The following is a 1,153,433-nucleotide window of genomic DNA, read 5'->3' as shown; positions in this document are numbered from 1 at the left end:
AAATCATGATGCAGCCCACAGCCTGGTACCCCGCTGTATGATTCCTTTCCTTCCGTAGGGGTAACTGCGCTGACCCCTAGAATGCCTAGAAAGACAAAGGGGAATGGTGCCCCCCATCCTAAGTCCCCCTGTGGAGATGGCCACAAAGAGTTGCCCCCATGAGCAGTTGTGCTGGCAGCGTGAAGTGTGCTACCCAGGGCCGCCCAGAGGGGGGGGCAAGAGGGGCAATTTGCCCCAGGCCCCGCGTCCCGCAGGGGCCCCCACGAATGTTTTCTGAGGCCCCTGCGGTTCCGGTTGAGCTCCCGCAGGCATGACTGCGGAGGGGGCGCTCGTCCCGGGGCTCGGCTGGACCTCCCGCAGGCATGACTGCGGCAGGTCAACCGGAGCCGTGGGACCACGGCACCCGCTGCAGTCACTCGTCCCGGGCTCCGGTCGACCTGCCGCAGACATGCCTGCGGGGGCTCAACCGGAGCCAAATGCCGCCCCCCAGGTCTTCGGCGCGCTCGGGTCTAGAGCCGCTCCTGAGCGGGGGCCCCCCGCCGCCGAAGACCCCGGGCCCCCGGAATTCTCTGGGCGGCCCTGGTGCTACCTGTAACTTCAAGGAATGAAAACATAGTTTGGGACCGGCCTGGAACTTTTCCTCCCTAAAGGAAAGTGCAGTTTGTTGCCTGATTGTACTAGTGCACTGGGACAACCCTATGACTAATTATGATAAAATACCTTTAAATAGCGACAAGTCAGTGACTGGCTCTGCCCATTCAGCCTCACTCCTTCATTTATTATTACTCATCAGTCTTTTTACTTGGTGTTTGTACAGAGCCTAGCACATTGGGATCCTGGTCCGGGACTGGAGCTCCTCAGCACTAAATAATCATCAATTGGCTCAGCTGTCATTTCCCATTGCTCCGCTTTGTAATAGCTGTAAATTCTGTTTGGAAGTTTCCTTCACCGAAGTTAGAGGTTCCTACAGCCCTTCCTCATGTTGTGTAATTCCTGTAGTCCCAGCATAGGGGCATATATACCACTTTAGTCCCGCTTAAGATATCAAAAATAGGATTTAAGTGGTGTGTTGGCCCAGTGCTGAATTTCTCTCAGGAATAGTCCCAATTACTTCTTTTGAATAAAGACTAACAGCATCAATTAGGGTCCCAGGATTCAGTCTCTTGGGGCTATTTCTCACTCCCAATAGAGTAATTGTTTTGACTAGTCATCATCTCCAGTCCTTGGACCTGACCAATCCATCTAACCTGCATTTTCAGCAGTGCCTGTATTAATGAATGCAATCATTTGTGGTTTAAACTGTGAGTGATTTGTAGAAATATTATAATTTGCTGGAGCCTGTGGCTGTTTCCTTTTTTCCACCATCCTCTTTAGATAATTGGCTAATGGAATATTTTCAAGAATAAATGCCTTATAACCAATGTGGGTAGAGCAGCCACAAAGCAGTGGATTAGTGGATTGAAATTTTGTAATGCCTGCAGGCAAATAGAGCAGGGGTGTGCATGCTGCCCAGTATGCCTTGTTGATGGTTCTACAAGTTATGTCCTTTTCACTCTCTACTTTAAGCAGACTACCATAGTAAATATATAGAAAAAGACACAAAAACCTTCATATTTTCCTTATTCCTTTGACTTGTTATTTGATATCATTTTGGTGTATTTTCTATTTAGGGTTGGGATTGTAAGGTGGGGAACAGAGTCACAAGTCCATCTAATTTAGGCTTTATCAATTTTTACCTTTATTAACTGTGATAGGGTCAGGCCAGATGGCTACAGGAGAGTGTTCCTATTGAGAACTGGGATGTGCTAAAAAGCCCTTCCCCCAGCCTAGGGAGGAGCTACTAAACCCAGAACCCAACTGAGTTTGGGGAACAACAGAGGCAATAACAGGAACAGGCGTGGGGGTCAAAGGGCCAAAACTAGGGAATCAGAAGGGGACACCAAGCAGAGAGCCCCGGACAGCGCCCACTGCTCCTCGAAAGCGTCGAGAGAGCCGGCGGACGCTGCCCAGAGGCACTCTGTCCAGATACATGAATGGATAAAAGAACGAAAAACAGACCCACAGTCGCAGGCCCCCACCTCCCGCCAACCTCCCCTCCCTGGTGTTATGAATGGCCACCTTGGCCATGGCTAGGAGGAGGTTGACAAGGTGGTCCCGTGACTTAGTGGGGTCTCGAATTGGGTGTGCATAAATAAACAAGTGCGGGGAGAAGTGCAGCCAGAACCTCAATAAGACTTTCTGGAGGAGCCGGAAAAGGGGCTGCAGCCTGGCGCACTGAAGATACATGTGCGCCAGGGTCTCCCTCACACCACAAAAGGGACAGGCTTCAGGGACAGAGGTAAACCATGCCAAGTACACGCCCGTGCTCACGGCTCTGTGGAGGAGCCGCCGGCTGATATCCCCAGCAGGCCACGGAACTAAGATGGAATATAAACTGGCCCACTGGGGTTCCCCACCCTCCACTGCTGGTAAAAGGTCCTGCTACTTGGTATCAGGGTGGGACACGAGGGTGGGGTAATGATGCATGTGCAGCACGAGCGGTTAGAGATGGTCCTTTGGCGTGGTTTGGAAATGAATCGGCTGCATATCACACAGCCGGCTCAAGGTTCAAGGAGGGGGAGGCTGGGAAGGCTCACGGGGAAGGGGGCCGATGGAAAGATCCAGAGGGCCTGGAGTGAGAGGCGGGCGGGGCGCACTCTCTCACAGGACCCACTCAAGGAAAAACAAAGCCGCGGGACGCAGGGCTGCCTCCACCTCCTGGAGTGCGCGCCGGGGGGTCGTAAGGATGGAGAGCCCCATGCACTGACCAAGCGCCTGGGGATCCACCCAACCTCCCAGGTTGTAGTCCAGGAGGTCTCCGATCTTGGTGACTCCTGCCAGGACCAATCTCTGGCACACCAAGGGGGACTCCGCCACCTGCACATGAAGATGGAGATTGTGTAGCAGGGGCTCCGTGAGGAGATCTACCCCCTTGGTGGCCACAAAGGACCTGGTCACTGAAACCAGCCTCCAGGTCCAGAAGAGGTCCTGGTAGAAGACTGGCAGCTCAGAGAGGTCTTGCGGAAGACCTCTCGGATGGAGAAAAAAGAGCTGCCGGTCATATTGGAGTCCTCGCAGACGGTGGAGGAAGGCATGCGCCAATATGCTCCATGCTGAGCCACCTGCACTATAAAGGAGTCTCTGCAGGGCCTGGAGGCGGAAGACATGGACCTGTGTGTGCATGCACATCAGGCCCTGTCTGCCCTCCTCCAAGGGGAGGTGGAGAACCCCTGCAGAGACCCAGTGCAGTCCCGGCCAAAAAAACTCCAGAACCGGCCTCTGGAGATTGGCCAGGAACACCGGGGGCAGGCACAGGGTGTTGAGTCAGTGCCAGAGCATGGGCAGGACCAGTTGGTTAAGCACCAGCGCTCTCCCCTGGAGGGAGAAGCAGTCCTGTCCAGTCTCGCAACCGCCCAGTCACCCTGCCCTCTAAACCATGCCAGTTCTCCGGTGGAGACAGATGTGTGGCAGAGAAGTAAATACCAAGATAGTCTCCACCGGATGGCCTGAAGTGCAGATGGGAGGGATCCATGCTCCACTGGATGGCCTGAAGCGCAGATGGGAGGGATCTCAACCACCACCCGGCCCTGACCACCATGTCAGAGTTCTTGACCCAGTTGACCCGGGCAGAGGAGGCCACTGAATAAACAGCTTGACAAGCCTCCACCCTCACCAGGTCGTCCGGGCCCTGGACCATGAGGAGCACGTCGTCGGCGTACGCTGTCAGGACCAGCTGCACCTCCGGCTCACGCAGCATCAATCCCATCAACCTCTTGCAAAGGAGACGAAGGAAGGGCTCAATGGCCAGAGTGTACAACTGACCCGACAGCAGGCAGTCTTGATGCATCCCTCGCCCGAAGCTGACAGGTGCGGTCAGGGTCCAATTGAGCCTGACCAAACGCTCTGTGGAGGTGTACAGCACCTGGAGAAACCCCACAAACCAGGGCCTGAAGCCAAATGCCTGCAGAGTGCCCAGGAGATACCTGTGGTCCATCTGGTCAAACACCTTCTCCTGATCCAGGGACAGGAGGGCGAACGACAGACCATCCCTACACCCAAGCTCCAAGAGATCCCGGACCAGATAAAGATTATCGAAGATGGTATGGCCCGGGACGGTGTAGGTCTGGTCCAGATGGACCATGTCTGCCAGCATGGACGGCAGCCACAGCGAGATGGCCTTCGCCACGACCTTATAGTTTGTGCTGAGGAGCGAGACTGGACGCCAATTCCAGAGATCGCGGAGATCCCCCTTCTTCAGCAGCAAGGTGAGCACTGCTCGCCTGCATGACAGAAGGAGGCCGAGGATATCCCAGATAAAATGCGGTAGAACTCCACAGTCAGCCTATCCATGCCCGGAGATTTATTGGTGGGCATGTGACGGAGGGCTTCCGAGAACTCAGCCAGAGTGAGAGGCAGCTCCAGCCAGTCCCGGTCGCCTGTGCTGACCATTGGGAGTCCATCCCAAAGCACTCTAGAGGCATCGGCATCAGTTGGATCTGGGGAGAAAAGGCCAGTGTAGAAGGCCTTGGCCCTCTCGTGCATCTCCACTGGATCTGTGAGGGGGGGGCGCACCATCCTCCACAAAAAGGCAGAGGAGGTACTTTTCTGCTCCACTCTTCTTCTCCAGGGCGTAGAAGAAGCGGGAGCTGCAATCCGTCTCCTGCAGGAGATGGATGGTTGATTGAACAAACGTGCCCCAGGCCCGAAGATCATCAAGGGCCTGGAGCTCCTCCTGGTATGCTCCACAGAGGGGTGGATCCTTGGGGCTGACAGCCAGACGCCTCTCCAGCTCTAAGACCTCCTGCTCCAACTGCTCTATCACCACAGCCCTCTGCCGGCTGGCACCCTGGGTGTGGCTACAGCAGAAGAGCTGGGCACGCACCTTCTCCACATCCCACCACCGCTGCGCTGAGGGAAAGGCACACCTCTGTTCCCACCAGGCCAGCCAGAACTCCTGGAAGGACGCCACAAAGCCCTCATCCTCCAGCAGACTGTTATTGAAATGCCAATAGGATGGCCCCAGCCTTTCCGAAGAAAGAGAGGCTGTCACGGCCACCAAGTGGTGGTCTGAGAATGGGGCCAGCTGAACGCTGGAGGAGTGGGCCTGTGAAAGATGACAGCGAGAAAAATAAATGTGATCCAACTGTTGTTCCTCCACCTGGACAAAAGTGAAAGTAGAGTCATCATCCGGGTGGTGGTCACGCCAGACGTCCACCAGGGAGTGATGAACAACGATCTCCCTGAGGACGTCTGTGGTGGCCAGGCTCAGTTCAGTCCCTGTGTGGTCCCACTTCTCGAGGGTGCAGTTGAACTCTCCACCCAGGACCAGGCACTCATGAGGATCTAAAGAGCCGAGGAAGGTGGACGCATAGATGTTGACAAGATGAAGTCTCAGCCCTTCCACCTGAGCCCAGAGGTGCAGCAGGTGACCTGGCATGACCTCAGTAATCCCCAGCACCTCAGGCTTTAGGTGTAGGGAGAACAGGGTCACCACCCTGGCCTGACGGGCCGAAAGGCAGCTAAAATAGACCCTGTCCCACAACTCCAACCGCCAGCTCACTTCGGCGGCTGGGTCCATGTGGGTCTCCTGCAGGAAAATAACCGAGTACCTCCTCTCCTGAAGGAAGGAGTGCATCTGGCACCTGCGGACACACAGCCTACAACCCCGGGTGTTTAAAGTGGCAAAGATGGATGGCAACATAAGGAGGGCTGGGGTTGATCCTTGTGGACAGGGGAGCTAGCAATTCCCATTGGACCCCGCAGCAAACCGTGACTAACCCCACAAGCCATCAGGGCATCATGGAAGCTGCGGGTCTGCTGGTAAGCCGCAGCATCCCACTTCCCAGTCTCTTTGCCCTCCCCCAAAATGGCCCTCATGGTCTGGAGAACAAGATGGAAATTGCCCCAGTGCTGAAGAGCGAGATGCACTCTGTTCGTGGAGCCATGAGTGTCCTCCAAGAAACAGCTAATCTCATTCCACCGCGCAGCAGGGACCGGGGTCACAGACCCCGGGATGTCCCCTGATTGGACCCCCTGCCCGCCCCGTGGCCTATCGAGATGGGCAGCAGGGATCAGATCCTCATTGTGGCACCCGTTCCTCCAGCGCCGCGCTGCCCGACTCAGGACTCAGCCCTAGGGACAGTGGCGGAGGGAGAACTGCAGCCCCAAATGGGCCAGGAGAGCAGAAAACAAAAATTGCTTCCCAGGGGCCCTCATAAAAAGAAAATGAGGCAACCCTGGGGCGGCAGCAACCGGAGGAGGGAAGGAATAAAGGTTAGGGACAGGAACAGAGACTGGAACGGGGTCAGAGACCAGGACAGGACACAAATCTAGGACAGGAACAGGGTCAGGGCAGGGAAGAAGGACAAAATCAGGGGCCCAAGCAGCAGAGCCACTGGGACACGGTGCCTCTTGACCCAACATGGTGGGCGAAGGGACAGCAAGGGATTGAGGCACCCCACAGTGCCAGGCTTAGGTGCCCCACTGAATGAGGCTCCCATGATTACAGCACTGGGGGTGGGGAGCAAGGGCTGTGGCCTCAACTCATAGGGTAGAGCACCTGTAGGCTCAGAGCCCGGCTGCTCGGCGTCAGCCATTGCCTCACTGAGCACGGTGGTATTGGCCAGATAATCAATCGCGGCCGAGGAGGTGCAGTGGCCAAAACAGGGGCATCCACCCAAGGCGGTGAGAGAGGGGGAGGGAGGGAGATAGCAATTGCCCTTACTGAAGCCCTCTAACAGGGGGCATCCACCCACTCGGTGTTTGGAGTCAAACCTAGGGCCTCGAGCTCATCAAAAATAGAGGTAAAATCCCCACCTGCCTCAACGAGGTCCCCCTTAACAGCAGCCGGGGCAGTAGCCACTTTGGCACCTACAGGGGACACAGATGGCAAAGTGGCAGGAGGGACACCTTCCGTAACCCCCTCAGGGAGGGACTCCATAGGAGAGACGGTACTACCCATGTCCATGACTGCAGTGACCTCGGCTGACTCCAAACAATGAACATGAGTAGGGGAGTCAACAGAAAGCCCAGCACCAGCGGCCCCCTTCATAGTTTTACAGGGGGTCCCTTCCCCATTGCCAACAAGGGGGGGATGCTCCCCACTCTCAGTGCCTCCCTTGCACGAGCTCTCAGCTCCCCGAAGAGTGGGGCTGGCCAGCCAGGTCAGAGCCAGGGAGCGAGGGAGTTGATGGGAGGGTAAGGGAAGAGGAGGGCAGGACAGCAGGGAAAGGGACAAACTCCCCCTGAGGCAAGTCCTGCTCAAGTCCCTCCACCGGTCCCATCATCCTCTCCTCCGTGGGCCCTGGTCTATCACCCACCACAGCAGCAGGGCCCACATGCTCAGCTGGACACATTGAGGGGGGGCCGCCCCTGAGACCCAAGTGGAGTTGACAGCAGTCACAGATAGAGGAGGGGCAACCCCAGGGTTGGGGCGATCAGAGCTGCCGGCGATGGCAGAGCCGACGTCCTTCTGGGTATCGGAGGTCCTGGATGCCCCTCCGAGCCGGGCTAAGGGGCAGTCCCTCCGGACGTGTCCCGCCGCCCGGCAGAGGAAGCACTGGGCCTCCCCCAAAGAATAGTAAACCCAGTACTGGGCCCCTCAATGGGGCACCAGAAAGGACCCCTCCAGAGCCACACCATCACGCGCCGGCGGCGGCACTTGAAACTGCATCTGCTGGCTGAACGGCAAAACGTGGCGGAGGACGGGGTCCTTACAGCCCAATGGAAGGGGACTGAGGACGGACAGGGGCTTCCCCAGGGTGGAAAGGAATGGCAAAAGGGCAGCATTGGGGAGGAAGGGAGGAACAGAGGAGACCACCACCCTTATGCCCAGGTCCCCCAAAGGCTCAAGGGGGATGTGAACCCTCCCTACCACCAAGCCCCTCTCCACCACCTCCTGGGCAGTGGCCTCCAATGCCAAGAAGAACACCACCTTCCCAAACATCTTAGAGGCCACCACCATGGCCGTGGGCCACACCACCCACGCCAACGCCCACACATAGGTTTCTCCGTGGGGCGAAGCCAACACCAGGAGGCAATGCACCCCGTGCTCCCTGGTTAGGGTGGGAAAGAGGCCCCGGCTGCCAGGAATGGTATTCCGGGAGGCGGCTGGAGCAGACAGCGAGGCAGCGAGCAGAGGGGAGGCAGCCACCGGGGTGTACGTTCTGGGGACCGAGGAAGTGGCATCCCCAGGGCTGGTGGAGGGAACAACGGGTAAGGGAGAAGGGGAGGCTGCCGCCGTTGACAGGGCTGCAGCAGGAGTGAGATCCATTGCCATGGGAGGTTTCACCCTCCGGGCAGGGCCCTTGCCCTTTTTCATCCCCCGGCCCTTCCCACCGGCCGAGGGAGCGGTCTTAGAAGTGGAGGCGGCAGAGGTCGCGGCAGCAGCAACAGAGTCTCGGGAGTCCCTATCCATGCCCACCACTGCCAGTGCCTCAGTAACAGCACTGACAGGTAACCCGGCAGCGGCAGTCGAGGCTGCCATTGCAAGGGAGCGAGTGGGAGGGGTGGGGGAGGGAAACTGAAAGGGACCTGCAGGGGCGGCCAGGGAAGTCCCACCCCCCAAACCACCCACCACAGGAAAGGAAGGAGTGGGACGGCCACTAGGGTGGGGAAAGGGAAACAGAGGGAAAGAAAGAGCGAGGGGGAGGGAACAGAGGGGGGAAAACGGCTACCCCACCCCACCCTCTAGGCTGAAAGCAGGGTGGAGGGGCACCCACAGAAAAGGACAGAGAGAGACAAGGGACACAACTTCCAGCACAAGATGAAGAAAACCGGCTCCCCTGGCTGCACTCAGGGCAGCCCGGGGGGGGAGGGGCAAGTGGGGCAATTTGCCCCGGGCCCCAGGTCCTGGGCCCCACAGGGGCCTCCACGAGAGTTTTTTGGGGTCCCTGGAGCGGGGTCCTTCACTCACTCTGGGGGTCCCGGAAAACTCTCGCGCAGCCCGGGCCCCCAGAGCTCTGGGTCTTTGGCGGCGGGGAGTCCTTCCGCCGCCGAATTACCACCAAAGTGGGACCTGCCGCTGAAGTGCTGGGTCTTCAGTGGTAATTCGGCGGTGAGAGGCCCCCGCCGCAGGTCTTCGGGGCACTTTGGTGGCGGGTCCCAGACAGAATTATTATCACCTATGGTGTCCAAACACCCATTTATGTCAGACAATAAACAGATAAGACTGAATAGTTAGGGGTCCCAAACTGCTGCATACTGGGGAACCAGGAAGTTCACCTGTACATCATGATGGTCATTGCCACCTCTGATGTGGTCCTTCAATCCCACTCCTTCAGTTTCTAGTCCAGTGTTTCTCTGATTGGGCCTTGTTCACTTGAGTTTTTTTATACATTTCCTCAGTACACATTTCTTAACCTTTCTCCAATCAGCTTTAAACACATTCAGCATTTTCTCATGTAACCCATACACCACACATATGGAAACTTCCATGTTTTTTGCTGTTTAGACACTTTCCATGCCGTTCTGTTCTATGACATGGAACCTGCTCCTGGGCTTTCCCAGTAAAAAGGAGACTTTTGTTGTTGTTGTTGTTGTTACAAGATTGTACCTTTTACCTAAAATCTTCCAGCATAACATGTTAGCTTGTCTTCTCAGCAATGACATCATTTTAAGCTGATCAGCAGGTCTACATAAGAGAAGAATTGACAAAACCACACTTAGGTCAGCAAGGCCTTGGTCTCAGTATTACCTCCTCTAAACTCATTTGCTATCCATAATTATAAATTATTAAAATGTAACTAACAAAGCTCTTAACTTTACCATTTAGCAATTCTTCATTTATATATTTCAATAATATAGGTAAGTATATGTGGATCATCCTTCCCCTTAATCTACTTGAAGGGCTCGGAAGTGCCACAGCCTCAGAACGTCAATACTTCCTTTATCTCCTTTAAACATAGCTTTTCAATGACTTTTTCACTCAAAGTGCACCCTTATGTTTGTGAATCATTACAAGAAAGTCTTCATTACTAACTTTGCATTTTGCAAATGTTGCATTTTGAGGGGTGGCTATTTCAGGGCCTTAATAATCAATTGTTCCCCAACATTAGATTGTAAACTCGTTGGGGCAGCTCTTATCATTATATGTGTATGATGTGTAGCTCCAAGCACTACCACAATAAATAATAAATACATACATACATACGTACGTACAGAGTAATTTTCTTACACTGCCCTCATTTCTGATACTGTGTCTTATACTTTAACTAATCACTTAAGGATCAGTTCATCCAGTTGTAGTCCTATCTAACTTCATTGATTTCAATGAAGTTGGAGCAGTTTCAAACTGGGACAGGGCAGGGGTAAATCAAGCCCTGAATATTTTCATTCTCCCTATTTTTTTGTGAAGCAACCCAGCTATAACTTAATTATTTAAATGACATATTTTGGAAAAAGTGCATTTGCTTTTTGTCCCTAACAGAATGAAAGCCTTTTTTATTACTATAAATCATTTTCTCTCTTCTGTTACTCTACATGGAATGTGGCTTCTGAATATAATGTAGTAGCTTGGAGAATCAATTGAGAAGTGTGTTCTTTTGGTTTTACTAAATAAGTGGGACTTTAATATAAAATAATTTTAATTGTTGACATTTTTTAATTTAAAAAACCCCAAACTGCTGCATTGTCTATTGTTTAATTGTTTTTTAAGTTGAACAGAAATATAATCATTAAATGTAATGACATCCCTGGGGTATGTCCACAATACAAAATTCCCCACACAGTGTAACTCAGTTTGTTGCAATTAGTTTTTTTTCCCCAAGAGAATTCCACAGCTAGAACTGCTTGCAAGCTGAGAGCACGTCTCATTAGCTTGTCTGTGCATGCAAGCTAGTACACACAATACATGGCTCTACCAAGTACTGCTAGTTCTTCTGTTGATCACCACACATTCCTAATGATATCCTTTGCACTTTTTATCTGATGATTGCAAAGCACTTTACAACCAGTAATTCTCATGGTATCCTGCCAAGGTGTTTGTGTTATTGGTGTCTCTTTTCCTCTTTACCTAATAATAATAATAATAGGTAGAAACCACACAGGAGTGGTAGCATCCCAAATAAATAACATCTTCTTCACCATTTCCTTATTCAGGGTCAGTGGCCGTCACAGTCTTCTTCCAAAACTCATGACTGTATGACTGGTTGTCATGCAAATTGGTCTCTCTACAGTCTGCTGGTATCGAGTTCATGTGCCAAGTCTTTGGCCTCCCCCTTGGTCATCTTCCATCCACAATTGTTGCAAGAGCCTTCTTACCAATATAACTCTTGGGTCTCTGCTGGAGATGTCCATACCAACACGGCCTAGCCTCCCACAACTTGCCTTCAATTGGGGTAACCTACATTAGACCCCCCATAACCTCATTTTGTTTCCTATCACTAGCTAATTAGTCAATAACTATTTACTAAATATACACAAGCATGCTAGGCCAAACTGCATACAGACTGCTGCTTGGACTGGTTTCAGGCATCTTCTATTACTCAGAAAACAGTGAGAATCCTAGAGGGTTAACAAATATTGAAAGGGGTACTATTCTATTCCTCCACAGTACAGTTAATATCCATATTTAGTCAGATGAGACAAAGAGATGAAGGGATCCAATTCTGCTCCCATTGAAGTCAATGGCAAAACTTCCATTGACTTCAAAGGTGCAAGATCAGCTACCAAAGTGGGCAGTGACTTCAGTGGAGATACATGCTGTAAATCCAGCTGCATTGCTAATCAGGCACAAGATACAAAGGCAGAGTCAACCACTTGCTTACTTGGTCACGCTCACATCTGTCTCCATTAAGTGTCTAGACTCTCAAAGCCAGTCACTGCACAGCTGCTGCTCTAGACATAATAGAAAGAATTTAACCTGTGAGTTTAAGTCAGCATTTAAATTTGGTTGTGGTCCAATGATTCCAGTCAGATGAACACAAATAGGTTTGACAATGGCTAATGAACACTCAGGCATGAACACTACAGCCTCCTGCCCTGCGTGCAATGAATAGCAACTAGCTCAAGCCATGTCAGACTTTGCTGAAAATTATTCTCTTGCAATCAGCTAGAACCAGTATAAGTTGTGTGTGAAGGAAAGGGTCTTTTGGTCTGGCTACTGGGGACATCAGGGCCTGATATTGAAAGAGACCTCTACTCATACTGCCAATTTGTGGGTGCGAATAGAGGTAGTTGTGATTCTGTTCAGGTAGTTAGATGTATGTGACATCAGTGACACCAGCAATTATTTGTGCCTGCAAAAATATGCCTGTATATAAATGCTCTTTCAAAATCACAGGCACAAAATGGGAGGACACTTTTCAAAAAACAGCCCCAAAAAACTATATCCTTGCACAGTTTATAGAACAGGAATGTTGATGGCAGCTTGACCATGTGCCAGCTTCATTCCAGAATATTTTTCTCTATGTAATTTGGGGACCTATTTTACTGCTGTTTTTCCTCTTCAGTTTTATTCCATTATTTTCTGGTGATTGTCAGAGAATGAGAATGATATAAAGATAATTTTCTGCAACTTTCTTGTCAAGCTTGTTTTCCATAGTGGAGAGTAGGGGAAAAGGTAGCAGAAGTATTGTCATTGGGCACTCATTTTGGTGGACTATTGTATCAGAGCATGGCAACTGCCATAATGGATCACCCCACTGGTCCATCAGCTCAGGAATCCGGCCTCTGGCAATGGCTAATGCTTTAGAAGAAGGCAACATCCCTACCCTTTTATAATACACCTACAGAACTGTATACTTTAGAGGTGGAGATTCCCTTCCTGACCCCCTGTATTTATAGGTTTGTTTGCTCTTCTCATGATCTTAGCTTGCATAGTTACAAATGTTACAACTGGTCATAAAATTCTTCAGCCCTTTATAAAATCCAGCTACGCCATTTTAACTCTGTTAATAGTGGAAGATGGCTGAGGTCAAAAGCCTCATTGATATTTCCGATGAGCCTGAAACATTAAATGTTTTTATTATTCTGAAACCATCCACCCTCAGACAAGATATTCGCATATCCTTGAACCAGTTTGTCCGAAATGACTTTGGCTATTCCATTTCAGAAGTTGCACAGTTTGTTCCTGGAGCTACATCTGCTGTTTAGTATTTTGTAACTCTCTCTGCATGGGAAAGAAATTCTTGCTCAGACTGGATCTGTTTTGATTTGTGCATTTGTCTGACTAGGGCTTGAAGTCAACTTCAAGTTCATTTTTTGGCACCTGTCACAATCTCAGGATTATAAAATCCTTCACTCTGCCAATGAGTTAGGTGACAAAACCAGACAGACATCAGGTATCCCAAATGGTACCTGACTGTAGACCAAAAAAAAAAAAAAAAAAAAAAGTGAACAAAATACTAGTGGGTTTATTTTAGCTAGGATGACGTGAGGAAATACATCACATAATTAAATATTATATGTTTGGCAGTTAGCATCTCACATGGCACATAATGCCTCCTAAGTCTGGGGACCATTATGATAAAGGTACTTTTAATGATCTATAACTGGCTTGTCACTCAGTATGCACCGTGTGCATCCGTAAGGCCATACAGTGGGATCAGGATTTGGCCCTCACCGCACATGTGATATCATGGTTTAGGGGTTAGAGCACAGGACTGAGAATGCGCAGCCCTGAGTCTCTTCCTAGCTCTGCCACTGACTTGATGTGTAACTTTGGACAAGACATTTAGCCTTTCTGGGCCAAATTCAGATCTGTTACACCAGTGTAAATCCAGACTAACTTCACTGACATCAGCCAAATCCATCACTAGTTTAACTCCACAGAGTTGTAAGCTACACAAGAGATGAATTTGGACAATATGCTTCAAAAATAGGTCCAACATGGAAATTACTCCTTACTCTACATCAGCACTGAATTTCACTCTGCCTACATATGATGGGGTGGACAGGTCATTTGACACACCTGGGAGAGGGTCCCACAGCAGGCCTATGAGACCCCACTCAAGTAGTACCTTGGGAAGAGACCACACTAGAGTTTCATTTGGTTTTGGTGAAACTCCAGCTGGGGTTTCATAGTCCCAACTGGGAGTGCCCTGTGAGTCGAGCCAAGCAGGTACTGCTGAGCCTAGTTGGGCTCAGATTCTTAGGCCTTGTCTACACTATAAAATTTTGCAGTGTAGCTATGTCAGTCAGGGATGTGAAGACCCCCCGCCTCCACTGAGCAACATAGCTATGCTGCAAAACCCCCAGTGAAGCCACAGCTCTGTCAAGAGAACAATGCTAACATAGTTAGTGTTGTTCAGGGAGGTTGTGTTACTATGCCAGCCCAAAAACTCCTTACAGCTATACTGGACAGGGGCTGGCCTACTCTAATAAGGGGGAGAGAAGCCAGGATAATGAGCTCTGGAGACAGAGCCTCCAAATCAAACAACACTGATAAAATGGTTGTTAGTTGTCATGAAGGGAATATGGCCCAAGAAGACTGTTTGATTATTTTGCAATCTTTTGGTTGAACAAAAACCCTGTAAACCAGAAACCTCAGAGAAGGTCCTTGGTTTGCTTAACCTGAACTCTGTGGACCCTCTTTCCACCTGCTCATACCCCAGCCCTGGCACTGACTAACAAAAGAGTCACCAAGCCGCCGAGCCAATGGACTCTATTCTTATGCATTTTATTGCATGAAACCTGGACAAGGGACTCGAGCCTTTGGAGATAGTGCATTTGGGACGAGCTGAACCACTGTGTTTGTGGCAATCATCTTTCCCTTATTTTTTAAAAGGATAAAGAATGCATTTCAAAGGGAGGGAAAGTTGACAATAAAGATTAATGCAGAATGAAGTGTCAGTCCAATATCGGCTTTATAGAAAAACAAATGTCCTTGATAATATAGGGCCCAGGACTGTAGTCCTTAGTAAGGGATGCCTTCTGCTGACTTCCCTCAGAGTTCTGATGGAGTTCAGACTGCAGGATTGGAGCCAAACAAAGAGAGGAAGGACTTCTTTTGATGCTTATACATCTTCCGTTAGCAAAAGAAAAGTGTTACAAAGAGTGCCACTGCAAGCATTAGAGGGGTGAATAATCCAGGACAAAGTAAAAGGTTGAGAAATTTCTTTTAAAAATCTGACACACGTGCCTGAGTTTGAGCATGAAATTTTTTTTAAAAGAATAGGTGGGAGACAGGCTTTGTTCCTTCTATTAGAAAAGCAGAGGTGTCACCTTGCTGCTCTTTTTCTTCTGACTCACAGAAGATTGGCTACTGAAGCTAGTCCTGATTTTATAAGTAACTAATGGGTTAGAAAGCTGAATCTTGATGCATGTAAATACACCCCCTCTGATGTTAGCCTTCTAGAAAATAATGCAACCTTAGAAGTTGTTGCATTAATTAAAGCCCAACCTGGAGGGAAGGTGCTGGGTTTACCATTGGGATCTTATAATGTTTCTTTGGGGGAGATATCCCCAGCATAAACTAAACATTTTATCTATACTCTTGGGGCCTGGTTCTCCACAGTATTAATCGTGTTTTCTGCACATGTAACTCCATTGGGTTGCACTGTCATAGAACCAGAGTAACATAGTCGTAAATCCACCCCATGAAGCTTAATTCTCTCCTAAAGAGAATGAGTCAGATCCTCAGCTAGCATAAACTGGCATTGCTCCACAGAAATCAATGGAGCTACCCCGGTTTACATTAGCTGAGTTAGCACGAGGCTAACACAACAATACTTTCAAAGTCTTTAGACAAATGACCTTATTACAGAAAAATTTATCTTGTCAGTGCTGATATACCAATAATTGAAATGAGACATGTCATTGTAACGAACAAATCAATGTACCTGGACCAAGTGGAGGTCATCTTTGCACAGTGTGGACAGATACTGTAAGGAAAGTAGTCCACCTCTTGGACTCTAGTCAGAGGCCAGCATTATTTAATTGGTTCTTTGAATACTGCCAAGGCATTAGACTGGATAGAATGGCAAGGATTGGTTCATCCCATCAAGGTTATACTTTCATTACAAGTTTGTTTAATCTCCCCCCCCGCCCCGATATGTACAACTATTTCTACAGCAATAAAGTAATCTGTGATCTCAAATACTTTCTCATGTAAAAGAAGCACAGTTAGAAAAATACCATTTTAGCCATCTCACACTTAGTCCCGCAACAGCCACAAAAGCAGAGTGCTCTAGCTGTGTCCTAACGAACACTAATACTTAGCCCTGTTACAATGCTATGTAAAATCTGCCACTTCCTCATGGCCAGAGTTCCCTTTTCAGCAGCCCCTTCTGGTCTTCTTTTTGAGGGCTCATTTCAGACTCCCCACAGCCTTTTTTATCAGTCCAACCACCCTCCACTTGGGGGTGCTTTAATTCCTGCAAGCAGGGCTGGCCCTAGGCCATATGGTGCCTCAGGAGAGGAGCATCTTTGGCACCCCCCCCCCATTTGTTAAACTTTTGAAAACCTTATTTTTTATTGCATTTGTAGCCCATTTCACGAATTTGATGCACCATTTGCACGCATGCTTTATCCCTGTCACACAAGATGAGAAATTTGCATGCTAGGGTTTGTAAATCTGTATTTATTCATGCCATAGATAAGCAAATAAAAATTAGTTTCTTCTAAGCTTATAAAAACTTGTTAATTTTAAGAATAACTGAAATGTGTTAACATCAAGAAATTGAACTGTGCACCAACATTGGGTGGACCAGTGTTAAACAGTGTTACAGTAGGTGACAGCCTTAGAGTGTTAACCCTCATCATTTAGTTCAAAAGGTCACTTTTCTCACCTTTGCCCTCTCGAACTGAAGCGAAGTCTCAGAGAGATCCAAAGGTCCAGAACATTCTTAGAGGCTAGTGAAAACGAATCCACATATGGAATACCTGAAACATTTTACTTCAAACATTCTACTTTCCCTTTTGTTGCTAACACCAAAAACAGCATCCTGAGCCCGGTACTCCCCAAGTCTGGCACCCAGGCAGTCGCCTGCCCCTAAATCCATCCCTGTCTGCAAGCAGTTCCAAAGAGTCCCACCAATAAAGTCCATCACTGTAATCCAAAAGTTCATCTTCTCTCTGGCTCTTCTGCCATCCACACAGAGCTCTTCCCCTGGCATAGCCTGCTCTTCACAGGATTGCTTCTCATATCTGTCTCTCCCTGGGGTTTAGCCTTCTGGTTCTAGCTTCTTTCTCTTGCCAGTGACTCCTCCATTCTGCAGGAGAAGGAAGTCTATATATTGTCATCTGCCAGAGAGCTCCTCCTGATTGGCTGGAAGAGAGGGGAGCCCTACCTCATCCAACTCTACAGGACTCCTGATCCCTAGCATTTAAAGGAATAGTTTCCTGGGGTTTTATCCACATCCAATTCCTAATGCCCTAGACAGCTTTCTCTTTTGCTACCAGGCCATTTTATGGGCCTTTGTTGATTCCATCTCTCTAAGAGGGGGTCTTCTGTCCCCCTCTACTCTTAAAGGGCCAGTATACCCTAATACAACACCTTTCATCCATAGCTCAATAACCATTTTACTAAGGAGAAGTAGTAGTAGTAGTAGTATTCCCGTTTTACAGCAAAGAAATGGAATTATTTGCCCCAGGTCATATGCAGATCAGGGACAGAGTTAGGAATAGAACCTACATCTCCAGACTTAAGTTAAGTTAAGACCAGAGCAGATTGTGAAGAACTTCAAAAAGATTTCACAAAACTAAGTGACTGGGCAACAAAATGGCAAATGAAATTTAATGTGGATAAATGTAAAGTAATGCACATTGGAAAAAATAACCCCAACTATACATACAATATGATGGGGGCTAATTTAGCTACGAGTCAGGAAAAAGATCTTGGAGTCATCGTCAATAGTTCTCTGAAGATGTCCACGCAGTGTGCAGAGGCGGTCAAAAAAGCAAACAGGATGTTAGGAATCATTAAAAAGGGGATAGAGAATAAGACTGAGAATATATTATTGCCCTTATATAAATCCATGGTACGCCCACATCTCGAATACTGTGTACAGATGTGGTCTCCTCACCTCAAAAAAGATATTCTAGCACTAGAAAAGGTTCAGAAAAGGGCAACTAAAATGATTAGGGGTTTGGAGAGGGTCCCATATGAGGAAAGATTAAAGAGGCTAGGACTCTTCAGCTTGGAAAAGAGGAGACTAAGGGGGGATATGATAGAGGTATATAAAATCATGAGTGATGTTGAGAAAGTGGATAAGGAAAAGTTATTTACTTATTCCCATAATACAAGAACTAGGGGTCACCAAATGAAATTAATAGGCAGCAGGTTTAAAACAAATAAAAGGAAGTTCTTCTTCACGCAGCACACAGTCAACTTGTGGAATTCCTTACCTGAGGAGGTTGTGAAGGCTAGGACTATAACAGGGTTTAAAAGAGAACTGGATAAATTCATGGTGGTTAAGTCCATAAATGGCTATTAGCCAGGATGGGTAAAGAATGGTGTCCCTAGCCTCTGTTTGTCAGAGGATGGAGATGGATGGCAGGAGAGAGATCACATGATCATTGCCTGTTAGGTTCACTCCCTCTGGGGCACCTGGCATTGGCCACTGTCGGTAGACAGATACTGGGCTAGATGGACCTTTGGTCTGACCCGGTACGGCTGTTCTTATGTTCTTATGACTTCTGGTCCAGTGCCTTATCAATTGGACTATGCAAATGAAACAGATAAATAGGCCATTATACTTATTTTATAATCTTAGGTATGAAGCCCTGACAGAGTTAACTTGGATCTCCCTACAGGTTCATAAATCCATGGAAGGCAAACTGAATCGGGAAGAAGCAACCAATTTTTCCCTACTTGGGGATTGTTTAAATGTAACCATTTAAAGAGCCAACCCTTTTCAGAGATTCATAGGGTAAAATCTAGGCCTCATTGAAGTCAATGGCAAATTTAACTTCAATGGGACCTGGATTTCACCTGTAGACTTTAAGTATAGATGGGACTATTGTCTGGCATTAACATAATACAGGCCAGAGAATTTCATTTTTAATGCTGCCATTTAGGAGATATATTAACATGACTGTCATATGGTGGTGTTTGTTCAATAAATCCTGTGCCAGTTTTATACATCCTGCAAATTCAAATTGTCATGGAGTTCATGTGCCTGTTTTTGTGCCTTTACACCTCCTTGGTATCTGTCCAAACTTTGTTCCTCTTGGCTGATAGTAATTGCAGGAAAATCAGATTCCATCTGTTTCCTCCAAAAGAAGCAATCGAATAATGTAAGCAGGGGAAAATGCACCCGATACATGCTATTTACATGCTTTCTTGGAACCTGATCCCATTAAAGTCAATGGCAAAGCGCCCATTGATGTGACAGGACCAAGTCCTTAGTAATTTGCTAAGGAATCTCGGGCTTGAGTGAGTTATGCAAAGGAAACATAGTCACACTTTATCTTAAGGTTATATTTATAAATAACTTATATAGAGCGAATACTAAATGGCTATCCGATTGCTATAAATTGTTATAGAATCCAAAGGGTCAATAGGTTGCTTACCACTATCATGACACCTTTGACTGATGTGCTTATAATACATGCTTCTCTTGTTTGTAACATCTATTAATCATTTATTAACACTTTATAAACTATAAATGTAACCTTAAGATAAAGTCTTAACTAGGAAACCAAGTAGCTTTTGCGACTCTAGGTGCCCTTGTATTCTTACCCTGTACTCTACTGCAGTGGTTCTCAAACGTTTGTATTGGTGACCCCTTTCACATAACAAGACTCTGAGTGTGACACCCCCCCCCCCATAAAGTAAGAACACATTTTTTAATATTTAACACTATTATAAATGCTGGAGGCAAAGCGGGGTTCAGGGTGGAGGCTGATAGCTCGTGACCTCCCACGTAATAACCTCACGACTCTCTGGGGGGTCATGACTCCCAGTTTGAGAACCCCTGCTCTACTGCAATTATATTTGTACAAAATATGCCTTGTGAGGTACCATATGAAAGCTAATAACATGGTGGTTATTAATATAATTGTAAAATGCATGTATTAACCTAATATCTGAAGTTATGAATTCCCTCTCTTTCTAGAACTTGTTTAAGACCAGATAGCCTAGCCTAGGTAATAAACAGGAAGGAATGTGGGTTGACCTCAGTTTACATATTAACAGTAAACAAAGTCATTAAGCGAAACTGATAGGGGTTATCCTGTTCCTGAACTTGAGAGACAGAGAATTAACATGGCTCCTGCACCCCAGAGAGACACAGGAGACTGAATCCCCAGGAGGCTTCCTAACTTGTAAAACAAAGGCACTCTCAATAAAGTAGTACAGCTTCTTAGTGAGAAATCTGCATGGCCAATTTGAAAACCCAAGACACTGTTGCCCTCTATCAAGGATGATCTTTCAACTGGTGGATGGCATGTCCTCTTCAGTGGTTAGCAAAAAATATTTAGAGTGAGCAATGAGCTAGATAAGAGCTTTTATGATTAGTATGTAGCACACTTTAAGGTTAAATGTAGGGCTGCTGATTAATTGCAGTTAACCTTCACAATTGCACACAAAAATTAATTGTGATTAATCACAGTTTTAATCACATTGTTTAATAAATTTCAATTGGTATTCTATAGTTTAATATTTTGGATGTTTTTCTACATTTTCATATATATTGTATTCTGTGTAATTGAAATCAAAGTGTATATTTTTTATTACAAATATTCACTGTAAAAATGATAAAGAAATAGTATTTTTCAATTCATTTCATACAAGTACTGTAGTGCAATCTTTGTTGTGAAAGTGCAACTTACAAATGTAGGTTTTTTGTTGTTACATAACTGCACTCAAAAACAAAACAATGTAAAACTTTAGAGCCTACAAGTCCACTCAGTCCTACTTCTTGTTCAGCCAACATGTTTGTTTACATTTACAGGAGATAATGCTGCCCTCTTCTTATTTACACTGTCACCAGAAAGTGAGAATAGGAATTTGCATGGCACTTTTGTAGCTCGCATTGCCAAGGTATTTACATGCCAGATATGCTAAACATTCATATGCCCTTTCATGCTTTGGCCACAATTCCAGAGGGCATGCTTCCATGCTGATCATGCTCATTTAAAAAAAATGTGTTAATTAAATTTGTGACTGAACTCATTGGGGGAGAATTGCATGTCCCCTGCTCTGTTGTACCCGCATTCTGGCATATATTTTATGTTATAGCAGTATTGGATGATGACCCAGCACATGTTAATTTTAAGAACACTTTCAACTGCAGATTTCACAAAACACAAAGAAGGTACCAATGTGAGATTTCTAAAGATAGCTACAGCACTCGACCCAAGGTTTAAGAAGCTGAAGTGCCTTCCAAAATCTGAGAGGGACAAGGCGTAGAGCATGCTTTCAGAAGTCTTAAAAGAGCAATACTCTGATGTGGAAACTACAGAACCTGAACCACCAAAAAAAAGAAAATTAACCTTCTGCTAGTGGCATCTGACTCAGATAATGAAAATCAACATGTGTCAGTCTGCATTGCTTTGGATTGTTATCAAGCAGAACCCATCATCAGCATGAACGCATGTCCCCTGGAATGGTGGTTGAAGCATGAAGGGACATATGAATCTTTAGTGCATCTGGCACGTAAATATCTTGCAACACTGGCTACAACAGTACCATGACAACACCTGTTTTCACTTTCAGGTGACATTGTACATATTGCAAAGAAGTGGGCAGCATTATCTCCTGCAAATATAAACAAACTTGTTTGAGTGATTGGCTGAACAAGAAGTAGGACTGAGTGGACTTGCAGGCTCTAAAATTTTACATTGTTTTATTTTTGAATGCAGTTTTTTGGTATATAATTCTATATTTTGTAAGTTCAACTTTCATGATAAAGAGATTGCACTACAGTACTTGTATGAGGTGAATTGAAAAATACTATTTCTTTTGTTTTTACAGTGCAAATACTTCTAATAAAAATAAATATAAAGTGAGCACTGTACACTTTATATTCTGTTTTGTAATTGAAATCAATATATTTGAAAATGTAGAAAACACCCAAAAATATTTAAATAAATGGTATTCTATTATCGTTTAACTGTGTGATTAATCGCGATTCATTTTTTTAATTACTTGACAGCCCTAGTTAAATGTTTTGTCTAACTTGGTTTTTTCTGTGTGTGAAATCTTTAAGATCAGTTGTGACCGAGTCTATTCAGGAATGGGACTGAGAAAGCCAAAGATGTCTGAGAATGGAGAATTTCCATTTATCCACTGGGAAATTAAAATTGAGATTATTGGTGAAGTACTGTGAAAAGCCTTTAGTGTGATGCTCCCCTCACTCATACCAAGGTAAAGCAAGAGCAGCTCCTTTTTGAAGTCACTGGGGTGGCACTGCTGTAAGTGAAACTGGAATTTAGCTAATCATATTTTGCTTACCTAAACTTTCCCCTGCAGTTACTATAATCTTCTTCACTTTCTGTCCTAAACTCTTGGTTGGTGGTGTTGTATGCTATTTAACAGCTGTTGCATCCATCATAAAGGGGTCTGCATTTCAGAGACAGAGGAAGTGATTCTGGTTTATAGCTTGTAAAACATTTGGCAATCCTTTAGGATGAAAGGACCTATAGGGTCTGAGGCTAACTCCTATAACTTTAATGGAATTATGTTCATTTACACTAGCTGAAGACTCAGCCCTCTAGAATCTTCATTATAAATCAACAACGGCCATGTTTGTGGCTTCCCAATACGTAGGTCGAAGTTACTTTCTAAAGACTCTTCTTTCTTAGCATATGCAATACGTTCACCATGTGCACATTTGCTGCGAATACTGCTTGCTTTACTTGTTTGAGTAATCCATGATTGGACTACTCAGGTGAGGAATTCAGCCAAGACTTGTCCCTTAATGGAGAATGCAGATGCTTCCTGAGGTTCAATAAGATGACATCCTTAAGCTTGTTTACTGTGAAGTAGAACTGGCTGATATTTTTTCAGCGAATAGTAAATTTGCTGAAAGATACATTTTTCAGGGCAACAAAACTATTCACAAACTCTCTTTGGGTTTGGCAAATAGTTTTGGCTGGGGGAAAAAGAAAAACTTCTGGAAGAAAATTCAGAAATATCGAAATGTTTGTTTCGACATTTCATTTTGAAACTGGCATTTCAAATTGACATTCAAAACATTTTGCGCCACCCGACCAAAATATTTTTAGTTTTTTTCATTTTGGTGAGAAACTGGAAATATTCAGTTTTGTTTAAAATCATTTTTTTTGTCTGGCCACTGAACCAAACAATCGGGTATTTTTCCAGCTCTAGTTTGAAGAATTATAAAGCTAATTTCTGGACATTGGTTTCAGTCATGGCCACAATCTGTATGTTTCAGCAGCCTATCACTTTAAACCATTGTGTCTCGCACTCCCTCCTCCCCCCAAGCAACAATGAAGTGGTGCAGGAGAAACATGATGGGCCCATAATCTAGAGGTCAGTGAATCAAAACCATCATTTGCTCTCTGTGGCATCCTTTTTTCCACACCAGACTAGATGATCATAAAGGTTCCTTCTAGTTTTAAAATCTACGAGACCCATATAGTTATGAGATGCTTGAGACAAAATGTAAATACATTTTCAGGGCTAGGTCCTCTGTGTTTCCATGAAAGAGTCACGTTTCATTCCTCTTGGAATCCACACTTGGATTCCTCAGGCCATTAGGAGCTTTAAATGCTATGGACATAGATGTTCAGCACCTAGGAATACCTGATACTATTCTGGAGTGGCTCCTATGGCTGATATAGTTGCAGCTTTGCTAGGTCCATCTGCTCCCATTTGGGGTTTTAACAGTGTGTGTGCGCATGCGCGCGCGTGTGTGTGTGGTAAGATGGATGGGAATAAAGCAATCAATTCTCATCTAGGCTGTTCATCGCTACCACAGACAGAACCATTATATTCAGTAAAGTTGTGTGCGAGATAAATGTATTTCGTAAAACGAATGGTGGTCATATAACAATGCTGCTTTATTGGTCATGGTCAGTGCGCTTCGAAGGGAGATGTGGTCCCGGCCCCAAGTCTTTTAATTTAGAATGCTACACCAGGAATGAATTTGGCCCAAGGACTCTAAACTAGGCAAATGATACAGCTCAGACCCATTGATACACCAGATGACAGACCAGTCACAGTGAGATGTGCTGATTTTCTCAGGGACTCTCCACCATAATGTCTTGCACTCTTTCACAAAGACAAAAATCCATGAAAATCCATGACATTATCCTCTCAGATTGTTTTTCAAATGTACTTCTTTCAAAAACAGGCTCTTCCAGTGTTCAAGGAACATATACAAGTAGTATAAAAGCTACAATAGCAGTATGAACCAATGTTTTCCAAAAAGAAATGAGAATAAAATAAACTCTCTAAATCCCACCATATCCCCTCTCTTCCCCCCCAAATTCCTCTAACATCTCCACACAGCTACCAATCCCTCCCTACTCAGAAAAATAAGCCACTGACAGATGAGACTTGAAGGGCAATGGATTTATGCTCTCATGAAGTAAGGTGGGAAGGAAATTCCATAAACAAGACCCCTTCACACACACACAACGTCATGATCAAATCAGAGTTATGTTAATCTCAGCACCTCAGATAAACTCAACTCACATATCACCACCTGGAGGAAAGAGGTGATTTCTAAGGATCCAATCCATTTCAGGCTTTATTGGTATAAATTACCTGGAAATGAACTGAAAGATATCTAACATGATGGTCAATTAAAAAGCATACTCATCCTTGTCCATTAAATAGCTGGATTGACATGTATGTTTCAGTGATGTGTGAGGATAGCTGGGTTAGTGGCCTTTTTGAGGAAAAAAAAATCTAGTTTATCCTCCAGCAAATCTATTCCCTCCATGTGGTGCCTTCATTCACATGTACGTATACTCTGCATGCATGCTTGTGTGCACACATGGGCATGTGCACATTATGGATGAATGCTGCCCTGTGTGCACAAAATTTGTTAGTTTAATAAGAAAAGCAATGGTGCCCCCCCGTGGCCTTGTGTTATATTAGTGTAATAATCAAGGTAATCACTGAAATTTTGAAAATATTAAGCTAATCTTTTTTTGTGTGAGGAGGGGGGAAAGGAGGGCCATAAGACAGTGAGATGTGAATGATTTGTACATAGCATGTCCACAGCCTTTGTGAATTGACATGACAGACTGCAAAGATTTCAGGTTCTGTTTTACTCCAGAGTGGCTTGGGATACTTCCATGACAGGTCCTGCTAGTGAAGGCAGGGGGCTGGACTCGATGACCTTTCAAGGTCCCTTCCAGTTCTAGGAGATTGGTATATCTCCAATTATTACCTTTATTACCTAGGATGTAGACAGTACTGGCTTCTCCAGAGGCATTTCTTGCTTCTCATTTATCAACACCATTTCACACAAGAACAGCAGTTCTTGTACTAAAAATTCCCAGGGCATTTCTGATGACAGGTATCTGTTGTGCCCTGGAGCCAAGGATGCCTTATAGTTTTTAATTGCTATGGCCTGGTCTACACTAAGGGTGGGGGTCGAACTAGGGTACACAAGTTCGCGTAGCTGAACTCGAAGTACCCTAGTTCGACTTACTTACCCGTCCAGACGCGGCGGGGTCGAACTCCGCGGCTCCAAGGTCGACTCCGCCACCGCTGTTCGCGGTGGTGGAGTTACGGAGTCGACCGGAGCGCGCGGGGAGTTCGAACTATCGCGTCTTGATTAGACGCGATAGTTCGAACTCGGAGAAGTCGAACTCACCGCGTCGACCCACGCGGTGAGTATGGACCTGCCCTATAAGTGAACCTTAAGAATGAGAGAGGACTATTACTGAAGGAATGATCAAGGCAAAACGGATGCTTCATGCAGTTTAAATGAAAAGGGAGGGAAAACTGGCAAGCTGTGGCGATGATAACTAGTGAAACAATTCATGAAACTCTGCAGTAACCCTAGTGGAGTGACTTAGGATTTATACCAGTGTATTGGAGAGCAGAACCTAGCCCTATGATTGAATGGAAGAATATAGTCAACCACAACATAGCGGACCAGGAACAGCTTGACCAAATTAGACATGAATCACACACTCTTTGTACAGACTGAATATGATGGGGGAATCTGTGGAACCACTAGGACAATACCAACCCTACCTCTTCTTTTCTAGTGGGCCCTTTTTGGCCAGACTCAGATATCCCATTGGGGGAAAAGTGTCTTTTTTTTTTTTAATTTTAAAATATGTTTTATGAGATTTGTTTGCTTTTAAATAGAGTAATGATGATACGTTATGGGGTAAGGCTCTGATTCTCCTTTAATTTACGCCATTGTAAGCCTACTAACTTCAGTGCAGTTTCTCCTGATTTACACTGACGTAAATGAGAGGAGAATCCCAAGAACTTCATCTGGAATTATTGCACTTGAGCTAAATGTGAATCAATAATCATGTACATCTCAGCAAATATAAGTGCAGTGCAATGTACAAAGGAAGTCTCACTGAATGAAAAGTGTCCCTTTCTCTCTCTAGGAAGGGGAGATGGTTGCTGCTGAGAAGCTGTTCACACACACACACACACACACACACACACACACACACACAGCCACCCACAGCCACCCACCGCCACCCACCCCTGTTGGGGATGTCTGAAGAAGTTAAGCTTTCCTGTGCTAACATAAGGTGGTGATGGTACACCATGATGTTTTAAAATCCTTTTCTTATGTTATGGTTTGTTCCTACTGTTAGGATTTGTTGGGTTATAAGAAGGCTGTCTGGTCACTCTATTCACAGACTCCCAAAGCAAAGAACTGCTAATGCTGAACCCAGTCAGAATATGCTGGGTAAGCAAGGTTGATACAGTGTCCTATAGCCAAGGCCCAGTCTAAGAGTAGGAAAATTGCATGATTCCACCCTCGGAGAAGTAAAAGCATAAGGCCTGACACCTGAGAAGGAGCACTCAGAGAGAACTGTTACTGTGACATCCTTGAAAAGGCCTTCTAGACAGGATACACAGTAGTAATATCCTTGAGGGGACACAACTGAGAATTTTTTTGTCTCTGGTGTTATTAGCTTGAGAAAAGCTATGCCAGTTGTTAGGACACTAGACTGGGACTTCAGAGACCTAGCTTCAATTCCCTGCTCCACCACTGATGTCCACATGACCTTGGGAAAGTCACTAAGGGTACGTCTATGCTGCAATAAAAGACTTGCGTCATGGCCTGGTTCAGCTGATTTGGGCTCACAGGGCTCAGGCTGCGGGGCTGAAAATTGAGGTGTAGCTGTTTGGGCTTGGATTGGAGCCCAGGCTGTGAAACTCAGCAGGGAGGGAGGGTCTCGGAGTCTGGGCTCCATTCTGAACCAAACGTCTGCACTGCAATTTGTAGACCCACAGCCTGAGCCCTGAGAGCCTGAGTCAATTGACCCAGGCTATGCGACTCAGAGCGGTGAGTTTTTTTAAATTGTTTTGTGGACGTACTCTCTGTCTCCCTTTGCCTCAGCTCTGTCTGTAAAATGGGGCATCGTCCCTACCTCACAGGTGTGTTGGGAGCATAAATGATTGTGAGGTGCTCAGACACTGTGGTGTGTGGGGCCAGACAAGTACTGTACCTTAGATAGAGACACTAGAACATAAGAACAGCCATACAAAGGTCCATCAAGCCCAGTACCCTGTCCTCTGACAGTGGCCAATGCGAGGTGCCCCAAAGGGAATGAACAGACAGGTTATCATCAAGTGATCCATTGCCTGTCACCCAATCCCAGCTTCTGGCAAACAGAGGCTAGGGACACCATTCTTGCCCATCCTGGCTAATAGCCATTGATGGACCTATCCTCCATGAATCTATCTAGTTACCTTTTGAACCCCGTTATAGTATTGACCTTCACAACACCCTCCGGCACGGAGTTCCAGAGATTGACAGTGTGTTGCATGAAAATATACTTTCTTGTGTTTTAAACCTGATACCTATTAATGTCATTTGGTGGCCCCTTGTTCTTGTATGATTTTATAGACCTCTATCATATGATTTTATAGACCTCTATCATATCCCCACGTAGTTGCTTCTTTTCCAAGCTGTAAAGTCCCAGTCTTATTAATCTCTACTCATACGGAAGCCGTTCTATACCCCTAATCATTTTTGTTGCCCTTTTCTGAACCTTTTCCAAGTCCAATATATCTTTTTTGAGATGGGGTGACCACATCTGTATCCAGTATTCAAGTTGTGGGCATACCATGGATTTATATAGAGGCAATATGATATTTTCTGTCTTATTATCTATCCCTTTCTTGACGATTCCTAACATTCTGTTCCCTTTTTTGGCTGCCACTGCACATTGAGTGGATGATTTCAAAGAACTATCCACAATGACTCCAAGGTCTCTTTCTTGAGTGTTAACAGGTAATTCAGACTCCATCATTTTGTATGTGTAGTTGAGATTGTTTTCCAATGTGCATTACTTTGCATTTATCAACATTGAATTTCATCTGCCATTTTGTTACCCAGTCACCCAGTTTTGTGAGATCCTTTTGTAGATCTTCACAGTCTGCCTGGGACTTAACTATCTTGAGTAGTTTTGTATCACCTGCAAATTTTGCCACCTCACTGTTTACCCCTTTTTCCAGATCGTTTATGAATATGTTGAATAGGACTGGGCCCAGTACAGATCCCTGGGGGACACCGCTATTTACCTCTCTCCATTCTGAAAACTAACCATTTATTTCTACCCTTTGTTTCCTATCTTTTAACCAGTTACCAATCCATGAGAGAACCTTCCCTCTTATCCAATGACTGCTTATTTTGCTTAAGAGCCTTTGGTGAGGAACCTTGTCAAAGACTTTCTGAAAATCTAAATACACTATATCCACTGGATCTCCTTTGGCCGCATGCTTATTGACACCCCCGCCCCCAAAGAATTCTAGTAGATTAGTGGGGCATGATTTCCCTTTACAAAAACCATGTTGACTATTTCCCAACAAATTATGTTCGTCTATGTGTCTGACAATCTTGTTCTTTATGATAGTTTCAGCCAATTTTCCCGGTACTGAAGTGAGGTTTATTGGGTCTGTAGTTGCCAGGATTACCTCTGGTGCCTTTTTAAAAATTGGCATCACATTAGCTATCCTCCAGTCATTTGGTACAGAAACTGATTTAAATGATAGGTTACAGAAGACAGTTAGTAGTCCTGCAATTTCACAGTTGAGTTTCTTCAGAACTCTTGAGTGAATACCATCAGGTCCTGGAGACTTATTACTGTTTAGTTTTTGTTCCAAAACCTCCTCTAATGACACCTCAGTTTGAGATAGTTCCTCAGATCTATCACCCAAAAAGAATGGCTCAGGTTTGGGAATCTCCCTCACATCCTCAACAGTGAAGACCGATGCAAAGAATTCATTTAGTTTCTCTACAATAGCCTTATTGTCTTTGAGTGCTCCTTTAGCATCTCAATCGTTCAGTAGCCCCACTGGTTGTTTAGCAGGCTTTCTGCTTCTGAGGTATTTAAAAAAAAAATTGCTATTACTTTTGAGTCTTTGGCTAGCTGTTCTTCAAATTCTTTTTTGGTCTTTCTAATGATATTTTTACACTTCATTTGCCAGAGTTTATACTCTTTTCTATTTTCCTCATTAGGATTTATCTTCCACTTTTAAAGGATGCCTTTTTGCCTCTCACTGCTTCTTTTACTTTGTTGTTTAACCACAGTGACTCTTTTTTGGTTCTCTTACTATGTTTTTTAAATTGAGGTATACATTTAAATTGAGCCTCTATTATGGTGTCTTTAAAAAGTTTCCACGCAGCTTGAAGGGATTTTACTTTTGGCACTGTACCTTTTCATTTCTGTTTAACTAACCTCCTCATTTTTGTGTAGTTCCCCTTTCTGAAATTAAATGCTACGGTGTTGGGTCACTGTGGAGTTTTCCCCGCCACAGGGATGTTAAATTTAATTATAGTTTGGTCACTATTACCAAGCGGTCCAGCTATATTCATCTCTTGGACCTGATCCTGTGCTCCACTTAGGACTAAATCAAGAATTGCCTCTCCTCTTGTGGGTTCCAGAGTAGCTGCTCCAAGAAGCCATAATTTAAGGAGTCAAGAAACTTTATCTCAGCATCCCTTCCTGAGGTGACATGTACCCAGTCAATATGGGGATAGTTGAAATCCCCCATTATTATAGACTGAGTTTTTTTATTTTAATAGCCTCTCTAATCTCCCTGTGCATTTCAGAGTCATTAACACTATCCTGGTCAGGTGGTCTGTAATATAGCCCTACTGCTATATTTGTATTTTTCAAGCATGGAATTACTATCCATAAAGATTCTATAGTACAATTTAGTTCATTTAAGATTTTTACTTCATTTGATTTTACACTTTCTTTCACATATAGTGTCACTCCCGCACCAGCACGATCTGTTCTGTCCTTCCGATATATTTTGTACCCTGGTATTACTGTATCCCATTGATTCTCCTAATTCCACCAGGTTTCTGTGATGCCTATTATATCAATATCTTCATTTAATACTAGGCACTCTAGTCCACCCATCTTATTATTTAGACTTCTAGCATTGCTATATAAGCATTTTTAAAAGCTTGTCATTTTTTGGCTGTCCCCTATTGCATGACGTAAATGAATGGGACTTTTTTTCATTTGACTGTTTTTCATCATATCCTCCCTGTATTTTATCATTTCCATCCTCTCCTCCTTATTAAGACATAGGGAATCTCCATTTATAGATCCTCCCCTAAGGGATGTCTGAACCTCATGCTCATCCGCACCTGTCAGCTTTCCCTCAGCCCTTAGTTTAAAAACTGTTCTATGGCCTTTTTAATTTTAAGTGCCAGCAATCTGGTTCTGTTTTGGTTTAGTTGGAGCCCATCCTTCCTGTATAGGCTCCCCCTTTCCCAAAAGCTTCCCCAGTTCATAATAAAATCTAAACCCCTACTCCCTACACCATCGTCTCATCCACGCATTGAGACCCTGCAGTTCTGCCTGTCTAAGGGTACGTCCATACTACCCGCCTGGATCGGCGGGTAGCAATCGACTTCTCGGAGTTCGATATATCGCGTCTCATCTAGATGTGATATATTGAACTCCGAACGTGCTCCCGTTGACTCCGGAACTCCACCACCGCGAATGGCGGTGGCGGAGTTGACGGGGGAGCCGCGGACGTCGATCCCGCGCCGTGAGGATGGGTAAGTAGTTCGAACTAAGGTAGTTCGACTTCAGCTACGCTATTCGCGTAGCTGAAGTTGCGTACCTTAGTTCGACCCCACCCCCTAGTGTAGACCAGGCCTAACTGGTCCTGCGCGAGAATTTCAGAGAATGCTACCATGGAGGTCCTGGACTTCAATCTCTTACCTAGCAGCCTAAATTTGGCCTCCAGGACCTCTCTCCTATCCTTCCCCATGTCATTGGTACCTACATGTACCAGGACCACTGGCTCCTCCCCAGCACTACACATAAGCCTATCTAGATGTCTCGGGAGATCCGCAACTTTCGCACCACGCAGGCAAGTCACCATGCGGTTCTCCCAGTCATTGCAAACCCAGCTATCTGGGTACAATGGGTTTACTTGTTTATAACATCTGTGCTTTCGGGAAGAGTGGGGTTTTCAAAATCTCAGTCTTGGGAGCAGAGTGAGGCCAGTGAAGTCAATGGGAGTGCTACCAATAACTACACTGTGAGCAGAGTTAGAGCAGTGAGCGCTTTTGAAAATCCTACCCTAAACGGTTAGCGTGCCTCTGAATGTGTGCAATCTGGCTCAGCTGGCTTGAGCTGTTCTGAACGTAAGCTATTAACCCCAAGTCTTCCAATTCCAATGCTTCACAGCACAGTGGTCAGTGGGGCATGTTCTATCCCTTGTTAAGGCCCCTTCATGCTGCTCTGAAGACAAGAGTCTCTGGAGAAACCATCCACTAGAGGGATGGCGTGAAGGTCAACTGGGAGGCTGGTTTGGGGCAGGAGGGAGAGTGGCTGAAATGCACCCTATGTCAGCAGCTGTAGTGAAGCTGCTAGAAATAAGAGCAGCCTCTGAGACTGCTCTAAATTGTGCTGGAGGCTGTGTCCTGAAGTAGCTCAGGATCTGTGAGGCACAAAGGGAGCTTAAAGTCACCTTCTCTCCTCTTCCCTACATCTTGCTCTGTGTGGTACCTCCTGATATTTGCTCCACAGAACCTGGCCCAGTATTTTCTGATTCCAGCCTTTATACCCCAGTGCTGAGTCCACACACTGAGCCTTCAGACGTGTTGGCTCCTTCCTTTCCCTTACTCCCACTCCCTTGATCCCTTCTTCCCTGGCTGTCTTATGCACGTCTCCATTTTAATCACTAGGTGTCAGCAGTGCTCAAACCAATAATACAAATACATAAATATGTGCCTGTCTGTCAGCTGTCCTCCTCAGCAGAGACAATGCAATTGAAGTCCAAAAGAAACTTCTGGCAAACAAAATAGTAGAGGATGCAGATCAAGTACTATAATGCGATAGAGAGAGGTGGTGTTTGGGAGTTTTTCCTCAGCGAGTTAGAGTAACCCTGCTAACGCTGACTGTGTACTGTGCAAAGCTGAAATTTCTGGAGGGAATTTTATGTCTGGCCATTCTAAATATCAACTATGGAAAAGCTTTTTTGAGTTTTGAGGGATGGATGACACTCTGGGAAAAAAAAAGACCTGAGTCCTCTCTACACTACAGACTCCACTTCTGGAGCTCTAATGATATTGGAGCAAGGATCCTAATTTTCCTAGTACTGTACAAGTCCTCAGTGTAGTGTGGAGGAATGAGCTCTGGCCATACCTTGGGATGTGACCTTGGGCATCTCACTTTGTCTCTGTTTCAGTTTGCCCGTCTGTAAAATGAGGATAATAGTACTTGTCCACCCACTTCCCATGGTTGTAGAGTAGGTTACTTATTTCATGCTTGTACTGTGCTTGGAACAAATGAAGCCCAACAGAAATGGGATGTATGAGACAGGCACATTTGTTCAGCATCTCTGCTCCTAGTCTCTTTGGTTTGAACCATAATAATTATAACTATCTGAAAAATATGCTTGCTTATGAGGACAGCTAATAAGAATGGCTGGGGAGACAATGACACTTCTTATAAACAGGCTGTGAAACATGTGTCACTCCCATGGTGATTGCCTGTTTGGATCAAGACAAAGGAATTGTACCAGGTTTGATGTTTTGCAGAGTGTGCATATGTAACAAAATTGACTTACACTGCTGCTGTGTTCCACCCAGAGGCAGCTGCATTTGACAGGTTGAACAACATGATTCTGGTAAGCACAGTATCTAGTTTAAGTCCTATGGGGTGCTTCAGAATGTATACAATATTGGGAATAAGGATCGATTGGGAGGCCTAAAATCTGGGTTCAGTTCCTGCCACAGACTTTCTGTGTGACCTTGGTCACTTTAGTTTCTCTGGCCCAGATCCTCAGAAGTATTTAGGCACCTAACTTACATTCATTTCAATGGACAGTAAGAGCCTAAATAGCTTTGAGGATTCGGGATACTGTGCCTCCATTCTCAATCTGTAAAATGCAGATAGTAGCACATCCTTGTGTCAGGGAGGTGTTGTGAGCATAAATATACCAAAGATATTGAGAATGATATTTGGATTGTATGTGAATAGGGGAAATATAAGTGTGACGTTCCCCTCTGGTGTTGTCTGGACCAATGATCTGCAGGGCCTCTCCAATCCTTGACTCTGGGACCCAGCCTTACCCTGCTCTGCTGTGAAAACCCCCTACTCCTGGGATGTTCACGCACAGCCTCTGGCATGTAAGTTGCTCCCAGCTACTTACTGTAAGCGAATGACACTAGCCAATATCTCTGGTCCCAGAAACTACCCTAGGAACCTCTGTCTTGCAGTGTCCAGTAATACTGGCTGGACGCTGCAAGCTTATATAAGTTCGTCAGTTTAACAAAGAAATTGATATGTACCAGGCTTGTTATCGCAAAGGGAGTCTCTGACACACTTCAAACCAAACGCACAGCTTCAGGTAGAATAAACGAATGTATTAACTATAAAGGTAGATTTTAAGTGATTATACGTCAAAGCATGTCAGATTTGGTCAAATGAAATAAAAGCAAAACGCATTCTAAGCTGATCTGAACACTTTATAAGAACATAAGAACGGCCGTACTGGGTCAGACCAAAGGTCCATCTAGCCCAGTATCTGTCTACCGACAGTGGCCAATGCCAGGTGCCCCAGAGGGAGTGAACCTTACAGGCAATGATCAAGTGATCTCTATCCTGCCATCCATCTCCATCCTCTGACCAGGGGCGGCTCTAGACCCCAGCCAAAGCAGGCGCGCGGGCGGCTTCCCGCCGGGCGGGGGGCATTGCTGAGCTCTCCGCCCATGCCCTGCGGCAGGTCCAGCGGAGCCCGAACGAAGACTGCCGGCAGCATGCATGACGGCGGGTCGGGTCCCCCGCCGCGGCTCCCGCGCAGCTCTCCGGCGGCATGACGGCGGTCCGTCTGCTGGCGGGCTCGGCCCGGCTCGGGGCGGAAGCTCAACGGGCCGCGGGAAGGAGGGACCCGCCGCGGGACAAGGCGGCGGCGCGCGCGCGCGCGCTGCTGCTTGGGGCAGCCTACTTTCTAGAGCCGCCCCTGCCTCTGACAAACAGAGGCTAGGGACACCATTCCTTACCCATCCTGGCTAATAGCCATTTATGGACTTAACCACCATGAATTTATCCAGTTCTCTTTTAAATGCTGTTATAGTCCTAGCCTTCACAACCTCCTCAGATAAGGAGTTCCACAAGTTGACTGTGCGCTGCGTGAAGAACTTCCTTTTATTTGTTTTAAACCTGCTGCCTATTAATTTCATTTGGTGACCCCTAGTTCTTGTATTAAATAATAATTGGAGATATACCTATCGCCTAGAATTAGAAGGGACCTTGAAAGGTCATTGAGTCCAGCCCCCTGCCTTCACTAGCAGGACCAACTACTGATTTTTGCCCCAGAACCCCTAAGTGGCCCCCTCAAAGATTGAGCTCACAACCCTGTGTTTAATAGGCCAATGCTCAAGCCACTGAGCTATCCCTCCCACCATAGGCTTACAAACTTAGATGTTTCTCACCACAGGCTGGCTGGTTACTTTTCAGTCAGGCTCTCCCCTTTGATCAGAGCTTCAGTCGCGTGGTGGTGTCTATAGATGTAGGTGGAAGCAAGGGCGGCTCTAGGCATTTCGCCGCTCCAAGCACAGTGGCATGCCGTGGGGGATGCTCTGCCGGTCGCCGGTCCCACGACTCTGGTGGACCTCCCACAGGCGTGCCGCCGAAGGCAACCTGCCTGCCGCCCTCCTGGCGCCCGGCAGAGCGCCCTCCGCAGCATGCCGCCCCAAGCATGCGCTTGGCGTGCTGGGGCCTGGAGCCGCCCCTGGGTGGAAGAGAGAGAGCATGGCAAAATGTCTCTCCCTTTTATCATGTCCTTTCTTCCCTCTTGGCTTTCCCCCCCCACTTCAGAGTCAGGTGAACATTACCTTGTTACAGTCCCAAACTGACCAAAGGAAGGTGATGATTCTCTCGAGGGGCTAACAGATTCTTTTGTTGCTGCCAAAGCCAGTGTCCATTGTTCCTGTAAGGCTGGGCTGGGTTTATCCCATCTATGCTCTGACAAGGTGTGAACTGCCTCTCTTGCTTTAAGCCATGAGGATACATTTTCAGCCACATAACTATATACATGAAATTGTAACCTATAACCTTACTGTAACAATTACTATAACATCACTATAACAACAGTGCTCAGTGCATTATGAGCCTTCCGAAGACACCCAACATGACAAACTTTCATTGGATACCACACAACCATTTTATAAAGATGAACATGGGGGTGTAGGGTGTTCCCATGAGGTACAGAGCGTCACAATAACGACTCGGAGAGAATATTACTATTTATTGTTAGGTTTCCAACGCTTGCTATTTAGAAGAGAAGGAGAATGTTAGAAAGAGAGCGAGAGACTGGGGGTATGTCTACACTGCAATAAAAAACCTGTGGCTGGCCCAAGTCAACTGACACAGGCTTGTGGGGATTAGGCTGAAGAGCTATCAAATTGCAATGCAGATGTTAGGGCTGGAGTGTAGGATCCAAGAACCTGGGCTCCAGCCCGAGCATGAATGTCTACTATGGGGCAAAGATGCAGCTTATATGGATGGAAGGGGATTTTCTGTTAGTGTAGGAACTCCGCCTCCATGGAGGACAGTAGCTAGGTTGACAGAAGCACCTAACTGTGTCTACTCCAGGGGTTAGGTTGGCATAGCTACCGCATGCAGCGGTGTCGATTTTTCACATCCCGGAGTGACGCAGCTATGTCGACCTAAATTTTAAGTGTAGACCAGGACTCGGACAGCCCTGGCTGGGGGCAGGGATGGTGGGAAAGGTAAAAAGGGCACTTGCCTTCTACACTTCTGACTAATGCAGTGTTGATGGATTTCAGCAAGAACCATATCCAGCTTCCTTCTGAGAGACTTACTAAACACTGGCTTTTCAAGGTGCTTGGGAGCAGGAAATGGGTGATCCCAGAAGGCCCTTCTAAAATAACAGGAAACCCTTACCCAATCAAACAGCCTTTTCTTTTCTTTCTTTTTTTTTTTTTTTTAAAAAGCATACACTAGTGGCAAAAGGCCAAATCCTGCTGTCAGTGACACTAGATCTGTAATTAAGAGACAGGGGGCCAAAATCTCCTCTTGGTTGCATGATTGCAGCTCTCATTGATTTCAATGGGGCTTTCACACATATGACTGAGAGCTGAGTTTGGCCTGCTGTCTGATTTTTGAGAACATTTCCACCAGGGCCGGTGCAAGGAAGTTTTGCACCCTAGGCGCCCCATCCCTGCAGCAGCTTCCTGCCCCCGAGGCGCCCCCACCCCGCGGCAGCTCCCCACCCCAGCTCACCTCTGCTCCGTGTCCTCCCCGAGCACGCCGCCCCCGCTCTAATTCTCCTCCCAGGCTTGCGGCACCAAACAACTGATTGGCACCGCAAGCCTGGGAGGTGGAAGAATTAGAGCAGGGGCAGCATGCTCGGGGAGGACGCAGAGCAGAGGTGAGGAGCCCTGTGGCAGCTCCCCCCCCGTGCCCTGAGGCACCCCCCTGGCCCGGGAAGCCGTGCGGTACCTCCCCACCCCAGCTCACCTCTGCTCTGTGTCCTCCCCAAGCACGCCACCCCTGCTCTAATTCTCCTCCCAGGCTTGCGGCGCCAAACAGCTGATTGGCGCCGCAAGCATGGGAGGCAGGAGAAGCGGAGCAGCGACCGCGCGGTGGAACCCCTGGGCTGCCGGCAGCACACTGACCCAGGGGAACCCCTGGGCTGCCAGCGGGGAATCAGACTCCCTCTCCCTCCCAGCGCAGCGGCTGCTGAAATGCTTTAAAAAAATTTTGGGGCGCCGCTTTTTGGTGCCCCCAAATCTTGGCGCCCTAGGCAACCGCCTAGTTGGCCTAAATGGTAGCACCGGCCCTGATTTCCACCCATCAGAATCCATTCTCTTTTTTTCTTTGTTTAATTTATTGTAATAGAGTAGAGCCTTAGGTGCATTGCTTAATGCTCTTTTCATATGTCACGGTTATGGTGTCAGTAAACTAATCACTGACACTTTTCACCTTGATTTATTTCTTTAAAACATTTTGGTGCCAAATTGCACTGCAGATGAATCATGTAATTTTCACTTGGCGGCAGGGTTGGGTGGAGAAAGATACAGAGCAGTGTGATGTATCATAAAAAGCAATGTATGTTAGTTTACAAGCATAGCTAAAGTATGTCAGAATTAATACACTCTTGTTAGAAAGCTGTTAGATGCCTATGAAACATAGAATCCTAGAAATGTAGGGCTGGTCATCTGGTCCAGTCCCCTGCACTGAGGCAGGACTCACAAAACCTAGGCTATCCTTGACAGGTTCTTAAAAACCACCAATGATGGGGATTCCACAACTTCCCTTAGAAGCCTATTCCAGATCTTAAAAGTTTTTCCTAATATCTAACCTAAATCTATCTTGCTACAGATTAAGCCCATTGCGTCTTGTCCTCTCTTCAGTGGGCAAATAGAACAATTTATCACAATCCTCTTTGTAACCACCCTTAACATATATTTGAAAACTGTTGTCATGTTCCTCCCTACCCCACCCCCTCAGTCTTCTTTTTTCAAGACTAAACATGTCCGGTCGTGTTAACCTTCCCTCAAAGGTCAGGTTTTCTATATCTTTTTATCACTTTTGTTGCTCTCCTCTGGACTCTCTCTAATTTGTCCACACCCTTATTAAAATGTGGCAGCCAGATCTGGACACTGTACACCAGCTGAGGCTTCACCTGTGCCTGGTAGAGCAGAACAATTATCTCCCATGCCTTGCATACAACTCTCCTGTTAATACTCCCCAGAATGATGTTAGATTTTTTTTTCAGCTGCATCACATTGTTAACTCATATTCAATTTATGATCCACTATAACCCCCAGGTCCTTTTCAGCTGTAACACCACCTAGCTAGTTATTCCCCATTTTGTAGTTGTGCATTTGATTTTTCCTTCCTAAGTGTAGTACTTTGCACTTATCTCTACTGGATCTCATCTTGTTGATTTCAGACCAATTCTTCAATTCATCAAGGCCTTTTTGAATTCTAATCCTGTCCTCCAAAGTACGTGCAACTGCTCCCAGTTTGGTGTCACCTGCAAATTTTATAAACATACTCTCCGCTCTATTATCCAAGTTATTAATGAAAATATTGCATAGTACTGGACCCAGGGCAGACCCCTGTGGGCCCCACAAGATACATCCTTCCAGTTTGACAGTGAACCGTTCATAAGTACTATTCAACCAGTTGGGCACTCACCTTATAATTTCATTTAGACCAGATTTCCCTAGTTTGCCTATGCGAATGTCACGTGCGACTGTGTCAAAAGCCGTACTAAAATCTAAATATATCATGTCTACAGCTTCCCTCCTACACTAGGCCAGAGTTCTCAAATTGCCTCAAATTTTATCAGGCTCTACTGACTTGAATATATCTAACTTATCTAAATATTCTTTAACTTGTTCTTTCCCTGTTTGGCTTGTGTTCCTTCCCCGGTGGTGTTAATGGTAAGTGGTCAGCATTAACCTTTTTACTGAAGACTGGTCCTATTTTCCAAAAGACTCAATTGACCTTATTGTGGTCTCTCACCTCAAATAGAAATTAAACACAGAAAGAATGCAGAATAATTTCTAACTCTTTGGTATCTTAATGGATATTATAGGAGGAAAGGCCAGATGTGCTGAGGGCTAAAGCAAGTAGGACTATGTGAAAGGAAGGAGTCAGATGAAAGAAAAAGGGGGGAGATGAATTGAGAATGAACTAAGTAAGAGGAAGGTAGGATTGTGTGATAGGAATGGAAGGATGTAATAGAAAATAAAGGGAGGAAGGACTTCTGATGCAGGGATAGAGAAAGAAAAAATTGTGGTGTGAGTAGGGCATGATCAGGGTGGACTTCTGAAGGGAAGGACTGGGCCATGGAGATGGAAAGATTCTGAACCATGTGATGGGGTGGGGATGGAAATAGGTAGGACCTATGAAGTGGGGGATGGAAAAGGAATGCAGTATGTGATAGGGATGGAAGAATATAATACTGTGTGCCAGAGATATAGGTAAAAAGGATATCCACAGGAGGGAGGAAGAGTAATGCTCTGAGATGGGATATGTGTGATGTGGGTTTGAAGTGCAAAAGGACTGTGATATAGAGATGGAGAATCATACGCTGGTGAGAGAAGAACTTTGTGGTAGGGAGACAGAGGAAAACTGTGCTATGGGGTGGGTTTCATTCAGTGTTGACTCAAGAAGAGTGGACTTGTAAAGGGAGAATGAGGGAAATAAAAGAGCAAGGATAGAGGTGTAGCCTGCACAAAGGGAAGGAGGAAGGCAAGACCTCCTGATGGGGGTTGGAAGGAAGTAGTACTTGTAATCATGGGAAGAAGGGCTGTGCTTTGGATGGGGCAATGTGGCAGGGATAGAGAGGGAAGACCTGAGAGGAAGGATGAATGGGGGAGAGACTGCTGTGGAAATGAGGGACTGTAAGGCAGGCTCTGTAGGAAGCATGGAAGTAGGGACGGCATATGGGGATAGAGAACAAGATCTCGGAGTTCACAACAAAATGTACTGGATATTTCTTAAATATTCATTCTTTTAAAAATGTATAAATGACAGGGCCAGTCAGAAATACAATGTCCACTTCAGGCTGAATGCCTCTTGTGCCAGCTTTCCACCGAGAGGCCATTTTTGCAGTTGAGCTAAAAGCCCTGAAAAGGAGATTTCAAATGCTGACAGACCCTTTAAGTTCAGCCTTGCTAGTGTAGGGTGACCAGATGTTCTGATTTTATAGGAACAGTCCTGATTTTTGTTTTTTTTCTTATATAGGCTCCTCTTACCCTCCCACCCCCTGTCCCAGTTTTTCACATTTGCTATCTGGTCAACCTATGCTAGTGGCACTTCTATAATTAGCTCCAAAGTGAATGTTTTTGACATTGCTAATGAGTCCACTGGTCCAGATACTGAGGGTGACTCAGCCAGGCTTCACAGTTGTCACATTCTGTGCTTTTAACCTCACCTTTTCCCTACAGTAGAGCACTATGGGAGTGGGGCTCTGTTTTGGGTTTGAGGATTTATTGGATTGACGTTTGCTGGGTCCTGTTTAAAACAGTTACATGGCAGACACAGCAGAGGGCACCTTGGTTTCAGTCAAGGAGGTGAGCAAGGGAGCAGCCTTTATTGCACCTCGTAAATAAAGGATGTCTTTCCATCTCCTCTGACTGACTGTGCTTCTTTCTCTGACTTTCAATGTTTAGCCAACAGGTCATTGCTTGTGTGTGTGTGTGTGAGTGAGATACACCTCCTACTCCCCTTGTGGTTTGTGAAGCCCATATTGCCTTGCCACATGATCCCCTGCTCCTATCTTTAACTCTCCCTTCACATCCTTGGGACACTTGTCATTCTTCCAGCCAACAGAAGGGTTGGAGGAGGATTCTATACTTAGCCAGTCAATATTATCTAAACTAGCTACATATTCATAGCTCATCACTGTTGTACTTCTTCCTAACAGGCCAAAAAGCCCACTGTTGGGCATTCTTTTTCTTCAAAGACTGGGTGTGTTGTGGCAAACTGCCAGGGAAGTGCAAGATTGGGTTCTCTTGTATGGCAGTGGAATCAAACTGAGTCTTTTGTGTGGCACTGGAAAACACTACCAATATACTGGTCCTGTCTATAAATATTCATTAACCTATTGTTAAAGGTATCACACGTCATTTTATTGCATCACCAATTTTCCTGACCCAAGGAGAATTTGTTCTCATATGAGCATTCTCAGAGATACCATAATAGTGCCTACACTTGGAGGAGCTATGTGAGCAAAGAAATCAATATTTGCTAGAGCAGGTTGAAAATTTTCCATTGACTTTTTTTGAAAGGAAATTGGGTTTTTCCAAAACTTTTGCTGAAACATGAAAAAATAACTCCCCCCACACAACAATTTTCATTTCAATACCATACTCTGTTCATTGCTGTTCGTTTAAGAGGGCAGTATTTCCACCTTCATACTTTGGTATCCTAGTGTCTATGTAGATAGGTCTTCTCACACAGAGTTAGCTAGTGCTCTTACTTGGGTGATGCCTCTAGACCCCTCCTGTCCACACACAAAAACCTCTCATCCAAGTTTGGCAGTGCTTTAAATCTGGACTAGTTGGCCTTGCTGGCGCTACAGGCTAAAACCCAAGTGGGGTTTTCACTTGGGCTGGTAACCCACCTACTTTGCAGTGAGGATGCAGGCTAAACCACTCATGTGCTGATAGTCATCCAATGCCTTCCAACAATTCCCCCCAGGCACCCAGAAAGACAATTTCTCCCACAATTTATTGGGAAAAAATCCTAGAGCAGTTCAGCTTGCTGCAGTGCTAAGAACGCTGGGGTGTGCCCCAAGTGGTCATCATGGCTCATACAAGGCAGCACTGCACCAGTGAGGACGCAGTAACTCTGGGGTAGCTTTGCAGTGTGGCTGCTCACACTTGGGCTAAGCTAACTCAGGTGTTCAGATCTAGGTGCCGATCATCTGGGCTAATTTTGCAGTGAAGATACATCTTGTGCCCCCTCTAGGAGGGGGCTATCCATCAGTAGTATCTCTGGGCACAAAATCCTTCTTTATTATGCATCCCAGCAGATAAAGTGAAAGACAGAGGGATTTTGAACAGTGCTTCTCCTCACTCCCTCATCACTTGACAGTGTGTTCAGCTGCATTAAAGAGTCAGAGGTTTTAAGGCCAGCATGGACCATTATGATAATCTAAGCTGACTTCCCGTATAGCCCGGGCCATAGAACTTCACCCAGTTACCCCTGTAATGAGTCCAATCGTGTACATGCTCAGACAGAGCTCCCATGTGGGCCACAGATGTATGAAACACTGTCAGAGCCCTAGCTGGCAGCATGCAGTATCTGTTTAAAAGTACCATGTGCAAGACATCTTGGTTTACTTTTCCTAGTAACAGTGCAAAATCATTTTAATTAAAGTATATGATCAAATTAATTCATTCACTCTTTTGCATTTAATTAAGGCCTAATATAAAACATCCTCAAATGAACAAAGCTGCTGTGGAGTTGGCATTGTCACACCCTCTCCCCCGCCCCACATGGGGAAACTGAGCTCAATTCACTCTCTGGCAAACCCCTCTGGCTAACTGAAGGAGCATTATAAATGAACTAAGAGACAAGACGTGTCAGGTGGAAAGGTGGGAAAGTTTTGGATTGGAACCTAATGGATAACACCCCCCAAAAATAATTCCTTCCACCACCACCAATAATAATAATTAATAATGAGCGCGTAGAGGATTGCAATAAAGTGACTAAATGTGTAAGTGCCTGTGGTGGAGTAGGGACTGTCTATGTGGGGGATGGGAGAGCCAGGGAGGATTTTAGGTGAGACACAGGTATTCAGACTGTAACATGAGCTAGGCAGGGGGGAGGGGAGGTCGACACCCCTGCCCGGGAGCTGGACAAAGGAAAGGAGCTGAGTGGAGAGGGTGGAGTCAGTCTTCGGTTTGGGAGCTGGGTGGTGGGTTTTCAGGGGATCCTAGGCTGGGATCCAAGCACCCTGAACCCCCCAGAAAGGCCAGATTGAGGGGTCCTGGTTCTGGCCACGAGCTCTGCTGTATCCTATGTTTCTGTTGTCCAATATACCTTCTGTTTTACTGGCTGGCTGAGAGTCACTGTGAGTCCCAGGAAGAGGGGTGCAGGGCCGGACTCCCCCCACACTCCGTGACAGTGCCCCACGCTCTCTGCTGGTTGGAATCAGAACAGTCCAGCTGTGTGTCATTGACCACCATACTGGTTACAGAGTGTCCTTAAGTTCTACAGCTAGGAAGAGACCTGTGCTTTTGGAGCTGGAGATGGCCATGGTGTACATCATAGCAATAACCATGAAGTCTTAGCTGGCCGCAGATTAGCTATGGTGTGTGAATAGTTCATGGCATGATTATGGGAAGGAAGAGCATGGGGAAAGTGGTTACCATCTTTCAAAAGTAGAGCGAGACGATAGGTAGAGCACAAATGCAAGCTTTTGAGTGTGTTTGACCAAGAGGTTAGTTTCTTCAAGAAGCTAAATTGTTGCTGGGTTCATTTATCACATAGGGTGTAACCACTCACTGCCTGGGAGCATTTTTGTTTTTACAGCTTCCAAAAACAGTAGCTGCAAGCAATGGTTACTGCTGTTATGTGAGAAACAAACAAATATTTACAGGATGAAAAATGGGTTTTGGAGGTTTGTGTTTTTATTCTAAGCTTGACAGTTGTTGCTGATCACCCTGCAAACAATGTAATGCAAATATCTGAAAACCACTGAATTGAACTAGCAACAAACCAAACCTAAAAAATCAAAAACCCTATGAAAGAACTACTAAAATTTCACTGCTGTTTTACAGAGCAGCTACATGAAATGTTTTTAATACAATGGGTGAGAGGATTTAAGTTGCATGGGCTTGCTTGGTGATGGAAGAGGGAAGCCTTCAGGTTAGCAGAGTCTGAAAATCATTACTAGAGCTGGGTAAATAATTCACAACAAATAACTTGATGGATGCATTTAGCCCCTTTTTCTGTTTGCAAATGATCTGTGATCAGATACTGATGTTCTTAAATGTTTTGTTTAGAATCATTCTCTCAGGAATGTCTGTGAATAATCCTTGTTTTAAAAGTGTCGTGAACAGCTTTTTAGGAATAATCAATATCCAAAATGTGAGCTGTTTTGACTGGACAAATAACTGAATAGTTTATCTTCCATAATTGGGCGAGTGTAACTCTTAGGCCTCTGTTCGGAATACTCACAATTACCAGTTGTATATTTGCCTTCTGAGAATACTCTGTGAAATTAATACTAGCTTCTTTGGCAAACATTCCTAAAAGAGTACATTTAACTTGTTTACTAGAACATTCATGGAAAGTGAACCCCACAAAGGTGGAAAACACATTTGAAACAAATTTGTTTCAAAAGTGTTTCCAGAAAAGCATTTAGTGTATCATTTTTATGGATAAACTGATAATTTCAGTCATCATGGCTATCATTCTGGAACTTATAGTAAGAAGTAAGTTTCCTATGGGGTGTAATAGAATTCTCATCTGATGTTTTAATTTTTGTTCAATCAATTACATTTTATTGCATATATTTGTTATAGTTAATGTTCTCAGTTCCTGTAAAAGCTAAAGGTCGAAAGCTCTGCCTAAGTCATGTCTATTGTAGGCCTAAATATACACTCAGCACAAATTTGGTTAGATCCTTTTAATCCTGACCTGCAACACCTCTCTAGCCAAGTCCTAGGTATCTCTGCTAAACACAGCTTATCAGCTGTGCCCAGTTGTGTGGTGTGGTTTCTTGTTTAAACTTTTCCAAAAGTGAATTTAGTGCCTGTAAATGGTGCCAGGTAAACCGTAGTAGAGAGTGAAGTGCACTGTTTCCCCACAGAACTGGTAGGGCATGAGAAATGACAGACCAATCTTGCCTCTGGTATACCTCAGCCCAGCTCTGAAGAGTTCTAGGGGAGTGATATGAAGCAGTGACTGGGAGGCGAGAAGCTTCATATCCTATCCCTTTATCACACTAAGCCATTTCTTCTCCAGCAACTGTGGGGTGATTTTGTGACGTGGATCTGTCTAGTTGGGACTAAATGGCACGGCAGATTAACTAGAAATACTGAATATTGGAGATTGCTTACAAAATCAAATTTTTGACAAAAATATCCATTGAAATTTTGATGTGGGAAAGAAGAAATATTTTGCAAAAATCCCATTTTTACTGTTTATAGAGCTGTTTGAAGTTTTTGTGGAATTCAAAATTTTTACTAACATTTTTAACTGAAATCTCAAATGTTGACAAAAATTGGGGAAAATTTGTTTAGCAACAATTTTGTGAATTTCCTACTCCCCTTATTTTTAAACCAGCTCTTGTCAAAGCCCTTGCATATATACATATCTATCTATCTATCTATCTATCTATAGTGGGGCGGTCACCCTGCTCCAGTTAGGTAGGGGTTAAAAGCAGCCAAGGGAGGCTGATTGGGTAGTCAGCCACAGGTGTGGTTGCACCCAGTTAGGGCACAGCTGAGGAGCAGAGAGGACCAGGGTGCCTGGGAGAGTAAGCAGGGTACCTGAGGCAGAGAAGGGCTGGGGAAAGGTAGGCAGAGATGGGGAGCTCTGGTCAGGTGAGTACCTAGCTTGAGACCTTGCTAAAGGCCAGGGGAGGTACTAGGGTGGCAGCTGGGGCTAGAAAGGCAGCAGATCCAAACTCCCTTACCAGTGATGAGTGGCCACTTCAAACTGCAGTTTGCCCCTGAGGGAAGGGGCTAGAAGAGGACTGGCAGTGGGGTCACTGAGGTGAGGTGGGCTTAGGGGATTGGGGTTCCTCAGGGAGGGGAGACCCAGAGTGTGGGAGTACTGTTGTGAGGCAGCACCCCAAGGTAAGGGGCACTGGAGAGACGTGGAGCCAGAAGTATAGTGGTGACCAGAAAGCAGTTACTGGTAGGAAGACAGCAGCCAGCAGGAGGTGCTCTGAGGCTGGATGAGCTAATTCTCGGACTGACCAGTAGGCAGTGCTGTGATGGTGAGTGTTTGCTGTGCTACACGTGGTGGAGAATGTGGTGTGAGAGACTCAAACCATTGGGATATAGAGTCTGGTCCTATTAGTATCCAGGAAGTGGGCGGGCGAAGCCCGCCCACTGCTAAAGGACCTCCCCCCAGCCTAAGGAGAGGATCCACAGGTCCGGGACACTAAGTAGTGGGACAACTAAAAAAAAAAACAGGACCGGAGGAGGTTACAGGAGTCTGAGTCTGTATTATAGTGGAGAAGGGTGCAAGGCCCTCCCCACCACTGCTAGGAAGACCTCCCCAGCCTAGGAGAGAGGATCCACAGGTCTGGACAACTAAAAGAAAAAGAGTCTGGTCCTATTAGTATCCAGGAAGTGGGCGGGCGAAGCCCGCCCACTGCTAAAGGACCTCCCCCCAGCCTAAGGAGAGGATCCACAGGTCCGGGACACTAACTAAGTACGTGGGACAACTAATGAAAAAAACAGGACCGGGAGTGAGGTTACAGGAGTCTGGTAGAGGGCAAATATACTGGTCACTGGATGAGTAGTTTTCTGTTCCCTGAATGACCAGAGCAGGAGCTGCACTAGAGTAATCAGGAACCTGCTAGAACCAATTAAGGCAGACAGGCTGATTAGAACACCTGCAGCCAATCAAGGCAGGCTAATCAGGGCACCTGGGTTTAAAAAGGAGCTCACTCCAGTCAGGTGAGGGGGAGCCAGAAGAGAAGAAGTGCGTGTGAGGAGTTGGGAGCAAGAGGTGCAAGGAGCTGAGAGGGAGAGGGAGAGGGGGTGCTGCTGGAGGACTAAGGAGTACAAGCGTTATCAGACACCAGGAGGAAGATCCTGTGGTGAGGATAAAGAAGGTGTTTGGAGGAGGCCATGGGGAAGTAGCCCAGGGAGTTGTAGCTGTCAGGAAGCTGTTACAAGAGGCACTCTAGACAGCTGCAATCCACAGGGCCCTGGGCTGGAACCCGGAGTAGAGGGTGGGCCCGGGTTCCCCCCAAACCTCCCAATTCCTGATCAGACACAGGAGGAGTTGACCCAGACTGTGGGAAAGATCACTGAGGTGAGCAAATCTGCCAATAAGCGCAGGACCCACCAGAGTAAAGGAGAAACTTTGTTACAGTGGGCATCTGCGGTCCACCCCTCACACAAAGGGAACTGTGGGGACTGGGTAAGTTGTGCCACTACTGAGGGGATAATGGATCCTGCCTATGCAGAGTTTTTCTTAGTGGAAGGTGCTTATGCCACCCCCACTTGGGCCCCGGCGTCAGCGCCCCGGCGGAAGGGGGCAGATGACCCACAAGGGAGACGGGAGTCCCTGCAGCAAGGAATCTGGGAAACTCAAGAGGGACTATGGGAAGGGCAGTGGGCCCTCCAAGGGCAGCTGGCAAGGGAGCAGTGGGCCCTAGTAAAACTCCTGAGAAGGGTGTTTAAGAAGAGATGCCGAGAGTTGTGGGGAAAGCCCAGTGCCAGGACCAGCAGGCCAGTGGTGGAGTACAGGGCTTGTTATGCCTGCAAGAGGCATGGACATTTAAGGAGGGATTGTCCCTACTGGGATGGGGGCAAGGAGCCTCACCCAGAGCAAAGGAAGGGACAAGCCCCCGGGAAGGTCCACTGTGTGAGGAAACCCAGGGGACAACGGACATGTCGGGCCTGTGGGCGACAAGGACACCTGCAGTGGGAATGCCCAGGCGCAAGGCGAAGGCCCAAGGTAGCAAAGAGGCGGGGAGCCTGCTTTGGCTGCCATGAGTAGGGCCATATTAAGAGGCACTACCCCTCGAGGGGTGAGGGAAGAGGGGCCTAAGGACCCAGGGGGGTTGAAGGCCGGCAGGGTCAATGCTGCAGTGATGGTGGTAGATCTGCCCGAGAGCAACCAATGGGAGGTGCCAGGAAAAGGGACTGGGACAGAGTGGGCCAGCGAGAGGCCGGAACCCAGGCTGTTATGGAGAAGGTCGCAGTCGGGACCCAGACCCTGAAGGTAGAGGGTCCGGGGAATGCTGGCGTATGTGCGTGGCTGGAGGCAGCGGAGCAGGCCCACGGCAAGGCAGAAGCGAATGCCAGGGACATGGCCAGGGAATGGGAGGCTGCTGTAGATGAGCAAGAACGTCTGTGTAAGCAGCTGGCCGAAGCAGAGAAGAGGCGAGCATGCCCAGAGGGGCATCTCCAGGCCACATTGGGCAGATGCACCCCCCATCCAGGTGTGGGATTTTGTAGAGGGGGGTGTAGAGGGAAGGGGCTAGATGAGGGGCTAGAAAGGCAGCAGGTCCAAACCCCCTTGCCAGTGATGAGTGGCCACTTCAGGCTGCAGTTTGCCCCTGAGTGAAGGGGCTAGATGAGAACAGTAGTTGGTCACTGAGGCGAGGTGGACTTAGGGGACTGGTGTTCCCCTGGGAGGGAAGACCCAGAGTGTGGGGGTACTGCTGTGGGGCAGCACCCCAAGGTGAAAAAAATTTCCCTGGAACCTAACCCCCCCTATTTACATTAATTTGTATGGGGAAATCGGATTAGCTTAACTTCGTTTCGCTTAAAGTCGCATTTTTCAGGAACATAACTACAACATTAAGTGAGGACTTACTGTACTGGTAGGAAGACACCAGCGAGCAGGAGGCACTCTGAGGCTGGATGAGCTAATTCCTGGACTGACAAGCAGGAGGTGCCGTGGCGGTGAGTCCCCCACCGTTTTATACTATCTATCGATATAGAAGTACTTTCAAAATACTAGACTTTTTTCTGTGGTCACCTCACAGCAGTGTGGGCTGCCATTTTATTTTGCTATTCCCAGAACTGCTAACTCCCTAGGGCAGTATTTGCTGAAAAGGATTTTCAGCATCAGCTTCTTGACTACAATTCGCAAGGATGCCCCTGTGGTTCTCAAACTGTGGGTCAGGATCCCAAAGTGGGTTGCGACCCATTTTAATGGGGTTATCAGGGCTGGTGTTAGACTTGTTGGGCCCTGGGACCGAAGCCAAAGCCTGAGGGCTTCTGCCCTGGGTGGCAGAGCTCAGGTTACAGGCCCCCTGCCTGGGGCTGAAGCCCTTGGGCTTTGGCCTCTCTCCACCCCCAGCCTGCTAGAGGTGGGGCTCAGGCTTTGGCTTTAGCTCCCGCACCCGGGGTGGTGAGGCTTGGGCGGGTTCAGGCTTTGGCCCCCTCTCCTGGGGTTGTGAAGTAATTTTTGTTGTCAGAAGGGGGTCACGGTGCAGTGAAGTCTGAGAACTCCTGCCCTAGAACAGCCAGTCAATATGGCAACACCACCTGACTTGAAGAAGGTTCAGGGTTCAGATAAAACAGGGACCTTGCAAATTCATTGAGACAGTACAATATTAAGGTCTCTGGGAATGGAGTGGCAGAGTGAACAATTACACTATGACAACAGCCTTGACTACCGCTGTTATGGCTCTCCCTATCAGGAAGCAGGATGCAATTTCTGCCAATCAACTCTAGTAGTTAATCCGTGAGGTCCAGGGAGATGGGCAGAGACAGAGGAGGACTTCTTCTCCCACCCATTGTCTCTTTCTTCTTTTTATCAATTTTCTTCTTTCCCCTGACCTTCCTGTCTTTTTCTCCTCTGACTCTTTAATTCTATCTTCTGTCTCCTTACTGTAATGAAAGAAGAAGGGTTAAAGGGGCAGCAGTCCAGCATGCAGAAGGCAAACTATTGAACTGAGAATTGGCTTATGAAACTCCTTCCCATGTACGTTGTGTCAGAGAGATAGTGACATTAGAGCTGGTCAGAATATTACAATGAAAACTTCTTTCTTTCTTTTTTTTTTCAGTGGGAATTTTCAACTTTTCATTGAAAAACCAAAAACGGAACATTTGTGTGTGTGTTGGCAATCGGGTGGCTCCAGGCCCCAGCACGCCAAGCACGTGCTTGGGGCGGCATGCCACGGGGGACGCTCTGCCGGTCACCGGGAGGACAGCAGGCGGCTCCGGTGGACCTCCCGCAGGCGTGCCTGCGGAGGGTCCGCTGGTCCCACGGCTTCGGTGGACGTGCCTGCGGGAGGTCCACTGAAGCTGCAGGACCGGCGACCAGCAGAGCGCCCCCCCGTGTCATGCCACCGTGCTTGGGTCAGCAAAATGTCTAGAGCCACTCCTGTTGGCAATGGAAAATTGTTGGCCAACAATGCAACCCCTCACCCCCCCCCCCGCAACAAAAAGCCCAGCCAAAACCAGATAATGTTTAATTTTATCTGGAATTTTTCAATTTTCCAATGAAATTGCTTTCTACACACACAAACTAATGGTTTCCAGAAAAAATTGTTTGTTTGACCCAATTTTCCACTTGGGGAAAAAAAATTCAGTGGAAAATTTCCCGCACACTTTAACTGCAATGCCACATTTTTTTTCAGAAAACAGATTGCAAAACTGAACAAGAAATCCAGGAATGGGCTGATTGGATGCTTCATCCACAACTGTTAGTATTCTTTCTCATTGTTTTCTTTCACATTTTTGGGCTTCATTTGGTGGAAGGTGTTTAATATGCTAGCATAGACTAAACTAGATTATACTATATTTATGCTGTGTAGAAACACAAAATTGTAGCTAGCCAGAATAAATCATGTGGTCACTTCATTTTACAATGAACTAATAACTGATGATTGAAGTTCATGTATACAGCTACTGTATAATCTGGCCTCTCCAGGGAAAAAAACCTTTAATAGGAATTGTTCACAGCCAATTAGTCTGAATGACCATCTGTCATTGTTGCCTCTGTATGATGTGTCTGTAGAGGATAATGGATGGTCTGGACTGATTTATATGAAAAAATACCATTAAAGGGTGCTAGTGACATCACAGACCACAAGAATGGCGCTCAAGTAGTTTGTAATGTCACCAGAATGCTCCCTTTCTCTCCTGGAGAGGAAATTAATTCCATATCATTTACTTAGAGCCCTTTTTGGTTTTTGTTAGGTAAAAAAATTATTCAGGGCCATTTTTAAGTTTCAAAGCATTTAAAGTAAATAGAACATTTCAGTGCAACAGGGATATTTGGCGGTGGGGGGGAGGCTAGGAATATTTGAAACAGGTGCTGATGGAGGGGGCCCCCTGGGCAATGGAGTACAAGGATGGGTGGAATTTATAGAATATCAGGGTTGAAAGGGACCTCAGGAGGTCACCTAGTCCAACCCCCTGCTCAAAGCAGGACCAATCCCCAGACAGATTTTTGCCCCAAATGCTTCTCCTGAAGGATTGAACTCACCACCCTGGGTTTAGCAGGCTATCCCTCCCCCAATAAGTCTCTAGTGCTTCCGTAGTCAACAGGAGTCAAACCTGTGCAGTGTGACTCCAATAGATTCCTAGTCCATCACCTGAACCACTCAGCCACAACTACTTGATGTATGTAATGTGGGGCAGTTTATTTATAAAAAATGTAACTTTTAAAACTTGCACTGTGAACATTTTGCTTGTCTGTCTGTCTTTGTCTGTTTTGCCTAATTAGATTGCAAGATTTTCTGGGTAGACAACATCTTTTAAACTGTGTGCCTACAGCATCTAGCTGTCCCTGAGTAGGGCCCCCGGGCACTACCACAGTATAAATAAATGGAACAGCAACAAATTCCTCAAGAAGCTTAAAAACACTTAGGGCCTCGTTTCCCCAGATCTCTGTCATATGGGACTTCATTGAAATCAGTGGAGTTAGTGTGTGAATCAGGTCCTTTAGTTTTAGGTCAGCACTGTTTCAGTAACAAAATAAATTGTCATTCCAAAAAATGTATTCCAAGTCAGCCATGCATTTCACTAGCTTTAATTCACACTCTGTACTGTGACTAGCTGGTCCTTAAAAACTAAGGCCTTGGCTACACTGGTGCTTTACGGCACTGCAACTTTCTCGTTCAGGGGTGTGAAAAAACACCCCCCTGAGTGCAGCAAGTTACAGCGCTGTAAAGCGCCAGTGTAAACAGTGCCCCAGTGCTGTGCTCCCAGGGCTGTAAGCTAATCTCCACGGGGAGGTGGAGTACCTGCAGCGCTGGGAGAGCTCTCTCCCAGTGCTAGCGCCGCGACCACACTTGCACTTCAAAGCGCTGCTGCGGGAGTGCTCCCGCGGCAGCGCTGTACAGCTGCAAGTGTAGCCATACCCTTAGAGCAAAGTCGTCTGGCCGTTCAAGCTGATAAGACTGGAGAAGCACGAAGTACTTCTCTGTTCCCTCTCCATCTGTCTTAAGCATCACTTCCATGTTGCAATAATTCCTTTACCCCGATGGGATTATGAAGAATGTTTGAATGGTGGCATTTAAAGACTACAGAACATTACCCAGTATTTTAAAGCATTCAGTCACCTCTGTTTCCAATGAGGAAAATTATACCAGTCTCCTTTTGAGCAATATATATGTCTGGATCCTTTTTCATTAGTGAAAGGCATCTGGTCACAATGGGTCACTCCACTAAGGAAATCAGCCATTTTGCAAGATCTGTTTATAACATGGTAGTGCCCAACACAATTAAAACATATTTCATATGTGCAATGTAGACAAGATCCAACTATGTTTTGGGGAACATGTTGTCCAGATCTTCTCCAGCCTTCTAATTTGCAGTTTTGTGGCATGATCTGGGAAGATAATTAAACATATTTTGGCCTCATCAACAATGCAAGAAAAAGCTCTGTCTTAAGCACCTCTGATCCTACTTGTGCTGTAAATGAGTTCTGCAACATAGATCAAACTGACACTATGAAAATCTAACACTGCATCACAGTATGGGATTGCATTGTTGTTGAGTATGATGCCATTTTGGGAATGCAGGTTGACTAGCTGGAGAAGACAGCCAGATTTATGACTGTGAAAGGACCCATGTGGTTTGTGTATGCATGTATATGAGAAGAACTGAGAGAGAGAGAAATGGATCACCAAATGGTATATAGAAGTCTAGGGTCCAGAAATTCTCTTCCTATCCCCCTAGCTACTATGAGTTCAACAAAGCAGATGGATATGAAGTGCCTTGCACTGAAAGAGCTCTGTTTCTCCATTCATATTGTGACCTCACACATATTGACAGTTGCATCTAGTGTTGTAGAATGAATTTTGCTACCCTCCCCAACAAGATGAAGATCTAAGCTGATGTCTGAAAGAGGAAGAGTAAGGAGTTCACTCAGGAGAAAAAATGCCTTGGTCCCAACTGGGAGAGCCCTAAAGTAGACATTCTCTGTCTAGGCTGGTGTGAGAGAGCTATTGGTACATGGTGTGAGTGAAGGGTTGAGTAAGGGAGGGAAGATACTCCTTTTATGTGTGCCCCATCCCCCACCAAAATAGAAGCAGGATAAATTTCTGATTAAATCTGTGAGTCTGGAGTTTTGTGAGAGACAGGGACAGGAGCAGGACAAAGGTGTAACACTTAAGCTTTCCGCTGTGGAAACATATTTAAGTCCTAGCTTAGCTAAGAAGCTGAAATGATCTTGGTGAGTCTCCTGTATGTGTCTGTGGAATACATGTCCCCCTCTTAAAACCACAGCTTACTCTGGAAGGACTGGCAATCTTTATCAAATTAAAACAGTGGTGCTCTGAGTCAGCACTGGGGTTCATTGGCTCATCTGTGTGGAGGAAACGTAGACAGTGCCAATGTTATCATTAGAGCTGGTTGAATAAACCACAGTGAATAATGACTCTGATGCATTCCCCATCTTTTTCTGTTGACAAGTTATCTTTGTGATTTTTCTCAAATGTATTTGCTACCTAACATTTTTCTGAGTAGTTGTGTTGTAAGTATTTGACATTTGAGCTACTTTGCTCAGAAACATAAATCTTATCTTTCTTTGCTTAGAATCAGATTTTTCCATGCTAACATTCATGATTATAAATCTCAAATGTGCTTTCCTTGAACACTCTACACTCTACAATATTCATTTGAAATTGGCTGTCCTGTTTGCTGGCATATTCATGAAACGTGAACACAGCAGGGATGTGAGCTCACTAAACTCAAATTCATTAAAACTTCCAATTAATATTGTAAAAACACTCCATGAATATCCATCTACAATTTATCTCTATCAGCCTGTAATTTGTCTGAGCACTGAGTTAACTTGCCACAGAAACCTCATCCACATGCTGTGTACTTAAGCTTCTTTGTGTGGTGTGAAGAGGTACCATTCTTCTATGAGCTCATTGCTATCAGCACCTTTACTAATAATATTTGCACTTTAATAGCCCTTGTCAATCTGAGGTCTCAAGGAATTCATTATTATTTCCATTATTACTGTTGTTTGTTTGTATTACTGTAATGCCTATAGGCCCCAGCTGAGATTAGGGCTCCATTATATAAATACACAGTAAGAGACAGTTCTTGCCCTGAAGGATTTCCAGTCTAAATAGAAAAGGCAAGGAGTGGGAGAAAGAAATGATTAATTGTGACCCTAATCCTGCAAACTGGATGCACACACACTCCAGTCCCCAAAGAGTTGGAGCTTGGATGGATTTAAGGCCAGGGTTTGGGGTTCAGTTTTGAGGCTGAATCTGCAGTAATGTTGGTGTTGGGTAACACGAAAGTCTCACAAGCTGTTCTCATGAGATTTTTTTGGTCTCAAAATGGCAAATATTCATCTTGAATGGAGGGGGTCTCATGGCATTAGCAGTTCTCCAGAGATATTAGACCTACCTCATCTAGAATAACAAAAATCAGGGGGGGACACTGATGATAAATCTCTTGTCAATGCCGAAAAAATACACAAGGTGTTCCTTTGGCTCTTCAGGGCCACTCCTTCTATCTGGGATGCCAGGAGTAGAGAGGAGTCTAGTGAGACCCTGAGACTTTGAACAACTTTACCAGTAGGCTCTCCATCAGCTGTGGGAGTTATAGGCCAGGGCACAACCATGGCAGAGGGGCATTGCTGGCATATATCACATTGGTAGATGTGCAGGTGAATGAGCCCTCTGCCATGTACATTGGCCAAACCGGACAGTCTCTACACAAAAGAATAAATGGACACAAATCACACATCAAGAATTGTAACATTCAAAAACCTGAATAAAGACTGGGAGTGGCTGGGTCACTACAAAAAATGATTTCCCCTCTGTTGATACTCACCCCTTCTTGTCAACTGTTGGGAATGGGCCAAATCCACCCTGATTGAATCGGCCTCGTTAGCACTGACCCCCACTTGGTAAGGCAACTCCCATCTTTTCATGTGCTGTATATTTATACCTGTCTACTGCATTTTCCTTTCCATGCATCTGATGAAGTGGGTTATAGCCCACGAAAGCCTATGGCCAAATAAATGTGTTAGTCTCTAAGGTGCCCTAAGGCCTCCTCATTGTTTTTGCTGATACAGATTAACATGGCTACCCCTCTGAAACCCCCTATTGGGAAAGCCTGGGATAGAGAGCTTGAGAAGGGGCCAGAGGATACTGGGTGGGGGGTGGGGTGAAATGCAGTCCCTGGGGGATGGGGAGGAACACAGCTTGTAGATGCATGCAGACACACGTGAGTCCTAGTGTGATGTAAATGTAGGACATGGTGCTACTAGGGGGAGCTTTCGGGAAAGCACCGAGCTTATCAGTAGAGAGCCAGTTCCTTGCCCTCCCCAAGGCCTCCAACATTTGTATAGTAAAGTGATTAGGACAGAGTTAATGGGTTACCCAGAGGATTATGAGCCGGAGCCATATTCCACCCCCAGCCCCCTTTACTTCCTTTTTAGTTAGTGGGAGCTTTTCATTACACTGTTGTCATGCAGTTAAATAAAGGAGCATGTTCCCAGCCTGCTGCCCTGTCCATAAACATATTTTTGTTACCCTTTACAGTGGTCCCTTTATAAAAATTTGAGCAAAGAAAAACAACCTCCCTAGTCCCCGTCAGTTTCTTGGGGTGGTAGCAACTCTGGTGAGGCCCCCTGGTTTGTACAGTAGACTCGGGATTCTGCGGCAGCTGCAGGTAAATTGGAAAACAGACTTTTTAAAGGAATTAAACACGAAAATACACAATAAAATTTGTCCTCTGACTGTGATTCTCATTTGCACCAAGGCCCCTGTACACCACTCTGGTCACATAAAAAATGTACCTTAGGCCTGAGCTACACTGTGGGGCAGTTTGAACTAAGATACTTTGACTTCAGCTACGCTATTTGCATAGCTGAAGTCGAAGTATCTTAGTTCGACTTACCTGGCCATCTTCACAGCAGTGAGTCGACCGCCGTAGCTCCCCCGTCGACTCCGCTTACTCCTCCTGCCGATCCCCGATACATCGAACGCTATCCGCTGACGTACCCTTAGAGTAGATATACATTATACTTATAGCCACTTTCAGGCCCCTTTGCACAGCTAAATGTGTATAAAGCAGCCATAGTATAAGTAAAAACCAAGCTCCCAGTGTTATGTATTTTGATACTAAATTGAACTTATTTTACATTGCCCTACCCCTTTTTCATTTTGAATGTGCTGCAGCCTATTTAAATCCTGGAGTGTGGGGTGAAGCCCCTTAGAATGTCAAAAAGTGACACTATAATTTGTCTCCAAGACTTACAGGCATTGAAAGGCTGCAGGTGGACTGACAGTGCTAGGCCAACAAGCCACTGCAGTTTGACTTTACACAGCTGCATTGTAGAAGCTGGGGGAAGCTGGATGTTTTGGCAGCTGGGGGCATAGGAGAGGGTTAGGCACTTTGGAATAAGCATATTAGATGAATGTTTCTGATTTCACTCTCTTGGCTTTGGTGGTGTCACCATAGTCATGGATAGGGGGCTAGCTGTACCCCGTCCCCTTTCTGGTCTCTGAATGCTCCTCTTCAAGTATCAGGACTCAGCTGTTATTTCTCCCGGGGTGGAATCCCAGAATGCTCCAACTCTTAGACCAAGGACTGGGCTGCAGTACCCAGCAGGTCTAACTGGCTTTGGAACCTGCAGTTCTTTCCATCGCGAGTCTGAGACCAATGTTGAACAGAGCACCCAGACAGCCTTCCTAAACCAAAGTATTGTTTACTCTTAACCATAGGGATAAAGCATAACATAGGAGAAGAGGGATTTTTATACAACAGCAAAAAGCCTATGTATACATCTCTTACCTAGAGGCTTAACATCGCCTTCTAGTCACCTAATAATTTCTGCATAATTTCTTCAGATTTCCCAGTTGAATAGTTTCCCCATAACTAAAACCCCTCCGGAGAGATGGAGTCCTTTTAACTGCGATTGAGCTTCTGTTTCCTAGCCTTGGCCCAGTGTGGCAAAACAAGTTTTGTAACTTGGAAGGAGCCAGGAGGTAGAATATTCACAGCTCATAACTTGGACATTGTCTCATAACAACCTTGAAGTGTTTATTGGAGGGGGATGGGGTCTAATCTGGAGCCATTGTGCCCTTACTACTTGCTTTTTTTCTTACAACCTGCTATTAAGCTGAGCCGTCCCACTAACCTGGTCAACACAGAGGACTCGTAAATCATTACTGAGCAGCTCCCTGTCTGTCCCCACCATTGCACCAGCATAGGCTGGACCTGAAATTCTAATGTTAAAGACAACAGCGCACCCCAGCTCTTTTGTTTTGACAAAATCCTTTCAGGCCTTCTTGATACCTCCGAAGAAGCAAGGAAGGGGAAGGCCCAATGGTTTTCTCCTCTGTTTGCAATTTACCTTTAACTGCAAATCTAATGAGTACTACAATTCAGGACTTCAATGAGAAATAAAATTAACTTTAAAAAAACTCTTTCTTTCTGGGCCTAGATAAAGACAGAAGAAGGGTTGGGCTGGATTGGGTGGTGAGCCTAAGGACCATTTCCTTTATCTTTCCTGACCATCGAGCAAAGATCTTTTCCAAAAGCCAGGCGGCCTTCTTTTACTGTATTTCTGATGTTCTGCCCATCATAATTCGTATTTCTGAACACCGGACAGAACTGTTTCCTGTCTCCAATGGAAAAAGACGGGGGGTGGGAGGGAAGGGTCTTTTAAATTGAAGCAAAATTTCCTTTTAAGGCTTACTACAGGAAAACAAAAGCTATTTCCATTATGGCCACAGTTCAGGCGTCCCTTTAAAAATGATTACATAGGGGAAGTGCTAATGAGCCATGCGCAGGGGTTACATTCTCTTTTCCATTCATGTGTCAGTTTTGTTAGCTTGCAATCGGGGGCAAATCAGTGATCCATGACTGAGCACATCAGAAAGGTATGATGTAATGTCCCCTGCACTAAATCTGCCCTTCACATGGGCTGCAAAGCCCAATAGCATCGAGTTAATCATTGACATGAAAGAGTAGGTTTCAGCATCGACATTGGGAGGGGGTGGGGAGAAGAGAAACTTATATCCAATAAACTGAAGTGGTGGAAACTTTTTCTTTGTGTTGTGTAGCCACTCATTCCTGATGTGACACTTGGGGTCGTTGGGAAAGGCACTGAGGAATTCTATGCCAGTTTCATATTTGAAGGGGATGTTTTATGGCTCCTCCCCACCACTATTCTAATCTCTATTACATATCTACAGACAAAACAGCTACTTGGCATTGTGTTGCGGATGTCTGTAACTTTTGCCAGGATGCTGAAAAGAGGCCAAGAACTTGGGTGGAGCCAGGAGCCAGAAGGTCATCTGGGGTTACTGCTATTTGTTAGAGACAAATAATGTCATGAATATACTAAGCCTCTTTCCGTGCACTGATTTTTTTTCAATGCACTTAATAGTCATGTTTTTTTCAGTGGGCTGATGCTGTGTATATATATATATATATATATATATATATGCAAAACAAAGCACTCCACTCATTTGCACCTAGCATGAAACTCTTAGGTCAATTGTGCTGAAGAAAAAAAAGTAAAGTCTTCATTGCAAAGGTTTGATTTCTGAGAACAAGAATTTGGTTCTTGGTAGTTTATTTTCTTTTAGGCACTGCATGAAACTCCCAGTAGATTTCATTATTGTTCCCTTAGGGGAGAAGTTACAAAATATGAAAGTGAACTGATGTAAATAGAACCACTGAAGAATTCCTTCTGGAACAACAAACTTATAGCTGGATCCTATGACTTTTGCACGCAGGTAGTTTTTACTCATATGAGTAAAGGTGATGGAATCAATGGGACTGTTCTGATGAGTGATGAGTGGTTGCATGACTCGAGTAAAGGTTACAGGACTGGGTGGCTAAGATGCAGAAGCTACCCAATGCCACTATATCTTTTTAAAAATATTTCATTTGGGGGTTGTAACAGTATTGAATGGGCAGGATAACATAGGATAGATTTAGTCACATTTTTAGACATCTAAAAGCTCAGGTTAATATTACAGATTCAATAATGTTAAAAAACCCAAATAAAATATATTTTACATATAATCAATTTATTTTCTGAGCAATCTAGATCATACCCCCTCCTCTCCCATGTAAAAATGTTTCATCAAATTAAATGGAGGCATCTAATGATTTGGTATCACAGGAAATCCACTGCATTCTTTTCTTACAGTGGCGGTAAAGAAGTGGCAAGGAGTGTAGCCTGCTGAACATGTGGAGCCCAAGGATCTATGGGACAATCTCTCCTGCACCAGCAGCATGGCTCAGTCGTGTCAGGTTGCCACTAGTTCCCCCACTGTGGTTGTAGGCAGGGGCCCCCTCCAGTAGTATTCAGAGGCTTGTCTACTCTAGCAAACTTTGCAGCCGCAGTCTGGAGCAGCAATAGTGGAAGTTGTGCTGTTAGTGGCTGCCTGGTGGTAGGGGAAGCCAACCTGGTAGCAGCCTTTCCTGGCTATTTGACCCTCAGCCCAACATTTTTGTGATTCATATGGTTTTTGCTCTGTTGTGTGAAGTGTCCTGAAAAGACTAGAGGAAAATTATGTGTAATAAAAGCAATCAAGTTGGAAAGATTTGTGGAAAAGTAAAAGGGATAATCCTGATTTGCGGCAGGCAAGTTAAAAATCTCCTGCAGTGCATCACATCAGCCCTCCTACATAACAGCACAATGTTGCCACTTCATTGTTTAGCATGGCTGAAAGAAAAGAGACAGGACAAATTGTACAACCACAAGTATTCAAACAATGCTCTTAATCTAAGTGAAGAAATGTGCTCTGTTGGCTTGGTAAAAGATTTATAGCTCTTTAAAGTATAACATTGCCCTATCCCAGCAAAAGATGTGCTCCTGGAGGAAAGAGCTTGACACAACTAGCATGTGGCTTAATTAGGGTTGCCAACTTTCTAATAGCAGAAAAGCGAACACTCTTGCCCCGCCCATTCTCCAAGGCCCCGCTCTTGCTCTCTCCATCCTCCCTCCCTCACTTGCTCTCCCCCACCCTCACTCTTTTCACTGGGTTGGGACAGGGGGTTGGGCTGCAGGAGGGGTGAGGGCTCTGGCTGGAAGTGATGGCTCTGGGGTGGGGCCAGGGATGAGGGGAGGAGGTTCCAGGCTGGGGCTGAGGGGTTAGGAGTGCGGGAGGGAGCTCAGGGCTGAGGCAGGGGGTTGGGGTGAGGGATGAGGTGAAGGCTCCAGCTGGGGGTGCAGGCTCTGGGGCTCCGGGTTGGAGCTGAGGGGTTTGGAGTGGGGGAGGGGGCTCAGGGCTGGGGCAGGGGATTGGGGTGCAGGAGGGGTGAGGGCTTCAGCTGCGAGTGACAGCTCTGGGGTGGGGCCAGGGATGAGGTTCCAGGAGGAGGTTCCAGGCTGGAGCCGAGGGGTTCAGAGTGCAGGAGGGGGCTCTGGGCTGGGGCAGGGGGTTGGGGTGTGGGCTCTGGGATGGAGTTTGAGTGCAGGAGGGGGCTCCAGGCTGGGACAGGAGTTTGGGGGGCAGGGTGTGGGCTCCAGGAGGGAGTTTGGGTATGGGAGAGGGCCCAGGGGGTTGGGGTGCAGCAGGGGGGACAGGTGCAGCAGGGGGAGGGGTGCAGGCTCCAGGTGATGCTTACCTCTGGTGGCTCCCCAGAAGCAGTGACATGTCCCTCTGACTTAGGCAGAGGCACATTGAGGCAGCATTGCGCTCCCCCCCACCACACGCAGACGCCACCCCCGCAGCTCCCATTGGCTGCAGTTCCTGGCCAATGGGAGCTGTGGAGCCAGTGCTCAGGGTGGGGGCAGTGCACAGATCCCCCATGGCTGCCCCTATGCCTAGGAGTTGAACATGCCAGTAGCTTCCTGGGAGCCACGCAGAGCCAGGTAGGGAGCCCGCCTGTGCGGCCAACCAGCCTTTTAACTGCCCGGTCAGCGCTGCTGACCGGAGCCGCTATGATCCCTTTTCGACCGGGTGTTCCGGTCAAAAACCAGACACCTGGCAACCCTAGGCTTAATGTAGCTGTGTTGTAGTATTTATTAATATAGACTCATAGACTCTAAGGTCAGAAGGGACCATTATGATCATCTAGTCTGACCTCCTGCACAATGCAGGCCACAGAATCCTACCCATCCACTTCTATAACAAACCCCTAACCTATGTCTGAGTTATTGAAGTCTTCAGATTGTGGTTTGAAGACCTCAAGCTACAGAGAATCCACTGCACTTGGTTTAGATAAACATCTGCTCAGAAGCAAGAGAATACCAAAGCATTTGTTTGTTTGTGAACTCTTTACATGGTGATTGTCATGGTATCTTTATATATATATATATATATAAAGGCCATTGTGATTATTTGAGAGGACAGGGGAAGCACACAGAACTGGATTTTTGCAGATTATAGATACAGGTGTATCTATACAAACAGGTGTATATATACAAAAATTAAAAAGACATTTAGCTGAATAGTGCCCTTAGTTGTGACGCTGTAGCTAACATAAGGGAAACCAGTTTCCTACATTCTTTAATCCTCAAAGTGCTACAAACACAGCCCAGATCCTCAAAGGTATTTAGGTACCTAACTTCCAATGATTTCAATAGGAGTTAGGCAATGAAATATCTTTGAGGATCTAGGCCTATTCTTTCTTAGTGCTCCTTAGTAGGGCACCAGCGCCAAGGACAATCATTTTTCACTCCCTTACCCACTTCTACCCCTTCTTTCCCCCTTCCTCAAAAACAAAAAGACCCTTCCATCTATCCTAGCCCCCTGCCAAAAGATTGTCTGTGATGCTGGGTTCCAATAGTGCCAGTGTCAAAAATGGCCACTTTTCAACAAGTTGGATAAATTCATAAATACTTTGATTTGATCATTTGGGATTTAGATGGCGCCTCTCATCCAGATGAATCCCGAAGTGCCTTTTGGTGTGTTTACACTGCAAAAAAGGACCACTGGTAGCAAGTCTTGGAGACCAGGTCCAACTGACTCAGGGAGAATGACCTGTGGGTCAAAAACTAGCAGTGTAGACACTGGGGCTCAGGCCGGATCCTGGGGTCTGAAACCCACCTTTTCAGAGTCAGTTGACCTGGGCTCTGAGACTCATTGCTGCAGGTCATTTTTTGCAGTGAAGACATCTCCTTACAAACATGACTTGATTTAATAACATGTTTAAACCTCTAAAAATTACCAAAAAAATTATTCTGTATAAAATAATGTAGTGATTTTAGGGTCTGGTATTTCTGGATTTTCCAGGATTAGAAGCAAGTACTATGTATCCCAGCAGGAAGTTGGAAGTTTCCTTTTTCCAGTGATATAGGTCACTCCTTTCTAACCCTGAAGTTACCTCAATCTGCCATTGATCCAGGACTACATACTATCTTTGACTTCTGGCCAAAGTAATTTTAGGGGAGAAATTTCAGATTTGTGCAGTGTGGGGAGATGAAGAAGGATATATTTACTTAGCAGGCGTATATGTGTGTGTGTCTTCTTTTTTTTTCACATTGGCAGCTGTTTGAAACTGCTCAGAGGAGATGTTTTAATGGGCAGAGTGCAGGTGACTGCCATCAAAGGTAATACACTTGGCTCTGCTATTTATCCACACTACTTTGTGAGAGAAAGAATGGTTTGGGCCAAGATTTTCAAAAGCAGAAGCCTAAAGTTAGGCTCCTAAACCATGTTTAGGTAACTGCCTGATTTTCAAAAGTGCTGTCTGCCCAGTAGCTCCCACTGACCTATAGGCAATATAGTAATAATTAATAAGCATGTGTGTGCATATAATATAAAATCTGAATCACTTCATTTGGTATTGAAGTGCAGCCACTTCTGGGGTAAAACATGACAGATGCTTAATATGTCACTACAGCTCTCTGCAGCAGTTTAGGGCAGGAAGTGAAAAATGTCATAGACAAATGAAACCACAGGAAAGATTTAATCAGGTGAGATTAAGGTGACCAGACAGCAAATGTGAAAAATCGGGATGGGGGTGGGGGGTAATAGGAGCCTATATAAGAAAAAGCCCCCAAAATTGGGACTGTCCCTATAAAATCGGGACATCTGGTCACCCTAGGTGAGATATAACTACCAGTGTTGGAATCTGTGCAGGACCCAGGGGCTAGCGCTCCAGCCTTTGTAAATTTGAATTAATTTTAATTTAACACCTGATGGTAGTGTTTCATGCCAGGGGTAACTGGAGGATTGCTGACACCATTAGAAAGGCAGCAGTTCCTCAGCAAAAACATATCTGCGAAGAGGAAAGAAAAATGGGCTTCTGATTCACTTTTGATTCACTATTTGCACCCCCAGGTAGGGTGACCAGATAGCAAGTGTGAAAAATCGGGATGGGGTGAGGGGTAATAGGTGCCTATGTAAGAATAAGCTCCAAATATCGGGACTATCCCTATAAAATTGGGACATCTGGTCACCCAAGCCGTAGGCGGCTATTCTTTTGGGAGGGGGGTGGGGGGGAGCGGCAGGGCTGAGTCCCCAGCCTACGTGCAGGCCACTGCCTGCTGCATGTGTGTGTCAGTTCCCACTCTCCAGTGCATACTGTGTGGGAGCTTGCTGGCTCTATCCCAGCCCAGTGACGAGTGGAGGCAGGGGAGGGCTTGGAGAGCTAGCCTGCCCTACACTCTCCCTGCAGCAGCAGCACCTGTCCTGTGAGGCTGGGCCTGGCTTCCCTCTCTGGCCCATGAACTCTTGCTGTTTGGAGGAGCCTCTCACGGAGTCATGTGATGCACATGCCCATGCACAGGTGGGGCCCTTACTCTATGAGTCCAGCCTGATCCTGCTGGACATGGGCCGTTACTGGCCAAGCTGGGCTTACACGCAGTGGTGGGGTGGCAAGACAGAGACAGATTGAGGGCAGAGGGACTAAACCCCCTTCTAGCAATAGCCACTCGGCACCTATGTTTGTGATGTTTCAGTGGGAAAATATGGAAAGACCCACTGGAGAGACAAAGTCCATTTTTCTGTATTCTAGATTAGCTGAGTTTAAATGACCCCAAATGCCGTGCCGATATTTTGTTCGTGTCAGTGATGCATTGTGAAAGCAGAACGGTATTGGGGGGAAAGTGGATGGAATCCAAATCAGAGTCATGAAGAAACAAAAAAAAAGTGCCTGAAAAGAGGACAACTCAGTCTCGTTTGCTGTAAAAAAACACAAGAAATGAACCAGTTTTTATTTAAGATATTGCAAATATCCACAGTTGACAACCAAACACTTCACACATCAACACTCTTACATTGAAATCCATTGAACCTACAGTTTTACAACATTCCAAGCAAAGCAAAATTAATACCTGAAAGAAAGTACCTTGTATAACTTAAACCCTCTGAATTTCAGAATGAACTTTGCTGACCCATTAGATTTGCCATTTAAATGGAGAAAATCCACTTTTCTCACAGCAGTTCACAAGCTTTGGAATAAATAAGTCCCTCCACCCACCCATTAATAAAGATCCAAAAGCTAATGGTAGAGTATAGGTGTCTACTGTAACTCATCCATAGGTTCTCCAGAAAAACAATACTGACCTCCTGAAGGGTCCCTATGATATTTGCAGAGAAGTTGTAGAAGAAAGCTCTATTTGTTCTATCCTGAAAATAACGGAAAGCATCTAGTGTCACTTTTCCTGGCTATCTTGCTGATGTGGCCCCATTTCCTCAATTGCTGCCAAAGGACTTGAATGAAATGATCTATACCTGAGAGAGGGAGCTCAGAGGGATTAGCTGTCTATTTATTAACAGGTGGAGGTTAAAACAATTAAATATCATGGATTCCTGATGCAGTTCCCCCTCTGCTGTGTAATCAGAAGTACATTTAAGATAGCTTGAAACAGTGCTGCTACCACCTCTTTAATGCCCAATTTATGTCAGGTCCAGAACACAGCACCTTGCGTCTCCTTATGAAAAAGTGCTACTTGGGGATTTGATTGTTGGTCTGTGTCATACACCCAGGCAGCCAATCAAAGTCAATGGTCAGCAAATATGCCTCAAACAGCTTCATTACTGTATTATATTTAGTTCACTCAGAACACTGTATACTTAAATGGAACTAAACATATACTAAAGCTACAGTATACTGCTTAACTTCAAGTGGGTCTGCCTCCTTTCCCATACATTTAAAGATTGGGAATGTTTTGGGCCCATTTAATTATTTTATTTTTTGCTGCTAGCTATTATTATTAGGTATTACTACTGAAATGTCTCTGTAAAGAAAATTCTAAATTGTGTTTGACAGGAAAGTGCAATTTACAAGATAAAAGGGGAAAAAAAGATGTTGACTCCATGTTTCCTTGTTAAAATACCTCTCCATCAGAATGTTAACAATTGAATAAAAGAAGATTTCAAATGGTTTGTTCTCTATTCCATACATGACAAACCTCAGCAACCAATCAGAGGCCTGTTGTCATTCTCAGCAGCAGGGCTAATAGCTGTAGGGCTGCTATTGCAGTACCCATATGAATTTGTGTACAGAGAGAGGAGGCAGCTTATGTATGCAGTTGATTAGATGCTTGTCATCAACTTCTGGTCTGTAGTAACACAAGGCACTAGTGCAAAATACCTCTGGCCAGGTCCTCAGCTGGTATAAACTCCATCACAGTTCAGTGATCTACAAGAATTCACACTAGCTGAGCATCTGGTCCTATATTACTTAGTATCAGGACATCCTAACTGCACCCACCATGGAGTGGAGCAGTAAGAAAATAAAACTTTTTCTTTCTGTACACTGTACCCTCATTTACAATATTGTGTAATTAAGAAACTTTAAAAATATATATAGACATCAAGACACAAGATATCCCTGCATCTTGCCAGCCGATTTTTTTTATTAACTGTAACATTCTGAGCTAATATTCACAATCATAACTGGCAGAGATGTTAGAAATTTGGATGGGCTAAATTCTAACCTGCAGCCTCACACCTTGACAAGCTCAATCCCTGACAAGTTATCATAATTTTCCTCTAAAAGAGGTATCCCTTTTCCCCTGTAAGAAAACAAGGCAACATCATGGTAACCTTGCGCATGACAGATGTATAGGCTTTTTTTGTGCAGCTCCTGTCATACTGATCAGAAAATAAGGCTGCTTAGCACATCACTATAAAACAAGAAGGTACACAGTGTCGTTGGTCTGATTTTAAAAACACACAAACACACAGAAAACATAAGGTTGTGCAATTTTTTTTTCAAATCAGAAAATCACACACTTAAAAAAATAGATTTGTCTTAATCATCACCAAAAGTAAGAAAACGTACTATTTCCCAGCATGCCATCTCTATTGTAACAGGATTGCTGAGCACACAAACACACACACTGAGTTAACTCACAATATTTTCCATTTGGAGTCTCATCCTGATTCCAATGCGCAAAACTCCCATTGATTTCAGTAGGAGCAGGATTGGGCCCTTTGTTTCCGTGGTTCCCAAGTCAAAGACTAAAAAGATAATAATTTCTCCTGACTCTCTCACTTGCCTGGAGTTGAAAATATAGACCCTGCAACCAGGGGTGCTGGAACAATTTGTATAGTGGGGGTGCTGAGAGCCACTGAATCAAACTGTAAACCCTGTATATTGTAGAAACCACTTCAAGCCAGGGGGTGCAGCAGCGCCCCCTGTACTCCTAGTTTCAGCACTTATGCCTGCAACATGCTGAGAGCCCGTAGCTCAGCACATAAAGGAACAGGCTTGATTCACTGCCTTTTCTCATTAAAATTGGGTATATTTTGGTAGCTTTAATGAACTGTTGTTTACATCTAAACATCACTGCTCCTATGGAAAAATAATTATCCTGTCTTGGTGTTGCATGTAATATCTGTGTGAACATGTATAAACTGGATCCCATGTGTATAGCATACACAAATATGTATATACCCAGACAAAATCTAGTGTACAAGACTTCGTATATTTAGATTTTACGCAAAAAAGCAGTTCTCAATCATTGTGTAATTTCTAAAATGCCCAAATCACAGCGGTCTTTCCAAACTCGTTTGTGAAACACAGAAGCTTACTCAAGTCCATATGAACAAGAATAATGTAGCATGTATATTTTGTAGGTTTCTCTTTACATTTTACACATTGGGTGCCAAAAGCCATAACACCGAATTATCCAAATTGGTGGGTGGAGTGGAGAAGGGAAATAGAAAGGAAGCGTGTGTGGTACAAAAATGCCTAGAAATAATAATCCATGCAATGCCAAGAGGGATGGATGAGCTAGTGCTATTAAACCTTTTCTCTTCTTGTACAAAAATCCTAAATAGTAATAGAAACACCATGATGGGGGCTTAAAAAATAAAAATAAAAAAAAAATGGGCTAAATTCAAAAAAGGATTTAGGTGCTTAACTGCCACTTTAGGTACCTAAATCCCAGAATCAGGCAACAATAGGATTCACAAATACCATCCCAGTCCCAGCTGCCACCAAATCCTGTAGGTGCCTAAACTCACTCCGCACCTACATTTTAGCAGTAAATATTCCCTAGACACCTATGGCTCTTCCTCTGAGCATGCACACTGCAGCCCCACGCCAGACATCCAGATACTTAACCCCAGAGTGATGCATGAACCAAGGAAAGACAGGAGTTCCTCTGCCTAACTTTCCTGCAGGGCATAATCTGGTAAGCATCTTCAGAGCTTGCCTAACGGACTGGGCCCTTATACACGAGCATACACAAAATGGCTGGAGGTGAGCAAAGAGGAGGCCCTCCCTCCAATGTTTTAGCCCTGTGGTTAGGATGCTTATACCTGGGATGTGGGAACCCCCAGTTCTAGTCCCACCTTCACTTATGGGGGGGAAGAGTTTTGAACTGGGACCTACCACCTCTGAGTGCCCAAACCACTGGGCTCAATGTTATGTGGGTGGTTTTCCCCTGACCCCCCAACATCTTGGTAAAGCAGTGTAGATCACCCCAAGAGAGGGATTGCACCTGAGAATCACAAGCCAAATGAGGTACCTCCCTGCAGCCCAGACATCAACACCCATCTCACTGACAGGGGTGGGGCTTAGCACCCCCTCCCCTCTAATTTTGGCATCTCCCAATGGCTAGCATGGGCAAGGAGCTGCCTAGCCTGCTGGCTTTTGTGAATCCAATTCTGAGGCACCTATCTCCCTCCATTCACTGTACAGGGAGCCTAGGCACTGAACTTAGGCTTTGTGAATCTAGCCCAATGTCTCCATAGTAACCTGCATTACAAAACACTGTGCCAACAGGGCAAATATTGCTCTCATTTTCACACACGCATTGGCCTTAGTGGAGTTGCACAGGTGAAAATGAAGGCTATATTTGCCCCAGCAGATATAGGGAATGATTTTAACATAAGATCCCTGATTTCATGGGTGCAAATTTGCAGACATACATTTACAACAGTCACATGTTAACACTGTGATTTTTGAACACAGTCAAGCAGACAGACACATAGGACCAAATTCTCTGCCGATGTAAATGGGCAAAACTCCGCTGAAGTAACTACAGCTGTATCCATTTACAGCAGCAGAGAATTTGCCACATAAATACCATCATTTATGTCCACAAATAGTTGTGGGTACAAAAGTGTCATCACAATTTTGCACCTTAAAAATCGTAGGCTGGGTTGGGAACTTTTTAAAAAAAATCAGATCTGTAGAGTTTAGCTGGTGAAGCTTATTGATTGGATAAGCCATCACCCTTAGAAATAGGGAACAAGCTGTACATTAAAGATGTAAAATATACAAAATCGGAAACATCATATGGTCTTGATCATATTTGGACTTGTTCAAACATAGCAGTACATTTGTACAGCTGTTTAACCTTATGTTCACTGCTTTCTCATATGCAGTATTCTTTTAAACGCACGTGGTTAAGTTGCTGCTATTAGCCAATTCCCGTAACATTTCCAAATTTGCTTACCAACACCTTTAAGGCCAGTGACCCTTAGCAAAGGGGCTTCCAGTTTAACCTCATTCCAATGTGAGTTTTGTTGTGTTTATAAGACTTTCCATCAGTTCTTTCATGAATATATCAATCCATGTGATGCCCTCAAGCATTTGTAGCCTGCACACACAATTTCTGAATGTCAAATAAACTTGGCAGCTCTTTATAACATCTCTAGTGCAGATCAATCCTGTGTTTCATTTCAGAAAGCCAAATTCTTTGCAGCAGCTTGAGTGTTAGTTTTGACTTGCTTCTTAGCTGAGTAGTAATCTGTAGAATAGCAAACAAACAGAATTAGAAACTGCTGAAGTGGTGAATGATGTTTTAAAGAAATGTCAGGTAGGCTTCTCTAAGGCCCACGAGGGAACAAAACTAATACCTTTAGTATGTTCCATATAAAGCTGTGTAATACCAAACAAACAAAGGAAATGTGCTGGCTTTTATTCAGCATAGATCAAACGACTTTGGACTCTCTTATATAAGCTGAGCAATGTGACATTTTACTCTCTGACTTTTAGATCCAGTACAGTAGTGTTTTCTGGTCAGAAATAGTTGTTTTTCAGTGCTCTTTTGCCACCTTAAAAAAGATCTGCAGTTTAGAATAACATCAGAAGAATTATAATTATGCTGAACTTTACTAATAACATTCTACTTATTACATCAAATAAGAACTCTAGGAAGACTGCATATAACCTTGCAATAACACCGAATTATTATTCATTCTGTACTCAGAGAGTAAGGGCTGTAATTATGGGGAAAATACTCTGTATTCTTCATCCATAGCAAAGTGATTTAATTCCTGCTTCAAGTGCAAAACTCAACCTAACAACAGAACCATGACCTGCTTTCCATAATTTGTGGAAACACTAAGCAGTGATTTTTTTTCTAACACAGAAACAAAGACATTTTTCAGGTAGTTAACAGGACAAATTTAGCTGAAATTAAATTGAAAGTTTACTCACATTTACAGGTAGGGATCCGCATCCTCAGCTGGTGTAAACTGGCTCCATTGGCTTTAATAGAGCTATTCCAATTTACACCAGCTGAGGATCTGGCCCTCATGATGTTTTAACTTCACTTTCTCACATAACCAAAATGGCAATGTATGCAGCAAATATTCATGGAGTCCTAGCAGCTTACGATTGTATTCATTTCTACAGAGAATGCTACTGGCAGAGGACACTCCCTGGAATTCTATAGGTTTTCACAGCCAAGTTCTGCAAAGACAATCCTGCATCCAATTCCATTAAGTTCTGTTGGTTGATATATGATGAGGATAATATGTATAGTGGTGACCCAAATTAATACCACATATTGTTGGGAGTCTGAGCAGCTAATTTATGAGGGAAAAAAGGCCTGCAAATGTCACATGAAGTTCTTGGTGGGGAGTAAAGGGAGAGGAGTAACAATAATAAGTGGGATATCTGAGCTCTCATAAAGTATAATCCTCACAACTGTTAATTCTTCTAGTCATGAGACTTTATATATATACTGTCCTCCAGTTTGTACTAGGGAGGAGAGATATATTGTAGATTATACTTGGTGGGTCAAATTCATAAGTGACTTCATTGGCGTTATCCTCACTTTCATCAATGGTGGATTTTAGCAAGGGTAAAAATTTCAAAGGCATCTAAGTAATTTAGGAGCCCAAGTTCCATTTTCAAAAGGGACTTGTGCATGTAGGAGCCAAAGTCTTGATGGAAGTCAGTGGGACTAAGGCTTCTTAGGACCAGATCCTCAAATGAATTTAAGTGCCCAACTTACATTGATTTCAGTGGAAGTTAGGGACCTAATGCCTTTGAAGATCTGGGCTCTAAGTGCCTAAGGGTATGTCTATACTAGAAATGCTACAGTGGCACAGTTGCACTGCTGTAGTGAAGGGGTTCTTCCATTGCTGTAATAAATTCACCTCCTTGGGAGGCGGTAGCTAGGTCGATGGAAGAACTCTTCATTAACCTTGTGGTGATGACACCGGGGCTTAGGTCGGCTTAAATTCATCTTTCGGGGGATTAATTTTCACACCCCTGAGTGATGTAGCTAGCTCAACCTAACTTTGTAGTGTAGACCAGTCACTTTTGAAAATTTTACCCAGTATCTTGAAACCAGTAATCCAGTAGATGGACCTAACCTCACTCCATGTGTAGACACAGCTGAGTCAGCAGAAAAGTTCTTCCATCAACCTAGCTACTGCCACTCAAGGGAGGTGGCTTAAACCTTTCCATCCCTGTAGAAAGCATCTACACTATGGCATTCCTGTGGCATAACTGCAGTGCTGCTGTAGCACCCGTAGTGTAGGCATGACCAAAGTCAAGTCCACAGTGCTCTGAAAACAAAAGGATGAGAGCTGGCATGTGAAAGTGGGAGGCTGATGCTGCATGGAAAATGTCTTTCCTTCCCTTGGCTCCTTCTCTAGCTCTGGCCGCTGATGCATCTTGAAATCCGGCTTACAAAAAAGACAGCTCACTTCAGTTCCTGGAAAAGGCCAGAATAAAGCCTAGCTGTATTGTAAATCTGCAGCTGTGAAGCCCTCTCATGGAATCAGAACAGAGGCTGGATCTGATGGTATGCATGTGTCAAAGGAGCTGGGAATATGGCAAAACTGCATTTTTACTGGTTAATTAACTCTCCCTGCCCAAGGAGTCAGATACAGTGAGAAAGCTTCAGCTCCTCCCATTCTGGTGGGTCCGGTGTCCACAGAACCCATGTTGGTTTTGAAGACTTTGATATTTATTTAACCAGACCACTGCTGTCTTTTATAGCATAAATTAAATGCACCATTGCAGGACCTTAATGCAAAGCATTACTGAGTTCTGCTTGACTAAATGAGATAGCAGATACCTGTGTTCAAAACCCGTCTAAAGTTTAGTACATGCTCTCTGGGATTACAGAGGTTGGGAGTGTGGCACAGAGAGTGGTTTTGGCCCCTGGGGGTAGGCATCACTCTAGATGACTAATCCAGCTGTCATACTGATTAGTTGCGTCTTGTTCCAGAGGGAGCAGAGTACAGATCTTCAGATCTTGATGGGAGATTTTGATGTACTGTGGAGGCGGTGATATGGAGGATAAATGGGTGTTTATGAGAGAAAGAGAGAGAGAGAGAGAAATGGAACAAGCTCAAAGCCCCACCAAAATAGGCAGAATATACTGATAGATCAGTTTCATTGCATCCAGAATTCTTGGGGGACCAATTTCTAAACAACAAGTTTTCCCTTGTAAAAACAAATATGGGAAAGTGTTAAGCTGTGCAACTTGCTGTTTTGGTTTCCACATCCCCTGTTGAAATGTTTGTTTACCAGGGCAAACAGAATGGAAGAAAATATCCCTTGGAAATATTTGCATAATTTGCTCTTACACTGCTAGACAGAGATTTGCAACTGAATGGTGATACCCTCCAACACACTGAAGCCTGAATCATGCCCGTGTACTCCTACAGTTATATTATACTGTTAATTAGTTAATGCCTGCAAAGTGTTTTGGAGGTGAAAAGTGCATTAAGTATCTCTGTCCTGTGCTCTAGTGTAGGATTGTCCTCTCATCACTAAGATATAGTCCATTCTTGAACCTCTCTAATGATGGTGACTCATAGATTCCAAGGCCAGAAGGGACCACTGTAATCATCTAATCTGACTATTGAACTTCCCCCAAATAATCCATAGAGCATATTTTTTTTAGAAAAAACGTCCAACCTTGATTTAAAAATTGCAAATGATGGAGACTACACCACAGCCCTTGGTAAGTAGTTCCAATGGTTAATTAATCTCACTGTCAAAAAATGTACACCTTATTTCCAATCCGAATTTGCGTAGCTTCAACATCCAGCTATTGTATCATGTTAGATTTGTCTGTGCTAGATTGAAGATCCCATTATCAGAATTTGTTCCCCAAGTAGGTACTTTTAGACTGTAATCAAGTCATCCCTTAACCTTCTCTTTGTTAAGCTAAATAGGTTTTGTTCCTCGAGTCTATCACTACAAGGCATGTTTTCTAATACTTTAATCAACCTTGTGGCTGTTCTCTGAACCCTCTTCAATTTATCAACATCCTTTTTGAATTGTGGACACAACTGGATGCAGTATTCCAGCAACGGTCACACCAGTGCCAAATAGAGAGGTAAAATAAGCTCTGTATTGCTACTCGAGATTCCTCTGTTTATGGATCCAAGCATCACATTAGCCCTGCTGTCATGTTCAGCTAAATATTTACCATGACCCTAAATCTTTTTCAGAGTCGCTGTTTCCCAGGATACAGTTCCCCACCCTGTAAATATGGCCTATATTCTTTGTTCCTAGACATACACATTTACATTTGGCTGTATTAAAACACATATTGTTTGCTTGCACCCCGCTTATGCCATAGCCTCTCCTGGCAAATTAGTCTGTTGTCTGATCTGCATCACTATTCAAAAGAAGTTTCCTAATGTCTTAGTTTAATTATCCTTTTTGACAATTTCAGGCTGGTACTTCTCATTAGGCTCCCCCTCTCCATATAGGCTAGAAAGAATCCTGTTGTTCAGGAGTCCAGGACAACCAAAATCCCTGTGTGGATAAATGAAATATAATCAGGATAAGATATTCAAAATTGCTCAGCACTCACAATTAGGGCAGATTTTTAAAAGAGCTCAGCTGCCATTTATCTATAAACATAAGTGGCGAGATTTTCAGCATGCTGCGTAGCATGCTGGGTGCTGAGCACTTTTTAACAACCTGGCGATAAGTGTCACACTAGAAGTGGCTGGGTGCTGAGTACTTTTGAAAATTTTGCCCTGGTGTCGGTGCCAAAGGCTATGACTACACTGCGGCTGGGAGGTGCGATTCTCAGCGCAGGCAGAGAGATTTGCACTAGATCTGCTCAAGCTAACATGCTGAAAATAGTAGTGTTGACGTTGTGGCATGGCTGGTGGCTTGGGTTAGCTGCCCAAGCTCAGACACAGAGAGTTGAGTGGTCTTGCACTTGGGTGGATAACCCAAGCCACTGCCATGCAAAAACGTCCTCATTGCTATTTAGGAGTCTAGCTTGATCCCAGTGTAGAAATATACCCTAAATGTGATCTGAGCTCCTTTGAAAATCTGTGTCTAGTTACGGGTGCTGAGCACTTCAAAAGCTGGCCCTTTCTGCCTTCCTGCCTGGTTTAAGACTGGCCCGCTCTTACAATTCCTGGATGCATTCACTCAGTATCCTATCCAAACTGAAGTTAGCATGAAAACTGGCAACCTTCTCTGGTTCCTGTTCCTCCTCCCCTGGTTCTGCTTGGCCCACTGTGTCTCAGACAACACTTTGGGAAGAGCACACATGGCTAACTATGCAGCTCTGTGAAAAGAATTGGGGAAAGTCATACTGTCTTGCTGGACAATCCAACTTGAGATCTAGGCTGCCCTTGGACAAGTCATATTAACTATTCTTCATCGCCCCCCTCCCTCTAGTTGCCTAGTCTCTCCCACCTATACTAAGGCCACGTCTGCTGTGCCATTCTAGCACCACAGTGTAGATGCTTCCTTCACAGATAGAAGAGGGGTTTTCCATCAGTGTAGTTAATCCACCTTTCTGAGAGATGGTAGTTCGGTTGATGGAACAATTGATCTGACCATGTTTACTCCGGGGCTTAGCTCGACCTAATTATGGCGTTCAGGATGCAAACGTTTACACAGCCCTGAGCACTGTAGCTAGGTCAATCTAATTTTTTAATGTAGACCAGGCCTAAGTTTGACAGAGCAACCATACCCTTATTTGGCTTGATTTTCAGACTTCTGAGCATTCACAAATCCCACAGATGCCCGTGGGAGCTGCAGGTGCACAGCCCTTTTGAAAATCAGCCTAATTGTCTCATATGTAAACTGCACATGATAAGATCCCTTAATCTGTCTGCACCAGGAATGCCATGTGATTTATTTGAAGTGTTTTTTGTATAAGACAAGGCTAGTTACAGGCCTATCAGGATTAAATTCCTGTGAAGCTCTCAGAGCTAGTTCTGACCCACTGAACAGCATAGAGTACAAATCTCACACACCTGTCAAGGATGTCTGTCTTCGTTTCTTCCCTGCTTGGCTCTTCTTGCCTGACATTTTCTTGGCAACTTTGGGGTTCTCAGTCAGTGTCACTGTGGCAAAGTGGTGAGTCTTGACCTCCTTGACTATACCCTGGTTCAAGGGCTTCAAAGGCTTGCGAGCCTCACTCACCACACAACTGTGGTAAAAGGCCGGGACATCGTGGCTCTGTAGTTCTTCCCACTGCAGGAGCCCCTCAGCTGGCATGTCTCGTAAGAAGTCAAAGTTCCACTTCTGCTGGGCTCCCTCCATGCTGCTGCGCAGCATGTGCTGGAAGTCCTGCTGCAGCTGCTCATGGTCCACAGGGCCGAAGAGGTTCCTTCGTACACGGTTTGCCTTCAATGGTCTCCACTCCATTTGCTCTCCAACCCGCCGCTCACCAACGAGCGTACAGAGCAACGATTCCCTGCCAGAGATAGAAAAATCATCAGACACATCAGGCATCATATGCTGTATGGGGGATGTAGCAAGTGTTAGGGTGTTTCTGATCCTCTTACAGGAAATGTTGGGAAACTGTTTGGGGAAACTTCTGCCAATCTCCAGTCTTCATGGAAAACTCTCATTGACTTCAGTGGACTATGTTGACTGGAGCCTCAGCCAATGTTGTATTTGCTGTGGAAGGGGAGGAGGGTTTCTCCCTCTCTTTTTTGTGGGGGGCTTCATGTAGAACTAGTGAGGGGGTTGGCTTGTTCATCATGGAGACTGAGGCTTTGTCTTCACTGCTAAAAAAGCTGCATTTTTTACTTGAGGGTAACTAACAACTGTGAGCTATCCTGAGGTAAAGACGGTGAAAACCAGGCGCTTTAGTTTTAAACTCACCAAGGTCGGCCCTATACACCTCCCTGGGGTTGACCTCACCAGTTTACTGCATGGTAAAACTAAAGTATCTTGTCTTCACTGTGTTTCTACCTCAGTATAGTTCAAGTGTGTTACTTACTCTGAGGTAAAAGCACAGCTTTACTAGCAGTAAACACTATGTCCCTGAGGAACAATGGAAAGTTGACCCCAAGCTTCTGGGGGCAGGGACTGTCTTTTTGTTCTGTGTTTGTACACCTAACACCATGGGATCCTGGCCCATGACTGGGGCTGCTAGGTAATAGTAATAATAATACATAACAACAGAGTGGACAACAATACAGAGGGAGAACAGAAGACACGCTGGAGAGGATGGGATAAAAACATCCCAATATAAGTAGAGGGGATAAAAAAAAGAAAGCTTAGGATGGGGAGAAGTGACAAAGCCAGTGATTTCATTTTAACGGGGATACTGTTCTGATTCACTCTTTGCGTTAGCCAAACTGTTAGCTGAAAGAAACTCAAAAATATAACCCTTTTCCTGAAATTTTTTGTTCTCCCTTCTAGAATAAAGTGGGGAGAGGGAAAGGCTGTTTTCCATCTACAGATAAAAATAAAAGCAAAACACCGTCTTTGTCTCTCTAAGGGCAAATCCTATCTCAGTGTTGGTGAGTGCGGAGGGCTCGCCACACAGCAGTTCCTACTGTGCAGGAGACGAGGGATATGATTTGTGGAAGCTGCTCAGGGGCATGCATCCCCTGCATTATGGTCATCTACTCTGACCTCTTGCATTACACAGGGCATAGAACCTCACCCAGTAATTCCTGTATCAAATCCATAACTTCTGGTTAAGCCTAGAGCGTACCTTTTAGAAAGATATCCAATTTTTTTCTCTACATGGATCATTGTTCTGCCATGGAGATGGAGGCAGAGGCAGCACAGAGGCTAATGCGGCCTTAGGGATGCCTTAGCGTCCAGCCACGGAGTGGATCTGGCTGCTGCCGCTCTGAAATCTGGAGGATATACAGAGTAGGACACAGAGAGGGTAAGTGATTTGTCCAAAGCTGGGCACACAATCAGTGCAGAGCCAGAGGACAAAATAGTTCCAGACTCCCACCTCCTCAGTCCACTACTAGCCCCTGGTGCCTCTGTATGTGAAAATATCTAGTATAGAAACAAAATATTATTGTCTCTAAAAATTATGGTTTTCATTTATTTTTTCTTTTGTGAGCTATCACTGAGCCCTCAGAAGCAGCTGCAAATACAGCAACAAAAATAAACCTCTGGGTGGTGTCCAAAATCTCAAAAGGCAATTTCACTTTCCCTAGCAGTGCTGGTTGTCACTATAGCTAATAATCATCACACTGCTGCTCTGTCCCTTTTCTGTCTGGTGCCAAACTTCCAGCCGTTTAAACTAAGTTTACTCAAAGGTGATCTATCAACATTAGGAAAAGACAGGTAGTGAGTGCACTGCAGGAAATAATCTTTTGCATTAGAAACTTTTCTCATCTGAACTGTAAATTGGCTTTGTGCTATATTTCGCAAAGACAAAATATGGCATTTCTCAAACATTTTTGACCTTTGGTAATAGCATTTTTGAATCTCTTAAATAACATTAATTAGAGAAGACTCTGTCTCGCCCATGTCTATGATTATAGGAACAAAGGAGTAGCTCTACCACATGGGAGTAGCGGTCTAGTCAGCCCAATATCCTATCTCTGAGCTGTAATTTCAGGTCGGGTAGATGTACGTGTGCTAGCTTTGATGGAGCTAGCATGCTAAAAATAACAGTGTAGCCATGGTGGTATGGGCGACAAGAGGGTCTAAGTGCCTGAATGCATACTTAGGATCTCGGACAAGATTGTAATTGGAGCGGCTGCAGTGTAGACAGACCCTGGGAGTGCCACAGCACGAGCCTTGGGAGCCTGCGCCTGCAGACCCAGGCTCTGAGACTTGCTGCTGTGGGCTGTGTAGTCTTACCCAGAGCAGCCGACACCAGCTGCTTCAGAAGAAGTGGGTAATTCTAGAACAACCTTTCCCTAGGGAAAGTTTCTTCCTACTGCCTTCATTCATACCTTGAATCAAGAGGGGTCATACCTTTGCCAAACTTGTGGCATTTTTGATTGCTGTAGATGTTTTCATTGTTCATATAAATATCTAGAGTGGAATCCTGGCCCTATTGAAGTCAATGGGAACTTTATCATTGATTTGAATAGAACTAGGATTTCACCCCTAATGTTTCTCTAGAAATCTGCTAAGCCTTGGATGTGAGAGGTGCGTTGTGGCAATGAGTTCCACATGTTAATTCTGCATGTAAAACTCTGTGTGTTACAAACCTGCAAAAACAAAATAAATCTGAGATACCTTTTACATACAACATATTTAGCACCTTGATCTTTGTGGTCAGTACGCTTCAGTCTCTCGTGACCACTGATTTTTGTGAGTTGCAGTAACAACCGGTGGACCTGTCCTCTCATCACTGGAAGTTTTTCAATCAAGTGTGGATGTTTGTCTAAAAGTTATGTTCAAGTTCAGCCAGGAATTAATGCGGGGAAGTCCAATTGCCGTGTTATACTGAATGTTGGACTAGATAAACACAGTGGTCCCTTCTGATCTTAAAAATCTATGAATCTACCCTCATTCACGCATTGTCTTTACTCACACAAGTAGCTCCGTTGATGTCAGCCTGAATAAGTAAGTGTTGAAGAACAAGGCTCTGCATTAGTGGTGGCCATTTGTAACTTCCCTCTGGTTATATATCAACTAGAATGGGTCAACATTTAATTCATATTTCCATTAACATTCTTCTTTTTGCCTCGAAATTTTGATGGAACATTTTGTCAAAATTTTGAATTTCAAAATAGTTCAACCAGCTCTTATCAATAGTCAAAACACTGAAATAAATTTTTGGGGGAAAAAAGTTTGGATGGAATATTAAATTCTCATCGTTACAGAGAACTGTTCCCTCAGTATAATAATGGTGTGTGTGTGTTTCATTTAAAATTCTAGTTGGAAAGTCCAATTTTTTCAGATACGCAACATGCCTATTAGGTAATGTGGTCTACTGCACAGAACACTGAATTGGACCTCAAGAGTCTTGGGTTCTAGTTCTGACTTTGCTGTGTCTCAGTTTCCCCATCTGTAAAATGGGATAAATATACTAACCTCTTTTGAAAAAGCCTTTGAGAACGGATGATGAAAAGTGCTCTATAAAAGCTACGTAAATCATTATTATTACAGTGGGTGGCTGCCTCTTTTTACCTTTTCCGGAGGAATACAAAGGCATAACCACCTTCACTAATTTCAAATTACTCTGACCTCTTCTCCTTTCTCCCTAGTTTTTGCCTAGTGCCTGCCATGCCTCCTCAGCAAAGGCACGTGCACCACAGTCCGTCCTTGAATGGCTCACCCCTTGCACAGATTCAGGACAGCAGGGAGAGGGCTGGGTGTGAGTTATTTTCCATATCCTCAGACACTAGGTAAGGGAACGGCTGACTTCTCCAAGAACAGCTGAACGGATCTCCCACAGCCGCCAGTGCTGGGGAATGAACGAGTCATGTATTCTGGGCAAGCGTTTCCAGTTGCAATCGCTCTGCTGTTCACATGGTTCCCATCAACAGAGGCATCAGGTTCCCCCAGCACCCCTTGAGCTGCGGCCCCCGGGGACCCTTTACTTTTGTGTCAAAGGAATGAGACACTGTCCCTGTTCCTTGCCTACACTTTCTCAGGGAGGAGCACTTGATACGACCCTGTGTGGCTGCAGAATGTAAGGGAAATCTATGGGAAATCTTAGGCAGACTTTACGGGAAATGTAACCTACATCCTTGCTACTAGTCAGCCCCCTTAGAAGGAAGAGAATCATAGGGATGGATCTGGATTTTTGTAGCACCCTCTTCCAGCTCACCTGCCCACCCAGGGGAAAGTCCATAGCTAGAGGGAACCAAATGTAATATCCTGTTGGACTTTTGACTCCTTGCACACAGACAAGTACAAATACGCACCTGATTGCACACAAATATATTCTATATTTGCTCTGGGAAGTAAAAAAGGCAATTAACTTTCCTGCCTTTGTTAAGCTAACAAGCCATATCTTTCTCTCCTACCTACAGACTTTACATGGGGCGATTAAGGAGAAGACAAATGATAAGGACAAATATAAATGATAAGGAGTCTGGTCAGCAACTTTGCAAAGACTCCCGCCCCCCCCACGAGTTAGCACTGGGGAATAGGAGCGCCTTGGGTGTACTGGTATTTCGCCAGACCCTTCGATACACCTGCGATTCGGAGTGAAAAATAAAACCAATTCCCCACCAAATGCTACCGGGGAAGATACAATGCGACTGTAACTAGTTACAGTCGCTACCACTGCTACGATTACTGTCGGTGCTACATTTCTACATTTTGTGAAGTAATTGTAAAAGAAAAACAACAACAACACAGCAGAAAAAAAACCCAGCCCCGCCCGCCCCAAAACAAATAAAACACTTACTAAATTATAACCACAATCGGAACAATAAACCCCGAGGTTGCTTCTCCCCCACTAAAAAGCAAACCAACCGTGTTTGCTTCGCTGCATGCTCGCTGGGAATGCCCCGAACACCTGAATGAAAGCTCTGACGCGGGATTCTCAAACAGTCTGGGATCCGTGTCGAAACGCGCCACTTTTGCCCGGGAGGCTGCAGGGGTGTGGGGGGATATTCCCAGGACATCAAGCCTAGAACATCATCGGGCGCGCCCGATTTGTAAACAAATCGCAAATGTACTTTGATTCTTTCCGTTAGACTTCAGTTACCCCCCGCAAACATCAATCAGCCTGGGCACATTAAGAGGTAACGCATATTTACACGGGAAAGACACTCCTAGTAGCAAAGGAGGGCGGGAGGGAACGGGACCGGTGGCAGGAGGGAATAATAATAATCAATTAATTAGGGGGACAGATCCTGATCTCAGTTACTCCAGGGTCATTCCACGAGGGAATTCCACTCTAGTCCGTGGCGATCCTCTGGAGTGACACCTCACACGAGCGATCAGCACGTGGTTCCGCATTAAGTCTAGCTGCAAAGCAATCCGTCCAATCTCGTTCTGGGCAGCGCGGTTACACACTTATTCACCCCACTTTACTGCTCCCACAGCGGGGCGGAAGGGTCGGACCCGGGAGAGGACTGCCTGCTGACGAGGGGTTAGTTTGGGGTTTTGATTCAGGTGTGTTTGTGTTTCCTTAAGGGGCAAAAACTGAAAAGAGGGTAGGATTTTCCCCTGGGAAGATTCAAATTTTCCACGTGAGGCCAGATTTGAGCGTCCATTTCCCTCCGCCTCCTCCTCCATCCAGGCCCTATGGTTGCCTTAGACTTCACTCCAGCGACATCTCCAGCCCCAGGCAGTGTAACAGACCGCCCATCCCTTCATAGTCCCCGCCACCAGCACACACACGCACGCCGGAAAGGCTTTAAACAGCGTAAGATAGAGCGGAGAGAAAATCAGGTCAATCATGAACAGGAACCAGATGCTCCAAGTGTCATTCAACAAGTGACACTAGGGTCTGTATGTGCGTCTCCCAAGTTTAGTTAAGCAGGGTCCTTTCCCCAGTCCTGGGAATTGGAATTTGGACTCAGGCTGAGACTGAAATAATCAGAGGATGCAGTCAGTGCTGTATGGGGAATAATTATTATTAGCAGCAGAAATTATTAATCTGCTCAACAAGGGAACCCTGGGGCTATACGCACGGTAACAGCAGTTCTCTGGTTATTAACTTCTATAAACCTTTTGCGTTAGTCAATTTCAAAGAGACGATCACTCACATGTAGGGGCTCTCGCTGCTTGTCACGTTTGTCTCTCCCACAAGGGATTGCTCGCTTTCCCCGCACGGATCTGGGGCGCAGCTGCCCCGATGTGGAGAATGATGGCACTTGTCACTTCCAGACTTCTCAGAAGAGTCTTGCTGACATCCAGACGTTTGGTTCCCCCTCCCTCACCACCTATCAAAGGCTCCCCAGCAACAGGGAATGACTGAGAGGAGATTTATCCTGCTGCTGTGTGCCGATGGCTGCAGAATGGACAGATTCCGTCGTGTACTGCTGCTCGCTTCTTCATAGTGTTTCTCCCCTCCACCTCCCCCCGCCCTCCCTGCCTCATGTGCAGTTTGTAAAGCTGTTGCTCTTCGGCTGATTAACTTTCACATTCCGGGCTGCTTTCCAGTCGCTCGCTGCACTGGCACGTGGCTCTGCAACGTGACTGCTTCCCCCAAGAGCTGGTGGTTGCCAAATAGGCCAAACCTAAGCCAAACACTTGCAGTCAGCGAGGACACTGCTGCGGAGGGAAAAGAGGAGGAGGAAGCGGAACATCAGTCCAGGAGGTGGAGAAAAAAATAATCCCAGAGAGTGACTCAGGATGGGACAGTTTTTCGCTGGGTTGTTTTTGATGCCAACTACCTTTTGCGAAACACCATCAAGTTGAAATCGAGTCAATTACAATTAAATAAATTGTTTCAGCCACCAATCCTGCCGCTCACCCTCTTTGCTTAGGTAGAAGAAGGGGGAGGGGGGGGCATCACAATCACATTTTCCTTGTTTTTTTTAAATGTTTTTTTTTCTCACTGATTGCTTATGAAAGATTCATACAAACAACAGAGTCTGCAGAGGAGCAAGGGAAAGTGACAGTATTCAAAGAGCTTTGAAATTCACAAACTGAAAAAAGATGCATTCTTTTTTCTCTCTAAATTTTCAAGTATAATAACCTTAGGAATTATTTGTCACAACAGGAGGTAAAGAATTTCAGATAAAAATGTGATTTTTTTAAAAAAAAGTTGTAATCATTTTCAAAGGGATAATCCCAGTTTTTTTCCACTGAGATTTTACCATATTTTCATGTTTCCCCACTTAAAAAAAATCTGTCTACCCCAATTCATTTAAATACATATAGCTCTAGTTAATAGTAACAACACCATTGGATTGTCCAAAGTGTGCCAGGTGCTTTACTGACAAATATGAACATAACATCCATACCCCAAAGAGCTATTTTGCCCTCTAAATGTCCATTTTGGCATCTGTGTTTATTGATGGCATTTTTGGTGCCTATGCTTTGGTGTCTATGTTGATGACACTTATCGAGGAGAGATTGGAAAACCTGCATTTATTTTTTTTAAAAAGGGAGAAAAATCTGAGTTTGAGAAAACTGATAAATAATGAATAGATCTTTTATAATCACAATGAAATGTAACTATATATTTATATATAATCATAATCAGCAATATAGTACCCTGTGTTTTAATAACAGCACTTAGATAGAACTATTTCTCTTCAAAGTGCTTTACAAATATTAACCTCCCAATGTCCCTGAGAAGTAGGTAGGTAGGTAAATATTATCCTCATTTTACAGATCAGGCTATTTATCGGGGTCAAAGTGTTAAGTGGCTTGCCTCACATCAACAAGGAACTTGGTGTTCACCGAAGAATTACAGCCCTGGAGTTCCTGGCACTCACTGGTCAGACAAAAATCTGCTACTTTTTGTTTTCTGCTTCTCATGAATCTTTAGCTTGGTGTTCAAGAGTTGGGAAAGTGGGAAGAATCTCAGAGCACCAGAAGCTTCCTTTTGTTTATTCTCAGGCAAGGCAGGCTAAAGGGACATAGGTGGTCCTGTGCAAGTATCCTGCTTATTAGTGGATAAAAGAGGTTTTGAATGGCGAGAGAGAGAGAGAACGAAATGATATGGGACACAAAGGCCACTCCAGTAAACTTGCTGCCGTAGATTTGGTGTAATCATAATTGGCCTTGTTCTTGCCAAAGCTCTAAAAGTTTCTGCCATACTTTTATTTTCTACCCCCTAAGGATTCACACACCGGAATGCATATCAAAACAATAGTTTAAATGTCCCATTTCAAACCCATCTTTAAACTCTTCTCAGGAAAGCCGGATACAATATTTTGCATTGAAAAGTAAACCTGGAGCGACTCAGGGTTGGATTGTTCCCTCTTGCAGTAAAACCCACGGGAAGGACTGGAGGCAGAGGAAAAGTCAGTGATATTCTCCTACTTTGTTCTTTATTGTAGAACAGGCTGCTGGATTGTCCCACCATCTTCATAGAAGCCAGGCTGGAGCATTTTTCTGGGAATCTTCAAAAGGTTGCAGGTGGTATGACATGTCTCTCCTGCCCCCCTCAGACTCTGATTCTTATTGCCACCTGGATCCTAGCTCTGTGGAGCATCCCATGAAGTCCTAGGAAGGGGTAGAGATGATGACATGGAGGAAGGTGGCTGACTGCAAAGGAGGGTTCAGACTAGATCTGGGACCCCACCACATACAGATCTTTGGTGTATGATGTGGCCTTCAGTTTTTACCCAATTTCACTTTCAGGTTCTCATGTACCACCACAATGTTGCAATGTCTGAGGTGCAAACACTGCAAAGGAGTGGATGCTTTATGTTTTAATTGCAATTGAGCAAATCATGGAAACATGATTTTAGGTTTTGAGAAAGCTTGTGGAATTTTGTTTGTTTGGGGTTTTGTTTTGTTTTGTTTCTTCTATGTTTTTTTTAAAGAAAAACCTAGAAGTTGGACTAAATTTGACCTGAAATTGTCCTCTTGACAAATCACAAACTATAAAGTCATATATTTAATTAGCAGAGTTTGTTTGTATTGTCATCTAGGTACAGTAATTATCCATTGAAATAACAATGTCCTTTATGTGAGATCTTTGTTTGCTTTGCAAGAATTTGAACTGTTTGGAAACTTGGAATGCCTGTTCTAACTTATTGGATTTTTATGGAAGCTCAAATTAGCAATTTAGTTTCCCACATAATTGCATGTCATCATGTGCCTTGTCTTAGACGCACAGTGAGTGCCAAACATTATGAGTCATATTGTATCTATTTCAAATCATCATCTTATGCTTAACAAAATTACAAAGGTAATTCACATTTAAATATCAAGGAATTCTCAAAGTTCCACTTTGGTTTCACAACTTCCTTATTCCCCAGTGAAGCATTGTCTAGGTTAAGTCTGCCATCTATTCTGAATTTTTTGGGACTGTCATAATTCTGAGGGGTCTATCCCTCATCCTGCAATACTAAGGCCCTATCTACAGACAGATGGTGTACTGTATAACTATGTTAGTTAGGGGTGTGATTTTTTTTTACCTATAACATATCAAAGAAAGCGGAAATTGATAGTAATGAATATAAATCAGAAGTTAGGAACTATAGAAAATTGATAAAGGAAGCAAAGGGACACAAGGAGAAATCTATGGCCAGCAGAGTTAAGGACAATAAGAAGACATTCTTTAAGTACATTAGAAACAAAAAGAATCCTGGCAATTGTATTGGTTCATTACTGGATGGAAATGGTAGATTTATCCATAGAAAGGCAGAAGTGTTCTATACTTGGGGAAAAAACAGATAATGTAGTCATATCATATGGTAACACTCTTTCCATTCCACTAATATCTCTGGAGGATGTTAAACAGCAGCTACTAAAATTAGATCTTTTAAAATCAGCAGGTCCAAGTATCTTACACACAAGAATTTTGGAAGAAAGGTAATGTTGTGCCAGTATTTAAAAAGGGTAAATAAGACGACCTGGGAAATTATAGGCATGTCAGTCTGTCATCAATCTCAGGCAAGATAATGGAGCAGATGATATGGGACTTGATTAATAAAGACTTAAAAGAGGGTAATATAATTAATACCAAGCAACGTGAGTTTATGGAAAATAGATTCTGTCAGACTAACCTGATATCTTTTTTTTATGATATTATAAATTTGACTGATAAAGGTAATAGTGTTGATGTAATATACTTAGACTTCTGTAAGGCCTTTGACTTGGTACCACATGATATTTTGAGTAAAAAAACTAAAAAGATATAAAATGAACATGCCACATATTAAATGGATTAAAAGCTATCTACATGATAGATCTCAACATGTGATTGTAAAGGGGGAATCATCATGGAATGGTTGTGTTTCTAGTGGGGTCCTGCAGGCATCAATCCTTGGCCTTATGTAAAACAATATCAGTCACATGGTGCTATGTTCTTTGGTCATTAAATAAATAGGAGATATACCAATCTCCTAGAACTGGAAGGGACCTTGAAAGGTCATTGAGTCCAGCCTCTGCCTTCACTAGTAGGACCAAGTACTGATTTTTGCCCCAGATCCCTAAGTGGCCTTATTTGAGGATTGAACTCACACTGCTGGGTTTAAGCAGACCAATACTCAAACCATTGAGCGATTCCTCTCCCTGTTCAGGCCAGCACTTAAAGGTGACATATTCATTTCAGGACATATCTGGTATGGATGTCTGCAGCCTCAAGTCTAGTAGAACATTGCCAGAATATTTTTTTCACCTGTGTTTATACAGAGTAAGTTTTAATCTCGGCTTCATATTTTGCCATGCACCTAAACGAAACTGCAGTTATTGTTCTGGACTTCTCTCTGTTTTGTATTTCACAGGCAAGCTTGGAAAGGAATAGCTTGTGCTGTTGCAAAATTTTGTTTTTCACAGAAGTGAATCCTTAGGGCAGCTTCACTAGTTCTTCTTTCTGAGAAGCAAGACTTCGGCCTGGTCTACACTACGTGTTTAAACCGGTTTTAGGAGCATTAAACCGATTTAACGCCACACCCGTCCACACTAAGAGGCCCTTTATACCGGTATAAAGGGCTCTTTAAACCGGTTTCTGTACTCCTCCCTAACGAGAGGAGTAGCGCTAATATCGGTATTACCATATCGGATTAGGGTTAGTGTGGCCGCAGATCGACGGTATTGGCCTCCGGGCGGTATCCCACAGTGCACCACTGACCGCTCTGGACAGCAATCTGAACTCGGATGCAGTGGCCAGGTAGACAGGAAAAGCCCTGCGAACTTTTGAATATTTCCTGTTTGCCCAGCGTGGAGCTCCGATCAGCACGTGTGGCGATGCAGTTAAAAATCAAAATAAAGAAAGAGCTCCCGCATGGACCATGTGGACGTGATCACTGTAAGGGCAGGCAAATCTGTTCTATCAGCGCTCCGTTACAGAAGACGAATTAAAAAACATTTTTAAAAAATCTCCAGACAGACGCCATAGCAGGAACTCAGTGCACTGCTGCGTGACAAGCGTAACGGAAAGCCAAGGAATCAAATGGACGCTCATGGACTGGAGGACTCAAGCTATCCCACAGTTCCTGCAGTCTCTCTGAAAAGCATTTGCATTCTTGGCTGAGCTCCAAATGCTTCTAGGGTCAAACACAGTGTCCGCGGTGGGTCAGGGCATAGCTCGGCAATTTACACCCCCCCCACCCACCTCCAGAAGTGAAAGGGAAAACAATCCTCTCTTGACTCTTTTACATGTCACCCTATCTTTACTGAATGCTGCAGATAGACGCGATGCTGCAGCACTCAACACCAACATCCTTGCTTCCCCCAGCCATGAGTGGCTGATGGTGCAAAACGACTGGTACCCGTTCTCATCATCAGCCTATTGGCACATGGGGCAGTGCAAAAGGGCTGGTAACCATGCTGACTAGCATCCGTCAGGTTGATCAAGGGCACCTGGCCCTAATTTTTCCTGGTAGATGGTGCAGTATGGCTGATAATTGTCATCATAGCAACAGAGGGCTGAGCTCTGTCAGCCCACACCCTTCATGTGTAAAAAAAAGATTCAATTGCCCCTGGACTAGCAGAGGGATGCTGGGCTCCTCTCCTCCACACTCCTTACTGTCCTGTCTGGACTATCATAGCAGCTGGAGGCTGCCTTCCACTCATTTCTCACTAACAAGTCACTGTGTCTTATTCCTGCATTCTGTATTACTTCATCACACAAGTTGGGGGACAATGCTACGGTAGCCCAGGAAGGCTGGGGGAAGAATGGAATCAACAGGTGGGGTTGTTGCAGGAGCATCCCCTGTGAATAGAATACAGCTCATAATTTCTGCAGGATCTGACACAGAGCAGCTGTGCTCTCTGATACAGTGGTTCTCTAGTACACTTGCCCATATTCTAGGCAGGACTGATTCTATTTTTAGATACCAAAAAGGAGGGATTGACTCAGGGAGTCATTCCCAATTTTGGCTTTTGCACCCCTGGCTAAGAACAGCCAGGGACACTTATGACAGCAGCAAATGGTGCAAAACGACTGGTAGCCATGATCATCTTTTTACCAATTTATGGATTGGTAGATGGTGCAGTATGGCTGGTAACCATCTCTGCTGTCATGCAAAAGCAAAAGCATGCTGCTGTGTAGCGCTGCTGAATCGCCTCTGTCAGCGGCATCTAGTACACATACGGTGACAGTCACAAAAGGCAAAACAGGCTCCATGATTGCCATGCTATGGCATCTGCCAGGGCAATCCAGGGAAAAAAGGCGCAAAATGCTTGTCTGCCGTTGCTTTCCCAGAGGAAGGAGTGACTGATGACATTTACCCAGAACCACCCGCGACAATGATTTTTGCCCCATCAGGCACTGGGATCTCAACCCGGAAATTCCAAGGGGCGGGGGAGGCTGCGGGAACTATGGGATAGCTACGGAATAGCTACCCACAGTGCAACGCTCCAGAAGTCGATGCTAGCCTCGGACCGTGGACGCACACCACTGACTTAATGTGTTTAGTGTGGCCGCGCGCACTCGATTTTATACAATCTGTTTTACAAAACCGGTTTATGCAAATTCGGAATAGTCCCGTAGTGTAGACATACCCTTCTTCTAGGGGAGAACAACTCAGTGCTCAACCTTATCCCTGTTGATCACAGCAGTAATTGGGGGTGAGGCCTCCTAGGTGCCAGGTCAAAGGATCAAAATCTTTTACTTTTGCATACAAAAATGCATACCACTGCAACCATGCAGAATGGTGGCATGTTGCCAGTGTGGCCAGAATGCAGTGTAGTATGGGTATTCTCTGCTTCTCAGGGCCTGTGGTGGTGAGTGGAATGGGACCCAGAATGTATGTAAATTAGAAAACCCTAGAGGTTAGGCAGACCTCTGCATATGGAGAGCACAAGGGTGTTTGAAGACTTGTTTACATGGGGAAAACTGACCTTCATAGCTATTGTGGAATAACTATTCTGCTACAGCTATTCCAGAATAGCCCCCTATGTGGACTCTCTATTCTGGAACAATTACTCTGTTTTGGAAGCCAAATAATTATTCCAGAATAAAATCACTTTTATTATGGACTAGAGTATAGAGTCCACCTGGGGGAGTTATTTCAGAATAGCTAAATTATACCAGAATAGGTAGAGCAGAATAGTTATCCAGAATAGCTATGATGGTCAATTTTCCCCATGTAGACAAGATCCTAAAGTCACTTTTCCCTCCTCTTTTCTGTCCTACTCCAAGCACAAGGATGGTATATTTAACTAGAATCCAGCCCCTTTCATGAACAAGGGCCTAACTAGTGCTTGCTAGAGAGAAGCTAGAACTCTACCATCTCAGAAGGAGGCACTGGGAAACCCAGTCAACAGCTAAAAGTGACCATATGTCCCAGTTTCACTAGGCCAGTCCCAATTTTTTATTTAACCAATCAGAACATTTGGACTTTTTTTTTAATAACTTCACAATGTTGGTTTAAGATGATTTGCTACACCACCTCGTATTTAATCTATGTTTTCTAGGGACACACTGCCCAGTGTCCAAGAGCTGTGAACGGCATTTGGAGCAAAGAGAAAAGTCAAATGAGCATAGTTGTTACCCAAACTGCCCATTGGCTCAAACTGAATGTTAGTGACACTTGTTCAGTGTTTCATAATAAACTCCTTCAGAATGGGGGAAAGCGGAAAGCTGCCGATCTCACTATTGAGAAGCTAGTTAGCAGTAGGGACAGCAGGACATCATTTTGAAAAGAAGGGTACTTTGTGTTTTCTATGATTATTTCATGTTGCTAAAATTGTCACCAGAAAAGTATTCTGCTTTTTTACTTTTTAAAATATGGCCACCTATGCTGGACCCAATATCTTCCCATTTACACCTCTACCTCGATATAACGCTGTCCTTGGGAGCCAAACATTTTTACCGCATTATAGGTGAAACCGTGTTATATCAAAGTTGGTTTGAACCACCGGAGTGCGCAGCCCCCCCCCCCACCGGAGCACTGCTTTGCCACATTATATCCGAATTCGTGTTATATCGGGTCACGTTATATCGGAGTAGAGGTGTATTTTATTAGCCACCTTTTTTAGGTAGCCCTGGCACATCCCAAAGCTTCACCCAAAGTGAGGTGAAGCTGTTAGACTGTAATTGCTGCTCTTTAAGGCCAACGTGCACCCCCCCGGAGCAGTTAGTTATAGGAGCACTAAAGAGTGTATTAAAACACTAGCCATAATGTTTTTTGGCAGCCTTTCAACGGCTTTTATTTTCCAGCTAAACAATACTTAAGATCCTGTATGCTGCAAGTCAGCCCAGAGTTAATTGTTTAAACCTGTTTTAAACCCCTTTAGGATAGGGGGATACAGTGCAAGCACTGCCAACCCCCTGCGGGTTGATGACTCAGCGAGAGAAAGATGTAGTGGGTGAAAAGTCACATATAAAAACAAGGCTTGAGACTTAGCCATTGTATTGTCCTTCTCTTTGGGCTCTGGGATCCTCCTGGGTTTGCTGTAACAGAGCCAAGACTGTGCTATGGTCTGCCACTGGTGAGCTGTCCTGATCTGCAGAAAACCACTGCAAATAATTTTATTCTGTAAGTGCTCTGATACTTCCCGAGTGTGGAATGGGCCTGAGATGGACCATTGGACCTGACCGCCCCACTTTGGGGAACTTATTCATTATTATTATTTAGCTCTTATATGGTATTTTATTTATTAATTGTGTCTAAGATCCCCACTGGGCACTGTACGAACACTTATTAAACAGATAGTTCCTGCACCAAAGGTCAACATAGGAGCTGGACCCAAACTTGGCAGTTAAGGTCAAGCTCTGAATGTGACCCTTTGACAGACAGTTCTATGAAGTTTGTCTTTGTGCTATCCAACTAAGATCCAACATGTTGTTAATATAGTAGACCCGATATCTCTTGGCTATATTGTTTCTAATCAAAAAGCAGTTTTCTGTGGGCATGGGGAGCAAATACACATTCACAATGTAATATCAGTATGAGAGAAACCCCACAATTAACAGTTTGACAAATGCCTGTGTCCATGATGTGAAAGGATATTGATGTTGGGGTAGGAGGGAATACTTTAGAGAAAAAAAATGGCCTAACATTTTATGCAGGTCAGAGATAACGAGAGGCACGAGTCATCCAAAAGTCTAATCAAATGGGTTTCCACCATGTTAATCTAAATGAGGACATATTACCAATGTAGTCAACCTACCAGAGCAGGTTATAAGAAAGGAGGAACTCTGATGACAGACACAAACCACTGGAACATGTGACACCTTTCTGAGAAACTGCCCCTTTGAACAGCGGCTCAGACAATAGTGTTTTCCTGCTAAGTCACTGGCGATATTTTGCTATTCTGTAACTTAAACTTAGGAGCTGGTGTGATGGGGTGTTCACAGTCCCACACAAGGCTTGAAGGGGTAAATGAGGCCAACTAACCTTAACCTTAACAGCTGTTTGGTGCCACAAGCCTGGGAGGGAGAGAAGCAGAGTGGGGCGGCGTGCTCAGGGGAGGAGGTGGAGCAGAGGTGAGCTGGGGCAGGGAGAAGTTCCCCTGTGTGCCGCACCCCCCTTACTTGCTGCGGGCGGCCCTCCCCGCACCCCCCCCCCATCCCAGGTCCCTCTTCCTAAATGCCGACGACTGGGGCGGCCGAAGATCCGGCCGCCGCGGTCGCTGCTGAAGGACCCGAAATGCCGCCCCTCAAATGCTAGTGCCCTAGGCGACCGCTTAGGTCGCCTAATGGGTTGCACCGGCCCTGAGTCCAGGGAAGGAGCAGTAAAGGCTGGGAGAGTAAAAGCCCAGAGCTGCTGGGTTGAGGGTCCCTGGACTGGAACATGGTGTAGAGGGCGGACCTGGGTTCCCCTACCAGCCACAGACTATGCAGTGGAACGCCTAGGACAGTTTGCCTCAGAGGACTTTTGATACCTTGGAGGCTGGGTAACCGCAGGAAGGGGCATCAAACTAGGTGGCAGAGCTAATTCCTCAGATGAGCCACAAGAAGGCGCCACTGAGTGGTGAGTAGAGCAGACGCCATGATACCTGCTAATAAACAGTCTGTCTAGTACACAGCTAGATGTATGTATTCTTACTATAGATTATTTGCCTAGAGGGTCCTAGAAGTCCAGTGGTGCCAGGCACTGTACAGATAGAGTCCCCACCCTGAAGAGTTCACATTCTAGATGGGCAAGGCAGATGAAAGGTGGGAGAAAGGAACTAGTATTGCCTCACTTTCTCAGATAGGGAACTGAGAGGCACAGAGGTTCAACGATGTGGCCGATTTCACCCATGGTGTTGATGGCAGAGCTGGGCAATGAGCCCAGCTCTCCTGAGTCCCAGTTCAGTGCCTGAACTACAAGGAGCATTGCCAGCAGATCGAAGGAAGTGATTATTCGCCACTGGTAAGGCCACATCTGGAGTATTGTGACCAGTTTTGGACCCCCCCCCCCACTACAGAAAGGATGTGGACAAATTGGAGAGAGTCCAGTGGAGGGCAACGAAAATGATCAGGGGGCTGGGGCATGTGACTTAAGAGGAGAGGCTGAGGGAACTGGGCTTGTTTAGTGTGCAGAAAAGTGAGGGGGGATTTGGTAGCATCCTTCAACTACTTAAAAGGGGGTTCCAAAGAGGATGGAGCTAGGCTGTTCTCAGTGGTGGCAGATTACAGAACAAGGAGCAATGGTCTCAAGTTGCAGTGGGGGAGGTCTAGTTTGGATATTAGGAAACACTATTTCACTAGGAGGGTGGTGAAGCATTGGAATGGGTTACCTAGGGAGGTGGTGGAATCTCCGTCCTTAGAGGTTTTAAGGCCCAGCTTGACAAAGTCCTGGCTGGGATGATTTAGTGAGTGTTGGTCCTGCTTTGAGCACGGGGTTGGACTAGATGACCTCCTGAGGTCTCTTCCAACCCTAATGTCCTTTGATTCTATAACTCTTTCCAGTTCTCTTTTATTTTCTGATTTTTTTTCTTTCCACTTGTGTAATAATTTGCCAATCAAATCTGCTCCTGTTTAAGGCGATTTGGCTGCTGTCGCAGATGTTATAATTGGGACTGTCATTGACTGTTACCTAAGAGACAAAACTTAATTAGTTGATGGTAGTAAACACTTTTGAACATGGAAATTGCTAAACAGGGGGTTGTTAATTATAATTATTGAACTAAAATATGACCTTAGAAGTGGCAAAGTCAGGGTGACTCATAACTCAGGCATGGGGGAGGTTGTGATCTCCCTCCCTAAGGGATTTGCCCTAGTCATTTAAGATGGGTTACAGCTTGAGTGTTCCCTTCAACTCAGCCGCTGTCCAGACACACAACCCCATCACTCTTGTTATTGTGGCAAGTGCACAAGTTAGGAAGTCTGGGAGCATGAGGCAGGCCTCAACTGGGCTTCCCTCAGAGTTGCTTATTCAACCTGTCTCTAGGGTGAATGCAGGCTAGCACTGTGGCACAACGGTCTAGGGCTGAGTCTTTCAATGCCTTCCCACAATCCTCTGGGACCTCTCTGCCCCATGTCTTTTTCTTGCCATCTATCTATTCCCTGTGTACTGACCAGCAGTCACTACCACTACGAATAGGCCTGCTCAGTGATTTGTTTCCCCAGCTGTCCATGGCTCCCAGTAGCAGCAACTGTGCTCATCTCTGGTTCAGAGCTCCAATGTTCAAGAATGCACACAGCCAAGTCATTGTCTCAGCCTGCTGCCGGCCATCCAGAGGCCAGTACAGGAGGATTCACCTACCATTAGAAACAGCAGCCACTATCTCCACTTCTCCAGCTTTGCATCCAGTTCACACACTCTACTCGAGAAGAGTCAAATGGTGGCCACTGCCAAAATACCCACCACAGCCTTTTGTGCCCCGCTTTGTCTTCCTCTCCCCAAAATGAGTTGCACTAATGCCAACATCAGGTACGAGTCATTGTTCTGAGTAGGCTCCATGCCTCACTGCCAGTTGGAATGAAGGCTGCAGGCAGAAATCAGGAGCGTGGCTACCTGGAACAGGTTTAATTGTGTGAGTTGCCTGCTTTGCACCATTTCCACCCACAAGCCCCAAAAGGGACAAACAAGTTCTCCTGCAGTACCCAGTGAGAGCTATCATATAGTGGTACAGCTGACCCTGTGCACCATGGGATGTGCCCCCAGAAGTCTTGGCTCCACCCATGACTGAGTAGGCCACTGTGTGGATGTAGGTCATTACAGAAAACCCCTCCCACCACTTGACTCTTCCCCTGAAGGAGAGTGACCACCCTACAGAGTAAGTTATCCCAGGGTAACAATTTGAAGTTGAAACATTTTAGTGCATTCTATAGTGTGGGAACAGCCTAACAGTGACAGAGATGCTAGCAAGGACTATTTGGGGTACAAGGAGAATTAAACAATTTAAAAAGTAGTAGGAAGAGTTACAGGCCCCAAATGGAACAACATATTCACACACCGCTGGATTCTGGTAACATTTAAAACATAGTCTAGAACATATTTGAACTTTTTGGATTGGGCCTCTCTTGCATTTTAATTGATCCATAGTTTAAGGTGGTAGTTCATTTTTAAAATATATTTTCAGTGTTTGTATGGGGTCTCCTGAGGTGCTTGGCAAAAGATGGGGGTCACCTAATGAGCAAACTTAGTTTTATTTTGCATGGTGCAGCTCTCAGGAAGTCCTTATTTTTACTTTGATTTTTTTTCATGGCGAAGGCCCAGATTTTTGTGAGAGATTGCCAGAATAGTAAGGACAAAGGTCTTCATCACCTTCAGATAATTGAAACAACTCTATGGTAAGCATCAGACCTCATAAACCCAAGTCTGAAGATAATAAATGTGGGTTTGCTTAAGTGTTCAGTGTTGGCCTAATTTTGCTCCCATTTAAGTCAGCTATAAAACTCCCATTGACTTCAATAGGAGCAGAACAGGGCAACTCTTCTGGACATGTTGCTCACACTCAGGTCCTGCCAGGCCTTTTTGCAGTTGACAAGCAGCATCTGCAGTCACACTTGCAAAACTAAACTTACAAGGCATGTAAGCCCTCATGCTTCAAGGCAGAACCTGATCACCAGCAGGTGACAGCAAGAAACTTTCCCTCTTGTGTAATGCACAATTAGGTGCATTATGGGTGTTTTATGCCTTCCTTTCCGCAGCATCTGGCATTGGTCACTGTCGGAGACAGGATACTGGATTAGATGAAATATTGGTCTGTTCCAGTGTTGCAATTCCTATGTTCCTGTCTCCCTGGTGGGCTAACATCCTGTGATATCCTTCCAGCTGGTAATATGCCCAGGACAAAGTTTTAGCACCATCAGCCTCCCGAGCTGCCTGCGGCCTCAATGCAGTATTACCAAAATAAAGCTTTTTGAATGCAACAAGTGTTTGGGAATGTGCTGTGTCTCTCTGTGAGGGTGCCAGAGTGTACGAGAAATGGGGAGGGGATTTTTCAGAACTTTGCAAGCATGGATCCCACCCCCATGCTTCTCAGGGAAACACAAATGAACACTGAAACCGTGCAGAACATGTTTACATTAACCATCCAAATTTAAATTAACTTCAGAAAAACTCTAGGGATTCATTTCCCTTGGTACAAATGCAGCTGTTGTTATCCCTTAACCCACCCCCCAGTACACTTCGTGCAAGAAAAAGCTAGAGGCAGAAGCCAACCACAATGGGAATCAGAGTAAAACTTGTCCCTGGGGTTGTTTGATTTCATTTTTAATTAGATGGCTTCAATTTCTCAGGTTAGTTTCAGAGACTGCCCCTGTTCTCTCCACTCACACCAGACACACAAAGAGTTTCAGGCCATTCATTCATGGCGCAGGTTCCCTACAGTCTGCAGCAAGAATGTTTACTCCTAGTTCCGGTTAGCTGCCAGTCAGAACATTAGCCAATTGCTGGCTATGTCCTTATAGGGACGTAATGTGTTTTGCGAGCTAAAATGAGCATATACATTCAGTCAGGCAAGTCAGCAAACTCCCTATCTTATTTACACCTGACAGAATTTGCAAATGTTCTGGTAGGACAAATTAAGTCTTGGGGCTCTGGTCCTTACCCCAAAGAGCTGTGGGTTGTTGGGAAGGGGGAAAGCAGAGTTTCTTGAATATTTAGCATTTGTTAAGCACAAGCACTTTAGTGTGGTGGGTGTGTTAATAAGAAAAATGATGATGGCCGTTTTATTAGTGCATATATGCCCTGGAAATAGCTTATAGCTTCGTTCACTGACTTCTTTGAGATTCTCTCCTGCGTAAAGTAAAATATGTATCATTTGGCAATGAGATGAGTATGTGTGGGGCTGTGATAACAGTCTAAAAATATTTCAAGGGTGTAAGCACTGAGATGAAGGGGGATTGTTTAGTGAAGCACAAGGGTGAATAACAAAGAGATACAGGAGGAGATTTAGAAAAAGAAAATGTAGCCTATCAGGAAAAATGTCACACTGGTAGATCTATTAGGCTGGTCCCCTAGGGGAAATAGTGAGAGTGAGATATTTAAAAATAGATGGGGGCAAAGAACTAGAAAATGTGCAATCAGAAACAATCCTGCACTGGTCATGGTTCAGCTGTATTCTTTTCTTCCCTTTCTAATTCTCTTCCCCCAATCTATTTCTCTCTTCTAATCCCTGATATTTGTAGGAATTGCCATACTTGATCAGACATGCGGTCTATCTAGCTCAGTATCTCTCTCCCCCTTTGCCCTGTCTGTCTTCTTGTTCTCTGTGCTCCCTCTAGCCCTTTCTGTCCCTGCTACTTGTTGCTCCATGGTTATTCCCTTTCTACACTGTCCCGTTCCCTTGGTTCACTCTTCCCCTCCAATTCTTTTGACCTTTACCAGTTTCCTGTTGTGTAGCATTGCTGTGTTCCTGTGTGATGGCACCATTAACAGTAGTACTTTGCTTTAGGATGTATGGTGATAAATGCTCTTTGAAAAAGAGGGTAAGTGTTGTTATCCCTATTTTGACATGTGGGGAAACTGAGGCACAGAGCAGCAAAGGGATTTGCCTAAAATCACACAAGCAGGTCAATGGCAGAGCAGGGGGATGGAATTACGCAGTTCACCTGAGTCCCAGGCCAACGCCTCCTCCACTGGACTAAGCTGCTTGTACTACCGTGACCCATCTGAGTTGCACCTCAGTCCTGAAGCACGTGGGAAGAGTGAGGAGTGTGTTATGCTGAGAGAACTCCTCATGTATTGGACAGAGCAAGGGAAGAGTGTTATGTTTCAGGCCATTAAAAGGCAGTAGTTAGGGACTTGGGGAAATGACAGGTGGGGGGAACCTGTAGATCTTTCCTCATTCCTCCCAGACCCCCCCCCTAATAAATGCATATGCTGTTGTTACCATTTCTTTTAACAAATAAACAAGGCAGCGGTAGCCTTATTTACCAAGTAAGGAAATCTGTATAAAACATTCCCCAGATTTGAAGTAATCGTGTTTTTCAAGAGACTATATTTAAAAAAAAAATTGGCACATAGTGTCTTCTCCTAAGTCCAGGAAGGCACACACATTTATTTCCCAGTAGCAGCACACTGCGTACTGACTGTAACTAGGTGAGAATACTAAACAGACCCAGTTTCCCTACTGGCTTCTAAAAAACAGGGATTAATTCCTCTGCAGAGAAAAGACAGATGGCGTGGGCATTGCTAAAAACCTGGCTTCCCTGTATCAGAGAACTATGCAAATCCAAAGGCTCAGAGCATGGACAATTGTTAATGAATTATTAGTATTATTGAGATGTTGTCATTCTTTGCTAGTAGTAAAGAGGGCTGGCAGAAATCTTATCCATACAGTATTTCTACAAAGGTAGCAACCTATCCTCCTTCTGATGAATAATGCACTCCTTCTCCTGCCGGCTGTAGGAGTCAGGACATTGTTGGTGGTGGTGGGGATACGGACAAATGAGCTGAGAGTGGTGGATGGTGATTGAGAGCTAGCCTATTGCACAGGGGTAATTCATAAAGAGAGTTACACAGTCTCTGCAAGGTAAGAATAGACCGTGTTGTCTACAGAAAAATCAAAAGCTTCCATTCGGGGTTTGGAATTCAAACCATTGCAAAGAATCATCTAACAACAATGAAGAATAGCAATGGTTCTCATTTTATTTCACTAACAGTACATCTGGATGGCACCTTGCAGGGCACAGGATGCCAATGAGCTTTATAGATAGATGGGGCCTGATTCTGCACTGCTTTGCACCTTGTAGTGTCATTCACCCCCATACAAAGTGAGTGGAAAGACCTTGCTGATTTTTCTCTGATGAAGAGCGATTGACATGTTCCACCCCAGCTACCAAATGAGAATACTCTGAAGTACAACCAGTACTAAGTCCCAATCCTCCATTCTCTCAGAAGAATTGCTCAGGATACGACAGAAGGGAAGGGGCAAAGGTGGCTTTAAGCCACGTTTGTGTCACCTGATCCAGCGGCCATTCGATTCGAGGCCTGTCTCCTTGCCCAAATTAGAGCAGCTGGAGATTGCTGTAACTTGTGCAATCAATGGCAGCCAAGGATCAGAGGAGTACAGGGATGCCCCGACCATGACCCTTTTCCCCAGCCATGACCTCAGCCAGCCACAGGAAGGATGGTAGATAGGACCTATCATGGTGGCTCTGTACCCGATATGTTTTTCCCTACCCTCCTAAGCTGGGAGAATGGAATCTTGCCCATAGAGTTTCACAGGCATTTTGTAGTGGTGTGAGCAAGTTACTCACAAGGTACAGGGCAATGGAGAATCAGGCCCAGCACACAGAGTGAAACGTGTCTTTGATGATTCAGAAGGAATAGCAAAAATTGGCTGTCCAGTGGAGTTGGATCTTTAATTAAAAGGATGAATGAAAGGCTTTAAAGTGGATGGGATGCTTTAAAGCGATTGGTGTGTACCTATAATCAGTTGCCCCTTATTGCAGGTTTCATGTATATTATAGGCTGGGTTGGTAGCACCACCTATTATTAAAGTTGCCTGACACTTCCTATTATAAAACCATGTTTTCGGTTGCTTGTAACTTTGCCTATCTACCACCACTGAAACTGAATTTTTCTGTGCCATGTGTCTGTCTTAGGCTGAATTACTCTGGAAAATTTCAGCTGAAATGATTGTCATTTCCAAGAATGAAGCTAGGAAAAATACATAGCATGTGTCCATCTTAAAAAAGTCCTGCTGACATTTTTCTTTAAGAAGCTCTAATGCCCTCGTGCTTTGGATCAAGGACTTGAAATTTGGTAGGGAGGTGGCATTCTTTCAGGGAGGTGCCATCTGCCATCATTATGAAAAGTTATAAGCCTTTGGAAAATTGCAGTTCACACATGCTCAGTAGAGACTTGCTGTTGCCTATTGGCAAAAATCATCAAAGGTTCCAACCACACTGGGCATGCTCCAGCCCACGACAGGCAGAACTTTCCTGTGATTGTAGCCCTGGGCTTCTTCAGGCCATGCTACGTCCAGGCCCCTGAACTGAGTGTGGGGAGCCTGTCTCTCCTGTGCGCTCAATAAGCTCCCTGCTGGGCTCAGCCAGTCTGGAGGAGAAGGAAGCTGTCTGATTCAACTGCAAAGGGGACAAGAGCTGGACCCATTGTTGACAGGGGAGAGTAGATTGGGATAAGGAGCCTGGGAATGAGAGGGGAGCAGAAACTGAGACTGGAGGCAAGGTCAGCCTTAAGTACATTTGTGACAGAGTGCTGAGAGATGGAACCTGAGCCAGCACTCTGGTCACTATTAGCACCAGTTAGGTTCCTCTGGAGAAGGCCTAATTGGTCAAGGGTGGGCTTGATTACTAGGCCAGACTGGGTTAGGAAATGAATGAGCTCATTAGCCCATCAACAGGTGAGTGGTTTAAAAAGAGCATGGGAAGGAAGTGCTTGTGGTGAGTGTGTGTGCACAAGACTGATCATACGTGCATGTGAGAAGGCTAGGAGAGCTGACAAGGGGAGTTCTCTAACACAGACATATCGCCACACAACACCCCCCTCCTACACACACACACAGAGGAGGAGGTGCTGGAAAGCTGGAAAACAGGGCAAAGGTATGGATGTATTGATATGTATTGGTGGAGGGACTGAGGCACTGTAAATGAAGTACATACTGGTGTTTATAAGCAAGAAGGTCTCAGAGTGGTCTGCGTTTGTGGAACATTTGTCCCAAAAGAAATGACCCCTACTCTCTGTATATCATCTCTGTTTTCTGAGGTCTTCATTTGAGAAGTCTTACACAGCGGTTGTTCTGTAGGGTGAGTTTAGGGGCCTGTTTACATTAGGGATTTTTGCACTGGAGCAATGGAAATTTGCAATTTGCAATCCAGCAACATTATTGCAACTCCCTCCCCAACCCAGTGTAGATGTGCTGCACTAGTGCAAGCCCCGCTTAACACCAGTGCCACACGACTGTGGTGGAGGTCTGCTGCAGTGTAGCTAGATTAGTGTGGATACTGGGGCAGCCATGTATTTGTATCCACGGTAATGTAGAGAAGGCCTAGGGCTTTGTAGGACCAATGGAAAAGCAATTTCCAAAGCCTAGGGCCTTCCTGAGAGCATTCTGCTTCCAGCCCTTTGCAAATCTTCTTAGCGTAAATGCAATGTGCCTCAAGTGGCACGTGACCAAAATTCATCACCAAATCTGATCTCCTGGTTGGATCATTAGCATCCCCTGCCTGGGCTGGGTACTGATGAGGAGTGCGACATGGATGCTGGTCCCTGCCCCCCCTGCCAATCAAATCTATGGACTGTTATCAAAAGAACTCCAGCTGATTCCAGCTGTCACTATGTATGTTAAAAAACAACAACAGGGAACATGTGCAAACACATGTTTGCAATTGCGATGCAATGCAATTGCGATGATTGTACCTATCAATGGATGTTTGCAAAGGCTTGCTTTACTCATGTGCCCAATTGTTTAAACTGTAGCCTTTCCAGTCAATGGGACGTACTGGGAGGGAGACTGACCGAGCAGTGATAGTGTCAGATAAATTATCTAAGAGGCTTTCCCTGACATTTACTAACTAAATACTCTTTATTATCATAAGCGTGAACCAAATATTCCTTTGATCGTTTTGGAAATTGTATTGTGATTTCTTCCTTTAATTGTTTTTTTTTACAAGCTTAGGTGTGTGTTAGTCCTGAGATAATATTTTGTAATGTAAAGCAAACGCTGAAGGTTATCTGCAGCTCCCAGGATTCATGCAGATTAAACGGGGAAAGGAAGAAGCAAGATAAATTTTTTTCACAAGTTCAGCTTCTAATGCTGGAGGCTTCTTTCCAGTCAAAACAAGGCTCTGTCAGGGTTACTTATCTCAGGGATCTTAAACACAGTATGTTTCAATAGCCTGTGGGCAAGAGACCTCATCCACTCAGTGCTGTGCTTAACTCAGGGCTGGATCTGCTGCCATTCTTGGAGACTGTTGCTCCATTCCTATCCTTTACAGCATCAAAACATTGGCACCTGGGCCACTTGCTCCCTCCCTGCCTCTGTGTAGGCACTTTCAGTACTGTTATGCCTCACTTTTGTACAATGTGACCACTTCATCACATGGCGTTGTTTTCTTAATTCTTCCCGTTGGTGCCCTGGAAACATTTCTTTAGTCACCTAGGGAAACCCTCTGTAGTCACATTCTCATGGGGAATTTTCTGGGACAGATTTTCAGAAGTGGGCTCTGATTTCACACTTTGAGTTTTGCAGTGATGAGCAACTGGGCCTGGAAGCCCTGATGTTCCAAAGGTTTCATTTGGGCTTCTGATTTTGTGTCTGCACATAATTTCATAAGAATGGCCATACTGGGTCAGATCAAAGGTCCCTCTAGGCCAGTATCCTGTCGTCCAACAATGGCCAGTGCCAGGTGCTCCAAAGGGAATGAACAGAACAGGTAATCATCAAGTGATCCATCCCGTCACTCATTCTCAGCTTATTCCAAGCAGACTGAGTATGTAACACTTCAAAATGCAGATTCCATCCTTTGAAAATACAGGATTATTTATGATTTCAGTCAGTATAAACATACAGCACACACATTCCATGTGTTACAGGTAAGGCTTACTTTGTTGTAACACTTTTATTTGGTTCCAACATGAAAAAATCCTTTACTACCTAGGGACCAAGACATTTGGTGTCACCAGTTGGATTTTTAGATCATAAACTTATTGTGTAATGACTGAGATATGCCTATACTTCAAATTAACAATTTAAATATGACAGGATCTCTTATGCAATTAATCCTGGTAGTATATATATATTGTTGGACCTAAATTCAGTGGCACTAAATATTGTAGTAACTGGTACTCTGGATGCACAACCTCAGAGGGACTATCCAAATTGATTTGTGGGTTCCTACACTAGAAACTTGAGGTCCCAAGCAGATCATATGTGAATATCCTCCATTCTTTTCTCAGTGATTGTTAGTGTTTGCCTGTCCCCATACTGGTATTGATTCCTTTGTCCCAGCTTCATGTGACATCTCAGCACTTCCATCAGAATCAGCAGCAGTGTGGGAATCATTTGTAATAGTGAGACAATAAGCCACAGCTTCTGGGTTTAGTAAGCTGGTTATTATAAGTTGGTTGCTCTTCAGATGTTGTTCCCCAGTGTTAACAGGCACAGTTTTTATTCTGACCTTGAAGATTAAGGAACTGAATCTGTATGTCACCATCTGAATTGTCAGAACAATTCTGTTCCTGGAAAAACTGGGTATGATGCTGACAGACCAAGTTCCAGATCTGGCCAAGGCCTAAGCATCAGCTGGGAACTGATAAACTCACAGCTGGAAGCCAGGTCAATTGACCTGTGTATTAGTAGAAATCAAAATGATTGTTAAATATGTAAGAATGTATAGTAGGATCTCAATTATGAACACCAGAGTTACAAACTGACCAGTCAACCACAAACCTCATTTGGAACCAGAAGTACACAATCGGGCAGCCGCAGAGACAAAAACAAAACAAAAAAACAAGTACAGTACAGTACTGTGTTAAACATAAATTACTAAAAAAAAAGTTTTAATTTTTTTTAACAAGGTAAGGAAACTTTCTGTGCTTGTTTCATTTAAATTAAGGTGGCTAAAAGTAGCGTTTTTCTTCTGCATAGTAAAGTTTCAAAGCTGTATTAAGTCAATGTTCAGTTGTAAATGTTTGAAAGAACAACCATAACATTTTGTTCAGAGTTACGAACAACTCCATTACCAAGGTGTTCGTAATTCTGAGGTTCTACTGTATTTGGTGTTTAAACTTCATGAAAATGAATGGGACGCTGCATGTATTGTTTTCACTTATCTGTGTCTTGTTAGAACGTAATAGGAAACCTTTACATTGTATAACTCCCCTGTAACTAAATAACACATCAAACAAGAACATAAGAACATAAGAACGGCTGTACTGGGTCAGACCAAAGGTTGCCCATGCCCTGATAAATTTGGGACAAGTACCCAATCTCCTGGGGAGAGAGCGGCACTGTGAGCTGTGTAACCCTTCTTTCTGGGGAGCTGACTTTCTGGAGTTTTCATTGACTAAATTAAAAGCTTCTCTCACCCATGCTTTCCACTTCTGCACATAATTACTATAGTCCTCTGCTAATTCCTGGATTCCCTGTTAAACCAAATATGAGGTCAATTGGCAAGCAAAGGGCTCTCCCATTTGAAAAGTAAAACAGAGAAAATGCTGTTTCATTACATTATAAGTATACATACAAGAGCTTGTTTAAGAACTCTTTCCAGTTAGATTTCTGATCTTCAGGGAGAGTTCTCAACATTCCTAGGCCTGGTCTACACTAGGACTTTAATTCGAATTTATCAGCGTTAATTCGAACTAACCGCTCAACCGTCCACACCAGGAAGCCATTTAATTCGAACTAGAGGGCTCTTTAGTTCGCCACCCGGCAGGTGGAGTAACGCTAAATTCGCACTTGCTAGCTCGAATTAGGCTTGGTGTGGATGCTAATCGAACTTAGCAGCTCCGGGAGCTATCCCACAGTGCACCACTCTGTTGACGCTCTGGACAGCAGTCCGAGCTTGGATTCTCTGGCCAGCCACACAGGAAATGACCCGCGAAAATTTGAATTCATTTTCCTGTCTGGGCGGTTTGAATCTGACGTTCTGGTTGCACATCGGGGCGAGCTCCGCAGCACCTGCAACGATGCAGAGCTCTCCAGCAGAGGAGTCCGGGCAATCCCAGAATAGAAAGAGGTCCCCAGCATGGAGTGACCGGGAAGTCCAGGATCTGATCGCTGTGTGGGGCGAGGAGTCTGTGCTCTCGGAGCTGCGCTCCAACAAGCGACCTTCGAGAAGGTCTCTAAAGCCATGAAAGACAAAGGATACAGCCGGGATGCGATGCAGTGCCGCGTGAAAGTGAAGGACCTAAGACAAGGGTATCAAAAAGTCAGAGCGGCAAGCGGACGCCCCAGACATGCCGCTTCTACGAGGCACTGCATGCCATTCTAGGTGGGTCTGCCACCAGTGCCCCACCAGTGACGGTGGACTCCGAGGACGGAATAGTGTACCGGGACAGTTCCTCCCTGTTCGCCGATGGGGAAGATGAGGAAGGGTCTTTAGAGGCGGCGCAGGCGACATCGAACCCACTCCGCTTTCCCTGACAGCCAGGATCTCTTCATCACCCTCACAGAGATCCCCTACCAACCGTCCCGCCCGTTAACCAGGACTCGGAATCAGGGAAGGATCAGGCGGTAAGTGCTACAAACAGGGAAACATTTATTTTTTAAGAAACAGGGATTTATATAAAAATAGAAATACTATATAAACATTTTTAAATATGAAACTAAACAAACAGCAGGTCTACACAAACAGCAATGGAGCAATAGTCCTCTGGGGATATTTCAAAAAGCTCTCAGAGAGCAGCTGGAAAAGCCTCAGCAAGAGGTTTCTTGGGAGAGGTGCTTTATTGGGTGCTCCGTTGAAGCACACTCTTCCGCGCCATGCCATCCTCAGGTAGAGGGGACCATCGCCTCTACGAGCATGGCAGCGTAGGGTCCTGGTCTGTGCAGGGCTTCTATTAACATCCGCTCTCTCTGTGTGCGCCTGACACGCCTCAGGGTGATGTCGTTGTGGAAGTGCTGCATCTAATTAGTGGAATTAGTGTACTGTTACTATTGTGCATGGTAGACTTTTACTTTGCATAAGAAATACCCTCGCATAACAGAGTTTTACTTTGCATAAGAATGACCTCGCTTAACAGAGTTTTACTATGCATAAGAATGACACTCGCTTAACAGCCACGTGTTGCAGGCCTCAGAGGAAAAGAATACAGGGTTCTTTCGCGGTCACTGGCGGGAGATGCCGCATAACGCTCATCTTTTCTGCTTTGCACATTGCCTCCAGCAGGAGAGCACAGCTAAGCACTATCTGATAAGCAGTCTGTACTGTAAGGCTTACCAGGACTTTGTGCAAGAGGGATGCAGCTGTCTCTCCTCGCATGCGCTATCCAGTGCAATCGCGCCGCCAATGAGAGCGTATTCCGAAATCTCGGACTAGTTCCGAGATCTCCTGAGACTTGGTTCCCTGTTTGGTCTTCTTAACTGAAAATGACTAGACTGTGTTTACTGTTGGCAAACATGTATTTGTTCAAGGAAATCACCTACTTTTTCGCATCACACAGCTTCAGCTCCTTCACGGACTGCCCCGCCATCCCCTGCAGAGGCTGGCTCAGATTAAAAGAAAAGACAAGGGACGACATGTTCCAGGAACTGATGGCCAGCTCCAGAGCGGAGGCGGCAGAGCAGAGACAGTCGAGGAGAGCCTGTGTCAGCAGCATCGCACACACCTGGAGCGGGAGGATAGGTGGCGGCAGGAAGACCAGCAGGCGACTCAACGCTGCTTGGTCTAATGAGGAGCAAACGGACACGCTCCGGCGCCTTGTAGATCTTCTGCAAGACCACAGGCAGGAGGAGAGAGCCCCCTGCAGTGCATCTGCAACCGCCCTCCAACGCCAAGAAGTCCTGTCCCCTCACCCAAAGTGACAAGAAGGAGGCGGTAGGGGCCGTGAGAACTGTCACTGCACCGCAGCAGAGCGCTAATGTACAAGACACCTCTCGCTGTAAATTTGTAGAAGTTCTTCCCTTACAGGATCACCCAGTCCCAAATCCAAGTTTCAACCCCCACTGTGTATAACATTATTAAAAGCGGTTTGCTGTTACTCTCTGTTTCCGTCACGTTTCGTGTCAGAAGACTTTGTGGGGATTTTTAATTACAGTGCATAGCCCACATTACCAGGGTACAGACTTGGGGGCAGGGTCAACTGCAGGGCACACACAGACTGCAGTCACTAGGCACCAGGGACAGTCTGTGTGGTGTATGCTGCCCGGTCTTTCCTTGATGTGTAGGGTCCTGGTGCCTGACATCCCGAATGTAAAGGCAGGCTTCCCTTCACATGCATTTGGACCGTAGTCACGATCCTCCCGGTGCCCCGAGCCCCAAAGAGACCTCATCCAGGGGCAGATACTCACCCTTCCCCACTCCCCTCACCCCCAACGCCCAAACCCACAGCCGTCATGGTAACCCCTATCCAAGGACGGCACCCTCGCCTTCCTGCAAACCCACCCATCAGTGCACACCTTAACCAGCACAGAATGCTTCCATGTTTCAACGAAGAAACAGAAATGCAAAGTCAACGAAAGATTTATTATTAATTACTAAAACATGTCCTTAGTTTTAAAACGTCCTTGGGAAGTGGGGAAAACTTGGTTTATGATCAGGCTCTCTTAAAATCAAGTGGACAGTCACAGGTTACCCTGCTCTGCGAGAAACTCGCTTTCAAAGCCTCCCTGATGCATATCGCTTCCCGCTGGGATATTCTCTCAGCACGGGTGTCTGGCTGATCATAAACAGCAGCCAGGCGATTTGCCTCAACCTCCCAAGCGGCCAAAAGGTCTCGCCCTTGCTCTCACAGAGATTGTGGAGCACACAGCAAGCAGCAATAACTACGGGGATATTCTTTTCGCTGATGTCCGAGCGAGTCAGTAAGGTCCGCCATCTCCCTTGAGACGTCAGCACACTCCACCACCATTCTGCACTTGCTCAGCCGGTAGTTGAAGAGTTCCTTTTCAGTGTCCAAGGCGCCTGTATAGGGCTTCATGAGCCAGGGCATTAGCGGGTAGGCCGGGTCCCCGAGGATCACTGTAGGCATCTGCACATCCCCAACCGTTATTTTGTGGTCCGGGAAGAAAGTGCCTGCCTGGGCGTCTAAACAGACCAGAGTTCCTGAACACACGCGGCCATGAACCTTGCCCGCCCACCCGACGTTGATGTTGGTAAAACGTCCCCTATGGTCCACCACAGCTTGCAGCACCATTGAAAAGTAGCCCTTTCGGTTAATGTACTCGCTGGCCTGGTGGGCTGGTGCCAGGATAGGGATGTGAGTCCCATCTATAGCCCCACCGCAGTTTGGGAATCCCATCGCGAAGCCATCTATGATGACCTGGACATTTCCGACAGTCACTACCTTTGAGAGCAGTTGCTCAACGATTGCGTGGGCTACTTGAATGACAGCAATCCCACGGTAGATTTGCCCACGCCAAAGTGGTTCGCTACTGACCGGTAGCTGTCTGGCGTGGCAAGTTTCCAGAGGGCTATGGCCACTCGCTTCTGCACAGTCAGGGCTGCTCACATCCTTGTGTCCTGGCGCTTCAGGGCAGGGGACAGCAAGTCACACAGTTCAAGGAAAGTGTCCTTCGCATCCTGAAGTTTCGCAGCCACTCTGTGTCATCCCAGACCTGCAGCACTATGCGGTCCCACCAGTCTGTGCTTGTTTCCCGGGCCCAGAATCGCCGTTCCACACCATGAACTTGACCCATTGCCACCATGATCTCCACTGCCCGGCGTACCCTGCTTTGTGAGAGGTCTGCGCCACTCTCCTCACCGTGCTGCCGGAGCCTCCTCGCCCGGTTTCTCAGCATCTGACTGTGGAAGAGGTGGGCGATAACGTCGCGAGGAGTTGACAACGCCATAAGTGCAGCGATGATCGCAGCGGGCTCCATGCTCGCAGTGCTGTGGCGTCCGCTGTAACCGACCAGAGAAGGGCGCGAACAGATTTCCCGGCGCTTTCAAGGAAGAGAGGGAGGCGGGATTGACGGTTCAATGACGACACATTTTTCCCCAGCATGCATTGGGGAAATCCCAATGGGCAGCGGGAGTGCGGGAACTGTGGGATAGCTTCCCACAGTGCACCGCTTCCAAAGTCGCTGGCCCGTGAATGTGGACTCAGAAGTTCGAATTTGTGTATTTAGTATGGATACACAAATTCGACTTATTAAGGTCGAATCCACAAATTCGACTTAAGTAGATTCGAAATAGTCCTGTAGTGTAGACAAGCCCCTAGTAGTGTTCTATTACATTGTTCAACTTGGGTTTGTTCTTGACCTTGCAATAGAGTGGCCAGACAGCTGCCGAATCCACGGGACCGGGGACCTCCGAAGGCAGCCTGCTTGCCGTGCTTGGGGCAGCAAAATACCTAGAGCCGCCCCTGCTGCTCTATCCAGTCCCTTAGGTCCAGCAACGGAGACATGCCCTGATCTTCCATCCTAGCAACATCCTTGCTGTCTTAAGTGCTGATTAACATACCTAATTAGAGCTAACTGGTCTTTTCTTTAACTCTGCTTTGACTCTTTCCTGAAACGTTTAAGTAATCACAAATAATAAGGAGAGCGTCACTCTGTAGCTGGTAAAACTGCCCTTCTAGCTGGATGTGTAGATTTTCCAGCCTACCATCAGCCATCTTTGTTTGCTGCGCTCAGCGTAGCAACACTCTCAGTTGCAGCAGCCAGCTGTATTGCTTTGTAAGGCCTGCTCTTTGGCAGGTTTGTTTTCCACCTTCAGAGCTCAGCAGCTAACACCCCCTCTTGGCTGGCTTATCAAATGTAGCACACTTCAAAACGTGGATTCTGTCCTTCAAAAACACAGGACTCTTTATTATCTCAGTTAGTGTAAATGTACTGCACACACCCACAGTACAGAGCAGAAACTGAGGGATTTGTGCAAAACAGAGCTCCAGACAAATTGTCCACCCCCATACCACAGCAACCCCAGACAAGAGAAGCTTAGAATGTGTAAAAGTCACCACCTCTGAGGAACAGAGTGGGGAGTTGTCCAAAAAGTTCAACCACTGTGCACTCCCTTTTGTGTATGACTTACTTGGATTTAGCTCTTCAGTGGGAGCTGTAGTTGCTCAAGACCTCCCAGAGAAGGGTAACAAAGCTGATCAAGGGTATGGAACAGATTCCATACCAGGAGAGTCTAAAAAGATTAGGGCTGTTCAGCTTAGAAAAGAGATGACTAAGGAGGGGAGGCTATGATAGAGATCTATAAAATCATAAATGGTGTGGGAAAAGTGCATAGGGAAGTGTTATTTACTCTTTCATGCAATACAATAAACAGAGGTCACCCAAGGAAATTAACAGACAGCGAGTTTAACACAAACAAAAGGAAGTACTTTTTCATGTAACACACAACTAACCTGTGGAACTCATTGCCAGGGGATGGTGTGATGACCAGACGTATAATTGGTTTAAAAAAAAGAAGTGGAAACGTTCACAGAGGCTAAGTCCATCAATGGCTATTAGCCAAGATGGTCAAGGATGCAAATCCATGCTTGGAGAGACCCTAAACCTCTGACTACCAGAAGAGCTCTGTGTAAACTCAAAAGCTTGTCTCTCTCACCAACAGAAGTTGGTCCAATGAAAGACATTATCTCACCCACCCTGGCTCTCTAATATCCTGGTACCAACACAGCTACAACACTGCATAGAATCTGGGAGTGGAAGACAGGGGTGGATCACTGCATAATTGCCCCATTGTGTAAACTACTCCTGAAGCTCTCACATGGGCCACTGTTGGAGACGGGATATTGGGCCAGATGGACCAGGGTCTGACCTAAGGTGGCAGCTCTTACGTTCTTATGTATGTTCTGTGATAGATCCAGGCCAGTTGGGTACAACAAAGTAGTCGAAGGTAGATATACTGGCCACTGGATTAGCAGTTTTCTGTTCCCTGACTGACCAGAGCAGGGGCTGCTCCAGGCTAATGAGAACACCTGACTCCAATTAATCTGCAAAGAGTCAGGTGAGACCATTAAGCTAATGTGAATACCTGACTCTAATTAAGGCCCTGCTGATACTATAAAAAGGGCTCACTCCAGTCAGGCAGAGGAGATCCAGGGAGCCAGAGGAGAGGAAGTGTGGCTGAAGGACTGGTTAATGAAGACACCCTCAAATCATCGGTAAGGGAGCCCTAAGGTAAGGGTGAAGAAGGGAGAAGCAGGAGAGCTGTGGGGAAGTGGCCCAGGGAAATGTAGCAACTCTGGCAGTGAAAGGTTGGCTGCCAACAGCTGCTACCATTAGGGTCCCTGGGCTGGAACCCAGAGTAGGGGGTGGGCCCAGATTCCCCCCAACCCACCACTACAGGAACATCTCCTGGGAGGGGAAGTCAGGCCCCTGTCAGGACAGGAGGCTGAACTGTTCTGAAATAAGCCCCAGGGACAACAGAGACTGTGGGAGTTCTCTCTCTAATCTCCTTGCTGGCTTATGATGGAAAGGGCTCAGTAGACTGTAACCCTGGCCCTAGAGAGAGAAGGGCTACGTGGAGGGTCACAGTGAGCCACTGAGGCTAGCATAAACCGCCTAGAAGGATGGGACCCACAGAGACAAGGTCGGAGCTCTGCCACAGTTCTAGAGGTCCCGCAGACCTCTCACAAAGCAGGGTACGCCGGGCAGTGGAGATCATGGTGGCAATGGGTCAAGTTCATGGTGTGACCTCTGAAAACTCAGGTCACTCATTTAGGTACCTAAAGGTGGATTTATTTTCCTAATTTCTGGCACCTAAGTTTGAAAAATGGCCTTATACCTTATTCCTCATATGAATCAGATACTAGTGCTTAGACATCTAGATCTATACATACAAATTTTTTTCTGCCTTTGTATTTAATCATAATGTGGGCACTGAATTGGAGGTCCGCTTGAGGCACTTGGCCCAGTTGCTCTTATCTTTCTCTCGGTAATCAACCAATCTTTCCCTTGAGACTTGAAAAACTGAGGTCTAGTCTGCTTTGTATGTATACTTGTGACCTTAAGAGCATCCCAAATTCAGAAGGCAAGGGGCTTACTGGTAGCAAGTAGTGAGTGTCCTCTGGCCGGATCTGTTCAGTGTATCCCAATTCACTGATGTCATAATCTGTATCTAAAAGATGTCATGTAAGGTATCATCAGAAAACCAATAACATACTGACCATTAATATTCCTGTGGGTGTATATATAGTAAATTCCTGATGGACTGTACAAATGTGAAAGAAATATGGGACTACAATATATTTGAACCAGAGACGTCTGGGGAATAGATAAACAGGTTTTTTCCCAGACAAAGGAAAAGCCGATGCCTCCAGCCAGCTGTAATCACAGACAATTGGCAATCAGAGTTAAGATGCCATTCATTGGCATATTGGAGGCTGCAGGGACAGATGAAAAATTTGCATTGTAGAAAGCGCCAGCAGGGAAGAAACCAGCATGGAATCTTCTCCACCAGACTCCATGGTGCCTCTGCTCACAGCCGGGGCAATAAACTTTAAGAAAGGTACATTTCAAAGTTCACTGGACTATAAAAGAGGAGTAAAGAACCTCAAATTCTTTCACCTAAGAAGACTTGTAGCACTTTGTACTTTGTGGGAAATCCTGACCAAGGGGGTGGGCAGCCATCTTGCTGAAAGGAGGTGGGGTAAGAATATTGCCTTGAACCAAGACTACACTTTTGTTAAGTCTTAGTCACTAGCAAGCATTATTCCCTTTTATTTGCTTGCAAACATTTATCCCTTACACATGAACTCATGTAAAACCTCTGTTTGTTTATAAACTTCTTTTACTTCTATTCTATATCAATCCACTGCTGTGTTTGACTTGAAGTGATTATTAACTCCAGTTAAAGCAACAAGCTGCTTGATTTTGTCTCTTTAAAGGAGCAACAGACATTAGCATGCCTCTGAATGTTCCAGCAGAGGGCTGGACATTTCAGGGCAGATGGTTTTGGGGAAATTTGGGACTGGGGTGTTTCTTGGAGTCACATGGCTAATAGTAACTGTGATGTTGCACCCCGTAATACTTCATAGAAATATGCTTATGAGTGTAAATATGACACAACTAGAATATGTTTTATGCTAGATATGCCATGTAACATATCTTTGCAAAGGTTATGTCCTTCTGCATGTATTCATCCTATTTGTATGCATGTGTCATTTTTGTATTCAAAATTATGAATATTGGCTGTGTACTTGTTTGACTTTAAGTAGCCTCAGTGAAGCATTTGGTCAGCTTCTTGAGAAGACTACTCTCAGTAAGTGCCCAGTCAAGGAACACTTAAGATGATAATAGATCCTGATAGACACCAATCCACATCTGAGCTTTCCTGGGAACATCCTGTAGAAAACAGTCATGCATGGACATGTGACTTGCCCATGTGACTCCAAAACTCCATTTTGTAGCTGGTTTTACACAGGGGAATAGGGGGGTTTCCACCCACAAGAGAGAAACCCCTGGATACCCCTCCATGTGGTCTTCATCTGGGTCAAGAGAGAGTCTCTCCATCTCCAAAAGATACCTGAAAGAAACTGGAACAAAGGACAGTAACCACAGGGGTGTGAGTGATTGCTGGACCCACACTAGAAGGAAGCTAATCTGTGGAAGAAGCTTACTGGAACATCTCTGAGGGTGAGATTTCATCTGTAATCACTTTCTCACTGTATTAGGCTTAGACTTGGTGTGTTTTATTTTATTTTGCTTGGTAATTCACTTTGTTCTGTCTGTTAACACCAATAACACACTGACCATTAATATTCCTGTGGGTGTATATATAATAAATACCTGATGGACTGTACAAATGTCTGTTATTACTTGGAATGACTTAAATCCTACTTTTTGTATTTAATAAAATCACTTTTTACTTATTATTTAACCCAGAGCATGTATTAATACCTGGGGGGGCGGTGGGAGGGAGGGGGCAAACAGCTGTGCACATCTCTCTATCAGTGTTATAGAGGGTGAACAATTTATGAGTTAGCCTATATAAGCTTTATACAGGGTAAAACAGATTTTTTGGTAAAACCCATTGGGAGTTGGGTACCTGGGTGCTGGAGACAGGAGCACTTCTTAAGCTGCTTTCAGTTAAGACTGCAGCTTTTAGGGGACGTGGTTCAGTCCTGGGTCTGTGTCTGAAGTCCCAAGCTGCCAGGGAAAACAGGCTTAAAGGTAGTCTCAGCACATCAGGTGGCAAGTCCCAAGGGGGTTTCTGTGATCCATCCAACCCGTCACAATAACCAAGGCTGATGAAGACTGTGGTGTAACAAGCAGGGTGCTGGAGTCAAAATTGCTGAACCAGGGATGCTTGCACACAAATTCTCAGTGCTTGCTTGTCTGGATGTTCAGCAGCATACAGAACTACAGCAGCAGAGCATTTTAAGGCACTCAGGGTTACAGGACAAGTGGTGATGAAACCTCTCACTGGTCTGAACTGCACCCCAGAACGTGACAACTTTAAAGAGTCACTGATACTTTTCATGAGTCTAAAAGCTTGGGCTGGGGTCCCTGGCCAAATATTCCTTTCCTTCTAATGTTGTGCAGTATTCAGTGCTGCTCTCACCCCCAAAGCTGGTTGCATTCCAGTGGTGCTTGACCATGGGCCGAGATTTAACTAAGGGCATTAGGCACCCAATGTTAATTACATGCGAGTGGAATTTGGCTGCCTTGTGCACTTATGCATCTTTGAAAATCTCAGCCACAGTGCAGTTTGAGATCTTTATGGATCTGATCTATTAGCATGTTGTTGTTTGTACTGTGACCCCCTTTCCTGCACATTTGTCAAGTTACATCTGGGCCTCTCCGTCAGGATCTTATGTGGCAGTTGTGACTCTACTCAAAGGAGGGGTCCATTTCCCACAGCATTTCCAAGGAGGTCCATGAGATTCAACACAATGGTTTACAGGGGCAGCACTCTGGGGTTAGGAAGTAAGAGCAGGTTCACAATCCCCTTCTTTTGGCAACTGCCGCTGACCCCCTCCTACCCACTTGGGAGTCACAACTCACAGGTTGAGATCTGTGCCCCAAGCAGGATTTTTATTTTTAATTCTATTTTGCTTTTTCAGCTGCAGCAGAGTGTCTTGTTCCCCTGTCATTAATTATAAATTGCAGTTCAGCCCCTTTTATAATCCCCATGCCTGACTGGCTGGGATCCCATAGGACTTCTTGCTGGCATCAGAAATACCACGCTCAGGGCTGCCAAGGTTCCTGAACAGACAGCAAGTGGCGGGAGATTCATCTTTCCTGGGCGGGGCACCTTGAAAACATCTAGCTCAAGAAGGTGTGGGGTGGCGGGGGAGAGAGAAGACTGTTTATCACTTCTAGGGATGGGGCATGGTGTGCAAGGGTAGGGGAGAAAGAGAGACCCTGGTACTCCTTTCTGTACCCCACTACAGCATGTTAGGCAGTAGCTCCAAGGACCACTCGCCAGGGAACTCCCTATTAAACACTGGTGATGGGGCAGGGATCTGTGCAGTTTGCGCGGGAAATGAATGACAGATGGTCATGTCTCAGCAAGGAAACCTGGCAGGCTGGTATGGTATAAGGACACAGTGCAAGGATGAGTCCCAGCCCTCAGCATTTTCTGTCTACAGGGCTGCACTGCAAATAGAAAGCACCATGCCTACGGCATGGCGCTTGAGAGGCGAGGAATTTGTTTTTGTTACTGTGAGGTGCATTCTGGAGGCTGGACCCCCCATTCTAAGGCAATACGTCCTGCACAATGAGAAGAGATCTGTAGCTAGGGTATTTTTATATAAGATGGACAACAGTTTCAAATGTGGATGCCATCAGTTAGGCTTCTAAGTCCATATTTAAGCACCTAAGCAAAAAAACCTGCTGATTTTTAAAAAGGCAGACAGACCCAGTGAGATGTACTGGTAGAGAGCAAGGCGGAGGAGAAGGCATGAATAGAGGAACTGGGGAGGGGTATGTTCGGATTGGCAAGCAATCAGTAGGGATGTGTGTGAGCCCAGATTGGGAACAGAGGGGATGTTACAGGTCAGGAATGCTGTACCTGGGGAGTTACAGCACCCTGCAAGCAGGCTCAAGCTTACAAAAGTATGGGTAAGGTCAAGTCAGGTCTGAAGGGCATTGGCAGAGTGGTGGTGCAGGGAACTAGCCTGTAACTCCCATCTGCATTATGCCTGTCTCAAGTCGGGGCTGGCGGTGCTTTGCTTTTATGAGCAATACATTCATTCAGAAGTTAGCTAAGAAAAGTGCTCCAGTGTGGTGTTATGCGGGAGGAGCGAGGCAACAGAGATGAGCAGTGATTTCAGACAAAAAAAAAAGAAGGAAGAAAATAGGGTTAGATCTACACTGCAGCTAGGTGTGATTCCCAGCTCAGGCAGGCAGATTTGCACTATTACAGCTCGAGTGAGAGCTCCAAATAAAGCAGTGTAGACATTGAGGCATGGGCAGTGGCTTGCGCTACCACGAGAGACCAAGCATCCCAGATCCAAGCGTGAGCAGCTAGACTGAGCTGCTGCCTGTGCCACAATGTTCACATTGCTATTTTTAGCTCGCTATCTTGATGTGAGCTAGTGTGAATCTGTCCACCTGCCCTGGGAATCACACCTGCCCATTACAGAGTAGACATACCCCAAAAGGCTTGATTTTTAAAGATGGATCCGCACAACTGCACATACAGATTTGTGCACACCCAGCATCTGCACATAAATACCCAGTGGACACAAATTAAATAACTGGGGACACAGCTAGTCAGTTAGGAACCTAACTGATTTTTTGCATGCACAAACAGCTGACTTGCACGCATACATCAGATATTTCCATACAGACCAGTATACACATTATTTATTGCATTTCATTCACTTTGAAAATCTGACCTGTCTGTCTCTCGGACATTTAATATTCCTTCTATGTCTCTACAAAAAGTACATTGGTAAATGTGCAGTGCAGACATTGTGGGGAATAAAGCTGGACAAAAAAGGCTGAGAATGTAAATAATTTTAGTTGCTTTAAAAAAGACAACCCAAATATTTTCCAGTTTTTCAATATAAAACAACTTGCCCTAATGAAAAAATATAAAGATAATCTCCATTAAAGATATATTATCCTAAACTAAACATTGTGTATTAACTGTGGTAAAATGTTTGTGCTGTGAGGATATGAAAAAAGATAACATTTCAAAATTCAAAAAGAAAATTGTAAATTAGAAAATAGTAAATTTGCTGGAAAATGCATTTTTGGGTCACCAAAACTATTTGCCGAATTTGGATCAAATCTGGCAAATAGTTTTATCCAAAACACAATGGATTTTTTTTAAAGTTGAAATGGTTCATTTCAGCCTTTTATTTTGAAATGGTGTTTTGTTTTGAAGATTACTTTTACTGTTTTTTTAAAAACTAAAAGAGAGGGGAACACACCAGAAAATCAGTGATGTAGTGGTAAAAAAGGAAGTAGGTAAACTAAACTCCATATTCCCCAAGTGAGAAGTGGGTAAACTCAGTTTACCTGTATTTAACCTGGACTACACGACTGCCAAAAATGACCCAAAATGAAACATAACAAAACTTGTTTTGTGTCAAACAAAACAGTTCATTCAAACCAAAATTTTTGTTTGTTTTGTTTTAGTTTTGGTGAGGCCTGGATATTGAGGAAGAATGAGAGGCAGGAATCCAAGATGGCTCCCAGGTTGTGAGCCTAGGTGACAGGGAAGAAGGTAGTGCTGTCAGGTGTAATGGAGAACAATCTGCGAGCTCTCAGTATAGAGAGGAACAGTTAAAACCATGGGTGCATAAACTCACCCAGGGCTAAGGTGTGGAGGAAAGAGGGGAGAGGGCCCAAGGGTGGAGCAATGGTATGTTGCATGTGGAAGCCTACACTGCTACTGCCCATCCTGTACTTGGGTCTGTGAATAAACAGAGACTGTCTCACTGCCCAGCAGTCAATTGTCCCCTTCTGTTTACCTTGTTTTGACCCTATGGCCTGCACCCCTGTTCCTGTTTATTCACTTTTTGTCCCCCTCTATCAGCTGATAACTGGGTTCTGGGACTCCTTCCTCCCTCCACTGGGCCTTCTATGTTTTTGGTGGACTCCACACACCCATCCCTGGCACCAAATAAGCTAACACCTTGTAGCTGGAGTGGAGGCCAATGCTGTCTCCTTACAGAACCTTTAGTGGGTGCTGTCTCCTTACAGAAATTAGCTCCTTTTTACTGGGCTAAATTCACTTCAAGATGGGAGGGGGAAATGGTCTAGAAAAGCCCTTTCATTAAAAATCTATCCCAATTTGAAACTGAATTTGCAGGCAAACTGTTTGTTTTGGTTTTTAAGCAGAAACAGCTGTGGGGGAGGAAGAAAAAAAACAAGCACCAAAAAATGAGAAGCTGCATAATCTGCTTCTCTTTCAGGCAACTGCTTGGAGATCTTTCCCCGGGGGCTGGGTTCCTGCTTCCCGTACGTCTCTATTGGCCTTTTTTCCCGGGCTTTTTATTTTTCAAAATGGAAATGTAGGTCAGTAAAATAATGTAGGTCACACCATGTTAGAAAATGTAGGTCAGACAAACCATACCAAAAAAAGAGAGACATTTTCTGACTGCTTCCAGCAGGAAAAAACCATGCTGGGAATTGGGCTTTTGATTGGGATATCCTGTCCCAATCCAGCCATCCCTACTGGGACCTCCAAAAGTTTGCTGCCAAGAATAAGAAAATCGGAGAATGGGAAGGGGGAAGGGAAGGCAGGAGAAATGACCAGCTCATATGACCCTCCATTAGAGCCTTATAAAACGAGCTGGTACAAGCTCATTTTTTTCATACGTTTTAATCCCTCCGCCTCCTATGATTCTGAGCCAGGAGTTTTCTGGTGAATCTGAGTCACACGGATTGCAGCTGGAAAGAAAGGATTGATAGCAGCTCAGCAGGCACAACCCGCCGTGTCTGGGTAGCTGGGAAGGGAGCAGCCAAGCCACCAGTTTTCAACAACAAATCATTTGTCTTCGGAGGAATGGGGAGAGACGTGCCAAAACTGTCAAAGTGGGAACACGATGCTTCTCCTTATATCAGCCTTACTGCTTCTGCCTTTGGGAGCTACTAGGTGAGGGAATGCCCCTGTGTGTGTTTGAGAGCATGGGGGTCTCTTACGACACTTGGTTTTCCCTCTTGGTTTGGATGCCCAGCTCGGTTTGCTCTGCTATGAGGAAGTTGCGGGGGAGGGAGCTTTACATGTAAAACAAAATACGTTCTTCTCTTTTAAGGGTTTTATTTTGAAGGGTGGTGTAGGGAAGTGAGGAGCAGAGCTTGCTGACCACAAAACCAGACACACTCTTCTCTCCATCCTGAGGACACTCAATATGTCATAGTGACAGGAGTAGAGCTGTGCTTACTTGGATTCCTTCCCCCCTGCATTGCCAGCTCCAACATCTGAGAAGGGGAAGCCGGACAGACACTTTGGCTTGGCCTCGGTGCCTTTCTTAACAATATGGGCTAGGTTCCATTTGGCCTGGAGAATATTAAAGTCATTTGGTATTAAAAAACACTCACCCCTTTCCGGTTCAGTTTTATGTCTATCCATTGATACCTTATTGACCCTATTTGTAGCACATCCTTAGCACACTTCCGGGCAACTGCATCTATATTCCCCCTCGAAGGCCCGCACTCTAGGCTCCTGGCTCTTCAGCCATCACCTCTCTTGGGTGGAGGCCTGTGTCTTTCTCGCTCCCCTGATCAGGGCTTTTCCAGGCTGCATTATTCCCTGCCTATACTGTGAGATTCTCGGCCAGCCAGACTGTCTAAACAGACCAATGTCTGTGCTTTGCTTACTCTTCAAAGGCTGTAATTGCCAGCAGTCACAAGTTACCACATAGCTCCTTCTAAGCAAGCACATTTATTCTTAAAGTGGAAGCACTACAGAGAAAACATATTCAAAAACAACAAAAGTTCCTATATGCATGTTAAAAGCTTACCAGAGGGCATCCATCCATCTGTCCTATGGACCTCAGTAGGCAAAAGGCCTTCCAACTCTTCCCAGGAAGAACTGAGGTTCCCCTTGAACACAAGGTCCTGCTCCATTGCTAGCTCAGAAGGAAGGCTCTGAGTCAGTCTATTTATCCAAAGATACTTTCTTCATCTGTTGGACTATGGAGAAGGCAGTTTGAACCAGTATATGAGAGTCTCTCCCGGTGGGGGTAGCTCTCTGAAGGTGTTACAACCTGAGTGAATTTGCCTAATCACCCCCACCCCCACACACTGTTGTTATTTCCTGGAGGGTTGTGGTCCGTCTCCCCCATGGAATTACATGCAGTTCCTGGCCCACAATGATACATAAATTTAAGAGTCAGAGATCCCAAAAATATTACTGGAAATTGCCATATCTGTTGCAATCCTGATTAAGGACAACAAGTAATGGTGTCTCCATCTCTCTGTTAGAGCAAACAAAACCATCCCTTGAATATGGAGTCCTGCTTCTTCTGTTTCCCAGTCCTTGAGCCTATTCTTCCATTAGGTGATTCCAGATGGGTGCAAGGCAGGGGATACATAAAGCCTATTCACCTCAACGGGAATTACCTGTATATCTCCACCACATGGGTGGTGGGAAGAACATCTCCTCATGTGTGAATCAGAGTACTTTTCCTCTGAGTCCTCATTGTGTGTCTGATAAGCAAACTAATGTGCACATCTTGATTCCTTCTGCACCAATATTACTCATTAAACTGCTTAAGGGACCTGATCATTGTTGCCTTGCACTGTGCTGGAAAATGGCAATTACAGTAACACAGAGAACTTCCTAAAGCCCTGTCTCTCAAGTGAGTGTTAATCGCAGCTCATGTGTCAGCAATGGAGACGGTGTTTTTGTTATTCTGCAGTGTTTATTTTATTTTCACCTACGTAAAGGGGAACATGCCCAATTTAGACAGACTCAGAGGCCCTGGAAGTCTGCAGCTTCACTTGGGGTTGTAGTTTGTTCATTTGTTGTCTACCCTGAGGGAATTTTAATCCACAGGAGAGTGAGAGTGTGACAGTGACTGGAGCCAGACATGACTCATGCAGGGTACAATGTGCATGCTTTCCACCATCCCTCAGTTTGGCTAATGCACCCCAGACCTGCCCTGCAGCAACTCCCCACCTGGCTCTACTTAGGAGCCTTAGTTCCATTTTCAAAAGTGACTCAAGCATTAATACCTTTAAAGATTTGGATCAAAGTGTCTAATTAACTCTTGGAAATGGAACTTAGGCACCTAAGTCACAGGCTTTTGAAAATTTTACCCTTAGTCTTTGTTATGGGTTTGTGGAAAAGGAGTCATAGCTCAAGATAAAATGGGCCTGATTCGCCTTTTTGTTTTTCTTGGTGTGAGTCAGGAGTAAGTGACCAGAAGATGATGGAATTACACAAGTGCAAAACTGAGGTAACAGTGTTAAGAATCAAGCCTGGTGCATTTGCTTAACATATCCTCAAGGGAAAAAAAATAACATAAATATAATGGAAGGAATATACACAGACCCAGAGAACTTCTGGGAACTAGCAGCATTGCTGAAAAGGAAAAAAAGGAAGAAGTATTATCTGAACCTATTAAAAAAAAAAAAAGTACTATGAATTAAGCCACAACCTCCAAGCTCATTTTCACTAGCCCTCTTCATTAAGATTCACCTGCCAGAAGTAGTAACCCCTAATGTTGAGTATTAAATTATATTACTGCATAGAGTTTTGAATATTCTGCTCATCCAACAGCCAATCAGCTCTCAGGCCTGGATCCTGAAAACATTCACACGTGCTTAACTATGTGAGTAGTCCCAGTGCTTGACTTTACATGTGTGAGTAGTCCCATTAAAGTTAATGTGTATTAAGTTAACGACATATGTTTAAATGTTGGCAAGACTGGAGCCTATATACTTATTATAAGTGACGGGATTCTGCAGAGAAATCATATTCAGATCAGCATGGTAACATTTTACACCCATTTTGCATTCACTGTATGTAAATATAAATGCAGTGCATGTCAGTGGAGCATCAGGGTTCTATGACCAGATTCTCCTCACACACCATTTTCCCGCCATAGACTTCAGTGTCCCTTCTGATTTATGCTAGTGTAAGTGAGAGGAGAATCTGTTCCCTAGTCTATAAACTGGACTGGAAATAACTAATGAAAACAGGCTTTCTCATACTCCCTAGTTCAGGTCAGCTTGGAAATATCACAAGTACAGCCTTTCTTATAGTATTTTGCCATTTCTAAATCAAATTTCCAGCTCATCAGTTGGTGTACGTTGGTGTAACCTCATTGATGGGAGTTTGAAGCAAAACTATGATAATTTCCATCAATTGATGAGCTGGGCCAGCAATTTTTAAAATGTGAACTATTTCACATTTCCAAAAAGATTCAGGTTTGGTTTGAGTTTTGAGCAAAGCTTTGGGTCAACCCTTATTTTATACAGCTGGCTGACCTGTCGCTAATTCTTGCTCAGAAATCAGTGTTGGAAAAAAGCCTCAGTGCCATGGATTAAACCAAGAGACCACACCTGGAAACAATCAGCTTTAAATACCTTGTTGCCTAAACCCTAAGAACCAGATTTTTAAAGCTCTTTAGGCATCTAAAGATGTAGATAGGTGCCCAGTGGGAGCTTCTAGGACCCAGGTCCTCAATGGTATTTAGGTGCCTAAACCCCCTGGGGGCTTAAATATTTTTGTGAATCTGAGCCTCAGTGGGATTTCAGTGGGAGTTAGGTACCTAGATGCTTCTGAAAGTCCCAGTAGGCACCTATCTGCATCTTTAGATGCCCATGCAGCTTTAAAAATCTGGCCTTAAATCCCTTACAAAGGACACAGTATAAGATGCAAGTTACATTGACCTTGAAAAGCAGAGAATTCTACTTCTTTGGAGAAGTCCATGAGAGGGAAAAAAAAGTCAGTAAAGAAAATTCACGCCTTCAGAGAGTGGGCTGCAGCTTTCAGATCCCAGGGAGCCACAGGGTCAGCAGGGAAATCAGAGTATAATGACTGGCTAGCCCACAATGGATTTGACTCTTTGCCCTGCTCCCTGGGTGCCCACCCCTTGGCAGCGTGACATAGGAGTCATGTGATCATTGCCTTCCCTGTCATGCTTGCACTCTCCCCTCCCTTCTGAGTGGTAGGAGATTCATACTGCCGCTGCTTGAAAATCCCCACTGAGTTTGGAGGGGAGCATGCTGCTTAGTGTGACTGCCCCTTGCCTCCATCCCCTTTCAGGTCCAACATGGATCCCAAAGCTGCAAAGATCCGGCAATGCCGTGCTCATGTGAAAGGAGTTCTGTGAACTTCTGGGGAGAAGGGTACCCTGGCATAGAGCGTGCACTCCCTGCTTCTTCCTCTTTGCTCCCCTGCTCACTGCACAACGGAAGCTGGTTCATGGGTGGATAATACGAGCACTGTATCAGATGTGCTAGAGCAGTGGCTGCCAGGCTTGGACAAATGTTCCAACAATTAAAATAAAAAGCCCCAACAATAGGCCATATTCTAGCATTGCTCCATGCACAGCTCAGCCACTGACCTCACTGGGATTCTGATGCATACAGCAAGCATACAATATTGCTCCAAATGCTTTTGTAGGTCTAAATGGCAATTTAAAATTAATCCCAGTGGATTCTCTTAGCATAGGAGACAAACGGAGAATTCCACTTCAAGATTCTCTTTTGCAAGGTTTCTTGTGGTCCAAGCCACCAATGAAACAAGAAATAAAACACCTACTAAATATCTCCCACACTCACCTTCCAATCACTCAAGACAAGCCTTTTAAAGAATGACTTCTTAGACAGCAACAGACACAAGAACATAGAGTGAGGCGTAGCTGTGTCGATCCCAGGATATGAGAGAGACAAAGCGGGTGGGGTAATATCTTTTCTTGGACCAATTTCTGTTGATGAGAAGAGACAAGCTCTGTGTATGCTCAAAAGCTTGTCTCTTTCTCATCAACAGAAGTTGGTCCAATAAAAGATATTACCTCACCCACTTTGTCATAAGAACATAAAGTCAAACTCAGTTGTTACCAGCTCTTAGGCCTGGTCTACACTGGGGGGGGTTCGATCTAAGGTACGCAACTTCAGTTACGCGAATAGCGTAGCTGAAGTCGAAGTACCTTAGTTCGAATTACTTACCCATCCTCACGGCACGGGATCGACGTCCGCGGCTCCCCCGTCGACTCCGCCACCGCCGTTCGCGGTGGTGGAGTTCCGGAGTCGACGGGAGCGCGTTCGGAGTTCAATATATCGCGTCTAGATGAGATGCGATATATCGAACTCCGAGAAATCGATTGCTACCCGCCGATATGGCGGGTAGTGAAGACATACCCTCAGCCAAGACTGTTTTTTTCTCCCCTAATTAATGAGCAAAGATGTCCAGAAAAAGGAACACAGATGACTGCAATATAATGTTCTATAATGCAGATGAGAATGACCTGTGGGGATTTGCATAACTTCAGCTTGTATTTATACCTGGGGAGGTGGGCTAAAGCATCTTTTCATGTTATTGCAATGAGATCAGGCAGGCAAGCTGTACATTAACTGTGTTAAACAAGTTTGACACTTTCCCCTTATAAAGTGACACCATGGAAACCATCTATGTCTTGTATTAAAAAAGCCAGTGTGAATATAAGTTTAAAATGTACATTTATCTTCTTCCTGGTGGCAAGTGGAATAACAGGTTGGGAGCGTGGGCTGACAGGGTGATGTCCAAATCCTATTCAAACCAACTCTGTCTGATGGAGACAAGTATAGACCGTTGCATAAGACCCATGAGTGCCCTTCAAGAGATAATATGTTAGCTCCATTTTCACTGTGAGTGAGAGGTCAATGCTGTTGATGATGATAAACCGATGAAGGGATGTCCTCAATAAAGACAGTGCACAGGGAAGCTGGGGTTAAACTCTATGGTTTGAGGGTGGCAAGAGCGGGTCTGTGGGCCAGTTCCTCTGCTGCTGTGTAGTTGCATAGGTCCATTGACTTCAAAGGAGCTGCACTGATTTACACAGCTAAGGATCTGACCCTAAGTGTTGTGAGTAAATTAAAGCTATTGGCAGTTTGGTTTGGGATTTGGGTTGAGCTTTGTTTATTGGTTACAAGGTACCTAATATTTTCCAAATTGTTACCCACCTATTTTTTTACAGTCACCGTACACAGCTGGGTGCATACTGAATATTTAATTGTTTACAAGGCACGACTCAAGAAAACATCACAGGGAACAATTCTACACTGGCCTCTGGGGATGTACTGGATGACTAAGCCTCTCTTTAGCCATAATTTCTAAGGGACCAGTCCTTACTTTAGGTAAAATTCCCATGGAAGCCAATGTGAGTTTCACCCAGATAAGCCCTGCAGGGCTGGGACGTTTGATTCTATGTAAATATACATATCAAAGAGCTTCCTGAATAAGCAGTAGGAGCAGGAGGTGTTCAATGGGTGCAGGGCAATTTTTTCTTTGAGGAAGATAGTATCTAAGTGCTCTAATTATAGCTACAGTTCAGAATCCAAGGGAAATCCCCACCATTACTCTTCAGTAGTTGCTGCTGCAGATTCTCAGGGTCTGACCTGTGACCTGTGCGTTAATTTATATTTTCTACAAACCGGTCAAACTTCAAACTTGTCTGGTAGTAAAAAATAAAGTTCCCCCTCTACCCACCCCCATTCTCTTCTCTGTCTCATGAATTGAGAAAATCTTTGGAGTAGAAATTACAGCTCAGACTGAAGCTAGTTATTTCAGTGAAGACAACAAAGGTCTTAGGGAACCTAAGCATCACAGGAGTAGCAGTGGTTTCTTTCATTTATTTAAAATATAGAAGGGATAAAGTCTTGAGGATTCCCCTCTCACACCCCAGCTTCCTTGGGTGTATAGACTTGCATAAGACAAATATAGCAGGCAGCTGCCATCCACTTTCCCCAATCTACTCCCCTCCCTCATTCCTGGCCTTACACTCTGCTCACTTCAAAGAACCTACATGGGGTCACACCAAGGATAATGGCCAAGATTTTCACAAGTGACTAATCATTTTGGGTGCTCAACCTAAGGTACCTTGAAGGGGCCTGATTTTCAGAGACTGTTGAAAATCAGACCCCTTTAAGTGTCTTAAGTCAGACAATCAAAAAGTTGAGGAAACCAAAAACATTAAAGGCTAGATCCACAAAGGGGTTTAGGCCTAACTGCCACTTTAGGCAACTAAAGTCCAAAATTTAGATCCTCAAAACCTCTGTTCAGCTGCCACCTAATCTTGTAGGCGCTGAACTACTTGGTGCCTAGCTCACACTTAAGCCCTGGTGGGATTCTCAAAGTAGCCTTCTCCCACAGGCCTCACTTTCAGGAATAGGCCAGTAGGTGAGCTCTGAGCAAGCCTAACCTTCCAAAAGACAGTAGTTCTGCCCCCGCCCCTTGTAGTCTATAGCCCAGTGGTTAGGACACTCACCCAGGAGATGGGAAACCCTGTTTCGATTCTGTGCTCTCCTCTCTCAGGCCTTGTCTACACTACAGGACTATTTCGAATCTACTTAAGTCGAATTTGTGGATTCGACCTTAATAAGTCGAATTTGTGTATCCATACTAAATACACAAATTCGAACTTCTGAGTCCACATTCATGGGGCCAGCTTCGACTTTGGAAGCAGTGCACTGTGGGAAGCTATCCCACAGTTCCCGCACTCCCCGCTGCCCATTGGAATTCTGGGATTTCCCCCCAATGCATGCTGGGGGGAAAAATGTGCCGACGGTGGTTTTGGGTTAGTGTCGTCATTGAACCGTCAATCACGCCCTCCCTCTCTTCCTTGAAAGCGCCGGCGGGAAATCTGTTCGTGCCCTTGTCTGGTCGGTTACAGCGCGGACGCCACAGCACTGCGAGCATGGAGCCCGCTGCGATCATCGCTGCACTTATGGCCGTTGTCAACTCCTCGCATCTTATCGTCCACCTCTTCCATAGTCAGCTGCTGAGAAACCGGGCGAGGAGGCTCCGGCAGCGTGGTGAGGAGAGTGGCACAGACCTCTCAGAAAGCAGGGTACGCCGTGCAGTGGAGATCATGGTGGCAATGGGTCACGTTCATGCTGTGGAACGGCGATTCTGGGCCCGGGAAACAAGCACAGACTGGTGGGACCGCATAGTGCTGCAGGTCTGGGATGACACAGAGTGGCTGCGAAACTTCAGGATGCGTAAGGGCACTTTCCTTGAACTGTGTGACTTGCTGTCCCCTGCCCTGAAGCGCCAGGACACACGGATGCGAGCAGCCCTGAGTGTGCAGAAGCGAGTGGCCATAGCCCTCTGGAAACTTGCCACGCCAGACAGCTACCGGTCAGTAGCGAACCACTTTGGCGTGGGCAAATCTACCGTGGGGATTGCTGTCATTCAAGTAGCCCACGCAATCGTTGAGCAACTGCTCTCAAAGGTAGTGACTCTCGGAAATGTCCAGGTCATCATAGATGGCTTCGCGATGGGATTCCCAAACTGCGGTGGGGCTATAGATGGGACTCACATCCCTATCCTGGCACCAGCCCACCAGGCCAGCGAGTACATTAACCGAAAGGGCTACTTTTCAATGGTGCTGCAAGCTGTGGTGGACCATAGGGGACGTTTTACCAACATCAACGTCGGGTGGGCGGGCAAGGTTCATGACACGCGTGTGTTCAGGAACTCTGGTCTGTTTAGACGCCTCCAGGCAGGTACTTTCTTCCCGGACCACAAAATAACGGTTGGGGATGTGCAGATGCCTACAGTGATCCTCGGGGACCCGGCCTACCCGCTAATGCCCTGGCTCATGAAGCCCTATACAGGCGCCTTGGACAGTGAAAAGGAACTCTTCAACTACCGGCTGAGCAAGTGCAGAATGGTGGTGGAGTGTGCTTTCGGACGTCTCAAGGGGAGATGGCGGACCTTACTGACTCGCTCGGACATCAGCGAAAAGAATATCCCTGTAGTTATTGCTGCTTGCTGTGTGCTCCACAATCTCTGTGAGAGCAAGGGCGAGACCTTTTTGGCCGCTTGGGAGGTTGAGGCAAATCGCCTGGCTGCTGTTTACGATCAGCCAGACACCCGTGCTGAGAGAATATCCCAGCGGGAAGCGATATGCATCAGGGAGGCTTTGAAAGCGAGTTTCCTCACAGAGCAGGGTAACCTGTGACTGTCCACTTGATTTTAAGAGAGCCTGATCACAAACCAAGTTTCCCCCACTTCCAAAGGACGTTTTAAAACTAAGGACATGTTTCAGTAATTAATAATAAATCTTTCGTTGACTTTGTATTTCTGTTTCTTGGTTGAAACATGGAAGCATTCTGTGCTGGGTAAGGTGTGCACTGATGGGTGGGTTTGCAGGAAGGGGCGAGGGGTGCCGTCTTTGGATAGGGGTTAACATGACGGCTGTGGGTTTGGGCGTTGGACGGGGTGCGGGGGGTGGGGGAAGGGTGAGTATCTGCCCCTGGATGAGGTCTCTTTTTGGGGCTCAGGGCACCGGGGAGGATCGTGGCTACGGTCCAAGTGCATGTGAAGGGAAGCCTGCCTTTACATTCGGGGATGGCAGGCACCAGAACCCTGGACAAGCATACACATCAAGGAAAGACCCGGGGCAGCATACACCACACAGACTGTCCCTGGTGCCTAGTGACTGCAGTCTGTGTGTGCCCTGCAGTTGACCCTGCACCCAAGTCTGTACCATGGCACTGTGGGCTATGCACTGAAATTACAATTCAACCCCCCCACACACACCCACAGAAAGTCTTCTGACACCAGAAACGTGACGGAAACAGTGAGTAACACCAAACCGCTTTTAATAATGTAGTACACAGTGGGGGGTTTAAACTTGGAGTTGGGACTGGTTGATGCTGTAAGGAAAGAGCTTGTACAAATTTACAGCGCCAGAGTTGTCTCGAACATTATCGGTCTGCTGCGGTGCAGGGACAGTTCTCACGGCCCCTACCGCCCCTCCTTCTTGTAACTTTGGGTGAGGGGGGGACAGGACTTCTTGGCGTTGGAGCGGTTGCAGATGCACTGCAGGGGGCTCTCTCCTCCTGCCTGCGGTCTTGCAGAACATCTACAAGGCGCCGGAGCGTGTCCGTTTGCTCCCTCATTAGACCAAGCAGCGTTTGAGTCGCCTGCTGGTCTTCCTGCCGCCACCTATCCTCCCGTTCCAGGTGTGTGCGATGCTGCTGACACAGGGTCTCCCTCCACTGTCTCTGCTCTGCCGCCTCCGCTCTGGAGCAGGCCATCAGTTCCTGGAACATGTCGTCCCTAGTCTTTTTCTTTCGGCGTCTAATCTGAGCCAGCCTCTGCGAGGGGGATGCCAGGGCAGTCCGGGAAGGAGCCGAAGCTGTGTGATGCGAAAAAGTAGGTGATTTCCTTGAACACATACATGTTTGCCAACAGTAAACACAGTCTAGTCAGTTTCAGTTAACAAGACCAAAGAGGGAACCAAGTCTCAGGAGATCTCAGAAGTAGTCCGAGATTTCGGAATACGCTCTCATTGGCAGCGCCATTGCACTGGATAGCGCACAAGCGAGGAGAGACAGCTGCATCCCTCTTGCACAAAGTCCTGGTAAGCCTTGCAGTACATACTGCTTATCAGTTACTGGTTAGCTGTGCTCTCCTGCTAAAGGCAATGTGCAAAGCAGAAAAGATGACCCTTTTGCAGCCCCTACCGCCAGTGCATGGGAAAGATCACTGTATGCTTTTCCTCTGTGGCATCCAACACGTGGCTGTTAAGCGAGGGTCATTCTTATGCAAAGTAAAAGTCTACCATTCACAATAGTAACAGTACACTAATTCCCCTAATTAGATGCAGCACTTCCAGAACGACATTACCCTGAGGCGTGTCAGGCGGACTCAGAGAGAGCGGATGCTAACAGAAGCCCTGCACAGACCAGGACCATATGCTGCCATGCTCGTAGAGGCGATGCTTCCCCTTTACCTTCGGATGGCCTGGCGCGGAAGAGTGTGCTTCCACGGAGCACCCAATAAAGCACCTCTCCCAAGAAACCTCCTGCTGAGGCTTTTCCAGCTGCTCTCTGAGAGCTTCTTTGAACTGTCCCCAGAGGATTATTGCTCGATCCCTATATGTGTAGACCTACTGTTTGTATAGTTTGATATTTAAAAATTTTTATATAGTATTTCTATTTTTTATATATATACCTGTTTCTTAAAAAATAAATGTTTCCCTGTTTGTAGCACTTACCGCCTGATCCTTCCCCTGATTCCGAGTCCGGGTTAACGGGCGGGGAGGGTTGGTAGGGGATCTCTGTGAGGGTGATGAAGAGATCCTGGCTGTCAGGGAAAGCGGGAGTGGGTTCGATGTCGCCTGCGCCGTCCTCAAAAGACCCTTCCTCATCTTCCCCATCGGCGAACATGGAGGAGGAACTGTCCCGGTACACTATTCCGTCCTCGGAGTCCACCGTCACTGGTGGGGCAGTGGTGGCAGACCCACCTAGAATGGCATGCAGTGCCTCGTAGAAGCGGCATGTCTGGGGCTGGGCTCGGGCGTCCGCTTGCCGCTCTGACTTTTTGATACCCTTGTCTTAGGTCCTTCACTTTCACGCGGCACTGCATCGCATCCCGGCTGTATCCTTTCTCTTTCATGGCTTTAGAGACCTTCTCGAAGGTCTTCGCGTTCCGCTTGCTAGAGCGCAGCTCCGAGAGCACAGACTCCTCGCCCCACACAGCGATCAGATCCATGACTTCCCTGTCAGTCCATGCTGGGGACCTCTTTCTATTCTGGGATTGCCCGGACTCCTCTGCTGGAGAGCTCTGCATCGTTGCAGGTGCTGCGGAGCTCGCCCCGATGTGCAACCAGAACGTCAGATTCAAACCGCCCAGACAGGAAAATGAATTCAAATTTTCGCGGGTCATTTCCTGTGTGGCTGGCCAGAGAATCCAAGCTCGGACTGCTGTCCAGAGCGTCAACAGAGTGGTGCACTGTGGGATAGCTCCCGGAGCTACTAAGTTCGATTAGCATCCACACCAAGCCTAATTCGAGCTAGCAAGTGCGAATTTAGCGTTACTCCACCTGCCGGGGTGGAGTACCAAATTCGAACTAAAGAGCCCTCTAGTTTGAATTAAATGGCTTCCTGGTGTGGACGGTTGAGCGGTTAGTTCGAATTAACGCTGATAAATTCGAATTAAAGTCCTAGTGTAGACCAGGCCTCAGTGCTCCAACCACTAGACTTGTGAGATGGCAACCCCCTCACCTCGGAGAAAGGGCTGACCAGGGCTAGGTGCCTTAGTCCCTTGAAGGAAAGGGCTCACCTGCGAATCTTGAGTGGAGATAGGCACCTACCTCCCCCTGAGGGGTGGAGCTTAAACCCTGCCCCTCTCCTCACAATGTCCTACTGGCTAGTTTAGGTGGCTCCCTATTCAGCGTACTGGCTTCTGTGACTCTCATTCATAACTGCTTAACTTCCCCCTCCCACGATGTGTAGGCATCTAACTCTGGGCTGTGAGTTCCATTGAGAAGCAAGGCACCAAAAGTTAGGCATTGCAATGCTCAGCTTATGTTCCCTATGTGTACCTAGCCTAAATTACTTCTGAAACTCTAAGTCCTCCTCCCTGTCCCTTCAACCCCTGTACATCTCGCAACGTGTGAGTTAGAATATAAGCTCTTTGGGACAGGGACATTGCCTTCACAGATGGCCTGTGAAATGTAGAGTGATCTACAAATAATTAATCAAAGCAGATTCTGCTGCTATCCCATAATCACATGGGACAGAACCTTAATTAACCAGATTCTTTCCTGCTGCTTAGCACTAGTGTAACTGAGATAAACCATGACATTCATTTAAAAAGCCATGTTAGCCGTATACCGAGATGATATTGCTCAGACAAGCCACATTCAAAATGTATTAGCCATTTAAATGACCTGGTTAAACAAAACATAATTAGCGATATCTTGGTGGTCTTGTATGGTTCATAAACCTGTACAGGGAAGCTCTGAATCAGTTCTCTCCCCAAAAGCAAATTTCCCATGTGCGGGATTTACAAAACTTACCAAAAGACCAGGTTATGGCCGTAGGCTGAATTAACTTCTGAGTGGATTCCTTGGGTGTTGGGGCAGGTGATGGTGCACGGCTCTCTAGTCTTGCCCTTTCACACACATAGATCCCTGTTCCCATGGAAGTTCCTCTATAAAATCAGAAGGAAAGGAGTACAGTGCTGTAAAGATTACCAGTCTCTCTTGCTATGTGGACAAGGCAAGTCTATGTGTACAGTCTGCCCTCCACGCACAGCCCCCCAGTGCACAATCTCTTACTGCAGTCCTGGAGTTTTCTTTTTCTACCAATTGTGGGCTTCAAGTCTCTGACATGACTTTCAGTAGGCAATATTATCTGTACTTCCAAAGCACCCATCCCTGTAATATCTGGGTGCCAGATGGCCATGCCAGACAAGGCATATGTCTGCATGTACATATTCAGGAGTTACCTTGCTTATGTTTGAATCTTTTATTATTCATCAGCAGCTCATTTCAGGCTGATTGCTATTCACCTCCTTAGACAGAGTAATCCAAGAGTTCAGCCTGACATTGTCTACAGTCTGCCAAACAAGGTTAGCCTGCAAACAGAACTGCACTTTTCACCCTCAGTGATCAATAACTATTCACTGCTCCCATGGGACAGGTTACCACATCAGGGTTTTGGACCGTCAATTACATCTGTATCTACACTAGATTTAAAGATTGCAGGAACGTGTGTAATATACAAACACTTGGCCAGATCCAATATTCAATACGTATGTGGGTAACGGTATTATTGTGTCAGGGAGAGTTTACATTGGAAATTTAGAGAAGCTCCAGGTGGTTTGAAATCAAACAAATAAAAGTCCATTTACTCAGTGAGCTAACTAAAACATTTTGCAATTCAAATACTTGCTGATGATCAGTTCTTTTGGATGAGCAGCCGTCTATCACAGGCCATGTGGCATAATTAAATAAGAATACTCTGTGTGCAGTCCAAATTCCCTGGGATTCTTCCCTTGAAGTATGGCTGGTAGGCAAGCTGGCCTTCATGGCAAAGAACCCACCTAGAAAGTAGTCACAGCTCCCAAGCAGCCAGTAAAATCTGGACGTGAGAAGCATGTTATGTCTTTGTTGGGACGGGGCGAGAAATGAGTTGATACAGATACAAGATACTGTATCCTAGACTAATTCGTTTATAAACATACCTGCTCCTGAATGATAAAAGCAAAGTGTAGCTTGTAACACACAGATGTATGGGGAGCACACCTGAATTCCAGAGAGGCAGCTCTTTGTTCAGGCTGTTTCTCTGCTTCTCTCTTAAACATACTGTTCCAACTGTCCTCTGGTTATGAAACCTAAAGATACAGCTCCACTACTGCCCGGCCTTGGCTGCTCTCCAATAGAAAAAGAAATGCACCTGAGTATAGTGATCAATGACCCTCCCTCTTAATACAACCACTCAAGCCTTGGTTGTTAATGGCCCTTCAAGTCGAAAGGCCTGTATTGTCCTCACCAATTAAATGAATTCATTACTGAATTGGATATGTTTGCAGCATCTGTCAACTGGTTCTGCAGAGAGAAGGGACAGCTCCAAAATAACTAATTTCAATTGATTTATTATATTCAGACCTTTTAGCAATGTGCTAAGGAGCCTTATACAAACAAACCAGGCTAATACTATGCATCTTCTAAATGCTTCCTCTGTGCAGCCTGTAGGTGGCTCCCAAACTGAGTTGTCAGCAAGGGCAGCCTAGTACACAAACTTGCTGTTTTCAGTGCAATTGCAAAACTGTGCATAACTGTACTCGGGGGTTGTATGGCATCACACAGGGAGATAGATGCACCATTGCCTCACAAGTGAAGGCACCGTAACCTTCACCATTCTGATCTTGGCCTAGTATGTATGGGTTAGTAAACAATGAATGACTGAATTCCAATATCGTGCTGTGGGATGACATCCCAACCCAAACATCCTCTCCTAGGGCAGGCTCTGACTAGGAGTTGCCCCATGTGGAAACAAGACCTCCACTACTACCAAGAAGTCCTGGAGTAAAGAACTTATCAGACACACCTCCAATCTTGTGCCCCTGACAACTCGAGCTAGGCTGTAGTCCAGGGATATCATTGTACTACCACCACTAAAGGGAATAACAGAAGAAGCATTTAGCCCCAAGCCTGCAAATTCTGAGACAAGTGTTCTCTGTTAAGGAGGGTTATGTTTACACTGATGCATACATCTGCCAGCATACAAACCATTATGCTACACTTTGTCCCAATAACCACTTATATGGTTCGGGTTAGAAACCTAAAACCTGAATCAAATACATACCATAACAACAGAGCCAGAAGGTGGTGCTGAATTAATCTGTTCATACAAATTAAGGCCATGTCTACACAGCAGACTTGCCATGATTACAGCCATCACTGTCCGGCTCCTGATATAGTTGTACCAACACAAATGTAAGCTCTGCCAGTACAAAGAATATCTTTGTCTATCTACAGGAGGATTTTGCTCCAGTACAGCTATACCAGTGTATGAAAACAGTGGATGAAAACAGGACAAATCTGCAGTGTAAGGATGGTCCAGAGATAAGGACACTAGATTAGGTGAGACCTAGCTTCAAGTCCCTACTCTGCAACATATTTCCTGTGTGACCTTAGGTAAATCACTTAGCTTCTCTCTGTCTCAGTTTCCCACCAGTAAAACAGAAAGAACAGCATTTTCCTACTTCACAGGGATAGTGTGAGGATAAATAAAGCACTTTACAAACATTACTTAATGTATCCTCCCAACATCCCTGTGAGCTAGGTATTAGTCCCATTTTACAGATGGGGCAACTGAGGTACAGATCATGACTTTGCAAGAAAGTCTGGTAGACCCCAGAATGGAACCCAGGTGTTTTGACTCCACGATCTTAACCACAAGACCATTCTTCTTCAGAAGTTTAAAAATCTTTGGTTAACTTTTTGTTTGCTTGCTTTTTTTTGTGGGGGTAGGAGGGTAGGGTCAGAGGTTTTGCTATGTAACCTTGCACCTTCTAATCACAAAACCCTCTCATCTGAGAGTGGCAGTGCTTTCAATTCAGGCTAGCTGGCCTCTTCTGGGGTATGGGCTAACCCCCAAGTGCTGCTTTCACTTGGGCTGGTAACCCATTCCCTTTCCAATGTGGATGTAGGCTAAATCGCTTAAGTGGTGACAGTCCTCCAGTGCCTTCCCACAATCCCTCCTATGGGCCCACAAGGACAAAGTAGTTCTCCCACAATGCACTGCGATAGATTAATAGACCAGCTCAGCTTACTGCAGCATTAAGAACCATGGGCTGTACCCCCAGAAGTCCTAGTGACACACACGTGTGTGTGTGTAGCACTAGTGAGACACAGTAAGTCAGGTAGGGCTTTGTAGTGTGACTGCCCAGCTCCGGGCTAGGCTATGAGTATTCAGACCTAGGAGCTTGTTGCCCAGGCTAACTTGGCAGTGAAGACATACCCTTACTTCAAATCCAGCCCAGCCTGGTAGTGAGCAAAAGTTTCGCCCTCTGACAGTTAGTTGGTGGCCTGCATAAAATAAGTTTATTTGCCTCAGTCTGGTCTGCACTGGACTGGTGTCAATACCACAAAAAATTATCACAATAATAGTCTCCCTTGCAGGCCGGCTCAGACTAATTGGGCATGGGGGCTGAACTATAATTTCATCCCAGACCAGGATTTTCACATAATGTAGAGAGGGGTAGTGTGCTCTTCTACTGCCTATCCTGAACCCTCTCCGTGCCTACAGACAGAATTTCAAGTTCTAGGATCACCAGGCTGGCATCTCTCTCCAGTGCTACGTTCACATAAAATCTTGCTAGAAGGAGAAGAAAACCCCCCCCCCCCAACTCTTTTTTTACATTTTCTCACATATCTGCCGCACTTTCTCCTTTTTGACCAGCCCTGGAAACAAAAACAAAATCATGAGAATTTCACTGGCAATATTTGCAGCCAACACTAGGGGGTCCCAGAGTGCTTGTTCTTGTGACATTTGAACACCCAGGAAAAGGAACAGCCCAATTTTTCCAAGCTACTCTAAACAGAAACCTTTGAGGTTCCCCTTTTGGTACTGAAAATGTCATCATGACAAAATAGCTCAAACCTGTCACTAACAGGCCTGGAGCACACTTCCAAGCCTCCCCCAGCTATCTGTAAGGTGGAGGGAATCCCTTCCCCCTTGCTCTCTCAGGAGTTGGGAGGTTAGAATTCTCTCAGCTCCATGCCTCGTGTCACTGGTCAGGCATGACTATTTAATACACAGTGTCTGACGAAGGCAGGATGGGGGCAATCACAGGGGAATACAGGAAAAAATAGAGTGTGTTTGTGAATGAGGAATGTTCTCAAAGGTTTCAGAATTCTCCAAAAATAGACACACATTCCTGAGGAAAATGTGCAGTGCATGTAGGAGTGGCGTGATACTTCTGCTACTGTTTAGGGGAAGTTGGGGAGGGAGGTGGAAAATGTACTGGAAAATATCTTCATTCAGTTCTCTCGCTCGCTCGCTCTCTTGGCTTAAACATGAGAACAATTATTGACTTTCATCCCACAGTCCAAGCACATAGCTGCCAACATCTGTGTTCAAAGAACCCTTTGCACTTCACCATTAACTGAGGGCTTCACCTTCGCAATACTTAATGCAAAAGCTCATCTGTCCCATTATTGATTATCTGGGGATTGAACAATACAGAATGTTTAGGACCCTGTAGCTTTTCTCTCTGGCTTTTGGTGTTGTTTCTTTGTTGAGTTTTTCATTTGGAGTTGTCGTGTCATGTACTGTGTCCCCAGTACTGTTTTTATAAACACACACACACACACACACACTGATCAAATGCTGTGTATTTATCCCACTCTGTATAATCTGAAGGGGGAGGGGAGATTCTAACCTGTCCCAACCCGTTAGGATGAGCAAATGTGTCTTATTCTCATATTCTTCATAGTCTCTTACTTCCTATCCCCCAAAGTTCAGAGTGACACCTAGTGTCGGTGGCCTTGAGTAACAACAGAAAAACACACATTGTTCTAGCTGTTAAAGCCAAGTATTGCCAGACAAGGTTATTTTTGCAGCAATGTGCAGTTCCATTTGTTCGGAGGTGGTTAGAATAACCCCTCTAGGGTTTTTTCCCTTCTCTTCTCTCACACTCCATGGGCAGCTGCTTTAAATAATAAAACACTGGTATGTTATGACCTAGAAATTTGTTACCAGGACTGGACATATCCCCCGGGTGGAGAAATTTATCAACGCAGCTTTATAAAGGGAGACTTTATTCTGTAGTTCATAATGGCACATTATTACACATAAAAGATCTACATTCCTTAGCTCCTTAGGGACCCAATCCCACTCCCACTGAAGTCAATGAAAGTCTTTCCATTGATTTGAAGGGGAGCTGGATCAGTGCTTAATTGCATATGATTTTCCTCTCCCTTTAGTCACATTCTGAGTAGTATATTTACCTGAATTTTACCAGGAGCAAAGTCTGTCTGCATTGTTTGTTAGAGTTACAGCTAAGTAACTATGTGTTCAGCTCTCTATTCATATTTCCTTGTTGTTTTGCTGCATTATTTCTGATCCCTGTTTAAACAGAGCTTTTAAATAAAAGCAAAGCCAAGCTGAAGACAGTAGCCAAGTACTTTTTGGAGTTTTAAAAATCCTGCTTTTAACTAATTGCTCCTAACACCTTGCTGGGTGGCAACAAACCGGATGTTCTTCAACAAATAGGTCTCGCCGCCTCCTTTGTGAAGTGAATGTCTTCCCTATGGATGCAAAAACATCTTTGTGCTGAGACAAAGTTCAGGATCTCTCAAACCTGTGTACTGCCTGTATTGCTGTATAGATCAGAAACCTGGGCCCCCTTACAGGTAGACCTGGAGTGGCTAGTGCCAAATCCTGAGTATAAAGTGGTATGACAAATGTCATACTCTTGCAAAAGGTCTGGCCTTCCTTCAGTCACTCACTATATTCAAAAGCGGTCTTGGATGCTCTATGGCCATGTCACCAGGATGGACAAAACCACTCCAGCACCCTGTGCTCTCAAACTCTCCATCGACGTGTGAAAGGGTGTGTGCCTTCAGCCTACCTCACACCGCCTGCAATGCTGCCCCAAAGATTTGTGGATTCACAGGATTGAGCCAGATCTAGGAACTTCACTACATGGTGTCTGGTGTGATTCCATCAACTGTGGTCATTCCGGCTGGTGCAATGGTCCATAGTAGGCTATGCATGTTTGATGATGATGTTTGGTTACCTGGCTGCCCAAAACTGCTCCCTTCTCAGCGCTGAGGGTCACAGATTATGTCCAGCCCAATTGCTATTTATAGTTCACTCTGTGTCCTTAAGATAGGACCAGGTTCCCAGGCTGATTGATGTTTAATCATCCAGAAAATATGAGGGGAAGAGACATCTCCCTGCTGAAAGCACCATTCCACTGACTCAGCAAGAGGGTGAAGATCCCACCCTACTCATCACGCAAACAGGGAGGACATGGAGTCTCCCAGTTACATGGATGGTTATGGGTGGAATCATCCCCATTTCTTCTCTACCTATTGTGGGCAGGAGAGACATACACCCCTCTCCTGGCCTAGGTAGCTCTTTTCTGATGGTTACTTTCTGAGTCTCCTCCCAGGACCTACATATATCTAGTCAAAATCTGAGCCTACCAGCTCTGCTGGACCCTTTACCATGTTATGCCAGTTTGACTGAAGAACATCCTGAACATCGCCTTCTTCCCGAGTCATGGCTGTTTACCAGCAACAAGGAAATAAGAATTCTGCTAATTATGAGCCCCCTCCCCCCACAAGCTGGATGGAGAGCGAACAGGTCCAAGAGAGCGTTATGGAATGTGGAGGGATAATTTCCATTGGCTTTTCTCCCCACGAGTTGCTGCACAGATTCCTGATACACAGAGTTGGCAATAAACAAAGGTTGGTGACATCTGAAAGTTGGGGGGTCAACCCAGCTCCTGGGGATAGGAGCAAATGCAGCAGTGGGGAGAGGTGGGCATAAGCCACAGTCTGCAGGCATGGGTGAGCTACCTCCTGGAGTGCTGGTAAGGATGGCACATACTGTACCACACATTCTGTTTGGCTATGCATCCCAGTGAGCCCTAACTGCACAGTATTCTGGGGAGAGGGGGTTGATGTCACTTTGGCTCTCTTCTTGCCAACGTGTTTTGGGACATTCAGGTAGAGTTTCCACTCCATTCCTCTCCTCTGCACTGCACAACGAGGGAGGGGCAATGATATGGCTGTACATAATCTTTGCTTTTTAAAAAAACTCTCCTTGTGTGAAACGCCCTCACAACCTCTTCTCAATGCCTCTATTCATTTTCCTGCGCTTCCTGGTCCACTTCTACTGCAGCTCCAGCCTTTCTGAGAGGAGTCACGCAAAGTGAATGGTAACATATTCCATATTTTTCTGTCTCCTTCATATAGCCCCTGGCTTCTTATTCATTGCTCTTCCCTTTGCTGCCCATTGAGCAGATATCTTCACAACGCTGTCTGTAATGATGCCTAGACCTTTGTCCTGAGAACTTCTGATCCAACCTTACAAAACTCAATTGAGCGCCCACTGCTGCATATGATTAGCCTGTTTTCTGCCCCACTGATTAGTTCTTTGCATATTTTTGGGTAGAATTTCAAATGCCTATAACCCAATTTCTTGCACTAGTATTGTTAGGTATCGCCAAGTTCTCATACCATACCCCGCACCATGGCATCTGTGCACCTTCCAGAGATACATTAAGCACATGGCTAGTATCTGTCACAGCTTCTGGGCAGCACCTCACCATTCTCTCTAATCTTGACTAACCTAAATATTTTTGGACCAGATTCCACCACCCTTACTCACACTGAGTAGCACCTTACTCTTAGCATGTCCTGTTAATTTCTCAGTGTAAGGAGCTACTTGATTTGAGTCAGGAGAGCAGAATATGACCCTTTGTGAACAGGCAAATTTCACAACCTCACAACTTGTCCCCTCATCCAGTTGGACAATCTATTGAACAGCTGTGATCCTAGTATTATATCTAGACAAATTCTGAGTTAACACATTGTTGTTGCTTTCCTCTGAAGGACAGGTCACTGCTGGAGATGTGGTATTAGATGGACCGATTGTGTGTTCCCATGGAAGTTACATTGACACTGTCTCTGAAGTTTTTAGAACAGAGGGTGGAATACTAGTCCTATTAAAGTAAATGGGAGTTTGCCCACTGACTTCAGTGTGGCCAGGAATTCACTCTGAGTTTCAGATTTAGCCTTAATTTTCCAAGCCTAATAGTTTCCCCCGCAGAGTCACTTAAAGGAGCAGGGGAGGGAGGGTGTTTTAATTTATTACAGATATGGGTTATGTTAGTTTTGATCAGATTCACTTTGAAATTCTACAGGCAAAACATCTTATAATATCTGGGCTTTCTTCCATTAATCAAGCTTCACATTCACCTAAAAATGACCTGTACCAAGTCATTCAAATTTATGTGCACTACAAAATGAACTAGGCATTTGCCCTATACATAAATATGGTATGCCCCAATGACACAAATTACAAACAAATCTTAAATAGCTTTTTTGGCACTCCTGGCATTTAGAGTCGGTTTCAAATTGTTAGATTTGTCCCCTGTCTAAGTGCACTTACTATTTCTTGAAATAAGCCTAGATGTATAATTAAGACTTAAAAAAAAAAGTGGTCAATGGTAATAATCTAGCATGCTTAATTAGCCCTGAAAATGTTGGTACATATTTTGCAAGTGTGCATGTGTGAGACACACAGAGAGAAACCTGCAGCATTAAAATCCAGTGCATGCGTTATACACTTGGCCAAGGAGGCAACATTAAGTGCAATTTGCACCTTAGTATAATCTTTTAATAAGAATAGATTACCTAAATATGTACTCATGCAGAGATGTCGGGCACAGTTAAGTCATTAGGGCAAGGGTTAAAATGACTTCAAAGTGCTGGCATTTGTTTCTTAGCGGATGGGTCAGGCAGGAACAGAAAACTCCATAAACCTCCAATTGACTTTAAAATTAAAAACATATGCTGAAGCCAGAAGCAAGTTGGTTGGCTTTGTTCTCACCAGTAGGTGTCACTACAGTCAACACTGATATGTCACAGGGGGCTTTTGAGAGACAAGGACATTACATTAAAGAAACAAAAGTAAATCCAACTTTCACAAACCTGATGTGCCTAGCTAGACTGATATATTGCCTTTGCCAGCCCTCATTATTCAGTTTATGATGGGTACAGTATAAACTCTTGTGTCACTTGAGCAGAATCATATTAGACAGTGAACTGAAGAGTTCAGTGCATATGTTGAAGATGAAAACGCGACAGGCAAATATGTTGGTTCATTTAGCTGCATTTTAAGCTCGCTTTCTCATTGAACCAGATCCCGTTCTCAGTTATAGCTGTGTAAATACAACATATACAAACTTCATTAATTTCAGTGGAGTTAGTTCAGATCTACACCAGTTTGTCTGATTGCCATCTGGCTCATTTTATACTGTATTTGAAAAAAAGAAATAGACGACACAAAAAACATTTTCTAGAGCGTTGCTTCTTTAAGGGGTAAATTCATGACATCTTTCATCCTGGAAGGTTTTTCCAGTGTTAACGCTATTGTTATCATCATAGCCATTATCATCATGGTATTTTCCAAGTGGTCACCTTTCTGGGTATGTCTATATTGCAATCAGAGGTGTGATTGTAGCTCGTGCAGCTTTCATTTAGCTAGTGCGGCTAAAAATAGCAGTGAAGCCATGGTAGCCCAGGCTACAGTGCGAGCTGTAGAAACCTGCTGGCACCCTGGTACATTCTTGCATTCTTAGTCCTGGGGGTCCGTGCTGCTGCAATGTCACTGTTAGTTTTACCTACACTAGCCAGAGTAAAGCTAGCCTGGGTAAGCCTATGTGAGCTGCCTACACTCACACTGCTGACTGCAGTGTAGACATATCCTTACTCTGTACTGCCATTCATTATCCAGCTGGAAAGCATGGTAATTGCTGGGCTTTGTAGTGATCCACTTGATCTTTGTTTCTCCTGTTCGCTTCTTGAATCTCTCTTTAGTTTCAGCTCAGGATTCTAAGCAGAATTCTAAAAGTAGGGATAGGAAAGGCCTGCTCTGTCAGTTAATCCATCCCAAGGGAGGATTGTTCTTTACCATATATTTTCTATGGCCAAGATTTTCAAAAATCAATGGGTGCTGCTGGGTGCTCAGAATGTTTGAAAATCAGACAGGTGCTCAGCGATGGATTTAGGAGCCTAACTTGAGGCAGGCATTTTTGAAGATCTTGACCAAATAGGTTTTTTCCAGTCTGGTTTTAAATGACCCAGAATGATGGGGCTTATATCATTTCCCTCTGGAAGCTATTCAAGACTCTCATTGACTTTAAAGGACTTTGGATCAGGCCTTCAGTGATAACTCCTATGAGTTCTCATGGAAAGGCCTTATGAACTCCATGCCTTTTGCAGAGAAGGCTGTGTTATTTTGTAATAATAATACCTAGCAGTTACCAGCTTTCCATCAGTAGATCTCAAAAGTGCTTGACAAAGATGGTCAGAATCATTATCCCTATTTTACAGGCTGAGAAACTGAGGGAAAGTGACTTGCCCAAGGACACCCAGCTGGCCGGTAGCAGAGCCAGGACTAGAAACCAGGTCTCCTGAGGCCCAGTCCAGGGCTTGGTCTGCTAGGCCACACTGCTTTGGCAATGAAAATTAAATCAAAGGAGCCTTACTACCTATCTAGTCTTTGCATTCAGGCTGGTTCTGGGCACACAATGGCTGCATTTATTTAGTCTGGATGACACAGTAGATCTAAAGAATTATCTTAACTTTCTCCAAGCCATCATGGTTTCTTGTCAGTTTGCTCAGTGGCCAGAGAGCTTAATCTGACAGCACCACATTTTTATATAGCTCTAGTACAGGGCTGCACATGCGGTGAACCAGATGACACGTTTTATTGCTGTTATCACAAACACGTAACAGGTGGCGGAGAAACTCATGAAAATAAGGTGTATTATTCGAGTTTTCCACCATGGCCTAATTTGCATACAAGATGTTCCAGGAAACATGTTCCTCGGTTCAGTGGAATCTCCCACTTTCTGAATGGTGATAACAATGCAAATTGCATCCAGCAGATGGTGTGATCTCATCTCTGGGCACAATAAACGGAGGGAAATAAAAAGCTACCTAACAAACAAGTCCTATTATTTCCCTTTAGGTAGTATTTGGTGATGAACTTTGGATCAAGTGGCTATGTATGGAGTTCTCCCCTGTGCATTGCTGTGATCTCTTCCCACCCCTTCCACTGCAGAGCTGCTGACCAGCCGGCCCTCTCCCACAGTTCTCTGTCTATGGCCACAGGACTCCCTCCACCCCCTTATTGCACTCCCGGAAGTGAATCAAGTCAGGGCCCAGCCAGAGCTTCTGGGACCGAGCTGGACTTGCCAGCAGCAGGACCAGCCAGGCACTGCAATGTGTCGGACTGTTGGGGAAGAGAGGTGTCCAGGCTCCTAGGGCAGGACAAAGTTGCCCCATCCTGGGAATGTTGCACTTGCAGGCTGGCCCTGGCTTTGCCCGGGGCCCCCTGAAGAAAGAGATACAGGCAATGAAGAATGCCACAGATTCCATCTTTTCTAGGCTGCTGTTGCCACTGCTCATGCTGCTGCTCCAGGTCATTGGTGCCAGTATCAACTGGGTTTGGGGTGCTGAATTTACTGCCCAGGCCACAAGGTGCCGTGACTGTACAGTGCTCTAACTGCCCTGTGTGGACCCTGCTGGCTCACTCTGTAGGCGTGGGCTGTGAATTCAGTGCCAAAAACCCCCTCAAAATTGCCACCCCTTGCCTCATGTCAGATCTTCACTGTGCTGTCTGTGCATGGACCATCGAGGCAGTGGCAAAGCATGCCTGGGGTATACGATAGATTCGCTGTGTTTGCCATTTGTATTTAGTGACACACACTATACAGGTGTATAGATATCTGCGTGTGCTTTGACATACTTCAGCCAGGAAGATGGGGAGAAGAGAATTCAGCACTCCCCCTAACCTCAAGAAAATGTACAAAGAAGGCCAGGAGGAGGGGGAACAGGCTACAGCATGACTCCGGGTGGTAGGAAAAGTAGGCTTGTACTCAGTGATGAGAAAAGACACGACAGTTGGCAAGTGAGCCATGCCAATGTCCTGACCTACAGGCAGAGTTAAATGCTGAGACTTATATTAAGAGGTGACCTTAATGGCGTTGAAAGTGACATACTGTGGTGTGGGCCAAATTTCGCCCTGACTTCTGCTTTGTGCAACCCCATTTGCTGCAAGACACCATTAGACCCTAAGTCTGCGTGAGCTGGAGTAACTTACACGTAGAGATTCATGCTGGCAAAGGTGCAGAGCCTAGCACAAGGATGTACTAGTGTTTGTTATCTGTAATGTGGTGGCTCCTGGGAGCCGCACTGTTGGACCAGGACCCCCTTGTCCTAGGTGCTGTGGAAACACAGAACAAAAAGATGGTCCCTGCTCCCAGTCATGGAGCGATGGTTAGAACAACTAGGGAAGAGTCAGGGCACAGGGCTATGCAGCCATGCTCCATCCTATACTCGACACCCCCACTTGCCTTCAGCATGCTCTGGAGATGTCCACTGCCAGGTGGGCGCTTGCAGGGTCATAGGGGTGTATAACTAGTTCTCAAAAGTCCCTCACTTCCAGTGACGTCACCCATTTTAGTCCCACAACGACCGACGTTGCTTACAGATTTGGTGCCCTTCTCTGTTATTGCTGACAATTATTAAATTATTGAGGGTCCTTCCAGTTCATGTGTTATGTTCCTGAAATCTCATGCTTCAGGGCTTCCTGTAGGTGGAGTTTGTTGGTCTCCTTCCTCTGAAGCATCAGGGATGCCACATCTGGAGATGGGACACTGGACAGGGTAGCCTGGTGCTCAGGGTGGTACACAGAATTCACTCTTAGGTGCCCGAATGGCTGGCTTTTGCTCACATGCTCATGGTCTAACGAGTCATCTATGGGCTCAGAAAAGAATTTTCCCCCAGGTCAGATTGACAGTGACCCTGTTTTTTTTTTCACTTTCCACATGGGGTGTGGGATCATTTGGGTATATCTCACTTGACACTGCAGAGGCCTCAGACACCCCCCCCCATTCTCTGCCCGTGGCATGCAATACCTTAATCTCCTGTGGGGCTGTAATGCTTTCGTCTAATTTTGGTTATTGGGTTTAGAGTGTGGGTGGCTCGGAGGTGTTGGTGGCCTGTGATACACAGATCAGACTAGATGATCTGAGGGGTCCTTTCTGGCCTCAAACTCTGTGTGACTCTGTACTGGACATGCAGAATCATGAAACTGAAGTTACAGAAAGTTATTTATGCTGCCAGAAGGAGTCCCACAACATTTTGAGTCACCTGCCTGAATGATTTGTCCGTGTCCCTCATTTGGGCCTTGGCAGATTAGGAGGTACACATCAGAAGATAAGAACGGCCGTACTGGGTCAGACCAAAGGTCCATCTAGCCCAGTATCCTGTCTTCCAACAGTGGCCAAGGCCAGGTGCCCAGAGGGAATGAACAGAACAGGTATTCATCAAGTGATCCATCCCGTCACCCATTCACAGCTTCTGGCAAACAGAGGCTAGGGTCACCATCCCTGCCCATCCTGGCTAATAGCCATTGATGGACCTAACCTCCAGAAACTTATCCAGTTCTTTTTTTTTTAACCCTGTTATAGTACTGGCCTTCACAACATCCTCTGGCAAGGAGTTCCAAAGGTTGACTGTGCCTTCTGTGCCATGGGCAGGGAATAAGGGTAAGGGGGGTTGGCTTTCTGTGCCAGGAGACAAGCAACAGGAAGGTATAAAAGGGAGTATAATAAAGAAGTGAGGGCAATTTTATCTAATGTTCTGTCAATTGCTTTCCCCTGCATCTTGGCAAGGGCTTAGACTAGATGACCCTTATGGTCCCTTCTAACCCTATGCTTCTATGATGAGTGTAACAACCACTATTCACAGCACCTCTGCATCTCTCGCTAAAGGTTCACATGAAAATGACCTCAGTATCCCTGTCTTCCCCACCGACCCCCAACAACATGCACTGCCTGCTCATCAGCAATGCCCAGTTTCAGCAGGATACTCACACACCTGCCTAACTTTAAGCACGTGAATGTCCTATTGAAGCCAGTGGAACAGCGACAACAAAACGTTCCCGCTCGTGAAGTGTGGCGATTTTCTCAGACCCCAGACAGTCAGAAGGTGAATTGGACAAGGTGTAGTTATGTATCTGAAGTTTGTCTGGGACACCAGGCCTGATATAGCTGCTCTTCCGAAAAACACCATGGTATCTTTAGGGCCCAGCAAGATACTCAGTGCCCTCTCCTTCCATTGCCATTTAAGGGCCCCTACAACTCGTCAGTAAACAGTAGGGATGGATGCTAAGCACCTGTCGAAGTCAAGGCCCAAGTCGCTAGAAGTTTAAGTCAGTAGGAATTGAGGGGGCGCAGAACCTGGCAAGACTGAGCCCTCAATAGCTACAAGTGGTCAGGGCCTCTATTTTACCTCTCGTCCAAAAGGAGGCATCTCCAACAGCAGAGTGCCTGCTGACACCATACTGGGGCACTACTTCAACATGGAGGGAGGAATGCTCCTGTCTGAAGCAGACCCCAACACCACATTACCTGGAACACTCTTTTTTTCTTTAAGATCTCCCAAACAAGGCTCCAATTCAAGAAAGCACTTCAGTCCATTCCTATTCAGGATAGCACTTAAACACATACATTGGACTCAAACGCTGGTTTCAACTTATTGACTTCAGTGGGAAGTTGAGCATGAGTGTAAGTGCAATCCAGAATAAGGATGCTTTACCGAATCAGGGCCTAAATACTGACCATGATCCAAGATTGTAGTGCTGCAATTTCACTTCAAGTCACAGGGAGAAATGTACTTGCCTTCCTTCCTGTTCCAATGGAGAAATTAAACTGCAATTTTTTTTTAAAGTGATCAAATATATGTCAATATATAAACCTCTGAGCTCATTCCAACACACTATCCCCTGGTGCTCAATCATTTCATAATAGCCTTGACACCCATTGGGGTGGTGAGAGACTTCTGGAGCAGGAAGTAAGAAGATAAATTAAAATCCAGGGTCAAGTTCAGAATAGGTGTAAATGGGTGTGACTCCTAAGTCAACAGAGCTATGCCTGATTACATCAGATCTGAATTTGTCCCCCTCCCTCTCACTCGCAGCTTGCAGAACAACAGGTGCACCAGTCAGCTACGGCTGAGAACATGGGTGCGGTGTTCTGACCTGTCATTCCTCCCCTTACCACTTCATTTTATCAAAACAAAAATAAGCCTCAAGGAATTTAAACCTGCTGTTTTTGTTCTGTTAATAAATACCAATTGCAGACTTGTTTTTCTTGATCACATTTTGGGGAGGGGAAGAAAATATTAGGAGTGTGAAGGTGCGAGGTCTGACTAGTTTACATTTATGAAGACCAAGGGGTCTGGAGTTGATACAAAGGGTTAAGCTTACCTCTTCTGAAAAGCACCCACCTCCGTGCAGAAAGGGAACGTGACAATGAGAGAACATGAGCTTTAAAAAAACAGCTGTAAAGAAAGCTTTGTGCAAGAGCATTGCATGTGCAGAATTATGCGCACATGTGGACTAAATTACCAAGAGTGGGCATTGAAACAAAACATTTAAACACATTTAAAAGCTAGGGACTAAAAAAAGGAAGAGGCGAGAGGTTGCTAAAGAAAAAAAGGATGAGAGATGAAAGCGGGAGTGGGCAGGACACAGTAACAAAGTGGATGAAAGTGGACGGGCTGAATGGCATTGGCGGCTGTCTCCTGTTCCTGCTCATTCTTGTTTATCAAGCACCTTTGGAGTTCCTGCTTACAGGCCATGTCCTGCCTTTGAATGAATGCACAGGGCTCTCTCATGCACATCCAAGGACAAAGGAGAGCAAGAGCATGTTGAGAGGAGGTAGGGACCATGGAAGAAGGAAAGCACTTCCCCCAGGAGATCAGTAAAGCCCCTCTGCCCCAGCATTGTGGCTTGGAGGGCACAAGGGGAAGGAAACAGGAGCTATGGAGCAGCTGCTGTCGTTAATGTATTCCCCTCAAGACCTATCACATATCTAGATGGGACCAAAGGGTGCATTAGCTCCCATTCTGTGTCTTTATCCTCCTTTGGGAGGGCGTTACTATTTGGGCACAAGCCAATGGCTTCATGGCTCTTAAGGGCATGTCTACACTGCAACTGGAAGCAAGCCTCCAGCCTGAGTAGACAGACTCGGCTAGCAGGCATGGATGGAACATGAATGCTCCCTCCCGGTTAGCTCCCCGGCCCCACCCCTTCCTCCTGAGGCCCTATCCCTATCCCACCCCTTCCGCCCCCCGCTCACCTGCCAGAGCCCTGAGCCCCACCCCCCAAGGCCAGAGGCGCCCCAGCCAAATCACCCTGACCCCTGGCCGCCTTCTGGCCTTGAGCGCTGGCCCGAGTGCCAGCTCAACAGACACCGGCCAGCCCCTGAGTGCCAGCTCAACCCCCAGGGCTCTGGCCCGTCCCCAAGTGCTGGCCCGATCCCTGGGCCACCAGCCGGCTGGCCCGACCCCTGGAGAAGGCTGGACAGCATAGAGAAGCACCCCCTCCAAGAGGTTAGTACTTCTCCTCATAGGTGCCCAAGAATGATGCAGTTTGGATGGCTATTTCTGTGCTTGCCATTTACCTATCAGGGTGCATTCACAGGGAATTCATGGGCTATTTATTCCCCTCCTGTGGGTTTCACCATGGGAAGGTGTACTGTGGCCCACAATAAATATAAAGCTGAGTATTTACAATTCACACTCTGATACAAGGAAGCAGGAAAATGTTTCTGGCACTGTCTGCACTGGCCAAGGAAACTGCAGTATGACAAGATTCTTCCTAGAAAGGTTACAACCACTAAGGCCCTGTCTATACTGAGATTTGGAACTGTGTATCAGCACATCTGCTGCTAACTCAAGCCTGACCTATGCTCCAAAAATGGTGGTTCCCCACAGTTCACCTGCAAGCATAGGCAAGGAATTGCCATGTTCAGCACTGTTCCTGTAACCACAGCTGAAACCTGTTCTGGCCTCGCTGCCCCCATGCTTCTGCTCAGGTTTTTATCATGGTCACAGAAAAAGCTCTGAACCTTCTCCTTGTCTACACTTGCAGCTAAAGCCCTGTTCAGGGGATCTTGTTGCTGACACCTGTTGCCAGCAGTGGATAATTTTTTTAGTGCAGAGAAGCCCACAATACCTGGAGCTTGGCCAGCATAGACAGGGCTTTAAATTAGACTAGTTCTATTCAGATGTATTTAGCATGGCCCTGAAGTAAAAGTCAGTATATTGCCCTGATCACTGGAATCACAGAAATGTTTGGGCTGGAAGAAAAACTCAAGAGGTATCAAGTCCAGTTCCCACACTGAGACAGGACCACGTAAACCTAGACCATCCCTGACACGTGTTTATCCAAAACCTTCCAATGATGGGATTCTACAATCTCCCCTGCTATCCTGTTCCTGTATTTAACTATCCTTATAATTAGAAAGATTTTCCTAATATCTAACCTAGATCTTTCTTGCTGCAGATTAAGCCGATTACTTCTTGTCCTACCTTCAGTGGACATGGAGAACAACCGTCTTTATTACAGCCCCTCAACAGATTTGAAGACTTATCAGGTCCCCCGTCTGTCTTCTTTTCTCAAGACTAAACATTTCCATTTTTTAAAAAAAAACTTTTCTCAAAGGTCAGGTTTTCTAAACCTTACATCATTTTTCTTGCTCTCCTCTGTTTGTCCACATCTTTACTAAAGTGTTTCACCCAAATACTCACACCCTACTCCAGCTCCCGCCTCATCAGTGCCATGTAGAGAAGAACAATTTCGTCTTGTGTCTTAAATACCACACTCCTGTTAATACACTCCAGAAGTATATTAGTCTTTTTCGCAACTGCATCATATTTTTGGCTCATGTTCAATTTCTGATCCACTATAACTCCCAGATCCTCTTCTGCAGTTATACAGCCTAGCCAGTTATTCCCCATTTTGTAGTTGTGCATTTGATTTTTCCTTCCTAATTGTAGAATTTTTCACTTGTTTTTATTGAATTTCTTCTTGTTGAGTACAGACCAATTCTCCAATCTGTCAAGGTCCTTTTGAATTCTAACCCTGATCTCCAAAGTGCTTGAAATCCCTCCCAGCTTAGTGTCGTCTGAAAATTTTATAAGCATACTCTCCACTCCATTATCCAAGTCATTAATGAAAATATTGATGAGCCCTGGACAGACATCTGCAGACGCTACTAGTTATGTCCTCCCAGTTTGACAGCAAACCATTGAGTTTGGTCTTTTAATCAGTTGTGCACCTACCTCATAGTAGTTTTATCTGGATCACATTTCCCTAGTTTGTTTATGAGACTGTCAAGTGGGACTGTTTCAAAAGCCTTACTAAAAATCAAAGTATATCATGTCTACAGCTTCCTCCCATCAAATAAGCCAGTGACCCTGTCAAAGAAGAAAATTAGGTTGGTTTGTCATGATTTGTTCTTGACAAATCCCTGTTGGCTATTACTTGTAACCCTATGATCCTCTAGGTCAGGGGCGGGCAAACTTTTTGGCCTGAGGGCCACATCGGGTTTCCGAAATTGTATGGAGGGCCGGTTACGGGAGGCCTGGCCCCTGCCCCCTATCTGACCCCCCCGCTTCTCATCTCCTGACAGCCCCCACGGGACTCCTACCCCATCCATGCCCCCCTGCTCCCTGTCCACCCCCAGACCTCCCGCCCCTGACTGTCCCCCACTGCCCCATCCAACCGCCCTGCCTCCATTCAACCCCTGTTCCCCGCTCTCTGACGACCCCGACCTCTATCTACACCCCCACCCCTTGACCACCACCCTGAACTCCCCTGCCCTCTATCCAACCCCCCCGCTCCCTGCCCCCTTACCTTGCTGCCTGGAGCATTGGTGGCTGGCGACAGTACAGCCGCACTGCCCAGAGCACCAGGACAGGCATCCGTGCTGCCCGGCTGGAGCCAGCCACGCCACCACACAGCACAGAGCACCGAGTCAGGCCACGGCTCTGCAGCTGCGCTGCCTGGCAAGAGCTCACAGCCTTGCCACCTAAAGCACTGTGCCGGCGGCGCAGTGAGCTGAGGCTGTGAGGGGAAGGAGAACAGCAGGGGAGGGGCCAGGGTCTAGCCTCCCAGGCCAGGAGCTCAGGGGCCGGGCAGGATGGTCCCACAGGCCAGATGTGGCCTGTGGGCTGTAGTTTGCCCACCTCTGCTCTAGGTACTTACAAATTGATTGCTTAATAATTTGCTCCAGTGTCTTTCCAGTATCCACATTAGGCCGACTGGTTTATAATTCCATGGGTCCTCTTTGTTCCTTTTGTTAAAGACAGGCACTAGGTTTGCCCATCTCTAGTCCTCTGGGATCTCACCTGTCCTCCATGAATTCTCAAAGATTGTCAACAGTTCTGTGATTGCTTCAGCTAGTTCCTTGAGTACCACATGGTGAATTTCATTAGGGCCTACTAAAGGGGGAGGGATAGCTCAGTGGTTTGACCATTGGCCCACTCAACCCAGTGTTATGAGTTCAATCCTCAAGGGGGCCATTTAGGGATCTGGGGCAAAAGTTTGTCTGGGGATTGGTCCTGCTTTGAGCAAGGGGTTGGACTAGATGACCTCCTGAGGTCCCTTCCAACACTGATAAGTCTATGACTTGAGTACATCTAAATATTATTTAATCTGTACCAGAGGCCTGTGTGTTTTGGACTACTGCTGTAGTAACCTGCCCTAGCCCCATATATTTAACCTGTAATAGACCAAGCAGGCATCAGGGGTTCTCATTTTCATGGCATAGGCTGCATCTTAATAGAGAGATTTCCCAGGGGCACCTCCCCACCCATTCACAATTGCAAGACATCCCTGTGGCAGCTACAATGATTGCTGACATGCAAAAGGGACATGAGGAAAGTATTTTATTTTTAACCTCTTTTCTTGTGCTTCAGCAGCTGGGAACAAAGAGGAGCCAGCGCCATGTGACCAGCCAGCTCTCCACAGACTAACTGAGAACCTGCAAGGTTTATCACTCATTATAGATGCAAACCTACCTCTGTCTCAGACATACCTGGTGTTATCCTGCTATTGATTGTTGCAAGCCAAACATCTTGACAAGAACCAACTGAGTCTATGCAGCATTCTTTCCCAAAGAATGAGGGAGACGGACAGGAAAAGACTATGCAGGAAAAAGCAGCAGCTGCTGGAACCAGAAACAAAGGAGGCACGTCAGCAAGAACAAACCCCTGTCCGTCTATAGCCCCTTTGTATTAAAAATCCCTAAGCCCTAAACATGAAGTAGAAAAACATGTACCTAGGTACTTGGCTTTAGCAGTTCTTTTCTGCTTTTCTTCTGCAGTGCCTCTCTTGCCCCAACCCTTTTTCGTCCAGTCCCCTACCCACTTTCATTCCTGTCTCCATGGAACCATCTAGTCTACACTGTGACAGGGTCTGCTTACCCTGCACTAGCCCAGATAGGGTTAAGCCCATATTATTGACAGCGGAAGTCCCGCCTCCCCGGCAGGACTGGGCATGCTCCAAATGCTCTAGCAGTATGAAGGGAGGAAGCCCAGCTCATTCTGGGTTGGAGGCTACAGGGGAAGGACTGGTCTGGGAAGTGGCTGTGGAGGGTGAGCCATAGCCACTGTCTGTGCTGGGAACCAGAGCCTCCCTGGGCCTGTTTGAATCCCGGTGACTAGGGTAGTCACAGGAGGTGACCAGCTCAGCTGACCACAGAGAACCCAATGTCTCATGGGAGACCCTAACACAGAGACTGGTAGGAAGTGACCCAGGGAGGGTGATGGAGTGGTACCTCCCTCCTGGGAAGCCTCAGCATGTTTTGGTAGGACCCTGCTGTTGAGTCAGTGGCAAGTTGCTACACCACTGTGAGGGCCCTGGTTTGGGGCCTGGTGGAGTCAGGATGCTACACCCCTTGGAGGGGGCTCCACCCCCATGGAGTCTGGCTGCTAGGCCATGCTGCCTTGACCCTAGGGGAGTAAACTGTCACGTACACCATAGTACAAACATGCCCTTAGCCCCATTGTTAAACACTGGTGAAGCCCAACACCAGTTGCCTGCTTGGCCTGAAGCATGATGATACCTTTTTGGTAAACAGTTTTCAGATGGCAATGGTCTCAAGATTGGGTTTCTAACATGAGATTTACACATTTTTGCCTGGGTCATCACTGAGCAGGCAAAGCAATTTAAACGCAGGTGAGATTGAACCAATTTTTAAAAACCGGTGCAACTGACACTTAAATTTACATGTTGAATAGGTCTTTGTTGTAGCTTATCCCTTCTTTCTCCCATTCATTCTCCTATTTTCCCCTTGGTTTCTGTTCTTTTCCTCTTTCACTCATTCCTGTTCTCTTTATCCCTTTATTTTTCTTTCATTCCTTCTTGGTGCTTTTTCAATATTCTTCCTCTGTGCCTAATTACCATTTCCTGTTCTGCACCAAATTCAGCTGAATACATGGGTCAAATTCTGGTGTAAATAGGTGTCACTTCATTGGAGTTAATGGAGTTGTGCCCACTTGTACTAGAGCCAAATTTGACTCTTGGGGCTGGAGATTAAGGCCTTGTCTGTCTACAAAAATTGCACCAGTATAATGTTCCTTATATCAGGGGGAAATGCCATGTCTCAACACACATGTTGTCTCTCATTGATGGCTCTTTGGATTTGAATTCATAGAGGTTACTTTAGTTCACAAGCAATACAACTTTTCTCAGATGGTGTTAAATCAGTTTAGTGGAAGTGCGAATGCATCCCACATCTGAGTTAAGTGTACAAGTTGTCCTTCCACTATTGTCCCACTCTGCACCAGTCACTACAAAACTTAGTCCTTCAGTTACTCCAGAAAGACCCACTGCCTCCGGGATGCCACCATCTCTCTCAGGCTCTGTTTTCACTGCAGAGGTAACTCCGGTTATCTACACCAGGGATGGGCAAACTACTGTCCATGGGCCAGATCCAGCCTGCGGGATTGCCACCCCCGTAGTGCCACAGGCCCCAGGCCGCTCCTAGAAGCAGCCTGCACCACATCCCTGCAGCCCCTGGGGAAGAGGGGGCAGAGGGCTCCATGCGCTGCCCTCGCCTGTGGGTACCTCCCCCTGCAGCTCCCATTGACCAGGAACAGGGAACCGTGGCCAATGGGAGCTTTGGGGGAGATACCTACAGGCGAGGGCAGGGCGTGGAGCCCTCTGCCCCCCAACCTCCAGGGGCCGCAGGGATGTGGTGCTGGCCTACCAGGAGCGGCGTGGGGCCAAGGCAGGCAGGGAGCCTGTCCTGGCCCCGGTATGCGCTGCTGCCACCCCGGAGCCACTCCAAGTGGCACTGAGATGGAGCCTGCACCCTGAACAGCTCCTGCACCCCAACCCCCTGCTGCACCCCTGCCCTGAGCCCTCTGCTGCACCCTGCACCCCAACCCCCTTCCTTGAGCCCCCTTGTACACCCTGCACCCCTCCTCTGCCCCATCCCCTTGCCCTGAGCCCCTTCCTACACACTGTACCCCCTCCTGCACCCCAACACAATGCTCCAGCCCTACATTCATGGCCCTGCATACAATTTCCCCACCCAGATGTGGCCCTCAGGCCAAAAGTTTGCCCACCCTGATCTACAGGGGCGGCTCTAGACGTTTCGCCGCCCCAAGCAGGGCGGCGTGCCGCGGGAGGCACTCTGCCGGTCGCTGGTCCCGCGGCTCCGGTGGACCTCCCGCAGGCGTGCCTGCGGAGGGTGCGCTGGTCCCCACCGAAGCCGCGCGGGACTAGTGGACCCTCCGCAGGCACGCCTGCGGGAGGTCCACCGGATCCGCCTGCCGCCTTCCCAGCGACCGGCAGAGCGCCCCCCGCGGCATGCCGCCCCATGCACGTGCTTGGCGTGCTGGGGTCTGGAGCCGCCCCTGCTGATCTACACTCAAGTCATCTCTTATGTTACCCTAGCATGAGTGAGAGTGGCCACACAGCACAAATAACACTTGAGCTGCAGAGGTGGGATTAGTAGCACACAGTGGCTGTGTCAGTAGCTGAGAAGTTCGGGAAACTCTAGTTGTCTATCCCCGGATGAGCCAGTCAGCTCAAGTTAAAAGCACCGCCACACCAGAGTTAGGGTTTTGTGTGTGGACAGGACTTGAATTAGGAACAATGCTTTGGTTATAACTCTAGTTAACTCTGCAGTGAAGCCAAGCAACAGGAGTTCCTTTTCAATCTCCGCAAGCAACAGGTGTGCAGTATTCCTCTGAGCCTTCTCCAAGCCGACAGAGGAGTTTGGAAGTTGCCCTGGCAACAGATGAATACTGGGATAGAGCAGGAGGGATCACTGGAGTTTGTCCCTTCCACTCACAATTCCTCTGGCCTCCAGGAAGTATCCCACACTCTGCCATGAAAGTTGCCCAACATGTTGTGAGCCTGGTGGAAGTACAAAGCGCCCTGGGATACCACATTGCAATATACTACACTGATTCCACACTATGCTGTGCAGGTATGTGGCTTCAAATGCAATGTGGCGTGTGCCAATGCCAAGCACAATGTGAACACATGCAGTTGGTGCGTTTAGTTACCTCAGTTTAACTATACCAGTATCACTTATTGTCATGCAATTTGTGTGTATGGACAAGGGGGTAACAGTTTCAAAAGTGCCTAAGTGACTTAGGAACCCAAGTCTTGTTTTCAGTAGCAATGTAGGCCCTTATGAGCCTAGAGTATACTATCTTTCAGTGTGACTGAGGCACATAAGTCTCTGGAAAATGGGAATTAATCTGGTATGTTACTTAGGCCCAACGCCACAAAGTTATTTAGCACTTGACTCCCATCGATCTGGGCCTAAGGCACTTTTGAAAATTTTACCGGAGGCCAAGGCCTTAGACTTGGAAAAGCTGTTCAGTTCTTGCTCCTTTCCATGATCCCACCAGTAAGGATCATCTTCTTGTTCTGGAGCTGTACAGCGCCTAGCACAATGGAGCCCTGGTCACAGCCAAGGGCCCAAGTGCTATGATATTATAAATAATCAATAAGGCTACGATTTAGTCACAGGTACTGTATTTTAGGTAAAAGTCATGGACAGGTTACGGACAATAAATAAAAATTCATGGCCCATGACCTGTCCATGACTTTAACCAAAAATACCCGACTGAATCTGAACTTCCGGGCCCTGCTGCTCCAGGGGGCCCCTGCTCTGGGGGGGCCCATGCTCCAGTGAAGTGATGAGGATTGACTGCCTTCCCCACCCATCCTCCCGCCAGCAGCTGCTCACAGGGACCGCTCTCTGAATGGCCTCTGGGCGCACCTGGGGCCGCTGCTCCTGCCACCGCTGCTTGGGCGGTCTTGGGATCAGCCACATTGGTGGTTGTTCGGGAGGCCCCGGATATCTGGCCCCAGGGACTTCCCGAGAAACTGGCCCTGGGTTGCTCCAGCAGTGGCCAGTGCGGCTGGCTGTGGGGCCCTGGAGTCAGCCACACAAGCCACTGTGGAAGTCACAAAGTCACGGAATCCATGACTTCCGCAACCTCCGTGAAAGAATCAAACCCTTAATAAATAACAATATTACTGGCACCTGAGAGGAGGACAGGGGTCAGAAAAGTTTTACTCCAGCATGTGGGCTATATTTTAACAAGGCTCCAGGCCAAGTTTGTTCTGTGGGCTGTAAATTGGCCAACCCTGCTGTAAATGATTGACATCAGAATGGCTGAATCATGATGTGAGGTGATAGGGAACCGAATAAACATAAGCAAAGCAGCCAACTATAGCCACAATAGTTACATTCAGTGTATCAGCCCCAGCAACAACTGTCCCACCTCTGCCCTACCTGCAGCAAATCCTGTCTATTTAAGAAAACAAAGCCTTTACAGCCAGGAACTGACTCACGAGCTATAAAATCCACTTGTTTTGGTTATGAAACAACAATTGTCATAACCATCAAATTAAATGAGCCCATACATACAAATATACTTAACATATCAAAACCAAAATCAGTTTATTATAGCACAGTTATTACAGTCAAGAGCACCTGCAGCAGCTATGATGATTATTCAAAAGTCTCCTTTGCAAAATGCTTGGGGCAACTGCACTGACAGAAGTGGTGTTCATTATGGACGGTGCTTTGCATGAAAATTATATTAGAATCGGTATTACATTCCAGGGTACAATCCAGACCAGTGAGGGGCTGTGTCCCTACCTGCCTGCAACCTGGGGTGCCTCACAATGCTTTCCTGCTGTAGTTCCCAACCTGGGCTGTTCACAAACAGCCTATCAGCATGCAGGCCACACCCACAGTGTCTGTGAATAATCCCCGCCCTGATCCAACTCAGACCCAACAGCCTGTCAGCAAACACCAGCCACATGCTGGCTTCCAGCAGCCGTGGTTATATGCAGGGTGACCCAACATGCTCCCAGTCCTGGATTTCCCCCCATACATGTGTGTGCTGCACTGTCCAGCCCTCTCCTGGACAGTGCAGATATACTGGGTCCATCGCTCCTCTAAGGGGATCAATATACAATAGTTCGCTAGCCTAACTGGAGTTACTCACATGGTTCATAACACTGGATTAGTTTTGATTAAAGAATAAAACAAGTTTATTTAACTACAAAGAGAAAGGTTTTAGGTGAGTTCAAGAATCAGGCATTAGAGTCAGAAACAAGTATCATAATGATACTACACTTTCTAGTACTAGACTTAACAAACTAGACTTGGTTCAAGGTGAAGTCCCTTACCACATTTCCAGTAACATTGCTGACCAAACTCTTAGGCCAGGGTCTGCTCCCAAAATCCAACAGCTGTTTCTTTTGGTTTCTTAGAGAGAGATGGACAGGGAGCGACAACTTGGGGTGTTTTGCCCCTCACTTTTATAGTTCAGTTACCCTTTGAGATGCATATTCCCAACAGTTACCCCTAGTTAAAGTTCATTCAAACAGTAAAGAAGGCAGCATGGTGCCTGGTGGTGAAAGAGGATGCACATGGCTTCTTCTCACCTCTGTTTGTCAGATTCTCCTTGTCTCCCCTCTTGTGTCTGAGAACCCTGTTTTCAATTTACATGGAAACTGAGGTAAACACACATTCCTTTGTTTAGGACCTACTTGAGGACCTGCCTAACGGGGGCTATGTGCCACCGATATCATTCAGGGGAATTCATAGCTTTATATATGATGTTGCTACATACATTTTACCATAACATTACTGAGCAGCAAGTTATTAGTTTTCACATGATACCTCACAAGGCATATTTTGTACAAAGATTATTACAATGATGTATAAGGTGTGACTACAGTCACAATATGATTCAGACATGGTGCCACCATAAAACAGTTTTTAACATGGTGGGTGGCCAGTGTGAAAAGACTCTCAGTGTCCCAGGCTCTGTTCATAGAAGAGGCCTCAGGAGGTCATCTAGTCCAACCACCTACTCAAAGTAGGACCAATCCCCAGACATTTTTACCCCAGTTCCCTAAATAGCCCTCTCAAGGATTGAACTCACAACCCTAGGTTTAGTAGGCCAATGCTCAAACCACTAGAGCTATCCCTCCCCATTCAAGGACTATAGTCTTTAGCATAAATCTAAAAGTGGTTCAGCACCATCTACAGCATCTGACCAAACAGGTTCAAAGCCAGATTATTAGATCAGGGCCCCCATTGTGCTAGGCACAATACTAGCAGAGACTAAGAGACAGCCCTGCCCTTGAGAGTTTACAATCTCAATAGAGAAGAGTGACAAACTCTGGGAGAGGAAACAGAGCCAGAGAGGTGGAGTGATTAAAAATAGGTGTGAAACGAATCTGTGGTGTGGAAGCCAAATCCCCCCAAAACAGCTGTTTCCAAGGGCACAGTGGAAACATCTGCGACTGGCAGCTCAGTGCAGGATTGGTGCCCAAGCGCTTGTCTACCCATGGAGTTTTTCAGGAACAGCAGTTAAGGTTGTGTCTATGCTACAGACTTCTGCTGCCATGGCTGTGTCAGGATGTGAAGAAGTGTGATCCCTGACCACGGAACTGTGCCAGCAGAAGCCCCTAGCATAGCTGCAGTTATGCCAGCAAAACTGTGCTTTTCCAGTATAGCTTGTTTCATTCAGGGATGGTGGAATAAGCTACACCAGTAAAAGCACAGCTTTGCCAGTATAAACTGCAGTCACACTAGGAGCATGTGACATGAGTGCTTCTGGGTTCACAGCCAACTACTGTTAGGCTCCCAGTTGAGTGCCTAGCACACAAGGTCTTTATTTAGTTGTCACCCCGCTTCAGGCAGGGCACCACCTGCAGCAGTCTTACCCAGCAGCAACAAGCAAGGCATTGGCAGCAAATCACAACAGTAGTGCCACATCAGGCCTACCTTCCCCCAGGGAGGCTGTGACAGGCAGCAGCCTCTCAAGCAGTTCCTGGCTCCAGGCAAACTTCTCTTACACAATGCAAGTGAAAGTCTATTCTGCCTCCCACCAACTGAATGAGTTGGGTTTGCTCCTTTTGACCCCTCCCTCCAAGGTGGACACCTATGGCAGGTGTAGCGGGGAGGGGCAAACAAAGCCCACAGCAGCTCATTAACCCTTTCCTGGCCAGCATGGGGTTTGTATATCCCACCACAGAGTGTTTCACCGGAATAGTGTATGGTGGTAAAACACTCCTAGCGCAGGAATTCCTGAATAACTCCAAGTGTAGACAAGCCCTAAGCCTGCCTTTCTCCCTGTCCATACCGACAGTTGCAATCAGTGAAGGTGCAGTAGCTGGAACTCCATTGTTACAAGAGAGAGGGGGTAGCCTGCAGCATGTTCCCAATTAGGGGTGTCCGTCTCCCCCTCCCTGTTTGGAACTCACTGCTCCCCTTGCTCCAAAACAAGCCCAAGTTTACTGACCTTTGGGAGAGCACTTTTCCAGGTCTGTCTCTTCTCCCTGGCTTTTAGGGAGCAGGGGAAGATTTGTCAAGCTGGCTGGCTTGTGTGAGCACTGGCTTGTGGATCTTAAACTTCGTTTATATGTTTGCTGCTACTTGTTTTTTGTAATTATCTGGGAGTAATTAAAAGTATCTGCTGATTTAATTGAATTATTGTGTATTTTCAAAGGATTGTCAAGGGCACCCCAGGCCAATAGTTTCAAAAGCGATTGGTGATTTGTGTGCCTCAGTTCTGGGGTGCTCTACTTGGGACACTTTTAATGGCATTGATTTTGTGAGGTGTCTTAATTGTGGTACTCAAAATCACTAGTCACTTTTTTAAAATGTAGCACTAGACTCTAGAGCCTTGGGACATGAGCTCTTTCTTAGCAGTTTGCTATAAATGTATATAAATAATGCAGAGGTTATGGCCTATAACGTGCTTACCAGAAATTGTCAACACAAACTTTGTGTGTGTGTTTGTGACAGAAAGAATGCATAAGAGGATGCATGTGTTTTGGGGGGTGGAGGAAGGGAAAGAATTTTTACTTCAAGTGAGGGTTTTGTTGTTGTTTGTTTTAAAAATAAAGTACAAAATGTTACTGCTGGAACAGTGTTGCTCTGCGCTCTGGCCCCTTTCCAAGACAAGATTTAAGTACTTACTGAGGAAAAGAAAACAATTGTATTTGACTTTCTACAGTATACGCTGTATCATTTGTTATAAACTATACAGGAAAAGAATCAAATGACTTAATAACTAAATACCAGCTCTGTAAAGCTGCGCAGAAATAACTAGGCTCCAGGGCCTAAGCTACTGCTCTCCATTATAAAAGTATAGGTACAAAAGAAATACAGTTTATTTGAAATATTTTCAAGTTCTGTCAGTAATTAAATTGGGTCTTAACATCATCTCTTTTCCCCAGCAACACAGAGTGAGAGAAGAAAGCTGTTGAAGATATTGTAGCTATCCTTACCGAAGGAAAAAATTTACACATACTCTGGTGGTGGAAAAATATAAATAAATAAATAAATAAAATGAAAAATCCAAGCAAAAAACCAAAACCAATTAGTGTAAAACTAAACTGATATAGGGCACTGTGTGTGCTCACAAGGAGGTTGTACCGATCAAACTAAATTGGTTTCTAGATGGATTAAATTAAAATTTTCACATGTAGAGAAGGGGTAAAACAAATTTAAACTACGTAAAACCCAGATCCTCAAAGGTATTTAGGTGCCTAATCTCTACTGAAATCCCATTGGGAGTTACATGGCTATATTTTTGCAGAGCTGGGCCTAAGTGATTTAGGAGCCTCTGTTCAATCAAGACACTACTTAGGCACCTTAGAGCCTAAATCCCATTGACTTTTAAAAATAGAATTTAGGCTCCATAGTCAGTTAGGCTCTCTTTAAAATTTTACCCAAGGCTTTGTGCATAGCACATATTCAATCTGTCATGTTAGGACTCAGTTCTGCAAACACAAATGGATGTAGCACATTTATTACAATCTATGCCCTATAGTAAACACCATGTCCAGAGTAAATGTTTGCAAGTTTGGGCCTTACAATGTCTTTCTTTAAAAAAAAAAAAAAAAAGATACTCTAGCTCAAAATTATGGGCCCAATGCCAGGATTATTGGGTGAAATTCTCTGGTCTGCACTATGCAGGAGGTCAGACTAAATTATCAGAATGGTTCCTCTGGTTTTAAAATATATGAATCTATCACAAACTTTAATGGAACCATTCACAGTAGTAAATACTACATCCATAAGTCAGTCTCTTCAGAATTAGGCCTTTCATTTACTTACATTGGCAAATCAGTCAATACAGAACCCTGGAATAATTAATCTGAGGAAAATGTGCAAGATTTATAAAGAACAGATATAATTCAGACTGCCCATCAAACAAATGCTTAGGGAGGCATATGTATATATATGCTCACAAACCCCAAACAGAGGGTCCCAGAGTTGGATTCCAAATGTGGTCCCACATGACGCAGTATTAATAGCCTTCATCTACCTTGTCTCTCCAATATCCTGGGACCAACAAACCTACAACAGCACAGCGAGTACTAGGGTGACCAGATGTCCCGATTTTATAGGGACAGTCCCGATTTTTGTGTCTTTTTCTTATATAGGCTCCTATTACCCCCCACCCCCTGTCCCGATTTTTCACACTTGCTGTCTGGTCACCGTAGCAAGCACAGATAATGTCATTCAGGGAAGCGGTGTAGCTATGACAACAACAAAAACTCAGTCAGAATACACTGCGTCTATAGTTAAATCAGCATAGCACTAGTAGTGTAGGCAAGGCCTTAGTAAAACTCAAGTGATCTATCTCTGCTATGTTTTTGCAGTAGCACAGGTAGCAGACCTCAGTGAAATTTTTTCAAATTAAATTTTTTTTCACCAAAAATATGCATATTCAGATCAACTGAAACATTTTGTAACAAATTCACCAAATTATTTCAGACATGAAAAAAAGTTCTGAAAAAGCAGAAATGTCTCATTTTTGACATTTTTTTAAATGAAACATTTTGATTTTTTTTATTCAAAACGACTTTAGAATTTTAGAAAGATACTTCCACTTTATTTTCCAAAAGATTATTAAAAAAAACACAAACAAAAAAAAATGTTTCATTTTGGGTTGAACAAAAAGTTTTGTTTGACCAAACAAACGCTTTGACTTCTTTTTTTGGTTTGCTGAAAAATTTAAAAAGAAATATTTTGGATCAATCCCAAATGTTTTTTTAGGCTTGGCCACCAAACCAAAAATAAGTTATTTGCACAGCTGTAATAGCTAACATCCATTAGTTATCCCTCAGTGAAAAATATGCCTTTTTATCAATGAAGACATAACCTTAGGCTCATTCCCTACCACTGTGTTGATTTTAGGACCACATTTTCAAAGCTATTTTCAAAGCACCTAACTCTTGATGGGAATCTAAATAACTTTGAGGATATGGACCTAAGGGTATATCTACACTTAAAATGCTACAAAGGGGCAGCTGCAGTGCTGCATCTGCATCAATGTAGCACTTCAGTGTAGGCACAACCTACACTGACAGGCGGCTTTTCCTCTTGGTGTAGGTAATCTTAGGTAATCCATGTCCCCAAGAGGCGGTAGCTAGGAGGACAGAAGAATTCTTCTGTAAGCGTAACACTGCTGACACTGGGGGTTAGGTCGATATAGCTGTATCTCTCAGAGGTATGGCTTTTTCACACACCCCGAGAGAAGTAGCTATGCCGATGTATGTTCCCAGTGCAGACCAGCCGTTAGGCCCAACAAGCCTATCTTGGCTTGTGGCAAGGCTGACAAGCATCTTTTTGAGCTAGTTTTTGCTTCATTGGGGATAAAGAAGTAAACTAAAACTGAGGAGGAGGGTACCCTGGGGAAATTTGTAGAGTGAAGGCTGCTGCTTAGCTACTCCTAAAGCCCACGGGGGGGGGGTGAATTTGGAAGCCTCCCCCCCCCCCCCCAACAGCCTAAGGCTCAGAGGAGATGCCACGACCTGAACAATAGGCCTCCATAGGCCTCCTAAGGCCTATGACGGAGAGTTTGGGGACAGGTTAACCTAAGGTTTGCAGGAGGTGCATTCTGGAGAAAGGCCCAAGGACAAGCCTCATTATGGATTGCAGGTTGAACTTGTCATAGGGCTGAACAGCTTACATGGGCTCAGGGGAAGGGGAATCATGGTGCATGGGGGAGGGACTCCGGAGGAAGTAGCCATGCAATACAACAGCAGCTTTTCTGTTCCCATGACTCTCGCCCTTCCGTGCAGTCCAGAGAACAGCAGGCCAGGAGGGAAGGGAGATTCATCCCCCAACTTTCCTGCCAGCCACATTTCCCCCGTTGCTATATACCTTAGGAAGGGACCCTCAATCCTGCAGACCTCATGGCTTGATTTTCAAAACTGCTGAGCACCTACAGCTCTCACTGATTTCAACGGGACTTGCGTGTGTTCAGTATCTTTGAAAATCAGGCCTAAAGAATTAAGACATTCTTAGTTTTCATGGTAACTGATAAATGAACTCTTTGCTATGGACAGATAACCCTGTTGCCAACCTTTGTGATTTTAACATGAGTCTTGTGAAATTTGGTATTTTTGTGAAAGCCCCAGCTCCTGAACTCACTTGATCACAGGAGACTCTCCGCTTACATTAATAAAAAGTAAGTTTCTGTCCCTCCTGGTTACAGAGAGAAGATGGAAAACATGACCCCCTAAAGGCTCAAAACAGTTCAGAAGATAAATCAAAACACTCCAATTTTTTATTTAAAAAACAACAAACAAACAAAAAAATCCCTCCTGATTTTTAAGCCAATCTCATGATGGGGGAGGGGGCTGACTCATGATTTTTGAATACTGGAGTTGGCAATATTGAGCTAAAGTAGTCCGAGTTTCTCAGGGCATCACATAGGGGAAGAGTTAAGGTGGTTTGGCTACTTAACTGAATTTCCATGCTTTCAGAGGTTTGGGTTTCTTTTGAGTTTAATCTTCACTCTGGATTTCCAGGGTTTCCAACAGTTTGTTTATCAATTTCTTTTTGTTTTGTGTCTACCTTTCAAGAACATCCATACACATCAACTACCGATATAGGCTAGCAACCCTAACTTTGGCTGAAAATTACATTTAAAATTATTTTCAGACCAATGATCAATACGGTGACAAATTCTTTTAATTGAGGTTTTCAGATAAACAGCCTTGAACAGAAGCTTCGGGTTACATGGATACAGCTAGGACAGAGGAAGTAGTAACACTAAAAACAGTCAAAAAGCTGTACACATACATACATACACACAGAATTTTCCACCCCCACTGAGAGCCCTCAGGTAAAATTTTGGGATGTTAATAAGCAGGGCTTTTTTAAATCATCAGAAAGAGAATACAAATCCAGTTGTTTTTCCTTTGCAGATTCCCTTTAATAGAGACACCTTCTTATTAAAAACAAGCAAACAAAAAAGACATTTTCTGCCCAACCCAGAGCTCCCAGAAGCATTATACTTGATTCCAATGGGAAGCAGATGGTTATGCAGAAATTCCTCTTCCCTTCTTTTAAAAATACCTTTCATACGGGTCATAGGGATTTGCTTCTTTTAGATTTTGTCTAAATTCCCAGAAACGTGCAGTGAAATGGGAAAATTTACCATGTGGGGATATCATGTTGTTATATGTTAGTGCACTAATGATGTTGTATCATGAAGCTGTGTAATTTCATAGCATGGTTTAGTATTAACACAGGCAAGATATAAGAAGTTTGAGGCACTGCTCTACATTAATTATTATTTATTATTACACTAGTACCCAGGGTCCCATTGTGCTGGGTACTGCACAAACACAGTTCCCCAAACAGCTAAATAGTCAAGTCAGACAAATATGGGAGGGGACTCAGGCAAGAAGAGTTGAAAGTACCTGCTCAAGGTGACACAGCAAAGCCAGGAATACAATGCAGTCTAGTCCAGTGTCCTATTCATTGCATTTAGCACAGAGATGACACAGTAATTTTTGATGTCTGAGGTGGGCTGTAATTTGAAATCAAAGTTCTTTAGAAAGTAAAATCATCCCCTAAAAAGAGTTTAGGAAGCAGCCAAACCAATTCACCTATTTATATAAGGAAAATGTTTCTAGCCCTCTTGATCCTCAAGCAATTATTACAGCTAAAGAAAAAAACTTTGGGGCAGGTCCTCAGTGGGTGTAAGGTATTGGAACTAAGACAATTACACCAGCTGAACTGTCCCTGTCTTTTTGTGGGGGTTAGTAATTTGTGTGCCTTTTGGATAGATTCAGTAATAACTATCACATATATGGAGTGCTGCTTTTATGAAAAAGCCTAATACATAAAGATGTAGCATTTACTGAAAGAAAACAAAACACAAAACTGACGTAAAAAACTCCCCACCAAACCCTTCCAGCAATGTCCAGTTACTGATTTAGAGGTTAGTGTTGTGTTCTGGAAAGAATCCAGGCACCATATGATTTCATGCATTAAAAACTTTAAACATTTCAGAGAAACATAACATATGACATAGGGTGTTTTTATTTAATGAATGGCTTTAAAAAATGGAGCCAGTGTCCCTTTCACAGATGTACATCTCGGGCCAAAAGCATTGCTTTAGAATGTGTCATCACTTGGGAACCTAAAGAATTGTGCTTGAGAAAACATTGCTAGAAAATAATATCTCCTTCCCAGAACAGTTCACTTCAGGCTTTGTAGAAAAACAGAACAACTCATTTCCACTGGATATAATTTATCTATTGAGAAACTTACTTAAAGGCACCAGGTTCCTGGGCACATAGTTAGAAAACTGTTTACTCTCATAGTAATAATAATAATGAATCATTATTATTAGCACTTAGCTCTTATATAGCACTTTACATCCTCAAACCATTTTGCAAACATGAAGTAGTTAGTCCTCACAATACCCCTGTGAGATAGTAAAATATTATTAGCTCCTTCAGGGGATGTGTGTGGAGATGCACTATCCAAGCTGGAATTTCTGGAAGCACATTGCACTTGACTTAGTGCTTGTTTTCACTGCTAAAAAACCCTTTGTTTTTTTACCTCAGAGTAACTAATGTGCATGAGCTATTCTGAGGCACAAAGTGAAGACCAGGCACTTTAGTTTTACCAAGAAGTAAACTCACCAAGGTAAACGTCTTATATCCCTGGATGGGATTGACTTTGGTGAGTTTACCTGACAGTAAAATGAAAGTGTCTGGTCTTCACTGTGTTTTTGCTTCAGGATAGCTCATGTGCATTAGGTTTTTCACAGAAAAATGCCTGTTCATCAAAACAGACTCTTCATGGGAGACAGTTGGTTTTGTCAAATTTCTTGACTAAAACAAAAATTTGGAAAAAAAAAGTTTTAAAATTGTTGAGACATGCCACTTTGACTTTTTTTAAATGAAAAATTTGGTTTTCTGGTTGAAAACACCTTTTTCCTCCAAAATTTAAGCTAATTATAGTACATTTTTAAATGGTCATTCCTGAAACAAAACCTTTCAAAATTATCAAAATGAAATGTGTCAACTGACTTGAACCAAAAAATTTTGGTTCAGGACAGTTTTCAAGATGTTGACTTTTCATCCCAACATAGGATGGGAAAAAAATTCAAAACTTTGAAAATGTTTGTGGGATGGGAAAACCATTTCCTGCCCAGCTCTAACTAGGACTTTAATGTGTTAGTTAAAAGTGTTAGAAATACACCATTTTAATGAAGATCTGAGTCGTGCCTTTTTTTCCCCACCACTGAGATGGAAGAGGTTTCTTGCATCCTTTAGCTGACCTTGCACACCCATGAAGGGCTAGTCCCAGACTACCCCTAACGGACACATATAAGGGCTCCTTTAATAAATCTACATATGGCAGGTCAATTCAACTCACCATTCAGCACATGTGCACTCTCTATGGCCCCAATCCTGCACACAATTAAGTATATGAGTAGCTTTATGCATGTGAATAGTACCATTGAACTCAGGGGAACTACTCAGGTGCATTATTAGGGCCTGTGTCTGGAATTATACTTACCCCTTAACCACAAATTCCTTCAGAAATGCAGCATTTTGCATGCAAATGGCTTTTTAATGGAGTTTGAATTATAATAAGCTCTCACAGCCTTGGATAAGTCAAAAAGAAGCTTAGTCAAACCATTGAAATAGATCACCTCCTCTTACCATTTTCTTCATCCTGACTGCAATAGTGTCCGGTAGAGTGGCTGATTGATTATCCCAGCCTGACCCACACTTCCTAGATTAACTTTAAAAAACAAAACAAAACAAAAACAACAACCCCACAACCCCAAGATATTAAGCAGCTAGCTTAAGTATGCTTTGTCATTTTTGCAAGTGCCGTCTTAAATGTTAGGGGGATGGGGCAAAATGAAGATGGGAAGCTTGCATAACCAGTTCCCAAAGTAAGAATACAATTGTGGAGCTCGGCTAATGTGGCAGCCCAAGTAAGAGCTGAGAAGCAAGTACAGGATGGGGGGATACATGAAAATCATAGCACTGCTCTGATCAGCCCTCTAGCTAGATCAACTGTTCTGATTCCTTTCCTTTCTGTTTCTCTTCTCTACGTTTTTTCTTCGTTTAATCCCCTCTTCCAGCCTTTGACTCGTTTCTTCTACAACTGACACACACCCCACCCACCCACAGCTCAGTGGTGATCATTTCCAGCACGATGCATAACTGAACGTCGAACGGGATTAAAAAGTACATCATGTCTCCTTCAAACTATTTATCTGAAAACCTCGCTCTGTTTTGCCTGTCGTGCCCTCTTTCTGCGGGAGGATGGCGCTCTGATATTTGAAGATCTTTTCTTCGGGGCTCTATAGTAGTTTTTCACGCTTTGCTGCTACTATAGCAGACGCCTGCCTCTCTCACTATTTGCTGCAGCAATCAGGGGGTGCCTGACTGTAAACAAAACACTTTAGATCATAGCAAGGTCGCTCCAGACACAGCCTTTCTACGTACAGCCTAAACTATTTAAGGTGGAATGGTTGTGGTTTATTTCTTCTAAGGGGGAAAGAAATAAGAAAACTCTCCTGTTGTCAGTTAGCTAATTAGCCTGACTCCAGCAGCAAACACTGATCATAAAATGCTAAGCAGGATGTAAGCTAAGGAGTGAGTTGCTCCTTGAGGAAAGACCATGATAACTACAGATCATTTGCAGATTTTCTCCAAAGAATTGCTGAATGCTCCAAATCATGTTTAGCCCATACCTCTTGGAATGTCTTCTCATGTGAAAACGATTGCATTGCTGAGGCTAGTCTTGAGTCTGCCCTGCTTTTGCACATAGCACAGTCCTTTATACCAGTACAAAGCAGGTGTAAAATACTTCCAATCAGGCCTGATCTACACTGGGGGGGAATACGCAACTTCAGCTACAAAACTAGCGAGCTGAAGCAGGGATCGACAGCCCTGGCTCCCGTGTCAACTCCACTTCTGCCTCTCACCCTGATGGAGTTCCAGGGAGTGCATTTGGGGATCGATGTATCATGTCTAGACGAGACATGATACATTGATCCCCGATAGATTGATCACTACCCATCAATCTGGCGGGTAGTGTAGACATACTCTTAGAAGGGTGTCATTTTATCCCTACTTTGCACCAATATAAATGACTGCAGCATTACAGCCTCCAATGTTGCAAGTGCAACACAGTCTTTTAGGATGGTTTACTCTAGGGCAGAGGTGGGCAAACTATTGCCCACAGGCCACTCCTGCCCCAGGAGGCAAGACCCCAGCCCCTCCCCTGCTGTTTCCCCCTCCCCCACAGCCTCAGCTTGCCCCACCACAATGCTCTGGGCGGCGGGGCTGCAGAGACGTGGCCTCATCCGGTGCTCTGTGCTGCGTGGTGGCATGGCTGGCTCCAGCTGGGTGGTGCGGCTGCCTGTCCTGGTGCTCTAGGCGGCGCGGCTGTAGCGCCGTCAGCCACCGGTGCTCCAGGCAGCGTGGTAAGGGAGGAGGGAGTGGGGGAGTTGGATAGAGGGCAGGGGAGTTCTGGGTGGTGGTCGGGGTGGGGTGTGGATAGGGGTCATGGCGGTCAGAGGGAAGGGAACAGGGCGGTTGAATGGGGGTAGGGGTCCCCAGGGGGCAGTCAGGAATGAGAGGATAGGGTGGCGGGGGGCAGTTAGGGGACAGGGAATGGGGGGAGGAGGGGTTGGATGGGACAGGAGTCCCACGGGGCTGTCAGGGGGCGAGAAGAAAGAGGGGTAGGATGGGGGTGGGGGCCAGGCCACACCTGACTGTCTGGGGAGGCACAGCCTGCCCTAACTGGCCCTCCATACAATTTCGGAAACCCGATGCGGCCCTCAGGCCAAAAAGTTTGCCGGCCCCTGCTCTAGGGTCACTCTTAAATGCCCAAGCTCACACTTGCTTTTTGGCAGTCCATTGGGTCTGTGGCTCATTTAGGCCTTCTCTGTACTAGAAAAGTGAACCAAGTTTAGCTAAATAAACAGTTAATCTGATGCAAGCCCCTGATGTAGTCAAACTAGTGCTCTTTTCCAGCACAGACCAGGTGCTAGATCTGATGCTGAGTTCCTAGCTGGACATACAACTGATAACCATTCATGTATAACTTATCCAGGCAAGCTCCTGAAGTTATGAGAATGTCAACTTTATTTATTTTAATTTTAATTTTAAAAGTAAGTTTTTAGATTTGTGGTAGCAGAAAGAAGTTGGAAAATGAAAACTAAGGGCTAAAACAAAAACAAAACCAAAACCGAAGGCAAATAAAAAGGTAGACAATTTTATTATTTCAATGAAATCTCATGATTTTTAAGATAATCTCATGGTGTAGGTTTTTTGTCTTTTAGTTTTTGGCCTGATTTATGATTTGTTGAATGATTGGGGCTGGCAATATTAAGGCCCATCAGACGTAATGGTCCAAGCACAGGATAGAAAACTCAGGCCATGTCTACATTACAAAATTATGTCCATTTAACTGATGTCAGCATACAGCCACCATAGTATTAAATCACTTGTGTGTGTGCATGCACACTTGGCTCCTTGTGTTGGCAGTGCATGTCCTCACCAGGAGTACTTGTAGCGACAGTGTTGGCATTGTGAGACAGCTCCTGAAGGCCAGTAACAGTCGATGTAGGTGCTGCATTGACCTAATTACATCAACTGACTCTATCCACTTGGAGAGGTGGTGTTATTTAGGCCATGTCTACACTAGCACTTATGTTGACAAAACTTTTCTTGCTCAAGGAGTGAAAAAAAATCCCTGAGTGACATAAGTTTTGCCAGAATAAGCACTTGTATGTACAGCACTATGTTGGTGGGAGATGCTTTCCCGCCAACATAGCTATTGCTGCTCATTGAGCTGGTTTTATTATGGCAATGGGAGAGCTCTTTCCTGTCGCCATAACATGGCTACACAAGCAATCTTACAGCAGCACAGCTCTATTGGTACAGCTGTGCCACTGTAATCTTGTAAGTGTAGACATGGCCTAAATCAGTGTAGAGAGGTACTTATGCTGGCGGGAGCCAAATTTAAGGCCTGATCTACACTAGGGGGCGGGGTCGATCTAAGATACGCAACTTCAGCTACGGGAATAGCGTAGCTGAAGTCAAAGTATCTTATTTAAACTTAACTCCCATCCTCACAGCGCGGGATCGACGGCCGTGGCACCCCCTGTCGACTCCGCTACCACCACTCGCCCTGGTGGAGTTCCGGAGTCAACAGGAGCATGTTCAGGGATTGATATATTGCGTCTAGATGAGACACAATATATCGATCCCCGATAAACCGATCGCTACTTGCTGATCCTGCGGGTAGTGTGGGCATACCCTAAGAGAAGACACTTCCACAGTTAGGTCAATGCAAGGCAGCTTACGTCAACCTGTGTAGTGCAGACCAAGCCTAAAATTAAAAACTCCCTGCTCTGAAACTGTCTTCTAAGGCCTTGGGTAAGTCACATGAAATGGGAATGATCATTGTGATGGAATGGGGCAAAAGGAGAAAACAGGGTTTTCCAGATTTATTTTTCCTCTTCCTTTCCCCAGCCTTACTCCTGGTATTGTGAAATGACTATTATTTTTATTACATCATTGCCTTAAGGAATGTTCATAGTGAAAGCTTAAGCAGACCATTAAAAACCTTGGGCCCAGACCTGTGTGTAAAACAAACCCAGTTACTTCAAGGTCAGTTGAATCCTCTCCCTCCTGCAGTTAAACTCTGTTGTATGGGCTGTCTGCTTAAATTAGTTTGTCCAAAGCAGCAAATCTGGTGGTGCACACAGAAATAAAAAACGAATTAAAGTGAAATTATATCGTGTTGTGCAGGATAGAGGGAACACAGAGTGACCATCAGCCTGAAAGACTGGGATCTTTCTGTTCCCATTACAAAGCTAAAGGTGTAAATCCTTCAGCAAGGGCTGGTGGTAGCGTCCCCAAGGGCGCTCTTAATCTCGGAGGATCAGATGTGGTCTGGAGTCCTAGCAGAACCCTCTACCCCGTCAATGGGACCTCCCTTTCGCATGAAGGAGAAGGCACGGGCTATGATCCGGGCCAGGCAGGGAACAGAAAGTGTTAAAGATACGCAGTACCAGTCCTTATCTGCTGTAGCTGACTGAGGAGGTGGGTGTGATTCCGGGAGCATCTAACCCATTACCCCAAGCACATTACAGAGACTAGGCTAACTTAACTCACGGCGATCCTAACCTCCACGAAGGATGCGGGAGCCCCTGCTTCTTTCTCTCTTCTTTGGAGGCGGTATCCCTGCTGGCTCCCTCCTTACACCTCCCTCCTTATCTGGCGGGCAAGGGGTGCTGTTGTCTCGAGGGGTCCCCTCTCCCGGCCCCGCGTGTGTTCAAATCCAAGAGCCCCTTCCAGCCCCAGCGCCTTGCCGTGAACTCCTGACCTTCCCGTCTCCAGGGCGAAACACTTGGCGCGGGTGGATGCGAAGCGCTTGTTGCAAGAATGGAGTCAAAATGTAACCAGCCTCCCCACCATTGCTGGCTCCCGGCCCCGCTGCGGAGCCGCTCAGCCTCCGCCAGCCCAGCTCGCTGCAGCTCAGACGGGCGCTTTGCAGGGCCGCTTCCAGCAACAGAAACATGGCAACACGGCTTTTCTCCTCCACCCCCGCCCCCCTTCCTTTTTTTAAATGATTACGATGAAAGCGTCTTGAGGCCGGGAGGTGGCAAAGGAGGCCGGGCCACCTTTAGAGCTGGCTGTTTGGGAGAGGTGAGGCGCACAGATGGGGCGGCGCCCGGCGCATTAACCAATGGATCGCCTCCGCTGTTTAAATAGACTTGTAATGTCAATCATTTTCTTCTTCGTCAGCCTCCCTTCAATCGCCATATTGGGCAACCGAGAAAAGGGCTCGTCTTTTCTTGTTTTTTCCGTCGTCTTTTTTTTTTTTTTTTTTTTTTTACTACACGGCAGCTTTGACATCGGCGAGGTTTGCGAGCGCAGTTTGGATCGGGGGAGCCGCGGGCTTCGCAGCAGCCTGGAACCGGGCTTGCAAAAGGGGGCTTGGCTTTTCCCCATCCTCCGCTCTCCCCAGTGTCCACTTGGTCTGCCCCAGGCTTTCTGGTGAATATCAGGGGTTCTCTCCCCCCGCCCTGTGTCTTATGCAAGTGTTTGTTGTTGTCTCTTCTCGTGGAGCCGAGATCGAGTGTAAAAAAAAGAAAAGAAAAGAAGAGGCAAGGAAGAAAATATTTGCACGTAGCGAAAGAGAAAAACAGCCACCGCCGCCAGAAGAAAGAGGGTGGGGGGAAATGTCAAACGTGCGTATTTCGAATGGGAGCCCGACCCTGGAGCGGATGGAAGCCCGGCAGTCGGAGTATCCCAAGCCTTCTGCTTGCAGGAACCTCTTTGGGCCCGTGAATCACGAAGAGTTAAACAGGGACTTAAAGAAGCACCGCAAGGAGATGGAAGAGGCATGTCAAAGGAAGTGGAATTTTGATTTCCAGAATCACAAGCCCCTGGCCGGCAGGTTAGAGTGGCAAGCCGTGGAGCAAGGGAGCTCGCCCGACTTCTACTTCAGACCCCCGAGGCCCCCCAAAGTCGCTTGCAAATCTGCCACCCATGAGAGTTTGGATGTAAATGGAAACTGCCCAACGGTGATTGTAGTCGGTTCTCAGGGAATCTCAGAGGACACTCACTCTGTAGAGCAAAAAACTGATGTATCTGAAAATCAAACGGACTTAGCAGACCAGTGCACTGGGCAAAGAAAACGACCAACGACGGATGGTAACGTACTCTTATAAAACAAAAGCTTTTTGCTTTCTGTACTGTATCCTTGTCTGTGGTAGTTAGCGCTGTACACCTCACGCTCATGTCCTGTATAAACTGTTCTACTGGTTTACTGGCAGGCAGCGTTTTCACATATACCCCTCTTAGTTTAAAAACCCAGGACTGTCTGTACTCCTGGGAATCTTAAGTTAAATTGGCTTCTGGAGCCCATGGATCATTTGCAACCAAATGCCCTTACAAACTAACACCACCTTCCGCTCCCCGCAACTGTAGTAATCGGTATGTGAACTCTGCATCCTTTTGACTTTTTTAAATAGTACAAGTTTCATAACACATATGAAGCAAAGTGTAGAAGGATATTTTGGACAAAACAAGAAACTTGTATCTTTATTTAACCAAAAAAACCCGCTCCTCCCCATCTCTTTCATTTCCTTCGATAGTTGACCCTGAGGGTCATAAATATTCAGGGTCCTCCAGTCCCCCGTTATCCCATGCAGCGCAAACATCTGGCAGCAAATATATTTAATATCAAGTTTTCACTTTTCTTTTTGTTTCTTTCAATGTCCCCTCCCCCCAGATTCTTCTCCTCAACCTAAAAGAGCCAACACAACAGAAGAAGAGGTTTCAGAAGAATCCCCGAGTGCCAGTTCAGTGGAGCAAACACCCAAGAAATCCAGCCCAAGAAGACGTCAAACGTAAACTGTTTAGGTGGGTTCCCATTACAATGGTGGGTTGTTGTTTTTTTTAATCCAGTGTAACTGAGTAAAGCATTGAAGGACGAGGGAAAGGTCCACTCTGAGGCCATTCCAGTATCTATGATATTGGTTTCTCTGATAAACTTTGTAGACTTGGTCTTTTTTTAATATGCCTGAAAAACAGAATTTCAAAAGGGCTTTAAAATAGAAGTCTACAGATTAAATACATCTTGTTAACATGCTTTAGGAAGACTATGCTAAACTTTGGGGGCTAGGGGAGAGGGAGTGTAAATGAGGGAGTTTTTACTGTGCCATTAATAGACAATACCTTCGTTCTGGTTTAAGATTTTGGTCGCTCAAGTAAGGAGGATCCTCTTACCAATTGTATTGGTACCATGCTGGTAGAAGGAATGAGTTTCAGATACATTCTTTCTAAACCGTTTTAAACTTTCAGATGAGTATTAATGGCTTTTCCCATTGTCTTTGCACATACCAGCAAACTTTAATCGTGAGACATATAAGTAAACAAGGACTGTAAATCAAGAAGCTGAGCATTTTACTTATATCAGAACTATTCTTTTTGTTATATTTATTTTTGTACGATCACACAAATCGGAATTTACAGTCAGCACTCTGCCTTAACGAGAGGTTGGTTTTTTTTTTTTAAATGTAAGCGCTGGGGGGTCCTACATTTACAGATGGTTTCAAAGTAGTGGGGATTAAAGGAAAGTGTTTCCAAACATGATTTGCGATTGTGCAGAACAGATTAAAGCTGTAAAGCAGAAGTTAAAACAAATTAGCTCTGCTGGGGTAAACAATCCATGAACACGTCAGCATGCATGTGTATGCAAATTGTACTACTACTGTCTGTTTATTTGGGTGTTTGAAGGGGAAACTAATGGTGTTGGCAGACAAAAAATAAAAGGAGTGGAGTAGAGGAGGGTTCCCTGGGCTGTTTATTTTTATTATTGCAACCCAAAATACGTTTGAGTTTAGAAAGATAGAAGATCAGTTGCAAACGAATCTTGCATTAATCTTAAATATGTGACTCTGGGTCAGCCATGAGACTTGTTGCAAAACAGCTTAATAACACAGCATTTATACTACTTTACAAAAGTGAAATATGGGAAGCTCTGGAAACATGTTCACTTGGTCTCAACTCTGTGTAAGCCTGCTGGATTTAAAAAAGCTGTGTGTGGATCAGCAGCCCTCCATAAGGGTGGAGGTGAGTTTCCCTTGTTTTTAAAGGAATATGACCCTCTTCTGCCCATATACTATTGATTACTGGTCAAAAGTTTTGTTGGCACCACACCCAATTTAAAATCGCTCCATCCCCAACAATTAGGGCAAAGAATGCCAATGATCAATTTAGTGACTTGTGTCTCATGATCTCTAGTAGAGCAAAGCAATCGCATTTCTTTTGGCACTTCTAATACCTTCCCTTTTTATTTTCATTACAGAGTTAAGAATATGCATTTCCTTGTTCATCGGATGCCTTGGTGGTTGATGAAGGGAGGAAGATGTAAAGTTTTTTATATATATATATATATATATATATATATATATATATATATATATATATATATATAAATAAATTAAAATACATATCGTTGATTCTCCATGGGATGGAGATCCTGTACAAGCACTGAAAAAAACAAAAAAATAAACAATAACACTAAAATTTTAGGCACTCTTAAAAGACCTGCCTCTAAAAGCATTGGATGTAGCATTGTGCAATTAGGTTTTTCCTTATTTGCTTCATTGTACTACCTGTGTATATAGTTTTTACCTTATGTAGCACATAAACCTTTTTTGGGGGGGAGAGAGTGGGGATGGAAAAGGGTGACCAATTGAAACTTGCTTTCACAATCTAGCAAGCAGGGAAATTTATGAAGAGAAGCAGTGTAGAGGTTTTCTTTTAAAAAAAAAATTTAAAGATGTATTGTCTCTTTAAGTGGGGTCTACAATGTCTTTTTTTTTTTTTTAAATATACCATAATGCTAACACTGGCTACAGCAGACTGTTACAGACTGCTTGTGAATTTCTACTTATTACATTAAGCTTATGAGGTGGGAGCTCTGTTTCCGTTATGTAGCAGCAAAAGGATTTTTATGTCCTGCAACTTCTTAAATCTCTTAGGATAAACCTAAATAATTTTAGAGTAGTTCCATTGATTCTAACTATTACCCATAACATTGGCTGGATATTTTAAAATGAATCTGGAGAGTTCATATTCCAAAACAGAATATTGTTGATTACTGATGTTCATGAGTGAGTGAAAAGGGACACTACATCTTTAAACAGTATTTCTACACTGCCTGTGTATCTGTATGTAAAAATAAAAACATAAAAGTTTGAAGTGTACCTGTGTACATAACTCTGTAAAGACACTGAGAAATTATACTAACTTATTTATGTTAAAAGATTTTTTTAATCTAGAAGATATTTTTTCCCCATAAAGCCAAAGTGGCATGTTTTGTGCATTTGTAAATGCTCTATTTGGTAGACTTTTAGGGTTTTTTTTGTCTGTTTCTGTTTTTTTTTTCTTTCTTTTTCTGTTAATTAATATGGCTGTGCTGAAAGGATTGCAGACTGAGCCAAGTTTAATATTTTTTTTGTAATGCGTGAGAAAAAATTGCCAATTGATATTGTTTCACATCAAGCAATCAATAAAGAAAACTGCCATATATATGAAATGAGTTCTCTGCTGTGTGTTTCAATTTCATTCTTTACCTGGCCCAAGAGGAAGTAGATTACTTCAAGTAGTACAGCAGGTTTCCCTCTGTTTGCCTAAAGTACAGGGAAAAGTAAGGAATAAAGGTACAGCATTATAAATATATACATTCCTCAGGCCATGTGTCATAACTTACTGTTACTTCTACCAGTAATAGGCATTATCTCAGGTTAACTGGGAGCAAAGGCCCTCAACCTCTTGATTCAACGGGGGAATCTTGAGTCACACTTTTGTTTAAAAACTATACTTTTGAAATCTTAATCCAAATAACATTGGGTCATTACATACTCAAATACTGGACCATATCTTGCCATCAGATGGCACAAGATTTGGCCAACTGTACATCAGACCAAGCTGCTCTTATGGCCCAAATCCTTAAAGGTATTTAGGCTCCTAACTTGCACTGAAATCAATAAAGATTAGGAGCCTAAATACCTTTGAGGATCTGGGCCTTAAATCCCTCAACAATCTATGACTGGAATCTGTCAGCTCTACTCTCCTACCCCCATTTTAAAGAATTTTCAAGTTCTGATACAACTGTGTCTGAAAACACTCTTATATTAACAGCATCTTACCAAACATGTCCATTTCCTTTGTCCACACAAAATAAGTGAATCAACAGAATCAAAGGATTCTGCACATATAAAAAAACCCTAATAATTACATTGACTGTAGTAAGTACACAATTGGGTTTGCTTTTAGTATGTTTGTGCTTCTAAATTATCTCCATGTTTGTAGAGCAAACACATCAGTTTTTGTTCCATACAGAGTTAACAGGAAATATTCTATGATCTATGGCTAGGGCCCTGATCTTGCACACACTTGTAAAAGTACTCAACATCACTCACCTGAGTAGTCTCACTGAAACCATTGGGCCTACTTTCCTGCTTACAGTTAAGCACGTGAATAATGGTGGGGGTTGTTTGTGGTATCAGGGTCTCCGAGTAGTAATGCCACCTCTGTCCAAAGCACCCTCACTATGTCACACTACTAAGGCTACTCTCTCTAATATAGAATCATGTGCAGTATAGGGCAAGTTAGGACCTAAACAGAAGTGGTTTCATATAGGGATAATGTTTGCCATCTGATTTTAAGCTGCATCATTACAAACTCCTATGAAGAGCCAGTTTCCTGTGGAAAGGAGCACAAACCTATGTCAACAGGTAAAATGCAGGTAAGGCTGCTATCTCCTATTAACCTTTTTGACACAAAACCAAAGAGGTTGCATTACCACAGGAAAAGAGCATTAAACACAAGACAACTTGCATGCAGATCATCTACTGTAAAGAGGAAGGTAAACTGAGGCTTTTAGAAGTAGATCTAAGACCATTTAAAAATAAAGGTAATTAGAAATATGTCATCAGTTGTTCTTTCACAATTGCTCTTTCAAACTTTACATTGCCAGGGATGGAGTCAGCACTAGTTAGCAAAACCTCACATCTCTTCAGGGGGTTGTTTTTTTCTGAGCTTTCCCAGATATCTTGAGCAGGTCTGTGCCTCAGTTTCCCCTTACCTTCCTCTCAGCGCTGGGGGAGAGGCACTATGTAAGCATTGCCAGCTCCTTACAGGGAAATCCCTATAGCAGTGTAAAGTTTTATTGTTCACACTATATTTGCCAAGGCTGCATGCCTGGGCCTGTTCAAGTTGATCAGCTATTGACAGTGTTAGCACAACCATTTTTTCCAACATCTAGCTGAGCATACATCCATGCCCCCTGAAAATCGTATATGCGCGACAAAAAAGCCTTAAATCTCAGCGAGTGAAATTTCTAGCGGGGCAGAAGCACCTACTTAAAGAGTCTAATTCACTTGCTGAAATCCCCTATTAAGCAATGTCCTGTTATTTATTTTCACCATGCCTGGGTTTTCCCTCTCTTGCTGCCTTAGCTTGGCTTAAAATACACTCCAGGCGCACAGGGTGTGCACTATCCCTGTAATTAAAGGCAGGCGAGGAAAACCAAACCGTTTCTCCCCAAGGACAGCAACTCGGAACGCTGAACGACCAGCCTGAAAGAAACCCCGACTTCTGAATCAGGGCACGCACTCCCCGGCTACGTATGTACTTGATCAAGGCAGATGCCACCCGAGGACTGCGACTGTCTCAGGTCTGGGGAAAGGGAGTGGCCACTGTTTGTTTCCACCGTGCTTTTCCTCGTCTGACGGCTAGGGATCGGTTTCAAATCCCGCTCCCCGCAAGCCTTTGGATGGCAGCCAGCCGCCTGATGGCCTAACCTGCTTTCGCCTCCAAAATTTTAGGGGTTCAAAAGGTCTCCGCACGCCGAGTTGATAAGAAAAGCCCTAAGGTGAAGAGCACCAACAGGGAGTTTGCTATGAACAAAAGTGGTCATGGATGGGAAATAAACAGGCAGCGGCTCCTCCCTGTCTCAGCCTAACCCAGGGGATAGCGCGAGCGAAACCTCGGCCCGCCTAAAAAAAAAAGCTTGAAACGAGTGGGAAGGGAGGGAAGCAGAGGTGGGTCAGGCTCACGTGGGGATCTGTTTGGGGGTACATAGCGTAGGATCCGTAGCCCGGATACCCCGACCCAGTAGAGTAATTGCCCGGTCCTAAGCAAGGAGAGGGGCGAGGATGGCATCTTCCCATGGGTGCAGAGCGGGGTGCACCGGGATGCAGGATTACTTTGCGAGATGGGCGTGCAGGATTTAAAAAAATATGTTTTATATCGCACCGCAAAAAGGCAAGCGGTGTTTAGAGCTTTGCGTTGCAGGAGGGGCCCTTTACACCGAATACTTATCGAGCGATCATTTTCACCTGGGACCAGTCACCACACCCTAGCTTCAAAAATCAAATTAAAAAAATAGCTCGAAAATTGTGGAGTCCTAGAGTCTCCCAGACCTCTCTAAAAACAAACCCACCGTCTTCCAAAAACAACTCAGCACCGATCTGCAATGCTTCGGGCCGTTCCGTGGGTTAGCAGCACCCTCTCTCCTTGATCACGTTCCCCCCAAAGGGGGTGTGGGTAGGGGGAACGACTAAAACACACTCAAAAGTGATCTCACAATTCATCTTCCCCTCTCAGTAACCTTCCTCCCTTTGGAAAAACAGAAAAAAAACAACCCTTCCCTCCATGCACCGGCAGGGAAATGCAAATCGCAAACACACAGAAAACACGAAGGCAGGATTGCATCATTGTAATATGTCCCCCCTCACCCCCCTCCTGCCCCCCAGCTCGAAAAGTGTTGTTGCAACAATCATGGCGTTGTTTCAAGTTACCCCCCTCACTCCTCCACTCCCCCCCGCCTCTAAAATCAGCGGGTTGATCTGGGGAGGCGACTCAAGGGAGGCACCTTTGTAAAGTTGTGTGTGTGTGTTTTTCTTTTGAAATCCAGATCGCGCTGTAGTTGCGTTAGGAGGGAACGCTTGGCGGCGGGGGGAGGGAGAGGTGGGTTATTCTCTCTCTTTCTTTTTCCCCCTGCTGGCTGTGCTTGTTGTTGTAAACTGGATTGGCGTCGGCTGAGCCCAATGAGCCTGTGCTGGGGGAAACAGCCCATCGGCGCTGCGGCCATTGGGGAGATTTAAGGTGGACTCGTGGGAGCCGGGCTGCGGCCGCCAGCGGCTCCACAGCCCGCCCCAGAGGCAGTGGCTCTGCACCGGCTAGAGCGGGGCTCATTTACATACCCTCCCTGATTGGCCTGTCGCGGCAGTTCGAATTCTGGCTGCTGCTTTCTTATTAGTTCGGCGGTGTTTTCCCCTCTAGCTGGCTGGAGGCAACCTTGCCTCGCTGTCTTCCCCGGGATGCCATGATGACCAGCAGCTCCCTGCGCTAAATAACCCTTGTGGGGGTAGTGGGAGGGAGCAGCCATGCTCTGTGTGTGTGTGTGTGAGAGAGAGATCGATATATATATATATATATATATTAAAAAGCCTCTGGCTTGGTTTGAATCTCAAACTCCGGAGATCACTCCCCATTCAGCCTGATGCAATATCATCCTCCCCTTCCCCCACTCCCGTTTCCACTGCTGCGGCAGAGTGAGGACGAGGGGGTGCTAAACAAACAGCCAAGAATTCGGCGAATGCGGTGTTGCACAATGTGTCAGGGAAGCAGTTTAGCAACCTCCGGCAAAATCAATATACATAGGACAGGAGGGAGTCTTATGGTGATAACGTTTCACCAGCAGGGTCCTTCTGAGGATGGCTGGGAGCCTCCTTTCCCCCCCCCCCTCCTGCTTTTGGGGAGGGGGGATAAGCAGGACTCCTACACTGATCAATTAAATGAAGGGATAGTTTTAAAAAAATGAAGAAGTGAGATTTTACAATGTCACATTGGAACGCAAAGCAAAACCCATAACTAGGAGGCAAAGATTTGTCTCCCTCTGTTTTTGTTTAAATGGGAGTCTCCAGAGAAGGGAGAGGGGGTGGAAGGAAGAAGCAGTCTAGCAGTTTTCTCTGTAGCAAAGTTTCTTTGTGTGTGTACTTTTCTGCCCTCAGGATTTCTTTTTTTAATCTTGACAAAACCTGTTTTAGAGAGAAGCAGCATGGTCTAGTGGTTTAAGCACAGGACTAAAAGGCAGGAGATCTGGGTTCTTCAATTTCACATTTACTGTTTAACCTTGGACAAGTCACTTCAACCCTCTGTGCCTCAGTGTTTGGAAAATGGCTAAAATACCCTCCCTCGGAAATGCACTGTGAAGTTTACATTGTTTGTAAAGTGCTTTCAGATCCTTGAATAGAGACAGCAAAGTCTTACATACTGAAGAATCACACACGATGGATACCACATGAACCAGTCAAGCAAATCCACAAAGGTTCACTTTGTAGATCCCTATTTGCATCTTTACTAATTTTAAATTCCCCCCTTTATTTCCTTTACTTTATTTCAGGAGGTTGTTTTCCCCTCTCTGTATGAGAAGTATACCCACTTCTGTAATGCATTCTAACTCTGCTCTAGCTCTCGCAGCAGTGTTTTGCCATGTCTTATCCCAGAGTTTGGGATAAAGGTTCTGCAGGGGGCAAGAAGATTTTATTATCAGTTTCCTCACCCCAGCCAGAAAAGTAGGCACATGATGGGTTTCTTAACCAGAATTAACTTGAGGGTGACCAGGTGTCCAGTTTTTGAGTGGAACACCTGGTCAAAGAGGGATCCTGGCAGCTCCAATTAGCATCGCCAACTGGGCTATTAAAAGTCTGGTTGGTGGTGCTGCGGGACTAAGGCAGGCTAATCCCTCCCTGTCCTGGCTCCATGCTGCACCCCTGAAAGTGGCCAGCAGGTTCAGCTCCTAGGTGGCGGGAATGGGGTTCTGCCTGCTGCCCCCACCCATGCACCTAGATGGTGGTGGTGGGGGGCAGTGCCTGTGAGCGAGAGCAATGCATGGAGCCTCCTGGTCCCCCTGCCTAGGACATGGACTTGGTGGCTGTTTCTGGGGTGCAGGATGATGCCAGGACAGGCAGGGAGGCACCTGAGGTAAGCCTGTGCCCCAGCCTGGAGCCCCCTCCTGCACCCCAAACCCCTATTCCCTAGCCCCACCCCAGAGCCCTCACCCCTCCTGAACCCATAATCCCCTGCCTCAACCTGCAGCCCCCTCCCATACTCCAGCCTGGAGCCCCCTTCTGCACCCCAAACCCCTCATCCAGAGCCCACACTCCCAGCTGGAGCCCTCACCCCCTCTCGCACCCCAACCACCTGCGCCAGGTCAGTGAAAGTGAGCAAGGGTGGAGGAGAGCAAGCCACTGAGAGAGGGGGAATGTAGTGAGCTGGGGGTGGGACCTCGGTGAAGGGGCGGGGCTAGGGTATTTGATTTTTGTACAAACGTTGACAACCCTAATTGACTTGTGCATCAATCTGACAATTTCACTAGATCATATTTGCACAAATATGATTGGGGAAAAAAAAGTACTAATAGCCACTTAAAAATGTGTGTTATCAGCACACACGCTGGCAGCCATTTAATCATGGACTTTTTTCCACCACATTTCTCCCACTGCCAAATCCGCCTCCTTGATTTTCTTCCCACTTCCCAGCTTGCATCCTGCCTCCCATCATTCATTTCAAAATTTTCCTTATTTTTTGCCTAACTGACTTAAGTCTGAAAAAACAGCAAAGAGGCCTGTGGCACCTTATAGACTAATAGATGTATTGGAGCATGAGCTTTCGTAGGTGAATACCCACTTCGTCAGATGCATGGTACCACTCACCCACGAAAGCTCATGCTCCAATACGTCTATTAGTCTATAAGGTTCCACAGGACTCTTTGCTGCTTTTACAGATCCAGACTAACACGGCTACCCCTCTGACACTTGACTTAAGTCTCTTCACATAACCCCAAATTATTTTAAAATCTAAACAGAAATAAATTAAAGTGGGATAAAAGTGAAAAAATGTTGCTACCTTATTCTGCTCTGGTGGGAAGGAGGGAATATACTCTCCACTAAAATTACTAAGCTAATTTCTATAAATACCTCTCAATAAGTAAGTACACATTCTTCAGATTGCTGTTTCAGTAGGATTTCCTCTGCCTCTATCTGAAAGAAAAAATAAAGTTGGGTTACCAATATAAAAGTTACTAAAGGAAACACTAAAAGTTACTAAAGTTACACAAACAAATAAATTACAGGTGAAAAATACATCTGTTTATATACTATGAAGTGCTATCCCACCTAATCATGCCTCATTACCGTCTAACTGTTCCTTGGCTACAGCTGCACATAAGTAGAGAGATGTCTGGATATCTCTGCCTCTCACAATGAGACCTAGCAGTCTCATCCTTAAAATTCTGGCTTCCTGGGGAAACAAAAGGAAGAGGGAAAATTAATTGTCCAGCAAAGATGACAGAAAAGTTGCAAACAAGTGAAAAGTAACCTGATGATATCTAGCAAGAGGTTTCCTAAATCACATTGCTCCAGATCTGACATTTAGGCACTAACTCCCATTGATTTCAGTGGGAGTCAGGTGCCTAATGTCTTTGAGGATCTGGATCATAGAGTCTTCCAGGGTAGATAAGAAGCCTTTTATTTATTACAGTAGTGCCTAAAGGCTCCAAACAGTGACTGTACATACATAAAGAGTTTACAGTCTAAGTCAGGGGTCGGCAACCTTTCAGAAGTGGTGTGCCAAGTCTTCATTTATTCACTTTAATTTAAGGTTTCGTGTGCTGGTAATACATTTTAATGTTTTTTAGGTCTCTCTCTATAAGTCTATATATTATATAACTAAACTAGTGTTGTATTTCAAAATGTTTAAGAAGCTTCATTTAAAATTAAATTAAAACGTTGATCTTATGCCGCCGGCCTGCTCAGCCCACTGCTGGTCTGGGGTTCTGTTCACCTAGGCCGGCAGTGGGCTGAGCGGGGCCTGCGGCCGGGACCCCGGCTGGCAAGGGTCCGGCAGCCAGAACCCCAGACCGGCAGCGGGCTGTGCAGGGCCGGCAACCGGGACCCCAGACTAGCAGTGGGCTGTGCAGGGCTGGTGGTCGGGACCCCAGACCAACAATGGGCTAAGTGGCTCAGCCCACTGCCGCTCAGGGGTTCCATCCACCGGCTCCTGCCAGCCGGGATCCCAGCTGCCGGACCCGCTCAGCCTGCTGCCAGTCTGGGGTCCCGGCCCTGCCCACATTCAATGGGTACCTACTTTCTCCCTGGTTCTGGCCCATTCTCTTCTTCTCTCTGCACTGAGCTGAGGGTGGGAGTGCACTGAGCACAGGGCTGGGGGTGAAGGGTCTGGCCAGGAACTAGAATGAGGGAGGGGGCTCAGGGTTGGGGCAGGAGGTTTGGGTGTGGGGGCACTTACCTGGGCAGCTCCCATTTGATGCGAGGGGTGCAGGTGGGAATGTGGGTGGTGGTGGTGCAGGAGCTCCCGTTTGGTGCTCAGGGTGAGGGTGGGGATGTGGGGGGTACAAGAGTCAGGATGTGGGGGGTGCATAGGGTGTGGGGGGGCTGAGTATGTGTGGGGGTGCCAGAGTCAGGGCTGGGGTCGTGGTGGGGGTGTGAAGGAGTCAAGCAGAGGGCTGGGTGTATATGAGGGGGTTACAGGGCTCAGGGCAGGGACCTGGGGGTGTGTGGGGCACAGGGCTCAGGGCTCCGGCCTGGGGGGTCTGCAGGGCTCAGGACAGAGGGCTGTGTGTGTGTGCGGGGGGGTCAGGGCAGTGGGCTGAAGGGGATATACCCCTATTCCTCCCCACCCCTTCCCCACGGCCCTGCCCCCGCTTCTTCTCTGCCTCCACTGGGAGCAGTGAGCACGCTGACTCTGTTCCTTCCCGAGCCCCTCCGTTGCAAGGGCCATCAGCTAATCGGCTGGCAGGGAGGGAGGGATGGAGAGGCAAAGGAGGGGCAGGAACCCAGCACACTAGGCGAAGAGGCAGGGGAGCTGGCAGGACCAAGCTTCTGCCCATAGGCGTGTGCAGCACATTTCATTAGGGTGTGCACCCAGGGAGCCCTGCCCTAGCCCCGCCCCTGCCATGCCCTAACCCTGCCCCCACCCTGCCCCCATCCACTCCCTCCTACTTCCCGCCCCCTGACTGCCCCCCTCAGAATCCCCAACCCCGCTGCTCCTTGTCCCCTGACTACCCCCTCCTGGGACCCCTGCCCCTAACTGCCCCGCAGGACCCCACCCCCTATCTAAGCCTCCCTGCTTCTTGTCCCCTGACTGCCCCGATCCTTATCCACACCCCTGCTCCCACACAGACCCCCGGGACGCCCATGCCTATCCAACTGCTCTCCACCTCCTGAGAGGACCCCCAGAACTCCCGACCCATCCAACCCCCTGCTCCCTGACTGCCCTGACCCCTATCCACTCCCTGCCCCCTGACAGACCCCAGGACTCCCATGCCCCATCCAACCCCCCCTGCTCCCTGACTGCCCCCTCCAGAGACTCCTGCCCCAACCACCCCGCGCGGGATCCCACCCCCTATCCAACCCACCCTGCTCCCTGTCCCCTGACTGCCCCCACCCCTTATCCAACCCCCCCAGACCCGGACCCCTTATCAGGAGGCTCCTAGCAGCATGTTCTGCTCTGCGCAGAGCCAGACACGCTGCCCCGTGGGAGCGGGCAGCTCCTCCCCTCAGAGTGCTGCGTGCGCAGTGGCATGGCTCTGAATGAGCAGGGAGCATGTCTGCCTCCCCGTGGAGCCAAACACTGCCCCACGGGAGCGGGCAGCCCCGGCCCTCAGAGCACTGCGCACGCAGCAGCCTGGCTCCAGAGGGGGGAAGGCTGGGGAGGGGCCGGTGGCTTGCTGTGCTCGGCCTGGCGCTCCGGCCCGGGAGCGCGGATCCCGCGGCTTGCCGCACTGGGAGAGTGGGGCCATTTGCCCACCCCTGCATTAGGGTGGGCCTGGGCACACCCCATGCACACGCCTATGCTTCTGCCCCCTGCCCCCACGGGGGAGGGGGAGCAGAGGATGGAGAAGAGCGGGCGGGGCTGGGCAGGATTTTTAATGGCACGCTGCTGCCTGCCGGGACTCAGCTCGCGTGCTGTCTTTGGCATGCGTGCCATAGGTTGCTGACCCCTGGTCTAAGTGTATGAAGAGAGGCAACATGTGGCTATAACAGACTGTGGGGAGCATAGGGTGACAATGAGACAAAAAACCTGGACAAAATATCTGTCAGGGTTTCTTCACCATATATCATGAAGCAAAATAACAGGCCACAAAGCCAGGCTCTTGGGCCCAGATCCTCAGTGGTATTTAGGGACCCAATTCCCATTTAAATTAATGGGAGTTAGGTACCTAAATACCTTCGAGGATCTTGGCCTATTCTCCTCCATAGGACACCTTTAACTCTTTTAGTCCTGGTCTGTACACAAGGGTTGCATTAATATAAATTTCCTTTTGGCAGGAGTAGGTTTTCACACACATTTTTCTCCAACTGATGCATCCTAAGTTAAATCAACAGCTGTAACTCCCTTTTTTAGGGGTGCAGCTGTTGACTAGTGGAGTTAAATTGCTACCACATCAGTGTGGACGACTACTTACACTGATGTAAGTACATCGGTCCAAGAAGGCATCTCACTGCTATCCCATGCTGCACCAGACCCTGGAGAATTGACCTATCTGGTAACCTTTCTGAACTCAACTGCCCAGGACTCAGGCTGACCAGAAGTTCCTCTTGGCTTTAAAAGGTCTGGCTAAATCACCCAGGCTACATAAGCTTTTGCTTCTTACCAAAGGGATATACTGCCTTGCACATCTGCTTGGACCTAAAAAGGAGGTCATGGACTCCACTGGATTCTGGGATGAGGAAACTCATGTTGGAATATGAAAGTCTACAGCACCTCTCAGAGCAGACGGTCTTTGGGTCTGATCCAATGCCCACTGAAGTCAATGGAAAAATTCCTATTGGATCAAGCATTGCCTGTTGACATTGGATCAGGTTCAGCGACCGGCTTCAGTCTACAACAGGGTTCCATGGTGAGTGTGTTGTCACCTGGAGCATGAGTTGCAGATCTATAATGATTGTGTAATCTCAGATATGGAGATTACAAATTATGTGTTACATTGATCATGTCCTGAATGTCCCTCCCCTCCTAGTTACCTGAGGCATTTAGCACCTAACTATTGGATTTTTAAAAAAAACATATTTACCGATTACCTTTAATGTACATTTAATGTTGATAGGAAATCCTGATTGACTCTCCTTATTATTTGAAGTCCTCCGTCCATGGGACAGATGCAGCACGGGCAGTGCCAGCACAGACTTCCATATGCTGCCCTCCCAATATGCTGGCAGTAGTAGATTAGTAGACGAGGAGAGTTACCTTCATACCCTTCCAACCTTGGCCTCTTTTCTGAGACTGCCAACAAGGGTTCCAGCTGCTTTGAGTTTTCATATTTTTTTGTGATGTAGACCCCATTAAAAGATGGATCAAGACCAACAATTCATTTCACATAGACCAACAGAATAGCCATTAAGTTGTAAAGGCTTTCAGGCACTGCTGATTATCCAGATTTAAACCAGTGACTTATACAAGAAAGGCTCCATATCACATTACCAATCCCCTGAACTACCCTTGCATGAACTAAAGAGCTCTTCAAGCAAATGGATCATATCCCTGCTGGGAGCAGTTTCAGCAATACCCCTTATTCTCCTTTTTCCTTGGTGGCAGACATATGCATTGTTTTGGGGTCTGTGTTGGCCTTTCCTGCGGGATGAAAAGTCTGGGGTTAGTGTTGTAACATTATTATCCAGTAGTTTGCACTTTGTGGACTAAAGTGCTGAACAGTTCACAGCTGAGCCGATAGGCTCACTCACTTATTTATTTTATTCTGTTTTGGGAGTGCTTTCAAAAGGGAAAACTTTTTTTATTATCATTTTTTATTAGTGGATTAGTAGAAGAGAGACCTCTACTGGCTAAACTAGTGGAGCTGCTATAATTTTATTCTCCTGCACACTTCTGCCTTGTGACTCTGGCTTTAGACACGGTCTTTCTTTCCATTCAGCTATTTTCTGAATTCACTGCTGGTCCATACAAGTCTCCTGAGGAAATGTAAGAAGCTACATCTGACATTTTGTTTGAATGTTAAGGGAATATCTAGCCCTATGGCATCTGCTAGCTACCAAATTAGTAACAATGCCTAGTGTAGTGGGAATACTTAGCTTTTTTAAAATGGCGTTTTTTCTAGGAGATGAGTTGAGGGGGACTTGAGCACTGAAGCATGGGAGAGAATTGGAGGCTTATCAGTGATGGGAGGATAAGGCAGCAATTGTTTTCAGCTGCCTTTTATTCTCTTCTGTTCTTTTCCCCACTGTCCAGTTGTGTTACCCCTATCATTCTACGCTCGGGAAGGTTTAACCAACTAGCCTTCTTGGTTTGGTGAAGTTTAGTTCCCTCTCTCTGCTATTACAGAAGAATTATATGGCAGACAGTTTCCATCTCTCTCAGCAATCACCGTGGTAGGTGACCAACTGTTTATATTTTGATGTTAGAAAAATGCTAAATATAAAGTGTGTTAGTAAAAATGTCCCTATTTGCACATATGTAAAGGAAAAATAGCTTTGGTGTTTATAAAAGGGTGGAATTGGGTGACTCACAGGATTGTTACTGGCATGTGGTGCCTTTAATCCCTAGGTTGCCAGTCCAGGTTGAAAGCTGTTGCCATCTGTGTTGTTCTTTGCACTAAAACAAATAGAGCTTGTGTTTAGCAATTTATTTTTATTCCAACATTACATAACACAGCAATCAAACCCTGTTGTAAGCTGCAGCTTGCAGGTCACTCTCTGACCCTGCAGTCCAGGGCTCCACCTTCCAATGTACACCGTGTGACTCCTCTGACCTTTGCAGCCTCACTCACCCTATGTCCTTGCACGACAGCTGCACCTACACCATCTGACAGCTGTTTAGTGGCCTGTGAGAAATGAGTTGGTGGCCTCTGTCAGCTCTGAAGACTTGACTGGACTAGCATCAGACGATCCTGCTGCCACTTGGAATCTGAAATCTCTGAATATAACATTTGCAAATAGTTTGGCCAAAACAGACATGAAACAGGCATCTCCTGATCTAGATTGCTTTTACTTCCTCTTTTTTTGCAGGAGGACTACCCTGCATGGGTCTAAATAGATGGAAAAGCCCTGGATTCTGACTTCCTCCATTCCCACCCTTGGTGCAAAAGTGGCCTTGAGCACCACACTTGGGCCTTTCCGTCCAGCTGCTGGCACACCCCTATATAATGGTGGTGGCTGTGTGTGTCTGTCTGTCTGTCTCCTAAAACTATTCTGGCAGCTCTCTAATGGTTAGAGAACCTCTTTACATCATAGGTTTCCCTCAGCGGCTATTCCTGCCTTGCTTTTTTTGCTGCCAGAGTGACATATAGGAGCATTAGGGCAACAGAGACTCAGACCCAAGATCTCTAGGGGAAAAAATTAAAAATATTTGCTAATGATTTTATTTTTGATGGAACTGCTAGTTGAAGGTTGGATCTACATTTTCTGCCCCATGACTTTTTTTTTTTTAGCCTTTATCTAAGATAGTGCTTCATTAGTTTTGCCAAATTAACTGCAGAAGGCATGCAGAGTAGATCTTACAGCTACCTATGGCATGACCTGGCATACAGGCCTACTACCAAAATTGGCATTGGTCCTATCACAATGGGTTATCATGGCTGTGGAGCTGCTGCTGAGAGGCTGCCAGTTCCAAGTTTCACTTGGACAAAAAACAAGCTTCTGGAGTTCCCAAAACAATGGTCTCTACCTTAGGGCTCATTCTAGGACTGACATTTTTCAACTGCTATACAAATGAGCTTCCCTGCACTAATGCCAGATGTTTTATCTAGGCAGATGACATCTGTCTGGCAGTGCAGGACCAGGATTTCAGTCACCTAGAAGGAGTCATGAATGAAGATATGAGAGAGGTGACCCACCAGTGTAAAAGATGGAGACTTTAACCAAGTGCAAAAGAGTAACTTTCCAGCTATTTCCATCTAAACCACACAAAGGCCAACAGATACATCTTCCTGAGTGGCTGCAGGGTGGACCATGACCCAAAGCCTGTGTGTTCAGGTGTGACACTGGACCGCACAATGAGATTCAAGGAACACCTTGTCAAGACCTCTCTGAAAATAAAGACTAGAAACAACCTGATCTGTAGACTAGCTAGTTCAACCTGGGGAGCCAGTGCTTAATTTGTGCCAGAGCTTGCTGGGCCTGAGCCCTGGCACCTTTAGGCTTGGCAGTTCATAGTCCCGGCATCTCTGGGCTTGCTGCATGAATTATGAATCTAAAAAAATTGCTTGAGCCCCGGCACCTCTTTACAAATTAAGCAGTGTGGGGAGCCTACGTGCAGACACTAAGAAGCTCTGGGTTTGCCATTTGCTATTCTGTAGCACAAGATTGCTCTTTGATGTGGCTCAGCTCCTCTCACACAGGACTAATGGACAGTCAGCTGAATGAAACTATGTGCACAACAACTGGTACCATGAGACCAACCAACTAGGCCTGGCTGCTGGTCCTGTCCAGCGTTACCCCTTCTGACATCAGGTGACAAGTTGCCTTGCAGAATCTGTTACTTAAGATGCAAGACATGTCACATCTACCCCTGTTTAAAAGATATGCCCAATCCACTGATCTACCACCGTTTGGATAGTTCCTTTAAAGAACCTTGATGTTACCTCCAGATGGTGTACTAGGTGGCAAGAACAAGCTTCACACGTAGCCAATGACTATCTCACGACAGATCTAACAGTCCAGCCCCCTTAGTTTTACCTTCCAGGTCATCTGTGGGCAAAGCTCACTTGCTTCAAATGTAGAATGATCAGATGTAGTGCAACAGTGGGGCCTTTGTGACTCACCCTTTTGCCACTGTGGTCAATTAGAAGAGGTAGATGAAAGACTTGCAGATTGCATCCATCAGCAAGGGCTGCCTGGTTCCCTCGTGGACTTGCACAATGCCCTTCCCTCAGCTATTGAACGGTTAAGACATTTAGACGAACACCCTTGACTGCAATGTCTATGTAAATGCAATCACAATAAAAAACCTGGCTAAAATATATTTTAGCCAACACTAAAAAAAAAGGGTCACTGTTAACAGATCGATTGGAGCCAGGACTAATACTGGAATGGATGACACTGACAGGAAAGCTCGAGTTAGCATTTTGCATCATGCTAAGATTTAGATTTATAAAACAGGCATTGCACTGGGATGATTGGATGTTCACATTTCAACATGACCCTATGCTGCCTGATCCTTTCTGTTGCCTTGTCTCTGCCTGTACCTTCCCAAAGCCTATTAGCTATGCTGCCTTCCCAATGATGTGCACTACTTACTGATCAGCTGAGATGAGAGAACAGAGACAGGATTCTCAAGCCTGCAGTAGCAGCTGCTCTAGGCTTCTGTAGGAGAAAGAACCTGACAGCCCTAGCAAGGTGTGGATTCTTGAGCTTGTCAGTGCCCAGGCTCGGTTGTGAGGAAGTTCTTTGGTTCTGTCATTATCTTGGGTATCATCAGCACAACTGTTTACTAAACCCCAAACAATTACACCTATGCAAACCCACTGATGACACTGAGTTTACACAGCTGTCACCGAGGACATAATTGAGAGACAAAAGGTTGCACAGTTGTTACTGGAGGTATAATTTGGCCTGCAGAGTCTCTCTATTACTGGTGATGAGTAGGAAAGAACCCAGCTTGTGTTTCAGACCTCAGTGTGTGTTTGCCGGTCTGGAATTAGGAAAATTGAGCCAAATAAATTCAAGGTCTTGGCTCTTGTCTTCAAGGCACTCAGTGGCTTGGGCCTAGCATATCTAAAAGATTGCCTAAAGCGTGATGAAGACCGTGGTTAACAGCCCTGCTCATAAGGCCTAGGGGACATAGGTGCTGGAACTAAGAGTACAGGGGGTGCGGCAGCACCCCCAGCTTGAAATGGTTTCCATCACTTACAGGGTTTACAGTTTGGGTCAATGGTTCTCAGCACCCTCACTATTCAAATTGTTCCAGCACCCCTGCCAGTGGAATATTCTACAATAAGGCTAAATCTCCTCTGTGCGGTAGATAGAGCTTTCTTGGGGGCTGGTCTGAGAATGTGGAATGAACTCCCACAGGAGTTTCCATAAGTCTCAGCACCTTCTGCTCCAAGTGCAAGGTCCACATCTTTGACCTTGCTTTCTCTAATATAAACACATACAGTGTGTAAAGTAAAAGAAAACCCAAAACAAAACTCTCCCAAAACAAAAAAACAAAACAAAAAAACCAACTTTGCACACAGTTCTCCCCTGGGGAGAGGATGAGAGAGAACAAACCACATGTGGCAGATATTAGTCACATCTCTTAATGCGCTACTGGAAGACACTCAGATGCTACAGTGATGAAGGCAGTATAAGAACCTTTATAGAATAAAAATAAGTACACATTTTTCCAGTGAATGAGGCATATTTGATATGGAAATCCTTGAGAGGCAATAAACACGGAGTACAAAAATGTCATTCTCTTTATAGAGTCATTTTTCAGAGTATAACTATATTTTCCCAGTAGCTTACGATTCAGGTGACCATATCTTCATAATTGAAAAACAGGACTCTGTAGCAGGGTGAACCCCTGCTCCAGCCCTGAGGGGTTTAAAAGCGGCCTGGCAGGGCTTGAGAGCTGTGGCTCTAAAAGCTGGGCTGATTGGGGAAGTGGCTGCAGCTGGGCCACACCCCAATCAGGCCACAGCTGGCCCCTATAAAAGGCTGGAGGCCAGACACCCAGACAGTCTCTCTCTGCCTTCAGAGAGAGAAGGGCCTAGCTGCAGGGAGCTACACCGGGTACCTGAGTGAAGCAGGGCTGGGGAAAGGCTGAGGAGCTGGGGAGCTCCAGCCTGGAAAGCCCCAGGCTGTGGCCTAGCAGAGGGCTAACAGGTACTGGGGGTTGCAGAGGGCAGCCCAGGGGTAGGCCAAGGCAGCAGGTCCAAGCCTCTTTGCCTGTGATGAGTAGGCTGATACTGCAGTCTGCCCCAGAGTGTGGGGCTAGACAATGACTGACAGTAGACAATACTGAGGCAAGGTGGGGATAGAAGGTGGGGGTTCCCTGGGGAGGGGAGACCCTAAGAGAAAGGGGTTACTGCTAGGGGCAGCACCCCATGTAAAAGGGCACCGGGTCCAGGGAGGGACATGGGGGCCTGAAGACAGGTGGATCACCGGCCTGCAGAGGGCGCTCCAGCGCTGGACAGAGCTAATTCCCGGAGTCACCAGCAGGAGGCGCCGTGGGGGTGAGTCCAACCCGTTACACGTGGTGGAGAATGCGGGCATAGCGGTCCGCCCCTGATACAAGGGGCCAGGGCAAGGACTATGGGACTATTGCCTGGACTTTGAGACTTGAGAGATAAAACGGTGGAGAAAATGACAAAGATGGACTATTATTGGAGAGCCTGTGTGGCCCGGCTCGCCGAGCAATAGGCACAGCTGCTGCGGGGGCGGGCACATGGACCTCAACGGGGGCCAGGCACCTTGGGCTGGAGGCCAGTGCCAGGGCCTAAAGACTGTTTCGCCTGTGGGCGACGGGGACACTGGAGAAGGGTGTGCCCCTACTGGGTTGGGGCAGAGAGGCCTCACCCAGACAAGGCTCCCCCGTGAAGGTAACAGGGGGGCTCCCAGCTTGTTGGGTCTGTGGAGTCGGGACACCTGAAAAAGGAGTGCCCTCATGGAGCTCCCAAGGCCCAGGCCAGCCCAGAAGAAAGGGCTAGGGCCCAAACAACCTAGACTGGGGCCGTGGCAGGGGGAAGGCACCGAGCGTGCTTCCACTGCCACACCAAGGGCCACATAAAGAGGCATTTCCCCCTGTAACACAGAGCACATTTTTTTTGGTGTAGCAATACACCTTGAACAAACCCATTGTTTTGTTTGATTAAATGGAAAACTGGGATATTTCAGATTTCTCAAAAGAAGTCCTTGGGACACTGGCCAAGGCTGCCCAGGTTCAACAGAGATGTATACTCTCTTTGCTTATGATTGATTCTTTGAAGAGTTCTGTGACGTTGTATAGGAAGACATTATGTAAAATATAAACTGCATTTGTTCCCTTTGGCTCCAGTAAGGCCTGACCCGACTCACAGTTAAGTCAATGGTACCTGAGTCAGTCTCATAGACTCCACGTGAGTTTAAGGATCTGCATTAGCACACTTATTTGCAGGATTGGGCTCTAAGTCAGTGATGAAATAAAGCGAGCCTTTTTAATTCACCACATGGCAGGGTAAGAAGGTACAAAGGAGAGGATGGGGCCAAATGGGTTGACAGCACTTGTTTAAATGCAAATATTTTTTTGACAGTGAATCAAAGCAGCCAAGGGAAGCTATGAAAACCACAGGAAATGTAAATAGATATTTTGGGTTTTTTTTTAAGTCTGATAAATGTAAAGTTTTGTGAAATGTGACAAACCTCCTTTTGCCCATGTAAAGAACACAAAGGATGGTGGAGTTTTTTTCCAAATTGTCAGAAAGTATCACTGTCAAGAATTCTGGCTGAAGATAAATCATCTGTTTTATTGTTGCATATGACCTTTAAGCAATAGATTTATGGTAAGCCAGGGTGGCAACCTTAAAAGACCAGAAGAAATTAAGGACACCAGGATTACGTATGAAAGTCTGAACATAATTTTCCGCTTATTTAAGCCAGTCACAAAGAATTACAAGATTTCTTGGGCCAGACTCTGGGCAAAGAAGGTGATTTTCACTTTTTAACTTGCAATGACCAGAGGTTTAGGTTTGTCCATAATTCTTATTCAACATGAGAGATGCTCCCTACTGACAGGTGGCCACCAGTTTTCTCTCTGGGAACACAGCAGAGATAGGCTATACTCCAGCTTTAATATACACTTACGTGGCTAAGAAATGATGTACAGGCTTTTTTAAAGAAGGGGCGTGCCTGCTTTGAAAAGATCTCCAAAGCTAGCTCCCCAAATTTCAAACCTCTGAGAATGGAGCCAAGGCCCTTCCAAAGTCAACAAGTCTGGCTGGAAGACTGATGGGCTTCTACAGGAGTCAAAAGGTGCATGCTGTAGCCTGGCTTGCCATGAGCCACTGATTCACCATGTGACCTTTGCTGCAATTTGTTGCCACTTTGAAAAGCAGCTGTCGCATTTGAACTGAACTTCCCTGTGTAAATGAATATTGACAGGTAGGACAGGATTTTGGCTGTAAATGGGCAGCACAGAATTCTCCTGGAGAAGGGAGCTTTCTGCTGGCATGAAGCTGGCAGATTCAGTTCCTGTGCCAGCTTCTCCTCAGAAAATGAAGGGGGAAGGTGGGGTAGGGAAGAGGAACAGCAGAACTAAACTAGACTGATCTCCTACTGGTGTAGGCTCTCTTAGGAATCCTATGCCTGTGCATGGCTGCTTTAACTTACACAATGCCATGATCAAGGCGATGTATCTGCCTAACTCTTTGTGGAACTCTCTTGTGGTGATTGGAGTTCAGATGCAGAAGAGAATCTAACCCATGATGCCTATCTCCATATAGAGTGGGATGGTGGATTATAAAGGTTTTATCAATAGAGTTTTAGAATGGGCATATTAGCTATGAGTGCATCCTCCCAGACAAGTGGTGAGGAATACTCTGAAAACACACTGAGTTGTGTGTGTAACTTTACTTGTGTGAAGTAGGCCTGGAGCCACAAAGGGACCAAGACGTTGTGAGACTGTGTTTCAATACCTACCTTTCTAAGTGCTAGAAAATCACAGGAAAACACTGGGATCCACAAATCCTGAGTTAGGTGCCTAGTCTCCCTATAACATGAATGGGGAGAGGAAGGGATCAGGGAGTGTGATTCACAAAGCCAGCATGGTGGTCAGTGAGCTGCCTAGGTTAGCCAACGGAAGATGGCAAGGAGAGGAGTGTGGCTAAGCACCACCCCACTCACAAAGTGGCATTTAAGTTCCGGCTGCAGGGAGGTGCCTATCTCTGCTCACAATCCATGAACCAGAGGGATGATTGGTGCTGTTTGTATGTGGAGCCTGCTCTGGTGGGCATGCTCGGAGGCTGCCTAGATCTACACAAAACAGCTGAGGGGAAGACCTCCTTCAGAACTTGAGCATGATGATTCTCAAACTTTTTGTATTGGCGACCCCCTTCACACAGGAAGCCTCTGAGTGCAACCCCCCGCCCTTAAATTAAAAACCACTTTTTTATATTTAACACTATTTTAAATGTTAAATTTAAAACCCTATTGTTTAACATGAATTTGCCTTTTCTCCCCACTTTTAAAGTAAGATTGAAACATTTTAATCAAATTATTATTAGAAGCAGAAAAATTATTTTAAAAAAATTTACTTTTTAATGCAATTTTTTGTGTCAATATCACTTTTTGCAGCAGACTTAGTGCGCCACTACCTTAGGCCTGGTCTACACTATGGGGCGGGGGGTCGAACTAAGGTACGCGACTTCAGCTACGCGAATAGCGTAGCTGAAGTCGAACTACCTTAGTTCGAATTTCCTACCTGTCCAGACGCCGCGGGATCGAACTCCGCGGCTCCCCCGTCGACTCCGCCACCGCCGTTCGCGGTGGTGGAGTTCCGGAGTCGACGGGAGCACGTTCGGAGTTCAAACTATCGCGTCTAGATTAGACGTGATAGTTCGAACTCCGAGAAGTCGAACTCTCCGCGTCGACCCGGCGGGTAAGTATGGACCTACCCTTACTTCTGTGCTGCTGCTGGCGGTGGTGCTGCTTTCAGAGCTGGGCAGCTGGAGAATGCCATCTGCTGGCCGGGCGCCCAGTTCTGAAGGCAGCGCTACCATCATCATCATCAGCAGCAGCCACCCTGAATTGTAGAGTAAGAAGCAATGCCATGCCATGCCACCCTTCTGTGTAATGTTTGCCCTTTATGCTAGGAGGGGTGGTTACAGGGTCTTAAGGCAAATTTTGAGGTGGCTATAGCCCCTGCAGGCACCCCCATAGTGCCACCCCTACCTGTGTGTCTGATTGTTAAATTATAAATTACTTTTTTATTTGCCGATCTCAGTGTTCTGATTGGTCTGCGGTTTAATGCAGCTCTTCAACTGCTGAACAATCAAACCCTCAAATGTTTCAGTTCCACCTTTTTAGTCTCAAGACAACAAACCTGCATGCACGATACTACAATCCTGAGTCTAATTTCCTTAAAGTGGTGATAAAACAAAAATATATTTTGTTTAGGAGTAACAATCACTGCATTATACGTTTACAATACTTTTTGAAGTAAATACACTACATTGTGACGGAAAGCTGTGTATAATTTTCTAAAACACTAGATTTAAACTATATATTTTATGGCTGTTGCCCTCTGTTTTATGCATGTACTTGCAACCTCCATGTTATTACCCCCAGGGGGGGTCACAACCCCCAGTTTGAAAACCCCTTCTTTAGCCCAACCATCAGGGTGCTCACCTGGGATGTGGGAGACCTCTTGTTCCAGTTGCCTCTCTGCCTGATGAGGAGAAGGGATTTGAACAGAAGCTTATCACCTCTCTGCTGTATACGCTAACCACTGGGCTATGGGATATTCTCATATAGGGCTCCCTCAATCTAACCTGTTGAAGTTGTTCCACTTCAATTAAATAATTGAATAACTAAATATTGATTGGGCCAGAAAAAGAGTAAGAATGTCTCTGTAGCCCAGCATTTAGAGCACTCACCTGAGAGATAGCAGCTCCCTAGTCATCTCTGCTCCTGATCAAGCAGAAGGGGGATTTGAACTAGGGGCTTCCTACATTTCAGGAGTGTATCCAAACCACTGGGCTAAGAGTTACAAGGGATAGGCTCTACCTTGCTTTTTTCTGGTAGATCTCAGCAGCCGCTGAGCATGCTTACAGGCCTTGCACATGACTTAGGCAGCCAAATGCCTATCTTCCCCCATTTGTGAATCACTCTGCGGCTTAGGCTGGAGATAGGTGTTTGAGTGCCTAGAGGGAGGCCGCAGTGCACGTGCTCAGAGACTGCAACGTAGGCACCTAGGGAACTTTTGCAGCAAAAGCTGAGGTGCTGAGGGAGTTTAGGCACTTACAGGGTAGGGTGGCAGCCAAGCGGGAGTTTTGTGGATCACAGTGGTGCCACTAGAAAGGATGAACCACATACTTTGCCAGAGGGTTTCATAGCTTTTCTGACAGCAGAGGAATTTTGAGACTCAGGACTCCTGGTCCAATTCTAGGTTCTGGAGGGGAATGTGCTCTAGTGTTTATAAACCATGCTACCCTGTCCTCTTCCCTTCCCCACTTTGCACCTTTCTCCCCCTAAACAGGCTTTCAGCCCCCTCCTCTCTCTTCCTGTCCACCCACCACCAGCTCCTGTTCCCCAACTGTTTCTCACCTTCTGGCTCATGAAACCCCATTCCCTTCTTCCCTTCTGTATCCTTGTCAGACAGTTTCCTCCTTCTCCTCCATGCTGCAGTGGGACTGTTTCACGCACAGGAGAGACAGTCTCCCCGCTCTCCGTTCCTGCGCCTGGCACTACAGTCCTGCAGTAGCCAGAGGGAACAAGAGTAGAGAAAGTCCCTGCAGTCCTGTGATGGGATGGCACATCCATAGGCTGTATATAGAATATCTATCTTTCTGTTAATCTGTATATAGAACCTGTGAGGAGATGGAACATGCCAGCTGTGACGAGTCTTTTTCAGAGGCTCATAAGTGGGCTATATTTGTGCGAATTTTCACAAGGACAGCAACAGGCACATCTCTATAGCAGGGAGATCCCTTCCTCATCCAAATTCAAGTCCCTGCTCCAAAACATGAAGGCACTAGAAATAGTTTTTCAATGAAATGGTTGTAGCAATTTTTAAAATATGGGCAAAATAACATATTTTCTCCTAATCTTGTTCTTGGAAATAGCTGAACCATTTTAGATGAAACTTAAAAAAATCAACTGGAGGCAGACATTTCAGTGTAGAAACACTTCAGCTCAAACAGTTTAAGTTTGGTAAAGTTATAAGCAACTGAAAACCAAGTTTGATGGTGGGAGGTGTCAGCAGCCTTAAGTACAGGCTTTGCTACCAGCTCTACCTATAATTTCAGCGAATAGGTATGAGTGTGGGTATCTGAAACTGCTACTTGTTTTCTTTACCTTCATGCTTACTATATTTTCTTTCAGTGGCTTGCTGACTGAGAGAAAATGTACCTCTTGGGCAGGGCCTTGGCCACTGTATCACTCTTTCACTTGCAGCCTTTTTGCAGGAAATATTATACAACATAATTAGACCTGGTGCAAACGGGTTCAATTCTGCCGAAGTCAATTGTATTTCAATTACTTACACCCATGATCTGAATTTGGGCCTACAAATCTGGGAGGTGCCTGACCCTCTCAGAGAGAAGGAGGAGGGCTCATGGAGGAGCTGCAGAGACAGCTAGGCTTGGGGAATAATTAGAATCCATTTCATATAGGCAAGCAGCCCACTGTGGTTGGGTTTTGTATAGATTCCCCAGGTGAGAAAGTGTATATTAATGAAGTCAGAACCAGTATCAGGCATGGAGAGGGAGTCTCATTCATTAACTAGCATTGGAACAGTCAAAGCATAGGTACATTCTAAACTGGAGTGATTCGACAAGAACAGCCAAAAGTTGTCCCTCTAACAGGGACAGTTTGCATAAGGGCCTCACCTGGGTGACTTAAATTGAGTTGGTCAAAATTTTTCCATCCAAATTATTTTTGACAGAAAATTAGGTTTCTAAGTTAAATTATTTGAAAACTTGTCTGCTGGCTGTAGAAAATTTTAATATTTTAACTGAAAAACAGAATGCCCGAGATCCCTCATGACAACACCAAGAAGGGAGAAAGTGGTGCATGTGGGAGATGTACTCTGGCCACCAAGTCTGGACCACAGATAAAAATGGGAACAAAATATTTTGGTTTACAATATTTCACCAAAAATATCTAAAATTTTCTGTAGAAAATTTAGACAAATATGAAAAAAATGCTTTGTCTTGAAATTTTCCACAGGTACCTCAACTCCCATTTTCCAACTATCTCTAGGCATGAAAATGAGCTGATTGCAGCCCCATGCATCACAGAGTAGAACCAGAGGTCCCAGCATGCAATTCTCTATACTGAGGCAAGCAGCATGTTAGCACGGTATGATGGAATTTTTATTTTCCTTTGTACGTTAGGTCTTGTAGCCACTGAGGTCTCATTGCTGCTGAATACTTTCTACTAGCTTTGTCTCCACACAATACCAATTTTTTTATGAGCTTGGAGGGACAATTTTCAAGTGGTCTGTACATATTACAGTAGGTACATCTTCCCTCTTCTCTATCATTTGTTGCAGGACATCTCCCTGGAGGAGTTGGGGCACATTTTCTTATCTATAATTTTTGCAAGTTAAAGTTTAAAAAATAAGCATCCTGGCATGGGGATGTGGCATACTTTGCCCTAAATCTCAGCAGGCCCACTGTAGTCCTGCTATTAAAAAACAGGCCTATGCCAAGGCCTGTCGTAAGGAGCTGCAACTGCTCACAGCCTCAAATGTTACTGTATGTTCTCATCTCACTGAGCAGAGGTGGAAAGGTGTAGTTGTGCAACCCAGTTGCAAACAGCTACAGCTTGGTAATCCATCTCTGACGCAGGCTATGACTTGTCTCCTTATATTTACTGATCTGATACCTGTCTGTTTCAGGTGCTGCTAATGAAACAATTTATTTCAGGTGGCTTTGGGTTTTGAAATGAATGCTTTTAACAGGTTTTTACAGCTGCAGCCTTTTCCTGAATTTTATTCTTTTGCCTTCCCTGAAAGGTCTTTAATTTCTCCACAGGAATTCCTCCCTATCAATCTTGGAGGGAGGCCACACCCCGTTGCTGTCCCGCTCCTAGAAAGGCAATCTGAAAAGGGGAAAGATTAGCTGTCTCTGTAGTCTGTAGTATCTCAGTAGCTCACAACATTGCTGTGAGCCAGGGTAGCATCTCTATTTCACAGATAGGAAAATGAAGCACAAAGATTAGGGGTATATCTTCACTGCACAGTAACTTAGGTAATTGGCCTCCAGGTTAGCCTAGCCTGCGTGCAGGCATCCCCATGGCACAGCCATACCCGGAATATTGTGTCCTCACTCTTTCTGCACTCATCCATGTGGCAGAGGTCATGGCCCATGGGTTGTGGTGCTGAGATGCTGTAGGATTCTTTCCCAGTCAATTTGTATCAATTGCGGGAGAACGTGCCTGTGCTTTGGAGCGAATTGTAGGAAAGGCATTGGAGGACTATCAGCACTTGAGTGATTTTTGCCTGTGTCATCTCTGGAGGGCGGGTTCCAGCCCAAATTCAAAAAGAGCCCAGATTCTAACCTGTACCCCCAGTCATGTAAAATAACTCAGGCTTAAAGCATCTTCAAATTAAGGTCAGAGGTTTTTGTGTGTGAATGGTACAGGGGTTGGGCTAAAACCTGCTCAGGAGCCTGGGTTAACTGTGCAGTGGAGACATGACTTGTCCAAGCAAGATCTCAAAGGAATTCTGTGGCAGAGCAGAGAATTTAATTTGGGTATCCAGAGTCCCAGGCTACGGCCCTAACCACCATCCTTTTTTGACAATCATCCTTTACTGTAAATATGAATGATCCTTTACTCTTTTTCTGTAAATAGGAATGATCACTCTGGAATAGACGAATAATCCATGTAGTCTGGTATCACGTGTCTGACAGTGGCCTATGTCAGTTGCGCCAGACAAAGCCTCATCATATACTTTCTTGTGTAATATTGTTGTATCATGGGGAAAATTACTTCCTGACCCCATATGGTAATCTGCCATTATCTCTTCATAGGGTGTGTCTGTGAAGGAGGTAGACTAAATTTTCTTATCTATATAATTTTTGTAAATTAAAGTTTAAAAGATTAATTTCCTGGAGTAGAGTAGGGGCATATGAGAAATGACAGGCTTTGCCATTTTATTTGAACAAGTGTAAATGCAAATACTATTCTCATACATACAAATGTTGACTACTTTTTGGAGACTGTTATTTACCTTAATAGTATCCAGCAGCAGTGAGTTCTGGAGGTTAATTTTTGTTAAAGTATTTCTTTGGACCTGTTTTAAATTTGTTGCATTGTAAGTTTCATTGAATGCCCTCTTGCTTATGATGGGAGAGGGTAAATAAAAGCACTCAACCAATCTGTATTTTGTATAAATTCTGTTGTTGTGTCTCCTCTTGCTCTTTCCTTTTCCATTAATTAACTCTGGTCTTTTATAACTCTTTGTAAGAAAACTGTTCTCTGCTTCTATTATTTCGCATAACTTTCTTTTTCCCCTCCAGACCTTTTTTATTTCAGTTATGTCTCATCTGAGATAAGATGATCCAGATGGAATATTGTAATCCAGAGAAGGAGATATTGTACCATCCTTTAATGAACGACATACTATGCTTTTTTTCCCATACGATTATCTATCCCCTCCTCATTACTGTCTAACATCTTACTCTGTTTCTTCCCATTGATTATAATTACATTTTTAAAAAAGCCCTATATTAAAACAACATTATTAAGGTTGCAAAGTCAAGCACTCAAAAGTTAGAAAATGCCAGAATTATAGTTGCCTGTGCCACCTTAATTTGGCAACCTTGTGTGCATGGATTACAATCTGGTCTTTAATTACATGATTACATACTATTTTTTCCACAGGATCACCACCTCATTCAGTGCACAGGCTGCTGGTGCTCACTTAAGGAGCAGCTATTCAATATATTATTTTCTCCTCATTGTTCATTGTGTGGCCTTAGGCCTTATTTTCTGCACACTATTCAAACCCTGCTCTGAAGACAGAATTATTAATTTTCTCATGGGCTTTTCTATGGTGCTCATCACTGAAGGTATCTGAGTGCTTCATAAACACTAATCAATTTGTCTTCACAACACCCCTGTGAAAGGAGGAGGTGGTATTATCCCTATTTTACAGATGGGCAACTGAAGCACAGAGAGATGAAGGTCAAGCGTGTTCTCTAATTTTGGGTGCCCAATTTGAGATGCCTAGGGCACCTACCTGCCTCCCCCCATCTCACATTCCTCACCCCTATGAATTTGAGTCATGATGCTTCCTCCTCCTCTTCCTCCAAACTGACTAGTCACAGTAAGGGAAGCACTGAGAGCACAGGAGAGACTGTCTTCCTGCTCGCAGTTCCTGTGCCTGGTGTCACAGCAGTCCACATCACCCTGAAGGAGCAGTTGCTGGGAAAGTCCTACTCAGGCTCTGCCACTCTGGGATGAAGCAGACTCAGTTGCTTTGTGGAGATGGCACATATATTGTCCAATTGTCCCATAGGAGCTGTGTGGAGATGTAGCATGCTCAGCACACCTGGAATCTTCAGAGAGTTTAGGGGCCAAACTCTACAAGTCTCTACTGAGCATGTGCAAACTGAGATTTTTTTCAGAAGCCTATAACTTAGCAAGATTTGGGTAGATTTTTATGGGCATGACAAAGAGACAAGATCCTAATAATTGGATGACATCCCTGCCAAATTTCAAATCCTTGCTCCATGTAGGAGTGCGTGGCTATTCCTCCCTATCAATCGTGGAGGGAGGCCACACCCCGTTGCTGTCCCACTCCTAGAAAGGCAATCTGAAAAGGGGAAAGATTAGCTGTCTCTGTAGTCTGGGCCGTCTGAATTGGACTGAACAGTGATCAGTCGCTGGGGCTCAAGCCCTCAGGCAGGGTGGAGCCCCAGACAATCTAGGGTTCTGGCCCTCAGGCAGGGCAGCCTAGGAGCCTAGGCCCTCAGGCAGGGTGGGGCACCAAAGAGTCTAGGGGCTCTGGCCCTCATCCAGGGCAGAGCAACAAATGGTCGGGTATCCTGGCTCTGGCAGACAGCTGACAAGCGCAAGCCTCTTGGCCTACAGCAGGAAGGCTGTCACCCCAGGGGTGAGGTTGGCAGTGAGGGGTAGGGGGACCTTGTCATAAACAGTTAGTTAAGGGTTAAGGTCTCTTTTACCTGTACTGGGTTAACAAGCAGTACCTGATGACCACCTGACCAGAGGACCAATCAGGGACAAGATAATTTCAAATCTCTGTGGAGGGAAGTTTTTTTTTTGTGTTCTTTGTTTTTTAGAGAGTCTCTCTTGGGAGTTAAGGGAGTCCAGACATCTTAATCAAGTCCTCCCAGGTTTCTGCAATACTTTTCATCTATTCAGTCTAGTGAGTATTAGAAAGGCGAACTAGTATTTTTTTTCTTTTATTTCTGCATTGGCAGTTGTGTGTTTTGCTGAAGTAATCTCTTTATTTCTATTGCTTTATTTTGCTTTTACTGAGAAAGAAAGGGGGAGGGGGAGTTCTCTCCAGGTTTATAGGTTAGACTCTGTGTATTGTTCCATCCTGGTATGACAGAGATAGTGTACTTTCTTTTTTTGTTCTTTTTAATAAATTCTTTTCTTTGGACATGGTTAATTCCTTCTCTTGTGGAGATTCAAGGGAAGGGGAGGGGGGAAGAGTGAGTTCCTCCTGAGGTTGATTCACAGAGTTGAATCGGTGTGTATCTCTCCAGAGTGGCTAGGAGAGAGGGAGGGGGGAAGTGGGCTGCTTCCCTGTGTGTAGAGATTCAGGGAGATTGAATCTGTGTTTCCCAGGGAAAGTTTGGGGAAACAGGCAGTGTGTCAGACACTTAGAAAACTGACTGGTGGCAGCGTATCAGATCTAAACTAGGATTTTAGTTTAGAGGAGTCCATGCAGGTCCCCATCTTGGAACCCAACAGCTCCAAGTGGGGGAGAAGACCTATGACAGACCTGGACCCACTCTACTTCACCAGGTCCCAGCCCAGGGCCCTAACAGTGGCAGATGGTTCTACCACTGGGTCAGCGGGGAATCCAGCCGCAACATGCTGACCTAGATTCAGGTAGCAATACCGCTGGACAATAGTCAGCTGTCTCTGGGCTACTTCCTTCCCTTCCCTCAGGATGTACCTGGATCTCGGGGTCATCTTTTGTCTCCTCAGGGTTCACTGCCAGTGGCAGTCCCAGGAGCTCCTCAGTGCCTGAGGTATTTGGTGAGTCCTCAGCACAGCAGGGGTCCTCTTTGGATTCCTGCTCCAGCAGTGGGTGGGGAGCGTCTGTCTCCCTTGGTGGCTCCAGCCCAACTGCACTGCAGGACCTGCCTTTTGTACTTCTTGTCCAACCCCTCCACTTCCGGCGTGGTGGGCATGGCCTTCCTGGCTCTGCCCAGCACAGGATGGGTGGTGGTTCCTCCCTGCCAGTCTCAGAGGGAGGCCATGCCCACTCACTACACTCCAAAGCATGGAACTGCTAGAGCATTACAATGAAACAACTGTATAAAAAAAAATGTTACCATGGGAAAAAACAAATGCATTTTTTTGGAAATGGTAAGAACCATTTCTGTTTAAATTAAATTTTGTTTTTCTCATTTCAGCCAGTTCTGGGTGCTACATTTCAAGAAGGATGTCTACAAATTGGAGAATGTCCAGAGAAGAGCAACAAAAATGATTAAATGTCTAGAAAATATGACCTGTGAAAAAAGACTGAAAAAATGGGTTTGTTTAGTCTGGAGAAGAGAAGACTGAGGGAGGAGATGATAATTTTCAACTACTTAAAAGGTTGTTACAAGGAGGGAGAAAAATTGTTCTTAACCTTTGAGGCTAGGACAAGAAGCAATGGCCTTAAATTGCAGCAATGGCGGTTTAGGTTGGACATTAGGAAAAACTTCCTAATTGTCAGGGTAGTTAAGCACAGGAATAAGTTTCCTAGGGAGATGGTGGAATCTCCATCATGGGAGATTTTTAAGAGCAGGTTAGACAAACACCTGTCAGGGATGGTCTAGATAACTTAGTCCTTCCTTGAGTGCAGGGGACTAGACTAGAAGACCTCTCGAGTTTCCTTCTATGAGTATGTAACTCCTTTTTTTTTTTTAGACATATATTATAAGAATAAAAGGCCCATTTAATCTGAAAACATATTAGCAAGTTTTCCTGCTTTCACAAGTCTGACCCAGGTATCATGGAAACTAAATGAAAGCCATTAGTATATGATTGCTGTTCAGTGGCCTATAGGAAGTAGTTTCATATCAGTTCTAGGGCATAAATATCACAAAACCCACCACTACACCCATGTCAACAGTCTCTCAGCAGAAAGACTGAGTGATCATATAAAATGTACTATGCTAATTATGATGGAGTAATTTTTGCAATGAGATACAAATTCTTTGTCTACACTAGAGGTTTGCATTGGTGCAGCTATATGAATAGCTGATTAATTGCTGAAATCCAGGCAAATTCCTAATAGAGACAAGGCCTTTCATGGTTTTCCTTTTAGCATGCTAAGATTTCCTAATCATTGTCTCAAACAAGCTTTGGGAAGCCTGCTGAGAAAAAGGATGATATTTGAACCTCTGCAGGCACCACGGGCTTAACTTTAGCAGGAACATAATGTGACAAATGATGCCCCTCAAATGAGACCCTTCTCAGTTGTTTCACTCAGGTTAACAATGGGGGAAAGCTGAGAAAGGGGAAGAAATGACAGACTGAATCTTAAAGTAAACTAAAGCATTTCATTGGATAGATTGTTACAGCTAACGATCCATTGTTGATTGTTTGTTGAAAAGCCTTGTTAACCGTGTTTGCTTTGAATAGTACAAGCCATTGGGTCAGTCACTGGGGAGTGTGAGTCATGTTCCTCCTGACTATGAAAATCATGGTTTCATGGACTTTGTATTGTGCTCACTGCTGAGTCACACTACATAGGGTTTCTGGCCCTTGTCTATGACTTTGGAAGGAAGTAGCATGACAAGGGAAGTAAGCAGGTTCCTTTCTCTGTTGGCTTTTTTCCTCTTTAAAAGCTACTTCTGAAGTGGAGTTTGCTTCTGAAGTGTCCATCCGCTGTTCTAAAGGTAAGATTTGTTTCAATCCAGAGAATCCGACATACTGGAATTCTATGGTAGAACTGTAGAAAAACGATTCTATATTTGTGTGTCCTGCTTACGTATAAGTATCTTGCCTAGGTTTACACTGTGTAATGGAAGGCATTTTTAGTATTGGGTGACGTAGATAGCTAAAAGCATTAACACAGTGGCTTTCATCTCTATGTCATCAGTTCAGATCTGACCTTGGCTGGTAGTGACCAAAGCTGAGCAAAAAATGTGTTTAAATATGATCATGCATTAAGCTCTGTACTATTTACTCTTTGACCTTATTTCTGCTACTGGGAAGGAATAACTGATTAAAATGAAAGGAATAGAATAAAAAAGGCTGTGGTATTGCAATAAAATGGAATGCTTCAGTATTTTAAAATAATATTTTATTAGATTAATAGAATTAATACTTATATTAAAGATACAGCTGATGTTTTGGCACACAAGCATCTTCCTCAGAGCCAAGAAATTCTATTGCTTTAAGGAGGAAAAACCTCATTTATACAGAAGGTTTCCAGGGCATGAATAGGAAATGAGCTACCATAAAGCCATTATTGCCAACTGATATCAGTCACTAATCGCATGCAAATAATCTCTCTCAACACAGCAATGACAAAATAAGAAACAAATTAGAAGATATGGAGTTTTTATCAGACCACAAAGAGCCTGTGAATAAAAGTACATCATCCGTTTCATCAAGGTTGATCAGATAATCCGTGCGAAGGGGAAAATACTACTTGGGGAGTTATAACTGAGGGACAAAATTAACCAAAGGGGAAGAGGCGCTAAACAGTGAAAAAAGAGTGTTGCTCACATATCTATGCAGTGTTTCTTTTTATGCACCAGTGCCAGCAAATGGAAAGGGTTCCCAAGTCACAGAAGATAGCAGACAACAACATGGCTAAATTAAACAATGACTTTGAAGGAAGAGTTGATGCTCTTCTTGGGGAAGAGGGAGGAATTCTCTTTAAGAAATACAAACTGCACAGTCTTCACCTTCACTAGTTAAATGTACCCTTGGCAGGGCTATTGCCATCTTGTTCCTTTTATATTAACAAATATATTAATCTTTTCCTCAACTCAAATTACCATCTTCGTTGGATCCAGCTGGAGACAAATTCTCTGCTAATGGAACTTCATTCTCTTCAGCACTGCTATGTCTGCTATGTCAGCAGAGGGTTTGGCCTATTGTTTTAAATAAAAAATTCTAGATAGCCTCTCATTTGTTCATCTTCTCTATGAACCTGAAAGTATGTTCAGTAATCATACATTATAGTACATTATCAGAATTATTTTAATTTAGAAAATATCTAGCAACATGCGAGACAGTATCAGATATGTGTTCAGTAATTCATCTGCTAATTGCAGATTTATGGTCAGTAATTCATCATTTCAAAGGCCTAGGGACGCTTTCAGATATGATAGTCCTCAAGGACATTAGAGCATGTAATTTACATAATCAGGATCATATATACATCTCGCACAAATGGAGATTTCTCTACCAATTAAGGGTGATTAAAGTAAGTAGCTTTAATCATATTGTTCCAATCATCATTACACGATTGACAGGGAAAATTCCTAGTAGTTGGATTATGGAAAATAGTTAGGTTTTTATATCAACAATAAAATGAGAATGTAGCAGAAGCTCATAAATTCTTATTTCTCTTACAAGAAGTTTCTAGTAATTACTTAAAAGTACTTGGCTATACTTTTAGTTTAATGTTAATAAACTGAATAACTGTAATAATCTTTTAGAAAAATGGGACTATATAGTTTCCATAACTGGGGTTCCTAAGCACTATATTAATAAACAATTATTATTATTAATAATTAATAAAAGGTATTACAGCATTCTTAATTTAGTCTTAATTCATAAATTCACTCTAAATCCAGCACACTTTTCTCTAATAACCATTTTCTCATAACCCCTGCGTATAAACCCTTCACCACCTACCTCCTCCATCTTTGCTATGTATTCTGTCTGATTAGAACATGCTTCAGGATTGAGGCTAGAATGATTATCTGTATGAAGTGAGTGACATCAGTTGGTGCAGTAGCTTGTTTCCTGCTCACACCCTGAAGTTTTTGTGTGAATGAGAGATTTCCTTCTCAAGGTAATGGATGTTTTTGGCTGTGAGGAAGATTATTTTGTATAGTATTTTTTCTATTGATCTAAAGATAATATTTACCATGGGCCAGATTGTGCAACCGAATACTTACTCACATGGATAGTCCCATTGAAGTTAATGGGAACACTTGAGCAAATGTAAGTAATGAGTAACCTAGCCCTGTGTGTTTTAAAGCAATATTTGACATACTCTGCTTGTACAGGAGTTCCACTGCCTTCTCTTTTATACTCTGGTGATTTAGGCTAAGCAGCAATTGGTTGTTTGGAGATGTTTGTCTGTCACCCATATTTATGCTATATTTTCCTACACATTTTTTTTATTGTGCATTAGATTATATTTCACTTTTAGGAGTAACTGAGACAGCAATACTTTTATTACTCTTTAACTGGTATGCATCTCTCTACATATATAGACCACAATAAATAATGTATTATTATGACAGTCTGTATCCCCATGCTCACTCTTCTTACAAAACTATAATGGATTTTATATAAAGTATGCCTTGTGAAGTATCATTTGAAAACTCATAATTTGCTGATCATTATTGTCACAGTAAAATATGTGTGGCAACATTGTATGCAAAGTTATAAGATTTTATTGTATAACATTAATGAGACACTCCAAGTTTAGAAAAGCAGGCACAAATGAGACATTTACATCTTGGCACAGAAGTAGCTGGAAGTTCCCATCTCTCTAAACTTTTTGTTTCCTGAACCCCAGCTGGAGATGATTCTCAAAGAAGAGGAAAAGGATAAAAATGAGGAACAGAGTCCCCAAATGATCTCTCCCTTCATCTCTACTTATGGTATCAACAACACCTGAAGGACAAGGAAATTAACACTGAACCGGGGGAGAGATCCTGGGTGAAAGGTATCCAGCCAGTAAGACTGCCAGATCGTGTGATGAGAAAGACCTTTTGCTTTGAATTCACTTAGTTTGTTAAGTTAGGTATTAGTTTGTGTTTTACCTTTTATTTCTTTATTTCTTATATCCAATTCTGATTTTTATGCCTCATTACTTGTAATCACTTCAAAGCTATCTTTCTGTAGTTAATAAACTTTGTTTTATTGTTTTATCTAAACCATTGTGTTTGGATTGAAGTGTTTAGGAAACTTCATTTTTATAACAAGATTTGTGCATATCATTTCTATTAATGAGATAATGGAGGTTATATGAGCTTGTGTTGTCCAGGAGAGGGCTGGGCAGTACAAGACACACCTTTTTTGGGAAAAGTCTGGGACTGGGAGTCCACTGGTGTTACCCTGCAATGTAATTCATGAGTGGCTGGCTATAGTATTCATACAATATAGCTGGGAGTGATTTACATGCTGGAGGCTGTGTGTAAACAGACCGGGAGTGGTTGCTTTCACAGCTATGCAGTGTAAGAGGCACCCCAGGTTGGTGAACTGAGGGAACACAGCTGTCCATCAGTCCAGATTGTACCTTGGGGAATGTCACAATTCTATTTATAATTATTTATATTATATTACATAAGATAAGTTAAAATAACATTAAGGTAGCAAAATCAAACAACCTTAATTCTGGAATTCCATAACTTTTGAGTGCCTGACATTGCAAACTTAATGTTATTTTAATGTTTTTTAAGGATAATTTCCTAATTAAAATAAACGAACAACAAAGTAAGAGGTATCAGAGGTAGGCTGTTGTTATCCTCTGGGTGGATGACAGGTTACTAGAAGGAGATGAGGTATGCACACTTTGTCAGTGGGTTTCATAGCTAATTGCCCACCACACATGAATGTTCAGACTGAGGATTGCTGGGCTCAGTTCCAGGTTCCAGAGGAGAGTACGCTCAAATGCTTATAGATCATTCTGCCTTTGCTTTGCTCCCATCTCTCCTGCTATTCCGACCAACACCCTGGCTCCAATGTCCCCCTGCTCTCCAGCTCCTACAACCTCCCCTCTTCCTGTCCTTTGCCGTTTCTCATCCTGCTGCATTCAAATCAGGTGGCTTCCTCCTTGTCTGCCTCACTGCCTGCTCAGTGCAACCAGAATCTTCAGAGAATTTAGCTCCCATTGTCTAGAAAGGCTCTACTGAGCATGTGCAAACTGAGATTTTTCAGAAGCCAAATTTGAGAAAATTTTCACATAGACGTCAAAAAGCACATCCCGGATATGAGTCCTGTCAGCAAAATTTTAAGTCCTTGCTCCAAAGCATGGAGGTGCTAGAGTTTCTCAACAAAACAATTGTAAGAATTTTTTAATATGGGAAAAGCATATTTTTCCCTTATCTCCTTCTGAGAAATAGCTGAACTGCTTTTGCTTAAACTTAAAAAAAAAACAAAAACCAAAACACACGAAGAAGAAAAGAAAAAGTCTCGCAGATACCGGCATGGAAAACTTCAGCCCAAATGGTTAAAATTTGGCAAAGTTATAAGCACAGGAAACATGGTCTTGTAATTTTAAGTTTCTGGTGACCTTAACTATAGGTGTTACTACCAGCTCCACCTATTTTACATGTGTATGCGTGCAAGGTGTATAATTTACAATCAATATATGTATTTAAAAAGTGTGTATATAAATTGCATGTTACATACTTATACTTACGTATAAACCTAATATGCAACTCTCCACATCTGTACTGTGCAAAATCAAGCTCTTTGTCTGACCTCGGATCAATGATATAAATCCTATTGGATAGTTTAGACATGTGCTTCCTTAATATTCTATTCTTCCTTTTCCTTATAGTATCTTCCAATATTTTTTGTAAATTGCTGCCACTGGAGAAAATCAATACAGTCTAGCACATTTGTCTCTGTTTTTAATTTTGTTTAGCTACAGAAGGTAAAATGAAAAGCCTTGGAAGGACTTTCTACAACACAACTGAGGAAGCAGCTGTTGACCATGAAAACAGTCCATACATTTTAGTTTCCTGAGCTGGGAAATAGCTCCAGTTGCCACTGGTATATTTCTTTGTACTTTACTCCTCACCTGGGACATGACTTGTACTGACAGCCCATGGCGCACAAGGAGAGGGGTGGGGGTGGGAGTGGGAGGTAGAATCATATGGCTGTGACTCCCTGACATCTAATTTACAAAACCTAAGACATTAGTAGTGTGCCTGTTGTCCAGTAGCTGCTGCAAACCCTATGCAAATAAATTCACACTGCATCATCATGTCCCTGAAATAAAAAGAGCTAGGAACCACCCAGAGACCCAAAATGCTGTGGGTTACTTGATCTGTAAAGCATATGAAGCCAGTGGCTATGACACGGGGATGGGAAGAGTTTTGCCATTTATAAAAGAAGAGCTAAACCAGTGATTCATAATCTTCACAGGCGCATAAATTGGCTCAGACTGCTTTTTAAAAATGTACACATTCAATCTCCAAATCAATGGACCTGTATTCAGCAAATGCCCCAAAGATAACCTAACCCACAGCCAGTGCATGAATTGAACAAGCACTTTCATCGAGGGACCAAGACAGCGAGATTCTGCAGGAGCTTCTGCATTCAGAAGACAGTCATTCTGAGAAATCAGCGTTGCAAACATTTCCTCCTCTTTGCACAAGCAGAAACATAACAACACAGGAAGAGTTACTCAGGTTTCCTAATTTATGTTCACTGGCTTCCTCATCTGGGCATTGGAGCTGGCAGGCTCCCACTCTGCCCTCTGTCCTTTAGCTCAGTGCCCTGAGTGGGCAGTGGCTTTATGTACATAATGCAGTGTTAAACCAAATCACTGTTCATCAATGTACAGAATATTGAAGGATGTGGCTTTTTGTCAGCTGATGGCTAGAGGAATGTGCACCTTCGAATGCTGTTGCCCATAAGTAATAGAAGATCAGACATCTCTCTCTCTCAGCTACTTGTATGGCTTCCATTACTGTAGTATCTGAGCACCTCACTAGTATTGATGTATTTATCCTCACAATCCCCCTGTGAGGTAGGGCAGAATGCTGGTTTTACAGATGGGGAAGTGAGGTGTGGAGAAATTGAGTGACTTGCCCAAGATCACATAGGACATATGTAGTAGAGCAGGGATTTTCAGCCCAGTCTTCTGAACCCCAGGCTGGTGCCTTAATGACTAGTCCAGCCTATCTCATGCCCTAGGAGTGACTTCCCTCTCCAATGCTCCTGTTTGTGCGTGACAGAACAGCAGACCTAACCACCCACACTGATTCCCCTGGTCACAGATAAATGATTGCTGTAATCTAGTTTAACGCACCCAACAGTATGGTATCTGTGCAACAAGACGAAGAATTCAACCCTTGCTGAATCATGGCCATTGACCACTAGGATGGTTACCCCTCACCATACCATGTGCACCCAGGCTATTACTTTATTAAAGCCAACCTTTTTTTTCTTAAAGGGCTTGAAGGTCCCTTTGTGTATTTGAATTATGAGAAACAAGGGGACAGGAGGAGGAGAGCAGCATAGTAAAAACCCATTGGATGAAAAACCTCTGAAACATCTGAGCAGACAGTAGAGCAGTATAGCTGTCCATTCCGAGCCACCCTGTTTAAACCAGTATGGGTAAGGATTCAGGTGCATTGGCACAGGGGTTTCCAACACCAGAAGGGCAGAGGGTGCAGTTCAGGACTGAGGTGAAGTGACAGGGCTTATTGAGACAAGCTAGAACAGAACTGTTGGTGCTATTCCTGGCTCAAGCCAGCACACTCATTCCCTCACTTTCCGGATAATTAAATGTATTATCAGCACTGGGGTAATGCCTAGGTGCCCTGGCCCTATTGAGCTAGACACTGTGCATACATATATTGCAAAAGACAAGCCTGCAGTTAGTGTACATCTGCATAGCGTTGCTGATTTAGGATATGCCTCCATTGCAAACAGGAGGTGTGACTGCAGGACGTGCAGACATACCCGAGCTAGCTATGATCTAGCAAGCTCAAATAGCACTAGCAGTTAAATGGCAGCAACATGGGTGGCAGTACAGGCTGTACCAACCCACCTGGGGCCAGCCTGAGCTGTTGGGGTATCACTGCTGTTGTTAATTGAGCTAGTTAGCTCAAAGCTAGCTCAGGTATGTCTACACATGCTGCAGTCACATCTCCGATCACAGTGTAGACATAACCGTAAGTGGAGCTATAGCCATTTACACCAGCTCATGACCTGGCCATAGGTGCTGGAACTAGGGGTGCAGCACCCTGTGACTTGAAGTGGTTTCCATCATATACAGAGTTCACAGTTTGGTTCAATGGCTCTCAGCACCCCCACTATACAAATTGTTCCAGCACCCCTGGCCCTGGCCCATTAAAGCATCTTTTCTCTCTCTAGTGTACACTGGCAATATCTTTTTAATGACGACTCACATGAGCTACAAGGAGATACATTATAAAGTCTGTAAACACCTGTTAGTACCACAGTCAACATGATACATTATTTCAGCTTCCTATTCACCGCTTTCTTATCACTGAAATAATTCTCCCAAAAGTGAAGTTTCACTATGAATGTACATTTACCGAGACGGAGCTTGTACATTTTGTTCTAGTGTTACCTAGCATGCAGGCAGCTCAGCACACTTCAAAGCCATCCTTTCCCCTGGTAAATAACCTAGGGTAATTTAGCTGCTTTGCTCAGAAGACCTCCCAGCAGCAATGGGGTTGAAGGGGTAGGAAATGAGTAGCTGTATGGGTCAGTAACGGGCCCAAAGGAAGCTCACTCTGGGATCCTGTGCCTGAGGCGTGGGTATTCAGAGTGAGGTGGCGTGCGGTGTCGGGGGAGGCATGGCTATTTGGGAAGTAACACCTTAGCAGGACCAGGAGAGTGTCTGGAGAGGGGAGAGTGTTTGGAGAACAAATTAGTGGCATGAATTCTAACTTTACAATCTACCTTGAATGGCGAGGGGGGGGGGGGAGAAGGTGGATGGTCTGGGAGGGATGCAGAGCTGCACTGGGCAGGGAACATGGTGATTCAGAGTCACACTTCTTCCTTTGCTCGCCCCTAACTCTGAGGGTGTGTCGATGGAAGGGGAACAAGCTACTTCACCCGTTTGCAAGAGATGTTTACTCCGCCCGCCCCTCTCTCCATGGACACAGCCAGCTACTCTGGTGAGTGGGGAGCTGTGGAGCTCTGGCTCCTCCCACTCCTTGATCCTTTGCCCCCTAGTTCACAGGGCAGGAGTAGCTATTTTCCCTTCCAGACTCATTCTCTGAACTGTCCTGAGTCAGTGGAGCAGTGAAGAGGCTTTACCTGTCTGTGTGGCCATGTGAGGGGGGTAGTGACATTCCAGCCCTGCGAGCCCGTTGCTGGAGCATGGGTCACAAGAGGGAAGGTTGTTCAGGAAAGTGGCTGGTCAAGAAAAGCCCTGTGCTTTAGGAATCTCTCCCCGATCATGGAGAGAAGAGGAGGGCGGGTTTGTTCCCAGTGTAGTTGGCTAGCTCCTATCACTAATGCAGCCAGAAGGGGCTGCTAGCATATGGGACCCTTCTTGTGGGCTGATGTCATGGCAGGATGTTTTCACTGCAATGCAAGTACTTGCAGACTGTTTGCGTCAGATTCAGGTTCACCCAGCTTTGTGGCTAGAACTGAAACCAGGACATCTTTACTTTTGCTCCTGGCTACGAACGCTCTTGCTCTCTCCCAAGCACACACCCTTAATCCTGAGGCATGGTTAGGTATTACCACCTGAATAATCAGATTTAAGAGAATTCTTGTATATTTCTAGCGTTATGTGTACTACTGTTATGACAGGCATGCACAAGGTGCTGTTCCCTGCGGCATCTGAGTCCACTTTATGAGGTTTAAATTTCTTAACAAATAACAGATCTCAAAAAAGGCACCAACACAACACTCTGTGACCCTCCTTGCCGCTCCTGCTCACGATCCTGAGGCACTTTTCATGCATGGCATTTAAGTGTGATCTAAATCTGAAAACATAGGACCTAATCAACATACCTGATGCGGTCAGACCCCACAGTATCATATTTTGAAGCGTGGTAGAGACACTGTGCTATGCCCTGAAAAAATTAATGTGCCTTTAAAAATATTCAGCCTTCAGGGAAATATGTTCTCCTATCTCCAGAAATGCCAGTGGTCACACTACCGCCAAATAGTTGTAGCTCCATGTTTGTTGTATCTGGAGGACAATGGCATCTGGGATCAATCCTTGGTTACACTGGAGCAGGGCAGAGATGAGAGTAAAGGTGACAACTTTCTGTCTCCTGAAGTCCTGGGGCAGGCCAGGAACTGAGCCAACCCCCAGCGCAAGTGAAAGCGGCAGAGCTCAGAGCAACATTTGGGCGACAAGATGGGGGGAGGCCGCACTCTTAATCTGATGCATTTATTTGCTTTTAAGGATTTGGATGGGTAGGTAGGTTTTACCCTGGATTAAATTTAAATGGCTTTGAAAGAGGCTTCTGCTTGTTGGGATTAATTGATACTAGAGAGAAAATGAAAATAGGAACTTTTTAAAAAAAATACAAGCACCAAATTCTAACTTCCTGGACATTGTCATATATATCAGTCCAAATGGTGTTGAAAATAACGACAGCTGCTTCTGGGAAATGTGACATGCAGTTTTGAACAGGAAATTTACTGCCTTGTTTGACTGGAGTTTCTTTTTTATTACCTGCTTGCAGAGTTAGGGCATAAACATTGAAGTCATCCTAATGTTACCTCTATGTGAATTTGTGGGGTCTTAGTTCAGATAATGGACAATATGGCCTCCAGGTGGTGCTGAGCAGCCCCATAACTCAAAAGCCTGAGCGATGAGCTGATTAAATATTACGGGGTTTAAAATAATTTGAAAAAAAATCTATTTCCTTTGCTCTTCCTGACTACCAGCTGTAGATCCCACCCCAACCTCATTTTGAAATATGATTAAGTATGTTTAGAATTATAATACTCCCCTGTGTCTCCCCCTCCACCCACCTATTTTGCAGATGCTGGTTCCAACCCCCATCTCTCTCCTCTTTTCCCAGTGCTTCCCAATGACAGCCCTCCTTGGAATCAATTTGAAATCCAGAACAGGATGAAACCAGTTTTCAGGGATAGCTCTGATTCCAGATTCTACAGGGATCAACCGTCTCTCTGTTTGACAGCTCCTTGAACCAATCCAGTGGAAAAAAAGCAATGCATGAAGTGTGGCGATCTACTAATAGTATAATAATGTCTTGGATTTTTATAGTGCCTTTCACCCTGAAGTTTCTCAATTTTCTTTACACATGCTCATGTAAGCTGAATCACTTTATCTGCCATTTAAATGCAGCTCTCTCTGGGGTAAAATATAGCAGTGATTTAACATTGCACTGCTACACTACAGACCAGTGTGGCAAAGATGAATAATGTTTGTATTCAGCTGAACCTGCAAGGGGGAATTTAGGTTGGCAGAATGTAATTACCCATATTGGAATCTGGCCAGAATGCCAGAGGCTAACACCTGTACTCTTGCGAAATATGCCATGGGATAATAATAAGCAGAAAATGAAGGGAGAGCCCATGTTCTTCATAATAAAGCAATGAGCTACGCATTGTGCGAGATCTGCAGTATTAGGCTGAATATTCCAACCCCCCTAATTTTGAATGGGGGTGGGTCATGCTTCATATGTGATAATAATACAAACTAATTTTCTAGCCCACCAGAAAGAGGCAGTGAACAATTCTATTTTGTCAGAGTTGAGGAGTGGGTGTGGAAGTCGTTAATTTAGAATGAAATAACTTTGGTTGCCTGGGTTTTGGTTTCAGATATAATCAGAGACAGGCCAAAACTGGTACCGTAGTTCTGTACCAGTTTAAATGTCATGGGGGCCGGGGGGTTAGGAAGTGACTCTGTGGTTCTGAATTCACCCCTAAGGTTTTGGTTCCAGGGCAAAGCCAAATCTATAAAGGGCCCAGTTTTGATTTTGGATTGGAGGTAGCTGAGAGCTCATGAGATGTTGTTGCAAAGTGGTGGAAATCTTGTGAGAACAGCTGACCTCATGACTATTCTGGGGTGAAATCACATGAGAACAGCTTGTGGGATTTCACTGTTGTTTTATCTAACCCCTAGCTCTAAACCATAGCCTAGCTCAGAATACTGTATTCTTGGCCCATATATGCGTTTAATGTTAATTTAAAAACCCTTTATGGCATAGACTATAAACTGCTTTAGGCAAATGCCTTCGCTTTGATCTGTGTTTGTATAGTGCCTAACACAATTGGGACCTGGTCCACTTATCGCCATATAAATAATAAATCATCATAAATTAACTCATTTGAAGTTCAGGCCCAGTTGGGTATTTTTTTGATTTGGGGATCAGCTGTGCCTTGCAGTCTTCCCTCCTGAAGCTGGAGCATGAAGCCGTGTTAAAGAATTTCTCCATGAGTAAAACCAGTAAGAAAAAAATCCCATTCTTGTGGGTCTAAAAGCAAAACAGTGTTTTGAGTTGACCTCAGATGTGTTGTGAGAATGAATGGCTGACAGTTTTTACAGACCAGGAAGTGTTACATTGTAAGGAGGATATGGGGATGATATGAAAAACAGCAACATTTCTTGGCAAAGGCAACACATTTTTCATGCCACGCAAATTCATGAAAATTCAGGGGGTTATCCAGAGAGAATTCTATAGTCATTTTCACTGCAAGGAACTGTGTTTGTCCAAACAAACAAATATATCAGTCTTCACTCACAAATACCCTCAAAGGAAATATTGGTAGTTTCTCCCAGCACTAGAGACACTGTCTAAGTCTGCCAGAGGGAACTGTAGAATGTGGATCATTGGAGATATGCAAACTGGTCTGAATAAAATAAGAAATCCCCGATCATTGGAGATATGCAAACTGGTCTGAATAAAATAAGAAATCCCTATGAACCTTCACCCCAAATATCAAACAAAGGACTACATTTAGCCCTACCCTATACCCCTCTGCCAAAGAGGAGCAAAGAAACTACCTATGGGCAGCTGGGGAGTCTCTTGGCATGGAGACATATTGGGCCCTAGGCAGCTCTTACAAGCTGGTGTAAATTACAGTAGCCCTAAAGACTGGTCTAATTTTCACTGAGGGCCAAACCAACTCCTGCGGGAGGGGGGTCCAGTGCAAAAATGGCTTAAAATCACCCTTTGCTCTTAACCCAGAACTCTGGGGTGCACCCAAATATCTGGGCAAAACTGTTCCACAAGTTTTGTTCATTCTGTCCTGCCATTATTTTCCATTTCTGAGTTCCTCTGACCTCCCAGGATGGGGTTGGAACTAAAGGCAGACGTGATTAAAAGACGTCAAGACACTTTTCCCCTATGGGACTTGGGCAGCAGCCTTCCCACATTTTGCAAACACATCCTTGCTGTCCCAGCCTGGAGATATTCATTTTACAGAATCCTCTACTTATGGGCGTTACTTAGCTTTCATACTTTTTGAGCAATCCTATATCCTTACATGGCATCTCTTTTATGTTGAAACACCCAACATGTGACACAAACTATTACTGTTTAATGATATACAAACTGACCATCCACCACAGAAATGCAGCCACCTCTGGAGGAAAAGGGGAAGGGAAACAGGTGCCATTTCGTACTCATTGACCTAGAAAGCTCTCAGCAGTGGCAGCTGGGACTGTCAAAATTTCTAGGAAGTAGCTTTCAGTTTCCTGGATTGCCTGTTCTTGGCTACTTATGGTACATCTCAGAAATGCACCTCACTCTCTGTTATATGTAAATCTGTAGTAATACATCCTAGATTCCTGTAAGGCAATATCCCCCATTCGATTAATAGAAACCTCGGGTTCCTCTTTTTTGCTTCCTCTATTGACCACAACTCACGTCATGAGTAAAGTCCCGTCTGCGATGGCTGCTTTCAGCTTGGGTGCATATGGTGTGCAGCATGTGTATGCAGCAAACCACTTCATAGATTTTTTTTTTCCAGTGGAAACTATTAAAAGCTGAAAGTTTTTTCTAATAAAATTCACACAGCTGCTGCTGCTGCTGCTGCAAATGAAATTGCAGCACCACAATAGGGTTCTCCAGAGTGGGACAGCCTATGCTCAGTGTGCTGAATCAGTCAAAGAATTTCCAAGACAAGAAGCTACAGCAAATAACTTTAGCATGTGCCTCTGACTGTTTGCCTGTAAACAAACTGGCATTTAAGGTTGTTCTCTGGTATTAAAATGCCTTAATTTCCCCTTCTATTTCCTCAGCTTCACCCCAGCCCTCTAGCGATGCAGGGAGCATAGAGACTGAAGCCAGCTTACCTTGACCCCTCTCTGCCCCAGACAGCTGCCCTTCTGCAGATTGGATTCAGATGCCACTGTTTCCCTTAAGGTGGGAAAATACAGGTCATAGGAGGCTTAGGTTTGGCCTATTAAGGTTTGGCCATTTTTTCCTGGGGACCATAGACTGTCAGGTGCGTGTATAGCAATATGATAATGCTGTGTCACAATGACAATACTGAGACCTTGGTGTGATTCTGTTGCTGTGGAGCCTGATAATGCAAAACAGGAGCCCCTCCCCCCTTTACGTTGTTTAAAATGTAACTATTAAAAACATAAACTAATAACTCTTCCTGCAAAGTGGCCTACAGGCCGTGGGATGGGTCCATCCAAATAGGGAATGTTCCAGGACTCTTGGGAGGAGTGGTTGGCCACGCTAATGTGAATATACCTTATACTGTAAAGGGCCCAATTGTGTGACCCCCCCCACTGGCTGAACATTCTCTGACTCCTAGGGCTGCAAACCATCCTGAAATATAATTGTTGAAGACAGGACCATGCCCATTTCCAAAGCAGGCCGACACTGCTGGAGTTTCCTTTCACCTCAATATAGGCCAGAGTTTATTTGTGGCTCCTTGGAGGGAAAGTCTTTTAGCATCAGCATCAGCACAACCTTCCCCACTCTACTACACCAATGTGCGTAAGCCAATATATGTGAAAGGCCCCCTCACGGCTCAAAACTCTAGGTCCTGACAGTTCTTGGTTCCTCTGTTGAGCATGTCAATTTATGCCAAGTATAGTAGCAGCTTTGTTTATACCACCACTTGTCCTGCTTTCAAAGGGCCGAGGCAGAGTCCTCCATGGAGGAGTCAATGAGAAGATGCTGGTTGTAGGATTAACATATATTAGCAAGTCAAGGTAAACCCTAGGCTTTGCATACTCTTTACCTCAACCTGCTAACATGTGTGAAAGCTACAAGCTGCCTTGTGTTCACTAGCGTTTTTACCTGGTGTTGGCTAACTCAAATTAAGACCACACCCTTTTTCCTAGTGAAGATGCAGCCTTTGAATAGACTAAAACCATCAGGCCACTGAGTCATGCAAAACCATTTCAAACCTCAGCCCTTTTTGTTCCTACTTTAATAGTAGTGCATGTGGGTTGTGTGTGTCATGTTGTTTAATTTATTGTATTTTTAGGGGAGTTTTCATTCCCACCCCTGGGATTTGTGGTACTTAAGGATGGTTGTTTTGTAATGCATGGCTTTGTACTATTGTGTAGAGGCCCTCAGCTGGGGTGCCAATCAGCTAAAACAATTATTATGTTAAAATGTATTTTTAACTTTTATGCATGACACCTCTTTTTAGAGCACAGAATGACTAATGGCACATACTGTTGTCATTATGATGGGGGCAGGCAGTATTTAAAGCATGTTTCTCAGCCTAGATATTCCTCTTAAACAATAGTAATAATCTGGAAAAAATTAAAAACAAATAAATCCCCTCGGTGATGCATCATGAATATTTAAAAGCTGATCCCTGCCAGTGTCACTCTGATGGTTAGAAACGACTCCCTCAATGAGACCCTATTACAAGAGCTAAGGCTACTGCTTCTGAATCCCTGACATAGCATGGCTTGGGGAAGCCGGTGAGGCACACCTTATAGTCCTTATCCACAGAAGGATTCAGGCCCCAGCCCTGTAAATGACTGCATGCTGCACAAAGGCCCACCGACGCCACACTTGTTGGATTGAGGTCTTATTCGGTATCTGGCCTTTAAGTTGTTTTGTTTGTTTGGGGGAAGGGGACCTTAGTGAAAGAAAGTTGTCACTGACTTCAAAGGGGTTACTTGCCAGCAGGGGCGGCTCTAGAGATCACGCTGCCCCAAGCAGCGCAGAGCGCTGCGCCGCCCTTCCCCGGTCCCGCGGCGGGTCCCCTGTTCCCGCGGCTCCGGTTGAGCTCCTGCCGACGTGCCTGCGGCAGGTCCACCGGAGCCCAGGACGAGCGGACCTGCCGCAGTCATGCCTGCGGGAGCTCAACCGGAACCGCGGGAAGAGGGGACCCGCCGCAGTCTTGCCTCGTCCCGGGCTCCGGTGGACCTGCGCAGCCGCAGGCATGCCGGCGGGAGCTCAACCGGAGCCAAATGCCGCCCCCCCGGGAAACGGCCGCCCCAAGCGCCTGCTTGGCGCGCTGGGGTCTAGAGCCGCCCCTGCTTGCCAGAGTGAGGACTACTTGTGCACATAAGGATTACAAGAACGGGTCCTAGTTGTGAAATGCATTGCATGTACCAAAGCTGGCCCAGACTTGTCTTGCCGTCATGTTCCAGGCCTGGCACAAAAATTCACATTTAACTTGGGCGCAGTTATTTATTTGCCAGTTTCATCACAAGGGAAAAGGACGGCACAAGGGTTTTCCCACCATGAATTTATTTGTGTGTGTGGGGGGGGGGAGGTGTGTGTGTGTCAGATGATCCCAACAATGTGAGACAGAACCAGCAGGCAAGAAAGTTAGAATGAGGTGAAGGTGGGGGGCAGAAGTGGTGTGTATGTGTGGGAGTTGGGGGGGGGGGGAGTCTAGCTCTGAGGGAAGGGAATGCTTGGGGCAAAAATGGCAGCATGGGGTGGCTGCCAAACTTTAGGTTCTCCGCATATAATAAAAGGCTACAGGTTCCTAGAGTCACTGGCAGGGCCGCCCAGAGCTGGGGGAGGGCAAGTGGGGCAATTTGCCCCAGGCCCAGGGCTGCCCAGAGAGGAGGGCAAGTGGGGCAATTTGCCCCAGGCCCCGGGCCTCGCAGGGGTCCCCACGAGAGTTTTTCAGGGCCCCTGGAGCAGGGTCCTTCACTCGCTCCGGGGCCCCAGAAAACTCTCGTGGGGCCCGGGCCCCAGGAGCTTCTTCCACTCCAGGTCTTCAGCGGCGGGGGGTCCTTCCGCCCCAGGATTACTGCCAAAGTGGGACCCCAAAGTGACGGGTCTTTGGCAGTAATTTGGCGGCGGGGGGCCCCTGCCGCGGGTCTTCAGGGCACTTCGGTGGCAGGTCCCGGAGCGGAAGGACCCCTCGCCGCTGAATTACTGCCGAAGAGGGGGCCCTCTGCCGCCGAAGATCCCAGGCCCCCTGAATCCTCTGGGCGGCCCTGGTCACTGGCCACAACGTTGCAGCCTGCAATGTGTTTAGTCTTTGATTTATGAAATGTGCCTTATTACACAGGTCTTCAAGATATATATTCACAGGCTAAGGGCTTTGCCATGAGCCCTGAGTGACGGGCAGTGTCTTGTTGTCCTGCACCAAAAGCAGCCCAGGAAGCAGCTTGTGACTCAGAGGCTACATCTACACTTGGAGTGAGGGGTGTGATTCCCAGGTCGTGTAAGTCACATCATTAGGTTATATTAAAAAAATTCTCATCAGGCTAAGCAAGCAAATCTGGATTTACTATCCAGCGCACTTCCATTCACAGGAATGGGCATACTGAACCAGACACAGGGTCCATCTAGTCCAGTGTCCTGTTTACAGTAGGGACCAGCACAAGGTGCCTCAGAGGAAGGTGCATATTATGACTCTGTGTACAGTCTTGCCCCTCTAATGTGTTATTTGAAGGGCTCACATTACCATGTTTCTCTGCTTGGAGAATACCTTAATCTATCTGATATTCCCATGCTGGGCTTTTACTCAGATAAAACTCTGGGTGACTTTAACCAAGTTTTGCCTGAGCAAGTACGGCTTTTTTCCAAGGCCTTGTTGGAAGTTCTATTGTTTCCAGTGGCAATGTATCAAGAAGGTTCACATCCTATCGAAATGCAATTAGCAACCAGCAATTTCCCAGGAGCTGGAAGACTGCAGCAAAAGTAATACCTGAGGAAGAGAGACAGGCGGTAATGTGTCTATATTTTACAATTTTGACAGGACCAAAGCAGAGCTGGCTCCCACACAATCTATCTCAGGATTTACTCAAGACCCAAGCCACATCAGACCAGGACACTTTGCAGGGAGTTTCAGTGCCCTATAGATTTCCATCCCAACTGGATCTATTCAATAAACCTGCTTGTTATTTATTTCCTGTGACTGAGTCACGGTGTCAGCATCTGTAAACTGGATGACAAATGCTCAGTGTATGGTTGGGGGGGTGGGGCACACAGTGGGGCCAGCTGGGTGACTAAAGGCTGCTCTGATCTCTGGTGCCTGCTAGTATGGTCCCTCAGTCAGGAATAAGCCAGAGGCAGGGGTGACTCAACCAATCCCCCCTTTTCCTGGCCAGAGCCCCTGCAGTGGAAGCTGGGACACAGAGTGGGGCATTATTTGTAAATGTCCCAAATGTAGACAGCGTCGGCTGACACAGACACTGACACTGCATTAACAGGTGTGTTGTGAGCAAGACACGAGAAGTCATTCTTCTGCTCTACTCTGCGCTGTTTAGGCCTCAACTGGAGTATGGTGTCCAGTTCTGGGCACTCCATCTCAAGAAAGATGTGGAGAAATTGGAGAGGGTCCAGAGAAGAGCAACAAGAAGGATTAAAGGTCTTGAGAACATGACCTATGAAGGAAGGCTGAAAGAATTGGGTTTGTTTAGTTTGGAAAAGAGAAGACTGAGAGGGGATATGACAGCAGTTTTCAGGTAGCTAAAAGGGTGTCATAAAGAGGTGGAAGAAAACTTGTTCATCTTAGCCTCTAAGGATAGAACAAGAAGCAATGGGCTTAAACTGCAGCAAGAGAGGTTTAGGTTGGACATTAGGAAAAAGTTCCTAACTGTCAGGGTGGTTAAAGAGTGGAATAAATTGCCTAGGGGGTTGTGGAATCTCCATCTCTGGAGATATTTAAGAGTAGGTTAGATAAATGTCTGTCAGGGATGGTCTAGACAGAATTTGGTCCTGCCATGAGGGCAGGGGACTGGACTCAATGACCTCTCGAGGTCCCTTCCAGCCCTAGAATCTATGAATCTATGAAAACGATAACTCCACCAGAGAGGTCCTTTGGGGCCATCTGCCTGTCCCAAGTCAGGATAAAGGAGGAGGGTTGGGCATGGGGCTAGCAACTCCACCCCGTAAAAATCAGCTTGCTACAGAAACGCCAACAATAGAGTTAACAGAGACTTTTAGCCTGGAAAAAGAAGGGTCTTCAACTCGAAGACGCATGACGCTGGGTGGTGAAAGTCGCGAGGAAGCCACTAAGCCGATCACCCTTCTTACAACCAGGAGGATTACCATCGGCACATGGAACGTGAGGACCATGTACGAGTCAGGAAAGACGGCGCAGGTTGCAGCAGAGATGAGGAGCAACAACCTGACCCTACTAGGCATTAGCGAGACAAGATGGACGCAAGCTGGACAGAGACGACTGTTGACAGGAGAGCTGTTGCTGTATTCAGGACATGAAGAGAGCAACGCACCCCCCACACAGGGAGTAGGCTTCATGATGTCCAAACAGGCACAGAGAGCAAGCAGCCAACCAACATCACCAGACAGGCACTGCGGTGGAACCCCCAAGGCAAGCGGAAAAGAGGCCGCCCAAGAAATACCTGGCGACGCGACCTTCAGGTTGATAGCAAAAAAATGGGCTATACCTGGAACCAGCTAGAGCGAATGGCCCAGGATAGAAGACTCTGGAGATCTGTGGTTGGCGGCCCATACCCCAGTTGGGGTGACGGGCATGAATGAATGATGAAAACGATGGAGAGCTAGCATAAAAGAGAAGCAAGCCCTGGGTACCTCATATGAGGCAGGGAGAGAGTGGCTACTTGTGCAAATGAGAAAGTGAAAGAGACTGGAGGCACCATACCCAGTCATGGAGAAAACATCCACTTATGCTAACAGGGATTTTTCCTTGCATGTCAGGGGTTTCCCCTCCCCCTCTGAAAAGCAGCAGCAGCTGGGAAGGGTGAGATGCTCCATTTCTTGGTCTCAAGTAAGACGCGCACTAAAGGCTCATCAAGTGAGACAGTGATAATATAATGATGGGTACGGAGGCTCAGAGGGAAGCAAAGTTTTTAGGGCTGTCAAGAAATTAAAAAAATTAATTGTGATTAATCGTGTGATTAATCACACTATTAAAAACAACAATCGAATACCATGTATTTAAATATTTTAGATGTTTCCTACATTGTCAAATATATTGATTTCAGTTACAACACAGGATATAGTGTACAGTGCTCACTTTATATTTATTTTTATTACAAATATTTGTAGTGTAAAAACAAAATAGTATTTTTCAATTCACCTAAAACAAGTAGTGTAGTGCAATCTCTTTATCATGAAAGATGAACTTACAAAAGTCTCATATAAATGCCTGTTCTCACTTTATGGTGACATTGTAACTAAGAAGTGGGCCAACATTATCTCCTGTAAATGTAAACAAACTTGTTTATCTTAACGATTGGCTGAACAAGAAGTAGGACTGAGTGGACTTGTAGGCTCTAAAGTTTTACAATGTTTTGTTTTTGAGCGCAGTTATGTAACAAAAAAATCTATATTTGTAAGTTGCACTTTCATGATAAAGAGATTGCACTACAGTACTTGTATAAGAGGTGAATTGAAAAATACTATTTATTTTGTCTATCATTTTTATAGTGTAAATATTTGTAATAAAAATAATAATATAAAGTGAGAACTGTACACTTTGTATTCTGTGTTATAACTGAAATCAATATATTTGAAAATGTAGAAAAACATCCAAAATATTTAATAAATTTCAATTGGTATTCTATTGCTTAACAGTCAGATTAAAACTGCAAATAATCACAATTAATTTTTTAAATTGCGATTACTTTTTTTGAGTTAATCATGTGAGTTAACTGTGATTAATCGACAGCCCTAGAAGTTTTTAAAAAAACAACCAGGAAAGGGCACAGAGAAAAACCGAGAGTTTCCTCCACACTCTCACTTTAGCTTTGAATGAGCACATTCATTTCACATAATGTGCCTTACAATATTGCAGAAAAAATATGCCCATCTGTGTTTTGTTCACAACACACACACAGAAAACTTAGATAAAAACATAAATACTATTGCTGGAGGGTTGCAATGTAACACTACTTTATTTCGTAGAATTCACAATGATAACACACAAGAACTCAAACACAGAGAGAAACAAAGCAGGCTGCTCCCTAAAACAGAGGGGTACAACTGACTGCACCTCACTTGAGGCTGGCTGACTGCAGATTGACTGCTGCTGGCATAGGTGATGACTTTCCCTCTGCCTGGTGGATGCTTGACCTCCCCATCCCACCCCTGGCCCCACCCATGCCCCACCTCTTCCCACCCCTGCACCGCCCTCACCCCATGCCCATTCCACCTTTTCCCCAAAGTCCCTGCCCCACCCCACCTTTTCCCACCTCATCCCCACCCCCTTCCCACCCCCATCCCCATCCCCAGTCCACCCCATTCCCCCAAGTCCCCTCCCCTGCCTCGCCTTTTCTCCGCCTCCTTCCCCAAGCATGACACATCCCCGCTCCTCCCCCTTCCCCCTGAAAAGACTTAAGTGCTGCCAAACAGCTGTTAGGTGGAGGAAGGGTGGGAAGCGCTGGGAGGGAGTGGGGAGGAGCAGGGATGCAGCGCACTTGGGGGAGGAGAAGGAGGTGAGGAGGGGGGAGATTGGGTGCCGGTGGGGTCGGAGGACCCACAAATTTTTCCCTGTGGGTGCTCCAGCACCGGAGCACCCATGGAGTTGACAACTATGGTTGCTGGGCCCCAAGCACCTGCATGCAGACCAGAACAAACCTTTGAGCATTTAAAGTGACAGCTTACAATTTCAATACATTTTCAATACACCACATTCTGTAAACTGTCAGAGCTGACAACCCAGCCCACTAATCACAGTTGCCAACTTTCACGTGGTAAATAAGCACCCCGACTTTCACAATAAGCCAAAAATCAAGCTAATCCCATTGCAAAAGAAGGCCAAAACAAACCAATCCCTAAAAACCCCAACACTCTATGTGAGTAGATCCCCCTTGGTGTGCAGTCTGGGACTGTGGTGGGCCCACTGTGCATCCCTTTGCCCCTGCATGCCCCTTTCCCCCTGCTTGCCCCCCCCCCCCTTGCCCCTGCTTGCTGGGGGCCAATCAAAAAAAAAAGAAGCAACAAGCTACAGGCCAAACAAGCAATAAGCAACAAGCCAAAAACTAGCCAACAAGCAACTCACAAGCCAATTAAGCCAAAACCAAGCCCAATTTCTGCATTTTTTTCATGGGTTTGGCATGTCTGCCACTAATCCTCAAGACATGCTCTGATTTCTCCATCCATCTGCTGAGCACTCAGCAGCACCCCAATACAACTTCCACCTGCCAGTATTTCTGCTACCCCAAGGAGTATCTTGACCCACTTTCCAACTGCTCGTCATTCCTGCTACCCCTCCTGCCAGCAGCTGAATCTGCCCAGCTATCCTCTGCTCTGCTGTAAAATCCTCCCATGATACCTTCACTGTTCCTCCACTATAATTATTTGTAGTACAGTAGGACCCAATTGCTGCAATCTGAACCTGGGGCCTGACTGTGTTGGGTGCTTTACAGACCCTGAGTGAGAAACCTCTTCTGCCCCAAAGAGCTCCCAGTCTCCCACTCCTGCACAAATGATTCCAGCTGCCAGCTGCCAAGGCCTCTCTCCAATGACAGCATCCCATCCCATTCCCCATCAGTTAGCGCTCTGAGGATTTGAACAGGAAAAGGGGGGGCCCATTGTGAAATCTGTTTCAGACCATCAGCTGTAAGTGCTATTACTGCTCCAGCTGCTAGCCTTCCCTGCCCCAAGCCTTCATCTTTTATTCCTTCTTCCTGGCATGAGTTTAGGTGGGCATATACAGTACCGTATTCCATGACTTACGAGGTTTAATTTCCTGTGGGCAACATTTCTCATGGCTTACAGGCAGGTGCTTTTTCCCCCTTCTCCTTTCATCAGGCGTTTCTTTAACACACCACTTCTGGAACGCTTCCTTGTATTTAACTACTTCTGGAAATATAGTGATCATGGGCCCCATTCTGATCTCATAGCAGTTTTATACTGATACATCTTCCTCATCTACAGTGGAGTTAATTGTGATTTACCCCGAGTGACTGAGAACAGAATCAGACGCAGATCTGCTGTGTTTTCCATGCACAGTTCTTACTGTGCAGAACAATTTCTCCTTGTCTACACTTGCAGTTAAACCATATTCAACACCAACGCATTGTAGAGACGGTGTTTAAGGTGCAATAAACAGAAAACATAGCTACATACATCACAATAGTGTGTTTAACAACCTATCTGCTTTGGGAGGGTATAGACAGACCAGTGCAGGGGCAACAAACTGGTCAGTGAATCCTCCCAAACTGCTAGCCTTGCTTCACTATGCAATTAACTATAATATGTGCCTCTCTTTCTCTCTCTCTCTCTCTCACACACACACACTCATCCACCCACCCACCCACCTATCTCTCTGGTACAGTTGCACTCCCCTAGTACCCTGAGGGAAGGCTTGGGGAGAGAGAGAACCAAGACTGTATTTTGGACTCATAGTTTCTGTGCCTGGATAGAGGCCTAAGTGCGAGAGATTTGACACAAATCAGAAGAGAAAGTTACATGTAAAAAATATTGATTTTGCTTTTTCACAATCTCTGTTTTCACTTCCATGCTTCATTTCTTCCATGTTTTTGTTATATCCTTGGGGGCAGCCGGTTTAGGAAGAAATCACTTGAGGCCAGACAGCAGACAGCTAACAAAACTACCATTTTATTTACAGACACAGAGCTCACCCAACCGGCCGAAACTGGCTGGGCTATCCCCTAATAATCTAACTCAGTTGCCATAGGAACAAAAACCATGACAACCAAATACACAACATATTACTCCCCTCCAATAAGAACATCCCCTAAATAAAACACACACTAGACTAGAGAAGGAGGGTGGACTGCCTCCATTCCGGCTAAACCCTGGGGATTATTTTGCCCCATAACCGTGGGTTCGCCCTAGCTAAAGATCCAGCCGACAAGGAGGCCTTCTGTCTCTAGGTGGATTACAGCGAACTTCTGGTGTTGTTGCACCCGAAAGTACCATGGGCTCAGGGTCCGCAGCACGAACAGGTGAGGAGGTGGTATCAGCTCATGCTGGGCAAAGGGGTATCTCAGCTGCCAGCAGTAATGGAGGAGAACAGTCAGGAACAGGTGATTCGTGATTCGGTGTCTCACCAGAAGAGGTGAAGTTGGACCACTCAACTGCAGATGTGTCCTGAGGACTGGCATGACCTGGCAACAGCTGATCTACATGTCGCCGCCAGGTAAGATTCTCTACAGTCCGGACTGTGTAGGAAACAGGTCCTGTTTGAGTCATGATTGTGGCAGGGAGCCATTTAGCTCTGGAAGTATAATTCTGAGCCAAAACTGGCTGTCCCGGGCTAAAGGTTCGGTCTTTTGCTCTGGGTGCCCGTCTGATGACTTGATATTGCTGCTGATGTTGCACAATTTGTCGGGGTTCAGAAGATTTCAGCAGATCAAAGCAAGTGCGCAGCTGTCATCATTAGAAAGGCCGGGGATGCCTTGGTTGTAGCATGAGGTGTGTTTCTGTAGGAAAGTAAGAAGGTATCCAGATGCTTTTGAATGGAGTGTTGTCCCCTTGCTGATTTCAAAGCATTTTTCATTGTCTGCACAAATCTTTCAGTTAATCCGTTGGTGGATGGATGATATGGTGCTGACGTGATGTGGTGTATCCCATTTGCCTTCATAAAATTTTGAGACTCCTGAGAGACGAACTGCGGTCCGTTGTCGCTCACAAGTTGTTCTGGCAGACCAAAACGACTAAAGAGTCCTAGTAGTTTTTGGATAGTACTCTCTGCAGTAGTGGACTGCATTATTGAGACTTCTGGCCATTTAGAATGGGCATCTACTGCCACCAAGAACATGCTTCCTTCAAGGGGGCCAGCGAAGTCAACGTGAATACTTTGCCACGGGTTTTCAGGCCAGTCCCATGGGTGTAGGGGTGCCCACTGGGGTGCATTCCTCACACCCTGACATGACATACAAGTTTTTGCCTTCTCTTCAATAGCACTGTCCAATCCAGGCCACCAAAAATAGCTTCGTGCAATTTCCTTCATGCGCACTATTCCACAGTGACCGGAATGTAGCTGTTCTAACATCTGTGATCTCAGTGGTGGTGGAATAATGACACGTCTCCCCCACAACAAACAACCAGATTGGACCGCTAACTCCGTCCTCCTGGACATGTAGGTAACAAGGTTGGGTGAGACCGGAGAGGTTTGTCGAGATTTTCCATGCATCACCAGGTCCATAACTTGGGACAATACTGGGTCAACGCGAGTTGCCTTCTTTATCTGAGTAGCAGTGATGGGTGTGTTCTCTACCTGTTCAAAGTAGAAGATTTCCTTTTGGGCACTATCTTGATGTTTGACTGGCAAAGGCAACCTTGAGAGGCCATCTGCACTACCGTGCAGAGTGGATTTCCGATATTTGATTTCATATGTGTGTGCTGAAAGTAACAATGCCCAACATTGCATACGACTAGCAGCTAATGGGGGAATGCCTGTGTAGGGTCCAAAAATTGATGTCAGAGGTCGATGGTCTGTGAGAAGAGTAAACTTTCGCCCAAACAGGTACTGATGAAACTTCCGAATTCCAAAAACAATTCCTAATGCCTCAGGTTCGATTTGGGCGTAGTTAGTTTCTGCTTTGCTTAGAGTGCGTGAAGCAAAAGCAATAGGTCTCTCTTCTCCTGAAGGCATAATGTGTGACACGACTGCTCCCACTCCATAAGGGGAGGCATCGCAGGCCAATTGTAGGGGTAAGGATGGATCAAAGTACGTTAGAACTTCAGAATTTAGCAATGCATCCTTAGCTTTGTTAAATGCAACATCACAGGCTTCAGTCCACTTCCAGGCCTTGTTCTGCCCAAGGAGCTCATGAAGTGGTTTTAGCAGTGTGGCTAACTGTGAAATGAACTTTCCATAATAGTTCAGTAGTCCTAGAAATGAGCGCAGCTGGCTTACATTTCGAGGTGGGGGAGCCTCCACAATAGCTTTAACTTTTGCAGGGGCCTTATGAAGACCTGCAGAATCAATGATGTGTCCCAAATATTCAACAGAGGGCTTGAAGAATTCACACTTGTCTTTGCGAACTCGTAGGCCATACTCTTCCAGTCTTTGTAGGGTAGCCTCTAAATTCTTTAAGTGATCCTCTTCATTTCTTCCAGTGACCAGGATATCATCCAGATAGCACTGAACTCCTGACAAGCCACACAAGATCTGGTCCATAGCCCTCTGGAACAGGGCGGGAGCAGACGTTATTCCGAAGGGTAGGCGACAGTATCGATAAAGCCCCTTATGAGTCACAATAGTCAACAGCTCTTGGGACTTTTCATCGACGTGCATCTGTAAATATGCTTGACTCAGATCAATCTTACTGAACTTTTGTCCCCCAGCCAGGCCTGCGAAGAGGTCATTGATGTGGGGAAGTGGGTATTGCTCTGCACACAACACTGGGTTGACAGTGACTTTAAAATCACCGCAGATCCGGAGAGAGCCATCTTTCTTCACTATTGGAACGATAGGAGTGGCCCATGAGCTATGGGTAACTGGTATTAGGACTCCATTGGTGACCAGGCGCTCCAGGTCGGCTTCAACTTTCGGCCTGATGGCATATGGCACAGTTCGGGCTTTCAGATATTTTGGTGGACTGTCAGGTTTAATGTTCAATGTCACAGTGATTCCCTTCATACTTCCCAAATCATCTCCAAAAACAGCAGCATGTTTCCTTAGTATAGGGGTTACACTGGTTTCTTCTTTAGTCATCCGGTGCACTTCTGCCCAGTTCAGTTGAATCTTCCCAAGCCAAGACCTACTCATTAAGGCTGGGTAGTTACCTCTCACCACAAACAGTGGCAATTTAGCAGCCTGTCCATTGAGCTCCACCTTAACATCAATAGTGCCCAACATGGGCACAGCTTCTCCCGTATACGTCTTCAGAACAGTTTTTGTTGCCTTAAGCGGAAGATGCTGTAGCTTTTCTTTATACACAGTCTCGGAGACCAGCGAGACGGCTGCACCGGTGTCCAGTTCCATGCGTATAGGTTTGCCATCCAACAACGGGGTTACCCAGTATTCATGTGAGCCCACTGCCAAAGACAAAACATGCAGTGGCACTTCCTCTTGCGATGAGGTGTCACTTTGATCATTCTGGGTCTGCTCTAGGGTATGCAGGGTTCCTCTTTTTGTCGGCCAGACCACAGGCCTCTTTTTCTTTTGTTTACAGGCACACTCAATGTGTCCCCTTTTGCCACAGTGTCGACACACCAGGTCCTTACACCAGCATTCTGATGCCTGGTGACCCGGCTTACCACAGCGGTAACATTCTTGACTCTGCACAGTTTTGTGGGTTGGTTCTTGTGACACTTTTTGCACCCTAGGGGATGCACCGATGTATTGCGCCTCCCTTGTAGCCAGTTCCGTGGAGACAGCAATATCAACAGCCTTCTGTAATGTAAGCTGAGCCTCTGTCAGTAGGTGCTTTCGTATAGCTTCACTGTACAGGCCACACACTAACCTGTCACGCAGGGCATCATTTAACATCTCCTTAAATTCACAGTGTTCTGCTAGCTTTTTTAAAATTGCTACAAATTGTACAACTGTTTCATCTTCCTTTTGGTCTCTTTTGTGGAACCTATATCTTTCAGCAATTACCAGTGGTTTTGGGGAAAAATGGGACCCCAGGATTTCCACAATGTCACTGTAAGATTTAGTCTCAGGCTTAACAGGGTGTAGTAAGCTGCGTAGCAGGGAGTAGGTTTTAGCCCCTACAACACTTAAGAATATTGGCACCTTTTTCGCTTCTGTAATGTCATTTGCAATAACAAAAAGCTCAAAACGCTCAGTATACACATGCCACTGCTCTATATTCTCATCAAAAGGTTCCAGTGGCCTGGTCAGAGTAGCCATGATTTTTAGTTTCACTTTCACAGTCAGTGCAAACAAGCAGGTTTTTTGTTTGTTTGTTCTTTACCTTGACTTCTACTTCCTTCTGTTACTGGAGCAGCACTGGAACCCCATCCATCGTCGCCACTTGTTATATCCTTGGGGGCAGCTGGTTTAGGAAGAAATCACTTGAGGCCAGACAGCAGACAGCTAACAAAACTACCATTTTATTTACAGACACAGAGCTCACCTAACCGGCCGAAACTGGCTGGGCTATCCCCTAATAATCTAACTCAGTTGCCATAGGAACAAAAACCATGACAACCAAATATACAACAGTTTTCGTTTCTTTTAATTGGTTTTGACAGCAGATTCCCCAAAGAGGCTAAGCCTTGAGATTCCAGAGGGGTCAGTAGCAAGAAGCTGTGTGTAATGTAATGAGTCATGGGGCTACTTTTACCAAAGGGGCAATGAATGAGCAGATGTAGTTCAGGGATTGAAATCGTCCTCCTCACCCAACAGAATTCTTCCATCCTGGAGCCCAGCAGATCCTCCATTTCCATTGTACTCCCACCCACAAGCTCCCCAGGACCTTTCTGTAGAGACTGTTCTCTAGGCTAAGGAAGAGGCAACCAAGTGGCTCAGTGCAGCATTCTGCAAGTTCACAAGAGTTAGCAGATCTCATTGTCTAGCAGCTGGAGGTTATACTGAAAAGAAGGGGTGTTTTTTAGTTATCCTTTGTTTATTTACCATCCAGGATCCCCTCTTATGCTTCCCTTTACTTCCCTCAAAGGCCACGTGATGCAGTGACCCTCCTAGTGGGCCAAGACAGTTCAGATGTGGCTCTGTACTGGACTCCATCCGCACTGCTCCAGTGGGCTGGAGGCTATCATTTGACTAGGGGCTATAGAGTATCACATGAAAACAGCATCTCGTCACAAGACTGATGTTGCAGCAGTGATATCTCCATGCAGAGAGGAAAGGCCCCTAAAGTCCACAGCTAGCTGCAGAAAGGAAGGAACTGTGTTGGTTGGGTTCCTGCAGGCCTCTTGTTGAAGGAGACACTTTCATGGCCCCATGGATACTGCTTTCTAGATGGTTCCTGAAGCTCCCAGAACACAAATACCATAGGGATGAATATGCAGCGCAATACTCTGGAAGAAGAACTAAACAACAGACATATCTGGGAATATGTAGAGGCCATTGTGATCTTTGTTTTTCACCCAGCCTTGCCTTCACTGAGCTCTATTCTGCCCTTCTTAATCTGCTGTGTTGCCTGGGGCCTCTCAGAACCTCCACACCAACTGCTTTGCAGGCCCTCTGCTCTGCCTCTCATTCTGCACTCTTCCTATGCTGCCTCCTCCACTCACAGTCTGACTGCTGCTTTTCGGTACCCTCAGCCAAGCCCTCTTTGAATTACAATTTGCCAGGTGGCTGCACATTTCTGGGTCAGTTTTGTGAGATGTGCAGGCATGCTGTGAACGTAAAGAGGATTTGGCTAAAATACACGGAATGCCAAAAGCACTGGATTCAGGAACCCAGTAAGGGAAAAGCATACCCAACTCCAGTGCTGACAAATATGTGCACGGATCCTTTAATTTGTGACTTGTGAGTTTCACAAAATGGAACACAGCAGTTTTGCACCTTGCTGGGTGCTTGCTGGCAGAGACATCTTTGCTGAAGGGTGACCTGCGCTGGGACACTAGTTGCATGAGAATTGAACGGCAGTGTCTGCAAACCTGTTTACACTCAGCCATCAGCTTCACTTTAGTATTTAGTAGCTCCACAAAGGCTAGGAGTTTAAAAAATGGAAGCCTAAAGTTGAACTCCTAAATCCATATGCAGGGATCTAAATAACTGGCCTGGTTTTCAAAAATGCTGAGCTCCCATTGGCTTCACCTTATTTGCATGCAGAACCAACTGAAACCTGTGGGCTGGAGTCATTGACTTCAAAGGAGATACACTGGCTAGCACCAGCTGAGGATCAGACCCTTCTCTCTTCAGACACCCATTCTCTGTTCACCCCCTGCTGCATTTTCATCTGGCCTATTTGTGAGCCTGGCCAACGGGGTGCCAGGAGCTTGAAATTGGCCACTGCCTGTGGCAGTGGACCATACCCAGCCTAGGGCTTACATTTTTGTGTGTCACTGTGTAGATTCCATGCACATTTGCACTAAAGAGCACTGAACAAGGAGCCTGGAGACTGAAATACTATCTCTGACTTAGATGTGGTCACTTCTCATGAAGGGTTGGGGCGCACTGACCGAGCATTATAAGTCTGCCTTGCTCCTGCCGGGGTTATACCTATTCCGTGGCAAACAGAGAATTTCTGGTGCTGTGCTTTGAATGACTTTCACCAGCTCAAAACTCAAGCAAAAAAGCAAATAATCGAGGACGTGGTTGCTTCAACACAGATTGTTTTTAAAACTGGATTCAACTGGCTTTAATATAAAATGAAATGAAATGCCTACGTATCACTTCACGAATAACCCTGTTGTCAGCAGAACGGAGCTGAGAGTAGCAAAGCAGCGTCCATGTGTGGCGTAACAAGCTGCCTACAGGCTATAAAGGTAACAGCTTGCACAGCTTAGCTTATATAAATTGAACTGCAAATGCCAGCCATCTAAGAGAGTCTAATAGGTTTGAAGTGTCTCAGAACAAAGCTACTTTTATGATTTATACACTTGCCAGACAACCATCAAATCCTTTGCTGAAACTGGAGCTTCACTGGTAGCGCCATAGGGGCTGGCCAGCTAGCAAAGAATTCTTGGCATCGGAACAGCTGTCCCAGAGTGGTACAGAAGGCCTTGCCAATGTGAGGTGGAGCTATCAATAGAATGTCTATCAGTGCAGGGAACAAATGGGACCCTGGTTTTAGCTTCCTCCATCTAACTAACCCCAGTGTATGTGATACACTGATAACACCCCAATGGACAACTGTAATAATATTTATGTGGAAGGTGTGGCGGCCATGATATGACCCTGCTGCTTTTCACTGAACTGTCGATAATTCACTGCAGAGAGCCAAATGGCTAGAGCAAAACGAGGAAGGACTCAAACGATTACGTTACTGGAAAGTCTGATACCCTGAGACAAATCCTGTTGTCCCTGGTGCAGTCACAAAGGAAAAAAGGAACTAGAGTGGAAAGTTGATTTGCCCATCTATAGCATGAGGGGAATCTGATTTACTACAGGCAAAATCTAAATATAGAGGCTTTAAGGTGTCTGCAGCCACTGGCTGGTAGGGAAAAGTGAGACACAGAGAGAGTAGGTGATTTGCCTGGATTGCATTATGGTGTAGGGAATTAAGCATAGTTCTGGGAGTCAGGAGAAATCTATGGCACTACTCACATGTGTAACAGTTTCCAGGATCAGACTTGTAGATTTGTTCTGCCACTGACTTGTTGTGTGTCCTTAGAAAACCACATTACCTTTCTGAGCCTCAGTTTCCCCATCTGTAACATGAAGACAATGGTATTTAGCCACGTGATAGCTAAGCAATGTTAGCAATATGCTAGATAAGTATAAGGCATTGATAAGAGCCGTTATACGCAGAGACAGGTTTAGAACTCAGGAGTTGCTAATTCCTAGCCCTGTACTTAATTCTCATGAAAATGTGATTTCCTCCCACTTTATCAGAGTTCATGAGTGCGAATTTTTGCTTGAACAATGGCTTTTTGCTTGACTCACTGCAAAAAAGATTCAGACTCCTGAAATTTTTGCTTTTTTGTTGTTGCCAATTTCGCCCAACTATATAGAAGATCTGTGAAATGTCACCAATGCATGATTTAGTGAAACCAAGTCATATTTCAGCACTTTGCAGGGGGTGGGGCAGGGATAATAAATTAAAACACTCTGCCAGATGTTCAAAGATTGCTTGCTAGTACTAACCTCAATTTTCATTGCTGCTTTTTTGTCAGTAGGCACCTACTTGTTTCTTCTGGTTTCCTAAGCCTCAGCACTAGAGATTAATTTTCACATTTCTTTGTGTGTGTGTTGTCCACTTGAACTCTTCAGACTCAAGTCTGTGGCCATTAAAAGAGGACACTATGGACAGAAAGCAGAGAGGCAAACACACAGATTCCAGCAGAGACACTAGCATGTGGAATACCCTCCAGGACAGAAATATATAGCTATCATCAGGGGAAAGCCTCGGGGCAGTAGTACGCAGACATCACTGAGGACACACGTCCATGCATATTAGAAGAAGGGGACCTCTGGAGTACAACAACACAGCAAGAAACAGTGAAACTCTTTTATTCTAGCTAATGAAAAGCATGAAACAAAGCTTATGCAGTTGTGGAAAGGATTTATTCCTGGAAAATATTTCCATGAACCCCAAGTGATTTGCTTTCCACTTTTAACTTCCTTGAATTCTCCAAGTATTAGTGGCCAAATCCTGGTCCTAAGGCAGCTGTTGCTATAGCTGAGAGGAGAATTTGGCCCTTTATATTAGGGCCTGATCCTGAAAATGCACATGTAACTTGACGCATGAGTAGTCCCATTGATGTTTGCCTGTGTGTTTTTGCAGGATTAGGCCCTTAGTAAAATCTTTGGGGTAAGGAATGTGTGTTACCTGATGAAGCTGATTCTCAGTCACCTTTTGCTCCCTTCGTGCCTTCCTTGCATACATGGATCTGGGGGAGCCAATTCCTACACCTCTGTCCTTGCTGCACACAGGGGAGGCTGGAAAAGAAGAGGGGCTGTAGCAGAAAGCACTCTGGTGATTCCCTGCTGGCAGATCATCCCTTGGGACCCTTGCCAGCTGGTGCATGTTAGAGCAGCCCCAAGCTGCTCCCACCTGTGCTAGGGTCTGGCAGAGTATCAGGGTGCCGTAACCAGCTCCCTGATAGCATCTGCGTCTCTGCTGAACCCATGAATCCATTGCTTGATTTGCAGAGCAGCTTGACAGTTTACAGGGTTATTTAAATGACTAATAACAATCTGGCCATTGGCCTCAGGGAGGCTAGATTGGATGACTAATACATCTTTTCCATCCCTAATGTCTGTGATGCCCATATAAATCTATGAGCCATTTAAACTGTTCAAATGATTTTTTATGGAGGAGTGAGATGTCAAAAATACTATTCGGGGAACTTAAGAAAAAACTTGAGGCTATCAGGCTATTGTGCTGCATGCCTCCTGATCTCTGTTATTTGACAGAGACAGTTTTTCTCATAAAGAAAACATCCAGGGCCTTCTCCAAACCTACTGAAGTCAATGAGCTTTGGATCAGGCTTCTAATGCATTGGCTTTCCAGTTACAGGCAGGGAGAGGCAGAACAATCCATCGTATTCAAGAGGAACTCATTCTGCCCCAGTGGGAGCGCTGGGGTTTGCCCTGCTCACTCTGTTTGTTCGCACACTGCCCTCTCGTCCTCTCCCTGGCTTTTCAAGGTTGCTTGCAAAACACACCCTGGCCATCTCTTCCATTTAAACAGAATGCAGCAGTATTTGGATGCCAGGGAAAATAAATCAAAATGTTGCTCTCAAGCCACAAAGAGTTCAATTCTTTCACGGAGATGATACGAAACCTATTGAATTGCAGGAGATGGTTATCGGCTCTTACTTGGGGAGGAAAAGGCTGGGAGTGAGCGGAACAGAAATCATTGCTCAGGAAGCTTTTGCTTGTGAAAGTCATCAGTCTTGTTTCAGCTCCATAAAAGGTTGATCTGGGAGCAAAGGGACGAGATCTAAAATTCTCAGCACTTTCTAACTAACAATTCTAATTCTCCTCCTACCTCGCACCACAGCCTGTTCGCCAATGGTCAGTAATGCTTTACAGTGCTGCTTCAGTGTGAATTGGACACGCTCTGAGTAAACGGCAGGAGCGAGGAGGCAGAGGAGAGAGTGAAAAGGAGCAGCCTGCTTCTTTTCAGGAAAAGCAGTGAAGAAAGTAACAGCAGAGGAGCTACAGGAGGGGAAGAATTTTATTTATTGGGGTCCCAAACTATTTAGCCGGTTGGTTGGTTTTATTTGGGAGATGAGAAGTGTGTGTGTGTGTGTGTGTGTGTGTGTGTATAACTTCAGCCCAACTACTTATTTTAGGTATCAGCTGCTACTGTCTGATGTCAAACAAGAGGCACGTCATAGACATAACTGGGGAGCACGTGTACATAATGCCTGTTATTCTGGTGTGTCTTCTGGGGATGACTCAGACCATAAAAAATAAATCTAACTGTAACAAAAAAGCTATAGTGCTGGGTATTGGAAGAGTTGAAAGGAAGCATGATTTTCCTGGTTGAGATGGCTTCCTTACCGAGTAATGGAGGTTTGGAGTGGGGGTGGGGAGTTACTTTTTCCCCATGTAAAGCACCTGCACCTTGAATATTCAGTAACAAAATACTTTTTCTTCTAGAGATTCAAGTTTTATATATGGCATTTGAATTGCCAGCCAAAAATAACATTCATTAGGTAACTCAGTAGTACACCCTGATTACAAAGAGTTCATAGATCTGCTGAAGAGAACTAGATAAGAAACAGCTAATCCCAGCTGCAATGCCCATGGTATGGCTCCTAATCTTGTGAACCTGGCAGCAGGCTCTGCAGGTCTCCCCCAGTTTGCTCGTTACTTAAAAAAAAGAGAGAGAATTTCCAAATTAAACTACTTGCAGAAGATATTCCTTTATAAAAAAGTTCCTTTCATAATAAACATTGTCCTGGGACTCTAACTGTAGCTAGCACCTTCATGGAGTAATTCTGATATCCTTGTGGCAGCGGCTGGGGTAAGGGAAAGGAAGGTTCATGCTCCCACAGGTGGCCTTGGCAACACTCCTGGAACTGAAGGACATTTTTCAGAAACAACTACGAAGGAAAGGAAATACCTTTATAAAGATTGCAATGAGGAGGAAGAGTCCAAGAGCAAGAGATGCTGACTTGGCTCAATTCCAAGGGTTGACGATCAGAAAAGCATGTATGCAGGGTCCAAAAATACAGCAGGCCTTAACTCACAGCATGTCTCCAACCAGAGTGGAGTGGCCTAGGAAAGTCAGGGATGGAGGACGAGGTCGTCCAGCTCCAGAACTGATGGTGGAACACAAAAGTTTCACAGATTCAGTCAGATGAGCCACCAAAAGTTTGGATAATTGTCCAAGGATAGATTCTGCAAGTAGTACCTTGGGCCCCACCCATGTGTGCACTACAATGTTTTGCTGATGTAGGTTATGTCAGCATACAGCCACTGCAGTTAGTATACCACTTGTATGTGTGAATACTTAGACCCTTGCATTGGCAGTGTGTGTACTCCCCAGGAGTGCTTGTGCTGATGCACAGTGCAGGGCATCATGGGTAGGTGAGCAACCCACCACCATTCACTGCACTGTCTTTTGGGTAGTCTTGGCAATGCGTGGTGGGGCGGAGATGAATTGTTCAGGGGTGACTGGGAGCCAGGGGTCAACTTCCCATAAGGCAATGTTCTCCATCCCATAATATAATCTCTAGCCCATATTTTTCGTGCCTATTTTCAATTTCCCACAAACCCACATGGGACTTGTTGCTGTCTGCTATCTCTGACAGAAGCATGTAGACTGCACAGTTCTACATTAGTGTCATGGGCATTTCAAGCACAGGACGCACGATCCTCTGGTATTTGTCGAGCCATAAGAACAACCGTGGGACACATGACGATTTCTTGGAGGATAGATTGCTGTAGGATATAGCATGAACCTATTCGTGGCTGTTGGTGGTGTTGTCGGAGCAGCTGCAGAAAGTGGAGCACTGCTTCTTGGCCCAAAAAATCAGCACTGACTGGTGGGATCGCATTATAATGCAGGTTTGGGGTGGGGAGCAGTGGCTGCAGAACTTTTGGATGCACAAGACCACACTGCTGGATCTGTGTGCCGAGCTAGCCCCAGCCATCCAACACGGGGACACCAAACTGAGAGCTGCCTTGGCAGAGAAGAAGCAAGTGGTGATCACACTGTGGAAACTTGCAACACCGGATTGCTACCAGTCAGTGGAGTGTCATTTTGAAGTGGGAAAATCCACTGTGGTGGCCATAGTCATGCAAGCATGCAAGGTCATTAATTGTCTCTTGCTACGGTGACTCTAGGCAATGCACAGGACATAGTGGATGGCTTTGCAGCTGTGCGGTTCCCAAACTGCGGTGGAGCAATAGACAGCAAGCACATCCCGATTTTGGCCACAGAACACCTTGCCACAGAATACATCTACAGAAAGGGTTACTTTTCCATGGTTATGCAAGAGCTGGTGGTTCACTAGGGACACTTCACTGATGTCAATGTTGGCTGGTCAGGGAAAGTGCATGTTACTCGCATCTTTATGAACACAAGACTGTTTAGAAATCTACAAGCAGGGAACATCTTTCCTGACCAGCAGCTTACCATTGGTGATTGTGAAATGGCAATTGTGATCCTGGCACATGAAGCCGTACACCAGCCACCTCGACAGCATCAAGGAAAGCTTCAGCTACAGGCTCAGCAGGTGCAGAATGACAGTTGAATGTGTGTTTGGTAGCTTGAAAGGGCGCGGGTGCTGTTTACTCACCAGATTGGAGCTCAGCGTGAAAAATATCCCAATGGCTATAGCTGCCTGTTGTGTCCTGCCTAATATTTGTGAAGCAAAGGAGGAAAACTTGCCACAGGGGTAGGGAAGGAGGTGGAGTGGCTGTCTACAAGTGTGAACAGCCAGACACAAGGCCCATCAGCCGAGCTCAATGAGGAGCTATGCGGCTTCGGGAGGCTTTGAACGAGCACTTTAACAGCGAGCCACAGTAATATGCTGTGATCTACTGTGCTGAACTTGGTGCTGCTGTTTGGGGGCTTGTCAGGAACTGTGTGCTGCTTGCTGCACATCTGTGCATATATCGCTGCCAGTGCAGCTAATAACATTGTGGTGCTTACTGTATTTTTGTGACAACTACACTGTTTGGCACTGAGCCAGCGGGTTGAGCATGTACAAGACTACTATTTTCACTGCCAGCAGGCACTGTACATCAGGTGTAAACTAATAAAGATGAATCACTTTCAAAATAAAAGAGTTTTATTCAGTCATGAAAACAGCTCCAAGCAAACAATATGAAGAACTTAATAGCAAATACATTTTTAACTTCAAAAAAATAATTAGGCGCCCTAATAAATAAACAAGGGAAAGGAACATTGATGTCCATTGTAGCTACACATACATCAGCCATGGCTCTCACAGATCAGTATATGTGAAGCTGTGGTTGTCCATGCTTTCCCCTGGTGTGGAGGGGTAGAGGTAGGCATGCTGGCCCTGAGGCCATGTGGAATGCTAGGGCGGGTGGGGTATAGGGACGTGCTATGCTGCAGTTCTCCACTGACTTCAATGGGAGTCGTGCCCCTTATTGTTGAACCTGGAGGTCCACAAGACTCGTTTGCTGATGGAGAAGCTCCATTATGTCCTGGTGCATCTCCCTCTCCTGTTCCTGTGTCTTTCTCCTGGTAGCTCTTTCCTTTTCCATACGGTCTGCAGTATTCACTTGCAGCTTTCTGTTCAAGGTCTGATGCACTGGCTTGCAGGCCCTTGCAGAACATGTCTTTCTGAAGCCTCTTTTTTCTCCTCCTTATCAGGGTCCATTATTCCACTGGTGTGGAGGGGGGACCCCTCAAGTCTGCAACGGTCCCAGCTACAGATAAAACACCCAGAGGTACCATTTTCTATATAGTATGTACAAAAAGCAAAATTTAAGATTGAGAAATTCTCCCCTTCCCTTGTTCCCCTAAAGTGTTAAACAAGACATGCTTATAGGCTCTTCTGCTTTAGAGTGCTTGTTCATGGTGCCACTAAAAGCACCAGTCATGGTATTACCTACCAGTGGTCTGGGAAACGAAGAGAGTATTGCTTGGTTGCATGAGACCATGATTACAGATAACGGCACTGAATACTGGCAATATTTGCCATGAGTGATAGTGGTTTTAGCTGATATCTCACTCCTGAGGGTAACAAAGGCAGAGAAAGCACAGCTGCTGCTGATGTCCTGAAGTTGCCTGAGCCCGTATGCCGCTTGCCCGTTTAAGGCAATGGTGTCTGCCAAAGTTATCACCGAATGGAATGGGCAAGTGATGTATTATGGAGGAAGAAGAAAAGCTGCCATCCCTAGAAGCCTCTGGGAGTGGATTGCAGAGCACCTCCATGGAAGTTTCCTTGAGATCTCTCAGGAGGCTTCAAGGGACATCCCTGTGTATACAAACAAACTGTTTGCAATGCCTCCTCTGCCTAACTCTAGAGAGGAATGAAAAGCAGACAGAACTCTATCTCTCTTTGTTGTGTGAGTATGAGTAAATTAATGAAAATTCAGTAGCTGTGTCCTGCTAAGTTGGGAGCACCATTGCTGTAATGGGAAATTTATTTACACACTCACCCTAGTTTTCTTCCCCTGCCTGGGGCTCACCTGTGCTCAACTGCAGGGACTGGCTGGACTAGAGTGGAGTCAAAAACAAGTCCTGGATGATGGCACAGCTAGACTCCTCACCCCATTGTCTGTCTTCTTGTCCTCATCCACTGCTTCCTCCTCCCTATTCATGGCAGGGACCTGTGACTTGGGCTCCTTGGAGGTATCCATGGTAGCATGTGGGGTCATGATGGGTAAAATACGTCAATACGCCAAATATGGCACGCAGTTCTTTGTAAAAGTGGTAGGTCTGCGGCTCAGCTCCTGATGGATTGTTGGGCTCCCTGGCCTTCTGATATGCCTGCCGTCAGGGGTGGCAGGTTTGTAGAAATTTTGGTGGCGCCCAGAACCCGCCCACCCAAACTCCGCCTCCCCAAACTCCCCTCCCCCACCTGCCTAAGGCTCTGGGAAGGAGTTTGGGTGGGGGAGGGGGGTCTCTCTGGGATGGAGTTTGAGTGCTGGGTCCAGGCTCTGGGCTGGGGCGGGGTGGAGGTGCAGGAGGGGGGTGAGGGGTGCAGGCTCTGGAAGGGAGTGTAGAGGGCTGGGGTGCAGGGTCTGGGAGGGAGTTTGGGGATAGGAGAGGGTGCAGGAGTGAGGGCTGTGGGGTGGGGCTGGGGATGAGGGGTTCATGATGCAAGAGGGGGCTCAGGGCTGAGGCAGAGGATTAGGGTGTGGGGGGCTGAGGGATTTGGGGTGTTGGAGAGGCTCAGGGCGGGGACAGAGGGTTGGAGTGCAGGGGGGTGAAGGCTCTGGCTGGGGGTGCAGGCTCTGAGGTGGGGCAGGGCTGGGCATGAGGAGTTTGGGGTTCAGGCAGCCTGCCCTGGGTCTGGGGCCAGAGAGAATGACTCCCCCCAGTCCTCTCCCCGCCAGCAGCAGCGAGCTCTGAGGAAGCCTCCCTCACCACTGTCACTGCACATGCTCCTAGGGCCCCCCTCAGGTCCAGGAAGCCCCCTCGCCTCCCCTATGGTGGGTGATGAGGGTGGGGGGCTTCCATCACATGTGCGCCTCCTCCTCTGCTGCTGCCCTTCACTGTAGCATCACTGGGGGTGAGGGACGGGGCTGCCCCTTGCCCAGCATGGGGCAGGAGCAGTGACTGCAGGCAGGGGGACCCCCTGTACTGGTGGAGGGTCCCGCCGGAAAAGGGAAGGGTCTGAGGCGGAAGGGCAGGGTAAGGCAGCCTGCCCTGCCACTAGTGGTGGGGGGCACTAGGACCCTGCAGCAGCAGTTGATGCTGGGAGCCGGCAGAGCAGAGTCAGCATGAGCTGCAGGCTCTGGGCCCAGGGGAGGTGAGCAGGAGCAGCAAGTGGGGGCTGGGGGACACTCAAGGGAGGCGCTTGGGGGCAGCAGGTGGGGCCAGGGGAGAGACCCAGCCCCAGACATTGGTGGAGCCGGGCCCCGGGCCCTGAATATTGCTAGAGCCCGGGCACCACGGGCCCATACAACTCACCACCCCTGCATGACGCAGCTCCTTAGCTTTCATGTGGCACTGCTGCTGGTCCCGGTTGTACCCCTTCTCCTGCAACGCCCAAGCAATTGGCTTGTAGATGTCGATGTTTCTATGGCAGGTTCATAGTTGTGCCTGCACAGCCTCTTCTCCCCAGAGACCCAGAGCGCCGATATCTCCTGTCTTCTCCAGGCATGTGTAGCCAGTGTGGTCAGCTGGGCGGTTGCATACAACAACGGAGCGCTCCTAGGTGTGCTTGCTCAGCTGGACAACCAGCAAAAGGCATTTCAAAAATTCTCAGGGGTTTCTAAAGGCAGGGCTTTTGATGTGACGCCTGGGCAGCGGCGTTAACAATTGTGACCAGAGCATCAGCATCAGGCATTGTGGGACAGGAGCTGGAGGACTGGTAGAGCTGACATAAGTAACACAATGTCTACACTCGTGGTGCATCAACCTATGTACATCGACCATAGCTCAATGCTGCTGGGGGAGCTGGTGTTACTATGTCAGTATAACATGGCACTTACATCAGTGGGAGAAAACTTTCAGGGGAGACCCATTGTGACAACAGCTGAAGATTCAGCAACATCTGAAGATTTATCAGTGGTCATCCTTCCCCCTTTCTCTAGTTCTTTGCTTTGAGTTATTTGCTTAAGATTTGTTTTCCCTCTGCCTTATAAGTTTGCCATGCACAGCAAAACCTGCTATTTTCTTCCCTGTGGTATCTGGCAGCCAAACAAAGGAATACAAAGAAGAAAAGGATGATCATTGTTTTTTTCCTGATGATTTAATACACAAGCACTCCTTTTTATTGCTCCTGCTGTAGCTGTGTTTAAGCATCTCCCTCTCTCTGACGTGCCACGAACTACTCCAGTGGAGAGAAAACAAGGTCCACATGAATGGTGACCTCAACAATTATTGCTAGGGTCCATCTATATCTATCAAGACCCCCTTCACAGATTATTTTGGTACAGACACTGGAGTTGTGGCACTCATCGTGGGCCACAATGATTTTGTACTGAGCCTCCTGAGGTTCAGCTCTGTAATATACCACCTTAGTTTGAGTTAAATGTGTTGGAGCCTCTATGTTCAAGGTGCTTTTTGTCTTTTATGATGGGTACTGTAAATTACAATTGTGTTGCATTTTGTGATGTCTCATTTATTCATCTTTTTCAAATTTAAGCTGACAAGGCCAGGACTGCATTGTTTCTTCTGTACAGCATCAATCCCTTTTTTTGCTGGGATATAGATAATAATAGTGAATTCACTTAAATCAAGTAATTTAATCTCTCTGCAGCTCAGTTTTCCCAGCTGTAAACCATAAATTTCATGATGTGAAATGACTTGGTTATCGAGTCCAGTTCCAAGTGGGCATACGCCCATATCACACACAAAACAACCAAGTGGCCAAGTTGAAGGGCCATTATGGAAAAAGGCATGGATGACTCTGGTTCAGAAAGAATTGGGGAAAAAAAACCCAAATTTCTTTGTTTTCTGTAAAAACAGTGATGAAGTTTAAAGGGACCTTCCTCTCCTCAGGAGATGGCAAAATAGGACTGAAAAAAGATTCATAGTGATTTATTTTATATGGTGGGAAAAAAATTCTTAGAAGACCCCATCCTCTTGAAAAATTGATGCTTAAAACAGCAGAAAATAAGGAGCTTAGTTACAATGTACGCAGCACTTCAGGAAAGAGTCCTATATGATTAACAATTGGTTTGGGAGCATGGTTAATATTTGGTTCAGAAGCTTAGTAACATCTTTGGCCTATAGTTTCAGCTGCATGCTTTCTGGTTTCATCCACCAGAATAGCCTCTCTCTTGATATTTTGTTTTTTCCTCTCCATTACTGGTCTAGAACAGGAAGCGCACAGGCACACAAAATGTGGAAACAAACAAGCGAACAGAGTTAGATGAACTCTGCGAACCTCTACACAGGCTTGGATGGGGGAGGGGGAGTTTTTGGCAGAGCACCGGGTGTGTGAATAGCCTCAGCTCTTTCTCTGAATCTCTGAAGCAGCACGCCTTGAATTATTTCCCCTACTTGCTTGTGTGAGTAAAACTGAGAGTCCCTTGCCTTAATATTACTGCACAGCAGTATGAATGAGAATAACACGCAGAATGAAAGAAAAGCCAGGAAGGGGAATATAAACAGCTGACTCATTACTGCAAAAGAGATTGGGGTGGGGTGGAGGGACGGGGGAAGTGGGTTGTTGTACAATTTCAAAAGAAACTACAGATATGACGGTGGAAATTTACAAAGGCAGCCATCCCTCTCCCTCTGCACTGGGAGGGATAAAGCGGCTCCCAGCGAGCAAACTAAGGGTACCAGTCAGTCCTCCGCCAGGGACAGTGGCAGCATTCAGTGGGCTCCAGCTGCCAAGAAATATGTGGAAATTACAAGTTGTAAGTCAGCTAAATAAACAAGAAGGAAAATGGCTGAGTCAGAGAAAGTGGAGTATTCAGGTCCAATGCATTATTAATTGAAAAACTGCTTAGCACAGTTGGAAATTCTTTGGGCAGGGGTTAAAAAAAATATGAATGAGAAAGAACCTTTTGAAGTACTAATTAGTACTGGTGTGGTGATGATATCTGAGTCTATTCATGCCAATACTATCCTATCCTATCTACTTGCTATGCTGTGTGTTTAGCTTGTTTGTAGGGCTGCTGTGATTTTCAGTTTGATGTGCAGGCATTTCTTTTCTAAGCATGTACACAAATCAACATGAGAAACTGCAGATTTACCAGCAGCAAGTGCAGGTTAATGCAGAAATTAGGGGCTTGATGTTCCAACGGCCCTTGGTTAGCTCACCAAGGAATTATCCCCTGGGCAACAGTTTCTGCAGGTCCAATTTCTGAAAGCAGTAGCTGCCAATTCTTTCCCAGATTCCTTCAGCAGCAAAAATAATACTGCAGCACGGAAGGTGAAACTAAATGTAAGAACAAAGATTATTTAAAAAAAAACCTATAACATCACAAGACAATGTATTCTGAAGATAATACAATATAGAGATGGAAAAGATCCTGTTAAGATCATCCAGGTCATCTTCCTGCCAGTTCAGAACACATAAAGGACAGGTAAGATATTAAACTGAGAGTACACTTGATCTTAGCCAAACAGCTACAGTCATTATACCTGTGACTTAAGTACTAAAAGCCATTGTGGATTAAGCATGACGGGGCAGAGTACATTTGTATTAGTATGCAAAGAAGAATGCCATCTCCTGGATTTTTGTGTAGGGTTGTGGTTTGGTTTTTTGCCAAAGGGTTCAGAAACAACTTCCAAATGTTCATGTCTTGGACAACAATTGCCTACTTGAACACATTTTTTTCACATTATTATAAGTCCCAGATGCATGCAATGGATACCTTTTACTTCCATTTGGAGGCAATAACGCAGCTGTCTGCAACCAAAATAGACATTATCGAGACACACCCTATTATAAGGTGAATTCCATTTATTTTCGTATGCTGAGCGAGCATATCTCAGATTGGGATTTCTGCCTTTTATATTTTTCTTAATCTCAGTCTTCTGAGTTTTCACTGTATCCATCAAACCCCTCTCTCCAGGAACAAATGTACTCTGGGATTTTATTCAAATGACTGGGACAGATTTTCACCTGCATATGCACAAAATTGCATGTGTGCCTTTGTGTGCTCCAAAATTGTATGTAACTCCAATGCATACAAAGCAAACCCCAATTTGCCCATCCCAAAACCATCTTTGAGCAGGGCTTGTGTGCACACAAGCTGAGCACATGCAGAAGTGCATGTGCCATTTAGCACACGCCATTTTGGAAATTTCGCACAAAATTTGTCTTTATTCATTGCCCTCATAACTTTTTCCGTAGTTGCTTTACCCATGAGCTGCTAACTCCTCTAGTCTGCTTATTTTTAGCATGGGTTTCCTAGGATTTTTTAAATCTGTTTGATGGGGTGATAAATGTAGCTCTTTCAGGTCCATTGTTCACCCTTTAATACTTTGGAAAACCTCAAGTGGCTCACCACAAACTGTGCTCTTTTCCAAGAAGAATAAGTACAACTTCACTATAGGCTTTCCTCATAACTTGAATTTTAGTTTTAGAACTGCTGTCTTCTTTGTTGCCCAATGTTGCATCCTCTGACACCAGCCACAATGTCTTTCTCACATCAGGGTGACCATTACTGAGCACAGTAATCCAGATTGGGTCTAACAAGTGCCTTACACTGTAACAATATCATCTCTTTTTGCTTTGTTTTGTATCCTCCTGCCTAGGTGCTTGTCATATTAGAGAATCTTTACAAAGATCAGGTAACAATGGTACACACAGCAAACTGATACACAGAGACAAGGTGCCCATATACTCCACTAGGCTTGTCATAGTAGAGAATCTTTACAAAGATCAGGTAACAATAGTACACACAACAAACTGATACACAGAGACAAGGCGCTCATATATTTGGATCTCATACAGAAATAGACAACTTTTTAAGAATATTGGAAAAACAAGCACACAGGAAGTATCCATACATTATAACAGCAAAAACCACCTTTCAAGCCACCAGTTCACTGAACAATCCATCCTCTTACAGATGCTGTGCTGTGGAGATCTCGCTGTTTGCTTTCCTTTTGAGGTGCAGCTGCAGTAGCAAGGCATACGTGATTTTAATATGGCGCGATAATCTGTCAACTCTAAGGACTATGGAGTGACCCCATAAAAGATAACTGCCACAATGATAAATACACTGTGAGATAAAAATCCGTTATTCTCTTACAAATGAAATAAAGATGTAATTGGACATGTCATGCTATGGGGCTAAGAGCAACATTACCATAAATAATCATCCAAAATACATTATGTAGTAGCCGCATGAAGACAAAGGAAATGAAAACTTGTGTTTAAACATGCCAAACGTGTTTAGAATACTTGCGACACATGTTGATTGCTATTCTGTATTCAGGGTTATTTAAAGTACGACAATACACTGAGCACAAATTGTAAAACCCTGCAGAGTGGGAGCTTAGAGATGAGCCAATGACTTCTATATAAGGAGTATACAACTGGAACTACCAAATGAATCCCTTGGGAGGTTCTTGAGAAACCAGATACCTGATTCTGAACCATTGAAGTCAGTGGGAACGTTGTCATTAACTTCAGTTGGCACAGGATTGGGACCTAAGTGAATAGGAGATGTCTGGCTACTAATATAACTGTTTGGTAAACTTGCCTGGCATTTTTAGTTTCTAACAACACCTCCAAACTAGAGCTTTGTGAATACATTGCAAAAACTTCCACTAATATTTGCTGGAATAAAAACTGAATTAGCTTCAAGCTGTGTTTGTGACTCCTACCTGACTTTTTAGTGTATTTTTCACTCATATTTGTTCATTCTGACTTTCAACTGCCTGTTCTTCACTTTAGGCACTTTAAAGTGAATGAGCTGACTGGCAGGAATGTTCATGGAAACAATGAATTTTAAGTAAATAATAGAGAACAGTCATGATAAGTGAAATTTGACCTTGTAAATATTGGTATCTGCATTGGAAACCTGATTCGCAGAGTGACACATCCAATCAGGGAACAGAAATGATATCCTGTGACCCAGCTATCCAATCAAAACTATCCAACACTGCATGAATTTGACTGTGAAACATTCTGAACAAACTGCTCACAAACAACCCAGAGACTTGAAATCAGTCCCCAAAATTATTCAGAGAATGACTTCAAATAATTGATACACTGGAGAAAATCATAACTTTTTTTGTGACCTGTTAGCTAGCAGGAGCAGAGGCTAAATTAAATTATTAAATTTAAATTAAATAAATTATTCACTCATCTCTACCCAAAACTAAGACATTTGTGATTGTTTTCATTTTTGCTTTATGAATATTTTACTATAGCTTCTGTTCCCATTTGAAATCAATGGCAAAACTCCCATTGTCTTCAGTAGTAGAGGACTACACCAATAATGAAGGCCATTTCTATGAGCATTGTATTGCCCTAACAGTGCCTCAGCTTCTCTCAATGTACTGAGATGTACTGATCTCTTTGAGGGCTGGCCTTTATTTAATAAATTGCTTTATTCCAGAATAATTGCTTTATTCACAACGTAGAGTGTATTAAAAGTGAATTTGATTCCATAATACAGTGTCTACATGGAAAGCTATTCCAGAATAGTTAAAGCAGACTACTGTAGTTTATTTTGCAATACCTATGCTGGTCAATTTTTTTGTATAGACAAAGGCAGAAAGATGACCAAGAGTCCTTCTTCCACACCTCCAGTAGGAAAAATGAAAAGAATTGCTGAGGTATTTTTTTAGTATAATGGAAAAAATCCTGCTGTCATAATCATCATTAAAACACAGAAAAGTTGTCAGTTTCCTCATAAAGCGGCAATAAAATTTGCATGAGGGACTAATTTGTGCCTGTTTCTCCAGTCTTCCTTTACCCTCATCTTAGGGCTAGCACATCTGACATCAGCAGTGGGTTATATAGATGGAAATCACAAAGTCTTGGTATCTGCTCTGATTGATGGTACTTATGTGCTAATTTATTTTTACTGCATGACATCTATGGCACATAAACTTAGGCCACTTTAAAAAAAAACAACAGCTGCCTGAAGTTAGTCTCCCAAGTCCATATTTAGGCCTCAAAATCCATGACTTGATTTTCAAAAGTGTTTTGGCTGGAATTTTCAAAGCACACTAAATGAGCTAGATGGCCAACTCCCAAGCCCCTTTAAAAATCCCACAGCCTTTGTCTTCAATAGGAGCTGTTGGGTGCTTGGAGGATTTCTGAATGAAGTGACTTATTAGATCCCTCGGTGTGGATGTAAGGGTATAATTTTCCAAAGCATATAAGGGCTAGATTCAGAAAAAGACTTGGCCACTGCAATGTTGCCCCCTTTCTCCTCTCCCCCCGAGCCATTTTGTGTGGAGGTAGGTGTGCTCAGAGCATGCCTACAGGATTGGGTCCTGCCGGCATGATAGGTAGGGTAACTTCTAGTTTTAGAATCCCACTGGGGCTCAGGTGTCCAGGTGCCTGCCTGAGGTAGCAGTCCACATACCCAGTGGCAGAAAAACTTAGGCACGTTGGGGACTTTTACAGGAAAAATTTAGGCACTTAGGGAATTTAGGTGCCTCCACGGTAAGGTGAGCCCAAATGTCTACACAGCAATTTTTAGCCCTGTAGCCCAAGCTGCACAAGCCTGAGTCAGCTGACCTGGCCCTGCCATTGCTGTGTTGAGGCTCTTTTATTCCAGAGTAGATGTACCCTTAGGCGCTTTTGAAAATATTGCCCGTAGGAGCAGAATTTTAGGCACTTACTTTTGAAAATCTTGGCCCAATAAACAATATAAAAAAATTAAATAAACCACAGAACAAAGATTTGCAGTGTATTGTGTGCGTGAACCTTGCCACGATGATTTTCATAGCTGTGCATTATCTTGCATTGTTCATTGGTTGTCTCAGAACGCACCCACCACAAATCTCAATTTAGATACAACGCTCAGTGGTTTAAGCATTAGCCTGCTAACACTGGGGTTGTGAGTTCAACCCTTAAGGGGGCAATCTGGGGCAAAGATCTGTCTGGGGATTGGTCCTGGTTTGAGCAGGGGGTTGGACTAGATGACCTCTTGTGATTCCCTTCCAACCCTGACATTATATGAACTGGCCAGTCACCTAGCATGTTTACACCATATCTAGCTGGCCCCTTTTACAGAAGAAAATCTGGTACAAGTTAAAACAATAGTTTCTTGGTCTGCCTGTCCACGACACAGAATAAATTAATTAAAAAATTCCTTGCCCAATTCCTAGTACATGAAATGTTCACAGCAGATATCCCAATACTGGAGCAGATGCACTGAGCTATAAATAGTGTCTAATAACAGAGATACTCTAACACACATGAGTAGTAATTAAAGTCACTATTGTAGAGGAACCTGACCCTAACCTTTCATTATAACTAGCCATTTCTTTTTTCCTTGCATGTTTTTAAGAGTTAAAAGGCCCCGGAGATTCAAAGGAAATTTCACACAAACCCAGACTTTTTTTTTTTTTTAAACTGGTCTGTGGTTTTCAGATAGCTAGTGAGTAATAAACAAACATTCTAGCATGGCAATGATTAGTAGCATACTAGAGGTCATTCTATGTACATCATGTAAAAACAATAGGCAATGACTAACATCACCAGAGCTATGAAACTGAGTAACAAAAGTATACGCAACTGAACCACAAGGCCAGTCTCAGAGCCTAAACTGTAGTTCTTCCTATAGGTTTGGAGAGTGGATGGTTACATAGCCTGACTTTTTAATAAACAAAATGAAAGCTTTAGGGCTGCACTTCAGTGCCAAGAAAAAAACGCCAACACAAACACATCACGTTGTGTCACATCAGCAGATTGAGATGATATTGAAAATACGGAGGCGAAAGCATTAGCTAGAGGCTCAAAACGCCAGCCATTCACACATGTTAACTAATAATAATGCTTATTTGTATAGACAGCTTTTCATCGTTAGATCTCAAAGCACTTCAGAATCTTTAATGTATGTATTGTAGAGCCAAATAGCCCAGTGAATTTACTTGACACTGTCTGCTGGTTACTTTTGGCTGCCGGCAGTGCTCCACCCCTATTCCCAATGCACCCACCACAGTGATGAAAACCTGTTATGTTGCCTTGGCAATGACTGTTGAAGGATCACCCCCAAAAGTGGAGGAGAAGAATCCATGTACTCCTCAAGACTGGGAGGATCGCAGCCACCACTCCCAGGAAGGAAATGTAGAGTAGTGGTGGTTGGTGACTCACTTCTGAGGGGGACAGAGGCACCCATCTGTCAGCCTGAGAGGTATGCTGCCTGCCAAGGGTCTGTATCTGAGATGTTATGAAGGGACTGTTAAAGATCATCCAACCCTCTGACAACTACCCCAGGTTACTTGTCCATGTTGGCACTAATGATACTGTGAAATATAACCCTAAGCAGATCAGGAGTGACTACAGGGCTCTGGGAGTAAGGGTGAAGGAGTTGGGAGCGCAGGTGGTGTTCTCTTCAATCCTTCCAGACAAGGGTAGGGCCCAGGCAGAGACAGATGCATCCTGGAGGTGAATGCCTGGCTGCAAGGATGGTGTCACCAGGAAAGCTTCAGCTTTCTTGACCATGGGATGCTGTTCCAAGAAGAAGGACTGCTAAGCAGAGATGGGGTCCACCTATCAAGGAAGGAGAAGAGCATATTTGGATACAGACCGGCTAACTTAGTAAACCTTAAGCTAGGTTCAGTGGGGGCAGGTGACAAAATCCCACAGGTAAATCAAAAACATGGAGACCTGGGAGAAGGGTCAGAATCTGGGGGTGCCTGGGCTGTTATAGCAGGGATAAGGGAGAGACAAGAAAGAACATAGGAGGGAAATAAAATCAGTATCGTAGATGTCTGTATAATAATGCAAGAAGTATGGGAATAAGCAGAAAGAACCAGAAATGCTAGTTAATAAACACAGCTATGACATAGTTGGTGTCACAGAGACTTGGTGGGATAATACACGACTTGAATATTTGTATAGAAGGATACAGCTTGCTCAGAAAGGACAGGCAGGGAAAAAGGGAGATGTTGCCTCATATATTAAAAATGTATGCACATGTACTGAGGTTGAGCTGGAAATAGGAGACAGACTTGTTGAAAGTTTCTGGGTAAGGATACAAGGGGTAAAAAACAAGGGTGATGTTATGGTAGGGATCTCCTGCAGACCACCTAACCAGGAAGAATAGGCAGATGAGACTTTTTTAAAACAATTAACAAAATCATCCAACGCACTTGGTGGTGATGGGGCACTTCAACTACTCAGTCATCTGTTGGGAAAACAACACAACAGGGCACAGATTACCCAACAAGCTCCTGGAATGTATTGGCGACAGTTTTTTATTTCAGAAGGTGGAGAAAGCGACTAGGAAAGAGGCTGTTCTAGATTTGATTTTGACACTAGGGAGGAACTGGTTGAGAATGTGAAAGTGGAAGGCAGCTTGGGTGAAAGTGATCTTGAAATGGTAGAGTTCATGATTCTAAGGAATGGCAGGAGGGAAAACAGCAAAATAAAGACAATGGATTTGAAGAAGGCAGACTTTAGCAAACTCAGGGAGTTGGTAGGTAAGATTCCCATGGGAAGCAAGTCTAAGGGGAAAAACAGTTCAAGAGAGTTGGCAGTTTTTCAGAGACATTTTTAAGGGCACAAGAGCAAACTATCCCACTGTGTAGGAAAAATAGGAAGTATGGAAAGAGACCACCCTGGCTTAACTGGGGCATCTTCAATGAATGAAACTCAAAAAAGAGTCCTACAGAAAGTGGAAACTAGGTCAAATTACAAAGGATGAATATAAACAAATAACACAAGTATGTAAGGACAAAATTAGAAAGGTCAAGGCACAAAACGAGATTAAACTAGCTAGAGACATAAAGGGTAACAAGAAAACATTCTACAAATACATTAGAAGCAAGAGGAAGAGCAAGGACAGGGTAAAGCTCAATGGGGGGTGGGGGAACAATAACAGAAAATGTGGAAATGGCAGAAGTGCTAAATTACTTTTTTGTTTCAGTTTTCATCAAAAAGGTTAGTAGCAATTGGACATCTAACATAGTGAACACCAGTGAAAATGAGGTAGGATCAGAGGCTAAAATAGGGAAAGAACTTAGACAATTTAGATGTCTTCAAGTCACCAGGGCCTGATGAAATACATCCCAGCATACTCAAGGAGCTGACTGTGGAGATATCTGAGCCATTAGCGATTATCATAAAACTTTGGTACCAGAAAGATAATTGAGCAAATAATTATATGAGTAATCAATTTGCAACACCCTAGAAGATAATAAGTAACAGTCAGCATGGATTTGTCAGGAACAAATAATGTCAAACCAACCTAATAGTTTTCCTTGACAGGGTAAAAAACCTTCTGGATTGGGGGAAGCAGTAGATGTGGTATATCTTGACTTCAGTAAGGCTTTTGATACTGTCTTGCATGACCTTCTCAGAAATAAGCTAGGGAAATACAACCTAGATGGAGCTACTATAAGGTGGGTGTATAATTGATTGGAAAACCGTCCCTCAGTGGTTCACATTCAAGCTAGAAGGGCATATCGAGTGGGGTCCTGCAGGGATCAGTGCTGGGTCTGGTTCTGTTCAATATCTTTATCAATGATTTAGATTATGGCATAGAGAGTACACTTATAAAGTTTGTGGACAATACTAAGTTGGGAGCGGTTGCAAGTGCTCTGGAGGATAGCATTAAAATTCAAAATGATCTGGACAAACTGGAGAAATGATCTGAAGTAAATAGAATGAAATTCAATAAGGACAAATGCAAAGTACTCCACTTAGGACAGAACAATCAGTTGCACACATACAAAATGGGAAATGACTGCCTAGGAAGGAGTACTCTGGAAGAGGGTCGGAGGGGGGGGGGGTCATAGTGGATCACAAGCTAAACATGTGTTGCAAAAAAACCAAACCTCATTCTGAGATGTTAGCAGGAATGTTGTAATCAAGACACAAGAAGTAATTCTTCCTCTCAACTCCACACTGATTAGGCCTCAACTGGCATACTGTGTCCAATTCTGGGTGCCACATTTCAGGAAAGATGTGGCCAAATCAGACAAAGTCCAGCGAAGAGCAACAAAAATGACTGAAGGTCTAGAAAACATGACATATGTGGGAAGATTGAAAAAACTGGATTTGTTTAGTCTGGAGAAGAGAAGACTGAGGCAGGGACATGATAACAGTTTACAAATACATAAAAGGTTGTTGCAAGGAGGAGGGAGAAAAATTGTTCTTGTTAACCCCTGAGGATAGTACAAGAAGCAATGAGCTTAAATTGCCACAAAGGAAGTTTAGGTTGGACATTAGGGAAAACTTCCCAGCTGTCAGGGTGGTTAAGCACTGGAATAAATTGCCTACAGAGACAGTGGAATCTCCATCATTGGAGATTTTTAAGAGCTGTCAGGGATGGTCTAGATAATACTTAGTTCTGCCATGAGTGCAGGGGACTGGACTAGAAGACCTCCAGACCTATGATTCTATAACTATCATCCTCTGACTTTCATTAGCCAGCCTTAGTGACATGTACTAAGGACCTGATCCAGCTCCCACTGATGTAAATGGAAAAAAGTCCCACTGATTTTAATGGGAGTTGGATCAGGCCCCAAATGCATGTAAAGAAAAAGAGCTGAGATGTGTTTTTTAGCGCTTTTGTTAAATGGAGTCTCTGAAAGATACTGAGAAGGAACAGTTTAGCAGAGGGCAGAAAGCTGTCATACAGGGAGAAACAACCTTGCAAGCACCTAATGAATATTGAGGGACACGAGGGATTGCTGTGTGCTGTCAGCTGCTGCTCTCCTCTGTTTATTGACTAGTCCCCACCTGTTCACATGCCTCGTTGCAAGTGTGAGGTTTCAGTGAACATTGTCCTGAGGGATGGGGGGGAGGGGGGGGCTCCGGGAGGGCTGGCCGACACATCCAGGATGAAATGTCCAGGTGCCAGGAGCAGAAACAAAACAAGACACACGCATACACACACAAAAATCAATAAAAAGTGTAATGCAGCTTTATTTGATTAAATCCCACTCTTGACTTCACTGGCCAGCTCCATCCTGTGGTGACCTCTGACCTCCTTCATTTTGTTGACTGGCACAGCTGTTAGTAAATCACCTGCTGGAGTGGCTCTCTGGAGCTTTAAAGGTCAGCTGTCAGCAACTGCTGGAAAAAGATAAAGAAGAAAAACAGAACCTAAAGTTTGAAAAAAGGCAGTTTGAGCTCTGTGCATCCAACTTTCCCGTTCAGCCAACTGTTTACCTTTCCTAGCACCTGTTTTTCTTAGTCTCAAGGTTTGAGCCATCACGTTCCTCCTCAGTTGTGGTATTATTATTTTTTCCAAAATCTTCCAATGACTCTCACACATTCTTCTTTCCTACATCATAACAATTACCTTTGTTTCAATGACACAGGACGGGCCAGACTGCATCCTTGAGGTCCATATGGAGAGCCATGCAGAATGGATGCTTCAGTGCCTCCGGTTCACTGTTCCCTTCTCCCTTCCCCAAGACCTTGCACAGGGATCTACATGCAGTCAGAGTTCCGAGCTGGGCAGGGGATGGAGTTCAGGTGCGATCGATGGAGAGGAACACATCTTGCCCCCCAGTCCAGGCTTAAAATGTAATACAGCTTCAGACTACATTAGCTTCTTCACTGAGCTGCAGGAGTCAACACAACTAGAGGGGAGCTCCTATTAGCATGGCTCCAATGGATCCACACTGCCCTGAAGCAGCGATGAGGCTAGGGGTTCCTGCTGGGTGTCCAGAGCTGCTGCAGATGTTTTTGGGTCTCCTCCTCCTTGGTCCCCAGGATCTACCAGGTGTAGAGGCATCCTTTTACCCCAGGGCACAGACGGCCTTCAGAAAAGTGAATGAGGTAGTTTCTGCAAGGGATTCCTCACTGAGATTTTTGCACAAGTCCCCTTGCTTGTGGCTTTTCACACCAGAGGGAATAAGCCGGTTCTATAGCCACCTGTCCATCCAATCTACCTACCACTTTAGCTTTAGAGCTGTGCAAAATACTCATATGAAATCCAGGTTTTCAGGGCCCACCTGAAATGTGGGCCAGAGTGAGCGCTTTGAGGGAATCGTGGCATATTTGGCATGATTTATGGGTTTAGGAGTGTCAAACTTGGCTGATTTGCCAGATTTTGTTATGAAGCTGGGCAAGATGTGCAGGTTCTCATTTTCCTTTGAGTCCATTCAAACGTTAAACTCAACGGGAAGCTCATGGGTGTGTGAACCTATCTGAAGTAAAGAGAGAATGTTTGCCCAAAGCTATGCAAACCTCAACTACAGAGCTACTCCCTTTATCCCCTCTCACCCTCATCTCTCTGCCTATTTTAGGGCACATGTAGTTTCCATAAAATTAATAAAATCATGGGACACCCTAGTATTTACTTATAACTGATCATTGTAAAATTCTGGGTCCCATTCAGAGCTGATGTAAGCAACCATTGAAGTCAATGGAGTTGATCTGACTTTGACCCACAATGGCTGTGTACCAAAGGAAGGTAAAAGAACAAGCCAAATTCATCCCTGATGTAATTCCACTGAAGCCATTAGAATTACACCTGAGATTAATTTAACCCAGGTACCTAGTGTCTTGGATGGGGTTGTACTTGGAGTGGCTGGTTCTTCCCACCATTCCTGCTGCCACAGCTATGCTTCTATTTTTAGTGTGCTCACTCAATCAGAGCTAGCACCGATACGTCTTTCCCCACTGGAAATTACATGTCCACTTCAAAGTGAAGACATGTGACCATGGTTCCTTCAACAAACTAACCTCTGAACCCTTCAACGAAAATTTAATTGTGCACCAAGGACCAGTGGGCTGTTTATCTAAGTAGACTTCCACTCTTCCCTTGACAGTGATTCTCCTTAAATGCTTTTCTTGGATACAGAGGTGGGATTACTGAGCGGGACAGGCTTTAGAGTCTATGGGCCAGCTCTTGGTGCCTGATACAGCCCCTTTGTAATTCTCTGAAAGGAGCTGTAAAGCTGGCCTAACTGGGCAGTTGTTGAGGATTATGTCAGTGTGGGGAAATACTTTGGTAATGCAGCCCCCAGTGTAGAGAGCCTGTCGGGACAGTGGCTAGTAGCTTAGCTAGAGGTCAGAGTTGGAGTGGCTTATGCAATAGATCCTTGAGGGGTGCTATCAGCTGGTGTAATTTAGAGCAGCTCTGAGGCTGCTCTAAGTTGTGGGTGGGGCAAATGACCCCAGCAGTCCCCGCCCCTCCAGGTTTGAGAGAGTACAAAAGTATCATGCAGTTCACAGCTTGGTTAGACCTCAGAATTAGGGGCAAAATGATCTGTGTCACAGCTGCTATAACCAGCCCTCCTTGACCACGCAGACCAGATCCCAAACAAAGCAAGAAAGTGAAAATAGTCTTTATTGTACCTGCCATCATTGGCAGAGAATGAACAGTACTGCTGCCTGTAATTCATACCAGTGTTTGGTAGACTCACGTTCATTCAGAAATATTTTGTTGTGTAGAGTTTCGAAGAACTCCCCACCTCTCACCCCCCACAATATGAGATAGATTGAAAATACAAAATAGAACCAGGCAGGGCAATGGAGAGGCGGGATCAATGTTTCACTTAGAAATAATAAGTGAGGGGCAGATTTTTTAAAAATAATTTTCTCTAAAGTTAAGGAAATGGTTCAGACAAATGTCTAGCATACATCATTAAAAAAACACGATTGTTTTGTTAAACAAAAAGAAATCCTTGTGACTCTGTTTGAAGAGGCTATATACAACATTTACATTAATCACAGAGTTCAAAATCCTCTTTTTTTTAACGCTTACATCGAGTCCCTCCCTTCCCAGCCTTATTCTCCCCAAGAGGAGATCAAATAACATCAAGACGATGAGTTAACATTCAGTTCACAAGCCCCACAGGTCAAATCCAAACCCCGAGATACACTAGTGTAGAGCCATAATCTAAGCAGAGACATTGTACTTTTGCAGAGTCACCCGGGAGCCACTGTAAACCATAAGGACTAATGAATCATAATGAGTATTTTGGCAAAAAAGCTCATTTCAGAGAAGATGTTCTTTGCAATTTTGCTCTTTTATGTCTGAGAGACACTGTTTAATGTCTGACAGAGAGCGAGTGAACACCCCCAGCACCAATAACACAAACACAGCCCAGAGCTCGATTGTCTCAGGAGGTTAAAAGCTTGCTCTGTTCAGTGGGAAACAGGGAACAGTGAATTATGGCAAATCATCAAGAGCAGGATGCTGCAAGCAGATCACATTTCCTGGGAGACCATCTAATGTGGTCCATGTCTTTTCATTTACTCAGTGGCTTAGGCTGGGATTTTCAAAGGAGACGACAGCTTTGTCAATGGGAGCTGGATGCAAACTCCCTTTGGCTTTATCTTGACTAGGGAAAGTGATCGAGTTGAGGCTGGGGTTCATTAACATTTGCTAGCTAATCCTGACATCCTTAGTGTAGATGCAGGGTAACTCATGGTGGTTTGAATTAGCTGGTTGAGTTTTGTCTAAGCTAGAACATGTGATTTAATGATTTATATATATCACAGCTTTCCACAAAACTCAGCTGCAGTCCTTTACGCAAATCTGAAAAGCACAATTCCCTTCAGGCAGATGGGATGCTATCCGCCAAATACAAAATATTCTCTTAGATATTATAATTTAGGAAGCCTATGAACTACTGGTTAGAAGCATGCAGATGGCTCCTGCCCCGCTATTCTAGTGATAGGGCTCTGGTTTTCTGTGCAATCAATATACATGGGTGTGATTTTTATATGTTCTGCCTCTTACTTGCTATACCAGTTGGGAGTGGCAATTATTACCAAAGCAGAGCACTCAGCCCTGGGGGTAGTTAGGAAGAGCAGAAAGCACCATGATTAAAAAAAAAATAGGAATGGTGTTATCTGATACTGAAAGGAATCCTGTTCATTCTTCCTTAGTGTGATAGACCCAGGCCAGTTGGGTACAGCAGAATAGCAGAAGGCAGATATACTGGCCACTGGATTAACAGTTTTCTGTTCCCTGACTGACCAGAGCAGGGGCTGCTCCAGGCTAATGAGAACACCTGACTCTAATTAACCTGCAAAGAGTCAGGTGAGGCCATTAAGCTAATGTGAACACCTGACTCTAATTACTATAAAAAAAAGTCTCACTCCAGTCTGGCAGAGGAGAGCCAGGGGAGAGGAAATGTGGCTGAAGGACTGGTTAATGAAGACACCCTCAAACCATCGGTAAGGGAGCCCTAAGGTAAGGGTGAAGAAGGGAGAAGCAGGAGAGCTGTGGGGAAGTGACCCAGGGAAATGTAGCAACTCTGGCAGTGAAAGGTTGGCTGCCAACAGCTGCTACCATTAGGGTCCCTGGGCCGGAACCTGGAGTAGACGGTGGGCCCGGGTTCCCCGCAACCCACCATTACAGGAACATCTCCTGGGAGGGGAAGTCAGGCCTCTGTCAGGACAGGAGGCTAAACTGTTCTGAAATAAGCCCCAGGGACAACAGAGACTGTGGGAGTTTTCTCACCAACCTCCTTGCTGGCCTATGATGAAAAGGGCTCAGTAAACTGTAACCCTGGCCCTAGAGAGAGAAGGGCTACGTGGAGGGTCACAGTGAGCCACTGAGGCTAGCATAAACCGCCTAGAAGCACAGGACCCATGGGGGCAAGGTCAGAGCTCTGCCACATTAGCAAGAAGGCTGGAGGCTGTGACTCATGAAATGAAAGAGTTAAAGTTGGGGAAGACAGGAACTCCATACAGGATGCAGAGCATCCTCTGATGAAAAATGAAGAGCATAGGTGTGTGGAAAATCTACAGTGATAGCAAAATCAAATGGTTTATCTTAAGAACACCCACGGTGGATGGCAATTCTTTCTCCAGTATGAATTAGCTAACTTGTTATTCCTTTGTACTTGTCAAGGAATGGCTAGAGTGTTTTGACTAGACAGATGATCTCTGACCTATGATCCATCTCATTTATTCCAGAGGGCACAGTAGCATCCTCTTTAAGAATGAGAAGCCTTGAAAATGAGAATGGGAAGAACTCACATTTCACCCATGATGTAGTTTTATCATATGTGGAACTTTAATTCCATGCAGCTCACTGAAAATATAGGAGTTAAATATGTTCGTATACATTTCCAGATAAAATCTGCTCATGAAAATACGACTGACTGTGTATTATGGAAATAGGAACGCAATCTCCCAAGGCTTCTGAACATCTTGCATCATCATAACCTGACAACAGATTGAAAAGTGCCCTAGATTCCCACCTTTCATCCCTTTGTCCTGCAGGTTGCCATGCATGAATGAAAGGAAAGTAGAAAATCTTCTTTTGATTGGTGTAGACTTTTGTAATGTAGGAGTACAGCATGAAGCTTCATGTTGCAATTTGAGAGGTGAAGATTCTTGTTACCTTTTTGGTAAGAAACACAATATTGCTTGATTTCTTGTATTCTGATATTCTTTTGACACAGCGGTTTAACAATTTCATTAAATCTATTCCTGGTGTATTCTATGAAACTGTGATCTCAAGGGATCTTAGCTGGTTAGTTCTCATTCTGCCAGCTGGACACTGTAGAGGACACTGAATGTGCTATGCCGTTTCCATGATGGAAGAGTTGTCTTGAGTCAAATCTGGCATGTTATATGTTGGAATGCCTGTGATGGATTGGTGTCTCTTGACGCCATCCAGCCCTTGTGTTTTAGGTCTTCTGAGGGATCTTTTCCATCCTGCTTTCACTGGGTCAAAGTCACAGATGATTTCCACAGGGAAGTTGGCAGGCATTCAAAGCAAATGACTATACCACCTTAGAGAGCATTGGGCAATGGTTCAGGAGATTGGGACCTCTTTAGTCAGAAAATGGATCTCCTCATTTGACTTGAATTCATACCACTGGATGTTTTCACTCATTTGGAGATGTTTCATCTTAATGATGTCCCACTTTTTTTCTATCTTAGCCATGAGAGGCCATATTTCAGCCCCATAGGTCACAATACTGACCACCGAAGTATTATGTATCCTCAGCTTCATTGCTCTACTTATCAGGGTGTTCTTCATTGCAGAATCTAATCCTTTGTTCAGGACTGACAAGACAAGATGAGGCTATATCAGGTCTGGGTGCAGAATGCAAGGAGTTTAAGTGAATCACATTCACCACGGGTGTATCATACCTCTGAAGTCAGAGGAGTTACAATGGGGATGAACTTAGCCAAATGCATCCTTTTGGCTACAATAGGTTTTGTAATGTGAGTGCTGAACTCCCTGTATGGAGATGTTAATATGAACAACATGAGATCAGTGCTTAAGGATTGCAACATCCCTGTTCCCCAGATGGCTGGATGAAGAACACTTTCCTATGAAAGTGTTGACAGGAGGAATCCTGGCCAGGCAGAATTCCTCCTAGGAACCACAGCCATGCCTTCATACACTTCATCTTAAAGGCATATTATTGGTGTCATTAGAGAACTTGAAGATTTGGTCAAGACCTCAGCTCATGATCTTTCAACTAGGGTATCAAACAACTCATCAAGACTTACCAACAGCTGTTAGGGGAGATTCTTGGCTTCCTCATGATCTCTCTCTGTCTTGTTCCTTGGAGGCTCCACGGATTAGTATTGATCTCAGGAAGCTTAAAGAGTCAGAACTGAAAGAAGATGACTGGTGAGCCATATAGAGTCTTATCATCTTCTGTGCAAGCATTCATGCAGGTGCACACAAGTAGTAAGTGATGTTACTTGTTCTGTCATAGACATTGCAAGGAACCAGCCAGCTGTTTTGGGTAATGTGTAGGCTGATCAAACCAGGCTGCCTTCTCCTGTACCTTCAGTGGTTCATCTAACACACGTGCGACATTCTTCACTGACAGGCTAGATCAGCTTATGGCTGGTTCGTTGGGGCCTTGTGACAGCAAGAGTTCTCCATAGACTTCTGAGTTTCCTGAGGCTCATCACCCATGCTTCTTATGCTTTTTTTCATTTTGGTTTGTTTAAAATGATGTAGCTGTGATGCCATAAATGACTGGTTTGTTGATATCTTGCTTAGTAAAAGGAATGGGGACTGACCATCCTAAAGCAGGGAGGGTTGGTTCAGACCTCAGGAAAGCATACCTTGATGCTAGAATGTTTGATGTTCTAGGTTGCTCAATGAATAGATGACACCGCTTGGCAAGATCATTTCCTAGACACAAGATAGAATCAATATACTGATGATATGCCACCATATAACTTTTCCCCATGGTCTCTGCATGTTCATTCTCTGCTTCGAGGAGTTCTCGGGTAATATTGCCAACTAGAAGCACTGAAGCTGCCTTTTCCTCAACCCTCAGCTCAATTTTTCTGCTGGATAGAGGCTGTCCTCCTCCAGGTCTCCAGCTGGCTAAACATTACCTTTCCACATGAGTTGCTAAAGTGTTTTTTGCAGTGATGCAAATTGAACAAGTGATGCTACCTGACCTGGTGTCTTCGAGACTCAGTCAGTTCAGTGCATTCTGCAGCAGTCCAAATGGCAGGGTTTCTCTGTTACTTGTAGCTTGTTCAGAATGCCGCGATAAGCACATTGGCTTACTAGTTTAAACATTCTTGAGCACATTATACCCACCCTGCATCCTCCACAGTGGCTGCTGCCAAAGCGGTGGAATGAGTGATGGCTGGTTTTTAACTCCCTTAGTGGCGAACATGCTGGCTACACTTATGACTTCCTCTTTGAGACTTGTCCTGATGAGAGGTGTCTGGAGCCACACCTCCTCCTCCTATTAGGTATCCTACCACCGCACCTTATATTAGTAAGTGATTGTGCTTTTGCTGTGCTGGGTTTAGGTTGTGGAACATATTACACCTCGAAAACAGTTTCAAAACATTTTGCTTTTAAAAAAAGACACACACACACACACACACCCCTTTAATGATAATACAATAAAGCTCATTACTATGATATACTGGAACATCATTAAGGAGTTGGATAAGAGTGGAGAGTATGCTTATAAAAATTGCATATGACACCAGGCTGGGAGCGGTTTCAAGCACTTTGGAGGACAGGATTAGAATTCAAAAGGACCATGATCAATTGGAGAATTGGTCTGTAATCAACAAGATGCAATTCAATAAAGAGCAAAGTACTACACTTAGGAAGGCAAAATCAAATGCACAAATACAAAATGGGAAAAAACTGGCTAGGCACTAGTACTGCTGAACAGGAGCTGGGACTTACAGTGGACCACAAGTTGAATATGAGTCAACAATGTGATTCAATTGCAAAAAAGACTCATCACTCTGGGGTGTACTAACAGGATTGTCATATGTAAGACACAGGAGATAACTGTCCTACTTTTTGGAGTGTCACACTTTAAGAAAGATGTGGACAAGTTGGAGTCCAGAGGAGAGCCACAAATATGATAGTTTTAGACAATCTGCTTTTGAGAAAAGGAGTCTGAGTGAGGAACCTGATAACAGTCTTCACATATGAGAAGGGCTGTTACCAAGAGGACAGTGATCAGTTGTTCTCCACGCCCACTGAGGGAAGGACAAGAAGTAATGGGTTTAATCTGCAGCAAGGGGGATTTAGGATAGCTAGAAAGGTAGTTAAGTACTGGAATAGGTTACCAAAAAGGGTGAGGGAATACCCATCATCAGAGGTTTTTAAGAACAGGTTGGACAAACACCTGTCAGGGATAGTTTAGGTATACTGGGTCCTACATCTGTGCTGGGGAATGAGCTAGATGACCTCCCAAGGTCCCTATAATTCTGTGTTTTCAATTTCTTTTCATCCAATTTTTTTTTCCAAATTATCACTCTTGGCCTCACATTGATGACTCTTTTCTTTCTCCCTCCCTTCCATCCCTCCTTTTTTACCCCCTGCATATTGGACCAATTACATTTATTTTAAGTTTCTTAGGGTAAAAATGTTATTATAATGAGTATATTTTAGTAAAGAGCTTTCTTGTGTTGTACTTTGCCCTGACCCCCTTTGCAGGTGTCACATTAATAAGTAAAATAGGGTTGTTATTAATTACTAGTAATGGAAACGATAAGGGATGCCAATGACAAACATTTGGTATTTCCCAGGAAGGAAATTTCATCTTGCCTGCCTTTAGATTTGCTGGAGTGGGTGGGTTCAAAAGCAAAATCCATGAGCCCCTCTAGTGATGTCTGCTTTCTTTTCCTTTCTGACTACTGGGGGAAATAGAGTGTGAAAGAGACAGTCTCCTTGCTGGTGGCACAACAGAGCACATTTTGGAAAGTAAAGACCAGGTCCAAGTGAATTAGGTTGAAAGCACTAAGGGCTATTACTGATATATCTCTGAAACTCACAATTCTGCCTGATGGCCAGCGGCAGCTCAGCACTCCTCTGACAGTGATTAATTCCCATTTTCCCGTGTTGCATGCTGTATTTGGTAATGCTCAGTAATTCTCCACAGTAATCAGCCCAAACGGAATGGTGGCTCATCAGCTGATTTAATTAAAAGCACATTTCTTTTTTTCATTGCCTCTCACATGTCATTAGTGCTGTGTGTTAGAAGCGTCTCCAGTCTGCAGACTGGAATCAGCCTGAGAGTGCTCTTTCCAAGCCTGAATTCCCAGACACATAAATGTGGAAAAGAGTTTCAAAGGGATAGGTGATTAGTGGCTGATTTGACTGCATTAAAATGGTCATTTGTTTATTGATGGCCTAATCTTGCAAGGCACAGAATGCCTCCTGGGAAGTGCTGAGCTTCCTCAATGCCCGTGGACATCAGTGGGAGTGGAAGGTGCTTAGCACCTGATAGGATAAATCCCTAACTCTGGAGATCTTTGGCCTCAGCAACCCCCATTCATTCAGACCTTTGATTGTGCCAGTGAACTTCGTGGTCCCAGCTACATGTTGATACCCAAGGCTGTATTTTACCTCCGTAGCAGTTTACATGGTCAAAGTACTGTAGACTCACTTGACCCTCCACACCTCCTGAGGCACCTATATAGGTTTGGAACCTCAGCACTCCATACGGTGAGCTAGGTAAGCGTGTTTGTAAGTGCTTCAGAGCAGGCACAGTATCTTCTGTCTGTTCTGTTAAGTGTCCACCACACTTTAGGGGCCTGCCAAACAAATAATAAATAAAGCGAATCCCCTTTTTCACAGACAAATCTCACAGGTGAAGGCCCAGATCCTCACTGAAAACAACTGTTGTTAGGTGCCTCAATTCCTGTGAAGACCTGGGCCTAAACATCTAGCTCAAGATCACAGAGTGAATCAGTAGCAGAGTCAGTGGGATGCTTTGGGGTTCAACCCAGATCAGTAAGGCGGTGTGTCACCGCCGGCCCTGTAACCCTGGATGCCTCTGCGCTGTGGAGCTGAGACCAGCCACGTGCTCACAGCACAATAGTCTCACCCCAGCTGGGTTACTCCTTACAGTAGGGTGACACCAACCGCGCTTCCAGCCCCAAGTTTCCCCTGTAGTGTCCAGTCCCTCCCACCGAAACACTCACAAAGCCTTTTGTGTTTGCTGCTCCTTTAAAAAGACAGCCAACAGCCCAGCTTATTAGCTTGGCTGAGGATTTCACTTTTCAGTCTGAAAGACTGCACTGGGAGGGCTATGTAATAAAACAAGCGTATGTTTATTAACATAGAACAGCTATTGCGGTGATACCGAGGAAGGTCCCAAGTGATAGAAGGAGTTGGGATAGAAATGGTTTTAAACAAACCAAAGTAACAAACACACAAACAATGCTTCTAAGACTAAAACCTAACTTAACAAACTAGAGTCTTTTGTTCAAAGTAATTTTCTCACCACAGTTGTTTTTCCAGCATAGCTGGCCAGTTCTTAGTCAGAATCCCAACACAGAGCTCAAAGTGCTTTGTTTCTTTGGGTCTGCCTCCATTGCAATAAAACATCTTTGGCTGGCCCAGACCAGCTGACTTGGGCTCATGTTCTGTTGGGTATAAAATTGCAGTGCAGATATTTGAGCTCAGGCTGGAGCCCAGGCTCCGAGAGCCTGTGAGAGGGGAGGGTCCCAAACAGGAGTGGTGGAAGTGCCCTAAAGGTGGGGGGTGGGGCCACAGGCAGCTAAACTGTTCCAGGGCTCCTGGTTCCAGAGCCTGGGCTCCAGCCAGAACATTTAAAATGCAATTTTATAGCCCCACAGAACCAAGCCCCATGAACCTGAATCAGCTGACTCGTGTCAGCCATGGGTTTTCTATTGCAGTGTAGACATACCCTTTGACTTTTCAGGTGAAGGATGCCAAAACGGCTCTCTCTCTCTGCTTATATCTTCCAAAGGTCAATGACCTTGTTTCAGGAGGCAGGAAGGTGTCCTGGAGCTGCAGCTTCCATCCCTCGTTAAGTGACCATCCCCCACACTTGTTTGCCCGATGGCTTTGTCTACCTGGCATATAAATGTAATTTCCTTGTCTCTCCTTGCTCAAGTTACACTGGAGACGCATTCAAGCAGGTGGAACCACATTCCTTTGCCTGCCTACCAAACGCACTTGAAGACCATATTTCCAGCACACATTTATACGTTTTCATACACCACCTGTACGTATACCACACAATCATGTTGACCATCGTGTTGCCAGTTTGCATCTGATATCTTACATGACACCCTTTAGCTACAGATGATGACAAAAATGAGTTGGGGTACCCTGAGCTGGTCAGGCCAGCTGATACACACTGCTACCTACTGGGGAGCCTGGGCCCTCCGGATGCTCCTACGGCTACAGTCAGGATTAGAGCTCAGGAGTTCCTAGCTCCTACTGCCATGCATAGCCCGGTAGACCATCCTACCCCTCACTGCAAGCTGATACAGGGTTCAAAGACCTCGGTTTGGTTTTGGCTTCTTCTGAATAAGGTTGACTGTACTTACCACGAAACTTCAAGGCAAATATAAAAAAGGACTTAGTAAATAGCAATATACCTTTTTATTTATGGTTATTATTTACATATTCAGCAATATTATTGCTTGGCTGATGTGCAAGAGAAGATACATTTTCTTACACGAGTAATTGTACACATCCTTAGCATTTCACAGAAACAGTACTTCAGCCAGCATCTGCACTCAATTTACAATCAAATTACATGAAAATGCAGCATTTTTATATACAGCAATTTATTTCAATGAAGACTAGCTTTCAGCTACAGTGTGTGTGCATTTGTTTTTTCAAAACATTGTCATTCAAAATCACGCCGGCAGCACTGTGGCTGTACAGGGTTAGTTCAGTCATTAAAACTGGGCTTTGCATGTTTTTATGCATCTTGTTGTTATGCAGGTTTCATTTATTAAAAATAAGGCAACTGGAGTCAATAATCGTCACTGAATGAAAGTAAAACAGTGAGAACATTCTGGATAACAGTCATCAGTGCAGCTGATAGCTATTAAAATGTTCTTGCGCTGTTACCCAAAGCAGATTTTATCTCTTGTTTCTGTCTGTTCCAACGTGCATCTCGTCTCATTGGCAAACGCTTTGCTTTAATTAGCTGAGGTCTTGCTTCAGTCTTTCGCATGTTGACCAGCCTCTGTACACTTTCATATTTTTGATCAGTAGCCTGTTGTTTTTACTTTGTCATTCACACTAGCAGATAAATCTGCCCCTTTCATGATCTTCACTGCTTGGTTGAAGTCTTTACTTCAAAACATGCTGTTTAATTTTCCTGTTCACTGATTTTCATTTGTTTCATGTTCAAATGATGGCCCCCTCCCCTGCTTGAACATGCTGCATGCATTAAACTAGCACGAACAGAAGAGTGAATGCCAAAAAGGCAATCCTCTTTCGTTTCACCTATGAATGAGAGTTGTCCTACCTCATTATGGGATTCTCACTTTAACAGTGTGCTCTGTGTGTGTGTGTGTGTGTGTACAGTCCACCTAAATACTACGGCACTATCAGCATCCCACAAGCTGACATGAATTCTCCCATAATTGCCAAGATATTGGGTGCAAAAGTTTGTGGGTTTGTACACATCGGGGCTTTTTTTAATTTAACAGACTGCCGCAGAATATTTAACTTCAACCAATGACGAATGCAGAAGTTCCAGACACTAGTAATAAAAGTACCGTAACTATACTTGAGAGAAGGAGAAGGTGACCGCGTGGTATCCTGCTGCTTTTACATTTTCCGGTTCATAGGAGGGGAATCCAAGGATGACCGAAAACGTCTACCAGTTGGGGTGGCTGGGGTTGATGTCTGCGCTTGTGGCTGAGTGCCAAATTGAGTTTGGAGACTGCTCAGGATGTCATCAAGCTTTTGGTCCATCTGCATGACCTGTTAGGAAATCACAAAGCGGATGGTCTATCAGATGGTCACACACCCTCTGCCTGTTCACTCTTATGACTACGTACATGTATTTTAAAAGAGAATGGCGGTGCTGCTGCAAAGGGGCAGCCTGATAATATTGGAAATAGAAATATTGTGTACAGCACTGGCATCTTCACAAACACATGTAAACCAAATACAAAAGAACAAGAGGCTTCTACAAGTCCTCAAACCACCATGTTGCGCACAGTTCTGTGCTTAGGCTAATGTGAAGATCAAACCTTACGCCGGGGTGGCCAACCTGAGCCTGAGAAGGAGCCAGAATTTACCAGTGTACATTGCCAAAGAGCCACAGTAATACGTTAGCAGCTCCCCATCGGCTCCCCACCTCCTGCTCCCAGCACTTCCTGCCCACTGGCAGCCCCACTGATCAGCACCTCCTCCTCCCTCCCCACACCTCCCGATCAGCTGTTTTGTGGTGTGCAGGAGGCTCTGGGGAGGGGAGGGGGAGAAGTGAGGGCACTGCAGGCTCAGGGGAGGGAGTGGGAAGGGATGGAGTGGAGGCAGGTCTTGCGGCAGAGCCAGGGGTTGAGCAGTGAGCACCCCCCAGCACACTGGAAAGTTGGCACCTGTAGCTCCAGCCCCAGAGTCGGTGCCTATACAAGGAGCCGCATATTAACTTCTGAAGAGCCGCATGTGGGTCCAGAGCCACAGGTTGGCCACTCCTGCCTTACACTGTAATAAAGTCACTGGGAAAGCCACAGAAATAGCAGATTAGTGGTCCTAGAAAGCAGGCCCAGCAAAGGCTGGCTGAGTCATCCCCTCTGACTCTCTGCATTTTGCAGCATTCCCAGAAGTGCCTTATCTAACCTATCTTAGATCATCTGTAGGGAGGGTGCCTCCTTTGAAGTTCTGCGTTGACAATCTATTTCACTGCTCAAATTAGCTTAATTCCTCCATCTGCCCCCAGGTCTATTTTACACTTCTGCCTTCCTCAGATTTAGGCCATTATTCCCTATTTTACTATCTTGGGCCACTGAATGATCCTCTTCCTGCATTTATGATAGACAACTCTGTGATATGTATTATGATTGGCGATTTAGCTAGTACTATGTACATTTATGTACATCATTCGAAGGCTGGTCTATAAAGAATATCAGAGCTCTAGTTTGCTGGTAAATTATGGATCTATGGTATAAGGATTAACTTTCTATTAGAAACTTGATTTTGATTGCTCCTTTCACTTCATTAAATCACTGGCTTTCCAGATGAATTTTCTCATGCATGTTCTCTAGCCAGAGAAGAACCTTTTACTTTTTCCATTGACGGCTGGGTTCTATCCAACAAGGTGCCTTGGAGATGAAAGTTTGAAAAAACAAGAGGGTTATTTTGCTTTTGGAAGAGTCTTCTCACGTGTATGAAATGTCATTTCAAACATGATTTGGGCCAAGATTTTCAAAAATGAGTCATGGTTTTGGGTGCCCAACTGAAGGCTCCTTGAAGGGGCCCGGTTTTCAGACGGTGGATGCGCACTTTCTGAAAATTAGGCCCCTTCAAGGTGTGTCAAGCTGGGCACTAAAGAAAATGGAGGCACCCCAAAATCACTAATCATGTTGAAAAATCTTGGCCTCAGCCCAGAAACCCCACACTGGTATTATTCAGCAAAGAGTCCTGTGGCACCTTCTAGACTAACAGACGTATTGGAGCATGAGCTTTTGTGGGTGAATACCCACTTCGTAGGATGCATGAAGAAGTGGGTATTCACCCACGAAAGCTCATGCTCCAATACGTCTGTTAGTTTATAAGGTGCCACAGGACTCTTTGCTGCTTTTACAGATCCAGACTAACACGGCTACCCCTCTGATACCTGGTATTATTCAGTTGTTGCTGAGGGATTGGTCCACACTACAAAATGTTGCCACCTTCAGCATCTTGTGAGCGAATCATGATTAAACCCACAGGATTCCATCACGATTATCTGACACGATGCTGAACATGAATTGTTCTGGGCTCCTGTGACTGGAAAGTCCTGGTCAGTATCACGTCAGCTGCCTTGATTGTTCACAACAGGGCTCGAATGCAGTATATCACCATGGCTGCCGGTATCTTTACATATAGACAACCTGCCACTTGAAAGAAAAGTAGTGGTGGAGATCTGCGCCCCCAAAAGAGAGACAGACACACCTACAGTCTCCTTGCTGAAACCCCTGCCCTTTAATTCATCGATTCTCTCAACAGTGCAACCAGGAGAAACTGGCTGTGCTCCTGCCAGTCCCTAAGCAGTGGTGCTTCCTGTCAGCCCTGGGGGAGATAGAATGGGACCGAATCTCTCTTTTAGCAGCAGAAGCTGCATTCCTTCCTTCACCATGCTTAACCCCTGGAGGGGCAATTAGGTAGGAGCAGAATTTCATTTCCACACATCTCCCTGCCTGAAGGCGCGAACAGGGTGGTATCTCCCCTACAACAGCATCATTTCTACCACAGGAGGGGTCAAAAGGGGGAAAACAAAAATCACAGAGCTCCAGGACAATTTGTTATTAACTTATTACCTGTATATGGTACAGAAACAGCACTGTCCACTGCTACCCAGAAAAAAATTATTACTTAATCAACACTCTGTATACAAACCAGAGACCTACTGTATCTAAGATCTCCATTCCGCCACACATCCCTATATGGATCAGAAGGCTGCACCCTTCAGAAACAGGCCTGATGTGTGCCTATAATCCAGCCACTCTGCATAAATTGATGAGTGAAGTAAGAGTACCATCATTAGCAAAAGACACTGAGGCATATGGGTAGAATACATTACCTCTTCTTGCGTAATCAAATGTTGCAAAAGCTTCTAAAGTTCCTATAATACTTATAATAGACCCATCTCCCCATAAAGTGGGTTGGATTGAGGGTAGAAGGTCAGAGTTAAGGTGATTATGGAACTTTAACTCCACATGGTTAACTTTCAAACTTTTATTTGTCAGCAGCTATTATGTTCTAGTAATGCTAGCTTAAAATAACTGATTTACAGCCTTAGTGAAGTTAACTCTAACAGTTGCCATAGATCTTTTATAGCTGGCTATATAACATTGTCACAACAACCAGGGACGCAGGTACGGCATGAACCTTTTGCTTTGGATTCTAAACTGCTAAAAACAGTCTGGGGTTGGAATTGGTTTGAGGGGATGTGAGTTTTCAGAGACTCATGTTTCAGGGGTTAGAGGGTTTAGAAACCTTACTAATGATCTTAGAGGTTACTCAGGGACATAACCCTTAGACCTGAGTCTGTTATGAAAAAAAGCGGGGGAGGGGTGGTATTTGGTGGTGGTGTCTCTAGTTTTTATTAAAATCTCTAAAAGAAAATCCACCCAATTCCCTTGTTGGTGGCTGACAGGTCTTTATTGGAAGCCAATAAAACCTTGACTCATCTCAAATTTTTATCTGGCAATTATAGAGTACTGTGAATACAATGGGGCGGACTTTCTCCCGTGTCTGAGCACCGTTTGGGGCATGGAATGTCGCATTGCTTGTTACAGCTCCCTGATTCTCTGGGCCAGCCTGTGCCTAGGGTGAGTTAGAGCAGCCTCAGTGGTGCTCTAACTTATACTATCAGCCTGTGGTCCTTAAAGGACCAAACACTAACTGAAGATTGTCATGAGAGAGTTCCATCCACCTCCTGGCCCAACATGCCCCCGATACCATCTGTGGCACTCTGACCGTTTACTTGTCTTGTAACTCAGAAATCAGCCTGAAAGAGGTTGATGCTGTTACAGCAGCTCTCTCTCGAATTTGGTCAATGGTAGAAACAGACCTGTTCTCATTTCTTAACCCTTTGGAGCAATACATCAATGAAGTGACATGGGGGTGAATTTGGTCCATGCTGTCTGAAGCTCTGTACACTTCTTATGGTTGGGGTAAGAGAATCCTGCCTTTCCTCTCCTCTGTGCCCTCTTTTTCCTCCTCTTCTTTCTGGCCTTCTCCACTCCCATCTTCATCATAGCTGTTTACCGAGTGGTGGGACTGTGGGTCAGAGGTGAGCGGATGACAGGGACTGACAATTGAGTTAAGTCACTTACTGAACAGCTCATTATTGAGGTATTATGATGTCACAGTGGTGGGTGTGTATGGATACATTGTAGCCAGGGGATAAAAATAGCAGTGTGTGTAGATGTACCAGTGCTAGCTGTACTCTGGCTTGCTCCTAAAAATAGAAGATGTGGGCTTCACACGTCTCAAACTGGGGGCCGTGACCCCTCAGGGGGTCACAAGGTTATTACATGGGGGGTTGCGAGCTGTCAGCCGCCACCCCCAAACCCCACTTTGCCTCCAGCATTTATAATAGTGTTAAATATAAAAAAATGTGTTTTTAATTTATAAAGGGGGTCACACTCAGAGGCGTGCTGCGTGAAAGGGGTCACCAATAAAAATTTTTGAGAACCACTGGTCTGCACGAACTATAAACCAAAACCCCAGCTGCAGTATAGATGTACCCCATGTGTGTAGAGTGTTCCATACACAGAGAAAAATGTATGGAGACAGAAAATCTGCATGTTCTGTTAAGCATGTATTTGGCTGGAAATCTGGAAAACACTAGAGTTGAAAGGGTTAAGCAGCCTGGAATTAATTTAAAACCACAGCCTTGATTTTCTTGCTCCCCAGTTCTTGAAAAGCCTGTTTGGCTGACGCCAGTAGTGACTCAACAGAATCTTTCTTAAGCAGAAATAATGTACAGAGCAGAAGTTAAACCAGAGTTACTGCACACGAAGAAGATGGGGTATAAGAGCTTTAAGCAGGGAAATACGACTGGATGGATAAAGGACATTTTAAGGCCTTTCGTAGTGAGATTTTGTCAATTTTGCTCTAAAGTATATGCTTGGATCTTATATACATTATGCCAACATGTTTTATAATAATTCAAAAATACCGTGCTTCTCAATGTACCAGTTCAGAGAAAGCGTGTAACTGATAATAGTTTTGTTACAGGATTTATGTATTTTCTCCAGCAGAAAGAAGCACCAAAGTTTTTGTTTAAAAGAAAAAAACATAATCCACCATATAAAAAGAATTGCATGTCACTTTACCAACAGAGACAACATTTTGCACTTCCATAGTGTCTTCTATACAAGGGCCTGAAAAAGCTTCCTAGTCATTAATAAATTGAGACTCACATCATTCCTGTGCATGTTAGAGAGACACTGTATTTTAATGCCCATTTTACAGATGGGAACTCAGGCACAGAGAGATTAAGTGACTTGGCCAAACTCAGAGAGGAAATCTGTGGCAGGGCTCTCCTGATTCTCAATCCTGTGCTTTAAGCACACGTCCTCCAGACCCCTGATTTATGACCCCAGTTCAGCTACATACATAAGCATGTGCCAACTAAGCATAGGCATAATCCCACTGAAGTCAGTGGACCCACTCATTTAAAGAGAGATGCATGCTTCAATACTTTGCTGGATCAGGGCCTAGAAACTTTTTAAAATTGATACAAAATGTTAGGCTAGCCAACCTCGCTGAATAGGCTCAACTCAGGGCCTGTCTGAGCTATGTGGGGTTACTCTGAAGAGTCAAGGCTGCCACATGAGTAAAACTTTCAGAATCAGGCCCTAATTTTCCCAAGAAAACTCAGGCATAATGTAGCTAACCCTGCTAAATCTCCTAACAACTGCCACTTTCCCTCAGCCTGGCTGCAAACAGGACAAGTTGTCAGTTTGGAATAACATATCCAGGCAAATGCAAGGGCAAAGGGTTAAATTTGGGAACACATTTCTCAGCTGAGTAAAGTGAGAAGCCAGCAGGCCTTACCACAGAATTTTCAGAGACGTGATATGCTCCTCGTAGGCTCCTTGGAGACAGGTGAGTTTGGCAGCTGTCCACTGGCAAATGGCAACAAAACTTCTGCTCCTCCACATTACAAAAGAGCTTCAGAGACAATCTACAAACTTTAATGCTTTTAAATGCCCTCAACTGCCCTTTAGAAAGGAGACTGGCAATGCAGTTTGAAAGATGAAGTTGCTGTTGTTGGGGCTTTAGGGTGAGTTGTTGAGATTTATATTTGTGTTAGCATTCCTTCTGAGAAGGAACTATGAGTCTATAATGGCATGTGGTAGGGTTAAAAAAAAAAAGGCTTGAAACCAGCTCCAGTGAGTCATAGCAGGGGGCAAAGGGGAATCGGGTCACATTAGCCATTGGGCCTCAGCAAGTCAGAGTTCTTAACCTTGAGCACAGTGTTTGCATTCTGTATCTGACTGTTTGTCATCTGTGGTTGCTTATAAGTCTGCCTTTGTGAAAACCAGGGCCTTTGGCCCCTTTTTAAATACTTCGTTTTAGCCCAGTGAGTTCACACTGATTATCTGTAAAGGATTTCTGCAGTGTGAAAACGGGGGCCTTAAGAATGGCAGCAATGTGGAAGACTGAATTGTGCTGTCAAATTTACCACAGGCTGGATACATTCCTAATCATTATAAGTGAGCTTAATTTTTTCTCCATCTGTCTGCCTCTCCTCACACACACACACACACACACACACACACACACACAAAGCAAACTATACAATAAACAAAAGGGGAAAAAAGTGAATTGAAGTAGCCACATAATCTTCAAAAAGTTCACTCAGTTTAAAACAAAAATGTTCCCCTTCATGGGTGTGTCTGCCTTTTAAATATTATTTCTGGAGGTTTGGAAGGCAGAAATCAAATATGTGAACAACTCACTGACTTGCACTGCTTCCAGATGAGGAATATAAGGGGAAGATATGCTGCTGGAACACTAAATTGTGAACCCACAAACATGCTTATGTTCTGCTAAGTGGATGTTGGCTTGTATTAATTTTTTTAAAAAAGTTTTCACCTTCTGAAAGTTCCTTTTTCCTTGGGCACATAACAATCCAGACTTCCACAATCCCAGCGACACTGATCAAAATAGCTGAGCTGAATAGCAGAGTCTTTATGCAAATATCCAGAACGTTAATGCCATAGTGCAGAACACAACACTGGGATGGGGGATAGAAGACGGGCTTTTAAAGGACCTTGTTCCAGAACTTCACAATGTGCTTGGTTTATAGCTCAGCTGGATACTCTTTCATCTCCTCTTTGCCTAATAATTAGAAATGGGCAAACTAGTAGTTGCACCAATGGATCTGATAACTCTAACTTTCTTTTCTTTGCTTGTTCATTACCAGACTCATTTTTACCTATTTATTTGCTATCAGTAGAAGACTTTATGTAAACATCTATCAGTCTAGTAGTGCTGCTGAAACTCTTCATTTTAACTGTGGCCTTGTCTACACTGGCAAGTTTCTGTGCAGTAAAGGGGCTTTCTATGCTGTAACTCCTGAGGTGTACACACTGCCAAGCCACTCAGTGTGCAGAAACTGTGCAGCTTTCTGCGCTGGGGGTACAGTGCTGTGGTGCCAGTGTAGACACCCTGGTAGATTATAGCACTGCAGTTGGCCTCTGGGAGGTGTCCCACAATGCCTGTTCTCACCTCTCTGGTCATCGGTTTGAACTCTACTGCCCTGCCCTCAGGTGATCAACTGTCAGCCCCACCCCGTACATTCCTTGGGAATTTTGAAAGTCCTCTTCCTGTTTGCTCGCTGACACATGCAGTGGTCTCAGCACATCTTTCCAGGTGACAATGCCTGCTCCATGCACTAGGCGATCCCCCGCTTGCAGCAATGCTGAGCTGCCGGACCTCATCAGCATTTGGGGAGAGGAGGCTGTCCAGTCCCAGCTGCGCTCCGGCCATAGGAATTATGATACCTACGAACAAAGTTCATGATGCATGAGAGAAAGGGGTGATGACTGGGACACATTGCAGTGCAGGATCAAAGTGAAGGAGCTGCAGAATGCCTACCACAAGGCGCGGGAGGCAAATCACTGCTCTGGTGCTGCGCCCGTGAGCTGCCAGTTTTACAAAGAGCTACAAAGACACAATACTCGGTGGCGATCCCACCTCCAGTGTGAAGGCCACTGTGGATATTTCGGTGGCTTGCATGCCAGTCGAGAGTGGACTAAGCCAGGAGGAGGAAATCTTGGACAAGGATGTGGAGTGGGGGGAGGACCCAGAGGCAGAGGAGGACTTGGAGGTCAGAGATGCATGCAGCCAGGAGCCCTTCTCTACCCTGGAGGAGGCTAGCCAGTCACAGCGGTTGGATCTTGGTGAAGTGCAAACAGGAGAGGAGGCCCCTGGTAAGTGGATTTGATTTTGGGAATCACTGAAGTGAGTTTTGGGAGCAGGAGGGTTGCAGAAAGCAGGCTTGCGTCTGTATGATGCGTGTACCGCCACATGCCTAGTCTGAGCAGCAGCACAGGCTGTTGATTGACTCCCTCATTTCACGGGAATCTGCCTCAGAGATCTCCAGGAAACTCATGGAGATACTGGGCAATCTGCTGCCACAGGTTCTTTGGCAGAACTGCTTTGTTTCTTGCCCCATTAAGGGTAACTTTCCCACTCCACTCTGCCGTTACTTGGGGGAAGGGGAGACTACTGCTGCACACAGGAGAGCCGCATAAGGGCCAGGGTAGAAGCTACAGTTTTGGAGAAGACCCTCCCTTGATTCCCTGCTCACCCTCACCAGCAAGATATCTTCCATAATGGACACAGCCTGTGGAAAATGTGGGGCAGTAATGACTATAAGCCCGCCCTACAGTGCTAGCTCTCCCCAAGAACCACGTGCCCAGTATACAGTACAGTCCTGGAACACTGATTTCCCCTGCCCTTGCAGTTACTCCCCATTTTGGAGGTCTTGTGGCTCATGTGTGCTTGTCTGCAGGGGCGGCTCCAGGCCCCAGCACGCCAAGCGCGTGCTTGGGGCGGCAAGCCGCGGGGGGTGCTCTGCCGGCGCCACGTGGGGTGCTCTGCCGGCGCCGCGGGGGCGGCAGGCAGGGTGCCTTCGGCGGCTTGCCTGCGGGAGGTCCGCTGGTCCCGCGGCTTTGGTGGACCTCCCGCAGGGGTGCCTGCAGAGGGTCCGCTGGTCTGGCGGCTTCTGGATCTCCCGCAGGCAAGCTGCCGAACGCAGCCTGCCTGCCATGCTTGGGGTGGCGAAATGCCTAAAGTCGCCCCTGCTTGTCTGGGATCAGCCAGTTAGTGACAGGTATGTGAATAGTGGATGTGTTTTAAATCACTGGATCAGTGGTCTCTGTGTTGCAAACAATACTGCTTCTGTAAAATGTTGCATTTTTGCTTCACAGATATGACCTTGGGAGCTCAACCTCCCTCTTTATTATCGCTGGCTGAATGGCTGCACAAAATTAGAAGTGGCCACGGAAAACTAAGGAGGACTTTCTGTGTGATGTTATGATGCACTCTGCCACTGAGAAACAGAAATCGAAGGAGTGGCGGGACAGCGAGAAGAGGGACCGAAAGGAGAACAATGCATGCCAGAATGAAGCCACAGAGCGGCTCTTAAACATTATGGAGCGCCAAGTGGTCACGCTCCAGGCGCTACTAGCACTACAAACCGAACAGTTCCATGCCCTGCAGCTGCAGTTGCAAAACTCTTTCCCATGCGCCCGCCAGACACCACCAACACACTCTTATCAACCTCCTGGCTCCAGTCTGTACCCGTTGCATTCCACTCCTGCCCTGTCACAGTCCAGCCCTGCGGACTCCCAGTACCCACTGCACTCAACACCCGTCCCTCTGCAGTTTAGCCCTGCTGAAGAACAGTATCCACTGCACTGTACTCCAAAGGACAAGGTTGCATAGGATATCTGGACATACACAAATCTTTAATCCTCCCGGGACCCCACCTCCTCCTGGGACCCTCCCTTCCCCCATCCCCCACAGTGTTTTTTTGTTTGTCTCTCTCCTCTGGTTGTTGTTTTTTAATAAAAGAATTGTTTTGGCTTGAAAGCAATCTTTATTCCATTAACTGAAAGCAAACAGAGCCCTGGAAAGCAACAGACAATTTTCTTAAACCTTCACAGTGCATCGTCTGCACCAATCACAATCACCTCCTAGCATTACAAGCACTGCACTCCCGAGCATAGCAACAAATATTAGTGGCTTTCAGATTCAATATGGTGCCTCAAGGTATCCCTGATCCTTATGGCCCCATGCTGCACCCCTCTAATAGCCCTGGTCTCTGGCTGTTCAAATTCAGCCCCCAGGCAATGAGCCTCAGCAGTCCAGCCCTGAGTGTACAGCATGTGGCTCCAAACATAAGAATATTATCATCAGCCAGGTCCAGCCTCCCATACAGGCAGTGCCAGGGGGCCTTTAAACGGCCAAAAGCACACTCAACAGTCATTCTGCACTTGCTTAGCTGGTTGTTGAACTGCTCCTTGCTGCTGTCAAGGTTCCCCGTGTATGGCTTCATAAGCCACGGCATTAAGGGATAGGCAGGGTCTCCCAGGATCACAGTGGGCATTTCGACTTCCCCTACAGTGATCTGGTCCGGGAAGAAAGTCCCTGCTTGCAGCTACCCAAACAGGCCAGTGTTCCGAAAGATGTCTGTGTCATGCACCTTTCTGGACCAGCCTGTGTTAATGTCCATGAAACACCCACAGTGATCCACAAGCGCCTGGAGAACCATAGAGCGAGATCCCTTCCAATTAATGTATTCAGTGGCTAGGTGGTCTGGTGCCAGAATTAGAATATGTTTCCCATCTATCATCTCTCTGCAGTTAGGGAAGCCCATTTGTGCAAAGCCATCCACAATGTCACACATGTTGCCCAGACTCAGGGTCTTTTGGAGTAGGATGCGATTAATGGCCCTGCACACTTCCATCAACATGAGTCCAACGGTCAACTTTCCCACTCCGAACTGGTTAGCTACCAATCAGTAGCAGTCTGGAGTAACCAGCTTCCACAGTGCAATTGCCACGCGCTTCTCCAATGACAGGGCAGCTCTCATTCTTGTGTCTTTGTGCTGCAGGGCTGGGGCGAGCTCATCACACAGTCCCATGAATGTGGCTTTCCTCATCCGAAAGTTCTGCAGTCACTGCTCATCATCCCAGACATGCATAATGATGTGATCCCACCACTTAGTGCTTGTTTCCCGAGCCCAAAAGCGGCATTCCACTGTGGTCAGCACCTCTGTGAATGCCATAAGCAATCTTGTGTCATAGCTACTACACGTGGCGAGATCAATGTCGAACTCCTCTTACCTTTGTAGTTTAAGGAATAACTCCACTGACACTTGTGATGTATTAGTGAGAGTGAGCAACATATTGGTCAACAGTGCGGGATCCATTCCTGCAGATCGAAGAGGCAGAGCATGCAGTACACAAACCACTGAAAGATGGTGCCAAATGTGGACTGAAGCACAGGAGTTGCTGGAATGCAAAGCAATGCATCACGGGGTACTGGTACAGGACCCAGGATGCCCCATGACCCCGTCCATCTTCCCAGAACTCCTAGCAGTAGAAGAGGAAAAGATGCTTTATGGGATAGCCGCCCAGAGTGCACCGCTCTGAATACCGCCGCAAGTGTGAACATGCTATTGTGCAGGCAGCTGACAGTGTGAACACACAAAAGTGGTTTCCCTTCAGCACTCTCTGAGTGGCAGTGTAACTGCCAGCGATGTAACTCTGCCAGTGTAGACATACCCTGTGTCTCAGTAGTCACCACTCATTATTTGTGGAAGATAACTGGTCATCTAAGGCCTTGTCTATTTGAGAAAATGTGTATCCATTTTAACTAAATTAGTTAAGAAACTAATTTAGTTCAGTTGGTGAAACCCCCTTGTATGTACACTTGATTTAGCTCAGGACAATTCCTTAATGATTTAGTTGAACTGGTACAATTTTCTCAAGTAGACAAGCTCTAAGTCACATGGTACTGTTTCCTGTGCCAAACAGTTCAATGGTTTGATAAGGTACAGCAAAGCCAATATTTAGATTTACGGGCACTTCTACCAGCTCTTCTATGCCTACAACTACATCAGATTATTCAAACACAATGTTGCCTGTCGGATAGTTTGAAACCTTGTACATTTTTTAAGAGTGAAAAAAATTGTGCGCGCTTAGTGCTGCCCAAAGACTGACAGCTCTGAAGACTAACATCCTTTATCCATAAAATGGATCGAGTGCAGGCAACCTCACTGCAACTTTCCTCTCCTTACCTATCCAATTAGTCTCAACCATGAACTAGAAGACCCACCTCTGGGATGAAATATTATGGCCATTTAACTCTTGTGCTCTTTGCTGAGACTGCCAACAAGTATGAATTATGGTGAGCGCTTTTATGATATTGATACCTGTCTACTATCAACTGGATCACCACTTAAGAGAGGCCACCAGAGGCTTATTTTTTTAGGACCTGGTCCTGCAGGGAGCTGAGCACCCTGGGTCCAAACCAGAAAAGCAGTCAAACATGTGCTAGCTCAAAGCAGATGAATAGTTGCACTGACTTCACGATATGCATGTGATTAAATGTTTTGCTGGACTGGGATCAGGATACTAAGAACCTGGAAGATTGTACTTTCAGAATAAGCTTTCTCTGTTTCCTAAAATATACATACCACACACGCACACACTTTTATTTATATACACCACTATTTTATATTCCAATTTAGTGGTAGAAAGTCTTATATCCTCTTTTACATTCCTGGCATTGTAGTTGGAATCAAACCTGATGTCCTTCATTATATGGGTTTGGTGGTATTACTGTTGGATAAATGGCTGCTTCTGTTTTAATACAACATAGTTTTACAAAAGGTAGATCATGCCAGACTAACGTGATCTTTTTCTTTGAGAAGATCTCCAATTCAGCAATTAAAAAAATTGGTTAAAATGGGGATTAATATGAGAATTGAAAGGTGGATAAGGAGGTGGTTAAAGGGGAGACTACAATGGGTCATGCTGAAAGGTGAATTGACAGGCTGGAGAGAGGCTACTAATGGAGTTCCTCAGGGACTGGTTTTGTGACCAGCGTTATTTAACATTTTCATTCATAACCTTGGCACAAAATGTGGAAGTGTGGGAGGTATTGCCAATATGGAGGAGTACCTCCATACGTACATATATACAATATCATAGAGAAGATCTGGAAGACCTTGAAAACTGGAGTAATAGAAATGGGATGAAATTGAGTAGTGCAAAGTCATGCACTGAGGGACTAACAACAAGAATTTTCACTGTAAGCTGGGGGCTTCCCAGTTGAAAGTGACAGAGGAGAAGAAAGACCTGAGTGTGTTGGTTGACCATGAGAAGATTATGAGACGCCAAAGTGATGCATAGAATCATAGAATGTCATGGTTGGAAGGGACCTCAGGAGGTCATCTAGTCCAAACCCCTGCTCAAAGCAGGACCAATCCCCAACTAAATCATCCCAGCCAGGGCTTTGTCCTGCAGCCATGAAAAAAACTAATGCAATCCTAGGATGCATCAGGTAAGGTATTTCTAGTAGAGAGAAGGAAGTGTAATTGCCATCATACAAGGCACTGGTGAAACCTCATTTGGAATAATGTGTGTAGTTCTGGTCTCCTATGTTTAAGAAAGATGAATTCAAACTGGAACAGAGAAGGGCTACTAGGATGCTCAGAGGAATGGAGAACCAACCTTACAAGAGAAGACTCAAGGAGCTTGGCTTGTTTAATGTAACCAAACGAAGGCTGAGGGGAGATATGATTGCGTGCTATAAACAAATCACAGGGACAAACACCAGGGAGGAAGAGGAGTTATTTAAGTTAAACGTGAATGCTGACACAAGAACAAATGGATATAGCTACCCATTAACGAGATTAGGCTTGAAATGAGATGAAGGTTTCTAATCATCAGAGAAGTGAAGTTCTGGAACAGCCTTCCAAAGGGAGCAGTTGGGGGGGAAAAAAACTGACTTGTTTTAAGACTTGAGCTTAATAAATTTATGGAGAAGATGGTATGATAAGATTGCCTACAATGGCATATAGCCCATCTGTGATTGCCAATAGCAAGTACCTCCAATGGTCAGAGATAGGGCACTAGATGGGGAGGACTAAGTTATTATAGAGAATTCTTTCTCAGGTGTCTGGCTGCTGGGTCCTGTGCAGGGTCCATCTGATTGCCATATTTGGGGTCAGGAAGGAATTTTGCCCCAGTTCAGATTGGCAGAGACCCTGGGGTTTTTCACCTTCCCCAGCAGCATGGGGTTTGGGTCACTTGAGTAAATGGTGAGTTCCCTGTAACCTAAAGTATTTAAATCATGAGTTGAGGACTTCAGTAATTCAGCCACAGGTTATGGGTTTATTACAGGAGTGGGTGGGTCAGGTTCTGTGGCCTGTGATGTGCAAGAAGTCAGACTAGATGATCACAATGGTCCCTTCTGACCTTATAGTCTGAGTCTAAAAAGACTTTGTTTAACTTGATCCCATTATCAGGAGGTTTTTGCAAATGGATATGGACTGACTTGTAATTTGAGACTTAATCACTGCTCATCACAGACACCAGCTTCCTCCTTTCCTTGGGGGTGCGCAACCCTGCTCTGTCCCAGATCCCGCCCCCACTCCGCCCCTTCCCTCAAGGCCCCATCCCTACCCTGCCTCTTCCCATCCAGTTTCTCCCCCTCCCCGCAGTGCCTTCTGCAAGCCGCGGAACAGCTGATTGCAGTGGGCGGGAGGCACTGGGAGGGAAGGGAAGGGAAGGTGTTGATCGGTGGGGCTGCCAGCGGGTGGGAGGCATTGGGGGAGGGCGAGGAGCTGGCTGCCAGTGGCTGCTAAACACCCACTAATTTTTTTGGAGCGCTCACAGAGTTGGAGCCTATGCTATTCATCCCTTGCAGAAGATGAGGTTGCCAGATTGGGTAATTGAGGTATCTAGTGAAATACCCATACTGATGCCACCTTCATAGAGATTTCACTGTGTGAATATTTTGACAGATCTGCAAAACAGGGAACTACAACTCCCGTCAGACCCCTGCCCACTGTGCATCCCCTTCCTCCTGGGATTATATTTCCCATCAGCCCACTCCCTATTGCACTCCCCCATGCCATTTAAGAGGAAAGCTACTGGACTGGAAAGTGGCAGGACTCTGTTTAGGGGTGGGAGCTGCATGGCAGCAGGCAGCTGCAGAGAAGCCCCAGGCCCTGTATGCCGAGTTGCATGTGGAACAGGTTGTGGGTGCCAGACATCACAGCTGGGAGCCACAGTGACTGGGCAGGGAACCAGGCCAATAGCAGCCCCAAAGAGAGACGCTATCTGAGCCTGGCCTGGAAATGCACAGATGCTTATTAGCTTGACCAGAGACTAGATTGGAGAGGGCACTGAGCCTGACTCTTGATTGGACTGTTCCAGGGACCCAAACAGGAACCGCTATTGCTCACTTTGAATTGTAACTGTTTAAGCCGCTGTACCTAGGGCTTTGCAACCTTTCCTCTTTTCTGCTAGCCCTTGGCCATGTGTCTGAGTGGCTATTGGAACCCACTAGGGTTACAAGGCCTAGCTGCCGAAGCACCTGTGGTACTGCCCTCTGAGACGGGGTACACCCGGCATGCTAGAGGTTTGGGGGTACAGAGTAACCCCAATAATTACACGACTACACAGATAATCAGTGGCCAACTCTGCAAGCCATTGTGCATCGGCACAATTCCTCATCCCACTCCCTTAAGAGTAAAATATGGAGGATCAGTTCCTGCTCTCAGTGAAGATAATGGGAGTTTTACCACTGATTTCAATGATCAAGTTCTAAAAAAGGAAAAAAAGACAAACAGAGCTAATTTCAGTGAAATTTGTTGTTCTGACAGATACAGCCCCCAGAAACATTAAAATAAATATATAATCCGTCTGAATATCTTGTTTGACTTAGTCCCCCTACCTCTTACCAGATATCTCTTGTTTATTTTCATTTCATTAAACTTATCTATATAATTCCTCCATTTTCCAGTCCTCCCTTCCTTTATCCCAAACATACCCACCCATTCTTAGGTCAGGTGTTATGGCCTTTAGTGGCCTAGAATATATTAACCTTTATTTTAAGTATAGTTTCATTTGTTTTGGTTTCCATCTCCCTTTCCCGTTTAAATGAAAACACAAATGTCTATTCCTCTGCAGTTTGTTCCTGGGGTGTTTCCTGTTGCTACTCTTTCAGTGAGCTCTATAGTCTTAAATTCCCTACACCACAGTCATAATGGTTAACCTTCATGCTAAGTCTGCTTGTAATTGCAGCTTCTGCTGTAATACACTGTCCACACTTCATCACCAGGCTGCTCTCAAGACTCACAGCTGTCTGCTTATTTCTAAGTTAGGCTTGGTCGACACACAGATTTTGTATCAGCACAAGTATATTGGTTAAGGGTGTGATTTTTTTTTAAACCAGAACAGTTCTAGTGGGATGATCCCTAGTGTGGATTCAGTTGTACCCATGTAAAAGTGTCTTATACCAGTAGAACTTATTCCCCTTCCCATATAGGAACAGCTATACTGGCACCTTTCTAACTGCGTCCATGCAAGGGGGGATTGTGCAGCTTTAACTATACTGAAAAAATTTAAAGTGATACAACTTTTTGTGTGTAGACAAGGTATTATAGAGGATCCCTTGAAACTGCTTTTTCCCCGCACCTCCACCCCTCCGACAAGTACATTGGCAAATGTTTAACTATTTCTCTAGTGATGGAAATATGGGTTGGGTTTTTTTGCTGTAAGGTTTTTCATTCTTTTCTCTTTCAGGTCCTGCTCAGATTCTCCTTGTAATCTTGCCGTCTGTATTTGCGACATCACAGTGCAACCACACCCTGTATGATGCACTGCCATTTCTTAGCTAGTCACACGGTTGTGGCTATAAGTTCTGCTGCAAAAGCAGGGTGAAAAAAATCAAAGTTGGCCCAGACTAAAGGGCACATATGCAGTTTTTATGAGTCACACCTTTATTTCACAACATATGCTTCATTATAAGCTGCCAATTTTTTTTCAGCCCCAAACAACATTAGACAGAGAGATGCACTGGAAAAAATACTAAGCACTTTTAATTGTGCCAAGGAAGAACTGACTAAGAAGGTTAGACAGACTCTCCAGTTAGCTGGATGTGATGGTCTTTTTATTTGTTCGCAGCACAATCCTTGGTGTAAGTAGAGTGGTATCACACCCTCCATTATCTGAATTTTTTTGCTTTTACTTCCTCTTCTTAAAGCTGAGTTAAATCTCTACTACCATAAATTATATCTATCCATTTATTGGTCTGGCTAGGCATTTCTAGTGTCTGTGAGAATAACATTATTTATGGCACACTCAATGCTTTCATTAACTATTGCATAGTGCTTATGTAGCCTGGGAAAAAAATGCCTTACAAACATGACATGTGAACAGATAGGCAGCACCTATTGCGTCACTCAATGCAAGCTCTGTGGTCAATAATTCTTTCATTATCAAGCATCTTATTGCCAGCAAATTGCTTGACCTGTCCTACATGACTGGCACGGTAGGACAGGGGTTAGCTCAGCTCATCCCTGCAGGATATTCAGTTTGCCACAGATCTTGCATCAGGGAGGGTAATTCTAGAGAGGGAGAAGCCACTCTATATCCTTCTCAACTCAAATGCAGCAAAAGCTCACCCAGCGTTAAGACATTTGAGTGTCTCTGGTGAAACTGAGTCCAGTGACAAGACTAACTTGCCCATCCTAGTAAACAATAAACCTCTAGGCACCAAAGGTTTCCTAGAGCAGTTGTTAGATGGTGTATCTAATAGGGCAATGACATTTTCAGGACTCATTATTATTATTCTTGCAACTCATATCTAAGAATAAGCTCTACCATTTATTCACACACAGAAATAAACAGAAAAAAACCCACTGCAGATGATCAGTCTATTTTTCCTATAGGGAGAGTCTGTTATCTATAACACCACTAGGGCAATGCTCAGACATTATAGTTGGGGGAGGGGCTAGATTAACAGAGATGTAAGTACTACTGAGGAAAGATGGGCCAGTGATTGGGGGCTGGCTTTGGACTCTGTAAACCCAGGTTCTATTCCCAACTGTGGTATAAACTTTCCCTCTAACATTCTACAAGCCACTTAGGCTCAGATCCACACAGATATTTAGGCTTCCAACTTCCACTGAAATATGTTTGGGGGTCTGGGCCTTAGTCTCTCTGTGCTTCAGTCCTTCATCTGGAAAATGGGAATAACAGTATTTCCCTACTTCGTAGGCCTGTTGCCAGGATAAATACATTAAACATTGCAAGGTGCTCAGATACTCTGGTAATGGGGGGGCATAGAAATTCTTAAGATAGTCTAATAAATATTGGTAGATAGTCTAATGAATTTCAGTTGACTGCTAATAAATCAATTTTAGTGGCTAATTATGAATTGTTATTTTTATGAGGAAAACTATGGAGAGGAGTGCTGCCTTTTGTCTTTCTCCTCGTATCAATTTTTATCTTGCTTTCTTTTAGTTCCGCAGCTACTTTTCACCCAAACACTGATCGTACTTATGCTTAGGGGTGCTGGAACGATTTTTATAGTGGGGGTGCTGAGAGCCATTGGACAAAACGGTAATCTCTGTATATAATGGAAACCACTTCAAGCCAGGGGGTATGGCAGCACCCCCCATACCCGTAGTTCCAGCACCTATACTTATGCTCTGGGACAGCTGGGAAGTGGTAACATTAGCTTTTGAGGTGAAGGATAAGTAGAGCTGGATGTTACCTGTGCAATGTTGGCATTAGAGACCAACAGTTAGGTAATCAACCTGTACAACTGGCTTCAAATTTTGTTCCAAAACCTGAACAAAAATTGGATCTTTACTGCTTTTGAATGTTATTACAAACTAGAAATTTAGAGAAGGTCATTCAAGGGATTTGTTAGGGCTTGTGAATCATACAAATCTAGGGTGAAATTGTTTCACACTGAGTTATATGAAACCCACAGTTTCTTGCGCTTTAGGCAAGACAAAGATCATGTGAAACTGAGCAGGTTTGACTGAGTTAGTTAGAGGATAGAAGCAGTGGGTCCACAGAGATTAGAGCCAGCTAAAATGTTGAGTGAAACCCCTGTACGTAAGGACCCTAAGGACACACAACCCAATGAACCATTCCTCAAGCAGCAACTAGGAGAACTCCCTGACCAGGAAGTTCTCATGTTTATTAACAAGTGTAGTATGGCTCCAATGGTCAGCAGAAATTGAATTAACCTGTAATGGGGAAGAAAAAGTGAGATGCTCCATTTTGGAAAGAGTATGGGAGAAGAAGATAGGACCAGCGACTATTTTGTGACCTAAAGCATTCACAATACTTACCTACTTGTATTTTTCTTGCTGTTCTTTCACCCTCTTGATATTGGCACTTTTAGGAACGCCATGGCATGGCGGTGCTGGTATGTTGGTTGGTGATGGGGTCATGATAACGCCAGGGAACAGATTAAACCAGGAAGCAAATGAGTGCATGTCTAGTGACTGAAATGGGGCCCAGGGAGGCAACAAACCTGAGCTCTATTTTCAGATACACTGGAGGGTGCACGTCTACACTGCCACTGGGGGAGCACGTCTCCCAGCCTGGGTAGACGACACATGCTAGCTCTGCTTGAACTAGCATGCTAAAAATAGCAGTGTGGCCATGGCAGAATGGGCAGCGACATGGGCTAGCTGGACAAGTACAAGCCCACCCGACACCCTGGATCTGCACTCATGTGACTAGCCTGTGTTGCTGTCCAGGCTGCAGTGTCCACACTGCAATTTATAGTGCCCTAACATGAACAGACCTAGCATGTGTGTGTCTACCCATGTGGGGGGGGCATGCTCCCAGCTGCTATGTACACATACTCTGGGTGACTTCGGACAAGTCCTTTAACCTGTGGAAGGGCAGCTCCAGGCACAAACTTGCACTGAAATAACTCAATCAGTTGTAATACACACCTTTTGTTATTTCAGGCACACTATGCATAGATACACCTCTACCCCGATATAACGCTGTCCTCAGGAGCCAAGAAATCTTACCGTGTTATAGGTGAAACCGCGTTATATCGAACTTGCTTTGATCCGCCGGAGTGCACAGCCCCGCCCCCCCGGAGCACTGCTTTACCGCGTTATATCCGAATTTGTGTAATATCAGGTCGCGTTATATTCGGGTAGAGGTGTACTTATTTCAGCATAAAAGTGTCCTATTTCAATGTAACTTAAACAGGTAAAAAGATTGTTAGATGGTGAATAGCTAAACTTATCTAGAGCACTTGTAAATCTAAATGAGAGTATCCATGCACAGACTTGCACTGAAACAACAAAAAGTGTGAACGAAAACTGATGTAATTATTTCAGTGCAAGTCTCCATGTAGACAAGCCTCGAGTCTCCCAGCTCACCCATTTGCCAAATGGATATAACAACACTTATCCTAGCCTCAAAGGAGTATTATGAGGCTTAATTCAAAATTGCAAGGCAATTTGAGATCCCTGGATAACAGAAGTGCAATATGTTGTTGTTATTAATAATATTTTCCCCACCCCTCAGGTATTTTAATTGCTTGGATTACAGAACGCCACTGTTTGCTTATTAAAACAGAAGTAAAATATTATCAGTTACACCACCCTAGGGTAGGGCTGCCTTTAGAGATTCAGATCTGCTTTGCTGCACCTGTTTGTTTTTTGCCAAAGCCTCACTTATCACGAAAGTGACTTTCTTCTATTCCAGCAGAAGGCTCATTTATACCAGGTCTGCAGTCAACATCTTTTAAAGTAAGTATGTTGGTTGGTGATGGGGTCGTGATAACGCCAGGGAACAGATTAAAAGGAAGCAAATGAGTGACTGAAATGGGGCCCAGGGTGGAATTCCAGTCTGTATGATTTTATCTTGTAAACACCATTATCCTCGGTCGTTACATAACATTAAATATGTCCATATATCAATGCAAAGTAAGGCCTTGATCCTACAAGACCCTATGTCTCCCAGGTCCAATCGAGCAAAACATTTAAGGCCATGCTTAATTTTAAGCATCTCCGGAGTCCCACTGACATCAAGTACATTACTGGACTGGGGCCAAAGGGCTCGGCACTTGCAGCAATGATCCCTGAAAGGGCCAGCATCCTCACCCAGCTGCTTGGTAAATGTTTGAAAAAGGCATGAGAGACACTTACGCCAAAGACTTGATCATTCATTGCTCGGAGGTAAAGAATACATCAAAAAGTAGAAATTTGGGGTTTAATACGTCAGGGAGTGAGCAGGGAGAGGACTGGACATGTATTTTCCCCTTGTCAAGCTGAAAAATTGCGTGTATAGCATATTATATATTTATATGCATGTGTGTGTGTGCATAAATATATTACTCTCTCTCTCGTTCTCTCTCTCTCTTAAACTACTTTATGCAAAATGCAAGTTTAAAGTAGGAGATACAGTAAGGTAGATTTTTCCAAATCCAGACTCTAAATTGTGGACATTTTACTTTCTGTTCTGGCTTGGAAATAGACGAGAATTTCCAAAACCAGCATGGCTACAACCCCAGGGGAGAGGATAATAAAGCATCAATTTAAGTACAGAAAGGGAGGAGTCCTGTTTGAACTCTGCTGAGCCAGATGGATTACCTGCAAAAGCTATGAAGATGCTTGCGGCAGAGGCACTGCCCTGTACCTGTAGCTGACAGACAATGGGAAACAGGGTGGAGGATGCAGGGCCCTAATTGCCAGATAGCTTTCTTTCTGGTGAGACACATGTCAAGCCAACAAAACCCTGGCTGAGCATACCATTGCACTGTTCAATAAAAATGTTTGCTATAGTTACTATCCTTCTTGCAGGTCTTTAGAATTACATATCCTGGTGCTCATGAGGGAGTGACTCTGGGGGGAAGTATAATACAGGTCTTGCTTTGAGAGTAGACAATATTTTGTGTCGCTTTCTTTTTTGTTGTTCTTCCATATGATTTTATTGCAGAGAAAATGCACACCAATAATAAAAAAGTGCATGTACTAACATGAACGTCAAGATGCAAAGATATGGGAAGGATCTGCTGAGATTTCACAATGCTGTCCTTTGGGGAGCTGCTGCAAGTTTCGTTAAAGCCTTGGTTTATCAGCCTTTCTGAGGTTCTGAGGCAGAGCTCAGATCCACAGAGGTCCTCCCTAGACGTTTCTGCAGTAAGGGGAAGATAGAAAATACTGTAATTCAGGCCCAGGTGTTTCCCCAATTGAAAATTCATTAATAAAATAATGTGCTTCTGTAGGCTTTTTCACCTAAAATCCCTCAGACTTAGCCTCCCTGCCGTGACCTTTGAATTGGGACGCTATCTTAAAGTAATCTAGAACATGCAAAGTATGTTCGAAGACGAATTCACAAAAAGTAACACTTGGGCTATTTGTTGTGAAAGAAAATGTCCACCTGTTTACAGTAGGAATCATCTATTATATTAAGCTTTGTATATCGGTGTTTGTCAGAATGAAAAAAATCTTTGTATCTTTTATCTAACAAATACATTTTACAAAAATGATGGGCAAAATTTTTAGTGTTCTGTATTTCAAATCCCAGAAACATCTCACATGCTTGTGTGTCTGCACCAAGTAGTAAATGCATAATGAAAATATTACAAAAATAACAATGCCTATGAATTCATGTCCTGGAAGTTATGACCTATAGCTTAGTTTTAGTCAACACTGTGCTCACTTCCTCCATGCATTCAAACAAGGGATGTCAAACAGCCCAATAATCTGTGTGAAAGAGTCCTCTGAGACGTTTTCTCACTATAGCAACATTTCTCATTTCAGCAACATTCCTGCTGAGAAGGCGGCTTGGGGTATTTCCATTTTCATGCGATCACATGCGTCACACTCATCAGTAAATAGGAATACAGCTCTCGTGTCGTCTAACTTCTGTAATGGAAGCAGGCTCAGGAGGTAGTTCATTGGGTTTATTAGGAAATTCACTTGAAGCATTTGAGATATCATCTTTTCAGTACACCTCCCAGACATAACCACCAATGATGAAAGTAAGGCCTCCTTTTCAGCTTGAATTCACTGGAACTAATCATTTTTAAGTGCCATCAACAACAACAAAACAGTGGTCTGAACTGCAACTGCACTGATATTTTTTTTTCAGCCTTGCGTTTAAGGAAGGCACCAAAAAGTGCCTTAATATAACAATAGTTGTGCATCAGCACTTTAGTATTAAAAGAACCATGGGTCAAATCCCACCCCCTCACTGCAAATGTGAAGAAGGACCTGACTGCAGCAGAACTACTTTGGCTCTGCTTTGCAGGGGTTGTGGGGATTCCATTCCAAGGTTTGCAATTCCTGCATGCTGCACAGCAAAGCTCTGTGAGGCCCTCCATTTGCCTCAGGAAGATGATGGGTGTGAGACAGGGCCAGGGCCAAGGGCTCCATGCGTACACTGATGAGCATGTGGTTTTGTAGCTGTAGGGGCTACTGCACCCTGAGGAGCCATGGAGCAGAGGCTTCTATCTCCTACTGCACATGAGCTATAGATAGGGAAGAGCATAAAGCAGAGATGGACTGTCTCCAAGAGACAGATTGTGCTCTCATGCTAGGCCTTGTCTACACTAAGAAAAAACTATAGACTCCCCTCTTAGATTTGCCCTGACCAGCTAAAATTACACCTGCCTTGTTTACACGAAGATTTTAATGTATGTTAGTTAATACATGTTATTTAACACATGTTCAAAACATACCTTTTCCCTTAGAGTGGCCGTGGTCTTAAATGTCTACGCAGTGCAGGAGTGAGGAAGGCACAAGAAGCCTGCCCTCACGTGCACAGCCCTTATGACGGCCCAACACAATGGCAAATAATGTGCTTGGGAAATGCAGGGACTGCCAGCTCCATACTCCCCAGGGATCATGCAGTAATCCAAAGGAGATAGGGTAGCAAGGAGAGGTACAGTAGCAAGGAGTACAGTAGCAAGCAAGGAGGTTTTCTGCCTCCTTGAAGCACAATGATTCCCCATTGCTTCCCATGGGGTGGGCAGCTCCTCAGCCAGACAAGTGCAGGGCCATCCTTAGTTGTCTGTGTTACAGTAGTTACAATTACTAGAGGCCCCAGCTGCGATGGAGGCACTGCACAAACACAGTGACATGCAGCCCCTGCCTCAAAGAATGTACATTCTAAACAGACAGGACAGGCACAGGTTGGGGGAAAGGAAGGATTATTATCCCCATTTTACAGATGGAGAAACTGAGGCATTGATTACCGATTTGATCTTGCAAGGTGATGAGCAACCTGGCTCAGATCCAGCAAAGAACTTATGTGCACGCGCACACACACACACACACACACACACACACACACACACACGGTTCTGTTTGATTGGTTGATTTAACATTTTAAAAACATCTCTCTAGGATAAAGGCCAGACTTTCAGAAATCAGATTGGTGGACACAGCTTATTCTGACATAACAAGAGTTCAGTAACAATGGTTACAACAGAATGATCCACAGGCAATTAAGGCAGCCACATGAACACATGTTCTAAGTGCAGTGCCATATACCAAGGATTACCTCTTGCTGTGCTTATTCAACCCGATAGCCCTTAGCAGGCTTGGGCAAGTGAGGCAATGAATTACTCGAGTGAAGTCAGTGGTACTTCTATGAGTGAAGCAAGCTGGATTTGATCTCAAGTCACTGGAGTAACATTAAGAGTATCCTAATTACTCCCTTCTGACTGAATAATTGGGCACTCTAGATAAATGAAGTGATTTAAATATAATTTTAAAAGGCACATAGCACTGAGTGGACAGCTGAGGAAGATGAAGCCTTCTCGTTAGCCACTTTGTAATGAAACTCCAAATGTGGCTCAAATTTCATCTGTCCTGCCCCGCTTCCATCAAATTTGCAGAGGTTAAAGAATTTATCAGCAAACTTAGGCTGAGTTTTGAGTGAGTCTTGGTATATTTATAATTTCCAGTGGGAGCCATTAAAAAAACTCAGTGGTTTTGCATGGTTTCAACGCCAAACCAGACAACACTTAGTAGTTTGGGATGAGTTTTGCTTTGAGTTTTTGCATACAAATCCAAAACACAGTGCAGACTCAGAGGGGAGGAACCCATGCAAACCAAAACTGCTGAGTTTTGCACAGCTGTAATTGTAATCCCTCCACAGTTCTGTTATGATTTATTATTGTTTGTACTGCGGTAGCAGTCAAGGGCTCCAATCAGCATCGGGGCTTCCCTAGCACAGTGAAGACAGGATCCCTGGCCAGAAGAGCTTACAACCTAAACAGACAAGACAGATAAACAATGGAGGAAGGGAATACAACATACAGGCAAAGTTATTAGGATATTGGTTAGCAAGACAACTGTCATTAGTTTCACAGGCACCCCCTCTTGTCTATTTAGATTGTTCACTCTTTGGGGCAGGGATCACATTTTCCTAAATGTAGACTGAGGGGAGGCTAGCCCCGCAGCCCTGCCCCTACCTCCCATCCACCGGCACCCCAAGCTGCTTCACCCCGTGCCTCATGGCTGGAGGAGCCACCAGTCAGTCCCAGCGCTGGGTCGCCCACTGGCCCCAGCTGGCTGCTAGCTTCTGGCCAGAGCTGAGCTCCCGCCTGCTTGGCGAAGCATGGGCAGGGACAGGGCTTGACGGCCTATTATACTCACCGCCTATGGTGAGAGGAAGAGTTCATGGAAGCAAGGAAGGGACAGGGGACACTGAGCGGGGTGGAGAGAAGGGGAGATAGGGAGAAGACAGCCTGGAGTGGAACTCGGAAGGCAGGAGAGCAAGGTGGGCAGTGGAGAGTCACTAAGACAGCAAGGCAGGAGGAGGTTGGAGCAAAGTCGAGAGATCAGACTGAACCTCCACCTGCTCACCCCCTCCCACAATCTCTACATCATCATCTTCTAGGAAAAGACTTTCTTGTGATACATCCAATACTTCCTGGCTTGAATCAAGTCAGAAATCCAGTAGGATGAGAGAGGCTGACCTTGGACAAGTGACTTAACCTCCCCTGCTACAGCTTCCCTTTACGTTGAGTAGGGATAAAAATACATCCCTACATGGCTTAATTCATGAAAAATGGAAAGTGCTTTGAGATACTTGTGAAAGAGGAGTCTGCCAAGTTGAGGCCTGAAGCCAGGAACTGTAGAGGTGCACATAGTTACAAAAAGGTAGGCCATGATATTTTTTTTTAAATCCAATCCTAAAGTTAGGCTTCTAAATTCAGATTTAGGCACTTAAATAAGAGCCTGATTTAAAATCAGACCATTTATTTCAATGTCTAAATATGGATTTAGGAGTGTAGCTGTGAGCTCCTGTTTAGAAAAATGTGGCCACTAGTTAACTGAAACATTTCAGATCTCAAAAGAGGTCCGTGGTCTTTGTTTTATCATGTCCTGTATACAGTGCCACTGTGATTTGGGTGAAAGTTTGGGTCAGTTATTTTATCCAAGATCACCCTTCTGCAGCTGTTAAACTAAACAGTCCTCCTGGGTATTACTCACAATGTGAAGATACGTATCTTGAAACCAAAATCCATTTCCTCACTGTATCTTTTCCTGCACTGTGGAAACATATGAGTTTGTTGTTCTAGGATTCTGCGTTGCCAACTTTCAGGATTTTAATCACCAGTCTTGTGGTGTTTATTTCTCTTTAAGCCCGAGCTCCTGGAGTAAAGTGATTACATGACAATCTCCGCTTTCACTTCAGTTTCTAACCCTCCTGGCTGCAGAGGAAATCTTGAAATTGGGACCAGAAGGTCCCCTAAAAGCTCAAAACTCAGATGGCAAACGAAAAAGAACCCCACATTTATTATTTTCTTAAAATCTCATGATTTTAAGCCTACTTAATGATTTTGGGGGGCATAACTTGTGATTTTTGATGTTTGGGATTGGCAGTACTGAGGGTTAGTCATGCTGGTGACTGCATGCTGATTTGTTATTGTAGAGCAGGTCATGAGTACTGGGCTGTTGCCACTTTTTTCTTCTAAAGCAACCCTACCAAGGCATTTGTTTATGAAAATAATCCTACATAAGGAATTACACAGACTTGGCAAATAGAGACACTGGGTCAATTTCTGGTCCTTCCAAATCTGACAGACTCTCGTTGGCTTTCACAAAAGAAGGAAAACAGAGCTATTAAAGCGTTGTAGCTGCCAACTATCTAGTAAGTGTATAGCATAATGTAAAGCAAATGTAAATATAATATGATGAAATGTATATTTTTTAAAAGCAGTTAGCTGGGCCTTGCATACAATAGGAAGTTTCATTCCTGCAGGTAGTTAAAATATATTAAATCCCAACACGTCACAGCCTCAAATAGATATTTTCAATAAGAAACTAACCGATGCATCTGCCTTTAACATGGGAAAAGCTCATTTTGCCTGTTGATTTATTAAGGTTGCACTTTTCAACACTCCATTTCCTATTTCCCCATGCCCACAAGCCCCCACGGGAAAGAAAAAAATATGCAGTGAATGTATTTAATTATTACCAGTGTAACTAAAGGGCCACTAAGGAAAGGAGCAGAGCAGGAAAAGTGATGTGAGGAGCATAACAAAAAATAACCCAGAGGAGAAACTGGGGAATTTGCACAAATGGGGGAGAGACTATAAAAGGTGGTAGGTTAAAACTAGAAGTCTTGTGTACCATTCACAAAAGCATCCAAGTGACTTAAGAGCGCGCTGCTCTGCCACTGCAGCAACGGGGAGTCAGTGAGCCACATCAATGCATTCCCGGCATGGAAATGTGAATGGGCAGGTGGACCCTGTTCATTCTCCCCCCGTGCAATCATGAGGGAAGGGGAAAAGGTACATTGCCGATGTGTGATTCCACTCACAGCGACCTTGCACCGATTGGCTCTGTTGTTGGTTTTGTACAGGTGAGTCACAGCACTGTACATCACCACACTTCCCCTGCAAAGCAAGGGGAGAGCCACACAAGGCTTCCTTGCTCCCCCAGCCCCAGGTATCAGAAACACACTTTACAGATGCGTGGACTGGGCCTGTAACCCAGCACCGTCTTTGAATGACTCTTCTGTTGAAAATTCTCTCCATTATCCTGACATAGGTTGTGCAGTGCTTATTATGGCCCAAGAACATGAATGGCATGGACGCACTGAAACCCAAATGGTTCCATAGGCAGTGCCATCTTGCCTTCAGTCAGCCAAAAGCACATTCTACCACCATCCTGCGACTGCTCAGTATGTAATTAAACCTTCTTCCAGGTCCTCTCCCATCAGAATAGGGCTTCATGAGATAGAGGATAGGTGGGGGTCCCCTAAAATAATAGTGGGCACAGATACGCCATTGATACCCATATTACTGAGAGAGGAATACAGCCCCTCCTTGTCCAAACGGATTAAGATCAGATCTCCTGAGCACCCAGGCACCATGCACAATGCCAGCGAATCTCATATTGGTGTTCATGAATCTCCCTCTGTAGTTGACCAAGGCCTGCAGTATCCCTTCCGGTTGGCATATCCATTGGTACCTTTTGGGTGCCACTGACAGTCCTGATAGCATACTTCAGGAACCTCATTCTCTCAAAGCCAGCAATTATTCAGGGACATTAGCCATCTTCACCACCTCTAGGCAAACCACAGAAATAATTCCCTCACAATCCTCCACCACCACAGCACCAACAGGACTTGCCAACATCACACTGGTCAGCCATCAACCTGTAGCAGTCTGGGGTAGCCAGCTTCCAGATGGCAACAGTGACCCACTTCTGGACTTGTAGGGGCTTTCTAATCGGCATGTCCTGGTGCAAGCACCTCAAAACTTCCATGAAGGTGGCCTTCCCCAGGCAGAAGTTCTGGAGCCACTGCTGGTCATCCCAGGTCTGCATGATGATGTGATCACACCACCACTCTGTGGTCCTGCTCCAGAACTGCTGGTGGGCAAGGTGGGATTCCACAGCTATTAAATCCTGCCTCAGCTGTGTCCACTCCAGAATCATCTGCACAGAGCCTGCGTGATCTTAGTAGAGCATGCCACTGCTTTCTAAGGGCAACAAGCCACTGCCAAAATGCCATCCACCAAGTCTCATACCCGGCATTCACCTCCTGTTGCCAAAATGAGAGTTGCATTAAATGTCAAAAGCCTGACCCTGATCATGGTCCTGAGCTGGATCCAAGCCCTGCTACCAACAGCAATGGAAGCTATGGACAGAAGTGTGGGGACTGCTGAGCTGGAAGTGCTTTAGTTTACTGAGTTGGCAGTCTAAGAACATGTCTACACAGGGGCCTGGAAAGCTCAGACAAGTTCTCCCACAATACACTGCAAAACAATGTTTAGAGTGGTTCAGTTTAGTGCAGCACTAAGAACCATGGGATATGCCCTCAGAAATCCTAGTGCTTAACCAGGGTTAGTAAAGAGCCAATGTGGATGTGGCTACATAGGTATGACCTAAGTGTCACTTAACATCACACCTGGGCTTGGCTAACCCAGCTTCCCAGACCAGGTGCCTAAACACAAGTAAATTCTGCAGTACAGACATACTCTAAGTGACTTAGGAGCTTCTGAACATTTCACTCTGTCTATCCTGTTATGTTTGTTCACTGCCATTGTGTTCTTTCCTTGATTTTCAAAGAAAACTGGTCTTTTCTGAGCAAATAATGTCCCTATATTCCTCTTGACACCCCTGACTCTAATGCCTAAGCTGTGCTCTACTCATTTTCTAAGCAAAGCTGCTTGTAAGTCATAGGGTCAATTTGTTTTCCTCACCAATGGCAAGGGTTGGGTTTGGTAGGTTAAGTTCAGTAGCCGTTGAGAAGTCTTGGCATCATATGGTTTCTGCCATCCTGCAAAGCAGAAGTAACCATGGACTAATCAAAACATAATGAAAAAACAACAACTTCCTTTTGCAAATTCATCATGGTATTCATTCATTTGCATTTCTGGCCCATACAAGTAAAAGGAACTCATGCCAGATGTGAGCAGCCATTTAAAGATGTTGGCAGTTAAGGTTCCCATCATCTGAAATCGATTCCACTCACTCAAAGACATGTGGAAAATAAAGTTGTGATGGGAACTCCTTTGGTACGAAAAGCAATGTGGGGCAGAATCTGGGAGATTTCTTTTCTTTTGCAGGTGCTGCCGACTAATGAAATATGAGGTTGCCGGATGGATTTGGGGTGAATTGCCCTCTGGTTCACTTGCAGCTAAGTCGAATTATTCCAGCAAACTTGATCTCATTAATAATGTTGCTGATTCATCTAATGGTTTTAGAGAACATCTGTTTTCCTTTCAAGTAGTTAGATTGTCAGATCTAAAGATGGGATTTGATGTCTGTTGCAATCAGACGACTTGCTTTCAATTCCTGTTCATTTTTGTTTTGAATGGATATTGTGGACTTCATGAAAAAATTTCTAGTGGGAAAATACTCTGAAGTCATGACTCAGATTCTTTTAAACGTCTACAATCAAAAACAAGTCACTTCCCTGAAACAATCATTCATGAGATAATTCTTTAACCATTTGCTACTAACAATGGCCATTGTGAATCAACTGCCTGGCCTCACAGTGGCGACAGCAGAAAAGGGCAGTGTTTTCTGGCAGATCCTGCAAGCTCCTTCAATGCAGGAAGTAATAGATTATAAAGAAATTTTATTTTAGTCCCGACGGGGCAGATTCCAAAAGTCAAAGCACCAGACCTATTTTTCTCGAAGCCCTCCAGAGAAAGTTCTTGAGATCCCAACACAATAACAAAGAGGTCAGCTAGAAAAGAAAAACTGTCTGTTCCTGGCAACACATCAAAACATTTCCCACAAGTTTATAGTTGTCTGTGTTCAACTGATCATCAAAGAAAAGAGCATGGGAGAGGTTTTTTTTCTTCTTAGTGGCAAGAGGTGTTATTAACTCTGAGAACATTGGTATTTTCCAGCGTGCCAGCAACATTAATGTTTAGGACACATAAGGCACTCATTTCTTAGAGCATGGACTGTTTAATTTGTGTACAAACAAGTATTTGAGGGTGCAAAACATTCAGTCGCATGCACAGCTCAGGTAGGTGATTGTGCATAGAGAAGCACCCATTCTGCACACACTTTGCATAGTTTGCACACAAAAATGTCTGTGGGTTTGCCCCAATGTGCATATGTTGTGTGCAAAACACAGGTACCTATTTTTAATGATGCATTTCTCTATCCAGTAAATTACCCTCATCATAGCTGCATCTGAGTCCCTCACAATCACCAATGGATTTCATTCTCACAATAACCCTGTGGGTAGAGAAATATTATCCCTATTTTACAGATGGGGAATTGAGGGAGAGAGATTGAGTGACTTGCCTAATGTCACACAGTTAGTTTGTGGCTGAGCTGAGAACTGAACCTGAAATCTCATTATTACAGTAAAACCGAAATCTTGTTATTACAGTAAAAGCTGGCACTTTACCAACCGGAAAGCTCTAGAAACCAGCATTTCTGATATATCCCAATACAAATCTTAAATAGGGTTGCCAGGTGTCTGGTTTTTGACCAGAGCACCCAGTCGAAAAGGAACCCTAGTGGCTGGGCCATTAAAAGTCCAGTTGGCGTGGGACTGGCAAGCTCCCTACCTGGCTCTGCATGGCTCCCTGGAAGCAGCAACATGTCCCTGCTGCTCCTAGGTGGAGGAACGACCACGGCGGCTCCGTGTGCTGCCCCCATCCCACCCCAAGTGCGGGCTCCGGGGACAGCGCCTGCAGGTGGAGTCAGCGCACAGAGCCGCCTGGCCGCGCCTCCGCCTAGGAGCAGCAGGGACATGTTGCTGCTTCCGGGGAGCCACCTGAGGAGAGAGCCACCTGGATCCGGCACCCTGAAACCCCTCCCATGCCACAAATCCCTGCCCCGAGCCCGCTCCTGCACCCAATCTCCCTCCCTCCATTGGTAAATATAACTCTTAGTTAACCATAATTTTTGACTTACGAGTACCACCCCCCCATTTCCCCAACATACCAGATAACAAAGCTTTTACTGCTGTATTATTATTAATTTGTACTATGGTAGTGCCTAGGACCAGGACACCATTGTGCTAGGTGCACGGAACAAAAAGACAGGCCCTGCCACAGACAGTTTGCTGAGTCCCAATGCTTCTTCCATGAGATCATCCTCCCTACTCTCTATGGGTATGTCTATACAGCAAGAGGCAGCCCACAGCAGCAAGTCTCAGAGCCCAGGTCGACAGATTTAGGCTTGCGGGACCCAGACTACTGTGCTAAAAATGTCTGTGTAGACATTGCAGCTTGGGCTGGAGCATGGGCTTTGAAACCTCCCCCGCCCCTGGGCTTCAGAGCCTAAGCTGCAGCCTGAGGCACAATGTCGACAAAGCTATTTTTAGTGCAATAGCCCTAGTCCTGTGAGCCCAAGTCTGTCGACTTGGGCTCTGAGACTTGCTGCTGCTCAGTATGTGCATGTATCCGCAGTGTCTCTGCACGATGGCAGTATCCACGGCTTTAACAATGACTAGGGCCAGGTCTGCACTAGACAAGGTTTAGCGGGATAGCTATATCAGCCAACCCTCCTAGTGCAGATGTAGCTTTTGCCTGTAGCTTATGCCAGTTTGCCAAGCATAATAAGCTACAGTGGCAAAAAAAAAACCCTCAAACCAACAACAAAACATCCACATTGGTGTAACTGCATCAACACTAGGGCTTTTGGCAGTATAGAAATGTTGCTAAAAATCACCCCGATAACACCCATTGCCTTACTGGCCTATACAAAGAAGTGGCAAGAAGCAGCAGCGTAATCAGGACAAAGTAGAGAAGTAAAAATGTTATATGTTGTTACCTCCTTTCTCCCTGCCCCCACCCCAGCACTGCCGGTGGGCCAATGCCAAAGAACTGATTGACAAGAAGTACCCAAAGGAGAGCTGCATAGGAGTTTCTATGAGGAAACCTCTTTTGCTCCCAGTTTTGGCTGGGGAATCAGCAGGTGGTGACAAATGTAACATCTCTACAACCCTACGAGTGGCTGCCCAGCTCCTTCACCCAGAAATGTGCGAGAGACACACACGCGTGGGGCTGGACTAAGAGAGCAGGATATGTGCAGCAGATTGAAATACACTAGCCCGGAAGAATAAACCACTGAAGATAAGAAACCAAAAGGAAGTCGCTCCTTGGGCTGAAATTGAAACCTCTGCAGTTTGACGGCAAACTGCACCCCTTTGTGACACCTTAGCTAAAGGGTGTGGCTGTGAAGCCACTAGCCAGGTCTGGGGCAATGCAGAAAAGCACCATGCCAACAAGGACTCCTAGCAGCATTGTCCCTGAGGCAAGCACAATGCTCTGGGAGCAAAACCATAGCTACATGCTTGGGGTATGTCCTCCCTGCAGAATTAGCCCGGACTCTCTCCTGGGTGTGCTCCTAACCCTCTCTCCTCTACTCTCAAAACCTCTCACACAATTAATGGGTGGTGCTTTCAGTCTGGGCTACCTGCCTGGCTGAGGGTGTGGGTTAGATCCACTTTCACTCAGGCTGGTAACCTATCCACTTTGCAGTGAGGATGCAGGCTAAACCACTCGAGAGCTGATAGTCCTCCAGAGCCTTCCACAATTCCCTTGTGCGCCAGAAAGACAGCCACATTCTCCCACAATTCACTGGGAAAAATCATAGAGCAGCTCAGCTCAGAACCATGGGATGTGCCCTATGAAGTCTGGGTAGCAACACACATGGGGGAGAGCAGCAGCACCAGTGAGGACACAGTAACTTGGGTCTGGCTTTGAAGTGCAGCTGCTCACACCTGGGCTTGGCTAATTCAGGCTCTCAGACCCCGGTTAAGACATGCCATTTGAAAGGGTATGGCATGCACTCCCCCACACCATTGACACTAGTCCTTGTCCTTCCAGAATTAAAAAAAAAAAAACCCAAGGGGCTAGTCTGCATTCCAGATATCTGGACTGATGTAGCTATGCCAGAACAAGCCCCCAGCATAGGGGCATGGCACTGGGGTAAAGCAAAGATTGCACCAGCGATACTTACCCCAGTTTGATAGCGCCTGGCCCTTGGACAGGGATACAAGAGGAAAGGGCTCCTTATGCCTTCTCCTTGCCTTGTACTTCCACATGTGGCCAGATGCTATCTGTCCCCAATACTTATTAAATAAAACAAGGATCAATACCCAGTTTTGCCAACCCCAAGCATTCAAAAATCATGAACCAGGCCCCCCAAATCACGAGATAACTTCAAAAGCTGACATTTAAGGCTCCTTTTATTAATCTTCTGGCCTGTGCCTTTAGGCACTTGGGTCACATTGTTAAGCTTTTCTTCACAACCATGAGGGCTGAAAACTTTTTTTTTTTTTTTTAAATAAAAGTAAGCTGAGATTCTCACCTAATCACATGGCTCCAGGAGCATGACTCTTCTGGTACAATGGAAGTCTCAACAATAATAATAATGCTTATCTGTACAGGAGACAGAATTTTCTCTGGGGAGGAGAGGGGCGGTCTGAGACTATGGAACAAACACCCCCCAAGAACTGAGGGCCATCATGAACCTCACCACTTTCTGCTCCAAGTGCAGAGTGCATCTTTTTTACCTTCCCTTCTCTAATATAAATACATGGCAACAGGTAGATTTATATAACAACAAAACACCACGCTCCAGTGCACATGCTTCTCTCTCTGGGGAGAGGATGAGAGAACAAACAATATGTGACAGATACCGGTTAAGTTGCTTACCACACCGCTGGACAGTGCTCAGGACTAAAGTAATGAGCATGGTTCAATGGCCAATATAGTACTGAACCTAGACTAAAAAAGAACAAAGCTGGGGCTTTAAGAAAAACAGCAAATATCATGAAACTCATGATAAAATTATGAGAGTGGGCAACACTGACTATCTTAACTGAATTTTCAAATTTACATTTTAGAAATGATACCACAGCACCTGCAATATCTCCCCAAGTACAAGTGGTTCTTTTGTCTCTCACAATCTGATTGCTGCCGTTTTATGGCAGCAGGAGAAAGTCCAGGCTGCTGAGACAGGAGTCACAGTTTGGTAGGCGAGCTGCATGGAGTATGGGGTCAAAACAGGTGGAAGTGTGCCAGCAGACACGATGTGCTGCGAAGCTGGAATGCACTGACTAAGTAGTGTTCCAAAATTCTGAAAGTGGGAGAATAGCCCATCTTGAAGCGTCTGCCCAGGAAGAAGTATGACAAAGGGATGTGATTTGCTGAAATGCTGGCATCCGCCATACGAAATTCAGTACACCACGATTGTTGCTGTCAGACACTGCATAGAGCTTTGTGCACAGCGTGCAGCATACTTCCAGCTCAGAGATGGAATATGTAAGGCACGTGGGTACTAAAAATGTAGATGTTCCAGACCCATTTAGCTTTAATCCAGCCCTGAATGTGATGTGTCAAATAATCCCCAGTAGTAAAACTCCACTGAAATCAACAGAGTTACATCATCAGGGATGAATTTATCCCAATAGCTTTCTGTAGAACTGGCTCCGATGTACATTATTATGTCCATCAGAGGGGATTATGGCTTCAGGTGGGGAATATGCAGCTGGAGTAGTTGAACTATGCAAATACTAAGGATCTGCTTTCATATAAATGTCTCTTGTATAATAAAAACTATGAAGGAAGGGGAAAATTCTCTAAAGGTGTAGGACATATGAAACTAAGTGATTTCTAAATACAACGGGTTACAAAGCTTTCTGTAAGACAGAGATGAACGGGGACGGGGTTGAAGTAAATACTCCAACACGCTCAGACCACAGGATGGTGGCAATGCTGACCTGAACTCTTCAGTTTGAATCCAGCTGTTCTGTAATGTTTGCCTAAGAATTGTGCACACAGCCTAAGTGAACAATTTCAGCGCTACAGTGGCACTGCTACACGGCTGTAGTGTAGATACCTGCTACAGCAACAGAAGGGTTTTTTTTTCTATTTCTGTAGTTAATCCACCCCCCTGAGCAGCAATAATTAGGTCAATGGAAGAATTTTGCCATCTATTTGGCATTGTCTACACCAGGGTGAGGCCGGCTTAACTACAGTGCTCAGAGGTGTGATTTTTCCCCCACCCTGCACAACATAGCTAGTTTGATCTAAATTTAAGTGTAGACCAAGTCTAGGGGTCTGATCTAAAGTCCACTGAAGTGTTTCAGTCCATAATTGCTCAGCACCAATGTCACAAAGAAAATAAATACATTATTTTTGATTCTGCTGTTGATTTCTTTTCCTACATACCGAAGTCCAGATGCTATGCAACACCATTTCACTTGTCAATTACATAGATTTATGTTTTTAGATCTTTACGTACAAGAAACCAAAAGATTTTACTGAAAACCATGTATAGATTTACCAAAAATAGTGTTGTAAAACCACATATTTTTCTGAAAAACATAATTCAAAAATTGTCATGAATTTTAAAAACATTCCCATGAAACACAATTGCCATTTTTGAAGAGCTATACTACATAGACAAATAAAGAACAAAGGACAGGCAGTTGGGCAATAAATCACACCACAACATTGCAAGGTGTGCATTTATCCTTTCTCACACTTCCCAAGTGGTAGAAAACATTTGGACTTTTTTTCACCTGCCTCACAATGCCTCAGAACTGTGTGGTGTGGGCATCCAGTGTAACTGTACCCCTTGACCTTGCTCCCATTGAAGTGAATGCCAAACCTTGCACTGACTTCAGTTGCAGCAGGATCAGTGGCAGCGGGATCAGGCCATTTGCCTTGTGTTTCTGCTGATGCATTTAATGCTTATGGCATGTATATCATTTGTTCCTTTCCATGGTTTAACAAGGCAATCGGCTGGAGTTTTAATACTTCTGTTCACCATTAAAACCACTTTCTGTTTGCATGACAAAATTTTGATTACAACTTTGGCCATGTCCACCCTATCACTGATGGTGGTAACACTTATGTCGCTCAGGGATGTGAAAAACCACACTCCTGAGCGACATACGTTTCGCTGGCATAAGTGGCAGTTTGTACAGCCCTATGTTGGTGGGAGAGCTTCTCCCGCTGATACAGCTACGGCTGCTCATTGAGATGGTTTTATTATATCGACAGGCAGGGGCGGCTCTAGACATTTCACCACTCCAAGCAGGGCGGCATGCCGCTAGGGGTGCTCTGCTGGTCACCGGGAGGGTGGCAGGCGGCTCCAGTGGTCCGGGGGTCCGCTGGTCCCGCGGCTTTGGTGGACCACCGAAGCCACGGGAGCAGCGGACCCTCTGCAGGCACGCCTGTGGGAGGTCCACCAGAGCTGCCTGCCGCCCTCGCGGCTACCGGCAGAGCGCCCCCCACGGCATGCCGCCCCAAGCACGCGCTTGGCATGCTGGGGCCTGGAGCCGCCCCGTCGACAGGAGAGCCCTCTCCCTTTGGCATAGAGAGGCTACGCGAGCCATCTTACAGCCAGATCACTGATATATACAAGGTCTTAATCTCTTCCCCTGTCTTACATTCCCCATAACATGGATAATGTTTAGGGTTCAAATCATACTCCATCAGGTGAATATAACTCAGGTCACTTCAGCCTCTGTTGCCATGAGAGAAAAATTTAAAAAAAAACATTTATTGGGGCAGAGCAGAGCATTCAGCATTTCATTCACTCTCTGTTTAGCTTCCCTGCTTGATGGAGTGTCATGTTCAGGTACAGTGGCCTGTTACAGCTGCAAAGAAATCACTGAAGCTTCTGCTTGTCTTAAAGAAAACTTCCATGTGGAATGAGTTAATGACACTCCACCCTCACTCTAATCCACAGAGATGTTTTCTCCTTGCTTGCAAATGTTCTGTGGTGGCATGTTTATATATACAATGTATAAACTATTTTACTATGGAACAATTTAAAAAAATCTTCAGCGACGGCACAGAAAGTGATGCAAAAGTTGCTAGAGCAGTGAATGCATGCTGGACAGGAATCTCTTTCAGTTCCTCTTTTTCTTCAGCCTTGTTTAAAAAGAGTTTGAAGGCTGGTTTAATTCTGAAAACCAGCTCTCCAGACACCAAACAAAACAGCAGCCTGGCCTAAAATTGGCACAAAGACAGATGCATATTTTGCTCACTTCTCGGTGCCAATCTGCTGTAGCAATGTGTCAGTCCAAGTTGGCTGTCTGAAATCCAAGTTTAGTGGCCTGAAAATATCCTAGCCCTGCTTTGTTTCATGTGGTAAACAGCTCAGTCAATGTGTTCCCTGAATGCTAAAAAAAAATTAAAAACAAAAAAACACACTTGGGAGTCATGGTACCCATCCTCCCATTTTACAAACTAGCAATGTTTCACTATTTTCCCGGTAGACACTCAAGGCGAAAAACCTGGCCAAACTTTTTTCTTATTCAGGCCATAATAAGTCTGATCCTGTCAAGCGCTGAGCACTCCTGAAAGGCTGCGTCCTGTAGGTTAAGCCAAAAATGAATGAATCCTGGAACAATGTTTGTGGAGCCTCTGCATCAGTCTAGCATTTACAACTCTGTTAGCTAACTGGCAATCAGTTAACTTAAGATAAAACAGGACCATAAACTTTAGTCTACAAAAACCCCACTGGGAGCTGAAGGAACTTAGAAGGATTGGGTCCACATGTTTTTAACCAGAGCTCACTAGGTTTGAAGGCTGTTTTCTTGTCTTTTTTAAAGGGTTTTTTCAGGGTAGTGCATGTCAAAGGAAGAAAAGCAAGCAGTATTAGCAAGAGTTTATCACGATTTACCATTTATGTAAACTAAATTCCCTCCTGCTATTGAAATAAAAATAAAGGGCCCACAGTACGCCTTCTGCAGACAAATAATTGGGAGTGCAGGTCAGGCACCCCGTAAGGAAAACAAAACTAAATACACATAGACTCCAAATGAAGCCCAAGCCCAATCAATATAAAAATACCACGAAAACGCCAACGATGGAACACTGTTTCTCAAATAATTAAATCCAAGCAAGGACTCAGCTACCAGCTTTCTACCAGCTATTTCCTCTCAAAGGAAACTGAACTCTGAAAACCTGAAATCTGTTCTCCCCGGGACAGCTTTCTAGGCGAAGCGAAAGAACTCAGCTTTCTGCAGGGTACAGCTAAACCCCACCGATATACAGTAATTAACAACTTAGCAAGCTGTTTTCCCCACCTTTTCAACAGACTACACTGCTCTGAAATGGACTGGATGCTTACTGAAATCTGATGAATGAAAACAAGTACAGATTTTGAGATGAAACACATATTGAAGTCCTAATGCACATTTTGTGTGTGTGTGTGTGTATCCCTCTGTGTTAACAAGAAGTCCTCCCCCCACACACACACACTTCCTAGAGAAAAACTACATCTTGGCAATGAAAGTAATACTCCATTAAGCTGTATATTAATAATAATGCTTAGCACTTTACATCTTTGAAGTACTGTACAATATTAAGAAACTGGATTAAAACAAAACAACTTGTGATGTAACGGGAGGTGACAGTTATGGAGGAAGAGGGGAAAATGCTTGTGCAGGAGACAAGACTTGGGTTAAAATATTTGCCGCATCAATAGTCTTATCTAAGAAAAAGAGAAAGCCAGTTGTGCAGTTGAATTCAGTTGAGAGTCTTTGTTTCCTGGTTTTGTTCCAAGTTCATATGTTCTATATTGCCAGGGATTTTTCCTCCCTTCACTCTCTGTATTTTCTCTTAAATCATGTAGGAGGAGAAAGTAGCTAGTCACCCCCTGCCGCCCCCTTCCCCGCCTGACTAGCTGTGTTTTTATGAGACTGTCTCTTCTCCCCTCCGTACCACAAGGAAGGAAGGAAAGCTATGTGGACATTATAGATCAGGGCAATTTCTGTGTACCTGGCAGTTGTGTAGAAAACAATCACTGCCACAAGCGAGTCCTGAAGGGGACTGTATACACTACTCTGAAGAGTATCAGGATGGGTTCTGGCTGCATTTATCTCCCCAGCCCATTGCTTTCGGACTGCTTTCCAGAATCTCAGGTTACACATCCTAGGACCCCCTGCAGACCCCAGCGCTACAGTTAAGGGGGGGGAAGGGGACAAGAAGGGGAGGTTTAATTTAACTGCCTCTGGTGCCTCTTTGTATGCACAGCTGACGGGACCTGTCGATCCCCCCATTTATCACAGCTCAAACTGGAGCAGGCAGGGTTAATCCTCCCCACTGCAGGAGTGAGAACTCTCTCCCCCGCCCCCATCTTGTTCTGTGCTTCTCCCCTCCCCCACCAAGCACAGAAAACCCTCCAGGGGAATGACTTTTCCGAGCTTGGAGCACTGTGCAAGAGGCAACGGGATTTATAGGCTGGGGTGATCGGGCGCTCACTTTACACATGGTTTTCTTTTGTTAATTCGCATGTTTCTGAGCGAAGCGGCACAGGCAGTTTCGATTGTTCCAATGATGACTTGGGCAAACAAGATGATTGATTAGGCTTGTGTATCCAAGCAGAGCAGCAATCCTAATCCTTAAGGTTAGCTTCCCGACAGGCATTTTGCAGGCTGGGAGATGCATGGTACAGATTTGTAGCTGGTAACAGGAAACATATAACCATTGCACATATAAGAGGGAAATCAGAAAATGCGTAATTGTGGGCAGAAACAACTGCAGCTTTTATCTCCCAGGACCGATGATTCATGATCTATTACGCCGCAAGCAGAAACTCACGTGCATTTCGTGCTTTTCCAGCTTTCCAGTCAAGAGAGCAGCGAGGGCGGGGGAAGAAAAGAGAAATGGAAGTAATTTTGCTCGCACAGTGTTGCAAGGGGCATTGGAGCGATTTAATAAACGTGCGCTGAGATTATTTTAAAGTGACTAACAATCTTTCCACGCTCACTTTCTGGGCTGGCAGGGGCTCCAGAGAGGAGTAAGCAGCCGGATCAGGCGTGAGCGGAGGGTGCTTTGGGTCACTCCTCAGCAGCTCCAGCTGATTAAGGAGCAGCCCTGATGGATTCCAAAAAGGGGACACTTTAGGTCTCAGAATCATAGACTATCAGGGTGAGAAGGGACCTCAGGAGGTCATCTAGTCCAACCCCCTGCTCAAAGCAGGACCAATCCCCAGGCAGATTTTTGCCCCAATCCCTAAATGGCCCCCTCAAGGATTGAACTCACGACCCTGGGTTTAGCAGGCCAATGCTCAAACCACTGAGCTGTCCCTAGGTGTCTTCAACTTATGGGGTGGTGGCTGGGTTGTGCCTCGCTGAGGTGGGTAGAGAGAAGGAAATTGTAGGGCGGCAGAACCCTTTAGGGAGGCCAGGAGCCCTTCCCCCAGACAGAGAGAGAACCATCAAAAATTAAAACGAAGTTATAGCAGTCTGCTGTCCTCTGTGCATGTGACACGCAGCACCCCTCTATTCACAACCCAGACATTACTGGAATAATCTTGCTACAAAGTGTGTCTTGTGGGGTACCTTTGAAAATTCATAACTCACTGATCATTAGTATTCTTGCATGATGTACCTAGGTGATGTATATTCAAAGTTCTCAATATAGGCTGGAATTATGATTAAAGTGTGTTTAAACCAGGCATGCCAGAAGGAAACAGGTCTACCCAGGTCTTGAATACAAATGAAGCAGGGTTGACCAGAGACTATGGGATTGGATTGCAATTTACATATGAGATAAACAGAACCATCAAAGTTCACAGGTGGTTGGAGGTCAGCATGTCTGGATCAGATAAAGAAAGCTATCAAGCAAACAAGTGGGGGAAGACCCAGCAGGAGAGAGAAGCTTGGTCTGGGTTTTACTTTTCAGAAGCATCCATTTCTAAGGTTTACTGGTTTATAAAGGGGTGGGGGGACCTCAAGTGATAAACAACTGAATCAACTGATTTCATATAATATGATTGTATTATAAAAGTAAACAGAGTGAGGTCTTTTTCTGAAAGCTGATGACACACTGGTGATTGATATCATTGTAAAATGTGTGTATTAACACAGTAGGAGGAATTATGAATACTCATTGATATGTTTTAAACTGTGTGGACAAACAAAGGAACAATTCCTGCCCAGACCGGAGGTGCTGGGGACAGCTAGTTACTTGTCTTCTATATACAGTAAGCATGGTAGAATCAAAACAATGGAACACCATTTCCACACAGGGGGAAGGGAAGAACAGCAGCGGGTTATCCTGCCTCTTGAAACAAGTTCATTGGACTTTGGAAGATATAAGCAAGGACAGAAGCCACTAGACCAGGGGCCAAGCTGAGCCTGAGAAGGAGCCAGAATTTACCAATGTACATTGCCCAAGAGCCACAGTAATAAGTCAGCAGCCCCTCATCAGCTCCCTCCTGCCCCTGCTCCCAGCGCCTCCCATCCACCGGCAGCCCTGCTGATCAGTGCCTCCCCACACCTCCCGATCAGCTGTTTCGTGGCATGCAGGAGGCTTTCGGTGGAGGGGGAAGAAGTGAGGGCACGGCAGGCTCACGGGAGGGGATAGGAAGGGGTGGAGTGGGGGCAGGGCGTGGGGCAGAGTCTGAGGTTGAGAAGTGAGCACCCCCCGGCACATTGGAAAGTTGGTGCCTGTAGCTCCAGCCCTGGAGTCGGTACCTAAAGGAGGAGCCACATATTAACTTCTGAAGAGCCACATGTGGTTCCAGAGCCACAGATTGGCCACCTCTGCTCTAGACGGACACAAGGGACCAGAACTCTTGCAAGCTGATAAAGAGGGGTCCTTCAACCAACGTGGGGTTGAAGGCTCTGGAACTGAATATAGGTGAGAAACCTGCTTAGGCAAAGATCTTTTTCCTAAGACGACCATGGAAGCCAGCACCTTTTACTTTTGTGGAAGGTCCTGACTGAGGGAAAGTCAGCCATGGTTGGAAAGAAGAATGACTGATGAGAAACCATCTTGAACAAAGCCTGGATCTTGCTAGATTAAGTTTTAGACTTTTAGAAGCGTATTTTGTTTTGTTTTGTTTTACTTGTAACTCTCTCTATCTTCATTCCTTATACCTGAACTCAGTTAATCCTATGTATGTTTTGTTAATAAATGTATTTCATTTTTACCATAAACAAATTTGATGCTATGTACAAAAAGATGGATGTATCTATCTTATTAAATTAATAAGCTGGGTTGTGATTTTGTGCTTTTTGAGGAACAAACAAATCTTACTATATCTCTGTGCTGTCCTAGAGCAGGGCCGCCCAGAGGATTCAGGGGGCCTGGGGTCTTCGGCGGCGGGGAGCCCCTGCCACCAAAGACCTGGCACTTCGGCGGCGGGTCCCAGTGTGGAAGGACCCCCCGCTGCCGAATTGCCAACGATGACCTGGAGCGGAAGACGCTCCGGGGGCCCGGGCCCCATGAGAGTTTTCTGGGGCTGCCGGAGCGAGTGAAGGACCCTGCTCCAGGAGCCCCGAAAAACTCTCTTGGGGGCCCCTGTGGGGCCCAGGGCCTTGGGCAAATTGCCCATCTTGCCCCCCCGCTGTGGGCGGCCCTGTCCTAGAGAGGGCTGAACACAGTTCTGTGGTAATTCAGGACTGATACTGCATTGGGGTTACCCTGCAAGTAGTAACCAAGGCTGATGGGAGCCTGAGTGGGGCTGTCGACAGGCTGCTGGGCTCCGAGTTGCTGGAGCAGGGCTGTCTAGCACACAGATACTCAGGGTGTGACCTGCATGCTGGTAGGCTGGGTGTGAGTGACCCAGCTTGGGAGCTACAGCAGCAAATCATTGTGAGGCACACAAGGTTACAGGGCAGGTGGTGACACAGCCCCTCAGTGCTCTGGATTTGCACCCCCAAACTGTGACACCCTGTGACCATCCAGGAATGTAACTCTCACTTAAATTAACAGGCATGTGTCGAGGGGACTTTCTAATCTACAGGGAGGTCTGTTGTGAAGCTCAGAGGTATCGTTTCTCAGGGATTCCTGTAAATGTTCCTTTTGGTTTCCTTTGCCCTCGAGTTTCACTTTGAGGTTCCAACTCAAAACCTCAGAGGGTGATTCAGTCACATTCCTCAAGGCGAGGCGCTCCCACCATAAGTGGCATCTTTGCTGGCAGTCTCATCAGAGAGGGGAGACAGTGGGTGGGCATGGAGAGCCAACACCTAATGGTTGTCCTTTCGGGTGGAATTTTAAGGACACTGGTGGGATGGCACCAGTATTGCCAACCCTCCGCATTCAAAAAATCACGAGTTAGGCCCCTAAAACCATGAGATTGGCTTAAAAAATCATGAGTTTTTTTACAACAATAAGAATACATGTTGGGTTTCTTTTTACTTGCCTTCTGGTTTCTGAGCCTTTGGGATGCACTTGATCACATTTTCAGATTTTTCTCTGCAACCATGGAGGCTAAAAACATACTTGTTATTTAAAATGAAAGCTGAGATTCTTATGTAATCACTTCCCTCCAGGAGCTGGCGCTTTAAAAAAATCCCCACCAAATATAAAACATCACTTTTTGGCAACACTGCCTGGAGACTCTTCCATGAGCCCTTGAGAATCCTGTGCATAAAGGAAGGAGTGCATCCTCCAGGGCTATCTTTTACCAGCCTGGCTTTCAAAAGCTGTGTGTTCCATCTTGGTGTATTTATATCCTGTTTGTATGGTCATTTCAGTTGTATATGGTTTATTTTGCCTGCCCCAAGCTGTGAGCACTGAAATGTCCTTTGAACTGTGGAGTTACAGAAGAATTCTGAAAATACCAGGGATGGCCTGTGTAACCAATGAAAAAAGATCTCATTGCTGATTGGAACTCAGCAAATGCTAGTCAGGGATCTTATGAAAAGAAAGACTCAATTTGTTGAGCACATTTTAAAGGATTCAGCAGGAAAGCCATGTTTATGGGTACTGGCAGAAGCACAGGAGACAGAAAAGATCTTGGATGGACGATATGGTACCCTGGGTGGATCAAAAAGACTATTCGTCCACAGAGATTAACAGAGGATCATACAGAATGAGCTACTGAGGTTGCAAACCTCTGCTGGATTCCACCCCAAAGGCGGCTGCAATTCAGTGATGGGTGAATTGATTCTCCTACTGTTTCTGGTACTGATCCTGCAGACCAAACTTATGCCAATTTCTCATTAAAGTCAATGGAAGCTTAGCCTTATTTAGGACTGTAGGATGCACCCACAGTTTGTAAAACATTTTAAGAATCATTGAGATGAAGGTGCTTTATGAATGCATAATTTTATTATGGTTTTTGTTTTGTCTTAGAATTTTGTGATTATCTCCTGAGATAACACATAGCTGTCCAACTGTCACTCTTGCACCATATATTCATGCATATTGTTTCCTGTTTAGTAATAATGGCCTAATTTTCAAAATTAGCTGCACACAACTGTACACTTAATTTACATGAACAATTACAGTAACAAAGTGTACCCATTATATATTTGCACATGCAAATCAGTGGTGGTTTGCATTTGCAATCAACAGTAACTTTGCATGCCAGCTAGGTGCACAATTGGTTGCCACTCATTTTAAACATCAGGCCCTAATTATTATCGTGGACTTTAGAGTCTTGCATTTTTCTGAGTTACTTATGTGATTTTTTTTTAACACATGTCGGATGGACTTTTTCATAGTCTCTTTTTCAGAGAAAAAAAATCTGATTAAAAAGTACATTAATGTATATTTTAAAAGCAAGCAGTAACCCAGCTAGACACGTCTGAGGATTGCAACACACACAGTATGTAGGACCGCACTTTGTTATGAGACCCTTGATGTCCTTTGGCACAACAGAGGAAGATAAAGAAACAGTGGCAGCCGTTCTACTCTGACTCTTGCTTGTATAAGTTAGATCATCAATGTTATTAAGAACAGGTGTTCTTACAGCAGTGGCAAACAGTAATTTCACAGTTGCTGTGTGAGATTTATTGCACGATCTTGCAAGGTCTCATGGGAAAACCATTTAATTTCATTGAGCTGTTACAGTTTATCTTGTCCCTCTTGTTATACAATTCCAATGAGAAATTGGGTTTTCTCTGGTTTAATAATACTAAAAAAATAAACCCAACGGAAATTAAACCACAAACAACTATATTCAAAAAACAAAGGGTCTGGCTGAAACCCAAGAAAGCAAGGAAATTTAAAGATAAAGGAAACTGTCCTTATTTCACCCTCTGGTGCCTGCGGATTGCTGGGATTTCCAAACGGTGCATGTTGCTAAATGCCAAACAGCATTTGGGTGTGGCCAGCCCCTCGGAAAGGGCAGAGTCCTTACAGCAAACAATCTAGACTTTCTCTCCTACCCGTTAATGGTGAAGTCATGTGGCAGACTGGAACCACAGACTTTTTGAAATTTACAAAGCCTCACAGCCATGTGTGTAGGGGCGGAGTAGAACTAAGCAGGGCCTGGACTAACCCACAAGGCAAGGGCCCTTCTTGCAGTATCTCCAATGGGGAGGAAAAGACTAAAATGCTGTGTTTTCCTTGAACTCATGAATTTATGCTCAGTTCCCTGGCCCGCTGTCTGGAAGAGGAAGCCAAGCAATGACCATTTAACTGAGAGGTGCAGATCCACAGTTCAAGTTGCTGTTCACACGCTCCGGGTGGCAGAGACTTGGAGCCTTGCTCTATGGTCCCAAATTCAGAGGTCCTTGGGCCCTGATTCTTGTGTGCTATGGATTCGATCAAACTGCCCCTGCACCAAAGAACAAGTCAAGCAAACTTCTTACTTTTGTGGGCTGAAATTGAGGTGCTTAAAGCTCGGTGTCACTGTACTATACATAGTAGCTGTGCAATAGTAAAATGTAATTTGAAGATGATTTGGAGCTTACACATTTCTTTACAGTAAAAGTTACTAAATTAAAAAGGGCCCAGTTTTTAAATATAGGCACCTAAATTGTGCCTCACATGTGCAAAGATGCAAAGTGCATGTGCAAGATTGATATTTTGCAGGTACAACTTATATGGTTACGTTTGCAAATTTGGTCTTTAAGATACGTCCAGAAAAAAAATCAAATGCCTAACTATAAGGGGACTAGATGGCCCATGTGTTTGGAAATGGGATCTGAATGCTTTCACCTCTAGATTACTGATTCTAATTCAGCCCAGGCTGACTGTGATTGAAAGTTATCTGATTGCAGATCAGTTTCTCATGTGGAAAGCTCACTGGTGCCCACATGACAAAAACCTACACAACTGGTACTGACAACCATTTGTTGATTTTTTTTTTGATTTTTTGGAATTACCATGAAACCAAAAAAAAATCTTTTTTTTGGTCCAGATCTACAATGGAATCAAATCTGTTTACACCAAGACTGAATCTGGTTCTTGGTGCAAAGAATGGACAAGGGAGCCAGCTAGTAAGTGTTTAAGAAGGGACAAACTCCAAAATAAAGAAACCAGCTTTGCATACTCATTTGTTAAGCAAATACTTTTCTTGATAAAAGTATTTGCTAGTTTCATTATGACAGCTCTTGGCTGCACGGTCTTTGCTTCCAATCCAGGTTAAATGACCTTGCTCCACCTGGTAATATCTTGGTGGAGCAGGTTTGCCCACACAAACATTTTTTTTATCATCATAGTTTTGCCATCGGCTTCCCAAAGTATAGCGAAAAAGCTGGTCTCTGTCACCCCTCCCTTCCTTTCCAGTTCAAAATTATTATTACAGAGCGATATTTTATGATCCATCTCTTTAATACTTGGACACTGGAGGATTTGCTGTACCCTCCTTTTGATTCTGTGCTGCCTCACAAAGGTTTTGCCTTGGTGTATACATTCACTGAGAAGTGAAATGAAAAAAAGTAGGCAGTGGCACTGAAATTGCAGATGTGCCAAACTACTGAGAAACAATGTACTATGGACCTTCCACAACTTCTGCATTCCTGATGACCCTTCTTGCAGGTGCATACCTTAGCACAATATATAATAAACATATCTGGTTGGGATGTTCATTCCCCTAACTGAAATCCCATCAAGTAAATAAGCCCCACATCCATTCTAAAAGTTTTGTAAATTCAACGTTTGTTGACTCTACTGCATCATATCAGCATCGTCTACAATACACAGATTTAAAAAAATAGATTAAGGAACAGAACTACAAAATTATTAAAAAATCCCACATTTTAAAAACAGAAATCATGTCCAAATGATCAGACACACTATGTACCAAAAATATTTCACTGTTTTTTAATACTTGATACAATATGCCTCTGATGCCTGTACCCCACACTTCCATGGAGATGGACTCACTGAGCTAATGTGTCTTTTTTCCACTTCTAGCAGCTGTGATTCAAATCACTTTCTTTAATGAAACAATGAAGACCTCTTTCCTAGCCTGATGTCCCAGGGATATAAACCTGAGTCTGCCTCAGATTCTTCTAAATCAAGTGTTGTTCCATTATTCAGGAAGGGGATTTAAACAGAGGAAAAATATATCAGAAAACAAACAAAAAGGTCTGGGATCGCCATAATCACTGCGTCCCTATTGTCTGTTTTCTAAAATTTTCCATTACTGAGGTCTGTAGGCCCCTGTTATCTCTGCCACACAGTTAAGAGGTACAGTACGTGCAGTGCTGCTGGCTATGGTGGCACTACTGGGAGTAAAAAGCCATATGACCACACCCCTGCTTCCTCACAGGAGGCGTCGGTGTTACTGAGTATTTACTCAGTAACTTAGTTTTCAATATAATGATATTTCCTCTTCTGCCCCCTGGTTTACCATTTCCTCTCTGCAGTGGCCAGTGATATCCCATCTCCCCATCAGTAGCTGCTTTGATGCCCAGAGGGGAACATGAATCATTTCTGGATCATTTTGTACCTAAGGCCATGACTACACTAGAGAATTTTGCCATCACATCCTCCTAGTATGCTTGTAACATAACGTGTCCACAACCAGAATTGTCCCTAATGGTTCACACCACCATGGGATTGGACTTTATCTGATTAACCATCATGTCACTACTGTTGCAACGGCAGAGTAGACTGTAAGTCCTGGTGCAATTAGCCCTTTCACTGAAATCCCACAATGCTCCAGCCCATCCTTCAGTCTCTGCTTTGACAGCTCAAGGCCCTGGTTCTATCACCAAAATGCAAACACATGCAAATGGATACTATGGACATTGTAGGCATGATGTACCAATGAGCTGGTGCAGCATTCCACCAGCCCTGGAAACCGTGCGTGTAGTGCTGTGTGTGGAGGTGATGCTTTGTTTGCATCTGAACCAGAATGCCTAGCATGGACACACTGCCCCATTGCAGCTGGCGCTGGTTCAGTCACACCCGTGCCAGCTGCATGGTGCAATTCTCTAGTGCAGGTGCAACCTAAACATTAGGAACTTATCCAGGATCCAACAGTATGTAGAAGTAGGAGGTTTTGTGCTTTACATTCCTAGGCAGCCTGGCAATGGGAAGCACACCACGAGTGGTTAACGGGGGTAGCCATAGCTGATTATTCAAACAGCATCTGCTCACTAGAGCTGGCCAGGGAACTGACTTCCAGGTGTGTGAAAATTTGAGGTTTTTGAAAGTTTTTCATTCCAAATGAAGATGAACCTCCAAAAATCAACATTTTTCATGCAACTGGAAGCCTGCAGCATTTCACTTCTGAAACACGCTGGCAGTGGAACCGTTCAGAGTTTCTGAAACAAAACATGGACCTCAGGTTCCCAGCTCCTTGTGACTCCCTGGTAACTCACCAGGCAAGGAGACAGAGAAGCCCCAGGGTCCCAAGCTCCCTGCCAGGTGGGCTGCTGAGGAGGCAGGGAAGGGAGCAGACAGGCAGGAAACCTGTTGGTTGGGAATTCTGTCCAAAATTCATCCTTTGGAACTTTTCAATTTTGATGAATTGGCATTTTCTGATGGAAAATTTCCAAAGAGCTTGATTGCTTACACCAAATGTATTTGGCTGATAAACCATTAAGAGGTCACAAAACCTCCCTATTGCCATTAGTTTAGAGGGGCGCTGAGTAAGAGGAGACATGATAGATGTATCTAAAATAATTGAATCCTCCTGTAATATAAAAATAAGGGGACGCTCAATGAAATTACAGTAACTACTCACTTAAAGTCGTCCCGGTTAATGTTGTTTCGTTGTTACGTTGCTGATTAATTAGGGAACATGCTCGTTTAAAGTTGTGCAATGCTCCCTTCTAACGTCGTTTAGCAGCCGCCTGCTTTGTCCACTGCGTGCAGGAAGAGCAGCCCATTGCAGCTAGCTGGTGGGGGCTTGGACCCAAGGTGGACCGGCAGCTCCCCCATCAGCTCCTCCATCAGCTCCCTGCTCCGCTAAGTTCCCCGTGCGGCAGCCACCCAGCAGGCTATCAAGGCAGTTCAGCTGTACCTCTCCCCACTGCCGTGTGCTGCTCCTGCACTCTGCCTTGGAGCTGCTCCCAGAGACTCCTGCTTGCTGTGCGAGGGGAAGGGGGACCTAATGTCAGGGTGTCCCCCTCCTCCTGCTGCTGCACCCCGCTTACCCCTTCTCCATATAGAGCAGGGAGGGGACACGGAGGGAGAGGGACAGAGAGAGCTTGGGGCAGCAGCTGCTGTCTAAACTTCATGATCCACTTAAAAAGGCAATGCACTTAAGAGTAGGTCAGCTTACTTAAAGGGGCAGTGTGCATCTCTCTCTCTCTCCCACACACAAAGTGTGTGTCTGTCTCTGCTATGCTGTCTCCCCTCCCTCGTGTTTGTACTGCCTTGTGTGAGAGGCTACATTAACAATGTGTTAACCCTTGAGGGCTCAGCCGAGTGCTAGTTCATCATTTAGCAGCAAGGCATTCCCTGGGAAATGTCCCTCCTTCTTCCACCCTCTAACTTCACCACCTCAACCAAGCTTCACAATCATCATAGCTATGAACAGTATTACATTGTTTGTTTAAGACATATACTGTGTGTATATCTATATAATATATAGTTTTTTGTCTGATGAAAAAAAATCCCTGGAACCTAACCCTCTCCCCTCCATTTACATTAATTCTTATGGGGAAACTGGATTCACTTAACATCATTTTGCTTAAAGTCGCATTTTTCAGGAACATAACTACAACGTTAAGCGATGAGTTACTGTAAGTCAACTCATTTGAAATTGATAAAACATTGTATTATACAGCATGTAATTAATCTCTGGCACTCACTGCCACAATATATCATAATTGAGGAGGGTTCATAGGATAATTAGAGGTTTATGTGACTAGCAAGAGCTTCATTTGTAGTTACTTGCTAAGATAGACCTTTTATCAAGGGTGTTTTATCAAGAGTTGGGTGTGCACACAGATCATGCTGTTAAAAATGGGCTTCTCCTCCAAATATCCATTCTTAAGTGTTTCCAGTATGTTGGTGCCACTATCTGCTAGAATATTTGCATTGTGAGCTTTCTCTAATAAAGCCTCCTTCCAAACCTAATCTATGTATGCAAGCTGGCATGTGGCCTTTCCTGAAGATGACTCAGCAGGCGCACATATGGCTGTGTGTATTCCCTCCCTACACAAACAAGCTTCAGATACCTGCTAGCTACCCAGCCAGCCAGCAGGCATCTCAGATGTATTGCCTTAGGAGAGAAGGATAAAAGGCTGAGGCCTTCACAGTTGTTTTTCTCTGTCATTAATAAAAATGTCAGCCTACCACAACTCCATAATAAATTCTGTGCTTGAGCCAGTGCTCCAGCTCTCTCCCCCTGTGGCTCTAAATCACCAGCATTATTTCTGCCCTCCTTGACACTTAGATGGTGGCTGGCTGCTTGGGCTAGAATTAGACAAGCACAGGTGGTAGCACCTGCTGCCAAGTTTGCCAGTCCATGTTAATGCTGTGAATGCTTCCCAGTCTTTCCAGAGTCTGTTCTGTGAGACAAAAGGAAGCGACCGGCAGGACAATGGGCTCCTTGTTATTGTTAACAGTATCTCTGGACTTTCTCTCCTTGGCATTCAGCAGCACGTTGGGCTGGATGCATGTGGTCCAGGCTGTGTGTTGTGCCACTTGTGCAAAGGTGAAAAGAGAGGTTCCAGGTCTTTGGGGTGGTTGTTTTTTAGAAGCATATTGCAAATAGTGTGGCTTTCTCTCTGTCACCAGATCCACACATCAGATGGTGACAGGAACTTCCATGGCTTTTGCTACCGCCACTAGTCACCAGAGGCCTATGGTGTGTCAGGCGCAGCTCTTCTCCATCTTCCTTTTAGCAATTGTTTCCCCTTTTAGAGGATGAAACCACATATTTCTGTTTCAACATCTCCCCTCTATGAAGAGTCTGGAAACTAGAGCAATGAGCACCAGGAGGAGCCACCCCCTAGCTGTTACGGAAGCCAAGATCTGTACTGGAAGCTGTTGTGCTCCCTTTTGCCCCAACATGGGATTTTGGCCAGTGGATTCACATACTCGGAGACTCACAGGCCATGTCACATCCTTCCCTGCACCCAACCTTATTACATGTTACTCTGGAGAGAATCACCGTGGAGCACTGCTCTGCAGTGCACATAGTGGGCTGAGTTCCTTCGTGATCCCAGCACAGCCTACAGCTCTGATGTGTTTAGCTTCTACTGCACCTGTCAGTGGAGGGTTTGCAGATTGGGATTTGCTTCTTGAGTGGTGTGAAACATTTACAATAGTTTAGTGTCCCGAGGGCTGTAATACTTTGCTCTAATGCTGGTTGGTGATTTGGTGTGTAGGTGGCTGGGTCTGGTTAGGGGCCTGTGATACACAGGAAGTCAGATTAGGGGCTGTCCATAAATTACATAACACATTAGGGCATTGGTGGGTCCTTAATTTTGAGTGTGTGTTTCAGTATTATAAAGTGTTACAAGGACATGGGTGGGGCTTCAAAATCACCACAAATGTGATATGTAATTTATGGGCAGCGCCTTAGATGATCAGGTGGTCCCTTCTGGCTTTAAATTTTATAGCAGGGAGACACATATTCCATGCAAAACTCAACTAGCTCCAGGTTCCATTACAAAGTTCATATAAATTGCAAAAATCCCATAAAGAGTGGGAGTGAAACTAGAGGCAAAGTGACATGGCTAAAGGTCACACAGAAGGTTAGTGGTAGCACTGGCATTAGAACCCAAGTATCCTGACTCCTAATTCCAGTGCCCCAGATCCCATTGCATCAGATGCACCACATCCTCTGTGCTAAATGATCTGGCAAGATGAGCCCTCCAGTTTTCATTTTCAATGCTACTTCTTCATTCTTTTAACATATAGCTCAACTGTCTCAGGCAAATTCTAGTAAGTGCTTGCTTGCTGGCATGGTTTGACAGGATGTGTGCTTTGTGTACTGGCAGTTTGATTTTAACACCAAATGAAAAGTGATTTTTTTTTAAAATGTAGTTTTTAAAAACTAAAATAAAATGTTTGAAGGGCTTGAGTTGTTTGTGTGGGAGAGGTATATTTAAGCAGTGTGAGCAGGTGTAACTGATGTTCAAGGGAGTTGAAGGTATTCAGCACCTCTCAGGATCTGTCCCAAACTGCTAGCTGTGCCAGAGGGAAAGGATGTCTTAGAAAGATCACATCACCTACGGAGCAGCTTTGGAGGCATAGGGAACTACCTAGTTATACCTATTCTATGTACTTGTACTGTGCCCATCACCAGAGTGCCTTGACTGAATCCTCCAGGGCTAATCTCCTCTTTCTTGCTGGGATGGGTCATCTCAACATCCAGATCAGGCAGAGTACAGGGGAAGCACAGACGACAAGTGCTGCAGAGTCTGATCTAATTCCTATTGATGGCTTTTGTTTTTAACTTTTTATGAAGGCAAAGTTACAATAAAATGTTAACATACTATATCATATATTCAGGATCAGGTTAATATTCAAGGAACTTGGATAAAGATTCTGGCTTCCTGCCTGGGAAGTCCTCCTCTTCTAAGTACACTGGAAAGAGTAACCACATTTCTAAATACCTCTCCGGTTTTCAGCACTTCACTTGTGTACGTACTTGATGTGAAAGCTTTTCCATTACAAGAACAGCCCATATTTTACTGGACCACAATTCCAGAAGAGGCAAAGTTACATTTTCTCCGCAATGTGCAATACAGACTCTAGCTGCTAACAATCAAAAATGAAATTAATTTGTCATTCTGTTTAAAATGCTGGAGCATTAAGTAAGCAAGGGATCTCTAGAAAGCTGTCATTTTGTCACATGATGAATCTCTTTAATAATTACCTCCCCAAGCCACCTAATTCCTGTACAGAACCTGATGGCCTTAATCTATCCAGTTTTGAAACATTAAGTTTAGCTTTTTCAAAATTCTAGCAACTCTCTTACCTTATCCACCAAGTGAGAAGAAGCCATTATCATCTAGCATACAAGCTATAAGAAGTAGGGAGTACTGAACATGAATTTTGCTTTTAGTCCAAGGTAAGCAATGGTTTGAAGTTTTTGGAAGGGACTATCTATTCATTTACAAACTCCCAAGGGTTTTTTAAATGCTTAATATTAAGAACTCACTGTGACTCAAAGACCTTGTCAGCATGAATAATCTGGCATCATTCTTCAAAGAGTCTTCTACCTTAGATGCTTTAATTTGAACCACTTTAATTTCAATTAAACCAGTTGAGACCAATTTAATTTCAATAAAATATATCTTATTGCTTTTAGATGAGTATATATCATTTGCAATAAAACTTGCAACTACTGTGTCTCTCACAAGAACCCATTCCTCAACATGACACTTTTTTTTTATTTAGTTGGACATTTAATTATGTGATCCTAGTGAGGTCTTCTTCTTGTGGAAGTATTTTACAGTTCCCCACCATTCGATGAAAACACCTCCTGCAACTGAAGTTAAATAGCTAACATTCCTCTAACATTAAGCCCCCCCCCCCAATTTGTTTGCTAATTTGAATGTCACACAGGGGAAAGATGAGGGAGATTTTCTTGCATTTGAGAGAGTTCATTTCCGTCCTTCCCTGGATCTGATGGGCACTGCTAAAGTATCTTGGCTAGATACAGTTTCTTTCTAACTTATAAAGATACTATTATACAGAGCAAAATTGTTTTGATCAAATGGCAACAAGTTAAAAAAAAAATCCTGGTGGAGCAGACTCCTGGACCTACTGCTCCTCCCTAAAGAAACAATCAACAAACTTGGTGCTGACCTCCAGCCTCCAGCTCACTAGTCAGTAGATCTTTATCCCAAGGTAGAGGACAACCTTCCCCCTTTTGAAGCCACCTTTCCTACATGCAAATGCATTAGTTCATTTGTATGCACAGTAATATGAAATGCTCAGCACACCAGTCTCTTCCCCCACAAGGCCTATATTCTCCCATCCTCCACTTCCTTGCAAATTATTCAGCTCTAATGCTGGACAATACACAAGATCATGGGAAGTGAGACATTACTTTTAGTACCTGGCTGATCATTCACCTACTGAGTTACTTCTGCTAGTGAATAAGTGCAAGGTGTTGCGTATACCATAGGCATATAAAAGGATGTTACTAAGTGGAAGGACAAGTAATCTCAGTCAATGAGGCAAGAGGAATTAAAAATGGTCTTATGCTAAAGAATGGAATACATATATTGAATAATGGAACAAATATTTACTGACTTAGAGTGCTGTCAATCTTAATGCTGCATTGACTCATTAAACATTGTCCTTTCTTTAATACAGAAAAGCAACTAACCTCCCCGCCCACACACACACACACACACACCAGAACAGACCTGAACCCACCAAAAAACCTGTGCAGTTCAAATCACAAAACGTTTGGAAAAGTAAAAGTTGAGCTTCCAATGGCAATGTTAACTTGCTATCTGACACATCCTGTGTATTTAATGAGAAACAAAAATTAAAATGGCATTTAACAAGAAAAGCCGGAATAAAAATACTACATGCATTCAACCAAGTCAAGCTACCACTGCTTTTGTAACTTTTACATTTCTTGACTTCTTGTGATTTTAATTCTGCAATGTTAAAATTGGTTTAACAAAAATGCTTGCACTCAATCTCTAAGTTTTTTTCTTCAGTTCCTTTTGAAAGTGCATAATATGACACCGATGGGTCTGCTGCTATTACTCATGTGAGTATAGTAGTCCCATTCATGTTAGCGGGGCTACTCCTGCTAATGAGGACAGCCGCAGGCCCCAACTGTTACATTCTAGAGAGTTAAGATACATAGAACACTGTGCGCTGATCAAAGAATGCATACCTGACAGCGTGCATTACTGTGTATGCGTGAACTCTCAAGGTAATTTAGAACTGTCAATACCCTGTACACAACATTCAAATTTCATAACTTTGATAAATTTCAACCGATTGTTTTCAGGCTTTGTCCTGATGTACTCTTCAGTGAACATTATTGACATGAAAATTGTCAAGTTCAGTCCTTTTTCTATTATCTACTGAAAAAAAAGTAGGGCATTTTAAAATTTTATTTTATTTATTTATTTATTTATTTTTGCTGCACTGAGAAAGGGTTTTGGTTTTGTTTGTTTTGAAATGTACACACTGGCATACAGCTCAGTTATGGGTGAAGGGATTTGATCAAATTGACCTGCAATAAAAATCATCTTTGGATGAACACTAAGCAAGGGAAGATTAATCTGAATTTTTTTTTTAAAAGTTGTGATCATAGGAAAACAGGAGATAATAGTTAACATTTTGTGTATTTAACTATACAGTTGCTACCTAATGTTTTATACCTAGTCATAGCTTTCCATACGCACATTTTTATAGATATATAGATATGTGTGCACACAAAAATAATGTGTGTATATTAGTGTGTATGTGTATATATATATATATACACACACACACACACAAACATATATAAACATTTTGAAGAAAATTTCCCCAAGTACTTGTGTCCCACTGAAAGTCAATGGGAAGGTATATGGACTTAGGCTCCTAAATCACATAAGCCCTTTAAAAATGTGTACCCTTTGTCCATTATATTAACATATTCACTCCTGGGATCAAAAACTATCAGCTCTCCAACAGTGTACAGCAACACCAAATATTATATTTGTATTATTGTACCCTAGAACCCAAGTCATGGACAACACGGTGCTAGGAACTGTACAAATGACAGTTCAAGGCAGGGAGTAAAGAGTACAGTATCCAAATGAAAGGGCATATGTATATCATCTTGATGTCTCAAGCCAGCCGTACAGGAAAACTGCAGTTTAACTAATGTAAAAGATCTGGTGACTGCTTCTGGATGCTCACATGTTGTGTCTAGCTACTGAGCTTGGGGGAAGTAAGAGGCTAGTAATTAACATCAAATTAGTCCAGAGCCCATTGAGATTCTACTTTCATTCACTCTGATCAAGCGTCATGTTGTAAAGCAAACAAAAATGAAGAATGTTGCTATTTTTAGGAATGTTTCTCATCATTTTAATATATTAAACAAACAAGCCAAGCCTGATTTTAATTATTTTTTTTTAAACTCATGGAAAATCTGCACTTATGGCACTGCATAATATCACTGTCAAAAGCCCCAACCCTTTTAATGGCTGCATGTGAATTAAAAAAAATCTTTAGCTTAGTGACCACAGCAAATCATATTTTTACAGCTGTCAAGGTTCTCATTTAAGATATAAACCAGAATCCAAAAGGGATTTTGTGTGTGTGTTGCATGAAGATAGTCTACTTATAATAGCACTAACATTTCTTATGCTGGGGGCAGGGGAAGAAAGAATAGCTGAATGGGAGAAGAGGAAGGCCAGGGCTTGACAGCAATTTTGTGCTGTCCAGCAATGTATTAATATATCCAAAGACAATAATTTGGAGATTCACGTTTCACATCACCAGATACTGTTCTGTTTATATTTTGAGTGCAAGCAGTTAAAGGCAAAGGGCCAGATATGCTATCAAGATCTGCTTCCTTTACACTCCACTCAGGTGGTGCAAGGGAGCTGGAAATGGGCTTCAAATGGCCAGCCGAGAATTCCCCTGGTGTAGAGGAATTCCCTGCTGGCATAGATGGATCTGGATCCCGCGCCAGTTGTACATCCCCCTTCACAGCATAAGGGGCATGTCAGATGAGGGAGCACGTGGTGTAGCAGTACAATCATCCACTGACATCAGGTCTGTTGAGGACCCTATCCCAGAAATGTTTCTTAAAGCAGCCTAGTGACTGCACCAAATACTTCTGGGATCAGGGCCAAGCAGAGTTCAGGCACAAAATAGAATTTGGCCCTATAGCTAGTTTGGTGGAATTTCATTATAGTTTCAGGGGGTAAAGGAAAAGAGAGAGAACTTATAACTAAATTTACTGCAAACAATGTTCTGCTGCTTTTAATGTACTTTGAAACCAAGATACACTGTCCAAAGTTCTTTGATTTTTAAGTGAGTTTAGTGCTGGTGAGAGGTTCCAGTTTGGTAACACTAGAAACTGACATCTCTTGCACAGATTCTGCAAACACTTATGCTTGTGAGTAATTTTATGCACATGGGTAGGCCCACCAAGTTCAGTGACTGTACACGTGTGGAAACATTTGCAGGATCAGAGCTTTGGTGCACAGAACAAGAGGAGTACTGTCTTACATCCCCACAGTGCCCCACCACCAAGGCCTGGTCCACACTAAAAAGGGGGTTTGAATTAGGGTACGCAAATTCAGCTACGGGAATAGCATAGCTGAATTTGAAGTACCCTAATTCGAACTACTCACCCGTCCAGACGTGGCGGGGTCGAACTCCGCGGCTCCCCCGTCGACTCCACCACCGCCGTTTGCAGTGGTGGAGTACCGGAGTCGACCGCGGCGCTTCCGGAGTTTGAACTATCGCGTCTGATAGTTCGAACTCCGTGAAGTCGAACGCACTGCGTCGACCCGCGCAGTGAGTATGGACCTGCCCTTGAACTCTGCCCTGATGAGTTGTTCTTTTAATGGCAGCAACCAGAGTTTGAATTTAACAATTACATTCGTTTTGTTCAAGCACTGCCTATCACAGAAACCAGAGCCTGCTGCAGCATACTGGCTGATCTTCCCCTGGCATTCCAGCACCCTGCCTTCCAAAATGGAGAATGGCCTTTGGTCTCTGAAACCACACCCACATCCGTACACAGCTATGATACAGCTGCTTTATACGCCAATGGAGCATCTTTCTGCTATGACTAACAAAGCTGCCAGTTGTGATATCTGCCAAACAAGCATCACGGATGGTCAACATTATATTTCCTGAAAAGATGTACAATTTACCCAGCAAAAAAATGCATCCAAAATTTAAAAAAATAAAAAGTTTTGCACTGACTCAAAGGGCTTTTTCAATAGGATAATGCACAGAAAATAAAACTGCGTCCAATTGATTCTGGTTACGGATGGGCCCAAACCCTGAGCACCTCCAAACTTCTGGAGAGTTCAGATCCACTTCTGAATTTAGGGCCTTGGGCCCATTTCTTGTTCTCACCCCTTTAGCTCCTCAGATGGATGGTTTTATTTAGAAGAGGAGCTAAAAAGCCTAAACAGACTTTTAAGACCCCAATACCTGTAATATTAGCCAATGCAATAAATGTATGGGCAGCAATAAGTGCCCAGTGAATAACCTGATCTCCTTTTTAGGGCTTCTCTTCACTGCAAAGTTAACTCAAGTTGTATCTTGAGTGCTGCCCCTAATCCAAGTCACACAAAATCCCTTGACTTGAGTCCGGTGGTGTTTTTAACTCAACTTGGCTGGTCATCAGGAGGTATAGACTAAAGCTCAAGTAAGCACAACTCATCAGCTGCTCATCCACCCATTTTGCAGGCTACTGGCACTCAAGCATCGCTAGTCATCCAATGCCTTCCCACAGTTCCCCCCGTGGGCCCAGAAATGACAAGTTCTCCCACAATTCATTGGGAAGGAAAACATCGAGCAGCTCAGTGTACTGCAGTGCTAAGAACCACAGGAAGTGCCCCAAGAACTGTCAGGGCCACACAGTGACTACTGTAGCTGAGCGGCTAGAACAACTTGAGTGTTATATTGGAGTGGGGCCACTCTCACTAGGGCTAGGCTAACTCGAGTGTAGATAACTCTAGTTAACTCTGCAGTGAAGACATACTCTGAGCTGCACTAGAAGGTGGCTCTGTAGGATGTGAATTCGGTCCTTCCATCACCCTGTGAAAAATAGCACATTAAGTATCTTGAGTTACTTGTTCTGGTAAATGCACCTACCCATACAAAGGCAAAACTATTAAACCTTACTTGCTACATGAAGATTTAACGAATACACTACTTTTTAAACTGCGGATTTATTCATTTAAAGTATATTCATGCTCTGGTCCCTAGTTTCTATTTTACTACTACTTTTTTTTTTTTTAAGTTGCCTATTGACTTCAGGATTTGTTTTTAACTTTTTTTTTATGAACAGCTGGAGCATATTAAGCATGTTTTTTTCACAGTAGTGTTTTATACCAATACTTGATAATGACACACCTGTAAACACTCTGTATAACTAGCACTGTTAGGCCCTCATGGAATGCATCTGCCACAGTCTGCATGGCAGAAATGCTGTCTAACTCCACCCCCACTGCTTAATCCAAAACTTTCTTCCACACATCTTTCCCCTTCTTAATCTCTCATGACTCAATGTTGAAAGTTATTACTTAACTGCATAAAGAAAACCATCTGCCAGTTATTTACCTGCTCACATGTGGACCAAGTACCCAAACATCACTACCACCACAAGCCCGGGCAAATGCACAGCTTTGGAAAAAGCAGAAGTCTGGGTGCAGTCATTTGATTCTGCTGCTCCAGCAGGTGAGTCTGTCAAATCCGTTGCCCCTCAGTGAACAACCAAGGCTCCAAATACCATTTCTGACAATCTAGGCCTGTCTGAATAGACATAAAACCTCCTGTGAGAGCGTATGGCAAATGACATTTTAAGAATTGCAAAATGTATTGTCAATGTTCACATGGCCAAATATTAGCATGCAGACAGTCTACATGCTAGTCTATTAACTCTGTTTCTGATGTCATATATGTCACACAAATTCACATCAGAGTCCAAATTCAGGGGTGCCATTGGGCAGGGGGGGCACTGGTTCCCACATAGGTGGAGATTGGTGGTGACTGGATATCTTGCAGAGGTAACAAATGGGGGACACACACAGACTTCTGCCTTCCATTTGGCTCTGCTCCCTCCCCAAGCCCTGCACACGGCGCCTAGCTCCCCTCTCCCTACACCCCGAGCTACCTCCTGCCTGCACACAGCCCCTAGCTACCTCTCCCTGCACCCCGAGTTAGCCCCTGCCTGCACACAGCCCCTAGCTACCTCTCCCTGCACCCTGAGCTACCCCCTGCCTGCACACAGTTCCTAGCTACCCCTGCCCTGCACCCTGAGCTACTCCTCTGCCTGAATACAGCCCCAGCTACCCCCTCTCTGAACCCTGAGCTTCCCCCCACACAGCTCCAGCTACCCCCTCTCTGAACAATGAGCTCCCCCCCGCACACAGCCCCTAGCTCCCCTCTCCCTGCACCCTGAGCTACACCCTGCCTACAAACAGCCCCAAGCTACCTCTCCCTGCACCCTGAGCTACCTCCCTGCCTGCACACAGCCTCTAACCACCCCCTCCCTGCACCCTGAGCTACCCCCTGCCTGCACACAGCCCCAGCTATCCCCTCCCAGCCTTGAGCTACCGCCCTGCCTGCACACAGCCCCTAGCTACCCGCTCTCTGCACCCTGAGCTACCCCCTGCCTCCACACAGCCCCTAGCTACCCCCTCCCTGCACCCTGAGCAGTTTTCAAACTTTTTGAGCTGAGCCCCTTCTTTGAGTTATAATTTTTGGTTGTGTACCCCCCTCCCCCCACCCCTCCAATCCAGACAGACTCGGTGGCCTGCCAAGGTGGTGCTTCATCCCCAGGCCCTGCTGTGTGCCTGAGCCCTGCCCCTGCCTCCAAATATAGAAGTCAAATTATGCCTATGAAAAGAGCTAGAGTTTTCAGGTTCCTTAATTAGTCCCTGGAATAACACTAAAATTCCCCTCCCCCGCACAATCTAAAATGGCGCCCCTGCCCAAATTACCATTCAAAATGGTCCTGTCATAAGGCCACATATGTTGCAACATTTATTATTTCCCTAGTTTTCCTTCCGGGAAGGATAGCATCTTCAAAAATGCTCAGTGTCGGCCTAACTCTGCTCCTATTGAGGTCACTGGGTGTTTACTATTGACTTCAATGGGAAAAGAGCTAAGCCAACATCAAGCGCTTTGAAAATCCCACCCAAACTTTCCAAAATAGAATTCAGCCGAGGATGGGAAAAAGGGTAAGGAAAAGGTGATCACAGAATCACAGAAGTGTAGGACAGAAAGGGACTTTGAGAGGTCATCTAGCCCAGTCCCCTGCACTCCAGACACTACTACGTAATAGACAGACCATTCCTGAGAGGTGTGTCAGGTCCAGGTTTTATTGCTAGTGATTACAACTTGATGATAATATGAAAACCAGCCACATAAAACTGAGATAAATTCTGTCCACAGGGTAGTGCAATCCCACAGTCAACCTGGAGGCAGAATTATGCCAACATTCTTTAAACCACCTTTATCAAATTTTAATGAAGACTAGGAATGCTACATATTCAACTCTGAAACGGTCTTTGAAAAATCCGGTCCAGGCTTTTGTCTGCTTCACCATTAACTTTTGTATATTTGGGGCATGAAGACCTTTGTAAAAGGAGAGGCAGGCAACTCTTCAGAGATGCTCTGTACAGCGTTGTGTGGCTGGCTCTGTAATGGAACTTTGACTCCAAGCTTTCTGAAACTTGTGAATTTCATGGGGCCACTCTTTGTGGGTCTTCTAAAATATCTTGCTCCCAAGGAGCCAGGGCCAGCTCCAGGCACCAGCCCAGCAAGCAGGTGCTTGGGGCAGCCAACGGTGAGGGCGGCACGTCCGGCTCTTCAGCGGCGGGTCCCTCAGTCCTTTTCAGAGCGAAGGACCAGCTGCCGAATTGCCGCAGAAGACTGAAGCAGCGGCAGTAGAGCTGCAGATCGCAATCGTGGCTATTTTTTTTTTTTTTTTTGCTGCTTGGGGCGGCAAAAACCCTGGAGCCGGCCCTGCAAGAAGCATGTGCTTTCTTAGCATCACCACTGTCATGCTCTGATGGGATTAACACTTGCTACTATTGGCTAATTCCAGACACACATTGCTTCAACTTCCTTCCCAGTGTGAGGCTTGAAAATATTATGCATGTATTCCTTCTTGTTCTAACCAAATTGGCCAACTGATAGTGACTTTAAAACAATAGCTCTCTCTCACGACATGTGGCAGTGACAGCCTTAGCCTTCCAAAAGTAATGTGCTCAAGATTTGGTAGATAATAACTAAAAAAGTACCGACCGAAGTAATAGATTGGCTGGTAGCAGTCAGCATTCACGGAGCATTAAGTTGCTTGCAGGTGTAAGTAAAGTTGTGCTTAATTGCTCACATTTTCTTTGTGAGGATGCTCCATCTCTTTAGGAATAAAAAGAGAAAAACAAAATGGATGGGATTTTCAGAAGCACTCAGTCTTGGCTTAATTTAGGGAGCCAAGTGACTTCAGATCCACCTCTCATATGAGCCAGTTGTCCACTTATTTTCCCTCTTATAATATCACAGGGCACATTTTACCTGCAGAAATAGCAACTTGGTAGAACAGAGGGCAACTGTCAAGAGCACACATGCTGCAAATGCCATCAAATGCAACTCAGTCATTTCAAAGACATTTTTAAAATATCATCTCTGCAGCTTGCTTAGACATTTGTTAAAAGCAAATGGCATCTGCGGAGCCTGGAAACCCAGAGCAGCCATTAGGTATGTGTAAAATATGCATCATCTGTTTAGTGCCATATCCCCTTACCGCATTGCCTCTTCTCGGAGGCCAGTCCCTTGAGATTTACAAGAAGACAGATCAGAGAGAAATAGGAGATCCATCTGCAACCTGCTGATTAGCAAGTCATCAACAGATTAACTTGTACAAAGGGATCAGGGCTTGAGGCTCAGACTGGCTAAGTACATATATGGTAATGAAAGCACAAGTGACACAAACATGAGAAAAGCCAGATGATGTGACTTCTGGGGAAAGCACCTTTAAAAAAAACGGGGGTGGGTGGGTGGGATCATGGAGTGATTCACTCCAGAAGATTTGGCACTGATCTGAAATCAATGGGCTCAGCCTAATCACGCTGTTTCCTTTCTCTCTGGGCACGGATCTCTGCAAGCCAGAGGAGCTAGTGGGCGTATGGTATTTGAAGTGGTCTTATTTTCTCTGGGCTAAAAATACTTTGAAAACGTTGGTTTTATTTTCCATTCCTAACAGCTGAGCCCTGGTCCTGAGGGAATGTATGTTATCCCACTGTGAAAACATCTAAACAGGTGGGAAAGGACAAGGGAGGGGGAAGAGGGCTAGACAGACAAACAATTCCTGTTTCCTTTGTTAAAAAAAAAAAAAGGGAAAACACAAACAAAAACACACAAAACAAAGCGATGGCTCTGCAGGTTTTAAAACTAAAATAAAAAAAAATCCAAATCTCCTTGCTTAAACCGAACAATTCTGTATCATTTTTGGAAGCAAGAGAGAAAAATAAAGCTGGAAGTATTATAAGAGCCTATTTGGGACAAACTCTGCTGCTGTTCCAGTCCTGGGCCCCTGCACAATTCTGACAGTGCACTTCACTCTTTATCTGTCACTTTTCTATTATGCCAGTTTGAAGCCCCTACACAGCCCTAGCAATGCACCCACCTCCGTCCTAAACTCTGCATCAGGGGTCAGCAACCCAGTGGCACTCTGCTGCCGGCTGGGGTACCGGCTGCCTGCCCCCTGCCAACTGGGGTTCTGTCCACCGGCCCCGCTCAGCCCGCTGCTCCAGCCCTTGTTCATCCAGGAACAAGCTGTAAATAATTCTGTCCAACCAAGCCAAGTCTGGCAACTGCCATCATGTAGCCAGAAGTCCCCACAACTGCTGCGTAAAAAGCAAGCCACCAGAAAGTGGTCCATAGTCTCAAGTGGTGCTGGAGCCTGGCATAGCGCCCATGGACAACCTTTGCTCTGCACATGCCAGCCGTGCACGTTTGCCTGGACCTACAGTTTCCCATGAAGGATGCGCCCTTGTACGTCTTGGTACACCTCTACCCCGCTATAACAGGGTCGTGGGGAGCCAAAAATTCCTACCGTGTTATAGCTGAAACCCTATTATATTGGGGTAGAGGCGGCAGGGCTCTGGCGGTGATTTAAAGAGCTCTGGGCTCCAGCCACTGCGGGGAGCCCCAGGCCCTTTAAATCGCTGGTGGAGCCCCGCTGCCACAGCCCAGGGTAGGGGCGGCAGGGCTCCAGTGGTGATTTAAAGAGCCTGGGGCTCCCCGCAGCAGCCAGAACTCCAGACCCTTTAAAGCTCTGCCGGAGCCCTGCTGCTACCGCGTTATACGCGAAGGCGTGTTATATCGGGTCGTGTTATAGCGGGGTAGTGGTGTACTTAAAAGACACCTGTGCCATTTGCAGATACTTTAAGGCTCCCATCAATAAGTTCTGGGGACAGTTGATCACCTTCAATGGAACCTTCCTAAAATTGGCCTGCATCACTCTGTGGTACAATGAAGTTTTTCTCAGCAGTTTGGAGGTTTTGTTCAATGATTTGCCAAATAAAGATACAATCGTATCTAGAATAAAGAACTGCCTGTCTCTGCCAGAACAGTTGAGAGATGCATAAGCAAAATGGCAGAAAACATTAACGAAAAGCAGATGACTTCATTGAAAGACACAACAGTGTTTAGTGTTGCAGTCGATGAGAGCTTGGATATAAACAACATTCCACGTTTGGCAGTTGTTGCAAGATATTGTGCTTCCGCTGAAATCCAAGAGGAATTTTGTTGCCTAAAACCCCTGCATGGCACAACAAAGGGGGAAGGTATAGTGGAAAGTTTTGTAAACCATTTTGAAGAACGAGGAGTTGATATCAGGAAAATATGCCATGGTCAGAAAACAGAAGGGATTTGTAAAGTTACTTGAAGATCAAATTGGCCGCCCGACAGTCAAATTTCACTGTATCATCCATCAAGAAAACCTGTCTGCTAAAATTTCTAATTCAGAGCATAATAATGTGATGAATACAGTGGTGTGAATTGTGAATTTCCTTGTTGCTTCATCTGCTTTGACTCATAGACAATTTCAAGCACTGTTGGAAGAGATGGACAGTGCTTATAATGCCATTCCACTTCACAGCAACATTCGGTGGCTAAGTCGTGGCAAGGTTTTGGTGCACTTTGTAAACTGTTTTGATGCAATCAAGTCCTTTTTGTCGGAAAAAGCACAAAACTACCCTGAACTGGATGATGACAAATAGCTGTGTAAGCTCATGTTTCTAACTGACATCACTGCTCACCTAAACAAACTCAACCTCTGTGTCCACGGTGCAGGACAATGGTTCTGGATCTTTATTAAGCCTGGAAGGCATTTGTTGTAAAACTAGCAGTTTTTTCTCAAGATATTCGAACTTCGACTTTCCGCTACTTCCAACACATAAAAGAGCTATCAACACGTTGCACTGTCAGTGTCAATGAGATTGGAATGTACATGCAAGAACTGGAATCAGAATTTTCTGACAGATTTCAAGAATTTCAGTGCTTTCTTTGCTAATTAAACCTAAAAAGTTCAATGAAAGCAACTTGGATTTGTCTGTATTTCAGTGGATGGGTGTTGAAGATTTCGAAATGCAGCTCATTCAGTTAAAAAGCTCAGAATTGTGGGCATCAAAGTCTGGAGATCTGCGGAGCGCACTTGAAACTACTGAGGGAGATCATGGGGCCTCTGTTCTGACCTGCTGGACATCCCTGCCAGTGAAATGTAACTGTTTGAAGAAAATTGTGTTTGCAAAGCTCTCAGCATTTGGATCCACATACCTGTGTAAACAGGTATTTTCACACATGAAATCTGTCCTCTGTCCCTCTCAGAGCCAGTTAACAACTGATCACTCAGAAGCCCGTGTGCAGCTTAAAGTATCCAAATACGTGCCAGACATTGGAAAACTCAGCAAGGAAAAGCAAGGGCAAGGATCACACTAAACTGATAAGATCTGCATTTTAATTTAATTTTAAATGAAGCTTCTTAAACATTTTAAAAACCCTATTTACTTTACATACAACAATAGTTTAGTTATATAGTATAGACTTACAGAGAGAGAGCTTCTAAAAACGTTAAAATGTGTTACTGGCACATGAAACCTTAAATGACAGTGAATAAATTAAGACTTGGCACACCACTTCTGAAAGGTTGCCGACCCCTGCACTACATCCTCCTTTGTTCCAGTTCTGGGCTTTTATAAAGCTTTGCCAAAGCATCTCAGTTCTGACCAGTACCTTTTGTTTGACTACTCCTGTGCTTCTCCAGAGACAGACTGTCAGTCATGCTGAATTGTGCCACATGTTATGTTGTTTTGCAATATGGCCAACTTTCCATTTATAATCAGGATTTTGACAAGTGAAGCTTTTTCACTTGAAATCCAGGATGGGTTTCAAACAAGCTCCCCAAGTGAAAGGCCAATGCAGTAACTATTCTGCTGCTGATCCCAAGCTTATTTTTTGGTAATGGCTTTTTACAGGGAAAAAAATTCCAAAGATTTATTCTGTACAAAGTGAAGTCAATAAAGTAATTCCAAGTTTTACTCTAAAACTCTCATAGAGATGATTAGCTCAGAAATTTTAATCCAAAACAATTTTCAGAACTCAGGAATTTCCTAAGAACCACCTGAGATTTTTCTGCTGCTTACAAGGTTTTCGAAGATTGCAAATCCTGCCAAAAGATTTCTTCAAATGAAATCTGAAAAATGTAAAGGCAAGTCCAAATCAGATAAGCAGCCCAATGAATTCAAACACTTCAGGGATCAATAACCGGTGTGTGAGCGTCTCACTTAGGGAATGCAAGTTAGAGAACAATCATGAATAGACCAACAACAAGAAAAGGAAGTCTGGGAACAAGACTGAAAATCCATCAACCTCATGAAGAAACTTGCACAAATACAGACGGATATCATCTTCCTTTCCAAAAGTAAACGGATGGACATCATACCTAATGGACTAAAGGTAAAAAATCCACTGCTATCTACATACTACACAGACCACAGTGAGAGATTATGCCGTACTCTATCTAAGAAACTGAGGAACCACCTGATCAGCATCCTATACAGCAAACAGGAAAACATCAAAAAAGAGCTCTCCAACCTAGAGACTCTCATCAATAACCAAACTTCCATACAAACGGACTTCACTAAAATAAGACAGGAGATCTACATTACTCACTTCACCTCTCTAAAAAGGACTGTAAGCTGTCTAAACTCCTACCTGCCACATGGGGCCACAACCGTGATACCCCTAACCCACCCAGCAATATCGTCAATCTATCCAGCCACACACTCAGCCCAGAAGAACAGTCTGTCCTATCTCGGGGACTCTCTTTCTGCCCTGCCACCCCCACCAACATGATACAGTTCTGCGGCGATCTGGAAGCCTACTTTCGCCGTCTCCGACTCAAAGAATACTTCCAGGACAACACTGAACAGCGCACTGATACACAGTTACCCTCCCACCAACAGCACAAGAAGAAGAACTCCACATGGACTCCTCCTGAGGGTCGAAATGACAGTCTGGACCTATACATTGATTGCTTCCGCCGACGTGCACAGGCAGAAATTGTGGAAAAACAACATCGCTTGCCTCACAACCTAAGTCATGCAGAACGCAATGCCATCCACAGCCTCAGAAACCATCCTGACATTATAATCAAAGAGGCTGATAAAGGAGGTGCTGTTGTCATCATGAACAGGTCTGACTACCAAAAGGAGGCCGCCAGACAACTCTCCAATACCAAATTTTACAGGCTACTTCCCTCAGATCCCACTGAGGAATACACTAAGAAACTGCACCATCTACTCAGGACACTCCCTACACTAACACCGGAACAAATCAACATACCCTTAGAACCCCGACCAGGGTTATTCTATCTACTACCCAAGATCCACAAACCCGGAAATCCTGGATGCCCCATCATCTCGGGCATTGGAACTCTCACTGAAGGACTGTCTGGATATGTGGACTCTCTACTCAGACCCTATGTTACCAGCACTCCCAGCTATCTCCGTGACACCACTGATTTCCTGAGGAAACTACAATGCATTGGTGACCTTCCAGAAAACACCATCCTAGCCACCATGGATGTAGAGGCTCTCTACACAAACATCCCACACACTGATGGAATACAAGCTGTCAGGAACAGTATCCCTGATGATGCCACAGCACAACTGGTTGCTGAGCTCTGTGCCTTTATCCTCACACACAACTATTTCAAATTTAATGACAATATATATCTCCAGATCAGTGGCACCGCTATGGGCACCTGCATGGCCCCACAATATGCCAATATTTTTATGGCCGACCTGGAACAATGCTTCCTCAGCTCCCGTCCACTCACGCCCCTTCTCTACCTACGCTACATTGATGACATCTTCATCATCTGGACCCATGGGAAGGAGACTCTGGAAAAATTCCACCATGATTTCAACAGCTTCCACCCCTCCATCAACCTCAGCCTGGACCTATCTACACGGGAGGTCCACTTCCTAGACACCACGGTGCAAATAAGTGGTGGTCACATTAACACCACCCGATACCGACAACCGACCGCTATGCCTACCTTCATGCCTCCAGCTTCCATCCCGGGCACACCACAAGATCCATTGTCTACAGCCAAGCACTGAGGTACAACCGTATCTGCTCTAACCCTGCAGACAGAGACCAACACCTAGAAAATCTCCACCAAGCATTCTCAAGACTACAGTACCCACACAAGGAAATCAGGAAACAGATCAACAGAGCCAGATGTGTACCCAGAAGCCTCCTACTGCAAGACAAACCCAAGAAAGAAACCAACAGGACTCCACTGGCCATCACATACAGTCCCCAGCTCAAACCCCTCCAACGCATCATCAGGGATCTACAACCCATCCTGGACAATGATCCCACACTTTCACAGGCCTTGGGTGGCAGGCCAGTCCTCGCCCACAGACAACCTGCAGCATATTCTCACCAGCAACTGCACACCGCACCATAGTAACTCTAGCTCAGGAACCAACCCATGCAACAAACCTCGATGCCAACTCTGCCCACATATCTACACCAGCAACACCATCACAGGACCTAACCAGATCAGCCACACCATCACTGGTTCATTCACCTGCACGTCCACCAATGTAATATATGCCATCATATGCCAGCAATGCCCCTCTGCTATGTACATCGGCCAAACTGGACAGTCTCTAAGGAAAAGGATAAATGGACACAAATCAGACATTAGGAATGGCAATATACAAAAACCTGTAGGAGAACACTTCAACCTCCCTGGCCACACAATAGCAGATTTTAAGGTGGCCATCCTACAGCAAAAAAACTTTAGGACCAGACTTCAAAGAGAAACTGCTGAGCTCCAGTTCATCTGCAAATTTAACACCATCAGCTCAGGACTAAACAAAGACTGTGAATGGCTTGCCAATTACAGAACCAGTTTCTCCTCCCTTGGTTTTCACACCTCAGCTGCTGGAACAGGGCCTCATCCTCCCTGATTGCTCTAAGCTCATTATCTCTAGCTTGCTTCTTGCTTGCTTATATATACACCTGCCCCTGGAAATTTCCACTGCTTGCATCCAAAGAAGTGGGTATTCACCCATGAAAGCTCATGCTGCAAAACGTCTGTTAGTCTATAAGGTGCCACAGGATTCTTTGCTGCCAAGACTGAAAGAATGCAGCTTCCACATCAGTGACTTATAGACTCAAACTTTAAGGCCAGGAGGGACCATCACAATCATCTAGTCTGACCTCCTGCACATTACAGGGCTACAGAACCTCACCCACCCACTCAGGCAGTAGGCCCACAACTTCTGCATTACTGAAGTCCTCAAATCTTGATTTAAAGACTTCAGGTTCAAAAGAATCCATCATTTACTCAAGTTCAAACCAACAAGTGACCCATGCCCCACCCTGCAGAGGAAGGCGAAAACCCAGAGTCTCTGTCAATCTGTCCTGGGGAAAAATTCCTTCCCAACCCCAAATATGGCAATCAGTAAGTTAGACCCTGAACATATGAACAAGACCCACCAGCCAGATACCTTTAAAAGAATTCTCTGTAGCAACATAGAGCCCTTCCCAACTAGTGTCCCATCTCCGACCACTGGAAATATTTGTTGCTAGCAGATGTGGATGGCATTGTAGGCAACTTCATCATACCATCCCCTCCAAAAACTTATTTAGCTCAGTCTTGAAACAAATTAGGTTTTTTACCTCCACTGCTCTCCTTGGAAGGCTGTTCCAGAACTTCAGTCCTCTGATAGTTATAAACCTTTGTCTAATTTCAAGCCAAAACTTGTTGGTGGCCAGTTTATATCCATTTGTTCTTGTGCCAACATTGGCACTTAACTTAAATAACTCCTGTCCCTCCATGGTGTTTATCCCACTGATGTATTTATAGTGAGCAACCATATCTCCCCTCAGCCTTCGTTTGGTTAGGCTAAACAAGCCAAGTTTCCTAAGTCTCTTCTCATAAGGCAAGTTCTCAATTTCTCTGATTGTCCTGGAACCTTTTTCTGCACCTGTTCTAGTTTGAATTCATCTTTCTTAAACATGTGAGACTAGAATTTCAAACAGTATTCCAGATGAAGTCTCACCAGTGCCTTGTATAATGGCAATAACACATCCCTAGCTCTACTGGAAATACTTTTCCTAATGCAGCCTAGGGTTGCATTGGCCTTTTTCATGGCTGCATCACATTGGTGGCTCATAGCCATCCTGTGGTTGACTTTCTCCTCCTCTGTCACTTCCAACTCGTAAGTCCACAGTTTATAATAAAAACTCTAGTTGTTAGTCCCTAAGTGCATGATCTTGCACTTTGCACTATTAAATTTCATCCCATTTCTATTACTCCAGTTTTCATGGTCGTACAAATCTTTTTGCATGATAATCTGATCCTCCTCTGCATTGGCAATACTTCCCAATTTGTTCTCAATTTTTCTCTGTTGCTCCTGTCCTGCACTTGGCACTGGAACAGGGTGGAGGAGAGAACCACAAAGGTGGCTTGAAGGCTGGGCTAACTTACCCTCAAGTAGCAATAGCCAACTATGGGTGTCCACCTGGCATGAATACCTGGAGTGCAGCAGTGTAAGAGGAGGAGCCAGTGTACAGCCATTCTGGCAGCTCTATGGCCAGGGTACCCCCTTGTAGCCAGGTATTCCCGCAAGGCTATTTCTGCTTTCCTTAAACCCTGGGAACGAGAGAATCGGCCCCAAATGCTGTGTGAGCAAAACGAAAATTCAGCTTTACTGTCTACAGTAAAAGCAGCAAAGAATCCTGTGGCACCTTATAGACTAACAGACGTTTTGCAGCATGAGCTTGCAGTGAATACCACTTGCCGATGCAAGAGAGGAAATTTCCAGGGGCAGGTAAATATAAGCAAACAAGAAGCAAGCTAGAGATAACGAGGTTAGATCAATCAGGGAGGATGAGGCCCTGTTCTAGCAGTTGAGGTGTGAAAACCAAGGGAGGAGAAACTGGTTCTGTAGAGTTTCTCCTCCCTTGGTTTTCACACCTCAACTGCTAGAACAGGGCCTCATCCTCCCTGATTGATCTAACCTCATTATCTCTAGCTTGCTTCTTGCTTGCTTATATTTACCTGCCCCTGGAAATTTCCACTCTTGCATCCGACGAAGTGGGCATTCACCCACGAAAGCTCATGCTGCAAAACGTCTGTTAGTCTATAAGGTGCCACAGGATTCTTTGCTGCTTTTACAGAACCAGACTAACACGGCTACCTCTCTGATACTGTCTACAGTAAGTTGAGAGACTCATATGGCTCATTCAGGTTCCATTATGCAACGGTTTAAGTCAAACATTCACTGAAATGGATTCAGAGTAAAGCTGAATAAAATAATCCTAGAATAATCAATCTGCTATCATCAACTATAGAGGTGTTCCAGACTCAGGGCATGTCTACACTATACTGATGTATGACTATACTGATATAGCTTTACTGGCATAGCCCCCTCATGCAGACACAGCCTATACTGACAGAAGGCATTTTTCTGTATGTGTAGGATCACCACCTCTCCAAATTATGTTAGCGCCATCAGTGGATCCCTCCATTGGCACAGCTGCATTTACACTGGGGGTTTCGTTGGCATAGTTCTGTCAGTTAAAGGTGTGGCTTTTTCAGTGTGCGTCATGCCTTACAACTTTTCCAACCAACAGACCAACCTTAGTCTGTCACAGCTAAACTTTGAACGAATCGCAACACAGGGTTAGGATTCCTATGGGTAGACACAGGCAATGAAGGCCTAGGGGAGGCCAGTGTATAAGGATGAATCTGAAGAAGTGGTTTTTTACCCATGAAAGCTTATACCCAAATAAATCTGTTAGTCTTTAAGCTGTTACCGGACTCCTCATTGTTTTAGTGAATAAGGAGTCAGAGTCAATGAAATGTAAAATGACCGAATCATGAATCACAGTGCCTATTCACTCTAACCATTTATTTTAACGTAGACTGTTAATGTTGCAAAACCTATGGTGCAGTTTTGACTAAAAGGCTAAAACTGAGGAAGTATGATTCGGAGCCTGTTGGAAGAACACAATCTAATGCTGAGATAGCTTGCAAGGCAAGTGTACAAAAAAGCAATTAATGAGGGTGCGTCTTCATGAAAAAGGATCCTAATTTATCATTAGCATGAGTTTTCAGTACCACTCAGGGCATAATACTGTGACCCAGGAACTTCTTTGTGCCAACTGGCAGTAGGTGCAGGGGGCATAGGATTTTACAGGAGTCCCCTGGGTCAGATATATGCACAATAATTCCCCAAAGGGTGGCATGTAAGGTCTCTACTGACAGGGGCGGCTCTACGAATTCCGCCGCCCCAAGCAGGGCGGCGCGCTGCGCCACTCGCGCTGCCGGGCACCGGTCCCGCGCCTCCGCGGGACCTCCTGCAGACGTGCCGCTGGCCCCCTGCCTACGGTGGAGCTTCCGCAGGCATGCCTGCAGGAGGTCCGGTCGTCCCGCGGCTCCGTTGGACCTCCCGCAGGCATGACTGTGGAAGGTCCGCCGGACCCACCTGCCGCCCTCCCGTTAAAATGCCGCCCCACGCGCGTGCTTGGCGCGCTGGGGTCTGGAGCCGGCCCTGTCTACTGAGATCCAGTAGCCCACTGGTCATCATAATAATTGGGAAATGTACGTACAGATAGTACTTAAGAAGTTATGTATTTATAGTAGAAATTATGTTCTTAAAGCCTTGAAGTTGAAGACAGTTCACCAGGAGATGACATGCCTCAGACAGGTTCTATTCAGGCAGAGGGCAGTAGATGCTTACCTCTATGTCTGGTAAATGTGTGCCTCACAACGTAAGTGTATTTGCATACTGAGCCACCATCTAATCAAGGCTGTGAAATCGACAAGGGATTTGTCAGGCATATCAGAGGAATGCAAGGAGACACATGGCATGCTTCACCTATGGGACAAATTGACAAAATGGCTTGTCTCATGATGAAGGGATCACAGGCTGCCTGGATGAAAAGTGCTGGTGAGCAATACCTGATTAGAGATGAGAATATCTTGTTAATTAAGTCTAGGTTCTAGATGCATGTTAGGATTTTATTTTATGTGTTACCATTTGTTCCTAACATTTCTACTTGCTCTCACTTGAATTTTTATACTTTGTTAAATAAACTTTTTCTTGATGTCACTACAAATGTATCTACATGCTGTGTGTTAAGCAGAGCAGTGATGTGGAGTGAAACTGGTAAGCCCGAGCGTACAGTTCCTAGGGGAGCAGCGACTCTGTGAATACTGTGAGTGTCCTGTAGAACAGAGGCTGGGCATTACAGGCAGGTGCACAGAGGGGCTGGGGGTTCGAGTGTGCCTGTCACTAACCTGTAGAGAGACAGAGAAATCAGTGTAGGTTGAGAGGGGAGGGCTTGTGTTGCCTGTGGCTGGTGGAGTTGTGGAGCTGACCCCCAGCAGGCACAGACGAGGCTTCCTCATGCTAAGGGTAGGTAGTGGTGGGGTGCCTCACAACCCTAGGTACCCTTGGGGAATGTCACATATACAAAAGCCATCTGTTCATTAAAGCTTTCAGACAGAGCTGAGAATAAGGCCTGGTCTACACTAGACAAATAGGTGTCGGTATAACTACATTGCTTAAGGGTGTGAAAAATCCACACCCGAGCAACGCAGCTAAACTGGCTCAACCCTTGTGTAACTGAATTGAAATTAATGGATTTACACCAATAATTTGAATGTTACACTTTTGTAAAAAAAACAAAAAAATCGCAAAATACATTTACCAGTAAACTATGAAGCACAGTATACAGAATTATACCACTGTTACCTCTATTTTTACTCAAGTGGTTAACCAAAATTTAGAGTCTAGCAGGTCCTGTTGGTTAGGAGAAGAAATTGATGATGGCATCCGATGTTTCTTTGATGCAATTCTATTTATTTACAAATAATGTACAAAATCCTGTGTCTCTGAGCACAGCAGGAATAAAACAGCAAGAGATAATTTCTTTGCTTACAGTTCCAAGCCCCTTTCCAGCCAGCACTTAGCCAAAAAGCTCTCTCTCTAGGCTTTTGTAGGGCCACATTCCAGCTGCATCTTTGGCTTTCTGCTGCTTCTTTCTCAGCTACCCTGTTATTTCTGTTGCTTCTCTCATACAGACATCACACATGTCCTCCAAACAATACCCAACCCAAACCCCTCCATATGTGCCTTGCATGGGCTTTTGTTTTGGGCAGTGAAGTTCTTGTGTATTGGGTGGAGGCTGCTATTGTTTCAGCTGTCTGGTTCCATGTAGGGGCTTAATTGTTTCTTATATTTATAAATAAAGGCAGCTGCTACACCCACTAGTTTTAATGAAGTTTAGCCCAACCATAACACTACATTACATGACAGAGCAAATCAACAAACCACATTTTGGGTTACAGTATTTTTGCTATATTTATCATGCTTGATTGCTTAGGGCCTCCATTGACTTCAATGGGTTTTTGATCAAATCCTTATTAATTCATCTTCAAATAATATTGCAAATTAGGGAGGTTGTTCAACTGTACTTTTGAAGTGACTAATCCCAGAGTAAAATATTACAGTTTACACTGTACACAAAAGACCCAGCATTGAACCCTGAGGCACCTTATATACTCTGTCACTGTTAAGGAGTCATCTTTTGCCTACCATTATCAAGCATCAGAAATGATGCTTTTTTCTGTATTGCAAGTAGGAAGAAAAACTCTGGCATCTCTGACAATGTGAGGTAGCTATTGGCAAACTATGATTTTTAATGTAATAGTCTCTCTCTCTCTCTCTCTCTCTCTCTCTCAGTCAAGGACTAAATTCTGACTGAAAACACCTAAAAGGACATTTAGAAAGATAGACAAAGGGATTATTAAATCATTCAATAATATTCCACTAATACTCATATCAAAGATGCTGTTAATATCTAATATGTAAGAAAGTTCCCTTTACCTAAGCTAGTTAAGACAGCATTGTTATTCATGGTGGATGGGTTTGGAGAGCATGAACTCACAGCAAACTGTCTGAATTTCTCCAGCAAAAGATGTTAGTAAAGAGGATTCAGTGAGGAGTCTCATCACAAAACAGCTTAGTCAACATAAAAATGGGCTGAGGATATGTGTGTTCAGATCCGAATCCAGATCAGGTTTAACACAGAAAGCACATTAGGACAGTCATTCTGGTGAAGGCTTGATGGTGAAGATTTTGGTCCCCAAAATGGTGGAAATCTCACACAATCAGTTGTTCTCACCATATTTACCCCATCTTGAACTGAAATCTCATATATCTCTGCATATGTTGTCAGCTATGGCTCTCCCATTGGATCACTACCCTACAAAAAAGCAGAAACCTTCTAAACTCAGTTTCCAGCTTGAATGCAGATTCTCACTGGCCATCTTGGGTAAACCACTAAGACTTCACATGCCAGCCACTGGCAACCTGTCTGAAAACACACACGGAAGAACAACATGTGCCGCCAGCTGGATTCCATGCCAGGACCTGGATTTGAAAGCTAGCTCAAAAGCCTGCATCAGGGTAAATGGCGGGTGGTGTCATTCACAATAGGCCTAAAGAACTATCAAACCACAACTATTGTTTTATAGTGCTAAAATCACTTAAAACTTCAAGGAGTAACACAAATAACAGGGCGGAGAGCCTAATCCTTGACTGAAATCCAGACACTGACTGTATTATCGTTTCAGTCCAGACATGTGTCTGACATAAGAAACAAGGACAAAATAAAATAGGAGCCATCAATGTGAGCCTGCAAAACTGAGACTTAACCCTTTCCCAACCCAACAAACTTCTGCTGAAATGAACAGTGGACATATCTTGGGAGGGAGGTTTTTTGAAAACAGCATTCATATTATCTGAGTTTGAGCCAATAGTGAAAATGGAGATGCCAAATTTATCACTGGCCAGAAGATTTGTATAAGGCCCAAGAGATATTAGTATAGAGAGGTTAGAAACAGGTCAGCAGCAGGGCTTTTAGCTTTCTCTTTTTTTAAGAGCCAAATAATCCATCTCACTAAACTTAGTTTTAGGTAAATTTTCAAATTTATAATTATTGATATGAGAAATGTTGCCTGATAAAGAGAAGTTATAGGAGCTATTATTTCTGCTACTGAAATTAATTCCCGGAGGGGTTGCTTTAAATTAGGCTGGCTTCTCTAGCTGTGCTACATTTTTGCAATGAAACCCAGTTTAGAGAAACTCACTTACCTGTGTGTTTCAGACTTACATTGTAATTGGATTCCAAAGACAGCAAAAAGAAATGGCTTTGACATAATGTTCCTCTGAAACTGAGGCCTTGTCGACACTAACGTTGTAAGTTGATCTAAGTTATACTAAGGTGAAGTACTGACATTGATGGGAGCATGCTCTCCCATCACCTTAGTGCATCTTCACCAGACCCACTAAATTGATGCTGCTGCATTGATGGCAGTGGCACTGATTTAGCGTGGTAGTGAAGACAAGTCCTGACACATTTAGTTTCTGGAGTTTTGTGATGAAAGTGACAAAATCTCCGGTTTCATAAGGAAATGGACAGACCCCTAGAGCTTCTTAACCAGATCAACAAAAGGTGTTGATTTCATTCTGAGTGCAAAAAGCCTCTTAACCAAACCCACCAGACTGAGGTGAGTGAGTCTCACCAAAACTCATGCAAACTCAAACTGATGGATTTAATACAGCTTTACTGGAAACCCAGAACTGCTAAGATAATTGACATGTACGTAGGGCTTTATCTCTGGCCAGATATTTAGTGGGTGCAAATCTGTATAGTTCCACTGATGTCAATGCAGTTACATCGATCTACCACCAGCTGAGGATGTGGCCCTAAATACAGGTCAGTGCTAACCCCAGTAAAATGAGGCGAACAGCTTTGTTTTTTCTAGTTTGATTCAGAAACATGCAGGTTCCATTCAGAATGTCCTTGTACAATACAGATTGCTGCCTGTTTCACTCAAACAGCCTTATATAAAATAACAGAGTATCCTACAACAACAACTGAGCAGCCATTTTGTGAAAAAGCAAAGGTTTGTTCTTTTTCCCAGTGTAAGGGGGATGTTGGCCTCTTACTGATACTTAGTGGGTTCTTTGGTTGGCCCTCTCCCAATACCAGGAGAAAGCTGAAGAGAAGGTCTCCAGGGCCAATAAGGAGAGGCCAGCTCTCCAAGTCAGCCAGATTGGCCTGCTTGCCACGTCAATCAGCACCTGTCCTCTGTGTGAGCTGGGGCTGCCAGGGCAGAGAAGGTAAAGGCAGGGAGAGCACAGCAGCCCAGAGCTGGGGAGCTTGAGCAGAGGAAACCAGCCATGATGATGGTGAGCTGGGACCAAGCTACAGTGGAGAGGCATGGGACCAGCACCACAATAGCAGAAGGTCTGCCGTGCTGCAAGTAAACTGCAGCTAAGAGAGGTGAGCGGCTGGGGAGAATGAAGTGGGAATCCTGGGCAGAGAGGGCTCAGTGGAGGGAGATGCCTGACAAGAGGGCCTTGAAGGTTGGACATGGAGGGGGGTCGTGACCCTGATGGGAGGGCCGACACTGGGGAGAAGGGTCCTTCGTGCCACCTACAACCTGAGGGCATGTAGCCACTGCCAGAGCAGGTGTCTTACCTGTGATATCACCACGATGCATCCAGGTCCTGGGAAGAAGGCCTGGGATGTGTAAGGAATAGGTTGTACAATTTCTTGAGTTCCACAGACTATTTTGTACAGCGTCCCTGTGCCCAGAGTGCAGGGTTCCTTCATCCTTTAACCTTTTCCATTTCCCCCTTATTTGTTTACAGTTGCTGTTTAATAAATTGCACATGATTTAAACCCAATGTAGTGATCACTGGGAGAGGGGAGTGGCCAGTGAGGAGAGTGTATCCAGAGTGGGGACACACTAGCCCCTTTCTTGAGTGACTCACACTGGGATTGGCGGCAAGCCCCCCCAGGGACCCTGGGCCCAGCTTTATCGGGGTTACAAGGGCTCCACCACATAGGAAAGAGAAAGAGGAGTCTGTGTGGTCAGGCAGGCATCCGGATAAAGGAAGTTGGGCCAGGGTCAGATCCTTTTGCCAGCTGATTCCACCGGGGTAGAGTAGAAGCCAGGAAACTTCTCCATGATAGTGGGATCATTCCCCCACTTACACCAAATTAGACAAAGTAACAAAACTAAAATAGAAATGACAGTTTCCCTATCCAGGTGCAGATATAGCAGATGGTCCCTATGAAGCTAAGCTTTACATTTGTGATGCTCTTGCAATGAAGGCTATGAAGACAAGAAGTGCCTTTTGGCATTTTTATGGGACTTTTTGCCAAACCTGGAAACTCTTGTGTGTGCTAAGCCAAAAAGACTAATCACCTCTTCCCCTCATGGGAATTATTCCACATCATATTAAGATTCCAACGCTAACAATTTTCTTGTGACTCACCACTGTCTCTCTCTTTACAGGATGAGATTTAATAAACAGTCAAACAAACCATTAAGAGAGAATGCAAGTGAAATATAGTACTATGTTCCATTAACAGCTTTAATAGTAGTGATATATTGGCTAGGTAACAGGCCAATGCGTTAAAACTACAGGCAACAGCAGACATACCCAATACCTTGTACTAGCATATATTCCTCCTCCTCCTCCCAATAAGGCAGACTATCACCTTAAATGCTACTCATGAATGCAGGTGGTGTGCTGGTAGGTGTGGATGTAAGTTGCTGATGCCACTGGGACTCAGAAACTACTAATATTTTCTTTCTAATCATTGATCTAGGACCTGTACTTTGTAACCTATGCTAACACAGGGTGGCTCTTTGTCCCATTCTAGTGGCTACGCCACATACTGAGGTTTATGAGCTGCTACTGTCTCTGAGCTAACATACTTTGTCTTTTAGGTTAACCAGTAAAGGCTCACACTGTTAGATCCAGTCCTGAGTTCAACTACAAAAACCTGTTCAGTGGTGTTATGATACTTAGAAACATTTTCTGGTTATGAAGCATTTAGAAAGATCTGCCAATGTGTTTCACTGCCCTGGCAAGTCACAGTACACTGGACCTTAAAATGTAGGCATCACCTAATTTAATCGATGTTTTCAGTATTGTATGTTACTGTAGTTTCCTCTCTGCAAAGTCTGGGAAGCCATTTGAAGCCATGCTGTTGCTGACATAAGTAAGTCCTATTTCCATATTAAAGAGAAGCTACAACTACCCACTTACCCACCTACCTCACAGGAGTGTTCTGAGGATTAGTTGCAGTCCATACAGTGCTTTGAATACAACTTTAGTGGGCCCTTGCCTACAACCCAAAGCACAGCTCAGCAGAGAGGTGTAATGTATAGTCTGGGTGTCCTTCCTCTCAGTATAAGGGGTACCAGTCTCCTTGGGGACAGGCTGGCTAGAGTAATCAGGAGGGGGTTAAACTAATAGCAAAAGGAGAGAGTAAAAAAGAGGGAAGATATGAGCACTCAGGTAGCACAAAACTGAGAGGTTGAGAACAAAATTAATCAAGAAATCTAAAGGATAAGAAGAAAATAAATTCTTGAATTGCCTACAAAATAATGCTCGGAGCATGGCTAACAGACAAGAGGAATCGGAATTGCTCATTTATTAGCATAAATTTGATCTATTTGGTATTATTGAAACCTGATGGGATGCTTTGCACGATTGGAATGTTAAAATCAATCGTTATAACCTATTTAGGCAGGACTGAGTGGGCAAAAGGGGAGGGGAAGTACCACACTATGTCATAAATGGCATTACTTGTTTCTGAGTCACTGTTAACTTGAAAAAAAAAAAGATCTTGAATGCTTATCGATCAATGTCCTAACAGATAAAGCACAAGATTGGGTACTAGTTGGTGTCTGCTACAGACCATCAAATCACACCAGGAAACAGGATAAACGCCTCCTTACGCTATCTATAATGTGTAGGGAAAACAAGAAACCTGTGTGATCATGGGGGATTTCAATTTGACTGACATATGCTGGAGGTCTCATGCTACTAGTACTAAAACATCCTTGGAATTTCTAAACATTATAGATGACAATTTCCTAAAGTGTTTCAGCCAACAAGGGGGAATTCTATATTAGACTTTGTCCTAACAGAAAAAGAAGAACTGATCATAGAATTAAAAGTTCATGGTAGCTTAGGTACAAGCAGGATAAAGTCCAGACTAGTAATATATACTTGGTGCTTTAATAGGACTAATTTCACAAAGCAGAAAACAATTATGAGCTAAAACAGCTGTCAGGAAGAATTTAATGAGAAACATGTGATTGATAATTGAGAATAATTTAAAAACACCTTACTAGATGTCCAAAAAGAAACAATTCCACAATTAAGGAAGAAGGCTGTGATGGTTAAAAAAACCAACCTGTGAAAAATGAAAAAAGGCAACTGTGAAAAATGAGAAAATAATAAACAACAAATGGAAGAAAGGGGAAGTTGATAATAATGACTAATGAATCCCAGAAGTTAGGAATTGTAGAAAATTGATAAGAGAAGCCAAGTGAGACAAGGCAAAATCTATGGACAGGAGAGTTAAGGACAAGAAGACAGAATTTTTAAAATATATTAGAAATGAAAAGAATCATGACAATGGTATTAGTCTATTATGATATGGAAGTGGCGGGATTATAAATAATAATGAAGAGAAGGCAGAAGTGTTCAATAAATATTTATCTTCTGTATTTCGTGAAAAACAGATATCTCATCATATTGTTAGGATAACATTCTTTCCATTCCATTAATATCTTTGTAGGATGTTAAACAGAAGTTATTAAAGTCAGACATTTTAAAATCAACATGTCCAGACAACTTGCATCCTAGATCTGTCTAAGGAGATTGCTGGACCATTAATGTTGATTTTCAATACGTCTCAGAGCACTTGGGAAGTTCCAGAACACTGGAAGAAAGTTAATGTGCTGACTTTTAAAAAGGTTAAATGGGACGACCCAGGTAATTATAGGCCTGTCAGCTTAACATCGATCCCAGGCACGATAATTGAATGGCTGATATGGGACTTGATTAATCAAGAACTAAAGAAGGGTAATGTAATTAATACAAATTAACATAGATTTATGGAAAGTAGATCCTATGAAACTAACTTAATATCTTGTTTATGATGTTGTTTGATAAAGGTAATAGTGTTGACATAATATACCTAGACTTCCATAAGGCTTTTGACTTGGTACCCCATGACATTTTGATGAAAAAACTGGAATGATATAAAATTAACATAGCACGTGTTAAACAGATTAAAAGCTGGCTAACTGATAGGTCTCACAATGTAACTAAAAGGGAAATCATCATCAAGCGGGTCTGTTTCCAGTGGGATCCTGCAGGGATTGGTTGTTGGCCCTAGGCTAATTAATATTTTTATCAATGACTTGGAAGAAAACTTAAAATCATTACTGATAAAGTTTGTAGACAACACAAAAATTGGGGTAATGGTAAATAATGAAGAGGACTGGTCACTGGTTCAGTGAGATCTAGATCACTTGTTAAACTGGGTGCAAACAAACAAAATGTGTTTTAATACAGCTATCAGTAAAAGTATACATCTCTAAACAAAGCATGTAGGCCATACTTACAGAATGGCAGACTCTATCCTAAACATTAAAAAGGTTGTAGAGCAGTTTTTAAACTAGGAGATGGGGGAAAGCCGACTGCTGCAGAGGAGCGTGTGGATCGGACACAGACTTCTCTTAGGGGAGAGTCTGATGATAATCTCCAGGTTATAGTCAGGAGCAGAGGAATGAGAAGTATAATGTAAGGGCCGGATCAGATGATAAACAGTCACATAAAAAAGAATCTGGCACATCAGAAAAAGGCAGGCTAATAAACAGGGACAAGTTTTTAAAGTGCTTGTACACAAATGCCAGAAGTCTAAATAATAAGATGGGTGAACTAGAGTGCCTTGTGATAAAGGAGGATATAGATATAATAGGCATCACAGAAACCTGGTGGACTGAGAGCAATCAATGGGACACAATCATTCCGGGGTACAAAATATATCGGAAGGACAGAACAGGCCGTGCAGGGGGAGGAGTGGCACTATATGTTAAAGAAAGTGTAGATTCAAATGAAGTAAAAATCTTAAGCGAATCCACAGGTTCCATAGAGTCTCTATGGATAGAAATTTCATGCTCTAGTAAAAATATAACAGTAGGGATCTATTATCGACCACCTGACCAGGACAGTAATAGTGATGATGAAATGCTAAGGGAAATTAGAGAGGCTATCAAAATTAAGAACCCAATAATAGTGGGGGATTTCAATTATCCCCATATTGACTGGGAACATTTCACTTCAGGACGAAATGCAGAGATAAAATTTCTCAATACTTTAAATGACTGCTTCATGGAGCAGCTGGTACGGAACCCACAAGGGAGAGGCGACTCTAGATTTAATCCTGAGTGGAGCGCAGGAGCTGGTCCAAGAGGTAACTATAGCAGGACCGCTTGGAAATAGTGACCATAATACAATAGCATTCAACATCCCTGTGGTGGGAAGAACATCTCAACTGCCCAACACTGTGGCCTTTAATTTCACAGGGGAACTATACAAAAATGAGGGGGTTAGTTAGACAAAAGTTAAAAGGTACAGTGACTAAAGTGAAATCCCTGCAAGTTGCGTGGGCCCTTTTTAAAGACACCATAATAGAGGCCCAACTTCAATGTATACCCCAAATTAAGAAAAACAGTAAAAGAACTAAAAAAGAGCCACCGTGGCTTAACAACCATGTAAAAGAAGCAGTGAGAGATAAAAAGACTTCCTTTAAAAGTGGAAGTCAAATCCTAGTGAGGCAAATAGAAAGGAGCACAAACACTGCCAACTTAAATGCAAGAGTGTAATAAGAAAAGCCAAAGAGGAGTTTGAAGAACGGCTAGCCAAAAACTCCAAAGGTAATAACAAAATGTTTTTTAAGTACATCAGAAGCAGGAAGCCTGCTAAACAACCAGTGGGGCCCCTTGATGATCAAAATTCAAAAGGAGCGCTTAAAGACGATAAAGTCATTGCGGAGAAACTAAATGGATTCTTTGCTTCAGTCTTCACGGCTGAGGATGTTAGGGAGATTCCCAAACCTGAGCTGGCTTTTGTAGGTGACAAATCTGAGGAACTGTCACAGATTGAAGTGTCACTAGAGGAGGTTTTGGAATTAATTGATAAACTCAACACTAACAAGTCACCGGGACCAGATGGCATTCACCCAAGAGTTCTGAAAGAACTCAAATGTGAAGTTGCGGAACTATTAACTAAGGTTTGTAACCTGTCCTTTAAATCGCTTCGTACCCAATGACTGGAAGTTAGCTAATGTAACGCCAATATTTAAAAAGGGCTCTAGGGGTGATCCCGGCAATTACAGACCGGTAAGTCTAACGTCGGTACCGGGCAAATTAGTTGAAACAATAATAAAGAATAAAATTGTCAGACACATAGAAAAACATAAACTCTTGAGCAATAGTCAACATGGTTTCTGTAAAGGGAAATCGTGTCTTACTAATCTATTAGAGTTCTTTGAAGGGGTCAACAAACATGTGGACAAGGGGATCCGTGGACATAGTGTACTTAGATTTCCAGAAAGCCTTTGACAAGGTCCTCACCAAAGGCTCTTACGTAAATTAAGCTGTCATGGGATAAAAGAAAGGTCCTTTCATGGATTGAGAACTGGTTAAAGGACAGGGAACAAAGGGTAGGAATTAATGGTAAATTCTCAGAATGGAGAGGGGTAACTAGTGGTGTTCCCCAAGGGTCAGTCCTAGGACCAATCCTATTCAATTTATTCATAAATGATCTGGAGAAAGGGGTAAACAGTGAGGTGGCAAAGTTTGCAGATGATACTAAACTACTCAAGATAGTTAAGACCAAAGCAGATTGTGAAGAACTTCAAAAAGATCTCACAAAACTAAGTGATTGGGCAACAAAATGGCAAATGAAATTTAATGTGGATAAATGTAAAGTAATGCACATTGGAAAAAATAACCCCAACTATACATACAACATGATGGGGGCTAATTTAGCTACAACGAGTCAGGAAAAAGATCTTGGAGTTATCGTGGATAGTTCTCTGAAGATGTCCACGCAGTGTGCAGAGGTGGTCAAAAAAGCAAACAGGATGTTAGGAATCATTAAAAAGGGGATAGAGAATAAGACTGAGAATATATTATTGCCCTTATATAAATCCATGGTACGCCCACATCTCGAATACTGTGTACAGATGTGGTCTCCTCACCTCGAAAAGATATTCTAGCACTAGAAAAGGTTCAGAAAAGAGCAACTAAAATGATTAGGGGTTTAGAGAGGGTCCCATATGAGGAAAGATTAAAGAGGCTAGGACTCTTCAGTTTGGAAAAGAGAAGACTAAGGGGGGACATGATAGAGGTATATAAAATCATGAGTGATGTTGAGAAAGTGGATAAGGAAAAGTTATTTACTTATTCCCATAATACAAGAACTAGGGGTCACCAAATGAAATTAACAGGCAGCAGGTTTAAAACAAATAAAAGGAAGTTCTTCTTCACGCAGCGCACAGTCAACTTGTGGAACTCCTTACCTGAGGAGGTTGTGAAGGCTAGGACTATAACAATGTTTAAAAGGGGACTGGATAAATTCATGGTGGCTAAGTCCATAAATGGCTATTAGCCAGGATGGGTAAGAATGGTGTCCCTAGCCTCTGTTCGTGAGAGGATGGAGATGGATGGCAGGAGAGAGATCACTTGATCATTGCCTGGTAGGTTCACTCCCTCAGGGGCACCTGGCATTGGCCACTGTCGGTAGACAGATACTGGGCTAGATGGACCTTTGGTCTGACCCGGTACGGCCTGTCTTATGTTCTTATGTTCTTAAAGCAGTGACTCTGAAAAAAGATACAGGGGTCAGAGTGGATAATTAGCTGAACATGAGCTCCCAGTGTGATGATGAGGCCAAAAGAGCTACTGTGATCCTGGGATGCATAAACAGGGTCATCTCGAGTACAGGTAGAGAGGTTATTTTACCTTTGGCACTGCTGCAACCACTGCTGGAGTACCAGTTCTGGTGCCCACAATTCAAGAGGATGTTGATAAAGTGAAGAGGGTTCAGAAAAGAAGCATGAGAATGATTAAAGGATAAGAAACATGGCTTATAGTGATAGCCTCAAGGAGCTCAATCCACGTAGCTTAACAAAGAGAAAGTGAAGGCGTGATTTGATAGTCTATAAGTACTTACGGGGGGAATAAATATTTAACAACAGTCTCTTCAATCTAGCAGAGAAAGTTATAACATGATCCAATGTCTGGAAGGTGAAACTAGACAAATTCAGACTAGAAACAAGGAATAAATTTTTAATGGTGAGAGTAATTAACTATTAGAACAATTTACCAATGTTTGTGGTAGAGTCTCCATCCCTGACAATATTTATATTAAGATTGTCTGTTTTTCTAACAGATATGATGTAGGAATTACTTTGGGGAATTACTATGGCCTGTGCTATACAGCAGGTCAGACTAGATGATCACAATGGTCCCTTCTGGCCTTAGAATCTATGAATGGTGGACTTTGTATTCTCTCTGTCCTGGGCCAACAGTGTCCCAGACCCTGCCATCTACCAAGGGCCCCAAGTTCTGCCATCTACCAAGGGCCCCAAGGGGCACATAGTGCAGTTGGAGATCAGCAGGTAAGTGGCCATGTCTCCTCCCCTGACTATGCACCCTTTGAAATCAGGAGAAAGATGAGCAGGGGGACCTCTATACCAGCTAAACTTCACCAGAAGGTCACACTATACTGGGGTGATCCTCCCATGACCAGTTAGTGATTTCAGGACCACAATCTGCTGGTGGCAGGCTGCAGAGGCTGCACCACACCCTAAACACAAAGCACTATATAAATAGTGAGAATTATTATTACTACTAGAGCTAGTTGGAAGATGATTCCCCACTGTCCTTGTGGAAAATTTCAGAATTTCCAGCAAAAAAAAATAAAAATCAAAATTCAAAATATTGTGATTCTGAAATGCTGCTGCAAGGCAGTTGTAGCTCAGGTTCCTCATGCCCTCATTCTTCTCTATAGGTTGGCCTCCATGGTCTCACTACATCTCACAGGCTGCACCATGATCTCCTGTCTCAGTGAGGAGAAGCAGTGCATCATGGGAGATGAAGTCCAGCGGAGGAGCCCAGCCCATAATGGAGAATGGGCGCATAAGGCATAACTACAACTACTATGAAGCATTGTGGCAATATTTCAGAACCAAAATCTTTCAGGTTTTTGTCATTCAGTTTTTTGATGAAAAATCCAAATTTCTCATGGAAAGCACACACAGTCTTCATGAAAAATATAGTTTAGTTGAAAGCCCAATTTTCTGTGAAAAAACAGTTTTTGTGGAAAATTTTATCCCAGGCCTAATTACTACCCAATGAAGTTGAGAAAATGCATTTTTAAAAACAAGTTTTTAATTCTCACTTAATTTCCTTTTGACTCAAGGAAAACAGTGGAGTTACACAGTTGGGAAAGTGAAATAATACAGCAGCAAATTAGACCAATGTGTACATATAATGCATACATCAGTGGCTCCTCGAGTAACAGAATGATTATGTTGTGAGACCCCCCAGTTATTCCCAGCCTGCCAAGGCAATGACTTCTAAGAATATACAATGCCTGTCCGGATGGATGGAACTAACTTTCCTCTGTTGCAGCATCACAAGGAATTTAATGGGTGTCAGTTGCAAAGACAGTCAAAGCTGCTTCCCTGTGTAAAAAAACACAATAAAAATAAAATTGCACTCTGAGTTATGGTAAAAGTGTTTGCAGTCTGTATCCAGGTGAAAAAAAGTGACATGAATGATGCTAAACATATGAGCTGTTTTAAAAGATTAATGCGTCATTGGCTCATTATCCATCAATGCTTCATCACGCTGAGTTTATGATGGGCATTAGAACTGGAGAAAAAAATGTCATGTTTACATGAAACACTGGAGGACACTCCCTCCACCCTTTGATTCCGTCAGAAAGCTGGGAGGAGGTTCGTAAACACATGAGAGAGTGTTCCACACAATGCCAGCCTTTATTCTCCTTTGAATTACTCATACTGAGCAGCATGAAGCAAAAAATAACATTTGGGGGTTATTTTGCTCTTAAGAAATAGCGCAGCAAAACACTGGTGCAAACTAGAATGCTAGCCAATGCAGCGGTTGGTTCTTTATTTTTCTTGAGTTTTTCAGTTCTGGTATCTCTTTTGGAAACTGTACAGAATGTACTTCATACTAAAGTTGTTACTTTTCTACATATGCAGAAGATGCCAAATTCCTCCCCCTGCCCTCAAAGGTATTGCTGCTGTCCCACTACAACAAGGTTTTGCAGGATATAAGGCAGTTTAGATATAAAGCATAGGCTAAAAAGCAGCTGGCTCTTACCAAGGAACTGATCATCTGGGCCCATAGGAGCATAGAGAATCAGAGTGGGGTAGCTAGCTCTCTGAGCACTGCAGTAGAGACCCAGACAACATGGCTGACTCCATGAAGGGATCTACTCTGTGTAGACTTCCTTAGTAGACTTAGCTGCTCACCCAGCACCTAGACTGATATATGCCTTTCCTGAGATCACCATCTTCCCCCCAAATCAGGTGCAACCCACTCAGTAATCCACAAAACACCTTTCCCTTAGCTATTGTCACTCCCATTACCGTCAGATGGGGGTGCGGTCAGTTCCCCTCTCAGGCTTCAGGTGGCGCAGTTGTATGTTGCTGCACTGAGCTGGTGAGGACACCATCTTTGCTAGTCTCAGAGCTATGCTTTGGAAAGCAGAGGCTAAAAAAGAATGCACCTTTGCCCCTCCCTCTCATCACTGTGATCTTTCCCATTCCATTTTTTAAAAACTTCTCATCTGTACCACAGTTTTTGGCTAGTGTTCCTTTAACTACCACATATTTATCCCCACCAGTAGAACACTTCAGATGTTCTCCCCAGGCAGCCCCTCTAGCACTGACCTGGGAACAAGAGCCACACATGGACCAGAAACTAACAAATTAGCCATGCCCTCAGCCCATTTAACATTCAGGTGCCTAAATCTGCTAAGGCCACCACTACCAACCCTGAAGAAGAACTGAGGAAAAACTCTGTGTGGCTCAAAAGCTTGTCTCTTTCACCAACAGAAGTTGGTCCAATAAAATATATTACTTCACCCACCTTGTCTCTCTAATATCCTGGGACTGACATGGCAACTGGCCACATGTGATAGAAGTGGAATAGTTCTGGAATAATTTACGAATACTGTATGTTGACCTAGTTATTGGAATGTTTGATGCATAAATATGTTGGTTTAGCTTAGAGGAGGGTTGTCAGGAAGGTGCTGATGGCCTCCAACACTCACAGAAGTCAGTGAGAGTTGAATGCACTCACCACATCACAGTAGTGCTCAGCATCTTGCCCTTAGTCATGACTTCCATGAGGTGAACTTTGCTTATTTTAATTTCCCCTCTTTTAAAAATCATTTCAAACAGAGTTTTCTAGGTGAGGACTGACAGGCTCAGCTTTTGACCCAACTACATTTCTTTCTCACCTGTTCCCTGAATCATGTTTTTTCTCTATCAGGTTCCCACCCCCCAAAAAGGACAACTGTCTTAAAATCCCAACCAGCAAACGGGTAGCAACACAAACAGGAATGCAGGAGCCTGAGCTCACTGGGCTTGTAACATGAGTATGGTCTTGACACTGCACCAGTACCAAATTCAACAAGCAAGGGATTGACCTCTGTAAGAGGGACAAGCCCTTTTGGACTCACCAGAATGAGAAGAAAAATACTGGGATATGTATTTACATCTCACTCTTGCTCAGATCTACAGACAGAGTCCAGGTGGGTTTGTTTTGTCTGATAACCCAGCCATCAGTTAAGATTTTTAAATAATTGTCTCCCTCATTTTGGAGGCTGATTTAAATTTTTTAAAACTCATTCTCTAACATAGACAAAACTACAACATTTTTTAAAGAGGGCAGTGGCAACTTTTACTACTGATTGTATTATCCGTCTGAGCTTCCTAAAGGCCCATACTCAAGTCTGACATAACACAATAGATTGGAATGGCTCCAAAGGAGTTTGTTTAGTCCAGCTTATAGTTATTACCTCGTAAACAGGATGCACCTTTAAGTTATAATTTAAATATGATAAACGGGCCAAACCCCAAAGAGTTTTATTATCCCAGGATACAGTTACTACTGAGTTAACAGGAAACACCTGCAAATTATTGTTATAATTAGAACTGGTCAAAAATGGGAAAGTGATTTTGTGAACATTTTTGAAATGTTGAAGTTGTTTCCATTTTCAATATTCAGAATGGAAGAATTCTTGGCAACATTTTCTGTCTTTTTAAGAGAATATTGTTTGAGGGTTTTTGTTTTGAGAAATCCATGATTTCTCAGTGAAAGCCATATTTGATTATTATTTATTATTATAATTATTATTAAAATTAAATATTTGATAACATTTTAAAAAGCAATGTCCATAAGAATTACAATAGTGATTTGAAGTGTTGTGGAAAAAAATAATGAGAAAATATGGAAAATGTTGATACTTTGACAATTTTTTTGTGAACAATTTTATTTTCTGTGACAGACCATGTTTCAGTAAAAAAAAATGAAAAAAAAAAATCAACCAGCTCTACTATTATACTGAAACGTTGAGGGGCATGGATCAGCGTTCACGTCACACTTCCCATCAGTACCTGGCCTGGGCCGGGAAAGCTAATGATCCAACCAGCGGACCAAATTCGGTGATAAATCCTGGTCACCTGTGGCACATTGCATAGACGCTAAGAAGAAGACTGAAACATCTTTTCCATTCTCCTTTTAGTCTCCATAAATCTCTCCAATCTGATTGACTGCTGTATATTTCTGTTGGCTTCACTCCTCAGTCCCCATTCATATTCTTACATCTTCCTCAACTTCTTACTCATGCCACATCCTTTGATCAGTCCCACTCCTGATATTATAAACTACTTAATTATAACAGGAATTACTCCTAGTGGTAGGAAAGAAGACTAAATCTCTGTCAGGAGGAAGGGGTATGAAGGATACATTAAAAATATACCAAGGAGCTATGGTTTGACAGCCTGGGGAAAGAGAGCTTAGAAATTGCTCAGACATGAAGTTGAGGGCAGTAGCCAATCAGGACAGAGGGTTTTTAGAGCAGCCAAGATAAGTGCAGAGGTGAAAGGTCAGAGAGCACACTTCAGTATATAAGAATGATTTTGAGGGTGCTTTCCTATTAACTCAGTAATAACTGCATTCTACACTAAAATTTCTCGGTTTTCAGTCTCGGAATTTTTTTGGCCTAGTATAGGGTTATTACCTTGTAAATAGGAAGTACCCTCAAATTATCATTTCAATATCATTAGACACATCAGACATGTTTTAAAAACTGTTTGAATACTAATTTACCCTGCTGGCTATAATTTCTTTGGGTGGAAGTCATTCTCCCTTTTAAAAAATGATCTAAGCATGTATTCACATTCCTCCAAGATGCTGTTATGATGTAATATTTCAGTTCCTTTATTTATTTATTTTTTAACTAAACTTTATACAAAAATAAAAAAATGCAAACCCCACAAAAATGCTGTTTTAAACTAACATCAGTGTTCTGATTTAAACTCCTAGCACAAAATTCTCCTCTCATTTCCACCTGGGTAACCTCACTGATCCTAGGTAATGCAGGAGGACATAATATGCATTCACACAGTATTCTAACTAAATTTTGCTATAGTTTTGTACAGTCTCATTGTCATAGGCTTATGTCAGGTGTACTGACACAGGATATATATTTAAAGGGATACCATCAGGTAGTTTAGTCTAAGAATTTAGGTCTTGAAATAAACAGAACAACAAATATTTTTCCAGTTTTTTTAAATAATGTAAAAACTTTATATAAAGGGTACATTTATAAATAGTTAATAAAGGGTTAATAAATCATTAATCGTTGTTTTATCAAATAAATTGTTAGATAGTCCAACAGGTTGCTTACAACCATCAAAACCACTTGCTACTGCTATGCTTATACCTAGAGCTGGTTGAAAAAATTTGAATTTAGAAATTTTTCGATGGAAAAAAGGTACACTTCTTTGTGAACATTTATACCATCTATACTGCATACTACTCACATCTACGGTGTAGTTATTCCACTGAAAATCAATAGGACATAGGCGCCTAAGAGCCTACATCACATTTGAAAATGAGACATGAGCTCCTAAGCCATTAAGGGGCTTTTGAAAATTTCCCCCTCCCCTTCCAGTCTGCAATCTTAAAATGAGAACATTGTGTGAATACATAAGAGCCAGAAAGCAAAACTGACTAGACACTGCAGTAAAACAAAAATAAAATTGACTAGTCTACTCCTATCACCCAATATTGAACCTGTCAATGCCCCTGTAAATTCAAATTCTACCTGGAAATAATTGCACCCGGGTGAAACTTACCGCTCCCTCTTGTATTACATTTATCGACATTTTGGTTTCACTACAACTAAACGGTGAAGTGAGGGAAATTACATGATCACATGCTGCTTCTTTTTTCTCTGCTACTATCAGACTTTCCCATTGTATGTGGATAAGTAGGAAAGGACATGACTGAGTAATCAAAATGAGTCATTTTCTATCTTTAGTGAAATAACCCTCTGTTCGGAATTTCCCTCTGCCAAGAAACAGGCAGCAATTGCAAGTAGGTAATTGCATTGCTAACACACGCCAAGGTTAAGATTAAGAATCAATCTGGGTACATGCAGTGTATTAACAAATTCTCCAAGCATTGACTCTACAGAATAAGATTCAGCATTTTCATCCAAGATAATATGCTCTAATTAACCTAAGCAGGGTACTTTACGTTAAATACAGGGCTTGAATAGAACTTTAGGAATGGGATAATGGAGGCTTATTAGGCTAATAAAGAACCATGTGTTCCAAGGCTGGCTCAAAAACATGATTAGACTTCCCTTAAAAGGGGCCATACTATTTCAGATTTTATCAGTTCTCAAGGGGTTATAGAAATAATGTAATAGACGTGGCAACTGATCAGTGACATAATTTCATTGGACAATAAAATGAAAATGTTCTAAATAATGTCAAGAATTTTGGTAATCAATACCATTAAAAAATATCCTCAGCAACAGGATTTCTCTGCACAGTGATTGGGCAGAAAAATTTTAATTACAGCACGGAGTCAACCTGATAAACACAAAATGCAGAAAAATGGTTGAGAAATGTGGCTTTACTAAGATTACTTGTTTATATAATGTCCTGGGAAGATTTCTCTGATCATCTCTGGCTAGGACCCTTGAAATCACCCAAGTTGAGTTAATGCCAGTAAACCCTATTCTAAATGTTACACAAGACCCAGGACATGCTGGAACAGGGCTTTGGTCAGATTAGTGTTGTATAGATGTCCAGGCAGAGGGGATGTTCTCAATAAGGTGCTGATCCTGCAATGAGCTCTGTGCAGGCCTAGCCTTGAACCTGTATGGTTGAGCCCTATTAACATCATTGGGGCTCTATAAGGACATAAAGGTCCACCTGCACAGAGCTCATTGAAGGATCCAGGGCTAAGTCAATAGAACTATCCATGCAAATTAACAGGAGAAAGGCCTTATAGGCTCAAACTCTTAGACCAGTGATACTCAGACCCTTGGCGGTTCAGGAGCCAAATTAGCGATCAACATTATCCAAAAGAGCCAGAGCAATGTGACTCAGAGGGGAAATATTTAATATATATAATTATTCTCACAGCAAATAAGTTGATAACTTAGTGCAAATTGATAATTTAATTGGTTAATAACACAGTAAAAGCAACCTGATTGGTTAATATTAAATCACACAGTGTTTTAATATCTCTAAGGTGCCACAAGTATTCCTGTTCTTTTTGCGGATACAGACTAACACGGCTGCTACTCTGAAACCTGTTTTAATATCATGTGCTGCAAAGAGCAGTAGGAGATCCATTAAAGAGCCATTTGCAGGTTGAGAGCCACAGTCTGAGTATCACTGCCTTAAACTGTTAGTAATTTACCATCTCACCTCTATTAGTAGTTAAGACCTTGAAACAACAGCGTTACCAATATATAAAAATAATATATGGAGATATACCTAGCTCATAGAACTGGAAGGGACCCCGAAGGGTCATTGAGTCCAGCCCTCTGCCTTTAGTAGCGGGACCAAGTACTGATTTTGCCCCAGATCCCTAAGTGGTCCCCTCAAGGATGTAACTCATAACCCTGGGTTTAGCAGGCCAATGCTCAAACCACTGAGCTATCCCTCCCCGCATACCTATACCAATACCAATAATGTGTTGTATATCAAATCTCATTCTATTGCCTAAATTCCACATCGGTCTGCCAGCCTGACTGGATGGTAGAAAAGTTACAGTGGTAGAATCCACAGTATTCACCTTTCTATTTGATTTTCAAGTAGACAGTTCTTTTTACATACACCTGAAATTAACTATGTCAACAATCTGTATTATTACTTAATTCTCTGCTTCTTATCAGTTCAAATGATTGTCTTAACCTATTATAACGCAACAAAGAGATGAGCCAAATACCTCTGAGGCCTGATCATTAGGCAAAAATCCCACTGAAGTTGAAGGGAGTTTTAGATTGGAGGATGGTATCTTGTGTGATTAACAATCTTTTGTGATATATTATTAATTATTATTATTATTATTGAAAAATGTTATCAAATTACAGCACTACGCTTAATAATATGGTGATTTAAAAGCACACTGCATTTGCTACTCTAATCATTTTTAGCGAATATAAACTTTAAAAAGAAAAACAACCAGAGATTTGGGATGTATCAAGAAGGACAGTCTTAAGGCAAAATTCAGTTCACCGTACTCATGTGAGTGATCCAGTTCATTCAAATGGGAGTCTTCACATGAATGAAGCTAGCAGAATTTGGTCCTTTTTTTTGTAGATCTTCTCAAACAGATGCAAAAATCTTCCCGTTTCTGTCTATAAAATCTTTTCCCAGCTTTTTTTTCTTTCGTTTTTCCCCATTTCTTCAACACCATGCAAGATTAAGCCCTTCGATAGGCGACTGCATTGGTAAGAACGTATGTTGTTGTTTCATAGCCTGCTCATCTGTTCAGTGCTGATGCTTCTGTGCTGTAGGGGACTGACCCAAAGTTTGCTGAAGCCAATGGAAGGACTCCCTTGGGCTTTGGATGGGCCCCAATTGCACTGTAGGAGTCTAGAGCAATTCTAAGCTTCTCAGGTAATACATGTGCATTAATGATATACAGAATTGACATACATTACCTACAGCATTTGATGATAATTTGTCTGTATGCCCAGTTTTTTCCACCATGGGACATTAGTTTGAACAAAGCTGCCCCTAGTCAGCTTTAACTGGACTAGAATCCTTATGCCAGTGTATGTATCCTGGGAGGGAATATAATCCCTAAAGAATATATGCAAGCATTTTCTTGTCACTGGAATTATGCAAATTATTTTCAACTCAATAAAAAAAATCCCTTATATGTGGTGCCATCTTGCTTTACATAAGGCCTTTCAGAAGAAAGAAAATATTAAACGACAGAATCCACGTTTGTGGTATATTTACCAAAATACATCAAAAGGCGAGGAGACAAATAAATAAAACTTACTTTCCAATTCTTCAAAATGCCTGTTTTTTGGGGTTAATTTATATTTTTGCGAGGAAAGTTTAATTTATGAAACTTTAAAGCGTTAGTTTCGATGAATGTATTTTTAGCGTGAGTTTTGACTGAAAGTGAGCTACCCAGCTTGCTTTTGGCATTTTTCACGGCACTGTAATAACCAACTTCAGAAAATTACCAAAAAACAGAGTTAAAGCTGATCTCTCCCTTCTGAGTTTTAGATGACAAATTAAGTCTCTGTTAGTGTGATAAATAAATTGGTGGGGGTAGCTCCCTTTTATGGACACTCAGCCAGCCAGTTAGCTGTAAAATCCCTCTTGGTGTCTGTTCTCTGCTTGCTTTACCTGTAAAGGGTTAACAAGCCCATAGGTAAAAGAAAAGAAGTGGGCACCTGACCGAAGGAGCCAATGGGAGGGCTAGAACTTTTTAAGATGGGGAAAAAACTTCCCTTTGTCTCTGTGTTGCTGTTCTCTGTAGAAGGAGACACCGAGCAGCAATGCTATAAGCAGGAATGCTGTGTAAGGCTTGAATCAGGTATAAAAATTCATCTTCCATACCTAGAAGAAATTACTGGACAGGGCATGTTTAAATAGATGTGATTAGGTTTATTTTGGCTTGTGGACTCCGCTGTGCTAACCCCAGATGCTTTTGTTTTGCTTGTAACCTTTAAGCCAGTGGTTCTCAAACTTTTGTACTGGTGACCCCTTTCACATAGCAAGCCTCTGAGTGCGACCCCCTTATAAATTAAAACTTTTTTATATATTTAACACCATTATAAACGCTGGAGGCAAAGTGGGGTTTGGGGTGGAGGTTGACAGCTTGTGACCCCCATTGTAATAACCTCGTGACCCCCTGAGGGGTACCGACCCCCAGTTTGAGAACCCCTGCTTTAAGCTGAACCTCAAGAGAGCTATCTTGATGCTTAATTTTTGTAATTGTTTCTTTTAAGATCTAGATTCATAGATTCATAGATTCTAGGACTGGAAGGGACCTCAAGAGTTAATTGAGTCCAGTCCCCTGCCCTCATGGCAGGACCAAATACTGTCTAGACCATCCCTGATAGACATTTATCTAACCTACTCTTAAATATCTCCAGAGATGGAGATTCCACAACCTCCATAGGCAATTTATTCCAGTGTTTAACCACCCTGACAGTTAGCAAAAAGCCTAAGTTCCAAATGTATTCCCTTTCTTTTTGTTTTTAATAAATTTTACCTTTTTTAAGAACAGGATTGGATTTTTGTGTCCCTAAGAGGTTTGTGCAGATGTTGTTTAATTAGCTGGTGGCAACAGCTAATTTCCTTTGTTTTCTTTCTCAGCTCTTCCCTGGAGGGGGGTGAAAGGGCTTGAGGGTATCCCACAGGGAGGAATTCCCAAGTGCCTTCCTGGGTTCAAGGGTTTTTTTGCATTTGGGTGGTGGTAGCGTTTACCAAGCTAAGGTCAGAGAAAAGCTGTAACCTTGGTAGTTTAATACAAGCCTGGAGTGGCCAGTATTAATTTTTAAAATCCTTGCGGGCCCCCACCTTCTGCACTCGAAGTGCCAGAGTGGGGATTCAGCCTTGACAATTAGTAAAGTCACAGATATTAATACTGGTAGCAAATCTCCTGCGGGCAGAGAATGAATAGTTAAAATTCCTTTCCCTGTTTTACAATTGTGAGTGAACATACCTACAAGGTGTCGATGTCCACTTGCAAGGTTACAAGCACTCCCACACCTCCTCACACTTTGCAAGAGGCACTCAACAGCTTGAAGGATTAGGGCCTCTCTACGCTCAGAAAAGTGAAAAGACAATAGTACTGGCCAGTCAGACATGGCATGGCAAGCTGAAGGCATCTCACTCCTGATCTACAGCACAAATACTTCAGCTTTGATTAATGCGTACTAGTCCTGATCTACAGCTATATACTGCATCCACTGCTACAATTGTCCTGGAACCAAATACAGCTATACTGAAATTCAATAACTTTCGTCGTCCCTGGAGTCTCCTCTGGACAGAGAATGACAGTTATGGTAAATTTGTTGCTCATTTTTATGATGTGCACAAAGACACAGATGAGATGAAGAAACTCATCTTCTGTGAGCTCAGCAAAATTTAGTTCCCTGGAACTCCAACCATCCAGTTCAAGCTTCTTGTCTTTACCCTTCCAGGCCCTGTATAACTATGCCAGTCCTTGCTTATCTGCCTTTGTCTCCTTTTGCACTGCTCCCCGCTCCCTTCTATGGCAACATGCTGCTATTTCTGAAACTTATAGCAAACTGCCCATACACGTGGAAGAGCACTTGCTAGCTGGTATGAAAGGTCACCACCTGCTCCACAATCAAATCCCTCCTGAAGAAACATTTCTACCGTGACACTTCTGAGAAGCAAATCCGCTGATTAAAGCAAGGTTGCGGGTACCTGGTAATAATTTATTTATCTTGCCTCAAAATAATGTTATTAAAACATTAGATTGCCACAGTGTTAATGGTTATCACCTTGAGTACTTCCCTTATATGTTGTGCCCCTGACCTCTACCCCTTTGGCTGTTTGCTTGCCTTATAGATAGTAAGCTCTTCAGGACAGAGACCTAGCCCCCTTATATAATTTCATCTCTGTGAGTGGAACTCCATTCTACAGAGGAAGACCAATGAACTATCCCAATGTACCCCAAGAAGCATGCCACTCCCCTCCCATCATATCCACACATACACATTCTGTGGGCTCGATTCTGACTGTTGACTTTAATGGGATTAGGCCCCAGAAAAGTTCCCGACATAAAAGACAACATAGTATGCTTCTACCAATGTTCATAGCATAAAAACAACAGGACTGGATCTGAATTGTGTCAGTTTCAGCTCAGAGAGTCCGATCTTAGTAGGTGTAAGGAGAAATGTACTCAAACTTAATCAAGACTTTTCAAGAGGCAAGATTTTACCCTTTTCCTGTCTGTAATTCTTCATCCTGACTCTTTTCAGCCTCAGCCAAGTCAAACATCCCTAAGATCCGAGACGGCTGCATTCAGCAAAGCCACACACAGCAACTTTTTAAGGATGCAACAAGCTTTCTTGCCCTCTCTGTTGTGTGTCTACATTTGGGGCCCCTTTTGTTTTTGAAATGTTTCAGCTCTACACATCTGGAATTCCGCAGTTCCCCGGAGGGAAAGGAATACGCTTACAGCAAGTATAAGAATAAATATTTACGAGAATTCATCTGTAACAACAGAACAGGAAAACTATTTAAAACAACAACAACAACAAACAACAACAGTAAAACACTGGCCAAGAAAAAGAGGTGAATAATCCCAATGGGTTGGAGAGATCTATTTTTATGCTAGAAATAACAAACAGATTTAAAACGGACTTTACTTATTATTACTTGTTGCTTGTATTACAGTAGCATCTAGGGATCACATTTAGGAACTGAGGCCCCATAGAAACTGCTTGACACTGTGTTTAAAATTGAAATATCTAGCTTTTAAAAATTAAATTTGAATACTGTTCACAAAATAACCTCATTATGGGCCCAATGTAGCTCCCATTAAAGTTAATGAAAAGGCTCCCATTGGATTTAGTAGAAGTTGGATCAAGCCCCACAAAAGCCATTTCTAGTTCTCATGATTGTGGGAAATAAACTAAAATATGTGAAACCTAAAGGCTCAAAATTCAGAAGGCAAATAAGGAACCCATATATATCATGAGTTTTAATCCAATGTCAGGATTTTTGAATGTTTGGGGTTGGGTATTAATTCAGTAAAAGGAGAGTTAGAATTAAAGTAATTGGAACAATATTCCTCCCTGTCAGGGAACCAGGTCGTAGGCGGTCAGACCTCATGGTCCGAGCAGGAGTCAGACCTAGTGGATGGAGTCTGAATACCAGAGCCCAAGGGCAAAGCAGAGTCAGAGCTGGGGATCGGAGCCAAAGTTCAGAACCAAAGTCAAAGTCTGAATTCGAGAGCCAAGAATCAAGACGAAGTCAGAATCAGGACCAAGGCTGAAGGTCAGACCTGTAGTCAGAGTCCAAATGCCAGAGTCAGGGGTTAAGAGAAAAAGTGAGGAGTCCTTGGGGCACCTTAGAGACTAACAAAAATTTATTTGGCCATAAGCTTTCATGGGCTATAATCCACTTCATCAGATACACGGAGTAAAAAAAAGTAGGCAGGTATAAATATACAGCACATGAAAAGATGGGAGTTGCCTTACCAAGTGGGGTGGGGTCAGTGCTAACGAGGCCAATTCAGTTAGGGTGGTTGTGGCCTATTCCCAACAGTTGACAAGAAGGGGTGAGTATCAACAGAGGGAAAAATATTTTTGTAGTGACTCAGACACTTCTAGTCTTTATTCAGGCGTAATTTGATGGTGTCAAATTTGCAAATTAATTCTGGTTCTGCAATTTCTCATTGAAGTATAGTTTTGAAGTTTTTTTGTTGAAGAATGGCCACTTTTAAGTCTGTTATTGAGTGGCCAGGGAGATTGAAGTGCTCTCCTACTGGTTTTTGAATGTTACAATTCTTGAAATCTGATTTGTTTCCATTTATTCTTTTGCATAGAGACTGTCCGGTTTGGCCAATGTACATGTCGGAGGGGCATTGCTGGCATATGATGGCATATATCAGATTGGTAGATGTGCAGGTGAACGAGCCCCTGATGGTGTGGCTGATGTGATTAGGTCCTATGATGGTGTCCCTTGAATAGATATGCAGACAGAGTTGGCAACGGGGTTTGTTGCAGGGATTGGTTCCTGGCTTAGTGTTTCTGTTGTATGGTGTGTAGTTGCTGGTGAGTATTTGCTTCAGGTTGGGGGGCTGTCTGTAAGCGCGGACTGGCCTGTCTCCCAAAGTCTGTGAGAGTGAAGGATCGTCCTTCAGGATAGGTTGTAGATCCTTGATGATGCAAAGAAAGTAACAGAACACCATTAGCCATCACCTACAGCCCCCAACAAAAACCTCCCCAGCACATCATCAAGGATTTACAAGCAGGGCTGGTTCCAAGGCAGGAGCAAAGCTGGGGCAGGACTGTGACGAGGCTGGGTGCAGGTCAGAGTCTAGGCTGGAGCAGTGGAGAAGCAAAGCAGGAGAAGGGCTTGGAGCGAGGCGAGCACAGGGAGGCAGAGAATCCACAGGTGTGTGTGTTGAGCAGTCAGCAAGTTACTGCTGCTGCTGGGTTTAACGAATGGCCTGTTAGCTTCCTCAGGCAGAACCTTTTTCGGTCTATCAGGTAGCCTAATTCAGGAGGCTGAGCAGCTGCAGCTTCAGGACCTTACTCCTGACACTCCCCCAGCCCAATATATTTGATTCACAGTCCCAGCCCTGTTTCCATTCAACTTTTTAAGCTCTAATCTAAACCTTTGACCGAAAATCTGTTCATATATTTTATTAATATATATGATTTTATATCCAAATGGGGTGTGTGTGTGTGTGTGTGTGTGTTCTGGAAATAAAATAATTCCTCTTATAAACAAAAGATAAAAAGACAAAAGAAAAACCAACCCAACGTTACATCAATGGTTTGAGGGTAGTGGATGGATGTTGTCAGACATTTGTTCAAGGATTTGCTAAACTGTGGAGATTAATGTGCAAAAGCAAAGCATAGAAACCTGACACCATCCCATCTGATAGTGGCCTAAGAACATAGGATACACTGAGAATAAATAAAAGCTTATTTACCCCAGTGAAGCTAATATCTTTTACTTACCATATTGACATATTAATTTCTGCCATTCTCCTTTCCTCTCCACTTCCCAATGTTATCCACATCTCAATGAGTTTATCTGTCCTCAGTGGCTAAGATGATATATAATACTTTCTCTGTTTTAACCAGTTTTAATTACATATTTTAATTGAGCAAACAGCTGATCTGATGAAGGACACGGCCATATTACAAACTGGTGAATAGTAGATCACTCTGGCTTGGTATTTGTGGTATTCACTTTCAGCGCAAGCAAACCACCCATATTACATTTATATGGACAAACTTGTCCACCTTAATTTTTTGTAACAACATATTTTAGGCTTCCATAAAAGAAAAAAAGAAATAAGAACAATGGAAACAAATTCTAGTAGTTCATTGCCTGAAGCCACACAACATTTACTGGTAAGATCATTACCTAATAAGATTCAAAATTGATATTCTTGGTATTATATAATAATTCGGGGGTAAATTTTGCACTCCATGCTATCTATACTATGCAACCAAAGTAAGTAGGAATAGACAAGTGTAATTAAGGACAAAATTTGGCACTTGGAATTTAAAGATATTGCTGGTCTTTTTGAAAATAATGGAGCAGATTCTGTCCTCAGACACAGACATGTAACACCCACTGACTTCTATGGGAGTAGCATGAGTGCATCTGCACACAGAAATTAGCTAAATGTTAACAGCAGAGAATGTTGTCCCAGAATTTTATGGGTATGGAATTCTGTTTCAGTGCAGATTGCCAGAAACATGGAGCCAAACAGACAAATTCCTGGGATAATATTCTATTCCACTGCAGATAATTGACACAGGATTTTTTAAAATTAAATGCTTTAGCATTAATTCAATTGTGCTAATGAGGGGTAACTCCACAGAAGTCAGAGTAATACCTGTGTAAAAGTGAGATCAAAATCAAGTTCCTAATGCTGAGGCAAAGCCAAGATATTTGCTTTCAAACCGAAGCCAATAATACTATGATAATGTTCTCTGACAATTCTAGTATTCTCTGTTACACTAAATGAGTGATGGGCATTTCATCATTTGAGTTGGCAGATCCTGGTGTACTGTTTGCTGCTTCACTGTGCCATCATCAACTCTGCTGTGTTGAAAGCAGAAACCGGCTTTTCCATCTGGGGTATACCGAAAGCTGAGTGAACATAAAAGCCATCATATTTCTGAATATCAGAAATATAAAAGAGCCAAACAGACAAAATACTGAGAGAACATTTGCGATAATGTGAACACGACAATGGTGAACAGTGAGCTCTGGTTAACGCAGAAAAAAATAAAATAAATATAGTTTAGAATTCAACTATTCCAGGACCAAGTTCTCAAGTCTTCTCAAAATTAGCTCAGCTAAAACTAGTTTTAGGCTCATCGTTAATAATAGTAGTGGCTTAAAATAAAAGATGATTGGAAATAAATTAGAGGAAGGGTCATCATCATTGTTGTTATTTTAAACAACAGCATTCCTGGAGTTCTCAGGATTTTAACTATGTAAGACCTGAAAACCATAAATTTACTTAAACTATATAAAGTTTAAATCATCCTCAAATTATTTTTCTTAGGAGACTAAGCAGTAGCCAAAACAATCATTCTAAGGCATTGTAAATCAGTTGTACTTTGTAGACTGGTACATGAGTGAAATGGTAAGCAACAACATACTGCCTTGAAGGAACGCTTGCAGATTTCAAGGAGAGACATGCTTATGCAGGATATGAGTAACTTCCATTGTCTTCCCATTGACTATGCGTGGCTTCCCATTGACGTTACTGGTATCCTGTGGTTGGAGAAAAGGGCCCATATTTTTAGATCTGCATGTGATAGATATGATGTGGCATAGACACCACAGTTGTATATTTTTAGCAGTCCCTTTTACTGCATAGCATTCTCCATGTTCAGATGTGTCATACTGATGAAGGTTAGCATTTCAAGGTTGTCCCCTGCAGCTGACAGCGGGTACCTCGCTTACCTCCTGTGTCATTCTCTAGATGGTTGCAACCCTGTGGTCTGGTTCTGGGGTATGAGGCACAGCCCCCCCATCTGTGCCTTTTAGTGAATCCACCCCCTTTGGGGGGTATAAAGCAGTCCAAACAAAAGGAAAACACTTCCCCGACCCCCTTTCTTGCGTAAAGGGGAGGGAAGCAGTTTCTGAGGCCCCACTTCTCAATGTGAGTAAAGGTCAGGGCTTAATCCTGGGGGATTTCAACCATCTTCTTCCTCAGAGAGCTTGGCAGGTAGCATTTGCTAGCTGTGGGTCAGTTAGTGCCCCAGGGCCCTGATTTTGGGAGCTCTGAGCCGTGGCTGTGCTTGCTTCTCAGTGCCATCCCAACTGCACTGAGTTCCTCCCTTTTAAGGGCCTGCCTTCCGGCCTGACAAACCTCACAAGTGCGGCGGGTTGGGGCTGATTGCGATCCTTGCCTGGCTGGTAAGGGGGGGCGGGGGCTGCCCCACCATACCTACTCAATGGTTAATCTGTGAACTTTACTATTTACACATTTCCTCCCAACATTTTGTCTTCTCCCCCTCCCCCCCCGCCCACTGTAACCAAAATAAAAACAGGAAGAACCCTTACCTACCCATCCATTTTTGGGCACAAATGTTTGTAATTTTTGTCTAGAAACAGAAAGAGTCTCACCCGAGAGTTCCTATGTCCTGCCAGCTGTAATGCTACTTTAGTCTTCCTCCCATCCTTCCTCTCCTACCTCCCACATGCCCCTAAGCAGTGCTGGGACTTCCAGGCTGCCTGATGAGCAGCTGCCCCTTTGATCCTACCAGTCACAGAGGAAGCGGTGCTGACTCATAAGTCTCATCTCCTTTTTTTAATTACAGGAGCTCCTTGAGTGCAGGGAGGTTCCCAACCAGCAAAGGGTAACGGATGTATCAGCTCTGAGCCCCACACCAAGAAAGAACCCGAATGACACATGAGGTAGAGCCTGAGTGGGTTCAAGGTTAGATGCAAATATTTCACACATCTTCAGGGAAGGCTATTACCTTGCTGATGCACATGCTTAATTCTCAGCACTGCTGATGCACACTATGGGTATTGTGGGTTAAAAGAAGAGCTATACATCTACAGTACTAAAATGAACACCTCCTCACCTTATGAAATCCAAATGCCTGAAAATAGTGTGAAAGAGTGTTCATGATTTAAAACTAGCTGGCAGCTTTTTCTGGTTACATGATTTGCGTCTTACTATCACTTGCACTGGTAGAATGGTAATCATCAATATGTCTGTGTGTAGGATGCATAACATTGTAGGTAATTTTTGTGCATTGTGGTTCTCTCTCTCTCTAGTAATTTTACTGCCTAAATTCCATGCTGATTATAATTATTTCTGTTTACTATATAGACTATAGGGTTTATTCAGCCTCTTGATCCATGCACCTAACTCTTAATTAAATATGCCTCAACGAATAACAAAAAACAATACACAGGGTTAATTTCTAGGTTCATTATGATGTATTTTTATATTAGAGTTTCATGGTCAGCTTCCCTGTGGTAAGTTTCCCTTAATCTCCCAGTAGATACCTGGCTAGGCTTGTTATATCACAACAATGAAGCTATGGTTTTCTCCTCAGTTTACTTTTTTCAGGCTGCCTTTCTTTCCCGCAGTGAACTCTAGACTTGTGTTCTCTACAGAGCATGCACACGAGCCATAAAAAAATCCATATAACATTACACAATGCTTCAGGGTTTAGAAAGATACTGTTTTCCCCCTTCACTGCCACACACACAATCCTTGCTGACAGCTGTTTGAAATATATTGTATTGTTTTTACCTACAGTGACTACAGTCCTATGAGAATCATACAGAAAAATAACAGATATTATTTTAAACATTGAAAACATAACTCTAACTGATTTTCTAGCATGCTATAGTTTGTCAGAAAGAAATATGAGTTTCCTACAGATGTATGCATCTCTCTCTCTCTCTGTATATAACTGAGCTTGCAAAATGCATTGTATTCAATGAAATTAAAGATGAAGACAACCATGGAGCATATTTTAAAAACTATCTACAGCTGTCTTTTGACCTCCTTTTTTCTGTTATGGTTTTTAGAGCATGCCCATCATCATGGTGAATCTGAGCACTTCCCAGTAGTGCATGAAGTGACATTACTATCATCTGTCACCGGTGGTTCTTTCTCTCTTTCTTCCTTACCCAAGGGGGAAGATTGCACGTGGACTTTTTTTAAAAAATGTGTGTTATGCTGTGCATTTATGTTAGTGAAGGCAAGGTTGAAGAAGTGCGCCTTGCACTTTATGTAGTTTGTAAGGAGTATTAGCACTTTATTGGATGAAAGGAAGATATTATTTTTCACCTTATTTCCATGAGAGCAACATCCATTGTGAATAAAGGGTATATCTATACTGTCGCTGGAAGATGTAATTTCCTGCCCAAGCTGATCAAGCTAGCATGCTACTGACAGCAGTGTAGCCACAGCAATATGCGTGATGGGAGGGACTAGCCACCCAAGTATGTACCTAGTGTCTTGGACAGGATCACACTCGGGGTGGCTAGCCCCTGCCACTGCTTGTGCCATGGCAGCTACACTTTGAGCTTGCATGCTAAAAATAAATCAGAGCTAGTGCAGATATGTCACTTCAAGCTCAAAACTACACTTTCCTTCTCCAGCATAGACTTTCCAAAGAGGTAGCTTATTAAATCTCTTGATGGGGCTCCTGGAGAGTCAAGAAGCCACCTACTTCTATTGTGATACATTGGTGGTGCTCTGGATACTTGGGTGGCTGCCTAGATTCTTTTAAACTTTAGGTTTCCAAATGCTGGAAAATACAATACCAATGACCTGTTGGCATTGCATTCATGGAGGATAGGTCTATCAATGGCTATTAGCCAAGATGGGCAGGGATGCAACCTCATGCTCTGGGTTGCAATGGAACCTCTGACTGCCAGAAGCTGACTGGACAATAGGGAATGGATCACTTGAAAAACTGTCCTGTTCTGGTCACTCCCTCTGAAGCATTTGGCATCAGCTACTGTTGGAAGACAGGATACTGGGCTAGATGGACCATTGGTCTGACCCAATATGACCATTCTTATGTTCTTAAACTGTAGTTATTTGGCTGACAGGGCCAGAGGTGAGCAGCAATCCATCGAATGTCTCGACTAAATCAGGAGCTGCTTTAGGGTGTATAGGGAAGCCAAGTACTTGAGCCAGGGTAGCGTCCATGAAGTTATTGCTTTGCCCAGATTCAATCAGGGTCTTCTGAAGGGGAAAGTACCCGTCTGGAATCCAGAGGCTGGAGTTGTAGGTGTGAGGACAATTTTGAAGTGTTTGGCCAAGCATCAGGAATGAGTTGCTGGAAAGGGCTTTGGGGATTTTCCCCAGTGTTGCCCGGGCTTGACCCCAACCCCGCTTATGGAGACTGAGCACAGTCATTTCCTGGAGTCACATGGTTTTGGGACTTGACAGGACAGATGGGCACCATGTGGCTGGTGCCACCACAGTAAAAGCACAAGTTCTCTTGCCTTCAACGTTCCTATTCGGAAGGGTCCAGTCAGCTCCATGTAGAGTCCACCAGTATGGGCTCAGGCAAGGGGACCTTGGCAGGGATTGTGGGTTGTGCCTGGACAAGGGGTTGAATCCTTCTCCTCTCAAGTTGCTTATCATTGAGTCTGATGTAGATTTGGATGCAAAGTTCAATAAACGGGTCAAGATCTATGGGAGGCTTGATGCAGGCAAGCTCCTCTTTTATTTCCTTGTTGAGACCAAGATGGACTGGTGTAGCTGGGAAGGCTCATTCCAAATCATGTAGTTGGGAAAGCTCATTCCACCAGGCATCAGAAGTGGGGTGCACACTTTGCAGCTGACATCAAGGCCTGGCAGAGCGTCTATAGGGCTGCCTCCCTTGTGCAAACCCAGTGGGTTCATCAAATTTATGAAAAAGTCTCAGGAAGCTGACCAAACTAGCTAGTATGGGATGATACTGCTCTAGCAGAGGTGAATAGAGAGTTCAAGGCCTCTTCTGATGACCAGTTCCAACTTTGCCTGGTCTGTCTGGAAGGTTTTAATAGGTAATAATTGGAGATGTATCAATCTCCTAGAACTGGAAGGGACCTTAAAAGGTCATCAAGTCCAGCCCCCTGCCTTCACTAGCAGGACCAATTTTTGCCCCAGATCCCTAAGTGGCCCCCTCAAGGATTGAACTCACAACCCTGGGTTTAGCAGGCCAATGCTCAAACCACTGAGCTATCCCTCCCTCTAATAGGGATTTTGGGCCATAGCAGGAAATAGCGCCTGCACTGGTTTATGAAACATCAAAACTTGATACAGATCCCGTTGTAGCGCTCTGGTAAAGTTATTGTGCGTTTGGGTCCAGTGGACAACATAGGAGGCAAGGTCAATAAGGATGTTCCTGCTTGCAGGTCTGAGATCTATTCCCAAAGGGTGTGGTTTTCACCCAAAGCTGGTCCATTGTGGCCTGTAAGGCTTGGTTTTCCACTTGTAGATTGGTGATCCACTCCTGGAGGCTCATAGTTCCCTGGGGAGCCTGCGACACTATACCTGTGGGTTCCATGCCCTTTACTGGCAGAACAGGCCTATGGGGAGACTGAAGGGGTCTGAGCAAACTGTAATGACCAATCGCTGAAGCAGGCTAGAGGCAGTCCAGAGCAGTAGTCAAGTGTGTGCGGATGGTCGAGTAGCTGGGAGGCCAATGGGTATCAGAGGCAGTTTGGGGCAACGATTGAAGTTCTTGAAGGAGCAAGAAGCCAGGAGAGCCAATCCAAGGGGCAGGTCAGTGGGTTAGGGAGGCAAGGGCAGGTGAGGCAGCGAGGCAAGGCAGTCCAGGCAGCAACCTGCAGGCAATGGCCTGTTGCTCATACAGCTTCCTCTTCCTGTTGGGCATCTTTATGGAGTCTAATAGTCTAAATCCATGCTGAATGCTGTCTGTCCAGCCAGCCCAGGAGTGTGGCTGTGGTGGTGTGGCTGTAGCAGGCAGAAGGCTTGGAGCAAGGGGACAGTTCAGCATAGGCAGTATAATATAATAGTGATGCGAGTGGAGTCTAGGGACTCAGCAGAGGGGACTTCAGTTCAAGGGACCTGACAGACATGAACAGAGGAGACTGGAGAGGAGACTGCATACAGGTGTGCTCTAGCTATGGTGTGGTAGCTGGTAGTGTGTAGGAGATGCAGTAACGGGAGAGGGTTTTCCCTTGCTGTAGGAACTCCACCTCCCCAAACAACAGTAGCATCCTTCCATTGTGGATAAGGAAAAGTTATTTACTTATTCCCATAATACAAGAACTAGGGGTCACCAAATGAAATTAATAGGCAGCAGGTTTAAAACAAATAAAAGGAAGTTCTTCTTCACGCAGCACACAGTCAACTTGTGGAACTCCTTACCTGAGGAGGTTGTGAAGGCTAGGACTATAACAGCGTTTAAAAGAGAACTGGATAAATTCATGGTGGTTAAGTCCATTAATGGCTATTAGCCAGGATGGGTAAGGAATGGTGTCCCTAGCCTCTGTTTGTCAGAGGATGGAGATGGATGGCAGGAGAGAGATCACTTGATCATTACCTGTTAGGTTCACTCCCTCTGGGGCACCTGGCATTGGCCACTGTTGGTAGACAGATACTGGGCTAGATGGACCTTTGGTCTGACCCGGTACAGCTGTTCTTATATTCATTGACCTAGCTGCATCTCCAGAAGGGGTTAGAGCGGCTTAAATATGGCACTCAGGGGTATGATTTTTTCATATCCCTGAGCACTTGTGGCTGTGTCAGCCTAACTTTTAATTGTAGATCAGGCCTAGAAATGAACACAGGCACTGGGGTTACCAACTTTCTAATAGCAGCAAACCAAACACCCTTGCTGTGCCCCTGCCATGCCCCTTCTCTGAGGCCCCACCCCCCACTCACTCTGTCTCCCCTCCCTCTGTTGCTCGCTCTCCCCTACCCTCACTCTTTCACTCATTTTCACCAGGCTTGGGCAGGGGGTTGGGGTGTGGTAGGGGGTGAGGGCTCCAGGTGGGGGTTTGAGCTCCGGGTTGGGGACAGAAATTAGGGGATCAGGGTGTGGGAAGGGGCTCTGCACTGGGGCAGGCGGTTGGGGTTCAGGAAGGGGTTCGGTTTGTGGGCTCCAGGCAGTGCTTATCTCAGGCGGCTTCCGGGACATGGACAGCATATCTCTCTGGCTCCTAGGCGGAGGTGCAGCCATGGGGGCTCTGTGTGCTGTGCCCGCTGGCAGGCACCACCCCTGCAGATCCCACTAGCTGCAGTTCCTGGAGCCAATGGGAGCTGTGGAATCGGCGCTCGGGGAGGGGGCAGCGTTTGGAAGCCCTGCGGCCGCTCCTGCACCTAGGAGCCAGAGGGACATGCTGGCTGCTTCCTGGGAGCTGCACAAAGCTGGGCAGGGAGCCTGCCTTAGCCCCACTGCGGTGCCATCCAGACTTTTAAAGGCCGCCAGGGGCCCTTTTCAACTGGGTGTTCTGGTCAAAAACTGGACACTTGGCAACCCTAATAGGCACAGGAGACAATTCTGTCACTTTGTGAAATTCAGAACTTAAGTGAATCTCTCTCTTTTCTCTGCTTTGATAGATGGTAACTTCCACAAAAAGAAGAAGAAGAAAAAAAAAAAGAGTTCTGCACCGGCCAGGCATGGAAATGGAAATATCTCTCTGTTCCTTCCGAATGCAGTGTCCAGGACAGTCTCCCTTCATGCTTCTCTTTTAGGCAACGATATGTTGGAAAGCAGTTCACAGCTTCAACTGTTTTTTCTGAGCCCAGGACAGATTCCTGGTCTCAGCTGTGTAAATGTTTTAACTGAGATTCATGCTTGGCTATTCAGGTCATTGGTTTCCCTTCCGGCCCACACAGGCCAAAAAGCATCTCTATAAGCACAAAGTGTCCAAAACTAATACAGCATTTTTCACTTGAATACACCCATCACACGTGGCTCACTCAAAGTATGGGGTACAATGCCAGGCAGTAAATTCATATATTTGCCTGATATGAACTTGCCATGATTTATAAAAGAGATGCAATATCCCTGTTGTGCGGCTTAACGTATCCGATTTGGCAGGAGCCCTTTCCATACAAGGAGCCCAAGGAAACCAAACTTGCAATTATGTCTTAGGAAAACACAGCCTAACACACCACGTGAAGGTATTTTTATTCTTATTCCTGTGTAATTGTTAATAATAAAATTATTTTGAAATTTCACAACTGCATTTGGAAATGATTTTTAAAAAATGACAAGAATTTATCGACCTCTATTTGCAATCAAACAGAGAATAAATTTTAAAAAATCTTATTTCGGTCTTATCTCGGTACATTTTTAAAACTATGTGGAGGGTTTCAGCCATATGATTTCCACCTGAAAGACCCCACAAGCTGAGGAGTTGATCGCTCTCTTTGATGTCACAGCTGGCATTTCCCTACCTTTCTTTCACTTGCACCTTTCCTTCTTGAAACCTCCTCTCCAGTTTGAGTGCTTCTGTGGCAGGTGGCAGACACAGCATGACCAGCGGTACTGAAAGACTCCGCACACCACCCCATCAATGTGCCTCACTTCTGAGTTAGTATCTTCATGTCTATTCATCTCTCTGCAGTCCACTAGTGAGTGCCATTTGCATTAGAAGCTTTTAGTGATGCTAACCTCACTAGGAACTAGACCAAAACCACCAAACTCATTTCACATAGGACAACGAAGAGCCATCAAATAGCAACCGCTTTCATTCACTATAGAGCTAGGTCAGATTTGAACTGGCAACTAAGGTTCCCTATTCAGCAAGTCATTCAAGCACATGCTTAAGTCCCCTTGAAGTCAATGCGCATGCTTCAGTGCTTTGCTCAATTGGGGCTTCAAGAGGTGACCAGGGCCACCAGGGTGGGGGCAAGTGGGGCAATTTGCCCCGGTCCCGCAGGGGCCCCGCGAGCCCTGGCCTGGCGGTGGTCCGGGTCTTTGACTGGCATTTCGGCGGCGGGGGGCCCTTCAGTGCTGCTGAAGATGCGGAGCGACTGAAGGGCCCCCTGCCGCCCAAATGCCGCTGAAGACCCGGACCGCCGACGGGTCAGTACAAGCACTGCAGCTCCCCCGCTTTGCCCCAGGCCCCCTGAATCCTCTATGCGGCCCTGGAGGTGACACGTATCATTACTCTCTGCCTGTGAAAACCAGCAAGTCCCTCTCCTGCCTGCTTTCTTTTTGACTTGACTGGTCTCTCCTGGGCATTGCTGAGTGCAAAGGTATGCTAGCCTTTAGCCCAAACGATAATTAATAACAGAATTAAACAAACTATTTCCAAGAAAAACAAAACAAAACAAAACAAAAATAGTTCTAGCTTTGTGGTGACATTTCAGGTCACTTGTCATTTTATCTCAACCACTTTTCTCCTCTCTTGTTATTTAGTTGGATCAAGATTTATTAATGTTGCTTTAAGACTTAAATCAATTCTACACAACATACCATGATGGAAATTGCTAGAATTTTAATAAAAACCAAACCAAAACAAAAATGATTTCCAGCAGAAGAAGGAGATATACAAACAGCCACTTGTAATGAAGACAAACATAGTGCAGCCTCTACTTGTTAAATCAAAGGGAAGTTCTGTTTTGGTTCATCTGGTTGCACTGCTGCCCACAGGCTCCTGGTGCCAGTCTCTGCTCTGGTAATATGGGGCACTAATGCTATATGATGGGGGACACCCCTAAAAAGCAAAATCCTCTCTTATATCTGGCTACCAGTTGGCAAACACAACAAAGCCATCTAAAAATATATATATGAGATCGAATTTTTTGGTAGGAAATTAACAGAGAACAGGTTGACAGAGTTGGGTCATTTGTATAAACCGGTTCTTCAAAGGCCTCCTTCCCATGGGTCCTTATGATGAAGATGTCATCAACCTAGCACAAGTAGAAGAGGGGTGCTAGGGGATGCCCTTGAAGAATCCCACCTGGATTTCAACAATTTTCCCCCCACCATCAACCTCATCCTGGACCAGTCCACACAAGAGATCCACTTCCTGGACACTACAGTGCAAATAAGTGATGGCCACATAAACACCTACTGACTGCTATACTTACCTATATGCCTCCAGCTTCCAACTAGGACACATCACACTATCCATTGTCTACAGCCAAGCCCTAAGATACAACCGAATTTGCTCCAATCCCTCAGATGAATACCTACAAGATCTTTATCAAGCATTCTTAAAACTACAATATCCACCTGGGAAAGTGAGGAAACAGATTGACAGAGCCAGATGGGTACCCAGAAGTCACCTACTACAGGACAGGCCCAACAAGGAAAATAACAGAACACCACTGGCCAACATGTACAGCCCTCAACTAAAACTTCTCCAGCACATTATCAACGATCTACAACCTATCCTGGAAAACGATCCGTCACTCTCACAGACCTTGGGAGGCAGGCCAGTCCTCACTTACAGACAGCCCCCAACCTGAAGCAAATACTCACCAGCAACTACAAACCACACCACAGAAACATTAACCCAGGAACAAATCCCTTCCTTTCAGTGATCCATCAAGTTTGGTATCCCCTTCTACAGCACTGATAATTAAGAGCAGAAAGAATCCCTCCAGTCTCAACAATGTACCTTAGCCCTGGTCTAAACACTGGTGGTGGCGGGGGGGAAGGAATCAATCTAAGTTATGCAACTTCAGCTACATGAATAACAAAGCTGAAGTTGGCATACTTAGATTGACTTACCATGGTGTCTTCACTGCAGTGAGTCGACTGCTGCCGCTCCCCCATCGACTCTGCCTGCACTTCTCGCCGAGCTGGAGTACAGGAGTCGATGGGAGAGTGCTCAGGGGTCGATTTATCACGTCTACTCTAGACACGATAAATTGACCCCCACTGGATCGATCGCTGCCCACCGTTGCGGCGGGTAGTGTAGACATACCCTAAGCCAAGGTGATCATGCTGTATATCGGGAAGGTATGCAGAACCCTTCCTGACAACCGTGGTTATCATTTTATAACTCTGAAGCACAAGACTCAACTACCTTCATCTGACTCACCTATAACAAATATTTGATGGCCGAAGAACAAGGGAAGTGGCAGAAAAATCTCTTTAAATGAACGTATAACATCCTGAACAAGGCTCCAAACCAGGGGCAGGGCAGTGTAGCACTAAGACTTCAGTCTCATCTGTATTTTAAAAAATAATCAACAGGTGAAATCTATTCACTTAATGAAACATACAAGCTAAATGGCCCTCAGCCTTCAAGGGGTTTAATCTTAACTTGATGTACATAAATCCTCATGCAACAAAGCAGCTATAAAAGTTCATGCCTGACCTCTTATCCCAGGGTGAAGTGTAATATCCTCCTAATTTGAAGGATGGCAGACAGGTAGAACATATAGCAGAACGTGTCCAAAGGACAGCCAACCAACAACTTCTGTAGGGTGCACCAAGGGGATAGAACAACCACCCTACATCCTGCCAAAGGATATCATCTAGGCCATGGGTTGCATTTAAATAAAATGTTCTTGTTCAGTGAACAGAAGTAAAGATATGCCTGAGGGGAGGGAAGGAGGAAAGCACAGTCTGGAAAGTAATGCAGTCAATCAGCAAATAACCACAGAGAGCTTAAGAGACAGCTCCAAAAGTTGCCAACACAAATGCCTGTGAAGCGTGCCAGGGATCTAAGTGCAGCACCAGAACAATACATTACACACACTGGCGTTGGATGACGGATGCAGTCAACTAAAAAGCGAAAGGAAGAATGGTCTGACAAAAAGAAGAAAAGACATCCCACCACCTTCATTAAAATGTGCTTAAAGTTTAGGCAAAATATTGTCTTGAAAAACTCTGCCATAGAAATACAGCTAGTGATAGAATTGAGAAAGAAAACAGATTGGCTTTCTCTCTGCTGAACATGTTCCTTTTATATTACTTGTTAGATAGAAACTAGTCTATTTTGTTCATGTTTTGATACAGATTGTTCTCAATCCCCTTGATTATGGATAAAGAAGTTTGTTCTCCTATCTATCCATCATCCTATATTTATATAATGCAGGGAAGGGAACGAGGAAGGGAGTGCGTGAGAGAAAAAAATCTTTATCCATAATACAGTTGTTTAAGAATAACGTCTGAATCCTTGATCCTGTAAAGACTTACAGATGTGCTTAACTTTCTCCGTGTGTGTAGTACCAATGACTTCAGTGGAACTACTCATGTGAGTAAAGTTAAGCACATTCATAACTCTTTGCAGTTATGAGATGTCAGGCAGATTCAGATTGGTCAGGTCCATGGAGGATACAGTGAATTCATGTTCCTACCACAAAATGCAGTGCAGAAATTTTGCCTTGCCTTTATACTGGCTTGTCCATCAAGAAGCTAATTTCTAAAGTAGTGTTTCTTAACTTCTTTTTTTTTTGTTCTGTGCCCCACAGAATGGCAGAAAAATCATCGTTCAACCCACAGTCTTTTGGAGCCATAAAGGTATATGGGCTTGGAGTCATGGGATGATTTTTAGCCATTTGGGGACTGGAGGCCTGGTGCTGCTGGGTGAACAGCTTTCAGGGAAGGAGGAGCTGGTGCTGTTAGGTGGATTCATTTGTGGATGCTTAGCCCTCCCCTCTCTTAGCCCTGTCCACCTGGCACTTAGCTCCTGAGGCAGTTCTGCTCCAAGAAGCTGTAAAGCCAGACAGAAGAGTCACTTACTTCTAGACTATAGTAGGAGAACACACAGAACATTCAGAATCCAGAAGAGCCTGAAGTCTATATTCTTGGCGTCTCTTTGGTCAGTTCAGAAAAAACTGGTGCCCAGACTCAAGCTATTGACAACTAGTCATTACCAAAATATTGATCCTCTGAATTTGTGAGCCTGGTAGACTGTTCATAGGTATTAGACAATGTGTCAGAAGATAAACTTCTGAACATATTGCCTTATGGCAATTCTTCTGTGATTCCATTCAAAAAATATGTGAGTGAAGATTTGTAATGTGGCTGCCTGTGATGTTTTTATGTAGTTAAAATACTGTTGTTTTTATGAGAGATTTAGTCTCATTTGTTTCACTAACTCCCTGTCCTTATGTGCCTGATGATTATTTCTGTTATCTGTCAGCATTCATTTAAGAAGGTAGTTAAAAATAAAACAAAGAACGGTAAGAACAGAGAAATGTACTTTATTAATAGAATGCTGCTGGGCTTGCTTTATAAAAAACATGTTTAATGATAATAACAAGAAAAAAAACACTTGACTCTCTCCCCCCCATCCCCCCTCCCCCAGTACATGCTGGAAAAAAGCTTGACTCAGTCGAACACCCGTATTGCTTTAAATAGCAGTACAGAATGTTGTAATAACTCATTTTAATGTCAGTAAGACAATAAGCTACTCTGCTCAAATGACACAAGGTGTTTTCCCCGGTAACTTCATAGTAAGTCTGTTCCTCAAACTTCGGCCACTGATCTAATTTTCAGGGAGGAAACAATGGCTGGATCCAAAGCTCACTGAAGGCAAATGAAAGACTTGCATTCACCAAAATGGGCATTGGACCAGGTCTCAGTAGAGAAAGCAAAGGTGGCGGAAGTTTTACCACATGGGATCTAAGCCCCTCCATCATTCGCAAAGGACCCTGTATGCTTGCTGATAACTGAAAATGTCTGTATTTTCATATGTTGTTTTTTGAATATCTGTAAGGTTGTTTGGCAGGCTATTTTTGAAGATTGTTTATTTACTATTAAGAAAACAATTAAAGGGAGATTTGTTTCACCATTAAAATAAAAAAAAATCTAATACACAGTGGGAATTTTTTAATTATTATTTTCTTGGTGATTAATTCACTAAAGTTAGTGTCACACAGTAAAAACTTTTATGTAGCCCTCAAATATCACTTCTTTGGCCCCAGTCCTGCCAACACATATGCATATGAATAGTCTGGAACCCCCATAGACTGGTCTGGAACTATTCACATACATGAAGTTATTCACATGCATAAATGTTTTCAGGAATGAGCCCCTAGGATGTATGCATTCAGGGATGATGGATTTTCCTAATATATTTAGTCCCTGATTCAAAGCCCATTGAAGTCAAATTGATGTCATTCAGCTTTGAATGAGGATCTTAAAAAGCAGAACTCAGATAAGTGTTGTTCAGTTTTGATGGTCACTCATGGAACCTCATAAAGCAGTAAAGGCTGCGAAGGCTTTCTTAAGAGAATTACAGTCTCTCTCTTATTCCTCTATAAAGATCAGGACTTCACATTCTCAAATAGACACACGTTCATTTCTACTAACCTAGGGTGCTTTCCTGTTTTCATAGTGAGCAGTTTTTGAATGCCAAACCCACGCTAAGGAAAACCACCATAACTTCAGGATGGCACAAAAAGTTTATGCCAACAGAATATGCATCCTGTCAAACTGAATGGGAGAAACTGCTAAGAATTACCATTGTTCAGTGGGTGTAAAATAATTCTGACCTAAAAATCATGAAGAATTACAGAGCAGCACAAAAACTGTAGAGCAGTTCAGCAGGAAAATATTATTAGTTAAATTCAATGCCCCTAGATATTAAATCACTTCACTTGCCAAAACTTTTTATTTTAATTGACTGTCATGGAGATGTGTTGAACATATACCTGGTTATGCTGGTGCCCGGCTCATACCTGAAGTGTAGATGGAAGTAAAAGGTCTTTTTTTTTTTTTTGCTTGTACATGTGTGAGTGAATTTATGGTAATTTTCATGAAAGTGACAGACGAATAACAACAGCAATGGCTTGATCCTGGATGTGGTGACAGCCGATATGCAACCTTCTCATACACAGCTCTGCCAATCCTTCTCTATCCTGACCTCCAGTGCCCCGTGCAACATCAATGGTAGGCCTGCTAGCAAGGAGGCTTTGTGCTGGATGCTCACAAATGGGAACAGACTTTCCAACCCTGTTTCCTTTCTGCTCTGCATATGAACAAAGGTTTCCAGAGTTGAATGAGTGATTTGGCTTCTTGGCTATAGATGAGGATCTGGCTCAAACATAACTAAATTCTAAAAAATTAATGGAAATTCTGAAATACTAACAATGCTAGAATAAAATATACGAACAAATAGTCTGCATGTGCGCGCATGCATGTGACTATATACCGATACCAAATCCAAACACGCATCTTTGTAGTTCATTCTGTCTGATGTTTATACCTGGCTCTTAAAGTTTCCTTTGAAGAACAAATATTTTGCCCTTGGAATGCACCTGACTGCACAAAATGACAAATATTTTAAAAGAGTATTTCCTGAGGGAGGAGAGCTTTGGGAATCAATAGAAGGACTCCTCCCTCCACTCCCTCCCAGGTAATTAGTTGGTAGGCCAATAGAGATTGCTGAGGACACTTGCTAGTCTGAACCGTAAGCTCTGTGGGGCAGAGACCATTTCTTCCCACATGTTTATATAACGTCTAGTGCCTATCCTGAATTGGGCTGCTGAGTCTACCAGAATGCAAATAAAACTAATAAAAATGGCCATAGTTCTAGGTTAACACCCATTTCTCCTGCCAGTGCTTTCTTCCTTTAACCCTCTAGGCCTTTTCAGTTGTCCAGGACTCAATACTTTTATTACAGCCTTCCAATTTCATTTACTGAGGAGATGTGAAAAGTACAGAATCTGTGGAAATTACCTAGAAACGGTTACACTGGAGAATCTGAATTTTGCCAGCGACCCTGTGATAACTAACACACACATCACATCAGCTGTGCAAAGCTTTCCTGGTGCAGCATGAAGAAACTACAGACTGGATGGAAAATTCAAAGCTTCAGCTAGTATCTGTTCTTTGACCCCATCCGGATAATAGGAAAATGTAGTTTTCCCCAACAAAGGCAAAGAGGACAACAGAATGGATGATTCAAGGCTGGGAATGTGCTATAAGAAAAGAGTCTCTCAAGCAGGTGAGACATAAATATTACAAGTCACAGTTTTAGTACTATATTTCTATAGCTCCAAGAAAGGTAGTTTCTCTCCTCACACCCCAGTTCAGCTGCTTGAGAGTGAGCAAGCCTACTCATAGAAGTAGGAGGAATCCAGAAAGCTTCACAGTCACATATTGGCAAGTGGGAATTACAGTACAGCAAGGCAATCCTAGGGCACCAGGAGGAAAAGACTGGGAAGTATGGGCATAGTTTGGGGAGGAGTGGGGACATTGGCCCCCTAAACTGCAAGCCTGGCGTAAGCACAGAATTTGCCCCCCCACACACACACACGTGGCCCCATTGATCTGACTGGAGCTGCCCCCACAAATACAGAAATCAAACTACACCTGTGCTGGGAAGGAATGGATTACGGTAGTTCTGGGTTATGGTACCTACTGAGGCCCAGCCTCCATTAAAAGATATAATAATGGGTTATCTTGGGGCTATGATAGGGTGACCAGATGTCCTGATTTTATAGGGACAGTCCCGATTTTTGGGTCTTTTTCTTATATAGGCACCTATTACCCCTCATCCCCCGTCCCGATTTTTCACACTTGCTGTCTGGTCACCCAAGGCTATGACTAGATAGCAATTAAAATCTAGCTAGAGTCAAAATATCACTTTGAAAAGGCCCCCAAGTTCCAGGAGCCTTAAAATTCATAATCAATGAATTGGTAATTGATTGAGGGATTGGAGGAATTGTGACTTTGAGACTCTTTACATGGTGCTGACAGATTAAAATAAAAAATATTTCGTATGTAGGTAGTGCATTACAGGTATTAATTAATTCTAAGGACAGAAGCTGGCCTTTTATCACCATTCCTTATGTTGAATAGTACTTTACTTTGTGACTAATCCCATTTTTTTCAGTTGGGAGCAAGGTTCTACTCACCATGAGCAATTGTGGCAGAATCTAGCCCTAAAATTGTGCTGTCTTCAGGGAAGAGAGCTGTGTCTTCTAAGCACAGCTAGCACTTAACAAAAAAACAACCACCCTCACATGACTCCTGTTGAGTGTTTTGCTGTTTTACAGATGGGGAAACTGAAGTGGAAGGCTTACATGAATTTCCAAAGACCATAGCAGAAAGTCATTGTCACAGCCAAGATTAAAATTTAGAAGTTCCTAGCCCCTTGTCCTGTGCTGTAGACCATGGAGGGTCACACTGGAAAGTATGGGTCTGCTTCTTAGACTCATAGACTTTAAGGTCAGAAGGGACCATTATGATCATCTAGTCCGACCTCCTGCACAACGCAGGCCACAGAATCTCATCCACCCACTCCTGTAACAAACCCCTAATCTATGTTTGAGTTATTGAAGTCCTCAAATTGTGGTTTGAAGACCTCAAGCTGCAGAGAATCCTCCAGCAAGTGACCCGTGCCCCATGCTTCAGAGGAAGGTGAAAAACCTCCAGGGCCTCTGCCAATCTGCCCTGGAGGAAAATTCCTTCCCAACCCCAAATATGGTGATCAGTTAAACCCTGAGCATTCTTCTCTGACTTATAGCAATTTTATATTGGTGTAAGTCCATTTACTTCAAGGGATCTATTCCTGATTTACCCCCAGTGTCAGAGAGAAAAGAATCAGGACCCAAAGTATGAACATCAAGAACAAACCACTCTCCCATTTAATTTCAACAAAGGGATCCCAAGCCCCTACAATTGTCCACTTGGCTTGTTACAAGTCCCCCCTCCTTTAGCTTGCACAGTGCTACAGAAGATTCATCATATTAGAAGGCTACAGGGGTGGTGGTAACAGGCTCTCAGAATCCTCTGAGACCTTGCAACAAAACATTCTCACTAGAGACTGCCTATAACCACTTGGATCCTTATAAAATGCAAAATTACCAAACCATTTCTGGGTAGCTTCATGAGTCTTGCCAAAGACAGGTATGATTCAGTGAGGAAGCTGAAGGGAACTTATATTTAAGTTTTATGCAAAGCTCTGAACATTAAAGACACCCTAACAATTTTATGTTTTAAGAAAAGGGTAACCTAAGGCTAAACTAAAAAGCAGACCAGCTTCAGAAAATGGGCTAGATGCTGAATCTCAAGCAGAGTTTAATCCAACCATGATCAACCGCCAAATCCCTGTATTGCTCGTCTGTGTCTGAAGCTTTTGATGCATGCGTAAACAAAAAGAGAATTGGTGGGTGCTGATGTTGGCACATCAGCCAGGATATTAAATAATGATGACGCACATGAGCAGCAAAGGAGCCGTTTCTCTAGAGCGACTTCACTGAACAGCTAGAGAAGGAAACCTGGAGAAGAGGAACTTTATGACTTTAAACTGTCCAGAAACAATCTTACCCCAGTTTCTCCTCTCCATGCCCTTCATTGCCCCCCAAGACACCATAACAATATTTGGAAACCAACCGTGAAACATAAATAGGAACTGGCTTTTTTTTCTGTTTGTTTTTTTGCTGCTTACTATTGCCAAGAATGATCCCTCAGATTTGGACACCTGGTTGAAAGCCATACCCAGAAAAAAAGAAGAAAAAAACCCCTCCAACCCAGGCAGCAAACACCACAGAAATAATACTTCGTCTCTAGTTATAATTAACTCGGACACCCAGAACAAATCAAAATACTTCACTGTTATCCAGCTGGTCCAACAACCCAAATACAACACCCAGTGTCTGATTTCCAGCCTGTTATTTCTATCACTTCTCAAAATGTTAAATCTCCTTTGCCTTGATATTAATTTTTTTAAAACAAAAAATTGAGAAAAAAATCTTCACAAGACTTTGAGCTAGAATGGAGGATGCAAAACTTCTGCCAGAAGGCTCTGAAAATGGCTAAAGCATTACTGTGTGTGTGTGTGTGTCTTTAGAAGATGTCAGATAGAATTATTAAAAAATTTAGGACAGGACTCCCCCACCCCTTCTTTTCAGCCTGAATGCCAAACCTTACTACACAACCAAAATACTGCAGTGGACAGATTACAGCTGCAAAATTCTAATTCCTTCAGTGCACTTAATTTGCTTAGATTGTAAACTCTTTGGGACAGGGACCGTCTTTCTTTTCTGCGTTTGGACAGGGCTTGGCACAATGGGGTCCTGCTCCACGATTGAGAATGTGATGCACTAAGACAATACAAATAAATAGATACATAAATAATGTAACTGGGAAGGAAGGGAGAAATAGCTTAGTCTTTTTGAGATTATATCATAAAGCCATGATGACTATCTTTGTTGTTTATATACACACCTCTAACCCGATGTAACGCAGTCATCGGGAGACAAATTTTTTTACCGCGTTATAGGTGAGACCGTGTTATATCAAACTTGCTTTGCCCCACCCTATTCCTTGTCCCCTGACTGCCCCCTCCAGAGACCCCGCTACTTAATCACCCCCAGGACCCCACCCCCTACCCAACCCCCCGCTCCCTGTCCCCTGACTGCTCCGACACCTATCCACCCCCCCACCCCCTGACAGGCACTCACCAGCAGCGTCGGGAAGCAGAGCAGTGCAGCCCCAGTCCACTCCACTCCGCCAACTCCCAGCCGTGGCGCTCCGCTTCCCGCCGCCGGTGAGTGCGAAGAGGTTGGGGAAAGGACGCCCCCCGTACTCACCTGTGGCAGGAAGCGGAGCGCTGCGGCTGGGAGCTGGTGGAGTGGAGCAGGCTGGGGCCGGGCTGCTCCGCTGAGTGCGGGGGGGATCCCTTCCCCCCAAGCTCCCTCCCCCAAGCGACACGGCTGGGGCCAGGGCGAGAGAAGCAGAGTGGGCTGCTCCTGGCCCCCTGCTAATCCCCTGGGCAACTCTGGGACTGCGGGGTCCCCAAAAGTGCCCTCCCACAGCTCCTGCCCCCCAGACCCTGAGGGGGGAGCCCCTGACTGCCCCCGAGACCCTCTGCCCCTTATCAAACCCCTCAGCCCCAGCCTGGTCCAGCACCCTTAACACGTTGCTCAGAGCAGCATGTCAGAGCTTTACCGTGTTGTATGTGAACCCGCGTTATATCGGGTCGCGTTATATCGGAGTAGAGGTGTACTACTCCTTTATGAATGATAAAACAACTGAATCTGTATCACAAGACTATGCCTTCTGCTTTATATTGTATCCTGTAGTACCCTCAGACATCTTGCTTACAACAAAAGTTCTAAATACCAGCATTTACTCATGAATAAATCCAGTGAAGTCAGTGGTGTTACACCCACTTAAAAACTAATATGAGAGAAGAATCAGATGCAAGAAACAGAAATGGGCTCAAATCAAAACACAGGATCTGAATACTGGAAGTTTGGAGGGGGAAGGCTCAAAACCAAAATCTGGATGTCGATTTTACAAACTGCTCCTATTTTGATGGTGGGGCAAACACACCTGACCTTTGGTGTAGTCAAAATCGAGATCCAACTGATTGCTGTGGCTTGAGCATATCTCTGAAGTGGGTTAAGAGGAGATACAACTGTAAGCTGATAGACTCAATCTATGACCTTACTTCCCATAATTTAAGTGAATTAGTTTTTATGTCCATTATTTCTCCTCCATCTTGATTCCGAGTTTCACTCAGCACATTTGCAGCTGGGTGCTTCCCAAGACCCTCCCTCTTGACCTACTGCACTTGCAATTTCAAGGCTAGCCAGTAGGGAATGCTGCTATATAGAAACACCACTTCTCTCACTGTGAGAAAGAATATGCTCCATATACAGAAATGCTCTTCCCTAGTTAGGAGAGCATTGAAAAATCCATTCTTGACTTGGGACTTACTGGTATTTGACACAGCAGTGTCCCACAGGAACAGCAAAACTGGCTATTGTGTGCTGATTTTAACCAGTGCAAAGCATATTTATTTTATTCCACTTGGGCTTTGGCAAGGTTACTAGCAGCCTTAGAGGAAGGCTTCCTAGTTTTCAGTGTCAGCTAAGGAGACCAAGAGTGCTAAGGCTGTCCCAGGGTTAGATGATACACCAGCCATTTATTTACTATAGTTTCAAGCATCTGTTCCCAAATGCACATGGGATGTGTTCAAAAGGTCTCTTAGAATGACAGGCCCCACCACCTTGTCATGAAAGAGCAAGGGTATTTTTGTTTCATTCTTCATTTCCCTTCTCAGGCCCAGTGAGGCTAACAAAGAGATGTACTTTCAAACGGTGGCAGATATAGAGTTAGTGGGCCACTGTGTGCAGCTTCATTTTTGGGACCTTCCACCCCGGGGACCCAGCCAAGAAAAAGAACATTCTCTCTTATTCCCGCCCCCCCCAGTTTTTCATTCTTTTTTTCTTCATCCTCCTCCTATATTATAAGAAATAGGAAGTAAATGAAAATAAAGTGAGGTACCTTGATTGTTTTTGTAGTCAAACTTTTTTTTCACAGACCACTTGAAAATTGCTGAGGGTCTCGGTGGACCACTTAATGATCTTTCCAAATGTTGTTTGTACCATTAGCCATGCCCCCCCTCACCTTCAGGTGGGTGTTCAGCCCTCGCGGGACTCTGCCCGCTTCCCCAGGCCAGCCAGCAGGGAAGCACTAGAGCCTGCAAAGCCCTAGGTACGGGGTGACAGCTGGGACTCCGGGCGCGGGGTGGCAGCAGAGCCTGCAGAGCCCCGGGCAGCCGCCAGGACCCCAGGCACCCTGTAGGCAGCGCAAGAGTGGGGCTGCCATGGGGCTGGAGAAGGAGACAGGAGACACCAAGATCTTCCTGGCTGAGGACAGCTTCGGGCGCCCTGGTGGCCCCGTGCTGGCTGGCTTGGAGAAGCAGGCAGAGACCCACCTAGGCTGAACACCCACTTGTCTTGGAGATGAGGGGAGGCACGGCTCCATCGGCAGCCACCTGAGCACCCTACTGCCTCTGTGCACTGATCTCTGCTCGCTTCCCCTGACCGCTGGGTCCTTGCAAAGCAGGTGGTTGTGATCCCCCTTAGCCTCCCTGTCTCCCCAGGAGCCCGGGTGGTTCTGTGCTCCTAACAACATATTTTAACATAAGTGGTGTGAGGCAGCAGCCGGGATCGTGGGCACAGGGCAGCAGTGGAGCCTGCAGAGCCCTGGGTGCGGGGTGGCAGCCGGGACCCCAGGTATGGGGCGGCAGCGAAGCCCCACATAAAACATGGGGGCGCTGCCACCCCCCCACCCATAGTTCCCATGCCTATGTTTTGGGGCCTCCTGTCACTGGTGACCCCATGCCACGGCACGGTATGTTTTGGGGTAAATCCGCTCCTGCTTTCAAATCTTTGCTGCTCTCAAGAGAGGAAGCCTTTTTTGGCAGCCGTCCTTACTTTTTCAATAAACATAAGGTTTTTCTTGGGTTTAATTTATAGCCCTGAAAGTTAGTAGCTTTTCCATTCTGCAGTTAATGATGCTGAAAGCTGGAAGTTAATGGTAACATAAAACAATTAGGGCCCTATTTCTAAACTTTTATGCATTCTTTATCCTTCAAAAAACAGGGAATTCGCTCTTCCTTCTCTGAGGCTACCAAGATCCAAGTGTCATTTTCACGGGTGTGTTTTTAACTTTACACTCAAAACCCGCAAAGCCCATAGGGAAAAGCACAAGTTCCTCCACACTTACGGTGCACCTCAGGGGTACGCAGTGGGAAATATCTGCCAGAAATGAAGCTTTGGAGGCTCGTTATGCATTTGGGTTGCAGACCCAAAGCTGTTTAGAAAGAAAGGAGCAGGGCCGCCCACTATGGGTAACCACAACATCAGCAAAAAGGGGAAGAGATTGTCTGAGGGTATGTCTACACTACAAAATTAGGTTGATTTTATAGAAGTCAATTTTTAAAAATCAATTTTAGACAGTCGATTGCGTATGTCCAGACTAAGCGCATTAAGTCGGCGGAGTGTGTCCTCACTACCGTGGCTAGCATCAATTTACAGAGCGTTGCATTGTGGGTAGCTATCCCACAGTTCCCGCAGTCTCCACCGCCCATTGGAATTCTGGGTTAAGCTCCCAATGCCTGATGGGACAAAAACATTGTTGCGGGTGGTTTTGGGTACATATCATCAGTTGCCCCTCCCTCCATAAAAGCAACAGCAGACAATCATTTTATGCCTTTTTTCCTGGGTTACCCGTACAGACATCATGCCACAGCAAGCATGGAGCCCGCTCAGCTCACAGTCACCGCTGCTGTTGCATCAGAGAAGCTTTGAAAACCAGTTTCATGACTGGCCAGGCTTTGGTGTGACAGTTGTGTGTGTTTCTCCTTGATGCAAACCCGTCCCCTTTGTTGATTTTAGTTCCCTGTAAGCCAACCAGCCTTCCCCACCTTCGAAATAAAGTAACTATTGTTTTGAAACCATGCATTCTTTCTTTATTAATTAAAAAAAATGAGATAACGGACAAGGTAGCCCAGGTGGGGTTGGGGAGGAGGGAAGGACAAGGCCACATTGCTTATTGTAGCCACACTAAAAATCAAACTGTTTGAATGACAGCCTTCTGTTGATTGGGTCATCCTCTGGAGTGGAGTGGCTGGGTGCCCGGAGCCTCCCCCCTAGCATTCTTGGGCATCTGGGTGAGGAGGCTAAGGAACATGGGAAGGAGGGTAGGCGGTTATACAGTGGATGCAGTGGGGGTCTGTGCTCTTGTTGGCTTTCCTGCAGCTCCAACAGACGCTTCATCATGTCCGTTTGCTCCCCCATTAGCTTCAGCATTGTGTCCTGCCTCCGCTCTTCATGCTTACTTAATTCTTTCCTGGCCTCTGCCACTGAATTAAGCTGTGCCCTATCAGTGAGGGGGGACTACATGAGCTTGGAAAACATGTCATTGCGAGTGCGTTTTTTTCGCCTTCTAATCTGTGATAACCTCAGGGACAGAGATGATAGGGGGAGTGTAGAAACATTCTATAATCTACGATTCTGGGGGGACTGCATGGTCACCTGTGCTGCTGAGTTCGCCATGCTGACCAAACAGGAAATGAAATTCAAAAGTTCGCGGGCCTTTTCATGTCTACCTGGCTAGTGCAAAGTGCTGTCCAGAGTGGTCACAATGGAGCACTCTGGGATAGCTCTCAGAGGCCAATACCATCAATTTGTGTCCACACTACCCCAAATTCAACCCAGAAAAGTCGATTTTAGCGCTACTCCCCTTCCCGGGGAGGAGTACAGAAGTTGATTTTAAGAGCCCTTTAGGTCGATGGAACAGGGTTGGTTGTGTGGACGCATTCATTTTTAAATCAACCTAACACAGCTAAATTCGAGCTAACCCCGTAGTGTAGACCAGGCCTGACTCACACTCTCAGATCATAAATCTGATGAGCATGAGAGGGATCCTTGTTCTGTCATAGCCAGAGCTGGGCAAGGAAGAGTTTTCCTATCCTGAGCAAATGTTCAATATTTCAAATTTTTTCTTGTTCTGCATCAGGACAAACCCAAGATCTTTCAATATATTTTTGTGAAAAAACAAGAGAGAGCAACCCCCCCCCCCCCGCATTCAATAGTTTGACGGTTAGTAGACTCACCTGGGAGGTGGAAAACCAAGATGCAAGTCCCTACTGCCTGATTCAGACCAGGGACTTAAATATGGTTCTCTCACATCTGCCCTAATCACTGGCCTACTGGCTATTTTGTGGCAGGCCTCTCATCTGCCCTAACCAATGGCCTTAGGCATTGGCTATTTTGTGGCAGATCTCTCTTGTTGGAGATATTCCACTTTGTATCACTAATTTAATATTAATTGGGTCAGAGAGACACTGACTCTATAGCTGATCTGTGACTTCCAGACTTGATTGTTACAGTTCATTTTCTCTAGGAATGAAGCCACAGGCCCCAAAAAAGATCTTGGAATGTGGAAGACCCACCTTCAAATCCCTGACTCCAAATCCATAGAACAGAGACCTGAACCTGGATCTCTCACATCTCAGATGGATGCTCCTATTGGTTTTGAGGGGCTGGAATTCTCCCTATCTCTTTGACCAGAAATTTTATCTAGGACCCAAGAAACTTTGCCCAATAAAAGTGGTGTTGAAAGCAGTACATTCCTGTGAAAAGTTCTGGTTTGGAAAAATTGATATTTTCCAATGAAAAACCATTTAGTTGGAAAATTCCAACCGGATCCAGTACCCTTCACAAACACTAACAAAGGCATTGCTGATCAGATTGACCACATTAAGGGCTATCTTCTGACTCTTAAGTCACAGTCCCCGCTGGTAGAATGCAGGGCCGCCCGGGGGGGGGGAGGCCAAGTGGGGCAATTTGCCCCAGGCCCCCACAAGAATATAGTATTCTATAGTATTGCAACTTTTTTTTATGGAAGAGGCCCCCGAAATTGCTTTGCTCCAGGCCCCCTGAATCCTCTGGCCCAGGAAGAAATTTCCCTCAGATAGAACAACATTACATTGCACATTTTGCATATCCTCTCTCTGCTCTGGCTCTCCATTGAATATTGAGTCCAGTTCAAGGCCTCACTTCTGCTTTTCATAGTCCTCCATGCAATTGGCCCTGCCTGAGTGATTGTCTCTCTCCCAGCAGCCACGACCTCCCAAAATGGCTACGTTTCACAGGCACCCAAAAATTGTCACCCAATAAGAGGTGAGCCAGAGTGCAGGAGTCAGAAATTTCACAGGAGCTGAAACTGCATGATGGAACTCATACCTGCAAGAGGGACGGATGGAGAAGGAACCTTCATCAGCTTCAGAACCAAATGCAAAATGCACTTCTTTGAGAGCTGACTTTTCTTCAGTAAGTGACACATGCACACACAAGCAGAAACAATTAAAAAAAATCTAATCAAACTATTTCTCAGTTTGAGGAATTATTTTGACCGCTAATGGAAAATACAAAATAAAGTAACATTGTTTTAAGGGACTGTTTTTTTTTCTTTTTCTGGAAATTTGTGCTAGAGTCTGAGATTGAAATATTACTTTTATGAGCATAAACCAGAATTTTTAAAAATGATTCTTCAGGGATCTTTCTGGCTTCCAAGTCAGCATTTAGTGACTTTTAAAATTACAGCAACAGTGCTATGATGAAGAATGTGATCCAAGAAAGATTATGAGCCACAGTTATATACAGCAGATGGCTTTCATGGTTAGCTCTTCCAGGTAATCTACCAGCCAGATTTAAAAAGGGTTAGGGTTAATGAGTTAGGGTAACCCATCAGCTAGAAAAGTTTCATTGCTACCACATGCTGAACTGGTGCAGTTCTTCTATATCATATAATGTTTAAATGTTATTTGGCATCTAATCTGATGAAGGCAAAAAAGTACAGGAAAATGCATAAAATATATCACCTGGCACTAAACGTATTTCCCAAACTTTCTCTTACAGTATTATTTTGAGTACATAGTTGCATTATCAATTGTATTTAGAAGCTTTCTGCAATTTTGGTCAAAATTCAACTATATTTCTACTAGTTATGGCCCTTTTTGTGGTTTTATGATTTTTTTCAGATTGGATGCCCGATAACGTTTAAACATTGCATGATATAGAAAACTCCACCACTTCCCACATCTGCATTCACCCTGGAGATGACCACTACATATGTGCCTATCATGTGGAAGCAATGAAAATGTTTTAGTTGATGGATTACCCCTTAGTGCCCAAAATGCATCCAGGCTGGTAGAGTAGGAGTAGGTGCAGCTTCTTCTCAAGCTCCAGAAATGAAGGCATCTAATTTACAAAGGTGTGTGACAGCAAAGCCACTACATTTACCAGGATGCAAGGCTGCTCATCTGCTGTTTCACAAACCCACTAAGCAACAATGCAGTAATTTCACATCTCTGCTGTGAAAGTCGTTAAGTTACATGCCTACTTGCTATAGCGGATACTTGTATAGAATCCATGGCAGATACATCAGTGTATTCAAAAGCACATATTTTACCCGACAGTTGAAGGCTGTTGGCCAGGAGTGGCTGTCTCTCAAATGGAAACACCTGAAAAGTTTAGTATTTTTATGCCAGGTGATGAGCCTACCGTATGATCTGCACAAATCCATCAAGGACCATGACCCAGTGCTGTGTGTTCAGTTTCCAACAGTGAGTCTCTCCCTAAATCTTTTTTCTCCTTCCTTCTTTTCTCTGTTTACTTTCTATGAATTGTCTGAAGTGTTTCCAGCCTGAGTTTGCCCAGCTTCACTTCTGATTTGACTTTCCATTCTCCCCCCCACCACCATGTTTGAACTTCACTGCACCCTAAGGAGTGAATGCAGGCAGGCTACATCTGTGGTTCTCCTCATAGAACAACTTGGGGCTGAAGCAAAAAGACAGATTGTTCCACTTAAAAAAATAAATTGAACGTACCCAAAGAAAAGCTGATAGGATAGAACAGGGAACCTAGTGGGTGGTAAAGGACAGCTAAGACTTGGATACCTGGGGAGGAGGGTGGGCATTTGAATCAAACAAAATATATACACCTATAATGGAAGCCACATGGTTAGGATAAAGAACTGAGAGCCAATCTGCTCCTGACAAGAAAGATGGGGCTGCAGGTAAGGCACTGCACTGGACCTCAGGAGACCTGTGTTCAGACCACAGGCACTGGCTTTTTACTTTGCCCAGGAGGGCTCAACCCTGGCTCAGCCCCAGGCCCCGCCCCCACTCCACCCTTTCCCCCAAGCTCCAACCCCCGTCCTGCCTCTTCCCGTCCTGCTTCAGGCCCTGCCCCCACTCCACCCAGGCCCTACCCTGCCCCACCTCAACATTTTAGGAGGTTCGAGGAAAATGGAGTTCTCAGAAAGTCTGGAAGGTTCCATGAGATTCTGCAAAGGTCCAGAACATTCTAGGAGGTTGGTGAAAAATGAATCCACATACGGAATACCTGAAACATTTTACTTCAAACATTCTACTTTCCCTTTTGTCGCTAACAACAAAAACAGCAGCCTGAGCATAGTGCTCCCCAAGTCTGGCATCCCAGACTGTCACCCGCCCCTAAATCTGGCTCTGCCTATCTGCATCTTTAGGTGCCTACATACTTTTGAAAGTCTGGTCCATAATCTCTGTGTGCCTCAGTTCCCCATCTGTATGATGGAGATAATAGCACTGCCCTAGCTCATGGGAGATGTTGTGAGGGTAAATACATTAAAGTTTGTGTGATGCTCAGCAACTGCAATGATAAGTATAAATTCCTAGATGGATAAATCAAAGATGAACCTTTAGTCTACTATATGGCTTCATGCAAGGCACTTGTCTATCTTGGGCCTTTGTCAACACAACTATTTGTGGGGGTGGTTGGGAGGGGTTGGCACACTCAGGAAATAGTTAATCAGTAGCTTTCAATAGTGGCCAGGTAGCTGCCTTCTGCTCTTGGGTTATGTTAAGCCCTTGAAAGCATTGTGATGATGTAATGCTTCTCTCTGCACTTCGTTGTTGGCCTTTGTTGTTATTCAATATCCTACAGGGGAGTTGTGTGGCTGGAGATCCTGAACTAGCCAGTGAACTCTAGATCTCATACTCACAATGTTGAATACAGCTATCAGTAAAGAGCAGTTATTGTTCTAATCTGCTTCTTGGCTGTTAATTAGTGTTACTCGATATACAGCAAATTGTCAACATAGCATTTTAAATAAGGAGGATACGATAGAGGGAGCAGCAAACTGTACAAAGCATACTCTATCTTATAATGGACCTTAAACCAGAGATGGGTCAGAACCAAAAAAAAAAAAATGGACCTGAACTTCCATGACATTTGGGTACGACTATATCCAAATGTGAATTTTGAGGCTCAGGCAGATCTCCGCTCTCAACTTTTCCCACCATCCCCTGTCCTAGTTACTGTATTCTTGTGTTACAGCATGACTATAATTAATTAGCCTGCAAGAATACTTGCATTTGTCTTTTTCTAGCCTCCATCAGTACACAATATTTTCTACTTTCTGTCACTATGACTGTAACTATTCCTAACATTATAACAACACATTGCACTTATATGGCAGTTTTCATCCCCAGATTTTTAAAATAGAGGACATAATTGTTTTCATTGTACAGATAAGAAAACTGAGGCACTAAAATTAGAACCATGGCAGTCTGGGCAATGGGATGGCTAGCTGCCCCAGATATGATCCTGTCCAAGATCCTAGGTACATACACCCATACACCTAGGTACATACACCCATTCCACAGTTGCACCACCATTGTTGCAATTCTATTTTTAGTACACTAGTTTGATCAGAGCTGGTGCCAGAAATTACACCACCATCTCCAGTGTACAGTATATCTACCCTCAGGCTCCTTTACACTGCCTGGGAGTGTGAAGGGGCCTTAATGTGAGTGTAAACATGACATTTATGCTCACTTTAAGGACCTTTGACATACAGAGTGATGTAAAAGGGCCTTGGTGTCAATAAGAATCAGGCCCTAGAGTTTAAGGACATAATGAAGTTGCATGTAATTAACATACCAAACCTCTGAATCTGAATTACTCTACTTTTGACAGAATGACAACAGATCACAAACTAGCCTCATGCAAAAGTCTCTGGAGGAATCAGTTCTACAGTTCTGTGACTTGTCTTCATTTGCTAATTGCTAATTAAGTTCTCTTGGTGATTTCTTGTCAAATGGTAAAAACTGAAGTGCTGAAAATTCTTAGTAAATGTATGTGCTGGGACAGGGTGATTTTTATTTTTACACAGTGAGATCTTTTTTTGCTTTAACTTTGAAGTTCACCTTCCTAGGGAAATGTGTCTTTCAGACATGCAAAACATTTGCTTTGAGTATGAAACTTTGTGTGCAAACAAATACTGTTTTTCTGCCTATCCAAGACCCTTATTTATTTTCATTGCATCTACTCTCGAAACTACTGTGATAGTTTTTTATCAAATGCCTCTTGTTTTCCCTTGAGTTTTGGTTTGTTGATTATTCATTGGGTGTATTACAGAACCCTCTAAAGTTCCCAACCAAGACAGGGCTCAGTAGTGTTGTGAGCTGCATAGCCAAAGTAAAAGAAAGTCCCTGCCCTGCCCAGCCCCCTACAATCACTCAAGCAGATTGCTACCCCTGCTTAAAGCCTCACTGGAATCAACCACAGGTCACTGGTTCAAACCTGGCCTACAGGGGTAGTTATTGAAAGTTGGTGCCATTTTATGATGAGTTCTCAGATATGACAATGCTTAGCACGGTACAAAAGCCTGGATGGATAGACTGTCATGTGTCTTAATTGACATGAACTCAACCAAGTGTATCCATATCACATAAAACCAATATGAAAATTGCCACTAATTGGTATTCTTATTGCAATCTGGCTTGTTCACCTAAGGGACCTTCTAATCTTCCTTTGATGGCTAAAACAAAATTAGGTTATAAATGAAAAGATAAAATTTATTATATAACATCTAAAGGAGGACAATTCTCTCTTCCCCATATATAGCAAGTGTGTGTGCACACAGGGATGCTGAGGAGTTTGAGGAAAGAGCTGATTTATGCAGTACCCTTGTGAATAGTCACAGCAAAGAGGTCATTGGGTGAGTAGTGATGTTAGTGGTGTTGTACCAGTTCTGTGAATAAACAGGGAGCCTAATCTTCAGCTCTGTCAACTTCTTATAAGCCATAAATTCTCACCAAGACACTTCTACACCAACCTATAATATAGAAAACATAATAAAGAAAAGCTTTTCTGCCTTAAGAAAGAAGTGGCCCATACTTTGTTACACATCGCAAAGGAGTTCAAGTCCAATAAGAACGCGCAGCCAAGTTTTTTTGTTTAAATCCCTCTTCACTCAAAAGCATCAAATGCATAGGTACAGTCAAATAAAAAAAAGCACTGCCCTCTTTGCAAAAGAGAGGTGCAAGCCCCAAGGTGATTTGTACATCAACTTGTCACAGTGGGTTTGCAAGTGTGTGCCTGCCTGTTTGTTCGTGGATTTGGTAAGAAACATGTACTTTCCATGGGAGCTTCTATACTGCAGGCAAGAAACATAACTCCAAGATAAGAAGTCCTACGCTGAGAGAAAACATCCACCAATACACCACAGGAACTTCTGTGTTTTTATAAAACATATATTCTGTGGAGAAAAAAAAACTGTGGAGCAATAAATCATTGTAATGACCGCACCTTCTACAGTACAGTGTTTAATTTTTTCCTAATTCCATTAACATTGTTATTTTTTTTATAGAAGAAAGGCCTGGCAGAATTAATTTTGTTTTAATTAGAGGGATGAAGCAATGGATTTGTAGGGCTTACAGGTCCCTCAAGCTGTGTTGTGAGGATTCATAAAACTAGTTTGAGTTTACAAAAGTTTCTTCTTATTATTTACACTGTTTTTTTTAAAGGGGAAAAAATTCAAAACAGGCTCTCTAGCTAAAGGGAGGCTTGTGCTAAGTATTGACAAAAGAGGAACTTTGGGAGTTATATAAATAACAATACATTGTTAAATTAAGCCATAGCAATTCTATGTTCAGGATATGTTTGCTCTTTCCCACAAATTTTTCCAAGGTCCCTGGTGCTCAGTGCAGAACGGAGTCCCAAATCTAGAAGCTCACTACGCTTCTTCCATTGGGTTTGCTAATGAGAAACTGAGAATGAGGCCAACTGTCTGCTACGCCATGCAAAGTAATGCACACTGGAAAAAAATAATCCCAACCATACATACAAAATGATGGAATCTTAATTTGCTGTTACCATTCTAGAAAGTGATCTTGGAGTCATAGCAGATAGTTCTCTAAAAACATCTGTTCCATGTGCAGTAGCAGTCAAAAAAGCGAACAATGTTAGGAACCATTAGGAATGGGACAGATAATAAGACAGAAAATATCATAATGCCACTATATAAATCTATTGTATGTCCACAGCTTGAATATTGCATGCAGTTCTGATTGCCCCATCTCAAAAAACGGTATGTTAGAACTGGAAGTAGTACAGAAGAGGACACTAAAATGATTAGGGGTATAGAACAGTTTCCTTAGGAAGAGAGATTAAAAAGACTAGGACTGTTCTGCTTTGAAAAAACAAAAAAGAGACTAAGTGAAGATATGATAGAGGTCTATAAAATCATGACTGGTGTGGAGAAAATCAATAAGGAGGTGTTATTTACTCCTTCACATAACACAAGAACTAGGGGTCACCCAATGAAATCAATAGGCAGCAGCTTTAAAACAAACATAAGGAAGTACTTCTTCACACAACCTTTGGAACTCATTGCTAAGGCTGCAAGTCTGTCACGGAGGTCACGGAAGTCACTTCTCTCCCCTGAGCACCAGCGAGAACCCTGGAGTCCCCCCCCCAGCACCAGCAGGCACCCCGGAGCCCCCCCTCCAGTGCCAGCGGGTTCCCTGGAACCCCCCCAGCACCAGCGAGTGCCCCAGAAACCCCCCTTCAGAGCAGCAGCTGCACCCCCAGAACCCCCCAAACACCAAAGATTTAGTCAGGGGTATTTATAGTACAAGTCATGGACAGGTCACAGGACCATGAATTTTTGCTTATTGCCCATGACTCATCCATGACTTTTACTAAAAATGCCCATGACTAAATCTTAGCCTTACTCATTGCCAAGGGATGTTGTAAAGGCAAAAGTATAACTGGGTTCAAATAAGAACTAGATAATTTCATGGAGGACAGGTCCATCAATGGCTATTAGCCAAGCTAGTCAGGAACACAACCCCATGGTCTTTGAGTCCCTAAACCTCTGACTGCTAGAAGCTAGGACTAGATGAAGAGACTGAACACTCGATAAAGTGTCGTGTTCTGTCCATTCCCTCTGAAGCATCTGGCACCGTCCACTGTCAGAAGACAGGACACTGGGCTAGACGGACCATTGGTCTGACCCAGTATGGTTCTTACCATTATTTTCCTGAAAGTGATTTTCTATAATTTTTTAACTGAGATTTCAGCTTCAGAAAGATAGAGATAGACAAGATTTTGTTTGGTTGTTTAAGATCTACAGTCTGGGTAAAAATGATGGACACTCTTTGATTCTGAGCAAAGGTCCCCAAAAGGGCTATAAAGTAACTTTATTAGAGATCAGCTCTTGCTTATTTAGATTCACATTTGTAAATATGTCATTAAACAGTAAGGGGCTTGCAGCGAGTGTTGTGTGTGGAAATATTAAGTGTAACAATGGCACCTGGACTAGTAAAGCAATCACCTACTCAACTGAGATGTGCTGAGAAACACCAACAGTTGCACTGCTGCAGAATCAGGAGAACAGCGTGTCTTGTTCAAGCGCTGCTCACCAGTTGCATGTTCGGAGGGCTTGCTACTTCCAAGAAAGAATCCGCTGAAGAGGATTTATTGCAGAACCACTCTCCCTCCTCCTCTGTACACCATCTGCAACTGATATGCTTCTATTACCACCCCACATTCCTATCTCAGAAACAATAGACAGATTTGGCTGCAGCTGACTAGCTAGCTGATACAAAAATCAAACACCTGTGTACCACATATGCACAGCTGCAGCATGCCACGGCTGAGCTATCTTTTACAACCCATATATTCTCCAGTTGCTTTACATAGGGGTGTGCCAGTGAGTGCATGTCAGAATGTGCAGAAAGATGGAGAAACCAGTCAGAGAAACAAAGGCCATAGAATAATTTAATGAAACGGTTTTTCTTTTCATTGATCTGCTTTTAATCATTGACCCCAAAGCCCCCCTGCAGGGAGTCATTGAGGGGGACATTTCTCAGTGTTGTTCAATGTGTATATATGAAACCAACTGAGGAATTGATTAAATGCAATAATTTGAGCTATCGGCTGTCTATGGATGATACCATACCACACATGCTGCATCTGATCCTGATTCCATCTTTGTGTTATCGCCTTGATTCATAAAGATTGAGAATTGGATGCAAGACAGCTAGTTAAGGTTCCACCCAGGTAAAGGGGTACTGTATTATTGGACAGACCTGGAAAATACATAGAGAATCGTATTTGCTCTCTAGCAGAACTGTTTAATTGTCTGTATTGTACCTTGGTGCAAAATGCTATAATCTATTATTATGAACGAGAGGGTTTGACTTAGATGTTTAGACAAGGTATGTACTTTGGGGAGTTACTTTTGACCATGAGCAATCTATCTAGTCCAAGGATAGGCAACCTATGGCATGGGTGCTGAAGGCGACACGCGAGCTGATTTTCAGTGGCACTCACACTGCCCGGGTCCTGGCCACTGGTCCGGGGGGCTCTGCATTTTAATTTAATTTTAAATGATGCTTCTTAAACATTTTAAAAGCCTTATTTACTTTACATACAACAATAGTTTAGTTATATATTATAGACTTATAGAAAGAGACCTTCTAAAAATGTTAAAATGCATTACTGGCACGCGAAACCTTAAATTAGAGTGAATAAATGAAGATTCAGCACACTACTTCTGAAAGGTTGCCGATCCCTGATCTAGTCCATCCTTCCTACCCCTGGGAACAGAGATGTCAGCAGGAGGCAGAAGTAGCATTCTGCATATCTGAAAAACTGAGAAGCTGTGGTCCTTTCTTGTGGATGCAGCCCTGCCCATAGTGATCTGCAACTTTATGACCTCTCGGTTGGGTGACTTTAATGAAATTACATGGTTTAATGGAACCACTCACAGATTTCAGCCACTGAAGAACATGGGAGCACATGAGTTCAAATACTGAGAATCACTGACACTCACACTCTGCTAACTTGAGTGGCTGCATGTCAGTGCTGTAATTTTAGCAAAGTCCTAAATAATAGGGACCAATTCACCAGAGGAACCATCTGCTTCTCCGTGTTCCTTTATGGCACCTGAAATCAGTGGGAATGGTCCAACTGCATGTTCTGAGACAGAACACAAAGTAGGCCATTGGCAGTGCCTTTTCCAGGGAAGGCATTTGCTTTTGGGAAAAACAATAGCTGGTTTAGCAGAATATGTGGGAGGATTCCAAAATATATAACGTATTTAGTGTTCCATTTATATGCTGCCTAATGAGTGTTAATTGCTTATAAAGGACATCCAATAAATTGTATATCATTTATTTTATATAACATACCTTGTTGACCAATGACAACTTATAAGTGTACAGAATATGCAAATTTTTGTATTAAAAATATGGTACAATAAAAGTTGAAAGTCTAATCTGGTACTTCATGCTATGATGCTACAAGTGATTTGAAACTATTGGAAAAACTCACTTTTTGCCTCTGTGGACCCGGCTACTGAAAACAGACCCTGATTACTTACCTCACTCATTACTCACAAAAGATGTGGTTTGTGCCTACAGTCATCACTAGAGAAAGATGCACCTGGGCCGCTAAAAGGAAACTGTGAAAAACTGTGCTTGTAGAATAAAACTTTAAAGCTAAAAATAACACATCAGCTCTTTTCAGTGTCTGGCTGAATATTGTCCCTGTTATTCTTATTATTCTAATGATTCTCCCTGTTATTTATACCACTGAGCCAAGGTTTCCAGGCATGTGAGAATGTTATTCGGAAAGCTGAACTGAGAGATATACTTGGACCTATTTATGCTCGCTTAATAAGGCCTCTTTAAACTGCTAATATGGTGTAAAGGGCTTTCATGTAATTGAGAATCAGACCCTTCCTTTAGATCCTGTAGATCCTTATATGGTTTTACTTTTTATATTAAAAAAAAACAAAACCTTTCATATTGAAGTTTTGGGGTGCTCCATATAGCAATTTAATTTCTGGTGTAAATTCCCTGAAATCAGTGGGGATTAAACCAAAGATGAATTTGGACCATTCCATTTTAAACTAGTTTAAATATTTCGATAGTATAAAAAAGAACACTGAAAGAGCAAATAACGTCATAACATGAATTAGAATATTTAAAATAGATTCTTTTCAAAATTTATATGCAGGAATGTTATAGATTCTACCAAGTTTCATGGATTTACATCTAATGATTCTCAATGACAGCATGTGGCACATTGGAGTCTGTGAGTTGCAGTCTGCATCCTCAATTTTATTAGTTAATTCCCTTTCTCTCAGTTAAAGATAATATTAACATAAGCATTTTTTGCATAAAGGCAAGATATTTTCCCTTAGTAGTTACAGGACTTTAAAATAAGTCTTTTAATTGATTTTTCAAATAAACACTCATACATCAAATGTAAACCAATGAAACAGTCACAGTCCAAACAAATGCAAACAAAACTCAATTTAACATGTTGCAACAGTCAGACAAATGTGTCTAAAGCTAGAATAAGGGCCTGTTTCTGCTCCCATTTAAATCAGTAGGTGTTTTGCCATTGACTTCAATGGGCAGAGGACTGGGGGCCTATTTAACACCTTAATGAAGAAATGTAACAAATTATGATAATACGTAACATCAATAAGGAAAATAGACACTTCAAACTGATCATTTCTGAGGATTTAAAATATTCCTTTCAAAACTGTTGAGTTCAAGGATGTTCCAGTGCAAAGGTTTTGCTAGCATCTGCAGCCAAGCTTATAGTGGACTAGGAAATACTAGAAAATGGAACAATACATCACTGAGTAGGCTTACACAGTTTATTTACCTTGATCTAATTAACAGCCAATTAACCTTTGTAAAGGTTAGTCTGGACACTCCCCTGCCATTTGAAGTTCACCCTAGAAATCAGCCTACTTATGTAGCCTGAATCCAGTGTTTGAGGACTGTCCAAATTAGCCTTTATAAAGGTGTTAAGTACCTGCAGTTAGGAAACACAAGCCCAGAGAGAGGGATGGAATAGATGGCCTAGAATCTTTTCCACCTGTAAGGCCTGGTCTATTTACAGCATTTGTGTTTAGAAACTGGTATAGCTAAATCAGTGACATCCCCTGGTGTGGACACAGTTATACTGGGACGAAGGTGCTTATACCAGTACAGCTTATTCCCCTACTCCCAGTATAAGCAGCTTTATATCAGTATAACTGCACAGTGTCACCGATTTAACTGTATCTGTTTCCAAACAGGTCTAGTTAAAGCATTACAAAAACTGTGTTTAGACAAGCCCTTACTTCAGTTGTAAAGTAAATGGTAAAAACAGATATATATAGGATTCTACCCAATTTATCTAAAATGTTTGAAGGGTATCAAGATCATTTAGCTAAATGGGGTTCTGATAATGTGGTGGGAGAGGGAAATTATCAGGGAAATGATTTGGTGAGAGCAGACTCAGGATAAGAGGACTTTAAAATAAATGGAGTCATATAAGGAAAAGACGTAATCTCTCTTCCACTCCCATTCCTAGCCCCCTTTGTACATTAAAACAAAAAAATTGCAAATTTGATCCTGAAAGCCTCCATGTACCTACAAGCCTCCCACAGCTGGTTTCAATCTGACAGTATACCACAACTTTTCTTTCTTTTTTCCAAATCAAAAGGGAAAAATACTTGAAACAAATTTATAAAATAATGATGTCTGTTCATAATTGAAATCATTTCATGCAGTTTAAGCTATTTTTAACTTGAATACTGCACTGATATTTTATTTTAAGACATAATTATAGGTGTAAAGGAAGAGCATACATTTAAACAGGGCACTGCTTCTTTTCTGTTCTATTTTCATAAATGCCCCCCTTTCTGTCCCCCTACCGTTTAGCTTTTGCAAATGTACATTCCCTTAATATGAGAGTCTCTCTTAATGAAAAGTCGTGCAGGTTTTTTAAATTATTATTTTCATAGGGATATACAAACAGATCTAGGAAACATGATTGCACATGTGGAGATATGAAAGCATTTTTTTTAAAGGCTCTCTGGAGGAGATGGCTTATATTCATAGGCTGAGTCAAACTCACACCATATATTTCATTCACATTTTTGCTCTATAGGATGGTATAATTTCACGTGAGGTTTTTGTTTTAAGTTGTGTGTGAAAATGTAGTGTAAAGGAAATATTTCAGGCATCTATTATTTAGAGGCCCTTTACCCGAGTCCATTAAAGTCAATAGGAGTCTTTCTATGAACTTCAATGGACTTTGGATCAAGCCCTTTATATTCATCCTTCAAGAGACAATGGCAAGGCATTCTTATTGTCTTATAGATTAAGAAATTCACTGGCATGCTGGATGATTTTTAATAAACTTGCATAGATTCGGCAGGTATTTACGGGTATCAATCTGGGGTTGTCTCTCCCAGCTGGAGAAGATACCCAGGCTGGCTCTGATCATTAAAAGTCGAGTGTAGCTGTGGCAGGAGGGGCTTGCCACCCCGAACACATGCTTACAGTCGCAGATGGGTATGTACTCGGATAGCCAGCTCCTCCCACTGCTTGTGCCATTGTGGCTACAATCTATTTTTAATGCACACTAGCTCAGTGAGAGGTAACATGAGTATGCCTCCTGGAGCTGGCAATCACTCCTCCAGCTTGAAGTGTAGCCACACCGTATATTTAATGTGCTAGAGCTAGCCCAGGTATGTCTCAGCAGCCTGGAAATTACAGCCCCACAGCTGGAAGTGAAGACAATGCTCTCAGTTTACCTGCTCTGTGCATGTTCTAAGGCACTGTAATTTGTGGGAAGTGTTTATTTGTTTCAGAAGTATCAATGCTCATTGTACCATTGTGACAGCTGAACTTATAAACCCTATAAAACACTGCTGATGTGCCAAGGGTTGATGGACTGAAAAAGCCTTTGCTTCAGTTTGACTTTTTATTCCTACCAATCCCCATTCACATTTCAGCAAAATTAAATACCCTTCTGTTTAGGTGCCAGCATCTGATGGGAGCAGTAAAAGAAGTTAATTGAAAGCTATTGGCTGTAATACCAAGTCAAGATAAAAAAAAACGGTCATGGTTTCCTAAAAGTTCTGTAGCCGTGATATATGGTAATTTAAGACTATAAAACACAGAGACCTTGCATTCTATTCTTAGGGTTTTCCATTAGCGCTACTCTTTTTTCCATTAAAGTTACTCTTTTGACTTTTAGAGTAATCTGTCTGAATCATGGTTCTACATGAAGTGTTTCCCATCCCCGCAAAACACGCTGATCTTACTTCTCTATTTCTTTTACAGCAGCTAGCATGAGGGCAAATACTGACTGCGGCGTGACACTCCATATTCTTTATGGAAATATGTTTATCATATAGATATGGCATAACAGATATATATTATGCAAAATGGGTCTTGTAAGGTATCATTGGAAAGGTTATAAGTACTGACTGTGATTATCCAATTTGTATGCATGTATCATTTCTGTATCTAAAGTTAGGAATATTGACTATGTAACAATTACAACTGTGTGTATATTTTGGTGACACCCACCAGACAACAGGCCCCATCAGCCTTGATGGGCCATTAGGAAGAAACAGTAAGACTGTAAAGATACTAATCTCTGTCCTTCTGTCCTTCCTGGGACTTAGCAGCGACACTACTAGGTCAGGTGGTCCTGTCACTTGGTATTAAACACTATGCTGGAACTTATAGTAATTTTCCACTAACAGCGCAAGACATACAATAGACCTTTGGGTCTGCACTCCAAGGGAGGTGGGCACCTGAGTGCTGGGTCATGTCCCTTAAGCTGAGTCTTCCCAGAGCTCGTCTCAGTGTCTGTGTCGTTCTGTAGTTGGGTGTGGCCCTGCCTGTGTGTGTGCTGGAGGAGGCTTAATAGCCTGGCTCAGCAAGACAAGGTAAAGGGAGCCCAGGCTGGTGGAATAGGTGGACTCAGTGGTATCCCAGTACATCAGGTGGCACCTTAAAGAGGGGGCAACCTGTCACAGACAGGCTGCTGCACCCTTGTGAAGCTCCACTGAAGTTGATTGTGCACTGTCAAGTTCGGGACTGAGATCTGAGGTTCAAATCCAGCAAACACTTCGGTCAATGGGACTAAGTACAGAAGCAAGCACTAAACTCTGTAGTAAGGGTTTGCAGGATCAGCTCCTAAGGAAGCAACTGTACAAGAAACAATTTTAAATGAGGAGAGAATTGCCTTGTTTGGGAGATGGACAGGGCAGAGACTAGTTTGGTGGGTTTTGAGGGGGATGATGGAGAAGATCGGCATAAGTGGGAAAAGCTAGTGGAATCTACATCCTTACCCAAAGCTGTAAATGTACTTGCACATCTGTGAGTATAGCAGGGGGGTGACTTCTTGAAAGTCACCTGCCTTCCCACCCTCCTGGTATGGCCCTGACTGAGAGCAGCTCACATGTGCAGAGCTGCAGGTGTAAGGCAAGCTTCTCTGCCCTGCTCTTGTGGCACTCAGCTCAGCCTTGGATGCCCTCCTCCCCCCAGCAGCACATGGCCTCTGTTGGGAGGGAGAATGAGGAATGTGACTGAAGCTACCAAGGAAGAATGGCGGAGTCAGCAAAGAAAAGAATACACAAGGAAGGAAAAAGGAAAAATACATAAGAAGGGGGGGGGGGGAACATACAGAGAAGAAGAAATGAGAAAGGAAATGAGCAGAAAAGAGGAGGAAGGGTGGCTACTATGTTAAAACAGTGAGGTGAGTGCAGGGATGCCTATCTGCCAATCCATTCCAAGGCGTGGGAATGAGGACCAAAAATGAACCAAAACTGAATTGAGTTGTTGAGTTTTCCTTTTAAAGTGACAGTAACATGCGAAAAGTGTCTTTCAATAAAATAATGAGTTGTGTTGCTAACGCAACAGGTTATCGAAACCAAAAGAATTTAAATATTGAATGTACTTTTAATGATTTGCACTATTTCTTTTCTAGTTGCACTTCGCTCAGCAATGACATTGAAAGTAGGTTGGTCAGTTTCACTTCCTGCTTAAAATTAGAGATGTGTTCTGCTTCTACTGCTCTAGCTGAATGCAAATTTGTTTAGATTTTCAACGTAGGCATTGCCATACTGGATGAAATTCATGGTCCAACTAATCCAGTATCCCATCTTTGACTATGCACACCACCAGCTGCTTCAGAGGAAAGTGAAAGAAACCCTACAGATGTGGGAAGAGCTGTTCCTCATCCTATTAACTTCCTAATTCCTCCACTAGTAACAGTATTTTAAGCCTTGAAAGGAGGTTTTATATCCCTTCCAATACACTTTTTTTGGCATTAACTATTATAACTCAGGGTATTCTTGCTATCCATATAAATATCCAGTCTTCTCTGTGAATCTTGCTAAATTCTTGATCTTGACTTCCTGTGGCAATGAGCTCTACATTCTAATTATGCATTGTGTGACAAAGTATTTCCTTTTATCAGTTTTGAATTTGCCACCTTTTGGTTTCATTGAATGTCCCCTTGCCTTTATGTTGTGAGGCAGGGAGAACAGCTCTTCCCTTAGAATATACTTTAATGAATAAAGGCTTTCCCCATCTTTCTCTCTGACTTCTTCATGGCTTCCCCATCTTTTTTTTTTTTTTTATGAAATAAAATCTAAATTTTGGATCAATGTGACAGTGCCCCTTGGGCTACATGAGCTGGAACTGCTTGGGCTGCTTGACAGTATCACTTTAATTTAGTACTTTACTAACTTATCAGAGTAGAGACCAGGTATTTGGCATATGATGGAACATGAATACATTTCTAGTCTCTGACCTGTAATAATCTGGAGCTGCTTTTTGGCTTCCCTACAACTAAAAGTCCCAATTATATCAGTGGTGAATAAACTCATTAAATAAATAAGCACAAGGCACTATTTTGAATGAGACGCAACAACATATGATTTCATACACTAGAAATAAAGAAACCCTCTCCTCATAAATGAAAGCTGCAAACACTAAAGTCCAGGTTTAGAGCTTCAAATTACTTGGAGGAGACAGTAGGCCAGATCTTCAGCTGCACAGGAGCAGTGTTCAGAGCTTGGGTGTGCATACATGGCTTTCCTGATGGCAGTGACTGTTCCTGGTGCTGACCAGGGACCAGATTAGCCTCTAGTGTGACATAGTCCTGCTCTATGTTGCACCCGGCTGCCTTTAATCCCAGGCATGTATCTTTACAACCAGGGATCCCTGCAGTGCACAGCACTCTGGCCACATCTCTTTTCCTCAGCTACACGTCCTGCATTGGATGAGGAAAATAGGCTGGGCAGGGATGGCAAAGAACTACTATGCCTGTGTGTCCCTTCAGGATGCCAGCTAGGCTGGCTTTCCAGCTGCCTTTCACCAGCACAGCTGCACAAGGGTGCAGCCAAACCACAGCGGAGGAACCAGCCCATAGACTTAAAAAAAATCCCACCTATAAAACAGGCACTAACTTCAATTAATCCTGCTCTTCTTTTCATTTCTCAGTTTCTATGCAAAATTGATAATAAGACTAAGGGTAACAGACAGTGATAAGCTCGTAACTCACAACAATGGGGCTTTTGCAACGAAGGGGCCAGTATAGTGAAGGCATGCCTGAGTTACTTGTGGGCTGCCTATTGCGTTATTCAAACTGTGTACTACCAATATCCTCAGGGGCATTACATACATAAACATCAGCATTAACATACTGCGACTAGCCTGCATTCATTAGTTGAACCAACTATGCTACAATTATACATTCTGCTATTACAACATATGCAGCCAAAACAGCATATTACGATGTATCATCAGATGTTTGTGGGTGGGGTGCTGCTTGTCGCTTCCTTACGCCTGGTCTACACTACATGGTTAGGTCAATGTAAGCTGCCTTACGTCGACCTAGATGTGGAAGTGTCTTCACTGAAATTTGGCTCCCGCCAACGTAAGCACCTGTCTATGCTGATTTAGTAACACCACCTCCCTGACTGGCGTAGAATCATGGTCGATGTAATTAGGTCGATGCAGTGTCAGTGGAGATACTGCGGTGCTTACATAGACTATTACTGGCTTTCAGGAGCTGTCCCACAATGCCTCACTCTAGCAATACAATTGATACAAGTGCTCCTGGTGAGGACGTGCACTGCTGACACAAGGAGCCGAGCGTGCACACACACAAGCGATTTAATAACTGCTGTGGCTGTATGCTGACGTAAGTTAGGTCAACTTAATTATGTAGCGCAGACATGGCCTTACAGAGGCAGAACACCTGTATGAAACGTGATGCATGTCTAGGTTACACAAGCAATATGTATTCTCTTTATCCTTCTAGACCATAGTGATAGGCCAAAAAGGAGAGCAGCTATGTAGAAAATACCATATCACCTGGCTGGTGCTGAAATATTAATTCCTGCTCTGACTAGCATTAAATCTTAACTATGGTTTCTCTCAAAATTGCCAAGCAATTCTGTGTCCTACAAGGTAGAGGGGTTGTGTGTACAGTGCAGGAACAGGATTCTTGAAAATCTCCAGAAAGGGCCACTGCAAGATTGTAAGGGGAGGATGTAGGGTTGGTTAGAACAGCTTTCATCAGCTTGTCTTCCCACATGAAAAGAACTGCTGAAAGATCTATGGTTACAAATGAATCCCACGGCACATACAGATGTGGCTCATGTCCCAGGGCATGCTTAAGGGGTGGGACAATGAGAGAGTTTTCCAAGCCTACAATAGATACGGGTGTCCCCATGTTATTATTCATTATTGGTGTTCCTGTAGCTCCTAGGAATATGGACCAGGACCCCATTATGCTATGTGCTGTATAAACACAACAAAAATAGAGATATAATTTGCTATAATGAAATCTTAAAGTACTTAGCACCAGATTTTAATGAGACATTAATACAAATGAGGTGCCTACATGCTTTGGAAAATCCCAATAGGTGCCTAACTGCATCTTTAGACACTTAAATCCTTTAAAAATCAGGTCCTTTGATACTACCATGATGGGCACTATAGAAATGCATCTGTTGTAATAGTAAATTATTGACAATCAGTCAAATTCTTCTAATTCACTAAAGAAACTCTTCCTAGACAAAGACCCACTGTATAATGCTGCATAAAGAATCAACAGGCACCGCAGGAAATGTAATGCAATATGGGCATTCGATTTACAAACAAACAGTTTATGTCTTAATTCATCTTAACTGCTTTCAAAGGCCTTGTCCAAATGATGAATAACACTTCCTAAAGCGCTCTGCTACCCAGGGCCGGATTATGACATTCTGAGGCCCTAAACTATGTCAAGTGTAAGAGGCCCCATATCATAAAAAAATGAATTTATTATTTTCACAGAAAGGACATTGAATATATAAATACGAAAGCTTTATATTTGTATATATACAAAGGTGAAGTTGTAAAAATAGAATAAGAATCTAACTAAAACATTTCGTGTAATATATCTGTTTGCATTATAAAATAGTTTCAAATTAACATTTTTATCTACGATTTCTTAATTAGTAGATATGAAAACTTTGTATCTACAGCAACACAAAAGCAGTTACAGTTACACAGGCCAGCTTATTTAATGGAAGCAGTACTGCCTGCAGTATGTCTGTTTGCGCGTCACATACATTTTAACACTGAAATATAAAACATTTTCTTTTGTGATTTTTGGAGACCAAAGTCATTGATTGTGTCCTCAAATGATAAGCTACGGAATTTGTCACTTACGATGCACAGAATGGTTAGGGCAGATGGCTTTTCTTGCAGAATTGTTGTCTGCAATTCATTCTTGATATATTTCAGTTTCAAAAATGACTTTTCTCCTGAGCAGTTTGTTACCAGTAGACTCAAACAAAGCTGCAAAATTGCTTTAAAAAACCAGTAAAAATTGTATATTATAAATATTGAGATTTATATATCTATACAACAGCAAACAATATTTTTATTAATATATATGTGCCGAAAACCTGTGTTATTTTACCAAGATCTTTCTGTGAAAGTTAGTGCTATTTTGTCTATGTTCTCACAGGAAAACAAGAGAGGATATATAATTTTTTTTACACCATGAATAAGGAAAACTATCCTTTTTTCATATGAATAAATGAAAAAAAAAGTTTGATTAATTTTGTTAGGGAAAAAGTTTATCCAGACTATATATAAAATATATTTACAAATATTTATTCTGATTTAATATTTGCTATGAAACATGAATTGTTGGGATTTATCTTTTGCTATATTATAAAAATACAATGTATTATGCCTATGACGTGATTTTTAGGTCTATATATGAATTTTTACATAGCATACTATGGAGATGTGGCCTGCATCTTGCAGGAGATCAGACTAGATGATCATAATGGTCCCTTCTGATCTTGAATTCTATGATTCTATGATTCTATGATACTACCTATAAAAAATATTATCTTGCGCACTGCAAACTACCAAGCAGAAAACCCCAGTCTTTTTTCTAGGCAGACATCTCTCTCTGCATTCGCTTCTCTATCCTCTGTCTCCACCAGAACCACTAATTAATCTCAAGTAAACACCTTGGACACACAATGACAACAAGCTATATGCACAAAAGAGAAAGAAAGAATTTACCAGAAAAAAGACTGGTGATCTCTAGACAGGCATTGACAAAGTGAGAAAAACTAGCCTATATTCAAGCAAATATAATGACTGTTATAGACTTTAATAGCCTATAAATCATATATGCACATAGTCTGAAATAACTTGCTCACCAAGTACTCAGAATATTTGGATATATATGTATATCTTCCTTCACTTCTCTCAAAACCCTTTATTTAGCCTTTCGTCAGCGCTCCTGATATTTACTGTGAAGGTTCCTGAAACTGACGGAGGGAAGCCAACACAAATATGTCCTCCTCAAGATCCACTCGACCCAAGTCCATAAGACGATCACCTGCAAACTCAATCATGTGAAGCATGGATAGTGGATGAAGCAGAAAGCGGCGTGCTCATTAAGATACACAACTGTATCTTAGAACACACTAACACTTAATAAAACTAAGAAAAACAGGAGCGAAGGCACTATATGACTGAGCGTGCTGGACCTGTAAACAAAAGATGGTGGTCTTCTGGCTATTACCAGCCACTCTTGGACGAGTCCCATACAAGTATGAGTTTGGCAGGACTGCTACACGACACTGCCGTGTCCGAGCTCACATTTTTCCCAGTTTTATCGGCAGTGAGATTACTTATTTATTTATTTAAATGGATTATGAAGGCACGGTTAGAATTTTACCAGTAGCAGCTGGCCAACAGAAGGCTGCCTTAGGAGACTGATCGCAGACTTACTCATAGAAATACTAATTTTACAAGTGCAATTATTATTTTTTTCTAAGCTCTGGCCTCCTGCCTGTCAATTATGAACAATTAGTGAAGAGTAAGGGTAGGGTAAGGGTATTTGTGTAGCCAGATGTGTATATTTTTGTGCATATTTTTGGGTATATTTGAACAAAAATGTCTATATTTAGAGAGAATCTTCTTTTTCCCATATCTCCTTTATTTATTAATCAATTTTGATAAAATTTGAAATGAAGTCAGTTTTTCTTTTTTAGAGCCCCCTCAAATTGTGAGGCCTTAAGCTAAAGCTTAGTTAGCTTATGTGTTAATCTGGCACTGCTGCTACCCATGTCCCTCACTGACCCACACACAGGTGGGCTCACTTCTGAAGCTCTGCCTGGAATACTTTTGGAAGATGATCATGAAATCCCCTTGTGATTTTCAATGACAGAGTTGTTCCCAGTGGGAAAAATAATACAGGGCTGATTTGTTCTTTAAGAATTTCCTCCCCTCCATTTTCACTTCATTCCAAATCTACCCTTAGTTACTTAATAATAGTAATGGCCAACTTTTTCAAGCTGGGACATCCAAAACCATATTTAGGCATCTAAATAAGATGTGTTGAGCTCCCAGCTCACATGGATTTCCACGAGAGCCAGAAGTGCTCAGCTGAAAATCAGGCTCTTTATTTAGCTGTCTAAGTTCAGGCACCCAGGGCTAGGTTTCCAAAGGCTGTCAGCAAAGACAATTGTGGTCAGATTTTCAAAAGAATTCAGCTCCTATTTAGGAATGTAGATTTAAAAAACAACAAACAAACAAACAAAAAAACCCATTCAGCTCCCAGCAATTCCCATTTGTTCTGTGTGGCAGCTGCTGCGTACTATGAACTTGTGAAGACCTTGCCATTTCACTTAGTTGCCTAAATGGAAGATGAGCTCTTTGGAAAAAGTGGCCACTTATTTTGGCGCTTACATTGAAACTACCGGATGCTGAGCCCTTTGGGAAATCTGGCCCTCTACCTTGAAATTTTTGACTAACAATAATAATCATACAGTACTTGGCACTTTCATAGTGCCGCTTCTCCAAGAATTTCAAAGTACGTCACAAGCATCAATTAATTAAACATTGTAACCCCCAGGTGAGAGCAACTGCATGAAATCCTGGCTCCGCTGACGTCAATGGCAAAACTCCCAGTGAATTCAATTGGATCAAGAGTTCACCCATGAGATTTATTTTACAGATGAGTAAAATGAGGTACAAAGTGTTTAAGTGACTTGTCCAAGGGCACACAAAAAGTCAGTGGCTGTGTTGTGGCCCCTAGGGTCCAATTCTGATTTCAGTAATAGCAAGGTAACTCAGGAGAAACTCCTTTCACAACAGTGGAGTTACACTGATGTATAACTGGGGACATAAGATCATTGCCCCTTCTCTTGATCTAACCACTAGGCTTGCTCTCTCCTGCCCAAGGCAAAGCAAGAATATGGAGTAATACCGCTTCAAACTGTAAACATTACACTGACTTATACACAATTAACACCAGCAGGAACTGGTTCCCCTCCTATCCACACAAAGATACACTTCTTTTCCTTCCTAAAGCAAAGCAAGCAATATGGAGCTGTAACAGCTTCAAACTACAATCATCGTTAACATTAATGAGGAACTGGCATAACAATTAGCACGAGGCAAGAACTGGCTTATGTGGTAAAACTGTGAAATCTTCAAAGAGACAAACGTAAAAATTAGTGCCAAGATTTTCAAAAGTAGGTGTCTAGTTAGGCCCCTAAATCCGCATTTAGGGCACTTGTCTGATTTCCAAAAGGGGTGAGCACGTAAACAGCTCCCATTCTCTTCAGTGCTGCTGCTGAGTAACTGGTGAGATGCGATCTGCACTAGTGGAAGCTTCAGCATGGCTTTTCAAGGCTACCCCACAGGTAATGCAGCGCATTAGTGCATTAATCAAAACTGCAAGGTAGAGGGGCGTAGCTAGAAAGTGTGGCAAGGGCTCCAAACCTGCAGATCGACATAGACAAGGGGGGGAAGTGATGGATGCTACAACCTTAAATTTAAAAAATTGTGGGTTTTTTTTTCAAACTTTCTCATGGCACATCAGTGATTTCCCTCAAAATATAATGGGTAAAAGCTACAGCCTTAACACTGATTATATAGAAAATATGGGCAAATACTCACCCACTGTATGGATTGAGCCTGTGTTAATTTACTTAACCACATGGCATGTATGACTGAAAAAATTCTCATAAATGAAATATAAGTTTGTAGGGCTGATTTTATCTCATGCTTTGCTATTCTTCATAAATAGAGATTGTTGTACCACGCCAACAAGCTCTGACAAGATGAAACAAGTGTCCATAATAGATACTTGGCTTGGGAAAATTCTGTTTTTTAAATTAAAAGCTACTTATTGTGACAGCATTAGACACAGAATTTTTGAAGTAGTGCAGGTTAGATTTTCAAGACAGCTCAGCACCAACTTAAGCCCCCAAATAAATGCTGAGCACTTTTGAAAACCTGAGCATAAGTGTCACAATGTGAACTGTTGCAGAATGGGCACTTTGGAAAATCCGGCCCTCGTTTAGGTGCCCAAAATGAGAACTGAGCTCCTCTGAAAATCTGGCCTCAATTGTGGGTTCTGAGCCCTTGGAAATCTGGTTGGCCCTGAGCAATTTTAGAAATCTAGCCCTCAGTGTGATCATTTACATGTTATTATCCAGAATGCGAATGCCCTCCCATCTGAGAGAAACATTTCATAGAGATGGTGGGATATAGAGTTCTGAGAACAAACAAAAAACATATGACCTATCTGTGGATGCACTGAAATTCTTTTCTGCTTCCTAACTGTAGCTTTCTAATGTTAGACAGCCCTGAAATGTATATGCTAACACTCAGTAAATTCACCACGCTTTCATTGACCCATGCCATTTCTTTACCTTAAGTCATTTATTGTAATACTCGACTGAGACTTGTACATATCAGCTGCAATCCAAGCTGGCAAAAGCTTCAGGTGCTACAGTATATTGTGACACGAGGGGTTGTCTCTCCAGTGATGTAGCTTAGTGCAGTGTTTTTCGATACCACAGAGAGAACTTTGTTTGAGAGAGTTCTAACAGTCACACCCACAGATATAGGCATGGCAGTATACGCCTGAGACTGAGTTAGAGGACTACTGTATAAACAATAGTAACAGTCATGCTATATGCTGCGTATAACACCTGGTACTGTAATAGGCCTATTTCCATTTTGTACATGCAAACCAAGCAGGCTGTTGTAATCTGAGAAGAAACATCTGGCTCACTTGGTTTTTTTTTTGGTTTTTTTTTAAATATGAAAAAACCTTCAAATGGCCACGGAAATGTCTAATAATTAGTTGCCTTTTAAAAATTAGCAGAGTATCACTTGGTTATGATTAAACTCATTTCAAACCTGTTCCTCAGGAAATGCCAGTATTAAATTCCAAGCAATTCTTAAGGCAAACCCACTTAGCATACAATAACAGAAAAATACATTCGTTCCAGGTGCTGACTCGGCAGAACCTGACATTCGAGTCTGTTTATCCTTTCCACCGTCTCCCTAACCCCTTTAGATTTTGTTATTCTATAAGCCTCCAGTGTTGTCCTGTCTCTTTCCCATGTGAGGGATGGTTGGGGAAGGGGGAAGCACTAATGAAAGGAGCATGGAGCAGAGCCACAAGACTAATCCAAATATGGCCTTTGTTTTTCTATTATGCAGCTGGCCCCATGTATCATAAAACAGGTTCTTCCATTACCACTGCCCCATTCAGTGGGAATGCAGAGGCTCAGGCATAATTTGTACACTTTTTATTACATTTATTCATTTTTTGTTAAGAATTAACATTGTGTAAGGAGTTGTACAAAATGCAAAAGAAGATGGAGTCTTTCCCACAAAGATCTTAGAGTCTAAATAGACAGGGAAAGCACACACACACACACACACACACACACACACACACAGATGCTGCTGCAAATTGGCCAACATTTTCAAAAGTGATTCAGTCTTTGGGTCTCAACCTAAAAGGAGACTATTTTTTCCAGAGTGTGGGTACTTGGCACTTTTTGAAACTCAGGCACATTTGAAGTGTCTCAAGCAGAACACCCCAAAGATGATGCATCCAAAATCACTGGTCACTTCTGAAAAACTCGGCCCTAGAGCATCATTTTTACTTTTAAAATTTTATTTTGAATTTCCATAATAGGTGTTGACAGCACTTTACTGACAATAGGTTTGGAGCAGAGGCTTTTTTTTTTTTTAAAGGACAAAAACATTCAATGAAATTTTTTCCTATAAATATGAACTGTTTTTTTTTTTTTTTTTGTTACTGATTCTGGTTTTGAGAAGGACTTTGAAGGAAGGGAGACAGGCCCTTGGGACTAGAGCTGGATGAATAACTGATTTTTTGGTTTGCTGGCAGTTCCAAAATAACAAAACAAAAAGCAATCAAAACAATTCAGTTCAACCCAAACTGACTCTAAACATTGCGAAAAATTTCAGTGAATTGAAAAAAATTCAACAACCTGTTTTGGGTCAAATGAATGGACTCAAAGTGGATTTTTACAGACAGCAGTGGCAGAGGCCTCCCTTATAACTCAGTAGTTAGAGCACTCACCTGGGATGTGGGAAACCCAGGTCCAATTCCCGACTCTGGCTGATGTGGAGAAGAGATTTGAACTCAGGTATTCCACACTGCAGGAAATCACCCTACCCATCATGCAATGGGATATTCTAGGCCATCACTCTCTGAATTATTCCTTTTGAAGCAGTTCCATTTTGTTTAAATAATTAAATAGTCACTGGCAAAGGAACTTGGGTCTTCCACATCCTAGCGGTGTGACTACAAATTACCATTATGGATGACAATGGGCCAGAGAAAGAGACTGAGATAGCCTAGAAGTTAGGGTACTGAATCTCCCCACATACAATCTCCCTTTCAATTCAAGGGTTTATAATTGTATTGGATTAGAACACCTGCTTTTGATTCGTGGTAGATTTTTATTAATAATAAATTTCACACAACTGAAGTCAAATTAGCAAATGTAATTGTACACCTCTACCCCGATAGAACGCTGTCCTCGGGAGCCAAAAATCTTACCACGTTATAGGTGAAACCATGTTATATCAAACTTGCTTTGATCCGCTGGAGTGCGCAGCGCCCCACCCTCCCACCCCCTGGAGTACTGCTTTACCGCATTATATCCGAATTTGTGTTATATCGAGTCGCGTTATATCTTGAAAAAATAGTGCACTGCTATTTCCTTAGTTTCATTTAATTTACCTGAACTATGGGCCAAATCCTGCTTACTTCACACATGCAAAAAATTCTTTTTGGCTTTAGTCAGAGTTTTGTGGGGGATGGGGGAGGGGGAAGGGCAGGATCTGTCTGAAACTGGACAGCAACGATACAAAGCACTTACCGTGCTTTAAACCTTCAAAGTGGTGTCCAAATATTTCATATTCACTTTCCCACATTAGAAATTTTGCTCTTGTCGATCCAGGAAGACTTTATGGTAACTGGAAACTACTGAAATTATCACAAGTGAAGGAAAGGGGAGGGATTTTTAGTCAGACTGGCACTCTTATTTTTCCACATCTTTTAAATTCCAGCACCAAATGAACATCTGGGAGAAGAGATGTCTTGGGTAAAGACTCAACACATCTGTCACTTCAGTTAAGAGAATTCTGAGCTTACATCTCTGACACAGGCTAGTCAGTCCTCCAGCAAAACCAAGACTCTTCAGAATTGACATCCCAGATATTTCTAAGGTTGCAAAAATATAGAAGGAGAAATAATACATAAAAGAAAACAAACAAGAACTCCCAAACCTTTCAGTCTTTTTTCCCCCTGTGTAATATAAAGAAGGGCACATGGACAATTTTAAAGGAATCTTTTGCAGATTACCTATAGGTGTTAAATGTTGTGAAAAAATCTTTGAGACCACTGAGCTTGGTGACTTCTTTACTCTTTTCTCCAGAGAGGAGTTCTCCTAATCCTTTTCTTAGGCTATGTCTTCACTAGAAAAGCAGCAATAGCACAGCTGCAGTGTACACCACTACAGCTACATGAGGGGTACTCCGGTCGCTGTAATTAATCCGCCACCCTAAAAGGCAGTAGTGTGGTCAATGGAAGAATTCTTTCATTGACATAATGCTGTCTACACCATGGTTAGGTCAGCTTTTATTGAGGTGTAGACATACCCTGGGAGACCCAAATACAAAATCCCTTCTTCACATTTGGCAGAAGGGGAATTGGAGCGAGGTCTCCCACATCTCAGGTGAGTGCTCTGGCCACTGGGTTAAAAGACCATCACCTGGATTTTTCATACCCCTGAGCAACGTAACTGGCTTGGCCTAAATTTTTAGCATAGACCTGACCAGGGCTTACACACAGAGCTGTAGTTACCATAGTAATATGAATATGCATTAACAGATCCTGTGTCTGGGAGTCCTTTCAAATGCACCTATTACTTCTCAAGGTAGACGACAGAAAGATTTTCAAACCTGGGTGCCTAACTTAGGCACCTAAGTTCATATTTAGCCCCCTAAATAAACAGCTTGATTTTCAAAAAGTGTTGAGCAACCAGCAGGTCCCACTGACTTCTGAAACTCAGGCCCTCTTTATTTAAGTGCCTGAATAGGAAATTGGAAGGCTAACTTCAGGTCCCTAGATCTGAAAATCTTGGTGGCCAGTGAACCAAGTTCACTAACATGGGAGACACACCATAATAAAAATCCCAAATAATTTTTAAAAAAATACTAGCGTTGTGTTTCCCCACCTGCCATCACCAGAAAATTCATACCTGGCCCATGACAGACATCTGACTTGACTTATATTTTGGCCTATTCTTTCTGAATTAATGTAGCTACCTAAGCCTACTTTTTGCCTATCTAGAAGCCATGTGAATGGAAAATAACTGATCTGTGATGCTATTTTGCCCATCCCTGATTACCTCATCAAGAAGCTCCCCACCCAACCTGCATCGAGACAGGAAGCACAAATTCATGACCACATAGGGTAAAGAGGGTGCCCCAACAAAGCCACAATGCTAGCAAGGACTCTAAATTTAAGCTTGCCATAAAAGCTTTGAAAATGATGACACACACAGACAGAGAAACTACGGGGAATGAAACACCTTAATTTTCAAAAACCACAATGATCCACCCAGCACTTTTAGAGCTTTGAGCTCTGAGGAATGAATTAACCACAGGCAATGTTTTTAACCTACCAAACACAAGCATTCATTCTTTCATACTTGGCAACTGCCTAAAATGGGATGTGTGTGTCTCAAAAAAACATAAACTGGACCCTGGACGTTTCTATTTCTGTTTTAAAAAAATATTCACAGTCAACTGAGCCATACACCTGCTTTAAATGTAAGTCCAAGATTCTCAAAAATGGTTTCAATGCCTTTATTTTGGGGTACACAACCTGGGACACCTTAACAGATTTTCAGAAAGTCCTGAGCACCAAACCTTTGAAAATCAGTCTCTTTCAACAAGTCTCTATTTGGACACCCAAAACGGAGGCATCCAAAATCACTATTGTGAATCAAGAATCTTGGCCTAGGTCAGCAATTTCAAAATTCTAGCATGTTGGTCAAGTTCCACAGAAAGGTGCTGACATTGTCCCGAACTGTGACCATAATTAAATTAAATTACTACATCATTCATTATTCTTGTATATTAATTAGTCAGTTGTTGTTAATTAAGTGTTCTTAAAGCATTCATTTTAGTAATTCAGCTTGGAGGATACAAAATGCAGTATTAAATAGCTTCTGAACTGTAATGTTACACAAATAGCCAAAACCAATGCCAAGTGGAAAACTGTTAAATACATCAAATTTAGATCTTTCTTGCATTGCTGAAGCTTTGACAAGTATTTCTTCTGCAGGTCTTATGTTAACTGCATGTGTGTTGGAGAACTTCATGTTTTAGTTAATGTGAAGCGTAAAGGTTTGTTGAAAATAAAACACTAAACCTGTTCCTGCTCTCACTGAAATCAGTTTAATCCTTGCCTTTGTTAGTATCAGCATTGCATTCTTTGTTTGCATCCTTCCCAAAAAGGGGAAGAAGTATATGGAAATTAATATTGGAGAGAGGAAAATCAAAGCAAATGCGAATAAAGTTTTTTGCATGGCCAAATATATTTTTCAATAACTTATAAATAATTCGTACTGTGTATTATGGCCGTGTTTATACACCCACCACTCACTGAAAATCACAGGGAGGGTGTGAAAATTGAGGCTTGAAAGAGAATGTTTTATTTTTTAGCAACACGGTATCCTTCCATCTGTCACACTGACAGCGTAACCAAGAACTCTGCATTTCCAATCCATTCCATCTGAAGATGGCAGCAATTGGTTCAAACTGTGTTAAAATACAAAGCTAAAATCCTTTCTACCTCTCCATTCATCCCATGAATGACCCTCTGGGTTTAGTTTGGGAGAAAGGAGCTGAGGGCCTGTCTATACTTGCAGGGGTGCTTCTTTAGCACGTATTGAAGATGCTACCTACTCTGACAGGAGAGTTTCTCCCATCAGCATAGGTATTCCACCTCCATAAGAGGTGGTAGCTATGTCAATGGGAGAAGCCCTCCAGTCAACCTTTGAGCGATGTAGTTATACCGACATAAGTTCCTTGGGTAGACCAAGCCTGAGCCATTTCAAGAAATTTCTGTTGCCCCCAGTAGCATTTTAGAGGTGAAGCAAAAGCATCTGCTGGTAAATGGTATTGAATACCACAGAGAGGTCCAGCAGGATGAACTGGATGCTTTTTGCTGCCATGGCTGTTTGGCCATAGAGTAACATTGAGGCATTTCTGTCCAATCCTGCAGCATCATGGAGACAGGTCAGGAATATTTGGTGACCAACAGCATCAAATGCTGCAGAGATGTCCAGGGTGACTGTGGATGTACTTCCCTTGTCTATGGACAGGGAGAGGTCATCCACTAGAGCAATCTCTGCTGCTTCAGCACCATGCCCTGTCCTGAAGCCCGACAGAGAATCTAGGGCATTGGCAGGTGGCCGTGGGGAGGCAGTCTAGGTATAGGAAGAGATTTCCAGTCCAGAGAAGTTCTATGGAGCCTGGCTTTTATTATTTTTCTTTAAAAAAAGGGAGATATACAAATAGATGTACAAACCCATACAAATGTTCTCACTGGAATCTTATACACAAGTTTTCTTTTTCTAAAAACATCTTTTTATTATTCACCTTTAATTATGGGAAAGTTCTCATTTTTATGACCTCAGTAAGGATGACTATTCCAGGAGCAAAGCACTGGCTCCTCTACAGTGGTAATGGGTGGATGAACCTTATACGTTATCCTCAAGATGCACTGTTCTTCCCATGTGCAGTTTGTGAGGGCGGGAGCCCCAGTATAGTTATTAAGAGGCTTGTCTGCAGACATAAGGGCAATAATCTGACTGGAGCCAGTCAGTCCGTGACCTTAAGTGCACCATTTCAAAACCAAGCCTTGCCCCCATTCTTACTCCACCCTCTGCAAAACAAATCACACAACTCTAGTTTCATAACTATTTAAGACTACACTACACATTTTTGTAAGAATGCTGTCATCAGCTGTGCAGATACTATTGCCCAGGATGGAATTAGAAACTCTATGGCAGCTTTAAGAGATACAAAATCTCTCTTCTGGGTTTTCTTTTAGTATTACCTTGAGCACCTCTCATTCCTTTTTAAACTACCACATTCATAGTTTGACGGCACCTCTGAATGATTTTGCACAAAACATCTGATGTATGTGCAGTCAACTCAAACAATTAGCTCTTTTATGTCATGTCTTTTTGCAATTTCATACAATGTTTACTATTGTGTTGTATGTATTGGAATGTGTAACATACAGACACAGATACACCACAAAGAAAGAGATGTTAAAAAAGCAAGCAAACAAGCAAAAAAAACCCCCAACACTGATAATTGTTTTCTTTAAAAAGATTCTAAATTACTTTCTCCCACCCCTGAATGTGTTAAAAAATATCATCTTGGAATAGATTAGACAAGATATATTTAGAATCCAACAGATAGGGCGTTTAAAAAGAAAGAGTGTGAGAGAGAAAAATACCACAGAAAAGACAGCTAGAAACATACACAGAGAAAGAAAAACTCTGCCCCAAATTTGGCATATATAGTTTGAGAATTTTCACTGTTAGATTTTATGTCATGTTTTGGCTTGGGGGATGGAGGGGGGAAGGGAGCTAATTCTGGGCAGTACAGAGAGGCCATAAACCAGCTTAACTGGCCAGATAATGTTTCTTTCAAGGTGGAAGAAACCTAGATGGCACAGAGCCAGCAACAACCCTGCCCAGGGGATGCGACTGGGCACAAGGGGTTATAAAATGGAGCACTGACTCTCTCTGTCTATTCCTGGCTGACGGAACAGACCCTTGGGGTTATTGGCAGCTGGGAGCAAATTCAAACACCACATGTGCCAGTCAGAAGCCATAGGCTGAAGAGGAGAGTTGAGTGCATAATTGATTTTTTAGTTTTGCGGCTGAAACAAAAAAAATCTGGGAAAAAAGGTTATTTCATTTCAAACCAAAACTGATTTTTGGAAGGTTTCTGCCAAAACAAAAAATTGAATAAAAATGTCATTTGTATTAAGCAAAACATTAGAAAATGTCAATTAGAAATGAAATGCCAAAACACTTGTTTTGAAAATTTCAAAGAGTTGGAGTTTTTTTATACCCAAAACTATTCACCAAATTTGACCTGAATTCACAAATAGTTTCAGTGTCCTGAAAAGTACATTTTTCAGTGAATTTTCTATTTTCCAAAAAAAGTCTCCCAGCTCTACTGAAGAGTCACAAAAATGACTCAAAGCCACCTTTGCTGCTTCCACTCCCTCTGGATGCTGTGCCAAGCAGAGCTCAGCCAGACCAGAAAATCAAGGCCGTTACATCACAGTAAATTGCACAACAAATGTGAGAAGTAACATATGAAACTAAAGCAGTTTCCACCTTTATTGTTTTTGGATTGAATACAAGTGATCGAAATGCTGCCCTCTGAGGGTATACCCCTACACTGTGCCAGCTGACTCAGGCTTGTGGGGCTCGGGTTGTGGGGCTATTTAATTGCAGTGTAGACTTCCAGGTTCGAGCTGCAGCCTGACTCTGGGACCCTCCCAGATTGCAGGACCCTAGAGCCTGGGCTCCAGCCCAAGCCCGGAAGTCTAAACTGCAATTAAACAGCCCCACAGCCCAAGCTCAGCAAGCCCAAGTCACTTGGTACGGGCCAGCCGCAGGCATCTAATTGCAGTGTAGATATACCCAGAGAGAAGATACCTATGTGCCTCTCCTGCTGCCATTGGCAGGCATAGTATGAGAGTATCTCAGAGCTGAATTTGGCCCAAGAAACTTATGCACATTTTCTCTGTTTATACATCTGATAATCAGACACATGGGGCAGCCCAAGCAATGGTGGAACAAGGAAACTGAATGCAACTTCTGTGTGGTTGGCATTATGGGACAGGAAACAAGATTCTTTCCTCTGTCATTTTCTAGATTTAAAATGGGTATTTTTGTTTATAAAATTTAAAAAATATTTTAAAAGAATATTCTTAATCTGGAATATTGAAAACCTTCTCTAAATACAATTTCTTTTACAGGCCCAATCTTTTAATCCTACACAGGCAAACTTCTACTAACGTCAATGGGGATTTTGCCTGAGTACAAACCAAAGGACTGGCCCTGTATCCAGACTCTGCAAATAGAATCTTCCTATTTTATTCGGCAACCAGCCTTCAGTTTATCGCAATGGAATTCCCACATGCTTCTCCCAGGTGCTGCTATTGTGGATCCATGCAAGTTCTATTACATTTTAAAGTGCCAATTAATGTAATCCTAAAAAGCCATTTGTTTTCATCTCTCTGCCATCAGGGAAAAAAGCAGCACTCTTCCTTTCAGCAGCTCATTAAATCTTATGAAAATATGTGCCTGCAAAATAGGTAAATTAACCCCAGAAATCCATTTTGACAGTGTCTACCCCTGCCAGATTCACTCTCATTTTTCCATGAAAATAGTAAGCCACTGAAATAGAGAGAGTAGTCAGGAAAAAACCTCACAATTTATTTTAAGACTTCACTAGTTTGTATAAAAGGAGCCTGATTCTCATCCCACTTACATCAGTGTCACTCCATGGACTTTACTGGACTTACTCCTGATTTACACTGATATAAAAGTGAGAGCAGAATAAGGCCTAAGATCTGCCTGATATTCTGGTAATATGTTTGTGTTTGGTCTGCATAAAATGTGACAAACATTTCCCATGATCCCTCTCTTTCTTATATCTATCTATATAAATACTAGAAAGGTTCATCATAAAAACAACTTGTGCTTCTCTACTGTACAAAAATTGAGTAAGAATAGAAGAAATATTGGCCTCCAAAGCAGTGGTTCTGATAAAAGTTAATTAAAATTCAGAAAGAATAGATCAATAGAATAAATGGAATCTCCATCCTTAGAGGTTTTTAAGGCCCGGCTTGACAAAGCCCTGACTGGGAAGATTTAGTTGGGAATTGGTCCTGCTTTGAGCGGGGGGGTTGGACTAGATGACCTCCAGAGGTCTCTTCCAACCCTAATCTTCTATGATTCTATGACTGCCATATTCCTTCCTGTGTGATGCTTGAAGCCTGCATTTTCTACTATGAGTACACACATGCACAAAGAGGGTAAGGAAATGGGGATGTGTGGGCATTGTTAATATGATAAACAAAAAGAAAAGAAATTACATTGTGTCTTTTCTTAAAGGGATCCCCATCCTTTGTTCAGACTTAAACCAGAGCTAGTTTTGAGGTAGCCAACCTCATTTTAGCATTACAGATACTAACGTCAAGGCTTTTCAAAGCAACCACAACCTACCTTCATACAAGATCTCTGCCACAATCAACAGAACCTTTTGATTTATTTATTTTCATTTGTGAATATACTTCATAACTAGTTATTTGTTTGGTGGCTTTTCCCCTTCTTCTCCTCTCTGTTTCCCTCATCCTCATTTTCTGCAGATAAATTTTATTGCTGCAGATTGTTACAAATGGCATCTCCCTGAACAACAACAAAATAGGTGTCAGAAACTTTAGCCAGTTGAGAAATTGGACAGGCGTTTGAAGCCAGCTCAGATTAGTTATGATCAAAATTATGCTGCTGCTATCTGATGCTTGTTTAGTGTTGTGTGCAAAGTGGATTGGTGGCCTCCATCCAGGAACCATTCCAGTTCTTTGAGGATAGCTGTCCACATCACGGAAGCCACTGTCCACACTGGACCTGTTACAATGCCAACCTCTCCAATTTTATTCCTTTCACTCTGTGTGTGCGTGCTTTTAAACTGAATTTTCTCCATGAATCTATAAACCTTTTCATTGCTCAGACAGATTCTCATTGTGAACCTAGCACTTGTATGGTAAAGAAACTCCGACTAGGAAGGTGTTACCCCATGAAAAAAAAATTGTAGTGAAGGATATATTTTTCAGAGAACACGTGTGCCCAATTTCTTTTGGCTTTCAGTGGGACTTAGGCGACTGTGTCACTTAGGTTAATCTAAAAATGTTACCCAGAACCAATAGTCAATATAGATTTGATAACAGAAAGAAAAAGAAATAGTAAATTGCCTATATTTCTACTACTTCAAATAGAAGGGAGGCTGTTTTAGTCAAAATCTAATATATCTTTTGACACAACACTAAGGAATCCTTTGCAAATTGTGTCAACACCCTGATCAAAGAAGATGAGAGACCATAATTGAGGGAAGTCCTCTGCAAGCTCCTAGGGCAATGCTACACAGGCAGCAGGGTAAGAACTCTGGAGCTGGGTCACATACATGTCACCCTATGGGAAGGCTCCGAGAGCAGTAAGAGGGAATAATTTATCCATTCTAAGAGCTGTACAGTCCCATTACTGCTTTTTCCTCCGTTCCCCCAAATATATCTAGGGTTATAGCTCAAATCGTACCATCTTTTCTTAAGCAGTTCATATTTCAAGCTGTTCTATCTGCTGCGTCTAATTCATAAAGATCTTGCCTTCTGGCTGCTGCTCACGGGCGTAGCATGGTGAAACTAGAGAAAGTGGCTCAGGCTTGCCATGTTGGCTAAACCTCAAGTTTAACTGCATCTGGTTGCTGAGACGCACTTCGCTTTTTAAATTGTAAATAGATATTGACTGCTCAAACAGAAGTTGCAGGGAAGTTCCAGAAGCCCAGTGACAATTTCATTTGATGAGAGACAGCAGCTAGCTGCAAAGGAGATTAGCAAGTTACCACCATTGAGAATTCACTGACCAGCTCTTTCTGGGTGAAGATTACAAAGCTTTACTGACAGTCCCAGTAACCTAAACAAACTATGATCGCTTAGCCATCCAGTTGTAGCTTTCCCAAAGCCTTCTGGAGCCAATTTACAACCAGATTCTTTTAGCTGTAACAAGCTGCAGGGAGGGATAAAAATCATTTAGGGACTGATTTCAGCCAGGAAAACGAAGCTTAGGAGCAGCTAGGTAATACATCAAGTAGGATCTCCACTCAGTTCTAATTAGGCTGAAAGAAAAAAAAAAGTAGTCCACAAACTTGTTTTATTTAAATACAATGAGATACTACCGCTCTTGTTAGTGAGCCTCCTGTAATTTTTGCTTTCAGAATGTCTAAGTTAAGTTTATGCATTTAGGTGATGAGCCTGGTACTTCAAAAGTTTTATGACTCCAACCTCAGCTAGTGATTTCTATTTTGTAAGTACAGTATTTGCACATGAATGCTGATACATATTGGTAATGTGATCCAAGGTGAAGTGTCATGTTTCTAACATAAGCATAGTTCTTTTTTCTCCTAAAATGGCAGAATTGCAACTCCAGACTAAATGGTTAATTTTGATATATTTTTCCCAAGTGAAAATCTGAAACTTTTTCATGTCCAAATTACATTTTTTAAATTTATTTGAACTGACATTTTATTTTTGTAAAAAAATTCAAGGCGAGGTATTTCACAAACTTCCACTCCTTCCCACTTGTCTGTTTATTCACTTATCATGTTTTGTCCAAATCTTAGATGGGTGCTCTCTGCTGCATGGGCTGTCGTTGTGTTAATTGTTAGTACGGTGCCTAGTCATGGCGTGCACAATTGAAATAACAGATAGAAACAAAATGGCACAAAAGGTATTAACAGTAAAGAGAATCAGTTTATAAAAAAATGAGATATAATAAAAAGCATCCATAAGGTTACTTAAAACTTGCTGGGTGTAAACTCACAAGAAAGGCAAGAGAAGACAGAAAGCCAGTACATATTATTCACAAGGCGAAAAAATCTGTTGTTCAAACAGTACAGTACTTAAATCTTGTCTCTTCCCTCCAAACAATGGGTAAAAGATTAGTCTAAGTTAAATTACTAATAATTTGCCAGTTACTATTGAACTACAATAGCTAGAAAGTAAACATAAAAGAAAAAAATCTAGAAAGCAAGGAAATATTAACGTAGAGCCAACATCACATCCTTGGCCCAGTCCTGCAATCTTCGTTTCAGCACTGGCACAAGAGATTGCCTGAAAAAATCTGATCTAGGGTGACCAGACAGCAAATGTGAAAAATCGGGATGGGGGTCAGGGGTAATAGGAGCCTATATAAGAAAAAGACCCAAAAATCGGAACTGTCCCTATAAAATCGGGACCTCTGATTGCAGAGTTGGGCCCCCAGAATGCTGTTACAGTCAGAAAAGTGGGTATGTGACAGAAACCCTTATGTTTCTTTTAATGGTATGAGAGAGGGGCCCATATTAATTCTAAACTCTAAATTTAGCACCTGTTAAGCTCCTCCAATTGTAAACATAAGCTTCAGAATGTGTTCACTTTTTTTTTTTAAACGCTGTTGTGATGATAAATGAGATGGGGCATTTCAGCCCTCATCTAACCCCAATCTTTCCCTACCCTGTAATTAAATCAATTAATCATTTTAAATGGGTACATTTCTGAGACAACATCTGAAGAAAAGAAATCCCCATAACCAGATTGACATTTATCGAATAAATTACCAACACTTGCAGAATTCTGGTCTGGGCTTGTCTGGGGATAGCTAGCAGGCAGATGGGCCAGTCTGTCCAAAAGTTAATGTACAGCACTAGACAATTGCATTACAATGTGAACTGCCTTTTATAAGGAATGTATATATTTATTTCCTCTCTGAGAGTAAGGAAGAGGGGGCTAAACCAGATTTCTTGATGACCTTGATAGAGTCCTGGAAATTCACCAGGATTTTGGGTTTGTGGATTTATTTTTTTAACTCTTTCCCTTCTTGGTGCTTTGTGCCAGGGCTACCATCCTAAAGGCTGAGAAGACTTTTCTTCTGACTGGAGGGGACTTTCTTCAGAGCTCAGCAACACTTCCCATTAATCAACAGAAGGGATGTGAAGCAAACTTTCTCCACCCCTACTGACTCAGCATACTTTTTCCTGCCAGTCCCTGCCTGACTAATAGCAGGGATCAGCCAGCTAGATCTGCCTCATGTCACCGTCATGTACAAATGTTGTAATAAATCAGACAATACAAATTGAAACCCATTAATCATAGAATCAGAGAAGATTAGGGTTGGAGGAGACCTCAGGAGGTCATCTAGTCCAACCCCCTGCTCAAAGCAGGACCAACCCCAACTAAATCATCCCAGCCAGGGCTTTGTCAAGTCTGACCTTAAAAACCTCTAAGGATGGAGATTCCAACACCTCCCTAGGTAACCCATTCCAGTGCTTCACCACCCTCCTAGTGAAATAGTTTTTCCTAATATCCAACCTAGACCTCACCCCCTCCAACTTAAAAACCATTGCTCCTTGTTCTATCATCTACCACCACTGAGAATAGCCTAGCTCCATCCTCTTTGGAACCTCCTTTTGGGTAGTTGATTGGTTGCCATAATCATCAAAGGAAGACATTTCCTTTCAGTCATTTCATCTTGCCTAGAAAAACACATACAATAATCCTCTCCTATAATTCAATTGCACTAAAGCACTTAACCATTTCATAGGAAAGGCACTGAACGACTCTTTTCATCCTTGGTCCACCTAAAACAAATAGCAAAGGATATAATAGTTACCATGGCCTAGGTGATAGACAGGTAAGTACTTAAATATCGTCTTGTTACAAAGTGGCCATGAAACCACACTAATTTTGGCAGTATTTTTTCTCAATACACATCTTTGGTTCAGTGAAAAGATTGGCTTGATTTACAGTTTCACACCAGATCAGGAAACACTCAGTTCCTCTTAAATTTGAGGGAAAAACAGATAAACTTCATTGGTTTTGACCAGAACCTGTGAAAATTTTTCCAGTGGAATAGTTTTCCCTTAGTTTCCAATAGTTGGTGGAATTAGATAGATTGCATCTAAATTTTGTATGGAAACCAGGCAGCTGCCTGCCTGATTTCTGGCTGGTAGGCAGGCTGAGTTCTCATCCTCGGCAGGTGCTCCTGGGCAGCTTGCTGGCTGGCTCTGTGCCTGGAATTTTTTTGAAAATTTCCATTCTGCTTCTCCCAAAATGGGATTTTTTGAAAATTTCCCTTCCATTTCTAACCTTTTGTTCTGATTTGGAACATACACACAGACTGAGAAACACAAAATTGTCCATTGAACAGAAATTAGTGTAGCAGCACAGCTCTCGTTTGAGGTCAACCAAAGTTCCAAAACTCAAAGTGAAACTCAGGGTGTTGGAACCCCATACAGATCAAAGAAGAAGCAAAGGAACACTCAGCTCTGTCCCCAGTTCCACTGAACTCTGATTATCTAGGGAACGTGTGGATTTTTTGTTGGACAGGAGTGTTAGGGACACTTCCTTAGTCTTTAAAGCTCAGAACTTAAATCAGGTTAAAAATGTTAAATAAATACTTAAAAAACTCTGGACCAAATTTATCCCTGTAGCTCCACTGAAGTCAATAGAGTCAAGACCCAGGGTTAGGTTGGCCCTCTATATTTACCAAAACCTGTGTCTTACACAGGTCCAGGCTTTGAGTTTTGAATGAGAGACTTAAATGAAATGAATAACTGGAGCTTGTCTCTGAATTCTCAGCACTGTGCGACATAGAACTGCAGCTTGCTCCAGCACTGAATAGGCTGAGGAAACCAATGACACAATTTCACCATCAATGTGGGAGTTCATGAACCTTGACAGAAATAAAATATTTTCTTTGGGTGCCAATACTGTTGACTGGGTTTCATTATTGGGGCAGTATCTCAATTTCAAACTGGAGATGCAGTTAACAGTGATGTGCATCCGACGAAGTGGGTATTCACCTATGAAAGCTCATGCTACAATACGTCTGTTAGTCTATAAGGTGCCACAGGACTCTTTGCTGCTTTTACAGATCCAGACTAACACGGCTACCCCTTTGATACAAGGTTCCCAATAGCTACTCCTGTTAACTGGAGCTATAAGCTTCTAGTTATATGAACACATCTTGATTGTCACCAGGAGGATCACAATCTGTGGCAAACTTGTCTCACCACAGATGCCAAGACTGAATGGGCCATGAAAACTGCACTACCCTCTCACCCATGGAGGCAGTCTCTGCTGAAGAGGATTTAGAGACGTTGATACTATAGTATAATGGGAAACTTGTATCTGCTTTCCTGAACTATACCAAAGGATTTAAAATGTTACGGTTTGCATCATGTCATAAAATTTCCCACATACACAGTGAGCATGTGAGTATAAATATATAAACAGAGCTGTGCAAATAACTGATTTTTTGGTTCAGTGGCCAAACCAGAAAAAAAAAGAAAAAGTTGTTTCAAGTTGACCAGAAATAGTTTGGCTAACTGAAAAAGTGAAATAAGTTTGTATAGGATTGAAATAAAATGTTTTGTTTAGTTTTTGTGTTGAAGGAAACATTTAATTTGACCCGAAGCAAAAACATTTTTTTTAAAATGTCATTTTGTTTTTGAGGTTATTTTACTTTAAAAAAAATTAAATGAACTAAATTTCAAAATGAAAAGTCATTTCAAATTGAAATGTTTCATTTAGAAAATGTCAGAACAAAGTATGTTTTTCCTCCCCTCCCCTCCAAAACAATTCAGCAAATTTGACTCAAATTCACAAAATGTTTTGGCCAACTTGTCTCTGCATTTTTTGGTGAAAAAAATTTTGGGCAAAAATTTTTGCCTAGCTGTCCATATAAAGAAGTGCATTTGAAACCTGAAGACAAGCTTTCACACATACACAATATTTTCAGGTTCTAAATGTCACACTTTATTGCTGGTTTCTATCACACCCATGTCTTGGCCTCAGAATATACTGCAAAAACAAAATGAAAATGCAATTAAAAATAAAAGTCCTTCAGATATTGTGTTTTTAAAGTTATTACTTTACGGTCATCTTCTGGATCTACTCCCTCCATACGAACTGCAAAAATAAAAATGTTAGTACTCTTTCATTCGACTGAGTTAATTTAAAACTTGCTGACATTCAGTGTTTAATATCCAGAAATAGTCCTGTGCAAATCAGACCAGCAGAGAAATTGTCTACAATTGATCTTCAGGCCTTTGAAAGCATCATCAAATGTCACTTCTTACAAGAAGCACAGTAACTACAGTGAAATAAGCAATATTTTCCATTAGCTGCAGATAACTGTTGCACCCTCGTCTCTCTTATAAAATTCTTCTGCAGTGAAATAAATAATGTCACTTCTGGAATATTTCATTTTAATAATAAGGTTTCACTGTGGAGTAAAGCTTTTTTCTTTTCATTTCTTTCTTTCTTTCTCCTCTCTCCCCACCCCCAACGAAAGGATAAAACATCACAGCTATGATTAGTTCCTTTGCCAGCAAGCGAGCCTGACTCTTTAATGTAGCTGCTCTGCTCCTTAGCTTTGTTTTCATTATTATTTGCATTCTGCTGCAGATGACTAAGAGATAGTCAAAAGATCAAAGGTTTCCTTTGATGGTTTATATCAAGGATCCCTGCTGTATTAAAAAGGATCTCAGGTCAGGACATTCTTGTTCACATGCAGATCTGAACAAGGGGCTGAACGCAGTGATCAAACTGGATGAAGGCTGAACACATCCATCAAAGGGATGACCACACTGAACCAAACAGAAGAGGAGGTTCTACTTCCATAACCATGACATTAACTAGCGACAGATGTCTCACTGTGGCTTCTTCTTTGATGTGCCAGGACTAGGAAGAACTAGAGAACCTGGAAATGTTACACATTCTGAATTACTCTAGAACTTTAATATTATATATAAATATATATGAAAAGCAACTTCTAAAATCAAAGGATTTTATTGTTTTCATAGGATCACAGCACAGGCAAGTCTTGTGTTACCAAACCACACATCTGTGTTCATAAATAACATATAGCACTTACCATGTGCATTTCACCTTGAAAACATTTACAAACATCAATAAACTAATCAGCATGAAATAAAGTACTATCAGTCGCAGCCTGGAAACGGGAAAACTGTCACAGAGTGCAAGGCCTAGTCTATGCTATGAAAGTTTGCCAGTACAGCTATACTTTTAGTTTACACATAGGCTAGGTCTACACTTTAACTTTTGCTGGCATATTAATGATGGTTAGAGGTATGATTTTTCATCATATTTTTGTACCAGCAAAAGCCCCAGTGTAGATGGCAGCTTACAGCAGCAAAAGAATACTTTTGCTGGTACAGCGTATACCAGTTTCCTGAGCAAAATATGTTATACTGGCAAAAGGACTTTTATGCTGGTATAACTGTATCTACACAGGGCTTTTGCTGGCATAAAAATGCAAAAAAAAAAAATCATCACATCTCTCACTGACATTAATGTACCTGCATAAGTTTTAAGTGGATACCTGGTCAAAGTGTAAATTCTTAAAGGTATAGATCACTCATAACTCCCATTACTTTCCTCACCTCAAAGAATCAGGCTTTCAGTAACTTGCTCAAGGCCAGTGCCAGAGCTAGGATTAGAACTCAAACCTGGATTCCCTGAACACAAGCCTGTGTTCCCAGCCCCCCAGGCCTATGCTTGAACTACATTTCTGTCTCTTAGGTCATCCTACATAGAACATTAGCTACACAACGTGCTGTCTGCCTTTGGTCCATATTGCAACTGGCATCCAACTAGAAACAATATCTCTGAAATGGTTCATTTGATTGTTACATTGTGTTCTCTTTTTTGTTCAAGGGGGATGTTAGAGTGGGATAGCTCAGGGGTTTGAGCATTGGTCTGCTAAGCCCAGTGTTATGAATTCAATCCTTCCCCTACCATTCGGGGTAAAAATCTGTCTGGGGATTGGTCCTGCTTTGAGCAGGAGGCTGGACTAGATGACCTCCTGAGGTCCCTTCCCATTCAGATCAATCTCAGTTTTGGTGGTTATATTTTTTTCAATGGTTATATTTTTTTCAGATCAATGCAATGAGCAGGCCAGTAACTCGAAGAAAGGACAGGCACTATGATTAAAATAAAGAGGAAGGTCAAAGAAATTATTGAGGAAACAGCTTTACATGAACAACAAAGGGAGGTGTATTTTTATGTTGTCCAAGAAATCCTAGTTATCAGCATGCCATAGAAGAGAATCTGAGCCTACCAAAGCACACAGCCTTGGAACCCCAGATATTATGCATCATTACCTATATTCACCTGTGAAATCATACCCTGGTTCTTCAATTTGGGCCTGATCTAAAGCCCGCTGAAGTAAATGCTGCTTTTCCACTGACTTCAATGGAGCTTGGATCAGCCACACAGTTACTTGATTCAATTCCAGAAGGTTTGAAAGGCCTCCACTTAAAGTGTTGGCTCTTTTCCTTCCCCTACCTAATTTTAAATCCATCTCCATCACGTAGCTCACCTAACATCATTTTGTAATATCACCATCTGGAATACATCATTGCTTTTTGGGGCTAACCTATCCTGAAATAGCACCAAGTGGCTAGCTCTAGTGACAAAATTATCCCCCCTTCCTACACCCTGGTCCCAGCTTTCTCTGTTAATTCCATTGATTGGCAATGGAATGAAACAGAACAAATGCTGTTCTGTTACACATGCAGTTTTGCAGATACAAACACCCAAACTGATCATTTTTCAGTGTGGCTAAGAAGCTGGATTTTGAAAAATGTATTTAAAACCGTAAGCACTTTTTAAACAGTCACAGTGAAGTTAATGGGGCTACTTGTGTTAGTAAAAGCTCACCAATATGGGTAAAGGTTGCTCAATCTAGCCTTGAACATTTGCTATTTTTAAAGAATCACTGAAGGACAGTTTTCTGTGAACATGTTAATCACTTACTCATCTAAAATGTAAGCAAATACTCAATAAGTGAGTTGATTTAAAGTCTTTAATGTGAATTGTCTTTATTTTCCGACAACTTATCATACAATGTAATGAGGTTGCATATTATGAGCCACACTCTTTGTTACATAACCGGCTACTGAGATGCACTTTCATTGATCTGGGGTGCAAGTGCTGCTCTGGCAAAATAAAGTTGCTCATAATAATTTGAGGGCAAACCACTCTTGTTTATGCACCAGGCTACAACCCAGATATTCAACAACTTGAAATAACTTGCAAATAGACTAGTATGTCTATCATTCTGTTTGCTGTCTAGTCACTTCCAGTTTGACTTCTCATATAGTTCTTCCTCTAACCAGCTGATAACCACCACAAGGTCCACTGAATTTTGTTTCCCACCAAGACTGCATCCTTATCTGTAGGAAAGATTGATGAAATACAGTGTAAGTAAAACTTTACTAGCAAGGGCCTCTGTGCTTTGCTACACCAATACCAATGTACTGTGGTCGCTTTGTATCTGCCTCACGGAGTTTGTATGAGTGACAGGCTGATAAATGGTCTTTTTAGCACTGAAACTTAAACAAGGAGTGGATTGAGTGAAATCACAACCTGGTCTGGCTCAAAATGACATATCGAGACCATTTCTCAGTGATCAGTTTCCTGATGGCTGAATTAACTGCAGTTTTATCTTGCTCTGTATTAGCTGTTTTACCTCACTTTCACCACGTTGCTTTCTTATCACTGTAAACACTGCTGAGTTACTGTAAACTGCCAAAGGGGCAGAACTTTGCTATCCAGTACATAGGTACAAAAATTGGATTTTCTACTTCAGTTGTCCATTGTATTTGAAACCATCCCAAGAGAAACAGATTTGTAAAACCACATTTTATCTTGATCCGTGGAAAATGTTATACTTAATAATGAATTATTATTTTCATATGATTTGACATGAATTTCAGTGACAGAAGGCCACAGGGCAAATACATGTTAAAATCCCTCTGTTTAGGCTCTGGTTTTATGTGGTACCTTCAGCTGCCAGGATATAAACCCAAAAGAATTTATGGGAGACTCCTACCCACCATTCTTTTTGGAGTTGCCAAGGTCACATCCAGAATCTGGGGGCAAGCCTTTGAGATTTTGACATTGATAGGAGGGAGGAATGGAGTGGAAGTCTATTAACAATGATCATTGCATCTTCTTAGTCCTTCTCCTAGGGTGAGAGGCCCCTTTAATGAAAGATTGGAGCAGCCCAGTAAATACGTGGGAGGGAGGTGTGACGTTATCTAATTCAAATATAATCATGCAAATCATTGCTGCTACCACTGTTATATAATTGCAAAGAATCTTATACAAAGTGTAATGCATGGCCAGAAAGGGTTAAGCAGTTTGCAGACTAATTGACCCAGATTCAACCTTTAGAAACATATTGGTAGATAATGTTTGTGTTTTTGTGTGTTTACATATATATGTAATGTCTGTCACTGAGTGATTATAGAGGTTGAAGTGTTCTCCTACTGGTTTTTGAATATTATGATTCCTGATGTCAGATTTGTGTCAGTTTATTCTTTTGCATAGAGACTGTTCGGTTTGGCCAATGTACATGGCAGAGGGGCATTACTGGCACATGATGGCATATATCACATTGGTAGATGTGCAGGTGAACCAGCCCCTGATGGTGTGGCTGATATGATTAGATCCTATGACGGTGTCACTTGAATAGATATGTGGACAGAGTTGGCAACAGGCTTTGTTGCAAGGATAGGTTCCTGGGATAGTGTTTTTGTTGTATAGTGTGTGGTTGCTGGTGAGTATTTGCTTCAGGTTGGGGGGCTGTCTGTAAGAGAGGACAGGTCTGTCTCCCAAGATCTGTGAGAGTGAGGGATCATCTTTCAGGATAGGTTGTAAATCTTTGATGATGCACTGGAAAGGTTTTAGTTGGGGGCTGAAGGTGACGGCTAGTGGCGTTCTAGTTATTTTCTTTGTTGGGCCTGTCCTGTAGTAGGTGACTTCTGGGTACTCTTCTGGCTCTGTCAATTTGTTTTTTCACTTCAGCAGGAGGGTATTGTAGTTTTAAGAATGCTTGATAAAGATCTTGTAGGTGTTTGTCTCTGTCTGAGGGATTGGAACAAATGCGGTTGCATCTTAGAGCTTGGCTGGAGACAATGGATCATGTGGTGTGTCCTGGATGGAATCTGGAGGCAAGTATGTAAGTATAGTGGTCAGTAGGTTTCCGGTATAGGGTGGTGTTTATGTGACCATCGCTTATTAGCACAGTAGTGTGCAGGAAATGGATCGCTTATGTGGACTGGTCTAGGCTGAGGTTGATGGTGGGATGGAAATTGTTGAAATCATGGTGGAATTCCTCAAGGGCTTCTTTTCCATGCGTCCAGATGATGAAGATGTCATCAATGTAGTGCAAGTAGAGTAGAGGCATTAGGGGCCGAGAGCTAAGGAAGCATTGTTCTAAGTCAGCCATAAAAATGTTGGCATACTGTGGGTCCATGCGGGTACCCATAGCAGTGCCACTGACTTGATGGTATATATTGTCCCCAAATGTGAAATAGTTGTGGGTGAGGACAAAGTCACAAAGGTCAGCCACCAGGTTTGCCATGACACTATCGGGGATACTTTTCCTGATGTCTTGTAGTCCATCTTTGTGTGGAATGTTACGCAAAAGAATAAACAGACACAAATCTGACATCAGGAATCATAACGTTCAAAAACCAGTAGGAGAACACTTCAACCTTTAGAATCACTTAGTGTGGACGGGTGTGGCGTTAAATCGGTTTAATGCTCCTAAAACCGGTTTAAACGCATAGTGTAGACCAGGCCTCAGTGACAGACATTAAGGTGGCAATTTTGCATCAGAAAAGCTTCAAAAACAGACTCCAACGAGAAGCTGCTGAACTTGAATTAATATGCAAACTAGATACCATTAACTTAGTTTTGAACAGAGACTGGGAATGGCTCGATCATTATACTAATTGAATCTATTTCCCCATGTTAAAGTATCCTCACACCTTCATGTCAACTGTCCGAAATGGGCCATCTTGATTATCACTTCAAAAGTTTTTCTCCCTTGCTGATAATAGCTTCTCTTAATTAATTAGCTTCTTACAGTTGGTATGGGTACTTCCACCTTTTCATGTTCTCTGTATGTATAAATATCTTCTTACTGTATGTTCCATTCTACGCATCCAATGAAGTGGGCTGTAGCCCATGAAAGCTTATGCTCAAATAAATTTGTTAGTCTCTAAGGTGCCACAAGTACTCCTGTTCTTTTTGCTGATACAGACTAACATGGCTGCTACTCTGAAACCTGTTCACCTAAGAACTCCGACCAGTCAAAAAAGGGCCTGGAACTGTCTAAAAACCACTTGGGTCCTAATCCTTTTGAGCTCAGATCTACATTATGCTTCATGCTGGGGAAGCTTAAGTCATAAGGCTGAGATCTCCGGTCCTAACAGGATCCTCTGAATATGGACATTGGACTACAACCTATGGACTAATTCTGAAAGAACTCTTTGCAACTACAAAGCTCACCATCTCTACTATGAATCTGATCTCAGAACTGTATTCATGGCTGTATGTATCTAATTTTTTTAAACAATACTCTCTCTCTTTTCTTTTTAAATAAATTTTAGTTTAGTTAATAAGAATTGGCTGTAAGCATATATTTGGGTACAATCTGGAATATTCATTAACCTGGGAGGCAATGTGTCCAATCCTTGGGATTGGTAGAACTTTCTTATATGATTATTAGGATTTCCAGTACTCCTCATTGTATTTGACTTGGGTGTCTGGGTGGAGGCCTGAAGCTGGGTTGCTTTAAGGGAACTGTGTTGCTGGCTTCTGGGTGACCAGTAAGGTATTATAGAAGCTGTTTTGTGCTGGTTTGATAAATCTAAGAATTGAAATATCCACCAGCTCTGGGGAGTGTCTGCCCCATTCTTTGCAGTTCACCATAATTGAGTGACCTCTGTGTGGCTCCCCTGGGTTTCTGGTCACAGGGGGGCTGTCTTAAAGCATCATCAAGGACTCTCAGTTTTACAGGTGAAGTCTTTTTCTACCATGGACAAATGTTCATATCTTCTGTTCCAAGGAAGATTCCAGAAGCTTAGCTAAGACTTCATCGAACCTCTTCAAAGGATTTTGTGCTCAGTAAGAGCCTAATTAAAAGCCTTCTGGATTTAAGATTAGGATGAGGTGCATGGGGTCATCCCCATGGCCAGTTAGAAACTGAAAGGATAGGTCTGATTTTCGTAAAGCCTATGATCAAAAGCCTTCATTAGAACTTTATTTTTATTAGGACAAAACTGATGCCTTTCTGTTGGGAGACAAAATGTCAGTGGTCACAGCACAGCTGAAGCTTCTCAAAACTGTTCTTCCTTATAGGTACATAGGATTCACAACTGTAAGGAATGCAAATCCTTTTTATCCACTGCTTGTCTGAATAATCATAGAATTCAAGATCTGGATCCATCTTGCACTCACACTATTCCATATGTAGATGAGCGAAGGTGGTTCAAGATACATATTGTGACCTGTTTCAATTATGCATTCCAGAACATATCAATAATCCTCCTAGACTACTCTTTTAAAGCTCTGAATTCTTGAGAATCCTCCCTTTCTTAAGATCCACAAAGTTAGCTTTAAGACACTACTATTCCTGGTGGATAAAACTTGCTTTCCAACTTTAATTTATTCTACCCTGGTTTCAGTTGGGAGACCTACTAGTTGTAACCTGATAGGCCAAACATGGGGTAGGAAGACAGTTCTATGTACATGGGAAAAGATCAACTTCCTGTTGTGAAATATGCCACTGAGGTATGGCAAGAATACCTAGCAAAGTACAATATGGGTCTGGTAAATTTGGCTTATAAACCACTTACAAATCATCCTGAAGTTAGTAAAAATAGCAAAGCAGTTACATGATGAGACATCAATGTCAACAAAGGAGTTATATACTAATTCTTTATATTCTAGAACCATGCTATCTAGATTGGCAGATCCCTAAATCTTATGTTTTGCAGTATCGGCAAATCTGCCATATGATACTCACATTTTATGGGGATCAAAAAAGTAACAGTCACCACAAAATCTGAAACCTCCACTGGGGTAAGCCTGGGACAGAATGTACAACACACACTATTTCATATTTATCAGTCATCACTGGGACCACAAAGAAGAAGATATTGTGAACTGAGCCTGCCTGAACTGCAGATCTCAATTTGGATTAGGACACTGGAAAAAGGCAAGGTCTGTTTCAACAGGTTTCCAAGGTTTAAACAAACAAAAGATTAAGAATAATATATACAATTCTTCAAAGAGCTTATTAACTCCCGAGACAGTAGGCCTATGAGACTACGGATGTTCCACAGATTGCACTTATTGCGAAACCTCAAGAATGGACTCTTCCTGCATATCCTCTAGCAGTGTCCAGCTCTGATGAATGGGAATTGTAAGTGGGGTTGGGGGTGGGGGAAGATTGGTGGTACTTCAGAGGTTAGGAAAGCTGTGCTCTCACTAGACACCAAGATGTGTATTGGGCAAAACATTTTGGTTCAAGTCCTGGGTATTTCCTTGCTTTGCAATTAGCAAAAAGCTGCAACACTGTTTCAAAAATCAGTTAAAGAAACCACATATCAAGAGGGCCTAGACTGGTCTCTATTTATTACTTCTGATTTTGGCAAGGACACACTCTTCGCTCAACTTCTTGGAGTTACTGTATCATCTTTATTTTCCCTTTGGTTTTAATTTTTACAATTCTAGCTTTTTAGGTAATATGGTGCTAGAACGACACTTCAGTTGTGGTGCAAAAAGCAGCCCCTACTATGTGAAATGTTATTTCTACTGGTGTTATTCTTATGAACAGTTCAATCAACAATCTCTGAAATACAGCTCTCTCTTTCATAGGACATAGTAACCCTTCTTCTCTAGCAGCACTATAAAACATTTTTCTAAGGTATGGAACTGAAAAATAAATTCAAATTTAAACCACAGGGGGATTATTATTATTATTATTATTTAAAGCACAAACTAATCATTCGAGTAAGAATTTGGCCAGAATTCTACAGATAACAATCTTACCCTTGAACAAAATTCCATGAAATATTTAGGACCTATTTATTTCAATGGAAGTTAGATCAGCCCCCGAATGACCCTAAGTAATCAGGTGTAATTTTATATCTAATCTGAAATTACTGACACACCACATGCCCCACACATGTAGTAAAGCATAACTGTAGCTGTCAGTAAGCTGAATGACAGGGGGCAAAAAAAAGATAGTTTTATAAAACTGCCATTTAAAGGAAGTGTTTCATTCTTGGCCTGAGGTGACATCAACATGCAAAACACAAATTAAACAGATGAATGCCATGCCTACACATGATGGAGGCATTGGCTACAGTGACCCAAGATCCTCTTACTGCCAACGGCCTGCAGAGGAGGAACAGCAGGCTCCTGAGTCTGGTAGGTGCATTCTAGTTCACCAAAGAATGTCATATAGGTCTTAAATGAAAGCCGGTGTCACAGTGATCATCAATATCATTACAAAACACATGGACAGATGTTGCACATTGAGTTATGTATATATATTGAAAATATGTTCTTAAAGTCTGTATCAAGGTACTTGTCACCAGCAAAGATGAAAAACAGGTTTTATGTCAGAGAAGAGACAATTGCCCATCTATCTGTTTACATGTAAATTGAGTATTGTCTTGTTCACAGTGAGTCTCCTATCACCAATCTGAACTGAAAGCAAATGAATAATTGTAACAATTTCAGAAAGAAACTAACAGGAGGAGAAAAACAGCAGGGGAAGAGAACCTTATTTTGAGGTGCATATCAAAGGTTTGCTTGACTGTTTTTGGACACCCAGGCATCCCTCACCTAGGAAATAAATGGACAGCAAATTCGTTTTATGAAAGTGGGATCTCAACTAGGATTGGTTAAAAACACAAGAGAGAATTTTGGGTGAGATAAGCTTCTTTAGACAAGAAAGCAACTTAGTAGTTAAAGTTTATTCTCTAGAAAGCATGTTATGATTTTGTTTTATATGTAACCATTTGTTTCCAATATTCTTACTCCACTATTACTTGATTCGCTATTCTTTGATCATAAACTTATTCTTGTTTTCATTATAAATATATCTAAGTACCGTGAAGTTAAGCAAAGTGATGGTTTAAGGCCCAACTTAAATGTATACCCCAAATTAAAAAAACACAGTAAAAGAACTAAAAAAGAGCCACTGTGGCTTAACAACCATGTAAAAGTAGCAGTGAGAGATAAAAAGACATCTTTTTAAAAGTGGAAGTCAAATCCTAGTGAGGTGAATAAAAAGGAGCATATACACTGCCAAATTAAGTGTAAAAATGTAATAAGAAAAGCCAAAAAGGAGTTTGAAGAACAGCTAGCCAAAAACTCAAAAGGTAATAACAAAATGTTTTTTAAGTCCATCAAAAACAGGAAGCTTGCTAAACAACCAGTGGTCCCCCTGGATGATCGAGATACAAATTGAGCACTTAAAGACGATAAAGTCATTGCGGAGAAACTAAATGAATTCTTTGCTTCAGTCTTCACTCTGAGGATGTTAGGGAGATTCCCAATCCTAAACTGTCCTTTGTAGGTGACAAATCTGAGGAATTGTCACAGATTGAAGTGTCACTAGAGGAAGTTTGGGAATTAAATGATAAACTTAACAGTAACAAGTCACCGGGACCAGATGGCATTTGCCCAAAAGTTCTGAAAGAACTCAAATGTGAAATTGAGGAACTATTAACTATGGTTTGTAACCTGTCCTTTAAATCAGTTTCCGTACCCAATGACTGGAAGATAGCTAATGTAATGCCACTATTTAAAAAGGGCTCTAGAGGTGATCCTGGCAATTACAGACCGGTAAGTTTAACGTCAGTACCGGGCAAATTAGTTGAAACAATAGTAAAGAATAAAATTGTCAGACACATAGAAGAACATAAATTGTTGGGCAAAAGTCACCATGGTTTCTGTAAAGGGAAATCGTGTCTTACTAATCTATTAGAGTTCTTTGAAGGGGTCAACAAACATGTGGACAAGGGGGATCCGGTGGACATAGTGTACTTAGATTTCCAGAAAGCCTTTGACAAGGTCTCTCACCAAAGGCTCTTACGTAAATTAAGTTGTCATGAGATAAGAGGGAAAATCCTTTCATGGATTGAGAACTGGTTAAAAGACAGGGAACAAAGGGTAGGAATAAATGGTACATTTTCAGAACAGAGAGGGGTAACTAGTGGTGTTCCCCAAGGGTCAGTCCTAGGACCAATCCTATCCAACTTATTCATAAATGATCGGAGAAAGGGGTAAACAGTGAAGTGCCAAGTTTGCAGATGATACTAAACTACTCAAGATAGTTAAAACCAAAGCAGACTGTGAAGAACTTCAAAAAGATCTCACAAAACTAAGTTATTGGGCAACAAAATGGCAAATGAAATTTAATGTGGATAAATGTAAAGTAACGCACATTGGAAAAAATAACCCCAACTATACATACAACATGATGGGGGCTAATTTAGCTACAACTAAAGGAAAGAGATCTTGGAGTCATCTTGGATAGTTTTCTGAAGACGTCCACGCAGTGTGCAGCAGCAGTCAAAAAAGCAAACATGATGTTAGGAATCATTCAAAAAGGGATAGAGAATAAGATGGACAATATCCTATTGCCCTTATATAAATCCATGGTACGCCCACATCTTGAATACTGCGTACAGATGTGGTCTCCTCATCTCAAAAAAGATATACTGGCATTAGAAAAGGTTCAGAGAAGGGCAACTAAAATGATTAGGGGTTTGGAATTGGTCCCATATGAGGAGAAATTAAAGAGGCTAGGACTTTTCAGCTTGGAAGAGAGGAGACTAACGGGGGATATGATAGAGGTATGTAAAATCATGAGTGGTGTGAAGAAAGTGAATACAGAAAAGTTATTTACTTGTTCCCATAACATAAGAACTAGGGGCCACCAAATGAAATTAATGGGCAGCAGGTTTAAAACAAATAAAAGAACATTCTTCTGCACGCAGCGCACAGTCAACCTGTGGAACTCCTTGCCTGAGGAGGTTGTGAAGGCTAGGACTATAACAGGGTTTAAAAGAGAACTAGATAAATTCATGGAGGTTAAGCCCATTAATGGATATTAGCCAGGATGGGTAAGGAATGGTGTCCCTAGCCTCTGTTTGTCAGAGATTGGAGATGGATGGCAGGAGAGAGATCACTTGATCATTACCTGTTCGGTTCACTCCCTCTGGGGCACCTGGCATTGGCCACTGTTGGTAGACAGGATATTGGGCTGGATGGACCTTTGGTCTGACCCAGTATGGCTGTTCTTATGAATCTTACAAGCTGGCATGTAATGTTGAGAAGAGCAGGTCTGGTAATTCTGGGAGTAATTCAGCGGACAAGCGGCTGGACATTGCAGGGAATGCCCTGAGTATTTGGGGGTTGGTGTGTGTCTGTCCCTTATCTGTACAGAGAGAGCAAGGCCTGGAAGGCAGTGCTTGTGCTACCAGAGGCTGGTGGTTTCAGGGAGGTAATCCACAACAGGAGCAGACAAGACTGCTTCACGCTAAGGGCAGGAGATTGTGAGGTGCCTCACAATCCTGGATTAAAACTTCTAATTAACATGACCGCAGAGGGCGGTTACTGAAGAGGCACATATCTAATAGTGCATGATAAGCTAGGGGGAAAACAACCAAAGAACTTGAATGCTGACCCACTGCTGCTTCGAGTGAGGTGGCCCCAAAATAAGGAGTCTTCTCTAATGTAAGGTCACTCAAGCATTTGCAGTACATGCAAACAGACTTTCTAAAACTTGACAGACTCTCCAAAACTTGCCATTCCCTTAAAAAACCTGTTGAGATTAAGGAGGAAAGAGGGGAAGGGAATCCTGCAGGAGCAGCACTGAAAGTTATACATCTGGCAGAGTGGCAGTTTCAAGTATCAGAACTGTCTATTCTCACATTCATGTACCTGCTTGGGGCTTCCGTCTAAAGCTACCTAGCCTGTGAAGTCATACCTCTCTTTCATATAAGGAAGCTGGACCCTGCAGATCTCTTTGGTCTATGGATATTATATGTGAATAATTTTCTGTGGGTCGAACGTTACTTTATTTATGTTGCTCTCACATAATTAGTACTTGTCCATCCTAAAGCAAGACCTCCCACAAACCCCCCTCTATTATATCATTCTTCTAAGCAGATTTTTTTTCCATACTGCAAAGAGTACTGCTTCACTATCTTTTTACTGTAAAAGTAACGTGGCCACTTCCATGAAAGTGTCTAATAGCTGGTTTTCTGTGCTAAAGCATCTAAAACTGGCAGCACAACCCAGCCCCAAACCTTAAGTGTATAAGAAGGCCTGCTGAGAAGCATGTGAATCTGACATAAACCTGAACTAATTAAATGGAATCTGTTGGAGCTATCTGGATACTCTGAACACAGTGATTACCTCCTCTAGACAACCTTCTGTCTGCAGCAACGGCTTTAAAATATCCCCTAGGTTTCTAGTACTGTACAATTTTGTTTGACCCTTTGTTAAACACTACCTCCATTAGGCAACAAGCTTTCGCTGATGCCCAGGTTGGTCTCATAAGACAAGTTTCATTTGTATTTGTATATACATCTTCCAAAGGATTTATTTGGCTGACAGTGTGGAAAATAACATAGTGTACGGGTCAACTTTTACCTTCAGTTATGTATATGCAGTTCTTATTGACTGCAATGGATGTTGCATGCACATAACTGAGGACAAAATTTGTTCCTATGCTTGTCATCTAAATGGGAGCTAGTTCTTCTTCTTTTATGTCACAAAACACAATATTCTCCAAGTCAGCTACACATCTGGGATGGGGAAGGAAGAAATGTTGCAGATGTGAATTGTAGAATGATATACCAATACTCCTCCTCCTAATAAATTCATTCACTTAGCACTTCCCAAGAGATAGGCATAGTGCCTTCAAAATCCCTTTAATTTAAATTCCTGCTGCACCTGCTGCTTCTCTCAATGAAAACAAACCAATATTTAAAGCAGACCAAGACAGGATGACGAGCTAATCAATTCTGGTAACTGTCTTCAAACACCTCATTGTTTTGCAGTGATGCAACACTGGGTCTGCTTTCAGGAAGGAAACGGGAAACAAGAAGTTCATCTGAAAAGAGTTGGTGTTCTTAAGCAGCAGCCCATTTGCATGCCATATATAAATATGTGTGCATGCACGCATGTGTGTGCTGAGCTAAATAGAGGCACATTCCTTAGCTCTACAGCCTTGCTGGAGAACTAACACTGATGTCAACACAAATAAAAATGAGGAAATCAAGGGGCTCTTCCATAATTCATTTTAAAATATTCTAGGCAATTCCCTGCATTGTTAAAGATTTAAACATGATTCAAAGGAGATTGTATGCAAAATGTATGTATTATTGATCTGCCTCTTTCTCCCAGGGAAGAGGGAGCTAACAGGGGTTTTGGATCACTTTCTCTTCCCAAGTCGTTCAAAGGCAAGGGAGGGGGAGCCCTCTCTCTGCTTTTAGCAGAGGAGAGGGAGCAGTATTCCCCAGCGCTCTCCCTCTACCTTGCATTGAGCACTTTCTTTTCTCCTTGTAGAGGAAGTACACAGTCATTAACTAAGAGGAAAAAAATGAAATGGGACACACAAAAAACACCTCATCTGGATCACATGGAATTGGGCCAGTCCAGTCAGGTTTAAAACATTGTGAATTTGAGGGCTGTGAAGGTGGCAATTTACTAATAACTACAAGTTCTTAAAAGGTGTGTAAAACTATCTAATAACAACTTTGGATGCTTAGTGGTTTACCTTTTATTTATAGATAGCGTGACTTTGTTTTCCAGCCTTCTCCCAGAGCTCATACTAGAAGACAATAGGCTTTGAGCTTGAGAAAACGAAGACATTTTTCTTTGTGTGCTTCTGTCATAAAGAGTCAGACATTATGGGATCAAAGGACTAAAATACTGAAAATTATTTAACCCAACCCTTCCTGCATGCCTCAGGCTACTCTCTGTTTTAACTCTCATCTGAAGGTCAATAAACTTTTGTTCATCTGACATAAATGGCATATATTTGTTGGATGATGTCCTGTAAAATGACACTATAAAGACATCTGAACAGCTTCAAAAGGATAACTTGCTGTATGAACAGAATTAGAAATACCTCCAAAATAAAAGTTGTACTGCTCCTAAAATCCCCAAACAAAACATATCACCACAAGCCCAACTAGCCTTCTTTATGTTAAATCGGCAAGATGGTCAAGAACACTATGCAGTTATCAAAATGCATTAAAAGAATGTTAAGGTTGCAAACTCCAACACTAAAAAGTTAGGAAATTCCAGAATGAAGGTTGCCTGGGCCACCTTAATTTGGTCCTCTTGCATGTATACACAGGAGCCAGTATTATTATAAGAAGGACTCAACAACTCTGTATTTATTGACCATCTTCTTCTTTTCTTACAGTACCAGTCAGGTTCCCATTCACTCACCAAGAGGACTTTTAACCCTTTGTTTAAATTACGCATTAATATGTTTTAATCCTCTGACTGACGGGTCGGGAAGGTGGCTGGCTTTTGAGGAGAGAGATGGAGAACCAGGTGGCAACTGAATTTGTCACCAAAACAAGACAAAAAGGATGTCTGTAATAATAGGCTTTCTGTGGCAGGTGGAATACATGAAAAACTTCTGCAGTACTCTGAATATTTCACCACAGCTTAAGACAATAATGATATCACTTAGTTATACCTAGCCCTTATATGAGGGGTGGACAAACTTTTTGGCCCGAGAGCCACGTCTGGGTGGGAAAATTGCATGCAGGGCCACGAATGTAGGGCTGGGACAGGGGATTGGGGTGTTGGAGGGGGTATGGTGTGCAGGAAGGGACTCAGGCCAACGGGTTGGGGTGCAGGAGGGATGTGGGGTATATGAGGGGGCTCAGGGCAGGGGATTTTTAAATGATGACAAAATAGTCAATACCCAAATTTCACATTTCATTCAAAAATCAACACCTCCATTAGGACAGTGCCCTGCTAAATCCATGCTGGGACACTGGTTCAGTAGTGACTCAGAAGGAAGAATGTCACCTACTGAATCACCAACACTACCTTCCTGTGGCACCTATGTGTTCTTTCGAGATCTCCCATCAGGCCCAACCTTGCTTAGACTGTGAGAGCAGATGAGAGTGCAACCCAAGGCAGGACAGTTGCACTGTTATATTATTTCATGTATATGTGTCAGATAAAAGGTACAATTGGAATGGCCTTAAAATATGTTAAGGGCTATTATAAGCAGGATGGTGATCAATTCTTCTCCATGTCCACAGAAGGTAGGACAAGAAGTAATTGGCAATCTGCAGCAAAGGATATTTATGTTAAATATTAGGAAAAATTTTTTTACTATAAGATTAGGTACTGCAATAGGTTTCTAATCTTTGTCATTGGAGCTTTAGTTTTATAAACAGGTTAGGCAAAAACCTATCAGGGATGATCCAGGTTTACTTGGGTCCTGCCTCAGCATGGGTGAGCTGGATTATATGACCTCTCAAAGTCCCTTACAGCCTTACATTTCTATGATCTATGTTACTCTCTCTCCTGGTACCACAACGTTCCATTCATGACAGGCCCAGTTAATACTGATAGCAGGTGCCTCTTCAGCAGAAAAAAACTATTGTAAGTCAATATGAAAACCCCAAAGATTCCTGGTAGCCTTGCAATTTTTCCTTGGCTCTCCTGGCTTTATGTAAGAAGAAGAATCACTGCTTTTACCCATAGACAGCACATTCACACTTTTAATTGAAAATCCCAAAAGTGTTCAGCTGTGGAAGCTGCAAGACATGTCTTTTTTTAAATTTCCATCTGTGTGTACCTGCGCATAAAGACATTTAGTAAGAGAACCCTTGATTCAAGACCAAATATTATTAAACCAACAGAGGCAAATGTGCAAAGTTCTCTTTCAGATGATACGAGGACCATGAAAAAATAACAGTACCTCTCATAAGTGCCGTAAGGAAAAAGGTAAAGATTATAACGTTATTTTTGTTCTTGGCTGACACTTCTATAAATTCAGGCCAAGTATCATGAGGAAAAGAATAGCTGCCTTCTCTTTTTCACATTAAGGTATTCTGCACAGAGTAGTACTTAAGAAAAATGATCAGATCATGACTATATAACCCTGGTTTGAACTCAGTGACCAGTCATGTCAAATTAGGAAGCATTAATTCAAAATATAGGGAAGTATCAAAGTACTCTATTTGGTCTCAGCTGTACAAAAATCTGTATTTCCTTTTCTTTAACCTGATCTCTTATTTTTTCCTTTTCTTTGGTACAGAGGTCACAGGCCACTCTGGTGGGCCAGCCTGCTTATGGTTACTGACTTTCCATACATATAGACAAGGAAAACTAGAGAGTTTATCAATGCTAAATTGATACTGATAGTAACTGAACCAAAAAGGAAAGACATCTACTCATTATTCCTGCCTTCTCCTCCCCTGCCAGGGGTTTTCTATACCTCTCTATTCCTCTCTTCTCCAGCTCTCTGTGTGGCTTCATTCCCACCTCAAGAGGGGTCCCGTACTCTCCCCTATGCCAGGGTTCTTTGTGCCCTCCGATTCTCCCCTTTTCTCCGCACCACTATCATTTTTTTCTCTCTGTCTGAGAGATAAATCAAAAGGGTGTCAACATTTTAAACTGAGATGGGGGTGTTATGCTGGAATGTGTTAATGGTTGCCATCCACCAATTCTTTGATCTCTAGACAATTACAGAGCTGGTCGATGGTTGCTGGATCTGCTAACCAGATGTAAAGGGGCCTGTGTTTCACTCATTTCCCCCTTCTAGTTTTCCAAATTTAACCAAAATCAATGGGATTCCGCTTACTGGTGCCTAGAACATTCCCTGAAATTTTGGAATTGATTGGATGCAGTGTTCAAAACCTATCACATTACGGATGAAGAAATAGAGTGCTGTCAAACTGAGTAAGGCCTTGCAAGCTAGGCCAGAAATGCAGCCATGAACTGACTTAGTTGTTATACACAGTATAATTGCATCCTATTAACATTATAAAACATATATAGATCACAAACATATTCATCTATATCTTCTGGTATTTTATGACTACATAGTTAGGGATGACACACGTAATATTTTTAATTGCTTTATAACTGGCTATTGTTTTTAATTAAAAAGGTTACAAAGAAGTGACACCAAATTCAGACCTGGTGATAGTAAGTGGAACGCCACTGAAGCCAACAGAATTCTATCCACTTACACCACATATGAATTTGTCTCTTAAGTTCAGTCTTTTACTGACCATTTGGAAACCGTTGTTAAAAATTCTGAAATCCAGGTAAATATCTTTACCAGTGGTTAATTCATTTAGCAACCTAGCACAGTTTTATATGTTCACATGTCCACATGCTGGCCAGAATGAAATGTTTATAGAGATAACTATCCATCTTGATATTATGCATTGTATCCACACTCACAGTATAAAACTTGTGTTGTGCAAATAACTGATTTTTCACTTCACTGTCAGTTTTGAAAAAAATAAAAAATTACTTTGGGTCTCAATGAAAATTTAATTTTGGGTTAACTGAAAAAGTCAGAAAATTTTCATTTCTGACTGAATGAAACATTTCATTCAATCAAAAAAGGAAATGTTTTATTTGGGGCATTTTTAACCTTTGCCTTGTTTCTGATATTTTATTGAACCTCTCCTTATTGTGTTTTATGTTCCTTGCTAGGTGTAACTCATTTTGTGCCTTAGACTTTCAGATTTTGTCCCCACATGTTTTTCCTTTGCTTTTATTACAAAGGAAAGTGTAGGCCCACTACTTGGAAGGGAAAGAGAGCTAATAATGGATGACATCAAGAAGGCTGAGGTGTTTAATGCTTTTTGCTTCAGTCTTGACTCAAAAGGTTAATTGTGACCAGATGCTCAACACAATTAACATTAACAACAAGGGAGAAGGAGTACAAGACAGAATAGGGAAAGAACAGGTTAAAGACTAAGTAGATAAGTTAGATGCATTCAAGTTGGCAGGGGCTGATGAAATTCCCCCTAGGATACTTGAGGAACTAGTTGATACAATCCCAGAACCACTATTTTCGAGAATTCATGGAGGATGGTGAGGTTCCAGAGAACTGGAGAAAGGCAAACATAGTATCTATCTTTAAAAAAGGGAACGAAGAGGACCAGTCACCCTAACTTCAATAATTGGAAAGATTCTGGAATAAATTATTAAACAATCAAGCTTGGAGCTCCCCCTCAGCGGCACATGGTAGGCCTCCCCAAGCCTATTATACGCACCACCCACAGAGGAATACACAATTAGGCAGCAGTGCTACCAAAAAGGATCTGAGGAAGTAATACCGGATCACAAATTTAATAGTTGCAAAACAGGCTAATATCATTCTGGGGTGTATTAATAGCAGTGTCCTACATAAGATGGTGACATAGGAGGTAATTGTCCCACACTATTTGGCACTGGAGAGGCCTTAGCTAGAGTATTGTGTCCAATTTGGGATGCCACACTTAAAAATGTGGACAAACTGGAGAGAGTGCAGAGGACAGCAACAAAAATAATAAAAGATTTAGAAAACCTGACCTAAGAGGAAAGATTAAACAAACTGGGTATGTTTATTCTTCAGAAAAGTAGACTGAGGGGAGACCTGATAATATACTAAGGGTTTTAGAAAGAGGATGATGATCAATTGCTCTCCATGTCCACTGAAGGTAGCACAAGTAGTAATTGACTTAATCTGCAGCAAGGGAGATTTAGGTTAGATATTAGGAAAAACATTCTAATTATAAAAATAGTTAAGTACTTGAACAGGCTACAAAGGAAGGTTGTGGAATCCCCATCATTTGAGATTTTAAAGAAGAGATTAGCCAAACACCTGTCAGGGAAGATTTAATCCTGCCTCAGCATGGGAGGATGGATTAACTCTCAAGGTCCCTTCTAGCCCTACATTTTTATGATTCTTTGACAATGGAGGAGTAGGTGTCTCTCTCCCTTATCATAGAATCATAGAACTGGAAGGGACCTTGAGAGGTCATCTAATCCAGTCCCCTGCACTCATGGCAGGACTAAGTATTATCTAGACAATCCCTAGTGGGTGTTTGTCTAACCTGCTCTTAAAAATCTCCAGTAATAGAGATTCCACAACCTCCCCTAGGCAATTTATTCCAGTGCTTAAACATCCTGACTTTATAGGTGTACTCTCTATGCCATTATCTAAATCACTGATGAGGATATTGAACGGAACTGGACCCAGAACTGATCCCTGCTGGACCACACCCATTATGCCGTTTTAGCATGACTGTGAACCACTGATGATTACTCTCTGGGAACGCAAAAAAAAACCAGGAGTACTTGTGGCACCTTAAAGACTAACAAATTTATTTAAGCATGAGCTTTCGTGAGCTACAGCTCACTTCTTCGGATGCATAGAATGGAACACACAGACAGGGGATATTTATACATACAGAGAACATGAAAAGGTGGAAGTATGCATACCAACAGGCAGAGTCTAATCAATTGAGATGAGCTATCGTTAGCAGGAGGAAAAAAAACTTTTTGAAGTGATAATTAAGATGGCCCATAGAAGGTGTGAGGAGAACTTAACATAGGGAAATAGATTCAATTGGTGTAATGACCCAACCATTCCCAGTCTTTGTTTAACCCACAGTTAATAGTATCTAGTTTGCATATTAATTCAAGTTCAGCAGTTTCTCTTTGGAGTCTGTTTTTGAAGTTTTTTTGTTGCAAAATTGCCACCTTCAAGTCTGTCACTGAGTGGTTAGAGAGATTGAAGTGTTCTCCCACTGGTTTTTGAATGTTATGATTCCTGATGTCAGATTTGTGTCCATTTATTCTCTGGGAACGGTTTCCAACCAGTTACGCACCTACCTTAGAGTAGCTCCATCTAGGTTGCATTTCCCTAGTTTGTTTATGAGAAAATCATGTGAGACAGTATCAAAAGCTTTACTAAAGTCAAGATATATCATGTCTACCACTTCCCCCCTATCCACAAGGCTTGTTACCCTGTCAAAGAAAGCTATCAGATTAGTTTGACATGATTTGTTCTTGACAAAGCCATGCTGACTGTTACTTATCACCTCATTATCTTCTAGATGTTTGCAAATTGATTTGCTCCATTATCTTTCCGGGTACAGAAGTTAAGCTCACTGGTCTGTAATTCCCCAGGTTGTCATTATTTCCCTTTTTATAGATTGGCACTATATTTGCCCTTTTCCAGTCTTCTGGAAACTCTTCTGTCTTCCATGACTTTTGAAAGATAATCGCTAATGGCTCAGATATCTCCTCAGTCAGCTCCTTGAGTATGCTAGGATGCATTTCATCAGGCCCTGGTGATTTAAAGACATCTAACTTGTCTAACCTGTTCTTTTCCTATTTTAGCCTCTGATCCTACCTCATTTTCATTGACATTCACTATGTTAGATGTCCAATCACCCCAATCTTCTTGGTGAAACCCCAAACAAAGAAGTCATTAAGCACCTCTTCCATTTCCACATTTTCTGTTATTATTCCCCTCCACCTCTCATTGAGTAACAGGCCTATGCTATCCTTGGTCTTCCTCTTGCTTCTAGTGTATTTGTAGAATGATTTATTGTTACCTTTTATGTCTCTAGCTAGTTTGATCTCGTTTTGTGCCTTGGCCTTTCTAATTTTGTCCCTACATACCCGTGTTATTTGTTTATATTCATCCTTTGTAATTTGACCTAGTTTCCATTTTTTGTAGGACTCTTTTTTTATTTTTAGATCATTGAAGATCTCCTGGTTAGGCCAGGATGGTCTCTTGCCATACCTCCTATCTTTCCTATGCAGTGGGATAGTTTGCTCTTGTGCCCTTAATAACGTCTCTGAAAAACTGCCAACTGTCTTCAGTTGTTTTCCCCCTTAGACTTGCTTCCCATGGGATCTTTACCTACCAACTCCCTGAGTTTGCTAAAGTCTGCCTTCTTGAAATCCATTATATTTATTGTGCTGTTCTCCCTCCTACCATTCCTTAGAATCATGAATTCTATCATTTCATGATCACTTTCACCCAAGCTGCCTTCCACTTTCAAATTTGCAACCAGTTGCTCCCTATTTATCAAAATCCAATCTAGAACAGCCTCTCCCCTAGTAGCTTTCTCCACCTTCTGAAATAAAAAAAGTTGTCTCCAATACATTCCAAGAACTTGTTGGATAATCTGTGCCTTGCTGTGTTATTTTCACAACAGATGTCTGAGTAGTTGAAGTTCCCCATTGCCACCAAGTTCTGTGCTTTCGATGATTTTGTTAGTTGTTTTAAAAAAGCCTCCTCTCCCTCTTCTTCCTGGTTTGGTGGTCTTTAGTAGACCCCTACCATGACATCATCCTTGTTTTTTACCCCTTTTATACTTACCCAGAGACTTTCAACAAGTCTGTCTCCTATTTTCCATCTCAACCTCAGTCCAAGTGTATACATTTTGAATATATAAGGCAACACCTCCTACCTTTTTTCCCTGTCCTTCCTGAGCAAGCTGTACCCTTCTATACCAATATTCCAGTCATGCATATTATCCCACCAAGTCTCTGTGATGCCAACTATGTCATAGTTGTGTTTATTTACTAGCATTTCAAGTTCTTCCTCCTTATTCCCCATACTTCTCATATTAGTATACAGATATATAAGATACTGATTTGATTTCCTCCTCCCCCTAGTTCTGTCTTGTCTCTCCTTTATCCCTGCAATAACAGTCCATGCTCCCCCCTAAATTCTGACCCTTCTCCCAGGTCCCCATGTTTTTGACTTACCTGTGGGCTTTGGTCACCTGCCCTCTTCGAACCTAGTTTAAAGTCCTCCTCACTAGGTTAGCCGGTCTGTATCCAAATATGCTCTTCTCCTTCCTCAGTAGGTGAACCTCATCTCTTTTTATTAGTCCTTCTTCCGGGTACAGCATCACGTGGTCAAGGAAGCTGAAGCCCCCCTGGCGACACCATCTTCGCTGACAGGCATTCACCTCCAGGATGCATCTGTCTCTGCCTGGGCCCATACCCTTGACCAGAAGGATCGAAGAGAACACCACCTGCGCTCCCAACTCCCTCACCCATATTTCCAGAGCCCTGTAGTCACTTCTGATCTGCTGAGGGTCATACCTCGCAGTATCATTAGTGCCCCCATGGATGAGTAGAATGGGGTAGTACTCAGAGGACTGGATGATCCTTGACAATCCCTCTGTAACATCTCAGTTATGGGCCCCTGGCAGGCAGCATACCTCCCGGGATGCCATGTCAGGATGACAGATAGGTGTCTCCTTCCCCCTCAGAAGAGAGTCACCAACCACCACTACCCTACGTTTCCTCCTGGGAGTGGTGGCTGCGATCCTCCCAGCCTTGGGGTTACATGACTTCTTCTCCACCTTTGGGGGTAATTCCTCATCGCTTGTTTCCAGGGCAGCATATACGTTTTCCATCACCATGGTGGATGGGTTGGGAGTAGGGGTGGAGCACTGCCTGCTGCCACAAGTAACCAGCAGCCAGTGTGCTCCCTGTGATAGTGTCATATCCTACTCCCCCGGTGGTGTGATGACAGTCCTCTGTAGCTGGATAGCATCCTCAGCCTTGGTTGTCTCCATGTGAATCCTCTCAAGTAATTCCTTGTGGGAATAGATGCTCCTCAGCCTAGCCACCTCCTCCTGTAGATCTCCCACCTGTTTCCTGAGAGATTCCACCAGCAGGCACCTTTCACACTGGATGGGCCCCCCAGCCTGGCTTTCTGTGCGTGGGAAATGCAGGCCACAGTCTCTGCAAGTCCACATCAGGATCTGGGTAGAGGCATCCATGGTTAGGTTGTCTGTCTGGATACAGGCATAGGTGGAGGAGACAGGAGCAGCATTGATACTGGTGAAGCAGCCCTTCCCAACCATACTGATTATATTATGACTTCCTCTTACAAACTCCCTTTCAAACTCCCCTGTTTGTGGTCCCCTGTTCACTAGTCTATTCAATTATATATATAGATAGATAGATAGATATAGATATAGATAAAGATATATAGATATATATATTATATTCAATGGCATTCTTGTGGGAGACCCAGGTTCAAATATCTGCTCTGGAGCAAGACTTAAACCCAGGTGTCTGACTTGAGTTCCCTAACCACTAAGCTACAGGATATTTCACTTTCTTCATCTGAAGCTCTTCTACATTATAATAAAAAAAATAAAAATAATAATTGTATCCATTTTTAAGTATTTACTGGACCCAGTAGGCATTGGAACTCAGGTGTATCTCTCCCTTCTGGTGAGTTCTCTAACCACCAGGATATTGCAGGGTGGGTCACCCTCACTATCAATCTCTCCTGTTTAAAAAATACTTATAGTCACTGGGCCAGTGAGAGTGAGAATGACTGTACTGCCTAGTGGTTAGGGCACATAGCTAGGAGGGGGTAGACCAAGATTCCAGTCCCTGCTCCAATGAATATATTGTTATGAGCTGGGTTAAGCCTTGTTAGGGATTGGGTTAAACCCCAGTGAGGTTGATAGATGTGAACTCACCCTTCACAACTCACTGTAAACATAAACCCCGCCTAAGACAAAAGGTGTGTGTGAACCTGCCCCGGAGCTTTCGGGCTAAGTATTGTTTTGGGTAGGTGCTTGTGAGAGAACACACTGTACACACAGATACTGAGTGCCCAGACAAGAACTGGGGGAGAGGCAGAGGAAAAGAGGCAAGAAAAGCCAAGCAGGAGCCTATAAGCACAGTATGACCTTGCAAAAAGCTAAAGAGTGCGCTTTTGGGTCTGATGTTGGCTAAATGGGCTTGGGGGGGCTGGTAAGCTAAGCAACTGCTCCTTTTTGTTCTTGGTTCCTTCTGTATTTACCGACACAGGACTTTATACATTCCTTGTAAAGAAACAAGACTGCATCAAATACATACTTGGCTACCACTAATTTCTAATCCCAACTGAACCCCGAACTTTGTCAAGCTGCTCAGGGCAAAAATATAATCGCTTGTATAATTATTTACACAAACTGAAACAGGAGAGATTGCGAGACCCCCACATTCAGAATATCTCAGAGCCTGGTGATTAGCACGTTCACCTGGCAAAAGGGAGCCCTGAGTTCAACAAATTGCTTCCACATTTACATTTTTTTTTCATTTAAGACCAAACTAATTTGCCCAAATCAATACTAATTTGCAAAATGTTTCTGTCATCCCGAATCTGCATCTTTCAGGAAAAAAAAGTGTTGGGCCAGAAGTTTTCATCCACCTTTCTGTAAAACCTGTATGCATCTGGCCAGTAGCCTGGTCTGTATACTTTTTGGAGCTGCTATAAAGGAAATCTTGATTCAGAAATGAAACTAGGTCCTTGTTCCTTGGGCAGGCATGTTATTGAGGTAATATGCTTGTTTGGTCCCAGAATGAGGGAAGGGCTGTCCATTGCACAAGCATCTTGGGTCAGTCAACTGTAGGAGCAGCAGTGGTATCTGCCTTGGGAATGAGTCCCTCACCTGCCCTCCAGGCGGGAAGTAGTATAATGAGATCACAGCCATCTGGAGAGAATTGCACACATATAAAATGGTGTTTGTTAGAGCACTGACTGCGTTGACTTTGGTTGAATGATATGTTGATCTAGAACCCCCTACTTACAGAGCAGAGGGTAAGACATGACTTACCATACAAACACACACACTCTCCACAGTACTCTGCACACTAAAGTTCTCTGGAGTGAATTTTTAGGAATAGAGGCCGTGATTCAGCAGGGTATTTAAGCTTGTGACCCGCTTTAAGCACAAGAGAAAGAAGTGAACATGCTTAAATAATATGCTAGTCACATGGTTAAATAACTTGCTGAGTTCAGGCCATAGTTATTACTACCTGTCAGAAGACAAAATCTTTTTTTTTCAAAGTGACACGAGAACTGACTTTTAATATAAAAGAAAAACTGATCCACCTTTCAGAACAATATACACAAAAAAAATAGCAAGTATAACACCCTCTCTCTCTGCCTCACCACTCTCTCTACAATAAAAATGGGGAAACATGGATATGGGGAGGGAGAAAGGAATACAAGGTATAACGTTACCCTGCATTAGGACATTGTAAGATTATATAGTGGGGAATCAAGGGCAAATACAGTAAATCTGAACACTCATACAAGGATGCTTAAAGTCAAAATTAGGACTCCACATGAACTCTTATTATGGAATAGGCTTTTTGTATTCAACCTGCACCATACCTCAGTATACTATCATCATCCCTTCTTTCTTATTGCATTTTTCTATAATTAGTTGCATTTCACTATTACGTGTTATGTTTATAACAAGTAGTTCCACCCTAAAAGTAAACTCCCACCTCCACCCTTCTTTTCAGCTTTTTTTTTTTATTATTATTACCACCAATGGAAATTGGAAATCATTCCGTAACTGAGAAATTACTGGAGTCATCTGTTTGAGCAGTGGAATTTTTCTCTTGAAGATATTTTACTTTCATGCTTCTGATTTTTACTGTGGAATTTATTGTGCAGCCAGCACTATATGGTACACTTAATGCATTTGATCTGCTCAGAGTGAAATCACATCCTATAAGCAGCAGAAGGCAGTGCAATTTCAATGACTGAGACTTACCATTTGAGCTGGAGAGGTAGAGACTTACTGGCTGATCCAAGAGCAGGTCTTACATGCAATCTTTCCTCCCCTTCCCCCCACCCTTTTTGTACTTTTCAATGCTTTTCTTGGCATAGCTGAACATTCCAACAAACTGACAGCTGAGCAGCACCTCACTAATGTATTACCTGATTACATTAAGTACTTTCACATGTGGCATTTTGCACATCTAGTGTTCAGCCAATGACAGTAACAAATAGGGTATTAATTAACAACACAGTGATTAAAGACTTGGAATCCCGACATCTGTAATAAATGTTCCGACGATAGCGTCCTGGGTCAGGAATCTGTAAATCAGGGTGATTGCAAAATGAGCTCTGCTCTTTCTCAACTCATTTCTCATTCTTCAATTTCTAATAAGGTTAACAAGGGAGAGCTGAAGTATTTGAATCTAAACCTTACTTTTCTAAGGACCTACTGAATCGTGATCAATTTATATCATGTGTTTTGCAGCAGTAAAGGGCATTTATTAAGATGCTTACCTATTGTGTATTGTATGAAAGTCATGGTACATGGTACAACCCTGGCCATTATCATAGAATCATAGAACTGCAAGGGACCTCAAGAGGTCATCTAGTCCAGTCCCCTGCACTCATGGCAGGACTAATTATCTAGACCATTCCTGACAGGTGTTTGTCTAACCTGCTTTTAAAAATCTCCAATGATAGAGATTCCACAACCTCCCTAGGCAATTTATTTCAGTGTTTAACCACCCTGACAGTTGGAAAGTTTTCCCCAATGTCCAACCTAAACTGCCCCTGCTGCAATTTAAGTGCATTGCTTCTTCTCCTATCCTTAGAGGTTAAGAAAAATCATTTTTCTTCCTCCTCCTTGTAACAACCTTCTACATACTTGAAAACTATTATCATGCCCCCTCTCAGTCTTCTCTTTTCCAGACTAAACAAACCCAGTGTTTTCAATCTTCCCTCATAGGTCATGTTTTCTAGACCTTTAATCATTTTTGTTGCTCTTCTCTGAACTTTCTCCAATTTGTCCACATCCTTCCTGAAATGTGGCATCCAGAACTGGACACAATACTGCAGTTGAGGCCTAATCAGAGTGGAGTAGAGCAGAAGAATTACTTCTCATGTCTTGCTTACAACACTCCTGAGAATACATCCCAGAATGATGTTCACTTTTTTTGCAACAGTGTTACACTGTTGACTCATATTTAGCTTGTGGTCCACTATGACACCCCAGATCCCTTTCCGCAGTACTCCTTCCTAGGCAGTCATTTCCCATTTTGTATGTGTGCAACTGACTGTTCCTTCCTAAGTGGAGCACTTTGCATTTGTCATTATTGAATTTCATCTTATTTACTTCAGACCATTTCTCCAGTTCGTCCAGATCATTTTAAATTTTAATCCTATCCTCCAAAGCACTTGCAACCCCTCCCAGCTTGGTATCATCTGCAAACTTTATAAGTGTACTCTCTATGCCATTATCTAAATCATTGATGAAGATATTGAACAGAACCGGACCCAGAACGGATCCCTGCAGGACCCCACTCGTTATGCCCTTCCAGCATGATTGCATTTATGATTATGTTTAAAATGTTTTTATTTCAATCTTCAACATCTAATTTGATTCTCCCTTTAAATTTCAACGCACTTTTCCTAACCTAGAGATTTGTTTCTCAGTTATTTAATTACTGCTTTTTTGTCCCCCATTAAAAAACCATGACAGGTCAAATGGAAGCTCCCTTTCCAAAGAGCTTCGGTTCAAAGATGAAGTTGATTGAAATGTAGTATATAACAAAAGTATTGGCATTCAGTCAAAATCTGACAAATTAGTTATGGCTTGTCTAATCCAGGTTCAACTATAAAACATAATTTAACAGATATGTTCACATAACAAAGGATATTAGATTTCTTACTGAATTCCCTCCATCTGACACTCTCATAATACACAAACATATATGGATTTCATTTTTTCATTTCCTTAGTGATAGATTATTTCAATTTATTAATGAACACACAAAGCCTGGTAAATCCTGAAAGCCAGTAGGGCTTTATTTTTCTTTCAAATTATATTTTTTTGCTGATTTTTCTAGTTTTCTTCATGTTACATACATTGCTGTGCACAGGGTTCACAATAGCAGGCACACAATGAAAATGGTACATTGTCTCAAAGAAAATAGTGGAAATAGGCAAAACACCAAGACATGTAACAAGATATTTTTTAAAATCAAAGTTATTACCATCCTAGTGTTTCTCAAAGTTCCCAGGAGAAAGGGCTAAAATGCCTATAAAGGTAAAACTTGGCAGCCTTTAGTGACACTTAGTAGGGATGTATTTCTGAAAAAAAAACAACCCCAAAACAAAACAAATTTTCCAGTTCTTTTGCCATGGGAAGTCTGCATGTGCATTTGAATCGTATCCATGTAGAAACAGAAGTACCTTTCAAAGCCAAAACTTAAGCTAGACTGGATATGCGCCTGGTGCGACTACTTTCAAATTTGTGTCCTAAGCATGAGGGAGACGTGAAACTCGATCTGTGACATTAATGGGATTGGATGAGGAGGTTTAATCCTATGGAACAGGCAGAGACTGTATTCGCCCACGCTTGAACCTGCACTGTTCTTGTTAAGGTCTTGACCTTCGTCATGTTACAGTAAAGTCCGCTAACCAGAGGCATCTTGTTTCTCTCAGTACATATTGTGTAACACTAAATACATATTAATTTCCCTGTCAAACTGAATCAGAGCCAAGCAAAACACAACTAGCAAGAAAAGCTCTATTTTCCAAATTTCTGATCGTATTTTTTTCTCTGTTACTAATTTTCAAAGGAAAAAGAATCACGGGGTGAATTTATTTTTCAGTAGTACACATGGCTGAGTAGAGTTTTTCCTCCTCAGACTTGTGTCTGAGCTTAACACCCCTTATACGCCAGAACAGAAGGGCTCTGTGCAAAAAATACACACACATCTGATTACATGCCGTACTTCAACAAACTTGCTATTAAACAAAGATGAATTTGCTTGCATTGTCTCCCTTGGTTTTGTCCAGCGCATCCTCCCCACACACTCTTTTTATGTCCGTTTGTCTCTTTTCCCTCAGGCTGTCAGTGTTGCCTTCAACTTGCTTCCCCCCACCTTTTACCGCTAAATCTCTCCCTTCAGCGCTTTTGCATCATCTATCTATCCATTCTTCAACCTCCTTGTTCTCACCAGCCCTACCACTTCCTGTGCTACTGGCTCAGCTCAACTCTGGCCCTGCCTTTCCCACAGCTCTCATTGATGGAAACCACTCCCCACCACCATTCTTAAATGTTATGTTCTCTCTTTCCCTCTGGATCTCTGTCTGGCTTCCTGAAACCCCTCCTATTGCTCTACTCTCTTTCCTTTGAGCTTCCAACATCTCCTTCTTGACCTCTTCCTTCATGGAAACTTTTCTATTCTTCTCCCATCTCCAAAATTGTATCCCCATATCCACCGCCTGCATCATTTCATCCTTGTCTCCAGAGAGGAACATTTTCTCTCTCCAACCCACCTTTAGAGCGGCTCATCTTTTGCAGGATCTCCTCTGTCTGTTCCATGTCAGTGAGATTTTATTGCTGGTGTGTGTTTGTGTGTGTATAAAGAGATAGGGAACCCCAGTGGATTTCTCAGTGTTGTCAACTCATTATATTTGGTGTTTTACTTAAAGCCCCAGCTCCTGGAGGCACATGGCTGGATGAGAATTTCAGCTTTCATTTTTTTTAAATAGTAAGGTTTGAGCCCTCATGATTATGGAGAAAAGTTTGAAAATGTGACCCATGTGAACCCTAATGGCTCAAAAGCCAGAAAGCAAATAAAAAGAATCCCCCCTGCAGCATTGTGGCGGGAAGGAATTATGCCCTCTGATCAATGCAAAGCCATTTTCACTTACAAAAAAATTCACTTCAGAAAGTCTCATATATTAGCACACACAGCTCCCCCGCTCCAGCCATGAGCTCATTTCATGATAAAAAGGATATAAGGAAAAAGCATATGAAATGTTGATCTGAAAAAAAGCTCTATGTAAGCTTGTCTCTCACCAACAGAAGTTGGTCAAGTAAAAGGTATCACCTCACCCACCTTGGCTCTCTAATAAGGAATACATGATTTTCAAATAGTTTTGGGGTCCAAGCATCTTAGCAGTACAGTAACCTCATAGTCATTGCACTGGGAGCCTCACTGCTTCCTGCAATGGTCACAGAGCTCCTTCCTCCTTCTCCTTGAACTCCACAATGCAAACTTCCCCATACATAGAGTATAATGCATCATAGCTGGCAATCCAGGGCAGCCCTTCCATCTAAGATGCCACTGCAACCACAGGTTTGGGATCCTCTCTGAATCAGCTTCGGAAAATGGCCCAATTTCCATCTCAGGCTAGTGGGAATTCCACACTTTGAGGAAAGAAACAGTTTTATGTCCAGTATGTGTGCGCGCGCACGCATGCACATATGCATTTTAATGGTGCTTGTTTGAAACTGATCAGAAATTTGGAATATTGAAAGCAGTCCCAGGTGAGATGGATTAGCAGATGAATTGAGAAGAGTCGGTACATGAAAAATGCACTTGACAGAGCATGGGTATCACCAGCACACATGTGGTATCTATTTTATTATAATTATAGACTTAAGGGGGGATTAAACTCATATTTGGGCTCATGAACAGTGTCAGACTAACAGCTCTAGAAATTGAAATCCTTTATCACAAACATGTAGAGCACATGCCCTGCCAATGGGTCTCAACCCTGATCTGAAGGGATTACCTATAAGGCTTTGCCTGCACCAGATAGTAAAAATCAGATTTTATAACTAGTCAGTGCATGGTCCCTTCTATGACAGGGATGCCAATTAATAAAAGCAGTATGGCAATTTCTGTCATTGTGGACACCTGTTCTCTACCAGCTAGATGGTAACCACCAAAGCTTCTTCACATACACCACCCAAGAGCTGCTAGATGGCCACTTTTTTATCTTTGTTAAACTGAGATGGATTGAAAGCCGGTAACAACCTTGGTTTTAGAGACTCTACACATTACTAATCTGTTAGGACTTTATGGCCTAGATTTTTAAGAACAGGCACCTAAAGATGAGCTCCTGAATCCATATTCAATCACTTCCCTGATTTTCAGAAGTACTGAGCACCCAGCAGTGTCCTCTTCATAGTTACTGCTTTGACTTTCTTCTTATTCACAATTCCACAAGTCCTAACCTTTTCAGAAACATGGGCCTTGTCTACACAAGGGAACAGATCTATTTTAGTAATTGGTTTAGCTAAACTTGTACTGAATGTGGATTAGCTGTAAATGTATAAGATGCTGTCAACAGTAGCTAACTATGGTCATAATTCCTGTTTGGAATAGGATTTAACTATGGTCAGCTGAAACAGTGTTGATTGTAATTTGTCCTTGACTATCCTTTCAGCTAACCCTTATAGACAAGACCTTGTCTCACCCACAACAGACTGATTTGTTATCTGGGAAAAAATCATTGAATTAATTCACATCAGTGCTCCTACCTCCCACTCAACACAGAGACAGTATAGGCAAAGGAGTGGCTCCCACGAAAATGTTCCAGAGCTTTTAATATTTTCATAAACAAATACTTGCCATTCCCTACTCAAAAAGCTAGTGATAACAGAAGCCTGCAATTATCTGTGCATAAGAATAAACCACACATAAATGAGAGTGGAAGGATTCTCCCATGACTTCTCCCCAATATGGAGTTTATCTGTTTCTGATCAACATTTTACACCTCTGTTTCTGGGAGGGAAGGTGTGTGAACCTGAAGAGTTCAGAACAAAATTATGTATGTGTTAAGAGGGGTGGGGTGCAAGTGTCTGAAGAGTGGGAACATTCTGATTCTATAGCTATCAGAAATCTTTTCAATGGGAGGATGAAAGCTTGGATACATAGATCTGTTATAGGCTATTGGGCTATTTGGCAAGGTTCCTTTGTGTATGGAAATTACGAAGTATTTCCAAATTGCATCTAAAAGTTTTATCTGTTGGAGCAAAGACAGTTCTCTTTGTGCTGTTTAAATCAACTGTTATGTTAATGTTTTGTTTATTTTTAAGATACAGTGGCCAATGTTTATGGCATAGGTTCTGGAATTAGAGGTGTGTGGGGTGCTGCTGCACCCCCTGACTGGAAGTGGTTTCCATCAAATACAGGGTTTACAGTTTGGTTCAATGGCTCTCAGCACCCAAACTATTAAAATTGTTCCAGCACCCCTGGTTTATGGTGTTACTGTTGTAAACTCCAATACTAGATTATTATGCAGTTACAGTGTACAGGGCAGGTGATAGCAAGAGATGAAGGATTAAATGGCAATGGGGAAGGGGCTGCATCCTCTAACTCAGGGGTCGGCAACCTTTGAGAATTGGTGTGTCAAGTCCTATTAATATAAGGGCTTGTGTGCCAGTAATAAATTTTACATTTACAGGGGCCAGTAGACAGAAACCCAGACTGGCAGTGCGCCACTCAGCCTGTTGCTGGTCTGGGGTTCCATCTGCTGGCCCCTGCCAGGAGGGGTCATGGCCGCTGGCTCCGCTCAGCCCGCTGCTGGCCCGGGGTTCCGTCCATGCAGGCCGGCAGCAGGCTGAGCGGGGCCAGTAGCCGGGACCCCGGCTGGCAGCAGAGTGCCACTAAAATCAGCTTGCGTGCCGCCTTTGGCACGTGTGCCGCAGGTTGCCAACCCCTGCTCTAACTGTTCATTTCCAGATGGCTGGATTTTTTTTTAAAGTGTACCAGTTTGTCTGCAGTGTATAACATCGAGTTTTAGTTGTTTAGCTGGACCCACCTGAAACAGACTTTCAACTAAGTCATGTTTAATAAAGATGTTTTGTTTGAGAATATATTACTGTATGTTCTTTATCCATATTCAAAACATCTCTTACATAGATGTTGTGACTGTGAAACATATAGAAATTCTTAAGGGGGATAAAAGGATGCTGCCTTTGCAGTAGTATATAATTCATCTATGATCATGTGGGATTTCTCTGTTGTTACTTAGTTGTACAACACAATGGATCAGAAATTCACAGCCACAGCCAAAATAGAACTCAGATCCTTGTGCTCCAAAAGAACAGGCTACTCACTACCACTTGAGCTAAAGAAGAATCTCTGTTGTCATGCAGAAGTTTTGAGTTATCACAGCATGCAGCACAGTGACAACCATATGGTCCTAGATGACCATAAATTTGTCACAATATACAATCCCTCTGAATTTTGAGGTGAATCAGTGAGGGTTTCTGCTGGCCCAAGAAACTTGGGGCGAAACTTTGGGCCAGCAGAAGCCCCTTTCTACTACAGGAGAACTGGTGCTCAGCTGCTTAGTTGCCATGATATTTTTTTTTAAATAAGGATAAGTATCCAGATAAACCTATGGTTTGGTAGGCCTTCATCTACATGAGGCTCTCAGCAGCAACAAGGGCTTGAAACAGTCTTTGGGTGAAACACTGGCCCCACTGAAGTCAATGGCAAACAGGGCCAGGATTTCACCCTCTGTTTAGTAAAAGCTGATATTAGGAAGGAAATTTAGGAACTCAGGAAAATCACGAAATCAGACTCTGTATATCTGTAGAGGGAAATAATAGGGTCTAGATTTATCTACTGTCCTGAAAATGAGGGACATTTAGAAAACCCTGCCAACTTCAACTCCGTAGAGCCAGTGGGCATGCACATTTCGAGGAGGAAAAAGACCCCACAAATGTGATACTCAAAGCCACATGTTTAAGATGCTTTACAACTTGCAACAAATCCAACTAAATAATTATCTCTGAAGTCAGGCTGCACCATATTAATAAATGTATAATAGTAATTTCTTTAATTAAACATCTTTATTCTGTAGTAGAACTCAAGGAAGGAAAAAAAGAGAAATAACGTCTGGCCTTCCAGAGGAGAAGTAATTAATGCTTGAAAGGTTAACAATCAAAAGATAAACAGAATGACCTCATCTGGAACTAGTAGGAGGCTCTCAACTACAATACAGTCCCTAGACAGAGTGAAAAACAATGACATAACTATGAAGCAGTTCTTGAGAACTTCTTGAGAAGCACAATCATTTGGAATATGGACAAGGTAATGCACATTGTACAAACATTCTCAATATATAACTACAAAAAGATTGTTGCCAGGTATGGTGATTTGTTTTAAGAGTTTTCAGTTTCTTCATATCAGATGAACCCCTTCAAAGACAGATATGTATAATGTTGATAGTACGATCTTACCCAATACACTGAACATCCTTGTGCCCCTGTGCTGTAAACAGAGTTATAAAAATGGCACATTCAAATGTAGTGGTTCATCTGAAGCAGCTGGCAGCCAGCACTTACACACATACCAGCGCAGAGCATAGCTCATCTATCAATAACTTGCAGCCTTTTCAAGTAGAAAACTATTTACATTTTAGCACACACTACTATTTTAAACCTGAAACCCTATTTGCTAATATTAGTCTTTTCAGTAAGTAGTGGTGATATTTCGTTTACTACATTTAAAGAAGGGCATATGTAAAATGGTGATCACGGTAGCTCAGTAACCAAACAATATTAACTCACTCAAGCAGTAGTTTGGGGCAATACTGTTTCTCTACTTCAGTAATGCATTTATTCCTGGTGAAAAGTGTTCTGCTGACAGACCCAGAGACCAATACCTTTACGTATGCACAGAGCAGATATAGAACAGATACAGGCAATGTTCTTCCACATGCTAATCTGTAGGCATCACCTCCAGAGGTGATGTTAGTCTCCATGGTTTGGCCCAATGGGCACTGAAGTCAATGGCAAAGGTGCTGGATCAGTCCTCATGTCACTCAATCTTTGGTCCCTTCCAGTGAGATTGCAAACAAAAATATCAGTTGTGATGCTGTTTTTTATACAATATGCGGACTCTTGTCCAAAATGAACTGGAACTGGGCAGAGACTACTAAGGCTAGGTCTATACTACATCTTACGTCAGCATAAATTATGTTGCTCCAGGGTGAATAAACCACCCCCTGAGTGACATGAGGCCATATCTACACTACCACTTTTGTTGGTATAACTTATGTCAGTCAGGACTGTGAAAAAAACACCTCCCTGAGCAACATAAGTTATACAAACAGAAGTGCCAGTGTGAACAGCGCTATGTTGATGTGAAGAGAGGTGCTTTTATTATGCCGATGGGAGAGTTCTCTGCCATCAGCGTAGAGTGGCAACATGAGCGATCTTACAATGGCACAGCTGCATCGGCACAACTGTGCCACTGCAAGATCTCTAGTGTAGACATGGCCTAAGTTACACCGACATAAGCGCCGGTGTGGAAAAAACTATGTTGGCAGGAGAGCTTCTCCTGCCAACACAGCTGCTGCTGCTCACGGGGGCTGGAGTAGTTACACCAACAGGATAGCTCTCTCCAGGCAGCTTAGACAGCAGCGCAGCTGCATCAGTACAGGTCCACTACTGTAAACTCTCTAGTGTAGCTGCGGCCAGTCATTTCACAAGGGCTACCCTGGGCAGTACCTTTTTTCTGGTCTAATCTGAAAATAAAGACTGTTAATTCTTGAAGATTTGCCCATTCTATTTTCAAATAGTCCAAACAAGTACCCCTAATGCCTGCCTCAACCTCCATTTTCTTATTACAAAATGTAATTATCTTTACGGAGATCATTAAGTTCTTGACTTAGACACGACAAGCCCAAATATCAGAGTCGTGTAACATTCAAATTGGCTCCATGGTGAATGCTAGAAATTGCTAATAAAAAAAATCAAAGCCAAGTAATAAAAAGTTATTTCATCTGAGTAACACAAAACTAAGCTTAAAACATTGAAAAGCGAGATCCGTCTCTTCTCTTTATGAAACTGTCCTACAGCTGCACCGTCAAGACAAATAAAGGAAACATAGTCATTCCCCATGCACCTACTCCAATAGGCATTTTTTTCTGCCAGGAGCAAATACAGACATTAGTCCTTAATACCACACCAACAGTCAGTTCCAGTCATGTTGCCCTCCAGGGGACATTTTTGGCGAATAATGCTTCCTCAAAAAGATTTTACTTTATTTCTTCACTCATTTGTTTAAAAACAAAACCAAAACACCCTCTGAAGTAGAGCGGGTCAGGAAATTATTATTTTTCCTATGATTTTTTTTGACAAAAATAGTATTGTTTGTTTTTCTTCTATTTTTTTTAGATTTTCTTAAAACAAAAACAAAACAAAAACAAAAAAGAAAGAACCTGAATGTTTTAAGTGACCTAACCACTAATTTTTTCAATTTTTGGTCACCAAAAACTGAAAAAAAAATTGTTTTTCATAATACACTGAAATATTTCACATTTTTTTGTGTGAAAAGTACCATTTTGTCCAAAAAAGGCATTTTCCATTAAAAAAATTTACACAAACATTTCAACTAGCTCTACTCTAAAGCTTGTTGTAAAGACTCCTCCACATAAACTTTAAATAAAACTGAATATATGATATGTGAGGTGGGAAAGCATCAATATTTTAGAGAATGCATCTTTGTGATATGATCTCTACTAAGGTTGTGTGGTGTATTTGCAATTAATGGACAGTCTCAGGTCTGCTCTACACTTAAAACTTAGGTGGACATAGCTATGTTGGTTTGGGATCTCAAAAATCCACATCCCTGAGTACTGTAGCTATGCTGACTTAATCTCAGTGTAGGCTGACTGAAGAGTGATTTAATAGACCTAGCTACTGTCACTTGGGGATTGGAGTTCCTACAGAGATGGAAAAACTCCTTTTGTCACTGCTGGCTGTCTCTCTACTATGGTGTTACAGTATATACCAGAGGTAGGCAACCTATGGCACACATGCCGAAGGAGGCACGTGAGCTGATTTTCAGTGGCACTCACACTGCCCAGGTCCTGGCCACCGGTCCGGGGGGCTCTGTATTTTAATTTAAATTTAAATGAAGCGTCTTAAACAGTTTTAAAACCTTATTTACTTTACATACAACAATAGTTTAGTTATATATTATAGACTTATAGAAAGAGACCTTCTAAAAAGGTTAAAATGTAGTACTGGCACGCAAAACCATAAATTAGAGTGAATAAATGAAGACTCAGCACACCACTTCTGAAAGGTTGCCGACCCCTGGTATATACAATAGCTATGCTGCTGTAGTGCCCATAGTGGAGACATGGCTTAACATGTTACATTGGGGCTTGAACCAAGGTATCATTAAATGGGAAGCACCAAGGTGTAGTGGACCACGAGAAAATCATAAATTTCCCACAGTTTCACAAATTTGTCTGTATTAAAGGCAAGCCTAAAGTTAGAGTAAAGCAGCTTCCTGGGGAAGGATGTCTCAGGCCACCTCAAACTGTATGTACATTATGGAGACTAGATTGGCATAGCTACAGAATACAATGATGGAAGAGGTGTTTTCATCAGTGTAGAAACACCGCCACCCTGAGCACCAGTAGCTATGTTGATGGAAGCATTCTTCTACTGACATAGCTCTGTCTACACTGGGGATGAGGTTGGATTAGCTATGGAAGTCATAAGTGTGGTTTTTTCACATCCCAAACCGATGAAGCTACATTGACCTCACTTTTAAGTGTAGACCAAGCCTCAGCCTCATAAGAGAGGTCCTCACATAAGAGCAGAAAGAACAATGCCTTGTGGTTAAGGCTCTGGAGATCTCTACCACACACTTCAGGTTGGACAAATCACTTTCCTGTGCATCAGTTTACCATCTGAAAAACGGTGACATTAGCTCTTTCCGCTACCTCACAGGATGCTTTTAAGGGTAAATATACTAAAGTTAGCGAGATGCTATGGGGATGAGGCCATAACAAGATGCTATGAAATAATAAATAGAAGCTCTTACTAGAGCTAGCTTTAGAATGAAGAAAAATGATGCGATTTTCCCTAATACAGAATTTTAATATGCTACAGTACAGGCCTGACCCTTGCCACTCCTGTTGGAGGTCTCACAAAACTGAGCCAATGTTTCTCAGACTTGGCCTCCAGCAACTCCAATCCTGGCCCTCTCCTTTAGTCGGTATTGTTGATAATGCGTATTTTGTCAAAACATGTGACAGTTTACTGTCCACTAGAGACCAGGGCAGGCAAGAGGGAAGGGTGAGAGGTGAAGATCTTGGGACAGTATTAGTGTGCACATGAACACTGGGGGAAGGAAAGGGGGCCTTCAGAGACTCTCAGCTTTTCAGAGTAACTCCTGGAAAGATTTTCAGGACTTGGAACCTTTTTTGATTAAAAATAGTTTCTTCCTTGCTTTATCTTCTGTCAAATTTGAAGAGTTTAATGACAGATTTTAAAGAACATACTCTCAAAAGATCAGAAATTCTCAGCGTGGCTGTGACAGGGTGCTGGGCAAAGGGTTGCTGATTTAGTCCTCTATCATGCCAGCTCCCATTTACGGGAATAAATTAGAGCTGGCTGGAGATAACCTGCCCTAATTGGGGAAGCATAGACAGCTGTTGCCTAATTAGCCTGGGGCTGTATAAAAGTCTCAGGGGAAGGAAGCCAAGGGGGAGAGCAGAAAGAAAGGGAAAAGGCAGGGAGTGGAAGCAAGGAGGTAGCTTTTCCCTCCCTCCTGCCTGCAGACAGTGAAATGGTGAAATGGTGGTGGGAATAAGCCTGTGAATAAACTGCACTAGTGGTTGCTAACCCCAGGGTCTCAGAGTGATTTCATGGACTTAGCAGAGGAGCCCCTGCCATGCCCTGCTACATGTAGGGGCTTGTCCAGGATCCAATGCCAAAGAAAATGTTTAGCAGCCTGGAGATGGAGGAGCCCCTAATGGGGATGATCAAGCAGAAGGAGGAGTTGGAGAAGTAGAGAATCCAGAGGTTATACAGAACCATCAACATGCTCTGTGTGGGGGCAGAGAGCCAGATGTGGAGGGGAGAGCAGAGAAGCCAGATGTTGCACGGAAGAGCCATCAGGCCGCTGTTGAGGTGGGTAGCAATACAGATGTGGAAGAAGAGGAGGCAAAGAATCCAGAACAGAGCCCATTCCTACATGGCATTCTCCTCCCTCTCAGCAATAGTGGTGCTGGAAAGCAATGAAGAAGTTGGCAAGACCCCTGACACACTCTGCCCCTCCCTGTGCCTTTGCTGCAGCAGCAAGAGAACCCCTGGCCTGCTGGAGAACAGAGTTGCTGTGGGAGGTCCCGAGCAGTCTGAGGTCACAGGGGTGCTGGGAGGGACCCGGAGCCTGCACTGGCCACCTGCTGCTTGGCCAGGAGGCCCAGCCACACAGGCATTGCCTCGTCCACAGGGCGAGGACCTGCTGGCCCCCTAGAGGGAGCAGCTGTCAAGGGCCTGGATAACAGTTACCCTGTAGAAGTGGGCAGCGATATAGATTTGGATGCGATGGTCTGGCATCTAGATGTTGTGTAGAAAAACCGTGGAACTGCTCTCCCGGAGGACAGCGATGCAGATGTGGAGGCGGCTGCGGATAATCAGAAAACCCCTAGACAACAGAGCCTGAGAAAGGAGAGGGAAGTTAGAAGTTATGGGTGAGATGTCCACTCCAGGGTCCTTGACCGGAGAGCAAGGCCTGGTGGCGGCCCTTATTAGTGGACCCCCAGAGGACCCAGGCCCTGTTGGACGAACTTGGTGGATAGGAAGCCCTGAGTGTCCAGGAGAGGGGCCGTAACCAACCCCAAACCCCTGACAGAAAGGAAGGGAGGGAAACAGGGGAACACTCAGGGGGCTGTGAATGGTGCAAGGACCTGTGGGTTACAGTGCAGCTGTGGGGCCATCCACCCACACACAACTTTGTTTCTGTGGGTGGGGGATGAAGGAAATACACACAGAAATCCTGGGATTGCCCCGAAAGAGGGTAAAAGACTCTCCCGTAGAGCTCCCTCCGGTAGAGGAAGGAGCGGACGCAGAGGGGTGAACCTGGAAGTTGGAGAAGGTGAGGAAATGTGTGTCAGGGTGCTGGGCAAAGGGTTGCTGATTCAGCCCTCTCTCACACCAGCTCCCATTTAGGGGTATAACTGGGAGCTGGCTGGAGATAGCCTGGCCCTAATTGGGGAAGCAGAGACAGCTGTCGCCTAATTAGCTTGGGGTTCCATAAAAGTCCCCGGGGAAAGAAGCCAAGGGGAGAGGTGAAAGAAAGGGAAAGACAGGGAGTGGAAGCAAGGAGGTAGCTCTTCCCTCCCTCCCGCCTGCAGACGGTGAAGGGCCAACTGTACATGGCGAAACGGTGGTAGAAACAAGCCTGTGAATAAACTGCACCAGTGGTTGTTAATCCCAGGGTCTCAGAGTGACTTTGTGAACCTAGCAGAGGCAGGAGTCGGCCGGGGGGGAGGGCCTGCTGCGCCGTGCTACAGTGGCATACGAGGCAGGAGCATAAAAATTCTTAGGGGAGAGTCTTACAGACACTTCGGAATTGCATGCATGCTTTGTTACAATTTTTCAAACATTACTCTAAAAATGCATCACCTTTGAATCTATTTACCATTAAAGAGAAAGCATGAAAAAAGTCAATTAATTTCACTATCCCAGAATTCATGTACTGTGTTACAAATGGAGATTTTTTTTGCTCCTAGAGTGAAATATATTGTGTTGGCCTTAGATTGTTTTATGGGTATATACATAACACATAAAAACAAATCTATTTAGTTGCACCCTCAAAACAAGGTCTTTGGAAAGGTTAGTGCCTATGCCATACCTACGACTTTGATTTATAGTTATATTTTTCACAGCATGACACCCATTGTTGGTGAACTGAGATTGTGATAAAATCATGTAGGTGTAAAGTTTCACTGGCTGGATGGCAAAGAGCTGAGTGAGAGAGAGTGTAATGTGAGTTGAGAGCTTCACTCCAAATGAATGAACTTGTATTGTGGATCTGGTTACAGCAGGCACACTGCCTTAATCCATCAACAGCAAGTTCACTTACAAACCAGCCTTTGTTTTTAATCCACAAGCCTTTGGGGATTCGCTATAATCAAATGACCAATCAGAAGAACCCGCCAGAGGAAAAAAATTGTTGCAATAAAGTTTACTCTCAATCACATGCTATTCCTTAAAAAAAAAAAGTAATGCAGATAACACTGTAATGTGCTGTATTAATCTTCCAGGCATTAAAAACTCCATGGCTTGAAAGTTAAGGGATACAACTGCAGATCTCTTTTACTTTCTTCTGGTGGCCCTGTCAGTTCTCTTCAGAACACTTTGATTTCATACCACTTGTGCTCACGGCATGGACTCAGATTAGTGATGGAAGACAGCGACAGGGATTAGTACACTGAGTTGTTTTTGCTTTCGGACAAATAAAAGGAACCACCTGGATTTTGCAATCAAAATAGGTCAAGCTGAAATAACATATGTACTTTGGCAAATGTGATATCTAGACTGAGTGTGTATGTATATACATACACATGCATGTACATATACATACACTTGTACATATACATACACTTGTAAACATCTTAAAAATAAGGCACATTTATTGACTATCAGTAAAGGTTACTTTGCTTTGTTAGAGGAATGGGCCAGGCATCCATCACTCACAACCACCAACAATTTATGCTAAGATGACTCTTACGTCCCTAAAGAAGGGACTCAGGATATGTCGCAGTGTCCATCTGAGTATAATCTTCAGTTTTCTCCCTGAATCCTTAATTCTGGGCTATTCTTGTAACACAAAAAAGTGGGCAGAAGCAGCTGTGAAAGGAAAACTGCCAGAAATGTGGAGCACAACTTATCTGCTGCCATATGGATGAACTACATTTAAACTGGTCTGTGCACAGCCAGTGGAAGAAGGTGACAACTAGTGTGCATTGTAACCATAAAATGGAGTGACAGATTGTGATGAAGGTGCTATAAAACCAGAAGCATTGACAGCTCATGACAAGAATTAAAACAGCTGCTGAGGTATCCCTGGTAAACAGCTTGCTTTTGGGTCATCCGATGCACAGTACATATCATAGTAACTGTCATCTCTCAAACACAGTGCCTATACTATCATAAATCAAGGCGAATGTGTCTTCTCCCTTAGGCAGTAAGACTGCGATGAGGTTTTGTATTGAAAGACAAGCAAAGAAGAGGGAATACTGGATGAGTGTTAGGGGAGGGGAGTAGAAAGAGACTATTATGTAACTTAAACCGTCTATTAAAGGCATACTCAAGCAAGAAGATGCCCAGTAGATGGCTATGAAGCAATGGACAATCCACCAACCAAGGGTGACTAACATTCTTGTGAACCACTGCCTAGTCTCTAAATTCCACTTTCAGGGGAAGTTCATTGATAAAGTGGTGATGGGCTGATTCCAACAGCATGTAATATCCTCAAAATCCTTGGGCTCCCAATCAGTCATGCTTTAGACTTGGGGAAGACACAGGAATAGCACTGATTATAGTGGCTGACAATCTACTGGGGGGAATGGATACAGGCCAGACCATTTGTTACTAATGCTAGTGTGATGGTATCTCAGGGTACCCACAACTGTAGGAGACCTTGTTACTCTCTGCCACCAGCACAAGGGATTCTTGCTTGTGCTTAATTGGGTGTCAGCTCCCAGATACCACCAGCCTGTGAACCACTTAAGCACCCACCTCAGGGCTCTGCCAGTCCTTACCTTGCCTTGCAGATTAACAATAGGTGCACCCTGAATCTCTTTGAAGTGTTCTCCTGAGATATCCAGACTAACATTGACTACTTTCAGAAATATAAGGTCTGCTGTCCCTGAAGGAACAGTGCAACCACCTTGTGAGATTCAGCTCAGGACCAGCACTTGTTTCATATTACAGCACTGAGACAGATTTATAGTGAAAACAAGAATAAGTTTATCATCAAGTGTTCAAGTGACAGTGAGTAAGGATATGGGGGAAAAATTGTTGGATATAAAACAAAATCACAACACGCTTCCTAGACACTAAACTTAACTACCAGGTTAACCTTCTGCCCAATGAAGTTGACCTCACCCAAAGCCTTTTGCAACTTTTCAACCACTGTTGGCTGAGATCCCGTTTTCATGAATGTAATTGCACAATTTACTGTTTTAGATCGTCTCTTACATACACATCCAAAATTCATTGTCTATACTCAGAGACAGGATAACCCCCTATGGCTTGTTTTTCTGGTGTGTTGCTTCCCTGTTGATTTAACACCTCTTCTTTAACGTCTGACTTTATATGCAAATGGATATCCAACTGTGTTAGATTACCAGGCTTAATTTACATCCCGACACACAGATCTACATTCCTTACCTCCTATCTGGAGGAAAACCTGTTTTTCAGGCTTTGAAATCATATTTGCAGTATATATACATGACTCCTCCCACAGTATGCATGCATACATTTCATAATTATATTAATAGCCAGCGCAACCCTGGCTTTCATTTAAGACATCACATGACATACTTTGGTGAAGCATAATGTGCATATTCCAATCAGGATAGACTTGACACCCTCTTGCCAGTTGGTATTGAGGGATTCTTGGTCATAGCTAGATCTCAGCATAATCATACCAGCATGGCAAGGACTCTATGCACTCCACTCATTCCTTTTATAGCATTCTAGAGGGCAGTGTTCGGAGAGACAGCGTGACCTGCCAGATAAAGCACTGGACAGGGATTCAGCATATCTGGGTTCTATTTTCGGCTCCACCACTGACCTGCTGGGTGACCTTCAAGTCACCTCAACTCCCCATGCTTCACTTTCCCCTTCTGTAACATGGAGATAGTGATACTGACATCCTTTGTAAAGGACTTTGAGATATATGGATCCCCCTTTACCGAGCTCCTTTCTATGGCCCCTCTCCCTTCCTTTGTCTTTCCATTAAGTTAATCATCTCCTAACAAATCCCACCCAAATATTTTTTTTAAAGTAACTGACCAGCCTCTTCCCCTTCTCTCCCTGAGGATAAAACCCGTGGAACTAAAATAACAATTGCAAACTATTTTCTTGTATGTTATATCCCTTTCCCCACCCATTGTCTGTCTTTGTCTGTTCAGAAGGTAAGCTCTCTGGGGCAGGGACTCTCTATTATCCACTGTTTATCCAGTGCCCGAACACAGTGGGACCCTGTTCCCAGTTAGCCCTTAGGCACTACCATAATGCAAATAAGAATAAGAAAAACACAGATTTTCTGATTTCCAGTCTCTTGCTCTAAGCAACAGTCTATGGTGTTTCCCTCCAGAACCTGCCTCTTCCCATTTTGAGATCACCCTCAAAGTGCTCCTCACTCACAGCTAGAGAGAAAGAAAGGGAGATGACATCATCTGTAAATCTGAGTCTTCCACATGCTAGTGCACTGTGCTACCAGTCACTATCAGATCCCTTCACCCACTCTGAAATTTACATTCAGTGAACTATGAATTATGTGGGGTTAGAAATTAACTATATTCTTCTGATAAAGCAAAGTAAGTATATCCTCCTTTAAAATCAAAGTACTTAATACATAATCACTTTTCTGGGAATTCCCTGAAATTAATTAATCTTTTAGTGTTCAGATACCACAGACGGGGCGGCTCCAGGCACCAGTGCAGCAAGCGCATGCCTGGGGCGGCAAGCCGTGGGGGATGGCCTGCTGGTTGCTGTGAGGGCGGCAGGCAGGCAGCTTTTGGCGGTGTTTCTGCGGGCGGTCCGCTGGTCCTTCAGCTTTGGCAGCAATTTGGCGGCAGGGACGCCGATGGCGCGGCACCAGCAGACCTCCCGCAGGCATGCCACCAAATCCGCATGACCAGAGGACTGCCTGCAGGGATGCCGCCGAAAGCTGCCTGCCTGCCATGCTTGGGGCGGCAAAAAACATAGAGCCGCCCCTGACCACAGATGTAAATGTGCAATGTAAGAACCTAGATTAGATATTGTAGATACACAGGTAGTCACACAGTGTTGCCAACTCTCGTGGTTTTTGAAGTTCTTTTTAAAACCCCAGCTGCTGGGATCAGATTATTACATGTGAATCTCATCTTTCATTTGGGAGAAAAAAAACGTTTCTAAGCCTCATGGTCACAGGGAAAAGCTTTAAAGTGCAAACCCTAAATGTTTGAACAGCAGAAGGCAAATTAAAAAGAACTGAAAATGTAATCTCATGGAGATTTTAAAATCATCTCATTATTTTGTGCGGCCTGATTCATGATTTTGGAATACTTGGGGTTGGCATTACAGGGACAGAGATGGTAGACAATTTCAGTACTATCATGAGTGTGTTGCAACTGATTTGTCATGTACTCAGTATCTTGAAAAAGAAGGGGGAAGAATACACTGTGGAAAATTAATGTAATGGTAATGGTGGGGGAGGTAATAGCTCTTATTGGACCAACTTTTGCTGGGGAACAGACAAGCTTTTCAGCTTGTAATGGTGGTAGTTCACAAGAAAGAAAGAAAGAAAGAAAGAAAGAAAGAAAGAAAGAAAGAAAGAAAGAAAGAAAGAATCTTCAAATGCTTTAGACCCCAATCCAGTCTCACCATGCAGGAGAACAGTACAAACTGATCCAGTAACTTGAAAGATATGCCTCAATGTATTACAGGAAGCAGAGAGGGTTACCTTATACAGTTTCAGATGTGTTACTAAGTTTCATGTACAGGTTCCTTTGATATTGGCTGCATTTATCTCTTATTTTATTATGTTCTTTGTTTATACCACACTGCATTATTTTGTACATGTTCATCCATCATCTGAACACCGATAAACGAGATCATTCCAATAAAAGAATGTTGTACTTATGGTCAAATATCACTGAGGCTAATAAAGAGATAGTGATTACCTATATCTCTGCTTGTTTATATCCAGAGAGCGAGAATCAATCTGATTCAGAACAGGTATTTTAAACATGGAAAGATGTTATCAGATAATGTTATGATTAGTGCATTATTATTGCACAAATAAAGGACCACTAAAAAAATCTTTCAAGGGTCTGCTCTGTAATGCTTACTCATACAAAAAACTGTGTGTATGGCTGGGCCTGAAAATGCTTGTATTATTCTTGTCTATATGTGGGGGACTCCCAGGAATGTTAATGGGATTTGTGCAGAATATTACGGGTAAAAGTGCCCTTAAGTGTATTTTGCATAAGAATATTGGATTTCTGGAAAATTACTTTGATGCTATTGACTCCTAACTACTGCCTTCCAATGCAGTGATCATGGTCTACAGTCTCATCGCTAAAAGCTAGCACTGAGCTTTTGTAACCTACCGGATGAATGATGGAGACTTAAAACAAAAAGTCTGAGTTAAAATCTTTTGATCAGATTCATTTCTGTGATCTGGCCACTTGCCATCACTTTGGTGTCACAAAAAGGGGTCAAGAAAGCTGGTGGATCTCTCTAACCACTGACTCCACAAGTGTGGATATCTCCATGGCTGGCTCCTAGTCTATATCCTCTGCAAGCGCCATTGCAGGAGGCATATCGGGGCCAGGCCAGAGGGCTAGGTGGGCTCCAGCTATTCTTGGCGGGCATAATGGTTCCTGGGGGCCCCAATGTGAGTCAAAACTACACCAGGGTTGGGGCTGGCAGTACATAGGCCCCAGCATCAGAAATCCTCCCTTTTTCTCAGTAGCTTCCTCTAAGAACCCGGCCCTACCTCTTATTGTTATAATTTCAAAAGTTTAGTTTTCAACTGGGGGAAATGTCGGGGAGGGGAGGAAAAATAACCCCTTGTAGAGGACATTTGAAAAAATCAGCTAGTGTCATTCACAGTTTGAAGTGAAGCCACATGGGACTGATAAGGTGGTGCTACTGTATGCTCGTTTTTATTGCTACGAGTTAGTACTGCTATGAGTACTAACAAATCTGCTCTTTATGTAAGTATTCCAGTAGTGAACACAGCACATTCTCTTTAGCATTAATGTAGATAGTTGTGGCTACCATGCTGTACATTCCTATGCCTGTTCTGAACTTGCTTTAAATCCACATAAGGATTGTAATTGCTACTGGGTTGGTTTATGCCAGACCTTTCGCAAGCTGCAGACACTCAGGGAATTATATACTATTCATACTGGGGAACACTTCAGCTGCCATTTTGCCACCATTCTGCAGTGGAACACAGCAGCTATCAGAATAGCACCACCCAGCTATGCAACAATTTAGGGCAGTGGTTCTCAACTTATTTACCATTGTGGCCCACAATGTGTTATGTGGGCCACATGCATTACTACCTCTATGGCGCTGAGGATGTCATATGGGCCGCAGCTCTGTGCTGATTGGGCCTGCAGGCCACAGGTTGAGAACCACTGATTTAGGGGCATGATGTGAAAAAGAATTCCTTATCCTCTTAAAGCAAAGGGGGAAATTAGGAAGGTAGAATGTAATCACCCATACTGGAATGTGGTTCAAGCACAGAAGCAAACACGCTTATTCCTGCACAATATGCTATAGGGTATTACATAATCACAACTCTGGGAGTTCTCTGGGAAGAAGGATAAAGGAGTTTGAGGCGCAAGTGGTATTCTCGTCTATCCTCCCTGTGGCACGAAAAGGCCAGGGTAGAGACCGTCGAATTGTGGAAATCAACGAACGGCTACACAGATGGTGTCGGAGAGAAGGGTTTGGATTCTTTGACCATGGGATGGTCTTCCAAGAAGAAGGATTGCTAGGCAGAGACGGGCTCCACCTCACGAAGAGAGGGAAGAGCATCTTTGCAAGCAGGCTGGCTAACCTATTGAGGAGGGCTTTAAACTAGGTTCACCGGGGGAAGGAGACCAAAGCCCCGAGGTAAGTGGGGAAGCGGGATATCGGGAGAAAGCACAAGTAGGTGAGTGCAAGAGGGGAGGGCTCCAGCCCCATACTGGGACACTAGGATGATCAGTGAGTTATCTTACATGCCTATACACAAATGCGAGAAGCCTGGGGAACAAGCAGGGAGAACTAGAAGTCCTGGCACAGTCAAGGAATTATGATGTAATTGGAATAACAGAGACTTGGTGGGATAACTCACATGATTGGAGTACTGTCATGGATGGATATAAACTGTTCAGGAAGGATAGGCAGGGCAGAAAAGGTGGGGGAGTTGCGTTGTATGTGAGAGAGCAGTATGACTGCTCAGAGCTCCAGTATGAAACTGCAGAAAAACCTGAGAGTCTCTGGATTAAATTTAGAAGTATGAACAACAAGGGTGATGTCGTGGTGGGAGTCTGCTACAGACCACCAGACCAGGGGGATGAGGTGGACGAGGCTTTCTTCCAGCAACTAACAGAAGTTGCTAGATCACAGGCCCTGGTTCTCATGGGTGACTTTAATCACCCTGATATCTGCTGGGAGAGCAATACAGCAGTGCACAGACAATCCAGGAAGTCTCTGGAAAGTGTAGGGGACAATTTCCTGGTGCAAGTGCTGGAGGAACCAACTAGGGGAAAAGCTCTTCTTGACCTGCTGCTCACAAACAGGGAAGAAATAGTAGAGGAAGCAATAGTGGATGGGAACCTGGAAGGCAGTGACCATGAGATGGTCGAGTTCAGGATCCTGATACAAGGAAGAAAGGAGAGCAGTAGAACAGAGACCCTGGACTTCAGAAAAGCAGACTTCGACTCCCTCAGGGAACTGATGGGCAAGGTCCCCTGGGAGAATAACATGACGGGGAAAGGAGTCGAGGAAAGCTGGCTGTATATTAAAGAATCCTTATTGAGGTTGCAGGAACAAACCATCCCGATGTGTAGGAAGAAAAGTAAATATGGCAGGCGACCAGCTTGGCTTAATAGTGAAATCCTTGCTCGTCTTAAACACAAAAAAACAGCTTACAAGAAGTGGAAGATTGGACAAATAACCAGGGAGGAGTATAAAAGTATTGCTCAGGCATGCAGGAGTGAAATTAGAAAGGCCAAATCACACTTGGAGTTGCAGCTAGCCAGAGATGTTAGGAGTAACAAGAAGGGTTTCTTCAGGTATGTTAGCAACAAGAAGAAAGTCAAGGAAAGTGTGGGCCCCTTGCTGAATGAGGGAGGGAACCTAGTGACAGAGGATGTGGAGAAAGCTAGTGTACTCAATGCTTTTTTTGCCTCTGTCTTCACAGACAAGGTCAGCTCCCAGACAGCTGCACTCTGCAGCACGGTATGGGGAGGAGGTGACCAGCTCTCTTTGGAGAAAGAAGTAGTTCGGGACTATTTAGAAAAGCTGGACGAGCACAAGCCCATGGGGCCGCATGCGCTGCACCCGAGGGTGCTAAAGGAGTTGGCCAATGAGATTGCAGAGCCATTGGCCATTATCTTTGAAAAATCATGGCGATCAGGGGAGGTCCCGGATGACTGGAAAAAAGCTAATGTAGTGCCCATCTTTAAAAAAGGGAAGAAGGAAGATCCAGGGAACTACAGGCCAGTCAGTCTCACCTCAGTCCCTGGAAAAATCATGGAACAGGTCCTCAAGGAATCAATTCTGAACCACTTAAAGGAGGGGAAAGTGATCAGGAACAGTCAGCATGGATTCACCAAGGGCAAGTCATGCCTGACTAACCTAATTGCCTTCTATGATGAGATAACCGGCTCTGTGGATGAGGGGAAAGCAGTGGATGTGCTATTTCTGGACTTTAGCAAAGCTTTTGATACAGTCTCCCACAGTATTCTTGCCAGCAAGTTAAAGAAGTCTGGGCTGGATGAATGGACGGTAAGGTGGATAGAAAACTGGCTAGATGGTCGGGTTCAACGGGTAGTGATCAATGGTTCCATGTCTAGTTGGCAGCCGGTATCAAGTGGAGTGCCCTAAGGGTCAGTGCTGGGGTCGGTTTTATTCAATATTTTCATTAACGATCTGGAGGATGGTGTGGATTGCACCCTTAGCAAGTTTGCAGATGATACTAAACTGGGAGGAGTGGTTGATATGCTGGAGAGTAGGGATAGGATACAGAGGGGCCTAGACAAATTAGAGGATTGGGCCAAAAGAAATATGATGAGGTTCAACAAGGACAAGTGCAGAGTCCTGCATTTAGGACGGAAGAATCCCATGCACTGCTATAGACTAGGGACAGAATGGCTGGGCAGCAGTTCTGCAGAAAGGGACCTAGGGGTTACAGTGGACGAAAAGCTGAATATGAGTCAACAGTGTGCCCTTGTTGCCAAGAAGGCTAATGGCATTTTGGGTTGTATAAGTAGGGGCATTTCCAGTAGATCGAGGGATGTGATCATTCCCCTCTATTCAGCACTGGTGAGGCCTCATTTGGAGTACTGTGTCCAGTTTTGGGCCCCACACTACAAGAAGGATGTGGACAAATTGGAGAGAGTCCAGTGGAGGGCAACAAAAATGATTAGGGGGCTGGAGCACATGACTTACGAGGAGAGGCTGAGGGAACTGAGATTGTTTAGCCTGCAGAAGAGAAGAATGAGGGGGGATTTGATAGCTGCTTTCAACTACCTGAAAGGGGGTTCCAAAGAGGATGGATCTAGACTGCTCTCAGTGGTAGAAGATGACAGAACAAGGAGTAATGGTCTCAAGTTGCAGAGGGGGAGGTTTAGGTTGGACATTAGGAAAAACTTTTTCACTAGTAGAGTGGTGAAGCACTGGAATGGGTTACCTAGGGAGGTGGTGGAATCTCCTTCCTTAGAGGTTTTTAAGGTCAGGCTTGACAAAGCCCTGGCTGGGATGATTTAGTTGGGTTTGATCCTGCTTTGAGCAGGGGGTTGGACTAGGTGACCTCCTGAGGTCCCTTCCAACCCTGAGAATCTATGATTCTATGATTCTAACTGATAAGATTCTGTATTTACAGCTCATCTGAAACGTAGCACACCCAACATTACAGTAACCCCATAACAGGATACTGGTTTAGTATGGACATACAGGGAATAGTGCCACCTACCTAATCAAATCTTTTTAGCACCTAGGTTCTCTCATACAGGTGATAACCCAACCAAAACTGCTTAGATAAAGATCTAATCACATCACAGCAGGCTGTACTATGATCTTCATCATATTTAAGACCTCCTACCTTTCCCTGATTTAATACCTAACAGATTGTTGCAAAAGTTGGATACAACCTGCACTATGTGAAATCTCCCCCACCCCCATTATTAAAATGTTATGATTACTGGAGATGGAACACCCTGAACTTCAGGAAAGTTTGGATCCTAATCCTATTTATGTCAATGACAGAACACACACTGAATTCAAGGGGAGCAGGATTAAATCCTCTGTGACTTTCTTTTCACAATAAACTATTTAGCTTTGTTTCACCAGCCTTGAAGTATGAATTGTGAATGCTTCGATAAATGAATTGGATTAGGCAGCTAAACTGTAACTTCTTAAAGTGCCTCTTGTAACTTCTTCCAAAATGCTATTCTGTAATTTTTTACATCTGTACTCAGAACCGCCAACTTTAAGTATTTTAAGAATCATGAGTCAGGCCCCAAAATCATGGAATTTTATATAGATAGATAGATAGATAGATAGATATAGATATAGATATAGATAGATATAACAAATGTTAGGTTCTTTTTAATTTACTTTCTGGTTTTTGAACCTTTAGAGCAGGGGTGTGCAAACCACAGACTGTGGGGAACCGCAACCAATGGGAGCTTTGAGGGAGGTACCCACAGGTGAGGGCAGCGCGTGGAACCCTCTGCCTCCCCCCATCCCCCGGAGCTGCAGGGACGTGATGCTAGCTGCTTCTGGGAGCAGCACAGGGCCAGGGCAGGCAGGCAGGGAGCCTGCCCTGCCCTGGTGCGCGCCGCTGCCACCCCGGAGCCACTCCAGGTAAGTGGCGCTGGGCTGGAGCCCACATCCCGAACCCCTCCTGCACCCCAACCCTCTGCTGCACCCCAAACCCCTGCCACACTCCTAGCCCCTGCCCTGAGCCCCCTCCCACACTCTTCCCTGCACCCCTGCCCAGAGCCCCTTCCCACACTCTGCACCCCCTCCTGCACCCCAAGCCCCTTCCCTGAGCCCCCTCGTACATCCTGCACACCTCCTTTGCCCCAAGCCCCTGCCCTGAGTCCCTTACAGCACACCACACCCCCTTCCGCACCCCGCACTCCCTCCAGCATCCCAACCCCCTGCCCCAGCCCTACATTCATGGCCCTGCATACAATCTCTCCACCCAGATGTGGCCCTCGAGCCAAAAAGTTTGCCCACCCCTGCTATAGAGTATACTCAGGTTATGTTTTCAAGCTTTTCACAAGAACCATGAGGGTGAAAACCTTTTTTTTTTAAAAAATGAAATCTGAGGTTCGCGCATATTCACATGACTTCAGGAGCTGGGGCTTTAAGACTAACAAAATATCCCAAGACTTGTGATAAAATCACAAGGGCTGGGAACACAGCATACGCAGTGAACAAAAGCTATCTACAAGCTGTGAGAAACCTCACCACTGTAGAAGAGGGCACTTTCCTTCCTTTGCAAGTGGCAGAAATACATCACTGTCAGTATTCCATATGTCCAGTCCTAAGATATTGAGTAGTGTTGGTATGCAGCAGGGTTAAACAGCTGTGCAGTTTCACTCTGGAGGTAGCCACTTCTCAGCAATGAGTGACGTGATCCTTATGGTATCCCTTAACTACCTCAGAGGTTTAATTAGTTAATGTCTGCAAAACATCTTGAGATGGTTGGATTAAGGGTGTTATATAAATACACAATAGTAATCTATTTAATCATATGCTGTATACCAGATTCACCAGTAGGATTATTAATAGCATTAACAATAACCATAAATAGGAATTATAAAAATCACAGTTCAAAAGTCATCTGAAGTGTCTTTCGTAGGCACCTCTGGATAAAATATTTGCTGACCCATCAGTAATTTCATTGCTGTGAAGGCAGTGCTGTGTGCCGTATCATGTTATGTTTGGGTTCTTCTAACATCCAGCTGTTATTTTACTGTTATTGTTGGCTATTGCTCAGGTACTGGAGATACTGCAGGTTCAACTTGCAAAGGGCAATGCAGGAATAAGAGTGGGACTGGGTTGTGTGTACATGTGAGGGAATGAGAGCAGATGTTCAGTCAGTAACAGTAAAGACAGAGACAGTCTCCTTTTTGGTCCACTTGAGGACTATGAGGGTCCTGTTTCCAGTCTCAGCTGTCATAACATGCAGAATACCCATAGACAGAATACTCACCAGATAGGGGTCTCTGTTCATTGGTTAAATCTTTAATTATTTTGGACACTTAATGTGATCACAAAAGTACTAATTCTTAGCATATAGAGAGAGCCTTTTGATTTGCAAAACACAATAGCTGTGTCAGGTCAGTAAATACGAATCACCCTTCATTTCCAAATGGGGAAACCAAGGCACTAAGAAATTAAACAACTTGTCCATGGCAATGTAGTAAGTCAGGGTAAGATCCCTGGTTATGGTTTAGGAGTTCCTGGATCTCAAGTGTGTGTGTTCAGATAATCAGTTCAAACAGGTTGCATAGTGTGTACCTAGTGGTGAATTTTGTCTTCTTCTGGTTTCATGAAGCCACTGAAAGTTAATCCCTTTGGGGCACCCTCTCTCTCTCTTTTTAAGACAAATATTTGACAAATTATCATGAGCAAAGGGCTCCTTTTGGATTATTTACAATGTTGTAAACTGATGTTCAGCCTGGGAAATTGATAACCAAAGTCACTAATGAGTTGAACAAACATATTCAGTGTTGAGTATTTGTATTTGAGATTAAATATACCTTTTTGACAGCAAATAAATGAATTCAGCCAAAGCATTCAAGCCAGTTGTGAAGCCACATAAGTCTGTGAATACTAAAAGTCACAAAAATGAGCACAAATCAGACTGAAGCAGTAGAATTCATGAAATATTTTCATTTTTCCTAATTAGCTCAAATTAGTCCATACCTCTCATCAAATCTTGACTGTCAGTACTTTATACTTTGGCTTGACAAAGTTATTTTTTAAAATGAATTACTGCTGATCTCTATGTTTCAAACTTTCCCCCTACGCCAGTGATTTTTTATTGGAAACCTCAGAAGGGATATTTTAGGGCCAACATGAAAAAAACCAAGAAGCAGCAAACACGCAGTGTTTGTCCCTGGTGTAACTCGGCTGACCCCAGTGCATTAGCACCAGGAATACTTTTGGCTCCGTATCTGTACTGAGAGTGAGGCCCTTGTTTTGTTTTTGTTTCAGACCTAATTTTTCAGATTGCAAATAAATTAACAACACAAGCACTCAGTAAGTGTGTGGGTGCATGTACTCAGGTGTTCAGATATTTCAGCTTTTTGGTAGGGATTTGAATAAATAGTGATGTCAGAAATAGCCCCGTGGTAAACACAAATAAAGGCAAAAAAGTCTGGCATTTGCATTTGTGTTTTCATTTTAACTGCATTTTTATAAATTCTCCAGAGAGACATTACAGCATGAGACCTGTCTTTTCACAATATGTCTCAGTATCCAGGAACTGAAATACCAAGAGAAGACCAAATCTCACATTATTTGAGCCCTACAAATGGCTCCCATAAGGCATTAAAAAAAGACCGAGAAAATACCTAAATCCAAATTCTAGCTCTTTTTTCACCTTTCGGAGTATGAAAATTTGACAGAACACAGTAGGGTCAGGTTTGAAAAAGAGAGATGATTTTAATAGTATTGAGGAATATTGTTCTGTGATTTCTGGGAATAGTTTGTATTCCTTTAAACTTATCTATACTTGGAGAGTTGGATGACTAAGATGGTTGGCAGTGGGATAAGAAGCCCTTCACCGTGATTCAAGTTGGATTTATCAGTGTGGATTCCTACACCCAGGTTAGGCTAATCTGGGATCCTAGACCTGATGCCTGGGTTAATACTGTCATGAAAACATACCTTCTGATACCACTTCCAATCCAATCCAGGTCAGTAGTGACCAAAAGTTGTTACCTTCTGATGGTAGTTTGGTGGCCCATGTGAAATGAGTTTGCTGGTCTCCCACCATTTGGTTGTAGTTCCATCGGAGTCAAAACTCTCATTCTAATTCTTTTTCTCTATATTACAGTAGCACTATAAGTCCTAACTAGTTGTGGGTGAAATTCTGCTGAAAAATGCATTTTTGCTTGACATGAAACTATTCATGAATTCACGTTGAATAGTTTTGACTGAACTGAAAAAGTCAAAACATTTCAACGTTCAGGCATTTTGAGAAAAGCAAAGGAGAAGATTCACACAACAGCAGGATAGGGAAGAAGAGATGGTGCCTATAAATTATTCACACTATCTGTCTAGCCCAACGACTATTCATTGTCTTTCATTGTCTGTTAGTCTATAAGGTGCCACAGGACTCTTTTATGTCTTTCATAGTGGCAGTTCATGGTCATTCATGATGACAATGGACAATCATTAGGCCAAGGAAAGTGAGCTAGAATGACTCTACAACCTGGGCACTCACTGGGAGAGGGGGAAACCCAATTTAAAGTCCTTGCTCTGATGACTATTTAATTAGTTATAAAAAGTGGAACAGCTCCAAGAGGAGAGGTTGAGCAAGACTCACACCAGACTATCTCATAGTCTAGTGCAGGGGTCAGCAACCTTTCAGAAGTGGTGTGCCAGTCTTAATTTATTCACTGTAATTTAAGGTTTCACGTGAACATTTTTAGAAGGTCTTGCTCTATAAGTCTATATTATATAAGTAAACTATTGTTGTATGTAAAGTAAATAAGGTTTTTAAAATGTTTAAGAAGCTTCATTTAAAATTAAATTAAAATGCAGATCTTATCAGTTTAGTGTGATACTTGCCCTTGCTGAGTTTTCCAATGTATGGCATGTATTTGGATACTTTAAGCTGCACACAGGCTTCAGAGTGATCAGTTGTTAACCAGCTCCGAGAGGGACAGAGGACAGATTTCATGTGTGAAAATACCTGTTCACACAGGTATGTGGATCCAAATGCTGAAAGCATTGCAAACGCAATTTTCTTCAAACAATTAAATTTCACTGGCAGGGACATCCAGCAGGTCAGAACAGAGGCCCCATGATCTCCCTCAGTAGCTTCAAGTGCACTCTGCAGATCTCGAAACTTTGATGCTCACAATTCTGAGCTTTTTAACTGAATGAGCTGCATTTCGAAATCTTCAATACCCATCCACTGAAATACAGACAAATCCAAGTAACTTTCTTTGAACTTTTCAGGTTTAATTAGAAAAGAAAGCACTGGGCCAAATCGCTGGAAATCTTGAAATCTGTCAGAAAATTCTGATTCCAATTCTTGCATGTACATTCCAATCTCATCGACATTGACAGTGCAATGTATCAATAGCTCTTTTATGAGTTGGAAGTAGCGGAAAGTCAAAGTTTGAATATCCCATGAAAAAACTGCTAGTTTTACAACAAATGCCTTCCAGGCTTCATAAAGATCCAAACCATTTGCCCTGCACCCTGGAGACAGAGGTTGAGTTAGTTTAGGTGAGTGGTGATGTCAATTAGAAACATGAGTTTACACAGCCATTTGTCATCATCCAGTTCGGGGTAGTTTTGTGCTTTTTCTAATTGATTGCATCAAAACAGTTTACAAAGTGCACCAAAACCTTGCCACGACTTAGCCACCGAATGTTGCTGTGAAGTGGAATGTCATTATAAGCACAGTCCATCTCTTCTAGCAGTGCTTGAAACTGTCTGTGAGTCAAAGCAGATCGAGCAACAAGGAAATTCACAATTTGCACCACTGTATTCATCACATTATTAAGCTCTGAATTAGAAATTTTAGCACACAGGTTTTCTTGATGGATGATACAGTGAAATTTGACTGTTGGACGGCCAATTTGATCTTCAAGTAACAAATCCCTTCTGTTTTCCGACCATGGCAGGAGCACCATCTGTTGCCACACAAAATATTTTTCTGATATCAAGTTCTCATTCTTCAAAATCATTTACAAAACTTTCCACTATATCTTCCCCCTTTGTTGTGCCATGCAGGGGTTTTAGGCAACAAAGTTCCTCTTGGATTTCATCAGAAGCACAATATCTTGCAACAACTGCCAAACGTGGAACATCGTTTATATCCACACGACCATCAACTGCAACGCTAAATAGTGTTGTCTCTTTTAATGCAGTCATCTGCTTTTCGGTAATGTTTTCTGCCATTTCACTTATGCGTCTCTCAACTGTTCTGGCAGAGACAGGCAGTTCTTTATTCTAGATACGATTGTATCTTTATTTGGCAAATCATTGAACAAGACCTCCAAACTGCTGAGAAAAACTTCATTGTACCACAGAGTGATGCAGGCCAATTTTAGGAAATTTAGGAAACTGAACGTGATCAAATGTCCCCAGAACTTATTGATGGGAGCCTTAAAGTATCTGCAAATGGCACAGGTGTCTTTTAAGTATCAAGATGTATGATGGCGCATCTTTCACAGGAAACTGTATGTCCATGTAAATGTGCACGGCCGGCATGTGCAGAGCAAAGGTTGACCATGGGCAGGCTCCAGCACCACTTGAGACTATGGACCACTTTCTGGTGGCTTGGTTTTTTACGCAACAGCTGTGGGGACTTCTGGCTACATGATGGCGGTTGCCAGACTTAGCTTGGTTGGACAGAATTATTTACAGCTAGTCTTAGGCTTGTTCCTGGATGAACAAGAGCTGGAGCAGCGGGCTGAGTGGGGCTGGTGGACGGAACCCCAGCTGGCAGGGGGCTGGCGGCCGATACTCCAAGCTGGCAGCAGAGTGCCACTGAAAACCAGCTCGCGTGCTGCCTTTGGCATGCGTGCCATAGGTTGCTGACCCCTGGTTGCTGCTCCTGGTTGGGGCACTCTTCTGCAATGTGGAAGACCCAAGTTCCAATCTCTTCCCCTTAGCAGGCACAGGAGGAATTGAACCTGGGTTTCCCTCCAATGCTCCCACTGAGTGCTCAAATGACTGGGCTAAATTTTATCAGGGAGGCAGCTCCCCCTCCTCCTGCCATCTTTTTTATCTTTTCCATTGCTTTTGTCAAAATGCCTGAAAGTCAAAACATAGTATGTTGGGTTGGAATGAAACGCTCTGTTTCTACTTGATTTTTTTTTACTTCAATTCACCAAAAAAATTCAGAAAAATGTCATATTTGCTTCAACCCAAAATGAAACTTTTTTAAATGTTTTTTTCAAAACCAACCCCCCCATTATTTGCCCATCCCCTGTCTTAACTCAAGATGGGGGGAGAAAAAAAGGATTCTTTCTCCTTTTCCCTAGGGGAGGGGAGAGGCTGGGAGACAAGTGTGTGAGGATTCTGCCTCAGCAGACCTCTGGGAAAGCTGTTGTCAATTTTGCCAGATGAAAGTGAAATTGACAGTTGCCTTCCAGACAGGCAGGCAGGCAGGCAGGCAGCAAGGAGCTTTCCTTTTGATTTTCCAAATGGAAAATTGAATTCTTTCAGCAAAACTGAATTTTTTTTCATGGAAATTTTTTTTAAAGAACATTTTCCCTCAGAAAATCATTCCAATCAACTCTAGTCCTAACTGAGATCAAGCCCCCACTGTGCTAGGCACTGTATGTTGTAACAGACAGTCCCTGCCCTGAAGAGTTTTCAAATTAAATAGACAAAGCACACAGAGGCACAGAGTTAAAGTGGCTTGTCGAAGGTCAGTGGCTGAAACCCAAATTTCCTGAGTCTCCATCCACTGGCCCACACTGCCTCTCTGATTGCAAGGATCAGGTGCAGGATCAGGTTCTCATTGCAGTTCCTAGTGGGCAGCTGTCACCATCACTGCTGGTACTAAATGGCATCCTTCTTGGTTGTCTCACCCCCAAAGCCAAGTATTGTGTTGTCCTTCCACCTATGACTAGCCATAGAGGAGAAAGGGTGAGGAAGTTTACATTCTGACACTGCTCAAGCCAAATAAAGACTCATTCTCCAGGGCTGTCAGTCCACTACCTTTACCAAGTACTAAACTTCACATGGTGGCTTTAGGTTGGACATTAGGAAAAACTTTTTCACTAGTAGGGGGGTGAAGAACTGGAATGGGTTACCTAGGGAGGTAGTGGAATCTCCTTCCTTAGAGGTTTTTAAGGTCAGGCTTGACAAAGCCCTGGCTGGGATGATTTAGTTGGGTTTGGTCCTGCTTTGAGCAGGGGGTTGGACTAGATGACCTCCTGCGGTCCCTTCCAACCCTGAGATTCTATGATTCTATGATTCTATGGTGAAAACAGAGATTAAAAATAAAATAAAATAAAATAAATTCTTCTATTGGTACGAGTAAGAGATTTCAGGTGTAGGGGTTTGTGTCATATATAACAAGCTACTTGACTACAGGCTGGATTTAACAATGGCTTTTTCTTATATGCAAAAAATCCCGAGTTGTGTGCACTGTAGCTGTACAGTCTGCTAGAACAATGTTTTAAAGCTATTTCACCTGAGTGCCTGCTGATTAGCCTGCTGAGTTTTTTAAACCAATCCATTGAATTCACTTCCGTTCTGTGTCCCCAGTGATCATTCACCTATAGAAATGCATAGACAAACAAGGCCACAGGTGCAGAAAATTGGGTCCTTCCTGCTGCTTATTACAATGTTGACCTTGGGGATTTGTCAGAAAGAAAGAAAGAAAGAAAGAAAGAAAGAAAGAAAGAAAGAAAGAAAGAAAACATGCTATGCAATAGAATTTTACTAAAATCCTGCCTTCCTTTTCTTGTTAGGCTTAAAAAAAAAGCCTTCATGCCTGGCAACAAACACAGACAGTGAACTGTGTTTTTGTTTGTTTCAGATCCCTTCTGCATCCGGGAGGGGGTTTCGGACTGATTTCTGTCCCGTATATATTTCTCCCCCACCCCACCCTCCTGCACTTTGGTTTCTGGTTACTTTTTTCAGCAAAAGAATGTGCTCTGCCTTGTGGTCACTGAACCTGCAGTCTTGCTAGTTTCAGTCCCATGTGCACAGGAAGACGTGACCACCTGCTTGCCATATCAGCACAGTGTGTTACATTTAAAACCAAATCTGGAGAGTTCTCATCTTGAAACACATGGCTCTGATCCAAAACAAAACTGCCCCGTTAGCCAGAATGCTCTGTGTAATTCTCCTATCCAAGAACAGCCCCAGCTCCCTCCGGACCATAGCAGTGGTATTCAAAAGAGGCAGCACAGCACTTGCCAGAAGAGTTCAAAGCTTTGTTGACATCGTGAAGTGGGGCACCTCTTGAAGACTTCATCATTTCTGTCCTAGCCCCCTTACTACAGATTTTATAATTTACTCTGCTTATCGGGGGGTACAGGGCAATGCTATATTTAACAGTGCTATTTTATACTTCATTGTAATTTTAATTATTATTTGTATCATAGTAGCACTCAGAGAACTCTAGACACTGTTCTAGGCACTGTTCATGCATGTAGTTAGAGACAGTCCCTGTCACAAAGAGCTTACAATCTAAATGGACAAGATTGGATGGATGAAATGATGCACTGTCCTCATTTTACAAGTAAGGAATGGAGGAACAGGAAGTCTGTGGCACAGCAAGGAACTGATCTCAGATCTTCTAAATCCCAGCCCTTTGTCTGAATGATAAGACCATCCCTCCTAATTATAATATGATTTCTTTTTTGACTTCTATAAATATAATGTCCTGAGGATAAAGGACCAGTCACTGGCTCATAGCTCATGTACAGAAGACAGGTGATCTGCATCCCTCCCAATAAAAACGTCTCTGCAACATACCTGAGTTTCAAACCACAATTCCAGTCCTGGCTCTACATAAGGCCCTACAAGCCACTTCAATCTTGATCTGAAATAAACACCCTGTGCTGTTCCAGTCTTGTATTTCTCTTCAGCAGAGAGAAAATCTGTGTCAAGGTTTACAGTGTTTTTTATGATGTGACCCAACATCTACTGGATGAGACTACTTTTTAAAGTGTATGACCTGAATTATGCTGCTGTTCTATCTATTTCCTTGTCTTCCACCTTAGGAAGAAGCTACTGAATAACTTTTATGACTATTATTATTATTAGCTATTATCCACGTTGATATCACCCTTTGAGAAACTGAAGAGTTCTCTCTCTTCCCAGGTGCATTCATTCTTTATAGGAACTTTACTATATTTTGAATGGAGCAGACATGGACCATTTTCAAGTTAATAGGAAATGCAATCTCTATAACATCACGTATCACTACATACCCACAGCTCCCAGTGAAGCTAAAAGGATTTGCAGGTGCTCATATTTTGGGATTAGGACGCAGAAGGCCCTGCATTAAAACCTCTGGGCACCAGCATCGTGTTGTACTGAGGCTGGCACAGTCCTGGGAATAATGCTTTCTTCTCTTAGCTAACTATTTTAGAGAGTGAAAGCAAAACATTAATTTCTGTGGCACCCAAAGATGATCATTGTAAGATGTCCTAAATGGAAAGTGGCCATTTCAGTATAAAGGACATAGGCCCTGATTCAGAAAAACATTTGTACACCCACTTAACCTTAAACCAATGGAACTTAAGCTAATATTTAGCTGAATTTGGGCAGTAAATGTGTGATTCAAAACTATGACAAAAGAAAGTAAGGAAAATATTTCTGTCCCTAATATTGTTAACTATAAACACACAAGTCATCAATGAACATCCAGTGTGTGTGTGTTGTTTGGGAGAGCCTTGGGTGAGCACCGCAAGAACCTGGGCTTTAGCACGTTTACCATTTTAATTAAATAGCTTTACCACAAGAGACACAAGTGGAGCGGTATGACTGGCTGTCATTCATGTCATACTCTAGCTGTATCAATTAATAAATGCCATGTGGATGGGCCTTCATTTTCTATTATTTCTATTTCATAGTAAGCAATAAGAAGCTCCAGGCAGGGTATTTCTGGGGCAGCTGTAGTCACTTGACCTTTGGTCTTATGCTGCACAATAGCGCCCCAGGCCTGCAATAAAGTAATTCCTTAGAAATGTACAGCTGGGCCTTATGGCTTCAGTAGTTTAGACTAAAAACTCTGAGTAGTAAACACTCTTAAGGTACGTCTACACTATGGGATTATTCCGATTTTACATAAACCAGTTTTGTAAAACAGATTGTATAAAGTCGAGTGCACACGGCCACACTAAGCACATTAATTTGGCGGTGTGCGTCCATGGTCCGAGGCTAGCATCGATTTCTGGAGCATTGCACTGTGGATAGCTATTCCGTAGCTATCCCATAGTTCCCACAGTCCGCACCCCCCTTGGAATTCTGGGTTGAGATCCCAGTGCCTGATGGGGCAAAAATCATTGTCGCGGGTGATTCTTGGTAAATGTCATCAGTCATTCCTTCCTCCGGGAAAGCAACGGCAGACAATCATTTCGCGCCCTTTTCTCCTGGATTGCCCTGGCAGACGCCATAGCATGGCAACTGTGGAGCCTGTTTTGCCTTTTGACACTGTCACCGTATGTGTACTGGATGCCGCTGACAGAGGCGATACAGCAGCGCTACACAGCAGCATTCATTAGCTTTTGCATGATAGCAGAGACGGTTATCAGTCATTCTGTACCGTAGGCTGCCATTGTAAATTGGCAATGAGATGACGGTTATCTGTCGTTCTGTACTGTCTGCTGCTGTCATGGGTGCCCCTGGCTGAGGTCAACGGGGGCGCAAAGACAAAAATGGGAATGACTCCCCGAGTCAATCCCTCCTTTATGCAGGGGCGGCTCTAGGAATTTGGCCGCCCCAAGCACGGCGGCATGCCACAGGGGGCGCGCTGCCGGTCCCGCGACTCCGGGGGACCTCTTGCAGACGCGCCTGCGGAGGGTGCGCTGGGAGGGCGGCAGGCGGCTCCAGCGGACCTTCCGCAGTCATGCCTGCGGGAGGTCCGCTGGTCCCGCGGCTCCGGTGGACCTCCCGCAGGCATGACTGCGGAAGGTCTGCCGGAGCCGGCTGCCGCCCTGCCGGCAAAATGTCGCCCCAAGCGCGCGCTTGGCGCGCTGGGGTCTGGAGCCGGCCCTGCCTTTATGGTGTCTAAAAATAGAATCAGTCCTGCCTAGAATATGGGGATAGTGTACTAGAACCAGTGTATCAGAGAACCAGAGAGCACAGCTGCTCCGTGTCAGACCCCACAGAAATGATGAGCTGCATGCCATTCATGGGGGGGTGCCCCTGCAACAACCCTAACCGTTGCTTCCCTCCTTCCCCAACCTTCCTGGGCTACCATTGCAGTGTCCCCCCATTTGTGTGATGAAGTAATAAAGAATGCAGGAATAAGAAACTGTGACTTGTTAGTGAGATAAAATGAGGGGAAGGCAGCCTCCAGCTGCTATGATAGTCCAGGCAGGACATTAAGTGGTGTGGGGGAGAGGAGCCCAGCATCCCACTGCTATGATAGTCCAGGCAGTACAGAAGCTTTTCTTTACACATGAAGGGCGGGGGCTGATGAAGCTCAGCCCCCAGTTGCTATGATGAGGACGGTTACCAGCCGTTCTGTACCATCTACTGGGAATGACCGGGAACCATTCCTATTTTTACCCAGGCGCCCCCGGACAGCCTCTCCTGAGGTCAGCCAGGAGCACTCACGGGCTGATGATGAGAACGGATACCAGTCCTACTGTACTGTACTGTCTGCCACCAGGGAGAGGGGAGAGGATGCTGCTGTTTAGCTCTCCAGCACCCCGTCTACCAGCAGCATGCAGTAGACATTGGGTGACATTGAAAAAAGGTGAGAAACAATTTTTTCCCCTTTTCTTTTTGGGGGGGTGAAGGGTGTAAATTGACAACATACACCCTGAAACACCTGGGAAAATGTTTTTGACCCTTCAGGCACTTGGAGCCCAGCCAAGAATGCAAATGCTTTTCGGAGACTGCGGGGACCGTGGGATAGCTGGAGTCCTCAGTACCCACTCCCTCCCTCCCTCCATGAGCGTCCATTTGATTCTTTGGCTTTCCGTTACGCTTGTCACGCAGCACTGTGCTGAGTCCCTGCTGTGGCCTCTGGAGATTTTTTCAAATGCTTTGTCATTTTGTTTTCTGTAACGGAGCTCTGATAGAACAGATTTGTCTCCCCATACAGTGATCAGATCCAGTATCTCCCGTACGGTCCAGGCTGGAGCTCTTTTTGGATTTGGGACTGCATCGCCACCCGTGCTGATCAGAGCTCCACGCTGGGCAAACAGGAAATGAAATTCAAAAGTTCGCGGGGCTTTTCCTGTCTACCTGGCCAGTGCATCTGAGTTCAGATTACTGTCCAGAGCAGTCACAATGGTGCACTGTGGGATACTGCCCGGAGGCCAATACCGTCGATTTGCGGCCACACTAACCCTAATCCGATATGGTAATACCGATTTCAGCGCTACTCCTCTTGTCGGGGAGGAGTACAGAAACCGGTTTAAAGAGCCCTTTATATCGATATAAAGGGCCTCGTTGTGTGGACGGGTGCAGCGTTAAATCGATTTAACGCTGCTAAAATCGGTTTAAACGCGTAGTGTACACTAGGCCTTAATGTACTATTAACCAAGGATAGCGAATACAATGATGGATGCTTACCAAACAGCAGTTCCCTCAGGGTAATGTAAAGGCAATGCCACTTACCTGAAGTACACTTACATTGAACTGACCTGAAAACTAATGTGGTACCACATTACCAAGTACCAATTATCACAGGTACCAAGGAATTGCAGTCTGCTGTTAATCTTCCTGTGGACACTATTTTCAAGGTGCTGTGTCCAATCATGATAAATGATTGACCACTTGCCTTTTCACTTCTTATAGGAGGGAAAATAGAAAAAAAACCCAACCCATATCAAAGAACAAAGCAAATGAATTATAGAGACAAATGATTCCTTTCAACTGATTCACTAATGAACGTATTCTCTTAAGCCTTCTGTTCATGAGGAAAAAAAGGTGTGTTGCTAACACATTAGCTAACACGTTTAAATAATAGGAAAGACAATCCAAGTTATCAAGTGGTAGGCCTCCCCCACTAGGGTTTAGCACAGGGGAGGGCAAACTACAGCCTGCAGGCCGGATCCGGCCCATCAGGACTTTGAATCTGGCTCACGGGATTGCCAGCCCATGGTGCAGGGGTGCTAAAGCAGGCTCCCTGCCTGCCCTGGCTCCGCGCTGCTCCTGGAAGCGGACCCTGTGCCAATGTAGCACTGCTAGTGCAGATGCTCTAAGCTGATGGGAGAGAGCTCTCTTGTAGAGTTATGGGGAGAAGCTTTCCCACCAGCATATCGCTGTCCATACCGGTGCTTAGGCTGGTGTAACTTATGTTGTTCAGGGGGTGGCTTATTCCCATTCCTGAGCGACCTAATTTATACCGACTTAAGCTGCAATGTATACACAGCATCAGTGTCATTCTGATTGCCAAGTGAAAGGGAACCTCCAATTTGCATACCTGCATGACCAGTTGGCATTCATGTTTATACTAAGGCAGTCCTTGAGCAAGTCAAAGATCTATATGAATAGAGCCAATATTTGGTGTAGCCCTTCTTTGTGTAAAATCAAAGGTCTTCATTTCTCTTTTGCACAGTCCACTCCATTTGTCCAAATATTGATGGCTTTACTTTGGTTTAAAAATCAGGTTAAAAATGGGATGGCTACAAATACACACCCAGGCACCCCTTAATCTCACCATCTCAGAATGCTCTGTGCTGTAATGTTGGAAATTTGGTATTTCCCATAAATCAAAAATTTTATTAAATTGTTATTTTCTTGCATTGTTCATGCCATTCAATATGATTTTATCATGTCCTCTTTTTAAAAAATCTACTTAAATAAGACCAAACATTTGATTTTCTGCTGCTATTTTTAAAGTACTTTAATTTCAGAAGCAAAGAATTGCGAACAGATGTGTTTCTTTAAATCAGACTCACAGAATTAAATAGGAAAATTCATAAATTCCAAGACCAGAAGGCACCATTGTGATAATCGTTATGTCAGACCACCTATATAACACAGGCCACAGAACTTTCCCAAAATAATTCCTAGAGTGTAGCTTTTAGAAAAAGGTCCAATCTTGGTTTAAAAATGATCAGTGATGGAGAATCCACTATGACCGTTAGTAAATTGTTCCAGTGGTAACTACCCTCATTGTTAAAAATTAATGCCTTATTTCCAATGTGAATTTGTCTAGCTTCAACTTCCAGCCATTGGATTGTGTTATGCTTTTCTCTGCTAGATTGAGGAGTCATGGCCAGCACATTTCTCGGCCTGCGCCACTTCCCGCAGCCCCCATTGGCCTGGAATGGCAAACTGCGGCCAGTTGGAGCTACAATCAGCTGAACCTGTGGACATGGCAGGTAAACAAACTGTCCCAGCCCGCCAGGGGGCTTACCCTGGTGAGCCACGTGCCAAAGGTTGCCGATCCCTGGACTAAATTCTAAAAACTCTTTGCAACTACAAAGCTCACCATCTCTTCTATGTATCAGAACCTCAAGAACTGAACTCATGTCTGCATGTATACTGATCTTTTAATCATACTCTCTCCCTTTTCTTTTTTAATAAATTTTAGTTTAGTTAATAAGCATTTGGCTGTGAGCATGCATTTGGGTAAGATCTGGAATATTCAGTAACCTGGGAGGTAATGTGTCTGATCCTTTGGGATTAGTAGAACCTTTTATTTTATATGATGAGATAAGACTTTCAGAAATGTTCATCATATTTGACTTGGGTACTGGATGGAGGTCTGAGGCTCAGTTACTTCAAGGGAACTGTGGTGTTGGCTTCTGGGCAACCAGTGAGATAATAATGAAACTGTTTTATGATGGTTTGGTATATCTAAGTATTGAAAATATCCACCAGCTTTGGGGATTATCTGCCCCATTCTATGCAATTCACTCTAGTTGAGTGACCTCAGCTGGCTCCCACTGGGACCCCGGTCACAGCAAGTTATCTGGAACTGCTGATTTTAAAGTGTCTAACTTTAGTAGCTTCTGTTTAACATCCTCTACAGATACTAGTGGAATGGAAAGAGTGTTATCACATATGAAGAGAGTATATCATCTGTTTTTCCCCAAATACAGAACAAAAATATTTATTGTGCAATTCTGCCTTTTCTGCATTATCATAGATAATTCTACCATTTTCATCCGGTAATGGACCAATGCCATTGTCGGGATTCTTTTTGTTCTTAATATATTTTAAAAGCTCTTTATTGTTCTTAGCTCTGCTAGCCACAGACTTCTCCTTGTGTCCCTTGGCTTCCCTTCTAAATTCCTAACTTCTGATTTATATTGAAATATACATTGATTAGAACTACAGTGTCCACAGAGAGGAATTATAGCTAGAAAAAGAGCACTCTTAATTTATTATATGGCCCAATCTGTCCATTAGATGGTTAAATGCCATGTTTGAAACCTCTCCACCTCACGGGTTACCCAGCACACTGTATTTAATTGGCCATTAGAATTTTTCTCTTTCCTTCTTTCTGCTTTCCTTTCCCCCCGCCCCCAGTCTCTCTGGTTTTTAATTCTATCCTTGTTTTTCTCCACTTTTCACCCTGTTAATTGTGTTTTTTCTCTCTGTCCCTTCTTCCCAGAAAGTAAATTTAAACACATGATTCAAACCTTCAAATCCATGGTGCTTAAAGTGAGTTTATAATTAAGCAAAACAAATTCATATATCCCTACTAAGAAATCCCATCCCCCTTCTAGTAAATGAACAGAAATGTCTGTTTAAGCTGTTTGTTTCTCTATCAATCTATGAAAAGTTAATGTAATCTTGTGCCATTTTTGTCATGGAATCAGCTTTATAAAAATACCATATGGTCCACTAAGGCCTGCCCTTATAACCCCAATAAATACAAATCACCCTAGAATGCATCATTCTAACCTCAAATATGCAGCTAGTGCTGTAATCTCAAAAATCCTTCAAAAACAAAACAAACTAGTTCCTTTTTAAACTGATGGCTTGGTGCTCTTGACTTCAGCTATTTGTTCTATATTTCAACAACACTAAATAAATATGCTGGAATTGCTTATCAGCTCTGACTCATCCCCTTGCCATCCTCGATCCCAGACTTTTTGAGTTAGTGACTGTCTCAGAAAGATGAATTGAATTCACTCACTTGGTTCCTTTCATTTCAGGATTGTCTTCAGTGTATCCCTGGGGAGTCTCTTTTATTTTCTAAGCTTCCTAAATTTGGCTAATCTTTTTTGATAATTCACGTCCCAGCTCTCTATTAGAGTTCTTTTAAAAATGCTCTGAAACAGCTTCCTAATGACACACAATATTATATATGTAATATCTTTCTTATGTCTAATGCCAGAATAACCTCCTATAATTTCTATTTCATGTGTACATACCTATAGACAAGACTCAAATGGTAAACATTATGCAAGGAGAATTATCCTTTCATTCCCCAATAACGTATAGCAATTCTTCTAATTATTTCATCCTTCATTGTTCCTGCATTTCTTTCCCCTAACATTTGGATAACAAAAATATCTTTTTCTTTGTGATTTACACCAGTATCCACTAATAAGCTCTGAGTGATAACCATATCATGCAGGAAAGGGGAATCTATTAGAGTTGTAGATAGCTCCAGAATTTGGCTCAGACATATTGTATCATTTCATTGCTGACCAGTTGTGTCCCACTGAACTTTAATTAGCTGCTGTAGGTGGGTGGGTGGACTCTTGAATAGAGCTGCTTGACTAGCTAATTTTTCAGTTTGATTTAATATTGTTCACCCTTCAGGATAGGTGATTCAGTACAGTGAAGCTTAATTCTGGATGTCACATTAAACTCTGGTTAGAGAGACATGTTTCTCTTTCAGAGATCAGATGTAGTATCATTATAAGCCAACATTTTCAAGAATGATTTGTGAGTTTTGGTGCCTCAGTTTTTGTGTTCTTCACTTGGCATGCCTTTAAAGAAGTCTAACTTTCAGAAAGTATGGCGCACCCACTCTCTGAATATAAGGTCCTTTTTAAGGTGACAATTTGGGCATCCAAAAATTGAGGCACCCAAAATCAATAATAATAAAATCTTATATTACTACCTAACTAGTCCTTGGGGGAGGAAGCAGAGAGGGGGAGAGAAGAAAGAGAACGACTCTTTGCAGGTGGATGAACTCAGTCTTCTAGTAGGTCTTTTCTGTTTTTAACCCTGTGATCAGGGTGGACTGGTTGCATAGCAAGCCAGAATACTATGCCACAAACCAATCCTCCCTATATTAGATTCCTTCCTTCTTTCACATCTTCTGCCAATCTCCTCCACAATGCAAATCTCACAGTGGCTTCTTCACTGGTCAGGTAAATGTTACAGCTAGGCAAATATCTACCAAAATCTGGTCAAAATGTTAAATGAATTTGATCTGGTCATGTTTGTGCCTCTTTTGTACTCATTTTCAAGGAACATTTTATGGGCACAACTTTTCACAGAAAACCAATGAATTTCAGTATTTGTGCTGGAAGTACTTACATGTCATACTATCAGGGAACAGAAATAATACCATGTTGCCTATATGACAATTCCCAACTAACAAAAACCCAAAACAGAATATTCAGGATTTGAGGATCACAGAGCAAACAGTTCTAAGAAATGGTTTGTAGAATAAATCTGAATAATGAATATATATATACAAATTGTGATTTCCATATTGATTTATATTATAAATTTATTCCATAAATATGGAAATCACAATTTCTTCACAGATAGTGAGTCAGTAAAGAAAAATCCAGGACCCCACTACAATAGCAGAAAGACACAGTATCCAGCCTCCTGAGGGTTCTCACTCTGTGGGGGAGTCCCCAAGTATGGTAGACCCACTGTAGCATTCCTATGCCACTCCTCCTGCTGGTCTTTGGCATGTCCAGGAGAAAGACAATAGATGCATAACAGAGCAGGCCCTGAGGCCTCTGGATTGAGAGGGGGAAGAATTGGGAAGGTTGCTTAATACCAGTTTTGCCATGACTCCTGAAGCTGCCCTGAGCACAACTCTGATGCCATGATGCAGCTCAGACTCCTGGTCTGAATGTGTTGAATAAACTGTCAATTCTGAATTGTTCACTTAGCTCTTATGAATGCTCTGTATTTTTTCCTGTGTGAATACAATTACAGGATATTTGCCACACAGTCTAAGATTCTTTCATTACCCTCAGCATCCTTCTACAGTATTAAGAAAAAAGATCAATCAACCAACACATCACTCAACTCTTATTTTATCCCAAAATATACTGTATCTATCCAGTGCCTCTTTGCATCTTCACAGGAAAGTGTAAAGGCAGCTTTACTATACAGATAACATACAGTGAAGTAGATTGTCAGTTACAATTTCACTTGCCATTAATTCACCATAATTCATCAAAAGAACCTGGGATAGAGGGAGCACAAATAGCAATGGGTTAAATACAGTAAGTGGATGACAGAGAGAATCTATTATAAAAAAGATGCCTACTCAGGAACTAGAAAGAAGTTGTTCCTCATGCCATCCCTATGCCTCTAGAGTCAACCTCTAATGCCTTTTACAGGTGGCACCTTGAAACATACGCAGGAATGCTATTAAAAACAAACAACCTTTTTGTGACCTGAGTGCAAACTTCTCTGATTATTGAGAATTTGAGATAAAGATGATTATGTTCCAGGAAATGTCTTGGCCAGCCACTTAAAAACAGCAGCCTCTCTGCAGCCACTGCATCCATGGATCCAAGTAAAACAGCTGCGTGTAAACAAACCCGGGGCATGAAAAAAAAAAGAGAACAAAAGAAACTGATCTGTACAGTGGCCAGAACAGCAATGTGCTGGCTAAGGATGTCAGTTCTGTGAGCACTTAGAGCATTATATTATCCCCTTGAGGTATAGACACAACTCCCCTTAGAACTAGTTAATAATGTATGCATAAGTTTGTGACCTAGTAGAAATATACTTTAAATACACTGCATGAACATACACAAATATATCTCATCATAAGAAATAGAAGGGAAGGAAGCAAGCACTTTAAATTTTACTAATTAAAACTTGATAGCAAAGTGGAGACTATCTAATGTTGAGCGCTCCAGATAACACTTTTAAACAGGTGTGATACGAATGTATGATGACTTTTTCATTTGTCACATGTAATTTGTATATTAACCATTCTTCCTAACACCACACACACACACATACACACACACATGCTGTGAAACATGACAAATTATAAATCATGCTGTAGATTCTTCTTAATGTTTATAAAGCTGTACTCTAGTTTTGAGGCAGAAATTGGAAAGATGCCTCTTTTACTTTCAGATTTTGAGTAAGAATACACCTTGGTGAAAAACTGCCATAAGTCATCTTCAAGGAAAAGTTGAAATGCAAAACTACAATGTAGAAACCCTGTCTGATACCTCTCTCACCTTATTTTTCCAGCTGGCAACATTCTCTTTATTTGTTTACTTACAATATTTTAACACATATTGTCAGCACTTTGGGAGAGAAACTAAATCTTCTTCTGTTTCCATAAAACACTGTGCATGTATATGACAACATATAAATTACTGACACATATGTTGGCAGAAAATGAGTTAAAAATACTGTACTAATAAATTAATACATATTATTACTATTATTATTAATAATAATGATAGTAATAATAATAGCAACAGTAGTAGATGACAGGACAGAAATAGCCATGAATTGTTATTGCATATCTTCTGCAAAGTCCATCAAAAGAATAAATTCGATTGACAATCTGCCAAAAAAACCCAATTATCATGGGAATATCACTGTGTTGGATTTCATTCTGACTAGTGCATTGCATTTATCAACTCTGTATAACTTTATAAATATTAGAGTTGGGCCAGTTCTGCAATATATTTTCTATAGATATTCGTTAGAAATTGTAATGAATTCATTTTGGCTATGTTCATGCTACTTTTTGTGTTTTCTTTCTGCAATATCCATGCAATTCATTGTGCTGCCATGGACATCAACAACGAATGCCCAGATATTTTTTGGAAACTGAATTTTACATTTGTGTGTGTGTGCAAATATCTGGACCTGGAAGTGTTTGCACACTCCTACAATCCAGGGACAGACAATACCATTTAACCTACCTGACCAAGCATAACTAACCAATACAGCTCAGATACCCAGCACTTAAGAGAGAATTGTTCACAGTGAATCCACAGATTTTAAAGCATTCAGCAAATAATAAATGCATCTCAGGAAATCACAAGCTGCTGAGGGCTATTCTGTGACCACAAATAAAAGCTAAAATCATTGGATAATTTTTTTTTGCTGTGAATCATCGGTTCATCTGTAATAAATAATGACTGATAATTCTTTGTTGGTGATTAAAAGGATTTGATCCCTTCTGAGAAAGATCCTTATATTGCACATTTCCAACAGAAATTTAAAAGTGCTGACCCAGCAAGCCCTCCATATGTGTAACAGCCCTTGGAATCCATGGGAACTGTGCATGCGGACAGTTTGAGGGAATGGGTGTTTATATGGCAGATCACGGCATTCATGTTGTTACATCTCAACCATCGGCATGCATGTATCAAATGTTTTTTACATGAAGAGTGTTAAAGAGCTGTCATCCTGAGATACTTGGGTTAAAACATCTTCAACATTTATACGTTCTTGGTTGTCCTTAAAGGAGATATACACTTAACAATGCAGTTATATTTCCCGTGTGCTTCCTCATTTCTCTCACTACTGTTAATTAACAGAGATTTTTATTGTTTAGTCATTAGCTGTACTGAGGTAGCACCTGGGAGCCCCGGTTAGGGACCTGTAGGGTTGCTCAGGCTGTGCTAGATGCTGTACAAACTCAGGACAAAATATAACCTTGCCACACACAGCTCACAAGCTAAGAAAGAGATTAATGCTTGTCTTTCTCATCCTACTTGATCCCACAGTAAAGTCAAGGCTGAATTTTATGACATCACAATGGTTTACAGAGAAACAGACAGTGGAGTTGTAAAACAGGATTATGACTTCATTGCGGGATCAAGCAGAAGGGGTAAGGTAGCCCGGGGGAAGGGGGGAGTTCTAGAGCAGTGCTGACCTTTTGTTACAAAATCCCAAACCTCACTGAAGCTTTGCTATAAACCCAGAATTGGTACAGGCTCTTCCAAAGGTCGGTGAACATGGCCCGAGTTTCAGGTAAACACCCTCCTCTGTTACTCACTGCAGGGAGGGGGTTTTTTAGAACTGGGTTAAGGACGTAGCAATCTGCAGCTGCACAGCTTATGTGTTATGTTTGAAACAACTGCTATCTTTAACAAAGAAAAAACCCTCCTGTGAATTGCACTCTTTCTGCCTAGCCAGACCATATACTGTAACTATTTTTTTTTACAACTCCCTTTTCTGCTTGTTGCACCATGCAATAAATGCCACCACTAATGAGATAATATCAGTGTGTTTGAGAGCAGACTGACCCTGCTGTTTTCAAGCAGTTTCAACTTCTCGACAGTCAGGAGCCTGCCTAATGTTCTGTGGCTGCCTCTGGTCAATGACATGGTACAAACTGCCTTATCTCCCTGTGGGAGGGAGGTCATTGCCAAAACCACGGCTACTTGACTGGGGAGGAAGGCAGTCTATAATGATACAAGCAAATAGCTTGAGCCAAGTAGAGGGCTTACAACAAATAGCCCTAAATAACTCCAGTCTGAAAGCATTTCAGTTTTCTCTGCATGTCAACAGACGGCACTGTCTGAGCTCTAAGTATGATTCAGGAGACTTTTATTAAACATTTTGCACTAAAAAGCCATCATTTGGGATTTCTGTCTGGGCACGTTCTCAAATATGCGCCTTCACTTTTTACACAGCCCTTTTAATTGAGCCCTATCCTGGCAATGGAGAGCGCTGTTTATATATATATATATATATAATCAGTTGTACATTATGGTTAAATTGTTTTATTTTTATTTCCAATATCACCCTTTCCTCCAGAACACTCGTGGGAAGATGCTGTGTTGTTTTACCATCTCCCCATGTCATGTCCTTCATAACTGTGCTGATTGGATGACTGGGAGCATCTTGGCACACCCTATGCGTGTGGCTCCTCCCAGATGGGAAGAAAACTGGTCTCGGTGTAGGTAACGCTGAGAGGAAGTTTCTGCCTTGGAGAGAAAGTGAAACTGTTTTCAGGGAACTGCCTCTGGTCCCTCTTTCAGTAATAAGTAGCTGGTCTGCCGTTTACTGAGCTCATGCCTGTGTCATCATTCTACAGACTCTGCCCGGCTGTGTTAACCCACTAATATGTAGACTGTGAGGTCCCTTAAAGTAGTCAGGCAGACAGACTGACATAAAAATTCTGCTTTCAGTTACACCAGGGAGATCCCTCTGTGTCGCATAGATGAAACTGAGCAGCAATGGGTCCAGGCCCAGTATAACATTAAAGAAACATAAAGAGATTCCAGTGTGAGCCGACTACCCTTGACTGTGTCCCTGCAGCAACCTATGCTAGTTAAGGAAGAATTTCAATTCATTCCCTTGAAGGTCTATCATTGTTGTGGAGAGGGTACTAAGCTCGGGCAGGGTGTAGCCTCCATACACTTTGTTCTATTTTTACCTCATTCTTTGCCAAGCATGAATTGTTGTTATGTTAGTGATGCTTGATCCCTTCCTGAATCTGATCAGTTAGGGGCAGATTCAGAAACAGCTCTGCGCAGCTGCAACAGTGTTGAAACCCAGTACAAGCCCTGAAAAATTAAGTGTTGGGTGTGGGGCTTGTGTGGTATGAGTGAAGATTTTATTGAGTCTCTCTCTTACTCTGCAGCCGAAGAGCAGTCATGAAAGGAAGAGAAAAATGCACAAAGCTGGAATAGTAAAATTCACGCTTCTCAGGGAAACAGCTAAACCACACAGAAACACAATCTGTGGGAGGAAGCGAGGCCCTGTGGCCCCAAGAAACATTTTCTCCTCCCTGACTCATCCCCTGTTAGAGATAGGTCAGTAGTTCACCTGTGTGCCACATAGCCAGCTGGCTCACTACATGACAGTTGTGTGGCTCAGATCCCAAGGATTCTGCCATAGGGCCTGACCTAAGAGCCTCTTACGTTGGTGGGAATTTTATCATTGATATCAATGAACTTTGGATCAGGTCCTTAATCTTCTCCTGGAGACACAAATATCTCCAGTCAACAATTGGAATACAGCACATTAAAAGTGAAATAAACTCCTTTTTATTCAAAATGTTTTCTTTTCCATGTGTCCCCCAGTGTGAAAATCTTACTAGAAGAGAGATTGTTTGATTTGTAAAGGTCTGTTTTTCACATCTTTGTCTTGGGAACAGTCTTTTTCTCTGCTTAAATTAAGTCCAAAATGCCAACCAATTTAAAGAAAATATTCCATTTTCCAGAACCCTGTTGCTTACAAAAATAAATTCTTTTGCTTTACAGCTTCCCTATATGATAGTCGGACAGACAAACAGCAGGCTTTCTGATCTGACAGTGTACAATAATGTCAGCTGATGAAATGATCATTAGCTACCAGAAAAATCACACTTTGGTCAGAAATGTTTTCCCTTGTTTAGAAAACTAGAGCAAACCATTCTGATAAAAGCTCTTAAATCTTGTTTATGTTCAGCAAAATGACAAGTTTATTTCAAATTGAAAGTTGAGTTCATCACAAATAAACACAAAGAATTTTAAAGAATCATATAAGCAGAATCCTCACTCAAAACTGAATTAAAAACAAATTTAGTCTTAAATAAAGGTATTTATTAGCCCTTTATAGCATTCTTCTTTTAAAAAGAGAGAGACAGAACAAACTATGCATTTAATATGTGCTTCAGCAACTCTAAGAGCATAGTAAGAGCTTGTATTTTTTCTGGCACACTCCTGTGTCATAATCCCATTGCATACTTTCAAATGTATTTTTAAATTGCTCAGCTTCTATCAACAAACTCATTCAAGGCTGTGTTATTTAAAAGGTGAATGCAAAATTCACAGAGCTCACAATGTCCACTCTGACATATCTGTTACCAAGCAGTACTAATCATCCCTTTCCGACTGAAAATAAAATGTGGACTAAAGGATACCAAAAAAGGAAGACAGTGACCATATTTAGCTCCAGCAAGCTGAGATGATGCCAAATAATATACTTCAAGACTCATTTCCATTAAAAAGAAACTTAACAAAAAAAAAGTGTTTACCTTGCCTGACGTTGCATGGGTAAACATTCTTGCATAAAACATGAGATGCTGTGTTTAGACATGCATCCTGATCAGGAAATGAACTGGGTTTCAGGGGAAACAAAACCATCCTGGGCCCAATTCTGTTATCAGTGAGATGGTTGAAGTCAGTGGGAGCTGCACTCACCTCACTCAGGGCAAAACCGGACCCCATATCTTCCTCCTCCCTCACCCCCCAGTGTGGGGGTAAATACTGCTTTATTAATTGCAGAGATATACAAGAGATTCTAAAACCATGTGAAACCATGCAGATTATTTTAAAAGGAATAACATTATTGAAAAAAATGTTATACAAGCAGTGGTAAACCTCAGTGGTCTGGGTCTCAGACAACAGAAAATCCCTTTGAGGAGTAGTAAACATACTAAAAATAGGAGCTGTTTCTTTTTTTAAACTCAGCTTACAATAATTGCCTTTGCTCTTCTATCCTGATTTGCAGCTCCATTTTGAGGTGTCCAGCAATCTTCCACGGTATATTAACATGACCAGGGGTTAATTCTGCAGCCCACCTTGGGGTTTAACCCCCATTTACTGTCAAGAGAGCAACATCATTATCAACTGAAGTAAGATCCCCAGGGCAAAATTCTGGCCTCAGATGCATGCATGCAACTTTCAATTTAATTTAACATCTAATATCTAAGGGCAGAATTAGACTTTTACACTAGCTAAAAAAATGCTAGCCTCAGTCTGTGCGCATGTTAATATATACTTTTAAAATCCTCACTGCAGTGGGACATATATTAGTATGTTTAATAAAATGCCCTATATGTTTCAAAGGTTTGGCCTAAGTTCTTCTAATTTTCCTTTCACTTTGAAGTGTCCCCCCTCCCCATTCTGTAATTCTGACAAGAGTTTCCTTTTCATTTTGACTTAACAGGCATTCCACCACAACAAGGGATTCTGTGATCCTAATCTTCTAATTTAGTTACTGTGTATCTGTAAAGTAGACTTGTATTTCATTGCTGTATCTCCAATACTGCTACAGCTATAGTTAGTTATTTCATATCTAAAATCTGATTGTGTTCTTTAGTTTTCAGTTCATTAAAGTTCACTTTAGCTTTTCTACTGAAACAAAAGAAACGTTTCCCTGGTCATAAAAGTAGTAACTGGAGGTGGGAGGGGCAGGGGAACAGCCTTTGAACATTTGGCACAGTAGTTTGTATTTTAATATTCTCCTTGTGCGTGATTTTAAAATAAAAATATATTGTTTATAGGAGCCTTCAGCTAAGAAAGTAAACAAAGGTTCTTTTAAATATAGCCCCACAAGTAATTATAATGCAGAGTAGGAAAAAAGGATGGGAACACTAACATTATTCTGTGCAATGTGTAATCATACATTTTGAGTAAACAACAGAATTACCATAAAAGCCAAGATCAGTGCCCTTATAGGTCGCTGGGTGTCAGGGTCTATCATTCAGAGTTCCCCTGCACAGTGAAAATGCACTGGAAATAATTTTGACTTCAACTCTTTCCATGCTGTGTCAGTAAAATCTGAAACCTAGAGTGTCCCTTTTATCAGAACATTTCTCTTAGCTTCAGAAAAGCTGCAGACACCAGTGTAGGAACAAGCTAGTTCCATTTGAGGGCAAAACGTTATTGTCAATGTAGCTTGGTCTTCAGCTATGGAAGATGTTTTCCTGCCTCTGTATTTCATTCAAATGTAATTCCCATGCTGTGCCAGCAGGCAAGAGCTTTTTTTAACTAAAACAGAGCAGGCAGCAAGTGATGATAAAAATGCAAAGAGAGAGGGAAAATAAAAATGATTACAATGGGTTTTATAAAATAAATAATAATAAAAATGCATAGTAACTTCCACCTGAGGCTCTCAAAAATGCTTATAAATTAATTGATTCTTTATTAATTATCCACATCTCACAACACTCTGTAAGACAGATAATACTATCTCCATTTTACAGACAACCGTAAACAGAGGCCTCTAGTGGTCATGTGACTTGCCCCAAGTCAAAGTTAGGAAGAATCACCAAGGTGAAAATCCTGGCCCCTATTGAATCAATGCCAAAATGCACAATGCGAGCAGGATTTTGCCCCAGGAGCCTGATTCTGAGTATATTGCTCTTACCATTTAATACACTGCCTTTTATTTTTTTTTAACTTCCATAGTTCCTGTTTATTTAATGTAGTTGATGCACAGACAGCAGTGGGTCTAATAGCTGTGGCGCCATCAGGGGTATTGTCAATAGCTATACCTGAACTGCAACACTCCTCCATGGCTGCAATTATGTTTTGTTGTAGATTTTGCTTTAGTGCCCAGTACAGTATTTGTCCACAATACCATATAGCTCTTGCCATCTTTAAAGCACTGTGCAGATACGAATTTATTCTCTCCATGTGAGGTAGTTACGTATTATTAGATTCATTTCTTCAGTCACAGGGAGGTATGACATATACAAATTACTGCTGCCACCAAATGGTTCCAAATTAAGAGGACAGCTTTAAGTTCTGGCCAGGTCTCCATAAAAGCCCTGCTTGCAGAGGTTACCTGGGAGATAGGGCAAATCAGCTCCACACCTCTTAAATGTGCCCCACCACTTGGTAGACAGTTCCAAGTGCTCCATCCTGGCCCCTCACCCAGTGTAATAGGGGTTCCATGCAGCTTGAATCATTATGCCACTTGCTCCTGCAGGAGTTTCCCCCTCCAGAAGCCCAAAGCCTGGGTCAGCAGAAGCCAGCGCTGAATCCAGCCCATTAGCCTTTTTGTGCAGATGAGGAAGTTGAGGAATAGATGTTAAGTGACTTGCCCAAGGCCAGAGAGGCAAGCAAGCATCAGAAGTAGTTGTAGAACTCATGAGTTTTAGCTTCCAGTTTTGTGGTCTAACTACTAAAGCATGGTTCCTTCTCATACAGTCTCCTTTCTCAGAAGGGTCCACCCTGCAAAAATGGATTCAGTACCTTTGCTAGAGCAAGTTACTACACCAAAAGTACTTCTAACTTTCTCCTCATCTAACAGTTACTGAAGCACAAACATATAATAACGTGCAATGCTATAATTAACCATAAATCTCTGCTTTAACCAAAAGAGCTCTGACATAGTATACTGTGTCACTGAAAGGCTGGAACAAGAGCACAACTATCACCGAATCCACCTTTGAATAAGTTTCTGTCCGTATGATGTGCTTGCTTTTTCAGTCTAACCCACAAGTTTGCATTTGTATGGTTAGCTACGAATCATATATTATTTACCAATACCACCATTATAACGCCAGGATCTGGCAATACTCCAACTGAGAACTGAAAAGCAGACACTGTATGTTTAGTTTAAGAAACAGTACAGCTAAGCCTTAAAATACCGATCCTTGAATACTATACATTTAAATCATTCAGTTAAAGAGTTATTTCCCAAGCCTTTTGTTTTCTAGCCACAAAATTATTTGGGTTTAATGAGGAATCAGAAGTGGAATGATACCCAACAAAGGGCCTTATTCTGCAAAGTGCTGAGCACCCTTTATTCCCAGTCTCATATCTATCCAGGTACTTGTATTCACTGCAGTGGCTGAACAACCACTGAGCATTTAAAAGTAGAGATCACAATAGTATGTCTTTCATCCTCCCTGTTTTTTGTTTGCTTGTTTGTTTTTGTCTTCCAACAGCCTGTAGAGAAAATGTTGATGTTTATAGGGGGTTGCTTTGTTTGTGTTCAACTGTGTGTCAGGGAGAACTTATTGACTGGAAGCTACGTTGAAGAAATGGGTATTACATTTCGGATTTTAGGTGGTGACATCAGTGGCCATTCTTGTCTCTTGTGGGGGTTAGTTCTATAGCCTAGCTCCATCTCCTGTGAAGGTTTGGCTCCTGCACTCAGGGACCTCTCCCAGCTGGTCAGCAACTACATCGTTTCTGTGGAACATTGTTGTCAGGGAGGTAATGGCTGCAGAAGGAGAGGTGATCTCTTGGATAGTTAGGGCCAATCTCATGGAGAGCTCTGAATATCAGGAAGAAGCCCTGAATTGGATTCTATATTCAGTGAGTACAGAAGTTGTTCATGTCAATCTGTGTTGCTAAACAGGCAGACTGCTACCTTTTATATCATTTGGAGTTTTTTTCAGGGGGTGCAGCTTTATTTCTATCAATGGGAGCTGAAGATGAAAAACACCTCTGAGGGCTTCCTTCCCGCTCTCTCTGCTTCCCATTCTTCAGGTCACCCCATTTTCACAATCTCCCATCCCCTTCATCCTCACTCAGACTCACTTTTCCATTGACCATTTCACTTTCCCAGTACTCTCAGCAGGCACTGGGGTTCTTGGCTGCTGGGAGAATTCAACAGGGAAAGTGGAACAGGGTCTGAGAGAACACAGCCATGTGTCCCCGAGGCTGAATTCCACATGGGAAACAGGAATCTTCAGCACTAAGACTGCCTACTCCAGCCTTCACACCCCAAAACCCTCAAAAGGGAAGGAAGCATCATCATCATCTTCAGTTTGGTGACCCATGTTGCCTGCTAATATTCCTTCCTCCTCCCTTCAGCCAGCATGATTGCCTGGGGGGTGAGGAAAGGTGGAAGACCCAGTTAAGGTACAACCAGATGAACTCTTTCACTTCATTCTATTGAGGAAGTGGGGTATGTCCCCAACAGAAAATGCTATGAGAACCCATTCACAAGCAATGCTGCCTGGAACTCCCTCTGGTTGCAGCAGCCTCCAAAATGCCAGAGGGGATACTATGCAGAAAGGATAATATACCTAGAGTTGAGCATGCATGTGCATGTCCCCATCTCATCTGCTCCTCCTTCTGGGGGAGGGGAAATCCTCATATGGAAGAGACCTTCCATGAATGGATCTGAAGGGCATAATCTAGCCCTTAGTTTTCTGAAGAAGAATCTTAGATTCCTACCAGGGCCGGCTCCAGGCACCAGAATTCCAAGCAGGTGCTATTGTATTATGGTCACTATTTTCAAGCGGTCCTGTTATAGTTATCTCTTGGACCAGCTCCTGCGCTCTACTCAGGATTAAATCTAGAGTTGCCTCTCCCCTTGTGGGTTCCCGTACCAGCTGCTCCATGAAGCAATCATTTAAAGTATCGAGAAATTTTATCTCTGCATTTCGTCCTGAAGTGAAATGTTCCCAGTCAATATGGGGTTAATTGAAATCCCCCACTATTATTGAGTTCTTAATTTCGATAGCCTCTCTAATTTTCCTGAGCATTTCATCATCACTATTACTGTCCTGGTCAGGTGGTCGATAATAAATCCCTAATGTTATATTCTTATTAGAGCATGCAATTTCTATCCATAGAGATTCTATGGAACATGTGGATTCACTTAAGATTTTTACTTCATTTGATTCTACATTTTCTTTCACATATAGTGCCACTCCCGCCACCCCCCATGCACGACCTGTTCTGTCCTTCTGATATATTTTGTACCCCAGAATGATTGTGTCCCATTGATTGTCCTCAGTCCACCAGGTTTCTGTGATGCCTATTATATCAATATGTTAGGATTGGTTATTTAAATTTCAGTAAAATGATTGGTTAAGGCATAGCTAAGCAAAACTCAAGTTTTATTATATTGTCTGCAGTCAATCAGGAAGTAAGGGAGGAAATGGGAACAGGGACTGGGGATGGGGGAATTGGGATCATGTTTTGCTAAAGGGGGGAATAGGAACAGGGGATGGGAACAGGAACGGGGACACAGGCAAGGCTCTGTGGTGTCAGAGCTGGGAAGGGGGACACTAAGGAAGGAAACTGGAATCATGCTTGCTGGAAGTTCACCCCAATAAAGATTGAACTCTTTGCACCTTTGGACTTCGGGTATTGTTGCTCTCTGTTCATGCGAGAAGGACCAGGGAAGTGAGAGGGTGAAGGAATAAGTCCCCTAACAATGTTAAAAAAAAGTATTTATTTTTGTCACTTTTATATTTGTTGCATTTCACTGAATATCCCATTGGTCTTCATAATTTGTAAATAGAAACACCCATTTAACTGTTTTTTAAAAGCTAGTTTAGTCATGCTCTTGAAAAATGGTATACATTTCCCATAATATACATAATCCAGTCCTGCTCCTATTGCAGTTATCAGGCCCATGTTTAGTTTGTCCTAAACCAATAAATCAGAGCATTCAGAGTTATAGCAATAAATTATTTGGCTATACATATATAAATCTTGATAAAGTATTTAAGGTCTCCCCCGGTTTCAAAATTTCTCACAGCTGAATAAATGTTAATAAAAAATAAATCAATAAGTACAGTATAAAATAAATCAGAAGTAGCCACAAAAAGCATACACACTCTGCCTTATTTATATCCATCTATATTTATACACACACACAGAGTATATATTTAGCAAAATTGTGTCTTTCCACAAGAAAGTGCTGACAGTCATCTCAAGATGGCCTACTAAAAGAGCAGAGAGAAAAAGACTGCACTGTTTTGATGAAATAGGTGAACATATGATATCTAAATTGCTTTACCTATGCTGCCCCTCACATTGAATACTGACATATATATTTATAGGCTGTGGGTTTAGTATTATGAAAAATGTTTTTTCTCTATGTGAAGCAGTTGTTTTTTGGTCCACTTACACTAATCATAAATATCAATACTTTTAAAAAAATGGATTTGAGAGCATTTCCTTCACCTAGTTTCCATCAAAATGCAATGAGTCACAGAAGACTGTCTGATTTTCTTTAAAAAAAATATGGGGGTTGTTTAGGGCTGCCGGAGAAAGGTGTGCATTCTCCTTTCAATTCTTGTATATAACTTCCATGAACACAAGTTCCAATGTACTCCTCGTCTACACTAGGAAAAATCCATCAATGTTTTTTTTAGCTCCAGTAGCTCCAGTAGTTGTAGCAATGACGGAACAGGACTATTTCACATAGGCCACCACCTACCACTTTGGGCCACCGTTTGGGCCTCGATTAAGGAAAGCATGGCTATTTGAGGCTTAAGCCCATGCCTAAGTGCTGTTCTGTGTAGTAGTATGGCTATTGTACACCCCTAGTAACAGCCCAGCCTGATCACTAATTGACTGGATTTGTACCCAGGGGGTGACCTAGAGATGAAAGACTCCAAATGGAATTGACCCAGCTGGGAGTTAAGATCAGCAGTGTCAATTGAAGATACATTTGAACTGAAGTCTCAAATCTGAAGCCCTTTAAAATTTGTTCTGCAGAAGCAGAAATTTGTGTGTTTGGATTAAAATTTCCAGATCCAAATCCATCCCTAGGTGTCTTGGGTGAGGAACAGATCCTAACCAGACCTGCTGTCTGGATATGGTTTAGGTGTGGCAAAAATTTAGTGAGAAAACTGACCACATGAGACTTACTCCGGTTTGGTTGAAACCTTATAACAGCAGCTCATGAGAATTCACTTTCATCATCTTTGATCAGAGCCTTCACTCTGGTCTGGCCCTGAATCACACTAGCCTAAACCTAATCAGATCCAGGCTCAGACACCTCCTCCTTGGATGTAAATTGGATGTAAATTGTTCTATATTATTGTTTTATTGAAACATTTTTTTTAAATAACAGCAGTGCTTTATATCTGCAGGGAGTACTATAAAATGTTTGAAAACATGTAGTTTATTAGACTGGAAATACTGACCACACACACCGTTTTACATCTACTTGTAAAGAGATTTAATGTTTTTCAGTTGTAGCACTGGCTAGAAGGAGTTACATGAATGCATAAGAAAAGGCTAAACATTTATTTTGGAAACATGCCTCATTACCCACTACTGTTTGCAAACCTAAAAGTCTGTTTTCAGAGGCCATTGAAAAGGGCAAAAATTTGCCCTGGATTGAATGAATACTTGTGAAAATCTGGGGTCATGCAGATTTTCACACCATGATCAAAGCTAAAATTGGTAGTTTTGACAGCTTTAGTGAGCAACATGTAGGCTGCTTTTCACAGAGATTTGTGAATGAGATTAAAATCTCATAGAACATGCCCGTAGTGTATAAAGAAAAGAATCCAAATTAGAATGACTCCATTGATATTAAAACACACCAGGCCTTATGCTGCTCACTGCATACCATTGAAAATAGAAATAAGTTAAAAATCAGCAGCTGCAAGGCACCCTTCCTTCCTGCAAGTCCCTCTTTGCTAAGGAACAGAAATCTGCAGAATTTGGGGAGAAAAGAGTCAGGGAACAGCTGTGCTGTAGAGCAAACCTGCTAGACAACATGGCAGATACCTGGATGGAAGCTACCAAATGGACATTCTTTGGTGAGAAAGGGGGGCAGGGAGAAAGAGACCTGCATTTTAGCAAAGGAACAGCATGAGGTCACCTTCTTTCCCCACTCCTGTGTCTTCGTTCTCAGCTGGAAATGTTTTTCAAAAAGGGACTGGAGCTATAGAAAGGAGGGCAAACACCCCAAGACATCCCTTTTTCTCTCCTTCTCCATCTCACCCTTTGCACCTGAGAAGACAAAAGAAGCAGCTGTTGGGTGAGGGATTCTGACCTGAAAGTTTGCTCAGTAATGCTGTTGGAAGCATGTGGTGAGAAACTCTGCCTTCAATCTAATGTAATTTGTTAAGCTAGGGACTAGAAAGCATTTTTATTTTTATTTTCTTGTAACCATTTCTGACTTTTATGTCTCATTGCTTGTACTCACTTGCAATCTCTCTCTTTGTAGTTAACGAATTTGTTTTATTGTTTCGTCTAATCCAGAGTGTTTAAGTTAAAGTGTCTAGGTAACTTCATTTAGGGTGGTAATTTGTGTGTATATTATTCCCTGAAAGGAATATATTCGAAGTGTCCAGAAGAGGGCTGGACATACATTTCTGTAGGAAAATCTGAGAGCATATTGGGGTCACCCTGCAGAAGTAACCCAGGCTGGTGAGAGCCAGAGTGTAACCCAAGTGTGGCTGGCAGGCTGCAGTTACACATAGACACTCAGGGTGTGACTTGCATGCCAGAAGGCTATTTGTGAGAGGGCCAGGTGGGAGCTACTACAGCAAGCCATTGTAAGGCAACCCAAGGTTGCAGTGGTCTGTATTGCACCCTGGTATGTCACACTAGAAAGTTCACAGAGCAGCACAGAGGGACTGGTTCTCTGTATAGATCACTGGGATCCATGAGAGTCAGATCCCTAGGATCAATGCTGTATGAAGCCCACATCCATATACAGCAGCAAAATTCTCCCTGAGGGTTGAATGAAGCAAAAAACAACCTAAAGCTAATTGAAACCATTGAAGTTTTGGAGACATTTTCCCCACTGCTGTGGGTTTTTTATGACTGGGGAGAATATAGCCCCTACTTAGCTCTCTATTGATGATTTCAGCCAGGGCAGGTACCTATTTTCATCGGATATTACTCCAGATAAATTTTACTTCCATAGCACCGGCAAATACAGATCATGAAGACTGTGTTTTTTGCAAGATACTCATGCAAATCTATCTGAAATTTAATTGGTTTCTTTCATGTTAGTGAACCTTCCTTTATTGTCTTTTAATTCACACTTACTTGTACCCAGACAAAACAATGAAACTTCCTCCTTCTCAGAGGATGTCATCTCTGCTTGTCAGAAATCAAGATTAGGGTTGTAAAGGGCCCAACAGGCAGATACCACAATTTAAACAAAAAGGGACTTCAGGACAAATACATCTGGGGAGGAAATTAATAAAAGCACAACTTGGAAAATCAACCACTATTTCAAAGGATCTCAGAGAAGAGTAATAGGAAGCTAAATGCTATTCTGAAAAAAGCCACCAACTAAAGGGAAGTCAGTCCATGTGCACAGACATAAGTGGGGAAAATGAAGTGACTGTGGCCATCAAATCCTCATTAACTAGTGCTATTCTCTTCCAGCGATATAATCATGTGCACGTCTGAATTATGATCTGGCGCGGAGTATACTTGTACTGTTACAAGCTTGTAGGCATTAAATATTTGGAAACACTTTTTTTTTTACTATCATCATTTATACTGTGGTAATACCTAGAGGCTCCAAACAAAACTAGGGGTTCATTGTGCTCGGTGCTGTACAAATCCCCAGGAATACACAGTTGCCCATCTGGAAGAGTTTAAAATGTCAAGAAAACACCTGGTTAGAGAGTACAACAAACAGTAAGGAGGTCTGGGGGGAGAAAGGCCAAGGTGACAGTAATAATATTCATGTGGTTACACAGGCTAACAAGGCACACGAGTAGCTGACAGTGGGATTCTCTCAATGACCCCAATTGTCTGAAGTCTAAAATGACTAAAGGCTCCCGTGTGTGGCCTGCTGAACAGAGCCTCAATGTGCCCCAACGCTCAGTCTCAGCAGCTCCAGCCACTTCCCTTGCCAGGAACCTTCTGGTCGGGAGTGCTGTCGGCTGCGGCTCTACCATGTCCTCTGCAGTGGTGGGCAGGGGAAGAGAAAGGAGACCCTCTGCTCCAGTATGAGGTTTGCAAAGGGATTGGACCCTCAGGGTACATCTACCCTGGGATAAAAGACCCGCAGCACAGCTGTGTAGATTGCTGTGTAGATATTCAGTCTCAGGCTGCAGCCTGGGTTGCTCCAGTTAAACAGCTTCAACTGCTTCCCCTACAGTAGGGATACGTCTACACTACAAGCACTACAGCAGCACTGCTGTAGCACTGTCATGCAGCAACAGAAGGGGCTTGTCCATCGCTGGAGTAAATCCACCTCTCCGAGAGGCCGTGCCTAGGTCGACGGAAGAATGGGCCTTGTTGCTGATTCCATACAAAGAAAGTTGACAGGTGACACCTTTATTGAACTGAAAAGGCAAAATTTTTTTACAAGAAACCATTGTTTCTTGGCCAGGGCATGGTGCTGGCAGTCACATACCCCCTGCAGTACTTTGCTGGTTTTTTTCGTCCTTTCTTTTCAAGTGACATGAACTTTGTGTCTTTTTCTTTAGAAATCTTCATAGGAGTCTACAATTTTTCAAAAGATGCTAGAAAATCATCCCTTTCTTTTCTTAAATAAAATAAGATTGTGCTTATTGCCTTAAACCATACCAACCCCCAAAATACCAAACAAAAATAGGAAATTAGTAAAATCTAACCCGCCCTCCCCAATCAAAACCCCCTACCCCAAGCAGAATTTTGACCCCCCCCCAAAGCAGAGATGTGCCAGAGACTTCATGAAGTCTGCTAGGGACTGCAATATTGCTATTGTTTTAAAGTGGAAAGTGCTCAGATACTACAGTGATGGCTGCCACTAAAACCCTAAGATAGATAGAAGACAGGCGCTTTAACAAATTCTTTAATCTATCTCCCCCTCCCCTGCCCCACTCCCATTTAAGTCCCATCATGGATTAAATCTTTGGATTTTTCTTAGATTCTATGGCAATTTCCCTATTTTTTTTCCTTTGCAGAAGACATTCATTTAAGACCCAAGACATTCAAAGCAAAATTTCATTCAAGAGGACACAGAAACATTCTTGCAAGCTTACACAAAACAATTTACTTGAGGCAAACGAAGCACTCCAGAGAGAAGTATTTGTCCTGGCAAGAATATTTATAAATGAACCATTAATATTATGACATTGTACCAACAGCATTGCAGGTTGCCTGTTTTTCTTCCTGGATTCTGCTCCGATGAGCAAGTACACTTGGGGCAGGGGAGGGGATGAATTACCTGCAGGGCCAAATGACGGGGGAGGGAGGTACTCCCAACAATTTTCTTTCACTTTGGTAGGAAATAAATATGGATGTAATGAATAAATAAACCTTCAGCTCAAAAAAAAATTGCAACCATTTTATATTCCCCATCAGCTGAGTCTCTGCCGCTTTATTGGGAGAGGCTTCAACAGTGGTGGCTGAAAAAGGGTCTTGAGGTCTTTAGACACAAGCCATGAAGGTTGCAAAGCTACCAGGGAGAAAACACAGGTCACTACTGAACATAGGCAAACATAAAGCCACTCTTCAGATTTCTTTTTCTGACTGATGTACCAAAGCAGTAGCAACAGCAACAAAAACCCAGCAATTAGATACTCCAAACAGGATTGCTATTTTTAGAGTAACAAACTTCAGCAACTTTCTTTTTTTAAGAAGTAAAACATGCACACACACAATACAGCTTATTTAAATGTAAAAAGGCAGTTACTATATTTGAATGTTTCCTGCAAACTACACAGATTTAAAATTGATTTGTGGTAACCTATAAAACTGCTCTAAAAGCTGTACCTCTGTGGAGGGCTGGTATTTTTCCCCTTCACAAGGCTACATACCAGTACAGGAAAGAAATCAACTTCATTCAAAAATCTGAAGCCACATCTTCACATTTTTATTGATTACTACTAATGAGCCCGTGTTCAATGGAAGTTTTGCCTGAGTACAGACTGAACCAAAAGTAAGGACTTCAGAATTAGGTCCCTGGAATATTTTTAGTCCAACTGTCAGCTGAAACTGCTGTTTATAAATGAATTTGATACAAACACAGCTGAAGACCACAACTTTCTACAACTTCAACTCTGTACAAGTAGAACACAGAATCATCTTAAAATAGCTTTAAAACCCCAAAGTTTAAAAATATAAGGGAGTAAACTATGTTTCACAGATATAAATATCTCTCAGAGACATGGTGGGAGACACTACCCCTCAATAAATCTATAGATGCCTTGGGGGACATGTACTTAACACATTAATTTATTTGAAATTACAAAGTATTTACAAGCTCATTCAAAATCCCATGCTTCATTTGATTATCCCTACATTTTGTGGTCTACTTGTACATTGCACTACACTATAATCTGTCTCATGTAATTTGTGTTACTTTGTCTGTGTGTGTGTGTGTTGTTCCAGCAGCAACACTATAGTTATGACAAACAGGGCACTCTTTCTAAACATCTATTTTCAGGTATCTACAAATTCTATAATAATCATCAAAGTTTTGGGTGAAATTCTTTTCAGTCCAAGGTTGTTTTTTTTTTCCCATGGGGGAAGAGGTATAAAATTCTATTAATCCATTTTTGAGATATCAAAGCATAAAAGAACAAACAAACAAGTGAAAGAAAGTTCTTTTCAAGCTTTTATTTTTTTTAAAAGGGCTCTTGGACAAGTTAGAAATATTTTCTTACAACATTTTAAATTTGGTATCTCTAAAGTCCTCAGCGAGGCATGCATGCTGTGCTATGTTTGAAAAGAGTTGGATGAGAAATAAGCTACACAATATCTAGAGAGTACACATGAAAGTACACACACACAGGTCTGTTTCTCTACTTTGTTACACCAGTTTTACTTTGGTCTAACTGCACTGAAATTAATGGAGTTACAATGGCATAAAACTGGTATTAATGGAGTACCAGAGTGAGGTTATAAATTCCACTCTGTGAAATACACACACATGAATCTGGTACTCCACTCCAACTGAGATCAGGGTCCCATTGTGCCAGGCACTGATACGCACTGGAGTGGGCAGTGTCTCTTACTAAGAGTTAACAATCTCACTAGACAAGACCAATAAAGGGTGAGAGAGAGTTACAGAGAGTGGAAGTGACTTTCCCAAGGTCACACAGTGGCTGAGCTGGGAACAGAACGCAGGTTTCCTGAGTCTCAGAGCTGTGCAGTGCTCCATCTATAGGACATGTTCCATGGAGCACTGAAGCCGTAGACCCCACATAAAATGATATCTGCAGCCCCCCATCAACAGCTACTCCGGGCTTGTCTATGTGGGGCCGATATGGAGACGCTTTCTGAAGTACATAGGGGTTATACAGATACCTCTGCACAGCTACTCCGCCAGTGGTCCTCCAGAGAGTCATTATCTAGGCTTAAGTGGTGCAAGGACCCTAATGCTGAACTTTTCCATCATAGGTAGATTTCACTCATAGGGTCTATATAGCATTTCCATGCACAATCTCCCTCCCACGTCACCCCCCACTCTGAAAAAAAGGGGGGGGAGAATCCCCCTCCCCAAGAAAATTAAATACAAAACGTCAGTGCAAATGGATGGCTGAGCTTTACAATACAAAAAATAGGGAAAAAATATCAGTGACACTTTCTACATTGCACATAGAGGGCTAGACTCTTGCTGCTCTTAATGGGATTGGAATGAGTACGCTGTGTGGGGGAAGGTTTTCCCCTTCCTTCCCCCCATTTTGGTCCTTGGACTCCCTTGAGGTGTAAGTTGAGGTGAAAACGCACACTGTAGCAGTATTGCCAGCCCCAAGTATTCAAAAATCATTAGTCAAGCCCTCCAAAAGTAGGGATTCTTTTTATTTGCCTTCAGCCTTAGAATTATAGTACCATAGGATTAGAAAGGACCACAAGGGTGATCTAGTCGAACCCCCTGCCAAGATGCAGGAATTGTTGTGCCTAAGCAGGGGTGGCAGATTCTTCCTTAAAGTGGAGGGGCCACAAGGCTTCACCCACTCCATAGCCCCATCCCTTCCCCTGAGGCCCCACCCTGGAAGTTGGAGCCGGGTCAGAGAGCTCAGGCAGCTGTGGGGAGCTGCAGACCCTCCACGTGCCTGGGGCAGGGGACCCAACAACAGCCCCCATCTCATGTCCCCACCCCCCTGGGTCCTCTGCCCAGGGCAGGTGGAGGGTCCACGGTTCCCCAAGTGGCTCTTACCCTGACCCGGTTCCAGCTTCTGGCCAGGGCCTCAGGGGCTGAAGAGCTGCAGCCAGGTCATGGTAAGAGTCACCTGGGCAGCTGTGGGGAGCCACGGACCCTCCATCTGCCCTGTGCAGAGGGCCAGGGACACGGGCCTGGGGCTGCTCTCGAGCCCCTCCACTCCAGGCAGCTTCTCACAGTTCCCCAGGCTCTCCGGGTTGCATTTACCTGGGCCAGGCTCCAGCTGGGCCCATGGCAGAAAGTGGCCCCTTCACCCTGCCCCAGTTCCAGCACCCCTGGTCTAAACCATCCAAGACACATGGCTACCCAGTCTCCTTTTGAAAACCTCCAGTGAAGAAGCTTCCATAACCGCCTGAGACAGCCTTCTGAGACCATAGGCTACACTCGCTTCACTTTTTCAGTTTTCAAACTTTTCTCGGCATGGGGGCCAGAAACTAACTTTTAAAAAAAATGAAAGCTAAGATTTCTTCTGGAGCTGGGGCTTGAAGAAAGGCACCAATACCTGGAGCTGTTTGACAAAATGGCAAAAGTTTGCAGTACTGTAGCAGTGTTCCAGAGGGGCATGCGTTGCAATATGGGGCAGGTCCACAGACACAACCCACTTCCATACCCACTGCCACCTGGAAGCTGGCTTTAGGAAAAGCACACAATGCCCCCTTTCAAATGATGTATTACTCCTGAGCTCACTTCCCCAAAGCCTTAGAAGCATTCTGTCTGACTGCACAGGCAGATTGCCTCAGGCAACTGTCACTCAAGTGCTGCTCCTCTGCACCCATAATGCACTATCAAGTGGAAAAGCCACCACCAAGCTCACTATACGTAGAATCATAGAAGATTAGGGTTGGAAGGGACCTCAGGAGATCATCTAGTCCAACCCCCTGCTCAAAGCAGGACCAATCCCCAAATCCCTAAATGGCCCCCTCAAGGATTGAACTCATAACCCTGGATTTAGCAGGCCAATGCTCAAACCACTGACGGAAGAAAAAAGATCACTATGCACAGAAGCTGTTCTGCAGGGGAGCTGAGACACCTTTGCTGTTAGTAACTTCACTTTAGTTTTTCTTGTTTGCAATTTTCTTGTAGTTGTGTTGGTAGCAGGATATAAAAGGCGGGCGAGGTAATATCTGATAATGGACCAACTTCTACTGGTGAAAGATACAAGTTTTCAAGTGCCACACAGCTCTTTGTCAGGTCTGGCTTTATATTTTTAATATATAAAATCTTAAATACATATCAAGAATCTGATGTTTTTAAAATGTATTATCATCTACGGTCTAATGTCTTCCTGTGAGGCTTTGTGAGACTGTGCTGCATAACTCTTATAGGTGGATGCACAGACTTTCTAAAATTAAAAATGAACAAATAATCATAAATGTAGTCAGATGTATTAAAAGGCGTAATACAAGATATATTTTGTTAGTTGCTGAATCCAACTTAGTCCACTCTGCTTGCTTATTCTAGTTAAATGCACATGTCAACATATAAAAAGTTATTTCAGACTGTAGCATTTCATTTTCTGAGCCAAGCCAAATGAACACAGGAATAGCAACAGTGCACAAGCCAAGGAAAATGAACCTTTTTCCCTCCTACTGTGACATTTTTGGAGGCAGCCAATTATACATTCACAAATAAATAAATAAATAAATAAATAAAAAGCATGAATGAGTAGTGAATTTTTTGGAGCTATAACTTAAAGTGAACTTTCCCTTTTAATACAAAATTAGTATAACCATGACATTTTTAACTGCTTTTCATGGTACAGCATTCTTGTAAGTAGACTGATTATAAGTGAACTTATATGGTGTATAAAAGGCCCACAACAATCTTTCCCCACTAGTAAAATTGCTACTCGTATGTGTGTTAGATATATAGAACTTCGTACATATATAAACAGAATGTGGTCTTTTGTGGGCTCTATAGATTACACTGGAGGCATATTAAGGGAGTAATGAATGCACCAAATTTGTTGGAGTATTTTACAGAGTCTTGATTTTCCTGTCCTATGTTATTTTGTACATTTCCTGCTCTGACATAAATGACCTCATTACAGAGAAATTCTAATAAGTATATCCAGTTTTCGTTTCTCAAAATATGAAGTTTGCTGGCTTTACTTCTGTTTTGTGACATTTGTGTGTATTTATGGCTTTATGGAAAAAAGAAGAAGAAGAAAAACCCTCTCCACACAAGGGAGTTTTCTGCTAAATGACATAATCAGAACTCCAGTCAGTCTGAGCTATGGTCAGGCTACAAAACCACCTAGTAAAATTAAGTAAACATAGGGAATATATTTTGGGATAGAAAATTACCTTCCAAATACAAGAAGTTTATTTTTACCATCCAAGCCAGGGAAGGAAATCAGACAGCAGTATACGGAATACTATATTCTGTATATGCTATGACTGTATTAGATTAGCAATGATTCCTGTCACCTTACAGTATGTCCAGGAGCGCTGCCAGCTTTTTTGCCACCCTAGGTGGTGGAAGGGCCCGCCCCTGAAATGCCACCCCCAAGAGAGGCGGCGGAAGGTCCGGCCGCCGCGGTCGCCATCCCCCAAATGTTAGAGCTCTAGGCGACCGTCTAGGTCGCCTAATGGGTTGCGCCGGCCCCAAGTATGTCTCCCACCAGCTGCTTGATATTGCTGCATGTGAGGGGGACACAGGATTGTTAGTACAATCCAAACTCAGATAAAACTTCAATGGGACTCCAGGAATGATCCCACATTCTATATACCTTGTGTGTCATCCTGTTACCGGGCTTGGAAATAAATGCTGCTCTCAACATCTAAACAATTATTGTTACTGGTATTTTACAGTATATAACTATATCAAAATCAACATGTGTTTACATAACAGTGCTCAGGGTCCCAGAGGGTGCTTAACAACAAATAATAAATAACAAGAACCACTACTACTACTTTGCATTTCTATAGTGTCTTCTATCTCAGGATCTGAGCACTTTATAGACATTAAAGAATATACTCTCACAATACTCTGTGTCAGGTTTCAGAGTGCTTGCCATGTTAGTCTGTATCAGCAAAAACAACGAGGAGTCCTTGTGGCACCTTAGAGACTAACAAATTCATTTGGGCATAAGCTTTCGTGGGCTAGAACCCACTTCATCAGATGCATGGAATGGAATATACAGGAGCAGGTATAAAATACATGAACAAATGTTCCACTATTGTATGTTCCACTCCATGCATCTGATGAAGTGGGTTATAGCCCACGAAAGATTATGCCCAAATAAATTTGTTAATCTCTAAAGTGCCACAAGGACTCCTCATTGTTTTTGCTAATACCCTGTGTGGTAGGTATAATCTCCAAATTACATATGAGTAAAGAGGCACAGAGACATAAAAAGCAGACAACAGAATCCAGAACCACATGAAAAAATATACACATCATTGCATGCATAATTCATGTACACAATTACTAAAAATGCATGTGCAAATCGGTAATTAGAGAGACAAGGGAGGAGAAGTAATTACAGAGACAAGGTAGGTGAGGTAATATCTTTTATTGAACCAACTTCTGTTGGCGAGAGACAAGCTTTCAAGCGTAAACAGAAGAGTTCTGTGCAATACTGCTTACAAATCAAGCAATGTCATGCACAAATGGACTGTTAGTCACACATTTTTAAACACAGATATCCAATTTGCACATGTAACCAAGGTAATTATGATCACAAATTAGGTATGCAATTGAGCATACCTTTTGGATAGAGTCCTGAGCTTCTGCCCGTTCAAAATTAGGTCCTTAGTGACTTGCCCAAATTCATACAGAAGGGGAGTGGCCGTGCTGGGAATAGAATCAGGACCTTCTGTATCCCATTTCTGGGCATTAACCAAAATGATCCTACTTTTACATTATTTTAAAAGCAATCAAAAGCAACAGACAATAAATATTTTTTCTCTTTAATTTGAAATGCTGAGGCAGACTGGGGACTACAAAAAGAACAAGGAAGTTAGTGCTACACTCATGGTGTCTACTTAATTCGATAGGCCTCCCTTTTCAAAGACTTTAGTCTTAGTCTTGGACAGACAAAACTGGCTGCCATCTGTGGTACATATGGTGACAAGTTTTGTACAGCATCTATAGGCGGCCACCACTAGGCACCTTGACATTTAGTAATACAACAACATTAATATGCAGCTTTATGCTCAGGGATTTTAAAACAAGGTTGAGTAAGAATATGGGCTGCTGCTTCATTCTATATTGCATATAATCAGGGTGGCCTATGAGCAAGGGATTACACTGGCCCAACCTTGATAAGAAAAGTATTTAAATGTACATCTTTTTAGTTAAACAAAAAGCACCAGCTTGAAAATACTCTGGTGATGATAAAATGTGTTTCAGTTTAAAAAATACTAATCCATTGACTAATCAAAAGACACTATAATGCCCAAGCTTTTTACTGGAGAGTTTTCATAAGTTATATAGAGTTATTACATATAATACATATGCAGTATCACCAATCACAAGTCAGGCCCCAAAATATCAAGAGATTTGCTTAAAAAAAATCAAGCGTGTTTTTTTAACAACAACATTCTGGGTTCATTTTATTTACCTTCTGTTTTTTGAGCCTTTCATGGTCAAGTTTTCTAACCAGAAGAATTAGAAACTTACTCTTCATTTATAACAAACAAACAAAAAAACCCCCAAAACAAAAAGAAAGTAAGAGTCCCAAGAATTTACTTGATTCCAGGAGCTGGGGCTTTAAGTAAACAATCAAATGTTGCAAGACTCGTGGTAAAATCATGAGAGTTGGCAACACTTTTTTATGTGCAGTCATTCCTTGTATGAAATGTTCAGCATCTCAAATCAATAGTTCATGACAGGGGCAACTACAGAAGAGATGTAGACAAGAATGTAGTCACCCCACACTGGATGTTGCCAGGGCTAACAGCCCTACTCTTGAAAAAGGGGACATGGGCTCATTAATTACTACACCAGTTGAAGAACTGTGTTCTCTCTCTCTTCAGAAAGATGACACCTCACCCATCGGACCATCTGCTATCTCTGTGCTGGAGGAGCTACCAGAAAAATTATCTTCTCCTTCAGGACTTCTCTTTGGTATAGCATTACAATATCCCTCTGCAATTTATTCTGTTATTTATATGACAACGTACAGGAGAGACACAGAAAAAGATCAGGTCCATGCCCATATCATTTGTATTTCAGAGTAGGAGGACAGAAATTTTGCTTGATCCTTATCAAAGACCAGAGCATTGTCACCTTGTTATTCCCACTTCTACATATGTACACGCCCCTCTACCCTCACACTGTCTCACTAATCAGGCCATGAGCTATAGCTTACTGGTGTAGAAGAGGACATGGCATGACTTGCTATAGACCCAATCAGTGTTACTTGTTAAGTAGCCCAGAAGCATGACCAATCTGTAGAAATGATATAGTGCTCTGCCCCCTCCCCCAACACTGGAGATGTATAAAACAGACATTAAAAATGTTAAACCACTATACTTGATTTTTTTTCCCCCATATTTTGTTGCAAATACAAAAATGAGCCCAATTTTGTAGAATGTTTTTGGCAAGATGCACAATTTTTTTTCAAGCAAACCCAGGCCGATGACCAAGTTAAAATGGAAGAAAGCAGGCCCAGTTTTTGAACAGAGATAGCTATGACAATAAACAGAAGTGAACATTTGTGAATGATGGGAAATTTAGGGCATATGAAACTGCACAACTCACAATGACAACATTTTTCACATCAAATTCCACGGCACAACAATTGCAGGTTTCTCCTCACAGTTCTACTACCAGCACTGATAACCCCATCTACTACAAATCACGTCAGAGACCAAAAAATAATTAGATTTGTTTTTAAAAATAATGAGATTAAAAAAATACTACATTTGGGGGTTCTTTTTTTTGCTTGCTGGTTTTTGAGACTTTAGGGTTCATGATTTCAAGTATTTTTCCTGCAATGAGGGATGGAAACCTACTATTTTATGGATTCTCACATAATTATATGTCTCCTGGAGCCAGATCTTTAAGAAAAGCACAGACTCTTGTGAGAATTGTGAAAAAGTTGTGAGAATTGATACTGTACTTTCTACCCTTAAAGAGACGAGCAGACTACTAGCCAGATTCTGACCCAGGAAGGTGCTGGGAATGAGAGATCTGACCAGATATTTAACCTTATCTTAAAAAAAAGGTAGTAGAGAGCACTACCCCTGAACCAGCCCATATTTTTGATGGGATCTTTTAGGAAACCAGCCCATATTTTTCATGGGATCTTTTTTTGCTTTATGCATTCACTTACAAAGATTTTACAACGCTATCCTCTTCGCTTCCAGTGAAACCATACCATTTTAATGTAATTTCCAATGTCTTATTTTTGTCAATACATTGTCACAAGAGGAAATGCTACAGGACTTGCAGCATTTGCAATTGTAGGTTTTGGAAATGCCAAAACTCTAACCACTGGTTTGTTCCATTCCATAGGGTGTATTTTAATGATGGGCTACAGGTCTGTTAAGCAAACAGGAGGATGCCAGTTCAGTACTTAGTACTGTATCTTAAACACTAGCCCAACCAGTCAGCACATTTTAAGAGGGGATTACTTCATCTACATGATATAAGGCCATTGTTTGTGAAGTATGCTAGACCCATAGGACAAACAGCAGGACACGGCAGTTTCCTATTGAACTGTCAGATTGCAGTTACCATTTTGTGGCAAGGCAGCATATTAAAACTTTACAACTTCAAATCCAGCTGCAGAGACTCTGCTCCTCAGATTCAAGAAATCAAAAACTCCAGCTATCAGTTCACAGGTAGAGCTCAGAAAGGCATTTAAAATGAAAACAAAGATTGTGAGAGAGACCATGGGGAGGAGTGAGTCTACAGAGATGCATTGGATACTTAAAAACTTTGTTTTAGTGTCTAAAATATTACATTAAAATGCTTTCACTTCTGTCTAAGGGACTTAAATGGCCCCTTTTACTGGGCTTTAGAATATTTAATGCATCTATCCTCAGCACCCCTGTCCGGATGAGAAGTGCTATTATCCCTGTTTTACACATGGGGATCTGAGGCACAGACAGACTATGTGACTTGTTCAGGGTCACCTAGGAAGGCTGTGGCAAAGCAAGGAATTTGAATCCAGGTTTCTCAAGTCTGAGGTTAGTGGCCTAACTTCTGGGCCAACCTTCCTCATTTTCAGTCCTTACACCAGCATCATTATTCTATATAAGTGCAATTTAATCTGTGGTAAAATATTAACTGAGCATGACAAAAACCAGCTGAGTATGGGTTAAATCACTCTGTTCAGGATAATACTGACCGATTATGATCTATTGGGTATCGTGGTATTGCCAAGGGGTCCAATCAAGGATCAGGGCCCTATTGTACTAGGCGCTAGGAAACAAATGAAAAGATGCATAATGTATCCTACGCTACCTCATTCCTTAGCCCTTAGGCTGCTGAATGTTTAACAGACGTGGAATAACGCAGGGAAGACTAGTACCTCCCAGGCCACAGTACCTTAAAAATGACTTCTAACAGGAAAAAAAAAACACGATTATGTTATTTGCCAGTAGAAACAAAACTACATTATTGAGAATATACTGTGATTTACTCTCTGTGTCACCACTTTGTCCCTGTAGTGGTGCCTGCTCCTGGCCCCTCCACAAACGCAGTCAGAACCAACTGAAGTGGAGCACCTGTGTCCTTTTGTTTGTGTCTGTTCCCACCATCTATTATTTACAGGTATTTACAGAAAGCAGCACTCTGGGACACTACTAACTTCCCAGCCAGCAGGGCTCTAGAGCCCACACTCCTCCCTTTCCTGTCTCCCCCTGCTGCCTGTCTCTGAGCCAGCTTTATAGAGCAGGCTGGCTACCCAGGCCTGCAGGTGGATCCACTCTGGTAATTAGGGCATGGCCCCTCAGCCAGCCCAACTAGTACCCTTCTTCCTCTGGAACAGGGCTAACAGGGGCCTGGCTTGTGTCTCCTAGCCAGCACCCTGTTACACCCCCACTTGCATGACTCAAACTAATGTGTCTCAAACAGTATTCCAGTGGAGAATACTGGGGACAGTGCTTCTAGGTTTCTTCACAACACTTTACCTTTTTGCCTCCCTCACCCCAGACGCCATAACATGAACATATAAGAACATGGAGATTAACTCTTAAACTAGGTGACCATTTCCCACCCAAGGTACTGTATACACTTTGGAGTGGACCATCACAGAACTCCTGTTCAGAGCTCTTTTCATAAGGTTAAGTAATTTTCTAACATGTACTGCACAACCATATTTCCTGTACTGTTTGTCACAATGTATCTATGCAGTTACAATTAACAATAATAAAATTCATTACACACACTCAGGAACTAATTCCAAAAACTCACACCCTAAAATGTACTTGCAAAAAATGCATGAATTCAACTGCAAGTACAAATAGCTATTAGTTTAATTAAAATGTGGATTTTGCAATTATATTTCTTCCAGCTGGTGCAACGAGAGGCCAATGCTTTACAAATCTGGCCCTCAAAAAAATAAGCAAGCACTGTCATTTTAATTACTGATTCTGAAAGGGCTCTGTGCAGAGGCCATATAATTTTGAAAGGAGTTCTATGGGTGGAGCTAGAGCTGTGCAGGAACCAGACTTTTTTGTTCAGGAAAGAGTTCTGTGATTTCAAAATATCTTCTATTCCACAACAGGGGGGTGGAATCAAAATAGCGTGCAAACCAAAATAAATAAAATAAACAAATTAATTTATTTTGGTTCAATCAAAACATTTCTCCTGGACAAAATCAAAACATTTCATTCTTATTTAGGCTTTCAAAAAGGGTTTCAAAATGGAAAATTGAAAGATGTATATTCAATTTTTGTTTCAAAATGATTTTTCGTAGCAGGTGACATGTTTCTGCTAATCATTTAACTTTTGATGAACTGGCACTTTCTAATGGAAAAACATTCTTTTCAAACAATTCCAACCAGTTTTAGGAGGAGCACTTGCAGGATGCACCCCTAAATAATTACAAATGACTTAAAATTAATGTTTTGGGAAATAATTTTGAGAGTTAAATTACTTAATAATAATACATAATAATTTGAGCTGGTCAAGAATTTGGAGAATTTTTTTTGGAAAATGCCAATTAAAATTGAAACTGCTCGTGGGACAGGATTAGTTTCAATACATTTCCAATTTTGAATGTAAGTTTCAAAATTGTCAAAAGGGGACATTTTAAATATTTTAGAACAAAAAAGGTTCAATTTTTTGGTCTGAAACAACTTTTCATTTTGAGATGTAAGTTAATTTATAATCATAATGTAAAAAAATATAAAAAATTGAAATCTAAATGAAACGTTAAAAAATTATTTAAACAAAACATTTCAATTGACCTCCTCTGAATTTTCTTTTCTCTTGGGAGATTTTTGTTTTGCAAAAATGTTCAAGATCTTGACTTTTACCCCGATTGGAAATGGGATTTTTTTTTCTCTCATGAGATAGTAAAATAATTTTCTGCCCATCTCTAGTAATAATAATAGTATTAAATAAAGTTGCAGCAATGGTGGTGTGGAGCTGCACTGCCCCATTCGGAAACCCTGTGTCTCAAGGTATGTCTGCACTGGACCTGGAGGTGCAATTTCCCAATCAAGCAGATACACCTGCGCTAGCCTTGATTGAGCTAGCTTGCTAAAAATAGAGTCAGAGCTTAAGGCCAGAAGGGAGCACCAGATCAGCTAGTCTGACCTCCTGTATATCACAGGCCACCACCACCACCACCCAGCACCCATACACTAAACCCATGGCAGTGTAGCTGTAGTGGCATAGATGGTGGGAGGGGCTAGTCAACCTGAGTACATGCCTTGGGTTTCAAATAGGAGCACTGGGGTAGCCAGCCAGTCCCTCCCACTGCTCATGCTGCCATGGCTACATAGCTATGTTATGCATGCTAGCAGCAAAGTACACCTCTCCAGGTCACAGAATAGACTTACTGTGATAGGTTCAGTCACAGAGACTGTCACCTGACATGCTGAAGTTACCTCTGAGGCCAATTTCCCCGCCAGCTTGGGACTCCAGATCCGTCTTGTTGAGCCAGACACACTAGCCTGCTGAAACACTGACCCAGGTCTGGTCCATGCCCCCAAAGCTGCAGGCTTTAATCAAAAACTGCTCAGCAGATCTATCTCCACCACTGAGAAGCCCAGTTCCCAATGGGATCCAAACACCAAATAAATCTGTTTTACTCTGTACAAAGCTTATACAGGGTAAACTCATAAATTGTCCGTCCTCGATAACATTGATAGAGAGATATGAACAGCTGTTTGCTCCCCCAGGTATTAATCACTTACTCTGGGTTAATTAATAAACAAAAGTGATTTTATTAAGTATAAAAAGTAGAATTTAAGTGGTTTCAAGTAATAACAAACAGAACAAAGTAAGCTACCTAGAAAAATAAAGCAAAAACATGCAAGTCTAAGCCTAATACATTAAGAAACTGATTACAGATAATATATCACCATCAGAGATGTTCCAATAAGCTTCTTTCACAGACTAGACCTCTTCCTAGTCTGGGTCCAATCCTTTCCCCTGGTATAGTCCTTGTTAGTTCCAGCTCAGGTGGTAATTAGGGGTTTTCTCGTGACGGGCAGCCTCCTTTGTTCTGTTCCACCCTTCTTTTATAGCTTTGGCACAAGGCGGGAATCTTTTGTCTCTCTGGGTCCCCACCCCTCCCTCTAAATGGAAAAGCACCAGGCTTAAAATGGATTCCAGTATCAGGTGATATGGTCACATGTGCTGTGAGACCCCAGCCTCCATTCTTCTAGGGCTGGCCCGCACTTACCCAGGAAGGTTTGCAAGTAAACAGACCATTTACAACCAATAATCCTAGTCAATGGGAGCCATCAAGATTCTAAACCACCATCAATGGCCCACACTTTGCATAATTATAATAGGGCCTCAGAGTTATACTTAATATTTCTAGCTTCAGATACAAGTATGATACATACATACAAATAGGATGAACACACTCAGTAGATTATAAGCTTTGTAATGATACCTTACAAGAGACGTATTGCAAAAAGCATACTCCAGTTACATTATATTCACACTCATAAGCATATTTCCATAAAACATCATGGAGGCAGCGTCACATTTACCCTCTGCTTCTTGGAGTTTTCCAGTTGTGACAGGGAGAGAGCACTCTGCTACAGCTGTAAGCAGTGCAGCATGCTCCCCCCAAGAGCTAAGTCAGCAGAACTGTCTTAGACAATGGTAGGGAGCTAGTAAAAAAGCGACAAAGAGTCCTGTGGCACCGTATAGACTAACAGACATATTGGAGCATGAGCTTTCGTGGGTGAATACCCACCTCGTCGGATGCATGTCAGAATTGTGGTTCCAACTACTCCTCATGCACTTTGTGCTTGTACATAGGGTTGAAATGCTGGCTGGCTTATATGTGGGCGTCATAAGGGCAGAGTAGGGTCCTTAGTCCCTCTCTGCACTGCATGGCCACATTACGGCTAGTTATGATCTGACCCTTAGCATTTGATTAAAAGTACTTGATTGCCATCACAATCTATTCCTACAGACAGTGTGTAGAATGCTAAACTATTTTCACTACCACCAGTAGCTTTCATTGGTAATTTTATGTTAACTGTAAGAAATTTGAGCTTTATCTCGGTGCACAGTTGAGCACATTCAGCATAATTGGTAACATGCATCGAAGACCATGGCTGGAATGACAGGGAGTGCTACAAACCAGGATTGGGACAGAGCCAGAGCTGTTGGGGTGGTGGTGGGTGGCTAAGCCCGAATTGTAGTTTGCATTATTATATATTTAAAATCTCACTTTCAGAAGCATCAGATTTGCTCAAAAACTATATTGAAATATGAAGAAATCAGAGTTTGTAACATTTCCCAAGGCTGGTCAGTAGGACAGTAGGCTTTCCCCTAGGTTAATCAGTCCAGACCCTTCAATATGGATTAGAATTAGATATCCTAAATCAACTTTGCACAGGAAAGATTCCATTCCCTCAGGGCTCCATTATTTATAAACAGCTGTAAAACCATTTAATTATTTCTATCTTTCACAACGTTTATAGTAATTTTGTGCAATTTTGTCAATGACAGTTAATATGGAACATATCTTCTTCAGGTATCTCTCACTGATTTCCACTAAATTAATGGTACATTTATCTTACTTAGGTAGGCCCAGCCTTTTCAGCTATCAGTTTGATGACCTAAGGAAGTGTATATTGCGTAAGCCCCCATTTTATGCCACAGGACATCATGAGCAAGAGTAATAGGTTTTCTGAGGAAAAAAAAGGTTTCACTGAAATAATTTCAGCCAAGATAGCAGAAAAGCAATTAGATTATACTGTCTGTCTAATCACAGCAATCTTTGAGACTGCTGTAAATGGGATCAAACTAATTATGCCTGGACATTAATCAACAGACAATACAGCCCCAGGGGAACAGATACAATGATTTGCATGCTCATTTACAGGACCCCTAAATTATTTAACATTTGATTTATGGTGCTCTAATGTTGTACTGATAAAAATTCACAAACCCTTCCCTTCACCCTCCCTTAACAAAAAAAATAAAAAATAAAAAAAAAATAATGGGTCCTGAGCCAAATCCCAAGGACAGACTTCCACTGACTTCACTATGCTTTGGATTAGACCCATGATTCTCAAAACTAGCAGTGAAGATTCCATTTCAGTCCAGTTTCCATGATAGAACTCAGAAAGAGCTCATGTGCTTCCCATGTTGATGTTTATTTGAGGGGGGGGGAGAATCTTAATGGAGATGCAAATTACTGCGATGTAGAAAGGATACCTCACAATGATGCATAAAACAAGGCTCCATAACAGGAACCTTAAGGGAAGGATTTAAGTTTGATTAGTTCAGCTGTACACTCTAAAATATTATGTATCTACATTCCTTCTTTTTGTTTCAAAGTACTTATCAAAGTAAACTCTTACCTTTGTCCCTACTTTCAAACATTCTGGGTCAGAAATGTTTTACAGGCAGCTTGACACTGGTCTCTCTCTAAACTTGTTTACTGGCTAATCTAGGCCATATTCTTGTTTGTTACCCTGTTATAAATATGAATTATGTCCTCTGAAGACAATACAGAGTTATCCTGGATTTACACTAGTTTAATAAAGTGATATTTATTCCCATAAGTCCTTTGAGAGTATAACAGCAGCAAAACTTCCTCAATCCAAAAGTTTCAAACCAACAAAATTCTCTTAAAGGAACTATACAGTTAGACTTCTTGTCCTACATGATGTTCAGCAATCTCAGAAATCAAATGAGTTAAAACACTCCGGTGCTTTAATGCTATGCACACCATTTTCAGAATTAATGTTGTAGTGGGTTGTATTTTTGCCATGCCCTACTATTGGGGATGGGCAAGCAAAGTTTATCAGTGAATGTTTCTGAAGCATGGAAATCACCTTTTTGAGTTACCAAAAATAAGGTTAGGCTGCCACAGTGATCTCTGCACTGAGAAGTCTACTAGAAAATCAGAACATTTAAATATTGCTGAGGAGCCAGTTTATCAAATCAGCATGAGTTAGAGCTCAGGTTAAAATAAAACCTGTCCCATGGGGTTTAAGTACTACAGCATATGTGGAAAACCGATTCACACACACCACCAGGATGCCTGCAATACTTTTGTAGAGTGGAGTGAAAACAGAATTCTGTTCAGCCTTAATGCTGAACTTTTGGAGCATCATTCTGCGTTTGCTTACATCCTGTGCAAACCAAATTAATTGAGTGGGGTTTGATAGGGAGTGAGGGCAGAACTGGGAACCTTGTCTTCTTAGGTTTAAATTCTTGTGCCAAATTTACTGTCATTTACACCACTGTAAATCCAGAATAACTCCACTGAAGTAAACAAGAGCAAAATTTGGTGGATTTTTTAAAATTTCTTTTTCAAATTAGGCACTAGTTTAAAACAATAGTCAAATTACTTCATGCTATGAGGACAGTCAATGGATCTACTCTGGATTTACACTGGTGTAAATAAGAGTTGAATTTGGCCCACTTTAGTGGTATTCTCTTAATACACAGTCACAAAATCTCTCACACTGTCTCTTTGGACCAAATGTGGCATATGTTGAAACTATGTATAGACAATATTACTCATTCTCCATTAGAGATCTAACAGCACAATGTGGGTATGTTGAACTGCATTAATTGTGGACACAAACACATCATCATCCGCCTAACTGTTTAAGTTATTAAGTTATGTTTCTTTGAAACACCAAAACCAAATAACTCATATTACAAATCAGTTGTCTAAAAAGTTTCATCATAAAATGTGAATCAATGTTTAAGCAACAAGGGTGCAAAAAAAACCCCAACAACAACAAAAAAAAACCCAACCAAACCACAATCCCCAAAACAACAAACAAAAAACCCCCACCCCGACTTAACTCCACAATGGTCCTTCCCCTCCAAAATCTTAACTTGGCAAACTTATTTGGTGGGTTTATTTTTAATGTATTCTTGAGCCCTCACAAACAGATTTTTTAATTGACTCATACACTAATTTTCAGCCTCAATTTTTTTTAAACAGCTGAATTATGCGCTTCCTCCCCATCCCACAAATTAAGGGTTTATAATGGAAATGCTGACAGACCTTTAACTACGGTGGTGCTTGCTGACGCCACCATGATAAACAATGTGATGATGACTATTTAATGACTCGTGATGTAATTATAACAGGAGTCAGATTCATTGAACATCAATCTCGCTATTGTTATCCAAAAGAAGGATGCACAGAAACCACTCTTCTCAGAGCCCATCGTTTTACTTCCAAGTTTAGAATGATTGTTTAAATTGGTAAAGAGAGAGTTTACCACCACAATCCAACCCCCTCATTTGTTTATTTTGGACCATGCTTTTGTTCTGGCTCACATTACTTAGATGAATAAAGCTCAGATGGGTTCGGCTTTACTGCCCTGCCTTCTCTGAGCATTTCTGCATTTTTTAAATGCTACCAAATGGTTGTTTTTGGCTCCTACCATTATCACATGTTGTCTGTAAGCATGGAAATAGTTATGGTAATATGGATGTAAATCATAACTGTAAATACCACATAAAGAAGACTGCCATATAATTATAAAAATACCTAATAGATTTCTTTTTCAAAGACAACACAGCTGTCCCTTTTAACCTTCCATTTGTAGATTCTTTTCTCTCCTGTTTTTATTTATAGGTTCCTGGGCAGTTTGACACAGTACATCGAGATTTTTGTTTCTAATTTTTTTTGGGAAAAAAGATATAGTACTCATTTCATCATAAAGAGGAATTAATGTACAATTTTAAAGAGAATCTAATGCCAACTCTAGAACATCATCTTGGAAATGATCTCCCTCCTAATGCATTTCAAAAGAATCTGTCAATGGCTACATGCCTCAATTTAAAATTAAACCCTGCCATTGAACTAAAGGAAGGGTCGGCCAAATGGCACATATCATTGGCACATATCATTGGGAAAGCAGCCCCATTCTTGTTCTTGTTCACATCTCTGTGTTATGAAAAAGCACCACAACAGGTTATTATGCTGACCACAACAAAATAAACTTTTTATAACCTACTCTGAGAAGAGCAGGTTGAAAAGTGTTCTGCGTAAACTTACACTACGCAACATGCCATGTTAATGAAGGAGTAAAGCCTTACACAGCATTAATGGTTTTACATACTGGGGTTTTTACATAAAAGGGTTTGTACATATTGGCTGGAAACCGCCACCATGTGTTTTATCCTTCTCCCAACAGGCTTTGAGTGTTTTAAACAAAGTTATGCAAGTGTACGTTAACTCTCCTTCACTGTAAACTCACATGCTATTCCATCCTGCACAAACCTGTTCTTATCACACTTTTATTACTGTAAGATTACTTCAGAAGCACTGACAGTGATTAAACCTGAGGTTACAGACAATGTTGTTCATGTTAAAAAGAAAAAGAACCCATTTTTTTTGGATCTTTGAAAGCTTCTTGCACTGCTGTTACTTATTCACCTTTTTGGGGTCTTTGTCAGAAATTATGTCCTGTACTTGGCAGGTTGAGAAGCTTAAACCAAAACAATAAGAAACCTTTAAACGAAAGAGACTAAAGTCCATCCATACCTCGTTTCTCTCTGAAACATTATAAAACAGACAATTACTACGGCTCTGTGTAGAACAATGCACACCCCTCTGAATGGGTGAATTATGTGTAATCCCCTTTTGTACATAAAGGTAAAAGCAATCTACTAGAAAATGCTGGTGGGAAAGATCAGTCTGGAGCAGAAACATGTTAACTGCTTACTGAGACAAAATTTTAATTGGATAAAAAATAAAAATCCATAGCTGCATTTTTATCAATCTAAACCAATTAGCCTTTGTCCAAAAGTGTGTCATTTTATCAGATGTGTCACTGGATTGGGAGGCTGCCATGTCTGCCTCGGGTGACTGCATGTTAAAACAATTTCTCTAGGGGGATGGGGTTCATCCCAAAGGTTTCCAAGTTCCAAGGGGCAGGTCATTTTTCATTACCAGCTGGAGCCTCACGTCAGACATGCCCCCACTCCATTTATTCTGCTTAGAGACTGAAGACTGCTTTGCCCTTCCTGACTCCCAATTGTTTCAAATTTGGGTACATAGTACTTACCATAGGGAAAACCATTTAAAACAAGAATTGGTGTGATATGGGAAAACGGTTGAGGGGAAGCAGTTTGACAGCAGGATGTGGTAGTTTCTATTGTCCCATTAAAACAGGGATATCTGGGAAGCCTAACTTTGTTCCTACTATGTAAACATACATCTTTTAGCCTTGTGTGCAAAAAAGATGCAAACATATTCACTCATTTTAAAAAAACAGCAAACAAGAAAGGTTTGTCTTTTTTTGCATACCACAGTTACATTCTTGAGATAGGACTGATGTCATGAACAACGAATGAAAGTTAAGTTGTACCGAAAAAGCAAACAATTTAGCTTTCATTGTGGGGCAGACTTCACTGCTTGCCTTTATTTTGTATTTGTAGTTTGTTCTGAGCACATAACGGAAGCTGGAAACACTGCATGCATTTTGTAGGTTCACCTAATAAATTATCTTCATACTTTTTTATTCCCTTCATTGTTCTGGAGAATATAAATATAGAGATAGAAATCAGCAGTTCCAATACAACAGGTCGAAAGTTAAAACGCTATACTAGAATCAATCAATCAGAAAAGCAGTTAGGCCTTGCCCAAACCCTAAATGAAATTGAGCTCGCAACAACAATATTTAAATCATATTTATATATGATCAATGTTAATATGGCTTTATCATGGATTTTTGAGCTACTGTAGATGCTGCTCCAAGAACCCTGCAAAATAGGTTCCAAAATAAACCCATTCAATAGATGGGCAACACATGCTTATAATGGACATTTATAATGATAATGTAAATCCCTCATTATTTTACCGCCTTAAAACTTTTATGTTGATGCAAAGTGGATGAAAATAAAAGCCTTTAGGAAACTACTAGAATTTGATTTGCTTGCATATGTTTAAGCTACAAGAACAAGGGTTGTAATGCTGATTATTCAAAATAGCATGTTATTGACCGGGAGAACTTTGCACGGTATTCCATCTGTTACACCTCTTCTAGCCAGCTACCACTGAGAATCTCAAATTAAAATTTCTGAAGCCATTACAAATAAAGCCTTGAGCCAGGACCAGCGGCAGAATCAGTGATGACACACTGATTTCTCTTCTTCATAACATGGAGGAGTCAGATGCATACATACTACTAATTTTAGTAAGGCAACAGCTCTTTCAATGTTTGGAATTATTTCTCACAAAAATTGATGGAAGTATTGTCACAGATATCCTTCATATACTATGTTTCCTAATACTGTATATATTGTTTCCTATGCCTCTGAAGTAGATTATCTCTAGGACACAACCCATTCAGGTCCAAGAAACTAAAAGTCTAGGTAAATCAGTTATCCAAGATCACAGCATTGTATATTTCCATGTTATTCTGATAAAGTTCCTTCAACGTTAGGTGATTGGTGGAATTTCACCTTTGTATCATTTCGACATAATTTTTGTAAGGTACACTGTGGTTTCTTAAGAAGAGCCAAAGCTTTTTTCCCCTTCACATAATTAAAAAAAAGAAACAACTAAATGAACAACTTGAGGGAGAGATACACATAACCAATGGATATCCTTGATCACAGACAGGCTTTGTCTCAAATGTTAAAATAAGCTGTAGTGGAGAATGTCTGCTATGATAAAACTGAGATATCAACTGTTGCTATTTACAAATAATGCTGATAATGGCCTCTCTAGTATCTTTAATATACTAATTCTGGTATGACAGACACCTTGTCACTATGCAGTATTTGTCTACCAGACTTATGTGACCTATCTTTAACATGAAAGTATTACTACTTGATATCAAGAATCAAGTTTGCATGGCAGTTAAATGGTTAAAAGTGCTAACAACATAAGAATGTAACTTCATCAAATCCCTTACAAAAATTAGGATATTTTTCTTTATTATGGTGCCCCATAGTTCTAAAGTAAATCATGCAAAGATATTATCTTGCAGTCCTGTAGATCAGATATCATTAGCCAGGGGGAAAAAAAAAGCTTTCATACACTTACCTTATCCTCTAACCGGATCAGTCTGGCTCCTACAGTATAGTATCCTTTGTCTACCCCTTTTTCTAAAAGAAAAAAGATTGTGACAGTCATTAGACAAAGAATAAGCTGAAACTAAGAAGTATATTTAATTGGATTTAAAGCAAAATAGAAGCTAGTAAAAAGTTAGGGTGATATTGATGACATGTGTACAACAAGTAATTTTTATTTCATAGACTGTATGAGTGAAAGAGGGATTGGGTACACATGTAATATGTATGTGTACATATGTCTGTATGTACCACTTACACAATGTGTGCCTATTAACTATACGGTCATGCATACTTTTATATAAGAACACATATCATATCTTCACGTTTATAAATGTGACAGGCAGTATAGTCCAGTTGATAAATTTCCACCACTTGCATCCGAAGAAGTGGGTATTCACCCACGAAAGCTCATGCTGAAAAACGTCTGTTAGTCTATAAGGTGCCACAGGATTCTTTGTTGCTTTTACAGATCCAGACTAACATGGCTACCCCTCTGATACTCCAGTTGATAAGACACTGACCTGGGATTTAGGAGTCTTGGGCTCTATTCCCAGCTAAGACACTGGGCAAGTCATTATACCTTTCTTTGTCCCCATTTCTCTTCCTACCCTTTTTCTGTCTTGCCTGTGTTGGCCCTGATCTTGAATTGAAGGATCGGTACTTAAAAGTGGAAACTGTTCAAAGCAGGGCCTGTCTCTTGTGTTTGTACAATGTCTAGCACAGTGGGGCCACAATTCTTGGTTGGGACCTCTAAGCACTACTGTAACAAATCAGAAATAATAATTATATTATGGGCTGCAAAAAATATTCATAATGGGTAAAAATTTCAAAAGCACCTAACACCTATCATGGATTGGCTAGGTATACAGCGGCCACTGGCACATCCCCAGAATACAAGACATCCCTGCCCCTGCCTGTGTGAGCCCATCTCCACCTGCTTCACTTCACATGAAGGCGTCTCCCCTGGCTCTATCCCCATCTGCATCCCCACCCATCACCACCCTCCGGCATCCAATCGATTCCTCTTCCTTCTCCTTTTCAGCGGACAAAGGCACGTCGGGTGCTAAGTTCAGGGTCAGTGCTCCATGAACTAGGACTGTGTGGCTTAAAACCAGACAAATGGCCTCCCTAGCTAGGTATACTTGGTTTTACTTCAGCTCACTGGGCTGAACTAGATGGCCTCTTGTGGTCCTTTCCAGCCCTAAATTTCCATGTGTCAATGAAGTGACTTAGGAGATCTCCACCAAAAGTGGAATTTGCGGATTTGATAGGTACACAGCAGCCTATACATTAAATTGCAAGTATGTAGAATCCTAACATCCCCCAACATGTGTATTAGGACAAATATGCATGTTTTCTAAATCTGTGCTTCACAATCCCTTGGGGTGTGGTTGAATAGAAGTGGGGAGATCAGAGCTCTATATCCCAAATCTTAACTTCCTACCCATCTCAAGTAGGCAAAGCCCCATTTACATTTTAAACATCTTTACAGAGTAAACACTTTTTGGTAGAATTGCACATGACCATCTTCAAAGGCACAAGTCAACAGGCTATAGGAAACTTTACACAGCTTTCAGATCAGATGAAATCCAGAGGCAGAGATGCTATGTGCATTTCTAACATTCAGGAGGGAACTCTGGGTTCACAACTTAATCAATGGGTTACACGTAGAACTGGTAGAAAATGTTTTCCTCAAAACATGTGTTTGTATGGAAGAGTTTTTGGTTGAAACAGAAATTTTATGTCAACACCATATTTGGGATTTTAATTGAAAAAGTGCAATTTTTGGCAATCAAAATACTGAAATTTTTGTGGGTTTTGAGCCCATATTTTCCAGTTTTCACTTTCGACCCCCCCCACAATAATCATTTTGGGGGGTTTCTGCAAAACTCCCCCAAATCTGAAGAAAATGTTTGATCAAAATTAATAAAAAAAATGTTGAAAATTTTCCTGGGAAAAATAATTTCCTAACTAGCTCTAATTACACAATTCATCTATGTACAAGCTAGCCAAACAAAACCTAAACAAGTAAATAATATTTCTCATTTTAACTACTCCAGTACACTATGTAGGAAAGAAAACAGGAATTGCTTAGACAAATGGTTGGAAGGAGGTGTAGCTATTTTGTGGCATTCCTCTCAAGTGAAGTGAAAAACATGTCATGCAATGCTCAGTCACCTGTGGCATGGCTTTCACTTTTCTGACATGCATGCTCTATATCTCACAGAAGGCTGCAATCTTTTCTGTTTCTAGTTAGCCTCCATTTAGTTAGGTATTTCAGCTGTACTTTGTAAGTATTGCTCTCTAATAAACGCTGCAGTCTTTTCATAAAAGTAAACTGGGTGTATCGTCAATCTGGGAAGCCTTGTGGCAGAAGGATGGGCACTAGCTCAAATAACACTGTTCTAATGTATTTCATTTCTATCTTGTTTTTATAGTATTCTTCTACAGTCTTTTCAAAATATAGTGTTTCATCCCCCCATTCCTTCTTCTGCATACTAGATTATTTGCCTTTGTAAATAGTAGAAAAAGGTTGGACAGACAACTGTAAACCTGAAACTTCCTAACTTTTGTGGTTTTTACTTTGTAACTTAAGTAACATTCTTTTAATGTAGGGTTGGTTGCTGGATGGTTTTTTGGTGTGTGTAATATAAGGTAATATATTGGCTAACCCAGATATGAACACTTTACCAATATATATGCGAAGTGCATAAACACACACAAAAAAGGGAGAGGATGTTGAGATCATTCTGAAGAGGGGAGTATAATTAAGTATAATAGGATGAAATGACATAAGGAAAATTTAAGCTAAATATTAGGAAAGACTTCCTGATGCTAGTCAATATCAGACAGTGGAGTAATCTTCCTAGGAACATGATAAATGCCTATCACTTACTCTGTTTAAATTTAGACTAGGTAAAACACTTGTAGATGTACAATAGGAAGCATCCTGTACTATCAGATTAATAGAGAATATCTTTTGAGTCATCCAATTCATTTCTAGACTTTATCATTATTATATAAATTGCTGCTCCTTGATGTGTTCTTCCTCTAGGTTTGCCAGGCGTCTGGTTTTTGACTGGAACACCCAGTTAAAAAGGGACCCTGGAGACTCCGGGCAGCATCGCTGACCTGGCCATTAAAAGTCCAGTTGGTGGTGCAGAGGGGCTAAGGCAGGCTCCCTGACTGCCCTGGCTCTGCACAGCTCCCAGAAGCAGCAGCATGTCTCGCTCCTAGGCGCAGGGGTAGTCACAGGGGCTTCACACGCTGCCCCTGCCCCAAGCACCAGCTCCGCAGCTTCCATTGGCTGGGAACCATGGCCAATGGGAGCTGCGAGGGCAGCACCTGCAGGCAGTGCACGGAGACCTCTGGCAGCCCATCCCTAAGCCTAGGAGCTGGACATGCCGTCCACTTCCGGGAGCAATGAGGAGCCAGGGAAGGCAGGGAGCCTGCCTTACCCCCGCTGCACCGCCGACTGGGAGCCACCCGAGATAGGCAATGTCTGGCCGGAGCCCACATCCCGAACCTCCTCTCACACCCTAGCCTTCTGCCCCAGGTCAAAACTCCCTCTCACACTCTTAACTCCCTCCCAGAGCTCGCATCCCATCCCCCTGTCCCAGCCCAGAGCCCTCTCTTGAACCCCAAACATCTCATCCCGGCCCCACACCAAAGCCCACACCCCAGCCGAAGCCTGCATCCCCTACTCCAGCCCTGAGCCCCTCCCACACTCTGAACCCCTCAGCCCCAGTCTGCACCCCAAATCCCTCATTCCCAGCCCCATCCCAGAGCCTGAACCTCCAGCCAGAGCCCTCACCTCCTCCTGCACCCCAACCCCCCACCCCATCCCAGTGAAAATGAGTGAGGTTGGGGGAGAGTGAGCGATGGAGGGAGGAGGGATGGAGTGAGCAGGGCCTCAGAGAAGAGCCTCAGAGAAGGAGCAGGGCAAGGGTGTTTAGTTTTGTGTGATTAGAAAGTTGGCAACCCTAAATTCATCCCCCCCCCCCCCCACACACATACAGTGCTTGTTTAAAAAACAAAGTGAGATAAAATTTCCAGAAGTGTTCGCTAATCTGGGGTACCACCCGTTTTTAGTGGACAGTTTGAGACACCTTGGTCTTTATGTTCAGAGGTGCAGACCAGTCACAGCTCCTACTGATGAAAACCAGGAACAAGAAATCTCAAGTTGGTCACTCAAAAAATGAACAGATTAAATCATTGAAACACTTATGAAACATTTTCTGCAAGGGAATAGTGAATGTCACATCTAAAATGAGGAAGAGAAGAAGAAGAAGTGAAATGGAAGAAGATGACTTTTTTTAGTTTACTATTTACTAAAGTACTATGCCATATCACATCAGAACATAATGTACAAGAATGTTAAAAATATGTTTGTTTCTTTTATAAGTGAGAAAAAATACTTATGGGTAGTAACTCAGTACGTGAATTCCTGCCAAACTGCCTGAAAATGATTTGAGCTGGAAGGGATCTGTTGCATTTTCACAAGGTAAGCAATAGGACTCAATTTTTAGCACATCTCAAACTATTGCTTCATAAATTATGAAGTTGTTAGAGATTTTTTTCATATCTATTTTGCAGTATTTTTCTAAAGGGAGAATTTGAGCTGGGTGACCTGTGGAGTAGCCCAGACTGCAAAATGCACCTCAAAATCACAGGAAAATATATCAAGCCCAGCACACTACTGTGGGTCACTTGGAGTGAAATGGGCTAATAGAAGACACCACACTTTTCTGTCTTCTTTAAAGCAATTAAAAGTCAATGCAGGTAGACTGCTGTACCTGTAAAGAATTGTTCATTTACATCTGGGATCTCTAAAATAATAGATAAGAAAATAATCTAGGGCTTAGTGATTAGATCATTTTGGTCATAATTTAAGTAATCTTGATCCCTTCTTCAACTGAGATGAAGAACAGAAGTACATTGGATTTTGTTACATAGCTGTGTTGTATTTTTGCACCTTCTCCAAAATATGCGGATGCCAGTATTTGGCCATGAAGTCATAACAATGTTTATAAAATAACTATGGGACTAATTTAATATGAAATACTGTAAGTATTCTTAGTAACTATTTAAAGGGGATGAAATTTGACCGTGTGTAGAGGGCCAAGGTAAATGGTGAATAGACTCCCATCTAGGTTTGAAAATGGGACTTACGTGGTGCGTAGTCGTTTCTACAAGGGAACTAATTTCATTCAGAAGTGAAAAACACGTTCAGAGGCAAGATGGAGAACAGCCTGTATCTATATAAAATAATGTCTGCTGAGAGGACTTTTTTTTCTCTGCTGGCAGATTTCTTTTTGATCCCACCTTCCTCATCTTTATCTGGGGGAGGAGGGGTAAAACAGTACTTAAAGAAACACTGACTCCCATATCCCATATATTAACCCATTTTTAAAAGCCAAATTGATCTGAACACATTTAAGAACATAAGACATAAGAATGGCCATACTGGGTCAGACCAAAGGTCCATCCGGCCCAGTATCCTGTCTACCAACATTGGCCTATGCCAGGTGCCACAGAGGGAGTGAACCTAACAGGTAATGATCAAGTGATCTCTCTCCTGCCATCCATCTCCACCCTCTGACAAACAGAGGCTACGGACACGATCCCTTACCCATCCTGGCTAACAGCCATTAATGGACTTAACCTCCATGAATTTATCTAGTTCTCTTTTAAATGCTGTTATAGTCCTAGCCTTCACAACCTCCTCAGGCAAGGAGTTCCACAGGTTGACTGTGCGCTGTGTGAAGAACAACTTCCTTTTATTTGTTTTAAACCTGCTGCCCATTAATTTCATTTGGTGGCCCTTAGTTCTTATATTAGGGGCACAAGTAAATAACTTTTCTTTATTCACTTCCTCCACACCACTCATGATTTTATATACCTCTATCATATTCCCCCTTAGTCTCCTCTTTTCCAAGCTAAGGGGGGATATGATAGAGGAATATTTATTAAGCTTCTGAAAGATTCTTCTTCCCCACTTCTAGTTACTGGCTGGAAACAGAATGACACAAAATAAGGAACTCCTGCTAAGTACACCCAAAAGCAGGAAAAAGTGCCAAAAATCTCACAAGAAAGCCTGTTTCTGGTGAGATTTCCAGTTGTGTTGCACACACACAGGCGGGTCTGATGAGGCACCAACCTTTGGATACTTATTTCAGCCCAAACACTGAATCTTTTGTGGCATTATTCTTCCCCTGTGCTCCTGAACGGCCATGGGGATTCTCTGAAGTTGCATTCAAAACCACTGAACTTCATTAGGTGCAAAAGGTCGCTTGTTCCTATTTTACATTTTATTATTTGTACCATCTCATAAGTGTTTGTTTTGTTTAGTAAATATTATTGAATCTCCAATTTCACTTTGAAAATGGGACTTAGGCACTTTTCAGAATTTGACTATTAATTATCCAGGTGACTAAGCATTATCTTTGGCTTTTTAAAATTTCCAGTCTTTAAGGAATTTTGAGTGAAAACAGCCAACAATTACTTCTAATTAACACAAACTATTTCTTTCATGTATCTGTAATATCTTGTCCATGTTTATGTCATTCACTAGTGAATGCTGATCTAAAACTAGAACTATAGTATCACACCATGTTTAGTGTTGTCAGTAGTGACAACAGAAATTCAAAAGATGTCTGATCTGAAACTCATTGAGGTCCATCGAAACGTTTCCATTGACTTCAATGGGCTTTAGATCAGACCTTAAGATTCTTTGAATAAAGCTGGTAATAAACCACAAAGAAGTCATTGGGAAGGCAACATTCTTTCTGTATTGTTCTTTTCAATACTTTGATTTTCCCTGCGTTTTTATTTATCGTTTCTTTGCCAGCTATGAATGCAAAAAAATCCAGCAGACTAGAGAATACACCCAAATTGCTGATGAAGGAGATTCTCAGCAATGTCTTTGCTTGTCAAGACTGCACTGTTAAAAATTCCTTTTTAATGCAACACTGGACAGCCATGCCTATGAAAATTCAGGGATCTCAGGTGTCCAGAGTGGATGGGAAAGTGCGAGCGTCTGTCACTGTCAGAAAGGGGCCAACCTACAACCATTTTGCTGAATTCACCTGAACGTTGTTGAATAAAATAGGATTGAAATCAAAACCACTCCTGGTTTTAATTTGCAAAACTAAAGTCACCCAGTACAGAAAATGAGGTGGGTGAAATCTGGAACTATTTATCTGGACCTAGCCATCATTTTGAACTTAGGGAGAGGGTTAGATAAAATAAGATGTAGATCAGATCATTTCTGCTCTTTGTCTTGCAAACCCATAACTGAGACAATTAGGTTTTGCAACCTTAAGAACCATCTCCAGTTTTCCCCCTCTCCAGTTGATATTTATGATGCTGCCAGCTCCCCTGTGGTGCTGTCATATCTGACTTCAAGTGGCATAACTTTGTAGAGCTGGCAGGCTATTGCGAGTGGCGTCATTCTTGGCAGCATCACCTTTGAAAGATGGTTACTTCTGAAAAAGTTGTCTCAGAGCAGCCGTTCAGCACTAAGGCTGTTCCATGAATGGATTAGCAGAGGAAGTTGTTTAAGTGATGGGGCTGCAATGTTCTTGTCTGGAACAGCAAGCATCACTTGCATAAAATATCTCCAGGAGCCCTGGTGATCCTAAGTCTGCTCTCAAATTAGGCTGGGCATCATAATCAGGTCTGAAGATGGATTTACCAGAATTTTTCTTTGTATTACTGGATGTTTGTGTAAACTAATAAATTCTCCAAAGACAAAAAATAGAATATGAATTCAAAGTGAAGGGCAAGATTTTTCATTACAAAAAATTGTAGCAGACCCTAGTTTGAATTGAAATCCTCCCACCGCTCCCCACTCTCCAGGATGGGGTTTTCAGACCATGTTACTAGCATAGGGTCTCACTGCCAAACATGAGGGCTCCTGGTAGTCCAGTGATACCTTACAGGCCCCACTCTTCCCCAAAAATTCTTTGCTTCTAATGTAGTGTCTGCTTCTGAGCTGCCTGGAATGGAGCTGATTACAGCTCCCAGACAGCCACTGGGGCAGGTTTGGCCCCAAACGGCTTTATTTCAACACTTGTTTAAATCCCTAAAGCTATTTGAGATCATCCAAATAGGCAAAATAGGTTGGAGGAGCTAGGATTTAGGGACTAAACTTTAGTAGCCTCGTCTGTGGGACCTGATGCTTAATGAAGCATGGATGGAGAGTACCCAGCTTCACAAAATCCTTGGAATGTTATCTCCCAGTTATGCTCTTTACAGTCAAATGTCTCTCTCGCTCTCTGCCTTAGATACAAAAAGCTGTCTCATAAAACATATTTCAGTCACCTCCAATGCTATGTTCAAGTAATACAAATTATAGCTCTAATCTGGTAATATTAAACCCAAAGTTAAAAAAACAAAAAACAAAAACCCTGAAGCCTCACAACATTTTCAAAAGCTCAGCTTGCACAATGCACTTAAAAAAACCCAAAAAAACTCATGGTGCAAACATACATAAATGTGTGCATTTATGCTAATTTTTTTCCCTACAGCCCAAACAACAATTTAGCTATGAGGCAGAAGAGCATACTGCGTATTCCACTTTGCTGCAAGTTCCCTGCAGTGGTCAGACTTTAAAAGTTTCTTCCATTTTGAGACATATTCATGTTTCTTGTGTTATTTTTCATTTTAACTATAGGGTAATATGGGTAAAAATGTTCAAAAACACCTAAGTGATTTAGGGGCTTAAATCACATTTTTAAAAGCAACTAGACATTCAGAATCCTAAATACCACTTACTTTCAGTGAGACTGATGCTTCTGAGGGCCTAAAGTCACTTTGTAAAAATAGGACTTAGGTGCTTTTGAAAATGTTGATCCTAAATCCAAACCCATAGAATCTTTCTAAAAGGAAGTGACCTTTTTAAGTGTAAATGATGTATATCCAAGCCCAGCCATAAATGGTTTAGAAAGCAGTTTGGTATGGCAAATCTTATAGTAGGAGAAGTTTTCAGGCATTTTTGCCCTTGTACACATTTTTAACAGCTGTACTCAGTTTCTGTTTAATTCCAGCAGCCCTACATGCATGCCAAGTACCAATCCTTCTGCAGTTATACTGGGCCTATTAACTGCATCCAGCAATTGACTGTATGATTGGTCTACATTAGTCTACCAACAGTTATTTCTACTGAATGATGGAGCCATTCATTTTATACAAAATATATAGTCATCATACCTGGAAGAAAAAGGCCAGGCTTCCCTAAGGAGTGATCCAGTCTGAAAAGAAAACAGACAATCATTTTAGTTTGCCAGCAACAGAATTATCAAACAACTTATTGTTTGCTGCTTGGAATAGTACACATGCATATTTTACATGCAAAAGAACAGTAGTTTTAAATCAACAGCAAGGCAAGTGAAAATACTGGTCTTGCATGACTGGATTTACATACAGTCAGCAGTCTCGCCCTTTATACATTGTTATTTGTTGGAATAAAGCTGCATTGTTACTGTGGTTTTCATGAACACTGATATTTTACTTATTTCTTCTGTTTTCGTTTTATAGTTAAAGCAATTTAGACCTGTATTGCACTGAATCCAGGAACTATGAATATCCAGATAAAACGGCTTCCTTAATATTCATAACTGTTCCCTGAATCACACAGAGACAGGGTGTGGTTTTTTTAAATCATTTTATTTTGAATAAGTGGACCCTATCCTGCTCAATAGGAATTTTGCCTCAGTGGGTGAAAGATCTGGTTCTGGTGTCCTCAGGAATTCATCAATGCACTACAAAGAAAAAAGTCAAACCTATGCTGAAAGCCAGAAGTACATTTTTAAGGCAAAATTTCACATGATTGATTCAATAGTTGAGAAAGTATGTGACAGAAAAGTAGGCAAGACAGAGGAGTAATTGTGGGAGAGGAAAGGGGAAGAAGAGAAGATTCAGATAGACAAGCAAGCACGGGTGAAATAATGATTTCTCCCAACCATGGAGAGGCATAGAGAGGAGCTAGAAAGCGAAGTCATTATTGGAAGAGTTTTTCTTTTGTGAGATCTGGTCAGAAATGCTCATAACCCAGGGCCGCCCGGGGGGGGGGGGGAAGTGGGGCAATTTGCCCCAGGCCCCCGGCCCCACAGGGGCCCCGCGAGCCCTGGCCCGGCGGCGGTCCAGGTCTTCGGCGGCATTTCAGCAGTGGGGGGCTCTTCAGTGCTGCCAAAGACGCGGATCAACTGAAGGCCCCCCGCCACCGAAATGCCGCTGAAGACCCGGACCGCCCCTGGGTGAGTACAAGCGTTGCAGCTCCGCCACTTTGTCCCAGGCCCCCTGAATCCTCTGGGCAGCCCTGTCATAACCTGCACTAAATTTCACACTATTTACCTCAATTTCTTTTCGTCCCTTTTGATTCTTTGCTGAGGATGTTGACAAAAATTTTGAACTTTGTTAAAAAAAGGGTTAAAAACTGACTAAGTCAAACCTTGCAGATATCATGCTCCCAGCTTGTAATTTTTGACAATTACTGTTCATTAAGTACACTTCTCTTCTAAAGCCAGCCAGCACCGGAGAAATCAAATATTTGATTAGATAGACAGGGCATACCTTCGTTGAAGTTCTTTTATGCGAACCATCATATTAAGGTGTCCTTGAGAGTACTGTTCAATTACATCGCGTACATCATATGGTTTTCGAGCTTGCTGTGAAAGGAGTAATATGAGAGACCGTGTAATAACCCTTGTTTTACATCACTCATTTATATCAGTTGGACCATCCGTTTTGATCCTCTAGAGTTTTTGTTGTTTTGGAAAGTTCTCTGTAATAACTGAAAAATATGATATTCCTGGAAATTATAGGAGTGCATATTCAGCACAGGAACATAGCTGAGCGATACCCATTACTGTCAATAAGAGTTATGCCTTTACACTATCACATGCTGAGAAAAAAATCGGCGCATCATAGTCCATTTTAAGCACAGAAAGCCATGGCACATAACTGAATGAAGGTTACATGTGTGACTTTCCTCAGCTTATTACAGAACCATATAGACGTCATTCTGTTATAATCCTCAACAGTAGAGAGAAGCCCAATTCATAAAGCTTGGAGCCAGATTCAAACTCTTCCAAACTTTGGGGATGCTTAGTGACAGGGTTTTGGTCTAGATCATCGGCGAGACAGGAGCTTCCTCAAAGCTTGACTGTATTTGGATCTGGAGTTGGTTTGGGCCCATATCTACCCAACATTTCTAGATGCAAAAAGGAACAACTCAGATTAAAAACAGAAGTGAAGCTACAAAGGCAAAAAGGCTAAAACTCCAGGGTTTCTCTGACTTCTCCCTTTTCTAAGCCTGAGTCCAGCTGCTGCTGCTAACCGCCAATTGATGGCTATGGCTGGTGAGACAACGTTTTAAAAATGAGCTTGGGTAATTTGCATGAAATGCTGTGATTATAAAAGGTGCAGTATGGACAAATTAGGGGAGGAAAAAGCTGATCTGCTTTTGAAAATAGAAGCATTTTCAGAGCCATCGGCCCAGTGGGAAATATGGGGCAAGATGTCTTCCTTTTGGCTTTGGATCAAGAAAAAAAAGGTACACAGCAAATCTAGTAATTGAAAATAACTGAAAACAGCTCATTAGTCATCTTGTTGTCTGTTTCCACTCTGCCACAGCTTCAGCCAGAGCCATTAGCATGCACCATTGCACACATGCACAGAACACCTACAGTATGTGCTGGAGTCATGCTTGGAAGGCAGCCATATAGACATTTCAAATAAAAAGCATGCAACTGGAGTGGAAACAAATCCTGTAAAATGAAGAAGCAAAAACTCTTAATGACAAAATACGCTCCTCGTGCTCTTCAGTCAGTAGTTACCTGTAGCATTGCTTTCAACAGAGCTTAGAGTTTTGTTGTGTGTGTGTGTTTAAAGCTTTCAATTTACTGCCAGCCCCCCACACACACACCCCTCTTTCTCAGCTACATTTGTAGTAGACGCTGACACATCACTATTTCTGGCCAGAAAAGCAGGCTATTGTCTTCCCCCAGAGAAACAGTGCCAATATCACTCTTTGGATTGACTGGCAGGGGTGCTTTGAGTGCATTTTGGCTAACCCTCTCTCTTCTTTTGGGCACTTTCTATTTACAGATGATGCACAGCCCAGAGCCTAAATGTACTAGGTTTTTTGTTTTTATTTTTAAATATGTGTTACCATGTGCATAATTAATTCTTCTCATTCCCAAAAAAATTTCACTTCCCCTCCCTAAAACCCTCTTTATCCCTGCTACCAAATCATCAGCACTAAAGCCTTGTGTTGTAAAGTACTCTACATTGAATGCTGCCTGAGCCCAGTCTAAAGTTTGGAAAGAATCAAGATTAAAAAAAAAATCCCTCTACTTCTATTCTTTTTCTTCCATTTTCCCAATAGCCCGCCTTAGACCTGAACATCTTATGCCCTTGCCAACTTCTGGCACAGCATCCACAGACGTGCCTCGACTAAACACAATCTCTTCTCAAGTTCTGACTGAAAAATACTACAATATACAGTACAACTAGGGGAAGGATATAATGGAGACCCCCAGGAAAATTTGGCAAATTTGGCAAAACTCCCTGAGCCCAAGTAATCAGGGCCAGCCCTACGGATGGGCGACGTGGTCAGGGTGGTGCAGTGGCCAAGAGGTAAGAAGTGGGGCGGGCCTGGGGTGCGAGGCTGCAGAAGGGATTTCGGGGCAATGGGCGGGGGGGAGACAGTGTAGCCCAGGGGTGATGGGGTGGATGGATGGGGAGGCAGTGGGGCCAGGGATGATGGGGGGATGAGGGGAAGGCTGGGGGAGGCAGTGTGGCTCAGGGACAATGCGGGGTGGGCAGGGAGGCAGCAGGGGAGCCAAAATACAAGTTCACCTAGGGCACCATTTTCCCTAAGGCTGGCCCTGCAAGTAATTCTCAGACTCCCTGTTACTGGACTCCTTTCCCCCTTAAGTTATCCTTGGTCCAGGTCATTTGGACTCAACATTCTAAATCCATCTCAAATTCTGTGTCTTTTGAGTATAGACATCCAAGCACATCTGAAACTCAAGTCATCTGTATCTGAATTCCCCAAATCTATCTCACACTCAGGTCTACCTTAGCCTATGTTTTGTGGCCATAAGGTCATGTGAATATTGATTTCCCAAACTCATCTAATACACAAAGACTTCTAGGCTAGGACATCTTTAGAAAAGTTACATACTCAGGTCCTTTGGTTCTGAACATTGGAATCTCATCTCACATTTCTGTCCCTTGTGATTACATATTAGGGCTTAAGTCAAACCTGCTTGAAACCTATTCTCTCCATACTCCATATTCTCTCTTTTTTATATCATCTCAAAATAGTATGAAAACTATGAACTAATGCAATGAGTGGGAAACTTGTAGCCAGATTATCGGAAATAATTAGTCTCCACATATTTTATTGAACTTCGTGGGTGCTGCAGCACCTTTGAAAATCAGGTCACTAGTTACTGCAAGAAGAATATCATAATTAAATTAACAATAAAGTGCTATTGTAATGGGAAATTAGAGAATTAGACCTGAGGCAGGTGAATGAAAAAGATTTCTCAAAGTGACATGTGATTTTGGGTGCTTCAAATTTTGGATGAATAACTTGAGAGTCTGTAAAGAAAGTGAATGTTCAGAAAAATCGATGCTCAGTACTTTCTGAAAATCAGGCCCCCTTTAAGATGTCTCAAGTTGGGCATTCAAAACCATTAGTCATTTTGGAAAATCTTGATCATGATTTTCAAAGCAACATTGTATTATATACTACTAAAACAATTAAATCTATTTTGTTGCACTCAAACTATTCTCCAGTCTTTTTTTCAGACGTTTACTAGATGATCATCATATATAATACATATACAACTGCATTGTAGCAGGACCCTCTATGTAGTCTTTTCTGTTATTGAACACTACACATGAGCATATTGATTGTTTTATTCAACAGGAAAAAAAGCTGATATTTTTTCAATTACTCTGGAAATTAAAGGTACAACAAAAAAAGATGAATGAAAAAGAATGATGGGGCTGATTCTAGAAATGCTGAATGCTTGAGTGTTCTGGAACACTACCCTGATGTTAACTAGGAGTTCTGTACACATTGTGAAATTTGCCCCTATGTAGAAGGCAAGCATGAGGCCTAGTGTTTAAGTACATAGGCCTTTTCCCAGCCCTGTGCTCGAAGGCAAACTGTACCCACTGAGCATTTTCAAAGTCCAACCCATTGTCCCCCCATCACTTATCTTTCTTATTTGTCCCTACTGTTAACATTGCTGCTTACCTGAAATTTTCTTCTGGCCACAAAATATTGCATTCGCCTTATGACTTTGACAGCTATTCGGTGTGCTTCAGTTAACCTGCCGAATAAAACACACAAAAAGAAAAAGAAAAAAAGAAAAATAACAGAAGATGACTGTAAGCAATGAAATACAACATGTCTTCTACAATGCAAATTTATAACACAGTACATTTAGCACACATCTCTTTTGTTCCATTGCCTTGCCTTCTTCTATAGTTCTGGCTCTAAGTATAATAAATTGATAAGAGAGACAGTAGAAGCAGGTGTACAAAGATAAAATGTGTGGGGGATTAGACAGGATTACTGTCATTGCATATAACTGGCATCAGTTCGAAGAATGTGAAATGTTTTTAGAACCATGACCACATTCCTTATTTTGCTTTTATTGAATGGTTGCCCATGAGCTCCAGAGCATGGAAATTAAGTCCTTTGAAAAGTGCTTTGATTCTTCGGAGAAGGGGGGGAGGAGAAGGCAAATAACAAACCACAAGATTTGAAACAAGCCTAACACAACACACATACATATATTACATACTATGTGTGTGTGTACCTGTATGAACAAATACACAGACGGTCACACACACACACATATAATAGTTACACACACATAACAATATCATATTGTACACAATATATTTAGCAAATATCATCCTCCCAATCATTCAAAATTGGTGAGATGAGCAAAGTTATATTTATCCTCCCAAGCTGGCGACAGTGCTCAGAGGGCAATACTCTATGTTGACATTATCATTGACATCTGATGACAGCCTCGAAAAGGCCAGCCAGCATGGTGACTGGATCCGCCAAATATCCTGAAAGCAGAGCCAACTGCTTCTCCCCTACCGTCACTCATTGGGGAAAGGAGCCAGCAGGCAGCCCTGGTTTCTCCAGCTCTGAAGTGCTCCTTTACAGAGTGAAGGCCTTAAAGACGTAATGATTTCAGTGCATTACAAAAGAAATAGTGCCCATACCAAAGTAGCACTTTAAAATTGTTCTTTGATTAAATCATTCCTGTTGATTGGGCAATGTACCACAATCTGAGGAATATTTTTTTTTAAACCTCATGGAAATATTTTACTGTTATTTCTATCTAAGCAAGTCACTATTTGCAGTTTGAAAATATATATTTATACACAGAGTGTCTGTATGAAATGTGTGTATATACAATATAACCCCCGCTCTCCCTCCCCCAGCACATTGTATATACATAAACACACAGAAAGAACATTGCAGAGTCAAAAAACTAAGCAAGTGAGCTGGATTCCAAAACTTCTTGTGTGTCATCAACAGAATCGTTACGTTCCAATCATTACATTTGTGTAAACCCATTAAACAAGTGCCACTGACAGCTTACTAGTAGTTTGGCCTACAGGACCTTTATTATGACAAAAGGAAAGCACTGAGCTTGGCTCACAGAGCTCCAGCTAAGATTGTATGGCTTGTGATTAAGAGGGAAATGTCTTTTTGTCTGTAAACTGAGTACATTTGATATAGAAATAGTTGACAGTTATTAAACACAATGCAATTTTTAAAAGAGTAGAACCACAGAACCCTAAATATTACCTACAGGTAAAGACAGCCTGAAACAAACATCTAGATCCGAATATCCTGAGATCTGTATGCATCTAAAGGGTTCATTTAGCGCAATCCAAGGAAATGGGTTCTGCAGGGTAAAACAGCTCCAAACAGATACAGCCAATAGAAAACAGACATGAGTGAAGTCCTTGAAGTCCAACTGTCCCCTGTCGGCAAAGATCTGTTCCCTACGGTACATTCTCTAGTGCACTGTCCAGTTTTTAAATGTCCCAAGTGATCAAGTTGGCCTTTGGAGGCTATTACACAATTTAACAGACCCCACTATTAGAAAACGGTATTTATTTATGCAATAAAGAGAAACGCCAGATTATAACACAAAGACATTCAGCATGGGGTTTTCAAACGCACTCAGCATTGACCGGAGACTCTGCTCCTAATGATAAAAACTCCTATGGACTTCAGTGGGAGCAAGGAGGGGCTGAGTGCTTTTGAAAATCCCATCTGTGTTTGGAGAGCTAATTATTGTTCATATTAAATGATCCCTAGCTGTAAAACAGAAGCACAAACCTATGAAATTCTATTTTAGTGGGGGAAAACTACAGCATGAAGAGGTGCACCACCTGCAGAGCTGAGCTATGTATGTTATTTGAATTACCCCAATAAATCCACAGACACACACTGTCTCCAGAAGATACACATTTAACTGCTACACCCTAGTGGTGAGTGATATTCTGTTCTTAAAAATCATGTTACCCTTGTATGCTAGGTAACTACACCCAACATTGATTTTGAACAGAGAAACATCTGTTATGGGGTTAGATGATGCAGATGGATCTAAACTGTACTGTAAGTCACATACCTCACAGTTTTGTAAGGAAACAGGCCCGACGGTGCCAGAACCAGGGGAAGGGAAGCAAGGGACCATGCCCTCCCCCACTTTTTAACATGGGCATAGTTTGGGCGACAGGAGGTGGTGTTGCCCGCCCAGATTGCAAGCCTCAATAAGTGCGGAGCAGCACCAGTAGGGGCTGCACCTTTGCCCACTGGCCCCTAAACTATGCCCATGTTAAAAAGTGGGGAGGCATGGTCCCATGGCCTTCCTAGTTCCAGCACCAGTGGCCCCCCTTTTCTACAAAGGTTCCAGTGCCCTGGAACAGGCTCATCTACTAAGTTAGGAATTCTCCAGCTTTGATCACTTTGAGTCACAGCTTAAAATGTTTTTTGCAGTTAGGACTAAATTGTGGCTATTAAGTACTGCATAGGGGCTGATGCAGAGCCCGGCAGGGCCGGTGCAACCATTTAGGTGACCTAGCCTGGGAGGCGGGAGAAGTGAAGCAGCCACGGTGTGCTTGGGGAAGAGGTGGGGCAGGGGTGAGCTGCTTCACTTCTCCCGCCTCCCAGGGTGCGGTACCAATCAGCTTAGGCGCCGCAAGCCTGGGAGGCGGGAGAAGTGAAGCAGCCATGGCGTGCTTGGGGTGTTCATGTGCAGAGCAGGGGTAAGCTGGGGCAGGGGGGCGGGGTGCCTCAGGGCGGAGGGTGAGGAGCTGCCGCAAGGTAGGCGCCTCAGGGCGGAGGAGGGGAGCTGCCATGGGGGGAGGACCTCAGGGCGGGAGTGCGGGGGGGCAGAGGGGGGAGGGTGCAAGGTGGAAGTTTCACCTAGGGTGCGAAACATCCTTGCTCCGGCCCTGGAGGGCATCTTTTAACTGTTTCTTCTCTGTCCCCCAGTGGTGAACCTGAACTATTTCTTGTACTGTCCCCTCCCTGCACTTGCATATGCACAAACCCGTGCATGCATACATACACGGGCAAAGGACAATCTGGTCTTTCACTTAATATTAGATATTTAAATTACTTGGCTTTAATATAGCCTTCTGCACAAATCTGTAATGACAGACTCATTTCTGTAAACATTATGCATGTGTAAAGTACCTTTCACCCAAGGATCTCAGAGGCACTCTACAATACAAAACATTAATTAACCTCGTAACCCCTTTCTCTAAGCATTGTTATTATTATCCCTATTTAGACTGAGACACAGAGCTTATGTCTGTTATCCAAATGTACACTGTGAGTCAGTGGCAGATCTAAGAACAGAATGTCAGAGTCCTGATTCCCAGTCCTCTGCTTTAAGCTCTAATTCAGGAAATCATTTAAGCAGGTGCTCAAGTCCCCTTGACTTGTTAAGCACATGCTTAAATATTCTCCTGAATAAGGATGCTTTCCTGTAACAAGGCTTTAAATGACTATATGACACACCTTTCATAATCGAGATTTACTTTTAATTAAATTCCTTTATATTTCTTTCTGTTATTTACTCTTGTAATTGTAGCCTTTTTCAGTCAAGGTTTTTTATTTGATATTGTGAATAGTTCTGAAAAAGCAGCTGTGGGTTACTGTCTAAGAAGAGAACTTTAAGATTTTTTATAAAGGAATTTTATATCAGGGATCACTGATGAAACTGGGTCCCAAATGTGTCATATGTAGTCAATTCATGTACTAAAAGTAATTATTTGGGCCAATCAAAACTAGATCTGTCCTGATTTTTTTCAGTACTCATTTTCAATTTTTCTATAAAAACCAATCAGTCCAGAGTAAATACCTTTATGTATATATTCCTTAGGGATGACAAGGAAGCTGTGAGCACTCCCAGAAATCATTTATCCAGCTACTTAACATTAAATGTAAAAAAGAAACACTCAATAGCCCCATCATTAATGCAAACCTAAGCATCAACAGCAAAATTAACTTTTATACATTGTACGTCCTGTAAATTTTATAATATGCAATTTGTGATAAAAATCTGAACCAGTCTAGGACCTTCATGGTTGTCACTATTCTTAACACCTTGGCCCCTCTGAGCTTCTAAGTGACAGCAGGCACAAAATCAATCCAAGACACAGGGCATGAGCACTTGAGCTAAATAAGAATAAAAATCTGTGTTAACTGTCAGCATTATAGTGCCTATGAAACTGTTGAAAAGTTTTGATTCTATCCAGTGGAGGGCAATGACATACATATAGATGATATTGAGCATGCTATGAAGTTGTTTTGTAATTTGCTCAGACATTTTTATGTTCAAAACCAAGCAAAAGCAACAGTCCTCATTAAGCACCCAGGTCCAGGCTGAGTCAAGTTTTGAACTAGTTATTTTTTGCAAGAGTCTCATTCAAAAGACTGTGGTTAGAATTTTATCATCAGGCAAAAGTGTATTTTTTCCACTCTCTCAAACTCAGAAACAGCTGAAGGATTTTGTTGAAGCCTTCCCCAAAACATTTGCATTTTGGCATAGAATAACAAAGGAAAATTTCAGTCCAAGTGGTGACAGTATTGGAAAGTTATGAGCACATAAAAACAAGAGCCAATAACGGAAACTTTTTGCATCCTTAACTATAATGGGTACTACCAAGTGTCTACTGCAGTAATATAGACTTGGATCTATAAATAGAAACTGACATCATCTTAAGGTATGTCCTTGAGACAGGCCCAAAGCCTCCGGCTAATTTGCACAACAGTAAGTGTCCCTTACCTCTTTGCAAATTGGCTACTTCACAAGCCAACCAGTTTTAAGGACACTCATACCTATTGTGAGGGGGTGGGGAGGAGGGAATCATATAGATCCAAGAACCTCTCTCCCACCAGGCACTGCCTGTGGTGCTGCTAGCACACAGATGTGGTAGGTTGGGGAAAGAGAGAAGGGGGATAGGGGTGAAACTGAGATCTTTATTTTATGAGCAAACTGTTCTGCAAAACTTCAATGTTGAGTGGCTGTGCCTTTCGCCAACAACTAATCTGGTGGATAAGGGGCAAAGGGCCCCCGCTTTACTGGCTGACATAGTTTTCCCCTCTTTAGGATTTGAGTACATCTGTGTGGCTGCAGAGCCTGGCTGGACCGCACAGCTGTTACAGGCTCCGTGCCAGGGAGGCACCCTGGCCCCATGTTTGGATCCTTAACATGTGGCACAGAGAGTATTATGAAAAGTTGCTACTTTTAAGTTCGAAAACTTGGACACAATAAACATTTTTAAATAAAGAAAGGAAGTAGCCCAAGTCAAAGAAGCTGAACATTTTCAATTTAAAAATTTAAACCAATGGGAGAAGAGGTACATAATCAAATCTAAAACTCCTTTGGACACTATTCATGAACTTTTTGTTAATACCACTCGGTTAAAAATATAGCGTAGCCAGCTCAAGCCCCCTTTTTTCATAATTTACATCCAGTCTGATGTGCATTGAAACAGTCAAGTAATATTTGTAGGTGAAAAAGAGGGTTTACAGTAGACATGGGAAGGACCCTAAACTAGAGAAGTACTAGAGAATTATTCCATTCTAATGCTGAAGCACAATGTGAGTCTCAAAAGCACTGTTGGTTATTGCTTTCACTGTGTATGCACCTTTCAATCTGGAAGGTTTTTATCCTTAGCATTCACTTAAATGTAGAAATAAAGGAAGGGTTTTATCCAGGATGTACTGTTTTTATGGCCGCAGATAGTGAAATATGCATTCCACAGTGATTTTTCTGCAGTTTATTCAGGTGTCGTGAATTAAAGGAGTTATTTAGTGTAACCTACTACTTTGATCAAGTACTGTGGAAAATAAAGGCCACTTCATCTAGGTTAATTATAGCTCTCTGACCCAATTTGCAAAACTGGTTTGAGGATACAGTACCATATTTACTCAGATTACTGCAGCGATTAATTCATTTCTTACGTATGGCTGCTTAACAGCAAATATGAAAAAACATCATGCTAGCGCTATCTTTATACTGGGTCTTTGAATAATGCTGTAACTCCTGCCTGCAACAGCATATGATATCTTTTCTGGAGTGTTTCACCTGTTTTTTTAAGCCAGCACATAGACTAGGTAAGGGATTGCAACTGAAAAATAAAGGAGTATTTTGAACTGCTCATTCCTATATTTGCTTTTTTGTTCTCCCACCATGTTTTACAAAAATTATCTACTTTCATTCACTGTAGCTGTGAAAGGGCTTTGAATCGCAGTCATTGCTGTAATTTTTCCTCACATATAAAATTGCCAAATACAGACGAATATTTTATTAGCTAAAACAGAAAGGAGTGGTAGTGACCCAATGAATGGAAGAGACAAGGTAGATGACCATATGTGGAAGCTGCGGGATGTACATGATCCTGGAGCAGGTACCCAAAAAGTGCTTTGTTTGTATGGATTGGCTCCAGATAGAGCTGATGGAAGAGAAGATCCAAGGTTTGGAGATGCAGGTGGAAACTATCATTGAGTTTTGAAAGGGATTTAAACAGATGATGGAGGGAAAACAAGAGGTGGCAGAAAGAAAAACTCAAGACTCAAATGCAAGCTGGACTGGAGAACTGTGAGAGGAGACTGCCAGGTGAGGAAAGTGGCCAGTGGAAGCACGTGACTATGAGAACCACGCAGAGGAAAAGACCAGCTAGCAAAGGAGAAACAGAGTTCAGGTTTTCTGAGTTGGAAAATGAAGAAGGGGTACAGCAGGCAATAACAGAAGATGGGAGGGCAAGGGAGAAAAGAAACACAGCTAGTGCCCTCAGAAGAGGGGTAGAGTCAATGTAGATACCCAGAATGCAGAGCCCCAGGAGGATACAGATTGACTCACAGAAGATTGCAATGGAGAACAAAAGACAAGAGGACTTGCAGACAGAAAGAACAGGAGGAAGGCCAGAGAATTGTACCAACACCAGGAAGAGGCCAGTTTATGTGACTGGTGACTCCCTACTAAGAACAGCAGACAGGCCTGTCACCAGAGCTGATCAGGAGAACAGAAGGGTGTGCTGTCTGCCAGGAGCTAAAACACAGGATATGGACCTGAGGCTGAAGAGGATCCTAATGGGAGCAGAAAAAAATACACTGATTCTTCTTCACATGAGAACAAATAATACTGCCAAATTCTTCCTGGAATGCATCAAGGGAGACTATACCAGGTTAGAGAGGTTGCTTAAAGAAACTGAGGCTCAGGTGATCATCAATGGGATTTTACCCTTCCCTAGAGAAGGAGAATGAAGGTGAGACAAGATGATGATGATCAACAGATGGCTCCGGCAGTCATGCTATAATGAGGGCTTTGGGATGTTTGACCACTGGGGAGGCATTCATGGACAGAGGACTGTTCTCATAGGATGGACTCCACCTGAGTAGGAGGGAAATAGACTTCTGGGATGGAGGTTGGCACAACTCACTAAAAGAGCTGTAAACTAGGAATTTGGAGAAGACGGCTGGGAGATGCTCATGTAATCTCCATGCTTGATTCTAATATTGACTGGAAAATCAAGTAAGAAAGTGTACAGCAGTGGAGAAAGGAAGCACAAGGGGTAGAAAAAAGGAAAGGTAATGCCAGTACCAATTAATCTAACAGTCAGGTAGGCAATAATGGCAGTAGAATGACTGTACCCAGTCAGGTGAGGAATCTTGGCAAAGCCAAGCAGAAACTACTAAGATGTCTCTATCTCAATGCAAGGAACCTGAGTAATAAACTGGAGGAACTAGAACTGGTGCAGGAAGTGAAGCCAGATATTATTGAGGTAACAGAAACATGGTGGAATAAAAGTCATGACTGGAGTACAGGGATTGAAGGGTATCTGCTGTACAGGAAAGATAGAAATAAAGGAAAAGGTGTGGTGTAGCATTGTATATGAATTATGAGGTAGACTGTGAAAAAATGAAAATGGATGGAACAGATAAAATAGACTGGGTAAAAATCTCTTTGGGGAAGAAAGTTACTAGACCTTCCACTGGGATAGTGTTTGGGATATGCTACAGACTCCAGGACCTGTCGTGGATATGGATGGAAACCTCTTTAATGTTTTTAATGAAATAAATACTACTGGGAATTGTGTGACTATGGGAGACTAACTTCCCAGATGTAGATTGGAGGACAAGTGCTACCAATAATAGTAGGGCCCAGATTTTTCTAGATGTAATAGCTGACAGATTTATTTACCAAATAGTCTCCAAATCAACAAAAGGTGATGCCATTTTAGATTTGATATTGGAGAGTAGTGAGCACTGATTGTTAGGAGACAACCTGGATTCTAGTGATCATGAGCTAATTCAGTTTAAACTAAGTGGAAGGATAAACAAAAATAGATCTGCAACTAGGGTCCCTGATTTCAAAAGGGAAATCTTAAAAAAATTAAAGGGATGGAGTTAGGGAGGTGGACTGGACTGAAGAATTCAAGGATCTTAATGAGGAGGAGGCTTGGAATTATTTAAAATCAAGGTTGCAGAAACAATCTGAAGCCTAAATCCAAGAAAGGGAAAAAAAATCAGAGAAGGGATGCAGACCAAGCAGGATGACCAAGCACCTCAAACAGGTGATTAAAAGAAAGCAGAAAGCCTACAAGGAATGAAAGACGGGACAGATCAGCAAGGAAAGCTAGCTCTTGGAGGTCAGAAAGTGTATTGATAAAGTAAAAACTGCCAAAAGCCAAGCAGAGTTGGACTTTGCAAAGGGAATGAAAACCAATAGTAAAAGATTTTTTATATATAAATAATTAAATAAGAAGTGGGACTGCTAAGAAGCACTGAGGATGGGGTAGAGATTAAGGATAATCTAGGCATGGCCCAACACCTAAACAAATACTTTACCTCAGTTTTTAATAAGGCTAATGAGGAGCTTAGGACAGCGGCAGGGTGGCTAATGGGAATGAGGATATGGAAGTAGAAATTATCAAATCTGAGGTGGAGGTCCAACTCAAAGAGCTTAATGGGACTAAATTGGGGCCCCCAGATCATCTCGATCCAAGAATATTAAAGGAACTGGCCCTTGAAATTGCAAGATCAATAGCAAGAATTTTCAATGAATTTGTAAACTCGGGGGTGGTACCCTATGCCTGGAGAATTGATAATATACCCGTTTTTAAGAGAAGAAAAAGAAGTGATCCAGGAAACCACAAGCCTGTTAGTTTGAACTCAATTGTATGAAAGATCTTGGAACAACTTTTGAAAGAAAAAGTAGTTAAGGACTAGAGGTAAATGGTAATTGGGATAAAATACAACATGGTTTTACAAAAGATAGATTGTGCCAGACCAACTTGATTGCCTCCTTTTAGAAGATAACTGATTTTTTAGACAAAGGAAATGCAGTAGATCTAATCTACCTGGATTTCAGTAATACATTTGATACGATTCCACAGGGGAAATTATAAATTAAATTGGAGAATATGGGGATTAATATGAGAACTGAAAGGTGGATAAGGAACTAGTTAAAGGGGAGACTACAAAGAATCACACTGAAAGGTGAACTGTCAGGCTGGAGGGAGGTTACTAGTGGAGTTCCTCTGGGATCAGTCTTGGGACCAGTGTTATTTAACATTTTTATTAATGACCTTGACAGAAAAAGTGGGAGTGTGTTAATAAGATCTGCAGATGACACAAAGTTTGCAGGTATTGCCAATACCAAGGAGGACTGGAATACTTTAGAAGAAGATCTGGATGACCTTGAAAACTGGAGTAATAGAAATGGGATGAAATTCAATACTTCAAAGTGTAAGTTCATGCACTTAGATACTAACAACAAGAATTTTTGCTATAAATTGGGGATTTATCAGTTGGAAGCAACAGAAGAAGAGCAACAGAATGACTATGAGCTGCCAATGTGATATGGCTGTTAAAAAGGCTAATGCAGTCGTTGGATGCATCAGGCAAGATATTTCCAGTATAGAAAGGGAAGTGTTTGTACCATTGTACAGGACACTGGTGAGACCTCATTTGGAATACTGCATGCAATTCTGGTCTCCCATGTTTAAGAAAGGTGAATTCAAACTGGAACAGGTGCAGAGATGGGCTACAAGGATGATCCAAGGAATAGAAAACCTACCTTATAAGAGGAGAATGGAGAGAGGTAAATAGTGGTGTCGCCCAGGGATCTGTACTCAGGGCCGTCCTTAGGATTTATGGTGCCCTAGGCGGGATTATTAAACTGGTGCCCCTATGCCTGTCTTGCTCTTAGCAAGACAAACATAAGCTTACACTACCGGAAAACTTGCCACATGCATGTTATTAAAACCAGTTTAACTTAATTAAGCACACTGTAATGCTGATGGACTAGCACTAAAGAAGTAGCACTATAGAAAAAATTCTGATTTGACAGAATGATGCAAATAATATATTTTTTTTAATTTGTCAACATTTTATTGGAAATTTCTGTGAAGAGGTATTGAAACAAGGATTTGTTTTTAATTAAAAGCAATCTTTCTGGCTTTTTTGGCTGCAAAATCAGTAATGTCATCGTATGACAAACACAAAGTGATGTCTTGTTCAATTGCAAGAATAGTAAGACCAGTCAAGTGTTCCTGACTCCTTGTAGAGCAGAGATAGTTTTTAATGAGCTTTAGTTTTGAGAAACTCTGTTCTCCTGATGCTATTGTTACAGGAATTGTCAGTAGAATATGAGTGGCAATGTACACATTAGGATATATGTCAACAAGTTTGCTGGTATGAGTAAACTGTACAATGTCCATCATCCATTTTGCATGTGGCAACACTGATGACAGTGTACTCAATTCTTCGTACAGTTCAAGTCCGTTTAAATCAAAACGATCGCCGTGCTTCAGGAAGCTCTTTAGGTCAGGGGCCCCAACGCGGTGCCCGAGGGTGCCATGGCGCTCACAGGGGCCTCTCAGTGCACCCGCATACTGGCCGGCGGATGAGCATCCACCGAAATGGCACCGAAATTCAGCGGCATTTTGGCAGCGACGCCTCTGGATGACGCCGCTTGCCGCCAACAAGCATCATCATCCAGAGGCGTCGCTGCTGAAATGCTGCCGTAATTCGGCGGCATTTTGGCGGATGCTCGTCCACCGCCACGGTCCTTCGTCTGGCAGGTAAAGGTTGGGGACCACAGCTCTATGTTCTTGCACTTTGTCATTAGTTGCTCTTGTTTTCCTATTTCGTTGAATTTAGTCCTGCTCAGCCCACCTACCAGCTGAGTGAATGGAATCCCAGGCCGACAGCGGGTTGAGTGGCTCAGCCAGGGTATCAGCTGCCGGCCTGCTCAGCCCGCTGCCAGCCTGGGGTTCCTTGAGCCGCTCAGCCCACCGCTGAATGCCATCAAAAATCAGCTCACGTGCCACCTTTGGCACATGTGCCGTAGGTTGCCAACCCCTGCTCTATACATTAGTAAGGAGATGAGCATATTACAGTTGTTGGAGGGCTCTATTTAGCAGTAACAGGGCTATAGGAAAGTCAGTCAACGTTCTTTGTTTCTCTGATGAAAACGGGCCCACTCCCTTCCCCATACCAAACTTGTCACAAATAATTGTCAACAACTTAATTTTCTGTTTTTGGCGAAGATATTGATTTTTTTTAAAAAAAAATATTGAAATTGAATTCAGGATTGTTAGCAAGCATTTTTGGTGAACAAATTTGTTAAATGACAATCTAAATGGCAATGCAGTACTGCTTTCATGCTTGGCTCACCCCCCAGCCTGCTAGTCCAACAGCTGCACTAGAGGAGGAGATAGGTAGAAAACTGTAGGACCCCAAAATCCACCTCTTGGGGTGCAGAGTGGCAACAGCAGCAGCAAACCCGCAGGTCCGATCACACGCCAATGGGCATCACTGCCAGCCCAACAGACCATGGTGAAGTTAGCACTGCATCTGATCTCAGGGACGGGGCACCCATGGAGCCACAGCAGCTCATCCTGCCCTGTGCAGCTCCCCCTGAATGAGATGGATCGCTGCCAGCCTGGGGGAGAGACACGCTCCCCAGCTAGGGTGACCAGATCCAGATGTCCTAATTTTATAGGGCTAGTCCCGATATTTGGGGCTTTGTCTTATATAGGTACCAATTACCCCCACCTAGAGTGAACAGACAGCAAATGTGAAAAATCGGGATGGGGGTGGGGAGGAATAGGAGCCTATATAAGAAAAAGACCCAAAAATCGGGACTGTCCCAATAAAATGGGACATCTGGTCACCCTACAGGTGAGTTCCTTCCCCCACCCCTTCCCAGAGACCCCAGCAGCCAATCCCCTCCCTCAGACTGTGCTGCATTCAGCTCTCCCTAGGACCCAGCAGCCCTGCTCTTACATGCTCCACTGCTTCCCGTCTGTCTGGGCCGGGCAGAGCAGTGCCCCCAGACCTAGTGGTGCCCTAGGCAGCTGCCTGTTCTGCCTATGGCTAAGGATGGCCCTGTCTGTACTGGGCCCAGTCCTATTTAACATATTCATAAACAATCTGGAAAAAGGGGTAAACAGTGAGGTGGCAAAATTTGCAGATGATACAAAACTACTCAAGATAGCTAAGTCCCAGGCATACTGTGAAGAGCTACAAAAGGATCTCACAAAACTGGGTGACTGGGCAACAAAATGGCAGATGAAATTTAATGTTGATAAATGCAAAGTAATGCACATTGGAAAACATAATCCTAACTATACATATACAATAATAGGGTCTAAATTCATAGATTCATAGATTCTAGGACTGGAAGGGACCTCGAGAGGTCATCGAGTCCCGTCCCCTGCCCTCATGGCAGGACCAAATACTGTCTAGACCATCCCAGATAGACATTTATCTAACCTACTCTTAAATATCTCCAGAGATGGAGATTCCACAATCTCCCTAGGCAATTTATTCCAGTGTTTAACCACCCTGACAGTTAGGAACTTTTTCCTAATGTCCAACCTAAACCTCCCTTGCTGCAGTTTAAGCCCATTGCTTCTTGTTCTATCCTTAGAGGCTAAGGTGAACAAGTTTTCTCCCTCCACCTGATGACACCCTTTTAGATACCTGAAAACTGCTATCATGTCCCATCTAAGTCTTCTCTTTTCCAAACTAAACAAACCCAATTCTTTCAGCCTTCCTTCATAGGTCATGTTCTCAAGACCTTTAATCATTCTTGTTGCTCTTCTCTGGACCCTCTCCAATTTCTCCATATCTTTCTTGAAATGCGGTGCCCAGAACGGGACACAATACTCCAGTTGAGGCCTAACCAGCGCAGAGTAGAGCAGAAGAATGACTTCTCGTGTCTTGCTCACAGTACACCTGTTAATGCATCCCAGAATCAGGTTTCTTTTTTTGCAACAGCATCACACTGTTGACTCATATTGAGCTTGTGGTCCACTATAACCCCTAGATCCCTTTCTGCCGTACTCCTTCCTAGATAGTCTCTTCCCATTTTGTATGTGTGAAACTGATTTTTCCTTCCTAAGTGGAGCACTTTGCATTTGTCTTTGTTAAACTTCATCCTGTTTACCTCAGACCATGTATCCAATTTGTCCAGATCATTTTGAATTATGAACCTGTCCTCCAAAGCAGTTGCAATCACTCCCAGTTTGGTATCATTTGCAAACTTAATAAGCGTACTTTCTATGCCAATATCTAAATTAGCTGTTACCACTCAAGAAAGAGATCTTGGAGTCATTGTGGATAGTTCTCTGAAATCATCCACTCAATGTGCAGTGGCAGTCAAAAATGTGAACAGAATGTTGGGAATCATTAAGAAGGGGATAGATAATAAGACAGAAAATATCATATTGCCTCTAAATAAATCAATGGTATGCCCACACCTTGAATACTGCGTGCAGATGTGGTTGTCCCACTCAAAAAAGATATATTGGAATTGGAAAAGGTTCAGAAAAGGACAACAAAAATGATTAGGGGTATAGAATGGCTTCCATATAAGGAGAGATTAATAAGACTGGGACTTTTCAGCTTGGAAAAGAGGCAGCTAAGGAGGGATATGATAGAGGTCTATAAAATCATGAGTGGTATAGAGAAAGTAAATAAGAAATGTTATTTACTCCTTCTCATAATACAAGAACAAGGGGCCACCAAATGAAATTAATAGGTAACAGGTTTAAACCTAACACAAGGAAGTATTTTTTTATGCAATGCACTGTCAACCTCTGGAACTCCTTGCCGGGAGGCAGGGAATTAATTGTGACGAGAGAATCTTTTGGAGGAGGAAGGATGGAGACAATGATTTATGGGAGAAATTGGGCAGAGAGTCCATTGGCAGAGGGAAACAACGATAGGGAACAGAAAGTGAGGCCTTGACTATACTTGCACGTTATAGCGCAATAAAGCTGCCAAGAGTGCATTACCTCACTCCCCGTCCACACTGGCAAGGCACGTAGAGCGCTCTGACTCCGTGGCTGGAGTGCTCCTGGTACTCCACCTCCCTGAGAGGAATAACCTTTGTTGCGCTCTCACTGGAGCACTGGCGCGTCAGTGTGGACACCTAATGCACTCTGATTGGCTCTGATTGGCCTCCGGAAGTGTCCCACAATGCCTGTTCTAGCCACCCTGGTCATCACTTTTGAACTCTGCTGCCCCGTCCTCAGGTGACCAAGTGTCAGACCCACCCTTTAAATTCCCTGGGAATTTTGAAAATCCCCTTCCTGTTTGTTCAGCCAGGCTCTCAGCACATGTTTCCAGGTGGCCATGCCTCCATGCACCAGGCTATCCCCAGCATGGAGCAATGGCGAGGTGCTGGACCTCATCAGTGTTTGACGAGAGGAAGCTGTGCAGTCCCAGCTGCGCTCCAGCCATAGGAATTACGATACGTTTGGGCACATATCAAGGGCCATGATGGACGGGGCCATGCCCGGGATGCGGTGCAGTGTCGGGTTAAAATAAAGGAGCTGAGAAATGCCTACCGCAAAGCCCGCGAAGCAAACAGCTGCTCCGGTGCTGCCCCTGTGACCTGCAAATTCTACAAAGAGCTGGACGCGATACTTGGGAGAGATCCCACCTCCACTGCAACAACCACCATGGACACTTCCCAGCCCAGCACAGCAAGGAGGAGGAGGAGGAGGAAAGCACGAGCGATGGTGCTGAGGCAGGGGGAGACACCCTAGAATCCCTAGCTGCATGCAGCCAGGAGCTCTTCTCGAGCCAGGAGGAAGGCAGGGTGTCACGGCGGCCAGTGCTTGGGGAAGGACAAACAACAGAGGAGGTTCCTGGTAAGCAGCTTTCTTCTCGGGAAGGAAGTTTTTAGGTATGGGCTCTTTGGGCGAGGAGGAGGGGACCATTGCTGCACACAGGCAAGCTGCATATGGGCCAGGGCGGAAGCCGCATTGTAGGAGAAGACCCTCCCTGGCTTCCCTGGTCACCCTCAGCAGTGATATATCTTCCAGGATGAACTCCTCTGGAGAATGTTTGGACAGTGTTCAGTGTAGGTGCCCCCTGCAGCTGCTGGCTCTCCCCAAGGCACAGAAACCCAGAGGACAGTACAGCCGTGAAACAATCAGTCCCCCTGTACCCTGTGCTTATTCACCATTTCTGGGGCTCCCGTGGGTTGTGTGTGCTTGCTTTGGGACAGGCAAAGTATGTTTTTTGTGACTGTCCTCCTTAAGTGCGGGGGAATCATTACTCTGTCTGGTGTATACAATACTGCCTCTGTTAAGTGTTGCATTTTGCCTGTATAGGTGCAACCTTGAGATCTCAGCCGTCATTCTTATCACCGGCTGACAGACTGAGAAGACTCAGGAAGAAATACAGAAATACCAAAAGGGCAAGGGGTGGGGGGACCGGTTCACTCATAGGCTTGAGTATGTCTTGATTTTTGCCCCATCAGTTAAGACTGACATTGATCCTCTCTGGGGAAATTTATTATTTGATTCACTTATCCTTGGGATTTTGTCCCAGATATTTAAACAACTTGTTATAATTTATACAAAATGAAATGAATACATTATTAGTAAAAGATGCCAGAGACACAGAAACTTGAGACCAATGTGCTCTATTTTTCCAAACTCCAGGTGCAATACATGTATCATCATGCCCATCAATCTGCTGACCTGACAGAATCACTCCTAGTAATAGAAAGATTGTTCCATAACCAGGCTTATTCAGTTCTTGACCTTTCGGATGAGACTAGCAGGAAGGATGACAAGCAATTGTGCCTCTTACAATAGAAGATAAGATGTTGACAACTATCCACTGTGAATTGGATTGAGGCCACCTTATTCATTTTGCTCTGGTTTATTCCTTTAAAAAAAAACAAAAAAAAACCCTGTTATTGAGTTCCTATTCTGTGTACTGTAAGAGTTCATTTCCCTCTTCTCTGTATTCAACATTTATGGGAACAACACTGAGTTCTTAATATACATCAGTGATTGAGCACTATATTTACACTTCACTGATTTCTGTCATGAAAATATAATGCCTGGCAAAGACTGAGTCTCTGAAACACTAGTTTGTTTGGGTTCATTAATTTTAATTCCTACCTCGTCTGCACAGAAACTGGATCACAGTCAAGTCAGGGAACATTTCTAAGACTTAAAATTTTAATGGCTTTCAGGCAGCTCAGGCTTTATATTTCTTTTTAAAAATAAATAATTGCTCTCCATTATATACCAGTAGGGACTTAAACTGCAGCACCAAGGGAAAAGAATTTTTATGATGTGTTTAAAAATGCAAAATACTATCTATAAATTATATATATCAAGTATAAAATACAGCTAAGGCTTAGGTGATCCCCATTATTATAGAATCAGAGCAGCTCAGAAACAATAATGGATTTACAGTAGAACCTCAGAGTTATGAACACCAGAGCTATAAACTGACCCATCAACCAAATGCCTCATATGGAACCGGAAGTACACAATCAGTCAGTAGCAAAGGCAAAACAAGAAAAAGCAAATACAGAACTGTACTGTGTTAAACATAAACTACCACAAAAATAAAGGGAAAACAGCATTTTTCTTCTGTGTAGTAAAGTTTCAAAGCTTTATTAAGTCAATGTTCAGTTGCAAACTTTTGAAAGAACAATGATAATGTTTTATTCAGTTACGAACAACTCCATTCCCAGGGTGTCCATAATTCTGAGGTTCTACTGTAGTCTCATGGCATGAATGTGAGGTAGGAAAGTATTATCCCCATTTTCTTAATGAAAAACCAAGTCAGAGAGAGCAATTGACAATAGAATATTGGGTACCGAGTTCTTTCAGAAATCTAGCCCTAAGTGTCACAATGGAGTTGCTACCTCCAGAGCACTTTGAAAATCTGGCCTTCATTTAGGTGCTTAAATGGAAGCATCTAAATAAGCACTGACAGAAAAAGTTTCTTGTCCCATCTGGGGGGGAGAGATAGCTCAGTGGTTTAAGCATTAGCCTGTTAAACCTAGGGTTGTGAGTTCAATCCTTGAGGGGGCCACTTAGGGATCTGGGGCAAAAATTGGTCCTGCTAGTAAAGGCAGGGGGCTGGACTCAATGACCTTTCAAGGTCCCTTCCACTTCTAGGAGATTGGTATATCTCCAATTATTACCATCCTTTAAAAAAAAAAGTAACATCCACCCCTCTTTGGGATCTAGAACAAAATTTGTTCAACTCAATATGTAACTATTGGAATTCATTTCCACATTTTCAATCCTTTCAGAAATTAGGATGTGTAAATAGAACCATTGCCTGGATTTAATTTTAGCCTGTTTAAGGCCCTGATTCAGCAAAACACTTAACTTTAAGCACATGCTTAGGTGTTCTGCTAATCAGGGCCATTGTAGTCTATTGTGAGCTGTGATTTATACTCAGTAAAGGTAAGATCCTGCAACTGGATCTGAATGGGCACAGGGTTCCCTTAGATATCAGTTGAGTAGTTACTATAACTGTGGTTTAGTAGTTAGAGCAGAGGATACAGAGGTAGGACATCTGGGTTCTATCTCAGTTTGGCCCGTGACTTGCTGTGTGATCTTGGGCATGTCCCTTACCCTCTCTGTACTTTAGTGATACATTTGTACAAAACATACCTCCCTCAGAAGAGTCATGAGGCTTAATTCATTAATAATTCTAAAGCACTTTGAGATCCCCGATGAAGAGCTTTAAACTGGTGAAATGGCTCAACAGGGAAAAAATAACACTGATCACCAATTCCTCAAGGATTAATGGTATATCAAGAAAGTAAGACAAATCAGCAGCCAAAAAATAAACAGAAAAACATCCGAACTTCCAATGAAATGATGGGGTCTAAATTAGCTGTTACCACTCAAAAAAGAGATCTTGGAGTCATTGTGGATAGTTCTCTGAAAACATCCACTCGATGTGCAGCAGCAGTCAAAAAAGCAAACAGAATGTTGGAAATCATTAAGAAAGGGATAGCTAATAAGACAGAAAATATCATCTTGCCTCGATATAAATCAACGGTATGCCCACATCTTGAATACTGTGTGCAGATGTGGTCGCCCCATTGCAAAAAAGGTCTACTGGAATTGGAAAAAGTTCAGAAAGGGAAACAAAAATTATTATGGGTATGGAATGGCTGCCATATGAGAAAAGATTAATGAAACGGGGACTTTTCAACTTGGAAAAGAGACCACTAAGAGGGGATATGATAGAGGTCTATAAAATCATGAGGAAGTGTTATTTACTCCTTCTTATAACACAAGAACTAGGAGTCACCAAATGAAATTAATAGGCAGCAGATTTAAAACAAGCAAAAGGAAGTATTTTTTCACACAATGCACAGTCAACCCATGGAACTCCTTGCCAGAGGATGTTGTGAAGGCCAAGACTAGACAAGGGTTAAAAAAGAACTAGATAAGTTCACGGATGATAGGTCCATCAATGGCTATTAGCCAGGATGGACAGAAATGGTGTCTCTAGTCTCTGTTTGCTAGAAGCTGTGTAAAAGTAATAATAATGTTGTGCTTATCTACTCTGAAAGCCTGCTTCAGTATTGCTTTCTGATTATTTTGATCAACTTGAACACTACCCTTCTGAAGTCTTGTGCATTCCCTACTAAAACCTTTGAAGTCACTCTCTAATGTATTAGTGTAATTTTTAAACATTTCCTGATTGATTCATGTATTTAATACCATGATTCATTTAAATACCAAGAACTGAGAAATACTACTTTGCAAACAGATATACATAATATTTAAACAAGTGAACGTATGTTTTCCCCCTAAATGTTGGTGCCCTTTAAAACATATTGCAGACTATACTGATCATGTACATAACAATGGTCTGCCATAGAAAACCGGGAGTAAGAAGGAGACACTATCAACTTCAAGGTTTCGACACCATGTTTGGCATAAGAGCCTGCAAAGAATACTCAGAGATAGCAGCCACTCTCTTATTTTACTAATACCGAATATATAGAATATTTGTCACTGTGATCCTGTGGTTTCCAAACTGTTGATTATTGCAGCGCCTTTACAGATATTTTAAAACTCAGTGGCTCCCCACAACCAAATACCCCTTTTTTTATCAACTCAGGACATTAGATGCAAGAGGGACACTATAGTTCAGATGGTTTTGCAACTTTATTCAACTACATATAGTTTGTTTAATTAGGGCTTGTCCTCACTATTGCGTTAAATCCGTGCCGTTGCAATTGATGCGGCAGCGTTGATTTAGGACGTCTGGTGAAGAAGTGATAAGCCGATGGAAGAGTGTAACTAATCCACCTCAATGAGAGGCAGAAGCTACGTCAACGGGAAAGTGTCTCCTGCCAACATAGTGTGGTGTAGACTATAAGTTACATTGCTCAGGGTGGTGGGTTTTTACACCCTTGAGTGACATAACTTACATCGACATAAGTGGTAGTATAGACAAGGCCTTATATAATCCAATCTAATCCCTGTAATTCACATTTTAAAAACTAATTTGAAAATATGGATTTTTGGCATGTTTGGACACAACCTAAGATTCCAGTGAGAAAAATGGGTCTATTACTAGAATGGGTCTATACAAGTTTTTCAACCATTGTTCCTACTTTGACAAATCTCACATAACACAGAAGCTGAGCCATGTTGGCTAATACTTGTGGATATATCAAGCTGCAGTGCAAGATACTGGCTCTTCGTAATTTGTTCTATCAACTGGTCTTGGATACAAGACACAAAAATCCAAACATAACATAACTATCATCAGATTGTCTACTTTTCTTCCTTTTCTGCTTAACTTTATTAAAATAATCACCCTCTTCAGCCAACCGTTTGCAACATGTCGGCTTAGCAATTGGTCAAAATAATCACATTATAAAGACAAGATGCATTTGTCTCCCCCTTAACCCCTTCCCCTATCAACAAGTGCTGGTGCTGCTGCCAGCGGTGGCACTGGGAGTCTCTCTTTGCCCTATCCTCCACCAGGGGGCTTTCAGCAGAGAAATTTCCTGCTCAGTAAAAAGAACGAGGTGTATTTGTGGCACCTTAGAGACTAACACATTTATTTGGGCTTAAGCTTTCATGGGCTAAAACCCACTTCATCGGAAGCAAGAGAACATGAAAAAATGAGGGTTGCCATACCAACTCTAATGAGACTAATCAATTAAGGTGGGCTATTATCAGCAGGAGAAAAAACAAAACTTTTGTAGTGATAATCAGGATGGCCCATTTCAAACAGTTGACAAGAAGGTGTGAGTAATAGTAGGGGAAAAATTAGCATGGGGAAATAGTTTATACTTTGTGTAATGACCCATCCACTCCCGGTCTTTATTCAAGCCTAATTTAATGGTGTCCAGTTTGCAAATTAATTCCAGTTCTTCAGTTGCAGTCTGTTTTTGAATTTTTTTTGAAGAATTGCGACTTTTAGGTCTGTAAACGTGACCAGGGAGGTTGAAGTGTTCTCCGACTGGTTTTTGAATGTTATAATTCTGACGTCCGATTTGTGTCCATTTATTCTTTTGCGTAGAGATTGTCCAGTTTGGCCAATGTACATGGCAGAGGGGCATTGTTGACACATGATGGCATATATGACATTGGTAGATGTGCAGGTGAACGAGCCTCTGATGGTGTGGCTGATGTGATTAGGTCCTATGATAGTGTCTCTTTAATACATACGTGAACAGAGTTGGCAACAGATTTTGTTGCAAGGATAAGTTCCTGGGTTAGTGTTTTTATTGTGTGGTTGCTGGTGAGTATTTGCTTCAGTTTGGAGAGCTGTCTATAAGCGAGGACTGGCCGGTCTCCCAAGATCTGTGAGAGTGAGGGATCGTCCTTCAGGATAGGTTGTAGATCCTTGATGATGCATTGGAGAAGTTTTAGTTGGGGGCTGAAGGTGATGGCTAGTGGTGTTCTGTTACTTTCTTTGTTGGGCCTGTCCTGGAGTAGGTGACTTCTGGGTACTCTTCTGACTCTGTCAATCTGTTCACTTCAGCAGGTGGGTATTGTAGTTTTAAGAATGCTTCATAGAGATCTCGTAGGTGTTTGTCTCTGTCTAAGGGATTGGAACAAATGTGGTTGTATCTCAGAGCTTGGCTATAGACAATGGATCATGTGATGTGGTCTGGATGAAAGCTGGAGGCATGTAGATAAGTATAGCGGTCAATAGGTTTCCGGTATAGGGTGGTGTTTATGTGACCATCACTTATTAGCACTATAGTGTCCAGAAAGTGGATCTCTTGTGTGGACTGGTCCAGGCTGAGGTTGATGGTGGGATGGAAATTGTTGAAATCATAGTGGAATTCCTCAAGGGCTTCTTTTCTATGGGTCTGTAAATGGTTCGGACTCACCCCTGCGGCGCCTCCTACTGGTCGTCCTCGGGAATTAGCTCAGTCCAGTATCCAGAGCGCCCTCTGCAGGCCGGTGATCCACCTGTCGCTACTGGCCCCCGTGTCCCTCCCAGGACCCTGGTGCCCCTTTAACTGGGTCTCCCCCTCCCAGGGGAACCCCCACCCCACTATCCCCACTTTGCCTCAGTATTGGCTACTGCCCAGTCTCCATCTTGCCCCTGTTCACTGGGGCAGACTGCAGTATCCGCCACTCATCATAGGCAAAGGGGTTTGGACCTGCTGCCTTTGCCTACCCCTGGGTTGCCCCCTGCAACCCCCAGTACCTTTTGGCCTAAAGCTAGGCTGCAGCCTGGGGCTTTCCAGGCAGGAGTTCCCCAGCTCCTCTGCCTTCCCCCAGCCCTTGTCTACTCCCTGCAGCCAGGCCCTTCTCCCTCTACAGGCAGAGGGAGATTGTTTGGGCTCCTGGCTCACAGCCTTTTATAGGGGCCAGCTGCGGCCACTTCCCCAATCAGCCCAGCTTTGAGAGCAGCAGCTCTCAAGCCCTGCCAGGCCACTTTTAAACCCCTCAGGGCAGGAGCAGGTAACCACCCTGCTACAGGGTCCAGATGATGACGATGTCATCAATGTAGTGCAAGTAGAGTAGGGGCGCTAGGGGACGAGAGCTGAGGAAGCGTTGTTCTAAGTCAGCCATACAAATGTTGACATACTGTGAGGCCATGCGGGTACCCATAGCAGTGCCACTGACTTGAAGGTACACATTGTCCCCAACTGTGAAATAGTTGTGGGTGTCAGTGCTTCCCACAGCAGAGAGTCTCTCTGGTGAAGGCTCCCTACAGGAGCATAGGACACAAAGGGGCTCCTAGTGCCAGCGGTTGCAGCATCATAAAACACAGACCCACAATTAAGATGCAAGTGATTTTGAAGCCTAATTTAATAATCTGTTAATTAGGAAAATATGGGCATATTGATTAAAGTTTTCCATAAACACTCCTGGCTCCCCTGTGAACTTTTCATGGCTCCCAAAGGGAGCCATGTTCACAGTTTGAGAAAAACTGCTATAATTTATCATTTTAAAAATCCTTTCATCAAATTTTGCAGACCTCACTTGGGCAAATTCCCACTTGGGAGTTTTGCCCAAATTAGGTCTGCAGGATTTAGCCTGTTATTGCATTTATTCTCAAATTGTGCATTTTTCTTTTGTTTTTGGTGAAAGATAAGATCTACTTCAATTATATTGGTTTTGTCTTGCACGCCGTTAGCACTGGCATGTGATAAGTAGAAGAAAAGGAACCATGTACCTGAAACTCATTTTTCTAAAATTATACCGTGGGGGGGGGAATATTTATTACAGCTGATTTAAAATTAGACTTTCTTTCTATCCCACCGGGTTTATGATATTTCTGCATTTGTTTTCATTTCAATTTGGGATAAAAAAAATAAAAAATGTAACATTCAACTGCCCAGTACCGTGAATCATCCCTGTGGATTGGGCTTCCTGACCAGACTAATTCTCCCATGATGCATCACAGCCACGTGACTCCCATGTTGCATTATGGGAGATGTAATCTGGCCAAAGAGCCCACACCATAAGAAACCATGGGGTCATGAAACACCCAAACTCTGACTCCCATGACACATCATAGCACCTTGGCAGATGCACTTTAATGTCAAATTGACTCAAAATAAAAACAATTGGTTCAGTTTAATAACAACAACTGAGGTTTATAGAAGTAAATGATACCCATAAAATATTTTTACCTACTCACATTGGGAATTATCATGATAATAGAAATAGCTATGAATACAAAAGCCTTAAGGCCTTAGGGTTTTTTAAACTAGACTATGATCGTAACTTTTCATCTGCAATCAAATGTGCTTTTAAATAGTTATGCTCACAACTGCACTGATTTAGATGTCTAACTGCCTGATTTGCTGTAGTTAAGCATGTAATCATTTCAGCGATGTTGGAGGCCACTTTTGAAAACCTAGGTACAAAGGTATATGTAAATAATGGGGCACCATTTTATGCTGACATATTTTTACAGTCTGTTATCTGACAATGGAGTTCTTGTAACTTTCATTCTCAATGTTTTTAACAAAAAAAATGATGAAAGGTGGCACACTTGGAAACAGAAGTTCTCTGCTTATCCACACAATGCGCATATACCAGTGGTGGGCAATCTGTGGCCCGCCAGGGTAATCCACTGGTGGGCCGCCAGACCATTTGTTTAGATTTGCACGGCCGCCAGCAGTTCCCAGTGGCTGCGGTTCGCCGTTCCTGATCGATGGGAGCTGTGGGAAAAGGCGGCCAGGCCTGCACTGCTTCCCGCAGTTCCCATTCACCAGGAATGGTGAACCGCGGCCACTGGGTGCTGCGGGTGGACATGCAAGTGTAAACAAACAGTCTGACGGCCCACCAGAGGATTACCCTGATGGGCCGCGTGCAGCCTATGGGCTGTAGATTGCCCACCACTGGTATAGACTGTTCCCAATAATACCCAAAGTCCCCACAACAGTGACATGGTTTGGGGTCGCTTTACAAATGCAAAACTCTGACAATGTTCATAAACCCATAAGCCTGGGCCCAGTTTCAAACAAGTCTGCGCAGATGCATCTTCTTGCTTAGAAATTATGCAAAATCTGAGGTTTGGCATGGTCTTGATGCAAAACCACTTGAAACACAGCAGTTTCAAATGAGTTTACTTTGAAAATTTGAGTGTGCTCAAACCTGAAACTCAAAGCAAAGCTTGGGGCAGGAGATGTAAACTAAAGCAGGTAGAAATAACAGAAAACATTTACATATCACACTGTTAATCAATGTTAGTTAGCTTCATCTGACTCAAACAACAGGCCAACAAAATGGGGAATAGATGGTATCTTTTGAGCAATACCTACGTGGCCTGGATTTAAGACACTGACAGAACTGAAAGTTTCTCTCTTCCATTACCAGCCCTCTCAACCATGAAGCCCCGTATTTAAAAATTGTAAGAACCTTATCATCCTAAACTGATGTTATCCTAGCTTTAATATTTCTCTGCTTCTATCAGTCACAACATAAAGAATTTCTCAAGCTTCATACAGCAACTGTAAAGGAGGTCAAGAACATTTTCTTCAACACCAAACCATCTTTGAAGATGGGATCAGCAGAACTGATATATGTGATTAACAATCTGATGGAATCCAGCCTGCCTTTGTGTGGAAATGGAATTGATAACATCATTGATTTGATCCAGATTAGTTTTCTTCATGGAGCAGATCCAGGTCAGCAGCTGACAAATGCAAAGTTTTCTCTGGTTCAAATTCAACCAGTCTTGGTCAACGAGGTTTAGAGGTGCAAGGAGAGTTTTGTGCTGTGAATTGGACCTGTATTCTTCTACAGCTGGTAAAATCTAAACAAGGAGGTGTTGGTTCATTATCTGGGGAGATGGTCATAGAATCATAGAAGATTAGGGTTGGAAGAGACCTCAGGAGGTCATCTAGTCCAACCCCCTGCTCAAAGCAGGACCAATCCCAAATAAATCATCCCAGCCAGGGCTTTGTCAAGCCGGGCCTTAAAATCTTCTAAGGATGGAGATTCCACCACCTCCCTAGGTAACCCATTCCAGTGCTTCACCACCCTCCTAGTGAAATAGTTTTTCCTAATATCCAACCTAGACCTCCCCCACTGCAACTTGAGATTATTGGTCCTTGTTCTGTCATCTGCCACCACTGAGAAAAGCCTAGCTTCATCTTTTTTGGAACCCCCCTTCAGGTAGTTGAAGGCTGCTATCAAATCCCGCCTCACTCTTCTCTTCTGCAAACTAAATAAGCCCAGTTGCCTCAGCCTTTCCTCACAAGTCATGTGCTCCAGACCCCTAATCATTTTAATTGCCCTCGGCTGGACCCTTTCCAATTTGTCCACATCCTTTCTGTAGTGGGGGGCCCAAAAATGGACACAGTACTCCAGATGTGGCCTCACCAGTGTCAAATAGAGGAGAATAATCACTTCCCTCGATTTGCTGCCAATGCTTCTACTAATGCAGCCCAATATGCTGTTAGCCTTCTTGGCAACAAGGGCACACAGTTGACTCATATCCAACTTCTTATCCACTGTAATCGCCAGGTCCTTTCCTGTAGAACTGCCGCTTAGCCAGTTGGTCCCCAGCCTGTAGCAGTGCATGGGATTCTTCCGTCCTAAGTGCAGGACTCTGCACTTGTCTTTGTTGAACTTCATCCGATTTCTTTTACCTCAATCCTCCAATTTGTCTAGGTCACTCTGGACCCTATCCCTACCCTCCAGCATATCTCTCTCTCCCCGCAGCTTAGTGTCATCCGCAAACTTGCTGCAGGTGCAATCCATCCCATCATCCAGATTATTAATGAAGATGTTGAACAAAACAGGCTCCAGGACAGACCCTTGGGACACACTGATTGATACTGGCTGTCAACTAGACATTGAGCTGTTGATCACTACTCATTGAGCCCGATGATCTAGCCAGCTTTTTACCCACTTATCCAATCCATACTTTTTAAACTTGCTGGCAAGAATACTGTGGGAGACCGTATCAAAAGCTTTGCTAAAGTCAAGATATATCATGTCCACTGCTTTCCCCATATCCACAGAGCCAGTTTTCTCATCATAGAAGGCAATCAGGTTGGTCAGGCATGACTTACCCTTGGTGAATCCATGTTGACTGTTCCTAATCCCCTTCCTCTCCTCCAAGTGCTTCAAAATGGATTCCTTAAGGACCTGCTCCATGATTTTTTTTCCAGGGACTTCGGTGAGGCTGACCAGTCTGTTTCCCTGGATTCTTCTTCTTCCATTTTTAAAAGATGGGCTCTATATTTGCCTTTTCCAATTGTCCGGGACCTCCCCCAATCACCACGAGTTTTCAAAGATAATGGCCAATGGCTCTGCAATCACATCAGCCAACTCCCTTAGCACTCTCAGATGTATTAGGTCCTGCTCCATAGAGCTGTGCATATCCAGCTTTTGTCAACAGTCTTTAACCTGTTCTTTCACCACTGAGGGCTGCTCACCTCCTCCCCATACTGTGCTGCCCAGTGCAGCAGTCTGGGAGCTGACCTTGTCTGTGAAGACCAAGGCAAAAAAAGCATTGAGTACTTCAGCTTTTTCCACATCATCTGTCACTAGGTTGCCTCCCCCATTCAGTAAGGGTCCCACACTTTACATTACCTTCTTTTTGTTGCTAACATACCTGTAGAAACCCTTCTTGTTACCCTTCAAATCCTTGCTAGCTGCAACTCCAGTTGTGCTTTGGCCTTCCTGATTAACCCCTGCATGCTCCAGCAATATTTTTATACTCCTCCCTAGTCATCTGTCCCAGTTTCCACTTCTTGTAGGCTTCCTTTTTGTGTTGAAGCTCACCGAAGATCTCTCTGTTAAGCTGCTCGCTTGCCATATTTGCTATTCTTTCTGCACATTGGGATGGTTTGTTCCTGTGCCCTCAGTAAGGCTTCTTTAAAATACAGCCAGCTCTCCTGGACTCCTTTCTCCCTCATATTAGCCTTCTAGGGGATCCTGCCCACCAGTTCCCTGAGGGAGTCAAAGTCTGCTTTTCTGAAGTCCAGGGTCTGTATTCTGTTGCTCTCCTTTCTTCCTTTTGTCAGGATCCTGAACTTGACCATCTCATGGTCACTGTTGCCCAGGTTGCCATCCACTTCTACTTCCCCTACCAATTCTTCCCTGTTTGTGAGCAGCAGGTCAAGAGGATCATGGCCCCTAGTTGGTTCCTCCAGCACTTGCACCAGGAAGTTTTCCCCAACGCTCTCCAAAAACTTCCTGGATTGTTTGTGCACTGCTGTGTTGCTCTCCCAGAAGATGTCAGGGTGATTGAAGTCCCCCATGAGAACCAGGGCCTGCAATCTGGAAACTTCTGTTAGTTGCCCGAAGAAAGCCTTGTCTACCTCATCCTCCTGGTCTGGTGGTCTATAGCAGACACCCAACACAACATCGCCCTTGTTGCTCTCACCTCTAAATTTAACCCAAAGACTCTCTACAGGCTTTTCTCCAGTTTCATACTGGAGCTCTGAGCAATCATATTGATCTCTTACATACAGTGCAACTCCTCCACCTTTTCTCCCCCACCTGTCCTTCCTGAACAGTTTATACCCATCTAAGACAATGCTCTAGTCATGTGAATTACCCCACCAAGTCTCTGTTATTCTAGTCATATCATAGATCCTTGACTGTGCCAGGACTTCCAATTCTTCCTGTTTGTTTCCCAGGCGTCTTGCGTTCGTATACAGGCACCTAAAATAACTAGCCGATTGCTCTACTTTCTCAGTATGAATTGGGAGTCAGTTGCCAGTATCTCTCAAACAAGAAACTGTTTAATTTGACCCGCAGTAAAGTACACTGACCCCATCCTTAATTCTCACAATTGTTCATCTGCACTCCTGTACATACAAAGTACTGTAGTTAATAACATTCACACACTCTTCAAAGACCTTCCCAACTTCTATATACTAGGAAGTGAGCTAAGAACAGAGTGAGGCTACATTCTGGAAATGTGCAAAGTGGCCATTCAAAGCAGGTGTTTATATATACCTTTAAGGCAGCATTAGCATGTGACCATTTTATCGCTGGCACTACCCTCCTATACCATTCTACTGAAAAGATCATTCTTGGCAGAAGCAATAATAATCTGCATAGTATGTATGTATAGGGGCTACTGACACCCAATGGAAAATGGAAATTTTTAACACTGAGGATAATTAAACATTGGAACAGATTGCTCAACTAATGTGATAAATCCTCCATCATTTGGGGTCATTAAAATCAGGATCGGATGCCTCTCTGAAAGATAGACTCTGTTTAACCCTAAGTTGCTGGGCTAGATGTAGGAATCACTGTGCAGAATTTCATGGCCTGTATTATGTAAGAACCAAGAGGTCAGACTAGATCCCATAACAGTCCCTTCTGGCCTTAAGCTCTATTAAACCACAAAGGGTATGTCTAAACTGGAGGTGGGAAATCGAATTTCCTGCTTAAGGAGAAATACCTGCGCTACTTCTGATTAAGCGAGAATGCTAACAGTAGAAGTGTAAATGTGGCAGCGTGAGCAGTGATAGGGGCTAGCCTCAAGTGGTGCCTCATGTCTTGGATGAGATTGTACTTCAGGCAGCTAGTCCCTCTTGCCACTTGTGCCAGTGCTGCTACTTTTCTGTTTTTATTGTGCTAGAGCGATCACAGCTAGCAGGAATATTGTCTCCTTGAGCTGGAAACTGCACCCAAAGTGTATGCAAAGAAACATGAGGTGCACATCTGACTTATAGGCCTTACTCTGGAACGTCACTCCAAGGCACCTACTATGAAAGGCTTCAGAAAAAATGCAGAGAATAGGATGTTGAGTTCTGTCCTGTACTGTTCCGGACAGATTTTGGCCCTAGATTGCATATTTAACGTGACTATGGTATAGCACATTAAGTAACCAGATTAAAAATCCTTTCGCATTGTTGAGATATTGAGAATGAACGGTAGCAGTTTTTTTAAAAAGAGTGTTGCATTGTTTTTAAAACGCCTTAGGGCTCAGCTCAGTTTGGAACTGTCAAAGCATTCAAAATCAAATCTGAAACCACATTGTCCCACTCACATCCCGAAAGTTGGCTTTCTAATGTTAATGCTTATAAAGCTTTCCTGTAGCACTACTTTCAGGAACAAACATTTTCTGAATGAGACATAAGAGAGATTTGTACAACCTAAGACCTAATTACAATTAGTGAAGGCCCCAGTCCTGAAAACACATAAGTGTGTAACTTTAGGCCCACGAGTAGTCTCACTGAATTCAGCTGGGGCTACTCATGTAAAGTTACACATGCTAATAAGAGCCTGGAAGGGTGATTTTTTTTCACACTCATTGCTGACATTATGCTGGCATTACTTTGTAGTGTAGACTAAGCCATAGTGTTTATAGGATTTGGTCTCAAGCTTGTAATTAAATGATGTATCAGGGAAAGTCCTTCAGTCATTCAGCTTCAGTATGGATTGAAAAATGACTGAAGATAGGACCAATGTTGTCAACATGATGCATAAAGTTAGTCTCTCACGTCTGAGCTTTTTTTCCATGGGCCTGGTCTTGTAGTAGCCCTTACTCAGGCACAACTTCCATTTTGAACAAGTAAGGATGGCAAAATAGGGCCCTCATGTGATAACAGGGAGCTATCATTAGCCAACAACATTAACAGTATCAAAATGACTTGACTAGGTTCCAGTTAATAATCACAACTAATTGGTCTGTACTGTATAACATTCTACTCATGAGAAAGCTGGAAAGATTGAAGATATATATATACACACACAAATCTATATATGAGTGTTTCATGTATCTATGAATCAAGATTAATTGGATTTTCTGACTAGGATACAAATTAACCACTTTTAGTAAACAATCGTATATAAATTCTGTATGTGTTAATTGTGGGTATCAATATGGAAAAATACAAACCTGCTTTATACAGCCCAAATTATTTCAACAGCAGTTTAGCTACAGTTTGAATACCATGAAAAAGACTAATTTAAGGTCAAGAGTAATTTAGTTTTGACTGACTTGGCAATCCTTTGTTCTCCAGGTCATGTAAGTGTTGAGTAAATTATAAACCTGTAATTCTATCCTGAGGTTAAGGGACTTCAGGATTTATTTGATATATTGGTCTCCTGGAAAGTTCTTCCAAGGCTAATACTCTCTAAACTGTGTTTATGAGTTGACTGCATTAATAACTAATAGAGTTATATGGTATTAGCAACTGTGAGGTTAACCCTTTCAAAGAACAATATACTGAGGAACCTTATTTTTCACGGAAAGAAAAGTAGCTTGCCAAAAGGAAAAATACTTTACATTTCTATAAGCAGCCAAGTTTCTAGAGACTAAGCTAAATAAAAACAACATGAATGAACAAACATCCAGAGACCTGATTTGAGGAATAAAATCAGAACTGAACAAGAAAAACCTTAAAAAGACTGGGGTCATTGCAACAAACATGTTATTTTGATTCTGGAAAGACTAAAAGCATGATCTGACACAAAGTGCCTCATCGTGAAAATATGTATGTTATTTATGGCATTTTGATTCACACCAGGAGATGTTTGCCCTGGACAATGCATTTCTTGGGTATTACTTGGACTGTCACAGAATTCATACCAAAAATGCTAACTTTGCTGTATGCTTTATGTTTACTCCTGCATGGCTGAAAATTCAGCAGTTGGTTCAATTACTGAATGATCAATAATCACTCTGAGGTTGACAAAATGTCAGTATCAGAATCAAACAAGAACAGCTTTTGCCGCAATGTACTAAAGAGTTTGATTTAGACACAGAGTGGGAACCAAGCTACAGAATAATACCATACTATCTTGGAAAATAACTGAACATAGGAGCAGGTCCAAAGTTAATGGGAATCTTTCCACTGACTTCAGTGGGTTTTCAATCAGGTCCATAATAAGTATTTAAAAAAAAATAAAGGCCAAAACTAAGACAATCTCCTATGAGCTCCACCCCATTGCTATTTGCTGTAAAAGGTAACAGAGTGGGATGCATTTGGAGAAGAAATGGTATGCCAAGCTGCAGACTCTACTGTGTAATGCACAGTAAGCCAAATAAATGCAATCATTTTTTGATACTCTATAACCTCCATCTGCAGGTCATTTATTAACTGTCCCCTTGGTTGTATATATGTTTTTGTTTCTGTTTATCAACACCACAAAACAAAATTTCCCTTTGTTAAGATTCATTAGCTCAATTTTGAGTGAAAGATATTTTCATAAAGACATTGTAAAAACATCATCCTGGCCATTTTAAACTATAGTTACTATACAGTGAATGTACGTGGCATTGTATATTTTCTATAAAAACACTACATTTTTAACTTCCCTGGGACCATGTATATAAATATTTGTACATGAAATTATGAGATAGGCTTTGAAATTTATGCCATACATTTCTGTTAATGTTTCAAAAATATTTTCCCAAGCAAATAAAATTGCAGTAAAATATTTTACTACAGATCAGTCAAAGGTTCTTACAACTTTATCTTCCTAAAAATAATATTCAGGCTATAAAACAGAGTTTCATTTCAGATTTATAAAAGGTAAATTTACCCAGCTTGATTTGATTAATACCAAGTAGCTGAACATTTTTTAAACACTGAGGTTTAAGGTAAAATAAAGTCAAGATGTAGGCATTTTTCTTTTCTTACATGTAAGATTTAGTTTTGTTTTGGAGTAACTTACACTGTTAGGGGTAAATTGTTTAAGCAATACATGGGGAGTTATGTGTGCTGATCCTATTGGCATTAGCAATAATGAGACCAGGGTGTGTTGCCTCACACACAAAGCTTTGAATATACAAATTGTTAATAAATTTGACTCCTCATGAAACAGTGTGAAAATTAATACTTTAGTAAGAAGTGATGTGTGGGCCAAGATATATTTTCAAATGTGCTCCTTTGGGTGTCCCACCCCTTTAATCACCATAAGCGTTACCCAACCAGCTCAACAGCCATCTGGCTACTCCCTATGGCTTACCACCCACAGTGGAATCCTCCTGGGTGGCTAATTTAAGAGCACTATTCAGTGCTACCATTCCTAGTTACACAAAAGTCCCTTTGACATCAGTAGTTTTGCCTAGGTAAGGAAGGAGTATGGAGTACTGAATAGCCCCCGGTCACATACACAATATAAAGGGGTTTTCCTAGACAGTGAACCTGGGGCAAACCTTCATGAAAGATTATTTTTTCTTCCCTTTACATTTCTCTGTGCTCCCACCACATGTCCTGTGATTGAATGTCCCCAAATCACACCTTTCTCCTACCCAGCTCACAGCCAGCGGTAACTCACACCCAACTTACCAAGTCACAACCACTCAACGTATCCCACACCTCATTTCACATCCTTTCATTCCCCCTCCACAAAGCCCAGCCCCAACTTACACAAAGGTATGTTCCCCGCTCTACTTGTCCCATACATGACTCCCACTTCTCATGCCTCATACCAGCTTAGAGCTGTTTCACATCACCCAATGTGCCCCCACATAAAATAGACAACGAAAGGAAGAAAGTGAGCCAGAGAGCATCCATTTTTCATGACATATCCCTCTCTTTGTGGCTCTGCTTTTAGCAAAACTGGTCACAATTGTCATCTGTACCTGTAGCCCCCGCCCTGCCCTTGGAAGGTGCAAGGTGCAGGGGCCAACGGGAGACCCAATGCTGAGACAATGGCCTGTTTTCAGTTGCTTCTAACTTTTCCATATTTTAACCATTTGCGCTGAAATTATCCATACTGGGTATCTGCCTTAGGCTGGACTTTTTGAAAAATTTCAGCCAGACTGGTTCAATCATTTCTAAGAATGAGGCTGACCTTTCCTATGAGAAGATTTAGTACCCCCGTGCTTTGGAGCAGGGAAATATGGCCAGGGAGTGGCCCTTGTGTTCGGGTGTGCTTTGTGCCATCCCCAGGGCCGGCTCCAGACCCCAGCGTGCCAAGCGCGCGCTTGGGGCGGCATTTTGCCGGCAGGGCGGCAGGCGGCTCCGGCGGACCTTCCGCAGTCATGCCTGCGGGAGGTCCGCCGGAGCCGCGGGACCAGCGGACCTCCCACAGGCATGACTGCGGAGGGTTTGCTGGTCCCGCGGCTCCGGTGGACCTCCCGCAGGCATGACTGCGGAAGGTCCGCCTGAGCCGCCTGCTGCCCTCCCAGCGCACCCTCCGCAGGCACATCTGCAAGAGGTCCCCCGGAGCTGCGGGACCGGCAGCGCGCCCCCTGCGGCATGCCGCCCTGCTTGGGGCGGCCAAATTCCTAGAGCCGCCCCTGGCCATCCCACTGAAAACCAACCCAAACTGGGTGTAGGATTACCAATTTTCTACTCACACAAAACCGAACACCTTTAACCCGCCCCCTGCCCTGTGCCTCCTCTGAGGCCCCGCCTCTGCTCTGCCCCATCTCCAAGGCCCTGTCCGCTGCTCACTCCATCCCCCCTCCTTCCGTCGCTTGCTCTCCTGACCCTCGCTCACTCGCTTATTTTCACCAGGCTGGCTCAGGGGGTTGGGGTTTGGGAGGGGGGTGCAGACTCCAGCTTGAGAAGTTCAGGGTGCGGGAGGGAGTTCTGGGCGAGGCAATGGGTTGGGATGTGGGAGGGGGTAAGGGCTCTGGCTGGGGGTGTGGGCTCTGGGGTGGGGCCAGTTATGAGGGATTTGGGGCTCAGGAGGGGGCTCTGAGCTGGGGCAGGGGGTTGGGGTGCGGCTGGGGTGAGGGTTCTGGCTGGGGGAGCAGACTCTGGTGTGGGGCTGGGGATGCAGGATTTGGGGTGCAGGAGGGGGCAACAGGCAGGGGCTGAGGGGTTCGGAGTGCAGGAGGGGGCTCCGGGCTGGGGCAGGAGTGTGGGGGCTCCGGTCTGTGTGGGCTCAGTGGTGGGGCCGGGAATGAGGAGTTTGGGGTTCAGAGGGGGCCCTGGTCTGGGGCCGAGGGGTTTGGGGTGCAGGAGGGGGATCAGGGGTGTAGACTCCAGGCAGCGCTTAGCTCAAGCAGCTCCTGGAAGCAGTGGCATGTCCCCTCTTTGGCTCCTATGCGAAGACACAGCCAGGCAGCTCTGCGCACTGCCCTGTCTGCAGGCACCACTTCTGCAACTCCAATTGGTCATGGTTCCCAGCCAATGGGAGCTGCAGAGATGGGGCTTGGGGCAGAGGCAGTGTGCAAAGTCCCCTGCCTGCCCCTATGTGTAGGAGCCGGAGTGGGGACATGCCGCTGCTTCTGGGAACCGCACAGAGCCACAGCAGGCAGGAAGCCTGCCTTAGTCCTGGTGTGCCGCCTACTGGACTTTTAACGGCCCAGTCAGCAGCGCTGACCAGAGCCACCGGGGTCCCTTTTTGACCCAGCATTCCTGTCAAAAACCGGACACCTGGCCACCCTAACTGGGTGGGGTTATGGAACTTTGAAAGAATGTGGTTTGCACATGCCTAGTAAAGACTTGCTAGAATGTAATAGGTAATGACTCCAAACTCACTGAGCATGCTCCAGCCCCTCACAGCTCCTAGGTATGACCAGACTGACCTTGTGCCATGCCCAATGGAATAACTGAGCATGCTGTAGCAGAGGGCTGCAAGGGTGACATTGAACTCTCCCTGTAATTACTGCTCTCGGCTGCTCCAGTCCAGAACCAGAACTGAAAGTGAGCCTGCCCCTTCTACGCTCTCAGTGATATCCTCCCCACACGCTGCTGGCACCCAGGCAGCTTGGAGGAGGAATCTGCCTGACTTCAATGCAGAGGGGACAAGAGCCAGATCAGGGAGAGGGAAGGAAGTAGACTGGGACAAGGAATCTGGTGATACTGGGACTGGAAGAGACAAGGACTGGGAGCTGTGGGGAGGGGAGTGACTACGGTTAGACAAGGAGAGTGAGACTAGGAGCCAGCAGGGATGAGGGGAGGCCAGGATTTGCTGGGCAAGAAGATTTGGATTGGGGTCTGGGGAAGGTGGGAAGACTGGGAATGGGAGCCAGAGAGAGAAATGAGGTGGAACTGTGAGCCAGTCAGTGGAAAGCTGAACACTGAGATTGGACGAGGAGCTGGAGGGAAGCGGGGAATCTGCAATGGGGAACCAGTACAGGGAGCAATGGGGGCAAGCATTGGGGGAGACAGATCTTACAAGGAGCCAGTGTGCCAGGGGAGAAATTGACTGGCTGGGCAAAGAATCTGGGACAAGGAGCAAGGGTGGTGGAGATTACGACAAAGTGTCGGGGAGGGAGTGGGGCTGGGGTGGGGAGACAGAATGGATGAAGAGCCTGGGGAGGCAGACTGAGGCTGGGAGCTGGCAAGGAAAATAGGAGAGGAGACTGGGAGCCAGTGCAGGTGAACAATGGGGGTGGGAGGGAATGGCGACAAATCAGCTGAGGAGCCAGGAGGGGAAAACTAGGACTAGTTGCACAAACAGGCTAGGACTTGGACTGTGCAGATGATGAGAATGTGATGGGGTGAGGAAGAGACGGGGCAGAAGGGGTCAATCTTGGGAGAAGACAGGCAGAAGGTTCTAGAGCATGGTCCCCTCCAAAGCCTGGACTGAAACCCAATAATCCAGAGTCTTACCACTCCTCTGCTGTCAGCAAATATCTGTAAAACCCATGTGGCAAAGTGTGTCTCATTCTCAGGTACTGGTCCACATAATCAAATAATATTAATAACTGTAGTGCAGGCAAACAGGCCAGGCATAGTTGTTGCAGAAAAGAAGGCAAATCAGACCAAGTTAATGGATAATTGCCATAACAGCAGCCAGACACATTAAAAAAAAAAAGAAGAGAGAAAATGGTGAAGGATGAAGCACTCTGTCACAAAATGGAACAGTTATGGAAAACTAGAACAAAGATGATCCCAGTAATTATTGGAGCACTTGGAGTGATCTCCAAGAGTATGAATGAGCAGCTCAAGGACACGTTAGGAGTGGAAGACATCATCCATCAATAGGGTTGCCAAAGGATGCCCCCTTTTTCCCCCCCATCCTCTGTACAACAAAATCAGGAGTTGCTGAGTGCTGCAAAAAGCAGCAAAAATACCCCACGCGAACGTAGGTGACTGCTACTTATTAATTATTATTATTAATGTTAAGGATGATAATGGCAATAAAATAAAATAAAATAATAAATATTAGGAGGAGGGCTGAGATGGAGGTGCTAAGACAATCTACTATTCCTATTATTCTGTCAGCTCAAGTTGCAGATGTCTGTGTGGTGGATCTAAAGGTTCTAACCCTGCTGATGAGTTGGGGTGTCAATGTGATGCCACTTGATGGAATTTTTGTTTTTTCAGTTTGCTTTTTTTTATATTTAGGAAATTATGCGCAAGAAGGCCAAGTTAAAAGAACATTACTAGAGTTGCAAAGTCAAGCACTGAGAGTCAGGAAATGTCAGCATGAAGATTGTGTCTACAACCTTAATGTGGCCATATTGTGAGTATGCATTATGACACAGTCTTTAATTACATAATCACATTTCTATTTTTTCCCCAAAGGAACACAGGCTCATTTGATGCACAGGATAAACCATGATGAATCAGGGTTGGGTTGAAGGAGGTAATTGCCTGTAGGAACCCAGCCTCATTTGTTGCAAAAGTTGGAAGGTGTGTAGTGAATGAGACAGAGGATGGATTACAGAAACAGAAAGGAGGGTCTCATGGTGAAGGCAGTTGAATGCTTCCCTGGAGAATTGGATTGTATCCCTCTCTCTGCCACAGAGTTTCTGTGTGATACTGGGCAAGTCACATAAACCAATGTTTTCATTGGTTGTCACTAACTGTGTGTTTGACTCATTTTCTGGGTGCCTGACTTTAGAATCTTGGTCTTTGCAAAAGTGCTGAGCACTCACAGCTCCAGCTAAAGGGAATGGAAGTTGTGGTAATAAGTAAAGCTATACCAATTTCTGAGAATTGGAAGGGACCTTGAAAGGTCATCAAGTCCAGCCCCCTGCCTTTGCTATCAGTCCCAATTTTTGCCCCAGATCCCTAAGTGGCCCCCTCAAGGATTGAACTCACAACCCTGGGTTTAGCAAGCCAATGCTCAAACCACTGAGCTATCCCTCCCCCCTGCGTACTGAACATAAGCTTTGTAATGCTAAGTACTTTGAAAAATCAGGCCCGCACATCTCCAATTTGACACCCAAATCAGTAGAAATTTTTGACCTTAACCTCTGTCATCTCCTCTTCTGTAAAATGGGGAGAACAACTCCTCCCTCCTGGGCCGGCTCTAACATTTTTGCCACCCCAAGCGAAAACAAAGAGCGCCGCCCCCCCCGAGCATTGCGCCACCCAAGTCTCCGCCCCCGAGCATCGCGTCACCCAAGTCCCCGCCCCCGAGCGTCGCGTTGCCCAGGCCCCCGCCCCCAAGCGTCATGTCGCCCAAGGCCCCGCTCCCCCAAGTGTCACATCGCACCGCCCAAGTCCCCGCCCCCCCGAGTGTCACACCGCACAAGTACCCGCCCCTCCTGAGCACCGCACTGCCCCGCCCAAGTCCCCGCCCCCCCGAGCACCGCACTGCGCCCAAGTCCCCACCACTCCCGAGCACCGCACTGCACCGCCTGTCCCCGCCGCGCCGTGCCGCTGAAGCCCGCCCCAGCTGAGCGCCGCGCTGCCCAAGTCCCCGCCCCCCCAGCATAGCACTACGCCTTCCAAGCCCCGCCTCCCCCCAGCGCCGCCCGGCCAAACCAAAAAAAACCAAAAACAAAGCCCGAGTGCTGCCCCATCCCAAGGTGCCGCCCCAAGCACGTGCTTGGTAGGCTGGTGTCTGGAGCCAGCCCTGCCTCCCTCATAGTGGTGTTCTGAAGATAAATTAATGTCTGTGACACACTCAGATACTATGCTGATGAGCATCCTAAGGAAATTTCCAATTCTGTCTTCAGAGCAGGGTTTGAACACTGTGCAAGCAATAAGGCCTGGGGCCACACATTGAACAATGAGGAAAAAATAAAAAACTAAATAGGTGCCCATTTAGCAAGCACTGTCCATCTTCTGCACTGAATGAGGCAGGGGAGTCTGTGGAAAAAGTAGTATGTTTCAATTGTATTCGATTGAATTCAATTCAGTTCAGATTGTTTCAATGTATAGACACAAAGAGGACAAATTAAAGCTTGCAAAGGAATTTCCTATCTTAAGAGTGCTTGATTTTGCAACCTTAATGTTCTTTCTTTTAATGTATTTTTTTCGGGGGGGGAGAGACTAAAGGAGTAGTGCAAATACTTAGGTAAAATTGACTGTCCATCTAAGGACAAATCTCTGTGTGTGACAAATCTCTGTTCTCTGATGTGATGCCACTGGGTATGCAGCCCGAAATCACATTAACTATTTTGCTGCTATACCTTATTGCAAGCTCACATCTAATTTGCTTTCACATCAAATCTGCCCACTCTTATATCACCTGTGGTCTTTGCCAGCATTACTGCTTTCCAAATACTTCCATCATGGAGGATTAAATACATCTTCCTTTGGAGCTCATTTATTATGCTCTTCCCTAGACTGACCCACCTGAGATCACTAATGTAATGACACATAGGCTCACCCACTGGAAAACACACCCACCACCCTCTCTGTCCTACGGATAAAGGATTATGTAATAATATGTATTTTTTCAAAGCAATCCCAGAACAACTGCACCTGAAGCATATTGCACACAGATGACTCAGAGCTTGTAGGATCAGATCCCAATAGTAAGTAGAGAGGGGTCTGCCTCCTAGTTTGGAATCCAGATCTAAATTTAAACTTTCCTAAACAGTAGGGGCCAGATCCAGAGTTCTAGTTTGAGACTGAAGACAGACATAAAAGCTAAGTGTCATGAAAAATGCAAAGAGTTATAGTTGCTGTAGAAACCTTACCCCTGAATCTCCTGACTTTTGTGCATTTGGCTTCTTGATGATAACGTTTCACTAAAGTAGTGTTTGTATTGAATATATTTTCTTTTCTCTCTCTCTCTTTTTTGAGATATTTGCATGAAAACAGAATCTTTGTCTCTGAAGATTCCATCTGCTCCTGCTGCCCATTCCCCACCTGAAGCCATAATCCTCTGTTTGTGACAGCACAAATGGCTATTGTGGATACGATTAAGGGCTTCAGGTGGGGAACGGATACCAGGGTAAGATGAACTCTTTAGAAACAAAGATCCTGTTTTCATGCAAAATTCCTTAGTAATATAGAATGAAGGAAGAAAACAGCAAACATGTGACAGAGGCTGAAGTGATTCTAAATAGCATGCTTTTCAAAGATTTCCATGAGGATATCAGCTGTTTATAAACAAGACTCCCTGTCCAATAACATCCCATAAATCAACTAGCAGGGGTGACGGCTATTATTAAGTAATGTTTCCAACACCCACTATGTCTATGTCAGACTTAATGAATTAATACATTGATATAGCACCTGTTGCAAGCCCATTCAAGAAAAACAATACAAAATATTTTTCAAAACCCTAAAGAAAAAAAACAAAACAAACAAAAACAACAACAGGCAAATGCAGTATAGATACCAGAAGAAAGAAGTGCAGAGTCAGTAGCTCCTTTAAACTACCAGAGAGTTAAGGATACAATTAAGAAGGATCACAACACTGCAGAGAACCTAAATTGCTTATTTCAATCAGTCTGCATGACAGGGAAGGAGATATCTACTCTTTGCAGGTAATAAGGATGAGGCCCTGTCAAAGATAGAGGTGTTAGAAGATTTGGTGTTGAAAGCAATAGATAATGTACCAGGATTGGCCAAATGTTCATAAGGAACTTAAGAATGAAATGGCTGAGCTGCTAACAGAAATACAGAATCTCTCAATATCAGCTAATTTGCCAGAGGACTGGAGGTAACAAATGTTGTACCTAGCATTAAAAAGGTACTAGTAGTGGGAATTGCAGACCAGTGAGCCTTACTACAGTAATGGGTAAATTAGTTGAAAAAAAACATTAAATGTAGAACAACCTAGATGCATATGGTATGAAAGGAACAACCCAGCATGATCTCAGTAGAGAAAAATCAATTCCTCACCATCCTATTAGGATTCTTTTTGGGGAGAGGGGTCAACAAAATAGTTGATAAAGGAGAATTTTGTATTCATAGATTCATAGATTCTAGGACTGGACGGGACCTCAAGAGGTCATCGAGTCCAGTCCCCTGCCCTCATGGCAGGACCAAATACTGTCTAGACCATCCCGGATAGACATTTATCTAACCTACTGTTAAATATCTCCGGAGATGGAGATTCCACAACCTCCCTAGGCAATTTATTCCAGTGTATATATGTATATGTATACACACACACACACACACACACACTTTTTAACAGCTCGATAAAGTTCCTCCCAAAGAGTTGCAGTAGTCATAGGAAGAAAGACAAAGATTTGTCAAGAATTAGAAGCTGGCTGAGGGAGAAGACAAAGGGGAGGAAGAAATTGACTATTTTCAGCACACAAAGTGGCTAACAGATTACTCCAGTGATACCTGCTAGGGATGGTATTATTTAGTACATTTATTAATGATCCAGAGGAGGAAAGTGAACAGTGAGGTTCTGGATGATCTAACATAATTGAGGCTTGTGAAATCTGGAGAGGATTATAAGGAACTTCAGAAGGATATAAAGTCAGGTAATATACAGCATCATGCATGGCTCTAGTTAGTGCTGTAAGTCTCACACTTTCTGGTGCATCACAATTAGAGGATTCCTCAAAAATAAGATTATTAAAGGTAAAGATAAGATTATTAAAAATAAGATTATTAAAGGTAAAGAGAAAAAATAACCTACCAACAGCATTCTAAGCAATCAAAAATAATGAATATTCATGTATAAACTCTCAATTAATGCAAGGATTTAAGGAATGCAGCAGCACTGCTGTAATACTGACTGGAAATCATGTGACTGATATTGTTAGTATAAAACTATTATGAGTATAAAAACATGGTAACAAAAGCAAAACCTCCACCTGGATGACGCCTGGAATTTTCCATCTGATTCACAGTCTAATCACTCCTTTTACAGTTTGTAAACACAAATATACAAGAGCAGGAACTGGCTTTATTGCAAGCCACCAGCAATCTAGTGAAAGATTTGAGTAAGCACAACATTAGGGCTTATAAATTAAACATTTAAGGCAGGAATATTTATGAGGACCACAACAGTGTGGCAGTTAGCAAATAAGGCACTGAACTGGGACTCAGAAGACCTGGGTTCTATTCCCAGTTCAGCTGCTAGCCTGCTGGGTGACCTCAGGCAAATAACTTTGCTGCCCAGTGCTTCTGCTTCCCATCTGATCCTTTATCTCATCTTTTTAGACAGTAAACTCATGGGGCAAGGACTGTCTCTGACTATATGTTTATACAGTGCCTAGCATAATGCATCCATGATCTTGGTTGAGATCTCTTGGTACTACGGTATTACAAATATTAATATATCCAGATTAGGCAAATAGCGCTGGGATTAGATTTATTCGTGAAGACCATTGATGGTCAGTTTATGTTCATTAGAGCAGCTAATTTTAATGCATATTTAAAATAGTAATACACAAGCAACAACAAGAAAATACATGGAGACTATACACGTTTTTTATACTTGCCAACCTTTGAATCCTTTAACCAGGGACAACTTGCCTTTTAAAACCATGAAATCAGACTAGACTACAACAGATTTTTGAAGGGGCAGAACAGGAAGGTAAATATGTTTCTACAAAACATGGATGGTAGACATGTATGTATAATGACACCCACATCCCCTGCATGAGTCATCAGTGGAGTCTGAACGTTGGAACCTTCATAGACATATAATAGATCTCTACCACTTGAATTATAGAAATAACTCTACTGGTTGGCTATTAGTGGACCAACCACTACAGGAGGATGCAGCGCACACTGCTAGGGGGTTACTTCTTGACCTTGGGGACCATGGTGATGGGAGAATGTGCTGACTGCTCCTGTAAAGAAGTGATTTTCCTTAGACAATTAGATGTGTGGTGCTGTCCTCCCAGCCAAAGAAAGAGGACTACACATTGACAATCATAAAATAAAAAGAGGCTATAAATTGTTGGGATTCCCAAAGTGAAAGATGGAGATCACTTCTGGCCTCATTATGAGAACCAATAGCTGGCTGATTAAATCAGATTTATGTCAGAAAGAAGAGATACGTAATAGATTCATAGATTTTTAAGGCGAGAAGGAACAATTAGATCATCAAGTCTGATCTCTACATCACACGCCATAGAATTTCACCCTGTTACTTCTTTATAGAGCCCATAACTTGTGTTTGACTAAACTGTACCTTCTAGTAAGGCATCCAGCTTTGCTTTCAAGAATTGTAGTGATATTTGCTGCTATACAATCATGTGCTGGCAATATTTTAAAAAGGGGTTCCCATTTAAATCTGGAATGGAATCCTGACCTATTGAAGTCAATGGGAGTTTTGCCATTGACTTCAGTAGAGACAGAATTTTACCATTTGCCTTTAGCCCGTTTCAGGAGTACATGTGATTGCAAAGAGGAGAGGAGGCAGGGGCCTGGAGAATCTATTCATTTGTTTTTTCCATTTAAAGAAAAAGTGCTCTCTCTGGAGGAGGCAATATTTTGCAAGCAAACAAATTAAGTGCTTTGCTGGAAATATTTATACTTTCTTCCTAAAAATATATGTAGTATGGCATGGCACACTGTCTGACACATGTTATTTGAAATGAGAGGGGAGAATGACCTTGTCTGGGGTTACTTCCCTAGGGAACATTTTCAAAATACCTGATACTTGGGACAATGTAGTCCATTTCAGAGACAAATTTTTGCTCTTTCGAATTAATTTTTGGTAGAGGAGTCAAGTGCAGCACAGGCAGAAAAATCATACCAATCTTCCTTTCAAAGTGATTGTGGAATTTAACTAGGTTTTTAGGTGACAAATGTGAGGAACTGTCCCACACTGAGTGGGTCAATAGAGGAGGTTTTGGAACAAATTGATAAATTAAACAGTAATAAGTCACCAGGATAAGATGATATTCATCCAAGAGTTCTGAAGGAACTCAGATATGAAATATACCTAACTGTGGTATATAATCCATTGCTTAAATCAGCCTCTGTACCAGATAACTGAAGGATAGCTAATGTGATGCCAATTTTTAATAAAGGCACCAGAGGTAATCCTGGCAATTACAGGCTAGTAAGCCTAACTTCAGTATGAGGCAAATTGGTTGAAACTATAGTAAAGAACAGAATTATCAGACACAGGTTAACACGATTTGCAGGAGAAGAGTCAACACAGCTTTGTAAAGGGAAATCGTGCCTCATCAATCTATTAGAATTCTTTGAGGAGGTAAACAAACTCGTGAACAAGGGTGATCCAGTGGATATAGTGTACTTGGACTTTCAGAAAGCCTTTGATAAGGTCCCTCACCCAAGGCTCTTAAGCAAATTAAGCAGTCACGGATAAGAGGGAAGGTTCTCTTATGGATCAGTAATTGGTTAAGGGACAGAAAACAAAGGGTAGAATGGTCAGTTTTCACAGTGGAGAGTGGTAAATAACAGGCATCCCCTAGCTATCTCTACTGGGATCAGTGCTGTTCAGCATATTCATAAATGATCTGGAAAAGGGGTAAACAGTGAGGTGACAAAGTTTGCAGATGAGACAAAATGAATCAAGATAGTTAAGTCCAAAAGTAGACTGAGAAGAGTCACAAAGGGATCTTGCAAAACTGGGTGACTGGGCAACAAAATTCTTCTTATTATTATTCACTCCCTGTGGAGCATAAGGCGCCAACCACTCTCCTCCATTCATTTTGTTCTTGAGCGAGACAGCAGAGTTCATCCCACTTCATTCCCATACCTTTCATTTCCTCTTCAATGGTCCTTCGCCACGTCCCCAATGGTCTACCTCTCCTCCTTCTTCCTTGTGGTGTCCATCGTAGGGCAATACGAGGTGTCTATCAGCATCCATTCTCAACACATGCCCCAGCCACCTCCATCTTCGTTGTTTGGCTTCATCCACTATATTGTTGATGCCCGTTAATCGGCTCACTTCAACATTGGTGATACGCTGCGGCCAATGTATGTTAAGAATTCGCCTAAGACACCTTCCTTCAAAGCCCCGAAGCCGACTTTCTATCTTCTTGTTGGTCCTCCATGTTTCCGCCGCATAGAGCAACACAGAGCGGACGTTCGACCTATAGATCTCTACCTTGGTTTTCATTTGCAAGATGGTTGACCTCCAAATATTCTGAAGTCTATAGAATGCATTTGCTGCAAGACCGAAAGGGCAACAAAATAGCAGATGAAATTCAATGTTGATAAATGCAAAGTAAAGCACATTGGAAACCATAATCCTAATTATACATACAAAAAGATGAGGTCTAAATTAGCTGTTACCACTCAAGGAAGAGTCATTGTGGATAGTTTTCTGAAGTGGCAGTCAAAAAAGCTAACAGAATGTCAGGAACTGCTAAGAAAGGGATAGGTAACAAAACAGAATATATCATAAGGCCACTACATAAAGCCATGATATGCCCTGTGTGCAGTTTTGTTTGCCCCGTCTCAAAAAAGATTTATTAGAATTGGAAAAGATACAGAGAAGGGCAACAAAAATGATTAGGGATATGGAACAACTTCCATATGAGGAGAGATTAAAAAGACAAACAGTTCAGGTTGAAAAAGAGATGACTAAGTGAGGGGGAGGGGAGATTTGACAGAAGTTTATAAAATCATGAATGATATGGAGAAAAAATGTGTTATTTACCCCTTCGCATAAATTGGTGAAACAGGAATCATCCAATGAAATTAATAGGCAGCAGATTAAAAACAAAACTTCTTCACACAAAGCCCAGTCAACCTGTGGAAGTCATTGCCATGGGATGTTGTGAAAGTCAAAAGTATAGCTGGGTTCAAAAAAGAATTAGATAAAATTCATGGAGGATAGGTCCATCAATGGCTATTAGCCAAGATGATCAGGGATACAACCCCATGCTCTGGGTCTCCTTAAGCCTCTGACTGCCAGATGCCAGAACTGGACAACAAGGGATGGATCACTTGATAATTGCCCTGTTCTGCTCATTCCCTGTGAAGCATCTGGAATTGACCACTGTCATGAGACAGGATATTGGGCTAGAGATGGACCATTGGTCTGACCCAGTTTGGCCATTCTTGTGTTCTTATGTTCCCACGTGCATGCACCCTGAATCCTTGCTCCAGCTCAGCACTACCAACCAACCCCTCTTTGTTCTGTACCGGTGTCCCTTGACCAACTAAGGCAAATCCCAAACTGTTGCTACAGTCTCAGGCTGTTACTACCTGATATTATTAAAACAGACCCCAATAGGTATTTGCCATTTAAATGTGCATGAAAACCAGGCGGAAAGAGATCTAAATGGAATTACAGGCACAACTGATTTTGCCTATAAAATCAAAGGCTGCTATTCAAAATCAGGCCCTGTTTCTATATCTAAATATAGAGGGATAGATTCTAAGTTAAGCCCAGCAAGAAGAGGGGAGATGCTAAGGAGTTCTCTGCCTGCCCCTTATCCCCCAAGTCCCAGGACTAGTTCTTCACTGATCTGGTCCCTGGTATAATTTAGAACAGATCCCAGCTACTAATGGCTTCCCTGGGGCCTTTCCAGCAGCCAAGGATTGCTGGAGGGCAAGGGCATTCTGGTCAAGTCCCCTTTTCCCCTGGAATACCCCTACAGTAGAGGCCAGGTTAGAGGTGGCACAAAGCTGGATTTATGCTATCTGATAATGCCCTTCTCCTGGAGAAACCTGCTCCACTGGATTTTTGCCTGCTTTGTGCCAGAGACTGGTGCAAAGCATATTTTACAGAGCCAGGATCTGTCCCAAAGACTATATAAAGACAGAGACAGAATTTGTTTTATTAACCACAATACTATTTCCCCTTTTTAAAAGGTTTATGGCATTTTGCAATTATGTTAAAAATCACACATTAATATTTTTAGACAATAGAAAGGAATGTGAGTGGATGCGTGGAATGTAACATATCTCTGGTTTCTAAGACTGTTAGGTGCTTTATCTATTTACAGAGTTCTGCATAACTTCAGATTAAAATAACTACAATACAGAGGAAGTGTAATTTGGAATTCCATAGAGACTTCTACAACTGCATGAGGAAGTTTACGTCCTTTGCGAGGTTTAAGTCTAAAATCTTTCGGGGGAAAAATGAAAAAAAAAGAATTTGTTTGCTTTGTATTTTATTTCCTTATACTTAGTTATTTGTTTTATGCTGCTATTTTGTCTGTATTTATACAAGCCAGCACCACAGGCCTACATTCAATGCATGTTTTACCACTGAAAGATCCCTTAGTATAAATATTTTTTTCATAGGCTTAGTCTATTATTAATATTTGTTATTTAGGTCTGATTTTTTTTAGATCAGATTAGAAAACAATCAAGAATAGCACACAACAAAATATAGCAGATGAACATAGACCACTTGTTTTCTGTTGAATAACACTGAATACCTGCTTGACACTGACAGTTGAAGAGGCAACGTTAAAGTCAGTCTCTGCTCCAAGAATTTGCACTCTAAGGCCCTGATCCTGCATTGAGTTCCATATGGACAGTCCTCTGTGTTTCTGGACACCATGAAATCCACCCACACTAGGGTTACCAACTTTCTAATCCCACAAAACAGCATCCTAGCCTTGCCTCTTTCCCGAGGCCATGCCCTCTGCAGGCTCCAGGATGGGGCCAGAAATGAGGGCTTCAGAGTGCAGGAAGGGGCTCTCTGGGCTGGGGCAGGGGGTGAGGGCTGGGGTTGTGAGCTTTGGTGTGGGGCTAGGAATGAGGGGTTCAGGGTGCAGGAGGGAACTGTGGGTTGAGGCAGGGGGTGCGAGCTCTGGGGTGGGGCTGGGGATGAGGGGTTTGCGGTGCACCAGGGGGCTCCCAGCTGGGGGGTGGGGCAGAGGGGTTCAGGGTGTGGGAGGGGGCTCTGGGCTAGGGCAGGAGGTTGGAGTGCAGGGGGACGAAGGCTCTGTCTGGAGGGGCAGGCTCTGGGGTGGGGCCAGGGATGAGGGATTTGGGATGCAGGAGGGGGCTCTGGGTTTGGGGGGACTCAGGGATGGAGCAGGGGGTTGGGGCAGCTCCCAGTCAGTGGTGTTGTGGAGTGCGGGGGCTAAGGCAGGCTTCCTGCCTGTCCTGGCACCGCAGACCGCGCGGTGCCCTGGAAGTGGCCAGCAATAGGTCCGGCTCTGAGGCGGAGGTGTGGCAGGTGGCTCTGCATGCTGCTTTCGCCTGCAGGCACCGCACCCTGCAGCTCCCATTGGCTGTGGCTGCCAGCCAATGGGAGTGCAGAGCTGGTGCTTGCGGCAGAGGAAGTGCATGGAGTCCCGTGGCCCCCCCCGAACCCTCCGCCTAATAGCTGGACCTGCTGCTGGCCACTTCCGGGGCGCAGCGCAGAGCCAAGAGAGCTAGGGATTAGCCTACCTGAGCTCCGCAGCAACACTGACTGGACTTTTAATGGCCTGGTCAGCACCAGCCGCCAGGGTCCCTTTTTGACCAGGTGTTCCCAGGGGGAGGGATAGCTCAGTGGTTTGATCACTGGCCTGCTAAACCCAGGGTTGTGAGTTCAATCCTTGAGGGCCATTTGGGGATTGGTCCTGCTTTGAGCAGAGGTTTGGACTAGATGATCTCCTGAGGTCCCATCCAACCCTGATATTCTATGAAAACCAGTCACCCTAACCCCCACAGATCTAATTACAAGACTGGGGCCTAAAAGGCAGTCCTAGTAAAATCACTCTTGTATTGGGAAGCTAAGAGGTGGGAATTACCATCACTTACTTCTGATATTGTTATAATTATTGTTACAGACTAACAACTTGTTGGCATCCTGGATGCTCATCCAATAGAGCAGAATGCAGCACAATCATTTGATTCATCCAATAAACCAGAGGTTCTCAATCTTTCTCTTTCTGAGGCTCCCCCCAACATGCTATAAAAAACTCACTTCCCACTTGTGCCACAATAACTGGTTTTCTGCATATAAAAGCCAGGGTTGGTGTTAGGGGGTAGCAAGCAGGGCAATTGCCTGGGGCCCCACGCCACAAAGCTCCATTGTTCAGGCTTCAGCTCCAGCTCCATGTGACGGGGCTCAGGGACCTGGACTTCAGCCCCATGCAGCGGGGCTCTGGCTTTCTGCCCTGGGCCCCAGCGAGTGTAATGCTGGCCCTGCTTGGAGGCCCCCCTGAAACCTGCTCAAGGCCTTCTACAGGGCCTCAGACCTCTGGTTGAGAACTACTGCAATAAACTATAGTCATTCAACAGAGTGGAATACAATACATTTGAAAATAAATGGGAATATCTAAATAATATTTCATATATTTTAATACTAGTAAATATAGGCCCAAACCACACAATTTGAATCCAGATGTAGATCTGAATCTTACCCATATTTGGATCTAAAGCTTTGGCTTTTGCATTACACAGCTACAAAGATTGGATCTAGAACTGACTTTCACCAAAGCGTGTGGATGTTCAGGTTTGTGGTTCTGACCCAGGCACATCTCTAAACTTCTTAGAATTTCCTATGCTAGCTTCAATGCGTGTATATTATGATGCATTTAAAAATGCACTCATTCTTCACACCAGTCAGGTACAAAATTTAAGCTACTACATCACTTCCATCTTATCTGGGCTGAAAGTAGGTCAGCTATACTTGCTCTCATCCATGCTTTCATGTCACCCAAACACTGAGCCATTTCACCAACGCCAATTGGATGAAGTTAAATGGACAATGGCCTAGTTATTAACTGTCAAACCTCTCATTAAATCCAAACATAGGACCTAGACTAGGGCCAGTTGTGTTTGTTGAACCAGTAACAGATGCTAATATGGGACCATAATTTTGACACTAAACACTTAGAACTGCCCATATAAAAATGTGGTTATCATCAATCCTGAGAAAGGCTTTTGCAAGGAAAAAACAACCACCACTGTGTGTCCTCATTAATTCCAACACAGTAAAAACAGAGAACCTAGCTGCAGCATGACTATTTTGGGGAGGCAGGGGGTAAGAAAGGTGGAACTGGAAGAGTTTAATGGAATGAAGCTGATATTCTTTTAGCAGGTGGAGTAAGACTTTTCAAAGTAAAGCTGGCTACCTCATTCAACGCCATTCAGATCAGAAAAAAGGAAGAAATAAAGAAACCCCTCCGCTTCTGCTAAGGTTACACAAAAGCCATTGCTACCAAAGCCTCGCATATCTCAAATGGTCTGAAAGCTGTTCTGGAATTAGACTGAAAGGTACTGAATTTACCACTGCATATGTTGTGCTCTGCAGCATTTTTCAATGTGTATGTGAGAGAAGCGTGTTTTAATTAAAGACAGAAGCGGCAGCGCAGTACATGTTCTCTTAGCACTGACACATGTTGACTTCTACTACAGAATGCCCTCTACGAGACACTTGACTTCCTAGTGGGGAAGTGCAGCTTTCTTTCTTAACAATGGGCCAACTGGTTTTCATAATGGAGATAAATACTCCCTGCTGTGAATTGTAATAGAAAAACATGTCAAACAACCAACAATAAAAAGAAGTAGCACAGCCAAAAGACTGGTTTTTCCTGTTTTTGTGTGTAGCATAGTGGAAATGAAGCACATGAACTGCACTTGGATCCTTATAAGTCAAAATATCACCTCTTTCAAATGAGACAAAGCAAGAATGCCCTCCCCACCTATTTCTGGACCCTTTGTTTCCCTCTGAAAGGCAGATATGGAAATATGACCTTTTGTTAATATTGATTTGCCAGTGGTTACTGTGGGAACTCTGAATGTGAAAGTCAGAGGTTCTATTTGTAAAATGATATTGTTAGGATGTTGTCAGCTTTTTAAAGCTATTATTGTTATTGTGAGTACTAGGATGCCTAGCTGCACAAACTAGCTTTTGAGAAGCCATTTGTTTCCTTAATCCACTGATGATACTAGAGTGCTTTCTACCGTTTGTACATTCTCTTTCCTGTACTGGTGGGCTCTTTGTTCCAACCTTAACCTGGCTCCCACCCACACAGTCTCTTTGCTTAAGCCTCAATCCACCTGCCCTGCCTGTTCCCCTCCTTCCACTTCCCCTCATCCTATCCCCCTCATTTCCCACTCTTCCTTCTATGGCCCCTCCCCCTCCTTTATCTTTCCTTTTAGTTAATCCTCACTACCTCTCTCTCTCCAAGAATTAAAAATAAATAATAATAATCCTGGATCTAACATGTCTGCAAACCATCATTCAGTTCACTCTACTTATAGGGGGTTATATCCCTTCCTCTACCTGATGTGTGTCTTGTCTATTTAGACAATTGAGCCCACAAAAGCTTATGCTCAAATAAATGTGTTAGTCTCTAAGGTGCCACAAGTGCTCCTGTTCTTTTTTTTTTAGATTGTACTGTCTATCACTCTGTGTTTGACCAGTGCTGGTACAATAGAACACTGTTCTCAGCTGACTGCAAGTGCAACTGTAATACAAATTAATTATCGAACTACAAGTAAATATTAGATGGAAAAATTACTCAAACTCATTTCTGAAACCCACATTCCATTTTGCCACTCTTGTATTAGCTTTTCGCAAACCTCGGTGTCCTTTTACATGTAGAGATTGTCAATGTCTCTTTTAGAGAGGGCAGACTGCCTATTGCTAGTTAGGAAGCAAGAGCATGGCCTTGCTCAAGGAGTGTTTCTTGCTAATTATTGACCAGTATCACATCTTCTCTTTTTGAGTAAGATTATGAAGACAGTTCATAATCTTACCCAGTTTTGGGTAAAGAATGGTGTCCCTAGTCTCTGTTCAGCAGAGGATGGAGATGGATGGCAGGAGAGAGATCACTTGATCATTGCCTGTTAGGTTCACTCCCTCTGGGGCACTTTGCATTGGCCACTGTCGGTAGACAGTTACTGGGCTAGATGGACCTTTGGTCTGACCTGGTACGGCCATTCTTATGTTCTTATGTTCTTACAGTTGTGGTGAGACAACTCTCATGATATCTAGATGCTTTTTATCTTCTTGACCCATGTCAACCTGGGTACAGACCGGGCTATGGCACAGAGACTGTACCAGTTGAATTGTCTGTTGATCTCCTCCTGATGACAAATAGTGACCAAGATGGTATTATTAGATCTATCAGCTGGGTTCTATACAGCTGATCCTGAGGAGCTGATGACTCACCTGCCGGCATGGAACAGGCTGCTCTTCAGTGGCTTCATTCTTTTCTCTGAGAGATTTTAACAGGTAGTGGTGGGCAACTGCTCCTGAAGAGCTCTCAAGTGTGGGGTGCCATTCTGTCATGCTTCTGTTCAATATGCACATGGGTCTGTGGGGTGGGGGGACACGGTGTTCAGTGTTTTCCATATGCTAACACCCAGCTGCCTGTCTCTATCAGATCTGATTCAGATAATGCAGTTCAGTGCTAAAGCCCAGTGTCTACTCAAGACTGAGATCTGGATGAGGGTGAGATAACTGAGGCTCAGCTCAGATAAGATTAGGCGATAATGGGAGGATTGGGTGGAAGAAGACTGAGGAGATGGCAGAGGTAATATCAGTACCTTTGATTGATGGACTATGGCGTCCAATAGTTAACAGTGTCAACTTTGGAGAGATTTTAGACCCCCCAGCTGCTCTTTGGCAATCACATTATATCACTGACCTAGTCAGTTTTTTTACTGTCTGCATCTGTCTAGAAGGTTGCAACCTTTCCTTTAGGATGCAGACCTTGCCACTGCTGTCTATGCTTTTGTCACCTCAAGAGTAGACTATTGCAATGCTCTCTAAATGGGATTACTCCTTAAAACCATTCAGAGACTGAAGCTGGTGCAGAATGCACCAGCTGGCTTACTGAGTGGAGCTGCTTGTAGGTGTATCCTAAATGATGCCTGTGTTTTTGGACCCTACTCGCCTAATGGCTCCTGTATGCAGTTTAACTGGCAATCATAGCACCACTTCTCAGCTGTGGATTTGTTACAACTGGCACATGATTGTTTGATTTTAAGCTCATGTGTCACTCCAGATATGTGATAATTAGATTTGCCTAAACGTGGGGGAGCAATTTATTGATTAGATTTTAAGTTCACCATGGTCTTCCTCTGGATACAGTGTCAGCCCTACTCAAGTGTGTGCCACAACTATAAGCCCTAAGTCTGTTACAGCTAAAGAAGATTCCTCTCTCGCCAAAATTACAGGGGCCTGTGCTTTGGGAAGAGAAGGCCTTGGGCGCTGTATTTACAACTGACACCATGGGCACTGTTAGATAAGAAACAAATATAGCTAATATATTAGGGAATTTTCAGTGTTTGTTACCATAGTAAGAATGATTACAATAACCCATGCTGTAAGTGCAATGGGAGAGGTCAAGAAAGTAGCAAGGGAGAAGAGTCAGACTGAGAGGTCTAGAACGTGTGGTTATCAGGAGGGCTGCTTCAGCCCTGTTCTGGTAACTGTTAACAAGACTATTCTTTGGAACCCAGCTAAAGTCTCTCAAGTATAAATGCATTATGGTACTATGCCTATAAAGCATCTTACAGTAGTGTCATTATGAGATATATGGGACAAAGACCAGATTGGCAAAGCTGCCAAAGAAAAGCAAACAATTAATTACAAGAACAGCCTGCCCATGCGTTGATCTTCCCAGACCTGGTCTGATAATTGAAAACCAAAGAAAGGAATTAAATGTTAAGTACTCTAATCGAGGAATAGGTTGAAATCTCACTTCTATTTGCTGCAAAGGAAAGTCATCTACCATATGCTTTGGGACTAGGTATCAAACAATTTACTTCAAAGCATAACATTGGCCAAGGTCATCTGAGACATGGGAGATGATCTCTGATAGAGAGTGAGAGTTGGATACTTGAATGGATATGCAAACGAAGGAAGGAAAATTCATAGTTTTTTCCTAATACAGCACTTGACAAATACTGGACAAAGAATCTAATAATTAATGCAGGTGCAGTTTTAAGATTTGGGGATTATTAGATCAAATGACTACGCACTTAATATTAATGATTGATTCATCTGTGTTCACAAGAATAATTTTATACCTCAATGAGGTAGTGTTAACTGCCTGTCTGTTAATATGCCTCACACCTGACCTTCAGGAAGGAAGAGGATCAGGGTAATTTCATACTTAGAACTTCACTTCATATCACAGAGGCAGAATGAATGGTTATATAGTTTGATTTCTAAAAATGAGCAGAAAGAATAGTTTTGTCTTCTCTTGTATTGAGCTGATAGTAAAGTTACTGGACTCACTAAATGCATGCGGGAGAAGGGAACTTCTTTTCCATTGGTGAAGTAGCCATAAGGGCCCCAATTAAGTAAAGTACTTAGGCATGTGCTCACCATGCTGTGCTGAATCAGGGCCCAAAATTGTGGTTACAAGACACATACAAACTGTCAGCTAACTATAGGACTAAAAATAAGTTAAATGTTATCAAGACTTTTTTTAATTAAGTGAACAAAATATTTTAAAGCATAAATATTCTCCTGCAAAGGAGTGGAAACAAATGAAAAAAACCGAAACAAACAAAGAAAGAAAACCGCTGCACTGTGCTACTGCTCGAGAGAGTGAAAGAGAAACTCAGGAGAAATAAATGTGAAACTGGCCAGGTCTCGGCAGTGAAAATCAAGCTAAGGTAAATAAAGAGTAAAAATGGTTTAAAGTAATTTAGAATTTTATAATAATTCCATATTCCACTAATCTAATTCAATAATCTATTTTGAGGACTAATGCATTCTATAAATTATAGGCAGGGCTGATATCATCACCTGTTATTAATGTTGTGCAATACTTTGCATTATATCTGTTTTCAGTTGCCTATAACTTTGCCAAACTGAGCATTTGGGATGAAAATGTCCATGCTGAGTGACTGCCTCAAATTGAATGTTTTTTTATTTTTTTTTTGGACAAAACTAGAACTGTCAAGTGATTAAAAAAATTAATCACAATTAATCACACGATTAATCGCACTGTTAAACAATAATAGAATACCATTTCTTTTAAAAGCTTTGGATATTTTCTACATTTTCAAATATATTGAGTTCAATTACAACACAGAATAAAAAGTGTACAGTGTTCACTTCACATTATTATTTTTGATTTAAAATATTTGCACTGTAAAAAAACAAAAGAGAATATTTTTCAATTAATTAATACCAGTACTGTAGTGCAATCTCTTTATCATGAAAGTTGAATTTACAAATGTAGAATTATGTACCAAAAAATAACTGCACTCAAATATAAAACAATGCAAAATGCTAGAGACTACAAGTCCACTCAGTCCTACTTCTTGTTCAGCCAATGGCTCAAACAAGTTTGTTTACATTTGCAGGAGATAATGCTGCCTGCTTCTTGTTACAATGTCACCTGAAAGTAACAACAGGCATTTGCATGGCACTGATGTAGCTGGCATTGCAAGATATTTATGTGCCAGATGCATTAAAGATTCATATGTCCCTTCATGCTTCAACCACCATTACAGAGTACATGTGTCCATGCCGATGAAAAGTTCTGCTTGATAATGATTCAAGGTGGTGCGGACCAATGCACGTTCATTTTCATTATCTGAGTCAGATGCCACTAGCACAGTGTTCCTCAAACTGGGGTCACCACTTGTGTAGGGAAAGCCCCTGGTGGGGCGGGCCGGGCCAGTTTCTTTACTTGCCCTGTCTGCAGGTCCGGCCGATCGTGGCTCCCACTGGCTGCAGTTCACTGCTCCAGGCCAATGGGAGCTGCTGGAAGTGGCGTGGGCTGAGGGACTTACTGGCCACCGCTTCCAGCAGCCCCGATTGGCCTGCAGAGGCAAACCACAGCCAGTGAGAGCTGCGATCGGTCAGACTGCGAACGGGGCAGGTAAACAAACTGGCCTGGCCCGCCAGGGGCTTTCCCTACACAAGAGGCAACCCCAGTTTGAGAAACACTGCACTAGCAGCAGGTTGATTTTCTTTTTTGGTGGCTCAGGTTCTGTAGTTTCTGCATTGGAGTGTTGCTCTTTTAACTCTTCTGAAAGCATGTTCCACACCTCCTCCCTCTCAGATTTTGGAAGGCACTTCAGATTCTTAAACCTTGGGTTGAATGCTGTAGCTATCTTTAGAAATCTCACATTGGTACCTTATTTGTGTTTTGTCAGATCTGCAGTGAAAGTGTTCTTAAAATGAACAACATGTGCTGGGTCATCATCCGAGACTGCTATAACATGAAATATGTGGCAGAATGAGGGTAAAACAGCAGGAAACATACAATTATCCCCCAAGGAGTTCAGTCACAAATTTAATTTATGCATTTTTTTTAACGAGCATCATCAGCATGGAAGCATGTCCTCTGGAATGGTGGTCGAAGCATGAAGCGGCATACGAAAGTTTAGCATATCTGGCAGATAAATGCCTTTCAGTACCGGCTACAAAAGGTGTCATGTAAACGCCTGTTCCCACATTCAGGTGACATTGTAAATAACAAGTGGGCAGCATTATCTCTTGTAAATGTAAACAAACTTGTTTGTCTTAGCAACTGGCTGAACAAGAAGTAGGACTGAGTGGACTTGTAGGCTCTAAAGTTTTACATTGTTACATAACTGTACTCAAAACAAAACCAACTGAAAAAAACCCCCTACGTTTGTAAGTTGCACTTTCATGATAAAGAGATTGCACTACAGAACTTGTAGAAGGTGAATTGAAAAATACTATTTCATTTGTTTATCATTTTTAAAGTGAAAATATTTGAATAAAAATAATAATATAAAGTGAGCACTGTACACTTTGTATTCTGTGTTGTAATTGAAATCAATATATTTGAAAATGTAGAAAAACATCCACAATCTTTAATAAATTTCAATTGGTATCTTATTAACAGTGCGATTAATCGTGATTAATTTTTTGAGTTAATTGCGTGAGTTAACTGCAATTAATAGACAGCCCTAGACAAAATAGCTCAAGAAACAGGTCAGGGGAAAATACATTGTTTTGCTCATGTTAAAAAAAAAATCAGATGATCTTTTCTTTGAAAAGCTCCCACACCTCCATGCTTTTGAGCAGGAACTTGAAATTGGGCAAGGAGTTGGTCTTTGTGTCAGGGCTGTACCTTTTGTCATCCCTGTGAAAATCCTCCCAGTTTTGGAGATCACAGTTTCCAGATGCTCAGCAAAGACTTGCTAGATCTTTGAAGTTAAATTCCTTGAAGATTACATCTGCACTGGGAATGGTCGAGCCTGGGGATGAGCCGGACTTTCCCTGCACAGCACCGAGATGCTGCTAGCTGTGCTGGGCCAGGCAATGAAGCTGTCTTTCCTGTGTACTAAATGATACCTCTGCTGGACTCGGGTAATACAGAGGAGGAAGCTGCCTGATTTGAATGAGAGGAGATGAGGCAGACTGGTAAGGGTGATGAGTAGATTGGGTCAAGGAGCCAGGGAAGGGTGAGATGACAATGGGACTGGAGGCTAGCAGTGAGTGGAAATGAGAGTTGGGGGCAGGGTGGAGACTGGAAACCAGTGGTGGCGGGAGGCACTGAGACAGATCTGATGAAGAGCCAGGGTACAAGAGGAGAATTGGGACTGGCTGGGCCAAGAGATTGGGACAAGAAGCCTGAGGGGGACACAGACTCAATAAGGATTACGGAGAGGAAGATTGGGAGTGGGAGCCAGTGGGGAGGGGGAATGTGACTGGGACGGTGGAAGGATAAACAGCCAGGAGGCAAGGAGAACGGAACAGGGATGAGAAGCCTGAGGAATACAAATTAGGATTAGCTAGCTGAGGAGAATGGGACTGCGATGAGGAGCTAGAGGTGGGGAAGAGACAGGACTGGGATAGGTTAAAATGTATGGGGCAGACAGGGTCAAGCTTTGGAGGAATGGGCAGAAAAGCCTGTTCTCACTAGAAGGCATCCTCTCCAGAGCCTGGAATGGAAACCAGGATTCCTTAGTCTCACCATTCCTCTGCTATCAGAAAGACCCATGAGACCTATTGCCAGAATAAGTGCCTCATTCCTCCTCTAGTACTGGTCCACATGGAGGCTGACAACCTACAACTGCTATCAGTTACTCCATTAGCTTAAGTAGCAGAAGTCTGTGAGGTAGATCTAAAGTTTCCAATTCTGCAGATGACCCATGTGTCTATCAATATGATGCCAAATGAGGAAATTTCTGTTTTTTAAGTTTGTTTTTTTTTAAACACCTAGGAAATTGCTAATAAAGAGACCTATGTTAAAAGAACATTCTTAAGGTTGCCAAGTCAAACACTCAAAAGTTAGGAAATGCCAGAATTAAGGCTGCCTGTGCAACCTTCATTTGTCCCCGCCTCCCTTTGCATATGCATTATGATGCAGCTTTAATTACATGATCACATACTATGTTTTTCCCCACAAGAAACCGTAATTCTAGCATTTCCTACTTTTGAGCATTTGACCTTGCAATCTTAATTCTATTCTGTTAACATAGTATGTTTGGTGTAATATACATAAGCAGTATGTAATACACATATTGGTCATTAGATGTATTCCTTACTTATGCCATTCACATGGGAAAGGATATGCTATATGAATAGACGTTATGTTGAAAGCAAACATTTAGGAGAATTATCATGCACTTTGACCTGGAGTGTATCACTACATGAGCACTAACTTTAATCAGTTTTTCTGCTTATTATTAGCTTGGTTGAAAAATGATCTTAAAGTTTTAAAAGTAAATAAGTTAAATGGGAAACAGCACCAAAAGCCTGAGGTTTGCTGAGATTACTGAGTGACAAATGCTTTAACAGTGGTAAATGTTTTGATTCATATGTTAGATGATTTTTTTCCTCCTGAACCCCTAAGTTTGAAACAGTTTATTGGATTTTTAGAGAGCACAAGAAAAAAAAAGGAGAAGAAGAGACCCCAGAGACCAATATACTATATGTAACAGCAGATAACGGGTTAAGGCCCAATCCTGCAAATGCACACATTCCTAACTTTAAGCATATGAGTCATGCCATTGGGTTCAGCAGCTTGAATTACAATACAGACTCATAGTTCTGATATGTATATGGCCGTAATCCGTTTTAGATCAAAAATCCATTAAAAGGACTCCATATATTCATGAATGTTTTCAATCTATTACTTCTTAAAGCAGATCCTTTCCAAATTGGATGTCATATGTATGGAATGCATCTAATGATCAATATTTAGTTGTGAAGCATCCTTCCTATACAATTGTTGTAAGTGGTTTATTAAAAATCATGTGGATAAATGTCAGCAGAGATATTAAATTTTGGCAAAATGTTAGTAATGTCAGCAAAAAAGATTTTAATAAACGAAACTATGTACAGTATGTGGGCCTCTCTGTGCTGCCCATCAACTTTAAAGAAAATGATTAACCTGACAGAGTCTGGGATCTATATAAGTCTTGACAACAATGCACTGAACACTGTCTGCATTTGGGATTTAGACATCTCTGCAGAACCACAGAGAGAATGTTTACAGTAGATAGGGCAGTGACACACAGTTGCCATGTCTTTGTTTCAATGCGTATGAACTATCTTACACTACATACTATTTCCTGTTATCTGTATATTTACATTCTACTGTTTTCAACTTAGGACTGCAATGTAAGTGCAGAATCTATCAGTATCAATGCAAAATGGACCGGGCTGTGATACAGCACCACTTGTAGTCATGTAGGCACTGATTCAACATAGCACTTATGTATGCGAGTTACTTCCTCCCTACTCAGCAAAGCACTTATGCATGTAATAAATCATTTTTTTTCTGAATAGAGATGGAACTACTCACATGCTTAAAGTTAAGCATGTACTTAAGTTCTTTGCTGAGTCGGATGACATATTCTCTGCTTACATACTGAGGGGACCAGAAGAAGGTCAAGCATGTGGTTAACTATTTGTTGTGGCTACAAAAATACAAAATCTTAAAGACATTAAAATAATTTTTCCAATGCCTTTTGTGGCAAGGTATAATACAGCCAGCATATTGTATCTTTAAAAGCTTGTGCGCTGCCCAGACAAAGAATGACACAACGAGGTGTGAATTCTTCAGGATTAGCACAATAAATCAACGGGGCACAGCAGGCACAAAGAGCTGATGGAAAATGTGTACATAACTAGAATGTGGTCCATGGAGTGTTAATTTGCAATGATAAACATGGTTAGCTTTGTCTATCAATTAATGTTTTAAACCATTTATAGTGATCTTGCTAAATATAAAAAAGTTTTTAGTATTTACAGTTTACAACTATTTAAATAAATCCTTTGCTAAAACAAATGCTGAAAAAGGTGTCTCCATTTTATATAATTTTTATATTTAATTGCCTGTTTTCATTACAAATTACATTATAAAGCTATGTATAGTCATTTGTTCCATTTTCTTAAAGGCTCTGTTCCATCTTAGATTGCTCCATTCTTAGACCTCATGCTCCCCTAATACAGATCATTCCCATGGTGGGTGGGGGGGTGTTAGAAATTTTGTGGCTTTCAATTTATAGAATTTCCCTGGAATCCTTCCATTATGATCCAGGTTTTGCCCTCCTATGTGATTGCCCAGGGGTTCAGATCCCTAAACTCTCAGAACTCTGGAGACCTGTTAGAAGTAAGAGCCAGGCATAGAGAGGCCCTGATTCTCAGTTAATCCACAAACATTTACACCACTCCAGTGCTCTACAGGTAGGGCAGATACATACTAAAGATGGTCCTGGGGAATATCCCAAGCACAGAAATTCTTCCAAGTTCTACATTGATCCCCCACATTCCTGTACTTAAAATAGTGAATATTGCTAGAATGCTGAACATGTCTAGAAGTAGAAGGAACTTTTTAAATCCCCTCAACGTACCAACCAAACGAACTGTTTGGCTTCTTTAGCTGATATTTTAATTAACTGTATTAACCTAGCACCTTAGGAACCCTAGTCATGGATCGGGACCCTATTGTGCTAAGTGCCAAACAAGCACAGAACAAAAAGATGGTCCCTGCTCCAGAGTTTATAATCTATTAAAAAAAAAAAAAGAGGGACCAGATGGATAGACAGACAGACAAAGAGATGGGGGAATAGATGAAAACAGTATTGATTAGTATGACAGGCAGTTGTTTCAGCAGGAGAAATCATGAAGGTGCTTGTTTGAGGGTGACAGAGGCTGGCATCGTGGGCCGATCAGAGGTTGGAGTCAACTTTTTGATTCTAAACGAGAGATGATGGGTAGGGTGGGGCTAGGTCTTGAAAGGCCTTGAAAGTGAATACAAGCAGCTTATGTTTGATGCACTAGAGAAGTGGGACCCCGTGGAGGGATGCAAAGAGAGGGGTAAAATGGTCAAAATGAAGGGCTAGGAAAATGATCTTTGCAGCAGCATTATGAGTGGATATGAGTGGAGCAATATGGCATTTGTCAAGGAAAAATAAAGAGAGGAGGTTATTGCAGTAATCAAGATGTCAGATGATGAGATCCTGAACATGAGTTAGGAAGCTGTATCTCAGAGGTTGTCCACGCACCAATTTAGAGAGCGGTGAGCTGGGGAGTAAACATGCAGCTCACTCTATCTTGCTGTGCGCTAACTGGCTGTTAGGTCAAAGTGCACTACAGAATGCACTACAGAACTTTTAGTGCACAGTAACTGGGTTCACATGGTGATTTAATGTGGGGCAGGCTACAGCGCTGTAGATTTATACCTCAGCTTGTCGTGCATTAACTGGCTTTGTGGAAAAGTCCTTAGAGTTATTATACAGAAAGAATCAGTGAAATTTAGACATAGCCTGAATTCTGAGGACCTAGAGAGAGGTCCAAGTCGAAGATGACACTCAGGTTACGGGCCTGAGTGACAGGTAGTTTGACTGTGGTGTCCAAAGCGATTGAGAAAGAAGGTAGTGGGGAGGGTTTCCATTAATCCAGTATTTTACAGAATCTATTCATGGTGGCAACATGCTAAGGATTATCATTGCTAAGAAATAGCAATTGAATATATTCCATAAAATCTAGTTGAAAAGTATCAAGATTTAAAGACTGCTAAAAGAAAAGAAACCTTCAGGATAAAGATGAATTACAGTGTAGAAGGAACATTGCTGGAAATGTCTTCCTTGCAATAACAAACTATTAAATGAACACGGTGAATGATATGCAATGAACAATTTATTCATTGAATATAGCTGTTTTATTTCTATATGCAAATAATTTCCAAACATCAACATTTCTAATATGTTCATGGCTCAAAATAATTTGATGACTATATTTCAGCCTATGGATTGAAGGAATCCATAGTCTGAAGTAAATCACACACACACGAAATACAGGAAGGATGGTCTTATGGATAAAGTTTCTTGACTGGAAAGGGAGACTGGTTCAATTACTCTCTCTTCCACAGATTTCTTTTGTGACCTTGGGCAAGTCACTTAATATCTCTGTACCATGTCTGCTGATCCATCAAAATAAGTACTTTATCCCACTCTTTTGTTTGTCTATTTAGATTTGCTCTTTGGGAAGCAGACTGTGTGTTCCTATGTTTCTACTGTGCCTAGCACAATGGAGCTGATCTCAGTTCTGGCCCCCAGCTGCTACAATAATACAAAAAATAATAAAAGAATTATACTAGATTACTCAGAGCAAACATTTTGTGAGCGCTGCTTCAAGAATTGGATATTCACAAGTTTATATAGGATTGGCTATATAGGTCATGGTATGCTTACAGCCCAGTTGGATGAGCATAACTCTCTGGAATCAGGTTTTCTGTACAATTAAATCCTATCAATTTCCAATTTCCTTTCCTCAAATAGTTCACAGTATTCACTTGAAGTTACTTGGTTCAACAAACATTCCTGCAGGTAAACAGATTTGCTAAAATACTAGTGAAAAATAAACACAAATGGTACAATGACACAGTCAATGTGAATTTTAAAAAATTAAATATTCCCAAATAATTGTTTTGGGGGCAGTGGGGTGGCGGTAATATTCATGCAGCTCTAGATCAGACTGTACAACTTCTTAAATTCCTCTTTTATAAACTCTTTCATTCTGCCCTGCAGCATCTTTTGCTAGTACTTCAATGATGAGCTCAGACAAATATTCGTAAGCTCCTCATTGGAATTCTAGGCAAAAATCTGTGTACGGGAAGCATTGAACTTTTTGCTTTCTCTTACATGGATTACTGGAAAGTACAACTATACCATTTTAGCACTTGTGGGTCACCTCATAAATATTGTATGTGCATTACTGTAAGAATTAGCAGAGTTTAGTAGGTTACCCAAGACTTCAGTCTATTTATTAGCTATTGCTTCAAGCCCCAAGGGAAGCTAAGTTCAGACTGCTTCTTTTGTTGTGCGTTTGTGGAGTCTAGTTTGCCATGGAGTTTAAGGGTAACCCCAACCCTCCAAAAAGCTTCCAAAAACTAGGGTTACACTTTGCTTTTCAAACCAATAGTCACATGACAGCATAAAAGCTAATCACGACACAATTTGTGGTATCACCTTTTCCCCATATTTCAAACAACGTTAGCAGATCGTAGATTTAGGTTTTCTGAAAAATAATATTTTCCCATAGATGAGAATAAAGTTATTGCTCATTAAAGTGCAGGACTAAAATCATGGACGAAAGCAAGGCAGGCTCTTCTGCGCCAACACCAATTATCTCTACCCCCCCCCACACACACACAAAATCCTGGGCCTCCACACAGCTCTGCCCAAACACCTCAGTCCTGACCTGTGACAGCCTTTGCTGTTCCACTCCTGGGGCTCCTAAACAGTTTTGCCAATATCTTATTTCTGACCTACAGTGCTCCCTGCTAGTTCATTCCTCGGGCTTTCTCACTGCTTTGTCAGTGCATCACTCCGCTGCCTTACAGCACCCCCTGTTAACATTACAGTCCTGGGCCCCTGCATAGCTCTGTAAATGAACCTCAGTCCTGACCTGCAAAAACTCTTGGTATTAGTTTTAGGGCCTCTTTTGCGCAGAGGCTGCCAATCACTCCAAATTATTGCATGTTGGGATTATGAGAGACTTTTTTTTGTGTTTAAATTTAATAGACTCAAGGAAGAATTTAAAGAATACAATTTAACATGTTATGAAAACAAAGGCTTTTTTTCTGGTTCACTGCAGCAGTGGCACTGAAACGGCACTTTTCTACTGACTGGAACACAGTGCACAGACTAAATAAAAAGAAAAAAAGAAAACGTATCACAATGAATCCACAAACATCATGACAGGGAAATAAGAAACAAAGAGTTCTTTTAGTGAAGAATTTCATCTCCATCCTCATTTCAAGGCCCATGCGCCTCGGTCCTGTCTATATCTTGTACCTAATTGTGTTCTCTATCCTTCCTCCTAGATCCCACACCCCACTTGTGCTCTGTCAATTCTGTAGGTTTTGCTGCTCATCCGGGCCCCAATCCTGCAAACACCTATACCCATGCATACCTTTATAATATGAGTAGTCCCACTGAGTTCTAGGGAACTGCTTCACATGTGTAAAATTTCTCATGATTAGAGATGAGTGAAATTTTTCAGCTTATAGATATATTTATATATTTGGCAAAAAAATGCAGATTTGGGTTGACTGAAACATTTCATGAATTCATGTTGGTTTCCATGAATTGCTTCAGTCAAAACAAAAAAAGGAAACTTCCAGAAATGTCTCAACAAACTGTTTTGACAATTCCAAAACAAATCGTTTCCATTTTTGAAGTGTGATAAACCTTTTATTTATAGATGCAGGAGCCATTTACTAAACCAAGGGAGAGCTCGTGCTATAACCCAGTGGTTAGGGAACTCATCTGGGAGGTGGTAGACTCAGGTTTGAATCCTTAGTATAGAGGAGGGACTTAAATCCAAGTCCCCCAGATATACCAAAGGAATGCTCTAAGCACTGCGCTATAGGCTATTCTGGGGTAGGTTTTTCTCAAACTCTCCTATTTGAAGCTATTCCACTTTGTATAAATAATTAAACTACTAATTGGAGCAAGGACTGAAACCCAGATCTCCCTCCTCTCTTGAGTGCCCTAACCCCTGAGCTATAGAGTCTCTCTCTCTCTCTCTCTCTCTCTCTCACAATGACTGTTCAAGTATTTTATACTAACATTTTGTCAACCTGAAATGAAATTTCCCAAATTTTTTAATTCACTGAAAATTTAAAAAAAAATTGGTTTGGATTAAAATTGAACCAAACAATTTTTTCATTTTTCTGAACTGCCAGTGAACTCAAAACATCATTTATTTGCCTATCTTTATTCATGAGTGGAAGTACTTGCAGGTATAAAGGCCTTAGACTGTAAATTCTTTTGAATAGGAATCTGTAATTTTTGCCTGTAAAGCACCATGTGCAATATAAATAATAAGCTCTATATACCTAATAAAGTAACAACTGAAGAAAATCGCATTCTTGAGAGAGATGGCAAACGGTAAATCAATACATTTACATTTATTTACTTGAGATCCCCATTATGACTTTATAGTTAAGTTTGTAAAAAAGTTCTGTTATAAGGCTTATATAGATACCTATCTTCTACTCTTAATTTTTTAACAGAAAGATATACCAGCCTGAATTTTTTTTATCAACATGTATAGCAGATTTTTGTGTGTGTGATGACTTTTCAGAAACTGTTTATATGGATCAGAATTGTTCATGTGGCAAAGAATTGTTTATATGGCAAAGATTTCTTCTAAAGAGACATTGGTTTTCACACACACACACACACACACACACACACACACACACACACACACACCTAATGATTTTTGGCCACTTATATACAAACACTGTTTTTTTGTGAAAGTCTGAAAATCCATAATTATGGGCATCCATACACAGTTCTGAAAGCTGTAATTTATTTTCTCTTTATTTCAGAATATTAAATATTTACATTGTCCAGAACTATGCCAAGATTGTATGTTGAGGTTACTATAATATACTTGTTGATCAATCTACTGCTCATGAAACAGCTGTGTTATCTAAATATTTTTATGACAAAATTTCTGACCTACAAAGCTTTAGAGGACAAAATTTTGATCTCTAAAATTTCCAGTGACAGAGAACCTAGAAGGTGTCTCAGGTATATAAGAGTTTTCACAAGGTCAAAGAGATACACAGTGTCCAAAGGTGAATTTTCACAAGATTTTGCCTTGAAACCAGACAGAAGTGAATCAAAACTGAAGCAATGACATTAAATGTGGGTCACTGAGGCTGCTCCATACTCAAACTGTGCTCTATAGTGGCTCAGAGTCTCCACAGGTGCCCCAGATCATCTCCCACTCTTCCCAATCTGAGCAAAACTGCAACGATTTTACTGCATCTAGGAACTCCCCACAACAGAGGGCAAGGGAAAGGATTTACCCCAAAGACTGTTTAAATGATCCATTTTAGTGTGGCTTCTATGTTTCTACTACTTGCCGGATTGGTGGGCAGCGATCGATCCATCGCGTCTAGTCTAGATGCAATAAATAGACCCTCGAGCGCTCTCCTGTCAACTCCTGTACTCCAGCTTGGCGAGAGGCGCAGGCAGAGTCGACGGGGGAGCGGCAGCAGTCGACCCCCCGCAGTGAGGACACCACGGTAATTCGATCTAAGTACGTTGACTTCAGCTACGTACTTAGCCCTCCCCGCAAGTGTAGACCAGGGCTCAGTAACATTAACTTGCACTGCATGAAATTGTCTGCCCTGCTACATATGGGGAAAAGAACTTAATTGTATTAGCAAATTATTCTCTGTTACTACAACTTTGGATGTATTTAAATTTATTTATTTATTTTAGAGGGAGGCAGTGCCAAGGGTTCTAGAATAGGAAACCATGATAGAAAAAAGTGGATTTTGGGTTGTAGGTAGGAAATGTTGGAGAACTTTTGAAGCCGACAGTACCAGGCTACTAACTGGTTTGATTTACAATTATGTGATGCACAGAACTTATTTTTCTGAGCAAAATACATGTGCGAGGTTCTTGTATTAGGCTTCGTAGGGAGCACAGAACCAAAACTGAAAGGCTATCTTTAAAAGTATTACATCTGGGGGAAAATGTGCTAATTAAAAGTAATAGAATGCTTTGCTGAATAAACCTTAAAAAAAAACAGACACAGAGCCAGAAACACCAGAAATACTGAGTTGCACCATAAAAATGAAGTTGATAAAGCATGGTTAAATTTACAACAACTTTATTCAACTACTAAATCTTAAATACTAGCAATGGCAAGAAAACAAAACTGATTTCAGACTGGATCGGGAGAGGTTTTAAAATATTTACTGTACACAATCTTTCAAAAACAGGGGTTAGATTATGGCTTTTACAGCCAGAGGCATGACTGGCGGGGGGAGGAGAAAGGAGGGTAAGAGGGGAGAGCAGGAACCAAGCTGCAGCAGCAGAGCCCAGAAGGAATTCTGGCTGACTCAGCTAGAATTCCTCCTGGTGCTTCCGTGAATGCTTTAGCTGTAGCCCTATTGACCTGCCAATGGGTGCTGTGCTTCCACTCCCCCTTCCTATTCTGTCTGGCCAGCTCTGCCCCATTTGATTAGCCTGCTAGCACACTAGCAGGGAGCAGTGCCTGGGATTGCACCAAGGCCCTATGCAGGGATACAAGGAAGGGAGACTTCTTACCCTTTCATCCACATTTGCATTCTCCCACAAGGTCTGATCCTAATCTTTGTAAACTCAAGATAGTGAGTCAAATTTATTCCTGGTATAACTCCACTGGTTTTCATAAGGGTTCTGTTTGTTTTTTTAAAAAAACATCTCTTTTGGAACCACACCAATCCTCGCCTCTTCCATTATGTTCTTATAAACATTACACCCGAATTAGCTGAATTACTGTCCCCTTATGGCCTGCAACTGCTGAAGTCATTACGAAGGTGCTGCCTGCACTGACTATTCATGGGTCAATATTGGGATCAGGATGGAGCATTGCATGGCGGAAACTGTAGTCTCTGCTGGCTACACTTCCATGTTATTAATTATAAGGGTTGATACGTAGTCGTCCATAATTTATGCAGATTTGATGCAGCTCTCAAGATGTTGGCCAGCTGCCCAAGCAGGCCTTTAATGGAGCAAAATTTGGGCATCTCACATGGGACTTCTCCTTTACAACAAAACAAACAGAACTATAAGGACTATTATCCTTGAGAGTTGCGGTTGGCACCCTTATATCTCAAAGAACCATTGGTCATGTACCTAGCTCATCTATGTGAGTATAAAGCTAACTTTTTAAGAAATGATCAGAACCTCTTCATTCCCTGGCATGGGAAAACAGTAAAACACTAAATTGTAGTAAGTGTTCCCTTGAAGAATAAATACAACCCAATATACATCCATCATAAAGTTAAGATACCAAGGGCTTAAATCTGTGTTGCATTAACTTCCAATTCACCACAGTGAGAAAGTAAGTGAAAGAACCAGGAGGCTGGTTCTTAAACAGGCTAATGCTGTCTTATTTTCCACACAAGAATTCAGAGTAGTAGTAGAGTAAACCTTATAGAGAACCACCAACATTAAAGGAGGGTGATGGTGGTGGGGGGGAAAATCGGTCATGCTGGGGATTGTGTGAATAAAATGAGGTATTGAATTTCTGTTTTTCACAATGAAACACTCCAGGACAAATGAGGTGCTGAAGCAGGATTTATAATTCATTGAGTAATAGGATTTTGTACTGTTTAGCAGGATTAGGCATGTTAAAGAAAGACCTATTTATTTCAGTCCGACAATGGATGAAAAATGTGCATAGTGCTCTTTGTTGTTATTTTAAGCAATTTACAGGATTACTTGGCAGTAGAGGCCCTGTGCTCCCCCTATCTGTAATGTGTCACACTAATGGCGATATTTGTATAATTGCAGTTTTCTCCGTACAGCTTCATAATCCCAGCACATGACCTAGCAAAGGCCCAAGGCTTGCATGGGGGTGATGAGGGAGAAGAACAGAAACCAATTAAAACACTCCCTTATTAGGGGCCTGACCTTGGTAACCTCAACCCTCCAGTCTTTGGGACAGCATACTATGTGGCTTACTGTTTTGTTTCAGTGGTTTTATGCTGAAGTGCTGAGTGTGCTTTCTGCAATGATGTTGGCAATTGACATGGCAATGGGATTGAAACCCCTCTTGCGAAGTGGCAAAGAATGGTTTTCACCACCTAAGAACTCATGCCGAGACTCCTGATTATAGATATTACTTTTTTTCCTTCTTCTTTTTAAAATACTGCTCGACTTTCTTGTCTTTCACTCACGCAAACTGCCTCGGGGTTTCATCCTGAAACTGGCTGTCATGTAGCTATTTGTTTTTATTGGCAAACATGAAAATAAAACTATCAGCATATGCAAGCTGAGATCAAGAAGTACCCACTGAAGAAAAGCTCCCTCCCTAGCATAACATTCAGACAAATGTTTCTCTCGGATGCATTCATGCCACTGCAGCTTGTTTTAATGTGGATATGAATATGATCACTGAGCACAATTAGTCTTTGGGGAATTTTAAATGCAGTTTTGTTGAACTGATATACGTTTTCATTCTCAGCAATGTTGTTAATTATCAGCGGGGTTTTTTTTAAAAATGCATTTAGGTTTATTTTAAATAAACTCCTTCACTCTTCCTAAATCAAAAGGCCAAATTATGCCACTAGTATACTCAAGCAGTCCCTATTGAAGTCTATAGGAGCTATATAATGCATAACCAACAGCAAAATTTGGCCCACAGAACATGCCAGAAGCTGGGGATGGATCACTTGATGATTAGCTGTTCTGTTCATTCCCCCTGAAGCACCTGGCATTGGCCACTGTCCGAAGACAGGATACTGGGCTAGATGGGCCTGTGGTCTGATCCAGTATGGCCGTTCTCATGTTCTTATGCCAGAGTGGTGTACCACTTCTCTTCCCAGATCCCCAGTACTCCATTATGAGCATTCTCATCATGGTCATGGATACAGCCTTTGGACAGTTTGAAAGGTGACAGCTTTTGACCAAAAATAGATGCCTGATCTTCCATTATTTGTTTATATGACTTTGAAAACAAGTAATGCAGGAGCTGCACAGACCTCAGGTCAGCTTTCTACACATTTCTATTGTAGAGCTAACACAAGCTCCTTTGCAGGAGGAGGAAAATAGTGCTGTAAAATAAAATGACAATCTACCTCCTGAACAGTTTTGCACCTCAGAGAATTAAGGAGAGAAGATGTAGGAAAGGAGGAGGAAAAATGGTAGAAGAAAGCAGAAGTGGAAGAACATTAAAAATAAATCTTTAAACTGAATCCTTTATCTAATGGTTTCAAATTAACACATCTTCCTACTGTACCTGGCCAGTAAGATTTATTTTTTGCAGAATAAAATAGCAGCTGAGGAGTACAAAAGCTAATTTATCTCTTTCTTCCTGATGCAATTCTGGGAGCAAGTAGTATTATAGTGAAAGAGATAATGTAATTTTATTTATATATTAAAATAAATATATATATATATATATATATATATATATATATATATATATATATATATATATATATACACATATATATGAATGATTTGTGCAAGTATGAGATTACACTCATGTTCCTCATAGGGACAGCTGAATTACCTCCAGGCTGAGAGCTTACTGAATTAAAGGCAATAACAAAAAAAATCTGCAGCTTTTATAACATTCACAGTCTGAATGCAGATATTAAACAGTTGACCATGCAAATCATTGTATGGCAGAATTAATCAAACAATAATCCCTTGGAAATTGATCAGTAGTACAGGCTGAGCCAAAACCGAGGGGGTCAGTAATTAACAAAATGGTCATTAGCAGCAAATACATACTTGAATTTGTATGTATTGCTGTTAAACTACAAAACATATGGTTACCCAGCAATAAGTAATACAAATAGGAAAAGGTCAGAAAAATATAACTACCTGGCGATTCATACCCAATCCAAAAGGTAGGACACATGCCTTTATGCCACTACTTGGATGACCCTAACAATACTTCTTTCTTAGACATCTTCTACCCAGAGATTCAAGACTTTTTTCAAATACTATGCCTCAAAGAATCCCTACAGCTTCCAAAACATTAAAAAATGATTTTTGCATCATACACATACCAAAGAGATGTATCCAAATATCAGAAACCAACTTAGGCCATGATCCCACAAACACTTATGCACATGAGTAATTTTATGCATGCGAGCAGTCCCACTGAGTTTAGAGGGACTGCTCAGTGTTGCGAGCTCTTGTGATTTTATTGTGAATCTCATGATATTTAGTGTTTTTCTTAAAGCCTCAGGGCTCTTGGAGTCATGCAATTCAGCTTTCGTAACAAATGCCTTGTCCTCGTGACTGCAGAGAAAGGCTTGAAAACCTGACATTTAAAGGCTCAAAAAACAAAAAGCAAATTAAAAAACTCAGTATTTCCTATTTTTAATTATTATGATTGGAAAAAAAATAAACCAATCTCATTATTTTTTGGGAGGGGGGCACGGCAGGGAGGAAGTGGAATGCTGGCTCACGATTTTGGAATGTTTGGACTTGGCAATAATGGGCACCCAAATTTGAGCTTTTTGACCACAGTATCCATTTACCACCAAACAGCATATAATATCTGTAGGTAAATTGGAAGAAAGATGACCTAAGGGTTTGTTTACCTACAGGAGATATGCTCTACCCTCTTAATTCTTCTTGTACCTTTACTTCCAACCCTGTGCAATAGGCACCATTTTACATCTAACTTTCCCGTTTCCCTGCTGCCATTCTGAGGGTAGTTATTTATTTTATGTAACACATTTTAATACAATTATCTCTGTTTGCTGCCAGAGAAAAGCAGAGCTCAACAATAATTTTCACTGGCATAGAAAATACTCTAATTATAATACCAACTACATATGTTATGTTACCTTTTCTGCAGCTGGAAATGTGTGTGAAACCCATGCTGAAAAGTGGCCTCACTACGTCAATTCTCAGTACAGATAATTGGCCAGTGTGAAGGGGATCAAATTTTAGTCAAGTATGGTTTTTTAAACCATTTCAGCCCCACCCACACTGCTTGCCCTCTGTGCTCAAAACCAGATGGAGGAACTGTGTTGGACATGTATTTTAACCCAGTTTTTAGACACTGCACCATTAGTAATGCACATGCATTCTATCACATGAAATATGCTGCAACGCTGTTAGTAAGGGTATTATAAGGAGAACACAATGGATTTTCACACAACAGATTACCAGGGAGGGCTTTGTAAAATAGCTGTTAGTGCAAAAATGTGTGCTGCTAGCCTGACCCCGTTAATGATCCTCCCACAGGTTCATCCGCAGAAACCTTGTTATGACTTTTACTTCCTCTAGATCAGGATCGGCAACCTTTGGCATGCGGTCCGTCAGGGAAAACCACTGGTGGGCCGGGACAGTTTGTTTACCTACAGTGTCCACAGGTTCAGCCGATCGCAGCTTCCACTGGCTGCGCGGCTCGCCGTTCCAGGCCAATGGGGGCTGCAGGAACTGGCGTGGGCAGAGGGATGTGCTGGCTGCTGCTTTCCGCAGCCCCCATTGGCCTGGAATGGTGAACCAATGTAATATATGCCATCATATGCCAGCAGTGTCCCTCTGCCATGTACATAGGCCAAACTGGACAGTCTCTACAGAAAAGAATAAATGGACAGAAATCAGACATCATGAATTATACCATTCAAAAACCAGTCAGAGAACACTTCAACCTCCCTGGACACTCAATTACAGACCTAAAAGTCACAATTCTTCAACAAAAAAACTTCAAAACGAAACTCCAGTGAGAAATTGCAGAACTGGAATTAATTTGCAAACTGGACACCATTAAATTAGGCTTGAATAAAGACTGGGAGTGGATGGGTCATTACACAAACTAAAAACTATTTCCCTGTGCTAATTTTTCCCCTACTGTTACTCACACCTTCTTGTCAACTGTTTGAAATGGGCCATCCTGATTATCACCACAAACATTTTTTTTCTCCTGCTGATAATAGCCCACCTTAATTGATCAGTCTCGTTAGAGTTGGTATGGCAACCCCCATTTTTTCATGTTCTCTATACATAGAATATATATATATATATCTTCCTACTGTATTTTCCGCTGCATGCATCTGATGAAGTGGGTTTTAGCTCACAAAAGCTTAGGCCCAAATAAATTTGTTAGTCTCTAAGCTGCCACCAGTACTCCTCATTCATTTTCCAGCTACTTTCTGCAATCATGGGGGCTCAAAACATACTTAAAAAAAAAAACCCTGAAAGCTGAGATTCTCACCAAAATCATTAGTCTCCAGGAGCAAGGCTTCAAGTAAAACATCAGATATTGCATGACTCTTGAGTAAGCTCCGAATAAACTGCAATAAAGGCTTGTATGTTGGAGCCTCCTGCATTATAATGCCTCCATATCCAATACGAAACAAGAGAAAAAATATGGCTTTAGTCCTGAGAGCTGAATCTTCACCTTCACTATTATAATTTTACACCAAACTGCTTTTCAAAAATTAAGGGAACTAGGGATTTTATAAACAATGTATTTACTTGTAGAAGTTATATAGCCTGATCCTTCAAACATTAATCACACGAGTAGTCCCAATTAGCTTTAACAGACTAGTAATCTGAATAATATTTGTGAGACTAGTCCTATAATCAATAACTCATTTAGAGGGGAAGAGAGATGTTTTTTAGCTTTATCACTCAGTGTCAGCTTGCAAAGATTTTTCTGACATCTTGCTACTTTAGAGACATAAGATGGGTGAGGTCATCTCTTTTACTGGATCAACTTCTGTTGGTTAGGGAGTGTCACAGTGCCTTTCCCAGACCTAAAGAAGAGCTCTGTGTCTCTTGAAAGCTTATCCCTTCCACCAACAGAAGTTGGTCCAATAAAAGGATTACCTTACCCACCTTGTCTCTCTCATATCCTGGGACCAGCTTGGCTACAACAATAACCCTGCCACTTTGACATTTCTAAGTATTTTTTGAAGCAAATAAACCTTGAACAATTGCTAAACTCAGTGAAGCAGAATATCAAACGGTATTTTTTTAATGCTAACCCAATCAAGATAAAGGGGTGGGATGAAGGATGAAGATAAATATTTCAATTAATTCTTTAGTGAGGCAAAGTGGCCTCTCCTCGAACTGTAGAGTGAGGGACCACTACACCCCCTTGTGGGTGAAACTAAATCCACCCTGCCCCCCTCACCAGAAGTCCTGGGGCAGGCCAGGAAGTATAGAAGGAGAGCCCTGGAGCTCAGTTGGGACTGCACCACGGGAGGAAGCAGATGTTTCTTCCAGGGAGCTGAGACCTCTACAGGATTCCAGACTAGCCCCCAAGCAGAGCTGTGCTCTGCTTTCAGAGGAGACAGAAGACCCCGAGGAGCGAATGAAGTGGCTGTCGTCCTACTGTGAGGCGATGAGACAGAGCCCCTGCTCAACAGAGAACCAATGACTGGGTAGGAACCATGACCTTGTTGGGCTGCTGGGAAGTGAGAGAGCCTGGTTCAGTGGTTTCCCTGCTGACAACAGTGGCAGGACCACCTGCCACTGATAGTGCCCTGGTCAGGGACCTGATGAAGTAGAATGGTCCAGGGTCCCCCTGCTCCCTTCCCGCATCCCCCACTGCCATCCCACACCTGGGGTGGCTGCAAACTCATTCTAGGTCAGGAGGCCTGCACCAGAGACTGTTTGTGCTCTGCCTTCCCAGAGGGCCAGAGATCCCCTATAGCAGTGCTTCTCAAACTTTATTTTTTCACGGACGACTTGAAAATTGCTGAGGGTCTTGGCGGATCACTTAATGATCTTTCCAAATGTTGTTTGTACCATTAGCTAACTATTGTAAAGTGCTTTGGATAAAAGCCCTATATAAAAAAAAAACCATAAGTTGGGGCTGGGAAGGAGGGAGGTCTCTCCCTGTCAGCCTCAACCCTGGAGCTGGGGAAAGTCACCTCTTTCTCTGGCCGCTGCAGCCCTGCACTCCCCAATTCCCTCCACCCTCTCTTCTCACCCCACTGCTTATTCCCACCTACCTCCTATTCCCCCCCAAGGCCACCACCTCACCTTACTTAGGCATCTTCTCCAGGGTCCAGGCACCTAATTGGTGGAGCCACACCTGCGCAGCTCCACTAATTAGGTGGGTGGCCCTTCATTCTCTCGTGTGTGGCTGCCCAGGCGTGCACCTTAGAGGGAACTATCCACGGACCACCTGAATGGAGCTCCTGGACTACAGTTTGAGAACCTCTGCCCTATAGACTGTTAATCACTATCTGCCCCAGACAGGAGGCAGTGGGCTAAAGACTGTTTGTGCCCTGCCCTGCCCAGACAGCCAGAGCTTCCGCCATAGACTACTGATTACTGGCTGCCTGTACTGAGGCAGAGTAGCCTCCTCATCACTCAGGAGCAAGGGACTGCTACAGTTCTGCTTAGATAATGTAACATTCATTTTTATTTGAGCCATTCATCTCCAAGGATCAGCTCTGATAGGTACAAGTTGAAAGACTTGTTCAAAATAATTGCTGAAACAGCATTTCGATTCCATAAACTCAAAACACCTGTCTATACAGTCAAAATGAATTCATTTCAAGCTAATCTCCACTGCAGAGAGACACTGGTTAAAAGTGCTGAACATCAGTCCTTTTTAATTCTAGGATGGAAAAATGAAGAGAAATCTAAAAATAATAATAATAAAAGCACGGAGCATAGCTAAGAAAAAAGCAAAGTACAATTTAAACATAAAAGCATTAGTAGATAGTTGAGATTGAATAGCTGTTGTTTTCTAATTATATAAAATGTTGAGCTTTCTACCATGATTTTAAGTAACTAAAAGCATAACTTTTTATGGCTGTGACAGCAGGCAATCAAAATAATTAATCCCATAGCTAACAAAAGCAATGTAACCAATCACAAAACCATGATAAAAGTGGCATGATCAAGTGAGCTGATGATGTTGCAACAAAGGGCCCAATTCTGATAGGTTCTGAGCACCTTCACCCTCATTTGGAGAACAGCTCAGCACTCACAGGGTTGGGCTCTATACGCACGGCACTTCAGAAGAACAGGCATCTCAGCAATGGCAATATCTACTCCACGTTCCAAGATTGCTTCAGCTTGTTCCTTAAGTACCCTAGGGTGAATTTCATCAGGTCTTACCCACTTGAATACATCTAACTTATCTAAATCTTCTTTAACTTGTTCTTTCCTTATTTTGCCTTGTGTACCTTTCCCTTTGATGCTAATATTATGATATATACCAGAAAACACAATCACTCCCTCAAGGAGTATACAAAGCTAATATAAAAACAACCTACTTGAATACAATTGAAATGTTCCAAGTTCCTGTTTCAACCCCCCCAAACTATTGACATTACTTTTTTCTCTATGACAGAACCTATTTGTTGTGACAGAACTGTTGGATGACAAACAACACTATTAATTATAGAAAGACAGAGAGATGTTGCCATGGTGTTTTTGCGAATATAATCTCTGCTGGGTTTAGGAGGATATCAGGAAATTCATATAAAAATAAAAATATTAAAAAGGAGGGTCTAGTTAAATATTTTCTTTGTTGTTTAATAATTTTGATTGGATTTTTTGAGAGGATAAATTTTTTTTATGCTTTATGGCTGTTACTTATTTCTATTTGAGGGAAGGTATTACTTAAACTTGGTCTATGCTTAAAAGTTTTACCAATATAACTATGCCAATTAGGACTGTGATTTTTTTTTTTTTTTTACTGAAAGTTATATTACAGCAAACCTTGCTATGGACACAGTTAAATCTGTATAAAGGTGCCTTTTCCAGTGTAGTTATTTTCTTTCTCTAAAGCATCTTCATACTGTTAACTGTATCACATTCTGTGTTGGTTGGGTGTGTAAGAGAGATACTTAGCTATAGCAGTGTAGACAATCCCTTAGTGTCAAAGTGCAAAGGCTTGAGTGTTTTATTTTCTTATTTCATATGAAATTGCCTACTGGGTTTTGCTTTTGCTCAATCTACAGAGCCCTCTGGCTGTGCAAATTTGCAAGTCTTCTGCATGAAGCACATTTCCACTAATATTTAAAGTAACAGACAGATATTATATAGCAGCACAATACAAGCTACTATGAATTGGGACTATTGTTTCCTCAGATTTCAAGGTATTGAATAAAATAATCACAAGATTGACAGAAAGAATTCATAAATAGCCTTTTAATGGCCACTTTTTTGTGCAACTTTTTAATAAGCACTTTTTTTTTTGTTGGCAGAGAATATCTGCACATATGGTACATTGTGGAGGGTACCAATCCGCCCTCCTGATACTGGGTTGCTTTTCACTTTAGACATTCAGTGCTAATGTTATAGTCCTAAAATCAGTGTATAGAACTATGAATGTTAACACAGCCCTTGCTTCAACTTCCTAGCTATCAATTTTCCATTTTGCAGCCGCAGCAGAATTCATTTCAAGGGAAAGCTACCAGGAGAACAAACTTAGGATGTGAAATACTTGATTTTATTTCTTCACAGGCAACTCTGGAGCATTTTACTGTACTTGTGGTCCAATAATTTTTTTAATGTTACATTTATTAGAGAAGAAAATTAGGGTATTATTTTTTTATGTTGTTCACACACAGTTACTAGCCAAGAGAGTGCTTGCTTTCCTAAAATGCAGTAACTGATCATTCCCTGAATACCTGCTGCTGAATTGATGTTTCCATTTGAAAATACAGCAATTTATTCTTTATACAAATACAGAGGCAAATCCTTCTTCCACCACAATTGTGGCATTAGACAGTCCCAAACACAGTAGAACTGGTGCTGCTGTGATGGACTGAGGGAGACAGAGAGGAGTTAGGAGCCAGATTTCAGAAGCCTGAATAAGTGAGGTAAATTCCTTTTACAGCACAGAGTCCTGCTCCATGGAGGTACATAGTATGCTCCTTTGGCAGGATGGGGGTGGAGGGAAAGGGGGTTAGAGTGATAAGGGACCAGTGGATCTGCTGCTGTGCAGATACGCCAGCTATTGCCTGCAGGATGTGGCCTTTAATGAATTATCAATGTCTACAGAGCTATCAATTCTACACCTGTACTGGTGCCTTAGTTGGTTCTGCAGTACTAGGAATTTTTCAGCATTCTGCAATGCACTTTAAATAGCACAGTTCTCTGCATAATCTTGTCTCAGTCTGTAAGCTTAGGTGCTGACAGGCGTAACAAGTTACAGTTTGCCCAGCTTGCTGATGCAGCAGGGAACTGCTTTCACACACTTAGCTGTGCTATTCTGGAGATATGGTAACGTTTAGTGTTACTCTCTGTGAATGTATGAAAATAATTTGTCCTCATCTAGTACCATTTAAAGCACTGAAGTGACATTGTCTGCAAATTTCCTTGCAGTCTCTTGGGTTTAAATCATTCCCCCACTGTCATGTATATTTACAAAATAAAACCAGATGATCTATCCCCTCCATACCTGTGTTCATATATAAAAGATGTTTTTCTGATAAATGATAAAATAAAGGGAAATATACCATTTCACCACCCAAAACAAATTAAATGTGGCTGGAGAAAATTAATGTTTGAATTAAGATTGTCTGCATTCACAAAAATTTATCCTTCCTTGTCTGGATACATTTTTTTCCCCAAGAAAAGTTAGTAATTATCTTCTGAGTAGTCTTGCAGTTGTCAATAGAGCATCTGAGTGCAATGCTGTTTCTGCAGTGTTTATAAGCGGCTATTTGTGATACAATGTAGCATAGCCAGGAAGCTGACCAAGCGATGGAAAAAAAAATCGGAATGCTCTCGCAGAGCTGTGGGGGCTGATATTATAGCGTAATTACAGACGCCATAAGGCCTGATAAAATCTTTGGAATAAAGGACCTCCTAATGAGCATGATAAAATTTAAAGCAAATGTCAAATAAATAGTCTGAATGTTGCATAATTATAACAATACTCTGGCCTAACCAAACCCCAACCAAAGTGCACAGATTTCAAAAGCAATAGGATTCTGTACTTCCTTACCACCCAAGTTGCACCATTGTAACAGCAGCCATAAAGCAGATCTGTAAATAACAGTTTGTGACAGAGTTGCAGTTAATATTTCATGTGTCTCTGAGAGTCAGAATTTAGCGCTAATAAAAGGTACTGGATTGACAGCCCTGGAGAGTGGAGTTTCTCCCATCTACAAGAAGAGGCCACATTTAGAAGGTAAAAGGATACATCAGTCTCCATGCACATTCAATCCTTCACCTCTCCGTTGAGATTCCAAGGTGGTGGTAGGTTTAACTATAGGGAAACACTTGAAAATGAAGACCAGGACTGTGACCAAAATATTGATTCATTTAAGCTATTGAACAAGTGTAAGGTGGTAACATAGGCTACATCTGAACCAGAGGATTTAGGGGTGAAAGGCGCTATAACTCATTAATGTCTTGGCCATCCAGTCCTCTTCCACTGTTTTTATCTCAGAAGCCCCCTGATATACTCCTAATCATATGTTTAAAAACATGTGTCAAATTAACTATTACATTAAATTATTTTGGAAGCAAGAGAAAATTGAAAATTATCTATTATCAATAAACTTGTGTTGGGAACTGCAGCAGCACTACCCCTATAATAGTAATGCTCCTCATCTGGAAACAGAGCCAGTGATTTTTGTAAACTCCAACAGCCTAGGAAAGTCTATTTCTGAAATCAGGGCTCCTGTTTGACAGGGCATGCTCTCTTACCTGACTACAAAGTCAGAATACAGTTCCTTAGTTCCAGTCTGTGGCATGGTGGTCTAGTTCTATTCACTCGCTTGGCTATAATAAAAAAGTATGTAGAAATACCAGATCACTCAATAACGGCTAGTGGTTTTATCTTGCGTTCTCTATGCTTCTTTGTTTTTACATTTATAACTGCAACATATAAAGGAGCAAAACAGATTGAAGAAGGGTAAAACTTCAACCTTCAAGTTTCCTACATTTGATCTTAGTTCACTGTAGCACACCATACAGGCAGGTTTAAAATATGTGATTGAGAGAAAGATTATAATGGTTCTATGTGTACTATCTAGCCATCAGGAAGTGCTCCATAATCAATCTCTTGAGGTATTTGCATGTGGTTTTTGAAATATTTAATGGGATGATCATTTCCCCTCCCAAAGGCTATGAAAGGAATGGGGGGAGGGGATCAGTGAATTTGATGGAGTTTAAGGTTTTTTTAAACCCTTTACCCTATTTTGGAGGATTGCAAAACTACTAATAGATTAGGAAGCTATTTCCCACTGTATTTTCAACCCACGCTCCCTTGCCCCAGGGGTGAAATGATGAAAAAAATGTTTTACCAGGTACAGAGGCGGCTATGATATATACTGTATAATAGACTTAGACTCATCCCGCCCCCCTTCACAGATCAGAAGGTCCAAGTGATTGCCCTGTATGTAATATCTATACTGTATTTATTTTTATATTGCAAACTTTATCTCTCCTTCCTCTTCTACTCTTTTTTTCCTGATCCATAGATATTAAAGCATTTTACAAAAGTGACTGAACATTATCATCCAAATTTTATATGTGGGGAAACAGACACAGAGGTTACAAGACATTCCCTAATAGCTCATGTGGTGAGTCAAGGACAGGAATAAGAAGCCTAATTTTGGAGTTTACAACTTCTGTGTCATGGTAAATTTAATTTCTAGGGAGCTCTAGGCATAAATGCTACAAAACCAGAAATAGTAGCTGGTGTACTGCAAACCAACAGGATTTTGCTATCATAGCTCTTGTCTACATTATACATTTTCCTCTAAACTTTCCCACCATTGCAGCTCCACCAGTGGTGGCAGTGCCAGCGCAGACACGATGCTAGCAGTCACTGCTGTTTGTACTATAGACCTTATGACATCATGAATTAAAGTATTTTGAATTTAGATGCAAGTTCACAAAAGCAGAGTTTAAGGCCAGAAGGAACCACACCATCAACTAATCTGACCTCCTGTATGTCACAGGTCATCACCACCACTCAGACACCTGCACACTAAATGAGTTAAATGGTGCTAGTTGTAAATAGCAAGCCAACAAGTGGAGCCAGAGACTAAATATGCTACAACTGGGTAGAGCTAGAGTGTAGAGAGCAGACATTCGGGCCACACAAAACAACAGCCAACAACACAATTTATAAGATTTTGAGAAATGCTTGAAGTAAGGTGCTCAGAAAAACAGTGGTGTGAGATAGGAAGAGGACTGAAACTTCAGTGCAGAGTTGTAAATACTTTTAATGAAGGAGTAGATAAGAAACCGAAGGACAAAACAATTTGGGGACGTGGTGAAAGAGGGGAGGATAGTAACAAATAAGTAATCACAGAACAACAAAAATGGAAGAGCTACAGTGCAATTTGTGAGATATCTAAAAGGCATTAGAGAAACTGGGAAGTGTCATTGTCATACGTTCAACATGTCATTGTATAAATCCAATGAAGCTTAGGAAATACCATAATTTTACATTCATATAACACTTGCCATTTTGATAGAACCCCAAGTGCTTTGTAAATGACATGCAGTAAACAAAAATCACTTTGCCCACCACCAAAATGCCTACAGCTCTGGAGTGGAATATGGCTTAAAGAGAATAGGCAAGAAGAAGTGTATCTAGTGGCATTGCATAGAGAATTTAGGTAGGCTATTCAAACAGGAATTGGGTTAGGACACTCAGGCATAATTCCTCCAATTTATGAGGAGTGGCATAGACTCTGTCATTATTAAATGGGGCCAAGAACTCTGTTTACATCTTATACAATAGATGTCCCTCAAGCAGCTTAGGACCCCCAGCACTATACTGGGATATTGGTTAACTACTTCATAGATCTTCATAGAATGTCAGGGTTGGACAGGACCTCAGGAGGTCATCTCAGTCCAACCCCCTGCTCAAAGCAGGACCAATCCACAGACAGATTTTTGCCCCAGATCCCTATATGGCCCCCTCAAGGGCTGAACTCACAACCCTGGGTCTAGCAGGCCAGTGCTCAAACCACTGAGCTATCCCTCTCCCAAATTTGAAAGGTCATTGAGTCCAGCCCCCTGCCTTCACTAGCAGGACCAAGTACTGATTTTTTGCCCCAGATCTCTAAGGGGCCCTTTCAAGGATTGAACTCACAACCTTGGGTTTAAACTACTGATTTAGAGGAAAGCATACCACTTACTACATCCCAATTCAGCTTCCTGAAGCACTTTTTTCCTTCTGAACCAAATATGACCAGGAGCAACCTTGTTTAAAATTATAAAAAATGATTAAATTACAGCCTGCTGAGCTGGGACACTAAATGAGGAGGGCTCTGAGTTGCTACAGAATTCTTTCCCAGGTGTCTGGCTGCTGGGTCTTGCCAGCAGGCTCAGGATCTAACTGATCACCATATTTGGATTCAGGAAGAAATTTTCCCCCAGGTCAGATTGGCAGAAATCATTTTTTTGCCTTCCTATGCAGCATGGGGCACAGGCCACTTGCTGGTTTAAACTAGAGCAAATGGTGGATTCTCTGTAACTTGAAGTCTCAAAATCATGATTTGAGGACTTCAGTAACTCAGCCAGAGGTTATGGGTCTATTACAGGACTGGGTGGATGAGGTTCTGTGACCTGCAATGTGCAGGAGGTTAGACTAGATGATCACAATGATCCCTTCTGTCCTTAAAATCTATGAGTCTATGGCTGGATTCTGAATGCTTTTGTTTCAATTTCCAAGCCATTCTGATCGGACGTGTTAGGGAAACAATTTCTCTCTTTATAAAGGAATGTATCAAAAATGAAGAAGTTGAAGACAATGATGGTAACCAATAGCAAACCTAAATATAATTCTGTCTCTGTATTCCACAGCGTTATGAACTAAATGATGACATGACAAGCAATCTTAGTGACGTCTTTCAGGGTTAATTTGTAATATATAATATCTGTAGTTAGTGGCTGTCTTACTTAACCTAATTTTACTCAAGAGTTCTAAAGGAACTAAAATATAAAGTTGGAGAACTACTAATTGTGGTATGCAATCTATCACTCCCTCTGTACCAGATGACTGGAGGGTAGCTAAAGTAGTGCCAGTTTGTTAAACAGACTCCAGAGGCAATTCCAGGCCTGTTAGCCTAACTCCAGTATCAGGCAAATTGGGTGACACTATAGTATGAAGAACAGAATGATCAGATACACAGATAAACATAAAATGTTGGGGAAGAGAAATCATTCCTCATCAATCTATTAGAATTCTTTGAGAGGGAGAACAAGCATATGGACAAGGGTGATCCAGTGGAAATAGCGTATTTCAACTTTTAGAAAGCCTATGACAAAGTTCCACATCAAAGGCTCTTAAGCAATGGTCTCCAACCTTTTTATTCACAAGATCACTTTTTGAATTTAAGATCAACCTAGGAACTACCCCAACCCTTCCCCAAGGCCCTGCCCTGCTCGCTCCATTCCCTTTCCCTCCATCCCTCACTCTCTCCTCCTCACTCATTTTCACCGGGCAGGGGTTTGGGGTGCAGGAGGGGGTGCAGGCTCTGGGTTGGGGCTGAGGGATTTGGAGTAAGGGAGGGGGCTCTGGGCTGAGTCTGGGGCAGAGGGTTGGGGTGCAGGAGTGAGGAGTGCAAGCTCTGGGAGGGACTTTGGGTGCAGGGGTCATATGGTCACACTGCACCTAATCTCATAGAATCCACTAGACATTTCATGAGTTTTACTTTTTATTAGTGTCATTTGTAGTGTATAGATCCAAAATCCTTCAGGGATTGTCACAAATCAGTTAACATTCTACACTGTGGGGTGTGCATTGGCTGAACCTGGGGCAAGGGATTGGGGTTCAGGAGGGGGGAGGAGTGCTGGCTCTGGGAGGGAGTTTGGGTGCAGGAGGGGGTGCAGGCTCAGGGCAGGGGTTGGGGTGCAGGAGGGAGTATGAAGTGCAGGCTGTGGCCAGAAGGTGTTTACCACATTCAGCTCCCGGCCGGTGGCACAGGGGGTCTCAGGCAGGCTGTCTGCCTGCCCTGGCCCAACATCGCTCTTGAAAATGGCTGGCTGCTGGCATGTCTCTGCAGCACCTGGAGATAGGGGGCAGCAGGTCTCAGTGCGCTGCCAATACTCGCAAGCACTGCAGGGACAGTGCTGGGGGCAGCGCACGGAGCTGCCTCATTCCCCCCTCAGGGGCCACAGAGACGTGCCAGCAGCCAGCCACTTACAGAAGTGGTGCAGCGAAGGCAGGCAGGCAGCCTGCATGAAGCCCCACTGTGCCGCCAGGTTTTAGCTGCCAGAGATTGCGATCGACTGGCAGAGGCTCCAGGATCACCCTTAAGCAAACTAAGCAGTCATAGGATAAGAGGGAAGGTCCTCTCACGGAACAGTGGAGAAAGATAAATAACAGGGTCCCCAAAGATCTATACTGGGACCAGTGCTATTCAACATATTCATAAATCATCCTGAACAGTTAGGTGGCAATTTTTTTCACACAATACAAAATTAGTGAAGTTAAATCCAACACTGACCGCAATGAGTTACAAAGGGTTCTCATTAAACTGGGTGACTAGGTAACAAAACGTCAGATGACATTCAGTGTTGATAAATGCAAAGTAATGCATATCAGAAACCATCACTGCAACTATACATACAACATGATGGGATCTAAATTGGCTGTTTCCACTCAGGAAAGATTTGGAGTCATAGAATCATAGAACTGGAAGGGACTTCAAGAGCTCATCTAATCCAGTGCCCTGCACTCATGGCAGGACTAAGTATTATCTAGACCATCCCTGGTGGGTGTTTGTCTAACCTGCTCTTAAAAATCTCCCGTGATGGAGATTCCACAAGCTCCCTAGGCAATTTATTCCAGTGCTTAACCACCTTGAGAGTTAGGAAGTTTTTCCTAATGTCCAACCTAACTCTCCCTTGCTGCAATTTAAGACCACTGCTTCTTGTCCTATTCTCAGAGGTTAAGAAGAACAATTTTTCTCCCTCTCCTTGTAACAACTGTAACCCCCAAGGAGATGACCTAGATTCCTGGGGCTCTGTCTGCTGGCAGCCCAGGGAGAAGCACACTGTCCCTGGTAGGGAGGGGAGGCCAAGGCAGACTCAGAGTCTGACCGGCAACCAATAGGGAGTGAGATGCCCTTCCCAGGGAGTTCAGGAAAGGGGAGAAGCCATTTTTGAGGCAGTTTGGAGCCAGCCAGGGCAAGGGAAGGACTGGCTGTGTGGGGAGCTGGTGAGTGCCAGGCCTGCATGCAGGGTTCTCCCTGAAACCAAGATCCCCCAGCTGGGCTTTTCCCACTCCACTGATGACTCCAAGTTTGTAGAGTTTTGCTGGGAAACTTCCCCAGCCAGGCTGAGTTAGCCCTGCAGCTCCCTAGGTGAGACCAGTCACCACATGGGCAGCTCTGCTCTGGCTGCTAGTCCAGGGCTGCTGCCTGCTGTGTGTGTGTCTGGACGCTGGGCTAGGAGACTAAGTTTGGATTTTTGTGTAAACTGCACCTTGCGCCCTGCACCCCTTTGTGGTGAGGGGAAATCCTGGGACCAGAAGCAGCCTGACTCCTGCCTGAAGAGGATCCCTGCCAGCAGAGATCAGCCCCCTGCAGTGACTGAGGAGTCCAGAGTCATCTCTGAACCTGAGGATCATTCATGGAGGTTGAGAATGCACCATCTGTTAGTTAGTCAGGGAACTTGTTTTGGGGACTTCCTACTCCCTGAACTGTGTCCTCAAGCCAGGGAGTAAAGGTTTGAGGATTTTATAACCTGCTGCGTATTAAACCTGTGGAGGGATTTACCACCTTCACCCACTTGTGAGTCCTTTGGGCTGTACTGAACCCAGTCAGCCACACTGCTAGACCACTGCAGAGTAGAATTTTGTGGTCACAGATCATCAAGGGCCCCATCAAAGTACGCCTACCAATGTGACACTAATTTTACATTTGCTACATCAGGTCACGTGACTGGGGAAAGTCCCGGGTATTATCAGCATGGACACCGGTGACCCTAAGAATAGTGTTTTACCCTGTTATGTTATATTTGTCTCCTGTGTAATATAATTATTGTGTTGAATATATTGTATGTGTTTGTGTTATTTCTTGGAAGTCTCCAACTATCTGGCACATAAGTGGGGATTACCCCGTGGGTAGAGTTTTCCTTCCAAGCTGCCCTGGTGACCCTGCCAGGAAGGAGCAAGGGGGGTGGAGGCACCAACAAATAAATTCATAGAAAAAAGTAAAGAAGATACACCCTGCTGAGCAGGGGGCGGGATCCAGAGGAACCCTGACCTGTCCATCAAAACCTCTAAGCAGATTGGCATTAAAGAAGGTAACCGGATGGAGAGGGGGTGCTACACAACCTTTTATGTACTTGAAAACTGTTATGTCCCCTCTCAGTCTTCTCTTTTCCAGATTAAACAAACCCATTTTTTTCAATCTTCTCTCATAGGTCATGTTTTCAAGACCTTTAATCATTTTTGTTGCTCTTTTCTGGACTTTCTCCAATTTGTCCACATCTTTCCTGAAACGTGGCACCCAGAACTGGACACTATACTCCAGTTGAGGCCTAAATAGGAGTAGAGCGGAAGAATTACTTTTTGTGTCTTGCTTACAACACTCCTGCTAATACATCCCAGAATAATGTTTACTTTTTTTGCAACAGAGTTACACTGTTGACTCATATTTAGTTTGTGGTCCACTTTCTAGCCTTTCATTTCCTATTTTGTATGTGTGATTGTTCCTTCCTAAGTGGAATACTTTGCATTTGTCCTTATTGAATTACATCCTATTTACTTCAGACCATTTCTCCAGTTTGTCCAGATCATTTTGAATTTTAATCCTATCCTCCAAAGTACTTGCAACCCCTCCCAACTTAGTCTTGTCAGCAAACTTTATAGGTGTACTCTCTATGCCATTATCTAAATCATTGCTGAAGATATTGAACCCAGAACTGATCCCTGTAGGACTCCACTCATTATGCCCTTCCAGCATGACTGTGAACCACTGATGATTACTCTCTGGGAATGGTTTTCTAACCAGTTATGCACCCACCTTATAGTAGCTCCATCTAGCTTGCATTTCCTTAGTTTGTTTATGAGAAGGTCATGCAAGACAGTATCAAAAGCTTTACTAAAGTCAAGATATACCATGTCTACTGCTTCCCCATATCCACAAGGCTTGTTACCCTGTCAAAGAAAGCTATCAGGTTGGTTTGACACGATTTGTTTTTGATGAATCCATGCTGACTGTTACTTCTAGATGTTTGCAAACTGATTGCTTTATTATTTGCTCCATTATCTTTCCGGGTACAGACGTTAAGCTGACTGGTCTATAATTCCCCTGGTTGTCCTTATTTCCCTTTTTGTAGATTGGCACTATATTTGCCCTTTTCCCATCTTCTGGAATCTCTCCCATCTTCATGGCTTAAGATAATCACTAATGGCTCAGATATCTCCTCAGTCAGCCCCTTGAGTATTCTAGGATGCATTTCACTGGGCCCTGGTGACTTGAAGACATCTAACTTGTCTAAGTAATTTTTAACGTATTCTGTCCCTATTTTATCCTCTGATCCTACCTCTTTTTCACTGGCATTCACTATGTTAGACATCCAATCACCACCAACTTTCTTGGTGAAAACCGAAACAAAGAAGTCATTAAGCACCTCTACCATTTCCACATTTTCTGTTGTTTTCTCCCCCTCATTAAGTAACGGGCCTACCCTGGCCTTGGTCTTCCTCTTCTAATGTATTTTTAGAACATTTTCTTGTTACCCTTTATGCCTCTAGATAGTTTGATCCCGTTTTGTGCCTTGGCCTTTCTAATTTTGTCCCTACATCCCCTCATCATGGATAGCTGTCTGAAATTATCATCTCAAAGTGCAGTGGCAGTTAAAAAAGCTAACAATGTTAACCACCATTAGAAAAGGGATAGATAATACAGAAAACTTGGTATGCCCACACCTTAAATACAGCATGCAGTTCTGATCATCCCACCTCAAAAAACATATTAGAATTGGAAAAGGCACAGAGAAAGGCAACAAAAATAACTATGAGTAGGGAACAACTTCCATATGAGAAGAGATTCAAAAGACTGGAACAGTTGAGTTTAGAAAAGAGACGACTAAGGAGAGATTTGATAGAGGTCTATAAAATCATGAATGCCGTGGCGAAAAAGTATTATTTACACCTCCACATAACATATAATCTAGGGGTCACCCAATGAAATTAACAGGCGGCACGTTTAAAACCAACAAAAGGAAGTATTACTTCTCACAATGCACAGTTGAACCTGTGGAACTCTTTGCAATGGGATGTTGTGAAGTATAACTGGGTTCAAAAAATAATTAGATAATATGATGGGAGGATAGGTCCATCAATCACTATTAGCCAAGATGGTCAGGGATGCAACCACATGCTCTTGTTGCCCCTTAACCTCCAATTGCCAGAAACCAGGACTGGACATCAGGGGATGGATCACTTGATAATTGCTCTGTTTATTCCCTCTGAAGCATCTGGCACTGTCCACTGTCATCAGATCATTGGTTTGACCCAGTTTGGCCATTATTATGTTGTGATGTTCTTGCTTGTTCATGGGTCATTAACTTTGGCACTGACCTTTCAGAGTTCCCAACCATAGATCTTCCCTTGACAGTTCTATTTAATCTGGCTGCTCTGGTCTCAGGTTAGTCCAGAACTTGGAGGTCAAGACCTCACTTGGGTTTACACAATGCATTGGTTTGTTAAATGAAAGTCTGTCCTGATTCCCGTTGCATGCTTTACACAAGTGCTGAAGGGAAAAAAAAAAACACCGAGTCCTAGCAAAAATACACTGATATCAGAAACCCTTCCAATCAAGGTGCATCCTTGGTGGCCCAATTTATTTCTGATCATATCACCTTAAAAACAAACAAACTAACCGTGTTCACAGGCATTCAGAGAGGTCATAAACAAAACCAAAGCTCTCCCATGCTCTACCTACTACAGGCATAGAAATAAAAAATGGGCAGCAAAAAGTCCAATAGTGTTATCAGCTTTCTAAAAGAAGAAGTGGCTAAAGAAGCTGAGCCATCTCCACGGCCCAATGTAACATTGTATGATTAATTCCCTTGGGCCCCGGCAATGCAGTTTCATCAAATGATACCGTTTGTTTTCATGACAGATCCCTCTTATTAATCATTCCACCCTCCATTTACTAGCATGATGGATGGTCATTTGGCTGTTCTATCCCTACTATTTTTTTTTAATATCTTCAGAGGAGCACCAGTGGTGTTTGTAAACTACCTTTAATTAGATTTAACCACTTGATAAACCTCTGTGTCAACTCAGGAAATTTAATCAACTATTAAGCTTTGAAGACAAGATATTAAACAATCATAGCAAAATTATAAGAACTCTCCTTCCACCCCATGAAATTACAACAGCACTAACAAAATCTGAAAGGATTATTTTACTTAATGAAAATACTCATGGTAAGCCTTTAGCAGTTTTCATCACATAATATTGAATTGTTCAATAAAATAACGAGATGCTTAGAAATGCTGAGTTGAAATGGAATAACACCCTGCCCAAAGGTAGGAGCCTAGCTAGGCCAAAGGAGAACAAATGATCGGGGAGCTTCTTCTTGCAGCAGATGCTATGCCCCCTTTCATTCCTGCTCAGGTTCTTACAAGGGACAGTTAGCAGGGCAAAGGAGAAGGGCTGATCAGGAGACTGCTTTCAGTAGGACTGAATGCCCAATGAGGGCCCTGAGTGGATTCCGTGAGATCTATACAAGCTTCAGGAACCCCTGCATGCAGGAGGTCAGTTGCTTACTTTGGTCTGTGGCTCATCGAGAGGGGATTGTGGCATTGCAGAGAAAAGCAGCAATAGTAAAGGCAGACACTGCTGTCTGAGCCAACTACCAAAAGGAAAAGCAACAGTGTTCATTAGCAAAAAATAATAAAGGAACACTTTTACCATAAATACCAGTCCATTTAGCATTAAACTGCTTTAATTATGTCCCCAGAACAACTATATTCTGTAATAGATATGAACATGCTTCCACAAATGTCGTAGAATACAATTTAAACATTTTTATAATGATGAATTATAACAAGACATAGCTGCTTTCTTTGTGAAATCAAATTAGAGGAACCTCTGTGTTCCTCTATCTGTGTGCTGGTGTAACTCCACTGGTATCAGTGGAGTCTCCTTAGTGTCTGAAGTAATGCAATGCTGAATCAGGCCAATAATTACAGTCTATGCAAAGGATAGTCTTTTCTTTTATGTGTGGGGATTTATACAACCTCTGCATCAAAATAAGAATATACATCTAGGGCATCAAATTCCACATGGTGAGGAACTACACTAAAGTAGGTGGCAAACTCACTGTGATTGCAGGTAGACCTACAAAAATCAATGTATACACCACTGAAACGCAGGTACCCGTATCTTAGAATACAGCAACCTCTGGAGTGAAGCAAGGCAGCTATTTAACAGCACTCAGCAACATTGCACAAGTATTTAGGGCAGGAAGTGAATCCATTAGCCAATTAAGAGTGCACTGGAGGCTAAAATAAATCCGTAATGTAATCACACAGGCTGCAGTTTGGCTAGGACAGTGGGATTAACACCTCTAACTCCTGCAAAAATGTCATAGGATTTATAATGAGCAGAAGTGGTCAGGGCCTTGGTGTTATGTTAGCCAAAAGATGAGTTAAGGGCAGAATATTGAATGAGTGAAAGTTTACTCTGTCTTCCAGAAGACCAATAAACAAGGAGTTGCAATAGTTAATCCTAGATGCTATCAAAGAAATTTCAGTTCAGTTCAATCCTTTTAATTTCCAACCTTTGGAATTCAGCCAAATAGTTGTGACTTAATAGGATCTGCAAGTTAAAATTAAAATCCTGCATGCCTGTCCATTTTAGTTCTTATCCCTCACTTCCTCTTAGAGAAAAACACTCCATTATTACTGCTGTACCCAGGGCCTGTCTTTTGTCTCTGGTCTCCTTTAACTTGTAGCAACCCCTTTTTTTTTTATTTTTTTAAAAAGACTGTAGAATCCCACATCAATAGTCAAACCAGTAAGGTTCACAATACTGATGCAGCAGTATTTGGGGCAATTACTTTAAAATAATGCAGTATGTTTTTTTAGGGCTCCAATGGGCTTTGGATCAGGAAAAACAGAAGAAACTATGAGGTACATGAAGGCTCAGCTGCCATAGCATGGCCTCAGAGGTGCATGGAGCCTCAAATACTGTATGACTATAGTTTTGAATATCATGCAGAGACAAATTAAAACACATTGCAGAGTAGCATGTGGCTCATAGATACAGGTTAGTTACTCTATGGCATAAGAGTTTGTCACTTCCAACTCAAAACAACAATGCTATGAGATCCTGACACCTGTTCCATTAAGAGATTTGAATAATAAGCAACTGCCAAGTTTTTATTTTCTCAAAAGAAAAGGAAGAGCACAGGTTACGACTTACAAAAAATGAGGACCGATCTGAAAGGCATTTGAGGTCTTAATTTCAAGCACATGACAATGGTTAATTCTTGTCTTCATTTTAGCATTGACATTCCTTTTCTCTTTCTCCCTTATCTTTTATCTTCATCTTTTCTTATCCCCACATTTATGTACAGACACGACAGAGTGTTTTAATTACCAGATAGTGCTACACATTTAGTCAATTCCTGTTGTTGTTTTTTTGTATAATAAATGTATGCTGTATTTTATGCTTCAAGCACAGCCTTGGTAGACTAGAGATCTCTAAAGTTGGAAACAAAATCAATATTTATTTTTAAAAATAAGTGTCCAATTGCCCTCAAAAGCACCTAGAACCAAAGTTCTTTCAAGGCTTCTAGTGCAAACAACAAAGACTACAGTTGTCAACAACTGAGAATTGCTAAGGGTAGCATCTCCAAAAAGTTGCTGTTGAGACAAGGGATAATCATTAAGCATTTATCTAATAAAATAAGTAACATTTATTATTCACTACTAATTGTGCTTAGGAAACTTTTTAGCAAATCTGATGCACGTTCTTCTTTCAAACTTTACACATCTCTGCCAATAACAGAATGATAAGGAAAAATACGTTTCCATCCTTTATTACTTTTCTGCCTTACAGGAGTGCTCCTACTGTGCGCTGCACAAGACATTTCACAAGACATTTATCTCCAAGAGAAAGGAACAGAAAGAAATTCAGGCAGAGTGATTAAACCTGATGTCTCCTTTCTGCAGACACGTGCACAGGCTTAATCAATCTGACGCCAGCAGTCTCCACTTTCACATTGCCTGCTGGCTTCATGCCTGACAGATTCCACCTACTGTACATCTTTGTAGGCAGAATAAAGATGTGAGATAAAGAAAGTGAAGTGAGCCAGCAGAGCAGACTGCAATAAATTGCATGCCACCAGTATAAGCTGCATGGGGTCCTGATCCCTGGGACTATTGCTGTCTCAGCTACCCTGCTGTGCAAATAGAGTGTTTATGAAGAGTAGATGCTTATTCTTGAAAGCTAAATTTGCAAAAAGTTAGGCTTACTATGAATTTTCCAATCTGTGAATGTAATGCTTTCAACATTAAAGAGACTTGATTGTTTATATGCTAGGTCATCCATCTACACATAATATATTAGTCAAATATAAAGCATACCATAGTAACATAGGCTCTTATGACAATTTACCACTTGATTTTAGACACACTCACATAAGAGGAATTTTTTTAAAAGCCACACACATATTAGGCTGACGGCACAGTAAAGTAATGGTTGGCTGTTCACAAAAGTAATGGCTGTTCCAGCCTAGACTTTTCCCTAGAGGAGAAAAAACAAAATTAAAATTAAACAAGAAAAATAGTTTCTATAATAATTGGCACTAGGGGCTTATGATCTCTGAACAGAATGGAAGACTGATTAAATGTTACAAACAACAGTGCCTGCTGGTCATCGCTGCTTAAGGTTCTTCCCTAAGTAAAAACATCCCTTGTGGCTGGAAATGCTAGGGCAGGAGTCAGCCCATTTTAAAATAGGATTAAAAGCAGACTTGGCAAGGTCACTCACAAAGAAATCCATGAAATATTCCTCATGTCTTTCTCCTGATCATTCTCACCTCAGCCTTTTGACGGCCAAATGTGGGAGAAGGTATGGAATCAAGACTCAAAATGCCTGGGAAAATTAATAGTGCATGAAGCTGTAAGTGACCTGGAGTAAGCATTTTAGCATAAACAGCATCTAGCATTTTAGCTTTATGATCACACATTTCTGGTATAAACAATTCACAACAATAATAGTGAGAGAATTCCAGACTTGTATCTAAAATAAGGAACATTCCTCCTAATAAGCAGCAGTTGAGAGGTATGTTCCCATTAATTTCAATAAGTCTCCTTGTGATCACCACATTTCCAGTCTGCTGGGAAACAAAAATATAAGCATTCACAGATCACCTGCCAAGCTATTATGGGTCAAGCTACAGTTCCAACTGTACACAAACCTCACTGGAGAAAGCCCTGATTCACCAACATTCCATGAAAAAGCCTTATAAAATCTGATACAAGAAAAGTTCCTTTCATATAGAAATGTAATAAATTGTAAATAATTTTTGAATGGTTGGAAATTGCCCTTTCAGTTCATGGGAGGAAACTGTCAAGTGAAGGAGACCTATTCTTAATGATAAAACATACGGGGAGTCCTTAATTCACAAAAAACAAGACAAAGAACAGGCTCCTGAGAATTATAGACATTTACAAACTATATTGGTATAAAAGAGATCATTCACTCAAATGCAGGAGAAGAAAGCTGAGAACGATGGGGTGTCTTGACCCCACCGTTTTAATAGTGGTCATACGGAAAGAGCCAGATGGACATCTTATCTTAACAAAAGGTTCATGTGAATCCTCTCTGTAAAGATTTCACAAAAATTTTAAAAGGATAATGTCAATGCTGGTACTGTGGATCTGAAAATTAGACATGTCATCCACACCCTTCTGCTCTGCGCTAGTGAGTCGGCAGCATATAAGGTTTTCGTAAATATCGGTATTCTTCCTGTACTGAGAACAGAGAGAGCATAAACATCATAGGGAGAGTACAGCATGCAGATGTCCTTCCACTATCAAAGACAATCCAGCATCCTAAATTTGTGGCTGAAACAACGGAGCATTAAGCACTAAACCTATATGGCAATTCCTCACCACCACCTTTTTTTTTTTCCAAGGGGATGATGCATTTTTCAGGATTTGGAGGAACATGTTTTTACAATTCTTTTATTTATTTTTTAAGGCAGATTCAAATCTGAGTGATCAATATGAAGAGTCCTTTTATGGGAAAAACTGAGGGGCCACCGTAAAGCAGGAGACAGAGCATTTCATCTTCATTCTTCATCTAGCAATATTTTAAAAACCAAAGGACACTAAATGTAAAAGGTCTGAAGTAGACTACAATATACCGTAACAGTCTAAACACAGAGCACAGAGATTGAAGACGACAAAAGCCTTCCAGAAGTCTCTGGAAGAATCACTTTTGCACTGAAGCAAACTTGAAGCAAGAAAATGGAAGATTGCTCTATTATTTCTATTCCTTCACTGGCTGGGAAAAAGTAGCCCTGATTAGCCAAGGCGCAAGCCAAATTATGAAAAACAAGAAGAAGAATCTATAATTAAAGGGTGATAAGATAACCTCACCCTCCTGACAGAGCTCAAGCGAACTGGCTGTGTATAAGGATAAGAGGGAAAGAATAATTTCCCTTCCAGCCTGGAATCAAATCAGAGCAGAACACCTATGCAGCCAGTCCGCTGCTGCTACCTCAGCCCACATGCCTAAGGAGTGAGTAACTATTACCCACTATGTTCCCCATCAGAAGTTTGTGTATAAGGACTAGTTAGGTCCTTGGCTCCCCTCTTAGCCCTCTCGAGTTCCTGTGGAATGAGTCACAACCAGGGTCAGGAACTGTGGTGTCCCTGGACTGGCCACTTCCAGTCCCTGCACAGCTTAATCATGGTACTTTCCCTGCGTTTGGGGCCTCTGTAGTCCCTCAACAGTGAGCAGGATTTAAGTCTGGCATGTCTGAAAGCTTTTCCCAGTCTGAAAGTCCTTCTTTAAAAAAAAAAAGAAATGAACAAAAGAAAGAAAGCCCGGAGCAGCAGAAACAACTACCTAAGCAAAACACAGGCTCATGGCTGAGGCATGTGATTTAATTGGGGATGTATTTAGGCCAACAGGAAATGCCACTGATAAGTTAAGGGCTAAATGGACAACGTCATCTGAGGGATTTCAAATTCTTTAATGGGCCCATAAGGCGAAAGTCCACTAATAGTCTGTGTTGTACACAGAATTAATTATGGATTTGTAGATTTGAAGGAAAGGTTAGGCAGTTATCTATAATAAACCTAAATTGGAGAGGAACAACTTGAGGTCAAAGAAGTGATTAGTCTATCACACAGGATTTCTAGCAAATCAAAAAAGCCAGATGATATTTCCTTTATCATCCACTCTGAACAGCTGAGAAGTAAAATCAAGCAGTACAATTTACCTAATCTTTTCTGCATAGGAAACACATGTTACAGAGATAACCACTCTATTACAATGTCACTGTGAGGCATAAGCTGAACATTTAGCTGGAAAACAAAGCAGGTTTCAAGAACCAGGGAACTTTTCAGAAAATTATCTTACTCTGAGCTGGAGGCTGTCTCTCTTATACACCAAATGTAAAATAACTATTGCTTTTGGGTCAGACATTTCTTCAGGTGGGTGAAGACCAAAAACAATTCTTCTCACCCATGAAAGCTGCAAATATGCTGTCTGAGAGGGTAACTCAAGTTCAAGCAGATATTTGATTCCATGAATCAAGAGATATGTGCCGGGACATGAAATTGATGAAGACTTTCTAGTGGAAGAATGGGTTAATGCCAATTTCCCTGCCTTATGTCATCATAAAAGTGACATCTCTGCCAATGAACAAATTACTGGCCCCCAAGCACTGTAACTTTATTTGTTATAAGTACATTAAATTGAATTTAAAACCCCATCCACCCTTATGTGTCCAAGAAATAACTTGATGGCACTTCCAAGGAAGTATTTTGAACAGCTGACTTAGGTTTCATGAGAGGCCTACACACAACACATATCAGGCCAAAGCATCAAGAAAAACTGATTTAACTTAAGTTCTCGCCCCAGAAGAAAAAAGCAAGTTCAACCTTCTTGGCCTCAAATATTTGATAATCTCCACATTCTGAAACATTATTCACTTAGAGAAGCCCACTGATAGATTTTAAATGCAAGCAAATACATGACATTAACATTAAATACTCAGAATACATCATAAAACAGATCTGTAATCACACTACTTTCATTCTGTCACTGATCTCCAAGAGGCTATCACAGTTACTGAATCTTTTCATACCTGTCATTTCACTGGCAAGTAATCTTTTCTGATTTTCCCAAATCAGTGAGACGTGGATACTTTTTACTGATACCCAGTTTTTAAACCAATTATCCACTTAGTAATTATATTAACATATTGTGATCTTTATTCACAGCTGAACTATCCCTAGAATATATATTTTAAATCTAATGGAAAACATATAGATAGTATTGGTTGAGATGTTTTCATTTAGCCTCACTAAACGAAAGCATTAGTCCTTTGGTTCACTTCCACAATTCCAGCACATACACATTGAAATTATGCATCCCACCAGGGCTCCAGTACAGTAGAGTAAGCAAAACTTTCTGTCAGCAATTAGGCCTACAATCCAAGAGACCACTTCTTTTCCCTTGGCATACTGCTGCAGTGAATGGAGGTGCCGGAGCTGAAACCCCTTTGTTATTAGAGAGAGGGGGTGGCTAGCAGGGCATTCTCCATGAGGGTTCTGAGCATTTAGAACCAACACACCTGGGTCCATAAAAATCTGAATTTGCTAAACCTTCAAGACATGCTAGATAGCAATGATTTCCGTCTTTGGCTGTGACGGTGTTGGGTGGGGTTGTTTAGCTGTGGTACAGGGAGGTTAACCCCAAAAACTTAATTATATTTATGCAGCCATTTGGTTATTTGATTTGATCTGATTTGTTTATTTATATATGTATGTTTAACAGGTGCAACCAGAGTGTTCAATGGAGCATCTGTTATTGTCCAATAGTAACAATCCACATACAAAAATTCCATAATTATTTGATCAGTTCTAAACAACTAGCACGGGGTGGCCAACCTGAGCCTGAGAAGGAGCCAGAATTTACCAATGTACATTGCCAAAGAGCCACCGTAATATGTCAGCAGCCTCCGCATCAGCTCCCCCACTCCAGCCTCCAGTGCCTCCCGCCTGCCGGCAGCCCCACCAATCAGCGCCTCCCTCTCCTGCCCGCCACAATCAGCTGTTTCACAGCGTGCAGGAGGCTCGGGGGGGGAAGAGGGAGGAGCGAGGGTACAGCAGGCTCTGGGGAAGGAGCCTTGGAGGAAGGGGTGGAGTGGGGTCAGGACCTGGGGCAGAGCCGGGGATTGAGAAGTGAGCACTACTGGCACATTGGAAAGTTAGTGCCTGTAGCTCCAGCCCCAGAGTTGGCACCTATGCAAGGAGCTGCATATTAACTTCTGAAGAGCCGCACACAGCTCCAGAGCCACAGGTTGGCCACCCGTGGACTAGCATTATTTCAGTGTTTCCAGTTCATATGATTTTATCATGTCTTGTGATATTTTGAGTTTTTCTTGAAGTTCCAGTTCCTGGAAGCATGTGATTAGGTGAGAATATCATCTTTCATTAAAAAAAACGTTTCTTGCCTTTTAATCTACATTTTGCCTCAGTAAAAATTATTCTAGAGTCCTTCTGCAGTTCTGTGAAATGCTATCACTTTTGAAGTTCAAATAATCAGCACTCCAGCAAAAACAGATCATGGAGAGTGACACCTGGAGCAAAACTACTTACTGGGCAATACACTGAATTAGAGATACACTACATCCTAGACCAGAGTTGGGCAAACTACGCCCCATGGGCCACATCCAGCCCACGGGACCGTTCTGCCCGTCCCCTGAGCTCCTGGCCCAGGAGGCTCGCCCCTGGCCCGTCCCCTGCTGTTCCCCCTCCCCCGCAGCCTCAGCTCACTGCATCGCCGCCACAATGCTCTGGACAGCAGGGCTGCAAGCTCCTAGGGTAGCGCATCTGCAGAGCCCAGCCTGACCCAGTGCTCTGAGCTGCGCCATGCGTGGCTGGCTCCAGCCAAGCAGTGAGGCTGCCTCTCCTGGTGCAGCCACGCTGCCAGCCACCGGTGCTCCAGGCAGCATGGTAAGGGGGCAGGGAATGGTGGAGGGGGGTTGGATAGAGGGCAGGGGAGTTGTGGGGGGGATGGTCAGGGCCAGGGGTGTGGATAGGGGTGCGAGTGGTCAGAGGGCAGGGAACAGGAGGGTTGAATGGGGGTGGGGGTTCCGGGCATAGTCAGGGAGAAGGTTGGATGGGGCAGGGGTCCTGGGGGGTGGGAGGCAGTCAGGAAGGACGGGGGGTTGGTTGGGGTGGCAGGGGGCAGTTAGGGGTGGGGGGTCTGGGGGCAGTCAGAGGACAGACAGCAGGGGTGGATGGGGCAGGGGTCCTGGGAGGGGCGTCAAAGGGCGAGAAGCTGGGGGGGGGGTCAGATAGGGGGCGGGGGCCAGGCCACATACAATTTCTGAAACCTGATGTGGCCCTCAGGCCAAAAAAAATGTTTGCCCGCCCCTGTCCTAGACCAATATATTTTTTGTAGATTAATTGAAAGAGTGAAACTCAGCAATGGTGTACTTAAGACATGGGCTGAAACTTCTGAAGATGCAGGAAATACTAGAGCTAAATCTTGAAGTCTTTACCCATCCTCAGACTATTTCCTTTACACACATCAAAACCCACATAGAGGCCTGGAAACTCACTGAGGTTCTGCCTCACAGAGTTTCCACCAGATGGTTCCATTTGAGGAGTTTGCCCCGCCCCAAACAAGCAAGGGTTCAAACCACTAAACCTTGTGAACTGAGTGATTACTGGAGCCCGAAGCAGTGCCTCTGTACTCCCTGTCACCTTCCTCCAGCTCTTAAGCACAGTACCTGAATGCCTGCTGGTTGGGGCAGGATCAAAAGTACAGATGGGCACAAAGTGCCAATAACGTCTTGCCCACTGATTTCTGGGCACAGAAAGGAAGATGATGAACACAGATCACCTGTTTGTTCAGCCCCCATCATAGATCCTTGTCACAGGGTGGCTGGCTCTTTAAAGGGCAATGGGCCTAGCCTCATCTGTGATGAATCAGCTACCTCCAGGCCAAGGCTAATCAGCTAGGGATCAGGCAATTATAAAGGCCTGTGGCTCCGTTTGGGTAGAGAGCTGCCAAGAGCTACAGGAAGCAGGTTGTCCCTGGAGCAAGGAATGACTCAGGCAAGTGGTCTGGAGAGTGGAAAACTGAAAGGAACAGATAGGCCCCTGCAGAAGACCCAGGGTTCAGGGGAAGGGATGATGGATGGGCTGCACAAGTTTTATGAGGAAGAAGTTTAGCTGAGCCCTGAGAAAGGGGCCTGCACCACCAAGTGGTATCACTCCTTCCTGGGTTGAGGCAACAGGCCAGCAGCATACAAACTTCAACTCTGCAAGGAGAGGAAGATATAATGCTGTGCATGGGAGGTCCAAGGTGAGAGTGGGGCCTGTGTTTTAATTTAGTCCATGCTCAAGCAAAAAATCATTGAAATGAAAGGGATTTTTGCCTTAATGACTGACTAAAAGCAGCTCAGAATTTGGGTCCTAATTAATATTTAGAGCAGTTTAAACTTTCTAGGCCATGCAAAGCAATGATTTATTAGTGGAAGCAGGCTTCCGTTTCTACTTTACTGTTCCTGTTTCCAGATAAATCACGCTAAGCACAGCAGCAGCACCACCTGCCCCATCAGAGTGACTGAACTCTTACCTTAATGTCCATCACTATGAAGAAGAGAGCAGTGCACTCTCCATGACTCATGGTGGTCCTTTGCCTCTCTGCCTCACATACTCACTAGGGCACCAATTATTGCTAGCAGGGATAGGATGGTTCAGTTAGAAATTCTAGATTTTGCTTTTCATTAGAGGCCAAACAGCATAAAATCTCCCTTTGTGAATGCTTTTCACTCTTTAGAGTCTCTAATGCCAAAAACCACTTCTGAGGCAGACACTGTTATCCTCTTCCATGTTTAACGAAGGCTATCTCACTCTCCATTGCGACTGAGGCTAAAATCCACCTTTAAATGCATGTGACTGAGTGAGGAGTACATCAAGGCAGCCAAATGCACTGAAGCATATATATGCAATTAGATTATAAAAAACTGCACTCATTTTTTTTTGCACACCAAATATTAGGCAAACACTTGAGGTTTCACTACTGCTGCCTAGAATGAGCTCTTCGTTTTTGACCAATTATATATTAAGCATACAAATTTATGTTCATGGTTTTATTAGCGAACAAGACAGCAGCTCCTTGTCAGAAGGAGCTTACAATGTACTCGTCTAATTTTTCACTCTCTTGCACCTACAGGAGTCGTTTACCCCTTTGCAAAGTAAATGAAGAGTGGGCGTAAAACGCTATCGCCAGTGTGAGTGAGAGGAGAATTCTGATTAAGTAGCATTTTATGCCCAGTTGGCCAGACAAGGGGCCAAGGCAATAGAAAATCAGCCCTATGTATATTAAAAAAAAACAGATAAGGAGTGGGGCAGGGGAAAGGAGGAAAACATACATACAGAGTGCTTGGCCTGATGTTTGGTGTGACTCTTGTTAGATCTACAAGCTCTGTAATTTTTTCTCTTTGTCCACACTCCCCCCTCCCTCCATGCTTTAGTGCCCTGACTTTAAAAAGATAAAGGTTGTGTGGTGGGCTTAAGGGAAGTGGCCTCCCATATGGCTTCACCTACTCATTAATACTAATGAAAATTGCACATCCAAATCCCTTAGGTGGCTTTGGAAATCTGAATCTTATCACATACTATTAAATTATCAATTTCCAAAGTGTACCTCGTAATATTGTATCCCCTAGTACAACGGCATCTGAGCATTTGACAATCTTGAATATATTTATCCTAACTCTCTCGTGATGCAGGGAAGTATCTCCATTTTACAACTGGAGCACAGGGAGACTAAGGGCGAGTTAGTGCACAGCAAGCTGGGGTGTCAATCTACAGTGCATTAGCCTGCCGTGCAGTGTGGACTGTGTGGACCCCGTTACTGCGCACTAATAGTTCCCTAGTACACTGACCTATGTAGGTCAAAGCAAAACTAAGGAACTTTTGGTATATAGGAGCAGGGCCCCACAGCCAGTTAGTGCACTATAGAATTACATCCCAGCTTGCCATGCACTAACCGGGCCCCAAACAAGCCCTAAGTGGCTTGCCCCCTCCCACACAGGAAGTCTGGTCGCTCAAGTCCCAGCTAACTATTCACATGCTAGTGTATACAAACATGTGTGTGTTTGTTTCAGAGATGGTTTTCGCTCTCTGGCGTTTCTTTTGTTATGCTGTATGGGTATCCATTTATATAGCAAGAGGAAGGATTTTTACCCAAATCCCATATTTAAATACTTACTATATTTTCTACTAAGGTTGATACCCAAATCAGTATATAAACCTATCTACCAAGACCGCTCTCATGTATAAAACATAAGTCAAACTATAGAGCAGTGCGCAGCATTTCTCATGAAATCTGTACTAGCTGCAGTAGCAAAATACACGCATGTACTAGCTTATTAGTTTGAATAGTCAGTTAAGGTCCTGTAAGGATGAATGACAGAAAGTAAATATATGTCTTAACCTTTAATCTTCTTGAAGAATTAAGGTCAAGCTGCGGATAATGCTGTTGTATTTTGGACCATGACACTTCCCTTTTGGATGAAAGTGGTGCAACAGTGAGTTGTAATGCAAAGGAATGTAAAATGTTTGAAAATGTATCTGCATAGGTTATTGAAATTATACCAGAGGTTATTAAAATCATACACTGGTTAGTTCTTCCTGGGTACATCAGATACCGGGGATCATCACCAAGACTGTACTGCCTCTGATTGGCTGTTCATCAGTAGAAAACCAGTATTGCTCAGGCACTCAAGATAAGTGAACAGTTTCCTCGAACCCTTCTCACACCCTTCTTAGTGCACCTGCATCACCATGTTTGGTACAATTTCACTATATTGCTCTTTTAATGTGAAAGCATTAAAGCAGCATGGAAACTGGTTTGTAACCTCAGCATTTAGGCCAAGATTTTCAAAAGTGACTAATCATTTTAAGAGCCCAATTTGAGACACTTCAAAGGGGTCTGATTTTCAGAGTGTACTGAGCAAGCTGCCCCTTTAAAGTGTCTCACGTTGGGTACCCCAAGATCTTGAGTCACATTTTTCACAGTGCCAAAACGGGTGATACCAAGAGGAGGCTGTGAAATATCAACGTTAACTAAAACTATTATTTGAAAACACAATTTTACATACAAGAAAGCTGCTTCTCACCGTGCAGACTCCCAGAACACTGCACGAAGCACAAAAGCTATTTTGTGGCCGATCCAAAGTCAGGAAGTATTAAACATTTTACAAGAAAACTCTTGTCAGGTTTCCGGAGAGATTTGGGTAAATTTGCCAAATTTTTGGAAGTCTTTTCATGGTGAACCACTGGACTTTTTGAGATCTGCCTGGTGTTAGAGGGTACAAGATTAGCACAAATATGTACAATAAGGAAATGAGCACATCTCACCTGAAAGATAGCATCTTCAACAACACAGCACACCTTAACACCATACTGTAGTATTGATTCAAGTTCTGATTTGGAGAGAAAAAGTGCCACCTACTGAACAATCAGCACCATTTCTTGAAGCAGTTTGTTTTCCTTGGAGGTCTCTTATCTGAATAAGAATCAGGCCCAGGCCTGTTTAGCTTGTGAGATCTAATGAGACCACAAGCTATGACAGTAAGGGTATAATAAGCGAGCTTGCCTTTTGTGTGTCCATGAGGGGTGGTTTGCGCTCCTATAATTTACAAATGGCTATATAAAAATAATGCATTCCCAAGATGAGTGAGCATGACAGCTCCTAGCCCATAGCATACAATTATAGAAAATTTATATAATATTAAAATCTGAGGTTTGTAATAGACACGCTAATGATCCCTTAGCAATAGCAAATGATAGTGACTATACTGCTATGGTAAACCAGGAATCCTAAAAATGCATTTAAAAAGAATGGAATAAAAAATTATGGGATGATCTTACAAAAATGATTCACCCCATCACTACTTTATCCAATTCTCCCATTTAATCCAGGAAAAATTCAGAGCAGAGCCAGTGAGTCAAATCTCTGACCTCATTTAAATCTTGAGGCTAACCTTGTAATTATGGAATTTCCTCATGCCCTTTTTGTCTGATGACTTACAATATTATGACTGTTTTTTTAAGCTGTCCTTTCAAAACATGTACTTGGATTAACTGTCATACATAAACAACTCTTCTTACTTAGAAAACTTCCTTGTAATTACAGTCATTTAGAGTGTCTTTCAAGACAAGGAAATGTAATATTTAATTATATTTTAATTAAAAAGAAAATTATCCATACTCCCTAGGCCAATCCAATATAAAAAAGAGGATAATCTATCTGATCTGAAACACTCCTATGCCCTGACAGTACAGTTTATGTATAGAAGCAAGTTGGATGTGCATTTGCATTCTTTACGTTTAATAGAGGTGATGTTGGTAGCATCTCCAACTATTAAGGTTGCCTGACTCTTCCCATTATAAAACCCTATTTTCAGCTGCTTATAACTTTGCCAAACTTTAATCATTTGAACTGAAATTTCCCATGCCAGGTGTCTGCCTCAGGAGGATATGGTTTTTGGTTTGGTGATTTTTTTTTTTTTTTGCTCAGGAATGGGGGGAATTTTTAACAAAAATGCTTCAACTGTTTCCAAGGAGGTAGGGAAAAAAATTGTTTTGCCTGAGTTTAAAAAAAAATCTTATAAGTTTTGTTGTGAAGTTCTAGCACCTCCATGGTTTAAAACAGGGATTTGAAGTTTGGCAGGGGAGTTGCCCTAGGGCAGAGGTTCTTGCCAGTGGTCCGCGAGCTCCATTCAGGTGGTCTGCAGATAGTTCCCTTTAAGGTGCGCACCTGGGTGGCCACACATGAGAGAATGAAGGGCCACCCACCTAATCAGTGGAGCTGTGCAGGCATGGATCCACTAATTAGGTGCCTGGACCCTGGAGAAGACGCACATGTAAGGTGAGGTGGTAGCCTTGTGGGGAATAGGGCATAGTTGGTAGGGGGCAGTGAGGTGAGAAGAGGGAGTAGGGAGAATTTAGGATGTGCAGGGCTGCGGCAGCCAGAGAAAGAGGCGACTTTCCCCAGTTCCAGGGCTGCAGCAGCCGGGAGAGACAGCTCTCCTTCCCAGACTCAGCTCTGAGGCTGCTGTGGCAGGGCAGAGACCCCCATCCTTCCCAGCTCCAACTCAGGGGCTGCCGCCGTGTGGGAGAAAGGGAGAGACCCTCTCCTTCTGAGCCCTAGCTTGGGGACATAGGGCACATCCATCACATCAGAAAGGTAAGACTACTCATATTAAAATATGAGTTGTGCGCTTTTATTTGTAGAACCAAAAGAGTTAATTATCATTGTTTTTTTTATATAGCGCTTTTATCCAAAGCGCTTTACAATAGTTAGCTAATGGTACAAGCAACCTTTGGAAAGATCATTAAGTGGTCCGCCGAGACCCTCGGCAATTTTCAAGTGGTCTGCGGGGAAAAAAAGTTTGAGAACCACTGCCCTAGTGCCAGGTAGGTGCCTTTTGCCATGCAAGAAATCTGTTCAAATATGGCCAAGTAATAAGCTTCTGAAAAATCTCAGTCTGCACATAGTTAGTAGAGAACTTGTAAGAGTTTGGCAGCTAAATTCTGTGACAATTCCATATGACTGAGCATGCTATATCCCTATACTGCTCCTATCTGACAACTGAACAGCATGTGCACCATCTCCACAGAACAACTGAGCTTGCTTTCTTCTAGGGCCACAGGAGCTGAGCGCAACCATCCCTGCAATTACACCTCCTGGCTACCAGCTATTGTGACACTGACCAGCAGAAATGAGAGTAGGGATACTGTCTCACATGTACTCTCAGTGTTTACCCTGCGGGTGCCCAGACAGTGTGAAGGAGAAGGAGGAATCTGCCTGACCAGAATACATAGGGATAAGACACAAGAGGGGAGGAAAGAGATACAAGCAGGGCTGGCTACAGGGGTTTTGCTGCCCCAAGCAGCCAAAAAAAAAAAAGCAAGCCGCGATTGCGATCTGCAGCAATTCAGCGGGAGTTCCTTCGCTCCGACCAGGAGTGAGGGACTCTCCGCCGAATAGCTGGACCTGCCGCCCCTCTCCGGAGGGACCGCCCAAGCACCTGCTTGCTAAGCTGGTGCCTGGAGCCGGCCCTGGATACAGGGTGAGGAACAAAGGCAGGAAATCGAGGGGGAATAGGAGCTGGGAAGCATGGGGCTGTGCAGGAGCAGAATGGGGCAGAAGACAGAGGAGTAGGAACAATGGAGAAGGAAGAGGGGCAGGATCCAGAGATGGATGAAAAGAGACGAAGGGGGGGGGGACATGAATAGGAAATCAGGAACAGGGTCAGGAGCTGGGGCTGGGGTGGGAATCAAGGCAGAAGGGTCTGTAAGCAGTAAATCACATTCCCATACAACACTTGGAATTGAACCCATTATTCCTAAAACTCAACATTCCTTTGTTATCTAGCAAATAGCCGTGAAACTCACTGGCAAAGAATGTTTCTAAATCCCCTTCTAGTGGCAAGTTAACACAGACGATAACAGACTTCTGTTGCTACTAGTTACTCTGTTCATTAAACTGGTACAGTATTCGGTTGTGGATATAAAGAACACGACCCTGAAGATGACCCATGCGTCTGGGCAGAGTCAATAAGGTTCCACATAACATTTTTCTTTTTTTCAATTTAAGTTTTAGAAGACTTTGGAAATTACATCCTAAAAACTATGTTAAAAGAAAGCTAAAGTTGCAAAGTCATGCATTCAAAGGTTAAGAAATATCAGACTGAAGGTCACCAGTGCAATCTTAATTTAGCTGTCTTGTGCGTATACAGTATGATACAGTATGTGATTTTCTAATTAAAGATTGTATTTTCTATAAAACCATTACCACATTCAGACTTTGCAACATTATTTTAATATACTTTTATAATGGAAGTGTGTGTGAGTGTGTGTGTGTGTGTGTGAGAGAGAGAGAGAGACTCTTCCCTCTCAGTAACTAGTGAATCAATGCTGTAGCATCATGTCAAGGTGCACTTTGATTAAATATAAAATCATACATTACAATTTAACAGATATAATATTTACATAGTATCAGTCATCCTGAAAGAACCCAAATTTATATTTGTAAAGAACTTGACATGCAAGCAACAGAATATACAAGGTGGAAAAATACCACATTCAGTAGAACCTAGAGAGTGACTTTCAGGAAATCAAAATGTAAGTAACCCCGACTATAACCTAGCTAGGTTACTGGGACTAACCTTTCTATTGGGCAAAGTGTCATGTTTGAAATGTGGTCCCTCCATAGAAGACAATGCTTGATGACACTTTTAATGTTAATATTGAGATTTTGTATGTTTTCTGTACATGTGATATATGGCCCCATATTCCTGCATTTTTTAATCTATTTTATTTGAGACCAGCATAGGACACTGGATGATTTTCATGATTCTCTTTCTCTTACAATAGTGCACTATTGTTCTGCAAACCTGAATGGATGAGCTGAAATGTTTTTAGAAAATATTTAGTCATTATTTAAGATCGCAAATCATTTAACTACCCTTACAGTAGAACATGGGTATAATGAAACTAATACTATGCATGTGGGTGTAATGAAAGAGACAGAGAGATACTGGCTAACCAGTTCCAAAGGCCAAATGCTTATGCTATGACTTTTTAGAATGGTCCGATTCTGTAGCTTTTCTGAGAAGAAACTACTGCTATTGTGAACCCATAGCGTTTATGCAAGGTACAAATATTTCCCAGATGCTTATTTACATGTTCACTGACTGGTCCTATGCTAGCAGACTAGCTACATCCCCTGAGAGAACGTTTAATGAGGTGTTGTGACATACTAGGCTAGGCATAGCCAAACTGCCCCAATATAAAGGCAAGTCAGTAAAGCAGCCTGTCAGATACTTATTAAAATATCTATTCTTTAAATTTCTGTACAGAAAAGTTTACAAAGTGAAAGTTTACAAAACTCTATGCTCTTCTTATCAGTTATGATAGCCAAATGCAAATCACCTACTGCTTAAATGTTATGAGATACATATTGCCAAATGAAGCACCAGCTGACAATTATTACAAAATCATCTTCTGATACACACTAAATGTAAGTTAAGGCTCAGCCAACTTTGAATGACTCTCCATAGGTCATTTTCTGATACCCTTAGTTGTGTAAAATAGCCCCTTACTCTACAAATATTTCCACCAAAGTCAACAGGACTCCTTGCAAGTAAGGGTATCAGAATTTGACTGAGTATAAGATATATAAAACCTCATTTTATGGAAGGAAAAGGTACTTCTATCCCTACACCCCAAACTTCTCATAAAATGGCCTATGTACCACAATACAAGTATATCAGAAGCATCTCTGCAAAATTGCTGCAGAGAGACATTGCAAAAATCACTATTACTACTATTACACAGTAGTATTTAGAGACACTAATCAGATGTGTGTGTGTGGTGGGGAGCTCATAGTGCTAGGTACTGTACCAAGAAGACAAAACTGGCATTTGAACATACAGTTTAGGTACTAAGGTGTGCAGATGCTGCAGCTGAATGAAAATCTAATAAAATATGAGGTACTTGGATCTAGTATAAATGTTTTATTCAGCATGAGACTAAAACCACACTGGTCACAAATGGAGATCCTGCACCAGCACCAATGAATCCTTTATAATACTCTACACCATTCTGTATATGTCATGTTTTAAACACAAACTATTTTAAAGGTGTATAGAGAGTGGATACAGATGCTAGTCTCCCTCCACCTACAAACCCAAGTGCCATAGTATGATCCCAACTCTCCAGCACACAGAAGGAGAAAAAAAGTATTAAAACACATCCATTAAAATCCAAAAAAAAAATGTGAGAAAACTCTCAATGAAGTTGAAAACTGCATATTGTTCTTTATTATTTGTGTTGCTGTAGCACCGAGGAGCCCCAGGCATGGAGCTGTGTTGAGGTACAGTACCAACATAGCACAAAAAGATGGTCACACTTTTACTCCCACGTAAAATCACACTTTGGAAATATAAGGTGGATTATCTTAGTTTTGGAGAAGTCAGCAGAGGGGTCAAAATGATGCTGATAATGGAAAGCTAGCTTTATCCTTAGCTATAGAAACACTAGCATCTCACTGGAATATAGATAATAAAATACTAAGCCAGCTCTAACAGATTTGGATTTTTTCCCTAGTGTTTTGCACTTGGACAAAGCCTGAAAAATTCTCCAGATGTATAAATGTATTGTTATTGTATCTTCTTCTTCTTCTCTTCCCAATTCAGTACAGGGACTGTAAGTATGTCATCAGACAAAGATTACACTATTCATTATGACAGGTTTCAGAGTAGCAGCCGTGTTAGTCTGTATCCGCAAAAAGAACAGGAGTACTTGTGGCACCTTAGAGACTAACAAATTTATTTCAGCATAAGCTTTCGTGGGCTACAGCTCACTTCTTCGGATGCATAGAAGTGAACACACAGACAGAAGATATTTATACATACAGAGAACATGAAAAGGTGGATTGGCCTCTTCCAGTTGGTATGCGTACTTCCACCCTTTCATGTTCTCTGTATGTATAAATAGCTCCTGTCTGTGTGTTCCATTCTATGCATCCGAAGAAGTGAACTGTAGCTCACAAAAGCTTATGCTGAAATAAATTTGTTAGTCTCTAAGGTGCCACAAATACTCCTATACTATTCATTATATAGTTCCAGATTAACAGATTTGGAGTTAAAGGGTTACTGTGCTTTATCAGTGTAATTATTATTTTTTAAATGGTATGTTGAAACTTTTAAGACCAATTCCAGCCAATATGAAGGAGCATGATAGAGCTTTTCGTAGTCAGGTCAGCTTTAAATACAGGACTTATTTGTATCCAAGTTTGATGGAAAAATCTCACATGCACACAGAGTTTTGTTCACAACTCAAACCTGGTTGTTTGTTTATTATTAAAGATTATTATTCAGAAGATATCCTTAAATTGTCATGGTCGAAGTATTGCTTCGTATAGACACTCAAACAGCCTTTTCACTGTTCAACAGCACATGATCCAAACCCAAATTACTGCCAGCAACTGAATTTATGTGAATGGTTCTGCCAATACATTTCACTGACCTTATCTGGGCCATTAGCAGGTAGTTCATATTTCTGTTAATCTCCGAGCCATAGTATGGAGAAATGTTATGTATTTAAGAGGCTTAAAAGTTTAGTAGCTCAAACCCTCACAATTCAGTATTTTGTTAATTGCCACACACAATTTTAGTGTGTTTAACAGTCCTGTACTTTTAAAGAGAAATTGTTTAATTCAGTTCAACTGCAAATACAGTTTTCCATAGCATGACCATAATTCAATCCTTTTCTTATGTTTTGTTTCTTCAAACAGTCCAGCAGCACAGTCCCATTGAATTTAATTTTTCATGAAATGCAAGTTTCCCAAGATAATGTAATAAATAGATCATTCACATTCAGTAAAATAGAAATAAGCTCTCTCTATGCAGTGGTATCAGATTATACTTAATGCCATAGGTGGCCCTTTCTAGGCATGGCTTTTCATAGATCATCTCTGGCTGACCTAGTCTTTTTTTTTAACATGGCTTTATAAACCTGTGAAATGTTTTTGGATCATTATTTCCCATTAGGAATATGATAATCTAGAGCTGCACTGATGGAAAAAAAAGTTAATTAAAAATACAAACGTTACAGGATTTGTCCTCACATGGGCATCTCCTGCTGAAATCAAAGGGAATTACATCAACCTAATAGCAAAAGTAGTGCTCATTGGGCTAGATCTTCTGGATCAAGTTAGCTGTGCTTGACACAATCCCAGAGGGTGGAGGGTGTGCGCACACTAGGGGAAATCAACAGATGCCAGAAGTACAGAATTTTCAAGTAGTGAAAAGTGGCAGTGGTGCCATTTGACAGCTGTGCTGGCAGTTTGGAGACTCTACTGCCTCCTCCGAAAACCAAGTGCACTGTACTCTGTGGAGATATGCTCCCTGGTGCCCATGAACCTCTCCTCTTCTACATTGGCTCCATAAATACTGAACTATCACATGCAGCAGAACCACAGCTCCCATAGTTCTGTGTCCAAATCTCAGAGTCAGTTTTGAACATCTCAAACTTCAATCTCCACTATTTCCAAGGCTGTGACAAGAGTTCTCACCCAGCTTGGTCTTGAATAGACCACAACAAACACTAATAGTGCTCCATGTCTAACTCTTTATGTAATTACTGAGATTATTAATGCATATGTATACATACAATGTGATGTTCACCAATATGCATATGTCTGCCATGAAAACAAGATACTGCGACTCACAAGATTATCCTGGTGTGTCTATTGTAAATGAATTCCTATGCAAGCATGGATTAGATTAAAAGTTTGTCCCACTGAAATTAAATTGACTCAAAAAGGCTATTTTTTAAAAAATTAGCTCTGTGAAGTCAAACTGGTTAACAGGTAGGTCTGGGGAAATATGATTTTCTTTTATATGGATGTACACAGATTTTCATTTTTGCTGGTTTGCAAAACACGGCCGTTTCCATAGTGACTGAAGATTAACAGTTATTTACTACAGGCATTAGCCAGACATAACAATACAGATACAGAACAATACAGCTTTTGCATGAGAAAGGAACCTCACCATACACCAATCTGAATATAAAACAATCCACTGCAGTCACAGTAAGGAACATTTGTCCTTTATTGTAGCTGACCTTCAATCCTTGTTATTAATGTTTATTTATTTTTAGGAGATATAAATTGTCAATAATAAAAGCCCTTAGTGGTTATGTTTTTCCCTCAGCACACGTATTTCTATCATTCCATTCCATGAACTGTTTTGTATATTTAATAAAGAGAGGTCACAAGTGCAGTTTAAAACAGAACTCTGAGGTCATATGGCCTGGAACAAATGCAAATATTGCTACAGGCAACACATCCTAAGTGAGGAGACCTAGAAAAGACACCTATTTCCACATTATTCTAATCAGAATATTTCTCTCTTAACAGCCGGAACTTTTCACTTAGACTACTAATAGAAGAAAGTGTTATTGTAATATGCTGGATCAGTTTTAATGGCCATATACCATTACAAGCCAAGAATAAAAGGCTCCAATTTAAGTGTGCTGGAGATGTGATTAGTGGAATTGGATGGTATCAGGCAGGTATCTGGACAAATTAGGCATTTCAATCTCTTTAGCTAGTTCTGTGCTGGATTTGTTTCATTTGTTTTATTTAAAAGTAAAAAATGAACACTGTAACTATGAAAAACTGAAATAGTTTTTCTGGTTTTTCAGAACCAAAAATGTCAAAGGCTAATGATTACAGCAGAGAATGCTATCCACAAGGATGTTTTGTAATGAAGTCTATCATAGAACAGATAACAAGAACATTATTCTCTCTATTTTATCCAAATTCAAACTTTTTGTAGCATTAAGCCACCATCCTTTCCCCATTGCAATAGCAATCCCACCAGGAATTTTGCCTTTCGAGCACCAGTATTTTTCAGGGGAATCCTAAACCATGCTTATACTGAATTGAAGCAGGATTAAAGAAAGGTTACTTAACCACAGTAACTGTGGTTCTTTGAGATGGTGTCATCAATATGGATCCTGCTGTAGTTACTTACATGCCTCATGCACGTGAGATTGTAGCCATTTGAACAGCAGTGTCTGTTGGGGCCACACATGGTTCCTGTGCCTCCTGGTGCTCCCATGTAAAGGCTCAAGTGGTCAAGCAACCACTATCCTCCCTCAGTTGCCTAGCAATTCAAAGGTTGTGATGTGGAGGACTCTGAAAGCGGGGGTGAACAGCATTTCATGGGATCTATGCTGACTGCACCAACTAGAAGAACTACAGTTACTGTAGGTTAAGTAACTGTTGTTGTTGGAGTTGTGTCAGTGTGGGTCCCACTATAGGTGATCATTAATCAGCATCCCCGCTGGAGGGTGGGAATGAGAAGTTTCAGTTGAATTAGTCAAATAGTGACTGCCCTCCCAAACCTGCATCAGATCTAGGCAATATGTCAAGGACAAAGTTTGACAAAGGTCAACAGGTTGTCCCACATGGCTGGAAACTTGTAGTCCCTTGACACATGCTGAACTTCTGTGCTTAAATAAAGAATATCAATACATGGGGCTGTCAATTTGTTACTTTTCACCAATATTAAGTTCGCACAAACATTTGAAAAAATGTAGGCCCATGCTACTATTCAACTCCCATCCTTATTATGGTGTGTATAGTTGATTACACATGAAGAACTTGCAGAAGTACAGTCAGAGCTCTGACATCTGGAGACCAACCACTTCTGCAATGCTCCCTTCTTAGGATCAGAGGTGTTCAGGTCACTCCTGAATCTGCAGTGACATCTTTATGTGTGAGTAATGAATCTGCGCCCTGGGTGTGTACTTCTTTAAGGAAGAGGTATGAATGTATACTACCATGCTTGCTCATTACTGTATTGAACTTTGCCTTCTGAAATTCTAGAAAGTACTAAAAGCCAGTATTCTGCTGCAGAAATATGTGCATAGGAACCCTCCCTTAAATTCACACCTTATAAAGCCTGCAGAGCCACTTTCCACCCCCTTCACACATTATAGTGTCGGCAGGAGCCCTTCTCCCAGCTCCAAGAGTAGAAAGAAAAATATATGACTAGATATTTCATTATGCAGCTACAGCAAAATACAATAGTCTCACGCTGCCATTTCCCACTAAAATAAGGAAAGGCACTAGCCTTTAAAATGTTTGCCAAATTTTACCACTTGACTTTCAGCTGTAGGGTAGTCAAAAAGGTTGCAAGATTCTTTATTAACAATAAGGAAAATTATTTTTCCTTTTCTTCATGCTCAGAAGTGGCTGAACCATTTTTCTTTTTTAAAAAATGTATCATCAGTTAAAGACTAGCATAGAAAATTTCACCCTGAAAGCTTTAGTTTAAGAAAGTTATGTCTGAGTGAAAACAAGGGGTTGAAATGGAAACCATTATGCATCCTGGACTATAGTGGGTCATGAACCCCGCTCTATTATAAATAATAATGTTTAGCACTTGTACGAGTTTTACATCTTCAAAGCACTGGAGTTTTAAAATTTAGCTTCCTCTCATGTATAATCTGACATTACTAATACAGTATGCTTACTCTATATTTCTTATAGATCCTACTTCAAATTTAGGATCATGTGATATTGCTACCAACACTTATAAATAGGCTTGGAAGCATTTGATTTTTGATTGGTAAATGTCAGTAAATGTTGATTTCAACACACACACGAAAAAAACCGAATAACTGAAATTTACAGACAGGAAAAGTAAGAAAAATGTTGCTTGACAAGTTGTTAGACATTAAGGATATTAACTTTGTATATTTTGATATGTGATGTTGACCACTTGTGTTTTAATGGTTATAAAGCTTTAATTTTTTTAATCTCAATGTCTACTATCATTAAATAATTATTGTTTGACTCCCTCCATGATTTTTCTAACAAGCCTATTTATAAGGATTCTTTAGCTTCAAAATGTCCATACCACTCTCTTATTCAGATTGTAGGATGAAGATGTAAGAGCTTTTGTGTGGCATATGATGCACTTGTGCAATAGTACATTTACTACTATACTGTAATAATGGAAATGCTATCTCAGTCAATGTAGCCCGTTTTCAGGGTTTATACAGTTCTAATTTGCATATGTAAAGTCTCATATTTGCAAGAGTAGCACTATAAAACAAAATTTGTGTTCTCAGGTGAAAAACTTCATACAGACACAGTAGAAGGGGTAAATGCACATCAGTTTATTTAAAATATAAATTACTAAGATGTTTTTCGTACCTAAAAATATTGAAAGCCAGTAAATGTGGAGATAAGTTCCCTTGCATTAAAAAAGTAGTCACATTTAATTAATGGACAGTTTGAGGAGGGAGTATTGTTTAGTAGCTGGAGTTTGGAATTATAATCAGAACCTTTAGGTTCTAAACTAAACTTTGCCACAGACTTTGTGACATTCAGCAAATCATTTAACATCACCATGCATCAGTTTGCCCATCTTTAAATAAGGTACAACCCTTCCCTCTCTCACCTAGGTGTTATGATGCCTAATTAATGTTTATAAATCTCTGAGATCCTTGGCTGAAAGGCACTCCAAAAAAAGTAAAAAGATATTATTCCACTTTATACAACAAACGGGTAAGTTTGTTATAGTTCTGTGATTTCCCAGAGAAGAACCTTCTCTGAAGAAACTTCTAAAATGTGTTCCCAAGCAATTGTACTGAAGTGTCTCAACACATACAAACACTGCTTAGGAGAGCTGCTCCAACCTTCCCATGGGAAAGTTTGAAATCATGAAAAAAAAATGTTTTCATTGGCTGTGCTAAATTGCAGTTTAAATTGTTTTAACCAAGTGCAATTTACAACTCATATTATTATTACTATTTTTGTTAAAATATGTGGGTTCAACACACTAAAACTGGAATTAGTCCTAGGGGTTTATAGTTAATGGCTTCAGAGCAGCATTGTTATTTGTTCATAGAAGGATGGCTAGAGCATTTACTTTAAATGTTAGCAGCAGCTAAATGCTTAAACAAACAACTTCTCGAAGTAATTGAGTGTTCAATCACTTTTACTTCTGGGTAATATTGACTTGTTCCTCTTTAGTAATTCTGACGGTCTTCTCAGATACTGCTGACATTGGACTCAGTCTATCCTTTTCAAATAATAAAGTACTTACTTGTAACTATTAGCTTTATTGCCAGCCTAATCTTTGGCTACGGATTTGATTGTTAGCTGCTGGTATAATTAATATTAATACATTGTTTTAATTTTATACAACATATTGCAAATAAGACCACTTGTCCACATTCTACTACTGGAAGAAACTGAAAGGATAATGGCTAACCACATTTTCCAGAAAGTTGTGACTGTGTACTACTTCTCTTTCCCATAGTATTTTTTAAGTGTAATCAGTGTTCCAACAATTTGCAAGAAGTGTTGTCTAGTGGTTAGAGCACAGGACTACAAATTATGAGCCCTCAGGTCTATTCCTGACTTTGCCACTGACGCTCACTATGTGACCTCGGGGCAAGTCAAACAGCCTGGATCAGGCTTCCCTTTCACAAAATGTGAGTTTTATTATGGCACTTTCTGATCCCCAGATGAAAGGTACAATATGAACCCAGATTATTAGGAGTATGTGAACTTTAATTTTAAAAGAGTCAGCACTCTAGGTCTGAAATGGCCAATATCAAGCTTAGAAAACACATTCATGAGGGGAAATTTACTACACAAAACAAAGTAATCAAGGTTGGGAAAAAAGGATTCTACAGATGTGGTGGCAGGACCAGCTGCCAGTATTTTAACCACTATGTTGCTGATATGGTGGTTCAAATGATGGCAGGCACTGGTGCCCAGTTTACACTAGGCTTTTACCTTTGCTCCCACTGGTGGGAAATCTTAAGAAAAGGCTAGTGTAGACAAGGTCATATTGAGTATAAACAGCTGAGCCTCTGGTACTTTCCTTGCCAACAGGAATGGAGCATCGTCACTGCTGCTGAAATACAAGGAAAGTTTCTAAAAACACATGCCCTATTGTTTAAAAATAAAGGAAGACCTATCAATTTGTTCCTTCTCTCACACTCCCAAGGTGCACACTACCAATAAATCCATGTGATCAATCTACAGGGCTGTATGTCAGTAACTAATGGTCAACGAATAGTTAACCCCCACCTACACCGAAGCATGACTCATCAATTTGTGGGGCTTTCATATGCTCTTTATATCATCATACCTGAAAGTGCACTCTCTGTTATTCCCAGCTAGGACATTTTTGTATCTGTGCTGGAATAACAAGGTCACATCAGATAATCCAAAAGATTATTTCATGAAGGATAATATTTGGACGATATTATAGGCCATAGATCATGCAACTCCTCTGCTGCCTAGCCCATCAAATGATAATTAAAGTTACCCAGAGGTCAGGTTCCAAAATAACTCTGGTGGTGTTTTTGGCATTTTGATTTAAACCAATCCTGTTCTTCAACTGTGCCATGTCAGCTTACACAACTAGACTGAGTCACATATGTTGCCACTGCTACTTTGAACAAGAAAACTCTGATCCAAAGGTTGACAGAGTGAACTAAAAGATTAAAGGTCAATAAGATAAGAAGGAAGCACGAGCAGTTAATCTGCTAGTCAAACTAGTCCTGTCTGTGCAGCTTCTACTTCAGTGTAAAGTATATGTCCTGAATCCAGAGCTGTGCCTCTCCCCCGATTCATGCCGCTGCAGCTACACTACCCTTATGAGCATGCTAGTTTGAGAAAAGGTAGCGTGGGTATATCTAATAGAGTTGGAAATTACACCACCAGCTCCAATATAGACATTTTCTTAGATTATGTGAAATTCATCTCTGTGAAAGAAGTACTCAAACGTTTAATGTCAATTTTTTGTTTTTCAAAATAGATGATAAAATTCATTTAATAAAATGCTGAACCAAGAATAAAACTTTATTTTCTACAAAGGGACATTGTCCAAGTTGCAAGATCAACATTTGGAATTGTGCCTTTTCTCTTGTATTTGGTTACAGATTTCATACAATTATTCATTTTTGGTGCAACAAATAACTCCTTTTACTAAATAAAAAAAAAATCAAAAAGTGAAGTCTGCATCTTATAACTCATGTGAGACACACTACAACAAATTAAGGTCAAAGTGTGGAAAAAAAACAATATCTGGTAAAGAAATAAACATTTTCAATTGCCCAAAGGGCAAGGGGAAATAAAATTACTTAAAAATGTATTTTAAAATACAAATCACAGTATTCTTTTTAACCAGTTTGGCTAGTGGAAAAACTAAGATAAAGTTAGTTGAAAACAGTGGTTTATTTTTTTCAAGTTTTTAGTTGAAACAGTCAAAATTCTTCCCTGGAGTAACTTCAGCTAAGTCAGTGGAGTTATGCCAGGGATAAATTTGGTACAGTACGTTTTCAGCAAGTGAATCTTTCAAAAACCTTCATGTGAGAACAGTGGCCTACTAAATTCTAAATCATGGTATTTACAGAATTCTTCACCAACCCCTCCAATCTGACTAAGGAGCTGCACACATAGCTAAAATACAATACAATTTAACACACCATAAAAATGTAAGGCTAACAGACTAGCATTATCATAAAGGCTAGAGGATAAGGTAGGGAATTACTCATGAGTCAGCTGCAATACCTTTGAAACAAGTAGTATTTTCAAACATTTTTCAAAGGAAAGAGATGTGCCAGGGCAGCTGTCCAGGAAGAACAAATTCCACATCTCAAGAATCACGAGAGAAAAAGCTCTAACACCTGTCATTTCAAGTTGTGATTATGTGAACCCCTTAAAGTGAATGGCATCTTCAAGGCTCCTGGAAAGCATCTTCAGTTTATTTAAAAAGTTATTTTTAAACCAAACCACAATGTTTTTTAAGGCAGCCAACATAAAGAAGGCCGGGCAGGGGTAATTAGATATCAGCTGCTCAATCCAGTGAGATAGGCATGCTGCTGCATTTTGAGGTCATTGCAGAGAGGCAGTGGAGCCACCCTGGAGGCCCAGCTAAGAAAGAATTACAGTAGGGGAGTCTTGTGGTCACCAGGCCATAGATACTGCCATTGTGAGGTCATCTCAGGATACATAAGGGTGAAGCCTGTGCAAATTGCACAGCTGAAAGAAGGATTTTTGCAGCACTCTGACACACGGTTTTCCATAGGAAGGGTGGGGTCAAAAATAACACCAAGTTTCTTAACTTAGCTCATTGCTTCTCAGCATCTCCCTTCAAAAAGTGGAAAGAAGTAGGGAGAGAGAACCTCCACAGAACAGTGGCCCCCACCCTCCAGCCATATATTTCTCTTCCTTTGGTTAAGAACAGGGCAGCTCTGACCCATTCAGCCATCAATGTAACACTAACTTCTAATTAAACAAGGAGCCAGGAAATGGGCTTAACACTGTATCCTCTTTGTCTGTCTATTCCACAGTCACTGTAGATTCAAGTTTATAATTAGCAGGAAGTGTTTCAGTGTTATGACTAAGTCAGAAAAAACAGGGATTTACCTAAAGTAACACTGGCAAAGCCACTATTAATCCAGTGCATAGTCGTTTAATGAGGTAATGACTCTGCCCCATCGCTATGCTTTTTTATTTGCCCTGGGACTGACATCTGACCTCAGCAATCATGAGAGGGGAAAACAAAAAGTCCACGACAACATGGCTAATAACATACAAAACCCAACTGTTTTTCCTGGTCTTTTATTGACAAAGGTTATGCTGCAGCCGACTTCCACTACAGTAGTTACAATAACAAACTAAACATAACCTAGACGCAGCCTGAATGGATGTTATGACAGAGTAATGGCACTGAATAATGACTTTAACAGTTCATCAAAATTATACTTTCTGGCAGCAGTAATTTATCTGCCCAATTCCAGGGTAATGTTATGATTTTGTATTGTTGGCTATTCACAAATTGCCTATCATTACCGTGTGAACAAAAGCAATAGTATTTTCAGCGTCATGGGTAAGCACCCTGGCCACTGATAGCCTTTTGTATAAAACTGATAATTGATGTGCTGAAACTTTCCCAAAGCCCTTTATTATATTTCACTGCACAGGGCCAACAGATAATCAGAGGAGAATTTTGGCAAAACCCACACAAGTCTGCTGGAGGACCAAGTACTAATGTAAATTTTATCACAAAATATAAACAAATCCCCAATTCTTTTTGTAACCATATACAGTAAAAGGAGCACACAGAAGATGGTTCCTACGACTCTTCTATTGCTTTAGTATAACTCATCAAAAGGAAAGGCTACGGAGCTTCTAGTTTGCAAAAATCTGCATCCTAAATTTGCTTTGGCATCCGAACTTCAGTATTATGCTATTGAAGTAAAAGTGCCTTGATAGGGAACTGGCAAATAGAGGGGACCAATTTGAAAGCTTAAAGATGAGAGGAACATGAGGGTGGCTTTTACCTCTGCAATATGATTATAATAAAAAACAGATGTTTGTTTTGTCTTTCCTACCAGTAAGAGTTAATAAGGTTATTTTTGACACCAAACACACAACATTTTCTATTTCAATATGGGTCAGTCTCTGTAGTAATCAAAGTGGTGAAGAGGTTCCTACAGATTAATGTTTTGTTGCTATATTGTCTAGCTATCCATTGTCATGTCCTCCTTTGCGAAAATGACTTCTTTGATGTAGCCAGGTTCACCTTACTGTTGTTCAGTGTGACAATTTATCAGTTGCTGTTTTCTGCCCACATTCGGGCTTACCAAATTTATTCTCCTAGATGTCATCTGAAATTCTGACATTTCAACATTTTTTATCCAAAATTGGAGTGGGAAGTTGACATTTCAAAAAAAAAATTGTAGAATGGAAATTCCAAAAAATTTCAATTTGGAAATGGTGAAACACTTTTGTTTTAATATTTTCAGTTGGAACAAAACATTTCAACATTCACAAAATTGAGTTACTTCAACATTTTCAGAGGGAAATTCTCATTTTGTTATGGGAGATGTAGTCTTCTGGGGAACCAGATTACAGCTCTCCTAAAACAACATACTGATAGGGAAATACAGTTTAATATTTTATTGAGCGGATTTTAAATGAAATGTTTCAAGTTAGTTGTACAAAGCAAAGTATTCTAACTTGAGTCTACCCAACAAACAATATTTTATTTTTATTTTCCATTAGGAAAATCAAAAAAGTTTGGCAAAAATTAAAATTTTCATTAAAAAAATCAATTTTACACAATCCGCATTTCTCTTCAGAAAAAAACATTCTGATAGAAAATTTCTGTCCAGGTACTAAATAGGTTTTCCTAGGTCACTAAAAAAGAACAGTGAATCAGGTTCATATGGATGGATATGCATGTGGTGGATAATCAGCTGAACATGAGCTCCCATTGTTGTGGCTAAACGGGCTAATGTGATCCTTGGTTGCATAAACAGGAATCTTGAGAAACAGTAGAGAGGTTAATTTACCTCTGTATTTGGCACTGGTGCTACCGCTGCTGGTACACTGTATCTAGTTCTGGTGTTCACAATTCAAGAAGGATGTTGATAAATTGGACAGGGTTCAGAAAACAACCACAAGAATGATTAAAGGATTAGGAAACATGCCTTACAGCGATAGACTCAAGGAGCTCAATTTACTTAGTTTAATAAAGACAAGGTTAAGGGGTGACGTGATCACAGTTTATTAGTACCAACATGGAGAACAAATATTTGATAATGGGCTCTTCAACCTAGTAGACAAAAGTATAACATGATCCAGAATCTGGACGTTGAAGCTAGACAAATCGAGACTGAAAATCAAGTGTAATTTTTTTTTAACAGGGTAATTAATTACTGGAACATTTTAGCAAAAGGTCATGATGGATTTCCCATTATTGGCAATTTTAAAATCAATATTGGATGTTTTTCTAAAAGACATGCTCTAGGTATTATTTTGGGGAAGTTCTATGGCCTGTGTTATACAGGAGGTCCAGCTAGATGATCACAGTGGTCCCTTCTGACCTTGGAATCTAAGAATGTGTGTCAGGAAATGAAATATGTGATCCCAATCTATTCTCAGGCTACATAGTTTTGTTACCAGATGGACTAGGGACCAGGGAATGATTACAAAATCCTTTTACTTCTGTATATGATAATATAAAGTAAGTAGTAAGAGAAACAGCTCATCAAAGCACCAGCCACCATGTGGGTGTCCCTAATTTCTCAATTATTTTAAACATTTTTGAAGATTTCCCCCCCAATTTCTTTTTTTTTGATGAGCCAATACTTTCTTCCACTAGTTACAGTCAACAACTGGCCCAAGACAGTGATTCATTGTATCAGCCCACGCTCAGAAGGAGTTACGTTTTCATGAGCATGTCCATGCAGAATCTACATTTTTTTCATTCTCCTTCATTGAAGTGTTTGTCTTTTCTGACTGGGTAGATCACAAGCCCCTTAACAGGAATAGTCCAATACCACAGACAGACTGGCCTGTCCCAGAGGAGCACTGCTGTCCATGAAGAAACATCCCTAAAGAGCTTATCTGTGTCAACTAGTATTAGCCTTTGTTTGCTGATTAAGAGTGTTGAGAAATTCTGGCCTTGTCCAGCTTGAATGACCATTCCAGAGAGTGAATGTCCCATTTCATTATTGAACTGTGGATCCTCATTTAATAGTTAGTCAAAAACATGGAGACCTGGGAGAAGGGTCAGAATCTGTGACAAGCATGGGCTGATATAGCAGGGATAAGGGAGAGACAAGAGAGAACATAGGAGGGAAATCAAATCAGTATCTTAGATGTCTTTATATTGATGCAAGAAGTGTGGGGAATAAGCAGAAAGAACCAGAAATGCTAGTTAATAAACACAATTATGACAGTCACAGAGACTTGGTGGGATAATACACATGACTGGAATATTGGTATAGAAGGGTATAGCTTGCTCAGGAAGGACAGGCAGGGAAAAAAGTGAGGAGGTGTTGCCTTATATATTCAAAATGTATACACTTGGACTGAGATTGAGATGAAAATAGGAGACAGACTTGTTAAAAATCTCTGGGTAAAGATAAAAGGGGTAAAAAATAAGGATGATGTCATGGTAGGGATCTACTACAGACCACCTAACCAGGAACAAGAGATAGATGAGGCTCTTTATCAACAACTAACAAAATCATCCAAAGCACAGAACTTGGTGATGATGGGGGACTCCAACTACCCAGACATCTGTTGGGAAAATAATACAGCACAGATTATCCAACAAGTTCTTGAAATGTATTGGAAAAGTTCTTGAAATGTATTGGAGACAAGTTTTTATTTCAGAAGGAGGGAAAAGCTACTAGGGGAGAGGCTGTTCTAGATTTGATTTTGATGAATAGGGAGGAATTGGTTGAGAATTTGGAAGCGGAAGGCAGCTTGGGTGAAAGTGATCATGAAATGATAGAGTTCATAATTCTAAGGAATGGTAGGAGGGAAAACTGCACAATAAAGATTTAAAGAAGGCAGACTTTAGCAAACTCAGGGAGTTTGTAGGTAAGATCCCCTGGGAAACAAATCTAAGGAGGAAAACAGTTCAAGAGAGTTGGCAGTTTTTCAAAGAGACATTACTAAGAGAACAAGAGCAAATTATCCTACTGCATAAGAAAGATAGGAAGTATGGAAAGAGACCACCAGGAGATCTTCACTTATCTGAAATTTTTTTAAAAAGTCCTACAAAGTGTGGAAACTAGGGTCAAATTACAAAGGATGAATATAAACAAATAACACAAATATGTAGGGACAAAATTTGGAAGGCCAATGCACAAAACAAGATTAAACTAGTCAAAGACATAAAGGGTAACAAGAAAACAATCTATAAATACATTAGAAGCAAGAGGAAGACCAAGAATGGGGTAGGCCCATTAGAGAATGAGGGGGGAAAACAATAACAGAAAATGTGGAATTGGCAGAAGTGTTAAATGACGTTTTTGTTTCAGTTTTCACCAAAATGTTTAGTTGTGATTGGACATCTAACAATGAATGCCAGTGAAAATGAGGTAGAATCAGAGGCTAAAATAGGGAAAGAACAAGTTAAAAATTACTTAGACAAGTTAGATGTCTTCAAGTCACCAGGGTCTGATGAAATGCACCCTAGAGTACTCAAGGAGCTGACTGAGGAGATATCTGAGCCATTAGCGATTATCTTCAAAAAGTCATGGCAGACGGGAGAGATTCTAGAGGTCTTGAAAATAACAAATATAGTGTCCATCTATAAAAAGGGGAATAATGATAACCTGGGGAACTACAGAGCAGTCAGCTTAAAGTAAGTATCCAGAAAGATACTGGAGCAAACAATTAAGCAATCAATTTGTAATCAACTAGAAGATAATAAAGTGATAAGTAAGAGTCAACATGGATTTGTCAAGAACAAATCATGTCAAATCAACCTAATAGCTTTCTTTGACAGGGTAGCAAGACTTATGGATGGGGGAAAGCGGTAAATGTGGTACATTTTGACTTTAATAAGACTGTTCATACTTTCTTGTATGACCTTCTCATAAACTAGGGAAAGCCAACCTAAAGGGAGCTACTATAAGGTGGGTGCATAACTGGTTGGAAAACCATTTCCAGAGAGAAATTATCAGTGGTTTACAGTCAAGCTGAAAGGGCATATTGAGTGGGATCCCATAGGGATCAGTTCAATATCTGCATCAGTGATTTAGATAATGGCATAGAGAATACACACAAAGTTTGCAGATGATACCAAGCAGGGAGGGGTTGCAAGTGCTCTGGAGGATAGGATTAAAATTCAAAATGATCTGGACAAACTGGAAAAATGCTCTGAAGTAAATAGGATGAAATTCAATAGGGACAAATGCAAAGTACTTCACTTAGGAAAGTACCATCAACTGCACACAGACAAAATGGGAAATGACTGCCTAGGAAGGAGTACTGCAGAAAGGGATCTTGGAGTCACAGTGAATCACAAGCTAAATATGAGTGAACTGTGTAACACTGTTGCAAAAAAAAAAAAACAGCAGAAATCATTCTGGGATGTATTAACAGGAATGTTGTAAGACAGACATGAGAAGTAATTCTTCTGCTCTACTTCCTGCTCATTAGGCCTCAACTGAAGTATTGTGTCTAGTTCTAGGCGCCACATTTCAGGAAAGTTTTGGTTGAATTGGAGAGCATCCAGAGAAGAGCAACAAAAATGGTCTAGAAAGGTCTAGAAAACTATACCTATGAGGGAAGATTGAAACAATTGGGTTTGTTTAGTCTGGAGAAGAGAAGACTGAGGGGGGACATGATAACAGTTTTCAAGTACATAAAAGGTTGTTGCAAGGAGGAGGGAGAAAAAATGTTCTCTAACTTCTGAGGATAGGACAAGAAGCAATGGGCTTAAATTGCAGCATGGGAGGTTTATTCTGGACATTAGGAAAAATCTTCCTGTCAGGGTGGTTAAGCACTGGAATAAATTGCCAAGGGAGGTTGTGGAATCTCCATCATTGAAGATTTTTAAGAGCAGATTAGACAACACCTTCAGGGATGGTCTAGATAATACTTGGTCCTGCCTTGAGTGCATGGACTGGACTAGAAGACCTGTAGAGGTCCCTTGCAGTCCTATGATTCTGTGTTTGAGGCCCCATAGATAACGGGTATAAGACTACACATCCGACCATGTAATGGCAGATTTTTCTAAAATGCATCAGAATTTGTCAAGGTAACCTTCAAAATATGAACCAAATGTATAAGTCAATTCAGTGTTCTGTGCCTGAGCCTGCAGATAACATGAAACAGAGAACAACTGAGAAACACAAACTCCAAATACATCTCCTGGTGTATTGAGTCTGAAGCCCAAAGACCATTTCAAGTAGAAGTATTAACTATTTCACTGCTGATCATTTTAGCAAAAGCATTATGGCTAATGGATTTGCCTATCTCTAATTCTAGTTTGCAGACATTAGGGTGGAATTCAATAGGGCAGGTGGTTGATGAGGTACAGAACAGTGAATTCAAACCTCACTCCCCTCAAATTTAAAGTCATTTTTACAAGAGCAAGAAAAAGGCATGCATCCACTCCCCAGTAACAAGATTTGCAAATGCCTCATGGATAAGAGAACCCCAGACTACCTCTACCTTCTAGGGCACTAAAAAGCCTAGTTCTCTCTCCCAGAGGTAAAACTCTCCAACTTTATCTAGACACCTTCTACAGTGTCACTGACTGTTTTCAGACACAAAAGTCTTCAGCAATAATTGAATAATTGAAAATGTGGGGTGGGAAACATAAATCAAATGACATTAAATATCAAAATTAATAAGTAGCATATGGGTTACTGGTTGTTTTTGACTTCACTCTGGTGACAGTGCCACAAAAATTTAGGATCCCTTCCACAAAATTCAGGGCTATTGCATCAGACAGTTGCTTTGTGTATACAGGGGCAGCTCTAGGCACCAGCAAAGCAAGCAGCTGCTTAGGGCAGCCCATTTGCAGGAGCGGCAGCCAGCAGGGATCCAGCCTGGGAGCTGAGAACCAACAGGGGGCCCTGGGAGCTGTAGTTCCTTGGTTAGCTCTCTGCCTATAGAGCCAGCCCTGGAGCAGGGAAAGAACTACATTTCCCAGCATTCCCTTGGCCGCATCAACAGGAAAGTAGGGGGAGGGAGTGAGGTAGCTGAAACCTCATGCTGCAGCTTGCTGTGAATGGAAAGCTCACTGCTAGAGTGGGGTGGCCCTGTGAATGGGGAACAAGTGTGCCCAAGGAGTAGAAGGCTTTGCCCCAGATATCCCCTTCAGAAGACATCCCCAGACTGGATTACGGATACTGGTGTGACCTCACCTTGCAGCCCCCAAAGAAGGAATTGGGTGGACTAAATGGACAGTGCCCCTCTCTATCTGAAGCCTAGCAAGGGAGGTATGTGGATCCCACTAGAATTTAAAATGAAAAGTAAGGGAGGGGAGGCTCTACTGGACCTGGGCAGTTTTAGATACAGTACCAGGCACATAGGAGGATTTCCACTTCTGAGCCATGGAAAGAGAAATTGACTTTTCCTTTCCAGATTTAGCTAATATTCAGAAAGGGAATCTAGCACCGGCCTTCCAGATTTGAACACCCTCAAAATTCAGGAGTGCTCAAGCTCAATTTGGGCTGCTGTTACTTCATTTCTCCCAAATCAAATATACTGATCCACTGTAATTTGCTGTAGAAAAAGTAGGATAAAATTGAGCAAGAAATGCTTCCCAGTGGCTATTAGGACTGGAATTGCTATTTTCAACAGCCATTGCCTTTTTTTTCTTTTTTAGTTTTGTTTGTTTAAACTTTAAAAGGAAGATAGTGATATTGCATCAACAAATTCCCCATAGAAACAAAGAGTGGAACAAAAGAATAATAAAGGCACCTCAACTTTTCCTCATTTATGGAGGACAGTCTTATAATATGCATCCAGATATCCTCCAATTGCACAAGCTGAAAATTGTTCCACTTCATTGCAGTTCTGTAACCATATGGGAACCAGTCCTGTCTGTGTTCTGTGCACATCCAAAATTCCTGCTGAATGACCCGCCCTTACCAGTGACCCAGGGCTGGGGCAGAAGGAGGGTGCAGGTGGGGCGGAGGGAAAGAGAGCCCAGGGCTGGGGCGGCAGGGGGTGTGGAGGGAGGGGGCAGAGCCCAGGGCTGGGGTGGCAGGGGGTGCAGGTGGGGTGGGGAGAGCCCAGGGCTGGGGCGGCAGGGGAGGCCCAGAGCTGGGGTTGGGGCAGCCAAAATTTTTTTGCTTGTGGCGGCAAAAAACCTAGACCCAGCCTTGTATGTATATACAGCACCACCAATGAGCCATTATGCTGATAAAAAGTAATCCAAGTTGGAAGAGCTGGTATTTAAAAAAAACCAAACAAACAAACAAAAAACCTCAACACTATCACTACCAAAAAACCCTAAGAACCTATGGAACTATTATTTTGCCATCGAAAAGTTATTCTGATATTTGAATGCATAACACTGCCATTCTCCAAGGCACAGTAAAAATTTTAATCCACCCCCGCCCCAATCTGAGTTTCAGGCTACATCACAAATTAATTTTAAACTTCCTTCTAAGCTTTTTCTTAAATACATTTAACTAGGCTTTCTATCCAGCTTGCCTGACCCAAGGGAGAGCTGTCCGAAGCCAATACATTTATGCAAACATATTATGGTTGAGTAGCCCATTTTCTCGATGATATAAATTGGCAGTAGTAATTGTGATTGTTGGAAATTTAAATAAAAATCTACGTTTTAGTAGGCCAAAGAAAGCTGGATATAGGATATGTTTACTTGTCAGAGAGCTGATCATTTAAGTAAAAAAAACACCTGACACTGGTAGGGTTTGCAAACAAGCCCAGTTTATGGGGGAACTTCAGTATGAACGAGATGGCACACATTTCAATGGTGAACACATAAGGTTAGCTTTGGTCTTGAGGCTGCGTAGCATAGAGTAAAGAGCTTGAATAGATTTCAAAGCCATTCAGATACTTATTTGTGTGCATCTGGCCTTCTGTGTTCCATTTCAGAACAAATAGTAGAATTTTTCTTAATTCTCCAAAGGGGAAAAACCAAACCAAAACAACATTGTTTTGAAATAATAGATATGTTTTGTTTCAAAAATCTCAAATGAAATTGAACCTAAGAGTCCAAGCTCTAAAGCTTCCAGCTCAGCAATAGCTTCCAGGGCTTCTAGGCTCTGGTTCTCCATCAGCCCTGGCAGGCATCAGGGAGCCTAGAAACCCTGGGATCCATGGCCATACCAGGAGCAGGAAATCTGAAAGTCCTTGCTAGTACTAGCCCTTCCACGGCAGTCAGGTTCCCAGTGCCACAGCAGGGATCCTGGAAGCACTGAGAGCCCAGATCAAGCCAGGGTTCTCCAGGCTTCCAGATTCCCTGCCATAGAGCCTAGAGACGGATCTCCTAGGCTCTCTGCCATGGAGCTGACTCAACACTAGCCAGGATGCTCAGGGTCTAGGTTCCTACCGAGCCAGAAGCAAAGTGACGTCTCTCAGAGCGGTCAGGTTCTTTGCTCTGTGACCAGGAATCTGAAAGCTGTGGTGTTCCTGATCCTCAGACTGTCCACACAGCCTGGGTATCCCAGATACCTGGACATTGGAAGCCTTGGTGTGCCCAACTCGGAGGCAGTCTGCATGGAGGGGGTGCCTTGGAGCTATAGACCACAGAATCACTGGGGTCCTTGACTTCAAGGCAGTCCACATGGCAGAGCTGCTCTGGAGCTGTAGACCCTGGGAGCCCAAGCTCCCCCACAGCCTGCCAAGAGAAGTGGCAGGAAACCAGGTAAGGTTTCAAACCCTGCCTGTATTTCATTTGAAGTTTGTCAAAACTGATATTTCCGCGAAACACTTTTGATTTTGATGAACTGGCATTTTCTGATGAAAAACTGTTTCATCAGAAAAGCCCTGCTTAGCTCTACTCATAACAACACTAATACATGTACATGCAGAAATAAACCAGTCACAGTATGCTCAAGATGTTAAGACGCAACAGTGATTCTGTGTGCCCAACTTGGGACACTTTAAAGGGGCCTGATTTTCAGAGGTTGAGTATTCAGCACCTTGTGAAAATCATGCCCCAAGTTGAAGCAGCCAAAAATCACTAGTCACTTCTGAAACCCTTGGCCTGTATCTTTGTATGTACATTGCAAAAGGTTACGAGGCACCACTGCTGATGGGCACTCTATGAGTAGGTCAGATACTTAGAACTATACGTGTGCCAGCTATGCCTGGCAGTCACTACATGACAACAGAATAGGCAAAGGAAAGGGAGGGATAGCTCAGTGGTTTGAGCATTGGCCTGCTAAACCCAGGGTTGTGAGTTCAATCCTTGAGGGGGCCACTTAGGAATCTGGGGCAAAAATTGGTCCTGCTAGTGAAGGCAGGGGGCTGGACTAGATGACCTTTCAAGGTCCCTTCCAGTTCTAGGAGATTGGTATATCTCCAATTATTACCTTTAAAGGGAAAGATCTTCTTGGCATTTCTCTTTTGAGAACTTGTGGACACAGTACTGCTGCCCCATAAAACAGATTAAGAAAATGTTACCACAGAAGTAAACTATGTCCTGTCCCTCCCCACCACATTCTCCAAAGCACAACAGAGGGTTGAAGTAACCCATGGTTGTTGTGCTGCAGTAGTACAAGGGAATAATACCCTACCAACCCATGCCCCACTTGTGGGCCCTGAAGCCTTGGCAGGGGTGTTACCTCTGCTCTTGGAAACAGTAACTTCACTCTTACAGCCCTTTTTTCTGATCCTGCCTCCCTCAGCTGCATGGAGCAAAAGCTTCAACAGTCACAGAGTCTTCAACTCCCTTTTATTCAATGGAATTCACCTTCAAGGGCAAGTAAAACTTACAGGCTCCAGGACTGTAGTGGCCAGAACAGGGAGGCAGACAGCTGTGGAGTACAGAAATGCTACTGCGTAAATACCTCTCTCCAAGTGTACTTCCTCCATCCATACCTCAGCAAACTGTGAAATTAGGATCTTATCTCTTCCCCTTGGGCCAAATAGACAAAAGGGAGCATATGGTTCTCTGTCTGTATCCTGTTCCATTTGAACTGCTGTCCAACACACTGCATATAATAGACTGTAAAGTGCCCAGAATAGGACTTCTTGTCTCCTCTGTGTTTGTAAAAGTGCTGTGTCCAGTTACAGTGCTATCATTGAGCCTGATGCTGCAGCATTCATGTCAGTGGAAATTTCACTGGGGTTATGATTATTTAAAATTACTTAAAAAACCCCCGACATTAAAAGAATGTTAAGGTATCAAAGTCAAGCACTCAGATTAGAAAATGCCAGAATTAAGATTATGCCCCTTTGTCCATGTGCATTACGATACAGTTTTAAACAGGGGGATTGTGGAAAAAATAGTGTGTGATCATGTATTTAAAGAGTATATCATAATGCATATGTGCAAGGGGGCTGAATTAAGGTAGCAGAGGGAACCTTAATTCAGGCATTTCCTAACTTAAGTGCTTGACTTTGCAATCTTAACATTCTTTTAATGTAATTTTTTGTATGCAATGAGTGTATTTCATATATGTATATATATTATGTGCATGTGTGTACATCCACATATTAACGTAATTGATAAAATACACACACTAACAATGCGATTAATAGGGTGGGTGTGGTACAGCTGTCCAGCTATATACTCCCAATAGCAGACTTAAGTTAATGAAGAGAAGAGCTGTACGGCACAGCTACAAGGGAAATCCTAAATAATCTAGACATGCTGTGTAAGTGGACTGATATCTGAAACGCTTTGAGGGAGCAGGGATCATATTTTTGTTCTATGTTTGTACAGCTCCTCGCACAGTGGGGCCCGGATCCATGATTGGGGCCCATAGGCACTTCCATAATAAAGATCATAAAGAACAAAACGAAATTGCAGATAGCTTTTGAGTGTCATGTACTAGGCAAAATACAATAAAGAGATATAATTTTTATATATATATCATTCTGGGCACTTTGTTGAAAATGAAATGCACAGCACCTCTGAGGATATAAATATGTAAAAAAAAAAAAAAAGATCTGAGATTTGTGGATGAACAGAGCCCAGAATGCATCACCACATATAACAATCAAGTTAAGATTGTGCTCATTTTAGTCTTTGCAAACATGCTTCCTCATCTTAGAAACTTTTCAAGCAGAAACAATTAGTTCACAACTTGTGCCAGGAAATACACTTCTTCAAAACATCTCTAATGTGTGGAACTTAGTAAAGATGATCAAATTAAAAACCCTGGGGAAATTAAGGAAATTACTGTGTGGCATGTTGGGAGCATGGGTAGAGTATTAAAATAGGCTTTACACTCAAATTCTTAGCTCTGAAGTATTGTTTAGTTGTCACACAGCTCATAGTCCATATGTCTAAGAGTACAATTCTCAAGGATTTGGACAAAGGGCCATGATACAGACTGCAGATGTAAAAGATGTCAAGGCTTTGTGACAGGGCTGTGTTGTTTCAACATGCATCAAAAGAGACTTCTGTTCAGCAATAGTAGCTGCAACCCTGCCATTAGTTAATATCTGGCACTGAACCACCCTCTGACTATTATACAAAACTTGTACAACAAAGGGTCAATCACCATTTAAAAAAATTCATAATGAAGTGTTAGATAATGGCTATATATCTAGCTGAATCTGACTGGACTACACAATTTGAATTTGAGATTATATAAAAACTACAATTATACAGGATGGCAAAATGAGAAGTTATGACTTAGGAGTATTGTCAGAGGGTTCACTACCAAGTAGAGGCAAGAGCATTTAATTCAACAGTCATACCTCTGAAATGTATTATTGGATTTATAAATTTGTCATTATTAAATTAATAAATTTACTCATCAGAAGAAAAATATACTTTGTTTTGTACAGATATAGTGTAGGGAGGGAGTATGTATCACTATAATGTCCAAGTTGGGTAGATGTACACACACTTGTTTTACTCATGTTAGCACACTAAAAATAGCAGAGTAGCCACAGCAGCAGGGTGGACTACCCACTGGAGTAAGTACCAAGGGTCCCAGGTGGGATTGTACTCAGTGTGGCTAGCTCATGCTGCCACTCACACCACGACAGCTACACTTCTGGTTTTAGATCGATCAAAGTTAGCCTGGTACAACTACCCAACCTGGAAATGACACCTCCAGCTCCAGTCGAGACATATTCTTAGTGGCTGGAAAAGGGGAAGAGAGAGTCAGGGCTCCTGGGTTTTATTCTTGGCTCTATCATTGACTTGCTGTGTGACATTGACCAGATAACTTATCTGCCTCAGTTTAACCATCTATCAAGTGGGCAAAGTTCCACGGGGGGGCGGGGAGAGGGTCTTATTCATGATTCAAAGCCTCAAGTGGAAGGTCCTACCCTATGTTGTATTAAAATGCAAATGTCAACTTAACAATTAAATTTAAATTTCCTTTCTCAAAAAAATCTGGTTAATTTCTGCTTAATATTGAAAAACACAGCCCTGTAAACTACAAAATTTAGCCTTTCACTTCAGCAAAATAAGTAACTTGAAAAATTTCTGTTTACAAAATGGAACCTGAATTTCTAGAGAAACAAAATGTTATGCTTTCCTCATTCTGCACCAGCCATCTCTAAAGGATTTAGTGAGGAGTTCTTACTCAAACTGGTGAGCAGTTATTTACACAAGTAGCCCCGCTGAAGTCAGAGATGCTATTCGTGGGAGTAATTGCTCAGCAATGGGAATAATGGATTTACGAGTTCCTTAGCGGAATGGGTTGACCTGCCTGGAACACACACTCCCCCTCTTTTCCTCTAACATGCAACCTGTTATTCTTCTATAACTTCTTTCTGAACTACGAACATTTTTCAAGTTAGTCACCAAAAATGACATTTAAAAAAAAATAAAAAAAAACATTGGAAAGCCCCACGCTTAGAGCCCCAAATCTTCAAACACCTAAACAACATGAAGGATTTTTAGAAAGCCGCTGAAGAAAGGAGTTATGTCGAAATGCTGGAGGCCTTTAACTTGCTATTCCCTTTTGGTTTGGTTGTGTTCTGCCTGGGTAGTTTTTTTGTTTTCAATTGAGTTTTGTTCTAATTTTCAGTTTAGCTTGTGATCCATGGCTTGAAATCCATCTCAGACAGAGGAATCTATTTTGCAGATCTATATATTACTTTTCTTTTGCTTTAGAGTGTTAGGGAATTCATTTGTTTCTGTATGCAATGCAGCTTTGCCCACTGACTACATTTGGTCATTACTATGACACACGTGTGTACTGACTTCACATACTAAAATAAACTGGATTTCTTTAGCCATTTTTTTCTGAAAAATAAAATAGTTGTGAAGTCTTAGTAAAATGTGGGATTTTGGGAAGCAGTTGAGTGTTTTCAAAACAATTTTTAATAAAGTTTGTTTTCATCAAGTGATATATAAAAAATCTAAAGTTGTTTGTTTTGGTGCCCTGAGAACCCAAAAACTTCCCTAAGCCAAACTTTCCTCAGATTCAAAACAAATAAATAAAATTGATGTTTGTTACTCAAATATTTTCTAATGAATGTTCTGTCCTAGAAGCTTATATTCCCTTAAGTTAAGGTTTTCAATGGGAAAGCAGGCACATCATTAATTATAGTTGTTACCATAATACTATATCTTTAATTGGTAATATTGCTTCTAGGAGGCATAAGTGAAGGAAGACATTGATGTTGTATATCAAATAAAACCACAACTAGCTAAAAACAGTTTTTTGGCTCTGATCCCAGGTCCCCCCTCAACACACACCCTTTATATTGTGTTCAGTACAACTCTGTTTGAAACATTTTGGCAACATTAAAAAACATTTGAATAAACAGGGGCTGGAATAATTAGTAAGCAATTCCCGCCAGGAGACATAACTGAGATTTGAATAAGATGGAATTTTGGTTAAACAGGGGTATTAGCTAAATGGGATTGGACAATACTAGATGTTGATTTGCACATCTGTTTGTACTACCATTGCTGTTTATTCCTGACTAAACATGTGGATCCTGAAATGTTGATCTTTATTCTTCAGTGGTTAACATTAAATCCCCCATCAATAAAACTGGTAAGTAAACACAGTGAAAATAAAGTAATGCACACATATGCAAATGTCACAATCTCCATCTGTTTACAAGTATTTGCTACTGCTAATTCAAGCACGAGTTACAAAAAAAACAACTTTAAAACAAACATATTGAATCAATAAAGGGAGTTAAGAATGGTTTTAACCACTGGTGCGAATATTAATAACTCTTTTCACTTTCTTTGTGAGTTTATTATTCACAGTAGTATTAAAATGATAACAATTACTCCCAGAGCAGCACTTCCACCCATCTTTCTGTTATGCTTTGAATTTAAATTTTGTCTCTTTGTAAATAAGAGTAAAAAATATGAGGCTAGGTATTATTATTATAAATTTTCTTAAAGATGACTTTAAAAGGATTTTTAATTGTTCGTGCTTTTTTCTTGGCTTGTTTATGACATATAAAGTTTGCTGTTATGTTAAATGATGTTTGTTATTTTACCTTGACATTATCAGAAATGTTATGCCTACTTTCCCCTGGTTTTTGTAGTGGACTTCTTGAGGATCTCAGTGATGTGCATTATGAACTCTCACACCTCAAATTAAGGAGGGTGAGGTTTCTGAATCTTTAACAAGATTTCCTTTCTCTTGAGAGCTGGCATGAAATAAGGAGTAAAAAAACAAAAATCAGAGTTTTAAGATGTTTGACTAAAAATCCCTTTGCCTCTGAAGCACTCAGTTTACAATCTTTTGTTATGTCAATTTCATTTGTCTGCCTAGATTTCCAGGGTAGACAAGACCCTATGTAAAACAAATAAAAAGAAACAAAAACCTTTTTTTAAATTATATCCTATATCGTAAGTAACAAAAAAGAGCACAAGATCCATTTTTTCCCTGTATGGGTCACCCTCAAAACAGCTACCTAATGCTATTATGAGACGCATAAATATTTAGCAGTGTTCTTCAAACTGTGGTCCCATGGGCCATTTCCAGGTGGTCAGCATAGCTATTTCAGCCTCTGTACTGGAACATCTTTCAGTCTCCAAGAAATGAAGCTCACTGTTACATGAAGCCCAACAGAGACTCTTTCAGGATGTACAGCTGTATGTAAAATTATAAGCCTTTTTTTTTTAGAAGTGGGTGCCTTAAATCAGACTCCTCAATTCATATTTAGGCACCAATATAAGTGACCTGATTTCAGATGTCCTGAGCATCCAGGAATTTAGAAGCACTCTTTTAAGGTACCTTTGTCACTAGAGGATTTTCTATTTTATCTCATCAACTAAATAAAAAACAAGCCTTTCTCTGCACCATTCATAGCTGGCTTTATATATTTAAAAAGAGGTAAAATTTAAAAATGATAAAAGGAGGTATTTTTCACACAATGCACATTCAGACTGTGGAACTCACTGCTACAAGATATTACTGCAGACTAGAACTTAGCTAGATTCAAGAGGTTCAAACACTTAGATGAATATCTAAAATATCCAGAGTGACAATTGCAACTACTAGGCATTAGAAGGAAGTTTTCCCTAAGTGTTGATTTATCCCATAACTGTCAGGGTTTCTTCTTCAGAAATAAATGGTATTGGTCACTATTGGAAACAGGATACTGGACTATGTGGACCACTGGTCTGATCCAATATGGCTATACCTGAGTTACTATTTGCTAGGAGTTTTTAGTGTAAATTCAACCATGATTAAATTTACAAGTACCACCAAATCGTTGCATAGAGAGGAAGACAACCAAAGTGACAGACAGATTAGAGCAGTGGGCGCCGTTGAGAACAAGGGAAAATTGAGTTAGAAAAAATTGAAAGCTCAGGGAGAGGAAATCACAGATAAAACACATGGGGAAGAATTATAACCAAACAGCAGCACCTATACAATTAAAGTGGGCATATTTTCATCTTTTATACTTAGTACTGTCCTGATATTTCTCCATATAACTGAATACTATTATTGCCACAGAGATGGTATTGAATGAGGAGGTGGGGAGGCAGCCATCTCTTCCTTAAGAACAGGTCTGCAGTATGACAAGTTTGAGAAACATGATCATGTACTCTCAGAGAGATAATGTTTCACCAGCCCAGACAAAAGGGTCTATTTCTTTGTTCACCTGTTATTGTGTAGCTCTTTTCAAGACCAGAATTGCATATTGCGCACACATGTCAGGAAGAGGTGGCATGTCTACCAGATGTTTAGGGTCCATCTTAGTAATCAGACACCCATGCAAGCTTGAACAATAGGTGAAGAACCTCCAGCCCCACAACGACACAAGCTTCCCTGAAAGACGACAGATCAGTTCAAAGGTGGTGAAAGTGATTCATTACTTCGTAACAATAAAGTAGAAGTCACATGAGATGAATACATAGTTTGCCCTTTTCTTTATTTTTTCCACAGGTAAAGAATAAAGGGGCATCAATTAATTATTAATTACACAGAACTTTTTACATGCAAGCTGGTAATATATTGTGCTTTGCGAACAATAGCTAATTTGTTTCTGAGCAAGGCTCCTGCAATATTTGAGGAATTTTCTCCATGTTATATACAAAGATTTGAGAGATTAATTGTCCAGATGTTTCCTTGGGTTTTGTTCTCTCTTTCTCACATAATAAAAATCTTTCAGCACATTCCCCCCTTACCCCCCCACCCCAATAAACCCACAGCCAATCTGTTATACTTTGCTGGAGACATAAAACAGTACTACATGTGTGTTATAATCATTCTCAAAGTAAATCTAACATTTTCCTTTTACAAATAAGGTGAAAGATTGCATTTTTATTTGTTGGTTAATGTCTTGATATGTTGCCCTTTGCCCTAGAACACTGGTTCAGTTCACTAATACCTTCACCTTCACTTCCAGATTGACGGCAATTTCAAAATCCCAAATCAGATTGTAAAATCAGCATGTCAAATCTTTTAGTTTCTTACATTGCAGAAACGCAATAAAATAATAATAATAGTTACTAATAAAAGTAGGTGATTAATAATTATCTAATGCTTACTAAAGGTATAACCCCCTCTCAAAATTACTATATAATGTATTTAGTTCTGGATGTCATTTGAGTAACATGTATATACGTTGAACATTTTTGTTCGGTACATATCACAAGTACAATTTGTTCTGTCAGCTGAGCAATGCTGAAACAGCAGTTAAAACACAAACAGCAACAAAATGCACTTCCTAAATCACTGCAACAACATTTTATCCCTGAAATACAGAACTGATAAGGAATTTGTTAGCAAGGCTTATAGGAAAAACTGCAGATTTTAAACTTTTAGGACATTTTTAATGGATGGGACATTTGAACTGAAAATCATTTTTGTTCTGGAAGACAGCACTCAAAAAAAAAGGGAGAATATGCAATAAAGTGAAACAATATGACAATAAGACCCTGGTCCTTCAAGCAGATCTGTGGGCAGACTCTTGCTCCAGTGAGGAGTTCCACTGATTTCAACAAGGCTCTGCATGGTCAGATCAGATGGAGCCATTTGCAAAATCGGGGCCTAGGCATTCAGTATATTTCTCTTGGTGCCTTAGATAAGTTTACTAAGTACTTTACTTCAAACAGGTTGTATTTAGAGCTGAGTAAAAACTGCTTAGGGGTTAGTCACATACTTTCTCAACTCTCATTGGAACTCAAGATCTCATTTTGAACAACTGGGCCACTAGTGCTGGTAAGCCCTTTACAGAGCTTTGACATTTTGCCTAGTTGAACAGCCCTCACCAAGGGTGTGATGCAAAGCTGACTGAAGTTAATAGGAAGACTCTCTCTGACTTCAGTGGGCTTTGGATCAGGCCCTAAGCTAATAGCAGCCAGCTGTAGCCTTCATCTCTTCTCCAGCAGGAAGCTCACCCTAAATCTTCCTGACTCCCCGCTCAGCTCCAGGTCAGGGGATTCAGTCAGTGGAAGGGAGAGATGAAAATCTTTAAGGAAGATCTAGCTGGGTGGCATTTTTTTTCTGTAGGAAAGTTGTGGAAGCAAAAATAGAATTACCAGGTGAAGTGTTTTGGGGGGATGGGCAGGGTATTGTTGGAATTATATAGTATTATTTTTGTGGTAAAGAAAGTGACTCAATGCTTATGCTAAAGAGAGAGGACAACAGATACCTTTAGATATTTTGCCTGCTTTAGCATTTCCTTAGGATAGTTTCGCACATCTCTATTTATGATGCTAAATACGATAGCACAATCAAATCCCTCTTAGCCTGTGTCCATTTTGGTGCACAGTTTTCACTTAAGCTGTGCCAGGACAACTTTGATGGTGTCAGTCCTTTCTGACTCAATGCCCCTCCTCCATTAGACCAGCAATACTCAAACACAACAATTTGATTCAATCTCATAGAACATATATTTATTTTAAGATCTAACAAGGAACGGTATACAGAAAAAGGATGATTTGTTTAAATATTCTGTGTAACTAGTATGGAAAGTTTAACACATGCTACCAAAATATAGTTAGTGTTTATAAAGTATGAAAAATAAACGATGGTTATTTTTACTCCTTTTTGTAAAAAGACTAAAAGGTTATCCATGTTGGCTCGTGTTCGCTTATCTCCTTCCAGGACTGTATGCTTCATTCCAATTCTTAAACTACTTAGACCACTCAAAGAATGGAGCACTCTTCTCTGTCTACAGCCTGAGTCAATTATAATCCAACTCTGCCTTGCAGATTCTAAGAATATACAGTAGGCAATTTGTCTCAGTCCTTGAGTAATATACTTTTTTCTTAAAATGCCTCCCTTCCTTGATAACATTGTTCAGCCCCCAAAAATGGGTTTCAATTTCTGCTTTTAAAGGGAGGAGGGGTGACATTCTGGCCCCACTGAAGTAAACAAACAAGACTCTCATTGACTTCAGTGGAGACAGGATTTCAGACAAGATCCTCACTGAATGTATGATTTGAACCTCTATTTTTCTTTCAGAGTCATTAAACAGCCATGGTGGTTGCTCCACGCAGTATACCACAGGATGTTTCTTCCTTTCCACTAGTGGTCACTTCTCAATTAGCCTTCCAATAGACCAGTGCTGCTTATAATTTAATAGCAGATAGATTAGCTCCCTTTCATTTTATGAAAGACAATTCATTTTAATTGAATAAAATGATTAAACATCATACCTGCCCTTCCACCAATTAAAACCTAGATGGTAACACATTGTATTTAAAACATATAGGACCATTTTTCTGAACACATGGAAACCAACATGGTTTTAATTTTTTTTGGAAGGCAGATTTGCAGCATTATTTTTTAATTATTTTAAAGAGAGAGAGAGGAAGGACACACCTCATTCTCTCCTAGCCAGCATGGAACCAAATCCTCACTGCCTAGGATTCAGAAGTGAACAAGAGGTGCAGAAGGTGAAACACAAGAAAAATAGAATAGGAATGAATCTGAGCCATGAAGTTCAAATCCCAGATTTCTGGGTTACTTTGATCTTAGGTCTCATTTACCCCACGCCCCCTTCCGAGAAGAGGAGTAACTCCTGTGAATTCACCCTGACTTTGTGTTTTGAACAGCACATTACATCATGTCATTTCAAGACAATGCCACAATACAAACTTTGCAACACAATATCGGATCATCACATTGTGATTAATTTGTGGTTCTCTGCATGTTTATTCAAGAAAGAAGCCTCACAGCTCCTCAAGGCTGAGTATTGCTGCATAGACAGCTGAACAGTTTAAAGTGAATAACAATTTTACCATACAAAAGAATATCATTAATGTGCCCTTTCTTATAATTTAAAGTGAGTTAATATCCTGAACAGCTTGTGCTGAAGTCAAACAATTTTCTTTCCTTTCTTCATTCATAAAGGTAAGAAAAAAAGAGTCTATTTTTGATAATGGGGCTCAGAATGACAAATGTCAGCTTTCTGGTAATGGCCCTACAGTTTCCAGAATTTCTATGCTGGTGTGAAATTCCTTTCTGTGTATATCGACACAATCCTGCTCATTCTCTCTTTACTACCAGGGCATACAACAAATTCTATTTAAAATGCTTAAAACTACCAAGACAGCAGCTGAAAGCTAGATGCTACGGTCTATGTAACCGAACCCTGATTTGGTGGCTGTGAAGGGATGCTGTGACATTAGCCTTTTAATAAAACTTAATAAACATGTAGCAGCCTCTATTTTAAATGGTGGGTGCCATATGCAGGACTAGGTGGAGCCTTTCGATAAGGCAGCTTACCATATGGTGTCCCAGTGAATGTGGCACTGATAGATATAACCTGCTGAAACCTCAATGAACTTATTACTCTGCTGCTGGAGTTTTAAATTACACATTTTGCCCCATTCACTTGCTCTAGAAGTTAACTCTAATCACCTGCCCACCTCTTCTTAAAGATATCATGTTTTCAAGTTGTTTGTATTTCCAAGCAGGTATCTGTTTTCTCCGGTTGAACTGTTTGATAGTCTTTGATACATCATTGCACTAGCATTTGGCATCCGTGTGTGGTACTTAGCGGTACAGAAAGGCAGTTTCTTTTATGTTCAGATTTATGTTTAAAAGAACCTAATCAAGATTATAGGTCACATCCTACAGTCCTCGCTCAGACTCAGCTCCCATTGGAGGCTATACAAATTTTGCCAGAGTGTGTAAAAACAAATGGACTAGACGTTAATAGTTAAAGGGCCCAATTCATCTCTGCATTACTCCTTCCTCCCCACTGTATAACTCCATTGATTTAAGAGACGTTCCACCCACATAAAACTGGAGTAATACACTGATGAATGAGGCTCAATACCACTAAAAAAATAGACCACTTCAATAAAGTGCATGCTTGTAGATCAGACACCTTGTTCATATTTAATATGTGTTTATAACTAAATTAAAATAATTACATTTAATACTGTCCAAGGATATTTTCTCTCTTGGTGTATGTATTCTCCTCCCATTCCTTCCTCTCCTAATCCAGGTTTCATTACGAAATTCACAACAAAGACAGATAAATTACAAGCTATTTTGATAAATGTACCCCCCTCCAAATAAATCTCTCTCTCACTAATAGGTTTGTTAAACCATCATCAAAGACCCTCGATAGACCAACGGGCAGTGGGAAAATGAACCAAGATTAAAGCCTTGTCTAAACCATATGAAAAGGTGAAAATGCGCAGGTATTTCATTCCATGTCTTAATAAAATTGATAATAAAAATAATAGCTACATAAAATTGTTGCTTTTCCCATTGTTTGTCCCTCCCACAACTTAGTTGTGTCATGTACAGTCTAAGGACTGATCTTGCAAATACTTTACTTGCATGAGACCGTCCATTGAAGTAAATGAGGCTACACACAAGAGTAAATTTATGCATGAGCTTAAGTGTCTAAGATCTAGTCCTTAGTGAGCTTTTTATGGCACCAACATTGTGCTACTGATATGGACTGTGAGGTGGCTAGCATACTTTTGGGTGCTGCAAAATAATAATTTGGATACATGCTAGAAGATACTAGGAAACATGATGTTTTGGATGACGGAAAATTTCAGATGCCGAAGGTTCAAATAATACATGATGTTTACAATAGATAGCACTGATCAGTCTACTTCTACATTATATATGCCTTTCCCCTAACCTTTGTCTGTGTTGTCTAATTAGACTGTAAACTCTTTGAGGTAGGGAGTATCTCTACTATTGTGTATTTGTAGGATGCCTTGCACAATGGGACCCCAATCTTGATCAGCCCTTAACCACAACTGTAATGAACTTAGTTAAATCAAAACAAATAATAGGTTGCTCTTTGCATTCAGTACTCCTGGGAATTAGCTATATAACTAGGGCCCTACCAAATTCACGATCCATTTTGGTCAATTTCATGGTCATAGGGTTTTAAAAATCACACATTTCATGATTTCAGATATTTAAATCTGAAATTTCACACTGTTGTAATTGTAAGGGTCTGACCCAAAAAGGAGTTGTGTGTGTGTGGTGGGGGGTTGCAAGGTTATTATAGGGAGGATTCTGGTACTGCTAACCTTACTTCCTTGCTGCTGGTGATGACGATGCTGCCTTCAGAGCTGGGCAGCTGGAAAGTGGCAGCTGCTGGCCAAGAGTCCAGCTCTAAAGGCAGAGCCACCTCCAGCAGCAATGCAGAAGTAAGTATGGCATGGTATGGTATTGCCATCCTTACTTCTGTGCTGCTGCCTGCAGAGCTGGGCCCTGCAGAGCAGAGCTGTCTGCAGCCACTGCTCTCCGGCCACCCTGCTCTGAAGGGAGCAGCATAGAAATAAGGGTGGCATGGTATGGTATTGCCACCCTTACTACTATGCTGCTGCTTGCAGGGAGTAGGGTGACCAGATAGCAAGTGTGAAAAATCAGGACGGGGGTGGGGGATAATAGAAGCCTATATAGGAAAAAGCCCCAAATATCGGGATTGTCCCTATAAAATCAGGACATCTGGTCACCCTAGCGGGGCATAGCCTTCAGAAATGGGCGCCGGTCACCAGCCCCCACTATCTGCCCACCCAGCACCGAAGGCAGCTCAGAAGTAAGGGCGGCACTACTGAAGCCCCCCTAAAATGACCTTGTGACCCCCCCCTTCAACTCCCTTTTGAGTCAGGACACCCAATGTGAGAAACACTGGTCTTCCCCATGAAATCTGTATTGTATAGGGAAAAAGCAGACAAGAGACCAGATCTCATGGTGGGAGACCAGATGTTATGGTCTGTGACACATTTTTCATAGCTGTGAATTTGATAGGGCCCTATATATAAACAATGCACAAATATATTAATTTTTAACTTCATCACTACCATAATTCCTATGTTTTTCAGACTAAACTCTTTGAGGCAGGGAATGTCTTTACGTATATATTTGCGCAAGACAATGGGCTCCCCTCTGTTCTTCTGGGACCTTAGGACATCACTGAGAGATAAAGAATATTAGTAAGGGCAATTTACTAGATACAATATTGTAGAACAGTTTTCCCAATTAAACTGTGCAAAGTACTAGAGGCCTCTTAACTGCAGAATTTTACAACCTTGATTTCATGAGCTATAACAAGGTACTGTGATGTTATTTTTATAGGTTTGCTTTGATTATAAAGTGGGTGCCAGGGCACCTTGATGCTGAGGCAAATTTGGAAACAGTTAATTCAGCAAGTGGCTTATCTTGCACCAAACCCCACCCACAAAATAACTAGTTAAACAATGAACTCTCCACCAGCTTTGCCACCTGGGATGTGAGGAAGATAGGGAAGACATACACTTCTAAATCAATACTCGATATGAGATTCTCGATAAAAGGGTTAAACAAAACTCCCATTGACTTCAATGGGTATGTCTACACTGCAGCAGGGAGGTGATATTCCCCAGCATGGGTAGACAGACTCACGCTAGCTCAGCTTGAGCTACTATGCTAAAATGGCAGCACTGACATTGGAGCATGGCTGACAGCTCAGGTTAGCCACCTGAGCTCAGGCAGCTAGCCCAAGCCACCACCCATAGTGCAGCATCAACACTGCTATTCTAGAGCATAATCTCAAGCGAAGCTAGTGCAAGTCTTTCTTCGCACCCTGGGAATCACACCTCCCAGCTGCTCTGTAGACATGCTCACTGGGGCCAGGATTTCACCCAAAAGCTTTGACAGAAGAACCTCACAATGTCAGAATGGTGGGGTAGCCTATACTGTGCATCAAAAAGCAGAAGCGCCATCAGAGTCTAATGGGCTGAAATGGCTCCTCCTTTCTTAGCAAGACAACCACAGAGAAGAATGGGAACAAGCTGAGTGAGTGGGCGCAAGCTAAATTGCACAGTACCTGAAAACAGGTGTCTGAGACAACTGCGAGTAATAACTCCTGAGCGACAGTCCCCAAACCAAAGGATTTTGTTGTGTGTGTTTGGGGTGGGGTTAAGACACACAACACAAGGACAGCGGCAGAAATGCTGGAAGCAACTAAAGCCCTGTTTATAGCATGGATCCCACTCATTGAACCAGTGGTAGCAATGGTGGGAATTTTTTCCCTTCCTTTAGACATAGCCAAAGACACACACTAGAAATGAAGACAGGGCATGCATGGGAAACAGACAGAGAAGCTGCTGCTGGGGCTGCTGCTGTCGGGAAGAGTGCTGACACATAGCTGTTTTAACTGGAGCTCTGAAAGCAGAATTGTGTCTGTGAAGCTTGGCTGCTGTTTTGCTATCTTTGTTCAGGGAGAGTAGGAACTGTGTATATTGTACCACATTCAAGGTAACAACTGCACGATCCATATTGGCTAGATGGTGCAATAAAGACACCACGCTGATTCCTCCACACAGATGAGTAAAAGGAATAATGACAAAAATACTGCATGTGCATTCACAGATAGTTACCTACTTCATCCTTTGGTGGCAGCACATTAGACAGCAGGGCTGCCCATCTTATGACAATGCTTATGGATGAAGTAAAATGATATTGAAAGTCTTGCCTGCTGTGGATTGCACGCACAGCATGTCATCATCCCTACAAAACTATGCACTTTGTTTGTATAGCTAGAAATTGGTGAGAAAAAAACAATACGAGCTCACTGAGAGCAAATTAGCAATGATGAGGGTTTTCTACACAGAGTATTAATTTACATTATTTATTATTTTTTTTGCCAATCTCTCCTCTGTGTTATTCATAAGCTCTTTTTACCCCTCCTTATGGCACTCACCCTATTGCACAGCTAAAGTTAAAGGAGCCTTTCCTGCTTGTTGTAGCCAAGAATATATTGCTTTTATTTAATGGTCCCTGGCAATGTGGTTGGTGCTGGACAAAACAAAAACAAGGGAAGAAATGGTCTTTGCCCTAAAGAACTTACAACTCAGGGCCCAATTAGAGGAATTACTTACATGCACAAAGTTAGGCACATGCATAATTGTTTTCAGGACACGTGACACTGTTACACGTGACACCAGAGGTTAGGGGTCTATTTCAGTAGTGGGTAGGTTTTGTGGCCTGCAGTGTGAAGGAGGTCAGGCTAAATGATCACGATGGTTTTGGCCTTAAAGTCTATTAGTCTATGAGATGGAGGAAGAGAAGAAGGGATATTCCCAAAAGGTCTCAGATACTGTTTTTATGTGATACATCAGAATGGGCTGTAACATTGTTTTTGCCTTCACTACTTTTCTTAGCGAAAATATAAAGCCACCCACAGTTGAGGTGTTGATCTATCCCTATAGCCAACAGCTTACATTACTGCCTGTCCTGGAAAATCAGCTACCTTCCTTGCCTACAACACAAGAAAGTCACTGATTTCCTTTCCCCCACCCTCCTGCTCCCAAGATACATCACAAAAATGTGCCACATATCAAAGGAAAATATTGATCTGACTAACTGAACATCAGAAATTTGTCATGAAAACCACTATTTGTCATACCTCCTTCATTAGACTCGTTGGCCTAAGTTGTCAAAGCTTGTTACAACCCCTTTGCACCACTCAATTGGCATAAAAGTGGCTGTTATCCAGCCACAAATGCACAGAGAATTCCCGTTACATAGAGGAACTTCCTACTAGTGCATCTATACTACTGTTTGACCCTCCACTTCTGCCCTCCTAGGTATGTTTGAGGGAAGAGGAGGCGTGGCAGCGGTGTGGTTATCCTCCACTGTCATAGCCAGCAGCAGAATTGAGACCTTCCTGTCAGCAGCTTTTAGTGGTGTTAGGGCTAGGGTTGGTATTGGCCCCAAGAATAAAGGAGCAGTATTTGGATCCACAATTTCCCACCCAATCCACTTCTGCATTAAGCAGAGTTCTGGCACAAGACAGAATCTACCTTTTCATTTAGGGGAATTTGAACAAACCACAAGTTTAATGTTGAAATGTTTATATTTGTATTTCAGACCCCCATGCCTGAATTGATAGTAAATGTGATAGTGCATTCTAACATAGCAGCATGCCTCCTGTTACAAGCGTGCTCACAATACAAGCACAGCTACCAGCACTAGCTTTAATCTAGCTAGCTTGGATATTAGACTGCAGTGACACCAGTGTAACAAGCCCACCCAGAATCCTGGGTCATTATTTGTGGGTTTAGCCCATGCTGAAACACGTGCTGCCATGGCTTCACTGCTCCACTGCCTGAGCTAACTAGATTAAAGATAGCTCAGGTATTTGTACATGAGCTGCAATCACACCCCAGGTGTCATGTCAGTATACCGTAAGTGGGTGTGAGAACGTTTCTCATCAAATACTGAGATAGCGGCAAGGCTATCTAGCCAGTGAAATGTGATGAAGCAGCCACAAAAGGCAGTGCTGAAAATTAAAGAATAAAAATTCTTCTTCGGCAGAATGATAATTCAGTGATGTATAAGATGAATAATACCTACGCAAGAGGCAACAGCTGTAAATAGAAAGAAATAAAACATATGCTTCTGGTAAGAGCCAGCCAGGCAGAGGCAACAAAGGCTTCAGGCTACAAGCCCTGGGAAAAGCCATCATCCCCTTTTTGGCACTTTTTGTTGTTGCTTTTTAATAGGAAGAGGGTGCTTTATCAATTCTTTGTTTCAGAAACAAATTACAAGTTTACAAGATTATTCTGGTATCAGAGGGGTAGCCGTGTTAATCTGGATCTGTAGAAGCAGCAAAGAGTCCTGTGGCACCTTATAGACTAACAGACGTATTGGAGCATGAGCTTTCGTGGGTGAATACCCACTTCGTTGGATGCACGTCACGGACATCCGACGAAGTGGGTATTCACCCACGAAAGCTCATGCTCCAATACATCTGTTAGTCCATAAGGTGCCACAGGACTCTTTGCTGCTTTTACAGATTATTCTGAAGGCTCATCATTGCTTGAGTCTTTATGCAAAGAGCTTAGAAAATCCTCACATTCAGCTGTAGCTGATGAATCTTGCCTGTCTTACTCACAAAATAAAGTGAGTGGGACTGCTCACTGGATCGGTTCCTCAGGGTATGTGTACACTGCCAAATAAAGCCTGCGGCACCAAGTCTCAGAGGCTGGGTCAACTGACTTAGGCTCATGAGATGAGGGCTGTGTGGCTAAAAACAGCAGCCTAGACATTTCTGCTTGGGCTAGAGCCTGGGCTCCGAAACCTGCTCGGGGGAGATGGGGGTGTCTTGGACCCCAGGCTCCTGCCCCAGAGGGAATATCTACACTGCTATTTTTAGCCCCATAGCCCAAGCCCCACAGGCCCAACTCAATTGACCTGGGCTCTAAGACTCAGTGCCATGGCTTTTACTTTGCAGCATAGACATATCCTTAGTTAATTTACTACAGTCTTTCCATTGGTTTCAATTAATTAGATCCAGCCCTGATTCCTGTTACTTTTCAGTACAAACTGCTTCTAATTGCTGCCTTTAATAAGGGTTTTTTATTTGGCTTTGGTATTTAAAATATTGTTTTCATGTTGATCATTGTTTGCGTTTCTCTCTTAAAAGGGATGAAATATACTCCACATTCAGTATGGTTTGATCTCATCATGAAAGGAAGAAACAAACTGAAAAGAAAACCCTGAATCTGACATGCTCGTCACTCATCACTCTGATCACTTTGCTTGGGGTACGTCTACACTGCATTCAGAGGTGAGACTGCAGCACATGTATACATACCCGAGCTACCGTTGCTCTAGCTAGCTGGAGTTAGCTCTCAAGTACACACCCAGGGTCCTGGCTTGTACAGCCCATGCTGCTGTGGCTCCACTGCTATTGTTATTAGCAAACTTGGAGGTGACTACATGTGCTGCAGTAAGACCTCTTTGATTGCAGTGTAGGCTTACCCTGAGGATGCATCCTTTTTGCTTACTCGACATCTGTCTCATAGACTTTAAGGTCAGAAGGGACCATTATGATCATCTAGTCTGACCTCCTACGCAATGCAGGCCACAGAATCTCACCCACCCACTCCTGTATCAAACCTGTGTCTGAGCCACTGAAGTCCTCAAATCATGGTTTAAAGAATTCAAGGTGCAGAGAACCTTTCAGCAAGTGACCCGTGCCCCATGCTGCGGAGGAAGGTGAAAAACCCCCAGGGCTTCTGCCAATCTTGCCTGGAGAAAAATTCCTTCCCGACCCTAAATATGCTAAACCCTGAGCATGTGGGCAAGACTCACTAGCCAGACACCCAGGAAAGAATTCTCTGTAGTAACTCAGATCCCACCCCATCTAACATCCCATCATAAGCCATTGGGCATATTTACCGCTAGTAGTCAAAGACGAGTTAATTGCCAAAATTAGGCTATCCCATTATACCATCCCTTCCATAAACTTATCAAACTCAGTCTTGAAGACAGATATGTCTTTTGCTCCCACTATTCCCCTTGGAAGCTCTTTGGGGGAGGAACTGTCTCTTATTATGTGTCTGTGCAGAACTGAGCTCAATGGATATGACTGTAATACATAAATTTTCATCACCATACCACACAAAAGCCAGAAAACCATTTAAAAAAAAACATTAGTTATAAAGGTAAATTGGTGCAAAAATACATAATATACATTAAATGACACTTTCCAATAATCTTACTAGACTATCTTAATAGTCTGAAGAAACGAAGGAGGGACAGAGAAAGTTAAAACACGGTGGAACTACACTAGGAATTAACTGTGTACCAATAATAAAATAAAATTATTAATAATAAAGATGTCCAAAAAGCTACTTAATATCTATAACGTTAAAATATACTCAGTGATTCCATTTCTAACTACATCAGCTAGTTGGCCAAAACAAACTCCTATTTCATATGCCTATAGAACAAGCTAACTGTCAGGCAAACATTAATCTGTTACTAATTCATATTTGATACAAAGGAGAATAAAGTTAGGAATTAGAAGAAAACATAAGTTGTATTTTTGTCTGCTCCTAAAGAGAGACATTCTGCTTAACTTCTCCAGACACAGTCAATGGAAAAATCAAACCAAGCTCCACCCACCTTGAGTCTTAAACTGACTTACAGGAAGGCAAGATCAAAGGGGCATTTGAAATGTTAGTCTTAGGGAAAGGAAACTCTGGAAATGTCGCTAAAGCTGGCCAGAGGAATGTCAGAAGACTTAGGGGACCACAGCTATTCTACGGAGGATGGAGACTATGCCACTCCCCTCTTACAAGAGATGCAACTGATCAAACATTACTTTTTTGAAATGTGGATGTAATCTAGATCTTCCAACCTGGTATGCTAATAGATGCTGCCAGACCTCTAACATCAAAAAGGGAGCAAGGAGAAAGGATGATAGAGGACAGTGGAGGCTGGAGGCCATGCTTCTGGCATGCTGCCTGTCAAAAGTTTAGAACCGGTTGAAAAGCGTGAAAAGAATTTCATGGAGAATTTAAAATGGATTTTTTTTCTTATTTCTTTTTTGCAAATTTTCACTACATGCACTACTGATTTTTTTTAAACATTCATTTTTCCCTTTTCTCCCTTTTTCCCGTTGAGTACAATGAAACGAATGAGATCCAGGTTGAGTTTTCTTCCCCTATTTTTCCATTCTAACATTTCAAAGCTTCCTCAACTAATGAGTCCTCTCACATGAAGTGTATTAATGCAGGGCTATGCTCCTCCATATGCCCAGGAAATATCTAATGACCATGGATAAGAACCACATTTAAGGGTCAAAGGTGATACAAATGAAAATCAAAATACAGTGTTAAAAGTAGCCAAAAGCTAGGAGTGGATGACAAGGGATGGATCACTCGATGACTGCCTGTTCTGTTCATTCTCTCTGAAGCACCTGGCATTGGCCACTGTTGAAAGACAGGATACTGGGCTAGATGGACTATTGGTCTGACCCAGTATGGCCATTCTTTTGTTCTTAAGTAACAATTCAGTTTAGATTTATGTGAGTGGATGAGTAGAAAACAGTGTTTAATCCTGAGGAGTCCTTTTTGAAACTTCAGAGAAGTAAGCTCAGTCAAGAGCTTTATCTCCAAGATTCATAATTAAGTTCACACAAATCAACAGTCATGTTCCAAACAAATCTACAGAGCCACAATGAGAGAGTTCTGAACACCAGCCTACTTCTTACTGTCCTTCAGAAATATTAGGGAGGAAGGATTTTGTGGTTAGGAACAGGACTGGGAATAAATTGACCTGGGCTATATTTCCACCTCCACAACCAACTTCATGTATGACCTTCAGCAAGTCACCTAATCTGTATATGCTTCACCTTCCCCATATGTAATACCACTTAACTATGATAACTTACAGGGGTACGATCAGTCTTCATTAATGGTGTATTCAAAGTGCTCTAAGATCTCTGGATAGAATGTGCTACTGAAATGCAAAGTATTATTATGTCAGCATGGATTCATTCTGCTTTGGAAATGTAATCTAATACCTGACACTAACTGTATTGTATCATTGTAATAAGTTCAGAGCTAATATAGTTTGATCCCAAACACAGTATAAAGTGTCCAACATAAAATCAGTTATATATATATATATATGATTTAAACAAGTGGTTGTTATTCTTTTAGATATATAGTGATGGTATTCAAAAGTAATTTACTAACATTAGTGGCATGCAAGATACCACACTATTTCCTTATAAGCAGAATAGGCAGCATTAAAGAGTCTGTGATTTGGTAACCAAGGGAAAATGCAAATATTTAATGGAAACTATTCTTTGCAATTCTAAGTTTTTCACAAATAGGTGGTGACAGGAGTTTCTAAATGTAGTCACATTATACATCTAAGTTTTAAGCACTACCGTGTCTCTGTGTTAAAGAGGGAAAGGGCATTTTGCTACATTTCAATACTTGATCATCTACTGACTCCACAGTGTGAAGAAAGAAAAAGTCATAATGCCTGTAGCGAGTATGAGCCAAGTCCCAAAACACCTACAGAATCAGACTGAGTTGAAAGAAATAGTTTTAAATGTGTTATTAGTGATCTTCAAGGAAAACAAGCTGATGATGTTTCGAAGTCTGATCTTTCACATTACCATGCCTCCTCTTCATTTCACTCAAGTTCACTTCTATCACTTTCATTGAACATTTATGGAAAGAAACTAAGCAAAGATAATAAAATTGATAACATTATGTAGTGAGCTCTCACTACAGTGTACAGTGCAGTATACTCAGTAGCTAAGCACAATCAAGTCTAGCTAATTTGCTTGTGTTTACCTAACTATGAATGATACAATTGGAAATCTTTCCAGGTAAAGAAAACTATACAGATTTTTAAAAATGTGCATGTTTTAAGTGAGAATATGCTTCCTTTGCTGCATTTTCCAAAACCCCTTTTGATAGTCACTGTATAATTCAACAATAATTGAGAATAGGGTATCGGTGATTTCCTGTCTCATTGGAATTTATATTTGTTTCATCTATGGGTATCTTTTTCCCTTTTTTTCCCAAGCAAAACAAACTTATTTACGTTAGCAGTAAGAAAAGTGAAACAATTTTAATTTAGAGCTTGTAGTATTTTCTTTCTGTGATGAAATATGAGCCGAAAGGCAGCTCCCAGGTGCTGCAGCTTCCTCTGAATACCATGCTGAAACTCATCTCCTGGTAGCAGAAGCCCCATCTAAACACGACGCTGGAAATCAGCACCTGTTCATTTTGCACATTACCAGCTATATCATCTCCATGCTGCTCTTCTGTAGTAGTTTAATTTTTCTTGTTACTTAGGTCAACCTATATTTCTACACTACAATTTGAGACTGAGCTTCTAAATTGCATCAACGAAACAAGAATAGACTGAGCAGAGGCTAAAAGAGAAGCTATTTTTTGGCTACATGAGAAAAAGTTGTAGCATATTGATTGGGTGCCCATTCATAGCCTGTCAAGACTGATGAGATTTATTTCTAATCACTTGGTTGCTAGGCATCTCTTGTCATGTGAAGGGGCTTTCATTTTTGTTTTTCACTGAAAGGGTCAGTGACAATTCATGAAGAACTCACAGCAAAGGAAAAAAAATGTGTGTTGACACAAAAAGTATTATTCCAAGCTGATCCAAGAGAATAATTGCTCTTTATTTTTTATTATATTTACATATAAATGGTTTTGGTGAAGTTGTTAGATAAGGCAAAGAATGTCCCATCGTTCACCTTGGACATTCAAAATTCAGTGCTACGAGTTGCCAAAGTTAAAGATAAAGAGCTCCCTTCTCTCAGGTACTGTGAAATGTTCTCTTCATGCATTTTTGAGGTAGACTGAAACCCTAACCTGTTGAGAGCCCATTTTGAATTCTGTTGACTCCCAAAGGTCTGGTGGCTTCACATCTACTTTTGTAGAAGCAAGCCACTTCATGTTCTTTCCTGAGAGTTGGGCCTAGCTTAGAGGTGGGCAAACTTTTTGGCCTGAGGGCCACATCTGGGTATGGAAATTGTATGGTGGGCCATGAATGCTCATGGAACTGGGGGTTGGGGTGTGGGAGGGGGTGAGGGCTCCGGCTCAGGGTGCGGGCTCTTGGGAGGGACAAGAAATTAGGAGTTCAGGAGGGGGCAATGGAAGCTGCGGGGACAGTGCTTGGGGCAGGGGCAGCGTGCGGAGCCCCCTGGCTGCCCCTACGCGTAGGAGCCAGAGTGGGAACATGCTGCTGCTTCTGGGTGCCACGTGGAGTGTGGCAAGCCCTCTACCCTGCTCCCCAGCTGGAGCACCAAAGCGGGGCAAGCCCCAGACTCCGCTCCCTGGCCAGAGCTCAAGGGCTGAATTAAAACATCTGGAGGGCTGGATGAGGCCCCTGGGCTGTAGTTTGTCCACCTCTGGCTTAACTAAAAACAAAAAACAGAAACCTTACAGTCTGTGTCAGAAGTGGCTTCTTGAAGCCTTCAAAATAAAACTATTTTAAATGAAATTATAGTACTGGAGGTCTTTCTTTCTCCATTTAAAATGAGACATGAACTACAGGATCAGAGTAACATTAAATGTGATAATGAATAACTTTTCTTTGCTATGGAAGTCATGATAGCACAAGCTGGTCATTTCCAAAGATCGGTATTACCATGAAAAGAATTTCTAATTCAAAATAGTGAACTTTAGTTCAGTTAGCTGTAGATGTGCCAATTTACCTTGTTTATATTCTCATGGCAAAAGAATGAAACTGAGGTGTTGGGGGACTGTTTCCCTTTACCTCTCTATGCCTCAATTACCCCATTTGTAGAAAAGGATACAAATAGATTCCCATTACACAGGAGTGAGAACACATGGACATTTTCAGATGAAAGAAGTTCTACAATTCCAAAGAATTCTTTATATACATTTAACTGTTTCCCAAACTTTGTCATGTATTTTGAATTTTCCACAGCTACTCTGTAAACTTAGCAAAGCTAAAGAGTCCACTTTTTTGAAGTTCTCTGTTAACGTCCTATCAATCTCTCTAGAGCCACAAGTAAAGACAGGCATTTTATCATGACTTTTCCCTACTCTCTAAAGAAATCACTTCCAGAAAAAAAAATCTTACCCACAAGGTCAAAATAAAATGTAATGGGAAACAAGCATACTCAATGGAACAGTCTTTCATTAATGATGGCATTTTTTCCCCTATAACTTCCCCTCCCCTTCTGCTCTGCTTTCCATTAACTCAATATCAAATAATGATTAGCAGGCAACAGCTTTATTTACACAATAGTGCTTATGATAAAACCTCAGTCTTTTAAGGAGTCCCGTGGGAACCCTAGATCCAAGAACAACATATTTCTCTCACTGAGAAATACTAGGGTTTGAATTTGTTGTTTGCCCTGTCCAATAATGTGAGAATTAGGGGGTCTCCTGAAGAAACTAATGACGGATAAAATTCGAAAAAAAGAGAAGGGAATAAAACTGACCACCAAAGTATATAGCCAAATCTGTAAAATCCAAAGAATGCCAGACACTCAGTTATGGAAAAGATCTAGGAAGTTACACCATCTCATTTTTGGCCAATGCAGGATGGTTCCCTACAGCATATTTCTTGTGTTTTGTATAGTCTAGTTTTAAATGTTAAAAAAATAATGGAAGCTCCACATTCTTCTCTGAGAGACTGTTCCACAGTCTAAACGGAAGTTACTCCAAATATTTACCATACATCTTCCTTCTAATTTGAATCCCATTTCTCTTAATAGTATTGAATTACCTTAAATAATTGCTTTCTATCCTTGGTGCTTACACACTTCAAACATATGTAGATCTATGCCTTTTAATCTTTCCTCATAATACTCTTAATGCATACCTCCAATCTCCTGATCTTTTTTGTTGCTCTTTTCTGAACTGCTCAATATACTTCCACTAACATGGTGTCAGAAATGGACATGATATTCCATGTGAAGTTGCCCTAGAGAAGGATTATTATACCACTGCTTTGTGACAAGCTGCCTCTGCATGGGCAGCATGCATTGATCTTTTATACTGCCATATTGCATCACACACAGATGTCTACATTTGCTATCTATCACTTCAAAGTATTACTACTACCCCATGTTTCTCCCTCTTATTAAAATCTGTATTTGGATTATTTTACCTCAGCTGACTAGCTTGCAGTTCCTGCTTCAGGAAACACTTTAATCAAAAACTATGGCAAATAGGAACATTTTGCATTAAACACACACTAAAAGAAGATCCCATCTACACTATGAATACAGACATGATTTTCTAAACAGGTTATGACACTTATCAACCCACTTACAGCAAACACAGTTTAGCTGTAACCACAAAGCAGCTTTTTTCACAATACAATGACAAGTCAGTTATGTTGTGTGCCTTTATCTACCACACCACCGACTCTGAGGTGCCCTATCACACAGACAGATGTGAGAAAGGAGTTCCTACCAGAGCAGTCACACAGGCATGATTAAGGGATCCTGTCTACACAGAAAAGTAGCCCCTAGTTACAGGAAGACACTATGTACCATTGTAGGCCACTGTATAGATAGCATGATAACTACCTACTGTGGTCACTAAGGCCTTACCTACATGGCAGAATATTTTGGTATAACTGAAGGGGTTAATTGAAACAGATGTAGTTATATTGGCATAACCCCATGTGGATACTTATTTTCAGTTTAGCTTATATGGCTTTGGAAAGGGTTGAAGCTAAACTGAAAAAGTCACTCTTATAAAGGAATAAGTGTGGGAGGGGAGAGAAGGGCTATATCAGTATAACCACACTAGTATAATTTGTAAAACTTTCCCATGCAGACAGGACCTAACAAAGTATTAACCAGTTGTCACCAAAACCTCCTCTAAAGCCAATGATTTTAACTGGCCACAAACTTGGTTAAAAGTTATAGTACAAATAGGGCCTAGGATATATAAGCCAATCACTGTAAGCAGCTGAAAACTCCATGAGGTTTGACTCATGAGGTTTCCAACTGATGGCTTAGAAGGGTGGGGCTTTTCACCACAGATCTCAGTGAACAGATCCATTCGAGACCAGAGCAATCTGTGAAGAATGACTGTGCTGCTCCACGTTTACTGCCTCACAACCTTTCAGGTTAAAATGTGCCACTACCCTTGCCCCTCCTCAAAGAACATGTGGAAAAGGAATAAAAAAATGTTTATTGCATCAACAATATTTATAGTTATACATACTTATTCCCTAGAAAAGGGATGAGGGTAAAGGGAAATTATCACATTTGGAAAACGCCAGAAAGAAATTATCCCTTCCCTGCCAGATCACTACAGAGCAACTGTGGGAAGGGATGTCCATGTGGTCAGTGATAGGAGGGAGCAGGCCAAGGAGACATTACTTTTCCTTTCTACACTCCTGCCCCAGACCTGGTACCTTTGCTCCCTTCCACTCACAGAAAGGTAGGGAAGTTTTTGTCCCCAGGAAAAGCTGCTAGGGGAATATGATCAAAGCAGCAGCAGACTTGAAGAACTTTTGTTCACATATTAATAACTAAAAGGGACAATAGCCTGAAATTAATTTCTTCTGTCAGTAACATGTTACATTTGCCTTCATATTAGATACCATTCAAGGACTAAAGAAATTACTTTAAAGATACAGTTATGAGGTCACTTAAAATATGCCGTAAGATAACAGAAGCACATAATTAGAAAAGACTAAACCTGTAATTTTAGATACCAATGTCCGTTCTGTCTCCTTTAAATTAAGTTTTAGACCTTAAAATAACTTTCCAGAGTGACTTACACAGTCTGAACTTACGATTACCATGAGTTAAAGATACTTAAATATCTTGTTACATGCCTGGGTCAAAATGGAAGCTGCCCCTCCATCTTATTTTGTTTTAAAATGCCAGCCACATTCCACCCTGTATAGGGCTAATGTTCAAAACATATTGGTTTCATACTTTGTTTACTGGAATATCTCTGAAAGTGTGGTGTATGGATTTGCAAACCATACTGGATCTGTATAATGCCCTAATGCTAGATGGTTTGTTACAAGGTTTAAAAGATCTCAGTGATATTAACATGCATCATTATAAACCAGACACAGCTCTTTTTCCTAAACAAATGGTAGTTTTATTCCTGAGGGAAAAGAGAACTACCATCTGGGTCAGACTTGAGTTCCTCTGGCTCAAAGCCTCAAAGTGATTGGTGAGCAGGCATTAAATTGGCAACCTCAATCTCAGACAGCTCCAACAGTAAGAGCTCAGAGAATAAAAATGTATGCCCTGAAACAGTGCCAGGTCAGGCTAGGTCTAAGCTGGCATGGCAACAGCATAAGAAGTTTTGCAATGTCTAAAGGTGCTTTACTTAATAATACAAAAAAAACCACCCCGTCCATTTACCACGTTGTGAAATAATTTTATATGAACAATGAGAAATGTCCTGGGTGTGTAATGTGTGTAAGAAACTTAATTCTTCCTCCTATGGTCTGTAGACGTCAAATTGCACTTTAGGTTTCACAGCTTATAAAGTGACAAAAATAAAACAGCAGCAGCAGACAAAGCAGTCCCAATATTCTGATGTGTGCATCCGATTACAGTATTGCAAATTCCTCATTGGCCTAATGTCTTGAGTATATTTATGCCTTGGTTATATCAGCAGTTCTTTTAGTACTTTCTGCCTTGCTAATGCAATTGTTTAAGAAATTCTGGCAACAAGTACTTCATTTTGTCAATGACTTCACTTTCAAAAGCAAAGAATAAATGTTTAACTCTTGGAGCACAGCTCTCCACAGAAATTAAATTAACAAAGATAACTTGTATAAATACTTGTATCTGTTATGAAAAAGTGTTTGGACCAAACCGTTGCACTATTTCTGTGTCTCGGGTTTGGCTCCAGAATTTGTGGTTTGCGTACTTGGATTAGGAATAGTTTTACTGAACTTTTCTTTGTCATTGCCAACGATACACTCTTTTCTTTGGTCAGTTTGGGTACTGTGACCAACAAAACTTCCTTGTCTCCTTACCAACGAGATAGCTGTCAATTAGAGGTTTGAGACATTTAAAACTCTGCTTGACTGCCTGAGATCCCAGAAAAATAAAAGATGCAAATACAGGCCAATAAACCATAGAAGAAAGAAAATTTCTGTATTGTACTGGCAGTGCAATAGCATCACTAAAACTTAAGACTCTGGCAGCATTTATCTTATAATTGAATATCCAAAGACCATAACATTCACATTTGACTGAAATTTGGCATGAAATGCTGCCATTTGACTGATTCACATTTGATTCTAAAGTTAGTTTCTCACTTTACGCCAATGATGGGCCACAGCACTCCCAGCTCATAACAATTCAGGAGCTTTGTGCCACTCTTATAGCATACTCTGGTAGCCAGTTAAAGTAGAGATCTTGGGAAAGGAGTTCTGAAGTAAGTCTTGTGTTTTTGCAAGGAATAATGCCATGGTATTCTACAAGTGCTCCCCCCTGGTTGACAAATTAACCTACTAGTGTAGGAGACTCATAGATGTCAATTTGTACTTGTCCTCCTCTGAGGATCTTCAGTTATGTTTTACAAAGGTCCTCCTCCATACCAGTGAATTGCTGACTGCTGAAGATGCACCTCCCCCTCTGATGGATGGGGCACCACGCTGCATTATTCTCATGGAATATAATCCGGGCCTTTATTCTACATCAGAAGATGTCTGCAGTAAACTTTCAGTGTATATCATGACCCAGGGATGTGGGCTCCAGAATCTTAAAAATTCATCTGTAATGGTGGTTTGGGGAGCCTGTATGAATAATTTATGAATTCTGTTTGATACTGGGGGCTCTTTATATGCATCTGTGTCAGACTGAAGACTCCATTTTGGATGTGGTGGGGTTTTTTATCTTCTCTGTTGTCCTCTTTCCTCCACGTTGGATGGGAATCCCAAAGGCTGGTGGCAAAGGGATAAGTATAGGAATTCACCGATTTAAACATTTCATGTCAGTGAAATGGAATCACTCTAAAACAATAGGCTGGCTCCTACCCCAGAAAATTGGTTTATCAGAGGAGAGTTGTCAACCATAAGAACTGTACTCTCACTACAGAGTAGTTATGCTAAGGAGGAGAGCTGAGTTGGGAATCTAATTCTTTTCAACTTCCCCCAGATTGGACTGAGGTTTGGAAAGTAGAAAGTTACCAAGCAGACAAAGACACCAAGGTGTTGATGCGAGCCTTAAAAAAAATTTCAGAGGCTGGGTGGGTCAGGGAAGACTCATGGAGACACAAAGGCAGTTTTTGCAGGAGAGGGGAAGGGGACAGACCAGCCAAGGTCAGAGAAGGAAAGCTGAAGAGAGGAAACTCTGTTTCAGAACACAAGCCATGAACAGGAGCAGGACGATTCTCAAGAGCCCCAAAGGATTCTGCCCCCCTCCCAAAGAATGCCCTGGAGTAGTGGGGAAATTGAGGCAGGAAAATGCATGTTGGGTTTATTATTTTTGTATAGATGTGTGTATTTTTCATGTGATTAAGAAAAGAGCAATGGTGTGTTCGAGTCCTGTGTAAAGTCTGTATGTGTTATGTGGTACATGATCACATGGCCCCAGAAAGCATGAAACTAATCCAGAAGACACACTAGTGCCAGATTAAAGAATTTTGTGCCCTGTGTAATATGGCAACTCCAGACTGCCTCACCTAACCAGGCCCTGGGGTGGAGAAGTCCCTAAGAGTGGTCAGGTCATGTGGTCCTATTGCCAGGGTGAAAGGCCTTGGTGGATAGGGGTTTGGAGGCCCTGCACTCATCCCACAGTGAATCCTGATCACCAGTGCTGACCTGGCCCCTCAATTCAGTACTCCAGTCTATTGGCTTTTGCCAATATGCACACATGCACACGCGCTGTCCTCCCATCCCCACTCCCCCAGCCCAATGTTGGAACCTGTGCAAGTGCACGGAGTACACATCAGTTAATCCCGGCCTGAGGCTCACACCTTCAGTGGGATTCTGGAAAAGGATGAGTATAAGCTACAGAGGAGTCTGAGGGCTCTGCACTGCTTCTAGGGGCTAGGCAGGTGATTACATGGTCCAAACTCTGAGGTCGGGGTGCTAGAGAGAGGATATCTGAGAGTATGCTTAGGGACCCTAAGACAGGGACAGTGTCAGTGCCCTGTTCATGTTCCAGAGGCTTAAAACACTTGGGAATCCAGCATCTGGATCCTTTCACAGCAATCTGGTGAATGGCCAAGACCAGACCTGTGACATCATCACAAAATAAAGCAAATAGAGTTACATGCTAACCAAGGATTGTTCTCTTGCCAGGAAGAATTTATGTCCTTTCAGATTTTTCTTCATCAAGGATTCAGTTGGTTTCTAGGATAGTCTGTTCAGACAACTTTGTGGAACAACACAGAGTTAAGAAACAGACATACCAGATACAACACAATTGATTTAATTGATTTATTTTTATACCAGGTCTGAAAGTTGACCCACTGTGTACAGACTAGATACGCTCAAAGTGAGTAGCCTGTCCATTATTAAAGAGCATGCTGTCCTCAAAGGGATCTCATATTGGTTCCACTGTTTCTGATTTTGGAGGACTTCACATCAGAGTGATTTACTTCAGACATTAGAAAGTGCCTACTGGTATCATTTTTAGAGGGCTATGTCTTTGATAGTTAAGATTTATCCCAAGTTGAAAAGCATTGACTAATTTGCAGAAAATAACTGACAGCTATTTTTTTCCTTTCCCTTGTGAGATTGCTAGAGAACAGCTTGGTAATGGCAGGCTAGGAACCTCTGATAATGTCTGAAGAGGGGAAAGCTTTGAAGCGGCTTTCATGGTTTTTCTCTTTCAGTTTATAATCCAGTTAGAGAGAACTCCTTACATCTATCAACACTGGGTGGTGGTTGGCCCTCATTCCTCAAGATGTAGCAAGTATTTGGAGCCAAGGGACTGTACCTTTCATCATCTTTAGGGCTAGGTTTGGGTGGGGACTTCACTACCATTGATTCTGAGATACCACTTTCTACTTTTTTGTTTTGTTTAAGCTATCTTAATAAAACACTGAACAGGAAAGTCAGTTGACCAAGCAGAAGAAGTCTATGAGCTTGATGAGAGTTGCATCACCCTCTACAGTTAGAAGCACCCTTGTACTACTACATAGATCAACATTCTTGCACATTTTGCCAAAAATAACATTCTTCCCCTGAGATGGGATTCGGGAAAATAATCCACTTGTTTTTTTGAGTTTCAAGCAATCTAGTGTTCTCAGAAGAGGTCCCAGGCTTTCTGACACCTTCCACTAGACTGTGAATGATACACAATTCTGTTTCCTCAGCTTGAAGCCTCTCTATGATATTTCTTTTCTGGACATTAAAACAACACTAGTGTCTCTTCTACTCAGCATAAATCCAAGCAATTCAAATTCAGAGTGCCCACTCTGCTGGCCTCTGGTTCTCTCTCATGATGATCCAGCATTGGATCGTGAAACAAGATGGTGAGCAAAGGTTACCCCTCATATTGTGTGTGCACCCAGCATATGCAGTAAAGAAGAGGCCTGGCTCCTCACCATAGTGGCCCTGAGCACAAATGCCCACTCATTAGCCAGCTTTACAATGAGAGAGATTGCAATAGTAAAAGAGGTGAAGATCACCTTCAGCATGTTGTGGGGAATCTCAATGTTGATCTGTGACCTGGGCTATTAAGGCATTAGAGTAGAAATCTGATGGCCTGGGAAGGTGGAACAGCATCAAGTTGGATTTCAGGCTTTATTGGACTTGTGGAAGTATTGAGAAGAAAGGGGGGAGTCCAAGAAGTGCATGGCTATATGTGGGCCTATTGTAATCCAGAACTGGAGGATGCTGCCTGGGATGCAGACAGATCTGATCATCCTGAGGCAGAGTTTGGTTCAATCGCGTCCCCAGAGTCTTCTATGAGTTACTATGTCAGGTCAGCAGGCAAAACTGATTGGGGTTAAATGTCCCCAAGACAGACTTTTCCCATCACTTTCAGAAAGTCTGATAGGTGGGTTTTGCTTTCAGGAACAACCCTCAGTAGACTTCTTCTGAAGAGAGAAAGGATCCTTCTTGCAGATGTAATCAACCGGTATTGAATGAAAAATTATCTGTGACTGGATGATAAGATCATTTTACAGTGGAGTGAAATTCTTGGCACTAGAAACATTTAGCTTTCACTGCACATCAGTAATAGAAAACTAATGTGGTGTTATTCCCAAATGCATAAATTAAGCTTGAACAGGGACTCATAATACAGAATAAAAATGTACACACCCCATTAAACCTTATTCAGCTCCCACATGCCATAGCCCTTCTGTGACAGGGCGGCCCCGCCCTGCACTAGCCCCAGCAGCGTTGGACCAGTAGCTCTGACAGCGGAAGTCCCACCCCGGCCGTACTGGGCATGTTCCAAGTGCTCTGAGAGTATAAAAGGAGTGAACTCAGCTCAGTCTGGGGTGGCAACCGCAGGGGAAGGACCTAACCCGGAAGCTCCTGTGAAGGACCAGCCACCACCCTGGAAGATGGCAGGAACTGAAGCTTCTCCTGAACAGCACAAAGCCCTACTACGGGAGGAGCCCGAGGAGGCAACGGACCCGGAGACCCGTGGAGAACCTAGGGACTCGTAGGAGACCCCAACTCTCAAGCTGGTAGGAAGCGACCCGGGGGGCGGGGATGACGGACTGGTATCTTGCCCCCATAAGCCTCAGTGTGTTTTGGTAGGACCCTCCCAGTTCAGCCAGTGGCAAGGTCCTACATCAGTGTTAGGGTCATGGACCGGGGCCCGGCGGAGTGGGAGAGACTCTGGACACTAGGCCGCACCACCCTGCAACCAGGGGTGATTCTATAGACTTTGGCCACTAGGCCACACCGCCCTGCAATCAGGGGCGATTTTATGGACTTGGGCCACTAGGCCGTGCTGCCCTGCTACCAGGGGCGTAAACCCTCACACCTTCCTTGCTTTCAAATACAAGGCACAAATCCTTCGATGGTGATATGAAGTTTGGAGGCTTTTTTTCAGACAAACATCTAAATAGCTAGGTGCTTCCCTGGACCTATCCAAAACTCTACAGTCTAGAAACTTCATAGTAAGAGATTCTCTTGTTAAATACCTGGTCCTTCCTTTACAGGCCATAACAGAAATGGCTCCAGAACAGACTTTCTTGTGGTTGTTTGGCACTACCATTGGCAGTGGGAAGAGGGAAGTGCTAACAAATTAAAGAAAGGTAAATTAAACCATCCAAGCTGTTTTTTAACCTATAAAAGTTTTGGTTTAGGCTCTGCTCAAGTTTTAGGGAAAAGGGTAGGGATGAGAAAACTAATTTTTAAACAAGCATGCCCATCATTAAAAAAAACAACAAACCATAAAACTTTGCATATAGTACCTGTAGGCTCACCAAGGGATGAATAAGTGATAAGTGAGGGTAAATGCAAACACGTGTGTTTCTTCAAACAGAGCATATCACTGTGTTGCAATATTAAGGAACTTTGCAATGGGCTAGTGGTGGGGTTTCAAACTTAACTTTCAATTTCCTTCCTTTCATGGGTTTAAACTTGACATTTGGAGTGCAGTAATGTTAATGGTTTGACTAGCATTGGACTACTTGTTAATGTCAATTTGCATGTCAGAGTTTTACAAATGGTTAAATCCCGCTATTGGTAAAAACATCCTTTTGATCACTGTACCATAACTGTGTTTGCTAATATTGGGTTCAAACATCTTTTGATGTGGAATATGATTTAATTGGATTTTTAAAAAAAAACCAAAGCTTTGGTTTGGGGTCAAGGAACAAAGATTTCCTTTCATAAAGTATACAGAATAATAATCTTGTCACTGAAGTCTTGGTGTAGGTATTATATTGCCAGTATCCATAATACATAATGTCATCACACTACAGATAAAATGTAATGCTTCCTGATTGTATCTGTAGGATTTAAATTGGGTAATTCCCTATTACATATTATTTTTGCTTCATATTAAAAAGTTTAGGCCCCTGTCCGGAAAGACCCAAACATAACTCAGACACACTTATTGAGAGACATTAAGTTGAACTAAACACTAACAGCTTACAGAGGTGGTTATATTACTTAAGCACTCATGTTTTGAAAGAGGAAAAAACATTAACATAAGCCTAAATACAACATTAAAAGTTTTAAAACTTCAGATAACCCCAAGTTAATTTTTCTGCACAGGTAAAGTTTGAGGTAATGCCACAAAGTAACCGGACCATGCAGAAAATTAAAAGAATAAGGGACATATCATGAGATTTTGTATATAAACACACACCCTTGCTGGTCATGTGATCAAATTCAGTGCTGGCAGGCTAAAGGAAAACAAGCTTAGATTACAGGAGACCAAAGACATTTTCTACCATGCAGCAAGTCAGTGGCTCTCAACCTTTCCAGACTACTGTACCCCTTTCAGAAGTCTGATTTGTTTTGTGTATCCCCAGTTTACTTCACTTAAAAGCTACTTGCTTATAAAAATCAGACATAAGATACAAAAAAGTGTCACAGCACACTATTACTGAAAAAATGCTTACTTTCTCATTTTTACCATACAATTATAAAATAAATCAATTGGGATATAAATATTGTACTTACATTTCAGTGTATAGTATATAGAGCAATATAAACACGTCGTACGAAATTTTAGTTTGTACTGACTTTGCTAGTGCTTTTCATGTAGCTTGTTGTAAAACTAGGCGAATATCTAGATGAATTGATGTACCCACTAGAAGACCTCTGCGTACCCCCAGGGCTATATGTATCCCTGGTTGAGAACCACTGCTGTAAATAATACTTAAGCTTGAACTCACCTAATTCTGATTTCCATAGTACGTCATAGGATGGGCTTATTTCCCCTGAAATTCTGTTTCATGATTTTTCTCTCTATTTCCATTATGTGACAATAACAATCTACTTTTATTTTTCAACAACTGTATTTGGGTACTGTTAGTTAGTTGGAGTCACTCATTAGCTGTCACTTCGGAGAGCAACTGACTGAGCTTGGGAAAGAGTAAAAAAGTGACTGATCTGAGCACAAGATCACAGGCAAAGGAGTTTGTGAACCACATCCCCACACACTATCTCATGGTGGCTGAGCTAAGAATATTGCATTCACTTGGTGGGTCAAATAATCTGAAGTGTGTAAAGTCTGACTACAATCTTACACATACAGCAGATATTTCACTTTATACATCACTAATAAATAAGTTACTGTATAGTAAATATTTAAAAGAAGCCATATTTAAGTCAGTAAAATAAGAAGGATTTATAAAATGTAATACAAATAGCAATGTTTTCACGACAGTGAAAACTATCTTAAATGGCAATAGATGTTGTATATAATCCCTTGCTGCACTGGAACCAAAACACAATGCTTTTGGGCTTCTGTATGAGTACCAAAAAGATGAAATTAACAATTAAGTGAAACTGACTGGGCTACTTTCATTTTCTAAGCAGTGTGAATTGCCAAAAATGAAACAAAAGAGCATAAATGATGCAAAGGATATTGGTCGAGATTTTCAAAAGTGACTAGTGATTTTGGGTTCCTAACAAAGGGTCCAGATTATCAGGGGGGAGGGAGGGGCTCTGCACTTTGAGATCAAGAACCTTTAAGGTGTCCCAAAGCTGGGCATCCAAAAACACTAGTTATTTTTTAAAATCTTGGTCATTAAATTTTTGGAACAAACAAGGTATTAGTAGCCCAGGCATGGAAATGACATTATTATATTACTGTTCTACAAATAAAATTATCTAATGAATCTCTTCCTTTTAAAAGTTAGAAAGGAAGGCTAAGTATATACACTATACTGGACTATAACACACCATCCAAACCTGACCGTTTCCACTTTGAAGAGCTCTTTGTAGCTCTTCTGAAAGGAATAATAGCATGAAACTAAACCTCCCAAATTACCAAGAGAAATATTGGATAACACAGGTAGATAATAACTTTTTCCTTCTGTATACCATGAAAACCAATAACAGAAAACAAAAGCATCTTGCAATGTAACTTGATAGGATTGTTTAATTCAAACCTAAAAATGTGCCATCAGCAGTCTGCCATGGCAGGAATCTGCTATAACAGAAACAGCTAGAAATGTCTTTTTTTCCCCACTAGATGTAGTATGCAGAGCTACTATTAGAGTGAGTGAGAAAACAGAAGGATAAAGGAGCCCACCATCAACCACCCCATTAGTGTGAGGAAGTGAGACTACATAGACTATGTGTTTTCTTCCTCAGAAAGGGGGAAGAAATGACTTCCTTCTATAAAGAAAAGAGTAACGCATATAGGAATGCAAAATGTGCAGGTAGTGAAGTGTATTCCCACACACTTCAAGATACTTAGAGTCTGACCTTGAACTGTTCAAGTTTGCCCCTGCTTTGCCATAAGTGGCAGACAATCTGCTGGCACGGACATTTACACTGTGGTAGTTTTTGTGTGTTTATTTCAGGAAGAAACAATACTGTGCAAACAAGTTCACCACTGCAGAAAATTGGTCTACAGCTCTTCAGCCATTCTACGGGTAAGCAGCAATTTGTCATGTAGTGTGTATTACATCATTGAGTGAGTGGTGTAATGAAGTCTGACAACATGACAAACCCAAAAGATTAGCAGCTGGTTGAAGATTTAAATCAATACACACCTATTTGTGAAAAGTAAAGCTACTGTTGAGTTGGCTTGTATTGCATTTTTTTTCAGCTGCAATGAACATAAAAACCAGTTTGGGTGTTATTTAAAAACAGGTCAGGTTTGCAGCGGTCTGATTGTTACAAAATCTGCACATCAAAACTACTGAAATTCAACAAATATCTGTCACTGAATATTTGCTATCCAACCAGATAATAGACATCTCATTAAACCATTGCTGCTATACTTTACTTTTCAATTTGATTAAGCATGTCAATTCCCATTCTTCACCCACTCTGTTGCATGACATTGCATACCAACATGACATAATGCAACTTAGCATAGAGGAGTCAACAGGTAACTAGGGATAATTTGTCCGCTCTAAGACAACACGTGAAAAAAAAAAGAGAGAGAGAAAGAACACAGCGTAGAAATAGTAGCAGCATGATGCAAAGATGTGATTCAGCTTTCATTTATACAGGCTTCATACCACTGGACTTCACTGGACTTACTTCTGATACACAATGGTAAGAGAGAGAACAGAATCAGGCCCTTAATGTATAGCAACTACTATGGATTCTCAGTAGTTTTTTTTTTTACTCTGATTAAAGTTTGTTTTTTAAGGAGTATGAGGAAATCTTGGACAATGGAGCAAAGGCTGAGTAAAAGCCTGTGCTAGGAACTAAAACACAATGGGGCTGAAATAAGGAATCCTGATCCCATACATGTGCTTCAAGGGATCCTCATCTTCATAGATCGCCTATGCAGGATGCAGCCTACTACTCCCTACTCTGGGTTTGGCTGTTATGGATTTCCTCATGAACGTGACTTCAATTTGCCCCATCCTCTGTGCACTGTGAAGATCTGCCATGGATAACTACACTCAACAGAATGCAGGGTATGTGGAGTCCCACTGGGTAGGTTCTCTGTGGATTGGATCACAAGCTTTTAGCCATAATGCATCCTCAGGTATTAAGCCTTTAAGACTAGTTCTGGGTGAATTTCAGATTCAGTTAAGCACTAGTATGTTGGGTGCTAATCTGTACTATACCTTTATTCAGTTTCTAAGCTGTTACAAAAGTCCAGTGACCTCCCCACTCACTGAGCCTCTGCTAATCTCCCTCTCCCTATTAGGGCCCTATCATTGTTACTTCTTTTGCCCCCACTTACAAATGGAAGCTCAGAAGCACTGACAGATTTCCTGTGGGGCCAGCTCCGTACTGTGCTGCATCTATAGTTTCCTGTTAATTATGCTCCAGAATATACTGTGTATCTAACAAGACATTCCAGAGCAGAAATTCACACATGCTTTGGGGTGCAGCTAACAGGAGTCTCAGAGTTCAACATGAAGAACACTAGGGCACAGCAAAGAGATCAATGGGGATTAGACACAAGAAGGGGCAGGTGACCCTTTCTGACACCCTAAAAAAGTTTGACTGCAGATTGGCCAACAGGGTGGCTGAAGAAAGTTCAAGCTGGTTTATATTTAGCCTGAACTGTTTCACCCACCCTGTTAGACCCACCCTGATGTGGCTTTGAAATTGGAGCATTTGCCCTTTTCTGACCAGATTCTCCTCACAAGTTATTTGGTAGCAATTTAAAAATTAAGCTTCAAGAGAAAGAAGCAGTGTCAGAGTGGCCCACCCAGAAAGGCAGATATTGCTGGGTGGTCTCTACCTACCATTCAGGCACTGCTGTATTATGTTAATATAACACTGGTGTGCTACTGTGTGTGAGTCAACATAGGACTCCCAGTATCCAGAATACAAATACACTGCAGTCCAGCACTAGAGAGAACTGTATGTATAATACTTAGTCACCAAATTTAGTGACTAACTCACCCAAGAAAATTGCAAGTGTCCAAAACTAAATTTTGCTTTTGCACCTTCAGAAAAAAAGGTTCTCAATACCAGAAAGCAAAAAACAGAAACTGATAAGAATAATTTTTAAATACATGACCGGCAAGTACCTGTTGCAAGGTAAGCTGTGTTCAAAGGGGCAAGAATGAAGGTCCCCTTAGCAGTAAACACATATTGTTTAAAGAGCTCAAAAATAGTATCTTCCTGACTTCCTCTTTTAAGTCGAGTAATAACATAAATGCATATTATTTAGTTTCACATCACTGAGGGGTATAATGTGGCTGGACCTGTGCTGGAGTGGTGATAAGAGAGGGGTGAAAGCTCCTTGCACTCTTAAACCTCTACATAGAGCCAGCCACAATGCCTGTTGTGTGGCACTATGTTCAGCGAGGGCCAGTGGTCTCATGCAAGAGAGTGGAGAGGGTGAGGTTATGTTCCTTTAGCTGACATGTAGCGTGCAGACAGGATTCACATTGCACCCTTTTCAATGCTATGGCACAGCTGTTACTCCCCCAGAGTGGCTGAAAGAATTCTGTCTCAAATAGCCCACTGCACCCACCGCACCCACCAATAAATAGGTGTGCCTCACTGCTATAATCTGGAGTTTTATATTGGAGTCATTCCATGTTAGAATTTCCAGGGAAACTACAATTCTAACAAAGTCCAATCAAGGCATTTGCTGTTTTGGTGTAACTTGTCACTCTTGCTTTTCAAACGTTTTATTGCAGGCCTGAAAGCAAGGACAGTTTTCATTCTGTTGTAATCATTTAGCTTTGATATTGCTGAGCAATGGTGATCTTATTGGCAAAAATTTCCAAACCTGGGTTCCCAGAATTAAACTCCTAATCCTATTTATAAGACTAAAACAAAAACAAACAAACAAAAGGACTGATTTTCACAGATCTGAAAGACTTTACCATCTCATTTCAGCATGATGGGATGGAAGGGGGGAAATAAAACAGTATGGAATGGTAAGCAAGAGTTGGACAGAACTTTAATCAACGATACTATGACCATTCAGCAAAAGCTTGTGTACAACATGGATAAACTGAGGACATATTTATTTATTATTAAGTAAAACAGGAAATTTATAATCGTAGTACTAATATTAGCAGTTAATGTGGGTCACAACTATACACTCCGGAGAAAAGTGTTTTCTTAAAAAATCTACACCAAAGCAAGAGACCCTGCTGCCTATAAAGGAATGACAGGTCTTTAAGGGTATGTCTACTCTGCAATTAAACCCTCCATGGCTGGCCCATGTCAGCTGACTCAGGCTTGAGAGGCTATACAACTGCAGTGTAGATGTTCAGGCTCAGGCTGGAGTGTACGCTAGGGAACCCCATGAGGTGGGAAAGCCCGAGCCTGAACACCGATACTGCCTAATCCCTGTGGGTCCAAGTCAGCTGACACAGGCCAGCTGGGGGTGTTTAATTCCAGTGTAATCGTACCCTGAAAAGCCTTCGCAAGCAAAGAACGCAAACTAGAGCCAAGCAAATTTTTTTTTAGATGAATAGTTTATTCACTGAAAAGTGCAGTTTCAGGTCATCTGAAACTATTTGTGAATTTGGGTCAAAATAGGCAAATAATTTTGGCCAAATTATATATATCTTCACTTTTTTTTTCAAGTTGAAATGTTTCATTTTGACATTGCTGATACAAAATGTTTGGAAATGACGACCTTTTGTTTTGAAATATAGCTAGATTTGTCTATTTTTTAAAAAGGGTAAAACACCTAAAACAAAAGAAATATTTTGTTTTATTTAACCTGAAATGACTTTTTTGGGTTTGGTAATATCTTTTATTGGACCAACTTCAGCTCTGTGTAAGCCCAAAAGCTTGTCTCTCTCACCAACAGTAGCTGGTCCAATAAAAGATATTACCTCACCCACCTTCTCTCTCTAATATCCTGGAACTAACGCGACTGCAACAACACGTTATACAATTTTTTTTTGGTTTGCCATGTCAGTGACAAACACACAACATTTCACTTCAGGTCAACCCAACATGATTTTTTTTCCCCCTCTTCAGCCACAGAACCAGAAAATTCAATTATTTGCTCAGCTCTAGAAAAAACCTGGAAGGCTAAAAAAGAAAAGGATCTAAACCATTAACTGTTGTGGCAGACAAAGAAAGCCTATGCCAATGTGAGAATTTAAGTCCTGTGCAATGCTTTACTTTTTTGAGCAGGGTCAGAACCTTTTCAGATGAATAATTTACAAGGTTTAAAGTATTCACTTCTCTGAGAAGGCAGGATGTATTACTCTATAATTAACTGCCATTGTGGGAATATGGTTTTTTGCACAGTCAATGAGAACAAAATATTCACTACCCTATGAACACTGCCACTTTCTTCATTATATAAAGAAGCATGAATGATTAAGGGAAACACTCTATTCACCAGCGCCATGTGACCATGCTTGAAGCAGTTTTATACTGTAGCATAAAAGCTATAATCAAAACTGCCACATTTCGTGACAAAACCTGAACCCTAACAGCCAACTCAATTTCTAAACACAGAAGCTCGTGTATTTCCAAATGTAGTATGGAGAATCCCTAGACAGAGTGTCTTCAAGTGGGATTTGACCACAAAACCTCAGTGCTCAAGTTTTTTTTTTTTCTTCACTGCCTGTCCCAGAGTCATTACATTTCATCACTGGAGCTGACATGTGTATACAACTGGTCACAAATTCCTTTTATTTTGGTGAAAATGAAAAAGAAGAATATTTTAGGGCTCGTACATACAAACACACAATTTTCTTTTGTAAATGAGACTCAGTATTTTCTCAAGACAACAGTCTTTCATCTGTCAATGTCAAAATGTAGAAGAGGACTTTACAATGTATGGCCAGGAGTTACATGGGGGACACAAACAAAAAAGATTAGAAAGGTGAGTGTGGCACTCTGTACCTCAAAGAAGCACCCTGGAACCCCCATATTCACCACCATCATAAAATTAGGATATGTTTTGTATAAAGTATGCCTTGTGAGGAATCATTCTAAAAGTCTTGATCTGCAGAACATTAATATCCTGTTGGACTGTACCTGCTATCATTGTATGTGAAGTTATGAGGTATTGCTGTATATGTTACTGAAATATGTTGTGAGGTTGGGAACACCCACAACCAGCCTTTCAGGTACAAAGGAGTAGCCAGACGTGCTGATGGCCCATTAAAGGGAATCCATACTTCCAATGACCATCCCAGAAGATTTCGCAGAGAAAGCAAGTAGACAATGGAGGCTGCTTGACCAATGAAGTCGGACCCTCACTTCACAAGCAAAGATCTTTCCAGCAAGCTGGAAGAAACTATAAAAGAGGGGAAGTTATATTATCACTTGGTTTCATTCCCCCCACAACTCAACACCTGGAAGAAAAGTCTTGCAGAAAAAGACTTTGAACTGGGGAGGTGGCCCTGGGCTGGAGGAGAGTTCAAGCCTATGTACTGAAGATCTGTGACCTGTTTGTACCATCTGCCAGGCTGAGAAACTGCTTGATTCAAATCCTTTTTAGTTTATAGAACTTAGACTGCAAATTTATTTTATTTCTTAGGTAACCAGCTTTGATCTCTACACTTACTACTTATAATCACTTAAAATCTATCTTTCTGTAGTTAATAAATCTATTTTATATTTGACTTAAAACAGCATGTTTTGGTTGAAGTGCTTGGTAAATCTCAGTTCAGTTTACAAAGGCGAGTAGTGTATGTCGTCTCCACATCGAGGGAGGGCAGACTTGGTAATGAACTTACATCGGTCAGGCTTCTGACCAAGGCAAGATGGTACAGTTGTGGGGTGCAAGGCTCGGGAGCTGGTGGGAATTGGCTGGAGCCTCTCTATTGTTGATTCATGAGTGGCTGGGAGAAGCATCCATGTAACTAAGTTGGGGGTGTCTGTTTGGGTCTGTTTAAGTGCAGTACCTGCCCGAGGTTTGTAGCTTGCCAACAGCATCACAGTGTAAGGTGGGAATACCCCAGGTTGATGCAAAAGAGGGCTCAGCAGTCCCACAGTCCAGGTTGCACCCCAGCAACCCCATCACAGTGAGGAATTTAAGTGTTATCACAAAGTTTTCCTATAACTCCAGTTTTATGATTTAGCATTTCCTGAAATATCAGAAATAAATGTAGGTCTAAATTAGATGCATTTCTCAGAATAAGTTCACTTAAAAGTCATGACATGATCACATGACCAGGAAGAATTTTACATCACAATATGTCCTAGTCTAAAAAATACGTATTATATGGAAATAAAGAAATGACATTGACAGCATAAAGGTCGTATATTTAAGCACTCAAAAGATAGAAAATGCCAATGTTAAGGTTTTATGTGTCATTTCAAATCTGCCACTTTGCATGTAATAATTATGGTACAGTTTTTAGTTACATGACGACATACTAGTTCTCAAATCATGTACTTCAGCATACAATTTTTTCAACAACTTTGATACACATTTGTAGTACTTTTTAATTTTGAAAGGGCAGCAGAAAAGCACAAACATCTGTTTGCTTCTCCAACTACAGCCCACTCTTATTCTCACTTGGCATGCATGTTATGCCCGCATACTGATGTTTGACTTAAATCACATCATCTCTGAATTTAGCTGCGAGCTCCAATACAGAGCTGATCCAAGTCACAGTTGGAAATCTGACAAATTTAGCTTCCTTTTTTGTACCTGGACGTAGGAACCTAGAACATGGGACTGGAAGTGACCTCCAGGGTCATCAAGTCCACTCCTCTGCTACTGCAAGATGACCACAATTTCCTTAAATTTATTCATTCAAAATGATTCAATAAATAGAAAAAATCTCTGGTTTTTAATGGCAGCTTTGTCATGCATTCACCTTTTGGCTGACATTTTCCAGCTTGTTCCATAATCAAAAGGGAATGTTTTTTGAAAGTTTGGGAAAATATGGTTCAGTCATTTTGAAAGAGTGAAAAAATGCCCTCTTCTCATTTTAAAAAAAAAGTCTTCCAATTTATTTTTTTAAACCACATATAACCTAACCAGCAGAAGTTTGAAATTTGTAATTCATTATGAAAATAGCCCTAAGAAGCAGTACACAGCCCTGATCTACAGGGGAAAGGTTTTTATTTGCATGCTCTATTCTTAGGCTTGGAAGGATTAGATTTTTATGTTGATTCCACCATATGCACACAAAGCAACAAATTGAGACTATTTATTGTATTAGTTGATAATAATTGAAATTTACAGATAGGCAAAATAAGAAAAATGCTGCCTGAGAACTTAGAGTTTCATTTAAGAATTTTTATTTTGTATATTCTGACATGTGATGTTGACAGTTATAAAGTTTAACTTTTTGAATCTCAACGTCTACTGTCATTAAATAATTGTCTGACCCCATAATTTCCCACAAGTGTGAACAGTTAAATTGATAAAAATTGAAAAAAATGCTTTAAAATATACATTGATATCTGTCAACATCATTTAAAATAAAAATTGAATTCTGTCAAGCATCAGATTTCCAAAAGCCAGCAGAGCTTTGAAACAGAGACTGAAGCTCCTTCTTTGGAGTCCCACTTTTCCCCTTCCTTAAACAAGGAAAAATAAAATTCAAAAAGAGAAAATTGAGACTATTTATTGTATTAGTTTACACTCAAACCTTGGGAAATGCCAAAGTTAAGATTGAACTCTCAACCTTAATTCTATCCCATTTTGCATATGCATTATGACACAGTCTTTAATTACTTGTGCACATAACATTCCTCCAATACGCTGTATCAGCTTACTTTTCTACACCCATAGCTACATTTATAAGAAAAATATAGAGTATGTTGTACCTAGCAACATCAGAGTAATCGTGAAAATACATGTCTGAGAGGGAAAACCATGTACAGCCACTATGGGCAAAAATGTTTCTAGTGCAGCTCACTAGTTAGGTATATCCATCTGCATTGTTAATATGCAACTAATACCTGCTAAAAGTGCTTATGGACTGAATTTGTGCAATAACTATAATATAAATATAAAATTGCCTTATGTTTATGACTTCAGTACCATATTTGCAGATGACAGATTACTATGCATGGAATATCCGTTTAGTATTGTTTTTTCCCCACTCACATGTAAATGCACTGATTTCTTCATTTCTTTCCGTTTAAAATGGATTTGCTGCATTTAGGAGAGAATCTAAATTACAGATTCGTGCCAGAGAGGAGAATGGAAATGCCATGAGAGTAAAGAGAAAAAGCAAACAAGTGTTGCACGCCTGATGTCACGACACTGATACACCAGATGCAGGAACAGGAAACAATGTATCTTACTCAGTTATTTCAAACAAATTAAAACAGTGGCATTTAAGTACAGCAGTCCTCATTTATAACAAAACCTACACCCAAATTCCAGTTGCATGGAAATTTCCTCCACATAATTATACAATTTGTGAGAATTGTTTCTTATAGTTACAATTGGCTGATGGCAATTCATCATTGGAAGTAAACATATCTTCTACCACAGCATACAGCATCACATACCATAACTACATCAGTTTTCACTGAATTTTAAGATTATTTCCCTGTTTAAATATTAGGCTTCCTTGGTCTTGGTGTCTTACTTGAAGAGATTCAGTCCACAAGTGAATGAAAGACAGACACTGCACTGGATTTTAAGCAGTAGATGACAGCTATATTAATTCAACATTGGGAAAAGGAAGTACACACCCACCCAACTCACATATCAGGCATTTAATTGGGTCCACAGGGCTCCCGCCATATAATCAATAACCTGGATTAGATCCCTCTGCTTACACCCAGGACTCAGCTCACTTCTGAATCATCTAACGTTCCCCACACTAAGGGGATGGAGGAGAGTGTCCTAATGTTCTGTTCTCCAATTGTGCCACCACAAGGAAGATAAAAAAGCCAACAGACCTCCAGCAATTAAGTCCAATGGGAAACAATTCCTTCCTGATCCCCAAAAGCAGGCAATTGCTCAGAGTTATAGGATTCTGGAAACACAGCTCAGTCTCTATAACTACAGAGAGGGACAGCAGGGCAGCTGAAGAGGTTAGAGACTAGCAGCATGGGAAAAAAGTTTAAATTGTTGGGATGAGTGTGTGAGACCCAATCAGCTATTGCTCAGTGCTCCTGGCCAACCAATAGGATTCTGCAAATCTAACGACACAGAGGGGCCTTGCTCCAGCACATGCTTGCACTTTCTTTTTTGGTTCAACCAACATCACCACCCCAACCTGTTAAGACACAGGGGAGGCGTTTTAAAGCATGAGCTGTATAAATTAAACCAATTCATAGGTGAAACAGTTACATTTGACTGCCTGTAAATTGTATTTTTCCATTTTAAATTAAAATTCTGGTTGATTCTATGGTCTCTCTCATCAAAAACACCACCCTCTCTTCCCTATTGAACAATGTCACCTTCCTCCCCCAAAACCCTCTACATCTCAGCATGCCCCAGGCTCGTTTCATACCTACTTCCTCAGTCCTGCTCCCATGCTGCCACGTGCCCCTGAAAAAAATCTGGGAATTACTGGGGCCCCCCTCCACCACACATTCATCTTCTCCTTCAGGTCTGGCTTCTTCCTTGCCAAACAGTTTTACTTTACATCCAAGAGTGAATCCTCTTGCTACAACCAAATTGCCTCTTCTCTACTTCTGACTCCTTCCTTAAAGCCTCATCCCCTGCTTCTTCTTCTCCTCTGTCCCTGATTTAAAGAAAAAAAAAGCTATACCTTCCACCCTATCCTTTTTCATCTCCTTCCCACTTACTTTCTTCCTTCTTCCTAGTCACTGATGTCAAAGTTTTCCTCCGCCTCTCACTTGCCAATTGCTCAGCCTCTGGTGCAAAGCCAGGACAGAACTACCAGAGGCAGAAAACCAATGCAAAGGCCCTGGCCTCCACAGTTCCCTTAAGACCCATTTAGATGTCTAAGGAGAATCCACTCATTTTGGATAATAAATTCCTTGCCTGTTCTACATAAGAGGAAACCTCGCACCCAAGAGAACAATGCCCAGGGAATTTTGCAGATTTCAATATCTCCTACATAAATTACTCCTGTGTAAAGTTAGGCTGCAAGTAAAAGAATTTATGAGTCAGTAGAACAAAGCTATGAAGGTCAACTCACGTTTTGGAAGGATTATCTATCTCTACTCAAAGGTTGGCCCTGTGACTGTATGATGATAGAGGCCTGAATAGAAATCCTGTGCAAAAGACTTACACGCCTTCTGGCTTGCAGTATGTTTGACCCAACACCCTAATACCTTTGCTTTTCTGAGCACACTTACTTCTTTTAATTGCTGGGGGAAGGAAGAGAGGAAGAACTGAAAAAGAAGCCAAAAAAAATATTAGTATAACTACTGTGAGAGTGTGCTCTGTCCTTAGCAATCAAAGGAAAAACTAGAGGGTCTGGGGGAAATGTAGCCTGTATTTACCAGCTGAAAGAGAGAAATATTCAGCCAACACAGCACTGCCAGTTGCTAAATGGCTACCTTAAGGTCACAGCTACTTGGCTGCACCAAATTTTAAAGGCTGACCCCAGAAAGACATGCTGCAAGAAAAGATTTTATAAGAGGGCAACCTGGTATCTGAAGAATTAGTGGAGACCAGGAAGTCTGGTGTTAGTGGCCTATAATACACAGGAGGTTAGACTAGATGATCTGATGGTGTCTTCTGGCCTTAAATTCATGAGTCTAAATCACCAAGGAAGGTGTCCCTAGGGAAAAGTCTGCTTTAATGCCACGCCTAACCCCATGACATCTTAAACAGATTCGATCAGGTCACAAATATTTATGAGAAGTGGGACAAATGAATAATTACACAAAGTGTCACATGCTGCTTGTGGGATTATCACTATGAACAGAACATAATCTAATTTCACTCCTACTGTTTTCTAATACACCCATAAGCCTGATCAGTGCCCTGTGAATGACCTGACATGCTTTAGCATTCATGTGTTCTCAAGCTGGCATGATGCATGCATTTCTGACTCTTTCTGCATTAGTTTTAGCACTCACTTCACTTTGAAAATACATTTACCAACTGAAGCCAGTCTTTTGAATAGTTTGCTCTCTATATTTACAGACCCAAATGTTTAATGATTGAATATAAGCATTAGTTACCATTTCACAAATAACGTGTACCACTGCAAACTCAAGTATGGAAAAGATGAAGGAAGTAATTAAAACTTACATATTGAGAACTTTCAGCAAATACAGAGATTTAGAGAGTATTTTCTGATTTGTATTTATGATTCAGGAAAACAGGGCATCTGTTTTTAACTAATCACACAATATTTACTTTAACATAAAAAGCATGTAAATAATATAAAATCAAGTAATAAATAATATACATAATAGACTAGGGCAGGGGTAGGCAACCTATGGAATGCAAGATGATTTTCAGTGGCACTCACACTGCCCAGGTCCTGGCCACCGGTCCCGGGGTCTCTGCGTTTTAATTTAATTTTAAATGAAGCTTCTTAAACATTTTTAAAACCTTATTTACTTTACATATAACTAAAATATTGTTGTACATTATAGACTTAGAGAAAGAGACCTTCTAAAAACATTAAAATGTATTAGTGGCACACAAAACCTTAAATTAGAGTGAATAAATGAAGACTCGGCACACCACTTCTGAAAGGTTGCCGACCCCTGGACTAGGGTGAGGCTGTGGTATTTACTGGAATGTAGAAGCTGCATCTATCGGAACCATGTTACTAAATGTTATTTAAAACAACAACAAAAATATAGGATGCACAAAGACAGTGAAATCCATCTGCCTAAATTTTCAAAAGTGACCTGTGCTGTTTGGGTGCCGAATTTGCTTAATGTGCTGAACATCTGTCCTCTAAAATTCAGGTTCTTTTAAGGTGTCTCCAGTTTAGCCCCCAAAATCACTAGTCACTTTTGAAAATTTAGGACACATGTCTTAAATTAATTAATTTTAAAACAAATTAATTAATTACAAAAGACCTCCTGCTTGCTATCTTTTACTAACCTCAAATGCTACTTACATAACCTGACCATCTACCCAGTCCATCCATTAATTGCATTACTGCACCCTAGAAAAAGCCTGGGAAAACATTTAGTTTGTGACAAGCTGGGGTGTGTATCTAACATGAGGACCTTGCTGATGTACAATAACAGCTTGTTAAGGCACTTTAAGCTACCCCATTTTGAAATGGGAGTAGATAACGGCATACTAACCAACAGTGTCACCAGCTCTGAAGATCTCAAAATCTACCTCTGGCAGAACAAAGGAGGGTGGCAGTGAGTTAAATTAATACAACCAGATGGGCTTAAAAGGTCCATGAACCTATAGATAGACCTCATTTGACTTTTGAATTTGTAGCAAAAATGAAGCCCGCCAAATTTCAGTTTACCCTGAGATTATTTTGCAACTGCAGATAAACCCAATTCAGGTCTTCTCAGTGCATCTGAAACACATCACCATTATAACTTGGCATGAAAAAAGGGTGGACTGCAGCAGAGACAGCTAAAGAATCAAGAACTTCAGACCCATAGAAAACAATTGCATGCTAGAAGACTGTGTAAGCTCAAAACCTTGTCTCTCCCACCAACAGAAGTTGCTCCAATAAATTATATTACCTCACCCACCTTGTCTCGATAATATCCTTGGCCCGACACAGCTACAACAACACTGCCTAGAAGGACAATATGGGATTAATAAAATAAATTAAAACAAGAGTGATAACGGACCCTGTACTTCTGGAGTTCTCAGAAACTCTGTTCGGTGAAAAACAGTTATAAAAACATATATTTGTATGACATCAGGAAAGTTGACGACAATGGCTGTGTTTTCATTACATGTAGCAGTTGCAGAAGTACATTAAAGCAGCTGCATGGCCTGTGTGGTAATACTGTTACAAGGTTCTTTCATTCCATTAAACTAAAGTGAAGGTGATCTGAAACACAGATGTGCAAGGTGCCTTGCTATTAACCTCCCAAGTTACAAACTAGATCTGCTTTAGCAAATTGCTCAGTTTGTAAAATTCCAGTACCTTCCTTGTGTATTTATTTATTTATATTGAAAGTGGTATTTAAGAGCCCCAGATATGGACCACTGAGCTATTCACTGTACAAAGAAGAACAGAAAGATGATTATCACAGCAAATCAATGCCCTGATCCTGAGATCACTCTCTAACAAATGGGTGGATGCAAAAGTGGATGGTTACCCAGCTGCAAGATCAGGACCCAAAGATTTTGATTGGTACCTTGGGCACATGAGAATATGGAGATGTTGGTAGAGAGCAAAACAGAAAAGAAGTGGCTGCCTTAAAACCAAAGCCCTAGTGACAAGAGAGATACAGTACCTGTGTCAATATGCTTCAAACAGTCTAACAGAGGACAGTCTTAAAAAAATTACAGCTACACTATGTTAACATATCTCAAGAGGTTACAAGTTAATGAATTATTTTAAGAGTTGCAGCTGCTGTTGAATTTAACACCCCTTCCTGCCAAAACAAAAGCAAGTCTTTCCCCTCCTGCATTCCTATGCATTACCCTTCACATTGGTTCTGAATTTAAGACATAATGATCTATTCTGGAGGTTGACATGCATGGTTGATGTTTGCCCTCCTTCCTGCCCATCCAAACTGCACCTTGGGTGAACGGTGGCCAGCAACAAATCAAAGCAGCTGCAAAAGAAGATTGGCCATAGGCTTGATCCTACCATTGACTTAAATGGAAGTTCAGGGCACTCAATAAAAAAACAAACAACTTTTAACAAATATAATCCTCCTGTGCTATATTGGCAGCTGATATCATCAACAAGGGAGCCCCAGTTGGGGCCCTATTCTGAAACAGTGCAACCTGAGCTAGGGCAAAGGACCTCTACTAGATCTACTTACGTGGCCTCTGTTACCACAGTGTCTAAGCGGCTCACAACTTTAAATGTAGTTATCCTCTCAAAACTCCTGTAAGATAGGAAAGTGCTATTATTCCCCCCGCTGCTTTTTACAGCACAGAGACACTAAGTGACTTGCCCAAAGTCACTCATGAAGTCTGTGGCAGAGCAGGGAATTGCATCTGGGTCTCCAGAATTCCAGACTAGGTCCCCTAACCATCCTTCCTTCCCCACTGTAGCTGCAGAGCTGTTCTGACAAAGCCCACATCCTTAGTGGCAGTACTAAATATCTCTTCATACTGCTTGAATAGGCTAGGGGGATAAGGTGGAGGGTTATGTTTATACACTAATTTTCCTTGGGGGGGGGGAAGAAATGGGAAAAGGAGAATTCACAGAAACATACCAATCACTATTTTTCAAACCACCAGTTTCATCCCCACACCTCCACCCCTGCAAACAAGTTAGCAATAGAACAAGTTGACCAGGTAGGTTATGAAATTGCCATCAATGAAGATATTCAACACTGAAAATTGTGTGAGAATCACCATGAAACATATTCTGCTCTCAGATGTGTGTCTGTGCAGCTCCCACTTAGTTCAATGGGAACTGCGTATATATCCATAGACAAAATGACTACGTAGGAATGTCTTGACAGTTCTGCTTTCTGTGTACCACTGCATTGTTACGGTCCTGACTTTGCTATATTTTAAGTTTAAAGTTTAAAAATTATTTAAAAAATAAAATCTATTCTAATTTTGATTTCATTCTTCATTTCCCCTTGTATCTGAGTCTACTTAAAAGTATGCAACTTAAAGTTCTAGGCTTTAGTGACTCATCTCTCAAAGCCTAAAAAAAAGGAATGTGTTTAAACTGACCAAAACATCAAATATTAATGTTCCTTCACGCTGCATATATGGAAATCTCTTCACATTACAAGAGCTTCCTTTCATTATACAGATGAAAATGTAGGGAGAAGAAAATGGAAACTCATAGGGAAAAATAAGTGACCATTGCAGAGATTTGTAAAATTAATCATTTCAAGCTGCTTACCTAACTAAGAACACCCCATCTTGGAGTAAAGTTCTTAGAAGTGAGGCATCTGCTACAAACTAAAGTCTTTGCTGCATTTCAAAGAGAAAAATTAGAAACTGATTAGTAAGTGGAGCCTTCTCCTTCCCACATTTACAGGTTTGAAGGTGGGTCACATTTCAAACGTACATTCCCATGTATCATCCAGAGACGACCACCCAAAATTAGTACAGTTTAAACAAACTTTAAACAGTAGTCTTTTGCACTTACTCCCTGAGCTGAGCTCTTCAGCTCTCACATACAAGTGGTGATCAGGATATAAACAGCAACTCAACCAGCTTCTTTTAAAAAAAAATCCCTATGATCTTGAGATGCATTTTTTTTCTTGATGATTTGGAACAAAGATTAGAGTTTCCCTCCATTCCATGAAAAAACAATCATCATCATAAGCCCTTCCACAATGGCACAAGTCAAAGGCATCAACTTTAACTCATCTCGACAGGTGGTATAACTTTGATATTGTTAAGCAGCATGGCTTTAAAAAGCTCAGCAAGAGACACACGAATTAAATCTTAACTCTTAAACTTATGAAAAAGTAAACATAAGTGTTTTCCATGGACCTTTACTCTGTAAGAAATATCATAAACAGGCAACTAGCCACGGTTGAACTTTGAAAAGCATAGTTAAGGTAGAAACGTTCATCATATGATTTTATCTTTCAGTTCAGATCTTTCAGTCTGATTAGCATTTTCAGAACATTCCCAAAACTGTGCATGCCCAATAAAAGAAAGGAAGTTTACCTTTTACATTTTTGGCTGGTATGGGCCCACTAGGAGAAGTTAGACCACAAAAGGACTAGACAGAAATTTGTTGACATATTCAGTCAAATGCCATTCTCCTTTACTCTTTGTTTTAGTTCTCCCACTTGTACCCAGCAAGAGCACTTTCAAGTAGGTTGGGCACCTACCAGCACACAGTGTGGGTTATTTGGTGGCAACCACTGAAATGGAAACTAAGGGGGCTACATGGTGTCTCTAGCCTCAGTTTTGCCATAAGATGGGAATGGGCAACAGGGGATGGATCACTTGAGGATTACCTGTTCTGTTCATTCCCTCTGAAGCACCTGGCATTGACTACTGTCAGAAGACAGGACACTGGGCTAGATGGACCACTGGTTTGACCCAGTATTGCTATTCTTATGTTCTTATGCATAATTTGGTCCTATTGAGAAAACTCCTCTAATCATCTACTATATTTATGCTGCCTTTACTCAACAGCTTCCAAGTTCCTCCCATGTTTTTCTTAGTTGCCTTTTACTTTCAACTATTATTTGTAAATAAGGAAGCAAACGTGTGTCCTGTTTACTACATTAGGGCAAGTGCCAGTGAATGACATTTGTAAAGATTTCCATTCTGAGGAACTTGAAATGGAAGGTATGAAGTCAGACTTTTGATGACACTTTGCTTTGGTTGTTTAGTCATACACAACATGAGTGCTGGCTATCCATGCTCCTCAGACCTACAGCCCCCACACAGGAATGACTGTGAAGCTTGTTAGTACCAACCAAAGGAACAAGTGATTCCTTGAGCTGAGTCACTGGCACAAGATTACGCCAATATCATCTACTGTGTGCTCTCTGTTCCCAACAGACAAACTGTTCACTACCCTCTTTCCCTCACAACTATGGCCTGAAACAGTTCAATATTTGCCACAGTTGATATAGTCTTCAGGGATCTTCTTTTGTGAGAGACAAAACCATAGAAATAAAAACCAAAAGAGAGCTATTGACCAATTCCCTGAAAATGAAGCATCACTCACATTAGAATGTATTGTCCTGCAATTACATGAAAGCTACAGAATTGTGGGTAGAGAAAGGTTCATGTGGGCTTTTTTACTGTTTTGGCTTCACATGGATTCTCACTTTGAGTTCTTCTCTGAGTTTCAAGTTATAAGGAACACAATAACAATGTGAAACTCACCTAAAATGCAGTGTTCCATATGGAGTCAACAAGTAGAATATCTTGAAACTTAGTTCACTCAAACGGCCACACTCTACACATCATCTTACATCAAGATGGTTTGATTCCTCCCCCTCCCCCACTCCTGAGTCACATAAAATACAACGTATGGTACAATAACTAAGCAATATATCGTCAATTTAATGTTATCCCACATGTCACCTTGATATCCACCTCTTTCACAACCATCTGATTTATGTCTGCTACGCAGTACTGATATTGACAGCTGCAGGCTTTATATCATCTCCCAAGAAGATATTGGATTATGGCCAAACTACTAAATATATATGGCCATGAGCTAGCATGGCACAGCATGCTGCAAATCACCTCTCAATTGCAGCTGAAACTTCCTAAACTGATAGTATATCACGTGGGAATACTTCTTAGAATATACAAGCTGGAGAATACTATTGGTCACTAATGTTCATTTTACTATAATTTGGATAATCTATAAATACTCTCTGAACAGAAAAACCTGTAATCATCCCTCTCTCCTCATCTAATATCCCTACGCAGTAATGAGACTGGGGTCTCTCTGATTTTATACAGTTGACATCATTTCATATATTAAAATGGCTATTGCCCAAAATCTTTTTCCATTTGGGACAATCCCAGGACATATAAAGATGGTTCCCTGAATCCAATTAATATTTCAGTACTAGGTTGCTAAAAAAAAAATCCTACAATTTACAGATATGTTGTTAACCAAAATTAAGAGAAATCAAGTTTATTTACTTTGTATATTAGATTAACAGAACTATTTGAAGGGATGGATGAAAGATTTTTTAAAAAATCATAATAGATACACTTACTGGAGCTCTGCTGTATTCCCTTATCCTTTATATCCAAAATCCCCTATTTTAATACTTACAGAAAAAATAACTTCTGTTAACATTCTGTTTATCTTTAATAAAAAACAGTACTGAAGATTTATTATAGTTCCTGTTTCAAACCACTCCTAATAATATATAGTGCTGATCATCCATATATCTCAAAGTACTTTATAAAGGAGGTCAGTATCATCATCTCCATATTACAGATAGTGACACTGATGCACAGAGGGAAAATTATTTGCCCCAGGTGTCTAGCAGAGCCAAGAACTGACACCGGGATTCCTCTGCCCCAGTCCAGTGCTCTAACCACTAGACAACACTGCTTCCTTACTGTTTGGGCTAAAGAGAGGGCTTCCAACTAAGGTCAAATTGGTTCTTGTTGGTTTGCTTTTATAAGGGACATTAAATTTTACTTTTTTTTCCAACACTGGGAGATTGACATAACCACGATTTTTCAATTATCTTTTTATACAGAGGTCCTCATTTGTCAAGTGTGATCCACCATGAAATTCTTCCTTTTAAACTCAGAGAAGAAGTACCTTCTCCTCCAATCCATGTATCAGCAATCATATTATCAAACACACATGCTCAACAGGGAGAGCCCTGAAGTATTGGTGGCAAGAAAATGCAAGAAGAAGAACAACATATGACAGCGGAGTCTTCTGGAGCGTATTTACATTTCATCTTTTGGTCTTTAAATATATAAGAATTAAAAAAATATATAAAGCGAAAGTCATAGAAGGATTATTCAAACCGAGCAATGCTAAGTAAAGATCAGTCAATGTAAATATTTCACTAGAATTAAATATGAAAAAACATCAATTTTAGAGTCATCTGTTTATTCATACATTATAGTAACAGATGGATGGATAGACTCTCTACTGGGTCTCCTGGTCTATCCCCATATAACATAACTAGGCAAGACTGATTTCAATATCCATAAACCACCTTTGCTTAATAAGTGTCTTGTGCTGCTTTCTAGCTCCAGTTTTTAGGACTCCACAGCCTCCCTGGGCACCTTGTTCTACTGCTCAACTATTCTTAGTTTTTCCTCAGTGTTTACCCTAATATTTTCCTTCTGTTGAACAAAACCAAAATCAGAAGAGCCTATTTTAGGTTCTATCCCATATGTATTTGTTAATTAATTCAGTTGATGAGATTCTACAATATAATTTCAAACTTAAAGGGGGGCGGGATATTGAATTTACAGCCTATTATGTCACCATAAATCATGGAATTAAACTGATTATTGCGCATTACTTAAAAAGATGAAGAAAACAACATTTTTGTTCACTGTGTCAAAACACATAGATTAGGGTTTAGATGGACCAACCTGAAAATAGTTTAGTGCAAGCATCACTAGAATTAATAATTCATGGCAAAAAAAAATCTATCCTTATCAATGTCTGCCTATTTCCTGTATTCGCCAAAATGTTTTTTCACTAAATTCCTGCAAAGAGTCCAATTGTAGGATTCATATCCAATATCATTAATTCTCCAACAGGTTTTGGTAGGCCTATGCAATAAAACTATCAGTGACACCTCTCTGAAAAGTTATTAAGGGCATACTTCTTAAACCCACTTGTCTTTCAAAGAGAACATATGTACCCACTTTATGCTTGTCTTCTCAACTGCCTCATGTAGACTTGAAGAAATGTTCCAATTATTTGTCAGCTTACTCAGTATAATGATCCTTCTGTGTCATGGTAACAGTCCTGTATTTATTGGACAAGCTGCCACTCTGCCTGCGGGAGAAATGCCCTTTGACCTTTGGGGATAGAGGGCAGATCTGTGGGTCTCAGTTTTAGTGTAGGAATTTGAAAGCCGCTTCTGCAGCTGGTTTACTACAGAACTGAATGCACTTGCAAAAATCTTCCCTTGAGCCCAATGCTTTAGTTTTACTTTAGGTTTTGCTTCTATCACTTGTTTTAAGTCAGTTTTAAAACTGTGTCATTCATAAAAGCTTCCTTCCCCCAGTGGATTACACCACAGTAAATATTGAACTACAGTGTCCTATGTTAATGACAGCTCTAACAGAATCAGGTCAATCATTTTCTTACCTTGCACTCATTGTTTTATTCTCTGATTTGCTATCACTCCTGATCGAAATGCTACAAAGAGTAGGAAAAAGAATGAGCTGAGAATTAATAAAACCATCACAGCATTGACTTCTTAGAAAAGGACAATGTTCAAGGTAGTTTTCAACATTCTAAAAAATCATTTTTACTCCATATTACTATTAACCCCTTTTGAAAAAAAATCAGAAATTATATGGAGTTGGCAAATGGATACAAGACAAGGAACAGTAGGTCAAATTTTGAGGATCACAAATGTGATAACTGTTCCTTTAAATTGAAAGTACTGTAGTTTTGTAAGGATGGCTTAAACCTACTGAAAATACAGTCCAAGTCTACTGCTGGTCCTTAAAATAAACAACATTTTCTACACTTGTTTATCCCAAATCACTTATACTCTGTCAAAGAAGCTTTCATATAATCATGACCTCAGGGCTACAGTGTATGACTGACATTTTATCTATGCCCTGAATGAGGCAAGTTAACTATAAATGAAACATAATGGCTTCAAAGTACTGCAGAAAGTACAATGCTAGAATTGTTTAACCACTTATCTGTCAATGCTTTAACCTTTCATTAAGGCTACTGTAGATATATGGGTGATCTACTAATACTTTATCTTTCTAACAGACATTTTCCTCTGTCAAATTGTCAAAAATATAATAATGATGCATATTTGGCAACTTATTCATGGATGCTAAACTTAAGCTTGATAATAAAGGTCATGAACCACTTTTGCTGAGAGAAACTGAAACCTGAAATTGAGCTCTTAAAATACTAGTTAAATTCAAAGTGAAAGAGATAAAGAGGGGGAAAAAAGTGAGAGAGATAAAGAGGGGGAATAAAGACATGTTTAACATCAGCTACATGTAATTGTAGTTGATGTTAATGGATTTTAACTTTTTTCCAAAACTCTAAACAAAACTTTGTTTCAGGAATGGGGAGTGTATTCTTCTTCTTCTTCTTCTTCTGAACCAGTTGAAGAATCCAATCAATGACATGGTATAGCCAGGGGTGTAAAAACACATCTAATTGTGTTACCCTAATAAAACTAAAATAGAAATAAATTGGATTTTTTAAAGAAATGCCAGTTATCACCAAAAAAAAATGTGAACTTTCAAAATATTGCACACTTTAATGTGAACATTCATTTTCATAGGAAGAAGCATTTGAATATCAAAGTATTGGCTCAAAAATTACTAATTACTCTTGTGCTTTATATAATGTACTTATAGGCATATATCTTGAAGGGTAGTTTTTAAAGAAACTGTACATACACTTTTAGTAACTAATTTAATTAGATACTGAAAGTACAGACCTGAAAAAAGTTTGGAAATCTAAAACCTATAATGAATATCAAGAAAAAATTAAACTAAAATAAGGAAGAACAGAGTAAAAAACTGAAGAGACATAAGCCTGAAAGAATATACATTTTACGAACACATATCAGGAATGGAATTACACTCCCTCTTCTCCTCTGCTCTATCAAACTGTTTCACTAAAATCTAATTTTCAAGCAAAATCTTATGATGTTTCATACATGTTGTGTGTGAAATTAAAAGAAAACTCAAGAACTAAAAACACAGGTTTCTATTTCACTGTTAAAGTTTTATACAGGCCTAGTAGTGAGAATGGCCAAATTATCATGACACTGAGATCATAGCTCAAATCTGAAACTTCATTTCAAATCTAAAGGAAATTAACATTTGAATGATGTATTATCTTTAACTCCTGTTAGCTTAGAAGTAGTTTAAGTCCTGCTAGTTAGACAAAATATCCATTTTGTATACATATGGTAATACCTTGTGACATCAAACTTTTTGCCAATCTAGGGGAAATTATCTTTCAAATAATATATGCCATGACCCTCAACTCCTAATAAGTCTAGGACGAGTTCTTATCTTGCCATTCATATAACCATATGTTCAGAATGTTCCAGATTATAAATATGGCACCAATCAAACTAAAGCTTAATTATTGTATTCCTTATCTGTGTAAAAGCAAAAGTACTGGCTGCTATACCTCATTCTGCTTAATAAAGCGAAGAGGAATAAGTAAAACTAACATAATGATATGGTTGGCAGGTGTTACTGAGCCGTGAGAGAGGTAGTCTGAAAGTCTTTTGGAAGCCTCAAACTCCAAGTTTTCTGTAGCTTAGCACAAAACAGATGGGACAGTCTCTGTTCCTGAGCAGAGAGGGGGTCTGTCATAGCCTGCCAGCTGCCAGCCATGTTATTGTAAAGAGGTACCTACCATTTTCCACCCCCCTGGACTAGAAGAAATTTCCTGGATATCATGTCTGATAGTCAAAACAGGCTTTTAAAATGTTGATCATTTTATCATGGAAGTTCACATCTGGCTGAGTACATCCAGGTAATGACAGGAATGTGGAACCCTTCAAATAAATTCCATTGCAGTTTTGAAAACATCTCATATGCTTTACAGCACTAAGGCAAAGATTTTCAAAGTGGACTAGTTATTTTTGTGGACTCAATCTGAGACACCTTAAAGGTGGCTAATTTTCAGAGTGTAGGTACTCAACACTCACTCTCTCTCAAAAAAGGCCCCTTTAAAAGGTTCCTCTTTAAAAGGTCACCTCATAATTCAGACATCCAAAATCACTACTCACTTGTGAAGATCTTGGCCTGAATATACAGGCAAAGAAAGTCAACACTATTGTATTTTTAAAATTTGCTTTACTTGGTTATTGTGAAATAGTGTAAGTTGAACCCCTCCCTTCCTTCCGTACAACATGTGAACACAACACAAGAGAAAAAACTAACTGTCGGTCTAAGCACAAAAGAAAATGAATGGAAAATTCCAGCTAATTTACTTTACCAAGTATGGCCAATAGCTTTTAAGCATTTGCATAGATATAATTAAAGTGTGATGTCCATCTTTCTAGTTCTTAATACCCAGTCTTACTTGTTAAAATGGGATTACAAAATTCAGTTATAGCGTGTTTTTAGAGACACATATGTTTATGAAAAGCATACAAAATGTTTTATTATTGATCATTAGTCCCAGGTCTGCCTCATCTTTCAATATTGCATTGGACCAGACTCTCTTATAAACTTCTGATGTAGCTCCACTGCCAGAAGAGAACTTGGCTCATTCATTGTAACTGTTAGCACAGCAAGTGAAAACAAGGCCAACTTAGTTTGCCTGCACATAATGTAAACACGAGTGAAAAGCACAGTTGATTAAGATGCCTGGTTAAAAATACCTGCTTCCGGGCCTCTCTCTTTTACCTTTACATTAACTGAAATGAACACTAATGAACTGTTCATTAAAATGAAGAAAAGAAAGTCAACCATGTTGACATAACATGTTACTTGATGGAGTCGTCGCTTTTCATTTTATGGAAAGGAGTTTTTAAAAAGGAAGCCTTGTTTGAAACAAAACAAAAACACATCCCCTCACCACCACCTCCATAAACAAAAGAAGAAGAAGAAGAAACTTTGGTGGTTTGCTCTTCCCTTACACAAAGCATTTACTCATTACGAGCTTTCTACAGTCTTTGTCTCCTTTTTTAAACTGGAGACTCTTCATGCTGACACTATGCATAAAAGACAGATGATATAAATTAACCTGATCTACCTCTTGTTTTACTCTAAAGCAAGAAGGAGAGAAACCGTCACATAAAATTACAAAACTCCTGCAAGTTTACAAAAAAACTGACCTCAAGTGATTTGCAACATTAATACTTTCCAGATTTAAAAAAATAAATAAATAATTAAATAAAACTACTTATTTAAATTTCTCTCTCACACGCACACAGACACAGAAACATATATATTTCAGCCTTGCAAAATCACAGTAAGAACATTTACCAGTTCACCCACAAATCAACATGATCACCAGCTCATACCGCCTACCCATCTCTACTTCTCATACAACAGATAAGTACATTTTTAGTCCTTGCATGCACATACTTGTCTATGGACAGAGTCACACAAACACGACTACACACCAACACACATGCACACACAAAACCCTCAACACAACCTTCCCTTCCCTTTACACAACCTTTCACACACACACCTATTCATAAATCCCATACCTCAGTGCACATGCACATACACTCTTTCTCTCGCTCACATATGCATATAATTTTCATATAGATCAGGCAAACACACAACCCCACAATTAACCCTCAACTCAGTAATAAACACCAGCTAAGTGCCATTCAACCCCACCCACTCAGTCTGTCTCATTAAGGTACCATTCACCAGTTTTCTTTTCTTCTTCAAGCCACCAAATTCATCTATTCACTTCCCCAGTGATGATTATGAAGTCCTACTGGCACTGGCATTGTTGCAAGTCCATTATAAACCATGATGAGGTGCAGTGAGATGTTCACTACCCATTGAGTGCTATTCTACCACTTTATATGCAGTGGTGTTGTAGAAGAGTGAGACCCAGGATATGAGATAGACAAGGTGAGTGAGGTAATATCATTTATTGGATCAACTTCAGTTTCTGAGAGAGACAAGTGTTCAAGCTTACACAGAGCTCTTCATCAGGTCTGGGAAAGTTACTCATAGTGTCATAGTTAAAAAACAAGGTATTGTTTAGCAGAAGTAGTCCCTGTAGTCAAGTACATACAAGAAATCCATGGATCATCACACCTACCTTCACAGATCCACCAACCACCCCAAACACACTAAGTAATCTATTTGTTATCTATAGTCAGGCACTCAGATACCACAGAATATGCACCAAGGAGAAAGCCTGTATGTTAAACAGTCTGTTCCACCTTGTATATAGCTGTGACACCTTGAGCACATTTCCCAGAGTTGAAGAAGAGTTCTGAGAAGAGTTCGGTGTGAGCTCAAAAGCTCGTCTCTCACCAACAGAACTTTGTCCAACAAGAAATATTATCTTACCCATCTTGTCATTCTACCATTTTCTTTATTTTATATAAATTACAGATTCACGTTGCAAGCTCATAATTGCTACACCTGGAAACAAAAGTGAAACTTATAAAGATGCCCTTGCCCTGGGCCAATACACTTGAGTGCTCCACAATAATTTCTTAATTATGAAAACATTAATATTAATAATGAAAATACCAATACAAATTTAAATATACAAATAGATTGAGGAACCTACATATGAGGAAAAGGAAAAGATTTAAAATATGGAACAGTAACAGTGGTTAGAATTATCATTCCTTGGGGAAAAAAATAAAGGACCATACAATGCCCTTTCTTTCCTTAAGTGGAGAATATGGAGACCCAGTGCACTGTAGCCCTAAGGTTAGAAAGGAGAAGTGGTTTCTATGTGGCCATATTACTCCTGCAATAACAGCAAGCTATCATGGCAGAAATCAGGGGCATTTGCTTCACTGGAGGTCACTTTCACTCAGCTGTGATAATGAGGAATAATTTTCCATCATAAACTAAATTAAATGAAAAACCCGTAAAACTATAATATCTTTTCAGAGGATATACAAGCTTCATCTTTAAAATACACTGAGAGCATTATTATTGTGTGGATACACACACACATACATACCTCTCTCTAATACACTATAGTGTATTAGACATATAATACAAGCTTCATTTTTAAAATAAATATATACATAAACAATAATTCAGTCATATACATCTCTCTAATATACTATTTAAAGCATAAATTTAGTATATTAGAGAGAATAACAATATATGTAGGCTTGGCAGAGTTTGATTATTATTTGTATAATTTTGATGGATAAAATCAATGTTATTTTTAAGCATTTTAAAAATCATTTATTTAAATTTTCATAATTATGGCAAATTACTGGCGGGGGCATACAATTATTTAATGACAGAAGACGCTGAGATTCAATAAGTAAAAGTTTTATCAAAAAACACAAATTGTCAATAGCACATGTCAAAATATAGAAAGTAAATATCCTTAAATCAAGCTCTAATAAGTTCTCAAATCATTTTTCGTACTTTGTCTACCTTTAAATGTAAATTATCATAGATGGAAATATATTTTGGTTGGTTTGTGCATGCACATGCAGTGAAATCAATGTTTAACAACATTTATCAACAGAAAACTAATCCTTCCAGGCCTAAATATACGATAGCATGACACACACAGACCACTGTTACACTCCTGAGTCTCAGTTCTCAAACTGTCAGAGGGAAAGGAAGTCTTCAGTCCAGCTCAGTTCATTGCTATGAATCAAAAATGTTGTCAGAGTCCTTAGGTGCTATAGCTGCCAAAAGGCTTTTAGGTACAATAGTGATTAATGTGGCATAAATACGACTACATTATTAGAGACAGAGAAAATGAACTAGGATGGGAAGAAACAAGCCTTCCTCTTATACAACAATGGTCTTCAGATTGTAGGCTACTACCTAACAATAGAACAATTTGACCAGTTGAGGACAGGCCAGTGTTAGTATAGTGTACTGCAGATATATGATATTGAAGAGAACAGGGATGAGGGAATTTGAAAACAGGAGTGTCTATTTTTAAATTTACTAATTTTTTTACATGGAATTAAGAGGAGATTATGGTGGTATAAATTCCAGCAGGTTGCAAGCTACTCTAACAGTGCAAATAAGCTTTCATAGAATCATAGGACTAGAAAGGACCTTGAGAGGTCATCTAGTCCAGTCCCCTGCACTCATGGCTGGACTAAGTATTACGTAGACCATCCCTGACAGGTATTTGTCCAAACTGCTCTTAAAAATCTCCAATGATCGAGATTCCACAGCCTCCTTAGGCAATTTATTCTAGTGATTCACCACCCTGATAGTTGGGAAGTTTTTCCTAACGTCCAACCTAAACCACCGTTGCTGCAATTTAAACCCATTGATTCTTATCCTATCCTCTGAGGTTCAAAAGAACATTTTTTCTCCCTCCAGCTTGTAACAACCTTTTATGTACTTGAAAACTGTTATGTCCCCTCTCAGTCTTCTCTTTTCCAGACTAAACAAATCCATTATTTTTCAATCTTCCTTCATTGTCATGTTTTCTAGCCCTTTAATCATTTTTGTTGCTCTTCTCTGGACTTTCTCCAATTTGTCCACATATTTCCTGAAATGTGGTGCTGTAGCGGGCCGGTGTGGCTCCCCTCCTCCCCGGGGAGGGTTGAGCCCCGGACACAGGAAGGGGCGGGGCTACAGAGTGGTGAGCCCACCCCTCAGAGGGTCAGACGGCGACCCGGAAGGATAAAAGCCGGCCCTTCCAGCCCAGTCAGTGCCCAGCCACCGGGGAGAGCAGACCTGCCTGAGGGAGCTCCTGACGGAGGAACCGCTGGAGCCCCGGGCAGCTGCCTGGACTGGCCGGAGAGCACCCTACCTCGCTACTGGGAAGACCTGCCGGAGCTTCCCCGCGCCACCTACGACGAGGAGCTAGTTGGAGCTTTCCCGCTACCATGCCGTTACCCCGAGGAACCCCCGGAGCAGGATTAGCTGGATGTCCCCGAGGAACTACCCGACCTACCCCCCAGCCCGGGTTGTGAGGAACCCATGCAGTGGGACTTCCCGGGACCAGACGCCGTGGACCAGGTAGGACAAGAGGGGGATATTGGAAGTGGCCCGGGGGCAGCCAACCTCAGTCAGGCTACTGATCAGACAATACCCATGTCAGTGTGTTGCGGTCAGGATCCCCACTGACCGTCAGCGGTGACGACCACTGCCTAGGACCCCAGGCCGGGACACAGCGGAGTGGGTGGGCCTGTATCCCCCCTGCCACCCCACTCACGGGTGGCAGTTACCCCCCTCACCAGACTGCTCAGCCTGCTACCAGAGGCCTGAGCCCCTATACTGTTTACTGCTCAGCCTGTTACCAGAGGCCTGAGCTCCCTTACTGTTTACTGCTCAGCCTGCTACAAGAGGCCTGAGCTCCTGTACTGTTTACTCGGGCCGGTGTGGCTCCCCTCTTCCCCTCAGAGGGTTGAGCCCCGGACCCACCTGTTACAGGTGCCCAGAACTATACTCCAGCTGAGGCCTAATCAGCCTGGAGTAGAGCAGAAGAATTGCTAATTGTGTATTTCTTACAACACTCCTGCTAATACATCCTAGAATGATGTTTGGTTTTTTTGCAACAGTGTTATACACTGTTGACTCATATTTAGCTTGTGGTACACTATGACCTCCAGATCTCTTTCTGCAATACTCCTTCCTAGGCAGTCATTTCCCATTTTGTATGTGTGCAACTGATTGTTCCTTCTTAAGTGGAAGTACTTTACATTTCTCCTTATTGATTTCATCCTATTTACTTCAGACCCTTTCTCCAGTTTGTCCAGATCATTTTGAATTTTAATCCTATCCACGAAAGCACTTAACAACCCCTTCCAGCTTGATATCATCCACAAACTTTATAAGTGTACTCTCTATGCCATTATCTAAATCATTGATGAAGATATTGAAAAGATATCTATACCACCTTGTCACATCACCCCTGATTTGTTCTGTGTCAAGTCTGGGCCATAGTTGAGAGCTTGCCCCCAGTGTCTTCTAGCAATGCAATGCATTTTTAATACCCTTTCTTAGCATATCAGTGGAACAACAGGCCTTTTCTGGGTTTAATTAACCCTTAAAAAGAAATATAATATGCTGGCTAGACAGCAATACTGCAGAAAAGGATCTGGGAATCCTTATGGGGGATCTGGGGATTATAATGGATCACAAATTGAATGCGAATTAATAGTGTGATGGTGTTGCAAACAAGGCAAACCTCATTCTGACGTGTAATAAGAAGAGCGTTGTATGTAAGACACAGGAGGTAATTGTTCTGCTCTACTCAGTATTGGTGAGGCCTCAGCTGGAGTGCTGTCTCCAGTTTTGCGGGCTACACTTTAAGATAGATATGAACAGTCCAGGGAGAGAGTCCAGAGGAGAGCAAAAAAAGGATAAAAGGTTTAGAAAAGATGACATAAGTAAGTATTGAAAGAATTGGGCATGTTTACTGTAGAAAAGAGAGGGGACAGGAGGATAATAGTAAATATGTAAATGGTTGATATAAAGGGGACAGTGATCAACTGTTCTCCGTTCCCACAGATGGTAGGGCAAAAAGTAATCTGCTTAGTTTGCAGTAAGGGAGATTTATGTTGGATAGTAGGACAAACTTGCTAACTATATGGATAGTTAAGCACTGGAACTGGTTCCCTGGGAGGCTGTGGTGGTTCTTGAAAAACAGGGACACATGCCTGCCACAGAAGGCCTAGCTGTACTTAATCCCGCCTCAGCGCAGGGGGATGGACTAGACCTGGAGGTCCCTTCCAGCCCTGTATTTCTAGGATTCTGTGCTTCAAGAACAGTTTCTAAATAAAGTTAAAGAAATGAACTCACAGACAAGTGTTTTGGATTTGCCCAAAGGTCTCATTCCACCTCCGTTCGTTTAGGGGCATTTAGCTAAAATTTCTGAAGGATGAGGCTAAAGGTCCCCTTTGGGATTTAGAACATGAAACTAAACTTGGGCTAAAAAAGGTCTGTCCTTAGGCTTTAACTCATTCTGATATGGATTCACAGCTGTGTCCCCCTTAAGTGATGGGTGAAGTTATAGTACTGTATACTCTTCTACAAAAATCACAATTTGTCACTGGTATTAGCGGCTCAGAAGAGGCCCAGTACTCCAGTAAAAGCAAAGATACAGAAGGGAATGAGAAGCTGTGGCACCACTCCATGGGATAACATGCACAGGGCACATCCAAACATGGGAGCCCTTTTTTTCTCCTAAGAATTTACATGATTAACACTTGTTGATAATGAGTTACCTCGTAGCTATGGTTACAGACAGAGCACTCATGCGTAATAGCTAGATTCCTGTGATAATACTTGTAGGAAACTGCAGCTAAGTTGGATGCCAGTGAGCTTTTAAACTCACTGGAATTATGCTGTAAGAACAAAAGGACTGTAAAAAATGAAAGAAAATATAGACAATTATAATTACACACCTGTCATAAACAGATAGTTAAGGGTTAATGCCTCTTTTACCTGTAAAGGGTTAAAAAGTTCACCTAACCTAGCTGACACCTGACCAGAGGAACCAATGGGGGAACAAGATGTTTCAAAAGGAAGGAGGGAAGTTTTCCTTTGTTTAGAGTTCAGTTTCAGCTGGAGTGAAAAAGATCAAGGAACCACCAGCCTCTTATCAGAGTAGTAAGTTTTAGAAAGGAATAAATAGGTTTATGTTTATTTTCTTTGTAACTTGTCTTGGTATCATTAAGGGAATTATCAAAATTGGGTATTTGGGGTATTTTTTTGTGTAACTAAATTTGTGCCCAGGGGAACATCCTCTGTGTTTTGAATCTGTTGTCTGTGAGAGTAGCTGGTATGCTAATCTCTCCCAGATTTTACCTTTCTTTTCTTTAATTAAAAGCCTTTTTCTTAATACCTGATTGATTTTTCCTTGTTTTTAGATCCAAGGGGGTTGGATCTGGATCCACGAGGAGTTGGTGGGAGAAAGGAGGGGGGATGGTTAATTTCTCCTTGTTTTAAGATCCAAGGGGTTTGGATCTGTGTTCACCAGGAAATTAGTGAAGTCTCTCAAGACTACCCAAGGAAAAAAAGGTAGTACTTGGGGGATGGTAGCAGCGATACCAGATCTAATCTGGTAATTAAGCTTAGAAGTGTCCATGCAGGTCCCCACATCTGTACCCTAAAGTTCAGAGTGGGGAAGGAACCTTGACAACACCACTCCCATTTTCCCTTTCCCTTTAATGCCTTTCCTTATCTGAGTTGCAGCGATGGAGTGCTATGGACATTCTGGGAACACAGTCTGGTGGGGGATGGAAGCTGCTAGCTTCGACCAACGGCAACCCCCCAGACCAATTATGGAGTAGCACTGTTGGGGTCCAAAGACAGCCCAATCCAGTTACCAGGAGGATAGATGGTGGCTACAATGTGGGTCCTTGAATGCAAAGGGAACCAAAGCAGTGTAACTTAGGGGTTATGACAGGGCCATGGAGCATTATTTTAGGGCTGGGGTATGAGGAGAAATATTGTACATTCATTTTTTATCCTTAACTAATATAATCTAACAGCAATGTGCCTGTAAGCAAACAGAAACTCTTTGGGAAAAAATCTAATACAAGTCCAAGAAACAGCCATATGTGTAAAAGACTGTCTGAAGTTTCACAAACAAGGGGCACCGAGCACAGAGTCAGGCTATGAAAATATTTGAAGCGTCTGCTGAACTGAGACCAAAATGTGAGTTGTTCATGAAGTTGGTATGGCTCTTGTAATTCTACACAAAACACACCTTTCAAACTTCAAATATAAAAAAAAACAGTTGCCCTAGTCTAGCTCTTTGTTCACAAGTTAATATCAGCTTGAAATATCAAGATGGACCTACCAGCTGAGTTTTGTATATTTATCACACAAACAGGCAAGGATAGAAAGAAAAAACCCTCATCATCATAATCCTGTCTTTATTGAAACAGCCAGCCACAGCATGTCATTATTCCCAGTCCCATGACACTTGTTTCCAACAAAAGGACCATGAAATTACAGAAAAAAGTATATAGCTCTTTGGGACTAGGTAGCAGAGAGGATAAACCTTCAAGCCTTTCATCTGTAAAGACTTCTGTTTTAATCTGTTTCAGGTCTCAAGTGATATGAGCTTGGTGGTTTCAATCAAATGTTCGTATCAATAAGCCACCGTGCAATTCAATATAACAGGCAGAGTTCAAGGATTGAAACATGAAATATTAGCAGCACAAGATGCAAGGACCAAAGTGCACTGGCAGAACTATATGGTGAAGCTCACACAATATCTGTTTACCCTACACGATGGATTTGCTTCTTATCTCAAATACAAACATGTTTACACAGTAATTGATTTTTGAGAGACCTGAACACAATGCTAGGCATTAGCCAGCTCCATTGTTTTTTTTCTATTATTATGAATGAAATTCACCCAATAGCCCCCTGAACACACACCAAAAGAACTCTAGTATTTATGCTGCAGTAACACCAAGAGGCTGCAGTCAGGATCCGGACCCCATTGTGCTAGCGCTGCTCAAGTGCACAATATAACATGGTCCCTACCCCCATGAACTTACACTGTAAATTACTATTTATTACAGATAGGTCTTAAACCCATAGTATAATATTTACAGTTAGCTGTATTCTAGCTACTTTCTCTATAATGTTCACATAACTTCCAATATCACACATAAAGAACACACACATTTTTATGAGGGTATATTATAACTAATCCTCTTCTATTTATCTTGTTCCCAATTACAATGAGTCCTATAAAACGTGATATACTGTTAACTCTCCAAAGAACTATTCACAAAACCTGCCTCTTGTAAGCAGAGTACTAAAGTGAGTGCATCTTGTAATGGTAACAGGATACAATAGACAAAAAACTATGATCACCACCTCAACATTGTCAACGCTTGTTCAAAAATCATGTCAGGCCAAGCTTTTCTCCACAAGCACAAGGACTAGAAACTTACTTAAAAACACCCAGAAACTGTGATTCTGACATACTTCCAGGAACTGGGGCTTTTAGAAAAAAATAGCAAATATCACAAGACTTGTGATAAAATCGTGAATGTTGGCAACACCTCTAACCCATCCCTTTAAGAATGCAGTATTTTTCCCAGAAGTATTTTTTTTCTAGCACTTTGTTCACTTTGCTTTTAATGTCATGTACCAAATATGAGCCTGGTGATGGAAGGTGCTGAGTGCCCTCAACATCCACTGATCTAAAGTTGAGAGGGCACAGCACGACTCTGGAAGCACTCAGCACTTCAAAGGGCTGGGTCTTACATTCATTCTTCACTACATGAATTTATGATGTCATATGTCACAGCATGCTAGTTCTCAATTTAGGCATCAGTCCTGCAATGATCTATGCACAAGACCCCTGCACCCTTGCAAAGCCCCACTGACTTCAGTAGTGATCCGTGCAAGCATAGGGGGTCCATCCACAAAGATCTCATTGCAGGATCAGGGTCTTAAAGAGCAATATTGCTGCAATGTGAGGGGCACATCCTTGATCTTTAAATTTCAAAGGCTTCTTCCAAATTTTGAGTCTTTAGAGTCTGAGTTAATTTCATTGATGACACTTCACCTGTTTGTCATCATCTAAGGAAAACTAGACATGGGAGTGGAAACATCGCTGAACTTTTTTTTTTTACAGCAACTTTTAAGAAGGTGGAGAGGGGCTGCCAAAAGATTCCTTTTTCTATTCCACAAAATTCTGTCCAAATTATATTGCCTTTGGTACAATTATTCATTTCACACAAATGCAATGAAACAGGAACAGAAGCCCACCAATTTTTATCCATGTCCTGACTTTGAAATAAAAGGAAAACTGATGCAATAAAGCTACTTCAAACACCCATGATAAATTTACACTGGCAAAGACTCAGCTGTATTATGATGACAGCACTCCCCCAGTGAATAAGTGCACAGTGCATTGTCCCTTCTAGAGCTCAACTTCAAAGACCCTGAAAATCTCCTTTGAGTTTGAACCCTCAACATCAAAGCCTTGGAGTTCATTTATAGTTTCAGGATCAGATGAAGGCAGCTAGTGAAACAGCCATGATTTAAAGGATAATCACTTCAGAACAATAAGTCTATGAACATTTTCCATGGCATTACACTTAAAATTAAGTTTGGAAAAGTAATGCCGCACACGCTTCTTTTCTGTTTCAGGAAAAGACAGGTGAAATAAATATTTAAAACTTCTTGGTCTTCTCATCACTTTCCCTTCTATCTTGCAGGTTTGGTTGTGAGTAACCCCCTCCCCTCCCCGAAAAAAGTCCTGCCTAATATATTGATGGTTTAAACATTACTTTGCTTATTTATACATTTGACAAGATGAATGCAATCTGGTTCGCCTGTTTTCTGCGCAAATGATCTAGATTTGGCACTACAGAAATTAACAGACTGACCCTGCATTCTGATACAAAGGCAAGAAACATCTCTGTGTGATTTGTAAAATTGGGGCTGTGCTCTGGCATATGCATTACCAAAGGGCAAAAAAAGAAGCCCAGCGTTATTCAAATGTATGAACATAATACAGTGAACACACAATACATTTTGGGGGCATGGCTTGGTTTAACTATGATGAGCAGTTGAGACTGAGGGCTGTAACAGGCTAGAATTCAGTGGGACATTCTGAATCACATGCTCTGCTTAGAGTTAATGATACCAGGGGGACCAGGTGTTCAAGCTGAGAGCGGCCTATTTCTTACTCGGCAAACCCAGCAGAGATCTGATGCTCTGCATAACATTTACTGGGCAGATTTACACAAACCTGCAGATTTACACAGGCTTGTGAGGTGTGTTTCAGGGTCCATGCAGTTTGCAAATGGTATAGGTTTCAGGGAAGGCCCCCAATATTATAGAAAATTGGGGGGTAAATTCACCACCCCCACCCCACCTGTTTGCCCCATGGTACAGGAACAGGGGGCAAAGAGCAGGGAATTGTACATCTCCTGCTCAGAATCTAAACAATTCAATACACCGCTGGAATGGGCAGCAGCCCAGGAGTCTGGTCTGCACCATCTGGCACGCTATTTGGATGATGACTTGTTTGCAGGCAGGGCAGATTCTGAGGAGCACTCCAGCCTGCTAGCCACATTCAAGGCACTGGTTGGTAGGTTGGGGGTACCTTTGGCTGATGAAAAAGCAGAGGGGGTCCTCTATGAAGCTGACCTATTTGGAGATTTAGTTAAATATGTGGGCTGATATATCTAGACTCTCCCAGATATCTTAGAATTGGAAAAGGAACAGAGAAGGACAACAAAAATGATTAAGGGTATAGAACTGCTTCCATATGAGGAAATATTTAAAAAGAGTGGGATTTTTCAACTTGGAAAAAGGGATGACTAAGGGAGATATGACAGAGGTCTATACAATCATGAATGGCATGGAGAAAATGAATAAGGAAGTGTTATTTACTCCTCCACATAACACAAGAATCAGGAGTCATCCAATGATATTAATAGACAGCAGGTTTAAAACAACGAAAAGGAAGTACTTCTTCACACAACGCAGAGTCAACCTGTAGAACTCATTGCCAGGGGATGTTGTGAAGGCCAAAAGTACAGATGGGTTCAAAAAAGAATTATATAAGTTCATGGAGGATAGGACCATCAATGGCTATTAGCCAAGATGGTCAGGAATGCAACCTCCTGCTCTGAGGGTCCCTAGCCTCTGACTGCCAGAACCTGAGAGTGGACAACAGGGGATGGATCACTTGTTAATTACCCTGTTCTGTTCATTCCCTCTGAGGCATCTGGCCTGGGTGACTGTCAGAAGACAGGATACTGGGCTAGATGGACCATTGTTCTGACCCAATATGGCCGTTCTTATGTTCTAGAAAAGGATGTGGGAACTTCTGGGAGTGATTATGAAGACTAGAGTAGCTAACGACGTTACACTGCAGGAGCTGCAATCTATTATTGGGCATCTTAACTTTGAATGCTGAGTGATGGCCCTAGGGCAGGCATTTTGCACCGGACTTTCAAGTGCTAGCATACAATTTAATAGAATGTCCTTTTGGAGGAAGGAATGGGTGTTAGAGGCAGATTTAGAGGTTCAATCAGGTGCATTCCGGTTTTGGACTGTTTTACCCAAGCAGGTTGTGTGCCCAGAAATGGCCTTCAGTTTGGATACAAAAAGGGATAATAAAGGTTACAACATTCCGGGAATTTTTTCCCATTTCGGTAGCAGTAACTATTTGAAGAACTGATTTTGAAAACAAAAGCCATATTTGGAGTTGTCTTCTTCACATGGCTGATATAAATGTAGATCAACAACTGTAATTTTACATTTAGATGGTGTGACAAAGCTCCAAGTCTGTATTGGTGGGTCCTCCACTTCCTGGCGGATTCAGTGGCCTCAGAAGCTCACTAAGGCCCTCAATATGACCTCCTTTTCCCAGTATGGTGGCAAAGGTTACAGCTTATTGAGCTATTTTCATCACAGGCTGGTATGGGAGGTGGGAAGGTGGCATACCCACAGTCTTTGTTACTCCTTAGAGCTCCATAGGCACCATTTGGTCTCCTGCCTGGACCAAAGTCTGTTTCCCCTCTCAAAGGGATCTCTGTAGATCGTGCGGGTGGAGAGGGGAACCTGGGCCTGCCCTGTACTCTGGGTTCCAGCCCAGGGACCCTAATGATAGCAGCTGTTAGCGGCTTCCCTCCTCCACTGCTGCTGCTTTGATTCCCTGGGCCACTTCCCCATGGTCCCCTTTTCCAAGCTTCACCCTTACCTCAGGGCTCAGTAATGCTTCCTCTCCTCCAGCTCCTTTCACCTGGGCTCCTCTCGAGAGAACTGGAAAGGAGAGCTTTTAAAGCAGTATAAGTGGGACCTTAACTGGTTCCAGCTGTCTCCATTAGCCTAACAGCCTTAACTGACCCTTTGTCAGTTAATTGAGGTCAGGTGCCAGCATTAGCCTAACGAGCTTAACTGGTTAAGTTGGCCTCAGGTGTCTTGACTGGTCTGGAGTAGCCCTTGTTTGGCTATCCAGGGAACAGGGACCTGCTCATTCTGAGGCTGATATACCTGCCTTCCACTACCCTCTTATATCCTTCTGGCCTGAGCCCGTCACAATGGCTAAACCAGATAATTATGTCTGGAGTAGCAAAGCGTATTGCTGTGAGGCCTCCTTTGTATTTGTGAATCGGGCATTGAGTTGTTGTATGTTCCATGGTCTGTTCTGGTGACCACAGTCGCACACTGGAGAGTCTTTAATTTCCCATTTGTGCAGCAAGTATCTGCATCTGCCATGGTTTGTGTGGATATGGTTTAGAGTTGCCCAAGAACTTCATGGGCGATCGAAGCCAGGGATCTTCTTTACAAGGTGTTTATCCATGACTTCTTGTGAACTCTCTTCAGTTTTCCAAGCTTCATCACAGTTGAAGTTGCATTTTTGGAGTGACAACATGGTGGTGGTATATGTTATCAATTGCCAGTCCTCTAGATCACCCAGAGTTATGAGGATGGTAATTTGTATTTCAGTGTTTAAATCTTACCATATGTTTCACTGCCAAGCATGTGCTCAGGATTGATATTGGCAAAGATGATGAATTGTCTCAATTTCAGATGGACATATTTTGGAAGCTGACACTGGGGGACAATGAGGAATGGAACATTGGCATATGTTGTCTCATGCATAGTATGGAGATCAGTAGGGCCACAAATGTTTAGGGCCTATAACAGGAGTTTTAACAATTGTGTACAATTTCAGAGGAGGGAGGGAAGATTGGATACTGCAATACATGGTGTCTCTGTGAATCCATGGGCTGGCATCACCTATGATCTCCACTCACCTATTGAACTTTAAGTTTGCCAGTAGGATGAGGGGTTATCCAAATGCTTGTATCAGGGTCTTTGTCTGGAGGTTTTTAATGGGGTGGTCTTGGGCCCTGGGCCCTAGAGAGGATCCACATGGTCCCATCACTGCTAAAATGCTTAAAGGGACTTTGCACCAAACCTCTAAGGGAGCTGACGAAAGAAGTTTGGGGCACCTACATCTGGAAAAGGAGAGAGACAACCCTCATCCTTTTATTGCTCCCCACTTTAACTTCATATGAGAGGAGCAGGGCCAGCTCTACCATTTTTGCCGCCCCAAGCGCAAAAAAAAAAAAAGTCTCAGACTGCCGCCCGAACTGCTGAAGCAAAAAAAAAAAAAAAAAAGCCACACAGACTGTGGCACTCCAAGAATGGACGGAATGCCGCCCCTTAGCATGTACCACCCCAGGCATGTGCTTCTTCTGCTGGTGCCTGGAGCCGACCCTGGAGGGGAGGGCAGTAGGGTAGCTGAAACCTAATTGGGTTTAGGTAGAAATGACTAAAGAAAGGATGATGACCCGTACTGTACAATTTGTTGCCACGTACTCCTAGATATTTTAAGTGAATAAAGTTCTGGCCTAATGAACAAAATTAATGGCTTCCTGTCTTCCTTCTGGTGTGGCCAGACAGCAGTTCGACTGACACTTGACGAGGCCACATCATGAGATTACCATATACAACATTCCCTCTACATTTGATTTTTTATAGATAGGGTTTTTTTTTTTTGACTGTATAGCTTACTGCTCTGGGGTAAAGTTCTCTCTAAGGATGAACTGTAGTGATTGATAAAATAGTCTAGAGAAATTCATCTACAGGGTTTTCTATGAGCCTACGATTGCAATATCTGAGCACATCACTTGTGTTAATGAGTTTATCCTCTAAAAGGCCTCTGTAAGGTATAGGAAAGTATTATAATCCCCAGTTTACTCATGGAGAATTGAGTACGTAGCAAATAAGTAACCTTAAATGAGTTTCTTTAAATGAGGCATACAACCCAGATCTCCCAAATTCAGGGTCCTAACAACAAGACCATCCTTCCTCACCATCCTTTCATCCTTTCCTAGTGAAATACAGTCTGTGGCTGCCTACAGACTTGCTCATAACAGACCAGAGCTGCCTCTCCGTTTGCTCTTGCAATGTATAAATACATTTACAACTCCAGAAAAGAATGCAAATAACACAAGGGTGATTTTACCTAGCTCCAGATACACCTATTTCACTTGATGTGTGTTTTGCCTCTTGCAGATTTCTTTCTTTTATAAAATGCATTGCAAATTGTTCAAATAGGGCTTTACTTGTAATATTAAGAACTTCCATTAAAAATCTTGTAGTAGGACTTTGCTCTGTTATTTAACATGTATGTTATGATCATGCCTAGAGGCCTACCAAATCGGGGCCTCATTTGATTCTAACTGTACATAGGGTTAGCAAAAAATCAATATAGTAGAATTTGTAAAGAGATTTCTTTGATTTTTCATAAAAACCACCAAGAAGCCAACCCTCCTCAATTTTATTATATACATTAGAGAAACTGTGAGGGCTTTCTCAGTCTTTCATCTGCTCCCCACCACTTATGTATCTTTGCTTCTCTATTTATTCTGTCTATATTATTCTTTTCCTACCACACTTTTCATTTCCAGTAGAGCTTTTATAATATAGAAGACGATCATTTAATATTGCTGCCATCCAATCTTCACTAGCCAACCATTGCTGAAGACTTAGTGAAGAGCTTCTAAACCAAACACACATTTGAGAAGTATTTTACTGAATAAAATTTCTAGATTATGAAATGTATCATACTATGCAACAACGAACAACTATTGGATGCACTTCCACTTTTTTCCACCTTTTCTTATTGTAATTAAGAACTAAAATACAAAAAATGAAGTAAATGTTTAGCTGAGAGCAATTAGAGTGACGTGTATCAAACGTGTTTCAAAAACTAGGTGCAATAAAAGATGATTCCTCAATAGAAAGGAGCACCCCATCTTAACTAGAAAAATTAAAAATGGACTGACTAATCTTTCTGATTTCTTTGGTGTTAGAAGAAACCACTTTTAAAGGAAACTTTGGGGAGTAAATTTCCTTTCCTTGCTTTTTCCACAGATAAATATGGCACACTAGAGAAGAATCTGGAGTGTGAGCTAGTATGCATAGTGCATGGCCACACGAATAGGTGTAAGAACATAAGAACAGCCATACTGGGTCAGACCAAAGGTCCATCTAGCCCAGCATCCTGTCTTCTGACAGTGGCCAATGCCAGGTGCTTCAGAGGGATTGAACAGAACAGGGCTATTATCAAGTGATCCCGTCACCCATTTCCTGCTTCTGGCAAACACTCCCCTCTCAATACAGTCCCACACACATTGAGTTAGGTTAGGATTTTTTAAAGCACTCAGCACGCTTACTTCAATGCGAGTAGAGCAAAGCGTGCCTTTGAAAATCTCATCCTAACTCAGATGTTTAAATCTAGGTTCTGTTAACACCTGATCTCAGATGTCAGGGTAGGTGGTAGATCCCTAGCGGAAAGCAAGTAGTACATCATAGGTATTTATGGAGCAACAATCACTGTAGTAGCTAGTCAGTAGATAAGCATAAATCAGAATGTACTCTGCACTTAACATTTACTTCAGCTGCTCATACTTAATCTCTCTTTTTTTTGAAGGTGGTCTTCTCAGATAGCTAGGAAACAAGCCACACAAAGCCTTATAAATCATAATCAACACCTTGAATGGCACCCATAAGTAAATAGAAAACTCAAAAACAAATTTCCAGGGACTATATATGTTCCCTGTGACTCTCACTGCTTAACGGGGCTGCTGCATTCTGAACTAGCTGAAGCTCAAAATGTCCTATTGTCTTACAAAAACATAATTGATGAGGTCCAGATTGGAGAGAGACATTTTAAAAATATTTAAATCATTTAGACTGTAAACTCCTTGAGGCGGAGACTGTATTTGCTTCTTGCACACCACCAAGTACATCACTGGTTTTTAACCAGTTGTGATGATTTATTGTTGTTTAGCTCAATGTAGATAACAAATTGCTACTGAAGATACAAGACTCAAAAAACCAAGTAAGAATCTGGGAATATCCCAGAATATCAAAACTTCCTTGACAAAAGGCAGATACTACCCCTGCTAGTTTCCACTGCCTCCCACCACTTCTTCTGTCTTGCGTGGATTGAGCCTCAACCTCTGGTAGCCATAATAAAAGCAAAGACTGAATCTTCCACTTATCACCTTAAATTGTCTCATCTTCCCCATCTGAAAAAAAAGCTGGGCAACAAAACGATTTCAGATCACACTACTACACAGAAGAATGGAAGGACTGTGATCAATGACATATGAAGGGGGAAAGTGAATGGGAATTGACAGAGCTATACCACAGTAAGCTACCAGTGGTCACCACAATGAGAAAAAAGAATCCACACGTTGAAGTACCTGGAAATCAATATATTTATAACAGAAGAATTATGGGCTGAGTAAACTATGACAGGACATGAACTGAAATGTTACACAATCAGCTGAAGCACAGAACACTAAAAAAAAAATAAAGTGAAAGTGGGGGGAAACACTTATACTTTTTTACTTTCACAAAGTGAGACCAAGTGGAATTTTCCTACATACATGTATATATTTTAAAAATCTATGATGAAAAGTGTTCATTTTTTTCCCACTGCAAAAATTTCATTCGTCATCAAACCCCATTTTTTAACCAAAATGTTTTGACCAGCTATATTTGGGAGTGCATCCAATCATGGAGCAAAAAATTATTATGTAACCAATGTGCACAACCTACAGTATGAAGACATTCAACAAAACAGTCATAAAGCCTAGTTCATGAGACATTCACAGACTGAAATATTTCATGTAAGTCATTCAATGAAACTTCAAATGAGGGACAATATATATAAAAAGCAGGCTGTTACTTGATAATCTGTCAACAGGAAGAGCTAAATTCATTAAATAAATTGTTTGCTGCACCTGGTAACAACCCTATGCATTTGAAAGGTGTACTTGCCCAAAATATCCTATTTCCTTCTCTGTGGTCTAGTGAATTGTGCATTGGTTGTCTGCTGCCCACTCTCCCCTCCCACCCCCCAAAATTGCTGCATTTTAGTAGTGCTGTGATCCTTTGAGGGTAAAAAGTCACTGCATAAAAATAATAAAATGAGGTACGTTATCAGAAAAAATGTATGCCAATGGATGAGATAAACATGAAATCCATTATATTTTATTAGGAGAAATAAGTAAACCATTGTAACTTCATATTGATCATGGACAATGTCAGTTTTAAAAGAATTGAGCCAACATATATACACGTATCAAAATGTTGCATTAGAATAAAGCAGCATCTTGAAGCATGACATTCAATCAATTTATTTCAAAAAGGAAATAACAATCCAAACCAAGACAAAAATTTATGGAGTACGTGTTTCACATGAAGTCACTACGTGCTCTAAAAAGCACCCTGGGCCATTAAATTTGATTTTACTCAGAATAAAAACTGGTACAATGCTACTTATGAAAGGGCCACTATTGTTCCAAATGTCAAGGGAAGGAAATAATAGGGCTAAAGCTTTTGTACTCACTATAATGCAGGAGCAACTTTTAACTCTGGTAATCATATTGTGGCAGTTGTCCAAAAGATTACTAAAAACTGAGTATGCTTTGTCAGTATTACATACAAAATAGTGTTTTTAAATAAATAAGTGATAAAACACAGCTCTTCCGGGAGAAAGAAGAAGAATGATTTCTCCAAGCAGAAAAAAATATTCAATGTAAAATCAACTGCCGTGGGGAACATAAGAAGAGTTCCCCTATCTTTCCCTTCTCCTGGATTTGGGGAGCTGAACTTCCCCAGACCTCTGCCACCTCCTCCTGCATCTTGAATGGATGGTTAAAAATGGACTCATCAGATAGGAGACTTTGAAGTGAAAACATCAGAAGGAGCCAATAGTTCAAGTCTTTCTGCCAGCAGATGGAGCAGCACCAGTAGCTGAATGACCCAAGCTGGAAGTCCTTTATCTGCCTCTTTTCTTCCACAGGAGGATCTGACCTCTGCTGGTTTCACCCCCAGCACAAAGGGGAAAAGCATGCCTCCTCCAGGCCTACTTCCCCTACAGCAGAAAATTAAAACTACCACCCCTTTCCCCACTGCTAGACAGAATCCAGGGGAAACAGAATGACTATGAATTCTCTCTGCACTCCTGGCATACCACAGTGGTATGTATGTGTAGTGGAGAGGATGATTAGGAACACAAGGGTTTTCCTCCACTACACCATTTCACTCTGTGTACGCATGTGCCTAACTGGGGACATAAACTCCTTTCAGACAAGGTTATGCAATGCCAGAGAGACAGAGACTATGATTTAGAGGGCAGTCAAAAATGTCACATTTACAATTGTCCATGCAACCTTAATTTAGTCCCCTTATGTATCCAACCTATGTGCTAAACAAAGCAGGGGACTTGTAGAAAAAAAAAGAGAGCATGTGACCATGTAAATACAGACTGCATCATAACTAGAGCTGATCAGGAAGTGGAATTCTGTTCTGTGGGCAATTCCAACATTTTGAAAACAACATTTGTTCCAAATTGTAATGAAAAGCCAAATTTTGAAATTTCCTGTAAAATGAAAGTTTTGAATAATTTCAATATGGGACTATTGAAAAGACCAAGTCTGCAAAGATCATTTTAAATCTGGTACATCCTAACTTTCAACTTTGCAACTGCAATAACATTATTTTAATTTACTTTTTCGTATGCAAGTAATATTTATTTGGATAGCATCAGCATCATGCTATCCACTTTAAGGAGAAGTTAACCATGACCCTTGCCCAGTACAGGCTGTCAGAAGAGAACAAAACTGGAATATTAAGTATCAAAAGGAACAGACCTCTACCACTAGACATAAAGGAAAATTCCTTCACCCTATGAGATCAGTAGCAGACAGCATAATTCCTGGGATCAGCCACTAGAGAGTCATGACTACTGTGATAGACCCAGGCCAGTTGTGAACAGCAGAGTAGTAGAAGGGAGATATACTGGCCACTGGATAAGCAGTTTTCTGTTCCCTGAGTGACCAGAGCAGGGGCTGCTCCAGGCTAATGAGAACACCTGACTCCAATTAACCTGCTAAGAGTCAGGTGAGGCAGTTAAGCACCTAACTCTAATTAAGGTCCCTCTGATGCTATAAAAGCTTGTCCACTTGCCACCAACAAGCGACGTCATCAAGAGGCATCGCCGCTGAAATGCCGCTGAAATTCGGCGCCATTTCAGCGGATGCTCGACCACCGCCATGGTCCTTCGTCTGGCACCCACCAGATGAAAAGGTTGGGGACCACTGCTTTAGACAGCTGCAGTCCACAGGGCCCTGGGCTGGAACCCGGAGTAGAGGGCGGGCCCGGGTTCCCCCCAAACCTCCCAACTCCTGATCAAACACAGGAGGAATTGACCTTGACTGGTGCTTCTACCAGAGGGGAAAGTCTCTGGGCTGTTTTCTGACCCACAGGGTAAATCTGTGAGTCGAGCAAATCTGCCAATAAGCACAGGACCCACCAAGGTAGAGGAGGAACTTTGTCACACTACACACTCAGGCTATTTTATTACATTTGCACACTGCTCAGATAATGTAAAAATGCAGGAGACAAAATGAGGAAGGACAAAACATTATAGCTGAAGTATGCAGTTGGAAATCCCTCAGAGTTCAAGGATGATTGTCTTCCATAAAATGATAGCCAGTTATTGCTAATGGATCTGCAAGTGGCTAATGAGACCAATCCAGGATCCACAGAACTTGTCACAGTTGGGGCAGACATTTCCTGGTGGAAGGGAAGGATCTAGATTGTTGAGTCGGGCTGCAATGTGTTCTTTCCTCCTTTCCCATTTCTCCACTTCCTGTTGTCTTCATTGGATCTTGAAATACTGGGATCCTTGCCAGAAGATCCTTTTCCATTTTGGTCGGTCGAGGGCTTGAGTTTCCCATGAGTTTATGTCAATATTGCATTTCTTCATGTGGGCGTTGAAGGTGTTTTTGAAACACTTCCCCACCCCCAATCTATTGGCCATGGCTCAGTTGTGAGAACATGGCCTGTTTTGGGAATCGATTGTCTGGAATTTGAAGAACATTACCAGCCCAAAAGAGTTGGTGGCGGTTGATCCTAGCCTCAATGCTGGAGGTTTTGAACAGAGTCAGGAGTGCAGCTTTGCAGCTGCAACCATGACTGAGCAGCCCTTTTTAGGACTCACTCTGCTCATCCTGCATCGGGAGGGAGCTAGAAAAGGTGCCCTAAACATAGTCTGTCTGGAAAATTGCATCATCTCACTGTAGTCAAAATCAAACAATGAAATTTGGAACCTGGAACATCTGAACCCTGATGGATAACCTGAAAAGTAACCAGCCAGAGCAAAGAATAGTGATCATGGCCAGAGAACTCGAGACATAACATTGACATTGCTGCAGTGAGTGAAGCCCGATGTACAGGAGAAAGACAGCTCAAGGAACAAGGTGATGACTTGTTTCTGGAAAGTTGCAGGCGACAATGGAGTGATGAATCCATGGTGTTGGTTTCACCATCAAAAATGAAATCGCCAACCAACTCTCAGAATTACCAGTTAGCATTAGTGAACAACTCATGCCCCTCTGTCTTACACTTGACAAGATCCAGCATGCAACACTTATCAGTGTATATGCTCCAGCCAAATGATGAAAGCAAGGAAAGATTTTACACCAACCTTGACCAAATTCTCTCCACCATCCCTAATGAAGAGAAGCTCATCCTTCTTGGTGATTTTAACATGAGAGTTGGATGTGACTTGGAACTTTGGAATGGCATGATTGGAAAGGGAGGAGTGGGCAAGACCAATTTCAATGGCATTCTACTCCTGACCAAATGCACGGAACACGACCTACTTATGAACACCATGTTCCACCAAAAGAACAAGTACAAGACGTGGGAACACCCGCAATCTAAGCTTTGGCATATGATCAACTATGCCTTTGTTCGTGACTGTGAAGGTATTTACATCTCCAAAGATATGACCAGTGCAGATGATTGTTAGATGGACCATTGCCTCATCACTTTCCTCAAACTTGCATCAAAACAACAAATGCGGAAGAAATCAACCAGACAGAAGATCAACATCAAGAGTCTCAAGGCCCAACAAAACGTGACCTTTTCTGGCAGTGCATCACTGAGAAACTGATAGTTATCAAAATGAGATGGAGAGCCCTGAAGATCCCTGGAAAGCACTCAAATCAGTAGTCCATGCTGCGTATGAGTGAACACTGGGCTTCTCAACCAAGAAGGACCAAGACTGATTTGACAGAATGATCAGGAAATCCAATACTTGATCAACCGCAAGTACATGCCTTCTGTGCTTGGCAGAACAACATCAACTCCAAGCAGAAACAATATATCCACCATCAACTCAAAGCTGAGGTTCAAAGGAAAACCCACAAAATGAAGAACAAGTGGTGGGAGAATGAAGAGAACGATATCCAACAACTCGCCCGACACCCGTAACATACATGGATTCTTCAACACCATCAAATACCTCTCTGGCCTCAGCACCCAAGGACTAATTCCCCTTAGATCCAGGGAAGGCACCAATCTCTTCAGGGACAATGAATCAATCAATATATGATGGAAAGAATACTTTGAAGACCTCCTGAATCATGACTCCAACATTGATGAAAGCATCTTCAACTTAATCCATCACCGTCATATTAAAGATGACAGACATCTGGACCTTATGGAATCCTCACCAAAATCTCCAAAGAAAGTGGAGAAGAACTGGCTCAAAATCTTCACACCCTAAACTTCAAGATTTAGAATTCAGAAGAAATCCGAGATGATTTTAGGGATGCCATGATTGTGACTATCTTCCAAAAAGGAGACAAACTGGATTGTGGAAACTATTGAGAAATCATCCTGTTGTCCAGAATTTTCCTCAACCAGCTGCTCCACCTTGCCGAGGAAATCCTCCCAGAATCAGAAAGTAAATTCAGACCATCTTGAGATACTGCTGCAATTATCTTCGCTGCCCACCAACTTCAGCAAAAGTGCTATAAACAATATCTACCTCTGTACATGGCCTTCATCAACCTCACAAAAGCATTTGACTCCATCAATTGTGAGGCTCTGTTGAGAATTCTCCTTAAATTTGGATGCCTGCCAAAATTTGTTGCAGTCCTCTGACTCCTCCACAATGACATTTCTGTGATAGTCGTCAGCAATGGATCTGTGTAGTGAGGCCGAGTGGCCTCCCTCCGAGCAGGAGAGCGAGGGACCATTACACTCCCCTGGGAGGATGGAGCCTAGATCGCTCTGCCCCCCTCGCTGGAAGTACCGGGGTCTGGCCAGAAGCATAAAAGGCAGGCCCTGCCGCACAGTGGGGGCAGAGCCTGTGGAGGAGAAGAACGCTCCGCCGGTTCTGTAGCGTCCCAGAGGGAACCTACACTTGGCTGTTCCTGATCCCCAGATGCCAATGAGGACTGGCCCAGAGTGCCTGCCGCTGTGTACCCTGAGGAGCCAGAAGAGGCCTGGAGGCCTCCCACAGGTACCAAACCCCAGATAGGCAGGAAGCAGCCCAGGGGCAGACATGGAGCAGCCGGCTGCAAAGCCAGGTGTGGCTCAGTTGGTGTGTTGTGGCTGGATCCCCGCCGATGCAGGGGCAGCTGATCCTGCCCCTGCCAGGGCCCTAGGCTGGGACATGGTGGAGTAGGGTGGGTCTGCGTCCCCCTGCAACCACACCACAGGGAGGCTAACTCCCTACACTGAGCAGGGAAGCTCCAGCTCTGAAGAAGGACCCTCCCTTATCAGCTCCCTTATAGACTGTTGCTTCGCTGGCTGCATGAGCCAAAGCCTGAGCCTGCCTTAAGACTATTTCCTTGCTGGCAGCCTGAGCCTCCTCAAGCCCAGACCCCAGCTCACCTGTAGACTACTGCTTGCTGGCTGCCTGAGCTCCACCCAGGCTAAAGCCAGCCCTAAGACTGTTTTGTTGCTGGCTGGCTGAGCCTCCTCAAGCCCAGGCCCCCAGCTCAGGTATAGACTCTGTTTAAAGGCTGTCAGCTTGAGCTGCCCAAACCCAGGCTGAAGTCTGACTGTGGCTACTGGATGCCTAGCCCTATTGTGGGCTCTTGACTGTCTTGCGGACTCTGGTCCTGGCCAGACAGGACTGGACTGAGTGGCTTCCCTCTGCACGGGAGAGCGAGGGACCATTACAATCTGAAATGGACCTCTTCCTAGGGAAGACAGGAGTCAAGCAAGGCTGTGTCATCACTCTAACCCTTTTCTCCATCCTCCTTGCTGTCATCCTCTTTCTCATCGCTAACAAGCTCCCATGAAGACTTGACATCCAATACAAAATGGACAGCAAGCTCTTCGACCTCAATTGTCTCCAATCCAAGACAGACTATCACTAAATCAGCCATTTAATTCCAATATGCGGATGACTGTGCCCTGTGCCTCCACTTGGAAAAAGATCTTCAAAAAATAGTTGACATTTTCTTCGATGTCTACAACCAACTAGGACTCACACTGAACACCAAGAAAACTAAAGTACTCAACCAACAGGCTCCAAATCACCCCGAATCCTGCTCCTATAATTCAGATCAATAAAGAGACCCTGGAGAATGTTAAGCATTTACTTTACCTTGGCAGCTATCCGTCACAGAAAGCTGACAGTGATGAGGAAATTCAACACCACCTCCAATGCACAACTGCAGTTTTCAGATGCTTGAGAAAACGTGTCTTCGAAGATCATGACATAAAGAATCAAATCAAGCTTCTCATGTACCAGGCCATTGTTATCTTTGCTCTCGTGTATGGTGCCGAAACCTGGGTCACATATCAAAGACACCTCAAGGTTCTTCAATGATACCACCAATGGTGCCTCCACAAAATCTTCTGAATCAAGTGGGGTGACTGTTCCCATAAAGTTTCCGTATAATAACCCCTCCATGATTAATCCTACTTCTAAGCATAATGTATACTGTATTATAAAATTATTCTTCATATAGCTCAACGTTTAACATCAGAGATGGAGGAGAGTAATACCTTATCTTAGTTCTTACACATGAACTTTGGAGAGCAACATCACCACCTTCCCAATGAAACATTTATTAAACCCCTATGTTAAATTCTCCCTAGTGCTTTTGGAAGTGTTTGAAAAAAATATGAATATACAAAAACATATCAGTATGAGGTCCAGAGTACTGCCACATTCCACTCTTGCCTCACAGATCATATCCTTCAGAACTATGCAGGGAAATGAAAATCAGCTTAGCTCACACATGTACGCTCAGGGTTAATAGAATGTTGAGAGATCTTTGCATACAAAAAGTATAAGAAAAAACAATGTGCATGCACACAAAGTACTTTAATTAAATCCTTATAAAGCAATCATATCAAAACAGATTTTCTTCTGGCTGTGTAACTTTGGGTTATACCCCTTCCAAAATTCCAAGTTTCTACCATTTCCTGAGAGGTGATAGAGATATTAAAGAAAAGAGTTGCAACATGACACATTTTAAAGATAGATATATATATATATATATATATATATACACACACACACACACACACACACACACACAATGACAAAAGCATATCTCCCCACTATGTGTTTGGTTTTGGTTTATAAAGTCAATTGAACTGGCTTCACTTAAACTTAAAAAAAAAAAAAAAACAAAAAAAAAACATTGTTTTCCATCTAGGAATATATGTGGAAAAATTCAGCCAAAAAAGAAAATTGGCAAAGTTATAAGCATTTGGAAAAAAAAGTGTTTTAGAATAAAATTTTGGCAGCCTTTACTCTTTATGTTGCGACATGCTTCACCTATAATTACACACATGCATGTATGAGCACATTGGACTAGATTTTCAAAAATCCTCAGCACCCACAATTAGGGCCAGATTTTCCATAAAGACTTCAACTCCCACTTAGCAGCACTTAGTGAAAACAATAGCTTGCGAACAATGAAAGATGTTGTATCCTGAGCACTTTTGAAAATCTGGCCTAAATAAATATACTAGAGACAGATGAGGAGTCCAGATCAGGTTTGGTTTTGAGGCTGAAATAGAAAGTAGTTTGGATTCACAGGTGATGTCCAAGTATTCAAACTGTTCTCATGAGATTTTTAGATGCATCTGAACTAGATATTAGGAGTAGAGCTTTGCAGGAAATTGATTTTCCATTTCACAGGAAATTTCAAAGTTTGATTTTTTTTCCCATTCTGAAATGGAACAAAATTTCAAAGTTTCCTGCGAAGCAATTTCCAAAATAGTAGCAATAAAATAATAATAATCTTGTATTGACATTTCAAAAAAATGTTTCATTTTTTTTAAACAACATATGCAAATGTAGTCATTTCAAAATGAAAATCAAAATGTTCCATTACAAAAATGACAAAATGGAGTATTTTAGCATTATTGAAACACTTTGTGTCAAGTTTTTTTGAAATGAAGTTTCCACAAAATGTTTAACTTTTGGTGAATGAACATTTTCAGATGGAAACATCCATTGCAACATTTAAAATCAGTTCTAATTATGATTTTTCTAGTTGCTGTAAAGTTGGATTCGGAAATAGGGATTCAAATCCAATATTTCAATAACCCACAATATTCAAATTAGAAGGAGTTCTGACATTGGAATATCTATATTTACAAACACATACGATTTGAAATAATTACAGAAAAAATTATGAAATTGTGGATGAAACATTTTACAATGCAGTAACTTTAGATATTGTATAAATAAGATAATGTGATATTAAGAAATTTACATATTCATGGCTTGCATGCCTAAAATCAGACTCAAAATATTATTACCATTTCTAAAATTCCAGAAGCCAGATTTGCTTTCATACATTAATTTGCATATTTAGTTGGTTAGGAAAAGCACAGTAAAGCAACATTGTATGATGTTTTGGGTTTATGTAACATTAGGAAAAAAGAAGGATTTTCACTTAATGGAATATTTTCATTTGATAAAAACAGGATAGCTTTTAACACTATGATACAGAGTAGAGAAGTGGTAGCCAATACATTATATTTTCTTTGGTATCTGAGCGCCCTCTGTATTTCTTGCATGGCACATTAGTTTTAATATATGCTTTAAAAACAACAAAAGCCCTTCTCTTTTCTTTCCCTCAAGTTTTTGTATCAAATTTTCTTTGTCTGTCTTTTGCTGAGACAGAATGGAATGTATGGAACTCATCCATTAAGTTCCCAGGTAGCAAACCAATGAGGTAATTATAGTCACCATTTAAATAATCCAAACTCTCAGTAGCATTCTGAGTGTTTGCCTCTTTACTTAGCACTTCTCCAGAGAGCAAAGTTCTGTAACCTGAACTGATGCTAACTCAAGACAGTATTATATTGTAGTGATCCTGACAGCTCCATGCTCATACATACACTGAGCAATCAGTAGAGATAGACCTGGATTTCCCAAGAGGACAGGACAGCATATCAGTCACTACTTGCAGTTCACCACACACCAACAGAGGCTTCCTCAGAGATCAGCATGTTTTCTGGTCAACCTGGTCCTGCCCCGCTTTCGGGGTTCTGTCATGAAGCTGAGCAAGTAACTGATTTTTCAGTGCACTACTGGCAGTTCCAAGAAATTGGGGATTTTTTTTTAAATGCAGCAAATTGAAAGACATTTTTAAAGGGGCAGATTTACTAAAAGGCTGGAGGAGGAGTTGGTGGTATCCTTGCAACTTTTAGCCCATTGGTTAGGGAACTCACCTGGGATGTGAGAGACCTGCGTTACATTCCTGCCTCTGCCTACGCACAAATATGTATTTGGGTCTCCCACCTCACAGGAGAGTGCCCTAACTGCTGGGCTATGAGGTATTCAGGGATAGGTTTTTCTCAATCTCGTTTCACCCAGGAGAGGGCGAGACCCAAGTTCAAATCTCTTCTCCACATCCTGCTGAGGGAGGAATTGAACATAGGCCTCCCAAATCCCATGCAAGTGCCCTAACCACTGAGCTAAACAGTAGAGGGAGGCCACCACTAAGTCCCTTTGTGAATCTAGCCTAAAAATGTTTTTGGCGGAAACTGTTTGGCAAGTTTGTATCTAATTTGTGACTAGCTTTGTGTTGACTGAAACTGCATTTTGTGGTGAATAAGTGATTCGTCCAAAAATAAATAAATAAATAAATTCCTCCCAGCTCTACTCCAGCAACCAGCTCTAGGCCTCTTCAGGTGCAGCAAAGTGTTATCACTTGTTTGCCCCCAATCCATCTCTGGGTGGAACCTAAACCTAGGTTATGGCAGTGAGCAACTATTCATTACAAGTGTTTGGCATTTTTAATAGAATAATTATTCAGAGGTTTTCTATGGTTCATCCACTTCCAGAAATAGCAGAATAATATTCATTATCAAAATTATTTACTAAGAGTTTAATTAATCTGTGAGCAATCAATTCAAGAGTAATTTTTTCTACTATTTATGCAGCTGTATTCCAGAATTTATCTTCAAGAGGCAATACATTAGCATTATTGCAGCCATGGCTGTGTATGCACTGACAGCTAGGTTAGGGGAACTTTCAGCAGGTGAAGGAGCACAATAGGTCAGCCCCAACAGCCTTGGCCAGTCTTAAAGAGGTCTTAGTCAGTCAGAAAGGACCACTGACCTAAGAGGCTAATCTGCTTTTAAGCACACAGGGCTCCCCTGAGAGACGATTTCAGCTTAGTAGTTCCCACAGCTAGAGGAGCAAGTAATGTAAAAAGGGGGTTAGGGTCACAGAGCAACAAGTTTGTTGGAAGAGCCATCCACAGCACACTATGAAAGGTGGATTAAAATGGGGGATTTTGATCTGTCTGAGCAGGAGTAATTTTAGCCTTAAATCAATTTCTACCCACATTATATATTTTAGGATCTGCAACCTCATTGACTTTAAACACTCTTGAAAAGAAGCCATGTCATCCAGTTGCCTATAGACCTTTACAGATTCTGCCTACTCTGATAAATAGATATATAGTAGATATGTAATGACTTTCCATTGTCCCCAGCAGAACTAGATTCCCCAAACCAAGCAACATGATAGATATGCACTGAAAATGCATCCAGTGCAACATCAACTTTTTCCAGTCATAAATCTGAGTAACTGCAAAAATCAGTTCCTTCCCCGTCCCCCCGCCCCCCCCCACACACACACATTTAACCTGTAACATTTTATTTTAAGACAAGTGGAACTTTTCACTCCAGAATACCTACATTTTTTCTTACATTTTAAAAAGAAAAATTTAAAAGTATCTGACCTTCACGATTCAGAAATAGATTTTTGAACCTCCTACACTTCAAAGATCTGAAGTTCAGTTCCGATCCATATTTACATTTTGTCCAATTTTTAATCCAATTAAAACAATTTCTGCATCCCATAAAAATTTTCATTTCCAAAAAAATTCCCATTCTGCATCAATACAAATCTGATTCCTTTTGACTGAGTGAGTACCATAACCACTGGGTTACTAGGGTGGAATCTCTCAATTCAACCCTGGACCAGAGAAACCTTCCTAACAAAAGTTTCAATGAATAATCCCTTCACAAAACAATTTAGGATTTGACAAACTGGCATTTTCTGATGAAAAACTGTTTCATCAAAAAATTCCTGACCACTTATACACTATTATAATACAGATAAACAATAAGTTCTGCAACTGTTCTAAAGAGCTACTCAAAGACTTTAACACATAAAAGTTTTCCACATAAATGCTAGCAATGTAAAATATGAGAGAGAGCCAGGGATGTTTCCAATAACAATTCAGTCACTTAGCCAATATGCTTCAAAAATGACTTGCAGACTCGTACCAACCATGTGTTCAACAATACAATCTGTACCAGTAAACAAGAAACCCAGAGGTTGTATGAATTGGGTAAATAAGTTGCTGAGAAAGCCCACAACAATTAAATCTGGTTTGTCTGTTCCAGCAAGGCAAAGACCTGACATCTGCACTACTAATATTGAAAAAGGCAGCCCCTGTTTTATCTTTGATTGCGTTATGTTGCCATACATCGAATGGGCAATAAACAGCAAGGCTTAGCAATTTTACTACTGCAATATGTTTTGGTGGGAGCTAACAAATAGGTAATAAGATAGGTTTCCCGTTGTAGTTTTTAGGGTACTGTTACACACCACTCAGAGCAATGGTGACCCAAGAAACACATTTGCACTTTTTATTGTCGTGCTTACATGGAGATTTATGTAGGGCTTTTACAAACCTAAAATGACTGCAATAATTTATGACCACAAGATGTTGCTTATAGAACAATTTTCAAACTTCTAGGTACACACTGCCAAAAGCTATAAAATCTGGTTCTGAAACCTTGAAATAAAGAGTAAGACGCTATTCAGTTTATGTGTAAAGCCACATCTGTGTACAACATACAGTAGAGTACTTTGATGCATAAATGATTCCAAGATGAGCAACCTGTACAAAAAATACTTTCCAAACTTCCACGCCTCATGCTTCAGACTACATTACTTGAGGTCTGTTCCAGAGCTATAAACTTATTGTTTTAATTTACCCAAGAACATTTCTCTTACAAAAAAAAAACTTCTTTATTGGACACCCACATCCAAACTCAGAAATCAGAGAGAGCAGCAGACTTGCCCGGACTGTCAGTAAGTATTCTGACCCAGAAGCCTTTCCATATTTAAGATACCAACACGGTTTTCATTGTAAACCTGATTATGCCCCACAGCCAAAATCCACAAACATCTGAATATCAGCCTCAAAACTGGTACTTTAGGTCTGGGGTCCAGGTCAAATATTTCTACCAAAACTGAAGTGAATCAGATTGGATAAGTGGCTTTCAGATGACACACCCCTTAAAATACAGCTATTCCCCAGGTCCAAAAGATCTAGCTTTTTTGCTACAGAGCAGCAAAAAAGCAGAAATAGTAATATAAAAACTTAGTTTAGTGGACTCAGCTTGTCGAGATCTAATGCACAGGAGCAGAGATTAGTTTATTCAGCTCTAATTTTAAAAGTTAGTTAAGATTTTATCTAGGAACATCAGAATGGCAGACAAATTAGGGTCACAGAACTAAGCTTTCATTAAAAGAGGATGCGAGTCATCTTGCCCTTTTCCTTACAGAGACAAACCCGAAAATTTAAATTTGCTAGGGAAGCATGTCAATGGAAGACTATTTCTTTCTCTCACACACACACATACGTGCACATCAATTGAAGTTAATCAGACCAACTATGTATAAATTATGACATTTAACAAAGGGAGACAGTCACTACAATAAGAAAATTCTTTTTTTAAAAACCATTAGAGTAAGCAGGGTGGGGACAGCAAAAGTTCATCAGGACACGCAGGTGAATGAAGGCAGATGCAGGATGGAGGTAGAGTGGCAGGCTGCAACTTTATTAACTTAACACTAGGGGAGGATGCTTTCACTGTGATGTCCCTGACTCTTACACACCAGGCATTAAAAGTGGTCCAGTGAGGAGGTTTATAGCAAGGTTTCTAAAACAGGAGTCGCCAGTGGGAGCCGCGATTGGCCGGACCTGCGGACGGGGCAGGTAAACACACCGGCCTGGGCCACCAGGGGCTTTCCCTACACAAGCGGCGTCCCCTGTTTGAGAAACCCTGGTTTATAGGCCTCTGTAGCGCGGTAGTTACGCACTCTGGCACTGACAGGGTTAAGGCCAGCCCGGGAGAGGGCTGGGGCTGTAAGGAAAAGCCCAGGCTGATTAGGAAAGCAGGCACAGCTGGGCCATGCCCCAAACAGAGCACAGCAGGTCCTTATAAAAGGGCTGCTGGCATGGAACTAGACAGTCTCTCAGTCTTGGAGGGAGCAGGGCTTGGCTGTCTATAGAAAGGGTACTGGAAGTGAAGCAGGGCTGGGGCAGGGCCAGAGGAGCAGGGGAGCTCCAGGCTGGCGACTCCCCAGGCTGCAGGGCCTGGTCCTAGGCCCGCCCCTGAGGTATTGGGAGGCAGAGGAAGGCAGCAGGTCTGAACCCCCTTGCCTATGATGAGTGGCTTTTACACTGCAGTCTGCCCCAGGGAGTGGGGGCTTGGTGATGACTGGCAGTAGCCCAGACTGAGGCAAGGTGGGGGATTAGAGGGTTGGGGATTTCCTGGAGAGGGGAGACCCATAGAGACTGGTGGGGGTATTGCCAGGGGGCAGCCCCAGGGTAAAGGGGCACTGGGGTCTGGGTGGGACATGGAGCCAGCTACAAGTAGGACACCAGCCTGCAGAGGGTACCCAGGCCAGAAAATAGCTAATTCTCTGGGATGACCAGCAAGAGGTGCCACACGGGTGAGTCCCGTACCTTTACAGCCTGCCACCGTATTACCCATTACTTGGGGTAGATCCTCCTTGGCCTACTTCTGGGATCTGTTCACTCATCTGAATCCTCTCTCTCTCGCCCATGCTAAGGGAAAGAGTGTACCAAAGAGGAGAGCTCAAGCATCCCCTTCTACCCTAGATAAAAACTCTCAGGTCTCTCCTCTCTGGGAGCTGGCCCTTTGGCCTTTATCCACACTGACCACAAGCTTTGATGAGCTAAAGGGTCCTACACATTACTCCTACTTCTACTGACTGAACTGTCCCTCCTAGATACTGCAAGAGAGGCCAAAAATCCATTAGTCCTCTCCCAATTTGATATCAAAGGGAAAAATACCTCCCTTTAATGAGGGGGAAGCGAGGGGACAATCGGATCCCACCTCCTATCTTCCTCTATATGGCCAGAGGGAGGCTGAGACCCTCTGGAGAAGGAGGAGGCACAGTCCCTGTATTCCCAGTCATGTGCTTTGCCCCTTCCTCTGGATCTGTCCTCCACACTGACACCTGATTAAATCTCTCAGCCTGTGTGACAGGTGAGTGGCAAAAGAGGGCAGCATTCCGCCTCTAATCCCAAACTTGATAGAGCCCATTTGCAATTGGCGAGACTCCAAAACATTCCCCACCATAGAAGTTTTAGTAGGCTCAGTGGGAAACTTGACAAACTCCCCTCACACACCAGAAGCCTTATTCGTTTCAGCTGATCCTAATGAAGCTAAAGAGTTGTTGGAGCCATGATAGATTCAGCATATGACCCAGTGGTCTGACCATAGCAGCCTGCTATCCACTAGTTCAAATGGAAAAAAAGTAACCACATGGATACCCTCTTCCCCTTATTATGTCAGAAACTCAGACATTCCCAATGGGGAGAGGTAAAAACCCTGACAGAAAAGGGAAATATTACTTTTCCTTTCTTTCCCAACTGCCCAGTCCTCTGGTTTTCCCTTTTTCTTTTTAGTTACCTAGTTATAGATTAACTCTTATCACAGCCATGACCCATAGACCCTAAATGAAAGTGTCATTCACCTCTGGTCTTGCTACAGACCAGAAGCTGGGCACTTCCCTTCTAATACCTCTGTGAGTAAACAAAAATACATCCAAAAGGAAGGCACTCCTCGGGATTCCTAATCAAAACTTTGGGTTTTGGTTATATACATTTACAGGAACCAATCATTTAATTACTTTGCTATTTTATTATGGTGCAAAAGAGAATGGTCACTTTTCACAATGCATTTCAGTAGTTTTCAATACTTTAATCACACCACCTCTAACTCTTGAATTAACATGACATTGAACATAAGGATATCTTTTCCCGGCAAAATAGTCCTAGAGTTCAGCTTCCTAATCCCACCATAAAGAAGTCTTCATTGTTCTCTCTAGAGCTTTACAGTTTCAGCATGAGATTGTAGCATCCACAGCTGTTTAACAGCGCTTCATTATTCCTCTCAAACTATTCTATGGGAATAGTTAACAAGATGAGATTTTTTTCAAAATCAAAAGTGTTTTAAAATGCCTTTATTATATATCAAATTTTTACAAAATGTTTTAATGACATCAGAAAATGTATCAGGACGCAAAGGCCACCACTGAACTGATAACAAGATTTCTCCAAAAATGACCCTGAGATTAATGCAAAAGGGGAAGATAAGAAGAGGAATATCTGACTGCTGCCTACAGCTTTCCAATATAATTTCATACAAGAAAAATCACAAATTCTCCTAATTTGAAATTTTGATGCATCTATTTATTGCAATTAATTTGTGTCTAGTTGTTTATATTGTGTGGAGGAGCCAAATACTTATAGAAAAACACATTGAATAGAAAGCAGCAGTAGCAAATGTGAAATGCAGCTGAGAGTTACTATACATAATGATTCTTCTAATGGCTAATTATATTCCTAATTGGATTTAATCATGTAAGAGATTCAATGTTTTAATATGTTAAAATATTGAAATGAAATGAACACAACTTTACTTCACAGCAGCTGGGTTTGTTAAGGAGTCTTTTTTGTATCTTGCACAGAATGGATTTGAAACTGTGTCCTTGCTGAACCAAAAGGAAAATATTTGTGGCTTTGTTTGAAAACCTTCAGAAGCAGCTGAAATTTTATATAACATTTTACATCCTACACATGAGAACTTTGAAATAATCATATTCTACTTAAGATTGTAAGCAGTAACTAGAATGCTGGCTTTGGTTAACTCAGCCAAATTTACCCTTGCAGACAAAATTTATTAGCACTATATTACTTATTATATTGAAATATGAATGAAATTGACAGAAGTTCCTCCCCTCAACCAGAGAAGATTTTATCCATAAGTCAAAACCTTAAATTTTGCAAAGCACCGGCTCCCTGACAATAGTGATTTTAGCACTACTTAGAACTTGTTTGCTTACCTCTACTTGATACTTAGAACTTGTTTGTTCAGTTTTACTTACATTGGTCATACTGATCGGTGTCTCTTCTCCCACTCCTCCTCCCACCCTCCACCCCCCCAAAAAACAAGCATTTTGCATGATTACTACTCTGTAACCATGCAAGATGCATTGTTTAATACATGAGACGTATAGTATATGACAGGAATACAAAAATTTAAAAATCAGACCAGACACAATTTTTAATGAAAATGTGAATGGCATTATCATAGAAATGTAGGGCTGGAAGGGAACTCAAAACGTGAAGTCTAGCCCCCTGTGCTGTGGCAGGACCAAGGTAAACCAGGCCATTCCTCACAGGTGTTTGTCCAACTTGTTTTTAAATGCTTCCAGAGATGGGGATTCCACGATCTCCCTTGGAAGCCTATTGCAGAACTTAACTACAAATATAGTTAGTAATTTTTCCCTAATATCTAACCTAAATCTCCCTTGCTGCAGAATAAGCCCATTACTTCTTGTCCTACCTTCAGTGGACATGGAAAACAAAGTGTTATATAAAGTTTCCTAAAGTGTGGCATCCAGAATTGGACATAGCACTCCAGCTGAGCCCTCTCCAGTACTGCCTAGAACTGGACAATTACCTCCCATATCTTACATAAAACACTCCTGTTAATACACCCCAATGCATCACATTGTTGACGCTCAATCAATTTGGGATCCACTATAGCACCCACATCCTTTTTCAGCAGTACTCTACCACCTAGCCACTTATTCCCCATTTTGTAGTTGGGCATTTGATTTTTTCCTCCTGGTGAAGTAGGAAAAAGGAAAAATACTAGGTGAAGTATTTTGCACTTGTCTTTATTGAATTTCATCCTGTTGAATTCAGACTAATTCTCCAATTTATCAAGGTCATTTTGAATTTTAAACCTGTCCTCAAGTGCTCTGCAAAAGGTATCAGCATATTTTTTGCCCCATTATCCAATTAATTAATGAAAATATTGAATAGTACTGGACCCAGAACTGACAGCTGCAGGACCCTACTCTTATTTTGGACCCTACTCTTACAGTATGGTCTTTCAACCAGTTGTGCACCCACCTTATAGTAATTTAGTCTAGAACACATTTCCCTAGTTTGCTTATGAGAATGTCATATGAGATTGTGCCAAAAGCTTTACTACAGATCAGGATATCATGTTTACTGATCCCCTCCATTCACTAGCTCAGTAATCCTATCAATGAAAGAAATTAAGTTAGTTTGGCATGATTTGTCCATATTCATTGTGTTGAGTATCTGGTAATCATTAACCGTTTTAGTGAAAACTGAAGCAAAATAGGCATGAAGCACCTCAGCTTTCTTGATGTCATCTCTTATTAGTTCTCCTTCCCTGCTAAGTAGAGGACCTACATCTTCCTTCTGCTCCTTATGTATTTAAAGAATTAAGAGACTCATAAGACACCTTCTATTGCCTATAACTGCTGAGGAAGTGGTCCCAAACTTCCCTTACCAGCATAAGCTCTCAGAATTAGGGCTATCACACAATTAACTCAATTAAACACAATTAAAAAAGTTAATTGTGATTAATCAAAGTTGTAATCGCACTGTTAAACAATAGAATACCAATCAAAATTTATTAAGTATTTTTGGATATTTTTCTACATTTTCAAATATGTTGATTTCAATTACAACACAGAATACAAAGTGTACAGTGCTCACTTTATATCATTTATTACAAGTATATGCACTGTAAAAATGATAACATAAATAGTATTTCTCAGTTAACCTCATGCAACTACCATAGTGCAATCTCTTTATCGTGAAAGTGCAACTTATAAATGTAGATTTTTTTTGTTACATAAGTGCACTCACAAACAAAACAGTGTAAAACTTCAGAGCCTACAAGTCCATTCAGTCCTACTTTTTGTTCCGCTAATTAATAAGACAAACAAATTTGTTTACATTTATGGGAGATAATGCTGCCTGCTTCTTATTTACAATGTCACCTGAAAGTGAGAACAGGCATTTGCATGGCATTTTTGTAGCCGGCATTACAAGGTATTTACGTGCCAGATATGCTAAACATTCATATGCCCCTTCATGCTTCGGCCACCATTCCAAGGACATTGGTCCATGCTGATGACGCTCATTAAAAAAAGTTAATTAAATTTGTGACTGAACTCCTTGGGGGATAATTGTACATCTCCTGCTGTTTTACCCATATTCTGCCATACATTTCATGTTATAGTAGTCTCAGATGCTGACCCAGCATGTTGTTTATTTTAAGAACACTTTCACTACAGATTTGACAAAACGTAAAGAAGATACTAATGTGAGATTTCTAAAGATAGCTACAGTACTCTACCCAAGGTTTAAGAATCTGAAGTGCCTTCCAAAATCTGAGAGGGACGAGGTCGGAAGCATGCTTTCAGAAGTCTTAAAAGAGCAACACTCCGATGCGGAAACTTCAGAACCCAAACCATCAAAAAAGAAAATCAATCTTCTGCTGGGAGACATCTGACTCAGATGATGAAAATGAACATGCGTCGGTCTGCACTGCTTTGGATAGTTATCAAGCAGAACCCATCATCAGCATGGATGCATGTCCTCTAGAATGGTGGTTGAAGATGAAGGGACATATCAATCTTTAGCACATCTGGCACATAAATATCTTGCAACGCTGGCTACAACAGTGCCATATGAACGTCTGTTCTCACTTTAAGGTGATATTGTAAACAAAAAGCGGGCAGCATTATCTCCTGCAAATGTAAATAAACTTGTTTTTCTGAGTGACTGGCTGAACAAGGAGTAGGAATGAGTGGACTTGTAGGCTCTAAAGTTTTACATTGTTTTATTTTTGAATGCAGTTTTCTTTGTACATAATTCTACATTTGTAAGTTCTACTTTCAAGATAAAGAGAGTGCACTATACTACTTGTATGAGATGAATTGAAAAATACTATTTCTTTTTTGGGGGGGGTTCGTGCAAATACTTGTAATCAAAAATATAAAGTGAGGACTGTACATTTTATATTCTGGTTGTAACTGAAATCAATATATTTGAAAATGTAGAAAATATCCAAAAATATTTAAATAAATGGTATTCTAGTATTAACAACACAATAATTTTTTTTAACTGTGCGATTAATCAAGATTAATTTTTAATCACTTGACAGCCCTACTCAAAATCATAATTGTCCCCCAGGCTTATTAATGCTTTGGCTGGCACTTAGATTAGGTATAAAATATAGTGCCATATCTTTCAAAAGAGCTTAAAAAAATCTGGCAGTTAAGTATTTCAGTGCCTAAAGAGGTAGATAGGCATCTAGTGAGATTTTCAGAAGAGCCCAGGAACCTAAATCGTATTGGGAGTTACTGAAATCAGTGGGAGTTAGGGATCTACATACTTCTGAAAAATCCCATCAAGCACCTGCCTGCCTCTTTAGGCACCAAAATACTTTAAAAATCTGGCGCTAATCTTTATATCCCCCCTGTGAGGAAAGTAAGTGCTATCATCCCTACTTTTCAGCTGTGCAAAACAAAGGAAAAGGGGGCTAAATGAAAAAAAATCCCTCCTTTGAACAGAACCTAGAGAGGGTAACTTAACACAGAGAACATACAAAGAGCAGCCCAGGATAGACAGGGTGGCAGAGTCTTGTTTGTGCCCTAAGCAACGTTTGACAGCAGAGGCAGGATACAGATAAAGCACAGAAGAGGATGTCATTTGTTCAAGATCCCACTTGATTGAGAACAGAATCCAGAGTACATAGTATCAAGACCCTTCTCTAGGAGTTATACCACATGGCATGAACATTTCAAATGCAAGCCTTAAACCACTTTTATAAAGCCACCAATTCCCATCTGACCAACAAAAGGGATCACCCAGTCCCACTAAATAGCACATAAAGTCCTGATCCTGCATCTGCACGTGTGTACATTGACCCCTGTGCACCCATGGAGATCTCCACCGATTTTCATGGGGCTCTGTGTAGACACAGGGGTTTATCCACCAGCATGCAGGTGCAGGATTAGGGTCCAAGACTGAAAGCCAAGAATTTCTTGGGTTGACTGTAAAACAGCTCTCACTGAGTCAATGACTCCTCCTCCCCCCGCCCATGTACAGCTGCCCACTAGTCACCTCTCTCTTTGGCTGTTTGCAACTAAGCAAGCAAATAACTCTTTCCCCACTCCTACCTGATCTCAGAGAACGGCCCAAAGTATCCTAAACTCAATTTTAACAAATATCAGGAAATCATTTCTAAAAACGTTAAATATGAAAGTGAAGATGTACAAAGGCACCAGTGCAAAGATCATATTTAACACACTATATTATATCCATCCTCTGCTTTAAAACAAGTGAGATTTCACACAAGCGCCTGCTTGTGAAGTAATATGAGGCACTGCTCTCAGTTTATTAGCCAAGGCAAATAAATATTCAAATGATTTATTAGTAGTGTCAAAACGTTTCAACCAGATTTCATGTTATAACACAATAAATGACCTCTCCTACTGCATGAAATTTATACAAAAATTGTCTAAAGCTGCTGCATACTAGTAGTTCCCCATGGGCTGCATCCTACAAGGTAGTTGGTTCTCCTTTGAGGTGCTGAACATCCTCAGCTCCCACTGAAGTTAGTGGCAATTAAAGATGCTGTGCACTTGGGCCTCTTAAGTTCCTGAGCATTCCTATGATGTGTGAAGCAGGTTTGCCTCCAATCCTGCCATGAAGCAAAGAAACAGCAAATCTTCACCACAGTGTTAAGAAATGTTAAATTGCAAATAGATGTAGAGGGTCATATGTAGGGGAGGGGGATCTTTACACTGTGCCAGTGAATTGATTTGGGATCTCAACTATAAATATGCCCAGTGCAGTCTGCTTTTAAGATAAGTTTAAGATAACCAGAGTCTTTACAAAAGACAGAGGGAACGCCTGAGGAATGAGTTGCTGGGCTGTAGCTGAGCAGCAGGGGGTCCGAATATGGTCAGATTGTTTAAATCTAGGCAAACAGCTCATAACTTTGAAATTCACAAGATCTCATGGTTTTCCAGGCTAGTGCAGAGGTCCTGTATGCTCAGAAAAAATTGCTTAACAGAAAAATGTCTCATAATGTATGCAGCAGCTGAGAGAACTCACAGAAGGAAGGACACTTTTTATTACTCACTCACAGTAAGTCAGAATCCTGTTTTCTTGAAGGATCCATGGCATGCTTTGCCAGGATGGATGTGAAAATGTCACACACACACACACCCCTTTCCTACATTCTATTAACCAACAAGTATCCAACTACAGGATAAAGATATAAAGAAGTTACAATAAAAATGTCTGTAATCAAGTAGCCCATTTTTTCTTGCCCTTCGGTTCTTCCTCCCTGAAAAAAGGGCTGTTATTGTACTCTGCACAGGTGCATAGAAAGGCTCCTAAAGAGAATTTCCAATGAACACAAGGGCATAAACAAACTCAAGTGTGGTCTTCTCTGCAAGAAAATAATTCAGCCAATGTGAAACTCCCTCCTTATAATAAATTAGCTCCTAAAACATATTCAAAAGGTAACCTTTGACCCCCATCTATATTATTTTCATGACCACCAGTGGGAGATGAGGTTAAGTTGCTCAGTTCTTCTCACAAATCAGTGATGTCTCTTTAGCAGAAAGGAGGGAGGAGAGGGAGAGAGAAAGAAAAGTGTAGGGGGGTGGAAAAATCAAATTTGCTTCTCCATTGAAACACAGGCTTAGCAAGTAAACCAAGGAGGCCCAAGCCTCCTCCGGCAGGCGTCCAATTTTACAACACATTTGTAAGTGTGCTGCTGTCTAAATATACTCAACGCCCAGAGAAATTCCACACCATGGCTACAGCAAACGGGCCAGCACTCTGCAGCCAGCTGCTGCAGGATTTTTCTGTGTTAGGTCTGCAAACTAAAACCATGGAAAGCAAATGAAAAGGCCACAACTGGCAGCTTGTTCTGGCTGTCTCACCTATATGAGACTCGTCTTCTGATTGAAAGCATATGAAGAAGGTTAGGGTGCTAAAAATAGAATAATTTGTTAAGTGGTACATTCCACCTACCCGTGGTTGGCATATGCTATGTTCATTCATACTCAAGACATTTCTCACCCATCTGTTTTGACGTTTTTTCACTTAGTGGATAGTAATTCTTCTAATAAATAATAAAATAATAATAATAATAATAATAAGATAATATATATAGGTCCAAATCATCTTTGTTACTAAAGTCACACATTAATCTGCCTCTGGTATCTCAGACAGTTTCATAAAAAACCTTTTCTTCTAATACTCAACGATTGCTTCAAAAATTGTTGCAAGTAAAGGTCTCTGGAAAGTATTTCAGTAATCTGTAGCTGGCTAGCATTAGATTTTGTTAGGTTATGCATCATGCTGGACCACTAAAAGAACCTACTGTTATTTTTATTTGGAAAACAAAAACTGTCCTGTAGTTTCAGTACCTCCTAACTGCCTGGCTACTACTCAGTCACTTCTGTATTTTGCACTACTAAGATTAGGGAAGATAAAAAAATCAGGGTTTCCAGCAGAGGTCCAAAACAGACAATTATTTGGAAAATGTTGACTGTGAAAAAAAAGAAAGTCTCTGAAAAATATTCATCCAAAGCACACTGCCAAAAACTTTTAATTAACTTACAATAAAGCTAAGCACTTTCATCCAGGCATTTATACTGCATTATATAGAGTGCTTGGCAAATCATCACTACTATATGCCAGCTCCTCACTGACAGTTTTAAAAATCCTTTTAAGCCCATGTTGAAACTCTTGGAGAAATCATTTTACAATTATTCTACAAAAATGCAAGTTGCTCCTTCATCTCCCCCCAAAATTCCATACTCCAAAGGCATTTACTGTACAAAATTTCTTTTTTAAAAAGAAAATATATAGTTAATTGAAAACAGTTTCAGAAAAAAAACCATACTAGAATAAAAAGGACAAGAAAGAGCTACCAAAACATAGTGCATAAGAAATTAACTTTCATGATCTTCTGTTTTCATCTTGTATATTTCATGAGAAACCATCTCTATACAGAAAAAAAAGTATCCAATCTGTTTCAGAGGGTAGCCGTGTTAGTCTGTATCAGCAAAAACAAGGAGGAGTCCCTTTTCATGTGCTGTATATTTATACCTGCCTGCTGTATTTTTCACTCCATGCATCTGATGAAGTGGGTTATAGCCCACGTAAGCTTATGCCCCAATAAATTTGATCCAATATATTCTACATGACTATTCACCTTTGAATGCTTTGGAAAGAAGTCTAAGAAGTTTCTTAACTAGAACAACTTCCCACATGGCAGTGGATTCACCATTCAAAGACACAGAGAGCATCGGCTACTTTGTCCCCTAAGTGATGGCTAACCATTATATTCCATAAAGTTCATTGTCTTTGTCTCAAGAGTCAGGATAATCCCCGGGAGTTCACACTGCATGGTGACCTCAGGTGTGCAGATGCCTTGCTGTTTCCCCATGCTCCTGATAAACTGGTGTTTACCTCAAATGCAAATGAATGGCCCATTGTTTCTGTCTCATCTTGATCAACTTACATTAGAAACGCAGCCAAAGAGGCAAACAAGCAAGTCTGTCCTAGACAAAGAAATGCTGATCAACTCTGCCCCCAGGAACATATTTTAGGAACATGTTTTCAGAAAACATATACAACTCTTTACACACCTTCTATCCATACATCATACAATGATATTAATGACTGATGTGTCACCAGCTTTCATTTCATACTTCACATAACACTCATACAAATAAATGCTATGATAGCAATGTATTATATGTAGTGAGCGTATCAGGCCTAATACGAGATACAGTCCAGTGTGCTCTCCTGTACATTGTACAGATGCCATTGAAGGGCTCACAGTGTCATGCTTATATTCTTGAGTTTATAGATCTTGAGATTCACCATGTCTCCTTCTTGTAAGACTTCCGTTATGTAACATAATAGGAGAAAAATATTTATTTTTTCCTTTTGCCTTATTTCCTGATGCCATGAAGTAATATTTTCTGGACAGATTTTGTGACTAGGAAGAAAGGAGGGGCAGTTATCAGTGTCATGTCTCAATTCCCTCTTGACTATTATTGCATGCTGCTCCTAAATGTGTATTTGAAAAGGAGCAGCACAGACCATATGAGTCCAAATTGTTTCTTGGCCTGTGCTTCACAAGCCGTGGCTGACAGGGGAGTCTGCAAGGTGCAAATCATTTGCTCTGCTTCTAGCTATTCACCAAACTCTTGAAAATATTGTTCTAAAGGCTCTGAGCATCAGGGCTGCACGGTGGGAACAAATGGGGCAATTTGCCCCAGGCTCCGCAGGGGCCCCCACGAGAATATAGTATTCTATAATATTGCAAAAAAATTTTATGGAAGGGGCCCCCAAAATTGCTTTGCCCCAGGCCCCCTGAATCCCCTGGGTAGCCCTGCTGAGCATGTGGAAAGGCATGGCAGAAAGGCATTCAGGGATGGGATTTAGTGGTAGAAGGCATGCTCCACACATTCTACAATCCATCCACCCTGAATCAGGTGCACTGCCCTCTCTCAGGCAGATTCCTCGTCCTTGCGGGTAAGAAACTTCTTAGACAATAATTATCGCTTGCTGAGTTAAGTTTTAGTCACCAGAAAGCATTGATACTTTTGTTTTATTTGTAACCATTTTCTGTTATCTCTGCTTAGTATCACTTAAATCTCTGTTCTTTATTAATAAACTTATACTTTTTTGATTATCAATTCATCTCAGTGCTGTTATATTAAAGTGAGATGTGAGTCCTCAGCTGAGCCAACAGGCTGGTGTGTAGACTGTCTCTTTGGAGACAGCAGACTTGGTAATTTCTGGAAGCATCTAGTAGTGACAAGGGCTGGATACTGGAGACCTTGAACAATACTAAACTTCAAAGTGAAAGTCAAAAAATTCTTCAGGACCAGACTTCAAAGAGAAACTGCTGAGCTTCAGTTCATCTGCAAATTTGACACCATCAGCTCAGGATTAAACAAAGACTCTGAATGGCTTGCCAACTACAAAACCAGTTTCTCCTCCCTTGGTTTTCACACCTCAGCTGCTAGAAGAGGGCCTCATCCTCCCTGATTGAACTAACCTCGTTATCTCTAGCCTGCTTCTTGCTTGCATATATATACCTGCCCCTGGAAATTTCCACTACATGCATCCGACGAAGTGGGCATTCACCCACGAAAGCTCATGCTTCAAAACGTCTGTTAGTCTAAAAGGTGCCACAGGACTCTTTACTGCTTTTACAGATCCAGACTAACATGGCTACCCCTCTGATACTTATTCCCAGAAATGTTACCCACTTTTCAACCTGCTTTATTTGTATTACTGTAGTGCCCAAAAGCCCCAAACAGATTCAGGTTCCCCACTGTGCAAGGTGCTGCACCAAAAGAGTAAGTCTACACTGTAGCTGTGACCGTGCTTCCCAGCTCAGGCAGACAACTCACACAAGCTCTGCTCAAGCTCGTCTACTAAAAATAGCCACATAGCCAAAGCTAGCACAGATAGCAAAGCTACTGCCCATGCTATCTTTGGCCACACTTTTATTGCTAGGGGGCTAGCCTGAGCAGGGCTAGTGTGTGTCTGTCTACCTGAGATGGGAAGTACGCTCACAGCTGCAGTGCAGACATAGCCACAGTCCCTAGCCTAAAGCATGGTTAGTGCTGTACTAAACAAAAGGAAGAAATAGTCTCTGGCCCAAATAGACTACAATGTAAAGAGTCAAACACCGCAATTCAGATACAAAGTCCACAGAAAATCATTTCTTTTTGTTCAGTATGTATATGCATGGGTACAGAACTTGCAGTGATACAAAAAGGCTCACAATTCCTTCCAAATATTTTGATGAACTGGATCTGAATTTTAATCAAAAAAACACAAAATCAGTTCATGTTTTGCATGATTTAGAGATTTTTTTGCAAAAACATTGTACATTTGTGTCATGGTGGCATGATACTAAGACACTGGATTTCAAAAAGGCAAATTAGATAGTACAATTGGTTCTTTGTAATTCCAATAGGATCCGGAGAGTCTTGTTTTAATCTTTTTTTGACAAATAGGGTAGTTCTAAAAATGTTTAACCCTGTAGTTGACAATGCAGAATAATTGGGGGAAATTATCATTTGATTAAGTCTAAACTGACCAGCAAACATCTCAAAAGGGAATTACAATTTCACACATGGTGAAATTTCAAACACGTTTTAAAATCAGTCTGCTAAATATATTTAAAAGCTTGTTAGATTCATAGTGTATTCTCCGTTTTAAATGTTTTGGGTAACATGGCTGGTTTTTACTTCACTGGTATATTTGAAACTCATTAAATCAAAGTGAGTGAGTCTGCCTTAAACTGGGTCTCCACATCATGCTCCAATAGTTTTGAAACTAGTTCAAAAATTTCCTGATGAAGACAGGCCCATGATGTCAAGTTCCATGATGCTGGTTTTGACCAATAGATAAGATCCCTTTATAATTTGGCTCCCGGATGCCTTAGGGGTCACCTTATCTCTTATTTATCACAGTCAGAGCCTCAAAACAGAAACATCTTCAGGCTGGCAGCAGGGCATCCTGTAAAATTGCTTTCCACACCTGACCTGCCTCCCAACTTTTACTGACCTTCTGGATATGCTGTAGCTCAATTGCTTATACAAGTTTTTAACCAGAGGAGGGCTTGGAGAATGTTCTTTTTGGATTCTTTGCAAGTTCTTTAATTGTGGTGGCTTTTTTTATTTCAAAGAGAATTAACAAATCAAACCAAAGATCTGTTGCTTAGCACCTCATCAGCACATTTTAACAATCCAAAAAGAAAACAAAGCTCATATATGAGTTTTGTAAACTATATTTTGGCTTCTAGATTTGTATTCTAGTTGAAAATGTAAATGGAGAAATAGCTTTGCTTGTTTTAAAACTGTTGTAAACACAAAGGGTAAAGAAAGTGTTTTCCTTAATGTAACCATAAAAGAAATTCAAGCACAGACTAGCCTTTTGCATTGAATTACTGAATACATACACTAAAATGGAAGGCCAATCTGGCGATTAGAGTCATAGACTTTAAAGGTCAGAAGGGACCATTATGATCCTCTAGTCTGACCTCCTGCACAACGCAGGCCACAGAATCTCACCCACCCACTCCTGTAATAAACCCCTAACCTATGGTGACCCATGCCCCATGCTAAAGAGGAAGGCGAAAAACCCCCAGGGTCTCTGCCAATCTGCCCTGGAGGAAAATTCCTTCCCGACCCCAAATATGGCGATCAGCTAAACCCTGAGCATGTGGGCAAGACTCACCAGTCAGACACACTGGAAAGAATTCTCTGTAGTAACTCAGATCCCACCCCATCTAACATCCTACCACAGGCCATTGGGCATATTTACTGCTAATAGTCAAAGATCAATTAATTGCCAAAATTAGGCTATCCCATCATACCATCCCCTCCATAAACTTATCAGGTTTAGTCTTGAAGCCAGATATGTCTTTTGCCCCCTCTGCTCCCCTTGGAAGGCTGTTCCAGAACTTCACTCCTTTGATGGTTAGAAACCTTCATCTAATGTCAAGTCTAAACTTCCTGATGGCCACTGGATTTGGACTCAGGAGACCTGGATTAACGTCCTAGCTCTGTCACAGACTTCCTTTGTGGCTTTGGGCAAGTGTCTTAATCCCTTTGTCTCAGTACCCTATCTGTAAAATGAGAATACTACTACCTCTCTCCCACCTTTTAGCAACCATGTCTATTTAGATGGTAAAAATTCTGAGGTAGAGGTGACCTCTTACTAAGTTTATAGCACCTAGAACAAAAGAGCACCAATGTTGGTTAGTGCTTCTAGGCACTGCTGTGATGAAACTGCTAGCATGAGTTAATAGTTTTGTAATAGTGTCAGACTAAATAAATTGTTTCCTATGTGTCCAAAATACCAGCTTGATTCCTTATTCCTGAGATTTCCTTTATCACGTATTCTTTCCTTGAAGACCAATTGATGTTGAATCATCATTACACACAATTTAACCTGGCTTTTATAAAAATATAAGCACTGTGCTATTAGTTTCTCGCAGTAATTAACTGTAGCAATTCTTTTCTGCTTTGAAACATCAATAAAGCTGTGCAGTACTTGGCCATAAGTAGAATTTAGAACCCAATGTACTAGAAAACAATTGTGCTGTAACAATTTGAACTGGAAAGGAGACACACATTTTCTCTACCCTTGGGTGATTGTACTGTCTGTATCATTTAGCAGTCCTTAATGGCAAAAGTCTTTGCTACAATTAAGTGTATGGGCTGTTTTATTTTTCATAACTTTATCAGATTTTTATGCACACTTTTTCCACTGCAGAGTTCTTTTCAAAAGTGTTTGTAGGCAAATGGTTTTAAAACAGCTCCAGGGGGTTCCCTACTGTGTTAAGCTGTTTTGATATTCTTTTATAAGCACAGTTTTAAAGTTGTTCTCCCAGATACATTGTCTTGTTATTAATCAGCTTTATGGGGTTCAAGGTTGCCATTCAACATTAATTATGCATTGTACAGTTCACAGCTTGTGGTGATGTTTAAATGGCAAGTACTATTTAATGTTCAAAGACACTTTGATAATGTGTATTCTTCATAAAGCTTTAGATCAGAAAGTAAACAACATTCACTAATAAGCAGGACTAGCAGCTTATTTTGGAAGCAATACTTATGGCTATCTTTGAAACACCTACAGATTTCAGTTGGCTCAAAGTTAACTAAACCTGAAAAAAAGCAGTTTGTGGATACTGCTATAAAAACGGTACAGCACATAAAGCGAGACAGCACAATGGAAACAAAGTGATCCAGAGCTTTTTTAAGTGCCTTGTTTAACGGTTTACTAAGTCAAAGTGTTTGAGAAATAGCTAGGCCTGAATTAAAATCCAATACAGAGAAATGAGGTATACATTTTTTACTTGTATTGTAGTACTTTAGCACGTTTTCAATCTGCATAGTGTCATTTTAAAACTTTTTTGGAGGGAAGGGGGAGGGGAGGAAGAGTGAGCCAAGGCTTGTCACATTTTGACAGTGGCAGGAATGACATCATCAGAAAAAACAGCCCTTAAAAAAAAAGGCTTATTTAGACTTTGGCAAACTGGCCAGGGCAAGCTGCTACAACAGATTTTGCCTGCTCCCTCTTCTGCTGTACTTATTCCTTAACTTATTAAGAATTCAAGAACAGTTGAGGCTTTGAAACAGAGAGGAACCAGAGCCAGAAAGTTCTATTATAAGTCTCATTATACTGAGTTCCTTCCATACAAATTCTAACAAACATAGCACTTCTCTTGTCTGTGTACAATATACTTGCTTAACTGAACCTTTTTTTAATGATAGTGCCATATTAAAGACCTTCTGTTTTCTTTTCTGATGTCCTGTTTTGTGGTTTAAATACAAAATACTTGCTGCCTCCACTCAATCACACTTCTGCAATTACTCCTATGTCTCCTGATAGTACTTCAGCAATTATTTTTATCTTCAGCTGGAATGTTTTTCTTTCCTTTGCATGTTAATTTCTTGATTTGTTTAGAGAAAATATGTTAAGCTGATTTCAAAAATATGCTTTACAAAGTGCAGGTCGCTGCCAGATGTTATTTAATACTTTCATGCTGAAGCTATGCCTCTGTATCTAGTAAATTTGATCCTCTGATGAGTTGCTTGTCAATAACTGCTGAGTTGACATTTAACAAATGGACGCGATTCAACACAAAAAGTGAGATTGGTATCTTAATTCTGGCACAAATGTTTGGGTACATTTTAAAAGCAAGAAGTATCTTGGTTAAGATATAAAAACAATGTCACGCTCAAAAAGCTTGTAAAACACATTTTTTTTCTTCTTTTAGAATCTCATTCAATTATCTGGTACGTTTTCTCCCCATCCCTTCAGTACTAAGTGCCAAAAATAGCTCCAAGAAAAATGAAGATTTTTTTGCTACAATCCTTATGCCTGACTCATTCTGTGATTCTGTTTTGTTTTTTAAGTACAAAACCAAAAATTCTCATTGCCACATAATCAGGCAATAAAATAAAATCACATTTAAGTTAGTTTTCTAAAAAGCAAAACAATTTTTCATTTTTACTTCTGCTTTTTTGGCTACAGAAGCAAAAAAGACAAATTTCTACTTGAGAAAAATTATGAAAATGCCCTTTTCTCTGAGGGCAGAATGTCGTCATTTTTATTTTAAAAAGCCTCATTCATTCATTGAAATGGCTAGGGTTTTTATGGCCACTTTTAAAGCATACCACCTTTTTTGTTTGGCTTTTCATTATTAATTTTTTTTTTTAGTTCAAGAGTATTCGTTTATTCAATAGATGAGGCATTTTAGAATCTTATCACAAGTAAAACTGAAGAGCTGATGTGGCTTAGTCTAAGCACATTATTGAGAGTGAGAAAGATTAATTTTCAATAATTCTATCTAATAAAGGGTATTTGAATGATGTGCTGGAGGACAGCAAGTCAAAAATATCAGATCAATGATTCATAGCTTTTATTTTTCCCATGTAAAAAGATACCATGCCATCATGACAAGTTTTTAAAATCCTGTTACCCTTTTCTGAGGAGTGAGCTGTATCTAAAACTAGATTATGATGACTATTGGTTCTACTTGCAATTTGCATACTACATCTACGAAGCAAAGATCTAGAGGAATGATCTGTGGCATGGGTATCAGGAGGGGAGAGGTCTAGCTCCGATTCTGCTACAAACTCTCTTAATGGACTTTGGCAAATTAGCTATAACCACATTCTGCCACTCTTACTCACACTGAGTTGTATGTTACTCCCTGAGTAGTTCCTGACCTTTAACCTCTGTCTCAGTTTCTCCATCAATAAACTGAAATTTAAAAAGGAAGCACCAAAATGTAGCCCACTCCTATAAAAGAGCACTTCACTTGCAACAATATTAAAATATTCTATTCTATTTATCCATCCATCCTACAAAGCACTTCAAAGATTTTAGCAGATAAGATTATAAAAAAATGTGTAGACTAGGATAATAATTAAGATTAACATGTGGAGTATGCCATACCCAATGTGTGACCTAACCCCTCTAATGTGTTTCTTGAATTCTCCCTCGATTTCTGCAAACATAAAAGGCACTGTGTGTCTGACTTCAAAGAAGAACTGTGTGAGTCCTTGTTGCTCAGCATGGTGGTCCTGGCTCAAGTGGCTGAGTCTTTTTGTTTTACACTTTTTTTGTGTGTGTGTTAAAGCTGACTTACTGTACAAACATTGTGGTCTCGGCCTCCCTCTTTCTACTTATCCCTGCAGGAAAATAGATGGTCTTACATAGATTGTTGTTCTACAATTTCCAGGAGGAAGTTGAAGTGATCCTATTGAAAACATAAACACACTTATAATTTTTAATTACATATTTATTTAATAACAATACCAATACACTTCAGTACATGGTGTTTTGGGTTATTCCTCTTGGTATGCAATCCCTTGTTTAAGGTTATGTACAGAGATTACAGCTGGACAATTTTTTTCTGCTAGTTTTTCATTTTCACTGAAAAATGCATATTTTGGGGCACCAAAATTACTCATGAATTCGGTAAATAGTTTCATCTGAAAAAAAATGAAAAAACTGTCTAGGAAAAATCAAAATTATTTGTTTCAACTATGTCGCAACAAAATGTGTCAAATTTTTGTTTCAAAATCATGTTTTGTCTAGAAATGTAGCTATATTTTAGAAAACCAAAAAAGGGTAAAAAAAAGAAAAAAAAACACCCAAAAGCAAAATGAAAAACTGAAATAATTAATTTCAGGTTGAATGAAATTAAATGTTTGATTTTTTATTTTTATTTTTGGACAAAATCAACTGAAAAAAATCAGTTTTAGTTTCAACCAAGTCACACTTCCCCTCCTTCACCCACTCCCCTCCCCCCCCCCGAGATAGTTCCTCTTGGTCCCCAAACCAAAAGAAAAAAAATATTCATTCAGCTTGAACAAGGACCACGGTTCAGCAATGTACTTAGCCATACGCTTGATTTCAAACACATGGATAGAGCCATTAAAGTTATTTGTACTACCCACTTGCTTCAAGTTCAACACATGCTTAAGTATCTTGCTGAATTGTGGCCACTAAGAATAGTGATGATTCCAAACCAAAATCCAAAATTTTGGAGGAATTCAGATCCAGGTCTAAACTGTATCTGAGTGCATCGCTAATGAAGAGGTAATGTATATAACAGGAACAGGGATATTTCCAGGCTGCACAGTTCCCTGCCTTCATGGTGTTATTCCCAGCACAGACAGGTTGGTTGTCCAAGGACACCTACTTGCGTTCTCTTCAGAGATGGTGAACAGGTGTAATTGTTCCAGTTATAAGGTAACACATAGCTCTTCCTATACTTAAGGTAAAAAGTACTACAGAGAAAACAATAAAAGAAACTACACATGCTAATAAGCTTACTACAATCAACCCAACCCTAACATGGATTTCAGGCCTTCAAACCCCAACCCAAAGAGGACTCCTTGTGGTTAACAAGTTCATCACAGATTCAACTCAGAACAAGCACACAGTGTTATGAGGCCTCAGCAGGCCCAGTACTTCCAACCCTTCCCAAAGGATTGGGTCCCTCTGTGGACCACAGATCATGTCCATTTGCTGGAACTTGAAGAAGGCCATGAGCCAGTTTAAAACCAGGCTATTTATCTAAAAACTCTCTTTGTCTGTGGACCCCTGGAAAATCCAGTTTGAACTAGTATATGCACACCTTTCCGGGGGGTGGCATATCTGGAGATGTCACAACCTGAGTGAATTTGCCTAATCACCTTCTGGCTGCTCTACTATTTACCCTCCCCATGGAAATACATACAATTCCACAATAACAGATCCGCAACTGCCTTTATAATACAATGGACCCCAGAGGTATTAACCTAATTCAGTAAGGTTTAACTTAATTCAGTAATGTTCATTCAGGATATGGCAGCAAATTGTCAGTCTATCACAGGCTCTATTTCTATCACTACCATTGCCTCAGAGAAATGGCACTGGGAAATTATTTCAAGTCTGCGATTCAGTTTATCCGTTTCTAAAATGCTAGAGGGATTGTGAGGCTTAATTATCTCATGTTTGTAAAAGGTTTTGAAATCTTTGCATAAAAGCTGCTGTGTGAGCATGAAGATTTTTGTTATTATATCAGCACTGGTGTTATATCAGTAAGGCTGTTAGCTGAATTAAATAACTGCCTTTCTTCTGCATATTTTATAATATGCAAGTGACAAGTCAAAAGTACTATCACATTTTGTTATTCTAGCATGTCTCTTTCCCAGTTTTACAGCAGAAACCATAACTCTAGACAAGATGTAAAAAAGAATGAGTGCTTTTTTTACATCCGTAGAACTATACATAGCTATTCACACAAGCAGGGGTATTTTCTGACTGCACTACACTAACTTTATTTGCTGCCAATAACAATTTTATTTCTTACTTGTCATCATAACTTAGAAATTAGATAATATGTGCAAAGTCTTAATACCAGGAGCAAATGGAGAGAAAAAAGGCTTTGTACACAGGGCAACAGAAAAAGTAGAATCTTATCCTTCCCCAGTCCACCAGTAAGGTCTGAGTTTCTGTCACAAGCTGCAAGTATTGCTACTATTGAATAATGTGAAGTGTTTCAGATATGGTCTGCTGTTCATACAGAGATTGAGCCAGCCATTGTAAATCAGTGTAGGTCTGCAGAAGTCATTGGAGCCATGCTAATTTACATCAGCTGGGGATCTGGCTCAGATTTGGGACCAGGGGATCCTTGCTGGGCAATATGTGGGAAATAACAATAATTCTCTCCACTGCAGTGAACACTATGTGAAATTTCATAGCCTGTGTTGATCCTGGAGGTCAGACTAGATGATCATAAAAGTCCCTTCTGGCCTTAAAATCTACGACTATAGCATTGCCAACTCCAAACATTCAAAAATCATGATTTAAAACAATACATTTGGAATTTTTTTCCCTTCTGGATTTTGTACCTTTAGGATTCATGTTTTTCAGCATTTCTCCATCCCATGAGGGTAGAAGCCCCATTTAAAAAAAAAAAATGAAAGCTGAGATTCTGTACTATTCACATGAATCCAGGAACTAGGCCTTTAAGAAAAGCAATAAATATCATGAGACTTGCAATAAATCATGAGCAACATTATGAGTACATAGACAGCAGCTACAATCTCCCATCTACCAGGGGGACATTAGTAGACAGCACAGCCCAAAATCTAGCCAGGTGTTGGCAATTTACACTTTCAGGGAATCTGGCCCAGTACTTGTAAATAAAGCTGAATTTGTAGTAATTTTAAAACAATCCCCATGAAAGAAAATTTCCATTTTTAACTCTGCATTACCTGTTGTGTTTTTTTTATGGTCAGATATAAAGGGGAAAAACCTCTCAGAACTGATTATTTTTAAAGCTTTTCAACTGTTCGTTTCCCCTAACTCCAGCTATTTGGAATCTCTTGTGCAGTTAAACTAGTGGAAAATATAACTTGGCATAATATGCAGATGTGGTTATAAGTTGTTTACTTTTTTATTTGATTTCACTAAAAGCATTAGTGAATAGAACCAGAGGAGTGTCAGCCACAGAATACCCGGGCTTCCATTCCGCTCAGAATCCGGTGAAGAAACTCACCGAGCACAGTATCTCCCTCCCACAGGAGTGCCATGAGAGGCAGAAGAGCTGGCTGGAAAAAAAATGCTCTTCAGGAGCTGGTATGACCATCTCTGTTAAAAATGTTAGTTGAAAGACGTTGGACAAACGAGGACCAAGATAATATGTAGATCACATTGTATGAGTCTTGATACTTTTATTCCTGGCAGCTTCAGGCTGATTTACAAGCTACAGAAAAAGATTGAAAGCTACTTTTAAAAATTAGAAAGGACTGAAACTCCCTTTATGATTTGTTTCACTGCCCACTTTGCTATTCCCTCTAGACAGAAAAGTCCAAGAAAGGAAAAAATAAAGACTAATATACCCAGAAAGTGGGCACAGAGTGAGCCAATGTGACCTTGTGGATAGAGCATCAGTCTGTAACTCAGGAAACTGCAGTTCTGTTCCCCACTCTGCTGGTGACTTTGGACATGTCACTTTCCCTCGTTGTGCCTTAGTTTTCCCATCTGTAAAATGAGGGTAATGATACGGACCTCCTTTGGAAAGGGCTTTGACATCTACTGACAAAACACTCATATTATTATAGGTCCAAACTTGATACAGGGTAAGAGAAGTTAACAGTTTAGAGAAGAAATATTATTGTAATGCTTCACACTTACACAGCACCTCTGATATGAGCTTGTCACTCAGGTTACTCGTAGGTTCTCACAACAACCCTGTGAGGAAGGGTTTTGTTATCCCCTCTCTTAGTTAGGTACACTGAAAAGGGCAAGGTTAAGCAACATTCTCAAGATGACCAGGTGAATCAGGAACAGAACCAAGGAACTGGCTCCCAGTTTTGTGCTTTAACCACTAGAGACATCTTCCCAAATGGAAAATTAGTTTCCCTTTTTTTCCTTTGGGTAAAGCATGTGTTGGGCCCAGATAGGCAAAATAAGCTCCTGGGAATTTTATAACCAGATTTCCACATCAGTTTTACTGCTACACTTGCTAGGTGTGGCCATTTCAAAAAGGGGTCGTTTAAAACACTGATTCCCATGTTGGTGTCCTTGTTCTGTCAAGTTTTAATTTGATTTCCATATTTCATATCATACAATATAGAAGAAAGTGAAAAAAACAATTAGATTTAGATGGATGGAAAAGGCGTCATTTAAAATATCATACTAAAATAAAAGACTCTGGGACTTAAAAATTGCCATGAGCAGAATTTCTCTTTAAAACAGTTTAAGATACATTCTTTAAATAAAAGAACATATTCAGCTGGAAATATCTGACTGATTTCAGAGATGGATAAAATTAAACGGGCTCCATCCTGCCCTCAGATTTCCTATCTTCAAACTGTTGAGCTTGAGAACACATTTGCAGTGGCTGCTTTTACAAGATTCATTGGCACAAGATCTGCATGCTCATTTGAGGACAAAAATGATCCCCTGCATCAAGTATCAACCATATATACACATTTTAGGTGAGGCAGTGTTACCTAAATATCACTATTAGGGCAACCAGACAGCAAGTGTGAAAAATCTAGACAAGGGGTAGGGTAATAGGAGCTTATATAAGAAAAAACCCCAAATATCAGGACTGTCCCTATAAAATCGGGACATCTGGTCACCCTAATCAGTATCCGGGCTCATGGATGGCCTTGCTCTTTTATGAAAGATTTAAATTATAACAGCATGCCCCATCATTCTGGTGCATTTTAGAACACACAAAAATGGGTTAAATACCAATCGGGGTTGGGGGGAGAGGGAAGAAAGGCATCTTGAATGCTACCAGTGGCTTTTTATTGGCCTGAAAAATTAATACAAATGTCTCAATCATCACAGAGCAAAAGATCCAATCAGACTGAAGATGAACTTTCTCTCAAGTGAAGAAAAAAGCATGTCATATTGAGCCCTATATCTTAGCCACATGTGTTCATAAGATTTGCCAGTGGTTCTAGAAACATTGATTGAGATTTAGCTACAAAGCTCTAATTTTGATCGGAGTTGTGTGGTTAAATCCTATAATCATCTTTGAAAACCTCAGACATAATTGTGTCTGTTTTCACAGACATACACAGAGGTACATATTTACCACTTATGTAGCTGCTCCCAGAGTGGTCTATGCACTGTTATTATTTGTATTACCACAGCACCTGGGAGCTCCAGTCATGGACCAGGTCCACATGGGACATCTTGGCCCTGTCATTCTCAATGGCCCACCTCCTATCCCATCCTTCTCCGGTCCAAGGGACACAGGAAGATCCACCACCTCCCTCTCATGTGCTTCTGTCCTGGCTGTAATCTCTATCCCTAACTGCCCTGGGAGGAATTTTGTATAATAATTTGAAAGCATGTGAATCCCACACCCTGTACCATGTGCAACAATAACAGCACTAACAGGTGGCATCACAGCTTTTGCTGCTCAACCTGACCCATCATAAACAGAAAGAATCACGCAAGCAGGTGGTAGCTGCTCCAATGCTAGGCCCACAGCGGACTTTGGTGCATATGTGGACTACCATGTTCACTGTCTATTATAATAGTCATTTCCAATATAAACAGTCTTTCAAGAGGCTTAATCACCCAAGCTGCACCAACCCTACTGCATAACACCTGGAATATTCCCGGTTGCTCTCAAATTTCTATGGACAGAAGAAACTATTTTGCACAAAAACCTCAAACATCTTTGTGCATTTCTGTCAAACAAGATGATTACAAATCATGAAATATGTTCTATGCCTATAAAGTAGAGAGACACCCTTAAAACAGAAAGGTGGAAGCTCAGAGAATTTTGACGTAGTACCAGACTATCTGAAGAGAACTTACTGTTAGCCAGACCAAAAAAAAAAAGCATCTAAAAATGAATATGTATTTTGGGAAGCTTATCCCCATTTTGATAAGTGAAAAAGGAGACTCCCCTGAGAAATGTGTCCTTAAGAGGGGAAGGACATACTTCAGTGGGAGCATGTGTAGGAGACTAGCTCTCTTTTGAAACACGATCTATGAGACATGCCAGAGCAAACTATCAATTCCAAGAGTAATTTCATAGTTGCCTGATAGCCACTAATAATAGTACTTTCCCCCTTTTTAGAACTAGTATAAAATAGATTAACCACATCTTTCTAAGAGTCTGAGCAATGCAGTTCAACATTCAACAATTTTTGAGGCAATTTTATCTTTTACAGTTAATGAATGGCTGTGAAATGTATTGAAATTCCTAGACAGAAAGTGCTAGGTGAGTGATATTACTGTTATTACTACATTCTACTTGCTTGCAGGTACAGTAAAACTGGCGAGAGTGATGGACAATTACTGAGTATGGGTTAGGAGATAGAATGTACCTCCTGCTCAAAATAGGTGCCATAGAGAGAATGAAGAGCAAAATGACAAAGATAACAGGTGTCATCATATTCATGGTAAGGGGGTTAGGGCTAAAACCTAGGTAAGAGCGCAGGTTAATTGCAGTGAACTATACCTATGCAGAGTGTTGGAATAAAGCCATGCAGCATCACTTAAGCTCTCCAAACAGAGTACAGGAAGGACTCAAATGGTATAAAGGGGTTATTACTGATCCTCTGCATAGCAGTGATTTTTTCTCCCTATTAATAATTACATGGGCTTTGTAAAGAAAAATAAGGAAGAAAAAAATAAGGTGAAATCAAGTTTTTTCTGCTTGCTAGGCATGTTGATACTGTCATTTTATCGTGGCTCCCAAGAAAAACTACAGATGAAAACTGTACCAATCTGTCATTGTGTCATTTAAGCGTTTGCACTTATTTTTTGAAAGTGGCTTTGTTTGTATAGACTTTTATCCTACAAATTAAGTTAGTTTATTCATTTTTGAACTGTAATATTATAACCCTTCTAATTACTAAAGGAAGTGAAAATCCACCAAAATAAACACATTCAATCTGCTAATTTTACTTGCATTTTCTGGTGACATAATGCAGCTTCTTTTTAAAGCTTTCTTGAAAAAACAGCAATTTCCTGTGTTTATTTTGTCTTCTCTTATTTCAGAAAAGCCTTTCTGATTTGTGGCAGCAGACATGATCTTCTGCAAGATAAAAAGATTTTGCCAAGCAAATGAGCTTTTAGCTTGTCTGCTTCTCTCTGAAGAAATAAAGTGCCTCTTGATTTTTACTGTCTTCATACATTTTCAGACAAGCATTACCTTTAAGAAAACTGGCTTTTGGGAGCCTCATTTACTTGCATGGAATAAGAACAATCTGAACATCTAAATTTCTAACAATATGTTTATAACGCTAGAAAATGACTGCTGATTTAGTTTATTTATTACTGAAAGAACAATTGAACCCATTTTGCTCAGCTGAAAATGTTGGAAGCTCATATGGTGAGAAGTATTTGTTATGCATGCAAGAAGTGTGACAACTGTGGTGATTTTTTTTTTTAATGTTTTTAAATTACAACAGGCACTGAGTCCGGAACCTTATGTGATTATCTTACTGAAAAGGGATTTCATGGACTGCAGGAGATTCAGCTTGAATATAATATTAAGCAGCTATAAAGGGTTGACTTCCAAAAGAAATATGCATATTTTTAAACAAATTGCCTAATTATTTTAATGGAGCTCCATACAAGAGCAGCAGTCCAACAGAAAACAAGAAGTTGCAGGATTGGGGCCCAAATTTAAAATAAGATGCAACAAGGGATAATACAATAATGGGAGGGAAGAGTGGATGGAAACTGATGCTAGCAATAGTAAAAATTGCCAATTACATAAGTTGACTATGTAAATAACTTGATAACACATGGTGTTTATGCAATTTCCTTCTTTTGTAAGGCTGGTCTTAGAAGTAGATCCAATGTACTATAAATGAAAATGTCAAAGCTCTACACAGGGAAAGCTGGTCCCACTGTACTTCAGAAATGAATGAGTCTCTGTGTGAGAGATCACAGATAGCTGGTACAGACTAAAGCAGGGGTCGGCAACCTTTCAGAAGTGGTGTGCCAAGTCTTCATTTATTCACTTTAATTTAAGGTTTCGCGTGCCAGTCATACATTTTAATGTTTTTAGAAGGTCTCTTTCTATAAGTCTATAATAAATAACTAAACTATTGTTGTATGTAAAGTAAATAAGGTTTTTAAAATGTTTAAGAAGCTTCATTTAAAATTAAATTAAAATGCAGAGCCCCCTGGACCGGTGGCCAGGACCTGGGCAGTGTGAGTGCCACTGAAAATCAGCTCGGTTGCCTACCCCTGGACTAAAACGTAGTTTTACTATCTTGTGCATATCATAGGAAATCTGAAAATCTATGCATACAGTTACAGCTGTCTTCCACATCGAGAACATCTGTAAAGTACATTTTGTACTGTATTTGTTCCCCGTCATCTGCAAAGGGTGTAACAAGATTTGCAACAAAGCTTCAATGGAAAATTGCTCTTTTTCATAACAAAGTTAATATAAATACGATTGAGGCAAACTGTGCACAGAACATGATTTGAATACGACAAAACGCTTTTCATATTCAAACTATTACAAAACATTTTTTAAAATGCATTATGATAACTTTACTGTGAAGACTATGTAAACAAATAAGTAGCAATTACATGAACAACAAACAGCCATGTACAGCACTGAACATGATTTGGACCCATTTTCTCAAGAAAATGTTGCCCAAGGAACTAAGGTTATCCTCAATTCACCAAAAAGTGCCATAGGGTCTTTAACATACTCCTGCAAACAGAGAGGACAGAAAGGGTCTCAATTTAAAGCTGTTCTCACATAATGGCCTTTTTTAGACTGCAGCACTCCTCCATAGTACTGAATTAGTATCACAGCCCTAGGTATCAGTCCAAGCCTCACCAAGCATCTTGTAATAGGTCTAATTAAATATAGTGTGACACAAAAGGCATTTATGGTCTAAAATCACATTAACACTTTCTATATATCCAGTAGATATAGTATAACGTCCTCTCATATCTTTACAAAGCGCCAAATAAAGTTATACTCATCATCCAGATATCATTAGTGATGCTGCACTATTTCCAACCATCTAAAAATAAGATCACTGTTATTGACTAACTAGGAAAATTAGATTTCGGATAACAAAGAATAAAAACTAGATTGTGAAAAAACAAACTCGCAAGAACAAATCATATATTTTCAATTACGATAGCCCATCTTCTGCATAATTGTGTTGTTGCTCTGTCAGTCATTTCTTCACCAGCCATGCCTGTGTTTTGCTTATTCCAGCATCACCCATCCTAGATTGGGAAAGTATTACTAGAATACATACAGAGAGCATATAAAATCTATAGATTAATTGTATGTGCTATTTTAGACTTATACCCTGGCCAGTATGCAAACACATTCTTCTTGAGGCAGGCCTGTGATTGTTTCTTCTTCTCACTTACTTGTGACTAAATGTAAAAGGTTCCTTATGAGAACCCACACGTTTCCAATAGTGTATTTTTTCCCAAAAATTCACAGGAAATTAAACTTACAAGAGAGAACCTCAAGACCATCTAAATGGAAAAGGCTAGGCAGGTCCATAAAATACCCATCCCTTGCTTATTTACCAGGTGTGAGAAATGAAAAAGGGGTGCTCTTTTAACACAACTTTCATGTCATGTTTTACTCCACCACCAAAGCCCACCCCCACTTCTTGTTTATAAAGTCACAAATCAACTCCCAGTGTCACCTACACTAGGGAAAACAAGCTGTTCACTTATCTCAGAGATCAACAAACATAAATCCACACACACTGCACATACCACACACAGACTCATGTAATATGTATGCAGGCGAACACCCATTAAAACAGGTTATAGAATTTAGAAAGCACAGCAGCATGAGTAGTTCACATAGAATAACAGGTATCCAAAATATCATTAAAAATTCAGTTTAGCATGAAAGTCTGTCATGCTCTTAACACCACAATAGGGAGGTGAGGAGGAGGGACAAAAGGGAGGAAAATTCTCACTTGATGCTAAGCTCTTTCCTTTCTTTCAACTTTCACTGTTTCTGTGGTTTCTATGATCATTTACCAAATATATTACAATGCATGATTTACTGAAGACTATTGTTTGGCTTTCCATACTTTTTGAATTTCTCAGATAAGTTACTGGCTATATTCACTGACAGTCCATTCCTGTATAAAAGCCAAAGAGGTCTTGCCTAAACAATACCTGTGACTTCAGTGTACTGATGTGCCTTTTGCTTCACACAAGGTGCTCAAAGTCTCTCTGTATTGGGCCCAGACATTTTTTCCCTCTCTGGCTTAGAGTCCTTAAACTGCAGCAACCTCTCAAGACACTCAGCATGGGTTACTGACCACATAGGGTAGGCTCATTCAAACAGGGCATCAGAACCAATTCTCAGTTACTACTAACAACCTACAAACTCAGATTAATACACAAAAACTGAAATTCATCTGCTAAAAAAAGTGTCACAGTCACTCAGATAACAGAAAAATGTAATGGCCCACTTTATCAAAACATGACATGAGAAACTTTCATGGGAATACTATATTTTCACACACATAGTGAAGTCAGAACTAAGCAAATTTAATCAAATACAGTCTTGCTATGAAAATTTCACAACGCTCTAGAAATCACCAAGTGTTATAAAGTTTCCCTCCAAACCCATAAATCTGTCTAGGCTCACTTGAAACACATGACAGCTTGGAACAAGAAATTTTCAACCACAGGAAAACTGGTCTATGTAAAAAATATTTTGCACACACTTCAATAAAAATTATAGTAATCTGAAATCAGTAACATTATTATTTTCTTAGTTGAGTGCAGAATGGTGGTCGCACCCGAGGGGTGTGGGGAAGGGAGATGTACATCAAAAGCAAAACAGCACCATGCATTTATATTTAATAATCCCTGGTTAAAGCCTCATTTTTTTTAGTGTCATAATGTATATCTGTATCTTTATCAGAGCTACATCTCTATTTTATATATCTGATACTGAAAAATGGAATTTATTGAATTAGTAATTACCAGCCTAATTAACTGTCTGCACTAAAATATGCAGTGTTGTAATCGTGTCAATCCCAGGATATTATAGAGGTGGGTGAGGTAAGATCTTTTATTGGACCAACTTCTGTTAGTGAGAGAGAGAAGACCTGAAGAAGAGCTCTGTGTAAGCTTGAAAGCTCTTCTCTCTCACACACCAACAGACGTTGGCCCAATAAAAGATATTACCTCATTAAAACAGTCACAAGTCTCTGTCATAATAAATACTAGTACAGACGTTAACTTATTTTTTATTGTCAATGTAAAGAAAACCATTTTCTACAGTCGCATTAGGAAATGGGCAAAAATGGGATTCAGTCAAGAAGATTCTTCTGACAACTGTACGTATGGTGTTTTAGCTAGGGTAATGCACAGTTATGCTAATGTGGAAGGAACTAAAACTGAAATATGAAAGCTTTTGAACTCAATCTGAGAATTTTTTTTCTTTGTTCTGGATTTTATCAGTATCTTGTGTGGTGGTGAATCATGAGTCTGCCTCATCTAATTCCATTTATCTATCTGGGGAGAAAACAAAAAGTTAAAAATAACTTATTTGGGATTTCTGCTGGTTTTGCATGAGAAGTGAGTGGTTATATTCATTCCAAACCTGTGTGTCAATGTTTTGGTTTATCTTTGTTATGATTTGATGCAAGTACCACCATGTTAGCAAAAAAAACCAAAAAACAAAAAACCACTTTTGCTGTGCAGAATGAAGAACTTGCCCATACAATTTCAAGTAGGCTACAATTTCGCATCATCTGTAGCAAATGAAATGTTATTGAAGTTCAGAACACGTCAGCACTACTGAGTCTTTTATTTGCAACTGGGTATTCTTTTTTTAAAAATGCCTTGCCATTTCATGTAATAAAGTACGGTTAAAGACACAGGTTCTATCAAAACACATTGGTTGCACTTAAAAGTTTTCTTCCATTTTGAAAGATTCTACCCATTTCAGAAATATTCCCTAAACTTCAAATAGGGAATAAATACTGGAACCAACAATCTCCAAGTGGATGAAGCTTTGACTGGACAAGACTGGAAATCTTGTGGGAACCTTGGTCTTCTAAGATCTCTGATACTTCTTTCTGTCATTTAGACATTTCTGACAAGTTCAGTTTGAAAACAGCCTTACCAGAAGTGTTTTGATGCTTGTGCCTTGAACTGCAAAGTTCAGAGTGGGGTCTGTGTTTGTGGGTGGCAGAAGAGTTGGTTTACATTCACATGAGTTTGGGGTGAAGGTTCGGTATGTTATCTTATTTCACCCATGCATAATTATAACAATAATAATAATGTTAATTGCCAGGGCACTTGACTGTGTACATAGCACAAAAGGCCTCGCGGCCATCTCCTTCCCCCCCCCCCCCCCCGCCCACCCCCTTAGTACCCACAATCGGTCAGATTTTCAGAAACACTCAGCATGTTGGGTGCAGAGCACTTAAAAATCTGGCCCTTATTTAGGTGCTTAAATAGGAGCTGAACTCTTACAAATCTAGACCACTGTCTGTACCCCAAGGATCTTACAATCTAAATGGACACCACAGGCCACAGTGGGAACTTTAGGCTGTATACTTGCACCGTGTTTAAAAAAGAAATTTCAAGCGAGATGCTGACAGTATCTTTTGATGACTTAGGTTAGTTTCCCTGATAGTACAAGTAACTGATTGTTGAAGTTCATATTCTGATACCCTTGCTCATGTTAAGAAGCACCTTACTTCACAGGAGTAAGGGTACCAAAATCTGACCCTGAATGTATTAGGTGACTGATTTCTCCCTCAGACTCTCCAATCTTTCCCATCCATATTAGTTAGTTGCAATACTCTTCTCACACATAACAGCCAGTGGCTAACTTGTGTAAAAGGTAAATGATATGTCAACAGTGGGCTGTCCATATACCGAAGGGGACAGATAGCAAACTTTTCTAAATACAAATAAATATTTTTAACAAATTTGGACCAGGAATCAGAAGGTTACCAGAAAAGTAAATAGCTTTCCATTTACATTGGGTCTTGCTTATCTTCCTAAGCATTCAAAACATAAGGAAATATCACCATTCACACTGACTTGCAGAAAGCATGTAGAAAAGTCCTACTGAAAATAGCCTACGTTAGACATTCTCCCCTTTCCAACAAGCTCCAAGGCTCCTCACTGACCTTCATCAATCTTCTGGGATCGAGGCTTGCAACACCTCTGCTCTAGCCTGCTGTCATTGGTGGCAGTTGCTTGATAGCCTAATTCCCCATCTGCTGTGTGACACTGTATGATTGAAACGTGACCAATCATATCATTAATATTACCACTGTTAGACAGTTGCAACAAATCTTGTACAAAGTATGCTATGTAAGGTGTCAATGGAAAAGTTATGATTTGCTAAATTGGATACAAAGATGATACATGCATACAAACAGAATAATCTTAAATTATAAATATTGACTATGTACCAGTATTTCAAATGTGTTTGCTCCTAGAGTAGCACCCACAAGGTAATTTACATCCAGTCTGGACAGCACATTGTGAATGGACTATTCAAGATGATGGCCCTTTAAAGCACACTTAGCTCACACAATAGACCACAGAAGAAGCCTGACACCACCCAATGGACCTTCCTATGGACATTTTAGCCAGAATATGGCTGCTCCTATGACTCAAAGCATGCAAGGGCATGTGACTTGCTCATGTGACCCTGGACACAATCTTGTGCCTGTAATTTTCCACAAACTAACACAGAGCAGTCCCTCCACATGGGAGAAGGTATAAAAAACCCTGGAAGCATCTCCATTTTGCTTCTTTCCTGCTTGAGGTCTGAACTATGGACTTAGACTAAAAGAAGCATTACAACCAATGTACAGAGTACTTTCCAATCTTTTGGAAGTTGTCAGAGACTTTACAAGCCAGCCATTGGTAACATCACTGCTTCTAAACCTGATACATACACTCATTGCAAAATTCTTGTATTTCATTTCCTTAACAATTTTAACTCTTCTCTTTTATTCCTCTTATAAATATACATTTAGATATTAGATCTGGGGTAGGCAACCTATGGCATGCGTGCTGAAGGCAGCACACGAGCTGATTTTCAGTGGCACTCACACTGCCCAGGTCCTGGCCACCGGTCTGGGGGGCTCTGCATTTTAACTTAATTTTAAATGAAGTTTCTTAAACATTTTAAAAACCTTATTTACTTTACATACAACAATAATTAGTTAGATATTATAGACTTATAGAAAGAGATCTTCTAAAAACATTAAAATGTATGACTGGCACGTGAAACCTTGAATTAGAGTGAATAAATGAAGACTCGGCACCCCACTTCTGAAAGGTTGCTGACCCCTGTATTAGATACTAAAGGACTGGCAACAGTGTGATTACTGGGTAAGACCCGAGTTATATATTGACCTAGCTATGTAGCTGATCTCTTGGGATTAGAAGAACCCTCTGTTTGATGGAATTGGTTTTAAATAACCACTCACCACTAAATCTAGAGTCTGGGTGGTGGAACAAGGGCTGGGATGCCTAAGGCGTCTGCAGTTTGGACTTCTTGTTATTCCTTGTGGTGAGACAGAAGTTTACTTTTGTTACTGGCTTGGTATATCTTGTGCAACCACCACCAGTGTGGAGTGGGTCTGCCTCATTTCTAAGCAGTTTGAGCTGAGAATACCAGATTCAGAAGTGACCCACTGAGGCACGGTGACATGCTGTCTTTTGGGAAGCCAGCAAACATCTTTTGGAGGACAGACAACCTGATGGCCTCACATTCAATAGCAGCATCCTACCTAGGAGATGTTTGTCACAGGGACAAGCTGAGGTAATGTAAACTGGATTCCTTGCTGCCCTCACCACAAATAGTGACACAAGGACAACCAGCTGCCTACCAAAGTGTTTGAGAGAGGAGGAGGAGCAAGGAATGCAAATTGTCAGGCACCAGCCTATCCCCAGAAGATGACTATAAGTAAGTGATATGCCTCTTGGGAGATGGACGAACAAGACAAGGAGATTTTTGAGGACAGTGGTGATACTAGGGTGACCAGACAGCAAGTGTGAAAAATCAGGACAGGGTGTGTGGAGTAATAGGAGCCTATACAGGAAAAAGATCCAAAAATCGGGACTGTCCCTATAAAATCGGGACATCTGGTCACCCTAGGTGATAATGAAACTTACCCTTTCCATTATGAAACCAGCAACTTTTGCCAGATTAGTTTGGTTTTTCTCTGAGTTTTTAAGAGTCAGATATCTCCAAAAAACTCGTAAGTGGAAATAAAGGGCTAAGGATCAACCTGCAAGCTTGGGTTCAAGAAAACAACATGATCCAAAAAGTGTGTGAGGGGGGGCAGTTCTGCAGAGTCTTTAAATTAAGTCTTGATGGCTCTGCTATATTAAGCATATCAGAGACAACGTGAAGTATGAAAGGATTTTTGAAAACAACAATATTCAAAGACAAGGAAAAGCTACTTTGTAAGTCCCTTGGCATAGTCACCCATGATATCACCACATTCCATGCCTCTTACACTGAGCATGCTGGAAGTATTTAGGTTCATGAACTCCAGCCTCTCACTAGCCACTCCTTGTACAGATATTATAACTGGGGCCACAATGTTCTTTTAAAAAGTGTTCCAAACTTAACCCTGAAAGAGTATGTATTTTTCTCTTTGAGAATGAGTAGCTTACTCTTACTGGAGTTTACAAAATGCTATTATTGCTTTGTTTTGTATTGCATATTGTAATATACTAGCTAGTATATGTCAACATGAATGTAATGGAGAAGCAGTGACTACAATTTTAATTGTTAGTTGCAATTAATACTGCGATAATTTAGCTGCAGGTCACGTATTTCAAAATCAGGACAGAATAGTGGAAGAAGAGGAGGAACAAAATGTAAAACTGTGGAGACCACATAATAGTAGCTAAACACTCAAGAGGCATGTGATTTTGTTTCAGTACTCCCTGTAGGTATTTATAGTAATAATCATGACTATGTAAAGATGGCATCCTTCTATGTAACTAAGTGTTCCCTTTTGAGATTTTTGGAGCCATTTCTGCTCACTTTAATTACAAAAATAAGATTTTAGTACTGTTTACTCCTTTACTGCTAGTTAGCCTGTACAATTAGAGGAAATTTAGCAGCATGTTATTCTGCCTCATTTATCACCTACAGATTTGGCAGTCAAATTCCCATTGAAAAATTTGTATTTTGTTATCGATGAGCAAATCAGCAAGCATTCTCTTTGACTTTCAGATCACAAAGTGAGTGGACAAGGATAATACGCAGGGGAAAAAGTCGTCTTAAATTGAATACACCCAGTATTTGAAAGGCAAAACACAGAATGCTATTTCCGTTCAATTTTCTGCATGTAACCAGACTTTAGCTTAGTATTAATGAAAATCTTTGGGACGTTGAGGGCTTCTACAAAAAAGTTGTCTGTGGTGTATTCAACCAATTCACAACATAGAATCTGGAACACAATATGACAACTTATATTGCAAAATACATCACTTAGCCTATGAAGTAGAACTGCTAGACCTCAAAAAACTAGCATCTTTCTTAATTTTCAAAGTGCATTGTGATGTGACAATTTTTCAATAGGCCCACACGCACATATGCATGAAAACTATAATTAGAAGTAGAAAGACTAAATATGGACCCAAATTGCTGACATGAGTCCAGGTCAATAGCTTTCTGTGTATCAAAGAAAAGAAATGATACCAAAATGTATAACTGCATATTGCAATCAGTAAAGATTTATCATTTCCCCCTGTTGTCATGGAGTTCACAGCAGATATGAAATTATGTTTGCCATGAAAAATGTGAGATTCAAACTTTACCAGTCCCCTGCCCCCACAGAGACAAGCCAGAGGTGTGGGCGTGATCAAGGAATCCATCTTGCCTGAGGTATGGAGGGAGTGCAGGAGGGGTGTGGGGCCTTGGCTGGAGCCAGCTGGCCTGCTCTTAGGCTCTCTGGCTGAGCCTGCAGCAAGGGGAGAATGAAAGAAGAGTTTTAGAAAAAGATGACCTGACCCTCAAACAGATGGTGAATGACTAATTGCCCATTAGGGGTCTTGAATGCAACACAGTGCAGACCTCCTTAAAGTGAATGGTTTTGTGTGACACAAGAACCTCTTAATGCCAACTAACAAGAGGGTGCCGAAGGATACAGGTATCTCCCAGTTCTGGTTTGTATATTCTAGTTCACCAAAGAATGACATATGAGGTCTCAGATGAAAGCTGGTGTCACACTAGTTATCAATATGATTGTGGCGTGCATGTACAAGTACTATGTAAAGAGTTATGTATCTGTACCAGAAAATTATGTTCTTTTGCATGCAAGTTAAAAGCAAGTCATCAAAAGGTGACATGTCTTAGTCTGTTTTCTCCAGACAGGAGGTACAAGTTATATATCTCTCTGTCCAGATGTAAAGTAAGCATCGTAATCTAACACAATGGATCTACGTTCACATATGAAGTCAAATGTTAACAAAGATGTGAAACCAAAGGGAAAAGAGCATGCAAGCGACACAAAAACAAAAACCATCAGGCCAATAGGGGTTATGCTGTCTATGAGTAAAGACAGTGAACACTGGGGGTATTTCTAGAAGGCAGAGACAACATCCTGTCATCCCATGCCTAGGAAGTAAACAGATGGCATGTTTTCATTCATGGAAGGGGGGGCTTGAATCAGCCTTGGTTGAAAACATTGAAGAGAACTTTGTGTTAGATAAGCTTCTTTACACAGGAGATTAATCAGTTAGTCAAGTGTAGTCTCCAGAAAGCATGTTATGAATTTGTTTTATATGTAGCCATTTGTTTCCAATATCCTTACTCACTATCTCCTGAATGTCTAATCTTTGAGGATAAACTCATTCTTGTTTTCATTATAAATGTATCTCAATGCTGTAGCATTAAGTAAAGAGATAGTCCTGACAAGTTGAGTCTAACAAGCTGGTGTGTACTGTTCGTTTGGGAATAGCAGGACCAGTAATTCTGTGAATGTTCAGTAGATAAAAGGCTAGACACTGCAAGAAATGCCTTGAGTATTCAGGGATTGGTGTGTGCCCATCACTACCTGTACAGAGATAGCAAGGCCTACAGAAGCCTGGAAGACAGTGCTTGTGTTGCCGGAGGCTGGTGGTTTCAGGGAGCTGTTCCGTGGCAGGCACAGACAAGACTCTTTCACACTAAGGACAGGTGGTAGTTAGAGGCCTCACAACCCTGGGTACTCCTGAGGAGCATCATGGTATGTTCAAGTGGTCTCCTCTGGACCCAACAGCAGGAACATCTGGATACCAAGAAGGGACTAGTGCCCAGGGCCACGTGGCAAGCTGAAATGGCCAGTAGAGGAATGTGGACCTAACTGAGTTTTCATAGGTTCATAACATGGTGATGGAAGAAGGCCTTGCAGTAAGCAACAGAGGGAGAAATTGGAAGGATTCTGTGTAGACCCCTGGAGATAAGCAGAGTCAATTCTTAGAATCATAGAATATCAGGGTTGGAAGGGACCTCAGGAGGTCACCTAGTCCAAGCCCCTGCTCAAAGCAGGACCAATCCCCAAACTAAATCATACCAGCCAGGGCTTTCTCAAGCCTGATCTTAAAAACCTCTAAGGAAGGAGATTCCACCACCTCCCTAGGTAACCTATTCCAGCGCTTCACCACCCTACTAGTGAAAAAGATTTTCCTAATATCCAACCTAAACTCCCCCACTGCAACTTGAGACCATTACTCCTTGTTCTGTCATCTGCTACCACTGAGAACAGTCTAGATCCAGCCTCTTTGGAACCCCCTTTCAGGTAGTTGAAAGCAGCTATCAAATCCTCCCTCATTCTTCTCTTCTGCAGGCTAAACAATCCCAGTTCCCTCAGTCTCTCCTCATAAGTCATGTGCTCCAGCCCCCTAATCATTTTGTTGCCCTCTGCTGGACTCTTTCAATTTTTTCCACATCCTTCTTGTAGTGTGGGGCCCAAAACTGGACACAGTACTCCAGATGAAGCCTCACCAATGTTGAATAGAGAGGAACGATCACATCCCTCGATCTGCTGGCAATGCCCCTACTTATACAGCCCAAAATGCTGTTAGCCTTCTTGGCAACAAGGGCACACTGTTGACTCATATTCAGCTTCTCATCTACTGGAACCCCTAGGTCCTTTTCGCAGAACTGCTGCCTAGCCACTCGGTCCCTAGTCTCTAGCAGTGCATGGGATTCTTCTGTACTTCTTCTTGGGGCAGGCTGAAATACTTGATGTTCAGGCTTGATATTCAAATCCCAATCTCCCCTTCATACTCCGAATCTCTCCCCCTGCCTACACCTGGTCCCAATATCTTTGCCCATTAAATCCTATTTTCCCCTCTCCCAACTCATCACCTGATCTGTATCTCCGCCCCCACAAACACACCTACCCGCCCTCTCAGTCCCAGTTTTCTGCCAGTGGCTCCTCATCCAATCACTGTCTCTCCAGCCCTTTCCCAGCTCCTTGTCCCATCCTTCCCCCTTCCCCCGCCTGCCATGATACTTTGGGTAATTTGTTTATGTACAAATTATGAAGTCCAGTTTGATTTTATGAAATTGCTATACCCTTATCCTTTATGGCTGCTTTACAGTGTTCTGACTCATGCTTCTTGTGCTGAGCAGACAGAAGAGTGGCAATAACATATCTATCCAGTAACAGGTTGATCTTTAAAGACTATCAGTACCTGATTAGATTTGACATGGGGAAAACAAAAGAGTAAATGCACCATAGAAAAAGGCAATTTTCTTCCATCTTTTTGCAGAGAGTTGGGGTTTGAAGGAGTGGAATTTCCCGAAGAAGCACAACGAAGATCAGGTGCTAATGCTTTGTACCTCTCTTAAGTATTCATCCATGATTTCAAAGCCCCTTACCAATATCAATTAAAATTTTAGTAAAAAAAATGCAGTATGGTACTAATTATCCATATTCATTTTACATATAGTGTAACTGAGACACAGTAATACAGCCAGAAAGAAATAATGTTTGAGGGGTACCAAACTTTGCTTTTTCTTAATGTATTTTTGAATATGCACTTTTAATTTTCCTGTATTCTTCATTTATCTGTTAGAATTCCTCTGTGATTACATTTATAAAATACTCTGGCTGTTATTATAAGCAAATAAATCTGGCTCAGGACAGTGCAGCTCAATGTATTACTTTGTCTCTTCCTTTTTGAGCTCTTTCCCCTCCCTACATATAAAAAAGTTGTTTCCCTTAAAGCACATACTGTACTGAAAGTAGCGGACACTAAGATGTATCAAAACATTTCAATGCTTGCTGTGTTACAACATCCATTGTAGTCAACAGCCTCTTTTCATGTGCATTATGCTTAAATACAGTGTTTTCAGAGTTATGCAATGGAAAATATAACCAGTTTGGACTTCACGTATTTTACTGGTCACATCAGTAATGTCCATTAATCAGTGCATTTTTAACTTGACCAGCACAAATTAACAGCAACTCCAATGAATTCATTAGAGTTGCACCCATATGTAAAATAAGATCATAGTGAGTTTATCTGAAAATCTGAAGATAAAAGAGGAAACTGCTGTAGTTACTGAAAATCTTGCAAGTCTATATGGAAAAGTCTGAGCCTCCATTATATACACAGAGGAATTAAATCAAACCAATGTATGATTTTTTTCTCACTTCTTCCCTCATGTGACAACTGGGGCTATTCCTTGTACTGTAAACTTCCAACCCAGCAATCAGTTCTATATGAGTGGATTCTTCCTCACAAGTGGAGCCCACTGGCTGCAGGAGGACTGCAGAATGGTCCTGAATGGTGCAGGATCAGAGCTTACATTTGTACTATAGGAAGTCCAGCAGACTTAGGCAGAATCAATAGGTGCCATGGCAATGGCTTTGCCCCCTATCTTTTGGAAGGCCCCTCACTTTGGGGGCTTACACTGTTAATATGCACCCAGGACCAGATGACTCACTCCAACATCCCATCCATGGACTTCTGCAGTGTCTGGAGACATTTCTTTAGCTAGGACAGCTGGCTCCACTTTCAATTTTCACACTGGAGGGAGGCTTTGCAAGTGGTTAAAGTGGGGAGTGATAGGAATGTTCTTTACAAGTACAAGTAGCAGGCTGGAGAAGGCTCAGCAGAGAAAAGAAGTCTGAAGAGGGCATGTATTACTTCGCGCACCAGGGGGGCATGGAGGGTGTGCGCAAAACCTATGGCCCATTCGAGAAAAAGGTGCATTGAAAGAACTACTGTCGCGGAGCTGCAGCTTCCACAAGAGTAGACCCAGATCACAGAGTTTCCTGGTGAGGACTCACACATCTGGTTATTTTGGAGTAAGCATTGCTTCTGCTTTCATGCTTCTTAGAGGAGTTAAATAAGCAACTTGACTGAGTTCACAAGTCAACCATTACCACACTTGAGGGATTGGGATTATTTCCCTATCCAGTGTGTATTACCGTACGTTTATCCATGAGACATCATGCTACCTAATCCCTTTATTTGCTGAGATTGGCTGGAAGTCTCTCAAAACCACTTTAGGTGTTATTAATCTAAAACAGTTGATCTGCTGTATTTAGCTCATTTTATTCCCTCTTCGACATCTGTGCCATTTTAAATTTAAAGAGAAGGTAGTAACATTATGACAGCCCTAGACCACATACTAACCCACATTTTGTGTTAATGGCCATCACTTAATTGGAAAATTCAAAAAAAGAAAAACTGACAATGTATCTATTCTGGAGGACATGGAAGATTCCCACCCCCACCCCCATCCCAGCCAAACTTAGTTAAAAATGAAGAAATGTTAACCTGCATACAAATAGAGAAACAGACCATTACTTTCATGATAGTAAAGAAGCACCTAGTTATACTTTCTTTAACTGTTAACTACTAATGCAATTGTGACAGTTTTAATCCAAAGAACTCAAACCATCATGCAGCCATGAGAGGTAAGTATTCCTATCCCCATTTTATAGAGGGGTAAATTGAGGCAGGCAGAGAGTGTGAAACAGTGAATTTTCCAAGCAGGACTGGGAGCCAAGACAAAAATCTAGGCTAGTGGTACTTCACATGCAGTACTCATTGGTGAATCTCTAATGCTTGTCTCTCTCAAGTCTTGAGAGATTTTTTTTTATAAATCTGCATTGTTTAAAGCTTCAAAATACTGGACCTGATCATGTAATGGGAGGTGTGTGTAAGGACCGCAGGACTGGACACATTAAAATACAGAGGAAAAACTAACACCTATAACAGAGTTGTTATAGCTGAGCATACAATCTCACTGTTAGCTTTACTTTGTTTTGTTTTTTATAAATTCTAAAGTCATAACTTTTTTTGTGGTAACTTATGAAACTAAACTTTCTGTGTATGTATCCACGACATCGAATGCCTACGTGGCATTTAGACTGGTGCAGAATAAGAAAGAAGAGGAAGTAAAAACAAAAACAGACTTCACACTCTAGTCAAGTGGCCATATGTTCCTCTAGTTCACAGAATTCAGATCTCATTTTTACTGGCAAACCAGCAACAAACTTGTTCCCTTCTTACCATCATTTGCTTGGATTTTTGCCAACATTTTAAAACATTTTCTTCCCGAAAGAAAACATTACCAGCATCATTTACTACGAACTCCTGAAAATGCTTATAATGCAATATTACAGGCAGACGTTCAACAGTTCTGCCTTTTGAAAACACCATTGCCTCCAGATTTAAACACTAAAAGCTTTTTCATGCCAGAGAGATACTGTGTTCAATAAGTGCTGCTGACTGAGAAAGAAAGATATAAACAAGGACCTTTCTTGAGATGAGGTTCATTTCTTGTCTTTATAATTACAAAATATTTTACTGTATACAGGTATAAATCTGAGTAACCTCACAATCATGTAATCTCACAAGCCCACAGGGAACTTCTGAATATAGATGTGTTTGGAAAGTCTACGATTTTGAGCTGGAAAGTACAAATACTTATATTATAGCTAATTCTTATAGAAACATCCAATGTTTTTCCTGCTGGTGTCACAAACTAAACTAATGATAAACCACTGGCTCCCTTCCAGCTGATCAGAATTCATCCCAACTATGCAAGTCTGGCATTGTTTTTGCCAACAATCCACTCCCCAGAACCTAAAAAGCAGTGAGATTTTGGCTAGCCGGGAGGAAAAAAGGGGGTTCTAGTTCATTTAAGATTCCCCCCACTGCCTCTGAGTTTTGACTGAAGGGCAATAACCACAACAGCAGCTGCAGCAACAACAACAACAAAAAGTGAACCAAAGGGTGAAAGAGGCTGGCTGATGGGGGTGAGGAAATGAAATGTGTACTAGGGGGTGGGAGGTTATTTACACCCACCCACCCACCCTCCCTCCACCCGTAACATTCTCTCACCACAGACAAGCACCACCCATCCATAGGATCAGAATAGAACCAGGTTTCATGATCTGCTGTGGGTGTTGTGCTGTCTGTTTTTTGGGGGGGTGGGGGGACTCGGAAGGAATTTTTCCCTTACAGCCAGATTGGCCAGGGCATGGTGAGGTTCCCCCCCACACACACCTTCCCCACTGTAGGTCAGGGATCCCATGGCACAGGTAATGTGTTAAGAAATTGCAAGTTAGCAATGTGACAGGTGTCCGTCCAGGGCAGATACTTGTTCTAGAGGGCATCTGGTTCCCCTGATAAACTGGAGCTGCAAGTGGACTTTGAGGGAGGCATTCTTTACAGTTGCGCTTCCCAATCATTTTACTAAGATGACTTACCAACTGCATTTTGTCTTTTTTTTTTTGGTGACCCACTATTACACATAATGCTCCATTCACCCCAGTACTGCACATCTAATCCCAATCCAATGTGGAAGGGAAGGGGTTAGAAGAGCAAGCCCACCTTACATTCACCCCACAGCAGTAACTCGTCTCCCATGGGGTGGGCCCAGCTCCCCACTGCAGGCATTGCAACTTGGCATATGAGGTCACAGTGCCACTCGGGTTTGGCTTGGCTGTCCCTGTCATGATGGACAGGCAGCTAGACCAAATTTGAGTGAGCGGCTCAGAGGTATGGATTGGACTCTGTGACCCCATGCACCAAGTCACAATGCCAGAGGTAGAATAAGGTTTCCCTGGGCCACAGCAAGTGAGGAGCCCCTCCCCGCTCTTTCCACCTGTGGTCCCACCCCCGTTCCGCCCCTTCCGCCTGCGGCCCTGCCCACAGCCCCAACCCTTTCTGCCTGTTCTCCCAGGACCCTGCCCTTGTTCCACCCAGGGTCCCCCCCACCCCATTTCGCCCGCCCCACAACCTGTTTGTTCCTTTCTGCCCACCTCCCTGGCAGCCCCAAATATCAGAGAAGCTCTGTCCCCGTGCTGGAGAGCGGGGTCAGGCTTGGAGGCTTCCTCTGTTGCTCCGTGGCTCCTGCCGGGGATGGGGTTGGGACACTGAAGGCTTCCTCTGCTGGGGGCCACTAGGGAGGCTTCTCCCGCCTGGGGGCTTCTGCCCAGGAGGCTGCTGGGGGTGGGGGCTATTCAAGAACCTCTGCTTCATGGGTCTCATGCTAGATGACAAATGTGTGATGTCTGAAGAGCATTGGACAGACTGACAAAGATTTAAAAAAATTAAGCATAATTAGCATTCGTGGTATGTGGGGGGTCATAACAATCTACAAGTATTTTAAGGAGATGGAGGTAAGTTATTTGAGAATGGTATACAGGGTACAACTTGGAGTAACGGAGGATAATAAGAGGATTTAAGCTGAATATCAGGTATCTTCCAGATAGTGAAACCTGTCTCACCCTAGGAGTGGAAGCAACATCACCAGGTATATTTAGCTATACTGACCAAAACACTAGAAAAATGTACAAATGGTGTACTTTCTCAGGAAGGCCAGAACTTGTTATTCCCTGCTCTTGCCTCAGCAAGAGAGAGATTTGCTGGTGCTAACCTGGGTCACAACTTCCCGACACCCCAGTCTGTTAGCCATTAGCAAATCTCTCTTTCACTGAAGCAAGAGGGTAACAAGATGATCCATAGTTTTGGCTTCCCCAAGAAAGTGTCACAGTGGTATAGTTGGCAGGATTTACGCAGAGTTTGCTGGCTGCCTGATCTTTGCCACTTCAAGCACTGATCAATTAGAGTCTACAAGATTCAGAGTGAGAAATCTGGAAACAAATGAAAGGTTATGTTTGTTACTTGCTGGTTGTTTATTTCGGGTAAAGGAAATAGAACAAAAGAGTATAAAGATGAGTAAGGAGCAGAAGAGGCAGGATGAGCAAAGAAACACATGCTGAACTCAGCATGAAGCAGTTAGCTGTGTGCACAGTGAAATCTGCCAGCTGCTAATCAGAACAAATTGGAGCTATTGGCCCCACTGCACTCATATGTCATGAGGCAAGACGGGGCACCTGCTCCACACAGGGGATCTAGAAGGGGCCCCCTTTTCTCCTACAAGGCATGCAGGAGACCAAGCAGACAGTTCCTCAGGCACTCCAGCAGAGATGGTGAGAGGCGCCTGGAGTTGGAAAGGCTGCTTGTGGAGGAGAGACACATGGAACTGGCGGCCAGTTGTCAGAGCAAGGAAGCAGAGCTGGAGTGACAGAAGCTTACTGACCAGGACAAACACAGGCAGCTCAAACAGAAGAGGGTCAATTCATGCCCATGGGACCCGGATGGAAGGACATAAGGATGTGCCTGATCAGGGGCCAGCAAGCAATCAGATGTGGATATAATGAATCCTACTGCTCTGCCTATAGGTTGAGTCATGGACACAAGCGGCCATTCTGAGATTCTGAGTGGGAATGTGGAAAGTTTTTCTTGATGTGTTATTTTCCATAATGATGTAACAGGGTTGAGCCCAAGGGCTCAAGCACCAGCCCACCATAACCTTACTCAGTGGTCAAGGGGGAGAAACTGCATCAGTGCTGAGTGTTTCTGTGGTACAGACAAAAGCTGTTGTGGCCCAGGATCTGCTAGGAGTGATGAGTCACCGGTACACTGAGGTAACAGCTGTGGGCCAATACTCTACAGAGAATAGAAAAGATTGCTGGAAGTGGCAAGATTTAGATACAGCTAGGAGATGCTCAAGGCCAGAACTCCACTCAGATCAAAGAAACTGAGGCTCAGCTAGAAGGTGCTGTGGCCCACAATTTGCTAGGAGCAGTGAGTTATCGGTAAAGCTAGGAAATAGCTGTAGGCCAGTATTCAGCTGGAGCAGGGAAAAACTTCTAGGTGCATGAGACACTGGCATAGCTAAGAACCACTGTGGGCCAGAACTCTGCTGGTAGCAGGGAAGACTGTGTGTTAAAAAGATCTGGTTTCGTGCCTTCGGGCAGGACAGAACTCTTTATTGGTCAGGGTGACCTAGATGGGCATGAAGCAACCACAGGGGAAGTATGGATGTTAAGAAAAGGGACAAGTAGCCTTAAGGATTCCACTCTGAACTAAACATAATAATTATATTCCATACACAAAACTGAAAATCACAGGCATGGATGGGTTCAGGGGGGCTTTGAACTGATACCTGCAGAGTAGCCAGTGGCTAAATCTACTGTGTCAATGTTGGGAGGAAGGTGTGACACAGAGGCCCATTGGTGGTTCACTACTCTGTGTCAGCAGCTCCTGTCAGGCCTGACAAACTCACTACATCTAACACATTGCGCTCAGAATATTTATCTATAAAGAGTGTCTGTAAGGTATCAGTGAAAGGCAGTAACACATTGGTCATTAATATCACTGTGAAGTATATGTGAACACTATAAAAGGAATTACGGATACCTACTGGGGACTTGAAATGAGCATGGGGATACATAGGAGTCTGAACCCCAGGGCTTTATCCTGATTCTGTAAGCAAAAACAATCAGCTGGGGAAACATAAGGTGAAGCAAAAAGATGTTTGGGTTATCCATTTCACTGACAAACACTCCTGGTGGAGGGAAGTGACTCATGAAAAATCTGGATCCTGATTTGACTGAAATCAGCAAACTCTGCAAAAGGGTGAGGGTGGCAGAACTGTGTGTTAGTTAATACCTTAGAAGTAGGCTATATTTTTGTTCCATTTATAACCAATTCTGTTTCTACTATCTTTACTTAATATCATTTTTATATCTTTATTAATAAACTTCTCTTTGTTTTATCATAAGTAGATCTTTGTGCTCTAATATTAAACAGTGTGTGAATTCTTGGCTGAATCAAATAAGCTGGTGTGTACACTGTCTTTCTGGAGATAGCTAACTTGGTGATTTCACTGTAAGTGTCTAGTGACAGGGCTGAATGTTCCCAGGGACGGCTCTTCCAGGGGCCTTGGGAACTGAAGTGCACCAAGTGTTACCTGCAAGGCAAAATCAGGGCTGGCACAGCCCTGAGAAGTTTGTCGGGGTGGCTAACAGACTGGGGTAACAGGGAAGTGTCAATCTGTTCAGCACCAGCAAAGCTCTCTTGCTAAGGCAAGGGGGGACGGGGGCAACAAGGTGACCAGTAGTGCTAGGCTTCCAGAGAAAGTGTCACAGATGGGAATAATCCTGCTGCAGCAGAGGAGAAACTAGATGACCTAAATAGTTGCTTTCCATCTTTAGTTTTGACTTCACATACTGCATGGGCTGCATTTCTACAGCAGAGGCCTGCTCACACAGTTATTCTGTAGTAGTAGTTAAAGACAATGCATATGCAGGGGCAAGCAGGTGAGTCTTGGAAAGTGTCTGATGGTAATTTGAATCAACTAACTAAATGGACTGTGATTCATCCCTCTAATTATTCCAGGGCAAATCTATGTGTAGATATTCTGAAAAGTGGGAATTAAAACCCATTTATTTATTTTGGTTCTATATAGTGCAGAGACAAGTCCTTGCATTACACCCTAAAAGAAGCCAGATTCAGGATACCATCCTGACCTCTTGTGGCAAGGAGTTCCATAGCACTCCCTCAGCTCCCTGGATTTTCACATTTGTCTCTATCAACTTCAGCATCTCTACTGATTGCAGCTGTTGGGAGTGGGAGCAGGAGGGAGGTCTGAGAAGCAAGAAGCCTGAGAGATAGCTGAGCCTTAATTCAGTCAGAACTTTGAAGATCAGAACCAAGACCATAACAACACAGAAACCACTTTTAGAAGTGTCACCCTTGCTAGAAGTCTCAAAAGAGAGGCCATGGATGGAAAGGGTATGGAGAATGAAGTACCTCCTCACCCCATGATATTGTTCCCACTGGATAGGTTGAGGCACATAGGCAGGGCACCATGGAGAAGGAATGACTCACCATTTTCTGGGATATTTCTGCATTGTGGATAGAAGATGTAAGTCACTTGAACTAACAAACACCTTTCAATGGCACTATATTTGCTAAAAATAAAAATAGAACTTAAAATTCACAGGAGGGAGTACAATTGTTGTCATAAAATAAGTTTATCTTGCCCAAGCAGTCAGAATAAGAAAAGCCACATCAGAGTATCAAAGAAGAGAAAGTGAGAGAAATGCTGTCTTGAATAGCAAACTCTATAATGAGCTCATGCTTCTTCTATTTGTAAATGAGATAAGAGCCTCTGTGAATGAGCAACAGCCAAGGATAAGATTAAATAAACTTGGTTGCAGATCCAACCCTACATAAGGGTATGTATCAAAATGCCTCAATTCATCTGCTTGAGTTGATACAAAGCTTAGAAATGTATGCCATCAAAGCTCAGACAAATATGATCCAATAAGAAGAGTATTTCCCTTTGAGGACTCCTGCCTTCTGTGTACTTTCTTAAGCCTCTGTGAGTCTTTTTTTTATTGTACATGTACTACTTCTCCTGAACTAAAGGCTGCATGGATGAGAAAGGGAGTAGGTTTTTTGAGGTTTAGTTCCATGAGTTCTGGGTCACAGAATGTAGCAAAATCTTCAATACTGGACTGTGCAAAAGTAAATTTCTGCTGAGACCCCCATTTGGAACAATTGAGCATTCACAAATCTGTCAAATAATTTCCACTAAAGTACCAGGGGAAAAAACATTTATGTTTAACCATTGGGATATTTGTTGTTCATGTTAAATAAACCAACTAGTAAAATCTGTTAAACCATAGCTAGCTGTTTATCTACTGGCAGCGAAGAAAGCTGCCCTCATGAACAGGCACTTAAACTTTATTTTATCCTAGACCACCCACAGTCTGCTTACTCATCACACACAGGCTTGTTGTAAAACCAGGAGTGGGATAATTCTAACTTAATTTTAAGGTTTGAGTGCTATGCAAAGTACAGTAGAATTAATTTTAGATTCAAACTAAATATGCAAAAGAGTTCAAGCTACCTTACAGCTTTGACTACTGGGCAACAAACAATACAGAAACCCAAAAGGGATAATGTAACACTGCAGAGATATAAGACTTGAGTGAGAAAGAAAAATCACATTAAAATAAGAATGAGAGGCTAAGGATGAATTTTAGCTTTTGTGCTAAATGAGTGAATTTCAAGTGGAATGATGCTGTCAATTTTCTCCCGACTGACTTCATCTGTATACCTAGGTGACCTATAGGGATGATGCTTAAAGGAGGGTACCATTTAAGATAATGGTATCCATATTGATAATGGATCATAGAAGTGTAGGACTGGAAGAGACCTCGAGAAGTCATCTAGTCCAGTCACCTGCACTCAAGAGAGGACTACGTAATAACTAGACCATTCCTGACATGTGTTTGTCTAACCTGCTCTTAAAAACCTCCAATTATGGAGATTCCACACTGTCCCTAGGGAAGTTGTTGCAGTATTTAACAATCCTGACAGTTAGGAAGTTTTTCCTAATATCCAACCTAAACCCCCCTTGCTGCAATTAAGCCCATTGCTTCATGACCTATCCTCAAAGATTAAAAAGAACATTTTTTTCTCCCTCCTCCTTGTAACAACCTCTTATATTCTTGAAAACTGTTATGTTCCCCTTCAGTCTTCTGTTCTGCAGACTAAACAAACCCACTTTTTTCTATCTTCCCTCATAGGTCATATTTTCTAGACCTTTAATCATTTTTTGTTGCTCTTCGCTGGACTTTCTCCAATTGGTCCACATCTTTCCAGAAATGTGGCGCCCAAAACTGGATACGTTACTCCAGCTGAGGCTTTATCAGAGCAGAGAAGAATTACTTCTCGTGTTTTGCTTACAACACTCCTGATAATACATCCCAGAATGCCTTTTTTTTTTTGCAACAGTGTTAACACTATTGACTCATATTTATCTTGCAATCCACTATAAGGATGAAGGACAAAAGAATCTGTTTCCTGCCAGGTTATCAACAGAGTGGTCTATCAGCTACACTGTATTCTCTCTCAGAAACCTTCAACATCCTATTGGATGCATTAGTCTCACAGGTCTCACATCCTTGAAGAGACGCAAAGGAGGACCTTGAGCTCAAACTGCACAAGGTAATACAGAGTCACTTGGCTGCTGACAATATGACTATGTTTTCCATGAGCAATAATTATGTACATTTACTGCATCCCCCTCCTTCCACCTTTTCTCTTGGAGCACCTATTTTTATATTACTAGTCAATTAGGCCAGCTAGCTTGACAGCCACGTGTGCTACATGTATGTATGTATTCCACTCCAAACTAGACATCATAATTCTATCCTATACACAATACTGAAAACCATAGGCCCAGATAAATCAGTGTTGTGTGGTCTCTGAAGTTAAATAATCTTCATTTTCTGGTTTCCTTATGGAGAAATGTGGCAAAAGTAGAAAATATCATGAGTTCCCACTGTCCAATCAGGAGTGACATGAACTTGATTCCACAACTGTGTTAGCAAATTCACTGCCTCTCAAGGCCTAGAAAGAAAGAGCAAAATTAATATGGGAGGTTTGCACACTGCACATTTAAATATAAGACCTCTGCCCTCGTGCTACTAGGCCTTGCTTTTATGAGCACTAAATATATGGGTAAAAGTTTAAAAACAGGGGGAAAAAATCAAAGCAAGCACAGGAACATGTGAAAACCTATAGTGAAAGTGTCCACTAAAGTAAGTAAAAATCATTAAATTAAATTAGTGATCTAACATTCGCATTGGTAAAAGTTACAGAACTCATTGAAAAAGATTCTGCAGTAAAACTGCTGAAGTAACTAAACACTATAAAAGTGGCTTTATTAGCTCTGTGTGTTTAGCTAGCTAACATCAGTTTTAGCCAATAATATTTTAATAGTAATGGGCACCATATACATTGTAGACAGCTGATTAAATATAAAAAACACCATCAAGATGATCTGTTCTTGCTGTTCTTGGGGTGTAAGCACACCTACGAACGTAAGCCAGAGGAGATAACTATCAGTAGCTTATGAAAAATGCCATTACAGCAAAGTAAAACAGTCATGTGAAATGAGAGGCACAGAACTCAATATAGCGTGCAATGACTATAAGCTTCAGTGCCCACATACTAAGCATTTTGTACTGTAATGGTCTGATACATTCATTTTGACCCAGAGACCAGAGATAAACTGTCTTAGCAATACAAACAAACAGCTAAGCAATCAGGGCAGGATTTTTGGAGAATATACTGATAACATCTAAAAGCGTTGTTGGGGTGGGGGGGGTGGGGGGGGGAGACAGCCCTGGAGATAGCAGTTTTAATCTAAAGTAAAGGAAAGCATGTAATTACTGTTCCAAGGGCCAATGTAATAAAAAAGAAAGAAACACAAGAGCAAAAGGACACGGTCTGACCTATTTTTCTATCTAACCTGAAAAGTAACTTTTAGTGTCCCCAGACTCAACACAGCAAATTTAGTCTATACAAAAAAAAAATCTAACATTTTAAATTGCACAGTTGTATAACTGTAGGAACCAAGAAATCTAGGAGGAATGGTTGGGTTTTGAAAAAATCACTAATCAATTACTTTGATTTCCTCAACAAAATGATTTAATAAAATAAGATTTGAGGACTGATCTTAAAACAGGTAAAACCATCTTTGAAGCCAGCACACTTATCTGTCAGCTCCCTTTACCTATCAAAACTGTCCCCAGATTTAAATATACAGATGTAAACTAGAACATTAGTTTACAATTTGTTAGCACCAGAAATAGAAGAGTTACCTGGTATTTTATTTAAACTAAAAAAAATAATTCTGAGATAATTCTTTAGTTGTTGGGTTAAAATATGGCTCAAAGCACATACCTATCAGAAATATTTTTAGGTATGAAACATATAAACACAATAAGGTACTAGGGTTAAAATAGCAATATAGGTTGGTCCAAAACTAGTTACTCTTGGTAGGGTAACCCAACAAATAAGTTAGCCACAAGAGGTAAGGAAGAAGAGTTCAGTATCCTAGGCTAACGCACATTCCTTTTAATCATGGGGCACACACATACTTGTCTTTGAACTACTCACCCATACTTTTTGTGTTTCTTGGGGTGAAGACGCTGGCTTGTTGAAACAAGCCAACATATACATGGTATACAATTCATAGTGCCCAAGGAGATGACTGTATCTCATACCAATTATGGAACCTTTTTCCTATCTTTTTTCTAGGGAATTCCACTGAAGATAAATTAAAAAACTAAGATTTAGTCAAACAAAAATACTTTTAGAACTCAGGAAAGGATGCATGACCTTAACTCTGCCTCATGTGACTATAGAGATTACAATAATTCAGTCACATACTATCTGAACCACAGCACAATGGACTACATCCTTAGATGAAACATCCTATACTACTATATACTATTTTGTTCATGTCAAACACAGTCCAGAAGAGTCACTTGCCTGAAATGAACAGTTATTTATACTTATTTAACATTAGAAAGGCTCCAGTAGCAACTCTGTAGTTGTGGTTATGTTGAGATTTACAGTTCTAGAAGGACTAATATCTTATTAATCAAATGATCTTGTTTGAAAAGACAGATTTGGCTTATTTAAAAGCTGGGTGGGAAAGATTCCCCATCCCATAAATTTTTTAAAATTTAAAAATAAAATAATAATAATAATAATCCCATTCTGCCTCAGAACAAAACAGGGACTTTCTGAAATGTTTTATGGAAGGGTGAAATATACATTTCCGAGAGACACTCTGCCCTGAATAGCCAACAGTCTGGTGGGTGGTCAGGACCTTCACCTGTGATGTGGGTACTCAGGTTCAAGTCCCTCCTCTGAATCAGGCAGAACAGGGATGAACGTGGGTCTCCCACATCTCAGATGAGGGCTTTAACCACTGGGCTACTGGAGGGTGGGTGTCCCTCTATCCCTCTGACCAGAAGTTCTATCCTGGACCTGAGAAACCTTCCTGCCACAGGTTTAGCTGAAACAGTCATTCCCACAAAAAGTTTCAATGAGTCATAATTTTCCAAAGAAACAGTTTTGTTGAAAAAATCCTGACCGGTTCTACTTATTTATACATCTTTGGTGAAGTGAATTTTCTAGCTAATTTTCCAGAGAACAAACACACACACACACACTCTTCTGGAGAGGAAGTGTTTAAAAAAAATTTAGACGCTTTCACCTTTTGGTTCAAATGATAATAGAATAGTGTTCAGATTATGGATTTTAGTTTATGCATAGTAAGCTTGCTGCAAAGCCTTTTTATATAAATTGTTTTTATTTTTTAAAAACCGATTGTTTTTCATAACATTTTAATTCATTGTAAGATGCAGATGAAGATCATGTTATTTATAAATAATTTCCGTTATTCAACAACTTGCCCCATCTGTGACAAATTTATCACACTTTTCCATCCTTTCCTATAATCCATCCTATGTAAACCCCTCAGCCTTCCCACTCAGTCAACCCTCTGCTCCAAAACCCACTACTTATTCATACCTTCCAACTGTCCCCAATCCCAGCTGATCCACCTCTTCCTCCAGACCCTAAGTGATATAGCTACCATTGTTATATAAGAACATGGGTGTGGCTGCTGAGACAGAAGCTCATCCTTCATTCCGGAAGGCAGAGCTCTGGACCACAGGGAGCTGCAGTCACCACACATTTCTGGCTGCTGTTGTGTTATACTTGTGTAAGGCTTAAATACAAATGATCTAAGTGTTAAATGTATGCTTTCCTACCGGGGGAAAAAAAAAAAAAGAAAAGAACATGCCCCCAATATGATCTTCCTGCCCTCACCTTCACACCCCCAACTTGATCCACCAGCAGACAGATTCTCTCCCCAGCCCTTCAACTTATCCGCACACATCTTTCCCTTTGTTTGCCTGGGTAGGGAGAAGGGGAGGAAGCATTTCTGCAACGCAGTTGCTCTATAGAATTCAGTCTCTCTGAGCGACACACTCCATTAGCAAAGGCTCAGTCAAAGAACAATGGGACGGCCTGTCCTGCTTTCTGAGGATCTCTCTGCCAGGCACAGGGAGCAGCCCTCTCTGTCACCATGTGGGACAGCAGTAGGCAACAAGCAGGATGCTCTTGAGCAACTGCAGCAGGGAAAAGAGTGCAGCAGGTCAGTACACTCCCTTCTCACAGAGTGTGCTGCAGAAGACATACTTTCCCCATAGCTACAGGCCTGGACACAGCACTTCTTTCTAGCACTGGAAAGTCCTGAGACACTGGACTTGAAAACCACTAATATTATTTAAGGGATGTTTTAGAAGTTTCTCATATCACTATAGTATCTAAGTGCTCCCCAGTAAATTAAATCCGTAGTGAAGATCCTAGTGGACTTTATGAGTTTCCTGTTCATAGTCCCTTCCTTGATTATAGGAGCATCTGATTAGGGACTATTTTTTTTTTTAAATCACGCTAGTGATTCAGGCTTTGCAGACATAAGGATTAGTCCGGGCAAATAATTGGTAGCCAAACCAAAAAATCTGAAAAAAATTCAATTCAGGTCAACCGAAAATGTTTTGTTTTTTCATGCTGGAGCAAACAAAACAAAAAACAAACATAAAAACCCCACTCATTTTGGGTTGAACTGAACATTTCATTCAACCCAAAACAGGGTGTTTTTTTTTGGGTTTTGGTTTGGGGTGATTACACTTCTTTTAAAAAAAATTTTAGCTAAATTTCTAAAAAAAAAGCCATTTTTAAAAGAAAATTCAAACTTTCATTTTGAAAGTTTTAAAACATTTTGAGTTTTGTCTTTTTTCCCCCACCAAAACTGTTTGCTAAATTTTACCCAAATTTAAAAATAATGTTTAGCTTAAACTATTTGTCTGAAAAATTTCACCCAGCTCTAGTAAGGATAGCCTAAATTCTCAAAATCGGATTCCAAACCTTTTCAGTATTATGGTTACTTCATGGATATTTTAAAACATGGTGGCTCCCCACAACCAAACATAGTAAAAAAACAACAACAAAAAAAGCAAAAATACAATGAAGAAAAACTGACTCCAAACTCTTGATTCAAGAGGGACACTAAAGGTTGGATGATTTTTCAATTGTATTAATCTATGTACAGTTTAATTATATGATCTGATCTAATCTTGATTTTAAAACTATAATTTGAAAATATGGATTTTGTGGCATATTTGGACAGGCTAAGTTTTTTTGTTTTTTTTAGAAGAATGGGCCTGTTTCAAACTGAATAGTTGCACAATGTTTGTTTGAATCTCATAGTGCAGGATGCAATTGTTTTTCAAATTTAAATGATTTCTATGTTTAGTTTTTGCAGAAATCATTGCTGAAAACCCAGACAAAGACAGATAACAGGAAGTGAATGGAAGCAGCACTTTCAAAGCTTCATCACTGAGTTATTTGTACTCTCCATTAACAGAAATCTGGAATTCCTGGTTTGTTAGATTTGAAACGTGATCATATGCTGAAGAACAAGTTGACAATATAAAGTGATTTTCCTGAGCCAACATACTTAAGCTTAGAATGGAGTCAACTGTTACCAAGAACGGGTTTCAAATCCAATCAGTATATAGTGATTTATGTTCAGCTGCATGAAAATATTAATCAAAATCGGAATACAAACCAGACAAATGAATTAATATTTTGTCTTTATAGTATTTTGATCACTTTCACCCTGATCTTTTAAAACTTCTGGTAACACCGGAAGACATCTCAGTAACTCTCTTTAAATATGTTATCTCCAACAACAAAGCTTATTCATGAATCCCCCTATTTTCTCTTTTACATCTAGTATATTTGTATTTCTAACGTGAAATGCTAGGTTCAGTGCTTTCCCACGTCAGTTATTGTAGTCAGAAAGTTCACATTACACGTGTAGTCTGCAAGATCTGTTTTACCAAGGAGAAAAATTTTGATATCATGCAGTTTAAAGATGCATCATAACACTTTTCCATGTGACAACTACCTGACTTCTCTGAGATACAGATGCTGCGTGTGGTCAGAATCTCTATCTCCATGAAGCATACCAAACAACGTGCATTCACTGCCTGGGATTTTATACAATTAACCTTCATACACTACAAATGTATTGAAGATCTTAATTATTTCCTCACTTGTGAGATGGGCTGGATTTATTTGCAGAATAAAACTGCTTTCTCTCCCTCAGCTCCCTTCCCCAATCTGCTAGCGCTTCTGCTGCTAATGTCAGCCATGAAGGGCCTTGTTTTGCCCTCTGCTCCAGCAGGGGTGTTTCGGCTGAGAGACTTCCTGCTGAACGCTTCCCCCCCCCTCCCGGGAGTCTCTCAGCTGAAGGTGCCATGCAATAAGGGAGGGCAACAGAGACTCCCAGTGCTGACAGCTGAGCTGCAGCATCATAAGACAGAGACCCACAGATAAAAGACAGGTGATTTTTAATCCTACTTTAGTAGTCTCTTAATTAGGAAGAAAACAAAAATGGGCATGTTGATTAAATTTTTTCCTCTAACACCCATTGCTTCCCCATGAAAAACTTTTATGGCTCCCCGAGAAAGCCCTGGCTCACAGTTTGGGATGCACTGCTCTAAACCATTTCTAAAGTGTTTTCTCTGTCAAATGTAGCATATGGTGGAAAGTGGTATAAAGGTTTTATCAGCATTGGTTTGGAATGACATGCATGACTCAATTGCCCAGACAAGCCTTTCTAACCCATCACCAGGTATTTTCTCTCTCAAATAGATATACACGTCTCTGTAATATTTCATATATACACACAGAGATAATTTTATGTAACGTGTATATATTACTAGAATATATATTCTCTCATAAAAAAATGTTAAAAAACTAAAGTTGATCCCTGACACAAAATCAAGGGAAAAGCACACACTTAAATTCATATATCTTGCCAACACACACGGACACAGTCATATTTATCCATATGCAATACATAACAGCCGTCACATGTTCCCCACCACTCTCACTGACATACATCTAGCCCTAATTGTGATTGGCCTCTCATCTGTGGGACATTGGAAATGTGTCTCTTGCTTTAATTCAGGCTTCACAAAGAGAAATACATGCCTGATTGGTGTTTGAAATGTAGCCACAGCATGATTGGTAGATTTGTTTCATTGTGTAAAGATAGAATGAAATAGATGAGAGGATTGTAATGTGTGTTACCAATGTTATTCTGTGTGGTTCAATCTTAGTTGTAATTGTAGCGAAAGATGTGTGCGTGTTGCTGAGTGTGATGGAGCAGGGTGGAGACTGCTGTGCATGAGTATACATGAATGTCCTGCTTTAACTGACATTCTCAGTACAACCTGAATTATGGAGTCCCTACTAATGCCTCTATAATCTGTATACACACATCACTGCAAGTCTACAAAACACAAACTATTTAGATTATTGCCCAATGCCCATATATCATAGGACCTTCGCATAAAATAAAATAAGACAGCAGGAACACGATCTGTCTTCCATCATCCAGCTCAGTGTTTGTTCAGATAATAGGTTTTGGTGTTGGGTGAGAGGTTTGGGTGTTGTTGTTTTTTTGGGGGGGAAGGGGGAAGGAGAAGGGGAGGGGAAGTGAAGTCAAAAAAACGAATATTATATTTTGTTCTGAAAGTGGTAAGGTTATTAATCACTTATTTCTTGCAAGAACGAGTGCCACAATCTAGAATTCTAAAGGATGATTAGAAAAACAAATTAAAAAAGCTTCTATTCTAACAAAATATTATATTCTTATAATAATTTCTATAGGACTTTTCCATTAGGAATGATTTATTTGCTACATACATGTTTGTAGCGTATATACAAAGCTATATGCTGACAAAAATCAAGCTGTTAGTCTACAATATGTTGTCTGGTGGACAAAGTACAAATACTAAGTTACGTCTTTGAGAAAATATCCTAAACGTACTTGATCAGTTTAATGAAATACTTAACCAACCCCCATGTGGCAGCCTGTCAGTTTAACATTTAGGAAATTCAGGTGCTTAATGTACGTTTATAAGTTTGTTGAAAATAAATGACAAATCAGATTTCCAAAACAGAAACATTGTTTAGTTTTTGTCATTCCATTATAATACAGTGCCCTCTACTGTCCAAATCACATCACTTTTTTTCTCTGCATTTAAAATTCTTGCTGAATTATAAACTACGCAAAATTAAAAATGGAACAGAAGTATGCCAGATTCTTTGAAAAACTTACTATATTAACATTTTTATATTAATGCCAATATTTTATCATATTTTTACCAAACTTTGCTACTTTAAAAGAAAGTATGTCTCCTTCCTTGTTCATATTATTTGGATGTAATTTCATATGTTGTAAAACTGAGTTTAAAGACACGTACTGGCCAAGAACAATTCACCCCCCCCCCAATAATTCTAAAACTGAATAAACTAGGAGAAATGTATGAATAAGTCCCACATTCACAGATTTGGAAATCTAAGTGAACTGCACCTCAGTGGTAATTAATTCAGATGCAAGGAAACCATTAAATTTAAAATTAAGGGGGGCATTTCTGACAGTTACATTTCTCTCATTGTCATTGGAAATGAGTCAGCTACTTCCCAAAGATACACACTCTTCAGATACTTGCTCTTTAGATGCATGCTGCATATTTTCTACCTTTAACATATGAAAAAGAAATTACCAATCTCTACCAATTCATGCCATGCAAGGTCAGAAATATAAAAATAGGTTTTCTTCAGAACAGCCACAGATACCTGTATTTTTAATAAGTCCGAGCTTTTAAGAGATTGAAGTTGAAATAAAATTTGAAAGCTTGAATTATTGTTTTTTTTTAAGGAAGTCTATTATACTGTTGACTATGGTGATAATACAAAAAAAACCACAGAAGTATTGTTTGGGCAAGGTTAAGATGAAACATAACTTTAAGATAAATCCAGCTTTCATAATTATAGGAAGCATATGCCTGTGACACAAACTAACTTAGTTCAATTTGCAAACACCCAACACCCATCCAAATTGCTTTTTTACAATAACTGAAACCTGTATTGAATATAGTGTACAGAACTAGCTATGCTACCCTGACTGCAAATCTTCCTGTAGTACTCCATATTAGGTTCACCCAAGGATGAGGATGACAAACAAATGTAATAAAAGTAGGCAAACCAGAATATATTAAAGAGGTATGTCTGCCCCCACTTACAACTAAGAATTCCCCCTGCTGCTGTTGTCCCTCTGCTTGCCAGCCTACAGTCTCTCAGCCCCTTTCGCATGATGATAACCACCGTCCTTACTACCCACCCATTGGTGGCATTGCCCCCCACACACACACCTTTTCTCTCCCTATTCTCCTCTAACAGTATTTGTCCACGACCACCAGTGGTGTCCTCACTGCCAAAAAACACCCTGGAGAGAAGGAATAACAAACATTCAAAATTTGCACTAAATGCCTGATTTTTGGAGGTGCTGCACCCTTGCAGTTAAAGTCAGAACCTCTGAAAATTGAGCCCAAAAGCATCATGTAGGCCATTCCAATGTTCAAGCATGACAAAAGCCAGCTTGGTTTTCACTTTATTGTTGCCTACAAGCACATGAGTCCTAACAGTTTTCTGTGGATTCAGGTTATACCATAATATAGAGTATCTGATTTACACACAATATGATTGTGATGTTACACCCCATATTCTTTATAGAAATATGGTTATGATATGAATATGGCATAACTCAAGATATACTTTATGCAAGATGGCTCATGTAAGATATTATTGGAAAGGTTATGATTTACTGAATGTGATTATCCAGTTTGTATGCATGTATCATTTCTGTATCTAAAGTTAGAAATATTGACTATATAACAATTACAGCTGTGTGTGTACTTGGGAGAAACACCCACTAGACAGCAGGCAATCCTCCTGAATGACCTATATAAGAATAAAACTCTGAAGATGCTAATCTCCTACCTTCCTGAGGTGCTTCCTGGGATGCTGCATTGACACCACAAGGTCAGGTGATAATGTCACCTAATGAAAAATACCCCTTTGGACATTGATCTCCATCAAAGCACCAGCAAACAAAGGATTCCCGCCATAGGTAAATCCTTTTTCAGGCTTGGGAAGGGGGTTGATCTGGACTCCTATCCAACAACAAGGACTGCTGAAAGAACCTGAAGGGACAAAGGAACTAACTTGAAAGGAAAGGCAGGGGTGAGTCCAGACTGAGAAAGGGATCCAGTTTGTAAGAAGAAATAATTGGAACTCTGATTTACAGAAACTCTGCAACTTACCTAAAACAACATTTAGGGTGAGAAATTGCTTCTTGAAACCAGTCTCTTTAAGATCTTAAGCTTAGTATGCATATTTTGTTTTATTTGCTCAGTAATCTGCTTTGTTCTGTTTGCTATCCCTTATAATCACTTTAAATCTGCCTTTTATAGTTAATACATTTGTTTTGTTCATTATTAAACCCAGTTTGTGCAATTTCTAACTGGGGAGCAAGAAGTTGTACATATCTCTCTTCACATTGAGGGAGAGAGTGAGTTTTTATGAGAGCTTGCACTGTGCCTATCTTTCTACACAGTGAAAAACAGTAGTATTTTGGGTTTATTCCCCAAAAGGGGTGGGCACGTGAGTGCTGGGTGAATCCTCTCACACAGAGCGGACTTCAGTTTGTGTCTGCAGCTAGGTGTGGGTGCAAGAGGCCAGAGAGCCTAATTCAGCAAAACAGGGGGCGGGAATCCAGGCTGATGGAGCAGAGGGGCTCAGTGAAACCCCAGTACATCAGTGAAACCCCAGAAGGGGGGGTCCAACCCGTCACAATGATCATTTCATTGACATATCCAGCATCTGTCCCTAATTTAACAAAACTAAAAATAAACTGGATGGGGGGGAGGGAGGCGTTTGTACAGATACAACTTAGATAATGTTTTCAGCCTCATAGAAAAGATTTGCAATGTACTCATGTTGTATCTCAGAGCTGTGTTCTCTGACTGGGATTTTCAAACTGGGCTAAGGGACATGGACAGCAAACTCACTTATACCCTGTGAATATCCCAGCCTGAATCTGAAGATTGAAAGGACATTTGAAATTTCTTTTGGTGTTTCAGTTGGTGTTCTTCTGGTTTGTTCACTTATAACCTAAAATGGACACTCAAGTTAAAGTCATTTTGTCTGAACATACTGAAAGAACATTAAAATACAATGTTGTTTTCACTATTTATACTATTAACTTTGGGAAATTCTCTCTCAGCAGACAATGAATGGAGAAAATAGTCAGCTTTGGACTGCTCAGCTTCGGACTAGTTCGCTTCGGACTAGTCCATTTCAGTTTTGGTTTACAGTTAGTTTTCAGCTAACTTTGCTCTCAGATTTTTATGCTCAAGGCTGCAAAGACTGTGTCACAAACACTACAGGGAAATTATTTGTCAAAAATATGTCTCAAGTGGAATTAAAAACAATAACTGTGTTCAATCTTGTTCTAACAAAACAAATTTTATATCAAACATGACCTGAACATGTATCCCTTTTACTAGAGCAGTGCAAGCTACTACCTATCATTGAGGGTGTATTCTAGGTGTGTTAGCTCTTATTTCTCCATAATAGGTGTGTGTTAGGCCTCAGTATTTCCTCATGTCTGCAGTCTCTCTTATGGTTTGGTAGTTCAGCATGGTTTTAGCACTATGTCCGTCCGGGCAAAGCAAAAAGTGTTCTCATTCCAGGATAAACAGAAGTGCAAACAAAAAGCAAACATGTCCATGGCCCTTCTTGGCCCTCTGCCACCTGTTGGTATAGGGACTCAGTGGTCCTCTTTTTTGTGTCAGATTTCACCCCCTTGACACAGAACTGATACCAGTAGACTGCCCCAGATTAAACAGTTCAGTCATCCTTCGCCAGGGTCCACTTGGCCCTCCCCCAGTTGATGGAGCATGTGGGGGGGGAGCTTGTCTTAGGAAAGCTCAAAGCTGAAGTTCAAAGGAGGATTGATTGTCTTAGGAAAGGCTGTTGGCTTTATTATAGGATTCTGTCTCCCTCCGCTACTAAGTTGTCCTTGGATTTTCCCTTCAGTTACTTTTCACCGTTTTTATATCCTGACTGTAGATCTCCTCAAACTCTCTTAATGGAGATCCCCATTCCAGATTTTACCGTGTCCAAACCTCTCAATTGTGAGCAAAAGTCAGGTCTTATATTCCTGCCACTTTTCCCAGCAGACCCTGTTACTGGCTATCATCAGCAGTGGTGGCGATCCCTCGAATTCGAGGATGATCTCTTTCACAGGTTTTATTTTTCCATGGGTCCTTTGGTGACTGAGGAGTCTGATTCTTGAGCCACAGGTTCGTTGGCAGATGTTGCAGGTGGTGTTGGAAGACAGGGTTGGGCCGTGATTGCTGTGTGACTGTTCTCTTTCCTTTCTGGCATTTTTCTGCAACCAGAGCAAGGCGATTTTCCTGAAAAAGTGGACATTCCCTCTCTGACAAGTCTTCGCCAGTTATCCTTATCCTGGGCTGCTGTCTCCCAGTGTGTGGTGTCGATGCCACGTCTCTTGATGTTTATCTTGAGGGTGTCTTTAAAGTGTTTCTTTTGGCCTCCCCGTTTCCTTTCTCTTTTGGTGAATTGGAGATATAGCAGTTTTGGTAAGTGTACATCAGGCATGTGTACACAGTACCCACTCCACCTCAGCTGGTGCTGGATAATCAGGGCCTCAACACTGAAGATGTTGGCCTTTGTGAGGACACTGACATTCGTGCAATGCCCCTCCCACTCTGCGTTCAGGATCTACTGAAGAAAGTGCTGGTGCTGGTGTTCCAGGTTTTTCAGGTGTTTTCTGTAGGTCATCCAGGTCATACAAGTCTCACAGCCATAGAGGAGAGTTGGGATTACCACCGCGTTATAAACTAAAAGTGTAGTATGTGATCTCATGTTGTGATTGTTGAACACCCAGTGATTGTTGAACACAGTCTGCCAAAGGCAAGGCTGGCACAGTGAATTCTGTGCTGAATCTCGACATCTATGTCTGCCCTCTGTGAGAGACGGCTGCCAAAATAGGCAAAGTATTCTACATTTTCCAGTTCTTCTTTGTCGATATAGATCTTCCTTGCTGAGTGTGATGATTGACTGGGATCTGGCTGGTGGAGAACTTTAGTTTTGCCAATGTTCAGAGTTGGCCCTAGACCTTTGTAAGCTGCAGAGAAGCAATTAAGGGCTGTTTGAAGATCCTCCTTTGAATCTGCAAATACAGCACAATCATCTGCGTACTGGAGTTTGGGTTATTGTTGCCGATATTACTTTAGTTCTGGCATAGAGATGAGAAAGGTTGAAGAGGTTGCATCAATCTGATATTGGATGCCAATGCCCTGTGGTAGACGGTCTTGGGTTAATGTTTTCATAGCTGCTAAGAATTTGGAGAAAAAAAGTGGGTGCCAGTACAAAACCTTGTTTTACATCAGTTCGGATGACAAAGGGCTCAGAGGCAGAGCCACTGCACAGGATGGAGGCGGTCATCTGGTCATGCAGGAGTCTTACAATGGTGATAAATTTGCTTGGGCAGCCAAACTTTGACATGATTTTCCATAGAGCCGCATGGTTGACAGAGTCCAAGGATTTGGTCAGATCAATAAAGGCCATATACAGTTCCTGGTGTTGTTCTTGACATTTTTCCTGGATCTTCCTGGCTGCGAAAATCATGTCAGTGGTGCCTCATGGTGGTCTGAAGCCACACTGGGACTCTGGAAGTACTTCCTCTGCAAGAGGGAGTAGGTGATTCAATAAGATTCTAACAAGAATCTTCCGAGCGATGGAGAGGAGAGCAATACTTCGATAGTTGCCACAGTCGGCCCTGTCCCCCTTTTTGAAAAGGGTGATGATGTTAACATTACGTAAGTCACCAAGGATTTCTTTGAGCAGCAAAGCAAGTGAAGCTTGTCAGTGTTTCTCCCCCCACTTTCAGTACTTCAGCTGGTATGCTATCAGGACCTGGAGTTTTATTGTTCTTTAAATTGTTTAATTACTTTGCAGACCTCCTCAGGTGGTGGGTTGGCAAGAGTTTCCCAGATTGGGTGCTGATGGATGGAGTTGATGATGTCATCAGTCACAGTCGATGCTCGATTTAGAAGCTTTTGGTAGTGTTCCTTCCAGCGCTCTTTGATGGATTCGTTATCTTTAAGAAGGGTACTACCATCTTCGGACCTCAGCAGTGTGAAGCCACATGACCTTGGTCCATATAGGGTCTTTGTCTCACAAAAAAAAGTTCTGCATATCACGTCTGTTAGTGAATGTTTGGATTTCTTTTGCTTTGTCCTCCCACCATTTGCTTTTGATTTCTTGGTTCCTCCTTTGAACTTCAGCTTTGAGCTGATGGAAAGAGCTCTGCTTCTGACTGGATAGTGGTTGGTTTTGCCATTCGCAGAAAGCTTTTATCTTCTGGTCCAAAAGGGCTGTAATCTCAGTGTTCTTGTCAAACCAGTCCTGATGGTGGCAGGTAGCAAGGTCAATGGATTCCTCACAAATCTCTGGATGGTCTGTTTTAGGGCTTCCCAGTCTTCTTCGACACTTGTGTTGTCATTTCCAGGTGTGCATATGGACAGCTTTTCACTGAGGAGTGCTTGGAAGTTCTCTTGGTGCACTGAGGATTGAAGTCTTTGGATGTTGTATTGCTGTCTGTGTTATTTGGATTGCTTTTTATGTTTTGGTGCAATCCTGAAGGACATGACTGACCTCAGTAGACAGTGGTCAGTCCAGCAATCGTTGGTTCCTCTCATGACATGGATGATTTGGATCTCTCTTAGATGTATTACAATGACATAATCTAGGAGGTGCCATTGTTTTGAGCGGGGGTGTTGCCAAGTTGTTTTGTACTTGTTGCTTTGTCTGAAGATTGTGTTTGTGAACACAAGGTCGTGCTCTGCACATTTGCCGAGTAGAAGGATGCCATTGGAATTGGTCTTGCCCACTCCTTCCTTCCCAATGATGCTACTCCATACTTAAAATCTCGGCCAATTCTTGCATTAAAATCCCCTAAAAGGATTGTTTTTTGAATGGATGACAAAATTTTATCCCGGTCAGTGTAGGAGGATTCTTTCTGGCCTTCAATGTCAAGAGTTGATACATATACACTGATGACAGTGGCAAATGACTTATTGGCCAATTGGATGTGGAGGGTTGATGCTGACGGGGAGCTCAGTCAGGTGGTTGACTAGAAAGTTTTTTTCTTGCAAAGCCAACACCATGTATTCACCTGTCGCTTGCTGAAGAAAGTGTAACCGCCGCCCTCTTCCCTCAAGTGGCCTTCCTCTGCATGTCTTGTTTCGCTGAGAGCAGCGATGTTGATGTTGTACTTCAGGAGTTCTCGGGCAACAATTGCTATTCAGTGTTTGGGTCTTTCACTTTTTGATTCGTCTAGTAGGGTATGGACATTCCAAGTTGCAAGAAACATTTTTGTTTTTTGACTGCACTGGGAGTGATCCCTCTGGACATAGTTAGCCAGTCAGGTATGGTGGGATAGCCTATATTTAGCACATCTTTTCTAGCCCCTTCCCCAAATGGGGTGAGCAGAGGGGTTCCTAAAAAGGCCCACTCAGTCATGACCGCTGCTGCTGAAAATGGCCCCCTATCCCAGTCCAGGAGCACATGATGACCATCTTGCAGTCATCGCCTGCATGTGGGTGTGTGACTAGGGACTCCTGGTGATCACTTCACCTATCCCCCCATCACTACTCACCCATCACTGCAGGACTTTTATGGGTAGGGCTGGGGGAAAAGTTCTTCCTGTGAAATAAGCCTGCGAGTGAGTACCATCACAGAATCATAGAAATGTAGGGTAGGAAGGGATCTTGAGAGGTCATCAAGTCCAGCCTCCTGCGCTGAGGCAGGACCACGTAAACCTAGATCAACTCTGACAGGGTTGGTCTAACTTGTTCTTAAAAACCTCCAGTGATGGAGATTCCACAGCTTCCCTTGGAAGCCTGTTCTAGAGCTTAACTACCCTTATAAGGTAGATTTCACTTAATAGCAATCCTAGTATTAGCAACTTATGATTAATGACAACATATTACAGGAACCAGTCCAGAGTCAACCTGTGCCTGCCGACAGTGGAGGGGCAGAGTGAGGGAAGCCAGCTTCAGCAGTGTTACTGAGCATGCTCAGACTGTTTGAGAGCATGTTCATTGCAAGCCAAGCAGAAAATATAGGAGGGTATCTGACCTGCCCCCCACACGTCATCTCTGAACCAATCCCATCCCATTAACGTCAGTGTAAATGGGATTCAGATATTTGCAATGTCATGCCTCTTATTAGCAATTTATTGGAAGAACGGCCCCACCTTCAGGCATGTTTGTGAGGCTGCAGCCAGAGAAGGAAGTGCTAGGCCATGCCTCCCTTGGCTGCAGCCCTGCAAACCTGCGTGCGACCGGTGCTTAGCCCGTCACAGTTCTTCTTTCTGGGGCTGCAGCCCGGCAAACCTGCCTATGTGCAGGGACCACACAGAAAGTAAGGAGCTTCAGTTTAGGAGGACAGGCTGGGGGCAGGGCAGTAGTAGGGAGAGGGGCTTCTGCCCAGATGTCAGAACTGCATAGCACCTCTCTCTGCACTCTCCAGGCTGCGCCCCACTGGAATACTGCATGGAAGGAAGGAAGTGCTGGGATGTACTAAGCTCCACCCCCTAGAAAGCATCAGGGAGAGGTAGGGTGCAGCCTCACAGGCCTCTGTACCTCCACTCTCTGTAGAAAGCCCTGGCATCTGGACTGCAACCACTCTCCCTGCTGCTGCCCTCCCCACAGGCAGGTTTGTGGGGCTGCAGCCAAGGAAGGCACCTCTCAGCACTTCGTTCCCTGGCTACTGCCTCACAAACCTGTGTTCCACTTATTAGCAACTGCTGGAAAATAGAAACTTTTTGCTGACAGCCAAAGGATTGCTAATAAGAGGAATCTACTGTATTTTGACAGCTTTTCCTAATATCTAACCTAAAGATAGGTGCGATGTTTGCCCTTCTCCAGTCTTCTGGGACCTCACCCAAGCTCCATGAGTTCTTGAAGATAATTGCTAATGGTTCCCAGATTGCTTCAGCTAGTTCCTTAGGTAATCTAGTATGAATTTCACCAGGTCCTGCCCACTTGAATACATCTAACTTATCTAAATATTCTTTAACCTGTTCTTCCCCTATTTTGGCTGGTGTTCCTTCCCTGTTGTTGTTAATATTAATTGTGTTGAGTATCTGGTCATTATTAATCTTTTTAGTGAAGAGGGAAGCAAAATAGGCATTAATCAACTCAGCCTTCTTGATGTCATCAGTTATTAGCTTTCCTTCCCTGGTAAGCAGAGGACCTACACTTCCCTTCATCAGTCTCTTGTTCCTAATGTATTTAAAGAACCTCTTTTTATTGCCTTTTATGTCTCTTGCTAAATGTAACTCATTTTGTGCCTTAGCCTTTCTGATTTTGTCCCCACGTGCTTGTGCTATTCTTTTGTACTCCTCCCTGGCAAAATTCATCCATGTTTCCACTTTTTGCAGGATTACCTTTTGATTTTCAGGTCATGACAGAGCTTCTGATGAAGCCATCTTTGCCTTTAACTATTCTTCCTATCTTTCCCTCACATTGGAATAGTTTGTACATGAACCTTCCTGGGAAAGGTGATTCTCAGGTGATTCTCAGAATGCCTAGTTCAAAGGGGCTGAGTCAAAGGAACAGGAGTGCTGGGTCATGGCAACCCTGTTACAGGGTGTAAGAATGTTGATTTGTAAGTGGTGTGGGTGCAACAGTCACATAGCAAAACGTAGTCGTTCTGAACACGATTTCACAAATCAGACCACTTTTTCATACCATAAGAGCTACTTCTGATTCTAAGTATGAATTGAATGCAAATATCCTTTTTTGGGGGGTGGGGGTGGGGAGGGGCAATGCGGTTGCTTTCATATTCAGATCTTGGTTTGCTTCTAGCTTTAAGGCCTCAGACTGAATTAAGGAAGCATGTTTACATTTCTTTGAAGCATTGTTCTTAATATGATATGGTCAGCTAGCATAAGGGCAGCTAAGCCACATAAAACTTAGAACCATATTTAAAAATTGTGTGTAGAATTTGTTTTAGCTGGATCATACACTGTTCCTTAACTTGATTTGATCCCCACTGTGCATAGGGCCCTTAGAAAGAAGAGCAACTGTTAGTCTTGCTCTGAACCCATGAAAATTAATTAAGATCCCATTTTCCAATGGGGGAACAGGTGTACTATCACTTCATTGGCAGTCCATTTCACTAAAAAGAGTTATTACTACAGCAGTTCAGCTGAATGCAGTTACCACTGATGATGTTCATTGTATGCAGCGCTCACCTTCTAAAGAATTCCTCCCAAGAGAACCTAAGTGATGATTGCTAAACCACAGCATTACGCTGCTTTACATTAAGAAAGACCAGCTGACATTTACCTTTACATGACCTTATTGAGCTATAACATGCATACTCAGCCACAGTTGCCTAGCCATGCTGAGTTACAGTATACCTCATTATTACTTTAAAAGATTAAAAATTATACAGCAAATTTTTAAACTCGCACAGGACAACTCTGAAAAACAACAAACGGACATACATTTTTAGAGCTGATATTTTCACAAAAGACATGATATTCTGTAATGAGTTTGGTGTAATCTTTCGGTACAAACCATGGACCAAACTCTCCATTTGCTTACCAGAGGTAAACTCTCGCACATGTCAAAGAGTGTTGGCTTAACCATACAGTAGTGTCATTGCAATAGGATTGTGGGCACTTACAGCATCTTTTGCTTACAATTTTCAACTATAAAGCTAGTGGAGGTGAACAATCTGTTTCACCAAAATCCTGCACTGAGATCCATGTGGGCAGACCCTTTTGCATGTGCACCGCTCCTCTAACTTTGATGGAACTTTGCACAGTGGTCCCGTACACCCATGCATTGTTCCACTGAAGTCACTGTCTCTCTGCACAGGCCTAAGTATCTGCCTGTGCAGATCCAGTTGCATGACCTCTGTGTAAGAACACTGTTATCCAAAATGCATAGCACAGAAAGGCCATTGAAAAAAGAAGTGCCAATTCTTCTTCCACAATGTATTGAGCAGTAGCCTGCACCTGGGACACCCCAATCCCCAAGAGTTGTAGATCTCCTCATTCCTCCCTCTTTTTCAGGGGCTCAGTGACACACTGTAGGTCCAAGGGCACAGGTCTCTTTGCATGCGGTGCCTCCACCTAGCCACCAGGGGCATAAATTAATAATCCCCAAGACCTCTAGGATATTACAGTTTATAATGACATAGAATCAGTGACCAACGGATAAGGATAAACATTTTTCTCCTGAAAGGGTAAGGGTACATCAAAAGAAAGGGGAAAGAACAGACAAAGGAATCAAGGATGTTAAATAAAAGAGGACCCAACCCACTACACAAGAAGAAACACTAACAGCCTAAAACTAAGTCAATACAATGAACAGCCCCCTTGCCCCAAGTATCCCCTGCAGGTTTTATTAGGTAGTGGAGTTGGAGCTTGCTGCAAAGGGCTAATCTCCCATTCAGCTGCAATGAGTCCCTATTGGCCACAAGCCTTTGCTGTCCCATCTCCAGGTGCAGGGGTGGTCTGGTGTGCTCAGTAGACAGCTAATGCTCTAAGGTCAAGACACAAAATGGAGTCTTCAGTACTCTGTGGCCAAGTGACATGTATGCATGCCACCTCTGGTCGAACTAGTCTGCTAAAAATAGCCATGTAGCCATGCTGGCATGGGCACTGGGATAGGCTAGATGCCCAAGTACCTAGAGTCCCAGATGGGATTGCATATGGAGGGGCTAGCCCCTCCTACCCACCCAAGCTGACATGGATAAGCTAGCGCATGTACGTCTAACTCAGGCTGTAAATTACACCTCCAGCCCCAATGAAGACATAACTCAGTGAACCCTCTTCATCTAAGGGTGTGGTAACATGGTAAAGAAATAAAACACTATGCATTGTCTTGAGGTACCAATGTGATTGAGGTCTGATGGAGAAGTTCCCCTAAAATCTGTTACTGTACATTTTCAGAATAAGGAAATTAATTGATTTCAAGAAAGTACCTACATTTCTATAACTGACAATGGAACAAGTACCTTTTTCACAAAGAAACTAGAGTGAAAGTTTTGAATACTAGAAATAAGAATGGCAAGATCTAGAGTTTCATTCAGCAAACACAAAATCTGCAGTATTGTGTAATTTGATATGGATAATCTTCTACATAGCAACCAAGACAATATACAGTAGTAACGTGTAATTCTCAAAAACTAAGTGTACATGATAGGTCGTTATAAATGCATCCTGCACCTGCTTTACAATAGCTCTTTATAGGTTTCCAACAGATGAAAAAATGTACTCTATGTACTAACTAATGGAGTCACACTTTGTTTACTCCACAGTGGCTTCCCTGAATGCCTGGCTATCTGAAAAATGGGATGAGTACATAGCATTACAGCTCATGGCATTTGACATGCCAATCTCAATACTTACTGTTCTTTAAAATACACACTCCAAATGCTAGAGCTTAGTAACTTGCTCAAGTTAACCAAATCTGACAATATTTGACTTCTAACAAAAAATAAACCTCATTCTTATTTATGCAAGCTATTATAACTTTAATAGGCCAGAACTTCAGCTGGTTAGTGGAGCTCCACTGAGGTCAGCTAGGGTGATTAACATCAGCTGAGGACCGAGAGCTGATATATATCTAGAAAATTTCAGTCAGCCACATAATACATTTTCTTTTTTTAAATATGCTGCCTCTGTTCCCTGTATGTTTGAAACACTGCACTCAGCTACATTTTACCTGGACCACAGGCAATTGTGGTGTCGTGGCAGGCTCCTTGGCAGCTGCATTTGCATTCTGAAAGTGATTAACTTACGGCAGTGTTGAAAGCTTGCTCCACATTTTCATTTTAAATGGACTCTTCCTTCACACTATTTTTTCCAGTATAAAAGCAGGCATTCTCTTAGCATTATGCCAGCATGCACATCACACGCATCCACTCTCACCAATATTGGAAATGACATTCAAAAGTCATCTTAAAGCAGCAACCTGGAGAGAGCTGCAAGCCACTGTGTTGGCCTTCCTAATGATATTAATGATGCATTCTGTAAGAGGCACATCCTATTTTCCCCCCAGCACCTTCATATTTGAAGAGTATCCTGATCACAGCACAACCAAAAGGAAGGTGACCAGGATGCCAAGATCCCATACAATCTGCCCCACTTGCAGATCATAAAACTGTTCTGTGAGGGCACACTGAACCTCAACATGCATTGGGTTGGAATGGGGATGAAGTGGCATGGTCAATGGATGCACAAGAACACAGATACACAAACTATTCTAACACACACACAAACACAAAGCATGCAAGGATTACTGGAATTATTGAACACAGCTCTCCTATCACTCAACACCCCAGCAGGGAGGATTTCTGACCCCAATGAACCTAGTTGACTATCCCCTGTGCATACCCAGTTACTACCCAACCTGTGCACAGACAAAAGGATTTGCTCCTACATGGTTCCCAGATTTCAGAAGTGTGCTTTGCTCAGACTTTTTTTTTTTTAAAAGCTACTGATTTGAAGTATCAAGTTTAATGGATGCATCAACAGCTAATTGTAAAAAAATATATAAGTTAAAGGCTTTGAAATAAAGAATTACTAGGAGCATGATCCTGCAGCCCTGTTGAAATCAATGAGAGTTTTGCCACATAGGGATCTCTCTATATAGTTTTATTATCAAGAGATCATACTAAGTCTGCAGGGATTATAGCAGTCATGAGAAACCCTTAGTGTTTTTATTTATTTATTTATTGAATGTAAGACTTAGGAAGCTTAATTGCATTTAGGTATTAGGCTGAATTCTATTATCTCCTTTACATTCGTAAAACCCATTGACTTCATTGTGTTACTTAGATCAGAATTTGTCCCATTAGTGGTAAAATGCATCTCTCTCTTAAATGCAATAGAGTGGAACTATTCACACTGCGTAGTCCATCTCATATAAAAAATAAAGCTATATTTTAATTCCCGGTGAACTACTGTAAGGGAGATTTACATTGTGTTGGCATACAACATGAGTTAATGTTTACACTAAATATTTTATTTACAACAAGCAGAACTCAGAGTGAAAATGTAGCTTTCAAGAAGAACAAAAGAAAAGAAATGATGCAGCCCCATCACAAATTTTAAAACACAGTAGTGGAGGGTATGTATTTATATAATACATATACAAAATGAAGGGGTTTCAAGAAGGGTCACACCAAGAGATAAGTATATCACAAAGGAACACTTACCTGCTTATACTTCTGCTAAAAGACAGAACAAATAATGTGTGTTAAGGATATCCATGATTTGGGTATGTTGGTCAAAACAGGAGCTCCATAATTAGGATTTGCACAAATGCAGAATACTTAAATTTGCAATCTGCATAAGGACATGCTACAGTTGTCAGACAAGCTGAATACATTAATGTGTATTTGCTATAATGGTATATTACAAGGGTAGGCAACCTGCGGCATGCGAGCTGATTTTCAGTGGCATTCACGCTGCCCGGGTCCTAGCCACCGGTCTGGGGGGCTCTGCATTTTAATTTAAATTTTAAATGACGCTTCGTAAACATTTTAAAAACCTTATTTACTTTACATACAACAAGAGTTTAGTTATATATTGTAGACTTATAGAAAAAGACCTTCTAAAAAACGTTAAAATGTATTACTGGTATGCGAAACCTTAAATTAGAGTGAATAAATGAAGACTCGGCACACCACTTCTGAAAGGTTGCTGACCCCTGGTATATTAAGTAGAATTGTGTTTACCTAAAAGTGAAATTAACACTCAGAATGATGAAAACTCATGTTCTTGACACTGAAGATGAAAAACACTACTCAGAACAATGATATTGCATTGTTTTAACAGACAACTTTAAAATGTTGCATTTCTATTCCCTACTTGTGTTGAGCATATTCTCTGTATGTTCCCATTACAGATATACTTTAGCGAAACATATTATTGACAAGCCAATTCAACTTAACATGCATAAACCTAACGTTCTTTAAATGAAATGCCATGCTGCGCCCTCAGTCCACACATGCATCTGACATTGACATTAAGGGGCATGCATGGACTGATAACGGATTTTTCAGTTTGCTGGCAATTCTAAGAAATCAGAAAAATATGTTTCAGGGGCCAAGCAGAAAACAGAATTATAAAAAAAGTTTAGCAAATCGAAATGGTAGGGGAAAAACTTTTCTTTTTGAACTAAACATTTCATTTAAAAACCCTAAACATTTAGTTTTAATTTAACTCATTTTAAGCAATTTAAAAATAAAATAAAAGTGAAGATCTTTTTAAACCGTCATTTTGTACTAAAAATGGAAATATTTTGTTTAAAAAGTGTCAAAATAAAGCATTTTAATTTTAAAAATTGTTACTTTTTAAAAAACTGAAACAATTCAGTGAAACTGACAACATATCAGTGTAGCCAAATCTGTACAATTTGCCAAAAAAAAAAAAATGGCCAAAAACTTTTGCCCAGATTTAAGAATTTTACCCATCTCTAAACATCATGCAAAATTTAAAATGTATTTTATATTTATTTAGTATCAGTTTTCTACAATTATTTCCCAGAATTTCTACCAAAACAGAAATACATATATGTTTTAATATGATCTGGAAATGCAAGTACGAAGTTTGAAAAGTATAATATACCAAATGAACTTAAAATCACAGTTCTTCATATACTAAACAGAAGATGTAAGGAAAATATTTGTTTCTTACACAAATGCACAATAGAACCAATCAGTGTAATCAAATTCTATACGGTACTGTATAATTTACTATGTTCAAACTAATTTCTTGTTCTGAAAAAAAGGAATCAAACATTGCTGAGGATTCAAACACATTAACTTTGCTTGTTAATTTGTGGAAAAATCACTATAGACATAATATACTGTGAGTAAAATTCTCTGATACACAATGCAGATTTCTATTGCACATTCTACATGGAGTACAGAATGTTCAAGACAGGCGTATATGGTGGATCAGAAAATAATTTTGCTCTTAATCTCATACTGACTGGTACAGTCACGGCTGGCGGTCGCCTCAGGTCCCAGACTCTGAGGAGGGGGTGCCACTAGGACCCAAAGTGTAGAAAATTGTGTCTGCTGCTGGTGCATATGTATTCTCTCGGCTCTAGATGCACAGAGATGGTGGAGTGCTGTGCTGGAGGAAGGAGGGCACAAGAAACATAACAAGCAGGAAGGAGAAAAGGTGAGAGGGAATAACAGAAAGCAGCAGGAGCTGCAGGGAGAGAGAGGAGGAGAAGCCTCTTATGTACCCCTCTAGCACTCCCAAGAGCCTGGGATGATTAACACCAGCTTCTCAGGGAGCTTCCTGCTGCTTCCCTGAACCCACTTGAGGAGAACAGGCAGTCAACTGAAATAGTAGGAGCCAGTTAGGGCCTTAAAACACTGATATCTTCCTTCACTCAGGCCCTGCTACCAGCCTGGTTATTTGTCCCCTTCAGTTGAGTGTTGAGAGCCACTATAGCTGACACAGAACAGCAGTCATGAGTGAAAGAAGAAAACGCCCCCCTGAGGCAGCATTCAGAAAAAGCAAGCAAGCAAAGGAAGCTTTTCTATCTAAGCAGGAGGGAGCTCTCCTGAAATACATAGGCACAAATGTTCCCGTTGAGCCTTCCGGCCCCAGTGAGGATGAGAGTGGTGAGGAGATGCCTGATCTTCCAGTTAGTCAGAGTGCAGGTGACCTGGCAGCTATTGCAGCATCCATATCTCCATCTCAAATGGATGTAACCATGCACATTCCTGAAGAAAAGTGTAGATCAGAGAAGAGTGTGGTGGAGGCGCAAGGAACAGCTGCTGCTGAGTTTAGTCCCTTAAGTCTAAATGATCCAGGACTGTAGACCCACTTGACCAGTAGCCTGAGGGACTTCCTTGTACCTCATGGGCCACAGCAAGTGAAAAACTTCATGTTCCCCAAAGACAATGAAAATAGAAGTGGACTTCACACCTGACATCAGCCATACGGAACAAATGACTTTAATGGTGAGTTTTGCAACAACAGAACCTAGTGAAAATGTCCCTGCAATAGTGACTGTCACAGAGCATTTTCTAGAATTTGTTGACATTGATGATACTACAGGAGCTGGTATGACAAATGTACTTCTTAAAGAGCTGGAACATACAGGAATTGTGATAGCTGACATGAGAAGTCAGGGCTACAATAATGGTGCCAACATGAGAGGAAAGAACAGAGGAGTGCAGACACGGATCAGAGAGTTAAACCCTCGAGCTTTTTTTGTCCCATGCAGTTTTCATTCATTGAACTTGGTGGTCAGTAATGCAGCATCAGCTTCTTGTGGGGCTGCTGAATTTTTTAATGTAATTCAAAGCATCTATGTATTTTTCTCTGCATCAACTCATTGATAGCAAATTTTGAAGCAACATCTGGGAACATCCTCTCTGACACTGTAACCACTGAGTGCCACATGATGGGAAAGTCGAGTGGAGGCGATAAAGCCTATCAAACACCAAATTGGGAAGTTAGATGATACCACAGTTGCCATGATGGAGGATAATGCTATGACAGGAACTGTTTGTGAGAGAACAGTGGCAGAGGGAAATGGAATCACCAGAAACATACATAACCTCACATTTCTGTGTGGCGTAGTGTTGTGGCAAGACATATTGTTTGAAATAAATGTTGTAAGCAAGAGACTCCAAGGTGTTGACCTTGATATATCCGGAGCAATGGAACAACTGGACAAAGCAAAGTCACACCTAGTCTTACCGGTCAGATGAGGGATTTCAAAATGTTCTGAATAGTGCACAGAAGTTTGCAGAGGAACTTCAGACTGAAGCCATTTTCCCACCCATTCAAGAATACAAGAGAACACTGAAGAAGAAGACATTTTGATTATGAGGCATGGGATAATCCCATAAGAGACCCCCAAACAACAATTCAAAGTTGAATTCTTTAACCAGGTGCTAGATTGTGCAATACAGTCAGCTGAAGAACGTTTCATGCAGCTCACGGAACGCAGCAGTGTATTTGGGATTCCAAAACTCCTCACTGTACTTGAAGAAGACCTACACCAGCAATGCAGGGCACTAGAGACAGTGTTGACACATTACTACATGCGGGACATTGATGCAAGTGATTTAGGTGATGAACTGAAAGCCCTTTCAAGATACATTTCAGCAGGATCAACTCCAAAGGCTGTTCTGGAATATATGTGCACAAATAAGATGACCACCCTCTTTCCAAATGCTTTTGTTGCTCTGTGCATACTTCTAACACTTCCTGTAACAGTTGCCAGTGGAGAACGCAGCCTCTCCAAGCTGAAGTTAATAAAAACACATACACGCTCCACAATGACATAGGAAAGGCTGGTCGGCCTTGCAACCATCTCAACAGAGCATGAGCTGGCCCAGACTGTGGACCTTCAGGAAGCAGTTCAAATCTTTGCAACCAAGAAGGCATGGAAAGCACCACTTTGATTATTCAAACAGATAAAAATGCCAGTGTTTACTATGCAGACAAGAAAAGTTAACTTTCAAACGCCTGAACAGCAAATGTAAGTGTTACTTAAAATTTTTCAACGAGGCTTTTTAAGTTGTTAGTTCTCCTTTATTGGGGTAGGTAGCAGAGCAGTACCATGAGAGGAGTAGAACAGGAAGAAGGCAGAATTGAGACCTTTCAAAGTTTTGGCCCAAGCGAGGGGACATGGGGGCATCATTTGAGCTTCCCGCCTCAGGTGCCAAAATGTTGTGGGCCGGCCCTGGGTACAGTCTGTGTTTATATTAGGCTGCTATTTTTAAAATAAATCCTCACTAAACATAAACTGGACATATTCAATATATTTTGCTTCTATTTTAGTTATCAAAGGCCCATGGTTTAAAATTACCCAGGAACAGAGATAATTCATCAGAGTTTGGTATTATACAGCTGAATAAATTTGTATGAGTACAATTTTAACAAGAGAAGATTGCAAAGGATAATTTAAAAAAAAAAAAAACCCTAAGTGACACATGAACTTAAGTTCCATTTTCAGAACAGTCTTAAGCGCTTAGTAGCCTAAGTCTGATTGGAAGCCAGTGGGATTTAGGCTTCTAAGTGCCTATATCACTTTTGAAAATGGAACATAGGCACCTTTCAAAATGTTACCCCAAACCTTTTAATGGCATATGTGGATGTCCAAAAAAATCCCAGATGAATAAAACTAATGGGATACTGAAGTGTCTCCCAGACTTTAGAAAGAGAAGCCCATGCACTCTTGCTACGCAGGTCCATTCCGGGATCATGACATTACACCTACATCTAATGTTTAGGTCAGAACATGCAAAAAATAGTCAACATATACATATGAAAATATAAAGGTTGGAAACAAGCCCATCAAAGCAGGACAAACCAAGTTAGTGGCATGGTGGCTAGTAAGCTCTTAAAAATTCTATAAAAGCTTGGCACCATATTGTGACTTTTAGAGCCTTCCAATTGTTGAAATGGAGATATCAATGTCATGTCTGAACACAGTTGTTGCTAATAATTCCTGTACAATTTCCCTGACCAGTATAGATAAGAATTTATTTCAACTGAGTACAGAGTTAAAACTATAGAACTGTGCTACTGACTACTAGGGAATCTCATAGCCTGAAGCAGTGCTTCTCAACCTTTTCCATATTGGGACACCCCCCCACCCCAGGAATCCTTTCCCATCGAGCAAGGATCTAACTGGGTGCCTCCTCCTATTTTGATTATCAAGAAAAAGAAAGCCTGTCAAACCCCTGACACCTGTTCATAACCCCAGTGGTCTTTAGCATGTTTTGGTTTCCCAGAAAAAGAAAAATCTACATTAATGAATGGCTGTGGCTGTCGTGGTTTTGACCATATTAAGGACAAAAACCTTATAGAAGGTTGGAACATGATTATGATTTCATTTACCTACCATGATCTCTACTGTAAAGCTATACTAAGGGTTATGACATGTAAATGCATATTTTGGTACTTTGTAAAATGTTTTGTTCACCCAGCGAATCACACTTTTCAGTATGGATATTATCTACCTGAATGATTCCTTTAGATGCGTCTCTGGCTTCTCCAGTAAATGCAAGTCGAGTTTTACTTGCCCCATATATGCATATAAGTCCACTTAAACAGTGGGACCACTCACATGGGTAGAGCCAACAGGATGAGGGCCCTATATATGTTGATACATTTACTAGTTTAAAGTAAACACATTTTACTTACTTTGAAAAACACACCTTATTAGCTTACGTAAACAATTATTTTGCAGATGTAACAGTGTTGGCTAAATACCAAATATGCTATAGTGCACGCATGAATTTCAAAGTCAAAGCTTCATGTAAACACAGAAGAGTCCCTTGATTAAATTTGTATTTAGATGCTGTAGGAAAGCTTCATTGTCATATAGTATAACCTCACAATGTACGCCCGCCCCAGTCATTGTACAAATCCAGCTAAACTCATCAACTGGCATGGTTGTTTAAAACTGGTGATTATGTTAGTACAAGTGTTGCATTTGCTAAACAACCTTTCTTGTTGATTTTTAAATGTTAATATCACTAAAATCTTTCTAAACCAAACAACGCAACCATCCTAAAGTTGCTACTCAAGTACTAATGACTATCATGCTGCTCTTGTATCAGCAGTAGTTTCACCATAGTTAAAGTTGTTAAAACCGAAGTCTGTAACACAGGTACTTTAAACCTTTATTTTATCCAAATCTTACTGAACCAGCAGAAACTAAAAACACAGAATAGAAACTGAGCAATTTTGATTTTCGTGGTCATTTGATGAAAAATGAATTGCTTTGGTGATTTCCTCCCCTTCCTCCTCCCCACTGGATTGTCTCTGTTTGCACCCGTTTGCAAGCAATATAAAACCCTCTGGAACCTGTTCTTTGGCACATGGTTGCTTTTCTTGTGCTGTTTCATAGAATATCAGTTGCACATTGAGAGTGTTTGTCTTCAAAGACTTTTATAAGACTTTTTAGTCACAAAAGACAAACCCATTCAATTTTAATCTGATGACAAATCTGCTGCAGGGCGAATGCCATTCACTTCCAGTGGGCAAAGCATGGAGATTTTCACCATATACCTCTAAAGCTTAGAAAAATTCCCTGAACTGGGAAAGAGGGGACCAGGAATTCAAATATCACCTCTTAACTGTAAGTTACCATGCAATTCACCATCTTTATTATTGACTAAATCCACAAAACTTTTGTTTGCTGTGGAGCTCCATATGGCTATTTAAAAAAACCGACTTAAACAACGAGTGCCTCTTTAAAATTTAGAACATCCCCAGTTAAACTGTAAGGGCTTCATTAAATGTGTGCTAAATTCAAGAGTTAGCTGCTAGAGCTGGGAGTACACAAATAAGGCATGGAAAGCAGGTAATAGCAGCAACTAGCAGCATTCTTACAGCCCTGTCTCTCTTTAAAACAGTTTTTACTGTGATGTTGTTGTTCATGATCTGTGGGATGGAAAAAAGCTAATTTACCAAACTTTTTTGATATCTTTATTCCATCTGATTTACAACAGATACTCAATGGATTTATCTAACTGCCAAAATTCAGCTAACTAATGCTGTTTTTCACTTAAATATTTGTAAAAAATATGAAAACATTCAATCCCAGCATTAAACCTGTGTACAACATAAAACGCTAACAGGTTCTCCCCCACAAAAAAGCCATAACATTTCATTTCATTTCAAGGCCATCTTCTCCAGCATCTGCCTCGCATGCTCATAGATCAAGCTTGACACTCCTACAATTAGTGATTTGAAAGCAATACGCGCAACTCATACTGAAGATTTAGAGGTGGTTGCTGGGAAAGGATTTCTCCTCTTGAAGGAGCCAAATCTAATTGTAGTGTCACACCAAGTGTTTTAGTAAGAGGCAAATCCCAGCCTTGCTCTGCCTTACCCAGAAAAATATTTTCAACTGGAATTCCATCTTTTCTGTGAACCGATGTGTCATGTACGTCTTCTGCAGTATATATATATATATATCAGCTATGGAATGCAATGGAGCAACAATACAGCAAATCTTATTAGCTCATTGTATCATTCTTTTATCAGTACTTCACCATTCTTTAGAATTTTACTAGGCAATACATGACATTAGACTGACAAATATGTACAGCATTGTGCTGGGAATAACAACATTGTTCTGCACCCAATGGCAGCTGGAATGTAATCTCACTGTATCTAACTCACAAAATAGGGCTTTTAGCCCTTTGCGCCCCACCCCCCTTACTTTGAAGAAGAAAACTCAAATGCAAGAGTAATTTGCACATGGAGTACCAGAGTTTATATTTTTTGCAGTGAAGTTGTAATTTGTCAATGTAACCTTATTTTCCAGTCATCTACTTGTCATACTCTGAAGGTTCAATCATCAAACTTCCTCACTAAGCCACTTTCATACTTTCCTTTCCAAATGTGAAGACAGGGTAGTTTTCACATTTGACATTAAAACCAGCCATCATTTTTTAGTTTAACACACTCACATACTCAGAAGCAAGATTTATTCTTCATGTATTTCTCAGATGAAAAACCAACACATCCTTATCCCTGAGAGGAACATACAAGTAAAAGCACTACACACTGCCAGACAAAATTTGAGGTTCCTTCTGCTCTGTCTACACTAGAGAAAAAGTAATTAAAAAAAGACATTGCTTAGAATGCCTTGAGATTGCACCTCTTGTGATGTACCTTTTGGGCCCACACCACTGCCATCAGAAGAGTTTTTAATCATAGTATTGGTTGCAGCACCTAGGTTGAGGCCTTTTGCTGAGGTCTGGCTAAATAAGTATAGATTACATTAGTTTCGCTTCAGCTTAACACAAAGCTACAAACATCACAACTTCACTGGTTCAGTCAGTGCCAGCTACAACTGCCAATGTGCTGCCCCAAGTTTGAAAGTTATCCCCAAACTCGCTACACTCAGCAAGAGACTTGAGCATTATAGGACAGATGTTTCAGAGTCCCTGAATGCACTGCTACAGAGTTGCCAACGTGCGGTGTGGTTCTATCGAACAGTATTGATGCATGTACTTGTGAAACCAAAAAGGTAAGCGATATGACAAACAATTTCACGAAATCAACACCCCTGCAATGGACGCTGAGTGTAGACATGCTCTTCAAGTCCTACCCAGTGACAATCAGAACTGCATTAATTATTCTACCCTCTAATTCTTGAAAGCACTGTTTCCCTGTTAAGTATATCCACATAATTCCTTTATGAACATAGCTGTAAGTGTCTACACTACCTTTGGGGTAACATCTCACAAGTGCTTTTACTCTTGGAGGCAAACATTTCACTTCAATTGTCCTTTCAACAATAGTTTCCTTCCTTTCAGGTTACGTCCACACACAAAAGTGTTTCATTATCACCTACAATGAAGTTTAAATGCATTCAGGAGATTTTGGAGATCAGACCCATTCAGAAGTCTGCAGAGGCTTAACCTGTCTTTGAGAATCAGTCTCAGGAAAAAATTTTAATGGACGCAAAAGATGAAGTCACAAACCAAAAACACCAAGTCTCCAAACCATGGCTTAAAGAGCAGCCTTTCTGTCCCAATAAATTATACTGAGTAACAGCTCTTAGCTTAAAGCTAACTACAAGTGCATTTTTTTAAAAAATCAAAAACTTCTATTCAGTATATAGCATATTCCCTCACCATTAGCTGATGTTTATATTATCCAGTAAAAGCCATTATTCCACTTACTGTGCCACATCAGATACAGCAGGCAGTGGTGACTCCTCTGATATGAGGTCTATGTCATCGATGAAGCTGTTGTCCTGTGACATTTCATTGCTGTTCCCTTCTAAGCGCCTTCTCACTAGACAAATAATTTAGAAAGAGCACAGTATGTTAGGGAGGCAGCATCTTCAATTTTTTTCCTCCACCCATGAATTTCCATAGTCGATTTAAAAAAAAAAAGTCCCATCGTAAGACACTACATTTTTAGAGAAGACACAATTAATTGTTTTGATAATTATTACACACATATAAGCCACATGCAAAAATACAAATGTACACATATGATGTGGTACATACACAGAAAGAACAAACACACAGGGACACTCTTACAGTTAAGCGTGTTTTTTTTCATGAAGACCAACTTTTGTTCTAAGTGGAAGTTCACTATATGAAGAATTGCAATTTGGACACTGCAATGAATGAAAACAATTGGGGACTTTGATTTATTTCACAATAAATAGTATTCCACTACATCCAGGTTCTCTATGAGCCAAGAAATGGGCCCAGGAGGCTCCCAAGTGCCAGGCTTCACAGCCACTGAATATTACGAAAACCTTGAAGAGGGAATCATCACTCAGTGGCAAACGCATACTGCTTACACAGCCACTCAACTCTGTCAGCGTTGGATGCTGTGAAGACCATGAGCATGCACTGTGCTTCCCTGAGCTATGGGTGGGGAGTGGTGACAGGTTGCCAGAAAAAGTTGCAGCCGGTCAGAAAGGAACCTTAAAAGTCCTTGATCCTCTGTGCTCCCAGCTGACAGCTCACAAAGGGAACTTGGAACCAGGAAATAGAACAAAGATATTGGGCCAAAGACAAAATCTTCCCACCAGGATTAGGAGGAAAGAAACACTATCCACAAAGAAAAAACTTGCAAGATGGCTTCTCTCTCCCACATCCCCAGTTCAGAATCTGTCTCTCCCCTCCACTTCCTATAACCACTTCCCATGGTCCCTCACTCAACCCCCATATTAAATCAATGGTGCTAGAGTAGCAGTACAGTGTCCAGGTCTAAGAGTGGGAGAACTGCAAAATTCCTTGCTGGGATAGGTAAAGGTATGAAGCCTGGCACTGGAGGGAGTGCACTCAGAGAGACCTCAAAGGGGACGGAGGTGCAGCTAACCCTGTAACTGCAAAATAATATATATTAAGAATTTAGACTAGTTAACACTTTAAAAAGCACTACTACCCAATGTTCATTTCAATCAAACATAGGGCCTGACTTTCACCTGCAATTCAAATAAATGGGAGTTGCAAGAGCTCATCACCTCTGAAAAAATCAGGCGTACAATTCTTTGGATATTCATCAACGGTTTGTCTTTAAAACAATACAGTAGACATTGCTTCATTTATTTCATGCAAAAAACATTGAAAATATCTATGGACATATATAAGTTTACTTAAATCATTTTGATCTGAAACAACAAAATTTGTCAAAGCTGCTAGTGATCCAAACAGGTTCTATGAAAGTTCTCTTCCGCATATTTTAATGTTGATGCTTCTAGAAAACTTGATACAAACAACCGAGAGCAGATCTAAATATAAGGGACTAACTTGGAAAACATTGCCATGAAGAAACAATTTGATTCAACCAAGAACCACCATATGCATACCACCAAAGAAAAATAAGTGACTGTCCAGAAGAAAGCAAAGTGAAACATTAATTCATCACTGCTTATGAAGGTAATTGATTTAAAGTGACAAGAAATGAGAAAGGAAGGGCCACTTAGAAAACTAAAGTTGTCAGAGTCTCAGGTTCATCCTATGGCACCAGTTGGTTGGCCTATCTTCAAGCTAAACACTAATGTATTTCACATCAATGCTGAGGAATGGAAAATCCATAGTTCATATACAAGGGGTGAAAATGAAGGCCTGGACAATAGAGTTCTAAAATGGCATAACTGAACATTGCTAGCAGGACAGAAAACTGGAAAATAATTTGACTTACATCTGACTCAGACCTGCAGTTAACCAGAGCTACTTTAAACTATGTTTTTAGGGAAAAACAAAAGATTTCTGACACTGGAAATAGAACTCCTGTTCCCTTCTAGCATTACTGCTGTGGCTGTTCCACAGGAGCTCTATAGAATGTGACCTGTCAATTTTGCACTTGTTCTGACAAGCCACATTTCTATAAGCAAAGATTCCATTCACTGATCACGGTCTTAAGAAAAAGCAACTGACAGATGCTGCAATGTATGAAATATCTTAAGGAATCACACAAGTATTTAGGATTAGATGTTTTCAGACCCCCACAGAAGCAGCATCACCTGCGGCCACAGACAGAGGGTGAGGTTTGGCCTTGATATAAGGAAGGGTTTCTCCTCACAAAAAGCTATTAGAATTTGAAATAGTCTATCAAAGGGAGGGTAAGTCATGGCCTAAGTGTATTCAAGGGAAGAACTGTTCTGTTAGCACCCCACACCACACCCTTGGGTATTCCTACTGAAATGCCAAAGAAGGGACGACAGTTAAATCAGAGATTTAAGAGATGGCTGGATATACAGGTAGTAACTGTGGCCAGAAATGCTTTCTTCCTTCTGCATTGAATAAGAAGTGTCCAACGTTTTATTTTCAATGCGGACTTTTCTTTGATTATTCACAATCTTCTCAGCTCAAAATCAAACTAACTTTGCGTACTATCTGTTAGGACCACTTGGAAGCTGAAGTTAGTGCAGAATACTGGTGCCTGTTTATTAAACTGTGCTTTGATGCAGGGAGCACGTTGCACTCTGCTCTGTAATCTGAACAGCTTCTAATAAGTTTTTTTTTTGGTTGAGTTCAAGGTGTTCATCTTCATATATAAAACCATAGGCATCTGGGGCATTTCTCCCTGTATGCGTCTAGATTTCAGTCAGAAAAAGCACTCAAGCTGTAGCTCCCGCAGGTTAAAAGAAAAGTTCTTGCCCAAGGAGTATAATACAGTAACCTGCTCTCTGCCTTCTGACTCTCTTTAGGGTGCCACAACTTATATAATTACTAGCTGCATCATATCACCAGATGATATTTTAACATGAATTCCATTTCTGAGCAATAGCTCTTCACCCCATAACGGCAAAGTGCAAATCTTTTCCAAGCATAATTTATTCCCACTGCCTATACCCACCAGATGCCAAGGGGGAAGCAATTTCTCCAGGTGCTGGTAGGGCCTAGTGTTGTATCCAAGAACAGCTCTCTCATCAACAAGAATCAGTGTGAATTTGGTTCAAGCCTCTCACTGGGAGAAACTAGACCCTCCCTGTTCTGAGTGGGTCAGTGGGAAGCATTATTATGAGGCTCGTGGCATTTAGCAGTTATATTATATGGTTTCCTAATGCTCTCAGACAAAACAGCACTCTTTTCTATCAGAGGCATTCGATTCATGCAGAGTCAGGCAGTGCAGGTTAGCATTCTGTAAAATATTAAGCCACTGCTAGACAATTCCGTTTTTTATCCTTGTAACCCTAACATTTTCCCTGGGGGTGTGGGGACAGAATAGGACCACTACTCCTCCTGCATGTTGTAAGAGGCAACTAAAAGGGGGCTGGGCTCCGCCAGATTAGAAATTTGCCCAAGACACACCATATGATGAGCAAGTCAACCATGTCCATACCGGATTGGTTGCAGCTCAGGTTAATAATGACCGCCCTATCCATCTCCCACCAGGGCGGACACGACGAGTATGCTACTGCTGTAACCCCAACAAAGAGGACCTGTGGAATAGATATCACCATAGCCACATGGAATGTAAGGACATTGAGACAAATAGGGAGGTTGAAAGAACTCACATATGAAATGGAACAATACACCTGGCACCTCCTAGGAATCTCTGAGGTCAGATGGAAGAACTTTGGAGAGGCACTAACGGAAGAAGGCCATGCACTCTATTACAGTGGAGAGGACAAACATGTCAATGGCGTAGGATTTCTTGTGCATAAAGATATCAAGAATTCAGTATTAGGATGCTGCCCAATATCCAGCAGGCTTATTTCCATCCATCCTAAGGCAGCACCGTTTAATATCACAATGGTACAAGTCTACATCCCTACAATAGACTACCATGATGAGCAAATTGAAGATTTTTACAATCAACTCCAAGATATCATTGATAAGGTACACAAGAAAGATATTCTGATTGTACAGGGAGATTGGAATGCTAAAATGGACACAGGCAGATTGGCGAGATTATTGTGGCCCTTTCTGTAATGCGGTAACCAATGAGAAAGGATTGAGACTTTTGGAGTTTGCCAGCTATAACAATCTGGTTCTTGCAGACACATTAGGAGCACATAAAGCATCCAGACAATTAATGTGGCACGCACCTGAGAGTCTACATCACAGCCAGATTGACTACATCATGGTGAAAAACTGATTTCGTTCTGGGATTAACAGAGTTAAAACAAGCTTCCCCAATGCTGACATTGGAAGTGATCATGACCTTGTGATGCTAAACTTTTGGCTGCAGCTAAGGAAAATCGTCAGGCCAAAGTTCACCAGAACCAAGTTTGACTTAGAAAGAATCAGATACCGAAACATTGCAAAGTCATTCCAAGCAATGATCAGCAGAAAATTTGCCCCGCTGCTTGCTCTAGAGGAAGACATAGAAGCAATGATCAACAATTTCAATGCTGTAATGAATGAGGCAGCAATGGACATCCTTGGGAAACACCGTAAGAAGACAAAACCATGGGTCACAAATTAAATACTACAAATGTGTGACATTAGAAGAGAACTCAAGAGAGACAAGAACAGCACTGAGGGAGCTGATAAATACAGAGCAATTGACAGAAAGATCAAGAAAGGAATGAAGGTGGCCAAGGAAATATGGATTGAAAAACAACATTCTAAAATTGAAGAGTATCAATAATAAAAAATAGCAAATGAGCTTTCTAGGTTGTAAAAGGTCTGACAAAGGAAAGATGGACCAAAGCTAATGCAATTCAAGACAAAGAAGGGAACAGTCTTACAGAAAAAAGGGACATCATCAACAGGTGGACAAACTACTGCTCTCACTGATCTCACTAGGCAAATGGAGATCCTAGTGTCCTAGACAGCCCAGATTCAGAAGATGACAACTTTCCAATGCTGTGCAAAGAAGTGGAAATCACTGAAGAACGGAAAGGCTACAGGTATTGACAACATCCCACCCAAACTGATGAAATTTGGAGGAGAAATAGTAATAGATGTATTCACCAAGATCTGCAACAAGATCTGGCAGACCGGTGAGTGGCCCTCCACGTGGACACAGTCACCAATCATCACTCTGCCAAGGAAAGGTAACCTGCAATTGTGTCAAAATTACCTAACCATAAGCCTAATTAGCCATCAAAGCACAGTGATGTTGAAAGTCATATTGAAAAGACTGAAGCCACAAGTGGAGAATATCATCGCTGAAGAACAGGCTGGCTTTAGTGCTGGAAGAAGTACCACAGAACAGATTTTCAACCTTCGTGTTCTATGTGAGAAGTACTTACAACACCAGTAGGATATCTACCACGTCTTTGTTGACTTCAAGAAAGTGTTTGACAGAGTATGGCACGAAGCTCTCTGGGCAACCATTAAGTAGTACAGTGTTGGTCATAAGCTTATTCTTACTATTAAACAACTGTATGCCAAGACCAGCAGTGGAGTTCTCATCAATGGCACAATAGGAGAGTGGTTTTGCACCACTGATGGAGTCCAGCAAGGCTGCCTTCTTTCACCCACAATGTTCAACATCTACTTGGAGTGCATAATGACTGATGCCCTAGAAGATCACATATGCACATTCAGCATTGGGGGGCAAACACTCTCAAGTCTTTGGTTCACTGATTACATTGATGGCCTGCCAGGCAGTGAAGATGAACTTGCCAACCTTGTGAAATGATTGGATGAAACCTCTGCAAAATATGGCATGGAAATCAGTGCAGAGAAAACCAAACTGATGACAAACAAACATGATGGGATCAGCTCACATATCACTGTCAGCGGACAAGAGCTGGAGGCAGTGAAACAGTTCAAGTATTTGGGGGCAATCATCACTGATGAAGGATCAAAGGCAGAAATTCTGCAGGAACTGTGCAAACAACAGCAGCAGTGGCAAAGCTAAAGCCAATTTGGAGGAATTAGAACATCTCCCTAGAATCCAAACTGAAACTGTTGCATGCATTGGTCATCTCCATTTTTCTGTATGTGTGCAAGACATGGACCCTTACAGCAGAATTTGAACATCCATAAAATCCTGGGCATCTCCTACTTCCACCATGTCATTAATGAAGAAGTCCACATCATCACCCAGTGTACTGGGTCATATGAAGATCTCCCGACAACCGTGAGGAAGTGCAAGCTGAAGTAGTACAGACATGTAACAAGATCATCTGGCCTATCCAAGATCATCTTCCAAGGGAGAGTACAGGGGAAGAGAAGAAGAGATAGACTGATAACATAAAAGAGTGGACAGGAATGGATTTTGCAGAGACTCAAGCACTGACACAATTTGATTGATTGATTATGATCCACCCTAACATTAAAAGCAATTTTACACTGTTGCCACGTTAAGTCCTAAGTGACCCAATTCGCTGATATATTAGCCCTCTAATCCTTAGGTTTTTCCATTCTATACAATCAAAACTTTATCAGTGATAAATTCAAACTTCATATCACCTGCATTAAAAATTTTACATCGTAAAGATGATTGTAATAGTTGTGAACAGTGATCTTTTTGCCCAGAAATGCTCTTTTCAGAAATTATTAATTTGCTATATTGCAAGATGACTTTTTTATTGTGTGGATTTCCAAAATTCACTTCAAAGTAAGTGTTCACTCAAAGAAAAATATCAAAAGTCAGAATAGAAAAGGATAAAAATATTTTCTGTCAAGAAGTCATGAGCTTCTAAGCAACTAAATAGCTCATCAGAATCACTCATGATAATTCTTCAATTTTGAAGAAATATAAAACATTAAAATACCTTCAACATGTGATAGTGATGCTACCCAGGAATAAGATCCGAAGTTGTAAACTCTAGCTACCAAATATAGATAGCTCATAACAGCTGTAACTCAATCTTGAGGAATTGTATCCTCTATTTCATTTTACTTTAACCAGTTTTGCTCCTCAAGAGTGGTCTTACAAGCACAAACTACTGTATGTGGGATTTTTTATTGGGGGGGGGTATTTTGATGTGGTTTTTTTTTAGTTCCATTCCAAATGCTATCAAAAGTATAAAGGAACCATGGCAGAAGTAGCATCTTAGTTTAAGAATTCAAGGTATTCCTCTGAGCATGACTTTAGGAAGAATAATGATTTGAAAACATACAATATCCAGTGCAGCAAGCATACTATGAGAAATGTCAGTGTATAGTCTGAACTGTGGGCCTTAATTACTGCTGCTACATTCTATGAAAAACTTTATTTAAAAAAAATGGAAAAAGAAAGAAATCTAAGCGTTTTACTGTACATCTTTTCCCATCACTGCTGATCACTAAACAATGAATTTGTGTATTATATATGTTGGACAAGCCTCTCTCAGGTCTCATGCTTTTTATATATATATATATCTCAAAGTCAGTCACCCGTTGCTTAAGAATCCAGGTGCATTTACACAAATTAATCTATTAATCATACTTTAAACATTAACTTCCAAATTTCTAGGCTAGAAAAAAAGACATATCCCAAATTTACAATTAACACAATAAAAAAGTATGAATACAGCAGAGACAACATCTTCATTCAACAGCCAGAGTCATTCTTAAATACATCATCCCTCCCCCAAAACCCCCTTTCTCAGGAAAAGGTAAACAGGGGTGGGCTTTTTCCATAGCTTCTAAGGCCAGGAGGGGCCACATTGATCACCTAGTCTATCCTCCTGTATAGCACAGCTCATACAAGTCCAAAAAATTATTCCTAGAGCATATATTTTAGAAAAACACCCAATCTTGATTTTAAAATGGTCAGTGATGGAGAATCCACCATGACCTTTGGTAAATTGTTCTATATGGCTCTATGACGCTTGGTAACTGCACCATTCCCTTTCAGAGACAACAGGGAAGAAAATTTCACAATCCTCCCCTGTCGTTCGGAAGAGACCTTCCATTGTGATGTCCCAATCCAGTGTCTATGACATCACACACTTTGCTATACTGAAGACAATCTGATGTCTCCCACGCTGGATTGGGGCACCACTGAACAAATCAGGGAGGAATAAGAGGCTGATTATAAAGAGAACTTCTATTTACACACAAAGAGAAATGAGGGAAGAAGGAAAGAAAGGGAAAAGGAGAAAGAAAATATCTACTTATTAGGTTTACGTAGAATTATGTATTCTTTGGTATTAAATATTCTGTTTAGATTCAGTTAATATATGAATCCAGCTCCAGACAAAATATTCACAATGGCCAATATATATCCAGTCCTGCTCACTGGCTGCTACTTTTTTCTACTTGCTGTGCCAGCTCCAAAGAAAAAGTCAGATTCACCAAAAACCAGAGGAAAGCTGAAAGGTAATTTGAACCATCGTCAGGTAGATTATTAAATTTGTTAAAAGTCTGCTGTCATTTTGTAATGGCTGCTTAAGTTTTGTAAAAGACCATCTGTACCAAGTATAGCCAAGACCTGGACACCAAAGAACTTAAGTGAAGGTAGACATTTGGAGAAACGAACAGGGAAAACAGAGGCACATGAATGGTAATGGGCTGAGCCAGCTGAATTACACACAAAACATGTACTGTCACATCAATAAACAGTCCCTCAAGACATATATGATGATATGTGTAGACACTATGCCTTGTACCTGGTGATGGGGGACAGCTTGCAGCACAGATGGATAAAGATGACCAGGAAAGCTGTCGACCTGCATGCAAAAAACAGGGCCAGAAAAAGCCAGACAGGAAGCAGAGAATAAGCTAAACCAATGCTCAGCCAAAGCACAAAGACGATTAACATTCAGAGAGAAGTAGTGAGGATAAGGTCTCTTTCTCTATTAGGAGGTAAGCTGAAAACAGGTATTTTATTACAGAACACTATGAAAAAGGGACTTAGAAGACCAATAGTAAACTCCAATCCACACTTTCAATGCTGCTTTTGTTTTCATGTCACTCTTACCTACTTGATTTTTACTTATTTTCCCCCTATGGGAAAAGGGCTTTATATCGCTGCTAGAAAAAAATATTGCACATAAAAAAATTGTTCTGAAACAAAATAACCCGTGAAAGAAAAGTAACAAGATACTATTTTATAATGTGTGATGTATTTTTACCAGCATGAATACTTAGCAAGAACTGACCTGATATAAACAGCAGGTTTTTGAGCCAAAGCACAATTGGCTTTCTGATACATACACAGTTGTAATGGCAACAAAATGCAGTTTGTTTACATCTGTCCTGGAAATATTATGGCTTTATATTCTAAAATAGTAGCATCTTTACCTTTTACTGGACTCAGTCAAGGTTAGTATGGTAGATCATAACATTAGCTTACTGTGACAATTGTCCCATTTCATCCTTAATGTAAGGATTCTAACCTCTTTTTCAGACTGTTTCCTCACATTATTTAAATGTATTAAGATTAAGAACAAACTTTCATGGTTTATAACCTACTACACATATATAGTGATAGGAGATGAAATGAGTTTACCAATTTGTTTACAATGAGTAAGATTTTCAAAAGCACCTAAAACTGACTTAGGAGCCTAAGACCAATTTTCAAACATGACTTAGGCTCCTTAGTCCCACAGACGTTCAATGAGATTTAGAAGCAGTCACTTAGGCATGATTGAACATGTTACCCAATATGTACATTTTGGTTTTATCAATATTATTATTTAGTGCTGCTGGAATTTACAGTTTAAAAGAATATGTATCTGGGATCCTAGAAGAGCTTCTATACAGGAGAAAACCGTCAAGGCAGCTTGTGTGTAAGGTCTAACACTGCCCGCCACCACACCCATCTAATTTAAGGATGTATCTCATGAAGGTAGTACAAATTGTGGTAAACAATACTAAAGCAAAAGCCCTTGTTTGTTACTAAATGCTAATGTTATATGCTGCCTACTAATATTTAGCTCAAAAGTTAGTCTGTCTAAAAACTTTTTATACTATTTCACCTACTGCTCATTGTAGCTAGTATCTATAAAATAGGACTATAAAAAATTTCCATGTGTGGGCTGGACCCCGCCAGCACATAGAATCATAGGACTGGGAGGGACCTTGAGAGATCATCTAGTCCAGTCCCCTGCACTCATGGCAGGGCTAAGTATTATATCGATAGAAGATCCCTGACAGGTGTTTGTCTAACCTGCTCTTAAAATCTCCAATGATGGAGATTTCACAATCTCCCTAGGCAATTTATTCCAGTGCTTACCCACCCTGAAGGTTAGAAAGTTTTTCCTAATGTCCAACCTAACCCTGCCTTGCTGCAATTTAAGCCCATTTGCTTCTTGTCATATCCTCAGAGGTTATGAAAAACAATGTTCCCCCCCTCCTCCTAGTAACAACCTTTTACGTACTTGAAAACTGTTCCATTATCATGTCCCCCCTCAGTCTTCTCTTTTCCAGACTAAACAAACCCAATTTTTTCAATCTTCTCTCATAGGTCATGTTTTCTAGACCTTTAATCATTTTTGTTGCTCTTCTCTGGACTTTCTCCAATTTGTCCACATCTTTCCTGAAATGCGGTGCCCAGAACTAGACACAATACTCCAGCTGAGGCCTAATCAGTGCAAAGTAGAGTGGAAGAATTACTTCTTGTGTCTGGCTTACAACACTCCTGCTAATAGATCCCAGAATGATCTTTTTTTGCAACAGCTTTACACTTTTGACTCAAATTTAGCTTGTGGTCCACTATGACACCACAGATCCCTTTCCGCAGTACTCCTTCCTAGGTAGTCATTTCCCATTTTGTATGCGTGCAACTTATTGTTCCTTCCTAAATGGAGTACTTTGCATTTGTCCTTATTGAATTTCATCCTGTTTTCTTCAGACCCATTTCTTCAGTATGTCCAGATCATTTTGAATTTTAATCCTATCTTCCAAGCACTTGCAACGCCTCCCAGCTTGGTATCGTCCGCAAAAAATTATAAGTGTACTCTCTATGCCACTATCTAAATCACTGATGAAGATATTGAACAGAACCAGACCCAGAACTGATCCCTGTGGGACCCCACTTGTTATGCCGTTTCAGCTTGACTGTGAACCACTGATAACTACTCTCTGGGAATGGTTTTCGAACCAGTTTTGCACCCACCTTTATAGTAGCTCCATCTAGCTTGCATTTCCCTAGTTTGTTTATGAGAAGGTCATGTGAGACAGTATCAAAAGCTTTCGAAAAGTCAAAATATACCACGTCTACTGCTTCCCCACCCATCCACAAGACTTGTTACCCTGTCAAAGAAAGCTGTCAGGTTGGTTTGACATGATTTTTTTCTTGACAAATCCATGCTGACTGTTATTTATCACCTTATCATCATCTAGATGTTTGCAAACTGATTGCTTAATTATTTGCTCCATTATCTTTCCGGGCACAGAAGTTAAGCTGACTGGTCTGCAATTCCCCGGGTTGTCCTTATTTCCCTTTTTATAGATTGGCACTATATTTGCCCTTTTCCAGTCTTCTGGAATCTCTCCCATCTTCCATGATTTTTCAGAGATAATTGCTAATAGCTCAGATATCTCCTCAGTCAGCCTCTTGAGTTTCTAGAATGCATTCCATCAGGCCCTGGCGACATGAAGACATCTAACGTGTCTAAGTAATTTTTAACTTGTTCTTTCCCTATTTTAGCCTCTTCTGATTCTACCTCATTTTCACTGGTATTCACTATATTAGACATCCAACCTCCAACAACTTTTTTGGTAAAAACCGAAACAAAGGTCATTAAGCACCTCTGCCGTTTCCACATTTTCTGTTATTGTTTCCCCACCCCTCATTGAGTAAGGGGCCTACCCTGTCTTGATCTTCCACTTGCTTCTAATGTATCTGTAGAATGTTTTCTTGTTATCCTTTATGTCTCTAGTTAGTTTGATCTTGTTTTGTGCCTTGGCCTTTCTAATTTTGTCCCTACATACTTGTGTTACGTGCACGACTACATCTCAGTCACTGCCTACTGGTTCTGCTACAGCACTCAACGAGTTACATAAAACTCTAGTACCCAATAACCAGGCAATTTTAGAAAAGTATTTGTTAAAGAATGAAATGGGACAGTCCTGATGATCTCCTCAAGTGAAATTCCCATTGAATTCAATGGAAATTTTGCCTGAATAAGGCCTGTAAGACTAGGCCCTAAAACACAACTCTCTTATTTCATCAAGTCACATGATCTTCATCTGATGGAAGACAGAAATGAGGCAACAGTTCTCAAGCTAGGAATTCCACTCACTAAACAGTGATATCACAAAGTTTTGCTTTATTTCCTGTCTCCATCTTGTGGTAGGAGATTATATTAACCCACTGCTTTGACTAGTGTTTTGCACATCATCTTTGGAGTGATGAAAACAATTTCAAAAGACATGTATTTAATTTTATTTATTTATTTAATACCAGGAATGAAATTATTCCAAGTCTTCTCTTTTTGGAGAACACAGAAAGTGCCATATGAAAATCAGACCAATGACCTACCTAGCTTGGGGTTCTCAAATGTGCTTCTAATGAGAACAATATCTTAATAGAAAGATGGTCTCATGAATCTACTTATGCCATGAGATTGTCTCTCTTCCTGTTTATAACATGACCCACCTGCTGTCCCATTGGCACCTAAAGCACCACACGGTGAAGCAATTAGGAAAGCCTTTAGTGTGTTACTTTTAAAATATTTTAGCAGCTGGAAGGAGAGCAAGCACAAGTGACAAGCCAGCTCTTTTCAGTCCACCAGCAAGTGCTGCATGGATTGTTAGTTGTTCACAGACCACAGACTGAGAACCAGTGATCTAAGCTAACAATATATAACCCATAATGGCTAGTACAAAGTGTCAGGGAAAGTGCAAGAAGTAACATAATAGACAATTATGGAATAACTTGCCTGTAAGAAGTTTTAATTAAAGTTGTTGGACTTGTGCCCTAAAACTATAAGAGTTTATATCCCTAATGTTCATGTTATGTGGTTTTGGGTATTTTGATTATCCATCTAATCCTTTTTGAAGCACTCTAAGCTCTTATCCTCAATTATATGTTGTGACCTTGAGTTCCACAGAGTAAGTATGTGGCATAAAAAGCAGTTTCTTCTTTTTCGCTTTTCAATTTCACTGGCAACCAAGAGGGCTGATTACAGTGGGCTGGAGGGAGGAATGTCCACTTTTCCCCTCCACCCCAACAAATGTTCTTTTTTTCACTTACTCAAACTTCCACAGGTCATGGCCTGGCCACTTTTAAGCAGAGGTCCTGTACTAAATCAATACGGATGCTGCCAAAATCACCTGGAGCATCACTCTGGCTGCATGGTCAGAATGCCACTTATATTTGGCTCGAGTGTCTCTTCCTACAGACAGAAGGGGGCAGCCAGGCCAAATGATGTGGCAGCTTGGCACATGGGAAGTCAGAGCACAGGAGAGTTGCCAAGAACTCAATTCCTAGCAGCACCGGCTCACGCACTGCGTGCGTGAGGGTAGACTCAGTGGAGCTAAGACAGACCTGACTTCCCTGAGGTAGGGAGAAGCAGGGACTGGATTAGACAGGGTACCTGCCAGAAGGGGCAGGGATTGCAACTTCCCTCATGTCTCTGCCCAATTATCTGAATTCCCACCACTGTTTGCAACCCCTTGTTCTAGTATTACAAGCTCAATATTAATCTCAAGTAGGCAGTGGCATATTCACTCTAAGTATAATATTAGACATATGCAAAGAGTATGCTTTTAAAGAGAGAAATTCATGGTACTTTGTACCACATTCTGCTGTGAACATTTTAAGGATTGCCTACCTCAGGGGTGGCCAACTTGTGGCTCCAGAGCCACATGCGGCTCTTCAGAAGTTAATATGTGGCTCCTTGTATAGGCACTGACTCCGGGGCTGGAGCTACAGGCACCAACTTTCCAATGTGCCAGGAGGTGCTCACTGCTCAACCTCAGACTTTGCCACAGGCCCTGCCCCCACTCCACCCCTTCTTCCCCCAACCCCAAGCCTCCCTCACACCACGAAACAAGTGATAGGAAGGTGTGGGGAGAGAGGGGGAGGCACTGATTGGCGGGGCTGCCGGTGGGCAGGAGGCACTGGGAGGGGAGCTGATGGGGGGTGGGGGCTGCTGATGTATTACTGTGGCTCTTTGGCAATGTACACTGGTAAATTCTGGCTCCTCCTCAGGCTCAGGTTGGCCAGCCCGGCCTACATGGTGCCTTAATCCACACCAGCTGAGATGTAAATTCTATTGCACACCAGTTGTTGTACAGTAACTAGCCTTTGTGGACCTTGCTAGAAAACATTAAAAGTTCCCTACTGCATGCTAATGTAGTCCCATTTCAAACAGCACTACTTTAATGGACACTAGAGAAATTTTACTCCACACCAGCAGGGTGCACATGGGCCAGTTAGTGTGCAACTGGGGTGACGGGCATGAATGAATGATGATGATACTAGTGCATGTTAGAATTTACACCTGAGCCTGCGTGGAGTAAGGCACCATCTAGACATGCCCTTAGATAAACTTCAACAGGATATAACATCTGGTATCACAGGTAGCCAATTTAAATCACACACTCAAAAAAGCATGTTACACAGGAAATTAGACACTACTATTCACTTTATTCTTTCTACAATCTTTTGTCCATATAAATCTACAGACAAAGTTACACGCTGCCTTGCATACCACAGAATCATAATTCCTAACATATGTAGTGGGATGGCATAGTGTGTAAATGATTTAGAGTTACATTCTGTGCTCATTAAGGCACGCTGCATCTGAACACTGGCAGAGAGCAAATAATAAAATACACCCTTGAATTAGTATGAAGAGGCTTTGAACCTACCTGATTGCTTGAACATCCTTGTAAGACCTAGTGGGCAAGAAGGGTGCAATGTATATATAAAATCATTTTCTGTAGTATAATGAAATTTAAGATAACTGTAAAAAAGGTATTCAAATACAAAATCAGCCTCAGATTTTTACAACACGAGCACAGACAAAATTATAATCCATATGAAATTATTTATGTTGTCTCTTTCTAGTTCCCAATGAACATTAAATGCTCATATCACTGAAACTGCATTTGAATTGGAAGTGGCTGACAGGCAGGCTTGTTTGTAGAATCAGAAGAGAGGTCAAGGACTGATTGGACATGGAGACTTAAGTATCTGCTCTCGCTCACATATGATCCTCCATAAGAGGATGGGGGAACATTAATGAAGCATGCACTGCTGGTGTCCAAGCTCTATCTACACAGAAAGAAGACTTAAATTTCCAATGCTATCCTTTCAAAAAGATTTTCCATTTAATTTTTTCCTGCCCATATTAACCTTCTGATTTAAATTTTATATATGTGTGTGACAATAATGCATATTGATTATACAATGGTATGACAACTGCAAAGACAAGAGCATGGACTATAGCAACAAGCTAACTCTATTCCAGTAGCTTTACCTTCTGGATTTCTGATTATGCTATGCCCAGACCCAAATTTATCCCTTCTCATACCAAAGGCCAGAAATGCATGGATGCAGCAGCATGTTGAGAGACATCAAAGGACAGGTTTACAATATTAAAAACTACACGTCTGGCAAAAGGTGTCAGCTACGTATAGTTTAACTGCATGCATAGGCCAGGATAAGCGGTGTTCATCCATGTCAGAGAGGTATGTTTAGGACTTGCTCCCATGAGGCATATTTTTCTGAAATTGTGCTAAACGTGGCCTGTTGTAGTTGTGATGGAATTGGAGCTGTTCTGTAATAATTTGTTAATACTATATGTTGGCCTGGTTATTGGAATTTCTACTGTAGGGGTTAAATCAACAGGACTGTAAGGAAAAAACAAACAAGAAAGGAAAAAAATATCTCAAGGTAAACCTCCCCTCAGCATACACCTGAGGGTTGTTATGAGACAGTGGCTCTGAGGACTCTGGCTTGACCTCCTGCTGATCCTACCAGAAGGGCCCAATGTCTGAGAACACAGAAGAACAAAACGATTATGGCAGATTCAAACATGTGTGTGTGATGTTCTAGACCTTGAGGGACCGTGCTGTAACCCCCATATTCCTCATTTTTATATTATCGGGATCTTATGTGTAAAGCATGCCTTGTAAGGTATCAGGGGAAAGGTTATGATCTGCTGAAAATCATTTCTTTATCTATATATGTATATCATTAATACATATGAAGTTGTGAGAATTGTGTTGTATGGTTGTCACTAAGACATGCTGTAAGCTGTCAGCCAGATATTAGCTCCCCAGAGGCAACAGCAAGGAAAGCAACCAACACCTGGGTGGGGTATCAATCAACCCATCAATAACCATTGTCCAGCAAGGAAGCTTCAATGAAATGATTCACCTGCATGAGGCCACACCAGGGGAATTGCTCAGCCTTGCCTGGAGACTCAGCATGCCTGGACTTGTGTTTTCCAAGCACATGGACTGAGGCTATGAAACAGACACGGCAGCTACATGTGGAGCTCTTCTCCTGCCCCCACCTATGATGAAAGCAACTAAGACACTGAGAAGAAAAGACTCCAACAAAGGAAATTGGCCCAAGTTTAAGGAACAAACCTGTATATTAAGGACTGCAGTACCCAGTGGGGTGAGAAAAACTGCTTAATTGAGATGTTGCCCAGTCTAATAGGGTTGAGAGTTTAGACTGTGTGCTTATATTTTATTTCTTTTGGTAACTAACTCTGACTTTTTGCCTATCACTTAATAGCACTTAAAATCTAACTTTTGTAGTCAATAAATTTGTTTTACTGTTTATTTTTACCGGTGAGTTTGTATGACGTGTGTGGCAAATCTGCTCACGTTTTGCAAAGCCTGGTGTATGTCCACTTTCCATTGCTGAAGTGGTGAACCAATTAATAAAATCTGCACTGCTCATCTTGAGCAGTGCAAGATGGTATATTCCTGTAGTACAGTCCTGGGGGGATTTGGCTCTGATGCCTTTCTCTGTGTGATTCATGAGTGACTCTGGGGAGTATTCATGCAATCTAGCAGAGTGTGGGGCTCCGCATGCTGTTGTGCTGAGTGATCACAGCACCTGGAGGGGCTTGCTTCTTGTCACTAGCAAAGCACTGTGAGAGACAGCCCAGGCTGGAGAGAGTTAAGGGGGCACAGTGGTCCCACAGTCCCAGGCTGCAACCTAAGGATCCCGTCAGAGTGTCTCTCTCTCAAAAGAGGGGAGAGTTGTTTGGGGGAACCAGACTAAGACATAGATACCTGCTGTGGTGTCTGAAGAAGTTAGCTCTGTCCAGGTTACCATCAGAAAATGGTAAGACTTCAGGTAAAATAGACATGTATAGACTTCATGTTTTAGAATCTTTTCTCTTATGTGTTGTTCCTATAAATAAATAATTCCTTATGGTTTTAAGAAGGTCCTTTTGTCATTGTATATCACTGACCACAGACTCCTCAAACGGGAAAAAAACAAAACAAAAAAACAAAAACAAAATAGGTTCAGACATGCTGGGCAAGAATGGTGGATACACAGGGTATGCCTACACTGCAATTAAATACCCACAGCGGGCACATGTCAGCTGACTCAGACTCACAGGGCTCAGGCTTCAGGGTTATAAAATTGCAGTATAGACATTCAGGTTTAGGCTGGAGTCTGAGCTCTGGGACCCTGCAATGGAGGAGAATTACCTCAGTGCTTGGCTGTAGATAATGGATCTTGTGGTGTGTCCGGGATGGAAGCTGGAGGCATGAAGGTAGACATAGCGGTCGGTAGGTTTTCGGTATAGCCAAGCACTGAGGTACAACCGTATCTGCTCTAACCCCGCAGACAGAGACCAACACCTAGAAAATCTCCACCAAGCATTCTCAAGACTACAGTACCCACACGAGGAAATAAAGAAACAGATCAGCAGAGCCAGACGTGTACCCAGAAGCCTCCCACTGCAAGACAAACCCAAGAAAGAAACCAACAGGACTCCACTGGCCATCACATACAGTCCCCAGCTAAAACCCCTCCAGCGCATCATCAGGGATCTACAACCCATCCTGGACAATGATCCCACACTTTCACAGGCCTTGGGTGGCAGGCCAGTCCTCGCCCACAGACAACCTGCCAACCTGAAGCATAGTCTCACCAGCAACTGCACACCGCACCATAGTAACTCTAACTCAGGAACCAATCCATGCAACAAACCTCGATGCCAACTCTGCCCACATATCTACACCAGCAACACCATCACAGGACCTAACCAGATCAGCCACACCATCACCGGGTTCATTCACCTGCACATCCACCAATGTAATATATGCCATCATATGCCAGCAATGCCCCTCTGCTATGTACATCGGCCAAACTGGACAGTCTCTAAGGAAAAGGATAAATGGACACAAATCAGACATTAGGAATGGCAATATACAAAAACCTGTAGGAGAACACTTCAACCTCCCTGGCCACACAATAGCAGATCTTAAGGTGGCCATCCTACAGCAAAAAAACTTCAGGACCAGACTTCAAAGAGAAACTGCTGAGCTCCAGTTCATCTGCAAATTTGACACTATCAGCTCACGATTAAATAAAGACTGTGAATGGCTTGCCAATTACAGAACCAGTTTCTCCTCCCTTGGTTTTCACACCTCAACTGCTAGAACAGGGCCTCATCCTCCCTGATTGATCTAACCTCGTTATCTCTAGCTTGCCTCTTGCTTGCTTATATATACCTGTCCCTGGAAATTTCCACTACTTGCATCCGAAGAAGTGGGTATTCACCCACGACAGCTCATGCTGCAAAACGTCTGTTAGTCTATAAGGTGCCACAGGAGTCTTTGCTGCTTATAATATTCAAGACATTTTTTTTGTAAATGCATTAACTTTCTAGAGGTATCATCAAACATAACCACACTTCTCTGGACAGGGGCATCTCTATGTTTTTTGCCGCCCCAAGCACGGCAGTCAGGCAGCCTTCAGCGGCATTTCTGTGGGAGGTCTGCCCTGGTCATGCGGATTTGGCGGCATTTCTGCGGTCGGTCCGCCGGTCCTGTGCCTTCAGTGTACCCGCCACTGAACTACCGCCAAAACCACAGGACCGGCCCTCCCGCAGAAAAGCCGCCAAAGGCTGCCTGATTGCCGCCCTCACGGTGCCCCTGTCTCTGGAAGTTGAAGGCACTGGGTCTTCACCCTTGTACTTTACCATGTACTGAGGACATGAATATCCAGTGTAACACCACAGACATTTACACGTTGTGGCTTATGAAAAAGCATTCCATATAGACCAGCATGGAAATTATAAAGCTTGTACTGATATACCTAGAGACATTATGGCAGAAACAAACCTGTAACTGAGTTTTTCCTTTAGGTTATTTTTTCTGATACAAGACTCTAATTCTTTGCGAAGGAAAAGATTAGGTTTTTATGACACACCTGGTGTATGAAAGCCTCCCAAAATTATGAAGTGTGTACTTAGAGTTATTTCTCCCTTAATATGCCCCTCAGTCAGCAGAGGCTGGCCTTTTTTTAAAAAAAAATGGTGGCATTACTATGGGAAAGTACAGATGAAGTGAGTTTTGGATTTTGTTCTTTAGGTGCTGAATTTTGTGGTCACCTTGATCTCTTCCTGGCACAAGCTCCTGATTTGTGGGCCAGTTGCTGAGACAAGCACTCCCCCTCCCCACAAAACACACACACACACACGAAAGTTTCATCCTTAAGGCTGACAGGACAATTGCTCCAGTGAAATGTAGCCATTGTGAGAGGCCACTTTCACCCAAAGTGAAGAGTTCCCTAACGTAACTTGGATCTCCCCATGAAGGGATTTGCAGATGACCATCGAAGCCCATAAAGAGAACAGAGCACTAGAATGATGTGCTGTCAACAGCTGATGTTGCCAAACATATGGGCCAGGGTGTTCTGAATCAAATGTAGCTGTTTCATACCTAGGTTCAGAAAATTACAATAATCAAGTCTTGACTCTTCCTGTTAGCTGCAGATGGAACGGGTATTTTTCACTGCCATGAAGGAATAAGAAATTCAGGTGAATACTGAGTCTGTCAACTGACTTTATCTGAGAGCAACTGTCCTCAGTAAACAGTGTTACTACAAGAACTCCCCAGCTTTAAAGTGCTCCCTTATCCCCATCGGAATCAGCAAAATGTATCCTATTCTTCATCCAGTTGCTGATCTCCACAAAGCCATTGGATACCTGGGATATGGTGCTGTGTGTCTCATGTGACAATGATTTGAGCTGCATGTTATCATTTGGTCACTGACATTTTGGTTTATGCTGCTTCAGAGGCTCCCCTAGTGTTTTCACTGAGAAATTGAAGAAAATGTGGGAGAATATAGATCCCCAGGGCACTGTTTAGGTTTTCAGCCAAGAAGTAGAAATAAAAGCAATTTTCTGGCCAGCTCTAACATTTATGGATTTTAGTCCCACTTAGGGTGACCAGACAGCAAATGTGAAAAATCAGGACAGGGATTGGGGGGAGGGAATAGGAGCCCATATTAAAAAAAAGGCCCCAAAATTGGGACTGTCCCTATAAAGTTGGGACATCTGGTCACCCTAGTCCCACACGTGCAATCTTTTTCATGTCCTGAGATGAAGCCTGACTGGTAGGGCCCTAACAACTTCACAGTCCATTTTGGTCAATTTCATGGTCATAGGATTTTAAAAATCTGAAATTTCATGATTTCACAGTGCTGTAATTGTAGCGGGCCTGACCCAAAAAGGAGCTGTGGGAAGGTAACAAGGTTATTACCGGGGGGGGGGAGGGGGGATGTGAAGTACCGCTACCCTTACTTCTGCACTGCTGCAGTTGGCAGTGCTGCCTTCAGAGCTGGGCAGCTGGAGAGTGGTGGCTGCTGGCAGGGAGCCCAGCTCTGAAGGCAGAGCTGCTGCCAGATCAGTGCAGAAGAAAGAATGGCATGGTATGGTATTGCCACCCTTACTTCTGTGCTGCTGCCTGCAGAGCTGGGCCCTCAGTCAGAAGCTGCCACTCTCCGGCTGCCTGGCTCTGAAGGCAGCGGCACAGAAGAAAGGGTGGCATGGTACGGTATTGCCACCCTTCTGTACTGCTGCTGGTGGGGCGTCGCCTTCAGAGCCGGGCTCCCGTCCAACAGCCACTGCTCTTCGGCCACCCAGCTCTGAAGGGAGCAGTGCAGAAGTAAGGTGGTCAATACCACAATATCCCCCCCCCCCCAATAACCCTGTGACCTCCCCTGCAGCTCCCTTTTGGGTCAGGACCCCCAATTTGATAAACTCTAGTATCCCCCATGAAATAGGCATAGTATAGGGTAAAAGACCACATTTCATGGTCCGGGACTCATTTTTCATGGCCATGAATTTGGTAGGGCCCTACTGACTGGGAAAGCTCCAGGATACTGGATGTACTTGGGTGAAACTGGAGACACTGCTCTTCGAGAATTAGCTTGCTCAGGAATGGAAATTAGTTCATTTGGGTGTTTCTGAAACACTGGCTGGACTATGGTATGATTTAGGGATAGGTGATACTTAGAGGTGGCTGGGGAAAAAAGGTTTTCCCCATGAGAAATTCTGAATGAAAAATCATTAGTTAAAAATTTTTGGTCACAAAATTTCAGTTCCCTCCTAGAAAATTTTGAATGGATTGAAAAGAAAAAAAATAAAAAAAAGTGATATTTCAAGCTGAAACTAAACAAAAAATTGCCAAAGTCTAAATTTTCCTATGAAAAATTTCAATTTTTACAAAACCGTATTTTCAGCAGGAAAAGTTTCTGCATGGAAAAAAAAATTAGCCAGTTCTAATAGTACATTTTCTTCTCCAGAGGAGGAGTTGACAGTCTCTTTTAACTGGGGTCTCCTAAGATGCTAGGTTGTTACTAGCCCTGAAGAAATGCATCAGAATCACAGGTGGCAGCTCTAATTTTTCCACAGACAGCTTCTAATTCTTCCTGTTGAGAGAATGGCTGCAATTTTAAGAAGAGAAGTATGTTATTGGGTCTACATCCAATGTATGGATCCAAAAGACAATCTCAGATTCAGGTGGTATTCTAGTAGAAAACAGCAGATAGTTCTTCACAGCAGGAAGTGCTGGTTTCTGGAGTGGAGTGGGAAGATTTTATGTTAAGACAATTTATGGTCAATAGTAAGAGGTCAGTGAAGTTTGATTTATTGGCTGCTATGGGAAAGGAGAGGTGGGGTTTCTTTGTCTCTTTCATGGCTAGATCAAAGGTTCACAAGAATTTCAACATTTCTGTGTCTGCAAATATTTTTTGCAAGTAACATTTGTTTCTTTCTTTCTGCTCTCAGACTTCAGGAGTGGTAATGAGTCCAGAATGCAGGGAGGTGGTAGGTAGGGCATGTTCCTTGCAATCCCTTCATCCATACCCAGTCTGAAAATAAGATTCAGTGTGTTTGTAGGTCCAGAGATTACCTGTCAGATACAGGAAATGTGCAGATGAGGTTTGGGTTATTGTATAAGGGCACTGTCAACATGGATGTAGGAATCTGCTGGTACACCAATTCTTGAGAATTTCACAGCCATGTCAGAGAGCAAGTCGCTCAGTTCTCTTATAAAACCTTGGGGGTTTTGTTTTCTGAGTACTGTAGATTAGCATGACATACATGTAGTACTCAAATCTGAATTTGCAGGCTAGCTACATCTCACAGCATTTTGTCCCATGGTGGAATTTCTTGCATTTCAGACTGAACTGGAACAGGATGGCTACTCTCTCTCCATCCTTGTTTTATACAGGTCTAAATGCAATGAGTACCCTCTGTGAGGCTACAGCATCATCCAACCAGAAATTATTATACAGACCAGGTTAGGAAACATTTGTGAGCAAAATACTTCCATTCACCTGCAGTTTCTGGAGGCCCTGGTGTCATTGATTTTATCTGTCAAGCTTATGTGAAATGAGTGTTGACCCCCAATATTTTAGGAACAGACCTTAAGCAGTTTGAGAATGATGGAAGATATAAGCCTGTGGCCTGACCTTTTGCTGTTCCCTATGTCAGGACAGGCTCTTCTTCCTGCTGCAGGGGAATGTGTGTGTGTGCGCACACGCGCACGCACACACTTCCTGGGTTAAGATTTCAAAACTTTGAGACCCAGAAAGTCTAGCTGTTTTCAGTAAAAAGCAACAAAGAGTCCTGGGGCACCTTATAGACTAACAGATGTATTGGAGCATGAGCTTTTGTGGGTGAATACCCACTTCGTCAGATGTATGTGGTGGAAATTTCCACCACATGCGTCTGATAAAGTGGGTATTCACCCACGAAAGCTCATGCTCCAATACGTCTGTTAGTCTATAAGGTGCCCCAGGACTCTTTGTTGCTTTTTACAGACCCAGACTAACACAGCTGCCCCTCTGACAGCTATTTTCTGAATTCCTGGCTACAGTTAAGGGGCCCTAATCTGCTTCCTGTTTGCAGGACAGGCAGTGTTGCTGTTTCTGTTGGGTGCTTCTCATTGGTGGAAAGAGATTAATAATACTTTTTGGCATTGAAGCAATTGTATGGTTATTTGCTTGTGCTGGTAACTCCTTTCCTTTTCTGTTGCTGATGGAAGGAAGGAAGAAGAAAAATGAAACTGCAAAGACTGATGAGCAGACAAATGCCTGCTTATGATCAGTTCCCTGTTTGGAATGTATCCTCTCTTTTCTTGAGGCGTAAGCTCTAGTTTGGCTGACGTCACAGATGAAATGTATGTATAGATCTAGTTGCCCCACTCACAATACTCCATGATTGACAGAATCTTTTTAGGAAAGGCTGAGACTGGAATAATGTACGGTTTTGAGAGGTCCATGAGCAGAGCTGGGGGGAGAAAATTGCAAAGCACCTGTTTCCTCTAGACCCAGGTCTAACTAGCGCTCTCAGTATGCTATTCTGAGGGATAAAACATTCCAATAGAAAACCTTCACAACTGGAATCTTAGCTAATTCTTTACAATAAAAGTAAAGCCACCATTCATCATAGTTGCTTATTATAGGCTATACACACGCTCAGTAACGTACTTGTGCTGCCTTTATTCTAAAATGTTAACTAGTTAACAATGTAGAAACAAATTCAATAGTTTTATGTAACACTGACTATTATTGCAACATGTCTATTAACTACAGTATTTAATTTAAAAACAATATTTTTCCATTGCAGTATATGCACTTTACATGCCTATGTTCCTAATTTCCTTTGGAGACAAATACACAAATAATCAAAATGCAATAAGCATCTGAAATTATGTCCATTTAAAAAGTTGAAAATGTTGGTGTGCACATCATAAAAATACCAATATTGTATCTCAAACTGAAACTTTAAATCTAACCCTCTCCTACCTGGACAAGAATTACTTTGCACACTAATGGAGCTGATGGGAAGAGACAGACTTGTTTTTTTAAAGCCTACTACTCTCTTCCTTAAACATGCTTATTGAAGTATATAGGTAGGGTCCTTCATTTTTGGTTTTTATTTAATTTTTCCCAGGAATTCATCAGTATTTATTACAACAAAAACAGGTGAAAATCAGTGCAAAAAATTAATTTTTCTGGCTAAATATCGAGGTTTATTTTGGTGAATGGAAAGACAGGGGATAAAAGTATTCAGTAGATTAATGCTTTGATGAATGGAATTCAATGTAGTTTGCTGCAGAACTAAAACAGAAATCAAAATACAATGGCACCTCTGAGTTTAAGAAAACAATACATCTCTAATCCCCAAATAAAACTTTTCATTTGACTAAGCAGTTTATTGTTGTAGACTTAGAACTAGTAGCCTATAAATATTTACATTTAATAAATTGAGACACACCATTTGCAGCGCATACACTCAACTTCATCCTTTTCTCATTTTTTTTTTAAAAAAAACACTTTTGAATGCTTCCTTTTGCTCTGAAATGTATTCTGATACAGATTTTCCCTTTCCTGCCATTTTAGTGTGTCAAACCTTTAAACCGTTATCTGCTAAAAGCTTAAAATGTGTACATGGTGGGCATGAGCTTCATCAGTATGTTCCAATGTGCATGCCTGCCTGTTTTGTTTTTTGTTATTGTATGTATCTTCTAGACTAATACACAGCCTTACTTCAACAGGCATCTTTGCATACACACATAGATTAATGTATTATCATAATACATCTCTCTCATACAATATTGTATTTTCCTACTAAAACAAGTTATTTTTATACATTCGAATGATACAAAAGTAGGGTGAAAAATGAGGGAAAAAACCAAACAATACTTTGTAAAACCCAGGAAATTCTCAATAAAAATTGATTTAAACTGAAAACAACAAAGGGGTTTAACTATACTCAGAACAAACCAGAGAACAGTGGAGAACTTTATATAAAACATTTCAAAAAATAGAAAACTTTACTTTCTCAAATCTACCGTTTGGAAGCTACTGCTGACATTTGAACTGTATGGTCTGATATAACAGCCCACCTCTCTTTCTTTGTAACAAATGCCCAATAAAGCTATTTACCTTTCAGTATGTCACAGCTTGGAAAAAGTGGATCTTAAAACTTTTACAATACAGATTTTGAACATTTTTCTTCTGCAGAAATGTAAGCATGACTCAGACATGTTATACAAGGCACACTGGGATTCTACACAAGACAAAATTATTCCAGTGTAAGAGCTCTCACTGACCTACTGAGTTTAGCCTATAGAAATTAACTAAGTATCATCCACAGAGTATGTATGAATGAACTAATCTTTTGTTTTATGAAAGCATTTCTGCCTTATTGGAAATATTGTACAACTTTCTGAGTCTCCTAAGATTCAATTTCTCCACAAAGAATGGGAAATGTCCTAATTAGGTGAGCAAACTAATTCTGATTCCAAGCAAGATCTCCCCCACCTTCCGCCTTTGCAACATTATGAAAAGTACACACAATCTGACCCTTTCCGCTAAAGAGCAATAGGAACTGGAAGACAGCTAGGGCTGCAGGCCCTCTCATTCTGGCTCACTCAATACACGCCAGTTTAGGATAGAGTTAGGTCAGCATGACCTGAAATGGAACGTATTTGAGGTAGTGCAATCAAGTCTGTGACCATGATTTCCTCATTGAAAAGAGAAAGGGAAAAGCCACTAGCAACAAATGCTGGCACTCTGCAGTTCAGTGTTTTTAAAAACTGGAATTAAGCTCTGAGAAGGCAGCATGATGATAATATATGAAAGAACACAACCTGATCCAAAGGGTTAGAACTGGATCATAGCTGATGCACCAATGATGCAGAATCAGAACCAGGTTGGCTGCACTTCAGCAATCCTGGAGTTAGCACAGTATTAGAATTGGGTCATGGATGATCTGCCCATAATTAACTTACTCAGGCCTGCAAATCATTCCTCTCCTTTTACAAAAAGTTTAGAAAATCCATGGTAATTGCCTATAAAAACTTTCATATTTTTAAGGCCACATGCTAGAGACCACAGCAAGAACCAAGAAAGCATGGAAGCCAGACAGCTTTATTACCTATGCTAGAAGATGAACAAGATTGATTTCACAGATAATACAGAGAACATAAAGACATCTATATTACCTATACTTTTAAGCTCCAGGTTCTACCAGAATCTAATTAATTCCCGTGAAGTGTGGGGCCCTTTCATGTATGCTTAGTGGTGTTATAAAATAGAAGATACTATATTTTAACTTTCAGTTCCAATGGTCCCAGAGTGCTTCAACAAATCATACAAATGCAGCCATCTCTGGGCTGGGGTCCCAAAATGACTGCCAGCACATAGCATTATGCACAAGACTAGTGCAGCAAATCCAGACCCCTTCAAAACATAACAGTATCTTTAATTACCCAAGCAGAACATACAGTTTTTATGTTCTGCTCAAAGAGATACACACACAAGACACGGCACCACATTCAATTCATCTATCCTGAAAAAAACCCAAAGGGTTGGAGTTGACTCTGCTTGGAACCTGAACACGTGGTTTGAGGGAACATAGCTACCCTAGGCATGACGTTTAGGCTACTAAGACATCCTCCTCTGGTTAAAACCAAATTGCAATCTAGTAAAATAATAATAATAATAATTCAGTTTACAAAATACCAATTAGTGCCCTTTCAAGAATCATAGGACTGGAAGGGACCTCAAGAGGTCATCTAGTCCAGTCCCTGGCACTCATGGCAGGACTTATTTAGACCATTCCTGGCAGGTGTTTGTCTAACCTGCTCTTAAAAATCTCCAATGATGGAGAGTCCACAACGTCCCTAGGCAATTTATTTCAATTCTTAGCCACTATGACAGTTAGGAAGTTTTTCCTAATGTCCAACCTAAACCTCCCTTTCTGCATTTTAAGCCCACAGCTTCTTGTCCTATCCTCAGATGTTAAGAACAATTCTCACTCCTCCTTGTAACAAACCTTTTTATCTACTTGAAAAGTGTTATGTCCCCTCTCAGTCTTCTCTTTTCCAGACTAAACAAATCCATTTTTTCCAATCTTCCTTCATTGTCATGTTTTCTAGACCTTTAATCATTTTTGTTGCTCTTCTCTGGAGTTTCTTCAATTTGTGCACATCTTTCCTGAAACATTTCAGAGTGGTAGCTGTGTTATTCTGTATGAGCAAAAACAACGAGGAGCCCTTGTGGCACCTTAAAGGCTAAAAAATTTATTTGGGCATAAGTTTTGCGGGCTAAAACCCACTTCATCAGATGCATGGAGCGGAAAATACAGTAGGCAGGTATAAATACACAGCATATGAAAAGTAGGGTGACCAGACGTCCTGATATTATCAGGACAGTTCTGATTTTAGGGGACTTGTCCTGCGTCCTGACCTTACATCAGTTGGGACATCCTTTGTCCTGATATGGGGGACCATCCAGACCGCAGCTGCGGCACTGCAGTGCCACCACCCACCGCTTCCTGGGGCAGCTCCTGGCACCCACCCATCAGCAGGAGCGCAGTGTGCTGCAGGGGCGGGGCTTGTAGGCACCAGGAGTGGACAGAGAGCCTTCCTCCCCCACTTGCGACCCTAGGAGCCAGAGGGACCGGCCTGCCGGATACTTCCCAGGACAGGAGCCACCCCAGGTGAGCACCTCCGGGACTCCCCACCTTGCCCCCTGGCAGATCCCTCTGGCTTGTAGGGTGGGGGGCTCTGCATGCTGCCGGTGCCTCCAAGCCCCACTCCATGGCTCCAGCAGCTCCCATTGGCACTTTTCCCGGCTCGTGCTTGTGGTGGGCACAGAACGTGGAGAGTCTGGAGACTCCCCTCACCACTCTCACCCTAGGAGCCAGAGACCTCCCAGCAGGGCTGGTGAGTGCGGCCAGGGAAGGGGGCAGGGTGTTATGGAGTGAGTGTCTGGGAGGTATGTGGGGAGTGCTGGGCTGTGAGGCTGTGGAGGGCGCTGGGCAGTGGGGGAGGTTTGTGTGTTTTGGGGTGCTAGACAGTGGGGGCTTGTTGGGAGGTGCTCAGCAGTGGGGGAGATCTGTGTGTGTCAGGGTACTGGGCAGTGCGGGTCTGTGTGGGGCATTGTGTAGTTGTGGTGGTGGGGCTGTGGGGAAGGAAGGACGGATGGAGGGGAAATCTGTGTGTATTGGGAAACTAGTGAGTGGGGGGGTTCTGTGTGGGTGCTGGGCAGCTGTGGTGGGACTGTGGGCAGGGGGGCGCTGGGCAGGATGTGTGCACAGCACTGTACATTTGTGGTGGAAGGGTTGTAGGGGGGCTCTGGGCATAGTGGATCCAGGGAGCGCTGGGCAGGGGAGCTGTGTGGCGCAGCATGGGCCCACCCCCAAACAGGAAGGGGCACGCTGGTAGCACAGGGCCAGGCAGATGAGTGTGCCTCTGGCTCCGGTCAGGGCTGTGCACCTGTGTCTCCTTCCCCCCCACCCCCCGCTCACCTAATGTGTCCTGATATTTCAATATTGTGATCTGGTCACCCTAATGAAAAGATGGGCATTGCCTTACCAAGTGGGGGGTCAGTGCTAACAAGCCAATTCAATTAAGGTGGCAGTGGCCTATTCTCAACAGCTGACAAGAAGGGGTGAATACCAAGGGAGGAAAAATCACTTTTGTAGTTCTAATGAGGCCAATGCAATCACTGTGGCCCATAAATGGGCCCGCACTGCTTCCCACAGCTCCTATTAGCCAGTATTTTTTTCTTTGAGAGAGCAAATCAATTCTGAAAGGGGGATGTTTGTAATGTAATGGTATACATTAAAGAAGAAATTTAATTTTCCAGTGACCATTCTGAAACGGACATTTCCATTGTAAGGAACTATTAACTATTTTGATTTTGTTTTATATATAATATAAATTTTAGAAGTTTGCATAAAGCAATTACATACCCTCACTTTTTAAGCAGCAATTAACTTCTCAAATTATTAAGAAATGTGAGTATACTGGTATTGTTATTCTAGTCAAGTTTTTATATGTCCCAATCATTGCAATATGAGAACACCTTCTAGAAGTGCATAAAATAACAATTATCGTCTGTCAATGGGAGTCTCTTGCTCCCCTACCCTCACTGAGGGGAAACTATGTGAGAATTTAATATTTGTACACATTTATTTTACATTTTTTTTGTGATATGTGCATTGAAAACAAGGTGGAAGAAGCATGCTTTGCTTTTGGAACTGACAGCAGGAAGGGTTTGAGGTTATTCTTAGATTGTACAGGAGTATACTACAACCAGGGAGCAGCCCTTGAGAAAGCTAATTCCTGCCCAGATTCACCTTAATCTTTGTGGTGAATAATTCCATTGCACCTGAGGAACAGAGCTGTCAACCACAGGCCTCATCTCAAAGCTGTGGGCAACCATTTCAGTAACCTGGGCCCAGATCAGTGAGGAAAGATAAGATGAGCCACAGGAAGTCAATGTGGCTGCACAAGGAGCTTTTTTAACTATCTAAAAACCAAAAGCAATACATACAGGGAATGGAAGGAAGGGCATGTAGCCAAGAAAGTATACATGGAAATAGCACAAGCATGAAGGGAGAAAATCAAGAAAGCCAAGGCAAAGAATGAGTTACAGTTGATGAGAGATGTTAGAGAAAACAAGAAGGGATTCTTCAAATGTGTCATATGAAAAAGAAAGCTCAGAGATTGTGTGGTCCACTGCTCAATGGCAAAGGTGAGCTGGGAACTGAAGATGACAGGAAGGCAGAGCTACTCAATGCCTACTTTGCTTCAGACTTCTCACAAAAAATAACATGTGACCAGACAACTAGCAAAGTTGGAAAGGATGCAGATGGGGATAAGTAAAGAAACATCAGATCTTCTGACCAATTTGAATGAATTCAAATCAGCAGGGCCTGATGCTATTCACTCGGGGTATTGAAAGAATTAGATATTTACAAACTCAGGGATGACATGAGAGGTCCTGGAGAAGGGATAACGTAGTGCCCATTTTTAAAAAGGGGGAAAGGGTGGAGCTGGGGAACTATAGACCAGTCAGGCTGACTTCAATATCTGGGAAGCTACTAGAGCAATGTATAAAACATCCCATTTGCGCATATCTGGAGAATTAAAGGGTGATTGCTAGCAGCCAGCATGGATTTAACTAAAAACAAATCATGCCAAACCAGTTTGATTTCCTTCTTTGACAGGGTAACTGGTTTGGTGGATGTGGGGTGGGGTGGAATGCAGTGGACAAAATATACCTGGATTTCAGCAAGACTTTTGAAAGTCCCACATGGCATTCTGATAAATAAGCTGGAGAAATGTGGGTTCAGCGGAACTACCATTAAGTGGATACATAATTAGTTTAACAACTGTAAACAAAAGAGTAACTATTAATAGAATTATATCAGATTGGAGAGAAGTCAAGTTGGGTTCTACAAGGATCCGGTCTGGTGTTATTTAACATCTTTATTAATGACATGGATGTAGGAATAGAGAGCCTACTGATCAAATTTGCAGATGACACAAAGCTGGCGCTGGGGTAGGGGTGGGGGCTTGTCAACACTTCAGAAATTAGAGCTAACATTCAGAGGGATTCTGATAAATTGGAGAACTAGGCTATAGACAAAATGAAATTCAACAAAGACAAATGTCAGGCGCTACACTTAGGGAAGAAAAACCAAATGCACAAATACAGAATGGGAGGATAACTGGCTTGGCAGCAGCACTGCTGAGAAGGATCTGGGAGTTGGGGGGATCACAGCCTCAACATGAGTCAGCAATGTGATGCTGTTGCAAAAAAAGCAAATGCAATTTTAGGTTGCATTAACAGAGGCATACCATGGAAGTCACAGGAGGTGACAGTACCCTCTACTCAGTGCTGGTTAGACCTCAGCTGCAGCATCCAGCTTTGGTCACCAATGTATAGAAAGGACTTGGAGAAACTGGACAGGAACCAGAGGTGAGCAACAAAGATGATCAAAGGAATGGAATTGAAACCATATGAGCAAAGGCTGAAAAAAACTGGGTATGTTTAGTTTGGAAGAGAGGAGTTTTATGGGGAGACATGATAGTTGGCCTTCCGCTAAGCCGCAGCCTGGGGCTTTCCAAGCTGGAGCCTCCCCAGCTCCTCTGCCTTTCCCCAGTCCTGCTCCACTCAGGTACTTTGCTCAGGTCACTGCAGCCAGGTCCATCTCCCTCTACAGCTAGAGAGAGACTGCCAGCTCCTGGCTCAGCTCACTGGCCTTTTATAGGGCCAGCTGTGGCCTGATTGGGGCATGGACCAGCTGCAGCTGCTTCCCCAATCAGCCTAGTAGTTGCTTTCTCCCAGCCACAGCCCTCTCCCAGGGCTGGTTTAAGCCCTTCAGGGCAGGAGCAAGGTAACCACCCCACTCCAATTGTCCATAGATTACTTTTGGCCTACATTTTACATTTTTTTCTTACTGTATCTCACAGTTGTTCTCTCTTGCCACAGAGGGCAGGACAAGAGGCAATGGGTTCAAACTCTAGCAAATTTAGATTAAATCTCAGGAAAAGCTTCCTAGCTGTAAGAACAGTATGACAATGGAACAGACTGCCTAGGGAAGTTGTGCAGGCTCCTTCACTGGAGGTTTTCAAAAGGAGGCTGGATAGCCATCTGTCTTGGATGGCTTAGTCACAACAAATCTTGCATCTTGACAGGAGATTAGACTTGGTGGTCCCCTTCTAACCCTATGATTCTATCACCAGTTCCACAATGCCACTTTGGCAGTGTGATGCTGAGCTTCACAAGGCCTAATTTTTCGGTGCCTAGAAAAACCACAGGAACAATACTGCAATCTACAAAGCCTGTTAGGCACCTCAGCTCCCCTACACAATGAATGGGGAGAGATAGGCACCTTAGTATGCGAGTCATAAAGCCAACTCACTGGGGGAGGAGCCACCTAAATTAGCCAATGGGAGATGGCGAAGAAAGGGGTGTTTGAGAAGCTCCACCCCTCTCAGAGTTTGACAGAGAAATCCAGGCTTCAGGGAGACACCCAGCTCTGTTTGCAAGCCATGAACCACGCACCTAACTTGTGTGTGGATCCGGATGTGGTAGGCATGCTCAGAGGCTGCTTAACTTGGAACAAAACAGCTGGAGAGTGGGAATGGAGCCCCTCGCTTATAACCTTTAGCCTGGTGGATAGGGTACCCACCCAGAATGTGGAAGACCCTGGTTCAAGTCCTGCTCCACCTGATAAGAAGACATTTCCTACCCTTCAAGTGAGTACCCTTGCCATGGGACTAACAAACCATTCTCACTCTCTCTTTAGTCCAATTACTATTTAAATATTCAGTTATTTAATTAAAGTGGAATAATTAAAATAGGAGTAACTGAGGGAAGCCAACATCAGAATATCCTCTAGCCCAGTTAGGGCACTCACCTGAGAGGGGCAGATCCCTATTCAAATCCCTTCTCCTTATCAAGCAGAGGGACACAACCCAAGTTGGTACCCTAACCATGGGACTAAAAGTCATAAGGAAAGTCTTCCTCCATCTCCACCAGTTGTTTTGTGCAGAGTTAAGCCACCTCTGAGCACAGTACCTTGTTTGGGCCGCGCACACTTGTTAAGCTGGCAAACATCTATCTTCCCTCTGTTTGTACATTGCTCAGGGGCTTAGGCACCTACAGCAAGGCATCCCTGTGCATGCCCCAAAGCAGATATTTAGGCACCTAGGGAACTTTTACTGCAAACACTTCAGTGCCAAGTGATTTTAAGCACCTTCAGGGTTAGGCAGCAGATGAGCAGGGCTTCTGTGGATCATAAAGGAGCCTAAAAACAGGATTTAAGCACTTAAGTCTAAGACTCAGGCATCTAAGTACTTCTATGAATCCACACCTGAGTGCCTTAAAGGTAAAATCCAAGATTTTGAATTTGACTCAATAGTCCAGTGAGAGCCTGTGTAACTAGCAGAGGGAACATTTGATGGGTCCACAGCAGCAAGTGTTGGTGAGGAGATGCACTACACATGTTGTCAAGTTTAGTTAGCAAGTCACTATAAATCTTCAAAAACAAATACAAAGAAGGGCTTGTCACTACACTGTTTGTTCAGGTTGTCACTCAAGTTTTTCCCCTACCCCAACTCCTGTCTACATACAAAAGTCTGCAGCTCAGAGTAAGCGGTGCTTTAAGCTCAAGTTAGCTAGCCTGGAGGTGGGAAGAGGGGATTGAAGCTCAAGTGCTGCTGTTACTAGAGCTACTAATGCAGCAGGGATACAGCAGCTCAAGTGACAACAACTCAAACTGCTAATGAAGTCATTCTGCATAGCTCTAGTGGGTTTTTTTGCAACCTGGTAACTCTTGAGTGGGGTAACTCAAGTGTATTAATTCGAGCAAACTGTTGCAGTGAAGACATGCCCTAAAAGAGCGAGTTTTCCCCGCCAATATCCATGCACTTCACTTCTTAGAAGCTCAGAACATATTCCCCCCTTATTTCTTTTGCATTTCAGTAGACAAATATTAATTCTCCCCACATCCCCATTGTTTTTAAAGGAGCAGAAGTCCATATGGGTGCCTGTTTATTTCTCTATGATCCGGCATCATGGACATCAGCAGGAATACGAAGAATCTCTAGAAATGAATCAGGCCTGGTCTACACTTAAATTTTAAATTGAATTGGGTAATCACTCCAGGGTGTGAAAAATCCACTCCCCTGATCAATGAAGTTATGCCGAACTGCCCCATGTGTAGATGCATCCAAGCTGATGGAAGAATGCTCCCATTGACCTAGCTACCATTGCTCAGGCAGGTGGTGTTCCTACACTGAAGGATAGGCTGCACCCACACCATGTAGTTATGCTGGTATAACCCCACTGTAGCTATAGTGATATAGTCCCTGTAGTGCACACATGGCCTCAGTCGACATACCTTGCTCAAGGAAAACTTCCTATTGATTTCTTCCTATAGAGAGTTTTATTGAATTTACCAGAAGCCTTATGCAAGGGGAAAGAATTTAGCCTACCTGCTTTTGGAGTGTTACCTAAAGTGTATTATACCAAAAATGGGGGGCATAAATTCTCATGGCTAATACTTGCATAAGGCTCTCAGTGTGTTGCACCAAAAGTGGAAGATGTGTGGGAAAAGCCCCTGGCGGGCCAGGCTGGTTTGTTTACCTGCCGCATCCGCATGTCCGGCCAATCGCAGCTCCCACTGGCCGTGGCTCGCTGCTCCAGGCCAGTGGGAGCCACGATCGGCCGGACCTGTGGACGGGGCAGGTAAACAAACTGGCCAGGCCCACCAGGGGCTTTCCCTACACAAGTGGTGTCCCAAGTTTGGGAAACACTGTACTAGTAAAAAAATTTGTCCTTTTAAAAGAGCCTCATCTTTTTAAGCTACAGGTTATTAGGTAACAAATTGGCTCATGAATATAATTTATATACATATTGCAGGATTTCAACAACTATCTGAGAGACATACTTTTGGCAGCAAAAGGAAAATGTCCTGATTCTGGGACTTGCACTCCTTTCCAATTCTGTGTTTTTAACTAATATTTCTTTTGCATCGCAAAGCACTGATGGCTTCAGTTTTTAACGTTAAATGGGATACTCCTTTTTAAACTTTACAAAACCAAGCTTGCCAAAGCAATACCAATACTACAATACCATAATGAATTTCTAAACAATAATTCTATAGTAGTCTACACAATTGTGTTATTTACTGTATAGGTGTCATGTATCAATTTGGTGATGAAGGCTGGAAGAGGGGCATAGTGATAGTATAAGAACACTGGCTTTCCATTTCTGAGGATCTAGATTCATGTCCTAAAGTCACAAGTAAAGCTAGTTGAAACATTTTTGACTAAATGAAATTTCATCAAAGCTAAATTGTTTTGCAGAGATATATGTTTCATCAAACTTTTTCTCCGGAAGATTTAAAGAAAGACACACTCACATACTAGCCCAGGATCCAGGAGACCCAGGTTCAAGTCCCCACTCTACCTGATTCTGTGTGGAATATGATGAAAAACTCTGCTTTGAGTCAGACAGACAACTTGAAGCAATGAAAACAAATGTCAAACACTTCATAAGTTGCAGTGCAATGGAATTATCATAATCTAGCAGCTCTAGTCACAAACAAGAGTGTATTTGGCAGTCAGAGCTTTTCTCTTTCCACCCCTCCCCACACAAACCCTTTTGCACATCACAGGATTGGCCACAGAATTCAACTAACTGGCATTTTCTGTTCAAGGTGACTAGATCTGAAATGGTAAAGATATTGCAGGACTAAAATGCACTCGTGGAAATGTAAAAATATGTCTGTATAGTACCTGCCAGCAAAAATGCTTAGCTCAAGCAAATGCCAATAGTGTCTAACTATGTGCATGATAATCACCAACAAATTTAAAAACAAAAAAGTAAGCAGCCCTATCCTGAATATAGCATCTAGCATCTGGCCACTTTCTCTGAGTAACTTGGAGCATATATTCATATTTACCCTGTTCCCATCTATTTCCCATTAGTGACAGCAGTGCAGACCCTCACTAACTTGAGCATTTGCTTGGTTGAGTTAATATTAGCCACATGCTTTTTCTTACTTTTCACTCAACTTATCAGCACTGGCATCTTTATGAATCCACTTCATTTAAAATGTTTGCTTCTTTATATATATTGCAGATTGTAATCCCTCCACCCCATAGGATGAAGGCAGCCCTCACTCTATGCCAATTCAAATAGTCTCTAAGAACAACCTATACACTAACAGATAATGGAAGCCATCATCAGTGTAAAAATTACATTATGTACAGTATATATTGACATTAGCAACATTTATATAGGAGGGCTTTTGAAGTTGGGTTTTTTTACCCAAAAATGTCTCGTGTCATTTTGATTTATACACAAGGGGAAATTACTATGCAAGAAATCCCAAAAAGCAAATTAAAAAAGCATAACAATGGATAGAAAGCTCATTTTTATCCCAGTGCCGATTTATCATTCTGAGGTTCTTGTGACTTTGATAAATTTTACAATAATGAGTTGTGTACATGACCTATAATAACCGACAGCTTGTAATATGTTCCATCTGCTAGAGAAGTCCCAAGAGGCACTAGCCTTCTACGTACAAAAATGTTTCTATTTTTTTTTCTAATTGAAGAAAAAAGTTATGAAACAGCTATTCAGTTCAGCTCGGCTCTGGAAAGCTTATACTAGACTGGATAATTGATATTTGAAAATGAAACTTCACAAATGCATAGAAAAGGATGCCAATCTCATTAATTAAAGTGATCCTTTTATCTCCTGCTTGCCTTGCTTCTTTATATCCATCATTTGTTCTAGTTATCTCAAGCGTCTCATCTAAGCCCTATAGATATACTAGCAGATGTCCAGGTGAGAGCTCCCTGTTCCCTTGTCACTCTGAGACACTCTCTGGGTAGGGGTTGGTGGCCTGTAATATATACAGAAGGTCAGACTAGGTGATCCGTTGGTCCTTTCTGGCTTTAAACTACAATGCTATGATACTAGACCTCTTTGCAGCAGAAGATATAGACCACAGCAATGGTGGCAGAGAAAGATAAAATCTGATTTCTGGGCTGTAAAGCAATGTCAGGATTTCTGTCCTAACAACCTGAAATGAGGAGGAAGCTGGACTCAGTAGTGAGAAAGAAAATTGTATAGTAATGCTCAGAAGAGTAAATCAGTATGTAAGAGCTCTTGATTAAGAACACTAGAAATCGAGGGTAAGAAAATAATGCAGCAAGAAGTACCTTTTAGGTCTTTTCACAAAGTCATAGTCTGAAGACTTCTTGTTAGTTCATCACTTGGAAAATCCATGCTGCCCCTATTTTTCCATTGTGATGAATTTTTCTTTAAACTTTCCAGATATGGTCTGTACGGATTGTGTTTGGTGCCACTGTAACAGCAGATCCGAGTTTGTATGGGATAAATGCAATGTCTTCAGAATGACTCCAAAAACAATTGCTCACCAAGAATCTGGAAGCACTTGAGGAGTTTGGGTGAGCAAAGCGGTTCTTTATCCCTTGTGGTTAGTAAAGAAAAAGCAGAGAAATATGCTGAGATTGCCAGCAATCTCTTTGGAAAGGTAGGGTACTGGCAACTCCCTTATTCATGTCTCTGCTTTGTGCTAAATGAACTCAGCAATTTTGCCCCTAAGCTTTTAAGAGAGAGAAGAAAGAAGAGTCCTGTTCCTGTCCTGTCCCTGTCTGGTCCCTGTCCTGACCCCTCTTCCTTCCTCCCTTGACTTTTTTAGGATGGAAACACACAAAGGCATCTCACTGGTCACTTGAAGATCTCATACTAATGGGCAATTGTCAGGTGTCCAGGCTTTTTTAATATATTACACCAGTGGTTCCCAAACTGGCCACCCTCCACAAACAATCAATTTCCTCCCCACACTTTTGCTACTCCCTTCTGACATGAATGCTTGGGAGGAGAGGAGATGGGCCTTATGCCTGTGACCAATGGTGTGGCCAATGTTGTGGTTCCGCCTTGTGTTGCCAGTCCGCGGGCGGGGTGGCGGTTGGTTTGTTTACCTGCTGAGTCCGCAGGTTCAGCTAATCACAGCTCCCAGTGGCCGTGGTTCACTGCTCCAGGCCAATGGGGTCTGCGGGAAGGGGCGGACAGTATTTCCCTCGGCCCGCACCACTTCCAGCAGCTCCCATTGGCCTGGAGCAGCGAACCACGACCACTGGAAGCTGCGATCAGCCGAACCTGTGGATGCGGCAGGTAAACAAACCGGCCCGGCCCGCCAGGAGCTTTCCCTACACAAGTGGCGGAACAAGTTTGGGAACCACTGTATTACACCATTGGTCACAGGCATAAGGCCCATCTCCTCTCCTCCCAAGCATTCCTGTCAGAAGGGAGTAGCAAAAGTGTGGGGAGGAATTGCTTGTTTGTGGAGGATGGCCAGTTTTGCCCACCAGTGGAAGAGGTGGAATTATATAGATTTATGTCTACTAATTAAGCCTGAGCATTCTGGAAGGGCACAGTCTTTAAATCCAAGAACAAAAATAAACATTTGTGGCAGAGCTCTGACCTTGCCCCCGTGGGTCCTGTGTTTCTAGGCGGTTTATGCTAGTCTCAGTAGTTCATGGTGACCCTCCACGTAGCCCTTCTCTCTCTAGGGCCAGGGTTACAGTCTACTGAGCCCTTTTCATCATAGGCCAGCAAGGAGGTTGGTGAGAGAACTCCTACAGTCTCTGTTGTCCCTGGGAGCTTATTTCAGAACAGTTAAGCCTCCTGTCCTGACAGGGACCTGACTTCCCCTCCCAGGGACCTGACTTCCCCTCCCAGGAGATGTTCCTGTAGTGGTGGGTTGGGGGGAACCCAGGCCCACCCTCTACTCCGGGGTCCAGCCCAGGGACCCTAATGGTAGCAGCTGTTGGCAGCCAACCTTTCACTGCCAGAGTTGCTACATTTCCCTGGGCCACTTCCCCACAGCTCTCCTGCTTCTCCCTTACCTTAGGGCTCCCTCACCAATGGTTTGAGGGTGTCTTCATTAACCAGCCCTTCAGCCGCACTTCCTCTCCTCTGGCTCTCCTCTGCCTGACTGGAGTGAGCCTTTTTTTATAGTAATTAGAGTCAGGTGGTCACATTAGCTTAATGGCCTTGCCTGACTCTTTGCAGGTTAATTAGGGTCAGGTGTTCTCATTAGCCTGGAGCAGCCCCTGCTCTGGTCAGTCAGGAAACAGAAAACTGTTAATCCAGTGGCCAGTATATCTGCCTTCTGCTATTCTGCTGTACCCAACTGGCCTGGGTCTATCACACATTATAGACAAAAACTAATATTCCAAAATGCAACCGAGTGAAGCAAATGTGGTCCACACAATGTACTCACATACTGTACTCTAGGTGTTGGGCAGAGAATAAAAATGCAAGGTTTTAAAAGTATATGAAGCATAATCTTGCTAGGAACATTTAAAAGCTGATGAAAGGCTAATAACAATGAATGAAGACTAAAGGGAGAAATTACAGTGAAATAAAGGAAAAAGAAACATCCCACTGGAAAACTGAATGGCCATTAAATCCAGGGCAATTCTTCCAGGATTAAGACTGCTTCTCCATCGTCATAAGTCATGTACTGCATGTTCTTTAACAGAGGTAAAGAAACAGTTTATATTACACCTGCCAAAACAGTGCAATTAAAAGTAGTTATTTCACAACACCACATTTTATACACCATATTTCATTTAAGATCATCACAAACTGACTCCACATGTCAGTATTTATGAAAGTAACATTTTCTAACATTGTTTTTCATATATTGATAGTCCGAAAATTACTGATCTACCATATTTTTACAGTTACTTTTTTTTGGAAGCATCACAGTTCATAAGTTCTCATTCCTCCCCGTCCTACTCACAAGCACCTGCTGTGACATTCTACATTCACATCTGAATTAAACAGCTGAATTAAACAGCTGTTTTTTAAAAACAAAAAAACAAAAAAAAACAAAAACTACAGATTTGATGTTGCAAGGACAGATCAGTAGAGATGATGCAGCCTGACCCCACCTACGTTTGTCATAGTCTCTGTAAAACCCTCAGCTTCCACACACCTATGGACAAGCTACTCCAGTCTATGGAACACTGACAGCAGACAGTATCATCTCCGTCATTTACCATTCCTTTATGCCTTCCTAAACTCCTCCAATACACTTCCATTTTCATTTCAGGTTTTTTTGGGGGGGAGAGGAATTCCCCCCCCCCCCTTTTGAAGCACCAGGCTGAAAGCCTTTAACTGCTCGCAAGGGATCTTTGAGGAAAATCAGGTTAAAATTGTTAAGAAGGTCAAGCATATTTAAGCAATCTAGTTGGCCCAACACATTCTTGGAAGCTTGGTTACAGAAGAAATAAATCAGAACAGGAAACACTGTGTAACTTAACACTGTACTTTGACTAAAGGAGATAAATAAGATAGAAATACAGTTGGCCCTAGAATAGCATTCATTCTAGCCTCTACAGCAGGGGTCAGCAACCTTTGGCACGTGGCCCATCACGGTAATCCGCTGGCGAGCCGTGAGACAGTTTGTTTACGTTGACTATCCACAGGCACGGCCGCCCACAGCTCCCAGTGGCCGTGGTTCACCGTTCCCGGCCACCAGGAGCTGCAGGAAGTGGCACAGGCCGCAGGAACATGCTGGCCGCTGCTTCCTGTAGCTCCCATTGGCTAGGAATGGCAAACCACGGCCACTGGGAGCTGTGAGGGGCCATACCTGTGGATAGTCAATGTAAACAAAATGTCTCACAGACCACCAGCACATTACCTTGATGGGCTGCATGCCGAAGGTTGCCGACCACTGATCTACAAATTGGAAAAAAACAATAACTCAATTTTCTCTTCACCCATCTGAAGGGAGGAAAAAAACACTTAATTTTCCTTTGTTACCAGCTGGTAGGGGCAGAAAGCACTAAAAATATAAGTTAGCCTTTTTAACATAATATTTCCTGCTAGACACAGCACTTTGAACACAGGAACAGCTATAGCAGGTCAGACCAATGGGCGATTTAGCCCCGTATCCTGTCTTCTGAGAGCGGCCAATGCCAGATGATTTAGAGGGAATGAACACAACAGGGCAATTAGGAAGTGATCTGTCTTCCAGTCCCAGCTTCTGGCAGTCAGAGTTTTAGGGATACGCAGAGCATGGGGCGGGGTCCCTGAACAACTTGGCTAATAGCCACTGATGGACCTATCCTCCATGAACTTTTCTAATTCTTTTTTTTTAAAACAGTTATACTTTTGGCCTTCACAACATTCCCTGGCAATGAGTTCCACAGGTTGACTGTGCATTGTGTCAGGAAGTGCTTCCTTATATTTGTTTAACACTTGCTGCCTATTAATTTCATAGTGTAACTCCTGGTTCTTATGTTATGTGAAGGGGTAAATAACACTCCACTATTCACTTTCTCCACACCATTCATGATTTTATAGACTTCTATCAAATCCCCCCCTTAGTCATCTCTTTTCCAAGCTGAACAGACACAAATGTATGAAAACTGTTCCATATCCCTTAATCATTTGTATTGGCCTTTCCTGTACTTTTTCCAATTCTAATGTATTTTTTAAGATGTGGTGACCAGACCTGCACGCAGTATTCAAGGTGTGGGTGTACCATGGACTTATATAATGGCATTACATTTTCTGTCTTATTATCTATCCCTTTCCTGATGGTTGCTAACATTCTCTTAGCTTTTTTGATTGCTGCTACACATTGAGCAGATCTTTTCAGAGAAATATCCACAGTAACCCCACGATCTCTTTCTTGAGTGGTAACATCTCATTTAGACCCCATCATTTTCTATGTATAGTTTGGAATATGTTTTCAAATGTGCATTACCTTGCATTTATCAACATTGAATTTCATCTGCCATTTTGTTGCCCAGTCACCAAGTTTTGTGAGATCCCTTCATAACTTGGCAGTCAACTTTGGACTTATCTCTCTTGAGTAATTTTGTATCATCTGCAAACTTTGCCACCTCACTGTTTACCTCCTTTTCCAGATCATTGATGAATATGAACAGCACAGTCCCAGTACAGATTCTTGGGGGACCCCACAATTTACCTCTCCATTGTGAAAACTGACCAGTTTGCTTGTTCAAACGGTGAACATTTAAGGAATATTCTTTAAATGAACAAGGCAAAGGAATGGACAAGGACTTAATGTTCTTTTCTTTCTCTAACTTCTATGATACTAAGGAACAAATAAAAACTTTATTACCAATCACACTTTTTTCTCTTTTGCCCGTCACTGTCTGACTATTACTGCAATAGCTATATATCTAAGATGAAGCTAAATCTTCAAGTGAGAATACATGCAAGGCAAGTTTTATAGCCATTAAGAACAAATGAGAATGTCATAAGTAAATTGTAAAAATAATTCTCTAAGTTACAACTAATAGAAGAATGTAGTAGAGAGGTCAATCAATGTATGAATAATTGATGTTTCTTTACATTAGGAGTCAATTCAAAACGATAAGAAAAATCAAAATATACATGAATGCAACCTTTAACCAATACATTAGTTTTAATCTGCTTTTGGATGCACCCCATGGATAGGAATAGCAACTAATTTTAAATGTAATTGCTTAATTAGTATATTTTTTAGAAGTAGCCAAAGATAGAGATTTTAACCATATTCATTTACAGCAACCTCTAAGTAGCTGCCTCTCACTCTAGGTATACTGTATAAATAGCCCATCAAGAGGGTCCTCAGAGAAAGAAACCAGAATATCATGTGCTTACACTTTTCTTAGCTGATTTATTTTTGCTACTCAACAGCCTAGCGGATTATACAACCTACCATACCACTTGACCTTCATTCCTGTGGTCTATGAAGTCAAAACTATTAAAAAAAAGTCACCACCTTATTACACTGTGTTCAGCAGCAATAGGTACACAGCATGTACTCTGAGAAAAATACATTTAAAAGGCAAACCATCACACCACAAAATCATAGAGAAAAAAACTGTCACATCCTGTGACAGCCCAAATGCCATATAAGAAAATCCATTTAGTACAGAGATGCTAGGCAAGTTTATTGGAGACTTCTTGTGTCAAATGTCAGAAGCCATGAGATTCTTCAAAGTTACCCAAAACAAATATTTTATTTACTGTACTTGGCCAGATTATTTTTGGATCCTTCATTTAGCCTGGCAGGTATTTGCAGGCTTCCAAAAGGGCAAGATAGGACCATGAAGTCTACTTCCTCCAGTGAAGTCTACTTCCTCAGTTAGAGGCTTTGCTGCTCCACGATTTGTACAGAGAGGGAGGTTTTTCCCATAAGACAAAGGGAGGTAGTTTACAGATAGAAAAATCGGTTTTAAGAGGAGCCCCGGAAATTTTTACACCGATACTATTTTAAATGCACATTTATGTGGTGACGTCCATCATTAAAAGACTCAAAGGACTGTACAAACACAAGAATCTCTTCACTTAAGACTGAAATCCAGCCATTTCCAGGGTGAAATGCAGCAACTGTTTACAACACAGTACTTCAATGCAGGAAGTGATGAAAAATACTATCTCCAATTCAAACTATCATATCCACCTAGATATAAAATATGTATATGCCACCCCATCATTGTCATATCTGCATGTCATGCTAGCATATAAGATAAGAAAAACAAGTCTCACTTTCTCCCTTCCCAGTTGGTAGGAACTTGATTAAGTTGACAGGGTATATGTGTGTGTTGATAACATACTGAGGGAAAGCGAGGCTCATAGGATGATCTTTGCATTTAGTTCTCATTGTGGAGTGAGGTCTGTGCCAGAAATTTTAAAAGGCAGAACTAAACTGGCATTTTGGATTTTATGTACAGTTTGTTAAACAAAAAGGCAACTCCTTTGGGTCTTTGATAGTCACAATATATGTTAATTTATCTCTAATTTTATTATGTTGTGCCCACATTTCTTTGTCATTTAATGGTCCCTGTTTTCAGATAACTTGCTTCATAAACTATTTTAAAATTGAGTACACAAGGAATGTACCCCTTTGCCAGTTCAGTTCTTTTAACAGTGTCTGTTTAAAAGATTTGCAGCCCTAAACATAAATAAAAGTAAATTACCTCCAGGTTCATCAAGGTAAAAAGCCATGTCTTTTTTGTCTTCTCTTTCATCAATGTGATCGTAAGTAATTTGTGGAATGGATAAGGCAGTCTCTCCAGGATTTATTATTGGTGTTGCGCCATTATCACGCCCAGGTTTTCCTTTTCTTTTGTATCTTCTAGACTGTAGCAATGGAAGTCGGATAATAGCAAAGATATTAATGGCACACAGAGAAAAGAGCAACACACTTGATATTTACTGTATAGTAAATTTGAATTTGATACTACAACCATTACGTTAAGTAAAACAGTAAGGATGAAATTCAGAGCCATGGCCAACAGCAAATTCAAAGCCAGGGCCAAAGCCCTTGGCCAAGGTTGTCAAAACTGACACATTCTGGATGCCCAACTTTAAAACACCTTAAAGAGACCAAACTTCTAGTGAGCAGGCAGTCAATACTCTCTGAAAAGAAGGTCTCTAATTTTTCTCAAATCGGATGCCCCAAACTTGAGTATATAACTAAGGCCCCAAAATTATGTGTTGTGACTATTTAACAGTTGCACAGGCATCAAGGCCTTTTAGAAAGATAGAACAGAGGACTAAGAGCAGAAAAATGCAAGATCTAATGGCTAGATGTCTTCAATAGTCTGAGAAAATTCAGAATTGCTGTATTTTCTCCCCAGAGTATACTGGTGCAGCTAGAGATTTCCCCATTTTCCCTGTCTGTGAATAAGTAAATTAATTAAAAATTAAATTAATATCAAACCTTGATACTATATGATGTGCCAGGCACAGTTCTAAAATGAAATCTAATATTATAATTCAAAATGTGTAAAAATGGAAGTCAATTATTAGAGATAAAGCTTTGGGCATTGTAAACTTTAATAACAGGCTTCACCTTGTGGGCAATCCTGTTAGGAAAGAAAGGGGTTGTGTTCCTATTGATTTCTTTTAGTTTAAGTGCTAAAGTAGCAAGGTTAATGTGTGCAATTAAGCATGCTTATTATATCAAATTAGTGGAATACACCTATGCTGAAAGAGGCCATAAATAAAAGGAATGAAACCAAACAGTGTGTTTATAAGAACACTTTACCAGAGGAATAATCAGAAATAAAACTGATTAATAAAGCACAGACTCAGCTCAGTCATATGTACAGAGGCCCCGCCATTGTTTTTAAAACAAGGAGAACAGAAATGGAAAATTTACACAGTTTGTTCTAGTTTGAGAACAACAGTTACTGAAGTGACTTTGTACTGTGTAATGTACTTTTAAAACGAGTTTAAACAACATCAAAGACTTTGGAGTGACTTTTTATAAATTATGTGACCTCTAAACTGGATGTTTCAGCAGCTAGAAGAGAATTTGATAGAGAAATTACAACTTGGGCAAGCATAACTGCAAAACTGGCCAAGAGACGTGACACAGATTGGCCCCCGGAAAGCTACTCATGGAGACAAGCTGCTGACCAGAGCAAACAGCTGGAGTTCAATGCAGGTCTTAAAATGGTTGTACCAACAGCTATGGCCTAACTTGTCTTTACACAAGCTGGTGTGACAAGCTGTAAGGCAAAAAGAGACTGGAAAATTCCAGGCCCAATTGCAAGATCTCAAAAGCTGATGTCTTGTTCCCTGACTAATTTACGTTGGACATTTCAATTCTTCGGTAAAAGTATGGATCACTATTTGGTTGGTCCATGCCAGCACCTCTAAGAAGAGGCACTAAATTGAACCACCCAGCAGAAATGAAACAGTCTGTCTCCTTCAGTACATTGCTTCCCGAAAGCCAAAGGACCCCTAAAGGGAGAAGACGGACATCATGGGCTGGACACCTGGGAGTCCGCCTGGTGATATCAAGTGCCTATACTGGATAGGCATCTCTAACTGTCTCTTTCTATTTTCCAGCAATTTGCTTTGCTAGGGAACTGAGAAAAGACTATAGTTGTTTCTGTCCTCCTTTCCACCTTTGTATGCAGTGTCAGCTCCTGCTGCGACCAATAACTGAGCGGAAAGCTGATGGCTGGGCAAAGATCTGGTGATAAGTAACACACATACTGTATCCTGGCTGACAACCCAAATCAGTCAGTTGACCACTTCCTGAAACAGTGTACCTAATTAGTAAGGATGTGTACATGCTTGTGTATGTGCTTTAAAGATTGTCATGAAGTGACAGTGTGTGTCTGAGAAGAGCCAGCTCTTCTCATCACGGTCAAATTCACCCCCTACCAAGGGCCTGTACAAAGCCAATAACCACTTTAACCCTCAGCATAAGGGCCAGGGTAGGTTTAAGTGGTACAGAGACATCTTTTCTGGCCCTCTTCACAAGGGTGAGTTTCACCCATTAATGAACAATGCCAGAATCTGTAATTATGGGATTAAATTATAGCAAGGGAAATCCAGGTCTAATAGTGCACTAAAAAAAATAAAAATAAAAAAAAAAAGAGGCAGTGTGATCCAGAGGGAAAGGCACTGGCCTGGGAGTCAAAGGACCTGAATTATTTTTCTTAGCCCTGCCACTAGCTTGTTGTATGAGATTACACGGCCACAGAGCAATGCCATGCCTTGTGCTACTCCTGCCCACTTCTGTCTGAATTCCTCTGTTCAGATTGTATGCTCCTCAAGGCAGGGCCTGTCTCTTACTATGCATTTGCACAGCGCCTCTATCTGCTACTGTAATGAAAATAATAAAATAATAAAATAAAATAATAAATTACACTTGGAAACAACAGAGGCTTTTCAAAGGTCCTCTATAGAGATAAGCACTTTAAACCAATTAATTTAGATATTACAAGCCAAATTGAGAGCACAGGCCCTGCTGCTCCACTGCCTTTCCCTTTTCCAGTCATATATAACTGTTCAGTTGAGTGTAAAATGGATATAAGATGCTACCAGCTCATATAAGATAGCAATGTATGCTTAGTTGAACAGTTATAAATGTCTACATAAGGGACAAGATAATGGAGAATCAGGCCCATAGAAACCAATGGATACATTCAAAACAGAGACATATCTGTCCATCAAGATTGCCTTAAGGACGATTAAGTTGATCTTGACACAATGAAAGGAAATAGATTCCATATCCCATTACAGGTCTCTTCCAACCCAAATGTTTCTACAAATTCCCTGCAACCTCTATACCTCTTTTACCTATATTCTGGTTGTTAACCCAACTAAATTAAAACCAAGATGAAAATAAGTACGGCAAGTTCCTTTTAACCTGTTTTCTCAGACTAGGGCTAGATGGCGCTGGTGTTTTTTTTATACTTTGAGCAGGCGATGTAACATAGATCTTCCATGTTGCTGTAGAACTGTATGATTTCTCCGCTGCATAGCACCGCCATAGAGTCTGTAAAGTAAAAACCAAACATTTTTTCTGTGAACAAATGGGCATTATGTTCTGAAGGAAAGGTAACTATCACCCTGCCAAAAATAAACCTACAGTGTGTTCTTTGATTTATACAAATGTGCTGCAATCGGTTTTCATTGAACCATTATGTGCTGTACAGTATAGCTACATATCAAATAAAATGCAGTCGCTCCCACGAATAACTGTGCTAACAGGTAACCATCACCAAGAGTCATATGTTCCCTTCAGCATGTGGTGTTTTTAAATATGCCGCTCTTAGTATTATCAGTAGAAGTTGTGGCCTAATCTACTACATATGCAGATGAAAATCTGCCCCATAAGAAGAATTACTCTTATAACATTAAGAAACGCTCCAGCTTTACTTTTTTATGCACTGTGCCACATTTTCGTAATTTTGTTCTCAGTTGACAGTCTCTTTACACTATATGAAATGTAATATTGGAGCATTTTCCAAAGTTGGGTGTATGTATCCATACATACATACCCAATTATTTAAGACATACACAGTACTAATGGGAATACTACAAGGTAGATAATAATTACATGAAAATTAAAAATAAATAACAAAGTTGCTTCTTTAATTCAACAAGTGTCTGCACCTGACCAGTGTCTTTCACCTGAGACTCTCAAAGCCCTTTAAAACATTAAACTTCACAACAAGCCTGTAGGATAGGTAATTATCCTCATGTCACAGATCAGTAAACTGAGGAAAAATGATTTAGGGTTTAAAAGACAATCATCAGCAGAGATGGACTAGACCCTAGTAGTCATAACTCCTAGTCCTGTGTCCGCTAAATTATACTCCTCCACCTACTCTGTTTTATTATTCAAGTGTTTACCTGAATTAGAGAAGCTGCAGCTGGGATTTGCCTGTTGAAATGCTTCTGACGTTGTTTCTGTTGTACCTTCAAGGCAAAACCAGAACCCAGAATCCCCTAAAAATAAACCAAATGTGCTTTAAGTCTCTGGTGAAACTTTTTTAAACCAAAATTTAAAGCATGAAATAAAAAAACAACTCCTCCGTTTATATTAATGAGAGAATTTCACCTAAGCTCAGTTACAGTCATGGAGTATCTTAACTCTTAACATTTCCATGAGGACGAAATGTATTTATCCAGTGATGAAATACAGTGTATTTGAGGTATTCTGGGCATCACATGAGTTCACTAACTCTTTTACACAAATCAGGAAATATTCTGTCCCCAAAAAGACTTACAACAACCATACATTCACAGCTAGAATTTATGGGGAACATTATTCAACACAGTAGCTGTAGCCACTTTCACTACATTCTAAAGGCAATTGGCACATGATAGTGAGAGAAAAACAACTGAACTCCAGATGTATTTTACACTTACTATTTCCTTCCCCCACAAATAAACAACTCTTTTCACTTGTCACCTGTGGCAGAACTCAAGGAAACATACATACAATTTTATAGAGTGCAACATTTCTTTTATAATGGGTCTATATTAGGGCAATAAATTATTACAGAGCTATAGCTGTATCCAGTTTCAATTTCTCAGAGGTTACATTAGTTTTTAGTAATGTGGGTTCATACCCTCTGAGTTCTGCTTTGAACAAACCTGCACTGAAACTCAGTCAGAACAGTCAAGTATCACAAAGCTGTAGCCCAGTTTTGCTCAGACTATTAACAAACCTTTAGTAAATACAATGGAATTGGGCTGAGTTGAGTTTCCATCTAGACAAGGAACAGCGTGTCTTCAGGCTTCAGACTGAAAGCTGTACACCATTCTTGTTGCCTGACATTCCTTCTACCTGTTGCTATGTTATGTGTAATGCTAAGTCATTCTAAGGATTTTATTTTCAAAACTTCAACAAAAAAGTCTTCTAGCTTTTTTTTTTTTTAGTTAGTTTGTCCTTACATTCATTCATATTCAATTCGGGGAGCCCAGAAAAAAAAGAAGAAAAAAAAGCCTAGCAATGGTGCTTTGCAGCAGACCTGATTGAGATTCCCAGGTTGCCGAGGTTGTCTCCTCTCAATCTCTCAGTTTTTTAAATCATAAAAGACATGAAGTTAAGGAGATCTGGGCTCTATTCCCAGTTTTGCCACTGGCCTGCCGGTTGGTCTTGGGCAAGTCAATTCACCTAACTGTACCTTAGTACCCCCATGAGGATAATGAATCTTATCTCCTTTATAAAGGGCTTTGAGATCTATGGATGAAAAGGGCTATAGAAAAGCAAGGTATGGTTATATATTTCATTCCCAATATCTAAGGTATGTAAATGGCCATCATCACCACATTATCTGAGCTAGAGTTGACAATTTTGGTTGGACGTATTCCTGGAGGTTCCAGCACAAGACATAATCTTTAATTAAAACATAAATCTTTAATTCCTGGAGACTCCAAAACAATCCTGAGGGTTAGCAACCTTAATCTGAGTGCCTGACAATTTTTAATGTATTTATCCTTGTGACACTCCCATGAGGTAGCAATTATTACACCCATTTTACAGAGTGGGAACTGAGGCACAGAAAAGTGACTTGCCCATGGTCACACAGGAAGTCTATGGCAGAGCAGGAAACTGAACCTGGGTTTCCCAAGACCTAAGCTAAAGCCCACAACAATTGGATCATCCTTCCTTTCATGATGAATATTACAAGTTAAAAGGTGCAATAAACTGATTGGTATATTCTGAGACAAAATAAAAAAAAACATTTTCTTAACAATGGCATCAATTACCAAGTATTTGTATTATTTACACATAGGATTAAATAAGTACTTTGAATTCCCACTCACCGCTGGAAGAGCAAAGAAAGATATAGCAAATACTGAGAAACAGGAGGCTATTGTCTTCCCAATCCATGTCTGTGGTACTTTGTCTCCATAACCAATTGTTGTAACCGTTACCTGCACCATAAACAAAGAAAATATTCACTGCAAAGTTATAAAGTTATTTCAGAAAGTGATGTGAAAGCAGCACAACGTATGACAATCCATTTGGCATAAACACTATACACCCGTGCCTAAAGCTCCAGCTCCTGAAATCATTTGCTTATGTTAGAATCTCGATCTGAATAGCCAGGAGAGGAGTGAGTAATCCCATTCATCTCTTTGCGGCACTGCACTGGGGGGCTCTATCAACACCACCCCAGTAGAGGACTCATAGCAGGAAGCAAGGAGTACAATGATTTCAGCACACCCATCCAAATAGATACACTAGCAGACAGAATATAAGTACAAGGGGACCCCATCCTGTTGCATCTGGCCTGTCTGGGAGAGGAGGCCCTTGCTGCCACCACTCAAAGTGGGATGCAGGCCAGGAGGGGAGGGACACGGCACTCATATCAAGGCATGGAAGAACCAGGCTCCACTCCCGCCTCTGCTCCAAATCAGAGCAGAATTTTTCATCCCGTATCACACCAAAACAGGCAGAGCAGGGACTTGAACCTGACTCTCCCACTGAGCTACAGAGTCAGTCTTTGCTCTCTGTGCTCACTCCGACTGAAAAAACCTTCCTACCAAAAGTTTCATGGAAACAAATACATCTCCGCAAAACCTTTTGGCTTCAACAAAATAACATATTTCACTAAAATTTCATTTTGGCAAACTTTTTTTTAACGACTCTAGTGAGAATACGGCCATTTAGGGCACAGTCGCTGCTATCTGCAGTTATTGTATCCAGTTGAATACTATCAATAATAATAATAATGCATATTTCTTATAAAGCGCTGTTCTTCAGAATCTCAAAGCACTTCACAATCATTAATCTATAGTTTTTAAGGTTTTCCTGAAGAGCCTTATAAACAGTTGGAGAGAATATGCTTCCTTTAGAGCAGTGGTTCCCAAACTTGTTCCACTGCTTGTGCAGGGAAAGCCCCTGGCGGGCCAGGCCAATTTGTTTACCTGCTGTGTCCGCAGGTTCGGCCGTTCGCGGTTCCCACTGGCCGCGGTTCGCTGCTCCAGGCCAATGGGAGCTGCTGGAAGCAGCAACCAGTATGTCCCTCAGCCCGCACCGCTTCCAGCAGCCCCCATTGGCCTGGAGCAGCGAACTGCGGCCACTGGGAGCCACGATCGGCCGAACATGCGGACGCAGCAGGTAAACCAACCGGCCCGGCCCGCCAGGGGCTTTCCTTGCACAAGTGGCGGAACATGTTTGGGAACCACTGCTTTAGAGTAATCTCTCAGGGAAGCACTATAATGAGCTAGGGAGGAGGATTTTTTTTTAAAGGGCTGAAAATACTATTAAACTAAGACTTTCGAGCCTGAAAACTAGACTCACATTTACTTTATAGACTCTTGGCTCCTCATTCCGAACAAAATGCCAGTTGTTTAGCAAACTCAATACTTTAGCATCTTTATTTCCCGGCAACTTTCAACTGTATGCTCACCTCAGCAAGGACCACATCTTCCCATGAGTCAGTACAGCCCCTAGCATAACGGGGCCCTAATAATGATTAGGGCTATTGCTTACTACCCCAAAACAAAAAATAATAATGATAATCACCAACACCACATGTTAACTTCCAAAACGATCAGACCCGGGGAGCAGAGGAAATTAAAGCAATGATTCCTTAATGACCATTCAGCTTCTCAGTGCACCCAGATAATCCTTTAATGTCTTGCTTTTTCTTCTCCCCTTCATTTTCCTATGAAAGGCTCCTTGTTTTGCTGAGTTCTCCAGCACTCAGGAATTAAAAACCAACTGCCATAAGGCTGAACTACTCTAACATTACTGTGGGAGACAGCATGAAAAGCCATAACCACAGAAAAAGGAAGAGATGCTTTTCCATCCCTGCAGCAGACATTTGGCGGACAGATTTCTGCAGGTGTCTGGACACATCTCAGGAAGTTTCTCTATTGCCACTTTAAGAGGATTCTTTCTTGCTGATCTAATTAATACTTGTAAGTATGCAGAATGGATTATAGATAATGTAAATTCTCCGGCTTTCTTAATCCTGTCCAGAATTATTTTGAATGTATTTCTAGTAGATGCCAGTGAATCGCTCAGCATATATTTAATAATTAGCTATTGAAAAAATAAGCTTGTTGTCTAAACCAGATTCACTACATCACATGTCCACTCATATCTTCTGCACATGCTCTAGCTAACTTAGCCTCTGATCCTACAAACACATACACATGCATAGCTTCAAGAGTAGTTTCACTGACAGCAGTAGGACTATTCACATGCTTAAAGCTCTTTCAAGATCAGGGCTTTATGACCAAACATTAAAAATAAAGGGACATTGCTCTGGCTGGGACATGGGTACTTGATATTGGAGATTTGGTGAAATAGCTCAAAAATTGGTATTACAAGCAGAGTATCCTGATGTAAACCATCAATTATTTGACTCAAATTCTACAAGACATAAATTAGCCCTGTTCTCATCAAAAGACACTAAGGTGGGGTCTCAAGAGATAGGAATGGAAATGAGATGTCAACAACTTCTGCCCCAAAAGAGGATTAAAAAATAACTTAAAACAAGCAGGATTAATAATTTTGCCAGACTGATAATCCCTTAGGAAATGTCTTTCCATATATGTTAACAAGGTAATAGTGCTGAAAATGGTTCACATAAGAAGCTACAAGTCTTCGATAGAACTCTGCAATTAAATCTGCCATGCCTGTCAAAAGTAGATGAAACAGCCTTGCATTCAGCTAGAGCGAGTGAACCTGGTTAACATTTAATTCCAAATTCCTTTTATTTTTGTTTTATTTTCCTTTTTCCTCATGTTTAAACCCTTTAGGACTTTTGTATCAAATTCAGCAAGCTTGCACTTTCTACAGTAGGCAAAATATCACACATAATAGACTCTGCGGTTTTAGCAGATACACAAAAAAAACTTTCAAAAGCTGCTACCAAGATTTTTTTTAAATCTTGGATTAGTTTTGAAAAGCAAAAGTGAAATCAAATTTCACTCCCTAATAACTCCACATCTGTGTTTTTGTGTTATAGGAGGTTCTAAAAGAAAAAGAAACTAAGTGATTCACTTTGCCCTGTGTCACTGGTCCCAGCTGTGAACTGCACCTGCACCGTGACTCACTAATGCTGCAGAGGCCTACACGTCTGGAAAGCTTAAACAATTTAAACAGTGTTCTTCCTTCATGTGCCTCACACAGATAAAGACAGAACTGATTTTATCTACCCATTACACAACTCAAGTAGAATTTTACAGAAAAATCCCTGAGCACTTTATGCAATACATAAACACTTTAAAATTAGGTTGAATTCTAAATGTTCCTATCTTAAACAATGGAAAGTGTTTAAAGCAAGCACCAATTAGCCTACATTTTGAACTTATTCATTTCTGTTGAAAATTCTCCCAGTTTTCTTTTATTAACTTATAATCAAGAATATTTGCAAAAATGCTCATCTGAAGAGATCTTTACTGTTTTAAGCCCTGATTCTGCAGCCTTTACTGTGTCAGGCCTGCAGCATCTAGCCCTTAGATTCCAAAATAGTTTCTCGTGTTAGAAAATTGGATTTAATTCTTTAAGCATGTTCCTGCCAGCAGCTAAAAGAGAGGGATGTTTTTGTGTTTACTTCTCACGGAAGGTGTTTATATACCACAGTGACGGGAAACCTGATTAAACCATAGCTAAATACTACAAAATTCACAAGAACACAGATCGACATCCTTTAACAATTACATTGAACAGTCATCCCAATTTGTTAAAGAGAGAGATACGCACACATACACACATTGCCACTAACCTCTTTTGACCACTGGGGGAATTTACAAGCTTCCCAGGAGATCAGAGGAACTAATGCTAACTCTGGTGGGAGCCCTAATGTTGAGATTCCGACAGCTAGACCCTCTTCTAATACCATTTTGATTACATTTACTTTTCATCATATTTAGATGAAATGGTGGTAAAAACTAGCTGCGCAGCCATGTCCCCACTGTTTTGAAAACTAGTTCAACTGAACTGGTGGTAGAACAAGTAGGAATTGATTACTGTTAAAGTTTCCTCAGCATAGGCATGGCTTTTTGTGATGTAAGTCTAAAAAGGCACAGATTTGTTTATCCTTTACTCTTTTGGTTTTTATTCCATATTTTTTCAGCAATCTGTTCTTGTGGAAAGTTTCTTCCTAAGCTTAGAGCTTGTTTTATGCCCAGATGCACAAATGTTAAGTTCCTTCTAAACTTTGTATCATGTATGTCTAACATGATAAAAGGGATTCAACAAATGATTGATTTTGTGGGCCACTGGTTTCCCTGCTAGACTATTTAGTTCTGTCCGGTCATTTCAGGGTGGGGCTTCTTTTGGTCAGGCTTTTTCATTTTTTTGGATCAATTTATTGGATGCTTTGTGTACCCTATAAATTAGTTTAATTCATGATAACCAAATCATTGGAATTAAAGATTTACAACATTTTTTAACTGAGCCATTAAAAAAAGGGTATGCCAAACTTTTATAAAAAATAATTTTAGTAAAGGTTTATACGTCACCCTTCTAACATAAATATTATAAATGTTTATGTATTAGGACTTTCAAGGCCCTTTTTTTTTCCATCCCACAAACTCTTACCAGTCTTTATTTAAAGGATTATTTAGATGCAGGTAAAATATTACTTTGTCACTTAAGGAAGTTTTCCATCTTTTCTTTACAAAGACTTGAACTGCTTATCCCTTTGGTTTTGGATTAAATCAGACTACATTTTCTTTCTCTCTCTCTCTCTCTCACACTCACACTCTCACACACACACACACACACACGTCAAAGCCAGCAAAAGGTTTCGTAAGTGCAAAACCCACCCACATAAGCAAGAGAGAACCTTCTGTAGCATACCTTAGCACTCACCAATCATATTTGGTAGTCTTACAGACATGCTGCACACCTCTGCTATGAACTCCCTTGCACATATGAAGAAACAGTACGAAATACACAACATTCCCTTATTAGCACTACAACAAATACAGCAAATGTAACATCTGTTAAATATATGCACTGTATACTTGTCAATGGGTAGTATGAGGTAGGAATTAAGGTTTTGCTTTACACCGCGGTTTGGGACGAAGGGAGAATAGGCAGTTAAGGGATGTGTAAGGGCTGAATGGGCAAGTGGGGCAGTACTGTGGATATTTGGGAGCTAGTGGCTTTAAGTCTGCCCCCACTAATATCTCCTCATCATAAATATCCTCCGGGTATGTCATTCCCCTCCCTATCACCAGACCTGATTTGTCAACCTCCTCTGGTTTGTCACACTGACACTCCCAGGTCATAAGCCACATGAGATTTGCCAGTGGAGAAAGCTGCCTCAGGAGCACAGGTGGTGTATCAGAGGGTATGTCTTCACTACCAGCCGGATCGGCAGGCAGCAATCGATCCAGCGGGGATCGATTTATCACATCTAGTCTAGACGCAATAAATCGATCCCCAAGCACTCTCCCGTCAACTCCTGTACTCCAGCTTGGCGAGAGGCGCAGACAGAGTTGATGGGGGAGCAGCAGCAGTCGACAGTGAAGACACCGTGGTGAGTAGATTTAAGTACGTTGACTTCAGCTACATTATTCACGTAGCTGAAGTTGCATAACTTAGATCGATCACCCCCCAGTGTAGACCAGGCCAGACTCAGACTGCTGGTGAGCAGAGGAAAGACATTTCCCAGAGATGTGTCACTAATGTGATGAATATGGCTAGAGGAGCATCACCAATACTTGTTCCAATACCACCTCTCTTCACTCCCCACAAAACCATGTATTCGCTTCTCCACCCAGCTGGGCTTTCACACTCCTATACAACTCCCATAACTGCCCATTACCCCCAGCCCCAAACCTTCTTCTCTAGTTCACCATGACTCCTGACTGAGCCCTGCTGGTGAATCTGGGAAGCACTATCAGACATCCAAAACAGCTGATGGATCTGGAGGGCTCCGTCAACTACTCTCAATGGAACTATTCAATGTTATCATATTCCATGTTTTAAAATATGCAGTACACATGACCGACATCCACACATGCTTTGGGGGCTGTCAATACAGTGGCGTTGCTAGAGGTATCTGAATAATGGATTACCCTGGCCTAAATTTCTGAGAGGGCACATTCTTACAGTAATGTTTCTTTTTAGAAAAATCACTGAAAATTAAATTGGGCTCAAAAGAGCATGTAAAATTTCAAGATTAATTTCTCACTCTTTAAAATAAGGATTTAATTCCTACTTTAAGTACAAAATGCAATGCAAACTTTACCAATGGAGTCACTACTTTGCCTTCGTAATATACTTTAGTACTGACATATTTTAGTTCTATTAAGTCTACTTTTAAAAAAAAAAGTAAAATTTTCCTTTTAGATTGCCATTTACAAATCGAAGGCCTGATTTTGAAAATCAATAAATCCTTACTCCGGAAAAAAAACAACCCTATTAACGTCAATGGTCTATCTTGCATGAGAGTGGACAAAGACTAGGCACTTTGCTATAGATGACTTACCACACCCCACCACAGGGCATCAGCATAGCTGGAGAAACCTGTTCTTCCATCTTCATCCACTGCATCCTTCTCAGCAAGATAGACAAAATAGGATGAGAAGATCAGTCCCAAGAATCCAATGTACAGAGTGGTTATGAGTTCCTATCACAAAAGAAAGGAAATAGTATGTAAGGCTTAAGTTACGTACTTTCCAGTTTGAAACCAATAACTTTGTTTGGTTTTACATACTAGCATATTTTTCTGAAAGGCACTATCATGGCAATGCTGTGCAATGGCAATGTTAAAAAGACACAATCAGCATGTTTAGAATGCAAAATGTGCTTCCATAAAAAAATAGATGAATCAGTGAATAGCTTTTTATTTGCTTCAAGACTAAGTCATTGAAGGCCAAATGGTCCCTGACAGTAGATTTAGACAGGTAAAAATAGACATAAGACTTTGCAATGTCATTGGCCAACTTTGATGATATGCCTTTTAAAACTGAAGGTAAATCCTACCATACACTCTTAGAGTATGTGATTTATTTACAGTAAATTTGTTTCTTCTTCACATCCCTCAGCATATTAACAGATATGGGGAGCACAGCATCACCATTCATTTCTGTGCATGGCCTGTTCATCCATTCATGTCCCTGCATACTATGTTCCACCATTTACTCTGTAGTCGGCGTCTAGGCCTGACTTACCTTGGTTGCATTTGTGTTAGTCTCTTTGACATCCTATCATGTCTATGTTCTACAGTGTCCCCACCATTGTAATCTTTTTCCTATTGCAGCCAATCCTGTACCCTGATTTCTTGTCCTACTCTCCTTCTAACTTGATTTATCTTAAGTCATGACTCTTTACATCTGCCATCTTCCAAAGAACCCATCACTACTGCCTCCAGCCTTCTGATGTCTGTTTCATTTAATGCACCTGCTTCCAGACCATAGAGCAGAACGATTATTTGATACATTTTCACTTTGGTACCAAATGTAATGTTTTTATTAGTCCATAATTTCATCAACTGTGCAGCACCTGTTGCTAAAGCACTTCTCCTTTAAACCTCATCTTTGACACAACCATCAGCATTGATCAAGCTTCCTACATAAACATAATATTTGACTTGTTCTACAGTTTGGATTTACAACTATATCATCATCTTGGTATTTATTGTATCTTGGAAAAGAGACGATGGCTAAAATACGTTAGTAGTCTAATGAAATCTACATTATAAAATACCTAAAATTTTCCTTGAATACTCTGTTTATAACTGCAATGTCATATCATTATAGACTTAGACATACACGAATCACTTAGGAGTAACCAACTTGAAAGAAATTAAACTAATTTAAGTTACCCACAAGCACATATAAAATGCTTAGTTCTAAATATATTTTTCAGACTATTTATTCACCCACACAAGGATTTTCCAAGGATGCACATAATTGCCTTCCACCTAAAACTTTTTTTAGTTAACGTTTTAAAAGGGATCTGAGACTTTATCCACATTTACTTTGTGTTGCCTGAGAGACTGGGGGTTAATTCCTGTTTTGTTTTTTGTAATACTTTTTATTTAAGCTTTGCCACCTGCAGGAAGACTGAATAGTAACATTTACTACATGCCTCATCTGTATCTTTCCCCGATTCTTTATTGTTTTCTTCTAGTCACCATTCTGAGCTCCAGAGAATTCTTCTCCTTTATTTTGTGTCCCAAATATTGCAAGAATGTTTTTTTAAAAATAAAACACCAGTCTAACAAAGAACCCCTCTATTTAAAATAGATGTTTCTCTCCCACCATTCTTCTGTCACATCTTACACTAGCATCCAAAGCTAAATGTCAGGGAGAAGAGTTCCTGGAATATCTGGGTTTTATTACCCTACCCTGTAATTTCTTTCAGCTCTCTTCATTTTTTCATTACAGCATCTCTCTGGTGGAAATGGTGAAGCCTTGGAACGCTCCCTGAGACAACTGCTACTTGTAGCATCAGGAGTCAAGACTCTACATACCTGTCCACTGAAACGTCACTGAGATAATCCAGATTCAGTGTACTTAATCAACCTTTGCACAAAACAAAGCGGGTTCCCTTCTCAATAAATTTTCAAGTAATCCATTAGTTCTGATTGTTCCCTCTCTAGTTTCAGTTTTTAGTAGCATCCAGTTTCACCTCTAGGTCCTTTTCTCAGCTCTAGTTGCCTGATGCATTGGTTGAGCGAGGAAGTCAGAGCTGAATCTTCACTAGTTCGTTGTTCCATTGTGGTCAACCTCTCCTCCACCAACTCTGCTGCCTCTTTTTGTACAGCACTTACACTTGGTATGTCTGATCTTATTGCTTTGAACTCTGTTAAGAGTTCCTTTTATATTTGCAGCTCGCATTATTTTCTCTTGGTTTTGGCAGCTTTCTGCGGTATCTTGTCCAAGTCCTTCCTCTTTCAGCAGCGATCATCCATTCATTATGCTAAGATATTGTTTAGTTTGTAGGCATGGGTTACTCTAGCTATGGACAAACTAGGCAGCTTCTCAGGACAGCAGATTTGGCCCAGCTGCCCCTCTATCATGATGGAGGGGTGTTCTGGCCAAATCTGAGTGGCACTGTGACCCCATGCACCAGGTTGCAATTCCAGTCACACAAATTTGACAGCTGGGTCAAATCTGCCATTCTAGGCTTATAAAGAGAGGGGTGGCACACTGACATTTTGCCTAGGGCAGCAGATAGTCTTGAGCTACCTCTATTTGTGGATGTCCATTTAACACTTGGAAAGCCTGAATTCAGTAGGCTATAAAGGTCAAGAAAGCCAATGGAGACGGATGTTCTAGACACCAACTAAGCGTGAAGTTCCTATGCTTCCATCCCCAGGAGATGATATCACTTCCCCCTGAATGAAGGTACCGTATTCGTGCCACTAAAGCTGTCTGGGTCTTGCTTCGAACCAAAGCCCAACTACAAAACATCCAAGCTATTGGTAGATGTCACAAGTCACTGGAACACAGAATCTACTACTTTCTCACTGATTTTGCCTTAGAATGGAGGTCAGAGACCAGACAATAGTTGGAGAGATTTTCTTTGTGAAGTATTGGCTTTAAAAATCAGGCAGGCCAATATGATCTTTAGTGGAGTTGGGCAAGATCTCAGGCTCTCACTGTCATAGAAATGTCACCAGAACTTCTGAGGATATTTCAGCATCAGCATCTCTAAACCGTAGCCCTATTCATCAAAGCCTGAACCCTTGTCAAAACTCAGTCTGGATGCAAACATCACTTCCTCTGATCATCTCTACTGGCCACTCTGAATACATACATACATGTTTAAAAACAAATATTGCAATATAGCAGCGCTATACTAAGAAGATATGTGTAAAATAGACATGAGCGCCAGGTTTGTATAATTTTTGGTGGTGCCCAGAACAGGTCCAAGCTGAGCCATCCCATACATGGGACAGACTGGGGCAAGTGCTCCGGACCCCAGGCTTTGGGGGGCCCCGTGCTTCAGGGGCACACGGGGTCCTGGGCAGCCTGCAGGGTTAGCGGGGGGCCTGGTGCAAGCAGCAGGGGGGAACCCAGCCCTAGCCCACCCTGCTCTGCTCTGCTGGCTCCCAGCATCGCTTGGGGAAGGAGGTGGAAGCTCAAAAGAGCTGGGGGGAGGCTTGGGGAAAGGGGCGGGAAGAGTCAGGGTTGGGGCAGAGCAGGGGTGGGAAGAGGCAAGGCGGGGCGGAGAGGGGTGAGGTGGGCTGGGGCCGGGTCACTTGCTGCTGCTGGTGCCAGGCCCCCCCGCTAACCTTCCAGGTCATCCTGGACCCCGCATCCCCCTGGATGGGATGGCTCTGAAAATATAAGCCCAAACATTGTTGGAGTCGGGCACCATCACATTCCTGAATATTGGTGGCGGCGAACAGGCACCACGGGCCCATATAACTTGCCACCTATGAAGATAGGATATAAAGATGTCAACAAAAGTGAACTAAAGTACATATAAAGAAACAGGATTTGATGGCTTGCATTAATATAGCATCTAACGTCTGAAGTTCCCTGAATGTTTTGCAGAAATCAAGGCTCAGATTATTATCTTTATTTTATAGCTGAAGTAACAGACAGATCCAGACTAACACGGCTACCCCTCCGACACTTAACAGACAGAAGTTAAATAACTTGCCCAATATGAGAAAGTCAAAAGAAGAGCCAGATACACAACTCAAGAGTCCAGGTCTTGCAGTCCTTGCACTTACCACACAGCAAAGCTTACTCTCGTGCTTTTGATTAGGACAGATAACATACTGAGATGCTATTCATCAGGGTCACAAACAAAATTTCTTTTCCTTTTCTCCCCCACAGAAGTCCAACGTTCTATACTTTGCAGTTATGACTTAAATATTTTTTAGTGGGGGGTGGTGTGCAAAGAAAGCCAAAATCACACTTGCATATAGGGTAACATGATAGATCCATATTGAGGAGCTTAAGTCAATACATTATTTTAAACCTGGACACATTTTTAATTATGACAAATTATTCCAAATAATAATACTCAGAATCATCAATTAACCTTCTATTAGAAACACTATGGCAGCTCACAAACCAAGATGAGGGATAAGTGAACCTCTGAGATTAGAGACTCATAAACTGGAGCTTGATAAGTTAACTCAATAGCTTTTCAGTGAGCTGCATGATTTTTTCCAAGTTTTTCCATCACCATATGTGATATTGACTCATGTTCTGTTGCCTTTGGCAAGAAACACTAGTATAAGCTCAACCTGCTGAAAATAGCTGAGTGCCCTGGCCAAATTGGGTTTCAGTGAGCTAATACAGCTATATGTAAAACTAAGACACACATGGTTCAATCTTTAGTAAGCTTTTCTGGGCACAGACAGATCCAAGCGAATCTATTTTCCATGGGACCCAAATAATGTACTTTTTTGCACTTTTCAGGGATTTAGGATCCTATTTTATATTGAAAAAGTACCCAATTCATCAACAACAAGAACAAATAAAAGTCTGTTTTGTACGCTGGCTGCAAAAAAAAAAAGAAACTGAGACCCTTTTTTCTTTAAAACGCAAATTTCTATTGCAAACTGGAGGGGAATAAAAGTTCTGTTTTCCCTTCTGTTCACTGCAGTTTCAGCTACACTTATCCAATGTCAATAAAGAATAGTTTTGATTTTGAACTGCTCATGTGTCAGTGGATGATCTCCTTGGTCAAGCACCACAGATATGAAGACTGTTTATAGATCATCATAATCACTTCTCTGGAGTAATAGAACTTCAAATTCATTTGGTTCACAGGCTTATCTTCTCCATGGTATTTTTTTATTTGCCCCCAGAAAACCCCCACAGTAAGCCTCATGAATGCAAAGAAAATACTTTAGTAGTCTAGTCCAGTATTATATGGATAGCCATGCAGTGTAGAGATAAACAATGAAGCTTACACTGACATGGGCCATTAAAATTACTCCTGTCATATAGGAATGAAGTGGATTTGTGTTGAGGGATTTTTGCTGTTTGTTTTGGGATTTTTTTTAAACAGGAATTCAATGTTTTTCAATGGAGTTCAGCCTGTTGGGGCTGAAGTTAGCTGTGGTACAGCAGAAATGTTAATAGCACAAGAATATCTATATGATAGATTTTCAGTGTTTTGCTTTAAGCAGCACCCAGTCATCTGTAACATAACAATGATCTGCTGAAGTAAATGCAGGTGGCACCTGTGATGGAAGTTCATAGTTGTTTACACTAATTGGAGAACAGATTTATATGAAGGAGTGTGAAGGAAGGACTGTCATAGGAGGAGAAATAACTGGCTATAAAGGTGAAGAAATCTGTAGTGTGGAACAAGTCATTATAATATGACAGGATGAGTAAGAAAGGATGACAATAATATTATGTTGATATGGTTAACCTCAAGCACCCGTTTTCACCAAAAACTATTCAAAAGTGACCCTTAAAAAAGGGCCCTTCAATCATTCATTTGTCAAAGTCTGTGCAAAAGTCTATGTGAAAAGTGATTATTTAAGCTTAAGTACTTCTGAACAGGAGAGGTAATGGTAAAATGTAAAAGCTTTAACAAAAACAGGCTGCTATTTATAGAAATATTTACCTCTATTTCACAGCCTATATCCTTAAATAAAATAGTGTTTCCTGCATGTTATAATACTATATTTAATATTTTTATTTATGGCACAAATTAGAAACCCCAATATTTAAGTAGCTTAATAAAAAGGAATGGTTAAAATGGTTGATGTGTTCACTTAAAATGTTTCCACTGGTTTTTCTTTTTTTGCCAAAATAACCTGGATTAGAAGACATTTCCTGCAAATACAGCTGACAGCATTTTTATATGCAAGACAAACCATGTAACTGTGTTTAATAAATTATGCTTGAATAGTCCCATCAAACTTCACAGAGAACCATTATTCACAGCTATAATGCTAATTTCCAGAAAATACCACTGCTGGTGCCTACTAGCTAATTGAAAGAAACATTCAGCCTAATTGTGTTCCTATTTTAAAAATAAAAAGAAACGTGATTGTCTTTGAAAGTGATTCATTCTATCTTGCAACAATCATTGTTCATTTTAAACCAGATCATGATTTGAAGTCCAAGAGATGAATAAGTTTCATAGACCATGTGTTAAGAATTTTAATATATCCAGTACCTGACGATGTATGAAAACAACTGATCCTAAGAGTCTCCAAGTGCCACCCTGCCGATCTACATGAAGCATGCGAAGTATCTGGAGAAACCGGATTCCCCTGAAAGAAAAATGTGAAATAAAATCAAAAACTTAAATATCTGTACAAACTATTTTTTAATCTGCACACAACCTTCAGGATGCATTTATATACTGTAATTTAAAAACCCACAAAAACAGGTGCATGATCATCCTTCAGGATGCTGAGCAACTTCTCTTCCCAGAGATGTGCCTGGGAATTAAAGCTATTCGGTACCTTGTGTGTGTGGACCCATACAATTTCAATACTGTATACTACTCTGTATTTAAGTGTATAGTATATCAATATACCAAATAGTTAAATAAATTGTACAAGTATTTGTTCATACTCTTAAGCACATTACATTTTTACTTATTTGTGACTCTCAAATGTTTGCTTTCTGAGAACATTCAGTACCAAAACACTTTACTAGCATGAACACTTGCAAAAAGTAAACTTTTAACCCCTATATTTTCCAAAAGCAAAACCTGAATTGAACATTCAACTGTAAAAGTCACAATTCTCACTTTTTTGCATGTTTTTAGTTACATAAATCATCCAATCAGCAAGTAGAGACAATACTATGCAACTTAAATAACCAACCAGAACATGAATTTTGAACTGGGAACTTTTGCAACTCAAGGAGGGTTGCCAGGTGTCTGGTTTTCAACTGGAGCACCTGGTCGAAAAGGGATCCTCCCCAGCTCGGTGCAAATGTGTGAGCGATGGAGTGAACGGGGTGGGGCCTCAGAAAAGGGGAGGTGCAAGAGTGTTCGGTTTTGTGTGATTAGAAAGTTGGCAACCCTATGTTGAAGAAATGTATGAATAATTTTAAATAAATAATTCAAATTAAAATATTTCTCATTAGTTTGGTTTGGTTTGTTTTTATCATGATCTCTTTATTTCTCTCCTACACACACTCTTAGCCATTGCTTATAGCAACTACTGTGTTGAAATCCTATCACTGAATCTAAGTAGCCAGAGAAGGAAAGGAATCATCTGGTCTATCCATCTGCTACTGCAAGATTGTCCTTCAAGTTTACTTTCTAGTGACCTATCCAATTCCACAGTCTAATAGGTCTCACCAACAGGGTATTTTTTTTTTAAATTCAGCCATTTTTTTTTCTTTTTATCATCTCCTTAGAGTTATGCTCTCTTGTGCCACATTAATAGGCAGGAACCTCAACAGGTTTCTCCACCATGATGTCCGGCAATTCCTATTACTCCTCAAAGACAGGTATTGCATTTGCCTTTAGAAAATCTAATCTCTCTGTAGAGGGGTGGTCACCCCGCTCCTGCCTGGAAAGGCTTGAAATCAGCCCTGATAGAGGGCTGAGACTGTGAGAGGGATGCTGCTAGGAAAGCAGCAAGCCTCGGCTGATTGCGGAAACAGCCACAGCTGCAGCCACACCCCAATCAGGCCACAGCTGGCCCTATAAAAGGCCAGTGAGCCAGGAGCTAGCAAAGACTCTCTCTAATTTGAGAGGGAGGAACCTGGCTGCAGGGAGATGAGAGAAGGTCCCTGGAGTGGGGCAGGGCTGGTGGAAGGCCAAGGGAGCTGGGGCACTCCAGCCTGGAAACCCCCCAGGCTGCGGCCTAGTGGAAGGCCAATTAGGTACTCCTGTGGCAGAGGCAGCAGGTCCAATCCCCCCTTGCCTATGATGAGTGGCTTTTACACTTCAGTCTGCTCCAGTGAGCGGGGGCTAGATGGTGACTGGCAGTAGCCCATGACTGAGGCAAGGTGGGGATAGAGGGATAGACAAGGGCACTGGGTCCTGGGAGGGATATGGGAGCCAGCGGCAGCAGGACGTCGGCCTGCAGATGGCGCTCAAGAGGCTAGAAACGCTAATTCCCTGAGGTGACCAGCAGAAGGTGCTGCAGGGATGAGTCCCACCCCGTTACACTCTCCTTCATTTAAAGTTTGCTTTTTTCTAAGCTTCCCCAGAAGAAAAAAAATGAAAATTACTAGAGCCTTGTACTTTTTGACCCCACATGTAATACTAAGCACTGTACCATGACACTGTGAAGCCTGAATGGCAGCATATATAAATGGTATTTCATTATTCTTTGATAGGATATTGAGTCTATTATATTACATTTTAGAAATTTAACTGCCAACATGTAATTATTTGAAATAAGGCCTGAAAGAGGAGAATTCTCATAATATGTGGCATGCTAACACTGGCTGGTTCACACAGTTCCCCTATGGGGGGGGGAAGGAAAGGACAAATACAATTTTTAGATGTTCCCCTAGGTTTCTTTAATTTAACAGTTGACAGCAAGTAGACATTTTGACATTTCTTGGTTTAGCTGTCTTTAATATATCTAAGTTGCTTACCACCATGGCATCCAACTGCTGATATGGACATTATGGGCACTTGATCAATGGCATATTACCAAAATTGATGTTTGTGGAGTATCAGAGACAGGCATAGATGAGGCATCGCTTCTCTGCAAATGCACAAGCTCTCCACAAAGGTAGAAGTGATGCTGGTAGCAAAGGTGACTGTTTTGATGATCTATACAAAAGTCTGAAGACATCAGACTGCAGACTATCAAAGTGTTACGAACTTTGTGGTTGTAGTGGATTCTGCATTGGTTCCAGACTTGCCAATTTCCACCGGGGCAGAAGCGGCCTTTCATTTGTGATGGGTCAGGAACTTGCGCCCTTTTGTGTCAGACAACAGCCTAACCAGGGTGATCCATGTTTCTGTATCTTCCATCTTAGATTATTGCAATTCACTCTACTCGGGGCTGAATGAAAACGCCTAAGTTGATGCAGCATGCTGCAAAAGCAACAAAGCCCAAGGCAAACATGATAGCTGTGCTTTGTGAAATCCAACACTATCATTCACTTCGAAACGGACTGCAACATCCTATCCCTAATCTAAAATGCCCTTAACAGATTAGGACCTGCATAATTTAGACTGTTTTTCCACAAAGGGACAATGCCATTGAAAGTTTAGACTCTCTTGCAACGCTGGCTACAAAAGTGCCATGCGAACACTTGTTCTCACTTTCAGGTGATATTGTAAATAAGAAGTAGGCAGCAGTATCACCCCTAAATGTAAACAAACTTATTTGTCTTAGCAACTGCTGAACAAGAAGTAGGACTGAGTGGACTTTTAGGCTCTAAAGTGTTACACTGCTTTGTTTTTGAGTAACAAAAAAATTCTACATTTGTAAATTGCACTTACACGATAAAGAGATTGCACTACAGTACTTGTAGGAGGTGAGTTGAAAATACTATTTCTTTTTAGAATTTTTACAGTGCAAATTTTGTAATAAAAAATAATATAAAGTGAGCACTGTACACTGTATTCCGTGTTGTAATAGAAATCAATATATTTGAAAATGTAGAAAAACAATTAAATTTCAGCTGGTATTCCATTGTTTAGCAGTGCGATTAATCACAATTTTTAAAATCATGATTAATTTTTTTTTAGTTAAGCACGTGAGTTAACTGTGATTAATTGACAGCCCTAAATTAAACAAATCTTAACATACACATTCACCTGTGGGAACAGAAAGTACATATTTGTTCTGGACACTTGTGTCTTCATAATCTTGTCAGTTCTTATATGCCAAAAGTCAGTGCCCTATAAATACCTTAGACAGACACTAAAGGGAGTTGTATATCTGTTTGCAGAACAATCCTGCAAAGTGCTGACTCCCTCACTTCCCAATGACTCAAGTGGGAGGGAGGGCACTTAGCACATTATAGGGAGGTGCAGCACCCCTTTGCTGGATTAAGCACAGTGGGAATGTACCTCTACCACTCCTTATCGCTCCTTTCCAGTATTTACTCAGTTTACCATCCAAAACAAGATTGTGCTACTTGGGGAAAGCTGAACAAACACTTCATAAATCAAATGTGTCTGGTTCCTGCATGGTATGTGTTACCTGTGCCAGATAAAATGCAATTGTGCTTTGATGGATTTAAGTGAAGTAATTACAGATTCTCCAAAAAAGTACCAAGTGAATTAAGTGGTGTCTGGATTATTTTTTAAATAAACCAAACATGCTGTAATATTATTTTTTCCCTCAGAAAGAGTGTTAGATGTTTTGTATGGGACATAATGCTTCTTTAGTTGTGTCCTCTTTGCTTCCACACTCACACCCACGCAGTATGCATTGCCTCGATACTGCCTTTCCCAATCAGTGACTGAGGCACAATGGTACACTGAGTTCTTTATAGTCCATTTACCTTGACATTTTGATAATCATCTTTGGCAATAACAATTGATGGGTTAATAGATGCATGCTCTTGTATTTATTTAGTTACGTTACAGTCACTAGAAGAACGTACCTTATGGCAGATGTGGCGAACACCTGCCCATTTGATCCTACACTCAGAACAATAATTGAGGCTATCACAACAATAAGATCTGTTTAAAAAAAACACATAGAACATTAGACTTATGCACTTAAACAGTCATTGAACACCAGATGAAAAAAGCAAACAAAAACCAAATGATTTTAGTTGAGTTTTGTCAGAACTGTGAGTTAACTTAGTGGAGTTTCACATCTGGAAAACTAAGATGAAAATCTGGTTTAGGCCAAGTGAAAACATGTTTGGTAATCACATCAAAATTCCCTATTTCCACTTCAGAAAATGAGCATCCCCATCCCATTCCCTTTCCCCGTACACATACTAAAAGAACATTATTAAGGGTGGAAACTCAAGCACTCAGAAGTTATGAAATGCCAGAATTCAGGTTGCCTGTGATACCTTAATTTGACTCCATTGTGCTGTATGCATTATGATGCAGTCTTTAATTACATGTTTACATTCTGTTTTTCCCCTGAACTCCTACCTCATTCAGAGCACAGGATGGATGGTGTTCAATGTATTTTGTTTCCTCATCGTTATTCAATGTGTGGCCCATGCCTTATTCACTGCACACTATTTAAAACCTCCTCTTAGGCGCAATTATTATTTCCTCCTCGTGGTCCTTACTATGGCACTGACCATTATAGTTTTGGAATGCTTCATAATTATTAAATTTATTTCCACAACATCCCTGTGAGGGGTGTTATCCCCATTTTACAAATAGGGAACTAAGGCACAAAGAGATTAAGGTCAAAAGTATCTACCTATTTGGGTGCCCAATTTGGTACACCTAGGACCTGATGTTTCATTAGCATTATATCACATGTGATAGACCCAGGCCAGTTGGGTACAGCAGAATAGCAGAAGGCAGATATACTGGCCACTGGATTAGCAGTTTTCTGTTCCCTGACTGACCAGAGCAGGGGCTGCTCCAGGCTATTGAGAACACCTGACTCCAATTAATCTTCAAAGAGTCAGGTGAGGCCATTAAGCTAATGTGAACACCTGACTCTAATTAAGGCCCTTTTGATGCTATAAAAAGGGCTCACTCCAGTCAGGCAGAGGAGAGCCAGGGAGCCAGAGGAGAGCAAGTGCGGCTGAAGGGCTGGTTAATGAAGACACCCTCAAACCATCGGTAAAGGAGCCCTAAGGTAAGGGTGAAGAAGGGAGAAGCAGGAAAGCTGTGGGGAAGTGGCCCAGGGAAATGTAGCAACTCTGGCAGTGAAAGGTTGGCTGCCAACAGCTGCTACCATTAGGGTCCCTGGGCTGGAACCCGGAGTAGAGGGTGGGCCTGGGTTCCCCCCAACCCACCACTACAGGAACATCTCCTGGGAGGGGAAGTCAGGCCCCTGTCAGGACAGGAGGCTAAACTGTTCTGAAATAAGCCCCCAGGGACAACAGAGACTGTGGGAGTTCTCTCACCAACCTCCTTGCTGGCCTATGATGAAAAGGGCTCAGTAGACTGTAACCCTGGCCCTAGAGAGAGACGGGCTATGTGGAGGGTCAGTGAGCCACTGAGGCTAGTATAAACCGCCTAGAAGTGCAGGGCCCACAGGGGCAAGGTCAGAGCTCTGCCACACACACTTAATATGTTCAAAGAATAGCTCTCCCATTGACTTCAGTTGCACTTCTGAGTCCTCAGCACTTCTGCACTTAAGACCCATTAATCTCAAAGCAGGCACCCAGAAACAGAGAAATGCTCAATTAATGAACACACATGAAAAAGTTTGCTTCAAGCGACTTGCCCAGCATCACATAGGATGTATGTGGCACAGTCAAGGGTATAAATCAATTCTCCATGGCAGAATTCAACTGCCTTTATGATGGCAGATCCCTGCCTCATTCACTACTCATCTTCCAACTTTTGCAACAAATAAGGAAAGGATCCTACAGTCTCCTTTACTACACAGCCCTGCTTCATCCCTAGAGCAGGTCCCTCCTGTGCACTTCCTGTCCTTTTGGGGAGGACACTAGTTGTCAACTTGTCTGGTCTATGCTCTGGCACCAGTTCAGCACATTGAGCCCACCCCACAGGAACCCCAGCCAGCCTCCAGAAGAAGTTCCTGGAGTTTTTCTGGCCAGTCTGCACTGGGTATCTGTGGGTGTCCTGAGCCTCCCCTTATGGGAGGGCAGAGTAGGTCTGCTCTGTATCCACACGCAGGCCCACAGCTTCTGCATTCAGGCCCTGCAGTGAGAGTGCAGGTAGTCATGCATGGTGCATTTTGGTGCACACCTTCCTCCATCATCTCCAATATGCCAGGTAGCTCTTATCTCCCAAGACCTCGCTGAGCTACCCATCTTTAACTGGGACCTCCTCAGGATCTGGAAGCATCTAGTGTCAGTGGCCAGGTCTGTAGCAGCCACTGTGGAGGAGGCCCTCCTTGCAGAACCCCTGCTACACAACCCCATCTCCATGTGCAGGTGAGGGAATCCCCCTTGGTACACTGGAAGTTAGGGATTACCGTGCTCAGCCATTGCATGGAGCTGCCCACCCTGCACGTACCCTGTTGTGTGCTCCAAGAGGGGAGGGCAGCCTTGTCTCCTGCTTCTCTCATTTTCCTCAAATTTATCCTGAGGAAGGGTGCTCCCCACCCACTGCTGACCCTCTGGAACTTATCAACCCCTCCGCCCCATAAACCTCCTTGGCCACACCCAACATGCCAACCATCTGCACATCTAGCCGGTCTATCTTATACCATGCCTCATGAACATCTCTCTATGCTCATCCTCCTCAACATCCATTTCCTCACTCCATACTACCAGCGGGGGACAAGTGGCAGGACCTCCTATGAATAGGCCCATGAGCTGAATAAGGCAGAGGTGCTGTGGAAAAAACAGTACGCAATCATCTAATTAAAGACTATCATGATGCATATCCACAAGAGGGACAAATTAAGGTTGCACAACCAACCTCTATCCTGGCATTTCCCAACTTTTGAATGATTGACTTTGGAACCTTAGTGCTCTTTGAAGATGTGGTTTGTGTGCAGATAGTTTCTTTGGTTTTTAAAAAAAGCAAACTGAAAACACAAATTCCATCAAGTGGCATCATATTGATACCCATATGGGACATCAGTAGCACTAAAATGTTTAGCTCCACCACACAGACCTCTGCAACTTGAGCTAGTAAGGTAACTGATAGTGGTGGTAAGTAGTAATCCTTTATGTGGACTGACACAGAAGAGAGATGAGACACTTTGCCATAGATATTTGCTGACAGTAGAGGAATGTTGAGACTCAGGAATCTTGGGTTCAACTCCAGGGTCTGGAGAGGAGTGTGTGTAGTGGGTACAGACCTTTCTATCTGTTCCCCACAATCTTGACTCCTCCTTCCCCATCCCCAGCAACCTGTTCCTGTCTCAATCCTTTCTCTTCTTCAGCCATGGTTCCATCTCAGTCCCTGTCTCCTTTCCCACCTCTCATCCTGGCTGTTCAGGGATGTCTCCCCTCTTCCCACTTTTTTTCCTGCCCCACCGATTCCCTGTCAGTCCCAATCTGCCAACCCCAGTCTCCCTACCCGACCAGTCTAAGCCCCTTCTGCTCCCTACAGCTGCCAGTTCCAGTCTTTGCTCACCCTAAATCCCAGTCTCTTTCTCAGCCAGCCTCCAGTCCCCATTCCCCCTACCATGTCCCAATCTATTCCCTTCCCCCTCGCCCAGATCTTGTCCTCTCAGTATTTGAATATTGCAACTTCCTCCCCCATGCTGCCTGGGCACCAGCATGGGGTGAGCTGAGAGCACTGGGGAGATGGGCTCCCTGCTTTCAGTTCTGAGGCACAGGCAGAGGCTTAGGCTCAGGCCCAGACCCAGACCCAGCTTGCACCAGCCCACAGCTGCAAATGTAGGCAAAGGTTTGCTTAGTCTCCTGCAGCCCTAGGCTTGAACATGCCCAGTGAGGACTGAAACTTGGGGAATTTAACTGCAAAGCTTTAGCAAATCTCTACTGAGCGTGTGCAAAATGCTCTTTTTCAAAGATTCATAAGGTGGAACCAAATTTGCATGGATTTTCAATAGAATGGCAAAAGGCCTATCTATCACACAAAGATCAATATCATATCAAATTTCAAGTCGTTGCTCCAAACTATGGTGGTGCTAAAGCTCAAAGGAAAGGTTTGCATATGCTAAAATTCTGGTACACAATCTTTTCTCTTCAACCTCATTTTTGGAAAAGGCTCAAAGCATTTGAAGTGAAATTTTATACAGAAAAAAAAAGTATTAGCCTGAGGCAGACACCTAGCATGTAAAATTTCAACCCAAATAGTTAATATTTAGCTAAGTTTTCAGCAACTGCAAGCAGGGTGTTATAATGGGAAGTATTGGGCAACTGTGCCTTTGATATTGGACCAAAAGTCACCCAACTATTTTTTTACTGGGATCTTGAAGACCTCTAGTATGTCAAAAATCAGAAAAAAAACACCCACATGGAATGCATGTAAAACTGCCTTTACTAATAAGGTATACAACTAAACAAGCTAAAGCTTTCCTAGATATGAAAGTACACTAAGTATTACTTGTGTTGGGGTCTAACTAATCCCATGATCAAACATATTTTTAAGAAGTTAAATGCTATGCTGGTGTCAGGGTCTAACTGACCCCATGTTTAGACCAAAAAAAGATAGCAACGGCAACAATATAAGAGGCCAGGGACAGGCACGGGGGTGGGGGGGAGGGCAATCAGGGGCATGCATCCCCCATAATCACTAGGGGACACAGAACTCCTCCAGCCTTAGGGCTGGGGCTGGGAGAGGGGAAAGCAAGCTCCTGCTGGAGCCAGGGGCAGGGGAGGGAGGGAAGAAAAAGTGATCTCTGCCGGGGGGGCACAGAACGTGGCCCCCTAAAGGGATCAAAGTTAAATGTCTGTGCATGCCCCTGTAAGAGGCACAAACACAGCAAAATGGCAGTAAATAGCCTACTACTTTGAACAAATGGGGCAAATAAGTGACATATGTTCTGAATGTACAATTTCACATTTTGCACATTTTAGAGGTGTGTTTCTGTCTCATTTTCTCAAACAAATGTAACATCTTGTCTGTTTCTTAGGCTTTGGACCAGTACTTAGCACACTAATCACCGTTCCCCTAGAAGCCTGAGGCAGGCTGCAATGTTGCTTCCATGCACCTGTGGTTTCTTCATTTCTATACCCAGGTCCCTGAAAAACATCCATCTCTTACTTAAGGATTTATTAAGCCAGAGGCAATTCAAGAAAATCCAAACAATATATGCATTCAGACATGCAATGTCCAAAATGGTCGCAAAAACTACCATCAGCCTGTGTTTGCCTATCCATTTTGCGATGGATGAGGATACCATCACATGTGTCCTTTTGTTTTGTTATAAAAATAAATGATATCTGGTTTTGCTTCAGCCCCAGAGGTAGAAGAATCTGAGTGCATAGATGACAACAGTAATACCGCTTTCCTCTTTTTGGGTACATAACTCACAAGGGTCATATTTTCCTGGAAACCAGACTGGAGTGGTCAGGTTTTGCCAATTGGGAAGGAACTGAGCAGGAATTTCAGGCTTGTTCCTTCTCGTTGTGCCAGCCAAAGTTAGGTTTTTTGGGGCAGCAAGTCCCTTGCAAGTCCAACACTGGTGAAAAAAATGTCCCTTGTTGCCTCTAACCATGTTTCTTGCCAGATTTCTTGCTGCTGCTGCATTCTCCTCTCTGCCAGCATATATGCCAGCATTTAAAACATACAAAGCTGTGAAGTCACAGCATAGCCAGAATTTAATGCCAGACCTGGCTGATTTTGAAGGCATATAATGCCTGGAAGGACAGCAACCATGTTAAGCCACCAGCTGTTTGTCAATGGTGACACTCTCATAGGGAACAAAACACCTGGGCAGAATACCAACAAACAAATCCCATAGCTCTGAATGGTTGGAAATTGATGGAGTAACAGTAACACTGAATACCAGTCTTCCATGGTCATTTGACCACCACTCCTCATGTTTCTCTGCTAGATCTATAAACACCTGCTAATATATGCAGTCCCAAGTAGGCACAAAGTTTGTCTTGAGTATTGGCTGCCAAGTACTCCCAAACAACTCAGCCCCATACTTGTTAAAATACTGGAGAATAAGATCTAGCATAGCTTGAATCAAGAGGAAGTTGCAAGCAGGGGAACAGAATATCCTTGGATGCACAATATGAAATGGATGGTCAATCCTGGAGCACGAGCAGGATGTTTCTGGAGGGAGGATTTGCTGGCATCTGTGCTATCTTTCCCCATTTTTCAGCTTTGTTCTTGGAGAGGTAAAAGTCTGCAGGCAGATCCTGATTTTTACTGCCCAGCAGTATCGCTGGAGTCGCTTTCCTAAGTGATTTCATCTTCCAGTGCTTCCATGCCACCACCCAGTACTGCAACAGCAAGCTCCCGGTCAGCATCATTGCCACTGGACTGCCTGGTGTCAGAATCATCCATTTCCACTGCGAACATTCTCAGGAGCCCTCCACGAGACCTGGCTCCTCTTGTCTCACTCCCAGGAGAAACACAGAGCCAATGAAGCTTTCAAACGCAGCCACTGCCATTGATGGTAACAGGGCATCTGGAACTGCTTCTGTCAACAGCGAGTCTTTGCCAACAGTAGCAAGCCTTTTCCCCATCTACAGCATCTGTCAAGTGAGGGCTTGCCAGGAAATGTATCTGACAATTGTGGCTTCCCCAGAAACTCTTCCTAGCATGTCAGTTTGACAGCATCATCTTCAAAGAAACTCAGTTTGCTGGACCTTTGTGATGATACATGAGACAAATGTTACCTGGGGTCAGACCCTGCACCCAGGTCTTTTGGGGGCATTTTTTTTTGAAAAACAAAAACCAGTGAAACGATGATAAAAACAATGCTGAAAGATTCATATAATCACATCATAACTGCTGCCTTGAAGTATAAAAAGAACAGTCTGATGCTAGAACACCTGCATAAATAATTTGTGGTCTAATTAACACAAAACTTTGAGTGACTTGTTTCTACATTAATACCTCAACAGGCATGCAGACAAAATCCATGCTAACAGGTTGTCCTCATTATAGTTTAAGAATATTTGAAGAATGAGGTGGCAATGGTTTGACTATCATTTAAAAAAAACTGTATGTGTTTGGAGATCCCCCAAAGACCTTGGAAGTGTAGTACTTTTATTTTCCCCATTGACTAACACAGAGAGGTGGAACTGATCCTATTACCTTTTTTTACACACTTTTTTCCTACTAAAACCCATGATGGATAGGATAATAAAACCAGTGCAGAAAGATTGACTTCAGCCTAGTTTGAGAATACTTAATGTATGAACAGGAACAGGTTTGGCACAAAAAAATTATTTATATTTTTGTGCATGTTGGGGTCAGAGAGATCCTAAAACAGTGGGACGACAGCTGGTGCTACCAAACCTGACCATAATGTATATGCCTTTACTACTATTATACATATATAAACACACACACACACATATGCACATAGTGTGGTGCATTATAAATGATTCATCAGCATTTATATCAATATATATACTACATAAGTATAGAGATGATAGCCCTGTGATAAACTGCAGAGCTATATCATCAACTTATTTATCTCACAGCTTTGAAAACCCTGCCTTCTAGTTCATCCTCCTTGGGGCTTATTGTACTATTTCAAATCCTTCAGCAGCTTCAAACAGCTACCATTTATATCTAAAAATCAGCTTGCTAAGCAATTATTTCTTATTTATACACATAGGCAGAGAACATAGTAATACCTACAGTCAAGACTGCTTAAGTATTTCCATTCTTGACTCAACAATTTGATTTCTAATTTTCTAATATCTTTACATTTGGTCTACAACTTTCAATACCTGGTGATTTTGAGCAAATACAATTCACCTATTTTTCAAGTACAAAAAGCAACAAAAATTCCACTTTAATAAAAACTTTGAATTGTTTTTAGCAGCTCTAGTAGTTTATGGTATGAAGTTTATGGCCTGGAGATAGTTCTTAGGCTGGATATATGTTTTTTAGTGGTCCAGTGAAAATCTGTCTGTAAGGACTTAAAATAAACAGCCTGTATGCACATACTTTGAGTTCTGACTTACAATAATGTGGTTTTTGCTAATATTCGCTCAGTGTTTTATTGGCACGGCACTGGTAGGTTTATATAAGTTGACTGTAATTTCACATTCAATGTGCAAGTGCTCCTTCAGAGCCCTGTCTCATTCCATAACAAACTTTGAAGGTGCATATGAATATATTCCATACAGGCCTATTGCTAAAGGCAGACAATATGGGATAATAATGCACACACAACACCCTTGAACATATACCTGCCTAATATTTATTTCAAAGCATAAATTCCCAAGCCCCCAGGGAATGAACATTAATTATAAAAATGTATCTGTAATGACATTTTTGTAATGCAGCAAAAGGATAGCATATGTCAGCAAAAGGATAGTGTGTGACCTTGCAATCCCTCATGTTATCTTCGCCTGTGCCCACTATTTATCTTTTACAAAAAGCCTAATTATAAACATTCAGAGTGGGAATTTTCAAAAGCATTGAGTGTTGACCCAACACTGCTCCTGCTGAAGCCAATGATAAACCCATATCCATTTCTCTTAGGCATGTCTAAGGCTCCTATCACTGTAGTATCTGAGCACCTTATAATTTTGAATGTATTTATCTTTAGTGAGGCAGGGAACTCCTATTTTCCCCATTTTGGGGATGGGAAATTAAGGCACAAAGAGATTAATGATTTGCCCAAGGTCATGCAGGGTGTCAATGGTGGAGCAAAGACCTGAATCTGTACCTCCTAAGTCCCAAGATGCTCCCTAACAACTAGGCCATCCTTGCTCTCACCTCCCACTGATTTCTACATAGGCAGAGTTAGACCAGCGCTAGTTGCTTTGGAAAATTCCACCTCAGCAATGAAAACTTCAGGTCTTCCAATACAAGTTTGAAACTATTGTACTTTTAAGTTTTATCAACAATAAAAATAAAAAAATGGTCTCCTCCAGTCCTAACATTTTTCTCCCTGTAGTTTTCCTTCCTTCCCCCACCACCTCTCACTTCAGTATTATATTCATCTTACCCCTTTCATGTTGTTCACTCTCCTCCTCTTTCCCCTTTGGCACCCCCAGCTTCTTCTCCCCAACTCCCCCAGGCTTTTGTTCTTTTGAAAATGCTTGCTCATTAACATATTCTATCCAGCATCTCCAAAAAAACCAAAGAAAAGCTTTGGCAAAACTAAAGTAAAGGATAGAAAAAGAGGAAAACAAAGGAGGGGGAAGAGTAGCAACTGAGGGTATCTGCCAATTTTAACTCCTTTCTATAAACAGCACTGAATTCAGAAGCAGTGAGCAGATTTAGAATATAAAAGTTATTAGTGGCCCTGGCAATGAAAGTCCCTTCTCTTTCATAAGCATCTAAATCCTCACACCTATAACAAAACAACAAAAAAGGAAAAAAATTAAGGGTGCATCTGCAAAGCAATTAAACACCTGTGCCTGGCCCACGTCAGCTGACTTGGGCTCACAGGGCTAAAAATTGCTGTGTACATAGTTTGGGTTCCAGCTGGAGCCAAGGCTCTGGGAACCCTCTGGCCTTGCGGGGTCCCAGAGCCCTGACTCCAGCCTGAACCTGAACATCTACAACACACAGACAAGTCTAGCAATAGGGCTAGTACACAGTTTCTTCTACAACATAGCAACAGCCGTGCTTCCAAATGTATTTTCCCAATAAGCCTTCATTCCCACAAGAATAAAACAGTATTTACACCTCTTTTTACATGACCTCCCACATTCTCTATACTTAGACATTCTGAAGTGTCCTAACAAAAATGTTGCAACCCTGTGCTCACGATTTACACTTAACATTTCAAGTGCACTCTATGATCTCTGTTATACAAACACTAATTGCTACTGTAGTATGCATAGGTGCCAACTTCTGCTCGCGCCGGTGGGTGCTTGACCCCCGTCTGCCCCCAGCCCTGCCCCGACTCCACCCTTTCCCCACCTCTGCCCTGCCCTCATTCCAACCCCTTCGCCAACTCTGCCCCCTCCCTCCCCTAGTCCAACTCCTTCCCTAATCCCCACCCCGGCCACGCCTCTTCCCCACCTCCTCCCTTGAGCGTGCCACATTCCTGCTCTTCCCCCTCCCTCCCGGAGCTTGCTATGCCACCAAACGGCTGTTTGGCTGTAGCAAGCGCTGGGAGTAGACGGAGGAGACGAGATGCAGCACGCTCAGGGGAGGAGGTGGAGGTGAGGTCGGGCGTGGGGGCAGGGAGAGGAGCTTGGCCGTGGGTGCTCCGGGGCTAGAGTCAGCGCCTATGGTAGTATGCAATATGACAGCATACTGAATATAGATCAAGTTGAAAACACAGTCTAAAAAGGATTTCTATAGCTTATTCTACATTCAAATGAATATTCTGTCAGATATTTACTTATGGAAGCTTCTTAATTTAAATATAATCCTGGGAAAGTGATGGGGAGGAAAAGTTACTGCATACATAGATTGTTTCAAGTTCTGTCTCATGATATGCTCTATAAGGCTAGGTCAGTTATAGAATTGGCTGTATAATTATTTTCTGCAAAAAATATTAAAGTTTTCAAAAAAATGTCACATCATTTTGGTCTTTTAGTAAAAAATAAAAATAAATAAATACACAACTTCCTTACAAGGCCAAATTTACCAGACCGCTTTAACTGTGTCTGCATCAGAGTCATTATGTCTGCAAACAATGAAGTGGCATGCACCAAATCGGTTCCCACGTCCCTCAAAAGGTGATGGCACATGCAATCGCCCATATATAAACACAGCTATTAGGGCTGTCGATTAATCACAGTTAACTCACACGATTAACTCAAAAAATTAATTGCAATTAAAAAAAATCAGTCCTACTTCTTGTTCAGCCAATCGCTAAGACAAACAAGTTTGTTTACATTTATGGGATATAATGCTGCCCGCTTCTTATTTACAATGTCACCTGAAAGTGAGAACCAGCATTTGCTGGCACTTTTGTAGCCGGCATAGCAAGCTATTTACATGCCAGATATGCAGAACATTTGTATGCCCCTTCATGCTTCAGCCACCATTCCAGAAAACATGTTTCCATGCTGATGACGCTTGTTAAAAAAAATAATGTATTAATAAAATTTTGACTGAACTCCTTGCAGGAGAATACTATGTCTCCTGCTCTGTTTTACCTGCATTCTGTCATGTATTTCATAATATAGCAGTCTCGGATGATGACCCAGCACATGTTGTTTGTTTTAAGAACACTTTCACTGCAGATTGGACAAAACTCAAAGAAGGTACCAGTAGATAGATACAGCACTCGACCCAAGGTTTAAGAATCTGAAGTGCCTTCCAAAATCTGAGAGGGATGACGTGTAGAGCATGCTTTCAGATGTTTTAAAAGAGCAACACTCCGATGCAGAATCTACAGAACCCGAACCATCAAAAAAGAAAATCAACCTTCTGCTTGTGGCATCTGACTCAGATGATGAAAGTGAACATGTGTCAGTTTGCACTGCTTTGAATCGTTATCGAGCAGAACCCGTCATCAGCATGGACATATGTCCTCTGGAATGGTGGTTGAAGATGAAGGGACATATCAATCTTTAGCACATCTGGCGCGTAAATATCTTGCAACAATGGCTACAACAGTGCCATGCAAACATCTGTTCTCACTTTCAGGTGACATTGTAAACAAGAAACAGACAGCATTATCTCCTGCAAATGTAAACAAACTTGTTTGTCTTTGTGACTGGCTGAACAAGAAGTAGAATTGAGCAGACTTGTAAGCTCTAAAGTTTTACATTGTTTTGTTTTTGAATGCAGTTATTTTTGTACATAATTCTACATTTGTAAGTTCAACTTTCATGATAACGAGATTGCACTACAGTACTTGTATGAGGTGAATTGAAAAATATTTCTTTTGTTTTTTTACAGTGCAAATACTTGTAATCAAAAATATAAAGTGAGCACTGTACACTTTATTCTGTGTTGTAACTGAAATCAATATTTGAAAACGTAGAAAACACCCAAAAATATAAATAAATGGTATTCTATTATTAACAGTGTGATTAAGCATGTGATTAATGGCAATTAATTTTTAACACAATTAATGTTTTTAATCACTTGAGATCCCTAACAGCTATACATTTTGTGCATTTGTGCTTCTGTTTGTTTTGCATGCAATGAAACTTCCCCCAGGATTTGAAAGTTGTACATTATTTCCCCCTATTGTTAATTAAGCATATTAAGTTCCTCAGCAGACTACTTGGTTTGCTAAGTTTTCACCTGAAATTTCATGCAAATCATAGGTGGTGAGTGAGGGAATTAGCTGTGGACTCTGCAGATGAGGTTAAACTCACACACTGCTCCCCACCTACCCATACCCTGGCAGAAGCATGACTACAAAACCCAGTGAGCTGAAACTCAGTTTCCAATACCCCTGTATAAAAATAACCTATGAAAGGGAACACAGGCCCCTTAATGATTAAAAAGTGTACTGTAGATGGTATTAATAGACATTTTATACACATTCATATCATTGTAGCACCTAAAATGGTCAAAGTGGTGTACAAAAACCACAGGAAGATAAAGCCTTTCTCAAAGGGTTTATAAATGAAATAAGAAAAACACTCTCAAGACAAAACAGAATGTTATGGTAATGTTATGTACAAATCCAGTTACTTTTTTCCGTTGCCCCTTTTCCCCAACACCCCTCTCACTCTCCTCCAACTAGCTCTCTAGTCCCTCTTCCTCTCCATCCAGCAGCTCCTTTGTGTCCTTCCTTGCACCCTGTCCACCCTACAGTACATATTCAAGCACCATTTGAGAACCTGGGGCTGGGAAAAGAAGGGAGAAAACAGCCAGTGAGAGGGTGACCAAGTTATTGAAAGTATCTGAAAATACGGCCACCCTCCTCAGGCCCAGTGTCTCACATAGCCTCATCCACCCCTGTTATCCCCAGTAGATGCTGCTGCTCTCTGTCTTCTCTACCCTCCAGAGAGGGATTGTGTCTTTCAGATTTTCCTTCTTCAGCTAGGATTTCCTGTAGGCAAGGGCCCACTACATACCATTATTTCATGACATGCAATATTACTGCTTATTAGTTGTACCATGGTAGTGCCTAGAGACCCCATTGTACTAGGCACATTTCTAAAACATAATAAGACTGTAAACTTTTCAAGGCAAGGACAATTTAAATAGCAAAGACAGACACCAGGAAGCACAGACAGCTTGCCCAAGGTCACACACAGGTCAGTGCTAAGAATCAAGGATACAACTCAGGTCTCTTTGGTAATAACTTTATATTTGCACTTTAAAAAGGATACTAACAGAACAGTCTGAAAACAATATAAATCTTACCAATAATTGATATAGGCTTTCTGGCAAAACGTAGTCTTCCCTTAAAGCCAACATATTTACTTCTGCAACCAGCAGACCATAGCCGCACCAAATATTCAGCACCAAAAAACACCACCAGAACAATTTCCTGTTGGAATTAAAAGGAAAAAGACGTGATTAACATTAAAAATTAACCCACAATTTGCATTTTCCATTTCTCTCCTGTGACTTGTCAAGCCACCTCCTGAAAACCAAAAAGCCAACAGTAACAGGGTTGTGTTTTATTTCTTTTTCAGAGGGCAAATTTTAAAAAATGGAGTATACTGCCAGCAAACTATTTGTGGAGCAAGGTACTAGTCAGCATAAATAAGTTATTTAATAGAATACTCAGAGCTAAGAGTTATTCTCCTAATCCCTCTAGGCAACACCATAGCAGTGGACTCGGAGGGAAGTCACAGTAAATTTCTTCTTCTGTTTAGTTACTGTTTCTAAAAGTTGAAAATAGAAGGATGAAAAATGAAAAACAGATTTATTCATAAGATTAGCAAAAATATGAGCTAAGAAACATAAGGATTTTGAAGACAAGGGGTGGACTACATGAACATAACAGAAGTCCAGACATTAACTTTGGTATACACAGGAAAATATAGTACATCAAAAATGTATTAGTAATCTAAGCTTATTATTGTTTATCTACATTTACTCTGTTTAATGAAAATTCTGACACTAGCTTGTAATAAAAAATTAGTTCACCCAGGAAAGAGCCCCTGGGAAATTATTTCCGTGCTTTGGGACAAAAGCAGATTTGGTGAGGACTACAATTTGAATTATTTCTGTGCTTTGGGACAAAAGCAGATTTGGTGAGGACTACAATTTGAATTTAGGTTACTGAAGAGTTCTCTGCTTCTTTCTTGCTTTCCTTTACCATGTCAGTGCATTAGAACAACTAGAAGCAGGGGCGGCTCTAGGCACCAGCAAACCAAGCTGTTGCCTAGGGCGGCCAAGTCTAGGGGGCGGCAGGCTGGGCCGGTGGACCTGCCGCAGTCATGCCTGCGGGAGGTCCACCGGAGCCGCGGACGACCGGACCTGCCGCAGGCATGACTGCGGAGGGGGGCTCGTCCCGCGGCTCGGCTGGATCTCCCGCAGGCATGACTGCGGCAGCTCAAGCGGAGCCGCTGGACCCGCGAACCGTCCGCAGCCGTGCCCGCGGGAGGTTCGCTGTTCCCGCGGCTCCGGTGGAGCTCCCGCAGTCATGCCTGCGGCAGGTCCGCTCGTCCCGGGGCTCCGGTGGACCTGCCGCAGGAGCTCCACCGGAGCCGCGGGAAGAGGGGACCCGCCGCGGGACCGAGGAAGGGCGGCGCAGCACACCGCGCTGCCTGGGGCAGCCTAATTTCTAGAGCCGCCCCTGACTAGAAGCATTAGTGCATTAGAACAACCAGGATGCCTTCCAGCTGAAACTGTACCCAGTTGACTCAGACATACATTTACTATACAACTTCCTGTTCCACAATGAGCTTTGGAAAATATTTACATTTTCACTAAAATATGTCTGCAATCCATTTTAGGAATTGCAAGGTACCAATATACTTACATCACATCACAATTTTCATTAAATACTGATAGATATCTGTCCTGGTACTTGGTGCTCTGAATGGCACAGCAGAGATCAAAGCATTTTGAGACTAGGCATAAAACAATTACTTCGGATAAAGTATTAACTGAACTAATACTCAAACTCCAACCCAACTTTTGGTGTTTGACACAGCTAGGTTACCAAGCCTCCTTCACTTCCTGGCTTTGGCTGGAATGAAAAGCAAAAGGAGCAAACACAAGAAATCTTTCTGCTATTCTTGTGTTATTTCTATCCTAACAAACAAGGATTAGTAGAAATCTGACAATGTGCAGTAAAATTGGCTGACAAAGAAGGCTGGGAGATAACATTCAAAATTATGATGCTGACCTGTTTTATTCAAGACAATGTTTTCCAAAATATTATATGAAATGTTCTCCTGGGCTTCCATAGAGAATCAATTACTCCTTTTAAGTTTGGTACACTTGGTTCTAATCACACAGGTCAATAAAAGCAAAGAATCTCCAGTTCTTTAAGGAATGTGATTCTGAAATGTAAGGGAACTTGCAAAATTCTGCTTATGAGTCAAGTTTTCATTTTTTTAATAAACTTAACAACTAATGTTCACACAGAGAGAGAGAGCTCTATATGCATACAAAGCTATGCAAAAATTCAAAATCAGAGTTTACAAACTTGAACCTCTTTTCTAATCCAAAATTGTACAATTCTCCCATCAACTCACTTGCATCTAATTACACATTCACTGAAAGGAATGTGGTCTGTTTTGTTAACAGATTCATGGATTGCAAGGTTAGAAGGAACAATAGTGATCATCTAGTCTGATCCTGTAGAACACAAGTCATAGAACTTCCCCAAAATAATTCCTTGGGCAGATCTTTTAGAAAAACAGCCAATCTTGATTTAAAAATCATCAGTGATGGAGAATCCACCGTGATCTTTCGTAAATTGCTCCAGTGATTAGTTACTCACTTTAAAATTGATGCCATATTTCCAGTCTGGCTTTGTCTAGCTTCAGCTTGCATTCATTGGATCATGTTAAACCTTTCTTTGCTAGATTGAAGAGTGCATCATCAAATATTTGTTCCCCACAAAGGTACTTAGAGATTAATCAAGTCACCCCTAATCTTCTCTTTGTTAAACTAAATAGACCCATGGAACTCAAATCTATCACTATGAAGCATGTTTTCTAATCCTTCAGTCAATCTCATAGTTCTTCACTGAACTATCTCCAATTTATCACACCATTATGGACACCATTACTGGACACAGTATTCCCCCAATGGTCACACCAGACCAAATACATGAGTAAAATAAACTCTCTACTCCTACTCAAGATTCCCCCAATCCATCCAAGGACTGCTCCATTCCTTTTGGCCACAGTGTTGCATTGGCAGCTCACGTTCAGCTGATTATGCACCACAACCCCCAAATCTTTTACAGAGAGTCACGGCTTTCCATCATAGAGTCCCCTATCCTGTATGTATGGTCTGCATTCTTTGTTCCTAGAAGTACATATTTACATTTAGCCATATTAAAAACATATATTGTTTGCTACCACCAGTTTACCAAGGCATCTACACCGTTTTGTATTTGTCACATGTTCTCTTCATTATTTCCCACTCCTCCAATTTTTGTGTCATTTACAAACTTTCAGGGATGATTTTATGTTTTCTTCCAAGTATTTAATTAAAAAAAAAGTTAAATAGTGTAGGGCCAAGAACGCGTCCCTGTGGGACCCCACTAGAATCAGGAATTTCCTAATTCCTCAACTACATGTTGAGACCTATTAGTTAGCCAGCTTTTAATCCATTGACTGTGTGCCATGTTAATTTTATAACTTTTCATCAAAATATCATGGAGTACTAACTCAAGTTTTGCGTCTGATGTGTTACATTTACATTACATGTCAGCTAACATCACATACTAGAATGCCCACTATTACTAAATAATTAAGAGCAATAGCAGCAAAGAATCCTGTGGCACCTTATAGACTAACAGACGTTTTGCAGCATGAGCTTTCGTGGGTGAATGCCCACTTCGTTGGATGCAAGAGTCTTGCATCCGACGAAGTGGGCATTCACCCACAAAAGCTCATGCTGCAAAACGTCTGTTAGTCTATAAGGTGCCACAGGATTCTTTGCTGCTTTTACAGAACCAGACTAACACGGCTACCTCTCTGATACTTAAGAGCAATAGGATAACCACTGTGTTAAAGCAAGTGCATCTTGGCAACCTTTCTTCAAGCGAACCGGTCTGAATACAGATTCTTGCAGAAACCACTAATGCTATCCCTACCACAAGTCAGACGTGTTCTCTTGAGTATAATGGGAACACATCCTACTTCTCTAACCCCACAGGCTGAGCTGGTGGGGTAGCAGGAGCAGTATCAACTGGGAGAGCATTTGGGAACAGCCGCATTCCCCATCTTCACACCTGGAATGGGATTCATTTCTCTGAACAATGCCTATTCATCCTTAGAATTCCACATAATCAAAGTATTTTAGAGGATGAAAGGTGAGTAAAAGAGGGATTACGCAAGCCTACTAATTATGATTGAGTTGTTAACTTTGGGATCAGACCCCCAGGATAAGGATTGTCATAGCAATTTATAACAAGAATAGATGTGCCATATAATTGCAACATAAAAGTATGTCTCTTCCCTCCCAACCCCCACGAAGTTGTAGGCTTTTCTGACTCACACTTACAGGATATCATTAACACCTGTGCAAGAATTATTGACAGGAACAGTGAGGTAGAATTGCTATGTTCAGTTACACTAAGTATTTGCTAGCAGAGAAAACACTATGTACAAGAGAAATGCTGAGGAAACAAAGGATTTATAGTTTTGAGATATTTCCCCGATAGGAAAAATGTGGCAATTTGACCATGCAGGCCTTTCTCTGGGAAACAGGACAGATCCCTCAAACTAATCAATTAATCTCTGTCCTCTTCTTTAGCTTACTACTTCATTGTTTGTATACGATATATTTGCTAAATCAAACAGAACAGGGTTCTCAAATTTGCTAGAACAGATTTCAGAAGTTTGACAGCTCTTTACTCACTTTCAAGAACTGACAGAATTATCAGAATTTACATTAGCTTTGTACTGTCTGCTTGCTTACTGCTCTCTGCTGAAGTCAGTATCAACACTTACAATAACTACAAGTCTGTCTCGTTTTGTTTTGGAAACCAAAATTATAGCATGTCCTAGACACTTTCTCAAGACAAAGGATGTTCTAATTAATTGTATGTAAAAGATACAGTTTTCTCAATTCTTAAATAATTCTCTAACCTATTTGTGTCAAGCACACCCAGAAAAATCAAAATACATTAAAATATTCATGCTCTAGCACTATGAAACTGTATACAATATATTTAAAAGATTGTGAACATGCTGATATGAGGATAGAATGAAAGGGAAAGAAAGGCAAATAACTTCCAACAGTTTACAGTCCAAAACTCAGTCAAATTAGAAACTTTTGAGGCAAGGTCACCAACTTTTATGATATACTAGGTTTGATATACTTTATAGGTTTGAGATATATATTATTATACACACACTGTCCTGCCAGAATATCATCTGTGACCAAATATAAGACTCCTTGCAGCAGTAAGATGTACATCATATAAAGGAAATTTATAGCTCAGAATTCACAATACCTCCCAATATGGTTAAAGATACACTGCACCAGAGAAGCAGCTGAACGGAATGAATGCAGCTGGAGTGATTAAAATGCACACATGAAAAAGGCAAGTATTTTCTCAGCTGCAGCTGCGTTTTAGGTGGAGAGTATATACAAGGCTCTCTTCACTCTTTTTACTGGCATATTTAGGTGCTCGGGTAAAAGGAGGAAGCAGGACAGCTAAATGAATAGCGTGCTCATGAAGATTCAATCAAGGAATGTCAGCTCAAAACAATGAAGCCTCAGAAGCAAGCATAGTGGTTTAATAGTCCCAATGTTTGCACACGTGTGCTTATGTCCGAAATTTAATCTGATAACCTGTCTTCAAGGTTTTCTTGTCCTTAGAGTTGAAAATGTCAAGTTAACAACCTGCTTAATTTAAATGACTACTCAAAGGCAATGAAAGTCAACCAGCACTGAGCATGAGCACTTCTCATCCTAAATCTCACTGTTATAAGCAATAGAGATTAAATCTGAAACTAGCTGGCTGAAAATATGTATCACATGAAGAAAGAGCCATGCAGATTTTCTTTCTCTCCTACGCTATCAGCTCATTTTGCTTTGAACAACATGGATTTGTTTTACATATAATTCATACGTTTAATAGAAAAGATTGACAATCTACATTTGAGAGATCCATTGCAAAGAAATGGCACTGACTACATATTTTAGAGCACTTGTGACATATCCAGAATTTGCTGATGTCACACCAGGAGTAATTGTCTGGTCCTCTATTTATCAACACATTCTATTTACTATAGAAGATGGAATTTTAATCATCTGGCTAATGAGGGAAGTGACAACTCTGTACTCTGCTCCACTGTCCTGACATGTTGCCATTGAGTCTGGAATTCATCTGTGGGGGTGTTGCATAGAAAGTTTTAGCTCCTTAAATACACTAAGGTGGATGAGACACTGTCTAGAGTACAGTTGAATACATTCTGACCTACTGTGAATATAGCAGTACTTAAAACAAGGACTGTAAGATACTCTGAAGAGCAACCTTAAAATCCAACTTGAAAGAAACCATTAATTTGGTCAAGATAGTATTGCCCGGAGATAGAAGTCCTTTATTTATTCATAGACCCAGGCAGCAGTGCAAAATTCCTCAAGTTAATCCACCTACATGCCTCAGTCCTGACCTGGAGGGACTACCTATAGCTGGTAGGGAAAGGGTATAGTCTTGCTTTTCAGTGGCATCTATCCAAAGTGAATACCCCCTTCTAAATTATAAATAATCATATACTGTTTCTTAATCTCTCAATTTGGGAGGCTCAGAGCAGTGTGGGTTTCAGTTTTTTCTGCTCTTTTTCCTCACTTCTCATTCCCAACTAAATTTAAAAAAAAACAAAAAACAGTCTCCTGGGCCAAATCTTGTGGTCTTAAAGTCCCTCTGATCTGAATGGTAGTTAACTAGAGTAGGAATCTGACTAAGAACGTCAAAATTTGGTCCTTTGTTAATAACTCTCCTAGTAACATTTTCTATTTCAAAGCGGTTGTTTTCTGTTTGAGCAAACTGTAGTACACATTGCAATCAGCCTATAGAGTAAATTCATGGACACTCTGGCTCGGGACTTTTTACCTCCCAAAAGCAACAGAGCCAGAGTGTCCATGAAATCCACTAGGGACATTGCTATAGCTAAGCAAGTTTATGTGGACGATGCTCAAATACAACAGAGATGGGCAGGAGTACAAAACTCTAAGACAGACAAAAATGGTTCAATATTAAAAAAAAAATCCTAAAAATAGACGTTAACCTTTAGGATGAAAACAAACAGTAAATTTAAGTTCAAAAAGAGTTATTACAGAGTAAGATAGGAGTAAAATATGGAGGTCTCTTAACCATGAATAGAGAGGTCCCCCCACTCCAAAGCACCCAATAAAAGTTGTTTACAAACATTTGGAAGTGAGGTCATAGGGCCCAGCTTAGCATATGAAAATAGCAATGACTTCAAAGTCGAGCTGCCCTTTTCAAACTAGAATGTATGCTATCAGTGAAGAAAAAAAATTATTTCCTATCCCCATTTTAATTCAAACCACTATAGCATTAAACAGATGATAGAATATTACTAAAATTCATTTTTAAAAACATTGAACAAATATGCTTGTGGATGCAAATCTTTATCTATCTCCTCCGAGCCAACAATTTTGTTTGTTTATTCAAAGATTTCAATGTCAACACAAAATGAAACTAGATATTCCTTTATTACATCAGGGTTTTTTTAAATGATGATGTATGTCATTGTAAATAACAATGGTGACCTCTTCTGGTAGAAATATATATGAAAATAGACACTTGGTTCCCAGCAGCCAAAGCAGTCAAGAGATTAACACTCAGAGGGGGATTGTTTGGAAATTAAACTGGGTCCATTTAACATCTTATAGTTGTATAATATCATGTCCATAAGGATCTCAATGCAATTTACAGTTTACACAAACTATTAGAATACAGAGATCTCTCTACTCCCCTCTTCTTTCTCTGCCCTTCAAATGAAATACAGAGTAGTTTATTACTTAACACCCCTACACAGAGGAAATGAATGAAGATGAAAATGAAGGGGGTCAGCAGAACTTAGAATATGGATGGTATTATGCTTCCCATACTCAAAAAGAATAAAATATGTATTCTGATTGTAGAGCACTTGTTTCCAATTAAGGAAAAACAACAAATGCAGGTCCTGATCCTGCAAGCTTTTCTGCACTGGGTGAGTCCCGCACCCATACAGAGTCCCATTGAAGCCAGAGAAGCTCTGCAGTCTGTTCGCACAGAGCAGCTAGCAGGATTAGGCCATAGCATCACCATGACAGAGACAGAGATCTCAAGAGCACACAATGACTCACTAATATTCTGTATCTGAAATAAAACACAAAGTAACAGATACCATATCACTCCCCCTGCAGAAAACAGGAGTCTCCTACAATTGATGGTGAAGTTAAAGCAGAATGGCAACTTCTTTGAGTTACAGGATTAGATACACACCTTCCCCCCGGAAAAAACCACCTCACCTGCTCTATCGCCCCCTACATTTTGTGACATGAGATTATTAAAACCATGGGGTGACAAAGGAATATATTTTTTCATAAGGAAAATTAAATTTGCGCATGAGTCAAATTCTCAGTTTAAAAAAAATGGTTGCCAAGCACTCTCTCCTGGACATTTCTGATGGTATAAAGTAACTCTCCAGCAATTTTAGTTCTTTGCAAGAGAACTGCCCATCAACTGCCAAGTCCTCCTAAAAAAGGGAGTAACTTCTACCTCCATGCAGTTCTGCAATGTCTGCTCTGAAATGGAATAATTTCCTTCCTCACTCCCACTACTGCCATTCTTTCCTCCAAATCTCCTTTACCACCCAATAATACCAGGCCCCCAGCCCCTTGCTAGTAGTGTTAATCCATGAAAACCAAAAGTATCGATGACATATGCAGCATGGACGGCCACAAGAAACTATCGGTGAGACTTTTCCATTTTCAAAGCTCTTTCCCAGCATGGGTAATGTAGCTAGTTATAGGCTTGATTTTATTGTACATAAATTAATTAAAATTTGGGGAGTTTTTTGTGTTAAAAAACACATTTGTAATTGAGATAACAGACAAATGAGGCTAAAAGAGTAACTGGAGACAGGCACATTCCACACAGGCCATGGTATATAAAATATTTTAATTTTCTGGGTGCAATAATTTTTTAGGAAGTACCAGAATATTCCCTCTGTGACTTTTAATTAACACCACTAAATATAAAACAAATAACAGCAGTCACTGTGTTACCATGATCACACTATCAAGATAATTTCAATATAGCTTTGTGAAGTAATGACTATCCAAGAATGCTGTGAGACCTATTTTGCTTTTGAACTATCACCTTGTTGATATTTATGGCTGAAAGAAAGCTTTAACTTGATCATACAGTAGGAACCATGAATTGTCATGGAAGAAGAAATGGATGAAGAGGAGAAAGGGCTTGAACTACTAGAGTAAATCAGATTTTTAAAAGAATCACAGAATTTAGAAAAGAGGTACCTATTATAAGTAGGTAGGGGAGGGATAGCTCAGTGGTTTGAGCATTGGCCTGCTAAACCCAGGAGTCAATCCTTAAGGGGGCCACTTAGGAATCTGGGGCAAAAATCAGTATTTGGTCCTGCTAGTGGAGGCAGGGGGCTGGACTCAATGACCTTTCAGGGTCCCTTCCAGTTCTAGGAGATAGGTATATCTCCATTTTTTTTTAAAGTTATCATTAAAAGCAAAGTGAAACAGCTCAGCAAGCAACATTTCAGTAGGGGAAGAAACTATAGTCAAACTTTCACAATGAAATCTGATTAAACAGTAGAAAAGTTTAGCAGAATTTTTTTATCTTTACAGGAGAAACTGGATGGAACTTTGGGAAACATTGGATAATGAAAACTTAGAGCTGACCCACGGTAGAAATCAAGTGCAATGGCAGACAGAGTATACAAAATTGGATATACATTTTTAAAAACAGCAAATGTAGTGAGACTTCCTAATTATTTACCGAAGGAAAGTTTACTACAAGAGTAAAAACCAGGATAATTCTTTTTGAAGAGGAAATTATCTGTATTTTTAATTATCTATCACCAAGGCAGATATAGAAGAAAAGCATGAAGACATTATTGGAGCACTAAAATGGGAAATTATTTTAAATACACGGAGTCTCCATGTTAAAAACAAATTATGAACTCTAAAAAACAAAAACTTTATAATAAAAACTTTGTAGAAAGCATGTTCATGCTGGAAGTAACTAGGATTCGGCTAGAATTAGGTGGCAATAAGGAAAATGGACAACACCAAATTGCACTAAAACATAGCAGTGATGCTCTATGATTGAAGATGACCATTTATATCATTGATATTACCACTGTTATACAATTGCAACAAATCTTGCATAAAGTTTATCATGTAAGGTGTTAATGGAAAAATTACAATCTGTCAAGTATGATTAACCTGGTTTAAATCCATATATCATCTTTGTATCTAAAGTTATGAATATTGGCTATGATTTGTCTCTCAAACATGTATTGTGTTCCTGGGTGACACTCCCCAGATAGATTTACATCAGGGTTAGACAGCTATGTGTTGATGGCTCATTAAGGACACAACTCTCACAATGGGCCATTGAAGACACTCATTCCATCCAGACAGCTCTTCCAGAGGATGCCTCAGACAGTGAAGGGCCAGTGACCACCCCTGTGATTCAGCAAAACATGTAAGGGCATGTGATGTGGACATATGAACTTTGACTTCATCTTGGGTCAGTAACTTTCCATACACAGGGTCTGTGGGCTTTGTTTGGGACAGTTGCTTTCCATGCACATGGCATATAATATAAAACACCCCCTGAGACATCTTCATTTTGTCTTACTCCTGCTCCACTTCTCTGGCCTGTAGATTTACAACTAAAAGGAGTATCTTTAACTATGGACTGAGAATCTTCCAATCTTTTGGAAGTTACCAGAGAGACTTTTCCAAGCCAGCATTCTATTCCATCACTGCTAGGATCCTGATCTATGAACACTGAAAAACACTTGTATGTATATGAATCTTTTAACCACTTATAACACTATTCTTTTCTTTTATTAATAAATTCTTAGTTAGTTTACTAAAGATTGGCTGACAACATAATATTTGGGTAAGATCTGAGATACATCTACGTCTTGACCTGGGGATAAGTGTCTGATCCTTTGAGATTAGTACAACTCCACTGAAAACCCCATTCACCATATGTAACCTCTCACTATCTTAGACCTGTTTGTCTGGATGGGAACCAAGGGCTGAGATGCCTAAAGGGGATTGTGTTTGGCTTCTGGTTAACCAGTGTGATGCTGTGGAAGCCCTTTGATACTGGTTTGGTGAAGCTAATTACAGAATAAACCAGTTTTGGGGGGTTGTCTGCCCTGTTTCTTGCAGTCTGAGCATAGATGCCGACTCTGTGGGTGCTCTGGGGCTGGAGCACCCATAGAAAAAAATTATGGGTGGTCAGCACCCACCAGCCACCTGCTGATCAGCTGTTTGGCATGCCCTGCTGATCAGCTGTTTGGCAATGGGTGGGAGGCACTGGGGGGAGGGGGTGGAGCAGGGGCAGGAAGAGATGGAGTGGGGGCAGAGCAAGGGTGGGAAGAGGCTAAGTGGGGGCAGGGCCTCAGGAAAGGGGTAGAGTGGGGCAGAGCCTCAGGGGCAGTGCACCCACCCAGAAAGAAGAAAGTCAGTGCCTATGGCTCGGAGTGTGGCATTCTCAGTGTGGTCCATCCCAGACACCCATCACAATAAATGGCAGATTGCATTGTGTCTTTGTTGATAAAAAAGCAGATTTCTGCTTCACTGGGTAAGTGGATGGGTGGGAGAAGGGGAAGAGACAGACAGATTGACCAGCCCACTCTACCCATCCCTGCTTGTGTAACCCACACACCTTCTGGGTGTGGTGTTCTGTCCCATCTAGTGGCACCAAGATCACTTAAAGAGAGAGAGATAAAATGAGTCTGCTAAGTGTCAGTTGGGTTTGAGCTTGTGCAGTAGAGGCTCATGCACTAAGCTCCTGAGATCCCAGGTTCAATCCTGCCCACCAATGACTGGGGTCTGTCAGCATTACACTTGTAGACCAGGTGAGAAGCAAAAACTCCTTCTAATCTCACTCACGTGAGATTTAAAAGAGCATCTGTAATAAATATTTGGAAAGAATGCATATAAACAGTAGTAATAAGAAGGAGGTCTAGTATCAACTATGGGAAATTTCATAATAGCCTTTCTCCCACATGCATTTGGTGAGGGTTATAAGAAAGAGGAAAGCAGGTGAACCCTGTGATATAACTATTTTTATATGGCAAGTGCCAGTAGGACCACTAATCAAAAAAATAAAAATACTTAAAGTGGGAGAAAAACGTCTACGTGTTTATTAAAATGTTAAGTAAAATTAATATGGACATTAGACCAGCTCCAAAATTCAGACGTGTATTCCAGCCTGGAGTATGTTTTTGTGGCATTTCTCTCTCCACAATAAAGGGTTTTTTTTTTCAAAAAAGTGAAGAGAATGTGTTGGTCTTCATCCAAAGCCCAATGGACTAGTATCCATATCAAAGAATTACCTCTATAGATACTTAGGGTGTGTGTACACTGCAGATGTAAGTGTGATGTGCAGCTCATATAAACATATCTAAACTAGCTTTAAATTAGCAATCTCACTAAAAATAGCAGTTATGAAGAAGTGGTGTGGACTAGGAACACACCATTCTGGGCAGGCTTGTACAGCCAACACTTAAGCCCTTACTGCTGCATCCTCATTATACTTTTAGTGAGCTATCTAGATTAAAGCTAGTGTGGGTATGCCTACCTGAGCTGCAGTCACACCTTTGATTGCAGTATAGACATACCCTTACATATGCTTTCATCCCTATAGGTTGTCTGTCCAGAACAGTACTGACACATGCTTGCTAGGCAGTATACAGAAGGTCACACTGCCAATGTCTGACTAGCACTCAAAAATTTCTTTTGTTATAGGCATCCTAGCTTGAGATAAGCCATAAAACCTTTCCACCACACTTGCTTCTCTGTGTTTGTTTTAATAATTCAAGTTATTGTAAACATCGTCTGGAGCCAAACTACCGTTTCTACTCTAACAGACTTACCTTGTGAGATGCTCAGTGTTCTCACCTCCAGCTCAATTCCTCTGTCCTCATTTAACCCTCACATACTCATTCATTATCATCCTCCCCTAGCATTCACGTCGTTCTTCCCTACCCCAGCATTTACCCAGACATTCCTAATGCTTCCCTCTTATTTTTTGTTAGGTGCCAAACAGCATGCTTGGAGAATAAGATAAGTCAAAGAACAAGCCCTGAAGAGTTTTTAATTTAAAAGAAACATGCACATGCACGCAGTGAATGAGTGAAATTAAAATAATAGTAATCATTTAGAACATTTTTCTCACCGGGATGGCATAATGCTGTCAAGGATTAGTATTCATGAACCTCATGCAAGAAGTGGAAGAGATCTGAATTAACAGAAGGAAATGGACAAAGAGATTATCCCAGCCATAGGAGGCATCATGAAGGGATGAAGAGAAGAGCAGGAAAAGGACTAATAAGACTAGCATCACTGGCTGTTGTAATTCATTTGGGGTAAGGTGGGGTATGATGATACAAGTGCAAGAAGAGACAGAGCCTTGAATCTGAGGCCAGGGACCTTACACATGGTTCTGTAGGCAAGAGGAAGCTTTCCCTTTACTTTTGCATCAATCCATCATCAGTTTTCCCACGCCCCTTTTTGGTTAGAGGTGAGGTTCTCCTTCTGGCTTTTGCAGGGTAGGCTTTTCCCAGTGCTCCCCATCCCCTCTTGGCAGCAGCACTAAAGAGACAGTGGTAGCCATCTTGCATAGCTGCCAGGAGAGGAAGAGGGAGGAGGCACTGGGAGCCCTTGCAGGAAGAGGGCTAGCCTACAAAGTCCAAGAGCAGAGGACAGGGCAAAGACTAGAGAACCAAGGTCCATACAGGGAAGAGTGTGTCTGATTTGAGACTATGAATTATTGTCCTTATTCTCTGTGTTTCATTCGCTGGGCTCAAATTTTCATAAGACTTTATTTCAAGTTTTCTCCAGCCAGGTGATTAACTAAAGAGATGAACAGAAGCAAAGCAGGAAACCCCATCACTTACCATTTTCCAGCATGGAACTATTAAACATTTGAGATCTATGTTACTCTCAGATTTCTTATGAGACAGTTCTGCTAATATAAGAATGACTCAGTGGCCATTCCTAGCAGCACTTGAGGTCAGTCTCAGCTACAAAGTTTGGATTCAGAGATGAACTTTCCCAAAGCCTGAGGTCTGAGGGGATATGAGGTGTTTGGTTCAGACCCATCTCTAACTATAAATACTTGTAAGGGCTGAGGACATGCAGGGCAAAGTGTAGCCAAATGTTCTGAGACATTACCATATTGCATTACATTTGCAATCTTGCACTTGTTACATTGCTGTACGTGTCATCATCGTGTTGTGGTGCACTGTAACCGTCATAATGAAGACAGAAGTTGATTTATCATGCAAAATATCATCAACTCAGGGACACAACAAAAGCACGACAAACCAACCAGAAATAGGAACTACTGCGCTTATTTCTAGAGACCTGTTCTTCTCTCATCTTCCCAACTCACCCTGATTGTCCATTCTCTTATATATTCCTATATATCCTATATTCCAGAGTGGGATTTTCAAAAGCATTCACCTGTTGGCTCATCTCTGCTGTTAGTGACATCTATGGTAAAACTCCTATTGATCTCAACAGGAACATTATTGGACCAAAGCAGGTTGCTTTTGAAAGTCAGCAAGTGGTTTAGTTGTATACTTTCAGGTCTATAGACCTGTAAGTATAATAGAATATTTGGAATCCTTGGTACAGCAATATCTCAAGTGAAAAGTATTCATTAAAAAAGTGACTCTACCCAGAAAAGTCACAATGTAAAAATGACGCCTTCTTACTTAACATATCTGATCCCTACGAACATAAGAATGGCCATACTGGGACAGACCAAAGGTCCATCTAGCCCAGTATCCTGTCTTCCAACAGTGGCCAATGCCAGGTGCCCCAGAGGGAATGAACAGAACAGGTAATCATCAAGTGATCCATCCCCTGTCGCCCATTCCCAGCTTCAGGCAAACAGAAGCTAGGGACACCTTTACCTGTAAAGGGTTAACAAGTCCACAAGTAAAAGAAAAGGAGTGGGCACTTGACCAAAAGAGCCAATGGGAGGGCTAGAACTTTTTAAAATGGGAAAAAAAACTTTCCCTTTGTCTGTTGTTCTCTGGAGAATGAGACACGGAGCAGCAATGCTATAAGCAGGAATGCTGTGTCAGGCTTAAACTAGGTATAAAAATTCATCTTCCATACCTAGAAAAAAATCATTGAACAGGGCATGTTTAGGAAGACGCAATTAGGTTTATTTCTGTTTATTTTTTAAGGCTTGTGGATCTCCTCTGTGCTAACCCCCAGATGCTTTTGTTTGCTTGTCACTTTTTAAGATGAACCCCCAAGAAAGCTATTTTGGGTGCTTAATTTTTGGAATTGCTCTTTTAAAATCTAGCAAAAGCCTAAGTTCCAAATGTATTTTCTTCCCTTTTTTTCCTAATAAAATTTAACTTTTTTAAGAACAGGATTGGATTTTTGGTGTCCGCCATTACATTACATTATGTAACTGAAATGGGACTTCATTTCATTTGACAGTCTCTCATCAAATACTACCTGTATTTTATCATCTTCATCATCTCCTCCTTACTAGGACACAGAGAATCTCCATTAATAGATCCTTCCCCAACAGATGTCTCTGTCCGAACCACATGCTCCTCTGCACCTATCGGTTTTCCCCCAACCCTTAGTTTAAAAACTGATCTATGACCTTTTTAATTGTAAGTGCCAGCAATCTGGTTCCATTTTGGTTTAGGTGGAGCCCATCCTTCCTGTATGGGCTCTTCCTTTCCCAAAGGTTTCCCCAATTCCTAATAAATCTAAACCCCTCCTCTCTACAGTTCTGCCTTTCTAACTGGCCCTGCACGTGGAGCTGGAGGCATTTCAGAGAATGCTACCATAGAGGTCCTGGACTTCAATCTCTTACCTAGATAGCCTAAATACCCTGTGGGCATAAGTCATCTGGTGAATCAAATAAATTTAATAGATAAATATGGAACTGTACTATTTCAGTTTTACAGGTGCTTCTGTACAAATCAAATTGAAGCCAGCCATTTTGTGACTAGTCTCCTTGATAGACAAAGGTGAATGAATCATTGTGTCTGTTAGGGATGGGCTAATGAGATCAGATAAGCGCAAACCTCATCTTTTCCACTTCCCCCACCCATCCCTCAAATAAATCATTCACCCATAACATAAAGCTAAGCTAAACCAAACCATTACACAGAGTTGAAAAAATTTAGCTTTGTTTCTCTCACCTGTTTTACATTTTTGTAGACCAGTGTGCTTCCATATTTTTGATAGGACCACTATCAAAGGTATCCAAGCCACCCAAAATTGGATTTAGTGTACCAGGCCTGACCCAAAACAAGCATTAAATAGAAATCACACCAAAAACACTGTTCCTGTGAGTTTTCCAGCCCGATTTCTTAGGCTCAAGAGGTCCAGAGAATTTGGACAAGCAACTGGGTATACTTATCTAAAAAAAAACTGATCCTTTAACTCTTTTTGAAGTCCACTCATGAATTTTACATACCTTTTTTGTTCACCAAGAACATTAAATTGTTCTGATGTCACTGCCCTTGTGTTCTGGCTTGCTAAATAGTCAGAGTAGGGCAAAGAATCAACAGCTAATGTCCTACAATTTATCTTGCAAAGCATGACCACAAACTAAGTTATCTCATCAAGCAGAGGAGCTGGCAACAAGCTCATAACAGCTAAGTGACATAAACATGCATCATATTTGTTGTTTGGAAAAGAGCTCCTTTTAAAAGAGAGGGCACATCTCCCTCAGCTGGCAGCAAATGGAAGCTCAAGACAAGCAATCTCACCAGTCCCAAAACCACAGAAGTGAAGTTAATACATTGTTAATTAGATAGGAAATCATAGCATGTTGCCTGTCTTTTCCTGACTGCCAGAGAGCAGAAATTCACTCCAAGCCCAAGCAAACACCACAAGTAGAGCTATTACTACAGTCTGTGAGCCGTGCCAATCAACTTGAGTGATGAAATGATTTAAAACTCAGCAATAGGTTTTTTCTGATATATCCCCGTCATCTTTGAGGATATGATTTTACATTCAACTTTGAAGACTTGCTTTAAGAGCAATTTGACACAAGTGTCATAAGCACAGGAACATTATTTCCCCCCAGAATCAGAATTGTTTCAGCTTCTTTTATTTGAAACCTCTGACAATTTTAGTGCCTCTCAGATGCCTCTTTAGCCCCCTCTTCACAAAAACTTTCCTTTTAAAAGCTGTAGTAGTATTGTATTCTCCCCTTGACACATGCACATAATTTGCTTCAATGCCAATGGATTTCACACATCAAGAGAATAGAATGATGAGTTTTATAGCCTAATGGGTTTTTACTATTCTTTTTATAAGCTTCAAAAAGGCAGGGATAATGTTAAAATATCCATTAATGCATAAGCACTAAGTGCTACGCATAATGGGCCAAATTTGTCCCTGGTAAAATTCCATTAAGAATAATGATGTTGAATTTCGGCCATCATCTTAACGCCTCAAAAGGAAGCCACATTCAGGTCTGAATGTGTGTTGTATAGAATTCCCATTGTCAGGTGTCACCAACTTGGAAATGGTAAGTGTTACAACTTTGAAGTTAGATTACAACTTAGTAAGGGCTATATCAGTAGAACTAAATGCAGACCTTGAACAGGAAGACACCAAAAGCACGCTCTATCATCATTTAGCTCACTGTCAATGTAGAGCACAACACAACCTTCCACAAGTTACAGTTAAATGAATCTTCTCCAGTGTTAGCTACAGTTTGCGGTCTCATCTTTAGAAAGACAGCAATCTGCTACCCTTCTGCACAAGTAGCCATATAAATAGCCAATACCACAACTAGCCTTTTTGTCAGGTGAATTAAGCAGGGAAGCTAAGGATTCAACTCATGTCCCAAAAGATGGACCTTTCAGCTCAGGGTTGCAACACTTTGACAGACTGACATAGAGACTGTCTTAGTACTGTCACTGCCCAGGCTGTACCCATTTTTTTTGGGGGGGGGAACCCACAGGACTTGAAGTCACTAGGAATGTTAATCTGGCAGTTTTTCAACAACCACTAGATTCACTAAAAATATTATATATACACACATACACACACACGTAACCAGTATAAGAACAGAGGTCAACACTGACTATCGCTTAGTATCACTATGTCAGGTTCTGACTCAATATAACTTACCATTACAGTATCTATTTATAAGGGTTTTAGAGGCTTGCACATGACCAACAAAACTGCACTTCGTTTGACTCTGAGTAAAGCCAAGCAACATTTGCTACAGCATTATGATTAGACAAATGCTTAAAAATAACCCTGCAAACCTAATGATGGTTTTAGTCAATCACATGTGAAGGCTGCATGCACTAATGAAGTTTAAGCTCCAGTGAAGTAAATGAGTACCTAGCTTTGATTCTCAAGCCAGCTGTAAAGCAAAAATCCATCACATTAGGAAATGACCATTAAAAAAAAATCAAAATAGCTGTTGTGTTGTTACACACTGAGCTCAGCAGATCTAGGTTGGATATTAGGAAAAACTATTTCACTAGGAGGGTGGTGACGCACTGGAATGGGTTACCTAGGGAGGTGGTGGAATCTCCATCCTTAGGGGTTTTTAAGGCCAGGCTTGACAAAGCCCTGGTTGGGATGATTTAGTTGGGGATTGGTCCTGCTTTGAGCAGGGGTTGGACTAGTTGACCTCCTGAGGTCCCTTCCAGCCCTGATATTCTATGATTCTATGATCTGAGTTGCTATAAATTTACACCAGTGATTTTCAACCTTTTTTTCATTTGCAGACCCCTAAACATTTTCAAATGAAGATACAGATCCCTTTGGAAATCTTAGGCATAGTCTGCAGACCCCCAGGAACCTGTGGACCACAGGCTGAAAATCACTGATTTAGATGTTATGTATTATCATGGTGCAATTCACATCACTTCAGTAAAGGCTGCTTCATCAAACATTCCCATTATTAACTTTTCTTTAGGTTATGTGATAAGGGGCATTCTCTGGAATACACACATTTTCCCCCATTTTACTTCCCACCAGCTTCAAAAATAACATTGTTCAAAATCATACATATTGTAACAACTTTTTGCGGTAATTGCTGTGCACATGCTAGTCACCTTGTGTTTATGAAACTAAGGGGTGCTGTATAGTTTGGTGTTCGGTAACCTCTCATCTGAATATCAGTAATTCAAAGCTAGCCTAGGACTGGTAGTAACTGAACACTATTACCATCTGAGTGTCATTCAGTGGCCATTGTGAAATGAGTTAGTGACTTCAGTCCAATTCGAAATGGACAGATGTTCCTCACCACCGCAAGATTGTCATCCCCTATTGACAGTGACAACAGTGAGACCAAGGACTCTGTAGATAAGTAATGCATATAACAATGTCCTTTTGCAAAATACTAAGTATGCTGCTTGATAAGTTCCCCAAGAAAAGCCTGAGACATTAGTAGATTAGTAACAGTTATAAATCCTGGCACAAAATTTATTTGGCCTAAAATCTGAAAAGGACAGCTTACCACTGAGACTCAAATATTTCTGAAGATCATAATCATTTAGCAATTTGCACTTCCAGGTGCAAAAAAGTATGTAATAAGTAGTATTTTCCTGGAGGTAGGACACCCCATTAAACATTGCATACCTTGATATGTTTTAGCTCAAAAGTTATGGGCTTAAAAGAGGAATCACTAGGTGAAATTTTGTGCTTGAGGTTATGCAATTCAGACTAGATGATCATCCTTGTTTTTTCTGGACTTAAAAATATTTAAAAAATGAACACTGCTACACTATGAATACTCAGTTTCTGTAGATTTATAGAATAATTTCTAAATAACTTTATTTCTTCCTTAGGTTCTATATTACTTTTCCATAAGAAGCAGCAGCAAGTATTTTAAATTCCCTTGTCTTGCTAATGGACTGCCAATAGATTTCTCTATTTCCTTTCCTTGTTTTTCAGCTTACAAAAAGAACAACAATCGTTTTGTCACCAAAATAAACAATTATATTTTACAAAAAAGGAGTACACTTACCATCCAGAAAAGGGTCCCCGTGGCAAATTCTGAATAATGTTCTATAGTAGAGAGTACACTGAAAATTAAACAAATCAGCACCAGTAGAAATCTGTAACAAAAAACGGAAGTGTTTAATAACATGTCAAAGAGATGCTACACTGCAAATACTGATTTATCTAATGTTAGCCATCAAAAAATGCTTCTGTATCATGTAATTTAATCATCCTTTTCTTCTGCTTTAGCTGAATTCAGTATTCTGGACATCCAGAAGTCCCACTTAAGTCCAAGGGAGTTTCAGATTTAAAAAAAAAAAAAGTGAACTTTCATTACTTGTGGCTATAACAAAACAAAACAAACAAACAAAAACCTGATACTGACTTCAGTTAAATACCTAAAATTCACATCAACAACTCCTTCCAAAATAGACTTTTCACACAGTTACAATGGTTTTAAGTGAAATAACACTATTACTTTTAGTCTGCAATGCGAATCTTTCAAATGGACCTGTTAATTCTAATGGGCTCAGACACTCTACTAGAGTGAAGGGTTAAATTAATGTGACTGTAAGTAATTATTGAAGTAATGAAGTTAACCACTACAAAATACATACAAACCAGCAGAGATGATGTGATATTTCTATAGCCATTGTTCAAGCACGAGAAAAAAATGTCTCTAGAAAGTATACGCACCATTCCAAAAACTTGTTAGAGAATCATAAAATATAAAATGGGGAAAGAATGTGAAAGAATGTTGTGCACTTAAATGCTTAAGAATCAATTAAATACTCGTTACTTCAATAAATGCAGTATCTTATCACCCATCTCTGCACAAACGGTAACATGCAGAACAGTTGGTAGAAGTGTAACTTAATGTTTCCCAGAGAACTCATGCCTTTACCACAGGTATTACAGGATGAATTCTTACTACACTTCTCACCACCCCTCAGGAAATGCAGGACTGAACTGTACATCTGGTCCTACATACATCAGAGAAGCCAAGAGGTTCTGCTCCTTTCGTTTGGGTGGCCCAGAAACATTCATCCACACCTACTGACTCCTTCAACTGTCAAATCCTTTCATTCTAGGACAACAGTCCTGATCCAAACTCTCACCACAGCTGCCAAAGCCATCCACAAAACCTCAACCCCACATATAACTACCTGCCAAACTCTCCCCTCATCCCTCAACCTCTGTGGGTTATGGAATGAATTAGTTCAAAGAGCTTACAAGCGCCATCATGAACCTGGCACAGCTAGTCCGGTAACTCCAGAGCAAAAAAAGCTTGCAAGCTCTGTTGGCTGCACTGTTTAAAATTCACAAAAATCAGCAAATGAAGATAGAAAGGTTGTATATTAACTCATCTGAGTTGTAACAGTGTGTTATACTCCTGGTTTTCTTGTCAAAATGAGTATCTAAGTTAGTTATTGTTTATGTCATTAAATATATATGATAAATATAGGAAGAGGAACATAGCAGAATTAATATTGCTCTAGTACCTTTAATGTTTGCATTTTGTACATTTTAGTGATCTTGACTGCAGTCTTGTTTTTTTTTTACTAAGCCATTTTTGCATTGAGTTGTTCACAAGTGCATAATCAAGTTTCCTGGACTATGACAGGCTAAATATGTTTTGCCTTATAAAAGCAAAACAATACACTCTCCTTCCTTTTAATAGTTTCTAGAAGGCTTCTTGAGACAAGAAGTACTAGGCTTATTTTTTCCCTACCATAGCCAAGTCCACGCTATGGCTCAAGCTGCTCAGCAGGTGGTGCTGCTAACAGTTGTGCCCAGCATCTTATAACTTGAGAGAAGATTACAGGAAGAATACCATATTAACCAGAATCTGTAAAGTGAAAATCATCATTTAACTGAGATGTAGGAGATTACAGCTTTAAAAACCCCAACAGCCTCAAATCTCTGTTTCATGTATGGTCTAATTACTAATGTGCGTGTGTTAATCATATTAATTCTTGGTCATATGCTACAGTGACCTTCAAAACTGGTTGCAAGTGTCCCTTTTAATAACATTGTGGGGCTTTAAACAAAATGAAATAAACTGGGAGGGACTTTAGGATTGCCTATTCTCCAATATTGATTCAGAATTTCAGAGGGGAGGGAAACAGAGCTGTGATTTGTGTTCCAGCAGGACAGATTAATATTCTAGTACAGTTGGTTCTCTCATCCACAGCATCCCAATTCAATTGCCACTGGGTCAAGTCCTCATGTGAATTCTTTGTCCTGACATTTCTTACTTTGAACAAGGAATAAGGAAATACTGCTCTGCAAGTTCCTTAAAAGTTTTAAACGCCATAAATACCAGTTGTCACAGAGGGCTTTTTGGCTAAGTTCAACTGCAGATACTTTCAAGTTGATCAGCTGTGCTCCTACTAAGCTCACCAACTGTCACAGCAATCTAAATGAATTACTGAAATGCTTTTCAGTGGACACAAGATGAACTGCCGCCCGCGTGCCTCCCCAAAATATAAATACAGATCCTAAGAGATGGAATGATTGACACAACATACCAATGAAACAAACATTTAGGCCCAAATTAGTTGTTCACTTAACCCGGTAGAATCCTATTTTCCTAGGATGTACACTGGACTGGTGTAGAATTTGGCCCTTAAATTTAATGGTTTTCAAAAAAGTTGTCCTTCATGTTTTACATTCAAAGGAGGCTCACTTAAAAATATACTAGATAAAATTTACTATAGTTAGTACACGGGCTACCCAATATTTATGCTTCCTAACAAATTGAGATTTTGGTCACCCTGTGCTAGACTTTTCTCAGGAGTTCAGAATATCATGTAGCACTTTCACTGCTCCTAATGCTAAATGGATCTCAATATCCTTTTCCAATGCTGAAGCCCTTCAACTAACAGAACCTTTCAAAAACCATCAAAATCAAAAGTTCTGAATGAGGAGATGTGCACTCTCTCTCTTTTCTGCATCAGAGGTTTTTTAAAAGAATACAGTAGTTGCTGTAATGGATCAGAGACGAGTTTCATCTAATTCAGTATTCACTTCCCCTACAGTGGACAGTACCAGATGCTTGGAGGAAGGCATAAGAAACTCAGTAATGGAATAAACCAGAATCTAGAATTCAAATGTAAAATTGCCTTTCTTGTGCTTAAAAATGAACCACATGTAGAATCAATGTGGAATTTCAGAATAAATTTGAAAACATGATACTGTACAACCTGCCATGGAGAAAAAAATTTCACATGGTACATCAAATCATCAAATAAGTTCACCTAAATAAGTAATTTAATTCTGGCAGAATTTAATTCATTGACCAGCATTTCCAAGTATCATGATAGGATTTATGTTTCTATTTCCACGTACTGGTCCAAGAAAGTCTTATGCATATGCTCAACTTTACATCTGTGAGTAATCCATTTGAAGTCAATGAGACTACTCACATGCATATAATTATGTCTGTACGCAAGTCTGTGCAGGAACAAGGCTTCAGTGACCAGTTTTCACTTTCTCCAACATATATTGAGTTGTTTACTTTACAGAATCTTAATGTACCTCAAAAAATAAATCTTTCCTAGGAGTAGCTGTATACTTTAGAAGCACCAATTCTGTCTTGATATTCATTTGATACTCATCTGTCTTGATACTCATTTCTTATTCTGTCACGCAGCAGCATCCAAACCTGATGTAAATAATGCATTAAATTTGTTGGTAATACTCAAAAAATATCTTAAATGCTATATGGGTGTTTAGAAAACCAATTAGTGTTGCTTTTATTATCATCTCACTATTATCCTGTGAATTCTAAGGGGTAAACTTCCTAACACTGTCTTTGGGCTCCACAAAGCCCTCAACCACAGGTCTTTATTTTTGGGGACCAAGAATATAAAGGAAAATCTATCATTAAAAAAAAATAAAACCAAGAAATGTTTAGCCCTCTTCCTCTTGCAAAGACAGGCTTGAAAATATAAATCAGTATAAACTAGTTGCTAGCTGTGAAAGCTGGTCGCCAATTTTTCCTAAAGATCAGTGATGGCCTTTGTGGATCATGAAAACCCTAGTTCAAAAAAGAACTAGATAAATTCATGGAGGATAGGTCCATCAAAGGCTATTAGCCAGGATGGGCTGGGATGGTGTCCCTAGTTTCTGTTTGCCTGAACCTTGGAGTGGGCGACAGGGGATTAATCACTTGATTAGCTGTTCTGTTCATTCCCTCTGGGGCACCTGGCACTGACCACAGTCCAAAGGCAGGATACTGGGCTAGATGGACCTTTGGTCTGACCCAGTATTGCTGTTCTTATGGCCAATGATTCCAAGGTTTTTTAAGAAGACCCCAAATCAGTCTGCGTCACCCAGGCTGGTGCTAAGCACTAAATTCATTGCAATCTCCCTCTCTGCCAGCTGCTGTTACCTGACCCTAATTCTCTATCATACAGCCAACATGATATATGTAAAACTCATCCACCACACATAGAAGTGCAATGATTACTTATTTAATGTTGGCAAAGAACTATACATATACTGAAATAACCAGAATGCACACAGCCTAGCACCTATCGATGACAATTGCAGAGTAGACTGAGACTATATTATTTAAGATCTTATATACCAATAGTGAGAGTAGGACATTCACGTACTGCATAACCATAAGCAAGTGCAATGTAGAGAGCACTAACATCCACTCACTTACAAGCAAAGGCCCTTGATCACTCATGCTGCTCTGTTCCACAGTTGCTACAATCTAGGAGTAGTTTTTAAAGGCAGTACTAAATGAGACAGAGTTGGTGTTGCCCTCAGGTCACAGATTCATGGTTCTTCCTGGCCCATTCAGCATCCTGAAGGGAACGTTACATTTCTGAACTGTGAGGATATTGAAACACACTTTTGGCCCATGCTGAAACTTGCTCTTCCACATTCACCTCATAGTCAAAGTATCCCCCAAAGTTGTAAATGCTGTCCAACTGCCTGAGAAATTACCCATAAACAGACCCTACAAACAGGCCAGATCTTCTAGGCTTTTCCCCATCTCACAAGAAATAGTTCCTTCTCAGATATTAATACTGCAATTAGAGGCTCGCAACAAGACAATGCAGTCACCGTGCTCAGATTCCTCATGACAAGTGTAGAGGGCTAGTTCAAACCATGCCATTACCAATTCTCCAATTATTTCATGTGCATATTGAAGAGTGCCACAAAGTGATCCTTACTGGACTGTGAACAGGAATATCCTTGGGTTCAGGCATAGGTCCTCAACAGCCACTGAAAATTAGACTCCCAAAATAATGAATGAATCCTAAAAAGCATCAGTCCATCCACTTGGCTGGATCATTAATATCCTCTAATCAACTGCATCATAAGCAGCTGATTGAAGGCAAACTGTCCTTATTTGATAGTGCTATCTCAGACCACAGCTAGCTTAATGCTTTGTGTGGGCCTGAAAATGGATCTGAAGACATAAAGACACTGCTATTTAGATTATCCTGGAGAAGCTCAACCACCATCATCCACAAGTAGAGATTTGAGAGGGTGATAATTAGATTAATCCCCAACAGTAAGTGAGTTTCTGAGCAATAGTCAGACCCTGGCATATTTCAGCTATGCGGGCATTGTGTGTGCTGTAATAAGTGCCACTTACGATACATAGATGCTTTTCACACAGCTTCTGCCCACAGGCCTGGCCTAAGCCCATCCTAACACTGCTTGAACAGCGAAAGGTGTAGACCCTATCAATCCCTCCCAAAAAGAGTTTAAGTATTCTGGCCTTCTTGCTCTAAAACTGTCAGTATAATAAAAGTGAATGTGATTTTGACAATGCGGCTGGAGATTCTAGCCCCTAATTAAGAGCTAGAAGAGACTAATTCTAGAGTAGAGTTTGGATGAAAAAGACTTTCCACTACTCAACACCTTCACTGAGAGAATATCACCACAACTACAGTGAAAGCCATTTGGGGTATTTGGGGTTTTTTTTGTCTCCATGAGTTTCAATATAAAATATATATTAATCTTCTATTACAAATTCAGCCACTCATCATTTCATCTGAGGGACAGCATTTCCTTTGTCACAAACTATGGATCACATCACTCCCTTCCAGGGATATGCCCCCAGAAGGTGGGGAAGTATGTAGGAAGTCCCATGAGAGTCATCACATGGCATTTCGTATTAATACTAGCCTCAAAGGATGTGATTTAGGACTCATGCAGATGGTGAAACCTTAAATCCCCTGGAACCACCCTTGCACATCCTAACCCCTGGTGATGCACATAGCCTCTCTCTCATCTATCCCAGAAACACACCACCCAAGGAATACTTGTTGCCATTGGGCATGCCTGCACACCTACAAAAATGGAGAAGTTAATGCTGGGCAGAGGATCATTAATAGAGGTACTTGGAAAATGCAATTTCCATCCAATGGGAAGGTCCAACATTTCAAAATTTGTTTTTGACCTGAACCGGGAAGAAGAGTCAAAAAAATTTGTGGAAAGGAAATGGCAAAACAAAACCACACACACATACCCCCCCCACACACACACACGCACACACACAATTCTGAAACACTGAAAATGAGTTCGTTGGAACATTTCATTTTTGACAGATGTCAACATGTCATTGTCAAATGTCAAAATAAAGTAAAATATATATATTAAAGCTAATTAATATATATTAATACTAGATTCAAATTGTAATACAAAATACATCAAAACAGAGAAAGTCAAAACAACCATTTTGATTTAGATGGAGAAATTTCTAAACAATCTAAAAGTTTGTTGAAATTGACCCGTTCCTGCAAAATAATTCCATCAAAAAATAATTTAACCAGCTCTAAATCACAGAATGTAAGGCTGGAAGGGACTTCAAGAGGTCATTAGTCCTCTCCCCCCGCCCCAGCTGAGGCAGGACCAAGTATACCTTGACCATCCCTGACATCCATTTGTTCTAATCTGACAAAGGATTTTACAGATGGCAAAACTGAAACAGAGAAGTAAACTTATCCAAGGTCATTCAGCAAAATAATATCAAAGCCAGGAATTGAACAAATTCCATACCAGTGTCCTATCCACTAGGCCACATTGCCAGCCCTAAATTACTGAACATATTACTGCTCAGGAATCCACTAACAGTTGTGAGGCATATACCATATACAGGGGCGGCTCTAGGAATTGCGCCGCCCCAACCAGGGCGGCACGCCGTGGGGGGCGCTCTGGTGGTCGCCGGTCCCGTGGCTCCAGTGGACCTCCTGCAGATGTGCCTGCGGAGGGTCCGCTGGTCCCGCGGCTCCAGTGGACCTCCCGCAGGCGTGCCTGCAGATGCTCCACCGGAGCCGCGGGACCAGCAGACCGTCCGCAGGCATGTCTGTGGGAGGTCCACCGGAGCCGCCTGCTGCCCTCCTGCGGCACGCCGCCCCAAGCACATGCTTCGCACGCTGGGGTCTGGAGCCGGCCCTGACCATATAGACCAGTGGTTCTCAGACTATGTACTAGTGACCCCTTTCACATAGCAAGCCTCTGAGTGTGACCCCCCCCCATATAAATTAAAAACACTTGTTTATATATTTAACACCATTATACATGCTGGAGGCAAAGCGTGGCTTGGGTTGGAGGCTGACAGCTTATGCCTCCCCTCCATGTAATGGCCTTGTGACTCCCTGAGGGGTCTCTGACCCCCATTTGGAGAACCCCTGATGTAGAGCAATAGCTAATTGGCTCCATCACTCCCCTGTCCCAATAAACACCTGAAGCCAGGGCTCTTTGATCTTGTGAGCTACAGGCAGTAAGGCTTCTACATACTTCTGGGGAAGTACTCAGCATGCTACAGATAGAATATCAGGGGTAGAAGGGACCTCAGGAGATCATCTAGTCCAACCTGCTGCTTAAAGCAGGACTAATCCCTAGACAGATTTTTGCCCCAGATCCCTAAATGGCCCCTCAAGGATTGAACTCACAACTGTGGGTTTAGCAGGCCAATGCTCAAACCACTGAGCTATTCCTCCCCCCATTCTGTTTTTTTTTTTCTCAGTAATCTGTTCTCACTGACAGATGAAGCAATACAACTGTAGAAAGGGGAGCTTGAATTTAAGCCTGTCAACATTTATTTAACATGAACACAAGCAACACCCCCACCCTCAAAACCTAAGCAAACAGGAAGAGCTCTCTGAGTTAACTCCCTGTTCTCCAATTCTTCACTACACATGCTCAGAAACAAGTTCTGAAGAGCTCCCTTGGTACCCATAAAAGGACAGATTCATCACACAGCCATGAAATTTGGGACCTTTCCTATCCTTTGCTACACCCCCTTGCTTTATCCCGTGATGCAGAACAGAACTTGTTACTTCTGGCCAGAATGTTTCAGTAAAATTGCAATGTTTATTAAGAGATATACGGAAATGTTTCTCAAGGCTGGAAGTATTACAACAGTATCAGCTATTTCACTTTCAAAACTGAGGTTTTCATTTATTGTTTATTAAATGTTTATCCATATTGATCCGTGCTATTAAAATCAATCATCTCAGTTTCTCTTTAATATGGATTACAGGAGTTCCCAATCATTGGCTGGTGATTGAGCAGCATGCCATAGGTAGTAGGTATTTCTCCTCCCTTTTGATCTAGAGGCAGGGAGAAAAGGTATCCACTAACTGGTTATATAACAGCTCCACACGGCATCTGGTGCTGTTCTGTCTCTCACTTAAAGGGATAATCCGATGAATATGGATAATGCCAAACATTTTGCTGAAAAAGAAATATGCTTTATTTGTGCATTTCAGGGGGTCTCCCCAGGTTTAATTTGGGGGTGCATGTAATCTTGATTCAGAAAGATGACAACAGAAATCTATATGAGATGAATGAAAACAGTGGTGAAATAATGAATACCAGTACATTATAAACATGCCTGTCCCCACTGTAAAGCAACAGAACATTAATTGCAAGCTTATCAGCTTAAGATTTGATTACTTGACCTCCATTCATACAGCTACAGTACAAAGTTGGAACAATACCATACACTCTAAAAAATATGCTGGTGAAAGTCATTGATTTCTTTCTATACAGGGCCCTACAATTTTTCACTTTTCCTTCCCTCTCACCTTATCTGCCCTTTGATGTCACAAATTGTAACTGGTTATTGAAATACAGTACACTCCTGTTCATGCAAATAGCATGGAAGATAGAATTTTTTTTTTCAGATAATCGGGAGTTTGTATAATTGAGAGGACATTGAATAAGCAGCCCGGGAAACAGAACAAAAAGACTATCACTTACTGTATTTTATTAAAAGAATGTAGGTTTATTTTAAAGTAGGCAAACATGAACAAATCAAGGTACTAGGGAATGCTAGCTCGCACAAAGCACACCAAATACAGAATCATAGGTAGTCACAGTGATCAGCTACAATACTGCGAAGAACTCTGTTATAGCAGCCTGCTTTTTAGTGCTATTTAATTTTTCCACTGCCTGCATGCATCACTTTTGGAGGAGCAAGATGCACAGGTAGTCAGTCTCCTAACTCTCCATCCAGAGTAAACAATTGTTAAATGCAGCAGCTGCTTCAGGAGCTGTCAGTACATGGTCCAAAGTCCCTTTTACCTTTGACTCATCCTCTTCAGGGCAATGTTAACCTTTGTTGCCTTCATCCAACAGCTCACCATAACCCTCATCTTGAGCACCACAGTTCACTCATCAGAGACCACATTTTTCATACCTCAAGTATGGATAAAGAGAGAAAAACATATGTAGTATTCTCAATCATATGAAGATGTGACCATTCCACGGCTGCTATGCATAAAATAAATGCTACGTGTAACCTTAACTGCATTCTTAGCTGAAGTGATTCTTTTATCGTTTCAGATGGCAATTGCTTCTAACTTCTACATTTTCTGTCAAAGATATAAGTGAGGAAAGTGTTTATTATACGACTACCAGATATAATACCGTCTAAGTTGGATATACATTTCTTTTTTCCCCTGCTTATTACATAACCAAGAATGAAGGAAGCAAAAAAGATTGTTTCTCTGATTAGAATGATGTCAAATACAGAGCAAAAAGTATATTCTGCTTAATCAGAACACTGCAATCTGTACTACAAAGAATTTCCAGGGTTTTTGCCAAACCAAAGTGGTAGAATTTTGCTCTGGCTGTGTTTTTCATTGTATACAAACCTCAGGAGCAGTCTGTATCAGTGTCTTATTGGCTAGAATCACTGATGTTGCAGATGGTACGGAGGGACAGAAGGTTTGCTTTTAGCACATACAGATCACATGAGATGGCATTATTCCTCTGACATTCCATGCACAGCTTTATTAAAAAAATAAGGGAGAAACAAAAAACATACACATCTCAAGCAGGTTGTAGGAATTGTTCCATTCATTTTAATGAAGAACTCATTTAAATGATTGAGGGACCTTATACCATGAACCTCACAGGTTGAGCCCCCACAGTGATGGTCTTTGGCTGTGTGGTACTGCTTCCCATGGGAGCCCACAAGATATAGAACATAGCCTTTGTATTGCTTGTCTTTGGGACTCTTTGCAGCCATCTTGTGAAGTTAGAAGAGACTGCACTGTGAAAAGCTGACTGAAGGGGAATATCAGGAGCAAAAAAAAATCCCAGTCCAACTCCTCTTCCTTCAGTTTTCAGAACATTTAATGCAATATATTTTGAAAGACACAAACATTTATGTGAGCATTAAAAGCACTGTTTATAAAGAGGAGCTTTAATTACTTATTTTTGAAGCTTTGTTTATATTAAAAGAAGTTCTTAAAGTCTTGGATCCAAAAGATCCATTGACGTCAGAAAATCTCTTTGGAATATTAATGCCAGAATAGATTTCAGTGCTCCCATATGAAATATGCATTTCTTTGAGCATTTGTTGGTACATTTTAAGGCTAGTATTGCTCATATTCCCTCACTACTTCTGTCATGGGATCTCACCCCCACTTTGAGCTTGTGGGTTCAAAGATGGGGACCCGCAGGTATTCTCCCCCCACCCTAACCCTTAGGGTAGGATTCCTTCTCGCTGCCACCAGTCAGGTTAACGTGTCTGACACACTGCCTGTCCCCCAAGCTTCCCCTGGGGAACCCAGATTCAAATCCCTTGAATCTCTACACACAGGGAAGCAGCCCACTTCCCCCCTCCCTCTCCTGCTCTCTCTCTGCTTGGAGACAACTCTTGTCTCCACAGAGTGGCGCCTAGCTTCCTTCCCCTGAATCCACAGGTAAGGAACTTAACCAAGTCCTGAACTTAAAAGAGTTTATTAAAAGAATAAAAGAAAGAAGAGAAAAAATACACAATCTCTATGAATCCAAGATAGACATTCATAGGGTCTAATCTTATTAATCCCTGGAGAAATTTCTCCCTTTTCCTCAGTACAAACAATACAGGCAAAATTACGAATAATCAATGCAAACACACAGAATTGCAGACACAGGATTCTTATATGCAATTACCCAGTTCTTCTAATACTCACTAGCTTGAATAGGAGAAATTAGTTCAGAAAGATGAGCAGACTTGGTTAAGCATCTGGTCTGGTGTAGGTCCAGACGGCTAAGAACTCAGAACAAAGAACACAGAGACCCAAGTTCCCGCTCTCTGGGATTTTCAAATTCTCTTCCCTGATTGGTCCTTTAGTCAGGTGTTTCACCAGGTCTGTGTTAACCCTTTACAGGTAGACCTTAACCCTTAACTAACTACTTATGACACGCCCCCCAAATCACCAACAGTGGGAGCACTGGCGGTGATTTCCTCCTAAACTGCAAAACCAACAGTGTAATAACACATGCACTATTACATATACTACTAAGCATATAACATGTAAAGAACACTTTTTAGCCACTAGATTCTGGGAAACTGTCACGAGAGAGTGCATCAGCAACTTTGTTGGAAGCTCCTGAAAGGTGTTGAATTTCAAAATCAAAGTCTTGGAGAGCTAAACTCCATCTGATAAGTTTTTTGTTGTTTCCCTTGTTAGTATGAAGCCACTTTAGTGCAGCATGATCGGTTTGTAGCTGGAACTGCCGTCCCCAAAGGTATGGGCGTAGCTTTTCCAAGGCATACACAATGGCATAACACTCTTTTTCACTGACGGACCAGTGGCTTTCCCTCTCAGACAGCTTCTTGCTGAGAAACACGCCAGGATGGAAGTTGTGATCCGGTCCTTCCTGCATTAGTACCGCTCCTACCCCACGTTCAGATGCATCAGTGGTAACTAGGAAGGGTTTGTCAAAGTCCGGGGCCCTTAATACGGGGTCAGACATGAGCATCGCCTTAAGCTGGATAAAGGCTTCCTGACACTCATCAGTCCACTTAACTGCATTTGGCTGGGTTTTCCTGGTCAGATCAGTTAGTGGAGCAGCGATCTGGCTGTAGTGTGGTACAAACCGCCTGTAATATCCGGCCAAACCTAAGAAGGATTGGACCTGTTTCTTTGACCTTGGGACAGGCCACTGTTGGATAGCCTCCACCTTGGCCTGTAGGGGGTTGATGGTTCCTTGACCCACCTGGTGTCCTAGGTAAGTCACTCTGTTTTGGCCTATTTGACACTTTTTGGCCTTAACAGTTAGTCCTGCCTGCCTGATGCGCTCAAAAACCATTTTCAAATGTTCTAGGTGTTCAGGCCATGAATCAGAGAAAATGGCCACATCATCGAGGTATGCAACTGCACAGTCTTCCAATCCTGCTAGTAGACCATCCACCAGCCTTTGGAAGGTGGCAGGTGCATTCCGCAGTCCGAATGGAAGCACAGTAAACTCATACACCCCTGCATGGGTGATGAAGGCAGATTTTTCCCTGGCGGGTTCATCTAGTGGTACCTGCCAGTATCCCTTGGTTAAATCAATGGTAGAGATGAACTGGGCACGTCCCAACTTTTCCAATAGCTCATCAGTGCGTGGCATTGGATAGTTGTCTGGACGAGTTACAGCATTGAGCTACGGTAGTCCACACAAAGCGTATTTCCCCATCTGGTTTGGGAACCAGAACCACTGGAGATGCCCATGCACTGGTAGAAGGGCGGATGATACCCATCTCCAACATGTTGTCAATCTCCTGTTTAATAGCAACTTTGGCATGAGGTGACACCCTGTAGGCTGGGGTCCTAATTGGGTGAGCATTACCTGTGTCAATGGAGTGGCAGGTTTGCTCAGTCCGTCCTGGGTTGGCTGAGAACAAGGGCGCGAAGTGAGTGCACAGCTCCTTGATCTGTTGCCGCTGCAGACGTTGCAGGGTTGTGGAGAGGGTCACCTCTTCCACACCACCATTTCTTTTACCTTCGTAGTAGACACCTTCAGGCCACTCGGTGTCATCTCCTTCCTGAACTGTAAAGTGACAGACCTGTAATTCTCTGGGATAAAAGGGCTTTAGAGAGTTAACATGAAACACTTTAGGCTTTAAAGAGGAATCAGGGAATGTTATGAGGTAGTTAACAGCTCCCAGGCGCTCCTGGACCATGTATGGTCCTTCCCAGGACGCTTCCATCTTATGGGCCTGTTGCGCCTTCAAGACCATGACCTGGTCTCCTACCTTGAAGGACCGCTCCTTGGCATGTCGATCATACCAGACCTTTTGCTCCGCTTGAGCATCTTTTAAGTTCTCTCGAGCAAGGGCCCAAGAGTCTCGGAGGGTGTTTTGAAGGTTGCTTACAAAGTCCAGAATGTTAGTCCCTGGAGGAGGTGTAAACCCCTCCCATTGCTGCTTTACCAGCTGTAATGGCCCCTTAACCTCATGGCCATATACCAGCTCGAATGGTGAGAATCCTAAACTGGGATGTGGAACAGCCCTGTAGGCAAACAGCAACTGTTGTAACACTAGATCCCAATTATTGGAGTGTTCATTGACGAATTTGCGGATCATGGCCCCCAATGTTCCATTAAACCTTTCCACTAGGCCATTAGTTTGGTGGTGGTACGGGGTGGCAACCAAATGATGCACCCCATGAGTTTCCCACAGGTCTTTCATGGTCCCTGATAGGAAATTTGTTCCCGAATCTGTAAGAATTTCAGAGGGCCAACCCACCCTGGTAAAAATGTCAGTTAAGGCCTGGCACACCGTTTGAGCCCTGGTGTTGCCTAGAGCTACTGCTTCCGGCCATCTGGTAGCAAAGTCCACAAAAGTCAGTATGTACTGCTTTCCTCTGGGGGTCTTTTTTGGGAAAGGACCCATAATATCCACAGCTACTCGTTGAAATGGGACCTCAATTATGGGAAGTAGCTGGAGAGGGGCCTTGACCTGGTCTTGAGGTTTTCCTACCTTTTGGCATACCTCACAAGACCGGACATACTTGGCAACGTCCTTGCCCATCCCCTCCCAGTCGAAGGACCTTCCCAACCTGTCTTTGCAATGGTTCACCCCAGCATGGCCACTGGGATGATCATGGGCTAAGCTTAAGAGCTTTTCCCGGTACTTCGTCGGAACTAGCAACCGTTTTTGAGGATGCCAGCCCTCCTGGTGTCCACCATAAAGACTTTCCTTGTATAAAAGTCCTCGGTCCACAACAAACCGGGATCGGTTAGTGGAGCTGAGAGGCGGTGGGTTGCTGCGTGCCGCCGCCCATGCTTTCTTGAGGCTGTCATCAGCTTCCTGCTCTGTCTGGAACTGTTCCCTTGAGGCGGGAGACACCAGTTCCTCTGGAAGTGATGTAGGTGATGAGATTGTTTCTGTTGACTGTGAACCGCTCTCCGCTGGTCCACGAGGTGTTATTTCAGGCTCCGGCTGAGCCTCTAGGGTAGGGTTGTCTGCTGGTTTTTCCAGTTCAGGCCCGTTGTCGCCCTCTGGCGGTGGAGTTGTAATAGCTGGCGCCGGTGCTGGCGCTGGGTGCCCTTCCAGTTCCGGTTCTGGGACTGGATGAACTATGGCTGCTGTCGGTGTTGGCCTGGGATCCGGTTCCACCACCTCTGTCTGGGTCTCTGGTAACACAGACGGGGTCTTGGTGGATGGCTCAGGAACAGGGATGGGTGCAGCAGCTCGTCTGGCTTGGCTGCGTGTAACCACTCCCTCTGTTTCTGGCGGCTCAACGTGGTGGGCCAAGTGGTTGCCCAGTATCATGGGGACAGAATAATTGTCATAGACAGCAAAAGTCCACGTCCCTGACCAGCCCTTGTACTGGACAGGTAAACGCACTGTAGGCAATGTTACAGGTTTTGACATGAAGGGGCGGACTGTCACTTTGGTTTTCGGGTTGATGAATTTGGGGTCCACGAAGGTTCGGTGGATAGCTGACACATGTGCTGCAGTGTCTCTCCATGCGATAACTTCCTTTCCGTCCACTCTCAAAGTTTCCCTAAAGCATATGGGTATTTGAGAGATATCTAATTCCGGGTTTCCTTGGTGTGCAGGTGCAAGGAGTTGGACCCGGTTCAGGTTCTTTGGGCATTTGGCTTTGATATGCCCCAGTTCATTGCATCCAAAACATCGCCCACTTGATGGGTCACGGGGTTGTGTTGGTTTACTGGAAACTGGTGAGGTAGAAGAAGAGGTAGGGTGTGACTGTGCTTGGGTTGTAGGTGTGGGCTTGATTGGCCCTCGATGGTAAGGTTTAGTCTCGGTGGGTACCTTGTGTGATTCGCTCCCTTTGGCAGTAGCTTTTGTGTTGTCTACCGATGCCATCCATCTGGCTCCAATCTCTCCTGCCTCAGTGAGAGTTTTGGGTTTACCATCTTGGATGTAGCGTCTAATGTTCTCAGGAACACCATCTAGGAACTGCTCCATCATCATCAGGAGGTGTAGGTCGTCTAGCTCCTTAACCTTGGATCCTGATATCCATGAGAAATAGTGTTTTTCCAGGTAAGCAGCGTGCTCTGGAAATGACATCTCTGGTTTCCATTTCTGGGCTCTGAAACGCTGACGGGCGTGATCAGGGTGATGCCCATTCTGAGTCTGGCCTTGGTTAGGAACAGTGGAAAGTCGTCCATCTGGTCTCTAGGCATTTCAGCTGCCACAAGGGATAATTGTCCGCTGAGCTGTGACCTCAGCTCCATCATGTATTGGTCTTTAGGAAGACGGTATCCAATACAGGCCCTCTCAAAGTTTTCTAAAAAGGCCTCAACATCATCACCTGCCCTGTAGGCGGGAAATTTTCTCCGAAAAGTTTGATCAGTAGGTGGATGGGGTGGTGGATTATGCTGCTTAGCCTGTTCTACTTCCAGAGCCTGCCTCTGGATTTCCAGATCTTTCTCTCTTAATTCCATTTGTCTGATGTGGTCTGCCTCTCTGGCTTTCTGCTCTGCCTCCATGGCTGCCATGGCCATCTGGTGTTCTCTCTCTTTGGCTTCCAGGATTTTTATTTGCAATCGAGCAAGCTCTAGTTGGTCACTTGTTTCCGTCATATCTGTGCCTTGGGGTGCTGGCCACACCCCTCCCTGTTTATGATAACTTGAGTAAAGAAAGGGTAATTAATCCTGTGTATAGCAAATTATGTGTTGCAACTCTCTATTGTTCTGTACTGAGCAACAGGGAAAATCTAAAAAACTCTCTGTCTCTCTGCGAGAAAAGACTAGTGAAAATCTCAGTGGCTTCCTGGCTTCTGCATTTCAAAAGTCACAGGAAAAAAAAACTGGCTTCAGGAGCTCTCTCTCCTCACCAAACCTGTTTTCCCTGTTGGACGGGATGAGCTCGGAGGAGCACTCCCCCCACCCAAGGAATCCTGATCACACAAAGGAGGGACACACCTCCTTGCAACCAGAGCTAAAAACCTCTGTCTTGAGATTCCTTATCTCCCCAGCAAACCTGTGAGGGCACTTCCCCCCACCTAAGGAATGCACACACTTTCTTTTCCTCCAAGGTGCTTTCTATGCCACCGGAAAGAAAACTGCTTTTTCCTCAAGCTGCCTGTCCAAGCAACCCAAAAGAAAAACTGCTTCCAACAAAGCCTGCTGGAACTCAATTCCCTCCAGCCAACCTGGCTGAAGATTTCTTCTAACAATGGGTTCGAAACTCCGCTGCCACCATGTCATGGGATCTCACCCCCACTTTGAGCTTGTGGGTTCAAAGATGGGGACCCGCAGGTATTCTCCCCCCACCCTAACCCTTAGGGTAGGATTCCTTCTCGCTGCCACCAGTCAGGTTAACGTGTCTGACACACTGCCTGTCCCCCAAGCTTCCCCTGGGGAACCCAGATTCAAATCCCTTGAATCTCTACACACAGGGAAGCAGCCCACTTCCCCCCTCCCTCTCCTGCTCTCTCTCTGCTTGGAGACAACTCTTGTCTCCACAGAGTGGCGCCTAGCTTCCTTCCCCTGAATCCACAGGTAAGGAACTTAACCAAGTCCTGAACTTAAAAGAGTTTATTAAAAGAATAAAAGAAAGAAGAGAAAAAATACACAATCTCTATGAATCCAAGATAGACATTCATAGGGTCTAATCTTATTAATCCCTGGAGAAATTTCTCCCTTTTCCTCAGTACAAACAATACAGGCAAAATTACGAATAATCAATGCAAACACACAGAATTGCAGACACAGGATTCTTATATGCAATTACCCAGTTCTTCTAATACTCACTAGCTTGAATAGGAGAAATTAGTTCAGAAAGATGAGCAGACTTGGTTAAGCATCTGGTCTGGTGTAGGTCCAGACGGCTAAGAACTCAGAACAAAGAACACAGAGACCCAAGTTCCCGCTCTCTGGGATTTTCAAATTCTCTTCCCTGATTGGTCCTTTGGTCAGGTGTTTCACCAGGTCTGTGTTAACCCTTTACAGGTAGACCTTAACCCTTAACTAACTACTTATGACAACTTCCAACAATTTAGATAAAACAGATGGTCTTAAAATTGTCACTTAAAGTTTCATGTTCTCCTTCAGCAAGTTCAGTTTTTCAACCTGCCAGCTCTCCAAGTAAGAAATCGCTAACAAAATGACTGGATCTCTGAACCCAAAAGTGACTGCTCTATAGATTTTAGGAGGTAAAGTGACACAATCCAGATTGCTGTATATATTATTTGCTCAGGTTTTCAACTTTTACTTTGCAGTTTTCAGTCAGCCTTGATAAATTCTTTCAATACCACAGGCAATAGGATAAATGTACCTTCAGATGGTGGAGGAAAATGTTTACCAGAATTCTTCCATTCCAACTCCTATTCCACTTTGAGCACTAAAGTTTAATTTCCTGGGATTTTTTTTGTTTTGTTTTACTAAACTATCATAGTCATGAAATGGCCTGAATCTGAGCCCTGTGATCCTGAATCTGAACGTCTGCCTGTCTCTTTAATGTATGCGACATCCTAGATTGGTTTATGATGAGATTCTCCTTTTTGCTAGACTGGGTTTTCTGTGGTAATGCAATCTTAGGACATAAAAACAAATAATTAATACTATGCTGCATTTACAGGGCCTTTAACCAATGATCTCAAAGCAGTATGCAAACAAATTCACTCTCACAACCATTTGTGAGGGAGGTATGAATTATCCCCATTTTACAGAAGGAAACATAGATATTAAAGAAGAAATCCTGCCTTATTTTGCATGAGGGCTAGAGAGAAAAGGAAGTGTGTAAGAAGCCTCTGCTCTCCCTCTACTTCTCAGCACACACCTGAGCAGAACAAAAAAAAGCATGGATGTGTCACATCCTCCACTCAGTGTCACTGGGGCATTGCTAATGCACCTGCCAGAGGCACTGCACAACTACAGGGGGAGCTAGCCAGACATCCAACCTGTTGGCAGCCAGCAATGGGTAAGAACATGCTTCTCATTCTTCAAGCAGCATTCCATTTTCAAAGCCCTTTTGTCATGTTCAGCAGCCATAATCTTTCCAAGACTTCCACTTGACCAGTGCCACTTCACTCCACATCTGCTTCATATAAGCAAGGTCAAGATTTGACTTTAGATGACCTAGCCAAAGTCACACAGTAACTCAGCAGTAAAGCTGGAAACAGAACCCAAGAGTTTTGAAAACAAATGGCTGTAATCCTTAAAGAGACAGGTGCCAAATGTGAGAGCTCTCAGGGTAGGCTAGCCTTGTCTTAAGCACCTGATAGTTAGGCTTTCAAAATTAAGCTAAAAGGCTGCATCCTGGAACATATTTTTTGAGAGAGAGAGAGAGAGAGAGAGAGAGAGAGAGAATCTGTGTTTTGCTAATGAAGCCTCTTCACAACATACAAATACCTTCCATTTTTAAATTGAATTTATTTGTTAACTTCAGTTTTTATTCCACAGGTCTGATATTTTGATAGCTTAAGTTGCATTGCCTTTTAAAGAAATCCCTGAATCCCTGAACCACATATTAAACTAGCATGTTTTTTAAAAGATTAATCCTATTTAAGGTCTGAAAAAAATTAAAACAGGTTCATATCTAATCTCTTATCATTGAGTAAGTCAAAAAACATATTAGGCCTAACAAAGGAATGTCAAAGGACAATTCAGTTACAGCTGAATGACCTTAGCACCTCAAATTTTTGGCATTACCAACTACTGTTACCACTAGAAGGAATTAAATGTGTGCACTGGGCATCAAGAATACACACTAAAACACATTTTTTTCAACCTTTGCATTTTTGCAATGACAGGCAGCAGTAGAGTGAAATTAATGAGAGGTTTTTTTGCTCTTCCTATGCAGGCCTATCGAACCATAGAAATCTTATATATCTATATACTAATGCAAGAAGTATGGGGAATAAACAGGAAGAACTAGAAAATTGGTGAATAATCACAATTAGCATCACAGACTTCGTGGGATAATTCACGACTGAAATACTGGCATAGAAGGGTACAGCTTGCTCAGGAAGGAGAGGTGGGGAAAAAGGGAGGTGATGCCTTGTATATCAAAGATATACACACTTGCACTGAGTATAGATAGAAATGGGAGGCAGAACTATTGAATGTCTCTTGGTAAATTAACAGGGCTAAAAACCATGGGTGATGTCATGGTACAGGTTACTAAAGACCACCCCACCTGGGTGCCAAGGTACAGAAAATGGTCCACGTTTTCTGTGGGTTCTCCACTGATGATGATTTGTGGAGTACAAAGAGTAGTTTGTGCAGGTGAAGGCTGGTAGAGTACCTTGGTTTTCCCAACATTGAGAGAGAGAGAGAGAGAGAGAGAGACCCAGGCTGTGATAGGCATCTGCAAAAAGATTTAGGGTGCTTTGCAGGTCGGCCTCTGTGTGTGCAAGAATGACACAATCATCTGCATACTGAAGGTCAGTGATGCCAATTCTCATTATCTTAGATTTTGTTTGGAGATGTCAAAGATTGAGGAGTTGGCCATCCATACAATACTCAATCCCGATTCTATCAGGAAGGCAGTCATGAATGAGAATCAGGATCACGACAAGGTAAATGGAGAAGAGTGTTGGAGCAATGACACAGCCCTGCTTGACACCAGTGCAAAGAGTGAACAGTTCAGTCTCTGAGCTATTGCACAAAATGGTGGCAGTCATCCCATCATGGAGTAGTCTGATGATGGAAATGAATTTCTGTGGACAGACAAACCTACATAGCACCTTCCAAAGGGCATCAAGATTGATAGAGTCAAAGGCCTTGGTTAGGTCGATGAATGCCATGAACAGTTCCTGGTGTTGCTGTCTGCACTTCTGGATCTGCCATGCCATGAAGACCATGTCAGTTGTGCCTCAGGATGGCCTGAAGCCACACTGTGATTTGGGAAGGAGTTCCTTGGCAAGGGGGAGGAGGCGGTTTAGTAGAATCCAGGCAAGAATCTTCCCTGCAATGGAGAGGAGAGCTAGCCTCTGTAGTTCCCGCACAAAGATTTGTCCCCTTTCTTTAATATTGTAACAATGTTGGTGTTCTTAAAAAGTCAGGTAGAATTTCTTCGCAGGTCCAGATTTTGTCAAAGGGTTGGCAAAGTTTGTGCTGCAGCATTGTTTCACCAGCTTTAAAAACCTCAGCAGGGAATCCGTCTGGGTCTGGTGCCTTGTGATTTTTATGTCTGGGTGATGGTCCCCAGAAGATGAGGGATCAGCAAGGTGTTCTATTACTGAATGTTGGGGAATAAACTCGATGGTGTCTTCAGAGACCGTGGATTCGTGATTTAGTAGGCTCTCAAAGTGCTCCTTCCAGTTTTGTTTAATTGCTGCATTATACTTGAGGAGGGTGGAGCCATCCTGAGAACCTAAGGAGTTTGGGCCTTTGGATCCTGGCCCATAGATAGCTTTTGTTGCTTGAAAGAAGTTTCTCATGTCACACTGGTCTACGAAACCCTGGATCTCAGAGGCCTTCTCTTGCCACCACTTGTTTTTGTTGTCATGTAGCCTCCTTTGGACTTTGGCTTCAAGCAGGTGATAGGCCTCATGTTTTCATTTGTTAGAGGAATCATTTTGCCAATTACATTTGTTAGAGGAATAATTTTGCCAATTACAAAATGCAGTTCTTTTCTGTTGAATTAATGCTAGGATTTCCTCATTGTTTTCGTCAAAGCAGTCCTGGTGCCATTAGTGGAATATCCTATGGTTTCAGCTTATGCATTATGAATGGTGTTTTTAAGTTGATCCCAGTGCTTTTTAATGTCAATGATGTTGTCAAGCAGGTTAGAGACTGTCTCAGACAGATGTTGCTGGAATATCTCGCAGCTGGCTTGGTCCTGAAGTGCTTTGATGTTGTACCGCTTTCGCTTAGTCTTTGGGTGTTTGTGATGTGGTGGAGCAAGCTGCAAGTACATGACTGATCTTATTAATCGATGGTCTGTCCAACAGTGATCAGTACCTCTCATAGCTCATGTTATATAGGTGTGGGTATAGTCTCAGGCTCTGACTATAACATAGTCAAGGAGGTGCAAGTGTTTGGACCGAGGATGTTTCCAGGTGGTCTTAAATTTGTTACTCTGCCTGAAGATGGTATTTGTGATGAGCAGGTCATGGTCCACACATTTGCTGAGCAGGAGAATAACATCGGGGTTTACATTTCCTACCCCTTCTTTGCCTATTGTGCCTCTCCAGAGTTGGGAGTAACTGTCCAACTCCCGCATTGAAATCTCCCAAGAGGATGAGTTTGTCTCACTTAGACGTGGCTGTGAGGACTGCATCAAGAGTGCTGTAAAACTGCTCCTTGTTGTCTTTCTTATCGAGTGTTGGGGCATATGCACTGATAACTGTGGCATATTGGTTCTTACTGAGCTTGAGCCAAAGAGCCATGAGATGTTCGTTGATCCCCACAGGAAGCTCCAAAAGCTGACTGGTGATCTTATTTTGATGGCAAAGCCAATCCCATGAATGCGTCTCTCTTCAGGTGGTTTTTCTTTACAAAAAAAAAAAAAGGTGTTGCCACCTCCATTCTCTTTTAATTGGCCCTCATCAGCCTGGTGGGTCTCACTACGAGCAGCAATGTCAATGCTGAGTCTTGCCAGTTCTCTAGCAATTATGGTACACCTCTACCCCGATTTAACGTGACCCGATATAACATGAATTCAGATATAACGCGGTAAAGCAGTGCTCCAGGGGGGCAGGGCTGCGCACTCCAGCAGATCAAAGCAAGTTCGATATAAGGCAGTTTCACCTATAACGCAGTAAGATTTTTTTGGCTCCCAAGGACAGCGTTATATCAGGGTAGAGGTGTAGTTCTTCTTTCTGGGCATTCATTGTGCTGAGAGTCCATAAGGGTGCAGACATTCCAGGTGGTGAAATTTTTTGTCCTATGTCTCTTCTTTCAGCAGTGGAGTTGAATGATCCCACTGGATATGGCCATCCAGTTGGAAGAGTGAGAGACAGCCTATGTTTGGGGCATCTTTTCTAGCCCCCTCCCCATTTGGGGTGAGCAGAGGGGATCCTGAAAAGGCCTGCTCAGTCACAGCCACTGCTGCCAAAATGCACTTCTGTCTCAACCAAGAACAAGACAACCATCACACGGCTGCTGCCTGCATGCAGACTTGTGACTAAAGACTCCCAGAGATCACTGCTCCTGTCTTCCCTGCCACTTGTCCATTGCCGCAGGACTTTGTGTGGGTGTGAACCCTTTGGCAGAGGCTTGTTTGTGAAATCTTTTAATGTGGGGAAACTGGTGCACAGGCAGTAACCACACGAAACATCAGAGATGTTTGAAATATATATCCCAAAGGGAGGGAACACTAATCTTCTGTTGTTCTCCATTTCTTCCTCCTTATTTCTCTGTTGCTCCAGTCATTTGCTATTCCCCTTTCACACAGATGAAACTAAACTCTAAGGATGAACATAGAAGACCAGAGGCCAGAGGCCCAGCTGCTATCAACTGATGAAGTTCCATTGAAGTTAATGGTGCTCCATCAATTTACACTGGCTGAGAATCTGTCAACTAGCTCCCACCTAATCAACTGCTTTGATGACAACTCAACTGCTCTACTCAACCCAACCTGCTTTGTCTCACTGTCATCAAAGCAGAATTTGCATTAGGAAATTGAGGAGGATCTGACCCATTTAGGGAGCAGACCGATAGGTTGGGTTGACTAGAGACATGCCCGTTTTTGTCAAAAAAAAGTTAGGATGGCCAGGACAGAGCTTAAAAAGGGAACTGTCCTGGCCAAAAGGGGATATATGGTCATCCTATCTCCAGGCAAGTGGGTCCTGAGGAAGTTCGGCCAGGGCGGGGGCAGACCCTGGCCTGGCTAATCATGCCTCTCCCAAGAGGCCAGAGTAATTCCCCGCCCTGGCACTGGACCAGCCCCAGCCATGCTGCCAGCTCAGCCTTGCAGACGCTGTCATCTTCCAGCAAGGCCAATGAGTGTGGCCAAGGGGCAGGGTGTGAGGAAGTGGGTCTCTGGAGATGAGTTGGGGGCTGCTGGCTAGCAGGGGGTCTGTTGCGGAGTGTGGGGGGGAGGTCTGTGTGTTGGGATGCTGGGCAGTGGGGGGTCTGAGTGGGGTGCTGTGTAGTTGTGGTGGTGGGCTGTGGGGAAGTGCATTGGGTAGTAGTGGTGCGGCTGTGTGTGGGGTGGGGGTGCTGGGCAGGGGTGGTGGTGTGCAGGCTGCTGTGCATTTGTGGTGGAGGGTGTGGGTGGGTGGCTGCTGGGCATAGGGAGTCAGGGGCTGTGTGGCACGGCATAGGCCCATCCCCGAGGGGAAGGGGCACACTGGCAGCACAGGGCTGGGTGGGCCAGGGTGCATCTGGCAACTGCTCGTTTGTATACAGTGCCCTTGCACTGGGCTGGGTGGAGCGGGGCCGGCCCCACCATGCTATGCCCCAATGCCCCTGGCTGGCCCCTTGCTCTGGGAACCAACCTCCCCACGCCCCCATGGAGGCCCACAAATATGTTTGGCACCGGGCCCATAAAAAGTTAATCTGTCCCTGAGCAACCTTATAACTTTTAGCCCAGTGGATGGAGCATTCATCTGGTATGTGGGAGTCCCAGATTCAATTCTCCCACTTTGCCTGAGGGGAAGAGAAGGTTTAAATAGTCTCCCACATCTCACAAGAATGCTTTAACCACTAGGCTACGGGATATTCTGATGTGGGGCTCACTCAGTCTCTCCTACTGTAGCTGTTCCACTGTGGATAAATAATGAAAGATTCACTGGGGGGGGGGGGGATGCGGGGTGGCAGAGAAACTGACTGACTCCATATGGGGTTGGCAACACTTCAGTATCTTCCATTTGCAGAAGGCCATAAGATCCACATTATGAAACTCACAGACCACACTAGTATACAAATGGCCCTTCTTGATGGTTTTTATTTATTGGACTTTAAGGCTCTCACTTAAATAAATGTCCCAAGAAAAAGAGTTTTGGTGTCCTCATACAGCATGGCAGCATATAACAAAAATCAAAAAAAGGCTAAACAGTTTACACCAGAACAAAACTCTCCTGTGTCTTTATAGGCCGCTCCTTGCAGAGGCAGTCACTATTCCTCATGAGTCTCTCCCAAAAGGATCTTCCCTTTCTAAAATGGGTTCAGCCCATTCAGAAGCAGGGTAAAAAGGTCCACTTGATGGACAAATTCAGTCAGACAAAATTCTTTGGTTCTGTTCCATAATTAGCTCCAAAATGTTTAATATTTTTACTCTTATTTATATATGCCTAATATGAAATAGCAGCAATAGGTACAGTGTATTTTTGTCCTGTTAGCCCTCTGACTTTACTACTGGCTAACTTATATTGTAAATATGCTCCCACTTGAGCATGGTTGCTCATTTAACATGTATGTAGCTCTTCTTGCTGGAGTACCACAAACTAAACCAGAGAAGAGTCTACTTTCCTGCTCATGGTAGGAACAAGTGAGCAATCTTGGCTGACATAGTGCTTGTGTGTTCCCTATTTTGACTGTTGTATTTTATTTGTTTATTTTATTCTCATCAAGATTTTTAGAAGTGAGATTAGGATCCTTAGTTTTGGGGATTCCAACTTGGGACACTTGAAATGAGCCTAATTTTCAGATGACGGGTTAACACTTTCTAAAAATCAAGCCCCTTTAAAGGAGTCTCAAGTTGGATCACCAAAGATTTGGCATGAAAACTCATTTATCAAAGTCTTGGTCATATGGACTGGGGAAAAACAACTCCTCCTCCTCCTCCTCCTCCAAATGTTCATTAAGGTACATTAAGGTAAACCTTAAAAAGGTTGCTTTGGGCGGGGGGAGAAGGGGATTGGAGGGGGGAGGAAATAGGGCCATTCCTCCCAATAACTGTTTGAAAAGTGAAAGTTTACAAGGTAAGTACCTTTCTGAATTTTACACCTCTTATTACAACCTTGAGCCCTAAGATTGTCTTTCTCTACTATTGTTGGAGGAAGACTGGGGAGGAACTAGTCCAGTACTTCCTTGAATGGCTCATAGGCAGCTACCTCTATCGACTAGCCATAGAATTAATGCAGGGTGATGAGCACAGATGATAAACTAGCTCAATGTTAATTCCTTTAAATTCGCTAAAGAAGCTATTAAGCAATACTTGACTGACGTTGATTTATTTTTAGAAGAAACTAATCAAAAATATCCATCATAAATAATGCCACTCATATGTCAATTGTACCCTGACACTATTCCACTCAAAATGAAGCAGCTTATTACTCTTATCTGGGGAGGGGTTTTGTTATTAAAAACAAACAAAAAAAAAACACACAACTCTGGCGCTATTCCTTTTCTTTTTTTCTTCCTTTCCATATTTTTCTGTCTGAATGTGAAGAATTTTAAACAGGCTTCCAGATGTTTTCAATCAGACATTATGCCACAGGTTAAGACATATGATTTGAAACTACTGTGTTGCAACATAGTTATAGGAATATGGATGTAGAGCTGATGCTTATCATAGATGCTTTCAAAGCTTCTAAGAAAATGGAAAGTGACTAAGACTAATTGATTCCATTGGTTAGGCCTAATGACAGCAGATTCAGCCACTGAACCCTTAAAACCAGACATACATCTCTGTTACATACTATACAGTGTACTATACTGTACAAGCAAATTATAATTGCCTTAATTTTCAGTTTTATACATTGTAACTCACTGAGAATCAGATGGAATACTGTAGTTCATTTTTAATATTTAACTTATTTATTCTTGTACAATGCTTTGTTTCTCACTTTCATAACTATACTCATTTAAAAACTGTGTTCACATCCCTGTGCAGCCAATTTATCCCTTTACCTGTTGTATGAACAACAAAATAAGATGCTAAAACATTATCCAGACATTTAACACGAAGGAGGATTTATCTCTGCTTTCTTTAAAATATTATGTAAAGGAATAACACTGATGCAAAGACAGATTTTATTGTGCCATTTAACGCAAGAATCATTTTTAAAACACTGAGTTATTCTACACGCTAAAACTGGTGTTCTTCAGGGGTGTCCTGGCATGTGGATCTCAAACATTTTTGAGCCTAAGCATTAGCGTCTAGTGCAGAGGTGGGCAAACTACGACCCGCGGGCCACATCTGGCCCACGGGACCATCCTGCCTGGCCCCAAAGCTCCCGGCTGGGGATGCTAGTCCCCAACCCCTCCCCTGCTGTACCCACTCCCCTGCAGCCACGCCGCCATGCAGGCAGTGCTATGGGTGGCGGGGCTGCGCACTCATACAGGGCAGCACGGCAGCGTGTCTGGCTCTGTCTGGGAGGCTGGGCTCCATACATGCTGTTCTGAGCGGCATGGTAAGGGGCCGGGGGAATTGGATATGGGGCAGGGAGTCCTGGGGGGGCAGTCAGGGGACAGGGGGCAGTTGAATGGGGCAGAGGTTCGGGGTGGGCAGAGGACAGGGGGATTGGATAGCGGTGGGGTCCCAGGGGGCCTGTCAGGGGGCAGGGGTGTGGATAGGGGTCAGGGCAGTCAGGGGACAGGGGCAGGGGTCCCGGATAGGGGCGGTCCTGGGGGCGGTTACGCAGCAGGGTCACGAGGGGGTCAGGGAACAGTCGGGAGTTCTGAGGGGGACAGTCAGGGGGTGGGAAGTGGGAGGGGTCGGATAAGGGGCAGGGACCAGGCTCTTTTGGGAGGCACAGCCTTCTCTACCCAGCCCTCCATACAGTTTCGCACCCCGATGTGGCTCTTAGGCCAAAAAGTTTGCCCACCTCTGGTCTAGTGGAAATCACAGTTTGAGAACATGATCAGAAACCTGGTTGAAGAGATGCCGAATATATTTTGATCCATTTAAAAATGCTATATTAATTTTAAAAGGGACCCTGACAAGTAGTTCCAGGCTGCTTCTTGAAAGCTGGTAAGAGAACTATGGGGAGTCAAAGGCCTCAGTATCTGTGCAGACACATACGTGCAGTCCCCAGTGATGTGAACAAAACCTTTTTACCTGTACGAAGCAAGTACTGCCAAATAAAGGAAAGCAGACATGGCGAGGATACAGATGCTTTAGCTCAATCCAGTTATGGCAAGTTACAAACAAGATTCTGCAACTCCTACACTCACAAAAGCAGTACCTTACTCTAAACCCACTGGCTTTAAATGGTGTTATTCAAGTACTATAGTACTATTCTATCAGAGTAAGGATGGCAAAATCTGCCCTACATTACACTAGCTAAGAAGTGACGATATTTATACTGTGCTCATTTGTTGAAGAGACAGCCAACAGAGGGTACAAAAATCATTGGTTTCCCCCCTAAAGCTATGCAGATATATTTAATGATGGTGATATACACTTAAGAAAATGGAGCAGAACCATTTGGGCTTATGCTTCACAAGGAACAAAGGACAGAACTAAAATAAGTCAGTGATTATGGAATAAAAAAGGATAAACTAATAAAAAGAAGTCTGAAGGACTGTACCGGGGTAGGCAATCTATGGTACGCGTGCCGAAGGTGGCACGCGAGCTGATTTTCAGTGACACTCACACCAATCAAGGGGACTCTGCATTTTAATTTAATTTTAAATGAAGCTTCTTAAACATTTTAAAAACCTTATTTACTTTACATACAACAATAGTTTAGTTATATATTATAGACTTATAGAAAGAGACCTTCCAAAAACATTAAAATGTATGACTGGCACGCAAAACCTTAAATTAGAGTGAATAAATGAAGACTCAACACACCACTTCTGAAAGGTTGCCAACCCCTGGCCTATACACAATTAAATTCTGTGTGTTCAACACTGAGATACTGAAGGTGTATACACACAACATTAGCCCTTCCCCCAACACAATAGGAATAGGAAAATAAAATTGCCAGTGTTTTAATCTAATTAGCACCAGGGCCGGCTCTAGGTTTTTTGCCGCCCCAAGCCAAAAAAATTTTGGCCGCCGCCCCTTTAATTTTTTTCATCATACTGGATGGCATAAATGAAGATTTGACTCATTAAATGGATATTCAAATGTAGGCTCTAGTTTTGAAGGACCTTTTTTCACAATAATCATTAGCATTGCGTCAGTAATTATTGTCGGCCATGTACTTGGATCCAATCCTATGTCAGTCTCTCCACCTTCCAATAATTGTTCTTCAGTTTTAGATTTGGATAACAGTCCTTCGTTTTTGAGGACTTATTGGATTTCCTCCCCCACCTCCCTCCAAGTCTTCTTTTCTAAAGAAAACCCATGCCCAAATTTTTATTAACCTTTCCTCATAGGTCTTGTTTTCTAAATCATTTTGGTTGCTCTCCTCCAGACTCTCTCCAATTCGTTGACATCTTTCTTAAAGTGTGGTACCCAGAACTGGATACAGTACTCCAGCTAAGCCTTCACCAGTGCTGAGTAAAGCAGGAGAATTACCTTCTACACTTTAAATATGACACTCGAGTTAATATACCCCAGAATTATATATATTTTTGCAACTGCATCACATTTGACTCATTCAATTCTATAACCCCCAGATCCTTTTCAGCAGTACTCCCACTAGCCAGTTATTCCCCATTTTGTAGTTGTGCATTTGATTGTTCCTTCCTAATGGTAGTACTTTGTACTTGTCTTTTTTTAATTTAATCTTGTTAAATTCAGATCCATTCTTCAATTTATCAAGGTTGTTTTGAATTCTAATCCTGTCCACCAAAGTGCTTTCAACTCCTCCCAACTTAGTGTCATCTTCAAATTTGATAAGCATACCACTCCGTTATCCACATCATTAATGAATATAGTGACTAGTACCTGACCCAGGACAGACCCTTACTGGACTCCACTTGAGACATCTCCCCAATTTGACAATGAACCATTGATAACTACTGTTTGTGTAGAGTCTTTCAACCACTTGTCCACTCACCTTAGTAATTTCAACTAGACCACATTTTGCTAGTTTGCTTATGAGAATGTCATGTGGGAAATGTCATCAAAGGCCTTATTAAAAAAATAAATATCCCATCTACAGCTTCCTCTTCATGAACTAGGCCAGTAACCCTGTCAAAGATGGTTTGGTTTGGCATGATTTGTTCTTGACAAATCTATCTTGGCTATTTATATTATCCTCTAGATGCCTACAAATTGATTGTTTAATGATTTGTTCCAGTATCTTTCCAGGTATTGAAGTTAGGCTGACTGGATTATAATTCCCACATCCTCTTTGTTCCCCTTTTTAAAGATAGATACTATGTTTGCCCTTCTCAAGTTGACTGGGACCTCATCCATTTTCCATGAGTTCTCAAAGATAATCACCAACAGTTCCAAGTTTGCTTAGCTAGTTCCTTAAGTACCCTAGGATGAATTTCATCAGCCTCTGCCAACTTGACTACATCTAATTTATCTAAATATTCTTTAACCTATTCTTTCCCTATTGTGGCTTGTGTTCCTTCCCCTTTGTTGTTAATATTAATTGTGTTAAGTGTCTGGTCACAATTTAGCTTTTTAAGGAAGACTGACGCAAAATAGGCATTAAATAATTTAGCCTTCTTGATGTCATTCATTATTAGCTCTCCTTCCCCACTAAACAAAGAACCTACACTTTCCTTAATCCTTCTCTTGCTTCTAATGTATTTAAAGGACCTCTTCTTGACCTTTATTGCCCTTGCTAAATGTAATTCATTATGTGCTTAGCCTTTCTGATTTTTTTCTTATATGCTTCTGCTATTCTTTTGGACTCACTTAGCAATTTGCCCATGGTTCCATTTTTTTGTAGGATTCCTTTTTGATTTTTAGGTCATTAAAGAGCTCCTGATAGAGCCATATTGGATTCTTACTGTTCTTCCCATCTTTCCTTTACCTCAAGATAGTTTGCCATTGTGCCTTTAATATGATTTCTGATCAACCGCCAGGTCTCCTGAATTCCTTTTTCCCTTAGATTTTCTTCCCCTGGGACCTTTCCTACCAGTTCTCTGTGTTTGATATAGTCTGCTCTTTTTAAATCCATTGTCCTGTTTCTGTTGTTCTCACTTCTTCCTTTCCTTAGAATCATGACATTTCACTCAAATTGCCTTACACCTTCAGATTCATAACCAATTCCTCCCTGTTGGTTGGAATCAAGTCTCAAATGGCTGTCCCCCTAATTACTTGCTCCTCCTTCTGAAACAAAAAGTCATCTCCACTACATTCCACCAACTTATTGGGCATTTTGTGTTTTGCTGTATTGCTTATCTAACAGGGATGTGGAACACCCAAGTTAAGTTTCCCTCCTCTTCCTAGGGGATGGGGGGCAGAATTACTATTTGTTAACCTCAGAGTACCTGGCCAGATTCTAACTTGAGTAATTATTTCCTCTAATTGAAATCCCTCCCTGTAATTTCAAGACAGGGAATTATTCTTCACTCTCTAGCCTACATTACAGAGCACTGTTAAATACTTCAGTCTCCAGGTAGCTACATTTAAGCAGTGTTCTGTTCAATGTGTACTCCGTGAGAGGTAGGAGACCCCTCTTCAAATTCCTCCTCCTCCTCAAGAAGAGAAGTGAATTGAACTGGGGTATCCCACATCCCAGGTGAGTTCCTTAACTACATTCCTCTTCATCCCAGTCCTGCTGTTTAGTGTGGAGTTAGGCAGGTGCCGAAGCTATTCTGGCAATAAAGCACCCCCCCCACACAAGAGAAGTTTTGAGGCTCTGGATTGCAAACAGAGACAGGCCTCTCCACTTAGCCCAGACTTAGGCATTAAACTCTGTGAGAGCTGCAAAGTTTAGAGCACACCTCTCTCATTGGCATCTCCCCTTGGCTAGCTTTGGAGGCTTCCCACCTCGCATTCTGTTTTTTGCAGATCTCATTCTTAGGCACCTATTTTTCCCCATGCTTTGTATAGGTAGCGTAGGTGTCTAACCCAGGATTTATGAATTCCAGTTATTTTCAAGACACCTAAAAGTTAGGCTTGATATACTTAACAGTGCTGCAGCAGCATAGTGGCACCAGTGGACCTGCAGCACTGTAGTACTTAATGAAGACACTATTTTCAGCATACGTACTCCACCTCCCCAAGAGGCAGTAGCTACATTGACAGCTGAAACCCTCCCATCAGCATAGTGCTGTCTACAGAGGGGGTTAGGTCGATATAACTACATGCTCAGGGAGGTGGAAAATCCACACCCTGAGTGAGCGTTATACTAACATATGTTGGACCAAGTGTAATGTAGACCAAGTGTAGACCAAGCCTTAGGCATTGCAATGCCTTAGTCCTTTTGTTGAACAGTTGGCTAGACACTAGAGCAGATAGCCAATTAGCAGAATCTTTCCACCAGCTAGCTGAACTAACTGTTCAGCTGGACCTACTTCCTGCATATTATAGCAATATTGTACATTTAAATAGTTTCCTATTTCAATGGAAATAGTCACCCCCATAAAACAGCGTCAAGAAACTTTGAATCTGTTGTCTTAAAAGGTTTATCACTGAGAACTGAAATTGTACCTGCTGAAAGCTAATCTGCTATTTTAGCATGACCTGTATTACACAGTTTATATTGAACTGAAGTAAGATAAATCATATTTGCTGTAGATCTAGGACTTCCACAAAAAGGACACATGTATCTCAAGATTACCCCAATGAACAATTTTTTTTAAAAATAAAATATTACCACAATCAAGGATCCTCATGGTCCAAAAGTAGCAAAACTAATCATATGAGAAACTAAAAGAAACTTCTCCCCTGCTCAGCCTGTACTAAAATGTATCTTCAGCTAAAAGTCAATCATATCATACAACTCTGCAGTTTATTCTAGTTCCCGGACTATTGAACAATCATAATACTTTATATATCACACCAACTGCATTGACACATACTGATAAAACAAACTATAAAAAATGTAACAATGCATTGAAAGTCTAAAATAATAAAAGCCATTTGGCAGCTTCATATAAGATTGCAAATATACCGTTTCTTTAGCTACTGCTGGATTAAGACAGATAACAAAATAGAGTGTAACCCCTTCAGAAGTAGTGCTTTTTTTGGGTAATGCAATACCCAATGAAGTTACCACAGCAGATCTGTCTCTTGATCTGAATTAGAGGGCATATTACCAGCAAATCATCCCAACTGCTAAAGATCATTTTGCTTCCTGATTTATTAGTGAGAGACAGCTGAAATCCCATCATTTGACCTAATTTTGCCTTCTGCTGAATGACTTTTCATGTGATTACTCATTCAAAATGAGAATATTTTGCAGTGTGAGCCATTAGCTAGACAAACCTGTCACAAATCAAGTCCAGCTTTTAGATTCTTAGGGAATCAGCCCTGGATATCTGATTAAAGAAAGCAGCTGGGGTCTCTGGTTAGACTTCAATTCACTGATTAAATCAAAGATGAACAAAGTTAAAAAAAGAAAGGCAAAAAATTGTCATTTACTGACAATGTAAAACACTTCTTTATATCCTTAAGACGCATCTCTCTTGGACTCCTGCTACACAATTTAAAGGTTCTCTCCAGCATGAAATTTCACTCAGGAATAAAATATGTTGCTTATTACATTATTTTAATATTCAGCTAATTATGTGTTATGACAAGGGGCAGGAGAAATACTTTGTCCCCAGTATGAAAGATTAACCCCAGGTGTCATTTTCCCATCTCTTTGCACCAGAACTCAGGCAAAGGGCCTGTGGAGAAGGGCTGCTGGGGAGACCAGCCATGGGAAAAGGCAGTTCTGAAGACCAGATTGGTCCCCATGCTGAAATTATTTTTTACTTGTTACTCTTTAAGCTTCTGTTGGCTTGTTTACACTATAAAGATTCTTGCCTGTCAAACAGACATCACCTGTTGCCGTGTTTTGTACCTGATGAGTCATCCCACCGGCTTCCATGTGTACATAAGAACACAAAAGGTCAATGTTTCCTAGAGTGATAACTAATTTGGGGTGCCTCCTTTTTTAGGTGCACAGCATGACACCCTGAAGCTGATAATCAGAAGGTGCTGAGCACTTGCAGCTCCCATTAGTTTCAGCTACATTTGTAGGTGCTCATCACCTCTGAAAATTAAAGCCCCTAGACATCAAGTACTGCTAACATCAAGTGTTCAAGGCCTCTGAAATCATGTTATCAGAACTTAAAATAATGAAGGTTTAAAAATAATATATTTGAAATTATTTGCCTTCTGGTTTTTTTAGCCTTTAAGGTTCATGTTTTCAAGGTTTTCTCTGCAACCATGAAGCTTTTTCTAATATTACATGAAAGCAGATCTGCAGGCATATTACTATGTGCATAACATTAACACATCATGTTCACGTTACAGGACATGCAACAAAGTAACATTAACAGGACTCTAGCTTTGGGTTAACTTTGAGAAGTTCAACTTTAAAGGAGTTTAATTACTGCAAAACCCAAAAAAGAGCTCTCCAACCTGGAGACTCTCATTAGTAACCAAACTTCCATACAAACGGACTTCACTAAAATAAGACAGGAGATCTACATTACTCACTTCACCTCTCTACAAAGGAAAAAGGACTGTAAGCTGTCTAAACTCCTACCTGCTACATGGGGCCACAACCGTGGTACCCCTAACCCACCCAGCAATATCGTCAATCTATCCAGCCACACACTCAGCCCAGAAGAAAAGTCGGTCCTATCTCGGGGACTCTCTTTTTGCCCTGCCACCCCCACCAACATGATACAGTTCTGCGGCGATCTGGAAGCCTACTTTCACCGTCTCAGACTCAAAGAATACTTTCAGGACAACACTGAACAGCGCACTGATACACAGTTACCCTCCCACCAACAGCACAAGAAGAAGAACTCCACATGGACTCCTCCTGAGGGTCGAAATGACAGTCTGGACCTATACATTGAATGCTTCCACCGACGTGCACAGGCAGAAATTGTGGAAAAACAACATCGCTTGCCTCATAACCTAAGTCGTGCAGAATGCAATGCCATCCACAGCCTCAGAAACCATCCTGACATTATAATCAAAGAGGCTGATAAAGGAGGTGCTGTTGTCATCATGAACAGGTCTGACTACCAAAAGGAGGCCGCCAGACAACTCTCCAATACCAAATTCTACAGGCCACTTCCCTCAGATCCCACTGAAGAATACACTAAGAAACTGCACCACCTACTCAGGATACTCCCTACACTAACACCAGAACTAATCAACATACCCTTAGAGCCTCGACCAGGGTTATTCTATCTACTACCCAAGATCCACAAACCCGGAAATCCTGGACGCCCCATCATCTCGGGCATTGGCACTCTCACTGAAGGACTGTCTGGATATGTGGATTCTCTACTCAGACCCTATGCCACCAGCACTCCCAGCTATCTCCGTGACACCACTGATTTCCTGAGGAAACTACAAATCATTGGTGACCTTCCAGAAAACACCATCCTAGCCACCATGGATGTAGAGGCTCTCTACACAAACATCCCACACACAGATGGAATACAAGCTGTCAGGAACAGTATCCCTGATGATGCCACAGCACAACTGGTTGCTGAGCCTTTATCCTCACACACAACTATTTCAAATTTGATGACAATATATATCTCCAGATCAGTGGCACCGCTATGGGCACCCGCATGGCCCCACAATATGCCAATATTTTTATGGCCGACCTGGAACAATGCTTCCTCAGCTCCCGTCCACTCACACCCCTTCTCTACCTACGCTACATTGATGACATCTTCATCATCTGGACCCATGGGAAGGAGACTCTGGAAAAATTCCACCACGATTTCAACAGCTTCCACCCCACCATCAACCTCAGCCTGGACCAATCTACACGGGAGGTCCACTTCCTAGACACCACGGTGCAAATAAGTGATGGTCACATTAACACCACCCTATACCGAAAACCTACCGACCACTATGCCTACCTTCATGCCTCCAGCTTCCATCCCGGGCATACCACAAGATCCATTGTCTACAGCCAAGCACTGAGGTACAACTGCATCTGCTCTAACCCCTCAGACAGAGACCAACACCTACAAAATCTCCACCAAGCATTCTCAAAACTACAGTACCCACACGAGGAAATAAGGAAACAGATCAACAGAGCCACACGTGTACCCAGAAGCCTCCTACTGCAAGACAAACCCAAGAAAGAAACCAACAGGACTCCACTGGCCATCACATACAGTCCCCAGCTAAAACCCCTCCAACGCATCATCAGGGATCTACAACCCATCCTGGACAATGATCCCACACTTTCACAGGCCTTGGGTGGCAGGCCAGTCCTCGCCCACAGACAACCTGCCATCCTGAAACATATTCTCACCAGTAACTGCACACCGCACCATAGTAACTCTAGCTCAGTAACCAATCCATGCAATCCATGCAACAAACCTCGATGCCAACTCTGCCCACATATCTACACCAGCGACACCATCACAGGACCTAACCAGATCAGCCACACCATCACCGCTTCATTCACCTGCACGTCCACCAATGTAATATACACCATCATATGCCAGCAATGCCCCTCTGCTATGTACATCGGCCAAACTGGACAGTCTCTACGGAAAAGGATAAATGGACACAAATCAGATATTAGGAATGGCAATATACAAAAACCTGTAGGAGAACACTTCAACCTCCCTGGCCACACAATAGCAGATCTTAAGGTGGCCATCCTGCATCAAAAAACTTCAGGACCAGACTTCAAAGAGAAACTGCTGAGCTTCAGTTCATCTGCAAATTTGACACCATCAGCTCAGGATTAAACAAAGACTGTGAATGGCTTGCCAACTACAGAACCAGTTTCTCCTCCCTTGGTTTTCACACCTCAACTGCTAGAACAGGGCCTCATCCTCCCTGATTGATCTAACCTCGTTATCTCTAGCTTGCTTCTTGCTTGCATATATATACCTGCCCCTGGAAATTTCCACTACTTGCATCCGACAAAGTGGGTATTCACCCACGAAAGCTCATGCTGCCAAACGTCCGTTAGTCTATAAGGTCCCACAGGATTCTTTGCTGCTTTTACAGATCCAGACTAACACGGCTACCCCTCTGATACTTAGTTTTATTTGCATCTTAAATATCTAGCGATATGTCTGTGGTTTATGCTATCCAATGAACCCTCTGAATACTGGGGTGCAAACAAGTTTTGAGCACTCAGCAGGGCCTGTGGGGAATGAATGCCCTGTGGTTAGCAAAAATGCCTCATGAACACATGTATAGCTGAATTTACAGTACCACACTGACAGAATGCACCCCTTTATTCACATTCTGCACACTATTGTAATAATCTTTGTACAAAGTGTGTCTTGTAAGGTATCATTTGATAACTAATAAATCACTGGTGAATAACATGGTGAAATGTGTGTAATAACATTACATGTAAAGTTGTGAACATAGGCTAAAATCATGACTGAAGTGTGTTTACCAGAAAGTCTGGGGAGTGGGTAAGCCTGTTCCTCAAAAATAAAGGACAGGATGGTATCTCTAGCCAGGTGTCATCAAAGCTGATGGGCAATCACCTATCAAGTGGCAATTCTTTGGCAAGGAAGGAGGGCAGGAACAAACAGATCTGCATCTTAGCAAACGACTGCATGAAACTTCTTTCACAATAAGACTCCCTGACTCCAATCTCACAGCAGGAACAAACTTTATCTAGGAATTACCCTCAGGAAAATGCATTTCAAAGGATGACTGAACTATAAAAGTGAGGGGGAAAACAGTAACCAAGGCTGATGGGAGCCAAACTGTGGCTGGCGTTTGCTAACAGGCTGCTGGAGTCTGAGTTATTGGACAGGGCTGTGACTCTACACAGACACTCAGGGCGTGACTGCATGCTGTTTGTGAGTGCCCCAGGGTGGGAGCTATAGCAGCAAAGCATTGTGAGGCACTGCAAGTTGTAGGGCAGGGGTGACAACCCCTCACTGGTCTGCATTGCACCCCAGAATGACACACCCCACCTAAAACTTTAGCATGATTCACTACTCATTTGAGGCTATGTTCCAAGTTCAACCTCCTATCTTAGTTTAAGGACTAGGTTTTCTCCAGAGATCTGTCACTAAAGGTGTTAGTTTATCAAAAAAGTAGTGCCAGATTCAGGGCCTCCATAGGCATATCCTGTTTCTGATTGGATTTCTGACTTACCCAGCAGTAGAGTAAGTGGATGAATAGGAGTTAAACCAAAAATTATAAAAAGTTTAAAATCGGGGAGAAGAGCATGTATCCCCTTGGCCCTTAATGCATGCCCTGTGGCACTTTCCATCTCTTCAGCAGTGGTCTGTTTCTCTTGATCCTTACCACATATACTCTCCTTTATTGAAAAATTGTTCAAGCCACAACATTGTGTGTGTGATCCCATCAGAGCAGAGATGCTAATCAGGTGAAATTAATATTTGTCCTGAATTCTCAGAAGCTGCAGGAACTCTTATGGATTCAGCAGGTGGAATCCTTCTAGTTCAGACAGAGCATCAGCATGGTGTTACAGAGCACTGTGATGCTACACGCCTCCTTTCAGTACCCTGGCTCAAGCTCCTGAATCTTTGCTTTAGAAGACATTTTCCCTCTTATCTTCTACACTACTGACCTCTCACGAATGAGACCAAGGTTAAAGAATGGGAGAGCAAATAATGAAGTTCCTCCTTCCCCATCATAACCTTCGCTTTCCTGAAAGCTGCATCAGCAGCTCTTCCCAGATATGGAAAACAATTTTTTTTCTCCTATTTCAATTTACCTGGGGCAGACGTCTCTGCAGTAGCTACATAAAGAACTACATTGCTTGACTTTAATTTGTGTTTCATTATGGAATCACAGACAGCAAAGATGCTGCAGGTGGAGGGTAGAAATTCCATTCCTCCCCCTCTTTCAGACCCTGATTACGTGACTCTAATGTTTACTGCTCTTGTAGCTACCTTTGTCCCAAGATATTAGTGACACAACATGGGTGAGGTAATGTTTGTTTGTTTGGACCAACTTCTGTTGTTGAAAGAGACAAGCTTTAGAGCTTACACAGAGCTCTTCTTCAGGTTAAGAACTCACCCACCTTGTCTCTTTACATTTATTTATTTCTCTGCACTATGTACTTCTGTGTGCATAGATGAGTTTAATATAGGCAATAGATGAAAGCTCTCCTTTTTTCTTCTATTTTTCCCATAAAGCTGCAGCTTTCTGATTTAGGGAAAACTTGAAAGTCAAGCAAGTCATTTTTTTCTTTTCCATGTGACATCTTATCTAGTTAACTGAGTAGTGTGGGGGGTGACATATCAACTAAAGTTAAAAATAAATACTAGTGTCTCCTACTAGACTGGTCTCCACTAGACGTTACCTCACGTCAGAACACGGCCTTGAGGTTTTATGTTAGCAAACAGTATTAAACACCACTGTCAAGGACAATCATGTCAAATGGCTATGAGTAAATCCTATTGGAAGCTAGGATCACTGTCACCAGCTGGTATAATGTTAAACAACATAGAGAACAAAATCATATTCAATATCATCTTAATGAATGTGTTTCATCCTCATTTAAAAAAAACAAGTTTTCTAAAAAAGAAACACAATGAAGGTAGAAGCTCTTAAAAGAAATATGACTTATTCCTTCCTTCCTTCCAGTTTTATATAAATAACATGCTGTTTGTAGTAAGGACTGTCTCTTCATCTACTGTAGTGAAAGTGCTAGCACTATCTCTTCAGAAACAAGGAAAAACATAAACATATTTACAAATTAGAAAACAAAGACAGTCCACAACAGATAGATCCAAAATGGGCAGTTTAAGGCTGCAGCTGTTTCGGTTTGCCAAATTTAATGGGTTAGCCCTAAAAACAAATGCTAGGAAAAGTTCCTATAAAAAAGGCAAGTCCTGCAATAGAGGAAATTTAATGAAAACCTAGAAATCATGAGGGGAGGGTGCTTTTCTTTGGTGTTAAGAGCAACTTACATATTACTAGTAGTATTACAATAATAGCATAAATAATCCAGTTTAATGAACTAAATCTGTTCTCAATGTCTTGGCAATAAATAATTTATATTGTGTTTAGGCATTCCAAGTTTGATCATAGAATCATAGAATATCAGGATTGGAAGGGACCTCAGGAGGTCATCTAGTCAAACCCCCTGCTCAAAGCAGGACCAATCTCCAACTAAATCATCCTAGCCAGGGCTTTGTCAAGCCTGACCTTAAAAACCTCTAAGGAAGGAGATCCCACCACCTCCCTAGATAATCCATTCCAGTGCTTCACCACCCTCCTAGTGAAAAAGTTTTTCCTAATATCCAACCTAAACCTCCCACACTGCAACTTGAGACCGTTACTCCTTGTTCTGTCATTGATTCAAAGAAGTCACACATGGTAATTTTCAGTCCCCAAGAAAGAACCAAGTTGCTGTAGGCTACTCTGCTACATCAAAAACAATCTAGCAGATAACTTTAGAAGACTAAAGCTCTATCTTCAATGTGAAACTATAACCATATTTATTTTTGGAAACCTTTTTTTGATTTTGTGCCTTTTGCTTCCCTTTGCTCTAGTGACATAAATGTAATGAGTTACTCCAGTACACTGGAATAGAAGTCTAATATCTTAGCTGCTTTTCAGTAACCAAGGCAAAGAGAGGACACCAAGGGTAATGTCCAACTATGTATGTGCAATTATAGCTGTGACGTTATTGATATAATCTGGGACCATATAGAACATGGTTGCAACCAAGGTCCTGTAGTGGCACCAAATCGTATGTAAAGGGGATCATATAAGGTGTCTAAGACCAGGTTCTGGGTTGCTGGTTATGATTATGCTGTCTATATGTATGTATCATTTTTTGTAGTTGAAGTTATGAGTATTGGCTATATACTGTCTGAATTTCAAATTTGTGTTGTGCTTCTGGGAAACATCCCAGACAAGTTGGTGTTAGCTCTGCCTAGCCTGCTTGATGGTCCATTAAGGACCATCAGCTACACAACTGACCCATTGAGAGAAGGCAGATACGCCTTGTAACTCAGCGAAGTATGCAGGGACTGGCCCATGTGACTCCAGACTCCATTTTGCTGTAATTTTCCGCAGTAAGGACAAAGAGATTCTTACACCTGGAAAAGCCTATAAAAGGCTGATGCCTCATCTCCATCTGGTCTTCAATCCTGCTTCTTACCTCTGGAGGGACTTTGCTACAAACTGAAGCTCTGAACAAAGGACTGTTGACCCATCCCAGCTGTGGATGTACTCCAGAGACTTGATTTGAACTTGCAGTTTATTCCATCACTGCTACAAGCCTGAACTAAGAACTTTGCCATTACTGTATGTAATTGATTCCATTTAACCAATTCTAGCTCTCATCTCTATCTTTTTCCTTTTATGAATAAACCTTTAGATTTTAATTTCTAAAGGATTGGCAACAACGTGATTTGTGGGTAAGATCTGATGTGTATATTGACCTAGATCTGGGGCTTGATTCTTTGGAATCGAGAGAACCGTTTTCTTTTATTGGGGTGTTGTTTTCATAACCATTTATCCCCAGGATGAGCGGAACTGGTGGTGATACTGGGAGACTGGAGTGTCTAAGGAAATTGCTTGTGTGACTTGTGGTTAGCCAGTGGGGTGAGACCCAAGTCCTCTTTGGCTGGCTGGTTTGGTTTGCCTTAGAGGTGGAAAAACCCCAGCCTTGGGCTGTAACTGCCCTGTTTAAGCAATTGGTCCTGAATTGGCACTCTCAGTGGGGTCCCGCCAGAACCGCATCGTCACAATAACTGACCAAGAATTGGTTTGTTTTTGGTGGTGAACAGCCTAGTTGCCCAATGGAGACTTCCATAGCATTCAATGTAGCCATTGATTTAGAGAGTGAATGGGTTTTCCCAGCAGAAAGGGGATTTTTTTAAGCGGCTAATTTAGGGGCCTCTTTGGCCTAGGCATATCCTCCTTACATGTTATATAAAGCAAGTAATCATCACTCCTATGGGCTTGAGTTCACACTTTCTTTAAATATGATTACTGTGGTTTACCTTTGGAAACCATGTGTTCCTGTAAAACATACTTACCTTTCAGCAGTTTTTAATCCAAAAACCACTCTTGTTCCTATGGATGTTAGACAGCTAAAGGTGAAATTAACAGAAGGCTGGCTGAATGCTTCAGAGACCACTGTCAGTGTCAAATTCTCTTAATTTTATTACAAGTCTCACACTATTTGATGGTTTTATTTAAAGCCCCAGCTCTTGGATACAACTAACTGTGAGAATTAGCACTGGTCAGAAGTTTTCTGATTGGAAAAATGTTCTATCAGAAAATGCTGCTTTGTCAAAAATGAAGTGTTCTGGAGGAATGTGTTTATTTTCACAAAAACTTTTGACTAAAACTACACACACGTTTCTGAAAGAACCCTGGCTGGTTTTCTGACTGCCTCCTCAGCTGCCTGACTAGTGGGACATCTCCGGTTCCACCATTCTGTGGAAAATTCACACATCCAACTTTTTGTTCCAAAAAGTTTTTCCAAATTGAGAAATTTTCCACTGGAAGGAAATTCTGATTTCCACACAGCTCCAGCAAGAATTTCTGCTTTCACTTTTTTCTAAAAAAAAAAAAAAAAAAAAATCAACAGGAGTACTTGTGGCACCTTAGACTAACAAATTTATTTCAGCATAAGCTTTTGTGAGCTACAGCTCACTTCTTCAGATGCATAGAATGGAACACACAGACAGGAGATATTTATACATACAGAGAACATGAAAAGGTGGAAATATGCATACAAATTGGAAGAGTCCAATCAATTGAGATGAGCTATCATCAGCAGGAGGAAAAAAAACCTACTCCTCAAGGTTGCATAGAGCAGCCAGAAACTGTGACTGCTTTTTTAAGTGTTGGAGTTTGGCAATAGTATGTTCTCCCACCTTACAAAAATCCTACTTTACAAGCTGTCCCTCTCTTACATCCACAGCATGATTCAAGCAAAGGACTGTTCTGCAAGAAGTATACCTTCAGCTAGCTAAAATGCATTGCTATCTTCTTTAGGAAGCCACTGATCCAGTCTGGGCCAGCAGCTCCACTATTCTTCACCTCCCAAGCACCAGAGATCAGTAATTGATGACAATAGGGGAGAATGGGTGAAAATGAATCATGAGTCTCAAGTGGCAGGGAAGATAGAGAGTGTGGCCACAGGAAAAGAAAATATGAAGAGTGGTAGAAAAAGTTAGAATGGGGAGACAAAAAGCAGCATAAAGTAGTAAACCAAAGAGAGGAATGTAGATATTCTTATAGGAGACTTCCCCTCTGCCCCAATTGAAGTGTATTGCTGTAATAGGGAGGCCACCTCTGAGTACCCCCTTGTGTGTAGGGTGACACTACAACACCATACCTCAGTTTCCCCTTCTGTAGTCCATTAACTTCACATCAAGCTTCTCTTTCTCAATAACACCCCTTCTTGGGACTGGTTTATTATTAACAATATTGCACAAACAGGCCAAAATATATGTCCCAACACATAAGCCATGCACAAACCCACTGGAAGTCATTATGAACATTTCAAGACATCTCCTCTCTCAATACCCCACATACAAGAACCTATGACCATACCCAGTCTCTGTCAGTCCTCTTCTGGCCCTGGACAACCACCTTAGCCCTTCCAGCTAGAGTGCAGCCCTACTCTTCTCAGCAGGAACTGCCCCCATCCTCTGCCGGGAGCACCCCTAACTCCCCAGATCCTCTCACTGTTTCTGTGAGTCCCAGTCTCCAGGCCTGAAAGTGTCAGCTCCACCTCTCCAGCTTAGGGCCAGCAGTTATGTCCCTCTGCTGTTCCCTGACCTTCAGCCCTGGTTCTCTAGGTTGGATGTGCCAGCCAGCAAACCTCTCTTGCTAATCTCCTGACTTCAACCTTCCCTCAAGAACCACATACAGTCTGCCAGGTCTAGTTGCCCCCATCTCCTGACAAACTGAGGCTACTCTAACTCAGCAAATCTTTCCTCCTATAGGTCCCAGGTGCCCTCTTTTAAGCCTAATTGGGAGGCAGCAGATAAGACACAGGAGCACTACCTCTGCTCCTTCTTAAAGGGCTAGTGTCACCTTGTGACATTTTTTCTCTGAAAAGAGGGCAGGCTAGTGGAGGAGGAGTGGGTAAAACCTTCTTATACACACAGCCTTAATCACACCAAAACTGTCTCCTGTGCTGCCCCAGCAACAGGTGTCTTGGATTTCACTCTGAAAACCTAGCCACCCTACACCTACATTAACTTGTCCTTTACATCTTGGTTGTCAGAATAGGTAAGTTTTAGAATCAATGAGTTATTTAAAAGATTAAGCAATCTTTCACTGAGACTGAATGGCTCACTTTTCAAATTGTATTTTGAGCTATTTAATTACAATTATACTGTTCCATTAAACATTGTACTAACATTTCAAGGGCAAACTGCTTAGGTTAACACATGCATAATTATCTTTAGCAGGGTAATAAACAACCACCTAGCAAAGAGATGACAGCCCACTAACTTATAAATATGCATCCCGGTCATATAAACTCCTACACTTCTGTTGCCATGTGGTTTAGTCTAGCTTACTGAAACCAAGTCAAACATTTCAACAGTTTCAAATATATTTCCAGTGCTACTTCAAATTTGCGCAAGTACGTAGCACTATTTGACATTCTGGAAATAAACTTCTAACTATTCCTGCTTTGAGAAGATGAGCTAAATGCCTGCCAAGGCTAATTTTGAATACTTTCCATCTAGCTGAACATTGTCAGGAATACTACTCAGGAACTGATCTATCCAATCTATTTGTCTCTGTTCAAGTAAATTCATTGCTGACTCGGTTTTGCCATTTGTAAAATGGGGGTGGGGATTTATTTCATGTGTGTGTTGTGAGGAATAACTAACACTTGTAATGCACCTTGTATTAAAAAGCAGTTTATAAATAATAAAAAGCACTCTTATTATGGCAACTTCAAACTATATCTGTATAACTGGTCATGGATGAGTTCTGAGTGAAGGAGACCAATGGTCCTTCACAATAACTTTGAGTTGCAAGCAGAAAAACATAAAATTTCTTCAGACTTTTTATGAAACTGGCACAAATACGAGTTATTTCTCAAGCTTTTATACTCCATATTAATATTTAGTTATTCACAGCTTCAAAGTACTTTACAAGTTAATTCCCTTTTGAAGGGTCTTAAGCTTTTAATATAGACTCCCCTCCCCCAGCCCCCACTCTGTTTGCACCAATCCAGGACTGATAGACTGTGTTCACACATGCTCTGGGTTTGATAGCAATACTTAATGGGGATCCACTTAACTTCTTAGAGAATCTGTTTTTCTACACCTTGTTTTCCCTGTGGTTAAAACTATCTCTCAATTCTGTAACCTTAGTAATTCTTTTGAGTACCTAACATTTGATATCTTCCACTATTTTTTGTGCCTTCTTGCATGTTGTTTTCTTTTATTCCCAGTGTATCTTGTTAGATGGCATATGTGCACTTGGATGTGTTTTCCTCTTTATCTCTTTTCCACAGCAATCAAAACACCATCCTCTTTCTACGCTATGTAAAGCACACCAACACCTTCTCTTGCAGGCCTGGTAATTCCTCTAAATATCCATGCAGCTTTCACTTGTGTGGCAAACCTGACTTCAAGGATCAGTTTTCAGGATTTTAATATCTTTATCATTGTGCTCAGGTGTGGAGAGCTGCTCTGTAAACTGAAAGAAAGAGCAAGCCTGCTCCACACAGCTTTATTCTGCTAAGTGATTCCTTCAGCAAATACCACAGCCTTCACCATTTGTTGTACCCTTCACTTTGAGTCTCCAAGGGTAGCAGTTGTGAAGGGACTTAGCCATTGTAACACTGAGCATCGTGGCACCTAACTTTTGGGAGCCTAGAAAAATTATAGGAACAACATTATGATCCACAAAGCAGAGTTAGGAACACATGTTCTCTATACAAGGAATGGGGGAGAAATAGGCACTTAAGAATGTGATCCACAAAAGGTAACAGACTGGGGGGAAGCCATCTAAACTAGTCAATAGAAGATGCCGACCAGAGGAGTCAATAGAAGATGCCGACCAGAGATGCAAGATGCCTTGCATCTGAAGAAGTGGGTATTCACCCACGAAAGCTCATGCTGCAGAACGTCTGTTAGTCTATAAGGTGCCACAGGATTCTTTGTTGCTTGACCAGAGGGGTGTGATGCCCTCCCCTTCTGCAGAGTTGGGCTGGTCTGGTCTGCAGGGAAGCACCTATTGCTGCTAGTGATCCCTAAACAGGAACCAGTGGCCTGAAATCAAGCAGTTTAGGTGCCTAAGGGGTTTCTTGCAGGAATGATTTTAGCACCTGCATTGCTCCCCACAATATGGCTAGGGGCAGGGGGTGAGAGAGACTCTGTAGCCTAATGGTTAGGACACCTACCTTGTAAGTGGGAGACCCAGGGTCCAGACCCTTTGTTCCATTCAGTCTTCCATTATTTATCCACTACTTCAACATGAGAGACTGAGGGAGCCCCCACCTGAGAATATCCCATACCTCAGTGGTTAGAGCATACTCCTGAGTGGTGGGAAACTGCTGTTCAACCCCTCTCTGATGGGACAGGGTAGGGTGGGGGAATGAACCTAGGTCTACATCCCAGGTGAGTGCTCTAAATACTGGGTGGCAGCATGAGACCCCCCACCCCCTTCTTCCAGATGGATTTTGAATAGGACCCTATTCAGTAAGCATGCTCAGAGGCCACCTACTGCATCAGGCCCAGCATGCAACAGAGGCAGGTGAGAACCTATCCTCCCCTGGTTTGTGAATTGCTCTAGATCAGAGGTCCCCAAACTGTGGGGCACACACCCCAAGGGGGGCATGGAGGAACCTCCAGGGAAGTGTGGCAAAAAGTTTGGGGACTGCTGCTCTAGATTTTAGGTGGGAGATGGGCATCTGGATGCCTGGAGGGAGGCAGCACTGTGCATGCCTCATGACCTAAAACTTGAACCCAGAGAACTTTTACAGAGGAAAGTGAGGTGACAAATGAGTTTAAGCAGCAGCCAAGCAGAAATTTCATGGATCACGATGGTGTTATGCACAAGAACTTAGGCACCTACCTTTGGGGTTTAGGCACCTACATTACTTTGTGGATTGCACCTTTAGGGGCTCAGTCCTGCAATATGATAAGCATCTCACAGAATCAAACCTTTAAAGCTCATTCCTGGAAGATATGGCATGCCCTCCATTCCCATTGTGGGCACTGCACAAGTCACAGGATTGGGCCCTAAATCCCTTAAATTTGCAGCAATAGCAGATTAGTGTGTAAAGTTCTAAGGGAGACCAAATGGCCAATGACTTTCAAAAATGTTTTCTTCCGTATGTCTTTTTTTGGCAACAGGGAATGAAATACCACAGTAACTCAAATACTGTGGTGCAGTAAATATTTTTAATGGTATCTACTTTACAGTCTTTCCCATGAAACCAAAAATCATGTTTTTAAAAATGTGCAGTAAATGGCATACAAAAAAATTTCACCACAATCATCAATAACTCTAGCAAAACAAACTATGTGTCTCCATGGATTTAAAGAAGAACACAACCTAAGACTTGAGAGAATCACAGAGAGAGTGTATTTTGTGTTAAAGTATATGCATCCAGTAGCAACCTCCTCCGAATCCGTGACAATCATCCAATCAAACATGCCACCTTAAATAGTTAAAGGAACATCCCCTTTAAGAAATAAATGAAACTTCATTTAGCTTTTTTCCTAATCTTTTATAACTTTCCATAATAGATTTCACTTCTTTCTTGTATTGTTCTGAGATACCAGAAATAGAGCAGTATGCTTACACTTTGCTCAACCCTCTAGCATCTAAAGTCTGCTGTATCAGGGAGAAAAATCTATCAACAGACAGGTCTGCAACTAGCGTGTATGCCAAGTATAACTAGTACATTTCTAATTCAGAACACTTGGCAGCCCAACTTCTGTGTAAAAATTCTAAATAGTGTTTCTTACCAGCACAAGCAATTACTGAATTAAATCCTCTCTATGCAATACCTTAATGAAACGATTGCCACATTCAAATCTGAATTTTGATTTTGAAGTCATGAGACTCTCACATGCAGTCATATGCTCCTTATTGCTTTGAACTTTAGGTGTTATTTATGGTGTGCATATTACAATCACATCATTTGGGGACTCTTGTTAAGGGGAAATATCTGTCTGCACTCTAGAGATACTTGTTCCAAGGATCCAAAAGGGAATTAGAGGCTGCCCTAAAGATAAAAAATTACAAATAATGGGCTGCAACTTCCATTTACTGATAACAGTAAGAGAAACACTATGCTAATTTACTTGCTGAATGCTTTTAGCGGTGGTTTTCAACCTGTGCTCTGTGGACCTATGGGAGTCTACAATCTATGTCTAAGATTTCCAAAGGGGTCTGCGCTTCCATTTGAAAATGTTTAGGGGTCTGCAAATGAAAAAACTGTTGAAAACCACTGCTAAAAGTATCACTAAATGAGAGTTGTTACATTAGAGGTAGTCTACAGAAAGTCCACAAGGTAAGCCTTCTATAATTTTCCATGTAAGAACTATTTACTGCTAATGATTGGGGTCTACCAAATTTGTGTCCATTAAAATCGCGTCACGGACCATGAAATCTGGTCTCCTCCATGAAATCAGGTCTCCTCTGTGAAATCTGAAGGCAGAGTGGCAGCTGCTGGCTGGGCACCCAGCTCTGAAGGCAGTGCCACAGCCTGCAGCAGCATAAAAGTAAGGGTGAAAATACCACGCCGCCCTTACTTCTCTCCTGCTGCTGGTGGCTGCGCTGCCTTCAGAGCTGGGTGCCGAGCCAGCAGCCACTGCTCACCTGTCACCCTGTTTCAGACAGTGCCGCCGCCGCCAGCAGCAGCAGCAGAGAAGTAAGGGTGGCAAAAGCACAACCTCCTAATAGGCTTGCAACCCCCTTTTGGGTTAGGGAATACATTAACATGAGAAAAGTAAGGATGAATAGTTAAATACTCAGATCAGGAAAAGGCAATATTTAGGGTGCCCTAGCAACCTTAACTCTGTTTCATATTTATATACATTATGATACAGCCTTCAACTACTGGATCACATTATTTCACAGAATTTTTACAAAGGACTTAGATTTACATCCATTCCTTTTTCCTGATACACTTTCATTCTTGTGTACTTATTTTCAGTGTTATAATAATTCAGTATCTTTACTGACACACCTTTTAATCTTTTCTCTAAGGCATGTATTTAGGTGCCTAACTCCCATAGAAATGAATGGGAACTAGCCACGTACTATGCAATTTCTTCTCAAGCAGCAACTCAGCATTTATGGACATAGTCTGAAAGAGACAGTTAACTAAGCTAACTTAGTGGCAATCTAGGGCCTAAAATGCCATGCTACATGCCAACAAACGTTCATTATTATTCTTTGTAGTTATACTTGCACCATTTTACACCACATGCAACTGATTATTCCATACTTCTCAAATGACTATAAGGGTTTGTCTGACATACATGAAGTATTACTTCAGATGCTACACAGCTTGGTTGTGTCTAAGGTTGTGGAAAATCCTATCCCAAGCAGAGTTTCTAATACCCTGAAAAGAGAGAACAGCTGGAGATTCCATTAATTCCAACAGGGGTCTTGCTATGGCTGATCAATTTTACAACTCAGATTCAAAAGTAGATAAAAGTAGATAGAAAAAAGCTGATGATAAATTAGATGAGAAACAATATGTGATCATATAAAGTGAAGTACTGAAGGATAATGAAGATGCACCGGGTCAGTTAAATTTGTGCATACAGTCTTGGTCACTTTCTGACTTGACTGCTCCAACATGGGATCTTAAAGTTCTCTTAATATGGGTATGTCTACACTATCCGCCGAATCGGCGGGTAGTGATCAATCTATCAGGGATCGATTTATCTCATCTAGTGTAGACGTGGATAAATCGATCCCCGATCGCTCTGCCGTCAACTCCGGAACTCCACTACGGCGAGAGGCGGAAACAGAGTCGACAAGGGAGCGGCGGCCGTCGATCCCACGCCGCGAGGACGCGAAGTAAGTGATTCTGAGTCAATCTAAGATACGTCGACTTCAGCTATGCCATTCTCGTAGCTGAAGTTGCATATCTTAGATCGATTCCCCCCGCCCTCCCCCAGTGTAGACCATAAAAATATATACAGTCTGAGCTGGGGAGGGGGTTGAAAGGGAAAAAAAACCCTCCATAATGTGATCCTGTATGGCTTGATAATCCTAGAATGTCCCATCCCTATACCACATGAGGTCTGCAGTACAAAATCCCTCTGTTGTGCTCCTTAAGAGCTGTGTAGCTCTTACCTGACACGATACTAAAGGAATGAGGAGGGCCGGTGTTCATTTTTTTAATACACCTAGGTGAAGTAATCTGGGACGTTTGCTCTAAGAATAATCTTTTTATTATTTAGAATTTATACAGTATTTTTCACTCAAAACCCTTTTTGATTACTACTTAGACTCAGCATACCCCTGTGATGAAGGTATTGCAGTCATCATGCTGTAGTTTAACCATTTGTATAAAGTAACCTTTAATGTTCACAAGGTCACATAACAAGAAAATAGCATAGGTGGAAACAGAACCCAGGAATCTGTCACCTAGTCCTCTGCGCTAAACCCTAGGCCAAGCTGGGGTGTGAAGCTACCTTGTACTAGTCTGGTATGGACCAGCTATCCATGGGGACCCTGCTGATGCCTGTTAACCGTTTGTAAATATGCTTTGATCTAGTCCCCTTTCAAATAGGACTAGATCAAAGTTCATTAATGAACTCTTAATGCATGTCAGCAGGGTTCACATGGACAGATGGTTTAGGGCAGGGTAGTGCAGGGAAGATTCACACCCCCACTTGCCAAGAACAGACAAGAATTTTGTCTACCTTTTCATACAAACAGTCCTTGTTCTCTCTGCTGAGTGCCAATGTGGGTTCCAACCTGTGCTCACTGTACCAGTGATTATAATGTGAACATCTGTTCACTGAGAACTCAACTGAGGCCAAAAACTTCTTTCATATCTCCCCCAACAGACATTAAGTCGTCTTCACTACTGACTTGGCCCAGACTCAGACCAGTTGCCTACAGGTGAAAGGTTCACTTTCTCATGATAAATCCCTGAGCCATCCTGATGTCCCTTCCCCAACACCTCCATCTAAATTATTTTCAGTGACTAAGCCGACTGTACTAAACATTAACTCATCCATGTTGGAAAGTAACAGTGTCTGTGATAAGTTCATAGTACCATCAATTTCACATTTTTACATTGCTCCATAATACAAATAAATACAAATGTAAAAGGTTTCTGATGCAAATATAAACCTTGACTAAGAGTCAAAAAGGACCAGATTCTCACCCTTATATAAAAAAGGAACACTTCCCATGGAAATCTGCACATTACCTCACAGCAAGTTGTTGGGAAAGTGGTGTTTACATCCATGCAGGAAAGGCTACAGGGCCCTTGCTAAGCTCTCCTCCCTCCAGGGAGCCCTGGGAGGCTAGAGTAGTTAACGTCAGTCCTGCGCTCCTCACATCAGCTCCAGCCTGTGGCAGCTCCACCTGGGCGTCTTGTAGTATGGTTAACGAGCTGTACTGAGCATATATGCAACATTTGATGGGGAAAGAGAGGAAAACAGTAGGCATCCCCACAGCTCTCCCTGAGTCTGCCTGCTCCCTTCATGTGGACATAAAATAGTGCAGAGAGACCTCTGCAGGATGCAGTGGTGGGAAGGACATGGCACCTTGAAAGTACCTGAGTTTCTCCTCTATGCAAAAGTGTGTAGATACACACATGGAGGACCTCTTTATGTGCAGATCAGAGGAGTTGTCATCTGCCCATAGAAACAAGCTTAACTGTAAGTGAAGGATCTTTCCAATTTTCAAAAAGCACTGTTAGATACACAGACCACTGTGCATCAAACTTATCTTCACACTTGTACTCAACTTCTAACTTCTGTGTCTGAAACTAATGGGCCAAGCCCTGCTCTGATTTACACTAGTGTCAATTCCATTGACTTAAATAACCTGAGTGGAGTTACACCTGACTGACACTAGTGTGAGGGCAGAACTTGGTCACATATACGGTATATGATTACAACGTAGTGGTTCTCTTGGTTTAACTTTCCTTTAAGCTGGAGATGATCACTTTTCCACCATCAAAGTCTCTTATCTTCAAGAGACTATCTGTGGTGTACTAATTGCCAAGTGTAAACTGTGAAGTTATTCAAATATTTAAAAAATAAATTTAATATTTATTAATGCACTTCTATCTTGATGGCTGGCAATGTCCATTTTACTTTGAAAATCTCTGGTTCACGGGTAACAGACTACAGCAGTTCCCAAATGGCCATAATACTGGTTTAATAGCAGAAGGAGATCATCGTGTGTGTAAGAAACATTTTAGTATTGAATATGAAAGTTCTCTTTTCAATAGCAAACCGTTCTAAAGCAGAATACGTACGGGTTTCCTTTTGGTCAACTCTTATCTTAAGTTTCAATGACAGAAAAATTTTAATGAGACAACACAAGTGAATAAAGATAACAGGGTTTGACCCTCAACTCTATGTTAGGTTTCTGTAGTGTTGTTGCTATAAATGTCCTTGTTTTCCAACAGGGTGGCCACCATTTAGTAGTAGCTAAGAAATTCCAGTTAATGAAAATAATTTTATATCTTACTTGTTGTTAGGTGCAGCTCATCTCACTGTATCTGACGCAGGGTGGCCTCTCTATCACTTGCAGTCAGAACAGAACAGAATCCTTATCTCCTTGCCAGGATATGAACAAGCAACTAAATCAAAGTCATTTCCTTTTCTAGGGTGCACATATAGCAAAAACCACTTCCCCACCACCAGCCACAATTTTCCTGTCTTCATATTTGCCACCTGGGACTTCATTTTAGTGAGCCTCAGCTGCATCTATTTTCTGACCACTTACCCCTTCCCAGACTGTTTCTCTGCCCCTGAGACCTGCCATGAAAACTGGACTGTGCATTTGAATCCTAATGAAATGTCTCTCACCAAATTCTTGGGAGGTCCCCAAAGACCTGGACACATAGCATACCCTGTCACATAGTCTAGAACATTAGTCAGATAAAATGTATTGCACTATGCTTTGTGTTCATTGTTATCTGATTCCTAAATTGGGGTGGAATAATTTTGTCATTGTGGAAAATTGCCTGCCCTTATTTCTTTCCAGCCAATGGGCATGCCTATGCTAAATGAGATGTTTAAGAAACCTACCAGTATTTTAAATTATAATCCGGCCACTTGTTATTCAATCTGCAAACTAACAAAATGTTTCACCAGGATACAAAACATATAAGATGTCCCAATCATAGTTACAGGATCTAGCTGTCTGGATTTGCATAGTAACTTTAATTAAATATAATCTTCTTTCATTTTTTTATGCACATAGTAGAAAGTAATCAGAGAGATAAAAAGGAAAACTTTGGTGCAGAAAGGGGGAAACACAATACCCATGTCTTATTAAAGTGAACTTGTCTGCCATGCTACAATATCCCAGGGTCAAAATTATATGTCACACAACTACTTCAAAAACAAACTCTGAGGGTTATACAGTGCTATCTTAGCATGTGAGTGGGATTTAAGCAAATGCATACAATAGTTGAGAACTCAAATTCAAGCAAGGCACTCCTGTGTCTGGACTAAAGACCATATGGTCAGCAGCTGGACTCGAAGATATATTGATACCCAGTACTTTAAGGAGCTTCAGTGGGAGCAGAAAAATGGTTGGCACAAAAGAGAATCAAGACACCACATACTGTGCACCACTGCTATCTCTGCTGCCCTCTATTCTCCTTCTGCCCACAAATGTAATCTTTCACTCTGTTCATGAGAGTGCTTTCAGGGTTCACTTGCCCAAACAGTCCTTACAAATGTGAGAACTACTTGGGTAACTAAGGATTTGCAGGATTGGGATCTTAATTTGTAAGTACATATGTAAGACATAGGGGACAGGGATGGGAAAATTCATAAGCAAACCCATCCTTCAAAACTGTTGATCAATTAAGTTTCGGGTGTAATCATGTAGTTAGTTACACCAGTGTAAATCTGGAATAATTCCACTGAGAAAAACAGCTAACATGGATTTAATTAAGAAAAAAAATCTGTTCCGTTTTCTGGTTTTCTAACACATAGATTACAACAGTTTAAGGAGTAATTAGTAAATATCAAGTTTTTTGCTTTAAAAAAAAGTTTGAGATACCAGGGGAATTATAAATACTACATGAGACAGAAGGTTGTCATAGTAATTTCAGAATACAAGAGGGTTGCCAAGTTCCACAGAACTTGTGGTCACCCTGCTTTGTCTTTTTTCATAGTACACCTCTATCTTGATTATAACGCTGTCCTCGGGAGCCAAAAAATCTTACTGCGTTATAGGTGAAACCACATTATATTGAACTTGCTTTGATCCACCGGAGTGTGCAGTCCCGCCCCCCCTCCCCCCCCGGAGCGCTGCTTTAACGCGTTATATCCAAATTCGTGTTATATCGGGTCACGTTATATCGAGGTAGAGGTGTATGTGCACTTTTCATAGCTGAACTGGAAGTACCTGCCTTTTTTTATCTGACTCCAGTCCCATTTGGATATAAGTTCCCCACAGGTTTGTAAATGACTAATGTTGTCACTGTAGTATGTGGAGAATTTGAGGAGTTAATGAAAGCTGTGCATCCAATTCCCCACATTCTACACCAGGGGTCCCCAACACTTTGCCCGTGGGCAGGGGCATCTAAAATTCGGCGGCATTTCGGCGGCGACGCCTCTCTATGATGTCGCTTGCCGCCGACAAGCGACGTCATGGAGAGACGTCGCCGCCGAAATGCCGCCAAAATTCGGCGGCATTTCGGCGGATGCTCGACCGCCGCCATGGTCCTTCGTCTGACACCCGCCAGACAAAAAGTTTGGGGACCACTGTTCTACACAGATAGATTTAGTCATAAAACTTCAGTTACATACAAGGAAGAAGAAAGTTAAGATCCTAATGATCCATGTAACATGTGGATCACTTACAAATTAATTATGCCTATAATACATAAATGAAATGGGCAACATTTTAAAAATTTTGATATTCAGTTTTTATTCATGTCATTATATCCTTTAATCATATTTACTATTGTATGGTATATCTACACTTTGTAAAAATCCTTGTACTGTAAATGTATATACTATATGATCATGAGGGAGCTAAAGCACTTAGGTGGACACTTAGATGCAACTAATGTCTAAAGAATCGTATACAAGTTTTCTTTTAATCAAAGTAAGTACTTCTTAGTGAAAAGTTTTTAAAAGTGGGGTGAATGGGGGAATTAAGTGGTTTTTTGTTTTACTAAAATCATTATGCCACTAAAAAAAAAAAAATTTTCTATTAACTCCAGTGGTTTCCCCCAACTGCGGTCTAGTTTTTAAAAAAAAATCACTGCCACAAGCACAAATTAAAGGTCAACCTTAGTTTGCCCTCATCATCAGTATTTCATATCTCAAACACATTTTTTGTGAGACAAATAAATCCCAACCTCAAATAGGCTTAAACCATGACCATTCACATATTTAAATCTACACAAATGAAATCTGTTTAAGCCTTAGGCATGATTATATACTATAAGTATAGTCCTTGAAAGAGGCCCTATCCGTTTAGTTGGCAAAATTTCATGAATCAAAACATCATTTGATAAAAGCCAAGATAATCTTGAGGCAGAAAGGAAATAAATAGTAATAAGACTATCTACTTTATGACTAACAGAGGCATCATGGTTTACCCTCATTTTAAAACATTGCTGTATCTTTCTAAGTCTTTTTTCCAAAAAGTAGGCATTTGACACTCTCTTGCTTACTTGAAATGAGTGATGGTTTTCTTAGGCTAAGGAATGCATAATCAGGTCCTAAGAAAGCCCTTGAGACAAACACAAGAGCTATATGCTCCACTTTTCTTCATAACAAAGACTTTTTTTTTTTTCTCAATCTTAATCTCATTCCAGTCAATAGTGAAACTCCCACTTGATTCAATAGGGGCACGAACAGGCCCTTTACTGTAGCAAAAAGCAAATAATAGTTACTGTTAAGATATGTCCCATGGCAGCCCCTGGCAGAGATCCTCCCAGCCTGGGTCGACAGATAAGGACTCGCCAGGGCCAGCCTTACGGAAAATGGCATCCCGGGTGAACTTGTATTTTGGTTCCCCTGCCCCCATGGGTGACCTCCATTTCCCTTGGCCCCTATGGGTTCCTCAGGCTCCCCACCCCTCTCCTGTGCCCCTAACCCCTGCATTCTGCCCGCTTCACCCCAACCCCTGCACTCCCCTCCTGCATCTCCAAATCCCTGCACTCCCCTTCTGTGCCCACGTGGGGAAACTGACCTGGATGCATGGAGCAGCTGGCATTGCTGCTCACTCCCCCACTCCAATGCTGCCCATCCACGTGCCCCTAGGGGACTGTGAGCGGAGGAGCAACATCAGGGCTCCCTGCATCCAGGTCACTTTCCCCACCTGGGCTGTGACCTGGATGCATGGAGTGCTTGGTGTTGCTCCTCACTTCCCCACTTACAGCCCCCTAGGGGGCACAGAGGAACATTGGGGAGGCAAACAGTATCTGTGCATCATCACTGTCCCCCTCCCCTGTGTTCCTCCGTCGGGAGGAAGCAGGGAGAAATCTGGGTATCCCCCCACGCAGCACTCCCCTGCCAGCCAAGAGCAGTTTCTGATACTATATTGGCAGCACGCATTCTGCGCTGCTGCACAGAGCCCCCCTGACCATGGCACCCTGGGCAGTCGCCTGGGTGGCCCACCCCTAAGGGCGGCCTTGGGGCTCGCAGGACTTGTGCTACCACGCTAAAAATAGCCTTGTGGGCAGCATTTTTAAGTTTCAGCTCGGGCTGGAGCTTGGCCTCTGAAGCCCACCCCTCTCCCTCGGCTTCAAAGCCCAAGCTCCAGCCTGAGCTGCATTGTCTACACAGCTATTTTTAGCATGGTAGCATGATGAGCCCCACAAGCACGAGTCTGTTAATCTGGGCAGGGGGGCGGGGAGGCTCGCTGCTGCCCTTAAACAGCATGTGAAGTGATAACTAAACTGTACTGTCCTGGTGGATGCTATAAGCAGCTCAGAGAAAATATTAACAGCTGTATTAATTTGCTACTACACGGATAAATCAAAGCCTTCATTTCCTCTCACTGTGTACTGCACATGTGGTAAAATGACTAACTTGTTGCAAAGTTCGTATCTAATACTGATAACTTCAAGTTGTGTAAATTAATCCAAACTGAAATAAGAAATATAGTGTTCAGGTGTTTGTACAACAAGTTGACTTAAAAAATGGCTTGAAGTCAGTTGTGCAACTGCAGGATGAACAGTGCGCATCTACAGTTATAGGATGTATCTGACCAGAACTAAGTCTTACACATCTCCTTGTCTACTGGAACAATGTAAATAAATTAAGACAGAGATTAAAAAAAAGTGTGGTTATAGTACTGGACCTTTTTTGTCTTGTATATAGCAAGGATGAAGCACAGTAGTTGAAAGAGAAGCCACAAGTAAAAATAAAAACACTGGAGGACTCCAGTGAACTGCACTAGAAAAGTTAACAGGTATAGGGCCTGATCCTTTCTGGAACAAGTAGTTCCATCCATTTCAATGGGATTACTCATGTGAGCAAAGACTATCCCTGTGAGTAAGGGTGCCAGACTCTGACTCATAATACCCTGGTTTCCGGTAGACCATGAGTGCACAATTTCATATAGCTCTTACATCAGAAATTATGTGAAAGTATAGGTACTTACACAGTAAAATGGTAAATAAAACACTTCCATCCACTAGGCCTCTCCAGGAAGTTGTAGACATCTCCCTGCATGCTAGTTTTGGTTAAATAAGGGCCATAGAAACACTTGGTAGTGTAGGTCCTACGGATTTCACTTCCTGTCATAGGTTGGTTGCTGAGCTGGAATGCTGAATCCTTTGTGTCTTCCTCAGAGTTAGGGGGAATTCCTGATCCATTATTCACCATGGTATCTGGAGCTAGTGCCACTGAAGAATATTGCTTATTGTTTAAGTTCCCTGTGACTTCCAACAATCCTGAAGACTTCCTATGACCATTCAGACTAGCTAACTGGGAGCTGGAGCTTTGACCCTGACCACAGAGGTTATACATAGAGTGCCCACCAGTTTCACCATTACCACAGGACATTCTGTAATGAAGCACAGGTATTGCTAACCCTGATCAATATTTAAAATAATAAAAGAAGGTATTGTATGTCCTTTCTGTCCTGGGTGTTCTCCAATAACTGATAAGATGTCTTTCTGCCGTTATCCTGGAACTCCTCTGTGACACAACAGTGTGAGCCGCCAGCCTGTCACCTGTTGTCACTCAGAGGCTCTGAAATTAAATCAGAAGAACATATTAGACAATGGAAACACAAGAACTAACTAGACGGTAAGACTTTAGGAGGGGGGTGGAAAATTTAGATTCAATGTAATGGCAATTAAACAAAAACAGGCTTAAAAGTTACTAAAATAGCACAACACAAGTAACAGAAGCACCTTACCTTCCTCTTAGGTGATTCTATCAAATCATTTTAGATTCAGTGAATACAGAAGTGTCCTTTACTGCAGATAGAACTGCTACAGCTGCAAATTTATCAGTGCTTCTGTTTTCTGAGAGTCTATACATTGACTATTAGCTCGCTGTGGGCTAAAGCATAGTATACACAGGTTTAAAATATGGAGCTTTATTATTATGTTGCATTCTGAAAGACTTGGCTATGATGTCTACATTGTAGAACAATTTTAAGATTCAGAATGAGCAATTTCAGACATAAGAGGCCTGATCCTGCAATTGTAACTCCTGATGTACTCAGAGTTTTGCCCAAGCAACAACAACAACAACAAAAAGCAGGACTGGGACTTTATTATGCTCCTTTAACTCACAATTCTGGTAGATCTGTGTTGTTGCCGTGTGTTAAATGAAAGAGCTCGGGCCTGATTCTGTTTTGCTACAACAGCTTTATATTAATAGTAATGACATTGACCTAAGTGAAGTCCTGCTGGTGGAATAGTGTGGAAAATTTGGCTAATAAAGATTAGCATGTATTTCATAAGACAGACTTGAATAGCTATAGTCTAATACGTATTAACACATATCTACATTTATTTTATATCAGAATATAACAGTTTTGCAGGTGTTAGAAGTCTGTTTTCTGAAGGGACATTTTTAAAATTGCCTCAGTTCTTACACATGTCCATAAAAATATAAATATAACATTACAGGTTTTGTTTACCCTCACAAAAGCAAGGCAATATTCGAATTAATGCTGAAATGATGGTTAGAACTCAAGTCAGGATGCCTGTTATTTGCAGTTGATTTGCTCCTCTGGCAGAGGGGCCTCAAACATACCATCTGATCTGCTATTACCTCAGCATAACAGAATAATTTAAAATGGAATTTCAGCCTTAATCTCCTGGCTTTTGTCAAATTAAATTTATTTGTTTTGTTGCTAAGATCTCAGTGCATGAGTGAATAAATTGTCATTTAAATACTTCTAAGTAGAGCCTCTCTTCCAAGGTATTTCATGAAATGTTTCCATGGGGTAGTGGACTTGTTACCAAGTGAACAATTTTTTTTCTTGATGCATTTTGCCAATGAGAAAAATATCCTTGTTAATCACACTGCTGATGGGTAAATACTTCTAATCTTAATTTTCTCTAGCCACTTCCCTCAGTGCTAAAAAGCTGTGGGGAGCAATTGCAAATTTAAAGCAAGAAGCCTTTCAGTCCACCCAATTCACAAGATGAACCTACGTTAAACAAATATCAGAACTATTCTCACTCAGTCCAATTCAGTTTACAGGGCTTAAGGGTAACCAGACAAGTGCTACTAACAAAGGTCTGTTAACCAGAATTTGCAACCAAAGCTACATAAAAAAACATTTACTAGCGTGCTTAATCAAAAAAAGGGAGATTCCACACACAGACAGAAATAAAATGAAGAAAAACCTGAAACCATCTGGCAAGCAGCGCATACTCTCTCCTGTTGTACGTCCCTTTTCTCCTCTTCTCTGCTCTTCAGCTACATATGGCAGATTTCATAGGTGCAGAGAGAACTGTTGTCTGACTCTGCCCCCTAGCTTATCAAGCCCCACCCTTACCCATCCAGGGTAACCTCCCTTATATCTCCCTTGTCTGTTTTCCCTTGAAAGTAGGTGTGAGGCAAAAAAGGAATTAGGGACTCTAGTTCTGATGGTTTTATCATGTCAGAGAGGAGCATTTGTGCTTCTCTGCTATAATGTCATTAGCAGCAGACATAAGCAATAGTTTAGATGTTCACTTCTCCCCCTGCCCCCACCACAACCACCCATCTTTTCCTACCTGTATATAACTAATTAAAAGGATTAATAATGGTATTTCCTTCACAACCTTTTGAATTAAATTATGCACTGGTACAAGCTGGCTCTGTGCCTTTGCAGCAGTCTCTTATATTCAAGAGTCTAAGCAGGCTGCGTATTTTTTTTCACTGAAGATTTGGTGAAGCCAATAGCAGAGGATCATTATGTGTGCTATATCTAGCCCATGTCAGGATGGACTTATCTTTTTCTTCGTGCCTTTTCTAAACTAACACTAATTTTTCTTATTCCAATGGAAGGAAGAGAGCACCCAAAACGTAGACTCCTCAGCATTATGTTTCTCAGCTTGTTGCTGAGACTTGTGATCATGCCAGAAAAGTTGTAAATTCTGATTTTTTTTATTGTCTCATTTCTTTGAATGCGAAATCAGTTTCCCGTGGGGAGTGCCAGGAATTTGACTCAGAGGTTTTGCCCAGTATGTGCAAGATCACTTACCTAAAGGTGAATCAAAGAAACTAGAGTGGGAAAGGCCCATTACATCCACCCTCCCAGCAATGCAGGACTGTTGCCATTTTCCTTTGTTCTGTACCCCAGTTCTAAATGTTCCAAACAAGGAGGCTTATATCGTTTCCCTTAGAAGAATATTCCAGTCAAACACTTTCAGGAAGTTCTTAGTTTCTTATTTTCATCTGACTGCTCCTAGTTACACCTGTATGTATAACCCGAAAGAGTCCTTCTTGTTCTTAGGTGTGTACCATTTCAAATATTTGTACATGTATCATGTTAACTAGCCCTTAGCTATCTATAAGATAGCACTTACCTCTTTTCACAAGTCAATCCCTCCACAACACTGAATTTGTGTTGCTCTCTTTCATTTGCTTCTTTTTGATTATATAGTGTCCAGGTAGTGCTGAATGTGAACCATAGAAAAGGATTGTCACCTGCCTGAAACCATACATGCTTTTCCAGAAAGGTGGCCCAGTTTCAATGAAAAGTTTGAGAGTCTGTTGGAAAACCTTGCCCATGGCTTGGGTCTCTTACAACAGTTTTGCACCACACTGGCTTTCACTCACCCCTTCCACCTTAAACTCACTTTTGCCTTTATTAACATCCTCTATGATTTCTTCCTCGTCCTTTCCTATGGTAGTTTTCCAACTGCAACAATTATTATTGGTTGCACTCATCTCCAAACCCTCTCAAAAGTACTTGTATTTCTATTCCCACTTGCAGATTGTCCAGCAAAGTTATTCAGGAATAACATGTCTCCAAGGCTATGAAATAATTACTTTTGAATACCTCTGAGCATTTCAAAGCATTTTATAGACAAACTACACAACATTCCTGTGAGACAATATCCTCATCATTCTATAGAAGAAGAAACTGAGACACCAAATAATGACAGATCTCACAGTGAATATGTAGCAGCAATAGAACCCAGATTGTCTTGGACTGGGAGAGGAAGGATTGTCCAGTGGCAAGAGTGCTAACTTGGGCTGTTGGGAAATATGGGTTCAATTCCAGTTCCACTGGACTAGTCACTTATCTCTGTGCCTCAGATCCCCATCTGTAAAATGGGGTTAGGAACTATCTTTCTCAAAGGGGTTTTGTATAGTTTCATAGTCTATAAAATGCTTTGAAACCCTGAGAGTATGCAGCACCTAACAATGCTTCCCTACCTCACAGGGTGTTAAGAGGATAAATATGTTAGATTATAAGCAGAGATGGGGTCTACCTATTGAGGAAGGGGAAGAGCATCTTTGGATACAGACTGGCTAACCTAGCAAGGAGGTCTTTAAACTAGGTTCAGTGGGGGGCAGGAGACTAAAGCCCACAGGCAAGTCAAAAACATAGAGATGTGGGAAAAGGGTTGGAATCTTGGGGGAGCATGGGCCATTATAGCAGGGATCAGGGAAAGAGACAAGGAAGAACGTAGAGGGGAAGTCAAATTATGTATACTGTATACTAATGCAAGAAGTATGGAGAATAAGCAGGAAGAACTAGAAATGCTAGTTAATAAACACAACATAGTTAGCATCACAGAGACTTGTTGAGATAATACACATGACTGGAATATTGGTATAGAAGGGTACAGCTTACTCAGGAAGGACAGGCAGGGAAAAAAGGGAGGAGGTGTTGCCTTATATACCAAAGATGTATACACTTGGACTGAGATTGAGATGGAAATAGGAAACAGACTTGTTGAAAGTCTCTGGGTGAGGATAAAAGGGGTAAAAAACCAAGGATATGTCATGGTAGGAGTCTACTACAGACCACCTAACCAGGAACAAGAGATGGATGAGGCTTTTTTTAAACAACAAAATCATCCAAATCACAGGACTTGGTGGTGAGGGGGGACTCCAACTACCCAGACATCTGTTGGTAAAATAACAGCAGGACATAGATTATCCAACAATTTTTTATTTCAGAAGGTGGACAGAGCTACAAGGGGAGACACTGTTCTAGATTTGATTTTGACAAATAGGGGGGAACTGGTTAAGAATTTGAAAGTGGAAGTTAGCTTGGGTGAAAGTGATCATGGAATGACAGAGTTCATGATTCTATGGAATGGTGGGAGGGAAAACAGCCCAGTAAATATAATGGATTTCAAGAAAGCAGACTTTAGCAAACTCACAGAGTTGGTAGGTCAGATCCCAGGGGAAGCAAGTCTAAGGGGAAAAACAGTTCAAGAGAGTTGTCAGTTTTTCCAGGAGACATTATTAAGGGCACAAAAGCAAACTGTCCCACTGCATAGGAAAGATAGGAAGTATGGCAAGAGACCACACGTTCTTAACCAGAAGATATTCAATGATCTAAAACTCAAAAAAGAGCCCTACAAAAAGTGCAAACTAGGTCAAATTACAAAGGATGAATATAAACTAATAACACAAGCATGTAGGGATAAAATTAGACCAAGATACAAAATGAGATTAAACTAGCTAGAGACATAAAGAGTGACAAGAAAATATCTATAAATACGTTAGAAGCAAGAGGAAGACCAAGGATAGGATAAGCCCATTACTCAATGGGGGGGAACAATAACAAAAAATGTGGAAATGGCAGAAGTGCTAAATGACTTTTTTTCAGTTTTCACCAAAAAGTTTAATAGTGATTGGACAGCTAACAGAGCAAACACTGGTGAAAATGAGGTAGGATCTGAGGCTAAAATAGGGAAAGAGCAAGTTAAAAATTACTTAGACAAGTTAGATGTCTTCAAGTCTCCAGGACGTGATGAAATGCATCCGACAATACTCAGATTTGTTACTGAGGAGATATCTGAGCCATTAGTGATTACCTTCAAAAAGTCATGGCGGATGGGAGAGATTCCAGTGGACTGGAAAAGGAAAATATAGTGCTCATCTATAAAAATAACAGACTAGTCAGCTTAATTTCAGCACCTGGAAAGATAACCAAGCAAATAATTAAGCAATCAGTTTGCAAACACCTAGAAGATAACAAGGTGATAAGTAACAGCATGGTTTTGTCAAGAACAAATTGTGTCAAACCAACCTAATAGCTTTCTTTAATAGGATAACAAAGCTTCTGGGTAGGGGGGAAGTGGTAGATGTGGTATATCTTGACTTTAATAAGGCTTTTGATACTGTCTCACATGACCTCATAAACACTAGAAATACAACTTAGATGGAGCTACTATAAGGTGGGTGCATAACTGGTTTGGAAGCCATTCCCAGAGAGTAATCAGTGGTTCACAGTCAAGCTGGAAGGGTATATCAAATGGGGTCCCGCAGGGATCGGTCTTAGGTCCAGTTTTGTTCAATATCTTCATAAATGATTTAGATAATGGCATAGAGAGTACACTTATAAAGTTTGTGGATGATACCAAGCTGGGAAGGATTGCAAGTGCTTTGGAGGATAAGATTAAAATTCAAAATGATCTGGACAAACTGGAGAAATGGTCTGAGAAAATAGGATGAAATTCAATAAGGATAAATGCAAAGTACTCAACTTAGGAAGGAACAATCATTTGAACACATAAAAAATTGGAAATGCCTGCCTATGAAGGAGTACTGCAGAAAGGGATCTGGGAGTCATAGTGGACTACAAGCTAAATATGAGTCAACAGTGTAATGCTGTTGCAAAAAAAGCAAACATCATCCTGGGATGTATTAGCAGGAGTGTTGTAAACAATACACGAGAAGTAATTCTTCCACTCTCCTCCACGCTGATATAGCCTCAACTGAAATAATGTGTCCACTTCTGGTGCCACATTTCAGGAAAGATGTGGACAAATTGGAGAAAGTCCAGAGGAAAGCAACAAAAATGATTACAGGTCTAGAAAACATGACCTGTGAGGAAAGATTGAAAAAACTGGGTTTGTTTAGTCTGGAGAAGAGAAGACTGAAAGGGGACATGATAACAGTTTTCAAGTACATAAAAGGTTGATACAAGCAGGAGGGAGAAAAAATGTTCTTGATAACCTCTGAGGATAGGACAAGTAGCAATGGGCTTAAATTGCAGCAAGGGAGGCTTAGGTCAAACATTAGGAAAAACTTCCTATCAGGGTAGTTAAAAACTGGAATAAATTGACTAGGGAGGTTATGGAATCTCCATCATTAGAGGCTTTTAAGAGCAGGTTAGATAGTCAGAGATAGTCTAGATTAGTGGTGGGCAACCTGCAACCCGCAGGCCACATGTGGGCTCATCAGGGTGATATGATTGTGGGCTGCGAGACATTTTGCTGACATTGACCGTCCATAGGCACGGCCCCCCGCAGCTCCCAGTGGCCGCGGTTCACCATTCCTAGCCAATGGGAGTTGCGGGAAGTGGTGGGCCACAGGAACATGCAAGGAATTTGACTAGTATAAGGACTGTAAGATCTAAACAGCACCGGAGTCAGTACTAGTTTCTTCATTTTCTAGAGGTTATTTTAGCTAGCCTGAGTAAAAGGAGGAAATTCCAATGCCCTCTTTCAGAATCAGGATAGATTAACCTATTATGACTCTATTCCTGCATCAGGATCTACCAATATGGATCTGTGCTAGTGGGTCCTGATGCAGAATCTGGGCCTAAATGCTTATTATTCCTGAACCCAGGAACATGATAGTTAGGAACTAGAAGAAAACTCATCCTTTTTACTCTTCATGATTATAGACAGAATGCAGAAACAGTCTACCTGTCTCCTTTGAGGCTTGTAACAGAGATGGTGGCTCTTAAAGCCTAGAAGGGGCCAGAAGACCCCACTCCAGGAACCCTAGAATGAACACAGATACAGGAAATGGCCAAAGCCAGAAGACAGAAAGCGGTCCTGGGGAATTAGTAGTTGGATGGGAAAAAAGACATGTTCCTTTAAGGGCCCAGGTTTAAGAGCCCTGTAGTGTAGGGTGGGCAGAGATCCTCTCTCTGCCAACCAACTGGGAGCAGCCCTTTGAAGAAGGGCAGTATATATGCTGCCTTCTCCCTCATAACAGGCAAGATGCTGGCAGGAGAAGGAAGCCAGAGCCCAGAAGGCTGAGATCCAGCTAGGAAGGGCTAGGAAAGTTGGCTTTGTGAAGAGCAGACCAGGACAGAGGAAGAGCTCAGTGTGTGCTAGAAGAGCCAGAGATTAATATAAACTTTTGTGTTGCTGTAATAGGCTGTATTGTAGGGCTTTGAGGATTATTTTTAACTGTTTCAGTTATTTAAAAAACCCCAGGCAGGGGATGGTGTTAGCCTCAAGAAAGACTGGGGAGCTCATAAGGGGCCCTGAGGAGGGGAAACAGAGAAAGGGCACTGTGGAGCTACTTCTGGCCAAGAGGGGGTGCTCAGGAGGCAGCTGCCCTGATACAAGGATCACTTTAATGAACACAATTTATTCCAAGGGGAACATTCCAAAGCATGGTACAGAGTTCTAGCTGTAAGGCTCTCACTGATTTAAACAGCAGATAAAACCTTAGACAACTCAAGGGGGCGGGAAATCTATCCCTTCAAGTTTTAACTTTTGCCTACTACTTTTTGCCTTGTGTTGCGTTCCCTTGTAATTTCTGAATTGTTCTAGTGGGGGTGGGAGGAGGAGGAGTAATTAGGAAAAGACAAACATTTGTGATGGGTCACATACACAACAAAACCTGCAGCTCCAGGTCCATAATTGTTCCAAGAACTGTGTCTGCTGTTTCTGTCTGTTGCACCATTTCACTTAGTGTTTCATGACTTGTCTAATGTAGTTCTTCTACTATTTCCCATAATATCAATGATGGCTTGTTAGGACAAACCTAAATTAGGTGTATGCACTTCTTGCTTCTTTATGATGTATACAGACATTTTAAAAAGTCTTATAAAAATCTGTTAAATTAGAAATGAGGGTCTTCTCTAGGCAGGAATAATATGGTGATGTCAGAAGAGTCAAAGTGAAAGCTGAGTAATTAAAGGGAAGGTATTTTTAGTCACTGTTCAAACCTTTGCTTTTTTGTTTACACCTATTAAATTTAAATTATTACATATTTTGGATAAAGGAAGCTTAAACACAGATTAAACACTCATCAATACAAGTAATAAATAATAATAATAAATTTCAGTAAGAATTAATTTCAATAATTCTTAGAGCTCATAGGAAACATCCTTAAGTCTTCACAGTTTCTTCAGCAAAATCAGGGAAGACTTAACTTGACATTCCTGACTTTTCTAAAGTAAAGAACATGCAGGAAAAAAATTAACCTTTCAGGTCTGTCTTAAAGGGCACAAGCTCAAATTCTTAAAAATCCTTCGTAAATCACCTTTAAGGGGGGAAATACACTGTTTCTGCTTTATGATTAAATAAACTTATGCCAGTTTTCCAATAAGTACAGACATTTTCCGTTTCCTCCACAATACTTTTACCAAGTACTTCAAGATCTGGTCATATGTTGATCTGACTTGACTATCTCATATACTCAGGTCACACATATGGTTTGACTAGACTTGTGTATTACAGAGTGAAATTCACCTTTCTGAAGAGGACTTGCACAAGACCTATGCACTACCCCTAATTTGTGGTCTTTTTTAGATTCCAAGGCCAGAAGGGACCATTGTGGTCATCTCATCTGACCTCCAGTATAACACAGGCCATAAAATTGTCCCCAAATGAAGAGGATAGTACTGGTGTATATGTCTGGTGTTAGCCCCATGTACTGGGTGGATTGCATCCAAAGAAAACAAATCTGAATAAGATGCTGGCAATTCTTATAGGTTTTTTTTCTAGAGTAAAACTACACTTCAGATAAATTATTTGCTAATAAGTGAATGCTATATTAAGGTCTTTGTGAGTGATCTGTAATATAACTATATATGCTTCTCTGTCCACTCTTAAGTAGGTCATTCAATACACAATAGTTGTATTGTGATGACAATATTTAAATTTGTCATTTCAACAGGCCGTTGACTTTTTGAGGAAGTGACTTGTTGTATTAAAGTTATACAAAATTAAGAAAATTTCATAACAGTACATTTTTCTAACTTTGTATTTACATGCTAATTATGGGTATTTTGCTGTTCAGAGCCAAGCACAATGAAGCCCCGATCTTGATTGGTACTTTAATTACTCTTAGTGTAACAGTAGTTCCTAAAGTACCATATGCCGAAGTTTCTCATTGCACTATTAAGGCCAAATCCTGCTTGCCTTACATCAATCCAACAGGACCCAAATGTCCCTTAATTAAAAGCTTGGGATTTGGCCCTTAATTTTTATTTTTAAATACTCTTTGGCAGCTTAATAGATTTTTTTAAGTAATTAGTATGATATTTCATAAAAATCCATAATCTTAATATCCATTTAAGAGAAATTATAAAGAAATGGTATGTATTAACAAAGAAATTATTCACATAAAGTGTGGGGAAAAGTCTCTGTTGATATCACTGTGTTATAGAAAGGGAAGGCAAGAATTACTGCTTGAAATATTGGATCTATTCTAATTGATGAAGAGATATCAGATGGCAGCAGTAGAGAGCTTTCAAATAATAAGGGACAACTTAAATTCTTGCACAGTGAACCTCAACTGTAATTTGATTCCTTACTCCAATTATATTAAGTGTTCTAGCATTGTTTTATTGCGTTTGTTTAAATCATTAGTGATGCCATGGAAGAGAAGTATATTATCGTTGATACCATGGTGTTAACAAAATATCATTATTAAAATTGGACACATTACAAGTATATTTGAAGTAATTGAACAAAATATAATTACTGCTTCAGCACATTTTTTTATGAGAATTACATGTTTGTAACTGAGGAGAGACTTTGGCATTTAAAAGTAAAGGCAATAAGAATTTCTGCATTTGATTTAAGGTTCCCATAAGGCTCTTTTCTGCATTCAATTCCCACATGCAGTGCAACAAAGTCAAAATAACTCTTCTTAAAGAAACTACAGTATAAATTAATATTTTAATCAGCACAGCTAATTATAAAAAGGGTAAACTACTTCTTAAATAACTTAACTCCTGCAATACCAGAGGCCATATTCCATGCTTGCACCACTGGTACTACTCAAAGTCTGAAGCTGTAGTTTCCTCCACAGTGACTAGTCAAAATGCCTCAATTCTAACCCTAAAGGGGCCAATTGCAGGGATAGGATGACTTAGTCTTAATGAATCCATTTCTGCCCTCTCTGTTTAGACTAACAAAGCCAGTTCTGATGACGCTTTTTGTGATATGGACTGTATCCACTAGGAGGTGGATCTAAATCTGAGTGTTCAGTTAATCTGGATGGGAGCCAAAGGGGACTGTGTTTGACTTCTGGTTAACCAGTGTGATATTGCAGAAGCTCTTTTGTTACTGGCTTGGTAAATCTAATTATAGAATAAACCATCAGTTTTGGACAATTGCCTGCCCTAATTCTTGCAGTCTGCCCTCAGCGTGGCATTCTCAGTGTGGTCAATCCCCGGGACCCAGTTACACCAAGTATTTTGATTTATTTTACAAAAAAAAAAGTGCATGATTTAAAGTAATTTTAAAAGAAAATGAACACTGTAGGTCCTGCCATTCAGCATGAATCTTCTCAATACTACATATAAAGTAACACACACTAAACACATGAAACAGGAACTGCAATGTAACATTTAACACCTGCAGTTAGGAACTTGTTACATTACTGGCAGTGCAAACAATCAACAACAAAGAACCTCTTCTTGTGTTACCCTACAGAGGAAAGGAGAAATAAAATTGACAGTGACCTCTAATTAGGATTGCTTCCATCAGTTATTGAATATATAGCAGGACTTGAGAATTTCTGATGACCCTGAATAAAGCTATCTTAAGTTACTAGCAAGCTGGTGAAGTTGATATCTTGTAAAGGCCAACTTGATTGACTGGTTAATATTTGTAAATTACAATGAATATCTATTAAGTATTATAAGTGTCAATAATTAACCTATGACTCAAACTTTTACACTCTAATGGCCCCCTTGTTTTTCTCTTCGTTTGCACAAACTGGTTGGAAAGAAATTTGGTCACAGTTAAGGCTAAACTTAAAATAAATTCAAACATGACAAGGCATAGAAATGTACTTCTAGGGCACCCAAACAACCTTAACTGATCTGTAGTGACCACCTGTGAGAGCAAGGGGCAAAAGGGGAAAGAATCTAATGTGTCTTTAAAAATCAATTAAATCTAAATTACAAAGAATAATGGGGGAAGGAGGAAATGACCATTTATCCTAAATAAATAAAAACCAAAAATCTTCAGATGTAGTTTCTGCACAAGACTTCCATGAGATTTAACTACATGGGAAATCTGAAGAATATGTGGCTGGGCAGAGTTAAGGTTGTTTGGGTGCATTAACTGTCCATCTGCTTTGTTTTGGGACAGTCACAGCACCCTGTAATGTATTTTACCTTAAATTATTGATATGCAGTCTCAAACTTAATGTAATTTTTTGTCTGATGATGTAAAGAAAGTGCTAGCCATGAAGTCTAGATTTTGGAATTTGTTTATTATTAACCTCGGGATGGGGCGAAACAGAAGTGGAAGCCTGAATGTAGAGAGGAATCTACATTCAGGGAAGATTAGCAGAAATGCTATGAAGATGACAAACACATCTGATGTTCATATGTAAATACCACAAACTGAATCTAAGCATTAAAAATCTAAAGCAGAATAAAACAAAGAAATTAAAGATAAAAGGAAAATACTTACCAGTCTCCATTTGTTGTTGACAGCTTCTGTAACAAGCAAAGAGATTCATCCCCAGGTTTACTCTGAGACCTGAAAAATGAATGGGTTTTCAAACAATGAGAAATAAGAGATGGCTGAAACATGTTGAAGATTTTCAGTAGAAAAAATTGACACTTTTGGGGACTATCTTTGATAGAAACATGTTGAAAAACATCCAGCCATCCTCCTCTTTGTTGTCCCATGTGGCTCTGATTAATTTAGGGTGAAACTCTAGTTCTGTTTTGAACACCCACCTGGTGCACAGACCTTCTGCACAGGTGTGAATTTCATCCTTAGCCTATAATTTTCTGATTAGCAGTAGATAATATATTCAGGGTTAATTTTTTGGTTTGGTACCTTTTGATTTCTTTAGGGATAGCACAACTCTTTCTATTTAGAGTTATGATGACCCAACTCTCTGAGGTGTTTCACATAATTAATAATCTATTCTCCATTACAATTTCCAGACTTCTTGCATCTAGTCACGTGCACGTCCTTCTTGGGTTCCAGTGAAGAGTCAGGAGTTGTAAGAAGAAAGCTGGGGCTTACTACCAGTTTATGTCTTACATTTCTAAAGTTCATGCTTTAGGGTTTCAGCCAGTCACTGGCAGCGGTCAGGAAGGGCTCTCCCCCCCCAAAGAATTCTGGGAGTTTTATCTCCTTCTAAAGCTAGGGGATGGCCATGGCTGGACATGGGGCAGGGTGGGTGAGGACTCTGAGGTGTACCAAGTATTCTTTCTCTCAGGGGTTTGGCTGGCTGGTTCTTGCTTACATGCTCAGGGTCTAACTGATCATCATATGTGGGGTAGGAAGGAATTTCCCCAGGTCACATTAGCAGTGATGTTGTGGAGAAGGGTTCACCTTACTCTGCAGAGTTTGTGAGTGTGGGTCATTTGCCAGAATCATCTGAGAAATCCCACTCATCATTTCCTTGCCATTGTGGGGGCCTCGAGGACTGGTGCACTTTGATCCCTCCTAGTCTCTGCCTGTGGCACAGAACGGTCTAGTCTCCTCTGGGACGTAATACGTTGGTCTCATTTTAGTTGTTGGGTTAAGTGTGCAGATGCTGGGGTATTGGTGGCCTGTGATATACAGGAGGTCAGATTAGATGATCTAGTGGTCCTTCTGGCCTTAAACTCTATAATTCTATGATGAGCTGTGTCAGGCTTTCATTAGTGACATTTTTACATGATTTTTTTTGGCAAATTAATATGTAGATCCTGGAGCAGGGGATCTCTGTGCCCCATGGTTTCTATGAGGTCTTTTGCTCAGCAAGTCTTTAACATACTAGCTACAGGAACTGAGCTACTAAGCCAATAATTTCAGTAACCACCTGTGCCTTGAGATTAGCTCAGTGAGCTAAAAATAGTAGTGAGTGCTGTCACAGAGCTCATGCCTTGCCATCACAACCAGAGACCTCAGAAAACCGTGCCTTGAAATGAGCCCCCGTTAGCTAGTTGTAATAAACCAATCACTTCACAGTGCCTGTGCCTTGATATCTGCAATATTGCTAACTCTCATAATCAGTGGTGTTCTCAAGCTCCAGATTTCTGAGTTATGAAAATATGTGAGAACCCCATCTTTCACTCAGGAGAAACCCCCAACCCACCCCACCCCAACACACACATAAGTTTATAATCTTTATGATTGTTGAGAAAAGCTTGAAAACATGACCCAACATAAGACCCAGAAACCAAAAGGCAAGGAAAGGATGTGAAATTTAGTTTTAAAAAAACCTCATAAAAGCCAATCTTATGATTTGCATATGTGAGACTATCTGTAGGAGTATAGATGAACACAAGTATAATTAGAGCCATACCCTGTAGGCAGCTGGCAGCCAAGCCTTCTATTCCTTGTGTACCTACTGATGTTCCTAGTTCAAGACCCCCCAAAACATGAGTTATTTTAAGAAATACATTGAGGGAACTTTTTTGTTGCATCGCAGGCGTATATGAACAAAGCTTTTCAGTCAGTTTGATTAGCAGCAAAAGTCATTTATTTCTCTCCAGCATACATCTTTATACTCTTGCAGCAGGCAAGCAAGCAGTTGCTAATTGGTTAACAAGGTACACACACCCGCAGCTGTGACTTCATAAACTAGCCAAGGCCAACTTCTCAAAACAAAGCTCAAAGCCTAATTAACCCATCTTAAAAACCTAAACATTCTAGCTTCCCACAATACCAGCTGCCAGCTAGCAAAATATTTCCCAACACCTCCCCCCTCTACCCAAAATCAAAAAAGGAGGGAAAGAAAAAAAGGAATAAAAACATTAGCAAAACATTTTCAACTTATAGCATCACATTACTACAATCTATTACACAGCAAAACTAAAAGCAAATTTAAACACCAGCTGCCTAACTAAACCGTAACAATATCTTCCGCAATGCCCTACTTTTACCTATACATCCTTCCTCCAGGTAACGCAAGTGGCCCAAGGGGCCAGGAGGGTTCTGCCAATATGCAAACACCCACAAAGCAGGTTTCCAATAAGGGCTTCCACTGCAGCAACATCAAACAAAACAAACATAAATACACAAAAATCAAACACATAAATGGTGTAAATTCTACAGGATTCCCCCCTTCTCTATAGCACACCAACTTGTGGCAAACTTCTATTACCAAATCATCCCTCAGATGTCAGGCGATCAAACTGACACTGAGGGAGGGGGGGTCCTAGAAAAAACACAACATAAACCACATAAAACGCAAAAGACAATTCTGGCCAGAAAAACAAACAAACACAAACACCACAAAACAAAACATAAAACACATAACATAAAGTTGACTCTATAAATAAATGCATGGTACATAAAATGCTATGCAGCTAACACCAATTTTCTTAATATCTAAAAAACAAAACAAAACTACCCCTACTGGGCAAGCAATTATTACATACAATATACAAATACCCTTAGTACCATCAGGCAAAAAAAAAAAAAAAAAAGGGAAAATTACATCATCAATTACATCATTTACAGTAATACAATTGCATCCTAACTTACTTCTAAATTCAAAGCTATTCACAGCTTAAGGGTTCTTACTATTAACTTCTACTTTTAAACCCTAAAAAAAAATCACCACTTATATGCCCTTAAACCTAATACAATTACAATTACATAGCACTATATACATTCTTCAGCTAATACAACAAAATTATTCATAGCCAAACAATTACAAACTAATATCTTTACCTAAATTTATTTACAAACATTTCAAAAACACCAAAACTTTACTCTTTAGCAACTTTGCAGAATTCAACTGCTATTCCCTCCAGCAACCACAGAGTTAACTTTGTACTCTGCCTAACATTACTCGCTAGTAGTTAATTACCTTTTCTATCAACTACACCCTCAAGGTTATCAACCAGTATTCCAAGCTTGTTGTCTGTTGCCTGCCCGCTTGGGCCCGATCCTTTTTTCCTCGTCAAGTTCTCTATCTATCGCGTGCCTGCCTGGGCCCGATCCAAAGCACTTTACATAAAGGTATTTTGGGTCACATAAATTCAAAGCCATTCTCCCAAATTACCTAAATTTATGCCTAAATAACACCATAAACTCCCCCCCCTTTGAGAATACTCAACAAACCTTTTGGCTGAGTTTTCTCAAACTTTAAACACCAAAACAATTCGGCTCTAAAATCAGGGGTTAGTAATGGGAGGGTTAATATCATTTACAATCCAATTAGGGAGGGCAATACATGCTAAAAAAAAAAAAATTCCACAACACAGGGCGCAGCCTGTAAAATAAACCCCAAAATCCAATCAATACCACATTTTTTAGCAGGAGTCCCAAATTTTTTCCTGCCAGTGTGCAATTCTTTGCTTCTTTACCAGGGTCAGTTCTCAATGCCCTTTTAGTCAGGAATTTCTAGACATTGGCAAGATCAATGATGTGAGTGTTTTTTCTTCTGTTCCACCACCATCGTGGTTCAAGTTCTACGGGGGAAATTATCAGGACACCATCCTATACATTCAGGCAAAGCAAAAATTATCTCCATCAATTAAATCAATCAGGGAGGATCAAACAAACGGGATCCTGGCACAGCTAACAAGCAGTTGTTCTCCAGGGGCTCAGGGTGTGTACATCTTGTTGCTTTCTCAGTCATTCCATCCACCATTGCAGCAGTCATCTCTAATACTGACACTGTTGCAGTTTCTTCAGTCCTACTGTTTGCAGCCTCAAATCCTGAATGAGCAGTGGTAATATCTTGGACTAGTTCAGGAAATAGTTTTCCAGGCACTGCTTCTAAAGGCTTTAAAGTTTCAGCTGAGGTTTCCATAGATGTTACAGTTTCTGCAATGATTTGTTCTTCAATTGCTGCAGCTGTAACAGGCACAAATGTTTTTTGAGCCCCAGAGCTTTCAATACTAAAAATGGGTGAGCCAGTATCTGCCAGCTGCACAGCTAAATTCTCTTGCTCCTCTTCGTCTCCCTTTCCACACACAGGCAGTTCTTGAGGACACATGTCGCTCTGTAGAGGGGCCCCATTTACAACTGCCCCTGGGCATTCTGATACTAGGTTAGATGGCGCATCTCCTACATCATTCTGCATGGGGGCCTCAGCTGCAACCGCTCCAGTGGGCGCTGATTCCAAGGTAAACACAGTATCTTCTACCTCTGACGTCCCAGGTGCCTCAGTTACCCCACTCTGCATTGCATCCCCCATAAAAGCTCCTGAGTGATCTGCCGCCCATCGGATCCCTGAAGCCGAGCAGTTCGGGTGGGCTTGCGCAAAGTGATGGCCATAGCAAAGGCAGTGTGGGAGGGCCAGTGGATCCAAACCCTCGAGACCGCGGTCAATCGGGTCGATCGGGCACACATCCCTTGAAAGGTATTAACTGAGCAAGACGTGTACCAGCAGTTATAGTCACAGGGGACAAAGGGCGCGTGTACCATTATCCCAATATTCCCCGTATAATCGGCATCAATAAGGCCAGGCAAAACAAAAATACCTTGTTTCGATGTTGACGAACGGCCAATCAAAAGGGCACTCAGTCCAAATCCTAATGGACCATCGATGTTGGAAGGAAGAACTTGAACCTCGTCAGTCTCTAAAACTACATCTGTCGCTGTGGCCAAGTCCACTCCGGCGCTGCCACGGTTGCTCGGTGAGGTGTTCCAGGCAGCCGGGTTGCTGGTTGGAGGCACTTGTGTCGTCGCGCTCCTCCGAGGCGCTCTGAAATCCGTTCCGGCAGCGGTGTTCCATCCTTCTTATACGCGCCCAACAGTCGGCGGCGCGATGTCCAAACTTATCACATCGTGTGCAAGCGCCAGTTGCAGCTTCAGGTAACACATCAGAGGCCCGCTGCCCATTTTGCATAGGGCAGTCCCGCCGGAAATGCCCGGGTTTTCCGCAACCAAAACAGGGGCCGGCTGGCCGGGTCGGTTTTCTAGCCCCCCGCTGTCGCCCGAGCAGGGGTTGTAACGCCACGGCCAGTGCAGAGGCCTGTGCCTTAGCATGAATTGCTGCCTTATCCATCTCCTCAAGCATAGCGGCCCTACCACATGCCTCAATCATTTCCATCAGGGTCGCAGTCTTGGGCAAGGTGGCTAATATACGGCAAGTGGGATTTGCATTCTGGGTTGCAAGATCAAGTCCAACTGCAGTTCTGGCCTCTGGCGTCAGATTAGGAGATCTATCAATAGCCTCTCGAAGGCGATCCAAAAAGGTGGAATAAGGTTCCGATGGGCCTTGCATAATTTTAGCGTAGGGAGGGCTCGGCTTTCCCATCTGGGGCACCGCTTTAAAGGCAGCCAAAGCCAGTTCCTGCGACTGCTGCAGGATCCGGGGATCGAGGCGGGCTTGCAAATGCGGGTCAACAAAGCGGCCGGTCCCCAAAAGCATGTCAACAGTGGCCACACGCCGAACATCATCGTCCGGTAAATCCAAATTGCGGACAAGGGCCAAATCAATTCTTTTAGCCCAATCATCTTTCCACAAAAGTCTCTGGGTAGGTGTAAGAAGCATATCAGCTAGCTTGATCGCATCATAGGGACACATTGCCTGTCCAGTAAACACCTGTTCAAGTATAGACTGTACATACGGATTATCTAGTCCATAAGCCATGATCGATTTCTGTGCCTCACGGATCAACTTCCAGTCCAAAGGGGCCCACCGTCTATGATTAGGGTGTTGAGGGTCTGGCGTAATCACCGGAAAGGCCTCAGGGGTTAGACCTTCAAGGATGGCTTCTCTTAAAACTCCATGCCAGCGCTGTACCGGATCCGGAGGGTCCCCAGTTGGAGGGTCCCCGGGGCCAGGCGGGGCGGAAGGGCAAGTCGGATGAAAGCGCTCGTGAAGATGCGGCCGCGATGATCCAGGTGGAGAACCGTGCAACTGGTCCAACTTGTCACACATATGCTGCAGCTGTCGACCCTGGCGCTCCATCTCCTTATAGAAGGCATCAGACTGAGTAAACTGAGTAAACGTAGTCAAATCGGGATATGGCTTTGATGGCACATGTTCCACCCGAGCCCCCTTCGTTCCCCCGCAATCGTGGCACCCCCAGGTCCCGTGGACACGGCATGGCTTTGGAGGGGGCGCATACGGCAAGGCTGTCTCCATAGGCTCGGGCGTATCGGGGGGTAACGGGACCGTAGCAGGATCAATCATGTCGGGGCCAATAGCCACATTGGAGGGTAGTGGAGCCGTAGCAGGGGCAACATCATCCATAGGGTAGGGGTTGGAAGCCAAAGGTATCACCGTGTCCTCACCACCGAAAAACTCTCTGGCTCCAACCGGCAACACAGAAGGCATTCCGGGCGTTGGGCGGCAAAGCTCAGAAAGGGCCGCCTGCACTCCTGCCTCGGCCGTGAGAGTTTCTACTATCTCCTTCGCCTTATTCCATACTGGACTCAGGGAGAAGGCCTCCTTATCGCCCTGAGCCACCGACTTCCAAAGCTCGGAGCCTAGCCGCTCCCAAACAGTTTTATCAAAAATTGTACTTGGTTGAACAGAAAGTCCCCTTCTCCGTCCCCACCGCAGCAGACGGGATAACGTATCAGAGGGGAGCTTCTCTCCCTGCCGCTCCGCGATGCGCATCAGATATTCATGCACCGTCCTTTCTTCCGCTGATGCAGCGGTTCCCATGTTAGCTGCTCACCTCTGGGCTGGGGTGTGCCTCCCTTTTCAGACGCCCTGCGGCTTGCCACTCGACACTGAGCTCAGGTGCGCCCCTCTTTTCGGACACCCTACGGCTCCTAGCCGCTCGACACTGTACTCAGGGGCGCCCAGCTCTTCGGACTCCCTGCAGCCGCTCAACACTGAGCTCAGGTGCGCCCCTCTTTTGGACGCCCTGCGGCTCCTAGCCGCCGACACTGAGACTCAGGTGCGCCTCCTTTTCTTCTTTTCAGTTCAGGCCACCAACACTGTCCTCATTCAATCACGTCGGGGTCACCATTTGTTGCATCGCAGGCGTATATGAACAAAGCTTTTCAGTCAGTTTGATTAGCAGCAAAAGTCATTTATTTCTCTCCAGCATACATCTTTATACTCTTGCAGCAGGCAAGCAAGCAGTTGCTAATTGGTTAACAAGGTACACACACCCGCAGCTGTGACTTCATAAACTAGCCAAGGCCAACTTCTCAAAACAAAGCTCAAAGCCTAATTAACCCATCTTAAAAACCTAAACATTCTAGCTTCCCACAATACCAGCTGCCAGCTAGCAAAATATTTCCCAACACTTTTTATTTGTCATCTGGATTGTAAACCTCTTACAGCAGGGGTTCTCAAACTGGGAGTCGGGACCTCTCAGGGGATCACGAGGTTATTACACGGGGGGGGGAGGGTCACGAGCTGTCAACCTCCACCCCAAACCACACTTTGTCTCCAGCATTTATAATGGTGTTAAATATATTAAAACGTGTTTTTAATTTATATGCGGGGGGGGTCGCACTCAGAGGCTTGCTATGTGAAAGGGGTCACCAGTACAAAAGTTTGAGAGCCGCTGTCTTAGAATACTCTTGGGCTATGTTTTCAAGCTTTCTCACACAACCGTGACACCTAAAAAGTTACTTAAAAAAACAAAACCGTAAAAGCGGAGATTCTCCCGCAATCACATAAATGCAGGAGTTGGGGTTTTAAGAAAAACAATTATCGCAAGTGTCGTGATAAGAGCAGACTGGCAAAGGTGGGGTGCAGCTACGTACATTTAATGATGTATGGCAAGAGCAGCAGTTTGCCACTTACTGAATAAGGCACCACTTTGCTCCTCTGCCTCCCTTTCTTTTCATCCTCCTTTTAAGATAATCCTTTGCTACCATTTGTTTGGTTTCTGCTCTACAGGGGTTAGTATTAAAAATTCATTATTGCTGCTGGAATTTATCTCTCCTCCCTCCCTCTCAAAACACCCACATGCATTTTCCCTCGCATGTTTCCACGACAGAAGCAGCCACAGTCTCAGCCAGCTGCTCTGCAAGCGCCCCAGCCACTAAAGCAAGAGCAGCGCGCGCCCCTCCTGCCAAACGGGCGGGCACATGCGAGAAGCCCCGCCCCCCTCCCCAGACCGAGCGCGCGCGGGGAATCTCGTGCTTCGCCTAATCGGTTTGGCCTAAAGCGGCTTCCGTGAGCCGCCTGAAGTGCGCGTGCGTGAGCCGCAAAGTAACATGGTGGCCGCCAGTGGCTGCCTCTTCTGCGCCCGCCCGATGCTGCCCCGGCTTTGCGCGGGCCTGGCCCCGGGGCCCAGGTCGCTCCTCCGGGCATCGGCTTATTCCACCGCCCTGGTTGTGGGGAGCGGGGGGCCCAGCCCGGGCCAAGGTGAGACCCGCCCGCCCCATTGTTGGGGCTCCGAGTAGCGCGTCTCCGCTGGGGGGGCGGGGGGGTGTTTTGTTCTGTGACAGGAAAAATAAATGCAACAAGCGGCATCAATGCAGGAAACGCCGATGGAGTTAAGCTTGTGCGGAACAGACTTGGCTCTATTTGCTGTTCAGTGTGGCGTTGCCTCGGAATTCCCTGGGTCTGCGATGCTGGGTTCGGGGCTAATCATCCCCGTGACGCTTCTGCATCAGTGTCCCTGTGCATGTGCTCAGCGCCATCCTCGCGCAGCTCTTTATCCGTGAATAGGGTTGGCAAGTTGTTAACACTTCTATGCTTCTGTGTGGTTTAGACAAATAAACCTTAAACACTTGCTATTGATGTTACCTGGCAGGTGCTCAGATACTATAGGGAAGATCTTTTTGCAATTTGTCCAGAGCTATGGAAGTAGATTTTGTTATAGTCGTCATATCTTTGGTCTTGTTGGTGCCATTAGGCATATCCCTAGATAACTCAGGAGGGTAGAAAAACACAGTGTTAATGAAGCTTTTCTGTACCAGGCCTAAATGGACCAAAGTTATTTTATGCTGGTCTAAGAGTCCCTTTATGTTAAACTCTAGTTGAATTCCTAAGTCAGCATTTAGAATGGAATGTGTAACTGCTCCTTATCAGTGTAAGACACCAGAAGATAGGGCCCCTTTTACTATCTCCTGTTTAGTTTAGAAAGAGGGGAGGAGGGACAAGGTAATAAATTCAGAAGTAAACCAAGGTAACAGCCTTGAAAAGTTATGAGATAAATTGTTTGCTGTCAAGGATGATTTAATCTGTTTGATGTAATTGTTAACTATACAAAGTGCCTATTATATGGGAGGGGACTAGAAGGGAGAAGGGGGGTGAGTGGGCAATGGGGGGTAATGAGAATGCCTTGTTGAAATCATGTATAAGAAGGGACACACAGCTTGTATCTCTGTGTGCAGGATTAGAGGTTGTAAATACCTCCCTGGCACCTTACTTGAGCTCAAATAAACTTTTTCTGCATTCTCCACCCTGGTGTGATAATTAGTGCGACGCACACCGGGCAACGAACCACTGTTTGCTGCCTCAGGCCTTTTGGGCCGGCAACAGTCTTGGCGTCCCTGGGTGGGCTCGAGGCAAAATTGTGCCTTGCCCGGACTCCTCCAATGGCCGGTGGACGACAGTCACAGCCGATGCCAGCGCGCACCGGTGCTTTTACCGGGGGCCTCGGCAGGGACGTGTCAGACCGACCTTGGAAGGCACAACGGTGCAACGCACTCAGATAGTGGAGAAGCAGCTGCGGGCGACGGTGAGGAACCGGTCCTGTGGAAAAGGTAGGAACAGTTCAGTGCTGTTAACCTTTTGTTTGCCTGTTAAGACCTGGGGACGCCCAGTGTCTTCCCATAGGTATGGGGCAGGGATAGAGTACAGGCAGGGCACGGTGTATGCCCCCAGAATGCATTCTAGCAAATTGGAAAGTGTTTGGTTTGGATCCAATGATTAAGGGTAAACTAAAAAGGTTCTGTACAGTAGACTGGCTTCAATATCAACTAGAGAGCCAGGAAAGGTGGCCACCAGAAGGATCACTTAATTACAACATGATCCTTCAATTACTTTTGTTTTGTTAGCGAATGGGTAGCTTTTGAAACTGTTTGTATAGAGAGCTCTTGTAAAAATCCCCCAGCATATGCCCCAGAGCTGCATTGGGAGGAGGATTGTCCGTGGGAATAATGGTCTTGGTGTGTGTGTGTGTGTATACCAGTGTGAGTGTCTGTTACTGGAAGACGCCCAGATTAACCTGTGAAGCAAATGCTAATGATCAGGACTAGTCTAACGCAAGCCCAGTAATTAGTGGATCTTTAGGAGATCCGACCCACGGTGGGCTGACTCAGCCTGGCATCGTCCGGCGAGGAAGCTGCCTGGGTCTAGGAATATGTGAACCCATCTTCCCTCCCCACCCCTGTAGGGAGAGATTCTTAGTTTATGAGCCGCTAGCGCGGACAGGGCCCCCCTCTTTGTGTGTGTAAGTGGAAAATGGGGGAAGGGACAGTCTAAACATTCTACCTCACCCCCTAAGGGTACCCCAGCATAGTACATGTACGTACATTATGGTCCTGAAACCTGCAGGTATTTAGAGAATTGGAATCTTTACACGTGTGAAAATCCATCTAAACAATGTCCATTAGAAGGTATCTTCAATCTAGATAAGATCATATATCTCAGAGGAGCTTTTAATTACCAAAGGAAAAGCCTCTGACACGGTGTGAGCAATTCGTCTAGGAATGGGTTAATTTGAAACTCAGCTAAGCCCAGAGATAAGGAGAGCTGCTCTGTGTATTAGGTCAGACTATGTTAAGTACAAAGAAAAACTGCTTTTATCCCCAGCTGGCTGTGGGAAAATATAGACAGAGGTAAATTAAAGGTAATATAAGTTACAGAACTGAGATTGCATTTGCAAAGCTTAACTGTTCAGTGAGATTTAACAGTCTTTGCAATCCCAGAGCTGGTATGGCTTGGTGACCTGAACTGGAATCTCTGAAAGAGACACTGCAGGAGATTCCAGGGTGTAAAAGAACAGCTCTCCCAAGAGTGGAAGCATGTTGGAAATACTGGATAAGCTGTATACAGAATAATCTCCTGTCCACCTATTTCCCCTTCTCTGAATGTTATATACAGACGTGGTCAGTCTGGATATGTGTAAGTATTAAAGTGGCTTAAGGCTTGGGGAAGCTTTGGGGTTTGGTTATATGGTGTGTTTTGTCCTCCCCCGACGTCCTGCAATAGATAAATTGGTAACAGATTTGTTACAGTTTGGTGAGTAATTGAGAATGGGGGAGCCCTATAGAATTTACACCATCTATTTGTTTTACCTTTGTTATGTTGTGTTTCTTTTGTTTGGTACTGTTGGTGTTATATGTTGAGGATTGCATGATTAAAGGTGAGCCTACTCTCAGCTGCAGTAAGTCTGAGAACTGGAAAGGGGTTCTACCCCCAGTTGCAGCAGGACTGGGCAATAGAGTAGTTGGAGAAAAAGAACAAATATGTACTTGATAACTAGAATTGAGCAATTAAGAGCATAGATCATGACCCAGACAGCAACTCAAACCTGCGCTCAGGGCAAGTTGCAGGCTTTGAGACAGGATTTCCAGTTAGAAAAGGAAGCCCTGGCTAAGCAAGTACCAGTCCTTCAGGGACTTGCCAAAATTTAACTATTTGTGCTCAGCATACACCGTAATAGCAGTGTGTTTGCTATAAAGGGAAATTAAATGATTAAACACCAGTGGGCCATGTGTTTTGCCCAGGTGGCAAGCCTCACAAGGGAGGACTCGGGTAGTCTTGTGAGTTCAAATGTTTTATGGAAAAGGACCAGAAGGGTGGGGGCTAATTGAGAAACCAACCCCCCCTTAGTTAAAACTGGCAGTGGAGCAAATTGGTGTCTAGGGAAAGAATGGTTCAGCTAGAAAAGAAGGATCGGGCCCAGGCAGGCAAGCAACAGACGGAGAGATTGGAAAACGGGTTGGAAACTTTTGAGGGTCTAGTGGAAGAAAGGAGTACATAGGTATAAACATGGGGATTTCAAATACCCAGGAGGATACTTGTAATAGTGATTTAAGTTGAGAAAAGTGGTTGTTGGAGAAAACAAGTGAGTGATTTTAAGGCAGTGTGAAAAGTTAACTCCATAGTTGCTGGAGGGAACAGCAGTTGAACTTTGTAAAAATGCTAAAGAGAAAAATTCTTGGTGTCTTTGAAATGTTTGTAAATAAATTCAGGCAAAGAAATTATTAGATTGCAATCATTTGGTTATGACCCATTTAGTTGAATTATCTAAAAAATGTATATAGTGCTATGTAATTGAAATCTTATTAGGTTCTAAAGGCACTATAAGTGGTGATGTTTTCTTTCAGTGTTTAAAAGCAGGAGTTAAAAGTAAAGAGCAAGTCAGGAAGCATCTGTATTGATGCAAGTTATCTAACTGATAAAGTAGAAGTCACTGAGACCTAAGCTGCCTATGAAACATATATATATGAAAATATGGGGTAATTCCTGTTTTGCCTGAGATCAACTAAGGTACTTGTATATTTTCAGTGATGATTGATTGCCCAGAAAGGGTAGACTTCTGTTTTTGTCTTTCAGATAATCAGAGAAAACTGATGCTAGCTGAACAGCATTCAACATACCATGCCTTTGATGGCACAGTAAAAATTATGTTTTGTGTTTTATGTTCTGTCTTGTGGCCAAAATTATTTTGTTTATGGGATAGTCTGGATTGGAATACAGATACTTGTTTTGTTCAACTTGGAATACAAAGTGCTTGGATAAATTGGGAAAAATGTGATATACTAAAGTCTAATACATCTCCTTAAGTAAGAGAAAGAGAAACTTTATTGGCCAAATCTTTTAATTGAAAATTGTTAGTAAAACTTGCATACTAATAGTTTTTGGAAGCAAGGATATGGAAAGTTAACCCACTCCCCATATTGTATTTGGATCCTTCTGGCTATTTCAGATTTCTAGCCAGAGGGCTGGGGATGGTGGGAAACTATTGGACTAGAGGCTCTATGAAATAAACTCGTTAAAGTGGGTGTGCTTGTCCTAACTTGTTGTCCCAAAGCTCTGGAAAAAGTTATTTTAGTAAAAGGATAGATGTGACAAACTTTAAATAATAAGACTAATGTACTGTATAAAGGCAATGTATATGTGTTCATTGTTAGAAAAAGATGTATAAGTGAAGGCTAAGTTTCCTTTGTAGGTTAAAAGAAGCCAGACAGGACAAAGGAAGAAGAACGAGTTAACTGGGGAAAAATAGCTAACATGCTGAGTTTAAAGATAGGGCATTAGCCCCATTTCAGGACACTGCTCTCAGCTAAGACTTAGCTAACAACCAAGACAAGGGGGGCTTAATTAAATGTGCCACACAGCTGTAGAGTCTGCAAATCGTTGACAGGCACTCATGAAATGTGTTAGGTTTCTTTTTTTCACAGGTAAAGACAAACTACATAAAGACCCTAGGAGGCCTGCCACTTCTTGGAACCAGGAAACTGGATTAATGTAAAGCTCCACCAGCAAAAGACTGCTTTGGCTCTATGCTGGAAAGACCCTTATTAAGTCCTGGTGACCACCAACAGCGTTGTGCAGTGTCAGAATCCAGGATTTCCTGACCAAAAAGGACATTAAGGACTGACCCTGGTGTAGAAACCAAGAATTATACACTGGCAGGAAGAAATTTGTGGGACCCCTGTTTGAGACTGTGGTATTGATTAGATTTTGGGGTTTATTCTACAGGCTGCACCCTGTGTTTTGGATAAATCCTCCAGCATGTATTGCTCACAAGGGGCTGCCATTAGATTAGTACAACAGAGAGCCTAGATTGTTTCCTCTGCAAGAAGAGGGAATTGACCAGATCTCTGTGGACTCAGGCCAATAATATAGCAACCATTTGAAATATTCTTAAAAGCTGGGAACATGATAAGAAATTGGGCCACCTAGAAAAAGGCCACTAGCCTTATTTTTAAAGCTCAGCTATCCCAAATACAAGCTGGAGTTGGTGGGTTACATGTCATTTCCACCCTCAGTTCTATGACCCAGAAGTTGCTGACAGAGATGGTATTGAGAATCACTGAGACTGGGAAGGTATTGCAGTGGGATCTGGTATATTTAGATGGATCTTGAGCACCAGACTTGGCCCACTGCCCTTACAGACTATCAGGAACCATCTGATCTGTGGTCAGGGGGATGACATACTTGGACACTTTCTGGATGGAAGTATGGACATTCACAATACTCCTTCCAGGCATGTGGACCGGTTAGGGTGGGTGTGGGCTTCCACATACCGAATCCTACCGGGTCCATAGGGAGGATGAATGTGGAACTGAATACCCCAGCTCCCTAGAGTTTAATTGTTGTTTTTGTCTTCAAAGTATGAGAAAACTCAGCCAAATGTTTGTTGAGTATTCTCAAAGGGGGGGATTGTTGGTGCCATTAGGCATATCCCTAGATAACTCAGGAGGGTAGAAAAACACAGTGTTAATGAAGCTTTTCTGTACCAGGCCTAAATGGACCAAAGTTATTTTATGCTGGTCTAAGAGTCCCTTTATGTTAAACTCTAGTTGAATTCCTAAGTCAGCATTTAGAATGGAATGTGTAACTGCTCCTTATCAGTGTAAGACACCAGAAGATAGGGCCCCTTTTACTATCTCCTGTTTAGTTTAGAAAGAGGGGAGGAGGGACAAGGTAATAAATTCAGAAGTAAACCAAGGTAACAGCCTTGAAAAGTTATGAGATAAATTGTTTGCTGTCAAGGATGATTTAATCTGTTTGATGTAATTGTTAACTATACAAAGTGCCTATTATATGGGAGGGGACTAGAAGGGAGAAGGGGGGTGAGTGGGCAATGGGGGGTAATGAGAATGCCTTGTTGAAATCATGTATAAGAAGGGACACACAGCTTGTATCTCTGTGTGCAGGATTAGAGGTTGTAAATACCTCCCTGGCACCTTACTTGAGCTCAAATAAACTTTTTCTGCATTCTCCACCCTGGTGTGATAATTAGTGCGACGCACACCGGGCAACGAACCACTGTTTGCTGCCTCAGGCCTTTTTGGGCCGGCAACAGTCTGATGTTGACTACTTTGGCTGTGAGCGTTCCATATATTTTGTCACTGTTGCTTCACAAATTGTCATCAGGATATACCAATTGTTAATAAGGTCAGACTTCCTACTCATGAATCAAACTTTGTATGTGTTAGCTTCTGTGTATGTAAATATCTACTCTTGGGAGAGCAGGATCTTAGTGGGCAGTACAGAAGACTAGTTTATCAGATACATATTGCAAGGATTGATGCAGGTCACAAGATCTAATTCAGTCTTGCCATGAGTGGATAGAAATTAATTGACTTGAGTGGAATTGGGGAAACACCAGAGCTGAATTTGTCCTAACATCATTAGAGTGCTTAAAGATCTGCTAAATTACTACTAGTGTGTGATTTTATTTGCTATATTGATTTTATCTCATTAAAAATTGTATTCTTGAAATATAAGCTTAAGAACATGAGGTTGGTGTTCCTTTTTTGCCATTTTTTAAATGTCCAGACAAGACTCTGAAAATGTACCAATATGAAAGATGGTTGGGCTGGGGAGGAAGTGAGCAAGTGAGGTCCATGGTCAGTTTCCTGTTGAGAAGTCATCCTCTAGATGGTAGGTGTCTGGTAAATTTGAAACTCCTTCCTCATTCTGGCAGCTCAAAGTGAAAACTCCACTCTTTCCCCACTTTCCTTGCCAGTCCCCATTGTTGTGTTGTGGGACTGGGTGTATTTGTGTAAAACTGACATTCTTTAGATTGTTGTATGCAGTGTTGTTGTAGCTATGTTGGTCTCAGGATATTAGATACACAGGGTGGGTGAAATATATCTCTCACTTGAACAGCAGCTGTTCATGAGAGAGAGGAGTTTACACCAGACCTGACGAAGAGACCCATGTCAGCTTGTCTCTTACCAGCAGAAGTTGGTCAAGTGAAAGATATTACCTCACCCATCTTGTCTCTCTCGTTCTTCAGAGTTTCACAATTGCCAACCCAGAGGTGAAACTCAAGTGTCTTGTTCATTTTACTATATTGCTCATAGCTTTCCTGAACAGCAACAGCAAAAGCACTAGAGCTGTGCTCAGACTCTGGAAGACAGCACTGTATTAATTTACATTTGAAAGGTTATCTCTGCAAATGCATGGGCTCTGCATAAAGGCTAGAAATTTAACTCTTTAAAGGAGAGCTTCAGTTCTGCAGAAACTGATGGCTGAGGTTGCTCTTTTCCACAGATAGCTTCCTTCCCACTGCTGACAAGTGATGTGTGTGATTTTTTTTTAATAGTCCTGATCTGAAAGCCAGTTCTTGTCATAGATTAAAAAACAAACTGTAACAATTAATTCTGCAGGTTGGATTTACCCTTTAGTTTTACTGTTGTCTTGAGATGCCATGGAATGATGAGGCAAAGTAAAAATTCTTGAATGTGCAAGTTTTTAGCAATGCTGTTTAAGTCTTACTGAAGATACTGCTATATCTTGCAGTTGCAGCATCGAGAAGAAGCAGGACATCACAAATTGCAAGAAATAGAAGAGTGGTAAGAAATAAAAATGTTTGCAACTACCTTATCTGCAAGACTTTGAAGAGTGTTTACTGCATATTTTAGTAATTTGTCCATTAACCCTCCCTGTCCCAAGAAGCTTACAGTCCAACCATAAGACAACAGATGGATCCAGACAGTCATGGGAATACAAAGAAATGATGAGATGCTGTTGGTCAGCATGATAGGCAGCAGTTTCAGCACACCAGCAACCTACCCGTTGCCAAGGCTTTTGTAGGCATTGTGACAAAGAGTTTTAAGGAAGGATTTGAAGGAGAAAAATTAAATGGCTTTGTGTGTGTTAGGGCAGGGTGGATTGATTTAAATCAGTGACTTAAATTACCAGCTTTAATTGCAATTTAAATCAACAAATAGGAAACTGAGATTTAAATTGTTTTTTTTTGGTCTTGTTTTGCATCTGTACTTTTAGTTATTTCCTAAAGAGAGATTGATTCTCATTGGTTGGTAATCATTAAAACATGTTGACTTGGAACTAAATATAGCCTTGAAACTAAATTTGGTGTTTCTTTTTGTTAACCAGGAGGATATGCCATATCAATACACATTTATTTAAGTCATAGCTTACATCTATTCAGAATTTTAATTTTTATTCAGTAAATGAATGTTTTACTTATGATTTGTGTCAAGCTTCTTTTGAAAAATCAACTAAAATTGCATAAAACAGCATTTTAAAATTGTTTTTAGTTAAATAAAACTACCTGAAATGTGCAGGATACATAAGAAAAAAGATTATCAAAACATGATTTTTTTGCATTTAAAACTAACTGATTTATTAAACATGTGAATTGAATGATTGTTTCTGGTCACCATTTTCCTTCAGAATTTTAGAACTAGTGGACCTCATCCTTGCACACTTAGTTTTTATGCATAGATTGGAAGAGGAAGACACATTTTCCTACATTTTGAACTCCCAGTTGGTTTCTTAACTTTGAATGCACTGGTAATTGAACAGAACTAGTTGAATAAACTAAAACAAAGAAAATATATATATTTTTTGCATCTGCAAAAGAGGCTACTTTTGTCAAAAACTGGTTTAACATTTCAACTAACTCTTGGTTACAGTTTAGTCTCTGACTTCCACCAGTGCAGTGGTTTAACTTTCTTTAAGACTTTGGCAGAAAACATGTATTGCCTCATAATATTGTTTAGTTTAATTAAATGATTTCAGTAGGTTATAATAAACTTAGGCCTTAACACAGATTTTTATAATTTCAAATGTAATTTTAAATAAGCTGATTTTAAAAAAAAAAACTGTTTAATTTTAAAAATCTTATTGATTTATTTACATATTACACACACACATTTTTATCCATCCTGTCTTATAGAAAGTTCCTCCCAAGCATGAAAGGCAGCATGAGAGAAAAATTTTAGGTGCTTGCTTTGCTTTGAAAATTTAACAAGCAGGCAATGGAGGCTGGCATCATGGACCATTATAAGATAAGAGTTGATCTTTAGACACTGAGGGCGGGTCTGCACTATGGAGGAAAGTCTGTCTAAGCTACATAAGTTCAGTTACGTTAGTAGGGTAACTCAAGTTGACATAGCTTAGCGTGGGGTCCACACTATGCTATGTTGACGGGAGAGCGATCTGTGGTCGATTTAGCAGGTCTTCACCAGTGGATTGATCGCCACAGCATCGATCCACTGGCAAGTGGAGACAAGCCCTGAATGTGCGATAATAGGTAGTGGGGATAAGCCATGAAGGGCTTTGAAAGTGTTTGGTGCAGTACAGAAAAGGCAGTCCATGGAAGGATGCAGAGAGGGGTGATATGGTCAAAGCGACAGGGTAGGAAAATACAGTTTGCAGCAACATTCTGAATGGCCATTAGTGTGGAAAGATTGCGTTTGTCAAGGCCAGAGAGAAAGAGGTTGCAGTAGTCAAGATGGGAGCCTGGATGGGGGTTTAACTGTGTGAATGGATGGGAAGGGATGTATCTTAGAGATGTTATGCTGAGGCCAAGCATTGCCAACTTCAGGTCCTCAGAGTTAAGGTTACACTTAAAAGAAACCCATATATGTTGAAGTGTGGCCTTGACTCTTGAGTTTTCTGCATTTGCAATACTTGATTTTAGGATAATTACATCAACTATCATGGCTTTAACACTAAACTACTATGGATACTCTCAACATTAATGCTGTCTGAGTGGGCTTTTTTGTCTGGGACTCTCCTGTGGTGTTTTTTTATTATTATAATAAACACATGGTCACTCAACAAGAAATCCAAAGGGAATGCATTATTTCTGATTATTTGATATATATACACACACTCTCACTCTCTCACTCGCGCTCTCTCTCTCTCAGATTGAGTGCCACACCAAAGCAGCCAGAGCACAGAAGCCAGTTAAGCTGAATCTACAGCTGCTTTGTAATAGCAGAGCAGTGCAAAGTGGCCAGAACACTGGTGAATCTCACTCTAAACCAATGGAGTTATTGGTTTAAAGGGTTGTGTTAGTAAGATATGTGGTGTGTGCAGTGGTGGGATAGAGCTCGGTCTTAGGCCCAGTGTGGCTGTTCTTTAAAAGTTCCCTATCTTGCTCCCTCGTCAGTACTCTCTTTGCTCAGTGGAGATGAAGCATCAGTGCCATGGGGGTCTTTCAAGCCCTAAAACCCAAGCTATATTTAAGTTGTTAAACTTTTAAAGAACAGTGACAGTTGTGCCAAGCAATCTACCAGTGAGAATGTTTGACACATGTCCAGTCTCCCTCATACCACTGAATCATTGCCAACAGTAGCTGTAGAATGAAAACTATCTGTAGATTCCTGTAGTGATGGCTTATGGTTATCTCTGTCACATTAGCCCTGCTTGTGTTACATTATCCAGTTTAATTACTTCTTAAAATCCTTAAACTATCAGATAATTCATTCTATGCTCAAAGAGTAAGGGTGTTAAGATCAGGGAGAATACATTGTATTTTTCTTACAAAACAAAGACAAACTCAGCCTTAACTGTGTGAAATCGTGACCAATGCCTCAATAATCTATTCAAAATACTGCTGCAAAGATCACTTTCTTGATTTACCACATCACCCCCTTTGTGTCCTTCTGCTTGCTTCCCTTCTGTATTGCATCAAATATAATTTTTTTGGTTTTCACTTTAAGGCTTTTCATGGGCTGTTTTCCTGCCCTACCTATCACTTCTTTTGCTGTTGAGATGTAGAGTTCTGTATCTGCTCTACCAATTATGCCAGCCTACATCGCCCACTTCTACTTAAATTTTTGAAACAAGTACTTTAATGCTTTCTTCCAAGCTGCCCTTCGTGCATGGAAAGAGCTCCCTGTAAACATTTGCAAAGCCACTTCATTGTTGGCCTTCAAATCTTCTAAAACTCTTTTCTGTCATGAGGTTGACACAGCTGTGACCTCTGGGTTTTATGGTGGCCAGTATTCTCATCGTTATCCCATGCTCCTCATTCTGTTTGTATCCATGTGTTTCATCGTTCCATGAATAGTAAGTTCTTTGAGGCAGGGGTGGTCTCTTTGTTGTGTTTGTACAGTACCTGACACAATGGGGTCCTGATTCATGATTGGGACTCCTAAGGCACTACCACAGTACAAATAATACATAATGAATTCTAAACCAAGCTACTTTGGGGATATTATGAGCTTAAAAAGGTGGTGGTGGTGGGGTGTTAAATCAAGTGAACTTCAGTTAAACTTTCAAAATACCATAATTTTTAACTCCTGTTTTGTTGTTTGTTCTATTGGAATTTAGTTTACCTGCTTAGGCACTCTGAAAAATCCCACTTGGTGCTTTTCTGCATCTTTAGGCATCTAAATACCTTTCAAAGTCTGTCCCTAAGAGCTCACATTAAACATTATTTGGTCATCTCTATGAACTTATAACCAAACCATGGAAGACCAGACTTAACTTTCCTGATACTTCTAGAATACAAGTGGAGGTGGGGGTGGAGGACCCTTTCTTTATGCAGCATAAATAAACCACAAAAGGGCACAAGTCACTATTTTAAATTCCTTTGCATGTCCCCTTTGAACTTTTCTCAGAATGAAATAATAATAGTGATATAGAATAGTGGTCTAAAATTTGGGTTTTACTTCACTTTTTACGTTTGCAGATTTGAAACGTGGGCGCGCGCACACACGCAAAATACCTCAGGGTAAAGAGAGAGGCTTTCTTGTTGTGAACATAGTTTTTTCTAGAACATTATGAGTGTAGTTGTTTGGTTAAAATAAGATGTTTATATGATAGAATAAATGTTCTACAGTTGAAAAGGAATTTATTAAACACTTAATACAAAAGTATCTTTTCTTAAAACTCAATAATGAACTTAGCAAAAAACATTCCTTGAAGTTACTGGCCTTAAGATCCACTATAGCCAGCCAGTCAGTTATTCCTGAGAACACCCTTCACTTTGACTGTTATTGGTCTATCTCTCACAATAACTGACCCCCACCTATTTTGTATCATTTCTAATTTCTTTAGCCTGGAGCTCCTAGAACTGAAAAGATGGCTGTTGATCAGTACTGGGGCAATGTTTATCCAACTGCTGCAGCATTTAATCCTTCTTCGGTGCCTCTTCCCATCCGAATGGGCTATCCTGTGAAGAGAGGAGTACCTCCACCAAAAGAAGGCAATTTGGAGCTTATAAAGGTAGGTGCATAACAGTAGTCTTTATATAACTTAGTTTTATTCCAACTCTCAAAGTCCAATGATTTACAATATGGCTTGATCAAAATATTTTCTCCAGATAGCACTTCATACTTGATAGATTTATATATACTTCATACGTTTATCACACAATATACTTAACATAATACAACTGTGCGCCCAAGTAGCGAATGAAGAAGAGAATCAGTTCAGCTTTAATATCAGTTTACTGTGATCCCTTAAACTTTCATGTGTACAGGGTCTGGTCCTGGTGACTTGCTCTCATAACTTATTAATGAGACTTGTGCTGGGTCAGAGATGAGAAGAGACACTTGTTTAATCCTCTCTTTTGAATCTCCTATCACACACTTGGTCTAAAGAGAATTAAGTAGAATAAGTAGTAGAAAGTAGAATAAGTAGTCAGACTTTGTTTATTGAGCAAGTTATTGTCTGCTCAAGGGAGTGCCTTCAATTTTAAGTTCTCACAGCAGTTTGTTTATAAGCAAACTAGGTTACTGAAAAATAATCAAATATTTTATTTCAGATCCCCAACTTTTTGCATCTGACTCCCCCAGCAATTAAGAAACATTGTACAGCTCTTAAAGGTGAGTTTTTGCCTTTTCTTTAAAAGAGTCTCCTTGAAATTCTTAAGACACTTTAATAAGTAATTTAATTACACCATTATGTGGTAGGATAAGAAGACCCACATACAAAGCTTGCTGCTTGTCAGATTTCTTTCTCAATATTGTCCAGTACCATTTTTCTTTTCCCATTGATTGGTATGGAATCATATTTCACAAGTCTATATATATTCATGTTTCTTCAGCTCTCAGGGAGTTGTGTTTTCCCAGAAAACAGGCCACTGGGAGGTGTAATGTGTTACTCTGGGTTGCGATGTATTCAATGTGCTGGTGAGATTGCTTTTCTCTTCTGCTAGGCTCAGCTAGTGTAGGGAAATCGATAACCTGATGTCTTGATGAGTATGGGGCTTGGATATGACTCAGTCCAGAGAAAACTACAGCCTGGTTTATGCACAGTGCTTTGTACCAGTAAAACTGTTGGTTAGGACTGCATTTTTTTTTTTAAAAACTGATATAGGTTTTCTGGTACAACCCCCCAATCTGGATGTAGTTATATCCATATAAATGTGCTTCTACCCCATTCAGAAGAGGAAGCTATACTGCTATACATTTATACTTCTGTAATTTCATCCACCCTGGGGTTGTACTGCTTTAACTGTAGCATTTTAGCTAAACCCAGTACAAGACCTGAGGAAAGCAGCTGGAAGGGTTGAGAAAGATTGTATAAATTCTCCAGCTGAGATTGCGCAGCAAAAACAATTTGTTGTATTAGATGTTTGGTTGCTCTTGGATGCTGAGGTAGTCACTGAGGCCAAGCGTGTTTTTTTTCATCTGTGTCTTTTGAGAAGTTCAACCTATCTTCTTCCAGTGAAGATCTTGCCATAGTTATCCGTGCCAATGTCCTCTCAAAATTAATTACTGTAATGTGTTCTGCTTGGTTCTACAACTTGAAATGGCTTGGAAATTAAAACTAATGATGAATGTAGCAATCCCTTTCTTAGGTGGAGTTTCATGCCAGGGCACATTCTACTGGTGCTATAGAATCTCTACTGTATGTCAGTAAGTTTCCAGGTAGAATTCAAAATGTTGGTTTTAATTTATAGATCCCCTAAATAGCTTGAAACCTGGTTACTTGAGAGATCCACCTGTCTCTTCCCTTCCTCTGAGATCAGTAAAGACATTTCAAGCAGGAGCCTCCTCCATACAGAATAGGGATCTACTGGCAGTGTGTTCTCTGGGAGGAATTCTCTACTTTGAAAATCAGCAGTCTTCTATCTTGAAATTTGTTTTTCACCCTCTGCCCAGACACAACAGATCCGCGAACTGTTAACTAGAGCTGGTCAGGAATTTTTTAGAAAAATGTCCATGTGCCAAAATAGACTTCAAAACAGAGTCAGGTTTGATAAATCTTCCAACACCCCCCACCCCCACCCCCCAAAAAAAAAGTTGAAGAAAAGCGTCAAAATTATTGAAACAAAACAATTTGGCTGACCCAAAAGAGAAAAAATAGCTTTTTGGTTTTCAAATGTTTTCATAATTTTGACCTTTTTTTCTTGATTTGAGATGGGAGGGGAAAAAACTTCTCAAATACAAGATATATATAAATATAATAAAATTCTCAAATATTTGTGAGTTTCCCACCCAGCTCTGCTATTAGCCTTTAGAATATTCTCCAAAGCCCATCTTTTCTTCTGGACATCTGGAAAGGGTTCTTCCAGCATGAAGTTGATGAGCTGATTTCAAAAATGAAGAAATATTGTTGTGGTGCTTGTAAACCAATAACAGCTTTATGTTTTCATTACGTAAGGGAATATGGTTTCCCTATAAATATACAAAAAAAAATCTTTAAAACTATAAATACAGGTAAGCAACAATTTTTTTTAAACTTTACTTTTGTATCCCTCAGATTTCTGCACCGAGTGGCCAACTGTATTGGACAGTGATGAGAAATGTGAGCAGCATTTTCCTATTGAAATTGAGACAGTAGATTATGTTTCAGCAGGGCCATCTGTTCGTAATCCCAAAGCAAGAGTGGTGACTTTAAGAGTAAGTACTATATTTTAGTAAACAACAAAGGCATTTTTCAAGCTCTCTCAAGAAGTGTTGCAATTGAGCCTCAAATGAAAGGCAGTAGATTACTTTACTTTAAATATAGAGCAACATGTGGAAACTCATTCATATAAGTATGACCTGTATCAGATATAAGTGAGGAGCAGTTTAAAGTAAAGCCAAAGTGGCATACTTCCTGTCCATTCAAACCTTCCGTAAGGCAGACAGAGATACAGTTATCAACCACATGAATTTATTTTAGAAACAGAAATGCCATCAAGCTTGATAAAGTCAAAGTCTTTGTTATTCTTTGGGTTAAGGAATCTTATTTAAGTAATATCTAACCAATGACTGGCATTTTGTGGGCCTGATACCTTTTAGCATTCATTATTGCTTTTGCATTTTTTCATTTGTTTGCTATAACTGTAAGACTTATTACAATGAGAAACTTTTTATTATAATGAGTTAACTTGTGTTGTGGCCATAGGGATCTGTTTAACAGCTTTCTAATTAATCTCTCATGCTTTCTAATCTAATGTCATCAGGTTAATGTGCTCTGACTCGTGATGCTCATTATTAATTTGCTAGAATGTGATAGTAACAAAAGCTTGGATTGGAACTGTTCCCAAAAACAGAAATCTAGTCCTAGGAGTGCAGTCATTTCAGGTATTTTATTCTTTGTCTTCATTGTGACTTACAAAGGGGAAAGGAGTTATAGTAAAACAGAAGACATATCATAATATAATTTTTAATTCTGCTTGATATTTACCCCAGAAATGGCAGAATATAAACTCATACCTGGTTTTGCTGGAGGACTAGAGCATTTGAGTGATAGTTTACTCAGCTAGAACAGAAAGGGCAAAGTGAGTCATTATCAGAGAGCTTTAATTCACCTCTTTGTTGAGAGTTTGCTGTTCAGGAGTTCACAGAGACAAAACTCTTCTGTTTTATGAGTTAAGACATGGAAAGCAGGTATCCTGTCCTAGAGATGTGAAAACAGTGTAATCCTTCTTGGGGCCAGGATGGCAGAAATAGTGTTACTTTTTCCTCTACTATTTTATTTTGGGTAAAAGTAGTGTTTAAAAAACTGTTTTCTCTATTCTCACTAAGTATAAGTGCTGTAACTGTTCAACTATTATCTCAGTGGTCCTAATATAGTTATGACTTTGTTAATATTCCAGGACCTACAACTACATTAAAATGGAATTAAGGTTGTGAATAATGGGGTGGGGGTGGGATTAAAAATATTCCAGAGGTGTTGTAATTATCCCAAAAATAAAGCATTACAAACTAAGGTAATTGAATTAGTTAACACTTCTGAATTTTTTTCTTATAAGGTAGAGATGCACAGTTAAGGCATGCATATAACCTTAGCTCTACCTTGTAGTGACATCCTGCAATAACCATACAATTATGGTTAAGGCATTTCAGTGTTTGTGGTCCCAGATCAGATTAAATTGATTTTTTTAAAATGTATTATACTTTTTTGTATTTTTCCCTTGTGTTGCCAATGCAAGGGAGAGTTAAGTTTTTATTGGATGCCTTAAGTGTGCATTTCTTACACTAATATCTTTGGATTTCTGCAGTACAACTGTTAACTCTCAATTTCCTGGGTTTGTAATGGTTTTAAGATAATTAAAGCATTGTTGTGTTAGTTTATTCCCCCCACCCCCGTCCCCCTCCAGTTACTGAAATCTACTTTTAAGCTTAACTGCATTTTAACTTAATTTTTTGTCTTAGAATCTTTATAATTGAAAATGTCATACACTAAACAACAACACTAAACAAGGAACACTACTTTGTGATGTCGTGTTGACATTAAATAATTTTTAAAACTCTAGTTTGAGGGCAGATTCCAATACACCAAAGCTGTGCAAAGCAGATAGCTGAGGGTACTGGTGAATTTGGCTCTTAATTTGCGGTTAATTTGACCTACTTGTGTAGAGGTCTGAGTTAATCAGACAGGTGGTATGTGAGGCAGTGGGGGAGAGGAGTACAGGGAGAACCCAATCCCAGTGTCTTTTGGCTTTAAGGGTTACCCTATATGGCTGTGCTGTCTCAGCATGCAGTGGAGTTCAGTAGCACTGATGCCCAAGCTATTATGTGGAAATGGAATCTTCTAGAGAGCAGCAACAGATTGGCTAAGTAATCAACCAGTGAGAACTCTTGACGCGTGTCCAGTCCCCCTCATATGACTGACTCTTTACAACGAGTAGAATTGTTGAATGCAAATTAGCAATACAGGAACAGTGGTGACTGGTGGTTACAACCCTATCTGTGGCCTATTATAATTACAAAAATATTAGATACAATTATTAACAACCTTGGTTATAGTTATGGGCAAGATAAGATTTCAGATAAGTTTAACTGTATGGATGTCTTATTCCACAAAGATCATTTGGGACAAAGAAAAGACTGAGAGGGATGCTAAATTTCTTGAATGACCCTATTTTTAAACTATAAACAGACTTGATTATTCATTTTGTACTCTAAGTGCTGTAATGTTGGGAAGGATAACTGTTTTTCATACATAATAAGGAAGTTGTGTAAAATGGAGCTTAATCCTAAGTATGGAGAATCAAGACCAGTGCCTCTAGTATAAACTAACTTCCCTCGGGGTGGCAGGTCTTTGGGATGCATGAGATCGGGTATATTTGGTTTTGAAATCGTAAAGGCTTGTGTGTACTTTCTGGTTTTGGGGTGGGGAAAGTGGTAGTAAGGGCATGCTACCTCAACCAGGGTATCTCCATTTCCTGTGGTTGGGGTGATGAGGATTGGCTTGAATTCTCTCTGAATGAGAGATGTGTGGGCTGTAATGGAGGGAAATTCTCAATTATGTGAAATACCACCCTATACCGGAAACCCACTGACCGCTATACTTACTTACATGCCTCCAGCTTCCATCCCGGACACTCCACATGATCCATTGTCTACAGCCAAGCTCTAAGATACAACCGTATTTGCTCCAATCCCTCAGACAGAGATAAACACCTACAAGATTTCTATCAAGCATTCTTAAACCTACAATACCCACCTGCTGAAGTGAAAAAACAGATTGACAGAGCCAGAAGAGTACCCAGAAGCCACCTACTACAGGACAGGCCTAAAAAAGAAAATAACAGAACACCACTAGCCATCACCTACAGCCCCCAACTAAAACCTCTCCAGCGCATCATCAAAGATTTACAACCTATACTTAGAGATGATCCCTCACTCTCACAGATCTTGGGAGACAAGCATGAGTGTGTACAAGCCCTCAATCTGAGGGTTTTGTCTGCCTTTTCTTGACAAACCCTTCCCTTCCCTTCCTCCCTTTGGCTGGAGGGGTGTCAACAGGCCACTTCACCTTGAATGGTCCCTTGAAATGTGTGTCATCTACTTATACTAAACAATCTGTCCCATCTTGTATTTATCTGTGACACTGAGGCTATGTCTACATTACAGCGGCACAGCTGCACCAATGCTGCTGTGCCACTGTAGCGCTTCTGGTGATGGTGCTTTAAGAGGATACGAGAGAGCTCTCTTCTTGGCTTAATAACTCCTGCCTCTGAGAGAGGTGGTAGCTATGTTGGCTGGAGAAGCTCTCCCACCGACAGCGCTGGCCACACCAGCGTTTAGGTTGGCATAACTTTGTTGCTTTGGGGTGTGGATTATTCACAGAAGTAATTTGTAGTGTAGACATAGCCTCTGTAAGTTTCCCAGACCTGAAAAAGAGCTCTGTGTGAACTTGAAAGCTTCTGTCTCTCACCAATAGAAGTTGGTGCAATAAAAGATATTACCTCATCCACCTTGTCTCTCTAATATCCTGGGACCAACACGACTACAACAGCGCTGCATCTTCTTTAATTGTCAGCACATTCTGGTACTCTTAGTGCACAGAAGCAGGGTCCACGTGGCCAGTTAATGCACAGCAGGCTAGAGCACCATAGATTTATAATCCAGCTTGCTGCACACAGTCACCTCGTGGACAAGCCCTGATTCTGATCTTTGAGCAGTCCCTCAAAGAGCTACAATGGCTGCTGCTTGTTTCTTGCATTGTTCCTTTTCAGAGGAATTAGTCCATTGCTGATTAGCAGTAATGCCTTTTCGAATTCCTCAACTGCCTTTCATATTGGTGGATTCTAATATGTTTTCCCATCACTCCTCAACAAAATTTTGTCATCCTGAAATCTGGTATCCTTGTACAGGTGCACTCTGTGAATCCATTATTTGCCAAAGTGAATTCAAGTAGTTTATAGCCACTAGTACCAGCTTATCATTTTCTTAAGTTCTGTATATAATAAGTAGATTCAGGTTGATTTCCTCTTAGCTGGATTCTTCAGCTTATGCATTGTAAAGCTATTTTCTATGCATCTAAGGACTATAGGCTTGATGCAGGAACTACTGGGGAAAACTCTGTGGCCTGTGTTACAGCTGCTTGCATTTGTCAGTGCATCTGTTTTAGTGTCGTCCTGTTTTTTAGACACTTAGGACAAGCATCTTTGAAATATCGGAGTAGTAATCCTAGTGATCTGCAAAACATACCCATTTTTTATTTTCTCTGCGTCTGGATAAAAGGAGAGACAAACAAATTCACCCCAAAACTTTTTGTTCTCAAATGGTCCCTTGTCTATATTTTAAATATTTTTGACAAGTAATGCTTTTAAGGAGAATTCTATGAATGTACATATCTCAATTCCTGGCTTTTAATTCCTCAGTAAAAGATGCTGTCTGTCTAATTCTAAAAACGTCTTGTGTGTGTATGTGGATTGGAGCTGCAAAAGAACTAAAGATGTTTTCTCTTGTACTCCAAGGTTAAGCTTTCCAAATTGAATTTGGATGACCATGCAAAGAAGAAGCTCATTAAACTTGTAGGAGAGCGGTACTGCAAGGACACAGATATACTTACCATTACAACAGACAGGTATGGTAACACAAGAAAAATGTCTGTAGCATTGGCCCTTTTGGAAAGTAGTGAGGGTCTGTTGCACTAATATGTCAATTTGTCTTAATAAATTCATGTCCCTTTCTGAACTAAAATCTACTGATTAAATGCAATTACAAGTATTGAGTTTGCAACTATATGTTTGTAATGACAAATCTTATAAGGGTCTAAAGTATCACCAGGTGCTGGAGAAATGCGTATTTGTAAATCATTATCTTAAAATTATGTTTAGAAATATGTGACAATTGGATTATATGAATTTTACCAATACTAGAAAGAGCATCAGGCAGAAAACTAAAAGGGCTTTGTTCCAATCCAAACATCTCTTCAAAACTCTCATCTATTTATAGGTCACTAATCATTGTAGTTATTTATAGTTACATTTCAGCAGGTTGCCCTGGAGGAGCTTGTTTTCTGTCTCTCACTGTGGCATTTAAGAGGATAATCCAAATATGAAGTTGTTTATAAACCGAAATATCCTACAAATTCAGAATTTAATTCAGTAATGGGGTAACATCTGTTGATGTATACATGTTAGTGTTTGTAAAGCACTACCAATATAAATGTACTAACTAGGTAATCAGAACACTTATGCACATCAGCAGTATTATCTTCATTTTACAGCTGGAGAAATTAAGACACTCAGTGTTGCTCAGGCTTCCATAGCAAGTTACTAGAGCCAAGTTCAGAGCTTCAGAGTTCTGGCTTCCAATCCCATGTTCAGTCCACTTGATCATGTTAACTTTAAAAAAAAAAAAAGTGTGTATATGTATATATAGTGTGTATCTTTCAGCGGAAAACTACATAACTGAAGTTAAAATAAACATAAGGTGTAACTTTTTGGTCACAGGCCTTTGCGTTCCAAGTTGTTCACAACTGACTATCTGTTACAACTATCATTTATTTAATACAATTTTGTAAACTTCTTTACTGAAACTGACTTTGTATTTTATTTGATATTGGTAGCAAAATGTTAACTTGAGGTCTCTTCTGCCAGTCTGCAATGGCTTCTGTAATGGAAATTAACAATCTCGTACTAGATTTTGAAAGAATAAGACTATAACCTTTAGCTTAGGCCAGTGGTTCTCAAACTTTTGTACTGGTGACCCCTTTCACATAGCAAGCCTCTGAGTGTGACCCCCCCCCATAAATTAAAAACACATTTTTATATATTTAACACCATTATAAATGCTGGAGGCAAAGTGGGGTTTGGGGTGGAGCTTGACAGCTTGCAACCCCCCATGTAATAACCTCACGACCCCCTGAGGGGTCCCAACCCCCAGTTTGAGAACCTCTGTCGTAGGCAATGTTAATTTTTAACATCTTAATAAAATAGATTCTAATGTCAAAGGCTTTGAAGGAAAGCTATTGCTCCATCTACAAGGCCTTCTACATTGACCTAAGGTACACTATTCTAACTGCTGTTTGTAAAGTGCTGTGAAGTATCTTGAACATGAAATGTACTACAGCAAGTTACACTCAGTTCACTTAAGGGCTCTTCCTTTGTGGAAAGAGTATGGGCAAAAAGTCTTGGGGCTATTTTTTCCCCTCTCCACCTTTTTGTGACTGTTGGTTCCATCATGATCCTTAATCATTTAGATGGATGCTGAAAGTGGTTCTGTTGAGAGCAATCTCTCCTACTTTCTACGGTTAGACAACTTAGTTAATGGTAAAGGGTTGTGTTTGAGTGAAATTGAAACAGCAAAGTAAAGACTCGTCTTGATAAGAATTTTGCCTTTGAGTTCAAGCAGCAGTTCTTTGAGTGATTGTAGGTATGTATTCCATTAAGATGTGCACACGCCCCTTGCACCAAAGCCAGAGAACTTGGCCTAGCAGTGCCTGTAGGGGTGGTACTCATGTCTTCTTACCCTTTAGCCTATTTAAGGTCCTCTCACCTCCCTAAACTATTTAAGGGCTGGGCCACCCTGACGCCTTCAGCTCAGGCTTTCTGGTATTTTATTGTATATAGTTAATAGTTGGTCAGTATTGTTTAGCAATACCCCTATGTTTAATTTGTAGTAGTTATTTAGGATAGATCGTTACCCTGGGTAATGCCCTCATTTGGGGTTTAAACATTCTGTTATGTGAGGTGGATATCCCCAATAGCGACCCCCCACATGTGCTGTTTGTTATGCCTGGGAGATGAGCATGTTATAGGAAGGTTCTCCATCTGCAGAGTATTTCAAAAGGGAATGCAGGTGGAGTAGTCCATGAGGCCTACTTTGGCACTGGGGGATGTCCACAGATCATTCAGCTCCATGCTCTTCTTCGGAGCTGACACGAGATACTTCTCTGGGTTCGAAGTCCAATGCTTCCCTTAGTCCTCTGAGAAAGAATCATAGAATATCAGGGTTGGAAGGGACCTCAGGAGGTCATCTAGTCCAACTCCCTGCTCAAAGCAGGACCAATTCCCAACTAAATTATCCCAGCCAGGGCTTCGTCAAGCCTGACCTTAAAAACCTCTAAGGAAGGAGATTCCACCACCTCCCTAGGTAACCCATTCCAGTGCTTCACTACCCTCCTAGTGAAAAAGTTTTTCCCTAATATCCAACCTAAAACTCACCCACTGCAACGTGAGACCATTACTCCTTGTTCTGTCATCTGGTACCACTGAGAAGTCTCCTCTTTGGAACCCCCTTTCAGGTAGTTGAAAGCAGCTATCAAATCCCCTCTCATTCTTCTCTTCTGCAGACTAAACAATCCCAGTTCCCTCAGGGTCCCACAAGACTGACTGAGACCATTCCAGAGGTCAGAGAGATTTTTCTTCATCTTCCAAGAGAGGGACTGACCAGCACCATGATTCCTCCAGTATGCCAGATGGAGTTGGGTTGCCCAACTGCTCACTGGTTCTGTGCCAAGATCAGTTGGACGCTGTACTGTTGAGGTCAGCACCAACAATCTCTGTGCCATTTGGCCTAGCAGACAGCATCAGATGTACTCTGCCTCTCTGTTCCCGATTCCCCAATAAGTCAGGAGCATTCAGCTGCCATGGCAGCTTCTGCTGTACTCTTGGCATCATCTGGTCCCATTCGTCAGTATCCTATACCACACTGCCTAACACAGTAGGAATGGGGCCTCTGGCCTAGTACGTACTAGCCACCCTGACCCTTATTCCCAATGGCCCACTTGAAATTCTTGATGTTGCTTGGCGTATAAGATCCTGTTCTTCAAAGTAATCCAGATGATTCTGGCTAAAATTTATCTTCCTGAGCCATTTCTACTACAAGTACAATCTGAGGTAATTCCTCCTGAACTGGTTCAGCCTGATGCTCTCATGCAGGAGCCTCTGGTGGCCCCAGCCCCTTCTACTTCCTGCTCACCTGATGACCCTAGGATACTGGACTGTTCTTCACCTTTGCCTGAGGATTTTAAGTTATACCAGGGCCTCCTGAGGCACATGGCTTCCACCTTGGGCATTCAAGCTGAGTTTGTGCAGAATACATGTAAATTGCTGGATATTCTCAAGTTGTTAGCTCCAGGGAGGGTAGCTTTCCTGATAAATGAAGCTCTCTTGGAGCCTACCAAGTCCTTGTGGAATATCCCTGCTTCATTACCACCTGCAGCAAAGCTCTCTAGCAAACAGTGTTATGTTCCTTTGCAGGGCTTTGAGTGCTTCTGTTCCCATCCAGTTCATAACTCACTCATTGTAACAGCATTAGTGACAGATCATGACAGGGGTGATGTAAGTCCACCACCAGGGGCAAAGAATCTAAGAAGATGGACTTGATGGGGAGAAAAATGTACACAACTTCATGATTACTACTGCACATTGCAAATCATCAATTGTCACTATGTTCAAACTCACAGATAAGTTGCCAGAAATGCCCACTTAAGAGTTTACAGCTTTGCAGGTCATCTGGTGGGCAAAGCTTTGCTGCAGTCAGCCCTGGGTGTGTCGTACACTTCTTCCAGAGCAATGGGATCAGTGTGACTATGAGAAGGGCCTCATGGTTGTGAATTCCAGAAGATGATCTGATGTTCAGCAGAGCACAGTAGACTTAGCTTTTGATGATTGGCTTTTGCTTCAGTAGAAAACTGAGACTTTACATTCTTCACAGGACTCTCTGGCTACTTTCTTTGTTGGGGGGGGTTTATACCCGTGACAAAGTAGGGAATTTTCTTAATGGTTTGTATGAATACTGTGTGTGTCTCAGTTTCCCTGTGTGCTGCATGTTTAATAAGGTGGTGGGAGAGGGTGTGTGTTGTTGCAGAGGAGGTATGACCTCGCTTAGCAGTCAGGGTCCCGGATAACGACCTGGAGATTGAGTCCCCTAGCAACTGGTGACCAGAAGGTCCACCCCATCTTAGAAGTCAACCAGTTCTGACCAGTGGAGGAACAAAGGACAAGAGAGAGGGCCCAAGTGGCCTCTTTCCCTGGGACTGAACACAAAGAGCGGCAGAGGGGCTGTTGGAGAAGGTGATACAGGATGATGGGCTGGAAGGAGGGGGCGGCTGGACTGGGGACTGAGAGAGCAGCATGAGCCCATCAGGACTGGGGCAGACCCAGATAGACTGTGGACCTGTGGGCCCTGAGAACTTCCTGTGCTGGGTTCAGACATTCAATACACCCTTCTGTTTTAAGCTGGCTGAGAGTCACTGCTGTATAGAGATCAGGGTTGCGTTGTTGCTTTTGGGTTTGAAGAGTGGACTCCCTGAGAGGGCCCTTGGCGAGAGAGACAGGTGTGCAGAAGGCTCAGAGGTACAGCTCCAGGAGGTGGCAGGGCCAGAGGGCCTAGCCTTAGAGAGAAAGTGCAGCTTCATGGAAAGCTGTCACACTGAAGACAAAGCCCGATGCCAGCTCTGTCCACATATCCATTCAAGTGACACCATCATAGGACCTAATCACATCAGACACGCCATCAGGGGCTCATACACTTGCACATCTACCAACGTGATATATGCCATCATGTGCCAGCAATGCCCCCCTCCTGCTATATACATTGGGCCAAACCTCTCCAAAAAGAATAAATGGACACAAATCTGACATCAGGAATCATCACATTCAAAAAAACCAGTGGAGAACCTCTCCCCTTCTCTCTCTCTAACCACTCAGTGACAGACTTGAGAGAGACAATTTTTGCAAAAAAAAAAAAAAAAAAAAAAAAAAAAGAACTCCTGAGAAAAAAAAATGACTTACTAGAATATATTAACTAGAACTAACAACTAAACTGGGGAATGGGAGGGGGTACATACATTGAATCTATTTATCTATATTTGATGTTCTCTCCTCCTCTCCACCTTCATCTTAATTATATCTTCAAAAAGTTTTTTTTTTCCTTTTGCTTAGCTCATCTCAATCTCAAGATCATTGATTGTTGCTTGATATGCATTATCATGCCTTTTCATTTTCTCTGTATCTCTGTGTGTTATGTGTGTGTGTCCCAGTGTGTGATGCATCCAGCCAAGTGAGTAGCTTGCTCAAGCTCATGCTCAAATAAAATAAATTTGTTAGTTTTGCCACACAAGTACTAACAGGTTTTTAATTTTGACAGATACAGACTAACACTCTATGAACACTGAAGAGGGTTACTCCTGAGGGACCTTATGGAGCTGAGAGAGCACTGAGCCTGTGAGTCCTTGACCATACTCCAGCCACAAGGAGGTGGCATTATAGAGGTCAGCAGTAACAGCGTCAATATCACTCTCAGCTATTTTTCTGGCAGTTGTTCTTCCCTGTTATGCAGCAGGACTTATCTAATAGAGGACATGGATTGTGGAGGAGAAATGGGCCTTCTGGGTCTAATTTCAGCCAGCTAGCTGGTCATCCTTCAGTGAGCAAACAGCCATTTTGACTTTTAGATCCAGGGCAGCATTCCAGTTGTGAATTCCATGCCTTTATCTGCTCAGGTTGGGGACAGGCTGTCTTGCTTTATCCATGCTTGGGATACAGTAATAGACAAATAGGTCCTAAGCACCATGAGATCGGGTTGTGCCATTCAATCTCTGTCCATCCCTCTTCCCTACATTCCTACTCCTTCCCTCTTCAGAACCCCTCTCACAAGCCACTGCTCTTCCAGCAGGTCCACACTCTGCGTCCTTCGGAAGATATAGAAGAGGTCCCTCTGCAGCACTAGGGAAAGGAATTCTATTCCTGGTATTTCCTGGTCCCGAAATTCAAAGGAGGGATGAGACCTATTCTCAATCTCTCCTCTCAACAAATACATCAAATATGGGAGACTCCGTATGGTCACTCTAAGCAGCTATTCTTCTGTGTTAAATCACAACTGGCTTGCTGGCCTGGATCTTCAGGATACTTACTTCCACGTGGTGACTTTTTTTTCCCAAGCCACAGGAGGTTTGAGATTTGTTTTGGCAGGTGAACATGATCAGTACACAGTGCTACCCTTTGACCTGTTCTCTCTTCTTTGCATTTTTACCAATGCATGTCAGTAGTGACAACATACCTCAGAAAAAGAGGAATTCATGTCTTCCCGTATTTGAACAATTGCGTAGTGAGGGGCAAGTCAAGAGAACAAGTCCTCTCATGTCCAGTTCACACTAAGCCTTTTTCGATAGTCTGGATTTGATCTTGAACAAGAGAATGTTGACATTAATACCACCTCAAAAAATCAAGCTTATTGGGGTCCTCTTTGATTCTACAAATTTGAGCGCATTTTTGCCAAATGAGTGATTCCAGGCAATTAGTCACCTGTCTGTGTGTCTGCTCTCACGCTTCTGTTCCAATCTGAGTGCTTCTGAAGCTGTTTGGCCATGTAGCCAAACCCTTATTTGGACCTGCATGCAAGATTGCACCTTTGTCATCTTCAGGTGTGGTTGAAGTTAATCTATCACCCAAATTGTCAAGCATTGGACTGTCAAGTTTGAGTGCCTCCAGAAGGTCCGGATTCTTTCCAGTGATGGTTAGTTCAGAGCAGTGGATGCCAGGGTGTTGCCTTCGCTCGCCCCCACCGCCCCGGACAGGACCATAATTACTAGTGCTTCCACAATAGATTGGGGAACACATCAGGGGGAATTGGAGGTACAAGGTTTGAGGCTGGCTGCAGCAGCATTCATCATCTTCATATCATCATCATTTGACACAGCTCAAGGCTGTAGCAGTTCATGTACCCACCACCACAATGTATTATCATAATCTCATCAAAGAAGGAAGGGAGGGGTCAGGTCATCATCTAAACCTCTGCCCAAAGCAAAAAGCACCAAACCCACAACTATCAGCCCAGGCTTTCAAGCCTCAAGCCTGAAAAAAAAAACCTAGGGAGATTCCACCACACCACCCTCCCCATTCCAGTCATTCACCACCCTACTAGTGAAAAAAAGTTTTCCTTTTGTCCCACTCTAACCTCTCCTCTCCTTGCAACTTGATCCATTGTTCCTTGTTCTTCTATCTGTACCACTGAACACAGTCCATCTCCATCCCTTTGCCCCCCCCTTCTGTGTAGTTGAAAGCAGCTATCCCAAATCCCCTCTCTCTTCTCTCTCTTCTAACAATCCTAAAGTCAGCCCTCTCTCTCGTCTCTCTCTCGTAAGCTCCCATTTCCCCCTGTTCATTTTTTTTGCCCTCTCTCTGGACTCTCTCCCTTCTGTAGTGGGTTCTCAAAACTGGACAAGTGTAAAACTGGACACAGTACTCAGGCTGAGTAGAGAGGCCTCACTGAGTAGATGATCACATGGAAATCTCTGCTGGAAATGCCCCCAAAAACTTATAGCCCCCAAAAATTGCCACACAAGCAACAAGGCAACAAGGCACACTTTCATTCAGCTTAACCCCCTAGGGTCCTTTCTGCAGAACTGCTATTCTGCAGAACTCTGCCCCCCAGCCACTGTGTCAGTGCATGGGCAGTGCATGGTCCTAAGTGCAGAACTCTGCACTTGTCTTGTGTGTCCTCTCTGAATTTCTTTTTATTCCTCCTCTATCCTCTTAGGTCTATGTCCTCCCTCCCCTCTATCCCCCACCTATCCCCTCCACTCCTGTCCAGTCTCCAGTCATCTGCAAACTTGCTAAAGGGCATCCTCCAGTCCATCCTCCAAATAGTTGAAAAAATATTACCCTTAACTGAACCGACCCTCCACTTGACCAACTCTTGCTGCCACCTAGACAACCAACCATTGATCATTACCCCCTGCAGTTAGCCCGTCCACCCCCGCACTCATTCATCCTTTCCGCCCATTCATTATTCATCCAGAAAGAATACTTTGACTGACTGTAAAGACTGCTTTGTATCCAGAAATAAATAGAATGCTAAAGTCAGATCATCCATATAGACATCATTTCCCATCCATAGGTTATCACTTATCTCATCATCATGAGAGGCATGATTGTTCCATGACTTGCCATCCTGATCTCCATCCTGACTGTTCCTTCCCAGTTTCTCCCTTCCCTTTAATCCTCCTGATGATTTTCCCTGACTTTTCCAGGGACTGACTGAGGACTGACTGGCCTGACTGGACTGGCTCTTTTTCCTTGGATCTTCTTCCTTCCTTTTTAGATGGGCACTACCCTCCCGCTCTGCAATCTCATCGGCCAACTCCTTTAGCACCCGATGCAGCAGCGCCCCCCCCCCCACTTTTGTTTGTCCAGCTTTTCTAAATAGCCCCGAACTACTTCTTTCTCCACAGAGAGCTGGTCACCTCCTCCCCATACCGTGCTGCAGAGTGCAGCTGTCTGGGAGCTGACCTTGTCTGTGAAGACAGAGGCAAAAAAAGCATTGAGTACACTAGCTTTCTCCACATCCTCTGTCACTAGGTTCCCTCCCTCATTCAGCAAGGGGCCCACACTTTCCTTGACTTTCTTCTTGTTGCTAACATACCTAAAGAAACCCTTCTTGTTACTCCTAACATCTCCGGCTAGCTGCAACTCCAAGTGTGATTTGGCCTTCCTAAGTTCACTCCTGCATGCCTGAGCAATACTTTTACACTCCTCCCTGGTTATTTGTCCAATCTTCCACTTCTTGTAAGCTGTTTTTTTGTGTTTAAGACGAGCAAGGATTTCACTATTAAGCCAAGCTGGTCGCCTGCCATATTTACTTTTCTTCCTACACATCAGGATGGTATGTTCCTGCAACCTCAATAAGGATTCTTTAAAATACAGCCAGCTTTCTTCGACTCCTTTCCCCATCATGTTATTCTCCCAGGGGACCTTGCCCATCAGTTCCCTGAGGGAGTTGAAGTCTGCTTTTCTGAAGTCCAGGGTCTCTGTTCTACTGCTTTCCTTTTTTCCTTGTGTCAGGATCCTGAACTCGACCATCTCATGGTCACTGCCTCCCAGGTTCCCATCCACTATTGCTTCCTCTACTATTTCTTCCCTGTTTGTGAGCAGCAGGTCAAGAAGAGCTTTTTCCCCTAGTTGGTTCCTCCAGTATTTGCACCAGGAAATTGTCCCCTACACTATCCAGAAACTTTCTAGATTGTCTGTGCACTACTGTATTGCTCTCCCAGTAGATATCGGGGTGATTAAAGTCACCCATGAGAACCAGGGCCTGTGATCTAGCAACTTCTGTTAGTTGCTGGAAGAAAGCCTCATCCCCCTGGTCCGGTGGTCTGTAGCAGACTCCCACCACAACATTACCCTTGTTGTTCATACTTCTAAATTTAATCCAGAGACACTCGGGTTTTTCTGCAGTTTCATACTGGAGCTCTGAGCAGTCATACTGCTCACTTAAATGACACAACTCCCCCCCTTTTTTGCCCTGCCCTGTCCCTCCCTGACAGTTTATATCCATCCATGACAGTACTCCAATCATGTGAGTTATCCCACCTCTCTCTCTCTTTTTCCAATATATACATCAATTCCCTGACCAGGACTTCTAGTTCTCCCTGCTTGTTCCCCAGGCTTCTTGCATTTGTGTATAGGCACTTAAGATAACTCGCTGATTGTCCCACTTTCTCGGTCTGAGACAGGAGTCCTCCCCTCTTGCAGTCTCCTGCTTGTGCTTCCTCCCGGTATCCCACTTCCCCACTTACCTCGGGGCTTTGGTCTCCTTCCCCCGGTGAACCTAGTTTAATGCCTTCCTCACTAGGTTAGCCAGCCTGCTTGCAAAGATGCTCTTCCCTCTCTTCGTGAGGTGGAGCCCGTCTCTGCCTAGCAATCCTCCTTCTTGGAAGACCGTCCCATTGTCAAAGAATACAAACCCTTCTCTCCGACACCATCTGCGTAGCCATTAATTGATTTCCACGATTCGACGGTCTCTACCCTGGCCTTTTCCTGCCACAGGGAGGATAGACGAGAACACCACTTGCGCCTCAAACTCCTTTATCCTTCTTCCCAGAGCCACGTAGTCTGCAGTGATACGCTCAAGGTAATTCTTGGCAGTATCATTGGTGCCCACATGGAGAAGCAGGAAGGGGTAGCGATCCGAGGGCTTGATGAGTCTCAGCAGTCTCTCCGTCACATCTTGAATCCTAGCCCCTGGCAAGCAGCACACCTCTCGGCTTTCCCGGTCAGGGCGGCAGATAGATGACTCAGTCCCCCTGAGGAGAGAGTCCCTGATCACTACCACCCTCCTCCTCCTCCTCCTGGGAGTGGTGGTCGTGGAACCCCCATCCCTAGGACAGTGCATCTCATGCCTTCCAATCAGTGGAGTCTCCTTCTGCTCTGTTCCCTCAGATGTATCATCCACTCCACTCTCTGCACTAGTACCTGCGGAGAGAACATGAAAACGGTTGCTCACCTGCATCTGTGTTACTGGTACATAGACATTTCTGGTACTCTTTCCCCTTCTGGAAGTCACATGCCGCCAATTATCCTCGCTGGCCTTCTCTCCCCGCTGCGTAGCCTGCTCTGAATCTTCAGAACATTGTGGCCGCTGAAGCTGATCCTGACGTCTATCCAGGAAATCCTCATTTTCTTTTATGGAACGCAGGGTTGATATCTGTTTCTCCAGACCTTGAATCTTCTCTTCCAAGGTGGAAATCAGCTTGCACTTCGTACAGACAAAGTCGCTTCTTTCCTGTGGAAGGAAGACAAACATGGCGCATCCTGTGCAGGTCACAACGGCAGATCGCTCAACATCCATGGTCTCTTCCTTCTGAGAGCTCTCTCCAGGCGCACTCCCAGGCAAACTCCTTCTGTTTGCCTCTCTGCTGTTCGCTGCTCAGCTGGTTCGCAGCTCACTGCCTTTTTATAACAGTCAGGCCCAGCTGGAACAAAGCACTCCCAAATCAAACTGGTCAAACAAGCAATCAAGCACACAGTCAAACTGCCCCCCCAACAGACACTCAGATACTCACCAGCACAGTCCCGCTACTGCAGCACTTAGCGTACCTCTGCTCAGAGGGATCCCAGGCAAACTCCTTCTGTTTGCCTCTCTGCTGTTCGCTGCTTCCATTATGTGAAGAAGCAAGGGGGAGCTCACTCCTGTCAGCTTCATCGTCTCTTGACAAAGCTCTGGCAGCTCTGCACTGAAGATAACATCACTCCTGCAGTTGCTCATTTACCAGGGGCCCAGAATTACTTGGCCAATTGTCTTGGCAGGAATTTCTCCTAGAATCATGAGTGTTCTGTGAAGAACAATGTGCTGAGGTCCATTATTGCATCTGTTGGCAATGAAGGACAACAGGCAGTGCGGGTCCTGAGCAGGTATCAGTCAATGTTCCCTGAGTGATTCATTTAATCTAAATAGTGGATCAGTCCTGATGTATGCTTTCCCCCAATCCCAGTCATTCCTGAGATGAAGATGGATCATCAGATTGATTCTCATCACACCAGCTTGGCCAAAATTGCATTTCTTAGTGATGTTTCTTTATTAATGTTTGCAGGATTGCTACTTGGTCTTCCATACCTACTTCTACCAAACATTATGCTATGACATCTGTGTCCAAATCAGATTTGAGTTTTGGGAAGGCATTCTTGCAGTTGCTCTTTAAAGTAGACTCCAAGCCCCATCTCCTCTTGATACTGCTTTTTAAGTCACCTGAGTAGAGTGCATGTCTCCAATCACTTGAAGAAAAGATGGTTATTTACCTGTCCTGTCATGTTATTCGTCAAGATGTGGATGCAGATGTTTATTTCACAACCAACCCTTCATCCCCTCTCTATTGAAGTCTCAATTATTGATGTTTGGTATGAAGGAGAACTGAGAGGTCAGGGTTGTGTTGCCCTTAAATAGCTTGGGGAGGGCCTAAAAGGCCAGTGGTTATGAGCACCACCTGTACGGGTACTGCTACACAGTGTTCTCTGACTTCGGTGCACTGGGCCGTGTGCACACCTGAATGGAATACATGTCTGCACCCACATCTTGAAGAACAGTTACAGTCCAGATACGTAACTGTCTTTTTCGCTGATTAAGAATGATGCAACTTGTTCAGTATTCAGTTATAACATACATAGCGTTTCAGTGTGTCATCAACAGCTTACTAGCTTGGATGCTGACACTAAGCTCTCTAATCATGGTTATCAGTTATGAATTTTAGATACTAGCCTTTGGGAAGTTCTCATCAGAGTTGTAAATAATGATACTTCTGCAGATGAAATGAGATGTAATTTATTTTTCCAATAATCTGGCAGCTTCAAATTAAAAATTAAATATCCTTTCCAAATGGCTTGCAGTGTTCAGAAAAGCTTCAGACAAATGTCATGGCCTCAGCAAAGTACATAGCACAAGTATTTACTTTTGCTTGAGGAATAAAAGAGCTTTTAATATTTCTTGAGCCTTTCTGCTGCAACCTGTAATTAAACTGAATTTCAAAGCCCTTCTTTGTCAGTCTCAAGTTAGTTGAAAATAAAAGTACAACTTAGCTGTGTTCAGAAATATGAAGCAAATTATGATAAATTTAGAATTAATCATAAACAGCTGCATTTTGTGTATTTCGTTTGGAACACTAGTTAGATACACTACTTCAGTAACTGGTTTATGTATATATCCCAGACTTTGTCCAAACATTTTGAGGGTTGTCATCCAAATATTTCTATGTGGTGACAACACTGATTCCTAATTTTATTTCCCATTTCATTCTCAGTACTGTTGTTAGTACATTCTTTGGCTCATGCTTTCTAGGTTATTTTGTGTAACTATTATGTCCTTTAAGTTTTAGTGGTTGTAGTCAGTTGATAGAAATGCTTCAATCAAGGTTATTTGTTTTTATGAAAACGTCTTCCACCAGGGGGCTGTAAAGAACCTCCAGGTGCAGGAATGGAAAACAATACTCAGTGCTGATTATGTTCTTGAGGAGGGAGAGAAATCTGTTATGTTGGTATATCACAAGACTTACATTTGTTTAATATTGCTTTTTAAAAAGTTTAGGTTGCTTTCCTGATGCTTAGTTTTGCCTTCAGTGTGGTTCTCTTTGTGCTCAATCTTATTTTTAAGAAATAACTAAGAGTCAAACTGTTACCTCAAAAATCTCCAGTTAAAGATCCTGTGAAGCAAGATTTTATATGTTCTCAAAGCTGCTTAGGTGGTGATAGAGGCAGGCTTCATTTGGTGACAGAGTGGTTTGGCCCAACTCCCATTTGGAGGCTGGATATTTTTTAATTACACTAAACTAAAAGCAAGCCCTGGGCACAAATAAAGGGATTGAAGGCTTCTGCAACTATTACAAAAGTAATGATGTAAACAAGGTTTATGTTCTTTGAAGAAATATGCACTCTTTAAATAGTGAGAAGTTAGATTCAGTGTTGCAGAGTAGGGACAATGCTTGGCAAGTGTTTAAATCCAATTTAAGCTAGTTTAAACTGTAGATTGTAGACTTTACCTTTGTGACCATTGCTAACATGCTGTGATTATGAAGTTTTTCACGCTTTGGCTGTCCAAGTATCTGGTTCTGTAAATCAGAAGGAGTTGTCCCTATGTTGAGCATCACCAATAATAAGTTTCTGTGGGACATATGAGTCAATTATACCTGTGTAACCCTGTGGCTTTTAATGAATTTGCACAGGTCTTGCTGCTTTAACTTGATGAACTGTTCTGTTAATGCAGAAGGCATAGAAACCAACACCCTCGATCTTAATTCTGTCTGCTCTACAAGGTTACTGGAAATTAAAAGCAGCAACAATTAGCAGACATGACTCCAGATGCACAAAAAGAACAAATTGTGTTCCACAACCATCCTGACAGAAGAAATCCTGCCCTGGGTTAAAAACCTCTGACCTGGCTTTGCAGGTACTTTAAGCCCAGGCTATCTTAACCCATTGTGGGTAAAGGTTAGAGCCCAGGCTCCAGTTTAACGCAGGTCATTGTCACCTGTCTGTTTTGAAGTGAGGATACAGGTAGTCAGTCGAGTGCTGATAGTCCTCGGTGTGTGTCCCGCAATTCCCCCAAAGAACAGACAAGTTCTTCTGCAGTTGACAGGGAAAGAATCCTAGGTTGGCTTAGCACACACAATTGTGGGTGACTGCAGAAACAGAAAACACAGTAATGTAAGTAGGACTTTCACTGTAGGGATCCTTATACCCATGCAAGGCTACCAGGTGCCCAGATCCAGTTGCCAATCACCTGCATTAACTGTGAAGACATACTCCACACTTAGTCTCTGACAAAGCCTCATCTTTGTTACCTGAAAAGAACAAGTTGACCACAATATCCTTGGTAATGAAGAAATTTTCGTTTCTCTGAAATCCCTTTGTCATCAGTTAGCCCCCTTGCTCCCTGGTATCCCCACGATTCTCTTGTAGGCATCCTGTTTCTAATACTTACAAAACTTCTTGGCTCTTTTTTTTTCCTTTAGTTATTTTCTTCCAAAATTCCCACTTGCCCATCTTACATTTTTTTCCTACCATAGCTGGTTCCTTTTTATTGGCTTCACTTTAGCTGGATTTCAGCTTTTGAAGGATACCTGTTTGGCTCAAATACTCTCTTGTCCATTGCCATTTAATCGTACTGTGATTTTTTTTTCTTTCCTGCTTCTTTTTTTTAGGGGACTTAGGGGGGCATGCCCCCCTTTACATACCTGCTGTGATTCTTATAGGGAATGCTTAAGTAATTCCCTTGCTGAGTGAAAGGATTTTAACTTCCTCACTTTTTAATGTAGGGGAGCCTCCTATTTTAAATCTACTCCCAATGTTACTTAGTGCGTCGACTATAATTACTTACTGACTCAGCTCCTGTGTTTTACTTCGGACTAAATCTGGCATAGCTACTCCTCTTGTATGCCATAGACGTAGCTTTTCCAAAAAAGCAGTCATTTGAAGACATTGAGAAATAGCTTCTCTAAACCTTGTCTTGATATGACACTGGTACACTTTCTGTAAGTGGGTACTTGAAACAAGCATTATTACTAGTTTATTAAATTTTAGTTGTCTCTAGGATCTCTCTCAATATTGCACATGCAATATCTTTCCTGATCCAGAGGCTGGTAGTATAAACTTATTAGTACATTTTACATTTTTAGGCTTGGGAATTAAGATTTTTATGGATACCATTTGTATTTCCCTTTCCATTCAAACTTTTATAGAGGTTGGCAGTAACTTCTAGGTATAGTTAGGTTCCAACACTGGAAAAATAGAGCAGGAGGGGTACTACCTCCCCTGCTGACACCACCTCCTGCCTTATGGAGGGAGAATGAAAGTCACTGGCTGCTGCACTGCCTACTTTGCTGGACTGTGGGACTACCTGAGAGCTTGGAGCAGAAGAGGTGCTGTACTGGTCCTACCTGAGCCCAGGAAATCACTTAATACAGTGTGGTTAACACCAGCTTCCTCAATTAAAGGATTGTGACAGCCTGTCCTAGTGTCCTTATGTTATTTCTGGAAGTAATTCAGTCTCCCTCTGGACCTTCAGATCAGCACCTCTGGTTTCAAGTTGCATTACTTGTGTTCTGAGATCCACAACCTGTTTGTGCCTGATGCATACCTAAAGCACTTGGCCATAAGGCAAAAAAATGCACACCATAGCAGGGCCGCCCAGAGGGTTCCGGGGGCCCTTCCGTTCCGGGACCCACCGCCGAAGTGCCCCGAAGACCCGCGGCGCGCCGCCCCCCCCCCCGCCGCCGCCGAATTACCGCCGAAGCAGGACCCGCCACCGAAGTGCAGCCCGGTCTTTGGCGGTAATTCGGCGCCGTGGGGGGCCCCCACCGCGGGTCTTCGGGGCACTTCGGCGGCAGGTCCCGGAACGGAAGGGCCCCCCGCCGCCGAATTACCGCCGAAGACCGGGCTGCACTTCGGCGGCGGGTCCCGCTTTGGCGGTAATTCGCCAGTGGCGGGTCCTTCCGCTCCGGGGCGGAAGGACACCACCCCCCGCCGGCGAAGACTGGGAGCGGAAGAAGCTCCTGGGCCCGGCCCCACAAGAGTTTTCCGGGCCCCCCGGAGCGAGTGAAGGACCCCGCTCCAGGGGCCCCGAAAAACTCTCGTGGGGGCCCCTGTGGGGCCTGGGGCAAATTGCCCCTCTTGCCCCCCCTCTGGGCGGCCCTGCACCATAGTCTGCAGTATCCTTCCCTTTCTGGCGACTTACACTTGGGAGCGTCTTTCTCTAACTTTTTGGTATTAGGTTGATCTAAGTTTTCTTACATTAGAAGCTAATGTTTTATTTAAAGTTTTATTAGTTTTTTCTTCACTCGCTAACTGAACAATATACTTTTCTCAGTACCAGAATCTCATGCTGTCTACACTTACCTGTGCTCGCTGAAAGCAGTATTTCATTGAAGACTGGCTCTGGCCAAGAGTGTGCAGAGACTTGAATGGTTGCTGAATATGTGCCCCATCGGTTCTAGTTTGTCATAATTTTCTCCCAATGAGCAGATGCAGATCAGTCACTGAGGGAACTATTTCCTTGACATCACGCTAAAAGCCTGAAAATCTGTATAAATCAAATTTAATTCAGAAATGTACAATGGGCAATTGACTAGGAACCTGAGGTGATACAAAATCTTCCCAGAGTCTGGGGACACAGATTAAACAAACAAAAAAAAATCTTAGCTATGTATTCTTAATTTCCAAAAACAGAATAACTACTATTTCAAAATGCACCCTTTGTTTTTAAATTTCAGGTGTCCATTAAGGAGACAGAACTATGACTATGGAATCTACCTCCTCACAGTTTTGTACCATGAATCGTGGGTAAGCAAATGAATGTATCTAACAAAATAAACAGTGCTTTTAATTCAGAAAAGATAACGCTTCACCTAGGACCACATTTAGTTAAAAATCCTGACTTATGTGGTGGGTGGAATCGTTCTGCAGCTTCAGCATGCTTGGAAGATTTACAAAAAAGCATAACAGCCCTGTTCTGTCCAACGTGAACGACAGAAAGCACTTCTAATACCTTTCCAGGATGCCACTATTTTATTGTTTACTTGACTTCATATGCCCACAATAAATACCACCCCACAGGAGGTCTTAGAAATAAATTCCTTTCTTCTGACAAAAATTAGGAATAATTTTGATTGCATTTATCCTGATGCAGTATTAAAATGCTAAACGGAAATGAAACAGCTTTCCAAAAGATTTCAACTGGCTATTAAATGCACACACTGAAAATTAGATAAGAAATCAGTTTAAAATGTTTGTGTTTTTTAAATGTGGTTTTATAATACCTGATTATCTTAACCCAAAGCAAAATACAGAGAAGCAGGGAACAAAATGATTTGACAGACTTGTATTTAAAAACTACAAGTTAATTAGTTAAATATTCAAGGGATAAAATCAAATTTGTTTTTAAGCAATGAATGAAGTTATTTTAAAGAGTCACAGATTATTTGAATCTTACACTTGTCTTAAAATGTGCTTTTTTTCCCCTTGGGGGAATATTTTATATTCAAAACACATTTTTTTAATGTGTACAACTTAATTAAAAACATGTCTGTGCCTAGTAAGTTTCACAAAAGTAGTGACCTTGTGGTGAGTGAAATATTCTCCTATGGTGGGTAGAGGGACAATAATTTTGCATTTATTCCAGTTCGGGGTCTCTCTTTTTTTGGTTGGCCCCACCCACCCCACTGCCCAATTGCTGAGGCTGTCAATAGGAGCATCAGTTGTGGTGTGTTATCAAGAACACTTGTACATTAGGAATTAGAATGAAAAACTGTTTCATATAGGTAATCAAGTGGACATAAGACAACTTTTCAATCCATACTCTCTTCTCCATCAAAATGTATCCCTCAACTGGCCTGTTAATACTTAGTATATCCATTTCTCCCATGACTTCTAGTCATTCCTATTGATTACAAATATTAAAATGCATTTTTTAAAAGGAATCTTTTACATTATATAGAATGATAAAAGCAATATAACATACCTCCCATAAAAAGGAACGTTGAAAACCAATTCTTGCATTTTGGATAGCTTCTATTTGTTTCAGGGAAGTAACTGACAAATATGACATTTAGCCGCCGCTGCCACTACATTTGGCATTTGTGCAGCATTCATGTTTTCACACAATATTTGAGCTGGTGTGTTTTACAAGTATAGTATTTTTTCAGAGTCTGTAAAATGTAGCAGACTAGTAGTTCTCAAAATATTGATTTAAAAATAGTATATTCAGTTAACATTAACCATCTGACTAATTATATTAGGCTGAAAATAAGTTGGGTTCCTTCCCACCCTCTTTCAGTCGTCTTAGTTGTGCCTTGGTGTCACTGCATTTGTTACCCAGCTTTTATATACTTCTCTGTGAACCTTGCAGTACTTAGACCTGGTCTACACTGCAGGGTGGGGTCAACCTAAGATACGCAACTTCAGCTATGCGAATAGCGTAGCTGAAGTCAGCATATCTTAGGTTGACTTACCGGGCCGTGAGGACGGCGGCGAGTCAACCGCTGCCGCTCCCCCGTCGACTCTGCTTCCGGCTCTCGTGAGCAGGAGTTCCAGAGTCGACAGGGAGCGTGTTCGGGGATTGATTTTATCCATGTCTAGACGAGACACAATAAATCGATCCCCAATAGATCGATCTCTACCCGCCAATCCAGCGGATAGTGAAGACCTGCCCTTAGTCAGAGTGGAATTAAATTGGATTGTATTTTTAGTCTTGCCTTTGTATGAGAAGACCCTTAGTTTCCCTTCATAATACTATTTTTAGTTGACTTTCCAGTAGTAGTAAAGAATGTTGATTATGGGGACTTAAAAAGTCTAATATTTCTGCCTTCAGTCATTATAGTTACTTAAATATGTAATAACTCATTCAATGAGGTATTTTCATTTGATCAGAGACTGCCTTGAAGGATGCGTATGATGTAATTATAGACAACATGCTATTAAATTTGGTTTATGAATTTATATTTTAAAGAATAAGTTTTATAAGCTTTTACTTTTCAGTGGTATGCTACCAACATAGGTATTTTCTTTTTACCAGTAACACAAATCTTGAACTCGGATGACAGATCAAAGTTTCCAGTAGTAGAACAGTGACAACAGAGGCTAAACACTGTTCCTTTTTTATGAATTCCAGGCAAACAACACATCTGTCCTTTGCTCTAGCATTACTTAGTGATAGAAGTCCAGGCCATACGATATTGCCATGTGAGTGCTTGCTGTGTATTGAATACGCACAAGTCTCTTGCCCTTTTATTACCTTTCAACTTCCATGTTAATATTTGATGAACTCATCAATCAGTTGTAATTGTCTTTGATTTCCATGAAAAATTGATGGTCTGCTGTGACATATTTGATTTTTTTCCATGATCAGTGGTAATCCCTTTTAATAGACCTGCTGAAAGATAGTTTTGATGCATTTTGTTAACCATAAGCAAACAAGCTGTGATCTGTTTTAATCTGTGTGAACTTTAAATATTGGGGGGGATTAGTCCTAACTATAGGCAGTAACATTAGACAAAAGTAATCTCGAGATTTGGTCACCTTGCCAACAGTGGTGGCAGATTGCATGCTTGCATGAGTGTGCTTGGTGGAATGCAATAAGAAAATGAGGCCAGTCTTTCCTTTCCGTGTTGATTGTTACTACTTTTGTTGCAGGTTGTGATGCGAGACCTAAAGACCCAGTGCAGTACTTGCTGTTTTAGTTATTGTATATCCTCTCTAATTTGTACTAATGACTGGAAGAACTGTTGTGAAGTACTGAAACTTGCAAATTAGCACATATGGGAACAAACAGAATGTGAAAACCAAGGGCTGTATATAGGTCAGAAAATGTAGTTATGTTTTAAGTGTAACTTGGTTTTAATTGTTTGATGCACCACAGCATATGTACTAGTATTAGGAAATAATTTGTCAAAATAATTAGATATTAGTAATATGAGGTCTCACTATAGTAGCTCCTAATTAAACCTTTTTTCAGAATTGGGAATTGCCAGTTTCTGTGTGGATTGTCCAATGCTTGGTAAATTGCATGCTATTGATCTGTATAAAGTGATCCAGGAGTAGTAAAGTGCTGATATAACTTTGTTCCCAAGTAACACATACATAGTTAATTCTGGGTTGGTTGGTTTTTGGAAAAAATCCCCTGTGGATCACTCTTTGCAGAAAACTCATGTACTTTTTTCCCCAAAGATTGCCTTCCAGGTCCAAGTTTGGTCTCGAGGAGCATTTCTTCCTTTCTAACTGAGGCTTCAGTCCAAGGACCAGGTTCTCTAGTAGTGGAACTCTGATTTTAGATATCGATATTGCAGTAGCACTTGAAGGGTCCAATCAGAACTGGGTCTCCATTGTGCTGGATACTGTAAAAATAACCAGTGACAGTTGCTACTCTGGTGTGTTCAGTCTATATGTGCAAAAAGTCAGTGACAAACTAAATGGGAAGGAAAGGAGAGGGCAGGAGTAACCAATAAAGTAACAATTTCATAGATAAGATATTGTTTAATATGAAGTTTCTTTGTGTGTCTGTTTACAGGGCTCATTTTTGTCTAATTAGAAACAAATATCAGCTATCCCTGATTGACACCAAACCAGTCAGTCAATCTTTGGAGGTAGGAATGTTCATGTGGATTAATTCAGTGAGTGTGTTCTGTGTATAACAAGCAGCACTGAAGGCATGGAATAAATTGTGGGAGCAGCTGATAAATACTCAGATGAGACCAGCATTAGTGGAGTGGGGTTGATCTATTGAGATGAACAGACAGGAAGAGTCAGAATTGGGAAGTGCTTGAAGAGTGAGCACAAGAAGACTCTGCTTGATGCAGTGAAGCCAGTGGAGAAATTCAGAGAGTGTTATTGATGTAGTCAAAATAATGTGAAAGGAAAATGATCTTAGTAGGTACTTTTTTGAATTGACAGTAGATAGGCAATGTGAGGCTGCAGTACTCCAGATGAGAAATAAAGCAATAGGTAGGTAGTCTTTTAATACTGGAGAGTGTGCGAAGGTCAGATTTTGGAAATGCTATGGAGGAAAAAACTATGGCGGGGCGTGAGGGGCAAGGGAGAGGAAGAAGTCTGACTACCACCTAAATTATGAGTCTGAATGAATGACAAAATTGTTGTGGTTTCAACAGTGACTGAGAATGGGGTGAAGATGAGACCTTGAGAGGAAAGATCAGGGATTCATTCTGCCGTGTTAAGTTTTTGTCAATGAAATATTTAGAAAGAGGGGCTGGAGAGACAGGCTGAGATGAGGAATTATACACATGGAAACAAGTCAGGTGTGGAAGTAGATTTGTGAGTCACTGGTGTAAAGGTGGGTAGTTGGAGCCATGTGAATGGGTGAGGTCACCCAAAGAAGATGTAGAAACACTTCTAACACATTTTATGATTTTACTTGAAGCCACTACGCAGGCATAGTTGAAAGTGACTTCCCACATGCTGATCCCAGAAATAGTTTGATCATGCAACTCCTATGGAAGTTGACACTCAGCACTTTTTCCAGGATTGGGTCCCAAGTTTACCAAAATGTATGTTTCCCTTGGAGAATCTGTAAGTATGGGGTAAATGTGGCAAAGTGTGAAGTTTAAGTTTTCACAACCATTTTGAAGGGAGAACTAGGATGATTTCCCTGTGTCTGGCATTCATTCCAACACAGTATAATGCTAACCCATCCATGGCATAAGAAGACTTCTTAATCAGAGGGGTTCTGGTTCTCTTTGGAATGTACCTGATTGCCCCACATGTTAGATATTTGTCAGGGGCAGCATGAAACCCCTGGAGGAAGATATGCCTGGACTCCCTAAAGTCTTTGGGTACATTTTTCAAAAGCACAGTTTTCAAAAGAGAATTATGTATGTAGGACCCTATCTCATTGAAAGTCTATGGGATTTAAGCTCCTAAGTCCCTTCGGCACTTTTGAAAATTATATCCTATTGAAAAATATCATCCCCACCCCTTTTCAAATTACTGAAGATAAACACTTCTTACTCTCTTAATAACAATAAATAATAATAATTGGAGATATACCTATCTCCTAGAACTGGAAGGGCCCTCGAAAGGTCGAGTCCAGCCCCCTGCCTTCACTAGCAGGACCAAGTGCTGATTTTTGCCCCAGATCTGTAAGTGGCCCCCTCAAGGATTGAACTCACAACTTTGGGTTTAGCAAGCCAATGCTCAAACCACTGCTCAAATCTATACATTTGATAGATTTCTCTTTATTAAAGTATAAGCATTTCCATCATATTTCATTTATGTTCATTTTCCAGCTGTGTTGCTTCCTTCCTTCCTTGGTTACGTTTTTTTTTAAATCCATTTGTTTAAATGGGAAAACAAAGTAATAAATCCTCTAATCCTTCATCCATCCTCTAATCACAGGCTAAGTAAAAAAAAATTTCGGTGGGAACCTGTTTAAAATATTGGCAGCACATCAGTGGGCTGATAATAAATGTGATTAATTTGCAAGTCAGTATGGTGTTGGGGACAGAACTAGGGGGTGGGAGGGAAATAGCCACACAAGGAAGAGAAGAGCAAACTTCACTAGATCATGTCACTGTGCAGTTTTATAGTTTTTTTTAATTAAGGTGCAGTTAATTCATATTTGTAGCATTATTTAATATGGTTATACCCAATAAAGTGATTGTCTGTCTGTCTCAGAGGATTTTTGAAAGACAAGGTAGTGAGGTAATCTTTGATTGGACCAACTTGTGATGGTGAGAGACGCAAGCTTTCATACCACACACAACTCTTCTTCAGGTCACGGGACTTGGGACCAACATGGCTACATCTACACTGCATACAACATAGAGGAGTTTGACATCCACTATGTCAAACTTTCTCAATTCACAAATCAAACTGCCAGCCCGGCATACTCAACCTGCAATCTTAAAACCAAGTTGGATTTTTTTTTCCCCTCATGCAGCTTCGCCGGTAATTCTCTATAAGTTATATTATGTTCTTGGTCACACCTGTGCAAATTGTAGGCTGGCAGTGGGTTGCATAGCTCTAATACAGAACTTAATTTGTCTACAGCCTCTCTAGTGCTAATGAAGATGCATAAGAAGGCAGATGCCCATATTAACTTTTAGATTCCAGGTTGTTTGCAATCCTGACCAAAAAAAAAAATTATCCAATTTGATATGGAGACATTGAGACAACATTGGAGTCTCACAGTGAGTTGTTTTTTGTTTTGCTTTTTTTCTGTACAGTCCCTCTTCAGATGAAAACTGCTTTTCTCAGAGGCCTAGATGTTAGCCAGGAAACTGAAAGCTAAGTGTGCATTTAAAAAATAAAACATGATGAAATTTGAAAATGCACAAGTAAGATCCCCCGACAAACAGCCTTGACGGGCTCTGCAGTGCTGCTCACAGAACAAACAAAAACCAGGAGACAATACTCCCAAACAGTAAACTTCTTCATTACATCAATGACCTTGGAAAATCTGAGGTTATCTTAATTGGTTAGCTTTGATATTGTTGTTATGCTGATGGTCATACATTGTGGTGAGATTTAAAGGTAGATGCGCTACACTTTACCTTTCCATAGCAAACTTTCTGCCATATAAGCCTATGCACAGGAGTTTGAGGAAGGCAGGCTTTCATGTTTTGTCACCAAAAGTGATGACATTTTGGTGACAATTTCCAACATACATACTTTAAAACATTGATTACAATATTTTGAAAATGTATAGTAATACTTAACATTTTATATTTTTGCAGCTTTCATCTTAATCGGTAATTAAGTTAACGCTTGTACATTATTAGTTTTTACACACCATGTAGTAGCTGTCTGAATAGCCAGTTTGCTGTTCATATGAACTGTAATTTTCTAACCAATGCCTGAATGACCCTATGCTTTGTTCTACTGTACTCTCTATTTGATGCTGTAATGCTTGGGTTGATGGGGAGATAGTTTACTAAAGTCTTGTTCTGTTCCCAGTTTGGATGGTCTAGACTCCATTCCTTGTGTCTTGGCTTTGCAGATGTTCCCAGAAAAGGGCCTGTGGTGGACATGGTCTACATTGCCAAACAAAAAGGGCAGCATTGCAAGAACTTTAATGAAGTGTCTCTGTCCTACTGTTGATAGTGGTATACAAAGCAGTAATTATAATAGGCATGTAGTGGTCCTTGTATTAATTTTGGATGGATGCAAATATAATAGCACAAAGAAAAATTGTTTGTGTCAAAAGAATGGTAGTTTGCTGCCATCAAGTGGTTAAAGGAGGCATAAACCGATCTTTCTCATTTACATAGGAATAATCAGTGAGATTTAAACTTATATTGTGGGTTGGAAACAGAGGAAACAAAGTAGAAATAAAAAATCAATTTTCAAGATGAAATGAGGTTAATGAGTAATGTTATAAGGATCTCTTAATATTAATGATCTGGAAAAGAGGAGGAACAGTGAACTGGAAAAATTAGTTGACTTGTTTAGTATGCAGCAGTGGTATAGCCCTGTTGGTCCTAGGATATTAGAGAGACAAGGTGGGTGAGATAATATTTTATTGAACTGACTGCTGTTGATGAGAGAAACAAGCTTTCAAGTTATACAGAGGACTTTGTCAGGTCTGGAAAAGGTACTAAATATCACAGCTAAAAATCGAATAGATAGTTTGGCATAAGTAGTTAGCACATACTCTGAGGAATCATTCAAGGTAAAGTGGCCTAGTAACACCCTGTAGTCATAGGACAAAGGTGGGGGGGAGGGTTAGTGGTTTACAGATTATTGTAATAAGGCATAAATCCACTGTCTTTTTTAAGACCATGATTTTTAGTGTGTAACAAAGTTATGAATTTAAGCTTCCAGGCTCAAATTCCAGGTTGTTGTCCAGGTTTCCTTTGAGGTTGGGAACTGATAGATCAGATATGAAGTGATTGCTTTGTGAAAAGTGTTCAGCCACTGGTGATGTGGTGTGTCTTCTATCTTTTTCCTGTGTGAGTTCATTCTAATCTAGAGAATAGTGATTGTCTAGTTCAGGGGTCGGCAACCTTTCAGAAGTGGTGTGCCAAGTCTTCATTCATACACTCTATTTTAAGGCTTTGCGTGCCAGTAATACATTTTAACGATTTTTAGGACTCTCTATAAGTCTATAATATATAACCAAACTACTGTTATATGTAAAGTAAACAAGGTTTTCAAAATGTTTCAGAAGCTTTATTTAAAATTAATGCAGATCTTATGTGATCCTTGTCCTTGCTTTTTCTTGCTGAGTTTTCCAATGTCTGGCATGTATTTGGATACTTTAAGCTGCACACAGGCTTCTGAGTGATCAGTTGTTAAGGGGCTCCAAGAGGGACAGAGGACAGATTTCATGTTTGATAATACCTGTTCACACAGGTATGTGGATCCAAATGCTGAAAGCATTGCAAACGCAGTTTTCTTCAAACAGTTAAATTTCACTGGCAGGGATGTCCAGCAGGTCAGAATAGAGGCCCCATGATCTCTTTCGGTAGCTTCAAGTGTGCTCCGTGGATCCACAAAAGATGTCCACAGTTCTGAGCTTTTTAACTGAATGAGTTGCATTTCGAAATCATCAACACCCATCCACTGAAATACAGACAAATCCAAGTTGCTTTTGTTGAACTTTTCAGGTTTAATTAGGAAAGAAAGCATTGGGCCAAATCGCTGGAAATCTTGAAATCGGTCAAAAAATTCTGATTGCAGTTCTTGCATGTACTTTCCAATCTCATCGACATTGATAGTGCAACGTGTCGATAGCTCTTTTATGAGTTGGAAGTAGCAGAAAGTAGAAGTTTGAATATCCGTGGAAAAAACTGCTAGTTTCACAACAAATGCTTTCCAGGCTTTATAAAGATCCAGAACCGTTTGCCCTGCACCCTGGAGACAAAGGTTGGGTTCATTTCGGTGAGCGGTGATGTCAGTTAGAAACATGAACTTTACATAGCCATTTGTCATCATCCAGTTTGGGGTAGTTTTGTTCTTTTTCCAACAAAAAAGACCAAAAAAACCCCAAACAGTTTACAAAACGCACCAAAACCTTGCCACGATTTAGCCGCTGAATGTTGCTGTGAAGTGGGATGTCGTTCTAAGCATTGTCCATCTCTTCTAGCAGTGCTTGAAATTGTCTGTGAGTCAAAGCAGATCGAGCAACAAGGAAATTCACAATTTGCACCACTATATTCATCACATTATTAAGCTCTGAATTATAAATTTTTAGCACACAGGTTTTCTTGGTGGATGATAGTGAAATTTGATCTTCAAGTAACTTTACAAATCCCTTCTGTTTTCTGACCATGGCAGGAGCACCATCTGTTGTCACACAAAATATTTTGTCAACTCCTCATTCTTCATAATGGCTTACAAAACTTTCCAGTATATCTTCCCTCTTTGTTGCCCCATGCAGGGGCTTTAGGCAACAAAGTTCCTCTTGGATTTCATCAGAAGCACGATATCTTGCAACAACTGCCAAACATGGAATGTCGTTTATATCCACGCTCTCATCAACTGCAACGCTAAACACTGTTGTGTCTTTTAATTCAGTCATCTGCTTTTCCTTAATGTTTTATGCCATTTCATGTATGCGTCTCTCAACTGTTCTGGCAGAGATGGGCAGTTCTTTTATTCTAGATATGATTGTATCTTTATTTGGCAAATCATTGAACAAAATCTCCAAACTGCTGAGAAAAACTTCTTATATATAGTCCCCATCTGTAAACAGCTTTCCATTTTTTGCAATGCACTGTGCAGTCTTGTAACTTCCTTCTGTAGCTTGATTTTTACTTACACTTAGGCTTTAAAAAACACTGCTTTGCTTCTCATAGGCTGCTACTGCCTTTTTGATTGATTCAGTCTTGTCTGCTTCATCAAGAAAGGTTTTCTTGTGCTTTGTTTCAAAATGTCGTCCAACACTTGATGTGTGACAAACAACGCTTTCATAACAGAAAGCACAAATAGCACGGTCCTTCTTTTCAATATATCCAAATGCATGTGTCCAAGCAGGCTGAAATGATCAGACATCTAGCTTCGCTTTCTTAGGAGCTGCCATATTGTCAAATGTTCCTGTCAACACTCAGTGGGGGGGGAAAAAATGGCGATAGAAGGCAGGCACAAGGTCAAACACAGTGTGGTCTGATATAAGCAATTTTAAGATGGGGGTGCTGAGCTGCACCCCCTCTTGCCTCGTGTGCAACCCTCAGTGTCCCAGGCTGGGGACAGTGGGCCACAGTGGGGAGGCTGCAGAGCAGTGATCCAAGGCCAAGAGCAGAGCCAGGGGTGGCCTGCTGGGACTCCAGGTCAGAAAGCAGTCTGGGCAAGGCCGGAGATCCAGACCCCGGCTGGCTGGAGGTCAGCGGCTGGAACCTCAGATCAGCAGCTGAGGTGAGTGGAGCTGGTGGCTGGTAGGGCTGAGGAGGGCCGGAGGCCTGGATCCTGTCTGGCAGGAGGCCTGCGCTGGCCACCCAGGAGCAAGGTGAGTGGGGCTGTGGCAGCAACCCCGGCTGGCAAGGGGCCAGCAGCCGGAACCCCAGAGCGATGGCAGGCTGAGCGGCTCAGCCTGTGCCGCATGTCTTCAAAAATCAGCTTGCGTGCCACCTTTGGCACACGTACCGTAGGTTGCCGACCCCGGTCTAGTTTAACCCACGTAGTCTAGTGCCCCCAATAAAAGCGTGTCTCTCTCACCAGCAGAAGTTGGTCCAATAAAAGATATTTCCTCACATACCTTGTCTCTTAAAATATTGTGCTTATTTCTGAGCTCCTCCCTGCCTCTTCTATGTAGCAGAAATTAAAAAAAAGTCAGTAAAAGGCAACAAAAAGGATTGGAAGCTTAGAATCATAGAAATGTCCAGTCTCCTGCACTGAGGCAGGACTAAATTTATCTAGACCATCCATGACAGGTGTTTGGCTAACCTGTTAAAAACCGCCAGGAACTGAGATTGCACAATCTCACTAAGTAATTTAAGTGCTTACCTAACCTTACAGTTTGGACATATAAAAAACTTCCTGTGTTCCCTCTAAGGTGGGGGTGTGGGTGTGTGTGTGCTTGCATCAGCAAAGCTAAAAACACTTTTAAATTATATATGTCCGTGTTAGGAGATTGGATTGATTTACCTAAATTGGTTCTTAAACCAATCTAGTTGAATTGGTCCAAAAACTGTTTGTAGTTCAATCCCTAGTTAAACTTTAAAGTGAAAATTATTGGAGACCAAGTGAATACCAGTTGCTGGAGCTTTTCCTCGCAATTCCTCGATTGTAGCAGTAATTGAAAGGTTTGGAAGTTAAACCTGCATGTGTGCAACATTTTTCCTGAACAATATGTATTGTGCACCTACTCCTTACTTTCTTGGGAGTTTGTAAGAATACAATAGAAAATTGCTAATGTAATCCGTGCTTTATAATCAGTGTAATAAAGGCTCCCTCCCTGTACTACTCAAACACATTGGTATATAGTAATTTATACTTTCTAAGATATTACTTTTACAAAATCCTACAGCGTATTTACTGGTGCACTGTATACATTACAACTAAAATATTTAATTTTGACTGCTGAATGTCTTATGATTAAGGCTAATATTTTGTTATGGTTATTTTTAGTAAAAGTCACAGACAGGTCACAGCTTCAGTGAATTTTTGTTTATTGCCTGTGACCTGTCTGTGACTTTTGCTGCTGCAGCTACATGGTTTCCCCTGCCACTGGGGTGGCTGGGAGCTGTGGGGTTCCCCCTTCGCCCATGGCAGCTGGAAGCTGCAAGGAGGGGGCCATCTCCCACGGTAGCTGGGAGCTGCAGGGTGACCATATTTCCCAGAGAGAAAACGGGACACCCCCAGCCACTCACCTGAGGCGTCCTACTTCTTCCCTACCCCCACCCCTCCCCGGCATGAGGCTGTTGTCCGTTGCTGGAACCCTGAGGAGAGCCCCCTCAAGAATCTGTCACCTGTCGCTGCTACCTTGCAGGGGGGGCCCTGTCACTGCTGTTGCCTGTTGCTGGAACCCTGCCAGGGCCCCGTTGGCTGCCAGCTCCAGAGTCCCACAGCCCCTGAGCTGAAGCACAGAATGTCACGGAGGTCTCTGGAACTCACAGATTCCATGACCTCCGTGACATAAACATAGCCTTAATTATGATGCATTATACTTGGTTTTTATTGTCCACCTGTTAATTAATAATTTAATTTGCAAAGGGTATTCCTGTCATTAACACAAATTTTAAAAGGTAGTTCTGTATGTATGTAAAGCAAGGGACTAAGTAGCATACAGGGATCTGGAATTAGTAATCCATCCATCCTGGAAACCTGGATTCAAACACTTAAAATCAAAAGTGAAGAGAATATGGTGATCTCAGTCTAGATCAGTGGTGGGCAACCTGCCAGAGCAATTCGCTGGCGGGCCGCGAGACAGTTTGTTTACATTGACCGTCCGCAGGCCTGGTGGCCTGCCCACAGCTCCCAGTGGCCGAAGTTTCCGTTCCCGCCAATGGGATAGATTGGATAGATATCCCATTCTGGGATAACTATAAAAATTAGACTTTTACTTTGTTTGGAATAGTGAGAGAATAAGGTAGATAAGAGTAACTAAACTTAATCACACGTGCAGATTCTGATGCATTTCCCCTTTAGTCCAGAGCGGCTCTTTACAGGCTTTCATTAAGTGCTTTTCAAATATTACAATTTTATTCCTGGTGTTACTGATGAAAGTGAGAATAGTGATTCCAATGAATGGAAAGTTCCAAACGGTCTATGTCTAAATGGGAAATAATATGGCATTGTTCTGGAGTGACTCAGGACCGTGAGTGCCAGCCTCAGGGCAGACTGTCAAAAAGCAGGGTAGAAATCCCAAACTGGTTGTATGTTAGATTTCCCCAACCCAGTAACAAGCATGAACTCCTAAAGCACTGTAACAGTCTTACCATGGAGTCAGACAGTCCCCCGAGATATTCCAGTCTGTCTTGCCAGCCAGACAAGCTGGACTATGTGATGATGAGGGTCACTTTACCCCAAAAATCACAATATTCAGGTTACTCACAGTCCCAAAAGACCAGTCACTTACCCTAGGTCAGTTGTATTCAGATCTCAAACAAAAGACAACACCTGTAGCCAATCCTGTAATAAACTAACAATTTTTTTTAACTGAGAAGAAAATCAGTTATTTACAATATTAAAACAGAAAACATATACACACAAATGCATTAGTCATAGATATATAAAGGTAATGTAAGCTTCTATAATCAGCTTTGTACTTTAGGGATGACCCATGCCAAGCAGCACAGGGGTCTCTTGCTTATGTTTAGGAAACTTTACCCCTCAGAGACCAGAGACCAAGTTTCTCCTTGTCAGGGATTTTTTTTATTCCCGTCACCCCGGATTCCAAGGCAATGGGATGAGTTCATATACAGGTTTTCCTTTTTCTTGACAGAGTTAGGAATGCCATTAACAAGGTCTCTGTCCTTTGATGCTGCACAATGCCTCATTTGCCTTCAGTGGGCCATCCTGGGCGCAGGATGAGCACTTTATCCTAATTAAAGCTTATTTTCCTCTTTGGTGAGTTACACAATTACAGAGGTTGACAATGCAAACACTCAATATAACTATATACCATTGGATACATATATTATAAGTAGGATTAATACATGCACATCCTACAAGCATTCCATAAAGTCTAAACACTAAGCACATTCTTATAACACTAGTGTATATTTTAACAATACTAACCCACAGATAAGCAAGATCAGTTTCCAACTCTGCATTTGTCAGCGTTCGGAGAGGCCTTGGGCTTTGGCATGAGCTGTCACCTGATCTGCCAGCATCACACAATAGAGTTCTATTTAGTAGGTGCCCTGGAGGGGGTGGGTGGGGGAGAAGGGATTTGAAATAACCTAAGCAAGCCTACATACAACAAATCACTTGATTGGGTGTCTTTGTGGGACTGTGCTGTGAAACTGTGCAGGCTGGGGTTCAAGCACTTATCTCAAAGGCTGTACTAGGAGGAAAGGTGTGTTCTTATCTTGTGTTCACTAACTTGTAAAATCATAGTGAAGACAAGGGAATTTGTAGTTTTCATATAAATTAGCTGGTTGAGTTAGACTAGCTGACAAATTAATTTGCTTGAAAATTGCATGCTGCCTTGTCTTAACACAAGGTAAAATACTAGTGAACTCAAGGACACACCTTTTACTAATGAACACACAGCTTCTTTGGGGGTGAATCTCTGTACATGCCAAATCATGCATTGTTTCCATGTGTTTCAGTGGAATACCATGTCAGCATGTCTCTTCTAAAAGAGAACTTCAAGCAAAAACAGAAACTAAGTTAAAGGTGGTCTAAAATATTTTAAATTAAAAAAAAATGCTCCATTTGCCTTACCATTCCCTTAGAAATATCTTCAATGTCAAATCTTATCTTTTCTGGATTTGCTGGAGAATTTTGGGGAGGGAAAGGCTCTCAAATATATGGTGCAGAGTCTTGCGTTAGATGAAAGACTGGGGAGGTTGATCGTCAGAGACATCCTTTCTCCCAAGTGTTTATCAGGTATAGATGTTGAGCAAAAAATCCAAAGTTTTAAAGCCTCCTTAAAATATTCCTTTTCCCACTCGTTCTCTAGTCTCCATAAGATCTTTGCTTTCTGAAAACCTTTGTTTGGACTTAAACCTTTCAGATCTTTATACAACCAAAAGATGCAAAGAAGTACAGGTACTTCCATCCCAAGATCAATATTATCTCCATTGTACAGATGGCCAAATTGAGGGATAGAGGTAATAGTGTCGCTTAGTAAGCCAGTAGCAGCACTGGGCATGGAACCCAGGAGTTGTCATTAGTTATAAGATCATCCTTCCTCCTTTACAACCTACATCGTTGTTCTGAGACAGAGATACCTGTTTTTTATTCATCCTTGTCTCTTTGGTACCACTTGGCTCATTCTCTTTTTCTGCTTTTAATTTGCCCTCTTCCTGCAATGATCCTGTGTCCCTCTCCACACTTCCCCATTGAATTTCTTTATTAATTCCTATGGTGCTCTCTCCCTCATACCATGACTACTTCCTGGGGGCGGGAAAATGTGTTAACAGTTCAGAACCAGGACACAGCAGTCCTATCCACCTATTCATTCCCACTGTTCTTCAGAGAAGCACAAAGAGAGTGATGGGTGGAAGCCTCTTGTTCAGAATCTCTTGAGTGATCTCTAGCACCTGGGAGGAGAGGGAGCTGAAGGGGAAACTTCACTCATTGTTTGTATCTCTGATTCCATGTAGTGACATTTCAGTTGACACGGGTAAAAGTGACATTGGGGGCAAATGTGCTTCGGGTGTGACATTTGACAGGTGTGCTTTGATTTTAAAACTTACAGCAAGATTTCTGTTATAAATATATTTTGCTTTGAAGCTCACCTTCAAGGCTACATAAGAGTAAGTTCCCTATAGCAGCATTTACAGTTAACGTAGTGAATTCTAAGTATATTTTGCCTATTAAGTGTCTTTACATGTATACTTTCAGGTTGCTAGCTAAGAGCTTGTAAGTGCAGTTCAAGGATATAGTATATGCACAGTGATGGGTAGGTAAATAGGTTTGACAGTTTTTAGAGGTGCTTAACTGAGTTAGTATGTTCCAAATCATTGCTCTTTATTTCTACTTGTAAATTTGTGAGGCAGGTCCGTGAAGTAGCTAAAATGCATTCTATTTCAACATAGTAGAAAGAGACATACCCTAGAATGAGTAGACTATCTTCAGGTTAAACTTCCATTTTCAGGTTTGTAAAAAAAAAGCTGCTAAAAATACTTGCATTTTTGTTGAACAGCATTAAATCTCTGATTAATGTGTTAACTATTCAGGCTGTTGACAAGAAAATTGACTAACATGAGGTCTTAAGTATTTCTAATTGCCTTTAATTTTTCTGTGTGCCACTTACAATGAGTTTTAAAATATTTTAATTATTTAACTTTTCTAAAAAGGCACATCAGAAGATTTGGCAACTTTAATCCTGGGTATGACTGCAGCTGCCAACTTGCTAAACTGAAAGAAAAGCCAAGAAAAATGTGATTTAAATGTCTTCTTGACTGATTAAAAATCACTCTTTTTATGTTTATAGCATCATTTTATAATGAGGCTTTTTGATATTGTCTTGAATCTAGTTTGTAATATTAAGGCTTTGTTAGCAATTCAGTTATAAGCCTCTATTTTGGAAGGTTCACAATTGATATAAAAGATTTGCACAGTAACACACCTTTATTCTCATGGCATTTAAAAAAAGTCTCATCTGTTCTGGGGAGTGCAAAAATCCCCCAAATCTCATTTGTAGTATCTATTTCAGACACTTTCTGAACTTAGAACATTTTTTTTTTTAAATCTATAGCTTTCATTGGAAGTGTTTACTGGAGAACCAGTTGCACTATCAGGTGAATGCACCTTTGGAAAGCATTTGCATTTGGCTAATGCTTCTTGGAAACTGTATGTGTTTGAAAGAGCAGCCATTTCAGTTCAGCTTATTGAGTAAGGATATATTTAAGGTTTTTAACCTAATACAGCAGAGAGTCCAGAAAAATGGTAAACACACACAGTTTGAATATTCCAACTGTCACAACTTTATTCAAAGTTAAAGTTCTCACTGAATCTTTCACTCAGATACTGAATTTTGGAGGAGACAAAATGGGCAGCTACCACTCTGAATTAAGACTTCATATTGATGTACTTGGTTTTTGCATCACTGTCTCATTGGCACACTTTATAACCCTTTAAACTGAGACACTGTTTTGTTGTAGTATTCCTATTAGTGAGTTCACATATGGGTTTGATTACCCTAATGTGTTATCAGATGGAAGTGTAATTCCAAATTCATTTATTTTTACTCTTGCAGTAAATCTTCTGGTTGAAAGGTCTTTAAATTTACTTAATACAATCAGCCTGCAAAAATCTAGTTTCTGTTCAGTTTCCTGTTTATGATACACTTCTGGATCTATGTATGCTAGGATAACATTTCATTTTGAAGGATGGCTACCAACATTTCAGCAAATGATTCTGGCTTCTTGTAACAGAGCAAAGGAACATATTTTGAAATCACACCCATACCCCATCCTTAAAAGCAGTCTGTTTTATTTTAAGAATTACTTTTTGACACTCCAACCTGTTTGCAAAGCTTACAAACTAGTAATACTTTACAATTTCATTGGTCTAATTTAAAATCCCTTTGCATTGCACTGTTCAAGAAAGATGGGAAGCTGTCTTAATCTATTTATCAACATTCATCTTTGAAATCCCATCAGTTAATGTGCACAGAGAAGGATTTTCCTGAAGAGATAAATGTAATGACCATAATTAGTTTTTATTACCTCTGCTGGAACTTAAAGGTGTTCAAAGGCCTCACAATGATCTTTTGTTGAACCTAGGACATGATTCTGGCAAAGAACGAGAGTTTAGTCCAGGACTGACCAGGTGCAACACTCATTCCTTTACTGTTGAGAAACCCTATACCTGTGAGAGGTGGTTGTGTTTTTTGGTTTTTTTTTAATTCTTTCTGAACTGGACAAACTGCCCTGGAGAGCCAGTGTGCAATAAGTGACTGGTATGAAAAGCCGGATAACTTTGCTAACTTTTAAGAATGTATATGATTTCATGTTTCACCAGTATGATCGTCATTCAACTCAAGGAATTTGATCGTAAAAGGAAAAGATGAAATATAGTGTATCAGGAGTTTAGAGCGACAAGCTGCATGTCACCACTACTTCTTTCAAAACACAATCTAAAACCACTCGGCCATTCTATGGATGGGCGCTGTGTCATTTTCTGATGATTAACCAAGTTCTTTAGTCTAAATACATAAGAGAATTGAATTGTGATCCTTTGCATGACGATATGTCCTGAAGGTGTTGAGGGTAGAGTCCAGTTTGGTGTGGAATGATTAAAAAAAAAAATCTGGTGACTTGACTTAGTCTGACTACACAAACTGGGACCACCAAAAGTAAGCCCTATTGATCCAGATAGTCTAATGGCTGGTGTACCAACTTCCAAACTAATGAAGGGAAAACTTCCTTTCATTTCACAAACTTTGGGTCAGAGTCCAATGTTGGCAATAATGGTGTAAATACAGAGCTTCTCCAGTGTTGACAGTGGAATTTGGACCATTATTTTAAAATAACATTTTGGAGTATTTGGGCTTTTTTTTTCCTCTTGGAGTTTGAGCTGTAATCAGTAACATTACATAACTGAAAAACTAATTATTGCTTCTGCCAGCTCTTTTTCTCTCCAGATTACTGTAATCGTGCCAAATGATAGATTTGAAATGGATTTCCAGTCTTATATTTACAATAACATTTGAACTTTAATCGCAGAGTTAAATTCACCTTGTGCAGAGGTCAAACACAAAGCCTGTTCACCTCTTAAATTTCACTTAAGCTCTGTTGAGGGTTTTTTGCATAGACTCTACACTGGAGTGAACTTCATCCAAGACAAATCTTAAAACAATTTTTTGTGGGAGAGGGGTGAGAGTTTAGATTTTTCCTGATGGTTGTTACTTCAGCATTCAGTAGTGACATTTTTAAGGTGATGTCTATTTTCTTTCAGAAAACCGAAATGTGGGAAAACGAGAAGACTGAAGCCGACATGGAGGAGTATATCTGGGATAATAGCCCCTCTCAGAAGAATGCTTTGGACACGCTTCTTCGAATAAGAGCTGCAGAGAAAACCACTGAAGTAACTAAGGAAGAGCTGCTTGCCTCTGAGATAGTTGAGAATTACAAAACCGCTGTAGTTGCACTTAAAAATGATGGGGAAACAGAAAACAACATTTTGCAATACAAGGAATCCGTGACGAAACTACTGAATTTACAAGCATTACAGTGAAAATTGACATTCCATGCACATCTCTGATCTTATGTCAATATACAAAGATAATGTATGATAATATTACTTTGTAGGAAATTGTGAATGCAGTTATCCATGATATTCTGGACCTTCAACAAAACAAGTTTTCCTTAGAATATTAATAAAATTTTAAAATTTCAAAAACCTTGAATGGAATTTCCAGTGAATAGAGATTTCAAAAAGGGTCAGCAACAAACAGGTTGTTTCCCCTTATGCCAATATCCTTCTTTTCCTCTATAAATACAATTTGTATCAAGTTTTTTCTGGGAAGCCTTCTGAGTATTTATGGGCTTAGGCATTCTGTTCTGCTGTTCTAGCCTGGGATTTAGGAGGCCCCGAACGAATTCCTTGCTCTACCACAGACTTCTATGTATCCTTGGGTAAATCATATAGGGTACGATATTCAAAAGCACCCATTTGACTTAGCCTCCTAAGTTCCACTGAATTTCAATGAGATTTGGGATCCTGTGTGCCTAAGTCATTTCTGCAAATGGGGCACACAGGGTATGTCTACACAGCAAAGAAAAGCCCAAGCCCAGCAGTCTACACAGACATCAAAGAGCCCCGCAGCAGGAGCCCTGCAAACCTGAGTCAACTGGCATGGGCTAGCTGTGGGTGTCTAGTGTGCATTTGAAAATTTTACTCTTAGTATCTCTCTGCCTCCATTACCTTCATTTTTCCAGATGAAGGTAACATTACCTCCTACCTTGGCGGGCAGTTGGCAGGATAACTGCATTGGAGGTTGTGATGCACATAACTAATGAAGGTCACATAAGTACCTTAGATAGACATGTATATCTCTGAAGGAAGGGGAACAGGATAAAGTTAAGACCCCAGAATAGAAAATGGATGGAGTAGTGTACCATAAAGAAGGGAGGGAAAGGTTAAAGAGTGGCTGAAAGGATGCAAAATAAAAGGTATACACATACAGCTTTACAATAAATATGTAGCATAAGTAAGAACTGCATGTCTTATTAGAGGAACAAAAACAGTTTGGGTGACAGGTGATGGGAAGTTTAAAATTAAATATTTTAAAAGGATATGACTTGCTCTTAGTAAAAAAAGGAAAAAATTATATGGATGGTTGTTACCTTTGGTAATTGCTCTTTGAGCAGAACTGGTCTGAAAACCTGAAAGTAGTTGGTAATTTTAGCACTCACCAATTATCAAATGGTTCTTAATGCTAAAAATTGTGAAAAGAGAACTTATTTTTAAAAGGAAGAAAAGAGAAGTGAGCTTCAAAAACTAAGGAGGTTAAGATCCTATGACAGTAAAAATACAACTACTAGCACCAGCAAAATTAGGCATTCATGTTACAAAAATGTTTCCCTTTCACGTGGGTGGCTTTTCATCAGAATTAAAGATTCTACAAAAGGTTAAATAAGCTTAACATCAGTCACAATGTTCTGCTCCCCAGCCACAGCTGGTTAAGAAGAAAAGATGCAACGTAAGAGCATAGGCACCAGAACTGAGGGAGTGAAGGGAAGTGACTCTTGTGCATCTGTTTAGGACTCTGTTGGAACCGTTCTGCATGGCTTATGGGTACTCCAGCTGCTGCAGCTTCTGTCATCTACATAAAGCAACAAAGAGTCCTGTGGCACCTTATAGACTAACAGTAGATCTGTTAGACTATAAGGTGCCACAGGACTCTTAGTCTGGATCTGTAAAAAGCAACAAACATGGCTACCCCTCTGATACTTGTCATCCACATGTAGCCTTTGAAATTGGAATGTATACTCCCCTTCTAAAAGGAGTAGCATTGTCAAATGGGTTCTGTCTAGTAGATCAGTTTTCAACCGCTATAGTTAAGATTGAAAATGTTTGCTTAGTAAACTCGTATTTCAGACTGTCAAAACTTTGCTATCCTTCACCTTTTTGGCATTAAACATTCCCTCCTTTCAGCTCTGCACCAAGGTGAATTTTATTTGAAAGTGTCAAGGCGGGGGAAATGGTTCAGCTGTTTTTGAATGTTTGGTTTTGAGTGGGAATAAAAGTGTTTTTTATATATATATATATATACATATACACACACACACACACACACACTCTGTTAACTTTTTTTGAAAAGCTATGGGACAGAAATCACTGGAGAATTGAAAGCTGCAATTAGACTTGGAAAATGCTATGAATTCTAGATCAGTGGCTAGCCTTACATATTGAAAACAAATTTCCTTTGGTGTATGGGAGGGATTTTTAGATCTAGGGACTGATGCCCAGCTAATTTAGTTCAAAATGGAGTGGCTAGTCTGCAGAATCACTGTAGACTAATTTGAGTAACTTTCTACATATTTTGAGATGCTTAGACTCTGATACGGTTCTTATTCTTGCTTCTGTTGCTTTTTTCTCATCAAAATGTCCTTCTGCGCACACGAGTGGGCAACAGGAAGTCCTGAGTTCTATTCCTCTGTACAAATGAATGCAATTAATCTCCTACCTGCCATAAACTTTACTAATTATGACCTGAACAGAGCATGTTCAGATGAAACTGCTGAAATTTGAAAGCAACAACTTTGCCATGGAAATAGTCATCACAGATGCAACGAAGTGCATAGGAAATTAATTTTCATTTTACTACATTAGTATTTTAAAATCTGAAGTAGTTTTTATATCTAACTCCATAGCTAATGGGATGTGCTACAAAATGTATAGGAAATGCAAAATCCATTAAACTTGAGTCTATGTGAAGTACTTATATCTAGCTTGGAGTCACTTATCAAATGTTTCTAGTAATCCAAAGCAGGGTGAAAATTGATCCTCCTCTAGCAAGGGCACCTGGATTTGTGTGTCCTTAATCAGAGATAATTGTTTCCTATGGCCGCTGAATGGTTCTAGTTACAACAATTGGGCTTTTGACTTTGTAACTTTTTTTTGCAAGTTAGAGCTCTAAGGAGCTGACAATCAAAACTTGCTATTTTCTTTTTTTTAAAAAAAAAAACAGAATTTAAATGTAAAAGTGTTAATGCACCATTAAGCTCTTACATCAAAGCAATACCAAAGCCAAAGTTGCATAAGCAATGTTAACTGCTGCTACTTGCGATTATGCATTACAGTACAGAGCTTTTGTGACTCAGGGGGGTGAGGCATTAGATTAGGTCCCGGAAGCCATGGGGTATATCTCTGGCTCTGTCACTGACTTGCTGTTTAGTCTTGAGCAAGCCTCTCTACCTCTCTCTGTCTCCCCTCTCATTCTGTCTTCTCTAATTTAGCTTATAAGATTTTGTGAGGCAGGAGCAGTCCATTACTATCAGGGCCGGCTCCAGGCACCTGCTCAGCAAGCAGGTGCTTGGGGCGGCCAACGGTGAGGGGCAGCACGTCCGGCTCTTTGGCGGCCTTCGGCTGCGGGTCCCTCACTCCCTCTCAGAGCAAAGGACCTGCCACCGAATTGCTGCCGAAGAGTGCAGTGGTGCGATTGCACTGCTGTGGGTTTTTTTTTTGTTTTTTGGGGGGGTTTTTGCGCTGCTTGGGGTGGCAAAAACCCTGGAGCCAGCCTTAATTACTATGTGTTAATACCGTATGTAGCACAATGGATCCTTGACCTCAGCTGGTGCTCCCAGGTGGCTGCTGTAATATAATTATTATACATTAGACAACTTATAGACTTTTATAACCTTAAATCAATCTTAAGTATCTTCTACTACATATTATTCTTGTAGGGCTCAGTCTATGAAAGACAGGGCCCTGTACCACATCTTGCTCATGAAGTATAACAGTAGTAATAAATGTGCAGATCCATAGAGTAGCTTTCTGCATCCCTGCCAGGGGTGCTTTATTAATGTATCCTACTGCAAGTACACTATTACTCTGAACTTTACATCTGTACATTTTTATGTTACTTATGACTAGACACGTAGGTCACATAACATAAGAACGGCCATACTGGGTCAAACCAAAGGTCCATCTAGCCCAGTATCCTGTCTACCAACAGTGGCCAATGTCAGGTGCCAGAGAAGGAATGAACAGAACAGGTATTCATCAAGTGATCTATTCCCTGTCACCCATTCCTAGCTTCTGGCAAACAAAGGCTAGGGACACCATCTCTGCTCATCCTGGCTAATAGCCATTGATGGCCCTATTCTCCATAAATGTATCTAGTTCTTTTCTGAAGCCTGTTATAGTCTTGGCCTTCACAACATCCTCTGGCAAGGAGGTTCCACAGGTTGACTGTGCATTGTGTGAAAAAAATACTTCCTTTTGTTTGTTTTAAACCTGCTGCCTATTAATTTCATTTTGTGCCCCCTAATTCTTGTGTTATGAGAAAAGAGTAAATAACACTTCCTTGTTTACTTTCTCTACACCGGTCATGATATTATAGACCAGTGGTTCTCAAACTTCTGCACTGGTGACCCCTTTCACATAGCAAGCCTCTGAGTTGCAACCCCCCCTCCCTTATAAATTAAAAACACTTTTTAATATATTTAACACCATTGTAATGCTGGAGTCAACGTGGGGTTTAGGGTGGAGGCTGACAGCTCATGACACCCCCCCTGTAATAACCTTGTGACCCCTGAGGGGTCTCAACCCCCTGTTTGAGAACCCCTGTTATAGACCTCTATCATATCTCCCCTTAGTCGTCTCTTTTCCAAGCTGAAAAGTCCCAGTCTTATTAATCACTCCTCATATGGCAGCCATTCCTTACCCCTAATCATTTTTGTTGCCCTTTTCTGAACCTTTTCCAAGTCCAATATATCTTTTTTTGAGATGAGGCAACCACATCTGCATGCAGAATTCAAGATGTGAGTGTACCATGGATTTATATAGAGGCAATATGATATTATCTATCCCTTTCTTAATGATTCCTAACACTGTTCACTTTTTTGACTGCCACTGCACATTGAGTAGATGTTTTCAGAGAACTATTCACTATGACTCCAAGAGCTCTTTCCTGAGTGGTAACAACTAATTTAGACCCCATCATTTTATGTGTACAGTTGGGACTATGTTTTCCAGTGTGCATTGCTTTGCATTTTTCAACATTGAATTTCATCTGCCATTTTGTTGCCTAGTCACCCAGTTTTGTGAGCTCCTTTCGTAACTCTTCACAGTCTGCCGTGGACTTAACTATCTTCAGTAGTTTTGTATCATCTGCAAATTTTGCCACTTCACTGCTCCCCCCTTTTTACAGATCATTTATGACTATGGGGGACACCACTATTTACCTCTCTCCATTCTGAAAACTGACCATTTATTGCTATCCTTTGTTTCCTATCTTTTAACCAGTTAACAATCTATGAGCGAACCTTCCCTCTTATTCCATGACAGCTTACTTTGCTTAAAAGCCTTTGGTGAGGGACCTTGTCAAAGGCTTTCTGAAAATCTAAATACACTATATCACTGGAGCCCCCTTGTCCACATGCTTGTTGACCCCCTCAAAGAATTCTAGTAGATTGGTGAGGCATGATTTCCCTTTACAAAAACCATGTTAACAATTCCCCAACAAATTATGTTTATCTACGTGTCTGACAGACTAACACGGCTGCTACTCTGAAATCTGGCAATTTTGTTCTTTTCAACTGTTTCAACCAGTTTACCCGGTTGAACAGGCTTACCGGCCTGTAATTGCCGAGGTCTTCTCTGGAGCTCTTTTTAAAAATTGGTGTCACATTAGCTATCCTCCAGTCATTTGGTACAGAAGCTGATTTAATGATAGGTTACAAACAACAGTTAGTAGTCCTGCAATTTCACATTTGAGTTCCTTCAGAACTCTTGGGTGAATACCATCTGGTCCTGGTGACTTATTACTGTTTAGTTTATCAGTTTGTTCCCAAACCTCCTGACACTTCAATCTGGGACAGTTCCTCAGATCTGTCACCTAAAAATAATTGCTCAGATTTGGGAATCTCCCTCACATCCTCAACCATGAAGACCGATGCATTTAGTTTCTCCGCAGTGGCCTTATCATCCTTGAGTGCTCCTTTAGCATCTCCATCATCCAGTGGCCCCAATGGTTGTTTAGCAGACTTCCTGCTTCTGATGTACTTAAAAATATATATATTGTTATTACTTTTTGAGTCTTTGGCTAGCTGTTCTTCAAATTCTTTTTTGACCTTCTTAATCATATTTTTACACTTAATTTGCCAGAGTTTATGCTCCTTTCTATTTAACTCATTAGGATTTAACTTCCACTTTTTAAAGGATGCCTTTTTGCCTCACTGTTTCTTTTACTTTGTTAAAAGAACATGGTAGCTCTTTTTTGATTCTCTTACTTTGTTTTTTTAATTTGGGGTATACATTTAAGTTGAGCCTCTATTATGGTGTCTCTTAAAAGTTTCCATGCAGCTTGCAAGGATTTTACTTTTGGTGCTGTACCTTTTTAATTTTTGTTTAACTAACCTCATTTTTGTGTAGTCCCCTTTTCTGAAATGAAATGCTACCATGTTGGGTCACTGTGGTGTTTTCCCCGTCACAGGGATATTAAATTTAATTATATTATGGTCACTATTACCAAGCGGTCCAGCTATATTCACCTGGTAATCGTTTGTTGATTTAAATGTTAATATTCTAACTTGCATCTAGTATGTGGGGTGGTGGCAGAAGTAATATCTGAACTTTAATAAGGCATGAAAAGTACTCCTGGCATCCTGCAGGCAGACAAAGAGGCATTGACTATCTTCACCAACAATGGGCCTGTTATCTCAGTGCTGGCCTTTACCAGCCAATAGAAATATAGGGCTAGTGTGCAGGTCATGGTCCAAAGCACTCCGAACACTTCCGCTTCAGCTTGTCATCAGCTGAAACTTGAGCGAAAAAAGCCCATTGTATTTGTCCCGTCGAGACATTGTGTCGGTGGGACAGGACAGATGGTTTCTTCCAGATCCATGCAGTGTTCACAAAGAAACTGAAAATTCCTTGCAGTGAGAGAAACTCAGCTCTGTATCCAGTAGAGGCAACTCAGCTTAGCCAAGCCAGAGCTTTGGTGGAAGCTAAGCTTATCTGTGTTTTGCACAGAGCTGCTTTAAAAAATGTCTAGATGTTGCAATCAGACGCTGATAAGAATTTTATGCATCAATGTACTAGCTATTTCCTTGTTTCATTTATTGCAACAAATTGTGATCTTTTTTGTGAAGCTAAGGAACAGCTCAGTTCAGAGCTATTGTATTAAGAGTCATGGACGAAAGATTTTTGTATTATGGCAGACCATTGACTGTGGTATTTCCTCATAGTCGTCAGTAGCCTATGCAGTATCACCACTCTTCTCACACAGACTATTAAATTAAGTCTCATGCCCTGACTGGATCAGTGCATCTTAACTTCAGACCACATGAGGTGATCTTCAGCAAGGGGAGTAACATCTCCATATGTGAGATCCAGAGTGTGGCCAGCTATACACATACAGCCAGAAAGCACTGATGGTAGCCTCATGGTTGTCACAGTAGCAATGAACTCCTGAGTTAAACTAGGAGAATAGCTGTCTGACTCCCACTCCCCCTCTTGCCATATCTCTGAGCATGATGTTGCAAAGTTGGCCGTTAAGGACACAACTTCCTCAGCTAGGTTTCCAAATAGGAACCTGAGAAACTCTTGTTGTTCCTTCATGTGGCTGCCATTCATTTTGATAATCCCCCACCCCGTGTAATTAAAAACCACTAAACAAATCCTCCCCACCAGTATGAAAGTAGTGCCAAAAACATTTTCCTTTTTTAGCGGTCGTACATTCTATATATTCCTTTCCCCTACACCAAACTTCTATGTCTGCCACTTAGGCACAAAAGACCCTATTGAAATATGAATCCCAGGGAAACTCCAGGATCTTCAATCCCAAAATAATACTTTCTCCCTACTTTCTATACATTAATTCATAACATATATAGTGCTTTTTGACTGTATGTAATAAATCACTTTGCAAGGAGGTTAAGGATCACTATCACCAGTTTAAAAATGAGGAAACTATTGTACAGAGAGGTTTTTGAGATCACACAGCTGATCAGGGGCCAGATATAAATGTCTGTCTACAAAGGGGAGCAGGGGAAACAAACTAACCATCCTTTAAAATATATAGTACAGTGGCAGCAATATTAAAATGCATGTCTCAGGCCAAAGGTTCATACAACTAACTACACAATTCTGTAAATCATATCTTAATAGAGAGAGGCTCTTGAGTAGCCATTGTATTCTTATTCATACGTCATCCCTGTTCCAATTACAGCAACTTCTTACTTTTTCAGTATCACTTTTCCATGTGTTTGATTTTTATTTATTCCACTAGTGGAGTTACTCCACACAACAACAACGTTACAGTGGTTCCAGTCACTGACGGCGGCTCTTCTAAGTAGCAGGAGCTACTAGTGGAAGCAACTATGTTGGCTCCTCTTCCTTGATTGCAGCTGCTTTTATAGGCTATTTCCAATTAAGAGAGTACCGTAAAGCAGCTGAAAGTCAGCACCATGTGGCCTCCCAGTTCTGGAAACTACCAGCAAGTGTTCTGTGGATCTCTGTATGAGAACCCCTGCCTTACTGAGAAGAGAACTTAGTATCTAAAAAGTCATTAAACATATCCTGACAATTAAAAATTAGTGTAAATATACAAGAACAAAAGCATTACAGTATGCTAAAATGTGGCTGTTTTACATAAAAATGTATGATGTATTTGAGATGCAATTCAAACTGTATTATGATGCATCTGATGAATGGGCAGATTTAAGTATCCACGTTAAATTTAACCTTTGACACTTCCTGTCTTTTGCATGCTTAACCATGCAATATTAATGTTGCATTAACTATTTACTTCATTGACTATGAGAAGGGATTGCTCAGGGCAGCCCCAATTCAGGAAGGTTCTTAAGAATGTGCCTAATTTTAAGAGGCTACACGTGCTTAAATTTATCCAAGTGGTTAAGTACCCTGCTTAACTGGAGCCTATCTCTGCAAATAAATATACATTCTATTCAGTATTGTTAACTATTATATATGGAGCATTCTGATGCAAACAAAGTAAATTAGGATATCGTGTTTACAACATTGTGGCATTTGTGCAAATCTTATGTTAATTACTTCTTATTGCAAATTTTTACATATATAAATCTAATCTCTCATAATGCATAGAAATTAGAGAAATCCTTTTTCTATAAAACCTGGGGAAGAAACAATGACTTATGGTCATGCAAAGGCTCCCAAAGTACTTTACAAACTGAATATAGGGATTGTTAACACTAAAATGCATCTGTTTCTGTGGTTAAACATGACAACTGTTTAACAGTCCTCAGCAAAACTATAACCTAAGAAATCAGTAATACTTTAGCCAATTGAAACTATAGTGGAATTTTAAGGTAGGAAGAAGATGACATTACCAAGTACAATTGGGCCAAGATAGCAGAACGAATGTTCTATATCTGCAAAAAGAGGCACGATTCCTAACACTCATTCAAAAGACGCCACCTTCTGCAATATAGTTCTGCCCCGCCCCCAATCACCATGCTGGAGCACTGGGCAAAACTGACTTGGAGAGAAGAGTGTCACCTACTGCATGACCTGCCTACTTCTGGTCAAGCCAATTCTTTCTTAGGTGGAGAGATCATAGCATGAGATGGTATGGCTGCCATGCCTGTAAGAAAAGGGACAGGGACTAATTTGAGGGTGAATGTATATTCATAAATCTGTGCTTCAAAATCCTGGAAAATAAAGTCTGTGCTATTTGTAACGTCCAATTTCTCAAGTAACACAACACCTACTTTCTGGCTGAGGGCTACGGAGGCTAGACTATGAAGACAAACAGAGCTTTAAGAAAGAAAGGCTGCATTCAGCCTGAAGAAAGGCATCCCAAAGGTGCAGATCTGGTTCTCTCAGAAGTATTTATCTGGGTTTAGGTTTAGGCTACCTTAAAACTTAATCCCACAAAAGTACAATGTTCTTTAAGGTACAGTTCTTGCTGAGCCACCTTTTGGCAGCAAAAGGTGTATTTTGCTGTTGTCTAATCATATGGTCAGGATAAACCATTTCTGTATTATTACACTGAATCAAATGTTTATTCATGTGGTAATGGATGGCCAAAGAGAAAGCTAACAATGGTGTTCCTTTTTTTTTTTTTAAACATGTTACTGATATTTCCTTTTCATCTTGCATACAAAAGAGGGCTTTTAATGCTGCTTTTGTGTGATTAAATTTAGGAGTTTTTCCCTTATTTTTTTAAGTTTGTTCTTTATATAAACAGACATCAGACTCTGGCTTACTAATGTGTTTAGTAAAGAGCTCAGAGGATGAAAAGTCCTAGTTAATGGTTTTGGTGGTTAAAAAAAAACCCCAACCCACAACTGTTTGATTTGTGGGGATGTGGCTGATCAGTTCATTCATTTAATGTATGTAGTTATAGTTATGCTGTTATGTGTAATGTAATAGCATATGAAGTCAGAGCATGTAAATGTTGCCCATCAGAGAGGAATCACCATAACTTGCTAGAAACCTATCTTTTGTTAAATGAAACTGATTACCTGCACCTTCATCTTTAATTCAAAAGTACATCGTGCAGAACCAGGATTTGTTGTTCCATTTTTATCTGAGAGGTAGCTGGAGGAGGGGCAGTGAGGGTGCAATTATTGATGTCATTTTGTTTAAGGTAGGCATGGATGTTGATATTTTAACTCCTTTGGAGATCTTACCAATTTATCAGTAAAACCAGAACAAGCCTCAAAACTTAATTCTAAAAATATAAATAGGTTAGGGTTAGCTGAATAAAAAAAAAAGATGAAATTTCTGTTGCATTATTTCATCTGATTTAATCTCTTCTCCCTCCAAAATAGTACTTCTAGATATCTTTATCCTAATGTTAATCTGTTTTGTAGTATACGTGCACATAGGCTTATATACATAACCAGAGGCCTTTACAAGCTTGTTATAGCCCAGTTTCCTAAATTCTAGTAGTAATTCATATTCAGCTAAAATATAGGTTTAAAGTCTTTCACGCTGACCTCTTCTCCTGTAATGACATAGACAAGTGGCATTGAACCCTCATCAGCTCATTAAACTTTAGTCAGTGTATCTTACCCATTTTAAGATAGTTTTACACAAATATAGTGAACAGAAACTTTACTTTAAGAAAATGATTTTAATACAACAACACAAATTCAACCAATGTGTCTTTTTACACCTCTTTGTTCAAGAGAGCTGGTCAAGTTACTTCTGACAGAAAGTAAAGAAATTGATGAACTCTGAATCATCAACCAGTTTAAAAGATGAACAATCCAGGTTACTGTTGAAAATGTATTTGCTTTGCCTAAGTTCATTAACCAAACTTCTTGGGTAAGGTAAGGTGGCAGCTTACTACCCTGCTGATCTAGTAACTTGGTTTAAAAATACATTAGGAATTGAAGGGCCATTCCAATGAATAGAGCAGTGGTTTTAAACCTGTTGTCAGCAGACCCCGGGGGATCTGAAAACTATGTCTAAGATTCCAAAGGGGTCCGCACCTCCATTTGAAATGTTTTAGGGATCCACAAATGAAAAAAGGTTGAAAACCACAGGAATAGAGTGTATAGTGCAGAACAGGAAGTATTCTTTTTATTTGTAATTTGTATCATGGAAGTTTCTAAAGGCCTACAATTTCAGAGCCCCATTGTGCTATATGCTATCCAAACATAGTAACTGTCTCTTCTTCAAACAGCTCACAGTCCAAAAGATGTGACATAAACAGGGTAGATGAGAAGAACAAGTGGGCCAGGGTGGATGACATGGAGTAACACAAATAATCTTAGCCAATCATGAGCAGTAATTACAGTTTGCCACCTGCCTAGCCATTATAAGATTGTATTTCTCAGCATTCATACAGAGCATGTGAGTTTGAGGATAGACTTGAAGGAGGCAGCCTGGGAGAAAGCACAAGGGCACTTGTGAAAGAAGCGGGAAGAGAATTGAGGATGGCCTTACTGGCAAAGTGAAGCAGGGGGTAATAGCTTGAGGAGGGAGAGTGGGAATGGGGCTAAATTGTGAAGGGCTTTGCAGATTATGACGCATGGCTAGAAAGGGTTAAATAAATCAATCCTGCAAAATAAATAACCCTCAAAAGACATGTGAGGAGATAATGTTTGTGTTTTTGTGTATTTACATATGTATGAGTAGTGTCACAAGGTAATCAACAGTCCTTGTCTATGGTGTGTTCTGATAATTTAGAGAACATCCTAGCATTTAAATGAATTGTAAACACAGGATATCTCTGTATTCATCTCTCTTTGAAATTATAGCAAATAATCTGTGAATGGTGGAAGAACAAGCAAATTGCCTTATGTTAATTCGTATAGCTAAGTACCAGTGATGACCTCCTTCCAAGTCATCCTAATTACCTTTTGTTCCCAGAGGAACTCCCAACTTGTCAAAGAGGACATGAAATTGTATAAAAGATCCTTGGGTCCTGATTCTGTCATCTTAGTTCTGCTTAAGCTTGATCGGGGGAAGTTTGAGTCGTAAGACTAAGGTCCCAGTTATGCTGGTACGCCCTGAATATATTTGGACATTGGACTATAACCTATATCTGAAAAAACTCTTTGCAACTAAAGCTCACCATCTCTGCTATGAATCTGAACCTCAATGAACTGAACTTGGACTGTATATTGATCTTTTAACCCTACTCTCTCTTTTGTTTTGTAATAAATTTTAGTTTATTTAATAAGAATTGGATGTAGCGTGCATTTGGGTAAGATCTGAAACATTCATTAACCTGGGAGGTAATGTGTCCAATCCTTTGGGATTGGTAGAACCATTTCTTTTATTTCTGAACATCTTATTTCATCATATATTTGATTTGGGTATCTGGATGGAGGCCTCAGGCTGGATCACTTTAAGGCAGGGGTTCCCAAACTTGGTTCGTGGCTTGTTCAGGGTAAACCCCTGGCAGGCCATGAGATGCTTTGTTTACCTGAGTGTCCGCAGGTACGTCTGCCCGCAGCTCCCATTGGCCGGGAACGGTGAACCGCAGCCACTGGGAGCTGCGAGCGGCCGTATCTGCAGATGCTCAGGTAAACAAAGCATCTCATGGCCTGCCAGGGGCTTACCCTAAACAAGCTGTGAACCAAGTTTTGGAACCCCTGCTTAAGGGAACTGTGTTTTTTGGACTTCTGAGTAACCAGTGAGGTAATAAAGAAGCTGTTTTATGCTGGCTTGGTAAACCTAAGTACTGGAATATCCACCAGCTTTGGGGGGATTGTCTGCCCCATTCTATGCAGTTCACCCTATTTGAGTGACCACAGCTGGCCCGCACTGGGACCCCGGTCACACAGATAAGGACAAGAAACGTGTATGAGGTGGTGCAAGAGGGCAGTGTTTCATGGAAAATGACAAATGTCTGGCTAAAACATCTCATCCTCATTTCGCCAGAGGAAAGGCAAAAGATCCAACCTCTGAGATTTACTCTGAGAACAGAAGTAGAGGCCCTTTTAATGGAAACAGTAGCCCAGAGACGATTAAGAGTTAAATGTGTGTTTTGCTATTCAAGAGACTCAGTCAATTTTCTTGTGGGGAAGGAGGGACTTTGGGGTGTTTGACATTTGTAGGATACAGGAGAGCATTACCAACTTGGAGGGCTATTGGCTTGGGAGGAGGTGAAAGAAGGGTTGGCATCTAGGATGGGAGGGGGGGGCAGAGAGCATGGTGCTAGAGATGCCTAGAAGAGAATTGGCCATTGAGAATGCTGCAACAGGCAAAGGAAAATATAGGCTAAATATTAAAGTATATTTCCTAATAATAAGACCTAAATTATTGATTGGGGAAGTCCCATCACCAGAATAATTTAAAAAACACAGTAGGAACAATCCTGTCCTGGATGGTTAAGCAGATAACTGTGTGTTTTCAAACTCTAAATTTCCACTGTTTTAAACGTATGGATGTTGTTCAGGATATTAATGATCTAAAAGTAACTAGGTCTGTTCCTCCATAACCTTGCACCTTTTGTTTCCATAAAAACTTAGGCAAAGTAAGTGTAAAATGCTGCTTTTCTGATATGGTTGCATTTTACATTTGCTTTACGTTATACAAAGTAAGACAGGGAAAAGAGTACACACAGAGGAAGCGGAGAATCAAGCCCATTGTCTCTACAGAGAGGTTAGGAAAGGATTCTAGCTTTACTCTTGATCAAATGAGAAACAAAGGTATGTAGAAATACCTCTGAGTTCAGTGGAAGTTGTGAGCATGTAGCTGTGACTAGAATTTGGCCCTATATCTCTTTGGATCAGTGGGTAGTAAAAAGAGAATTATAACAGGATGTTTAGTCGACACTGTTATCAAAAGCTGCCGAGACATCTGCCAAAAAATAGTTCAAAATCTCCAAAGGGAAACCCCCAAGAAATAAGCTGAGAGAGGTATTTCACTAAATACGGCTGCTGCCTCTTTCTCCACCAACATGAGTGATGAAGGTTATTTAGCTCCTTATTACTTTTTCAGTATCTGCTATTACAAACTCTCCTTTACAAGAGTATATTTTATGTACTGCCTGGACCCTCCCTCTCCTCTCTGCACTGGCTTGTAGTGACCTCTCCTCTTTCTGCAGCGCCCAGCTGCCAGAAGAACAGTACAACAGCAAAGGAAGATGAAAGAAGAGCAAAGCACCAAAGGGACAAACCAGGCACCTGTGTCCACTGCCACCCAAGCAGGTCTTTGACCCTCGTTATCTGAAGTGTAGTTCCTGCCACTGAATCCTTTGGTTTCATTGAAGTGCTGCTGACTGATGTTTAGGCGAGCAGGACTGGGCACAGGAGATAACATCTTAGTGGATACAGACACCTTTTTGTCTGTATTAGATGTCAAACCTGTACTTTCTGAAGTCAAATCCGTCTCCTTAGCAAAATGGTCATCCAAGGGTAGAGACCTTGCCCATGAACGTGTGGTTGGTTTGGTATTTGGGATCAAGCCACTTGCATTGTGGCTATGGCTACCATTTGCTACCAAGCCCTGGCTCGTGGTAGAAGGTGGATACTGGAGTAGAAGAGACCTCAGTGTGACATTATTGTGTCGGCATTTTCCCGAATCAGCGGTCCTGGAGTTGTTTTGCCTTTCCCATTTGTTAAAAGAGGAACGGGTATTTGGATCCTTATAAGACAATTTTTCAAAGACAAGAAGATCCGGATCAATCCCTGTTAAAGAAGGGGAAAAAAGACATTAAATACACATCTGAAAATGTAAAGCATAGCAACACTGGTGCATTTTCAGTTCATCTTTCAAATGTTGAATGAAAGGGAGGAAATAAAATATATACATACATGTAAGTAAATGCAATTTACAAGTTAGTTTATAACTGCTGTAGACAAAGAAAAAGCCCCCAAGACACTTTTACCGTGTGTACCTGTGCTTCAAATGAAATAAGGTGATGTCCACCCCTCATCTTAACATAATGACTGAACCGACATGATAGTCAATTACCCCAACTCTGGCCTGCTTTAGCCTGTGTGTGCATAATACCTTGTTACCTGTTGTGATGTTGTACAAAAGGACATTGGTTCTAGCCCTCAATATGCAGCTTTCCAAGGCTGGACAATAAATGTGCAGGCAATTCATGTTCTCATGGATAGTTTCAAAGTAGAAAACTGCCAGGTTACAGGAAACTATAATGAGAAAAGAGTAAAACAGAGTTTGTGTGGACATGATGACCCAGGCACATTGCCTTTCATTTCTATTGCTTAACATCAAACGAGTTCTAATAATGGCCAGTTACACAGCACTTTTAAACCAGAACATTTTACAAACTTTCATTAAGCCTCACAGCACCCTGTGTGGTAAATACGATAAGAATTTTTAATTCTCATTTTACAACTGGGCAAGCGGGCAGAGAAAAAACTAAGTTATTTGCATTGCAGATCATTCTCTTGGTTCACAGAACAATAGTCACAGTCCAGTGGTCCAGTGCCACAGTCCAGTGGTATTACAAGCTTCTCCACACAGCTCCTTCCATTGCGTCTCAACCTTGATCTGGACTGTCCACCTCTACGGATGAGATGGTTCTGGACCTCTAAAGCTGCCAGCAGGGGTGACTTTGAGATGGTAGCTGTTGTGACATGGATGACTGTCCATTAGGAACTGGTCTGAGACCACCTACTCATTTCACACACGTTATTAAAAAGCTGTCAGATAGCAATTCCTTCTGGTCACTCCTGAGGTGGACTGCATTCAAGCACGAGGCCTACCCCCTTAACAATGCCCTAAACCAGCCATCATCTTTTGGTTTTTTGACAGTGCAATATTGTATTTTTGGGGGAGGGTGGAGGAAACAATAAGTGTGTACCTGTTAAGTCTATACAACTCCAGGTCTGATATACTATCTTTGGATTTCAGATCTATCAGCCAAAAAAAAAAAGTCCATGGATAAAATAATAAAAAGTACTTAGATGTCTTAGCAGCACAAATCCCATTGCCTTGAGACTTGGGCTTCTAAGTACCAAAGCCGCTTTTGAAAATGAAACTTAGGCTTTTAAGTCATTTAGGCACTTCTGAAAATTTTGCCCCACATGCTTGTCTAATACTAATGCTAAAATACTTTCCATTAAATTAGTCAGGTGCAGTTCAGAACACTGGCAGGATTTCCTGTGAGACTATCTTATAGTTCAAAAGCAAAACATCTTGTCCAAAGCTAATTCTCCTTCACTGCATTGATTTACTCTTTGGGTACCATCAGTAAGATTACTGTTAGCTTTTGTTATCATCATCATAGTTTCTTTACCTCATCTCCTCTTCCCCTGCCACAAACTAAACTAAACTGAGCTAAACAGGGCTACTTGCATTCAGGGCCCAGGAATGGGGCCAGAGTCTATAGCAAAGAAGCTATGACTGAAATTAAAAATTAAAAGGGGTCTCTTTTCCTACTAATTCTGGCTGTTAGCAGAGCATATGAGAAAATGCTGACCATATTTTTGAATTTGAATTGGACCATTTGTTTTTGTAGTGTGCTTTCCAGATTACATGCTTATGGTATGTGTCAGCATAGCTCTGCTTGGAACACGTGCAGCAATAGAGCTGAGCACTTGATACAAAAACATTTCTGGAATGATTCGGTAGTTTTTGATGTAAAAGAATTTGATTTTAATTACAGTGCAGGTATATCCTGTACAGCAAGAACAAAAATCTTTAACATTATACTGAATCCATACAGAATAATTCAGAAACAAACAGCATGTAATACATGTATTACATTATTGTGATGTTTATATCAACAATCACCCCAGTGCTTTGTCCAACAGGGAACTAGCTTTTGGAACAATTTTGTGAATACCATTTCCATGGATAATCATGGAAAAATCACAGCTCCTCTCCTCCCCATGTATTTACACTCTCACAAAGCATTTTCAGTTATCAACAGTGGAAAAAGAGGAAGATATTTGTTGTTGAAATATACCAAAACCAGCCTTTTAATCTTTTCTCTGGTTATTTTATAATTTTTTTTCATTTAGTAGCCTACATACTACATCAGAATAACACAATCAAAATACTACTTGGAAATAGGCTCATCAATATAGACAAGCAAAGTTAGTGCAGTAAAAGAGGTGATATTTTTTAAAAAATAAGTATTTCTGAGTTTCAGGATATGTACTTGATTTGTCTATGATAAACCTAAAAACACCAGCTTTCTGAATGAATGAATTAATTACAAACAACATGGTACAGCAAAAATAGACCAGACTTTGGGTTTTAAACCAAAACTTTCTTTGCCCAGTTGGAACCAACACAGAAAAATCAATAAACAACAGATGAGTATCTTTAAAATGCTAATGAAAATTCTGTCAAAGGGAGGTATGATCAGGTCTCAAAAACAGAAAATAATTAGCAAGTTTTCCTTGTCTGAGGTCATTCTTCATAGTCTATATCTAATTCTAGTCAACTGTCATCAGCCTCCAATGAGTTATCAGACTGATGAAAGCTTGTGGTTAGCATACATTTGTTCTTTAATAAAAGACAAGTGCAAGGAAGTATAAACACTGTCATTCTGAAAATAACAGAAAACATTCTGTGTGAAGGACAGAAGGATAATCCTACAGGCTTCATAGAAAATTCTGACTCTGTTTTGTCCCAGTCTTTAAATAAGACTCAAACACATACCAGACCTGGTGCATAAATATCACAGTGTTACATAGCCATCTTCAGTCACTCTATAAATATTTTCATCCATTCCCTGAGTGCTCTAGACATCATTTTGGGTCATGTATAGAAAACGGTTTTCTCCATGTGTAAAACAACAAGATTCACTGACCATTTGTAAAACTGACTACACAGAAAACTGCTCTCAGCACTAATAAGCATTTCCATTTTCTCTTTCAGTTTTAATAAATAGTAAGCAAACATCATGAAAATGGCTTTTCAAATATTTGTTGTAGAATAATGGCTAATACAATATTTGATCACTAGTGGACATTAGTAATCCACATCACAGGAGTTAATGTACAATATGCTTGGCAGTTTATGCTCAATAGAAGTTCAAGACTGAAAGATAAGGTATATAGAGGTAAAGTGAATTGCCAGGGGTATTTTGGGAAGCTGGAACCAATGCACGCTTGAAAACATATTTGCAGTTACACGGTATCTTTCATTCAGGGATCCTAGAGTACTATACAAATTCTAATAATCTAGGAGTACAAACTTTGTATAGAGTCATTGTTTGAAAACTAGAAGCTTTATATTTTTGTTCATGTTGATAATTTTACCTCAGATACAACTGTACTCCTCAGTTTTCACTAATTACAGAAGCAATATGTATCCTTACCCTCAGAGGCAGGTGTACATTATTAAGAGCACTAATATGGCCTGTGATGATAGCATGTCTTGTTTCTTTTAGCACTATTATGCATCAAATACTCTGCAGTTTTCCTGGTTAAAGTATGTCTTATTTAAGAACACAAAATACCTGCAAATAGGAGTGCTAAATGGACATTTTATTTCAAAGCAAGGACCTAGTCCCCAAAATCTTACTTTCACACTTCTTATGTATCGAAGATTTTCAGGACCCAATGTAGGCATCTGTTTTTATCTCAAAATTTTCTTTTAAAAGCACCATTGTTTTTACGCATTACTCAGCATGTGCAAATTTCACTACATTCTTTCATTGAAGGTCACAAAAAGAAGTCTGTTCATTTGAAAAGAATGAATATTAGAGTCTAGATACCCTTTAATATGTTTGTTTGTTTTATGCTTAAAGTAAGTGAAGCTGGTTTGAATGGGCTTACTAATTAATTTGCCCCAATCATAATTCTTGGTAAGGATGAGGATTCTTTGGTAGGGAAACAACAAATATTGCAAGACCATGCTATAGTAATGTTTTTCCTTACCTCAGAGAGTTAGCTTGTTCTAATTATTTTAACTTTTTCATCTTGTAATTTTAATGCTTGTTAAACCTACTGTTTTTGAGAGTCCTGGAAACAAAAGCAAGTTCATACAGCATGGCAATGAGGGAGTACATTTCCCTGTGCCACTTTTGCCAATGTCCATAAAACTCTGTTTTGAATGGACCAAAGGTATTTTTGTTTTTGAACCTCCATTTCCATTCAGTCCTTGCCTGTTTGATGAGATTGCCAATTGTAATGGTTGTTCGTAATGGTCGTTTTGGTGGTGGATCTGTCTACTGGGAACTAGAGTGTTTTTTAATCTTATTTCAGACAGTTAATTGAAATGCCATCAATAGATAAACTCTTGTTTATAACATAACAGAACCATATTTGAACCTGTGACTGTGTTGTAATGTTCCATGTGCCATTGCCAATCTTCCTCAGAAATCTAGTTCAAATTTTATGTCTTTTAGTGGAAATTTCTTGGGTAAGACATACAAAATGCAAGCAAAGTATACAGAATGTTTTTTTAATCTGGGATAAAATCTTCCTACATTTATATCAAACTATTTAATCATTGTATTGTAAGCAAATCAACTCCTCCCAAAATGCCCCTTGTTGATATCCAAACCCTCTCAATTTATGATGCAGGCACTTAATTTTCCTCACAGGTGCCTACCCCCAGTAAATCATCCAAAATATCCTCAAAAGTTAAACTAGAAGGCTTTGCATTTACTATTGCTATGCAATTTTTCCAGTATCTGCTTTGATCCTGTTCAAGGCTAATATCCTAACAAAGCATCCTGCCCTATTAATGCCAAATGCAGAAACCCTAACCGAATCTTTAGCTTTCTGCAATTGTACAGAGAAGCAGTGCAGTCATCATGTGGTTTGAGGCTAAGAATCAGAAGCTCCTGAGTTCTAATTCCACCTCTAATATTGTCTTTTTATATATCTTTGGCAAGTCAAATAACAGCTCTCAGTCTGTTTCATAATTTGTAAAATGTCAGAACCAGGTCCCCATTGTTCTAGGTGCTCTATAAACACAGAACAAAAAAGATGGTCCCGGCCCCAAGGAGTTTACAGTCTTGGTAACTTACTTCAAATGAAGGCCTGATTCTGCCATCCCTACTTAGGTTTAGTAGTAACTTACTTTGGAGTGTAGTCCTATTGAAATCAGTAGTACTACTTAGAGAGTAATGGTCTTGTCAGCCTGATTCCTGGTGACAGAATCACTCCCAAGGACGTTGTGGGTCTCCTTTACTTAAACAGTAGTGTTGTTGGCACGTTGTTCCCAAGAAACTAGTGTTGTAGTGGAAATCTAGAGTTCCTCCATTTCATTAACCTTTAAATAAATACATATCATTCCTCCATTGTTCAGGAGAGACAGATCCTACTCTTAGTCTTATCTAAGAATGTCAGCATTCTAGTTTGCTCTTCCAAAGAGTTCAAGTAGCCAAGTTCACTTCTATAAGGATAAAGGTGGGAGATAGGAAGGAAATAGTTTAGATGTGTCCTTGCTTTCTATCCTGAAAATATAGCCAAATTTTTGCATTCTTACTGTTTGGAATAATGATTAAATGATGTATAAACAGCCTAAAATTAACTTCCTTCATGTGTGGTAATACATATTTTTAATATAGACTGTATAGGCTATACACAGAAGCAGATAATAAACACTTACCATTCTTCAGAAGGCAGCAGGTCCGGCTGCACTGCTCGGCTGTGACTTCTGTGTAAATCTTCAGCACCTGGGCTCCCCTCTTCTGAGATTCCTCCAGATCAATCAGAAGACCTGGGAAGCGTCGGATCCAGCAGTTTTTGTAAAAAGTAGTGGGTGAACAAAGAGAATCTGACTTCCACACCAAACCCAGAACAAACAGCACTTCTGCTACTGCCACCAACAGAAACATCTCCTCAATGTGATCAGCTTAGTAAGCGCCTGTTCTCCAGCCTGAAGCACTGGGGACTAGCCAACATTTTGAGAGAGAATCTCTTGAGAAGTGGCAACACTGCCAGGAAAAGGAACTAGTTTCTTTTAAGCTGTTCCCATGATCCTGCTTGACTAAGCCATTTTCTGACTTACATGTTGTAGGTTTTTTTTGTTGTTTTTTTTCTTTTCTCTCAAGATGAGTCCCTGGGAGACTGTTGAAATTCTTAATGTCTCTTTCATGAATTTCTGTTCTTCTGCACCCCAGATACACTCTGCCTTTAATCATTCAGAAAGTTGGACCACGTGATCCTGAGTCAGCCTTGCTTGTCCTGTTAAACCAAACTACTCCAGACAGCTTTAATGTGTGAATAAATACAGAATAATGGTGATCCTAGCAGAATCACTCCAGTTCTCTCTCTGGAAAAAGCAAATATTCCAGTCATTTGAGAGCAGAGAGGTCTCCCACCTGGTTCAGGTTCATTGTTACACTTAGCATAGAAGAAAGGGATTGGTTTAGTCTCCTGATACTTTTTGAATGAATTGGTGGCCACATATATATTTTCTTTCCTTATTAGCTACGGATTACGTATCTAAGTTACTTTTGCTGCATAGCAACCAAATATGGGAAGTTCTCACCCCCTTCATTTCTTCAAAAAGCATTTTATTTTATTTGTTTAGATCCAGTAACAATTGGCAATGACTGAAGGAGAGTGAATCCTGATGGACTGAATAGTTAATTGGTCTTTTCCATCTCTACAAGACTAAGAATTCAGTTTGTAAGGATTTTTTTGCTTATGCTTGATCTTGTAGAAGGTCTGACATTATACATGCTCACATTGTAACAGGGAGCAGCTGGAGTCGGTGCAGTTCTTCATGTACCTGCTCTGCAAACATTAACCCCTGCTTTTTAAACATCTGCTCTGCTCCATGATTTCCTCCTTTGTGTGTGTGTATGTGTGTGTGTGAGAGAGACAGAGACAGAGACAGAGACAGAGACAGCCCTGTTAAAAAGCTTAGAGATGTTACAGTACACCAGTTAGTTTATAATCAGTGGACTGTATGTGCAGATTTGAAGGATATTAGTAGAAAAGCAATAATTTTCTATTAATATGTATATTATAAGAGGATGCAATTTTTCAGCAAAGATAGCACCAAGAAAATTCCTCTGGTTGCACCTAAAAACATCAAAGTTATATGCACATAATTGAATTTTTCTTGTGAACTACATATTGATGTTGAGTATTCTTTGCAACATCAGGCCTTGATCTTGCAAGTAGGTCAGTGCAGGTGCACTCTTATGTCTGTACAGAGCTCCTTTAAAGTTAACGGGGCTTAGCACATGAATCCAATGGCAGGACGGGAGCCATAATTACTGAATACCTTTATTAGCTACAGTCACAAGGATTCCAAACAGATATCTGTGTGTGCTCAATTTTTTGTACATTCTAACCTAATCATTTACCTAACCCCATGTAACACTCAGTATTGGGAGTATATAATCTGAAATAACACTTGCAACAATTTTCCAGTTTTAGCCAGATGTCTCTTGATTTTGGACAATTCCAGAAGTGGAGAATGTCCCGCTACCATGGCATTCCCTCCAGCATTTTATTGTGAATTTTGAGCCTGTTTTGTTTTATAGGACTGGCATGTACAATTATTGAGTCCTATTTTTTTCCCCACTGCTGTTTTCTCCATGAAGGGAAATGAACCATTTGAGGAAGAATGCAGCAAGTGGGATGAACTGGGTTCAAAACAAATTATTCATATTCTTCCCTCATTACAATGAACAGAACCTTACTCTCAATTGAAATAAATAGGGTTATTTGTAGAATAAGGTATTCTCCACATCAGGAAGGGAGTCAGAATTAGGCCCATCACAGTTATAGTAACAGTAAATAGACGTGCAGAAACCCTTGTTCTACTACTTCAACTCTGCTGTACTTTCTTCTCTTATACATTTGCTGCGCTGCACAGCAGTTGATGTACAATCAACCATTTTTTACACTTTTCATAAAAGGAATTAGTAGCTAAGGCCCCAATCCTATAACTCCTTCTGTGTGGACGGAGTCCAGTAACCAATCAGAGCCTCTTTGGCTTCACTGTGGCTCTGTACATCACAGGGTTCAGGGTTGGGGTCGAAACATGTCTGGAGGTTGAAGTGTCACTCAGACCTGGCAATGACTAATTTTCATGCATCGCATTTTCAATAAGGTGACAAATGCTAAAGTACTATCACTTTTGTTCAGCCTGTAACTAAATGCTATACAGAGCACAGTTCCAAAGCAGACTACTCATGAGAATAATAAGTGTTTGCCACATTGCGTCCCACATGTGTAACAACAAGTAGCTTTCTGCATATAAATATTCAATTTCAATGTGCACTTTCAATACCTTTTCAGCCTGCTAAAGTATGGGTGTTGCCACAGTCTTTTCATCTCATTACTTTTGTATACTTTTTCTGCATTTCTGTAGTATGCTCCTTTCAGGCTACTGTAATAGCATCCATTTTCCTTTGCATTAATTTTAATTCCACTCTCCTCCCCCATTCTGGATAAATAAAGCAAGAATAGCTGCAAGGAATCCTCACCTTTTTTTTTTCTTTAAAGAAATGTAAATGGATTTTACCATCCAAAGTATCTAAAGCTACTCTGGACAATTCCCAACAAATCAAACACTTTACTTGCCTATTAAATTGCAGTTTTGTTACCACTTTTTGCATCATTTAATAATGACTCTGCTATGGGGAAATGCATGAATAGATTTTTAAATGATAAATGAATATGGATATCCCCAAAATCTCACAAGAAGCAGATATCAGTGTCTTACCTGCAGAAAGTCTGGTTGTTCCATGTGCTCTAGCGGGAGGGATGTAGGGCTGTTTTCTGTGAGCAAAGAGAGCCTGGTCAGTGTCAGATCCGATCCTCCTGTCTTCAACAGTATTTCATAGATCTTTCTTCTAAGATTTACTCTTAGGAAACAAATTGGCAATTGTTTATTTTCTTTGAGATTATGGTCCTCTATAATCCTGCTGTGCAGAGAGATTTGTAAACATAGCAACAACAAAGGGGGAGAATGTTCTTTGTAGCAATACCTGTTATAAATGGAAATCGCTACCTGAATTTTCTACCTGCATGCAGGGATAATGGCACAACCCAAGAGCTTCCTAGAGAAGATGGCTCTCATGCATTAACTCTTTTTATGCCAAACCCAAGCAAAAATGGAAAATAAACTTCTTTGCTACTATTAGAGTTCCACATGCTGATGTAGCTGTTTGTTTGAATCTAAAGTGTGGTGTTCTGGCATCAATTGTATGTAAGTATTGGAGAGGGGATTGAAATGTGTGAAATAAGAATGCATTTGCAGATGAGAATAAAAAAGTAATTACCTCAATCCTACAATCAGGTCTGTGCGGATAGACCCTTATAGCCATCTGGAGCCCTGGGGAAGACAATGGCCCAGTGGTCTGCTTGCAGGATCTGTGTTAAAAGTTTTTGCATATCTCATTGTTCTGGAATGTGTTTGTCTTTGCTTTTCCTTAGTGCAACAGTGACATTGACACTTAATTTGTTGCTAGGTCTTCTGTAAGTTTATGGAGCTGAAATATATATTAGCGTTGAAGTGAGTTAACTATGACCTTAAATAGTAGGTAGGAGCCCAAGTTATAAAGCTCAGAACTAAACTTCCTCAAAGTTTGGAGGAAGAGCTAGTCAAAAACTGGAATTTCAATTTCACAGCAAAATCTACCTTTGCTGATTTTTTAGTGGGTTTGAGTTTTTTGTTTGTTTTGTTGTTGTTCTGAATTGGAATAAAAAGCTAACCTTTCAAAGCTTCCATTGAAACAAAAGTTCCAAAATAATTTAAATTCAGGACAGCTGAATCGGTTTTTTTCAATAATTTTTAATTGTATAAATAAAATTTAATTGACAATGTGTGAAATGTATTTTTTCAATAACGTTGAAATGCTTTGTTCTATATTTAATATATTATAAAAGTCAAAACTTAATGAATCAAAACCAGAAGGTTGAAACAAAACATTTTACCTTATCTAAATGAACCATTTAGACTTTTTCCCATTAAAAATGTAATTGAAATCGACACATTCCTGTGAAACATTTTGATGAAACTCCATCTATCGATGGAAAACTCTTCAGCTGAAAATGTTTTAACCTAGCTTTCTGTGAAGGTGTTAGTACACACAGGTTTGGGTTCGGCCCAGCATACAGAGACTATTCAGTCACAAATCTTGGAACTGGATTCAAACTTCCTCAAGGTTTGGGGTGATCAGACTCCAGCAGCAAAGAGTCCTGTGGCACCTTATAGACTAACAGACGAAAGCTCATGCTCCAATACATCTGTTAGTCTATAAGGTGCCACAGGACTCTTTGCTGCTTTTACAGATCCAGACTAACACGGCTACCTCTATGTATTTTGCCACCACAAACACGGCAGGAAGGCAGGTGACTTTCGGCGGCATGCCTGTGGGAGGTCCGCTGGTCCTGCACCTTCGGCGTCCCCACCACCAAAGCCGCGGGACTGGCGGACCTCCCACAGACATGCCACTGAAGGTAGCCTGACTGCCACCCTCACGGCGACCGTCAGGCCGCTCCCCGCGGCTTGCCGCCCCAGGCATGGGCTTGGCGCGCTGGTGCCTGGAGCCGCCCCTGGACTCCAGGGTTTTTGTTCAGACACATCTCAGCTAAATAGTAGAATTACTATTAGAATTCAGAAATGCTGAAGTTTCTGTTTATGGGGTTTCCTGTGAACCTTTCCTTCAGCATTGTTCCAACTGTGGGAGGGAGGAGGGGAGGTTTGCACACCCTGAGAGTCTCTCTGAGTTTGAGAGTCAAATGAACCCTGACAAACCTTGAAGTCAAAGCCCATCGAGTCTTAACTGGTTTTGTGTTAAAACGACGCATAGCCAGCTTCACATGTGAAATTGTAAATCTGTCTAGATTCACTTTAAACTGAGCCTAAATTCATTGTATGGGGGCACGAACTTTAGCAAATCTACTAATTAATGCACTGGAGTTTGTAGCAGAACCTAGAACTTTCATCACAAAACCTGCAACCACATTCCTCAGAAAGTTGCACACAGTACAGATGGTTTACTGAATGACCCCCTTCTCCAGTTATCATGTGCTGAAACACAACTTGCCCTGTCTGCACCAAGACTTTAAAATGCGTTAACCATCCTGTTTTTAAACCACACCATTTATCCTAGTCTAGACAGACGTATAGACCAAGCAAGAGAACTCCAGCCCAGCCTGGGATGTATCTGTGATTGCCACTAAACCAAAGTGCCTACTAACCTGTGATTCCCTATGCAGGAGCAGACAGAGACAGTACTCTACCTGCCTGATCCCAATTCAGGATTTGTTAGGAAACACTTTTCACCTGAATCAGTCACAAACTGGAGTCTTTTGCATAATATATGCCACAGATTGAGAGTCAAGGCCATGATTCAAGCACACATCCTTCCTTTCTACTCTCCAGTGACTGAATGTTCTCATGATCCATGGAGAATACCTACCAAGACAAGAACAGTTAGCATGGTTTTGCCTTCAGAAACAGCCACCTGAGAACACTAATAAGTACAAATAAAGAATGAAGCGAAGACAGGGTCAAGTGCTTGGTAACAAATAAGAAAGTCAATGTGTTTGTCTTCCCTGTCGCATTCTTTTCAAGCATGTGCTATACAACAAATTTCATTGCAGGCCAAAGAACATATTAAATGGCCCATCAAAAGGCAGATAAAATAAGCTGAAAATAATGGGAATGAAATGTAACCGACTGCTTAAAAATGTGTTTTTTGAATAACATAATGTTTAGAGAACTCTGTAAGAAGCGCTTTGTTTGGCTGGGAATTTGAGGAGGGGATTATCCTTGTTTAGCAGCCCATCCTTCAAGAACCATAAAGCCTGTAGTTGAAATAAAATCTGCTCCAATCAGCATCTCTCAGAAAAGACATGGCCTTGTGCAATTCTGATCTTTTTAAGGCTGAAATACTGAAGTGTGCATCCTGTGTTCCAGAAATGCCTGTTTTGTATCATATGACAAGCAAAATGCTAAGCAGGGGCAGCATTTGACTCATCATTTCCAACAGACTTTAAATCACTGGGTCTAATTCCTCCCTAGGAATTACTGGCAGTAGAATTATACTAGGAAAGAATGTAGCTCTAACTTTTTATGGTGGAGACACTGTGAAAATTGTATGTATTTAAAATTCTCTCTCACCTAGTTCTGCTCACATCTTAGATTATTAACATCAAAAGAACTTTTAAAATCTAATTTACTTTTACCCGTGTGTGTTGCTTGTTTATTTGTTACATTGCCTTTACCTTAGGCAGTGATATTAGACTGGCAAGATTTACGTTCTGTTTATAGTAATTCACTTTCTAGTTCACACGTAGTAGCACAGTGCTGTTGTGTTCAGATTGCCAAGATCCAAGGTTTATTTAAATAAATAAAAAAATGTCAATTTTCCCTTGTGGTTAGGGCGCTGGATTGCTACCCAGGAGATCTGGGTTCATTTTCCTGCTCTGCCACAGATTCAATGCATGATCTTGGGTAAGTCGCGTAGTCTCTTTTGTGCCTCAGCTCCTCATCTGAAAAATGGGAATAATTATACTTTTCCTTCACACCCTTTGTATGTCATGTCTGTTTAGATTTTAAGCCCTTTAGACCATCTCTTACTATGTGCTTGTCCAGCATCTAGCACAGTAGAGCCTTGATCTCACGTGAGTCCTCAAGCTGCCACTTGTAACCCCCTCATCAGTGGGTGTGGTGTGTCCCCCTCTGTGCTCATTCCAAAGAGGAGGTGTGAGTTTGTTACAGCCCCCAGCTACAGAGACTGACTCTTCAACTCACGCTGTAGAGGCTTATGTTTTCAGTGCCGGAGAGCCCTGGTTCAGGGCCTGCTGTTAGCCAAGGTGATAGCTGACCTGGCCCCTGAGTGAGGGCTTGTCTGGGATTCAAAGCAGCATGGGCTTCAGATGCTTGGGACAAACTTCCTCTGCCTTTGGGTTCCCAGATGAAGTATGTATCCACTCATCACAGTATGTGTTACATGTCCCCCTCCGTACCCAGTCCACAGAGGTTGTCAATATGTTACCGTTCTCAGCTATATAGTCTGTCTCTTTAGCTTAAGCTGTAGAGACTGATGTTTTTAGCTCTAGAGGTCTCTGATTCAGTCCTCGGCATGTTGGCCAAGGCAGCAGCTGTCAAACAGCTGCATACTACTATTAAAATACAGTTGTGATGCAGATACCCCTTGGGAAAGGGTCCCCTGTTCTTTGCAAACAATTCTTACCTCAGACCTGACAAACTCACTACACCAAGCACATGTCATACAGGGTATTTAGCCATAAATAGTAACGTGTAAGGTAACTACAGAAAGCCTGTAACTTGTCAAGATTCATAATCATTGTGAGAGGTATAATATTTAAGGAAAAATTTATTTATATTCAAAGCATACTTTAAGGACATAGGGTAAAAATTAGTCACCAGAGGATCATGTCTCTCTGTGATGGCCCATTTGGGCAGGGGGCAGTTGTCACTCTACCCTTTTTAGCTGGTGATGCAGTGCAAGGCTTAATTGTTTAGCCTTGCACAATACTAAACCAGGGAATTTCATGCTGGGGGCAGTAGGTAGCAAGGTGACTCTCAGTACTGGGTACCCCAAGAACCAGCATGCCAATGAACTCCTATTTCCTTGGGGCATGATTTCTCTGAAGTGCTGAGCACCTGCAGCTCCCATTGACTTCAAGAGGTGTTTTGGAGGGTCACTGTTGCAAGGCCCTCCACATTGTAATTTGCCATGTTCTGAAATGGTTTAGGCTAATGTTTGGTTGCCATTGTGTATGGGACTATTCAATTACTTGAGAGAGCCTGGGGCGGGGGATGGGGGAGTTTTCCTTCACCAGCAGAACTGACACAATTGGTTTACCCAATATGGCTTTGAAAACTGACTCTTGTAAACCTGTTAAGTACACATAAATTTTCCCTATGTAAACAGAGCATGCATGGGAAAGGAAAGGAAAGTTGGTGGGAGAAATGTTAGCAATTTTAGAACCCCCATGTAAGCAAAATCAAAGTGAAAGCACATGTTGCAGATTCCCTCCCACTTCACCTGGTAAAGTACCGTCTGGTGCAACAGAACATGAAAATCAAAATGCAAATACTACTATGAATATTTTTGTTTAAGCTTTATGTTCAGATTTTGAGCATTTGCTATAGGTGATTTAAATCTCTAAGTCTGTTGGAGTATTAGAAGAGGGAAAGAGGAAAGAATTTTGCTGAGCTCACAATGTATTTTCTATTCCAAGCAAAATCTTGTGACTTTTATTCTAAATGTGTGATTTTAGTCTATTCTTGCAGCTAGCTCCTACTCACTTGTAGCTTTGAGCAAGGACAATGACTGATGATATAAGATGGAGACAAACAAGCACCTCTGCTACTATGTTCTATTGAAACCCTGGGGTAATTTACAACATTGGATTGTTTGTCTGTGGATTTTTTTTTAAAGGCAATAACAAACCAAACAAGAACCATCCTTCCTTGCAGCAGTGAATGTGACCTGTTTGTTTTTTAACTGATGGCTCAACTAGCAAGAGTAGGTGGGAACTGTGAGGCATTCAGTGCTCAAGAGATTTTAAATAGACTTTGGGGTTGTTTTGCTTTGTCAGGTCCCCTGAAGTCAAAGATCACCAGTTCCTGGTCTCTGGTAAGTCTCGCTGTGCACTTTGCTGATGATATCACAGCCACCGTGGTATATGACTGGAGCAAAGAGCCACTTTGCAGATTACCTGACAATACATAAATACTACTACTGAGACATTCCCATACTTGGGCAGCACCAACAGCCAGGACGGTGGAACAAACCAGGATATCCGGAACAGACTTAATAAAGCCAGGAACACCTTCAAGAGCTTAAATACAGTCCGGAAATCATCAAAATACAACACCAAAACCAAACTCAGGCTCTATCAGAGCTGCGTACTTCCAACACTACTTTATAGTGCAGAATGCCAGGGAATGACAAAGTATGACATGTCTAAATTGTATTCATTCCATACTACCTGCATCAGAAAAATTCTCTGTATCTTTTCGCCCAGAACAATATCAAACCAAGACCTATTCACACTGTGCAGCCAAGAAGATATGAGCACCATCATTACCAGGAGGTGCTGGAGATGGATTGGCCACGTGCTTCAGATGGAAACTGATTCCATCACCAGAATAGCAATAAGATGAGACAAGCAAAAACAAAGTCATCTGAAAACAACATGAAGAACTGTGGAGGCTAAGCTGAAAAACCTGGGGAATAGCTAAGGAACCACTGAAAGAAACAGGCAGGAGTGGAGGAGCTTGTCACTGCCTTAAATGCCAGAGGCATAATAGGTACTGACTGACTAATGAGACATTTGGGGAGGAAAAATAGGGGCATGCCTTTAATTCTATTGCAATACTTTGGATTAGGAAAGTTTTTGGAAAGGACAAAGTGGAGTAGTGGGGGGCTCCAGGGCTATTTAAAGGACCAGGCTCCCCTGTTTCTACTGAGGAAGAAGCAGCAGCAGGTCTCTGGCAGCTATTTAAAGGACCAGGGCAGCAGAGGCAGCTGGAGCCCCAGCCCTTTAAATAACCCTGGATCCCACCCCCTGGGCTCTGGGGGCTATTTAAAGGGCCCATGGCTCCCCTGCTTCTACCACCCTGGTCCTTTAAATAGTTGCTGGAGCCTTGGGGAAGCAGCAGGTCTCTGGCAGCTATTTAAAGGGCCAAGGAGGTAGAAGCAGCAGGAGCCCCAGACTTTTTAAATAGCCCCCAGAGCCCTGCAGCCCTACCCCAGGGCTCCAGCAGTGGGGCTCTGGTGGCAATTTAAAGGGCCTGGGGCTCTCTGCAGGGGTTTGAGCCCAAGGACCTTTAAATTGCCCCCTTGGGAAGCTGGGCCATCCCTTTAGCAACCGGTTCTACACCGGCTTCTAAATTTAACAACCAGTTCTTGTGAATCGGCTCCAGCTCACCACCCTGGGATGAAAGAGGATGGCTGGGGCACTGCTGTGAATTCCAGCCAGCTGGCCCAAGTGGAAGTATGGTGCCTTAACTACAAGTCCACCCTTCCTCTTCCATCAGCTCAGTTAATCAATTAGGAGCCATATAGTGTCAGAGCAGCCAGGTCCCCTGTTCACAGCGAGAAAGAGCAGAGGGTGTTGGACCAGAAACTCCCTCGTTTCAAATTGCTTTTAAGGCCGGTTTAAACGCCTCTCAGACCCACTGTGTGCTGCTGAGTTACTGACACCCGGGACGGGCACGGCCAGCCAAGGGGAAGGCAGCTCAGGGCTGACCTTGGCCCCCTGCGGCCTGTGCTGCAGAGGCCGGCGCTAGGGGTGGGGGCGCTCCAGCCAGGCGCCCAAAATGGAGAGTGTTTCAAATCCCTCCCCGACCGGGAGGCTGCGGCAGCTGCTCCCTAGAGACGCTGGTTCCCACCCGGCGGGCCCGGGCTGCGCGCTCCGATGTTGCCTTTTTAGGCCTGCGCGCTGCAGGACGCGTCCGGGCCAGGGGCTGAGGCCGCCGCCCGAGGAACCATCCCCCCGCCCGGGCGCTGGCCCGTCCCCCCGCCCCTGCAGCGGCTGCGTCTCCCGGCGTGCGCTCCCCTCCCACCCCGGCAGCGGGCAAGGCAGGAGCCGGAAGTGGAGCCCGGGGCCGGAGCGGGCCATGTCCCGCGCGGAGCCGCCGGCGGGGGAGGCCGGGGCGGGCGGGGAGGAGGTGGTGCGGATCCGGCTGGGGGACAGGTGCTACCCGGTCTGCAAGAGGAAACTGATCGAGCAGAGCGACTATTTCCGCGCCCTGTTCCGCTCGGGCATGCGGGAGGCGGGGCAGGGGCAGGAGGAGCAGCAGCTGCGCGGGGGGCTCAGCGCCCTGGGACTGGAGCTGGTGCTGGACTTTATCAACACCTCGGGCCTGGGCCGGCTGGAGCAGGAGGAGGGCGGGGAGCAGGAGCCCCCTCTGCTGGAGGAGCTGATCGAGGCCGCCTCCTACCTGCAGGTCACCCCCCTGCTGCGCCTGCTCCTCTCCCAGGTGAGGCTGGGCAACTGCCTGGAGCTGCACCGCCTAGCCCAGGTCTATGGCCTCCAGGACCTGCAGGATGCCTGCCTGGACTTCATGGCTGCCCATTACCATCAGGTGCTGCGGCGACCTGAGGCCCGTCCCCATCTCCTCCTGCCCGGTGCCCTCCGGCAGCAGCTGATGGAGGGGCGGATGAAGGGCACCGCCACCCTCCTGGCTATTGGAGACTTCATGGGTGCCTCCTCTCTGGGCCTGGCCCCGCGCCGCCACCTGCAGGAGGAAGCCCCTTGGTCCATGCTGAGGTACGATGAGGTGGCCCAGAGGTGGCTCCCCTTGGCCAACAACCTGCCCCTGGATCTCATGAACGTCCGAGGCTACGGGTCGGCGATGCTGGACAACTACCTGTTTGTCATCGGGGGCTATAGGATCACCAGTCAAGAGATATCGGCTGCCCACTGCTATAACCCCTGCATAAATGAATGGAGTCAGATGGCTTCAATGAACCAAAAGAGGTAAACCCCCACATGGTGAATTAACAAGATATATCCTTTTGAGTCTGGGTTTAGTCAATACCTACACAAGATGCAGGGCCTGATTCACCACTGCCCTGCGTCTTGTGGAGTCAACTCCATCAGCTCAAGCAGTGCTTGACTCTCCCTTTCTCTTCCTTTTTGCTGGTGTTAATGATAGTATCCAAGGAGCAGGGAGGAGATGAATCAGGCCTCTAGGGTCCAGTAGGCTTTGTAGTCTCTAAATGTCTGTCTTCATTTAAAACAGAAATTCTTGGTAAAATAATGAAGACAAAAGTCTCCTCCCAGTCTCTGTATGGTGCATTTTGGCTCAGTAATGTGGTCTTATACGCATAGAATCCTGTTGGCATCAATGGCATGCATGTATGGAGTGCAGAACGTCTGAGTCCAGATCCACCAAACAGATTACTATTTGTATCGTGGCAGTTAGACATTGTGCTAGGCACTGTACACACGTGCTATAAAACCACAGTCCCTGCCCCAGAGAGCTTATCGTTTAGTATACCTGAGGAAAATGTTTGCCCTGAAATTGGTTCCTTCCGTCATCAACCCCCTCTTCCTGCTCTTACATTGTTTTTAAAAGCTGATGAAGTAGACCATAATTGTATTATAATTGTCAGTGGAAGTGGCCCATGTAACTCAATATTTTTTGTGATTAGTTTTTTATTGATTTTTCATAAAGTAATTGATAATAACAATTAGAAAAAAGGTAAATGTTGCACAGCTTGTATTATGTTTCCAGCTAGTGCATGCTTCATAGGATCACCAACAGAATTATGCAATTACACTATTTTACAAGTTGTTAAAGCTGCAAGACTAGACAAAACTAAGGGAAAGTTTGGGTTTTCTTTTTTAAATTCTTATTATAAAATGGAATATATTTAATGAATACATGCATTCTCTACATTCTCAACATTCTTTTTTTTTTAAAAAAAATAAAGTTTACAGCAAAAACAGCTGAACTCTAAAGTTCGGCATGTAAATAGTCCTCATTGAGTATTTGAAAACTAGAAGATTTTAATAGGCCCTGATTCTGCATTCTCATCTTTGCAGTTAGACTTCTGTGTAGGTGCAGAACACTTGACTTCAGTGGAATTCTGCATAGGCATAGGGGTCAACCCATGCAGTGTCCTATTGAAGTCAATACCTGAGCACGGATCCTACATTGATCAAATTGCAGGATTGGAGCCTTTAGTTGTAAGATGAGCATGACAGGAGAGATTTACTATATCCCATGCTTCTGCTGCACTACAAGTGTGTGCTTTTCAAAACAAGATCTTTTAGTGTTTTTTTTCACCTGTACCTTCCCACTCCTGACCAGCTCTCCTCCCATCACCCTTTTTTAATTAATTGTATCTGAAATGATGTAATGTATTTATTGTCCTCAAATTGCTATTGGATATAACATTCATGCTTATGTGGATCCAGGGGTGTTGGGACAATTTTTATAGTGGGGGTGCTGATCATAGAAACCATGTATTTGGTGTTTAAGTGCATCAAGCCAGGCAGTGCGTTAGCACCCCTAATTTCCACCACCACTGCATGGATCAGGTCCTGCAGGCATCCCTTTTTCTTTTTCCTCTGCCTGTTTGAGTGGGAAACTAATCCCAAGACTAACCCCTTATCTTGACCTAGAGAGAAGTTGATCCCTAGTCTTCTAAGTATTTACAAGTAACAAGTTTGCCTCTGAGAAGCATGCATTGGTGCTTTCTTTCTTTTTCCTATTTAAAACACCTAAGTGCAGAAACATTAAGCCTGTGCAAATTAAAATGTTTAAAAAGTCAGGAAATGCAAAATTAAAGGTTCGTGCAGCAGCAGCAAGTTGGACATGTTGCATATATGTAGTGTATTTTCTCTTCCCATTTTCCTTGTTTGTTGTATTAGATAATACAGGTAAACTTGACAATCTGATTATCTAAAATTTGAGTTATCGCAAATTACTTTGTGAAATTGATATTATGATAAAATTTCAGATGTTCCCTGAGTTATATGCATAGTCAGAGTTTACCTGTAATTTACTCTCCTGTTTAATGTATATCACAAACTATAAAGGATGTGCAACATGCCTGAGTTAATATTGCCATAGGGACTCTAAAGTATGCATTTCCTGAGACTTTAAAAGAAATGGTGATATCTTAATATTAACCTTTTTTTTTTTTTTTTTTGCTCCATGAGAGAAATGACACTAGATAAAAATGTAGGCCAAGATTTTTTTTTTTTTAAAGGGTGCTTGAAGTTAGGGTCCTAAACCCATCTTTAGGCTCCTACATAAGTGCCCTTACTTTCAAAAGTGCCCAGCACCCTGTGACTTTAGGCCACTTATTTAGGTGCCTAAGAATGGATTTAAGCATCTAACTTTAGGCACCTTTAAAAAAAAAAAAATCTTAGCTCTGTTCTCTTATCAAGTTCTGCAGGAGCAATCCTACTCTAATCTGAATGCATTGATTGATTGCTTATATTTTATGATGACAAAGGCCAAACACTTGAACATCTTATATCAATGAAACAAACAAGAAAGTATAGGTATTACAGCATAAAAGGACCAACAGTGAATCCACTGTCCCACCTCAGAAGCTCCCATCCTAGTTATGAATCAAGCCAACAAGCTTTTGAAAGCCTGACTCTTCTCTCTTTTTAGCTTGCTTGCTTGGGTTTTTTATGGGATTTAGTGGCATAGTATTTTAGCATTTTATAAGCATTAATCAATGAAGCATCAGAGACATTATCCTTACAATAACCCTGTGAGTAATGGGGAGTTATTTTACAAATGTGGAACTGGAGTACATAGATTTAAGTGACTTGATCAAGATTACAAAAGAAATCAGTGGCAGAAGCAGGAATAAATCCCAGATCTCCAAAGTCTCATCAGGTTCATAACCACAAGACCATTCTTCCTATTCCAGAGGGCCCAGTCTCATTCACTATACACCATCCAACTTTTGCATTGAAATCTGGCAAGGGCCTTGCTGAAAATACAATGTGTTTGGCATGCAAACTAAGACCACATCTTAGGACTGTCAACATGTGGGCCCTTCCCTGAGGATGCCTTGCCGCTAGCTGTGGAGAATTGAAGACAAGAGTAATCCAGCAGATCATAATCCCTGCAGTAGTCTCTCTTCTCTTGAGATCCTGGATTCTCGTCAACCTGAGACAATTCTACAGAAGTGCTTCTGCCTCTTGGGTATATAGTGGCAGCCAATGAACACGCAACACTCAGACCAAACAGTCGGGGGGAATTTTTCCAAGGGGACTCTTTCAAAGGTCTGTTTTTATGAAACATGCTTGGGGTCTTTAATGCCTGCATAGAGTAGATCAGGCTTGTGGTTTTAAAGTCTCGTGTACTTTACAACATCCCCCGTACGCTTGTCTTTTTAATCACATGTCTGAATATGTATGCCATGCGTCAGAATGGAATAGCAGGTGAACAGTCCCACCTCTAAACGGAGGGCTGTATAACAAAGATGAAGACACTGCCTCGGCCAAAGCTGTCCTAGAACTTCATGGCATTTATGCTACACAGAGGGATGCTGCAATAAGAGCATGGTTCATTGTACGTTATATTTTTAGTGTGTTACTCCTGGGGGAATTCTGTGCCAAAAAAAGTAAAAATTCTGCACAGTCTTTTAAAATTCTGCATATTTTATTTGTCAAAATAATAGAGTATAATCACTCTGGTTTCAATTATTTCGGTAATTTTATACAATGGGTGGAGAATGGGAGTGGGGAGCATTGCAGAAAATCCCCAAACCCCCTTGCTTAATAGCAGGGCTTTGGAGCTGTGCTCCGGCTCCGCTCCAGCTCCAGGCAAAAACCTGAAGCTCCACTGCTCCGGGCTCCAGCTCCGGGCTCCGCTCCAAAGCCCTGCTTAATAGTAACGTAGCTAGGTTTGACCCTTTATTTCTAGTTATTAGTCAACAAATATATGCAGCCATGTGCTCAGTGTTGCATCATAGGCAACTGAAGAGAAAGTGAGGGCTGGGGAATCAAACTCACAATTTGTAATGGCTACTGACCATCTCCAGAAATGGCAGTAACAAACAGTTCATGGACACATTTTGATAGGAAATGTTTTCAGTCCAAAAATTTAGACCAGTTCTAATCACAAAAGCACCATAAACATTTATAAGGCCATACTGTCCTTTACACCGCTCTGGCAATGTGAAGGAGCCTTAAAATTGTACACCTGTTTTATACCTCTGGAGGAATTCATAAAGACAATAGGAACAATTCACTAAGCAGGCAGGCTGCTACATTCTGCTCTGCCTGAGGGGACAGAGCCTGCCCCATGCCTGCCTCCTCAGAAACACCCTGAAGCCCTGCCCCTCTACGCTGAGCGTGCTGCAATTGCGAGCGAGAGGGACAGAGTGTCTCTCTCTCTCTTTCTCTCTTGCATGACTGCCTAGCCCCACCCTCCCGGTGATGATTTACATCTCTACCAGCTGCTCTGAGCCAACCAGCCTGTGCTGCCTGGGAGGGGCACATGACTGCTCTTGCAGCTTCCCTGAGCTTTCCTGTCAGAAGTCATTTTTCTGCGGGGAAGCAAAGAAATCTGAGGGGGGACATGAATTCTGCACATGTGCAGTGATGCAGAATCCCCCCCCCCCCAGGAGTAGTGTGTGGAGTCTTAGTCAAATAAACAGGCCATTTGCTCAGCATGCTTCCAAGGAAGGGTAGTCACATGTTCCTCTGTTGAAGGGAGCTTGGATCAATTGGTACTATAATATTCCATGGATCAATATTGCATACGCTGAGGCAGGGTTCCTGGACCCACTGAAGTTGGTGGTTTGACTCTGGTTGACTTTTTGATGGGCCCTGCATTTGGTCCAAAGTGAACTGAAATACTTCATGGCCAAAAGAAGTAAGTTTAGGAGTAAGGTAATTAATTGTGCTGAATGGCTACTAATAAAAAGATTGCCCTACCCTTAAAAATGTCCTGGATTTTATAATCAAGTCCTAAAGATTATTTACTAGTAATTCCAATCCAGTTTATAGCCATGATCTAACCAGCTACTTATGCGCCTCATCACCATAGTAACGAAGTGCCCCACAATCAGTAATAAGTGTTGAGAAGAGAAAAATCCGTGTCTGGTAGACCAGTGTTATCCCCATTTTACAGATGGGGAACTGATGCACAGGGCAGATTAAGGGCTTGCTATGTGTCATGCAGGAAGTTTGTGGCTGAGTTTAACCCAGGTCTCTTGAGAGCTTGTCCGGGGCCTGGCACTAGATCATATGTACTACCTCTGTGGTTAAGTTGTTCAACAAGCACTGTTGTATTGAAACATAATCTTTATAAAACTGGTTTGAGTGTTATGAGCAGGGATCCTAGTAATCCATTTGCCACAGAAAAACACAGAATTGCCTTTTTTCAGACAATTTTTAGTTTTTATATTTTGTGAAACAATAAAAACATACATGAATTACATTTTACTGAAAGGATCAGTGTCACTTATTCAGTGTGCACAACCTCCCCCTCTTGTGGTTAGTTTTTGAATGTGCTTTAAATTTCCAGTGGAACCCCGTTTATCTGATCTAATTGGGACCAGGGCCAGATCGGATAATCAAAAAGTCAGATCATCAGGAGAACTGGCAAAGAGCTTTCTATCCCTTATTTTAAGATGGGGAGGAGGGTCTCCAGCTGACTGCCCAAGCTCCATTCCTGTCAGCCCCAGGCAGCTAGTGGTTCGGTTAATACAGAGAGCTGGACAACAGAGGCTCGGCTAAATGAGGTTCTACTGTGTATCAGAAAAACATTTTAAAAAAACAAGGAGTCCTTGTGGCACCTCAGAGACTAACAAATTTATTTGGGCATAAGCTTTCATGGGCTAGAACCCACTTCATCAGATGTATGAAGTAAAAGATACAGGAGCAGGTATAAATACATGAAAGGATGTGGGTTGCTTTACCAAGTGTTAAGTCAGTCGAACAAGATAAATCAATTAACAGCAGGATACCAAGGGAAGAGAAATAACTTTTGAAGTGGTAAGAGAGTGGCTGATTAGACAGTTGACAAGAAGGTGTAACTTTTGCGTAGAGACTGTCCGGTTTGGCCAATGTACATGGCAGAGGGGCATTGCTGGCACATGATGGCATATATCACATTGGTAGATGTGCAAGTGAACAAGCCCTGGATGGTGTGGCTGATGTGGTTAGGTGTGTAGGCACCGGGGTTTGTAGCAGGGTTTGGTTCCTGGGTTGGTGTTTTTGTTGTGTGGTGTGTAGTTGCTGGTGAGTATTTGCTTCAGGTTGGAAGGCTGTCTGTAAGCAACTACACACCACACAACAAAAACACCAACCCAGGAACCAAACCCTGCTACAAACCCTGGTGCCAACTCTGTCCACATATCTATTCAAGGGACACCATCATAGGACCTAACCACATCAGCCACACCATCCGGGGCTCCTTCACCTGCACATCTACTAATGTGATATATGCCATCATGTGCCAGCAATGCCCCTCTGCCATGTACATTGGCCAAACATCTCTACGCAAAAGAATAAATGGAAACAAATCTGACATCAGGAATCATAACATTCAAAAACCAGTAGGAGAACACTTCAGTCTCTCTGGTCACTCAATAACAGACCTCAAAGTGGCAATTCTTCAACAAAAAAATTTCAAAAACAGACTCCAATGTGAAGCTGCAGAACTGGAATTAATTTGCAAAGTAGATACCATCCAATTAGGCCTGAATAAAGACTGGGAGTGGTTGGGTCATTACAAAACCTAAACTTAATTTCCCCAATACTAATTTCTCCCTACTGTTACTCACACCTTCTTGTCAACTGTCTGTAATCGGCCACTCTCTTACCTCTTCAAAAGTTATTTCTCCTCAGTATCCTGCTGTTAATTGATTCATCTCGTTAGACTGACTTAACACTTGGTAAAGCAACCCACATCCTTTCATGTATTTATACCTACTCCTGTATCTTTTACTGCATACATCTGATGAAGTGGGTTCTAGTCCACAAAAGCTTATGCCCAAATAAATTTGTTAGTCTCTAAGGTGCCACAAGGACTCCTCGGATTTCTTGCTGATACAGATTAACACGGCTACCACAGAAAAACATTGTGTTCAACTGATAACTGTATATATTGTGTCTGGGGAAACTGAAATTCAGAGTTTCTTTTTAATCACAGAAAAAGGTGGAATTGGGGGGAGGGGTAGTTTTTGTTTTTTGTTTTTTGTTTTTTTTTTTAAATCAGAATTTTGGCTTTTTTATGACGGAAAACGAGGATCCCTGGTTACGAGGAAATAACTTCACATGGAAAGTCATGCTCTTGGGGCCCAGTGGAGTTAGAGAGAAAAAAACACTATCTCTGAAAGAGAGAGGGAGATAACAGCAAGGAGCTTTAGGGATTGTGTAGTGATAAACAGAGTCCTTTTTGTTTTACTTTGTGATGCTGCCAAATGAAATTTACTAAATATTTTGCCTTTAGAATCCCTGCCTTTTGAGCCAACCTTGGCTGTATTTTTAATTGTTGTTTTGCTCCAAAATGAGTGATGTGTGTCGTTTTTGTTTGTTTGTTTGTTTGTTTGTTTGTTTTTTCCTGGTAGATAATATCCCAGGTTTGAAAGGCCCTTGTAATCACCAGCCTGAGAGCATGCAGATGCATATGGAACAGTGCTTATGGGAGCAGTCTGTACCTGAGCTGCTGCCACCTGCAGGGCTTCCATAGGGAGACAAGAGGAGCTGCTCCTGGTGAAATCCATAGAGGACTAGAAGATGTTCAGGCTGCCTCCTGAAGAGATCTTCTTCTCTTCCCCACTTCTGTCCCTTCACTCCCAGTTCCTGGGTATCAGGAATTACTGCAAACACTTCTACTCTAAAAGCCTTAAGGCCAGATTAATCCCAGACATACCTCTTGCTCTGCCAAGGCCCCAATGTGGGATGCAATACATGAGAAAGATCCAAAATAAAGGGTACAAACAAAGTATACTTTCAGTCATCCGAACGGCATGGGGGACACGGATTTTATGTGGATAATCAAGAGTTTGGATAATCAAGAGGATAGGAGCTATTCAGTAGCAGGGTGGCCTCCCCTGCAGCTGGGGGCTCGTCCTACTCCTCCTCACAGTTCTGGCTGGGGATTTCTGCTCTGCCTCATTAACTCACTTCCATGACAGGGGGGGCCGCACTGGGCTTCCTGTGCTGCTGGAGGGCCAGTGACACCTGATTCCTGCAGGTGCAAGGTGTGGGGAAGAGCAGAGACCCTCACCAGGATTCTGCTCTGCCCACTCGGATCACAGCCTTCCTTGTTCCTGCAGAGATTGGGTGTCATCAGCCCTGTGGCAGTGTAGGGAGCCCTCTGCAGCGCCACTATTATGGCCCTGCTCAATCACTCCCATCACAGCAGGACCACAGAGGGCCATTCAGCAGCAGGGTGGCCTTCCCCAGAGTTGAGGGCTCATCTTCCTCCTTGCAGTCCTATCTGGGGGGGTCTCTGCTCTATCTGCTGTATTAGCCAAATCCTTTCCTTGTCCCCCAGCATGAGAGACATGGGGGGCAAGGAAGGGATTGGATAAGAGGATTTCGGGCATAAATGGGGATATACTGTACTCACGCAGGAAACCTAAAATGCAGTGGGATTTATAACTGTAAACACCTCTTCTGGTAATCACACTTTCATGAGTCTCTATCGCTGATGTAAATAGTTTTCAGCTATAAAAATAAGGGGGCAACAAATCTGTATGTAACCTTGGCATTAAAATGAGTGACATCCAAATGAGGGGCATTTGAAAGGTATGATTCCTGGTGTAACTCCATTGAAGTCAGTGGAGTTACATCAGGAATGGATTTGTCCCAATATTGAGATCAGTGGTTCCCAAACTGTGGTCCATGGAACACTGGCTAGCGGTTCTGGGAAGGTGGTTTGTTGTATGGTGCTTGCTTTCCTTGTTTCTAGCTGCTGAAGCACATTTGAAAAAAAAAAAGGTTAAAAAGGCATTAAATACTTTCCTAATGTCAGTTTTCCATAAAAGCAATTGCTGTAATTGGCACACAAAGGCAAGTGGTTGTTCAAAGCAATCTCTCTATTAAGTTTGGATCCAAGCGTTGACAAAGTATGATCAGTGCCTGTGAGTAAAATAAATATTTTAGTTAGTGTTTTAGGTAAATTTTCCGTATTTGAGGGGTATGCTCTGAACAGCGTGGTAACCAATGCTGAAATCAGATATGTAATCTGAACACTTTTACATGAATATCTGACGGGAACCCCTTCTAGGCTAATAGGAGTTGAAGATTGTGCCATACATCATTCACAAAGTAATCTTCCCTAGATTTGCAACAAGGCCTCCAGTTATACAAACGCCATCAGACAAATGTGATATTAATGATCTCCCTACAACTAAAGCAGCAAGGGGCCACATTTTCTTGTGATTAGAGCAGCTAAATCTGACTAAGACCTGAGTTCTATTCCATTATGACACTGTGACCTTTTATTATTCATTTGTCTTCTCTATATATTAGCTTTCTTCATTTGCAAAGTGTCTTGTGGCCATCAGATGAAAGAAATTGTTTATGCCCAATTGAATTAATTTTATAAGACCAGAGCTCTGCTCCTGACTCTCCATAACACACAAACACACTGTAGACTTGCTAACATTTTACTAATTTTAAAGGATATGCTTAATTTCTAAAATGTACTTATAGTCAACCTACAGTTCTTCAGTTATGGACCTCCAGGAGTGTATATGTGTATATTTGTTTTTCTTCCTGCTATAGCATTTAAAATAGGTACTCCTCTTTGAAACTCAAATGTTTTTGCAAGTAATCGCTCTAATTTCATACTCATTATTGCCACTTAAGTCCAGATTCTTTAAGCTGGAAAACATAATCACTGTAGACTTGAGATGTGCAGAGTAACTTAATAGTAAACGACAGCACAAACAGAATCAAAAGCAAATAATTCTTTCAGAGAAGCATTTTAGTTTCCAGAGCCATCTCAGGATTACAAGAACAAAATGATTCCACCTGGAAGGAGACTTCCCTCCTCCCTCCCTTACACTTCTCCAAATATATTTAATACAAAAAAAATTGCAGGGCAATCTGCTGCCAGACAACATTCATTTTGTTCAGACAAAACCATGCATATCTACTTTAGGCGGTATTCTTACTGACTTGTAACCTCATGCTTGCACTGAGTGGAACTCGCCTTTTGGTGCACAGGGCAGCACGTAGCTAATGTACCACTAAAGCCTTTATGGGCTTGAATGGGGTATTGCATTGGCCTTATGCTGGTCCAGTGCACAGGGATAAATTTCACTCATTGAATTTATTAGGAGTATTGCCTGAGTAAAATTTGCTGGATCTGGCTCGGAACAAGTTGTGCTGAAGGAGCAATTTTATTATCCATTGATCCCGTTCTGGATCTCTTTCCCATCTTGCTCCTTTGCTTCAGTTTTTATGTGTCTTCCTATCTCCCCTTTTTTCCCAGTCTTTGGAATGTTTCTCCATTTTTTTTTTAGAGGCACAAGTTGCAAAGTGATACCCTAATCATTGGCAAGTTTCCCTTTGCAGCCTGTGAAATATACAGGACACAGTGGATTAAATTGGAAGGGGAAAACATAGAACTTTGATACGTTACACCAAAAACATATTATTGGTATATTGAGCTCAGCATCCTGTGTTAATGTGTGGTCTCAGAAGAAGGTGTCAAAATATCTAGCCCTGGACTGAAGGGAAGAATACCAAAATGTGTTACTTTCAGGGTGATTGTGGTGGTGAAAATAAAGAGAGAAATATAGAGAGGAGATATTCCTCTTTGTCTTCTGCAGGGTGTCATTCACCCTGTAGTAAAATAAATGTCTATTTATTATGGGTTATTGAGACACTATCACAGACCAGGGACAGTGCTCAATTTCAGGCATTAATCTACTTCTGCATGAAACTCCAGGAACTCTAACTGGAATAAGATTTTGTGTGTGTGTGTGCGTGCATGCGTGTAAGTGAGCGTCTATGCCTATGCCTGTGTGTGAATGCACACGTGCTTCACAACAGAATACACACACAAAAAACACAACACAGCTAGAACAGATTACTCTGTTGAACAGCTACATTTACACTGTATTGATCTGAAATAGAAGTATAAAATTTTAAAAAGGCTCATCATTATTATTTTTTCCTGAATGCCCTCAGTGTTCTCAACCCTCTACAAACATAAAGGATACAGTTCCTGTCCCAAGGAGCTTGCAATCTATTTTGGACACAGACAGAACAGTTCAGACTATAATATACTGGCTGATGGTACAAGTTTGAAGTGTTGATGGGATCTTGGAACCTTCGTAAAAATAATGTCCTTTCCTTTCTTTGTTTTTTCTTTCACATGCTAGCTATTTCATTACTCCAATTTGTGTCTTTTAGGTCCAATTTTAAGCTTTTGGCTGTAAATGGAAAGCTCTATGCCATTGGCGGTCAATCCCTTTCCAATGTGGAGTGTTACAGCCCAGAGCACGACTGGTGGAATTTTGTGGCATCTATGCCAAACCCTCTTGCAGAATTTTCAGCTTGTGAATGCAAGGGCAAAATTTATGTTGTTGGAGGATATACTACAAGAGGTAAGATACATTTCTTTTAAACCCTATTGTTTTTAAAGACCACAACCAATTTGTTCAAGACCAAAATTTAATCTGCCTTTAAAGATGAAGTGAAAAGGTCTAAAAATAAATACAGAAAATAACCTAAGATAAAACACATGGGAAGAAAATAATTGACAGCCAAAAATTAAAACCAGGGTGCCTGTCGTTAAAGTGGCCTGGCTTCTAAAGGAATTGCTTATGTTCGGCACCTCTGCAAATCCTAAAACACTTCAAGGCATGCAGATCAGTCTTCTCCTTTTTAGGGGTTTGGTGGTTGCAGATGAAACAAAGGTCTCAGCAGCTAAAACCTTTTTGTTTCCTTTTAAAATAGCTTTCTTATTGTAATATATTCTCTTAGCAATCTAAGATCACAAACACACTTTTTCATTTAAAAAATAAAATAAAAACACTTCCGTTCATCTTTTAACTGTTACAAGCTGGTGTTCCCATTGCTCTGCCAAGAAAATAAACAGAAATAGCCATCAATTTTATGTGATACAGTTAAATAGAAACCTGCTTCCTTCCATCACTGCTCTAGCCTCCCATTGCTGTGCAGCTTTCCTGTACCTTGTAATGGCAAAAGCAGAGCTGTGTGCATTCCTGCTGACGTGATCAGTGATTGTGGTGCATGGATCGGGAAAGAAATAAAAAGGAAACACTGTTTGCATCTACTGTATTAGAACTGTGGAGGAAAACGGATATACTTAGCTCTGCTCTATTTATCCACACTATAGTTTTCCACAGCACCATTCACTGTAATGTCTCGGTGCTTCACAAGTAAATTAAACTGCATGGTAAGGTCTAGGGGACTTCATGGATTTTTCTGCTTTCCCTCCCTTTCCCCCAGTTAAAGAATGCATTGGCTGAGACCTGAGAATATCTTCTGCAGGGGGAAGTGGAGCAATTTTCAAGTATCAGTCAATGACCAAAGATTAAAAAGAAACACACAAGCTAACACACAGGAATTATTCAGCTAAGCCCCTCACTCCCTTCATACAACTTGGATCATGTAATCAGTGTGCCAAAAGTGGTTTAAATCTTACCCTCTACAAAAGAAAAAAAGTGATCAGAGACTCCAGTCTCAAAAAGGAAAAGATTGTCAATCCAACACTTCCTTGTAAATAAGTTAACACATGACAAGCAGGGTTGGAAGACGTATTGATTATTTAGAACCAGTGTGAAGAACAGATAGACAATCTGTAATACTGATTGACATACCATAGACCTCTACTGATGTGTTTGGGTTTTTGCATAAACATCTCTCCTTTGTTTCAGACAGGAATATGAACATCTTGCAGTACTGTCCCATCTCTGACTGTTGGACCAACTTTGAGCTGTGTGATGTCCACATTCGCAAACAGCAGATGCTCTCTGTCGAGGAAACCATCTACCTGGTAGGGGGTTGTATTCATGAACTGGGACCTAACCAAAAATCCAGCCAAAGTGAGGACATGTTAACAGTACAGTCTTACAATACTGTTACCAGAGAATGGCTCTACCTCAAGGAGAACACGTCCAAATCAGGTCTCAACTTGACTTGTACTCTCCATAATGATGGGATCTATATAATGAGCAGAGATATTACGCCATCTACAAGTTTGGAACACCGGATTTTTCTTAAGTATAATATATTTTCAGACAGTTGGGAGTCACTTAGACGCTTTCCGGCCTTTGGACAAAACATGTTGGTCTGCTCTGTATATTTACCCAATATGATAGAAGTGTAATTACACCATTTTTTTCCTTTCACTTCATCAGCCATTTTTGGAAGAAATAAATTATTTTCATTTCTGAATGGGACATGGTCACATAGCCTATGCATAAAATACTGGTTCTGTTTAAAAAAAAAAAAAGTTGCAAAACTCAATATTAATAGAGATGTTTCCAGGATTTTTGAAAATTTCAGTTAAACTTACTTTTTGTTGTTGTCTTCAGTTTAAATGATGCCAAGCAGTGTGTGCAATCCAGATACAACAGCACTGTGTTGGTATCTCCCTATAGTTTCTTATGAAACACCCATGTAGGCACTGGGCACATTTGCACAAAGATTTAAAAGAGCTCCCCTGGGTATTGGATGTTCTTTTAATGTAAGTTGGTGACAGGCATTGAACTACTCCCTACATTTAAAAAAAAACACAGGTCAGGGGGCACTAAACTCAAAATGGGGAATGTCTGCTCAGCTGGAGAAGTGATTTTTAAATGTATTTTTGATGTGTTCAGTAAGCTTCTCCAAATACGCAGCTGTTAAGATCAATTTGTAGAAACAAGGGAACAAATTGGGGCAGGTTACGTGGCAGTAGAACGCGCATGAGCCCCAGAAGCCTAAGCAGGCTAGCACCACCCTGGGGTTGGTCAGCCGCCTGTACAAAAGGAGTGCGGAGCAGCTCAGAGATGTGATGAGGAGAGGTGAACTCATGTAACTGAACTGTCACTTGAGTATCTCTGTGTGAATCCTTGTCCACCTTCCCAGCAGACGGTGTTATATGGGTTACTCTAGCCTGTGGTCTATGGAAATCCCTTTTCTGCCTCATAGGGAAGGGACAGGCAGAGATGAACCTCTGACTTTTCATAGGTGCTAATTTGGGGGGATTTGGGAAGAGTCACTTTTGGGGAAGAGGGTTGCTGTCCTCTCCTCACAGCCCCTCTCAAATTGCCTGGGGGGATCTTTAGTCCAGTTGGATCCTCTTCTCTCGCTAGTTGACAGTTCTGAAGAGCCTGTTCACTCTATGTGCTTGGGTGGCATTTACAACTCCTCCCCAGGCAAAGGGGAGAAATAGGACAGTCATGAAAGTCTTACATGCGCAGAGCCCACGCCACAGCTTTCTCACATAGCACGGGTACTGCTGGTTCCAGGACTGGGCCACTTATCCTTGTGTGTTCAATGACAGGGGATGATGGAAAATTCAAGCTTATCCCTTGCAGTGGTTCAGTCAGCACAGAAGTCAAGCTTCTTTTTTGGCTGCAGAGAATATGTGCCTGCAGGTTTTGTGCCCGCAACATGAACTGCCAGTGCAAGTTTGACTACAGCAATCAGGAGGCCTAGGCACTCAGGTTTGTGCTTGCAGTCCAACTGGGCGCATAAACATGTGAGTGGTCGTGGTTTTGAAAATGTGTCACACAAGGAGCAGCTGCCTCTGTTATACCAGTAGAAGCAGGCTAAGCAATCTCCAGTGTAGAAATAAGGTGACTAGAATGGAATAGCTGAATAAAATCCCTATTTTATATTTTCAAAACACGCCGTCTCAGTGTCTTAGGATAGATGTGAGCAGGAGACCATTAACCCACGACAGCTTTCCCTTACACACATTATTTGATGATTTGTTTTCCTTCAGTTCTCTGCAGTACTAGATATTTTTCCCTAGCATCTCCCAAAGGCACCCCAGATCACAATCAGAACAATATACATTGGAGATCTCTTCACAGCGGAGTCAGTCAGTCTGCATTCTGTGGCTTAGTGACTTATGTGCTGAATTGTTTGTGAAGAGCTATCGCTTCCAGATTCTCACCCCCTGCCCAGAGTAATATCTCCGAATGACAACTTTCAAATCTGGTGTCCATTAATCCAATGACTTCCAACCCAAGCTGGGGTTTTAAGAGCTTTGTTTTGTTTCTTGGGAGTGATTGTTCCTTTCACGGTGGCCGCCTACTATATTAGGTTAATGTACAGTCAACTTTATCATTCTCTAATACCAAATGAAGAAAATCTCTCTCTGCAGGTCCTACTTTCTGCACTCTGTGATCAGATGACTATTTTTAAGGTCTGATGAGCCAGCAGTGGTGAGTTACATGGGAGTGGTAGCTGAGACAGTAGATGACATGTATTTTGGGGAGTATTCAGACATTGGTATCTCTACTTCAAATACATCCAAATTGGCATAGCTTTAATGCAGTGGTGGGAAGCCTGGGGCCCATCAAGGTAATCTGATTACAGGCCGTGAGGCATTTTGCTGACATTGACCATCCACAGGCACCGCCCCCCGCAGCTCCCAGTTCTCGTCAAATGAAACATCTGGACAGTGTGACAATGCTGTGGGACCATATTGAACCAGGCTGAAATAACCATTGCACAAAACATTTTTTCTTTCGGGGAGAAACTCGTGGTGTGTGGCCCTCCACACCTCAGAGAAGAAATCCTAATGACTGTCCCATTCCAGTCTCCTTTTCTTTCCATCACTTTAATATTCCACATACGGTATCGTTTAGCAGCTACAGCCCTTCTAGGCAAGGCAAACTGGCAGAGGGGCTCTTTTCATAGCTCATCAGCAAACTGCTTCTCAGTCAGCCAATGGAAATGTTGTTGAGGGATGCAAGACAATCTGTTACCTCCCTTGGTGGGTAAAACGGTCTTAATGTAAGGGACAATTAAACTTCCATTGAATGGCAGCTATGTAAATATACTAAAATGAGAGGCCATGTGGTCTACTTAATTGAGCACAGGACTGGGAATTCCTGAGTCTTAATCCCAGCTCTGCCCCTCACTTACTGTGCGGCCTTGGATAGGTCACTTAGCTCCTTTGTGTCTGTTTTCCCCAATTGCAGACTATGGATAGTAACACTGGAGTGTTGAAGTTTAATTGATTAAACACTTCGAACATGTAAAGAACTACATACATGCTTAGTATTGTTATTTATTTCATTATTGAAACTGTCTTGTGGGAGGTGTTAGGACAGAAAGCAGCAAGGAATCCCACCTTGCTCTAGATTAGTTATCTTCAGAAGTGTTTACAATCTTCTCTGTATCTCTTAAAAAATTTGTCTTTCCATTTGTCAGGGTTTTTTTTTGTTTACATAGTGGTTCTTTTTCTTTTCTTCACATTATCAGCTCTAGCTTACCTCAGTTCCCCTGCCCCCACCTGCCTTTTGTGTTTTAGCCATCCATCCTCAGTATCTCTTCTTGTCCTTCATGTCTAGGCTGTGTACCCAGGCATCAAGCTTTCATATTTCCTCATGGGCACTGTCTTTGCTTCATGGGCCAGTTCTACTAGATAGTGAAAACTGGAAAGAGTAAAAACTGACTGTACAACAGAGGACAAGTCTAAGGGCTTGTAAAGATCACTGAGACGAAGGCAAGGAGAGATCATCAGACCTATAGTTTCTGCCTTTCCAGGTATGGTCTGTGGTTTCAGTATGAAATAAGATTTGGATGATATTTAAGCTTGTTTTCCACATAATTTCCCTGGCCAATTTCCATAGCTTTCCCTCCCTGCCCTGCTAGTTGACCTTCCATGTCTGTATTTTCCCTTCTTTGAAGTTTTTGCTTTGCTACATCCATTGTCCAGCCTGTTTTGCTAAAGTTACATGATACCAGTTTGTCAGCCTTTAGAACTTGGCCATCTGCCTCTCACACTGTGCTGTTCTTACCAATAACCAGGATGAAACAATGGACCCATCAATATGTAGCCTCCGTAGAGCATTTTTATTTCTCTAACTTTGGACTCCTAGCAGAGGAGAGGGCTGCAGAGCAACAAATGTTGCTTTTATCGAATCCTCATTTTAGTGAGAAATGACACTACAGTTATTCAGAGGCTGTGACAAGACTGGTCTGTGTCAGAGGCATAAAGCGAATGGAAGGCATAGCATGTAAAGACACTCAGCTCTTTACATGTTCGGATGCGTCACAAACAGTGATGAATCCTCCCCACATTCCCTGCTAGGCAGGTACACGCAGTAGGTGGTGTTATGATCTGGGGCAGCTCTTTAAGGGTAAAGATTGGAGTGGTGAGTTCATAAGCAGCTCTCAAGAATTCCTTTCTGAAGGCAGTAACCTTGAGTGTCTGTAGTAGATTTGATTGATTTTGCACTTACAAGGATGACCAAAGGGTGGCTCCCAACACCCACAGTAAGTTTTAGAAACAAAACACAAACCTTAAGGTAGGGAGAGTTGAAACATTTCCCCCTGATATTCTAATTAATGTTGACATTCTGTACAGATTGTATGTTTTCTCTCTGATACGCTCGGTGCCTGTTTCAGTGTAAAGTATGTTTCTTATCCAAAAGGGGGAGAAGATGCTGGAAAAGGAGTCTGGCCTTTGTGAGATTGTTCTTTCACCACCTTTAAAATTGGTATTGTAATGCATCATGGGGTGTGTGTTTTGTTTTTTCCTGATGGTGTTGATGTTACCAATAAACAAGTACTGTATTAAGTAAGCCATAAGAATCTCAGCATTTTTTAACATGCTTTGATTTTTTACTGCAGCTAGAACTATTATACACACACACACACACACACACACACACAATTTCTTAAATGTTAACTCTGCCTGTCAAAAAAAGCACAACTCAACTGAAGCTACTCTGTTCCATTTGCAGAATAGGCACTGTGGCCTTTTGGAAGGTCCAGTTCTGCAGGATGCTGAGTGCCTTCAAGTCCCATGCTCTCCAGTGGCAGATAAAAGCATTCAGCTCCTTGTAGTTTGTCAGCGCTCACAGACTTCTCCGAGGTTCACTAGTTTAAGGACATGTGAGCTCTTCTAACCCCTCACTCCTTTTTTTAATTGTAACTTGTGACTATTTCAATGTGTGTGAAAAATTTGTCACTGTGTCTAGAGGTGACAGATGGACTGTAATAAAGTAATATTTTTCAATTAATAAAATGGACCCTTCACTTCCAACAGTGCTAGAATGTGAATAGAGCCCAACCAGTCATTCTGGGTCCAGTGATCCTATATTGTTCATACACCCACACAAACCCATCTCTCTCTGTCTCCTCTGATGGATCTCCCACCTTCCTCAGCTACGCTGACTATTCTGGTGTTCTCATTTAGAACAGACCATGTACCATCTTAGCTGACACAAAACTGGAGGAAGAGGTGTTTCTGTTGTAATGCAGTTGCTCCCTTCCTTCCTCCCTCTGAAGCCCAAATGCCTCACTTCCACTGCATGCCAGGGCTCAGAGCTGAGCTCTTTCCTGTCCTCATTGCCAAATCATTGCCAAGGTCAGATTTCTGATGCAGGACTCGTCCTTCTGTGGACCCAGAACTGCCTGCCCCCTTCTGTGCAGCATGTATTTGATGCTTATCAACTCTTCTTGCTGAAGCTGATCTGTGCACCCTCCTCTCTCTTGTTCAAGCTCTTTGTAAAGAAGAGCTAGACATATTAGGGAGTGTTGATAGGTGCTCCAGGGTTAAAGTTGAAATTAGCTTCCCATTATAAAACTGATCTTTACATTTCCTCTTCCTTTCCCTTTTCCCTCTCCACTTTTCCCCTAATAACTTCTCCAAAAAGTAACCGGTGCCCATAACTCTGCATGTCGTGGCTGATCCCCAGATAGGGATTTATGGATTTGGGTAAAATTCAGAGAAAATGGGTTTAATTTTTTTTCCTGTTCACTCTATACAAACTTTGCTAACTTTTTTGACTAGTCACATTTTGAAAATGTCCTAGTCTACCAATTCCACATTGCTTTTGTTGGTCTTGTCATGGAGAACTGTCTTTTAGAGCCAGATTTTGCCACCTTGACCCACGTTGAGTAGGACCTCAGTTCACAAATAGCCCTATTGAACTCAGCAGGGCTATTTACAGATTGCGGTATTACTCAATGTAAAGGTAGTAGAATCCTTGGTATTTTGAAGGGGTGGAGAGTTTAGTGGGGAGACTAGTGAGATATAGAATGGCATTACTTAATATGCCTGGGGATTACTGTCATTTCAAAATGTTCACATTTTAAATTGTAGAATTTTTATAATTTAACTAATTTTGGGGGTTGTTTAAATGTACCTTACTTTCAGTGCTGGCTGCTCTTTAAAGAAGTCCCCAGTTTAGGAATGTTAGATACATGTGATACAGTGTGATACTGTATTGCAGTTCCCTGGGAGCCTCAGGTGTGAAGAAAGTGCTGCCATCTACAGGCAGAGCTTTGAGCTACTGTATTCAAGTGCAGCCCAGAGCTATGTGGTGGATAAGAACCTGTATTTATGGTTTTCTAAATTTCAGTGGCTGATCGCCACAGCAAAGTCCACAAAAACTAGGTTTTAGGAGGGGAGGCAAGGAGGTAGTTGGAAAACACATGCTCGGCAACAGCAGCTGTCCATCCTTCAGGCATAAACTGTTCTCAAATGTAGCAACAGAGCTTTCCATACATGTCTCAGTCAGTTTAAAACAAACAAACAACACATGTTTGTGGGAAAGAATCTGTACATATGGAAGAAACTGTCAGAGGTGTGACAGGAACATGATGTTCTCAAGCAGGGGGTTCCCTCTCAGAGTTAATCTCTGGCAATCCAAGGAACCTGCCTTCAACTTTTCCCAGCAGTTCAATGACTGACATGGATGTCTCTGTAATGAGATATGTGTTGGCTTCTAATGGTGCATGTATAGGTGACAGGTGAGGTGAAGAGTCACAAACTTCCACTTGTATAAATAACAGGAAAGACATGGCAAATGTACAGTTACACATGTGGAGAGACATTTTTTTTTTTTTAGCAGATTCATAATCTAAGAGTGCTGGTATTTATAGGGCTTGATCCAATGCCCTTTAAAGTTAATGGAAAGATTCCCATTGTCTACAGGGAGTTTGGGATTAGGCCTGTGGTGCAGTGAATTTACTCCCATTGAATCTAAAGAGATGCTTATGTTGGCACTCTAACCTTACATTGATTATGTTGGGACAAGGGAAGTAGACACCCTAAAGTCTTCAGGAGAACTTGCCACATGATACTTCTAGTTTCCCTGTGTGCATTGCATGTGTTGATACTTGAAGCAAAGCTGATAGCCCTCATAATGCAGGTTTCCGAATGTAAATGAATAATGCCTCTCAAAGGATCAGGACAATGTTTTTTTTTTTTGTAAGAGTATCCCGGGAAAAAGGTGAAGACCGCTCACACATTTTACTGGAACAACTTTTGAGAGAGTGGTGCTGATCCATGACTCTGAAAAAGCAAAGCACTGACCTGTATACTCTGCTGTAGCTTCTCATTCCAGCTGCCAGTGAAGATAATGAGAGTTGCAGGTGTGTAGCACCTCTCGGGATCGGACCCGTAACCTGCTCTCACAAGAAAGAGCACTCCTGTTGAATTGGAAAAATGGACAAGAAACAACTTGGCAGGAAGGCGGTACCATGTCTCTAAACAATGGATATAGGGAATACTAAGTTCTGGTGTACACCAGAAAACTAAGTCATCATAACTACGTTACTCATTGGTGTGAAAAATCCATACTCCTCAGTGGAGTAGTTAAGCCAATCTAAGTCCCCATGTAGACAGCACTAGAATTCTTCCGTTGACTTAGCTACCACCTCTTGGGGAGGTGGATTACCTATGCCGACAGGAAAACCCCTCCCGTTGGTGAGGTAGTGTCGACACTGAAGTGCTACAGCAGCAGAATTGCAGCTGCACTGCTGTGGTGTTTTAAGTGTAGACAAGCCCTACAATCTTGCTTGTGTTCTAACAGCTGTGAATTAGGGTTTTCTAGTTTGTTTCCTGTGTTTTATTTCCTTCAAGTTCTTCCATTAATCTGTTGTGGTCTTTGAAACCATGCAAATATAACCATTGTGAATGCTTTGTTCTTTTTGCCTGTTGTTAAAGAAGTTCATGAAACAAAAGTGAATCTCTCTCTCAGTGTAGTATATTCCTCTGAATGTGTGAGAAATAGGAGAATGGCTTCATTGGTATCATGATTTTAATCCAACCAATCAGTTTCTGTTGAGCAGAGTATTCAGAGCTTGTTGTAAAGTATGGATGGGATTTTCAAAAGCACTCAGTGTTGATCTAATCCAATGGAAGACAATAGGAGTTTTAACATTGACTTCAGTGGAAGCAAAATAAGTAGCTGGGGCACAGATCCTCAAGATATGTAGGTACCTAACTCCCTTGGATTTCACCAAAATATCTGTGAGAATTTAGGCCTGAGTGCTTTTGAAAATTCTACCCTATATATTCTCAATTAGCACATGGTAATAGCATTAGAGTTTAGCTAGCTTTGCTTATAGGAGAATCAATTGTACAGGTCTATCTTAAAAATAATAGGAGCAAAATAAAAAATAATGTTCAGGTGGAAAAAGAAATGAACAGGGATAAAGGGTATAATGTCAAGCACACTGTGTATAGATTTATGCATGGAAAAATGTGCAGTGAAATAAACATACACAGACATATAAATAAAGGCCAAGATTTCCAGAAGTGACTAGTGAGTTGGAATGCCCCAGTTTTTTGGTTCTCAATCTGAGACACTTGGAAGGGACCTGAGTTTTCAGAGGGGGTAGTGATCAACACTTTCTGAAATTAGGCCCTTTGAAGGTGTTTTGAGCAGGGCACCTAAGGGATTGAGGCTCCAAAATGAGTCACTTTTGTAAACAGGCATAACTAAATATTAAGTGCTGAAATAAATATATATATATTCACTGTCACAGGCTCACTGGCCCTTTAAGAGGAGCAGGGCTCAGTCTTGCCTATGAGCTAGCAGTTACCCCTCAGCTGATGTGATCTGGTGGCTTAATTACCATTAGTGACCCAAGCTGGGAAAGGGTCAAGGAAGGCTACACAAAGGAGCACTCAGTCAGAAAAGGGGAGATTCTAGAGAGAGGAGGTAGGAAGTTTTACTCTTTGGGAAAGGCCTGGTGAAGGGAGGCAGAAGAGGGGCTGTGGGGTTGGAGTTAGCTCCTGTGGTGAGCCCAGGAACAGGTACAAGAGAGGCAGCCTTGTAGTTGGTGTACCAGGGGAGAACTGAGGATCTAGGGAGAGGCTTGGGAACAAGAGGAGAGGCTATATTAACCACAGGTTTCTGGAAAACAGTTGAGGGGCTTGGAGGTAGGAAGGGGCCTATGTAGCAGCAGCACATCTAAAAGACCAGAACTGCTTGCTCACCATGGGGTCCCTGGCCTGGAACCCAGAACAGAGGGGGGATCTGGGTTCCTGTAAGTTCAATAGACACCATTGACTATTGAGCCCAGGGTGGGGCTGAGGACTGAGCCTGGAGGAAAGGTGGAGGCATAGCCTGAGAGGGGTGAAAGGCTGTCCTGTTGGGACATTTAGACTTTTTGCTACCCTGAGAGGGAGCTGGACAAGACATGACTTAGAGAGCTTAGTTGGGGACAGAAGTGGGCCAAAGAGGTGATCAGCAGGAGCACTAGAGGCAAACACCCCCTGAGTGAGATGACAGTGAGTGGAACCACTTACATTTACTGGTTGGGGGAGCTATGGGACTATTTTCAAAGGTATTTAAATGCCTAGAGATGCAGATAGTGCCTAGTAGATTTTTAAAAAAGAAGGGGGAGGGGGCTAGGTGCTCCTGAAAATCCCACTAGGTGCCTATCTGCATCCTTAGGTGTTTAAATACCTTTGAAAATCTAGCCCTAAGTCACTTAAGCATGCTTGAAAATTTTACCCTGGTCTTATCAAAAGCTCATTGCTAAGTGGTGATCTCTTGTTCAGAGGAGTATATAAAATTTGGGGAAGTTAGCTAATCCACAAGCAACTTATTTGAAGGAATATTGAGGCAGAAACCTATTAGTCTGTAAAGGTGCAATTCTACCACCTATGGCTCCACAGCTAATACATTATAGATTCTAGATAAGGGTTTTAAAAATACCTTGTATAATGCTCATTAGGTGCTATTGAATGGTAAATAGTAAATATACATCATCTGGCTGGAGAAGCTCCCCAAAATCAATTTCCTTAAGTATAAGGCTGAGCAATAAACGGGGGCAGTGACTGCAACTGGGAGAGGTGAACAGAGAAATAGCAATAGCTGCAAATGGAGAGGCCTTGACTGTAAAAAATCTCTTGGTTTCTGATATTGGCTACTTTTACCCATGTGTCTGTCTGTCCATTCTACTACTGCCCTCTGTAATGGGGTCTACAAACCCCCTAATGAACATGGACAGAGCGGGTAGGATAGTCCCTCCTATTTACAGGCAAGTAGCTGGATCACAACCCCACACAGCTGCCAGTCATGGAGGCAGGCACCTGCAGCTGCAATCAATAAAGAAATAAAGGCCTGCTGTGTAGGGGAGAGTGCAGTGAAGGAAAGGGCAGCAAAAAGATCAGGGATAGCAAGGCGGTGA

General features: G+C 42.2%; 6 protein-coding genes and 3 long non-coding RNA genes across 40 annotated transcripts; 4 read left to right on the top strand and 5 right to left on the bottom strand.

Annotated features, from left to right (window-relative positions):
- Window positions 1-64,281: 64,281 nt before the first annotated feature.
- Window positions 64,282-81,980, bottom strand: LOC120406125 (cyclin-dependent kinase inhibitor 1-like). 2 transcript variants are annotated; one of them, XM_039540467.1, is made up of 3 exons: window positions 81,677-81,980; window positions 75,047-75,489; window positions 64,282-69,312 (listed from the first exon to the last, which is right to left on the bottom strand). In XM_039540467.1, coding segments are annotated over exons 1-3 (513 nt in total). In that variant the 5' UTR covers window positions 81,679-81,980; the 3' UTR covers window positions 64,282-69,244. The 2 variants fall into 2 exon arrangements, with proteins under 2 accessions (XP_039396401.1, XP_039396392.1); XM_039540458.1 differs by lacking the exon at window positions 81,677-81,980 and adding an exon at window positions 80,436-80,600.
- Window positions 81,981-128,151: 46,171 nt separating this feature from the next.
- LOC120406138 lies at window positions 128,152-171,345 on the bottom strand. Its single transcript, XR_005599110.1, has 4 exons — window positions 171,139-171,345; window positions 151,000-151,131; window positions 130,874-131,007; window positions 128,152-128,206 (listed from the first exon to the last, which is right to left on the bottom strand). It is a non-coding gene; the product is annotated as an uncharacterized LOC120406138 (long non-coding RNA).
- Window positions 171,346-171,557: 212 nt separating this feature from the next.
- CDKN1B (cyclin dependent kinase inhibitor 1B) lies at window positions 171,558-175,870 on the top strand. The gene is made up of 3 exons (XM_039540450.1): window positions 171,558-172,472; window positions 173,053-173,183; window positions 174,631-175,870. Exons 1-2 carry the CDS (start codon window positions 171,851-171,853, stop codon window positions 173,172-173,174), a joined length of 744 nt encoding a protein of 247 aa, XP_039396384.1. The 5' UTR covers window positions 171,558-171,850; the 3' UTR covers window positions 173,175-173,183; window positions 174,631-175,870.
- On the bottom strand, window positions 171,923-190,218 carry LOC120406130. Of its 3 annotated transcripts, none has more exons than XR_005599109.1 (7): window positions 190,132-190,218; window positions 188,140-188,285; window positions 187,880-187,964; window positions 182,516-182,639; window positions 182,318-182,380; window positions 175,904-175,960; window positions 171,923-173,343 (listed from the first exon to the last, which is right to left on the bottom strand). It is a non-coding gene; the product is annotated as an uncharacterized LOC120406130 (long non-coding RNA). The 3 variants fall into 3 exon arrangements; XR_005599105.1 differs by having other exon boundaries at window positions 182,534-182,639; XR_005599108.1 differs by lacking the exon at window positions 190,132-190,218 and adding an exon at window positions 189,952-190,079 and having other exon boundaries at window positions 182,534-182,639.
- An 80,352-nt stretch (window positions 190,219-270,570) lies between these two features.
- On the bottom strand, window positions 270,571-1,090,332 carry LOC120406051 (potassium voltage-gated channel subfamily KQT member 1-like). Of its 29 annotated transcripts, none has more exons than XM_039540231.1 (23): window positions 1,090,216-1,090,322; window positions 1,080,578-1,080,715; window positions 1,077,685-1,077,868; window positions 1,075,319-1,075,469; window positions 1,032,101-1,032,169; window positions 1,020,208-1,020,353; window positions 1,019,446-1,020,038; window positions 962,185-962,275; window positions 942,192-942,318; window positions 928,829-928,907; window positions 924,465-924,561; window positions 917,845-917,985; window positions 911,207-911,317; window positions 909,284-909,379; window positions 908,295-908,423; window positions 905,101-905,263; window positions 861,184-861,298; window positions 745,728-745,778; window positions 561,819-561,894; window positions 558,116-558,210; window positions 556,754-556,794; window positions 547,512-547,573; window positions 270,571-270,787 (listed from the first exon to the last, which is right to left on the bottom strand). In XM_039540231.1, exons 7-23 carry the CDS (start codon window positions 1,019,847-1,019,849, stop codon window positions 270,632-270,634), a joined length of 2,034 nt encoding a protein of 677 aa, XP_039396165.1. In that variant the 5' UTR covers window positions 1,019,850-1,020,038; window positions 1,020,208-1,020,353; window positions 1,032,101-1,032,169; window positions 1,075,319-1,075,469; window positions 1,077,685-1,077,868; window positions 1,080,578-1,080,715; window positions 1,090,216-1,090,322; the 3' UTR covers window positions 270,571-270,631. The 29 variants fall into 29 exon arrangements, 19 of the variants coding, with proteins under 19 accessions (XP_039396165.1, XP_039396202.1, XP_039396193.1 ...); XM_039540268.1 differs by lacking the exon at window positions 1,020,208-1,020,353 and adding an exon at window positions 1,089,485-1,089,551 and having other exon boundaries at window positions 1,090,216-1,090,299; XM_039540259.1 differs by lacking the exon at window positions 1,020,208-1,020,353 and adding an exon at window positions 1,089,485-1,089,551 and having other exon boundaries at window positions 1,090,203-1,090,294.
- Window positions 869,371-876,777, top strand: LOC120406116. The gene is made up of 3 exons (XR_005599102.1): window positions 869,371-870,162; window positions 871,000-871,147; window positions 876,320-876,777. It is a non-coding gene; the product is annotated as an uncharacterized LOC120406116 (long non-coding RNA).
- Window positions 1,040,660-1,097,253, top strand: MRPS35 (mitochondrial ribosomal protein S35). The gene is made up of 8 exons (XM_039540433.1): window positions 1,040,660-1,040,873; window positions 1,048,944-1,048,996; window positions 1,053,462-1,053,629; window positions 1,054,171-1,054,231; window positions 1,056,114-1,056,253; window positions 1,061,050-1,061,159; window positions 1,078,059-1,078,128; window positions 1,096,810-1,097,253. Exons 1-8 carry the CDS (start codon window positions 1,040,723-1,040,725, stop codon window positions 1,097,086-1,097,088), a joined length of 1,032 nt encoding a protein of 343 aa, XP_039396367.1. The 5' UTR covers window positions 1,040,660-1,040,722; the 3' UTR covers window positions 1,097,089-1,097,253.
- Window positions 1,097,254-1,111,129: 13,876 nt separating this feature from the next.
- On the bottom strand, window positions 1,111,130-1,118,302 carry MANSC4 (MANSC domain containing 4). The gene is made up of 3 exons (XM_039500768.1): window positions 1,118,014-1,118,302; window positions 1,112,490-1,112,624; window positions 1,111,130-1,112,156 (listed from the first exon to the last, which is right to left on the bottom strand). Exons 1-3 carry the CDS (start codon window positions 1,118,240-1,118,242, stop codon window positions 1,111,477-1,111,479), a joined length of 1,044 nt encoding a protein of 347 aa, XP_039356702.1. The 5' UTR covers window positions 1,118,243-1,118,302; the 3' UTR covers window positions 1,111,130-1,111,476.
- Window positions 1,118,303-1,128,221: 9,919 nt separating this feature from the next.
- KLHL42 (kelch like family member 42) lies at window positions 1,128,222-1,147,582 on the top strand. Its single transcript, XM_039518246.1, has 3 exons — window positions 1,128,222-1,129,838; window positions 1,141,221-1,141,414; window positions 1,142,711-1,147,582. The coding sequence occupies exons 1-3, from the start codon at window positions 1,128,676-1,128,678 to the stop codon at window positions 1,143,160-1,143,162; spliced, it is 1,809 nt and encodes a 602-aa protein (XP_039374180.1). The 5' UTR covers window positions 1,128,222-1,128,675; the 3' UTR covers window positions 1,143,163-1,147,582.
- Window positions 1,147,583-1,153,433: the final 5,851 nt, after the last annotated feature.

The sequence above is a fragment of the Mauremys reevesii genome, linkage group 1 (assembly GCF_016161935.1).
Source record: "Mauremys reevesii isolate NIE-2019 linkage group 1, ASM1616193v1, whole genome shotgun sequence".
Taxonomy (NCBI): Eukaryota; Metazoa; Chordata; order Testudines; family Geoemydidae; genus Mauremys; species Mauremys reevesii.
This window is presented reverse-complemented; position numbering and strand designations above follow the sequence as displayed.

Bases quoted from the DNA above. Each gene is read 5' to 3' on its own strand.
- LOC120406125 (XM_039540458.1), bottom strand. From the start codon at position 80,587: ATGTCCTGGGAATATCCCCCCACACCCCTGCAGCCTCCCGGGCAAAAG. The intron at 75,490-80,435 runs GTTGGTTTGCTT...TATCTCTGGCAG, and splicing joins CATGCAGCGAAGCAAACACG to GGAATCGTTGCTCTGTACGC. The intron at 69,313-75,046 runs GTGTGTGAGATT...GCTATTCTACAG, and splicing joins AAGACAGACATCCTTGACAG to ATTACTACTCAGCTAAGAAG.
- CDKN1B (XM_039540450.1), top strand. From the start codon at position 171,851: ATGCAAGTGTTTGTTGTTGTCTCTTCTCGTGGAGCCGAGATCGAGTGT. The intron at 172,473-173,052 runs GTAACGTACTCT...CCCTCCCCCCAG, and splicing joins AAAACGACCAACGACGGATG to ATTCTTCTCCTCAACCTAAA.
- LOC120406051 (XM_039540307.1), bottom strand. From the start codon at position 1,019,849: ATGTCCTGTGGTAATGGTGAAACTGGTGGGCACTCTATGTATAACCTC. The intron at 942,319-962,184 runs GTAAGTGTACTC...TAATTCCAACAG, and splicing joins CGGGGACCCTTTTCTGGATG to GAAATTGTTCTGGTGGTGTT. The intron at 556,795-558,115 runs GTATGCCCTGTC...TTTTCTTTTCAG, and splicing joins ATAAAAGAACTTCAACGAAG to ACTGGATCACTCCTTAGGGA.
- MRPS35 (XM_039540433.1), top strand. From the start codon at position 1,040,723: ATGGTGGCCGCCAGTGGCTGCCTCTTCTGCGCCCGCCCGATGCTGCCC. The intron at 1,054,232-1,056,113 runs GTGAGTTTTTGC...TGTATCCCTCAG, and splicing joins ACATTGTACAGCTCTTAAAG to ATTTCTGCACCGAGTGGCCA. The intron at 1,078,129-1,096,809 runs GTAAGCAAATGA...ATTTTCTTTCAG, and splicing joins TTTTGTACCATGAATCGTGG to AAAACCGAAATGTGGGAAAA.
- MANSC4 (XM_039500768.1), bottom strand. From the start codon at position 1,118,242: ATGTTTCTGTTGGTGGCAGTAGCAGAAGTGCTGTTTGTTCTGGGTTTG. The intron at 1,112,625-1,118,013 runs GTAAGTGTTTAT...TTCTCATTATAG, and splicing joins CTGCTGCCTTCTGAAGAATG to TTTCCTGTAACCTGGCAGTT. The intron at 1,112,157-1,112,489 runs GTAACAAGGTAT...CTTCTTTAACAG, and splicing joins TTTGTACAACATCACAACAG to GGATTGATCCGGATCTTCTT.
- KLHL42 (XM_039518246.1), top strand. From the start codon at position 1,128,676: ATGGAGAGTGTTTCAAATCCCTCCCCGACCGGGAGGCTGCGGCAGCTG. The intron at 1,129,839-1,141,220 runs GTAAACCCCCAC...TGTGTCTTTTAG, and splicing joins GCTTCAATGAACCAAAAGAG to GTCCAATTTTAAGCTTTTGG. The intron at 1,141,415-1,142,710 runs GTAAGATACATT...CCTTTGTTTCAG, and splicing joins TGGAGGATATACTACAAGAG to ACAGGAATATGAACATCTTG.